The 977,736-nt window shown below is 41.4% G+C and overlaps 9 protein-coding genes, 1 long non-coding RNA gene and 1 other non-coding gene across 43 annotated transcripts; 4 read left to right on the top strand and 7 right to left on the bottom strand.

Moving 5' to 3' along the window:
* Window positions 1-5,576: 5,576 nt before the first annotated feature.
* TMEM45A (transmembrane protein 45A) lies at window positions 5,577-76,423 on the bottom strand. Of its 17 annotated transcripts, none has more exons than XR_011503120.1 (7): window positions 75,731-76,104; window positions 22,737-22,928; window positions 21,240-21,452; window positions 19,697-19,794; window positions 10,710-10,855; window positions 6,231-9,117; window positions 5,577-6,080 (listed from the first exon to the last, which is right to left on the bottom strand). XR_011503120.1 is itself a non-coding variant. In XM_014853292.3 (6 exons), exons 2-6 carry the CDS (start codon window positions 22,924-22,926, stop codon window positions 5,981-5,983), a joined length of 834 nt encoding a protein of 277 aa, XP_014708778.1. In that variant the 5' UTR covers window positions 22,927-22,928; window positions 75,731-76,423; the 3' UTR covers window positions 5,577-5,980. The 17 variants fall into 17 exon arrangements, 10 of the variants coding, with proteins under 10 accessions (XP_014708778.1, XP_070364660.1, XP_070364659.1 ...); XR_011503115.1 differs by having other exon boundaries at window positions 19,697-19,881; window positions 75,731-76,091; XR_011503119.1 differs by lacking the exon at window positions 75,731-76,104 and adding an exon at window positions 38,347-38,370 and having other exon boundaries at window positions 19,697-19,881.
* A 16,449-nt stretch (window positions 76,424-92,872) lies between these two features.
* On the bottom strand, window positions 92,873-119,280 carry LNP1 (leukemia NUP98 fusion partner 1). Of its 2 annotated transcripts, XM_044771713.2 has the most exons (4): window positions 119,053-119,280; window positions 107,698-107,892; window positions 98,053-98,283; window positions 93,149-94,810 (listed from the first exon to the last, which is right to left on the bottom strand). In XM_044771713.2, exons 2-4 carry the CDS (start codon window positions 107,851-107,853, stop codon window positions 94,661-94,663), a joined length of 537 nt encoding a protein of 178 aa, XP_044627648.1. In that variant the 5' UTR covers window positions 107,854-107,892; window positions 119,053-119,280; the 3' UTR covers window positions 93,149-94,660. The 2 variants fall into 2 exon arrangements, with proteins under 2 accessions (XP_014708805.3, XP_044627648.1); XM_014853319.3 differs by lacking the exon at window positions 119,053-119,280 and having other exon boundaries at window positions 92,873-94,810; window positions 107,698-108,277.
* On the top strand, window positions 93,216-93,320 carry LOC123286174 (U6 spliceosomal RNA). The gene has a single exon (XR_006528446.1). It is a non-coding gene; the product is annotated as a U6 spliceosomal RNA (small nuclear RNA).
* A 16,334-nt stretch (window positions 119,281-135,614) lies between the features above and the next one.
* Window positions 135,615-168,499, top strand: TOMM70 (translocase of outer mitochondrial membrane 70). Its single transcript, XM_014853294.3, has 12 exons — window positions 135,615-137,100; window positions 146,667-146,840; window positions 149,202-149,328; window positions 150,939-151,048; window positions 154,184-154,332; window positions 156,767-156,974; window positions 159,302-159,436; window positions 160,754-160,861; window positions 161,701-161,817; window positions 164,806-164,903; window positions 165,519-165,641; window positions 168,064-168,499. Exons 1-12 carry the CDS (start codon window positions 136,783-136,785, stop codon window positions 168,215-168,217), a joined length of 1,821 nt encoding a protein of 606 aa, XP_014708780.1. The 5' UTR covers window positions 135,615-136,782; the 3' UTR covers window positions 168,218-168,499.
* A 10,632-nt stretch (window positions 168,500-179,131) lies between these two features.
* NIT2 (nitrilase family member 2) lies at window positions 179,132-197,319 on the bottom strand. Of its 2 annotated transcripts, none has more exons than XM_044771714.2 (10): window positions 197,189-197,319; window positions 190,259-190,377; window positions 188,535-188,655; window positions 187,422-187,510; window positions 185,918-186,011; window positions 185,342-185,416; window positions 184,170-184,248; window positions 183,591-183,689; window positions 181,124-181,179; window positions 179,132-180,772 (listed from the first exon to the last, which is right to left on the bottom strand). In XM_044771714.2, exons 1-10 carry the CDS (start codon window positions 197,214-197,216, stop codon window positions 180,681-180,683), a joined length of 852 nt encoding a protein of 283 aa, XP_044627649.1. In that variant the 5' UTR covers window positions 197,217-197,319; the 3' UTR covers window positions 179,132-180,680. The 2 variants fall into 2 exon arrangements, with proteins under 2 accessions (XP_044627649.1, XP_070364653.1); XM_070508552.1 differs by lacking the exon at window positions 197,189-197,319 and adding an exon at window positions 197,083-197,158.
* A 935-nt stretch (window positions 197,320-198,254) lies between these two features.
* LOC139045214 (uncharacterized) lies at window positions 198,255-201,259 on the top strand. The gene is made up of 2 exons (XR_011503128.1): window positions 198,255-198,513; window positions 199,719-201,259. It is a non-coding gene; the product is annotated as an uncharacterized lncRNA (long non-coding RNA).
* A 5,894-nt stretch (window positions 201,260-207,153) lies between these two features.
* On the bottom strand, window positions 207,154-257,780 carry TBC1D23 (TBC1 domain family member 23). Of its 2 annotated transcripts, XM_014853295.3 has the most exons (19): window positions 257,649-257,780; window positions 241,887-241,998; window positions 240,742-240,847; window positions 239,578-239,782; window positions 235,092-235,215; window positions 231,821-231,945; window positions 231,687-231,733; window positions 230,771-230,874; window positions 229,038-229,160; window positions 227,795-227,887; window positions 225,392-225,562; window positions 223,172-223,214; window positions 221,005-221,114; window positions 218,110-218,249; window positions 216,752-216,796; window positions 213,484-213,572; window positions 211,105-211,240; window positions 209,621-209,815; window positions 207,154-208,805 (listed from the first exon to the last, which is right to left on the bottom strand). In XM_014853295.3, the coding sequence occupies exons 1-19, from the start codon at window positions 257,699-257,701 to the stop codon at window positions 208,724-208,726; spliced, it is 2,103 nt and encodes a 700-aa protein (XP_014708781.3). In that variant the 5' UTR covers window positions 257,702-257,780; the 3' UTR covers window positions 207,154-208,723. The 2 variants fall into 2 exon arrangements, with proteins under 2 accessions (XP_014708781.3, XP_014708782.3); XM_014853296.3 differs by lacking the exon at window positions 216,752-216,796.
* A 31,260-nt stretch (window positions 257,781-289,040) lies between these two features.
* On the bottom strand, window positions 289,041-314,565 carry LOC106838896 (cell cycle control protein 50C-like). The gene is made up of 7 exons (XM_070508621.1): window positions 311,151-314,565; window positions 307,173-307,283; window positions 301,083-301,184; window positions 299,249-299,336; window positions 298,710-298,850; window positions 292,065-292,274; window positions 289,041-289,253 (listed from the first exon to the last, which is right to left on the bottom strand). Exons 1-7 carry the CDS (start codon window positions 311,340-311,342, stop codon window positions 289,054-289,056), a joined length of 1,044 nt encoding a protein of 347 aa, XP_070364722.1. The 5' UTR covers window positions 311,343-314,565; the 3' UTR covers window positions 289,041-289,053.
* Window positions 314,566-322,873: 8,308 nt separating this feature from the next.
* On the bottom strand, window positions 322,874-685,252 carry CMSS1 (cms1 ribosomal small subunit homolog). Of its 4 annotated transcripts, none has more exons than XM_014853302.3 (10): window positions 685,113-685,252; window positions 352,427-352,512; window positions 341,491-341,562; window positions 339,626-339,755; window positions 335,564-335,623; window positions 333,773-333,875; window positions 330,749-330,809; window positions 329,961-330,048; window positions 324,620-324,708; window positions 322,874-323,177 (listed from the first exon to the last, which is right to left on the bottom strand). In XM_014853302.3, exons 1-10 carry the CDS (start codon window positions 685,174-685,176, stop codon window positions 323,094-323,096), a joined length of 837 nt encoding a protein of 278 aa, XP_014708788.2. In that variant the 5' UTR covers window positions 685,177-685,252; the 3' UTR covers window positions 322,874-323,093. The 4 variants fall into 4 exon arrangements, with proteins under 4 accessions (XP_014708788.2, XP_044627652.1, XP_070364723.1 ...); XM_044771717.2 differs by lacking the exon at window positions 685,113-685,252 and adding an exon at window positions 632,035-651,791; XM_070508622.1 differs by lacking the exon at window positions 685,113-685,252 and adding an exon at window positions 397,458-397,599.
* On the bottom strand, window positions 341,491-835,761 carry COL8A1 (collagen type VIII alpha 1 chain). 7 transcript variants are annotated; one of them, XM_070508620.1, is made up of 8 exons: window positions 835,604-835,710; window positions 833,307-833,387; window positions 748,575-748,689; window positions 703,770-704,073; window positions 685,113-701,174; window positions 676,741-676,842; window positions 352,427-352,512; window positions 341,491-341,562 (listed from the first exon to the last, which is right to left on the bottom strand). In XM_070508620.1, exons 4-5 carry the CDS (start codon window positions 704,068-704,070, stop codon window positions 699,268-699,270), a joined length of 2,208 nt encoding a protein of 735 aa, XP_070364721.1. In that variant the 5' UTR covers window positions 704,071-704,073; window positions 748,575-748,689; window positions 833,307-833,387; window positions 835,604-835,710; the 3' UTR covers window positions 341,491-341,562; window positions 352,427-352,512; window positions 676,741-676,842; window positions 685,113-699,267. The 7 variants fall into 7 exon arrangements, with proteins under 7 accessions (XP_070364721.1, XP_070364717.1, XP_070364720.1 ...); XM_070508616.1 differs by lacking the exon at window positions 833,307-833,387 and adding an exon at window positions 803,538-803,737 and having other exon boundaries at window positions 685,113-701,177; window positions 835,604-835,689; XM_070508619.1 differs by lacking the exon at window positions 833,307-833,387 and adding an exon at window positions 803,538-803,737 and having other exon boundaries at window positions 835,604-835,686.
* On the top strand, window positions 383,328-681,001 carry FILIP1L (filamin A interacting protein 1 like). Of its 5 annotated transcripts, none has more exons than XM_070508610.1 (8): window positions 383,328-383,466; window positions 462,625-462,713; window positions 575,229-575,481; window positions 576,210-576,383; window positions 583,918-584,096; window positions 657,306-660,081; window positions 676,487-676,674; window positions 677,771-681,001. In XM_070508610.1, exons 3-8 carry the CDS (start codon window positions 575,239-575,241, stop codon window positions 677,808-677,810), a joined length of 3,600 nt encoding a protein of 1,199 aa, XP_070364711.1. In that variant the 5' UTR covers window positions 383,328-383,466; window positions 462,625-462,713; window positions 575,229-575,238; the 3' UTR covers window positions 677,811-681,001. The 5 variants fall into 5 exon arrangements, with proteins under 5 accessions (XP_070364711.1, XP_070364713.1, XP_014708786.2 ...); XM_070508611.1 differs by lacking the exon at window positions 383,328-383,466 and adding an exon at window positions 443,643-443,660; XM_070508612.1 differs by lacking the exon at window positions 575,229-575,481.
* Window positions 835,762-977,736: the final 141,975 nt, after the last annotated feature.

Genomic DNA, 977,736 nt, shown 5'->3' with positions numbered 1-977,736 from the left:
GAGAAAGTATCTTTGATGCTGGCATTTGCCATATTCCCTTCAGCACACCATTCTCCAGCTCAAACCACATGCCTTATTTCGAAGTCTAAAACATTAAGCTTAAACTAATGTTAAGTAATGGAGTATTTGTTTCCTCGGACTGCTGTAACGAAGTACCATAAACCGAGTGACTTAACAGAAATTTATTGTCTCACAGCCCTGGAGGCTGGATGTCTAAGATCAAGGTCTCAGGAGAGCCATGGGCTCGATGAAGATGCCAGGGAGGAATCCATCCAGCCTGTTGCTTGGCTGCTGGAGGTTTGCTGGTATCTTTGGTATTCTTTGACTCGTACACACATTACCCCGATCTGTGCCTTCATCTTCACATGGCATTCTCCCTGTGCGTGTGTCTGTGTCCAAATTTCCCCTTTTTATAAGGACACGGTCCTATTGGATTGTGGCCCACCCTACTCCAGTGTGACTTCATCTTAAGTTAACTGACATTTGCAAATGAAGTCATATTTTGAGGTATTGGAGGTTAGGACGTCAATGTATGAATTTGGGGGGATGCAATTCAATTCATAACAATGGGTTACAGTACTAATAAGTTAAAACATAAGATTTTAAAAAAATAACCCAAACTCTACGTCTAACAATGTTTGTGGTCTGACAGTATCAGGGGTAAGGATGTGAACCTGGTACTTTGGCTTGAGTTGTGTTTCCATACTCTGCCACTAGAGGGCTGCATCATAGCTGTCGTCTTTTCATTCACCCATAATGCAGGCATATCAGCTATGAAATAAGTTTTAGACACATTTCTTGGGGGTTAGGGAGTGGGGAAGATGTCATATCCTGGGAAGAATGATATGTCCTGGCCATCCCCGTCCTGTTGAGCCCCCTCCTGGATCTTGCTATGGACTGAATGTTTGCGTCCCCTCAAAATTCATCTGTTGAAGACCTAATCTGCAGTGTGACAGTATTTTGAGGTGACACCTTTGAGAGGTAGTTGGGTCATGAGAGTGGAGCCCTCATGAGGAGATTAATGTCCTTATAAGAAGAACTGGAGAGAAATCGTCTGTTTGTCCACCATGTGAGGATGCAACAAGAAGGGAGGTGTCTGCAAACCAGGAAGCTGGCCTTCCCCTGACACTAAACTGCCGGGGCCTTGATCGGGGACTTCCCGGCCTCCAGGACTGTGAGAGGTCAATGTTTTCCATTTAAGCCACAACATGATATTCTGTTATAGCAGCCCAAACTGACAAAGACAAGTTCTGACCCGAATCAAATCACCAGAGATATTCGAACAGAATCCAAACTCTCCCCCTCTGAACGGGACACTGGTGTCGTGAGCAGGGATGGGGGACAGATGGTCTTTAGTATCAGGCAGGTCTAGCTAAGAAGGAACTGAGCATTCTCTGTGCAGTAGTGTGACCTCTGACGCGGAGAGAGCCCGCACTTCTGGCATCAGGGGACTTATGCCCCTTGCAGGCTGGGCCTCTGACTGCAAGGTCTTGGGCAAGTCACTAACTCTCTGTCTCAGAGTCCTTCCCTAGAGACAACCTATTAGGACTTGTGTTCTCTAAATAATATCTTCCTATGGTTTGCTCTCCTCCTTCTGCTCCAATAGCACAGATTCCTTACGTGCTACAATAGAGACAAAAGAAGCATGGTTGTCTTCAGGGGAGCGTAATGTAGTGAGAAGGAAGAATTGCTGTGCAGAGATAGAGCACTGAATAGCAGGTGATCCAATGCTCCTCTGTCTCTGCGCTGTAGGAACTGTCGAGAGAAGAAAGCAGCGTCAAGCAGTAGGAAAGAAAGGCTCTGAACTGAGCCTTGGAGAAGCTTCAGAAGTTAAGCTGCGAGGAGGAGGGAAGCAGGGACGGTTACCACGATACACATATGGAAACTACGATAAATACGCTCTGGGGAACAAAGAACAGGTCAGCCTGATTGCTATGAGGGTTATGTTGGACAATATGAGAGCATAACTACAAATTGAATTACACTCCATTGAAGTGACGTTATTTTAATTGAGTATAATGCTAATTAATTTAGACTTGATCTGAGAGGCAAAGGGAACCGGGGTCAGTTTCTGGAATGAGAGAGTTGGTCCATCTTAAATTGCTAAGCCCCTTGATTCCTTAGGAAATCTTATCCCTGTATATTTCAGAGCCTGTGTGTATTTTGGCTTCCGACCCAAATTATTAAGTGGGGTATTATTTGGGCTCCACACCCAGCTCCTTATTGAAAACCTTCAATCCTTCCTCTAGCACATTTGAAACAGGCAGAACAGTATGAAGCCTTGAGAGGAATCAGATAAGAGGCCCTTTCTTGCCTCTATTTGAATGTTTCCCATTAGTCATAGAAATTCCTCCCACAGCCCACACATGCACAGAACAAACACGCATCATCCCTGCTTCGAGGCCTTCAAGGCTAAGAAATACTGATGTCCAATCTTAGAGGTGTTAGTTGACTTACCTTTAAAAGAGAGTGACCTGGAATTCATTAAGGTATCACCTTAATATCCATAAAAATTGGTTGGTCTTACCACATAGGAAAGATATGAGAAAAAGGTGCAGGGTTGCAGCAAGTTCAGAAGTCTTTACACATAGAAGGAAGTATATTTAAATATCTTAAGAACTAAAAAACAATAAAATCCTGGCAAGTGACATGACAGCCAGGGTGGGGGCTGCAGACTGTCATGAGCAGGCAGAAAAGGCAGATCATTTCAACCTGACCAAAGCTCGGCAAGGCTCCTTCCCTGAGCTACCGAAGGCCGGGGGACAACCTGTGTGGAGGGTTAGACGTTGTGACTATGAATAATAGGAGGCAGTGTGTGCCATTAGAGTCACTGTGAAGAATCCTGTCCCATTCGATATCTGGGTCCAATATCTCAAAGAGATGACTAGGTGTCCACAACACGGCCTGCCGTAGGTGACTCATTTCCTTAACAGTAAGCCTGTTTTAACATGGAAAGACTTAGAATTACGTTCAGAAATGTTTAAGAAAATCAAAACCATAATGTCGATATCTTTGTGTTAAGGAATTGCGCATGTTTAGCATTTTAGGTATTTATAATTTTTAAAATAATTTTGTCTATCCAGATTGGTCTTGTAAGTCCAGTTTATACGTGTGCAGTTGAGTGACAAATTGAGGCTTGCGATTCTAAGCTGAACTCACTAAGTTTATACACAGTATTGGAACATTTAAGAAAACTTAAAATTCACCACATTTATAAGTTTAATGAATTAGATTTGTGAAAATAACTTAACTTGGGAAGATTTGTCAGTCAATTGAAGTATTAAGAAGGATATTGAAAATATTTAATACAATTTAAGATGTTTACAGGGAAATCTAATTATCGAAGTATAAAATTGTGACCAAACATTAAAGTCTCCTTAAAACTGAGTGTTAAAATTTGCTAGACTTAAAAATATAATAAGAATATTCACAAATTGAACTGAAAAGTATAAGAAAGGATTAAGTTTTTTCACTTCTACTGGCTTAGTCCAGAAACCCAATTATTCTATTCTCCGCGTGTCTCTCAAAAGCAGTCTCCAAGCTCAAAGCAAAAATCTGCCTCCGTAGCCTTTAATTGAGGGGAAATTCTTTTCTATTATTTCATGCTTGTCCTCTATTCTCCCAATGTTCTCCATCTGGAATTCATATTAGTCAGAATCTAGAATTTCTGGATCTGTCCTCCATGTGTACAAACTTATACTTTTTATCTTTGGACCCCTTGTATTTGGGGAGTAATCCTCACTTCTCACTTTTTATTGTCATTGTTCCTGTAGTCCCCAGTGACTCCTGCACCACCTTATTAATCCGCTTCCAAGACACAATCAACACAGCCTTGAAGAGTGAGCCAAATAGTGATGAAATGATGAGAAGGAGAGCATCAAGATGGTCACGATGCGACCTCCCACTGCAGCAATGCTCTGGAAGGCCGTGCGATGGGAGGCTGCAATTTCCCAAGTGAAGGAGACTGGAGGTTACAGAAATCACTGGGGAGCTGGTACCACATCAACAGCCAATGCTGACAGTGGGCTGGGTTATTGCAAGAGTTTCCTTGCTTCGGTCATGGCAAATAAGGCATGGGATACCCACAAAGGGGGTTTGGCAAAGCTCAGGAATTCAGACCCCAGGTTTTTGGAAGAGTTGAGATAAAATACAAAGAAAAGGAAGGGAGGGCACCCCCCACAACCCTTCTTTGGTGAAGGCTTCCATAAAGTTCCAATAGAGGTGTTCAAATGCGTTACTCATTCCAGGACCTGGAGGCAGACAGCCCTGTGGACTTAGACCTGAACCAAATGTTCCTCTCCAGAGAACACACTGGGCTGCATCTCTCACGTTCTCTGTGTGCAGAGCCTGGAGAAATGTACGTTTCTGCTCTCTCATAAACACTGCTAGACTATTGCCACTCATCAGTTTTCAAAATTCTAGCCCTCAGCTGGTTCATGCTAATTATTCCCAGAACTCCTGCTCAGGCCTAGATATCATCAATGCCGTTTCTCATATAACTGCAGCTGACAGCTCACTCTTTTGAAATACAAACTTGCCAAAGTCTAGAAACTTGCTGGACTAGAAAAGACCACTGAGATATAGGACACAGATGGGGCAGAGTGCCATGATCACTTAAGTGCCATGACCACAGCGTGTGGGCACTTCATACTCCAGAAATGCACTAAGGTTTATTGCATTATTCAAGACCAACCTTTAGATACTCACATTGCTTCTTTTCAACCCTTACAAAAAAATGAATGTGTTTAGTTCTTTGGCCTCAAGAATCCATTCTCCCTCTTCAGTGTCACTGTGGTTCTACCAGATGGCAACAGCCTTCTGGATTTGTCAGTGCTTCTGGAACGCCTGGGAGCTCTCTGGATTTCATTGCCCGAGTCTCACCTGGAGCCGCCCACAAGGCTGCCTCTGCTCCTCCACGCTCGAGTCATCCGTCAAGGATGCCTGCAGCCCCCTTACCTTTCTGTGGCAGCACAGACTGGCCTTTCTGACTAACGTTGTACTAAATTAGCTGCCCCCGTGCTTCAGTTTTGTCTCAGAGACGCTAGATTCATAAAATGTGACAGCCAGAAAGCGCGCCGGGATTCACCCAGTTCAATTCCCTTACTTTCAAGAGAAGGACATGGTGATTGCTAATGTCCCAGAGGCTGGTTAATGGTAGAGCCAGAATTAGAAATACGATTTCTTGCCTCTTCACTGAGGGGTTACTTAGTGCACAGACTAGGTAAGGGGTCTGACTTTTTTGCCAAATAGTCCATATATGGCTTCTTCTTTTGAACCCTTCAGCTATTTCAGGGGCCAGTGTGGTGGCCGTGCTATGCTGAGCGATGACTTTTTACTCTAAACGTAACATCTTAACTTGCCTTTCCCAACGTCTCATGGCTTTGCAGCCACGCATCCTTTGATCTTCTCTGAAAGAGTGCACAACTCAGCATGGCGTCTGGCTTACTTCCCCCAGGAGAGAACTCAGGTGCAACAGAAAGAGATGTCTCACAAAAAGGAATTTCAGCGTCACTCTACTTCTTCATGATGTGAGGGTGGGATGCAGGTGAATAACAAAAACAAAGATTCGAGGCATGTGAACCAAGGTTCATGCACTCATTTATTTATCATTGCAGCAACAAGATAAACAACCGTGATTCCACGTTTAACGAGTTACAAATGGTAGCAAGCCCAGGAACCTTGAGCATATCTATAAGACAAATAAAACCAATATTTTTCAAAGCATGGACATCAAAATTTAGAAGTCCTCAGAAGAGTCATTGTGCACCCCAAATACCATGACTGATGTGCAAAATGAATTTATCATCCAAAATATTTTCCAACCTAAAAATAAAATGTTTGAATTCAAATACTTCAACAAAATTGGAAATACAAGCAATATGCCAAGAATCATCCTCAGGCAGTTGTTCTCTAAACAAAAGACCATGCAACAAAAACAATGCAAAAGAGAAAAAGTTCTTCCAGAAAGACCAGAGGCCCATCAAAATCGCATCTCTTCTTCTGATTCTTGTTCTCGGTCAGCGGTTTTCAGGAGTCCAACTTCTGAGGGGCAGAATCTCCGCAGTCGAGATGTAACCAACCTGCGGAGGATGAAAGGCATCTCAGGTTACGCTGGGTCGGATAAAAGCCCAGAGTAACATGTATCTATATTACAACAGACTCCAAATTCTCTGTGCAAATGGGAGAAGCAACCCCCAAAGAAAATTACCTTTATTTGCCTTTGGAGTTACCTGAAAATTGTTTGTGGATTAAAGCAGGATATAAGTAAACAGATGCAATAGAAGATGTCTGATCATTCATAACTTTGATCATTTCTGAAACAAATAAGAGAATCTCAGGGCTGTAGCAATCCCAGATGAAATCAGGTTCTGCCGAGCTTCTCCATCAATGCGCATGGAGCTGTGTGCTCCAAAAAGGAGCCTCTCGTGTGCAGGAAGTGCATGCAAGCGACCGCTTCCCCTGCCAGCACCATGTCCAGTCTTCAGCCCCTACTTGCACCTTCAGAGGGGGGCTTTGGTGCAGGCCACAGGCTGCTCAACTGCATGAGACAGTCCGTGATGAAGTCAGAAGTTGGAAGAAGTGCCCTCACCCTTGTGACTGTTGTCACAGATTAAGAGAATCTCCAGGTTGGGGGAAAGCAGTGGTTATAATTTTTGATATTGGAAGATGCCAAGCTGCTTAGCAGCAGAACCTCAGCAGGCTCTTCACTTCTTTATGTCAGAAGAACTAGGCAAAGCTTTTCCTGTGCATAATTATTTGTAAAGACATTGTACCGTGACCATATCAACAAAACATAGTTAACTTCTAGAAATACATAGGGATATGCAAACAAACTTGATAAACCAAACCATCAAAATCATTCTCATTTTTTGAAAAACTCCACTGGCTTCTCTGCATGTTTACTCTTATTTTCTGCCTTTCTTCTTCCAGTGAAGGTCTGGCCTGCCCCTCTCGATATGCAATGCCTTTACTTCTGCTTTGGATCCCATTAGGATATAAGCATCATAACAACAGAGACCTCGTTTTCTTCACTGCCCTAACCCTAACCAGAGTCCAGAACAAAGTCTGCTACATAATAGGGACTCACACACATTTGATGAGTCAGTAGCCATTGGAGCAATCTGCCAAAAGTTCATATCAGTCACCTACTCACAGACGTTAATTCTTCAGTCCCTTCCAGCTCAGCATTAGCTCCCCCCATATACAACAACTGAGCAGCATCAGGAACGTCTGTTGACCCATCAAGAGCCAAGGAAAACCATTTTAAATCATTTGCCTTGATTATTAATTGACTATTGATGTTGCTCCCAATGTCTCCAACTCTTCAAGGCACTATTCTCACGAATGGCTAATAGTCTTAAATAATTTAAAGACAGGGATAATGCTTGTGTCATTTTTACACCCACACAGTTATCTCCACATTGCCCAGCCTCAATACATGCTAAATGAAATGGGTTAATTAGTTAATTCACTCATTAGATTCATTCCCGATGACTTATGGAAAATAAAACACAGACGTGGCTACTGAATTACAAATTAATTATTAACGTAGACCCTACTGACCCCTTCTGTTTCCCACTCCTCCACTCTGGGTTCTATCTGCTATTGCTACAAGCCACCAAGCTGAGGCATGTTCAAGCTCTATCTTCATCCTGTAGCCTTAGATATTGGCACATGCAGAAATGACCAGTGGGGACAGATTGAGGGATACAGTAATAAAGACGAAGTGCAAATAATTGCTAGTTCCTGGAATGACGCAAGTCCAGGAAATCAGGGTGAGGGTGTGTCTGGGCTTTTGTTCCCATAAGTTCTCTTCAATTAATATAAGAAAGAGTGGTGCTGAGACTCCGGGTGCACCTTGAGAGTTGATCTGAAAACCAACCTTCCTGAAGGCAAGCGATCGTTTGCCTGGCATTTGGTCATCTCTCTCCTGTTCTTCAAAATGGCTCACATGAATCATTGCTTAGCAAAGCAATCTGGAAATGGGCGATATTTCTCTACCATAAAGAGGAGCTTTTGAAATAGTTCTATGCAAAGTGGTATTTAAATATGAGATATAGTAAAACACACAATAAGATTTTGAAACAGATAGGTCTCTTCTCTGAGTTGTCACAATCAGGACCCTAGGCATGGGACTGGATGAGGCAATCTCTGAACCAATATTCTGCAAAGGTGGGACATGCAGCTTCATTTTTCAGGGACTTGGGGGCAGTCGTTCCATAACCCAGTTTTGTTTCCATGGTGATCTTTGTGCTATGTCAAACAAATTCTGATGTAATGTCTGAAAATCCATCACCTGGGACTGAATTACAAACCACTCCACAGTCAAAGCCTGACAGACAGATCTTCAAAGCTCCTTGTGGTTTGAGGACGGAATTAGCTGCCATGAGACCTCACCAAAAGTCAGACTGAATCGTCCTGATATTTTTTAAGCTACTGCTTATTTATATCAAAATATATCAGAACATGAGCTCTTCCTGGTCTTATATTTCCGAGAGCAATATGAGAGCAAAACTCAAAAGCATATAAAACATGATCTGCAAACAAAGCCTATATTCAAGTAACTCTGAAACAGATCTATTAAAATAGCAAATAAGTGTTTCTTGAGTACCTTTTATGTGTTTGACAGTGTGCCAAGAGCTGTGAGAAATATGAAAAGGGTCTTTTCCTCAAGGAAAAGAAAATCTAGCCAGCAGAAAAGACTAAATGAGCTACTAGTAAACCTCCCAAGATAGATCACAACTCTTAAAATCTGTGGTAGAGACTAGAGTTCTATAAAAAACTCATGGAGGGAGATGAGCAGGGGCTAGAATATTCACAGAAGTGTTTGTAGAAGAGATGGGCCTTTAATTTGGATATGCCAGGTAGAGAGAACTACATGGTCAAAAGTTAAAGGTGTCATGGGCAGGAGGGCATAAGTATGGAGTTTCTGGTTTCTAGAGAACTGTAAGTTGATAAGAGATTCATTAGGGGTCTGAAGATTTCTGAAACAGAAAGAGACAGTAGTCTTCTTTGGGCTCTGGGAGGGAGCGGATATGAAGTGGAGAGGTCTCTTGAATGCTGGCATTGTTCTTGGAGGTTGCCCAGCCCCATAGGAGATGAGGCCCAGATGTCAGCCTAGAACAACAGAAGAAGCCAAGTTTCACTCAAAGGCAGAGCCAGCCTTAACAAACCAGCTCATGCACCTGCTTAGGGGGAATGAAATAGGACTAAGAGAAATCAGTCCATGAGAAGGTAGAATTTCCCAGCACCCAAACACTTAGACCTCTAGAAGGAAGCAACTACATTGAGCTGACCTGAAGCCTAGCAGAGACATCTGGGAGCTAGACAAGGAAGTGGTTTCCTTACTCAGAGACCCATTGCCAAAGCTGCTTCAGCAGTGAAGCTCAAAGATGCACAGAGCAGGAGAGGTGGCCTGGACCTATGTCTTGAGAGAAGAGTAAAAAGCTACTCTTGGCAGAAGCTGAGACCCTACTGGGCCTAGAAGCAGGTACTGCATTTTAGGAATCTAGAGAAACTGCTAGATGTGTACTGTCCAATATGGTGGTCACTATGCCTAAATGGATATTTCAATTAACTAAAATTAATGTGGCACTAGGCATATGTTAAGTTCTCAATAACCACCTGTAGTTCATGGCTATCCTAATAAAGAGTGCAGACACAGAACATTTTGATCAGTGCTGAAGTCTGAAGAATTGGCTGTTGGAAGCTGCAAGCCTAGGAGGTGGGATCAGCCAGGCCAGTGTGGTTGGCATTAACTACCTTAGAAAGAGGAACCATGTTTACTCCTTTCTATTCCTACTCATCTTCCAAGCTACAGTTTAATTCTCAATTGTGAGGAGGCCTCCTCTGAGCTCCAATGTGCTTCATTCTTCTACTACTTCCATTTATTGCATTCTATTTAAGTTGTCTGTATCTTCCCATAGGGTCTAGACTTTACACATTTTTTGAAACAGGAGAAGGAGGAGGAGGACAAGAACAACAAAAAGAATAAGAACAAGAAGAAGAAGCTTCACTGAGCTCTTATTATGTCCTAAGCAGTTTAAATACATGATCCCATTTAGGGACTATTACTATCCCCATTTTGCAAACAACAAAACTGATAATTAATGTGGTTAAAGAATTTGCCCAAAGTCATACAGCTGGTAAGTTGCAGAGCTAGGAATATATATTTTTATCAATCTGTTATGGCTCCTCACCCATCATGAAACATTTTATCAGGGTCCTTGTAAAAGCATGCATCATTAAACTGAATCTCACTTTTGGAAATATTAGAGTAAATGTCACATTAATCAGGTACTCAGATTTAACAGGAGACATACACATTGGTCAAAAATGACACCAAGCTTGGGAAGTGCTAGAAGTGATGTACATCTGGGCAATTGGAGGACTCAATGAAAGTGTGAGGAGGACCATTCAGAAGAGGAAACAGCACATGCAAAGACATGGAGGCATGGAAGAGTGTGTTGAAGGGTGACACGTGGGTCAAAGGCACAGGAGAGACACTGTTGAGTATTCTAACTTGAAACCAGCACTTATTCCTTTTGTTGGAAATTTCTATGTTTGCAGATAATTTTCTGCTGCATTACTCTGTCTTGTGGAAGGCTAAGGAATGAAATCCCCCTTTGAATTTTAAGTTCAAAACTATCAAATCTTGATGATCATATACCAAGGAATAGAACTTCCATGAACAAAAATTACTAACTTACCAGGTGACAAAAGCATAAATCACTCCAATGACAATAAACGTTAATGCATAATGCCAACAAAAGCATATGGTGAGGAACATAATGTTGTCATGATCGTTTGGATCCCATGCAGGACCACCACTGGGGGGATAAAGGACAAAACCAATCTGTAATTTAAAAGAAAAAGCACATATTAAAATAATCAGGCCATTCCCAAAGATGGAGCATTTCAAAATGCTTGGTTCCAAGATTAACGGTAACTAAGACAATTCCCATTATCTGAGATACTACAGATAAGGCATCAGGTTTTGCTGCCTGTTTCCATAATATAGACACTATCTGCCAGGTAAAATTTTTGAAAAAAATTTTAAGGATATTTAAAGATCAATTTTCAAAATATGAATAGGAATCATATGAGGATTGGTGGACTCTGGAGAATGTGCTAGGTTTTGAAGCTGTGAAGCTTCACTCAGTTATTTCAAAATTAGGGTACAAAACTTTTTTAAATAAATAACTGCCCATAGCTAACATTACATTCAACGATCAAAGACTGAAAGCTTTTCCTCTAAGACCAGGAACAAGACAAGGTGTCTGATTTCACCACTTCCATTCAAGATTGGACTAGAAATTCTAGACAGAGCAATTAGGCAAGAATAATAAATATGGGGTATCCAGATTATAAAAGAAGAAGTAAAACCATATTCACAAATGACATGATCTTAGAGGTAGAAAATCCTAAAGAATCTACAAAAAACTATTAGAGCTAATAAATGAATTCAGCATACTTGCAGTGTATGAAATCAGCACACAAGAGTATTTCTACACACATGCAATGAACAACCCAAAAATTAAATTAAGAAAACAATCCACTTACAACAGCAGTGAAAAGAATAAAATACTTAGGAATAAATTTTATCAGAAGTTCAAGACTTAGACAAAACTACGAAACATTATGGAAAAAAATCAAAGGAAATCTAAATAAATGGAAATACGTCTCATGTTCATGGACTGGGAGATTTAATATTGTGAACATGGCAATAACACCCAAAGCAATCTCATGAGATATTATTTCTATTTTATAGCTGAGGAAACCTACAGGCTCAGAATATCTAGTCTACAGTCACATGATTAATATGGTAGAACCAGAATTCAGATCCAGGTCTGACCTGGAGACTCACAGACTTCTCCCTCCATGCCATAGTCACAACTGTTTTTTAGAGCTTCCAAAGGAAAAACTCTGTTAAGTCACCTCCATCGGTCATCATCAATTCTACCAGTCAAAATGTTTACTGTTTACACCAGGAAAAGAGAAACTTTGAGCACCTCTCACTGCTAATCTCATTCGGACCCTCAGAGCTTCATATTGAAAGCTAAAGATTTGACCAAAGGCCTATGAACAGAGTTAACTGATGTGATTATACAGAAAGACATAGAAACACTGATGGTCATTTCAGGTTAAAAGCAACTAAATTAGAGAGTGACGTCAGCATCATGGCAGAGTGAACTTGCCCAAGGCTCTCTCCCCTCCAACATACAACAAAAAGGACATCCATACGCCAACAGAAGAAATTCTAACAGCATAAAACCTCAGAGAGAGGGCAGCCACATGACAGAGGGTAGAGAGGCAGGAGCCCACCTTGGAGGAGCTGGAAAGAGGTAAGAGAGAACTTTTCTCCCTCCCCTAAAGACTGCGACAACAAACATGGGATGATTTGTGAGGGAAGGAGTGGGGAGGGGTCATGTATTCACGAGATCACCCAGGACTCCAACAGGCCTTTGCAACCTAGAGGGAAGCCCTCAAACAGGATGAAAGTTTTCGTGGGGGTGACCTCATCTAGCCAAGACCCCAGGAGACCAGATAGTGAGAGCTATCAAGAAATCCTGGACTGCACGAAGGAGAAAGCCCCCATCCCCCCAATCACCCTGCAAACATCTCAGCTCAAGGCACAGTGCTCAGAATATGCAGCTCTTGACACCCACCCAGTGGTGATAGGCTGTAACTGAAACAAAATAATATCAGAATGAGAAAGAGCTGACCATCCGACATCAGAAACTACAACAAATCTCCAGACCAGAGAGAAAACGACAAGCACCCAGAACTCAGTCCTGAGGACACACAAATATGTAAGCTAAACGACAATGAATTCAAAATAGCTATGACCAAAAAACTCAACGAGGTAAAAGAGAATGTAGAGAAACAATTCAATGAGTTCAAGAGCTACTTCACAAAAGATATTGAAACTATAAAGAAGAATCAATCAGAAATATTAGAGATGAAAGACACAATGGAAGAGGTAAAACAAAATACGGATTCCCTGAATGCTCGAGTGGACATCATAGAGGAGTGAATCAGCATAATTGAAGATAGACAGGTTGAAATGCTCCAGACAGAGGAGGAGAGAGAACTAAGACTAAAAAGAAATGAAGAAAGCCTCCAAGAAATATCCAACTCGATGAGGAAATGCAACATAAGAATTATACATATTTCAGAAGGTGAGGAGAAGGAGAATGGAGTAAAAAGTGTGTTCAGAGAAACAATAACAGAGAACTTCCCAAATCTAGGGAAAGAGAGGGGAATATGCGTGGAAGAAGCTTCCAGATCTCCTAGATTTGTCAATGTAAAAAGACTTACTGCAAGGCATATAGTAGTAAAACTGGCAAAAACGAATGACAAGGAAAGAATACTCAAGGAGCAAGGCAGAAGAAAATAACCTACAAAGGAACCCCTATGATGCTTTCAGCAGATTTCTCTGCAGAAACCTTACAAGCTAGGAGAGAAAGGAATGACATATTCAAAACTTTAAAGACAAGAATCTTCAGCCAAGAATACTCTATCCAGCAAAAATATCCTTCAGATATGAGGGAGAAATTAAATCTTTCCCAGACAAACAAAAGCTAAGGGACTTTGTAGCCATGAGACCCCTCCTACAAAAAATCTTCAAGAAGGCCCTCATACCTGAAAAAAAGGAGGGGGGGGGTGGAGAAAGGGGTCACAAAACACAAAGTATGGAGATAAATAGGTAGACAGAATCAGAATAGGATAGCAAATATTCAACTACAGCATTAGGCTAAAGAGAAGGTAAACACCAAAAACAAAGACAATCTTGTCACTTTAACCACACACTCACAACACAAGTTGGAATAAGATATGAGAGAAACAATGTAGGAGGGGAGGAGGAAAGGAACTGAATCGGTTTAGACTAAGGAAATAAGAGGCCATCAGAAAATGGACTATTTTAGACACAAGAATCTGAATACAAACTTCAGGGTAGCCACTAAACAAAAAAGTAGAACAGAGACACAAAGAATAAATAAAGAGAAAACAAAGAAACACTTCATAAAAAACTACATAATTCAATGGGTAGATCAAAATATACAGGACGAGAAACAAAGGAAAAGCAGGAAAACCAGAAAACAAGTAATATAATGACAGCACTAAGCCCTCATATATCAATAATCACCCTAAACGTAAATGGATTGAATTCTCCAATAAAAAGACACAGACTGGTGAGATGGATTAAAGAACAAGATCCAACAATTTGCTGCCTCCAGGAAACACACCTCAGCTTCACTGACAAACATAGGCTCAGAGTGAAGGGGTGGAAGACGATACTCCAAGCTAATGGCAAACAAAAAGAAAGCAGGTATCACAATACTTATATCAGACAAAGTAGACTTCAAGATAAGACAGGTAAAGAGAGACAGAGAGGAACAGTATATAATGATCAAAGGGACATTCTGTGAAGAAGAAATAATGCTTATAAATATCTATGCACCCAACAAAGGAGTACTAAAGTTCATAAAGCAACTATTAACAAACCTGAAAGAAGATATTAAAAATAGCGCAATAATGTTAGGAGACCTCAACACCCCACTCACATCAATGGATACATCATCCAGACAGAAAAACAACAACGAAACAGTGGAATTAAATGAAAAGTTGAACCAATTGGACTTAATAGACAAATATAGAACACTCCATCCAAAAATAGCAGAGTACACATTCTTCTCAAGTGTGCACAGAACATTCTCAAGGATAGACCATATGTTGGGAAACAAGGCAAGCCTCTAAAAATTTTAAAAAATTGAAATAATAACAAGCATCTTTTCTGATCATAATGCTATAAAGCTAGAAATTAATTACAAGAAAAAAGCTGAGAAAGGGACAAAGATGTGGAGACTAAACAACATGCTATTGAACAAGCAATGGATCATTGAAGAAATTAAAGGAGAAATCAAAAAATATCTGGAGACAAATGAAAATGATAACATACCACACCAACTCATTTGGGATGCAGCAAAAGCCATATTAAGAGGGAAATTCATTGCAATACAGGCACACCTTAACAAAGAAGAAAAATCCCAACTGAGACATCTCAAATTAAACCTAAGTGAATTAGAAAAAGAAGAAACAAATCCCAAAGTCAGCAGAAGGAGAGAAATAATAAAAATCATAGCATAAATACATGCAATTGAAACAAAAAAGGCAGTAGAAAGGATCAATGAAACAAAGGGCTGGTTCTTTGAGAACATAAATAAAATTGACAAACCCCTAGCCAGACTTACAAAGGAAAAAAGAGAGAAAGCTCAAATAAACAAAATCAGAAATGAAAGAGGAGAAATAACAACAGACACCACAGAAATACAATGGATTATAAGAGAATATTACAAAAAAATATAGGCCAACAAAATGGATAATCTAGAGGAAATGGGTAAATTCTTAGACTCTTACAACCTCCCAAAGCTGAATCAAGAAGAAACAGACAATCTGAATAGACCAATCACAAGGAAAGAGATTGAAACAGTAATCAAAAGCATCCCAAAGAATAAAACCCCAGGACCAGACAGCTTTCCTTGGGAATTCTACCAGACTTTCAGAGAGGATTTAAAACCTATCCTTCTCAAGCTATTCCAAAAGATTAGGGAGGATGGAACACTTCCTTACACATTCTACGAGGCCAACATCACTCTGATACCAAAGCCTGACAAGGACAACATAAAAAAGGAAAACTATAGGCCAATATCACTGAGGAACATAGATGCAAAAATCCTCAACAGAATTTTGGCAACCTGAATTCAGCAATACATCAAAAGGATCATACATCATGATCAAGTGGGATTCATACCAGGGACACAGGGATGGTTCAACATCCTCAAATCAATCAACGTGATACACCACATCAATAAATTGAGGAATAAAAACCACATGATCATCTCAATAGATGCAGAGAAAGCATTTGACAAGATCCGACAGCCATTTATGATAAAAACTCTTAACAAAATGGGGATAGAAGGAAATTACCTCAACATAATAAAGACCATATATGACAAACCCACAGCCAACATCATACTCAATGGCAAAAACTTGACGCCATCCCCCTGAGAACAGGAACACAACAAGGATGTCCACTATCACCACTCTTATTCAACACAGTACTGGAGGTTTTGGCCAGAGCAATTAGGCAAGAGAAAGGAATAAAAGGAATCCAAACAGGGAGTGAAGAAGTGAAACTCTCGCTGTTTGCAGACGACATGATCTTATATATAGAAAACTGAAAAAAAAATCCATCAGAAAACTAATATAAATCGTTAACAACTACAGTAAAGTTGCAGGGTACAGAGTCAACTCACATAAATAAGTTGCTTTTCTATACTCCGATAGCAAACTCACAGAAAGAGAACTCAAGAATACAATTCCATTTGCAATCGCAAATAGAAGAATAAAGTATCTAGGAATAAATTTAACCAAGGAGGTGAACGACTCATACAATGAAAAGCATAAGATATTATTGAAAGAAATTGATAATGACATAAAGAGATGGAAAGAGATTCCTTGTTCATGGATTGGAAGAATAAACATAGTTAAAATGTCCATACTACCCGAAGCAATCTACAGATTCAATGCACTCCCTATCAGAATCCCAATGACATTCTTCACGGAAAGAGAGCAAAGGATCCTAAAATTCATATGGGACAACCAAAGACCCCGAATTGCTAAGGCAATCCTCAGAAAAAAGAACAAAGCTGGAGGTATCACAATCCCTCAATTAAAAATGTACTACAAAGCCATAGTGATCAAAATGGCATGGTACTGGTACAAAAACAGGCACACAGATCAATGGAACAGAACTGAAAGCCCAGAAATAAAACCACACATCTACGGACAGCTAATCCATGACAAAGCTGCCAAGAACATACAATGGAGAAAAGATAGTCTCTTCAATAAATGGTGTTGGGAAAACGCGACAGCCACATGCAAAAGAATGAAGGTAGACCATTATCTCACGCCATACACAAAAATAAACTTAAAATGGATCAAAGACTTGAAGATAAGTCCTGAAACTATGAAACTCCTGGCAGATAACATCGGTAGTACACTCTTTGACATCAGCCTAAAAAGGATCTTTTAAAATCCCATGTCCTCTCAGACAAGGGAAACAAAAGAAAAAATAAACAAGTGGGAGTTCATTAGACTAACGAGCTTCTGCAAAGCAAAAGAAACTAGAATCAAAACAAAGAGACAACCCAACAACTGGGAGAAAATATTTGCAAATCACATATCTGACAAGGGGTTAATCTCCATAATATACAAGGAACTCGCACAGCTGAACGACAAAAAAACAACCCCATCAAAAAATGAGCAGAGGAGATAAACAGACATTTTTCCAAAGAAGATATACAGATGGCCAATAAACACATGAAAAGATGTTCAACATCACTAATCATCAGGGAAATGCAAATCAAAACTACATTAAGATACCACCTTATGCCTATTAGAATGGCTATAGTCACTAAGACTAAGAATAACAAATGTTGGAGAGGGTGTGGAGAGAAGGGAACCCTCAGACACTGCTGGTGGGAATGCACACTGGTGCAGCCACTATGGAAAACAGTATGGATATTCCTAAAAAAACTAAAAATAGAAATACCATTTGACCCAGCTATCCCACTACTGAGTCTCTACCGAAAAAATTTGAAATCAACAATCCAAAGTGACATATGCACTTCTATGTTCATTGCAGCACTATTCACAATAGCCAAGACGTGGAAGCAACCCAAGTGCCCATCAACTGATGATTGGATAAAGAAGATGTGGTGTATATAAACAATGGAATACTACTCAGTCAGAAAAAAGACAAATTCATCCCATTTGCAATAACATGGAAGGACCTAGAGGGAATGATGCTAAGCGAAATAAGCCAGTCTGAGAAAGACAAACACCAGACGATTTCACTCATAGGTGGAATATAAACACACACACGGACAAAGAAAACAGTTCAGTGGTTACCAGGGGAAGTGGGCACAGGGGGTGAAGGGGAGCACTTATGTGGTGACAGTCAAGAAATAATGTACAATTGAAATCACATTGAAGTAAACTATTACGAACTCAGTTAAAAAAATAGCAACAAAAGGGGAAACCCAAAGAAAGCTGACAAGAAGAATATTGGAGATAAGAGCAAGATTAATGCCACTGATTGCTATTCCATTAATAATTAATGACTTTAAGGATCTGAGGGAAGAAGCTGTGGGCTGTCACAACTGAGAATAGGTTGGCTTAATGTTGTCCCTTTTGGCAGAGAAATGTTTTCATATTTCCCCAAAAGCTTTTCTAAGGAAGAGCTATGAGGTTAAAGTCTTTGGGCATAAATCTGTGATTATTTAAAAGTTTTTCCATCTATCAGTAGGTCTAGACTAGTTTCTTTTTTTACCTGGTGGCCAGACTAAATAACGTTTGGAGCCTTAAAGAAAAATTAATGAACATTTAATACCAACGCAAACACAGACACTGGCAGGAAATGAAGGTTTAGCCATAGAAACTCTCCCTACTCTTAGATTCCTCTGAAAAGAAAAATGGCTAGAGACTTGGGTGAATTTATCATGCTTCCATGTTTTGTTGGTATGTGTGGTGTATGAATGTTTATGGCCAAAACTCTGTCTTAAGCTAATAATATTACACTGTGATTTGCTTTTCACCATATTTTTTCTCTTGCTAATTTTCCATACATGGTAAATACTAGTGCATGAAATAACATATAGACAGATTAAGTGCACATACACTCTTGGAACCGTAACTATGGAGGTGTGAGCTGACTGAGGCAAATGCTCAGATTGGTCACTTTGTTATAACTTCTATATAGATGATTGGGTAATAGGCCAACCTAGAGAGAATTTCCCTCCCAAATGGGTTCCCTACAAAATTGGTTCCTTTCCTGAACCACATTACAGTCAAATATATTTTCTCAAAAACCTTACCACGTCATGTCATTTTAAAAAGAAAAAAAATTCTCTCAGGCCCATTCTTTCCACGAACCATCTTCTCCCTGAGTCCCTATGTGGGAGAATATTCCCAAAGCTCGCTTTTGCTCTTTGTCCTTCCCAAGCTCCCTCCCATCATTGTCAAGATTAGGGGGTGGACAGAATAAAACGGGAAGAGCCTGGGATTTGGGGTCAGGCAGACCTACATTTCGATTCTAGTTCCATTATTGTGTGATCTGGGAAAAGTAACTTGGTCTCTGGTTTTTCCTTATCAGTAAATTGGGGATGATAATAGCTAACTTCCAAGTCGTTGTGAGGACAAAATGAAACAATGTGTATGTAAAAGTCCTGCACAGTGGCCAGCACACAGTTGTTTCTCAATAAATAATAGTTTTCTCCCATTCGTGCCTGCCATATGTTTCTTGAGCTTATTACCCATTAGGCTGTAAGCTGCTGCTTTAGTAACAGGAACTGCCTCCAACTAAAAGCACCAGCTCAGAGTTCCCACATAATAGATATTCAGGGGTATGATGAAGGTGTACACAACCCCTTCCTTCCTCACTGCTCTGCCGACGCTCCCACCAGGGCTGCTGGGCCACTCAAAGAAACACCAGCTCTCAGTGGCCACCTTCTCACTGTAGGCAGCACAGCAGAAGGAAGTCTCTGGGTTCTAGAGCAAAATGCCCCAGCAAACAAAGGGAGAAGTTTACAGACAGAGACACCGAGCACTTGAACTGGAGGCCCCAACTCACCTGCCATAACCAGCTCCCCTGAAGCAGGACAAGGCTTGTCCGCAGAAGCTCCACAATTACATTGGTCCGTGTGAAGAGCTCCACGAAGGCAACCAGGCCTGCCAAAAAAGTGACCAAGACCAGCAGCTGGTGCAAGAAGATGTCCAGCATTTCCCGGCCATGCGTGTGGTTGTAGAAGATAAAGGCTGATAGAGGGACAAAACATAGTTTGCGCTTTTCAATGAAACCAAGGGATACTCACTGTTGTTTTTTTTTTTTCTCTCTCTCTCTCTCCTTCTCTTTCTCTCCACAGAATCTTACACACACTTTTCCAAAATAGTAGGTGCCTACTGCTTCCCACGATAATGGAACCCTCTCCCATTTTTGGAGTCATCACTACCTCTTTAGAATGGAATCTTTGAAATCTAACACTTCTTTTCCCTTCCCTGACCTTTATTCTGTACTCTAACATATCACAACATCTTCCACTAATAAATTTTGAAGAATCTTCTGTGCAGCAGGATGAATAAGAAGCAGGACAGGGGCAGGGGAGCAGGACGAGTGCACAGAAGAATGAGACAAAGCCTGGCCTCAGGGAATTCAGTCCAGTGAAGAAGCAAATATACACACAAATCCTAAGAATGGACTTTGATGGGTATGCCAAGATGCTCAGGAAGCTCTCAAGAAGTAGTAACTAACTACACTTTTGAGGCCCACGGACAGATTCTAGCTTCATCTTGACCTTTCCATTTAGATGAGGAGAAAAAGATGTTCGCTCAAAACCTAAACCCAGAGATAAAGAGAGCCACGCTGCTGGTCATTGGTGCCCATGCTTTGTAGCCCTCGTTCTCAGAGAGGGGCTGGCAAACGTCCTTATCTTCAGATGTGGCAGGCAAGGGGGACAGTTAAGAAATGACTGCCTCCTGATAATTTAGGGCTTTTTTAGTTCCATAATCCACTTATTCCTTACAAGTGCAATAAATGAAAACAGATCACTAAGCACTTATTTCCGGTGTTTCCATCTACAGCAACGGGGAGAACAACCCAACAAAAAATGTTTTTCATTAACCTCTCAAAATCAGGACCTCATATTTTTATGTGACTGAATTTCTTGGACCCTACCTATCATGTGATGCTGGAGTTTCACTGCATTAGTATGAGAAAGGCCAGTTAGTAGGTGGTGGAAACTGCTCTGCGGTGAGCAGTTACCTCATTTCAGGATATTCCTGCTTCACCACGCTGAGCTGTTTCACTTGTTAAAAATGGAAATAAGGATAATCTCCAGAATATCCCAGAGATGAATTGTAGCTGGTTCTTTAAGACAGATGTGAAATGTGGATGAAGCACAATGAATGATTGTGCTTGTGCAGTTGTACTTAAGGAGTCAATAGGGAGCGAAAATCTTTGGCGTCCTGATGAGGACATCCAAATAGCTCACCATGGCCCAAATTGATGGTCCTGTGGATCAAGGCTGCACCAGGACACTAATGGAATATCATTGCAAAGGGTGAGACAAATGTCCAATAATAGTGAAAAGGACAAGAATATCCTTACTTATACTTACCCTCCACAAAAAACGCATTTGACAACATTAACTTGGTTAAGGACGTAGGAAGTGAACTGATGGTGAAACATAAGATGTTCATCACACCCAGCAGGCCAAAGAAGAAATACATGGTGAAATGATGCCAGCTCAGGAGTTGGACCCACTGGCCCTCTTTATGGTCATATAGGACCAGGTGGGGTCCTGCAGGAACGAACTGTTCCCCAGTCATGCCTGCAGAGGAATACATCACAGTTTTAGCGACCCTCTCCAAGATTCTCTCCAATTTAGAGCAGGAGTTTGCAGGAGGATTAGCCTGCTGCTCAGTCCCATCTGGTGTCCTTTGATGACACTGATTCCTCTTTCTGGGCTGTTCCCTAACAGCTGAGCACTGGTGCTGTAGGCTTGTTTTAGATGTTCAAACACTGGTTTGGATAATCACTTTTCATCAAAGATTAACCAATTAAGTCACAAAGCTATTTCAGATCTTCAAAGCTGATGACGTTAGTTCTTAGTTCTATGATCAGTTCCACTGATGACCTTAGTTACTATTTTAATCTAATGACTAGATAAATCCTGAATGATTTGGGGTTTGGATTTGTGTGATCAGTACTTTCTTCTTACATTATATAGGCTGATTACTTCCTCCTCACGTGCTGCATCTTTGGATAGCTGCCACAAAGGAGGGAATTGTACTTGGTTCAGGATTAAAAGGCTAGAGTTCAGCTTTTCCCCAATTAAGGAGAACTGAGAAAGCAGAGACTGACACGGAATATGGTCTAGTCAGTTAAACAGTTAAATTTTCTTAATGATGTTGCCTTATTTGTTAATTGATAGAATTTGGCAAGGAAATTCTTCTCTATGGAAATGGTTACTCTGTAATTTGATGGCCAGAGCAAAGACCAATTGCCATGAATCAAGAATGAAGAAATCCAAAGAGAAATTAGGAAGTGTTGCCTTTCATAAAGGAGACGCTGAAATGGAACTCTAAAAACACAGAACATTTTCACAGAATCTTAGAGTCAATGGAAAGGCCTTAGAAGTTGTGTAGCCTAAGTTCTTTCTCCAATTTAGGAATCACACAAAAAGGACAATTGCAGGAGGCAAGGTCTTCTTCAGCCTGACCCCTCTCTGCAGCCTATCAGCAATGACTTATACTGAAGCTTTCCCATAGTCACTCAATTATTTTGGTATCATTTTGAAAAATGGTTTCCATAGAGTTTACTCTTTCAGGCATCAGGATAATTAATATAAAATTATTTCAGAGCCTCCAACTAATTCTATGAAGGAAATTTCACCTTAAGTAGACAGGAAAGTAAACTGCTACAGAAAACTCATTAAGAAACAGGCCTTTGTATAAACATGAAATATTACCTTCTGACAAATATTAGATAGAAATTATAATTAGAACATGTGTTCAGAGATATTTTTGAATAGAAAATTTATTTTAGCAATTTCTTGGTTTGATATTGAAAATGCCCAAAAGGAGAAAGCAGAACACAGAAATTGTCCACTCACCAGTTAAAGCCATGCAGATCAGTATGATTCCCTCCAAAATTTCTATTCGCTGGAATAACGCTTTGCAACCAAGGTAGGAAGTCCGCTTGTGCTTTTTGCAGGCATACTTGAGAATGCACTTTGCAGTCCACCAAGCACCCGTGAAAAAGATGAAGCTTCCAGGGAGGGCATGACCTCTGAAACTCCCCATGTCTACCAAGGTAAGAACATATAGAAGTTTAGATATTTCATTTCCAGAACTCAGCCAAAACATCGCTGGTTCCCATAAAGGACACTCTCTTCTGATGATTATGGATGTAGCACGGATTCTGAGAGTCCGCTATTAGTGTCAACAGCAGTGGATCCACTGCGACATCAACAACACCAACAATAAGAAAAATTCACATTCGTTGAACACCTACCTTGTCCTCGGCACTGTGTCAAGCATTTTACAAGCAATCTCCAATCTAATTTTACAGTATACCCATGCACAAGGGATTATTATTGCATTTTCAATTGGGACACAGGTTTAGAGAAGTTAAATGACTTCCCCAAATCTCACAAGTATGAAGCAGAAGTTTTGTTGTTTTTAACAGGAAGCTCTAAAGGATTTCTTAAAACGACAGCACGGGCTCTGCCATACAGTCACGCTTTAAGCATACATGAAGGAAAGTAATGCGAAAGCTTCACCTGCAGATTTAAAACTTGAAATGATATGAAATTGCCTATAAATTTTTTTAATAGGTAATTTCAAAGTATCGAGCATCAAGTATGCGGAGGAGACCATTAGTGCTCACCAAATATCTGTGTACTCCTCCACACACGTTTCCCAGCCTCTCCTCCAGTTGGATCAGAATCGTGTATCTAGTTCTGGCCAGCGGGCTGTGGCATGTGTTCCTTCCCAGCTGAGGCAGTGAGGAGCCTACGTGACTCCTTTAGCTCTCTCTGCCCTGCCCTTGCAGCCTTGGGGTGGCACATCTGCAACCTGGAGGCCTGCCAACCAGTCTGCTTCACAGTTTGCAAGAGACAGCTCTTAATTGTGCTAAGTCACGGAAACATTGAACAGAAACACTTTACCCCAGCCTATCCAGATGGATACTAAGCCAAATCAAATTGCAAATTCTGTGTACACAAAGCTACAGGATGGAACAATTATAAACAGAAATAACCTCCGTTTTCGGTCAGTGCTATGAAAAATTAGTCTTGAATTATGTGTGTTTTAAGTTATGTGAGCGGCCCTTTGTACCATCAACAGAGTAACAAAGAGAGAGCTCAGAATCATCCTGATGGATCTGACAGTAGTCAGGAGAACTCAGGAAAAGTGGTTTCAGGGTCCCCCCCCCCCACCACCACAACCCAGCAGAGTTCTTTATCTCCTTGGCTGGGTACTGGGCCTCTCCGTTCAGGGCAGACCCCCTCTGGGTTACTTCCACATCCCTCTGACACAAGTGTGAAGTTTCGAGGGGGAACTGCGAAGCTGGTTCAAACACTAAAATTCTCTTAAATCTCCCGTTGAGACCCGAGACAGACATCTCAGCACACCCCTGAATCATCCAGAGCTCCTGGGAGGCTCTCACTCAATCTATCACATAGCGCTGAGGGCAGGTTCTTGCCCTTACTCTGACTCCAGTTAGCAGAATGGGTGGTGGCATGTCCCTTAGCCTCTCTGAGCCTTCGTTCTTAATTAACCAATGAAGGAGCTGGTCTAGATTGATGCCCGGAGCCCGTCCTCGCTCTAACATTCTGTTATTCGTTATCTGAACCACCACCTTTGCACTCAGTTCTCCTGTCTCTCTTGGCAACCGTATGAGATTGAAAAACACTTCACATGGGATTGAAAATACATCAAGACTGTACATTGTTTGACCTTTTCTGGAAGGGAATGGAAGGGATATGTTTTAAGGAACCTTAAAGGTTTTAACTTCCTGGAACAGGAAATTCACTTCATGGAATTTATCCTAAAGATATAACTAGAAATATGCCACCAAATCAAAAACAGTATACGTGCCTACAATTAGGAGATTAATTAAATACATTTTGCAGCCACTAAAAATAAAGTTTTCAGATACCTTAAATGATAGGAGATATAGTTAGTGAAAAGAATAGGACTGTAAAAAACTGAGGAGAAGGGGCTTTGGATTCAGACTTACTGGATCTGAACTCCAGCTTTACCATCAACCAGCTCATGACTTTGGACAAGTTATTGAACCTCTTGGTGCCTTAGTTTCCTCTTCTGTAAAATCGGACAGCCACAAATCTTCTACCTCGTAAAATTAAAATGAGTTTCCCCAAAGCGAATAACCCACAGTACTATTAAACAAGCTCACGTTATCCTCAACCCACCTCGAACTAACAAAGGAAAACAAAAGTAAAACCAGACAAGCAATCCCCCTTGGATGCTAAATGCAGAAAAGCAAGAAGCACTCACGCCATTCTCTGGGCAACCATTCATGCACTGCCTATAACATTTCTCCTGCTGTTGTCTTAGAGGGTTACTGGAATCTTCTGTGGTTATTTAACTTTTTTTTTTAAAGATTGGCACCTGAGCTAACAACTGTTGCCAATCTTTTTTTTTATTCTGCTTTATCCCCCCAAACCCCCCCTGTACACAGTTGTATATCTTAGTTGCAGGTCCTTCTAGTTGTGGGATGTGGGACGCCGCCTCAACGTGGCCTGACGAGCAGTGCCATGTCTGCGCCCAGGATCCGAACCCTGGGCCGCCGCAGCGGAGCGCACGAACTTAACCACTCGGCCACGGAGCCGGTCCCTATTTAACTTCTTGACTGCAAGTGGAGAACAAGCTCCTTGAAAGCAGGGACCATGAATTTATTCTTCTTTCTATTCCCCATTGGACCTAGATAGCAGCTTATATACTGTGAAGTTCTAAGTTAACAAGAGTAACTAAACTCTTCTTATAACATAAGATCATATATTTATAAAACATCTCCAGTCTGATGTCTCCAAGGGCACTCAAACTCAAACAATCCGAAGATTCAGCTAATTATCTTATCCACAAATCCCCTGCCAGAAAATCACTTTTCCCCTAGTCACCTATTTTGATTATCACCACCATTCATCCACTTGCCCAAATTCAAAGTATGCAAATCATCCTAGAGTCCACATATTTCCCTGAAAATTAGTTGCTTATTGAAACCTACTGCTTCTGCTGTCTTACATAAACCCTCTCCTGCCCCGAATTTGGCTGGCTTCCCCTATCTGCTTGGGGAAATCTTCCTTGACGGCCCAGACAGGAGAGGGCCCTGCTTATACCTTCTCCAGGTACCCTCTTCTCACTTTAATGAATTCTTTGTGTGGCTAGTTATTGAAGGTCTGTCCTCTTCATTAGACCCTGGTCCATCAGTGTATTGTGAGAGCCTGTGTAGCAGGCAATTGGGGCCTTTCAGAGATTAGGGGCCTGGTGCATCCTCCATTTTTTTGAGCTTCTTGGTATATTTAAAAGGAAGAAAGATACCAAAACAGAGTTACAAAAACTGTGGTTGCTTTTAAACATTTATATTTACCTAAGAAATACTTTCAACACACATACAAAATATATTGCTTATGTTGGAGATGACATAAAAATTTAAATTCATAAGCCTTTCCTAAATGTGTAGCTCCTGGCCAAACAATCTTCCTGACCCACCTCCGTGACCAGTGTGGGGACCTGGAATTGGCCACCCCAAGATATGTCTCTTGAGGCTGATTGCTTTTGATAAACTGGGACAGGGAAGGAGGCTCTGAGGAATGGAACTTGCCCTTCCTTAGGACACGTTTACATTTGTAAGGTAAATCTCTATCTGTAAAAGGTGCCTCCCTCTCTGTACCAGGAAGAAGAAAGGAGATGACCTTCTCTCTAAAAACTCTTAATCAATACCAAAGGCAAGGACTTAAAACCTGCATTTTATTGTGCTAGTCTGGTAACCTCCTGTAACTGACTTCCCTCCCCCTCCCAACTTTGGCATTCCTTAAGGATTAAGCATCTTTCCTTAGGCTAGGAACCGATTGCTGCTGCGCTCACCTGTGACCGCCCAGCTCCAGACATAGACTTGCCTCCTGCTACGCCCACCCACCGAGATAGCAGACCATTACCTGCTGTGTCCATCAAGTGCTGACAGGGCAATCTTGTGACTATTGTGGGAGGGACATTTCAATCACATGTGAAACACCCTGTTTGGGGCTATATAACCACTCTGTGCACCCCACTTCTTCGGTGCCCTTTCTTCCTTCGGGAAGAAAGGCCCCGGGCCATGGTTCCTCATAAAGCTTTGTTTAATTTTCTCTTGCTATTCTGTCTCATGTGAATTTAATTCGTTCTCCAGCTAGACGAACCCCCATTTGGGGAGAGGAAATGTCCTCCTCCCCTACACCAGCTAACAGGGGCCTGCTGCGTCAGGGCTGCGCAGACCACTCTATCTCCGCACAGCCATTGGGATGTGATGGGGAGGCAATGGGGAGTAGTTGAAGGTTTTCGAAGAGAACTATCAGCTGATTAGAGTGGAGGAAAAAAACGAGTCCTTGTTCCCCCTTTAGTTATTGAACTGCTGTATCTGTAGCCTTTTAATCTGAAACAATCTAGAGGTTCCAGTTGTTCCCTGTTTGAAAGACCCAAACAAAACAACATCAAAGCACGTTGCTATGTATTTGCCTGGCTAGGGGACCCAACAGACCCAGTTGCTCCTGGCAACAAAAATGGCATTTGTTTCACTTTCACTGTGGAGAGAAAAAATTGCCCAAATCCTCAAACATCACTTCGCTGTCATGTCCGAAAATACCATTACCGATAAATTTATCTTTTGTTTCCTTCCTTGTTATTGCCTGCAGGTGCAACTTACTGCCGGTAATAGCCAAGTCTCCAGAGATTGATTAGATCTCAATCCAAAGAGCAGACACATTCCCCTTGGAAGGAAAACATAAGGCTTTCCCCACCCACAAAGCAGAACATATGTGCCAGACAGACAGCAGAAACCCAGGGGAAATCCACAGGAGGGGAAGCAAGAAGGTCTTTCCTCAACCTCCTCCCCGCCTGATCTCACCACCTATAATCTCATGGGGAAAGAGGCTTGCCCAGGCCTAAGACGGTGCAAGCTTCAACCACTGGCTTCCAGCTGCAGTCCATCCTAAACGTTCCTACTCCTTCCCCATCAAAAGGACCCTCTGCTCCTGATGACACCCAACATCATCCTCTGGGTTAAAGACAAGAAACGCCTCCTTACATCCCGCTTGGCTCCTTCTTTCTGACTGCCCCCAACATACACACACACTTACCACCCAAAAGGGGAATATTTTTAAACTTTAGCACTTAGAGATAATATTAGGCAAATCTCGAGATCTAAACCAGGTGTTAGGTGTTAATTCCCGGTGTTACGGCCACATAAATCGCAGACCGGACCTGTGCACAGAAAGAGGAGAGAACTCAAAACAGCCCAGAGAGATTCTACAGTTGTCTTGATGGAAACTCAACCAAATAGCTAACTTCAGTATAAAAGGAAGTCCATGGGGAACGACTCAAACTAAAACTTCATCTCGAGCCACTACCAAAATAAAGTATTTCTAAATCTTAATTAGTGACTCACATTTCAAGACACATTTTTAAACTTCAATACACTAAACCAATGTGAACTATTTCTTGAGCTTCACTTTACTATTTGCCTTAACTCTCAAAGCAATGTGTGTACAAGCAAATGTAGCTTTAAATATTTTGATTCTCCATCATTCTCTACCAGCACTTTCTCTTCCAAATTTCAACTGTTTCAAGCTTTTTTGGCTAAATTATCCTTACCTTCACACTTTCCTCACCGATAAGTCCAGCTCAAGTCTCTTCTCCTAAGAGTTGACAATGGTTTCAGTCTTAAGAAGGAAAAGCAAATGCTGCCTGGGTAATCTAAAATTGCCTGCTCCTCCTCCTTGGAAAGTAAACCAATGTGCTCATCTCTTTCCAGCTTGATGTCGAGTAGATAAGCCTTCAGAATACGTCACAGTGCTTGCATAAATATAAATCTAGGGACCACACCCTTTTGAACATCCTAGCTTCTTGTCCAAACGTTGTGCCTAAGAGGAGTTCTCTATGAGAACTCGTCTTGCCACCCCACCCACATGGCCACTAGCCTGAGTCACATGCCATTTCCTATGAGAACCAAAGCCGATAGAGATTGAGCACTTGTGAGCTTTGCTGTCTCTCTTCCAGGCCATCAAGATGGACAGCAGACCAAGGGAATGGTTATGGTGGTAGCAACATAACAGAGCATGTTCGAGAAGTCCCATGAAGACAAACCATGTTCATTTTTTTTAAATTTTTTGGTGAGGAAGATTGTCCTGGAGCTAACACCTGTTGCCAATCTTTCTCTTTTTCTCGAGGAAGATTGTCCCTGAGCTAACATCTATGCCAATCTTCCTCTATTTTGTATGTGGGACACCGCCAGCACAGTATGGCTTGATGAGCGGTGTGTAGGTTTGTGCCTGGTATCTGAATCTGTGAACCTTGGGCCACCCAAGTGGAGCATACACACTTAACCACTATGCCACTAGGCCAGCCCCACAAACCATGTTCTAACATACAGTGCCTCAAGCAAGAGATGTCACAGGAGCCAGAGTTAGAGTCACCGCCAAAAACAGTTATAGGAATAAGAAAAGATGATGGAATGAAATTTCTGTAGGTCAACAATGACGCTCATTTGCCCTCAAGAAATACACAGTCTGATAGAGACCAGTACACAAAGGATTCTAAAGCAATGTGAGGCTTGCATTGAGTGAAATGGGAACAAGGAAGAAGCAACAGTCCAACTCTAACCTGGAGAGCCAGCAGCTGTCATCCTGTCTGTACACAAGTCTGTTTCCCCTCTCAATGTTAAACCCATGGTGAGCAATGGCTGTCGCCCCTCCAACGCAGGGTACCTGGTTAGCACTCAGTAACCAATGAATAATGAGCTCCTCCCTAAAACACTGACCTGGGGGGTAATCGGTACCAGCAACAGCTGGAGGGGTTAATTCAGTGCAGATTCCTGGGCCCCACTTCAGATCTACTGAGCAGATCATCTGGGGGAGGCCCAGTAGTCTGCATTTTTAACAAGCACTCACTAGTTGATGTGTATGTATTCTTGAGTTTTGAGAACCAAAGGCTTAGATTCTGTGGGAACAAGCAGAGTGGCACCAAGACACTGAGATTTAAATGTGACTTCCCCATCACGTACTGTAGAGGCCATTTGTTTCCCGTCAGTTCATAAACCCTGACCTGCGTGTTCATACCAGGCTTCAGGTTGGGCAGAGGTGAGGGGCTCAACACCTGTTCCCAGGCCAGAAAGATAACATGGCTCTGTTAGAAGATAATAACCATCCTAGGGTGATGCCATTCTATTTGTTTTATTGTGTTGTAACATCTATTATTAAGATACGATTTTGTTTTCATCTCTTCCACACCCCTGCCTCTTGTTCCCATACCCCTCTCAATCTTTAAATAACTAGAACCATCCTGTGGGCTATTCTTAATCAAGCACCCAGAATGAAAAACAGAACTCCAAACTTGAAAATATGAGACAGGGTGAAGAAATCCAAAGACTTAGGTGTTAAAAGATCAAACTAACAAATAGAAAGCAAGCACAAATGTCATGTTGCATCACCTGCCTGTAACCAACTCTTCAAAGTAAACAGAAACCTGGACTGTTTCTGTTAGTTGTGGTGCACCTAAGGTGGGAAGGAAGCTAGCACTCATGGAGCATCACTACGTGCCAGTAACTTCTCAGGCATCTGCTTTCTTCTCTTTGAGCCAGCTCATGAAAGTATCACTATTTCCAGCGTAGGTATGAGGAAGCTGAAACTCCAAGAGGTTGACTGACCCACTCTAAGTCATAGAGTTGGTCAAGACCAGAGCCAGGATTCTAAGGCGCTTGTATGACTGACTCCAAACCCCATACTGTTCCCCTAGATAAAGGAAAGAGTAGACAGGCTTTGCGAAAGGCCCTGTCACACAGTCTTTGTCAACCACCTTTGAGTGAGTTAAATGCTGTAGGAAAAGGGCTTCTCCTTCTGGGACTTCTTACCATTGAGCAGTCAGCACATGTGAAAGAGGTGAGGCTTTGCACGTAGCCTGAATATTTATTTACCACTATTGTGGTCCACGTCAGAGTGCACAGGGCTGCCAGCAAAAAGGAAAACTAGGTTGAGCGGTCTGCAGTGACTTCATCTGGCAAAGGTCTTGACGCAAGAGACGAGTGTCAGCGATGTGGTAAGAACCTAAAGAAGCCATTCTACAGCCCCGAGCATCATGCTTCTTCACAACTCAAGTCAATGGATAATGACTGAGTATTCACAGACAGCTAAGGATCTGCTTCAAGTTACAGGGGACTCCAAGGTGAGCAAGGATATCCAATTCCTATTGCTGCTATAACTCAGTTGGCAAGTGTTCTCCAATTTTAAGTACTCAAATGATTAGACCAGGCCTGCCTGGATAATCTCCAATTAAAACTTTTATATATGAATGGCAAAGTAGCACAGGAGAAGAGGCTCAACATCACTCGTCATTTGGGAAATGCTAATTAACATAACAAATACCAAGGGGACTGGCCCCATAGTTGAGTGGTTGAAGTTCCCCACACTCCACTTCGGACCTACTCCACTCATCAGTCATGCTGATCCACATCCAGAGTAGAGGAAGATTGGCATGGATGTTAGCTCTGGGCCAATCTTCCTCAGCAAAATAAAAAAGTAACAAATACCAATATGCATCCACTAGAATGGCTAAACTTAAAAAGACTGACAATACCAAGTATTGGCAAGGATGTGGACCACCTGGACCTCTTAGACCTGCAGGTGGGAACACGAAATGGTACAACCCCCTGCAAGCAGTCTGTCATTCTCGTAAGGTTAAACATGCTCTTACCATAGACTCAGCAATCCCACTCCTAGGTATTTACCCAAGAGAAATTAAAATCATGTCCACGCAAAGATTTGTACATTGATGCCCCTAGTAGCTTATTTATAGTAACCAAAATCTGGAAACAACCCAAATGCCCATTAACTAGTGAATGCACGAACAAACTGACACATCTCCTTTAAGTAAAAAGGAACAACTACTGATACAAAAATCTGGATTAATCTCAAAAGCATTATGCTAAGAGAAAGCAACAAGACACAAAAGAGTACATTCTGCATAGTCCCATTTATAAGAAATTCTAGAAAAGACAAAACTGTAGTGATAAGAGAGCAGATCAGTGGTGGTCTGGGGGAAAGGGAAAAGAGATTGCGAGAAGCATGAGGCAAATTTTCAAGGTAATGGAAATATTTTATGTCTAAATTATAATCATAATTACACAACTGTATAGGTTTGTCAAAGTTCATCAAATACTTAAAATTTAGGGGTGATTTTTTCTGCCTGTAAATTATACTTCAATAAAGCTGATTGAAAATGTGGAGCAGACACTCCTTTTGCCCTTCCTTTTTTCCCACAGCCTGGAACAGGATTGTGATGGTTGGAGCTTTGGCAACTATCTTAGGTTATGAGGATAAGGCCCATATTGAAGGGAAGGAGCAGTGAACCTGAAAGAGGCTTATTCCTGACAACTTTGCAGGTCCACCATTCTACCCCTGAACACCCTATTCTTATAACTATTTTATGTGATATGGAAATGGAATTCTATCATGTATAGAAGGAAAATATATATGTATATACGTATATATACATATATTTTTTAAGATTGGCACCTGAGGTGACATCTGTTGCCAATCTTCTGTTTTATTTATTTTTCTTCTTCTCAAAGTCCCCCAGTACATAGTTGTATATTCTAGTTGTGAGTGCCTCTGGCTGTGCTATGTGGGACGCCACCTCAACATGGTTTGATGAGCGGCGCCATGTCTGCGCCCAGGATCCGAACCGGCGAAACCCTGGGCAGCTGAAGCGGAGCGCATGAACTTAATCACTCCGCCATGGAGCCAGCCCCAGCTCCATTTTTAAATTTCTTCGTATCCTCTGATTCCAAATATTCACCCCCCACCAAGCAAACATTTGAGGTCTCACTTTGGAGTGAGGGGAGCAGACGTGGCATTCACCATCACAGACCTTTGTAAAATGAACCTTCAAAATCCCACTCCTGGGCAGAACACAAAAGCCCACCTAACAAGTAGTGGGCTTTGCAGTGCTTTCTTTCCAACCTCTTAGCAAGCAAACTCTCTCCAACCCTTAGGAACTGTCGTGAAAACCATTCTTTTATACAGATCTGCCCTGAGGAGACAGAATTTCAATGTGAAGACTCATTCAAATGGGCTGTTTCTTTGGCTTTGTCATAGTATTCTGCATGTTTTTGGAATAAATTCATTGATTTTACAATCAGAGGGAAGAAAAATCATAGGATTTTTCTAAGAAAAGAAAATTTTATAAATTTTTTTAAAATGGCCCAATGCCAGCTTTTCTTTTGGATCTGACTTAGAGAGGGTGAGAGAAACTGTGTGAGAAAAAATGAGACAGAGTGAGGCATCTAATCACCAGCCTCCTTTAAATTCAAGTTCAGAAAAGAAAAAGTGGAGAGATTTATACCTCACTGTACTCCAGGAAATCCTCTGACTCCTGTACAGAGAAGGGAGGGGTCCTTCCCTCTGCGGGGGACTGGAATTGGCCACCCCAAAATATGTCTCTTTGGCATGGGGATTATGTTGGGCTGGTTACTTTTAAAATCTGCAGACATGAGAGAAACTCTGAAAAGTAGAAGTTACCTTTGTAAGGGACACTTACATTTGTAAGGGAAATCTCCATCTGTAAAGGTGTCTCCCTCTCTCTACCAGGAAGAAGGGGGGATGACCTTACCTCTAGAAACTCATCAATACAGAAGGCAAGGACTCAAATCTGCATAATAACCTTACTCTTGTTACTGTGCTTTTCTGGTCATCTCCCATAACTGACCCCACCACCCCCAACATCCTCCTTTGTCTTTAGCTGAAGATGGTATTTAAGGTGGTGACCTCAGCCATTCTGGCTAGTTGCTCAGTTTTCCTGAGTCTCTCCCATGTATACATATTATAAAGCATTGTTTGATTCTTCTCCTGTTATTCTGTCTTGTGTCAATTTAATTCATAGCCCAGCCAGAAGGACCCAGAGTGGGTAGAGGAAATGTCTTCCTCCCCTACACCTCCTACCTCCTCTCCTGTCTCCTGATTTGGCCCTTAAATTCATGGCTTCAGCCAAAGAAAATCTCCACCTTTGCTTCTGCCCTCCCCTCATAGAAGGTCAGGCAAGCAGTTCGCAACAAAATCTCACATAAATGAGAATGAACACACGGAACTCAGAGGGGTGAGTGACTGCTGCCTGGGCTGCTGGGTCCCAGACATGTGTCCATGAAGAACAGCAAGGCTCCCTGAGGAAACCACACATGAGCCCCACAGCCTTTAACAGAGATCTGAAAGGCCCCCAGAAAACGTGTCAGTGAAACCAGCTCAACACAAGGTTGACATAAGGGAAGCCATATCATAGAGAAGAGACCATGTTGTAACTTTGAATGACCTCTGACTAACTAACCCAGCTGGATTTGCACCCTCCAGGAGATCCACCAGCTCTGCAGATTGTATGACGCCCTTCTTGTGCATATACCTCCCAGCTGTGATAAAATGATAACTTTGTTCTTTTGAGTTCCTTAGGAATGTGATGACCCCCAAACAGAGAGTTTATGCTGATAGCCATCATCAACGAAAACTGAAAGATCTGGTGTTGGCACTCCCAGTCTGTAACACCAGAGGGTCAACATTCCTAACCCCTCCCCTATAACCCACTGGCCTATATAACTGCTTCAAGATTCTGTGCCCCGCTTAAGATGGTTCTTTTGGACATTAGTCAGCCATCTTCCCTCTTGCTAGCAAGCTGTAATAAAATATCCTTTCTCAGCCACCATCTTGCCTCTTGATGACTGGCTTTTGTCTCATGGTGAGCAGATCATGCCCTTTGTGTGGTAACATCAATACCCAGGGCTGACAGTGCCACAAGCATGCCATCCATGTTCTCAGCTCCTGCCCTTCATCCCTTGGCGTCACTTGAACACCTGGAAGTAGTCTTGACACATTTAGCAACAACAACAACAACAGGATGCCCAGTGAAATCCAGAATCTGGATTTCAGATAAACATCAAACAATTTTTAAGCATAAGTATGCCCCATATATTGCATGTGCTATTTGACGGGCTCCCACGTTTTATCTGGCAACCCATGAAAGGATTACCTTGGAGTAAAGAACATTGCAACAGCGCAGAGTGGAGATTTCTTAAGCAACACCACAAAGCGAGTGAAGAAATTGACACTGCAGTGCTGTATGACAATAAGAGGAAAAAACCCAAGAATATTTCTGTCTCCCCAAGAATGAAACCCTTTAGCCAAGGGCTGGCATGTTTCTCTGAGTAAGAGACCTCAACTTGATTAAGTTGTGACTTCTGATTGCATTCATTTAAACGAGGCAGGTGCATTAGGGACTTACTGTGGACTGGGCATCTGCGGAATGCTCCGCTTTCAGTGTCTCATCTTATCCACCCATCCCCAAGGGGCACAAACTACCATTAGCCTCCTGGTATTCACGGAGGAGGAAACTAAGGCTTAGAAAAGACAAATAACTTATTGAAAGGGTTCTCACAGCTGGTTAATGGCAGAGCTGGGATCTGAACCTGGTCCCGCTGACTCTTACTGATAGGCTCTTGCCCTTCCCTGAGAGACTGTGCCACTCAGTGTTTGAAGGACAATGAGGTGCCCAGCGTGCCTGGCCCAGAAGACAATGCAAGAGCTGGAGTGGAAATACGCGGAGATGGTTGGAGGGGAGGCTTCAAAGGCTACTCAACGCTGGCTGAAAAGGTTGCCATCCCTGCTGCGGGTGTGCTGTCCTGGAAACTGGGTCACTGTCAGTGGAGGGCAAAGGTAAGGGAGAACAGAGAGAGGCACAGCGGCTCCCGGCAAACTGCTCCTCTGCCAGCGAGAGGAAGCTCGTAAAAGCTTTAAGGCAAGAAGCTGCATGGTCTAAATAGTATCTCAGAAGGTTTAATTTGGCAGTGGTGCACAGAAGATATGACAGGGAGCAAGAGGCTGGAGGCAAGGAAACTGGTTAAGAAGCTAGTGCAGACACTCGTTTCTGAGATGTTGAGTCTGAATCAGAACAGGGTGGTGGGAACAGGTAAACAGGGACAAACAGGAGCGTTACCCATCATGAAGGGAGACGTGACTAGCTCTGGGGACCTGCAGAGCCAAGGCTGTGGTCCCTGACGGTCTAGGTGACAGACGCTCCCAGAACCCCATCTCTGCACACGCAGGAGGTGCCTGCCTCTTCTGTCCCTCACCAGACCACAAGCTCTGAGGAGTCAGGGAGCCTTCTGTGTCTGCAGCCCCACAGCTTTTCCCCACTGCCAGCCGCGGGCTGGGGGTTTGTTAGACTCAATAAATATTGACTGCGAGTCTGTTTCCTCTGCCTGGAACTTTCTGTTCGCATTTTTGCCTGGAAACTCCATGTAGGAAGGCCCTCTGAGACCCAGCACAGAGAGGCCTCTGTGAGCAGTCGCTCTAAACTGGGGCCTCTGGTTTCCCACCCCACAGAAACTTTTCTTCACAGTATTTATTACAATGGGGAATTTTATACTACTTGTTTTTTAATTTGCTTTTTATTTCCTTCTGTTGTTTTTGTAGTTGTTATTGCTTTTCCACCTTCCCCCCACTAGACTACAAGCTCTGCAAAGTCAGTTTTTCTTTTCACCATTGAGTCCCCGACGGCCAGCAGAGTGCTGTCCCACAGAAATAAAATGCAAGCCACATACGTAATTTCAAGTTCCCAGTAGCCACATTTTTAAAAGTAAGAAGAAAAGGGTGAAATTAATTTTAGTGACATATTTAATTTAACCAAATATATCCAAAATGTTATCATTTAAATGTGTGATCCATAGAAAAAGTAATTAATGAGATAGTTTACACTCCTTTTTTTTTGCGTGTGCTAAGTCTTCAGCTTCTCTATTTCACATTATAGCACATCTCAACTAGAACTAGCCACATGTCAAGCATTCCATAGCCACATGCGGCTAGTGGCTACTGTAGTGGACAATACAGATCCTCGCAGGGTGCTTGACATGTATGACTTAATAGAAAGTCGATTCATGAAAAGAGAGGGTGAAAAGAGAAGAAAGAAGGAAAAGAGAGAGAGAAGAAAAGACAGATGGAAAGGAAAGAGAAACTAACATTCGTCAGGTATTTACTATGTTAGATTCTTTCAGATATCAATGAATTATGTGATTTAATTCTCACATCAACCCTGCTGAGGTAAGCATTATGAAAACCATCTTTATCAATGAAGACACTGGTTTGAAGCTGTCATGTAAGTTGCCCAAGATCACAGTTTTCAGTGAAAGAAACAAGATTCTGAAGACAATCTCCCTCACCCAGTTGTGCCACCTCCACACACAGAAGCCATACACAGCAAATCTAGTCAAGCCAGATGGCTATCTGAATCTCTCTCTCCTCCACATGAAACACCCAGGCCTCTATAAAATATCATTTTGAATCTCACCGACACTCTCTTTCCAAAAGTATGATCTGACCATTGCAGGCCAAGATGAGCGCCTCCCCTTCCCGTTCCAGACATGTTTTAGAGGATCTTTACCTCACTTGCTGCTGTCCACTAGGACTCTGAGAGAACCAAATAAAATGGTGGCATTTGAAGGTCCCCAAATATGCCAAGCTCTTTAACATGCCTCCTTATCTCCATGCAGGTTTCTCACTGCTTGGAACCCTTCCCTCCTTCACCCAATTAACACACATCCTGCATGACTCAGTTTGAGAAAAAGGAAGGAGCAACGAGATCGGAAAATCGTCGATTTAGCAGTCATGTCATCTCGGCCAAGGACTCTCTCTGACCCACTTTCCAAGTGTGAGGATCTCCCTTTCTGTGCCCCAAGGCACCCTCTTGGAATTTCCCATGCATACGATGGTTACACATTGGGCAAGGGCTTCCCTTACTGCAAGAACTGACTTTTATCTTTGTATTCCCATCACATCCAGCATTTATTGAATGGTTTTTAGACAAGCAGATAAATGAACAAATGGACTGATGAGCATGCTCATAGCCCTGTTTAAGAAGCAATACCTGGTACCACACAGTCCAAAGAGTTAAGAGGACCAGAGAACTCACAATATCTGCATGCCTTTCAGACCAGTTCTCAAAGTGTGGATCATGGCAGCCCAAGAAGGTAGCTTCAGAGAGCACCCTGGACACTTCCAGCTATTTCATAAGAAGCAATGTTTTAAGCTATGCTAAAGATGTAACAAATTGGGACTTGTCCCACATTAGCCTCCAGGAGGTCGGGAATACGTGGAAGTTGTGAAATACTTTAGGAAGGTGGTGAGTAGGAAGAATGCTAAGCATCAGAACATGGCCACAGAGCCAAAGAGCCCAGCACACTGACCTAGAGGGAACAGGGGACATGCAGAGCTGTATCCATCGACCCCCCCGAAGGGCAGGTGGTGGCAGACTGCACCGAGCCAAGGGCAAGACCACAGGAACTTAGATCCCCTAACCCACACACCCTGGGCTAGGATGTCTACCCTCTGGGGAATCCTTGAAGGATGTTTATAAATGGGACTCTCAGCTCCACCTGAGCTTGTGATCTGTACTGGATCTTGGACCAAAGCTTCTTACCTTTAATGCAGCTCCCTGGTGGGTACAGTTGTGCCAGAGGAAAATACAAGTTCCCTCAGTCCCAGGAGCAGCCATGTGAGTGTAAGGGGGCCAAGGCCTGTGGAAGCCAGAACCCTGGCCTATTGCCTAGCAATGAGCCCTGACATCTACATAGTGTCATGTTCTGTGTGTACTGTCACATGAAAAATGTTGGGACATGTTGAGTTAGACTACCGGAGATGAATGAGCAGCACCAGAGACTTCTAAAAAGGATTTCATTTTGACAGGGCCAAGTGGACAGAGGGTAGTAGATATGACAGTAGTTGGATCTGGCCCAACAGCCTGGCAGGTTTGCGAGTTCTCAAACTTAAGTACAGGCCAAGGCCAGCCTATTTGTGTGGGCGTTCCTGTGAATTCACAAGGAAGATGGAGCACTTGGGTATTGCATCATTAAAAGTAAATAAATGTCAATAACCCGCAAGAGTAAGGCCCAGGGACACTCCTGAAAACCAATCATGTCCGACGAATGACACTTCATTGCCAAATAACCCATGTTTCCAGATGGTGAGCAGAGGTCAGGGGCAGAGTCAGCCCTCCAATCACTGCCTGGCACCTCCCCTCCCCTCTGGCAGGGTATGGCCTGGGGAGGGCTTAGAACTCTTCTGGAATTTCTCATGCATGCCATCACTACAGCTCATAGACTAGCTGGAAGGGGAGGAGGGTGCTGTCAGGGAGCTGGCCCATCACCCCCTTGCCCAACAGGTACCCACTCTTCTGCCACTGTTTGCCTTTGTCTTGTCATCATAGGTCTGAACTCAAAGGTGGACAGAGCCAGGCAGTTACTTAACTAGAGAAATTCAATGCTACCTGAGAGGGGAATAGGGGTGTCAGAAAGCCCGGCTTCTACTGAACTCCTTCTCAGCCAGAAACAACAAACAAACGCCTCTCCCAACATTACAAAGTTGGTCAGAAACATACTTCACGGTCATGGCAAACGGGTCTGGAGCTGTACTTGGGTCAGGGTGCGGGAGGAGGGGAGGAGCTGAATGTGACAAGGAGGCTCCATCACTCTGAACAGGTGCAGACCAGTCCCACCTGTCAGAGTGGCTCTGGATGGCATTACTCTCCTGTGGCCTGAGTGGGCAGGAGAAGGGCAGACCCAGCTGGCACAAAGTGACGTGGAGTGGTCAGCCCCAAGGGTGGGTGTGTATGTGCTGAAGTTAGCGTGGCACTGCAACAGCCTTAGCTGAGAAGAAGCCAACATCCGAGATCCAATTAAGCCCTGCCAGGGTGGGGCTCCTACCAAAGCGGGAAAGTAAAGCTAATGCCCACAACACTCAACCTCAGCCAGAGATGCAGACATCACCTGGACTCCATCTGCCCAACACTGCCAGCAGGGAGCCAAGCACATGCTAGAGGAATTTAAGTTCTACTAAACCCCAAATTAGAAGGAAACCAAGGCCTTCGCAGAGCTCCACTCCGTAAACTTTGCTCCCAGCTTCTAAAGGGTTCTTCAACATTGGGAAATGACTGGAAAGCCAATATCATCCTTCCTGAAAGCTAACAAATGTTCACCCACTCACCATCTACCATGGGCCAAGGAAGAATTACAGAGTCTCTTTGATGTGAATCCCACGCTGACACTGAAAGGTTGTATCCAGGTCGCAGCCTGGCAGTGACACCACGGTGACTTCAAGTTTTCTACTTCCCCTTATTCGTCGGCCTTCTACACAAAGACAGGAAAAGTGAGAGGTTTTCCTTAGTGATGGGATGCTCTTCTCCCACTGTCTTAGGAAATGATGAAGGCACAGGCTGCTGTTGTCCAAAGGGGTGAAGTCAGGTTGACAGCCTGTGTCTGCTTGCTTCTCCAAGGGATGCAAGGAGAAGACTAGAACCAGAGGCCCAGCCCCACCACAGCTCACATCAAGCTGCACAAGGAGGAGGCTTCTATCTTGGGGGTGGGGGGAGGAATAGGGGTGATTATGTAAAAAGGCATTGCAGGTAAAACTACAAAAGGCAGAAAAAAGAGCAGAAGACAAAAATAAGGACAAAGAACAAGGGCAATGAATAGAAAACGGTAACAAACATGGTAGATATTAATCCAGCTATATCAATAATCACTTTAAATGTCAATGGTCTAAATGCACCAATTAAAAGACAAGATTATCAGAGTGGATCAAAAAACAAAGGACCCAACTATATGTAATCTACAAGAATCCCACTTTAAATATAAAGACACATCTGGATTAAAAGGGATGGAGAAAATTATAATGCCAACAGCAATCAAAAGAGAGCAGGAGTAGCTATACTAATTTCAGACAGAGCAGACTTCAGAGCAAGAAAAGTTATCAGGAATAAGGAGGGGCATTGCATAATGATAAAGTGGTCAGTTCTCCAAGAAGACATAAAAATGTTTAACAACAGAGTGTCAAAATACATGAGGCAAAAACTGATACAACTGCAAGGAGAAATACATGAATCCACTACTCTAGTTGGAGACTTTAATACCCTCTACCAGAAATGGACAGATCCAGCAGGCAGAAATCAGTAAGGACCTATTTGAACTAACAGCACCATCAATCAACTGGATATAATTGACATCAATAAGCTACTTCATCCAACAACAGCAGAATATATATTCTTCTCAAGCTCAAATGAAACAATCACCAAGATAAGTCACATTCTGGGCCATAAAACACACTCTAAAAAATTTAAAAGAATAGAAATCATATTATATCCTCTCAGATCACAATGGAATTTAACTAGAAATCAATAACATAAAGATAGCTGGGAAATCCCAAAATACATAGAGATTAAACAACACACTTCTAAATAACACATGGGACAAGGAAAAAAACTCAAAAGAAATTTTTAAATATTCTGAGTTAAATGAAAATGCAACTTACCAAAACTTGTGTAATGCAGCTACTAGTGCTTAGTGGGAAGTTTATAACATTGAATGCATGTATTAAAAAAGAAGAAAGAGGGGCTGGCCCCATGGCTGAATGGTTAAGTTCGTGCACTTCGCTGCAGGTGGCCCAGTGTTTCATTGGTTCGATTCCTGGGTGTGGACATGGCACTGCTCATCAAGCCATGCTGAGGTGGCGTCCTACATGCCACAACTAGAAGGACCCACAACTAAGAATATACAACTATGTACCAGGGGGCTTTGTGGAGAAAAAGGAAAAAAATAAAATCTTAAAAAAAAAAAGAAGAAAGATCTAAAATAAATAATCTAAGCTTCTACCATAAGAAACTAGAAAGAGAAGAACCAATTAAATCCAAAGTAAGCAGAAGAAAAGAAATAATAAGAATTAGTGCATAAATGAAATTGAAAACAGGAAATCAACAGAGAAAATCAACAGAGTCAAAAGTTGGTTCTTTGAAAGGAACAATAAAATTGATAAGCCTCTAGCCAAGCTAACTAAGGGAAAAAAAAAGAAGACACAGACTACTAACACCAAAAATGAAAGTGGCAACATCACTACAGATCTCATGAAAGTTAAAAGGATAACAAAGGAACTCTATGAACAACTCTATACAGACAAATTGGATAACTTAGATGAAATGGACCAATTCCTTGAAGGACACAATCTGCCAAAACTCACACAAGAAGATATAGACAATCTGAATAGGCTTATATCTATTAAGAAGTTGAATAAATAATTAATAACCTACCAAAACAGAAAGCATCAGGTCCAAATAGACTCTCTGGTGAATTCTACCAAACATTTAAGGAGAAATTATATCAATTCTCTATAATCTCTTCCAGAAGATAGAAGCAAAGAGAGTACTTCCTAACTTATTCTATAAAGTCAGCATTCTCCTAACACCAAAACCAGAAAAAGACATTACAGGAAAACAAAATTCAGACCAATATATCTCATAAACACAGATGCAAAACTCTTCAGCAAAACATTAGCAAATCAAATCAAGCAATGTATAAAAACAATTATACGCCACAACGAAGTGGGATTTATCCCAGGTGTGCAAAGCTAGTTCAACATTTAAATATTAATTAATGTAATCCATCCCAGGAATAGGCTAAAGAAGAAACATCACATGATCATATCAACAGATGCAGAAAAAAGCATTTGACAAAATTCAACACCTATTCAAGATAAAATAAATAAATAAAACTCCCGGCAAACTAGGAATAGAAGAGAACTTCCTCAGCTTTATAGAGAATATCTACAAAAATCTCAGCTAACATTATACTTGATGGTGAGCAACTAGAAACTTTCTTCCTAAGATCAGGAAAAAGAAAAGATATTCCCTCTCCTTTACAACATTTTACTGGAGGTCTTACCTAATGCAATAAAACAAGAAAGGGAAATAAAAGGCACGCAGTGGGAAGGAAGAAATAAAACTGTCTTTGTTCACTGATGAAATGATCATCTATATAGAAAATCCAAAAGAAGAGACAAAAAACTGGAACAAGAAATTATAGCAAGATTTTGAGATACAAGGCTAATATACAAAATTAAGGGGGACTACATATAACCAATGAAGCTTCCATACAGAAAAGGAAATCATCAACAGAATGAAAAGGAAACCTATGGAATGGGAGAAAATATCCACAAATCATTTATCAGATAAGGAGTTAATACCCAAAATAAAATAGAGAACTCATACAAAAAAACAAAAAACGATTAACAATCTGATTTAAAAATGGCCAGAAAAACTGAACAGACATTTTTCCAAAGAAGACAAACAAATGGCCACAGGCACTTGAAAAGGTGCTCAGCATCACTAACCATTAGGAAATGCAAATAAAAGCCATAATGGGATACTACCTCACATCTGTTAGAATGTCTATTATCAAAAAGACAAGAAATAACAAGTGTTGGGTGAAGATGTGGAGAAAAGGGAACACTTGCGCCCTGTTGGTAGGAATATAAATTGGTGCAGCAACTATGGAAAACAGTATGGAGATTCCTCAAAAAATTAAAGATAGAACTACTGTATGTTCCAGCAATTCTACTTCTGGGTATTTATCTCAAAGAAATGAAATTGCTATCTCAAAAAGATATCCGTACCCCTATGGTCATTGCAGCATTATCTAAAATACCCAAGACATTGAAACAACTTAAGTGTCCATCAATGAATGAATGGATAAAGAAATTGTGGTATATATATCCAGTGGAATATTATCCCACCTCTCAAAAGAAGGAAATCCTGCCATTTGTGACAACATAGATGGACCTTGAAGGCATTTTGCTAAGTGAAATAAGTCAGACAGAGAAAGAGAAATATTGTATGATCTCAGTTATATGTGGCATCTAAAAAAATCAACTCATAGATACAAAGAACAAATTGGCGGATGCCAGAGGTGGGTCAGTGGGGAGGGTATGAAATGGGTGAAGGTGGTCAAAAGGTACAAACTTCCAATTGTAAGATAAGTTCAGGGGATGTAATGTACAGCATGGTGACTGTAGTTAATAATACTGTAGTGTATATTTGAAAGTTGCCAAGAGAGTGGTTCTTAAAAGTTCTCATCACCAAAAACAAAAACCTTGTAACTATGTGTGGTGATAGATGTTAACTAAATGTATTGTGGTAATTTCACTATATATATATACAATATCAAATCATTACATTATACACCTAAAACTAATCAAATTGTCGTGTTGTACACCTAAAACTAATACAATGTTATCTATCAATTATATCCCAATTAAAAAAACAGATTAAAAAGTGATTAAACAGATTTAAAATTTAAAAGATTAAAAAACAGATTAAAAACATCCTGCACAAAGATGTTTATAGCAGCTTTGTTCATAATTGCCAAAACTTGGAAGCAACCAAATGTCCTTCAGTAGTTGAAAGTTAAATAATAGGTGAAAAAATAGTGAAAATCCACTATTTATTTATGAATAAATAAATAGTAGTACCTCCATACAATGAAATACTATTTTGTGATAAAAAGGAATGAACTATCAAGCCACAAAAAGATATGGAAGAAACCTAAATGCATATTACTAAGTAAAAGAAACCAATCTGAAAAGGCTATATATTACATGATTCCAACTACATGGCATTCTAGAAAAGGCAAAACCATGAAGACAGTAAAAAGATCAGTTGTTGAGAGTGATGTCAGCATCATGGCTGAGTGTACTTGCCCTGGGCTCACTCCCCTCCAACATGCAATGAAAAAGGACATCCATACTCCAACAGAGGATATCCTAACACAACACAAAAACGTCAGAGAGACACGCAGCCACACGACAGAGAGTAGAGAGGGGAGCCTGCCTCAGAGGAGCTGGAATGGGGTAAGGGAGATCTTCGCTCCCTCCCCTAAAGACTTTGATCGCAACTGCGGGAGGATCCATGAGGGAAGGAGTGGGGGAGGGGATGCTCATTCGCAGGAACAAGGACTCCCTAGGGCCCTTGCAGCATAGAGAGAAGCCCTCTGATGGGGCAAAAGCTTTCATGGGGGGTGACCTCATCAAACCAACACCCCAGGAGACCAGTTAGCGAAAGCAAGAAAGCCTGGAGAGCACCCAGGAGACAGTGCCACTGCTCCCACCGGCCACACACCCACTCCACTGCCTGGGACCTGGCTGAAGGTGGAGGGCTCAGAATACATGGCTCTCAACCCCTACTCAGTGGCAATAGGTGGTAACTGCAACCAAATAATATCAGAATGAGAAGACCCAACCCACTTCCTCTAACAACATCTGACACTACATCAAATCTCCAGACCAGAGAGAAAATGACAAGCACCCAGAACTCAGTCCTGAGGACACACAAATATGTCATCTAAATGACAATGAATTCAAAACAGCTATCATCAAAAAACTCTATGAGGTAAAGAGAATGTAGAGAAACAATTCAATGAGTTCAGGAGGTACTTCACAAGATCTTGAAACTATAAAGAAGAATCACTCAGAAACATTAGACAGGAAAGACACAATGGAAGACATAAAACAAAATACGGATTCCCTGAATGCTCGAGTGGTCATCATAGAGCAGCATATCAGCATAACCAATGACAGACATGTTGAAATGCTCCAGACAGAGGAAGAGAGAGAACTAAGACCAAAAAGAAATGAAGAAAGTCTCCAAGAAATAGCCAACTCAATGAGGAAATGCAACATAAGAATTATAGGTTTTCAAGAAGGAGAAGAGAAGGAGAATGGAGCAGAAAGCATGTTCAAAGAAATAACAGCAGAGAACTTCCCAAACCTGGGAAAAGAGAGGGAAATCTGGTTGGGAAAAAGCTTCCAGATCTCCTAGATTTGTCAATGTAAGAAGACCTACTGCAAGACATAGAGTAGTAAAACTGGCAAAAATGAGTGACAAAGAAAGAATACTAAGGGCAGCAAGGCAGAAGAAAATAACCTATAAAGGAAGCACAATCAAGCTTTCAGCAGATTTCTTGGCAGAAATCTTACAGGCTAGGAGACAATGGAATGACATACTCAAATCTTTAAAAGACAAAAAGCTTCAGCCAAGAATACTCTATCCAGCAAAAATATCCTTCGGATATGAGGGAGAAATTAAAACTTTCCCAGACAAACAAAAGCTAAGGAACTACATAGCCACGAGGCCACCCCCTACAAGAAATCCTCAAGAAGGTCCTCATACCAGAAAAAGAAAAGGGGGGAGAAAGGGGTCACAAAGTATGGAGATAAATAGGTAGACAGAATCAGAATAGGACAGCAAATACTCAACTATAGCATTAAGCTAAAGGGAAGGAAAACACCAAAAACGAAGATAATCTTGTCACTTTAACCACAAACTCACAACGCAAGATGGAATAAGCTATGAGAAAAACAACTTTGGAGGGGAGGAGGAGAGGGACTGAACTGGTTTAGACTAAGGAAATAAGAGGCCATCAAAAAATGGACTATCTTATACACGAGATTCTGAATACAAACCTCAGGGTAACCACTAAACCAAAAAGCAGAACAGAGACACAAAGTATAAATAAGGAGAAAACAAAGAAACACATCATAAAAAAACTACATAATTAAATGGGTAGACCAACACACACAGGACGAGAAACAAAGGAAATGCAGGAAAACCAGGCAACAAGTGATAAAATGACAGCATTAAGCCCTTGTACATCAATAATCACCCTAAACATAAATGGATTGAGTTCTCCAATATAAAGACAAGGAGTGGTGTGATGGCTTAAAGAACAAGATCCAACAATTTGCTGCATCCAGGAAACACATCTCAGCTCCAATGACAAACACAGGCTCAGAGTGAAGGGGTGGAAGACAATACTCCAAGTTAATGGTAAACAAAAGAAAGCAGGTGTCGCAATACTTATATCAGACAAAGTAGACTTCAAGATAAGACAGGGAAAGAGAGACAAGACAGGCAGTATATAATGATCAAAGGGACACTCCATCAAGGAGAAATAACACTTATAAATATCTATTCACCCAACACAAAAGCACCAAAGTTCATAAAGCAACTATTAACAAACCTAAAAGAAGATATTAATAATAACACAATAATAGTAGGGGATCTCAGCACTGCACTCACATCAATGGGTAAATCATTCAGACAGAAAATCAACAAGGAAACAGCTAAATTAATTAAATGAAATGAAATGAAAAGCTAAACCAGTTGGACTTAATAGACATATATAGAACACTCCATCCAAAAATGGCAGAGTACACATTCTTCTCAAGCACACATGGAACAATCTCAATGATAGACCATATGTTGGGAAACAGGGCAAGCCTCAATAAATTTAATAAATTGAAATAATAACAAGCTTCTTTTCTAATCATAATGCTATAAAGCTAGAAATTAATTACAAGAAAAAAGCTAAGAAAGGGACAAAGATGTGGAGACTAAACAACATGCTATTGAACAAGCAATGGATCATTGAAAAAATTAAAGGAGAAATCAAAAAATATCTGGAGACAAACAAAAATGATAATATACCATACCAACTCATATTGGATTTAGCAAAAGCCATATTAAGAGGGAAATTCATCACAATACAGGCTCACCTTAACAAGCAAGAAAAATCCCAAGTAAGCAATCTCAAATTAAACCTAACTGAATTAGAAAAAGGAGAACAAACAAAGCCCAAAGTCAGCAGGAAAGAAATAATCAAAATCAGAGTAGAAATAAATGCAATTGAAACCAAAAAAAAGGCACTAGAAAGGATCAATGAAACAAAGAGCTGGTTCTTTGAGAACATAAATAAAATTGACAAACCCCTAGCCAGACTTACAGACTTACAGACTTACAAAATTCAGATAAACAAAATCAGAATTTAAAGAGGAGAAATAACAACAGACACCACAGAAATACAATGGATTATAAGAGAACACTACAAAAAAATATAGGCCAACAAAATGAATAATCTAGAGGAAAGGGGTAAATTCTTAGACTCTTACAACCTCCCAAAGTTGAATCAAGAAGAAACAGACAATCTGAATAGACAAATCACAAGAAAAGGATTGAAACAGTAATCAAAAGCATCCCAAAGATTAAAACCCCAGGACCAGATGGCTTTCCTTGGGAATTCTACCAGACTTTCAGAGAAAATTTAAAACCTATCCTTCTCAAGCTATTCCAAAAGATTAGGGAGGATGGAACACTTCCTTACACATTCTACGAGGCCAACATCACTCTGATACCAAAGCCTGACAAGGACAACACAAAAAAGGAAAACTATAGGCCAATATCACTGAGGAACATAGATGCAAAAATCCTCAACAAAATTTTGGCAACCCGAATTCAGCAATACATCAAAAGGATCATACATCATGATCAAGTGGGATTCATACCAGGGACACAGAGATGGTTCAACATCCTCAAATCAATCAACATGATACACCACATCAATAAATTGAGGAATAAAAACCACATTATCATCTCAATAGATGCAGAGAAAACATTTGACAAGATCCAACAGCAAGTTATGATAAAAACTCTTAACAAAATGAGGATAGAAGGAAATTACCTCAACATAATAAAGACCATATATGACAAACCCACAGCCAACATCATACTCAATGGCAAAAACTTGACGCCATCCCCCTGAGAACAGGAACACAACAAGGATGTCCACTATCACCACTCTTATTCAACACAGTACTGGAGGTTTTGGCCAGAGCAATTAGGCAAGAGAAAGGAATAAAAGGAATCCAAATAGGGAGTGAAGAAGTGAAACTCTCGCTGTTTGCAGACGACATGATCTTATATATAGAAAACTGAAAAAAAAAATCCATCAGAAAACTAATATAAATCGTTAACAACTACAGTAAAGTTGCAGGGTACAGAGTCAACTCACATAAATAAGTTGCTTTTCTATACTCCGATAGCAAACTCACAGAAAGAGAACTCAAGAATACAATTCCATTTGCAATCGCAAATAGAAGAATAAAGTATCTAGGAATAAATTTAACCAAGGAGGTGAACGACTCATACAATGAAAAGCATAAGATATTATTGAAAGAAATTGATAATGACATAAAGAGATGGAAAGAGATTCCTTGTTCATGGATTGGAAGAATAAACATAGTTAAAATGTCCATACTACCTAAAGCAATATACAGATTCAATGCTATCCCAATCAGAATCCCAAGAACATTCTTCACAGAAATTGAACAAACAATCCTAAAATTCATATGGGGGAACAAAAGACCACGAATTGCTAAAGCAATCCTGAGCAAGAAAAACAAAGCCGGCGGAATCACAATCCCCGATTTCAAAACATACTACAAAGCTACAGTGATCAAAACAGCATGGTACTGGTACAAAAACAGGTCCACAGATCAATGGAACAGAATTGAAAGCCCAGAGATAAAACCACACATCTATGGACAGCTAATCTTCGACAAAGGAGCAGAGGGCCTACAATGGAGAAAAGAAAGTCTCTTCAACAAATGGTGCTGGGAAAACTGGACAGCCACATGCAAAAGATTGAAAATTGACCATTCTTTTTCACCACACACCAAAATAAACTCAAAATGGATCAAAGACCTAAAGATTAGGCCTGAGACAATAAGTCTTTTGGAAGAGAATATAGGCAGTACACTCTTTGACATCAGTTTCAAAAGAATCTTTTCGGACACTGTAACTCCTCAGTTGAGGGAAACAATAGAAAGAATAAACAAATGGGACTTCATCAGACTAAAGAGCTTCTTCAAGGCAAGGGAAAACAGAATTGAAACAAAAAAACAGCTCACTAATTGGGAAAAAATATTTACAAGCCACTTATCCGACAAAGGGTTAATCTCCATAATATACAAAGAACTCACACTGCTTAACAACAAAAAAACAAACAACCCGATCAAAAAATGGGCAGAGGACATGAACAGACATTTCTCAAAAGAAGATATGAATATGGCCAATAGACACATGAAAAGATGTTCATCATCGCTAATCATCAGGGAAATGCAAATCAAAACTACACTAAGATATCACCTTACCCCCGTTAGATTGGCAAAAACATCCAAAACCAAGAACGACAAATGTTGGAGAGGTTGTGGAGAAAGAGGAACCCTCATACACTGTTGGTGGGAATGCAAACTGGTACAGCCACTATGGAAAACAGTATGGAGATTTCTCAAAAAGTTAAAAATAGAAATACCCTATGACCCAGCCATCCCATTACTGGGTATCTATCCTAAGAACCTGATATCAGATATCTCAAGAGTCCGTTGCACCCCTATGTTCATCGCAGCATTATTTACAATAGCCAAGACGTGGAACCAGCCTACATGCCCAGAAACTGATGATTGGATAAAGAAGATGTGGTATATATACACAATGGAACACTACTCAGCCATAAAAAAAGACGAAATTGGCCCATTCACAACAACGTGGATGGACCTCGAGGGCATTATGTTAAGCGAAATAAGTCAGTCAGAGACAGACGAACTCTATATGACTCCACTCATAGGTGGAAATTAGTATATTGAGAAGGAGATCTGATCGGTGGTTACCAGGGAAAAGGGGGGGTGGGGGGAGGGTACGGAGGGGGAAGTGGTGTACCCACAACATGACTAACAAAAATGTACAACTGAAATTTCACAAGCTTGTAATCCATCATAACATTAATAAAAAAATAAATAAATAAATAAATAAAATAAAAAATAAAAAAAAAATTAAAAAAAATTAAAAAAAAATAAAGACCATATATGACAAACCCACAGCCAACATCATACTCAATGGCAAAAACTGGACACCATCCCCCTTAGAACAGGAACAAGACAAGGATGTCCACTATCACCACTCTTATTCAACACAGTACTGGAGGTTTTGGCCAGAGCAATTAGGCAAAAGAAAGGAATAAAAGGAATCCAAATAGGGAGTGAAGAAGTGAAACTCTCGCTGTTTGCAGATCACATGATCTTATATATAGAAAACCCCAAAGAATCCATCAGAAAACTAATAGAAATAATTAACAACCACAGTAAAGTTTCCAGATACAAAATCAACTTACAAAAATCAGTTGCTTTTCTATACTCCAATAGCAAACTTACAGAAAGAGAACTCAAGAATACAATTCCATTTGCAATCGCAACTAAAAGAATAAAGTACCTAGGAATAAATTTAACCAAGGAGGTGAGGGACTTATACAATGAAAACTATAAGACATTACTGAAAGAAATTGATAATGACTTAGATAGAAAGAGATTCCACGTAAATGAATTGGAAGAATAAACATAGTTAAAATGTCCATACTACCCGAAGCAATCTACAGATTCAATGCACTCCCTATCAGAATCCCAACGACATTCTTCACGGAAATAGAGCAAAGAATCCTAAAATTCATATGGGGCAACCAAAGACCCTGAATTGCTAAGGCAATCCTCAGAAAAAAGAACAAAGCTGGAGGTATCACAATCCCTCAATTAAAAATGTACTACAAAGCCATAGTGATCAAAATGGCATGGTACTGGTACAAAAACAGGCACACAGATCAATGGAACAGAACTGAAAGCCCAGAAATAAAACCACACATCTACGGACAGCTAATCTTTGACAAAGGTGCCAAGAACATACAATGGAGAAAAGATCGTCTCTTCAATAAATGGTTTTGGGAAAACTGGACAGCCACATGCAAAAGAATGAAGGTAGACCATTATCTCACATCATACACAAAAATAAACTCAAAATAGATCAAAGACTTGAAAATACTCCTGAAACTATAAAATTTCTGGAAGATAATATTGGTAGTACATTCTTTGACATTGAACTAAAAAGGATCTTTTTGAATACCATGTCTTCTCAGACAACGGAAACAAAAGAAAAAATAAACAAGTAGGAGTTCATCAGACTAAAGAGCTTCTGCAAGGCAAAAGAAACTAGAATCAAAACAAAGAGACAACCCAACAACTGGGAGAAAATATTTGCAAATCACATATCTGACAAGGGGTTAATCTCCATAATATATAAGGAACTCACACAACTGAACAACAAAAAACAAACAACCCCATCAAAAAATGGGCAGAGGATATTAAAATTTTTCCAAAAAAGATATACAGATGGCCAATAAACACATGAAAAGATGTTCAACATCACTAATCATCAGGGAAATGCAAATCAAAACTACACTAAGATACCACCTTATGCCTATTAGAATGGCTATAGTCACTAAGACTAAAAGTAATAAATGTTGGAGAGGGCACGGAGAGAAGGGAACCCGCATACACTGCTGGTGGGAATGCACACTGGTGCTGCCACTATGGAAAACAGTATGGATATTCCTCAAAAAACTAAAAATAGAACTACCATATGACCCATTATCCCACTACTGGGATATCCCACTATCCCACTAGTGGGTGTCTACCCAAACAACTTGAAATCAACAATCCAAAGTGACATATGCACCCCTATTGCAGCACTATTCACAATAGCCAAGACATGGAAACAATCCAAGTGCCCATGATGATTGGATAAAGAAGATGTAGTATATATATACAATGGAGTACTACTCAGCCATAAAAAGGACAAATTTATCCCTTTTGCAACAACATGGAAGGACTTGGAGGGAATCATGCTAAGCGAAGTAAGCCAGTCTGACAAAGACAAACACGAGATGATTTCACTCATATATGAAATATAAACAAACACATGGACAAAGAAAACAGTTCAGTGGTTACCAGGGGAAGGGGGGTTGGGAGAGGGCACAGGGGGTGAAGGGGAGTACTTATGTGGTGACAGACAAGAAATAATGTACAACTGAAATCTCACATTGATGTAAACTATTATGAACTCAATAATAAAAAAAAAAGGTCAGTTGTTGCCAGGGGTTAGGAAGGAAGGAGGGATGAATAGGAAAAGTACCAAGGATTTTTAGGGCAGTGAAACCATCCTATATGATACTATAATGGTGGATACATGTCTTTATACATTTGCCAAAACCCTTAGAATATACAATGCCAAGAGCGAACCATAAGGCGACATATGAACCTTGAGGGATAATAACGTAGGTTTGTCAAAACCTACCTCTCTGCTATGAGATGTAGACAGTGGGGAATGCTGTGCATGTATGGGGATAGGGGGTACGTAAAAGGCCACGTGAACAACAGAGTAGACGGTGTTACTTTCCAGAACCCAGCAGGGGCAGCCAAAAGGGCGCCTCACTAATTTATCCTCTATCTGGAATCTACTAGCATCTTAAAACAGCCCTAAAGGAAAACCAAAAAGTCATATTCTGTGCTCCCAAACAATTCTTGTTTTCATGAGTCAAAAAGGGTGAGACCTCAGTGACTCAACTGCAGGCACTCCTGCTGACTGGAAACCATCCAGTGCACTAAAGGGGTGCTCCCTCAGTGTCCCAACAGAAGCCAGCTATGTCCAAGCCAGCTGAGTCATCCTCTAGCCCTAGCCCAGGAAAAAGCCACCCTGAAAAACCTGCCAAATCTCACGGTCCCTTTCGAAATGTAGGTCAGGTCCCCAGGAAGCACCCTAGCCCTAAGGGCAACAGCCACAGCTGAAGATGTTTTTTTGTCTTGGTTTTTCTCTCCTTTCACCATCGTGTTGCTCACTCTGTTGCTCTCCTCTGAAATTCCTCTAGTTTATCTCAATTTCAAGAGTCTAGTTGCCCTCCTCTGTGTCTGTAACAAGATAGGTACTAAAACACAGTTACTCCTGGGGCCTCGCCAAGAGGAGATGAGAACGAGCTTCCACCGGGCCCCTATGACATGCCCCAAGTGCATCCTCCTGGAAGGACCTGTGTCTCCCATGCTAAGACAATGCGCAAAGCTGTGCCTGGGAGCACCCCCTCAGGACCAGGCATGTGGCCCCATCTCTATCACCAGACGCGAAGGGATGTAACAGTGGGCTCTGAACCCCAACAGAGGCTGGAAGCAAACCTATCTGGGGGAGCATTCCATCTTGCTTGCTTGCCTGCCAGCTCATTCCAGAAGAATTTAAGGTTGCTTACAAAGATTATTAGAGATGGCAACATAAAATAAAGATGAATGAGAAAAACAGGAAGTCGAGGGGCACGGATCTTCTGAATAAGGAACCGGGAAAGACTGGCAGCAATTTCATGATCTCTAACTTCACCTTTCTCCACCACAGACTGTCCCTTCTTTAGTGGTCCTACATGATTCTAGCTTTCTTGTCAAGGTTGCCAAAGACCTCTACATTGCTAAATTCAATGGCCAATTCTGTCTTCATCTTACTGGAGCCACCAGCGGAATTTCACGGAGCTGATCACTGGCCCCTCCCTGGAAAACATTCTTCGCCTATTTGTCCTCTTCACTGGCCCCTCTTTCTTTTCTGGTTTCTCCTAATTTCCTAGCTTTTTAAAATTGGAATGCCCTAGCTCAGTTTTTAAAACTCTTTTCTATCTGCCCTCAGTATTGGGGGATCTCATCCTATTTCATGGCATTAAATACTATGCCACATGCCCAGAATTCCCAGATTCTTATCTGAAGCCCAGGCTTCTCCCCTGAGCTCTAGACTCCTATATCCAACTGCCCACTCAGCATCTCCACTCGGATGTCTAACACACACCTCCAACTCAAAACTGTCCGAAACACATCTCCTGACATCTCCAGACAGATCTGCTCTACCCACAGTTTTCCCCACTTAAGGGCAGCTTCATCCTTCTAGTTTCACCAAAAATTTTAGAGTCATTCTTGACTCCTCTATTTCTCTCATTTCCCACATCCATCTGTTAGAAAAGAAAATCCTGTTGGCTTTACCTCCAAAATATGCCCAGGATCTGACCAATTTTCACCACCTCCCCTGCGACCACTCCGGCACAAGCTTGGGTCATTACAGTGCTCTCCTAACTGGACTCTCTGCTTCTGCCTTTGCGCCTTTCAGTCTGTTCTCAAGACAGGAGCCGGAGTCATCCTGTTGAAATATAAGTCAGGCCCAAGTCCTCCCAAGGGTCTACATGGCCCACATGACTTCACCCCATCACTTCTCCAGCCTCCTCTCCTCTCAATTCCCCACCAGGCTCACTGGCCTCCCTGCTTCTCCTTGAACACACTGGACTTGTCTCCACCTTCAGACTGTGCTCTTGCTGCTCCTCCTGCTTGAAATGTTCTTCCCCTTATCTTCTCTAAGCATTTGCTCAGTGAGACCTTCCCTGATCACTCTATCAAAAACTGAAAACTGTTTCAACACCCCATTTTCCCCGTAATATACCCCCTTCTAATATACTACACAATTTACTGACTTATTTTTTTACTATATCTCCCTCACTAGAATGAAAGCTTCGTGAATGCAAGGTTTTTTTCTACTTTTCTTTACTGCTTAATCTCTGGCTCTTAGAACTGTGGCTGGCATATAGTAAGTTCTTCAGTACATAAGTATTGGATGAATGGACGGATGCGTAAATGGATGGATAAACAGATAGATGGAGATAGATGGATGGATAGATGGATGGATGGATAGATGGATGGATAGATGGATGGATAGATGGATGGATGGATGGATGGATGGATAGATGGATGGATGGATGGATGGATGGATAGATGGATGGATAGATGGATGGATAGATGGATGGATGGATGGATGGATGGATGGATGGATGGATGGATGGATGGATAGATGGATGGATAGATGGATGGATAGATGGATGGATGGATGGATGGATGGATGGATGGATGGATAGATGGATGGATAGATGGATGGATGGATGGATGGATGGATGGATGGCTGGATGGATAGATTGATGGATGGGTGGGTAGAAAGACTCCATGGCAGGAATTATGCTTCAGCTGCTAAATTCCTGAAGACCTCAGAAGGGGAAAATGTTACAAACCAAGTGAAGTAGAATTCAGCATTTATGACACATGCCTTCCCACATCTACTCTGCTTATCTAATTGCAATGCTAGATCTGAACATAAAATGAAAAAACATGTCCACAAAATTATTAGAATTAAGCTAGACTTAGCTTTGTCTCAGTCAGCCACAACCCACAATAAGCAGGCTAGGATTACAGAAGTCAAGGATGGCAGGCAGGACTCCAAAGCCAGGGAAGGGGGCTGGAGGAGGAGATGATAAACTAAAGGCAACCAACTTCTATTGAGTTTCTACCATGTAAGAGATACTGCACAAGGCTCTTTGCTAACATTATCTCATTAAATCCTTACCAACCTGGGAAGCAAGTACTATTACTCTCACTCTACAAATAAACAAACTGAAGTTCAGAGAGATTAAGTGATTTTCACAGTATCACAAATACACAGTAGAGTCAGGATTCAAGCTATATCTATGTGAACCAAGAGTCTTGCTCCTTCCACACCAAAGGTTACTCTAGAAATGGTGAACTAATTTTGACTTTGACTGTTTCAGACCAATTCTCCCCTCCTAGTCACTCATCATCCTTGCTCTAAGCAGATCAAGCATCTTAGAATTCGGGCAGAAGCAATAAGAAAGAAGAAAATAAAATTGAGCCTTTGTTTCTTAGTTAATAATGAAATTTTTCCAAAAGAATTAAAAAAATAATAAGCTGAAACCCAACATCTTTCAGTTTTACACAAGTGCTCACACACGCACATGTCCATATGCACACCCATAGCAACAAGTAGGAAAATGCAGTATTAAAAGTTACCGGCTGCTGCTCAGCCGGTCACAATCCTGACAGATGCTGCTTAATATGTAAGACGGATGAGTATATTTCACCAGCATCAGCCTTTCAACATCCCCAGAGAAATTCCTTTTCTCCCTCCCACACACGTTTCTCCCTGGGTACTGTAGACACCGTCAGTGACCTCCGCCTCCACCAAACTTACAGAAACCTGGCCCCTTACACCCTGCAATTAATGCCATCAGACATGCAAGTCTGATTGTCAACTCACTGTGCATGCTCTCAGCTTACCAAAAGACAACGTCCTTTGCAATTAGGGAGGCAGTACTGAGTCACTGTCCGCAGGTGTTTCTCCAACAACCTGCAAAGCTCTTACACTCATTTATTCACACTCTCACCAAGTCTAACTCCTGATGACTTATTTCTATGAAATTGTACAACCAGCAAGCTTAGGTGTCCAGTGTAAAAGCATAGTAAAAGTAGATGGCTCCCACAGGGATTAGGCCCACCCATGATTTGCTTCTCTCACCTTGGCCAACCTACCAAGCCAAGCAGCTAACACCCACTCCAACCCACCCAGCGGGGAGTAGATAAATGCTCCAGTCTGCACCCCTCACCTGAGCGGTACCTATGAAGACTAAGAAAATACAAGAATGAATATTCATGATCTTTACTACTGTTTCAGCATTTGGACCCACAAGTCAATAAGAATATTTCTTGGTTCTTGCTTAAAAAATAAGATCTTCTGGAGTGTGTGTGAAGTCATCCATGAAATGTGAGGTTGTGCTAGCCAGGTACCATAAAACAAAGTAAATCAAGAAAATGCTTCTTTTTAAAGGACAGAAGCACCACATGTAGCCAAGACCTGATTCACTCTTTTAACTACAGGCTCTAAATCAGCATGGAAATTGTTCCAGAAGCAGAAAAGAGCCCTCTGAAAACCTCCTATTAGAGGAGAATGGACCCCAGTTTCATTGGTACTCATCTGGATACACAAACATGGAGCAAGGTGATGAAACAGGCTCTTGATTTTATTTCCTCAGTCTTCTTACACTTGGGTGACCCTGGAAGCATAGAGGCAGAACGAGCTAGGTGATTTGCAGGACCCAGAGCAAAATGAAAATGAGGGGTCCCTTGTTTATAAATTGTTGAAAATTTCAAAACAGTGACAGCAGAGCATTAAACCAAGCACAGAGCCCTTCTAAAACTGGGGTCCTATGTACCTGTACAGGTTGTACACCCACGAAGCTGGCCCTGCAGATAGGGAATTTGTTCTCCAAGTGGTTGAAAGAGACCTGGAGGGAAACTACAGTAGAATTACATGCTCTCAGACATCATTCACCCTGGGCAGAGTGCTCCGAAAAGCTCCATGACCCTATGAAGGGTCGCTCTGTGCTGGTATCACTTGGGAAGAAGAGTAATTTCTCCCATCTGATAGAATCCTGAACTGGACTTCCACAAACACATCTGCTCCCCTGGGAGATTCAAAAGCTTCCTGAGCCTGTAATTGGTATTCATTTATTTAAGACTGACTGGGCAACAATTAACCTAATCAACTGGATTCATCTGGAAAGCTCGATCTTTATATATACATATATAGATAATTGACATATGACATTATATTAGTTTCAGGTGTACAAACAGCATCATGATTCAATATTTATATACATTGTGTAATGATCACCACAATAAGTCCAGTTAACATACATCACCATCTATAGTTACGAAATTTTTGTGTGTGTGATAAAAACTTTTAAGATCTACTCTCTTACCAACTTTCAAATATACAATACAATATCATTAACTATAGCACCCATGCTGTACATTACATCCCCATGACTCATTTATTTTATAGCTAGGAATTTGTACAGTTTAGCCCTTTTCTCCCATTTTACCCAACCTCCATCCCTTCTGCGTCTGATAACCACTAATCTGTTCTCTGTATCTATGAACTCAGTTTTTTTGTTTGGTTGTTTGGTTTTTCATTTGTTTTTTGTTCTTGTTTTCAGAGTCCTCATATAAGTGAGATCATAGAGTATTTGTCTTTCTCTGTCTGACTTATTTCACTTAGCATAATGCCCTCAAGTTCCATTCATGTTGTCACAAATGGCAAGATTTCATATCCCATTGTATATATATACCACAATTTCTTTATCCATTCATCCATCTGTGGACACTTAGGTTGTTTCCATGTCTTGGCTATTGTGAATGATGCTGCAATGAGCATAGGGGTGCATATATCTTTTCGAGTTAATCTTTTCATTTTCTTTGGATGCATATCCAGGAGTGGGATTGCTGGATCACATAGTAGTTCTATTTTTAGTTTTCTGAGGAACCTCAGTACTTTTTTCCATAGTGGTGGCACCAGTTTACATTCCCACCAACATGGAAAGATCAATCTTGCAGGGGTGAAACCCAGTAAGAAATCTGAGCCCTTAAAAAGACAAAATCGTCCCATTCACAACAACATGGATGGACCTTGAGGGTATTATGTTAAGTGAAATAAGCCAGACAGAGAAAGATGAACTCTGTATGACTCCACTCATAGGTGGAAGTTAAACACAGAGACAAAGAGAACTGATTGGTGGCTACCAGGGGAAAGGGGGAGTGGGGGGAGGGCACAAAGGGTGAAGTGGTGCACCTACAACATGACTAACAATAACTTACAACTGAAATTTCACAAGGTTGTAAACTATCATAATCTTAATAAAAAGTTAAAAAAAAAAAAAAGAAATCTGAGCCCTTGCTGGCAGAAAATTCTCGATAATTTTGGTTAAAGAACAGATTTCTCTACCCTACCAAATTGGAAGAGACTTCTTTGGTCATCAGCTTTGTCATGGTTGAATTTTATAAAAACTAGTTGCAAAAAATATAAGACTCAACCTTATGGCTAAGGTGAGTAAATTAGTCTTCGCGCAGGCTTCCAACAAAATTTTTTAGAAGTTTGGCTCAGTCAGTTCTTTTTTACCCCCTTCATGCTGTTCAGGGCCTCAGTGGAATAACCAGCAGGCCCTACCCTGTCCACTCACCACCACCCCCAATCAAAATCCACTCATCCTGTGAACCAAACAATTCCTCTAATAAATTAATTTTAGAAATGTGGTTAACGATGGTAGATGGACTAGAGATGGAGGTGAGCCCAAAGGGAGGCCAGTGGAAAAGCTCATTTAAACCACACTCTTTCCTCAAAGGAGCCCATGAAAGCAACTGCTTCCTCTAATCACTAGGATAACGGTCCTTCCCATAAGAGTTAGATGTTGAGCGAATGTAAGCTAACTTGCTCACCATTTCTCTACCTCGACTTATAACACAGAAAAAATACTCATTCGCCTTTATTCTTGCTTTTTTATTCAACATGGACTCAGAAGTGCCCTCAATGAATTGCTTGTCAAATCACATCCACAGGAAAAAGACAAAAGGATGAACTTTGGTTTGGGGGTATGGAGGAGAGGATATCTATAAATATGATTTTTTGACTGTTAAAAAACAAGACAACAGGCCAAAATGGAGTCGCTTATGCTAAACCCCATGTCACCAAACCAAGACTTAATTACAGTTTTGGCTCTCCCAGAAACGGAATCTTGACCCAGTCATTCAGGAATCTCCTGATCAGTCCTAGTCAGGTAATCTGCCTGATAGACCCCTGCTGTCCTCTAAAGGAAGGTACCCTTACAGTAACCAACCTGCTGTTTCGTCTAGTAGAATTTCCTTGCTCCTGTTCCCTTCTGCCTATAAAAGTCTTTCATTTCGTACAGCTCCTCAGAGCTCCTTTCTATCTGCTGGATTGGATGCTGCCTGACTCAAATAGATTTTTGCTCAAATAAACTCTTAAAATTTTTAATATGCCTCAGTTTATCTCTTAACATAACTAAACATGGAAAAGTAAAGTGATATTGTGCCAAACAATGAAGGAAAGATGATATACTTCTAGTCTGTGGCTTTTCCTGAAAACTTACTTTTTCAAGCCTTGCTGAGTTCCTCCTGAACAATGTTCCATGCCCAAATCTGGCAATATGCTTCATGGACCAGCACCACCAGATATTGCTAATGCACCAAAAGGAAAATTCAGAGGTTTCACTGGGCTCAGTGTGAGAGAAAACGCTGTTTGTCGTGAAATGTCAGACCGCGCTGTCTGAGGGTGGGGGTGGGCGCCTTCTCAGTGACAGCCCCACTCTTCTGCTTTCACAAGAACTAATTCCTGCCGGTGTCAGGATACTTCAAAATCAAAACATGCCCTCAGTTGAACTCTTTCCATTCCTAACTTTCCAAAAACTCCTTGTTTTAAAACTTTAGGGAAAGAATCAGGATCTCTTAATTTCAGGAAAATTGAAGAAAGATTGCTAGAGTGATACATAAATTCCAATCAAAAAATAAGATTCAAAAAGAGGAGGGAAACTATCTCATCACAGACTCTTCTAAATCCTGTGCGATCTCTGTGTAAGTGAGACCCTGGCGAAAGTTGCTGATGGAAGGGCCCTGGTGGCTTTGGGGGATGTGGAACAAGAGCAAAGGACGCAGGTGAGGAAATGGAAATGAGGCTGAGACTGAGGCAGCAAAAGCCTCCTGCCCTCTTCTACGGTTCGCATTGTCCAGCTGATTCTCTTCTTAGGAAAAATCAGCTCCCTTCCAAGGACCAATCAGAATGTAAGCACCTCTCAGAGCACAGAGGCAGCTTCTTCCACTCACCCTACCCTCTCTTACTCATTACCAATAATTTAAAATAATGCCCAAAGCAAAACCAGTAACACCTATCACAATTAACAAGACAACAGTTAGATTATATCAAGTTTTTCACACATTTCTCGCCAGAAACCAGCATCTTTATCTTGTCTGCATCTTCCTAGTAGCCTGATGGTCCCAGGTATGTCCAGGAGGACAGAAAGCCGTCCTGAGCTCATCAAACAGAGGCAGAAAGCTCTCACCCGTGCTCTCTTAATCTCTCCTCTCTCTCTCTCTCTTCTTTTGGAAAACACCAGAGAAGAAAAGAGTGTCTTCCAACCAATGCTGATTTGAAGTAAATTAAAGCAATAAACGTACTCCATCTACCATCTAGTGATGCTGTTGTTGTTGTCATTCTTATTAAACATGCAGGTAAACAGTGTCTGCCACCAGAACCATCACAGTGACTAGGAGAACACTGACCAGCGTCCATTCCTACACCCCAGGTATAGTAACCCAGTCCACAGTGCAGTCACATTGGGAAGGAAAGAAAAGTTTTCCAAGATCTCTGATACAAAGCCTCCTTTGTAGGTGAAAAAATGACTTTAAGACCCCTCCTTTAGGAGTTTTCCCAAGAGTTGATCTGGGCTGCAACATTTTAAGAAACAGTTTTCAGCATCTAAGAGCTCTATAAGTTGTATGAAGAAAAGCCACATATCTGCACAGGCAGAGTAGGAAGGAATGTCAAGGTGCTTAGCACCAGCCAAACTGAAGAAAACTTGCTTGTTCTAACAGTGCCAAAGCCTTTAAATAGACATATCCAGAAGATAGGGTGTCAGGCTGGACTTTAGGGCAGTGATGGATCAGAGAAACATGCCTGGCAACCAAATTAAAAACTGTCCAATTCTCAGAAGGAAAAGAGACAGCCCAGGCTCAAAGCTCGGAGCTCAGTTATGGCCCTCTGGAGCTCTGAGGCCATGCGTGAGCCCAGAGTACCCGCTCTGACCGAACCTCAATCCTCTGGTGATGATGAAGTCAACCGTGACTCTTCAGCCTTGGTCACAGTCCCCACCCGACTGGGCTGACTTCGCTCCCTATGTGCTCCTGTTGGATTCCAAAGGCTTCCAGCTCTGGACCCTTAGCCCGCCCCCTTAGACCTGTCAGCAGATCCAGCCTCCCTGGTCTGGCTCTACTTCTCTCTAAGGCCCTTGATTCTCAGTTGTCTGTTGGCCTCAGAAAATTAGCCCCCCCTCACCCCCGACCCATTACCCCCACTTCCAGCTCCCACCCTCAGGGTACACGATGCACTTGGCCAATATTATTCTTGGCTGACTTTACCTTACTGTAACCCAGTGGGGAGGCTGGAGTTATCAAACACAGGGCAAGTATTTAAAACACAGAAATAGACAGCAGAGAGGAACCGCTATCTCAGAAGCCAAGGTAAACGTCAACACAGACCACGGTCTGGCAGAGGCTGGCTTGCTGTGTATGAAATGTCACAGCGAAGGCCTCCACTGTCTGATGGTTTAATGGTACAAAAATGTGCACGCAGGCGCACCCCCAGCAAGTCAGGGATAGTGTATTTCCATTTTAAGCACAACTGCTTTACCATTTTGGGGTGCCAGACACTATGAATTTGACGTTGTTGGGCAATGGATCCTTTGTTACTCCTGTAAATGTTCTTGAGCTCTGCTCCAGGAGTGGGTAACTCGGAAGCAGTTTGCTCCTTTGGGGTGCTGCATTCTTACGGTTTGTTAGGCACGTCGGAACAGCGCTTGGTGTCAGGCTGATGACTCCCCACCACTGAGGCCAGACCTTCCTGGCTATTCTACCCAATACCTCGTCCTTAGGAGTTTCCCAGTTTGGTTGTGGGCAAGAGGAAACATTCCTGGCCCTCGGTGAGTGCAGGGCATTGTTCTCTACTCCCTTCCTGCCTCTCCTTGCTCAGCCACCTTCACTTCCTTACCTCACCTCCCCAGAGTCCCCTCCACATCCCCCTCATCCAGCCTCCGCTCTACGCACACACCCAGCCTCCCCTCTAACACACACCCAGCCTCCCCCCTACACACACACCCAGCCTCCCCTCTACACACACAACCAGCCTCCCCCAACACAACACACACCCAGCCTCCGCTCTAACACACACCCAGCCTCCCCCCCTACACACACACCCAGCCTCCCCCAACACAACACACACCCAGCCTCCGCTCTATGCACAGACCCAGCCTCCCCTCTACACACACACCCAGCCTCCCCTCCACACACACACACCCAGCCTCCCCCCACACAACACACACCCAGCCTCCCCCCACACACACACACCCAGCCTCCCCTCCACACACACACACCCAGCCTCCGCCCTATGCACACACCCAGCCTCCCCCCACACAACACACACCCAGCCTCCCCCCACACAACACACACCCAGCCTCTCCCCCACACACACACCCAGCCTCCCCTCCACAAACACAGACCCAGCCTCCCCCCCACACACACACCAAGCCTCCCCTCCACACACACACACCCAGCCTCCCCTCCACACACACACACCCAGCCTCCCCTCCAAACACACACACCCAGCCTCCCCTCCACACACACACACACACCCACCTCTCCACACACAGCCAGCCTCCAGTAGTTTCCTCAGGCACATGTGCTCATCAGTACTGTGCTGAACACTTGAGGTGCCTTTCTGCAGATCTGAGGGCCCCTCTCTCCCTCTGTTGCTGGTCTTCCATCCTATGACCTCCAGCCGCCTTTGTCTCCCTGGGCCCCCAGCAGCCTCTCCTGAGCCTGGGAGTCTCAGTTCCCCTGGGGTTCCCTCCCTGGGAAGTCTCACCCTGGCAACTCTCCAGGCGGGCAGCTGGAGAAGTCCTCGTGCTCACCTCTTTCGTTTTCCGGTTTCTTAGAGATGACGGCTTCCCATTGCCTGATGACCAGTGTTTCAAAAACCATTGTTTCATACATTTTGTGTGATATTTTAGATTATTTCAGGCAAAAGGGTAAATCGGCCCTGTTATTCTGTCTTTGGCACAAACAGATCTTCTTTAAAATTCAGTCAACTTTGCACTCAATATTAATATTATTATACAGAAAAGACACTACTTTAACCTGTGTTTTTCAAAGTAAGGTCCATGAACCACCGACGTCAGAATCACCTGGATGCTTGACAAAAATGCACATTCTTAGATCACATCCCGAGATCTACTGAACATAAATCTCTTGCCACTAAAATTTAAGAATCGTTGCCATTACCATGACAATTCAGTAACAAAAGACAATAAAATCCTCTCTGACAGTTTGGAAATCATTGGAATAGGAAACGGATTAAAAAGCCAAGGAGAATATTGCGAGTTCAGCTTGAAATGATGTCAACACAGGCGTGACCCTCTGCCAGCCCTTCCAGCTGTAAAGCACATGTCCTAGAAACCGTGACTCTCTGTGGCTGAACCAACAAATTTGCATCTCACTGCTTGATTCTCATTCGTTGCAACAGTAGCGCCCCATCTGGAGGCTGAAAAGCAGTGGTGAGAGAGGGAGAGGATCTTGGTTGCCTCCACACAAGAGGCCCTCTGGATGGCAAGAACCAAAGGGCCAAAGCCAAACCAGCCCGGAAACTGTTTAGTCAGGACGGGTGTTTCCCCCTCAGCTCATTAAATAAAGTCATGCTCCCCATGGACAAACTCTCACCAACAGTTACAACAATCACACTATCAATCTTTTATTCCCCAGTCTCAAGAGGACTTAGAGTGACCCCTCCACCATCTTGGCTCACAAGAGTCTCATTTTCTGGGGAAGGAAACTAACAGCCTAAAAAGCACGTTAAAGGTGTCAGCAGAAGAGAGGAGTCCATCAGAGGAGCAGTAATTGCACTATGAGAGCAGAGTTGCTCACAAATCTTCTCCAGGACTCAGTGTGGGCCATCTCACTCATTGTGAAACTAGTGGGAAGGTTCTCGGTACTGGAGCAAGGGATGGGCGCACATGTCCACGCCTAAGCTAGCAGATGGAAGAGCAGAGCAAAGTGCATCTCACATCCCAAGTCATTACGTGTCCTCAACTTGACCCTACTGTTTTATCCCAAGTCTGACTACCCTGCATTGGGGAAGGAGTGGGAGAGGCGGGGATGGGGGTGAGTGGACAGAGGCACAGCCAGGTCACCCAGGGCCCTTTAGGCCATGGCGAACATCTGGTTCTATTTTAAATGCAGTGGGAAGCCATTGGAGGGTTTAAGCAGGAGAATTATGGGGACTTATGTGTATTTTTTGTTTGTTTTTTCGTTTGTTTGGTTTTTGAGGAAGATTAGCCCTGAGCTAACATCTACTGCCAATCCTCCTCTTTTTGCTGAGGAAGAATGGCCCTGAGCTAACATCCGTGCCCATCTTCCCCTACTTTATATGTGGGACGCCTGCCACAGCATGGCTGGCCAAGCGGTGCCATGTCCGCACCCAGGATCCGAACCAGCCAACCCCGGGCCACCGAAGCAGAACGTGTGCACGTAACCGCTGTGCCACCGGGCCGGCCCCCCTTATGTGTATTTTTAAAGAATCATCCTGGTTGTTTTGTGGCATGTGGCTTATAGTGGGCAGGAAGGAGAGCCCAGGACAGCGCTGGGGGCCCCAGTCTGTGGACCAGTGCTAGGCAACACGCTGTTTACCACCTGCAACAAGATAAGTACAGAAATGGACAAGTAAATGTTTAGAACCTTTAAAACATTTTAAAGTAATTTGACATTGCTGTAACATCTAAGAAAGAGTTTTTATATTTTCACAAAAATATCAGGCCACGTTGGACTGAGGGAAAAAATAAAACCAAAACCAAAGTGGTCCTTTAGCCTAGATAGTTTGAGACACTCCCGCAGTGATTCAGGCCAAGGTGGTGGATGCTCGAACTAGGGCAGGTCAGGCACAGAGAGGACAAAGAGGTTCACGCTCCCAGGATCACAAAGGATGGTGAGAGGAGTCTGGAAGGTTGGGATAAGGAGGCTGGCTCACACAGCGATACCTTTGCCTCTGCTGACCTGCACTAGACCCGACTGCTTACCGAGTCTCTGAATAGTGGTAACCCATAACAGTTGCTTCAGTCCTGAGGGTAATATTGCATACAGCATAAATGTTAAGAGTCGAGACACTGGAGAGAGGCAATCTGTATTTAAATCCTGATTTCACCACTGTGTGACCTTGGATGAGTTACTTAACCTCTCTGGGCCTCAGTTACCTCATCTATACAATGTAAATAATAATAGCCTCTGCCCCATCAGGTGTCCACAAAGATACACTGAAAAGAACTCTGAGAAGAGGCTGACACCTAACAGTCATTCACTCAGCCACTGGTTGTTCATGTGTCTTTCTGTGAAGGACGAGCTGTAGAGCATGATTGTGGTTGTGTGACCCCTCACCGCTGGGGAGCACATTACCGTTTACAAAGCACCATCACATGTTACTTCATGAATCCTCTCTGAGAAGTGGGGAGAGATAGGCTCAACTTTTTGATGAGAAAAATGAGGGTGAGTGTCTATAGCGAGGTTCCCAAACTTGCTCCTGGAGGATGAGGTGTTGATTCATCCATCTACTCCCCACGGCGGAGGTAACCTGTCGGAAAAGTCATAGAAGTAGAAAGCAGAAAACAAGAAACTGAGGGCAGAGCTGAAGGTGGGAGAGCAACACCAGAGATGGAGAAGCTGGAGAAGCTGGAGGAGCTGGGGGTTCAGTTCTCCAGTGTTTTTGAGTGGATTCAAGCTCCTAGAGACCCTGTGGACAGCAGAGGGAACCCCGTCCGGTCTTTCTGAGCCATCCTCTCCCCTTCCAGTGCTATATCAGACACTCCTTGGCTATTCATAGGGTTTTCATGGCCAATTTTTTTTTGGAAGTGGGTGGCCAGCTTCTTCTTCCTGGTCTGTCTGAGTCTAGGAGCTCCACTGAAACCTGCCTACCATGGATGACCCTGTAGATATTTGAAATCCCAGTGGCAGAGCTTTCAGCATCACAGCAACACACAGCCACCACAGTGTGACAATGGACAGCCAGGTGGTGTGGTTCCCTGACTAAAACGATCTCAGGTCACAGCAGTGAGAGCAGCAAACCTTCACCACTAGGCCACCAGTCAGTTCTCCTTTGTACTTGCTTAAAGGTAAGGTGCTTCTAGGACTCTGACCCCAGTGCCTCCTATTCTTCCTCAATGCACCTTTTTTCTCCCCTCATCACCCTCCCTTCCTCTGGCCTTTATCTCCAAGGTTCAGCTATGACACCATTTTGGTGTGAGCGTTTTTGATGATTTTTTCTTCTTCACTAGCTTTTTTAATATTATTAAATTTTCATTATCAATAAATATACAGGGTCCCTAAAACTGTCCTAAATGTGCTTCTTACTACCATCTATCTCTCTGTTTTGGCTTTTCCTCTCTTCCTTTAACAGTTTTCCATAATCATTAGGCTGAACTACGCCTGACTTGCTGGGAGAGGGGCAGCAAGAATCAAATAATTGGAGAATTCCCTGAGCTAAAGGCAGACTTGGATATTCAAATTGAAAGGATGAATCAAGAGGAAACAAGATGTTAAAAAAACAAACAACAATGAAAGATCCATGTCTAGATGTATCAAAGGGAAATTCAGAACTTTATTCTTTTTTTAATTTAAAGTGTGGCAGTAGTGATCATTTTGTAAACTATTTAATGTTGAATCACTATGTTGTACACCTGAAACTAACATGATAGTGTATGTCAACTATTCTTCAATTAAAAAATAAAAAATAAAGTGTGGGAGGTAGTAATTTAATGTAGGGCCATTTGAATATGAGGGATGTCTTTTGAATTTTATGACAATAGTTAATAAACCAAATATTATTTTAACTGTGAAGGAAGCTTTTTTTTCTTTTTTTTCTTTTTTTGGCAGGGGAAGATTCACCCTAAACTAATATCTGTTGCCAATTTTCCTCCTTTTTCTTCCTTTCCCCCCAACAAAGCCCCAGTACATAATTGCATGTAGTTGTAAATTCTTCTAGCTCTTGTATGTGAGCCACCAGCACAGCGTGGCTACTGACAGACAAGTGGTGTGGTTCTGCACCCAGGAACTGAACCCGGGCCACTGAAGCGGAGCACACTGAACTTTAACCACAAGGCCATCAGGGCTGGCTCTAGAGGAACTTTTTAAAAACTAATATATCTTAGTTACATCAGTTAAAAAGAAATATTAATCTGAAATTCAGAAATTCCTTACATTTCACTTTGGTATCTTTTTCTTCTACTAAATTTGTGACAAGCTAAATATAATGCTTTTTATGGAAAGCGTACTTGGTGGGAGACCCTGGGTCAGCGATAGACACGGTCACTCTGCAGGAGGAACTGGATCTACTTAGCCACCCTAGTAGTTGATTCAAGTCCGACACTGAACTAATTATACTTTCAGGTCATTAAGAGGGCATTCAGATGCTTCCTAAACACCTCAGTTACTACCAGGAAAAAACTCCAGCACTGAGGGAGCTCTGGCACTGAGCAAAGTGAAGTTAATCAGAGCTCTACATAATTTGATGAGAAAGAGTTCACCTTTCAGCTTAGTTAAAGAAGTGAGCTTTCAGGGGAATGATGCCACAAGATGAAAAGGGAACCCCCATAAACATCCCTGAGAAGAAGCAATTCCCATCTAATTATTTGTTGTTGGTGTTTTTTACTGAGATGTGATTGACAGAAAACATTATGTTAGTTTCAGGTGTACAACATAATGATTTGATACATGTAGGTATTGTAAAATGATCCCCACACTAAGTCTAGTTGACGTCCATCCCCCACGTGCTTTTTAATTATGACCTTATGAAGAGCTATGCTCCAATTGGTTGGGCCAGTTCTGAGCGTTGGGAAGGAAGGACATCAGCTCACCTGTCAGGGTTGTTACCTTTGGCTGGGAAACTCTTCCCCTGGACCAGCGGTTCTCAAGCCGGGCCAAGCATCAGATCGCTCCAGGGAGCTTTTCACAGATGCCTGGCCTCCTTCTACACCTGTTGAAAAAGAATCCCCAGGGCAGGACGAGAACAGGCATATTTTTTAACAGCTCCCCAGGTGATTGAGCTGCACAGCTGGAGTTATGTACCACAGACTGTAGAATTCTCTAGGGCAGTGTGCTGCCTTTTGGAGGCAGCTGCAATGTTTAATGAAAAGAATACTAAAATCTGATAAATTTTCATATTCCTCACTTACTAGACAAACAGCAAAATTTACATTTCTGAACATCAATTTCCTTAGGCATATAATATTGCTTTTCCAAAAATCAATTTTGACACCTACTAAAGGAAATTCAATAAAGTAATGTATATATTTTTTAGAAGTTGTAGAATTTCAGGCACCATAGAGACAGGTGGCAACACAACACTCGCTTCCTTGCCATGGAAAATGCTGGTCATTTTTTATGAGGGAGAAATAAACGAAGCCACAGAGGATAGGAACCTTTGCACTGGACAGCAAGGAGGAAAGGAGGCATTTGCCTCTGGACCCTTTCCCACTTTAGGAGAGTTGATAGCACCTGAGGGGCCCAGGTTGGTCAGAGTGGTGGCAGGTGGATGGGAAAAAGGACACACTGTCTTCCAAGGCTCCCCTGAGGCAGTTGAGTCAGAGTCCTTGGCAGGAGCTCTGAAGGCCAGAGGAGACTGGAGACAGGCAGATGGCCCTCAGAGAGAGGCCGACAGTCCAGAAAGAGGGAGCAGCGCAAACAAGCCTGGTCTGACAACTCAGCCCAATGCCACTGTTACTTCAAGTGACTTGGTCTTCTAGAGCTTCCGTTTGAGCTCCACTGTCTGTTCTCCATGACAAAATATGCTTACAAAGACCTGTATGTCTCAGCTGACAAGTGGAGATGTTACCAGATATACGTATATGTGTATGTGTTTGAATGTGTATGTATATTGTTAAGTTAAAAAAATCAAAGGCAGAACAATGAATATAAGATGGTCTCATTTACATTTTAGAATTGTGTTTATGTTTAGATCTGTACCCATGAGCGGACTGTTGGAGAAGGACTGGACGGATACAGACTAAAGTATTGACAAATGTTACCTCTGGACAGGGTGGTCGAATGGGAAGGAAGCAAGTAAACGAAGGGGAAGCCATTACTTTTGATTCTGTACACTCTGTGTTGGTCTTTCAACACACATGGATTACTTTTTTAATTCTAAAAGCCAAAAAATATACGGAGGGTTAGGGAAAAAGAAAGAAAGAGAGAGAGAGGGAGGAAGGAAACAAGAGAGGGAGGAAGGAAGCAAGAAAGGAAGGAAGGACAGCTCTCACAACCAATGCCTTTCTTTCTTTCTTCCTTGGAAACATTAAAAGTTACAAGGAGTAGAAATTTTGAGTAATTCTATGAGGAAAACATAATTGAATAAACAAGTTAAGAATGAATCTATATTTTTATACTATGGTTATATCTATGCTAATTGTGTTTATGTAGAGATGAACATTGTAATGACTGATAAGTGAATTGTTTATATATCCACACGCAAAAGAATAAAGCTGGACCCTTACCTCCATCATATGCAAAAATTCACTCAAAATGGATCAAAAACCTAAACATCACAACTAAAACTATGAAGTTCTTTGAAGAAAACAGAGAAGAAAATCTTCATGACATTTGATTTGGCAATGATTTCTTGGATATGACACCAAAACCAAAGGCAACAAAAGAAAAAATTAATTGGACACATCAAAATTAAAAACTTTTGCGCATCAAAGGGTACTATCACCAGAGTGAAAAGGCAACCCAAGGAATGAGTGAAAATATCTGCAAATCAATGCCTGATAAGTAGCTAATATCAAGAATATACTTAAAGATTCCTACAACTCAATAACGAAAAACAAAAACAGCCTGACTTAAAAGCGAGCAAAGGAGCTAAATAGACATTTCTCCAAAGAAGATATACAAATGGCCAATAAATACGCAAAAAGATGCTCGACATCACTAATCATCCGGGAAATGCAAATCAAAACCACAATGAGATACCACCTCACACCTGTTAGAATGGCTATTATTAAAAAAAAAACCAGAATAATAATGTTAGCAAGGATATGGAGAAATTGGAACCCCTGTGCATTGCTGATGGGAGCCAAAAGTAGTGCAGCTGCTGTGGAAAGCAGCATAGTAGTTCCTCAAAAACCAAAAATTGAATCACTTTATGGTCCTGTGATTCCATTTTCTGAGTATATACCCAAAGAATTGAAAAAGGAACTCCAAAAGACATTTGTACACCAGTGTTCATAACAGTAGCCAAAAGATAGTGTATTAGTCAGGGTTCCCCAGAGAAATAGCACCAACAGGAGATAGATAGAGAGATATGTATAGCACCTGGAGGCTGACAAGTCCAGAATCTTCAGGGTAAGCCAGCAGGCTGGAAACCCAGGGAAGTGCTGAGGCCGCGGTTTGAGTCCAAAGGCAGCCTGCTGGCAGAATTCCCTCTTCTTCAAGGGAGATCAGTCTTTTTCTATCAAGGCTCTCAAATGATTGGCTGAGGCCCACTCACATTATGGAGGGTAATCTGCTGAACTCAAAGTCTGCTAATTTAAATGTTAACTTCACCTAAAAAATACCTTCACAGAAATATCTAGCATAATGTTTGACCAAATATCTAGGTACTGTGGGCTAGCCAAATTGCCACAAAAAATTAACCATCACAGATGGAAACAACCCAAATGTCTATCAACAGATGAATGGATAAACAAAATGTAGTATATACTTACAGTGGAATATTATTCAGCCTAAAAAAGTGATAAAATTCTGACACATGCTACAATATAGAAAAACTTTGAAGACATTAGGCTAAGTGAAATAAGCCAGTCATAAAAGGACAAATATTATATGAGTCCACTCATATGAGGTCCATAGAGTAGTCAAATTCACAGAGACAGAAAGTAGAACGGTGGTTGCCAGAAGTTGTGGTGGAGGGTAATAGAGAGTTATTGTGTAATGGGTACAGAGTCTCAGCATGATGAAAAAGTTCTGGAGATGGATGGTGGAGATGGCTGCACAATAACGTGAAAGTATTTAATGCCACTGACCTGTACACTTGGAAATGGTTAAAATGGCAAGTTTTATGTCATGCTTATTTTACCACAAGAAAAAAATGAATTGCTTACATGCATAGGTTTACTACATTGCACACACAATGCTAAATGCTTTATATTGATTTTCTCATTTAATGACTATGGATACCCCCATTTTACAGATAGAGAGAGCGACTTGCTCAAGGTACCAGTAAGAAGCAGAGCCGGGGTGGAAAGCCTCTCAGTCTGACTCGGAGTCTGTGTGCCTCGTGTGTGCTCTACTGAAATGAGTGACTACACTACGGCAGTGAGGTAAAAAGCAAATCAAAATATTTTTCAAACAATATTTTAAAGTTGATTCAATATACATAAAACAATTAAAGTATTCCCAAGAAGGTGTCAAATCCAGCCTGGGTGCGACTAATAACAGAACACCTAAAACACCCCTACATTGACCTTCACCATGAGAAGTTCTTATCCCAAAACCACAGCATCCCAGAAATAAGACAAGAAACCAGGACGCCCAAGAAATAGGAGCAGACTGTTTACCTGGCATGTGCCCCATTTTCCACAAACCTTGGAACATTTCATAATTCCTCTGTTTTTTTGAAATAAAAATACTGTGTTCCCATTTATATTTTTAAATTTTATTTATGTTTAGATCTATACCCATGAGCGGACTGTTGGAGAAGGACTGGAAGGATACAGACGAAACTGTTAACAAGGGCCACCTCTGGACGGGGGGTCGAATGGGAGGAAAGCAGGTAAATGAAGGGGAAGCCACTACTTTTGTCTCCCATACACTCTGTTTCAGTTTTTCAAAGGACACAATCATTCGACTGTCAGTTTTGGATGTCTACACAAGTCCAGGGACTACAGTGGTTCTGTTCGGACCAGATGGAAAGACAGAGTGCCGGTGGGCACCGAGCTCCATCTAAGAAATAAAACGTCCCCCGCCCCATGCACGGCACATCCCGTAGACAAGACTCACGTTGGTATTCTGGGCCCTCCAGGGAAATTTTACCAACTCCACGTCTTCTCCCCCTCCAAGGGTCCTTCTTCCGTGGACTTCTCAGCTTCCCCCAGCAAGAAGAGCAGCCCAGCTGTAGCACTCCTATGGCAGGGTAGACTAGCGCTAAGGCTCGGGCTCACGAGTTACACTGGCTCTGTCTGCATCTGCCGTTTGTTCACTATGTGACCTTGGGCAAGTTTCTTAATCTGCCTGCACCTCTGTCTCCTCAGCTAATAGGTACCATCCTCACAGGGTTGCTGAGAGTCTTACATGAGCCCTCAGAACAATGTCTGCCATGCATTAGGTGGTCAGAAAATGTTAGCCATAGACAGATCAAACAGGCATCTACAAGCCACAGACTGCTCCGGGCACGAGGGAGAATAAAAGGTCCCCCAAAGGAGAGGGACCTGGGAGATCATTTTACAGACTACGGCCCAGAGATGGCCATAACGGCTCAATGTCCTGCCGGAGGAAGTTGCAAAGGTGGTCAGAGCAGCCCCAGAGCCTGGCTCAGGTTCTCTCTGACACAGCACGATGCCCCCAAGGAAGAGAAAGCAAGAGATCTCCAAACTGACTCTGCACTTTGGGGCACATTACAGGTCTTAACTACTTCAGTAATTGTGCATTATAAAGTTGTAAGTATTAACATGTGAATGGACGGTTCTCTCAGCAGGATGAGAAAGCTATTCTGCACACCCCGTGTGTGTATGGGGTGGGGGAGGGGTGCAACAATCACACCCACGTCAAAGACTTTAGGACGTGGCCTGTTTCTGAGAAGTCACCTGGTCATAGCCCAGAACTCAAGACCACCTCAGCAGAACTCCAACAGAGCCCCCACAAAGCGAGCCCAAAAGTGGGGCCCAGACTGTCTGTCAAGCCCTGCCCACACACCTGCAGGCCACAGAAGGCCGCAGGAGCAGGGAGGCCACAGAAGTGGAGCAGATGGGGAGGGTACGCTGGGCAAGAAGTGAAGACTGGACCCCAGAGAGGGATCATTCCAGAAACACCTCCCTTATGTAACTGCTGCCCGTTCAGCACGCTGTCCCCCACTTCCACATCAGCTCTGCATGCCATCTTCTCCACCTCTCCCACCTTCCCAACCTTTCCACCCACTAGCCTCTCACAGACCATCCTGCACCACAACCCAGTGTCCCCAGGATAGACCTGCACTTTCCAGCCTTGGGGCTTTTGCCCATGCCTTCTCTTCCTCCTAGAATGCCTGCCACCTGCTGCTCTGTGATCGCTTTCCCCTCAATCCAACTGTCTGACAAAATCCTTTTCCAGAAATGCCAATCCTTCCATGAAGCCATCCTACAATAAGAAGTCCTCTTACCATCTTCTGCACTCCCAGAACCTTCTAGATCTTTCTGAGGTGCTTGATAAGTTCTACCTCACTCCTCTCTTAAGACTCTCACTCCTTTACGCCCTTATACATTGCAGAGGTCAGAACGGCAGCTGGGAAAACCAAGGAGCAGCAGGGAAGCTGGGAAGGAAGGCAATGAAGAGCGAGTACAACTGCAAAGACTTACTAAGTGCCAGCACTATTCTAAGCGTCTACCATACACTAATTCACCTAGTCCTCAACACAACCCCGGGAGGTGGGTGCTATTATCTCCACATTACAGAGGAGGAAACGGAGGCATGGATAGGCTGCGTAACCCGCCCAAGGTCAGACAGTGGGGCTGTGAATTGAACCAGGCTGGCTGGCTCTTCATCTTGTTTCCCTGCAATACTGCTCCTTCTAACCCTGCATCCCTGAAAACCACTTCAGCTGTTCCACCCGTTGTACGCGCTGCCTTCCTGGATCAAAAACACGCTCGGCAACTTGCAATTACGGCACCAGGTTCCCACCTACTGCGCCATGAGCCAGGAATTAAAGATCAATTCTGGCCAGATCCGCCATGACAGTAAACAACATATGACAAAGTCTCAAACTCAAAACATTGCTCAGAAAGAATTATAGACGTCCGAATGGAATGGGCCCCAGGTCATTCACCTGGCTCAGTATTCACCATCATTTCCGTTTGGCCATCCTGAACCGGAGACCAGAACTATCTGCAGGCGTCAACATCTAAGAATCGCTCTGAGCGTAGTTTTGATAGGACCATGGGATTCACGGACGAGTACAAGGTCATTGTTGTATACAGTGGCCTAGCACATGGTGAATATGTTTTTTAACAATCATAAAGGAAGTGGACCTCCCACTGTGAATAGGAGAATATAGAAAAGATATACCTGGGTTACAACTGCATTCAAATGTAAGTGAAACAGCAATTGCCTATAGAATTCAGATTTTAAATAATTTAATATGACACATCCTATTAACGGAAGCAAAAGTTTTGTTAATAAGCCAGATAATTTTCTCAATCTTCTATCAAAACAGTCGAGGAGCGGGGGATGGATAAAGATTTCAGCTTTACAAATGTATACTCTGTTCTCACAGAAAGAAAATAGAAACATAAATTTATCAGTAGGTTCAACTTCGAAGTTAGGAGAGGCTTACAACAGGATACCAGTTAAATTTCTGTTCCCAGGAAACTTAAAAATAGCATACAGATGACTGAAAAATTAAATTAAATTAAAATAGCGAAGCACAAGAAAAGGAAGCCGAGGGTCTGTGCAGTCTATGGCAGCAAGCCATATTTGTCCCCTTGATGAAGAGAAGATCAGTGAGAAGGCAGACTCAGGACAGAGATTACAGCGGGAGAAATGCGATATCCAGCACGGATCCAACTTACCCAACTCGGTCTGTCTACTCAACACTTTATTTTTCCCACTTTGCCAGTTTTAAATCAGACAGCGACTGGGCTTTTGTTGTTGCTGTTTCTGGTCTTTTGATCTCAAAGCCCCATGAAAATTACACTGTGTGTTGGATAGGATCTGGCCCCGTCTCGCTTTAGGGGGAACAAAGTTTTAGGCTTGGATCCTTGGTTGCTTCTTCGGGAAAACAAATAAATAAGAGAGGCTGGAAGGAGAGGACGTGGGGGACGTGCCCAGCTGATGTCGGGCCGCGAAGGGCCGCACAGTCCCTGGGCGCAGCTGTCCAGATGTGCCTCATCTGGTCCCCAGCGGGCTCCCAGCTCCGGGCCGCGGCATTCCGAAGCTGCAGCTCATTGGTGGCCGCGGTTGCTCGCTGACGACCGATTGGCCGGCCGGCCCGCCACTCCTCGGCCTTGAGCCCGCCCCGCCCGCCGCTCGGTCCTCCATCCTCGGAAGGAACCTGGAAGTGCGGCGCTGATGTGGCACTCGGCGCGGCGGGAGGGGCCGGGAGAGAGGGGTACCCGCTCCGGGGCTTGCCCCTGCCTGGCCCGTGTTGTGCCCATCCTGTTAGCCCGTTAGGCTGCTTTGTTTAAACAGGATGATGTCAATCTGTTTTGGGGAGGAAATGAAGGCGCGCCCAAGGCTCGCTGAAGTCCCTGCATTTCCATGTGGAAGGGACTGGGGCTCCAGGATGCCCACGCCCCCAAAGGGCCTTCAGGCCACGCCTCAGGACTTCACTCTCCCCTCTTTCTCCCGGGAGACAGCAATAAAACCTTCAAAAGCCTGCTGCATGGGGACAGTAGGCTCTTGTTGCCGGAAAAACTTTATAATGAACCCTTCATTGGAGTCCTTATTAACCAGAAAGGTGGTTGTTTCTGATGATTACAGGAGCTCTTTGGAAGACTCGGCTGGTTTGGGGTTTTCTGCCGGGTGGTGGTAGCTGTAGGAAAAGGAGAATGTTCTTTGATTCTGTGAGAATTTAGACAAGACTGCACCAAACGATCCTGGGGAAATCAACTGCTTAGTTGACTAGTTGAAGTCTGCAAATAATTGATATTATAATTTGAGGATATTGACAGAAACGTGACCGCGTTTGAAATATTAAGATGGCAAGAGCTGTACTCATTGGGCCCCACACCGTGAAAGGTGCCAGGTCCTGGACTAAACAGCTTCACCTACATTATCTTATTTAATTCTTCCAACCACCTATGAAGTAGATATAATTATCTCCATTTTCAGATAAAGCTACCCATGCTCTTCAAATGGGAAGCCTATACCAGCCTGTCGCAGAGGTCTCCAATACACGTTTGCAGTACTGCCCCATGGGTAGGTAAATGCACCTGCCTTTTGCCAGGAGGAGGTGAGACAGAATTTATTGTGAGTGCCTCTACCTTCTGATGTCCAAAACTTTCACTATGTAGATGATGAGCTCTTGGTTCGTATTTGTTATCTATTGCTGTGTATCACATTACCACCAATTTAGTAAATGGAAACACCGCACATTTATCATTGCACAGTTTCTCAGGGTCAGAAGTCCAGGCATGGCTTAACTGAATCCTCTGCTCAGGGTCTCACAAGGCTGCAATGCAGGTGTCTGTCAGGCTGCTTTCTCATCTGGAGGCTCAAATGGGGAAGCATCTGCTTCCAAGCTCCCTCAGGTTGTTGGTAGGATTCATTTCTTTGCAGCTGTGGGACTGAGTCTCCAGTTTCTCTCTGGATGTCAGCCCACAGTTGCCCTTCCCTCCTAGAGTCTAGGCTCAGGCCCTACAGTTCCTAAAAGCCAGAAGGTGAATATTATGGGGGGCCGACTTAGAGTCTGTCCACCACAACGGACTAGTCAGACACCTCGGTCTCTATAACCCTGATTGCAATGTCGTCATACCTCCACCCTCCCAAAATTCAGGGCCCTGCTCACCAAGTAGGAAAATATGTGAGTGGATTAATAGCATTCAATCCCTCTGGCAGTCAAGGAAACTCACAAAGGAGAGTTGGCCCGTGACATTAATTATGAATATGACTTTCTAGAACATTTGTAATCTGACAATGGTGCACCTTTTATCAAAATAGCTTTTCAACAATGGGCTGATAGTGAAGGTTTATGATCAACTCTCCAAGACTCATTACCATTGACAGGCCTCTGACATTATTGACCACTGGAACAGCTTTCTCAAAGATCTACTAAAAAAAGGGGCTGGCCCTGTGGCCTAGTGGTTAAGTTCGCGTGCTCTGCTGCAGGCAGCCCAGTGTTTCATCGGTTCGGTTCGAATCCTGGGCGTGGACATGGCACTGCTCATCAAACCACGCTGAGGCAGAGTCCCACATGCCACAACTAGAAGGACCCACAACAAAGAATACACAACTATGTACCGGGGGACTTTGGGAACGAAAAAATAAAAAATCTTTTTTAAAAAATCTACTAAAAAAAAGATTTCTGGGGACTTCTGCTTGCAAGAAGATGGGGTAGACATAATTTTCCCTGCTTCTCCTGCTAGGACAACTATAGCTCCTGACTTTATATATAAACAAGCATAAGAAATCTTTGAAAGGTTGAAAGAAGACTACAGAGAGGCCAGAAATCTAAGGACCCAAGGAATGATGTGATGGCGAGTTCCTTGAGTTTTCTGTTTATCTCATTGACTCAGACGTGGAACCCAACAAAAGCCTATTCTCTCTCACCAAAGGTCCAGAAAGGAGGAGCTGAGAAAGACAAAAAGAAACCTTTAGACAATATTGGCTCTACTGCAGCCAAACACCACAAAAAGAACTGTGGCTCTGCCCGTAGCCACACCAGCAAAGGCCAAATGGGATCCTGGACTTCCACCATCATCAGGCAATAATAAGGTGAAAAGAAAGGACTAGTTCTTTGAAAAGATCAATATAATAGTCAAACTTTTAGCACAACTGACAAAGAAAATAAAGAGAGAAGACACAAATGACTAATGCCAGGAACAAAATAGAGGATCTCTCTACAGACCTTGCAGGCATCCAAAAGAAAATAAGAGAATACTACAAACAACTCTACACACATAAATTTGACTTAAATAAAGTGGACCAATTCCTTGGAAAACACAAATTACTGCAACTCACCCAATATGACATAAATAATTTGAATTGCCCTGTAACTTTTAAGGAAATTGAATTCATAATTTAAATATTCCCAAAAAAGTAAATCTGCAGGCCCAGATGGCTACACTGGAGAACTCTACCAAATGTTTAAGGAAGAATTAACACCAATTCTACATAATCTCTTCCAGAAAATAAAAGAGGAGAGAACACTTCCCAATTCACTTTGTGAAGACAGTATGACTGATGCAAAGCCAAACACAACCAAAAAGACAAAACTACAGACCAGTATCCCTCATGAATATAGATGCAAAAATCCTTAACAAAATTTTAGCAAATGAGGAGCCAGCCCTGATGGCCTTGCGTTTGGCTGTCACTGCTTTGATGGCCTGGGCTCCGTTCCCAGGTGCGGAACCACACCTCTTAGCTGTCAGTAGCCATGATGCAGCAGCAGCTCACATAGGACTAGAAGCACTTACAGCTAGGGTACAGAGCTATGGACTGGGGCTTTGGGGAGAGAAGGAAAGAAGGAAGATTGGCAACAGATGTCAGCCCAGGGTGAATCCTTCCCTACAAAGAAAGAAAAAGGGCATTAAAAAGAATTAACAAATGGAATTCAGCAACATATAAAAATAATTATACCATGACCAAGTGGGTTTTATCCCAGGGATGCAAGGCTTGTTCAATATTAAAAAATCAATCAATGTAATCCATGATATTGACACCATAAAGAAGAAAAATCACACAAACCTATCAATCAATGTAGAACAAGCGTTTGACAAAACTCGGCACCATAAAATTTCTTAGAAAAAGAGGAACAGAAGAGAACATTCACAATTTGATAAAGAGCTCCTATAAAAACCCCACAGCTGATGTCACACAATGTGAGAGACTGGATGCTTTCCATACCTACTTTGTGACTTTATTTATATAATATCCTTGCAATGACAAAATTATAGAAAGGGAGAACAGATTCATGGTTGCCGAGGAGGGTTATGGGGATGATGAGGTGGGAGGGAAATGAGTGTGGCTATAAAAGGACAACATGAGGGATCCTTGTGGTGATGGAAATGTCTGTAGCTTAACTATATCCATGGGATATGGATGGGAGAGTGTACGATGATTTTGCAAAATATTACCATTGGGGAAAACTGGTCAAAGGGTGCATGAGTTCTCTCTGTATGATCTCTTACAACTGTATGTGCATCTACAATTATCTCAAAATAAAATGTTTAATTATGGAAAAGATTTCTGACCCTGTCTCCCTCACCACTTCCTGGTCCGCACAACTTGGGACAGCAGTTTGGTCACTGGATGCAGCCCTCTCCTGAAGGGACCAGCTCCTCTCAGCGGCTTTCTGGGTCACATTCTGGATGAAAGAGGTGGAGGGTTCTACAGAAGCTTTTTGAAAATTTAGAATTCTGCCCTGACCATTCTTTCCCCCTAATAGCACACCCTCCAAATGGCAGCTTGGCCAAAGGTGGGCCTATAGGATCCAAATTTAATCCTGGTTTGAGCCACCTGCATTTTCTTGCTGGTTTGGCATGGTCCTAGATCCTAAGGACAGTGAACAGTCGGTTGAGTACACTACTCACCGAGTCCTCCTGCAATAGGCTGTGCCTAACCCTCTGGACAAAAGATGTGGATGTGACTGGGAAAGAGGTGAGGTTATAGCTCCTGGAACAGACACACTGATTTTGTAAAGGGGAAGGGAGAGCAAAAGCCTGGTACCTGAGGAGGGACACAGTGAACCCAGGACCTGCAGTGGAGTAGGGGGAACATAATCATTCTTTGTCTTTGGGTGCCTCTTTGCCTTCCCCAGGGAAGATGCCTTGATGCAACTCTCCCAAACTGTTGCAAGCATTTTAGGTGACACTCTAGGTCTGTCATCTCCTGTCAGACAACTCTGACCACAATTTAATAGCTGTTCCCCTCAACCTTACCAAAAAGTCTATTGGAAACAGAAAGCATGACTCCAGCTTCCATACCTTGCCCACAGGACACTTACCAACATCTCTGAAATGCCACTTGGCTAATGGCATGGACAAACAGGACACGTTGGAAAGACTACCTGAGGGACTAGCCTCAATTGTTCTACCTTAACTGGGAACCCTCAGGCTTACCAACTAACCAGGGGGCCACATTGGGGGCGCTATCCATCTTCTGATGCAGACTTCCCTGAGCAGCCCCAACAATTGTCAACAACCCTGGTCTTTCCAGGGACACCATGTGCATCCCCAGGACTCCACTGCTTGAAGTGGAAGCCCGGGATTAACTTGCCTATTTCCAAAAAACACAATGAGTTGCATCTTAGGAATAATCATCAGAGACCTACAAATGTTTAAACAAACACCACAGCAGATCGTGTACCTTTCAGACCACTGAGGAGATCTCTCAAAAATGATACTACTTGGTTACTTGGAGAAGCTTCCCAGAGGGATAGATGACTCATTACTTATGCAACGCTGCTGGCAGTTTTCCCTGCTCAGGAGTCATCCAATTAGAAAAGATCTTGGAAGATGTACTCTTTACTTTAGCTGAAGTAATCAAGGACACTACCTTGGTCCTCTAAGGCATTCAGGTCAGCCTCAAACCAGAGGTCAGGATTGTTAAGGATGATAGGCTGTCTCATTACAGGCCCAAGACAAAGTCTGTGCAGTCATGAATAATCATGAATCTAGAGTCTTGCCTTGGGCCAACTGGAAAGGTCAACCCAGAAACTTAAAGAGAAAGTCACTTGGCTTTCTAAGGTTGACTCTGATTTTGGGAGTTGGTTTATGACTCCCATAAACTCTGGTTTATGAGAGTTCTTCAGCAGGTTGAAGCCAGGACGCTGGGTTGGGAGGGAGGCAGGTTTGAGGTCAATGCTGCTGCTTGGATTCCTGTTTATGGTAGTCTTAATTAAATGCTATCTGGGACAAATTAAACAGATTTGGTCTCAGTCCTTGTTGGTCAGATTAATCAGATTGGCTGATGGAGTGGCATTCTTGTGGAAAATATGGTCCAAGTTAAGACTGTATAGAAACAAGGGATGATATTGTTTGGGAGATGATTTTCCATGGATGTCTCAAGTTTCTGCATGTCTTATGATCGAAAGAACTGACAGCCTTTGTTCCAGACTATCTTCTCAAGAATATTTATAGAGTAAACAGCCTTGGAAAATAGTTATAATGTCTCCTTCCAGAACAGAGGGCATTTTTGTTTAATGATAAAGATAATATCTCCTTCCAGAGCAGAAATTGGAAAGGTTTGCTTGTAACCCATTATAAAATATTGGGGTTTTCTAAGCTCAGGAACCCACCATATGTTCAGGCATTAGCTGGCTTTCATCCTATTGGATTTGGGGTTGTGGGAACCAGCTCAAATGCTGATACTCCAGCTGCTGTTATTACTGTGAGTAATAAACTGTCCTTTGTCTCTGCTTCAACAGTCTCATGTCCTCTGTCATCATCTGTGACACTGTGGCAGACGAACTTGTTGGCTTACATGTAGGGTAAAAGCTCAGGATCTTCACAGTTCTTGATGGGAACACCATAGTCTATCAGCCATCACCACAGATCCCTGCCAGTCAAGGACTTTGGTTGCTACTCTGACCTTGTTTCCCATTACAGCCATTAAATTCACCTTGCATCTGAGGTTAGTGTCCCACCTGCAGTCTCATATTCTGAAATCTTATCACTGTTTTTAGGGAGCCCAGCACTATGGTAGTATCACCTACCATCAACCCAAGCCTACCATTGATGGCCACTGCTTCTCAAAGACACCAAGTGCTCACCCTCTTACCAGAGCATTTCTTATTACCTAATGAATGGAGTGTCCTCTGGGCTGTCTTGGGTGACACGATCAAGGGATGGATCCTCTGGTCTCATATAATAAATCCACTCTAATATCCCCCACTTCCTGAGCCCTCTGATACCTTCCTCAATACTCTGTCAGGGCAGTTCTGGCATTTCCACCTCTTTTATTATGAATCTTTGTCATACCCAAGCTTTAAGGAGTCATTCCAACAGGCTGTCAGAGCAGACTCCAAGTGTCCTTGCCAGGTCACTAACTTCTAAGTCACAGGACAGCGGTACCACATCCATCAACTCTTTCCTGTCTGGGCTTCTATTTCACCACATATACTCCAGTGCTCACATACTCGCCTGGTTCCTGCTAGTTCAGATTAGCTGGGTGCTGAAAATCTTTTGGGAAGCAAGGTATTTCATTTTGGTGACAGAACTGTATTTCTCCACTTAGGCTATCCGTCTAGAGGCAGTGAGTTCTAGGGGGGCAAATCTTGAGAAGGATGAACACTGCCCTGTGAAGCAGCCGCTTCGGGGGGTCTCTCATGGTTACCAGGCAAAGTGAGACTACTCTCCTCTAACAAACAAAAGGCACTGCCTCTGCCAACCTCCAGGGTTTCGGGAAATCAGGCAGCCCAAGCTTCTCCAGCACGTCCACTCCAGTATCTCCATCACAGGTCTCAGAACCCACTTCTTGGTCAGAGCTCTGGCTTTAGCACAGGAGATGTATCAAGGCTACTTATTCAGTCTCCTTTGCAGCTCTGCTATGCTTTCTGCTAAATCTAGGGCTTGATTTTTGTCACCATCTGCTGATGCCTGCAAGTGATGAGGGTCTCTTTAAACACTGCCTTTGAGGCCTTCTGGCTTTCACAGCCTGGACGGAGGTGACAGTTGGCTGAACTGAGCCTGCCATTCTCTTCTTTGAGGCATTCAAGGCAATTAACCAAAGCCCATTGACTCTAAATTCTTATAATCTATTCTCCTAATCCTGTCTGACCCTATTGCATAACCTAGTGTTTCCTCTTCCACTTATAGCTCATCCCAATGCATGAAGGTAAGATTCTGAGTAATCGTGATGCTGGAGCACACCAGAGATGATCCCTGCCCCGTTTCCATAGCAAGGGAATCCTTGTTGTCATCTCACCAAGTGATCCGAATCCAGAGGCCCATCCTAATTACCAGTTTTCCAATTCTATCTCCAGTAACATGTCTTAGATTGGGTTCCCCCCTCCCTCAAAAAAATCAGAACCTGGGGTCAGAACTTGGATGCAGATAGTTCACCGCTAGGTGATCCCAGGAAGCAGGAGCGAGGGAGCTGAGAGAGCAAGACAAGGAAGGAGGAAGAGCCATTAATAGGATGTGTTACCAAGGTCACCACTGTGGCTAACAGGAACTAGCATGCCCAGGGACCACCAGAGAAGCCTACAGAATGCTTCCCGTAATTGTGCCCCTGAAGGACAGCAGGCTGGAGCGTTAGTCACCAGCTCCTCCCCTCCTTTGGTTGAGAGTTGCCCCTGAGGGCATTAACTCCCCTCTCTTCCAGACTGTACTTGCTTTCTTTTGGCATCAGAGAAGTCCCTGGGGCCAAAAGTGAACCCATCCACCTTGAGTCCTTGGGGTGAGATGCTGTTCCCCTGAGGTCAGCCTGAGCTCACAAGGGATTGTCTACTAAATTGCCCTGGAAATCGGAAGTGGACTAAGGGCATGTGACAGAAGGCGCCAGAGGCATCACCAACAACTCCCAAACCAAGAGAAGGGGAAAATGGGATAGTAGAAAATGCTAAAGTAAAAGAAATCAATAAAGGAGAGAAAAGAGGACAGAGAAAAGGTGGGACAAATAGAAAGCACATGGTAATATGGTGGATTTAAGCAGCGATATATCAGTAATTACATTAAATGAAAGTAAACCAGACGATCCAAATAAAAGACGTATTGTCAGAGTAGACAAAACACACACACACTAATGCATACACAACTATATGCTATTTACCAAAAAAGCATCTAAAATAAATAACATATGAACACCAACCAAAACAAAGCTGTGAAAAGTGTGCCTATAAAAGAAAGACTGGAAAAAACGTTGACAAAATATTAATCACACTTCTGTCTAAGTAGATGGGTTTTGGGTGATTTTTACCTGCTTCTTGTTTGTCTTCCAATTTTTCAACAATCAACATGTAGTATATTACCCTTTAAAAAATAAAGGTTTTTTCAAAGTAAAATAATGGATTAGATCAATGAAACAGAGTAGAAAGTCCAGAAATAGAGTCACATGTATATGCTCAATAGATGTTTGACAAAGGTGCAAAGAAATTCAGTGGAGAAAGGATAGAGTTTTCAACAAATTGATGGGACAGTTGAGTACTCATATGCAAAAAGAAACAATTTTTTTTAAATCCACCTGTCCATACTTTGCAACATAAGCAAAAATTAACTCTGAATTGATCATAGACCTAAACATAAAAACTAAAACTAGTAGCACATAGCAGAAAATCTTTTATGACCTCGGGTTAGGTAAAGATTTCTTAAATACACCAAAAGCACAATCTATAAAATAAAAAAACAGTAAGTTGGACTTCAAAATTAAGAAGTTCTGCTCTTTGAAAAACACTATTAAAAGAATGAAAAGACAAGCCATATACTGGAATAGAGTATTTGCAAAAGACGTATCTGCTAAGGACTTGTACCCAGAATATATATGGAACTCTTAAAAAAATAAAAACTACCCAGCTTTTTCAAATGGGCAAAATACTTGAACAGAATTCATTTAAAAAAAAGATATACTGATGGTAAATAAGCACATAAAATGATGTTCAATGTCATTAATCATTTTGGAAATGAAAAATTAAAACCACAATGAGATACTATAACACATCCATTAGAACAGCTAAAATGAAAAAGGTTGGCCACACCAAGCACTGGTCAGGATGTGCAGCGGGTGGAATTCGCATATACTGCTGGTGAGTATGCAAAATAGTGCAACTGCTTTGGAAAACAGTTTAATAGTTTTAAAAAGTTAAACATACACTTCCAATCCATCCATAAAACAATGAAAGCATGTGTCCACAGACAGACAATGAAGTATACAGCAACTTTACTTGTAATCACCAAAAACTGGAAACAGCCCGTATGTCCATCAATAGGTGAATGGATAAACAGAGTGTGGTGCCTCCAGACTGTGGGATACTCAGCAATAATCAACATAGATGAACCCAAAATAACCGGGCAGAGTGAAAGAAGTCAGACAAAAAAACTCATTCTGTATGATTCCATTTACAAATTTCTAGGAAATGTAAATTAATCTATAGTGACAGAAAGTAAAAGGATGGTTTTCCAAGGGCAAGGTGGGAGGGTTATTGGAAGGAGAGAGAGAGAGGGCTTACAAGGGGACACCAGTATATACATGTGTCAAACTGTGTCAAATCGGTAAATTTTATGTTATGAATATTTAACTACAATAAAAAAGACAAAATTATCAAATTGTACACTTTAAATATGGGCAGTTTATTATATGCCAATTATACCTTAACAAAGCTGTTTTCAAATGGTGTTTTTAAATAAAATGATGCCGTAAAAAATCATTATGCAAAAAAATTTTATCCCACAATTGTTATTTCTTAAGGATAGGTTCCTATAAGAAAATTTACCAGGTCAAATAGTAGTAACAGTTTCAATGTTCTTGAGACAAATTACTGTCAAAAAAAAGTTGAACAAATTTTTACTTTTAATATTGCATCTCACCCTCTCCAAGCTCTGAGAATTAATTCCTCTAAACATCTGCAAATTTGATCATTTTAAATGGCCTCTTATTTTTATTAACATTTTTTTTTAGGAAGATTAGTCCTGAGCTAACTGCTGCCAATCCTCCTCTTTTTGCTGAGGAAGACTGGCCCTGAGCTAACGTCTGTGCCCATCTTCCTCTACTTTACATGTGGGATGGCTACCACAGCATGGCTTGCTAAGCGGTACCATGTCCACACCCAGGATCCTAACCGTTGAACCCCGGGCTGCCAAAGTGGAATGTGCAAACTTAACTGCTGCACCACTGGGCCAGCCCCTCATTAACACTTTTATTACAATGTTACGCCATATTTTAAACAGAAAGTTGACAAACTAGAGAGCTTCATGTGAAGGCATTTAGGGTGATGAGGCTGTGGAACTCAGGTTCTGTGAGACATGATGGATGATGGCACAGAAAGTTCACCTGAGGAAACGCCCTGGGACCAGAGACGCAGAGGAAGGCAGGAGCACTCAGCTCCGGGAACTGTGCTGACATCATTCAGGAGAGAAAGGAGACTGCTGCAGGGTACCAGAGGGAAAGAAAGAGACTGGCTCCTGTGGATGGAGCTCTTCCGAAAGGGAGGTAGCGGTTCGGGATGAGAAAGGACCTTTCGGAGGAGGGAGGCAGGTAGAGGCAGGATGACAACAATTCAACTACAACAGCTTTAGTGCAATAAATAGGCTGCCTTCCCAGCCATGGCAATCATCAAGAAAAGCCTGGAACACACGTGGCGTTCATTGCAGAGGGACTTCCTGACTCAATTAGGAATTCGGACACTACAGTCTTTAATCAGATGATCTTTATTTTTTTTTCCAGTTTTGTTGAGATAGAATTAACATACGTCACTGTAGGAGTTTCAGTTGTACAGCATAAACAATGGACACATATATTGTGTAACCATTACCACATTTAGTTAACATCCATCATCGCATATAAATACAATAAAAAGAAATGGGAAAAAAAGAAAAAAGAAATTTTCTCCTTGTGATAACTCTTAGGATTTACTCTCTTAACGGCTTTCCTATATATTATACAGCAGTGGTAAGCATAGTCATCATATTGTACGTTACGTCCTGAGGACTCACTGATCAGATGGTCTTTAAAATTCTTCTGATTTTGTTTCTCTCATTCCCCCTCCTTCACATTTTTTTTTCTATTTGCTCCTGCACTTCCCTGGAAATAGTAACTTGTCATTATCTTACTATGTTTACAAACTGAGAGGTGAGAAATAAAGCCACTGGTTTATAAGAATGTAGTGAGCATCCTTTAAACACGAATTAACTGATCACAAGTGAGAGATGTATTTCAGAGACGGAAGGGAGATTCCTTGGAAAGTAATCGGTTGGCTCCTTAATTGTGTTAAAAAGGCTCATGACCAGTACAACATTATTATTACCCCGTAATGAATGGCTCACCAGTGCCCGTCCCAAGTGGAAAATCTAAACAGGCAGACACAATAGTCATTATGAAGATTTCATTTGTTTACACTTATCCCTCCACCGAAACATTTGAAGGCAATTTACACAATAGCAATGAGAACGTGCTATGAAGAAGGATGTATCGTGCCCAGAATACTGAGGAGGGAGAAGAGAGGGGAGAGGTGAGAAGAGTTTGAAACAATGTCTTCTTCATTAAGTTTGAAAGCCAGCTAGAGGTATTTGATGCCATGCTAAAAGGTTTTGATTCAATTCTGTAAATAATGAGGAGCCCACCAAGTCTTTAAGCTAGAGAGTGACAAGGTATTTTTTTTTTTTTAAACAAGTTATCTCTGGGGAAGGGATGTGTAGATTTCTGTTTACTCTGTCTTCCTCACTGGAACGTTAGCTACTGGAAGACGGGGTTTTTATCTGTCTTGCTCACTGTTGTCTCCCCAGCACAGCACAGGCAGTCAAAATATCTCGTTGAATGAACAAGTAAATCCTGGCAATTAGCAAGCAAGGGAGAAACTCAGAGGTCATGAGCCAAAGCAAAGCGTGGCGGCAGTCTGGAGTATAAGCCACGCAGGAGCTGCGGGATCACATGTGTGCACAAGCTGGGGGAAAGAGGCTGGTAAAAATAGAGGGGTCCACAGCTCACTAGTGTTTTTGTTTATTTGCTTGTATTTTTATTGACATGTAATTGACATATATTAGTTTCAGGTGTACACATAATGATTTGATATTTGTATATATTGTGCAATGATCACCACAATAAGGCTAATTAACACATATCACTACACATAGTTACAATTTTTTTTCTTGTGATGAGAACTTTTAAGATCTTAGTAACTTTTAAATATACAATAGAGTATTATTAACTATAGTCACCATGCTATACATTACATCCCTGGGACTTATTTATTTCATAACTGGAAGTTTGTACCATTTGATGCCCTTCACCAATACCACATGTGCATGCATGCACGCACACACACACACCTGCTTCTGGCAACCACCAATCCTTTCTCTGTATCTATGAGCTTGGTTTTGTGTGTGTGTGTGTTTGTGTGTTTTAGATTCCACATGCGCAAGATCATACAGTATTTGTCTTTGTCTGACTCATTTCACTTGGCATAATGCCCTCAACATCCATCCATGTTGTCACAAATGGCAGGATTTCTTTCTTTTTTATGGCTGAATAATATTCCATCATGCATATATACTACAATTTCTTTGTCCATTCATCCATCAATGGACACTTAGGCATTTTCCATATCTTGGCTATTGTAGATAATGCTGCTATGAACATGGGGGTGCAGATATGTTTTCAAGTTAGTGGTTTTTGTTCCCTTCAGATCAATGCCAAAAGCGGAATTGCTGGATCACATGGTACTTCTATTTTTAATTTTTTGAGAAGCCTCCATACTGTTTTCCATAGTGGCTACACCAGTTTACATTCCCACCAACAGTGCACAAGGGCTCCCATTCACTATTGTTTTTTTCTTCATGTCTCCACATGTGCAGATGGGGCAGAACTGTGTTCAGACAATTCATATGATAACTGGCTCCAAAGCTATAGCAGGAACTCAGCCAAAATAGAGTTATATAATCCAAGGGTAAAATAGGATGTTAAAAACTCCAAAGACAGAAAATTAGAATTCATTCTCTCTCCCTTCATCAATTTAAAATTCCCCATTTTACAAATGTAAATCATCTGCACAGTATTTTAAGCCCTCTTTCTCAGTTTGTGCCCCATGGAGATAACCAGTTTATTATCTTCCATTATGTGTACCTGTAAATACATTAATAAGTCATAAAAATTACCCTACATTTAATGTTAAATCCAACCTTTGAGCGTTTTGATAGGAAATGCTGCGGTCCTCTCGTTTCTGCTTGAAAGCAGAGGTGGTGACTGTCATTGTGCAGACACTGAGGCTTCTCTGTGCCCGGCATGTCCTGTCTTAATGTCGGCTCAAGTCTGCCCCCTAGAGGCCAGTAACCAGAGTGCCTTGACGGTAATGCTGAACTCTGTGATAAAGTTCGTAATTCTGACACTGGGCTTTTCCGGAGGACTGCCAATTTCTATTTTATATGACTGCATTATTTGAAAGTATGTCAGATATTTCTTTTACAAGTAAAAAAAATGTTTTCATTTTCGGGGGAAAATATTAACTACAAATACTTTTTCATAGGAAGAATTAATTCAAGTTTTAGGACTCTGGTTGTTTAGAGTCACACTCTCAAACTATATTTATTGAGACACTACTATGTGACAGGCACCTACTGGGGTCTGGGAATGCAAAGATGATTAAGATATGGCTCCTGCCACTAAGAGTTCACAGTCTAGAAGGGAAGACAGACAGGTAAGGAAGTCACTATGTTGCATGATAAAACCTACGTGAGTTAGACTATAGCACAGAAGAGAATATGAATGGACAAGGGCATTTTTACTTGGAGAGGAAAGGATGGGAGGAAGGAAGAAAGGGAGGACAGAATAAGGTGTGATAAACTTTGGACTGTTGTAACTAGTATTGGGCCAGTTAACCCCAAATAATACCATGGATTAATTAAATTCCAATACTTTTTAAGCTCAGGAGCATTCAAAAAGTAAAATTCAAGTAATACAAAAAGAGGCTTGAGAGTTAGGGTATAGATCAGTGCTGTCCAATAAAAATATAATATGAGATACAGAAGTAATTTTACCTTTTTTAGTAGCCACATTAAAAATAGAAGAATGGGGGCCAGCCCAGTGGCACAGCAGTTAAGTTCACACATTCCACTTCAGTGGCCCAGGGTTCACCAATTGGGATCCCAGCTGCAGACCTACACACCGCTTGTCAAGCCATGCTGTGGTAGGTGTCCCACATATAAAGTAGAGGAGGATGAGCACAGATGTTAGCTCAGGGCTAATCTTCCTCAAAAAAAAAAAAAAATAGAAGAAGGAGCCAGCCCAGTGTCATAGTGGTTAAGTTCACATGCTCCACTTTGGTGGCTCAGGGTTTGCTGGTTCAAATCCCAGGCACAGACCCATACACCACTCATCAAGCCATGCTGTGGCAGCGTCCCACATGCAAAATAGAGGAGGATTGGCACAGATGTTAGCTCAGGGCCAATCTTCCTCAGCAAAAAAAAAAATATATATATATATATGTATATAAAGAGAAGGAAAAAACAAGAGAAATTAATTTTAATAATATACTTTATTTAATCAAATATACCCAAAATATTATCATTTTTCTTAGAATAAAGGCAAGATATAAAGGGCCTGAAATGGGATCGTGGCAATGACAATGGAATTGGGTAGATCCAAGTGTTATTTAGAGGCAAGATAGGGAAAAGTTGATGATTATTTGGGTGGAGAACAAGAGGAGTACAAGATGTCTCAAACCCAACCAGGTTCTTGTTTGATGACTGGTCAATGATGCTTCCATTCACTGAGACAGGGAACACAGGAGGGGCAGATTAGGGGCACACAGAGCAAGAAATAGTAGTTTACTTTTAAAGGATGAGTTTGAGATGCCTGTGAAACCTGCAGCTGGTTCCACATCCAAGGGCCAGTTCTGTACGTGAGTGTGGTGCTCAGGGGAGAGGTCTGCACCACAGGGAAGGAAGTGGGGATCATCAACACACAGGGCGCTGACACCGCAGGAACGTGTGAGACTGTCCAGAGAGAATAAGGCAAGCGAGAGAGGTGCCTAGGCAGAGCCCAGAGGAAAAGCAATATTTAAGGGATAAGGATCCCTCACCAACGGCCAACCAGGGGTGATCAGAGAAGTACAGGGAAACCCAGAAGAATATAGAAAACAGCCAAAGAGAGAACCTCAAAGGAGAGACAGCAGTCAGCAACGTCAGAAGCTTCCAGAAAGTTAAGCAAAGGACGTGGAGGAATGTTTTCATAGACTTTGACAGTAAGGAAGTCATGGGTGACTTTGATGAGAACAGTTTCTGTAGCTGATGAGGACACAAGTCACATTGCCACAGACTGGAAATTGAGGGGGAAGGGTAGATAACTCTTCAAGAAGTTTTCTCTGAAAGGGAAGACAGCTAAGGTGGTAACTGCTGGACATCAAGAATGGTACCTAGGTATGTTATAGGGGAAGGTTTTTAAGACAGAAGAGACTTGAGCATGTTTTAAAGCTATTGGAAAAGAACCATGAAAATTATGCACTAGACTATTTTATTGATTTGAAAAGATGTTACTTAACGTTGTATTGTTAATGGAAATGAGCTCATGTCTGAAAAAAGTTTCTCACGTGTATGTGTGTATGTTCACACAGATAATATTCTGGAAGGACACATACCAAAGTATTAACCACGTTTATCTCTGAGTAGGTACAATAAAAGGTTTTTAATTTTTATTGCTTTTCTTCATCTGTACTTTTCACCATGAGAAGTTTTGTTTTGTGATATAAAAAAGGCAATAAGCTGGGGACTTCATTTTCAGAGGATCCCCTGCTCCAGACACTCTGGTCCTGAAAGTGTGTTGAAAATAGACTTTCTTCTAGTTTGATAAAATATATTGTAAAATTCCTAATCACGATTTTTCCAGGAACTGCCGTCCTTGAGTCCAGGGAGGGGAAGAACCCTGACTGGTATCCAGGCTACAGTAGGAGGTGGCTACTGTCTCTGCCAGTCAGCCACTGGCCAAGAGAACGCCCTCCAATGGGTAGGCCACCTCTCCCCAGACCTTTCTGTGGTGGCCACAGAAGATGAGTGGACTGTCCCCAAATCTGAAACTTGGTTGGCAAGACTGAAAAGTGTACCTGAAGCGAGGTGGGGTGACAACTGTTTTCCCCACAACTACAGCATAATGCAGACCTTGACGGTGGGTCAGGCCCATCCTCCGCTCTGTAGTGATAAACAGGCAAACCTCACCGGGTGGTAGCTTGAGGTCATCTTTGACATGGGTGAAAATGCGTAATACTGCATTTAAGAGGCAATGAAAGTGTCAATCCAAAATGGATGAAGTTATAAGTTTTGTGAAAATGAAAAGAATGCACGTCAGAGATCATTGCTATTTTATTTTTCTTTCACTGTTTTTCTCTTTTTTTTCTTCTCCTTTTCCTTCTTTTTACTGTCTATGTTAAAGTTAGTTTGTGTCTTACATAAGCTATGACTTACAGTATCGGTTTTGAGTAAGTAGTTTGGGAGGATATTCTTCTCTACAAAATGCAGACTCTAGCGGCCCTGGGAGGTCCAAGACAGAGACAAAGAATAAAGAGGGAGAATTCTAGTATCTTTTCTTCTAGGGAAAAACAAATAGTGGTAAAATGTGGCCTCAATGTGTTAGTTAACCCGATTGTGGTAAACATTTCACAAAGTATCCATATGTCAAATCATCATACTGTACAACCTAATACATACAATTTTATTTGTCAATTATACCTCAATGAAGCTAAAAAAAATTAAGAAAAAAGTATTCCCTTCGGCAGCACATATACTAAAATCGGAACAATACAGAGAAGACGAGAATGGCCCCTGTGCAAGGATGACACAGATTCGTGAAGCATTCCCTATTTTTTTAAGTAAGTCATGGGATGTAGTGTGCAGCATGGTGACTATGGTTAATAATAGTGTATCGTATATTTGAAAGTTGCTAAGAGAGTAGATCTTAAAAGTTCTCATCACAAGAAAAAAAGTTGGAGGGGCCAGCCCGGTGGCACAGTGGTTAAGTTCCCACATTCTGCTTCGGTGGCCCAGAGTTCGCAGGTTCGGATCCTGGGTGCAGACCTATGTACCACTTGTCAAGCCATGCTGTGGCATGCATCCCACATATAAAGTAGAGGAAGATGGGCACGGATGTTAGCTCAGAGCCAGTCTTCCTCAGCAAAAAGAGGAGGATTGGCAGCAGATGTTAGCTCAGGGCTAATCTTCCTCCAAAAAAAAAAGTTAAAAAAAAAGAAAACAAAATTAGAACCATGTGCGGTGGTGATGGATCTTAACTAGACTTACTGTGGTGATCATTTCACAATATATACAAGTATAGAATCATGATGTACGCCTGAAACTAATATAACGTGTATGTCAATTCCACTTCAATAAAAAATAAATGATAAATAAATAAATAAGAATATGGCCTCATAAAGTTAAAGCCCAGAGCATAAAGCTGACCTCAGAGAATCAGTCTGCACCCGTGCCATCAAAATCCCGTGCTACTCTCAATTCCCACTTTCCTCACCTGCACTAGGTCACACACCTCCTGAGTCAGGACCCACTGCTAAAGCGAGACGAAGGTCCTGCCTCCGGCAAGGAGCACGAGTCACGTGAACTGGGCTCCGGCCCTGACTGCCACCTCACCAAGGAGCACTGAACTTCTCTAAACTTCAGTTTCCTCCACCGGCAAGTGAAAAAAGAATAGGTCCCACCTCAGAGCGGTGAGGATTATTTCACGTGGTGCATTAAAGAGCTCAGCACAGCACTTGTCAGGTTAATTACGAGTTCTCATTAAATGGTGACCGTCAGACATACTCACATAATTATTTCTAATAAGGAAGTAAACATAGCGTCACACCGATGACTTTTATTTAAAATTATTTCCGAGGTTGACGTGGAAGAAGGTTGGGGAAGATGTGTGGGTGGCACTTTAAATACTTTTCTTTACGTTGTCAAGAATTACTTTATTCTATTAAAATACCTTTTATTCTTCTTATTTCCATAAAAGGGCAACAGAGCAGATCACACTCTCGACGAAGATGCCAGAGCAGTGGAGTATGACGCAAGTTGTCCTGGGGAACAGCCGAACGAACCACCTACTCCAGTCACTCAGCATCTGCAGATACTTTTGCAGCTTCCACCCCTTGGCATGGTGAATCGGAACTCAAGAAACATAGTGGCATCTGCAGTCGTGATGTGGAAACAGTACTATTTGGGCCCTTTTTCAAACAGGGCGGCCATGTATGCTTCCCTGTGCTCTGTCTTCTTGCAGCTCCTTCTTTCCACTGCTTTCTTACAGGATCCTGTCTCCATCCTCAGGCATTCTCGTTCATTTCTCTCCTGTCTGCTCTCAGGTCCCTGAAAGACAGGGGTCAGGAAAGGGTAGAAATGTGCCAACAACGTTCCACGTTTCTCCTAATTAGCAGAAATGAAGAAAGCTCTGATCGTTGGGCGGATTCCACACCTTAGTGTCTAGTAAAGAATTAGCATAAGCCTAAGGGTGTTGCTAAAGGTTCTAGTCCTAAACCAAAGGAACCGAGGGGCTTGTGGAGGAAATCAGCCTGCATACGACTCTGACACTTTGCCTCTGATGTATAGAGAGATGTGACTTCACCACACACAAAAAATTAATAGTCTCCTGGCTCTTTCTGAAAAGGAATGTGGCAAGTGAATCATACATGGGATGATTCTAACCTCCCCAGGTCCACTCCCTTCAATTGCATGAACAGTAGGGTTTGCACCAAGTTTCAGTGTGAGGACTGAGAAGTATGCGGTGTCGAGGAACGACATCCAAGTGCACTGACATTCCCCACGAGGTTGCTGGGGTCCACATTCACTGACGTCTTGCTTGCGTACGTGGTCCTAGGATCAGGAGGTACAGCACTAACTAGAGGGACCCGGATTCCCAGAGGGTGCACCCTGGCGGAGGGAGACAGACAATCACTCAACGAGCCTAAAGGGAGACAAGGAAACGTCAGGGAGTGATAAGTGCAATGACAGATATCACAAGTCCCAAAAGCAGTTTCTAGTTCTTCTTGATGCTAAAAGATGTAAAATTTAAATCTACATGTTAGTATACATTTGGCCCCCAGACAAAAGACAGTATATATCATTTTCAAATTTGCTGAAAAATCACATTTTTTAATGCAGCTCGCTTTAGAAAAATGTGTTGACTGCATTGCACATAGGAAGTTTTAAGGTATCTGCGTATGTTCTGAATTTTTAGTTTTGCATTCAGATAAACTGTATAATATACACTTTACAAACTGATATAAAATAAGATACGTAACAAAATTATCATATATATTTATCATATAAAATGAAAAAAATTTCAACTATTTTGTAACTCTGTAGCAGGTTTCTAGCTATTACACATAATCTGAAAACAGTTCTTGAGTCCAAGAAGTTGAAAATGCTGCATTAGTTATCTTGACACTCAAAAAGGAAGAACTTGGGAAATGAATGGAACAAGCATATTTTGTATTTTAGGAATAATGTGATGAATGTCTCTTTAAACAAGAAAACATTTCACGTTTACACACTTTTAGTGCTTATAATAATATTAGCAAATGGTTTCATATGAGCGGTTATATAAGATTGTGTATTGTGATATGGACTTTTTTCTGAGGCAGAGTCTACAAAGAACTGTTCAGATTAAAATTTTTTTCAAAGTATATTTATACTCTACCTTGTTCCAGAAAGAATTTGAGGCAGGTAAGTCTCCTGAATTCATATAATTAATGACTTTAACACGTAGTTTTAAAACAGGAATTCTTTCACTTCTGTTTTATTCCTGCCAAAAGCTCATAATCTGAATCTAATCATGAGAAAATATCAGATAAACTGAAATTGAGCGTCATTCTGAAAAAAGAACTGGCCTGCACTCTTCAGATGCCAGTGTCAAGAAAGACGAGGATGACCCAGGCATGCTCCAGAATAAAATAGATTAGAAGTTGAAACATGTGATCTGGAATCTCATTATAAAGAATATCATTGGGACAACTGGTCAGATATGACAGATTATATATGAAAGTATTGTATCAGTATCAATTTCCCTAGTTTAATTATTGTACTGTGCTTATGTAAGAGAACGTTCTTGTGCCCTTGTTTAGGGGTGGGAAGGAGTGAGAGGGTACAGGCAAATATGATATGTCAACATTTGGAGGGAGTCAAGATGAATGGTATATTCTTTGTAATACTCTTGCAACATTGCTCTAAGTCTGAAACCATATTTTAAGAAACATTATTTAAATATATATGAACTCTTTTTTTAAAAAGATTGGCCCTGAGCTAATATCTGTTGCCAATCTTTTTTTTTCCTTCTTCTCCCCAAAGCCCCCCGGTACATAGTTGTATATTCTAGTTGTGGGTCCTTCTAGTTCTGCAATGTGGGACGCTGCCTCAGCGTGGCTTGATGAGCAGTGCTAGGTCCATGCCTAGGATCCGAACTGGCAAAACCCTGGGCCTCCGAAGTGGAGCGCACGAAGTTAACCACTCGGCCGCTGGCCAGCCCTGTAAATAGGAGCTCTTATAAGGTTTAGATATTAAGTGACAGCTGCTCACTATTCTTCCCTCCTTATTCCTCTCATGATCAGGTGGAGAGAGCAGCCTACTGAGAGGGAATCATAGACACACAGGGTCGCTCTGACAAGTGAGACGTCACCTATGAGGCAAAGGTGCATGGTGACAGTCCCAACAACCATGAGTGCCACGTAGAGAGCATTGCGCTCAGATGGACGATGAGGTCGGCAGCATCGCACAAGCATCTTCCCCTGCGCGTTCACAGAGCAGAGCTCAAGAAGCTGGGGCAGTACACCTAGGCTCACTCATTTGCTCCACCCACCGCCTGGCAGAAACATATTATTCTTGTTTTGCAAAGTAAAACAAAAAACCCAAGACTCACAAAAAAGAAGTATTCTGCTTAAGGCCACTCAGTGAGGATGTTACAGAGTTGAAAAACTACCCCCCAACAAACTGATGTCCAGTTCATTACTTCACGTATCAAGTTTGGCATCGTCAGTGGAGTTTCTGTTGCCTCCCCAGTCCATGCCTGTCTCTCTTTCTACTTTACTCAGACGCCCAGGAGGCCAGCGTGAGCACCTGAGCTGCTCCTCCTCCTGGATGCTCACCAGATAGTGTCCAGAGAGTTCCTCCTGTGCGCTTTCTAAAAGTACAGGTGACACAGCACCGTCATAGACTGTTTGCTGCTGGGTTAGATAGGAAAGGACAGAAGAATGGGGGCAGTTTTTCTCTTTAAATAGGGAAAGGAGAACGAGTCACAGTTATTTGTTTCGAGGGTGACGAAAGTCTCAAAGAACTAGAGGACCTTGGTTACAAAAACATTCCACATATGGCCCTCCAGGAATTCTTCTGACACAAGATGTCTCCAACAAAACAAATAATTGATAATTGTTATTATTAAATAATAATTAAAAATTTATGTACATCTGGACTATCTAAAACTGAGTGCCATTTTTCAAAGATCTCATCCCCAAGCTGTGAAGGCAGAAGTTAGGTTGTCCTCCTCGAACTTGGGAAGGTGAGTCCTTTGGGTTTCCTTTTCTAAAGTGGTTTAAATATTCAGTAACTGTGTTACGTACCAAAGAGACAGAGCGTTTGGTCCTAAAGCACAGTTGCTGTTCAGAAGACTCTGAGAATGCCTGCATTTTGGAATGGGATCTTCCTGTTGATTCCAGTGGCTCTTTGAATGACCCGTCCCCTGAACATTTTCTGTAATCCTGCGTGTGGGTTCGGCATTGAAATCCCTGGTCCTCATGAGAACGCCTTCTAGGATGGCTGTCAGACGATGTGATTCTGGGAAGCACAGGAAACTGGGAATACAGAATAAAAATGTTTACAATATAAAAAAACTGTGCAATGTTAGCTCGGAGACAGAATATCCAAAAATTACTAACTAAACAAATCTCGTGTTGAACTAAAATGTTATCTTCTTGAGGAGTAGAACTTTCTCCTACAATGAGGCAGTAGGGTCAATTGGTCCATCCCAAGACCAGCTTTGTGGCTCCTCCACCATTCGGAGGAGCATTCCACACCTTCAAATGATGGGTAAAAATAAATTCCAAAATGATCGCAAAAAATTTTTAATGAAGCCATAAATATTTAAGAAATAATACAAAGGTAAATATGTGATTTCTGTATGGAGAAGGAATTTCTAAGCAAAGGAGCAGTGGAAGAAGTCATAAGGAAAAAATTAATTTACCCATATAAAAATAAAGCTAATGTGCGTAAAAAGTAACATAAACAAAATTAAATAGTAGACAAAAAACTGTAAAAGTATTTGCTACATTACTAATGTTTAATAAGCATCCTGAATATATAAATATATATAAATAAAATATATCTCACACAATACAGACAAACACAGAGGTCATATAATACACTGACATCAATGCTAAAATCACAGTCGGAACACGATCAATGGACAGGGACAGTTCAGAGAAGCCAGACTTCTTGAAAGAATTGTGACACTCGCTCTCTCCATTTCTCTCACTCTCCAACCCGCTCCAATCCAGCTTCTGCCTCCATAGCTAATTTTGGTCAGGATACTGGTCTCCATGTTGCCAACTTCTGTGCACTTCGTGGTCTCAAGTCATTCAGCACATTCAACTCCGGAGCCCAGAGGGCCCCGCTAGTGCAGCCTTTCCCCTGCCTCTACCACCACACCTCTTGGTTTCCCTTTCATCTTTCGCCACCGTGTTCTAGACATTTTGCTCACTTCTCCTTCTAGTTGCTCATAACTGCTGGGGTTCCCCAAGGTTCTAAACTAGCCTTCCTTCCCTTCCTTTGCTTTCTCACTCTACACTGCCTCCCTAAATATCTCACCCCTGGACTTCAATTCCTAGCTATAATCCGATTTCCTAATTTATGTCGTTAGCCCAGGCCTCGCCTCTGAGCTTCTGCCCACTTGGGTTGTCTTGGTATCCCATAGGCACCTGACCTAACTTGTCCAAATCCGAACCCATCATCTCTCCTCCCTAAACCTGCTCCTCAAGTGTCCCCAACTCAGAAGATGGCACCACCATTTGCCTGGTTGCCCAGACCGGTCACTCAAGGAGCCACCCTCCACATCCAACTGCCAAATCAGCAGATCCCACCTCTCAAGTGTCTGTCAGGACAATTCACCTTTTTTCCAGCTGGTTTTCCAGCACCACTGTTACTACCCCAATACAAGTCACCATAGTGGATACCCTCTATCCACTCGTACTCACTTTATTTCATTGTTCACACAGCAGCCAGAATAGTTAAAACAACAACAAACCCATACCTGACCGCTTGTCATTTTGCACCTCATCTTGCACCCCCGACCCCTCAGTGACACAGCCTTGCTGGTCTTTAGTCAGTTCCTCAGCTCACCTGCTTCTGCCCAGCACAGGCCCTTTCACAGGTGGTCCTCTCTGCCTGTCACCTCACCCACCACCCCATCCCTTCACCTCTTCAGTCATTACGGAAGCCACGTTTCCCCAGAAAGCCTTTCCTTCCCCCTGATTGGTCCAGATCCCCGTTGGATGCTCTCCTGGGATCTCATACTTCTCCTCTCTGATACTTAGGACAACTGTAATCAATAATTTGGGTAATTTTGTTATGTGTCTCTCTTCTCCATTAGACTGTATGCTCCATCACATCAAGGCCACATTTCATCCTCTGCCAGAATCCCAGTACACAGCACCTTGCCTTATTCACAGCATACGTTTGTTAAATACATATTGAATGAGTAAAAGTACAAAGAATGAAAGAAAAAGAAATACCAAGCAGTAAAAATTGTATATGCTTATTAGTAGTCAAAGATTATGTGAAATTAAATAACACACAATTTTGTCTTTCAAGTTAGCAAAAAAGAGTGTTTCTTAATGATACCAACACTGGCAAGAGTGCAAGGGGCTGGCAATGTCATACCTTGCTGGTAGGATTACAAATGTGCACAGCCTTCCTAGAAAGCCGTTAGCAGTATGTGTCAAGAGGCTTAAAATATTCCCCTCCTTTGGTCCATCCATTGCACATTGTTGTGGGCTGAATTGTGTCCCCCCAAATCCACATGTTAAAGCCTTAACCCCCAGTAGCTCAGATTGTGTGAGGCTGTTTGGGTAGGCCTTAATGCCATCTGACTGGTGTCCTTACAAGAAGAGGAAATTTGGACATGCAGAGAGACACCAGGGATGTGCCCACACAGAGGAAAGACCGCGTGAGGACACAGGGAGAGGGAGGCCTCTGCAAGCCAGGGAGAGAGGCCTCAGGAGAACCGGCCGTGTCAACACCTTGATTTTGGTCTTCCAGCCTCCAGAACTGTGAGAACATACATTTCTGTTGTTTGAGCCTCCCAGTCTGTGGTATTTTGTTATGGCAGCCCTAGCAAACTAATGCTCATGTCTAGAACTTACTCTCAAACAATAATCAGGTTAAAGATTTGTAAAGCTGCTAAGATGCATGAGGTAAATCTGTATACAGTAGTCCATTTACTGTAGGTCAGACACAGTACTTCGTGCTGTGGATAAGTTGGGGGGCAAAATAGGCAGAGGGTGCCCCTCTTGATAGACATTAAACAAATAAGGCATGTGCCTGCATCCTCAGCCAGACGCTGTAGAGGGAAAGGTCAAGGGGCAGTGAGAGGGTATAGCAGAGTAAACTGCGTATATTTGGGTGGGTGTCGGGGTGACGGGGAGGGTCAGGGGAGACTTCTGTGTAAGTGTGGTTACTAAGCCACAATCTGAAGGAGGAGCAGGGATACGCAAGGAACAGGGAATGCGTTTCTGGCTGAGGACGCACACTGTGTGTGCAGAGGCCCTACCACGGAAGGAGGGGTGTGCACGGAAGAGAAGCAGTGGGGCTGAGGAGCTCTGAGCCTGGGAGGCGTGAGCAGGGCCGGACGGGGAGGCGTCGAGGGGCTCGGCATAGGGTGACGCCACAAGATGGTGCCCAGAGCGCACCAAACTGTAATCAAAAGTGTCCTCTGTGATGCGGGATTGCTTCCCTCCTTCTCTTGTTTAGTATTTCCTAAGTTTTCTTCAGTGACTGTGTATTATATTATCAGGAAAAAAATAATAATTCCTTAAAAATTTGAGTCTGGGACACAGAAGGACAAATAGTGCAGGATCCACTTATGTGAAGTATCCAAAATAGTCACTCACTGAAGCAAGAAACAGAACGGTGGTTGCCAGGGGCTGAAGGCAGGGGAAGTGAGCAGTTGCTGATCAACGGGTACAAAATTTCAGTCCTACGAGATGAGTAAGTTCTAGAGATCTGCTGTACGACATTGTGCCCACAGTTAACAGACCCGTATTGTACACTTAAAGGTCTGCCAAGAGGGTAGCTCTCATGTGAAGGATTCTTACCACAATAAAATTTTTAAAATAAAATTTAAACATTGAAACTGGGAGTGAAATGCAGATGTTTGAACAAATGTCCTCTCCCATTAAGAGGCCCGTAAAGAATGGATCGCAAATGAATAGAGTACACCCTTAATACCTCCTTATATCGATGGGCTTTCCAGTTTGTTGTTTTGGTGTGGAGCTTTGCGGGAAACAAGCTTAAAAGAGCATTCTAGTTGGTTACAGGGAGAAGCTCCTACTTTTAAAAATGTTTAATTTTTTCCTGGAATTTCATAAGCCGTTCTAATGAAATTTCCCTCACAAAGATATGAATCAACGCCCTAAATAGCTTATTTTTACAAAGTGTGTACTTGTCTCCTCTACGGCCGTGGACTGCCTTCCTGGTCTGTCTCCCACACGGTGAAGCCGGCTCTGACACTGGGATGGGACCCCTACTCTCTGGGCTCAGCAGCGGGGCTCCCTGGCCCCCAGACTACAAAGCCAGCAGCAGGCATTGCAATTTGGGGGCAGTAACTACCCAGTGCCCTGACATTACAGAAGAGCGTTCCAAATGGCATAGCTGTTTCCCCTGTGGCCCCAGAGAACCATTTCTGTCAAAGACAAATCCGATGCTCTCCCTGAACTCCAGTCATAGGTTCCCCCTTACAAATAAATTGATCATGCAGCATGTCTACTTCAAGAGCTAACTTCTCCACACTCTGTATCCTGCCTGCAATTGCGGTCCCCCTTCCACCGGACCCCTCCTGCCCTCCAAGTAAATGCAAGCACCAGGCCAACCTGCAATAGCAAGGTGAGAGACAGTGAGGAGAAAGATCCAGCTGCTGGAATAAAACGACCCATGTTAGTGTCACAGCGTGTGCTAGGCACTCCGGGGACCCTGTCCTTGATCTCTCACCTCCGAACAAATCCTACAAGGGGGTCCTTCTTCCCTTTTACAGCTGAAGAAAGTTTATCACAGCTTAACTAAATGACTTAGCTACGCCTTACGTGACTAGTGCCTTTCCTGGAGAGACAAAGAGTCTGGCCTAAGCACCAGACGTCTCATTGTTGGGTTAATAATCCTCAGCTTTGATCTTGAACAGGAGCAACAACTCATTCTATCTCCATGTGAAACAACCTGTAAATGGGATTTTTAACAGCGTACCACCTATAACAGAATTCTAGTACCAGAGTAATAATAGTAATTTCTAGGGCTTTAGGAATTAGTGTAAAGGAATTTCACGTGAAGAACATTTATACATAGTCTAATGCTATCATCAAAGCCAAGAGGGCTGTGAATTAGCAGACTAGCTACACATGGAAATAGCATCAGAAAAAAGATGCAAGTGTTCAACTGGTAAAATGGTAGCTCTTTTAGAAATAATAAATGTAGGCTCAATACCATCCACTGGGCATCCTTTAGGGGGTCTCGGGGATGTTTTAAACTGTTCAGTAAAATAAATATTTTTAAAATTGGAGAAACGAATGGACCCTGCTCTGTCATACTGTTACACTGTAAATCAATGTGAAACTGTCATCAGGACTTATCATAAGCCACAGCTTGCTAAACAAGGGAGAGCAACAGAAGCAACTCCCTGGAGCTTATGATGCTCATGCCTGAGACACTGGAACCTTTGCCCAGGGGACAATTCAAGGACTTGTCTTGTTTATCCAGAAACTGAAATAGCCAAAGTAAGCTCATCTAAACCACATGCCACTGAGACCATAACCCCAATGGCACTAAATTCAGTCTTGTGCAGTAATATTTCCCCGCTAGTTCTCCACTGTCCGGGCGTTATTCTTGGTATGAACACGTTTAGTCAGTTCAGGCCGCCATGACATAATACCACAGACTGAGGGGCTTAAAGAACAGAATTTATTTCTCACAGTTCTGGAGGACTGGGAAATCCAAGATCAAGGTGATGGCAATTGAGTTCCTGGTGAGAGCCCTCTTCCTGGCTTGCAAATGGCCACCTTCTCTTCATGTGCTCATATGGCCTTTCCTTGGGACACAGATGTGAAGACAGAGAGCGCAAGCTCTCCAGTATCTCTTCTTACAAGGGCACTAATCCCATCCTACAGGGCCCCTCCCTCATGACCTCATCTGAACCTAACCACCTTCCACAGGCCCCATCTCTAAATACTGTCATGTTGGGGGTTAGGGCTTCAATAGATGAATTTGGGGGGGGACACAAACATTCGATACATAACAGAACATATGCCGTATGCCAATCTTCGACATAAAATTTCCAACCATCTTCCCATTACATTGTAATGTAAAAAGAAAGAGACACACTAAAGACAATGAGGGAAAGGCAAAATGAAAGACTCTAGAAACTTTTGCAGTAATTAACTGAAAGCATCTGGAAAAACATTTCCAAGTATCAATACCTCTGACACATAATAATAAGAAGAGGAATAGGTACTTATTAGGTACCAGGTGCTGTCCTAAGCTCTTCATATACGTTACTCATTGAATCTCCACAACACCCTTTAAAGGTACCCAGTGCTGTCATCAATCCATTTACATACAGAGACTCTGAGAAAGAGGGAGGTGAAATAGCTGCTCTTGGTTAAGCTGCTGGTAGTAGGGGCTGGGAGGCCAACACAGAGCTTCCCTCTTAACCACCCCATTCTGCTGCCTTTCTGGCCACTCCTCTGCCTTGGCATCTAGTAGAAGAGACAGAACAAGTCTGCAGAACACTACGCTAAAAGCTCCTCTATGGAGCCGTCACTGATGCCTGCAATGTGTCACTAGTTTCCTTTCTCTGGATTAAGGCATTGTCTCCCACTGAAATTAAATAAATTTAATCTGAAAAACAAGAAACCTCTGTGTGTCATGAAACTTTAGGTCAACACTTCCCTGTCCAGGTTTGCGAGAAATCCTCTGAGGGGGCTGTGCCCCACCCAGCCCTGCAGTGAGCAATTGCAGGAGAACCCCTCCTGTAACGTGACACTCTAATGGTGAGACTGCGCAGCCACCTTCAGACCAATCGAGGATAGAAAAAAAAAAAATATCTGCCACTGCTTTCAATTGACAATAGGAAGCAAAAATATAGAATGGGTTAAAAGTGATTTTTTAAAAAATAAAAAGCAAAACAATCCTTGGGTGTAGAGGCTTGTTTTGTAGCCCCTCAAATTACATCATGTAGGCAAGCACATACTGTGCCTGCCTCGGAGCAAAGAAGGCTTGAGAAAGGCTGTTCAGAGTCGGCAGAGCCCTAGGCCAGGAACGCTGCTTCTCCTTGAAGTGGTCTTTCCTTTAGTGTAATCGCCCCCCACCGGCCCAAACTATACAGAACGACGTTAAGAGAATCATGTTAAGCTGAAGGAGAAGACGACTAGAAAGCTGAATAAAGTATTAAAAATCTACTTTCGATGAGCAAATAAACAAGTGATAGGGAAACTGTTTTAGTTCAGGTTCATATTCACGTGGTGATGGAGGGAGCACGCAGATCAGTTTACTAACAAGAAAGACTTCCTATTACTCTTTTTTTTCCACCAAGGACATCAGGACAGTAAAGTTAGACTTTTTTATTCGCTTTAAATTAGCAATCATAGATTATAATGAGTCTGGTCAAAAGGTGGTGTTCTCTGAGAAGGACCAAGCTTTACCTCTTGTCTACCTCGTTCTGTCTGCGAAATTCGTTTTTTCCCCTGGACTGGAAGTTCCACAGCATGGAAACCACGCACGTCTACTTTGACCCTGTGATCCTCCTGCGCCCTGCACGATGCCTGAGGCATGGCAAGTGTCCAACAAAAATACACAATGAATAAGACTCCATCACTGTGGTTCTGAAAGAATCACGAGGCTGACAAAGCCTTATTAGAAACCACGATCAAACAGAAAAGAAGAGGAAACCCTTCTCTTCCTAGGCGTGTGTTGCTGACAGATGTGGGTGATTAAATGCATGTGTTATTGATGGATGTAGGTGATTAATAGGTTCCGAGAGGGCAGCATCTTCCATTGGAGTGGTGGAGAGAGAAGAAAAAGATAAGCCTAAGAGTAAACTTTTCTGTTTAACTTATTTTCATTGAGCTCAAAGCAAAACACAAAAAATGAAAACCTGATTGTTCCCATATCACTAAAGTAAGAAAAATTTGAGTACATATTACAATTAAGAAAATTAAGGATCCAACTACAGATTCACTTCACACATGTATAGCAGTCTATGAGTGGAGAGCAAACAATCAGACTCCCTCACTGTCTTCCCAGCTCTGTGCACGTCACCCTGGGTACCCTGGATCTGTGCTCTGTGCTTGTGCACGCTCCACTTTATTCACTCAGATTGTCACTTTTATTCCATGCTTTGTCCCCCTAAATAAACGCATGCTTTCTGATCATTATGGAATGTGTTGTTTACTCAGAGAATCTAAACAGGTTAATTTAGGCAAATGCCCAAAGCTGATATGAGCAGAAAAAGATACTTGGACATCATTCAGAAATGTTACACATATGTGTACACTTGTATACATATGTATACAAATTCCGCCATTCTCTAATAGTTTAAGGCAAACAACCTTGCAACTTAAAAGTGGATTCTCTATATAAGGTGGATTATCTCAGTTTTATAAGCCTAACAGAAGCTAAGATTTATTCAAGAAATATTTTATTAGTCACGTTTTTTCCTTTGTTTTCCTATTTCCTGTGGTTCCAAATGGCTGTTGTGATAAATAGTAAATCAGAATTTTTCTCTTTGTTCCTCCCTGGTTCCCACTATCTGGAACCTGGGAACTAGTCACACTTCTGGCTCACACATATGAATACCTCACCCAGTGTGGACCAAAAGAGATTAAAATGACAGTGTGCTAAGCAGGTGTTTATGACAGAATCATGGGACGTCAGAGCTGGAAGGGTTCTCTGAGATCATCGAGTCCAACCCTCTTCTTTTTCATGTCAGGAACCAGAAGCTCAAAGAGGTGTTAAAACTTGCCCTTTGTTCCTGAGCCCACATTTGGTAAGACATCTATTTTCAAATATGTATGTCTCAGAGAGGTCTCCTTCCTCAAACTCGCAGATCACTGGGAGTAAGAGGTTGCCTTACACACATTACCTCACAGGCATTACGCATCTAGGGATGCTGGGACTAAAAATAAAACAACGTTATTCCAAAACTTCCCTGGTTCTGGGGTTGGCAGAAGCAGGGGCTTGAGGAAGTATCCTCTGGTGGCTGGAATTCTAAGTGACTTGTGATCACTGTGTGACTGTGAAGCAGGAGCCGCACACATCTAACGGTGGCATCTTCTGGCGCAGCTGCTGAGCCGAGAGAACCACTGCCTGCACCTGCACCCAGTCCTCCTCTGGTCAGGCCCACCCACCCCCATCTCAGGAGACTTCCTGCTGGCCTCCTGCTCCCTGGACACTGGGTGCTCTGCCCGGCCATGGGAAAACAGTGCTGAGGGTGTGAGGATTTTTGGTTTTCTCTCCTGTCAGGAAACCACTGGGAACGAGAAGAAAAAGTACATCAAATTTACCCAACGTAGTGATTTATTATGTGGAATCCCCGATTCCTTAGAGGTCACCAAATAGTGGAGCTATTTTCAGTATTTCAAAAAGACGATTGGGAATCACACGTTGGTGCACACCAATGCTACACAGACTAGTATACCCTCAAGTTTCTTTCCTTTTGCTTGAATTATATCATCACACAGCAGGATTATCTCTGGCTTATCAGAAACTCTGAATGGCAGTTAAGATATCTTAGGCTACTAAAAATGAAGAAATCATTACCTAAATAGATGAAAATCAGGTCCCTTGGAGGACAACATAAAATGATAAAAGTGATTTTTGTGGGTATAAAAAAGATTTGGAAGTACTGATTTCCAACCAAAGAAAACTTCATACCAAAGGAACCTCCAAAGATTATGTAGGAGAAATCCCCTCCCCAGCCCCGCTCTCCCGGTTCCGGGATGGTAACTCACTGGGCAGGGCAGGGAGGTTTTCCTGTAACTGGCGTGTTGCGATCGGTGGCGGTCCCGGAGGCCCCTCTCATCCTCCTCTATCCAGCTGTGACCCCAGAAGCTGCTCATCCATTTGGCAAAAGACACATCCTCATCATCATCATCTCTGTGCTCCATGTAAAGGTGATTCAAAATATCGAAGTCCTGTCCCCAAATCTGGCAGAGAGAAATATCATCCAACAGGGCTGACTGGATGAAACCCAGGATCTCCCCCAAAAGACGAAATAAAACTGGTATTTTCAAATGGTCTCCGATAATGGGATCCTTAGAGGAGAAAGATTTACTAAACAACCACTTCACCATCAGGCAGCCTCGGTAATGTCTATTTATAAATTGTGCAGCCCACATTCTCCTCCCCTCCCCCTGTCTTTTTAAATTGAGAGGCTTTTAATCCTTCCATTGCTGGGGCTCGTGCCTCGCAGCCTCAGGGCGGGAAGCACGGTCCACTGCCTGGTTTTCCCTGTGCTTTGCTGCCGATGGCATGTGATGGCTTCTCCAGCTGTCAATGATGATGGAGCATGACCCTCACAATATGCCTGTCAGCTCCAGGCCAGCTCTGAAATGGGGCCACTCACAAGGGACAGACTGCAGCCTGCAGGATGGCCAGCTATTGGCCTGTCATATCTAGAGCTAGACACTCTCCTGAAAAATACAATTGATATTGATATAAAATCCAGCTCCTGGTGCAAAGTGAGCAGCATTTTTTTAATTGGACGTATTAATTATACATGCACAAATGTAAATAATGCACATGCATATGTAAAATGTAAAAATCTTAAGTGCAAAGTTTGATGAATTTGTACATACATATACCCCTGTATAATCACCACCATGCAGGTGAAGACAGAACATCTCCACCCCAGCAGGTTCCCTCTTCCCCCTTCCAATCCATCTTCTCTCCAAAAGGTTACCAATTCTGACCTCTGTCACCATAGATTAATTTTGCCTGTTTTTGAACTTTCTTTCAATGGAATTATACAGTATGCATTATTTTGCGTCATTCAACATTATGTTGGTGGGATTTATCTGTTTTTGCAGTAACAGTAGTTCATACTGTATAATATAACATCGTGTGAATATCCTCCATTTTTTTCCTTCAGTCTACTACTGATGGTCATTTGGGACTGTCATTTGCATTGTTTCCAGTTGGGGCTATTATAAATAAAGCTTCTACGAGCATTATAGTCCCTGTCTTCTAGTGGGCTTTTCTTCAGGGTAAGGAGAATGTTGTATTTATTGAGCCCCTACTTTGTGCCAGGCATGGAGCCAAGGATTTTCTATACGCTGTTTTCATTGTAAAAACCCTGTGACTGGGAGACTTGCGTCACATTTTACAGATGAGGAAACAGATTCACAGACATCATCACTGCCCAGGGTGAAATGACGACTAAGCAGCACAGCCAAGTTTGAAGCAAGGAGCAGAACAACCAAGCCCAGGCTCTCCCCACCGTTCTGCCAGTGCTCCAAGAGAGCCTGGGGAAACCTCACATTTCTAAGCAGAGGGATTCCTGGCCATCTTCCATACGAAAATTCTTACTTGAGCTGCGAAAAGATGGGCTTAATAATTGTGGCCAACGTTCCCAGAGGATGGTACCTCAATCTATAAGTTACTAAGGGGAAGTATCCAAAGCATTAAATGGCTTGCAACATTTTTGTTTCTTGTTTTAAATGGTGAGAGATGTATGCCTGTTACTTTGTAATAGTTTTATTAGAGAATGGAGGAAGCCTGGTTCTCAATGATCCAGATGAGAAAGGAAAAGTCATAAGTATATGCCATCACTGTTGGTTATCTCTGTTACTAAAGAAAGAAATCAAACTACTTCTCTTGGAGAAGCAAGACCAGGTCTGTCCACAAAACTTAACTATGGATAAACCCCTTCTTTTCTATTCCTCCTAAGACAGAAGTGTGTTTTCTTCCAATTTCTGAAACAAAAATAAATAAAAGTATAGTCAGGGGATGGAGAAACTGGAGCAGATATTATCCAAAAATTACCTAAAAGCATTTTGAGGAAAATAAATGGGACTTGATTTTAAAACCTCTTTGAGTGAAATCTGTTTCTTGGAGTTCTGAATCTTTCCCTTAATGCCTTATAGACAGAAACAATTTGGATATTAGAGAATGTGCAGAAGAAAAGATATATATATGTGAAGATTTGTTATGAGGCTTTGGCTCATCCAGGTAGAGACTGAGAAGCCCCACAGTCTACCCTCTGCAAGCTGGAGACCCTGGACAGCCGGCGGTGTAATTCAGTCGGAGTCCGAAGGCCTGAGAACCAGGGGGAGATGGTGTAAATCCCCGTCCAAGGGCAGGAGAAGGTGAGGTGAGACGTCCCAGCTCAAGCAGTGAGGCAGGAAAAAAATGGGTGAATTCCTCCTTCTTCGACCTTTTGCTCTACTCAGCCTGTCAACACGGTTGCATGATGCCCACCCACGCTGGAGAGGGCAATCTCATTCAGAAACACCCTTACAGACACATTCAGAAATGATGTTTCATAGGGGCACTCCATAGTCAGTCAAATTAACATAGAAAATTAAGGAAGGAGGGCTCCATTCTCACAATCTGTTTACCTCCCAAAGGCCCTACCTCCCAATACCATCACGCTGAGGATTAGGCCTCAATGCATAAATTTTGAAGGATCACAATCAGTCCACAGCAGGGCACCTACATGACCAGCACCCAGTATAGTCCCTGGGCACTAAATCTCTAATGAGCATGTAGACAACATTTCACACATGTTGCCACAACTCATTGCTGGAGGAATTAAGCACATCCCATGGGACTTCACTGGAAAAAGACTTTTGGAGGCTTGTTCCTGGTTTCCCCTGGTCTTTACCCAATATGCCTTTCCCTTTTCTAGTTTTGCTTTGTATCTTTTAAGTGTAATAAACCTTATCCACAAGTACCACTATATGCTGAGTCCTGTGGATTCATCTAGCAAATCCCCAAATTGAAGGTGATAGTGTCATTAGTGGGATTCTCTAAAAACAACCTGACTCACTGAAATATGGCTTTAGCAGTGTTTGGGAGAATGAAGGGTGAAGGGATCACAATGATGAACTTAATGACCAGTGGCTACCCAGTCATCTGTGGAACGGAACAGCAGCTGAGATGACGTCTGTTGTGAGAGGTAAAAGTTACCTACGGAATTCGAAAATAACAGACCCAGCGCCAGGAGAACTGCCTCATTGGATCTGTTGGCCACTTTTGGCAATGGTAGCTAAAGTGAGTGATTAAAAAGTTCAGCCTGAGGGGCTGGCCCCGTGGCCGAGTGGTTACGTTCGCGCGCTCCGCTGCAGGCGGCCCAGTGTTTCGTCGGTTCGAATCCTGGGCGCGGGCATGGCACTGCTCGTCAGACCACGCTGAGGCAGCGTCCCACATGCCACAACTAGAGGAACCCACAACTAAGAATACACAACTATGTACCGGGGGGCTTTGGGGAGAAAAAGGAAAAAATAAAATCTTTAAAAAAAAAAAAAGTGCAGCCTGGGTGATGCCTTCGAGTTTTGTTCTCTCTTCCAGGTGGGAGGAGATAGGGTCCAAACATTCCCAAAAAACATTTTGGGTGAGCCGAAATAGTAAACGTTTGTATTGCCCACACCTCCAAGTGGGAGGGGAAAACATTAAGCCAGTTCCAAGCCTGGGGCAAGCTTTAAATATATCAGAAAAAAAGTAGAGGGGAAAAAGGACAGTCTATCCACTGGTGCAGCAGCCCCTTGCGTTCCAGCTGAGATCTCTCAGCAGCTGTAATGTTTATCTTGAAAGTGTTGAATTTATTGCTAGGGGTTTGAATAAACTTGGAATGAAGAAAAAACAAGACTTTAAAATGGCTTTTATTGTGTGGCTACTGCCTCTGGATGTATGGCTAAAAACTGATATAAAATATTATATGCTTGTAATTTCATAAATGCCAAAGGGATTATCCCAATCAGAGAAAGCTGCCCTAGAAAAGGTGTAAGTAGAACTCGACTTCCCTGCTTTTTCTGCTGGTGGATGGGTTAAAATTTAAACTCTGAATATCTGAGTATTGAAATCTCTGTAACTGGTTATTTTTGCTATGATTTTTGCCTGTTGGAGCCTATGGGGAAAAGTAGACAACATAAAAAGAGAGATAATCTCCACAAAAAAATATACTTTTGGAGTTTTAAAAAGCAGTTTTTAGTTTGCTAATAAGTTCTTGTAAAATCAGATGGCTGGCTCTTAGAGGCTGATGATTTTTCAGCCTAAGGGGCATATTTTTGGGTGTGTTGATCTGGACTGTAGGACTGACAAGATAAAATGGGCTTCAAAGGATTTAGAAGCCCGCTGTCTGGCCCTGTAGTCTCTAGGCTTTGCTGCTGCTAAAGAACAAAAGTCACTGGCATTTTCGGAATCCTGAATTCAGAGATCCTAATTGCTTGGACCTGATGGTGAGCTGAAACCTGATTACGGCTGCGAGGAACTAGTACAACCTCTGAAAGCAGACATAGACGCAGTGAACAGAACTCAGACTCTGGGACAATTACAGATTTAAGACACCATTCTGTGGGGCCGTAAACCGTAAAAACATCATGGATGCTGCCTGGACCACATGAGTCACTTGCCGACGCCCATGGGAAAGGGCTTGTTCTCTGATGGGACCACCTAAAACCAAGATGCTGGAGGCTGTATATTTTTAATGCGGGGACTAATTGTATCTGACATGATTGATCACAAGAAACCCAATGTGTGATTCCTGTTGAAAACTTCAAGTTGGGGGAGAGCTCATCGGGGGAGTGGGACCTCTCCACCCACTCCTGACAGATAGGAGTCTCAACCCGTTCTCAGGGATTCTCGCTGCTGTTGACTTGTGTTTGGCTTTCCAGGTTATTTGAAATTTGCAACAATGGGTTTGACAGGAGATTTTCACATATGGAGGTGCATGAGATAACTCTTCTGGTACAACACTGATTGGGCTCCAGCTAAAGAAGCCTGACTCACAGCCTGGCAGATGTACATTGTACATCTGCTTTAACCATTCCTGAATGAATTAAACACGATCTCAAAGTACAGGAATGCACTCTTTGAAGATAAGAATGCAAAGGTCCCCTCCTACACCCACCAGTACCAGGTAACACCATAGCAGTACTCCTGAAGACAAGTTCTCTTTCCTGGACATCAGGGTCATGTCGACCTGCTAATTTGCAACTGAATAGCTCTTTGAAACTTTGATGAAAATGTATCCTGGGCATGTTTAACGTATGTTCTTTGTTCTAAAAAGGCATAAAACGATACTGAAAGCCACACTTCTCCACAACACTTTCTTCCTTTGTGGAAACTGCCTTCCCAGGTTATAATCCTCAGCTTGGCTCAAGTAAAGGTTACCTCTTCTCTCTTATCTATAGAATAGTTATTATTTGGCATTGGCATTTTGATCGCCTAGTTCTGTTTCTCTCATCCTTTTCCATAGTTAGGCAGTGTGATTATTAAATACAGTTGTCTCCAAATAGAGATTGATCTTTTCTAGGCTGCTTTACTAAACAAATAATCAGTATGAAAGAGGTGGGAGTTATATAAACACATTCTGAAAAACTTCTGGAAATTCGGAATTTTTGTTCTAACTGGTTCTTGAACATGATGACGTGTCTTTCTGGTTAAGTTATATAAAAACTGTTTTTCTAGGTAAATTCTTTCATCCCTCTTATGAATTTATTAAATTAGCATTTATTAAGTGGAGCACAGGGTACTGGATGGTGAGCTGTGTGGTCCAACAACAGACCACAAGAGGAATTAAAATAGAGAAGTTCATTACTCACCTGCCCAGGAGGAAGTCTCCATTACAACTTGAGGGGCCACACAGGGAGGTCAAGGCAGAGTGCAGATAGAGAGGGAGAACCAGGGGTACATTTTTTTATTAGGGTCCGTGGGTAGAGTGCTTTGGGATTCCCAGGCTAGGGCCAGATTAGTCAATTCAAACCAAAAGAGCAGTGTTTTAATCAGCCCCACGGGGGGTTTTATCTAAGGGGCGCATAAGGGGAAGTCACCCCAGATAAGGAAGATTGTTGATTGTAAGGGATATTGCAGAAGTCGTATAAGGAACTTAACACTTGCTTGTGACTCTGTGGGCTGCTATCTAGGGCATGTGCCTGCATGAGGGGCCTAGAGTCAGTTTAAGGCCACTGCTGGCTGCTTGGCCGAACAAAATGGAGACCCAGGCAGCAACACCATGGAGTAGCTTAGCTAAATTCTCAACACAACTCTTTACACCAAACCCTTCCTGATGAAAGGTCTAGATAAGAATTAAAAATGATTGGGGAAAAAACATAAAGTTATGATTACTGAATGAAACACACTGATTTTGTAATACCACAGAAAAAACAAAAGCCCAATAGCTGGCAGATGCAGGGGAAGGAGGGCACTAATGATCTCTGTTTCTCCTAACTGCTCCTGAGCGCCAGGGTTGTCTTCTCAACATGGTGTGAGGTCTTGAACTCAAATTGACTGCTGAGCCTACGATCACATCTGACAGCACCGACCATGAGACAGCAGGGAATGTCCCCGGCACCTCCATTTTCCATGAAGAACACTTCTAGATGTTGTCCTCATTCGTGAGGCAAATGAACTGATGTCAAAGACAAGCAAGATGGACTGAGACTGACTGCCTTCTGGAAGTCCTTCTAAAACTGAGGACTCAGCTGAATTATTTGGACTGGACAGAGAACCCTAGGGCAGAAGGACCCACAGTGGGAGGCCACACCGGAGGCCCCATTAACCTGTATTGCCTGGCTGATGTATGTCCCCACTGGGGCAACTTAACAATTACAAACTTTTTGCTTCCAAGGGTACTTTCCGGGATGGTCCTTCCTGTATGTGCATCTTGACTATCGTGCACCGCCTCAGTCCCGGAAGGCAGGAGGGTCAGCTTCAACTTACCAGTCAGAGTTGTGCTGTGCTTGAGTTGATGGCTCAGGCCAGGTAAAAAGGTTAATACAACAACTAAAGGAGAAAACCACCTGGCTTTCTAAGATTGACCTTTACGGTTAATGGGATTTGTTTCAATTGTCTAAATCCAGGACCCCCGGAGGGCATATCAGAAGTCAGTACTGCAGGTTGGGTTCACCCCGCTGCATGAGGTCCTACTGATAACAATCTTGCTCTAAAAATGTCTTGGCCAAGAGGGTGGACTTGGCAGAAAGAGTTAATATAGCAGCCTGACTGCCTATCCTTAGGAAGGCCTCCTTGCAAGGTTGGCCCTCGACTGGTCTCTGGGAAGCCGGCTGGTAAACAGTTCCTTGCAGTGATGGAAAACTTTCCCTAATGATAAGAGCAGCTTAAACTGCTTGTACAACCAATGTGGTTTATGCTGAACAACTGCTTGTCTTCTGGAAGCCTGGAACTTTGGTACATACTAGGCAAGTGTGCCTAAATGACCAGCATCCAATAAAGCCTTGGGCTTGGAGTCTCTGGTGAGCTGCCCAGTGAAAAGCACTTTGCACATGTTGTAACAACTCATTGCTGGAGGGATTAAGCACTTCCTATGTGACTCTACTGGGAGAGGACTCTTGGGAACTTGAGACGGGTCTCCCCCGGACTTCACCCATGTGTCTTTTCACGTTGCTGATTTTGCTTGGTATCCTTTCACTGTAATAAATCTTAGTGGTGAGTCCAACTGTACACTAAGCCCTGTGAATCCCTTTAGGGAGTCACCAAACCTGGGGTGGTCTTTGAGACCCTTAATACAGGAAGGAAAGAGAACTCTTCAACCTTCGGCCAAATTCTCTCAAAGCAACAAGATATAAATTTACCCCCAAAAGAAAAGGAATTCAGTCTACACTATACAAAACTAGTCCACCTCCATTTTTTTCCTAGTTAGGTCCCTTTCTTTAAAGTAAGAGAGAAAGATTGCGCCTGCTCTGCCTGGCCCAAGGTTCTTAGGACGAGCCCGGGTCAGGGAAGGAGCAGCGGCCGCAGGTGTCCGCAGTAGCACTGAGGAGGACTCTCTCCTGGCCCGTCTGTCTCGGAAGCCGGGCCTGAGAGAGGCTCTGGCCCAGCCTGGGAGGCCAGCCCCGCTCCCCTGGCAGGGGCCCAGACACCTGCTCTGAGGACATGCTGCCAGGGGCACAGGACTGTCGGAGCGGCCCTTTTGACCCCACTCTGATGCTCTGCCTTGCCAAGCCCGCAGGGTGTACCCAAAAGCGTCAAGTGGCCGAGATAGCTGCAGCTTTCTAGAGAGCCTGTGTTTTCTTATTGGGCTTAACGTGAAAGGAATGAGCTTCCCTTGGAGGGCAGGAAGCTTGTGGTGCCCGTGTTCTCGTGAAGCAATCAGACATCACGCGTGCCCAGGGAATCGGTAAAAACGAGCCTTGGGCTGCGTAAAACGAGGGGGCTTTCAATGCCTCCTCCACGTTCGCTGCTTCACAAGACTGCAGGAATGAAAAGGTGGTTTGCCCTTCATAGATTTCATTCTCTTTTTCATTTATTTATTTCCCTTTATTTCTTTCTTTCTGCACAGCCCCTATTGTTATAGTAACTGATTTTTTAGTTCATTTTTTTCTTCACAGTTAAAGGGAGGAATTATTCCTCACCCTGCTTTCAAGCTCGCCTGAGCCACTCTCATTCTGGAAAAGAAATTATGCACAGAAGAACTATGCTGCTACACCTTTTCTGATGTAGTCAGAATACGCCAATGGTTTTTAGACAGTTTTCAGTTGCCAGAAAGCAGTGCTTGAATACTTGAAACTGTGTACTGTGTTCTCTTTAATGTCCTAATTGTCAGAATGTTCTTCTGTAGACAACACGTCATAACATAATCATGCATTTCCAAGATTGTTACCAAGTTGCACTGTGAAGTCTGCCACCCTGTCAAGGTGGGCATCAAAGGCAGACTCTTTGTTGTTTAACCAGGGGTCCTAAAGCATGTCTGTGAGGGTGCATCATCATCATTTTTTATTCCAAAAGGCTATGCAGCTTACATTATGAAAACTATTTTTAAAATACACCGTTGATGTAAAAAAATAAATGAGGGAAAGAAAGCTGTGTTTTCAGAGGTTTTCCTACAAGAATATTGGTTACATAAAAATCCAGCTACTTTGGCATGAAGCATCATTGAGTTCTGCAAGATTTTGGCTAATAGTAGGCTTCATAAATTTGAGGTTGCTAGATGTTGGAATGGGCATGTGTAAGACAATACATCACTTCTTCCACAGAGACCTTTAAACACAGCATCGCTCCTCACCAGCCAGGGATGGAATCTGTGCAGCCCTGCCTCCAGGAGTGCTACTAACTGTATGCCTTCTCCAGGTCTTTTTGATCTCTGAGCATATATTATTCTAAAACAGATTGAGCGTACTATTTGCTAAAATTACTGCTCTGTAACGAGCGTTATCAGTTCAGTTCATCAGTGTGCTACACTTCAGAGAAGGCCTCCTCGCAGTCAGGAGCTGCAATTTCGCAGAGTCTCGGGGCAGCGTCTCAGCACTTTCTCTTAACTTGAGTCCACCAGCCTCTGCATAACAAGTGCTCCAGAGAGGAACTGGGGGAACTCCAGGCCTGGGGGGGGTCTCCTTTTTAACTGGGGTGAAATTTTGCAATGTACAATAAAGCATTGGATTACCAAAAACATAAAGGAAATTGTGACAAAATACTTATGACATGTATAAGAGGCTTTAAAAAAATATTCACATTCTCTGACCCAGAAATTTCTGAGTATAAGAAGTATATAATCAGAGGTACATACAAAGGATACTTGTTCATTAGAACATTATTTAAAATAGCAAAAATGTGGAAACATCTTAAAAGTATAACAATTGGAGATCAGGCTAATAAATTATGACATATTCATACAATGGAATTCTATGCAGTCAAAAAAAAATCATGGGATTTAATGACACAGGGAACTTCTCAAAATAAAATATTTGGTGACAAAACCAAAATATAATACAGTGTGATGGTTAATTTTATTTGTCCACTTGGCTGGGCCATGGTACCCAGATACTTGGTCAAACATTATTCTGGATGTTTCTATGAGGGCTTTTGGATGAGATTTACATTTATATCAGTGGGATTTGAGTAAAGCAGATCGCCCTTCCTAATGAGGGTGGACTTCATCCAATCAGTTGATGGCCCAAAAAGAACAAAAGACTGACCTCCCCTAAGCCAGAGGAGATTCTGCAACAGATTGCCTTTGGACTGCAACTGCCATGTTGCCTCCTCCTTTGTCTCCAGCCTGCTGGCCCACCCTGAAGATTTTGGACCTGTCAGCCTCCATAATCACATGAGCCATTCCTTAAAATAAATCTCTCTCTCTCTCTATGTATATACAGACACATATATATACACATACCTGCATATATATATACACACATCCTATTGGTTTTGTTTCTCTGGAGAACTCTGACTAATAATATAGTTTATTAGTATGACCCCAAAAGTCAACTATGAATCATGGGATTTCAGATAATTTTATTTTCTCCTTTATACTTTTGTTCTATTTTCTAAAGTCTGTAAGTGGTCTTGAATCACTTTTGTAAGCATGAAAAGATGTTATTTTAAAATGAGTAGTGCACATCATACTTAATGGTGAAAACAAATCTTTCACCGGAGATCAGGAAAAAAGCAAAACTACCCACTCTCACCATTCTTATTCAACATAGTACTAGAAGTTCTAGCCATGGAGGAAAAATGGGAGGGAGAGGGGAAAGCATACAGATTTTAAAGAAAGAAATAAAACTGTCTCTATTTGCAGATAATGATTGCCTATGTATAAAACCCAAGGAGTGTACAAAAACACTCCTAGAACCTATAAGTGCGTTTCAGCAAGGTCACAAGATATAAGATCAATACAAAAAAATTAATTGCATTTCTACATACTAACAATGAACATATGGAAATCAAAATTAAAAATATGCCACTTATAATTGCTTCAAAGAAAATGAAATACTTAGCCATAAATCTAACAAAATATGTATAGAATCTGTGTGCCAAAAATAACAAAATGCTAATGAAAGAAAGGAAAGAAGACTAAATAAATGGAAAGGCTTATTATATTCATGAATTAGAATAAATAGAATAAAGATGCGAATTCTCCCCACACTGATCTGTGGGTTTAATACAAATTTCTATTGAGGTATTTGTACACATAGAAAATCTTATTCTAAAATTTATATGGAAATGTAGAACACATGCAATAGTTAAAAACAATTCTGGAAATGAAGAACAAAGTGCGAGAATCACACTATGCAATGCTAAGGCTTACTGTATAGCTACAACAATCAAGACAGTGTGGTATTGGCAGAGGGAAAGACACATAGACCAAGGGAACAAAATAGAGAGTCCTGAAAAAGACCTACATATATACATACCCAACTAAATCTTTTACAGGTACAAAAGCAATTCAATGGAGGAAGGATAGCCTGTTCAACGAATGGTGCTGGAGCAAGTGGACACTCAGTTTAAAAAATGAATCTTGGGGCCGGCACGGTGGCATAATGGTTAAGTTCATGCTCTCCACTTCAGCAGTCTGGGGCTCATGGCTCGGATCCTGGGCATGGATCTACACACTGCTCATTGAGCCATGCTGTGGCAGCATCCTACATACAAAATAGAAGGAGATTAGCACAGACAAGTGACAGTGACAATTTTCCTCAAGCAAGAAGAGGAAGATTGGCAAAAGATGTTAGCTCAGTGCCAATCTTCCTCACCAACAACAAAAAAAGAATCTTGACCTACATCTCAGATATTACACAAAAATTAACTCAAAATGGATCACGGATTTAAATGTCGATTATGAAACTACAAAGCTTTCAGGAAAAAAAAACAGGAGAAAATGTTTAAGATCAAGAACTAGGCGAAGTATTCTTAGACTTGACACTAGAAGTATAATCCATAAAAGGAAGAATTGATTAATTCCATCTCATCAAATTAAAAACTTTTGCTCTGCAAAAGACCCTGTTAAGAGAATGAAAATACAGGCAAAGACCAGGAGAAAATATTTGCAAACCATGTATCCAACAAGGACTAGTATTTAGAATACATAAATAACTGTCAAAATTCAACATTAAAAGAACAAACAATCCAATTAGAAAATGAGGAAAAGACAGGAAAGACATTTCACTGAAAAGGGTATAGAGATGGCAAAAAAGCACATGAAAAGGTGTTCAACATCATTAGCTGTTAGGAAAGGCAAATTAAAACCACAATTAGATATCACTCTACACCTATCAGAGCGGATCAAACTTTTAAAAATAGGGTTAACACTAAGTGCTGGGGAATAAGCAGAGAAGTCGAATAGCTCATACATTGATGATGGGAAAGAAAAATGGTACAGTCACTTTGGAAAATAGTTGGCCAGTTTCTTTTAAAGCTAAAAATGCAACTACCATGTGATCCGGCAATTGCCCTCTTGGGCATTTACCCTAGAGAAATTAATTATGTTCATGCAAAACTTGCATATGAATGTACAGATTTGATACATACAACAACTTAGACTGACCTTAAGAGAAGTATGCTGAGTGAAAAAGTCCAGTCTCAAAAGGACATATGCTGTATGGTTTTATTTATATAACATTCTTTACATAACACAATCCTTGAGATGAAGAACAGATGAGTGGTTGCCGAGGCTAGGGATTGGGAGAGGGTTGTGGCTATAAACGCTTAGCATGAAGGAGCTTTGTGGTGATGGAACAGTTCTGTATTTTGATTGTGGTGGTAGTTACACAAATCTATACATGTGTTAAAACTGCACACACTGCAACACATACAAATGAGTGCATGTACAGCTGGAGAAATCTGAATAAATTCCACAGATTGTATCAATGTCAATTTCCTGGTTTTGACATTGTTCTGTAGTTATGAAAGTTGTCAATATTGGGAGAAGTGGTGTGAAGGGTACATGAGACTTCATGTACATTTATTTGCAACTTTCTGTGAATCCCTAATTATTTCATAATAAAAGCAAAAAGAAAAATGGTACCAAGAAAAAGAAACTTCTCTAAATGGGTAGCTACAGGATCAAAATGAAACTGAGCTAGAGGTATTCTGGGAAGATAAGAATGAAGACAGCATAGGTTTTCAATCTCTCTGAATCCCCATATAAAAACCAACAGAACATCTGTAGAGGAAAACACCCTGGACAACTCCACGACAAATACAGGTGACAAGGTATCCTCCACTATCAAGCAGAGGGTATGGGGTCCAATCACCAACAGCTGAGACCTAGTAGAGCCATCCAGGGAGGGGCAAAAAGAAGGAAGCAACAGGGCATCTGCTTGACCTGAGAACAGGAGAACCACAAAATAGCCAATAGTTTGGAAAGCACAAAGGACCAATTTGAGGACAGCGCTAACTTTTATCCAGCAACGTTGCTGAAATATTTTATTGGTTCTAGTATGTTACAGATTTTCTTGGATTTTTCTATGGAGACAACCATATTGTCTATAAATAATGAAAAGTTACTTCTTCATTTCCAATATCCTTTTATTTCCTTTTTTGTGTCATTTTGGCTAACACCTTCAGTACTATGTAATGGAACCTGGAATCCCTAACTGGTTCTTGACTTCAAAGAGAAAACTACTACCATTTCACTGTTAGGTAAGATATTTATTTAGACTTTCAGATGACTTTTGTCAAGGTTCTTTAACAAAATGTTTTCCTAATTGTGTCACAAGCAAATATGGCAAAATACTAACATTGGTTAAATTTTGGTAGAATATGGCGGTAGATTGTAAATAATTGCAACTTTTTTGCTACTTCTCCGAATGAGAGTTGGAGTATAATTCACCATCCCATGAATCTGTGCTAGCCTTAGCAACATGCTTGACCCATAAAATGGGGTAGAGGTTACGTTTTGGAAAGCTTTGCAGCCTCCACCTGGGGCTCTTGGAATACTCTCTCTGGGAAACCTAAGCTTCCACGTGAGCCTGACTACCCTGACTGAGTGCTGGAGAGGCCACAAGAAGGTGCTCCACTGGACACTCTCAAATGAGGCCAGTCTTCAGGTCATCTACACCAAGGACACTGAGAGAAGCCGTCTTGAACCCTGCAGACCAGCCCATCTTCCAGGAAAGTAAACTCTGTTGACACCAGCAGAAGAGAAGGATCAATCAAGCCATGCCCAAATTCCTGGGCAACAAAATTGTAAGCCGTATAATATAGTTGTTTTAAACCACTACCACTCGGGAGAGTTTGTTAAGCAGCAATGGATAACTGGAACATAGGTACAGAAACTGTTTTTTGTGATTTTACATTTTCTCATAATTTAACAAAATCGAGTCTCTTCCTCGTTGTTGGAAATTGAGGCTATTTTCCACTGGTTAGGAAAAACAACAAAAGGTAGAGCTAGGGAAGCATAGCCCAGAGGACCTCAGCTCAGCGCTAGAGCAGCTAAGATCAGGTCTGCAAAACCAGGGCTACTAGTCTTAAAGGAGTGAACCAGAAAACAGTGTGCTTTACAGGTGGATACTCCACTGCAGGCTCATCACTTAGTGATGGACCAGCAGCTTCATGCAAGTCAGAAAAAGGGGCACCTTTCTCCAGGCAGACTCAGCCCAACACCAGCATGTGATGCACAAAGTGCAGGCTGGACCTCAGCACTCCCCTTGCCCCAGCACCCTTGTGCAGGGCACAATTAGTATAACCTGCATGTAATAACTTATTCATAAAGTGCAAGGCAACGTTTCTACATCTGCAAATGACACAAATTCTTGTGGGTGGCAATGAACTAAGTTAACAAGGATGGAAAGATCTTACAAATCTTTGTGAGTGGGCAGAAAGGTAGCAAATGAGCGCATAAAGTGTACATATGAGCTATCAGTCACAGCTAAGGAGAGGGAACTAGGGTTATTGTAGATTGTACCCTGAAGACAAATGCAGGGGCTCCTTCTGACAGCAAAAAGAGCAGCCACTTGATTGAATCATAAAGTGACATTCCCCTGAGAAACAAAGCAGTACCACCCACTCAACTGATGCTTTGATAGAAGTTGAATAGGGCAGAAACCGTCAGGAGAAAGTTGGAGAAAAATTGCCAGCATGAGGGCTCAGGGAAAACAGGGGCTTCTATATATCATGAGTGGGATACAAAGGAAAAACGAAGCAGGTCCCAATGGAAGCAGCTGCAGTGGCGGAGGTGGTGGCAGCAGTGACTACAGCATGGTTGGGACTGGGAACTAGTGGCTATGATGACAGTGGTGATGGAAGCAGACTATTTCTGGTGATGGTAGCAGTAGCAGCAATTGAGTTGGCTTCCCAGCTGATACCAACAGTGTTAGACAGCAGTGGTGGCACTAGACAATTAACGTTGGCAGCAGTAATGGAGATGAAGCAGCAGTCAGGAACTTGTTCAACAAACACTTCATCAACTCTTTATTCAGCACTGACCATATGTCAGGTACCAGCTTGGGTAGATAAACAAGTTAACAAACACCCCTTGTATGCACAGCCCTGTAATAGATGCAGGAGTACAAAGATGACTACAACATGGTCCTCACCCTTCAAGGACTCAGAATTGAGTATGGGTAGCACAAATGAGAACAATAATTATGGCAATGTGGTGATTGTGGGGAAGAAATATAAACTGCTGTATGGTCCAATGCAAAGAGAACATATTCCTTTGCTCTGACATAGAGCCTTAGAGGATGCAGTGTGTTAAGCACTGTGCAAGATACAAGATAAATCAGACATATATCCTGATCTGGGATGCCTGTAGTCCAGTGGATGAGGTAGGACAAGTATAATTCTATAAAACAGGGTAGCAAGTGATGTTTTAAGAAAGTTCCAGAAAAAGTATTTTGGGAATTTAGAGGAAGACCTGCATACAGTAGGCACTCAATATTGTTTTAAGTAAATTAACATTATTACTACATCTTGAATGCCATTTTTTCCTTCTTTGATACTTTAATATCATTTATTCAAAACAATATTTATAAGGTGCCTACTATAGCTGTTATGGATTAAATGTTTGTGTCCCCTCAAAATTCATCTGTTGAAGTCCTAACCCCCAATGTGATGGTATTTGGAGATGGGGCCTTTCAGAGGTAATTAGGATTAGATGAGGTCATGAGGGTGGGGCCTTCATCCAATGGGATTAGTGCCCTTGTAAGAAGAGACACTAAGAGCTTGCTTTTTTTCTCTCTCTCCCCTTGGTGAGCACAAAAAAAAGAGGTCATGTGAGGATGCAGAGAGAAGGCAGCCATCTGCAAGCTGGGAAGAGAGCCCTCACCAGAAACTGAATTGGCCAGAACCTTGATCTTGAACTTCTCAGCTTTCAGAACTATAAGAAATAAATTCTGTTGCTTAAGCCACCCAATCTATGGTATTTGGTTATTGCAGCCCTAGCCGACCAATACAGATTTTGGTACAGGGAGTGGAGCCCCTGGCCCCTAATAATTCATGTTCTTCTCACATGCAAAATACATTCATTCCATCCAACAGACCCAAAAGTCTCAACTCATTCCAGCATCTACTCTAAAATCTAAAGTCCAAAGTTTCATTTAAATATCATCTAAATCAGGTATGAGTGGGACTTGATATATAATTCATCCTGAGGCAAAACTCCTCTCCAGCTGTGAACCTGTGAAAGCAGACAAGTTACGTGCTTGCCAAATACAATGGCGTGACAGGCATATTATAGACACTCCCATCCCAAAAGGGTGAAACAGGGAAGAAGGCAAGGGTGATGGTTCCCAAGCAAGCACAAAACTTAGCCAGGTAAATTCCATTAGATCGTAAGGGTTAAGAGTAGTCCTCTTTGGTTTGGAATTCTGCCCTCCAGATCCACTGGAGTGGCAGTGGCACCTTCACAGCTCTGGGGGCTGGGGGGCAGCCCTGCCCTGAGCTCTCTGCAAGTGCCCCTGAGGCACTGGGCAGGGGCATCCTAGTGGCCCCCCACTTTGCAATAGAGGAGGAACTAACGTTGCCCTCTGCGTCTGTGGGGGGAGTGGTAGCCCTGACTTTTGAACAGCCTTTGGATCATTCTTCTTCTCTTTTCCTGAATAAAGCATCTTTGAAGCCAAATAGCACTATGGTCGCATCTTGTGAAATCCCCAAAGTCCAACAGCCTTCCTTCATTCCTCTTTTGTTTTTGGTCCTCTTTAGTCCCAGCTGGCGGTGTTTTGCTGGTATAATCCCATCTCCATTCCCGGCTTTGCTGAGATGACTAAGTCCATGAGTTATAGCCATAATCTCTTTATCACATGGTTGTTCAGCCACAACCTTAGTGTTCTCTTCAGGACAAGCTTTCTCATTTTTTGGAATATGGATAGGCTAAGAATTTTGCAGGGGCCGGCCTGGTGGCATAGCAGTTAAGTTCTCCTGCTCTACTTTAGTTGCCCAGGGTTCGCTGGTTCAGATCCCGGGTGCGGGGCTACCCACCACTTATCAAGCCATGCTATGGCAAGCATCCCACATATAAAGTAGAGGAAGATGGGCACAGACGTTAGCTCAGGGCCATTCTTCCTCAGCAAAAAGAGGAGGATTGGCAGCAGATGTTGGCTTAGGGCTAACCCTCCTCAAAAAAAAAAAGAATTCCTTACAATTAACAGTTCCTTCCTCAATTGGCCGGCACTAGCCAGGGGTTGAATTGCCGTGGGGGAGTGGAGGCGCTGCCCTGAGCCATGCCCTTCCAGCTGCAGGTACGGTCTCCCGGCTGCCTGCCAAGCTTGGCCCCTGCCTGCACCCCCCAGCACTGCCCCGGCCGAGCCCACCACTGCTTCAGCCCTTGGCCTAGGCCACTCAGGCAGGCACCCAGGGTGGTGGCGCCTGCAGCCAAGCTCCAGGAACAGCCAGCCAGAAGCACCATGAAATGGATATTCACCAAGAAAACCATGACAACTTCATGCTTCAGAAACTGAAGAACAGGGAACTGCAGAGTCCTGGGCCAGGGCCCTGACTGTAGACCACCATGTCTCTTTGCACAGTGCAATGTGCTGGCTGCGGTCTCTCCAGCAGTAAAGCATCTCATCTCTATCGATGATGTGAAGACCACGAGGAGCTCTTTATCACCCTTGACCACAACCAGCTGAGTACAGGCCTGGTGGACCAGCTCCTGGACTACTTCTACAGTGGCAAGGTGGTGATCTCAGAGCAGAACATGGAGGAGTTCCTTGGCGGGCCCAGTATTTCAACATGATGTGCCTTTGAATCCACTGCAATGACTTCCTGATTAAGACCATTAGCCTTGTCAACTGATTGTACCACCTCACCTTGGCCGAGATGTTTGGGCTCAAAGAGGTATCAGACTTGGCCTAGTCTGGCCTTCACGACAACTTCCATTACTGGACCAGTCCTGAGGGCTCCGTGCAGCCTGAGGGCTTCATGCACTATCCACCTCTCATCTTCAGCTGCCTGCTTCAAGATGAAAACTTGCATGTGCTCAATGTGGACCGGGTTCTCAGTGTACTCATCATTTGGGTGTACTTCTGGAAGGATGAGTGGGAGAAATATTTCATGAAGTTCTTTAGTTACATCAATCTCAATGCTGTCTCCAACAAGACACTGATATTCGCCAGCCACAAGTTGATGGGCATGGAGAACAGCTCAGCCCACACAACCCTCATTGAGCGTGTCCTTGTGGAACAAAAGCAAGAGAGACCATCCAGCCTGCTGAGCTACCAATGGAAAATAATATATAGATAAACTGCATCAATGTTAAATTCCCTGATTTTAATAACTAAAATGTGGTTATAAAAGAGAAGGTTCTTGCTTTTAGGAAATATATATGTAGTATTTAATGATAAAGGACTATGATGTCTCCAACTGACTCTCAATTGGTTCAAAAAATAATATGCATATATATACATATATACATATATATCTATACACACACACACAAACACACATAGAGAATGATAAACCAAATAGGGAAAAATGTAAACAGTTGTGAATTCAACTAATACAGAAATTTCTCACTCCATATTTGCAACTATTCCATAAGTTTGAGATTATACCCAAATAGAGTCACCAAAAACAAGTATAACATTCCCACCTTCTCATGTTACACATCAAGTAAACTGGCACATTCCAAAGTTTCTCTCACATAACACTAGTTCCAAAAGATGCTCCCCATAAAAAGTGGATTCTGGAGGCAAGTAAAATCGAGACCAGATGCTGTTGATGATGTTCCCCGCCCGAAGGAACACATAGTATAAGAACATAGTAAAGATTTGGAGATGTCCTGAACTAAAGGAAACTGTTCAACCCAGCATTTCCCAAGCTTTTAACAAGTAAACCTTGTGTATCTTATGATGCTAATATCAGCACAACTAGCACTCCAGAAAATGGAAGGGGCTGACTGGTTTCCGGTAGCTAGAGGTAAAGCAGGCAATGCCCAGGCCTTCTGAGCCTGGGCCTCCTACACAGGACTGCTGGCCTCAGAGAGTTGGCTAGGGACAAAATATAGGTTTGCTCTGTGCTAACCAACATCTCTGAAAACTGAGCCTGCAACCCTGGCCTTGTGCTCTACCTGGCTGGACTAATCCGTCTAAACCATGCCACTGTTTAACACGAAAGCAACCACAACAAGGACACAAGAAATATATCCTTGCTTCATAAGTGTGCTATGTATTATATGTATTACAAGTTGTTCACTTCATGTATTATTTTACATATCTTGCTCTCTGAATAGACTGAACTCTTTAGTTAACAAGATTATTTCTTACCTCATCATTTTCTCCCCAATGCACAATGCCAGACTCACTACAGGACACCAGCAAATGTATAGTGATTACACAGTGAATTCATCATTGAATAATTACCTCTGCGCCCAGATAGGATTTGCCTTGTATTAATTCAGGTACTACATAAGCAGACTTCTACAGCATGTCTGTAGGTAGTAACCCTAGTTACCCTGGCAATAAGATAGATACAAAACACTTCTAATTACAGCCCTTAAGAGAATTAAAACCTTGATAAACATTCTTTCAGCATAAGCAAAGAGAAGCTAGATGAAGGATTACCCAAATAAGAGACTTCTCCAGCCAACTCAACGCTCCCTGCCTACATGCATGCATGCACGTATGGCTTTCTCTTCTCTGGATTTCCAATAACGCTACAACCTGGAATGAGCAAAATCTTTTCCCCCAAAGCTCGGCTGAGTCAGGTTCATACTTCCCTAGACATCCACCCACATGATAATCAGCTTAGCGCACATCCAAGCACACATGTCTTCCTACCTCCAAGCACTCAAGGAAAAAGGATTATTTCTTTACTGGACCCTATCTCCAATATCGAATCTTTACAAATACAGAAGAGCTTCTTGTTCCTTAGAGGGAAGAGAGCAATATGCTACATAGAACAGTGCCTTGGGAGTCTCCTTTCTAGACACAGTTATTAACACAAATCACAATGTGAGCTTCCAGATCTCTTAAAATGAGGAATCTGCACAACCTCCTCTGCTCTCCTGCAGAAATATCGAGACTTAATGAAAATGATACTACTGCCCAACATTTACACAGAGTTCTACAGCTGGCAATGACTTGTGAAATTGTGAGATTTCATTTAGACCTGCAACAACATGCCCAGAAGTGAGCTCCTCAGCAGAAAGCAGAGGCAATCCTCTCCTAGCCAGCTCCTGCTTTCTTAGAATGTGTCTGTGTGGGTTGAATCTGTGGCAGCTATAAAGAAAGGCTAATGGCACCTGTCACAAATATTATCCACTGCCTCTTGTGGAGAATCAGCAAGGGAGAAGAGAATAACCGACAAAGGAACCCTTAGCAGGCTTTCAGTGGATTTCTCAGCAGAAACCTTATAGGCTTGGAGAAGGTAGAATGATATAGTCAAAATACTGAAAGACAAAAACTTTCAGCCAAGAATACTCTATCCAGCAAAAATATCTTTCAGACAGAGAAACAAAACCTTTCTCAGATAAACAAAAGCTGAGGGGGTTCATCGCCACTAGACCTCCCTAACAAGAAATGATCAAGAAGGCCCTCGTACCTAAAACAAAAAATGAAAAAGTTTACAATTCTTGGGCAAGGAGATAAATAGAAAGAATCAGAAAATTGCAGCTCTCTATCAGAACAGATCAGCAAACAACTATAACATAAAAGATAAAGGGAAGGAAACCATCAAAAATAACTAAGAACACCTCAATTTAATCACAAACTCATACCACAAAGCATAATAATTTGTGACAACAATAACTTAGAAGGGGAAGAGGAAAGGGATGGAAGATGCTCAGGCTAACAGAGATAAGAGGCTATCAGAAAATGGACTATCTCATCTATGAGATCTTTTATACAAACCTCATGGTAACCGCTAAACAAAAAATGAGAGCAGAGATACAAATAATAAATAAAGAGAAAACTGAGAAAACCATCACAGAAAACCTCCAAATAGAAATGGCAGTCAGAAATACAAGGGAAGAGAAACAATGGAAATATAGAACAACTGGAAAACAAGAGATAAAATGGCAGTATTAATTTCTCATATATCAATAATTACTCTAAATGTAAATGGATTGAATTCTCCAATCAAAAGACACAGAGTGGCCAGGTGGATTGGAAAACAAGACCCAACAATATGCTGCCCCCAGGAAACACATCTCAGCTCTAAAGATAAACACAGACTCAGAGTGAAGGGATGGAAGATGATACTCAAGCAAATGGCAAGCAAAAGAAAGCAGGTGTTGCCATACTTACATCAGACAAAGCAGACTTCAAGATAAAATAGGCAATGAGAGACAAAAAGGGTAGTATATAATGATAAAAAGGATATTCCACCAGGAAGACATGACACTTATGAATATATATGCACCTAACACAAGAGCACCAAAGTATATAAAGCAACTATTAACAAACCTAAAGGGAGAAACTGACAGCAGCATAATAATAGTAAGGGACCTCAACACCCCACTTACATCAATGGATAGATCATCCAGACAGAGAGTCAATAAGGAAATAGCAGAATTAAATGAAAAACTAGGCTAGACGGACTTGACAGATATATATAGAACATTCCACCCCAAAACAGCAGAATACACATTCTTCTCCAGTGCACATGGAACAGTCTCAAAGATAGACCATATGTTGGGAAACAAGGCAAGCCTCAATAAATTTAAGAAGATTGAGATCATATCAAGCATCTTTTCCAACCACAATGCTGTGAAACTAGAAATCAACTACAAGAAAAAGAGGGTAAAGTCACAAATATGTGGAGACTAAACAACATTCTACTGAACAACCATTGGATCAATGCAGAAATCAAGAGAGAAATCAAAATTCATGGAGACAAATGAAAATGAAAATACACCATACTAATTCATATGGGATGCAGCAAAAGTAGTTCTAAGATGGAAATTCATAGTCAATGCAGGCGCACCTCAACAAATAAGGAAAATATCAAGTAATTTTAAACTACCCCTAACAGAACTGGAAAAAGAAGAACAAAGCCCAAAATCAGCAGAAGGAGGGAAATAATAAAAATTAGAGAGAAATAAATGAAACAGAAACCAAAAAAACAGTAGAAAGGATCAATGAAACTAAGAGATAGTTCTCTAACAAAAACAAAATTGACAAACCCTAGCCAGACTCACTAAGGAGAAAAGAGAGAAGGCTCAAATAAATAAAATTAGAAATGAAAGAGGAGAAATTACAATAGATACCACAGAAATACAAAGGATTATAAGAGAATACTGTGGAAAACTATATGCCAACATATTGGACAATCTAGGAGAAATGGATAAATTCTTAGACTCATACAACCTCCCAAAACTGAATCAAGAATAAACAGAGAATCTGAATAGGCCAATCACAAGTAAAGAGATTGAAACAGTAATGAAAACCTCCCCAAAAATAAAAGGACCAGATGGCTTCTCTGGAGAATTATACCACACATTCAAAGAAGATTTAATACCTATCCTTCTCAAACTATTCCAAAAAACTGAAGAAGACAGAATGCTTTCTAACTCATTCTATGAGGCCCAACATTACCCTGGTACCAAAACCAGACAAAGACAACACAAAAAAGGAAAATCTCAGGCTGATATCGCTAATGAACATAGATGCAAAAATCCTCAACAAAATACTAGCAAATCAAATATAACAATACATTAAATGATCATACACCATGATCAAGTGAAATTTATATCAGAGGTGCAAGGATGGTTCAACACCTGCAAATCAATCAATGTGATACACCACATTAACAAAATGAGGAATAAAAATCATATAATCATCTCAATAGATGCCAAGAAAGCATTTGACAAGATCCGACATCCATTTATGATAAAACCTCTCAATAAAATGGGCATAGAAGGAAAGAATTTCAAGATAATAAAGCTCATATATGACAAACCCACAGCCAACATCACATTTAACAGTGGAAAACTGAAAGCCATCCCTCTGAGAACAGGAACAAGACAAGGGTACCCACTCTCACCATTCTTATTCAACAGAGTACTAGAGGTTTGGCCAGAGCAATTGGGCAAGAAAAAGAAATAAAAGGTATCCAAATTGGAAAGGAAGAGGTAAAACTCTGTTTGCAGATAATATGACTCTACATTACAGAAAACCCTAAAGAACCCACCAGAAAACTATTAGAAATAATCAACAACTACAGCAAAGTTGTGGGGTACAAAGTCAACTAAGAAAAATCACTTGTATTTCTATACATTAACAACAAACTAGCAGAAGGAAAAGTCAAGAATATAGTTCCATTTACAATTGCAACAAAAAGAATAAAATATCTAGGAATAAATTTAACCAAGGAAGTGAAAGACCTATACACTGACAACTATATGACATTATTGAAAGAAATTCAAGAAGACACAAGGAAATGGAAAGACATTTCACACTCATGGATTAGAAGCATAAACATAGTTAAAATGTCCATATTACCTAAAGCAGTCTAAAGATTCAATGCAATCCCAATCAGAATCCCAATGACAATCTTCATGGAAACAGAACAAAGAATCCTAAAAGTTATATGGAACAACAAAAGACCCCAAGTAGCCAAAGAAATCCTGAGAAAAAAGAACAAAGATGGAGGCATCAGAACCCCTGACTTCAAAATGTACTACAAAGCTATAGTAATCAAAATAGCATGGTACTGGCAGAAAAACAGACACACAGATCAGTGAAACAGAACTGAAAGCCCAGAAATAAAACCGCACATCTATGGACAGCTAATCTTTGACAAAGGAGCCAAGAACATACAATGAAGAAAGGGAAGTCTCTTGAAGAAACGGTGTTAGAAAAATTGGACAGCCACATGCAAAGGAATGAAAGTAGACCATTACTCTACACCATATACAAAAAATTAACTCAAAATGCATCAAAGACTTGAATGTAAGAACCTGAAAACATATATAGGCAGTACACTCTTCAACATAGGTCTTATCAGCATCTTTTCGAATACTATGTCTACTTAAGGAAGGGAAACAAAAGAAAAAATAAATAAATGGGACTACATCACACTAAAAATCTTCTGCAAGGGAAAGAAAACCATGAACAAAATGAAAAGACAACCCACCAACTGGGAGAAAATATTTGCAAATCATAAACCCAACAAGGGGTTAACTTCCAAAATAAATAAAGATCTCATACAACTCAACAACAACAACAAAAAAACAAGCAATCCGATCAAAAAATGGACAGAGGATATGAACACACATTTTTCCAAAGACATACAGATGGCCAATAGGCACATGAAAAGATGTTCGACATCACTAATTATTAGGGAAATGCAAATCAAAACTGCAATGAGATATCACCTTACACCTGTCAGAATGGCTATAATTAACAAGACAAGAAATAACAAATGTTGGAGCGGATGTGGAGAAAAGGGAACCATCATACACTGCTGGTGGGAGTGCAAACTGGTGCAGCCACTATGGAAAACAGTATGGAGATTTCTCAAAAAATTAAAAATAGAAATACCATACGATCCAGCCATTCCACTACTGGGTATTTATCCAAAGAACTTGAAATCAACAATTCAAAGAGATTCATGCACCCCTATGTTCACTGCAGCATTATTCACAATAGCCAACAGGTGGAAGCAACCCAAGTGCTCATCGACTGTTGATTGGATAAAGAAGATGTGGTATATATATATATATACAATGGAATACTGCTCAGCTATAAAAAAAGACAAAATCATCCCATTTTTAACAACATGGATGGACCTTGAGGGTACTATGTTAAGTGAAATAAGCCAGAGAAAGACAAACACACATGATTTCACTCATATGTGGAAGATAAACACATGGATAAAGAGAACAGATTAGTAGTTACCAGAGGGGAAGGGGGTTGGGAGGTGGGCAGAAGGGGTAAAGGGGCACACATATATGGTGACAGATAAAAACTAGACTATTGCTGGTGAGCACAATGCAGTCTATACAGAAACTGTCTATACAGATAAATAATAATGTGCACCTGAAATTACACAATGTTATAAACCATTATGACCTCAATAAAATCATTTTAAAAAAAAAGAGCCATTGGAAAAAAACAAAACAAAACAGTTCCTTCTTCAATTCATCTCTCTTCTTGTATTTTACTATAAGCAGTAAGGATGACCCAAGCCACATCTTTAATATTTTGCTTAGAAATCTCCTCTGCTAAATATCCAATTTCATCATTCAAAGTTCTACCTTCTACAAAACACTATAACACAATTCAGCCAAGTTCTTTGCTACTTTATAACAAGGATCGCTTTCCTCCAGTTTCCAATCACCTGTTCAATTCCATTGAGATCTCACTGAAATGGCCTTTAACACCCTGATTTCTATCAACACTCTGTTCATGATTATTTATATTTCTGTAAGAAGATGGAAGCTTTGACTCCAGCTCTCCTCTTTTCTTTATGAGCTCTCACCAGAATCATCTTTAATGTCCTCTATCTACCTACAGTTCCTTCACAGCAATCTTGGCTTTTTCTAGAATGTGCCTCAAAACTCTTCCAGCCTCTACACATCACACAGATCCAAAGCAACTTGCACATTTTCTCCAGAGAAACAGAACCATTAGGATGTGAGTGTATATATATATATCTCAAACAAACAATGAATTCAGTGACCTTTAGAGCAGTTTCAGACTAGTACTAAAGCTAGAAACTATATTACAAGAGATTTTGGATGAAATGAGTGATAAATAAGTAGAGGTAACAGGTGTAGACAATTCTTCCCAGTAATTTTTCAGTGAAGAAAAAGAGAGAGAGAATGGAAACCTAAGGAAGACTTGAAAGAGAATGGAGCTTTGTATGTGTGTGCTTCATATAAGCACATTGGTGGACTCACTGGAAGGTCTGGACACCAATCAACCAGCTCTCCACCAACTCCACCAATCAGAAAGCCTCGGTGCAGCAATGACAAGTGAGGGGATAGAATCATACAACTGGAAAGCTGTGGGGAGCCTTAGAAATCATCTAATCCACTGGTCACACTACATAGAAAGTAAAGGTGCCCATAGTCACACACACAGCACACTGGTATTAACATCTAGAATAAGAACTCAGGTCTTCTGAATCCCAGTCCACTAGACAGACTAGCTTCCTAAGCTCCAGACCAGAGAAGAGGTGAAGAAAGCTGCTTCTATTGAGTTCCATTACTCTAGCAAGAAAAAGACAATGTCTATGATAACATATGCAAAACTTTGATTTTTTAGGAAGGAAACATAGTTCTTTACTTCCCTACTTTAAAATTTAGAAAAACAGAGAACTAAGGTTTGAGTGTCTACTATTTTGTAATAAACATTACACCAAAAAGACCTTAAATATTACCTAATTAAATCTTTACTATAACCTGAGAGGTGTGTTTTCCCTATTTCACAGCTTAGAAATTTATGGATCAGATCAGTAAGTTCACAGAGCTAGTGACATTCTTACTCAGTTCTACACTATAATCAATTAGGAAATCGGGGAGAAAAGAGTTGAACAGGCTAGGGAACAGAAATGAGATGTTTAACAAAGTATAAAAGTAACAAGATGAATTCATTTACTGATGCTGACACTAAAAATAAAATCAAACAAAACCAACATTTTAGATAAATATTACTTAATTAAACAAAATGCTTCAAGAAATTCTAACATTGATTGCCTTTGGAGAGGGGAACTGGGTGACTGGGATGGGGGTAACGTTTGGATTGTAACCATAACAATCTATTACCTATTCCAATAAATAAAAGTTTTGGGGTTTTTTCTTCTGCTGAAGAAGATTCATTCACCCTGAGCTAACATCTATGCCAATCTTCCTCTATTTTGTATGTGGGTCGCTGACTCAGCATGGCTGTAGCAAGTAGTGTGGTTCTGCACTCGGAACCCAATTAGCGGAACACGAGCAACTTAACCACTAGACCACCAACCTGGCCCCAAAGTTTTGTTTTGTTTTGTTTACACTTTAAATGTTTCAGTTCCTATCAATAGTTGGTATTACTAGGATTCTGCAATCTCCTATGAGACTGAAGGAAAAATTGAAATTTCAGCAAAGAAAAATCCTAACTCTGTTCTGAAAAGGCGAGAGAAATTAGGTTAAGGGGCAGAAGACTTGCCTTTGGGGGTTGGAGATCAGGAAGAGAGAGAAGCCGATTTGCCTGCAACAACCACTAACTGATCAACTCAATTCTATTCCTATTATTTTTAGCTCATCTTTTTAGTCTGTTGCTAAGGAACCCAATGGCCTGAAAGCAGTTTACTAATAGGAACCTACAAGAAGCAAGAGAAAAACAATGATCCTGAAACTTTCAAATTAGGCCATTCTAATTCAATCAGTCTATTTTGGTGCCCCTTGATCTCTTTTTGATCTTTATGTAGGCCTACTGTTATGTTGAAAATCCTGTTATACCCCAAAGCAAAAGGATCATCTGTCAATTTTTAATATAAGGGTCCGCACACAAGTATACCTGAAATGGGAGCCATAGTTCTAGACTCTGATTCTCTATTAATATATGTCTTTTCTTTCGAAAATACTATGAATTCCAAACAATTCCTTGCAAGAGAAATTTCTGTATTTAAAGAGGTCTGGTGCAGAGCATAGGGAAAGGACTTGACAAAGCTATTAGATATATGAAAGCTATGAACCGAAATTTCGACTCGGGAATAAAGAGAGAAGCGGGCTGAGACAGCGAGTGCAAAACAAGCACGGCAGTGGGCCATCAAGCGCTGGTGTGGCTGGGGTGTCGGGGGAATCCAGCACAGGACACAAATATGTATAGCAAAGCTGCAAGCAGTGGGGACTCCGGGGCGTCACATTTCCAGTCTATCAGTTCCAGAACCTCCTAACACACAGACGTCATCAACTTCACAATTGGTGCAGATGGGAAGCCGCAGGGACCCCGTTCTGGTCGTTTTGACTGGAGCCAACCTAGGTTTTCCCGTTTCCGCCCAGTCTGATGTCTGCCATCTGCTGTTGGCCCCGATAACCTCAAGTTCGTCCGAGCTAAAATCTGGCCATGGTAGGGATAAGAACATGGGGGAGACAGCAGGCCATCTTCGACTGTGGACTCTTTCCGCACACATCCTTAAAAGTCCTTCCCCTCCGTCGGGCTCCCGGACACGCCAACGGTAACAGACCTAACAGGCGAGAGTTCCAAGCGGTGCCAACGAGGCTGGGGTCCAAACTCCGCCAACAGACCGGCGGCTCGGCCCCGCCCCCCCGCCAGCCAATCGCCTTCGCAGCTCCCCGGCAGTCCCGCCCATTCCCGGGGCCGCCGGGCCTCCTCCTCGGTTCTGACCGCCGGCGAACCACAAACCCGCCCTACACGCGCCCCTCCTCTGTGCGCTAGACAGGAGGGCCCCCTGCCCTTCTTTCCGAAAGCGGAGGGAACGACACCGGCTCCCACAGCGGCCCAAGACCCCGGAAGTTAGTCTTACGAACAGCAGCGGGGCCAAAAGCCTGCCGCGGGGTCCCCCGCACGCCCAGTTCCCTGTGACCCGGAAGTGGTTCTTCCCGCCTCCTCCGCTACGGTGGAGCGGGGAGGCCCGGGGCGGCAGGTCTGTCCCGGCATGCCCCGGGCTTCCGGCGACCTCTGGCCCTTGTCTGTCGCCGCTCCCGCTGCCTGGCGTGCTCGCTCCCTGTCTTCCCTCCCTCCTGTCTCTCCTCGCACGCTCCCTGGTGACTGTGGCGCCCGCGACCAGCAGGGAGGCAGTGGCGGAGGACGATCGTCATGGCCGCCTCTAAGCCGGTGGAGGCGGCAGTGGTCGCGGCGGCTGCGCCCGGCTCCGGGAGTGGGGTGGGCAGCGGCGCGGCCCCGGGCACGGGGGGCCTGCCGCGATGGCAGCTGGCGCTGGCGGTCGGGGCGCCCCTGCTGCTGGGCGCGGGCGCCGTGTACCTGTGGAGCCGGCAACGGCGGCGCCGGGAGGCCGGGGGCCGAGGCGACGCGAGCGGCCTGAAGCGCCACAGTGAGCGGAAGACGCCGGAGGGCAGGGCAAGTCCGGCCCCGGGCAGCGGACACCCCGAAGGCCCCGGCGCTCCCCTGGAAATGGTGAGGAGCAGCCCCGGGCCACGCAGGTGGACCCCGGCGGGCGCAGCCTCCCCTTGACAGGTCGTGCGGGTCGGGGGCTTCCGGTGAGACGGCAGCTGCCGCCGGCTGCACGTGGGTTTAGGGACATTCAGTTCTGGCCGCTTGTAGGGACTGGAGTAGCCCGAGGGCACAGGTTAGCGACTTTCTTTGACAGTTTCCTTTTGATTTCAGAAAAATACTTGCTTTTCTCAGTGACACAGCATTTGTCCCTAGCGTCGTGAGTACGGGGGACATTTGCAAGTGTGATGATTGTATTTAACTAACTAGTGAAGGAAGCCGAATTCCAGTAAGTATTGGTAGGTCGTGAAAAGGATTGATCTGGTGATTTCCAAGGCCTAGAACCTAATAGGTAATAACCTTTTAATAACGAGCCACTCCCCTTTTTTGAAGTGTTTTAGTGTGGGGCATAGGTAAATACGGTGACCAATGGTTGGCAGAGTAAAATGGTGTTGAGTGGCATTTGTTTTGTCATCCGTGGGAGTGCGTTCTTGAACTTTTTAGGTAGAAGGATCTTAAATTCATTTTTGTTTGTTTGTTTTACCTGGAAATTTGCATAACCGAGCCTGATAAGCAGGGTACAGATTCTCTGATGTTAGGCCAAGCATCGGAGGATCTGGTGAACTGCTTTGTGTGGTTTTGTTGAACTGACTACTAAATCCTTTTGGTATCTGACAGCTGTGTGGGAAATTGGCCTGGCTGCATGTACCAAACTGGGATGGGATGGGTTGAGGGCTTTTATCTGTGTGTAGGATTATACAGTGGTAGTTCCAGAGTAAATCAGAGTTCAGAGAAACATTTGGTCAAATAACTGCCAGTTATATACATTTGCAAGTCGTTTCCACGTTATACTATTCAGGTTGAAAGTATGCTTTTACTAAGTAGTCAAATTAGCTTAAGTTTTGATGTGGGAATGAACTACCATAGTTCAGTACGTACTGTATGTTAGGCATTGTGCTAGGCCATGAGAGAGCCAGATAGGCTTTCTAATAAGAGAGTAAAACATTGCCTTTTTTTAAATATAGAAAAGAGGCGTTACACTGTGGTGGAAGAAGCCAGGGACTGTGAGAACTAGGAGATGTGCGCTTTGTATTGGGCTCTCCAGCATAGACCTTGGAAAGTCATTTTATCTATCTGACCTCAGTGTCATCCCTGTAGAATAAGAGGATTAAAATATTAGATCTCTTATGTTTCTTGTAGTCCTAAAAATTGGTGATTCTGAGTGCTGCTAATGAGAGTGGTAGTGGGGGGGATTCTTTGAATTAATCATAACTTGTCTTATGTCATTTCATGTGTCTGAAATTCTCTGGTCATTCCATGTTTCATTTGTTAATTTAATTTTAATCACAAGAATAGCAGATGAATGAAAAATACATAAAAGTTCTCAGATCTATAATATAGTTTCTGTACACGGAACTAGGTTTTGACATTTCGTTGCAGTTTCAAATACTACCCCACCTCACCCGTTTGGTATTTGATAGAATTTGGCAAGCTGTCTTTCAGATTTTAGATTTCCTTAAATCTTATTTTCAGTTTGTCAGCATTGTCTGGGTCAACACTGTGATGGTTGTTGAATTCCATGGTTTGTAGTTTTATCACATCAGTTTTTTAATTCAGCTGACTGCAGTTAAAAATTAAACTTTGATTGACTTCTTTGTGTATCTTGAAATGCTTTGAAATGATTTATTTTTGACCCAAATAAAACTGAGCAAAATACTTGTACATACTGTTGTTTGCTTTGTGGAATTTGCAGGCTTGTACCTGTAATCTTGCTTTAAATTACTGGATGATTCTTCAGTAAAGCAACAATAGGAATGTCTTTGCCATTTTTTTTAATGGAAATTTGTATTTTTGCTGTTTGTGACCAATAAATACCAAAAGATGATTTTTTGTCTTTTTTATAGTGTGGTCCTTAGAGTTATTATTAGACTATCTAAATATAGCTGACCATTAGTTGTAATTTATTTATTATCTGTAGTTGGAGAAATTGCTCTCTTTGCATAGCATCTTTAGATTGGCAACTTCAGTGGGTTTTGTAAGTAAGGCAGCATTTGTTTCAACTCATGGAAAAAATGGCAGAATCTTGACGCCCTAACTGTTCTTTCTCCACCTGAGCAATAGCTATATTTTTTAAAAGAATGAAGGAATGGACAAATATTGTTGGTTCAGAGTTCAATATCAGTGAGCAAATGGAAAATCAGTGGGTTTTGTGTGTTAGTTTATCTTTACCTTAATGTACAATGAACTAACAAAATGATCTGGGCTTTTATCTATCGGTTTGAGATTTGCATGTGCAATGTAGACTATATACAATTATCATTTATCTGGGATAGCAAACATTTGTAAAGCAAAAGCAGAAATTGATATTTTTGTTTAATTAGGATTTTAGGATTTCACTAAAGAGAGGCATCTAATCACAGTTGATAACGTCTGAGATTGAGGTACTTAAAGTATTAAATCATGTTCCATTTGGGGCCGTTATAAAATCTAACGTGATGTGCCATTTTGCTTCAGTAATTTTTTTTAAAGTGTGAAGAATTACAGATTTTCAAAGTTCAAAATGTTCTGTGAAGATCATCTTGTCCATAGTGTTTCTCAGTCTCTGGGCCTGAGTTATCACAAGGGACTACCACACCCATATGACACCGAGCCTGGTATCCTGGCTGCACGGATATCTTAAGTTATTTCTTTTTTTTAAACAACCTGTGACTTTTTAAAAGTGCATTTATTTACAAGTATTATCAACTTTATAATAGCTTCTTATCCAGTTATTTTTGATCTGATGATAAAAACGGTTATGCTAGTGATCAAGTTTTTTTAATGTTACCCAGAAGTTACCCACATGAAATGGTTAGGAACCACTAATCTAAGTAAGCCCTCTGGAATGGGAAGGGAGAGATGTACCTAAACATTTTAATGATGGGAGCAAAGACTGAGTAACCTGTTATCTTTGAAATGAAGTAATTTTCTTCCCCCAAATGATCTGTTTCTAGTCGTTGTTTAAAAATCAGGGTCACCAATGACATTCCTTTGTAATTAAGTCCACTAAACACCTTTCAATCTGTATCTTACTTGATGCTTGGCAGTATTTCACATTGTCATCTCTTAATTTCATAACTTCGCTGTGGCTTCTGAGACACTACATTCTCCTGATTTTCTTTGTTTGTTTTAAACTTCCTGATACCTACCTCCCTTGCTGTTTCTTCTCAGTCTCCTTTCTAGGCTCTTTTCTCTGCCTCTTCCTTTTGGTGACCTTCGTGGGCTGTCCTAGGCATTCTTAATGCTCCATACCTTCCCTGGATGTCTGCTCGCCCTCCAGCAGCTTCACTTAGCACTTAATCTATGGATGGCTCTCTAATTTCTTGTCTATGGCCCAGACCTCTCAAGAGGCCACAATATAAAAGGAACCTTCCCTTCATTACCTCACACTCGGACTCCTGTTTTTCCTGAGAATACCCCTTATCAATTAATGTGCCTCATCTAACTAGTTTCCCAAGCCAGAAACTTGGATATCATACCTGACTTTTAACTCTTCCCCTGTCCTCCGCATCCAATCTAGAAAAACATCCAGGAAATTCTCTGTCTTAAATATCTGACTACTGCTTCATTCCAACCACCATTATTTCTTGACTGAGTAACTGCTACCCTCATAACTGTCTTCCTCCAATCCATTTGGTCACTACCAGAGTAAATCCTGACAGGACCATGCTTAAAACCATTAAGTGGTGTTCTCTTCATCAGCGATAAGATAAAGTTCAAATTCATCATGATTTCAGACCCTGCGTGATCTTGATCCTGTTACCTCTTCAACTTCATCTCTTGCCACTTCCTCTTGTTTCTCACCTTTGGATGTTCTGTGAACGCTGCCCAGTACCTCTACCTTCTCACCCTTCAAGTCACAAAATGTGGGTCATTTCACCTTTTCTGAAAACCTTCTAAGCCTACCTCTCATCTGTGTGAACTTTACCTCTCCGTTGCGCTCACCACATGGTCCTAGGGTTGCTTATTCATGTCTTTCCTACTATGATCTTCAATTTGTGAAGGCTGGGACCATCTCTCTCTCTCTCCACTGTATTCTCAGAACCTAATGCAATGCCTGGCACACAGCAGGTGTGGAGTGAATGAGCCAATGAAGCTTCATTCCTCGACCTTTCTAAGTTTTTATATATATATTTAATTCCACAAGTTGAATATTTTTTTCAAAACTTCCAGCTTTTTTTTAAGATTTTTTTTTTCCTTTTTCTCCCCAAAGCCCCCCAGTACATAGTTGTATATTCTTCGTTGTGGGTCCTTCTGGTTGTGGCATGTGGGACGCTTCCTCAGCGTGGTTTGATGAGCAGTGACATGTCCGCGCCCAGGATTCGAACCAACGAAACACTGGGCCACCTGCAGCGGAGCACGCGGACTTAACCACTCGGCCACGGGGCCAGCCCCCCAGCTTTTTATTTTTAATTTACCAGTAGATCCTGGAAATTGGTATAACAGTTTTAAACCTCATATAGACATTCTTTGTTTATAAATCACTTGATTTTTTATGAAGTACAACCATAATCCTGCAAAAGCAGCATTCTTAGAAGTAGGTTCTGCTTAGGTAAAGATTATACTGTATAATGATTTAGTAAGTGAAATTGGTTGTAGATTTTTAAAATTTCAGGACATAAAATGGGAAAGGACTTTCTTATTATCTTAGGTATTTTCTTATTATCCTGGGTTTGACTCATATAAAAGTAACAGTTGGGCAATAAAGTATTGAAAGATTGTTTCTCATGCACTAAGTGTGCCAGAGTTGATTGCCACTTCTGTAAAGTTGGGATTCAAATTTTAAAATATGCTTTTGGAATTTGGTAAATTTAAGGGAATAAAGCCATTTAAGAGAGACATTATTGAACCACCTCATGTATATTTTAACTGGATGCGTATAAATGTGTAATTGTGATAAACTAATATGCATTTTATTTTCTTACACGTGGATTAATGTCCCTAATTTTAGCTCATTTTCTTTCACAGTGACTATATGCAATCATCAAGATAATATTATATAAATACTTGCTAAGAATTTACAGTGATTCCTTATTGCCAAATGTATGTCATTAAAAGCTTTCTGTAATGTAGTCATTTTACCATCACAGGACTTGTTTTAGAGGTCATTTCTGGTCTCCTGAATTTTTTCAGGATGTGTGCTAAATAACTCTTTTAGGGTTGTTTTTCCTCCTTGGAGTATTTTCCTAACTGTCCTCTGTTAGTCATCTTTGTTCCAGGGCAGATTCTTGTAAGTAACTTTCACTGTCAAACCCTGATTGTTTTCTTACTTTGTAGTCCACTAAATTCACTGAGATTGTACCTTATATCTGTAGCTTTGGTCTTTAAGTGTAATTTGTTTTCCAGAACCGATTTGCCTCTTGTATGGGATTGGGGGGCAGGTTCCTAGGTTGTGCCTGGTAGTTGATAAGTTTCAACACACAATATTTGTTGGAGAGGGAGAAAATGAACTTATTTACTATGTTTCTCATTCTTTCCTTTTAGATTTATTTCCTGAGTTATTTGTTTTTAACCCTTGTGTCTTACCCAGATAGTTTTGGATGTTATGTGTGTGTATATATGCGGTTGCTACTCTTTGGACTAATAATTTTCTGGTTATTAGTGGTACGATTTGCTAATCACCTAATGTACACGGTGAGATTTCAGTGTTTTGGTCAGTGGTAGTTCTTTTGAGAGGCTGCCAGTTAACTTGTTTATTTTCTGCACTGGCCTCTAGTGTTCCCTCAGAATAAAGACTATCCTGTTGGTCGTTGTACGGTGGAGTCACGTCAGATGTGCTTTTAACTAAAATGAATGCAATTGTACGTGCTTGGCAAAAATAAAGACAGACATCTAGTTGTGCTGATGCTTCCCTTTGTCTTTTCACTTAGTGCCCTTCTGCCTTGGAGTCAGTAGTGAGCAAGATATGATGCCTGAATTGGTTTCCTTTGTTTCAGTTCCAGAGTGTGAATCTGGGTGTGATTCTAATGATAAAGATCCATATTCTTCATAAAACATGGATGAAGGGAACATGGAATGAAGGGAAGCAGCTGGACAGAAAGTAAAGGGCGGGCTGTGAGCAGAAGGTGATGGCGATGTTAACCAGGTTCATGCTGTCCAAAGATGTGGGTTGGTTGCTTTCTGGAGTGGTGGTGGAGGAGCAATGGAAGAAATTTGTGATTTGATGATTTGCCTATATAATTTGATCCTTTTCCACTTAATGTCATTCAGAACATCGTTTCTCTCCATTACAGTAAGGAAAGGAAATTAAGCAGGCTCTGATTTTGGCCTTAGGAGTTAAAGAATTTGTAATAATTTTTTAAAGGAAGCTATTATAAAACTTAACCAGTTGGAGGGAAATAGCTAATTGAAAGATTCAGTTCATTGGTTTTAGGTTGATTTAGACTTTGATGAATAAAAATAAGAAGTATCCATCTTTCTAAGAAGAGGAAGTCTTGTGTACCTCTCTGGGTTTCTGTCTATTCTTTTGGCTTGTCAGCCCTAGCCCCTAGCTATGGCTGCCTTTTGTATTCTGTATTATATCAGTTAGCCTTAAATTCGTAGTAGACAGGAAAGAATTCATGCCTGTTTGTGCTAATGAAACAAGGCCATTACTCAGTCTAGAGAATGTTCTTTTTATTTAAGCTGCAGATCTTTAGTAAAAATGTTAAATAAATCTTCAGTGTGTTTGTAGTCAAACATACTTCTCACATGCATTTAATATGCCACATTATTTTCTATATTAACAGTCCCTTGTGTTCTGGGAGTGTATTAGCCATGTTCTCAATGACATAGAAACATTGTAAACTTCTTGCAAGAAATTGAAATAGTTTTCTTTGTATTAATGTCAAAAGTAATTGAGTTTCATTATTTTAAAGTTTTATTAGGCACGTGAAGGTTCATGGTTATGATGTCTTCTTGGCAGATTGTACCTTTTATTGATAAAACTGTCTTTCTTTGTTCCATCTGAGGCTTTTGAACGGTGTTTTGTCTGATACTGCCTTCTTTCTGTTAGTATTTGCCTTCTGTAACTTTTTTACATTCTCTTTTTGACCTGTCATTTTGTTTTAAGTCATGCCTTATGGGCAGCATGTAGAGTAACTTTTTTATTTTAAACAGTTTGAAAATTTTTGAATATGGAGATTTAACCTATTCATGTTTATTGTTATTGATGTGTTTACTGGTTCCTGCCATATGTACTCTACTTTTTTGTTTCTTCCTTTACCCTCCCTTGCCTACTTTTTGTTGTATTGATCGTCTGCCCTACTTTGGTTTTATTTTTAGTGGTAAGGAATTGTACACCTCTGCTTCTGTTCTGTGTTCAACCTTAAATGCTAGTTTGGCTGGGTATAAGATTTTAAGTTCAAGATCATCTTTCTTCAGAACTTTCTGCAGCTCCAAGAATTTTTCTGATATTTCTTTAAACACTCCTTTCTTTGCCTTTCCTTCTAAACTTCAGATAGATGTTGGAATTTCTGGATTAATACTCCATTGTCATTTAACATTTTTGGTTTTCAAGGTATCTAATTGGTGCACTTTAAAAGCAGGCTTTTTTTTTTTTTTTTTTTTTTTAATGACTGTGATAGGTTCTCATTCCTCTGATGTTAACTTTTCTCTTTGCTTGGTCTATCTTGCTTTCCCAAATATCAATTTTCTGTTTGAGTTGGTGCCTCTCTTTTGTGGTATTACTTTTCCTTTAATGTTGGCAATTCTTGACAGTGTGGTCTCTTGGAAGACAGAGACAAGGTATGCCTGTTACTTGTCTCTTGGAAGTACGGTGTCCTCACTCCTTCTGGATGGCACAGCCCTACTCCAGTCTGACTTCTGCTTCCTTCAGTGGACTGGAAGGACTGTTGAGATTGCTTCAAGTGCAGTTTTCCAGAAATCACCTTGGTAGTTGCCCCACAGAGCCCACAGCTACGTAAGAGATTCCTAGTTGCCTTCTATTATGGATGTTTTGTGTGGAGGATTTTCTCTGTCACAGTTTTTGGAAGATGATTAAGGGTATTGACAAATGGAAGATTTTGTATTTATCTATTAATTTATTTGTGCTTTATTTGGTTCCTTTCATCCTCCCACATCCTAGTTTTAAAATATGCATGTTCCTTGTTGACACTGGCTAGCTTAAACTAGCTGTTTAGTATTCTGACCTTAGATACGTAGAATTTTCTACACATCCTTCTTTGCACACTATACTTTTAAAAATAACCATAGCTATAGTCAGACTAAAGGAGAAGGGAAACAAAAGGTAAATGAAGGGGGAAAAGCAACAAAGAGAAATAAAGCAAGAGTAAGGAGAAAAGAGCAGATGTAAGGAAGGGTTACTGTCTCCTTCTCTCTGTGACTGAGATGCCCTGGGCCCTAGGCAGCTTGCCTTTCACAGCCCCTGTAAGTTATTTGTGGAGCACCTGCCTCTGCTACTTTTTTTGACAGTGCTCACCTGTTGGAGATTATATGGATCTTTTCATAATCACATATTTGTTAAAGTTGGATGAGGTTGACAAACAAAATTTTGGGTAGACTTGCCACAGAGCTCTTGGACCTCGTAGCTGGAACCTGAATAACTGAATTTAACTACAGAGATGCTTCCCAGATGTTAATTGAAGTGTTCATCACTGTCCTCAGCAGGTGTTAACTCCCAACTATTCTATAATGTACACGTGAAGAGTGTAAATTGCGTCCTCCAGGAAGCAGACTCTGAGACAAAGATAAGTGTGCAAAAGATTTATTGATGAGCAAACAACAGATTTGGGATAACAATTATTTATTGAAGACAGCAGCGTGTTTCTACAATCTATTTTAAACTCTTGACAAACAGCCTAATAGAAAAATAGCAACTACACATGAATAAGTGGTTTTTAGAGTAAGAAAGCCGTGTGGCCAATAAACATGAAAAGATTTTCAAATTCATTAATAGGAAAATGAAAATAATGTTGGAATATTACTTTATACGGGTAAACCTTTATAAGGGTTATTCAGCCTTGGCACTGTTGACGTTTTGGATCTGGTAATTCTTTGCTGTGGGGGGCTGTCCTGTGCGTTGTAGAATGTTAACAGCATCCCTGGCCTCTGCCCCCTAGATGTCAGTACCACCTCCTTTCCACCCCAGTTGTGACAATCAAAAATGTCTCCAGACATTGTCAGATGTGACCTGATGGGTAAAATCACCCCTGATTGAGAACCACTGTTTTATACCCATTAGACTGGCAAAAATTAAACACAGCAATGACACCTGTTGCTGACAGGAATCGCGGAAAAGTGGTACTTTAAAGAACTATAGCCCTTTATGGGAAAAATCTGAGTGTTTTTGAAATTAAAAATATGTAAACCTTTTGACTTAGCAGTCTTACTGCTGAGAACTCTATCCCATGCAGATATATTTATGAAGCAGCTTGCACTATAAACAGCCATTCTGCCCTCCCATTTTTCTTCTGTCAGTTTAGCATTTAGTCACCGTGATCTGAATCCATTCCCGTGTAGTGATAAGTGTTTTTGGTTTCCTCTCATTTTAGAACTCTCTTGATAGAGCCCAAGCAGCCAAGAACAAAGGCAACAAATATTTTAAAGCAGGAAAATATGAACAAGCTATTCAGTGCTATACCGAGGCTATCGGTTTGTGCCCAACGGAGAAGAACGTTGACCTTTCCACGTTTTATCAAAACAGAGCTGCTGCCTTTGAACAGTTGGTATGTATCCTAGGTTGTTTTTTCTCTTCTCTTTTTTCTCTTTATTTGCATAATGTTTCAGTTAATGTCACTCAAATCTAATAAATTTTTTGAAGTTGTTTTGAAATTATAGGATTTTTGTTTTGTTTTTATGTCCTTTAATTGTCCATAACTTTTTAAGAACAAATTTAGTTTTGCTGGTCAAATATAATCTAAAGTTATATATATCAGATTTTATGAAATTAGGTAATACAGAAAGTAAAAGTTTCTGGTGACCCTGTCCTCTTTGACAGTTTGAGCCTGTTTCTTCAAATTTTTGTCTCCATAAATGTAATAGTAGCATATGTGGGGAAAAATAGGCCAAAGATGAGTTCCTATTATACATATTGTTTGCAACATAGAGCTTTTCATGGAACATGCACAGCACATTCGTTCCTTTTAAAGGCTCTATGCAGTAGCTGTTGTATGGTTGTATGGTGGAAAACATCTCCCTGTTGATGAACATTTGGATTGCTTCCTGTTTTCCCTGTTGCATTCAGTGTTGTAATAAATATTTTTGCATAGTTTGGGGAGGATGAAGTTGTAGAATAAAATTCTAGAAACAGGAAATATAAAGAGGTAGCATCAGTACCTACTCCCAACCATAACGTATGAGCATATAATAATACATTTCCATATATGAGCATGTAATAATATATTTTCAGTATTCTCACTGACTGTGGGTATTATCAGTCTTAATAATTTCTGCCACTCTCCCAGGAGAAAAATACTATATTATTGTCTTAATTTGCGCTTGAGGTGTTGCTGAAGTTGACCATCCTTTTCTCTGTTTGTTGAGCATTTGTATTTCTGCATTTATTTATTCAACGAAATTTTATTGACTGTCTCATATATGGAAGGTTACTATGGTAGGAGCTGGGTTTATAAAAGGCAACAGTTATACATGGAACTCGAGGATAGCTGAACAGTAAACTATTAAATGATGTTTTGATAGATGCTTTGATGAAACACATGATTCTGTAATAGAGGAATGACCAGAGATGGGATTGGTGCATAAAATAGTGGAGAAGAGAGTGTTACAAATAGAGGAAACAGTATGTATAATTGCTCTGAGACCGGAGAGAGTTTGGTGTAATTAAAGAAGTATAAAGCGGGGCTGGCCCGGTGGCACAGCAGCTAAATTCGCATGTTCCACTTCCCGGTGGCCCGGGGTTCACCGGTTCAGATCCCGGGTCTGGGCATGACACCACTTGGCAAAAGCCATGCTGTGGTAGCTGTTCCACATATAAGGTAGAGGAAGATTGGCATGGATGTTAGCTCAGGGCCAGTCTTCCTCAGCAAAAAGAGGAGAATTGGCAGTAGTTAGCTCAGGGCTAATCTTCCTCAAAAAAAAAAAAAATTAGTATAAAGGGTCCTGGAGTAGAGAGAGAGGAAATTGGAAAGGTAGCAGAGGCCAGATCTGGCAAAGCCTTGCAATGTTTGGAAAGCTGAGACCAACAGAACTTGCTGTTGCATTGGAGGTGAAGGGCCAAGAGAAGCAGGAATCTTAACGATAGTGGAGAGGGAGAGGAGGGGAAGGGGTGAGACAGCTAAGTAGACAGTTAAGTTGAGAAATGTCTCCATTTTAGGAGAGTGGTCTGGGCTGAAGAGATACACTTGGGAGTCATCTAATTGTAGATGTTACGTAAGGCTAGGACAATAGATGTGATCACTTAACCTGAGAGAAGAGAGGCCTGGAGGGTTCCAACATGTGGAGAGCAGTAGAGGGGAGAATTCAGCGAAGGAAATTCAGGAGGTGATGGGAATCAAGCAGAGTGGCAGCTTATCAGAGGTTTGCAGTAAAGAGGAGCTGCGAGATGGGGTTGTAGCTGCAGGCCTTATGGAATCAAAGGAGAGTTTAAACGATGGACAATACTGAGCAAATGTTTTTATGCTCCTGGGAATGATTGAGTAGGGAAGCAGATTGATGCAGAGGTGGGGTAGCTACCAGAGTGAAGTCCTTGAAGTGGGGAGAGTGTGGATCCAGATCGCAAGTGGAGGGTTGGCCTTGGATGAAGAGGAGCACTCCCTCAGTGTTAGATGATAACACTAACAGGGGAAGGAGGAGAGCGTGTGAGCACATCGATGCAGGGAGGTCTGCAGATTTGGTGGAAGAATGATGGCCTACGTATGTCCTTGCCTATGTTTAAAAATCAGGTTGCTTATCTTTATTACAGATATTTTTATGAGCTGTTGTAATGTATTGTGGATATTAACTCTGTATGTATTGGGAATATTTTTTTCTATTGTGGGACTCTTAATACTCAGCTTAAGTTTGGAAAACTGATTTCTGTCAAATGGTGCTTCCTTTAGTGTGACTTTTTTTAATACTTTCAATTACAGCAAAAATGGAAAGAGGTGGCACAAGATTGTACAAAGGCTGTTGAACTTAATCCCAAATATGTGAAAGCTCTCTTTAGACGTGCAAAAGCCCACGAGAAGCTAGACAATAAGAAGGAATGTTTAGAAGGTGAGGGTATTTTTGTGTTTACATATGAAAATTACTGGAGGCTTTGTTGTCATTGGTTAATTTACATGAAACTCAGCTAGGAGTAGAGAAATCAGTTGTATTTTAAAAGTTTGACTCTTCCTCAGTTGAGACTGTGTTTTCTAGTTTAAATTGAGATTGCTGATACTTGAGTATTGTCTCTGTTCCCAACTATGGAATTAAGTGAGTATTAAGAGTTGAAATTTATATACCACATATTTTAAACTTGGCAATTAATGAGATCAGTGTAATTCCATGAATAAGAAATCAGAAAAGAGGTTTTAATAAGTGATAGTGTTTCTAAGATTCTACATATTTTCAGTTAATATCCTATATAAATATGAAATAATTTTGAGGTGAATCACTAAGGACAATATTTGTTTTTTGCCTTTGGTATTTCAAGCATTATTTTATATCCAATTAGCGAGTATGTAATTAGTAACAAGCATGGGTGAATTTGCCATTCTCACTAAATACTGTAACTATTCTGCAGCCTCTAATTGGCTATATCTGCTGCCAAAATTTCAATCAGAATAGAGGCCACTGGCTTTTAAAGTACATTCTTCTAAGTGACATGGAGCTAAACCAAAGTTTAATTTCTGCAATCTAGAAGTGCTTTCCACCACATATTTAAATCTGCTTTAAAAGCATCGATAATCAGATCTAGCCTTAATTATTTTCTAAAAATAACATTACTATTTAAAAGGAAAAAACATTTTTATTAAAAAAATCTGGATTACCAAGTAGAGCGGTTTAGAGAACATTTTAGAAAACTTTGAGGTTTTGTGGTGTCATGTTCTCTGTTGGTGGGTAGAAGGAGTGTTGCTTTGGAAAAGAGAATTCTGAGTTTTGAGCCAGGCCTTGAAGTTATTAACAGATAATAATTTATAGAGAAGACGTTAAATAGAGTTTAGAGAGGAGAAGTGAGATGGGAAAAAGACATTGATATTGGCACTGGTCAAATTATCAGGAGGACATATAGTAGATTGACTTGTTTGGAAGAGCAAGGATTTGAAATCGTGAGAAATTGAGTTCAGAAAGATGCAAGAGCCAAGCTTGAGAGGTTAAGGAACCACTGATCTTTTTAACTTCAAACCAGTGTACCTTGAGCTGTGGCATAACCAGAGGAAAATGGTATTTTGAAGCAGATTTAAATTGAGAGTTCTGTGGCAGAATGGCTTTGGATACAAGGAATAACCCTGAGGCCTGTAAAAAATACCAGACATGAGAGAGCCATGTTATGTTGATTTGGCCTAGAGTTACTGGCCAGAAGGGAATATTCCTGGGTTCCCTTTTTTTCTTTGCTATGTAGAATGTTAGGGTGGTGAGAAACGTCACAAATCATACAGTACAGTCCCTTTCATTTCACAGGTGAGGAAGGTGAATCCCAGAGAAGTGGAGTGACTTTCTGAGCTTTGAGTTTGGTCACAGATATAAAACTAAATTGTTAATCAATTTATTGGAAATGAATTTATAGTCACATTAGGCTCTGAATTTAGTTTGGCTTTCTGTGGTAACATTATGCCCATTTGATGCTGCTGATCATCTTTGCAATAATTCCATATTTACTCTTGTTTTTACATCATTTCTAGATGTCACTGCTGTGTGTATATTAGAAGGGTTCCAGAATCAACAAAGCATGCTGTTAGCTGATAAAGTTCTCAAACTTCTTGGAAAAGAGAAAGCCAAAGAAAAATACAAGGTAAATTATTCTGAGTTGGTTAGTAGAGGGGGGAAGTATATATTGTGAAGGGTCATTTCTAATTTATACTGCTTAAATTTGGTCAAGAGGGCAATGGGAACGACTGAAATTAGATCTGGATTATATTTCTTTTTCCTGTAATCTTGGTCTTTTGTTGCTTATCTTTTCAAAATAAGAATATAGAGACTGTGTCCGATATTGTACCTGGGGAATATTGAAAGAATTCATTTGTATTAGAGGTGGTTCAAATCCAGTCTGCCCCACTTGTTTTTATAAACAATGTTTTGTTGAAACTTGGCCACTCACACATTGTTTTGGGCAGCTTTTAAGCTGCAACAGCAGAGTTGAAGTTGTGACAGAGACTGTATGGCCTGCAAAGCCTAAAATATTTGCTCTCTGGCCTTGTTCAGAAAAGCTTGCCAACGCCTATTCTGTATCATTAAAGTTTTTAAAGGTATACTGGATAAATTGGGATTGGTTTTAGGCAGTTAGTAACAGATGGTTTAATTCAAGAAACATTTATTGGACAAAGCTCTGTCGTGGGCATTTTAGAAGGGTGGGTACAAAGGCATGATTCTTGCCTTTACTGAATTACAGTTTGGTGAGAGAGACTATTAATAAGTACAAAAGGCACATTCTGGTGAAGTGTCACAGAGGGATTAAGTAGAGTACCGTAGGAGTACCATAGACATCACTGCAGATGTTCTGCTAAATTTCAGTAATATTGAGGCTATTTTTCCTTTTTTCTTTAATAACTTGCTTTTCTCTTAAATTGATTTTAATGAGCTGTATGTATTTTTAACTTTATGTCTCTGAATATTAGAGTTAAAACAAGTTTCTTCACTGCAGGACTTTCCTGTGCTAGGATGTGTTGTGACTCTCCGAGAGGAGCACAGCATAGTGGCTCTCAGTCTCCAAACTATGGAACCTTTTTTCCCTCACGCGTCTCAGAGACCTGGTGTTCCTCAGAACGCTTGGTAAAATACTGTGTTGGAGTCTCAAAAATTGAACTCAAAGGAACCTAGTTTCCTTGTGTGTTCTAATATCTTGTCACTGTTGAGTAGTTAGACTGCTAGCACTGCAGGGTGGTAAGAAAATGTAAGATAACCAACATTTACAGAGGTTCCAAATCAGTTTCCACATGTATTTTCTAATCTGTTTGGCTGCCACTTTGTAAATCACAAGATAGTTTTCATATTGTTTTTATTTTTACAATAACCCTATAAGATAAATAAGGCAAGTATTTTTATTGCCATTTTAGGAAACTGCAAATGACATATGTAAGGTCACATAGCTAATAAGTGGCAGAGCGAGAATTTGTATCTAGTTCCTTTGATACTTAAGTCTGTTACTTGTAACATTGTTTTCATTTTCAATTTGCAACTCTGTGGAAGACAGAGAGGTGGATAGCTTCATTTTCTAAGCTGAACTAGGAAACTAAAAGATATTAATGATTTACTCAGCCTCCAATAAGTGCCATTTAAATTTCTGTTTAAGCTTTTCCCCAGAGTGGGAAGTGATTGCTGCTGTATTCTCCTACTCAGAGTCTGTAGTGAAGTACTGAAGTTACGCATATTTGTCACTCGATGAGTGGCCATTTGATTTAAAATATTTATCTGTATAATCCTAAATTAAGACACATTGAATGTCTCTCCAGAGAGAGCACAAAAACAGGGGTTTTCCCTTAGGTTTCCTGTTCAGTTTTCCTCGTTCCCATTCTCATCTATCCTAGATCAGATCATTTACTTACAAAGCCAGATTCCTTTTTTTTCCTTCCTTCAAATACAAAGATATTAAATCTACCAAAATAATGGAAATGATATTTGTTATACGTATAATTGAAAATACCATATTTCCGTCTTGAAATCTTTGGTCTGGGTTATGTAGATAAAGGATCCAAAATGTATCATGCCCTTTGGCTATTTTATTCACTCTTCCCTCTTCCTTTAAAACTTTATCATCTCAAATGTACTATAAGGAGGAACAAAATACTCCTATAATTATGAATCAGGTTGCCATGCCAAAAAGTAATAATTAAAATGGGAAATGTGATTTCATTCTGTCAGTGGCACTTACTGTAACGGAGATCTTTGGATGCAGTACAACTAGAGGACAGACGAAAGCCCATGGTAAATGGACATCACGTCTCAGCAGCACTTGTGTAAGATGTGGGCTTGAGTGATAAACTGAGAGGCCAGTCTTCTAGCACAGGGACCAGGAGAAGGAGATAATTTTAACTCAGCAGCTATTTGCCTTTTGTGTTCCAGATTTCACCTTCCTTTACTTTTAGTGGTTCTAAGAGTTCTGGATATTTTATAACTTTGGAGAGGGGAAAGGCTCTCATTTAAAACCTACTTTGATGGATTTAGCCCCAACAATGGTAATATATGTTTGTTGACCTTCCATTCCCAGATGATTTGGACAATGACATTGGCATATTAATGACTGGGAACCTCCATTCCTCTCCCAACTGCTCCCCAGTTCCCTCCCCAGGCTGTCCTTCTGGAATTGGTGTGGGCTCTCACTTCCAGCTTGGTCAGAGCCAGGGTGAGCGTTTTCTTTCTGGAGAAGCACCTGAGGAGCTGAAGCAGCAGCCTCTGGCCCTTGGGTATTTAGTCTCAACTGCTGAAGCTGAGAATCTCCCCCAGTGGTTTTGGTCATCGTCTTCCCGTGCTCAGAACAGTGCCCCCTCTTCCTAAAGGCTTCGCTGCAGCACCACATTTCCATAGCACAGGTGGACGAACTTCTCCCTGCCAGGAATTCTCAGCGGGTTCCACAGCCTCTTCACTCCAAAACCACATCTGATGTTTTAAGGTTTGTTTTGGGGTAGTACAACGCTCTGTCCTGGCTCAGGTGCAATCAGCCCACCCAAGACCGTACCTCCTGCCTTCCCGTCCACTTTGTGGTGCTCACTCAGTTGTACAATGCCATCATGAATATACTTTAATTGGGAAAGCAAAAAATAAAAAAAAATAAAACCTGCTTTGAACTGTTAGGACTGGCAGCTTTACCATTTCCACTGCCTCTTAAAAATGAGATTCCAATTTTTACGACAGTCATTCTCATTGTTCTACAAGTGTACCTGCTTCTTTAGTGTTTTCTCATTCTGATGTATTTAAAATGATTAATTTTCAGAATCGTGAACCTCTGATGCCATCTCCACAGTTTATCAAATCTTACTTCAGTTCTTTCACGGATGATATAATTTCTCAGCCCATGCTTAAAGGAGAGAAGTCTGATGAAGATAAAGACAAGGAAGGGGAGGCTTTAGAGGTGAAAGAAAAGTAAGTGTGTTAAGCATAGTGTCTGCTTAATGTTTTGGGGGGGATTTTTGGTTTTGTTTCTGGTTTTTTGCTACCATAGAGCCCAATTGGGACTCTGAGTCATCTCAAAAAAAAAAATCTATCTATAGATAGAAATACACTAAAAATTATATAATATTATTATGATAAAAATACTTCTCTCACACGTGTCTGTTACACTGTGAGAGTTACTTGTCTGGTGACTCAAGGTTTTCCTGCCTACAGGAGCTGCGTTTAGAACCCTCTGTGACATTCTCCAGAGGACTCTCGGTGCGTCAAGTGGTTCACTAAGTGAATAGGGCACTTTCCGGAAAATTATCATCTGGTTCAACATCTAAATGTTGTAGTGCAGGAAGTGTGTAATTTATAACCTCTGAGATGCTTAGGAGTACCCAAAAGAGAAACTTTCTTCAAGGTTTTTTCTGCTTATCTAAGAAAATGCCATTCTTTGGGCTTCTTGTGTTTGCTCCTATAGAGAGCTGAAACCAAGCAAGATGCTGTGTTTACAACTGGAGATCAAGTGATAAATGTAGTATCTAAGCCACCTAGCCTGCTTATCCATTTGTAATTGTCAGTACTTGTGTTTTGCTGTTAAGGTTAGCTCTCTTCTCTAAGAGATGGTATAATATTATTACCAACATGACGTTTTTTAATGAGTGTGGAAGAGAAGGGAATATTCTTATAGCAAAGCATTGTTTTGCATCTATGGCATATTAGAAGGTTTGAGGAAACAGATTGCCTTTGATTGGCACCTCCCCATTTTCTACCATTGTTCGCCACCTTTTAAGGGAGGATACTGTGTATACTTGTACCAAGATGTTCAAAGTTTAATTAGTTCATGTGCAGTCTTTTCAGAAAATTGTAGTTGGAAAGTAAAGGTTTAAGATGATGCCAATAATTTCCTCTTCTGGTTAGGAAATAGTCCTTGTCCCAGAAAAGCTATAATGAAGTTAATACTGTTATTCTAAAAACTGTGTTGAGAGGTAGCAGGACGTGGATGCCTCTCACCAGAGCACCAGCTGGAATTGGACCTGAGTTAGGCTTTTTGTTTGTTTAGCTAAAGGAAGATGAGCCCTGAGCTAACATCTGTGCCTGTCTTCCTCCACTTTGTATATGTGGGTCGCCCCCGCAGCATGGCCGACAGTGGTGTAAGTCTGCGCCCGGGACCCAAACCTGCAAACCCAGGCCACCGAAGCAGAACTTAACCACTAGGCCACGGGGCTGGCCCTAAACTTGGATGTTTGAATTCCGTTTTACTCTGAACCTTACCTACATCATTTTCAAAATGGGGCTAATAATACATACGTTGGAGGGTTAGTGAGAGGTTTAGAGGTCGTGTTTGTAAGTAGCTAGCATGGAGGTTCTCCATAAGTAGGAACCAGCATTACTTCCAATCTGATTTAATTATTATATTTTCTTAGCCTAGTGAGCTGAGAAATAAAACTAGAGTGCAGAGAATATTAGAATGTAGTTAAAGGAAAAGTTAGCACAGAGTTTATACAATTTTGACCAATATAAATTTAAAGTCACTTGCCAGTTTTCTCTATTCAGAATATGTAACAAATGAAATGAGAAAAATGTACTTTAATTTACAGTGCCTTATATATGTAACACCTCATATTGGTCATCCAATATAAATTTCTTTTCAGTTCAAAAAAATCCCTTTTGCAAGCATCCTCAATAAAAGTCATCATCTTAGAAGAATAGTGATATTGTGGTCACTGCATTTTTAAAAGTAGGAAGGTGTGTGGGTTTTTTTTAACTCCTATTTGATGGAAGAGACTTCATTTAAATTTGCTTTTTTGATGTTTCCATCTCTTCGTTCTAGGTCTGTTCTTTTAGGTGAAACCACACAAGTTCTGGGTGAGAGCCCTTCAGCTGTTTCCCTACCTCCAGTCTTGCTCCTTACAGTCCATTTCCACAGCACAGCCAGAGTGGTCTTTACAAAGCACAGCTCAGGTCATGCCTCTTTCCTGGGCTTCTGTGACCCTAAATTCACTGGATTTTTCCCTGTTTCTCTGTTCTCTCTGTTAGTCATGAAATAACTGGTGAGTGACACCAGTGTGCCACCAATATGAAGGTGAATAGACAGGATCCTTGCTCACATTGCAGATCAGTCTGTCATTAGCTCATCCTTCCACATATCTAAATGTCGAGGCCTGGGCAGTAACCCTAGGTTTCTGCCATTGACTCTGCTGGTTCCTTTTTTAAAACTCTTTTTCTAAGGCATCAAGAAAATCCAGTCTACATCAAAAATCCTATCTGTTACCCTCCTGCCCTGCTTCAGTCCCACGCTGGCTGATTAACTTGTTAAGGGGAAATGGACAGTTGCTTAACTCAGGTATCCTAATGTGGCAAATTTTAGCATTTGATCCTTTCTTAGTAAATAATTTCCTGTGTTCATTTTTATTTTCAGTTCTGGATATTTAAAGGCCAAACAGTATATGGAAGAAGAAAACTATGATAAAATCATAAGTGAATGCTCAAAAGAAATAGATGCTCAAGGCAAATACATGGCAGAAGCATTATTACTACGAGCCACGTTCTACCTGCTTATTGGCAATGCCACTGCGGCCAAACCAGATTTAGATAAGGTCATCAGTTTGAAAGATGCTAATGTGAAGGTACATTTAAAAATGTGTGTGTGCATGTGAAAAAAATTAGTAAACAAAAATGAGGCTTTTAGATATGCTTTACCAAATTTTTCACATTTTGATTGCCATTCTCCAAATGACTGTTTTTGTTTTGGAGGAAACTACACCTAACGATGATGGAGTTGGTACAGTGAAACTGAAATGTAAATATCAATGATATTTATCTCGAGCTAGGGAAGGAATTTTTTTTCTATAGTGTTAGTAACTTCAGCTTCTCCTGTGGCCACTGCCTGCTGTGTTGGACTCTACTTGGGGAGGGGTAAGGGGAGTAGAGCAGCGCTGTGGTAACGCTGCGAGTAACATGCGTTGTAGCGCAGGATTGTCATTCAGTGAAAGTAAACACATTTAATAATACATCCTGAAAGATGTCATGGTACGTGAAGCAAGAAACAGGTTCTAAAAATATGATATAGAAATATACTGAAGTATACCAAAAGTTTTTGGAGTTGTGTGGTTGGAACAGCTTTTCGTTTTCCAAGTGTTATCATGTGTATGTAATTATTTCCATAATTAAGAGGGGGAGAGGGTCTCTTGAATTATATGAGCCTTCTATTCAGTGTAACAAGACGGAGCTTAGCCACCAACTATTCCTTACTAGTTTGTTAACATCTCTGTGGCCTGTTTCCTCAGTGAATTAAGTTAACTCTGGCTTTTTTCATCTCCGTTCATGTGTTTTGTGGAATATAAAAGTTATTTTCAAGGCCTGAGTGTTACTAACAAAGTATGTTAACTTCTTGGTAAACAAAAGTAATGACAACTAAGTATTTGTTGAAAGTTCCTTTCAAAATAAGATTTTCAAATTGAAGATACCCTCTAATATTATCTTTAATTTTATTTCCTGCTGATTACAAAGATGTTCTGTTTTGTATTTTTGTTATAATTGTGGGGGCATCCTTGTTTGTTTCATTGAGGAAGATGTTTTTATGTACTTTTGTCATGAAAAATTGATTGAAAAATTGTTTCGTGATCGTGAATCTTGGTTTTAATGGCAAGTAGTAATGATGCCTATCATATGCCATGTACAAAAATTAACCTAAAGTAGATCAGAGACTAAATGTATGTGCTAAAAGTATAAAATCCTAAAAAGGAAGCATGGGAGGAAATCTTCTTTACCTTGGCTTAAGCAGTGGTTCCTTAGATATGACACCAAAAATACAAGCAACCAAAAACAAATAACTTCATCAAAATTAAAAACTTTTGTGATTGAAAGGGTATCATCAAGAAGAAGAAAACACATTCCACAGAATGGGAGAAAATATTCACAAATCATGTATCTGATAAGGAAATTGTATTCAGAGTGTAAAGAGAACTCTTACAATTCAACAATAAAAAGACAACCCAATTTAAAAATAGAAGGATCTGAATAGACATTTCTTCAAAAAATACATACAGATGACTAATAACATGAAAAGATGTTCAGCATCATTAGCCATTAGGGAAATGCAAGTCAAAATCCAATGAGACATATCACTTTACGCCCATTAGGATGGCTATAATCAGAAAGATGGATGTGGAGAAATTGGAACTCTCATACATTGCTGGTAGAAATGTAAAATGGTAAGTCCCTTTGGAAATTAGTTTGGGAGTTCCTCAAAAAGTTAGACATAGGGTTACCATATAACCCAGCAGTTCTTCTCCTAGGTGCATACTCAAGAAGTGAATACAAATGTCCTCACAAAACTCGTTCATGAATGTTCATAGCAGCATTATTCATGATAGCCAGAAAGTGGAAGAACTCGAATGTGCATCAGCTGATGAACAGATAAATAAAATGTAGTAAATCTGTACAATGGAATATTATTCAGCCCTTAAAAAAGAATGAAGTACTGACAGATGCTACATCATAGATGAACCTTGAAACCATTATGCTAAGTAAAAGAAGCCAGACACAAAAAGACAGCATAATGTATAATTCCATTTATATGAAATTTCCAGAATATACAAATCCAATAGAAATAGAAAATAGATTGATGGTTTTCAGGGGCTGAGGACTGGGGGGAAATGGGGAGTGACTGCTAATTTATATGAGATTTCTTTGGGGGTTGATGAAAATATTCTGGAATTAGATAGTGGTGATGGGAGTTCCTCAGAAAGTTTGTGAGTTACCATATGACTCAGCAATTCTTCTGGGTCATATTGCACAACTCTGTGAATATACTAAAAACGGCTGATTTGTACACCTTAAAAGGGTGAGCTGTATGGTTGTGAATTATATCTCAATAAAGCCATTATTTAAAAAAAAAAAAGTTGGAATAAAAAGTAGTAATGATGAACCTTTTCTCATTTTGGATATGTAGCTTAGAGCAAATGCTCTCATCAAAAGAGGCAGCATGTACATGCAACAGCAGCAGCCTTTGCTGTCTACTCAGGATTTTAACATGGCTGCTGACATCGATCCTCAGAATGCAGATGTTTATCACCATCGAGGACAGGTAAATCTTAATTTTCTTACCAAAAATTCTGACCTTGGGGTTGAGGAATTTGATACCATTTTTGAGAATATTCTCTCTCTTTTTTTTTTTTTTTCCTGAGGAAGATTCCCTCAAAGCTAACATCTGTTGCCAATCTTCCTCTTTTTGTTTTGTTTTGTTTTTTTGCTTGAGGAAGATTAGCCCTGAGCTAACTTATGTGCCAGTATTCCTCTATTTTGTATGTAGGTCACCACCACAGCATGGCTGACAAGTGGTGTAGGTCCGTATCCAGGATCTGAACTGCAAACCCAGGCCATGAAGCTGAGTGTATGAACTTAACCACTACACAATGGAGCCAGCTCCCAGAGAGTGTCTTAGCGTTTTCTTACGTCCCTTCTGAGGGCTGTGGACAGAGTGCCACAGTGGTTTACAGTCTGGGTTGGCATTTATTTAGTCCCATCTTAAGCATTTGTCCCTATAATTCTGGTATTTGCTTATTAAAGAAAGAGAAAAGGAAGACTACAAATGTTGGCTTGCCAGTTCAAGTTTGTTTTTCAGGTGTTTCTGGTTCATAGGTTTTTAATGAGTAAAACATTGAAAACATTTAGTGAGCATTTTGAGTTAATGTTCAAATTAACAGTGATTTTTGTAGGCTTCTTGCTGTAAGGAAATATTAGCCTGGACTATCCAAACAGTACCAAAACATCTCTTTTATAACATGCATACTCATTTTTTAGTAAAAATACGTACTGAAGAAAACAGTTCCCAATTTTAGCCTGATCTGGGGAAAACGTGGCTTTATAACCTGCTTGTTTTACATGGCTTCTTGGGTGCATTATGGTGTTATGTTGGAAAGTATGGGCTCCATATAATAACAGAAAAGCTGAAGTTCTTTCTTGTGGAGAATTTCATGTAATATTTCTGTCTGAAGGGTCTTAAGAAATGTTGAAATAACCTCTTAAATTCTTGACATTTTGATCTTTACTGGTAGTATCTTAAGATTAATTTGAAAGGTAATTATCTGATGTCTGATCTTAGAAATTTTAAAGTACAGAGATGTTTAGTTTTCTAGAGGACGAGGGTTCTTGCTTGAGAGTCGTCAGAACTTCAGTGCAAAAGTGGCAGGTTTATAGTGCTTTGTAAAAAATCGGACACTACGGTTAAGTTTTAGAGTCTTTCCTTTAAAATTACAGGATTTTCTAGTCCACTGAAGTACTTCTTTATTGAATAATTACTACGTGCTTAGCATTATGCTGAGCTGTGATAAGAGACACAGTGTGTACTTAAGCGGGGCTCCTGTTATTTTGCATTTTGTTTATTTCTGTGTGTTTTTCTTAGCTGAAGATACTGCTTGATCAGGTTGAAGAAGCAGTAGCGGATTTTGATGAGTGCATTAGATTAAGACCCGAGTCTGCTCTGGCTCAAGCTCAGAAGTGTTTTGCATTGGTAGGTTCTACTTTCTTTTGTATTTTTCTAAACATCATTTTTATTTCCCATTGTTAACAAAAATGAGTATCTCATTGTCTACGAAGTCATCGGTTTTTCCCCCCACAGGATAACTGCAGGGGGAAAGCGCATTCATTTAGGGCAATAGAAGTGTATGTCCTCATTGAGGTACTGCTCCTGTGTGTCCCGGGATGTTTTATTTGAGGTCCTCTTGATGGGTCTTTGTCCCTGATTTCATGCTCAGTGTTCTCCCTGCTTCTCTACATAAACGAGTCCAAAGGACAGAAGCATCTTGAGGAGATAACTCTGCAGTCACAATGCCACATAACTGCTCTGTCCTCTCAATTTTCTAGAGCTCTTGATAACACAAAGCTGAAAATCAGGTAAAGTCAGTCCATTTCTAGTGAAATGAGGCACTTCCAGTTAGCCTGAGTCCTAAAAGAATTTTTCTTTTATTGGAGAAAAATTGGCTCACAAACACATTTATATTATAGCTGAAAATGCTATTAGGTGAAGGAGCTTTATAACACTTTCAGTAAACTGATAATACATTATAGTAGATATAAAATTCCCCCGTTTATATGCAGAGTTAACTTTTTACAAGTTAGTACACCCTCTCCTGGAGCACTGAGCATCTTGGAATTGTAGAGTGGCCATGAACTCCTAGTTGTACGTAGCCTTTGGATCCTTGGAGCCCTTTTAGATGCCACAAATGATGTTAGCAGGTCACTGCTTTTCTGGAAATATGTCTGTAATTTTGTGTGACTTTTGTAATATGTTAACATTCCTTGAGTTTTTGAGTTCTTAATTTGATAGTCCTTTTTTGATTTTTTAAACAGTATCGCCAGGCATATACAGGAAACAATTCTTCACAAATCCAAGCAGCTATGAAAGGTTTTGAAGAGGTCATAAAGAAATTTCCAAGGTGTGCTGAAGGCTATGCACTGTATGCCCAGGTAAATGTGATTTTTTATTTTTTCTGTTGCCGGTCCTTTTTTAAAGAACTGCATTTGTATGCTGAATCCCAGTATGGAAATCAGAAAACAGTGCTTCCCTGTTGCAGCTTCTGGAAGCAGATGGCTTTGTTCCTACTTTGGTGCTGCTGCCCCCCAGGGTGGTCCTGAGTCACCTCAGGAGGGTCTCCTTGTGTTACGCAATTTGAAAACCGTGGCCCTAAACTCCTACATGGGGAAGCGCAAGCAGAGCATTTCTCTCATGTTTCCTTTGGATTGGATTTGCAAAATTTAATTACCTTAGGAACGTTTACTGTATGCAGTTGGTGGGAAGAATGTCCTTGGAAACAGTTTTCTTTCTATTTGATCACTGTCCTTTTAAATGGTTAGATAGGCTGTAACAGCTTGTTTCAGTTTCTCTGATTTGTCTAAAGTTCTTAAAGCTTTCCTTGGTTTAGGATTGAAGCTATGGCAAGTATGACTTAAATTTGAATTGTTTTCATTTTGTGGGTTTTTTTGCTGAGGAAGATTGACCCTGAGCCAACACCTATTGCCAATCCTCTTTTCACTTAAAGGTTGTCCCTGAGCTAATATCTGTTCCAGTCTTCCTCTGTGTTTTATGTGGGACACTGCCACAGCATGGCCATCCATGAGTGGTGTAGGTCCACACCTGGGAACTGAACCTGGGCTGCCAAAGTAGAGCGCACCAAACTTGACCACTAGGCCACAGGGACAGCCCCTATTTTCACTTTTTAATTATAGTCTGAAGTCTTTGAAAACTTGTTTATTTTAAATCACCCATTTTAAATGAAAGTGATTAGCTTCTTATAGCCACAGTTAGACTTTCTTCCAACTAAATGAACTCTGAATGACTATTTTTTCTCTTAGTCTTTAAGTTGAAAGTTGCTTTTGGTGTCTACGTAAGCTGGCCATCTCAATACTCTATTTAATATCTTTGCTATCTTAATTCTTTTTATTTCAAATAAATGTTGTCTGCCCCCACCCAAACATCACAGAAATAGGAAACATTTAAAAATGACCATCTGTGGTTGACTCCTGCCTCCAAACCATTCTTAAAGTTGTTTTGTTTTTAATTTTCTTCATGCTACCTTTAGTCAAATTATAGGAAAAGGTCCACAGGGTGAAACTTTTTTTGAGGGTTATTGAGAGGGATTATGAGAAGATGGATTTGTGTTAGATCTGCTCTTTAAAAGTCCTGCATGTCACTGCATTTTTAGGGATTGAAATTCTGGCGTATGACATACAACCCAGAAATTCTTTAACTTCAGTTTGAAATAGTCCTACCTATTCAGTCTTTGTTCTTACAATTCCTAGACAGGATTGTGATGATAAAAAAAATGAAACATTGGTTGCTGACTACATACTCTAATTGTGAAAGAATATACTATATAATATAAAATTTCATAGAATGTATGGAAGTTAAAATAGGACAAACACAAATTATAATTGTATGACATTTGTATTGAATAGGATGACTTGGGTTTGTGCCTTGTATTTAATTATGAACAAACAAGAAGGTGACAGCACCATTCTCGTCAGTGAAGTGAAATTCAGAAGGGCTTTTATGATGTAGATTTCTCTAGGCAGCTAAAAGAGAAAAGGCCACTGAATAGCTTGTAAAGAAACGAATACTAGGTACAAGTCTTCTGCAGAGCTTTCCTAATCTCACATGTCCCTTCACTGTGTTACCTTCAAAATTGTTTTTGGGGAGCTGGCCCAGTGGCACAGCTGTTAAGTTCGCACATTCTGCTTCTCGGCGGCCCGGGGTTCGCCGGTTCAGATCCAAGGTGCGGACATGGCACTGCTTGTCAAGCCATGCTGTGGCAGGTGTCCCACATATACAGTAGAGGAAGATGGGCATGGATGTTAGCTCAGGGCCAGTCTTCTCAGCAAAAAGAGGAGGATTGGTGGCAGATGTTAGCTCAGGGCTAATCTTTCTCAAAAAAAAAAGAAGAGGAAAAACATCAGCTTTGGCTTCCGTGAGCTGTCTCCCCATCAGCGCTGGCGTTATGACAGTCTGTTTGCACTCATCTGTCGTTTGATCCCTCTTCTGATTTCTGCTTCACTATATAGATAGTGACATGGAATGTAACTTTTTATTTATATATATATACATACACATGCACACATAGTTATATACAATTACATACTGTAATTTTTAACTCTCAAGCTTCAGGTCAAATGCTGGCCAATTCTCAAAGTTAGAGTTTGGACATAATCTGGTATCCAGATAGCCAAGGCTTCCACTTCTGTCATGGGATTTGCCTTAAAATAGTTGATTGTAGCTGCTTTTTTTCTTTTATCAATCATTTTTAAGGAATGACTCTGGTAAGAGTCAACATACATGCCTGAACTTATCCTTCTAAATGAGTATTGTCTTTAAAGTAATTCCGGGGGCCAGCCCCAGGGCCTAGTGGTTAAGTTTGGTGCACTCTGCTTTGGCAGCCCGGGTTCAGTTCCCAGGCGCAGACCTGCACTGCTCTGTTAGTGGCCATGCTGTGCTGGTGGCCCACATACTGAAAAATAGAGGAAGATTGGCATGGATGTTATCTCAGGGCGAATCTTCCTGAGCAATAAATAAATGAATGAATGAATGAATGTAATTCCCTTAGGATATATTACGATAAATTATGATTAAGTGACATGAGTATACTGTGAGAATCTGCTATTAGAATTGGCACCAAGAGTGGGATTTTCTGTACTCTACAGTTTACCGGATCATCTCTTATTGCATATAGTTAACCACTTACCAAAGAGAGAGGACTCTTTAAGATTTCATATTTGTATCAATGCCATGTAAAAACCCCAAGAATTAAGATGTAACATTTTGAGTTAGTTTGTATCGTCACAACATCATAATTTGGTAATGAATAGATAAATGGAGTAAGTTTTAATAATTAATAATCAATATGCTTTTAATTGCTTAGATTGACAGTTACCTTAATATAACTGAAATATCTCCTCACATAGGCATTAACAGATCAACAGCAGTTTGGCAAAGCTGATGAAATGTATGATAAATGTATTGATTTGGAACCAGATAATGCCACAACATATGTTCATAAAGGGTATGTATTTTATGGTTCTGTTTGTTCCAGTAAGAAATTAAATTTCCTGCATGGTAACAGGATGGATTTCTTTTGGTCACTGAGGCAAAAGGGACTGTGGTAGAGTATGAGTGAGTTAATTGACAAATTTCTTAATGCTCTGGATGCTTCACTGTTACTTTTTAAATTTTGCTTATGTTTCATTCTTATACAGCAATTAGTAAATGTACTGTTTTCAATCTAGTTTAAGGATTTCACTTCTGCACATCCTGTCAGATGTTACTTGTATCAAAATAAGAAACATACAAAATAAGTTTTTCTTGTCCTTGTGTACTTTAATTATCATTTAAAAACTTCACTTAAATTTATACAAAGTAAAACATTAAGCTCTGCAAGACACTTAGTAATGAAGCCTAGACCATTGGACACTTTTTTTCATAATAAGGAATTGAGACTACAAAACCAATATAAATTGAGGGGAAAAAGCCCAATTTGCTGCTGTTATATACTGATTTAGATTTTGTTTTTCCTTGTAAATTAAATTGTGAATTCATCGGGGGCAGAAATTGAATGATGCATTTATATTCTCTTGATGCTGGGCCGTGGTCACATCTGACTGCCGTTCTGTATTTGCAGTTTACTTCAACTTCAGTGGAAGCAAGATCTGGACAGAGGTTTGGAGCTTATCAGCAAGGCCATTGAAATTGACAATAAATGTGACTTTGCGTATGAAACCATGGGAACTATTGAAGTGCAAAGGTAACTTGTAGAGTCTTAGAGAATTTAAGGCAGCTCCATAGATAGTTAGCTTTTTGTTCTTCTCATTACAGATATGTTGTCAATATCTGTTAAAGTTTTAAGGCGTAATATGTTATGCCTTTTGAGGCAGGCTTCCCTCAAAACTGTACAACTTTGACATACATTGTTTTGTTATTTTTCCAGTTTAAAATTCACACTTAAAAAAGTTATTTAAGACTTGCATGTGCATTAGAAAGGGAAACTTGATCTTTCTCTAATCCCTGTTGTGTGTTCTTTCTTCTTTTCACCTTAGTGTGTGTGTTGGAGGAAAGAACACACACCTGCCTTGTGCTTGGGCAGCGCAGTGCAGCCAGGAGATGTAGACCCTGCTACAAGAAGCCACCAGCCGAGCGAGCGACTCGGCAGGCTGCAGCATCATCTCTGAGCCCCTGAGATTTCTTTAAATTCAGGGAGTTGGTTTAGACTTTCTGCAACTCTGACTTCCCATAACTTGTTGTTTTATGTAATTCTTTATTCGGAGTTGCACTTGAGGTTCACCATTACCAGGAGACAGCTCTTTATGCCATTAGAGTCTAGCGTAGTACGCCGTCTTCATACTGGTGTTGCCGTCCACTTGAGTACCTACTCTGTGCCAGGTACTGAACTTGAGCTGGTTTCCAAATAATATTTCAGTTGATCTATATCCCAGTCCTTATAAATGTAGAGATTTTATGATCCTCAATTTAACTGAAGAGTGTAGAAACTAATGCCCACACTGGTTAACAAGGTTACACGGTGAGCCAGTAGTAGAAACAGGATATGAGCCCATATTTCACTGAGGCCACAGCAACTGATCTTGCTGGGTTCGCTTGTCAGGAACGAGTAGGAGTTGTCTTAATTACCCATCATTCAGCCCGTTCTGCTCCAGAGTAGGCTGAATACATATAGGCTCGTGAAAATTTTTCTGCATCTTTTGAACCATTCTATACTGACAGTTGCATGTAAATAGTAAATTATTTCTTAATTGCCAGTTTTTTAATGTGAATAAAATATTCTCATACTAGAATAGGATGGAGTAGTGGTTCTTAATCTTTTGAGCAAAGCTCTCGACTTTCTTAGAATAAGCACATACAAAAACATTTTGCATTTAATTTAAGTTGTTTATAGAGCCTGGGTTAAGGACCCCTGATTTATGGGATATGATGGATTTTGTTGGTGTGTTAATTGTACTTCAAGGAATCCATTCTAAATCCTGCCTTACAAAGAAATGAATGTGAATGAATGAATTAATTAAATGGCTGATTATCCTAGGATTTAGCAGGTCCGCTGTCTACCTAATTTCTGAACATGAACTCTTGAAAGAAGTTGTTTTTTAAAAAAATAAGTCTATCATGTAGCCATATATTGTGGTAGGAGGTTAAATACACCCCAGAGGTACGTCGTACTTCTTAGAGTCTAAGCAGCATATATATAGTAGGGAATTAATAAATATTTATTGAAAGATTACATACATGTATGCATATGTACATAGCTAATATCAGTTACTTAAAACAGTTCTTGGTTCTTGGCGGGTATATAAAGCCTAACCACACTTAGACTATAGGAGGTAAATTATCTGTTTTTGACCAAGCGTAATCATTCATTTAGTCAAAAGACAGACACTAATTACTAGGCATTGTACTAGGTCCTGGGAATTGAGAGGTGTCTTTAATTATGGATCTAGCAGGACAGTGCTGTAAACAAATATATATTCACCTGACTGTGCGTAGGCTGTCCATAGAACGAGGAAACGCTAGGGGAGGGTGCGGCCAGCTCCCCTGGAGAGGGAAGGGGAAGTACTTCTCTTGAGGAGACTGTGTTTAAGCTGGGCCTTAGGAAGGTGAGGGTTTCACCAGAATCAGGCAGAGAGGCAGTAATCATCTGAGCACTGTGTGCTGGTCTGAGGGCGTGGCACAGAGAACTCGGGGGACCTGTGGGTCTGGATGGAGGTGCACAAGATGGGAGATACTGGGAAGCGATGAGGGGAAGGAAGGTGGGCCCACACAGATCTGTGAAGGTCAGGCCCCAGTACATGAATATTCTCTGAGGCCAGGTCACTGCTTTCTGAAGCCGCTCATCGTACAGTCGAAGCATGCAGGGTGTAGGAGCCAGACAGGATAACGATTTTACATAAGTCATTTAATTTCTCTAGCCTCACTGTTCTTCTCTGTAAACAAAGATGACGATAGGGATAACGTAAGCACGTAGTATTTGTAACTGTAGCTGACATTCATTGAGTGCTTGCTTTGTGCTGGGCATTATTTTGTTCGTTAAAAAGAAGCACTTTGTTAGAACCATAGTTGAACCTTAGTGGACACACTCCATGGAGCATCACTTAGAAACTTCATCGTGTTCCATGAAGTGCTTGTTGAATCTGAGACGTTTAAAATCTTTGTTCTTTCAGAGGAAACATGGAGAAAGCCATTGACATGTTCAACAAAGCTATTAACCTGGCCAAATCAGAGATGGAGATGGCTCACCTGTACTCACTCTGTGACGCTGCCCACGCCCAGACAGAAGTTGCAAAGAAATACGGATTAAAACCACCAACATTGTAAAATGGGGGGAGGAAAATGATCCTCTTTTTAGAGAAATTTACCCCTCTTCAGCTGACCCCTAAGGACACTGTCATGAACTGTGGTGACCGGTGGAACCTCGTATTTCTGTGTGTGCCGTGGTTGTGCGTCACGTCTGTGTCACGGTAGCTGTTGAAGGGGTCTGCAGTGTCGCAGCTTTTATTCCCTGTGCAACAAAAGCTTAGAACCTGTTAAAGGGATAGCAAAACAGAGCTGCAGAGTACCCGTGATAACTGGCCATGCAAATAAAAACTTTGATTTGTTGATTTGGCTTTTCTTTTGGAGAGGTAGAGGAGTGATTGTGCTCTGGATGATTGCCTGTGTGGGGGGGTAGTAAGAGTATTTTTATAGCATGTTGGTTTTTAAATTAACATAATTGCTGTAAAATAGGTTTCTTTTAGGTTCAATTAATCTCTTTTAGTTGATTTTTTTTTAAGGAAACAAAGCTTAAATGGGCATTTTGTGTTTAAGGCAGCAAAGTTGAGAGACCCTTTAAGCCACTGTGGGCGTGCACAGTGCCTCTGACTCTGCGGGCGCCAGAAAGACTCAGGGGCAGCTGCTAAGCCCTTGGGCCCCTTCATCTCTAAAGGGTCATGTGTCTCGTTCTTAAAGTCCACAGCAGCTGGCTTTCATACAGTAAATTATTCAGAAGCGGAGGATTCTGATTGATCTCTGTGCTGGGAGACTGAGTCTTCGCGGGAGAGTGGACCAGGCGCGAGGTAAGAGGAAATGGAAATGTGTTTGTAACTGCCCCTGGCTATTTTCTGTAATAGGTACTACTGTTTAATAGCATACTTTTTAAAGAAAATGCAGGTTGGTCATGTGTGTAAGACGGAGTAAGTGTGATCTGTGGGAGTATTTAATTCGCTTGAAATTTCTAGTAGAGAAAATGTGGCTAGAGGTTCGGAAAGGATGTAGCGGGTCTGGGAACCAGAAGCGCAGCGTTTCCTGGGGTGGCGAGTGCAGTGTGTCGGCCACGGCTGCATGTGCTTAATGGCTTCTGAGCCAGTGTCGCCCCAGGCGCTGGAGCGCACAGTGCTGCTCAGGGCCTGGCTGTCCCTGGTCCCCACGGCTGCTGACTGCCCGGGTCCAGCCCTTCGCTAAGGATGCTGACAGCAGACTTTTGTTCATTTTATCTTTACCTCGCCTTCTTACTTAGAAATCACTTTATGGTTTTTTTCCACTTGTCACTTTTATAGACCATCTTTTTGCTTATCTGCTGGATTTTCCTGGTGGGGGAGAGGTTGTGTTCTTAAGGAGCATTTTGCTTTGCGATATTTGGTGTTGGGAAAAGTTTATCCAAGTCTGAGTATAATAAAAGAGCAAGCCTTCACCTACACTTCTCTGGAAATGAAGTCTAATTAGAGTTTACATCATTGGGAGTAAAGGAACATTTTACCCCTCTTTAAAAGGGTGCTTTATCCTATCGAAACCAAAAAGATTTTGTCTACAAATGCTGTCTTTTTAGAAACTATTAGAAATGATTCCTTTCCAAAGTCAGAGTCTGGAAAATATTGAGGAGGGCTCTAACTAATGAGTGGGGGAAGTTAACATGATTTGAGATGACTCGGATAATAGAAAGTTTGAGAGCTCTGCATTTTACTTCTTAAATTCTGCACCTGCTAGGATAACCCTGAAAGAGAAACGTTCTGTGTCTCTGAATGACCTCTGCCTTAAGAAGTTTTTATTTGCATGGCTGTGTTTACGTGAACACTGATCCTGTCTTCTACTCTTCTCCCTTCCCACCCCTTGGGGGTGGGTATAACAACACACAAAGGAAGCGGAAGCATGTGCCATCAATACTGTCATTCCAAATCCTCGTGGACTGTTCCCTGTTCTCAGAAATATTTGAAACCGCACTGAAAGCTGCATCTGTCTGTACCTTGACTTTTGTAAATGACCTCACATGTAAATTCACCAAATAAATATTACAGTCAAGCTTTCCTATCTATTCCTTAAATAGAGGTAGTTTATTCATTTATTATAGCATTGGGTAAAATCATGATCATTCTCTCATGGGCACAAACTAACTGAAAGTAGGGACATGCTGGACACGTTAGTATATAAAGCAAAGTAAGTTTTTGGTGTGAATGGTGGAGTTTTCTGCCAGCTGTCGTCCTTCCTCCTGGTGAGCAAAGCTCTAAGCAGAGCTGGAGGGGCCAGCTCAGCCCCCGCTGCGGTCTGCCAACCCCCACGCTTACAGGCGGCTGGAAGGGGCCGCTTGCACCTGCCTGTGGCCCGTTTGTCCTCAGACTGCGCTCTCACCGTGAGTTCTGATCAGTCTCCCCATGGCAGAGTCTTTCGGAAGGGACGCCTTGTACGAGCTACCCAAGTGACTGTGGTGCAAACGGAATCGATCCCACATAGTAAGAAGCTTTGGTTTTGAAACAAGTCACATAGAACTTTCTGCCCACTGGGGACTCAAATTCTAGTTTATATAGTGTTGTGTCCCAGTAGAGCTCAACTAATTGTCATCTTCTTAAGGATGTTTATAAACAGGAGGACCATGTAATTTAACCAACTAGGAAATTTTTGAGTGTAAAAGTCATAATTACTCAAGACTGTCCTGGGTAAATTGGGTTGTATGGTCTTTGTATTTCTAAGGAAATAACATAGGAGTGAGGGGGTAATAATTAATCCTAATCTCAGTCCTCTGAAGAATTGATTTTTGAAGAAAGTGACAGAATTTTAACTTGATCTATTGGTAGAATTTATAATGGTCCCCCAAAAGATGTCCACATCTTGATCCCTGGAACCTGTGAGTGTTACCTTATATGGCAAAAATGGACTTTGCAGATGTGAGTCAAGGATCTTGAGATGGGAAAATTATCCCAGATTATTTGGTGGGCCCCAAATGTAATCCCAAGTATCCTTGTAAGAGGGAGGATTCAAAAAGAAGAGAAGGCAGTGTGAGCACAGGCAGAGATTGGAGTGATGTGGCCACAAGCCAAGGAGTGCTGGCAGGCACCAGAAACTGGGAAGGCAAGAAACAGATTCTGCCCTAGAGCAGAACTTGGCCCTGTGGACACCGATTTCAGCCGGTGGAACTGATGTCAAGACTCCTGGCCTCCAGAACTCTGAGGGAATGAGTTTCTGTGGTTTTCAGGCACTAAATTGGTGGCAGTTTGTTACACATAGGAAACAATGCACGCTACTTTGGCTCATGTGTACAAGGCGGCTTACAGTTTAATGGAATTCTTTTGAGTGTCTCAAAGTACAGCATGACTTCACACGTACTTAAATTTTGGCCACAGGAGGTTATGCAGCAAACGTACATCCCAGCCAGACAGGAGGTTCTAGTCAGGAGCGGGGGCGTCTGTGACGTAAATTAGATGTGATCATGGCAGTATAATCACCAGGCCCAAAGGCTGCTCTTCAGATACCAGGGAAAAGGTGAGATGCCTCAGCCAGTACCTGGAAGAAATAGCAAAAGGAAAACTATTTCCAAATGTTTTGAAACTCTTAAAATGAGGCAATATGAAAATAACTGCAGTGTGGTTTAAGGGGAGAGTTCACACATTCTCCTGGGGGCTGAGAGTGAGACCTTCCAGATGGGCTTCATGCTGGAGGGATTCAGGAGCCTGTGGATCCCTGGGCAGGGCTGGCGGTGGTGCCTGGCCCCACCCAAAGGAGGGGAGGAAGTTAGGGGTGGGGACAGGCCAAGGGCCAAAACCACTGCTGCCTTTTGGAGCTCAGGGACACAGGGCTCAACTTCTCCCGTTCTGCCCGCAGTGAAAGATCGCACGGCCGTGTGCAAGTGCTGTCCTCGAGGCCGTGGGAGGGCTTGCCAGGCAGGTCCTCCAGCAAGTAGAGCGGAGGCAGGCCGTGACTGGAACTGACTCCTGGGCATCATTTTGGAGAGTGGAAAGATTAAAGCAAGGGGGACCAGGTAGGTCAGGGGATTTTCTGCAGAGATGACCCAGGTCTGAATTATCAATGATGTGCGTGTTAAACAACCTTCACCCAGTTTTATTGCTCAGAAGATCTGCCTCACATCAAGAACAGTGAAGGGTCTAAGATTTTACCTTCTTGCAAACTACAGTTTCATGAATGCTGGTAGAAGACATGAGATCCGGGCTCAGAGACAGCAGACTTAGCCACGTGCAGTGCGGCAGGCAGCATGCGCTCCACGTTCGCTTTGCTTCCCTTGCACCCAGGTCCCATGGAGACCTGGAGTGATCTAGGTGGGTGCTGCACACGCAGAGGGGTCTGTGTCACAGCTGAGGACTCAGAGCTTCGGGAACCCAAATCGGGATTTTTTGCTGAGGAAGATGAGCCCTGAGCTAATATCTGTTGCCAATCTTCCTCTAGTTTGTATGGGGGACACTGTGAGCACAGCATGGCACGGACAGATGAATGGTATACATCCGCACCCAGGAACTGAACCTGGGCCCCTGAAGCAGAGCGCGCCAAACTTAGCCACTCAGGCACCAGGGCTGGCCCAGGAAACCCAAATCTTTATAGGCTGGCTGCAAACAAACCTGCCTTTTACATCAGAGGGAAACATTTTTATTATACTGGTTAGAAAACAAACCCATCCTGTGCTCCAGAAAGAGACAGTCTCTGTGTGCCAAAGCTGTTCAGCATACGGTTTTGAAAGGAAGAAAAGCTATCAATGCCTCTGTTCACAAGATGTGCAGGAAGAGACCCACGGAGAACTGACCATACATATATTAATTCACCTCAAGCTTAATCTTTCACAGGTTTAGAGGATTACAGTGTCTATTTTAGACACCAGCGTGGAGCAGGGAAAAGTATTAGTGGCCTGAGCATCAGGCGACCTTAGTTCTACCTAACACTGCTTTCACCGGCTGTGTGATCCTAAGTAAATGGAGGTCCCATCCAGCTGTAAATTACAGGAAGCTACATCATGTCCCAGATCTTCCTGGATTAGAATCCCTTAGGGTAAGGGAATCATTCCAGAATATGTAGAAGTTATTTAGCCAGAAAATTTGCACATGTACAAGTGTAATCTGTAGGAATGAATTCAGTCCAACGCAGCACTTACTGAGCACCTGTCAGGGTGAGGATTAGCCATAAAAAGGTAACATAAAAGCCTCAAAAAACTCCAAAACTAGGATGACAGTTTTGGTGCCATAAAGTTATATACAATGTGTATGGAAACACATGAGAGTAACAAATTCTGCTAGGACTTGAGGGATAAATAAGATTTAGGTAAGGAGCTTTCTAGTAGATGGAGAAACCACCAAAGTTAAAAAAAAAAAAATCTAAGGGAAAGGACATTAGGAGTCTGAGCTGAAAAAAGCCATCCACATTCGAATCGAGTCCAGCAAGATGTTGTTTTTTTTAAACTGGCGAGGAGACACCAATAGTGGAACTACAAGCTTGAGAATTATGTAGTTAAGACTGTGCATGCAGATGAGATTACTCTGGGACAAAATTTAAAGGGCTGAAAATAAAACCCTGGGCTAAAAAAAAAATCAACATCTAAGGGACAAAGGTGGCAATGAAAATGTGGTCAGAGAGCCAGTGAGACCGAGGTCACATCGACGGTGTTAGGTTTCAGAGAGTTCAAATGGGCAGGCAGGGCTGCAAATAGATCCTTCGTGATCTTTGCCAGAGGAGTGTCCCTGGATGGCGAGGGTAGAACCTGGCCGCAAGGCCTCCCTGAAAAGTCACTGAGACAAGGATTAACTCCTGAGCAGAAATGACTCCTTTAAGAAATTAGGTGAAAATAATGTTTTTTTACCAGAAAGTATGGTTTTTGTTTTGTTTTGAAGGAGAAACTTCGAGAATGAATCTACAGACAGTAGTAAGAATAGCTGAGCATGAAAGAAAACATTTGTAGGGTTTAAAATATTTCAGGAGGAGCTGGATCACAACACTTAGAATGTTACTGCTGCTTGCCCACCAAGCTCCAGTCTTCCAGATTCTTGTTCATTTGGTGAATTATGAACCAGCTATGAAGAAATCATTGAACAACAAGTAGTGGCCTTGTATGCATGTGTTTTAGTTACCTGACTGTAGATCTGGGGCTTAACTTTTTAATTCCAGATTTTAACAAGACCATTTTATCCTAAAGTGCATTCTCTTCCAACAACTAGCTTTTACTTATCCTCCAATCTTCATTCAAGAAGAAATAGAGCCGGATGAAGATAATAATTTAACAAGAAATATGAAACTGCAACACAGGTGTTTCTAAGACACAAAGGAGAAGAGACTATATTGAGCCGGCTGCACTGGCACTGTGTCTGATCAGTGCAGACTCCACAGAGCACACATCTTTTCCCTTCCCATCGTCTGCTTCCTCAAGCCTGCTCACCACCAAAACCCGACCAGCAGTGCTGAAGGGGGACATAAAGATTTAGAGCTTGTGCCAATGGAGCAGAATATTCACCCCCAAACCTAAACTCTAGTCTCAGCCTTTTTGCATTTGGTATACTTTGTACAAACCTAACTTTTGGTGGCAGCAAGGAGTCCTTCCCTGAATACCCACTTGATGTCATACTCTGACTACTATTTAGTCATTTTAAACCCTGTAACGTTAGTAATTTATTCATTTGCAACCAAGGCAACACCCATTTTCTGTTAGCTCTCAACTTCAAACAGCTAGGTCAAAGTGAAGTGGCACTTTCATGGCTGACTACACATCCTGACTTATCTCAACACAGGGTACCATCCTGGTAAGGGAGTCACTTCAGTGAGGTGTGTTGCCTCATCTAAACTGCAGGTGACAGGTGTCCAACATGCAACAGCAGACTTCAAAGTATTATGCAAAGAGTATCACTGCCTACTCACTAGGAAGTCAGGGAGTACGGGGGAACATTGTGGGGTTCATACAGATGTTGAAGTACAGTGTATGACAACAAAAAGAAAGGGGTGAAATGCAGTAGACTACTATAAGATTCTTATGTCAAGTGGTGCATTACTTGAAGGTAGACTGTGATATGTTAAGGATGTATACTCTAAATCCTAAAGCAACAATTAAAATAACACAACAAAGAATTAGAGTTTATAATCCAACAAAGGAGATAAGGTGAATCATAGAATGATATTCAGTTAATTCAAGAGTGAAGAGGAAAAAAGAAGCAAAAAACAAATGGGATAAATACAAAATAGAAAGATGGTAGATTTAAATCCATCCATATCAATAATCACATTAAACATAAATGGTCTAAACATCCCAATTAAAAGGCAGAGATTGTCAAATTGGATAAAAATGCATTATCCAGCCATATGCAGCCTAAAAGAAACTCACTTTAAATACAAAGACTCAGGTTAAAATTAAAGGATGGATGGAAAAAGATGTATCATGATAATACTAATCAAAATAAAGTTCAACTGGTTTTATTAATATCAGACAAGTCATTTTAGAGTAAAAATACAGGGATAGAGTTATTCCATAATGGAAAAAGGGTCAATTCATCAAGATGACATAATAACCCTTAAGATTTATGCACCTAACAGAGCTTCAAAATACATGAAGCAAAAACTGATGAAACTGTAATGAGAAATAGACAAATCCACAATTATCCTCAGAGATATCAATATCCCTCTGTTAATAACTGATGGAAAGAATGTGTATTCTGCTGTTAGCTGAAGTGTTCTATAAATTTCAGTTAGGTCACAGTGGTTGATAGTGACTTTCTAATTTTTCCAATTGCACATGGAACAGTTACTAAGACAGATCATACTCTGGGCCATAAAACAAGGCTCAATAAATTTAAAAGGATTCAAATTATACAATGGTCACAATGGAATCAAATTAGAAATCAATAATAGAAAGATTTGGAAAATCTCCAAATATTTAGAAACTAAATAACATAAATAATCCTTGGATCAAAGTCAAAAGGGAAATTAGACAGTATGTTAAACTGAATGAAAAAACCCCACAACATATTAAAGGTTGGGGGTGCAACTAAAGCATTACTTAGAGGGGAATTTATAGCACTAAACACCTGTTGGAAAGGAGGAAAGGTCTCCAATCAATGACCTCAGCACCCACTTTAAGAAACTTAAAAAAAGAGCAAATGAAACCAAAACTAAGCAAATAAGGAAAATAAAAGCAGAACTCAGTGAAAGCAAATTTGAAAAACAGATAAAAATCAATGGAACCAAAAGCTAGTTCTATGAAAAGATCAATAAAAGTATTAAACCTCCAGCCAGAATAATCAAAATTGAGAGATAAGATGCAAATTACCACACAATTCTCTAGACCACTGAAGAGAAGGAAATACTTCCAAAGTCATTTTATGAGACCAGCAGACCCTGATACCTCAACCAGACAGAAGTATCACAAGAAAAGCAACTAGAGACCCTTATGAACGTAGATGCAAAAATTCTTAAAATGTTAGCAAATCAAATCCAACAATATATAAAAAAGGACCTTAATATATTGTGGTCAAGTGAAATTTATCCCAGGAACACAAGGTTGGTTTACCATTCCAAAAGCAACCAAGGTAACTCACAACATAAACAGCTAAAGAAGAAAAATGATATGATCATCTCAGTAAAGGCAGAAAAGGCATCTGAAAAAAATCCAGTATCCTTTCCTGATGAAATCTCTCGGCACGCTAGGAATAGAAGGGAATTTCTCCAACCCAAAAGAGGGTGTCTACAAAAGGTTAATTGCCTTCTCTAAGATCAAGACCGATGCAAATACATCCACTCAGTACTTCTCAACACTGTACTGCAGGTTCTAGCTGAGGCTATAGGCCAGAAAGAAGAAAAGGGAACCAGGTTGGAAAGGAAGAAGCTTATTTACTTTGCAAACTGTCTTTATTTGCAGACATGACCATCTATGTAAAAAATCATTTGGAATCTACAAAAAAAATGCTGCCAGAATAAGTGAGTTTAGCAAGGCTGCAGCATAAAAGATCAAGTACAGAAATGAATTATATTTTATATACTAGCAATCAAAAATTAGAAATTGAAGTTTACAAAACAATACTACAGGTCCGGCCCTGTGGCCGAGTAGTTAAACTTGTGCGCTGGGCTTCAGCAGCCTGGGGTTTTTTCACTGGTTCTGATCCTGGGCGCACAGACCTAGCACTGTTCATCAAGCCATGCTGAGGCAGCATCCCACGTAGCACAGCCAGAAGGACCTACAACTAGAATATACAACTATTTACCGGGGGACTTTCTGGAGAAGAAAAAAAAGACAAAAACAATACAGAATCAAAAAATCTGTAGTTTTCAGAGTAAATTGGACAAAAGATTTGCATTATCTTTTTTTTTTTAAAGATTTTATTTTTTTCCTTTTGCTCCCCAAAGCCCCCCCGGTACACAGTTGTAAATTCTTCGTTGTGGGTCCTTCTAGTTGTGGCATGTGGGACGCTGCCTCAGCGTGGTTTGGTGAGCAGTGCCATGTCCGCGCCCAGGATTCGAACCAACAAAACACTGGGCCGCCTGCAGCAGAGCGCGCGAACTTAACCAGTCGGCCACAGGGCCAGCCCCAGATTTGCATTATCTTTACACTAAAACTAACAAACATGGCTGGGAGACATTAAAGAAGGCCTAAATAACTGAGGAGATATCTCATTCATGGGTCAGTGGTTCAATATGGTTAAGATGTCAGTTTTCCACCAAACTGCTCCACAGATTCAATGCAATCCCAATCAAAATCCCAGCAGGCTTTTTTTCGGTAGAAATTTACAACCTGATTCTGAAATTTGTATGGAAGTACCAAATACCCAAGGACTTAGAATAGTCAAACAATTTTGAAAAAGAAGTTGGAGGATTAACACTACCTGACTTTGAGAGTTATTATAAAGCTACAGTAATCAACACAGTAAGTTACTGGTGTAAAGGTGGACTAATAGATCGATGAAACTAGAGAGTCCAGAAGTAGATTGAGATACGTGCGGCCAATTCACTTTCAATAAAGGTGCCAAGGCAATTCAATGGCAATAGAATAATGAGTTCAACAAAAAGTGCTGGGAACAACTGAATAGCCATAGGCAAGAAAAAAGAATCTCGACTCTTACCTCATACCATAAACAAAAAATTAACAATTCAAAATGGGTCATAGACCTAAATATAAGAGAGAAAACTATAAAACTTCCACTGAAACATAGGGTATGTTCCAAAAGAAAACCTAGGATAAAGTCAGTGACTTTGGGTTTGGCAATTGCTTAAATGCAACATTAAAAAGATGAACTTCAAAAAACAAAAAGCAATTAATTGGCCTTCATGAAAATTTATAACTTTTTTTTGAGGAAGATTAGCCCTGAGCTAACATTTGCTGCTAATCCTCCTCTTTTTGCTGAGGAAGATTAGCCCTGAGCCAACATCCATGCCCATCTTCCTCTACTTTATATGTGGGATGCCTGCCACAGCACGGCTTGACAAGTAGTGCATAGGTCCACACCCGGGATCCAAACCGGCAAACCCCAGGCTGTTGAGCAGAACATGTGAACTTAACCACTGCACCACCGGACCAGCCCTGAAAATTTATAACTTTTGCTGTTTAAACAATACTTTTAAGAAAATGAAAAGACATTTTTTTCCTCAGACCTGGAGAATATATTTATAAAACATAATACCTAACAAAAGACTTTTATTTGGAGTATATGAAGAATTCTTATTAATCAATAAGAGGATAAATAACCCCATAAAATACAGGGAAAAGATAGGAATAGACACTCCACCACAGAAGATATACAGATAGCAAAGAGGCACATGAAAAGATGCTCAGCATCATTAGTCATCAGGAAAATACAAATTAAAACCATAATGAAATAACATTATGTGCACATTAAAATGGCTAAAATTAAGACTCATCACGCCAGGTGTAGGATGTGGAGCAAATGGGACTCTGATAGACAGCTCGTAGCTCAGTGAAATGGCACAAGCACTTTGGAAAACAGCTTGGCAGTGAGATACACATACAACCCCACCACTCTCCTAGATACTGACTCAAGAGAAATGAACAACTTGTACAAAATGTTTCCAGCAGCTTTATTTGTAATAGCCAAAAACTGGAAACAACCCAGATGTCTTGAGAACGAGTAAATTGTGGTGTATCCATACAGTGGACTGTTATTCAGCAATAGAAAAGGAATGAATTACTGATGCACACACGTGGATCGATCTCCAGATTAATTATGAGTGAAAGCAGACAAAAAAGTACATACACAGTATGATTCCATTTTAAGGTAATTCTAGAAAATTCAAACTAATCCATAGTGACAAAGCCGACTAATGATTACCTGTGGATGAGAGGAGTAGCTAGGGGGTTATAGAAGAGCAGGAAATTTGGGGGGGGGGGGGTATGTTCATTATTGCGATTGCAGCGGGTTCATGGATGTATACTCTGTCAGACTTGACCAAATTGTACACAATTTTAAAAAGCCCTTTGCCTTTTTCACTCTCGTACTCTTCTGAGGACACGATGTCATCATTCTTACAGTTACTGAATGTGTGCTCATGTATTCTTTTGTTTTAAAATTGTTTTATTTTCCAGTATGGGAACTGTCTCTACATACAGTGATGTGTCAGAGCAGACTGCACCAGCTCATGAGAGCCGACTGCATCTGAGCGCTCTGTTTAGAGGTGTCACATTGACGGCCTGAATTTGGCCATGGTGTAAGTATTTACACTGTGGAAGTTGGCAAATGCTACTACAAAATCAGGGCTTTTTCTCCGACAGCTGGTTGTTAAACGTTTACCAGCCCAACACTAGCCATAACATACATAAATTAAAGCTCATTAGAATTCTTGATTTTTAATTGTGCAAAAGGAATCTGAGAAGCACCAGGCTGAAATCTGCATTTATCAAGCTAGAAATGTTACTAGGGAGAAAAGCAAACAGAAAGCTTTCCAGACACTCATCCTATCAGGAAACCTGCAGAGACTCATCTTCCGTTGCCTGGAGCAAACGCCGCACTGGGCTCTCTGTGGAAACGTCTTTCCCCTCGACCAGGGGCGTCTGGGTTGCACTGTCAGCTCCCTGAATTCGAAGAGCCCAAAGGCTGCTAGGAAGAGTGGGGCTGCCACCTCCGCTGGCAGACACCAACGACCCACCACCCTGCTCCCATAGCCACTCGGAGCAGAGCGTGAGGTACTGCTCGAGAAGGAGCAGCCTCAGACCCAGGTTTCTGTGTAATGGACTCCAGTAGTGAGACGAGAGGCTCGGGACAGATACATTCGTATCCAGTGAATCGACCACCAGGACACCAAGATCGGAACTTCCATCAACTGCTCTGAGGCAACTTAGGTACAGAAGGAGGTTTAGAGCCATCCCTGGCTCCCCTGCTCTTCAATGCCAGCCCGAGTCCTTTTGGACTATTTAACACGGTGTGGAGATGTCAGTGTGCTGACGCTCCGTCATCTCAATGGAGAGCTCCCAGGAAGGGAAAAGGCTGAAATTAAAACAAAAAACAAACAAACAAACAAAAACGACTCCATTAAAGAATTCAGCAGGGAGTTGATTATGTTGCAGAAACACATCTTCTTGTTTCATGACGCGTTGGAAATATAAACCTTAGGGCTTCTTCGCCTCCACTGCATAGAGGTCTAATCGCTTCTGGCTAAAAATAGGGATTTGCTGGCGTATTTCAGCCAACTTCTTCAGGTCTGCAAAAACAAGAAAGTGCACTATTAATAAGATGTAACTCCCCACTAACCAAGGGGATTTCTTCCCCCAAACAGTATAAAGACAATCAGAGCGTGAGCAAGAAACTCAGCAACACAGGCCCTGTCTAGAGGCACAGACGCTGGGTGCTGCCCCCCGAGCATCTCAAGCCAAACCAAGAAAACTTGAGCTGAGCTCCGGCCCCCAGGGCTTGGCCAGAGAACCAAGGATAAGTGAGGAGGGGCATACAGGAGCCCCTCCAGGTGACAGGGTCCTCCAGGTGACAGACAGCCACACAGTCTGGCCTGAGAGCAACAGGGAACCCGAGACCTGAACTGCCAGGCAAACCTCACCGATGTCCGAGTACACGATCATCTCTTCAGTGCCAGCCGTGGCGAGGACCTCCCCCCTGAAAAAGATGCAGGAGCACGTGAGCAGGCTCACTGACGTCCGCCGACGCTCAATCTCTCTCTGTTTCTCCTCCCCATCCCACAGGCCAAGGGGGAGGGAATCTGAGATTTAACACAAGAAGGTAGGGGTACAGATTCCTGCTCTACCATTTGAGTAGCTGTGTGGCCTCGTGGCAGGTCATTTGGAGTCTCCATTTCCTCGTCTGTAAAGTGGAAACAAGAGCTCCATGAGGACTCAGTGAGGCAATTATGGAGTATGTTTTGTAAACTGCAGATTGCTGGGAAATGGTAGTTATTCTATGAAATGAACATTCGGGAATGGAGCCGCCTGTGACCAACATCCTGTCCCCTCGTGAGTGCAGGTCAGCACGGCGCCTTCACAAGGTAGCCTGCCTCTGCTTCCTCACGGCCCCCGGGGCTGCTGCTCCACCCCTGGCACAGTGAGGCTGGGCCTGGGCAGGGCCCGGATCCGCGTGGATCTCTGGTCTGGTGCCTCTGATCTCTGGATTCTGGTGTTCATGGGTTTTGGTTTTTGATGGAAAGGTTTCAACTTGCTGGCCTGGGTAGAAGTGGCAGGAGCCACCGGCAGCCCCGCTGGCAGGAGCCTCAGACTCACAAACAGCAACACTGCTTCATAAATCCAGGGACAGCTGTCTGGAAAAGCGTTTCCAGAGCTGAGTCTCTTGGCCCACACAGGGCTTCAAAAACATATCTAATGAGGGGCTGGCCCCGTGGCCGAGTGGTTAAGTTCGCGCGCTCCGCTGCAGGCGGCCCAGTGCTTCGTTAGTTCGAATCCTGGGCGCGGACATGGCACTGCTCATCAGACCACGCTGAGGCAGCGTCCCACATGCCACAACTAGAAGAACCCACAACGAAAGAATACGCAACTATGTACGGGGGGGGCTTTGGGGAGAAAAAGGAAAAAATAAAATCTTAAAAAAAAAAAAAAAAAAAAAAAAAACATATCTAATGAAATGAAATTTCTTCAAAGCCCAAAAGGAAGTCATCTGACAGAACAAACAACTGACATAATAACTGGTTCTCCTGACCAGAGGGCCACAAATTTTTGGCACAAATGAGCTACAAACGCCATCATTAATGCCACTTAACTGAATTCTTTTCTATTTCTTCCCCATTTGCTCTAGCATCCAAAGATCTATGTTAACCCCAGGAACCCATGCCAACAGTGATCGGAGCCAGCGGACCCCCAACCCCACAGATGGAATTCTGGAAAGGAAGAAATAAAGGTAAACCTTGTACAACTACTTCACGTCAGAAGCAGCCTGCTTGATCGGCAGCAGGTTCATCAGGAGAATTAGTGCGGAGCAGAGCTACCCAAAGGCCAGGAAGTCTGTCACCAACACCTGGGCAGAGGAACTTGAACAAAGCTGGAGAAAATTTTCAGGCCAACTTAATCCTTCCGGGCTTCCACTGCCCAGGTCCTAACGTGCAGGGGCTCCCTGACATCGCTCCGTGGTCACATCTGCCTCCCCATCACACGCTTTAAGCTTTGGGTCCTATAAAGTCAGAAGAGAGAAACTGGAGGGACCCCACACTGATAGTCAGCCCTCTTGGGCTGTTACTGGTATATTTATCCTGAAACTGTAGACATACACATCAGTGAGCGTGTGTGTGTGTCTGTGTGTGAGTGTGTGTGTGATCACACAGATGTTTGAGAAGGAGCATGAAATAAATCCAAGTCCTGAAGCCAGAAGTCCCAGATCCCAACAGCAGTTCCAGCCCCTTGTTCCTGTGAGTACCAATCCCACTATCCATAAACTGGACTTAGCACAGAGAGTCAAACTGAGGCGCTGTGTGATGATGCTATGCACTATAGAGACGCGGACCACAAGATCTGTGTATTAGTGTGTGACATCTGTTGAGCTGGGCAGCCTTTTTTGCCGGTTCCACTGAGTAAAAAGATGCTTTGCCCTCTCCTGTAGCCTCTGAGTAATGAAATGCTTCAGCTTTTCTCTTAATGGAGCCCATCCTCTCCCCTCCTGTAATTGTTATGCAGGAAGCAAAATCCTCACCCTGTAACTCACTCCTGCCCTAGGGCCAGTCACCCAGTCTAAATTTTAACCAAAAGCCCAGAGTTTTGGAGCCTCTTCTACCAAAACCCCCGTCACTGCTGCCTTGTCTCCCAACATGATCCTAATCTGACTGACAATGCAAGCCCCTCAGAAACTCAGCATAGGGGGCCAGGCACTCAGCCAGGAGAACAGGACCAGTTCTTTCTCACAGGGTTCTCAAGTGAAGCTTCTCTCACAGAGAGAGGGAGGCCTGGCAGACGTGGGGATGTGTGGGGGGGTGGGGGGAAGGGCAGGGCTGCTCAGGACCAGACCCCCACCTGCCCAGGCGTCATCTCTCTTGAGCTCCCAGTGAGCCTGTCCCTGCTTAGCGAACTCACCAAGGGGTCACAACGGTGCTGTGTCCCCAGGCAACATAGGAGGCTTTGTCATCCCTGGCAGGAGAAGCCGTGGCCACATACACCTGATTATCAACAGCCCTGCAGTCAACGGACAGAGAAGAGGTCAGCCATACATTGTGGATCTGCAACCTTTTTCTATCCTCAATGCACAGCTCCTTCTTTTAAAAGGAGGACAGGACAGGCTGGCTCAGATATGCAAGGAAACCCCTAGAGCCATGGAACCCTCTCTTCAAACAGTATTTTACTGCAGAGGCCAGTTCTCAGCTGGGGCATGTGCCAGTATCTGGAGACCTTTTTGACCGTCACAATTAGGGGGTTGCTACTGGCATCTAGTGGGGAGAGGCCAGGGACACTGCTAAACATCCTACAATGCACAGGACAGGCCCAACAAAGAATTATCTCGTCCCAGTGTCAATACTGCCACAGTTGAGATACCTGGCCTGAGCCAACCTGTAACATGCACTCCATCTCAGGAGGGCTGGTCCTCCCACCAAACCAGAAATCCTCCCACAAAGAAACAGTGAGATGCTTGAAGGCATGCTTGAGGTGCTCTCTTACCTGCCTCGCTGAAGGAGCTCCCAGTGGGCTGGTCCAGTGGTCAGATTAAAAGCTCCAGGATATACCAACAGCTGGCAGCCTTGGGGAGAGAAAGGCCAAAGAACGGTGGGTGCAGGTGGGCACCCGACCACCCTAGTGCCTCCCTGCATTCCTTAACCAGGAGGACCAAACCCAACCTTCCCAAGCACACGGAGACGTCAGCCAAGTCAGACAGGGTCAGCAGCATTAAGTTATGGCTCTGAATTCCTTTAGAAACACACATGAGACACAGAGACCCACAAGAAAAGTATTGACAACCAAAAACACAACATGTGACTTTGCCTAAACAAAGTGGAAAACTGTCAGTCGAATTTCTCTCAGCACCATATGGCCAGCTCCGCATGGCCAAGGACCATGTTCTGTAATGTTCTCCACTGAAATGAGGGGCAGAACAGGTGCTCTAATGCGTAGTGATAAGACTCAACAGACTCTGCCGACCCAGAGCCCACGCACCTCCACCTTCGGCCGAGCAGACGGACTGTCTGCAGCCACTTCATTCTGTTAAGTGAAGTCGAATTGGAGTCAGAGTGGCTTCAGCAGCTGGTAGGGATGCTAATATTTGTTGAGCACTATATGAGGAGCTTTATAAATTCTCTCTCCTAATCCTCACACCATTCCTGTGAGAAAACTGAGATCCACAATGCTCCAGAGATTAAATAATTTACCCAAAGGACCGTGCAATTAAGGGGAAGAGTAGGAACCAGAACCCAGGTCTCACTTGACCTGGTGCTCTTCCAGGACGGTAGGCCACTTCTTCTCTGGACCAAAATGTCACTGACTATATTTCTACTACACCCAGGACCTAGGACTACTGAGCGGAGAAATCCATGAGAGCACAGACCACGTCTTCATTTCCACCGGGCTCCAAATGACTCTTTCCAAACACAGTAGCAGGAAGGGCTTCCAGGACAGAACAGATGCTCAGCAGCCTGAGGAGCCTGGCTCCTGCCCTAGCTGCACGGTGTTCAATCACAACCTCTGAGAAGCCATGCTGTCCATACCCAGCAAATGTCTGAGAAGCCAGATGCAGGGAGAGACTAAGACCTCAGTTTTTCTGACTAAAGGCTCCCTCTACCCACAAGGAACAGCCCAGAATCAAACCTCCCAGCAGCTATACAACACAGCCCCCTCACCTCTCTGTGCGTAGATCTGTGCAAGCTCTGCAAAGCGGAGGTCGTAGCAGATGCCCAGGCCCACTCTGCAGTAAGCTGTTTTCCAAACAAAAAGTGCAGACATGAGAAGTTCACCTCCTGCAGCACGGTGTGGGAAAGGCGCCACGACCTTATGCTCACAAACAGTGACAGGGAGACATTAACACAGGGCCCGTGGACAGTGAAAACATATAAGCTATTCCTGCTGGGATTTCACCACAAAAAGACTTCATTTACGTCAGCAGAGTAGAGACAAGAACTTCGTCCTAACTGAATGCTCGTTATCTAAGTGGGAGGTGTTCAGTCCTGGCCTTAGGTACACTCTGGAAGCTGGCATGCTAACAGGGCTGTGACTGATGGAGAGCAAAGTCACGTCGCACCCTGAGTTCTCCATTCATCTGCCCTTTCTAGATCTCTGACCATCCCCTGCCCTTCTCACTCTGGTCTTTTCACCAGGTTATGTAAAGAAGCTGGGGAGGGACATAAGAGAAAAACAAAGGAATACCCGGTCGTCTTCTACTGGGACTGTTACAAGAGGTGAATTTATATGGTACATACGAGTATCAAATGTGGAGAAACTATCACCAGGACTCAGTGTTTTAGATTCTTGAAAGGTAATTTTCCCAGGAACATCAACGTCAAACAGATGGAGCTGCATCACAAACAAAGGGTTTGGTTACCTCTTTTCGAGCAGGTTCACGGCAGTAATAACAAACACCTTTCCATGGCCAGAATGGGGGTGCTCTAAGATCAACTGTACAAACAGCACCCCCATCCCGCCCACAACCCACCCACCAGCTGACCAACATCTTACCAAAATGAATCCTAACACAGGAAACAAGAAATGATGCTAAGGGTTTTATGACCCTTCGTTTCTAGGTGGTGAGCAAACCAATGCCTACGTTTCTTACGGGAAGCAATTAATGTGCTGCTTTTTACTCAATATAAATGCTAAATGAAGACTTCTCAGAATCAGAACAAATTGACACGTCGGCAGGAGAGGTAGAGAGTGGGTGAGTGACTAAAAATAGGTAAAATTTTGCAAACCAAATTTAGCAATATATAAAAAGAATAACACATCACTTCCAAATTGGATTTATTCAAGGAAAGCAAGTGTGGTTTAACACTAGAAAATCAATCAATGTAATTTACCACACTAATCAAATAAAGGAGAAAAGTCATATGGTCATCTGAAGAGGTGCATAATGAGCATTCTTATTCAAAAAACAAAACAAAAAAAGAAAACTCTTCTAGGAAGGGAGCTCCGTTAATCTGATAAAGAGTATCTGCAAAAAAACCTAAAGAAATATTGTAATTAATGGTGAAACACTAAAAGCCTTCTATTGAGATCAGGAACAAGACAAAGACACTTGCCATTCAACCTATTCCAGAGGTCCCAAGGGAAAAGAAAGGAATAAAAAGTACAACAATTAGAAAGAAAAAAGCAAATCTGTCATTATTCTCAAACGATATAATTGTGAACCTAGAAAATCTACCGACGACTTAGTAGAATTAATGACTGAGTTTAACAAGGTTACTATTACAAGGTCAATATTTTAAAAATTAGTTGTTCTTCTATATACCAGCAAGAACAGAAAATGAAAGGCCGCCAAAACACGTCAATTAGAAATAAATCTAGCAAACGAAATATAAGACTATACACACAAAACTATAAAAACAATTTGAGAGAAATTAAAGCCTAAATAATGCAAGGATGTACACCATATTCATGGACTGGAAAACTCAATACTGAAAACACACACTTCAAAGAGTGGGGGTAACAGCTCGGTCCTGGCTCCTCTCCTGGGAATGGCAGAGTGGTCCTATCAGACCAGCTTTCCCCCAGATACCTGTGAACTCTGGACAAAAGCAGCAGCACTGGGGAACTGAAAATAGGAGATTAGAAAAAGATGTACCATACAAATAACAATACCAACAGCCAGGAATAGGCATCTGTGCCAACAAGTCAGATGCCTGCTGTGTGTACAATATGATGAGAGGGACTACGGGGCTTCATGGCAAATTCTCAAGTGGCAACAAGACTTCCACATTCCAAACTTACCTTTCTGTGCTTTACCAGTAAAGTGCCATCAGGCCCAAACACAGCACAGGTGTTATATAATTTCCCAGCATCCTCTTCAGGAATGGAACCTTTCATTGAGAGGAGAGACACACAGGCACAGAAAACATTCTGAATAAAGCACTCTTCTATGATAAGTGGACAAAGATTGGATAAACTGTCACTTGGGTCCAACAATAGAGTTGACTATCTTCAAAGGTTTATCTAATCATGGTTTTTTCTTCTTGAACATGAGTTTTCAGAGAGAAGCTCTCGAGTGTAGATGAAATATAATTAGGTCAGATGCCAAAGACAGGTTTCAAAAATAACCAAACTGTTTCTGAACTCAGCTTTGATCTGGAGCAACACTTCATCTGTAACAGCGGAGCAGCCCAGGGAACTCACTCTCGCTCAACTTCAGTTCAGTAGGTCCTGCCACAGGACTGTCCCAAAGGCCACATGCCTTCCAGCACCGAGTGCAACCCTGCGGCTGGTTCTGCCTCTTCTTGCTCTGCCTGCTGTCCTCCACCTCTTCTCCGTTTCCCATTCCTACTATCTCCCTCTTAAAGTCTCTCAAACAGAAATAGTCTTGTTTGCTATATTTACTAGAGTGTTACTGTACTTATTTTTCACTTAAGCAAACAGAACATTTTAAAATTTATTTCAAAACCAAAACAACGCTCTCTTGATGTGAGTGGCCCCTTTATGAACGAAAATTTCTTAATCTGTTTTAGGCATAATGGCAGACGTTCAGATAGGGTTTTTCTTTCACCTTTCCACCTGCCCCTGGGCTCCCCCTCCTTCTCCAGGGAAAATCCTAGCATCAGTGTGGTGTGTTCCTTCTACAAGATTCACTCTGTCTTACATACAGAACTACAGATAAAAATATAAACCTTTCGTGTGGGGAATTAATCTGAATGAGAGAACCTGCACACATCACATTGAACTTCCTCTTTGTCCACGTAACAGTGTTTTTTGAAGATCCTTCCACATTACTACACACAGACCTACCTCCTTGTTTTCAGTGGCTAATTTGTTTCCCATTTAAATGTAACAACAAAAATTATTTGGATTTTTTCATGTTAAGGCCATTGTACCTTGTGGGCAGGAAGTTACCTCCAATGAGATATATGCTGCACTCCTTTGCTACTTCAGAAAGCTTCTGTGTGGATTCACCAGGAATTTTCTCCGCATATTGAGGAAAATAGTTCGTGCCATATGGAGAATTAAAGCATTCCTAGAATAATGTTGGCAAAGGAAGGGAAAAGAACACTAAAACACCCAACCTGTTTTAAAGTTCTGCTCTAAGAAGACACAGCTGCTTCTTCTAGCTCTGCTCTCAAAGGAACACAACACAGCTCATACGAAAGACACTGACCTCCCTGGGCTAAAGAGCCTGTGGGCACAGGCAGGACTCTGCAGCTGGCTCGGTAGAGGACACAGGTCACGCGTGCTCTCTCAGATCCCGGTCACTTCAGCAGAGGCCAGTCCTGCCTCTCCCTCGAGTCTGCAGAGAACTAGGAGTTCCCAGCCTCGGGCCCCCAGGCCCCACTACAGCTGGGCTAACTCACACCACTTTGGGGTTAGGATGCACCCATAGGCTCAAAGGTATATTAATAACTCTGTAAAGCAATAAAGCCTGTGTTTCAAAAAGTACGGAAGCTTTGAAAGCCACAGAAAGTAAAATGCTTCTTCATCTGTAAAATGAGCTACTTCTATGCTCCCTTCCAGCACTATCGTTCTGATCCTGTGAAATCTCTCATTCCCCAAGACCTGTCTGTCTTCAATAGCTCTCTGAGAAAAGCAAAAACTAATAGACTTCAACTCTAAGTCCTTGTTTCCCATGTATTGAGATTGCCTGTGCACCTGGCACCGAGCCAGCAAACTCAAGCCCGAGGATCAGCAGCTCATACAAGGCATATCAGAAGGCGCGCACGCACAGCATTCACGTGCTTTCACCCCTGGCCTTTGGACTCTGACCCCCAACAACTTATTCCACAAGACACATGATCAGGGTCCAAGTATGGGAGAGTCCCGTGACTGGAGCCGTGAGGAGGACAGGATTCATTACGACCTCAGCTCCCCTGTTAAAGATCCCTACTCACTGGCCACTGTGACGGTCTGGAGCCTAAACTACAAGGTGGCCCCAAACACCCTCCAGTCAACCTCAGCAGGGTTTGCGAAGGGCTGCCTCCTCCCCACAGTGGGAGGGGTAGGGTCGGGGGGTCTGTGTGGAATCCACCACCAACCCCAGTGGCCTCTGCCAGGAGAAGACGCCAGCAGACATATGCCCTGACCCAAGCAGGACTCGAACCGTACCCAGTGACAGACAAATGGGATGTGGCCTTCAGCTGGTTCTGCTCTGATGGAAATTACCTAGGAAAGAGAAGCACAGTCCAACCAACTCACCACGGTCTACCACTTTGAGGAAGGTACTACAAGCTTCCCAAATGTCTCTGACAATCTTCAGTTTTCAACAATTTTTTTAAAACGTTGGGGGCTTAGCACTAAAATCACTATGTCCTGGTCCTGTAAAGACTTAATTCTACAAGGAAAGAAAGTGAGTAGCCGAGGCACTGAGGATTTCTGCTTCAGGTAAGTCCCTCAGCCTATGAGGACTCTGAACAGAACAGATGATCTTTAAGTTAAAGACCTGTAATAAGGCCAGCATATCCTATCACAGAAACCCTGGCTAGGGTCACCTTCCAGACAAACATGGGACAGTCCTGGGGTCCCAAAGGACCTTGCTGGATCCAGACACAAGAGGACAACCAGCACTAGCAGACACTATCCTGCTGGGTCAACAGCTCCCACAAAGGGCTGACTGCCTCCATACTTACTGGCAGACAAACTATTTTGGCTCCTTGTGCTGCCGCCTCCCGGACAAGGCCACAAGCTCGAGTGAGGTTATCTGATTTGACGGAAGAAACTTGAAGTTGGATGAGGGCCAAGCGGAAAGCTGAGGACGAAGATAAAAGAACACAGCTGTCAAGAAATCTGAATCAGATGGAGCAGCAGTTCTCAACTGGACGGCAACTTTGCCCCCCAGGACATCTGGCAATGTCTGGAGACAGTTTTGATTGTCATGCCTGGTGGGGTGCTACCGGCATTTAGTGGGCAAAGGCAGCAATACTGCTAAACATGCCTCAAGGCACAGGGCAGACCCCACAACAAAGAATTATCCAGTCCAAAACGCCCACACTGCTGAGGCTGAGAAACCTTGAGATAGAGCAACATCCACAGGCAAAGCACCATAGGAACTAACCTGAACGTCTTTCAAGTTAACTTGATAATAAATAATCTTTGGTAAATAAAAATTTATTTAGGGACTGGCCTGTTGGCGTAGCAGTTAAGTTCACACACTCTGCTTCAGCGGCCCACGGTTCACTGGTTCAGATCCTGGGCACAGACCTACAGACAGCTTATCAAGCCATGCTGTGGCAGGCATCCCACACATAACATAGAGGGAGATGGGCACAGATGTTAGCTCAGGGCCACTCTTCCTCAGCAAAAAGAGGAAGATTGGCAGCAGAGGTTAGCTCAGGGCTAATCTTCCTCAAAAAAAAAAAAGTAGAAAAAGTTCGTTTAAGTTTGTTGGTTTGATTAAAATAGGCATGTCTTTATAGTTATCAACTTTGGATATGATGCAGATGTGCAGTCTGGGTTTACTAGTCAAATAAGCTCATGGTATCCCCATTACAAATTTGTCAGCAAAATAATAGCTTAGAATAACTGATTTTGTCTGATGTGTCAAAGCCTTTATAGGCAATCTAAATAATTAGTGTGACAAGTAATTTTCCCATACTGAGGTATATGGGGTAAATATTCAGGTTCAAAACTGATTCCACTTGAACTAAAGAAGCCTGACTTATGGCCTATCAAATGCATTGTACTCCTGCTTAACCATTAAAGTAAAGAATGCACTCTCTTAAGATAAGAGGGCAGACTTCCCCTCATAGCCCTATTGGTAATGCCAGGATTAGTCCTTTTCCCAACATCAGGGTCGTGTTGACCTGCTAATTTGCAACTAAAAACCTCTTTGAAATTTTGATGAAAATGTATCCTGGGCGTGTTTAATGTATGTTCTTTGTTCTAAAGAGATATAAGACTGCTGAAAACCATGCTTCTCCGGAATGCTTTCTAAGGCCTTCCTGGGTTATAATCCTCATTCTGGCTCAAGGAAAACTCATGTTATTTCTCTTATCTGTAGAATGGTTATTGGTTATTTTGCATTGACAAAAGTAATATGTTTCTAGAAATTATAAAAAGCATTTGTGACTTTGCCAAGTCACCGAATGCTAAGTAAAGGACAGTTCAAAGGGCCTGCTTTTTAGTTTTCATTAAAAATTAAGGTCTGTAAGGGTTAAGAATTCCAATTAATATATGTAATTAAAACTACTAAAAATTTAATAAGGAAAACATCTTTGTATTCAAAGAAAATAAGATATATGTTTTCAGTAAACAAGGTATAAAGAATGGAAGTATTTTTGTTTTAATAAGAAAAATAAATTTGTCCTAAAGTATTAGGAAGGGGAAAAAAAAAAAAGGAAGGCATGGGACAAATTCTGAATGTAAAAAGAAAGTGATAGAAGGCTGATGGAAGTATAACCCTGAGTTTTGTGCATGGTCAAGCTGGCTAAGATTGAAATGAATTTAATTAAGGAGTCTTGATATAAAATGTAGGCTGGTGCAAAAACTAGAATGTGGCTTTCTCTCTAAAAAGATAATTTTCTTGAACTTTTGGTCTGCTCTTGATAAAGAGGTTATAAAAGGTTTTTCTTTACCTTTGAGTAAGTCTACCTAAATGACAGAAAATCCATATTTTGTTAAAATAACTTCCTATGTTCAAAGACAATGAGCTCTATTAAGGTTTTTCTGTTTCTGTCGTCATTTTGATTGAATGGATAACAGCACTGTTCCCTATTTGACCAAGTGTTTTTAAACTTTTTGACTTTTTTAGGGGTGAATCTCTCCTAAAATTGAAGTCCTTCTTTTGACTTAAAAAAAGGAAACTTTGAGAAGTTCCAATGAGCCCTGGGACTTCTCAAAGAAACTGTTCTCTCTTTCTCTAAAGAGGAAGATATTAAACTAATTAGACTTACTTGGTATGTTAAATTATATGGCAAGCATTGTCAAATAAATGATGATAAACCTTCTTAGGTGGTATTATGTGGGTAAATGTTATTGATATAAACATTTTAAAAATTATATGACATTCCAGGGCCTGCCCAGTGGCGCAGCGGTTAAGTGCGCACATTCCACTTCTCATTGGCCCAGAGTTCGCTGGTTCGGATCCCAGGTGCAGATATGGCACCGCTTGGCAAAAGCCATGCTGTGGTTGGCGTCCCACATATAAAAAGTAGAGGAAGATGGGCATGGATTTTAGCTCAGGGCCAGTCTTCCTCAGCAAAAAGAGGAGGACTGGCAGTAGTTAGCTCAGGTGTAATCTTCCTCAAAAAAAAAAATTATATGACATTCCTAAAATTCTGGTTTGTCCTGTTTGTCAGCCATAATTATAGTTATTATCTTGAAGTGTTGTGTGTCATAGAAATAGTCAAGTTTCTTTGTCAATTGCACTTTTTGAGTCTTTTGTCATTTGCAGTTGTCATTTTACTTTGATGTTTTTACAGATGCATTTCATCTTCAGAGAGATTCATGGAAAAGACTCTGACACTTACTCTAGAATACAAGTTTCTGATAAACTTTCAGATCATAAAACTGAACTGGGTGTAAAAAAAATTACAGAAATCTAACGGAAAAACTGAGTTCATGAAACTGCTAACAGAAGATTTAATGAACTCTTTTTCTTTTTTCTCTCAAGCTAACTATGACTTAGAAAAATTTGGTAAATTATACCCTTGAAAGCAGAATTGAAACATTTATCTTTTTTCCCCTACCTGATCCCTCCAGAATTTGGAAACTCTTCGTGAGAGAATATTGCTATTTTCATGGCAATGTAGTTATTTGTATAAGTTCAATAAAAATATGTTCTCCTTATAACAGGACACAACTGGAAACATTGGTTATATTGCCAAAGCTTTGACTGGAATGTCATATTTGAGAGAAACATGCATAAACTCAGATATGACCAGACAGCTTTTGAGGAATAAAGGTCGACTTTATGAAATAAAGTCACTTGGAAATATTGGCCTGGTACCTTGTTTACATGGTTCCCAGCAACTTTACCAGGTGAGTAAAGAAGGTGACTTTTTTGGCAGGTGCAGGGAACCTCAAGGATATTTTGGGGAACCTCAAGAGAAGAGGGGAATTCATTCAAATCTATAGGTACTGCAGGCAGATCCTGATGACAGGTCCTTGGCCTTGCCTGGCCTGGCCTTGAGAGGCCTTTGAAGATCAATCTGAGATTCCCTATAAAAAGTTTCAGCAAAGCAGAGTTAAAAGAACCTATACGATCAATGGCTATTTGCTGCACTTATGTAAATAATTGGACCAAGTTTTATTGAAACTAGACTTATTTTGCCAACTAGTTAGTCTTAATTTGGGTATCATTTCTAAAAAAAATGAGGGTGATTTTAGAGAGAAAAATTATGTTTCAGTAGAAACACACAATTGTGGGTATTAGATTCTAGTTCTATTCATTGTCTTTGAGATTTTGGTTTTCTACCTGTAAACTGGACTGGATCTTAAATTCTAGTTTCCTCAAATATCTAGCTACAAATATTCAAACTTACTAGCCAGAGATGTAATATATTGGAGGTATTAGGGGCCACAGAGAACCAGCAGTTTATTAAACCTTTAATCTACAAATTAGGTGAAAACAGTGAACCCGTTCCTTTCTATATGTGCCAGAATGCCCTAATCCTTTGCTGGGTAGGGACCTGCTGCACAAATTATTCCATTTTTTTGAAAGGGGACCAATTGGAGGTAAATGTCCCCTCAGCCTTTGGTCACCAGATAATTATGTTCCTGAAAAAAGGGACTGAGTCAAAAGGTTTAAAGGCAAACTTAATGGAATTATTAAAGGTAAATCCTTGAGTTTGGGCCCAAGAAAGAGTGGGACACGCATCCAAGCGAACCCAGTAATTGTCAAATTAAAACCTGGGCACACGTGCCCAAATGTTAAACAATATCCTCTCAGACAGGATGCCCTAAATGGTATGCCCCTCATTGTAAAGAACTTCATTAATCAAGGCCTCATCAGGCCATGCCAATCAGCATGCAACACTCCAACCCTCCCAGTCAAAAAGCCAGTGGGAGGTACAGGAAGCCAGAAGTACAGGAGAAGAGAACAACTAGAGTACACCCTTCAGGTAGGGTAAACAGTGAAGGCATTCACAGCATATGGCAACCAAGTCCTGCCTGCCCCATGGATCTGGCCCTCCATCCCTTCCAGCCTGGTGATTTGGTAGACCTAAAAACATGGAATACTGGGAGCCCACAGGACTAGTCCTTTCTAAGTGGAACAGGCCTTATCTGGTGATTCTAACCACTCACTCTGTCCTAAAATTACAGGGAGTCACCCCTCAGGTGCGTCATACTCAAGTCAAGAGAGACCCTGAACCAGAAGACTTGGTAACTCCAAGCCATCCTGACTTTCCCTATGAGCCCCTCTTAGGCCTGAAGCTCTTACTCTGGAGACATAAAGATGAGTCCTTGGTGGGCTGGCTTCCTACCCTGTGGAGGTGTTGGGACTCCTTCTGTCATCTCTCATAACTATACTTATCCTCACCCTGACCTGTGCCTCCCTGAAAGGCCTATACCTACAGCACCGCTAGGCTATGTGGAATGGGGCCCAACAGACTCTCCCAGCCTGACTTGGTTTCTATCACGTTTCTGAGGCCTCTGGTGGCTATTCTGCTTCTTCTATTCTTTGGGCCTTGCATCCTAAACTGTCTGGTTTCCTTTGTTAGCAAAAGACTAATTAAATTCCAAATGGTATTAACCAGGGATCTCAGAGGTTGAGAGACCAACCGGATGACAAGCAAACATATCTAAAACTTGCTAGGGATAAGTTCTGCTCCTCTCTGGGCCCCTATGCCGATGCCCTCATCAGCTGGAAGAGCTTAGGGAACACAGCTCTTCATCCATTGCCGCTCAAGGAGGAGGAGCAGGACATAATCAGAGGAGGGATCTCATCACCCTGGGAAGTCCTTAACATATTTTCCAAGTTTAATGCTTTGTTTTTAAGTTGTGATTGCTTATAGGAACCAAAGCAAAACAATATCAGGTGGCCAACCAGCAGAACCAGTCCTTACCGGTCCAAACCAGAAAGGTCCAAGATGGAATGGGCTGCCATGTGCAAAAGGAAACGTGTGCAAGGGAAGAGGTGTGCATGCCCCAAATGCCCCCACCCGGAGCTACGACCTGGAGACCCTCCCCTTCACATCCTATAAGAACCCTGCTCACCTTCCCCTCAGGGAGGCATTTTAGAGCAGGAGCGCTGCCTCCTCCATTCACTGATCAATGAATAACGTCTCTGCCCTGCTATTCCAAACCCCTTCTCCTTGTATTGGCGTGGGCGGCTCAGGGCAAAAGCACCCACTTGCAGGTCACCGGTCCCTTGGGGCTCTGTAAAGGGATAAAGCAGGACGGCCACCCGGTTGGTTTGTTTGGGGTGAGTGACGGGGAAGTCACGTAACTTGAAAACACTCCTCCAGGGGTCAGATGACCCCATCAGAAACCGCGGTTCTCAAGGCCAGCAGCCTGTCGTGCTCCGCCTCTGAAGACCCCACTCCTGCCCAGAGTGGGGTGCGGAAGGACTGCCCCACCCCATCCCGACACTCCTGCAGCGCGACCTGCTCTGCGCCCCGGCGCACTTCCACCCTCCTCACCACCTCGGGGGCCGCGGGGACCTGGGGAGGGCAGTTCATATCCACTTTACAGGACAGGAAACGGGTGCAGAGCCCATCCTTGCTGGCTGGGCCAGGCTACGACTGAATAATCCCGGTCTCCCGACCCCGAGACCAGAGCACGCAGTGCCTCTCGGGAGGGAACCCGGCAGAGGCCTGGGGGCGCACGGGGCTGGACCCCGGCCCTGGGCCGTCCAGGATGGGCCGTGTAACGGTAACCCTGAGCTGGGAGCTCGGCGTCCGGATGCGGACAGCTTGCCAGGGTTTCCTTCAGGACAAGAGGGCGTCCCGGGGGGGGTTGGAAGGGAGCGGGGAGCATGGTAACCAGCCCTCTTCCCACAGCGCGAGTCCGAGACGCACAGTTCCACTTTCACGGGACAGGGCCCAAACCATAAATAACCAGCGTCGATGCCTTTGCAAAACCCAGGTTCAAAGACAGATTCAAGGCGAAGAGAGCGACAGCAACCGCGCCGGAGGGTCCCGCTTCTGGCTCAAATTAAGTCCGCGAGGCCGCGGGGCGGGGCTGTCGCACTGGAGCGGCAGTGCCTGCCTGCCTGCCTGGCCGAGGCTTCGCGCCAAGCGCAGCGTCGGCGGGCCGGGCCGGGCCGGGCTGGAGGGACGGAACCCGCGTTCCAAGGGCGCACCGCCCCCTCCTCCCGCGCAGGGACCGGGGCAGGAGGCCGGGACCACCGGCCGCACCGCCTCGCCCGGAGGCCCCTGAAGCCCGCAATCCCCGGGAGGGCGCCGGGCCGCGTTCCACGGCCCCTCCCCGCCGCCCGAGCGCCGCGGACACCCGCGACACTGCGGACACTGGGGACACCCGGACGCCACGTCAGGGAATGAAGGTTACGCACGCGGCGGGGACACGGCGCGGAGGAGAGCTGATCCGGCGAGGGCCTCCGCCCGGCGCCGCATCCGCGGCCACCCCTCCGACGCCAGCTCGGCTGCCCCGCCACTTACTAGCCATGACTCTCCCGGCAAGCGCCATGCGCCGCGCGGAGCCCAAGTCTCCTGGCCGAGCCCGCGAAAGCGCGAGGGGCGGGGCGCGTCGGAGGAGGGGCGGAGCCAGGCGGCACGTCGGACTGAAGGGCGGGGCGAGCAGCGAGTCGGAGGGGCGGGGCAGAGTGGCGGGTTGGAGGAGGGGCGGGGCGAGCCGCGCGTCGGTGGAGGGGCGGGGCAGAGCAGCGCGCCGGAACGAGGGGCGGGGCAGAGAGGCGCGTCCGAGGGAGGGGCAGGGCCAGGCGGCGCGTCGGAGGAGGGGCTGGGCAGAGCGGCGCGTCGGAGAAGGGGCGGAGCCAGGCGGCACGTCGGACGAGGGGCGGGGCCAGGCGGCACGTCGGAGTGGGGGGCGGGGCGAGCAGCGAGTCGGAGGGGCGGGGCAGAGTGGCGGGTTGGAGGAGGGGCGGGGCGAGCCGCGCGTCGGAGGAGGGGCGGGGCAGAGCGGCGCGTCGGAGGAGGGGCGGGGCCAGGCGGCGCGTCGGAGGAGGGGCGGGGCCAGGCGTCTCGTCGGAGGACGGGCGGGGCCAGGCGGCGCGTCGGACGAGGGGCGGGGCCAGGCGTCTCGTCGGAGGACGGGCGGGGCCAGGCGGCGCGTCGGAGGAGGGGCGGGGCCAGGCGGCGCGTCGGACGAGGGGCGGGGCCAGGCGTCTCGTCGGAGGACGGGCGGGGCCAGGCGGCGCGTCGGACGAGGGGCGGGGCCAGGCGTCTCGTCGGAGGACGGGCGGGGCCAGGCGGCGCGTCGGACGAGGGGCGGGGCCAGGCGTCTCGTCGGAGGACGGGCGGGGCCAGGCGGTGCGTCGGAGGAGGGGCGGGGCCAGGCGGCGCGTCGGAGGACGGGCGGGGCCAGGCGGCGCGTCGGACGAGGGGCGGGGCCAGGCGTCTCGTCGGAGGACGGGCGGGGCCAGGCGGCGCGTCGGAGGATGGGCGGGGCCAGGCGGCGCGTCGGACGAGGGGCGGGGCCAGGCGTCTCGTCGGAGGACGGGCGGGGCCAGGCGGCGCGTCGGGGGAGGGGCGGGGCATAGTGGCTGGCCGGGGGAGGGGCGGGACTAGACATCCGAGGCTCCGCGCGCGCCCCGCCCGTGGGCCCGCGGGCTGCTTGGAGAGAGTGCGTTGTAGCGCGTCTCAAACTCTTATTAATCGCCCGGTGTCTGCGCTAGGATGGATCAGCGGGAAACGGGTAATTCCAACACAATCCGGAGACAGGAATGCCCCCAGAAGCAAAGGGACAAAGAGGGGCGGCCTAAATCAGGGTGGTGCGCTCGTCAGTGTTTAACACCCGGCCTCTGGTAAGCAGCAGCAGGACAGCCCGTGTCGCTGGTTGGATCACCTGTGGCCGGGGGTGATGCCACGTGCTGATTGCCTAGGTCTCTTTAAACCTGTGTGACGGGGATGGAATTTTCCAGGTCGATCGAGACGTCAGTGGGGTCCGATTACAAGACTGTTATGTAATGGGGGAGGGGAGAAGAGAAACTGAGGGTTCAGACAACATCCTCAACAGCACTTCAGTCCTCTAATATACTGAAATCTGTTTGCTAATATTGTTTAGGATTTTTGCATTTATTAGTCAGAATTGCTTTTTGCTTTTTGTGTTTTGTGTGTTTGTGCTTTTTGTCAAGTTTGGGGATCAAAAATCATCAAATAAAAGCTTGCTATCCCTTTTAATGCTCTGGAATAGTTTAGATTGTGTTGAGATGGATCCTAGTTTTTTAAAGGACTATAAAACATGTTTAGGACAATTAGAGACATTTAAATATGAACTGGATATTGGATGCTTTAGTGAACTTTGTGTGATAATGGTATTGTAATTATGCTAGACAACAGCTTTCTTATGAGGAGTTGCATGCTGCATTATTTAAGGGTGAAGTGTCAGATGTCTAACTGACTTGAAAATCGTCAGCAAAAAGAAAATATGTGCTGAGCCAGCCCTGATGGCCTAGCGTTTAAAGTTCTGCGCGCTCTGCTTTGGCAGCATGGGTTCGGTTCCTGGGTGCAGAGCCACACCACTCATCTGTCAGTAGCCACCCTATGGCTGCCACTCACGTGGAAGAGCTAGGACTTACAACTAGAATATACAACTATGCACTGGGGCTTTGGGGAGGAAAAAAAAAAAGAGAGAGAGGAAGACTGGCAACAGATGTTAGCTCAGGGTGAATCTTTCCCAGCAAAAAAAAAAATGTGCTTATATAGAGATAAAGCAAATATGGCAAAATGTTAATTATTAAATCTAGGAGGAGGATATGTAGCTGTTCAAGGTACTATTTAAGGCTTTTTAAAGTTTTGAATTTTATAACATTTGCAATAAAAAGTTGCAGGGGAAATGCATAGCAATTAGGGGGTTTTTGCGGCTTTAACAGACCAACTGGACCTGGCTTTGTAGCAGGAGGATCTTTGATAACTTTTTAATTTGTGCTATGCTTATTAGCCTATTGAGGATCCTGAGTCTATATTGTCTGCTTAGTCTGTTAAAAAAAAAATCACCCATTTCATCTAGATTTGCAAGTTTATTGGCAGACCAGTGTATCTAACATGGCTGGACGTGTTACTGGAACATCCAGGTGGAGATGCCCAGCAGGCAGTTGGACATGAGGAAGCCTCAAGCTCACACGTCCAGGCTGGAGATTGATGAGGAGTCTTCAGCAGTTTACACAAGATGAGGCTCTGAACGTGGATACTGACACGCGAGTGACTGAAAGCACAGGCAGAAGAGGGGCCTCTGGGGCCTGGAAAGGAGCCATCCCAGAGACAGGGGAACCAGGAGAGGGCCGTGGAGACCAAGAGCCTGTGGACTTGTTCCCTCCAACACCTGCAGGGAGGCTGCTGGCCTGGATACAGGTTTCTAGACAAGGGAAAGGTAATAGAAATGAAAACTATGTTTTTGAGCTTTCTGGGCATAATGGAAAAGCTAGTCACTGGGTTCCAGTTCCGGCTCTGCCACTAATTTGATGTTAATACCTAGGGCAAATCACCTCACTCTCAGGACCTTTTCATCACCTGTAACATGAAAGGACCTACAGGCAAGAGGAAGGGAGAGAGGCTGGAGGACTGAGTCCGCGCAGCCCTCCCTGCCCCCTCCACTCCCTGCCCCTCAACCACAGCAGCTCTGCTTTCCTGTTGCCATGTTCCCTTTCGCCTCACATTGGAAAAGTAGCCAGAGCATAAAACTACTAAACTAAATGGATCTCTGAAGCCCACCTAAAAATCTGGTATTGCCACCATGTCCCCCAGCTTTAATGACCATCTCCAGGCCGGCAGTGGTCAGATTTCTGTTTTCAGTCGAGAGGAGTACTCCAGCATCTCCAGCTGCCTGTGAGCCGTCTCTATTTACATGTCTTGACATCAGGTCAAACTCAACTGTCTGAAACTAAATTTATCGTCCCTAAAAGAGCTCCTCTGCCTAGCTTCCCTCTTTTACTCATAGGCACCCCATTTATGCCAGTTTCCAATTCTCCTTGCTCCCCAGCTCCTCCCTCTCCAAATCTGTCACCTCTATGTCTTTCAAGTCTTTTATCCCCCTCCTCTGCCTAGGGACAGGGCCCTTCCACTCTCCTGAAGTACCCCTCGATTGCTGCCTCTCTTTTTCTCCCCATGCCCACCGTCCATGACAAGGCCTGCCTTATTTGGGTGAAACTGCCATAGGCAACTCTTAACTGGCCTCTCCATCAGCAGCTTATCCTCCAAGCACCCCGCCTGAGTGTTAGGGGAGTTAGTCTGGGGGACAGGAGTTCAAGTTTGGGAGTGAGGTAGATACACAAACGACTATGTGGGGATCAGAATTGGCCACCCCAAAATGTGTCTCTGTGGCTTATTTTTAAGGACAAAAGACTGAAACTGTGACCTTCCCTCTTACTGCCTAAAAGATTTTAAGGTAAAAGGCTTGAGCTCTCTCGCGTCACTTTCCCCAACATCCTCCTTTGTCTTTAGCTTAAGATGGTATTTAAGTGGTGGCTTCAGCCATTTTGGCAAGTTACTCAGTTTTCCTGGGTTTCCCCCATGTATACACGTTATTAAATTTTGTTTGATTTTCTCCTGTTATTCTGTCTCATGTCAATTTAATTCTTAGACCAGCCAGAAGGACCTAGAGGGGAGAGTAATTGTCTTTCTCCCCTACAACTAATAGTAGTCAGAGATGAGGGGCTGAAAATCAGGAGGAAGAACTGGAATCGTCTGCACAAGAATAAGAGCAGAAACTCTTTAACAGTGGATGAGATCCTAGAAGGAGTATGCGTGACACTGCAAAAGACAAAGGAGCAGACTTGAGAATTACCATATTGGGTTTAGAGCCTTGCATACAGAGGGAGTCCCAGGGGATATGCATGTGCATCTGTGTGAAAACACACACCACACACATAGATACATATAATTGTTTCCAAATTTCTGATGAAGTTGTCTACAAATCAGAAGAACTGAGTTCGAAACTTTGCCCCATCACCTAAGGCCATGTGACTTTGGGCAAGTTTATTTAACATAAGGATAGCAATGTAATATAGCTACATGGGCTAGAAAGGTCTGTGGAGTGAAGCTGGCAACTCAGAGAAAAAAGTACAGTGAATTGAAACAGGCCCCTGGCTCTGGCCTCCTGCTTCCAGGCCAGCATCCAGCAAAGAAGTCAGGTGTAGTGTAGCACCTATGACCATGCACTCTGGAATTAGATTGTTCTTAAATCCTGGCTCTACCACTGATTTGCTGTATGATCTTATTCTCTCCGTGCCTTTATTTCTCCATCTGTAATATGGAGATAATAGCACACATATAAGATTGTTGGGAGAATCACAAAACATTATAAGTGCTTGGAAGGTACTTGGCACTGAGTAACAACTCCATAAATTTTTTTTTTTTTAAGATTGGCCCTGAGCCAACATCTGTTGCCAGTCTTTTTTTTTTTCTTCTTCTTCTCCCCAAAGTCCCCCAGTATGTAGTTGTACATTCTAGTTGTAGATTCTTCTAGGTGAGCTATGTGGGACGCCACCTTAATGTGGCTTGACAAGCAGTGCTAGGTCCGCACCCAGGATCTGAACTGGCAAAACCCTGGGCCACCAAAGCAGAGCGTGCAAACTTAACCAGTTGGCCACAGGGCTGGCCCCAATTCCATAAATATTACCCATTAGAAACCAAACATCCAAATAATACAAAAATCCCCTAATTTTTAAATGTTTCCACTTATCCAAATGTCAGAAATTGTGTGGGCCATGCAAAATGTCGTATTCAGCCTTAAGCGGCCAGTTTGCAACCTCTCCTATTCTTGTTTTCATTCATTTGTTCAGCAAATAAAGGAAGAGCAAACAGTGAGGGATCAGAGGTGGAACTGCAAGGAACAGATAGCACCCCTAGGGATGGGAGGACAAGGGAAGAAGCTGGCGTTATTAGAATCTAGAAACTGGGACCCAGACCCCTGAGGAGGGATGCTGTGGCTGGTGCTGGGAAGGTGGAAAAAGACCTGGAAACTGGAACCAGCTGCTCCCGGAACCCATCACCACTGCCAGGGTGAAGAGCTGCTGTGAGGTGGTGCTGGCGGGAAGGAGCAGCAAGCAGAAAGCGTCAAGTCCTTTCTCGCTCTCTCTAGTGCCCCCTATGGACAGAGCCTGCCAGGGAAACAGCTGGCAAAACAGAAATTCTGCCTTGTGAGGCTGGCAGAGTGCCAGCACAGCATCACGACACAGAATATAGAGGGTGGGTTTGGGGCTGGGAGAGGGGTGGAGAGTGGGGTGGAGCTGGGCAGAGTGAATGTGGGGTCTCGCTCCCTAAATGAGCCTCATTGACCTTGTACCTCCACGTGGCCTCACCTGTGGGCCTAGGGCCCTCTGTGAGGTGGTGTTCTCTTTAGTCCTGGGGAAGCGAGGCACAGGCCCCCTTGCTCTGGAATCTTCCACCTCAGGGTGTCCTCCCTGGGCGGAACACGTGGTGGCCACGAATCCTGCAGAGCCTTCCAGGACTCTGCAGTCCACAGGCTGGGAGCTTTTGCTATAGACCAGATAGAGACCTTTGGTTCTTATGAAACATTTCTGACATCAGCAGGGTTTGGTATTTTTATAACTTTATAGCAAGAGGAAGACAGATAAAAAGAAACAGAGAGCTCCGGAGTTACCCAGAAACAAACACGGAATGAATGAGGATACATGGCAGGTAGGGCGGCTGGTCAGAAACAATTGTTGGACAATACTTCTCCCCTAAACACTGTCTGAGGGTCCCCATCCGAGAATTACTGCCCAGTCGTCCATTCTCTTAGATTTCACAAAACTTCCTAAAAGTCTAAAGGTAACAAATTTTGAGCAGCAGTGCACTGGATGGATGCACTAACCTGTTTATCCATTAACCCCCGAAGGGCATTTGGGGCGTTCCCAGGTTTGGGTAATTATAGGGCTGCTATAAACACTCTTGTCCAGGTTTTTGTGGGAACCTGTTTTCATTTCTTAGGGTAAATCCCAGGAGTGGGATTGCTGGGTTATATGGTAAACACATGTTTAACTGTTGAAGAAACTGCCGCACTCGTCTAGAGTGGCGGTCCCATTTTGAATTCCCATGAGCAATGTATACATGTTGCTGCACAACCTCAGAAAACCTGATACGTGCAGCAACATGGAGGAATTGTGAAGGCAGGACGCCACATTGAAAGAAGTCACTCAAAATACACACTGTAGGATTCCAATTATATTACATTCTGGAAAAGGCAAAATTACAGGGACAGAACTGCCAGGGGTGAGGGGAGGGTTTGATTACGAAGGAGCAGAAGAAGGGAATTTGTACGGTGCTGGAGCTGTTGTGTATCCTGACTGAGGTGGTGGTTACACAAATCTACAATGTATTGAAACTCATAGAATTACACCAGAAAGATCAGTTTTACTGTATGGGAATGAAAATATTTTAAAAATCAACAGCTCATAAGTTAATTCAATAGATTCTGTTTTCAAAATCCAACATTTATGATAGTGTTTTCTTAGAATTTTCACATTGTTTGATCCTTTCAACTAATTTGTGAAGAGGCAGAGTAAAGAATTTAGACTAAACTAATTTGTATGAATGTGAAGTTTCTTTCACTGTATCCCCAGTGCTTACATCAGTGCTTGACATGTATGGTGATCATCCTTTATTTGCAGCCCCAGCCTCGAATCCCAAGCTTATGCTCTTTTCTTTCAGTCTCTCAACCCAGCCAGGAAGCGCTCCTTGTCTGACGTGAGAAACTGACACTCGGTGACTTCAGTAAAACTTTTATTCTCTGGGTCATCCAAGTTTTATTTAAAGTTTTATATTAAAGTTTACTTAAAGAGAAGATTTTAGAATTCTAGAAAAAATTTTTTTGTAGTTTTCGGTTAACAGATCCTGCATGTTTTGTTAGATTTATACATAGATATTTCATGTTTTGAACTGCTGTAGATGGTATTTTTTTAAAAGCTTTTGATTTCCAACTGTTCACTGCTAATATGTGGATATATGAATCATTTTTGTATGTTGAACCTTTATCTTGCAATTGTACTAAAATCGTTCGGACAGTAATGTCTGTGAATAGGGACAATTATTTCTTCCTTTCAAATCTGTAAGTCTTTTATTTCTTTTCCTTGTCTTATTGCACTGGCTAAGACTTTTAGGACAATGTAGATATGAGGAGTAACAGTGAAAGCAGACATCATTAAAAGGTTACCAGTCTTTAGGGGAAAGCATTCAGTCTTTAAACATTAAGACTGGTGTTGGCTGTAGGTTTCCTTTAGACACCCTTTATCAGATTAATGAAGTTCCCTTCTATTCCTAGTCTGCAAAGTGTTTTTTATCATAAATTAACACATTCAAAATCTCTTGCAAAAAACAGAAGAGGAGGGAATGCTTCCTCACCTCATTCTGTGAGCCCTGAATTACCTTGATACCAAAGCCAAAGACATTTATAAGAAAACTAGAAGCCAATATCCCTTATGAACACAGATACAAAAATCCTCAGTAAAATACTAGCAAAAGAATCCAGCAATACACAAAAAGTATTACACACCATGACCAATTGGATTATCCCAGGAACAGAAGGCTGGTTTAACATATGAAAACCAACTACTGTAATAAACCTTATTAATAAAGGAGAAAAACCATTAGACTATCTCAATAGATGAAAAAACTTTTGACAAAATCCAACACCCATGATAAAAACACTGTTATGGACAATGTTTGTGTCCCCCTAAAATTTATATGTTGAAGCCGTAACCACCCATGTGATGGTATTTGGAGATGTGGCCCTTGAAGGGTAGTCAGAGTTGGATAAAGTCATGACGATAGGGCCCTCATGATGGGATTAGTGCGCTTATTAGAGAGAGAGAGAGAGAGAGCTCTCTGCAAAAGCACAGAAAAGTGCCGTGTGAAGATACAGCAAGAAGGTAGCCTGGCTTCTCCATCAAGCAAGGAAGACAGCTCTCACCAGAACCCAACCGTGCTGGCACAGTGATCTTGGACTTTCAGCCTCCAGAATGTGAGAAAATAAATTTGTTATTTAAGCCACCTAGTCTGTAGTATTTTGTTGTGGCAGCCTGAGCTGACTAATACAAACACTCGATAAACTAGGAATAGAATACAACTTCCTCGGCCTGATAACGGCCACATGGAAAACTCACAGCTAATATCATACTTACCAGTGAAATTGTAAATGCTTTCCCCCTAAGATCAGAACAAGATGAGGGTGTCTATTCTTGCAACCCAATGGCCATCAACTAATGGATAAATAAAATGTGTTGCGGAATATTATTCAGCCATAAAAATGAATTATATTGTGATACATGCTAAAACACAGATGAAGCTTGAAGACATTAGGCTAAGTGAAATAACTCAGACACAAAAGCCACTTATTGTATGATTCTTCTTATCATGAAATGTCCAGAATAGGTAAATCCATAGAGACAGAAATTAAATTAGTGATTGCCTAAGGCTGGAGGGAGAGGGGGAAAGGGAAGGGACTGCTAATGGGTATGGAGTTTCTTTTTGGGGTGATGAAATGGTCTAGAATTAATTAGTGGTGATGGTTGCACAACTCTCTGATTATACTAAAAACCAATGAATTGTAGACTTTTAAAAAGGTGAACTTTATGGTATGTGGATTATATTTCAATAAAGATGTTAGTTTTTTAAAAGTTCAAGACGTAAATGGTAAAATTGAGATACTACTTTCATCACACATTCAACCCATGGAGTTGGGCTTTCCTCAAGTCAAACTGTCAATTTCAAATAGAACTCCACTCCATGGCTGGTTAGTTTAGTATGTAAGAAAATCATGCTAAGGAGTTAAAGGTCCTGTGTGAAACATATTGGTGGCAAAAACAGCTGAGTATATATCAGTACAAATTTACTATCCCTACTAGAAAACATGTTTTATTAGTGGTGGGCAAGTGGCGTCTATAGAAAGAATTAGTTTTACACCTTAATAAGCAATAATAATTTCCAGGGACTGGGGAGTGGGGAGAGAAGAGGGGCTACATTCCCTTTTCACTCAACTTCTTTGAGCCTTGGTTTTCTCATCTTGAAAATACAAAAAATAATACCAACCCGATAATGTTGCAACTAGTGCAATCCTTGAGAGTCCACGGCAGGTGGAAATCCCAGGGTGAATTCCAGTTCTGTGGTCAGTGGGCCAATGAAGGGAGGACGAGCTACATAAGTGCCTAATACAATCAGCGACATGTATCTTCATTTACTCTTTTTGACTAATAACTGGTGCTATTTCAGATGAGGACACTGAAGTTCAGAGAAGTGAGGTAGTTGAAGGTAGTGATTTACTACCTGTAGAGTTTAATGTCATTAGTTTTAAACTACCTCTTTCCCCATCCCCATTAGATGAAGAGGACTAAGAATCTAATACTTTCAAACCTCAAAGGAGAGCCCTCAATTTTCTAATTTTGTGGTATCTATAGAGATTTACAAGAGGGGTAAGGGGAGAAAGAAAGACATTGTCATTAAGAACAAAATTTTGAGCAAACTATACTGGTTTATTTACAATTGTAATTTATAAACAGTAACACAAACATCTTTACATTAATATTATGAAAGAAGTCCCATGGCTGAAATGGGCAAAAAATGAGACTTCAGGAGACTTCTAAAGGGGGCGCCAAAAAAGGGGGAAAATGCAACACAACAGCTCTGAGGAGAGTTAGAAATATCAAGTATCGCACCAGGTGCAATTTCATGCAAATGTCTTCCACCACTCAGGTAAACCATTTTTATTTAGATACGAGAATAAAGTATCTGGAACTATGTTGCCTTCTATTCACTTGATTTCCATTACGTCATTAAAATAATGGCTGTAAACAGGCTACATCTAGATATTTCTCCTATCAACCTCTGAGAGAGAATCCAGTACATTTTGGGACAGGGCCTACTGTGAGGATCTGCTACTTCCTGAAGAGATTTACAAGAAGTCATTCCATGGCCCAAAACGTGTCCCTGGATTTCTCTCAGCAAACGTGGTCCAATACAAACCCCAATAAATTAAATTGAGAAAGCTGCAAAATAAAGCAGATCACTTTTCAGTTTTGTCGTATTAAGAGAAGAAAAACAGTTTCAAACCACTTTTAGTAGGAGAAGACAAAAATCAGAGAAGAGAAATTCCAGACAGCGATGATAAAAACCGCTGTTGTCTACACAGCTCTCTGATCATCTGGCTTTTATATAAGCGGATATTAGTGTGGCCCAGACCATCATCTCACTGAGGACACATCAACGTGTGGTCAACACCTATTCCGAAATATCCTAAATCAAACATTCCACGTGTAAAAAAGACCAATGACATTTTACAGATACAATTCTGTCCCCAAAATGTTAATGTTAATTTTAACATGCCTACCTACTTATTATAATGCTTTTAACTGCTCCTTAGAAATCATTAGGATGAAGTTTAGTATCTGAAGCACTCAGTGTTCAAATTATTAGCTAATGGTACAAAGATGATTTGGAAACTATTATTTCAACATTTCACTAGCTAGACTGCATTTCTCAGTTGGCTGGAATCTTCATTAAAAAGATTTCACTCTTTTTAAGAACAGAAACAGCAAGCTAATTATTAATCTACGTAATACTTTTTAGTTTCTGATGTTGCTCAGTGGGTAAAACTAAATGTAGCAATTAAAGGGATCTCTTCAACTAATTCTATCTCTAATTTTCAGTGAAGACACTGCAAATATATATGCATATGGTTGTTTTTAAAACTGAAAGTGATGCATGTTCCCTTTAAAACAGCTCTTCAAAACAGAACTGCATTCTGCACCCTTAGTTCATAATGGCACAGGGTCAGTTACTTCAAAGTCATTTAATAACTGACCTTTATAATAAATCGTTTTACAAAACCAAAAATGCAAAAGAAAATTAAAAAAAAATTTTTAACTGTCCAGAGATTGATTATAATAATTTACACTTTCTTAGACCTGCTATTCAAGCACCCCCATGAGCAGATGAAAGGTCTCCGGATAGAATTCAGTCAGGAAAATCTGTCCATGTTTCTCCTGGTTGCCTTCATTTCCTTGGAAATGATTCTCTTTTATATTAACTTTCCAAAGCATCCAAAACTTTCATGATCTGTTGTTTTATGGCTTTGGTAGCGTCTCCTGCATTTGGAATCAAATACCTATGGGGGAAAAATATATGTAAGTATAATGCTTTCCCTTCAGGACTCAGCTTAGACGTCACTTCCAGCAGGAAGCTTTCCCTGACCTACAAGTCAGAAGAGATGCCCTCCCATGTATTCCCCATAACTTATTCCAGTAACATACACTCAAAAGCATATTTTTAAAGAGAAAACCAAGATGTAAAAGCAAGGGGATTTTCATACAGTGCAGAGCAAGGTGAGATGAGTGCAGGTGAGGAGTCGGAAGAGCTAATTTGGTTCCATCACACACTGGGTGTAAAGATCTGGAAGTCACTCAACACCTCCGGGCTTCACACTTTATAAGATTAAAGATGCCTTAGGTTTGACCTCAGTGTGGTCTGGGGCCTCGTGCCAATCCATGAACTGTTTGCCACTGGTCCACAATGAGATAAGGAGGAGCTTGTACTAGATTCTAAGGTAACTAGACCACTCAGCACACTGCTTAGTTCACTGACACTTTCAAAACAAGAACTTCTTCACGAAGGAAAATAAAAACACTGACTTACATTCTGAGACACGTTTCTTATTTCACTGCAAACCAGCACTTAGCGTAGTACTAGTGTAGATCATTCTCAAAGACCCTCCCGCCAAGCATGAGATCAGCTATGGCCCTTACTGAAATCATGTGCTAATCCACCAATGACTAAGGATTTGGAAGAGAAAGACAGCAAAGAATACTAATACAAGTGATTCAAATATCCTCTTCCACCATCTACTCCCCAAAATAGAGAAACAAACCGAGTTTAATAATGAACTAATTCAATAATTCAGATATCACCCTAAGAAAATCTTACCTTTCGATTGCCAAGATTTCTATTCCTGAAGCGCTGCTGTTTCCATACTTGAAGGTAATTAGCTCAGGATGTTTTTTTTTGGATGTAATTTTAACTACAGAATTTAGTGCTTGTCGAGACTGTATATAAGCCAATCCTTTCCGTGAAAGAATCTCCCTTAAACAGTACATGTGGGTCGCAGTGACCAACAAGTGACTTGAGAGGGAAAAAGCATTAAAAACAGAAAGAAACGTCATTCAAAACAGCTGTTACTTCAACAGCCCAAGTTATAAAAAACGTTCAACTCCAGACAGAATTATTTTTGAGTTAAGAAATATAGGCAAAGGATCTATAAACAAATAAGCTACTTCATAAAAGCTTTTAATTTTTTTAGTTGCATGCAAAATTAATGTTTCATTAACAGATAATCCTGTAACTGTTTAAGAGCAAAGTTTATATTTTATATAATGAAAAGTAAAACAAAATTAGAAATTATTAAAATAATAGATGTTTAGAATCTATTCTCTGTGGTATATGGAATACACACTTTTCAGACTTTTAACAGTATTGTCTATATTCACAAACTAATCTCATTCAGTATACCATAGCATATACTTAATATCAAAGACCACTAAGCAATAGTTGGGCTGCCTTACATATTTTATAACAATCTGTAACTAGATCCTGAAGGCAAAAAGGGCACAGGATTATTAACAGCCCCCCTGGTGCCCCAGCTCACTTTAATATAGTGATAATACTCATACACTTTTATGTAATACAGTAAGACAAATATTAGACAAGTCCAGAATGTGGGACATTCTGCAGAACAACTGGTCTAGACTCAAAGGATTCATCCACCACGAAGGAAAGGAGGACGTGGTGGTGAGTAGTACTGGTGCACACTGGGTGAGTCTCACTGGGTGAGACTAAAGAGGTGTAACAGGCAAATGCAGGTGTGAACCACGACTGGATCCTGGATCAGGAAGAGAAGAACACTGACTGTAAAAGATACTTTAGGCATACTGAGAAGTTGCTGTGTAGTCTATACACTGAATGATACTCATTTTTAAGGTTTTTAAAGAAGTGATAATGCTATTGGAGTTGTCTGGAAGAAAGCTCACCTTGGGAGATTTATGCTGAAGCATGGAGGGGTAAAGCGTGTCTCATCTGTCAGCTTCTTCTGAATGGGCTGACAAAAGGGAAGTGGATGTGTATGTGTGTATGATGTACATAAATAGATGGGGGAGTGTGAAAAGAAGTTAAAAGCTGTGAATCTGAGAGAGGCTTATAAGGATGTTCAAGGTAGTTTCTTCAACTTTTTTGTTAAATTTTTCAAAATAAAACAATTACGTAAGAAGCATTTTTAAAAATCAAGACATATAATACAAGTTGACATAGCAAAATTATATCTTACTGTACTTGGATAAAAATTCTTCTGCAGTTCAGTTTTATATTAACTTTCCTAAATTCAATTTTACTTCTGAAGAAGGCATTTTAAAAAGTACCTAGGAAACATGTGTCCACTTTCTTTCACTTCTTTACAAGGAAAATGATGCTTGACGTCTGGCTTGTTTATCCAAGTCTGAATATTTACAACTTCTTTTCTATCATCATCTGACATTGAAGAACTGTCAATTTCATCTGTAAAGAATAAAGTGTTAAAAGCTGGTGTTACCAGTTTTTTAAATGATACAGTTCTTAACAGCCTGAAAAATTTTTCAGTAGTATTTTAAAGATTTTATTTTTTCCTTTTTCTCCCCAAAGCCCCCGGTACATAGTTGTATATTCTTTGTTGTGGGTCCTTCTAGTTGTGGCATGTGGGACGCTGCCTCAGTGTGGTTTGATGAGCAGTGTCATGTCCGCGCCCAGGATTCGAACCAACGAAACACTGGGCCGCTTGCAGCGGAGCGCGCGAACTTAACCACTCGGCCATGGGGCCAGCCCCTTTCAGTAGTATTTTAAACGTACAGATTGGAAAAAAAACCCAATTCTAACCCTGCTACTGTATTTCCTGATATCACTAATACTAACACAGAAGTATGACTATGAAATATCACTCTATGTGGTAAGAAAGTCAGGTGAAAATATTAAGAATACACTTTTCAAAGATTAACCTATCTGAGGAATTTCACCTTTTTTGATTTATACAACATAACTCTAATATCACTATTCTGTAGAGAGATGGCTGAACTGTCCAATAATAAGCACCTATCTGGAGGGCAAAGATGGCAGAGTTCTTTGTCTCTTGCTGCTTTCTGACTTTAAGGAAAATAAAGAAAAACCATCCTGGGATAAATCTATTTAGTGGTTTTTTTCCTGTAAGAGAAATATAAGACATTCTAACTATTTTGTTTTTCTAATTTAAGAAAGGGGAATTACAGTTCCTAGGGTTCATAATTATAAATGTTTTCCCTTTGCTTTGTAAGAAATACTCTGAAATACAGACATAATAAAACGAGGAAATCTCATACATCTATACACTTCCAGCTTAGACAATCAAGTGACGCCCACATGTCTCTCCCCAGGCACAGTCCCCCTCCATCCCCTCTAAGAACCGGTGACTCTGGGAATTTGCCGATACACGTCTGTACTTTTGCCATATATAAATATACCTAAATAAGATACAATAGTGTTTGCATTTTAAGTAAAATTTATATAAATACTAGACTGTTCAACTGTATTCTTCTGCAACTGCTACCTCCTTCCTAATATTGTGAAATTTATCCATGTTGACACACACAGCTCTAATCTTCCCTTTCCATTACTGTGCAATTTTCCACAATGTAAATATGTGTATATATATGATATACATAAATATACCATAATTTATTCACCCATTTGCATTTCCCCATTGCTAAAGGAAGGAGTTAAAATATTCAGGGAGAGATAGAGACTGATAGATAACAGGAAAATGGCAACAGAGTGGGGGGAAAAAGGAGAAAAAGAAACAATTAGAAATAGCACACAGAAAACTACATTTACCTCAATACAAGTTTTCAAGAAGGTGATTTTGTAATATCTATTAAAGGATAAAATGTGATTCCCTATAATGTAGCGATCTACTGCTAAGAATTTGCCCCCGAACATACTTGCAAAAATTCATCTAGATAAATGTGTAAAAATATCCACTGCAATTTCAAACAGAGAAAAACTGGAAAATTACCAGTGTCAGTTGGGAGAAGGCTGATTAAATAAATTACGGTATGTTTCCATGAGAGGAGAGCTGAGGAGGGATATGGGCTGAGATGGGAAATTTGCAACATGTATTAAGTGGAAAAAGCAAGGTGAGATTTGGGAGTACTTCGTTCTTATTTTGTACATTTAGATACTGTTTTATTTTCTTCTAATTCAATACATGTCTTAACCAGGGTAATCTGGGCAGTGGGATTATGAACCAAGGTATTAAATTATTTTTAAAAATGTAGACATCCACGGAGGATGACAATTTCCCTGACACGACAGCCCCATTTTGTGGCCCTTTAAGATATTGCCTCCCGGTTCAAAAGGCTCTTTTCAGCTGTCTCAATTTTGCAATTCCCTTCAGTCCCACACTCTCACTCTCCTCGGTGGGTGGATTAAGGGGATTTAAATCCAATCCCATGGATTTAAATACTATTTCTACACTGATAATTCCCAGATTATCACCAGTTTAGAGTTCCCTCCTCAGCTAAAGACGCCTACAACAACTGCCGACTCAGTATTTCTGCTTGGGTTTCATCGAACAGGCAGAACTTCAGCTGTCTGAAACCAAACTATTAATAGAAAAACCACCAATCTCCAATCTCCTCTACACTCCCACTGTCTGTTTAGAGCAGTTGTGCAGCTCGTCTCAGACGGGCCCGGCGCCTGGGGAAAGCAGTCTATAGGCAGGGGTATTACTCCACCTGTGTCGTATTCTTCTTCATCCCCAATGCTGAAAACGGGCTTCACACCACGGTAAGGCTTGCCCACTCTGTCGCTGCTGCTCACATGCCTACAGGCAAAGAATTTGAGAGGGGGAAACCATCACTTTAGAAGTTAACTGCCCATGTACCATCCAGTTTTATGACAGCTATGTTAAGGAAATTGAAACAAAATAAGGAAATTATGTTAGCAAAAGAGGCATAAGGTCTTGGTAGGCTGAATGCTTTCAAATATATGAAAATTACATTTTAAACCATTTTATTATTCATATTAAAACCAATGCTTCCATAGGTTTGGCCTTAGGACAGTTACTTAACCTCACTGTGCTTGTCTGCTCCTCTGTAGAAGGGTGATAACAATATCTACCCTTCATGGTTACTGTGAGAATTAAGTCAGCTGATATTTTCTGAAGCTCTTAAAAACAATGCCTGACATATATTAAGTGCTACATACATGATTGTTAGACGAAAAGGATTATGGAACCAAACATCAAATTCCAGGAGTACTTAAGGCTTCTCATACGGGAGCAAGTGTCATAAGGTTTTTCCTCCCATTTTTTATTAGTTATTGTTGTTTAAAGGGAAACTAAGATGCTATTTCCTCTTTTTCCTTTTTTTTAAAGATTTTATTTTTTTCCTTTTTCTCCCCAAAGCCCCCAGGTACATAGTTGTATATTCTTCGTTGTGGGTCCTTCTAGTTGTGGCACGTGGGACGCTGCCTCAGCGTGGTTTGATGAGCAGTGCTATGTCCGTGCCCAGGATTCGAACCAACGAAACACTGGGCCGCCTGCAGCGGAGCACGCGAACTTAACCACTCGGCCACGGGGCCAGCCCCAAAGATGCTATTTCTTTTACATAAATGTCAATAAACCATGAAAATGAATCTGCCTTTCTTTTTCAAGTGGCAGAAGCATAAACAACATGTAAACTCAAACTTGATCAGTCCTGCAGGAAGTATGACCTCTCTCTTGTTGATATAAAAATTTATACCTCGTTACTTTTCAGGTAATCTCAAAAAAAAAACCAAGATGTAAAATTAAACTACTTCAATAAAATATGTTTCTGGGGGAAAGGCAGTGTATTTATTATTTGTAGGATAAGTTTCAGTTAAGATTATCTACAATGAAAGCAAGCTGTGGCTTTTTTTTTTTTTTCCTTGTCATGTATCAAGAGATAGTCCAATGTGGGAAAAAATCAAGTTACATATCTTTACTTAGTGTTATAATTCAATTTTTCTAGACGATAGAGATCATATCTGTATTTTAAATAATTTCCCAATATAAATCATCAATAAAAATCTCATCATGACCTAATTTTGTTGAAATAGGATTAAATCTTTACTTCTCCCAAAACAACATTCCTCAATAGAAAACCAACAAGAGTTGAGACTATAACAGACACTCTTGGGGAATTATAAGTTAAATTAATTGATACATTGCTTACAGTTTGATTAAGATAAAATCATTTGATCTTACGTTAAAATATATCTAATGTAAAATTATCCTGTAAATTATCAAACTATGCTCATTTGAGACAGAAAAATGAAAGAAAATTCAAACACCCAGGAAACTCAGACACCTAGGAAACTCAGATTCTGCATTCTTACAAAAGGCAAAGACAAAGATGATATAGCTTTTATCTAAAAATACTTTAGTGCCATCTATATTATAAAATTGTATGAGATTAAGTAACTGTTGTCTCCTGATATTAAAGCAAAATTAAACTGCCAGACATAGAAAGTTACAAAGATAACATTTACAAAAAATGCTTGAACCAGAACCCAAGTGTGAATAAAGTGACAATCCAAAAAGCCAAAGTTATTCACTATTGATCTAGATTTATAAAACAATGCAGTTTTTAAAAACAAGATTGCTAAAGATTACTGAGATAGTTCTTAAGAGACTGGCTAAAAATTAATGAAATTCAAAGGCTGGACTCTTTTTAAAGAGCAGTATATCTATCCTTTTTTGACTAAAGTAATAACAGAAACAACTACAAAATAGTTGGATCTGGTTTTAACTTAATTTACTGAGCTCAGAAAGAAATTCAATTCATTCTAACTTTTCACTAGATTCTATTTTCAAAATACATAAAACTGCCTGTGGACCAGAGAAGATAAATTTTTTAAAAATTAAGAATTTGCAAGAAAACTTGGGAATTAAGTAAAAATTAGACTAATTCAATGGTCCTATAAGAAAAGAAAGTAGAAAGATGATTGACAAATAGATTATAATTTTTAAAGAAGCAATTTCCTTTAAAATTTTAGATAAAATTATACTAGAAGCCCTATAATTGGCGTTGTGCAGGAACAGTCACAGTAAATAAAAATTCTTATCAATAAGTTGAGAGTAAATTATTCTTTTTAAAAATGCTACTTCTAGCCACTAAAAATATTGAAATGACCTGAGAAAAAGTCAACTCCATTATTCCAAAGCTTAATTTACATTCAAAGTATGACTAGAATTTCTTTTAAAATGTTCATAGGTATAGCTATAATTGATATTCTTACTTAAATTGCAGAAAAATTCTGTAAGTGTAAAAACTGTAAAGCCATAAAGAAGTATTAAATTAGTAAAGTTCTTTGCTCATCCCAGTTGAGGATCCAGTGGACTGTTAAACTTTAACCTTATTGGAACCCAATGACTAGTAGCCCATCTTACCAGCGGCAGAGAAGAGAAGATGGATTATACATTAACATGTCCAGCATGACCTAATTTCTTTCAAGGAAAACCTGGCACCCACCAATTTATATATGTTAACCCACCAACATAAACACATACATCTTAGTAAGAAAAATCTAAAAATATTATACAGTTACATAATGTACATGAATTAACAAAACCTTTGAACCATGAACTGTGCCTCTGTCAGGTGCTATAATTACTCTGGGACAGAGACAGAGTAAACGATCCCCAAAGTTCACACCTGGCCCACTCTGAGCCTCTATATTCTCTGTCTCACTTCCCCCATCTCAGAGTAAAAACTGAAGGTTTTATGGAGTTCTTGGGTTTGAATGTACTTGATATTCATCTGAGGAATGGGAGATATAAAGAAGCATGCAAGGAAAAACAATTAAAATGATCACGCAAAAAACAAAAAGAAAAACAGATCAATCAGCATCACACACTCCTAAAAGCAGAATGAGAAAAGTTTAGCATCTGAGACAGCTGCACGAAATCTGAGCCAAGACAGCAGGAGGCATGCTAAAGACAGGGACGGTCCGACAAAGCTGCTCCACTCATTGGCTTACCGCTCTGTACATGTTCTGTCTGGCCAAGGAAGATTGAAAGACATTCTACAGCAAATCGAGGCAGAGGACAGAACAAAATGATTATTAACCACACAACAGCTTTAAAACAAAAAATACAGTATAATCAGTTTTTCTAACCCAGAGTTTACATTGTAAAGAAAACGTTTTGATCATCTAGGTACAAAGAAAAAGGAAGAAAAGGCCAGTTTGAAGTGATTCTTTAACAAAGAGAATAGTCTCTTCAACTCAGAGTTATCACTAGTTCATTTCAAAATAAAGTTTTAAATGTTCATGCTACAAAATGCAGCAACAATGGTTCCCTAATTCAGAATGCACTAACTAAAAGTAAAAAGGTTAGGCTCCTGAGAGCCAATGTAATTTTAATGAGCAAAAGATCTTTCAGGCTTGATAAAACCCTTTAATATTATTTATCAGCAGACCATTTTAGACAAGGTACAACGTTTTGGATTAGTGAACATAACCTATTCTCTTCTTTGCTAATTACTAAATGGGAAAAAATGCATGGTATGCATATGAGCTTTACTTAAAGTGACAAAGTAAATTCCTGTCATTCAGTTCTTAAAAGTCAAATATTTCAACTTTTCTAGGACAATGCAAGTAAGACATGAGAGTGAAATTAAATACTACAACACATTTCCAAGATCAGGCTTGCTCAGAAACAAATTCTGCGCTGGAATTATTAGGTTAGCCTTGAACTCTAGGAAGAAGGGTCAATTAGACTAATATGTGGAGAAAAAAGCACACTGCGCACTTGCAGTTCCAGTAAGACGCAACATAACAGACATTCCTAACCTCGCTTATCATTTGTTAGCTGTGTCCTTCACTTGTAATTCACGGGGAAAGAGGGGTCACTTATATTCTGTGAACAAATTCTATGAAGAGCTAAACTCTTAAACTTAAGAAAATGGGCTTCTGCTTTATTTAGCATGACCAAATCTTGTAGGTTTTAAATTCCTGGAGCAGAGGAAGAGGTTCCTGCTATGAAGTTACTACATGTAGGAAACAATTCCCATCCATCTGACATGTGGGAAGCAGCTACTACATGAAGTGTAATACACATAATGGCATTTGAACATTGTTTTAAACAAATGGCATGACGGAGCAGAATCATTATTTACATCTTATTCTGAGCAGTGGAAGAAGAGAGAGGAATCTTTGTAGTCAACTTTTATAGCAATAAAGGACAGCTATGCAATTATAATGAAAACTGGAATCATATAATAAAAAAATGTACTTTACGATGCTTTTCTAGAACACATTCAACTAACATTTACTGTAAGACATTTTTCTTTAGTTTTAATTACTCATCATAAACTCATACCATATAAGCAACTCACCGGTCCACAGGAGTTGATGTATTCTCAATAAAACTGATAACTTTTTCCCTGACATTAACAGATTTTGTCTTCAAAGCAACAGTCATTTTATTTACTAGTGATTTCATTCCTCTATCATTTGAGCCATTAGAAGAGTCACCCTGAAAAAAAAGAACTTACTGATGAATTAACTGCTCTTTAAATGATTAGCACACACACTACTGCTAAAGGTTATCAAGATGTTGTAGACTGAATTGTGTGTCCCCCGCGCCCCCAGATTCATGTGTTAAAGTCCTAATTCCCAGTACACCTCAGAAAGTGACTGTTTGTGGAGACAGGGCCTTTAAAGGGTAAATTAAGGTTAAATGAGGTCCTAAAGGTGAGTTCTAATCCAGTATGACTGGTGTCCTCATAGAAAGGGGGGAGACATCAGGGATGCACATGCACAGAAAAAAGGCCAAGTGCAAACAGAGCAAGAAGGCGCCATGTGCTAGCCAAAGAAAGAGGCCTCAGGAGAAACGAAACCGGCTGGCCCTTTGATCGGACCTCCAGCCTCCAGAAGGAGGAGAAAATTAATTTGTGTTGTTGAAGCCACCTAGTCGGTTGTACTTTGTTATGGCGGCCCTAGCACACGGCACTAGGTGAAATCATTTAGGAACGGAAGGCAGAAATGAAAAATCAGGATACATTTGCACATATAAATGTGTGAAGTCTGACATTACCTTCTTTATTCAGTAACAAATAAAGTTATTGACCTTTTCTTAACTCAGATTACTCTATAAAAATAAGCAAAAGTGTAATCAGAATATTATCCATGTAGCTAAATTTTTAAACATTATTCCTTTCAAATGTTTGCTTTTTAAAGCTTTTTCACTTAGACTTCTAATTTCTCAAGAAAAGTTATCCTTATGTACCTAATGTAATAGAAGGATAAGTATAATTCTTAAACTGTCCATGGGACTGGTCCCATATACCCCAGAGGGCAAGTTAGTGATAGGTATCAAAAATTTAAAAGTGTGCCTATCTTTTGCCCATTAATTCCTTTTCAGAATTTATGCGAAGGAAATAATCAATATGTGCCCATTTGCTAGCATTTTAAAATACATTTAGTATAAAAGCAGAAAATAAAACTCTATGTACACTCTGATCATGTACTTTTAAAATAAAATACACATTTATTAAAAAGATTTGAAGAAAATATTTCAAAATATGAATAGCAGTTATCTCTTGTAAGGTTAGAAGTGATTTTTTCTTTATACTTTTCATATTTACATGCTACAATGAACACGTGTTATTTTTATTTTTAAGAGCAATAAGTCATTAACTAAATAACATAAAAACCATGTTTCTATTTCGATATCCAAATTCAAAACCAAATTTAACTGACTGTGGAAATTCTTTGGTACTTTTGAATATAATGCATCTTTAAGACAGTTTCTTTAATGGCCTCAATCACTGTTTATCAAATCTGAAGATAAAAACTTCAACAGAAAGACTATCCAACATGCTGTGGGTGAGAATATAAATGAGAATAATATTTTTTGGAGGGAAATTTGATAATGCAGAATTCTAAGAATTTTGATAATCTTTTGATCAAGTTATTCCACTTCTAGGACTAAATAATCATGGTGTATCCAAATATATTACTACAAAAATAAATTGTAGTAGGGTTTATAACAGAAAAAAGACTAGATGCAATGTAAATAATCAACAATAGGGGACTAAGTGAATAAATTATAATCTCTCCAAACAATGGAATACTATTTAGTTATTCAAAATGAAAAACAGTGTTTATTAAATAACTGGTGATCTCACACAAAGAGCTCTTAGATACCTAGAGAATCAAGTCGAAAACAATTCTCAGAGAAACCTTATCTGTTGGCAATTTGACAATAATTTGCTTCGATTTACATGGCTGAAGATAAACTTCAATTAATCATCTAATGAGTTATAACTGTATAACTAGCACTGTTAAACATGTGACGGTATTACACTTTACATTCACTTGCACATTTAATCCCCGCATCATCCTTACGAGGAAGGTTCTGTTATTATCATCCCTATGGTTCAGATGGAGAAACCAGAGCTAAAAAGATCTTGCTGGAAATCTTGAAGAAAGTAAATTGTGAAGATAAAACCTGAACACCTGAGTAAGTCAGAATGGTAAGCCCAAGCTAATAACCATGACCCTGTAATGCAGTTTTCCTTATATTTGTTTTGAAGAATGATCATTAGGTAGATGAGGACTATTAGTTGTTAAGAAAGCGATTTAATGACACCTAATTCAACTGACATGAAATTCTGAAAAAGCACAAAAAACTTCTTGCCCAAATATTTCCAAAGTAGAACAGAAAATGATTTACCCACTATAGCAAAGCCCTGCAGTAATATACATCTCAGTAACTAAAAATCAAATATAACAGGATTGGCAATCAGTTCCTGTCTTCCTCTGCCCAGCCCATTCTCAAACATGGGTGGACTGAAGTTCTAATTATGTAAGTTTGTCGTACGGAGAGGTAGAGACATGGCATGTGGGAGGTGTGACCATGAACCTCAGAGTTCTGGCTCCAACGTATTGGGAGATTCCTAGAACCAGCTCTCCTGAGAGTCTCGGCTAGTCCTGGACTCAAAACTATCTCCACTGATATATAAGCTGAAGCAGAAATTTATCACCAGGTGATGCCAAGCTCCCAGGAAGGGAGAGATCTGCATGCAGTAGATGGACCTCCAGAACTCTTGCTAGTTTCACTTGTTCAGCCTGCTCCATCATTTCATTAATTTCACAACAACATGACTCCTCATTGTACATGTTTGAAATATTGTGACTCCATTTCTGCTATACTGGGAGTTTAATAGTTAATCATCTTTTCTGGGTATTGACCCAAATCTGGTGACATGTTCTACAGATATACTCACATCAACAGAAGAATTGATACTGCTCCTTGAGCCTGAGGTACTAGCAATCCAATGCCCATATCCATTTTCTGGTCCATCCACATTAATGTCTGCCAGGTGCTGCTGCAGTGCTTAAGATAAAGAAGAAGAGGAGGAAAAAACCCTGACATCTCAATCCCCTCTGGAAAGATTACCAGAGAAGTATAATAAACACGTCATAGCTGAATGAAAAAGGATCCAAGCAGAATCACAGGTATTTCTTTCTGCACCTCTGTAAAAGAGTAAAGGACTCCCGGCTACGGAAAGCCTTCCTCTCCTCCTTCCTCTAAAGCCCTCTGTACACACAGAACTTTTCTTAATTGACCTTAAGGGTGACAATAACTACATACAGGCTTGATGTTTTCCTCTTTGGAAGGTAATCTTTCAAGCATTAATAGGTACTCTCAGCAACACTTTTATGACATAAAGGATTAATAGAAAACCTATGGTGGCTTTTGTCTTACCATAAGGAGACATCAGTTAACCTTCCCCATAACAAAGAAGCAGTTTTAGGTATTAATTGCTGTGGAAAGAGAGGTTATTCTTTTTTTTTTTGAGGAAGATTAGCCCTAAGCTAACTACTTCCAATCCTCCTCTTTTTGCTGAGGAAGACTGGCCCTGAGCTAACATCCATGCCCATGTTCCTCTACTTTATACGTGGGACGCCTGCCACAGCATGGCTTTTGCCAGGCAGTGCCATGTCCGCACCCGGGATCCAAACCAGAAAACCCTGGGCCGCCGAGAAGTGGAACGTGCGAACTTAACTGCTGTGCCACCGGGCTGGCCCTTAGAGGTTATTCTTGAAAAGGGAATAATTCACAGTTTAGAAAAAAGTTTCTAAAACCTCGACTATACTATAAAAGAATGTTTTTTCAGACACTTTTGAGAACAAGCTTAACAATCAAGTTTTGTATTATGTTGTCAAAATTCCTAATAAATAACACTGGGCCTAAGGCCAATACCTGTTTAACACTACTTTTATACAAATAATCCCTTTTGTAGATCACTCTGGGTATAAGCCTCAAAGGTAGTTAGTTATCAGGCCATGAAACATGGGAGATAATCATAATCCTTGCTAATATCAACAAAGATCAAGAGGAAACAGATCCTAATCTATCAAAATTCTAAACTGTAACATAAAACAATTATATTTGGTCAGAACTAGATCCTTATAAAACCCCTGTGATTCAAACTCAAGATTCTATACCTTCAACAATTAATTTGATTTTATTATTAATTTTTCCCAGTTCTTACAATTCAGTATTTTTATATCTCTTTTCCTGTCTTTTAAAGTAAGACAGACTCTTTATTTTTTAATTGAAATACATTTGACAGATAACATTGTGTAAATTTAAAGTACACAACACGTTGATTTGATATATTTACATATTGTAATATGATTTCCATTGTAGCAACAGTTAGCACCTCACTCACATCACATAATTACCATTTCTTTTTTGTGGTGAGAATAGTTAAGTTCTAGTCTCTCTGCAAGTTTGATGATTATAATAATACAATATTTGTTGTCTATATTCACTATACTGTGCATTACATCTCCAGGTCTTATTTATCTACTAGTTTCAAGTTTGTCCCCTTAAATAACATAGTTTGTAAAAAGACAAGCTCTTTTTAAATCTTACTACCCTGACCTAATCCTTCATAAATTCTCAAATAGGTGCCTGCAGAGATTTTGTCAATTATTTTACTATCCTGGATTACAGATTTGAAAACAGCAGCTTACTTGTTTTATTCCATTCAGCCAACATTTTTTTTAGCAGGTAATACCATCACGTAGTTCAAAAATAAAATGAAAACGAAACAAAACAAAAAAGCCAATAATACAAAGGGTACATAGTAGAAGTATTCCTCTTATTTCCCAGTCCTAACTGTTCCTTCTTCTCCAGAGACAAATCGTGTGAGCAGTTTTTCACGCATCTTTACAAAAACAAGCTAATTAAATATTGACTCATTTCAACTGCCAGTTATGTCTGTTTTCCACATCCTGCTGGCCTTGCCTTTTCTGAAAATACTGAATGCCTGAAGAGAGAGTGTACCCATTAACGAATTTGGTCACTCCCAATCAGCCCTGGTGATAATATAATTTCCTCTGAAAAGTGGAGGCAAAGGGATTGATACATTAAAACCTTACCCATAAATCCTCCACTGGCAATGCTCACATATTCTTTGTTTTTCTGTAATGGAAAATAAAATTTAAGTTATTCCAAAACGCAATTTAATTAAAACTTCTGACAGTTCTATAAACACTGACAAACATAACATAAGGTTATATATTAAATTTCCAGACCTTTTCTTTTCTCTGACATTTTGGACTTTGGCACAGAGAGGTACATAAGTTTTCCTTGTGTATTGGTGCTTGGGTGGGAAGAAGGGGACAACTTCATGGCTTCTAACAAGACTGATTCTATTTGTATTATAGTTCCCACAGCGTAATAAAGAGTCAAACTAAAAATCAGTTAAATTCTATTTTTAGATTTAATTTGAGTGGTTTTTAAAAGCTTTCAAAATAATTTGTGTGCTTTATAAAAAGGAAATATAAAAGCAAATATTACAGCTAATTATGAAGAAGAAATGAAAGAATGCTACCATTGTACAAACTACTAAAAATTAATGGCTCTAAACAGTGATAAACAAAGAAAAGACAGAGAAAAAAGACAGCCAACTGGGCAGTATTTACCTCCTGATGGAAGTACACACCTCCCAGGATTTCCTGTCCCCCCCGGAAGAAATCTGATCAAGGCTCTAGATGTAATTACCCGTTTACAGGAAGCACCAGGGCAGAAGCTGATAAACAGCACCATGTGAGTGCAGTCAGCAAAATCCAGAATGCGGGAAACTAAGACAAACGTAACCAGTTCTTGCCAACAAATATTTTCAAGGAAAAAAATTAGGAAAGGGAACCTATAAATTAAAAGAGACTTTAAAGATATCAACCAAGTGTAATGTCTTGTTTTGGATCCTGGGAAAATCAGGGAAACTCGAACCCTAGTTAGACTTTTTATAATAAATTGTAATAATGACAATGTGGTCATGTATTTATAAAGAGTTTATAGGGTTCAATTTTCCCTACTTTGCATGTTTGAAATTTTCCAGGATCAAAATTGGGGAAAAAATTTCTAAAACTACATCAAGAACTTGAATTGTTAAAAAAAGTTGACAGTTTGAGTCCCTATTTTTGTTATTCTGTATAAGTTTCTAAAAATCTTTCCTTTAATAAGGTATAAAAAATTCTGTTATAATCCCTCTCCCAACATCTTGCTCCTTGTCTGATTTTCTTTTAAAGACTCTGTCCTTTAGACTAATTTTCTCAAACCAGATTCCCAGCAAAATACAACATGAATAGAAATGGATTGAAATTGAGTGATTTGTGTAACAGCACCACACCTACTGTCTTCCTGATTCCATAGTTCAGGGTCATACAAAATGAGGACCTCAACATATAAACTACCGAAGAATACCTAGTAACTATTTTATAAAGAGCGAGCCACCACTGAGTGAAGCTTTGTAGAGAAGGTAGAGGAACAAGTTGCCTACAATCACTAACACAAATTAGCTGTGCTGAAGACAACATTCAAACACAAAAGGAAAGGTGGCTAAGTGGCATGAATAAATACACACGCATATTTACTCAATTTCAAAGTGAAGATGTTAAAATGAATCATATAGCTACTGTAAAAAGTACGAGGGCATGAATAGGCACAAAGAGCAAAGAAACAGAATAATCCAGAAATAAACCCTGACACACTGAGGAATTCTGTATATTAAAAGCTGGTATTTCAAATTGATAGCACAACTGGTTAGCTATCTGGAAAAAAAATTCTGATTCCTACCTGATTTCTTAAACAAAAAGAAATTCTAAACGTTTTGAAACTTAAAAAACAAACCATACAAGCATTAGAGAAAAATCCAGGGGAGAAGACCTTTCTTGGCAAGACATAAAACCAATAAGCTGTGAAAGAAAAATATAAATTTGACAATGTATATGTCACAGCACAAAACCACGTATGAGAATTTCTTATAGTTGATAGCAAGAACCAAGCAAGATTGAAATCATCTTCATTCCATTTGCAATAACATGGATGGACCTTGAGGGAATTATGTTAAATGAAATAAGCCAGCTAGAGAAGGATAATCTGTGTATGACTCCACTCATATGAGGAATTTAAAAATGTGGACTAAGAGAACAGTTTAGTGGATACCAGGGGAACGGTGGGGTGGGGGGTGGGCACAAAGGGTGAAGTGGTGCACCTACAACACGAATGACAAACATTAATGTACAACTGAAATTTCACAAGATTGTAACCTATCATTAACTCAATTAAAAAAAAAAAAGAACTCATCTGCAGCAGACCTGTAAGAAGTGTGCCAGGACCATGTTCATGTACATGTCTTCTTCCTCTCGGCCACTGCCCATGAAACAGAGGTGCTCCCCGCCAGCAACAGAGCCGGACTCAATGGACTGCTTCTGTGCTTCCAGCAAGGATCTCACTGATTGTGCAAACTCAGATGGATTCTGGAGCATCTAGACAATTTTTTTAAAAATTAAAAATGTGGCATGCCTGTGTTTCACATACATTTGTACAACTTGAAATATTTTTCTAGGGGGAAAAAACAATATTTAAATAGCCACCACAAAAACAAGGAAAAATAAAAGGCTCTTATAACAAAACCTCTGGGATAAGAGAAAAGAAATGTGCATAAATGTGCCAATAACACATTAGAACAAAGGTTGAAAATTCACCCAAAGATTAAATTATGCAAAGAAAATATACTACTAGAAAAAAATTTGTTTTTGCTGTTTCTTAAACAAGTTACAATGTCCTTAGGTATTATGACAAGAAAAGTTTAACACTGAGTACAAGTTCATGACTAAACTGAATGACTACAAATCACAAATAAAAATAATACATTGAAACCAGCTATATTTTTTAGTTTCCACTTACATGGCAAACCACGTATTTCTTACAGGACAGTGAGAAAAATTAGAAGCCACTTATTTATGAGCACTACTCTAGGTACTAGAGATACAAGGATGAAAAAATTAATTTATTACCTCAAGTAAACAAATATGCCAATAATTAGAAAAACTTGTTACAAATGTTATAATGGGGCTACATAAAAAGCACACTGAAAATCCAATAGAAAAATGCATGAACCAAAGAAAAGTAGTTTGTAAAAAAAAAAAAGCACACTCGCAGAAAGATGCTCAACGTCACTAGTAATTATTGCTGTTTTTCACCTATCATTCTTGTAAAATAAAAAATAATTGATAACAAAGGATGAAGTGGCATACCCACAACATTACTAACAATAATGTACAACTGAAATCTCACAAGGTTGTAATCTATCATAATCTTAATAAAAAAATACTAAAAAAAATAATAATAATTGGTAATATCCAATAATGCTGATGGTAAGAAACAATCATTCTCATTTACAGTTGTAAAGTGTAAACTGGTTCAGCCTTTTTAAAGGGCAATATGGCAGTCTCTGGTAACATTTTATATGCCCACACCCCTCAAAATCCAAGAATTCTATTTTACAGAAATATCTATAGGAGTTCACAAAATACATATAAGAATGTTAACTGCAACTTTATTTATTACAAGAAAACTGAAAACAACCCAAATGTACATCAATTTGGCAATACATTATGGCACATCTGTAGATGGACCACTCTACAGCCACTAAAAAGAATGTAATTAAAAGGAAAGGTCTCCAAGAAACTGTTAAGTGAAAAACCAAGTGAACTATTAAGTGAAAAGTCAAGTGAAAAAAAAATGAACAGGAAATATGTAGATACATATTAAAGGTCTGGAAAATTAAACAAGCTGATAATAATAGTTAACTCTGCAGCTATTGTTTAAGTTTTTTTTAAATCAAGTATTCATGAATCACTTGAATAAATTTTTAAAATAAGTATAAAAGAAGGCCCATCTAAGTCCTCCTAGATGAATGAAGGAAGAGAAAGTTCATTTTCAGGATGCAAACGAACTAGGATGGCCTTCCTCACCTCCAGCGCCCAAACTCTCTGCGTTGTTCTACCTCCACTTTCCCTGAGCCTCCTCTCAACACCACCTAAGCCCTTCTACGTGCCTTTCAGCCGCAGCGTCAACTTTTTCAGACAAGCTGGGAAGAAGGGTGGATTGCATAGTCAGCACAAAGATTACTCCTCTGTCTTCCCATCTCTGAGACTCTTACAACCCCAGAATGGCTTAAATACTGTCAGTCCCAGTTCTACCAAGTGTTCTAAGCATCCCCGACAAGACTTAATTATTCACTTCATCTACTCCTTTAATTAAAGGGACCCTAGGATATCAATTTTAACAACTGAACCCCTATATGCCAGACACTACTCTTATTAAATATTAATTTATTAGTATATGCATTAAGTACTTATCATGAAGAAAAATTATAATAAGAGCTAATATTCATCCAGTAATTACTAGGTGCAAAGCACTATGTTAAGTGCTAAATCAGGCAGCTAATAATAAGAGATTTAGAATTTACTGACATAACAATGGTAAGCAATAGCAAGCCATAGTTAACAGTGTTTTCATCCATCCTTTATGATGCCAAAGAGCATCCTAGGTAAAAAGGAAACCTGAGAGCAACACTTTTCTTACAAGGGCCAAGACTCCCTCCTTAAAGCAGAAACAAAAACATCTCCAATCTGGTGCATGTATATTATTTACAGGCTAAAGAAAAACTTCTCTTACTTTAAAAAAAAATTTTAATCAGCATTTATACTAACCAGATCTGAATCTAAATGGAAAGCAGTCGATAAATGCCCAGCATTATACTGTTCTGCAGGACGGCAATCTACCACAAAGAACCGGACTCCTTCCTAAGAGGGAAAGAAAAAGAACATTTAACATACTGGAATTTGCCACGAGGGTCACATTGTACACAATATAATATTAACAATTAACCAAAAGAGGGGGAACAGGTTTATAAAAAAATGGATCTCACATACAATTAAGAGGAGCCAATCAGTACAGCCAGAAGCATATAACTTTAATCTTTTTAATCAAAATCATAAATTTTAAGCAGTTAAAAATTTTGTATATACTGTTCTTGACTAGAAAGTCTTAAAATATGTAGCAGGACAATGTCAGTTTGAGCTGTAAAACTAATTACATTAGAATACAAAAACTTAATGTGTATGATCTTAAACACTTTTTAAAAACTATATAGTTATAAACACAGATCTAGTTACAATTCTTATTTCTGCAAATAAGTCTAGAAACCTGTCAACAATTCAGTTCACATAAAAACTAAACATCTTTTGGGAGTGAGAGGAGGTTCTGCAATGCCAGTTTGAAGTGAAGAAGTTCACACAGGTCTCTTTAAACTGGATTATATGTTTTCATTCATTTTTAGTAATAGTTCTAATCATAAAAACATATGAAATGCTTGTTTTTTAAAAGATCTACTGTAAAAGGCCTGTCTTTCCATGTCCATTCCTCTTCCCTCCATCTTGGAAATACACCCCACTTTGCAAATAAACACACCTATGGTTAACTGTTGCACTTCAGTAATAAAGAACATATACTGAAAAAACTGGCTCATTAGATTTTCACAAAGATAGTAATAGAACATTACAGTATATCCTCAATTCTCCTTTGTTAATGCTTTATGGCATTAAACCATGTAATTCAATTAGCTGTATAACTACGCAGAATTTAACTGTTAAATGCTCTATTCACCTTTTTAAGTACTTTATACAACATTCAGTTGTTTTGCTAATATAAAAAAAGATTTGGCAATTTTAAAATTGGTGTCAAAAATAATCATTGATAACTAAAATAATACACAAGCTGGCAGTTTAAAAATGAGCATCTGGAGAGAAAATTTAACAAATTAATCATTCAAAAAAAAGTAAAATAGCCACATTATTGTAGTAAATTAGTTTTGTGAGAATCAATGAACAAGGAGGAAATGTCAGTTCCTTGCATTTAAAGGCCAGTCCTCTGATAAACTGTGGGTTTTCTTACCCCTTGAAGCTGATTTGCTTGAAGAATCTCTGACACTGAGACAGCCAGACAAAGAGCCTGGCTCAGATCTGCATCGTCATCCTTAATTCCCAACAAAGTACTACCAAATAGATGATGATTATCCTGTTTGAGGAGACATTTTTAAAACATTATGAAGAAAAAACAAAATCAAACTTTCTTCCTAAAATATTCTTAATAAACCATGATAAAAGGTAAGATAATTATATAACATCCTTGAGTCATGTGATTTTTACAACTTATATCATCTCAAATCTTACAGGCTAAAAGCTACAACAAAGCTACATAGAAAGACCCTGTTGGGGGGCTGGCCCCGTGGCCGAGTGGTTAAGTTTGCGCGCTCCGCTGCAGGCGGCCCAGTGTTTCCTTGGTTCGAGTCCTGGGCGCGGACATGGCACTGCTCATCAGACCACGCTGAGGCAGCGTCCCACATGCCACAACTAGAAGAACCCACACCGAAGAATACACAACTATGTACTGGGGGGCTTTGGGGAGAAAAAGGAAAAAAATAAAATCTTTAAAAAAAAAAAAAAAGAAAGAAAGACCCTGTTGGAGTTCATACAAAATGAAAGAGTAAGAAAAAACAATACATTCTACTCAGCGATTTTCTATACTATCATCTATAGTTAAAGGTGAAAGTTTAAAAATGGTTACTCAGAACTTTTCATACTTTAATATAAATATGAAAACAAAAATATGGCATAAATTATGTAACACACTGATGTACAGCCTGTTCTAATTATCAACTGCTAGTGCAGATTATTTACTGTGTCTGAAGAATGAAAGCTATTCCTCTTACAAGACTGAAAAGAAAAGAATCAGACTCTTTCTCACCCAGTATCCTAAACCACTATCCCACCATCTGACTTACTCAACATTGTTGGAAACTGGGGTGGTTTACATAAGGGAATTATTAAAAGAGCTGAAATTAGTCCCTAGAAATAAATCTTTCTTAATTAATTAGTTTCAAGGGAAACATTCCTAAAAGATTTCCCTTATCTGCCTTCTGAAACACCCCATACTGAACATAATTTAACCTCAACTTGATGTTTCAAGGATGTGATGACTACCAACTAGCAATTATTATGGTAGAACGCCTTTAAAAAACCCCAAAAGACCATAATGTTCTCATGAGCTCCTGAGGTCACAGACAGACCTGTTGACTTTATTTGTAATTGGACTCTGTGCCTCCTCCACTGTTAGCTTCTGCTTTTTACTTCCTAGGAGTTCACATCACTCACTTCCAATCTGGTGTGCTCTCTCTTGACAGCACTTGTCTGGTCTGAGAAAGGTTCTAAATCTCTTTGGGGCTAAGTGACCTTTCTTGTTTACAAGCCAGCTCTGCATCATTAAAGTTGTACAAAGCTGAAATCCAGATAAAGGAGGCGTAACTAGACATCCTCCATCAGATTTCTGTAATACAATTTTTCAAGTCAAGAAAACGCTTATTTAAGAAATATCTCAATTGTTCTCATGATCAGAAATAATAATCAGAGTAGAGGTGACATGGTTCCTAGTATATTTGTACACTATCTTTTTTAATCTGTCTGTTTCTCCACTAAGGAGAGTATTTACAGTGAAAATCACACAAAACTGCAACACAAAAAAGCAGAAAAGAATGACAACTTAAGAATATTTTAACTGATATACAACATAAACAATAAAACAATGTACAAAATGTGAAATACTGAAATTGGTCATTTCTTGTTTTATACCTTCCTAAATGAAGCTGGTGTTTTACTGCAATAATACTGTGCCAGAGAGAAAAGGTCTTCTATATCTTCTAGATTCAAACTGGATGGAGTATTTTCCAAGAACTCTGAAACCAGGATTATAGATATGACAACATTTAAAAAGTTGTTTGCAAAGAATAAGAAACATTATGTATCAAAGCTAGAATATCTTCAACATAATAAAAACCAAATAAACGGAATCTCAACATGATGCCTTTAAAACTGCTTGGGGAGAAGTGGATTTCCCAAAGGAGCTGAAACTGTTACTGCAGTTCTGCTGTTACTGAATGAGGGTGCCAGGCAATCAAATCAAATTCATCAGCCTTGATGCGAATACTGTGATTTACTGAACAAAATACATTTTAAGCGCCAGGGGCCCTGGAAATAAAAAATGACTAAGAAATAATTCCTGACTTAAGGAACTTTGTCTTGTGTGAGAAATGTAAAAATGAATTATAACGTAGTGACACAAACACTACAATACAGATAGTACCAAGGGCCAGGCAGCACAGAGAGGAAGTGACTAGATCTGTGCAGGGCTGGAGGGTGGGGAACCCAAAAGGAGAATCACTGTTTCAAAACAGACATTTAGGAAAGCTCAGTATCAAAGGCAGATTGAGCAGGAAGGATGGGAAGGGGAGAGAAAGAGAGCAGGACATTTTATCTAACAATGAAACCAAAGAAATAGTATATGGAAAGAATGAAAAAACATGAAGGAATGAATGAGGATGGCAAAATCAGGGAAAACAGTCTTTCAGGTTTATACTTGGAGAGTGTTGAGAGGTGAATGGAACCTGAGGGCTCTTTTAGACTAATCTCTTAAACTTATAGATGAGGAAACTGAGTTTTAGAAAATCACATGACTTGACATGTGTCCTCCACATTAAATGATACTTACGGATAACATCTTCTTTGCTGTCAGACTCCTGTGCTAAAATAACTTCTCTGTAAAAGAGAATTATATGGTTTTGAGTTAAAGATTAAGAGAGCACCCTGAGAATAGACAGGAGAAAAATCCAACTTGATACCTACTTTGTGTTAACAAGGATTATTAACATTAAGAAATAAATAAAAAATGGATCTGCTTGTTGTAGATATCCATCCCATATGGCCTGAGTGACTTCAATGGAACAGTAACATGCAAAAAGGCTTCCAAGCTGTAATCAGGAAATGAAATGAGAGACATAAACCACTGGAAATAACTTGTTCTTTTAAAAGCATTAAAGCAAATGCATGTGACATTACATCAAATTATCTGCACCTGATATTTAACGTGTACCTTAATTTTACTGTATATAAAACAAAGGCAGAACATGTGGATTCAAGGCACAATGAAGCCACTTTGCTAGCTGTGTGACTTCTGTCACATAACCTCTAAAGCTTTCATTTCTACTTCTATTAAAAGAGAAAAAAGGAATACTACTACCCATCTTCTACCATTGTTCTCAAGAGACAGAGAATCAACCTAGAATATCTAAGTAACCAGCACATACCTGCCATAGCATAATTACCCACAAGCTCTATAAGGGTAACTAGCATAATTATTACAGTATTTATCTTATAAGGTAATTTTGAGTATCAAACATGGTAATTTAAGTTAAGAGCACCCAACAAAATTTTAATGATGATATAAAGGTGAATGGTTTTCTAATTCAAATAAAAGAGTTATTAATGTGTATGTTTCTCTAGATCCCAATCATGTTTTAAATTGCATGAATTCACTGATATTTTTAGGTCATTAAATTTTAATTAGATACAGAAATAATTATATCTAGAGGTTTAAATTTAAAACACTTTTAATGGCTAAACGGAGCTAATGGGAACACATACAGTTAGTGTATATTTTGTGCCAGGCACTAAACTACTGTCACATATCTTTAATTAAACATCTTGTATTTTAAATATTCTCACAACAGGCCTTCAAAGTAGACATTTTTTCCCCATGTTATAGGTGAGGAAATAGAGTTGTATGAAATCACCGTCTCAAGCTCACAGAGCTAGCAAGCAGTGGTGGTTAGACCAGAAAAAAGGCCTGAGACTCCAGAGCCCATGTTAACTGCGATTACACTCAACCACAAAGCTTTTAAAAGTACCGAATGCTCCTAATGTTTCTTCTTGTTGTTTAAAAAATTATTACAAATACAGAAGATGCAAATACAAACAGAATAGCAATTTATGGTCATCATTAAACTCAGCCAAACTAAAGCTACCATTGCATTGCTCACAGTTATGGGTTCTCAAGGTTTAGGAATTAGTTTTAATTGTTTCGTCTCATGATTACAAAAGGACTCCATTACATAGACATGATACTAGCAGCAACAATGAACTATTTGGGGCATCACCTGAAGAGAAATTCATTGTTTAAGTACTCAGTTAAAATCTGCTACCAGCACTGAGTACTAATTCAGAGTTCTGACAACAGCTATGGCATTTCCTAGGCATGATGTGGCCAGAGTGACCTCTATTAAGCATTAGAATGCTTAAAAGAAATAATTTCTTACTTCAACACAAGTTAGTAGATTTAATGGTAACATATGCATCTCAGAGAAACTACCATTTTATAGGTACTTAATTATTTTAACTCAGAGTGACAAGACAATAGCCAAGAGGGAACTAAAGAGCAGGCTGCAACAATCTGAGATTTAATATGCCAGAGTTGAAACTAGTTAGAATTCTTTAATTACCGTTTTCTGACTGTTTACTCATTCCCTGACCCTCTGAGATAGGTACTATTACTATCTCCATTTTACAGATGAAGGAATGGAAGCTCAGAGGCTGTGTCTTAGATCAGTTAGAAAGTGACACACATGGGATTCTTTCTGAAGAAAAGTTAGGTAAGATATGATCAAAGAACACATTTAATTTTTGAATATATATATTCCTCTAGCACCCAATCATTATTTTAGAAAGATCTTCAAGTTAACCTAGAAGAGCAGTTCTCCAAGTGTGGTCTGAGGAGCCCTGGAAGTGCCCAAGAGTATTTACAGGGGAGTCCGTGACGTGAAAACTATTTTCATAATACTTAGATTTCATATGCCTTTTTCAGACTCACTCTCTCACAAATGAACAACAGAATTTTCCAAAGGCTACATGAAATGAATTGTGGTATCATCATAGATTGAATAAAGCAGCATATATGACAATCTACCTTTCTGTGATTTAGCCAAGTATTAAGATTTGTAAAAATATAAAACAATGCCACTATTCTCACTAGTTTTCTTTTGGAACATATAGTTATTTTTCATTTAAAAAATAGGCTATTTCATTATTCACAAGAGCCAAGACATGGAAGCAACCTAAGTGCCCATCGACTGATGACTGGATAAAGAAGATACGGTGTGTATACATATAAAATGGAATACTACCCAAAAAATGACAGCCAAAAATATATGACAAAACTGTCTCATTCAGGAGAACATGGATGGACCTTGAGGGTATTATGTTAAGTGAAATAAGCCAGATAAAGAAAGACAAACTCTGTATGACTCCACTCATATGTGGAAGATAAACAAACACATGGACAAAGAGAACAGATCAGTGGTTACTAGGTAGAGAGGGGGGAGGCGGTGAGCACAAAGGGTGAAGGGGCACACCTATAAGATGACTGACAAATAATAATGTATAACTGAAATTTCACAATGTTGTAAACTATTATGAACTCAAAAAAAATAGGCTATTTATGTTAACATGTAATGGACTTACCATTACTTCTAAATGAATTAATAAATGAATATTTTAAATTTCTTGGTTTTAATTTCTAACCCACATAATCCATATAAACCATGGAGCCTCAATAAATGTTGTATAAGAGATCTTGAGACCAAAAGATTTGAGAACCACTCACCTAGAATACAACTTCCCATTGAAAATACAAATACAGAATGACAGAGCACTGAGATGTACTTTACATTCTTTTATATTGATCATTTGATAATCTTGTCATTTTCCTTACGATTGGATATCAATTCTTATACACACCATCAACAACTTAATCACACAGAGTTTTAAAGTGAACTGATACATATGTTATATACATGTAATACATATTACATAGATGTAAATATGTCACACGTATTTACATATATGTGTCAAACAACAAAAGGCTTAACTTCATATTAAATAATCTGAACTAACACAAAAGCAGAAAATATTTTTAAAGTGGCAATAATTTTACTCCTCTGGTTTAAGAAGTAATGGTCTATAATTTAGTACTTTTCTTTCTCTTCCTTGGGGGGAAAAAACCCTAACTACAGTTTTATAGAAAGCTATTTTTCATTAAGTGTTCCTACTTTCACTTTATTACCCAGTTGAGTGCATAGGAGTCTGGAGTAATTTTCTTCGTATCAAGAAATGAACAAAGCTCAGGCTCATGGTACTGGATGAGTAATCGGAAAAGATGAAATGGTCTCCCCTTCAGGGAACAATCCCTAAAAGATAAAAGAAGCAGGATTTCTTGCATTAATAGGTGAGAAATGATCGTATCAGTAACCAATCCTCCTGCAACACCCACCTCCTCTCCCACCCCCACAACACCTGAACACCACAGCATCACAGCAAGCCCGTCTGACACAACCCAGGAGCTCTCGACTGCTAATATCTAATACACCTGACCTGTCAGAAAGTTGGTAGAAAAACTCTAAGGAGATTCTCTCCAGGTGAACTCAGGATGCACTCAAGCGAAAGGACGTTAGGGACCACTGACAATGGAAGGTCCACTTAGGTTATTTCAATAAGTTTTTGATCCCAAAAGAAGATGTGAGAGTCCTGAAGAAGTCCAGCCCCCTTCTTTCCTGCCAAGAAGAAACTCCTAGGAAGGGTTCAAGTTAGCTCCGCAGTCAATGTACTCAGTCAGGAATGTCTTTCAGCAAAGGCACAAGGCGGAAATGGCCACACATGAACATTTCAAAAGAGTGGATCCAGAGCCTTAGAAGCTGTTGAAGTGGCCTGGGGACCAGGTGCTTAGAGTGAATTCCAGGAGGTGCCACACACTCCCCTTACTGCATAACTGGACTACTACTTGCCTTGTTCCCTTGTGTTTAATGAATCAGTAAAAACAAACAGCTCAAAGCACAGGACACATCATAATAAAGGCAGTATTTATTGAGGAAATACCATGTCCCAGAAAGTGCAGCAGACACTTTACAAAGTTATCTCATTTTATCTTCACAAGCAACCCTATCAAATAGATACTACTATCATCCCCATCTTACAGATGAGAAAACCGAGGTTTAGCTGTGGTCAAATAACTCACCCACAGTCACATAGCTAAGATGTGATGGAGCTAAGACTTGTATACAGAAACCAGGCATTAAACCATTTGCTGTTGCTAGTGCTGTCGAGTCGTTCTGACTCCTAGCACCCCTGCGGACAGCAGAGGGAGCCCTGCCCAGTCTTTTTGTGCCATCTTCTCCCCTTCCGGCGCTGTAACAATGCTCCATTTCTATTCCTAGAGGTTTCATGGCCAATTTTTTCAGAAGTAGGTGGCCAGGTCCTGCTTCTTAGTCTTTCTTAGTCTAGAAGCTCTGCTGAAACCTGTCCACCATGGGTACCCCTGCAGGGATTTGAAATCCCAGTGGCACAGCTTTCAGCATCACAGCAACATGCAGCCACCACAGTATGACCACCGACAGATGGGTGGTGTGCTTCCCTGACGGAAACAAATGGGGGCCATGGCAGTAAGAGTGCTGGATCTTAACCACGAGACCACCAGGGCTGGCTATTCCATACTACCTTTCTATATATGTAATTTGGTATTTCAACAAGTGATGTCTTGGTAGGGCACAGTCTCTAAAAAAGCGAACTGTAAAGAAACTGAAATAGGTAAAAGGCTTCATGTAAAAAAGTTAATGAAATGAATGTCACAGTTTTTACATAAAAGCAGAGATAATGTTTTGAAATGCTATTGAAGTGGGAAAGATGAAAAGTAATTTCTACGAAACCAATATCTGAGGTCAATGCCAGGATGTGGTATGACTGTCTGTCTCTCGGTTTTCGATACTGCAGATGACAGAAAGTTTTGTAGAGAAGGCCCTAGATTGGTAAGCAATAGACTGCCAAGGCAAAACATGGAAACAGGCAGTGAGCAGAGCAGAAACATAAATTAGAGGAAGAACTGTCTAGTTTGTGGTCTCATCTTGAGGAAAAGGGAGACACTTCAGGGAGTCTGCCATTGCAACAACATCCATTCATTTAACAGCTGTGTATGGCAAAGCTACTCTCCATGCAAGGCACTGTGCTTGACAGAATTCTACCCATGTTCTACATCAGCCTGTAATAAGAAGATATATTATAATAAAGTTCTTCTAGCAGCATTTTGTGGGGCTGTGTTCTATCCAGGGCCATTAATGCTGACCCGGCTGGAACACTGTGTTACATGTGGAATTCATGGAAACAGTAACCGGAGGAACCTGACGAGACAGGGTGTTGTATAGCTCAATGTAAAACCCCCCGCCTCTACTACTATTACCACCAACATTCTCTAGAGAGAAAGCTGGAACATCATGTCCCTTGCTATTACTAGCTCTGTTACAACGAGACATGATAAAATATAAGCTAAAATATAAGCAGTTGACAGACTTAGTATAACAGAATGACTCCCAAATATGAATTCCAATCTCAGCTCTACCACAACCTTAGCCCTGTCTCCCAGCATCTCTGGGTCTATTTTCCTTCCATGAAGCACCAACGGCTTCAGGGTAACACAGAGGTTCTCCACTTTAGTGTATATCAGAATCACCTGGAGAGTTTTTTAAAAATATCTATGCCTAGGATCTACCTAGTCTAGTTATAGTTGAAATTTCAAGGGCCAGTATGTTTTAAAAATTCTTTGGCTAAACAGATATTTCCCCAAAGATGATACACAAATTGCCACTAAGTACATGAAAAGATGCTCAACATCACTAGCTGTCAGGGAAATGCAAATCAAAACCATGAGATACCACTTTATACTCATTAATCTGGCTATAATAGAAAAAATGATGATGAGGATGCAGAACTGGGATCTTCATTCACTGCTAATAGGAACGTAAAATGGTGCAGTTGTTGTGGAAAAGTCTGGCAACTCCTCAAAAACCTAAATGTAGGGTTACCATATGACCCAGCAATTCCACTCCTAGGTACATTCTCAAGAGAAATGAAATATATGTCTACACTAAATCTTGTACACAATTGTTCATAGCAGCATTATTCATAACAGTCAAAAAGTGAAAACAATCCAAATGTCCACCAACTGGTGAATGAGTAAATAAAATGTGGTATATGCATATTATGAAATGTTACTCAGCAATAAAAAGAAATGAAATGATATACGCTACAATATGGACAAATCTTTAAAACATTACACTAAGTGAAATAAGGCAGTCACAAAAGACCACATATTTTACTATTCTATTAATATGAAATGTCCAGAGTAGGCAAATCCATAGAGACAGAAAGATTAGTGGTTGCCTAGGGCTGACAGCCTTGGGGAAAATGGAGAGCTGACTACTAATGGGTATGGGGTTTCTTTTTGGGGTGATGAAAATGTACTAAAAGTGACTGTGTTTATGGTTGCACAACTCTGACTATACTAAAACCACTGAATTGTACATACTAAATGGATGAATTTTATGATACATGAATGATATCTTATGCTATTAAAGAAAAAGAAAAAGTTCTCCAATTGATTCTAACAAGGAACCAGGGTGGAGAACCATATTAGCTAAAGCACAGGCATCCATCCAAACTTAGGTTCAAATCCTGACTCAGTCACACACCAGAAGTGGAATCCTGGAGAAGTTATCTAATCTCTCTCTTCCTTTGCCTCAGTTTCTGTAGTTGTAAATCAGAGTTACCTACCTTATAATGGTCACTGTTTAAATGAGAAAATACACAAAGCACCTACACCTAGTTATAGCATGTCATCACAAAGAAAGTGGTAAAAATGGTAGTCACTGAACTGCCAAGCTCCAGAAGAGGGGGTCTCTCTACCTTGGCTGCACACTGCAATCAATGGAGAAGCTCTAAACAAACCCCAATGCCCGGGTGCCCTCCTCAGAGGTTTGATCTACTTTGTTAGGGATGCAAACAAGAGCTCCCCCAATGACTCCAGTGTGCATCCTAGGTTCACCGTGTACCCAAACCACTGGTCCAGATTATGTCCAAAGTTCCTTCTGGCCCTAAAATCCTGACTACCAGATCCAGAGCACCAGGAACTACAAGGATTCATTTTGGCTTCACGAGTGCCGCCTCTACTACTCCCCCCACTACCACCACAACCACCTGCACATCTGTCTAGTCTCAACCTAAGTGTCACTTGCCCAGGGAAGCTGTCCCTGACCTCCAGGGCAAGTCAGGTCACCCCCATTATGTATTCCCATGGCACTCATTTCACATTCCTAACACTCAGCCCATTTCTAATGACTTGTTCAATGCCTGTATTTCTAGTGCTACATTCCAAGCTGTAACCTCAGCACCTCACTTAAGGTAGCACTCCAAAAATTTTACTTTTCACTTAAACACTATAATGTTATTTTTCTTTTATAGGTAAAGAAATTAAAATAGCAAACCATGTAAAAAGTATGAAGAGTTATGCTGCATATCTAAACTCTAGAAGCACAAATTCTTAACTAAAGAATCTTTTAAAAACCGTTTATAATCACAAAAATAACATCAAATAACAATGACTCAAACAACCTTAAAAATTATTTGAACCTTTTACTTTACCACCAAATTAAATCTAACAACTTAAGTTCAAAGCCAACTAGACTTTTATTCATTTTTAAAACTATAATAACCACATTATATTTTACCTGGGAATGTACTTGTTCATGATAGCATAAAAGCAGTTGTATAAATCGCTGCGTGGCAGCTGGAGATGCACCAACGGTCTGAGTAGATGGATCCAGCTAAGGGACGTGCTATATTTAATGTTGCGTGATTTACAATAAAAGGTAATTACAGATTCAATATCCAAAAGTAATTCTGCTGCCTTCTCTTCTGGCACTGAAAGGTGATCTAGAAAATAAGCGTCAAAACAAAGTTACCAAGGGCCTGTTAGAGGCTTAGTTATTGGACATAACACTTGTTTACAAACATACAATACTATCTTAGTGCATTTAGAGCATGTCAAGGGCACAAGGAAACTACATGAAAGCACATTTTTCGAACATTTCTTCAGTGTTTACTAACTTGACAATGCTTGACTTACACACATGCTAGCCCTAAGAATGGACAATCTGGAGCAGAGGGGCAAGAGAGGGAGGCAGAACCTTTATGCCTGGCAAGCAAAACAGTGTTTTCTAAACAACAGATTATCATCTACTCCACATGGCAGCTGCCACTACAGCTTCCTCAAAGGGAGGGAAAGTCACCCCTCTCCACCACCACATTCCCTTTCCTCTGCCCACACCAGCAGTAAGGTTTCTGTTGTGATTAGTGCACAAAAGCCTCTCTAGTCAACTTCCCTAAAATATGACAGAAAGAGAAACAAAAAGACACCAATGGACCACAGACAAATTTAAAAGAGAAATATGAACTAAATTAATTTAATCTTGAGAAAGATCTCATAAAGTGATTGGAAACCCATTCACCTATGATTTACAATAGTTTTTCTATAGCAGATCATGATCTATGATTTACAGATAAATTTTTGGAACACAGCCCTCTTTGAGGTCTGTATACAATCGTACAGATCTTTAATTATACAAAAAGCAATTTTAAAACTGCAACAAAACTAAAGGTACTTGAAAATTGAACACATAATGCAAAGGAAACACTAAAAATTGGGCTTTCTTAAAATATTAGATGTTATTTCATAAGAATTTCAAAAGAAAAGTTCTAAAACTATTTACTAGCCTTTTACAAATTCAACATATGCAAAGTTACGACAAGATAATTCTACTAAAGAGTGACTCCTTCACCAAAAATTATTTCCAAAATTTTCCACTGCTTGAAAAAACAGTTATTAAACTTACCAATAAACTCTAGACAGTCTTTGTGAATAGTGTTCTGTTCTGGGAGGTCTAAAATACCATCCCATGATGCCAAACTATCACCTTTTCCTGCAACATTTAGAGCAATCTGGAAGAAAGATAAAAAAAGCAACTAGCTTCATATGTTATTTCTCATTCTTGGAAAATACGCTGTAATAATGGAAAGGCTGAATTTAGGAATAAAAATGCATACGTCAAATATTACAAATCAATGTATCTACACTCCACCAAATGCTGACCCCTTAGACATATCACAATGAACCAACATAATTATTTTAAATCCTCCTCCATTAAATTTTACTACTCCATGTCAATCCAATGAATAGCATGAATTACACAAAATATTTACATAATTACATATGTAAATTTATTTCAAGCAAACATCAGTAATGCTATAGACTGCATGTCTGTGGCCCCCTCAAAATTCATACTTGAAACCTAATCTCCAAAGTGATGGTATTAGGAGGTGGGGCCTTTGGGAGGCGATTGGGTTATGAAGGTGGAGCTCTCATAAGTGGGATTACTGCCCTTATAAAAGAGACCCCAGAGAGCTCTCTCAGCTCTTCTGCCACTGAGGACACATTAAGGAACTACTACCGTTAAGTTTAATGGTATTACGGTTATTTTAAGAGTCTTCATAACTTGGACTTTCACGTGCAAGTATTTTAGCGTGCTACCAAGGATTTATTTTAAAATAATCCAGTGGGTGGGATGGGGAGGAAAGGACAGGGATACTAAAAAAACAAGATCTGGTAATTCCAACACCCAGAGACTTATTCCTCCTCACCTTTTTTTTTTTTTTTTTAACATAGCTGAGATTGCTCCATGTTTGCAATTATATATCCTATTTTACTCATTGGTTGCATTTTCCCACTGCATTAAACAATCTTCATAAGCATCATTTCTAATAGCTACAAGAGAAAATATTACCTCTCAAACCTAAACTATTAAATATATCAAACACTACAAAAACACACATTTTTGTAAGTTGTTCTGTTTGGTAAATTTTCTAGATGTGCCATGCTCATAATATAATAAAGTCTTCTGCAACTAAGACAACCGAAAATAAAAATTCTGAAATATTATTCTTAAGTGATAACATTTTATTTGTTTTAGTTTTCAGTTACCTTCCAAACTTTGGCCCTCAGATCAGCAGGCAGTGGTCTCCCTTGAATTATATTTCTCAAAGTTTCAAGATCACAACCTCCTGCTTCCAGAGCTTCTTCAAGATCTTTTTCCCTAAAAAACAAGTCCTATCTATTAAGGTAATTTTTACTACTTGTTTTTTCTTATTCGAGATTCATTTATAATCATGACCTGTGAAAGGTTGTGCCTAAGAAAAAAAATGTGCTCAGCAGCCAAAATGTAAAGTCAAGGCATACGCAGCACTCTCCTTTCCTGAAAGGGAACCTCACGTTTCATATGCCCAATTTACTCTTATTTTTCATTTAGTTCTAGCAAGCTCAGCTAACATGTTTTCTCAGATTAAACAAATTTAAAAAGAGAAGACAGGGCAAGCAGGCTGACAGCACTGAGAAGTAACAGTAATTCATATTCAGTAGTATTCCTGGCAGTAGCAACGACTAACACTTTACATAGCACTGACTGTGCCAGGCTCTGTTTCAAACATTTTACCTAGGTTTTTTTAATTCTCATAACCCTACGAAGTAGGTTACATCATTGGCCCCAGTGTACAGATGCAAAAATTGAGGCAAAAAGGGGTTACATAGCTTATGGTCACGTGTCAGGTACGCAGTAGGGCCAGGATTCAAATTCTAACAGTCTGCTTCCAGAATTCAGGCTGTTAACATTATGCTACACAGAGACAAGAAGGAGAAACAGAAAACATAGCCCAGAATTCAAAGCACTGCAGTACGGGAACACTTAGTACTTAACCATACAGACATCATGCCTAGAGCAGCGCCTGGCTTACACTAAGTATTCAGTAAATGTGAGAGGAGCCAAAAATGCTCTAATGGTATCACTGTACTATATATTAAAGCAAAATAATGTCACATCATCAAGTAAATTATCAAGTAAATCAGCAAGCAGTTATGTTCAGTCTACTACGTTTAAGGAGAAAAGTATGAAACAAATTTTATTTTCATCTGTATAGGTTAAAATAATTTTTTTAAAAAACTTTCACAGAGGTATGAATTGTTTTGTAGGAAATAACTACGTAAAATTAATTCCTGGGCCGGCCCAGTGGCACAGCAGTTAAGTTTGCACGTTCCACCTCGGTGGCCCAGTGTTCCCTGGTGTGGATCCCAGGTGCGGACATGACAACACTGGGCAAAAGCCATGCTGTGGTAGACATCCCACGTATAAAGTAGAGGAAGATGGGCACAGGTGTTAGCTCAGGGCCAATCTTCCTCAGCAAAAAGAGGAGGATTGGCAGATGTTAGCTCAGGGCTAATCTTCCTCAAAACATAAAAAATAAAAAAATAAAAATAACTAATTCCCTCAGAATTCTCAAAAGCTCAGGTTTTGTCTTTGTTTACAATTGTAGTATACAATACATACGAAATCTCTACAAATAAAAAGCTATAACTTAGCCAGACAGTTTCTAAAATTCTTTGAAGCAGCCTGAAAGGCAGAGAATCCCACTAGGATCAGGAAACCAGGAGTTTGTCACAATTTTGTGGTTTTGAGGAAAATAAATTACTCCCATTCTACTTTCTCTCAGGAAGATAATGTAAATCTTTCCTACTGTTGGGATCCCAAGAATATTAGTTTAAATGTATAAATTTCCTAAAGTGTTGCCCTCTTAAGGGAAAGGAATTAAATGAAAATGTAATCACTTGGGATCATATCCAAAGGAAAAGCAGCAATCAAATTTGAAGGATTTCTTTAAAAATAGAACTACCATATGACCCAGCTATCCCACTACTAGGTATCTATCCAAAGAGCTTGAAGTCAGCAATTCCAAAAGTCCCATGCACCCCAATGTTCATTGCAGCCTTATTTACAATAGCCAAGACGTGGAAGCAACCTAAGTGCCCATCAACAGATGACCGGATAAAGAAGATGTGGTACATATATACAATGGAATACTACTCAGCCATAAAAAAGGACAAAGTCGTCCCATTTGCAACAACATGGATGGAGCTTGAGGGAATTATGTTAAGTGAAATAAGCCAGCTAGAGAAGGACAATCTCTGTATGACTCCCCTCATATGAGGAATTTAAAAATGTAGACAAAGAGAACAGATTAGTGGCTACCAGGGGAAAGGTGGGGTGGGAGGTGGACACAAAGGGTGAAGGTATGCACCTACAACACGACTGACAAACAATAATGTACAAGAGAAATTTCACAAGATTGTAAACTATCATTAACTCAATAAAAATTAATAAAAAAAAGAATAGTAAATTTGAAGGATTTCTTAACAAAGCTACTACAAATTTATATGAACAAGAAAATAACTAGCAACCACACAAGAAACATTCTGTTCTTTTGCTACATGGTCACCAAAGTGTTGGACAAGAAAGTGAGGGAAAGAGACTCCCGGTGAGAAACACTTCAGGCCCATAGTTGATAAAGACTGGGGTTTATCTAGTCTATTCTGGCCAAAATGTACAAGATAGCCTGGTAGAATTTGAAGGATTGCTTGTAACTATGAAACAAAACTTAATGGAATCTTTGATGAATACATACCATAATTTTTAATGATTAAATGTGTAAATGAACAGAAAACACCATTTAATGAGATGAAATAAACTGAAAACCCCATTTAATGAGAAGAAATTCTTTCACCAAATAAATGAAGAACTAGAATTTTTCAGCGTAAAAATCCTTGGTTTCCTTTTGAAGTAACTTTCCCAAATCCCTTACTATTCCAGAAAACGAAGTTAGTATTTTGGAGCAAAATGCCCAATCCTCAACGTACTTTTTAAATCTTAATAATGCACAAGCACCTCTGTTGACACAGCTGCTACTGAATTCTCTGATCCTGCCCCCAGGGAACCACACTCTTGGTCTCCAGCAGTACAACCATGAGCAAGAAGCCAGAAAATGCTCCATCTTAAGCAGCAAAAGGCATTTCTCACAAACTAAATTATTAACGATAACGTTATCTTCTGAACAAAGTGTTCAAAGATTCAGTTATCAGCCCTTTGACATTACAAATGTGCTTGCAAAAGTCGTAAAAGAGCTGAAAATAGTGAAGTTAAATAATTTATAAAAGGATCAAGTTCCTATCGAGAGACAGGAACTCTATGGCATTTAGCTCTCAAACAGAATTTTCCTTCCCCTAAACCAAGCTTCTTTCTACTTTTGAACAAGCAATACCTAACATTCAAAGGTAAAACACATGTCTGGTGGGCTATAATCACGTTGTGGTTTCCTAAGCCTTCTTTGATTATGGCGGCTTCTTACTGACCTCGCAAGCTGGCTGGTAGAAATGTACTGGACATTTAGAGAGATCTTAAAATAGGAAAGTACAAGCCAGGCCAGTGGCATAGAGGTTACGCTCACACACTCCGCTTTGGTGGCTGGGGTTCACAGGTTCAGATTCCGGGCGTGGACCTACATACTGCTCCTCAAGCCATGCTGTTGCAGCATCCCACATACAAAACAGAGGAAGGCTGGCACAGATGTTAGCTCAGTGACAATCTGCCTCAAGCAAAAAGAGGAAGAGTGGCAACAGGTGACCAATCTTCCTCAACAATAAATAAATAAAATACTTGTATTTTTTTAAAAAATAGGAAAGTACGGGCCTTGTCCACTTAACCTAGTAAGTACGAAAAATAAGTAACTGTCTCCTTTGTTCAGAAGGTTCAAGGACAGAGCAAATCCAAAGTGTTGGAGTTGGAAAGAAGCAGAAACACATCACTTCCTGACTCTGTGACATTGAAACTATAATATATGTTAGTATAATACATATATAGGTTACTGCTGATGATCTATCAATGATGTATTTTCAAAACCTGAATAAAATATAATAGAATTTCCCCTCAGCAGCTGTTTTGTGGGAAAATCATCTAACCTAAACATTGTAATCCAAGTTGCTTTAGAATTACAGCAAGGCAAAAAAGTGACTAAATTTATATGAAATTAGGTTAATGTTTATATCCAAGCTAGCAATTGAATCAGATTTTTCTTCTTCAACCAATGGTGAGTAACTCCTAGCATATGGAGCATTTGCACAACGCAAGTTAAGGGGGGTGGGGACGGACATGAATTTTCAAGTACTACCAAAGTAAACATGCATTTCTCAATGCTTCAAGGGTTAATAAATTCAATTTGAAGTTTTGTTGAAGTTTTGTAATTATTTTCTGAATAAGTCATACATTGAATCACATTTAAAATTATATTTTTTAATAAAAGCAACTAGATTATATATGTTATATTCCGAAAACTTAAAAAGTTACAGAAAATCTGTCATTAGGAAAAAATAACTATATATTACACTTCTTTCTAAATTCTGTTTTTCCCCAACCATGTTGTAAAAACTTTTCTCTATAATTTCAAAATTTATGAAAACTTTAGTTGTACTCCAAATAAGAGATGAAAATAAGACCTAGTTCATCTCCTGAATATTTTTACATATTTCTTTCTGCACTTAAACCCCTTATCTATTATCAGCCATTCTTCATTCCTCCCCACCCTGCTCCCAGCCACTGATGTACTTTCTGTCTCTACAGATTTACCTATTCTGGACATTTTACATATGGAATCACCAGACTTCTAAACAGTTGCCATGGCAGCTCAATAGCAAAAGTACCAATAATTAAGTATATAAAGGCTTAGTGGCAACAAGCTATAGAGAAAATAGTCTAAAATTTCAAATCAGAAAGCATGACATCAGACTCTACACACTTAACAGCTCTGTGACCTAGGATACAAACACAGTTTCTTCACCTATAAATGGGGCGAGTACCAGATACTGCCTAAACAAAAGAGGTGGAGAGTATTCCCACAGCGTATGAATTATCTTCTGTTCCACCAGAATACCCCTCCCACTCCTCTTTCCATTCTATCTTAGCACCTACAGCTCGTCTGAATCTGTCCTTTCCAACTTTCTCTTTCAGGCCAGTCTCCGCACAAGACTCCATGAGCACTGAAGCCTCCACTCTTTTCCAAAAGAGAAGAGTGTCGGACAGTGAGCTGCTGTTCACATGAACCATTCTAGGACACGTGACACAAACGCTGAGAGACAAATGAGACAATAGCAAAATATGGAAAACTAAATTAGAGGACAAGGGGAAAGCGAGTTTAGGAATACTAAGTCACTCTTCACTTAGTCAAGAATAAATCTTTAAGGGCCAGCCCTGAGGCCGAGTGGAAGCTCTTGCGCTCTGCTTCCAGGGCCTGTGGTTTCGCCGGTTCCGATCCCAGGAGCAGACATGGCACCACTCATCAGGCCATGTTGAGGCGGCGTCCCACACAGCACAAACAGGCATTCACAGCTAGAATATACAACTATGTATTGGGAGGCTTTGGGGAGAAGGAGGAAAAATAAAAGAAGATTGGCAACAGATGTTAGCTCAGGTGCCAATCTTTAAAAAAAAAAAAAGAAAGGAATGTTTAAAGAAAAATAAGGACTTGATTTTTCTTAATAGATTGCATTCACAATAAAATAATGAAACAGCCCTAGAATTAAGCAATTAGCAATCACTCCCAGCCACTTATCAGCCAACCTGTGTGATCTCCCACAGTCTATTCAACTTCAGAATAGCACTCTGTCACCTAAGCATATCGAGGTAAATTTCCAAAACACTTCAGATAGGATGTTTCCTGGATTAGAAGAAAATTTTTTTAACTCGAAGCCTCTCAATCTATCAAGGAAGCTAAGTCAACTTCACTGGTTTTCAAAATTCTTAAAACAGAATCCTTTCCTGTAATTATTTTTTTTAAAGTAAGATTACAGTAGTTCAAAAACACCAGTTAGGACCCGGAACATATGTAATCATCTAAACTTAAATGCAGAGTACAAAGAAACTACAGGGAAAACCCAATTACCAAATTTTTTCAAATTAATTTTGTGTCTTAAAGTGGTCAGGGTCTAAGACATATTGTTGTTTGATTAAAATGAAAAAACAAAAGCTGCATCACTGGGGAAATCAATAAACGCCCAAAGGCTGCTATGTAAACATTTTAAACACATTATTTCTACTGCAGAGGATACTGTTCAAAGCTCCGAGTCAGCTAGCAGTATTAAACAGAGCCAAGAGATAAAATGGACTCAGGTACTGCACGTGACTAGTCCCTTTCAGAAAGTCCTCTCTCCTTCCTTTTACAGTTCAACTCCCTGACACGTAGTCTCCCCTCATCTCCACTTGCTCTCTCCTCATCCAGCCTAAGCCTCCATCACTGCACCAAACTGCTCCAAGAAGCCATCAGTCATCTTTCTCAGCCCTTGTCATCTTTACAGACTCGGCAGTGTCAGACTCTCTTTAGAACACTCTCCTTCAGTTTCCAATAACTCTCCTGTACTTCTCTCTACCCACGCTATGAATTATTTCCTTCTCTGACAAAAGTATTCCTTTATTCAAATCTTTAATAAATATATATCAAACACCCACTACAAGCTAGCCAGCCACTGGGCAAGGCACCGGAGATGCAGCTGTGAGCAAAAAAGTGCACCCTCTCGGGTAGCTTATTTTCTATGTGGCTATCCCAAGATAGTCCAAATCCTATTATATAAAACCCACTGAACAGAGGTGGGAGCAGCTCTTCCTAAGGTGTAGTCCATTCAGATTTGTTTAGAATGTAAACCACCACAAGCACAGATTAAACCAAGACAGGCCAGCTTGCCCATACATACATTATACCCAGGCACAAGACTCTGATCAATTATTTTAAAACTTGAAAGTGACCAGCTAACTAGTTGTAAGCAACAGCAAATTGTGTAACAGTGAGTAACAGTGGCAAGTTGCACATGTTGAGTTGTAGTTTCATGACTTACTTTGTGCCACTTCATTTCTGGTTATTTCTTAATACCCAGGTCATGAGACATCAGCAGCAAAGCTTTGTTGGAACTTATTTTGTTACTATTGTTAGCATGCTGGTTACAAATTACTACCACACCACAACTCCTTAATTAATTCCTGAACATTTTGTGTGACATTTGGTAGAAATGGAAATAGGACCACTTTTTACATATTCACTTGTACAGTGGATATGGATGGAGTTCAATGACCATATGTACTGTGTAACTTACTTTTAAATATCAATCTCAAACCATAAATACTTTCTAACAAATAGTACGACAGCACATTCAGAAATGACCATGACATTTTACAGTCCGTGAAAGCACAATTTGATAATTGTGAAACTTTGAAGTTATCTGGATTTTCGTCAGTATCAGATACACTTGTTACAGTATTTTAACAAGTTGTATATTTGAATGCCAAGGGGAAAAAGACACCCAAATGACTAGCTTAAAAACATTAGTGAGGGGCCGGCCCCATCACCGAGTGGTTAAGTTCACCGGCTCCGCTTTGGTGGCCCAGGGTTTTGCCAGTTCCGATCCTGGGTGCGGACATGGCACTGCTCATCAAGCCATGCTGAGGCAGCGTCCCACATGCCACAACTAGAAGGACCCACAACTAAAAATACACAACTATGTACCGGGGGCTTTGGGGAGAAAAAGAAAAAAACAAAATCTTAAAAAAAAAATTAGTGAAACTTTGTATCAGGATCAGAGCCACAAAAGCAGCTTTGGGAGAGTCCCTTATCAAATAAAGTAATCCTCTCCAGAATCTATGTTTAACCAGGATCTTGTGCCAAATAAAGAAGGTGTAAAATCTAGTCCTCTTGGCTTAAGAAGCCAAACACGATAGCTACAGTATTTCAGCACTGTGCAATAGGCAAGGGAGACAGAGATCACAGAATGTTGCTCTGTAAAGTACTAAAATTAACCACAAATGGAACAGATGCTTTAAATCTTCACAGACTTATTTTTGATCCATAATCCATGTAGATCAAATTCCACCACTCGTACCAACGGTGCCCCTTCCTCTGCTAAGAAACACTCAGGAATTTTTGCCTAAGCAAAAAAAACAAATGAGCAAAACAAAAAGCTTCTCATAACTGCACCGTATGTGCCATGTTGCAATGCATTTGCTGTAATACTCTGCTTACAAAATGGAAGAATGTCTTTTCCACTAACGAGAAGTTAACTTTAGAAAGTGTTCCAAATTCTTTCCTCTTCCATGCTTCCTCAAAATAAAAAGTCCCTCACACACTGTTCTTTTCCATACATATGAGGTGACTTTCCAGCACTTCTAATGTACCAAAAAATGCACTGGTTTTTTGTTTTTGTTTTTTTTCACCAAAGCAGTAGTTTACTTGGAAACTGAAAATAGAGTGTATCCTTTGCATAAGAGAAAGAATGGGATGAAAATAGCACAAATCAACACAAAACAGTGGATTACCTGTTTCTACCACAAATTTCCACTTTATCCAAAGTGTAATGAGAAAAGAAATACCAACATTCCTTTTCTTGAAACCATCACTTTAGAAAATAAAGGAACAACTATTGCAAATGAGGTGACAACACTTTGCAACATCTGGGCAATTCTTTCCAAGGGTACTTTACCAATGGAGATCACATTTTGGCAAAGAAATACATAATGGATTTATTTTTTAAACCTGGATTCCAACTGTCAATAATATATCTGATAAAATAGGCTTTCATTTATTTTCATGTAAGTGGTTAAATCTAAATAAAATCTACAAAACAAAGCTCAAAAATTTCTGATTCAATTACACACCTACAAGACATGAATACATTCTTCTATGCATCACTTTTTTTTTTAAATGTTTTTACAATGACTTTTTTTTTTTTTTTATAGATTTTATTTTTTCCTTTTTCTCCCCAAAGCCCCCCGGTACATAGTTGTATATTCTTCGTTGTGGATCCTTCTAGTTGTGGCATGTGGGATGCTGCCTCAGCGTGGTTTGATGAGCAGTGCCATGTCCGCTCCCAGGATTCGAACCAACGAAACACTGGGCCGCCTGCAGCGGAGCTATGCATCACTTTTATACTTCTAAACAAAGGCTAGAAACTCTGTCAAGGGGAAAATAACCACAAGGGGTGATTTTAAAAGCATTCCTTAAGTTCGAGCGCTCTGCTTCGGCCCAGGGTTTTGCCGGTTCCGATTCCGGGCATGGACATGGCACTGCTCATCAGGCCATGCTGAAGTGGCATCCCACATGGCACAGCTAGAAGGATCCACAACTAAAAATATACAATTATGTAGCAGGGGACTTTGGGGAGAAAAAGGAAAAGTAAAATACTTTTTTTTTTTTTTTTTTTTTGAGGAAGATTAGCCCTGTACCACCAGGCCGGCCCCTGGAAAGTATAATCTTTAAAAGCACGTTTCTTATTTCTCCATCATCACTGACTAAAAACAAACAAAAATTACTGAGATGATGAAGTTATCAAAACTGTGTAACTGCTTATACGTTCTAATATTACTGTTTTGTTCTCACAAATTGTAAATATGTAAATAAAAATAAATTATAATTCTATTTTTATATGATATACATACACAATTACTTATATATTTACATATATTTATTATATAAATATATGTAAATATATAACATATATTAGATACATATATTCTAGATGATGTATGTAACCATAATATCTTAAGATCAAAAAGCCATTGTATCGAACTGATTTTTGGCAAGGGATATGAGAACACATTATGAAAACCAAAGGAGTGTAAAGCTATAGGATACAATGCTCTGCATCATGTCCCACCACGTCAGTTACGAACTGCAACAGAGACAATGTGGGTACAGTTTATGCATATTCTTATAGCCTTAAAGGTACCACAGATAAACAGACACATATGTTCAACAATGCACATCTCTGAATATTTTGTCTTTCAGAACACATAGTTGATTGAGTATGGGATTAGTATATTTTTAATTGGGCTTTCTCTAGGTGTCTGTTAAAGTATATGTGAAAAATATAACATATATGCAATCAACTTTAGGAAGAGCACAGGGCTTAAAGAGATGTGAGTTTAAGTTCCACATTTTCCACAAAGTAGGTTTTCATGTGACCACCTTAAGCCTGTTCTCTCATCTCTAACAAGGCAACAACAATAATTCATAACTTCCTTCTTCCACAGAACTGTTGTAAGAGCCAAGAGAAATGTACATATATATACATTATATAAAGGATAAAGCTCTACGCAAATATATAGTATTTTCCTTTTATTTATTTTTCTTTTTATTTCTTTTTTTGAGGAAGATTAGCCCTGAGCTAACATCTGCCGCCAATCCTCCTCTTTTTGCTGAGGAAGACTGGCCCTGAGCTAACATCCGTGCTCATCTTCCTCTATATATAGGACGCCTACCACAGCATGGCTTGCCAAGCGGTGCCATGTCCACACCCGGGATCCGAACCGGCGAACCCTGGGCCACTAAAGTCGAACATGCATACTTAACCGCTGAGCCACCAGGCCAGCCCCTATAGTATTTTCTTATATCTTCCTGCTGAAATTACTAAAATACCACCATAGCAATTAGTGTTTTTTTTTTTTTAAAGATTTTATTTTTTTCCTTTTTCTCCCCAAAGCCCCCTGGTACATAGTTGTATATTCTTTGTTGTGGGTTCTTCTAGTTGTGGCACGTGGGACGCTGCCTCAGCGTGGTTTCATGAGCAGTGCCATGTCCGCGCCCAGGATTCGAACCAACGAAACACTGGGCCGCCTGCAGCAGAGCGCGCGAACTTAACCACTCGGCCACGGGGCCAGCCCCCATAGCAATTAGTTTTATGTGACAGCTGCTTCAAAGAAAAGCACACACTGCGGTGTCCTCACTATGAAATGCTACGTCCACTTAAGGATAGGAAAAAACTCCTTTAACCTGCAAGAAAAAGGAAGACGACTTGAAACAAATTATTTAATTAGTCACCATTTTCTCAGCTCAGGTCAAAAGGTTAGACAGACCCTTAAAAACAAATACACATTAAATTTCAGGAAATAGGTTTTCTTTTAATTGGCTCTTAACTTACAACTCTTGCTTTTCCACAAGAAACAGTTTGCTCTCATGAGCCCAACATAAGGGACGGATTTGTTTTCCATTTGTAATTCTCAATATCTAAAAAGTCACTTCAATCACTGCCCCTTTTCAAGCTGTATAATCCTGTTCTACTCTGATAGAGCATACAATTTCCAAAAACACCAGTATTTAGATATCTTCAGAAGGTATCTTTACATATTATTCCTAGGTCTAAAATGATGAAAAAATTGAAATGTCCAAGCAAGGCAGAATGATGCACAGTTCTGGTTTTAAATCTGTCTCAATTTTTTTCTGAAACACTACATAGCAGCTTGATTATAACCAGTATTTAGTTAATGCCTGCTAAATAAATTATGAACACTTTGCTAAACTCTCTTTTGCTTTTTTGATACATGAGGGAGGGTACTGTCTTTGGTTTAGACCAAGCTGAATGCACATTTCAGCATAAGCAGCAGAAATAACTTGCCAAGTATATCCTACCAGCTCTGTTAGGAAGACGCGTGTAACCTGGCTGTGCACTGCACACTCTAACTGGGCGCTCCAGAACTACCTCAGCTGCCTCCCCGTCCTGAGATAAGGACCGCACCTGTACTCTCTGTGGCGAGGACAAGTAAACGGAAATAAGTTCACTGAACACATTGCTTTAGCATGCAAAAACCAATTACTAACTCTTACATATGGATATTAAAACATCCACAGAAACAAAATCCTGGAAGTGAATTATTGTTTAGGAATGACCTCTAAAAACAGGAAAATCTGAATTATAATAAAAACATTAATGGAAATAGTATAAACAAAGGCAGTCCTCTTAATTTCTAATCTTTGTCGGCCCTCTATTTCTAGTTTATAAAATCAGTAGTTATCACTTAAAAACCCCTAATTCATGACAGTAAGATTCATTTTCTCTTCATTTTTTTGTAAGGTAGTATCTAGTCTTCCCAGAACCACAAGCTGTCAATATTCCTCTTAAACAATAGCTTCCATTCTCTTTCACATTAAATGTATTTATTTATTGATTATATCATGTCTGAAACTGCAATCATCTACTCCTTAAGTGACATCTTAAATCTCTCCTCTTATTTCAATGCTTATGAAATGGGAAACACTGAAAGTACTATTTACAAAGTGCACAAAACTTTGAAAAAAGACCCTATTATTCTCAAAACAATTCCTATTCACATTTCAAATTAACAACGATAGACATTTCTTTATGGAACTGATACTTCTACAATTTTAAGAAAAGCTAGCAATAATTTAAGAAGAATTTAGCAATAAATTAAAATCCTAACTTTCGAGAGAATATTGTACAAAAATTTTAAACTAAACAACTCAGAATATCAACAATTGTGTACAATTAACGTTTAAACCAAAAAAACTTCTTTAGTCATGACTTTAGATCTTTAGGAATTATTTGGGGGAAAAAGCTTCAGAAAATCAGAATTTATGTTCAAATCCAAAGCTAGTTTCTTCAATATCAAGAAGAGTAATTACCAATATTTGAACTGTAATAGATGTAATGTCAACAAATAATTTACATTTGTTTGATTTTAAAAATCTATATTTTTCAATAAAATTTAAATCATTTCAAACTAACTGCAGACATTTTTACAAGGACTTCCCCACACCCTCCGAGCTTACGTGGCTGCAGTTTCAGAAAGTCTGAGGGCTGAGGCAGTTTCTGATAACCTTAGCTTTCGATAAAAAGTGAGAATTATACCAGCAGATAATTACACAACTTACAAAAACACTGTAATCAAAAAATTGTATGAAATGACAGCTTGACCTATTATTGCACACGAGTGTACAAAAGTCTGTACTCATCCATGCATACGTTCAGACAATAGCCATTCACTGAGCCCATGCTGCCAGTCACCGCCCTTGAGAAGTTCCCTATCTAAAGACCTAAATCACGTAACTAGATAAATTATAATAGAATGAGTTAGGAGATACAATATAACATATAATACATAATACAGAGAGATAAATTCCTCTGACTCACTCATTCTGAGATAGGCATCATCTAGAATCTTGCGAACTACAGTGTGGTCCAGGAACCAGTAGAAGTACCACCACCCAGGAGCTGGTCAGTCAGAAACACAGAATCTCAGGTCCCAAGCAAATCTAGTGAATCAGAATCTGCATTTTAACAGGATCTCCAGGTAATCCCAATGCACGCTTAAATTTTGCAAAGCACTGGTCTAGAACATAACTGAAAATCAGTAAATAAGTAAAAGTGACATCTTGTACTTTGAAGATCTTCAGGCCCCATTCTGAGCCTTTTCACAAACGTATACACAATTTTAACAAGTTCAGCTACCTATTTTCTCAGATTAGGAACAAACCGGGGGATACCACTGACAAGAAAGAAAGAAAATAGGAAAAACTAATAAAAAGCCATCTCAAAAAGGGATGGCTGCCTGGGGCCACTTAACATAGCAACAATCTACGCTATCTGCCCAGACGGGCCCTAGAGGTCTCACTGTCTTACAAAAGCATAACAGCAACTGATGTTCTTAAATGTGCCGCCTCTATCTAGACCACAAATTCCTTGAGGACAGGGACCTAGTTTTATTCTTACACACTGAACATTTGTAAACTGAATGACTCTAAGTGACTAAAATGAGTTTAGCTTAGGCAATGAGATGTGTAATACATCTCAGAAAAATTTCCATCCGACAAAGTTACAATAAAAATGTGACAGCATTTTTTAAAAGAAGAGTAAAGCCTCCCATTCTATAAGAACCCATTCACCAAGCATCCAAGAGCAGAGGCTTTACTGAACCCATGGCTCCAAATCTAAACATCTTCTCTGACTCTATTCAAACTCAATTCTCGGGGACTGGTGAGTGGAGTGAGCAGAGAAAAAGGAGAAAGATTAACAGAGAATGGAGGGAGAGCAGAAACCACAGAACACCTCAGGGTTCCTCCACTCATGAAAATAAAAAGAGCAAAAACGGAAAGCCAAACCAAAGACACAGCAACCCTAGAAGAGAACAAATGCCCCTTTAGCGACCATGCCCTCCGTGTTCCCCGCCTCTGTGGGCCAGACGCATGCTCACAATCCTCCTAACCTAAGAACTCCTCAAAGACACCTCAACTCTAGAAACATGTCCCCTGGTGGCCCTCAGTCAGGTGATTACAGCCAGTTTCTGATACAATTCTCTCTTGCAAACTTCATGAATTTCTAGCCACTACTCTCCAAATAAATCACTAGTTTCCTTGCCCACGCCCTTGCTCATGCTATTACTCCATTTAGAGGCCTTTTCCATCTGTTTATCTGACTGCACTATCCACTATGTTAGCCACTAGCCATGCGTGTGGCTATTTAACATTTGAAATGTGGCTAGATCGCATTGAGACGTAGGGTAAATGTAAAATACACATTGGATTTTGAAGGTTTGGTACAAAAAAATGTAAAATTATCTAATTTTTTTTAACAACGATTAGGTGTTGAAACAATATTTGGGATATATTCGATTAAATAGATAACTAAAATTAATTTCACCAGTTTTAGTTTTTAAAATGGCTACCAGAAAATTTTAAATTACATACGTGGCTCACACTATACTTCAACTGGACAATGCTGGTCTAAATCCTCCTCCTCCTTCAAAGTCTACTTCAAACACCTCTGCTTCCATGAAGCTTTCCCCAGTGACTCAAAGGGGGAGTGGTTTCTGCTCCCCTGAACTCTCATAACACTTTTATTCACGCTCCCAAAGAACTGGGTCAATTTTACCCTGTTACTCAGTGTACCTGTCACAGCTCTCTAACTCCAATATAAGCAAAGTGAGGAAAGAAACTACATCGAGGCTACCATAAGTTTTCCTCCTATCCCCTGGAGAGTTCACGCACTAAGGCGATGTTTGACATCTGCTAAGCGAGAGCTGAATTTCTCAATTACTATACTATCTCTGTCCCTTTCAACGACTTCCATTTCTTCCTCAGGGACTGAAGTCCACGTCTACAAATGTCCTGTATACTTCGAGGCAAAAAGAGTGCCGGTGAGTTGTATACATAGAATGTGACAACATGCAAATCTAAAACTCTCTAATACATGTGGCCAACACACTTAGATCAACTGTAAGAATTCGACAAGCCTCTAAAGGTTCCATTTCTAAAAATAATGTTGCCCCTAAAAGCGTACTGCGACGATCAGCTATTTCAAAAGGCAGAGCCTTTCCCACAGGTTAACGACACGGGGTGCCTGAAGTCTACCAAAAAATTACTGGCGGCCCGCCCCCAAGCCCGAGTTTAAATCGGGTAAGTAGGCGAGGGCTTGGGAGCAGCAGGAGCAAAGCCCCAGGCGGCGTCCACCGCTGTGAAGCCCGAGCTGCGGGGACAGCGGCAGGAAGGAAGATGACTGGCGGCAGACCAACGGTGGAAACGGTCGGAACGCGAAACGAGAAATAAAAACCAGGATAAAAACCATCTCAACCACGTGGGGGGGGATCCGCCCCGGTGTCTCTCAACCTGTGAACCCTCAGGCAAAGGTCGCGGTGGTCACTTCAACACGTCTTCCCTTCAAAAGGTATTCCAGTGCCTCCCACCTGCATCCGCCAAGCCTCCTTCCCAGCCAGCTCACCCTGACGCCCCGGGCCAGGCTCCGGCCGAACTCGCCGGGCAGCCACCGTCTCCGGCACGGCTGGACCTCGGCGGACGAAGCGGGGGGACAGACCTGAGGCCCAGCCCCTGGACCACACCCCCTCCCTCCGAAACCGGCCTCAGCCTCCCGCAGGACCCGGCTGGCTGGGGACCGGCGGGCGGGGGCGGGGCCGGGCGCTGGACCCGGTCGAGCACGGGTCTCCCAGCCCCGCGCCGGCGCCCGCTGGGGCCTCAGGGAGGGCCGGCGCGGTGGGCAGGAAGAGGAGAGGAGCAGTGGGGATCAGCCCGGGCGTTCACTCACCAGCCGTGGCCGCCCGACGTTGGCAGCGGCAGGACCTCTTCTCCTTCCGCCATTGCTGTTGACGTCCACGTCACTTTGCCGAAAAGTGGACCCGGCGCCGAGAGGGATTCCGAAAACCAATGTCGTAAAAAGGCCCTCGGAAGTCTGGGACTGAGCTTCTGGAAAGGGAATGAAAGAGCGAGGAGGCGAGCAACGCTACGTCACGGCGTCCGAGAGAGGAAGGCAACAGGGGGAGGAGACTTGGTGGAGGCGCTGCCCTTCTAAAGACTACGTGTCCCAGGATGCTGCGGGGGCGGCGCCGGGCGGAGTGGGCGGGGCCTGGTGAGGGAGCGCGTCCAGAGGAGGCCGTGTGAGCGTCGCTTCCGGCGTCCCGCGAGCGTCTCCGTTCCGGCTTGGCGTCAAGCTTAACGAAGTCGGGGTTGAGTCGAGCAGTGGGGAGAGGAGGGGCGTGGGGATGGCCGCCTGCCGGTCACTTCGGGGCGGCGCAGGCGCAGGAGGAGGGACCTGGGGCGCGCTGTGCACGTCCGGAACCATCGTCGAGGAAGGAGAGCCACGTGTGACAATATGGACAGATCTGACAAACATGGTGTTAAATGAGCGACACATTGCGGAAGGATGGGTAAAGGATGGTGTCATTTATATTTGGCGTTAAAAATAGGCAGGACGTTATATTGTTTATGAATAGATGCGTATGTGCTTTTGAAAAGTGCAGGGGAATGATATATAGAAAAATCAGAATGGCAGTTGTCAAAGATAAAGACAGCCAGACATTAGTTAGAGTAGTGACAACAGATTTTATTCAGAAACTCCCGACAGTAGGGGAGAGAGCTGGGCTCCATTCCGACGTGCGCGGAGGTGACCAGGGTTTTAAACGGAGGGCGAGGGCGAGGGCGGGGAGAGAGCAGGGGCTCGTCAGAGTCACAGACGGGAGGAATTACCGAGCATCGGTCAGGGCAGTTGTGGTTGGGCAGCTGGTCCGCTAGCAGGCGGTTCTCGAACTTCGGGTTCTGTCCTCCGGAGACTGGGGGACAGGCCCTGGCCTTCCGGATGACTGCATTTCAGAGGAATGGCTCTGAGGGCCTTGAGAAGGGCACTTCAAAGTTAGAAGAGATGCGTATTCACAACTGTAAGCCATTTCTAGTAAATGCTCCGAGAAAGAGAGGTCAGGAGCCTGTTATCAGGTGTTGGCTGGAACAAACAGGAAATTCTCCTGGAAGCATTGAGCTCTCTCAATGAGGCATTTTCTTGGGGAGCTGGGGTTCGGGGGGTGGGGGGGCGGTTTGGGGTCATCCTGGGGACGCCGGCTTATGCTGCTGGAAGCCACGCTAGAGTGTGGTCAGGGGTCTCGGCGCAGGGCTGGTGTGTGCGAGAGTTCTGAGTTCTCACTGTTACATTTGGGGCGGGGGAGGAAATGGCTTCAATTATGTTTCAAATGTTTTGTTTCTTGAGAGCTGCAAAGTGGTTGAGAGCCGCACGTTCTTCCCTTCTTCCCAGCCCGGGATCTCCACGTGATGTTCAATCCCTCATCGGGAAGATGTCTTTTAACATGGAATGAGAGTTTAGATGACAGCTGTCAAAAAGAATGACAGGCATGAATCTAGGTCCAGTTACTATCCTAATATTCAGGACCTCCACCAGGCCCCTCCAGTTGTTGTCAGTGGATTTTCAGAAGCTTTTCTAAAATGGTTTTAAAAACAGTTAAGTCGGTGACATGATATGCAGTTGTTCATTGGTTAAGGTGATTCTAATCCTCAACTGTAATTCTTTTTTCTTTCTTTTTTTTTTTCTGAGGAATGTTCTCCCTGAGCTGACATCTGTGCCAACCTTCCTCTATTTTTTAGTATGTGGGCCACCGCTAACAGAGCAGTGTAGGTCCATTCCCAGCCACCGAACCCGGGCCATTGAAGCGGAGCACACCAGATTTAACCACTGGGCCCTCTAATTCATTTTGAGTGTAAGGAAATCAGTGACTGCTTTATACTCTGTGTGGTAAAAATATTATTCCATTAAAAATATATCACTTGACACTTTCAAGCAGTTATTCATTCAGTAGAAGTGGAAACTTGTGATGCCATTCTCTGCAGTAGGCCCGAGGCAGCTTCATGGGCCTGCGGCCCGTGCAGCAGCCCCAGCCCCCTGCCCAGAAGGGCCTGCGCTCGCTTAGTGCTCTGCTTGTTGCCGTCTTGAAATTCTTAGTAGTTTGGCCCCTCGTTTTCATTTTGCACTGGGCCCGTGCAGATTGTAGCCAGTTCCAGATAGGGTCAATATGATATTGATATAAAACCCAGTGGGCGCAAGATTTCAACTGAAATTGTGTAGTGATTATATTTTCTGGAGTATTTGTATTATCTGTTCTTTACTCATGCACCTGCTCTGTGTTTTACTGAGTATTCACTGAGGTCATGCTCTTCAGCAAGATGACATCCTCTTCCTCAAGTGGAAATTCTAAGAATGTGCTTGTTGGGGCAAGGCCTTGAACCCTGGTATGCCTCAAGCAGGGCCACTGGTTCGCTCCTTTATAGTGTTTGCTTGGGTCTGGCTGGTTGGTCTCTGGGCTGCTGAGTTAGTACAGTTCCCCTGGTTGAGGAGTTTTCAGATCATAAGCCCTTTTTCTTGCTCTGGAACTGCTGTGTCCATATTTTCCCCAATGTGCCTCACTTCCTGAGATGACAAGGACCACACTATGACCACTTAACATTTTCTAGCTGGCTGCAAATTTTCATGGGTGTAACTTTCTGAGTCTTTTTGTGCTTTAAAAAATAATCTCAGGGGTTGGCCCTGTGGCCAAGTTTGCACGCTCAGCTTCTGTGGCCCAGGGTTTCACTGGTTTGGATCCTAGGCACAGACCTAGCACTGTTCATCAGGTCATGCTGTGTGGCATCCCACACAGAAGAACTAGAAGGACTTACAACTAGGATGTACAACTATATACTGGGGCTCTGGGGAGAAAAAAAGGAAGAGGAAGATTGGCAACAGATGTAAGCTGAGGGCCAATCTTCCTCACCAAAACTAAAATAAAATAAACTCTTAAAAAAACCCTCAAAGTCCTGCCATATACCTGGATTGTTATGTCCTTAAAAAATATAAGCGTGGGATTGAAAGTAGAATCCGTTAAATTCTAATAGTGGATCTCTGCTTAAAGAAGAGAAAATATTTTTCCAGAGCTAGAGAAGTATGAAATCCTCTGCCTGTATTTTCTTACATTGCTCTTTTCTCCTAATTGTAAGATTTCAGCAATGATACTGGGAGCTCTTTCTGCTTTTATATTTCTTTATATCCCTCTTGAGCAGAGGGAGTTGGAATCTCTTTTTTCATAGGCCTGGTGCTGTGCTACGGTGATGCTAATAGTGGTGACCATCAGGGTCTGTGCACAATGCGGCCATTCCAAGATGTGTCTCCAAGAAAGGCAGACCCAGTCATCCATGTGGGATGCGTTACCTGCCTGCATTTGTGCAGCCAGTTGTATTCCCACACCCAAATAGGAAGACGTGGCATTATTCCATATTATCCTTGGATAAAATCAAGTTACATTTTTTATAAAGGAAAATTAAAGTTTCTTGGTTTTGAATGAAACTGTAAAAATTAAAAATATTTTCATCTATTATTTGGAGTTCTGTGCCATATAATTATGTAATTTATATTATATGTCCTTAATTCCTATTATGACACATAGTCTAGTCTCCATAAATATTTATACAATGACCTAAGGGATTGTTTTGAAGTGCTTTGGAATGGATGACGTCATTCATCTGCAGAGAAACAGCCGGTGGGGATGGGGGCAGGGACCGTGAGCTCACCTGTGTGGCCAATTGTTCTGTTAGTGTAGTAGAGTTTATTTCATTTTTCGCTATAATAGTAGTATAGCATTTATTTTTTAAAAAGAGAGAAATGATCATAGCTCTTGATCTTTTATTTATTTTCAAGCCATCTTTTCTTGACTTGCATGCATTCTTAGGTGGAGATGAAGACCTAATAGGATGCGTTAACCTAATGCTACATAAAGAATTACCCCAAAACTCAGTGTCTTAAAACAGTGAACATTATCTTCTCACAGCTTTTGTGGGCCAGGACTTGGAAGCGGCTGAGCTGGGTGCCTGGCTCACGGCCTCTTGAGGCGACGGTCGGGGTATTGGCCAGGGTCGCAGTCACACAGTCATCTGAAGGCTTCACCGGCCTGGCGGTCCTCTTCCACGGGGGCTCGCTCGCGTGCCTCACGAGTTGGTGTTGGCTGCTGGCAGGGGGCCCCCGTCCTCTCCCAATGAGCCTTTCCACCAGCCACTTGAATGTCCTCTTGACATGGAGGCTGGCTTCCCCTGAGAGAGAGATCAAGAGAGACCAAGACTGAAGCCACAACATTTTTCATGACCCAGCCTCAAAAGTCACTCTCCATCATTTCTGCAACGTCCTGTTGGTTACACAGGTCAACTCTATTCAACATGGATGGGAACTACAAAAAGGCTTGAATACCCAAAGGCCAGACTCACTGAGGGCCATCTCGGAGGTCGGCTGCCGCTTGAGAGAATGTCAGATCCCACAGGTTCTTCATCATCCGGTCCAGCTTGCCCTGAGGTGCCCGCCCGTGTCATCTCAGCTCTGCTGAGCCCTCCGTCCTCGGGCCCCTCATCCGGCGCCGAGGCGTACAGTGTCTCCTGTGCCTTAACGCCAAGAGGGACGGCCGTTTGTAAGTCCTTTCATAGCCTCCGCTACACCAAAGGCAGGGCTGAAAGCACACATGGGGCCCAGAAGTTCTCGTCGAATAACAAAATAGTGACTTTTGTCTCTTCAGATGTCACGTGAGAGTTTCAGGATTCCATACTTTCCCAGGAGTTTTCCTTGTTATCTTACAAATGTTTTCACCGTTATCAAAATTCCTTCAGTTGTTTGTAACTTTAAAGTCCCATCAGGACCTGCGTTCCAAGACTTTAAACTACTGAAGCCTAACGTTGTATTTAATGAGGAGCAAAACCAAGTTAATTCCCATTCACAGATGACAAGTGAACAGTTGGCAGCAATTTCAACATCTGCTTTTAATTCATTTAAGTGTGATCAAATGGTGATTAAAAAAAGTGCTGGAAACTCTAATATTTCTCCATTATCCTTCGAGTAGTTGTCTCTGCTAACTGAAGTTGACTCTTGATGGTTGTGTAGATGGACCCAAAGTAAACACTGGGACAGAGAGTGCTCCGTTTTTGTGCCTTCATGTGGGAGCCTGTTTCACCCTTTCTTCATTCCAAGTTCATTCCCAAATGTTCCAGACAAAAGGCTCTTGTTAGGGTTGAGTCACTGCTGGTTTGAAACGGGGATAGTAACCAACATGTTAGTTGGAACTAGCCTTAGATTTAAAAACTTCTTGCCTTTGTGAGTTCACGCACACGCGCACACACAATCTGTAAACAATATCCTCAGACGATGGCTGTGCTGTTCTTTATTTATAATCTGTCTCCATTTGCCTCATACACCTTACTCACCCTTCCTTTTAGGCGTACTTCTTGCCAAATAAAGTAATTAGCAAGGAATCAGGTAGGTAATTGGATGGAATTACATGATACTTGCTTTTAATACTATGTGTAAGAAATATAGGTAATTGTTATAGTTTCTATGAATATATTATTTACAGGCTGGTTTGTCGAATACCCATACTAAGTTGTACAGATTGTTATTGTCATGTCTACATTTTTTAAAAAAAGATTCTACAATTCTGTACTTTTATTTAATTAATTAATTTATTTATTTTTTGGTGAGGAAGATTGTCCCTGGGCTAACATCTGTGTCAATCTTCCTCTATTTTTTATGTGGGATGCCACCACAGCATGGCTTGATAAGTGGTGTGTAGGTCCATGCCCGGGATCTGAGCCTGCGAACCCCGGGCTGCTGAGGCAGACCATGCAAACTTAATCACTATACCACTGGGCTGGCCCCCATTTCTACAATTCAAATTCATGTAAGAAGAATACAAAATTAAATAAAAAGAATTCTTAGGGTATAATGAATATGAAAATGACCACAGATACAAAAGCACTAAAAAATTTTAGATAAAGGATTTCTTCTCTATAATTTTGCTCACGCTGTTTTTCCTGGACAATATCAACTACTGCTCTGTTGTTAATTCCCACCCATAACTGGAAAACTCCTGTATCTGCATTTCCAACCCTGGCCTTTCTTTCTCTCTTGGCATCTGTAAATCTAGCCACCTACCTGGAGCTTGCTTGGATGACCTACAAACACCCCAAACTCAACATTCTGAAACCCAGAGCGTTACATCTGCCTGCTCCCCCGTCCCCACCTCTTCTATAGAGGTGACTGGTTTTATCATATATCCCGTCATCTAAGCCAGAAACTTGGGGATTATTCTAGCTTCTTTCCTTCTTTCTTCCTGTCAGTCATCAGGGCCTCTGAATTTTTTCTTCCTAAATATTTTTCAAGTCGGGTCCTTCTTCTCCACCCTGCATCTTTTCTCTTGCTTCAGCGCCTCATTGTGTTTTATGTGAAGGATCCCTTAGTCTCTGCCTCCTTCCACTCCCCTTCTCAGTCAACACAGCCTGGCTTTCAGGGTTCAAACTCACAACCCCCAGGCGAGATTTACTTAGCAACTTTTATTTTGTTGTTGTTTTTAATCACTTGAACGTCTTTATACACTTTTCACTGTGTCTCCCCCCGACACACACACTCCCCATCACTTTAGACCAGCCCCAAATTTATACATTTGTGACTTGCTTGGTCCTCAGAGGTATCTGAATTTATGCCTCTCGCTGCACATTTCTAAAATGGAAATCTGCCTAAACTCCTTCAGTTGCTCCCTGTCCCCTGTAAAAAATGTCCACATTCCTTAGCACTGATACAACACTCTTGGAGCCTCCAGCACCTCCCCTTCTTCCCTTGTCACAGACTTGAGCCATCCTGTTTCCAGGCCCCAGATAGGTCCTGCTGCTCCATGGCCGCACATCTTTGTTAAAGCTATTTCCTCCGCTTTGTTACAGCCGACTAACTTCCCTCAGCCGGTTACACCAGCCACACGGCTTGAGCAATGTTTTCTCTGTAACCCTCCCTCCAGCCTTTTGCCACCACTTCCCCTTATATATACCTCAATTATTGCATTTATCACACTTTAATTATATGTTTAAATATTTCTTTTCTCCGCTAAACATGACATCCTGGGGACAAGCTTAATACGTCTTTACATGTCCAGTGCCTGGCAGTATTTGATACACAGCTGTAATTGCTGTATGAACGAATGAATGAATGAATGAATTGATGGTCTATCTACATAGGCCATCATTACTACAACATTCACAGAGCATTTACCATGTACCAGGCATTGTTCTAAGCACTTCTATTAACTCATTTAATGCTACCAACAATCCTATGAATTGGCAGTGAAATCTGAATTTAAGTTAAATCAAATAGGCAAGCAGTTTTCTAATATGATTTATGAAGCATTTCTTTAGAAGTAGAAAGAATTGTCATGTTTGCATTAAAAAAATAATGAAGACACACAAAAGGATGTTACTTCAGTGCCTTTAATTATCACAAGTAGGTGACAATCCAGTTGCTCAATTGGATGTTGCTTCTTCTGCTTAATGAAATCTTTCCTGGGAGAGGCAAAATCTTGTGTCACCATTCTTAGCCTGAAGCAAAAGAATTTCTTCCTGCCATAAAAACATTATTATCTTAAAAATTATTGATTTGTGCAAAGCATTTGGTGATCTCTGTCAGCAGAGACAAAGCCTATCTTCATATATAATGGTAGTGCTTACACTTTGCCTACTTCTGGTCTTCACGGGTCCTAGGAGGCTCTGCAGAATCTGCACCCCAACGTTCCCTCCCTCTGCAAAGCTCTTTCCCCAGATCGCTGTGTGGCTCACTCGATGGATCGTGCTCAGGTGGGCAGAGATACGGGAAAGCACTTCAGCGAGGGCCCGACATGACCAAACGCAAAGAAGCGCCAGGGCTGCTGGAGGTTGTGGGAGCAGGCCAGTGACTGGAGAGACAGCTCAGCCAGGAGTGGGCAGGCAGTGGAGGGTCACTGAAGGTTCTCGAGTAGGAGACCATATGATCCAAGGAGAGTTTTACAAAAGTGAACGTGGAATTGAGTTCAGGTTAGACTGAGGGTGGAAGCGATCAGAGACAGGGCGGCCAGGTGGGAGGCGGTAAGACCCTAACCTGGGATATTAGCCACAGCAGCAGAAGTAGTGAAAGTGAGAAAGATCATGGGAAGAGAAAGATTACGAGAGACAGGGCTCTTGATTAGAAATGAGAGACAAGAGGGAGGGATGGTGGTCCAGATGGGAGAGGCTACAGCAGGAGCAGAGCCCTCAGGAGGAGGATCTGTTGGGGAGAGAGGTTCGGTGGAAGTGGGCCGCATTAGGCAGCTGGAAACAGGGCCGTAGCCCCAAAATTGGACTTGTTCTAAGGATACAAATCCTGTCAAATTCTGATTCTGGTCCTTTCTGTAAGATGAGAGGTAGCCAATCCGGAGACAGAGAATGGCAATGGGCACTCAGACGCTGCTATGGGGAGTGAATTGATGGAACGTTTTTGGACGGGATTTTGGAATTACTCATCAACATCTAAATTACGCAGACCTTTTGAAACACTCTTGGTGGAATTTATCTTACAGAGATTTTTGCCCAACTGAGCAAGAGTATATCCAAGGATGCTCACTGATGTATTGTTCAGCTTGTAGTGGCAAAAAATTGGAGTCAGCCTAATCGTCCATCATTGAGTGGTACCTCTGTATGAAAAAATATCATGTCGTTGCTAAAATAGAATGAGGTAGAGCACATGTACTGACACAGAGGGATGTCTGTGATACGGTGAGTAAAGAAAGCAGGTGGTGGGATGTGCTGATTAATTAGGTGGCAGAATCCTTTCACAATGTATCTGTATATTGAATCAACACCACGTGCACTTCAAATAGCTTCCAATTTAGTGTTTTCTAGTTTTATTTTTTTGCTGAGAAAGCTTCGCCCTGAGCTAACATCTATGCCAGTCCTCCTCTATTTTTTTGTACATGGAACACCTCCACAGGGTGGCTGATGGGTGGAGTAGGTCCATGCCTGGGATCCGAACCCACGAACCCGGGCCGCTGATGCACAGCACACCGAACTTTAATCGCTCGGCCACAGAGCTGGACCCAAATAGCTTCCAATTTTATTTGTCAATTATTCCTCAATAAAGTGGAAACAAAAAATTTTAAAGAAAAAATAAAAACTTAAACACTCCCCTCCCTCTGCACACTAACAGAATAGTTCATTGGTGCACGTTCTGGTTCCACCCAGCCTTAGAAGCTGGGTCCAACAGCAAGTCACTTCCCCTCCTGGAAATCGTTTTATTCATTTATTTTTAAATAAAACAAAAGAGTTGGAGGGAAAAAAAAAAAGCAAATTGCAGAATGGTGCTACTAGTATGAGTCCACTTTTTCCATAAGGTGAGCTATCTGTTTGGACACGCACCCAGAAAGGTCCAAAAGGCCACGTGGAATTGTTACCTGACGGTGTTGGTGGGTGGGCTTTGAGGGGACATCACCTTATACATTCATAAATTGTTAGAGCTTTTTCCACTGAGCACGTGTTACGTCTGCAATAAGAAAATGTTTGGAATCTTAGAAAAACCACTTCTGAAGCAGGCCATTCAGTCCCTGATACTAAGGGTGAGATCCTGAAAGGAGGGCAGAGCAAGGCAGGAGAACATGGTGGCCTTGAGGTGTGGGTAGGAGGGGTACGCACTGCACAGGCGCATGAAAACGAGCGGACAGGCCTGCCTGGCCGGGCGCCTCCTGGACAGCCGGTCACTCTCCCCCCACACGCCCCTCCCCCTCACATTCACCTCTTCTGTGCTCCTTGATTAAGCCTCTCAACACGTGGCCTTTGCACATGCTGTCTCTGCCTTGGACAGTCCCCCCACGGCCCCCCACAGACCCCAACGTGTATGCACCCTCCTCTGCCTTCACATCCCAGCTCCCCTGTCGCTTCCTCAGAGAAGCGATGGGGCAGCCTTTCAGAATACGGCAGATCCCTTTATTATACGTGTCTTTTACGTGTCTTTAGATGCACTACATGTGATTTGAATAGGGAAAACAAGAAATTAAAAATGCAAAAGGAGAAGGAAAGCAGAGTGATGTATACTTCCCTGGTATTCGTGTTTTGAAACATTTCTTCTTGATCTATATTGTCCTGTCTACCTGCTTCTCCTTTAAGTTTCTTGTGGTTCATAAATGTTTCCAGGCAGGGCAACAGGAGAATCCTGAAATCATCAGTGGACTCCGGACTCCTCCGGTATCATCATCCCCTGGGCCTTTGGACAAGCGCCTTTCAATGTCAGTTACTGAGCACATTCGGACACACCCAGTTCTGCCAGAGACCCTGGGGGAGTGACCTGCCTATGGCCCACCTTTCCTACTTTTTCCTCCTCTGTTCTCATTCAGTGCAAGCTCAGCCATCACTGATTTTCAATCCTCTGAGCATTGAAATAACCCAGGAGCTTAAAAAAAACTGATGTGGGAACTTCACCCGCAGGGATTCTGACTGCTGCTGTAGGCTCAGACCCAAGCACAGGGGTGTCCTAAAAGTTCCCAGCGTGCTGCTCGTGCAGGCGGCATTGAGAACCAATGACCTAGATTAATCTTGAAACAGGAACTCTACTTGGAGAACTGGAGAAGACCTGACTTCTGGAAATCCGGGCCTGACAGTCCAATAGCACTGGTCTCTAAGGTGGTATCAGACCTGCTTCGTTCAAAAGGATAGAGGCTGAAGGCATAAAGCCTAACGAGGCCATAGCCAAGCATCACCCCTGAATTAAGCTGATGACTTTGGACCAGAGCACTTGCTCATGGGAAATAATCTGATGACTGCACAGCGGGATTGGGGCAGTTATTCACGGAGGAGCAGATTAACGTCTGTGGGGACGGAGACTAACTCAGATTCTGTTCTCTGTCGCTCATCTCAAAGACTTTAGGAAAAAGCAAATATTATTTTAGGAGTTTAACGCACAGGAAACTTGAGGAAGGTTTAAGTTTTGTCCTTCCGTACAGTCCAACTGCCGGGACTCCTGACTCCCAGACTCCAGAGGTTATCACAGTTGACACTGTGAAGCCAGACTTCCGATTCCTGGTCCCTGCCCAGCCACCAGTCAGACAGCTGTGTGCCCTGCTTGGATGTGTGCCTCGGTTCTCGGAGCCTCGGCTTCCTCAGATGAAGTGAAGCGAACTAGATGGTCTACCCAGGCTCCTTCAGCTTTAACAAGTGACACTAGGTGGCACTCATGTAACTCCAATGGGGAGTGGTTGGTGCTCGTTGACTCCCAGGCTCCATCTGTCCCTTAAAAGACCCAGGGACATGCGTGGTGCAACTTGGCAAATAATGCAGTTTTAGGAAGACTGCTTGGGTTCCCTTATCAAGAAAAGCTTTTGAATCTGTGGGTGCCTGTTGTATTTTACCAGCTTCTTTCACTAATTATGTACTTTAGATTGCATATTCTTTTCCTTTTTATCATCTCCCATTCTAAAATATTGTATAGAACACTACTTCTATGGCCTACCGACATTTTTGACATTGTCCAGACACACACGCTGTGTGACAGAAAAGCACTACCTTAGCAGGGTCTAAGCTCTCCCAGCCACACGCCACTGCACGAGGAACTTCTCGGAGGAGATCCACCGTCCCCACACGGAGCTCAAGCAGAAGGGATCCTTCCCTGTGATGACTCGCCTCTGGGCAGGGCCAGCCAGACATGGCTCTTGTTCAAAGCCTTGCTCCCCTCAGCTGCTTTGTCCCAGTGTTTCCAGGAGGGTCGTTGTGGTCCAGGTTCATTTCAAGAGTCTAGTCTGGCTCAACTGGGCTTCAGAGAGAGGCCTTCGGAGACGTGACTCAGAGGTGAGAGAGTGGGGAGCCTCCAGGATCAGGATATTATCCCAAAGGTGCTACTTTCCTCATTGGTGAAAGTCATCCAAGTCGCCTTTCACATGCTTCTCCTCCAGTGGAGGACCCCAGCAGTGGTGTCCAAGATTTAGCAACACAATAAACTTGAAGGAACTGAGTTTGGGGTCTAACTCTGTGAGATTGGAGATTTAAAAGTTCCATGTCGTTCATTCATTTGGGGAGTGAAAGGTGGATTTCAGTGACTTTATCACCTGTCAGAATAAGAGGCCATGGAATTGCATCCACTTCTTGGCTTGAAGTGTAGTCACGACTTCCAGACCCGGGGTGGGGTGTGCTGTGGTGTTAGGGTGAGGAATGAATGTACATATGTGTGCCCATGGGCAGAAGACTAGAAAGATCCCAACCAAAATACAGCAGTGGCATTGTGGGTGACATTTGTCATCTGTACACTTTTCCGCGTTTCTCAAATTTTATTTAATGATCATGAATTTGTTTTGTGTTTTATTATTTCAAAATCTAAAAGGAGAAGAAGAAAAGGAACGATCAGCAGGTTTCAACAAAGAAACAATTATTTGTAACTTACCTTGTTCATGGTAAAATAGCTTGTGTGATTTCAAAAGAGGATTATTCTGTTTCCCTCGGATGTGGAAATTGCCTGGCTCTCCTCTGATCCACTGATGGCAAAGGGACAGCTGAAAGACTCTTATTAACATTATTAAGATTGTCCTAAATAAACACAAAAGGAGGCCTTAACATGACAGTGGGATACAAATAACACTTTTTATGATTTATGTCTTCTCTTCTTTAATCAAAACGGACTGCTTTATGTATGGATTATTTTGCTGTGACGATTTTACCTTTCAGCCTCATGCTAATTCTACAAAGCTTGGCAGATACCCGATTGTGGCTGCCTTTAGCACTTTTTGTTGCCACTCATTATTCCTCTCAGCATCCCCGAGGTCGAGAGCGCCGGGCTCGGAAAAGATTGGAGGAAGGCTCTGATCCAGCGTGGGCACAGCCTCGCTGTGTACACACGGTCAGGCGCCTCGAGTGCTCTGGGTTCCGGCTTCTCCGCTGGAAAGAGAAGCGCGGGTGCTCTTCCTCTCTACCACCTCGGTGAGCACACGGAGAAAAGATCATCCACGTGACGGGACTTCACATTCTATCGGTGGGTTCTTTTGGGAGCAGATGGCGAAAGGGAGTTAGAAGTACATAAGGTTTTCCGGGGGATTGACACATAAAAAAAAAAAAAAAGGTGGTGGGAGAAAGCAGGACTGAGCAGGGGAGGGTCAGACTGTGATGCTCGCTGCTCGCCCACAGGGGCCACCAGAGCAGAGGCGGCCTTGGAGGAGGAGACCGCGCTGGGTGGGAAGGGCTGGTTCCTGGGACCACGGCCTCGCTCAGGCATGGGCTGGGGGCTGCCCCATGACAGCGTGGCCTCAGCGCCGACACAGAGGACATCTTGAGGGAGCTCACAGCTGGAAGCTGTCTGCCGGCCACACTTCTTGAAGCTCGGTGGCAGGGCATTTCTTGCAAAGGGGGGCCTGACTGGCACACGTGTCTGCCACAACTGCTCCCTAATGGGACTCCACCTGGGGCCATCACTCTAGACAGTTATAGGTTATATTTCAAGATTATGAGTTCCTTTTCTCTGACCACAAACCTCTGTCCTATGATATTGTCCGCTGCCCCTCCCTCCCCGTGTGACCTCTATCCTTCCGTCCCTCCCTGGCTTGACAGTCGCCTCCTTCTGATTTCTCCTGCCTCTCTAGCAGGGTTCACCAGCTTGGACTCGAGAGTCTGGCATTTTAATGTTGCCCTCTGTTGTTCCTCTTGCTCCTTTGACTTTCTCTCATGCCTGGCAGACTGACTTCTAATTCTGGATCGCCCCACGGTCTGCTTTCCCCCGAAGCTTGAGTGATGAGCCTCGCTGGAGAAGCACGGAAGCCCACGGAATGGTGAACTCCATTCCATGACAGCCAGGTTCATCAAGGCATTTCCTGTCGAAATCCTTCCATCTAGTTCTTACCGCCTTCATATTCCACTTACACTGCATCTAACTTCGGGGGATAATTGGCACTTACCTGATTCGGACTCGTGCTGGAGACACCCACACGCCTGAATCATTCTCATCCACACTTCTCCCTCCAGCTTTTACGTGGGAACCCTGAGGTGACGACTGTTACTGCTCTGACTCTGCTCCAATGCCCAGAACAGTGCCATGGACTTTCTGGCACTGAAGATATTCTTGAATGAATAAATAGTTGAATGAAGAACTAAATTTGTCATATGCCAGTTGCAGGCTAGGGATCGTGTCGAGTATTTTACACATGCCACCTCGTGTAACCCTCATGGCGCCCCCATTTGGTAGGTTTCAACAGTCTTGTAGATTTACTCAGTGCCCATCTCTTGCCACTACAACACTTCCTTGAGGGCAAATATAACATCTGATTCATCTCTGTAGCTTTGTGGCTCCACTTCCCAGGCAATGCCTGACACATAGGTGATGCTCGATAAAAGTTGGATGAGGGATCAGATGAGTGACAGAACCAACAAATGAAAGGTCAGTTGTAAGGCTCAAACCCAAGTCTGTTCACCTTCAAGGCCTGTACACTTTGTGGTGTCACGTGGCTCAGTCTGGATGAAGTATTGTCAACTGCCCAGGGCATCACAACTATTTAGTGAGCAAACGTGAATTAGAAGGAAATGATCCTCCATGCCACACCTCAGTCAAAATGGTGATAAAACTTAGAGCTATCACTTGCTTTATTTACTTCTAAAGAATGTGCCTAAAATCAGAAGGAGGACAATTAGCTAGTTCATGAATTTTCCATTTCCTCTTCAAACATCTGGTTATAGTTGTTTCTGTACCTCGAGTTGAGGTCATCATGACTCTTAATAGTTGGCACTGTGTTTGGGCATCATTTGGAAGCCACTAGAATTCCATAAGCTGTCAGTTTCTTACCATGAGAACAAGGTCAGCCAATGTCTGCATATGCTAACCCCGGTGACAAAATTATAAAGCCTAGTTAAATAAAGTACCATTTAGCAGAAAATGAAAGTTAAGCTCTTCATTAACCTTCCTTTCTGCTAGAATTTGGCTTTTTACCAACTGAAACCATTTAATAGTGTAAACTATGTGGCAAGCACCAGAAAGAAGCTTCTAGACAGCTCATGGGTCCCAATAGTATGCGAATCTTTGACCCATATGTTGAAAATTGAACAATAAGAGTTGAGATTCTAGAATTTCCATTCCCGATACTACTTATAACGGAACCAAACAACCGTGAATGCATTTCAGAGATTAATGAGGCCTTCATTTATAAAGCATTTTACGAACCTTTTAGTGTAAATGCCAACTATTTTTAAATCTTGTGATTACATGATGAAAGTGTTTTCCTAAATAATTTGGTTGCTCCATAATAATTCTAATGGTTTCCCTATTTATATATCTTTCAAAAGTAGCCACCACATTGCCAAGGAGAATTAAACAAATGTGCTTTTTAAAAATATAGCAGTATTAACCAAATGGAAGCATATACTGAAAGTTTCTACCAAAGCAATGAAACCGAAATAGTCTCTAAAATGACAGAGTTGAACTAAACGATCTCTAAGGTTGCTTTCAGCCATGGGGGAAAAAGTCTATGGCTCTAATGCAGAAAAAGTTTAGCCAGCGCTAAAACCTGAATACAATTCACATGCCCACGCTGGTTGCAGGAGCTGTGGACTCTATTTTCCTTAAGTTTTCCTTCTAGTTTAAGTTGGGTTTTCTGTCACAGTTAAGAGCCTGGATTACTACATCCACAGAAAGGAATGCTATGTCGCCTTTAAAATAGCAATTATGCAGAAACATGGGAGATGTTTACAACAAAATGTTAAGTGGTAGTAACAAAGAACAAAATAGTAGGTGTGTACGGATGAGTGTACAAGGAAAAAGCTGGATGTGTTAGGGCTTACTCCTGAGTGGGAGTGGAAGGGTATATAACTTTTCCTTTTCTTTTATATACTTCTGTTACCTGAAAATATTTCAGGGAGCATGTATAACATTGTTGTTGTCATTTACAAAGAAATGCTACCCCCCAAAAGTACATACCTTAGGATTACCATGATATAAATATACTTAGTCACCTGGATGATAACGTGAAAATACTTATTGTGCTAAAAAGTGAGATTTCAGTTGTTTAAACATTTTCAAAAGCATCTTGAGATGATTTTACTTATTTACCGGCTTTTCAGTAAGAAAAGAGACATTTTAAAGAGTAAAATGCAGGGCCCGCCCCGTGGCTGAGTGGTTAAGTTCGCGCGCTCTGCTTCAGCGGCCCAGGGTTTCACCAGTTCGGATCCTGGGCGCGGACATGGCACCGCTCATCAAGCCATGCTGAGGCGCCATCCCACATAGCACAACCAGAGGCACTCACAGCTAGAATATACAACTATGTGCTGGGGGGCTGTGGGGAGAAGAAGAAACAGAGAAAAGATTGGCAACAGATGTTAGCTCAGGTGCCAATCTTTAAAAAAAGAAGAAAAGTAAAACGTATAAACTCTGTCATGTGATAACTTTAAAGATGGAAACCAACAAAGGATAAGAGTACTCTCAGTGCCGGCCTGGTGGTGTAGTGGTTAAGTTTGCACACTCTGCCTCAGTGGCCTGGGGTTCACAGGTTCAGATCCCAGGTGCCGACCTAGCACTGCTCATCAAGCTACACTATGGTGGCATCCCAAATAAAATAGAGGAAGATTGGCACAGATGTTAGCTCAGGGACAATCTTCCTCAAGCAAGAACAGGAAGATTGGCAACAGATGTTAGCTTAGGGCCAATCTTCCTCACACACACACACACAAAAAGTAATCTCATCTATGGGGAGTTTGTTTATAAATTATAATTCCATTTTCAAGTCTACATTTTACTTTAACTTCACAGTCTCTCCTGGCCATTTCCTCACCACACCCTCTCCTAACTCCTTTAATGATGATATGACGGTGAAGTTTGTCCGAGCTCACTTATACTAAGACAGGTTGTCGAGGAAATCACCCTTTGTTTTGCTCTATACTGGCGTTAGCCGTGGTCACTGATTCCATGTGAGATGGTTCAGCCACCTCCTACTCAGGCTTCCTCAGATGGAAGATGAGAACTGGAGGGATTCAATTTTGTATATAAAATCCAGATTTTACCCAAAGACAGGACTGATTGTTTTGGTTTGGTTTATTTGGTTTTGTTTAGAACAAAAATTCACCAGCGCAAGGTTTTACACGGCAATCTCTCTCGGTGAATTTAGAGTAACAAACTCCCATATGTTCTACGTTCACTCAGAGAAGGGAGATACCTACACTCCATCCTTTCTACCCGCATCTTGGGGTGTATAGGGTGCTGGTATAATTAATAACTTATGATTCTAAAGCAATACTTCCTACGAAGAAGGAAAAAAGCAGAGTTAATACAAGGCACAACACTTCTTCACCTTCAACGTCATAAAGCACTGTTTCAGCCCCGGTCAACAACATGAAGAGTAACTTGAGCACGATGAAAAAGTCTTTCATCTGCTCTTTACCTTAGTTTTGTTTTTCATTTATAAAATGGAGACATAATAATAGCTTCCTTGACAACTTCATAGGATTTGTGTATCAAGTGAGATTAAAAACAAAATATTGGGGCTGGCCCCATGGCCGAGTGGTTACGTCCGTGTACTCTGCTTCGGCGGACCAGGGTTTCGCCAGTTCGGATCCTCTGCATGGACATGGCATCACTCGTCAGGCCATGCTGAGGCAGCGTCCCACATGCCACAACTAGAAGGACCACAACTGGAATATACAACTATGTACTAGGGGGATTTGGGGAAAAAGCAGAAAAAAAAAAAAAGATTGGCAACAGTTGTTAGCTCAGGTGCCAATCTTTAAAAAAATAAACAAAACAAAAAAACCAGAATATTATTGGAGTATACCATGGAGGAAAGTGCACGTTAGATGTGTACAGCTTGATGAATTTTGACGAACTAACATGCTTATGTAATAAACGTGCAAGACAAGAAGCGAGTATCCCCACCCCCCAGAGAGATCCCCTTCCCCCTTCAGGTCACTGTTCCTCTCCAAAAGCATCCGCTGTCCTGGTCTCTACCACTGCAGGCTTTGCCTGTGCTTGACCTTGGTAGAAAGGGACTCAGACGGTATGTACTCTTCTATGCCTGACTTGTTTCACTCACCCTTGTGTTTATGAGCGTCCTCCATGTTGTGTGCAGTTATGGATCATTGCTTTTCCTTGCTGTATAGGGTTCAATTGTATGAAGATACCACAATGTATTCATACACTTCTCTGTTGATGGCACTTGGGTAGTTTTCTCTCTGGCTTTATGAATTGGAGAACAAATAGATTCATTTCTCTCGTGTGTAAACCTAGAAGTGGGATTGTTTGGTCATAGTTTGCGTGTATGTTCGGCTTTAGCAGACACTGCCAAACAAGCGTTCAAAATAGCTGACCCAGTTAACACTCCCACAGGGAACGTAAGACATCTGGTTGCTACACTTCCTTGCCAACACTTGGTATTTTCTTTGTCGAGATTTAATATACATAAAATAATTTCATAAACCATAAATCTCCTTCCAACGCAAGGTGTTTCTCAATTTTATTTTACCAGTTTATTTGTCTTGTTCCAAAGTAATTTAGGATGATCAGAGGGTAGCACAGTGAAGGCCCCCTCGTGACTCACAGCTTCTTCTCGGACTGTCACTGCCCTCTGAGGAGGCCTTAAATAAGCTACGCCTTGTTAGTCCCAATAAAAGTAAGCCCAGTCACCAAACGGAGTTGTTTCCCTAATTTTACCTGAGTGTTTCTCAGAAACGCTAATCACAGCCTTTAGTCCTACAGACAGCAGAGACCAATTACTCCCAACTTGTAAAACCTGAGTGGCTCCGCTCTATCCCACAGGCCAGCAAAATTCAGCACACGGCAAACACACTCACTTGAAGTGCAAATCTAATTTCCTCCGCAAAGTTAGTAACCCACACACTCAGAACAGAATTCATCTGATTCCTTTCATGTCCGCTGCCTGACTTCCCCGTGTCTGACTGTGTGGGCTCTTGTGAGTGGCTTTACTGGAGTTGAAGCTCTGGATAGAGGAGAGGAAGGGAAAAGCCTAGAGTTGACAACGGCGGTAGTCATTAGCCGACCCAGCACAACCGGGGTGTAGTCTATGAACTGACAAAAACGCCCACACGCTGGGAACTCCGGTGACCGACTGTCGCCTTCCTCTGTCCTCTCTGGTTGCTGACCTGACCCTCCTTATGGACTCAGCCTTTCCTCCACCAGCTTTCAATCGATGAGGCTTTGCTCTGTTACCCTCACTTATACAACCCCACTTCCAATGGAGGTGTGACTCTGTCCTGAGCCCCTGTTTTAATTAAGTAATTAACAAAACAGAGATTTACAAAATATCTTCTATGCGGCTGATACCAGAGGTAAATAAGAGCAGTGTCCGCCTTTAAATACCTCCCAGCCGAGTGAAGGAGACAGAGAGGGCACTAGGAGCTCACACAGCAGTAATAAATGGAGCAGAATGGAAACAGAAAAGGACCTTGTTTGTTACACGAGCGATGCAGGACGAAGCAGAAAGAGATTTTACTTTCCCTCCGAAAGCACTTTGATTTTACTTTGTTACCTCAGTCTCAGGTTACAGTTATAGTAACTTATTCAAGTAGAAAGAAAACCACAATCTGGCAAATACATGAATGTAAGATCTATGATGGAAAATGCTCATTTTTCATATTCTTGTTTCTTTGCTTTGGTTTGGGTTTTGTTTGTTTGTTTGTTTTTGGAGTTTCTTTGGCATGCTTTCACAGTTCTTCCTGGAAATCACTTATGACTCCTTGACTCAAAGCTCAAGAGCTGTCTTCCACTGAGTCATTTCCGAATGAAACAGACTCAGAAACGTCTCCAAGAGGTTGTTCACTGGCCTCACCTCCTGTGTGTCCACCCCACTCTTTCCATCTCCAGCCCCACTGTTCATAGGCTTGTTCCATATAGTTGATAAGAATTTAGGAGGCATTTTCTCTTTACTCCTCCATATGTACAAAATAAAATAAAAATAGAAGGCCAACGATTTAGCAGATTGGTACAGTGCACACTAACGGGTCCCAAACCTTTAATTGCACAGGAATCACTGGAGTGTTTGAAACACAGATTTCCTGGACCCACTCCAAGAGACTTTGATTCAATAGTTCTGGCCAAGGGCCCAGGAATCTGCATTTAACAACCCACCTGGTTGACTCTGATGAAAACGGCTCGTGGACCTCATTTTGAGAGCCCTCACTTTGGTGTAAACCCTTTAATGTGTTCCCATTAGACAGCACACAAATCATCTACATGACTGAGAAGATGAAAACCTTTGCCTGACCATCTTCATGCAGACAAGCATTACCAACCCTCTCGTCAGCAGCTCTTTTTTTTTTTTTAATTAATAGAGTATTTTTTAGAAAAGTTTTAGATTTACAGAAAAATTGAGCAGGAAGTACAGAGTTCCCACAGACCCCCTACAAATGCCCTGTGCTCTTGCTGTTCATCCCTCCTTCCCTCCCTCCCGATGACTGCCGATCTTCTTACTGTCAGTGTTTGGTGTTGTCAGTGTCTGGATTTTAGCAAGTCTAAGAGGTATGTAGTGGCATCTCATTGTTTTAATTTGCACTTCCCTGATGACATATGATGTTGAGCATCCTTTCATATGCGTATTTTCCATGTGTATCTGTAACTGCTAATATAATCTAACTTCCAGTCTGCTTAAATATCTCCTTTGGTCTGATGTCTCTTTAATTCTTTCCAATCCCAGGGTGCTGTTGGCGTCAGGCTGTCCCCAGTAGACATCTTGTTCCTTACGTCCTTCTTATTCCTACACTTCATTGGAACTGAGGGCCCTGGATTTTTCAAACAACATACCAGTTCCTCTAGAGGCTTTGTTTTGGGCTGCTGACAGAGAAATCTTTATTAAATCCTTGAAAATGATATTATTCAAGAGACACACAAGGGAAATGAGTGATGAGAAGAGGAGGTACTATTATGAAAGTGGCCCCAAGACATTAGGTTTATCACAAAATCCGTTCCATGAGTCAGTTCATCTTTTCCATTTTAGTTTCAGGGAGGATATTTGACCCCATGGAATTAGGAGTCCTTCCTACTTTTGCCAAACTGCTAAAGCCAATGAATATTCAAGTGAAACCTTATCCAAACTTGGGGCTCTGCTGACCACAGAGGACCCTATGCTGAGTTATTGCTCCTGAAACTTTCACACAGCTGTCTCTGTAGAGGATAGAATGGAGGCCAAATTTCTTGGATGAGCTGCAGTCAGTTTCCCAAAGATGTTGTTGATCCCAGAAAATACACAGCTAATTTATAAGAGACTAGGATGAAGGCAGCTGCCTTGAGGATAACATATGGAGGATTCTAGAGGTCAAGAATTGGCCTCAGCCCATATGGGAAACTCTCACTGGTGTGAACCCAAGAAGCTTGCATGAAGCTATAGGCTATCTAAAACCCCTGATGATGCTATTTTATGTTTTAGACAGAAAGAGGTCAAAGATGAAAATCTTGAAATACAGACTCAGTCTCTGCATTGGCTGGGAGACTGATGGTATCTGAGCTGGCTGGAAAGAGGTTGGGGAGTCAGAAACTCCTTCCTTATGCCGATCTGGTCCTGATGCTGGGATTTAACTATTATTTTCAGTTTAAAAGAGTCCAGTAGGTCTATATATTTTAATATATTCTTACAGAAGAGGAGAATTTTCCACAGCCTTTGAGTCTCTGGAAGCCAATAAGTCATGTTAAAAGAGGCCCAGATTATCTGTCTTCCTTCTTCTTAATGCCTCTGCAAGATCATGCATTACCTCATAGGATCGGTATGTGACAGATTCTATTTTGGGTCTTCTGACGACTCGTTCCTTTAGTCTTTCTTGAGAACCAGAGTTCAGAAGAATCTGTGCAACTGGAAGTCGCCCCCAGTCCCCTGGATCTTGCAGTTCTAGCTTCAAAGAGGTCAGTGTCTTCTTAAGGGCCATGTGGAGGCTCCAGTGTGTTCCCAGGAGAATGCATTCCTTGTGCTAAGAAGTTCTCTACAGAGCATCTTAGACAGAGTTCCGTTTGGAGATGTAGTGACATAAGATGTCTGTGGCTGAAGAACTTTTTGGGTGGTTAAATAATGGGACTGTTTCAGTGAACTCAATAAACCCTGGTTAATAACCCTCCCCATTGATATGGAGACTATTCATTTTCAATGAAACCAGCAAGACAGGAACTTGACACGACAAGCACGCTGTCCTGACTTGTTGGAAGAAACTGCAGAGGAAAGCCACAGGCATCATCGCTCCATCCTCTTTACTGATATTTGCCTTGTTCAAATGCTCAGCACACGTGTGAAAGCTGCTCACAAAAGCTTTTTGGTATATGCCATTCCAAATTCCAAGCACAGCACGCTGACCCTGAGATTTTGTTTTGTTGTGGTGGTAAAATATACATAACGTAAAATTTACCTTTTTAACCATTTTTAAGTGTACAAGTTCCATGTTTTGAAGTACATTTATATTGTTGTGCAACCATCGCCGCCATCCATCTCCAGAACTTCATCTTCCCAAAATGAAACTGTACCCATCAAACAATAACTTTTCCTTCCCTGCTCCCCCAGGGAACAGCACCATCCTGGCAACCACCATTCTGCTTTCTGTGTCTGTGAGTTTGATGCCTCCAGGTGTCTCCTATAAGTGGAATCAAACAATATTTGTCCTTTTGGCTTATTTCATGTAGCATAATGTCTTCTGGGTTCATCCGTGTTGTAGCATGTATTAGAATGTTATTCCTTTTTAAGGCTCAGTGGTATACTTCTCTCTCTCTCTGTATATATACCACATTTTGTTTATCCATTCATCCATCAATGGACATTTGGGTGCTTCCACCTTTTGGCTATTGTGAATAATGCTGCTATGAACATGGGTGTGCAAATACCTGTTCAAGTTCCTGCTTTCAATTCTTTGGGTATATACCCAGAAGTGGAATTGCTGGATCATATTGTAATTCTATATTGTTTTGAGAGGTCACCATACCATTTTCCACAGCAGCTGCACCATTTTACATTCCCACCAGCAATGGGTTCCACTTTCTTCACGTCCTTGTCAACACTTGTTATTTTCTGTTTTTTTATAATAACCATCCTAATGGCAGTGAAGTAGTATCTTATTGTGGTTTTGATTTAAATTTCCCTAGTGATTAGATAGATATTGAGTATGTTTTCATGTGTTTAGTGGCCATGTGTGTATCTTCTTTGGAGATGCCTATTCAAGTCCTTTGCTCATTTTAAATTCAGTTGTTTGTTTTTTTGTTCTTGAGTTATAGTTTTTAAAGATATATTTTTGATATTAATCCCTTATGAGATATATGATTTATGAATATTTTCTCCCATTGCAGAAGTTACCTTTTCAATCTGTTGATAGTGTCTTTTAATACACAAAAGTTCTTAATTTTGATGAAGTCCAATTAATCTATTTTTCTTTTCCTGCCTGTGCTTCTGCGTGTCATATCCAAAAAATAATTGCCAAATCCAATGTCATGAAGATTTTCTGCTATGTTTTCCTCTAAGAGTTTTATAGTTTTAGCTCTAACATCTAGGTCTTTGATCCATTTTGAGTTAATTTTTGTATATGGTGTAAAATAAGGGTCCAGCTTCAGTTTTTGCTTGTAGAGATCCGGTTTTACCAGCACTATTTGTTGAAAAGACTGTGCTTTCTCTAGTGAATGGTCGTGGCAACTTTGTTGAAAATCATTTGACCATGTATGTGAGGGTTTATTTCTGGATTCTCTGTTCTATTCCATTGATCTATATGTCTGACTTTATGCCAGTACCACACTGTTTTGATTGCCAGAGCATTGTAGTGAGTTTTGAAATCAGGAATGTGAGAGCTCCAACTATGCTCTTCTTTTTCAAGATTGTTTTGATTATTTTGGGTCCCTTGAGATTCCACATGAATTTTAGGAAGAATTTTTCTATTTCTGCAAAAAATGTTGTTGAGATTTTCATAGAGATTGCATTGAATATGTAGATCACTTTGGGTAGTACTGACATCTTATCAGTACTAAACCTTCTAATCCATGAACATGAGATGTCTTTCCATTTACTGGTGTCCTCTTTAATTTCTTTCAGCTACATTTTGTAGCTTTCAGTGTATGTCTTTCACTTCCTTGGTTAAATTTATTCCCAAGTATTTTATTCTTTTTGATGCTATTGTAAATTGAATTGTTTTCTTAAATCTCCTTTAGGATTGTTCATTGTTAGTGTTTAGAAATGCAACTGATTTTTGTGTGTTGATTTTGTATACTGCAACTTTGCTGAATTCTCTTATTAGTTCTAATAGGTTTTTATTTTTTTAAGATTGGCCCTGAGCTAACATCTGTTGCCATCTTTTTTTTCTTCTTCTCCCCAAAACCCCCCAGTACCTAGTTGTATATTCTAGTTGTAGGTCCTTCTAGTTCTGCTATGTGGGACACTGCCTCAGCATGGCTTGGTGAGCAGTGCTAGGTCCATGCCCAGGATATGAACCGGCGAAACCCTGGGTCACTGATTGTGCAAACTTAACCCCTCAGCCACAGGGCCAACCCAAGGTGGGTTTTTTTTGTGAAATCTTTAGAGTTCCCTACATGTAAGATCTTGTCACTTGTGAACAGAGATAATTTTACTTCTTCCTTTCCTATTTGCATGCCTTTTATTTCTTTTTCTTGCCTAATTGCTCTGGCTAGAACTTCTAGTATTATGTTGAACAGAAGTGATGAAAGTGGGCATCCTTGTCTTGTTCCTGATCTTAGAGGAAAAGCTTTCTGTCTTTCACCATTGAGTATGATGTTAGCAGTGAGTTTTTCATTTATGGCCTTTAGTATGTCGAGGTAATTTATTTCTATTTGTAGTCTGTTGAGTGTTTTTATTATGAAAAGTGTTTGAATTTTGTCAAATGCTTTTTCTGCATCGATTGAGATCGTGGACCCTGAGATTTTGTAACCAGGGAAGTGGCTCTGAATCCCAGCCCAAAACATATTGTGAGAAGTCTCAGCAATTAGGAAACTACAGTTTTATTTCATGACACTCTGTTTTCTTCCGTACCTCTTAGTGGAGCCAACAGCTCTTGTCAATTGCAGCAATCATATCTAGACCTCCCCTTCCTTGACCTGGCTACAGTTTTTTAAGCCCAGCAATAGCGAACTATAGCATCCTCTTATTTCTTGCTAACAATAAGAAGAAAAAGTAAATCAGTTTGACTTATTAATGAATGACCGGCTGAGCCCTTTTTTACAGGATGAATTTATTTTTAATTTTTAAACTATCGTACAGTAAAATTGACTTTTTGGGGGAGTACAGTTCCTTGAATAAACACATATACAGATTCATGTAACTACCAGTACAATTAGGATACAGAACAGTTCCATTACCCTAAAAAACTGCTGCGTTCTATCCCTTTATTGTCACATCCGTCCCCTACGTTGAACTCCTGACAACTGCTAAGCGTCTTCCTCACTATAGTTTTATCTCTTTGAGAATGTCATGCATCATATAACACGTCATATAACACATATGTCAGTGAGTAGAAGCTTCAGTATAACTGATGACTTTGCTAACAACCATTCTGAGCAAGAGAACTGTCCTATACCATGAACTGGGTGCCATCATGGTAGGAAATCATAATCGTAGATTCATATGTTGTTGTATTGGCCTCATAACTTCGGTCTCTGAACTCCTATCAGTCTGTTGGGAAGAGTGTTAGCCAAATTACAAGGCTAATGGTTGAGGATTGGGATCAACTTTTTAGCAACTGGGTCACAAGAAACAATAGGAAGTGGTCATCTGTGGTTCATGGTCATTTTATGGACTGCTATGTTTTATCATCCACACTTGAAGGACAGTGAGGAGGAAATGTATGAAGCTGAAAACTATAGGTCTGTGCAAGAGATGATTGCCAACAGATTGTAAAGCAAATTATATTTTGCTTCCACTGCAGTGGCCAGTGAATCAATCTTCTGGTCTGTCAGGTGAAATGGAGTGAAATGGAAATACTCGGATTTTATATATTAGTATGCTTTTGACTGCAAGTAACAAGATACCAAGCTAAGAGTAATGGAAATAGCATGGGAGTTTCTTATCTCACAAAGAGGCCTCTAGAGGTAGGTGGTTCCAGGGCTGAACCAGTGTTGAGCTGAACTCAACAATGTCATAAAGACTCTGGTTCTTTCCATCCTCCATTCCACTGTCCTCAGTATGGAAAATTTTGGCCCTCAGATTTTTCACCTCTTGTTGCAAGATGGCTGGTGCAGCCCCAGGTATCATGTCCTCATACAAGTGGATTCATATGTAGGAAGCAGGGGGCAGGGATGGTGACATGAGAGCTTGTCTCACGTGTGCTTCTTTTTTGTCTTGGAGGAAAATGTTTTCCCAAATCCCCAAAAGAGACTTTTTCTTATGTCTCATAGTCAGAACTGGGTCCCACGGTTGTTCCTACCTGAAGGTAAAGTATGTAGTTAGCGTTTTAACATTTATCATGGGAAATGGGCTTTGACAGGAGGGAAGAGGGTAAGAGAAGTGACTCCTGGGGGGTAACAGGTCTGCCCACTCTGAAGCTGTGAGGATTAAACACAGAAATGTGGAGAGGGCACGTCTACCAGGGAGACCATCTACCGTGGAAGGCGCGTCTACCTTGAAAGGTGTGTCTGCTGTGAAAGGCGCGTCTACGTGGAAGGTGCGCTAGCGGAGAAGGCACGTCTCACTAGGTTGGGCACATAAAGGGCTCCATCCTCATTGCTTTGTTTCCTTTGTCTTTCTCCCCTCAGATTTCCTTCCTCATTTTTCTGCTTTAGAAGAAGGATGGAAATCCAGAACTTTCGCTCAGTTCTCTAAACAAAGGCACAGCTTGTCTCTCCCTGGCCCTACGTTTTTGAGTTCTACAGCTCTAGTTTCCACAACCATTTGGAATCTCCCTGATTTCTCAAGAGAGTTCCTGACCTCAGACTGAGGAGTACGTTGTTATGGCCAGTCCATAGACATTATAAATGAGGAACTGAGAAATCTTTATAAACAAAAAAGAAAACGTCAACAGGATCTAAGTTATTGTCACACTGTGCTTCAGTGGAGTGATGCTCTCTCCACAAAGGCAGCGGCAGGCGCCCTCTGGCTCTGTGACGCCACGAGATGCTTCTCGTCATCAGAGCGATGACTTCAGCTTTTCCATTCCAGCTTGTGGTGCAAATGAGTAAGGAACCTGGATCTGCTCTGGAAGCAGGACACGTGCTCCACACTACTCAGAAGAGGAAGATTCCTTACAAGATGGTATTTCACTCCCCAGACTTCAAGGACTTCCTTCATCTGTCAGAGTGGCTCTGCATCGTGTCATGGACCACCTCAGGATCACAGTGAGGACACTGTACTGATCCTACGCAGCACAGGTTTTTTCCCTTAAATGAGCTCCTCTTCCTGCTGAGTCATTGCAGTTCAAATCTCCTAATCTCACCTCCTTCTCTAATCCTTTTACCTGATAGCTTTTTTAAGGGCAGAGATGGGTCAGGGTTAGAAGTAGAGATAAAAAAGGGGCCAGGGCTCACCCTAAAATGCATTTAACTAAGAAGTGCCAAAGAACTACACTGCAAACAGGTGAGAGGAGAACGCAGTTTTTAGAAACCTGGGAGGTAGCAGTAAAGACTTCAAAGGGCCGCGCTCTCTCTGTCAAACCAAGGCTGAGTTAGCAAAAAGGCTGCGCCAGTCCTGATGGAGGGACCCGGGCGCAGCGCCTGAGTGGCTCCCAGGCTCTGAGAGGAGGAGTGGGCTCCCCTGTGTCGCACCCAGGGAGAAGCCAGGAGAAACCTGCTCTGCAGGCCTGCCACTCACAAACCTCCAGGGACAAAGATGCTGACAACGGCAGGCAGCAGCTCTGCGGGATGCTGCTGGACATACTGCAAAGGAACACCACCAGCAGCTGTCTGAAGCTGCTGTTCTTTTGTTACCATTTGGTTAGTAAGGCCTCTGTCTACCAAGAAACCAACCAGATGAAGCCAGCCTTCCTTGGGAAGGCCCCAGGGCAGCTAGGAAGGATGACGTGCTGTGTCCAAGTCGGGAGGGTTTCACCAACGCGAACACCTCCCTGTGCCCAGCGTGGACTTCGGGGCTCTGGAGGGAGCCCTCTCCCTTCAGACAGGGAGGCCACGTGGACCCGCAGCAAATGGACAGAATCCTAATAAGGCAAGTGTGGGGTTCACACTCAATCGCGTGGGCAAGTGCAAGTGTGTGGGCAGGACACAAAGGTCCGTGTGAGACGAGTCCCCCAGAGCAGGGGCCCCGGCTGGCTCATTCTGGTCTCCTTGGCACTGTGAATCTGTCACACGAGGGAGGGCCGTAACTGGCAAATTTCAAATAAAGGTTAGCTCTACACTTTGATCCACCCATGATGTCATCCTACCCAATTTTATCGCTGCACCGAGGATACACACCTAAATGAAAGCACCTAAAACCCAGGGCAGTTTCCACACAGCCGCACTCACAGCTCTCACTCATTCTCATTTTCCTTCTTTGTCTCTCTTGATTTCACGCTCGCCTTTTCTCTCTCCAGAACTGTTGCCAGGAGCCGGGGAAAGAGTAGAATAGCACCCGTTTTTCCAAGCCTCCATGAAAGCATACAAAAGCATGAGGATGCAGAATTAGAAAAGTGGAGGAAGAAGACCAAGACAGCGGGGTGGGAAGAGGCAGAAAACCGCAAGGCAGGGCTCGCCACCGTGGGCTGGGCGAGCTGTGAGCGACCAGCGCTCTTGCCTGACCAGGACACGGAGGCCGGCTCCAGACTGCATCGCGGGGTAAACCGCCACGCTTGTCCACCGGTGGAGAACCAGGAGCTACCCATCTCCCTATTCTGTCACACATCCCGGCCACTTATTTTTCTTGAATGTGGATAAATTTATGTTTGTATATGTCCTTTCCATTGAGCCAACTCGAGCAGAAGGGGAAATGAGGTGGACTGTTTTGGAAAAGTCCGGATACTTGGTGAATGCAGATGCCTTCTGTATGGCCAATTTTATGTGTCAACTTGACTGGGCCGTGGTGCCCAGATATTTGGTCAAACATTATTCTGGATGTGTGTGTAAGGCTGTTTGGGGATGAGCTTTACCTTTAAATAGGTAGACTGAGTAAAACAGATTGTCGTCCCTAATGTGGGTGGGTCTCATCCAGTCAACTGATGGCCTGAATAGAACAAAGACTGACCTCCCCTGGGCAAGAGGGAATTCTCCAGCCGACAGACTTCCGGCCTCAGCCGGTTGTCCAGCAGCTGCCTTTTGGCGTCTGCTGCAACTCCTTCCCACTAGCCGCCCCCTCAGATTGTGCACGTGCCACGCCTTCACAACCAGTGAGCCAACTCCTTACCATAGACCTCTTTATACACACACAGCCTACTGCTTCTGTTTCTCTGCAGAACCCCGACTAATACAGCATCCTATGAGCTGACAGACAGGGCTGAGAGGTAACAAGTGTGTTGGTGCCTTCTTCCAATCAGCACTGTAACTGAGGCGTGTGGACTCTCGAGGCTGTTCACACGTGAGCCCGGCTCCTTCCTAGCCCTCTGCCCTGGGCAGGTCCCTTAAGCTTGAGAAACAACATTTGCTCAGATGCCTGGAGCACTGCCAATCCTGGTGTAGGAGTATTCTAGTGCTCCTGTGACAAACCACCACACACTCAGTGCTCAAAGCATCAGTGTCGTCTTGTACAGTTCTGGAGGTCAGAAGTCTCACCTCAGAGGCTCAGCAGGGCTCCTGGAGGCTTCAGGGGAGGATCTGTCTCTCGTCCTTTTCAGCCTCTAGAGGCCGCCTGCATTCTTTGGATCATGGGCCCTTCCTTGCATCACTCCAACCTCTGGCTCCCACTGCCACCTCTCCTACTCATCTGATGGCCTGCCTCTCTCTCCTAAGGGCCCTTGCAGTTACATTGGGCGCACTCAGGGAATCCAGAATAATCTCCCCATACCCATATCCTTGACTTAATCACATCTGCCAAGTCTCCTTTGACAGATGAGGTAACATTCACAGGTTCTGGGGATCAGGACAAGAGTGTGTTTGTAATGGGGCATTACTCAGCCTTCCACACCTGGTCACTAGAGGTCACTGGTTACAGATGGAAGGCGAGATAAGGGGAGGATCCAAGGTTTCAGAGCTGGTACTTGAAACCATTTTGCTTTTTTGGAAAAGTACTCAACTGTTTGGTGAATACAGAAAGATGCAACAAAGAAATGCTTTCGTGGGGCTGGCCTGGTGGTGTAGTGGTTGGGTTCACATGCTCTGCTTCGGCAGCCCAGGGTTTGTAGGTTCAGATCCTGGGTGTGGACCTACAAATCACTTGTCAACCCATGCTGTGGTGGCATCCTACATACAAAATAGAGGAGGATTGGCATAGATGTTAGCTCAGGGCCAATCTTCCTCACCAAACAAACAAAATTCTCAGGTGATTCCAATTGCAGCTTGTGACTTAGTGACCTAAGTTCTAAAAAAAAAAAAAAATGCTTTCTTGGCTTCTAAAGAGACAAATACGTGTTGGTGCTGTATTTTTCTTTAACAAGGAAAATTCTGCTCCTGGAGTCATCACAGACTAAAGTTTTACCTCACAAAATAAAATAATATACACGTATTTTTTAAAGGTATAATATTCTGCCCTGGTACTCATGGCTGTGGGGCCTGGTGTCCTGGCAGCGCTGCTGAGTGCTTCCTTCAGTCTTCTGTACCTGACCTCTGACCTCGAGCCGGAATTCAGATCTTTTATGGTGGACCCTGAGATGCTCCCTCAACACACATAATTCAGGCATCATAAATCCATGTCATCATTTGCATTCTAGAATATGCCATCCCAATATAAGTCCTAGAGCTGTCGTGCGCCCTCAAATGCTGAGGACAGTTTTTAAGGGAATCAGTCATTTTCAGTGCTTCCCTCTTGGTTACATGGATAACTCTAGGGACCTTTCTGGCCTTTCTTTTTGATGTATTGCTGTATTTTGGGTGCTCAGGGCACAGCCATAACCTTTGCTTGGTTTACTATTAGCAGAGAGAACTTGGTTTTGACTCCATAGAAAGAAGGGAACATTGAATAAATCAGTTTTCAAAAATCATCCTAATTGCTCAATTCAGTGCTCAACAATTGCTGGGAAGTCTAGAATAATTTCAACCTGCCAGTGAAGACTCATGGTCTGAGTCTGACTGACGGTTAGAAGGACTCACTTGATCCTGGGGGCGCCAGGCTTCCTTCCTTACTCTCAGCTTGTGACAGGATGGCACTCTCCTAGCGTTCACCCGCTTCAGGCACAAGGGCTTCAAACGAAGGCCCAAGACTTGGTTTTGAGCTCAAAGATGATTTATCTTCCCCATTCCCAGGACACTTCAATACATTATCCTTTTCCTCCCCTCTCCCAGCTCCTCCTCCCCCTCCTGTCCCCTCCTTTCATCAGAGATCCTTGGCTCTTTACTTCACTGTCCATTTCTGTGTTTTCTGCTTTTCTTCTTAAAGCTTGACTTTATCGTCGGGGGAAAAACGTTTTCCTTTCAGCTTCAAGTGAACTGCCATCATGGAAAAGGCAGCCAACCATGTCATGGCTCCTGTCACTGTGTAGGCGAGACCTAAGAAAAGGCTGTGGCCTCCACTCCACGTCAGGGTGGAAAGAACAACTGATTTTTCTCCTTGGAACCTGGTTACTGGAAAGTCTAAGAAAAGAAGACCTGTTAAGGATCTGTCTCGGCACTTCTCAGCTCTACCACTGTGTATCCTAAATACTTTAGTTTGAGCCATATAAAATTGCCATTTTTGTTGGTAAAAAAATGGTTGAATATTCCATTTCATATGTTCTAATCTTTACCAAGCAGTACTGCATATCTTTCTGGAATGAAATTAATTAAAAACAAGCCTTCCTTCTACATAGTTGTAATCTATGAAAGAGACTCTGACACAGATCTGAATGATTTACAGACAACTAAATAATGAACAAATATATTTAATTTCCTTTGCCAAACCCAAGGAAGTGAAAAGAATATAGACAGATTTTCTAGAGAACCTACATTTTTGTTTGTGAATCAGGAGACCCAGGGTAGGCTAAAAGGCCTTCACAGGCTAAGATTTGAATTCCTGCCCCAGGGAAAATTCAAGAGGAGTGAAGAACAAAAAAATAATGAGATAGGTGGCAAAACATTTTTAGTGGGAAAACTAAAGGTGGTGCCTTCACTTGGGTTTTGAAAAGGCCAGCGTCCCTCACTGCTGGGGAGAAAGTGTTTGAAGTGGGTTTGCTATCGTTAGCATTCGAATGATGTCATTTTGATTATGCATGTGGCCTGAGGTTGTTAAACATCTGGAGCCTTTTGTAAACCAAACTAATAAACAAATAAAGGCTTCTCATAGCAACGGCACAGGACAGCGGCATTTCCCAGCAAAGCACTTAAAAGGCCTCAAATCCTTGGCAACATGCTATTTAAAGGCACAGGGAAACTTGTTAGGAAACTAGTTCTCTCTCTTTTACATCAGAATTCCTCATTGTCACCAGGTCCTTGGGTGTCACCACAACTCATCTGCCTGGCTGTTTTCTCCCACCCTCGGTTCCATTAAGAGGGTCTTTTCCTCACACAAAGAGCATCTCTTCTCCCTTAGAAGTGGTAGGCGGTTTCTGCAGCTCAGCTTAGCTCTTCTCCTTGTGTCTCAGCCAGGCCATGAGGCGGGCTGGGTAATACTCACACCAGGCTCAACCCAGGGGAGCAAGGTCACGACTGAAGCTCAGGACCGAGCTTCTCATGGAAGATTTAGACTGGAGAGTCACCATTCAAATGTGACTGTGAAAGAAGTCACCTAAGGAGAGCCTGTCTCCAGGGGAGAAATGGAGGGTCTCCTTTGTCTGGAACATGGACTCCCTTCCTCTCTCCCTCAGCCCCAAACTCACTGTCCTGCCTTGTGAAGGCAGCAGTACATGACGGGTTTTTCCTGTTCCCTGATCGCAGCTATAACTGCTTTACTGGCACAGCAATCACAGACACAGCTGACGGGATCAGAAGGTCCAACTTGAGAGAGGACTGTCAAGCAACTTTCAATCCCAAATGTTTCTGGGGGGAGAGAGAGGGTTGCTGAAATACCATTTAGAAGCCAATATTCTATGGCTCACTCTTTCATCTGTACTTATAATGCTATATAAGAGAGACCAATCTGTGGCTTTCATTTTCATAGAACAGAATTAGAGACCGTGCTAAAGGAGTGACCTGAAGAGAAACTGTACTCCTGGTCAGTAAACAAAAGAAGGCAACTAGCTGAGAGGTAGAGATGGTGCCACATCACAGGACCATCTCTGACTGAGGCACATCTCCGCTCCCCCGTCGGGATGCAGGTGTCCACACTCTAGTCTAGGATGGAAAGATGGAGTAGGGAACTGGAACACACGAGTCACTAACCTACCCCCAGGAGCTTCTGGTTCAAGCTCCTGAGAGGTAAAGAAACTCATGAGGTTGACACTTCCGTGTAAAGATCCTCTGGCTTGCTGGGGGTCCCATGAACAACTCCTGGCCAGTGGCTCTGAGATGCCTGGGGGGCGCTGATGCCTAATCAGGATGATGTCTCAAAGCTGTGTTCCAGCACTGGAAAGATCCTGCCTCCAAAAGAATTCTGCCTCGGGGAGAATTAGGAAGAGATTTTAAAATTAAGTCTGAAGACGAGACTTTGCGTAAGCTGTGTTTAAATACATAACTTCTTAAAGATAGTGTTTGGTGCCATTTTGAAGTCCTTTTTGTTTTTAAATCACGAGTTACATTTGTACTTTTAGGTTAGGTGAAAAATTGGGACTCTCCTACAAAGGCATCCTCCTAACTTGGACCGGATGTCCGTAACCCGGACACAGACTCCTGCCAGCTGGCTTTGCATCCTTGGCGAGAGAGGGAAGGACCCAGAGTCCTCAGCGCGGCCTCAGAGCACTCCTCACCGGGGGCACTCCTCACGGGGAGCACTCCTCAGGGGGGGCGGGGAGGACGGGTGTGAGGGGCACCTGCCCTCCGGGCCAGAGCTCTTTGGGCCGGCATCCTTCCGCTGAGCATAAAAGGTTCTACGGTCTCTCTCGGTTTAGTTATTTTTAGTCTCCATCACGAATTTACTTCTTATGAAACCTCTATTTCCGTGGTCCTCCATTTCATTCCATCCCATATGGCAGTCTTCTCCTCGCTGTTTCAGATCTCTCGGCACAGGGTTATTTATCTCTCATGGGGGAGAGAAACAGTCCTCTATTTATTCATACCTACTTACCGATATTAACTTAACTGTTATTTCTAAAAAGACGGTACACATTTGATGATACAAAGTGGAGACACACAGCTATATGGTGATGGACTGACGCTGCTACCTGTAGGAGAACTCTGTATTTCTTTTATATATGTATAGAGAGAAATTTGATCGGAGAATAGAAAAGTATAGTGAAATAATTCAAGGACCAGTATGCAGATGGACACTGATTTTCCTTCAGCCCCAGAAAGAAAAGCAGTATAAAAGGATACTGTAGCTTACGTTGAAACTATAATTACCAGCGGGCAAACCTTCAATAAAATGCTGTGTTCGACTGAGTCGACGGTACAGCTTTTTGAAAGTGGGGAAGGCAGCCGTCCGCATCCACACGATGAAGTCGTCGTTAAGGAAGCCGTTGTTTCCTGGATCGTTTTCATCCAGCTCATAGACAGGCTTAGGCCAGGATGGGGGCTTAGTGGTTCCTGTGGGAAGAAAATAATGCATGTGGTTGAGAAAAATTGTCTACCCTCTTCAGTTTTTCTTAGAATGTAGAGAATGAAATAACTTTTGCATTCTTGAGGAAAGAGAATAGAAATTAGACTTAAAAAAAAAAATGTGTGTGAGCTACCTGAGTATGCAATCATGAAAAATAATGGTTATAAAGACTCTAAGGAAACATGGGGGGAAATGCTGATGACATTTTCATAGGGTTAAAAAAATAGAGCAGAAATCAAATTACATGTCTATCATGTGTTCAACTATGTTAAATGCATATAAAGCATTGAAAAAATAGGTAGAGGAAAACGATAATAGTGCTTGTATTCAGTAATAGCATCTTAGGGGGTGACTTTATTTTCTTTAACTTCACTGATCATCTAAAGAGAGCAAACTAAAAGAAGACACCATTTCATCTAAAAGTTGGTTACTATTTATTTAAAGAAAAAAGAATGACAGCTATCGATGAGGCAGTGGCCATGAGAACTCATGCAGAGCAGGTGGACGTGTGGATTAACAGCATCTCTGACAATCTAGGAACATGCATCAAAAGCTTTAATATATTTTGGCTCAGAAATTCAACTTCTAGGAATTTAGTCTAAGGAAATAATCACAGAAGTACGTGGAGATTGTGTTACACATCTTCTCCACAGCACTGTGCCTGAGTGCGCAAAGTTGGAAGCAAGGAGAGGAACTGGTATGTGGCGGGAGGTGGAGAACAAAGGTGTTGCAAGCGTGTTCCAAAGCCAGGAAGCCTGGGGGTGTGGGTGCTGTCAGACACTTGGAGCACCGGGTGGAGGGCCAGTGCGGCAGAGGGATCTGCCGAGTGTATTCCTGTCCTTTACCGCCGTCTCCAACTATGCAGCAGACTCTTGAGGACAGTGTCTTCCTCATCTTTTTGCACACAGTAGGGTATTCAATAAATACGCGACAAAGCGATGAGGATTCCAATTAAAGCTGGCAGGAGTTGATGATAAAAACCATATTGAATTTTAAAGAGCTAGACAACAAGAGGAAATTGTTTAATGAAGTTTTTACTTCCACAAAACTGGTCCTGTTATTGGTAGGATTCAAAATGCTAAATAGGGAACCATTCTTTCTCAACTCTGACCACTGACTAAACTGTTTTTCCAGCAAGAAACCCACTCCTGTTTTCTAAGCATGGGCTGAGTTTGGCTGGAGTCATCCTCTGAAGGATGTTTCTATACTTAATAATTCCTCTGTAAATAATCCTTTGGTGGAGAAACCTCCTCTGCGAAGTTTGTGTTGTGGAGCTCACCCATTTCGGCCCTTCCCAAGATCTCAGTCTCTGTTGCTAGAAGAATTTTGATAAAAATTGCAATTGCCTTTGGTCCCTGCACTGTGGAGCTTACCTCTCTCTACTTTAGCCAGAGCTCGTGCCCCAAGGCAAGGTGTCCCCTGGGCCAGTGACATCCAGTCACCCAGGGAGCTTGTTAAAAATGCAAGCTTCAGCATGCCCTCCCCTACTAACCCTCAATCCCAGCCCATCCCACGTCATCAGAGAGTAGAGGAAATATGGTCTAAGAGGCACCAGCTTCCTTCATCTTCCGAGTTCAGCTGGGTTGTGCGTATTCATCCACTCACTCAACAATAGGCATGTGTTGATTGCTCACTATCTATCAAGCACCAGGGAGACGAAACTGCACAAGACTCAATCCCTTCCATCAAGGAACTCAGAGACCGAAGTGGGGGCGACAGGTGTTTACACAGATGACTGCAGGATAATTGTGAACTCTTACAACAGAGGTAAGAACAAAGTGCAGTGGGAGAGGGGAGAAAGCCAAGGACTCTGTGTCACCGGCCTGTGGTTGTGTGCTAAGACAAAGCAACACAAGGTTAGCTGTGAAGGGCTAAAAAATGGCACATGTACGTTTAATGTAAAATTAAGTGCAGTTTCTCAAGGAAGTTGATGAATGTGATACTTGCAATGTTGGTTGACATTTACCCCCTATCATGGGAACCATTATGATATGATGCTAATGACCATGTGAAAATCATAAGACATAAATCTGCTGAGGAAATCAGAAATTGCCTCAAAAGTTTGTGGTTATTTTTAAAAGAGTGTATCCAAAGATGATGCTTTACCTTGTGTAGCTACAGAAGGTCCATTGATCATTATGTGAGCACAACTTTTCATTTAGATCAAATGAGTTTCCTTCTATTCACTTTTCTATTAGACAATTTTTTTTTTTTTTTTGTAACCAAAGGAAAGCTTTAATGTGTTGGCTCCATGAGCACAAAAGGAATTTTGTAAACAGTTAAATGAGGCCAGTTTATATCAGTGTCTTCAGATGCTTCAAATAGAAAAATCACATAAGTTAATCAGAATAATGGCTTGATTTTTGGGGTTTGATTCTTCCTGGAATCAAAGCAAAGCTTTTTGATATTCAATTTTGGAAGATAAAACCTCTAGCATTATTATAAATATTACTATAAATTCAGCTAAAAAAATTCAGCAATTGGGACCGGCCCGCTGGCACAGTGGTTAAGTTCGTGTGCTCCACTTCAGCGGCCCGGGGTTCACGAGTTCAGATCCCAGGAGACGACATATATACTGCTGTTAAGCCATGCTGTGGCAGATATCCCAGATATAAAGTACAGGAAGGTGGGCATGGATGTTAGCTCAGGGCCAATCTTCCTCAGCAAAAAGGGGAGGATCGGTGGCAGATGTTAGCTCAGGGCTAATCTTCCTCAAAAAAAAAAAAATTCAACAATCAAGTGTCCAGTTTTGGTTTTGTACGGATAACATAAATGCAAATTTGGTGGAGCACAGCATCAGGGTACAGATAATGTTCTTAGTAAACTGAGAAATTTACAGAGAAATGTACTTAAAGTTGGTTGTGGTACATACATAATTCACAATTGTATCTAAGCAAGCTACAATATTTTATTAATCAGAAGAAGAGCTGTAGTTGTGCAAATTTAAATATTTTTGTATATTCCCAGAGAAACTGAACTGCACAATTTTTACAACAACATGGATGCTAAAGAAATGCTTCAGCATAGCAGTCTACGTTGTCTGTCTTTGTCACAGATCATCAACCAGAATTTTAGAAATATCTGAGCCTTTCAAGAACTATCTTGTATATCAAATGATACATCCTACAATGATCCTGAACTTTTTTGGTAAATTATCTGTCTAACTTTGGTTGAATTTTGTTTAAAATAGTTGAAATTTTTTTTTTTTTTGAGGAAGATTAGCCCTGAGCTAACATCTGCCACCAATCCTCCTCTTTTTGCTGAGGAAGCCTGGCCCTGAGCTAACATCCGTGCCCATCTTCCTCTACTTTATATGTGGGACGCCCACCACAGCCTGGCCTGACAAGCTGTGCCATGTCCACACCCCAGATACAAACCAGTGATTCCTGGGGCCACCGAAGCGGAACGTGCGAACTTAACCACTGCGCCACCGGGCCGGCCCCTAGTTGAAAAATTTTAAACAAACTATCTGAAATACAGAATGCCAAAAAAACTTTAGTTTTTGAAGATTTAATGAATTGTAATTACTGAAAACAAAGCTTTTAAACAAGAAGACATTGAAATTTACCCCTATAAAAGCAAGGGAGTAAGCGAACAGACTATATAATGAGAGTTCAAAATGTGAACATTTAATTTTTAAATTCTATAATTATGCTTTGGAATATCTCAACTTATGTGAAAACTCTTTTGATGGAGCTCCTATTTTTAAAGGGATAAAATTTTCTTCTCTACCAGAATTAAATGATATCAAGAAGATCTAAGATTCTGTAGCATCTAAATTTAGGAACACATTCAAAAGAATCATAAATAAGAAAATGTGAAGTCAAAAAGACAATGCCTATAAAAACACTTGGGTTACAATACTAGAATATTTCAATATTAAAAAAATGTAAAATGAGAATACCTTCCATTGAGTAAAATTCGCTGTGAGCATGACAGGTATCTCAGCACCTATAGATATTTCCTCAAATGAAAAAAACCATTAAGGTCAGAAGAGAAGATCAATTAAAGGTGTCAACATGGGGCCCGCCCGGTGGTGCAGCAGTTAAGTGCACACCTTCCGCTTTGGCAGCCCAGGGTTCATGGGTTTAGATCCCAGGTGCGGACATGGTACCGCTTGGCAAGCCATGCTGTGGGAGGCATCCCACATATAAAGTAGAGGAAGATGGGCACGGATGTTAGCTCAGGGCCAGTCTTCCTCAGCAAAAAAAGAGGAGGATTGGTGGCAGATGTTAGCTCAGGGCTAATCATCCTCAAAAAAAAAAAAAAGCTGTCAACAATTTCAAATTGGTTAACCATAAAACTCAACTTCACAAAAGATTGCAGAGGGCCGGCCTGATGGTATAGCAGTTAAGTTTGCACACTCTGCTTCAGTGGCTTGGGGTTTGCCAGTTTGGATCCTGGGTGTGGACATACGCACTGCCTATCAAGCCATGCTGTGGCAGGCGTCCCACATATAAAGGAGGGGAAGATAGGCACAGGTGTTAGCTCAGGGCCATTCTTCCTCAGCAAAAGGAGGAAGATTGGTGGCAGATATTAGCTCATGGCTAATCTTCCTCAAAAAAAAAAGAAAAGCAAAGATTGCAGAGGGGCTGGCCCCATTGCCTAGTGGTTAAGTTCAGCACACTCCACTTCAGTGGCCCAGGTTTGGTTCCTGGGTGCAGACCCACACCATTCATCAGTGGCCATGTTGTGGCAGCAACCCACATACAAAATGGAGGAAGATTGGCAGTGGATGTTAGCTCAGGGTGAATCTTCCTCTGCAAAAAAAAAAAAAAAAAAAGATTGCAATTTTGTGAAAAAATTTAAAATAATATTTTAATAAAACATTTTTTAAAAAATTAAAAAAAACAAATTCAGGGGCCAGCCCAGTGGTGCAGCAGTTAAGTGCATACGTTCTGCTTTGGCGGCCCAGGGTTCGCTGGTTCGGATCCCGGGTGTGGACATGGCACCGCTTGGCAAGCTGTGGTAGGCGTCCCACATATAAAGTAGAGGAAGATGGGCACAGATGTTAGCTCAGGGCCAGTCTTCCTCAGAAAAAAGAGGAGGATTGGCAGCAGTTAGCTCAGGGCTAATCTTCCTCAAAACAAACAAACAAACAAACAAATTCATTAGAAAAATACAGGGCATGTAATGATGACAGATATGGCCAAGAAACTGATTAAAGTATATGTCTATGTATCCAGAATAATCAGTCTGCTTACATTATTTTTTAATATTTAGATAATGGTTCTTTTAAAAAAATGGTTTAATGTACACAGACGTTATCTTTTTGAAAGAATTACGCTTTTTTTTTAAACATTTTCTTCTTCTTCTTCTTCCCTCTAAAGCCCCCAGTACATAGTTGGATACTCTGGTTGTAGGTCCTTCTGGTCAAGCTATGTGGGAGCTTCCTCAGCGTGGCTTCATGAGTGATGCCATGTCAACGCCCAGGATCCGAACTGGTGGAAAACCTAGGCCACTTAAGTGGAACGCGGTTAACCACTCGGCCACGGGGCCGGCCCCAAGAATTACATTTTAAAAATAGTTTGTAGGGCTGGCCCCGTGGCCGAGTGGTTAAGTTCGCGCACTCTGCTTCAGTGGCCCAGGGCTTTGCAGGTTCGGATCCTGGGTGTGGACATGGCACTGCTCATCAAGCCACGCTGAGGCGGCATCCCACATGACACGATTAGACGGACCCACAACTAAAAATACACAACTATGTGGGGGGGGTGGGGCTTTGGGGAGAAAAAAGGAAAAATAAAATCTTTAAAAAATAAAAAGTTTGTAATAGAATTCTCGTATAGGTTTGCCAATATGATAATGTCTATTTACTGATCAGTAAATAAAAAGTTCAAATAAACATATCACTTTAGTTATTCTCGTGCCCTCTCACTCAGAAGTGCACCAGTTTAGGGGCCGGCCCAGTGGAGCAGCGGTTAAGTTTGCACATTTCATCTTGATGACCCGGGGTTCGCCAGTTTGGATCCCAGGTATGGACATGGCACCGCTTGGCAAGCCATGCTGTGGTAGGTGTCCCACATATACAGTAGAGGAAGATGGGCATGGATGTTAGCTCGGGGCCAGGCTTCCTCAGCAAAAAAGAGAGGACTGGCAGTAGTTAGCTCAGGGCTAATCTTCCTCAAAAAAAAAAAACAGTGCGCCAGTTTGGTTGATAAAATTACATGGTCACCCTAATTAGAGATGAAGCAACATGTTCTTAAAACAGTGCCTTTTTCCTAATGGTAAGTTGGAAGGAACCAGGGCACCAATCATTCATGCTTCTGATAAGTATGTGGTGGAGGCGCCCATAGGCAGGGCAAGTTAGAACAAAAAGGAGGTCAACCAAGAATGAAAGACGGAGGAACCCTAAACACCTCCCCACACATAAAACCAAAGTTCCATAAACAGGTGAGAACATTGACCTGATGCACGGATCTCACCTGCAAACGCACTAGAAAGATTACTGGAACTTGGATTCCGGAACTTGACATACTTATCTGTCCACCACGTAATCCCACTCCTTAGCATGGGGACTTGGATGTGCACAGATGAATTAAGCTTGTATGAAAGAATAATGGTGTCTGCAGGGAAAGTAAAAATTGTGTTACAGATGCATGCAAGCATTTCTGCTACCCTTTAAAGTGCAGAACCAGACAGAGCTGAAAAATAAACCAGGGTCTTAGTGGACTCTCAACACACCTCCCATGCCACAGATGCTGGAATCACAGGACTATTCTTTTTCTTGCCAAGCCCCCAATTATTGAAAAATATTTTAAGCTCCACTTAACTCACGTTCCTTAACTACTTCAAATCTCTGGTAAGGGAGAACTTATTTGCAAATAAAATACTGTAAGTGAGTGGATGATATATACGGAATTTTTTTTAAACTGCCACTGAGCTGCAGAGGGGACCTTCTGGACATTTAGGCTGTTAGACACTTATGAAAGAGTACACGATGGAGATAGGAGAAGTCACCTACCATTGAAGAGGCTGTTGGCAATAGCACCACATGGAGCAATGGGGGTTCCATCGTGGGACTTGCTGAATGGAGCACATGTTTCAACATCCTGGATGCAAGATGATAGAGGAATGAGAAGTGCTCTTGGTAAACTCTCTTAGAACGTTGAAAGTGAGAGCACTGGCAATGTAAGTCAACCCACAGTGATGTGCTGGCACAGAGCAAGGTTAGGTACTGCTGCCTGTTTGTCCCAGGCTTCTGGCTTACTCAGACTAGGAATTTCTGTGTTTTGGAGATGTGTGTGTATATATGTAGGTTTTTTCCCTCATTAACAATGCATTACATACCAAATATGTCTGCAGGAAGGACCTGTACCTTGCTGGTTGTGAGAAATATCACACTAAGCCTACACGGGAATACTTTTTTTTTTGCTGGGAAAGATTCACCCTGAGCTAACATCTGTTGCTAATCTTCCTCTCTCTCTTTTTTTTTGAGGAAGATTAGCCCTGAGCTAACACCTGCCACCAATCCTCCTCTTTTTGCTGAGGAAGATTAGCCCTGAGCTAACATCTGTGTCCATCTTCCTCTACTTTATATGTGGGATGCCTGCCACAGCATGGCTTGACAAGTGGTGCCCCATCCGCACCCGGGATCCGAACCGGCGAACCACGGACTGCGGAAGCGGAACGTGTGAACTTAACTGCTGTGCCACTGCGCCAGCCCCCTCTCTCTATTTTTTTCCTCCCCAAAACCCCAGTACATAGCTGTATATTCTAGTTGTATGTCCTTCTAGTCCTTCTCTGTGAGCCGCCACAGCATGGCTACTGACAGACGAGTGGTGTGGTTCTGTGCCCAGGGACTGAACCCTGCCTGCTGAAGGAGAATGTGCCCAAATTTAACCACGAGACCAGCAGGGATTGCTCTGGAATACATTTTTAAAAACTTTTTCTGTTTGTTTTTGAAGTGTAACATATTCCAAAATGTATACAGATTGAGGGTCTTCAGCTAGATGCCTTATCACAGAGGATCCACACACCAAATTACCAGGATATATTTTTAAAAGGGTGCTTGCTAAAAATCACTTGATTACCACTTCATATACTGATGTCAGTACGGAAAAGGTTTCTTTCTAGCTTTTCTTGCTAGCACGCTGAGTATCATCTATCAAGAGTAAAATTTTGGGCCAGCCCGGTGGCGCAGTGGTTAATTTTGCACATTCCGCCTCTCTGCGGCCCAGGGTTTGCCGGTTCGGATCCTGGGTGTGGACATGGCACCGTTTGGCAAAAGCCATGCTGTGGTAGGCGTCCCACGTATAAAGTAGAGGAAGATGGGACGGATGTTAGCTCAGGGCCAGTCTTCCTCAGCAAAAAGAGGAGGATTGGCAGTAGTTAGCTCAGGGCTAATTTTCCTCAAAAAAAAAAAAGTAAAATTTTGTATTCCTAGTTCTGAAAGAGTATTTAATTAAACCAAAAGCTTTTTATTTATTCAATCAAGTAGAGACCAATTTTCTTCAACTTGGCTGGACTGAAGGCCCCAATTACAGGAAGGACACTGGTAGATACAGTGAGCCAGACTGAAACCAGCCACTCAAGGTCCCACTCTAAATGGTTGGAGCATGAAAAGGTCACCTCTCACCTGGACGAGATTGACCTTACTGCTCTGAAGAGGGAAAGTGGTCTTTCTCAACAGCAGTCATCCTGAACACCAGCCCCTCAGTTTATGCAAGGATGAAATGCACATTTCTGTCTTGTAAAACCTTAGCTTTTGAATTTATTTTTCATACCATGTTTTAGACTGAAAGATCCACCTGGTTTAATAAAAAAGGAGTATTATACCAAATGAAATAGAGCCTTACCTTTACATCTGTACCCAACAGCTGGCTATTACTTCTGGATAGAAGATATCCATGGAGGTTCTGATAGAAGCCATACAATTTGTAGTACATATAAACATTACCCTGTATGGGAAAAAAGCAGACAGTAAGAAGAGAGTAAGGAAAGCTAACTGGAATATTAATAAGAATGGACAGGATTTTTTAAATATAAAAAGTAGATGAGAACGGAAAGTTTCTTTATATCAAATAGAAACCCAAGAAATGATTATTAAAAATTACATGTAGAAAAGCCCTATTCTACACAGAATTATTAAAATGATGAAATAACTTATTTTTAATGTTTTTGTAAGTGCTACCGCACTCCTACTTTGAAAATTTTTTATAATCAGGCTTTGCATTTCTCAATACGTAAAGTTTGATTTTACAAATAGTGCTATTTCCTAGCAAAACTAGGAAAATTGCTTTGCCTAGGGGTTGTAGTAGGCATCAAAAGTCATGCGCTCTCAAAGCAAATCCATGACACCTCATTCAAAACTGGAGCCATTGAGCACCTCGGTGCTTGTGCACACTGGACATGGGAAAGGAACGAGACCAGCTCCCCATAGTCCAGCTCCAGGTGTTTCATCTTTCGTCCCTAGGACCTAGCATGGCCTGACACACAGTACCTGCTCAAGAAATGGTGAGCCATTTGTTATGGACAAAAAGATGGAATAATTCACTGATCCCAAAGAAGGGTGATTTTCACATTAGCAATAAGTGGCCCTGTTGCCATGAGAGATATGCCTTTTCCTGTATACTGTTGTATGAGGCTGCCAATTACAGGCTACCATCACACTCCTACCCTTATGGTGACATACCAAGGCCCTGGAAATTCTCCAGGCAGACTTGATACAGGTTTTGCTAACAGCACATATGATGCAAATAGAAATGTCTGACGTAGCTGTTTATAATTAATATACTACCTACCTCCAAAATAATGAAGGCCTGAGTCCAAGAATATGAAGGCCTAACTTTTATTAAGTGCCTCCTATATGTTAGGTGCTATCTTCAGTGCTAGAAATATGTAAGTATTCCTTTTCAACTCCCCAAGTCGACTGATCTTCTTACACTATCCAAAGCCAGCATTTTGGAAAGGCTTTGGCTTCTCCCTAAGGACATTTAAGAGCATGAGTATGGAAAATAGGAGCTGGAAATAAAGGTCATGGTACGAGCGGCCAGTTATGGAAACCAACAAAGGCTGAAGAGATGAGACCCCTGTGAGAGAACCGTCTCTGGAACACTGAGAAGGGGAGATGCTGGGCTGTGACAAAGAGGCAGGCTGCAGAAGGCGAGGGTATGAAAGCCCACAAGCCGGGCGTGGCCACACGACTGATTACACGTCCTCACCCACAGATGGAAGCTCTACTGTTGACCCATAACTATAGAAAATAGCAAATCCACAGAACAGAATTTATCACACATTTTCTCAGAAGCTAAAAAGAGAACTTTACTTACCCACAGTTACCTATACATATAAATGACAATAAACAGGCAGAGACTACTCCCTACCCCATGGACTGGGGTGTTTTAATAACCTCTTTTCAATGATTCTTTGTCCAAGATCTGGCCTAACAAGTCATCTTTCTGATGACTCCTGGAGGCGCAGCGTGCTTTGTGGTTCTGCTCTCTCTCCAATCAGTGGCACTTTGTGCAGGATTCCATGCCAAGGGCAGATCTCGCCTGGACTCGTCGTCCAGGTGTGTAACGTGCGCCTGCCTGTGAGCCCAAGGCCCTGTGGCTGCCTTGAGCAGTTGGTTGGATTTTTACAAGGAAGCCTTTGCCTGAAAGGAATGGTTAGCAGCTGGTAACACTTCAATTGCCTTTAGGGTTTCAAAGGACACAGACAGATGGGAGCGGAAGCCCATTAAGGTTTTATCTTTTGGATTTTTTCCTTAAAAATTGAAGCACTCTGAGCCTCCAAAAGAGAACCAACCCTGCTGACACCTTGATTTCAGACTTCTGACTTCCAGAACTGTGAGAGAATCCATTTTTGTTGTTTTAAGCCACACTAACTTTTGCTTTGGGGGGCAGCACGGTGAGACGGGGAAGGCAGGAAAGGGCACGGCTGCGGAGGACTAGAATTTTGACCTACAGTGAAAGAACACACACATAAGACTTCCCCCACCGACTTTATCTAGATTTCACTTATGACCCAAGTACAACTCAGTAACTGCCCTATAATTTATAACTGACTCACCCAGATACAAGGATGAGAGCTAGCCATAATCAAACAGATGTATTCAGAATAGTACTGATGCCAGGACGCATTTGTCTGGGATCAAAGGGGAATAACAAAGAGACACAGAAATTCAGAGCTACCTAGAACATGAAGCCATGTAATTGAGCACTTTCTCTTTCCTCTCTTCATTTAATCTTTCAGCAAACAATTTCTGAGCATCTACCAGGTAAAATATACTGTGCTGTGCACTGTGGAGGAAGCAAAGATTCATATGTCCATTCAGTAAACATTACTTGAGCACCTATGGTGTGTCAGGCATTGTTGTAGGTCTTGGGCTACAACAGTGAGAGACAGACAATAAATAATAGATATAGCAAACCCGTAACTTACATAGTACATTAGAAGGTGATAAGTACCATGGAAAAACTGAAATTCCAGCAGGTCACCAGGATCAGGAGTGCAGGGTGGGTGAGCAGACAGGTTGTAGCATGACATAGGATGGCCAGTGCAGGCCTTACTGAGGTAGGAATGAGCCAAGACCTGAAGGAGGTAAGGGAGTTACCCAGGTGGTTATCAGGAATAGGGAGCAAGGCAAGAGAATGCCTGACTTGTTGAGGAATGGGGAGTCCAGTGTGGCAGGAGTGAGGGTGAGGGGAAGAGAGTGGAGGGGTCAGGTCAGAGAGGAGATGAGCCAGATCCTGTAAGGCTTTGTAAGGACTTAGGCTTTTTCACTGAGTGGAAAGAGGGGCCATTGCAAGAATTTTTTGAGCAAAGGAATGACATGATATGACTTATTCTGCAAGAAGTTCACTGTGGCTGCTCTGTTGAGACACGGATATGAGCAGGGTGCCCTGATAGGATCCAGGTGAGAGGTGAAGGTGGCTTGGAGCTGAGCAGTATCAAAAGAGGTGGGAGAAGTGGGCAGACTGGTATATTTTGAAGGTAGAGCCAATAGGATGGATTGGATGTGAGCTGCGAGAGAATGAAAGGAGTCAAGAATGACTCCTAGGCTTTTGGCTGGAGCACCAGAAGTATGGACCTGTTTCAGCTGAGATTGAGAAGTCTGCAGGTGGAATAGGGTTTTCTCGGGGAGCGGGTGGCAAGCGGGAGAAGTGGATATCAGAAGCTTAGTTTTGGAAACGTTGAGCTTCAGATATCTATTAGACATCCAAATGGTGACATGAGGAAGGCAGTTGGAAATTCAACTGTGGATACTGGAAGAGCGGTTTGGGCTGGAGATATAAAACAGACTGTTGTCAAGAGACGGCATTGAAAGCCAGCGGGGAGACGACATTTCCAAGGAAGGGAGTGTATACAGAGAGGAGAAGAAGACCAAACACTAAAGCCCTGTGGATCTCAACATAAAGAGTTTGGGGAAAAGAGGAGGAACAGCACAGGAACCAAAGAAGGGCAGCCAGAGAACTAGAAGAAATCCAGGAGAGTGTGACTCCTGAGAGGCAGAGAAGAAAGCGTGTCATGGAGGAGGGGTGACCACCCACGGGTAGTGAGTAACAAGGCACGAAGCACTGACTGCTGGATTTATCCATGTGGAAGCCATTGGTTTCCTCGCAGTGTCACTGAGTGTTGGGGGCAAAACATGACTGGAGTGGGTTTAAGAGAATGAGAAGAGAGGAACTGGAAATAGCCAAGATAGACAACTCTTTTGAGGAGTTTTCCTGCTAATGGGAGGAAAGAAATGGGCAAATAGCTTGCAGGGAAATTGGGAGAATAGAAGAGTGTTTTTTTTTTTTTTTTTAGATAAGTGAAATAATATGTTTGTATGCTGGTAGGAATGATCCAGTAGAGAGAAAAGTTGATGACATAGGGAGGCGAGAACGGCTGAGTTAAGCCCTTATAAAGGCAAGAAAGATGGCATCTATGCACAAGCGGAGAGACAAGCCTTCAGACAGGAGCATGGATAGCTCAACGATGGGAACAGGCGGGAAGGTGGAGTGTGTCATGCAGATCCTTTGGGTGGGTGTGGAGTGGCACGTGAAGCATGGTCCCCGTCCTCAGGGAGGCTCCTAGAAGTGAAGAAATGAGTCTACACACAGGATATCACACTAGTGACTGTAAGTCCATCAGAAGCGTGGCACAGCACTCCCAGACATGAACGTGGGCAAATTCCTGCTGGAGACTTGAGTGAAAAGGAGGCCCAAGGAATGGCTGGGGCAGTGGGGGCTTACCACGAGTGAGCTCTCACAGGAGGCCCTGAGCAGGCAGACACTAGGTGAAGGAGCAGCAGGAACACAGCGGGTCGCATCACGAGAAAGCAAGTGGCCAGCTTGGCAGGAGGACAAGGTCTCTCCCAGCACAAGGAGAGAGAGATGAAGAGGTAGCTGGGCCTCAGGTGGCAGAACAGTCTGGAAGAGGCCTTTCTCAGGGAGAAACCAAAGCCTAGAAGTGCAGTTAGGCAGTTCTGATACTAGCTCAGGAGGGCCTGAACTGGACGATGGGACGAGAAGGGAGGGGAGAGGTGGCTGGGAGAGAAGAGGCTGGGACAGTGCCCGTGCGTCAGAGCCTGGACGAGAAGGGACTGGGTAGGGTAAAGTGAAGGAGGAAAGTTCTGAGTCTTGGTGATGGGATATTCACCAGAAGGGAAAGGAGTAGGGTTTTTCAGGAGATGACAACTTTGGTTTGGGACCAGCTGAGCTTGAGGTGGGATGTTTAGGAGACGGCCTGCCTGCACTTGGATTCATGCCATGTGGAGTCATCTATGAAGGGGAGGGAGAGGGACCACCCAGGTCAGGGAGGAGGATGCTGTGCAGAGAGAGGTGCCGAGCCCAGAGGACAGGGCAGGACAGGACCTTCGGGGGGCTGAAGGAAACACATTTTTCCTTTGATTCAGCTTGACTACCAGGTAAGATTGTGGAGGCCCTGCAAAGGCACCTCTGGGATCTCCTACTGCAGGGATGGCCCCAGCTGCTGTGCCTGAAATCACCCTGTGTTTGCACCAAGGCCTTGCTTCCCACGGCCACTCCCAGCCCTCGGCTGAGCACAGCGGGGATTCTGAGACAGGCTCCTTTGGTGACTCTCTTGGCCTTGCTGAAACTTTCTTAAGAATACACTGCAGTCTGAGACCTCCCCTCCTTCTCTGCACCCTCCTTTCCTTTCTACTCTCCTCTCCATCTTTCCCTCCCTCCCTCCCTCTTTCCTTCTCCCCTTCCTTCCCCTTCACAGGAGTCAGAGCTGTGTTGCTGTCTGACAGCTTTCCCAGCCTCCTCTGGCTCCCTCTCCATTTTCCCTCACAGGCAGTCTCCCCAATAAATCTCTTGCATGTCTAATCCTGCCTTGGCATCTGCTTCTCAGAGGACCTGGACTAACGCAGGACTTTAATCAGCCCAAGAGCAGGGACTTCTAATGTTTCTGCGGCATTTCTCACAGTGCCTGATAGCCAGGCCAAGAGTCGCTTTAGGAATTAAGTAACTGCATATGTGGAATGAGTTGGGGGGACCCAAGGAGAGTCTCACTAGGTCTGTGACCCCTGACACTAACTCACTGAGTGACCTTGGCCAAGTCACTTAATCTCTCAGCCCATTAATTTTCACCCATAAAATGAGTGGTTAGAGTCAACCATCTCTATGGTCCCCTCCTGTGCTGACATTTGGAGCAAAACCTGTTTGATTGATGTTAAGAATTAGGTTACAAAGTTGGGTAGGTAAAGAATCTGGAAACTAGAAACAAAGGAGAAGAATAAAGTTCCAAAGGAAAAAAAAAAAAGGGAGAGAGTTGTGCAGGGACTCAACTCCGTGAGGGCCCCCAGCCCCACACTGCTTTCTTCTTGGTATTTCCAGTGTCGGGAAGCATTGGGTGGAAATCATGAGCTTACTGCCAAGTGTGAGACAAGAGGAGATCAGCAGAAGGCCCACTGCAGGCTCTTGACTGTCACTTACCCGCATTGTCTGTGTAAGGTGAAAGGGGATAGAGCAGGTGCACTCTTTGTCGAAATTCCTGGCATTTTCCCGCAGTTTTGCACAGCTGGCACATATTTTTGTGTAATTAATCTGTTAGGCAGGGAGAAGAACAGTTATTAGCTGAAAAGTTACATATCTTAAAATTCAAGTCCTGAGTCCACCAAAGTCTTCATGCTTTCTGGGTCAAGGGCACGGAGTCCGGGACATGACGAGGGGCAGCCTTCCTCCGGAGGGCATGTCCTGCCGATGCTCAGGAGCAGTGCGGCTTCTTACGGTCTTTCATTTGGGGACTTGGCAGCATTTTGGCACTGCCCTGGGATTCAGGGTTTCCACTGCAGATTTAGGTAAGCTGTTGTGATGAGGCCTCATGCCGCAGCCACGAAGAGGTGTTTCTAGAAAAGTATCAGTCAATGACTCGTGAGAACTGGGCTTATGGCCTGAGTCTAATTAGCTTTGTGGGGAAGTCACTTCACTGTTTTTCCATTTTATTCCATGGAAAATATTTATACTAATGAATTCTTCTGCATGGCATCTAGAGGACGTTATTAAAAATGACCAAACATAGAAAAAGAAGTGTTTCTAAAATGTAGGGTTACTGATGCATGTGGACTAATTCTGATTTTAAAATGTAGCTACATTCTGTTTTTCAAAAGTTAAATTCTGTGAAAAATGGTATAGTGGACTCCATACAAAAGGGTAGTGTGTCTCAGATGGGCAAACCCTGTAAGTTGTGGCTGAAGGACTCAGCCAAGTGAAGGCGCAACTGGAGGAAGAAAGGGAGCTGAGGGAGAGGGCAGAGGCGGCGGTGCCCTCGTGCCCTGGGAGACGCTCGTCACAGGGGCCGAGCAGGTGCGGGGAGGAGCGGCCTGCGGCGGGCTGCTTCTCCTTCTCCCTTCCCGTTCCGCAGAGATTTCGGGGATGCGGGAGCAGCAGGGAAGCAAGGCAGCAGCTCTCTCCGGGTACACTGCCAGCGGGGTGAGGGGTCCTTGGGAGAGGAGACTGACAAGAAAAACGGAAGGAATTGTGAGTCCTTGCAAATGGTTTTGCAGTCAAATAGGTAAAGTGTTAGTGCGAAATTAAAGATTAGCCAAAAGGCTACTGAATTGTACTCAGATGCTTATATTTACTTAAATCATTCTTTAAAAATGCAGCGAGGCTTCAACTATTATTTTTGAACATATTGACGCCTTTTCTGTTTGTGAAACTGCATTTTAATTTTTAGAAAGTGTTGAAGAGTAGGGCTGTATGGTAGCTGAGAACTAGCACACTGAACTGTGACTGAGGGGCCTGGAGTTCTGCTTCAGCCGATCTCCGACTTTGACTGACTTAACCTCCAGGGCCCCCATTTTGTTCACCCGCACCATTTTGCCTAGCAATTAATTGATCCGTGAGGTCTATAGTGACATTCTACTCCGTGGATTCTGGGTGCTCTATCAATGCAGAATCAGCAAAAATGTGTTTCATATGTGTTTTATGATCAAATGATTTTTGAATAGATATCTGGGTGCTTTCTAGCTCTAAAAATTTTATGAGGAAAACATATTTCTGATCTGTTGTCTACCTCATCACAGCAGCCTCAATTTGCTGCTCTAGTGGCCTTGTAAACCTATAGTTGTTGTTTTTTTTTTTTTGCTGAGGAAGATTCACCCTGAGCTAACATCTGTGCCAATCTTCCTCTATTTTGTATGTAGGACACCAACATAGCATGGTTGGTGAGTGGAGGTCTGTGCCTGGGATCCAAACCTACGAATCCTGGGCCACAGAAGTGGAGCGCACGGAACTTTAACCACTCGGCAACAGGGCTGGCCCCCATAAACCTATAGCTTTAAAATGAGAGCAAAGACCATAGTCTGCTCCTCATAGAATTTTGGAGGGGCAGGAATCATCATTCTTGCTTAAAGTGAACAACCTCCTTGTTGTGTCCCCAGGGCTCAGTGAGAAGAGGAAAGCCTGCTCAGAACGCTTCTCCCAGGTCTGTGCTTGGTCATGTTGGCCTGGAGTACCACTTCATCTCATCACCCAAGGTAATGAAGCACTTCCATGTACAAAAGAGGATCATGCTCTCTGGGTGGTTTCTGTTTTTCTTGGACAAAAGCAAAGTGCTAGAAACAGTCCTACCTGAAGTGACTAAAAAAAGTCAATTGGAAAATCCCCATAACATCATGATAAAAGCATTCTGTTCAAAGTCGTTTGCAGAGTGGCTTTAGCCATCCACGGAATGAAGTCCCTCCCCTGCATGAGGTGACATCCTTCGGCAATGGCTGCCTCTTCATGGAGGCTGCACTCCATGGTGGGTGGGGGTGGGTGACCAGAGGCAGGAAGCAGGGAGGACATGGGGTTGGTGGAGAAGGAAATAGAAAAGTAAATAGGATGAGCTGTTTGTGGAAATGATTATCAGCCTTGTAAGCCAATTATTTTGCTATCCTCTTCAACAAGGCAAGTTTCATTTCCTCCTGGCATCGTGCCTCTGCCACCTGGTGGGGCCTGGTAGTTTACATATCATTCTCAAGGACTCAAAAGGACTTAGAGGCACAATTCTTGGGGAGATAAGCTGCTGAGAGCTGGAAGGGGGACCAGGAAATATAAGTGGAAGGCAACAGAGCAGCATGCATTGGTAAAACGAGTGGGACCTGAAATGACATTCTCCTCTTTGAAGTCCTCACTTTGCCCCAATCCATTCTTTCGATAGCTACGTGCCTATTATTATAGGGCAGTGTGCAGGGAAGGGGTTGTGGACATGGTCAACAGGGCAGTCACGGGGGAGCCCTCTGTTCTTACCACGCACTGTCTTACCTACTCTATCATTTGTTCACTGAGGGCAGGAATCAGCGCTTCCTTATCTTACTCATCTGCATACCCAACCGAACTCTTAGCCCCTCAGACACTCATGAATGTGAAATCAACGTTGGCTGACTTGGCCTTCATCGTAATTTTGCCACTAGCCATGTGGGGAGAAGAAACAGATCAGCTTTCCATGGCTGCCTTCAGAGTGGAGGTTGCACAGTCTGGGACGTCCATTAACCGGCTCTGAGCAGATTTGAATGAAACATTTACTTAATTCATTAGACTGAACAAGGGCATGGCCAGTCTAGCCATAGACCAGCTCTTGTCTCCCCTCCCCAGCCCAGCTTCTGGGATTCTCATCCTCCAACAGCTTGTTAATCAAACTGGCAAAAGGCTTGTGATGAGGGTGCCCTTAGCTTCAGCTTTTCTCACTCCAAGTAGAACTTGGTTTATTTTGCTACATGTCAAAAGGCCATAAAGATTTGGGTTCTTGCCTTTCTCAGGTTAAAGTAATGATCTCAGAGGGAGTTCACTTGCAAAGGGAAAGGCACAATGATGGAAAGTGGGGCAAAATTAAAGCCCTATATCTTTGGCTCTTTGCTCTTTTTTTTTTTTTTTTTTTTGAGGAAGGTTAGCCCTGAGCTAATATCTGTGCCCAGCTTCCTCTACTTCATATGTGGGATCCCTGCCACAGCATGGCTTGATCAGCTGTGGGTTGGTCAGTCCGCACCTGGGATCTGAACTGGCGAACCCTGGGCTACTGAAGCAGAGTGTGCAAACTTAACTGCTATGCCACTGGGCCGGCCCCTCTTCGCTCTTTTTATCACTATGACTCGTGGGCATCTGGCAGTCATTTGCTCCTGCCTCTCCTTTTCCTACCTCTGTCAATCGCTTGCTCAGTCCTCTGCCAACATAAAAAGCTTCTGACTCTGCCAGGCCCCTGTAAACAAATGTGGCTGAGCTGACCAGTGTGAGTGGCTGTCCTCAAGGAGGAGGGATGAATAAAGCCCCCACATGAAGGCTCTGCCACCATCTGCATCTGCCAGCTGAAGGAGGGGGGTCCCAGTCTCTAGCTCCCTGTTGAGGGACTGTGTTCTCAGACTGACCACTCACTTAGAGTCCCAAAGCTGAAAAGTCTTAGAACTTGCTTAGAAAATGTAAGATGGGACAAACCTCTATTTCCGTGCTGCTCTTGGCAGACAATATAAGGATGACACCCATGCCAAGGCAGAACACTCCTGTGGCAAAAAAGCCAGAGAGGATTCCGGTGGCTGAGAGCTGTAGACGGCAGGCCGGCAGCTGCTGCTGCTTCACGGCAGTGTTTTCTGGCAGTCTGGACGGGCAATCCTGGGGCGTCCTCTTCATTTGGGGCCTGCAGGTGACTGAGATAGACTTTTGAGACACGTAACTTTACTACTCATAGTAATACCACATAACGGTAATATTAAATTAAGAATTATGTGAACTTTCCTTTGTAGTTGCAAAGTCTTTCTGCTTCCTGGAATTATTCCTTAACCAGACCTGATATTCATCAGGAGCATGGCTCTCTCGAATCAGCCATTGCTAGATATATTTTACTTAGGCTTAAAAAACTTGCGCTGAAGGCCATGCCCAGCAGGAATAGTCCCCAGCAGGGTCTGTGCAATCCTCCATCTGGCGATACTGGGAAGTAGTTCCAAGGGGCTATGGGAGTGGGATGTGGTGACTACTACAAGGCAAGCCCTTCTTGAAAGGGGGAGATTGGATTTATCTTTAAGAACTTGCCTAAATCCTTGGGGATTAAAACAGACAATAAAAGTGAGGGCTGTCAGCTTTTTTCCAAATGGAGCTGTCTTCTAATATGAATATAAACTAAGGTGGAAAAATGCTCAGATTATAGCTAACTTTGCTATTTGTGATCAGGAGGAAGGGAGAAGCAGGCAGGGACTGCAGAACACAGATATCTAATCTCAGTAGCTTCCAATTTTTTCATCCACAAGACAGACTCTAGTAGAAAATGCAGACTAAAAACATTTGTTCCTAATTTTTTCCCAAGCCCGTGATTTGGAGTAGCCCAAATGAGGCAAGAGAAAGGAGGAAGGCAATCAATTAAATGTTAAATACTGCAATACAGTATTATTGGGTTTATTTTTTTTCACTTATTAGAAGTCCAGTAACATCATTTTCACTCAGCGGTTAACAATTACTTCTTCTTCTTTAAGATGCATTTAAAGATGTAGAACTAGGGATTTAAAAAAATTAGGCAGCATGTGAATTTCTAATCTCTCCCTTTTTTCTTAACATTAGGCAGAGAAGCCATGTTGGATTATTTTTATATTAAAGAAGGCAATGACTTTGGCAAATCTACCTAGTTTAAAGGAATACAAAATAAACGCAATTACTTACACTAGGAGGTTTCCAATTCAGAGTGAAAGCTTCCCACTTGCAAAATTGGAAAAAAAGCACAATACCAATGGGAATTTTTCAGCATGCCATTGAAATCTGGCTTGGAGGTGGTGACAAGTATGGCTGTTGCTATCACAGCCTTGTGTAAGGAGACTGCAGTGAACACTTCCAGTTCACATCTATTATTTATTTTACTAAATAAACATGGTCAAATGCTTGGGCTTAAAAGACAGTAAGAGCCTATGAGATTAGATTATATGTGCAGAGTTGGCCTACAAAATATCAGGTGTGTTTGCAATCTACGTCCTTGTTCCAACATTGGGTGGGATTATACTACACAGGCAACACCTCGCAGAGTCATTACAGTAACAAATCAGGATTTCTTAGGCTTTTAATAAAACAGCAAAATCAACTAACCCAAATTCCAAACTAACGGGAGCTTCACTGGAAAATATTAGTCAGGGTTCTCCAGAGAAACAGAACCCATAAGAGATATATCTGTCGATCAATCTAGAGATCTATTTCTGTCTATCTCAGATATAGAGATCTATCATGAGAAATTGGCTCACATGATTATAGAGGAGGCTGGCAAGTCCGAAATCTGAAAAGCTGACGTCCCAGCGTGAGTCTGAAGGCCCAAAGCTGCTGTAGAGCAGTAAGAGCTGCTGTCTCAGTTTGAAGGCCACCAGGCAGAAGGAGTTTCCGTTGGAAGGTGGAATTCTCTCTTGCTTGGGGGAGGGTCAGCCTTTGGTTCTATTCAGGCTTTCAACTGACAAGATAAGGCCTAGCCACATTGTGAACAGCAATCTGATTTGCTCAAGTCCTCTGATTTAAATGTTAATCTCACCCCAAAACGCCCTCACAGAAACACCCAGAATAATATTTGACCAACTATCTGGGCATCCAGTGGCTCAGCCAAGTTGACATACACATCACAGGTCATAAGTGAAACATTTCTGGGGCAACATTCTTGAGCGATAGCCAGATACACATTTTACAGGTACTTTAACATTCACGTATTGCTCTCTTCTAAATAAATCTACTTCAAGTCTACAAATATACTTCATTTGTTCTTTTCAAATTTCTATAATTGGGTTCCTCAACCTCAGCACTATTGGCATTTTGGACCAGATATTTCCTTGTTGTGGGGGCTGTCCTGGGGGACTGTAGAACGTTTAACAGTACCCCTGGCCTCTACCCACTCATGCCAGTCACAACCTCCCACTAGATGCCTGTAGTAGCCCCCTAGTGTGACAACCAAACATCTCTCCAGATGTGGCAAATGGCCCTTTGGGGTCAAAACAGCTTTGGGTTGAGAACCACTGTTCTGCATTGATATGGATATGACAACTTGTTAGTGGCTGTTGTATTGTGTTATCATTAGAAACTTCAGAAAGTGATTTTTTTAAGTCCTTGCTTTCATTTCTCTTTAATTGCTGTGTGGACAGCCTCCTTAGGCATTGCCAGATATTACGTACATAGGGGTTGCCTCGTATTTCACTGCCTTTCCCCATTAACTGCTGGGATGTAAATGTACCAAACATGAGTGTAGAATCAGGAAGTGGTTGAATGTGTGGGGTACACTCACACACACCCATACTTATATGCACACATAATATTCACAATGGTCTCATTTTTTGGTTTCGGCAAGTCAATAGTGGCTTGGTGGATTGGTTTGAGTTCTGATAGCATAGACCGCCTGGCTCAATTTGCAGATCTGTCGTCTTATACAATCATGCTTGATGTTTTGTTCCAGATGAACCTAAGATACATCAATTGACAAGAAGTTAAATGCCTGTACTGGGAAGGCATGGGATTCATTTTTTCTTTTACCATTGGCCAAGAACATGTCACATGTTAGGATTAAAGGGATGAAAATAATTGAGCTAAGTTTAGCTATAGCTTGAGTGAATTTTCATTCTGTAGTGGCTTTTCCCTCTTCTTCCTCACTTGTTAGACTTGAGTCAGGATCCTGCAGAATGGAATTTGCTCCTCTTTCCTTTGAGTTCCTTTGTGTGGCTCCAGCCCACAGAGATGCCTGAACAGCAAGTTGTTGGTGAAGTTGCTGGTGTGCAGAAGCATGTGATTTGCTGGGGTTTGATTTGCTAAACTGTGGGCTCATTTAAAATTTGATAATATTTGAATGTGGAATTTTATATACAGTAATGGTGTCTGCTTAATTATCTCTTTTTTCTTGTATAGGTCGGAGTCCCTGTACAGACCACCATGGTGTCCTGAAGTAAACAGGGGAGATCTGGATTTGACTTCTGGTTCTGCCACTGAAACTCGTGTATGTCTTCTCTAAGACTTGGTTTCATCACCTATAAAAGGTGAATAATAACACTTTTCCTTCAGGACTATTTCAATGATTAAACATACATAAACGTGTAACTGAAAACCCTAAACACAATGCTTGACACAGAGTGGGTAACCCATGAAAGTTATAAATGGGTAAAAAAGTAAGTGAATTGGAGCAACAAAAACCAATAGTATTGGGCTGTCACCCATAAAACAAAATAAATATCCATGAGTCCATATTGATGTAAATAAATAATTGAACAAACAAGTAAATGGGGAATGGGAACAGCTCTTTCTTACAGAATTCCAATTAATAAAAGCTGAAGGAATGAAGGAAATAGAAAAATAACTACAGTAATAACTGTTGCAGGGAAGAACTACCAATGTTGCTAAAATTAGCGGGCAAAGTATGAGGAAAACTAGGATATTTGCATAGCCTCAAAGTATTTTCCCCCAAATAGATACTACTTACAAAGGTAAAAATAGTAACTTTTCAGTGGAGAAAATCAGCAGATGCCACCTTATGCAGGTGGTCAAGGTTGACATCACCAGTAATAAGACACATCAACATTACACCCTTTGATATGAAATATCGAGAAAGACATCACTTCTGTGGTATTCTGGCAAAAAAATGCAGAACCTCAATCAAATCATGAAAAGAGAAAGGAGAAACCCAAACTGAGGGACATTCTACAAAATACCTGATCAGTATTCCTCAAAAGTGTCAAAGCTGAGAGAGAGCCTGGAGCTGGGTCTGACAGCACAAGAAGGCAGGCAGGACAGAAGGATGGACGATGTGAGGAAGGTGGCCTGGGGCACAGCTGCTTTGATGAGAAATCCACAAGAAAGAATGAGTGAAAGAAAAAGATGACATCTGTGCATGGCAAACAAAATCCAAAGATTATTACATTGAAAATGAAAGAAGGTAAGACAATATTTAACTAAAGAAAAAGTGACATCAGCATCATGGCAGAGTGAGCTCTTGCCTTAGACTCTCCTGCTAAGATACAACAAAAAAGACACACATAAACCAACAGAGGACATACACACAACACAATAGATGTATGAGAGACCCATGGAGCCATATGTCTGAAGGTGGAGGGGCTGGACCCTCTGGGAGGAAGTGGAGGGAGGTAAGAGGATCTCCTCTTTCTCCCCCAACAGCACTGACCCAGGGTGTGGGACTGTGCACAGCTCTAAGAGGAGGTGGGAAGGGGGCAGTTCTCCCCAGGAATGCCTCCCAACCTGTGGGAAAGCTCCACACCAAGGAGACTAAGCAATCATGGGGGTGAATTCACCACACCGAGCAGCCCAGGAGGGCAGACAAGACAGCAATGAATCTGAGATTGTACATATAAAAGAAAGGGTCCTCCCTCCGCCTGGTGCACCAGCTTGGCCAGTTGGCCAAGGCAAGGAACCCCCACCAGAATGCGAGAGTATAGCATTTGTAAAGCAGCCATGGCCAGCAGGCAAACATAGATGGACTCTGTCAGCACACCTTCCAAAGGGACAGGCACAGCTGCTAGGGATCATGATGGGCTCAGAATAGATAGCTCCTGTGCTCCCCCCAAGTGGTGGCAGGTGGAATCTGTGACCAGATACTATCTCTGTGTGGAGGTGCAAATCCACTCCATCAAATAGTATGAAGAGGTATATTAATACTCCAGACCAGAAGGAAAATGACAAGCACCCAGAAATCAATCCTGAAGGCACAGAAATTTACAATCTAAATGACAGGGAAATCAAAATAGCTACCATAAAAGAACTCAATGAGTTACAAGAAAACTCAGAAAGTTCAATGAAGACAGGAATAAAATTAGAGAATATAGAGAAATCTTCACAAAAGAGATGGAAAAATATAAAGAAAGCCAATCAGAAATGTTGGAGATAAAAAACACAATGAATGAGATAAAGAAAAATCTGGAGTCCTTAAACAACGGAACTGATACAATGGAGGACAGAATTAGCAATGTGGAGGACAGAAATATAGAAATGCTTCAGATAGAGGAAGAAAGAGAACTAAGACTAAAAAAGAAACGAAGAAATTCTCAGGGAAATACCTGACTCAATTAGGAAAAGCAACATAAGGATTATAGGCATTTCAGATGGAGAAGTGAGGGAGAAAGGAGCAGAGAGTTTGTTCAAAGAAATAACAACTGAGAACTTCCCAAACCTGGGGAGGGGAAGGGAGTTACAAGTAAAAGAAGCTAACAGAACTCCTAATTACATCAATATAAAAAGGCATCCTCCAAGGCATATAGTAGTAAAACTGGCAAAAGTCAATGACAAAGAAAAAATATTAAGGGCAGCTAGGCAGAAGAAAATAACCTACAAAAGAACCCCTATCAGGCACTCAGTGGATTTCTCAGCAGAAACTCTACAGGCTAGGAGAGTGGACTGATATATTCAAAATTCTGAAAGTCAAAAACTTTTAGCTAAGAATACTCTATCCAGTGAAAATATCTTTCAGATACAATGGATAAATAAATCCTTTCCCAGACAAACAAAAGCTGAGGGAGCTCATTGCCACAAGACTTCTCTACAAGAAATGATCAAGAAGGCCCTCATACTTGAAAAACAAAAGAAAGGGTTTACAAAGTCTTAAGCAAGGAGATAAATAGGCAGACAAAATCAAAAAATTGCAGCTCTCTATCAGAAAAGGGCAGCAAACACTTAATTACAACAGTAAACCCCTTATAAAGGGAAGGAAAAAATAAAAAATAACTATAATCACTTCATTTTAACCACAAACTCACAACACAAAATGGAATAAGTTGTGACAACAGTAACCTAGGGGAAGAGGAAAGGGATAGAACCTGCTTAGACTAAGAAAATAAGAGGCCATCAGAAAATGGACTATCTCATCTACGAGATCTTTTCTTTTAGGAAGATTAGCCCTGAGCTAACTACTGCCAATCCTCCTCTTTTTGCTGAGGAAGACTGGCTCTGAGCTAACATCCACGCCCATCTTCATCTACTTTATATGTGGGACGCCTACCACAGCATGCCTTTTGCCAAGTGGTGCCATGTCTGCACCCAGGATCTGAACTGGCGAACCCCAGGCCGCTGAGAAGGGGAATGTGTGAACATAACTGCTGTGCCACCGGGCCAGCTCACATCATCTATGAGATCTTTTATACAAACCTCACAGTAACCACTAAATGAAAGATGAGAACAGAGATAAAATGATAAATAAACAGAAAACTGAGAAAACCATCATAGAGAACCACCAAACTGAACTGTCAGTCCAAAATATATGGGATGAGAAACAAGGGAAACACAGAACAACCAGAAAACAAGTGATAAAATGGCAGCATTAAGCCCTCATATATCAATAATCACTCTAAATGTAAACGGATCAAATTCTCCAATCAAAAGTCACAGAGTGGCTGGAGGGATTAAAAAACAAGATCCAACAATATGCTGCCTCCAGGAAGCATAGCTCCAAAGACAAACATAGGCTCAGAGTGAGGGGATGGAAGACGATACTCCAAGCTAACAGCAAACAAACGAAAGCAGGCATTGCCATACTTCTATCAGACAAAGTAGACTTCAAGATAAAAAAGCCAATGAGACACAAAGAAGCACAGTATGTAATGATGAAAGGGACACTCCACCAAGAGGACATAACACTTACATATGCACCTAACATAGGATCACCAAAGTACATAAAGCAACTATTAACAGACCTAAAAGGAGATATTAACAGCAACACAATAATAGCAGGGGACCTTAATGCCCCATTTACATCAATGGATAGATCATCCAGACAGAAAATCAACAAGGAAATAGTGGAATTAAATGAAAAACTGGACCAGATGGACTTAATAGATATATATAGAACACTCCATCCAAAACCAGCAGAATACATATTCTTCCCAAGTGCACATGGAACATTCTCAAGGACAGACCATATGTTGGGAAACAAGGCAAATCTCAATAAATTTAAGAAGACTGAAATCATATCAAGCATCTTTTCTGACCATAATGTTATGAAACTAGAAATCAACTACAAGAAAAAGACTGGGAAAGGAACAGAGATGTGGAGACTAACATGCTACTGAACAACCAACAGATCATTGAAGAAATGAAAGGAGAAATAAAAAAATATCTGGAGACAAATAAAAATGAAAATACACAATACCAACTTATATGGGATGCAGCAAAAGTGGTCCTAGCAGGGAAATTCATAGCAATACAGGCCCCCCTTAACAAACAAGAAAAATCTCAAATAAGCAATCTTAAACTACACCTAACAGAATTAGAAAAAGAGGAACAAACAAAGCCCAAAGTCAGCAGAAGGAGGAAAGTAATAAAAATTAGAGCATAAATAAGTAAAATTGAAACAAAAAAACCAGTAGAAAGGATCAATGAATTAAGCTGGTTTTTGGAGATGATAAACACAATTGACAAACCCTTAGCCAGACTCACTAAGAAAACAAGAGAGAAGGCTCAAATAAATAAAATCAGAACTGAAAGAGGAGAAATTACAATAGATACCACAGAAATACAAAGGATTATAAGAGAATACTCTGAAAAACTATATGCCAACAATTTGGACAATCTAGAAGAAAGGAATAAATTCTTAGACTCATACAACCTCCCAATACTGAATCAAGAAGAAATAGAGAATCTGAATAGACCAAACACAAGTAAAGAGATTGAAACAGTAATCAAAAACCTCCCAAAAAATAAGAGTCCAGGACCAGATGGCTTCTCTGGAGAATTCTACCAAACATTCAAAGAAGATTTAATACTATCCTTCTTAAACTATTCCAAAAAATTGAAGACGACGCAACACTTCCTAACACATTTTATGAGGCCAATATCACCCTGATTCCAAAGCCAGACAAGGACAACACAAAGAAGGAAAATTATAGGCCAGTATTGCTGATGAACATAGATGCCAAAATCCTCAAAAAAATATTGGCAAATCAAATACAGCAACATATTAAAAGGATCATATACCATGATCAAGTGGGATTTATACCAGGGACAAAGGGATGGTTCAACAGCTGCAAATCAATCAATGTGACACACCACATTAACAAAATGAGAAAAAACCACATGATCATCTCAATAGATGCAGATAAAGCATTTGATAAGATCCAACATCCATTTATGATAAAAACTCTGAACATAATGGGTATAGAACGAAAGTACCTCAACATAATAAATGCCATATATGATAAACCCACAGCCAACATCATACTCAATGGGGAAAAACTGAAAGCCATCCATCTGAGAATAGGAACAAGACAAGCGTGCCCACTTTCACCACTCCTATTCAACATAGTACTGGAGGTTTTGGCCAGAGCAACTAGGCAAGAAAAAGAAATAAAAGGTATCCTGGGGCCAGCCCCATGGCAGAGTGGTTAAGTTCATGCGCTCTGCTTCAGTGGCCCAGGGTTTGTATACTGGGTGCGGACACATCACCGCTCAGTAGGCCACATTGAGGCAGCGTCCCACATGCCACAACTAGAAGGACCCAGCTAAAATACACAGCTATGTACTGGGGGGATTTGGGGAGAAAAAAGCAGGGAAAAAAAAAAAAGAAGACTGGCAACAGTTGTTAGCTCAGGCGCCAATCTTTAAAAAAAAAAAAGAAATAAAAGGTACCCAAATTGGCACTGAAGGAGTGAAACTGTTTGCAGACAACATGATTTCCTATATAGAAAACCCTGAAGAATCCATCGGAAAATTATTAGAAATAATCAACAACTACAGCAAAGTTGCAGCGCACAAGATCAACTTAGATAAATCAGTTGCATTTCTATACTCTAATAATGAGCTAACTGAAAGAGAATTCAAGAACACAATCTCATTTAAAATAGAAACAAAAAGAACAAAATACCTAGGAATAAATTTAACCATGGAGGTGAAAGATCTATACAATGAAAGCTATAAGACATTATCGAAAGAAATTGATGATGACATAAAGAAATGGAAAGATATTCCATGCACATGGATTGGAAGAATAAACATAGTTAAAATGTCCATACTGCCTAAAGAAATCTACAGATTCAATGCAATCCCAGTCAGAATCCTAATGACATTCTTCACAGAAAAAGAACAAAGAATCCTAAAATTCATATGGGGCAACAAAAGACCCCTGGATAGCTAAAGTAATCCCGAGAAAAAAGAACAAAGCTGGAGGCATCACAATCCCTGACTTCAAAATATACTACAAAGCTATAGTAATCAAAACAGAATGGTACTGCCACAAAAACAGGCATACAGATCAATGGAACAGAAGTGAAAGCCCAGAAATAAAACCACACATCTATGGACAAGCAATCTTTGACAAAGGAGCTAAGAATATACAATGGAGAAAGGAAAGTCTCTTCGACAAATGGGGCTGGGAAAACTGGATGGCCACACACAAATGAATGAAAGTAGATCATTATTTTTTGCTGTACACAAAAATTAACTCAAAATTGATCAAAGACTTGAAGGTAAGACCTGAAACCATGAGACTCCTAGAAGAAAATATAGGCAACACACTCTGACGTCAGTCTTACAAGGATCTTTTTGAATACCATGTCTATTTGGAGAAGGGAAACAAAAGGAAAAATAATGGGACTTCATCAGACTAAAGATCTTCTGCAAGGCAAAGGAAACCAGGAACAAAACAAAAAGACAACCCATCAAATAGGAGAAAATATTTGCAAATCATATATCTGACAAGAGGTTAGTCTCCAAAATATATAAGAACTCACACAACTCAACAATGAAAAAACAAGCAACCCGATCAAAAAACGGGCAGAGTATATAAGAACAGGTATTTTTCCAAAGAAGATATACAGATGGCCAAGAGGCACATGGAAAGATGTTCAACATCACTAATCATCAGGGAAATGCAAATCAAAACCACAATGAGATATCACCTTACACCCATTAGAATGGCTGTAATCACCAAGACAAAAAATAACAAATGTTGGAGAGGATGTTGAGAAAAGGGAACCCTCATACACTGCTGGTGGGAATGCAAACTGGTGCAGACACTATGGAAAACAGTATGGAGATTTCTCAAAAAATTAAAAATAGAAATACCACACGACCCAGCTGTCCCACTGCTAGGTATCTATCCAAAGAACTTGAAATCAACAATTCAAAGAGACTTATGCATTCCTATGTTCATTGCAGCATTATTCACAATAGCCAAGACGTGGAAGGAACCCAAGTGCCCATCAGCTGATGAATGGATAAAGAAGATGTGGTGTATATATACAATGGAATACTACTCAGCCAGAAAAAAAGACAGAATTGTGCCATTTGCAACAACATGGATGGACCTTGAGTGTATTATGTTAAGCGAATTATGCCAGATAGAGAAAGACAAAAACTGTATGATTTCACTCATGTGGAAGATAAACAGACAGACAAAGAGAACAGATCAGTGGTTACCAGAGGAGAAGGGGGTTGGGGGTGGGTATAAGGGTAAAGGGGCACATATATATGGTGATGGAAAAGTAGTAAAGTACAAGTGAAATTTCACAATGTTATAAACTATTATGACCTCAATAAAAAATTATAATAAATAAATACATAAATGAATAAATAAATAGGAAAAAAGTGTCAAGGTCACAAAAGAGAAGGAAAGACTGAGGAGCTGTGACTGACCCCAGGAAACTAAGGAGACGTGACAACGACATGCAATGTGGGATGCGGGCACAGAAAAAGGACATCCGTAGAAAAACTGGTGAGATCCGCATAGTCTGTAGCTTAGTTAATTGTCTTTGTATTGTACCAATATTCAGTTCTTAGTTTTGACAACTGTGCTACAGCTATACAAGATGTTAGCACAGAGAGAAGCTGGAGCAAGCGGATATGGGAATTCTCTGTAGTATTTTTGCAACTTTTCTGTAAGTCTGAAATTATTTCAAAATAAAAATTAAAATATGAGTCAGACAGTGTAGTTATATCACTGTCTTTCATATGTTTGCAAAGTGCCACACACACTTGCAGCTCTTTCTACCACTTGTCATCCTCATGCTGGAACCAGGCTTCAGTTTACAGATCAGTTCCATATGTACCATCTCACGGAATACTCAAAAATCGTGTGAGATGTCATTCCCATTTCGCAGCTCAGGAGACTGAGGCTCAGAGAGGGAAGGGACTTGTTGAAGGGTGCCCAGCTGCTCTTTCCCTGCTCTTGCATAGTCACACCAGAGGCCAGTCGGTGAGAGAAAAATTCAGTCTGCTCAACACAATCACACAAGCTAGTGATACTTTATTATCCAAGGGAGTTGGCAAAGGGCAGATCCATTTTGGTCAAAGAATCCCCATCATACATTCCGGTGATCCACCTGGTGATGCAGTTAACATAAGAAAACAATAGCTGGCATTTTCTGAGTGCTTGCAATGTGCCAGAGCCATTAAACGAGACGCAAATCCCATCACAAAAACTGGAATTTTCATTAGGACCCAGACTCAGAAAAGGCCCAGCTTCAAAGATCCTGACTTGCACAGACTGAGGACTCCCATTTCCACAAGTTCAAAAACCTCCTTTCTTATCTAAATGAGAGAAAAGAAAAAAAGAGGTTAAGATCAAGAAAAGATGGTTTTGGTGAATAAATTCAACCATCTGGACTCCTTGGTATTTATGCAACTGTTATGGCCAGAATTAAGGAGGGCAAAAATCCTAACCTGCATTTTATTCAGGATTGAAATTTTTACATACATAAAGGAAGAGGTAATAGACAAAACGTCAATTTTGTTAAAGTATCCTTTTGTCTGTAGCCATTCAAAATAAAATTTCATACCAAATCTCATAAAGAGATGTTTCAAGATACCCAAAGTGTGCCCAGATTATACACTATTATATAATATTATATAATTTTTTGATATAGGATAACTGCTAATAATGACATCAATGTAATAAAAATAAACATGGTTGACAAGGGTTTCTTTTGCAACTATTTCTCCTTATTATTATAATTAGAAAATGGGTGCTGGATTACTCAGATTTAACATTATAACTGAAATCATCAAATATCTTCTGATATGCCTGACATCAAATTGGCTAAACCTGTTTTATAAAACCAGTTCAGGGGACAGGCTGTGTGTGTGTGTGTGTGTGTGTGCAGGGAACTGAGAAAATTTCTTTTAACCTGAACCAATGTCTGATATAACTCACTGATCAATTATAATCAGGTTTGGTCATTCTCGGAATATAGTTTTATGTGGTAAACTAATTCACTCTGCATGTTTGGAGGAGTAATTTCAAGCCTCTTCCCCAGTTACTGCCTGGTTCACTCCTGACTGGTGACTGGCAGCCATATTTATTTCTGCATAACCCCTTTTCTCTCTAACATCAGGCTAGATTGAAAAATTAGCCCCATGATAACATGGTGGGTGGCAAATCAGTGTTTCACGTTATGATGATAATGAATTATTTTCATATGTATATAATAAGCTAATACCGTGCCCACAAACGCTTTCAATCAGTTTTGATCCACTGGTACCTCAAAAAATGTTCCCACCTCCAAAAACCAGAATAGCCTTCTAAATTAAATAAGTGGGTTTTGGGGGATGTGGAGATGTGGGCAATGAGGCAAATTTGTGGCCCCCACATCCAAGTGCACTTTTAAGGATGAAAGGCAAAGATGATGGAGTCTCTAAAGACCCAAGGAAATGTGCCAAGTCCTCAGATCTTCCTGCTTCCTAAAGGTACACCTAAAGGTAAAGCTGTGGTCCCTAGTAGGGCAGAGCCACTGAACAGTGCATGAAGAAACAAAGCTGATTCCTACGAAACACATGGAAAAGATACAGGATACGGTTTTGCGTGAGGCGTGAGATGGTCTCTATAATTGTAGTTACCTCAGAGTTAAAAGATAGGAATCATTTCAAAGGCCAGAATGTGCTGGCTCCCATGTCAAAGACTTTATTACTGTGTTTGAACTCAAGTTCAAACTGAAAAAAAAAAAGATTAAAGGCAACTGCTGATTACACGGTACCTCGGGAATGTCCATCATTCTCCTCAGCTTCTGATCTCTCCAGTTCCAGTCAAAAACCAGAAACTTCAAGGGGTTCAAATTGAGGCCACCTGAAAGAAGCAGAGAGAGTTGCTACAGTAAAGACCTCATGACATAAGCTTATTAAAATAATCTTTTATTCTCCTGGCTGTTTCCTGCCTCACTGCTGTCCCCTCACTCCACCCTTCTCCCCAGGAAACTAATCCCCGCACAGGAACGCTGCTCTGGCCTCATGGGAAACAAATGGAGCTCCCCGAGACTTGCCCTCCTCAGCCTGACTGCTGGCTCTGAGGCGAGCAGAGCAGCTGCTCTTGCAAAGCTGTCAGATGCTTGGGTGCTGCCACAGCAGCAGTCCCAAGCCTCCATTTCACGAAGGTCCAGAGGGCCAAGTCTCCTTCCGGACAGGGATTCGGTGAGATGTGCCTGTGGGCTGTGGTAGTGGCCCTGCAGGGGAGTTGAGTCCAATAGGGTCTGCATGGCTCTGAGGAGGTGAGTGGCAGAAGGATGAGGACAGGGCTGGGGGGTTAATTTTAGGCAGACAAGGAAGTTAAGATGGATGGGCTCTACTCAAAGTCTGTGACGCTCTGAGGAGAGAGGTAGACCCTGAAGGACCCCATTCCCGCTGTCTTCTGACGGTCTATCTAAAGACAATTTCAGAGGGCGGGGCTGGAGGGGGCCTGAGGGACTGTCTATTCCTCAGAGGTGTCAGCGTCGGGCACAGTTAGTTCATCCCCTCCCCACGTTCTTCCCACCACCCACGCTGGCACGTTACATACGGAAACATAAGGGAAGCCTTCCTCTGTCCTGCAGCATTTGCCCTCAACTTTTCTCTGCAGTTATCTCAATATTTTCCTCTCTGCCCCAAAGACTTTTTCATGCTTCTTATAATCACAATGCCTCTTATTAAAACTCTCTGCAAAATTAAAAATGATAAATTGAGAGAGACAATGGATTGATAGTCTTCTCTTAAAAACAACTTACTGCTAGTGGGAGAGCAAACAGGTGCAGACTCTGGGCATTATATAACAGGAGCTTTAAAAGGCTTACTGTTTGATAAAATAATTCTCCTTCTATGACGTATCCCAATGAAACATCAGAAACTTAAACACAGTTACTTGCAAAGATGATCAGTGCAGTATTATTTATAATAGTAAAGAATTAGAAACAACCCAAATATCCTACCGTAATAGAATTGCTAAGAAATAATATAACTTAGGGTTAATATCCAAAATGTATAAAGAACTCATACAACTCAATAGCAAAAAAACATAAACAATCTGATTAAAGAATGGACAGAAGAATTGAACAGACATTTTTCTAAAGAACACATGGCCAACAGGTACATGGAAAAGTGCTCAACATCGCTAATCATCATGGAAACGAAAATCAAAACCACAGAGAGAGATCACCTCACACCTGTTGGAATAGCTATTATCAAAAAGACAAGAGATAATACATGTTGGTGAGGATGTGGAGAAAAGGGAACCCTTGAACACCGTTGGTGGGAATGTAGACTGGTGCAGCCACTATGGAAAACAGTATGGAGGCTTCTCAAAAAATTAAAAATAGAACTAGCATATGATCCAGCAATTCCACTTCTGAGTATTTATCCAAAGGAAACGAAATCACTGTCTCAAAAAGATATCTGCTCGTCCATATTCACTGTAGCATCATTTATAATACGCAAGACACAGAAACAACCTAAGTGCCCAACGACAGATGAATGGATAAAGAAAATGTGGTGTGTGTGTGTGTATAATATACATATTCCATTATATATATATATGTAATGTATATACATAATGGAATGTTATTTAGCCATAAAAAAGAAGGAAATCCTGCTATTTGCAAAAACATGGATGGACCTTGAGGGCATTAATGCTAAGTGAAATAAGTCAGACAAAGACAAATATCATTTCACTTATATGTGGAATCTGAACAAAATTGAACTCATTATAAGTATAGAGAATAGATAGGTGGTTACCAGAGGTCGGGGCAGGGGGTAGGGAATGGGTGAAGGTATTCAAAAGGTGAAAACTTATAAGATAAATAAGTTCTTGGGATGTAATGTACAGTATGGTGACTATAGTTAATAATACTATATTGTATATTTGAAAGTTGCTAAGAGTAGATCTTAAAAGTTCTCATGATGATAAAAAAAATTGTAGGGGCCGGCCCCATGGCCGAGCGGTTAAGTTTGTGCTCTCTGCTTTGGCGGGCCAGGGTTTCACTGGTTCGAATCCTGGGTGTGGACATGGCACCGCTCGACAAGCCATGCTGAGGTGGCATCCCACACACCACAACTAGAAGGACCCACAACTAAAAATACACAACTATGTACCAGGGGGCTTTGGCAGAAAAAGGAAAAAAAATAAAATCTTTAAAAAAAAAAAGAAGAAAAAGAAAAAACAATTGTAAGTATGTGTGTTGATGGATGTTAACTAAACTTATTACAGTAATAATTTTGCAATATATACATGTATCATATCATTATGTTATATACCTTGAACTAATACAATTTTACATGTCAATTATATCTCAATAAAATAGAAAAAAAGCCCATATAAATTTATAATAGAATATTATATAGCTGTTAAAAATGAAAAATTAAAACTATTTTATGATAAGGAAAGTCTTCATGAGATATATAAAGTGGAAAAGATAGGTTATAAAGTTATGAAATACAGTATGGGCTCCTTATAAAAATAAACTATTGAAAGAGAATATATTCAGTATCAACTAACAAGAGATTATCTCTAAAGTGTCATTTTCTTTTCTGTTACCTTTTTGCATTTTTCAAAGGCTCTTATAGTCAGAAAATCCCCTTCATTATTAGATTAAAGCAATACTATACTGTCTATAATTGTACAGATCCCAATGTCATGGTATATCTTTCAACATCTGGAAATTCTCCTTAGTATATCATATATAAACATCTTAGGTCACAAACAACTACATAAAATAAGTTATATGCCATTTGTCTCGCTTTGTTAGATTTTCAGTTTTTAGCGTGCTCTTTAAACACTTTGTATGTAGTCTAACACTTGTGGTTAATGAGTATTAAACCATTTATCCAATCAGAATCAGAAGGAAAGTTATTTTCATTAGTATTATAAAAAATCAACGGCTCCTTAAATGATTTTTTTTACTCCTTAAATGAAATAAACTTTCATGTTTAGTTCTTACAACTTTGTAGAAATCTAATTTCAACAATCTGTACAGCCTGGTTTTCTCTCTCTCTTTCAAATACGGACAAGAGTGGCCCTCTTGCATGGGGGGGCCTGGTGACACACAAAAAGCCATCTGGATTCCAGCAGGGGAGAGGTGAATCTTGGGCTAAGAGCAGTGGGAGAGGCAGGGTCCCACCCTGGCCTCATGCTGCCCCGCCAATCTCTCCCAGCTCTGTGTCTCATAGATGGACCACAAGCACGTCTCATCCGGTGCTCTCCTATGTCCTCAACGCCCTCCAACGTCCAGAAGACAAAAATCCAAACCCCTTAGCTTACTGTTCAAGGTCCTCCCTCTGCAATCTGACTCCTTTCCAGTGGAATCATAGGCTACTACAGCCTACGAAGCCTCCAACCAAGAACGGTGATCTCCTTAATAAACACACTAACACTTACTGTGTTCTTCAGGCATGCCACTTATTGTGCTGAGCTCTTTATGGGCATTTTGTCTTTATAACAATCCTTTTGAGGGTGGTACTATTACTATCTCTGTGATTCAGATAAAGAAGCAGCTTGAGAAAGGTTAGGTAACTTGCCAAGGTCACAGGGCTGGTAAATTGCTGGAGCAGGGATTGGAACCCCCGGAGGTCTGAGTCCATCACAGGGGCTCTTCCTCTCCACGCTGCATTGCCTCCTTATCATCCACTCTAATTCATCACTCGTTTCTGCCTGACTTCTGATTCAGTCCTTCCCCCATTCCTGAATACTGTTCTCACATCTATTTTAATCCTGTCTGTTTTAATCCTCCCCATACTTCAAGACCAGTGAAAGACCCTTTCCTCTGAAAACCTTCTCTGCAGATTTAGCCACCACACCAATCTCTCCCTTGTTTCAACTCCTACAGGACTTAGAAGAGCACATTTGGCCCCTGGCTTTTACTGCCTCTTGGCTTCAATCTCATTCTATGTACATTTATCTCATTAACTGGATCAGGAGCTCCCTGAGGGGAAAGGCTATGGAACCAGCAAGGCCAACAGTGAGGGATCTCAGGAGGGCTACTTAACCCGTCGAGCTTCAGTTTTCTCTCACAAGAAATGAGAATGCTAGCCTGCAAGGATGCAGTGAGTACGAAAGAGGATGCAGTGAGTACTAAAGGAGGACGCTGTGAGTACTAAAGGAGGATGCTGTGAGTACTAAAGGAGACATGTAAGGGTATCTAACATAGCACTATGTACAAGCAGGAACTCAAAAAATATTTGTTTCCCTTCCTCGTCTGGGTCCACCAAGTTTGTCCCTTCCTTGTAATCATACAGCACTCTGTATACAGTGGGTTCATTTAACCCTGGATAGTTTTCATCTGGAGAGAAACATCAGTATTTTTAGCAGTCATCTGCCAGATGGCATTTGTCATCTCTACAGTGAGTTACTATATTGATGAACGCATTACTTTTACATGCATAAAAAATCCAGGAATAGTTCCAGACAGTTAGAAAACAAAGTTCAATTACTATATTAAATAACTAATTTGGAAATGAATAATGCAAGAAATCTTTAGTCTGTCTGGCAGGTAGAACAGGTAATAAGATCACTAGCAGGTTAGCAGGCTTTTAGGCTATTGGCTTTGAGAAAGTCAACACACTATAAAAATCCACCAGCACACGTTGTCTGGAATACTTTCTGGGTAAAGCACTAAAAGAGAAATGTATTCAAGAGAAATATTCTAAAATACCTGTATTTTGTCTACAGAAGCTGCATTTTTGTTTCAACATGTTTTATATATCAGCCCTTAACTGGAGTGGGAGTCTTGGGGAAACCAAGACTCAATCAAGTGAGAGGGAAATATTCAACACAGCCATCTCTACAAACTTCAGAGGTTGCAGATGAGTGGGATGAACTGTGAATCCACCAACCGGCTTAGAGTAATTGGAATTTGAATGTCTTTGGGTCGGCACACGTACTGCAGTTTGCCACAGTCCTTCCCATTCCCTATTGCACTATACCTGCCGCTGGCTTTAGAGGCTAAAGGCTGAGTTTCCAACTCCTGAATGAACACAGAGGTCTGGCTTCACACCATCACACAGCTGGCTTCCCAAGCTTGCCTGGAGGAAGAGCAAACTCCCAGCTCTGACCGGGAGGGTCACTGCCTCTTTCCCTACCTTGTTTAATGAGTTCTTTAATCCTCCCTGGAGTTCCGACACCCAAGTGCACGACACGCTTTTCCAGCATCTTTACCTGCTCCTGGACCTATTCCAAGATGGAAGAGAAGAGTCGTTAAAAAGTGCAACCATAGGCCAGTTTAGAGCACTTTATCTCAAAATTTAAAAAAGTGAAAAAGCAAATGGGGCTACCCTTGTTTAGGGTCAACTTCCAGGGCAAAGAAGGGTGACATCAAGATAAAAGTGCATGGGGCACGCCTGGTGGCACAGTGGTTAAGTTTGCGTGCTCTGCTTCGGCAGCCCAGGGCCCACCAGTTCAGATCCTGGGTGCGGACATGGCACTGATTATCAAGCCATTCTGTGGCAGGCGTCCCACATATAAAATAGAGGAAGATGGGCACAGATGTTAGCTCAGGGCCAATCTTCTTCAGCAAAAGGAGGACTGGCGGCTGATGTTAGCTCAGGACTGGTCTTACTCAGGGAAAAAAAAAAAGAAGAGCATCTCCCTAGAAAACTGGTAAATCTTCAAGGAATCCAGGGGTGAAATCTGAGCTTCTGTAGAGGAATCAGGGAGCATGGAGGAGTAGTGACTGTTGTGGGGGCAGGTGAGTATGCAGAGGCAGGGAAGGAAAGAAAACCAGATGGTTGCGAAGTATGTTATGTAAGGAGGTACCAGAGAAAACGCTTGCTAAGGAGATAAGGAGAAGAGGTTGAGGGGAAAGCTGAGGTCTTGGAGCGGCCCTCAAGGATCACTTACATCCCACCAGGCACCTCAGGCCTTGGCTTACCTTTATGTGTTTTGCAAATAACTTCATAACTTTACTGTCTCCTCTGAATGCTGTCATCGACCTAATGAATAGATTAATGCATAAGAAAACTCATTCATTCCAAGCCATGTTGACTACTTAAGTATTATGTCTTGATTTATTCAAAAGAATATGCGCATTTATGTGCATATATACATATATGCGAAACACTTCTGAGATTTTCAGGTTGGTTCATCTCTGGAATGAAAGTGGGGTGGCCTTCAATCAGGCACACAGCTGGGTTGGCTTCTCGCTCTCATATACCAGGTTAACTGTACTCAGGTTTCCTTGATTATTGAAACAGACAGATCTGCCCTTCACTTGTAACACGGAATTTCTGTATTTCAGGTTCCCAGCAGAGAATTCATCTTCAGACTCCGCAGTACAGATCTCATACAGAATTTGGTTGTGAGGAATATCTGGGAGCAGTGATATCAGCCTGTGCTCTGTGGGAGCCCGAGGGCATCTGCAAAGATCCATCTGTGGCTGCTGTGATGGGTGGGGAGGAGCTGACAGGTGGGAGCAGGGGCCTTCAGTCCTTCAATCAGAGCAGCCCCTCACTTTTATCTACTTTGCAGAGCGAGCTTTTCTGTAAAATTTTATATGTGGAAATGCTTTGGATACAAATAGGTATAAAATAACAATCTTTTAGTTGATGTTTGGAGACAGAATGAACATGGAAATACTGCTCAGGAATATTACTTTCCTTTATATATCATTACTTATTTTGAAAAATATTATTGACCAGTAGGAATATATAAGTTTGCAAAGCAGCGAACCATGTTACACAAGCTCTGTTGCGCTTGCTCTGCTTTACTTACACGCAAGCTTTCTCATGGCAGGGTTTACTAGGAAGACAACTTGGGGGACATATTTAACACAACACATGGTTCTCAAGAGAACAGACACTCTTACAAAGTTAGAAGTATTCAACATTATTCTTCGTGAATAGAGCTCATTGTGCGTGCACAAAAATCACCTTTTGCAAATCACTTAACCCTGACATGGATCATAGCATTGCTGGGGACACAGAAAAGCACTGAGAATTGGTAAATGAAGTGCGAATACACAGTGCTTTACGCTCCTCAGAAAGGCATTCGTGTACAGCAAAGCTCAAGTCAACTGGACAAATTGTTCTGAAGAAGCCGCCTCCAGGCCAACCTCTTGCCATTAGTGTTTGAATCTGAAATGAGCTCTGTGGCGGCAGTTTTTAAATCACGGAAAAGTCCATGTGAACTCCTGGTGATTTCAGAACCAGCAAGTACAGCTGCTCAGAAGCAGTCGGAGTCTTGAAGATCAATTATGTTTAGAGCAGAAATAGCTGAAAGGAACACTTTTGTTTGACTGGGACTGTGTGTGATACAATTGAATGTGTGTGCCTAGCGGGAAAAGGAGGGTTTGAAAGACTTGTAACAAAGCTTAACCACTACTTTTCTAAATTCATGATCAGATCAGTTCACGTAGAAAACAGACAGGACTAACTGCTGAGTGCCTGTATCTGCAACTCCGTCTGGCTGATGCAGTTCCTTTGTCTCAGGACTTGGTTTCTCCTTTGTTTGTCTCTGGCACAGGGTGTGGCCCCCCGGAGAGGCCGTGTCCCGGAAAATCCCATTTTCCTCCAATGGCTCTTCTCTGAAAGCTGAGTGTTTCTCTGACCCAGTGGAAGTCTTTGCGTTTGTTCTATAAAACTACAGCAAGTGAAAAGGTATGTGAAAGCACTTAGGAAAGCACTGACAAATTATCTTTAAAACATAATTTTTACACGTAAAGTTTTGGTCCATTCGGAATTTACCCTGGTATAAGAAGTGAGATATGGATCCAACTTTATTTTCCAGATGGCTACCCAGTTGTTCCAACAGCATTTATTAAGTAATCCATCGTTCCCTACCGACTGGTCACCTTCGCCATGTGCTTTATCTGCATATGTGTGTAGGTCTGTGTCTGAACTTTCAGTTCTGTCCCACTGGTCTGATCTGTCTGTCATGCGTGTGCCCGTCCCATACTGTTACTTATTGAGACTTCATAATGTGTTTTTGTTTTTGGAATCTGATATACCATAGGCATAGGATGCTCTCATTAGGATTCTTTTTTAGAATTTCCCTGGCTATTTTTTCTTCTGTATTTTCTCACATGAACTTAGAACTAGTTTATCTAGTTTAAAAACCAATTCTATTGGCGTTTCATTGGGAATCTGTGAAATCTGTACATTATCCAAGGTGGAACAGACATCTTCATGACACTGAGTCTTCCTATCCAGAAACACGGCGTGTGCCTTTGCTTGCTCGAGATCTTCTGCGTCCCTTGTGTAATATTTTCTTCACATGGGTTTTGGTAAGTTTACTCCTTGGTGCTCTATCTTTTCTTGTTATTCTTCTCTTGTTTTTTCCGGCTTTATCTCCCCAAATCTCCCCTGTACATAGTTGCATATCTTAGTTGCAGGTCCTTCTAGTTGTGCTGTTATTATTTTCAAGCAGACCTTTTCTACCAAGTGGTTATTGCTCGCGTGGTTTCCCCGCTTTCACCCTTGCTCTCTACAGTGCGTGTGCTCCACACAGCAGCCAAAGTGAGCCTTCAGATCATGTGACTCCCCTGCTCAAATCCTCCAGGGCATCCCATCACAGGGCCTCCTGGCTTACTACCCCCCTGCCTAGAAGGCTCTTCTTCCAGGTATCTGCTTTTCTTTCACCTTCACTTTGTTCAAGTCTCTGCTTCAATGTCATCTCCTTAGAGAAGCTTTCTGTGATCACCCTTTAAAAAGTAGCCCCTAGCCACTTCTATCCCTTTGCCAGGCTTTATTTTTTCTTACATAACTTACCACTACCTGACATTATAACGTATATTTATTTGTTTATTGTCTGTCTTCCTCACTGGAAAGTAAGTTCTATGCGGGAGGGGATTCTGTCTGTTTTGTCCATTGCTCCATCTCCAGCATATAGAACATTTCAGCTTGACACATATCAGTCACTCAGAAAACATTTACAAAATGGAATAGGTGAAGCTTCCAACCTAATGAGCTCTAGGGCTCGGATGGCAGAGCTGCAGATGATCAGCATCACGACAGACTTCTTCTCACTGTGGTTTTTCCGAAGTTTTACCCACTTAGGACAGACTGAAAAAAAGACCATAAAAAAATCACTCTAAATATAGCAAAATAGGGCCTTCAAACTCAAGCATTCTCCAATTACTTCTGTTTTTTTTTAAAGATTGGCACCTGAGCTAACAACTATTGCCTATCTTTTTTTTATTCTTATTTCTTTCTGCTTTTTTCTTCCCAAATCCCCCCAGTACATAGTTGCATATTTTAGTTGTGGGTCCTTCTAGTTGTCACATGTGGGATGCCGCCTCAGCATGGCCTGATGAGTGATGCCATGTTCATGCCCAGGATCCGAACCAGTGAAACCCTGGGCTGCCGAAGGAGAGCGTGTGAACCTAACCACTTGGCCATGGGGCCAGCCCCTCCAATTACTTCTTTGTTAGTGTTTAAAGAAAATAAAATATAACGGGCACTGTTTAGATTCTATTTTCTGGTAATTCTAGATATTAGATTAAAACAGAATATCACTAACTTACAAAACAAAACATATAATACATCAAGTAGCTATATGTGACTAGTTTTGGAAGAATACATTTTCAATATTTTAATTTATGTTAGATGCTTGAAGGCAATGTTGACTAAATAGGAAAAGAATTCTGATTTAATAATGTTAAATTTTAAAGGGACATCAACATAAGATATAAAATGGAAATGACATTTAAACAATAGCAAACACTTATTAGATATTGACATTGTGCTAAGCACTTTACATACATTCTCTTTATTAGCTCTCATAATCCAGTGCGGTTGATTCTGTTGTCACTTACATTTAAATTTACTGAATTTGAGGCTGAGAAAAGTTTAAGCACTCAAGTTAGGTGTCCTCAGAATTGCTTAGTTTGAAAGAAGAATGTTGAATCTTCATCTAAACTATTTCATTGTTGGCCACAAACAAATAACTACAATACAAGTAATCTAGTTGCTACTGGATACACACAACACATATTTAAAAAGATCAAGTTAGACTGACCACACAGTAGCCATGGTCTGAGTTCTGAACATGTGACCAGAATTTCAGAATCTCACAGCTGGAACAGATCACATAGTTCTACTTCCTTATCTCTCAGATGACAAAGTCAAGTCCCAGAGGGGTACTGAGTGACTGCTCCCACGGCAAACAACAAGTTAGGAGGGGACACTCATCTAGTAGTCAGAACACTGATTATTCTCTAGATTCCTAGACTAATATTTCTAATGTGTTATAAAACAAAAACGAGACCAAAACCCAATTCTCAAAGCCAGAGCAAAACAAGAAAAAAGTAAAAATTGCTATCAAGATGGACCTAAAGAAACCTTCATTTAAAATCCATGTAAGGTGGCAACTTTTGATTTTAAATGTAGTTTTATAAGTTTTTACTTTGAAGAGACAGACCTTATGCTTTAACGGAATAATGACAACTTGATGAATACTTTTTTTATTTTTAGTACTGTTTTTGAAGATTAACCCTGAGCTAACATCTGCTGCCAATCCTCCTCTTTTTGCTCAGGAAGATTGGCCCTGAGCTAACAGCCATGCCCAACTTCCTCTATTTCATATGTGAGACTCCTGCAACAGGATGGCTTGATAAGTGGTGCGTAGGTCCACACCCAGGATCCAAACTGGTGAACCCCGGGCTGCCGAAGCGGAACATGCGAACTTAACCGCTGTGCCACTGGGCCGGCCCCAAGGTGAATAGTTTTTTTAAAGATCAGAGTTTACTTACTTTCTTTTAGGTATGATGAAAGACTATGAGTCAAATCATTGGCCTTGAGGAAACAGGTATCTAGAAATATGAGAAACATACCTTGTAGAGAATTTTGCAAACACATACATAACAAAATAGATTAAACGTGAATTGTGCATTCTTGAACAAGGTTATAGAACCTTAGTGAATTAGGGGCTTATTATATATTTTAAAGTGTTGTCTAGTATTTAAAACAATAACAGCAGCAACAACAGTAAACTTTTAACTGTCCATAATTTCTTAGAGTCATAAAATAGAAGCTTGTTGTATCATTCAAAGGACTAATGAAGCATCTTTATTTTCAAATCCATGGAATAGGCAATATACAAAGGCAAAGCTGAAACAGCTAACAAATCCATGTGGAGAAGCTCCAACTCACTAGTCATCACAGAAGTTCAAATTAATATAACGATGAGATAACACTTTACACACGTTAGAATGGCAACTGTTTGAAAGATGTGTAATACCAAGTGTTGTCAAGAACGTAGGGTGATGGAAACTCTCGTGAACTGTGGGTGAAGGTGTTAAGTGGTCTAGCTACTTTGGAAAGTAGTAAAATTGAGATGTATACACCCTATGACCCCATGATAACATTACTGAGTAAATAATGGAAAGAAATTCGTATGTGGTCTCTAAAGAGACATACGCAAGTATATTTAACTTAGCATTATCTGTGATAGTGGGGAACTAGAAGCAACCTAAGTGTCCATATCTGAGAAAATGGATGAGCAATCTGTGGTCAAGGAAATCACAGGAATATTGTGTAGCATTTAGAAGCAAGAACTAGATGTATATACAGCCATATAGGCATGTCTTGAAAAAAGTGTTAAGTGAGGAAAGAAACAGAACGAGAGGTTCAGCGCATCATTTTGATAAACTGTAAAATAAAACTGTAAAACACACACAACAGGACATATTTTACAAGAATCCATACATCTTTAACAGTGTCTATGAACACATTAGAGTGAAGGCCTATGGGGAAAGGAAATCCGAGTGTGGATTGGGGAAGAGTGAGAATAACACATCACAACACAACACAACAACACAATAAAGACAATGTAAAGCACCAAAATAAAACATAGGGGCCGTCGTCAACCAGTGACGAACACGGTCCAGCAACTGTGGAGTATTACTAAGTCTGTACCTGAGATATATAAAAAAGCAACATCACATTTAGTGTCCTAATTCTTTCTACAAGAAAAAGTTTGCCTATAAACACAGCAGAGCGCTAGGGAGTAAACTATTACTAAATTAAATGAAATTCATACTGTGACCCAGAATATATAACTCACATATGTGAGTAACTTCAAAGCTGTTGCTTCCTGTACTGTTGTAGAGCCTTTGATGGTCTTTAAAACGGTAAGTTCCCAAGCCTAGAGATGATCAGACTCACCTGGAGAGCTATACAAAAGACATGGGTTCCTGGGATGGTCTCTCTTTTGTGTGATGAGCCAGAATTCCTTGGGGGTGGGCCTGGGAACCTGCCTTTTAAGTTCCTGGGTGGCTCAGCTGCAGCTGGCCTGCAGGCACTTAGCACTGACCTGACCCCCTGCAGCTCTCAGGAGGACGGCTGAGTTGGCTCCAGGCAACTGCTCAAAACTCTATGAAGTGCCCATGTGTAGGACATTAACAATGTACAGTGCGCAATATTAACTGAAAAGGCATGTTCCTGCCCTACAGACACAAACAACCTCAAATGGAAACCAAGTTAGACACTCGGCAAACTAATTAGGAACAATATTTTATTATGTACAGTTGTCCCTTGCTGTCCACTGGGGATTGGCCCCAGGACTTCCCTGGATACCGAAATCTGCGGAAGCTGAAGTTCCTGGCATAATATGGTGTAGTGCTTGCATATAACCTATACACATCCTCCTGTACACTTTAAATCCTCTCTAGATTACTTATAATACTAATACAATGAAAGTGCTATGTAAATAGTCACTGTACTGTATCCTTTAGGGAATAATGACAAGAAAAAACTCTGTACATGTTCAGTACAGATGCAACCATCCTAGGCCTTTCAATTGGTGGTTAGTTGAATCTGCACATGCAGAAGCAGTGCATTCAGAGGGCTCTCTGTATCTACCTTCTATTTACGACCCTTGCCGTGCCTCTTCCAAACAACCCACAGCATGTGCCTCCTCTCACCTACCAGACTTCCTCTCTGTCCTTGGTTTCATCAGTGCACTGACGCGCCTTTTCTCTAAAACCTTACTACGATTCCTTTGTTCACTGTCTCGGAATGGCCCAATTTCTTACGTGAGAAAGAAAACCTGTTCTTGTTGGCTGTAACAGTATTTTTAACATTTTTCTTGCCCCTTAAACCAGCCCATGACCATACATTCTTGTCTAATTGTACTACTGAGCTCTAAGACAGCCTAGTAATAATATAATGTAAACTCATGATGGAACTCAAACCACCCCTTCAAGGTTCCTTCTGACCTTTGACTCTATCATTCTAGTGAATTAAGGGTGATGATGTTCTGTGAGGTGACAGAGTAGCAATGGTCTTGTTATCACACAAGTTCTTCCAAAGCTGAAGGTATAACAAAGAACGAGGAGGGAAAATTGACCATTGAGTCACAGTAGAACCAAACTTCAGTTAGACCTTGGAAAGAGGCTTCGTTACAACACTTGGTTCCTGAGATGGAACAGTCAGGACCCAGCTCTCCTGCAGAGGAACTGCTGTGCTGAGGAGAGTGTTCTGACTGCTGCTGGAGCCGTCTGCGCTCAGGGAGTCGGACACTCCAGACCTCGCTCATATGGACACGCATGCCTTCAATTCCCTAAGGGGTAGTCCTTTTGGAAAAGAAACAGGGGCACTCATGTCTCCAAGCCAACAAGCATTTTTTTTTTTTTTTTTAAAGCATATCACAAAGGAATTATAAAAATCCAGGGAATGGACTGTTTTTCAGCTTCTCAAGCCTCTAGAAAGCATAAAGCAGTAATGGAAAAAGGAAATCAAGCTACCCTTGACTTTTTCAACAGCAGTGTCAGATATCCCTCATAGTCTATAAATAGCTCAGCGGAGGCAGTGGTACCCACACTATTTTGTGGTTTGATTTTTTGACAGCTTTTCTTCAATCTCTGCCAAAAAGAGTTACAGGATGTATCACAATCTTGAAATTAATTAAAATTCATTGCTTTAAGAATTTTGCAGTATCTTTTAACTTAATTATAAATACCCTAAGGCAGTAGATCTCAAATAATAGTAGGCTTAAGAATCATCTGGGGTGAGGTGTTAGCCTTTCTAAAAATGCAGAATTTCATCTTTTTTTTTTTTGTGAGGAAGATTGTCCCTGAGCTAACATCTGTGCCAATCTACCTCTATTTTGTATGTGGGATGCCGCCACAGCTTGCTTGATGAGTGGTTTGTAGGTCTGTGCCCGGGATCTGACAACGAACCCCAGGCTGCCAAAGTGGAGCGCACGAACTTAACTGCTGGGTTACCAGGTTGGCCCCTCGTCCATATTTTTAGATAGTTCACTTGAAAAAATCTGGCCTGGGACCCAAAACACTATCCTAAAAACAAAACCATAATCAGAAATCCATGACAAGAACAACAACAAAGCTAAGCTGTGGATCAAAGCTCACGTCCTTGTCTGTAAAGGATGAGTAAATTAATATTCCATATCTATACTTAAAATGTGAGCTTTATCTTTATTTTTATCTAATTTCTATCCTCATTAGGATTCTTACTCCTTGAAGAATCTGCTAAAAAAAATGCACATCCAACAATTAGCTTTTTGAATAAAAAATATAATTACAAATCTTTCTATTAGATTGAACAAATACCATTTAGCATCTTAAAAAAAAAAAAATCAACCAAGAGTTAAAACTATTAGGTTGAGGAAAGAAGTATTAGCACATGGAGAATATATTAATTTTCTGGCTGAGAGACCCAGCCTTGCACACAGGAGAGCAGAGATGAACCTGTGCTGCTCCTCGTCATCGGGACAATGGCCGGCAGTTAACAGTGGGTCCTGCTGGACGACTAAGCTCAGAACAGTATGGAAAAAAGAAAGAGCCTGGCTGCACCTGGGAGGTTGAGCTCTTCTAACTCAATCACCGCACGACGGCTGCTGTAATAGTCCTGCATCAGCTTCTGCAGGTCTTCAGGGGTCCCCGGTTTTGGCTCTGATTTTGCAAGAACGTCAGTAATTTTCTTCTAAGACATAAGAAAGAAGAAAAAAAATGGGAGGATAGATTTTAGAATGGCATTTGGCTTAGGACAGGCTGATTCCTCTGGCATTTAAACTGCACACAGATTTGGTGACAGCTGAGTGTGAACGTAGAGTTCTACCAAATACACTTCAGAGAACTTAATAGGTAAGTTGGGCATTCCTGCTTTGAAAAATAAACGGATGATCTAAAAGTCTCCTTGTAACTCTTGGGAGAACTGAAATTTTTGCAGGAGTCTCTGCAATAAGGCATTATTTACTATTACAAGCCAAGAAGTCTTGTTGCTGTAAAAATCTCTCTTTAAGCCTTAGACAATTTGTATTCCTGGGAGAGTAGAATTCTGAGACTTTCTTGCCTAATTTGGTTTTGAAGGCACTGAGTCTCAGTTTGGATTTCTGGGATTACAGTAAAAGCCACAGGAGTAATCTGAGCAGAGGAGCTCACTGAAAGCGGACTTTAGACCCTCAATTCTCAACTCTTGGGAGAGAGAGTCTTGAAGGGGCCCTATGGAAAGCAGAACAGGAAACACTTTAGGACATCTATTTTAATTTGGATTCATTTGTGTAGCATTTACTGAATGCCTGTAATGTACTAGGAATACACAATCATTCATTTAATTTTCATCATAAACTTCCCTTCTTATTTCCTTCTAATGTTTCACCAAAGATCCAGAAAAAGCCCTTCCCTGTCCTGCTCTGGTCCCGCAGCTTTTCTCCCTCCTTCCACAATATCTTCCTTTCTATACCACTGCCAAGAACGTTCAAGTTCTGTCAAATGAATTAAATTTTAAAAATATGTCATCAGTGGGCACATTTTAGCATGACCTCAGCCAAGGCTAAACTATCTAGCTGGAGTTCTGACCTTGAGCCACCAAGAACTTAACACTCTTGAAGGCCATTAGCATACAAACTATCAAAGAGAAGTCAAAGTCACTTCTTTAAGGACTTGCCAAACCTCAGCCAACTTGGCATCTCCCATCTTCCTATTTGGCCATTTGTGAGCAAAGAAAACATATGCACACACACTGAGTTTTCTAAAAGCTTGCTGTTAAGTAACGGGTTTGAGTCCATCTTCTTTCCTCCAATCCCAATCATATTTCCTCTGCAGACTTCAGCAGCAGACCCTTCTTGGCAGGGAGAGAATCACACTGCTGTTTTCACAACTGTGGTGGAAGGTCAAAGCTTACCACGCTCTCTCCATGGCTGAGCCACAAGAAAGCCTGTATAGGACCAACAGTCTTCCACATGCTCCCAGGCAAGTTAAAACGCAAGGGGAGCCTTTTCCTCTAAATTAGGGTTCCGAATTAGAGTTAGAAATGCCTTATACTGCCTTCATTTGCTTATTATTCTCTTTTTATTAATACTCTAAGATAAAAAGTTAAAAATTGAAAGAAAAGAAGGTGGGTGAATCTCTTTCCCTGGGAGAGGGGTCAGAAGGTAGGACAGCTCTGGGTGCTTCTAGAATTAGAAACTCATGTCTGACTTTTAAACACAGTGAAAACACCGGGTGGGAAGGAAGATATTTGGTGCTCCACAAGATTGAAATGGGAATCCGAAGAATTTACTTTCAGATCTTAGGAAAGTCACCAGACCTCACTGAATCTTAGAATTTCCGCATCCCTAAAGCGGAGATTACAACAATCGCCTCATCAAAGTACACTGTACCAAAATGTGATGGAAGCCACGTGGGGCCCCAGCATTGCAAGAAATTATCAATATTACCTTTCTCCTCTTCCTGGTCTTGGTAGCATCTTCTTTTGTTTCCCTTGGTTGTATTAAGAAACATTCTTTAGGCTATAAAGAAATACAAATGAGGAAATTCATGTCAGCATGACGAAGTGTCAACCAATGGGATGAATCCCAAAGTGCCTGATGCCAGGCATGGATCGTCAGAGTACCTTGGTGATTTTCTGCAGACAGAGAGGTGCTGGAAGAGCCACTGTGGGCTGTCAGAAGGGGCTGGGCTAAGGAAATTTGAGAAAATCAGAAAGTGTAAAGGACTAAGGACTGGAAAATCTCTGAATAAAGGTCAAAATGTGTAGTGAGTGTATATACATGTTTGGGATGGTGGTATAGGGTATTAAAGATGGAAGACAGTGGCCAGGTTTGTAAAATCCAGGGAGAAATAGATGTGATTAAACCTAGGATGTGGTAAGAAAGTCTTTGACCAGTGGGGTTGGCATCTTGCATGAACTAGCAATGTGTGAGCCTGTATTTCCAACTCATTGGTTTATTATTTTGTTTATCATTTTGTTATCTACTCCTTTCCTCTTCTGAATAAACACAGAAAATTTGAAGTAGGATATATTTACTTATATATTTATAAAAGCAGCTGCGTCAAATGCCTTATCTATTAGTGACTACAAAATGACTGTTTCTACCGATGGTCTGGCAAGCCTCGGCACCACGGCATCCTGAATTATTGATTTTGCCTGTTGCATTGACTCCTGACTGCCCTATACAGTTTAGTGCTAATTTATTTTTCTTTTTATGAGGAAGACTGGCCCTGAGTGAACATCTGTTGCCAAGCCTCTACTTTTTGCTTGAGGAAGACTGTCCCTGAGCTAACATCTGTGCCAATCTTCCTCTATTTTCTATGTGGGATCCCACCACACCAGGGCTTGATGAGTGGTGTATACGTCCACACCCAGGATCTGAACCCATGAACCCTGGGCCACTGGAGTGGAGCACACTAACTTAACCACTATGCCACTGGACCAGCCCCAGTTTAGTGCTATTTTTACCCTGAGGTTTTTTTTTTTAATGTAGAAAAACAGGAAATTTGGACTAAGACCTTGATTTATAAACTAGAATGCCTTAGATTCCATATTTATTAATCATAAGTAGGAATATAAAATGTTTCCTGTACTGGATCTTTTATGCAACATTTTCAAACAAGTTGCCAAGTAAGATACAAAATGTAAGTGAAAACTTATTCTGAGTTTTTCCTCAAGTTTCCAATCCAACTAGAGGGTACTTAGTTTAAGCTGGTAAGCTACTAACTAAAGCAATCTTGTCTTCACTGGCTCTGTTTAAAATGATTACAGACGAAGCTTTCTATTAAAGTTTGCAGACAGCCTGCAGATTAAGAATGCCTATGGCCTGAAGCCAGAGAGAGAGATACAATGCTACATAATTTCTTCAAGACTTGGGGCCAGGACCAGCAGTTTCTAGACTCTGTTTCAGTTAGTAGAGAACTAGATTCAAAAGACTCAAGATTAAAGTCACATGGGAATCTTGAAATTTTAACTTCTTCTCAGTTAAAATAAAAAACCTGTGAGGAGCAACTGCATCACAGCTAAAGAAAGGAAAGATATTACACCCTCTCTTATTTAGAAAGTAAGCTGTCTTGTGGATGCAGACACATGCCAATCTGATGGTGGTACATGCCAATTAGAAACTGGGCCAAGGCCACTAATATGTTACAGAAGCTGCCAGATGGTCATAAGAGTCCAATTACAGACCAGGCCAACATTCAGCTCATGTTCCTAAGGGAAAGAAAGGCCTGGATACAATTAGTAGACCCCTCAAAGCATCCTGTAGTATCTTGTCACTGGGATCAGGGCTTTTGGGAAGCAGTGGTAGAAACCTGTTCCATTTTCTTATTTAGCAAATAGAGGTGCTCTCCAAGAGTATGCTCAACACACTGGGTTGTATTTATGATAGGTTGACCAAGCCATTAACTCACACACGACATAAATTAAATCTGGAAATGAGCTCAGTTATAAGGATATGAACTCTCCAATTCTGGAAGAACAAATAAAAACGTAACTCTGAATCACGCATAGCAAAAAAGAAATATGCTCGATGAACTGCTGTTGTCAAGATATTGCACTAGGTTTAAATGTTAGGGTCAAATTCTGAGATCATTCTAAAGAAAATGCAGTACAATATTTGTTTTCTGGCAACAGTCACCTTAGCTGGTGGAGAGAGGGTGCTAATGAAGAAGCCAAGTTTATGGGTTCATTTTCCATGGAGGTGAGATGACTCTATGAATCCAAACCCACAGTATTGAAAATTCCTAAACTTTGCTCACTGCCTTATTAATGCTGATGTTTAGCCTCAGAGAGACTAGGGAAGACAAGGAAGACCCTGGCTAGGCCAACTAAACATTTCTGGAAACCAATTTCAACACTGTCTGTCTGACAGTTGGTAATGTAATTTCTTCAGGTAACGATTTTAAATATGCACCCTAAATATGCAATTTAAATATGTAGAAGAATCACATTTCCCAAAAAAATATATGAAAAAAATTAAACTTTTTAAGTGAAGCAATTTGGGCATGTTCTCAATTCCTTAAAGAGTCAAAAATTATATCCTTTAATCACGATTCTGTTGGTTAAACATGGCAAATCAACCTCAAAATGCCACTAAAGTGAAAATAAAGGAAAGTGAAGAGGTACAAATCTATAAGGACCAAGAAACCAAGAGGAGGAACAACAGCAGTGGAGAGATTTCAACAACTTTTTGGAAAATGGAAAGTGGCTGAAACTGGATGGAAGTGATTTAGCAGAGAGCGAAAGCCACCCCTGGGTTTCTGGAGAGGTGGAGGCGAACAATAAGTGAGTCTGTTGACCTGCTGGACTGGGAAAATGTTCAGTAGTTGGAGGTGCAAGGTATGACAGAGAGTGAAGGACATAAAAGAAAGGCTGTTGACAGTTTATATTTAGAATCCTTAGCCTCCCTCCCACCTCCCACCAGGCCGTATCTCCTGCCCAGGCAGCCAAGCAACTTTCCTGTTACTGTCTCCTCTCATCTTGCTCTGCCTGGCAGCACACTGGGGGTTTATTCTCCAGAGAGAAGAGGACCAAGAAGTCTTGTACCAGGCAGAGGTGGAGATTCACTTCCTTTTCTTGTCCCTGTTTCAGGATGTCTCCAGCCAGGCTTCTAGACAGGAGACTACTGAATTCTTCTCTGGAAAAATGAACAGCCTAAGGGAAATGCCACAAGGGAGTGACATTTGGGGGTTCACAGTAAAAATGCAGCTTCCTATCCTATCCCTCTACCATAAAGTCCACTAATCAACAAAAATTTTGCATCAACTTTTTAGAGTCTCTCTCTTTAACATGAATAGACAGCTCAGGTTCATCAGATGTCTAAGGAAAGTCTGCAGCACAAGAGCAACTAAACAAGAACAGAACCCTGAAGACAGAGGGAGAGCACTTCAAAGCCATTATAATTAATATTCTCAGAGAGATAATGGAAGAATTTGCAGCCATGAAACAAGAACAGGATACTACATACCAAAGGAACAACCAGAAAACATTTAAACATTGAAACAAATATGAAAGCTGGAATAAAAATGTTGGAGGAAGTCTTAAAGATAAAGTAGAGGAAATCTCCCAGAAAGATAAAAAATGGTAAGGAAATTAGAGAATCAGCCCAAGAGATGTGACATTACAATAAAAGGTATTACAGAAAAGGAGGTTATATAAAACAATGGGGAAGGAGTGATCAAAGAAACATACAAGAAAAACTTTCTAGGACCAAAGGAAATTTTCCAGAACATGAAAGCCCAGATTGAAAGCCCATTATGAATATAGTACAATGAATAAGAGAAATACCCACACCAACGAGCATCACTGTGAAATTTCAGAACATCATGGACAAACAAAAGATGCTAAAAACTTCCCCAAAGAAAAACAATAACATACAAAATACAAAAGGTCAGGAAAAAAATGGTGTCAGACCTTGCAACAGCAAGAACGGATGCTAGAACTCAATGGGACAATGCCTTCAGAAGTATGAGGAAAGCTTATTAGCAAATTAGACTTTTATACCCAGCCAAACTATCAATCAAGTCAAGAGTAAAATAAAGACATTCTCAGATATTCAAGGTCTCAAAAAATTTACTTCCTACCCACAGTTACTGTATTACAGCAAAATAAAGGGCTAAACCAAGACAGAGGAAGATATGGGACACAGCAAACAGGGAGACTAACCCAGGAGAACGGTGAAGGGGCAGTAAAGAGAAGACTCAGTTGCTCAGCAGGCCTAGAAAATAACCAGTTCAGAGTGGACTGGACTACGGAAGTCTGCAGGAAAGAACAGAAGTGACCTCTTTGAGCATATGCAAATGTTATTCATGAGCATGTGGAAGAGATGCTGGAACATGCGGAAACAATTAACAACATGAACACAGCAAGCTAGGCAAATGAAGAAATGAGGTAATTATTAATGCCATGAAAATAAAGAGATGTATAAGAAAAGAGGAATAATTATAGCTTCCTTTTTTCTCAGCAATGAACAGTATTTCCGTGATCATAATAATGAGGTAGTGACAACTATGTTAACCAAACTGTGATACTGTGTTGGCAGGGCACGTAGCAGTTGGAGAAGGAATGAGAGTACACAGCAGAGCTCTGTCCTCATGTGCTACCTAAGGAAGTTAACAGGTCATGTCAGAAACTGATAAATCAAGAAGCAGCAGTCTAAACTATCAGGTAGCAAAGGAGAAAAGCAGCTAAAAGCTGAGAGTAGCTTCCCTAGGATAGGAGTAGGGAAGGGGGACTGCTGCTTTCATTAAAAACCTTTAATAGTGTTTGATTATTACTTTGATAATAAAAAAATTAAATTGCCATTATTAACAAAAATTTAAACTGCCATTTTTTAAAATGTTCATTGTAAGAATAAAAATTTTAAATTGGCTTTTTTGTTTCTTTTGGGTTTTGTTAAAAGTTATTCAATATACTCCTACCAAAACGTCTGAAATTAAAAAGAGTGATAACCCCAAGTGTTGACAAAGATATAAAGCAACCAAAATGCTCATGCACTGATGGTGGGAGTGCAAAAATGGAACAATCATTTTGGAAAAGTCTAGCAGTTTTTATAAAACTAAGCATGACCAGCAATTCCATTCCAATGCATTTACTCAAGAGAAATAAAAATACATATTCACAAAAATACCTGTATATGAATGTTCATGGCAGATTTATTCGTAATAGCCCTATACAGGGAACAGCCCCAGGTAGCCATTAATAGAAGAATGAATAAATGAAGTGTGGTATATTAGTAAAATTGAATATTATTCAGCGTTATGGACTGAATTGTGCCCCTGCCCCAAATTCATATGTGAAGCCCAACCCCCATGTGACTATATTTGGAGATAGGGTGTCCTCATGTGAGGAGGAAGAGACACCAAGGATGCACACACACAGAGGAAAGAGCCTGTGAGCACACAGCAAGACGGTGGCCATCTGCCAGCCAAGGAGAGAGGCCTGAGGAGAAACCAAAGGTGTGGACACCTTCTTCTTGGTCTTCCAGCCTCCAGAACTGTCAGAAATAAATTTCTGTTGCTTAAGCCCCCCAGTCTGTGGTATTTTGTTAAGGCGGCCCAGCAGACTAACACATTCAGTAATAAAAAAAAATGAACCACTATAATCAACATGGATGAATCTAAATAACATTGTGCTGAATAAGTAGCCTTGAACTAAAAGGGCATATCCTGTGTGATTTCATTTACATGGAACTAATTTTGTGGGGCAAAACTAACTTTGGGGGGAAAAAAATCAGAACAGTGGTTGCCTCTGGGGCAAGGAATTTGGAATGGTGATTGAGTGGGAGGTGGTATGAAAGGATTCTGGGGGCTGGCCCGGTGGCGCAGTGGTTGAGTTTGCACGTTCTGCTTCTTGGCGGCCCGGAGTTTGCCGGTTCGGATCCCGGGTGAGGACGTGGCGCCGCTTGGCAAGAGCCATGCTGTGGTGGGCATCCCATGTACAGGGTGGGGGAGGATGGGCATGGATGTTGGCTCGGGGCCGGTCTTCCTTGGCAAACGGGGTGACAGTAATGTTCCTTATCCTGTAGGGGTTTGCGTTACAGACTGTAGGAATTTGTCAAAACTTATTGAATGGTTCATTTGACATTTGCACATTTTATTGTGTGTTAACTTTACTTCAAAAGGAAAAAAATATCTTTAAAATAAATATTAAACTTTTGTTAATGATATGCATGCTGAAGTGTCTAAGGGGAGTGTACTGATTTTGCCAATTACTTTGAAATATCTCAAAAATAAGGTGATTGATGGACGGATAGTGTGTCTGAACACACTGTTCATAAAATTTTGGACTTTGAGGACACTGAGGGTTAAGGCTTGCAGAAAGTGAGGAAAATCTTACTGGAAACCGGAGGAAAGGGAATCTTTGTTGTGTAGTGGTGGAAAGTTTAGCAATACTATTGTCTGCAGTTACGTGGAAAGCAGAAAATGTGTCTAATACTATAGGTAACCTAGCGAAGGAGATTTTCAAATAGTGTTGAAGGTGTTACCTGATTTCTTCTTGTGGCTTATAGTAAAATGCAAAAGCAGGGCGTTAAATTGAGAGCAAGACTGCAGAGAAGTCAAGGGTATGATGAAGACCTCAGAAACAACAAGGGTGGTGCCCAGTGTACTCTTCAGTCATATAAGAGCTCTTTAAAGAAATTAAAGGTGTGCTGCACAGATTCTTTCAAACATGCCCTGAGGAAGCTTAAGGGGTATTGTCCCTCCATTGTCTCAGCAGGGGCCCAAGGCAGAGAAGGTTTATGTGGAAAAGATTTGTAGGTGTGACTTCCGCCTAATGGAATGAACCCCCAGAAGAATCACAGGAGATCCATAAAATTCTTGAAGGAACTATATATTCAGAAACACCTCTAGTTTGGGCTGAGAGGGTCAGAAATGGAATAAAATGAGGGGAGGCCTTTGAACTCTCAGAGTTCTACTGTCAAGATGCAGACTGAAAGACCTGCTCTGCTGCAAACACAGGCTATCTTTCATATAAAAAAAGGGGGGAAGATGACTCAGAGGGCAGAACACAGAACCCAAGAGCAGAGCTGAGAAGCACGGAAGAACCTTAACAGCCTGGGCCTTAAGACTTGATCAGGAAACTCCTGACGTTTTCAGAATGCTGGGGCCCAATGACTCCTCGTCTACTGAGGTTTCTGTATGCCTGTCCCACCACTCTGTGTTGGGTATGTGGGACAGAGATAACCTGTTTCTTTGTTTCATAGGTTGAGAAGAAATGTAGTCAGAGAGCTGCACTTAAGGAACTAACCCTGAGGAGCCTCAGCTGCACCCGCAACTGATTTACACCGGAAATTCTGGGCACTGAGCTTGTGCTGTAAGAGGAGGAGACTTTTGCAAGCCTTGAGGCGTGAATACATTCTGCATGTGGGAGGGCTGTAAATCACAGGGCCAAAGGGCAGACTGTGGTAGCCGGGTTCCAGGATGGCCACCAATGACCACTATCTACTGTCCTCATGCCCTCCTCTTGAATGAGGACTGGATATACTGATTTGCATCTAACAGAACAGATGGGAGTGATGCGAGGTCAGCTCTGAGACTAGGTAATAAAAAGATGGTGGTTTCTGCGTTGAGTGCTCTGGCTTGCCCCTTCTTGGGTCCCTGGCCTGGGGAAGCCAGCGGCAAGGTTGTGAGCAGCCCTGTGGCGAGGCTCACAGTGTGAGGGATTGAGGTCTGCCACCAAGGAGGTTGAGCCCCTCACTGCTGCCCACAGCCTGACTGGCACCTATGGGAGGTGCAGAGCCAGAGGGACGAAGCTAAGCCATGCCTGTGAGATAACAGAATCTGTGAGATAAAGAATTTTTTCCATTTTAAGTTACTAACTTTTGGGGGCAATTTGTTATGCAACAATAGACTACTACAAAGAGGAACAGAATTGAGACACCAGCACGGAAGGGAAAAAGGTAAATCAGAGGGTCGATAGGACACAGTCCTCTTTTCTCTTAAAATAGTGAAGAATAATCTTGAAGATAAAGAGGGGATATGAAATGATCAGTGTTCAAATAAGGAAACAGTAAGAAAACACAACAGTAGAGGAAGGTGAGTAAGAAGGGAAAGGGCTAAGTACTCTTGCTGAAGATTCCTCTATGACCCAAGGAGATAAACAAAAGGCTGGCTTAAGCAAAAAGAAGGCCAGTGTGGTCTCTGAGCAGGAGAGGCTGGGTCATGGAACCACTGAGAGGCTTCTGACATCATGGAGGTATCAATGAAAAGTCACACAAACCCTCATAAGGGATTATATTCTGGGAACCATAATTACAGAGTCACTAGGGCTGCTCTGAAATGACTGATGCTGAGGAAGGAAGAGGTGACGCAATCTCTAGGAATTCATCATTTATTTTGGAAGCAGTATCTGGAAAAAAAAGAACTGCTGGCAAATCTTTAAGCTCACATTATTAAGGAGGCCAAGGATGATTATTTAGATGTAAAATGGTTGCTAGAGGTGATGTAGTTGCATGGGTAAGAAAATTTTATAAAGTTATAAATCTGCTGTTTGAAATACTGGACAGACGGGAGGCGTGCACACAGTCACTGAAATGTGAGGCCCAGCTATGGCAAAGAAGGGAGCACCATCTGACTGGACAGATCCTCACCTGGGGAAGTTAAAGCCTAAATGTAGATTGCAGCAGCAGCATGACGCCAGGCAGTTCCCATGCAAACAGAAAAAAACTCTTAAAGAAAAGCAAAGCAACTAAGAAAATGTCAAAAAAATTCAAAACTTAAATATAGCCTAAAATAATACCTTTTTTTTAAATCTAGGAAAAAATGTAATTACTATTGAAAAACAAATATCTGGTCACATCTGCCAAATGAGTCAAGTGCCTAACACCATGCTGGGTACGGTAGTGAACACATAAGAACTCTGGCCCCCACGTGCTTAGGACCTAGTTGGAGACTCGAGCTGTATGTGGTAAACAACTAGAGGAAGAGTCAAGAAAGGACAGTCAGCCTGACAAGAAGATCGTCCTTGGGGTGGTGAGCTGAGGTCCAGAGGGAGAAGAGCAGCTGGAGAGAGAGGACGAGGAGCCCAGAGAGGAGCTGGAGGGACTGTGTGGGTGGCTGGAGTTGGAGGAGAGACCCTAGCTCTGCATGTCACGGTGGAGGGGGTTGGAGGAGCGACTCTGATCACCAGGGTCCAAGAAACCTCTGCAGGCAGTGTCAGTGAGCTGATGACCCACAAAGGATGGAGATGGGAAGAGTGGAGAGTAAACTGGGATACTGGAGTAATTACCCATTCTGTCATTTCACAAATAACGAGTGCAGTTTGGGGCCAGGTCCTGTGGGAATGCATGGATCAACTCTGTCCCTGAGGCGTACATCCTGGTGGGGAGGCCCGGGAGCTGGATGGATAACACTCACATGAGGCAGAGGGCACCAGGAGACTCCCTTGTGAATTCTCTGGCTAGGGAGATGAGGATAGGCTTGGAGAAAGGGGTTTCGTCTGCCTGGGACTTGGATTCTTCAGAGCAATTTGGGAATTAAAGAAATTAGAGCAAGAAGAAGGTGGTTAAAAAGGGGAGTAAAATCATAAACTTGTTTTTTTTCTTAGCAGAAAATGGCAACAGCTTGTGACCAACATGAAGGCACATGAAGACACGTGAATCCAATTTTCCCAAGTTGGTTGAGGAAGGACAGGTGAAAAGGGAGGTGGGAGCAGCAACACTGTCAGCATCGGGCTTAGAGCCAGCGCAGTGCCCCATGACTCCCCCAGGCTCAGAGACTCAAAGAGGGTTCTGCAGGGAGGCACGGAGCATAAACACAGGTCAAAGGGGGCACGACCAGGGGGCGGCCGGCAGATAAATTAGGTAAAATTAAATCCTACCCTGGTTAAAACTAAAACTGATATAGGGTCTTTGAGCAAGATATTTAAAGGCTGAAGAGAAAACCAAGATGATTACATCTTAAGTATGTATATCTTTCTGCATTCCTTGTTCCACAAAGAAAAAATAATGACTAAAACAAAAAAGCCTTGAAGTATGTTTCACCATAATAACGATCACTTCTGTGCTTACTCTTTGCTAACCACTGTTGAGAGAGCTCAATAAGTATTAACCATTTAATCCCCACTGCAACTGTGCAAGGAAAATACAGTTATCACCTTGTTACCAGTGAGACTGAGGCACAGAGAAGTTAACTTGCCTTGGGTCTCACAGCTTGTAGGTGACCACTAAGCTAGACTGCTTCTCACAAGTATCCTGAACCTGGTCACAAACTTTGGGTAGATTCACCCTCTAGTGGAATGAGTTTAGTGCCACTTACAATAAGAATAAGACCAGAAATCCTTATTATGAAGACGATAACCTTTGACTGACAGTGGATAGTCCTTTAAAAATCACACAGGATTACCAAGCAGGTTTGAGGGACACAATGCGACAAAGCTGTAAATGGATGTGAGTGGCCAGGAGTAAGATTAAAAAGGAAATACAAGGTCTAGGTCCAGGGCAGAGAGTTCATCAAATGGACACTTGTGGTAACATGAAGGCAGCCAATCCCCCGATAAGGATTCACACAACAGACACTACGCTGTGTGGACACGAGGCCCTGGGAGACTGGGGGCCGCATGGCATGGCACTGTAATCATGCACTGATGTGGGAGTAATCTTGCATATCTCTAAAATTTGTCTCCTTTTAGGAACTGTTTCCAAAAGAATAAGACTGGACATTTGGTGAAAATATGATATAAGAATCTAAGACATCACTACTGTAAAATATATTTATATTGTAAAACACTTGCTGGTTTGTAATTAATAAAGCATGGCTTTTTCAAAGGCAGAGAAGGTACAAGCTTCCCTCAGATCCCACCAGCAATGATGTCAGGACACAGGGAAGGCCGTGGAGGGCCAGAGGAGGCTGAGTGCAGAACCCAGCAGCTGTGACTGCTACCTGCTGGGTTTCCTTTGACAGGGCAGGAACTGGAGCTGTCTCCTGCTGTGTCACATCTGTGTCTCCTCCTTCACCGTCTGATGCTCCTAGGAAACAAAGTTCAACAATTAGGAAAGTGTCTCTCTTTCTCTCTCTTTCTTTCTTTCTCCCATTGCTAGTGCCATCTTGGTACCACCTTCCTGGGAGGGTCTATCCCTTGACTTAGTAATTCCACCTCTAGGATACTGAATTTAAGGAAATGATCCAAAATGAAGATAGAGATTTAAGCACCAAGATGGCAGTCTCTGTCGAAAAGTGATGATTATCCAGATGTCTGACATTAGAAAATACTTAATTATGGAACACTCACACTGATTTTACAGACATTAAGCTCCCCATTTTCAGATAAGCAAGTTGCTGCTTAGAGGGGTGAAGCAATTTGCCCCGGGTCACACACCTGGGAACCCAGATCTACTTGAGTCCAGTCTTCCCCACAAATGATACTGTCTACACTGAGAGCCAGCCGACTCTTGACACCTGGGTGCTGGCCCCAGCGGGCATGTTAAGAGATTGTGACAAAAGGATTATAGATCATGAGAAATATTTGTTTTGAATTTTACTAATCTTTCAACAATGGAAAAAATAAATTTTTACTCTAAGAATCAAGAAAAATGAAAGTTTTAATGGTTTTCCTGTTTATAAAGCTCTCTTGAAGGAACACGGCAACCATAAGTTTCTTCCTTCCCACAATGCCACACTGCCTTCCAGATTTCAGTGGGTGCTCTTTAAAACACATTTTTGAATCTTTAAAAGGCTTTATTCATTTTCTTTGAGTTACTCTAAATTACCCCAAGGTCAGCTCAAATGAGTGATTAAGTTGGCGTTAAAAGTATTTATAGAACTTGTGCTTCTGGGAAGATGGTAGTAGTAGTATAGTTTTCCCTATTCCTCCTGCTAAGTACAACTAAAAATCCTGGACATTATATAGAAAACACACATAGGGAGACTCTGAAAGGCAGAGGGAGTAAGGAAGACCTGCTAGGGACTTAGGGGCCCAAGGAATAACATAGTGGTAAGCTCCCTGGGTTATCTTTTTGCCTCATTACCTCAGACTTGGAGGTAAGGAGCCAGCAACTTGGAAATGCCAATGGAACAGGAAAAAAAATGTCCCAAGAAACATCTGCTCTATTTAACAAAATGACCAGGAAAGGAGCAGCATAGCAAGACTGAAAACTTTTAGACAGAAACCACTCGACTCTAGCCAAACACCACAGGAAATCATGGCCCCACCAGCAAAGGCTGAGTGGGGAGCCTAGACATCCACCCTTGCTAGGCTATAATGAGGTGACCCAACTCCTCCTCCACCTCCCACCAGGGTGCTTGCTGTCAGAGACGATTTGGTTGAACCCCTCAAAAGGGATTTTCATCCCTGAAGGGTGGTAACACACCCCTGTCCCCTCCTCTCATCACCACTGCCACCACTCAGTATCAACGGAGACCACATGGTGAGCCTGGACTTCCACCTCGTCCAGGCAGTAAAGAAGTGCGCTCTCCCTCCCTGCTAGGACAGAGTCCAAAGGAGCCCTAGAAGACAGTCAGGGCTTTCCAAACTGCCTAGCGGTAATGAGGGCACACCTACACTAATGGTTTTAGCAACCACTTGAAAAGCAATACAAAGAGATACACTCAAAATCACTAAGATAAATTAAAATAGAATTCTAAAAATGTTCAAGTAACCCACAGGAAGGCAGGAAAAGGACAAACTGAGCAACAAAAAGCAAACAAACAGAAAAGACAAAATAAAATGGTAGATTTAAACCCAACATATCAATAATTACATTAACGTAAATGGTCTAAACACACCAATTTAAAGACAGAGATTAAAGAGAGAGTTAAAAAACATGACCTAACTATATGATGTTTACAAGAAACTTACCTCAAATATAATAATATAGGCAAGCTGAAAGCAAAATGATGGAAAAAACGTAACATGCAAATATTGACCAAAAGAAAGCAGGAGTGGCTCCGTTAATATCAGACAAAGTAGACTTCAGAGTAAAGAAAATTATCAGAGAAAGAGGACATTATATAATGATAAAAGGGTGAATATGCTAAGATATAGCAATCCTAAACGTGTATGCACCAAACAACAGAGCTATAAAATATGAGCAACAAAAACTGATAGAAATGAAGGGAAAAATAGATATTCCTACAATTAAGTTGCAAACTTCCAAAAGTCCTCTCTCAAAAATTGAGAAAATGACTAGACAGAAAATCATCAGGGATATGAAAGAGCTCAGTGACATCATTAACCAATAGGATTTGATCAACATTTGTGGAACACCACTCAACAACAGCAGAATATAGTTTCCAAGTGTTACGGAACACATGCCAAGTCAGACCATATTCTAGGACATAAAAGGACGACAAATTTAGAAGAACTGAAATTGATACACAGCCTGTATAAAAAACATACAACAAACATTATACTTGACAATGAAAGACTGAATGCCTTCTCTTTGATTGGGAACAAGGCAAAGATGTCTGCTCTGACTGATAATTATTCAATGTAGTGCTAGAACTTTTAACCAGTGCAAAATGGCAAGAAAAGGAAATAAAAGACATATACATCAGAAAAGAAGAAATCAAACTGCCCCTATTTGCAGATAACATGATTATTTACATAGAAAATCTCAAGGAATCTAACAAAAACAAAACAAAACTGCTAGAATTAGATGAGTTTAGCAAAGTTGCAGAGTAAAAGATAAACATGCAAATATCAATTCTATTTCCATATACTAGCAATGAACATGTGAACACAAAAATTAAAAGTACAATGCCATTTACAATTGTTAAAAAAAAAACCCTGAAATACTTACGTGCAAATTTAAGAAAACGTGTATAGGATTTGTGTGCTGGAGACTGCAAAACACTGGTTAAGGAAATCAAAGAAGACATAAACAAATGGGGAGACATGTCATGTTCATGGACTGGAAGGCTAATCACAGTAAAGATGCTAGTCCTCCCAAAATTGATACAGAGGTTTAACAAAATTTCTATCAAAATCCCAGCAAGATTTTTCTCTGGCTATAAGCAGATTATCCTAAAACTTATGTAGAATGGCAAAGGAACTAGAAGAGCTAAAACAATTTTGAAAAACAATAATCAAGTGGGAGGAATTAGTCTACAGAATTGCAAGATTTATTATATAGCTACAATAATCAAGACTGCGTGGTACTGGCAAGGGATGGACACACAGATGAATGGAATAGAATACAGACTCAGAAAGACACACACACAAATATGCCCAACTAATTTTTGACAAAAGTGCAAAAGCAATTCAGTGGAAGAAAGATAACTTTTTCAACAAATGGGGAAAAATATAGGCAAAATAATGAACCTCTATCTAAGTTTCACACAAAATACAAAAACTAACTCAAAATGGATCACAGACAAATGTAAAACGGAAAACTATAAAACTTTTAGGAAAAAAAGGGAGAAAACCTTCAAGATCTAGAGTTAGGCAAAGAATTCTTAATTTTGACACCAAAAGTACAACCAATAAAAGGAAAAATTGATAAATTAGATGTTATCAAAACTGAAAACTTTTGCTTTGCAAAGATCCTGTTAAGAGGATGGAAAAATAAGCTACAAAGTGGGAGAAGTATTTGCAAACCACATAGGTAACAAAGGACCGACTAGTATCTAGATAATATGAAGAATTCTCTAAGTTCAACACTAAAAAAATGAAGAAATTAGGAAATGGCAAAAGACATGAAGAGATAATTCACTGAAGAGGACATACTATGGCAAATAATTACAAGAAAACACCTTCCACATCATTGACCAATGGGAAAACGCAAATTAAAACTACAGTGAGATATCACTACAAACCTATGAATGGCTAATACAGAAAAATAGCACCACGCCAAATACTGATGAGAATGTGGAGAAACTCAGTCACTCATACCTTGCAAGTGGGAATGTGAAATGGTACAACCACTTCCCTTCCACAAATGGAAAAGTTTGGAAGTTTCTTAAAAAACTAAACATACAACTACAATACAACATAGCAATTGCACTCCTGGGCATTTATCCCAGAGAAATGAAATCTTACATTGACACAACAATCTGTACAGCTTTCTTTGTTTGCAGTGGCTTTATTTGTTATTTATAACAGCCAAAAAAATAGGAACAACCCAGATGTCCTTCAAGGAAGGAATGGTTAGACAAACTGTGGTATATCCATACCCTGGAATATTACCCAGCAATAAAAAGGAACGAACTATTGACACACAAAACAACCTAGATGAATCTCTAGAGAATTACGCTGAGAGAAAAAAGCCAATTCCAAAAGGTTACATATCATGTGATTCCATTTATATAACATTCTTGAAATGACAAAATTACAGAAATTGAGAACAGAACGGTGGTTGCCAGGGGTTATGGAGGGGGTGGAGTTGGGAGGGAAGTGAGCATGGCTACAAAACAGCAACATCAAGGATTCTTCTGTGGATGGAAATATTCTGCATCTTAACTGTATCAATGTCAACATCCCTGTTTTGATATTGTACTATAGTTTTGCAAATGAATCTACAGTGATTTCAAAATTAAAAAGTTGAATTAAAAAAAGTCTTAAAGGAAATCCATCCTCTTCTTTAGGAAGCCCAAAATTATTATGCTGAAAAAGTCAACAGATGTGTGGCTGGCCGTGGACCAGAATGGATAACCAACCTGCTGCTGGGGCACCCCTGCCACTGCTGTCCTGACCCCGAGAGGACAGGCAGGCAGCCAGGTTCAGAGAACCAGAGTCAGCCCGGGAGGTCAGGATGGAATCTTCAAAGATAAAAGCCCCTGGCCTATGGCTGTCAGATAAAGTACAGGACGCTCCATTAAGTTTGAATTTCAGTTAAACATTAAATAATTTTTTAATATAGGTATGCCCCAAATATTGCATGGGGAATATCTATATAGTATTAAAAATTATTCACTGCTTATCTGAAATTCAAATTTAATAAGGTGTCATGTATTTTTACTTGCTAAATCTGGTGACCCCACCTGGGGAATTTCCTTCCCCAGAAAAGATCACTTTAGTCCTGTGAAACTTCTTACATTAGCTTCTATCCCCGGGGCCCCCTCTCTCAACATCCTCCGACCCACCTCCATCTGGAATCCTGGCTGACTACATCGCCTGCTTCCTCCTCGAGCCTCTGCACTTCTACACCTACTGCGTCTTGGAAACCAGCACATGATTTCACCCTTCCTCAAAGTGTGTGCTGATATTGCAAAAATGTTAGGTTTTCTCTCCATCTGAACGGTAAATACTCTGAGGGTACCTATGAGTACCCCAAGTACTTGGACTAGTGTTGATTAAAAATAAAAAGCACTCCCCCATACCTATTGCTTTATTTATACTTTAAGTAATTAATTAATTAATTAAGGTGAGGAAGAGTGGCCCTGAGCTAACATGTGTGCCGATCTTCCTCTATTTTCTGTGTGGGATGCCACCACAGCACGGCTTGATGAGCAGTGTGTAGGTCTGTGCCCAGGATCCCAACCCATGTACCCTGGGCTCCCAAAGCAGAGCACAATAACCTAACTGCTACACTACCTGGCCGGCCCCATACATTTTTATTATAAAAGTAATATACATTCTCTGTGTAAAACACTAAACCCCTTACACAAATTTTCTATTCTTGTATTAGCTTTAAAAATTACTTTAAGATAAAAAGGATGAAATACAAATAAATAAATGCCAGGATCAAATCCATAAATATTTACAACTCAAGTAATGATTTAAAAAAAAATTCTGAATTCTGTATTGTCCAGAATCTGATAACTGAAGAAGTACAGTCTGAATTTAAGCAATCTAGTTGAAAATAATATATTTCTAAAGGTGTGTGACTCCTATGCAACAAAAACCCATGAGAAATATTTAAAATACCGTGTTAATCAAATACTCTAAATCCGAGTTACTTCTTGTTCCAAAAATTATTTCATCTGAAACCTTTTACCATATAAAATGAGATCATCTCATATCACTGTTGGTTGAATAAACTAGTTATTTCGTTAGTCTGTGATGTTTTTTGGTTCTAAAAGAGAAAATTGCTTTTTTGAAGGAAGGATGCTAGTTCTGTGATTTCCATTAAGAGAGTATTGAGAGGAAAGGATGGGACCCCAGCTCCCCAGCCTGGCTCGGGCACCCAGGCCCCTCCAGAACTGCGGGCAGTGGAAGAGGCCAGGCCTGTGCCACGCAGTCCCAGGGCGGATGCAGCCCGTGGAGGGGAGTCACCAAGTCGGGGCCTCCTCGTTTCCAACTCCCTGAGAACGTGCTTAGAAACAAAACCAACAGAAAGACACCACCAGATGGGATTGGTTGAATTCTTTCAAAAGAGGAGTCAAGTACATCATCCTTTTCAACCCAAGGCAAAAAGAGCAAGCTAGAATAAAAAGTTGCATCTATTTTCTCTTTTCCGCAACCCCTGACTTCACCCGCTTTACGAGAAGGATTGAAGTCCAGTTTCCCAGCCATTTCCTTATGCTTCTAAGGACTTGCTTGCATGAACCCCTTCTAGGCCCTGAGAAGGACTCTGGCCATGGATCACACAGTTAATTTTTCTTTAAAAATTTGTCAAAGCAAGATACACTGTGGTTAAAACAAACAGAATAGACACTATTTCCACTCAGAATTCACCTGTCACACATCCTCTAGGGAGTGGTATTGGAGTGGGAGTGAGCATTTTGGGGATCTAGTTTGAGGAACTGGGTTGGACACATTTAGTTTGAGTTTAATGGGCTATTACATGGTTCACAATCACACAGTCTAGAGTTAAATCATTGCTGGCTGTCCTAGCGCAGGAGAGCCTCCAGGAATACTCCTACCACCCTGTGCAGCTCACCAGCCATCCTGACACGATAGTCCAGGACCACGGCACAAACACAGCTGCAGCACCTCCCCTAGAACTATGTGGGAAGTGGAGGAGAACTTAGGTTGGGGATATATGAAACCAGAAACCAATCAATGGAAAATTCTTTCAATAATCAAAAATGTAAAACTGTAGGCAGAAAATCTTCCCATTTTTGTCTATTCAAAATGGAAGATCTTTCCTGTGGAAATAAAGTAGATACTGCATTTTACATAGTTCTAAAGAAACCATATATATTTTTTCTTATTTGATGTGGATGAGTAAAGTAAAAATCTTCAGAATTCCTGGGTTTGTAGCAGTGCTGTTGTGATTTTTTACTTAAAACAACTTCTTTTATACCTAATTTTGTATCAGTAATTTTGTATTCTTTTTCCTAAGAGAGGGACCCTCAAAATTGTATAAACTTCAGGCCTCATTAAAAACCTAGATCCACCCTGGCTAGCAACCTGCTGAACTCTCTTACTGCGGTTACATTAGCTTCACAAAAGAACTGGGATGTGTCTCCTTGTTTTCTATCCTCTGAAATAGTTGTATATACTTAGATGACTTGTTCTTCAATATTTGGTAAAATCTGTCAGTAAAACAGGCAGAGTGTAGTATATTTTTTTGTGGGTATATTTTACAAATGCTTCAATTTCCAATGGTGATACAATTATTCAAGTTTTTCTATTTATTTTTAACTCAGTTTTGGTAAATGACATTTTTCTAGGTAATTGGTTGTTTTCTCCAACTCTTCAAATTTCTTGGTGAGAGCTAATCATTATATGTAACTATGTCTCTTTTTTCTTTTCTCCCATTTTTTGTTTGTAACTTCTTTTTCTTGCTCAATCTTGGAGAGGTCTTTCTTTTTTTTTTTTTTTAAAAAAAAATAGGTTCTGTGTTTCTAGATGCTTTCTGTTGCGTCTTTGATTTCCATTAAACTCATTAATGTTCTTTACTTTCTTTAGGTTTTCTCTATTGATTTTCTAATTTTTGTAGTTGGGTATTTAGCCCACTAAGTTTTCCTTTTTCTGATATAAGAATTAATGCTATACATTCCTTCTAAATATAACTTAAGCTGAATACCATACATTTGAATATTATAGCATTTCCATTATAATTTAATTCTAAATATTGTTAAAGTTCCCATAATGATTTTTCTTTGACTGACAAGTTATTTAGAAGTGTATTTTTAAACTTCCAAACAGATTTTTTAAGTTATCTTTTTTTGTTTGTATTGTGGTTAGAAAATGGCCTCTATACCAATTCTTTGATATTTGTTAAGATCTATTTAACTTCTAGCACAGGGATCAGCAAACTTTTTAGGTAAAGAACCACATAATGAGTAGGTGTAGCGTATGCAGAACAATAAGGTCTCTGTCAGTAACTACTCAACTCTGCCATGCAAAAAAGCAGCCCTAGACAACATACAAAAGAATGGGCATGGCTGTTCTGATAAACTTTATTTGCAGAAACACACCCACCTATGTGGGGAGACGGGTGTTCTTCTACACTTCCAGAGGTGGTCAGCTGTTCTCTGGGAAATCTAACAATGCACACTGAAAACTAATGCTGCAGACACAGCTGTACTCCAACAGTCTAAAGTGTTTTGCTAAAATTACTCATCCCTAGGAACAAGACTGTTTTACTTGGCCAAGAGAAGCAGGGCTGGGAACTACTCTTCAAGAACCATGTTCCCAGCTCATTAAGGGACTCCCACCAGCATCATTGAGAAAGAGCACAATTCCCATATCCCAAGAATAGGACCCTGTGAGAAGTGAAGGCAGTGAAGGCCCTAAGGCCACACTAGCATAACAGAACACAGGCAGGAGAGGGGAGGGACCGGAGAAAGGGGAAGGGAAAGGCAGGGGGAGGGGAGAGGAGGGTAGGGGAGGTGGGAGGGGAGAGCAGAGGAAGGCAGAGAGGGGAAGAGGAAGAATGGGGAGAAGTGCAGCCAATGACAGAAGCGGCTCTCAATTGTGACCCCACTTACAGCAGAGGTGGTGGTGCAGTGAGGGAAGCTCCATCCTTATTGCTTTTCCACACTTTTCAAAATAATTACTACAGCTATACCATGACTAAAAAATAAGGGCTTATAATCAATTAGGCCATGCCAGAAAAGAATCATACTGTGTCTTTCTCATTCACTCTAACTGTTCAGGGTGTCCACTCTCCCTTTATTCTTGTCATCTCTCCTTTTCTATCAAAATCCTACCCCTGTCCTCCAAAATTTAGCTTTATTCCTCCTCTGTCAGGACCTTCCGAAAGTAGGAACAAGACTATTTTAGGGCCCTAATCTAGCAAGTGGTTGCAGCTTTCACTGAGGAGGGAAACTTTGGAGAAACAAGAACAGGATCTGGTATGCACATGAAGAGTTCTGTGTCCGGGGAGGGAGGGGCAGCGAACTCGAGGCCAAGTCTATTGTGCCCACTCCTGGCACCTGGTTGCTCAGAGAGGCTGCTCAGAGAAGCCTGGCCTGCTCAACCTTTAGCCTCCGGCCTTGGCTGGCCAGGCAGTCCAGGGCCGGCGCAGGGCAGAGGAGCACTGTCTTCCTCGAACTGGCTGAGGTCCATCAGGGTTTACTTAGCCCGGGGCAGCCTGTCTGGTCTTGTTTGGTTTTTCCTAGCTACCATCTTTTCCTTTTCACCTTTCCCCTCTCAAATAGAGAAAGGAACTGGGGATCATCTACCTTCTCTCTCAGGCTCCTTGAGATGTCTTCTCCCTCTCTCCAAAAGACGTGACAAAACAAATGCTTCTTAACGGAGGTCCCTGTGAGTTGGTTCTATCCCAAGTTTTCTTGTCATTCTGAACTTGAACGGGGAGTGTGGGGGTCCCTTTTCCCCCTTAATTTTGGCATTTCTGGTGGCAACTGCTACAGCCTGGGCTATATTCCAATAATGCTCTTATTTTCATAGCTGAAGATGTCCCTAGCAACGGGACATTTGCAGACTTTGCTTACAAAATATGTTGCCAGTTCCCAGAGAAAATTTTAAAGTTAGAACATTTGGAATAAGATGGCAAAACTCTGAACTGGAGTTGCTTTATGGGTCCTGAAACTCTGAAAGACAGTAAAATAGTAGGACCAATAGGAGCACCTCAAAAATACACGCCTGAAGAAGAATCTTTCACCTCCTTTCTGTGGGGAGCCTAAATGCTACAAAACTTCTGTTGCCAGTTACATGTCAGCAGAACTAAATCTTGAAGGTAATTTCCCAAAATTTTGACTGCTCCGGGTTACTAATGCTTTATTTATCCATCTTTAACAATGCACACAGGCCAGGCTCCTCAGGAAAGCACCCAGAGCCCGGGGAACCTGACCTCTCCTGTGAAGGCTCACACGGAGCCTGGCCCCAATGGCAGTGGAAGGGACCTTTACTGTCAAAAATCAGGACACACAGGACCTGTCCTACCTTTAACTTACAAAAATGCAGTGGAGATCATGCAGATATCAGAGGACAACCCTGAAGGCAGAACAGCTACTTGCCTGCTGTCTGTCCTGCAATAAGGCATTTTTTACATCTTATTTTCTTTTTAGCTTAAGGAAAAAAAATAGATAAGTCAGCTTGGGCAACACAACTTCAGCTTTAGTCTTGATTGTTAGAGCTCCACCTTTCTTCCTTTCTAGTTAGTTTTAAAGGTTGGACTATTTACATATTTGGGGGTAGTTTTCAAACTGTGAGTAATTTCAATTCAACCTTTTCTGGTCAAGCTTGACAGGTGGAGTTAGATGAATAGAGCCAGGGATGCTGTTAGTGGCACCTGGGGTCTTAGTAGCACTGTTATGTTGATTGGATGAGCATACTTGATACATTTGGAAGCACTGCTATATAAATTCTCTCTTCCTGGAATAAAGCTAATAATGATGATAATAACTCTTACATGGTCCTTATTTTGTGCAAGACACTGTTCTAAATGCTCTATATGATCTACTCATTTAACTCTCAGATCAATCTTATGAAATGGGTACTGTCATTATCATCCCTGTTTTACAGACGTGGAAACTGAGGCACCTTCCCGAGGTTAAGGAGAGCACGCCAAGATTTGGATCTAGGCAGTCTTCATTCAGAGTCTGCTCTTAACCCTACGCAATTCTGCTCCTCTAACTTGGAGAGCAAACTAAGTGGCCTCTGGTGGTGCTGGTCTCTAAGCAAGGTCTTGGTATCCATGTAGCTTTGTGGGTGGAGCCCAGTTTAACATATTAATAGATGTTCTCATACTTGAATACGCTCATCTAACTGGGGCAGAAGCTGCTGCACGTGGTGAGCAGCTCCTCTCTCCAAAAACAAACACACCAGATGTCTGTCAGTAACTCTCCCCCATTACCCTGGCCTCCATCCCGTAATTCAGCTGGGGAGGAACTACAACCTGGTTTGCCTAGGCTAGTCCTGGTTTATGCTTGTCATTCCCACACCCCCTCTGGTTTAGGATCTGTCTTATTGCAGGGATTCTTTAATATATTAATATGTATTGCTACTCTCCAAGTGTGAGAATGGAAATCAGGTCATCCTCAGGCTTATTTGAGCACTGAACTATGCTCTTTGCAGCACACTTGTTAACAGCTCCAGGAACAGTGCTCTCTGTACACATTTGGGAAGTGCCGGTGTAGAGTGATGAATAAGGTCCTAGAAGGCTTAGATTCTAGTTCCAACTTTTGTGATCTTGGGCAAATCTCTTACTTTATGCTTTAGTTTTCTCATTTGCAGATTGATGAAGTCATACTGCTGTGATTTATGATTCCCTCCTGGTTCAGGCCAATTTCTATTAAAAATCCTGGACATGTCAAAATTTCCAGGGTGAAGGGGAATGTTGAAGTACAGAGGGGTAGGGTAATATTTTAAAAATATGGGTGAACGTGACCTGTTACATGGGTATTTGCGTTACATCATGTCCCCAAACAGAAATTTCATGAGGAAAAAGCCATAAGGCTGCAGCTAGACCTGCTATCCACTCACGCTTGTGAGAAAGTGTGATCCCAAGGAGGAAAAAACGCTACAATGGAAAAGCACACTGTTTCTGTTCAGACTTCCCTTCAGCCTTCAAAGGGACTTCAACTACCTAGTAGATTACTTAGCGTATGCCCTTAACGTACAGCGTGTGACTCATTAAAGGTGGGTGTAACGTGCAGAGGCCCTACTTTACGATGCTTAACTTTCTTACCCAGCTTCTCAGCGGAAAAGCCAGATCTCAGCTGCCTTCTCGTGTCGCTTAGGACAAGGTACTTAATTGCTTCATCCTTTAAGTTTCCTACCAGTAAACTGCCCTGAGGATATCAACCTACCAACTAACTAGCAACTACAAGGGAAATATACAGAGGGATTTGTGTTTAGAATGAGTTTCAAGAACCACAACTCATGATGGTGTAGGATAAAGCTGAGATGTAACAGTCTAGCGGGGTAAATAAATGAGAGACTAAAACAAGACTTGATTTGTCAATACTATCTACCAATTGGATGGGGAGTCATCATTTAAAACTTCTTTTACCCTTTTCCCTGATAAAGTAATACACACTAATTGTAGAGATTTTAGAAAGTACAGAAAAGTAAAAAGAAACAAAAATTTGGTCCCACTATAACAAGACATCCACTATTACAGTTTTGATACATTTACTTCCACCTTTTGCTCTGCCTCTGTGTGTCTAGGAGTATATGTATGTGAATATATACTTTAGATATCTGGAATTACACATCAGATACAAATAATTTACATTTTAATATTATATCATGAGCATTTTCCCACGTCAGTAGTCTTGAAAACATTTTTAATGGCTATATAACAAATCCTTGTTTGCCTACACTATATTTATTTGTTCTTCTATCATTACTTAGATTACTTCAAAAATTTTGCCTTTGTGAATATATTGTAATAGACGTCTTTATAACACTCGATGTATTCCCGATTAGAATAGACTTCTAGAAGAGAAATTACATTGTAAAAAGGTATGCATGTTTTTAACAGTCTTCGCAACTTCTAAACCGTTTTCCGGAAGGTTTGGGGTCAGTTTTTAAGTCACTAACATGTATACAACTTGTTTCATCGCACTCCAGCAAACACCGAATTCTTAAACATTGCTAACAGGTAAAAATGTTATTGCATTTCCATTTGCATTCATTTGATTATGACTGAGGTTAAATATTTTACTCTTTTTATTGGCATGTGTGTTTCTTATATGAATAGAATGTTCTTAACCTTTGTCCTTTTGTCAAGGAGGGTTTTAATGTTTTCCTTACCAGCTTGTGTGAGTCTTTTAATGTTAAGGTTAATTTTTAAAGCTGTTTCATCTTTTAATTTTTAAAGTTATTTTTGATTTACAGATGTTTTAAATTGTAATGAGATCAAATATATTTTTTCACTGCAATTATGCTTTGAAAAGATCTCCCTATCCTAAAGGAGATACTTGTATCTAGGGTTTTTTTTAATGGCTTAATCTATTTTTTTAAACATTTAACTTAAAAACTAAGGAACAGATTTTCTTATATGGTATAAAGTGAAGCTCTAATTTTATTATCTTTTCAAATATTTAACCAGTCATCTTAACATCTTGCTGAATGATTCTTCCTTTCCTCACTGTCTTCTTAGAGCATTTTCGTTCAATCAAAACACAAATCATACACAGGCTAGGGTCTGGTTCCACTGATCTGCCTGCGAGTCTTCGATAGGTACTATATGATAATATTATTAAAAAAAAATACTGGGGCTGGCCTGGCGGCGTAGCAGTTAAGTTCGCATGCTGCGCTTTGGCAGCCCAGGGTTCACCGGTTCGGATCCCGGGCACGGACCTAGCACTACTGATCAAGCCATGCTGTGGCAGATGTCCCACATATAAAGTAGAGGAAGATGGGCACAGATGTCAGCTCAGGGCCAATTTTCCTCAGCAAAAAGAGGAGGATTGGCGGTGGATGTTAGCTCAGGGCTAATCTTCCTTAAAGAAACAAGCAAAAAACCCAACATACCGAGCTTTCTTCTTTTTTATTTTCCTAAATGGCTATCACATTGGCGGGCAGGGAGTAAGAAGAGAGTGAGCGCCAGATTCAGGCCAAAATCTCTGAGAGAGCTAGGAAGGGTCCAGGGATGGATGGAACTCAGTAAGGATGTAGGGATGGAGGTTAAGCCTTTTCCCTCCAGAATCTTACATCACACTTCTGTCACTCAAAAGCTGTTTGGCTTTGGGCAAGTTAATTCACCTCTCTATGCCATGTTTTCCTTATATATATAAAATGAGGCTGTTGAGAGATTAAATGAGTTAGTTTAAAACACTTATAACAATACAGAGCCCATGATAAACATGATTATCACTTATTTGAAGCTACCTTCCACTTCCATCATGCCACTGAAATTACTCTTGCTAAGGACATCAATGACTCCTAATTTTCAAATTAATTTGGCACCGGGATTAAAATTACAGGCTCTGTAGAATCAGGCTACCTGGATAGAACTGTTCCTCTGTCATTTAAAGCTATGTGGCCTTGGAAAAGTTACTTGCTCATTCTGTGCCTTAGTGTCTTCATCAATAAAATGGGGATATAAGTAGTGTCTACATATGAGGTTGTTACATGGAGTCCTGACAATGAATGTAAATTGTTTTGCACACAGTCTGGGACACAAGGACATTTTCAGGAAATGGTCATCATAACCATCATCTTACTTGATTGCCCTGGGGCATCTGACACTGATATTGACCTGAACTTGTTTTTAAAGGTATGCTTTTTGGTGAGGAAGACTGGTCCTGAGCTAACATCTGTTGCCAATCGTCCTCTTTTTTTTTTTTTCCCTTCCCCAAAGCCCCAGTATACAGTTGTACATCCTAGTTGCAAGTCATTCTAGTTCTTCTATGTGGGATGCGCCTCAGCATGGCTTGATGTGCAGTGTGTATGACCTCAACTTTTTCACACTGTCCTCCTTTGTTTTCTGGCACAATGGTTCAGTTCTCGACCCATCACTTCATGAGCTCTCTTCTTTTACCTATCCCTTAAAATGCTGGCATTCTCCAAGGGGTCCTCCACTCTCCTATTCTTTGGTGACCACATACTTCCTTGGTGTTCCTTCTTCTAAGCCAGGAGTTGGGAAATTTTTTGTTAGAGGACCAGACAGTTAATACTTTAGCTTGTGGGCCATATGATCTCTGTCATGACTACACACTGAATCATGAAAGCATCAACTGAAAACATGTAAAATTAGTGGGCAGGGTTATGTTACAGCAAAACTTTATATACAAAACCAGGCAGCCAGCCCAGGGACCATGTTTGCCATCTCCTCTTCTAGGTAGTTGTTACAGCTCGGGTATCCCTTGATTAGACCACTCATCACATTGCATCTGTCCTCCCCAATGGACTGTGGGCTACCTAAGAGCAGGGTATCCTTTCATTCTTGTATGCTCTGTGTGTAGCATAGAATCTGGCAGATATATTTGACCAACATCTGCTGAAACACTGAATGAGATGATCACATGATATCAGTCTTAACAGTTAAAAACTTTGTTGTGCTATAAGGAAGAAGGCATTTCTTCCATGCGAGCCCTTCAGTAGCTACCAAAACAAACTATAGAGAAGACCTCATGGCCTGTATATCACATCAAAACATCTAGTAGAATTAATCTTTCTTTCCCAAATGTGAAAGGGAAATTTAGGTTCAGGAGATTGACAATTTCACGGACCAAGTAATATTGCAGACCCCAAAATAGAGCTGTCCAGCATGATCTATAAAACAGGACACACTTTATAGGAATTGAAAAACAGCTGTTTCCCCATTTCTGTTTTAATAGGAGGAATAGGCTACAGGGCTCAGGGGTATATGCTAAGCATATGGAGAAAATTTATTTGCTTAAAGAAATGTGACATGGAGCTGGCAAAGGGCTCAGTTTGTAAGAGACAATGTCCTGGTGGGCGAAATTAAGAGGATAAGAAGGATATATATGGAGTCATTTCAGCATTGTGATTAATGAAAGAGGAAACACCAATAAACACCGAAGGGAAAAAAGGAAAAGTAAAGTTGAAGCTGAAAAGAACTGAATATGCTCTAGGGAGGGCCCTAGCTACAAGAACCAAGTATCTCCTGCAATAATAATGGCTTTAGTTAAACAAATTTTAGATAAAGATGGCACTGGTTTAGGGGAAAATATGGAAACTGAAACCTCAGTCAAAAGTAATAGTGTGAATATTGAGTTTCTCTAAATATAGTGCAGAAGATCCCTATAGAGCTAAGAATATCTGGAAAATATATTAAAGACTCTGGGAGAGAATTTTATACTTCTGGAATATTCTTAAAAACAGATAATAGACAAAGAAGTATGTTTACCTTTTTCCTTTTAATTTTCATGTTCGAACTTAACCAGCAGTAACATTTTTAGTACAATTAAACATTTGCTGAACTCCTCTTATAGGAGATTATTCATTTTGTGTGACTCAACATATTCTCTCAAGTGGCAATTACCAGACAGTACTCTCTAGAATTTTTTAAAGTCATAAAATCAATATTGCTGTGAAAGAAGGACCTCAGATTTTCTTAAAAGAAAAAAGTTAATGTTGGTTTCATTTAGCTTTCTACTTCCCCTTCCCTCCTAAGAATTATGAAAGGATTCATCATGTGGCCATATGGACACAAATTCATTCATCCTTCAAGTATTTACTGAGCACCTGCTATGTACCAGGTACTGTGCTAAGCCTGAAAGAGGCAAGACGAATAAGATATGGTTCTTGCTCGAGAAGCTGACAATACAGTGAGAATGACAGATGTGTGTATAAGCAATTAAAATGCAATGTGATGCTATAGTGATGGAGAAGAGAGATGAAGTAGTCAGGGGCTGGGGGCGGGGGTGGGGTGGGGGGGAGGTGAGACTCTAAAGGGACAGCACCAGGGAGTTTTCTAAGGTGATGGAACTGTCCACATACTGATTGTGGTGGTGGCCACACAAATCTATATGTGTGTTAAAATTCACAGAACTGTATGTGAAAGAAAAAAGAAGTCTAGTTTTACTGTATGATAATTTAAAAATCAAAATAAAAAACTACAATACGATAGATGCCTGTCAATAGGAGTACAGATAAGTAAACTATGATATATTCATACAATGGATACTACTGAGCGATAAAAGGAACAGACTATTGATAAATGCAACAACATAGACGAGTCTCAAAAGCATCACTGAGTGAAAGAAGCAGTATACAACGAAGTACATCCTGTATGATTCCATTTACATGAACTTCTAGAGTAGGCAGCCTTAACAGAGGATGACAGTAATCAGATCAGTGGTTGCTTCTGTGTGGGAGGGTTGGGGTGGGGTAGGGACTCACTGGGAAGGGACCTCAAGGAACTTTCAAGTATGATTGGTCAAAACTGATTAAATAGTACATTTAAGATCTTAGTACCTCAATAAATGTAAATTTTAACTCTCTAAAAAATATGCATTTAGCTAGCCACTGGCTTATCTTTCACAACCCAGAATTTCTAATGGTATTGAAAGTTGTAAAAAAACATTAACAACCTCTCTATCATATGTTAGCATTTTCTTTTTAAGATAAATTGGAATTTTGTTTGCTTTCTTAATGAAATAAACATAATATCCAACAATAAGTCTTATGACAAACATAATTAAAATGCGACGTGCAGAGTCTGCAGCAGTAGGGGATAAGGAGGACAGAACTCTGCATTCTGTTGGGGTGAGGATCTGCTCTCAAGAGAGGCACTCAGAAAGAAGTGAGTCTCATCTGGATGTTGAAGAAAGGGTGGGAGTTCAACGCACAGACCAGGAAAGGAGGGGCACTCCAGAACAATACGTGCAGAGTCACAGTTGAGAGGGCTGGGGAAGCCCTCCTGGGTAAGAAGCACACAGGGTGCTGGGGAATGAAGCTCTAAAGGAGGGCAGGGCACAGAGTGTAAAGATCACCCCCTTCCCACCACCAACCCCAACGCTAAGCACTTTACGTGGACGGTTTAACTTAATCTTCACAATCACCTCCACGTTTCAGAACCGGGGCTTGGCAAGGTGGAGGGCCTTGCCCAGATCTCTCGGCCCTTAGGCCGGAGGGGGCAAGCATTCCCACACAGATAGCTTGGGCTCTCAATCTCATCCTTGTACCTGCTATGCCGAGGAGACTGGCCTTGATCATGGTGCTGAGGAGACCTGAGGGAAGCTTTTACCTGACTAGAATCTGCTTTAAAGAGATAACTGGCCTCTGACAAGACTGGATCATTTGGGCTGTGGTTCTCCATCTACTTTTCTGCCTCAATTCACTCGAGAGCAGAACGATTTCCAACCAGATCATCAGTAACAGTGGCAAAGCAGTGATCACCAAGGGCTGGCCCCTGCATTCCACAAATACTCCCCCTGCCAAGAGGTTCTAATTTTGGGGTTGGGTCAGCAATGGGATGATGGCTCTATAATTTTCTAAGGGAGATGGGGTTCTCTTGGGGTCCCCAAATCAAAATGGGAACACATATGGAGTAGAGGGGCCTGTCCTGGGGAATGCTGGGCAGATGTCCTCACTAACCACCCCAGAGGATGCTGAGACATTGAGGTCAACAGCACCTGCTGACCAGCTGTTTTCCAGATCTTGGCGATAATCTAGATGTCCTAGCCCCTGGACTGGCTCAGGTATGGAAGTCTATCAGGCTTGGGGGTTGCAGAGACCTCCTTGAAGAGAGGACATTACCTCTGGGTGCTCCAAGGATTATGGTTCTCTGTTGGAGAGGACCCCAATAGAGGCTCTCAGAAGAGCCTGAGACCTGCTCTCAGAACCAGCACTTCCTAGTGAAGCTCCTTCTACTAGACGGGGATGGATGGTCAAGGGCCTGGCACTGGCATTGGAGAGCTGCCTTGATTAATAATGGCTTGAAAATAATCACAACAAAGCTGCACAGGGCTCTGTAACTTATAAAGTGTGTGCACATTCACTACCTAAAAATAATTTTAAGTCTTACAAAAACACTGGAGGTCAGCATTTTATAGATGAGGAAACTGAAGCTTAGGGACGCTAAGTTGCTGATGCTTGCACAGTTTGCCTGCCTGCTTTTCTTCCTTAGCTCCCTCCTTCCCTCTTGGCCCAACTTTCTTCCTTCAGTTTTAAAAAATAAAAAAAATAGCTATTAGTCAACTACGGGTCATTTTATTCTAGAAAGGATTTATGGCAGCTTACAAGGTTACAAAAAAAAAAAAGAAGAAGAGAGTATAAATTAAAAGTGGGAGCGAATATGAAAGAAATATAAGAACTAGACCAGAAATCAGTCCAAGAGTTACAATAAAGATGTAATAAGGACCTACATATTTGCTATTGATGGGGCACAAATTTGATTCTCAGTTTTTAGAAGTCAATGTGAAAAAGGAGCCATAGGCCAAAACAATCCACTCCTCAAGAGAAGTACAACAATTTCAGGTTCTTAATAATGATGACACAAGTCATAAAGCACAGCAACTTCCTCGATGATTCAACAGCTTTGAACGAGGCCTTAAAAGGTGATTCTGGTTTTCACACTGTCTTTCCAGTATATGAGAGCACTTAACATGCCCTGTTTTAAAGAACGTGAAAAGCACACCATCTCCCTGAACCCACGTAGCAAATCCCATACACGTACAGAACTCAAAGCAGGTGAGTCCCCAGTGGACCCACCAGCTGCTGAAGCAGCTTCAGGGCAGGGAAGACGGCAGGGCCACCACTACCACACTTGTTGCAGGAGAAGACAGAAACCTGTCCGCCGCACTAGAGGGAGAAACAGGTCTTCACAGAGATGTCTTGTCTTACTTGGTAAATTGTCTCCACTTCATGATTAGGACTTGGTGGCAGATATTAACTTGACCCTTACATCTCTGATCCTTATGACGACTGTTTCTAATACGGAAAGCCATTAGTCCTGAGTGCCGCTTTCTATGTTGTACATCTTACTGCACTCAGGCCCCAAGGACAGGGTTTGTTTATACTGGCTATTTTGTTCTTTCCTCACTCAACCCTCAAGTTTCCCTTACTTTTACGCCAAGTAACAGACACAGAGTTTTTCCTTTTTATAATTTATATATGCAAAAAACACATCCAAGTTAGGAATGCCCCTTTCATCTACAGGAAGAGTCTGGGCCACCTTACTCATCAACACAACAAGCCCAGAAATAGAAAAAGCAATCTGGCTGAAAGGTAGACACGGGTGGAAACTTCTACGCAGCACACAGCTGAGGTGCTATGTCGTACGAGATTAATTCCCTGAGGTCACACAGCTAAGGTGCCATGTTATATGGAACTAATTCCCTGAGGTCAGCAATTAGAGTCAGGTTACAGCCCAAACATAACTCTGCCTGCTGCTTACTTGACCCCTTATGCTCTTCACTTCATAGAGAGAGATGCCCAGCCATGACTTCCAAGGGTGGGCTTGGGGGCAGATGGAAGGAAGCAGACAGCCAGAGAGACGGCAGTCCCTTTCTTCTACAAACAGACATGCCTCCCAGGCCCCTAACTGAAATGATTCTTTCCTGCCTAAGTGAGCGATTGCATGTGTCAAGCTCCTCCCTTTCCAGCAAAATGAGGCACCTGAGATCACAGAGCTCTTTGGCAAAGTGTGAAAGATGACTGAAGAAATTAATTGAGTTATGTTCTGTCACAAGAGGCCCTGAGGTGAGACGGTAACAAAATCACCCTTTGTATGGGAAAGAGGAAGAAGCCAGGGCATGAACAGTGTGGCTAGAATGGTGTAGGTATGTTTCTTTGGACTTCTGAAGACTTATCTCCCCTCAAAAGACATTCAGAGTGGTGCTAAGAAGGAATGTCAATGGCCAGATGGAGACGTTGGAATAAAGAGAGTACTATGAGCAGGGATGACTCTAAAATAGAGGGAGAAGATAAGGACAACAGCCCCAACTTAAAGGGGACATCAAGCAGTGCCTGAGGGGTTCGTGGGGGGGTGAGGAACAGAATGGAAACAGTGGGTCTGAAAGCTGATATCTGACAATGGGAGACTCATATACATCTAATCATAAACCACTGCCATCAACAATAAAAATAATGGTGGCAGAAGCTGCTGTCACCGTATCTTGAGCAACTGTTCTGTGTCAGGTGTTGCACCAAGAGCTTCATGACCATTACTTCACTGAGGAGTGCTGTCCCCTCCCTTCCCAGATGGCTCCCAGGTATGCCTTTGCCATTTGGGGATGTATTTCCCCTTCTGAGATGTCTTTGATATTCAAGCAAGCTACTGGTGCCTGAATAACAATGCTGGGTGTTGAGGACTGTGAGGACAGGAGAGAGTCACCCTCTGACTGGTTTGCTGCAGGCCCTGAATCCAAAGTGGCTGCTGACAAGGACAGGGTAGCCAGCCGTGACCTGGGGGTCGATGGGAAGGAGCTCCCCCCCTCTTGCTTTCTCCCATTGTTCTCATTTCTGCCCCGGAATCGACACATAGTAAAGGAAGGAGGGAAAGACTGATGCCTATAGCTGAAGTGTGCAGTTTAATGGCCAGAAACCAGACTTGTCACATGTAATCAAATCATCAGAGTGTTGGTGACAGAGTTAAGACAGTTGAAAAAACAGTTGCTATTCCAACTTTCAATTTTCAAGTTATTGTTGGGGCTGAAATTTCTCTCACCTCAAGAGTTTTTATTTTGGAAAATTGCCAAAGCACACTTTTAGCCATATTCGAGTAATTGAAACATGAAAAAAATAGCAATGTTTTTCAGCCACGTTAAACTCTAACCAGATGCTCTTAAAAAATGTTTTGCATGGGGGCTGGCCCCGTGGCCGAGTGGTTAAGTTCACGCGCTCCGCTGCAGGCGGCCCAGTGTTTCGTTGGTTCGAGTCCTGGGCGCGGACATGGCACTGCTCATCAAACCACGCTGAGGCAGCGTCCCACATGCCACAACTAGGACCCACAACGAAGAATATACAGCTATGTACTGGGGGGCTGTGGGGAGAAAAAGGAAAAATAAAATCTTTAAAAAAAAAAAAATGTTTTGCATGTCCACAGCACCTTTTATTCTAACGGAGAGTCGCTTTATTCACAGCTGAGCTGCATCCACCACAGACTGAGAATACTCTCTTCACGAGCCGTGGTAACCCACCGACACATCATCTCCAGAGGAAGTAAAGAGGACCCAAGGCCTTTCCAATTCTCCCTCACTGCTCACCCCACTGGGAATCCAAGGCAAATCAATCTAACAAACATTTGCTGGATACTTTCTGTGTACCAGGAACAAAGCTGAAGAACACTGGGAAGCCGGCATAAATTTAACCAACTGGCAAAGTGAGATGATGTCTATGATTCCAACGAAAACACATCAGGGTCAGGACTCTACCTGAATGGCTCACCTGACTGTTTTGCTCACCTGAAAGACAGTGCTTCGGGCATCTTTTCTCCTATTAACCACCAGGCAAAGGGAGAAATGGTTTGGGCATTTAGAGGAAAAGCAGTGAAGAAAAACAAATGACAGGTTGCCTAGAGTCTGTGAATTCCCGGTCACCACCCCAGAGCACGACCTGGCAGAACCTTACTCAGGCAGTGTTTGGCCCCCCAGTAACCACTCTCACCCCTTCCATTCTCCACATGAGAGACAAAAAGAGCTTTTAAAAATGCAATAGGATTGGGGCTGGCCCCGTGGCCGAGTGGTTAAGTTCGCGCGCTCCGCTGCAGGCAGCCCAGTGTTTCGTTAGTTCGAATCCTGGGCGCGGACATGGCACTGCTCATCAGACCACGCTGAGGCAGCGTCCCACATGCCACAAGTAGAAGAACCCACAACGAAGAATACACAACTATGTACCGGGGGGGCTTTGGGGAGAAAAAGGAAAAAAATAAAATCTTAAAAAAAAAAAATGCAATAGGATTATGTAACCTTCCAGATTAAAACTCCACAGCAGTTTGCTTTTATACTTAGAATGACACCCACACTCCCTACCACAGACCACAAGGCCCAGGTGACCCGGCTCCGCTTACCCCTCAGGCTTCCCTGTTCTCCTCCTGGTCCATGCCACCCCAGCCACAGTGACCTCCTGGGGCTCCTAAAACACGCCAACTCCTTTCTCGCCTCTGAGCCTTTATGCTGTTGACCTCCCACCTGGGCTGCTCCTGCACACGGCTCAGGCCCAGCTTCAGCGTCTCCTCTTCCGAAGTCTCCTCTGACGTGGAAGGTAGACCCTCCCTTCCCTCTCCACTCTCTGCTACGATTTTCTCTTACTTTCTGTCACAGCGCTATCACAAGTTGCAAATATTTGATTTATTTAATTTTCTTTTATTTGGTCCCTCCCATAGACTTTATTATTTTTTTTTTCCTAAAGATTGGCGCCTGAGATAACAACTGTTGCCAATCTTTTTTCCTTTCATTTTTTCTGCTTTTTCTCCCTAAGTCCCCCCGGTACATAGTTGCATATTTTAGTTGTAGGTCCTTCTAGTTGTGGCATGTGGGATGCTGCCTCAGTGAGGCCTGATGAGTGGTGCCATGTCCATGCCCAGGATCTGAACCAGTGAAACCCTGGGCTGCCGAAGCAGAGTGCGCGAACTTAACCACTCGGCTAGGGGCCGGCTCCTCCCACAGACTCTAAGTTCCAAGATTGTAGGAACCAATAACATGTGCTTTTTAAATATCATATCCCTGTGTTTGGGATAGGGCCTGGACATGCAGACATGCAATAAATAACTGCTGAATGGATGAATGAATATAATTCCAAATAGTAAATTAAAAAAAAAACAATAGAAGAGGGACATCTTTTAATTTCACTTTATGTTTTTACTGCCATAAATACTACTATACAACTGTAAATCTTGGGTTTCTGTTGGAAGTTTTTCATGTATTCATTAACCAGGACCACCCTGACTGAACTGGAGAGCCTGAGAGAATGGAGACCTAACTATGGTGACAATTACAAAGTTTCAAAATGATTGCTTTAAAACACCAGGTTTGGCACACGATGCATTGTGAGTAAGGAGGGACCAGCCCTTCCTCATTTAAAGGTATTTGCGGTTGAAAGCAGAGTTGCTATTATGTATGTAGCATGTGTTCCTTCACTTAAGAAAAATTACGACAGGATCTTAAAGTCAAGTACCCGAACACTAAGAGTGGATGGCACACCATATTCCTGGGAAGCTGCTGTGGAGCTGGTCCGCGCGGAACGCCCTTGTCACCATGGCTGGCCCTGGCCAAACCATGGAGCTGCCTGGAAACAGAAGTACCCTGGGTGCTAGTCCCTGCCTCCCCAACCCTGCCCAGTGGCTGAAAAGGAAGATCTTGAGTCTTCTGCCTGTGTCCTGGCTGGTCCTTTGGCCAGTGAGAACCAAGTCTGGCAGGCTACCAGGAGCCTGGCCACCCCAGAAAGGGAGGCCTGGCACTGCCTGCCTACCTAGGGAAGCTCTCTGGAGGGCTTGGAGCAGGCCCTGGGTACCTGTCTACTGGATAAATGGCAGCCTTTCTCCAGTCACCTCCTGATTCGCTCAGCCTTTAGAGCTAATCTTTCTCCTTGGTTTCCTCACTGTATTTAATTTCTCAGCTAAGATTATAGTTGCTCAGCACCTAGTTTATTTGGATGGGGGTCAGCTTTCTTGTATAACTCTTGTCTTTCCGTGCCTTTTGCTCGCCATTCTCTAGCTGCTGCTTGCGATCTGGCCCCAACACAGGCAGCTCACCTGGAATACATAGTGCAGCCACCCACCCAGACTCTCCCTGCAGGGGTGAAATCTCCTGATGTAAATGCATGCCACTGGTCCCCAGGCTGGGACAGCTTCACTCATTCCTCATCCCCCTCCCAAGGCTGGCCACTGAGGCTCTAGCATCGTTCCTCCGTAAAAGTGCATAGAGGTGATAACAGTGGCTCCCTCAGGGCACAGGGATATCCTTGCTTAAATCCAGGATCACTTTGAGGAAGCTGTGACATAGTGGCTCCTCCAAGGCCTTACGTCAAACACAGGGCACCTAGTGGTGTGAAATTTAAAGCTAGGTCACACAGTTTTCATGAGTAAAACAAGAGGCTAAAATTAGACGAGCTCTGAGTTCTTTTTCAGGTGAAACATTCCGGAGTTCCACAACAAGGCCTTCGGGTTCCAAATCCTGTGGGTTTCCCATTACACCTCCTTGACTATCATCTTCTACTAAAATGCCTTTGGTGGCTCCCCACTGTCTGCAGAGTTCAGTTACAACATCCAGCATCAAGGCGTCCATGGCCCTTAACATTCTGGGCCCAAATAAAGATTCCACTTTGCCTAGTCCAAAGCTGGACCCCACACCCGTGTCTGCAGGCCTGGGAGCGGCTCGCCATTGCCGAACCCATCATGTGCCTTCCTGGCTGCGGGCCTGTGCGTGCAGTGCGTGCTCTGCCCAGAATGCTGCTCTCCTTCTTACCCTTCCCCTGAGAGAAACCTCCTCCCCTACCTCCCCACCTCCCCCAAGGTGTCCAGTTCAAATATATCCACCTCCACCGGCCGCGAAGCCTCCCTGCGCTCCAGTTCAGGAGACGCAGGCAGCACCAGGTTTAGCTCTATGCTACACAGCTCAGCCCACTAAAATGAGAATTTTGATGTGTCCCTCTCCTACTAGACTGTGAGTTTTTGAGGGACAGGGACGGGGCAACATTTAAAAAAATCTTTATAGCACCAAGACCTAGCACAGTGCACGGCACATTGTGCACACTCAGGAAATGTCTGTTGAAGTGAAGTGACAATCGTGCTTATGGACATGTACGCCTGTCCTTTAGGCTAAAAGAGACAAGTTACTAAGGCAAGACTTGAGCAGAAAAATTAAACCAGTTCTCTGCCGATACATCGCTTGATAAGATGCGCAATTAGTAAGGAAAACAAGGCTAGAATGAAATAACATTTTTAAAGAGAAGAGGGCTGAGAGGGGGAAAGACTTCTAACTCATGTATTTTCCTGTTCACAAAGGAACTTTCCAGCCCAGAAGAAAACATAGGTCCAATGTGAGACGTTGCTGGAATTGTTCCTTCTCTCCTTTTCCCTCTAGTTTTCAGAGAACCAGTGCCCATCTGGGAAAGTAATATGGATGCAAGGGTGAAGAGAGCTATGCAGGATGTACATCAACAAGGTTTTTGAGTGATGATAGCTATGCCAAGAGAAAAGCATTACATAACGACATCAAAATAGGACACTTGAGGACTGCCTTCAAGCTAAAACAGCTGTCAAGTGGTATTCTGGCATTCTTGAAGTATATGAAGAAACAGCTCCTGGAAACTGAAGGGCACAAACTACTTGCAACGATAAGATTCAGAGGTCAAGAACATGTTTTCCTCATTTTCTTAAGTTAATCTGTTAGTATCATTTTGATTTTAGAAAAATGTGAATCCCTAAAATATGTACAATTCCAAAACACTGCGCACAGATGGGTTTCGAAGGAGAGAGGGGCACCCTCATTACACCAGGTTTTCCTAAGTAGACCAGTGCATGTAGAGATACTTTCTATCTTGTGGATTATCCAGACCTTTTATTTTTACAGAGAAGTCATTAATTTCACCTTTAGGGAACATGAAGGAGAGGATAACATATGAAATTTAAATCCATCAATTTTGCTGCTGGTAAAATGTCTGCTGGGAAAAGTTTAATACCCTGGCATTGAAAAGTGACTGAGGGTTTAATGTGTGCGCTTTTTGTGTTCCTTTGCCTTCCAGCTCACGGAGGGCTCTGCTGGAGGGGCTCTATCCTAGAGTTGCTCCTCTTCCTTGCCCTCTTGCTCTAGTGGTTGGGGACTTTCTTCCACTCAACCTGGATTTCCTGTGCACTGACTGTGGGCTGGGGGCTGGTGCCATCATGCTGAAAGGTGCAGTCTGCACTTCAGAGACCCCCAGTCCAGTGAGGGGCAGACAAGGAGGCTAGCAGCTGCAGTAACGTGGAGCTGAGGGTTAGGTGTGGTTATGCTATGGGTGCCTTGGGAGGGAACGTAATCCAGCTGGGGCAGGAAGAGGACAGTAGGAAGGATGGGCCCTGGGATTTGAGTGGAGAAAAAGTGAGGCATGTCCAGGGAACACCACCTCTGATGTTCTGTGATCCAGCTCTGTTAGCAAGAACTCCACCTTTCTTTTTCCAATTCATAGAAACAAACAAAAAAAATGGTCAAACAAATTAGTTTAAACCTCACCATATTTTTAACAACTAGTACTATCTCTCTCTTTCACAACTTGCAGATATCTGCAGAAATAACTGTTAGTAAGAAGTGAGCAAAAAGCACAGGGTGAGGTTTTCCAGGATCATCTTCAAGTCATCAGTTGAAAGACTCACAATATTAGTACTAAAATAGAACCCAGCCATCTTTTTCACTGCAAAACCTTCACAGAGGAGAAACTAAGCTAAGGGTCAATGAAATATGATCATGAAAAGATTAGGAATCTTTTTTCTTGAATTTCTCTTTGCTGCTTGCTCACTGTGAGTAGATGGGACTATGAACCTTTAGAGACTCTGCGTAAGTACATGTGTACTCACAATTTCTTCAGTTATCCGCTCCACCAGAGAACTACGAATTGGCCCGACATTCTTCCACTTCCTCCCCATGCAGACACCCACGTTTTTTTTTTTGGTGAGGAAGCTTGGCCCTGAGCTAATATCTGTGCCAGTCTTCCTCTATTTTGTATGTGGGATGCTGCTACAGCATGGCTTGATCAGCGGTGTATAGGTCCGCACCCAGGATCTGAACCTGAGGACCCTGAGCAGCCAAAGCAGAGTGCACGAACTTAACCACTATGCCACTGGGCCGGCCCCAACAGACACTCATTTTTATGAGACATTGTGATAGGGAGGATACAGGACTGTGTGTCTCCTTGGGGCTCAATTTTTGAAATTTAATTGACAGACTAATATTAATTCCATCGACCCAAGGAAACTTTAATTGAGATGGAATTTATGTAAATAAATTTTAGGATATACACAAGCAGAGACAATTATGTTAGTCCTGTAACAGAGGCCCAGTGGATACCAAAAAATGAAAAATTTTCCTTCATCTGTTTTCCTTCATCAGTTCCTTCATCTGTAAGGTGGGAAAACAATACTATTTCTCCCAGAGGGTTGTTGTATAATTAAAATTAAATAACATAAATAAAGTGCTTAACATAGCACTGCCACAAACAGTTACTAATAAATGTAAGTATAATAAACAGTCCACTAGATTATACATTCACAAGGGCAAGGACCACACCTGTCTTTCATGATGTGCCTGACACACAGTGGGCACTCAATTAATTAAGTGAATAAATAATTGAACCCTTCTCTCAGTCATTATACACTTTAACGTGCTCCCACGACATCTTCACAGAGACACCATGACGATTTGCCATGAAGATACAGATGCCTTGAGGTACAGAAAAAGCATGGGATTCTTACCCTTTTCCTTTTTTCCTTCCCTTTTATTTAAAACATATTGATGATTTCTCTTCCCTTTCCTTGAAGGATTAGGGCTGATGGGGCTGAAAAGACTATAAGGGACGAGGAAGCAGCCAGCAGGGAGGGAAGATTGGTTACACACAGGGGCAACAGGCAAATGAGTAAACAGTTTGAGGATAACAGAAACCAGGTTATCCTCACTGTTGGGGAAGGGAGTTACAAAGATAAAGGATAAAAGGCAGAATGCCCCTATGGCGCCAGACTGGACGTGGAGCTACCCACGTGCTCTCGTGGTATTTAATACAGACAGAGAGAGCCACAGACATGGCTGCTGGTGTGTGTCTACTTCCTGGCTCCTTCGGCTGAGAGGGCCTAGAAGCGGTGAGCACACCCAGTGCCCAGGTCTTGGTTTCTGTACACTATTTTCCATAGTGGACCAAGATCTCCTTAAGGACGTGGCTAATTTCAGGGCTGGGGAGAGAAGGTACAGGATGCACATGGAACATCTTGTGCCAGAAAGTATGAAAGTACTCAGAAAATGATGAGAACTCGTCAAAAGAATACAAGAGCCAGCTTGAGGGGGCTCCCGCTGGCCAAATCAGATCATTTGGGCATCAAAATAAATAAAGATATTCATAGATTACAACCCACTGACCAAAATGGGAATCCATAAGAGCATACTGATGTAAATAAATACAAAAATAAGTAGACGAGAAGGGAAAGCTCTTCCTTACAGCAGAAAGTTTATTTAGGAGCAACATACCAAAGTACCTCCCCACAAAATATTTATCAATTGCAAAGAGGAAAACTGTAACTTTACAGTGGAGAAATCTGGCAGATACCACCTTTACCAAGTGGGGCTGGTATGAATCAACTCCATTTATGTGTTTCTGATATGATTAAGAAGAATACAGCACTACTTCTGTGGTATTCTGCTGAAAAATGCACAAACTCAGCTTATAACGAGGAAACATCACACAAACCTAAAATGAGGAACATTTGACAAAATGTACTCTTCAAAAATGCCTTGTCACAAAAAGATAAGAAAAGACTGAAGATCTGTTCAGACTGAAGGAGACATGACAACTAGATGCAACATATAATCTTAGACCAAAAGAAAAAAAATTTTTTCCTCTATAAAGGATACTATTGAGACATTTGGTGAAAAGTTGAATGGTAACTATGGATTAGAAAGTAATATCAGTGTTCGTATCAGTACCAGTGTTCGAACAGTATCAGTGTTCATTTACTGAACTTGGTTATTACACTGAGGTAGGAGAGTGTACTTGTCTTTTCGGATAATAACACTGGAGTATACAAATTGATTCAGAAAAATATACACACACATACAAACACAAGGTGGGGGGCGCTGGGAGGAGAAGAGGAGGAGGGGAAGGGAAAGAGGGAAGGGAGAAAGCAAATGTTAAAAACTGGAGAACCTGAGTGAAGAGTATATGGGAATTCTTTATTATTCTTGTATCTTTTCTGTAAATTTCAGATTATGTCAATGGTAAAAGTTAAAAATAAGAGCATGGGTTTTGCTGTAACTCTGGTCCAGTTTTGAATTCCCAGTCTGATATTTATCATTCATGATCCTCTGGGGAGGTTATTTAATTATTCCAAGTTTTGGTTTGCTTATTTGATCATCAACATAGACCAATTTAAAGGGATGCTGTGAGGATTAAGTAAGATGAGGCACAGATTGAGCTCCTGGCCTATGGCGGGTTTGTCTGGTGAGGACGTGACACCTAACTGGCGACAGAGATACAAACTTGCTGGAGAAATGAACATGCACCTCCTTCCCGCCCCTCCCCCCAATAGGAACCCGTGATACCACCTAGAGAAAATCAGATCCTTCCCATAACAGCAGTCTAACATCTGAGATTTCTCTTAACACCTGAAGAATATAAAGGAAAAAACTTAAATAATAAAATAAATGCTACCACACATTTTGACGTTACTAAAGTCTCCTCAGCCCTTTGCACTCGTGTCTCATGTGACACTGAATGGAAGAGGCAGGCATCAAGTTAAAGTTCAACACAGCGTGAATAATAGCGAATCTCTCTAGTGCCTTGGGTTATGATTGTCAAAGAAGAGGTCATGCTCTTGTTACTTAAATCTCAAACACAGCTCCCATCCGTTCACAGTTCACAGCAGGGTACAAAATTAAGTGCAATTTACTGTTCATCTGGGCATCTGTTCCTAGGACGCTGGCACTGCTGTTTGTTTGTGGTTCACAGTGTATCTGGGGCAGTGACCAGACAGAGAAGGGGACCCATGTTGTGCCTGGGAGGTTTCTTCTCTCAGCCAAGATGTGCACATGAATTTAAAATTACCCAAGAGGGTGTTTCAGAGCTGCCTGCCAAAGAGTGGTGTCCTCTAACCTGGAGAACAGCTGCCGGGCACAGGCATGCAAGCACACGCACAAACACAGACACACAGACACGCTCACGGAGCCTATACCTGCCTCTACTTGTCTGCTCTGGGTAGATGGCTCCTGGCTTTTGGGTCGCCTCATCCTGCAGCTCAGTCCAGTTAGACCCTTTCTTCCGTGGAGAGTGGCAAGCTGTGGGGTGAGGGAATCTGCAAAGGTCACCCGTCTTCAGAGTATGAAGGGCACTGCCCGGAGAGGGAAGAGGATTATATTTAGTTTTCGGGCCCAGTCAGTGCTGGGCTCCCCACTGCCTCTCCTTTGCAGAACTGCCAGTGGCCCCTGGTTGCAAATTCTCCGTGGCTTTGAAGCCCACAAAGCAAAAACTGAGAGAGTGTCCAAAAAGAAAAGAAGGAAACGTTGTTGGTCCCTGGATTCCACTATTGAATTTTGGTGGGGATGAAAAGAGAGGACGACTGGGTGTGATCAAGCAAAGGTACCTGCACAGTAAGGTAAGTGTCTCTATTGCTGTTGAAAAGAGGCTTTGGGGATGTTTCTGTGTTATCCAACATCTGGGAATTGCCAACACTGCTCTCCAGGAGCAGGATCTTCTGGATATTATGCAAGGGATGCGGTAAATCTCAGGTATGATTAAGAGCTTATGACAGATGATGACTTTTAGGCTAATATGAGTAAGAGCGGCTTGGCAAATAGAGGAACTACCCTGACAGTAGGTAAGTTTTGCTAAATTGGTAGGCATGAAAGAAGACCAAAATGAAAATTTAAATTGTTATCCTCTTAAGAGTAAGACAAATAGTCAAAAATTTGAAAAATGGTTTGGATAAACGGCTTTCCTTGTTAACAGCTTCATTTTGTAAGCTGATGTGAGTGATCAATACATAATTTCAAAAGCATCACAAGATGCTCAAAGTTGAGAAGTACACTAGATAGGCTAGATTGGAGAGGAGCAATTCTATTTTTATGGAAAGACAGAGGAAACTAGCATCTTAAAATGGCAACTAGATTGCATTCTTTTTTCTTTACTTTTGTTCATATTTCTCTGATGCAAGATTTGATGAACGGGGGCCAGAGAACAGAGGTAAGATTTCTGAGGTAGGGTTTTCACAAGGTCTTGGGAGACACCTATGCCCAAAGAACATGATTGGATATCCTGGCACAGCACATCTCAGTGTCAATGGGAAATGATGTCAGATCGCTGCCAACTGACTCCAGAGAGAGAGTTCTGCTCATTGTCCTTGCTCAGTGGGAGCATTAGTCAATGTTCAGGGTGACTGCACAGCTTTGAATATAGGAGCCCCATTCCACAGAGACACATGTGCAGCTAAAATGCTTGTGACATATCCAGTCATTCCTTTTTCTCTTCAAAACAACTGATGATCACATATCTTTTAAAAAATATCTGTGCAAGTCTCAGGAAGGATTACAAGAGGTATAATACGTATGTTGCTACACTCCACTCACGTGTATTAGGTCTGTATAGAGGAGGGTCGGGGGCAGGGCACTACTGGAGACAATCCCTTCAAATTACGGCAGTGTTCCTCTGGCTGCAACTAAAAATGCTTTTCCTACGATGACACTTTCCGATATATCACTCTTCTATCCCTCAAAAACAAATATCCCAAGTAAATATATCTCTACAGTTAGTTATCAGTTGACACTACTCTGAAACTCCTGTTACACTTAATTAAAAATCAGCATATTTTAAGAGCTGTTTGCTACTAAAGATTTCTAAAGGCAGCAATAATGTTCGTGGGCTATTTCCACTTCTTTAAAACAAATATGTAGGGTAATCAAGACAGGTCTACTCTGATGAGAGTTTTCCAAGTAATTTCCCAAGGCAATGTAGGGTTTGGGTTCTTATGATAATCAATGCAAAAATATTCTGAAAAAACTCTGGGAGAAAGAAAAGTATTGATAATAAACAAAGGGGTGCAATATGTTTTTTAAGAGTTTAGCTTCCGTTAAGTTCATATGTAATTGCCTTTTTTGCCTTAAACTGTTATTGAAGAATTTGTTAGCCAAGAATTGGTCTTAGGTAGTGGTATTGTCACTGGAGATAGAGATACTTTATTGTGGCTCCAAAATGACGGTGCATTTGACAGAACGCTATTGTAGGAAACTGACGTTGCAACTTGCCAAGAACTGGGCAGGTTCAAGGATGGGAAAAAACTAAAAGTAAAGGGCCCTGTATTCTTTTCTTCAGAATAGAATCCCTATCATTCTTTGTCTTCACTTAATGCAAAGTTTTCATTACCACTGAAATCCATGCCTCACCTCTCCAATATGTTGCATTAAAAAACATTTAAAGAAAAAACGTTAGTTGCCTTTATTTGCCTTAGGATAGAACTAGTGACCACCAGACTTTAATAACCATTCATGCTGAGCACAAAATAATTTTTGTTGTTTAATTATACTTAGGGAGAGCACTTTCATAGTAAAGGGCTTAATTTGCTTGCTCATTTGTTCATTCTTCAGCAAGCATCTAGAGTGCCTCCTACATGCCGGGCTCCCGGGGACGCAGCAGTGAGGGAGGAAAACCCGGTTCCAGGCGGCCTGAGTGTAGGAATCTTCACAGGGGCCGATTATCAGCGATTTGAACCTGTACATTGTTCATGTTGTTTTCCATGGGAAGTATTTTCTCCCTCATTTCTGGTTAAAAGAAAAGTTAAGAAAATATTTTTCCCACTTTAAAAGGTTATTTAGTGTCTGCAAGATATGGAGACAGTTCCAGAGACTAAATAACCAAGCAAGCAGGTGGAAATATACGTTTGAGTGCAAACACTTGAGGCTTCTTCGAGGGAGGTTGAAGTGTCTGTTCTCAGCTACAGATGTTACACAGAAGGCTCACATACTGGATAGTCTGCTCCTTCAGAACTGGGTCAGACAGGAAGTCCCTAAGGAGGACATTAGAGCAAAATTTGTATTATAGCTTCATATCTATCTTTGTTTCAAATCTGATGGAAGCTCTTGACGTTTCTGTCTAATCTGTCTGGCAGAGACAGTCAATCGCTGGAGACTGCACCTGAAAGAGCTGCACTACTGTGCCTCTCACCTCAACTGAGGAGGATGCATGACGGCATGAACCACTGCAACAACGTCATTTCCCCCCGAAGTTCTGTCTGACGTTGTTCACAGAACTCGAATATCAGCCCCTCACTCATCCCATGGTGACCATGTGTGAGATTTCCTGCTCAGCATATGAAAAACTGGGTTTTAGACATTTAAGGGACTAGACCAGCTAATTTCTTCTCTAACGCAGTCTCACTAAGTAATTTCTCAAGTGAAGGAATAGAAAAATTCTGAGTTTTCAACATGAGCACTCATGGCTCTGACCTCCTGTTTGAAGGTGGTAACGGCCAACTGGAAATGGCCCAGAGGGGAGGGCTCCAGGTGGCCCCCACACCCATCCTCTTCCTGCCTACAGTTCTGTCATCTAGCCCTCAAAAAATCAGTGTAGTTGCCAAAAGAGATATAAGCTACTGCTTTTCCCTTCTTTTAAGGATGGGAAGAGTATAGTATATTGGTATATTCGCCTACATGTGAATGCAAACGGAACTCGAAACTCCTGGCTAGTGCCACCAGCCTGGCAACATAAAACGCTGTCACATCAGAGTAGACCAACTGTCCACCCAGCCCAGCTCTTGCTTCTGGTAGAAGCATAAGTGGGCCATTGAGAGAAGCAGTTTGTCATGGGTAAAAGGGAACATCACAGGAAAAATTCTCTATGTGGAAAAATGGTTAACTGAGAGCTCTATCAAGATAGGCGGAGTTGAACAGAGCAATCTTAATTGAATGAAAAAGGTCTTTCTGATGGATTTTGAGAGTAAGCTCATCTGCTGGTAGTTAAGATTCTGAGGGTAACAGGGTGTAAGATATCATGCATAGCTAGCACTGTCTGTTACTAGCTATGGCCAATCAAACCACAAGACTTCATTTCTTTCTTACATTTTTCCTGGAATTTATTGCGTATCTAAAGTTTGTTGTAACTGTTTGGAGGCTTTCAGCTACTTTTCTCTTGTGTTGGAGGCTTGGAATGAGTGTTACAGGTCTTCTTGATAGATCTAAGGACAACCCCTTCACTAGGAAAGCAGAGTTCAGGGTAGGGTAGCAGCATGGATAAAGCAGAGGCTGCTTCTGGGCTTCTCCTCAGAGCTGCTGCTCTTGGCTGTGAAAGCGAAAGAGACAGAGGCAGCTGCCTCCAAGCCGCGGTATCAAACTGCCAGGTTGTGACTAGGAACACCAACTCCTTGGTTTTCAGCTGCTCTGAACATCTTCACACGAAGCTATTTTAAGAACTTTTGCATTTGATCAGGGAGCATGTGGGGTTAAGCCTGTGTTTTCCATTTCAGTTTTAGATCCTAAGCAGGTGCAGTTAGTAGTTCAGAATTTAAAAACTTATTACTGTATTTCCCCCCAACCAATGCAAAAATAACTTTATATTAGGGGAGAAAAGCATGTGACAGGGACTTGTTTCTTAAATAAAAAGTATTTAGGACTTGAGTTAAAAAACATCACTGACATTTTCCATCATAATTCTTGTTTGCCAAATATTGGTTAAAAATGTGAAAGAATAAATAAAATCCTTTGGCTGGGGTTAGGACAATATGTAACTATTTGTGCTAATGCCCATTAATCTAACCATATATTCTGCTTATTATGCTTGGAACATTGCAGACAAGGACACCATTGCAGATTAGGGGGTTGTCTGACAACATCAAACTGTGATTTACCACTTGAACCTTGACAATTAGAGAAAGGTATCCTCCAAGACTCACCCGTGACATTCCCTGGTGGTACACAAAGTTGAAACAAAAGTAAAGGCAACACAAAACAAAAAATCCCTTCTTTTGAAAGTGTTTTAAGTTAAGTATTAGCACATTCCTCGAGCATTTATGTGAGTCTTCCCTGGTCTGATGAAACTCCAAGTCTCTGATGGTTCATCACACACCCGTACATCCACACCAGGGCTGTCCATTCTCTTAGTTTCAAAGACAGGTTCGTTCTGGTTAGGAGATCCAATAAAGCAGGGGTGCTGGAATCTGCTGTGGGATCCAACTCCAGGATAATACAGGGGGCAGGGGATCCAATGTCTGGGTGCACCTGGGACTGAGGGGCTTCCCGGGTGCAGGGCTTTCAGTGCTAAAACCAGGGCTGCTCTGGAAAAACCATGGCAGTGGGTCACCATAAAAGGAGGAAAACACACATCTGAAGTGATCAGATTATAGAGGTTTACTGCTGAGGAGGAAGAGGTCTAAGACATCAGGTGTCCTAATCTCAGGCTCGTGCACTGTACACATGGCAGACTCCCTGTTTAGGGAGACAACAGGGAGGGGTTTGGTCACAAGAGTCATCTATTTATGGAGTTTCACCCTTCCTAACACAACAGAGGATTTGAAGGCACAATAACAAAGTGTCATCTTGAAGCTTGGGAAGTTCAAGCTTCCCAATGGGTTGGCTCAGCTTTCCACTGAAAACAACCAAAACCAAGACTCCAAGATTATAGAGGTATTCCATTGTTACATCTTTTATTTGAAACTTTAATCAGGGCCACATGTGTGTTTAAACAAATTCAAGGGGAGATAGCGCATAAAGCACATGAGTCCACCAAATCCTTGTTCCTCAAAGTTTGACTGGCAGATCAGGAACATCACTTAGCAGTGTGCTGGAAGTGCAGAATCTCAGGCTCTGTCCTATAAGCAGAATCTGCATTTGGAGATGACATCCTACGGAAGCCAGTGTTTGAGAAGTAGCTCACTAAATCATTCTTTGTAACTACCTGTGGCAGAGGACACAGTTTGGTACAGTCAATCCATTGTCAATTGCCATAAAAATCAATCACTAGAACAATGATCACATGCTGGGATGCTGCAGAAACGTAAAATTGCTATAAAAGTTCCTAAACGTTTACTCTCAATTTCTGACTTATCTTGCAGTGGATGGGTTACAGTTTACAGATCAGCACAGGTCTGCAGGCCACAGTCTGAGCAGCACTGCACTAAGCGATATTAGCAGCCTCACACTGCCGGGAAACAGCTAAAGAGACCAGTGAACACTCTGCAGACATCTTTACCTGGTCAAGATGATCTGTGCGTTATAGAGCCAGCCCCTGTAAAAGGGGTCACACCTCAGGGTGGAACCCAAAGAAAAGATACAGTTTGTAGGGAGCCCATCCTCATAAAAGCATTTTTATATGGGCAAATCCCACTAAATATTGATCAAAGGCATTGATATTGGTGGGAAGTAGAGAAATAAGACCATGTCTAGATTATGAAAGTGAGGAAGGGTAAACCTTGCTGGAATAGACTAGATGGATGTTGTTTTACTTTTTCCTTTTTTGAAGGAGGTGGATGAGAAATGGGACTGTGCAGTGTGGGATGTTGTAGCTCCAATCTTCAAGTTCTCAAAGCCACCAGGGGTCTACTTGGGGATTTACCTTGGGGCTGGCACTACCTCAGATGACATATCCTAATCTTTCCTTTCCAAACAAGAGTAAAATGGCTACTGCTACGCCCTGAACACGTCCCCCCAAATTCATATATTGAAATCCTAACCCCTAAAGGTGATGGTATCAGTAGGTGGGCCTTTGGGAGATGTTTAAGTCAGGAGGGTGGGGTCCTCACGAATGCCCTTATAAAAGAAGCCCCAGAGAACTCCCTGGCCCCCTCTACCTTGTGAGGATACAGTGAAAAGTCTGACTGGAAGAGGGCCCTCGCCTGACCATGCTCGCACCCTCATCTCAGACTTCCAGCTTTCAGAACTGTGAGCAATAAATATCTGCTGTTTACAAGCTACCCAGTCTGTGCCTAAGACACCTTAGCTGTGTCCTAGCTGTGGTTCAGAGTTACCAACATTTTGAAGGACAGGTATGGGTAGAGAAGTTACTGAGGACTCCATCCTGGATTTGGGGAGCTCATAGAGAAACATATTTGCAGATATAGATTGCAGTGTCTATCTCTGCCCTCAATGATTCTTAAATTTGATGCTTTTTAATCTAACTTAACAACTGACATATCACTAATCTTAAAATTTTAGGTAACAATATTTATCAAGGCTTCATTTTTAATTGCCAAAAACTAGGAACAATCCAAATGCCCCTCAACTGGTGCGTGGATAATCACACGTCACCATCGTATAGTACATCCACACAATGAATTACTACTCAGTAAAACTAATGATACACACAACAACATGGATGAACTTCAAATGCATTGTGCTAAGTGAAAGAACCCAGACTCAAAAGCCTACATACTGAATGAGTTCATTTATATGACAGTGGAAAATGGAAAACGAAAGGGACACAAAACAGATCAGTGGCTGCCAGCAGCTGTGTCTGATGGGAGGGGTTATCTACAAAGGGGTGAGAGGGAACATTCTGGGTGACGGAACTGCTCTATCTCTTGACTGCAATGGGGTTACATGATTCTATGAGCTGTCAGAATTTGCAGAATTATACAATATAAAGGGTAAACTTTACTGCATGTACATCATACCTTAATAAAATAAATGAGAAAAGATGTCAGGCATCACGATCTGTGTGGCTCTATATTGAGAGCCTTCACTCCAAACTTCACCAGCATATACTGCTTTGGTGTTGACACACTGGAGACCTTGCACAGATTTCCAGTGGGGGGGAAAAAATAAATAAATAAATTTTAGGCTACTAAAATTTTGTAAGGAAAGAAGCCTTGAAGAAAAAGAGTTCTTGAAAAATAACTGATATAGTCCACCCCCCTCATTTTACAGATAAGAGCTGAGGCCTGATGAAGTTTTCCCAAGGTCTCAGAACTGGTTAGTGGCAGATAAATCTGTTTGCTTTTCAGGAGATAGTTAAAAATAATCAACCTACAGAAATTCAACTCTCTAACTACTCTTGTGCAAACTGACTATCAAAACTGCATTGTAGGGGCTGGCCTGGTGGCGCAGCGGTTAAATTCACATGTTCCGCTTCTTGGTGGCCCGGGGTTTGCCGGTTAGGATCCTGGGTGCAGACATGGCAGCGCTTGGCAAAAGCCATGTTGTGATAGGCGTCCCACGTATAAAGTGGAGGAAGATGGGCATGGATGTTAGCTCAGGGCCAGTCTTCCTCAGCAAAAAGAGGAGGATTGGCAGTAGTCAGCTCAGGGCTAATCTTCCTCAAAAAAAAAAAAAAAAACTGCACTGTGTAATGAAAAAAGCCTTGGGGCAAAAAAATATGCAAAAAAACTTTAGCTGCGTTCCCAATGTGTTGGGAAATTGGTCAAAAGCTCTGACTTCTGACACACAATTACGAGGGAATAAAAAGTGATTTTAGTCATCAATAAATGTTATTGCATGCCCAGTGTCTCTCAAAACCAATAGCGACCACCGCCACCACTACCACCACAGCCTGTACTCAGCATCAGGGGGTATCACAAAAGAAGACCCAGGTCACGTCTGGAAGAGGCACACACTTGTTCACTTGTTTACTTATTTATGTAACAAACAAATGCCAGGCACTCTCCTGGTTCCTACAACCCAATGTTGGTCTCAGAATTATAGTAAAGCAGTGCTTAGATAAGGAGCAATGCCCAACTTCTAGAACAGAGTGAGGGCTATTTGAACAGATCCACCAACATCGCACAAAATCCCAGTCAGAACTAAACCAGTAAATGGATGTGTTATTATTATTATTCACAATGCCTAAGAGACGCCACCACTGGGCTCTAATCCCAGTTCTGTGTGATCTTCACCAAGTTATTTAACCTCTCAAAGCCTTAAGTTTCCTCAATCATAAAACAGAGAGAATAACTGTACTTCTTGCCTTGTTAGAACCAATAAATGAGAAATATAAAGTGTAAAGTACAGCTAGTGACACAAAATAAGTGCTCAATAGTCAGGAGCTATTATGATCATTATTATTGACACAGAAAACTCCCACCATGGTGTTAAAGATTGGCTCTAATAAAATTCAGTCTTGAAAATGTGGTATGCCAGGTCCTTCTGAGAAGCTGATAAATGCTACAAGACCCAGAATACACAGATACACAAAACTTTGGATCCCCTGGACAAAATTAAGATGGCTTGGGCTAGACACCAAAGGAACTGGCATTTGAATGATGTGTTTTCTTTGGGACCATAAGAACCACTGCTGTAGACACTACATACCACAGACAGATATGAATTGAAAATGCCAAACTTTGTGGTTTGGCACTTTAAAACCCCCCAGAGGGGCCGGCCCTGTGGCCGAGTGGTTAAAGTTCGTGCGCTCCGCTTTGGCAGCCCAGGTTTCACCAGTTTGTATCCTAAGCGTGGATATGGCACGGTTCATCAGGCCATGCTGAGGGCGGTGTCCCACATAGCACAATCAGAGGCACTCACAACTAGGACATACAGGGGCTTTGGGAGAAGAAGAAAAATAAAACGAAGATTGGCAACAGATGTTAGCTAAGGTGACAACTGTTACAAAAATAAAAAATAACTGCCCCCCCAAGCTGATTATTAAAAGTAAACCGTAAATTTCCTTGATCTATGTTAAATAAGTAGAAGTATCCTTTTCTCGTCTCTGAGATTCTTGAGCCATAAGCAAGTAACTGGTTGTTGGTTTTTTAATTTTTTTGCAATTCTCTTGCTTTCTCTTCTCATAAAATTTAAATCATGTAATGGAAGTTCCACATTCAAAATGTGATAATTTATGACCCCACAGCCCAGAGGATTCTGAGGAGACTACGAAATTCCTAAATATGTGCAAAGTATTCCAGAATGGGAAATGACTCTTCCTGTGTAGTAGTAATTATTTAGGTAACACTACCTTGGGAGAATGTTAATTGTAGAACATTAAACTACTTCTTTTAAAACAAGGCACTTCCACAGGGTTTTATTCTTTCTTTCCTAATTTGGAAAGACAGCATTTGTACACACAAAATAGCAAGTTCTACTATCCCATTGTTAAGTGGTTAGGTCAGGTTTCAGAAAGGCTGTGCTGATGCCTTAAATACCTGCCAAATGTGTGGAAGGAAGGCTCCAGTTCAAACCATGACGCAGTTGTGGATCTACCACTTTCACAACAAGCGAAGTGGCCGGGAAATTCTACCACCAACAAAGGCCAAAAGAGGCCGCGATGCCTACCGAAGGGGGAAGAAATAGAGTTGGCCTCAAACACACAGCACTTAGTAATCTTCCCAGATGTTATCGTAAAACTGCAATCGGGACCTAAATAATCTCGTTATTTTGGCACGTAATTCCATTATTATATTCTGATCCACATCTGGATAGTTCAGTTGTACAAGGCAATTTCAGTTGACATGAGAACTTGAAAAGTTCAGCCAGGTCTAGTGGAACTAATCTGTATATAAACAAGGATTTTTTTTTAACAGTATGAGAGAACATAGAGATTTTCACCTGTACTTGAAGCACTAAAACAGTCGTTCAGTCTGAACTGGTAGCTACAAATTTACATCTCTTGGCTCTGTCACAAAATCCATAAGGACTTAATGCTTTCAGAGTAGATCAGATACATGTTCGTGGCAAAATGCCAGCTGTCATTTTAATGGAGTTTTTGCAGTTCTTCCCTTTGCCCTACTGACCAGAAAACATTTTTCTTAGAGTTTCCTTTAACACATTTCCGCTATCTTACTAATTTCAGCAGTTTTTTTGAGGAAGATTAGCCCTGAGCTAACATCTGTTGCCAATCTTCCTCTTTTTGATTGAGGAAGATTGTCTCTGAGCTAAAATCCGTGCCAATCTCCCTCTATTTCTATGTGTGGGATGCCACCACAGCATGGCCTGATGAGCAGTGTGTAGGTCTGTGCCTGGGATCTGAACCGGCAAACCAAAGGCCGCTGAAGCGGAGTGCATAAACTTAACCACTATGCCACCGGGCAGGTTTCTTTAAAGCAGCAAAATAACTTCCAGTATTTTAAGTTTTCCAAACATGTGAAAACCTACTCGAGGGATCGGCGTATCGGCCTGGGATGAGTGGAGCAATCAGCAGACACCACTTGAGTGAATCAGATGGGTCTTCACTCAACTAAAGGGTTCCACAGGAAGTCTGCAATCCTAGCAGGAAGGTGAGTGACAGGCCCTAGCCCAGGTAAGGGTGCAAGCTTGGATCCTGATACCCCGACCAGGGACCCGCAGTTATAGAAGATGAAGCCCATGTGCAAAGGCAGGGCTCCTTTTCCACGAAGAGGTCACTCTCCAGCTCCCAACTGCTCTTTGGGTGAAGAGCCAAAGCGAGGTTTCTCGGTACGGTCCTTTGCAGGGTGGCTCCAGATCCTCTGCTACCATTTCCTGCTATCTCCACCAGAGTCCTTGCCCCAGATGTCTTACTTAGAGTATCTACATATTCCTGATATTAATTTACCTGGCCAGCTGGGAAGGTCGTCAGAACAGATTCAGATGAGCCCCATGCAGAACGGGTGCAGCCTATGCTGGCCTGGAGGAGGTCTGAGCTTCCACAGGTCTCACATCTGCAAATGTAATCTCTGGGGGTATTCCACAGCCTGGAAGCTTGTACTTGTGCTTGTAATGGTATCCTGACTGTACCGACTTGTTTCTGTGTCCTTTCTATGAGTCGACCTCTTCTGATTTAGTGAAGTGGTGTCTCGGTCTGATTCTTCACCAATCCCAGCCTACCACTGACAGTAGTTTCGTATGTCCTGCATCTCTTACGCACAGCACACAGGGATATTTAACTAATGGAAACCTCGAGGAGGCATATTCTGACTGCCTTGGCTTCTAGACTCCCAAGCACAACTCTCTGTCCACATCAACAAACGTGTCTGATGGTATGAGAAGCTACTGAAATGAATGACTTCCAAGATGGGTTTTAAGTGAGAAAGAGTGAGAAGAGGAAGCTCATTGATAAAAAGGGCTGTGTTTGGTGAAAGGAGAGATTACAAGCCAGTTTTGAAAGTCTAGTTGCATCCCAGGAGGTTGAAATCCTGTCTGAGGTATGCCATGTGGAGAAGGGAGAGAGAGAACAGTAGTAAGAACGGGCTTCTGAAAAGGGAACTAATCTTCTGAAACATCTCCTGGGATTGCATCACCTTGACCCAGCAGTTGTTTTTCATTTCTACTTTCCAAACTACCTTTGTGTAAGGATTAATGACCTTCCCTCAGCCCATTAACTCAGACTATCATTAATATCCAGGAAATACCTTGTCAGTACAGCTTAGGGTACATGAGAAATGCTGTGTTTTAGGTTAAAAATGGTTAATCTTACAGCTCTTTACCTACTCTTTTCAATGATTACTGAGTCTTCCTAGAATTCTTTTTGCCTCAGGATTAATTTTTTTCCAGCTGAGGAAGATTGGCTCTGAACTAATATTTGTTGCCAATTTTCTTCTTTTTTTTTCCTCCACAAAGCCCCAGCACATAGATGTATATCCCAGTTGTAGGTCATTCCAGCTCCTCTATGTGGGACACCATGACAGCATGGCCTGACGAGCGGTGCCAGGTCCGCGCCCAGATCTGAACCAGTGAACCTTGGGCTGCTGAAGCGGAGCATGTGAACCCAACCACTGGGCCATGGGCCGGCCCCTGGTTAACATTTTAATCACAGTCTTGCTTGTAAGCTATAAAGTTGTTAGATAGGAATTGTAATTGATCCAAAAGAAACACCTTCCTGGAGGGTAAAGTGAGTTTCAAAATGTGTCAAAAAGATGTTACTAGCCTAAATTCCTATAATTCATATGTGTTTCATGTACTTGGAAACTGAATGTTGCCACCCCAAATTCATTATTATTGGTCAGCTTCAAATGCAGGCTACTTCAATTTTAATCTTTGGTAGAACACATTATCTTTTAACCAACTTTTTAAATAGGCTAGAAAAATCAATCCAGGCATACATATTTGCAAGCTTTTAGAAGAATGTTTAGTAGACTTACGCAATGCTTCTTGTCAGGTGTTCTTGTGAACACTCTGTCCAAGACAAGGCTAAAAGAACAACAGTCACAGCTTATTTTGGTAGAAGAAACAACTCAGAAAGAAAGTTTCCTATAAACATAGATCACATATGAGGAGGAAGTGAGATAAAGGCAGAATTTTAATAGAAAGATTAGAATGAAAGCACAGGTGAGGTTTTGGCTGTTACAGGGAGAAGTGACGACAGAGGTAAAAATATGGAAGAGACAAGGATGCCAACGGGCAGTGACCCAGCCTATGCTAAAACTGGTGGTTCTTGGCCAGTCCCTGGGGTGAGGGAAACAACGGAGGGGATCGTTCTCATCTGCAGTTTTCCTGAATCTCTCTTCCCTTGAGGAGAGGCAACAAGCTGAGGGCACTGGTGTAAATCATTAAAGCAATGGGCCACACTCACTGCCATCCTGCAAAACGGGAAGGGGCCCTCAGCCTGAACCTTTGGATTCCTGGGTTTTGCAAAAGCAGGCCTTAGTCGGCCAGCTCTGTGCTGAATTCTTCTCTGCCTTGGTCACTGTCCTCTGGGTCTTGAGAAGAAAGGCCTGTACTCCAAGCCATTGTTCTTTAAACAAAGTTGTGAACTGCTAACAGTTTTGTTTAAAAGTTTATAAAATGGTAACCACATTGCTACATCTCTCTGGAGTATCTTAAACAAAATGTGGTTCAAATTTCTTGTTTAAAAAAAAAGCAGCTCAGAGTCCTTGCATAAACAAATAAAGACAACTGATGTAGTTAACAGGCTTTGTGTGACCACAGCTCTCTCATCTTAGTCTTCTGTTTCTTGCCTTGGGCAGAGGTCAGGGTGAGCCATTCAGTGAAGGGGCCTCCAACCAGTCCATCTGCAGGCTCCCCGCCCGCCCCCCCGCCCCCCACACCTTGGCATGACTGGTGGGGGGGCGGTTAGGGAGGGGTAGACAGGGCTACCTTCACTATGGCCTGCCCCTGCAACCCAAATACACACAGACAGCAGTCATCTCCATTCCAGGGACATGAGAAGCCACCCCTCCTCAGAGGATGGCCACTAACTGAAGACCTCCACGTCAGTGCAGCTGATTAAACAGCTCTCGGGACTCCTGGTAGGGCTGTGTGCAAGGTTCTTATGAAAAGGGGTTGATCTTTATGTAAAGATCAACTGTTCACTGATAATGTCTCCGACATTTGGGGTACAAAGACTCTTTTCTTTAGAGTAGAAGACACAGATCCATCCTAACGCAACAATTTATTTGAACAAACATGCTTATTGCAAAGCCTGTCAGGCGAAATCCAAATGCTTTCCTATTTAAATTTCCCAGGGGACAGTCTGTAACAGCCAGTGCAAGTGACCCTTCTTGGGCTTCTAATAGGGTCCCTGCTGGCTGCCCCCACCCACCTCCCCATCCCAGCTTTGGCCCTTCTCTGCCCACGCCCCCTTTTTGCTCACGCTCAGAATGGCTGCGGTTTCCTGCCAAATCAATGTTGCCAACTTTCCTGGAAAAAACCTGATTCAAGATTTGGGGAACAAACCCCTAAAGACTAGATATTCAGTCACTGAGGGACTCATGCTGAGAGTAGATTTTGAAAAAATTAAAATGGCTATCCTGTCACTGATTTGGTTCTATGCGAATACCTGTGTGGCAGTGCCCAGTGGAGCAGCAACAGCCTTCAGAGTGGAGCAGCTGGCTCTGCTCAGGCCTCAGGGTCCCTGTGTGTCTTTCTAGCTGGTTCTCGCCATTCTGAGGTGTGGCCTTTTCCATGCTCTCAGCAGGCTCCTCTGAAAGGGCTGCTTGCTCTGTTTATGTGCTGAGACTTCTAATCACCAGTTGCCTTTTAAAGACTCCTGGCCTAGGAATACACAAAAGTCAAGGAAGGTACTTCACAAAATCTAGATCGATGCCCCCTAGTCAGTTGGTCAGCCTGGTTTTTATAACTTAGCATCCCAAGCCTCAACCACATACATTTTCCTCCTCCCTGGCACCTGCACGGCCATGAGCAGAAGGCATTACATTGCTTTTTCCTTTAAACTGTCCTTGCCAACCTGCTCTGCCCTGGCAGAGCTTGGAGGTAGACGGAAAGGCTATTTTTGATGACAAGGCTTAGCAACAATATTCCTTAAACAGAAAATATCTCTCCTGCACAGTCAAAGCATTATAGAATACTTTTTAATATAATTTAGTCCCTGATCCCAGAAAAAGGAGAAAGCTGACTTTGCAAGGTATCACCTTTGGTGGCCAAGTAAAGAGCTAACAAATTCAGAGCAATCACAGCGTCCTTGGATTCGTTCTTTCAGTCAAACACTGAGCAGCTACGGGATGCAAAGCATTCCGGTGGATACAGAATGGAGTTCATACTATTCTTACCCTTGAGGAAGTAACAGTTTAGCAGAAGAAGGAAAAACATAAAAACTATAAAACAGTGTAGAATACAACAAGTGTCACAAGGGAGGTACAGATAAAGTGCTGGGGTGATTCAGAGGAGAAAGAGAGCCTGTGGAGAAACAGAACTCATGTTTACAACAAGGATCCAGTTTCTTCCACAAACATCCTATGCAAAGTGAAGGCTTTTAAGGCCATTTCCGCTTCTCTTCCCTTATGACCCCCTTTCCAAGGACATTTATCCTCTTACTGCGCCAGCCCCTCCTGTGATGGACTGCATTGGATGGCACATGTGTGACTTTGAAGGCATATTTATTTTCACCACAATCAAGAATCCCAACAGAAGCACCTTCCTGAAAGCAAGGCTGTGAGAGTCGAAACTGTTTTTCAGTTGCTTACTCTCTGCCTTCTCTTTGCTTCTTTTAACCTGATCCCCCTTACCTAAGGCCACTCTTACCTGGCTGCAGAGCTGGACTGCTCCTCCCTGCAAGTATCAAAGCTCATTTTCAGAAAAGTCTCCGGGCCTGGCCTGTGCCGCAGGTCAACACACTACCTCTCCTCTTGGGCAATAAGGAGTTGCTGTTTCAGTGGCAGCATTAACTGTCCTTTAGTACAGGAAGGTAGGACATTAGCTGTGCCTGGATGGTGAGGAAGGAGAAAACATTTCCTTCCCCAGGCTCTGTAGAAAGCTCTGACAGTAACTGGTGACCACCACACAGTTACTAATACATGTGTCTGCATTCTCATAGTCTAAGGAGAACTCCAATTTGCACCACACAGCTCCAGAGGCCCCCAAGTACAAAGTGGCCAAGGTACTCCAAATCTGGTTGGCTCCCACCCTACATGCCAGTGAGAGGCCAGCGTCATCCCACACTTCCTTCTCTGCTCTCCATTACCTAGGCTGAAAGACTGACTCCTGACACCTTAGGAAACCGAGCCTCTTCAGACTGCCCCACTAGGAATGGAAGAGTCAGGAAAGGGGAACCTTCTTTGCTAACGGCCTGGGAGAATTCTCTCCAAAAGACAGCAGGATACCTCACAACAGCACTCCACCTGAACCTGCAGCAAGGCAATCGCTAACCTCACCAGGCCTCAGACTCCACCAGAGCTCTCAGCGACTCCAGTCCTCACAACCTGGGCTTCCTCAGCTACCAACAAACACACAAGCATCACTGGTCAACAGCCTCTCCTCTACTGTATTTTCATTCCCGTACATCTCTGTTTCCGTCCTCAGATTCCCCCCTTCCTCTCTTATTTCCCTCCAAATCCTTCCCACGGTGCTCTCTCAATCTCTGGAAGACATGTGGGACAGTGCAATAGCACAGCTTTGCAGTCAGGCAGATCTGGTTCAGTGATTCTAATGTGGACTCGCAGTGTGATTCTAAATGAAGCACGTGGCTTCTCTGTGCCTTATGCCCTCATCTGTGAAATCCAAATGACAGTAATTAGTCTGTAGGGTGCTGTGAGGATTAAATGTATAAAACAGCCAAGTATAGTACCTAACTCATCCTACGTGCTCAACACAGGATAGATATTGCTGTTATTGGAAGCCCCACATCCTTACCCTTCTCACAGACCCCTGTTCCACCTATTGTCCACCCCTGCCTCCAGGACAGACAACCTCTGAGCCTCCCAAGAGAAGACTGTTCATGCTCCCACAGCCCAAGCACCAAGCCTGGGGTAGTATCATTCTCCAGGCCCCAAAGTGCTGCTTCCAGGCCATTCCTTTCTGCTTTCATATCAAAACACCTCCTCCCTCAAGGCTCATGCCATTGGCTCATGCCACCCTTGTCCAGTCCCCAGTTCTGCCACCTACTGACCTCTCCTTATCCTTCTACCTATTTAATAAGGACTTTGGCAACTAGATCAAACTTCCTTTTCCTCCTAATTCCCTCCCCATTGTGGGAAGCCTCAACTTGAACATGGATGATCATTACAACAACGTGGCTTCTGAGTTGCTTGACTCCCAAACCCTTTGTACACTCCACCTCAGCAATCCAGTTCCAGCTGGAACCTTCTACCTCTGCACACCTACGATACTTGACTGTACTTAAGTGGTTCACATGTCTCTTTCTCCCTGGTGAACTGTTAGTTCCTCACCACTAGAGACCACATCTCATTTGACTTTTTATCCTTATCTCTACGACAGAGTCTGGCACACAGTGGGTGTTTAATAAATATTTATGGAATGAATACCATGGTATGTTTGTATAGTTTTTTAGAGCTTACAATATGCTTCTCTATTATCTTATTTGATATCACGTTAGGGAGGTAGAAACATTATTATGACTCCCCTGTGTAAATACAGAAATGAGGCTCAGAAAAATTAAGTGACTGACTCAAGGTCCCATGGTTGGCCCACAACAAACACCTCTGTGTTACAGCACCCAGGTCTGCAGGGGCTCTCCCGCCTTCCCAGCTATAAGAACAGCCCTCTTCTTCCCTGCCTTCCTTGCCCTTGTATAATTGTTTTTCATAAAAAAATAAAAAGAAAATTTGGAAAGATGATTGCTTATTCATCTTATGAACATTATGAACAGTTCTGAGAGGATTATGCATCTCTGTGTTCCCAAGGGTCTTCTGCCATCAGACTATACATTAAACTCTCAGGATCTTCTTCAAAGAATCATGTAGTATTCTATTTCATTGCCCCTGGTGTGAACACTAACATGATAAATGTTCAGTCTATTACCCACACTAAGTAGATTTTAAAACTGGGAAATGCAGAAACCCAATCTTGTGTTCTCTGATTAATTCAATCCTGGATTTAAGCTTCCTGATAAAGCCCACAAAATGACAATTCAAAACTCCTGTGGGTTACCAATGAAAAATGATCATCGGCAGAAATTTGAAAACTCCCTTTTAATATATAAAGAAGAATTCTACAATTGGCAAAGCAAAAGCTGTTTCCTCAACCACTCGAGGCCACATCCCGTACACAGCTGAATCCAGTAAGTTCCTAACTGGAACCTGACCACAATTCCAAACTGCGAGGCTATCTAGTTTCAGGCAGTGAACGAAAAACCTTTATCTGGGTCATTTGTTATCTTTAAGATGTTTTCCTAGATTAAGGAAGATATTTTTAAAAAGGGGTTATAGCTAATGGTTTCTTTTCATGGTAAGTTTCCACCCCTGTATATGGCAATGATTTTTGTGAAAGTCAGCATTCTTTAGAAAAGTACTGTCATGCTAGACACTGAGGGATACAAAGTTTTCAGGGTTGTAGGCACTCATACTTCAGGAGTGAAGAAAGACATGCACACAAATATCCATACTACAAGAAAGCTTTCTTTGCATGTATTGATATCTATTGGCAGCAAGAGCCAAAATTCAATAATTATTACTAAAAGTAAGTGACAATGATAGCTAACATTTACTAATTACTTGCTACACGCCAGGTACTATGCTGACTGCTCTAATACAGTAACTGATTTATCCTAAGATCGTTATGAGGGAGGTACTATAATCACCATGTCCAGATGAGGAACCTTAGCCTGCAAGATTTAGTAACTTGCCTAAAGAGCTGGTTAAATGGTAGAACCAAGATTCAAATACAGAATTTTTGACTCTAAAACACAGTGCTTATTCCATCCCATCTCATTATCTCCTTCTACTGAAGCATCTCATCACCACTACCAATACTACTTTATTTTTCTTACCTATTGTCAGTGGGCATCTGCAAACTGCTGAGGGATGCACAGGTGGGCTTTTAGCTGGCTGAGCTGCAACCAGCACAGAAGAGGCCAATGGCCTGGCAATAACAAACTACAGCACAGCCAAGAGTCAAGGTCCTCACTGACCTATAGTCTTGTTGCTATTCTGATTTTACCAGACTTTTCAAATAGCAATGTAGCATGAACCATCACTGTGCCTAGCTAAACACTAAAATTTTTATTACCTGACCAAATATGCCTTTGTTGATAAAATTTTAAAATCAACAAATTAACTGATAAAGGTTTCTACTGAGTAAAAATATTACACAAAGCTATTCAGAAAAAAAATGCAATAAAACCATTGCAACTTAAAAGGTAGCAAGTATCCTAGTTGAATATTTTGTTGAAATAGAGGCCCAATTCTGGGTTGGGGAAAATTTAAAAACCAAGCAGTAAGTCTTTGTGACAGTAGCTGAATAACCAAAAATATTCAAATCCAGAACTAATTATTAGAGTCAATGAAAAATCATGTTGAAAATAACTTAATGATTTGGAAAATGTTTATGATAAAAATGTTCATGAAAACATGTGTTTGAAACAGTGTGATCCCATTTTTAGATGAAAATCCAACAAAACACGCATAGCACTTGTATACTGAAAACTACAAAATGTTGATGAAAGACATCAAAGATCTAAATAAATGGAGAGACATACTGTGTTCATGGACTGGAATGCTAAACATAGCAAATATGTCAATTTGCCCCAAATTGATAGTTTAATGCAATTCCAATCAAAATTCCAGCAAAACTTTTTGTAGATTTAGACAAGATAATTCTAAAATTTATATGGGAAGGTAAAGGAACTAGAATAGCTAAAACAGTGTTGAAAAGAAGAAAAATGTTGGAGGAATGAGTGTACCTAATTTCAAGATTTACATAGCTACAGTAATCAAGACTGTGTGTCTTGGTAGGGGGACAGCCACATGGATGAACGCAACAGAACAGAGAACACAGAAATAGACTGATGCAAATAGGCCTGACTGATTTTTGACAAAGGTCAAAAGCAACTCAAACAAACAAAAAAGTTAAGCCTTTTCAAAAAATAGTGCTGGAGCGATTCGACATTGAGAGGAAAAATGAACCTCAACTTAAGTCTGCCACCTTACATCAAACATTAATTGAAAATGGACATGGATTTATATGTAAAATATTAAACTATAAAACTCTTAGAAAAAAATAGGAGAAGATCTTTGGGATTCAGAGCTAGGCAAAGAGTTCCTACACTTGACACCAAAAGCACAATCCATGAAAGGAAAACTAGATAAATTAGATTTAACCAAAATGAAAAACTTTTGCTCTGCAAAAGACCCCTTTAAGAGGATGAAAAGACAATTGTGAGATTGGGAGAACATATTTGCAAACCACATATCTGACAAAGGACAACCATCTAGAATATATAAAGAACCCTCAAAATTTAACAGTAAAAAACCAAACAATCCAATTAGAAAATGGGCAAATGAACAGGCATTTCACCAGAGTGGATACACAGATGGCAGATAGGCACTTGAAAAGCTATTCCACATCATTAACCATTCAGAAAATACAAATTAAAACCAAAATGAGATATCACTATACACCTATCAGGATGGGTAAAATTTAAAAATAGTAACAACACCAAATGCTGGTGAGGATTCCGAGAAACCTGATCACTTATACATTGCTAGTGGGAATGTAAATTGTTACAGATACTCTGGAAAATAGTTTGGCAGCTTCTTAAAAAACTAAAATATGACCCAGCAATTGTACTTCTGAGCGTTTATCCCAGAGAAATGAAAGCTTATGTTCCCATAACCACCTGTACATAAACATTTATGGCAGCTTTATTTGTAATAGCCAAAACCTGGAAACAACCCAGATGTTCTTTGATGGTAAATGGTATGGTTATACCTAAACTGCAGAATATTACTCAGCAAATAAAAGGAACAAATTATTGATCCATACAACAACCTAGATGAATCTTCAGAGACTTAAGCTGAGTGGAAAAAGTCAATCCCAAAAGGTTATATATTATATGATTCTATTTATATAATATTCTTTTTTTTTTTTTTGAGGAAGATTAGCCCTGAGCTAATTGCCGCCAATCCTCCACTTTTTGCTGAGGAAGACTGGCCCTGAGCTAACATCCATGCCCATCTTTCTCTACTTTACATGTGGGAGGCCTACCACAGCATGGCTTGCCCAGTGGTGCCATGTCCACACCCGGGATCCGAACCGGTGAACCCCTGAATGCCAAAGCGGAACATGTGCACTTAACTGCTGTGCCACAGGGCCAGCCCCTATATAACATTCTTGAAATGATAAAATTATAGAAATGGAGAACAGAACAGTGGTTGCTAGGGTTTAAGGAGGTGGTAGAGGTAGGAGGGAGATGGCTGTGGCTATAAAAGGTCGTCATCCTTGTGGTGCTGAAACGTTCTGTATCTTGACTGCATCAATGCTAATACCTAGTGGTGATGCTGTTCTATAGTTTTGCAAAATACCACCATTGCAGGGAACTGGGTAAAGGATACATGGATTCTCTCCATATTACTTCTTACAATTTCATGTTAATCTACAATTACCTCAACCTAAAAAGTTTAACCAAAAAAAATCAAAAGTGTATATTTTGGTTTTTACATAAGAAAAAGAGTGCGAAGATATGTATCAGAATCTTTACCCTGAGGTAGCAGTGAATCAGTGACTTTTATTTTCTTCTTTTGGAATATCTGACTTTTTTGACAGTGAACATACATTGTTTCGGTAATTAAAAAGTTAAGGAAGGTGTCAGCTACAATAAGCACAGCACTAAGCTCTAATGACATAAGCTGTCCAACTCAGAATACTTCGGAATATGTTAGGCCAGGGACCCCTGTCTTGGTTTTGAGATTTTAAGGAGTATAATGACTATTGCATAGAGTGTTTAAAATGAGCTATCCTTTGCTTTTTAAACTCCACATTTCAATTTTTTCCATTCTGTATTCTATTTTTTCAGTCATCCAGTAACTTCTAATCTCTCAAGGTACTCGGGAAATCTCACAGAGTTCCAATTTACGGGACCTGTAGTATCAGGCCGGATCCAAACATAGAGAAAGTTATGTGTATCCAGGAGAATAACACACGTATGGATAGCCAAACTAAAGGGAATCTGACCAGGAAGTTCCAGCAGTTACACCTGGAGTGTGTTTGTTTCATGAGAAGAATGGAAGCGTGATTTTAATACTGAAGTTAACAGATTTTTCTGATACTTAGTTGCTTAATTCTAAAAGATTCTGAATGCAGGCAGATAAGTCCTGAGAACAAGGTACGAACTTAAAGTAGGTATACATAATTCTTTCTGAAGCAGGAGTGTAAAAATAATAATAGTAATAATCACCTACTTTTGCTCAGTGTTTACTGGATACCAGGAATTCTTCTAAGAGCTTAACACGTATTGACGCATTTAACCGTCATAACTAGTGGTCTTCAAATTGGGGTATGTGTACTGCGGATGCAAATATTTTGCAAAATGTGCACATGCAAGAGTATTTTAAGGAAATTAGTCTCCAGATCTTAACTTTCATTTGTACTTTATTTTTTAACTGCTTGAGAACCTACCTGCATTCATATCAGCCCTTTTGCTTTACTAAAAGGCAAACTCTCGTCCAAGACAAATCCTGTTTGTTAATCCTGCTCATTGTTAGTTAATCCTGCTCATTGTCTTGTGCCTCATTGTCTCTGGGGTACACAAACTTCCTGGAATCCAAAACATGTTATGCATAGAAATACTACTGGTTTCAGGGACACGTGCTTTAATCAGGACATCTCCAACCAGCAAGAGTCCTGTGTTTTCTGTCTCATACCCATTTTTATTAAGTGTGAAGCTTAGTGTTGAGGCGTTCTGAACAGTCAGAGTAGAACAGACTCTTTCACATGTTACGTGGATGTTTTCTGGCAACGCTAAATTACTCAAAATACATACCTAAAATACATAAACTTTTTTTCCATGATTTTTTTCTATTCTCTTTGAGTTACTCAACAAGGTAGGTAAAACTTATTTTTTCAAATCATGTCAACTATTTCAGCCACAACCAATTCTCATCTTATTTCATATTATACAATATTTACTCCTTTCTACCTCTTATTATAAAAAATAAACTTTGAAACTTATGATGAAAAGTTTTAGATTTCAACTTTAAAATGTGTGAGGAAGCATATGGTTTTTCTCAGTTATTTTGAGAGTATATTTCTGAAGACCACTGCTTACAATAACCCCACGAGGTGGATATTAATATCCTCAACCCCATTTTACAGATGTGGCACAAACGAGGCCCAGAGAAGATAAGCACTTGCCCTGGAACACACAGCTGTGAAAGGTCACAGTCAACCTTCTGACCGGAGGAATTTGGCCCCAGAAGCTGAGCTCTAACCACCACACTATACTGTCTTTAGAATTTCAATTAATATTACTCAGGCCTGACAGGGAATCAGAAAAACATACCTCTGATTCATGAGATGAAATACTGAACAAAGAATTCTGTTTTAAGGAAATGTTGGAAAATGTCTACAAAGACAAGTTTAGCTTGTGCCTAAGGATAGTGGTAGAAAATTGTTAGTTTTCCAGTATCATTTTTATTATCTTCCAGAGATGGCAAAGATAGAAATGTGGAATGCTCAAGTGAGTTCAAATACAAAGTTTAGCTGGAAAATTGAGAAACCAGTATGTTTTTAAAACATAAGTCAGGCACTTAAGTCAGAACATGTCTATACTTCTAACGATAGAATAACTTACTATACTTCCTACTTGGGAATATCTATGGTAGAAGCCATGTACTGCCAAGCATCTTTAAAACCAGATGTTCTTCCTTGCTACATAATATCCCACACTGTGCTTCTTCCCTTACAAAAGATAAGGTCTTTCCAATCAAATTCCACAAAGTTCACTTATTAAAGCACTTTGTTCTGGGGAAGAGGAAACACATGGATACACACACATACCTCTTAAATGTAGCGTTCCAAGAATGACATTTTCCAATTACCTTAGGTTAAAATTACTTCTAAGCCAAATTGCCTTGCAAATGTTTAACCTCCACACTACATTCAAGTTTTCTTAAAATACACTTTCGACTACATGGGATGGAATGAAGCAGGTAAGCTCTGGGGAGGATGGGAGACACCGCATTCCCTGGTGAGCCTGGCACACCTGCAAAGAGCTCCTTGGAGAGAGGTGGTGAGACAACTTGAGCAGTTCCTTTGGAGAAGTTCTTGGCTTTCAGGTGGGCTAATTCTGTAGATCCCATTCTCAGAGTGAGGCAGGGAAGGCAATGGGAAATGCTCGAGAGAATATGACTGCAACCCCACGATGGCCTTCGTGGCTTTGGAAAGACTGAGGTTTGTGATGCAGAGAAAGAGCTCAGGCAGGGGATCTGGACAGCTTTACAACCTGCTGTCCTGGAGGCCCCGGGCGGGCCACGCCTCTCCATGGCCTGTCTTGCTCTGAAAGTCTATGACGCAGAAAATCTAAGGCGGAACTGCTTTCTCTAAATTTATTAGAAAATGTTACAAGGCAGAGAAATAACCTCTTCCCTGAAAAACCACGGTCAGCATGACTGGATCTCATGCTTGCATTTCCAGCTGCACTTTTCCGAAAAGTGTTTTCAATTATTTCCAGAGAGCTAATGTTCCCTTGACTATCTTAAAGACTAAGAAGAGCAGGACAATTAAATTTGAATCTTGAAGAAAACAGCAGCAGACAGCTGCACAATGGACCCAGGCGGACAAGGACGCCAGGGGCTTTTCTAGAAATGGCACTCACAGAGCGCTCCACAGTCCAGGGAGTGACTGCCCTGGAGCAAGCCCTCCACGAAAGGAGCTCAACTGGGCAAGCACAACGATGGAACAATGGAGCAAAAGAGCCTTGAGAAAATGGGAATAGGTTTTCTGTGGCTACACGCACCCCCACTTCTCTTATGAGAAAAACTGGTTGGCTTTGGGGTGAGGGTGTGGAAGGGAAGAAAAGTGTAGGACTTCCACCCTCCTCAAATTTTGTTTAGAACCAGGAGACCTTAGAGATCATCTAATTCAATTCCTACATTTCACAACTGAGGAAACAAAATGAAAGATGAGCTGATATGCTCTAAGTCAGCTGGCCAGCCAATTAGTAGGTGGCAAAATGGAAACTGGAACCCAGCTGTTCCTACTGCACGTGATACTTAAAAAGCCATTCAAATCTTCCTCAGTTACGCACTGGGCGTCTTCTCTCCCAGATGACTGAGGAACGATAAACTCTTATTTTATACAAATGCCTAATCAAATTGGTATTTATATTATACTACTTCCATAGAGAGGTATCTTTACCCTCAGAGGTAAGATATCAATGAAATGATTCAGTCACAGAATGCTATATAAAGAACCCGAATGAACAATGCTTAATTCCACTCTGTTAAACTAAAGCGTGATTATTTTAGAAATGTTACCGAAACTAAAGTGGGTTCGCCTCCTGGCGAGTTAAATCAGACTCTCCATCAGAAGTAGTTGTCACACAAAGCAGGGTCTGTTTGCAGCAAATAGGAGGGCGTGTGGAATCATTTCCAAAGATGTGGTGTCCCGGAACAAAGGGGAGCAGGGGCCTTTTATTTCGGATGGGGAATGAAGATTAATGAGGCCTACGCTCCTCCCAGAGGGGAGAGCTCAGCATTAAAGAGGAGGCAAAGGTCATAGGCGCTGCTCTTGTGGTGGGGCTTGGTGTGGTTCAGGGTGGCTGGTACTGCGTCCGTGCTTCCAAACCCATCCTTGAATTCCTCGGGGCAATTAGTTGGTGACAATGTTTCCTGCTTCATATGCTTTTTGCTTGACATAGGCATTGACCTATAGGTGAATACAGGAAAATCTTCATATCTCCATCTCCATCTACTCTTTAAGGCTTTTAATTAAGTTAATCCATTATTTATATACAGTTAGAAAAACTAAAGAAGAAATTTAATTTTCAAGAAATTAGCTATTATTTAAGTAGGAAAGAATCAGAAAGCCATGTAAATTTACTGGATGGTTTAGCTTGTGTACGTGCAGTGACAAAATTAATTCATATAATGGGACCCACAAAATGGAGGCTGCCCCACTGGCCAGGCACCTGGGTCACAAATCTAAACCTCTGTCAGCCTGCACTTAGGGAAAACCTAACATAGACAATCACAATCCTCCAACTCACCTGACCCTAGAGGACAGACCCTGCTGGCCTTATAAGGAAACCCCCCGCCTCCTGGCCAGTCAGCCCCGCTGTCCACATAGCCTCTTCTAATGCTCTGTAACACTGGCTCTCGCCCAAAACCCCTTGGGAAGGGTGCGCCACTGCTCGTGAGGACCACACTCCCCAGTCCACTGATTGTTTTCTCTTCAATGGAGGACACGGAACTCGTTACTAATTGTTTTAGTTTTGTCATTTCACAGCATGTAGCAGTATTAGGAAAATGCAATTGAAGCCTAATAAATAAAGTAATTCCTGTAGGGCAAGTATAGTCAGAAAATTGGAAAGCAAATCAATAAAAGTACTAAATTTCTTTAAGCTGAAAACAAGGGCTAGATATTGGAATGTATTAACAAAGCAGCAATGTCCAGACAACTAATGTTAACTGTATTAGATAAATTTTTAATCTGGGATACTTTACTGGCAGGAAACAGACAAAATGGTCCTTCATGGTACTTTGCAATGCTGATGCTTTACAGAGCAGAGAAGGGAAACTTCCTTATTTCACCAAAGGACACTTTCTCTCAGGAGAGGATCAACCAGGATTGATTCACACACATGTGAACAGTGCCTTAACTGGCGTTCTAAAAAAATTTCTGAGTCAGGCCAAAAAATAAACAAAATTAAAAAGTTTAAATCACAAAGGGGAAATAAAGACCTCATTTAATTACTACCTAGAGAAAAGAAACCGGTTCCACATTGTAATGCATTAGAGGATTTAAAAGGTGAATCAGTGGAGACAAGAGAGAAAAATAGGAAGAAAAAGAAACTCCAGGGCAAAAAGGACAGGAAGACAAGCAAGGATTAGAAAGAGGAACAGGAGACGGGTGGGAGCAATGAAGGGAAGGAGGAGAGAAAGCACCATACAGAGAGAGGGAGGAAAGAACAAGAACTTGATGTCCACATCAGACTTCGGGAAAATTGGTATGTTCCAACAGTTTTGAAAATGTAACCATTTTCTTGGCAATTTATTATGAATTATCAGTGTGTAAAATATTTATTTTCTACAAATCTTAATATTTTGTATATGTGTTAGGGAATAGTTTAGGTTTTGGAAATGTATTTTGCAACCAGAAAGGTCATCTGCCCATGTATTAGCTATGCCTTGATATACTTCCTTTGATAATAAGAACTTACTCCATGGCATTATTTTTAATTTTGGAGGCCCTCATTCCATAATGACAAGTCTTCATTTCATAATGTCTGAAGGCTATATTGGAAACCTATATTAATTTTAGATATGAAACTATCTTTTCCATATCAAATCAAGCTTTTGATTTACTTAAAAGATGTTCAAGGAATAAACCTCTCATCGTCATTGCCTCCTCCATCCCAACAAGCTCTCAAATCTAACCTTAAAAACCTATAGAAATACAGGAAAACCTATAGGAAAAAATTTTTTAAAATTTCCAGTTGAAAGCACAGGAGACAATTTTTGTGACCTTGGCTTCAGTAAAGATTTCTTAGGTATGATACCAAAAGCACAATCCATAAAAGGAAACATTTATAAACTGGACTTCATCAGAATTAAAACCTCTCCTCTGTGAAAGACACTGTTAAGAAAAGGAAGAGACAAGCCACAGACTAGGGGAGAAAAATCCATGCAAATCATATATCTGAAAAAGACTTGTATTCAGGATATATAAATATATTTCAAAACTCAATAATAAGAATGCAATTTTAAAAACGGGCAAAAGATTTGAACAGATGCTGTGCTAAAGAATATACACGGATAACAAGTACATGAAAAGATGCTTGACAGCACTAATCATTAGGGAAATGCCAATTAAAACCACAGAGAGATACCACTATAAGAATGGCTAAAAAACACAAGCAGAAAACCAACCAAACAAAAAAAACACTGACAATACCAAGTGCTGGTGAGGATGTGGAGCAACTGGAATTTTCATACACTGCTGGTGGGAATGTAAAATAGTACAGCCACTTTGAAAAACAGTTTGGCAGTTCCTTATAAAATGTTTAAACATACACTTACAATAAAATGCAGTAATCTCACTCCTAGAGGAATATCCTAGAGAAATAAAAAGTTTTGTTCACTTAAAACCTATCCATGAACATTTATAGTGGTTTTATTCATAATTGCCCCAAAAAGGAAACTACCCAAATGTCCTTCAACTGGTGAGAGGATAAGCAAACTGTGGTACATCTATATGATAGAATATTACACAAGGGCAAAAAGGAACAAAGAATTGGTACACACAACAACTTGGACGAATCTCAAGTATGTTATGCTAAGTGAAAGAAACTAGATTAAAACTGCTGTGATGCTATTCACATGACATTCAGGAAAAGGTGAAATGAGAAGAGGAGAAAATGAGGTGGTTGCTAGAGGTGAAGAGTGTGGAGAGGGTTCGATTAAAAAAGCCAGCAGGAGGGAATTTTTTGGGGTGATGGAAGTGTTCTGTATCTGATGGTCATAGTGATCACATCACTGTATGCATTTGTCTACATCACAGAACTATACACACAAAAGTGAATTTTACTGTAGGTAAATTTTTAAAAAGTGAAAACATGGGTTAGCCATTGCTCCCAACTCTCCAGTGATTTTCATTAAAAATTTTAAGAGGTTCTACACTAAATGGTTGTAATGATCCATAGGAACAGACGTCATATTTTGGACTTTAGCCTGGTGGGTAATAAATTTTTTAAATATTTTAAATTAAAAAATAAGTATTGAGTGTGTCAACTGGAGGTCAGGTAGTGTTTATAAGTGATAAAAACACAGACATGAGCACAACTTGTTTTGGGTCCTCTATAGTGTTAGAACTAGAAGGGGCTGTCCAAAAGGAAGCTGAGTCAAAGGTAATTCTCAGTGGTAGCACTTGAAATAATATAATCAATGATGTTGCTGGTCCACACGCACAACAAACTGTGACTTTTCTGCCCCTTTCCTCTGTGGTGCTAATGATGACTCCGAATTGTTTTGCTAATCAGCTCAATAGGGTAACTACTTGGGACCAAATAAAATGAAGCAGCCTGTGGCGGGTCAAAGAGTTCCTCCCATGACCAGTAAGGAAATACAAGTATGCTCTGTGCTGGATGCAGGTTGGCTGCAGAAAGGTACACGTTTATTTCATTAAAAGTTATTTTATTACCTAGGGGAAACAAATGTCCAGTTGAGCTCTCTAACACGAATCATATTTTATTGAAATGCAGGTGTACTTTTGAACTACAGCAGCCATTTGATTAATTTGTCCAATGACTAAACTCATGACCCTCTATATTAAATATACTGACCTTATGACAAAGAATCTAACCTGGAGCTAAGTTACCCATTAAAACCCAACTTGGGAGTATGTTACTCTTCATGAAAAAGTAACCACCTCCATGTCTGTGAGTGGAGATCTCCAGAGAAACACTGAATGAATAAAAGACATATGTAATTTTTTTATTTGGCCACTCAGGAAGGGGATCATCAACATGCATAGCTCTGATTCTCAGGTGACAGACAAAAATGACAGAACACTGAGGTGGCTGAAGAATAATTCAGAAACAGTTCATCTGGAGAAAAGGTACTTAGTTTTCTCACGAGAGTTGAAAAGCCTATGTCTGAGGATGTTACTCACCCACATCTTAGGGTTGTGCTGACAGGCAGGATGGAAGAGGACCATAGAGGGGTCTTGGTGATAAGAGAGGAAGGAATAGGAACATTTTTGCTTCTGAGACAAAAAGGGAAAGAGACTTTGGACTGACATACAGCTTTGAGAAATCATAAGCGCTTAGAAAAAGCATAGCCCCAAATGGGCAACGTATGTATAAAAAGACTTTGCTATATAGTAAAACTCAGTCATTTTTCCCCAAATGAGGAAACACAGTAATGAAATGAATTCTTAAAGGAGGAGGGTAGACACAAACCACTAGCCATCTCGATGTGAAATACTCTCATTAATTTGTAGTCACACAACGTCCTACAATAAGCTGTCCAATCACATCCAAGTTCTCTTCAGGCACATGGTTGCACAGCAGAATCCCCTTCAACACTTTTAAAACAATTCCACCCCTAGTGATTCTAATGCCATTGATCAAGGTTGTGTCCAGGTAGCAACAGTTTTAAAAGTTCCTCTTGTGATTCCATTGAGCAGCCAGGGCTGTGAAGCACTGCTTTAGGAAATTTGATTTGGTCAGGAGGATCAGCTGAGAGCTACAATCATACATATACATTTAAAAGTGTGCCACAATTCAACAATCTTGACAGAAAAATCTGAAGCTAAAGAGATGGACAGGGAACGAATTTTTACATTATGAAATCATTCCTGGATTCATTCTTTAAAAGCGGTTCTTTAAATAGTGGCTACTTTACAATTCACTACTTGATGTTAAGCTGGGGTTAATTAGGAATAGGTATTTTAGCAACCATATTCCACCTGAGCTAGCAAAAGGGACGCTATAGCACCTCTGAGGTGATAATATGAGCGAACTGAGAACTATGATTTGATTTATATTTTTTCACCTGACATTTTACGAATATATCTAAGTGGAAAAAGTGAGGTCCATCTGTATATCCATTTGCTTGTGTTTATACATAAGTGATGATTTCTCTAACTTATTTTTATGGTCAAATCTCCTGCATATATGGAGTAAAACCACAACAGTTCCTGTTTATAAAGCTCCCTCGAATAGACACAGCCACTATAAGGTTCTTACTTCTCATAATATCATAATGTCTTCCAGTTTTTAGAGGATGCTCCCTTTAAAGAAATCTTGGAATCTTTGAAAAGCTGTATTAATTTTCTTTGAGTTTTTCTATATATCTCAAAGTGAGCCCAAAATGTGAATCTGTAAGCAACCTTGATCAGAATTCATATTTAGGACCACAATAATCAGTTTGACAAGAGCTTATAAAAACTTGCATACCTTTAAGTGTATTGCATGAAAAAAAACTTTACCCAACGGGGTATTGAAAAATAGCAGGTGGGAGACTCACAGGGCCTTTTTAAATGAGCCATTCGAAAGGCTGGCATTAAAACTATTTATACATGTGCATGAAATAACAATACGGAGTTTTTGGATAAATGGGGTACACATGCGGAATCTAGACGACCAGTCATGCAGCAAATGAGGTGGGTCTCATGGTCCAAGGTTTTCCTTTAAAACTGAGCACTTTTCTGGTGGCATGAAAGTAGCAGGGCAATAGAGTCTTAATGCAAGAATTATTATTATTATTATTTTATGAAAGGAAGAAATAGCACAAATTACCTCTGACTTGGTGAAATGTTCTCTGTAAACCAGCTGTCAACTTCAGAATACATCATTTTTATTTTGATAATTATGCTCATAACCTTAATACTTTTGGTCCAAAGCTACTGTAGAACATCTACGGCATGAATCAAAGAAATGCTGGTGTTTAAAAAAATTTTAAAAAGTTGGAAACAGAACTCAATTCAGACTGATTATTCTACTAATCAACTTTTTTTTAATGTAACAGTAAATGTAAACCTTGTATTTCAAAGGAGATAAAGAAGCATGCTTCTAAGCAAATAATATTTTCTTCTTAGCAAAAATCATCTGCTTTTTTTGGCATTGGAGATAAAAACCATCAAATCAGGCAAGAAGAAAAGGTCACGACAACTACGATAGTCTCAAACAATGGTTCTCAAATTTTGGTGTGCATCAGAATCTCCTGGAGAGCTTGCTAAAACACAGGTCTCTGGGCCTCGCCCCAGAGTTTCTGGCATGAGGCTCAGACATGTCCATTTTTGACAAGTTCCCAGGGGATGTTGACGCTGCTGGTCCAGGCAACATATTTTGAGAAAACAAACTAAGAACTCCTCATCAAAAATAATCCTTTGGCAATGACCTAGTTGGTAAAGAAAGTATAGGTTCAAGCACTCCTGAGATTCAGTAAAAATTCTTTCTTTTAATCATTTTCTAGACAACTTTGACCCTGTCAGGTACTGCTGTCAACATGTCTGACTCTGAACAATGAAATCCACCCATACCTTTTTAAAGACTTAAATTGCTGCTGAAAAACTGTAATTTCATAAATATAGCCAGTCAAATGTATACATTCTAAATTACTAGATTAAACTTGAATTTTTCTAAACATTAAATGAAACCACAAGGGCAAGAGTTCTCCATTTATTCTTCTTTCAAAACCACAGGCAAGCTAATTCTACAGATTGTGGAATGTACAATAGGTCATTCTCACAAAATAAACCCCAAAGGGTAGAATTATATCTCTTTAAACTAGGCGGTGTCTTAAGTCAATTAGGGTAAGTCTTTGACTATCATGCTGACAAGCAAATTTTGTGACATTTATGGACCCCACAGAAACAGAAACATGTAACAATAAATTTTAGCAAGAGTATAAAAAATGGATGTGTTTGTGTGGCATCTATAAAGTCTCCCCAAAGAAAATCTGTTGGCTATAACCAAAAAGTGGCTCCCCTGGGAGACTGCGTCCAGAGCTGCATTCAGAAATATGGATGCCATGCGCTGCTAGGGGCCTTCAGAGCTGGCTCCTGCCTTGCATAGATATCATGGGCCTCTTTCTCCAACATTTTCCTGGAAATGAATAATATCTTACAGATAGAACAGAATAAAAACCTTAACTAACTACCATCCTTAAGCTGTAAGTTTAATGAATGAGTTTCCACATCTGTAATGATAAAAAAAATTTTTCTCCCTAACAGGACAGAAGAGCTCCTTTAAGTTTTTGCTCTCCTGTATTTGTAAATTCTTGCCTATGAGTTATATAACTACTAAGCAGTATTTATTTTTTGCAAGTGCAGTTTCAGTATGTTAAACAGAATAGATTCTATTCTCTGAATTCTATGCAGCATACTTTATGATACAGGACTCCATTTAACAATAATGTTCTTGGCTTATTATAAAAAGCATATTGAAGAATCAAGAGGTTCTGATTTTTACAAGTCCATTCTAAAGATTCAGTGGAACTAAAAATGTCTAGAAGGATGCCATCTTTGTGTAATTATACTTTTAGAACATTATGTAGTACTTTTTCGAAAATGGAAAGGGAAGATCACAAGATCTTGGCACAATTTTTTTCAGACAGCCTTAGATCTAAATATGCCACGCCTTGTACTCTGAAACAGTGGTTCTCAATCCGAGGCGATTTTGTCCCCAGGGGACATCTAATAAAGTCTGGAGACATTTTTAATTGTTACAATGGGACGGCGCTACTGGCATCTAGTGGGTAGAGGCTAAGGATGCTGCTAATAAACATTCTACAGTCCCCCACAACTAAGATTTATCCAGCACAAAATGTCAGTAGTGCTGCTGCTGAGAAACCCTGCTCTAAAACAACTAAGACATTAATAAAAATAATAAAAAGATGTGATGTAATATAATATAGCAACATAGTCAGCTTGACCACCCCAGTAAACATTCTATTATTTTGTATTAATGTATATAAAAAGTTCACTTCCAAAAGAAGTTTTTGTGACAGTCATACTAATAAAAATCAAACTACAGGGGCTGGCCCGGTGGCGCAGTGGTTAAGTTTGCACGTTCTGCTTCTCGGCAGCCTGGGGTTCGCCGGTTTGGATCCCAGGTGTGGACATGGCACCACTTGGTACACTATGCTGTGGTAGGCATCCCACATATAAAGTAGAGGAAGATGGGCATGGAGGTTAGCTCAGGGCCAGTCTTCCTCAGCAAAAAGAGGAGGATTGGCAGTAGTTAGCTCAGGGCTAATCTTCTTTAAAAAAAAAAAAATCAAACTACAGTGGCGTGTAGGCTTCAAGGAGGAGGCAATTAGGAGTCAAAGGTCAAGCTATAAGATCTTAGCGCCAAACCAAGAAATCTTCCTGGTTAATCCCTAAGCTACCTACAGAGAGATCTTTCTACATAAATACAGTCATGTGCAGCATAACGACATTTTGATCAATGACGGACCGCATATACGACGGTGATTCCATAAGATTGGTACCATATAGCCTAGGTGTGTAGTAGGCCAGACCACCTAGGTTTGTGGAAGTGCACTCCACAATGTTCGCACAATGACACAATCGCCTAACAGCACATTTCTCAGAATGTATTTTTGTTCTTAAGCCATGCATGACTGTAAACATGGAGGGTAAAGGGTGCCAAGTACAATCAGACTCTTCTAAGGGGCTGGCATTGAGAGATGAGATTAAAGTCTGCCCAAGAGCATAAGAGGGGGCTCTCAAAGAATACCGTTAGGTTTCCAAGGACACAAATTAACCATCAATACATCTGCTGGATAATAATAAACGGTGGCGTAAAACCTGTTTTAGATGAAAGGTGATCCACTGTTCTCCATCTTTCTCGCTGACAGAAAAGAGGAAGGCTTCTTTAATCCCATCAGTGTGGATTAAGATTAGGTAGAAGACAGGCAGAGATCACAAAAAATGTCAGACTGTAAATTGTACTAAATAATCTTCATCTCTTGAATATGTTTAAGATCAGAAGAAGGACCTTTGGGTGGCTTAGGTGACACCCCATCTTGAGAGAGGACCATGGAGCATGGAAGCGGTCTGGAGTCCTGCAAATTTTTTCTAGAATGAGGGAACATCAAATGAGGGGCCAGATATCAGCAAGACTAAGGGATATAACATTGGCTGTTGATATAACAACGCCTTCCTCATGTAAGATCCTCAATAGACATTTCTTGAACAAATAAATGAATAATGACAGAAATGTGTGACTCTATCTTTTGCAAACACAGACCAAAACCAATTTATATTCGTCTTTTTTTTTTTTTTTTTTTTGCTGAGGAAGATTCACCCTAACACCTGTGCCAATCTTTCTCTCTTTTATATGTGGGTTGCTGCCACAGCATGGCCAGCTGACAAGTGGTGTAGGTCCGCACCTGGGAACTGAACCTGGGCTGCTGAAGCAGAGTGTGCCAAACTTAATCACTAGGCCACAGGGCCAGCCCCAATTTATACTCTTACCTCATACTTCAGGACAGCAGTATGAGCCAGTTTCAAATGGATTGCTTTGGTAACCAGGGTAGGAAAGCATACACATGTATCCCAAAATAGGATCAAGAAAGAAAATTCAGTCCAGCCCTATTCGGGTAGTAACTGACTAGTGAAAAGTGGTAACATTCCACATCTATTCTCACAAGCCTTCCAGCTCCAAGGCAAATAAAGAATTAGCTGATTAAATGACACAGATTCTAATTACTCAAGAACCCATATACTGTTTCCCTGCCACCTCAACTGCTTCTTGCCAGTGGGTGAATAGGGCAAGGCACTTTCCTTTCCAATCCGACAGTTTCAGCCTTTCTGGGATTGGTGGGAGGAGATCTAAACTGGATTTCTCAAAAGGTGGTCCACAGATTACCTCTATCTGTAGCACCCACGGTACTAAATTCAGATTCCTGAGCTCCACTTCTTAGATAGAACTGTAATTGTCCAGGGGTAATTCCAGGAATCTGCATTTTAACACGTTCCCTGGGTGATTTTGATGAAACTCTCTGTAAAGGGTTAGTATGCTCAGGAAGAGTTACAGCCCTAGAGTTATAAAAAATATTTTCTCCTCTAAACTAGTTTACGAGACCTCTAAGAACAGTGGCTAGGTTATTTCAGCACAAGGATAGAGTACAGGTTAAAAGAGGCTGTGGAAGACCAAAGTTGAGACAGTGCTAATTTTCTGATGCATTTAATTTCTCACGTGGTGAATTCTGAGTTGCCTGATCCGTCTCCTCCAAGCTTCTACTCGTTTTTAACACGTCATGGGAATCTTTGATAGAGATTGTACTACACCATATGTGAGTTCATTATACTTTAATACAATGAAAAAAAGAAAAGAAAAAACTACATCCATGTCAGTTTTATTCTGTGTGAGTTCTTTTTAAATAATGGGGATATCAAACCTTAATTTTTTTAGGTTACCATAAGAGTAATGAGCTATAGAAGCTGTAAAATGGCAGTAACACGTCCCCCCCCACCCCAGTCTGGGCTTTATCATGGAATTAATTATTGTTCTGAAATATGAATATAGACATCTAATGTTTTGGAATTCACATAACCTCATATAAAATAATAGAACCCTACAATGAAGAGGAAATCAGAAGGATTTGGAAGACTGTCTCGTTCCACACTCTTACAAAGAGTTTTAATAACCAGAAGTGATATTGGTTGTATCTACCTAAAAATAAGAAATTTACTCTTCTGCTGATATGATAAAATATTTCTTTTGATTTTTCATGAACTACAGAATAAATTCTTTCACAAAGTGACAACCTAAATATCACTTTATTTGCAACCAAGGACACAAAGAACTTCAAGCACAGTATTCATATAGTCAGTCAGTCTGTCAACAAATGCTTCTTAAGCAACTATGGGGTAAATTAAGGATGGCCACAAATTCTTTGCCATTCATCTCATCAAGAGGTGCTGGCTATTTCCTCTCCCCTTGGATCTGGGCTGGCTTTGTGACTGCTTTGACCAATAGAAAGCATCAAAAATGACCCTCTGCCATTTCTGGGTGTAAGTCAGCCTAAAACAGCCTGGCAGTGCTCACTTTGGCACTCTGAGAAGTCAGCCCCTATGCCATAAAGAAGTCCCCACTAGACTGCGAAATGCTGAGAGGACTGTAGAGAGGAGCCCTAGAAGATGAGGGGCCATTTTGTACGTCTCTGCTGCAGCTAAACTTTCAGCTGAACAAGAGACCTTGGCCACACCCTGTGGAGGAGAAGAGCCACTCAGCCGAGCCCAGTCAATAAATAATAAATTGTTGTTGTTTTCTGATTTTTTTTTTTTTTGAGGAAGATTAGCCCTGAGCTAACATCTGCTGCCAATCCTCCTCTTTTTGCTGAGGAAGACTGGCCCTGAGCTAACATCTGTGCCCAGGTTCCTCTACTTTATATGTGGGATGCCTGCCACAGCATGGCTTGCCAAGCAGTACTGTATCCACACCCAAGATCCGAACTGGCAAACCCTGGGCTGTGGAAGTGGAACATTCGAACTTAACCACTGCGCCACCAGGCTGGCCCCTAAATTGTTGTTGTTTTAAACTGCTACCTTTTGGAGTGTTGCTATGCAGAAAGAGAAAACTAAAACAACCACTATGTATTATATCTGTCACTGTTCTAAGTCTTAGAACTAAAACAGAGAAAAATGTAGACAAAGTTTCTATATTTGCTCTGGATTAATCAACTGTTGGCTACAACACAAGGAGGCTGATATTAAAGGTTGTACTTCCCATGGGCCTTTCACTTCAACGAGAACTGTTATTTTCTCCCCAAAACACTTTGAGACTTTGAAAAGTTCATTTATTTTTCCTTCTTTAGTTGTTCTAACTGAGAAGTGGGTCTAAACATATTATCACCAACATAATGTTTGTATCCTAAAATACTGAGATGATATTGTTATCGAACCAGTATGCATTATGTTTTTTAAAAAGCCCAATTCTAAGTCATAAATGGAATCACTCAATACTGCTGGTGCAATTCATAATCTCTTAGCCAGCCATTACACTACTGACATCCTATTTTAGAGTCTGAATAATGAAACTGGGTTTCCCCAATCTCTATTTTTAACTATTCCTTATTACTCCTTCTTTAGAAAATTCCTAATTGTTCCTAATGAACTTATTTCATTCTGAGTTATTTACATTTCAAGTTAACACTTGGAAGGAAGGTTATCTTGTAATTCCTCCACCTGGAATGTTACTCTCCCCCACTCTCCATCTGCCTAAATCTTCCTTATCTTAAATACACATCGCCTGGCACTAACTTTTTATGCTACAAACTCCTTGAAGCCTGAGTCCAGTGATGGCCTAGTAGCCAAACACCTACTTGTTTAACTGCTCTTATTATTTGAATCTTGTTGCTGCCCCGAAATACTCTATGCAGGATGCAAACATTTCTGCTTCTCAGATTGTAAGCGAGAGACGCCTGTGGTCTTTTCCTCAGTGTCTACCTCAACATGCCACCCACCGCTGTGTGGGAGCTCACTCGGATAACGGCAGGGAGAGACTCTGCATGATGCTGTGGTCTTTTCCTCAGTGCCTACCTCAACATGCCACCCACCGCTGTGTGGGAGCTCACTCGGATAACGGCAGGGAGAGTCTCTGCATGATGCTGTGTTGTCATTTGCTTAGAACCTTGAACAATGTGTGAACGTCTGGTTTTCCCAAGGTCTTTGCACGTCAAGTAAGAGCTATCCCAGCAACCACTCTTCTTTCAAAGGACGCAAATTTCAACACACAGCTGTCTGTGATCTGGGAGACCTAGCCAGAATTTGCAAATAAGCTTATATAAGCATTCCTGGCCAGCCTTGTATGGAAGGGCCTAAGAAAACGGGAGTTTTGATTTCTTACATGGAACAGCAAAGGGTCTTCTGGGAAGAGGCACCTTCTGTCTGAACCATAATTTGAAAAGCACTCTTTGTCTGTATTGTATCCTTAACTGTACAGGACACCATGCTGGGCAAGAAACAACTGCAGCGTTGAAAATACTAAGTCTGCATAATGGCCTGGCTGCACAATGGTTTCATTAAACGACTTTATTAATGACCTGGAAACTTGAGTGGACATTACATTAATAAGTTCCTCAGATGGCACTAAATGTGGAGATGGTAGGAGAGACAGAGGTTAGGGCAAACAATATTAATAGATCCATGGACATTAGAAATATGGACAGTAAAATCAAGTCTGGCAAAATACAGTGAAGTACAAGCATCCAGGAGAAAATAACTCAGAAGGTTGCTATTCACCAGGTGGATGCAAACTCAAAAGCATGTCAAAAGCAACTGGATGGATATTGAACCCCATGGAATAGACAGGATTTTGCAGTATAACGGAAATAGCAAAGCATAAAGTCTCTGTCAAGCTGCCCCATCAGAGGGTCTCAGCAAATGCTGATGGTGGTCCAAAGAAAAAAAGGTGAGTAAAAACAACTCAGTTCTTGGGTCCAAGAGTGTGAGCACCTGGACTTCTGCTTTGGATTTCAACATTCTTTCAGAAAGACCTGAGAGGCCTTTGGAGAGGGAAAAATCTTTTACAGAAATAGGCACATGATGAAAGATTAAAGGAATGAAACAGACAAAGCTCTGCTGAGCATCACAAAAAGAGGTATTTAACTCTGATCAAAATTACTGTTTACATTTTAAGGGTGTTCCAGGCAAGGTAATTAACAAATATATTTTTTAGTTATACCTATGGCAGTGAAAAAGTGAATTTACAGGAAGTATTAGCCCCATACAAAGCCAGGCAGTCAAAAGAAGACTCAGGATCACAGAATTTTAGAGAAGGAGGGATCTTAGAGATGATCTAGTTTGGTGTCTTCAAAGCGTGCTCCAAGGGCCACCTAAGTCAGAATTGCCTGGAGAGCTTGTTCAAAATGAAGATTTCTCAGCTCCTACTTAGCCCTCCTGGATCCTAATACCCAAAGGGGGCTGGCCTGAGAAGCTTACAGAGTTGAATGGCCTCTTTCTATAGATAAGGAAACCGAGGCCCAGAGTGGTAAGTTGCCCAAGGTCAGGCACCAAGAAGTCCTGGTTCCTGGTCCAAGGCCATCACCAGTCTTGGATGAAACTCTGCCCAAATCTATGAATTGCCTTCAATATCATACTGTGCAATTTTTCTGAGAATTTAATTCATATTCTAGATGTCGATTCACTTAATTCTTGGGTAATAAGGCAGGGAAGATGAAAGAAAATAGAGAACAAAGATTGGAGTAGGCTGTAGAAAGGGAAAACTCAGACAGGCAGGAGCAGGAGTTAGAAACGACTAACTAGTCTTAGCCTCTGATTAAGATGAACTCATATCTACATGTGTGAAGTTAAATCACAGTCTGAACAGAAAGGCCTTCAGTCTACTCTACTACCCACCCCCCACCATAAAAAAAAAACATACACTTTGAAGAAAAAAGACAGAGAAACTGGCCCTAAAAAAAACGTTGAGGTTAAGAAGTTTGGCTTACTTGCATGGGCCTTGTCCAAGTTCATCTTGAAAGAGGGGCCAAGTGGTCTTATGTGCCTCCCTATAGCCTACTTCTGAATCTGCCATCTTAGAAGGGATGGACATGAGACGGGTAGATGGGCCACCACACAGGGATGGCACTGTGAGGCTCCATTCCCTCAGTCCTAAATTATTTCTAAATACAAAGCACCAGAGAAAGCAGAGAAAGACGAACCACATGATACTCTGTATTCAAAGGTTTTTCTTATAGTTTCTCAACTCTCTCAGACAAGAAGTCTGTGAGTTCAACAACTTAAGAATTGCCGACCAGGGTTTTAAAGAATTTAAACCAAACTTCTCCCTTCCTATCCCTATAATCGTGTCAGTTTATAATTCCATCTCCTTTTTAGACTCCCTGATTTATAATGGTTTTTAACTTCTGCCTTTTTTTACACTGACTATCAGGAAAAGAAATGACTTTCAAAAGTATAAGTCAGCTTCCATGGAAAGAGAACTTAGAAAAGGGAGAGAAGTTCAAAGAATAAATTTTGGTCCTTCCTAAAATCTAAGCTTTCTAAAAAAATGAAATCTCTGCTTCATTATCATAAACCTTTTGTTGCTATAGGGTGAAAGACACAGGGATGAGAACCAGGATGCGGCCTGTCTCCGCCACCATTTTGTGGCAGCAATTGGCATGTTCTGGATAGCTCTCCTGTCTCACTGGAAGTCTGTGTTGCATTGATGCATGATTGCTTTTCAAATAACAGACTAACATCACGGCCTTTTTTTGCAAGAATTTGCCAGCAAGTGTTTCAGGTTGGTCATTTCCGGTTTGACAGTTTCTAATTCTGTAAGGGGAATCTGGGTTTGTCACCAAGGCAAACCAAAACAAAGAGCACTAACATGGATCAACAAAATAAATCACAAAAATATAACAGGTTAAAATAGCCTTATATAAATGAAGCTTTATAAAAGGTCATTATTATAAAAGAGAATTAAATGTTTGACATGCATAGATAATGAGATGATCAAAAAAAAGAAATTCGGAACTGAACTTCAAAAGAAAGATGTATTCCAAAAGCACAGATTTGGGGCGGGCCTGGTGGCACAGCAGTTAAGTTCGCATATTGTGCTTTGCCAGTTCAGATCCCAGGTGTGGACATGGCACCACTTGGCAAGTCATGCTGTGGCAGGCGTCCCATATATAAAGTAGAGGGAGATGGGCACAGATGTTAGCTCAGGGCCAGTCTTCCTCAGCAAAAAGAGAAGGATTGTTCTGCTCATTGAGCCATGCTGTGGTGGCATCCCACATAGAAGAACCAGAAGGACTTATAACCAGGATATACAAATATGTTCTGGGGCTTTAGGGAGAAAAAAAAAAAGGAAGACTGGCAACAGATGTTAGCTCAGGGCCAACCTTCCTCATAAAAAATAAATTTAAAAAAGCATAAGAAAAAAAAGAAAACCTATTTTATTAGAATTTGCCAGACTTACTGGCCATAGAACTGACTTGCAAAAGGATTTCTGGAACATGATAAAAGATCCAGAGAGAAAACAGTGGAAGGAAGATTATGCATTAAGTTACATTTTAGAGTGAAAAGATCTCTGGAAAACAGATTTCAAAGAACAAGTTAATACACAGGAAGAAGGCCCCTGATTTCTTACAAAGGCACAACTCTGACATCTTCTCGTTCCTGGAGAGCAGGGAGCAGACTCAGGAGCAGAAATCTTTGCCTAGCACCTTGGAGTGGCCTTAGGGGGCAGCTAGAGCTCCCCACAGTCTCCCTAGAGGGCCCAGGGGGCTTTCTGATTTAGAGCTCTGGTCCTCCTCTGCAGGATAAACAGCTCCGGATTCTTCCTTAATGACAACAGCATATCAGCTCCTTTTGAGGTTACAGCATACATAAACAGGATATATGCCTCATATTTTCCAGTTGTGGAGGAAGGAAGGCCAAAAAAAAAAAAAAACCCCAAATGAGAAAAAGGCCCCCACAAACCCTTTTCTGCAGTTAATTGTAGAAGACGACTTGATTTGACTTGCACGTAAGACAGAAAAGAGGAAAAGAGCACCACAGCATGCAAAATGTCCCCAGGAAGGAAACGCGACAACCATGCCTTCTCTGTGCAGGAGCCCACGGGCGGGCAATCGAAGGGGAGAAAGGCGATGCTGACCTCTAGGGTTTTCAAAGAAAAAGGACGCAGGCTTCGCAAGAGTAGGTGAACAGAAGGGTTCACAGACAGTCTTCCCGGCACCAGAACGCGCAGAGGCATCAGACGGGAGGTCGAGCCATGCCCTCACTCTGAGAGTCCCAGTGAACACTGGCTGTTGAGGTAGTGGAGACCACCAGGCTACTTCCCAGGACCCTTGAGGCCAGTGCCTGGCACAGGAAACCGTCTGGCCTTTGAGAAGCCCTAACAAAACGCACCAAATGAAGACATTTGTCCACAGAACTCACTTTCTTGCACACTGGGCCCAAATTCCTTATTTAGTTTTGGACTAAAGGTCTATACAAAAACCCTCAAGATTTCTGGTCTCTTGACCTAGGCCGACAAGTCTCCCCCTTCACTTCATCTACCCCAATATTTTGCAGGAAGCTGCAGACGAAAGCTACTTCTTTTGTATCTAAATGTGCACTTTAGTGAGGTGAAAGCTTGATTCACTTTGCTATTGGTTAGGGTTCAGTGAACTTCTCTGGCATCATTCAAAACACTGAGTTGACAAAATCAGTCGCAAGCGAAAAACGGAAACCCATTAAGTTAGTATCACAGGTAGAGGAGAAGCCAGGAAACCGGCCAGAGACAACTCTGTTATTTGAGTCCCAAGCTTGAGTCAAGGGGAGCTCTCAGAGCCATGATCACGTTTGAGTCTGCATTTGGAAATGCAGGATCCAGCTGGGGCAGGTGGCCACTGAGAAAATCATCTCTCATCAATTCTAGGCACATTCCATTCCCAGCTGAATAATCCGTGGGTCTGAAGGAGGTTGGCACACGAGATTTGAAGTGGCTGAGATCAGTGGACCTTTAATTCTGAGCTTACTGCCTAGTGCTTTGCCCTAAAACATCGTCCATGCAACAGTCAAGAGTGTGGTAAGTCCAACTTGCTCATCGAGAAGAACAACAGTCCTTAGAGAGAGGACAGCTTTCTCCTGACATGTGCTAACTAGCTTGCCACAGGGAAGAGCGGTCCTAATGAACCTTTGCAGGTAAGAGTTTTCCGTATTTCAGTTTCAGTTTGTGGATCAAGATACCAAATTATTAAAATATAATTAATTAGCCGATACAGCAAAGCCCCCCAGAAGACACCTGACTGATGGGTCATTGGTTCACACCTGGGAAATGAAGCAGTTGGGCGCCCAGTGAGTGTGACCCTTGAGGGCTTTAATCGCCTCTCCAGGGTAAAAGTTGTCAAAGACACTCTTTTCAGCAGGAAACCAAGAACCAGTGGCAGCTAACAGAGAGACCAGGCAAGGAAGAAGAGGATGTCAAGAGCTGAAGTCAGACACGGATCTGACTTCCTGGAAAGCTGGACATGGATCATTTGAGGAGAACAGTCTTGGCCAGGATAGGGCAATTCTGAAGCAGGGTGAGAGAAGGCCTGAGCATGGACCAAGAAAGATGTGTTCAGGGTCAGCCTCCAGGGCCAGCGGTGGGCCCTAGGACATCAAGGGTGGGGCTTGGCTCTGACTGGAATCAGCAGTATGAAGACTCCTGGCCTTAGGCTTTTCTGAACTTCCTGTATCTCTTCTTCCAAGTAAGTTTCAGTGGATGCTCTGAAATGGAGCGGGCTTAGGAAGAGGAAACAATATCCACGCTGACTGCTTTTCTCAGGTGGGGCCAGGCTACAGCAAGATGTGAGAGGCGGACAGTCTTAGCAGGGACTGAACATCTACTGAGGCAGCTCTCCCTCAAGAACAGGAGGTCCTGGTCCCTGTTCCTACTTTCTTCTTGACCTGTGCGTCTCTCCATTATATCCAGCTAGTTATGTAGCAAATGCAGGCTCTTAATTAAAAGACGCATGGGTAGAAGAAGATGAGGATAAAATCTGTTCCCTCCCCTGCAGCTTTCCCCGACATAAATCGATAGTGATATGCCTGAAATAGGAACAATTACAAGGACATGACATAAAAAAGAAGTTTGGAAATGCTAGTCCAACCAATAAAAAGAGTAGCTTCTCTTTAAAAACAAACAAACATTTCTTTTTTAAAAAAAGGCATTACATAGGAAAGAGTTTAATAAGGAAAATCACACACAGAGAAAACCACAATATTGCTGATATGAAATCTTTACTCATAGGCAACTTTTACTGGGTTTGGGGCAGCATCTTATCACAACCCCATACATTCTCTTAAATTGGCACAAAGTTAATCTTTAAGTTATATACCTTGCAATGCACTTAGGTTGAAGCTTAAACTGATTAGGAGAGCAAACCAACATTATTTAAAACTCTACTCCCAAGAAAAAGCATAATATTCAAAATCAGCATGTGTGAAAATGTGTTTTTAATTCACTTGTTAGAAGAGAACAGACAATCACTTCCAATGTCTCCTATCACTTTTACCCTTTTTTTTTGAGGAAGATTAGCCCTGAGCAAACATCTGCCGCCAATCCTCTTTTTGCTGAGAAAGACTGGCCCTGAGCTAACATCTGTGCCTGCCTTCCTCTATTTTACGTAGGAAGCCTGCCACAGCATGGCTTGATAAGCGGTGCTAGGTCCACACTGGGAATCCGAACCTGCGAACCCCAGGCCGCCGACGAAGAGGAGTGCGAGGACTTAACCATGAGGCCACTGGGCCAGCCCCAGTTTCACTCTTATCACATTCTTTTAGTATTATGATCAACTTCCCTGAAAAACTTGCAAGGGAGAAATAATTGACACCCTCCCCCGCAAAAAAAACAATTTCAATCAATGTCCTAGAGCAACATTTAATGATTCTCACATTAATGGGATTCAGACCAATGTTCTGACCATAATAGGGGTGAGCATCAACTGCTAGCCATTTGGTAATAATTATCCAAAGCCACGGCTTCCTTTCTGCCTACCTTATGGCAATGCCACATGTGCATCCATAATCAAGTGCCGTTAATTTTTAATATGTGTTTTCTATTCCAGGATCAAAAGTTTTAAAAATTGTGTTCGAAATGAGAAGGAAAACAACGAGAAAAATCTCCCATGTACCATACCCTTGAACTGCCCTATCCAAGCAGACTTTCTTTGTTGGCCAAAATGAGCTGGAATTCCTCTATAGCTTTGGAGCCTCTGTAGCTCATGTCCAGGGCAGATGTCACTTCCCTGTCTTACGGCAAATCCACAATTTCTCCTTCTAACCTCACCAATGGACTGGTTCACCGCTCCCCTACCTCCCACTCTCCTAATTCTGAAATTTCTGGCAGAAAAAAGATCTGCCAGAACAGGTTACTTGTATTTTTATTGGTTCCTCCAGACCATGACGACATTTCCTGAAAGGCAGTGCCAGGAAACTATTAATGTCTGTGTAAAAGAATTGAAAGTTCTTATGAGCACAAAGTGTCTGGTGCTCCAGGAGACTGCAGCCTGAAGGAAGCCCTGGTCTTGAGACTGCGACACCAGTTCAACTGACTGCTGTACCAGAGTGCCGAAATGCAGCTCTCAGAGAAGGGGGAAGGGTCTTTCCAGAAAGAAAGGTCTGGGAGACACAACAGGCTATTTCCTCCCTTTCCCTCAAGCACTTGATTGCCCAGAAGAGAGCAGCTGAGCAGGCAGCTGCTAGAGGCTGGCTCAGTTAAGGCCGTGGCACAAATTAGTTAACACATTCAAGTAGTTAATGGATCCTTTCCCAAGCAGGAGGGGTAATGAGGCCTACAAGTGGAAGAGGAGAGGGTGGCCTTTCCCACAAATGGGAAGAAAGAATCCATTCTAACATCCAGGTGCAGAAACCGAAGTGCACTTTTTTAAAGGACCTCAGTGACTCTGCTAATGCTAGAGTCACACTGCGTGAGCACTTGCCACGGCCGATCTTAAAGCAGGAGCTTTACAGAAACCTGGATACTGAAGTAAACAAAACTTGTTTGAGGCACTGGATCTGTAGGAGACTTTCAAGTATTTCAACTGATATATTATTAATTGCCAAAATCACGTGGGTGCTTGCTGAGGTTGTAACTGGGTCGTGGAGCAGAAAGGCAGCTAGCTCACTGCACTGTCACATCCCTCTATTTCACAGCGCCACCTGCTGGGGGAGGGCGCAGAGAGCTGGACTTCGTTTCTTGGACTGACACACATCCTATGAATTCAAAGAAGAAATGTCTTCACTCCTTCCACTGTACACAGAACGCTGAGAAATGGTGCTCCCTATGGTGGCAAGTTCACACAGAAGGGCACAGCCTGCTCATCTTTGCTGCTGTCCTAGCCAACCACAGTCCAGTGATGAGCGTCTCCTTTGAAATGTCCAAATAGGAAGTAACAGCATTCAAACCAGGAACATAAAACATGGGCCTCACATGATGATTAGCTACATGTCTGTCTTAATAGCCAGGTCATCCAAATCATGACCTTTAAAAGCTGGATGGTTTTCTCATCATCTTTAAGAGCACTGTAAGTGCCCCTTCCAGAAGAAGTTAAGTCTAGTTTCATAATTAACCCTCTTCAGGAGAACATTTAATATCCGGCCCCAACATAGTAAACATCTAAACTCGGGGAAACTAAGAAAAACGTGTTGGTAAAGAAACACTCACTGTCACATAAAGCACTAGGTTCCATCCCTGGAATTCTAAAAAGAAATTAATCCATATCCTGAGCACTGTTCATTTCACCTTGAAGAGACATGTTGATTTCTCCTTGCTGGAGAAGCTATAGGCCCAAAATGCCTCCTTAGAAACTCGTAGGCCAAAAGTGCTTCACAATTTTTAGATTTTAGAAAGGGAAAATGGAATATATTAGGTATTATATAACACTTCCAGCAGGTTCTTGCGCAGCACCCACTAATCAAACATTAATATTCCTGCAGTAAGATACATGAATATCACACTAAGTGATTAAAGACTCTAAATAGACTTGTGCCAGTTTAGATCAGATTTTGTTGTCAAATGAGTTTGTATAAAACTTCCTAACAAACTTGTGCTTTTGGGAGCTTTCTGGATTTCAGAATTGAGGATAAGGGATTATGGGCCTGCACAAGTCAGTCTTGATTTTAATGAAAAAGAGGCAAAGCAGTGAGGAGCACAGAATTCTTTAAAGGGCTGAAACGCTGCTATTTATCTTGGTTGTTTGGTTTTGTGGAAGTTACCTAACATTTTTAGCCCTGGATTTCTTCCTGGGAATACTGGGGTGGGGATGGCGGTGGGCATGGCAGTGGACGGAGGTTCCATGGGAGGCGTGCGGGAATTAGTATTCATCCAGTGCCTACAAAGTTCCAGCCCTGTGTGAATTGCTTCTAGTCCTCTAATATTATAAACAATTGTGTGATAAACAGCCTAGTAGCTAAATCTTTGTACATGTCCCTGATGATTTCTTTGGGATGAACAACTTAAACTATAATTGCTGGGTCAAAAGACACTCTATCTATAACTCTGTCTGTCTGTCCATTCATCTGGTAGTCCATCCATCCATTCATTCATTTGGGTTTATGGTAACACTGCAAAAATTGCCTTACAGGTAATTTATACTCCCAACAGCAGTGTGCAAGAGCACCTACTTCCCTGTTCTTTTGTCAATGCCAGGCATGATTATTAACAAAAGTTGACCATCTGATATATGAAAAGTGGTATTTCTTCGATTAACTGTGTATATGTCTGATTGCCTTGGATTTTTACACAAACTCCATGTCATCTCCCGTAATTTTATGAGGGAGTTAACCCTAAGTTTCCATCATTAGTGGTGGACCCAGGCCTGCTTGACTTCAGAGCTTATGCTCCTTCTAGGAGCCCCTGTGAGTTGTGAACTGTGCTGTGGAGGGGCTTGAAAGGGGCCTTAGGTCTTTGAAATATGGAGAGACATCAGAGCACGAATAAGCTGTGGGGTGTGGGGGCAGCTTTGATTGTTATCTGTTTACTACATTGTGCTTCTCTATTGTACAACACCTTGAGGGCTCCTTAGCGGCCAACAAAGACTCTGAAATAGCAATCCACATGGCTTAAGGCTTGGGTAGAGACCACAGGGACTGTATTTTCAATTACTATTCATCACCTACTCAGAGTGGAGTACACATTCTTAAACTAGTTAATCATTAATCAGTTTATTAACCAAAACCAGTATATAGTAGTCCCCCCTTATCCGTGGTTTCACTTTCTTTGGTTTCAGTTACCCACAATCAACCATGGTCTGAAAATATTAAATGGAAAATTCCAGAAATAAATAATCGTAAGTTTTAAATTGCACACCCTTCTGAGTAGCGTGATGAAATCTTGGCTGGCTGGCTCTGTCCCACTGGGGACGTGACTCATCCCTTTGTCCAGCGGATCCATGCTGTATCCCCCACCTGCCTGGTGTCACTTAGTAGCTGTCTGTTATCAGATTGACTGTCGCAGTATCGCAGTGCTTGTGTTCAAGTCACCCTTACTGTACATCATAATGGCCCCAAAGTGCGAGAGTAGTGATGCTGGCAATTCAGATAAGCCAAAGAGAAGCAGTAAAGTGCTTCCTTTAAGTGAAAAGGTGAAAGTTCTTGACTTCAACAAGGAAAGAAAAAATTCATATGCTGAGGTTGCTAAGATCTACAGTAACTTTTATTACAGTATATCATTATAATTGGTCTATTTTATTACTAGTTTTTTTTTTTTGAGGAAGATTAGCCGTGAGCTAACTTCTGCCAGTCCTCCTCTTTTTGCTGAGGAAGCCTGGTCCTGAGCCAACATCCGTGCCCATCTTCCTCTACTTTATACGTGGGACACCTACCACAGCATGGCCTGCCAAATGGTGCCATGTCTGCACCTGGGATCCTAACTGGCCAACCCCGGGCCGCCGAGAAGAGGAACGTGTGAACTTAACCACTGCGCCACCGGGCCGGCAGCATTAGTTATTCTTGTTAATGTCTTACTGTGCCTAATTTATAAATTAAACTTTATCACAGGTCTGTATGTATAGGAAAAGCATAGTATATAAAGGATTCAGTTCTGTCCATGGTTTCAGGCATCCCCTGGGGGTCTTGCGATGTATCCCCCTGCGGATATGGGGGAACCACTGTACTACCGACTTGGAAAGCCTAGATAATCTTGGGAATTCTAGGGTTCCTTCCTCCCCATAAGAGCTTATATTGGCATTAAATGAACTTGTATTTGAATAACATATCTGTGACACTCAGATGATCTGACAGCATTTTAGATAGAGCGACTCTAGGTGAGACTTCATGTGTGAATCACTCACTATTCTCAGTTACGTGTACCGACGGAGGGAGGGGACAAACCATAGCCAGGGATTACAGACATTCCAAAAGCCTTCTCTTTTCTAACCCATAAAGCCCTCACCAGGGTGCTGAGTTACCAGTGTCCCGAGGTACAAGTGTCCCATTCTTTCTCTACTCTTACCTGCCCAACAAGAGAGTCCAAATAACTTGTGAAAATGCCAAGAAAGGGCAAGAAGAGAGAGAAAGGGGCACTATAATTCAGTCTGAATAGGAAACCCCTAATTTAGGTCAACTGTGAGCAATGGAAATTTCCCTCTTTCACAAATGAGATTTAAAATGTAGGCAGGGCCAGCACGGTGCAAACCTCCTGGATTTTATGTGACTGGTGCCCCAGGAGGGTGCATCTCAGTGACCCTGTGACGGATAACCTAATCACAGTCCAGGCTTGCTCTTCTGTATACAAAGCACACTTGAGCAGGAAATCTGTGTGGTATACACATTCAGCTGTCTCTCTGAAGAAGACAAACAGATTTCTCTTGAAACAGAATATCCTGAGAGAGAGGGAACGACTGCTATATAGTCACACAGAAATCTCTACACTGTGACCCAGGATTTCAAGAATTGGTCTGGCCCTGGCTGTCTAAGAAGCACAGCCGTCCACAGCACCCTTGCTTTAATCACCACCAGCCATGACATCACCATCTGAACCATTTATTTAGTCTGTTTTCAAGCTCAACACACAGCAAATGACTTCCTACATAAACAAAACAATTCAGCTCTAGAAGAATTCTCTGCAGTTGAGACCCCTGGAGAGAGAAAAAAGTGTAACTGCCATCTGAAATATACAGAAATTTCTGTAAGTGGTTTTATAAATGAGTGATTGACTCTCTTTAAAAGAGGAAGGAAAAAAACCCCCACAAAGAGCTGTAGGAGGAATTTCTGAATTTTGTGGACATAGTAAAGTGAAATCATAATACCTCCATCAGCTCTTAGTTATCAGAAACCTGTTTGAATTCAGCCAGTGACAGGTGGGCAAGGTAAAATAGATGATAATATCTTTGAAAGTAAAGGCTACGTCTCTAACTTCTCATGTCCCTTACAGCAGTGGGTCTCAAACTTTAGCGTGCAATAGAATCATCTGGAAGACTTGTAAAAACATGCTCTTGGGCCCCACCCCCAGAGTTTCTGACTCAGAAGGTCCAGGTGGGGCCCAACAATCTGCACATCTAACAAGCTCTCAGGTGATCCTGCTGGTCTAGGGACCACACTTTGAGCACCAGTACCTTATAATGCAGAGCACACACAGTATCAAGCAAATGGTAGCCGGAAAATAAACATTTATTGATTAGATTGAATTCATCTTAAAAAATAATATTTTCCCCCCACCCCAAATCTGAATATGTACTGACATGCTGGTGGACCGATCAGGCATAAGAATGTACTTGTTGGTGAGATCAACTGACCATCTGAAGATGACATGGCAAGAAAAACAAACCAAAAGTGCCATCTGCACCTCAGCATCACCATGGTGACAGCTATGCAGTGCTATGACAGTGGTAAAATTATTAAAGTAAGTACCTTCTTAGGCAGGCAGAAGGAGTGACATGAAAAGTGGAAAAGCAAGACAGAAGTCTTTCGGACGGTGGTTTTCATGGTTGACAATAGTTTCTGGATGAGACAACAGGGGTAAGGAGTATGGACTGTATGACATGGTTCAACAGACCAGGGACTGAATCGAGACTGCCATAATGTCAGTACTATGACTTTTGGCAAAATTACCTAATCTCTCTGATTCTCCATTTCCTCACCTGTGATCTGGATGATAACACCTACCCTGAGAAGTGGAGTGGCCTGGGAACCGTGGTTTGGAACAATGGTTCTCAAACTCTTGCGGGCATAAGAATTACCTGCAGATTCTTGTTAAAACATAACAGGTTCTTGAGCCAGCCCTGATGGCCTGGTGGTTAAAGTCCGGCGCGCTCTCACTGCTTCAGCAGCCTGGGTTCATTTCCAGGTTGTGGAACCACATCACCCGTCTGTGAGTTGCCACACTGTGGCAGCAGCTCACATACAAGGACTTACGATTATTATATACAATCATGCACTGGGGTCTTTGGGGAGGGCAAAAAGAGGAAGATTGGCAACAGATGTTAGTTCAGGTAGATTCCCTGCAAAAACAAAAAAAAAATCATAAAAAAATGAAAGGTTCTTAAGACACAGATTGCTGGGTCAGACCCCCAGAGATGTGGAATCAGTAGCTCCGGGGTGAGGCCTGAGAATCTGCATTCTCAGACTACGCTGTGAATAGCACGGGGGCAGAAATCTGCTTCCAGTTCCACTAAACATCACACCAAGCAGATTTCTCAATGTATATCTCAATCATCTCACTTTCCACATTCTGTCTATCACCTGGACTCATGTTTTCAACCCTATTGGACTTACCCTAAAGCAAGAACTGTATCTTGTTCCTCCTTATGTCGCACACAATGCTTAGTACAGTGTTTCTGTACTAAGCGTTGTTTCGCTATGCACGCACGTGTTGGTAGATTGATATATATTGCATATATGGGCAGCAACAGGAACATGTGTTTGTTTGTTTATTTACGTTTCTTTTTGCTCAAATCTGCCCTCTACCAATCTATTTACTGAGTGTAAATCTAACCACTGAATTTCTTTAAAAACAAGCTATTTGGCAAAATCAGTCTTATGTGGTAGATGGCAACATGGAACTTATTAAAAACATTCCTACGTATGAGTATGATTTGCCAACATGCCCTCAATGAATCTGAGGCTAAAGAAAGTCAGCAAGTGGAAATTACAAGTTCCATTAGGACTGTAAGCATTTTCCAAGCCCTCCGCCAGTCTACCTTCTTCCACGCCAGGCCTTCTACTCCCTGGAGAGACGCGGGGTCTTTAACTAAGTTCTCTGCATTTAATATTGGGCTGCATTTGTCAAAACATAAAGAACGAAAACTGGCTTATACTGTAAATTAAGCCAGTAAGTTATAGCACAGTTAATCCAGCATGGTGCTGGCAGACACATACACCAGTCCCACATCTGATGAGTGGCTTTTATGCTAAAAAACAAAAAAAAAGTGTATGTGTGTGTGGGGGATGTGGTTGGAAAAAGAGAGGCAGTGGGGCTGGAGAGCTGGTGACAAATTTGTCCTTTAAGATACACAGGAAATACTCAGAGGTTAAACTGCTAAGCAGAAGCTCCTGTAATATTTACTTTGCTACAGCCCCCGTCTTCCCAACCCCCCATATCCCAAATACATTCTCAGAAGAAGATCCGGGAACTCGAGCAGGAAAGGAAGCGCTTGAAAGTTTATAGCAGACTCAAACTCTCTTTCGAAATCTCCATTCTTTAGGGATCTCTGAAATTGGAAGCAATGAAACAAAACCAAAACAAAGCAAAGGCTCATCCCCCTGCTTCTAGAAGGTCCAGAAAGTTGAGGATTGAGAGGAGGAGTAGAAACAACTTCCCCACCTTTAGGCGTTGGCATTCGATACTAGCTTTGGTTATGGTCAACAGTATTGACTTGTGACAGTCTTGGGGAAAAATGTGGAGAGATTCTAACATTCGATTGGGTTTGATCTCCATCCTTCAAATAACAGGACAAATCAATTTCTCTCTTTAACTGGAGCCCTCTTTACAGAGAAGAAATGAGATGCTTTTAAAAATTAGTCTTCCTCTGGCCCTGACGTCCACAGTTTTCATGGGGTTTTATGAAGTTGGCTTGTTTTCTTGTGGTCTTCTAGACTGAAACAAACAAAAACCAAAAAAACCCCAAAACCCAAAAAACCTCAAAAACTAGCTAATCAAGTTTTTTTTTTTTTTTTTTTTAAAAAGAAAAGTCAAGCCTCTAAATTAAAATAATCCTTAAAACTACTTCTAAAAGACTGTCAAACTCTGGACAAGAAAGTATTCATCTCTGAACATTAGTTGCTAATTGTTTAGGGTGGGTTATAAGCTCAAGTCTTTAAATTTGGTTTATGAAGTTCCTTTAAAAAATATATATGTAGATTTACCCAGAAAAAATTAAGGCCATTATTCTTTGAATTACAGTAATAAACTATTCAGATAATACCACAAAAATAAGATGGTAATAATAACTACACTCATAGTAATAACACAGCTCTTCCGATATACAGTAATAAGCCATTCAGATCCTTAATAGTTGGCTAAAACCATTTTTAAGGATGGAGCCAATTTTTAAATTTTATGTACAAATTTTTTTACAAAAACTGGGAAGACAGGGAAACAGGAGAAGAAATACCAGGAGTCATTTGGGAACAAGCGGAAGAGAGGTAGAGTCTTGGGGTAAGTAGCAGGTGAGAGCACTGGTGCCTCAGCAGTAAAGAAAACAGGGTGCCAAATGGTACAATGAGGACAAGGAAACCGTTAATCTAGCTTGAAGTTCTTTTGATGTTGGCAGCAGTGACCTCCAAATTCTATCTTGAGGATGCCTGAGAACATCTAAAATCTTAGTCTCATGAATCAAAGGAAACATCTGTTTCTATGCTTCTCACCTATTGAACAAAAGGTCTCCTGGCTCAGAGAGATTAAGCGAGCTGCTCAAGATTACAGGACTAGAACCAGGTTTCATGATGTCCAGTTTGTCCAAGCAACTGAGAACTAGGAGACTAGTTACAACAGCAACCTAGGCTGGAGGGAATGAGGCTTGGATCAGAGTGGTGGTCGAGTGAATGCTGAGGAACCAGGACAAAGTTACTTCACTGTGACATCTCAGCCCGGAATAACTAGATTTCCTCAAGCCTAAGATACATAGCTTTTAAACTTCTTTTATAGTTTCAAGATTTTTGAGATTAGGAAGCAGCTTAGAATTAATGTCAAGAGAGAGGCAGAAGAGGTAATTTAGCTGTCATTGCCCATGCAAGTGCCAACACACCAATCTCTGGGAAGACTATTTTGGAGCTTGGAGAGGCTGGTGTGACTGAGTATGTGAGTGGCTGGCTATAATGCAGGCAGTGGCATGGAGGGCAAGCGGAGAGTCCTGGGGCCTAAGACTGAAAAGCGATTAAATTTTTCATGTTAAAAGAAGACAGGATCATTGAAACAAAAACACAACCCACCAACTGGGAAAAAATATTTGCAAATCATATATTTGACAAAGGGTTAATCTCCATAATATATAAAGAACTCACACAACTCAACAACAAAAAAATCAAACAACATGATCAAAAAATGGGCAGGGGATATGAACAGACATTTCTCCAAACAAGATATACAGATGGCCAATAGGCACATGAAAAGATGCTCATCATCACTGATCATCAGGGAAATGCAAATCAAAACTACACTAACCTATCACCTTACACCTGTTAGAATGGCTAAAACATCCAAGACAAAAAATAACAAATGTTGCAGAAGTTGTGGAGAAAAAGGAACCCTCATACACTGCTGGTGGGAATGCAAACTGGTGCAGCCACTATGGAAAACAGTATGCAGATTTCTCAAAAAATTAAAAATAGAAATACCATATGACCCAGCCATCCCACTATTGGGTATCTATCTAAAGAACTTGAAATCAGCAATTCAAAGAGACCTATGCACCTCTATGTTCACTGCCGCATTATTCACAATAGCCAAGAAGTGGAAGCAACCTAAAATCCCATCGACTGATCACTGTATAAAGAAGATATGGTATATATACACAATGGACTACTACTCAGCCATAAAAAGGATAAAATTGTCATTCGCAACAACATGGATGGACCTTGAGGGTATTATGTTAAGTGAAATAAGCCAGATAGAGAAAGAGCTGGGGGGTAGGTACAAAGGGTGAGGTGGTGCACCTATAATATGACTGCCAAATAATAGTGTACAAATGAAATTTCACAGGTTGTAAACTATTATAACCTCAATAAAAAATAAGTAAATAGAAAATAAAAAAATTAAAAAAAGAAGACAGGATCAGAACAAATAGTAGACATTTCCAGATTTCCAGGTACTACTGGGGAGGGAATATAGAGTGGTGGTTAAGAGTGAAGGCTCTCAGTCTGGGAAGCTGAAAAAGTTCTGGAGATGGATAGTGGTGTTGGTTGTAAAACAGTATGAAAGTACTTAACGCCACTGAATTGTACAGTTAAAAATGGTTAAAATGACAGATTTTATTATATATATTTGACAATAAAAAAAGCTTAGGCTCAGTCAGTCCTCTTGCATTCAAACACTGTCTCTGATACTTCCTAACTGTGAGACTTTGGGTCAATACAATAACCTTTCTGTGCTGTAGTTTTCTCCCCTCAAAATGGAGAGGACAATGGCACGTACCTCACCGAGCCGGTGAGGGTGAAATGAAGTAGTACGTGGAAAGCATTTAGAACGGTTCCTGGCATGTGACAAACATTCAAGAAGTGTAAGTGTTATTACTGGTGTTGTAATTATTATTATTGCCCTCATTATGAGGTAAAACAATATTTTTTAAAAAGTTCTGCCTTCTTTCTCTTTCTCTTCTCCTTTTCTGGTAGAGTACTAGTAAGAAATAAAATGGTGAAAATGTGGGTAGAAAGACAAAGAATAAGTAAAACAAGGGCCCCAGAAAATTAACAACTCACATAATCAGGTCTGGAATAACCAAGAATTGCTTACAGCAGCCGAACATTTAAATTCCAATCTCTAAGCAAAATTGTGTTGGGGTCCTGAACCACCTGTGAAGATTTTCAGACATCCACATGCTTGGTCCTACCTCAGACTGACCCACTCCGACTGGCCATAGGTGGGGCCCAGGTAACCGTCCAATAATATACAAGGGGAGCCCACCATCTTGCAAACACTCTGAGTACTTAAGGATGATTCATTTTTGGTACTTTAGGTTTATCTGGAAGATTGCTATATATTCCAATATCTAAAAACTTGTGCCTTTTTTCTTTTTATTACAGTGTCTTTCTGCTTTGATTGAAAAGAAAGGCCACTTTCTATGCGCACATCTATTAGTCACTTAAGTAAGAAAAGTTTGCTGATAAACCTTGGGGCTAGGTGTGCGGTTTCTGACTGTGGTTGCTGCTGTGTTGTTCCTCATCAACGCGTGGACCCAGTGAGAATGTAGTTCTGCACCTGCCAGCCCCATTTCAGAGCCACAAAGGCTTTGCTTATTAGATGGATCTGTTTGGCTCAAAGAGATGCCCTGTTTCTTTTTAAACAGTGGCTTTTACTCAGTGAGAGATGGTGGCTAGGGGGGTCGTTTTCTTTTTTCTTGGTGGGGGTGCCATTCTAATTTGGTCTGATTTCACTTTCCTGCTCTGTTTAGGGCACTGGCACACTTACAGCCACCTTGCTAGAAGGAGGCTTCTTCTCTTAGAAGTGCATTGGGTGGACAGTTTTGGGATGTGGAGTAGAGGGTGGAAGAGGAAGTGGAGTAGGAAACAGGACGTCTCCTGATGGTTCCTCCTGGCGCTCGGCTTTACCCCTTGACCACCAACAGCTTTTCTCTTCCAAAGAGCAGATCAAGTGAGCAGTCAGTGGTAGAATTCTCGCCTGCCAAATAGCAGATGGACAAACCCTCAGAGGCTCCCCATGACACAAAGGTAAAGCCCAACCTCCTCAGCCTGGCATGGCAGGCCGTCCACCACGAGGCCTCAGTGGCTCCCGAATTCCTAACACACACTGTCCAGTTCCCTCATGTCCTCTCAGCATGCCTGGCACAGCTGAGGCCACAGCCCCTGGAGCCCATCCCCCTCCCAGTCCTCCTCCTCCTTTCTCTGAACTCCTCTAGCAAGAACTGTTTGTGTCACTCATTAGGGCTCTTAGTCATATGGGCCGCATTTTAAATTAATGATTTCATACATGTGTGATTTACCTCACTAACCAGACCAGAAATCCCTAAATTGGAGGCCCATGAGTTGAATTCAGCCCACGTACATGTTTTGTTTGGCCCACACTATGTTTTTCAAGAATCTGAATTAGTTGCCAGCATTCTAAAAAAATCAGGAGATGGCACATAAAAATCTGGATTTCTGACTTCTCTTGACAAACTGGAAGCTCTGACAGTGCTAGGCCAGCATTCCAGGATGGTTCCAGTCAGCTGGAGCTGTGTAATGATGATCCCTTCAGAAGTGATGTGCTCTTTCCACTTGGGCAGAGTCCCAGTCACTCTTCTGTCCTGCACCCAGCCCCCTCCCACTCCTGCACAGATCTTCCTGTCGCCTCCAGCCATTTAAACTTGCAACCTCCAAACTATAGCTGAAGTCCTTGGAGGACAGGGCCTTTGTCTTCATTTCCTCATCTCCTCGCCTCCTCAGTGCCTAGCACACTGCTCTCTACAGAAGAGCTGCTGACAAAATACCTCCTGAATGAAAGGGAGAAAGGTCAGAAGCAAAGAAGCAGATGACAGTGGCAGATCAGGGAGATGAGGATCAAAGGAGGCCAAGGGTAAGGACATTTGAGGGAAGCACTTCTCAGGGCCTCAAAAAGGACATGAGATGGAAGGTCTTGTTATTTCATAGCTTCATATGGCAGTGATTTATAAAGCTCTTTTAGAAACTTAAAAAAGATATTTTGTTTTTAAAATGATAACGTCCCGGAAGCTGGACAAGAGAAACAACTTGGAGTATCAAACGAGGCTCTTCAGCTCTGAGGACCCTTCACTCAGTGAAGTGCTGCCAGTGCTGAAGTGAGTCCGTCTGTCCTTTTTCAAAGGAAAACCAAGAAGCTCTAAGCCTTACTTTGAATTGCTGACTAGGTAAAAGAGAAATCACCTAAAGGCCACCTTCATTTCATGTCTAGCTGCAGAATCTCAAAAGAAACACACTGTAAGAGACGCATGTTACCAAGAACATGGTGCACAACCGCCTTCTGCGGGCCCTCCAAGCTGCCCCTTTCTACTCAAATGAGAGTGAAGTTCAGAAGCTCAGGAAGAACATTCCAGAATACGAAACACACCACTCAATGACTACACTTTAAGCTAAACTTCACAGATGAAACTCTGGCTCCAGAGAAGTCAGGGCTTAACTCAGTGTTCTTACATGGGGGGTGGGGAGGGTGGGGTTACAGCTCCCTCTTCTACTGAAAAGCCTCTGCAATCTTACTGCTGAGCAGAACAAGCAGGAAAAACTGGTCTGACTGACCTGTTGAAGCCTCTGGGTTTGAGGGCATAAAGTGAATTTGGTTGGTAGTGAGGTGCTGGGGAACTCAGAGAAGAAAAGTGGAGGGACTTTTCAACTTGTCCACTGTGGGAGTTTGTGTTTGGAGTAGAAGTTTGAGGAACTAAAGCTGAGCAAAGCTTTAGATTTGGGGTGTGAGTCTCTCAAGCTGCTGAGATGCAGAGGAGGTCACTAATGAGAAACTTGTAGAAGCATCCAAGAACAGACATCTGCCTCACTTGACTATTTGTCAAGTTTCCTCTGTCTGCCTGCAGAGGTGACCTCATTTTTCATTTCAAGAAATTACAACTTAAACCCATACCCACTTACAAGCATCTGCTTGTGCAAAGTTTCCCTCCACAGGTAGGGCTTAGCACAGTTTCTAAAACCCCAAACTTCACTGTCCTGTGCAGTAGAGTTTAGTGGCTAATAGCATGGGCTCTGGGGTCAGACAAGACTCAGATTGGAATCCTAGCTCTGTCAGTCAGGGGACTTGAGGCCCTAGGAAAGTCAGATAACTTCTTCCAGCCATAGTTTTCTCATCTACAAGAGGAGAACAGAAGTAGTACATGCTGCATGGGATTACTCTGAGGTGTGAGTGGGAGAATGGATGCAAACTGCTTAGCACTGCACCTTGCAGAGAGCCAGCCTCGAATAACAAGCTACTTTTATCAGAGTCTCTCACAATGTAGAAAGATTAAGATGGTCAGCTGGGTGAAAGGTCATCAGGATCTTCAAGGAATACATCAATTGGCTTGGCATTGTGCTCAGAGTTGGTAATTCAAACAAGGTTGAGGTCAGTAGACCCTGTCAGAAGAATATGGACTCTCAGTGACTTTTCCAGTAGGAGGGACAGGTTAGGCTCACACCTCTGCCCTCTATGATGAAATGCATGAATTTCTGAACCCACTGGGCAAGCAGGAGCTGCTCTGCATGAAGCCAATTGTCCCATACATGGCCTGATCCCACAGCCTTGGATTTTAACCAACTGAGCTAACTGGTAACAGATAACCAAAGGCAAGTTCCCTGCTTGCAGGAGGCCAGAAGACTTTTACAGGCACACATCACGAAAACTTTTAACAAGATGCAGAACACAAAATGCATTTTGGTAAGACCCAAGAACATGTAATGTTTCAGAATTTGGAAAAACCACAGCTACTTTGTCTATTCCAATTTATAAGCAGATTCTACAGCCTGAGAGGTCTGGGCTTTTATTGGCTTTTTTCCCTGATGATGTAATGAGTATCTGAAACTGACATGCCTAAGGGCGGAGGAGAAGCTCAGAGCTAGAGATCATGTCATCTTTCCTTAAAGGAACATCTCACTGCATTCTTGGTTTCCTGTAGAAAGATTAGACACTTAAAGCACATAAAGTCACAGAACATTAGAACTAGAAGAGTCTTCAGGGTATATCTAGTCCACTGGAGGAGCAAAAAACCCCACGTTATGCAATAATTATACAGCTAAATGTTGGCTCCGCCAGCACCAGAGTTCCCCTGACTCCAGGTCCAGAGTTTTCCATATAATCTACCACCCTGAGCCCTCCAGTCATCGCTTTCCCCTTACACGGCTACCCAAACTTGTAAGACAAACCTCTTGTTGATTTTTTTAATGGTATGGAGCTACCACCTGGTTGTATGGATGTCCAAAGCAATGAGACATTTGTTTACAGCTGCCTATAAAGTCAACATCAGCTGTGTTCATTACATTATGACATGCTTGCTAATCGCTAGCACATAAGCCAGGGAGTGCTAGAAGTACTTCTTACCTAGATGCCAAAATGTTAGCATGATATCTCTATTTAGCTTAACTAGAATATATTATGAACTTCCCTTATCTTTGTATCACCAGCTAGTAAGCGTTCAGTAACTGCGATTTATTTAATATTGAGTTACTTTTGTTTAAAATAGATATTTCCAGGTTATTGAATTTTCTAAAAAGCCTCATAAAATTTTAAAAAGTATATGTGAGGTTTAGAAAATTTAACAATATTTATGGAATGATGCATTGAAGATTTGTCAGTTCATCAGCTGGAAATGTGAGGAAATCCCAGAGCTGAGAGTCAGACTTGGTTTCTAGCCAGGGTCTTGCCAAACTCTCAGCCAGTAATAATTCTTAGTATCCTAACATTTCTCTATTGTAAAATGTACCTAACTAGCTTTCCTCTCTACTCCCTGTCTTTTCCTCCCATCAAACCCCAGCTTATGGTTTTGGTCCACCAAAGCTGGCACTTACGACCTACCATTCAGCTGGTACCTACATGCTACCTTGGGTGAGTATGAATCTTCTTACATCCATTTCTTATATCCACAACCAGATGGGTCAGTTATCTCCTTCCTCGAATGCTGTCTTAGTTTAGGTTGCTATAACAGAATACCACAGAATGAGTACCTTATAGACAACAGAAATTTACTTCTCACAGGTCTGAAGCCTGGAAGTCTGAGATCAGGGTGTCAGCATGGTCAAGTCCTGTTGAGGGCCCTCTTCCGGATTGCAGACTGCTGACTTTTCATATCGTCACGTGGTGGAGAGCAGAGAGAGGAAGCAATCTCGCTCATGATTCTTAGAAGGGTGCTAATCTCATTCACGAGGACTCTGCCCTCATGATCTCATCTAATCCTAATTACCTCCCAAAGGCCCCATCTCCTAACACTGTGACACTGTGGGGAGGAGGTAGGGTTTTAACATATGAATTTGGGGTGAGGGGATATGATCCCGTCTATAACAAATACCTAAGACTAAGCCAGGGCTCCACATACATGGGCTGTCCACGATACAATCTATTCTACCAGAAAAATCAGGGGACTACAGATAATCTTTGGACTCCTTGGGGGTAGCCATGAAAACCTAATATTCATCATATTGTGGAAGGGTAAAATAATTTAACATAAAACAAGCAAGAATGTGTACAATATTGAGAACATTCTGAAACGTTAAGGCTAGAGTTTTCTTGTTACACAACCCTTTTTTCTAAATTTTTGGGATAATCAGAAAAAAACTACCCTTCTCCCAAGAGTGTTTGAGGACTAAAGAACTGGGAAACAAGAGATTAAAATGTAAATGTGAAAATCAACATAACAAAATGCTAGCAGTGGTTATCTCTAGGTAGTGCAGTTACGGGTAATTTTTATTTTTATCTTTGCATTTTTGTGCATTTTCCACATTCTCTATAATAAACATGTTACTCTTATAATCAGGAAAAAAAAACCTCCAAGAAGCTTTAAAATAAAGGTAAAGATGAGATCTTTAGGATTTACAAATATTTAAGGAAAGATAAATTAGGGTATTTCTAGCATCAAATAGTGACTGCCATAACATGACGATATATCCTGAGAAGAGCATGTGGCCACGTGAATCATATAGTGTTTATGATTTTTCATGGGCTGAATGGATTGAGTGTGCCAATGGTGTTGGGGATAATGAAGAACTAAGAGGTCATTTTAGTGATACTAATGATTCTGAGGAAAGCTAGAGAGGTGTTGTTCATGATCCAGTGTCAGTGCTTGAAGTGATAGCCTTCTACTAAAACGCTATGAGTACCAGAAGAAATTGATGAAAACAGGACAGAGAGAACTGGGAGACCCTAAACCCAGGACAGGGGCTGCCCAGAGGTATTCTATCGGGCAAGACCAGTGTCTATGGGGAAGACACTGATAAGAGTGTGAGACAAGAGACTTCCAGAAAGACAGTTCTAATCTGAAGTCAAAATACTCTAGGCCAAGGGTTAAAGGACGGAGCATGGAAGCAGAAAGGATGAGCAAGAAGGGCCAACAGGGGCTCCACAGGCTAGGAGAGGGCCTTCAAAAGTTTCTGGAAGGGCCTGTGCTGTGATTAATGAAATCCAAGCTCAAGAAAGAAACATGAGACTGAATTTGAAATTACCTTCCAGTTCTGAAAATTTCAGTTCTTGAATTTAAACTCAACTCTAACACCAGAGATGGTGAGAAAAGGGTGGGAAGGCCATGGAACCTAGAGGCACTGGGATTGAAGGTGTGCATCTCACCCCTGAGCTTGGGGTATTGGTAGAAATCTGCCGAAAGACAGTGCAAAACAGAGGGAAGAGAAACCAATGATCTGCCCTCCTTTGCCCCACTGCATTCAATATAGTTTCTTTGAACCACAAGAAAAAAAAATTAAGGTTGCATTCCTAAGTCTTGGGCCAGGGGTGGACAGCTCAAATGCCAACAAGGGCCAGACAAGTAACAAAAACATTGAAGTGGTCCAGTCCAGAGTGGCCCACGGTGCAGGCGAGAGCCCAGGCTCTGTCTGAAGGGACAGCTGTGGAAACGTGGGCCCAGGGTTGCAAAATCTGAGTTTTCAAGAAAAGCCAGATATCTGGAGTTCTTTGTGAAATCTGCTATTGTTAGTAACTAATTCAATTTCTTTAAAAAACCACCATTCTGATCAAAGAAAACATATCTGGGGAGGAATGTGGAGCCTGGGCTAGTTTGTGATCTTTTCCTCAGACCCCTCCTCAGTAAACTGCAACTTTGGTTAAGGAAGGGATTTAATCACTACATGCTATCTTGACAGCACGCAAACGTTTGACCTTTGGCCAGCCTTTAGAATACTAGGGAAGCTCAAGTGTAAAAGAATCTGGGATAACGTAGCTCTTCACAGCTAATGCCTTAGGGAGAATATTACCTAAGTTTAAGTAAGCCTAATGTCCAGATGTACAAAGAACAAAGTATAGAATTTGGGAAGAACTTAAGTGTAGGCCAGAGTCAACGCTTGAAAACACTTGCATGCAATTTATTTTGATTCTAGTAGGAAGTTGCATATGAACACTGGAAAACAAAACCTGGCCCCAAGGGGCAATTTTATAAAATGATACAGACTCAGCATGTGCTAGGGCAGCGACCAGAGAATTGATTAGTTAGGGTTTCTGTGGCTTTGGATAGATTTCCAGGTAAAAGAGATATCACAGTGAAAACAAATATCCACATCCCAAGTGGGTAGAAAACTCAAAGATGCTTTGTTCAAGACAAGAAAAATAATAGTGCTCAAGTGTAGATCCCTAAATGCTCAGGGAAGTAAGAGAATTTAACACAGCTCTTACTACCTGCATGGTGTGAACAGTGTGTCCCCTACGTCCCCCATTCGTGTTCACCAGGAAGCTGTGAATGTGACTTTATTTGGGAATACAGTCTTTGGAGACATAAACAAGTTAAGATGATGTTATACTGGATGAAGGTGGGCCCTAATCCAATAATTAGTGTCCTTGTAAGAAGAGGGAATTAGGACACTGACACACAGTAAAGGAAGACAGCCAGTAAAGACAGAGGCAGATTTTGGGATTACCACAGCCACCACCCAAGGAATGCTAAAGACTACTGGCAACAACCAGGAGCTCTATCAGAGGCAAGGAAGGATTCTTCCCTAGAGCCTCTGGAGGAAGCAAAGTCCTCCTGGCACCCTGACTGCAGCATTCTGGCCTTTAGAACTGTGAGAGAATAAATTGGTTGTTATAATCCACCCAGTTTGTGGTAATTTATTATGGCAGCCCTAGGAAACTACATCTTTTCAAGCCACTTCTGGGATGGAAGGCTTGCTATGGTGAATTACACAATGACTTACAATTAGGCCCCAAATTGGAGCAATACGTAGGGTATAAGAGATAAAGACACAGGCAGCTCTCAACAGAGCATGAAAACCCTCGTTTCTGGAGCCAGCCCCATGGCTGGGTGGTTAAGTTCTTGAGCTCTGCTTTGGCAGCCCAGGGTTTCGCCGGTTCGGATCCATGGCACGACTTGTCGGGCCATGTTGAGGCGGTATACCACATGCCACAACTAGAGGCATCCATAACTAAAATATACAACTATGTACTGGGGGGATTTGGGGAGAAAAAGCAAAAAGATCCCCCAACAAACCAACCCTCGTTTCTGGAGAGAATGGACATGAGGAATACTGACTGGTAACCAAATGGAGAGCAGCGGAAGTCCCACTCCAGTGGTGTTATTCACAATATTTATCCCCGAGTTGAACTAATTTAATTTCACTCAGGGGAAATTATACATTGCAGATTTTAAAAATTCCAGTCATCCTATTCTTGCCCAGCTTGGTTTCCTTTTTGTGAAAAAATCAAGAAAACAACTACAAGGCATTTTAGGTTCTTTATGTATCTAAAGAACAAGATTAAATTATTTATAATTTTGTCCCATTCCATATGCAGAAAGTTTTCCTTACACAATATACACTCAAACAACAGGTTTACAGGATTGTTGGAGGGCAGTGCCTTCCATTTTGACTTTGTAACAATTGAAATATAATTATTTTTTAATTTGGTTAATAAAAACAGCATTAATTTATCCATGGGTTCTCAATGTTCCTACTTTCTTTTTGTATCTTCATGGGGGTCTCAGACCCTCTTTCCCATAGCAGCCTGAAATTTCAAATATGAGACCAGGGAAAGGGAAGAGGGGCTTCATCAGTCTCACCTACAGGTTCAGTTAATAAAGCCACAGTAATATCACAAATCATGCCACGTGGCCCATCTTCCACCCGGGTGTGCTCAGTTCTAGCAGGATATAAGCACACATCCACACATTACTACCAACCACCACCACTATCACCACCCAGACCACGGACCAAAAGCACCCCCTGCAATTTTTATGCACAATAAATGAATGTCTTTTAAATGTGCTCTTCATTAGGAAGGGTATCGAACTGCATCAAGCTGTTTGATTTCTGGACTGTGGATGTTTGCTCACATAAAACGCCAATGGAATACATTATAGCACACGTGTGCCATACTCAATTACATGTCAAGGGAAGCTTGAACACCTCTGCTAATTACAAGTGTGTATCACAGGATCCTGGTCAGCTCTGTGGGAGCTGAATTCTCAGAGCACAAATTATGCCTGTTGGTAGACTAAATAACGTGACAAATACGTACGTCATGATAATATAGATCATTTAACAGTATACTGGTAAGTTGTGTGCACTTCCTGTGTGATACATTTTATATTTGTTACAGATTTATAATACATATTTATGTGTAATTACACAAAATATTTAACAATATATTTCATATGACGAACATGATTTAACAAATATATAAATATATATCAAATATATTAAATTATACATTTTATAATATATAAAATATATAATCAAACATTTTTAGGAATGTGAGCAGTTTTTATTAGTTCTTCAACTTTGACATAAATTTATTTACTACTCTTTTCTAAGATTGTGAATGAGTCTAATTGCATAGTGTTTACTGAGGTACCAAAATGAGTTTTTAAAAAATGCAACAAAACAGAATGTGGGAAAAAATAAGATGCTGGGGCTGACAGAGAACACTTATCATACATTCAAATTTCTGATTTATGCAAAGGGTTTCACTGGTCTCAACCACCATCTTGCTAATAAGTAGATATGTGACAAGTTAAAAATAAATTTACATTGATAAAATATCACTTATATGTGTTTTCTATATTGAGGGCAGGCATAAGATTGTTAGCAAGCAGGAATCTTGCTGCCTAAAACATTTGAAAACAATGAGTTTCGTATAGGGCATCCCAGAGCTGCCTTTGGACCAAATTCTGTTTCTGAAGACTTTCATCCACAAGGAGCCACTTCCATGCTCCAAGGAATATGTCTCACAGAAGCATCTTCCAGGGTCATGGTGGTAATTTAACAAGACCTGGGGGGGATTTACAGAGACTTCTTTAAAAATAGAAAATCATGAAAATGTATCTGATCTAATTTGGATTTGCCCACAACAGATAAACATTTCATTTTAGCCTTAGAACATGGTTAAAATCAATTTTAAGAGATTTTACATTTTCACACAGAGCATTTCACACAAACCTAATAAAGATATGCCTTTCTCTGACATTGCCCAAGCTCTCTGTCAATATAAGTTCCTCATACATTAAAAGGTGCTCAAGAAATGTTGGCAAATGAATGAACAAATAAAAAACCATTTGCCCCTAACACTGCTTTATGATGCCCTTAATAAATTTATTCCACAGGAAGAGTGTGGGTGATTAAAATAGCCTGTTCCTTTTCACTTAGGCCACTAGGAAGCTTAGTGATAAATTTGTGACTAGTTCTAACAACCATAAAAGACCAGATAGTATTTATTTCTGTTTCCTACTCTCATCTCCAGTTTTATACTCCAATTACCCTGATTCCCTCGACTAATTATTTTATTTTTCTCTATCGCATGTTCTTTAGAAGAGAGCTATAAATAGATTAACAAATCAAAAGAAGAATCCCTTTTAAAAACATGACACTCTAGTACTTACAACCTCCCCTACAACACAATGCTTTTTAAAAAGTTCTCCTCAAATTAAGCCTTCTGTTGTTGGTAAGTTCTAGAAAACCTTAGGGTCTCAGGGGAAAGTTAGAAAAGCGATGGCCTAACCTCTGCTCTTTACTGGGTCTGCCTGTCCCTCCCAGAGACGACACTGCTCCGAGTCAGTGCTAAATGAAACAGGAACTGGCCTGTCTGCCACCACACTTGTACTCGCCACTCTTCTACAATGTAGGTCCCAAAGGCTTGACTTCAAATACTAAGTGAGAAGGTAAAAGAAACAAAAGGGGAAAGAGAACCATCTGGCAGCGTCAGGCAAATTTCTACAGTTCTTTCCAGTAGAATTCAGACATCAAGCTTGTTTTCGGCCTCACAATTTATGCCTGAATTTTTTTTGCTATGCTCTTTTATTTCCTTTAAGACGTAATTCATTTAGGTTTGCAAGTAGACTATTGTGTATGTGGTAACTTTCATTCCATGACACAAACAAAAGTGCTTTTCAACAATTGTCCAAGTCCATATTTAAGCAATTAGTTTAGACCATCATGACAAGCTTTATACAATCCTGCACAACAGGTTTTCTTTAAAGAGTAAAATATAATTTAAGAAGCCAAAAGTAAATTTAACTAGGAGAAAAATTTGGGCTAGACAGAAAATTCTAGAATTCCAGTCTCTGTCCATGTACAGGAGCTGAGAAACATAAAACCCACCTGCACCTGACTGCTTCCTTCACTCAGGTGTCAACAGGGTGGAAGGGACTCCTGACTCAGGCTGTTTTCCCTCTCTAAATGGCAGTCCAAAAAAGTAGGGTGAGAGTCACCTGGCACCTCCATCGCCACGCACGGTTTCTCCCGTTGCAGCCCACAGTGGGATGTGTCACAATATCTCTGCACCCACAGACAGGGCTTCAGGGGGGCCTGCATTGGAGGAGCTATCTGTGGCGGCAGCCTGCCTTGGTTAGCACAGCTGCAGGGGAGAGCCAGCTCCACTTGCCCTTCTCCCCCACCCTGACCCCAATCATGCCCCAGGCAGCCACAGCGGTGGCACTTGAGTGGAGGCAGTGCCCAAGGCTCTGAGGGTGAGAGAAGGGGAGAAATAAGGGGGATGTGCAACTACAGCATAAACCAAACTCAGGGATTAATAAGTCAGCTAACTTTAACTCTGCTGTCAGTTTTCCTGGCAAAATAGAGACCAAGGAAGAAGGTATGTGGTCCAGACTTGTCTGTGGCCTTCACGAGGGCTGTTCAGCAGAGTTTGGGGTCTTGTCATTTGAGAGGCCAGGGCAAGAACGTAGGAAGACAGTGCAAGCAAAGTAGACTTGGACTAAGGCAGCCCCGTATGACTGACTGTCTTCCCCTCTCACTCTCAAGAGCTCCGGCCCAGTGTTTCTTGGGAGGGCATATTAACACTGTAGGGGTACAAGTCTTCCTTTCACGAGGCTGCTCTGCTACTGTAGAAAACTGAGCAGACCTACCTCTGCCTACCATTGCCAGCAGCAAACCTCCACTCTATCACTTACTGCCCAGCCTGTCACTCTGACAACCAAAGACGCCTGCCCTCTTCTCAAATGCCTTCTGGGGAGAGCAGTAAGGCCCCGGCGCAGAGCCACTGAATGCTCTTCCAGTCAAGGAACAAGGAAGCTGAAGCTCAGAGACGTAAAATGATTTGATTAAGGTCCAGCTAGCAAGTGGCTGAGGCATGATTTCTTGACCTCATATGAAGTGCTCTCTCCAGGACAAAATTCTGCTGTCCCCTGACAGATACCTGTCGTTGAATCACTGTTTGGAGAGGCACAAACTGCAGAGAAAGAATTTACATGTGGTCACACGAGTGTTTTATTTGTGACCACTCAATCATACGCAGTCAGTAGCTTCCTAACCCTTGCTGGTTTCAGATGTTATTAATAATAATGGTTTTATTCAAGGAAGACCTGGTACTTTGGTTTTTAAGCACATAAAATTTGGAGTTAAGTCATAAAACTATTCCAGAAAGGGAGAGGGGGCGTTGTCATTATTTTTAAAATAAATGAATCTTAAAGAGAGATTAACAACAATTAACAATAGCACCAATAAACATGCCTTTAAAGAATCTTTTCTTCAAGAAATTAAAATTTTTTCCTTCTAAAAAGGTTTAAAGATATAGTATTCTTAAAAGAAGCCAATGACAACACCTTACCTCCTACAGTTCTTATTAGTTTCACCTCCTGAATAGGATTTAATTCTGAAAATAACCCCAGGAGATAGGCAGAGGAAGTAGTATCGTCACCATTTTACTGATGAGGCAGCTGGAGTGAAGGAACTTCAGCCAGAGGGTCAGGCTTCAGACCTCCAGTCCGGTATTCTTCAGGTTGTATCTGGAAAACTCGTCAGGAGCACCGTTGAGAGTCAACTATCACCCTTACTTAAATAATTCAGCCTCCTTCTCCAGCATTTAGGAGAAAATATTTTTTCCTCATATACTTACTCACGGTCACTTGGACTTACTAACAGCACAAGTCCTGACCCACGGGACATGGGCACAGTGGGCCACCCGCACACTCCCCACTCACTGAGTGCTCACTTTGTAAGGCCCTGGCTGAGGCACTGAGGATGCATAGGTTAATCAGACATGGCCTTGCCTTTGAAGGACTCAAAACCATCCTGAGAGCAGCTAGAATATTTTCCTCAATTCCATCAGAGTCGACTCACTTCTATTACCTTAAGCACATACGGCCAAATGGTTGATTGTGACTGGCTGGTTGTGCCCAGGCCAAGTCTTTCCCTGGGATGCCAAAGTGACCCCTTTCACTAAGCCCTCCCCTCAAAAAAACCCTCAACAACCAATTGTAACAACAACTCCACACCCTGGGGACACTGCAGTCTTACTGTATACAAGATCTACAAATAAAGCTCTGGTGCACCAGTTGGACTACTACTGGTAAACTAAAAAAAGGCTGTTTGTTCTTGGTGATGACAGTGAGAAGTAGATGAAGAACAATCTGATGATGCCTTTAACTGCATTGCCAAAGGAAGAACATTTCTGAATTTCTTTTAGACACGTTTGAGGCAGAAGGAAGAGTGGGCTGTCTAGAATTAGGCTTTTATATGACTGTGAAGTAGTTACTGGGATCTAAATTGCTGAAATGTCCTGCTCCAGCAGTTTCAAATATTCTAGAGAATAGATTCATAGGGCTATCAGTGCCTTGGAGGTCTGAATAGCTGCTTACTGTGAATAACGATAACTGTGCAGCTTTGGGGGAAAACCAAGCTGTCACCATGCCACAGTCCTTACCCTCCCTTTGCCTCTCCATTCCTTCTTCTTAAAAAATAAACAAAGGGAGCATGTGGCAAATATGTTTCTATTTGTCCACCGAGAATGCAGACATGACAGCTTCTTCCCCTTCTCTTCCCTCATCCTCCCCAGCTCCGTCTCCCCCCTCCCTACCAAATGACCTCATCCCTGTGCAAAAAGGACACCAGCTGCAGGGAGAGTCTGCCTGCACCAAGCAGGAGCACTATCATCATTAGTAATGCCAAGAAGCCCAGACGCCTTGTCGACATGTGCAACGTGTTACAGCTCTGTGGTCTCCCCACATTCACAACGAAGCTGCTGTCTGGAAATGGAAAGGCTTCGCCTTCCTAAAAATAATGTTACCAAAAGAACATTTAGATATTTCTTTACAAATCCATCAGTGATTGTAGGAACAACGATGAGAACCTGCCAAGATGATGAACCTGGTGGCAGCCTGAGGAGTCATTCATTTTGTCCATTTCTTAAATGGACAAAAGGCCCATTTAAGAAAAATGAAGACCCTTGATTTCTCAGGTGAGAATTATAGGAGCTTGTTTGCAAAAGGATAGCTGCCTAGAAAATAAAAATATGAAAAAAAATTGTAACACATTGGCATAATAAAAGCTAATATTCCAATGTCAATTTGTACAGACATATCCTTTTGGATTCATGTTCATTTCTTCTTCAGGCATTCATTCACTTTTTTTTTTGCTCTTCTCCCCAAAGGCCCCTAGTATAGTATAAAACAGTATATAGTTTTATATTCTAGTTGTGAGTGCCTCTGGTTATGCTATGTGGGACGCCACCTCAGGTGGCCTGATGAGCAGTGCCATGTCCGTGCCCAGGATCCCAACCTGCAAAACCCTGGGCTGTCGAAGCTGAGCGCATGAACTTAACCACTCAGCCACAGGGCTGGCCTCTCATTCACTCTTCTCCACTCTCCTCTCTGTCAATGGGTGCCAACTCATTCCTGAGAAAGAGGCTGTGAGATTTTTATCAGACATGGTAATAATAGCAACTACCATATACTGAGTGCCTGCTCTGAACTGAACACAGGGTTCTGTGCTGTATGCATGCCTCTCTACCTCCTTGTGCAGAGACCATTACGCTCACGTTAGAGATGAGACAACTCAGACTACGAGAGGCATCCTGGGCCCTCTTCTGGAAACATGCTCTCTTCCTAGGTAATCTCATCCATATTCATGGCTTTAAATATCATCTGTAAGTCGTTAGCCAATCTGTATCTCCAGCCTAGACATCTCTTCTGAGCTCCAAACTTGTCTTTACAAATACCTGCATGACATTTCCGCTTGAATGAATCACAAGCATCTTGGATCAAACATGTCCAAAACTGAACTTGAGATCTACTCCTGCCCCCCATCCCACCCCACACCCAGGCTAGGTTCTCCTCCAGAAGTTCTCACATCAGGAAACAGCACCTCATGTCAGAAAACTGAAAGTCATCATTGACACTCTTCTCTTCTGCAATGCCACCAATCTACAAGGCCACCAAGTCCTGTAAACTCTACCTCCTAAATCTGTCTTGAATCCATCCATTTCTCTCCATTGACTGCTGCCATAATCCATCATCTGGAAAGTGGCATCAGCCTCACTGGTCCTTCTTGCGCTTCTCCAATCCACTGTGTGATGAGATACAAGGATCAGAATGATTCAAACAGGGATATGATCATGTTTTTCTCCCACAAAAAAACTTTCAATGGCTACTTATTGCTATTAGAAAAGATCAAAATTCTGACCAGTGCCTACAACGCCCTGCTTAATCTTCACTCCCTACTTGTGTATCATTCCATTTCCTCTCATTGTTGGGCTCATCTAGCTTGTCTTTTCTCTTTCCTCTTCTGCACCAAGTTCCTTCTTGACTTTGGTTCCTGCAACAGGCTGCCCTTCAGCCATGATGCGCCAACACTCCCTCTTTGTTTGGCTAACTCCTATCTATTCTTTGAGCCTCGGCTTAAATACTGTTCCACAAAATCGTCTTCCCTGTTCCTTTCAATCAGTGATTTCCCAGTTTCTTCCTCTTTATATTTACTACGATTGAAATACTTATTTAAGTGTTTGTTTTCCTTTGGTTTTCCCAACTAGAATATAAACTCAATGAAGTGAAAGACCATGCCTGTCCTACAAACAACTGTATCCGTCATGCCTAGCACAATGCCTGGCATGCAGAAAATGCTCAACCAATATTTGTTAAATAAGTCATGTAACTTGCTCAAGGTCACAGGATTTGAACTCAAATGTTTTGTACTAAAGCATATTCTCTTTGAAAATCTTGCAAAGCAGAAAAGAGTTCTTTATAAATTCAACATATCATTATCAATTTCAGAGATGTAAATTCCCCAAGTCTCAAAGTCTTTACTGACTCAAATGGATGGATGGATGGATAGACAGATGGATGGTTAGACAGCTGAAAGGCATGGGGTCTGGTAGTGTGATGGGATCGGGAAGAACCTGTCTCCCTTGGTATACGTGACATGAGAACCATCTACTGGACTGCATGAGTAGTCATAATAAGGAAATGAGAGCATGGAGGAGAGAAAGCAGACATTAGAGATTGCTAAGTTGCTATAAGCCTGAGCAAAATGAGATTTAAAAACCAAGAAAACAAATCTTTAATATAGCTGAAAAGAACAAAGGCAGAGAGATTTTGAAAAGGCAAAATATAACCTTTTAAGGGGGAAGAAAACTTACTGGATGTGGTTTTCTGCATATCTATTTCTCCTCTCCTTCCTCCTATGTATGTGTATGCACGCACATATGTGTGTAGGGTACAGTGCAGATAAGGAAGAATGGGGTAAAGAATGGACTATTGGAAATGTCTGAAAAAAGCATCTGAGCTTTGAGGACTGGGGGGTAATTCTTTTCCATCTGAGACCTAGGATGTTTACCTCCATCAGTATTATTCTAAAAACATTCTCTGCTGGGTGGTCTGTCAAGACCCTCAGATGGAGGTGAGAAGAGATGAGCACAGAAAGGTCTGACCAGCACAGGCTACATTAGGCCCTTATCTGTCTAGTTCTGTTCATGCAGTCAAGTTTTCCTCTACAAGAGTGCAGGACTTCACATTTTCCACGATGAATGTGGACTTGCGACAGCTGCCCTCCTTGTCAAGGTCTGGGAACTTTGGCTTTGCTCCTCTCCTTCAATCCATTTCTTTTCTCAAACTGTCTCACCTTCTCACAAGAAACACTCAGTTATCAGGAACTTTAAAAAGTTTATTTCTTGGTTGCTGTCCCCTTCTGTGGTTGAAATGGTAATAACAATTGGGTTACCAGCTTTTTTTTTTTTTTTTAATTTTTTTTTTTAAAGATTTTATTTTTTCCTTTTTCTCCCCAAAGCCCCCAGTACATAGTTGTATATTCTTCGTTGTGGTCCTTCTAGTTGTAGCATGTGGGACACTGCCTCAGCGTGGCTTGATGAGCAGCGCCATGTCCGCGCCCAGGATTCGAACCAACGAAACACTGGGCCGCCTGCACCGGAGCGCGCGAACTTAACCACTCGGCCACGGGGCCAGCCCGGGTTATCAGCTTTTTGGCAAAAGAAAAAAAAAAACCTGTTCTCCGTTTCCTCCTCATGTTCTCCATAAAAGGCAACAAAAGTCTTCATTAAATTCAGTAACGTCCAACATGTACTCTGGTTAACAATGTCTGAACCACATGGAGTACAAATTTTCAAAGAATTAAAATAAAATACACTTAGTAGTAAAATGATACAGGACGCTTACATCAACTTTCTTCAATGAATCAGAAGGTGTTCAGGATCTTGTAGCACTCTGGGTCACTGTTTTGAACATTTCATTGTTTGATGGTGCTTGGGGCTGGCTAATAAAACATTAGATAATAGAGCTCACAGTATCTATTATTGGCTGCTCACAGAGCCAAGTGCCTTTGCTACTGGTTTTCTCATTGGAATACAAAAAAATGAACCTTCACATTGAGTTTGACATTTACGGTACTAAGTTCTGTGATCAATAATTCTGTTTGTTTAGGAGCTGGTGTTCTTTCTAATTTCGGTGACAATTTTTTTCCTCCAGGGTTATAATTTTTGTCCTTTTCAGATTCTTTAATATTTAATAATAACTTTAAAGACAAAAGTCTAGCATTTCGATTGATCTGACAATGTTTTAGGGAGGGACCAAGATCCTGAACTTATGGCAAAACAAAGAGAAAGGGATGCAGAAGGAGACATATGTTACAGGAAGAGGAAGTGACAAAGATCATGTAACAGAGAGAGGAAGGAATGGCTCACGTCCTCACAGTTCATGAGCTGCAGGCCAAGTCTTTCTATCCTATCTTTCCGCTGCCATTATTTTCAAATCAAATTGTAGCTGGAGTCAGCGTATGATATACTTTCATTTTGAAAGAAGAAAAAGTTGAGAGAAATCAAGGCACAAAGTGAGTTATTCTTTCCCTGAATTTTACAGTTTAAAAGATTCTTAATAGATCTAAAGCCAAGCCATGTAGGTATAAAATACCCATTTCACCCCATAGCTGGGCTGTGCGCACTCATTCCCTGCTCCCAAACCAAATACATACAACAAAGTCCATTTTTTTGGTAAGCAATTGTTGATTAATGAATCATCTTTCCTGTAATTTTTATTTTTTGTAGACTTAGTTTGGCTAGGTTCCCTGGCATTCCTGTAGAGGTATGTAATGGAAAATTTGACCTCACAGTCTTTGCTTTTCTGTAACATCACAAAACACTGATATAACAGAGCTACAAAAAAGTAGCTTGGAGATGAAGGGATGCACAGAAAGAAAAAGCCCAGTGTGGAAAGGAACAAAGATACCCTAAATCATCTGGAAAATAAATATTTAGCTTTATAGACATGAAGTTATATTTATCTTCAAGAACAGCTCATTTGTTACAGCTTAGGATGTCACAGTGTTTCCATCATAATTCTGCCTTTCTAAAGAGACTGTAAACCAGACATAAAAAGCCATTCTCAAAATTAACTTGGAACACAGGCAGACCATATTGCAGATCCTATAACTTTTTCCCAAAATGGTGATTTAGGGTGGAGCAAGCAGAATAAAGGTGTCAGTAAGTGATTTCTTACATTTAGTTATATCTGAGTTGAAATAAAACCTTGGCAATCACCCTTCTGTGATCACAACCAGCCGTTACAGAAAATGTAGCAGGTCACACAGACTCAGCTTTGGGAACCGTGCAACTTGGGAGTTGGCAGTAGAGACATGCTTCAGAAGTGCTCTTCCAGCAAAATTCATAGTGGAATGAATGAATGGTTACGAAAACTGTCTTTTTACTTTTTCTTTTTTTAAAGATTGGCACCTGAGCTAACAACTGTTGCCAACCTCTTTTCCTTTTCTGCTTTTTCTCCCCAAATCACCCCAGTATATAGTTGTATATCTTAGTTGTGCGTCCTTCTCATTGTGGCATGTGGGACACTGCCTCAACGTGGCCTGATGAGTGGTGCCATGTCCGCGCCCAGGATCCAAACCAGCAATACTCAGGGCCGCCGCAGCTGAGCGCACGAACTTAACTACTCGGCTGTGGCCGGCCCCTGTCTTTTTACTTTTTAAGACAATAAGACTAAACTCTCTTCCCTAAGGCAAAGAAATCATTTCTTTAAATGCATAATCCAGACTCAGGGGGGTATCTACTCAGCCACTGATAATATGACCTGAGAAAATATCAACTTGACTATGATGAGAAAAGAGTCTCAAACAGCTCTCAGCACGAACCTCTCAAAATGCCACAGCTCCCCTAGTATCAGGCATCCAATGAGGTGTTTCATGACACCAGCATTGGGTGATGTGTGTATTGTCAACTGTCGCAGTCCCCATGGCCGTCAGAATGCATACATAGATTGTTCAGTTTATTAATCATCTAGATGTGCTGAAAAAAAGGAACGGGGGAAAGAACAGATGCAGAGAAGGCTGTACAAATCACTACTTACTTATTCAGGCTGCTGAGAAAATGGGCAGATGTTTCTGGATGCTCCCTAAGTTGTTTCCAAAACCACTGTCGCATCTGTGTGCTCTCCTCCATAAAAATGCAGTCGTATTAACTGGAACTACACAAAGAATTTTCAGTGGAGAGAGCTTTAATATACCACTTATGGGTTAAATGAGTACTTTTTACTTGAATAATGATTTCTTTTTTTAAAAAAAGGGAGAACCATGAAATATGCAAATAAGCTACAAGAGAAGAATTTCTCTATGTTGAATTTTACCTTTGTAAGCTATAGAAGACAGTTACCTATTCCAGAGACTGTCTTAGGCTCTTACTTCTCACTGACTTTGGCAGATGCAGGAAGAAAAAGGAGTATTCAGACAGCTTGGAGTGATTCTATTTATCCACTTATAAAAGGGAGGTGGACTGATAAAACAAAGTTGTTAACTATAAAGAGAACGACTAGGGGAAAAAATTACTATGTGCCACTTAATATCCTGTTTAAGGGATGTATGAGATCTTAGCTGAAAAAAAATTGGTGCTATATTAAAATATCAACTCCAGGAAGGATGCTCTTCTAGATTCTATTGGTTTCCTAAAAATTTCCTAGGTCTTATTTGGTTTCTGGGTTTCCTGAGAAATTCCTGGTATTCTTCATATTATAAGAATACTGAATCCTACACTACCTAATTTGAAATAAGTTTACCCTTTTACTTCTCACATGGTATTAAGCCAAGTTGATATTTTTGTAGAACTCCACTGAAATCAGCTTTATACTTTTCAGCTCTTTAATACAAGGTGAGTCTTGTATTCATTCATTCATTTACTGGATGTACTCCTGTGACCAAGAACACTTATGAAAAAATGTTGATCAGTTTTTTGAGATCAAGTTAATAAGTGAACCAGTCTAAGTGAATCAGATGAAATGCATAGTGGTTTTCATCATCACAGTGAAAGGTCTTGAAGTATCTCTGTGTTTGATGAACTATCACCATACAACAGTAATTTCTATAGTAATAAAAGAGTGGTGAAAAGTATAATTTCCTATTTTCTTCTATAAGCATTTTTCAACATCTATTAATGCTGAAATTAATGAACCTGTGCCCTAACACCAAATCTCATCTCCTCAGGCAAACGATTTTGTGTGTGTGTATATCTTTTCAGAGATATTTTATACACATGCAGGCAAATATGTGTGTCTGTGTGTGTACAAATATATTCTTTCCTCCTTTTATTCCATGCAAATAGTAGCATTCAATATGGTCTGTTCTGTACTGCCCTTTTTGGACTTGACAATACATGCTGGGGATCTTTCCGTAGCAATACATAAAGACCTACTTCCAGTCTTTGTTTCTGGAAGCATAGTATTCCACCAGCATTAACCGGTCCCTATGGATCAGTTATTTCCAATCTTTTGCTATTACAGACACATGTCTGTTAATTTTAAAATTAAAACTGGGGCCAGCCTGGTGGTGCAGTGGTTAAGGGTGCCCGTTCTGCTTTGGCATCCCGGGGTTCACCAGTTCGGATCCTGGGTGTGGACATGGCACTGCTTGGCACACCATGCTGTGGCACGCATCCCACGTATAAAGTAGAGGAAGATGGACACGGATGTTAGCTCAGGGCCAGCCTTCCTCACCAAAAAGAGGAGGATTGGCAGTAGTTAGCTCAGGGCTAATCTTCCTCAAAAATAAAATAAAATAAAATAAAAACAAATCATTTATAAGAAACTACATTTGAAGGACTAGTTCTGCTTGTTTCCACTTCCTACTCCAATTCTCTATGAGCAGCAAAATGGTAAAAAAAGAAAAAGAGGCAAAATGGGGTGTTGGCTAATCAGCTTTTGGATAATGGAACATCTTACTCTTTTTCGTGATTAGTAAAGCAATATATTTTGGATAGGCTTAAAATAATGGACTAATTACTTCATTACTATTCTTATTATTCCTGTAAAAGTTATATTTTAATGAGAAGAAAAGAGATAAAAAGAAAAATCCAAGAGGTTCAGAGCCAGCTAGCAGAAGGAGCAGAGCTCGTAAAATCTGGCCTCACGTGGCCTCGAAGACTACTCAGGTAATAGGAAGAGAGAAATCTGAAGTAGAGCCTCAGATCTGCAAAGGTCTTACTCTGTGTTTTGGGCAGGTTATCATCACATCATTTTCTCTAAAAATATTTAAGCATGCACTCATACACAGCTCTATGCAAGGAGCTTTCCAAAGCAAGCCAGACGGACACAGAAACTATTACCACGCCAGGAAGGAATCAATTGCAGGGTTGCCTCAACTACAGGTGGTGGGGCTTTGGGAAACTGTTTCTATGTTCATTAAATTTTTATAAATTTTATAAGTGTATCATGAAGATTCCTATTTAAAACATTTCTGTAGCAAATTTATTGGGAGAAAAAAATTATATTCTTCAGTTTATTTTTGAGTATAATTTTCAGATCTTTTTTCTTTTTAAAGATTGGCACCTGAGCTAACATCTGTTGCCAACTTTTTTAAAATTTTCTTCTTCTTCCTCTCCCCAAAGCTCCCCAGTACCTAGTTGTATATTCTGGTTGTAGGTCCTTCTGGTTGTGCTGTGTGGGACACTGCCTCAGCACGGCTTGATGAGCAGTGCTAGGTCTGCGCCCAGGATCCGAACCGGGAAAAACCCGGGCTGCTGAAGCAGAGTGTGTGAACTTAACCACTTGGCCATGGGGTTGGCGCAATTTTCAGATTTTTATATTTTGAGTTGGCTTTATTGAAAGTGATGATAACTGTGTGTGTGTGTATGTATGCATGTGTGTATTTGCTTTGTTTTAGCATTTTAAATTTTATTAAAAAATTTTTTTAAATTTTGAATTAACTTCAAACTTAAAAGTTCTGAGAATAGCACAAAAAACTCTTCTATGCTCCACTGAGATTCACCAATTATTAAAATTTTGCTTTTATATTTTATTGTCTTTCTACATATACACTGTTTTTCTAAGCCATGTGATGAAGCTGCAGGCATCATATCCTTTTGCCCTTAAATAGTTCAATGTATATTTCCTAAAAACAAAGATTATCACATACCTAATGATGGTACAGTGGTCAAAATCAGGAAACTTACAAAGTCACAATATTATTGTTTAATCCACAGACGTTACTCAAATTTTCCAATTGTCCCAAAAATATTCTTCTGTAATATCTTTTTCCTAGTCCAGGATCCAAACCAGGATCACACACATGTTCAGTTTTCATATCTCTTTGAGTTTTTATAATCCGAAATAGCTCCTCAGCTTTTCTTTGTGTTTCAGGACACTGACATTTTTGAAGAGTATCTTTTAGTTTGGGCTTGTCTGATATTTCCTTACTATTAAATTAATTATGCATTTTGGGGGGCAAGAATATCTCAGATGTCTTTCTCAATACATAACATCAAGACGCACATGATGTCAGTTTGTTCTGTTATTGGTGAACATAATTTTGATCACTTGGTTAAGGTGTTGCTACCAGGCTTCTCCTCTCAAAAGCCACCATTTCCCATGGCTATTAATAAGTAACTTGTGGAGAGATTCTTTGAAATATATAAGTATCCTGTTCTTCACTAACTTTCACTCTCTAGTTTTAGAATCCATCGATACTTCTTCCCTGAATCAATGTAATTGTGATGGTTGCAAAATGGTGATTTCTAATCTATCATTCATTCCATGTTTATTAATTGGCATTCTACTGTAAAAATGTTTCTCCTTCTTATGCACATAGTATCTATTTACAGGTATATCTCATTTTACTGTGCTTTTCAGATATTGAGTTTTTTTTACCCGACCCTCCACCACGAAAAAGATTATGATTCACCGAAGGCTCAGATGATGTAAAGCATTTTTAAATTAAGGTATGTACATTGTTTTTTAGACATAATGCTACTGCACACTTAATAAACTACAGCATAGTGTAAACACAACTTTTATATACACTGAGAAATCAAAAAGTTTGTGTGACTTGCTTTATCGTGATATTTGCTTTACTGCAGTGGTTTAGAATCAATTTCTCCGAGGTATGCCTGTATTTATTATGACTATGAACTTACTCAAGAATTCTTATTTTATTCAATGAGTTGTATTCTATTATTATTAATGGTTACTTTCTTCATCAAGATGTCCCAGATTTGGCCAATGGGAGTCCTTTCAAGCTGGTTCCTGTCTCCTTTTGACATGTCCCCATCACTTTTTGAGCACTTCCTAACATCTTGGCACGAAAAAATGTTCCAAGGTTCATCTTGTTTTTCCTCCAGTGGCCCTAAAGTCAGCCATTTTTCCAAGGAGCACTGGTTCCTTTTAGTGAGAAAGGAGATTTAGAAGCCAAAATGTAGTTGCTATGTGTGCTCATTGCTACTGGGTGTCTCTGCTTCAGACGCTTGTGGCAAGTGGAACTAGGAAGTTTTTTATGCTTTAAAAGGTCTTCATAAAATTGGTCCCAGGGACTCACATTTATAAAATTATTCCTTTTATATTAGGTTTCTGCTACGTTGAAATCTGGTTCAGGAGTTTTAGTGTTTGGGTCTGTTACAATGAACTTACAATATAATTACACTGACTACGAAACATTATTATGCTAGATGGATTTGATGAGATCTCTGAGAACAAGTAGCATGTCTCATTCATTTTTTTATGCTCAAAGCCCAACAAAGTTCAAATCACACAATAGGCAATCCACAGGAATTATATGATGTCTGGGATCTGTTTCCCAAGAATCCAGTGTGGGGGAAAGGAATACGGATGTAACAAAGGAGGCCATAAGTTAATCTGCTGCAGCTGTCACGGGAGTTCTTTTTTCTCCACTTTTCTCTATATTTTGCATAATAATAAAACAATTTAAAGGCAATCAAGAAATACTCCCTTACCCGAATGGAAAAAGTTTCTGCCTCCTCTATGGCTCAATTTCTTTATTAGTTGGGTGGGGTGAAAAAAACTTAAGGTGTTTGAATTACCAAGAACCAGACAGTAGTATAAGGTTCATGTGAATGCCTCTTCATTTAAAGTTTAAGAAAAAAAATTCTTATAAAATGCTCATTCATTTATGAATTTAATTTTTTCAATACATTTGGTCTAAGGGACTTGAAAATGGCCATGGTTTTCACCGTCAAACCACTAACTAGTCTAATCATCTTGGAAAGCATTAACTTGAAACAAATAATTTGGATAGTCATCTTGAATATATATTTATGACATCAGAGTAACCCCTAAAAGATAAAATAAAACAAGATAAATAGGTCTTGGAGCTATGTGGAGAAAGACAAACTGTAGCATTTTGCTGAAGAAATATATGAAGATAGCTTTTTCTTGACATCCCAAGTTGTTTCCTGATACTTAAATAACTGATAGTCAAAATATTAAAATGGGAAAACTGCAGTTATTGAGATATCCTACTCTGGGGGAAAACACCTCAAACAGATATAAATATGTATATACCGCTCACTGACAAGAGTGGACATTCTCCTGAGGCTGCTTATTTAACAGAAAATCTTGGCTTATAAAGCACGTCCCTCCTTCCCATTAGGAAAACTGACACTGATATTCTTTATCAACATTGTTTCAAGAAAGTCTGCTTCGAATTATCAGGGTTTCTCCACCATAAATCTGAGCTCACCGTCTCACCTAAATAGCAAGATTATCGTCTGTCAAATTTCAAAAAATATGTGTCTGCTCAGTTTTACTGACAAAGAAATACACTTAAGTGACCACGAGCAGTCAATTCAGATGGGATTTGAGGTCTCAAATCATTTTCTCCAATATTTAGGCAACAGAAAGAATCTTTTGGGGTTATTGGACCTAAATGAAAACCTTTTAACCAATGGTGATTCAAAAGGTGCATTCCTTACTAAGACTAGTGTGAAACTGCTAGTGAATTATTTCCATCATGTCCGGGTACAACCAGAATGCTAACATTCTGCCGCCTGCATACTGTAAATAAATACAGACCAAACAGCTTCCCACTGCTGCCATGAGCATGTACCCTCTCCAGACAAGTGGAGCATTAGCACCTGGTTGTCTCCTGGCTGCAGCTTTTTTTCTCCCTGAGTTCCTGGATGTACTTGTGGGACAGTCTAGAAAACTCAATGCTGCGACACATATAGATCAGGAAACTGTCTCTTGATGGAGTCTTGTGTCCATAATTCCAAGCATCCAGTCTAGCCAATTTCAACGGACAATGATGCAAATTTATTTTTTTCTTAACTGTATTAATGGGTTATTAATGTAAGCAAAATAAACCATGGCAGGATGAATAACAGCAACAATATTTCTTCAATCAAATAACTATCCTCTGTGTCTGGTTGTGGTTTCAAAGAAATCTGGATTAAATAACATGATTCACATATGAAAAGGCTGCTAAAAACTGGACTTTGGTATTACTCAGTCACACATAAAACAGCCACTTTTACACTACATTCCACATTTAGGAAAAGTGGAATTGTTTCCTTTGAGACAGGTATACTGGATACTTGACCTCTGAATCCTAAAACCAATTCATGGAACGAACAAAATTTAGAGGGACAAGAACTGGGCTGGGTCACCTCATATTCTCAATATACCACGGACTTACTCATTTCTGATCTGTCAAAGAGGCACTTTCTGCAATTCATTAAGCTTTCCAGTTTTCCTATTGATTATTTAAAATGCTCCCATCCTAATATGTGCTTCCCACGTTACTGGGTAAGGATTCAGGGAAGAACAGTTGAGGGGCAGGAAAGGTCTTGGTTTAGGCGAGCTGACACACAGCTCAAGGGAAGGAGTCTGGGTCTTGCAGACAGTGTTTGCTGTGGAAGTTTTACAATGTTACAAGCATTAGTCACGACCTTCCAGAAGATAACAGCAAGCTCTAGGAACTGTGATTTTCAAAGGGGACGTGGGAATGAGGGTTTTGATGGAAGCTTTCCAGAGCTGCAGCTGCCAAGCATGTGGGTTTTTCATTGGTTGTCACTTGATAGAGGTATGGCGGAGGAAGAATTCTTTGAGGGCAAGTTCAGACAGTGAATAGTTCAAGGCTGCAGCCTGCCTAGAAACCGCCAGCAATAAATGGACACACAAATCTTGAATGTTAAAAGACACAACTGGTTGTATTTTTCAAGGTTTTAAGGGGCTGAAATCATTCTATTACTGTACAATAAGCATGCAGAGCAAAATAAACAAAATAATGATTCCTAGCAATATATTTGAGGATGGTTTTTCTAATTCTGTTTTTTGCCACCATTTCTCATCCTGGTACTGGTACAGTCAGGGAGACACAGTTTGGCCCTGCTACTTTGTGTGTGTGTGACTGGGCCTCAATTTCGTCTTCAACAGGAGAGTAATACCTACTTTGCAGGGTTGTTGTGGGAACAAACGAGACAGTGAATGTTAGGGGCAGCAGCAGATAGTAGCTGCTCAAAAAGTGGTAATTATATTATCATTATCATCATAATAAATGCTCCTTTGTTATAAATAACCACGCTACCATTTATGCAGCTGTTAGAGGTAAGTGGACCTACAGAGCAACAAAAGCTGTCTTCACCTGTATGCAAATCATTGATACTATTTTAAAGGATAGTCCTTTATGGTATTGAGTTTAGAGGGTTTTTAAATTTAAAGTTTATCAATATAGCTTTTATGTCATAAAAGTAAAGATTTTCAGGTTCTTTCAGAATGGCAGAAGACATAGTCTATGAGAGCTTTACAATGTCATGGACTAGTTTCTGTGAAAGAGGAATACGGCTGGCTGCCTCCTCCCTGCCTCAGACAGACTCCACAATAATTCACTGATAACAAAAACCACCAGCTGCCATTCCTAATAAAACGTTCCATTGGCAGGGCACACTTTATGGCAAACTCTAAGTCACATGTCCTCTTCTTATTTCTGCTTCTTCTCTCTAAGGCCAGTTAAAATCTGCCTTTTGTAAATCTTTAGTGAGTAAATCAAAATAACCAATCTGGAATTTGACTGAGTATCAACCAAGAGGAGCTAAAATAGGATCAAGCTCAGGCATCCATCACTCTGCCTGCATGTGCATACCCATCAGCCATTCCCCACCAAACTTACATCATCTGTCCTTCAGGTATCATACTTTGTCTCTTCATGTTTTTTCGAGGAACATTAGCCCTGAGCTAACTATTGCCAGTCCTCCTCTTTTTTGCTGAGGAAGCCTGGCCCTGAGCTAACATCCGTGCCCATCTTCCTCTACTTTATATGTGGGACGCCTACCACTGCCTGGCTTGCCAAGCGATGCCATGTCCGCACCCAGGATCCGAACCAGCGAACCCCGGGCTGCCAAGAAGCAGAATGTGCGAACTTAACCGCTGCGCTACCGGGCTGGCCCCTTCATGTTTTAACACCTATAGTCTTCCTCATATTTCATTATTTATTCCCCCAGGGCGGGGGTTAGCAAACTATGGCTGGTGGGCCAAAATCTCGACCAGAGGCTGTTTTTGTACAGTCCATAAGAACAATTTTTACAGGGGCTGGCCCTGTGGCCGAGTGGTTAAGTTCGCATGCTCTGCTTTAGCGGCCTAGGGTTTTGCTGGTTTGGATCCTGGGCGTGGACATGGCACTGCTCGTCAGGCCATGCTGAGGTGGTGTCTCACATGCCACAACTAGAAGGACCCACAACTAAAATCTACCACTACGTACTGGGGAGATCTGGGGAGAAAAAGTAGGGGGAAAAAAAAAAACATTGGCAACAGTTGTTAGCTCAGGTGCCAATCCAAAAAAAAAAAAGAATAATTTTTACATTTCTAAATGGTTGGAAAAAAATCCAAATTAGAATAATTTTTCATGACGTGAAAAATATATAAAATTGAAATTTCAGTGACCATAAAGTTTTATTGGAATACAGTCATGCTCACTTGCTCACATGTTGTCTGTGGCTGCTCTTTTTGTGTATGAGGAAGATTGGCCCTGAGCTAACATTTGCTGCCAATCTTCCTCTTTTTGCTTGAGGAAGACTGTCGCTGGGCTAACATCTGTGCCAATCTTCCTCTATTTCATGGGGGACGCCACCAGAGTGTGGTTTGACAAGGAGCGCTGGGTCCACGTCCAGGATCTGAGCCGGCAAAGCCTGGGCCACTGAGGCTGAACGCACAAAGTTAGCCACGACACCACTGGGCTGGCCCCTGTCTGTGGATGCTTTTGAGTTATAATGGTAGAGTTGAATAGTTGGTGCAGAGACCATGTGGCTAAAATATTTACTATCTGACCCTCTACAGGAGAAGTTTGTCAACACCGTCCTAGGGGGTCTTTCTCTTGGGAGAAAGTGAGGCAAATACACTGCCTGACCTCCCCATCTGGTCAGCCTTGGAAAGGAAATAGAGCCCAGCTTGACTTTTCAGTAGGGGTGGAATGGGACAGTAAAAAACAGGAACTGACACAGGAGGCAGGAGACGTGGGTCTCAGGTTTGTTCTTATGTTAGTTCTGGGTTATGTACTTAACTTCTCTAGTCCTGTAATATGGCTTCCCCCTTGTTGGGCTCTCAGTTTCCTTTATGTTTGAAAAAAACGGTCAGTCCTTTAATCCCTTAGCGGATCATCATGATAATATGTGAAACTCTCCCACCATCTCCTCTCTCACCCCTCCCAAATGAATCCAGGCTCAACAGAAGTAAGTGAAATAAGGATGTTGGAAGCCTTCCCACAGGACTGCAGGATAGAAGTTTAGAACCCATTTTTAAATCTCTGGAGATGGGCCCCCAGTGAGACCACATATCTACTACAATGAGTAATTCCCCCTGGTCTCCACTGGAGAATGGAGGCACTTAGGGCATATGAGCCTGAATCACTTGTTTTCTGGAAATTTCCTATTATACATATGACTATTAACTACATAGTCTAAACATGCTGACGTCTGAGAAAATATCTTCTAAATTATAGCAGAAAAAATCAGATCTAAAGCTGGACGAAGGGATCGAGGTGGGACAGGCAGAGATGCTTTTATGTGCAGAAGAGAGCAGTGTGCAGAGATGTTCCTAGTCACACAGATATTACCAGTGGCAAATACATTTCTAATCAGAATTCATATCTCACGCATTTTATATTTTAATGTGAATTTACACATTCTCAATCCTAAACCAAATATAGGCTACATAATTCCACACACAGTAACTAATTTTACCATGATCTATTTTAAAAATAATTTATACTTTATTGGGTTATGAATTGACCAAAACTTTTAGCATTCCAGGTCCTTGCTGTAGGGCAGGAAAGCACTTGATTTCATTGCCGTGGATCCCCTCCTTTTGCTAACTATATAGCTGATCTGTGTTTGTGTGGTAAAGGAAAACCAGCAGTTACTGGTCTAATGTCGAAGGTTAACTTAGTTATGGGTACGATGATTACTCCTCATTTCAAGCAGTGAACAGAGCCTGGAGTCTTGGACTGCTTTTCAGTCACACTGCGTCACTAAGCAACTTTGGAACAGGTACTCCCAAAGGGAAAACAGGTTCTGAGAAAAGAGTGGCTGAGACACGCATGAATGAGAATGAGTAATAATTTTTGTAAGCAGAAAGGACAAATAACTACCCTATTACAAATATGATTAAAATCATATAAACTCACTACACTAAAATTAGAGTTGGGAAAGCTCTTAGAGGACTTTGAGTCCAAGTTTCCTTCATGAAAAACCAACTTGCATGTCAGATAGCCATTGTCCAGCATCTGGCCGATCATTCACTTCTGGTGGCAGAGAGCTCTCATCCTCATCCATACCAGCTCATTCCATTTTGGTGCAACTCCAAAGACTATACAGTCAAAAAACGCCCAAGAAAGCAGAGAAATGACTATTGAGCTAGAAAATAGTAGTTCCAAATTCCAGCTTCAGCCTACACTAACTCTAGTTGTGCGACGCTGAGCAAGTCTGCAGTGCTCTCTGAGCCTCAGTTTCCTCCTCTGTAAAACAGGGTCTCTACGGTCCTTTCCAGAGCTGCATTTCTCTACTTATGTAATTTCCACTTCATGCTACTGAAAGGAAAATCAGTTGTGAGAAAGCTACAAAGAGCTGTGAAGGTTTTCTTCTTACAGTTCTTACTTATGCCACAGCTGGGCTGCCTCTGAATGTTCCACTTTCTAAACTTCATCCTAACACTTGGGTCTTTCCTCAGCTTTCCAGATTACCTAGAGCTTGACTTTGCTTTGACTGTTGATATCTCAGAGGTGATAGTGACTCAGAACCTGCCCTTTCAGTCAATAGACAGCCAAGGAGAAGCCATGAAATCCCTCTAAGTGACCCAGTTTGGCTTGCAGAATTCTGAAGTTAAAAACCAACAAACATGAGAAATGTTTTACTGTTCTCATGCACTGAACTAAAAACCCTTGTTCTAGGGGCTGGTCCCATGGCCGAGTGGTTAAGTTCGCATGCTCTGCATTGGTGGCTCGGATTTCACCAGTTCAGATGCTGGGTGTGGACCTACACACTGCTCATCAAACCATGCTGTGGCAGCGTCCCACACAGAAGAACTAGAGTGTACAACTAGGATATACAACTAGGTACTGGGGCTTTGGGGAGAAGAAAAAGGATGATTTGCAACAGATGTTGGCTCAGGGCCAATCTTCCTCTATCAAAAAAAAACACAAAACACCCCTTGAAAAAAACCCCAAAAAACTCTTGTTCTATATTCTTTGGAATGCTAGTAAACTGCTCAATATTTCATTCTTTTTATGATGAGAACATATAGGCTGGAATAAACCTTGAGCTCAAGGAAAAGCTACACCTTTTATAAAAACTGCAATTAATGTATGTTTGGTATAATCTAAGTATAAATAATTATTTTTTAGAAGCAAAAATGCTATATATTTTAATGAGATAGCAATTTGGCAAAGGTTGCAAATGTAACAGTAAAATGAATGAGTATTTAGCATTTTATTTATGTAACCAAAGTGGATACAACTAAAAAGACTGAATGTGGGGCCGGCCTGGTGGCACAGTGGTTAAGTTTGCACATTCTGATTCTCAGTGGCCTGGGGTTTGCTGGTTCGGATCCCGGGTGCAGACATGGCACCGCTTGGCAAAATCCATGCTGTGGTTGGCGTCCCACATATAAAAGTAGAGGAAGACGGGCATGGATGTTAGTTCAGGGCCAGTCTTCCTCAGCAAAAAGAGGAGGATTGGCAGTAGTTAGCTCAGGGCTAATCTTCCTCCAAAAAAAAAAAAAAAAAGACTGAATGTGCTTAGGAAACCTTACTTTGTTAAACAATCATCATAACCAAAGTCTATAGTGTCATGTAACTAAAACAAAGTTTATTTTCTTCTGCAGGTAAATACATCTAGTTATTTTAGTAAGATATTTTAAAATAAACTTTAATATTCCAGTTATAAAAGTGAAAATAAACAAAATATATTTTTTTAGCCAATTAAGTCCCCCAATTTTTTTTTAAACAAAACAAAGGGAATCTAGGTGCTCACATGGCTGCTACCAATTGAATGACGTGCTTGAAAAGCATCCCCAGGATGTAGACACGCTATACTTCAGTAGAGAGTTGTATGTGAAGAGCTCACAGTAAGGAGTTCCGAGTCTTCCCATGGGACTTGACACACATCCAAACCCCTTCCTGTGGCCTGCGAGGCTGGCCCTGCTCCCTCCACAGTGTCTTCTCCTGCCACGTCTGCCCTCCACCTCCACGCTAGTTTCCCCTGCTCTCCCCGAGTGTCTTCACATATGCTTTTCCCTCTGTTGGCAGTGCTCTTCCTCTTCTTTGCTGCATGCCTAACTCTGAACTCTGTGCTGTGGAAAGCACGTCAACTGCTCAAATGTTTCCTACCTTCAGAGGTTTGGAGGTTCACTCAGGAGGCTAAACTAATTCACATAACATTCTCTATATTCTAAACAGCAATGCATGGGGAAAAAGTGTTGAGGCATACAACAGCAAGCATGCATTAAAGCTCGGCAAGTTGCAAGCAGGAGGATAGAGTGTGTGTGTGTGTTGGGGGGGTGGGGAAGAGCTCTTCTAGGGTTTCCTGAGCAGGGCAGGTGTCACGATGCAGTCATGAAGTCTGTCTCCAAGCTACAAGGTGCAGTTTGCTCTTCTTTCTGACCCCAGGTCAAACGGGGTGTAGGCTGGGTTTAGCCCACTGAAGAGTTTTGTTTGGCTCAAAGTTGAAGAAATTGTTTTTCAGATTCATTGACTCATCAAACATTTATTGAGCACTTACTATGCGTGAGGCACATTTCTAGATGCTAGGCATATGGCAGTGAACAAATACACAGAAACACACCAAGTCCCTCCTCTTTTGGAACTTACTTTCTAATGCAGAAGACAGGTAATAAACAAGAAAAATACGTAGTATACTAGATCATGACGTGTGCTAATGAGAAAAATAAAGCCGAGAAGCAGAGGGGAAGGGCGTGTGTATGTGTGCGTATGTGGCTGCAAGTTTAGACAGTGTGGGCAAAGAAGGCCTCATGGAGAAGATGACATTTGAGCACAGGGTTGCAGGGGTGGAGGGGCCCTGGAAATACTGGGGAAAGAGCATATCAGGCAAGGGAGCAGCAAGGGCAAAGGTCACGAGGAGGAAATGAGCTGGTGCACTTGAGGAAAAGCCAGGAGGCCACTGTGGATGCAGAGAAGGGCTCAGGGAGCCTCGTGGGGTATCAGGAGGCCTTGGCTGTCACTCTAAGAGAGATGGGAAGCCTTTGAAGGGTTGTGAGTAGAGAGCAACAAGATCTGACACACGCTTTAGTAAACCCCTCGAACTGCAGGAGAGGAAGCACGGAAGGGAGACCAGTTGGAGGCTCCTGCAACAGCCCCGGGGAGAGACGGGGGCGGTTTGGGCTACAGTAGTGCTACACAGATCCATTAGAAGTGGTCAGATTCTGAATTTATTTTGAGGGTAGAGCCAACAGGATTTCCTGGTGGATTAGATGTGGATTTTGAAAGGAAGAGAATAGTCAAGGACAATCCCAAGGTTTCTGGCTTGAGCAAGTGGAAGAAAGGAGTTGCCAACATTTAAAATCAGGAGATTTAATTCAAGAATCCAGACTTCCAGATTCTCTCAAAACACTAGATCTAGTCAACTGTATATCTGCACTGTTCACATGACAAAAATCAGCTGGAGCTGCCCCGTGGAGACAGGACACTGGTCCCGTGGTCTCAACAGGTGCCGCTCCCTGCAGTCTTACACCCGGCCTTCTGGTAGTAAATAGCTGTTCATACCTGCCTGACCTCTGCAGGCAGCTTGAGTTGGGCCCTTCCTAACCAAAGTCCTCTCATGAACTCAATGTCATAAAATACAACATAAACTTGCCCACAATTTTGACTAAAGAGAGGGAATTTTTGATACAGTATTTATTTAAAACAAGGTACAGAAAGAGCATCATTATTCTAGTTTTCACCTCATAGTGATCTGACAGCAACCTAGGACAAAGGTCCATCCTCTGTATCTCTTCTCAGGGAAAAGAGAAGCTCCCTGAAGAAACCCCTCTTCCACATATTCCGACTGCATCAAGTCTAAATCCTGCTCACTTCATAGTCTGTCCCCAGCGCCCGGCAGTGAGGTATGGTGCTGGCAGTGGGTCCAGTGCCACATCTCACTCTACCTGTGATTTCTAGACAAGGGTGCTCTGATGCCCAGATTGGTACCGAGGGATCTTGGCTCCAGGCTGCTGCTATCACCAACAAGCCTGGTGACTGGCAAATTACTCATCTTCTCTGGGTTTCTGTTCTTCATCAATGAAGAATGGAGATGGACTACGGAAGAGCTTCTCAAACTCTAATGTGTGTACAAACCCCCATTATATTACTGATCCTCATTTTAGTAGGGTGTTAAAATATCCCAAAGGGGGACAAATATTAATCCATCCATTGAATTTCTTTTGCTTTTTTTAAATATTCTGATTTGCACATGTAAAATACACTCACTTATGAAAGTCTAAACTCCTATGGTGACTGTGACAAGTCCAAGTCAATTCCTAAAACAAGCAATGGTAAAAAGACTGAATGATGTACCACGTATAGCCTGACCAAAAGTGAATAAAGAGTGAAGCGCCTGATAACAACGTCTCTGTGGAAGATGTGATACGTTTCTCTTCAGCAAATAAAAATAAGGGGAACCCAAATGTCTTGTTTTGTCTTGTCCATCAGGAAGCTCCGAGCTAAACGCAATGTTCACAACAACAGAACTACTTTACCTCAGGGATGTGAGTCCAACGTTTTCCCCCTTCCTTCATATTTACCCTAACAGTTTTGATTTTCTTTTTAACTGCCGAGTTGTAGGCACATTTTGATGCTAGGCAACATCAAATCTTTTCTGAAAGGGGTGGGGCAGGAGGGAAGCACTGGAAGGAAAGGGCAGGAAAAGGAAAGTGACTTAAAAAAAGATCTTTCCAACTTGATATTAGGAAAGTCAGTACATATGGTCTGTGAAAGAGATTAAATAAATATAAATCTTATCACCCTGCCTCACCCCCAAAGCAGCTTGGTCTCTTTAAAAAGTGCCTTTAGACGGACAAAAGCAGCCATGAACAGTATGGGCTGTAAACAAGCCTACTAGGAAAATGCTTCCATGCAGCTTCTCTCTTATCTCATTATGGTTATTTAGAGACAAATGATAAATCCATGACCTGGATTAACTCCCTGTAGTAAATAAAGATCACTTTTGATATCAAGAAGAATTTAAAGAAAAAAGTGTGTTAATTCGTACCACAAAAACTATGGGTAAAGTCAGCATCCAGACAGGTAGCTGGGGGTAACAAGTCCAAAGTACACTCTGCAAACCTATGTTCGGCCAGCACCGGACAAGCGCGATGAAGGCCAGGATGTCAGGTCTCCTCTGCTGCCCTAGGAACCCTGGCTTGGGAGTCAGGACACCTAGCTTGTCTACCAACTCCTTTCCCGACCTTGGGCAAGTCCTGCAACCACCCGGCTCTCATGTGTGAAATGGAGAGAACGTGGGGAGCACAGAGGCAGAGATTCTCCTCCCAGTGCTCTGCTTCCCCAGTTCTGCCCTCTGTTTAACCGATCGGAGCCCGCACGTGTGCATGCTGGAGGCTGGAGGGCTATTCTCTGGTAGGCCCCATGTGCTTCTTGTAACTGTTTAAAGATTTGTGTTTGTTCCCAAACCTGTCTATGCTTGATGGACTTTTTATTACAATTACATAATTTAATCAAATATTATGTGAACCGATGAAATATAACAGTACAAGGCAGGAGCTGTTTTCTATGCAAAGTACACTGAATAGTTTGAGAAGACCTGACAAAGGCAGATCACTGAAAATGGCTATTGAGACAGATGTAGGTCAGACAGTTCTAAAAGAACGGAAAACAAACTGTAAAAATCTAGAAGGATTCCATCTAAAGTCCTGTTCTACTTTAACAAAATTGAAAAGGGAAACCATAGCAAATGCAACCATTAAGGTATAATTAATGCAAGAAAAATGTTAGGAAATTATAATCAGCAGGCCTATAATCAGAGACCAGGCCTTGGCCCTACATCAAGGCTTCCATGGCAATGGGAAAGGGAACAAGGACAAGGGTGAAATGTTGCAGAGGCCCCAGGTTCTTACTTAAACCACATGAAATAGGCAACGATGACACTGAAACAGCTTTCTGGGAAGTGGCTAAGGAGGGAGAGGGAGAGTGGAGGATGGAGTTAGGTAGTGCGAGGGAGGAGCAGACGGACACACAGACACTACTTTTGACAGTTTGATGTGTCCTTGCCAGTCCATCAGCTGGAGGCAGAATAAATCTACTTCTGCATAGGATCAGAGGTTGGTCTCTAGTTCCCAAGAAGTAAAGACTTCTTTAATTACTAGAGTCAGTAGTTAAACTCTCCCCCTGCCTCCTCAGTTTTTTAAATATATATTTGATAAATTACTTAATGAGTAATAAAATACATTGAATTTACCTGAGCAATGGGCACTGAGAACGAGAACACAGGATGCTTTGGTTTTGTGATACTAAGACATGCAGAGTGTGAGCAGTCTAGGTAGAAATAATAGTTTTCAACGGCAAGACCAGGCCTGTAATTTTCTGCAGCAAACCATGACATCATGGTTTATATGAGGCCGGCTCCATAAATCAAGCTTTCCCTAATTAGAGAGTCTTCTGCCCATCTACATTATTAGAGCAAATAATTAAAACTGCCTAGGCAATAATACAAGCCAGATCTGTTTACAAAAATGTTCTTTTTTTCCTCAAACTCTTTTAGTCTCACTACCACTTAGAGATCTTTCGCATTTAGTAAATTATAGACTTAGAGCATGTCTTTTAGTCTGACTTCACTTTTAAGGAATTCTTCAATTAACTTTACGTTGCTTTAAGCTGTTCATCCAACGAGAAAGCAATCTGTGGTTTCTGACTCCTTTGCATGCCAATGGCTGCCATCCATGTTTGACTGTCAGACACACTGTCTCTGGAAAGCCAGGCTGTTTGCATAAAACCAGTCAGTTGTCATAGCATTCTGACAAGCACTACAGAAAAACAAGGAACAATACTCCGTGGTGGCTAAACTGGGAGAGTTCCCACTGCAAGGGTGACTGCACTGGTGACACACATGACACCCACACCCAATCACCTGGCCTGAGCCAGAAGGTAACACATACTCCACTTTCATCTGTGACCTTTCCACTTTCAGGCGCCATCTCCTCTCCGCCAATTCCTTTCTTTTCTCCTCTCTTTTTCCAAAATGGCTAAAACACCTGAAACTCATGGAAAGGTGTGGCTACTCTAACAACAGGCAAAAATCCCAGCAAAATCTAGGAAGCAAGAGATTGCACTGCCTTTGCAATGGTTACAGTGCCTCTAGTCAGATCTTTCCCCAAATACAGTGTAATAAAAAGCATGAGGTCAGAGGTGGGACCTCAGTCCAAAACTTTGAATTTTCTCTGACTCTGGTATATGATATAGCACCTTAACTCTCTTTGCCTCTTAAGGCTCACTCACTGATCTTTCTAAAGAAGTACAAATAACTGGGCAGTGGAAAATAACCATAGAAACAAATGATGGAAACAAATGATGATCACTGAAGAAAAAGATTCTTAGGTTTTCTACCTATTACAGCTGAGTCAAGCAAAATGGAATCTCTCTCACTTTCCTTTCCCCTGTGCTTGGCCAGTTTCTGAATGTCTCTCACCTCTGTCTGTCCTATGGAAGCAACTGTGAAGCCAACAGAATAATAAACAGTGATGTTTTGAAGGCCTCTTGAATACTCAAGCCCAATATAAGATGCACATGTGATTTTTCAAAAATCTTGCCAATGCTGTTCAGTAATGGGATGTGCAGTTGTTGAAACTGCAGACCTTTCCAAAGCAAGGGAATGACCACTCTGGCAGAGCCACACCACAACAAGTATGCAGGCAGAGCCATAGAAACTAGAATGAATGCACAGGCCAGGTGAAGCGAAGGACTGAGAGTGGACTTGGCACTGGTTCAACATGGGCTGGCAACGGAGGGAGGACCAATGGAAGGCCTGCTCTTTTCTTTAGAACACAACTGTGCCCTGACTCCCCTCCTAATGTTATTGCTACTGCACCTGAATCAAAAGACCTGTAGGATTCCTGGGAGACCCAAAGTTATTCTAATACCATTCTTTTTTCCTCTTTTCTTTTGTTTAATTGTTTGGTTTCCAAGCTACAGCAAATGCTTTGTGGAAAAAGGACATGAGTAAAGTGGAGGAAAATTGACAGAGATGTTAGCTCAGGGCTAATCTTCCTCAGGAAAAAAAAAAAAATCAGAGTTTTATAAAGTATCAAATATTCTTTCTTTAACCTGCAAATCATTGTTTCTATTGAATTATCTTTATGTCTATTCTGAGATTTTAAAAATATGAGCAACCAATACAAAATTCACCGATTTGTTCAAAGCATTGTTTTATGGATGTATGGTACTTTTCTAAAATGGCCTCAAGATGCAGATCTTGCTTCCAATTCAAGAGCTCAAGATAGCTCCTGGCTTGCCTCTTTGTTCTTTCTGACACTTAGATTCTCTGCAAAAACCAAAATGTTATAGGAATGTTCTCTCCAATGAGGCAATTCTGAAATTCTGGGAAAGGTTCCTTCTCTCTTGAAGCTTCCTGCCTAATCCTATGCACCTTTAGTGTATTTCTTTCTTTCTTTCTTTCTTTTTTTGAGGAAGATGAGCCCTGAGCTAACTACTGCCAATCCTCCTCTTTTTGCTGAGGAAGACCGACCCTGAGTTAACATCCATGCCCATCTTCCTCCACTTTATACACGGGACACCTACCACAGCATGGCTTTTGCCAAGCAGTGCCATGTCTGCACCTAGAATCCGAACCAGGGAACCCCGGGGCGGGGGTGGGGGGGGCACGGAGAAGCGGAATGTGCAACTTAACTGCTGTGCCACCGGGCCAGCCCCACCTTTACCGTATTTCTTGGAGTAAAGGTGGTAAAGATGCCTAATTTGGAAGGAAACAGTGAACCAAGAGGATCTAGTTGAGGGCACAAAAGCTGAAGTCTCATTTCTTAGCAACTCCAAGAAGAAAGAGCTTGGTGTATAGAAGGAGAGCTCTAGAGTGTGTCACTGGAAACTGAAGGACTTCTAACAGCTACATTTGATGCCTAGAAAAGCAGTAACATAGGGATGTGTGTTCCCCAGTTTTCTAGGTGAGAACAGTGGGCTTGGGAATTTAGCATTGGGATTTAACGTCTAGGCAATTCACAAGTCTTGAAAGTAGAGCACAATGACACAAAGAAAACTTAAAATTACATATTAGTTTCTAATAAAAAGCTCTTAGAAAGTAAATAGCAACCTGTATTCTGGCTGGGTAAATTTTAAATTAACTCATCAAAAACAAATACTTTCAAAGCACTTTAAGAATATTTGAAAAGATGTTATCTGTTACTATCTATTTTTAACCTGCTGTTCCTTTTGATGAGAACAGGGTGAGAGACCACCTTCCTGCCTGTTTATGTTTTCATGTCTTTTGGGCCTTGGCAAAAGATACCTGCAGCCCTCAAGAAAGAATGGCCAAAGCAAAGTGGGGTCTCACATACTCTGTCTCAGGCCTTAATACCCAGAGCTTAATGAATCGATTCTGCTTCTGCGCTGATGGCATCTATCCTCTTTTGGAAGTTCAGTGACTAAAGAGGGAATATTTTGGCTTTCCACTGCAAACCTGTACAGATTTAACTTACAGCTTCCGGCTACAAACTTGTCTTCTAGTAAGAAACCACAGTGGTAGACCATAAGTGAGATGATCCAGCTTTTAGAAAATGTGCTAATGATTTATTTGCAGAATAGCAAAGTAAATTGCAAAGAATTATCTGAAATACAAAGAGGGTGTGGAAGCAATAAAATAAATGAAGATACAAGACTTTTAAAAGGTTGCATGGGGAAATGAAGACACTAAATGCCACATAATTTTAGAAAATAAAATTACAAGGTATGTGGTATGCTGGCAAAATTCTGAATTATAGTAAGGTTTTCTAGAGAATAAGAAAACTTGTGTGGCTACTACCCAGGGTAATTACTGGATTGGAGAGATCACTCAGAAAATAAAAGTGCAGATAACATCTAGAGGTTTCAAGCTGTTTCCTTGTACCACACTCCCTCTACTTTCAATCTCACACTAACTACTTCCCCTAAGTGAAAAAAAGAAACACTGTAGTTTTCTGGAATTCTCTTCTATAAATTCCAAGTAAAAAAAAAAGTCAAATGAAAATAAGCTATGAAGTTAGATGACAATATGACGAACACTTCTCTTACTCTTTAATGTTGTGATAACAGCTTGAAAGAAAGATTATACTCCTAGAATCCTAAAATTTATATGGAACAAGAAAAGACCTCGAGCAGCCAAAGAAATCCTGAGGAAAAAACAAAGCTGTAGGTATCACACTCCCTGATTTCAAAATACAGTGCAAAGCAACAGTAATCAAAACAGCATGGTACTGGCACAAAAACAGATACACAGATCAATGGAACAGAATCGAGAGCCCAGAAATAAACCCATGCATCTATGGAGAGCTAATTTTTTACAAGGGAGCCAAGAACATACAATGAAGAAAAGTGTTGCGAAAACTGGACAGCCACATGCAAAAGAATAAATGTAGACCATTATATTATACCATACACAAAACTTAACTCAAAATGGATTAAAAACTTGAAGGTGAGACCTGAAACCATGAAACTTCTAGAAGAAAACACAGGCATAATGCTCTTTGACACTGGCCTTAGCAGCATATTTTCAAGTACCATGTCTGACCAGGCAAGGAAAACAATAGAAAAAATAAACAAATGGGACTACATTAAACTAAAAAGCTTCTGCAAAGCAAAGGAAAACATCAACAAAATGAAAAGACAACCTAACAACTGGGAGAAGATATTTGCAAACCACATATCAGATAAGGCGTTAATCTCCAAAATATACAAAGAACTCATACATCTCAAAAAGAAAAAAACTAACCACCCAATTAAAAAACGGGCAAAAGATCTGAACAGACATTTCCCCAAAGAAGATATACAGATGGCCAATAGGCATATGAACAGATGTTCAACATCACTAATTATCACGGAAATGCAAATCAAAACTACAATGAGATATCACCTCATGCCCATCAGAATGGTTATAATTAACAAGACAGGAAATAACAAATGTTGGAGAGGGTGTGGAGAAGAGGGAAGCCTCACACACTGCTGGTGGGAGCGCAAACTGGTGCAGCCACTATGGAAAACAATATGGAGATTCCTCAAAAAATTAAGACTAGAACTACCATATGATCCAGCTATTTCCACTGCTGGGTATTTATCCAAAGAACATGAAAACACAAATGTGTAAAGATACAAGCACCCCTATGTTCACTGTGGCATTATTCACAATAGTCAAGAACTGGAAGCAACCCAGGTGTCATCAAGGGATGAATGGATGAAGAAGATGCGGTATATATACACAATGGAATATTACTCAGCCATAAAAAGAGGATGAAATGTTGCCATTTGTGACAACATGGATGGACCCTGAGAGTATTATGCTAAGCAAAATAAGTCAGAAGGAGAAAGTCAAATACTATATGGTCTCACTCATAAATAGAAGATAATGACAACAACAAACAATCACATAGAGACAGAGATTGGATTGGTGGTTACCAGGCAAGAAGGTGGGGAGGGCAGAAGGGGCGCATGTGAGGTGATGGACTGTAATTAGCCTTTGGGTGGTGAACATGACGTAATCTGCACAGAAATGGAAATATAATGATGCACACCCAAAATTTATATAACGTTATAAACCAATGTTACTAAAAAAAAGTGTATCAAGCTAAAAAAAAAAAGAGGAAAGGAAAAAAATGTGTAATAAGCTAAAGTTACACAAATCTAGATGTCATTCTCAATTGTTAATTCAAGCAGGGGGCTTATCTAGCTTTTTGTCTAATTGAATAAAGAGATTTGATCCCTTAAAAAAGAAAAGATTTCACTCCTATAGAACGTGAATCACACTCTTACACAAACACACATCAGCTTACATTTATACCATTTAAAAAGAGAAGACTTTTAAATAGAAAAGAAATGGAAAGACAGTCAATAGCTATACTCAAGAAGTCTAGAAATAATTTTAGAGAAGAAAGGGATCTGTTACTGTCGTTAGGAAGACCAAAACACCGCAATTTAACTTTAAATGGCAGATAATCCAAGGATTCCAAGTTTCTTCATTGACTGACACTTTGAAAAATATCTCAGTATAAATTATGCTGGTAATACAAAATACAGAGGAATTTCATCTTTTGGTTACTATGGTGCTTCCCCTCCCTCTCATTTGGTAAGGTGGGTGCCAGGCGATCTGAGCGCATGGAAAGGATAGAGGAGGGTTAAAGGGGATAGAAAGGTGCTGAAGGGATGTGATGAGCTGAATGACAGTCACCAGTAACGAGAGAGGTAACTGCAGTCCAGGAACGATTAACGTGGTCACTGGGAGGTGCTACCCAAAAACCTTGCGTGGTTTTACCGCTCCAGGCCACACAAGAACCTCAGAAACCTTTGTTGATGTAACATGCTAGTTCTTTCAGTTCTGTATGATGCACAGACTGGGTTGGACTTCTTTCCAGAACTCAACTCATTTTCAGCTTAATTGGTAATCAGATAGAGCCACATAATGTAACAATATTGTGTGAGTACTGATTTTTAACGATAGGCATTTTTAGAGCCACATAATTTAACAATATTTTGGGAGTACTGATTTTTAACGATAGGCATTTTTAGAGCCACATAATTTAACAATATTGTGTGAGCATTGATTTTTAACGATAGGCATTTTTAGGACACATCAATTTGACAAAAGGCTCAAAATGAGCCTGCTATAGAAGTTTTTCTAAGAATTCCGGGGCATATAGATACATGTGTGTGCATAATACGTAACATCACAAACTGTGATTTTATATACATTTGTTCACACAAAAACCGTGAATTCTAAAAACTGGTAAAAATCTATTTAAAGGTCTCCATTACAGCTCAAAATGAAACCAAATCTCAGACAAATATAAAAAGTTTCATAAGGAAGCTGTGGACTGTAATTAGATGGAAATGTTCTGATCAATATTTTAGACACAACTAATTCTCACTTGGTCATTGGATAACAAAGACTGAGGTGTTATAAAATCTGAATCTGTTCCTAGAAGCACTGTTAAGAAAAGGGATAAAGCAGACATCTGCTTCATAAATTTATAGCAACATTTCACATATCTAAAATGTTAGAACAACTCAAGAGATTCAAGAAATAAGCAAAAGGATAAAAACGACTCTTGAGCAGCCCAAATCTACAAATTTCACAGACTTTACATATTAAATAGAGTCCCAGTGTGCTCCTATTTTATATGCACGTTCTAGGACTGGTTATTTTAGCTTCTTCCTCCCAAAGAGCAGAAGCATACACTAGGGAGGGAGCTTTAGCGAGGTGCCTTCACAGGAGTCTGCTGGTCTTCATGCCAGCAAATCAGAAAAGCTGGAAAAAGCTGACCCCAGACCCCCAAAGCACAGCCTTTGGAAGCTGTCTAGTACAGTGGTAAACAGACTTGAGTATCCAAAAGGGCCTGAGAGGATCATCACACACAGGAGGCGCCAAATAAACATCTGCTGAAATGAAGTGAACTGAATGATGACCTTGGGTCCCCGAAAAAAGTTTAAATTATGGTCAGCATATGTTCTTTTAAGGCAAATAAATGGAAATATTTTAGAAAATTTTTCATCTAAACGAGTTAAAATAAGTTTTAAGTTTTGGAGCTTATGGTGGTGCTGGGGGAAGGGCCTCCAAGTATTGAAAAAATTTTATTATTGAAAATCACCATTAAAAGATTCTAGAGAATGGAAGTTTCCCTATAGTACAAATATCTTCATATCTTATTTTTCTCAGCGTAATCTTTAAACTTTTAAACTCAACTTACGGTGAAAATACGATAGAAACAATAGCAATTTGTCAACTATATAGAGTAAATAAAAAAAGTTTCTCCAGAGGCCCGCCCAGTGGCACAGCAGTTAAATTCGCACGCTCCTCTTTGGCGGCCTGGGGTTCGCCAGTTCGGTTCCCTAGTGTGGACATGGCACCGCTTGGCACGCCATGCTGTGGGAGGCAGCCCACATATAAAGTAGAGGGAGACAGGCACAGATGTGAGCTCAGGGCCAGCCTTCCTCAGCAAAAAGAGGAGGATTGGCAGCAGTTAGCTCAGGGCTAATCTTTCTCAAAAAAAAAAAAGTTTTTCCAATACAGACTTTAATTCCATCAACTATAGGACATATCTCCTCAAGCAATCATTTTTCATTTGTTACAGAATCACAATGAAAATAATGTGTATTTAATTACATAATACAACATAATTGAATCAATTTGCTTTAATATTAATATATTTTATCATATTAGTATAAGCTAAAGCTTTAAGATACATGAGGACTACACAATAGCTCTGTATAGACAAAAAACAACCAAGACAGTTAACAATCATACACACACACACACACACACACCCCTTTCCTTCCTTTCTACCTCCCTCCATCAATCTTATCAGGGGTTGGGGATAGCACAGAGGAAGAAGAGAACAGAAAGATTAAGAACTCTTAATTTCACAAAGTGTAGAAAGAGGAAATGGAAATAGAATTAAAAATAATACAATGAGTGAATTATAAGCTTCTAAAGGTGTCATTACTCTCCTTAGTTTTCTCTAAACTGTATTCCCAATTAAATTCATTCAGCAAAGCCAAACTTATTTCTTTGTATGGGACATTTTAGAGCTTTTACCATGTTTATCTTATTTACACTGTGACTATTCAAGAGTACTGATCACTATTTTTCTTAAATTGGCTTTTGGTAGTGCATCCCACAGGACTGGACTTCCACAGAGCAAACTTCGGGAAACATTGAAAGACATCACGGCAGGGTTTTCAAAGGCTGTATATTTCACTTTTATCCTTCTTGTTCTGGGGATTGAGTTGTAGAACACGTGGAAAACCTATGATTTCGGTTTTACAACTCACGAATGGTCATGATTCATATTATTTGTGTTGAGTCACAACCCAGGATGCCCACAAACTAGGTTTTTAACACACATTTATTGAAACAGTACTGAAAAAGTATCACATTAGCCCTCATATTGGTGATTCCTGATCACCAATGGTAGCGTTTTCCATAAAACAGATACAATGGCAGAAAGTGCAAAGTGGACTTTAAGATCAGAATAGAGAACAAGATCAGACAAGGTTACAAATCAAACCTGAAGCTGGGTGGGAGGTTGTTGATATATTAAAAAGATGAGCACAGGCGGCACTTCCTAATCTGACCAAGGTGATCAGTGTGATACATGTGGAGGAAAAGAAATATGTTCAAAATATCAGATAGTGACTGGCTTGAGGTGTTAGGGCTCTCACAGATTAAGAGAAAGCAAACTGGGTTACAAAACCTTGTCAGTTTATCTAGCATGATCAAAGGGAGATATGGTCTGGATTTTAGATAGAAACCTTAGAAGTGGTGAATAAAGAGAATTATCAGTCTGTTTCAATTTATTTCCTCTATTCCCCCTGTCATGTTCAAACAGTTTCTGAGTTGTAATTAGTTATCTTACGTAAATCTAATCAATGACAAGGAGGGACTAAGGGATACAAGCAACTCCAGCTCGCAAATCAAGTAAAAGATGTCATCTACTGCAAATTCATGGGGCACCCTGGTAGAAAGGTATTCTGTTTTTTGTGAATTTGGTTAGCATGAGACAGATTTTTTTAAAAAACTATTTTTGAGCACCTACTTTTGGGATATATATGTGTGTGTATGTATATCTACCATCTCATCATTCCTCATAACTCTCACACGTGGTTGAGGTTATTTGACAGTTGATGGCGCCTCCCTCATCTAGCAGATATTCAGTGAGTGCCTACTGTGCAGCAGGCAGTATGGCAAGTGCGACAGGTACTAAAATGAGCAAAAGCAGACACAGTCCCCAACTTCCTGGGGTTTCAGCTTAGTGGAGGGAAACAGAGGAGGTCACTGAGGCACCGAGAATTTAAGAGCCAGTTTCTCTTCTGTAATCTCAGTCACAGCTGTGGCAACTTTTACTTCAATAATCTCAGCATTCAGTTTCAAGGACCATCAGCATTCTAGCAGCAATGAATTTGTGATTGAGAATATTTTTAAAAATATTGTTCAACTGTTTAGAAGGAGCTTATTTTAGAAAAGAAACAAACAGAATATGGCCATTCCATTTTCTATTAAATTTAATTTCAAACATTCTCTGTCTACTTCATCTAAGAGAACTAATTGGCCTTGAAATGAGACTGCTGTCAGAATATGCTTAGTGCATCCAGAAATGAATCTATCACTGGTGACTTGGTCTTGATGTCAACTCATTTTATAATTGAGGAAACCACATCTGCCTTTTCCAGTGGCAGTTTAGCTGAGCCGAAACTTAACTGAGTGTATGGAAATACAGTAGTCCCCCTTATCCACGGGGGTACTTTCAAGACCCCCAGTGGATGCCTGAAACCTCAGATAGTACTGAATCCTATATATACTATGTTTTTCCTATACATACAGACCCGTGATAAAGTTTAATTTATAAATTAGGCACAGTAAGAGATTAACAAGAATAACAAACAATAAAATAGAACAATTATAACAATATACTGCAATAAAGTTACTGTAGATCTTAGCACCTCAGCATAAGAAGTTTTTCTTTCCTTATTAAGTTGAGAACTTACACTTTTTCACTAGAAGGAAGCACTTTACGGCTTCTCTTTGGAGTACCCAAATTGCCAGTATCAGTAGTCTTGAGCTTTGGGGCCATTCTTAAAGACAATAAGGGTGAATTGAACACAAGCACTGCAATACTGCGACAGTTGATTTAAAAACCAAGAGGCCACAAGTTGACTGATAGGCAGGAGGCGTCTACAGCATGGGTCTGCCGCACAAAGGGATGAGTCATGTCCGGGGCAGGACTGAGCAGAAGGGTGTGAGATTTCATCATACTACTTAGAAAGGCACGCAATTTAAAACTTATGAATTGTTTAGTTCTGGAATTTTCCATTTAATATTTTTGAACCCCTCTTGACCATGAGTAACTGAAACCACAGAAAGCAGAACCATAGATAAGGAGCAACTATTGCAATTTGGCCTGGGGTGGGGGAATCTGAATTCCTTCTTAAGTATTGGAATGTCTTGCAGTCTTCAAGGTATTATCTTAGAGGATTCTTATTCCTGGATGCTCCAACCCTTTACTAAGTGACATGGATTCTTCAAAAGGCTCCTGATTTTCTCCCAAGTTCTAAAAATACTATACTAGAATGCTGGAGTTTTCTATGGATGACCAATCTTGGGAAATAAAATATTTTGCTTGGTTTTGGGCTTTTAACGACATTAATGAGAAAACTTGATAGATTCTCAGGAAAGAAAAAGGGAAAAAAGAATAAATACAACTCATATCTAGTAGACATTATGAATGGCAGACAAGATAGTCATTCTACCGATCACCTTTCTAGAGTAAAGGTATAAAAAGACCACAAAGAATTTTTAAATATTTTATCCTTTTGGAATATAAAGAGATGAAAATGTTAAAAAATCCAACTCATAGAATCAACCTACATTTTATTATTTTTTTTCAATTGTTTTTTGAATACTTTGAGTTAAGGATACTATTCATGCCAGATCCCCACCTATCACCCCACAAAGGTTTTCAAAAGAAATTCAATTTAGGTATATGATTATTGATATGAGAATTATCAGAATCTCAATATAAGAAAGCATCCATACAATATCATACGTTGCCAAACAAAAGGTAACTGTGACTAAAATGGGACGTTCTCCATTTTTAAAAGTCTCTAATATTAAAATATTAAAACTCTCACCTAAAAAGTCTAATATGAATATATATATATTCATCCATTCACCCACTCATCCATCTATTCATTCAACCAAAAGCACAGTGCTTTGCAGAGTGAAAATGGTCCCCACCCTATGTGCTCTGTGGGGTGGGGTCTATATCTGAGTAGAGACGGGGTAGCCTTCTGATCTAGAAAGAACTCTGCTTCAACCACTAAACTTTTTAATAGAATATCAATGTCATTCTATCACTGCTTCATCCAATAACCAAGGATTGTGACTCTTTTCCCTTTCAGCAACAATAAATGCCCATGTTCCATGGCCTCAACAGGATTTTTAAGTACTTATAATCAGGTATTTAGTTTACAGAATTGGAACTGGGGAGAGGGAAGAGTTATTAGAGTAGAAGACTTGAGGGAATGTGGTATCCACCTGGTACTCTGGGGATTTTAAGTGCTATCTTTTTATTAAGTTAATCTCTAGAAGAGAACATATCATAAAATTCCCAGTCAAGAAACACTGGGAAAGGCGTGATGTTGGGAGTAGGGTTTTTAGGTTCTGGTTGCTTGTCACTCAATAGATCAATATGTTCCTAGTTCTACAGAAAGAGAAACATTCCCCACAGGGAAAAAGAATTGCTAGGATTCATGACTCACCTACTGCTGCAGAAAGTGTACAAAATACAGACATCCCTCCTACTAATGAAAAGACGCAGAGCATCAGGGAGAAGCCATCTGATGCTATGATATGCCCCTTTGTCCCTCTCATTATGCTCACTCTCAGAGGCTTTGATCTTCTCTTGTTATAGACCATAAGCCCTGGTACAATCCCTGTGCCACAGAATCCTGGTTTTGTACTTCCAAATCGTGTATTTTGTTCCTTGTAATTAATAACTGTGTTTTAAAATGAACAACTATCTAAAGGCTTAAAACTATGATTCAAAAGAAAAGCTCTCTGATAATACAGAATGCCTTTCCTAAGACGTAGAGCAACATTTTGAGGAATGCCAGATTTTCATCAAACACAACTGCAAAGCCACTGTTCTAAGCTTGGCTAGAATCTCTGAAGTAAGCTCAATTCTTTCTAAATACAATTAAATATAATAACTCTTCCACTTCCTGAAGTTCTAAAGGGCAAAACTGATGGACATAGCTAGGAAGTGGAGGTTTCTGTCAATTGTGTGTTTTGATAAATAAATACATTTAGTTACGTGCCTTCTCCTCTTTGTTTCCCAGCCCTTTGCTCTCTCTCTTTTTTTTTTTTTTGCTTTCGAGACAGGGGCCACTGTTGTTGGAAAATACAGATTAAGAAATCACAAAAATGAGAGTTTATCTCATTTAATGAAAATAGTAATACTTTACCCAATGAAAAATTCCATCAATACAATGTTCCTCCAATCAGATGACTTACCTAAAAACAAGAGAGACAAAAGAAAGTGAGAACTTGGTATTGTACTCAAGTCTCGATATACTAGATTCCAAAAGACATGGCAGGTGTCTTAACAACTAATGGACTATCCCAGACAAACAGGAAGGACACCAGGTCAGGAAGCACCAATTCCTTTAGAAATGGTAATTAATGTTAGACAGGAAATGGCAAACAGAGAGCAGAACCAATGGGGAAAGGAAGAATTTTTACTTTCCTATCACCTGACTCTCATCCACATTTAAGAAGCTAGTTTTGAAAATGCAGATACATATGCATATAAAGGCCATATAAACTGCATATAAACTGTGGCAGTATATGCATGCCACTTTCTCTCCCAAGACCTCTGGTTACTGCCTTAGAGGGAGACTGTCAAAGCTGCAAACTTACAAATATCTTCACCTCATATGACTCAAGAAAAAGGTGCTACCTTATCAAGTGCTACTGTAATTTCCTCTGTTGATTTTCTTTCCCCCTTAACACTTAGGTGTTTTGGCTGTTTGCTTTTTTATTTTCCAAAGTGTACACTGATGTTCATGAAAGGTGCCAGATTAACAACTTGGAGAAATTAAGAGCTTGCTCTATCAAGAGAAAAGGCTCAGTGTGGTGGAGGTGATGACAATCTCCCCTGTACAATGCTGTGTTTGTTTGTACGTTAGCTCTGACCCACGTCACCCCAGCTCTCCAGTTTTCATGGTCCATTAATGCCTCTGACTGCTCAGCTTGCTAACAGGGGCAGGCAACTTTGTTCTTGCATTTAATGCTATCATATTATTACTACTACTGTGAGCTCTCACTTCCTCTGAGAAATTGTGGAAATTTATTTTAGCTGTCATTTTGTTTCAGAACAACAGGAAAATAGACTGAAGACGAATCATATATTCATAAGCAATATTGCAGGTTTGGTTAAAATCCATTAATTTCTTTTCAAACAGGAAGCAAAGTCTGGGGTAGTCAAGTTACAACAGGCCTTGCTAAACTCAGTTTTCTGCACTCAATCTGAATTCTCATTTAGGAACATTCTAATATTTAATGGCCATCGATCTTTCTTCTTCCTTTTTTCTCAATTTGTTTTTTTTTCAAGATTGGCACCTGAGCCAACATCTGTTGCCAATCTTCTTTTTTTCTTCTTCTTCTCCCCAAAGCCCCCAGTACATAGTTGTATATTCAACTTGCACTTATTTTTCCTTTTGAGTCTACTGTAAACCAGTCAATTTTATTATTCATTAGAAACTATGGTAATGGTCCAATGAATGTGGAGGCTAAAACTATCCTTATATATGAGATCTGAAAACCATTCTTAGTCAGATAGAGAAAAATCTCTTTCTTGAATTTATAGGTGTTTAGGTTTCTGAATTGTCTGAGTACTTTGTAATTATTAATCATTAATTAATCTCTCCTATGCCCAGGGATCTATGGAATCATTTTTCTTCATCAAGTCAGATACCAACAACTACTTAGCATTGGCACTTCCTGTGCTATGCTACTTCTCCATGCGAAATATAAGGGCCGGAGCAATACAATAATCCTTTCCCTATCTAGAGTTTATAGCAATAAGGCAAACAGGGCTAGCAAACACACGCAAGATATTAATGGAACAATGAAGTAAAACACTGAATGCTGCTGACTAACAGACCAATAATGACTTAGTAATTATTTGGAAAGATCAGTTTGAATCCCACAGTTATTCCTGGTCTCTGCCATTGTTCTTCTTTCTGTCAAAGACCAAATTCTCTGCAGCCAGAGTGGATTTCCACCTTGACATGGCTAGCATTTCCTGCAATTTCTAATCTCTAGAAGTGCTGAAGAATGAGAATTGCAGGGCACCAATGACTACAGTAAACACATGGTAGCAATTAGATCAAGGGTGCTCTGGCTGCATCTTATATGGAAATGTTGGAAAATTTTAGTTTGAGAACTTCAGCTGTTTTTTTCTTTGCCATGCACAGCCTTTATCAAGTGAGTCCTTATGGTATTAAAACATTTGGCACCGGCTCAAGTCTATGCTATTGCTGGCAGGGGATCTAATTGAGAAGGAGGGGTGGAGTAGTTACCTTTATCAGGAAAGACCTTAACTTTATGGAAAGGCTCTTTCCTCCCCATTGCTTAAGCAGCTTTACTGAAAGACTTAAACTCAGATGTGAGAAGAGAGATTATCTCCAAGAGCAGCAGCAATTTATTGCAATTATGTTTGTAAAAAGATCAGGAAGGTGGAAAATATTATGCCAAGTTAGTAGGTGGGAAGGGCAACACCCTGTATATAGGTCGCAGGCAAAGTTGTGCTGGGGAAACCAACTCCAACCCCTGATCCCCAGGGAGGCCTCAGTTCTGAAACTGCAAGAAAATTAGAACCTAACTACTTAGAAAACTAATAACCCCATGCTATTGCAATAACCATGAGTGGGAGGCCATGAGAATCTGCTCGCCAACAGATATCTGCCTTTACTCCCTTAGTGGCCAGTTCCTGCCAACTCCCTGTTGCCACCAGACAACTAATATATTTTCCCCAGTGATTCCTGTCTGTCCTATATTACAATTCGTTAACAGTGGCAGTCAAAGCAACAAGGCCCATTTTGCCTGTGTAGAACACTCTAGATTCCATCAGTGAAGTACTTGTCTGATGTAAAGCACTCTGGATGTTGGCCTTGAACTGCCAACTCGAGCAAAATCTACACATTCTGGGCCAGTTCTAGACCTCTTTGTGCCTCAGCCACCTGACTGAGAGCATATCTTGCGCCTAACTCCCTTCTTCACTGCATAATGAATATCTATCTCATTGGTTTCTCCCAACTGGACTTCTGTATTCCTCATGATTTGGTTTGTCTCATTGCCCCACCATTTTGTGGTGGGAGATGTACAAGCATGGATTTCTAGAATCTGATAATTCACACAAAACAGATCAATGAACATGGCAAAAATCAGTTCTGTGGACACATTACTAAGGCTCTGCTCTACAAGGTCTTCCAGTCAATGACTTCTTCTAGTCTTATTTCAGGCAATAAGATACTTTGATCTCAATAAACAAAAGACAGAAAGGCTAAATCTGAGAGACTCAAATCATTGACTCTCATGCTCACTCATAAAGAGAAAACAGGAAGAGTAATGAAGGCCTTTAGAGGAGAAAATGACAAGTGATTTGTCATTTTCTTCCCATTTCAAACATCTGCCAATAGGCGGATGAGTGCCAAGGATGAACAACATCGCGAGTCAGGAAAAATTATAGGCTACAAGATGGCATAAACCTCATATGAAAAATACCAGCTAAGGCACTAAGAAAGCCAGTAATACTGAAAGAGTTAAGAAGATGAATATGCTCAGGTTTTGGACAAAGGGTACATAAAACAAGGCCAAACAAATATACTTTAAAAACAAGTTTGTTTGTTTTAATCCCTCACAATGCACATTAGAGATAGCTCAACTTTAAGAGCTTGCAGTGGTTTAGTAATCAAATGCTTCAAGACAATGCATCATGGTTCTACCTATCAAGAACGCTTGCTTACTTTGGCTGACATGCTGCAATTATTAATTTAGTTATCTGATTCAAAACACCATCAGGAACATTTGCTCTTAGCTTTAATTTCTTAACCTAAGTAGTAAATTCTAGGAGTCACTATGCTAAGGGTTGAGTGCATCCCAAGTTGGAATTTTCTTACGGGAAGAGAAGATGTAAGATAAACAAGCTGGATTCTTATCATTCCAAAGCTGAGTTTGAGTAATATAAAATAAAAATGGTTAGACTAAAACATCTGGGATTTGAATGATGGTTCCATGACTATGGAGAAGAAATACGTTTTTAAAAAGGAGCATTTAGAGCAGAAAATTTCAGATGATCATCTCATGAAAAAGGGTGAAAGGTGGGACCCAAATTTATCCATCTGTGGGTAGTAGTGATGATGATTATGGGGAAAGAGGAAAGGAGTGTGTGGGTGAATGTAATCAAAGGAAGTACATAACAGTTTCTATCATGAAGAAATCGAGAGATTATTTAGGGAAATGACTTACACAAAGGAAACAATTCAAAGACAACAAAAACAAAATTTAAATAGGAGCCAAAGATCAGTTGAGGGCTGGGGGAGAGATTGGTTTGGGTTAGTTTCCGAGTAACCTCAACAGGGGCAGTGGGACTGGAGCCAGTCTCTCTTACTGCCCGGACCCCTCGCCCTCCCAATACACCTACATCCTACACAGTTCGTAACTACAACGCAGGGTTTTACCCAGAGATCTGTGGCTAAGGCTTTCTGGTCTAAGGCTTCAGGTCTTTTCAGAACCCAGAAACCTTGCCTCCCTCTGTTCTATAAAACTTCAATTCTATTTCCTATCAAACTGCTTTTGTCTTTTCTACTGTTCTCCATCCTAGTTCTGGTATATAAGAGGTGAAAAGGCAGTAATGGAGGTGGGAATAAATGGGACACAGCTGGCCTGTGGCAAAGGGACTGTGAGTAGGAAGCAGCTGCATTTGGGAGGCAAGAAGAACAAAGGACTAGGATCTTCAAAGCCAAGGAAAGCTTCTCCCTGTGTCCTTTCCTCCTGCCACCCTTTCCCCTTCTCAGGAAATGATAAAAATTTCAAAAACACACAGTCTTCTGAATTCACAATAATCTCCTTTTCCTCACACCCAAGAGTGTTTAATTTATTACTACTGCTAACATTTTGCATGTATCTTGTATTTAAATTTTTAAATTTTCATTAAAAAAATATGCTTGCCTACATTTTATATTAATAAAATTTAACTTTAGAATGATGAGAATTTGGTTAAAACATTACTTTCCTAGAATGTGGTTTATTATACCACACACACACGTCCAAGATGAGTGGTTCTTAAATTTCAGGCTTCATAAGAATCCTCAGGAGTGCTTATTAATATGCATATTCTCTAGCCACATTTGACCATGGATTTATATTTAGTTGGTCTAGGGTGGGGCCCTGGAATCTACATTTTTTTTTTAAAAGATTTTATTTTTCTTTTTTCTCCCAAAGCCCCCTGGTACATAGTTGTATATTTTCAGTTGTGGGTCCTTCTAGTTGTGCCATGTAGGATGCTGCCTCAGCATGGCTTGATGAGCGGTGCCATGTCCGTGCCCAGGATTCGAACTGGCGAAACCCTGGGCCGCCGACACAGAGCGTGTGAACTTAACCACTCAGCCACGGGGCTGGCCCCGGAATCTACATTTTTAATGAGCACCCAAGGGGATTCTTACACACATACAGTCGGAGCATAGAGTGGCCCCTCTCTGAGACCCTGTCCTAATCTGAGAGTCCTGGCCTCTCAGCTTCTACTTCTCCAAGGCAGCCTGTTTCTCAGTGACATTAGTCAGGCAGTCTCCTGTAGTTCACACTGAATAGTGAGTCAAAAAAACAAAGTGAGCAATCTGAGAGAAAGAAAATTATCACCAAGAGGATTTCACTTTTAACAATGCAAGGTGCTATTAGCTACACAAATGCAGGAAAGCAAGGGAGGTGCCCTGGTTTTAACTCCACTTCCTTGAATATGATGTTTGGTATTGTGAATGAGTTGGTTTTTGTATTCATGAGAGTTGAAACTTTACACTCTCCAGTACGTATGTTAACTTCTGGTATCCTCTTCCCCAGCCCAATGACAACCTTGCAGAACCAGCCCTGATTTGCCAAATTGTAAGCAAATTAGAGCCTAATTACTTAGAAGAGTAATAACCACATGAAATTCAGTATGCGATGGGTGCGAGGCTATGAGAAGCTGCTGGCCAGTAGACACCCATGATTCTCCTGCCTCTACTCTGTCAGTGGGCAGATCTTCCCCACCAGCACCATAGGGGGAACCTCAGAAAAGCTCAGGAGCCAGAAGTCTTCTGGATGACACCATGTGCTTCTGCTTTTAACCTCCAAATCCTACCTTTTAGGTACTATCACCACCCAGCCCTGGTTATCAGAACTCAACTCCCAGCCCCTGTGCCCTCTCTTCCTGCTGTCCCTTTCTTGGATTCGTGATATCCTGCTGATCACGCTGATCCGATATTAGATGATGTTTAACTCCTTTGTATCTTGCATTTGACCTTACGATTGATCACAACTATTCTCTCAAAGGCCATCAGTGGCTAAACTCAGTGGGGTTTTCTCGATCCTTTCTCTCTCTCCAATACCCTGTCGGTGACTCCATCAGTGAAAACACAATTTTCTTATGGACATTGTGAGTATTTGATATGCTGTGTGTTAATCCTTCCAACCTGGCATAATACACAGAAAATGGAAGGTATGTTTAGTCACCAATATATATAATGTTGTTGAGCCCAAGACAGTCTTAGTTCAACCAAAACAAAAATTCCCTGCCTGATTATATGCAAGCCAGTATCAACCTGCACGAGCTGCATTTTACTTGGGATTTAGGTTTATTAAAGAACATGTAAAAAAAAATCAAGTTGTGTCAAAATTACCTTGAAAATCCCGTAGGAAGTTTCCATATTGGAAGCCAACATACTGTCTCTCAGTAGGCCCAACCCAGGTGTGTTTTCCTCCAGCAGTGGTATAGAGTACTATGCCTTTGGTTGAATACAAGATGGAATAGTTGGTTTGTGTTTAGGATGCATGTTGTATAAAACAGGACACTGAACAAGGCAAGATGCTCACTCAGAGAGAATGTGGGAACAGACGCGGAGTGAGAAAAATCAATACACATCTCCTATCTCAGGTTCGCTCCTGGCATAGATTCATTAAATATAACCTGAGTAGACTTGTCTGCACGTGTAAGTTATTATTCCTCCTCTTTTTTTTTTTTTTAAAGATCGGCACCTGAGCTAACAACTGTTGCCAATCTTTTTTTTTTCTTCTTCTTCTCCCCTAAGCCCCCCAGTACATAGTTGTATATTCTAGCTGTGAGTGCTGTGTGGGACGCTGCTTCAGCGTGGCTTGGCAAGCGGTGCCATGTCCACGCTCAGGATCCGAACCGGCGAAACCCAGGGCTGCCGAAGCGGAACGCGTGAACTTAACCACTCGGCCACAGGGCCGGCCCCTCTTCTCTTTGTATATATGTTTGCCGAGCAGGTGTAGTTGAATTCATGCACATTTAGTGTTTGTATGATACAACTCCACCACAGAACTTGAGTGGGTATTATTCACTCAATAGAACTTGAGCAGTTACTGTTTAGCAAATATACTTATGCCTAGCGTCTCGACTTCTAGTATCCTAAGGACAAATAAAGATCAGAGGCAGACATTAGGTCAAGTATGAAGACCAACTTGAGAGAACTGGACATTTTTCTTGCAAAAATTCCTTTGATACATACATGAAAGACAACTGTGATATAGTGGAAAAAGTACTGTACTTGGTGTCAAGAGATCAAGATTCCAATCCCAGCTCTGACACGTATTAGCTAGGTGAACTGGGCCAGGGTCCTCACTTCCACAATAGGTCCAAGGAGTAACTGCTTTGTGGTTTACAAGAAAAAGTGCATGTGAAAGCACATGCCATAGTCACTGACACAGGTAGGTACTTGCTACAGGATTGTTTGCCGTGAATTTGTTGAACTGAAGCTGAAAGACAAAACAGCCATGTATGAAGAAAATGATCAGCATCGACAGTACAGGGCAACAGTAGGTGCTAAGTAAGCATTTACTGAACTAAGTAGAGAGAGACATCAAGCTGATTTGACCGAGTCAATATGTAATTCATCTGTTCTAACATTCTTTTATTTTCTCCACATGGTCATTGGTACAAAGTCCACTCATGGCTTCATAAACATGGGCTTAAAACAAAAGTGCTTCTAATCAGATTTGGCAAGAAAAGGAGAGAAACTTAGGGTGAGGTAAGCGTGAGGCTACAGTGCTGAATAACAGGGACGGCAGTGCCTCAGCACATGAGTCACACAGACACCGAGCAGCACACAGCTAGATAATTCACAGGTAAACGCTGCATGAGCCATTACGTCATCCCTCCTCTGCCCTTTCTTCATCAATCATGTCGCCTGGACTCTGATGCAACCCAGCAAGAATGTCTGATTTGCAGACAGCAGAGAAAGCCTCAGAACACACACATACTTATCAGAGAAAGCAATATGAACCCAAAGTGAAATTTCTGGTATTTCCTTTTGTTTAATCATGCTTTACAGAAGTCTTAATGGTGGGATGTGTAACTATAGATTAGGCCATCTGTCCTGAAGGCCTAAAGGATGAGACTTCATTACTTTGGACAAGTCATTCCAGGTCTCCGGGCCCTTTCCACACCTGTACAATTAGAGGATCTTCAAGGTCCCTCCCAGTTCTGCAATTCTATCATTAAAAGTTCAGGCCAATCACACCCATACAATGGGCAGATAAACATTTAGTTGTGCAAATCAAACACTGATTCAGCTTTATTTATTCTCAGCTATACAGGTCATTCAAATTTTGGGCTACCTCCATCCCCAACTCTGAATTACTAGGAGAATGTGTAGCTGTGTACAAATCTTGTGAAAGCAAGGAGAAAGTGGCAGGTAGGAACTGGTGGTTCCAGAAAACGTGAATGTGCACATCTGAGATGTTAGGGCTACTCTAGCCTAAACTGTAGAAGCTTACAAGCAAATGTTCCCAGGGCATAGGACGTATTACATCTATTTTCTGTAGGTGGAGACATGGTTTGAATAACAAGATGCAAGGAATGTGGAAAAGAAAGGGAGGGGGAAGGACACTCTAACCTCCAAATAATTCAAAACCTATGAGGGACACTCCATCCTAACTGTGGACCAAATGTGGGGCCGGTCTGCACACGATTTACCCAAGACAGCAGCTGTGAGTTCACACACCAGTAGTGCCACAGGAAGGAGGCACTCATTAGAGACCAACGGCAAGCCTGTCCTGCTTTGACGCTTTCCATCTGTCACGGTACCATACCTTTCCAAAGCTGGCCATGCAAACACATAGCAGATGTGCACTGGAAGATCTCTGATGGAATCTCCAGAGAGGGGCATTTCCAACAGAACTTGGGATGGCAGAAACAGAAAAGCCCAGTAGAGATGAAAATCAAAGGCCTCGTTCTGCTTCTCTCACAGCTGACACTGTGTGGGGTCCTTTACTTTGCATGCTGAGTGGCTGGGGTGGAGGGTCACCCGACTGCACCTGGGGCAGCATTCAACAAGGCGCCCAGCCCTTTAATTGTTCAGCCAAATGATTTATGAAGCTTGGCAGCAAAGACAGGGCAGACTAGTTTAAATTCAAAGGATCCAACCTACAGGTATTCTGGAAACCTTGGCCACATCTGTAACGAGTACTGTTCCCCTTGGGAGGGGAGAGAATAAAAAGGGAGAAGATTTGACCTGCCTGACAGGAAGACGGGACGCAGCTAGAAAGAACATGCCTCTGCACTCCTACCCCACTCCACCACTTACCAATGCTCTGGAAGACTTCCTTCAGCTAGAAACGTAAATTCCCATAACCATCAACACATTCTCATACACTAGACTCAGTTGGTTTGTTCTGACTGCTTACTGATGGTATAAGCTTTTTGATCAACCAGGGAAGGAGCCAGCCAACTTTTCCCCTAAAGAATCATAGAGTAAATATTTTAGATTTTGTGGGCTATATGGTCTTTGGCACAACTACTCACAACTACCATTACAGCACAGAAGCAGCTATAGACAATATGTAAATAAATGAACATAGGTGTGTTACAATAAGACTCTTTATAAAAACAGAGGAAGGACTGGATTTGGCCTCCGTAGTTTGCTGACCTCTGAACTAGTGTGTCAAATGGCTGAACTGTGATAAAGTGAGAATGTACTACCCAATTTATCACCACTTAAAACAACTTAAATCTAAGCCTCAATTTTGGGAGGAGAACTAACCTCTAAAATAACTATCCTTCACTAATAGTACGTACAATAAGAACCCATTTTCGTGAAGTTTGTGTGTGTGTAAAATACAGAATGATTCAAAAGAAATTGCACACTTTCAAAAATATATCACTCAGTAAGGAGGCTACCTTATGAAAAAGTAGTTTGAACTAAATCATCAAGTTCCCTTACAGGTGTCTTGCCATAGGGCAACTCCAGCTTTGACTACACGTTTATATACAACACAGCTACTGAGTAATACATTTTTGAAAGTGTTCAATTCTGTTTCAACTAGGCTGTGTATTATTTGTGTACACATTATAAAATACTTTGAATGATAAACACTAAACCATAAACAATGGTTACTCCTGGAGAATGGAGGCTAGCAGATTCACTGTTAGCAGTGTTGTTTGAATCTTTTACAAGCATATATTACTTTGTGAATAAAAAGGCATTTTGATGTTTTTTGTAAAGATGTGGTGGGAGTAGGTAATCTTTGGCATTGCAATTTAGAACTATTTCTTGACTTGTGTCATTCACTGAAGGGATTCCGTGACTCTTCTAAGTACAGCATTTCTTGCCTTCAAACTTTCACCTGCTTTGACTCTTTGCTCCAGTTCTTTCTCCCCTGTTGATTCAGCCTAGCAGCAGTCATGCACTTTCCTAGATCTACAGCTCACATTCACCCAACAGTAGATGCCAATAAATATCTCATCAAGTTCCTAAACTAGTAGGAGTGACAGATAATAAACAAGAAAAACATATAAATACACAAGTTATTTCCAGATTGTGGTAAATGCTCTGAGTGACGGGGTGATGGGGGAGGCCCCACTGAGAAGGTGACCTTTAAGTAGAGACCTGAAGGATAAGAAGGAGGCATTTGTGGGGCTGGCCTGGTGGCACAGTGGTTAAGTTCACGCACTCCACTTCGGTGGCCTGGGGTTTGCCCGTTCGGATCCTGAGCATGGACCTGGACCTACACACCATTCGTTAAGCCATGCTGTGGCGGTGTCTCATATACAAAATAGAAGAAGATTGGCACAGATGTTGGCTCAGTGATAATCTTCCTCAAGTAAAAAAAAGGAAGATTGACAACAGATGTTAGCTGAGCACCATCTTCCTCATCAAAAAAAAAAAAAAAAAAGGAGGAGGAGGCAGTCATGTAAATTCCAGGCTAAGTGTAAAGTTTTCTGTCTTGACTCTAAGCTGGTGTTTTCAAATCCCGGTTAGACATTAAAATCAACTGGGGCACTTTAAAAAAATACTGATGCCCAGGCCCTGCTATAGGCCAGTAACTCTCAGGAGGTGAAGTTTTGTATTGCTTTTTCTTTTTTTCAAAAGCCAGGACTGAAAACCACTGTTCTAGAATCTAGACGTCTTTATATCAGCGTGAACAGAGGCCCTCAGAGATAAGAGGGAAGTGGACTATGGGTGAAACTCAACTAGAAAGCTGTCAGGGCTCTTCTTGTTCTATTCTCGGAAGATCAACTAGATGCGCTGTTGGGTGATGTGACGAAGCCCTGGGGATTCTCCCCTCACCAGTGAGCAAGAGACCACAAAAACACACAGATCTTTAGTTCAGACCTTTTGCCTGAGCCTCTGGCAAGCTGTAGAGCAAATGAACCATCAAGTGACAGACTTCTTTAATGTGTTTAGCAAAGGGCTGACAGAGGAGGCTAGGCCCTGAGCTTCTCCCTGAAGGCTAACAGATTCAAGACTAGCTGAACCACAAAGAGAAGTTCCCAAGGCCAGGACTTAGCCCATATAGTGTAGGACAGACAGAAGCTCATATTCTTCATCCCTGTTCACCTAACTCTAAATGAAGTTGGTAACAAGGATGACAAGGAAAGCAAGGAACACCGGAATTTTTTTGATAATATTCTAAATAATTTTAGGCAGTTGTTGGGATTTCCCTTCATTCACCCATCCATCCATCCAACATATACCTACCACTGCATACTTACTCCGTACTTCCCACTGTGGGGCATGGGATTACATGCCTGCCATTCCAGTGGGAGAGAAATCTAGGTAATAACCACAACAGAATATGACATGTGCTATGAGACAGTACACTTCTTCTTCCCCTGTCATCTCTGTATCGTGCACTCTTCTGTAGTGTGGAGTACACCACACTTTCCATAATTTGCTTAAACGTTTGCTCATCTAGAAGTCCTTTAGAAACAGAGACCGTCGTGCTCTGTATCCTCAATACCAAATACAATTCGTGGCATCCAGTAGGCAGTCAATACTGTAAATTGAATCAAACAGATATATATGAGGGACACACATACACAGTGGGAGACACGCCTTTGGTAGCCAGGGAGGCTTCACAGAGGAGTAATATCTGAGACGAACTCAAAATTTTCTGGTGGAGGTTTCCTCTGGGTGTGTGTTTGCACTGTCTGAAAGGCAGTGGAGAGCTACTGAAAGTTTCTAAGCTGAAGGGAAAGATGGTGTGACAGAATGAGGTTTAAGAATCCTCTCTCTGAAAGCACTGTGGGCAGTGAATGGGAGGGTGGGAAAGCAGTAAGTCTGGGGGAAAGGAGGGCGGGTAGGGAGGCTGTGATATTGTGGTTGCTAGCAAAGACGGACCCAGACTAATTCAGCATGTTGAATTAACTGGCAGGATGTAGCTGGCTGCACTTCATGGCATGTGTTTTGTGTATCATCTCACTTCTGAGTTCATGTATTTTTCCTGGGCTTATTTCTCTTTTGCCCAGATCCTCTCTTTTACTACCACTGTGAGAGAAATTATTCTGTCATATGTATTGTTGAGCTAATTTAAATATTTTGTGAAACAAGGGAGAGACATATAGATACCAATCAATTAGAAACAGTGCTCCAGGGAGAAAGAAGTTTTCGTTTCCTACAAGGATGATAGTAGAATGGTGGGGCCATTAGCCAAAGCATGGACTGGTGCAGGAGAAGGCTGGTTTGGGAGAAGATAATGAGTTCCATTTGGGCATTCAAGAGGAGCTGGCCAGAAATCAGCCTGAAATAATGGTTGGAGCTCAGAAAGTGTGAGACACAGGTTTGGGAATTGGCAGCATATATGTCATTGCTGAAGCCAGTGGTATGCTGTGAAACTAGTTCTCAGAAAAAAACAAAAAAACTCCCCCTGCTTTGTAGCATCTGCTGATTTCCATGGCATAAACACTCCCACCTTGGCCAGTTTCAAGCTACCAACATGACGGTCATTGAACAAAGAGTTGAGAAGACGTGTTTTTAGACGACCGGTTTTTAGAAGCTGGCTCCTACATACCACTGGCGTAAGCCAAGGATGAACAAAATTATCCAAGGACAAAATGAAGAGCAAGAATAAAACCCGGAGAAGCATGGCCATTCAAGAAATGGACAGAAGATGAGCCAGCCAAAGGGGCTCAAGAAAAGCAGTGATAGAGTATGGAGAAAACAGGAGAAAACGGGTCCCAGAAGGTGGCTTATTTATGAATGGGTGGGAATATTCTGCTTCAAAACTAATGAGTATATTAACTGTTTTATTGAATGTTCATGTGAGGGTGAATGATTTTCTTGGTTTGGCATCAGAAAAGCTCCTGACTCTCAAGCGTCCTTTGCCCTTATGGGAAATCACAGACCAGAGTACGGTGTCTGTCATCATTTGGAGATATTTCTTGAGCACTGATATATTTTCAAATCTCTAAATTCTGTCTTTTATAGTTTAAGCTCCTTGAGGTAAGGGGCATGTTTTACACCTTCTTCAACTCTCACTCATAGGAGGAGGCAACAGGGGCTGGCCCCATGGCTGAGTGGTTAAGTTAGCGTGCTCCGCTTTGGCGGCATAGGGTTTCGCTGGTTCGGAAACTGGGCGTGGACATGGCACTGCTCATTAGGCCATGCTGAAGCGGCATCCCACAAAGCACAACTAGGAGGACCACAACTAGAATATACACCTATGTACTAGGGGCCTTTGGGGAGCAGAAGAAAAAAAAAAAGATTGACAACAGATGTTAGCTCAGGTGCCAATCTTTAAAAAAAAAAAAAGAGGCTGCAACAAATACTTATTCGTTGGATAAAAATAGGAAGGGAAATTAAGTGTTTGCTGCCCCCTGCAACCCGCTTCTTTATGGAATTCTGGAAAGGTATTACCTTTTACAAATATGGATGGATTTTTTTTTCCTTACTTTTTTCTTTTTTCCTTCCTTTGGGCAGCTGATGGGAAATGGGTTTTCAACTCTGCCTGTATATCAGAATCACACCAGGGAGCTTGGGAAAAATGCTGATGGCAGGACATCAGCCCCCAAATTCTGATTTAATTAGTTTTAAGTGGAGCATAAAGACTGGTATTTTTAAAGGGTTCTCTAGTAATTCTAGCTGTAGCCAGGACTGAAAGCCTGTTGGAGCACATAATAGGCATTCAGCAAGTATCTGTTGGTTTGAATTTAAGTTGAAAGCAGGTGTGATTGGGACTGGGGGGTTGAACACTTAGTGTTAACCATGTTGCCTCCCCAGTTCTTAGCAAGTGCCTGATGGCAACAGGCTCAGTCCGAGCCTCATGGGCTGGTGAGTGGGTGGGCTGGTGGATAAATGTTCAGTTCTCTGATTTGCAGTGGTTCAGCTGTGGTTGCAGGTTCAAGTACTCATATGGAAACACGATGTCTAGCTCTGTCATTGCCTTTTTCTCCTCTCTTGACCACATTCCTCATCTCCCAGTGGAAATGCCATTAGGGCTGGCACTTTCAGTTTTGTTCATTACTGTATTTCTAGGGCTTAAAGCAGTATCTAGTATATACTAGCTGCTAAGAAAACTTGGTTCAATACATTTCTCTTTCTGTCTCACACACAAATACACAAATGCAAATAGAAAATGGCAAAATAATCATTTTATGGGATTTTAAGACTCAGCCTTCTTATAATAAAACACTAGCATTATTGCTCTGGTTGGGTATAATCATTCTTCCACTAGTGAGCAGGTGCCAAGTGCTTTAGAACTAAGGAAGAACTACTCTAGTTTCTTTATCCTTCTGAAATCTTAACGTTCACTATGTATAGTAATGAGTTTTGGTAAAACCAGTCTGAATAAATAAAAGTTTGTTACTTCCACTTTCTTTTCTATCACATTAATGCCTAACTTTTAACATTAACATATAATTAACATATTACCAAATTAAAACGTGATTGCTTTACTCTTTGCACCCTAGATGCTTTTCTGCAGGAAAAGATATTAAGAAGGAGACTAAACTGATGAATATTTCTTAAAAACTCCTTTGAATGTAAGACTTCCACCATTTAAAAATGTTTCATTATAAAGACAGTGTAGCTTGCAGGAGCAGTGAAATGCAGGAATAGGAAGACTAAGAGAACAGGGTCACAGCTTGGATTAAGGAATGAAGTCAGGACCTGGAGTCAGCTGGGGAAACTGGCCAAGACAGAAGTGCTGCAGTATTGGGGCTCCAAAACAATCGGCGGGGGGGATACTAAATGGGTTATTAGATGAAAGAGATGGTCTTCCTGTCTGGGAGATCTTCCTGTTTTGTCCCCTGGCCTCCTCCCACCCCCATGTTTATTACTGAGAGTCCTAGATACATGACCAGGAGTCCCTGAGAAAGCAGAGCAGAACTCAGAAATGGAGCACACAAGGCAGGAATCAGAATAGCTGGCTGTTAATTTCCAGAGGCTTGCTTTGGAGTCATAAACCATGCTTAAACTTACAGTTCATTTATCTCCAAGATGAGTATAATAATACTACTCTCTTCATACAGTTGTTGCTATATCCAAATGAGATACTGTATATGAAAGTGCTCTATGAAGTGTGAATCGCCAGAGAAATATTAGTTTACTCTATTAGACTGAAGAATTTGTTGAGAAAGAATCACCCCTAATTTTTCCTAAGTCCATGAGAAAATGTACCTGCTCCAAAGATACAAGCAGAATTACACTACACTTCTAACAATTCCATACAGAAACTTGGAAACAAAGAAAGTTCCCAATTACTCAGTACTCTGAAACAAGTTTTAATAGAAAGCAAGATAGAAGCCAACAGAATGAAGGCACCTGCCAGGTTTAGGACCAAGGCACAAGTTACAAATGGAAGAACTGGTCCCAAGAGCAAGTGGCCAATGGTGAGATTTAACGTATTACCATAGCACGTGTTTCTGTAAAAACCATAGAGCCAATCCAGACAATTCTACTTTTCCATGTTTAGAGGAAGCAAATAGAATGGGTTTGTTTTTAGTTTGTACCACCTACCTGTCAGTCAGAATTGAACTAAAAAATATGCAACAGGACTTTAGAAATGGCTTTTAAAACAAAACTTTTCTTTATAAGAAAAACTCAGAAGGTTGAAATTTCAGACTTTCTAAAAAAAAGTATGGTTTGGATTAAAATGAAAGATCTGACAATAATTCTTTTAGTTTTTATTCATTTATTATAGAATAAAAAAGTTGTTGAAATAGGACAATAATAAAAACAAGATTATTATGAAGCATATATTGACAAACAATGAAATTACAGCTCATCTTTGCATTCTGGTATACTAGCTCTTTTTTACTTTGATTTGATTAGCAAATATAGCTATTCCTCAGAAACAGAATAATGGCCTAGAAGAATACTACCTTCGAAATCTTTTAAGAATCCAACAGGATGAGAGATTGGCAGCTCTGTTTTAAAATTGTGCATTATGGTTTGCCAGATCAAGTTAATGAAATGTTTACTGCTGGAGTGTTATTTTTAAGTCAACAAAAGCATTTTTGCTGACTTGCTCATTGGACATATGCATGCAATTTAAAACGGAATTTCAAAATACTTTTATTACATGCACCCATGAAGAAAATAACCGGGTCTCAAGACTGTGCTAAACTAATTCTGACTTTTGGTTCATGTTAATATCAAAACTGTTAGAATTGTCAGACATGTGGCTTTCTATTTTAATAAGAGTAAGGCCATAGGGTTCAAGCTTCTTTAGTTTAAATCTCTCACATCTAAATATTTCTTTGTACAGTCCCTCTCTCTCTCTACATATGTGTGTGTGTGTGTGTGTGTGTGTGTGTGTGTGTGTGTGTGTGTGTGTGTGAGAGAGAGAGAGAGAGAGAGAGACAGAGAGAGAAAGAGGGAGGGAGAGAGGGAGGGAGGGAGGGAGAGGGAGAGAGAGAGAGAGAGAGAGAGCCTGTGAGCTAACATCTGTTGCCAATCTTCTTCTTTTTGCTTGAGGAAGATTGTCACTGAGAGCTAACATCTGTGGCAATTTTCCTCCTTTTTTTGTGTGTGGGATGCCTCCACAGCATGGCTTGATGAGTGGTGCATAGGTTCGCACCTGGGATCCTAACCTGCAAACCCAGGCCGCTGAAGCAGAGTGTGAGAACTTAACTGCTATGCTACTGGGCCGGCCCCTCCTCCAATATATTTTTGTTCTCTCAACTAGATCAGGGTTTCTCCACCTTGGTACTATTGACATTTTGAACCAGATAATTCTTTGTTGTGATAACTCAATGTCCTGTGCATTGCAGGATGTGTAGCAGCATTCCTGGCCTCTATTCAGTAGACGCCATAGCACCGCCCATCCCCAGTTGTGACAACCAAAACTGTCACCAGATATTGCGAAATGTGCCCTGGAGGGCAAAAGTGTCCCCTGCTGAGAGCTGCTTAATTAGAAGAAGAACCATTCTCCACCCTCCACTTGAGTTCTTGGCCCATACCCATCACCACTTCATTTTATCTCAATCTCTCTCTCTCCATCTGCGATCTGTTATTCCCATCTTTGAGAAACTAACATCTCAATTCTCCCCATTAAAAAATGTAAACATACTAATCAACCAACTTCAAGTAAGTTCTGTAATCATGTAGCTACTGTCCTCTTTTTCTTTCACTAGAAACTTTTAGGAAGGCTAACCTTCACCAGCACTTCTCAAACTGTGTTGTTAAAAATAATCAATACTGGTGACAAACTTTTAATTGTTTTAAAGGTACAAAACCCATGAGACACATGCATATCATTATTCTCCTTATTTTATAATGGTACATCTTTATGTCCATGGAATGGAGGGCCAGATATTTATGTAGCAAGCTTCAAGAAAGACTACCTGATCCCAAGATATATCACAATCAATTTACATAATGATGCATGGGTACCATTTATCAACTGCCCTGTTGATGTAAGCTACCTTTACATCTTCTAATTTCAATACATTTGGAATATTTTGTTCTTATTAAAATAAAAATGATTTAAATTTTCTATCTTGTGGACTCTTACAAAACTTAAAAACACATTAAAGAAATTTTAATATCCTATAGCAGTTAATTCATCTGTGAACGCATTTCTTGCTGTTTACTTTGGTCTGTGTGCAAACTGTGTCTCATGAGGTCGTATTAGTATCAAAGCATCGTGATACAAATGTGTTCTGCGGGCACACTGGTGTTAGCCTTCAATGTGCCTTACAGATATAAGCAATAGGACTTCAGAAATGGCCTTTGAAACACAGGTCTTCTTATGATTATGAGAGAAACTCAGAAGGTTGAAGAGGAATTTCAGACATTTTAAAAGGTACAGTTTGGCTAGCTCACTTTCTTCAGACCTATTATCTTACTAGACGACCAATTCCATTTTTGAAGCTCTTTAAATGTTCTAAAGCAGTGTTTCTCAATCTTTTTTTAGAAACTATGACATCCTTTAGGATGATTTCTCACTCAATCTTCTCTCTACTCCAATTAACCCAACTGACTGAGCTTTACTTTTACTTTCTTTTTTTCTTTTGAGGAAGATTAGCCCTGAGCTAACATCTGCTGCCAATCCTCTTCTTTTTTTGCTGAGGAAGATTGGCCCTGAGCTAACATCTGTGCCCATCTTCCTCTATTTTATATGTGGGACGCCTGACACAGCATGGCTTGATAAGTACTGCATAGGTCTGCACCTGGGATCTGGACGAGCAAAGCCTGGGCCACTGAAGCAAAACATGTGAACTTAACTGCTATGCTGCAGGGCTGGCTCCTACTTTTACTTTTACAAGTCTACGTTTCGCAAAGAAAAAGACACATTGAATATGCTATTTCTAACCATATATGTCCTACACCCCCACCTCCTATACCTTCCTCATGGTAAACCTTTTAAATATTTATATTTATATTTAACAAGATTTATCTTGTTCCCACTAAATCTATTCTTCCAAGAGCAATATCCTCAGTCTACTTAGCCCTGGAATCTCAGTTGTCCACATTCCTTATCACTGTGGTCATCTGTTTGTTAATATCCCTTTTAAAGCATGTCACCCAGATCTAAATGCATCATTTCACATGTGCACAGAATTACGGGGCTATTTCAGCTTTTATTCTGCACACTGTGCTTTGGGCTGGTGTTTGGCAAATAGAAGGTCCTCAATAAATATTAGCTGTAAATACAATTCTTGATTTTATCATATACTTAAACTTAGCTTCTCAATCAGGCAGGATTCTGAGTAGGAAACAGGTTTTTCCATTCCTACCACACCACTTTTTCCTTTCTACATGCTGGGATCCCTCTCCAGTAGTGGTTAAAGTTGTTAGCCAGAGAGGAGGCTTAGTTTATTTGGCAAAGGTGCTCATTCTTTCTAAAAAGCACCAGAAGTGGGAAATTGTTGGCAAAGATCCTCTGAGAATAGAAGCCCCCTGACAGTGTGCAGAATGATTTGCAGTGACCAGGGATAGAGGACAACTGACCGCATCAGAAATTTATCAGAAAATTAATATAAGTGGTAGAGTTTCACAAACCTTTAGAGTTCACAAAAAAGTTATCCAGTGCTCATGAGCTAATGCAGACTAACTGGTGCCTTCTGTTTCTGCTCTGCCATTATCTAGCAGTAATATATGGTTTAATCCTAAAAATATATTACATGGTTTTCATTCTTGGCTCAGATTACTTATGGAGAAGACAAAATATAACCTTTAATTTGGTTTGATGAAACATCCTACATAATAAATAAATGAATTGCTACTAGTAAAATTGTGCTCAAAGAATGCATTTTTGGCTTCCAAATGATCACATTTCAATTTCAATCAGAAAAACCTGCTTAAGTCAATTTGTGATACGCTTTCAGAAATACAGATCAATTATTTCCTACCTGAACAGCTGGGAGAACTCAGTTTTATTTTACCCTGTGCTTTACACCTGAACACACACATACACACACAAACATACATATATACCTCTGTTCATGCTGATTAACATATCACAGAAGTCAAGAGGTTAACCAATAAAACAATAAAAGAAAATCTGTTGGGTAAGTGATTTATATCACATAGTACAGGATTTTTTCCTCTCCTGGCCTTCCTCCAGCCTGTTTTCAGACTAAATCTGTGTTCTCAATTCCTTTGGCAAGTTCTTCTACATTCTGAATTCATTCCTTCGGATGGTCTATTCTCCTTCACTTTCATTCTCTGAAACTACTGTAGAATCATATGGAATATTGGTTTGAACAGTTGGGAATGGAGCTTCTAGGTGAATGATGTGATGCTTTGATTTCTCCACATCATATTTTAGAGAGATCTTTCTTGGCTACTTCAGTAATTCCAAGAAGTTAGAAAACAATGTCCTTGAGAAATTATTTTTAAAAGAGGCTAAAGCCAAGTTAAAGATAAAAAGGCTTTGAACCCTCTGAAAGAAAGGCATTTTTGATATGTTCATTCTTGTGTTTATCATTCCTGATGGACACAGAACAATGACTTCCCTCATATCCATCGAGTGGGCGCCAAAGCACAGCTAATATAGGGGTGCTTCAAAGACATCCACCCCACACACTCTCATCCAGCACTGTGTGTATTACTTTGATGTCAGAGACTGAAAAACATGCTGAACACAGCTGCCTTCAGCTGCAAGCCCACACTACATGGATTTATTTATTTCTATTGCTGTATAAGTTACCATTTCATAGGGTTGGGCTGTTCAATTGTCATCACAAATTTTTTAACGCACATTTTTGAAGGATCATTCTATGAAATACTACATATGGTATTAACAAAGTTGTGCAAATGAATGACGGTCTGGTTACGTCCACAGTTAAACACTTCAATGAATCAAAATAGTTTAAAAAATACCTGAATAAAATTTTGCACTCACTTATACATACACAGCCTTATTAAATTGGTGGATGTGAAATGTATAATAAGAGTCGCTGGTATAAGAAGATATCATGGTACAACAAACAAATGGAAAAATGTGTACTTACATATAATGTTACTAAAGCTCATAAGAAAAAGATATTCCAGTCAAATGGAAATGAAAAGAAACTGGGGTAGCAATACTTACGTCAGACAAAATAGACTTTAAAACAAAAACTGTAGGGGCTGGCCCCGTGGCCGAGTGGTTAAGTTCACGCGCTCCGCCGCAGGCGGCCCAGTGTTTCGTTGGTTCGAATCCTGGGCGCGGACATGGCACTGCTCATCAGACCACGCTGAGGCAGCGTCCCACATGCCACAACTAGAAGAACCCACAACGAAGAATACACAACTATGTACCGGGGGGCTTTGGGGAGAAAAAGGAAAAAAAAAAAAAAAAACAACAAAAACTGTAACAAGAGACAAAGATGGGCCTTACATAAAGAGAATGTAACACATGTAAACATGTATGTGCCCAACATGGGAGCATCTAAATACATAAAGCAAATATTGAAAGACATAAAAGGAGAAATTGACAGCATCACAATCATAGTAGTGGACTTTAACACTCCACTTACAGCAATGGATGGATCACCCAGACAGAAGATCAATAAGGAAAATATTGGCCTTAAATGGTGTATTAGACCAGATTGATGTAACAGATATATACAGAACATTTCATCCAAAACCACAGAATACACATTATTTTTGAATGCACATGGAACATTCTCCAGGATAGATCACAAATTAGGCCAAAAAATAAGTTTTAGTAAATTTAAGAAGATTGAAATAATACCAAGCACCTTTTCTGGCCACAACAGTATGAAACTGGAAATTGACTACAAGAAGAAAACTGGAAAACCCACAAACATGTGCAGATTAAATAAAATGCTACTGAACAACTATGAGGTCAATGAAGAAATAAAAGGAGAAATACAAAAATACCTGAAGACAAACAAAAATAAAAACACAACATACCAAAATCTATGGGATACAGCAAAAGCAGTACTAAGAGGGAACTTTTAGCAGTACAGGATTACCTCACAAACAAGAAAAATCTCAAATAAACAATATCGCAATACACCTAAAGGAACTAAAAAAGAAGAACAAACAAAGCCCAAAATCAATAGAAGGAAAGAAATATTAAAAATCAGAATGGAAATAAATGAAAGACAGACTAAAAAGAAAAATAGCAAAGACCAATGAAGCTAATTCTTTGAAAAGATAAACAAAATTGACAAACCTTTGACCAGACTCACCAAGAAAAAGAGAAGGCTCAAATAAATAAAATCAGAAATAAAAGAGGAGCAATTAAAATGGATACCACAGGAATATAAAGGATTATAAGAGAAAACTAGAAAAAGCTATATGCCAATAAACTGGATAATCTAGAAGAAGTGGATAAATTCTTAGAATCATACAACCCTCCAAAACTGAATCAATAAGAAATAGAGAATCTGAATAGACCGGTCACTAGTAAGGAGATCAAAACAGTAATCAAAAACCTCCACCAAAACAAAAGTCCAGGACCAGATGGTTTCCCCAGTGAATTCTACCGAACATTCAAAGATTTAATACCTATCCTTCTTAAACTCTTTCAAAAAACTGAAGATGAGGGGACACTTTCTAAATCATTCTACAAGGCCAAAATTACCCTGACACCAAAAACAGACAAGGACAAAACAAAACAAAGAAAATTACAGCAATATCAATGATGAGCACAGATGCAAAAATCCTCAATAAAATATTAGAAAATCGAATATAACAATACATGAAAAGGGTCATACACCATGATCATATGGGATTTACTCCAGGGATGCAGGTACACACAAATCAATCGATGTGATACACCACATTAACAAAATGAAGAATAAAAGTCACATGATCATCTCGATAGATGCAGAGAAAGCATTTGACATGATACAGCATCCATTTATCACAAAAAGCTCTGTATAAAATGGGTATAGAAGGAAAGTATCTCAACATAATAAAGGCTACATAGGACAAACCCACAGCTAATATCATACTTAATGGTGAAAAACTGAAAGCTGTCCTTCTAAGAACAAAAACAGACAAGGATGCCCACTTTTGCCAGTCCTATTTGACATAGTATTGGAAGTCCTTGCCAGAGCATTTAGGCAAGGAAAAGAAATAAAAGGGATCCAAATTGGAAAGACAGAAGTAAAGCTGTCACTAGTTGCAGATGGCATGATTTTATATATAGAAAACCCTAAAGACTCAACCAAAGAACTATTAGAGGTAATAAACGAATACAGTAAAATTGCAGGGTACAAAATCAACATACAAAAATCAATTGTGTTTCTGTATACTAACAATAAACTAGCAGAAACAGAAATTAAGGAAACAATCCCATTTACAATTGCAACATAAAAAATAAATTACCTAGGAATAAATTTAACCAAAGAGGTGAAAGACCTATACACTGAAAACTATAAGACATTGTTGAAAGAAACTGAAGAAGATACAACGAAATGGAAAGACATTCTGTGCTCATGGATTGCAAGAATTAACAATTAAAATGTCCATACTTCCTAAAGCAATCTACAGAGTCAATGTAACCCCTATCAAATTCCCAATGACATTTTTCACAGAAATAGACAAAGTATCCTAAAATTTATATGGAAAAACAAAAGACCCTGAATAGACAAAGCAATCCTGAGATAAAAGAACAAAGCTGGAAGTATCACATTCCCTGATTTCAAAATATACTCCAGGGGCCGGCCCTGTGGCCGAGTGGTTAAGTTCACATGCTCCGTTTCGGTGGCCCAGGGTTTCGCCGGTTTGGATCCTGGTCATGGACATGGCACCACTTGTCAGGCCACGCTGAGGCGGCGTCCCACATGCCACAACTAGAGGGACCCATAACTAAAATATACAACTATGTACTGGGGGATTTGGGAGTAAAAAAGCAGGAAAAAAAAAAAGAAGAATATTGGCCACAGTTGTTAGCTCAAGTGCCAATCTTCAAAAAAAAAAAAAAAATACTCCAAAGCGATAGTACTCAAAACAGCATGGTACTGGTGCAAAAACAGGCACACAGATCAATGGAACAGAATCTAGAGCCCAGAAATAAACCCACAAGTCAATGGACAGCTAATTTTTGATAAGGGAGCCAAAAATCTACAATAGAGAAAGGAAAGTCTCTTGAATAAATGGTGCTGGGAAAACTGGACTGCCACATGCAAAAAAATGAAAGTAGACCATTATCTTACAGCATACACAAAAATTAACTCAAAATGGATTAAATACTTGAATGTAAGACCTGAAAACATAAAACTCCCAGAAGAAAACACAGGCAGTACACTCTTGGACATCAATTAGCAACATCTTTTTGAATACCATGTCTCCTTAGGCAAGGGAAATAAAATAAAAAAATAAACAAATGGGACTACACCAAACTAAAAAGTTTCTGAACAGCAAAGGAAACCATCAACAAAACGAAAAGACTAACAACTGGGAGAAGATATTTGTAAATCATATATCTGATAAAGGGTTAATATCCAAAATATATAAAAAACTCATATAACTCAACAAAACCCCCAAACAATCTAATTTAAAAAAGGGCAAAAGATCTGAACAGTCATTTTTCCAAAGAAGATATACAGATGGCCAAGAGGCACATGAAAAGTTCAACATCACTAATTATCAGGGAAACGCAAATCAAAACTACAATGAGATATTGTCTCATGCCTATCAGAGTGGCTATAATTAACAAGGCAAGAAATAACAAGTGCTGGCAAGGATGTGGAGAACAGGGAATCCTCATACACTGCTGATGGGAATGTAACTGGTGCAGCCACTATGGAAAAGAGTATAGAGGTTCCTCAAAAAATTAAGAATAGAACTACCATATGATCCAGCTATTCCACTGTTGGTTATTTATCCAAAGAAGATGAAAACACTAATTCAAAGAGATATCTGCATCCCTATGTTCACTGCAGCATTACTTATAATAGCCAAGACTTGGAAACAACCTAGTGCCCAACAATGGATGAATAGATAAAGAAGATGTGATACACACACACACACACACACACACACACAATGGAATATTAGTCAATCATAAAAAAGACGAAATCTTGCCATTTGTGATGACATGGATGGGAATCTTGAGGGAATTGTGCTAAGTGAAATAAGTCAGAAGGAGAAAGCCAAATACCATATGATTATACTCACACGGAAGATAAAAACAGCAACAACAAACAAATGCATACACACAGAGAATAGGTTGGTGGTTACCAAAGGGAAGAGTGGGGGATGAGGGCAAAAGGAGTACATGTGTGCTGTGATGGATGGCAATTAGACTTCGGGTGGCAAATATGATGCAGTATACACAGAAACTGAAATATAACAATGTACAATGGAAATTTATATAATGCTATATACCAGTGTTACCTCAACAAAAATTAATTTAAAAAAAAAGAGCATATGCTAAAGTACATATATCAAAATACTTCTGTGGAGTTCTACCTCAAATTTGTACATGTCTTCATAGGAATATAATCTTTCCAACTAGGTAACAAGTATTATCAAGCAGTACTAGAATAAAACATGGAGTATGAATTGCTCTTAAACGCCATTCCTGAACACTCATCTCTGAATTCTGATAAAGTACGAAGTGTTCTGGATTCTAGAAAGAATGAAATGTTCATAGAACAAAAGACTTAACTATCTATGAGGTACTTCAGTGCAGGGCACTGTGTATGTTCAGATATGAAGAATATTTCATATATTTTCAGCCCAGCTCTTGAGTTTCTATGTAACAATTTCCTCATAGTAGCAGGTTCAGAAACACAGGAACAGTCAGGGCGATTCAGTTGTCTTTTCAGCATAAATGGAAGATATTTGTAGCTCTACTTAATTGCAATTTCACTAAACAATAAAGAATTTAGTAGCACATATAAATTTACTAAATAAGGCAATGGCAAAGCCTCAATTAACTAGCTATGAAACTGTATTCAGAACTCTTTGTTGGGTAACATTTTCACTCATTTGACAAATATCTATTGAATGCCTACGTAACAAAAAAGAACGCCCCCCACCTGTATGGAGCTGATATTCAGTTGGAAAGACGGACAACCAAGAATATAAGAAGCAAGCAAATGATATTGCAGGTTAGAAGGTGCTAAGTGTTGTAGAAAAAAAGGAAGAGAGAGTAGTCTAAGAAAGGACTAGAAGTATGGGGTGGGGTGCTCAGGTGGACCTCACTGAAAAGGCCAGCTCTGATCAAAGGTGGAAGGAATCTGGAACATTAGCCGAGTGGCTCTGGGAACAGCATTCTAGGGAGAGTGGTGAGCAACGGGCTCCGAGGACTGAAAGTGGGAGTATACTGGGCAAGCCTGAGGTTTTTTAAGGTAAGGGGATTACACTAAAAACACATTGTAGGTAAAAGCCTCCCTCTATTCTATTTCTAGAAATACCGTCATATCCCACTTATATAATTATAAACACAGGTCTATGATGCATGGAGAAATATCTAGAATGAAGCTCACTAACATCTTATTGGAGGTTATTTCTGGGTAGTGAATCTTGAGTGATTTTTACCAACTTCTTCCCATTTCTCTATATTGTTTTAGTGTTTTAAACTAATAATCGTATTAGACTTACAGAAATAAGACTACTTAACAACCATCACAAAAGTGTAAACTTCTGTTTATATATAAAGTATTTAAAAGAGTATACTGTAGTTGTCAGAAAAATACAACACAAACATCCTTTTGCTGGGCTTTGCAATGTCCTCTCATGGGCCTTCACCACTATTTATACCCTGTGCATGTGTCTATGAATAAACATCTATACACATTTTTTCCTCTTTTATGTCAAAAAATGAGAAAACAACATGGACTTTGGAATCAGGTAGACCTGCTTTAACCCATAATTCCAACTAAACTGCACAATGTTGGACAAGTTATAGAAACACTCTGAATTTTCCACTTGTAAGACAGATTCATACATTCACTAAATCTGTATTAAATGCCGACTATATGTTATTGTGGGTACTGGGAATATTAACCAGAATGACTGGGGAGACACACGAGGAACTATAGCAACAGATGCCGGCGGCACAGACCCTGGAGGAAGGAGGGTGTCACTCTTCCTAATTCATTTAAGTAAGGCCTTATTAAGGAAGAGGGAACATTCAATTTAGCTCTAAGGATTAAGCAGAAGTTTGCCAGGAGGCTAGGGGCAGAGTTGGGGTTAGGGCAGCGGAAGCAGCATGGTTAAATGTACAAAGGAGCGAAAGAACCAGGGTCAGGGGTCAAAATACAAGCCCCACACCCCAGCACAGGGTCCTTTGAGGCTTACTGATGCAATGCACGGGACAATGCCTTGACAGTGGGGGGCTACATACCCACAGAAAAGGGAGAGGTCATTTCCCCCAAACTCTTGGAGTCATCTTTGCCTCCTCTTTCACCCCTATATCCCATTAGGAAGCCCAGTATCTTTTCCTTCTTACTGTTCTACCAAAGTTCACGCCTTCATTATGCCTCACTTGGCTGGAAGAGTTCCCACTGCCCAGCAACCTGACTCTAACCTAACATGGTGTGAGAAGCACCAGTGTGGGCAGCTACCACTCTGGTCTACTGCTGAATCACTGGAAACCTTGGGCATATCACTCACTCTCACACGTCAACATGTAACTAATCATGCAGAGTAACAAAGAAGACTTACCAAGTGCCAGGCAGGACACAAGCCCTGCAAATACATTGTTACATTAGCTTTTCACAACAATCTTACAATAGTGCTACTATAGGCCCTCAATCCCTTATCCACAATTCTGAAACCTAAAAAGTTCTGAAAGTTAGTTTTTAAAATAAGTTTGTAACAAATTCATTTGGATAAAATCTGAATTGGATACATATAAGAATATGTATCATTTTTATTCTACTTTCTATAAATTCCTCTATCGCCTGCTGTGGAAATACAAATGTGTTGGTTATGAGGCACTGCCTCAGACCTTGTTGTGGAGGTTATCTAACAGAACTAACTCCTATACAAAATAATCTTCTTAAGAACTGAAAAATTCTGAATTTCAAAACACCTGATGCAAGAGTTTCAGATATCATGGATGAGCAAGCTAAGACACAGAGAGGTTAAGCAACTTGTCCAAAGTCACAAAACTAAGATTTAGTAGACCCAGGTCTCAAAACCAGGTAATTGGCGCTAGCTCCTAGACTCTTAACCATTAAGCTAAACTTGCTCTGAGTGTCCAATAAACTCCAAAGAGAGCTCTAAGGTACTGTGAGTCTCGCTTTATTATCCTTACTGCTTCAATTGAAGTAGGCTTCTCACCACTTCTAAGATATACCCTCTGCTGTCCAACTTCCAATTAATCCTTGCTCAGAATTCCCTCTCCTCCAATGCTGCATTAACAATTCCTACCCGTCCTTTCAGGATCAACTTAAATGTCAAGTTTTTCAAGATAATGTTCTAGATTCCCTCAGCCACAAATCAGTTTTCCTCCTCATCCTTTACAGTACTTTGTACCTCTCTTTTTAGGGCTCTAGACAAATTCAACCTCATATTATAGCTTTTTGAGAGCTTGGTCTCCCAGCTAAATCGTGCCCTCTGGTAGGGCCAGGAGGGACTATGTCCCATTCATCTTTAGAGCCCCACAGCACTAGACCAATGCTATGAATGCTGTCGGTGTTCCACAGATGCTGGATGGAAGAATAAAAAGCTAATAATTTGTTAATAATTTTTTAATAGATGACTTTTGTATTGATTTGTACACTTGTACAATCACAAGCTTAAAACATTACCATTCTCAAGAGGAGTTTCCATAAAGAAAGGATTTTCTCCTGTTTCTCATGAGATTGAGCCTTAAAAAAAAAACACAAAAAAACAAGGAAAGAAAAACAAACCATGTTTCCATTTATGGACAACTAGACTCCAATGCTAACTCATCAGCTTGAACTTTAGTTCCCACACAGAAATTATCCTATTAGAAAAGTGAATATGATATAACATCATTAGAATCTTTCCACTCTGATAAATTTGGTTAGTATCTTCTAACTTTGAGCCATATATTCAGATAAGCTGTTTATCTTTTTAGTGTGACCCCAAAAGATAGCCATAAAGAGAGACTGTAGTGGAATTTTAGGTAGAGTCTTTCTCATTATTTCTAATCTTAAATAGTTTCTAGGAAATGACTGGATTTGAGAATTTTTATTTTGTTTCCATTAGGGAATTACTGAAGATGACATTTTATATTTATATACTATTCTGAGTATACAAATTCTAAATGCCTTTCACTATTAAATTTTTTTTCTAATATTTTCCAGAGGTAGGGCTTAAAAATATGTTTTCTTTTTAAATGTCCATTTCTTATTTTATGTAAAGGATGACTTTAGGTGGAATTATGAGGGACTTCAAAACAAAATATTAATCTTAAAGAAGACTCACATAATTTGCACATGGAAATTCTGGCCTATTTCTATTTTTCTTGCAGTTTTTTCTTTTAGGTTAATGATGTATATATACATATTATGTGCTTTGAACTGGCTTTCTAATAATGGTAATGGATTCCCCTTATTTCATCCTCATCTGTAAATGACTGGTTAGGATTAGGGCCATCAAAGTAAGTTAAGTGGTCCATACAAAAACCCAACCAACAGCTCTGATCCCAGCAGTGTCATGCTCTCAAAAGATTCTATTCCATTATTTTTCAATAAATTTGGAAGTTAAATAAGCTTGGTTGAGATATTGTACTATTTGTGCTATCCATTTTAGGATCTCTATGCAAAAATCAACTATTTTTGCTGTTGTTGAAACGTATTTCATGGAAACAAGCAAGAAAAGTTTAATTCCTTCTAAAGGTAAAATTCCATGAAAACAAATCATTTAGGTGTATTTACTATCTTCCTTAACACCTCTCATATTCAATCCATCCAACTCCTCTCCAACGCCACTTTTATTGCCTGTAGGCTCTCATTATATCATGCTGAACCACTACGATCTAAGTTTAATTTGCTCCTCCTGCCTTGGATCTCTCCACCCTCCTGATTTGCCCCCCACGCAGCTGCCAGAAAGACTTTTTTAAAATGTAAAGCCATTAATGCTATTTCCTGGTTTAAATCTCTTCCCTGGTTTCTCTTTGTCTCTGAGATGGTTAGCTGCATGGTGTGGCCGACTTTCCTTCCATGCTGTGCCACCTGCCTCTCCTCTAGCCTGATGCTCCTCACAATGGAACTGCGTACAGTTCATGCCAGGTTGCTTCATCCCTCCGTGCCAGCGCCTATGTTGTGCTTTCTACCCAGAAGACAAGAAATAGCAGCAAATCTCAACATTTAACTGTCTCTCTTGGCATTCTGTTGGTTGGGATTAGGTGTGGGGTCTCTGGTAAACATTTAATCTCCAGTCAAGAGGTCCAGTCTCTGGCCTCCCTGGACTCAGGTCCTCATCGTCATGGCAACTTCTACTGGTCCCCAGTTCATCTGAAAACTCATCAGGATCACTTTCATTAGTGCTCAAAGGCCACACATGTAATTAAAAAATGACTTTTAGGAGAAGCCCATCAGAAATAATAAAATCTATATACACTGTTCTTATCTATAACTGACTCAGGTATCAGCATTTAGCACTAGTAATTCTGAATCACTTGACAGTAACAAATCACATTATCATAAAAATATTCAATTTTTTCATTCATTTAACAAGGTTTCACAATGTGACTAGGTTTCTCTATCATTATTTGGAGAAAAAATTTCAGCAAAATTTTCCTACGAAAAATATTAGCTAACAGAGGCATACTCTATAGGGTAAAGAAATTGTCAAATTATGAATGAAGTTTCTTAAAAATGTGTAGAGAATGCCTTCAATTTATGCTGTATATACCAAATAATGAGGGTCAGTCATTGAAATATTTCTCTAAGTATATATTCGTGTTTAATAATACTATCTAATCCTTATGAACTTCAAGCTTATAAATCCAGTTTCCTAAGATGAGAAAATTTCAAATGTGCTTTATGCAAAACATAGCTTTCTAGGAAACTGTCCATTTTTTACTACTCTCTGATGTTCTGTATTTAAGATAAACTATCAGTTGCCTTTCAGAATGAAGATGTCTGGAACTAGAGAGAGATTACATGACAGCATTAGATGCAATGTGGCTTTCCCTCCTTCCCATTCTACCAGGTTTAACAAAAATAAAACCAACCAGCATACTTCAAAAGTGAATAATTTTAAAGTCCTTTCAAGTTTCAGTCATCTAGAGTTTGATTTAATATGATTCTCAATGACTTGACTTTTCTGAAATGATGCTTTAAAGAAAAAAAAACTTTGCTTAATTTCTTCATCCTAGAAATAATATTTTTCTATTTAAAAATGCCTAAACTGCAAACTATAACCATGAAAATTAAATACAATTCTTTAGGGACTCTTCTTTCACAGCAAAGATTTTAACTGTCACTTACTAAGCACACACAATTCCTCAACTGTGAGCACCAAGACCTGCAACCCGGGTAGGGATGCCTACAAGTAAGGGGCCATGCTTAGACTAATTCCCTTTCCATCCTTGCTGCTCAGTGCCTCTGGCACCTGGTGAGTGTTCAGTGAGAACCTGTTCCATGGAGAATGAATGAAAATGTCCACAGTAGCAAGTGGAATGAATAAGACTCTGTTGATATATAAGATATCTTAAATTCACTCTGAAAAGAAAACAGGAACAGACCCAACCGAGATGCTTTCAACAATTATGCTGCAGTCATTGATTCTGTACTTTCTGATCCTTAAAGTACTTTTAAAAGTATTTAACTTATTAAGACTCTCTGCAGCTCAAAGGTTAATTAACACAACTATCACTTAATCTACAAATGAAACAATGGAAGAATAGCTGGAGAAAAAGAGAGAGATTGAGAGACAGAGACAGAAGGAGAGAGAGAGAAAGAGGAAGAGATACATTGTACAGAAAAAAGAAATAAAATTTCACAATGAATTCTGACTTCCATGTTAACATTCTATCCGTAGACTTCATTTTCATGGTTAGAAACCTATGTTTGCAACCAATCTGCCTAGGTTTGAATCTTGGGTCTGCAATTTATGAGCTGTGTGATGTCACATACACCATGTGTCTGTTTCCCTCATCTGATTAATCGAGAGGATAATAGTACTTACTTCATAGGATTGATATAAGGATTAAATTAAATAGCATAAATGGAAAATGCTTAGAAAAGTTCATGACTCGTAAGTTCTATTTAAGTGTTTGACATTATTTTTATCATTCTTTCCACCAAACCAGTGAAATTTAAATGTACTTTGGGGGCTCAGGTTGAGACAGGTATATTTTGGCAGTGGAGTTCTTTCTTGAAGATCAAACATTATGCAGAATCCCCATAAATAAACAGATGAAAGCAGTTTCAACTTAAAAAAATCGTCTCATGCATTTAAATGTATAGTTTTAAGTAGTGTTAACAACAAGGATGTTTCCACATAAAAATGTATACTTTGGGAGATGATAGTTACAAGCTTCAATTACTCTCAGCTTATTTTTGTATCTATTGTACTGATTTTTGTACTTCATTTTTGTTGTCCAGTGTCAAGAAAATTTTGATTTATACAGCTAAGTAGTTTCAAAAGCATTTTTTTAAAAAAAGCCTTCAATAAAATTGATGCAAAATCTTGAAACAGGAATCTTAAGAATATTTTTTGAAGTAGAATTATTAGAAATATTTAAAAACTGCTTACATTCCTTATGATAAGGTTAAATCAGGAAAAGAACAATATGTGCTCATATGATAATGTTGTGGTACAGCATGCTAGCATTCACTTGTTACTGCATAACTAACTGGAGTGCAGTGAAGGGAGGCATCGACACTGCCTGGCATTTAACTGACTGCTGTGTATATGTGCTCGCAATAATGACCCCTGCTTTTGTGATTTTTTTTTAATTATTATTTTTTGTAAGATTGGCCCTGAGCTAACATCTGTTGCCAATCTTCCTCTTTTTGCCTGAGGAAGATTGTCCTTGAGCCAGTCTTCCCCTCCTTTGTACATGGAGCATTGCCACGGCATGGTTTGATGGTGTGTAGGTCTAGACCTGGGATCTGAGCCTGTAAACTCTGGGCTGCCAAAGTGGACTGGTAAACTTAACCACTATGCCACTGGGCCAGCCCCTGCTTTTGTGATTTTATAGTGTGGACACACACAGGGCTGAATTTGGGTATTCAGAGCCACACTCTTCCTAATCAATGCCATAGGTACCAGAAGTTCAAAGATAATGTGAAGTGGTGGCAGGAGACTTCATGAGGTAAGGAAAAAAACCCAAAGTTAACAGAGCAACACAATTATTTAAGTTGGTAGTTCTCCAATGTGATGACTCTGGTATATAACACATTTTAGTGTGATTTATTTGATTACAATTTTTAGACAGTTAAAATATTTATAAAAAAATATGAATCACATGTCTGTGGAATTCCTGAAGCACATCTGTAGAACAATTTAAAAACCACTGGACTAGTATTCTGATTTTACCTAGTGTATAGAATGCTGGTAAGAATCACACTCTCCCTCAAAAGAAGAAAAGGCTGAATAAAATAGAAAAATATAGGGGCCGACCCCGTGGCCGAGTGGTTAAGTTCACGCGCTCCGCTGCAGGCAGCCCAGTGTTTCGTCAGTTTGAATCCTGGGCGTGGACATGGTACTGCTCATTGAGCCATGCTGAGGCGGCATCCCACATGCCACAACTAGAAGGACCCACAACTAAGAATATACAGCTGTGTACCAGGGGGCTTTGGGGAGAAAAAAGGAAAAAAATAAAATTAAAAAAAAAAAAAGAAAAATATACCTTGGCTTGAGCCCAGATTGCTGAGGTCACAGAATAAACTGCCTGATATCCAAGAAGGGACAGGTTCTTCCAAGGAAATTTAGAACTTGTAGACTGGCTCACCTGTGGCAGAATACAGCGAGACACCAGGCACTAGAAGCAGTTAAGAATTCAGCTAGGGGCCGGCCCTGTGGCCATGTGGTTAAATTTGTGTGCTCCACTTCAGTGGCCCAGGGTTTTGCTGGTTCGGATCCTGGGTGAGGACATGGCATTGCTCATCAGGTCATGCTGAGGGGCATCCCACATGCCACAACTAGAGGGACCTACAACTAGAATATACAATTATGTACTGGGGGGTCTTTGGGGAGAAGAATAAAAAAAAAAGAAGAAGATCAGCAATGGTTGTTAGCTCAGATGCCAATCTTTAAAAAAAAGTCAATTAAAAAATAATAATTTAGCTAAATATTTAAGGAATCGCTAAAGGACAATTACAGGCTAGAGTGAGAGTACAGGATTCCTGGGAGCTGCAATCACACCCACTCCCAGACTCTTCTCCTGGGACCTCCACGAGGCGCTAGTGAGAAAGACAGGGGCAGGCTGGGGAACCAGACAAAACCTCTCAACAGGAGAGAACAAGATAAGAAATATTTGAAGGGACAACGGTCAAAATTTTTCCAAAAAGTAATTAAAAACATCAAACCGTAAGTCCAAGAAACCTAGAGAAGCCTGAGTAGGATAAATAATAGCAACAATAATAACAACTATAAACTCATATCATATTCAAACCACTGAAAACTAAAAATTAAGAGGAAATCTTAAGGCAGTCAGAAAAAGAAAAGATATTATATACAGATCTTCCTTGACTTATGATGGGCTTATATCCTGATAAACCCATCATTAAATTGAAAATATCATAAGTCAAAAATGCAGTGAATACACCTAACCTACTGAACATCATAGCTTAGCCCAGTCTGCCTTAAACGTGCTCAGAACACTTACATTAGTCTACAGTTGGGCAAAATCATCTAACACAAAGTCTATTTTAGAATAAAGTGCTGAATATCTCATGTAAATTGATTGCATACTGTACCAAAAATGAAAAACAGAATGGTTGTAAGTGTATTGGTTGTTTACCATTGTGATTGCATGGCTGACTGGGAGCTGCAGCTCTCCACTGCTGCCCAGCATCCTGAGAGAGCATTCTACCACATTTTGCTAGCTTAGGAAAAGATCAAAATTCAAAATTTGAAGTATGGTTTCTACTTAATGTGTATAGCTTTCGCACTGTTGTAAAAGTCTTAAAATCTGAAGTCAAACCATTGGAAGTTGGAGACCATCAGTACAGAGGAACAAAGATAAGAACTATAGCAAACTTCTTGCCACAAACTATGGGAAGCCAGAACACAACGAAGTAACATCTTTCTAGTGATGAAAGAAAACCACTGGGCTAAGACAACTAGTTCTTGGAGTAAAGCCTAGATCCAGCAAGAGTCCTACTAGTAGTTTGGATGCAGCTCCCTTGTGAAGTAACTTTGGAAGAGTATATGTTGTCAGTATATGTTTGGAACAGTATATATATGGTGTCTATATATTTGTTTTGGATATGGCTTAATAATTTACCTAAAAGATCCAATAAACAGACATCATCATACTACCATCCAACTCTATTCTATATGTACGATTTCTTTATGACTGTTGTTTAGTTATAAGCAGGAATGAGTAGTGTATGTAGGTCACAGTATCTTTTTACTCTTCTCAAATAGACTAATAATAGCATACCCACATAGACTCACTGCTCTACCTTCTAAGTGCTTTATACCTATTAAAAGAGACACTATATTACTGTTTGCTTGACAGCTCAAAGAAAATATGCAATAATGTATGCTGTTGATTTTCCTAAACTTACTTTCTACAAGTCATTGGATACTTGACTCCACATCTGAGTAAGAATGTTACTTTTGGAATGACCTTGACATGAGCATACCCAGGACTGCTGGGACATCTAGGCTATTCTATGTAAAACAGAACTTTCTCTTCCTCATGTCTCCTGGGACTGTGGTCACTTTCTATCTGCTTACCCTAGTTTAATTTTTTTTCATGGCATTTATTACTACAAGTATTATATTTTTTATTTATTTGCTTGTCTGTTGTCAGTCCCCTGTACTAGAATGTAAGACAGTAGGGACTTTGTCTCTCTTGGTCATTCACTGCTATAACTCCAGTTTTTGGAATAGTTCCTGGAACTAGAAACTCATTATGTATTTGTTAAATAGATGCACAAATAAAAGGTGACTGCAAGAACAAATAAGAGAAATCTCTTTCACCTAGGGAATGTGCAAACTTAGGGTGAGGGAAGAGCAGAAGCAAGTAGAAGTTGAATGCCTGATATTGTGAAAGGGGCTCCACTGGCTTAACTGAGATCACCTAAGATGTTCAGCACAGTCCCCTGAACATTAGCAGACACTCAATGTTATTGATTGTAATTACTGATTGTTGTTCTGATCTCATGAACTCATTTTAACAAACCTGTTAGGGAGCGACGTCAGCATCATGGCACAGTGAGTTCTTCCCTTTGTCTCTCCCTTCTAAGTTACAACTAAATGCACATCATTAACCAGTAGAGGATTTCAGCACAGCACAACAGGACGTCTGACAGATCCATATAGCCGTGCATGTGAAGGAAGGGGTCTGGACCCCTGGGAAGCAGCAGAATGAGGTGAGCACACCCCTCCCCTCCCTGGCGGCAGTGATCCAGGTCACAGATCCTCACACAGCAGCCGGCATGACTGTAAGAGGAGATGCGGGCAGCCTGGCACATGCAAACACTTTCGGAGTTGTAGAAGCACTCATGGTGCCATGGCAGCCCCACTCATGGGAATGCTCCCCACCAAGTGATGCAGCTCAGCCCCTGCAAAGGAGCCCCAAGTACAGCTGCTCAGCCAAGTCACCTGTGAGTACAGTGCATGAAAGAAAGAGCCTCTCCCCTCCTGCCAAGTGCACCAGCTCAGAGAGTCCCCTGCTGAGTACAGTGGTCCCACACCAGAGTGACCTGCTGGTGGCAAACAGAAGCCCAGCCTGTGTGTGTGTGTGTGACCTGCCAAGAGGCTGTGGCCAGCGTGCAAATGCAGAGAAGTCCTATTGGCACAATGGGGTGGGATCAGAAAACACAGCTTCTGCTCTCCCCGAGTGGAGGTGGGTGGAATTTGCGACCTGATACTACCACAAATGTGCCAGCAAAGGATCACTTCATCAAACACTATGAAGAACTACAACATCACTTCAGAGCAGAAGGAAAATGACAAGTCCCCAGAAACCAATCCTGAACTCACAGAAATGTACAATCTCAATGACAGAGAAGTCAAAATAGTTATCATAAAGAAACTCAATGAGTTACAAGAAAACTCAGAAAGATAGTTCAATGAAATCAGGAATAAAATTAATAAGCAGAAGGAATACCTCACCAAAGAGACTGAAACTCTAAAAAAAAAAAAAAACACCAGAAATTCTGGATATGAAAAACACAATTAATGAGATAAAAAATAATCTAGAATCCACCAAAAACAAAGCTGATATTATGGACGGCAGAATTAGTGATTTAGAGGATAGAAATATAGAAATGTTTCAGGTGGAAGAGGAGAGAGAACTAAGATGCAAAAAAAAAGAGATGAAATTCTTGAGAAATATCCAACTCAGTTAGGAAAAGCACAATAAGAATTATAGGTATTCAAGAAGAAGAAGAGAGGAAGAAAGGGGCAGAGAGGTTATTCAAAGAAACAATAGCTGTGTACTTCTTAAGCCTGGGGAAGTAACTGGAGTTACAAGTACATGAAACCAATACAATTCCTAATTACAGCAATGCAAAAAGACTTTCTCTGAGGCATATAATATTAAAACTGGCAAGAGTCAATGACAAAGAATAAATACTAAAGGCAGCAAGGTAGAAGAAATTAATCTACAAAGGCACTCCTGCAAGGCTTTTAGTGGATTTCTCAGCAGAAACCTGACAGGCTAGCAGAGAAGGAAGTGATACATTCAAAATACTGAAAGACAGAAACTTTCAGCCAAGAACATCCTATCCAGCAAAACTATCCTATCCTACAGATACAATGGAGAAATGAAAGCTTTCCCAGACAAACAAAAGCTGAGGGAGTTCATCGCCACTAGAACCCCTTACAAGAAATGTTGAAAGGAACCCCCCCCCATCTGAAACTAAAAAGAAAAGGTTTACAAAACCTTGAGCAATGGGATAAATAGACAGATAGAATCAGAAAATTGCAGCTATATATCAGAATACATTAGTAAACACTTAATTATAACACAAAAGACAAAGGGAAAGAAAGCATCAAAAATAACTATAAATACTTCAATTTAGTCACAAACTCACAATACAAAAAAGAACAATTAGTGACAACAATAACTCAGAAGGGGAAGAGGAGAGGGATGGAACCTACTTAGGCTAATGGAGATAAGAGGCTATCAGAAAATGGGCTGTCTCATCTATGAAATCTTTTATACAAATCTCACAGTAACCACTAAACAAAAACTCAGAGCAGAGACACAACTCATAAATAAAAAGAAAACTATCACAGAAAACCACCAAACTGTAATGGCAATCAGAAATACAGGGGAAAAGAAACAATGGAAATACAGAACAACTGGAAAACAGGAGATAAAATGGCAGTATTAAGCTCTCACCTATCAATAATCACTCTAAATGTAAATAGATTGAATTCACCAATCAACAGACACAAAGTGGCTAGACAGATTAAAAAACAAGACCCAACAATTTGCTGCCTCCCAGAAACACATCTCAACTCTAAAGACAAACACAGGCTCCAAAGGAAGGGATGGAAGATGATACTCCAAGCAAATGGCAAGCAAAAGAAAGCAGATTTTGCCATACTTATATCAGACAAAGCAGATTTCAAGATAAAAAAGACAATGAGAGACAAAAAGGGTCAGTATATTATGATAAAAGGGACATTCCACCAAAAGGACAAAATACTTATGAATACATATGTACCTAACACAGGAGCACCAAATTATATAAAGCAACTATTAACAGAACTAAAGGGAGAAATTGACAGCGATACAATAAGAGTAGGGGACCTCAATACCTCATTTATCAATGGATAGATCATCCAGACAGAAAGTCAAGAAGGAAACAGTGGCCTTAAATGAAATACCAGACCAGATGAACTTTATATATATGACATTCCATCCAAAAACAGCAGAATACATATTCTTCTCAAATGCATATGGAGCATTCTCAAAGATAAACCATATGTTGGAAACAAGGTAAGCCTCAATAAATTTTAAAACACTGAAATCATAACAAGCATCTTTTCTGACCACAATGTAATGAAACTAGAAATCAACTACAAGAAAAAGGCTAGGGAAAGTCACAAATATGTGAAGACTAAACAATATGCTACTGATTAACCATTGGATCAATAAAGAAATCAAAGGAGAAATAAAAAAAATACCTGGAGACAAATGAAAATGAATACAAAACATACCAACTCTTACCAGATGCAGCTGAAGTGGTACTAACAGGGAAATTTACAGCAATACGGGACTAAATCAACAAAGAAGAGAAATCTCAAATAAGTAATCTTAAACTACACTTAAAAGAACTAGAAAAAAGAACAAATAAGAAAGAGGAGAAATTACAACAGATAGCACAGAAATACAAAGGATTATAATACTATGAAAAACTATATACCAACAAATTGGATAACATAGAAGAAATGGATAAATTCTTAGACTCATACAACCTTCCAAAACTGAATCAAGAAGAAATAGAGAATCTGAATAGACCAATCGCAATTAAAGAAATAGGAACAATAATCAAAAACCTCCCAAAAAGCAAAAGTCCAGGACCTGATGGCTTCTCTGGAGAATTCTACCAAACATTCAAAGATTTATTACCTATCCATCTCAAATTATTCCAAAAAATTGAAGAAGACAGAATGCATCCTGTCTCATTCTGTGAGGCCAACAATACCCTGATCCTGAAGCCAGACAAGGACAACACAAAGAAGGAAAATTATAGGACAATATCACTGATGAACATAGATTCAAAAATCCTCAACAAAATATTGGCAAACCGAATACAGCAATACATTAAAAGGATCATACATAGTGATCAAGTGGGATTTATACCAGGGATGTGGGGATGGTTCAACACCCACAAGTCAACCAATATGATATACCACATTAATAAAATGAGGAATAAAACCACATGATCATCTCAATAGATGCAGAGAAAGCATTTGACAAGATCCAACATCCATTTATGATAAAAAAAAACTCTCAATAAAATGGGTATAGAAGGAACACACCTCAACATAGTAAAGGCCATATATGACAAACCATCAGCCAACATCACACTCAATGGGGAAAAACTGAAAACCATCCTTCTGAGAACAGGAACAAGATGAGGGTGACCACTCTCATCACTCCTATTCAACATAGTACTGGAGGTTTTAGCCAGAGCAATTAGGCAAGAAAAAGAATTAAAAGGTATCCAAACCGGAAAGGAGGAAGTAAAACTCTTGCTGTTTGTGGATGATGTGATTCTATATACAGAAAACCCTAAAGAATGCACCAGAAAACTGTTAGAACTAATCAATAACTACAGTAAAGTAGTTACCTTTACAGTAAAGTAGTTTTTGCAGGGTACAAAATCAACTTACAAAAGTCAGTTGCATTTCTATACACTAATAAAAAACGAGCAGAAAGAAAAGTCAAGAAAGTAATCCCATTTAAAATTGCAACAAAAAGAATAAAATATCTTGGGATACATTTAACCAAAGGGGTGAAAGACTTATACAGTGAAAACTAGAAGATGCTATTTGAAGAAATTAAAGATGATATACAGAAATGGAAAGATATTCCATGCTCCTTCACTGGAAGAATAAACACGGTTAAAATGTCCATATTACCCAAAGCAATCTACAGATTCAATGCAATCCCAATCAGAATTCCAATGACATTCTTCATGGAAACAGAAGAAAGAATCCTAAAATTTATATGGAACAACAAAAGACCCTGAACAGCCAAAGCAATCCTGAGAACAAAGAACAAAGCTGGAAGCATCACAATCCCTGACTTCAAAATATACTATTAAAGCTATAGTAATCAAAATAGAATGGCAGTGACACAAAAAAGACACACAGATCAATGGAATAAAATTGAAAGCCCAGAAATAAAGCTGCACATCCAAGGACAGCTAATCTTCAACAAAGGAGAAAGGAAAGGCTTTTCAACAAATGGTGTTGGGAGAACTGGACAGCCACACGCAGAAGAATGAAAGTAGACCATTATCTTACACCATGCACAAAAATTAATTCAAAATGGATTAAATACTTGAACATAAGACCTGCAACCATAAAACTCCTAGAAGAAAATATAGGCAGTGCACTCTTTGACATCGGTCTTAGCAGCATCTTTTCGAATACATGTCTACTTAAGCAAGGGAAACAACAGAAAAACAAATAGGACTACATCAGACTACAAAGTTTCTGCAACAGAAATGAAATCATGAACAAAATGAAAAGACAACCCACCAACTGGGAGAAAGTATGCGCAAATTATATATCTGACGAGGGGTTAATTTCCAAAATATATAAAGAACTCATACAGTTCCAACAAAAAAAAAAAAACAAGTAACCTGATCAAAAAATCAGCAGAGGATATGAACAGACATTTTCCGAAAGAATATATACAGATGGCCAACAGGCACAAGAAAAGAAGTTCAACATCACTAATTATGAGCAAAATGCAAATCAAAACTACAATGAGATATCACCTTACACCTGTCAGAATGGCTATAATTAACAAGACAAGAAATGACAAATTTTGGAGAGGATGTGGAGAAAAGGGAACCATCATACACTGCTGGTGGGAATGCAAACTGGTGCAGCCATTATGGAAAACAGTATGGAGATTTCTCAAAAAAGCAAAAATAGAAATACTGTAAGATCCAGTTATCACACTACTAGGTATTTATCCAAAGAATATGAAATCAACAATACAAAGAGATCTATGCATCCCTAAGTTCACTGCAGCATTACTCACAATAGTCAAGATGTGGAAGTAACCCAAGTGCCCATCAACTGATGAATGGATAAAGATGATGTGGTATATATATACAATGGAATACTACTCAGCCATAAAAACAGACAAAATGGTCCCATTTGCAACAAGATGGATGGACCTTGAGGGTATTATGTTATGCGAAATAAGCCAGACAGAGAAAGACGAACACTGTATGATTTCACTCATATGTGGAAGATAAACACATGGATCAGGAGAAGAGATTAGTGGTTACCACAGGGGAAGGGATAGGGGAGCGCAAAAGGAGTAAAAGGGTACATATATACGGTGACAGATAAAGTCAGATTATCGGTGATGAGCACAATGTAGTCTATACAGAAATTGATATATAATAATGTACAGTTGAAATTACACAACGTTACAAACCAATATGGCTCAATAAAATAAAAAAAATAATTAAAATACATGTAAAAGCAAACAAACAAAACAAACCTGTGAGGATGCTACCATTTTCCGGTTTTGCAAATTCAGAAAGGTCAAAAAACACATCCGTGTTTACAGAGTTAGGAAATGGTGGAGCTGAATCCACCCAGGTGTGGTGGACCCCAGAGCCCATGCCCAGCGGGGGGAAAGAGAACACTTTCTGAAAGGGTCATGGTCTACCTCCTTGAAGCCCGCTGCTCGCACTCATTATTAGTTCATCTTGCCTCCTGAGGGCTAAATTATGATCTTTAGTTGAATAAAATCGAATGAATTTTTATTATGTCATAAAACATAGGCTCTTTCCTCCAAATTTGGGTTTTTATTTTTGCTTTCTAACTTGTTTGATCCAACACGCCTAACTTTAAAGTCAACAAGGTAAAAAATGGGCTTTACTAAAGCTACCAGAAAAAAATCCAATTTTCTCAAGCCCTCTAAAAACTACAGGTCCACACCATAATAAATCAACCTGTGCTTGAAAGCACAAACTGTATATACTGGCACCCAATTCAGCTAAGATAAAAATGACAAGTCCTTCAATGATAAATTGTCCTCCTCATATTATCCAATGGAAATACTCATATTGTCCAATACCTACAAGCAATTAGAAGGATTGAGTTTAACTTTCAAATTAAAAGGCCATTAAAATGGAGCCCAGTCCCCCAATCTGTCTATGAAAAATATTCAGAGAACGTTCTTAGTCTTAAAACTTGGGAGGAATATGGTATGTAGTCTCAGATTTCCTTTTATCATGGAGCCATTTGGCCAGCTATTTGGAACTATAGACTACAAGAAACTGGGATAAAATGAAATGGAAAACTATGCAGGATCTTTTAAAAGTTATTTATCAGTTATACATCATCAGTCAAGGACAGTCAAACATGAGAGCAAATCTGCCCCCTACCCCCACCCCAGACCACAAGCACCAGGCCTAGGAAAAGAGGTACTGAACGCCTGGCAGGATACCTGCATTCCAAATCTCTGCCTTCTCACTGCTACCGACACTGGGAAAGATGTGCGCTTACACAGGAGTCTCAGCCTAAGTCCACTGTTCCCTCACCAGGTGTGCAGTGTGTCCATTATTTCCCCAACCGTGGTTGGGCCTGATGAATTCTACAACCCCTCAAGGGGAGATGTTGGTAAGTTCCATATAATAAAGCAGACATTAGATGTCTACCAGTACTATCTGGGAAATATAATTTAAAACATCAAAATAAGCAAAATAAAAAAGAAGAATCTGCACATGTATTTATACCTGTATAGTTCAGATTTCTATTTTATATGAATATATGGTTTAATATTTAGAAGGAGACAATCATATTGAGACGGGATCTGCAGAATTAAGGTATTAAAATAGACCGTTTTTTGACTTTGCATACACACACAAATGAGTGTTTATCTATTGACCTCTTACTAAAAATGAATTCTCAAACCAGTACTTAAAAGTTTTTAACACACACTAATTGCTTACAGAGATCACAGAGCACAGAGAGAGAGAGAGATTCATTTCCTTTATGCTGTGTCTACATAATCCTCCTAATTTCTTACAGAATTCACTGAGTTCTAAAACAGATCTTAAAATCCAAACTTCAGCTTTCATCATTCAGGTGGCCTCATTTTTCCCTTCATCTCTCTTAATAATTGTCATTCCATCCATTACTCCTATAGTTCTGCACCTAATTTTGTGACTAGATAAAAGGGAAGCTTTTAGTGCTTTCTGTGCAGCCCAAATTCTCTGGCCTGTTTCTGGCTCTCAGCTTTTACTGCCAAAGGCGTGAAGATCAAAAGATGCTCTTTGCTGAAGTGTTTACTGCCTGGTAACATACCATCTCACAACAAAGGAGTTCATTATTTACATCTAACATGAAAGAAAAGTTCCAAAGTATAAAGGCCTGCATCAGACAGATACAAACGGTAGAATTTTCTTGCCCCACACTCATGAAAACTCACATCATTAACACCCTGTCAATCCAAATGTCCTCAAGAGCAAAGAGCATCCCTCAGGGAGCAGGGTGCAGCTCTAGCTTCCTTCTGCAGTTCCTTGGCTTCACCAATCCCTTCAATCTTCCCCAACAGGGTGGTGACACGGGCTCATTTCACAAGCACAGAAAGATCTCGCGACAGTCTGTGGAAACACGAACCACTATTTACACTGGAAAGAATGACTGGGAGCAGCTGTGCCCAGCAGTAGACAGAATTAGAGGCAGAAAATGGGGCAGTGTCGCCAATCTGTTATTACTGTAGTAACTAATGGAGAGGAACAAAATGGATTACTAGCACTAAATCAAACTGGGGGGGTTGCCAACGCTGCTGTAGGACATTGGCTTCTCATGGTTTATGATATCATCAGACTTCTTGATGAATTTACAATCTGGTAATCCTGCCATGGCATTAGTTTTCCACACGCAAATCCCTGGAATCTAAGTCAATTCGACAAATGAACAGGACTAGGGAACTCTACTGGGTCAAGTTTATTCCAACTTAAGAGAAAGCAAAGACTTGTTGTCTTTCTATTCCTTATCTAATTTATTAAGTCCAAGAAAAGACAAGTTTGAATGGCACCTTTCCCCAGACTTTGCATATTTATCGATACTTTTTATGTCTCTGCAATACTATTATCCTGTTCCTGTCAGAACTGATTCCCTCTCATTAATAATATTCACACTCATTCACTTACTGCTTAACCAGATTATATTACTGATGTTTAACCATTTTACCCATCTGTTGACTGCACTCCTTGTCAGTGTACTAACTATATGCCTAATCCACATCTGTCATCTAGACTACATACACCTAGGAGCTAGGTCTACACGATTCTGCCTGTATAAGGCTCGCCAACAGCGTGTGCAGGTGGCTTTTTAGGATGCCCTAAATCCAGCGGCTCCAACATGATCATTCATTCATGCCCGGAGGCTGCTCTGCCCCCTTTTATGGAAATTACGTCGCAGGGAGAGGGCTGCTCTCGGCAGTTGGAGTCAGGTGCCACAGACCCCACTCCAGACCTTCCCACGATTCCACAGGGTAAGGCCCTGATGAAGTCACCTAGCCCAAAGCTACAGTCCACCCAGGCTTCTGTCCCCACACTCAGGTACTAACCTAGACCAAGGAATGGCCACAGGACAGATACTGATGAGGGAAGTAGCAATTTTGGAAGTGAGCCTCAGAGAGATCAAGGGAGGCTAACATATTTTCAACTGCATCTCCTGTGAGACCTGGTTCCTAAATCCCACACCTGTATTTCTACCTGGATTCTACAGACATCTCATACTCGAAAAACAGAAAAAGAAGACTCCATCTCTCCTCCCAAATCGACTACTTTGCTTGCATGATTGTCTCAGTTACTGGTTCCTAGTTGCAGCAACCCACACTCTAGAGACACCAAAGCCTGTTGCACTCCCTCCTCTTCAGTGGCCTGGCTGGGACCATTGCCAAACCCCATTCTTTCACACGGATGACTACAACGGCTTGCTAACTCATCTTCCTGCCTCGAGTCTTTTCCCTCTTAATTGCATCCTTACAGACATTTATCTATAATTTGCTTATGGCACTTTGTTGCTTAAAATCTTTCAATGGCTGGCTATAACACGGAGAATAATGTTTAAGTTCTTTAAAATGGTAAAAAGTCCTTCAAGACCCACCCCAGCTTCTGACTTATCTCTGTCACTCTCTATTCCAAACTCTACTTCTCCCACTATGCCAATTCGTGTCCTTTCTGAAGAATGTCTTGTCATTTTCTGAGTAACTGTGTTCCTTGCTCTTCCTTAAATTCCTGTGACCCCATATGTACAATGTCTAGAATTTCCTTCCTTGCTTGTCTACTAGTAAACTCCTACAAGGAAATCAGGGACACATCAGGTTCCAGTTAAACAAGGAGGCAAAGAAAGTATTCTATTAAGAAGTTTGAGAGTGAAGGACAACACAACAGAAAGGAGTGGGGAAGCACAGAGCATGTAGATATGACACTTGAGGAATGACTAGTGAACCACGTTCATTTCCTTTACGGCATTTATCTCAGTTTACTATACACCTGAGAGGAGTTCAGTCTCACACCTCCTACATCATAAGGCTTAAAGGGCAGTGGGGGTAGGGTGGGCATTCCCTACTCAGAGACAGACTGCAGGCTCTGGAGGCACACTGCCAAGGCCTGAAACTGGGCTCTCTACTGCTTATCAGAAGACCTTGAGGAGGTGACTTATTATTCCTGCACTTCCAATTCCTTAGAGGCTATACGGTAATCTACTTCAGAAGGTAGTTTTGAGAATGAATGAGTTAATATATGCAAAGTATGAGGTTGAACAGTATAGGTTGAACATTTTTATAGGTCAAAATGCTCAAATGTCAGCTAGTTCCTATGGATCCAACCAAACATTTAAAGCAATGCCCAATAAATAGCATACACTCAAAAAGTGTTGTTATTTCTCCTAGATGCTTCTAAACCATTACATCCTAAGGCCTCTGGTGTAACAGCACCTCATTTGTTGAGGTTTATATCACCCAATGGTCTTTTCTCAGTGACGTCCCCTTATGAATCTCCTGGTTCCTTTACAACAAGACTAAGGCACTGGGCTACAACCTTTAAAACGTATCCCTTGTCCTCTCACCATCCTGAGTGGCTTCAGTATCCATGTGGACAACCCATCCAATTCCTCCCTTCTTCACCTCCACGGTCACCCACATCAAGGTCCTACCCTGGAATTGATCATCAAGTGGGGCTAGGCTGCCTCCCATCCAATATCCAAAGATGACCACAATCTCTGATTCTTTCAGTCCTCTCTTGCCTTTGCTCTCACTACTTCTGCTCTTCAATCCCAGGAAAACTATAGTTTCTTGACCCCTCTCCTGGCCTTACTTCTTTACCCAGCATGTCTCATCACCCAAATCACTCTCTCACCAATATCTTCAATTACATTGAACCTCTGTCCTTTTGCTTCACTTGTTTAATAAAACTTCAACACAGGATTAATTCAAAAATAGACTTTCTGTATTTCTAGACCCAGCTGTTCAGCGCAGTTGGAGAAAATCAGCTTTCAGACTGATGCCACTATAAATTTGCAGTCCTCAATATCAAGTAGGCCATCAACTCTGCTCAGTCTCTTACTCATCCTTGCTTAGCTTGCTCTTATTTTACTCAGCAACATTTCAAAACTGTCATCATGCTTGAGATCCCAACCAAAGCCTCATCCTCCTCAGCACATGACATCATCTTCTACTTCAATGAGATAATTACACACACATTATCTCAGCAGCCTTCCCCTCACCTTCCTAGACCTCTCTGGACCTATCCTTGCATGCTTCCTTCCAGTTCAGAGGATGAGGTCTCCTTTCTCTGGTTCAAGGCCCTGCTCTTCACTTATGGCCCCAATCTTCTCTCATCTCTCCTAAGACCTTGTTCCATCAGTCATCCCCTTGATTTCCTAAATCTTCAACCTCTCACTGCCTATTTGCTTTTTCCCCTAAGCCCAGAAGCCTATTTAAATCTTTCATCATATTAAAGTATTCTTTTCCCTTCTTGAACCTGGGTTGCCCCCTACAAACCACCCCCTTTCTTCTCTTCTAAGCTAAGTGACTTGAAGGACAGGTCTGTGCTATCTCAGCTTTCTCACCCTTCCCAATTACTCTACAACAAGCCACAGTCTGACTTCTGCTCTGGCTATTGCACTGAAAACTTCTCTCATGAGCCCACCTTATCTGATGGACATGTATCAAATCTCTCTTCTGGGCCAGCCCAGTGGCGCAGTGGTTAAGTTCGCACGTCCTGCTTTGGTAGCCCGGGGTTCACCAGTTCTGATCCTGGGTGTGGACCTACATACCACTTGTCAGGCCATGCTCTAGCAGGTGTCTCACATATAAAGTAGAGGAACATGGGCATGGATGTTAGCTCAGGGCCAGTCTTCCTCAGCAAAAAGAGCAGGATTGGCAGCAGATGTTAGCTCAGGGCTAATCTTCCTCAAAAAAAAAAAAATCACTCTTCTATTTTTTTCTTATTTCTCTGTATTTTCCTTTCCAGTCTCCCTCAAGGGTTCCTCTTCTTTTGTTTGCCCCTTAAATGTTTATATTCCTCAAGGCTTCACCCTTGGTGCTTTGCTCATTCTACATACTCTGCTTGTGCGATTTCACTTGCCCTTGATTTTAAATACCACTGACAGGGGTGACTTTCAAATGTGTATTTCCAGCCCAGATTCTCTCTCAATGCCTACCACATTTATTTACTTGCATAGGCCCACTGGGACTTAAACCCAACATATCACTCATTCAGTTTTTCAAAAAATATTCATTGATCATCTATACTTCATACTAATATTCAGCAGTAAACATATTCAGCAGTAAACAAGAGAGTAAGATAGGCCTTTTATCTTAAGCCTTGTTTCTTTCTTAAACTTTAGGCTATAATAATACCAAATTTTCTGTAGTTTGCTGCTTTCTGTTAAAAGAAGACTAAACACTGGAGGTCTTTGAACACGCTAATCTTCTAGCCTGGAATTCCCTTTCCATATTCTTTTCAATTTTTAAGACTTTAGGAGAAGTCTTGCCCTCCAAGAAGCCTTCTCTAAATTCCCATGCTGAGCTAAGTGTCCTTAAGTCACTGCATTGACCAGGATGTGCTAAAACTATCTATTTGCACATGTCTTCCCCAGCGGATCTCTGGGGCAGGACTTATATCTCTCCAAGGAACAGCCGACTGCTTGGTACAGAGGTAATACACATTTGGGATTACTCAGCTACATGCAATTTTTCCCCTCTTTAAACACCCCAAACAGGGTGCTACTTTTCTAACCCTCCCTAGGACTGCCGCACGCATCTACTTATAAATCCCATCCTCCTCTCCTTGCTAACACCAGTTTAACTTTCTTGAGCATGCTGTGCCTCTTCATTCTTCACACTCCTCAAAATCACATATATAACAGGCACTCAAGAACTACTGATTGAATTGAGCTGAAATGAACAGAAAAAAACACTCCCATATTTATATCTTCTATCTGTGGAATCCTTTAGTGGTGTTGTGTAGTTCATGGATAAGATTTCCCAGTGTCTTTCTGCCACAACCAAGGTCTAAAAGAGTGCTATCAAAGATGTTCTGACTGTTCTTCAAGCTCTAGATGTGTCATGAGAGACCACTCTGATCATATATATGAGATCCCCCAACCATGTATGCGGACTCATCATATTTCCTCAGTTCACAAAATAAGGAGGAAAGATGGGATTCTTAGTGGAATAAAAAATTCATTTGACCCACTGGATCACTATGTACTATCTGTCTTCCTGCAATGCATTAAATTCAGGATCTTCTGGCCCACGTTCATTTCCAAAAAGTGAATACTTATATTCACTTCTCATAAGAAGCTTCACTCTCAATGTATATAAAATTCTTTGAGCTCTCTGTGACAGAATGATGTAAACACAAGACATTATTACTAACACTATCCTCTAGATAACCTTGTGAGGTAAGTATTAATGTCAGAGGGAATATTATTTTACAGGCAGAGAAGTCAGCTGATTTGCACAAGGTGAGAGGTAATGGTAAGAGCCAAGAAAATATTCCAAGAGTCCTGTGCTTATATCTACTGCCAGACCTAATCTAATCTTTTCAAAAAGTTTTTCTTAGAGTGTGAAGAGAATCTAAGAACTCTATCCTTTCTTTCTTGGACTGTTCTTTCCCCATCCTTCTTTCCCTCTTATCAATTTTTCCTTATTAAAAGGGAACCAAAAGAGAACGCAATGGTCACCTAGCAGCCATCCAACCCCTTTCCTGTGCAGCATCTGGGGTAGTAGAGAGGTTCAGTCAGGCACTCCCCATCTAACTTCTATCCAAGGCTCTCAATCAAGGCAGCTCAGAGCTCTGCCAGCTTGAGTCAGTTCAGTTCAAGTACATCGCTATGTTGTCCAAGTACAGCATGCTCCACTGAATTCATTCTCTTCAGTTATGTCTCGTACAGGTGCCCCATATAACTTAACAGAGATCCACTCTCCAAATAGTTTTTCAAATCTGACACAGTACATTTATTAGAATGATTCTCTTAAGTTTCTAAACTCTTTAGGTGGGCCTTGCGCAACAGCAATCGTTTATGGAGAAACAGAAATCTGTCGGCCTGAACTATTGCTCGCTCCATGTCCTAAAGCTTTACGTAGCCACCCTCACCCCGCCCCTCACACCAAAACATCTGTTATCTGGAAGGATGCAGGACTTAGGCTGAGAAGGAGAAGAAGAAAGAGAATAAGAAAGTGAAGAACATAAAAAGAAGGAAGATGAGAGGGAACAACACTTTTCTTTGTAAACAAACAAACAAAAACACCAAGTAACTTGTTTCTTATATTTAGGGAGAGGTACTGATATGTTTAGATTCTGGGGACGGGCATAAAACATCACTTATTAATAAATGATTAAGGATTGACTGTATACTAAGTACTGGGGATACAAAGACGAATAGAAATGTCAACCATCACAATTCACAGAGATAATAGCTCCAATTGCTAGCAGGCATTTTGCAATGAAAACACAGAGGAGGGAACTTGAAAAATGACTGGGACTTCATTTTGTCTTTTTTAACCTCAGTCCAGGTAGGCAGCACAGTCTAAAAGGAAGATTTGTAACCTAGAGATGACAGATTGAGTTTCCCTGGGATAAAGACCACATCTTCTTTCCTACTGGTTCGCACACAATTAGAACATCCACTGGGGTTCTGGTAAATGGTTAACAACTGGCTCTGTGGGAAAAAAATCCTGATTTGTAGCGTTTGTCAGTTTCCATGGTGCAAATATTCCCTTGATTGCTGATTTCAAGCTACCAACAAGACATCACTGAATAGGAGTAGGGAAGAGAACAGACATAATCTCAAGAGCACAATGTAGTAAACTAATTAGCAAGTTGGTGAGTTTTGAGCACTTGTATCTTTGTTTTCCAGAACTTGTCTATTTAATCGCGAATGAAATAATTTAATTTTTAATAATGACTATGTTTAATAAACAGCTCACAAAGTTCTTGAAAATATAACAGTCACCAGCCAATAAAGACCAGTTCCAACATACCACTGGACTCACAGCCTAGCCATGCCAGGGGACAGAGGTAGGAATCCAGATCCATGTTTATTAAAAAGCTGTTCCTCGCTTCACTCCCTGCTGTGCTCTCCCTGTCCTACTCCAGACCAAGTTCAGAAACAACTATGCCCCTCTCTTCCCTCTCTTCTGCCTCCAATGACCCTCAGTAACTTACACCACCCCTCCAACAGGAAGAGAGACCTTGCAGACTCGTGCTGAGGCACCAGTGACTGGGTTTGCTGATCACTGTTAACCTTATAAACACTGCATAAATGGGGCTACTGTTACTACTGTTACTCAGCACCCCATCCCCTACAGTTTGATTTAAGATGCCACCATATTTAAATTTCAAGCTTCAGAGTATTCACAGTATCAGCAGATTTTCAGGTAACGCAGGATGGGAGGTGCAGAAAGGAAGGGCCACTGGTAAGGGAGCCTATTTCACGCCAAGAGAGAGGTCCCGGCACTTTCAAGCTCCCAAGCTCAACCTATGCCGCCTGCTTAGGTGCCTTCCCAATCTCCTTTTGAGTTCAGAAACAATTCTCTAAGGATTTATTTACTCATAAATTGTGAAAATTTTATTTATCTCTTTTAAAAGATATTGTGAGAGATAGCCCTGTAAATATCCATTTCTCTGTTAAAACACAAACACATCCAGAAAAGTACCTGAGAGAAATTCAGAGCTACAAATTTATTATTTATCTCAATTCTAAAGGTCTGGAAAATCAGTCAGGAGCTTGAGATAACATGGTGCTATATCCATAGACCACATTGTGCCAGAAGGAGCACACGCCACAGCTCCTGACTGAGTAACACACAGTACAACAGCCTACACTGATAACAACTTCTTGCAATCTTTTATCCCTGATAAAAAATTATAAAACTCTCACATAGATGAAGAACACAAGAAAGAAGGTCAAGAACTGCTTAGCCTCGAAAGAAAAATACCTAATGTACTTGTTGTTTCACAATTTAAGCTCTAATCTCTTACCTCATGGTGGGGTCTAAGTGATATGTTTGGCTAATAGGATTTAAATTTCTTCAGAAAACATGCTCCTGGACCAATGTAATCTTTCAAGGTAATTACCAGAAAATATAGTTATTTACAAATTAATTTTATAAATTTATAATTTATCATAATCTACTTATAGATACGTAGATTTTTCTATATATATTAGGTACTCCAATAAATACAATGAAAAGGGTCATGTTTCCTTTCTGTTTGAAGAACAGTTTCCACACACAATCTTTTTTTTTTTTTTTTTTTTTAAAGATTTTATTTTTTCCTTTTTTCTCCCCAAAGCCCCCCGGTGCATAGCTGTATATTCTTCGTTGTGGGTCCTTCTAGTCGTGGCATGTGGGACGCTGCCTCAGCGTGGTCTGATGAGCAGTGCCATGTCCGCGCCCAGGATTCGAACCAACGAAACACTGGGCTGCCTGCAGCGGAGCGCGCGAACTTGACCACTCGGCCACGGGGCCAGCCCCTCCACACACAATCTTTTAAAGCCAGGGAAGTTACCGTGTCTGTGTGTGATGGGACTGGTGTTCCCCTGATCTATTGTTAACTCAGAGAAGCATTTTTGATTGTTGCTGGAAACTCAGTGGATGAGAGGGGTATGAAGATATGATCCCCCAGGCAGCCTGGCAGTGCCTGGGCCAGTCAGTGGCCTGGAGGACTCCTTGCTTCAGCTGTCTCCCAAAAGCCTCCTGTTTACCCTGATGTCCTGAACAAACACCACCGTTTTCTCTGTGAGCCACAGTGGGAAACACAGGCTGGGGAAGCACCAGCTCAGGGAACACCAACTTCCTTCTGGGCCCTGACACACACACAGATCACTGTAGGAGCCTGATTCATTAAGCTGGTCTGCGTGATATGGTGCAAAGAACAGAGGTGGGAATAAGATTTGGGTTGTGCCTCAGGCTTCCTCCTACCTAACCCTGAACCCTGAGCAGATCACTTTTCCTGTCAGGACCTCAATGGTCTCAGCAGTAACAAAGCTGACTGGCCTTAATTTTCTTTAAGGGCCCCTCCAACTCAAGACCCGAATGCTCATGAGCACCATCCGCCTCATATGGGCTAGGTGCTGTAAGGGAAACTTAGAGTAGACACATACACTGGTTCCTATACCAAGGAAGCTAGAGATGAGATCATCAACGAAGACAAACAGTAATGAGTAAAAGTAAAATGAGTTTGAAGGACTGAGAATCATCATTGCTTGCAGTACCTCAATGACACTTCCTATTGGGCATATAAATCTATAGTGTGACTTTGCATCACACAAGTAGTCTACGACCCCTGCTTTTATTTAATCATGCAATAGAATAATCATCATGTTCAAATATTCAAATGTGCTAAACTTTATAAAGTCATGTGAACTTAAGAGATCAGCTTCACCTTGGTTGCACCTACGAGCTCTGGCCTGGCCTATTGAACATTTTCATTATGACACATTTTAATTAAGTCATTAACAAACTGATGCATGTTCAGATAACACTGACCAAGGCAAGGAGGAGTGCTAAGAGTCCTCTGAAAAAAAATTCAAACATTCCACCCATTCAACATTCTTTGCTATTTTTCCAACCCTTTTAAGCAGTTGCTCCTGTCTCACTTCTTTTTGGACCCACAGAGGCCTAATCCCCTTACTCCTCTGCTAGATCCTTAGGCATCAGCCCACTCCTATTTTCACTTCTTTTCCCATCCAAAGTAGGCTCCATGGGTCATCTTCATCCCTACTTATCTTCGTCCCTTCTGTCCCCAAGAAGCACTCAACACAGGATCAATCAACCTTAGAGAAAGACCACATGTGTTTGAAAACTGGGGCAACTGTGCATTCATGGCTGCCAGCACCAGCTGGCGTGGCCTGGAAAGGCTGCCGGGCAACTCCGTCTCCCTAGGACTAAGGGTACTTCAAACCTCCTCTGGTTCACAGTTACCCTAATTATCCCATCCTCTCTAGGCAGGCTAACCCCTCTTTGACAGTGGCAGGGGACAGGGAGATCAACTGAGGCTGCAGGCAGCCACAGCTGCTAGTAAACCAAGGCCAACCCCTAAAAGCCACCAGGAGAGTGATCTCCTCCACGTAGTGATGCCAGGGGAAGGTGTGAAATGTGGATTTGTGAATACTGACTTTATTTTTGCTGGTCACGACCACACCAGTGAATGTGCAGCTGTGACCATGATCAACGGGCAGGAACCATGTCTAAAGACATCTTTAATTTTGCAGGTTCAGTCCATCTCTTTTATCTATTACTTAAATCTTTCCCTACATGTTCTCAGAGCCTGGAATCAAATCCTAGCTCTGCCACTTAGCTTTCTAACCTCTGATAAGTTATTTAAATTCTCTGTATCTGGGGACAATACTTTCCTCATAGAGTTGATGTGGGTATTAAATTTGTTAGCGTAACAGGGCCAAGCCCATAGTGCTACATAAGTGATTGCTCTTACGATTATTCTTGTTGTCCTATGGACAGAAGTCACCCAAATTTTCTCACAGCCATAAGAATGTTAAAATTGTATTATCTCTTTCTTCCTCTTGTTTCTCTAAATATATTGTTGATGGAGACATGGTCTTGCTACTGAATGAGCCATATCCAATCCTAGTGATTGAATACATTCTTTCTATAACAACAAAACGTAACACGCAAAATACTTTCAAACCTATGTGACCTCAAACAGAACCCGTTATGTTTCCCATAGCTATTGTGTAACCAAGAGAACAATAAATACCCTTCCTGATCAGGACTATCCATCATTTTCCACTCTCCTGTAATGTCTGACCCATCTCCCCACCCATCACCTGTCAGCCCTACTTTCTACTCCAGCACTTCTGCATCTTTATCCCCACTCACCACCTCCCCAGTTAGTGCCTCACCTAGACTAACCTGCCCTCACTTCCCTGAACTCCCCATGTACTCTCTTTTCTCACCTTCAGCCTTTCCAACAAGCAAGTCCTCCTACCTAGAAAACCCTCCTACTCTCATTTATCTTGCTCCCTTGGGTAACTCGAAGTAAGTACTCTTCTGGACTTTGATTATATGGTGCATCCTCCAGAAAACTTTCCTTGACACCCTCAATCGCCAATCACCATGGCTGAATTTAGTGGCCCTTTTACAGCCCTTATCCCTCTATTATTAATCAGACCAGCAGTTCCCCGAGGGCAAGGATCACAGGCTACTTTGTCCTCGCTGCTTCCCCAGGTTCTACCTGTGTCTAACAAATATATAGTTTGTACTCTGCAAGCAGACAAACCATAACATAAGAAAACAGTTTGACAGACCTAGATGTTTGACACATAAGAAGGGCACAAGGCAAGATCACTGTCATTGTCTTGACCTACAAATATCATGAAAGGAGAAGAATATTTATTCTATTTAGCTTCAGAAAAAGACATCACGACCAATGGTGTAGGCTCTGGGGAGCCACATTTCAAAATAACACAATGAAGAACTTTCTAAAATGTAGAGCATGAGATACTTTGGCCAGTATTCAGCTGCATATAACTGGGGGTTCACACAGGAGCTGGCAAAAATGAACTGGGTGGTGCCTAGACTCCTTGCAAAGTTAAGATTTTATGACTCATAAAATTCTACTTCTGGGCAACTGGGTATGCATATGTAGGATAAGAGTCACCCTGGATACATAAAAAAGAAGATCAAAGGTTATAGATAAATGTCACCATGGGCCTGCCACACCATGGAGTACGGGAGCAAAAGAACAGTCAGAGGATTGTAAATAAAATAAAGTAATCCAACCCCAAACCTAGCCTTTCAACACAGGGACAAGACCGGCAAGAGGCAATCCAGGTCCCCTGGGGCATTCTGCACACTACCTCTCTCATCCTGGAGGAGGCAATTTAACTTTACAACTTTCAAGAAACTTCCCATTAGAAGTGGTTTCAACTTTAGATTTATTGCATTTTCCAAGGTTACGTCATTTGGGCAGTGCATAATCCAGAGGGACTCAAGGGGCCACATTGTAAACTGTTACAATAAATATTAATGAATATCGTGCCTGATAAAACGTGCAATCTACACACAAGCACACACACATGCACCCACACAAAAAGGGACTTTTCACCTTATATGGTTACTTTAAAAAATCGATTTTTTTTACATTCCACTTTGTTGGTCTGACAAATATGCAGAGTACATCTACTTTAAAAACGTTAACCACACAACAATATATAAACGGTGGTTCAGAGCTAAGAGCACATAATTTGACATGGATTCAGACAGTAAGTAAACATAAAATGAATAACAGAAACTACTACATCATCCGGAAGGAAGCATGAACAATAGCGTTTGATGTGAAAGTTATCCTCCCACCCCCATCCCAGCACCTCAGCTCCCCAGCCCAGAGGGCAAGGTAATGATTAGGAGACAACCAAGGTGACCGGAAGAGGGAGGAGGGATGGAGGAAGGGGCCCAAGAATGATTTGGGCAAGACCTGCAGGAGATGGGGAGGAGGGGAGGCAATCTCATTTTACACTGTTCCCTCAGGCAGCTCCATGGGCTTTCATATTCCTCACCGCAAATGCTGCATCTATAAGAGTTCAGAATCTCAAACACCTGGGCTGTGTAACTGAGGAGCACCTGTGGAAAGAGGGCTAGGCTAGGAGTTAGTCTTTGCATTGATATTATTATTATTATCTAGGTCCTGTCACTTAACTTTTCTGAGCCTTAGTTTCCTCATGTGTAAGATGGGGATCCTAAAACCTGGCTCATAGTGTTGTTGAGGGGAATAGCTAAAACCAAGTGTGCAAAGGTGACTAACCTAGCTAGAAAAACACACAGAAACCCTCAATGATTTCCTCTCTTTGGAGAGAAAAGGACTACTTCCATCTCTGGTACCTGGGCAGGTTGACCTGCCACTATGTTTCTAATATTGAACTTGGCTCAGGTCACGGTGGAACCCATCAGTATAAAACTGAGAGGCATGATGCTATCTACACTGTAGACAATTAAAGTCTGAAGGAAGTAGGGAGGCAGGAAAAGATGAAAGGTGAAAGAAAGAACTAGGCATAATCCCAACCTTTCTTTCTGCAACAGGGACAGACATGTGCCCTCAATGCCACTCCCCTGCACCTCCTAGGGGCAGTCTGAGTCTTATTCCTACCACAGTGAATGAGCTGGGGTCTCAGCCAGAGAACCATGCTCACAATCTTACTGCTGGTAACTCTAAAAGAATTATATAATACAATTCCTTCCTTTAATTGTTGTCTACACGATTATCTCACACCCTCTGGGAGCTAATTTGATAATTTACCGGAGACTCACGATTGCTCTACCTTTGGAGGCTGTTAGAATAGTGTCTTTATTACAATTAATTTTGTTTCCTCCATCTCTAAAGCCTTTTTTATGGGCTATTGCATTTTGGTCTATGGATTACTAAATTCAGTTTATCAGTCTGAAAAAGAAATTTTACATGTGGAAAACCAAGGCTCAGGAAAGTCTAGAGAATTGATGCAACTCATATGAGGATTTAGAACCAGATAAAAATTAAGAAACCTATTTCCTCTTCAACTCTTTTTATATTTATACAGAATGTAGACTATTTAAAGTTTGGGGAAAATGGGAACTGCCTGAACAATTATACAATGATATTTAACAAAAAACTCTGATCATATCCTAACATGCTTTCCAGTTCTATTAGATTTATAACACATTTCGATAATTTATCTGATGGAAAAAATAAAGGATCAAATGTTTATCAAGGCATGACAATTTGCTATGGTATTACTCAGAACTCAGTAAGGCAGAGGTCATTATCCCCATCTTACAGATAAAAAGACTTGCTTAGAACCATCTGACGGCTTCCCACTGCCTATAGCATAAAGTAAAAGCTCCTTAAGATGCTAGATGAGTCCAGTATGGCTCTCTCCGTTCATTCTGGCATCTTCCTCATCCCTCCTCTGTCTCCTCCGCCACATCACAAGCCTCCCCAACCACCTCAAGATCAGCCCCACTACTCGCTCTGCAGTTCCTCTAACAAGCTCTGCTGGTTCACGCCTCTGTGCCTCACGATGCCCTCTCTGCCCCTAGGTGCCTTCTTCCGCTGCATGAACACCAAGATTCCAATCGAGTTTCACTTCCAGTATTTTCTGAAATGCTATCTCAGTCTACTAATTGTAGATCTCCCGTGACCACTTCTACCTGGGGACCCTTCCTATCCTTCTGTGGCGCATACAACATGGCACAGTTCTTCCCGGTTCACGAACATCTCCTCTCTCCACAGCTTCTGTGAAAGGTGGGACCCAGTCCTACGTGAGCACATTTCCTGCAAGGTCTCAGTAACATACTGCTTCTTCATGGTTAGTGTGACAAGCCCTAGTCGTATATCTTCATGGCTCTGCCTAAATGGGGGCAGTAAAAACAGACACTGGGTAGCTGATTATTTTCCCCTTCTGTTACTATTCCCTTAAATTCAAATTAAACCTTCTTCATTCTCAAACAAAGGCAAACTCACACAGTAAAGGGGCAAATGAGATCGGAGGCAGATGGCTCAGTTCTGTAAAAGGAAGAGGGAGAGTGACAGGCAGGCTGACTACTTGTAGCTTGACCTCCAGTCCGAGAACTGAACCGCTCTTCAGGAGTTCACATGAGGCCCCCAAGGCGGGTAATTCCAATTATATATGGTATTGAAGATGTGATTAAAATCACTGTTTTGTGCCTTAAAAGACTTCTGATGATACTACCACACAGAAACATAATGAGGATCTTGTATATATGTAAATACATATTTTTGTGTTAGTGTTTCAAGAAAATGTCATAACTATCTGTGAAAAACCAGAACATTCTGGCTCCAAGTCTTGGTGGAGTTGGCCTTTCTTCAACTAGATACTTTCTGTTAGTGCTTAGAATGTGTGGAAATTGGAACTTTTAAGAATAGGCTGCTATGTATATAATGCATGTGGTTCATTCACCACTTTCACTACATTTCAGACTTTCTCACTGGCTTGGCCTTTCCTTGTGCCAACATCTTACTGCCAAATCAGAACACCCTGATGAACGTTTTCAAGTCATTCCTCTGCTTTTATACACTATCTTTTATTGTACACCATATAAAAAATAGACTTACAAATATAAACACAAGTGTTTTTATTCTTACAAAGAGGAGCATGTTAAGGGAGGTGGGGGAAGGGGAAAATGACATCAAAATTTCCAGCCTGGATATCTGGGAAAAGACAACATTATGAAATCCAGCTAGAAGCCTGCGCAGGAATATGACAACTAAGAAGAGGTTCCTGAATTTGGAAATCAGGAAGCCACCAATGAGGGCAGAAGCTGGACTACAAAGAGTGGGTAGGAAGTTAAGGGACTAACAGAATGAGTTCAGTGAAGATGGGAGATACACTGGCAGTTAGAAGGGGAGTAGTGAAAGGGAAGATTTTATTAGAGAAAAGGACAGTTGACATGTTACAAAGTTACAGAAAAAGAATCAGCAGTAAGAAAAAACTATAGGAACACAGGGAAAGGAGGCATCTGATGGGGCAAGATTCCACAGGAGGTGCCTGTGATCCAAAGCTCAGATGAGAGGACTAACTTAGAAACCAGAGGAATGTTCTTATAAGACAGGAAGAGAGGAAAATGTGTAAAGAAGGGAAGAGGTTTTGGGGGTGGAGGGAGAGGAGGAATAAAGAATGGTTATTTGTGAAAGGCAAGAGTGGTGAGGGAGGGAGTGGAAGGGAGGGAGCGAGAAGAGTACCAAAGGTTTGGAATCATGGTTTAGGAATGAGACAGATTCCTAAAGAAATGAATAAAACTAGGGCTGGCCCGGTGGTGTAGAGGTTAAGTGCGCACATTTCGCTTCAGCAGCCCAGGGTTCGCTGGTTCGGATCTCGGATGCAGACATGGCAGCACTCGCCACTCCATGCTGTGGTAGGCGTCCCACATATAAAGTAGAGGAAGATGGCCACGGATGTTAGCTCAGGGCCAGTCTTCCTCGGAAAAAAGAGGAGGATTGGCAGATGTTAGTTTAGGGCTAATCTTCCTCGGAAAAAAAAAAAGGAAATGAACAAAACTATTATTGATAGTAGAGGCCTATTTGAAGTTGGAAGTTTAAATACACATTCTTTAAGTCAGTCAGTCAGTTGGTCAATGAACATTTACTGAGCAACTCCGGAGTGTCAGGCACTATGCAGCCCTAGCCAAGAAGGACTCCACGGTCCAGTCAGGAAGTCAGGCAAGTAAACAAACTATAGCGCAATATAGCAAGCTCTATGTCAGAGATCTACACAGGATACATGGAAGAAGAGAGAAGATGCATTTAATCCAGGGGTGTGGAGAGGTATATAGTTTCCCAGAGGGAAGAGCTTCTTAAATTATTAACATGGTCCTATCTGTAAACTGTGAGAATGGAGAATGGGCCACTGGGAACTCCATCTCATTACCCTCCAGGATATACTAATGAGGAAGGCATATAGCCACATCCCAATGAAATCAAGTAATTCCCCACATTGGCACTGAGGGATCTTGACCATCAGTGTTTGAGGATGTAATTTTCATGACTGCCAGTGAGTGAGAAAGGCAAGACTCACAAGACTGCTCCACAGGAATATGATAGAAACAAAAACTTTCATAAGCAACAAAGGGTCTGGCTGTGGCTGTATCTCTTCTTAGAGACCTCAAGCACTGCTGCAAACAATTCTGGAGAACTGGCTTCCTGATTCAACTTGGGCCACTCAATTTTGGTTTAATAAATCATTGTATTCTATTATCCCCAAGTGCCAAGCACAAAACAAATATTTTCTTAAATGTCTTTGCTAAAAAATCAATTATCTGGGCTTTGTTTCCATCTTAAGAATGCTGTAGGTATCTTACCTTTCCATGAGAAACAAATAGTCCAAAGGCCTCCCTGTTTATACTCCTTGTCATTTACAACTCTGAGAATCAAAGTCTGCACTCAGCTTTGCTAATGGGCTCTGTTCCGTTCTCTGTGTGAGCATGCCACTTCATTACTGTAGAGAACTTGAGTTCTGACCTAAGATTTCTTAATAGGAAAAACAGCACTCCATAGCTAGAACGGTACGGTCACAAAACTGGAAAGGACCTTGAAACCACTTGTGTAATCGCTTAGGTGATGAAGGACAAATTACCCAGCACCTGATCTAACTTGGCGTTTTAAGTGAGAGAGGACACCCTTTCATTTACTATTTATATAACAGAATCTTTGGACAGTAGAATAGCGGGGTTTTCCATTCAAAAAGACTTTGCCTCTGCCGTGCTGTACTGACTACAGCCAACATTTACCGAGGGCTCATTACGTGCCAGGCGCAGAGCTAAGCACTTTATGAGGATTATCTCATTTTGTCCTTAGAATAATCCTAAAAGATTGGCGCCATTATTATTCTTACTTTATGATGAGGAAATTGAGGCTTCGAGAAGCTGAGAGCCAAGCAGAGTTTGAGCTCCTATTCTGATTTTGCCATTAACTGGTGTGTGACTGTCATCAGGTTACCTAATCTCACATGTCCGTGTGTAAATTGGGAACAATTACCACACCCACCTCACAGGGTGGATGGGAGGATTCTGTGAGATACTGGCCCACAGCACATCTGCCATGGATCTGTTTTTCCTTTTCGGAGGTGCTGTTGGCTACCACAAAGAACCTGGGCTGTGGAATCAGTGACTAGGCTCAAAGCCCAACTCTGCTACTTGTTAGCTATGTGACGTTGGGCATGTACTTCACCTCTCTGAGCCTGAATTTCCTCACCTATAAAATATGAAAACCAATACCTACAGCTCACAGAGTTACTGAAAGATTAAGTGAGATAATCCTTCACAACGCATTTACCTAGCCAACATTTCCTTTTCCTCTTTGAGTGTTACACGGTAACTCTCTTAAGAGTAGAACAAAAATAAGGAAAGCGACTTCTAAGAAGATTGCAGGGGTGGTTTAAGAGACCTCCTATGCAGGAAAGGAGGAACTGGTTAATCACAGAGCAGGTCACTGTGGGAGATATGCCTCGATGCCTTGATCCTCAAAGGCATCAAGAAAAAGACAGGAGTCCCCATAAAAGGGTATAACTGAATAAGCTAGCTAATTGTGGATTTCTTTTTTTTCTTTATTTTTTTTTATTTTAAAGATTTTATTTTTTTCCTTTTTCTCCCCAAAGCCCCCAGGTACATAGTTGTATATTCTTCGTTGTGGGTCCTTCTAGTTGTGGCATGTGGGACGCTGCCTCAGCATGGTCTGACGAGCAGTGCCATGTCCACGCCCAGGATTCGAACCAACGAAACACTGGGCCGCCTGCAGCGGAGCGTGCGAACTTAACCACTCGGCCACAGGGCCAGCCACCTAATTGTGGATTTCTTGAGGCAGTTCTCTACCAACTGAATTCCTAGAAAGACTATCACTGTGCTTTCACATCTATGAAAAGTACCTTCCAATAAAAATGATGAGTAAGAAGGGTTTCAAAGATATTTATAGTATCTTCCTATGAGCAGGACAATGGGGACAGCCTGTACAAAGATACTAATAAAGTCACCTTAGAAGAGACTGATTGGATTTGATTTATTCTTTTTAAAATAGACACTTAGGTATTCTTTTTAAAATAGAGATTTACTCAAAGGTAAAATCATCCACTGTGTCATGAAAGAGAGATCAACTGCCATCTTTCTGCGACACAGTTTTCATACAACTCCAATCCAGACAAAAGAAGGTAAAGGCATCTGTACCTCAAATGATTCTCAAAACCTCTGCACCAGAAACACCACTTCACACCTGGGAACCACACTGACCACCTGATTTCTCAGTTCATGGTAGATTTAGAAGCAAAAACCAGAAATAGGGTTGAAGGTAGAAGCAGGTAAGACGAGCAAAGAAATGATTGTTATAATTTGACACAGAGGAGGTAGAAAACAAAACATAAAAATACAGTATTATTAAATACCTCAAATGCTGTTCATAGAAATAACATTGAACTTTATTTTTTTTTAAGGTATGCTTTTTTTTGGTGAGGAAGATTGGCCCTGAGCTAATATCTGTTGCCAATCTTCCTTTTTTTTTTTTCCTCCCCAAAGCCCCAGTACATAGTTGTATATCCTAGTTGTAGGTCATTCTAGTTCCTCTATGTGGGATGCCACCACAGCATGGCTTGATGAGTAGTGTGTAGGTCCATGCCCAGGATCCAAACTGGCAAACTGGGAGCCACCGAAGCAGAGCACGTCAACTTAACCACTCGGCCATGGGGCTGGCCTCTAACACTGAACTTTAAGTGAGCAGAGAAGTATGGATTTACCTTTAAAAATCTCCACCAAACTTTATTTATAAAAAAAAAGTTCTGGCACTTGACAGGAAAACAGTTATTGGAAAATTCACGTTCAGACATCCAGTTCAATAACAAAAACCAAATCAATAAAATGTTATTCTGGATTCTTTCCAAACCTATCTACAATTGTATTGCCCATTTTGGGGACAGACTTCTACAGTGTTCACTGTCACTATGCAGCAGAAAAACAACTCAAAAGATGAAGACTAACATCCTCAACCACCTCAACAGATTCAAATTAAATACATGAGAAAAAATTAATGTTTATTTCCCCTTGGGAATATTAATGAGCAATTTAATAAAAAACCTAGGGTGTTCCTGTTTTCTTCCTTCTTCACTCAAAACTAGTAAACACAGACATTATAAGGAAATGCAAACGGGATGAGGACATCTGTTCTTCCTCTATAGCTCTATGTGTGTATACGCGTTTAAAAGCTGTGATCTATTTTTTTTAAATGATTTTATTTTTCCTTTTTCTCCCCAAAGCCCCCTGGTACATAGTTGTGCATTTTCAGTTGTGGGTCCTTCCAGCTGTGGCACATGGGATGCCGCCTCAGCATGGCTTGACGAGCACTGCCATGTCCACACCCAGGATTCAAACTGGTGAAACCCTGGGCCGCTGAAGCAGAGCGTGAGAACTTAACCACTTGGCCATGGGGCCGGCCCCTGTGATCTATTTCTACAAGAACTGTAGCACAGTGTTTTCAACCACCAGAAGTTTAATAAACTGAGAATATAAATGATCCATTCCATGTGGCTTCTAGTCCACAATGACTAAATCAATCATGAAGGAACTCCACACCGATCCTGAATTCTTTACGCAGTGGTTCTAAGAGTTGGAAATTTCTGGGCTGGGGGTAGGATCAGCCAGAAAATTCTTTTGTTTCCTGGATCTGAACAGACAAAATGACTGCTGAAGAACAGCTGAGGAAAATGTTCGAATTCTGCAGTATAATACTATAATTTGCTCACTATGAAAATAATTAGACATCTACTAAAGCCAAAAATAATTCCATTAAAATTGCCCTACTTTGACTTAGGACGCAAATTTTGTAATCAGAGACTACATCAGATCTCAGATAGGAACTGCTCCTTATTCCCCTTATTAAATCAAGGAAGAACTCACATCTCCAGGAGACCGTGGTCTATGTAACATCAAGGCTCTCACAGCCTCTGGTGGTGCCCGTCCCGCATCTTTATCTTCTATTTAACAGCTTCAAAGTCAATGCTAGGTCTTAGGTATAGTTACACATATCCTATTGGAATAAATGATGACTTTGTGAACAAATTTCCTCTAATGGGGTGGGGGAATCACTCTTTCAGATTGACTTATTCATAGGTTCCCTCACAATTCCTTCATAACATCAACTAAGGCAGGGATCAGCAAAATATACCTGTCTTGGTAAATAAAGTTTTTTGGAACACAGCCATGGCCATTTATTTGTGCACTGTTCAATGGCTGCTTTCTGGCAAGACAGAACTGAGTAGTTGTGGCAGAAACTACATGGCCTGCAAAGCCTGAAATATTTACTCTTTGGCCCTTTACAGAAAAAGTTTGCTGGTCCCTGACCTAAAGGCACCTGTTGCACCAGTTAGTCACTGAATGTCATTAGGAAAGAGATGTCATCTAGCTAAGCTCAACAGGGTGGGGTGTGTGTGTGGTGGGGGAGGTGGTCAGGCAGAAACAATGCCACACCAGCAACTGCTTCATTGCTCTCTCCTGTCTTTCTCCATCTAGTATCCAACAGCTTTGTAAATACAAGAGCTCTGCTAGATTAAGTCCACTTGAATTTTGCCAGGGAGACTGGACTAAAACAATATCTGGTTATTTGATGATGAGACAAACTCATTCATTCCTTCATTCGATAGACTGAGTACATACTATGTGCAGAGTCCCAGAGACATAATGATGAGCAAACAGACTATGTCTGCACCCATGGAACTAACAGTTCAGTGGAGGAGACCGAAGTTCTTTAGATAATACAGTTGTATATAAAATTGCTGCTATAATTGGTGTAAGAAAGAGGTCATGGTGCCACTAGAGTATATAATGGGGTTATAACCTAGAGGAAGTGTCACTAGAGCTGAGGGTTGTCACTAGAGCTGAAGGTTGAGGGCTGGGCAGGAGTTGTTGACTGGGTGAAGAGCAGAGGGAAGAGGTCCAAGCAGAGAGCACAAGGTGGGCTAAGGCCTAGAGACGGGAGGGAGAATGGTGAGTGAAGCTACTAGAAGAGGGACATCACATTTGGAGCAGAAAGAGTGAAGAAGGGAGAGGTATGAGGTGGAACTGTGGGCCAGAGCAAGCAGGGCTGTGGAAGTCCTATTGACAAGTTTTGAGTTATTCTAAGGGCAGAGTTAAACCTAGTGATCCTTGGATGACAGTCTTTCCCCCTTGGGCCACTAACGTCTTCATGATCAGTTAGCGTCTTTCTCCTTTCTCCTTTCCTTTCCTTCTTTTAAAATCCTGAGCCAAAAGCAAGCTATTTTAAATATTCCCTTAAGTCTTCATATTCAATGAGTAAAAAACAAAAAGAAAAACAAGATAATAATTTACCTCTACATCTTAAACTAATACAATGTTATATGTCAACTATATCTCAAAAAAACTGGGAAAAATAATAAAGTTGAAAAGCAAAAAACACCAAAAAAAATTGACCAAGTAGCTTTTGGTGACCGTATTAAACATGCACAAAGACAATTACGTGGGCTGCCTCCATTCCTCTTTCCATCTGGGAAGGTGAGTGGGTAGGAATATTCACTCAGCCGTGGGCTGCTTCCTGCTGGGAACAGCAAATTTTTAAACTTCAATCATACTATTTGATGACTAGCATTTGGTAACTGAAAGGCAAGGAAAGGCACTAGAAGAGGTTAGTGAAATAGGAGGTATTACAGATAAGTGAAAAAAATCCCAGGAACAGGACTTGTGAATGTGGATCAGCCACTTTCTAACCTTGGGCAAATTACTTAATTGGTTTCCCCATCTGTATAAATGAGAATAATCAGGTGTGTATCGCAGAGTTGTTATGAGGATTAAATAAGATAATGTAAAAGCTTCTAACATTTCAGGAGATCTGATATTGTTTTCTTCCTTTCCCAAGAGTATAGTTTATTTCTGATGTATATCATGGGACAGGGAAAGAAGGACAAGTGGCAACAGAAGACCGATAAGGAAGTAGAAGTGGAAAAAAGTCTTATCTGCAATTACAGTGGGTGGCTCCTTGTGGGTTAAGTGCTCTGTAAACTTTACTGACTTTTGTTCTCTAACCTAATGACTCAAAATGACTAATACTTTAAATGACCTTATCCCCAATCCTCCTAAGCAGGTAACAAAAATACATAAACTCAAAGGTAGACACGTACCTTTGATTATGAAATAAAAAGTTATTATGGATAATAGTTAATAACATATTCACGAATACTTATAAATGAAAAAACAGCAACAACAGTAAAACTCAGCCTGACACCGCTCCCTCTTCCCAACATGTGCGCATGTGCCGCACATGGGCTGCTCAGAATGTTACTGGTAAACACTGCGATTGGCTTAAAGGTAAAGATTACCAGTATCAAAGGATATAATGATTTCTAAATATGAAATCAGTCTCACTCTGATTCTCAGAACTCAGAATAACTAAAAAGTAAAAATTAAACTTTACACATAGAATGGCTTGAAGAACCACTACAAATGTTTTACTCTGCAACTCTAACAACAATCTTTTAAGTGTGTTACACCTTTATGATTAGGAAATTTTGTACTCGTAGGAAAACCTTAAGTGCTTTGAAATGTAGCCATGTTAGTGCTCCGAGAATGAGCCCGAGGTTGCTGTTGGATTATTTGTTTTTCCTTCTTTCGACTGATAAAAGGCACTGAGAGTGAAGGGGCCTATTCAAGGTGGTATTATAGGCAGGAGAACAGACAGTCACGACTGTTGGCTTCCCCCAGTGAAGACTCGAACTGTGCTATACAATGGAGCATTTAGACAAAGCCGAAGGACAGAAATCTAAAGCACATTTCAGTATTTAAACAAGAAGCCAGCTCCCAGTTATGGAAGATTTTATTTAAAGTTATTAAAAACAAACTAACAGTACTAATACATCAAAATCAAATTTCAGGAAATAGCCTAAGGTTTCTTCATAGGCCTAGCCTCAGCATTTTTAGAACCAGGATCTTACAGTGGCAAAATTTTCTTTAGTTATACTCTTAATGATAAAATCACTCTGGCCACTTGCTCAGTTTCGGGGGAACTTTCCCCTGCTTTCGCATTTAGGAAATCTTCCTCCCAACTCTTTGAAATTTACTCACCATGATTTATATTATTAGGTGGCATTCAACTAATAGTCTCATGGGAAATAAAATGGCAAAAGAATTCTGGACACATCTTGAAAGAACTGGCCATGTTTTTAAGACCACATAGTTATGAAAAATGAGCACTCAGAGTAGATATGTGCTTGTCAAAGAGGGTGTGCTGAGAGGGTGTACCTAGAGGGTGCTCCTTCCCAGAGCCTGCTGGGGAGGAGCTAGGCAAACCCATCTCCAAGCTCTTCCAACTCTCATGATGTTTTATGATTCTCAGACTCTTTTCTAAGCCAATCTAGTGCTTGTCTGCACATCCTACGCCATGGAACAATTTAATTTTCGGTACATTGCTTAGTAACTATGTTTTACACACAAAGTACTGTCTTTTGGTAACAAGGAGCATTAAAGTGATGACACACTCAATCTAGAGATCAGAAACAGAATGCTGTTGCTTTAAAAGGAAAACTATTTCTATCTTACCACCACCAATGTCTATCCAGGTTTGCTCTTATTTCTGTTTGAAATATACTCCCCAAGTCTGATTCTCATCTTTTGAATTCAAGTCTACGTGATGATGTAATCTGTAAATATAACAGCAGCTCCTTCCACGAAGGGAAAACGTTCGTGAAAATAAATGTCCTTCCACTGTTAAAGATGAATTACTTGGATACATATTCCAATTCTTATTTCATTTCCAAATTCTCAACTTTCAGGGCTTGAAAACGTGGCACAAGTCTATTCTAACAGTATCAAATGATTTCTATATTTACAATTTCTTATCTTCTTACAGTGTTCAAAACAATTTCATATTTTTAATTTGGTAAAGGGGAAGGAATTTAGAGGGGAGGCAGAATAATGATTATGAGTTGTGGTTAAACCCCTTAGAGGCCAAAGTCATGACTTTAAAACAAAAAAATAGAAATTTTTCTGAGCCAGGAGCAGTTCTCACAGACTCTGGCCAGTTTCATCAATTTCACACAAGTGGTCAAGGTTCCTTGTTAGCCCTGGATCCATAGAGCATAGGCCTTTAAGGTGAAAGTGGGCAGAGTGGGGAAGAAGGATCCAAAAGAGGATGGTTAACTAAGTACCTAGTAATAGGAGAATGGTTACACTGATAATAGCATCGTCATACAATGAAATACTATGTAGCCATCACAAATTGTGGTATGGAAGAATAATAACAATGGATAATGTTCCCCCAACAACATGCACATTATAATAGACACAGAAGAGAAGAAAGCCTAGAAGAAACTACGCAAAAAGACAGAGTAGAAATCTCAGCATGCTGGATTAAGGATAAATTTCTTTATTCTTTATGCTTGTTTCCCAATTTTCAGCACTTAACACATATTACTTTCTAATTAGGAAATTTATTTTTCTAATTTTTCTTCTCCCTTTGGCAGGAAAGAGAGAAGAAAACACTACTATAATAATAAAGCACCCATGGCAGAAGGCAGGCAAGCATTAGCACCTGTGCAATGAATGCGCTGTACCCCTCTGGTGGAGAAAGCATTTACACATGGCAATCTGGTGCTTTCTATGATAGAGGCAGCAAACTTCTATTTTAAAAACTACAGATCTTCCTCCACTAATGATGGGCTTACGTCCTGATAAACCCATCCTAAGTTGAATATCCTAAGTCGAAAATGCATTTAATACACCTAACCGACAGAAAATCATAACTTAGCCTATCCTGCCTTCAACGTGCTCAGAATGCTTACGTTAGTCTACAGTTGGGCAAAATCATCTAACACGAAGCCTATTTTAGACTAAAGCACTGACTGTCTCATCTAATTTGCTGAATACCATACTGAAGGTGAGACAGAACGGCTGTCTGGGTACAGAACGGTTGTAAGTGTGTTGGTTGTTCACCCTTGTGATCACGGAGCTGACTGGTTGCAGGGCTCCCCATCACTGCCCAGGATCCGGGGAGAGGATAGTACCGCATTTTGCTAGCCCAGGGAAAGAGCAAAATTCAAAATTCAAAGTACAGTTGGTACTGAATGCGTATCACTTTTGCACCATCGTAAAGTTGAACCATCATAAGTGGGGGACGGTCTTTATAGCCAACATGCTGGAAGAAGCAGTCTCTACTAACAGCTAAAAATAAGACTTCTCTGGATCGAGGCCTCAGTGCATGGCTGCCACCAAGTTAAACTGCAATCATTTCTCACCTGAAAGTAATTCGGGTGTGTATGGTAACTTGTACTGAAGAGAGTAGGGTGGATGCATGAAGTCTCCTATGACACTAATAAAAAAAAGGCATGCTTTAGTTTTTAAGATCAACAGTCCGTAAGGCTAAATGCCTCCAGCCCACTCCTCAGCTGCAACTGCGACTAACGGGGAGTTCTGATCCAGACATGAAATCATGTGGATCAGGAAACAGCACTGAAAAGTTCAATAAGAAGAAAACAGAAGCCTCTCGTTTAGCTGCTATAACAAAGATCTTTGGACACTGTTTACCCATCCTTTTCAGGATGGAAACTCTTTTTCTCTAACAAAAAGTTTCCTAATTCCCTATTGATACTAGTTATAGCTTTTCCTATCCATGGACTGAAAGAGATAACCACAAAAGCCTACAGCAGATTCAGAAAACATTTAAATGACTCATCTGTTATCAATGATCATAGTATCCATAGCTATTCTGGAAACACATTACATACTCAGTTTCTCACAATGCTTTTGGAACACAGATTGGAAGGCCCCTTTGACAACTTTGAAAGCTCCCAGGAGTGCAGGTTCACAGGTTAACTGCTACTGCAAAGCATGTACTTTGTAATGGGCCAAAGTCATAATCTCAAGAACTTGATCTTTCCAATGGTTATCACTAGAAATACAGCTTTCAACCATCTGCAAGCACACACTGACAAAAGAAATCCATGATTTTATGGTGAGGTGGTAGGCAGAAGAAATGAAAACAGCCGCAGATGAGTCACACGCTGTGGGCACTGAAGTGTGCAGGGCATTTCTGAGCCGGAGGATTCTTCTGTCAGCTCTGACAGAGGTTCAGCATGGGAGGCAGGGACTTGGGAGCTGGGGTTGGGGGTGGCGGCGGTCTTTTATAAAAACTATGCAGTAAAGTTGCCTTCTTTTTCCTTATATAGCCTTCCTGCGTCAACAGGCTGACTGCCCCCAACCCCAGCAAAAACAGGTGGCCCCTAAATGCCGAAGAATAATTGTCTGGGCTTTGCATGCTAAAATTGACTTGGCAAGCTCTCCACCTTGCAAAGAACACAAAGAGCGTAGCTTAGTCTGTGTGTAAACACTTCACAATCATTACCAAACATCCAAAGCAACATACTCAAGGGAGGGTAATGATTCTGTTCCCCCCTTAACTGTAAGCTTCTGGCATCCATTTATGTACTTACAGCTCCTGGCAGCAGCCACCTTCCTTGGTCAACATGCACTCTGGGTGCCTTGGGTGCTTCCTAACAAAGGGTTATACAGAACCACATGCAGTGGGTAGAACCCCCAAGCTCAATCTATCCCAGTCCCATGGACTCTGGAGTGCCTGGAGTCCAGATCTATTCACCAGGCCTGGGAAGGGTCTCCCCTAATTAAAGAGCACTGGAAACCCACTCCTTCATGGAGATCAATGGGCCTAGGGGCTTCGGAAAGGGCTTGGTTGACCCTTCTTAGAGGAGGACACAAGGAAAGCCCTGACATCAGTTTGACCCAAAGTCACAGCGTCATAGGGTCTTGCTAGAGCCGCACTACCTAGTGCAAGTGTTCACCCTGCTGCATGTGGTTTTCTTGATATTTTTTGATGCTCCTTGATGCTTTCTGACTTAAGCAGACCCCCTGTTTTATAACAGCTCCCTCTCTCCCACCTAGAATGTGTAGAATAATGGAGAGCAATGAAGGAGCATGACCTTAATTCACACTGTGCCCTAATCTCTGATTTGACCAAGCCTAGATATTTTTTCTTTCTCCCCAGTGTTCTCTATGTTCTGTTCTCTCACCACTTCATGATGCAGGTCTTTGGTGAAGGGGCAGTGGCCTTTTCGATGTTGCTGATGTAGTCAAAACTGTACCATGATTGTTGAGATGTCTCTTCCATCTTTAAATAGATCATTATTGCTAATGAGAAAGAACTCAGGCGGGGCTGGCCCCGTGGCCGAGTGGTTAAGGTCGCGTGCCCTGCTGTAGGCGGCCCAGTGTTTCGTTGGTTCGAATCCTGGGCGTGGACATGACACTGCTCATCAAACCACGCTGAGGCAGCGTCCCACATGCCTACAACTAGAAGGACCCACAACGAAGAATATACAACTATGTACGGGGGGCTTTGGGGAGAAAAAGGAAAAAAATAAAATATTTGGAAAAAAAAAAAGAACTCAGGCAATAGAACATAGGCTTGCAAAGACTGGGTGGGCCCTGGAGCCAGCTGGAATTCCTGCTCTGCCACTTACCAGTTCTGTGGCTTGGGGCAGATTGACTTAACCTCTTTAAACTTTATTTTCCCATAGAGTGCAGATTAACAGCAGTAATTGGCTGATGGGGCTGTTTTCAGTATTGAAGGGAATAGCGCATGAAAAGTGCCATAGCACAGTGCCTGGCCAGGAAGACAGTAAGTTCTGTGTTGCTGTTGTGTTAGAGAAGATTTAAAAAGTCTTGGTTGGTGGAAGAAGCATGCCAGCGAGAGCATGGGTGAGCACACACCTTTGAATCAGCAGCCTCTGTCATCTTGTTCGGGACAGCCATGGCCAGTTTGGACCAAGAAGCCAGACACTTCATGTAACGTCCCTCCAAACCCACAGAATCATGGTTCCCTATCACCTCTCTGCTAAACAGGCACCAGTTCCCGGCCAAATTCCAACTTCTTCAGCTTGCCAATCTCCATCTCGGCAAGATACAAAATAACACAGTTTCTGAAAACATAGCTTTAGCACTGACTAAAAGAACTCGCCACCCACTTCAGCAATATAAGGCTGAGTAACATACTCTCCTCATGATGCTAAAAGGCAAAAATTCATTAGTTATTTTCTTATCTCAGTTGATGTCCCAAGAGGGAAAGTATGTCTGACGAACCAAGAAAGAAAACTGTATCATTATATCTCCACCAGGATGAGTTTTGTGTTCCTGTCATATGCCAGGCCCTGGGCACAGCATTTTATACATATGACCTCAAATCTTCCCAACAGTCCTGCAAGACACTGAATCCCGAAGAAATGAAGTAACTTGCCCCCAACTGGACAGCACGTAGCGATGGAGGCAGAGTTGTAATTCGGCCTGGCTGGCTCCGTGGCCTGTACTCTTTCCTCTGTCATATATTGTGCTGCTTCCTACTTTTTTTCTTACATTGAGATTCTAGAAAACAACCAGAAGTTTCAGGACACCAAAGATTTGACATATAACTGAAGTAAATACAATATTAAAAACAAAAAAAAGCCCTAAGTTATCATTGTAAACGTGTCATTTTTGTCAAAAGTTCTCCCTTATGAAGCTTATTCTGAAAAAGTGTCATGGCTGACACATTTTGGAAATGTCTTCAAAACGCCTTGAAAGGCCACATTCAAAAGCCAATCCCATTATTTTAAGGTCACAAATGGTTCTTTGACCAAAAACAGTATTAGCCGACCCAAACTCTAATTTGATTCACTAGATTTTGGTCCAAGGAACTTTTCCTTGTTGTCAGAAGTCAAATTCACCTTCAATGGACCAAATTTCGCCACGGCTGAGGGATATAACACCACACAAAATTCCAAAAGTACAGTTCCAGAACTGTTCTGAGCGGTGGCAATGTTGTTAAAATGAGATCACAGCAGCCCTCTGCTCCTTGAAGTCATTTTCTCCTGGCTTCTGGGACACAGCTCTCTGTGCCTGTCTTGATCGGACAACCAAACATCGGTGTCTTCTTTCTTCTTTTCTGTACCTCCCGTCTTTTTTTTCTTGCAAGAGAATCACTTAAAATGTTTATGTATCCAATACTATGTCCCTGGTGCTTTCTTCTTAAATCTTTAATTATAAACATTTCCGAATATAGAGAAAGTAGAGAGAAGAACATAACAATGTCCATGTCCCCATTAACCATCTTCAACAGCCCTCAAAGTTTGCCATATTAATTTCTCCTCTACCCTCTGCCTTTATTTTTTCTGGAATATTTAAAAGTAAAGCCCAAGAAATCATGTCATTTGCACTTAGATACTTCATTATGTACCTAGAAAATATAAAAAAGACATTCTCTCCCGTAATACAATGCCATTAATACATCTATCAGAATTAACAATGACTTCTTACTATCATCTAACACATAGTCCACAGTCAAATTTCCTTGGTCTTCTTTTCTCACACCCCATGGACAATCACAACAGCTACTAACGAGGTAACCTTGCATTGCCTTGTTGACGACTTTCAAGGCTTTATCTCACTTTATCTCACTTTTCTCTCCTATGAAAGACTCCAAAATGTGAAAGGAATGTGACTGAACAAATTAGTTTAATTTTTTTCAATTTTTTTTACTTATCAGTATATATTGAAAATAATTTTCCATATTATTAAATATTCTTTGAAAACTTGACTTTTACTGGCTGCCTAACTGGCCAGTATACAGATATTCTATGACTTAATTATTCCCCGGTATTTATGGGAGACTTGCCTGTTTCATCTTCACTATTTGAATACCCCTGTGATGAGCAGCATTAACGGTGCCCATGGTTTACCTTTCTACCCTCATCTTTCACCACTGAACACCTCCTTCACTTTAGCCATAGGGATGATTTGATATTCGCCACATGCTGTGTTTTTCATCCACCTTCAAGCTCTACATATGACCTGGACACTCTCTTTCTTATCTTCCAGGCCCAACTCATCTCTAAGGTGCTTTCATGAAGTCCCTTTGGCAGAGTTAGTCATTTCCTCTCAAATGGTCCCAAAACACTTTGTACGTTGGACATTATTTATAGTATGTATTGGTATTTTGTATTTAGTCTTCAACGTTTATTTCTACCACAATAAGTTGTGAATTTCTCCACACCTCAGTTTTTTAATCTGTAAAATAAAGAGAATACCACCAACTCCATGTGTCTGAATTAAAAAAAAGATTTAAAAAGAAAGTATAGGGGCCGGCCCGGTGGCACAGCAGTTAAGTCCACAAGTTCCGCTTTGGTGGCCCAGGTTCACTGGTTCAGGTCCCAAGTGTGCACCTACGCACCACTTGTCAAGCCACGCTGCGGTAGGCGTCCCACATATAAAGTAGAGGAAGATGGGCACGGATGTTAGCTCAGGGCCAGTCTTCCTCAGCAAAAAAGGGAGGATTGGTGGCAGATATTAGCTCAGGACTAATCTTCCTCAAAAAAAAATTAATTAATTAAAATAAATAAATAAATAACAAATTTAAAAAAGTATAAATCATATTATCTGGCAGATAATTGGAGCTTTACAAAAGTTAGTTTCCTTCTTTTCCCATACTAAGAGAAAGTGTAAATGTGTCAGATTAGACTTATATGCCTGGGAGGCAAGGAGTAAAACTTTCCCCTAGTTACAGGAAGATAAACTGAGTACATAGAGACAATGAGAGATGGTGGGAAAGGAGAAGTCAAAGGACTACAAGGTTGAGTACTGCCCAGGGACTTTATCAGTTGCAATATATTCTTGCTAACACACAATCTCTATTCTAGTCACAGGTCCTTAGAAAAGAGAAAGGAAAAACGTCATGTTCGAATCTATAGATGGGAACTCTTGATCTCTGAATCTCCTGTTCACCTCCGAGCTCTTTATTATGCTGGGCTGGTCTAGCCAAGAGGAAGCCTAAAGGCATTCATGGTGACCCATTGTCACTTAGTGGGTGAGAAAGAGTTGAGAAAGTGAACAAAAATTTTGGGAGACTTTGGGTACTCTGAAGGATGCATTTTTATCTTTTAGGATTTACAACTTTTTGGATCTGGAAGAAATAGGTTGGCCTATGAACATGTAGTGTTGCTGTGAAAACAGTCAACAGGGCTGCAGGCAAGAGATCTGGGTTCTGGTGTTGGCTCCGGGTACAACCATGGACACATCAGTTAACCTCCATGGGCCTCAACTGCAGAAGAAGGAGATTGGATGAAACTGGTTCCAAGAGCTGAAAGGACAAAAATTCAGAGAGAATAGAAAGGTTAAGTGACTGGCTCAACATCACTGTACTTCTAAGAAAAAACAGAGAACAGAGTTGGAAGAAATACGAAAAGTGATGTAGTTTGAAAACTGTTAAAAGAATCACATGATTTTCAAGAGTTCTGATCTAGTGCTGGGAGTGTGACATTTAAAAATGCATTCAAAGTTAACTTGGACTATATGAAAATAATTTTCTTTTTCTGTTCTATTCCACAAAGATCTGGAAAACATTCCCAGCTCTGTGTCAACCTTAAATGAGAAAAGAATCTTTAAAGAGCCACTGATTTGTAATGGAAAACTCGGATAAATCAACTATTTATACTCTGAGATTTTTATATTTCTTTTTGTCCTTTCTTCAGAAAACACAGCTAAGAAAAGCCATGATGTAAGTCTGCTCTACTAGACCTCATCAGGAGGCTGTTTGTTCTGTATCTACAGCCTAGCAGCTTCTCTGACTACAGCACTTAGTGGACAAGCAACCAAACACCACATTCAAGCTAAAAAAAAAGTGTGAGTTTTGATTAGTCCAGCAGGAGCCTGGAGAGAAAGGGGCATCAGAATACCTAAGTTTTCATCCCCAGTCCAAGGTTTATTAGCCAAAGTTATTTAAACTTTCTGAATCTCAAATTCCTCACCTTGCAAAACAGGGCAAATAATTACCTATCTACTGATGTATCAAGCAATGTACACATGAAAGGTATTATTATAAGTACTCACCTGATAAGCTAAACTGGAATAAGTCCTCATGAAGTCGCTAGTATCAAATTTCTGGATCTATACTTAAAATTCCAACTGAGATCCAACATCAGAAGAATTACTGTGATCTTCCCTAATTATATACTGTCACCAATTCACTGCTTTAGTTGTGTTTAATATCTGGGAAATTGTGCCCGACTCCATGCATTTCTTAAGAAACACCCACTGAACGAAGAGCAGGTCTAAAGGGGTGTAATCAAAATGTGCGTGTGAGATTGTGTGTTGGGTGAGGGAGACTATATTATGTAGTATGGAGAGTGACTGAAGAAACTGAAAATGTTTCCCCTGGAAAAAAGAACAGAGCCCTTCCCATTGAAGGACTATGTGTGGAAGAGGCAAGAGGAGCAGCCTTGCTTGATCCAACTGGCAGCAGAAGCGGGATGAATGAATGAAGTTCCTGGGAGCTGGGTTTCAGCTCATGGGAAGCACAGTTAGACATCTGGAGCTGTGTAACAATTGAGCAGGCGATCACAGGCAATACTGAGTGCCTGGTACCACTGGGGATAGATGAGATGACCACTACACTGCCTTCTGAACTTCATACTTGATTCTTCTCTACCTGTAACTTTGACTTTCTCTTAGGACTCAGAATCCTTGGGAATATGGACCTGAATCACACAACCTCAAGTTCCATTCCCCTCTCTGAAGCTCTGTCCATGCCCTTCCTACAAGCAAAACTACCATTAAGAGAATGTTTCAATGATTTTTACTGAAAATGGAAGAAAAAGACAAAGGGGGGCCATTGCTAAATTAGGTTAACTGGTTTTCAATGTGTCTTTTTTTAGCCATCAGATAGCTTTACTGCAGCTGGCTGAATTTAGTGTCTTCAAATGTGGGTGACTAGGGCAATAAAAGGAAACAAATTTTTTATTTTAAGAGAAACCAAATAAAATACCCAAGAGGATTTTTTTCCCTAATGTGGCCATGCAAGCACAACCTGGCTGTTTTGCAACTGAGCACTATTAACATCTATTTATAGCCAGTATTTTCATAGATGAATCACACTTACCATGAGACAGTTAATATTAAGGGCTCAACGAGCTCTGCTGAGAACCCCATAATCTTCCTACATCTCCTTCCATTTCCCTTCGAGGGAACTAAATGGTTCCACACAGAGAGGGGTAAATCCAAGTGGAAATGTAAACTTAGTAGACAGCCTGCTCCCTAAATTCAGCAAAGTGTGGGATGTTAAATACATTCAAACTTAAGGCCCTGGATCACTTCCTGGTTTGTCCCTTGACGGTGAGTGTCCTACAGTTAGCACAGACTTGCTCTGCATTATGCAACCATCGAAACAATTTACAGCACCCCCCCCCCCCAATTTCCTACCAAATCTAGTTTAAATGACACTGCTTTACAAAATATCACATACTTAAAACAGGACTAATGATTATTAAGCTGCTGTCAAATAACAAGGAGTGTAGTGAATGTTCGGCTTACTTTATGCACTTGAGAATGTATGTGGGGTGGCGGGGGTGAGGGAGAGCAGGAGCTTAGGGTATATATGATCAAAGGTTTTCAAAATTCAGTGACGTTAACCAGAGATTTCTAGTAAGTCTTGGGGATCTAGTGTCACTTCCCCACCAGGTGAGTGCACAGGTGCGCGCGCACACACACTCTCTGAACTTTTTGTAGGCACCAGTACTACCCAGATATTGATATTAATTTCTTGTATATGATATATCCTCTGAGAGTCTCCAGCCTTAATTGGCCTTTACCAAGCCCTTTCCTAAAGTCTTTTTCAGGCTAAAACTCCTTAAGATTAAAAAAGATAATACAAGTACTTAAAACAGTGCCTGGCATGTGGTAAGAGGTCTATGCATATTAGCTACTTCTATTATTAGACTCTCAGTACCATTTTTCTAAATTTCTGGCCAGTGGTTCACAGATGAATCATCTTTACCATGAGGCAATTCCTACTTAGAGCCAACCAGCTCTGCTGAGGATTGCATGATTCAGTCATTCAATGAATCCCTGCTGAGGCCCAACTCTGTTGGATGCTGGGGTTACAGATATGAAAACAGGGGCCCTGTGCTCAAAGAGTGAACAATAAACACATTACCAGGTATCATTATCTCCACTTTATATTTGAAGGCTCAGGGAGGTTTAGTAACTTGTCTAGGGCCACAGAGCTAACACTGGAGCTACGATTTAAGCCCAGATCCATCTGACTCCACAATCCCATACTCTCTTATGCTATGCCCCCTGCCACCCCCAAGATGCCAGCAAAGTGGCTGAGAAAACCACATTAAAGTTTAAGAATACCAATGCATTCAACTAAGTTTCCGCACATAAATAATGCATGAAAAGAAAACATCTTTATGGAATAGACCAATTGCTGAAAGGGCCAGGGAGTTGTGAATTCATGTTATTCAGATTTTTGTGTAATTCTGGGTACCCAGAATTAACTATACCCATATCAACAAATGGGATACTAGTCCAGATATAGAAATAAGCTAGCATAAGTTGCTGAGCACAGTACCTGGCATGATCGGTACTTCATAAACGTTTGTTGTTCTCCCTTCATTATGTACGCCTTCTTAGAAAACCCTCAGTAGATACTGCACAGTGATTTGCTAGACTCTGGAGCCCAACTGCCCAAGTCAGGACACAGCTCTGTCACTTTCTAGCAGTATGAACTTTGGCAAGTTACTTAGCTACAAGCCTTGGTTTCCTTCTCTGCAAAATGGGGATAAATAACAGTTTTGGGGAAGACTAAATGAATTAATCAAAGGAAAGCATTTAGAACAGGTCTATATTTGGTAAGTTTTAAATAAATGTAAGCTATTGTTATTACTATTATTTTCTTCTCTAAATCAGAGTAGTTTTGATTGGCTACCTCAGTATCATAGGAATGATGAAGACCAAAACCAATTTCTTTCATTGAGGTTTTTTCAAGTTTCTTTACATAAGCAAAATATCCTCTTTCCACCATTCAAACATGAAAACAAGTACCTGGAGACTAAAGTATATCTGAACAGCACTCAATTATGTAGAATAAGCAATTTTTGCTATATAAGATTAATAAAGAATGATTAAGAAAATTTAATTTTTATAGTAAGGAGTTGGTTAGGGATGTGCGGGTGTTGGGGGGAGATGGTAGATAGAATAGGCCTCTGTTAACATTTGGCCATTTCCTGTAACTAAATTAAATAAATAATCACAAATTCTCTACTTTTCCTTCTCCTGCATGGACACAACCTAACCAAGATCCATCATGATTTCAACCAGCTTAAACCTAAGAAAAAATGACCGAGGTCACCACATAGGAAAACAAAGCAGAATCTGCTTCTCAGGGCCAACTGCACTGTATTTGTATCCATAGATACAAGAAAACAGAGAATCACAGAATTCTAAAGTGGGAAGTCCCGGGACCTCAAAGATCATCTAGTCTCAGGCCCAAATCCTGCTGTCAGGGGATCAGTTAGGGGGTGAGGAACAAGGTAGAGTTCAAGGGAAAGAACCCCTGGTCCTTGTTCCATTCTGAATGACCTTGTCGGGCCAAGCTAGCCTAATATTCTTATTTTCTAAGTGACAACCCAGAGCCTGACTAAAAGCAGAGCTGAGATCAGAAGCCAGGTTTCCTGATTCCTAGTCTATTGCTCTCTTAGACTCCTCAAGGCTGCCATTCTATGGCTGTGATGGTCACAGATAACAATGCACTAGGCTATGCCAAACTGACAACTAAGCAGATTTTCTTCTTGCAAAATCACCAGGCATATGTCATTGAAGGCACTTTATGAAAAGAGTAAGGCATCATTATTTGGTATAAACAAAAGCAAATTTCCATTCCTTTTTTTTTGGTAACCTGAAAATCCCAAACCACTGTTGCTATTACAAAATCGTTCTTTTCCTCAGTATGCACCCCGGGGCCAAGCACAGATGCATTAAAAATTTGCCAAGAGAAACAATGAAGTCACTGATAATACAAAGCATGAGAGTATCATGGAATTCATGTCTGTTTTCTTCCTCTCGATAGTTAATTGCTCTCATTACTGATCATTTTGTGGTTGTTGGCAGAGGGGCAAGGAAACTCCACCACTGTAAACATGCGGAGGCACACACTCCTCTCAGCAGAGCAGGAGTCTGCACACGATGGGTCTGTTCACAGATTCAACGCAAGTGCCAACAAGAATGTTTGATGCTACTGCTCCCAGCCTCCAAAGAGGACTGGTGGTCCCAGAAAAACTCTGATCTCTTCAAACAGAATAAACACAGTGTAAAAAGGTCTTAGATCACTCCTTTTTTAATCATTTATAAATATCATTACTGGCAAATGACTTGTGCTCTCCTGGCAGATTTCACCCAATCCACTTTAAGAGTGAGGTGAAGGGAGCTAGGATGTACACCGAGTTCCATTTAGCTTTCTGCAGCAGCTCAGGGGTGCCTTAAACTGAAAGGGCACTACTTACGAGCAACGCTTAGCAAACTATCCTGCTAAACAGAAGCTTTACATTATCTTGGAATTCTGGAAGGCACACCTTGGATGAAATTAATGGTGGCAGAGGAATCCTTATTGATTAGCAGCAGAATACAAGTTGATTCTTATCAGTAGGCTATTGTTCCACATATGAATATGTGGGTAAGAAGAAAGCACAGGAGTGCACCCTGGAAATCATAAAAATAACTTGACACTTCAGGCGAACTAAAAGAAGTAAAGAACTAAATATATTTTATCCCTCTTTAAACTAGATTTTTATTCGGTTTTCATAGAAATCTGAATCTGTAGGTGTTGCAAGATGGCTACAGTTAACTCTTCTCATTCTTCTGCAATGTGACCTTGCAGTGCCTTCCATCAGGAGGTGGAATCTACTTCACCACTTGTTGAATTTGGGCTGGACTTGTGACATTCTTTCTCCAATAAAAATGAGACCTTGGAGTTTCACCTCTCCTCCTCTTGGAATGCTGCCCTGAGAGCATTATGTGGGGAAACCTGGTCTAGCCTACAAGAGGGTGAAAGCCCATGTGGACCAGAGATGAGATGATCCAGTTGGGGTTTCCCGGACAAATCACTGACAGCCAATAAGTGAGTGAGCCCATATTAGAACATCCAGGCCCAGCTGAGCTGCAAAATGACTGAAGCCGCAGAGTGACCCAGACAATTCTGAGCCATTGCTCTTTAGCCACTACCTAAGCTTTGCGTAGGCCACAAAGTAGACGAAGCAAACCAGGCACCCTGTTGAATATCCATTATGTATGAAGCACTGGGTCAGAAACTCCATGGGAGACATGAATGGAGATTAATAATATTAGACAAAACATAAATGGCTCTGTCCTTCATGTGCGAATATATCTGTAAATAAATTGGCATGTAGTATTTATCTATTTTAAATCTATCCAATCTACATTAACAACCTTTCATTATTCCTATAGGCCAGAGCATGGGTCTCCCTGGGGTGTTCAAGAACAATCCAATGGGGTAGAAGAAAAATAATTAAATATCTTATTATTTTTAATTAATATTTTTCCTTTTTATTTTTTGAATATGTTTTCATAAGGTACAAAGCATTATTTATAAATACACAAATATGCACATAGTGGGGTTTTGCACAGTCATAAATCCCACACATCCTCAACCTTCCATCCCTACACAAAAATCTACTCTTTCCATGCCTTTGCTTTCCTGAAATAAATGAATCCTTCCCTGGATACTTAGGGAAGAATCAGTGATAACTACTCCCACAGGTCACTGTTCATCTGAATTGTAATTATTCATATATAGTCTCTTCAGTAAGGCTGTAAGCATTTTCAGACTGGGTGTCTGTATCCATTTCAGACAGGGTGTCTGTAAACACCTGTCTTTGGCAATACAGTATAATGGTACTATGACATGACTTTTTTGTGGCTTTTTTTGGTGAGGAACATTCACCCTGAGCTAACGTCAGTTGCTGATCTTCCGCTTTTTTGTACTTGAGGGAGATTAGCCCTGAGCCAACATCTGTGCCAATCTTCCTGTTTTGTATGTGGGATACCTCCACAGAATGGCTGATGAGTGGAGCAGGTCTGCACCTGGGATGTGAACCCGTGGACCTGGGCCACTGAAGCGGAATGTATGGAAATTTAACCACTCGGTCACAAGGCCAGCCCCACAACATGATTTTTAAGAGTGCAGGTTCTGGAGCCAGGTTGCCTGGATTCAAATCCCAATTGTCCCACTTATTAGCTGTGCAAACTTTAGTAAGTTATCTGTGCTTCTATTTCTTTGCTGTAAATGGAGATAGTAAAATCCCTACCTCATAGGGCTGCGGTGAGAATTGAAATAGTTAATACATGTAAAATGCTTAGAAGTGTCTGGTACATCGTAAGTGCTCAATAAGTATTAGTTCTCACCATCGTTACCTTCCCTCTCCCCTACCATCACCACCATCATCACCACCACCACTGCCTTTCTCTCTCTGATGTCTAACAGAGTAAATGAATGTGTGATGGAGGGAAGTGAGAAAGAGCATGAGTTGCAGACAAAACACATTATATGACTTGTTAAAATTCTGGACATCACTGTTTTAAATTTCTCCAGATGGATGATGTAACTTCAAGGCAGGGTGTCTCACTAGTACCACCTGACAGTCGGTTTGTTACTGACAAATAAAACATGTAAATAAATGTGTATGACAATAAACGCCTTCAAGCTCTTCTTTTACAGTCTGATAATTATGATGAGGCTAGAAACAATTCTCAGCTGAAAACTGTTACTGGAATTATTTCCTTGAGCATTGTCTTTGAACTGTAATCTCTCCTCTGGTGGAAATCGTCAGACACAGGTTTACTGCCTATCCACAGGGGGCATTTAGATTTCTATAGATTTCCTATGAGATGCAGACCCATAAATCAGTATCTTCTAACTATACGACTGATAACCTATGCTAGAAGGAAGGCACAGTGCAAGAATTGTTACATATCATAGGGAAAATGGGGTCCTGGAGACCACCTTCCCATCCGCCTCCCTTCACCAATCAGAACACTGGGCCCAGAGAGGGTCAGTGTCTTAACTAAGTCCCACAGCTTATTTGTGACAGAATTCTCACTTGACTTCTGTCTAGTTCAGTGCACTTTTCACAACCCTAATTTTAGGAACTATTTCCATAAACCTTTTGAGTGAAAGTGTACCACTTATATTAAGGGAAGGAAGGAAGCCACCCCACAAATAACTGACTTAGCACACGGCACAAAGGAGGCCTTCAATAAATGCTTGTTGAAGGATGGGCAGAGGGATAAGCAGAGGCCTAGCTGGCTGGCTGTGAAGTCCTCCAGGTTCCTAAACTGTCCCATTACAAAACTCTGGTCTCTCAAGTGGTGCCAGCCAGCTGGGGCTGGCGCGAATCACTTCTTTAACAGAAAAAGGAAAAACACAAAACCATTCTTTCAATCTGTTTTGTTTTTCTTCCTGTATTCATAGCTCACATCTCATTAGACGAAAGAGATAATCCAATAAACTCTTGTTTTTGAATTTTTTTTCTAAATATAAAGGTAATATAGAATCACTGTAAAATTTTAGGGAATAAAAGTAAGGTTAATAACAATGCAATAATAAAAGCCAATGTTTATTGAATGCTAATTTTGTACCAGGCATGGTGCAAACATTTGATGTGAGTTGACTCATTTAATCCTCACAGCAACTTTAGGTTACAAACATACTACTACTATCAGCCCCATTTTACAGATGAGAAAACCAAGGCATGAGGTATTAAGTAACTTGCCCAAAATTTTACAACCAATAACTAATGGAGTAGAGATTTGAACTCAGGCAGTGTGGTTGTAGAGTCCAACGTCTCAACTACTCTTTTAAACTGCTAATGATGAAGTTTTGGTTTCCAATGCAAATTATTAAAAAAAAGATTTAAAAATTCCTAACTTTGACTAACTTAAATGCAGATCTTCTATACCACAAAAGACACAATAAATAAAGTGAAAATGCAATCTCAGGACCAGAAAAGATAATAGTAAAACATATCATATAATCAACAAAATAGTAATTTATAGAATGTGTAACAAATTCCTACAAATTTGTAAGAAAAAGACAATCAATACAAAAGAAAAAGGGCCAAAGACTATGAACAAGCAATTTATGAAGAAATCCAAATGGCCTCTCAACACATAAAAGGATGCCCACTCTTATTAATTACAGGATGCAAATCAAAAAGTCAGATACCATTTCACTTACCAAATTTGGGAAAACTGTATATTTCATAATAGCAAGCGTTCATGAAGATATAGAGCAATGAGAACTCTCATACTCTGCTATAAATTGGTGCTCCATTTAGGAGAGCAATAATCCCTAGTAATGTGGAGGACACACGTACTGCACAGTCCAAAAATCCCACTCTTAGGCCTTAAAGAATATTCCCTGGAAAAATGCACGTACACAGGGAAAAAAATGTACAAGAATGTTCACAGTAGCATTTTTTCTAATAGTGAAAAAAAGTAAACTATTTAAATATCCATCAACAGTAAAATGGACAAGTAAATGGGGGACTATTGATATAATGAAATACTAATATAGCAATCAAAATATGTAAACTAAAGTAAAATGGAACAAGGAAGAATCTCAAAAATAAGGACAAAAAAGCATGTTCCAGAACGATACATTCAATATGCTATTTATACAAGGTTTGAAAATGTGCAAAGCAATACCATATATTGTTCAGCAATATATATACACATTTTTAAAAAGTATAAAACATATATGAGAATGATAAACACCAAATTCCAGATCGTTACTTCTGGGATGGTAAGGGTAGAGTGGGCTACAGAAGAGACACACAGAGGGCTTCAACTGTTTTGATAATAGTTTACTTTAAAAAAATTGTTTTCTAACGTATATAAGAAATTATTTAGATTTTAGAAATCTGTGTGGTAGCATATAGTGGTTCACCATGTTTCCATACTTTTCTGTATGCTTGAGTTTTTTCAGATTTTTCAAGAAATATTGTGACAAACTAAAATCAAGGCACCAATGATGATAAAAGTTTCATGATTTGTAGGGATGAGCAAAATTAACAATCTACTTGTATATCACTGATGCAGACTATAAGCTCAATTGATATTTTCTCTTTTCCTCCTCAAAGGTGAAACAATTTTTCTTGCTATCATAAATTAATTTAGATAATTATATAATCAGATGTGGAGCTAATATGTCCCTCAAATATTAATTTATTTTATATCGATTCCATAATGGCCGACTTCCAAAGGCAGTAATGTCCCTATTTTGGAGATAAGGGTCCTAAATATAAGTGCTTGACTTATTCAAGGACAGATCTGGAATTTTAGCAGAATGTCAGGGATACCACCAGGGACCAAGCCTTCATTCCTTTAATACTAGACTTTGCCATCATAACAAAATAACCCAAAGTATTTAGTAGCAGTAATTCTGATGCATCTATCTTAATGCACCAAAGGCTAAGAAATTTAAAAATTTTTAAAAACTTCCAAAAAAAAATACTATAATGTGAATCTGCAAAAAGTTAGAACGATTAGCAAATTTACCATTTTATAATTATGTTAAGTACATCTTAAGTAAGCACTCAGGCCGTGGTTGGAGGTATGACCTGGGTCCCTGGGGTGGAATGTTTGGTGGATGAAGTTCAAATACAGTCTATTTACCCACGAACATAAGTGGTCTTAATCCAAGCAGAAGACATTTTTTAAAATGTTGATTTTTAAAAACAGAAGCGTAAATAAGACTGTGATTTATGAATCTGCTAATGACCTTCTCTGCTGGAGACTTCAGAAAGATTGAGTCTTTGGCTCCGGTAAATATAACAAGAGTGCAGACTTGTTAAAGCAGTAATAGGTACCCTTATTAAAAACTCCACTTCCATTAAGAGTTACAAATTGTCGGGCTGGCCTGGTGGCACAGCAGTTAAGTTCGCACGTTCCACTTCGGTGGCCCCAGGGTTCACGGGTTCAGATCCCGGGTGCGGACATGGCACCACTTGGCAAGCCATGCTGTGGTAGGCGTCCCACATATAAAGTAGAGGAAGATGGGCATGGATGTTAGCTCAGGCCAGTCTTCCTTAGCAAAAAGAGGAGGATTGGCAGCAGATGTTAGTTCAGGGCTAATCTTCTTCAAAAAAACAAAGAGTTACAAATTGTCTTCCTTCTTTCCAGCCCTTAAAGAATGCGTTCCAGAAGCAGTGATATGGAGGGCTCAGACCAAAAGCAATTTCCAAGACTTAGTAAAGACCACAGTTTCCAAGGACCTAAGGACATGAAGCAGAGACAGCAAGAAAAAGATCCCACCAGTGAGGCAGATGCAATCCTTCCACATCCTAAGTCACACAGTGGTAATGGCCATCAAGGAGAAGATCTCTCAAGAGATGACCTCTTATTTCTTCTCAGCATTCTGGAGGGAGAACTACAGGTTAGCTGGGTTAGAATTACCCCCACCATGCTTCAAGCGAAAAGCTTTGTGAATTTGGTGTCTATGCTGCCACAGAATTAGATATCTGTGGTTCTCACTTGTATGGACATGAAAGCAAAGTGGAAGTACACAGAATTCTCTTCCGCCAACTTGAAGGGCAATTAATCACATCTAAAAGGGCTGTTATTATGACACGTGGTTGGCACGCACATTGTCAAAGGTTGGGTCCTCTTCCCATGATGCTCAGGAGCTTCAGTGCACAGGCACGTATGGGTAACAACACAGATGACTCTGGATTGGTTTAAAGAACAATAGGCCCTTTGGATGCCATGTGAACTGGCTCCTAGACTTGCCCTGGAAATGTTAACCTACATAAAAAACAAAAAACAGCTGCTACACATATAGGAGAATCTTATTTCCTACCCCTGAAAATGAAAATGCTGGTCCATTGAGGGGTCTCATGTTATCTGCTTGTCAAACACAATAAAAAATGTAGAGTCCCCCAAAGTCATATAGTGATCACTTTTTAAAAATTATTGATGTGTAACTAGATTGTAAGAAAGATGAAAGGGCATAGTTTTGCTACCTTTTCTAAAAGGTACTCTAACCAAATATGATTTGTTTATACTTGAAAGAGAAGAAAAAAACATTCAACTATCACAAGAAATCACTTGCAGAGACTCCTGGTAGATAAAGCAGGCTTTCTGAAATGCCTTTTGTTCCTACAGGCTCGAGATGAAGTCATAGGCATTTTAAAGGCAGAAAAAATGGACTTGGCTTTGCTGGAAGCTCAGTATGGGTTTGTCACTCCAAAAAAGGTGTTAGAGGCTCTCCAGCGAGATGCTTTTCAAGCAAAATCTGCTCCTTGGCTAGAGGACATCTATGAGAAACCAATGAATGAGGTATGTATCGCATCAGGGGTATGAACCTGGGAGGTGGAATAAGCTCAACAGCCAGACAAGCACTAGGCCTGGTGGGTGAGCAGGACCTACAACTCCTTTTTGATTATTTAGTTCTATGTTCTAAGGCACTTAAAATTTACGCAAGGTAGATAAATACAACATGTTCTACAGGAAAGAAAAGGAGAATAAATCATGGTCAGGATGTTTCCACTAGGTTTGTTTCTTGACATCAGACTGAAACTTAACAAATACAAGAGAATTCTTCTCTCTCTCTCCTCCATCCCCTCCCCTCCCCCCACACAAACAAAGATACAGACACAGACACACACACCCCCTCAAAGGGGTCCACACTTCTTTTGGGGACTTGAAGGCTATTCAGGCTATGATAAAAAACAGATAAAGTTCCACCATACAAGGTAATTTCTTTGAAAACACTGCAGTATTATGTCATAGAAATTCTGAGCGTGAGTGGAAATGATCTGAAGAACTGTCCAAGAAATAGAGTTTTAGCAAGCATATATTTTAGATGAGCACATATCCTCTTTTTTTCCTTCAAAAGTTTAATGACAGCAAAGCTATTTCCTCTAAGTGTGCCCAGTAATGACAATGGCAAAGAAGAGCAGTCCCAACACGGCCACCACTGCACAAAGATACTGCTTGCTCTTCTACTTGCTGACGTTTCTGAAACTCTTTGGCATCCTTATTTTATTCTTCTATTTTCCTCTGAGACTTCAATGGAAAATTTCATAATTTTTCATTTTTATAAAAAGGAGACATCTAGGAGCATGAGTTAAGGCTGGAGAGAATGAAAGCAAGTTTTGGACAAATTCCCCCCGCCCCCCACACTCTGGCAGCCTATCTTAGGAGTGACCTCTAATGTCCTTGTTATTCTTGTCCTGGGTGTCTCAGGAGAGAAGACAACCGTCTTGCCAAATTGTGAAGGAGTTTGGTCATATGGATCTGCTTCTCTGAGAGGTGAAGATGAGACCACCCAAAGTCTGTTGATTGCGTTTTAATCCAAATTTTAAACAAGAGGAGCCAAAGCGCATTTAAGTCAAGTGTTAAAACTGTATCCTGGCTCCCAATATAGTGACTGTGAAACAGCATTAGGCACAAACTCTCCATCCCTATGAGCACAAACGCAAATGAATGATCACTGAACATATCCTGATGAAATTCCATAAACGGCACAGCCCCTCAACACTTCAGTGTGAAATGAAACAGAATGATTCCAAACTTATGCTGAAATCAATAGGAAAAAGTTTTAGTTACAAAATTCTATTGCATACATGCAAATCTGGAAATACCCTGACTCTCTGCAAATGCTTGCAATCCTAACTCTGCAAAGTGTCCCTGAAAGGCACCCAGAATTTGGCCCTGCTTTACAAATCCAATCTTCTTTGATTGCTCTCCCAGCAGACACTCCTACACACGCACACATGCATGCATGCACACACACACACACACACACACAGCCCTCACGTTCCCACCTCCAGGATTTGCTCACTTGCTTCTCTTGCCTTTTACTTCCTGGTTTCCCCTTAACAGATTGCTCTCTCCTCAGCTGTCACTCTATCAGATTCCTCGAAGCCCACATAACTCTACTCACCCAAAAACCCAGTTGCCTACCCTCTTCCTCTGTCTGGGAAGTAATGGATAAGAGGAGACATACAGAGAATAAATGGTAAAAGGGGATTCTGACTAGGAGTCCGTGGATAGGGCCGAAGAAAAGAAAGAAAGAGAGGAGAGTGTTCCCAGGAAGCCCATCCTGGGCTGCACCCTAATTACATCAGAATAAGGATCTGCATGCTAAAAAATTATTATTCTTTTGTTTTCTCACATCTCTCCTCCTTTTATTTTCCTCATAATGTTCTTTTTGAAAAATGTGAAAAATCTCAACCATGTCTAGGGTAAACTAAAGTGGATTTATCTATTCTTAAGGCAAAATAACTTAGAAAAACAAACTATTCTCAGTTACGTCACATGGTAGGAATGCTGTCTTAGGATGATAAAGTGGTGGAGGTCTGAGAGCTAGAACAAAGGATGCAGATGGGGAGGGAGAGCTGGTTCTCAAGGAGGGAGGACCAAGAACTCCGTGTCCGCGACACTTTTCACCTCCTATTCCTCTCCAAACTGCAGTGTTATATTAGAGATTTTCTTAAAAAAGATATTTGAATTAATGGCCTGATGTATTCTTAGTTCTTCCAAAAACTGATCAAGGAAAATATAACATTTTGGATTTATCAAGGTACTATAATAAAAGAGTCTGCATACCTCATTAGCATTACCTAAGGGTAATTCTTAAAGTCCTTATTTTAAGCAACTGTATAATTTAGCTTCTAAATTTCATTTTACAATTTTAATTGTATAAAAAGAGTGGTTCCTGTCTGCAGGGCGTTTAATGTCTAAGAGAGTGACAGCCAACAAACGATCACATAAATAAGTATTTGATTACACATTATGTTAATTTCTGTGGTGAAAACTACAACTATGGTTTGAGTATATGAGAGAGTATAATGGGGGATCAATTTTAGATAGACGAAGCAGGAAAGCCAAGATCCAGAGAATGAGTAGGGGTTAGTCAGGTAGACCATAAAGGAATTCAATTTCCAGCAACGTTGTGGACTATATATCATGAGATCATGTCACTAAGAAATACACGAAATGTTAGATAAAATAGCTAACACTCTTAAATGCACGGATGAGCTTAGTTGGAAGCAAGAGAAATCATGAAGCCAGGAACTAAAGGGGAAATTTCCACAGATCAGTAGCTGGCTTCATACATTTTGAACCTTTCTCCTCTACAATACACAAACTTCAAGTGCTGAGAACCAAAGGACATATTCATTTTGCAATACACCCTCTGGCCTTTCACCTTTGACAGTGGCTGGGTGAGCTGGCACAGTGGCCAGTAACAGCATTTCTGGAAGCCTTTCCTACACCAAGATGGCTAGCAATAACTTAACTATACATAGAAGTGACTGTGAAACCAACTAAACTTCCCTTTAACAGGACCCCTCAAATTTTCATAGCCTCTTCCAAACTACCTGACATGAAAGGAAGTCTGACGGAAAGTATGCAAAAATGGAAAAAAGACAGAAGTCTTAACTGATTACAATTAAAATGCATTACTTTTATAAATCTTACAAAATATATCATAGGTGAATACATTGCTGGGGCCCTGGCAGGGCCTTGGAAGATACCCAAGCTTCAGGATAAATCCTCTTCCTCTAAAACTCACGCTTCATGGTCAATTCTCTTCCTCTCTCTCTCTCTTTCTGCATGTGTGCATATGTGTGTTTTTAGAAGAGGAAGACTTGACCATTTTGCAGGCACACTTTGAAGGGACAGAGGTGGGATCAAAAACATGAGAAAGAATCACAGGTGGAACAAAGGCTGGAAGGAGACAATAAGGGATGGAGCAATAAAGCACACACAGGTGAAGAGGTTAGGAATGTAGACGGATGTAGGTAGATAAGAGTAGCAAATGTGTAAGAAAACATAGAGTAGTTATGCTCGATGGACTCTATACAGTCAAGTAGGAGATAAGAGTAAGAAGGTAAGGATGTGTCCGTGTCTAGCACTTAGAGAGAACAGCATGGGCTTGAGCAAAGAAATAGGTGCCTTGAGCAAAGAGAAAGGATGCTGACCAGGCATAAGGGAAGGGCCACATGGAAGGTCCAGCTAAATCTGAAAATCATCCAGAATGCTACCAAGATTGATGGTGGAAAGGTGGAGTGTAGGGGGAGTGACCTGGAGCTCAGCAGATGACCAAGATGAGAAGGAGAGAAGACTATCACCATTCAGAGTAACAATGAAACAAGGAAGGGTTTTCAGAAGAGTCTGGCAGTGTTAGTGCAGAGCCATGAGACTCATGCCCCCATCTGCAGAATCTGAGATACTGAGGCAATGAGAGATATCTGGTTACCTTTGATCCACTTAAGTGGCCAAAAAATTTCTCTGCTCTCTAGATTAGCTTTATCTCTACCAGTACATTCAGGGTAAGCAAAGAAAAGGGCAATCTTCAAAGTGCCAATGGAAAAGAACAAAGAGAACCAAAGCCAGAGCGCAGAAAGATCAAACCCAAAATTAGGGTGGTCTGTGACTCAGGAGGTTTTAAAACAAAGGTCATTTTTCTTTTCTAAACATACATTAAACAACCAAAAGTAAAAAGATGTGAAAACCTCTCTGTTCCTCATTCCCTGTGACCATGGAATAATCCAACCTAATGTAACATATTGTACTTTCTTAGTCCTAGGCAAAGAGCTGGACTGTATTAGGGGCAGGAGGGTAGGACAGGACATCAGGGAGGCTGAAATGATAAGCAGGAAGCTTGTCACTGCACGTAAACACCAAGGAGCCATCTTCTCAATCTTTTTCCCTGACACTCCCTGGTGAGTCTTCCTGTTTTCTTCCCCAGGCTTCATTCAATCTGCAAGTAGAGACAGATGAAAAAGGGGCAATGGTTCTCTGACAGTCCCTTAGTGCTAAATGACACACCACCTCACACTGCTCCTAAGTGTTTCAGGTGTGTATCTTATCTCACTAGCGACAGTATACACACTGAGACTTCAAACTCCTCTTGTACTCCCCATGGCAACTATCACAGTATCAAGTACCTACAGCATAATAGGCACTTAAGAAAGAGTTGTTGCCTTGAGAAAACTGTGGCACCAGAATTGATCTTAGAAATCAGGCCCAACCACTTAATTCACAAATGAAGAACCTGAAGTACAGATTGGCTAAGTGGTTTGGCCCAGCACACACACACATGGTAGGAAATGAAATGAGTTCAGGGAGGATCAGGTCCATCTTTTGATCTGTTAGGAATGAGGAAGAGACTGAATTGAGAACCACCGGCATATTTCCTAAGAGGCATTCTGGGCATGGAGAGATGAAGGCACAGAACAAACCTTCAAGTGTAAGCTAAAACACCTCTAGAATCACTAATTCTTTCTTTGGAAGCTTTCCCTCTGCAACGTCATTTTTGACAACTTTTCAATACTGCTGTTGACAAACATGAGCTCCTCAGTGGTTGCACCAAACAGCATGAAGTAAGTTCAAGCCATCCTTCAAGAGGCATGGCATGTGACAGAAGGAAAACCGAGAGAATTAGGCATCTACTGATATGAAAGAACAAACAATTCTACCCAGGAGTGATCAGAGAAACTTACAACAGATGAATAGGAAAAGTTTTGGGTGGAAGGGGAAAAATATTTCTAGGTATCAGCACTGAGAAAAACAGTCTTGAAGTACCATGGTGTGTTCTAAGAACTGCCCGAAGTCCACTGTGGTTAAAGGTTGGGTGAAAAAGATGGGAAGGTATGGAATGAGAATGGGGCTGAAGTGACAGGAGACCAGTTGGTGAAAAACCTGGCTCTGCACAGGAGAGTGGAGTAATCCCATTGGTGGAAGATCATGCATTCGCTGATGAGGATGGGCTGGAAGAAGGTGAGGCTGAAGGAAGGGAGACTTAGAAGGTCATGTAATAAATAAAGGGCAATGATTCTTTCCAGCTTTCCTTCCTTGTCCCTTCAAACAAGCAAACTATATAAGAAGGAAAAAACACAATGAAAAGCATCCGTAGATTAAATAAACCTTCTATTTCCTCTCTTTGGGCCAAATAAAGTTTAACACTCACATCCATACAATTACAAGAAGCTATTTAAGGAAGGACTCTTTTCTTGCATTTAAGAAGCCTTCCTTAGTTATTCATTTACGTTTTGCCAAATACCTACTATAATTATTCATTTATTAATTCTAGGGCCAACCTTGTAACAAATTAAATGGAATGTTTTTCTAAGTCAACTGCGACTTTCCTAAATTAAGCCTGATCCTATCACTATTTCACTCTCAAATTCCAAAAGCAGTTGATCTGAATTTCCCTTACAATGCACTCTAATGTTTGGGCAACCATAAGAAGGAGGTTTCAGAGGGTGGTTGTGGACAATTAACCACAGGACAATTAACACTATGACCTCCTTCTCAGAGGATGGTCATTAGTTGACAGTGACTCTGCCAGCAGGCAATGCAACTTAGCAATTTCAGCTTTCACAAAAGATTTGGTTATATTAATTAAAAATCAATACCTGTATGGCATAATGAAGTATTTTGTATATGTGTTAAAGCACCATTATAAACCCATATTAGAAAACTAGACAACCAGCCTATGCATCTGGAGGTCAGAGAGAATTAACTGAGGGCCCAGTGGCACAGCGGTTAAGTGCGCATGTTTCGCTTCGGCGGCCTGGGGTTCGCCGGTTCGGATCCTCGGTGCAGACATGGCACTGCTTGGCAAAAGCCATGCTGTGGTAGGCGTCCCACATATAAAGTAGAGGAAGATGGGCATGGATGTTCGCTCAGGGCCAGTCTTCCTCAGCAAAAAGAGGAGGATTGGCAGTATTTAGCTCAGGGCTAATCTTCTTCAAAAAAACAAAAACAAAAACAAAACAGAGAGAATTAACTGAGTTCTCTATGCTGGAACATCTTGTTCTATTCTTTTTCTGAAATGACTTGGCCATTTTGTGCCTTGGATTCTCAGTCAAGTATGTGCTTTTTAAGGATGTATGAGTTAAACTGGCTTCAAATTCACAGTCACAAATTTTCAATCATTTACAATAAAAGCAAAAGGGAAAATCAACCAGTATCATCAGTTACAACATCTAGTATTTAACTAATCTAGAAAGTCACATGCTTTCAAAACCATGTTCTTAACTGGATCTTAATTTATCCCTGGGGAAAGATCCTGAGCTACTCTTGTTTTAATCAGCCCCTTACCTCTTTTCTTCTTGATTCCTTGCTTGCTATTTTGTTTTCAGCCTGTAGCATATATTGGGCACCTACTACGAGCAAGGCCCTCTGTTAGATGCTAAGAATTTAAAAAAAAAACAGAACATAGGCCCTGCCTTCATGCACTTCACAATCTAGTAGGGAGACGACCACACAAATCAGGCACAGGGCAATGGTTTTATAACAGAGATGTAAGTAAGCCACAGAACTACGACTGGGTGTTTACGTTAAGGTACGCACACTACATACCAACACAGAACTAACAAGGATTTCTAAAACACGAAAACACCTTGACACATAAGACAATGAAAAGCAGAACAGGGATCCAGGGAGCACACACTGGCAGAGCACTACTACAGGGAGAGTGGGGCAGGAGAGGTCAGCTAGGGTGGCCGCAGAATCAAGCATTGTGAAGGGATTCCTTCACTTTCCATCATTCCTCTGATATGGTTTCTCTGGAGAGAGAAGAAAGTATCAGAAAGGAAGTATGGGGAAATTGTTCTGATATCTACAGAGGCACCATTTATTCTCTTGGGGGAAAAAACGATGACAGCAAAAAGATTACATTTGTGTTAAATGCATCAGAAAGCATCAATTAACAAGAGTAATGATAAAAACTAAACAAGGAAATCAGAAACCCATTGCTGAATTAATTAGTCAAAACTGGAAATTCTAAAAGAGTGAAAGATGGCGGTATTACAAACAATTTGTAGTTAAGAGACTATAAATGTATTTTCTTTTACAGTTGGACAAAGTTGTGGAAAAACATAAAGAATCTCACAGACGAATCCTGGAACAGCTTTTACTGGTAGAAAAATCTCATAGGCAAACCATATTGGAGCTGGAGGAAGAAAAGAGAAAACATAAAGAGTACATGGAGAAGAGTGATGAATTCACGAGCCTACTGGAGCAGGAACGTGAAAGGTAAGGCTACCTTGGACAAGACAATGGCCCATTCTGCAAACCGTTCCTAACTTCTCACGTGGGCTGGGCATGGTAACAGGGATACAGGAATTCAAGGATGAACATGACACAGCCACTGCTCTCAAAAATCTCATGGTCCAGAGTGAGGAAAAGGATGTGTTTAAAGACAGTATCAATACAATCCAAGAATAATCGGGTATGGTAAGAACTGTGGAAACATAAATGTTGGGCATCTCATTCTGCAAGGGAGTGCGTTGCAAAAGTTGCAGAGGAGGTGACAGGGTCTAGTTCCTATGCAAACAAGAATGGAAACTATAGAAAGGCAGGGGCAGAAATAAATGTCACATCATAGAGGTAAGAAAACATTATGGGTACTGAGGGAATGACAGCTTTCCACACGGCTACAGCACGGGTGTAATCACAGGATGAGAAAAAGAAAGGCTAGCAGGTAGATTTTATACTCTTGTCAAGAAGGAGCAAGGACAGATCATGAGAAGAGGAATAAGTCAATCAGGTACGCATTCTTAAAGAACCATTAAGGCAACATGGAGGAAAGACAGGAGGAAATTTAGACTGAGGGGAGATAAGTGTTCCAGTGGCTATGGGGTTAGAAAGGATGGGATACAAACAAGAACTATTTGTGATGTATAGTCAATATGAATTAGTGACTAATGAGACTGGAGATCAGAGCAAGGAAAACAGGGAGCTACTTAGAAGCATTCCTGGCTATTCACCCAGGTATAGAATACAGGAATAGGGCACAGGTTTTTGTTGTTGCAGGATTTCGGTGGAGCAGATGGTTGAAAAGGCTGGGTCCTGTTTTAGGCATGTTGAGTATGAGGTATCTGGTATATTCCAATGTCCAGAGGGGACAATGACATGTCTAAACAGACAACCCACAGTTGGAACATAGGTCTGGACAAGGTTACGCTGGTGATGTGGATTTGCAGCTGGTAATAGTTGAAGCTACAGTTGTTGGTGTGGTAAGGAGAGAGAATTCTGCGAAGGGAACTCTAGAAAACATCAATTGTGTGATGGTTTTCTGGAGAAAAAGGGGTCAAAAAAGGAAGCTGAGAATGAAGGGTGGTGGGTTGGAAGAATTAGAAGAGAAAGAAAGCAAAGAAACCAAGCATAGGAAGACTTCCAAGAAAGAGTGAGCAGTCAAACAGCACCAAATAATATAGAAAAGGATGAGCAAATGTCCCAGGATTTGGCAACAAGGAAGACACTGAGGAATTTAACGAGCCCTTTCAATAAAACAGCAAGAGCAGAAGCCAAATCGCAATGCTTTGAAGAATAAATAAGAAATGAGGACATAGAAGCTTAAAATGCAAACTAGTATTTTGAGAAGCTTGGCTGCAAAAAAGGAGAGATTGGTTGGTAAACTTTTTATAACCATAAGGAGGGCAGGTTATTGTGCTCTACTGTGACCCTCTGAATCACCTTAGAAAGTGCAAGCATCCATATTAAACTGAGCGGACAACTGATCCTCTCTATTGATACTGCAAAGATAGAAAATAACCAATCTTTGTGGAATGTAAAAGTTTTAATGGATTTTCATTCCACTTTTGTTATTCCACGTGGACTTCTTTTATGAATTACAGAGATGATGATGCTGGATTCTAACAATCCCAGCAAAATCCAGAAAAAAATAATTTGTAAGCTCCTTTTCTGAAATACTGATAATGTCAGCTGCTTTATTTAAATACCTACAAGTCATATTTAGCGAGGTAACCAAAGTTTCACAGTAGCTAGGCTAATGGCAAACTTTCACTTCTCTTCAGTGCAGGTCATGGTAGACATTTGGTCAGAGTGCCAGAGAGTCCATGGCCCTCACATCCAGTTTCTTTTTCCACATTGATCAGGAAGTTCGTTTTCCACTCACTACATAGAACGGGGTCTGGTTACTTTGCCCCTTATGAACTTGAAATATCTTCAGGGGCAGATTAAAGGAGCAAAAGAAGTCTGGCACCAAGGGATAATTTGACTCAGACATTGCAATATACGATTTGTTATTCAATGAGACAATGTCATATTAAATATTATTTCAAACCCCTGTGGTTTGGCATCTGTGGCCTCATTTGGCCTCTACACTTATTTGGCACTAACTTGCTGAACACAGACACTTCCTTTCATCTCTCATTACTATGAACATTTATTGACCATCGTCAGAGTGTTGTCTGCCACAGAACAAAGAGCTACTGACTGTCCCTGCCCAGGGGGCTTGTCACATTAATGCAGAAGGCAAGACAACACAGATTTAGGGTGGGAATGTGGAGAGCTGTTGGTGGTATAGTTTTAATATTCACTCTTGTATCTCTACTATCTTCTGGAGGAAGGCTGAGGAGGGCTATCCAGAAGTAACACTAACGCTGGGAGGCAGATGGTGAAGATTATTTAAACCAAGAGAGAGCAAAGAGGAACAAGAGTGAAAAATGGGAACAAAGGCCACGGGCTAAAGGAAAAGGAAAATAGTGGGATGAATGTAAACTGTACACCATGGAATCAATATATTAAGAATGGTATTTCTACATGCATCAAAGCAGTTTAAGAAGAAGAATTTAAACGATCATATGACACAGATTTCTTGTCTTGAAGAATAATGAAAGTAAACATACCAATACCAAAAAAGTAGGAAAAAATGATGAGAGTGACTCTCATTCCCTGTTTAGCCATTCCAGAAGATATGAGAATATTCACCTATTTCTATTTGCCCAGGAACAGTTTCCAGATGGAATTCTTTGGGTATGAGAATGTTAAGCCTACTCTCAGCTCACATGAGACACAGATAACGCTTCCCTGCTCCGCCTGCACAACATCACAATTCCCATATCTCGGCGCTGTTAGTGCACTGGCCCTCCCTGCTCCCCGGCCTCCAGCAGGGAGGCTGTGGGCCTCAGGAGGCATAAGTGACTTCTACCTGTTTATGGCTGTGTGCATCAAAGTATTAAATGAACACCACCTAACAAAACAGGAAGCAGGGGAAACTCTAATAATTTCAGGTAAATATAAACAGAGGAGGTGCTTACATAAGAGAGTGAAATACCATTCATGTATCTCATTCTTGGACAACAAACGACAAAACACGTAACCTCACTGAATCCTTCAAATTTTAGTGAGAGTCTTCCTCTCAAGCACACAGCCACCCCTCAAAAAAGCCAGACCAACTTGTCCTCAGGAGTCAAAGAGTAATGTTTACTGCCACCCTCAAACAAAGTGATGTAAGCCACTCCCAAACCAGTAACCCTCGTACAGAGAAACAAAAAAAGATATCCTAACTCCCTTAAAAGGGGGTTGGGTGAGGAGAGCTATAAAGGACTAGGTGATTGAAACTCTGACAAAACACTGTGAACCTTTAATGGTCATATTTTAAGTGTTGGATAATATCTACTTGGAAATAAAATAAAAATTAAGAAAGACATGATTGAGATAGTTCATAAGCCCTTACAGGGTATAAAAATGGATTTTAAATTAAGGCTCAATTTCTGTGTTTTCTTTGGAGAATTAGTTTATGTGGAAAATCCTAAAGGAGACTGATGTCACACATTGATTTTAGGCCAAAATGTTTGCCGGGTGATGTTGTTGTTGTAATCCGTAAACAACTGGCTTTCCCATCAAGAAAGGGTCGGGGTGGGGATCAGCTCAGGAACCCCGTTCCCAGGCAGGTTAATGCAAAGTTTCCTTCACTGTGATCTGCGTGGTTTGGTCTGTCCACAAGGTAACATTACACCCACATTTCATGACGACTCTCTGTTCACTGACCAGCTCCAATGTGTGGATGTGTGTGTCACTGGTGACCTGAATTATGTACTTGGCTGAATTACAAGCGGAGTCTATGTGAAAAGTTTTAGACAAAAGCAATGCCAGTAATTTTTGGCCTTTCTGGATGGCTTCACAGGAAAGCCAAAACAAAAATCACTTTTAGTCAGTGTAATTTTGCAAAATTTTCCCATAAGTGAAATGCCAATTTTGCCTGTATTTTCAAAAAAGCTTGCATAATTTTTTTCCTTTTTCAGTTTCAATGGGGGAAGAAGCTGTGAGGGGGAAAATAAACCAGTTTCCTTTTTTTGAAACCATGCTTTTTTTTTTTTAGAATACTAAACCAAACCATGTATACTAACCATATATATTACTGCATTTTTTGCCTTGAAATAGCCACTAAAGTGGGAAACAAATATCGTATGGCAACTCTGTATAAAATGTGGCTTCAACCATGGAGTTTTTTAAAGCCTTAAATTACTTTTCCTAAAATCTTGGCCAAGTAGGTTAGCACTGATATTCTGATTTTATAAAGCACGAGTTCAAATGGTAGCTTCTCAAACACCATGTGGTGAGGAAGGAGGCACAGGTACAATTCATTTCCTGTTCCTGCCCAAGTGTGACAAGATAGAACGGTGGCTCCAGGGGCAGACAGGTCTTTGGAGGAAAGCCACCAGGGACCCAGCTTCAAGGGTTGTTGCCTTGACCACACCTTGGGCTAAGTCCTTTGCTGCTCAGGCTTTAGTAAAGAACAAAGCACTCCCACTTCTCCCTTTGGCTGAAGCAACTTCATAAAGAAAGATTTCCACAATCAACCCTTCTCTATGACAGGGCTTTTTTCCAGATTGGCAAGACAAGGTGACTGAAACACTGAGCCATATTTGACCCTCCTGTTAACTGAGTATATTGGACTACTTTCAAAGGCTTCTCTCAGAAATATCAAATCTTTCCAGAGGCTTTGGATACTCCCTTGAAATATATATAAATGAATGATTGTATTAATTTATCTAATTTTTTAGTTAGTTAAACTAACTGGTTAGGTTAGCTAGTTAGAGCTGCTTGCCATTCATTCAAAAAAAAAAAAAACACCCCAAAAATCCATTAATTAAATACTTGCTCCATGCCAGGTCCTGTGCTAGATACTAAGTGAAGGAGGTAGATGTGGTCTCCACCTACAGAAAATCCCAACTAATTTGTGCATGTATAAAACAGAGACACCAATGCAGACTTTAAGACTGGATGCTGATGCTTCTAAGGCAATATTAGATCATGATGGGTAGGAAAAAAGGTACTACTATGGCAAAATAATATAACAACATGAAATGCTCATGAAAACAGAACATTCAGGAGAAATCAATAAACACATTAAACTGGAGTATTTTACTAGAGAATTCAATATTTTGCAATTGTTGCCATTAGGATTTTCAGTTTCTTTGGTCTTAAAGCTGAGCTTTTAAGAATATCCCATGAAGCATAACACGGTGGGTATGCTGTTTTAAAAAATAAACAAAGTCTACTTTCTAAAAACCATATTTGGAAAGACAACAGTTTTAAATTTCATGCACACTAAGCTATTGTTGTGGAATACATTGTACTCAAATGCAATAATTTTCTTTCAGTTTTCTGGCAAGGAGTTGTATGTATTACGTATTCTTGATACTATGTCTTGCAAATGGTGAAATGGATGCCAGATCTCCATCTGACCTTTGTCATGGGTATCCAGTTCTTTGTCAAAACAAAATGGAGACCCACCACAAACACATATTTCAGTACTATAATTCTATAGAGAATCACAATGTGATCAGCCTAGTGTTCATATACCCCAGACCGAACACAGGATCTGGGTAGGGACGCAGAGAGATTAATTAACTCATGAGGGCACCAAAAAACCATTTAGGACTGTATATCATGACTTAACTTTCAACAGATGTCATAAAACCATACCTTGTAACCATACCATTCAGTGGTTTCCATACTATGCCATTTAATTATAGAGGTCAAATTTTGGATACAGTGATGACACTATTTGATTGCTTTTCCTTCCCAGAAAGCTGAGCTAAATTTTACAAATAATTTTGGGTGTGTATTTGGACGCACAGTGATAAGTGAATTTATTGTTCACAAAAGAATACTACAAATGTTAAAAAGTAGTCTAAAAAGAAACATAAGCACAGTGAGGGATGAACTGGGAACATGGAGAAAGGGGACTCTGGTCTGCAGAGCAGATCTGAAATAGGGGGTAATTTTGGGCAAATTTCATTTCTCTAATCTTGTGTATAAAACAAGTGAGGCTATATGATTTGTACGTCTCTTTCAGACCTAAACATCTGTGATTATGTGACTGTTATGAAAAAGTACCTTCTACTTCAAGCTTATGATTCTAACCCACATTATCAAAAGAGGTCAGGGAGAACAACAGCACCTCTACCACCAACTTCAAATCCAAGTGCGTATTTCCATACTTACAGGATATCTAGATTTAGGTACCCCCTACTGCTTATTCAATGTCATATATTCAAAACTGAACTTAATATCATTTTTGCAAATCCAGGTCAATTTACAACCCTTCTATTCCTGTTACTGATGCCCCAGTAAAACAGTTGACCAGGTAACTATATAAAATTACAGGGATGTCTGAATCCTGAATTCAAACTAGAAATGACCTAGCAATCTAGACCAATCCTCTGGCCTTTGAATTGAGAAAAGCGAGGCCCATCAAGTCTCAGCTAAAAAATTCCAAAATCTTGCTGCTAAGTAGTAGTAGAGCCAGACCAGAAGCTAGCTCTCCTGATAACATATTCAGCACTTCTCCCTAGAATCATTACTAGGTACTCAAGCTTTGTGCTTGGTGTTGCAGCAGGTCCAGAAGAAATTTAAGACATAACTACAATACAGTTGAAAAGACAAGACCCCCATAAAATAATCTGTAGATGACTCACAGAGGATTGGTTGTTCATTCTGTGGTGCCAACACCACTGTTGTAACATTATGGAAGGTCAGGCAAAAAGGATATTAAGGACTGTAATTATCCAACAGCCAGGATAGCCCCAGGAGAATGCAGGACATACAGTAAGCACTGGATAAAAACATCTAACTCGCTCATAGCTACAAGCTTAACAGCTCTATAAACAGGAAGCCAAAGATTGAATGTGGAAAGGCAATCTCAAACTTCTGTTCCTATCTGACTATATAAAATATAAAGAGGAAGAAGAGTCATTAAACCATATCAAAATGGAAATTTTTGCCTCATAAATGGAAATCAAGATGGAGCATTAGAATTAAATCATATCCTGATTTGCAACTTGCAGGTAAACTTTCCTGGCAAGTATACTATTTCCTCATGAGAAGATGAAGCCAAACAGCTTTGGCAAGCCCTGAGGATGGAGACGCCTGGCACAAAAGAGGAGTAACTATCACTGCACAGAAAGGCCTTTCCTTGGAAGAGTGTAGGGTATGGGAGTTAAAAGCATAAGACTGTGGAGTTAGAACAACAAGAGTTTGAACCACGGTCCCACCCTCTCATCTGGTCCCACTAGCTATCTGACCTTGAACAAAGTACTTAATCTCTCTTAAGTCTCAGTTTCACCATCTGTTAAAAAAATGACATGGATCTCATAGGTTCTTTCGATTACCAAACTATATAATGCACAGAAGGTGCTAAGTGTGGTGTCTGACAGACAGGAAGCACTCAGTAAGCACTGGCACCTTTCTTCAAATTTGCCTTTCTTCAAAGTAGTTTATTTACATATTCTGTGCCACGCCACAGATATTTTGTGGATTGCCAAGAAGGCATTTAATTAGACCCTGTGCTGGGTACCAAGGATGTGACGATGAATAAGAGCTTTCAAGGGCAAACCCTTCAGTATCCAGGAGACCTACACAAAAATAAATGCAATGTCATGTTATAGGTACAATGATGATAGAGAACACAAAGGAGGTACAAATGAGAGATCATTCTCCAGGCCTGGCTGTATCTAATTGCCTTCAGTGTAAGGCTACTACTGAATGTCCTAATGATCGAACACTGTAACACTGAGCTGGTCATTAGAGCGCTCAATGAACACTTTTTCTTTTTTTAAACCATGGAGACCTATTTCCCCTATTTTGGAAATCATTCCACTTAGATAAACAGAAATGTTATTGCAATGGTATTATGAAAAGCACAGCCTACCACATATATAAGATCAAGACCCACTCAATGCAATGGTTTTTAGTGCACCAAAAGATTCCACTGCTCCTCTGGCTTGCCACTATCTCAAGATCCCCACACTAATCACATCTCCTTGCCTAAAGTGATTGTGAAAAATCAAATATTCCCACTGTAAGATAAACTTTTGTTTTATTCACAATTCCTTCTGCAGGACTGAGAGCATGGAGAGGTACAGTAAATATTTGTTGAATAAGTGACTGAAATGTAGGAAAATTTGTTACATTTTAGTCTATTATTTTCGATTAATATCTTATCATAAATTAGCTTCTGGATGAGTTCTCTTCACTTAGCCTGGCTTTAGAAAATAGTACATAAAACAAGTCAATTTCCATAGGGCAAGCAGAATAAGCTTGAAGCTTTGGATGGTCCCAGAGATGGCAGATATGAAAGACGGTGGGTCCTTTATCAAGGCCATGGGGGGAAGAATGATCCTAAAACGGATGTTAAAGTTAAAAAACATCAGAAACATTAACTACAAAAAGCTAAAAACAACTCTCTCAATTCATATTTTGCAGTTTTCATATCCTATTTTTTTTACTAACAAAAACATCATGAACAGTTTCCTAAATCACCAACTACTCCTCTACACCATAATTTTTAAGTACGTAAATACTACTGTTATCACACAGATGTAATTTACTTAACAAATTCTGTATTGTAGACATTTAGATTCCTTTCACTTTTTTACTTTTATAAAGAACACTATGATGAACAGACTCATATTCCAATTAATTTTAACACCTTCCTGACTGTTGCCTTAGAATAAATTCTTAGCTGTGTAATTGTTGGGTCAAAAGTTATGAACTTTTAAGGATTTTGAACACTGTAGCTAAATTGTACTCTATACATATAGCACTTATACGATAACCAGCAATGAAGGAGAGTATCCATTTCTTACTTTATAACTTTGCCTGACTAATCCTGAATCTGACCTCATTTTAAACACGGTATGATATTAAAAAATATGTAAAGTGAATATTAGTAACATGAATCAGACTTTCCCACAGACTTGGGCTTTGATTTTAGAGATATGTTACTTCCGCAGAAAACAATTCTAACGTGTTAACGTCTAACATCAAAAACGTACTTAAACATAACATTTTCCTCTAAGAGTATTTTGCTGTTGTCAATATAATTTCAGCATTATTTCCTTTTCCCCATCAACTTCATGTTTTGATGGGCTAGTAGCACTGTTCTTCTAAAACACTGCTTCTGTTACTCTCTCTTAGAAAGGTCTGAATCCTCCTCTCTCTGTATAATCCCACACCAAGCCTTAGGGCCCAAACCCAGGATGCTGGCTCACCTTTCCCACCACACAACAGATTCAGCAGTAGTTCACAGTGCATATGGTGCTAGCCTCACGTGGTCCTGACAAGTTTGATTTGTTTAACATTGTGGGATCCAAAGTTCACTTTGTCAAATTCCGCCTCTAATAATTCGGTTGGTTTGGAGTCTGTGAGATTTCCATATCAGTTTCTCCTATTTAACTCAATTTCTACCTACCAACTCTCACTTCCTCACAGTTCCTTCCTATTTATCATGCATACACATTTATGTGCATCTTCCCATTTACTTCCATGAATTTTCCAATCACAGCATGAAATACGTGAGATGTCTGGTACACGGGTAATTTATATCTTCAGAAGATATTTCAGAAGAAACACATTAGCAGGATTTATGAGGCTGAGTATGCGTTTTCTTAAAAATAAGTAATTTCTAACTCACAGTTTTGTCACTTTATATTATGTGTTTTTTGTTCTAAGTAAACATGACATTCAAGGCATTTCATGCCATAACAAACATTGGAATATATATAAATAAAGGAAAAATGTGGAAAAAAGAGAATCACATGTGGCTGCCACAACACTGTTGAGGAAACATTTCTTTCAAAGATATCAGAGAGATCTCAAAATCGAATATTTACCAGTAGTGCCAACAGTGAGGACCAAATATAAGTGGCAACTAAAAGAAAGAAGATTTCCCTGTGGCACACATCTGTCATTTGCTTTACATCAAACTGCTTCTTACTCTAAACTGATTTGTTGATTAATCAAAACTCCAGCTAATAATCTACTCAAGAACACTCCAGCTGTTCCTGAGCCAGACTTTCAAACATGATAGCATTAAGCCATTAGGACAGCATTTAGATTAAATGAATGGTTTTTAATGTGTTTATTTGTGGAGACACAGATGGAGAACTCCCACAGCTTCTTCACACAGAAGAATTCAGTGGTTTATTCTCACCATTTTTTTGAGGGCTAAGATTTTTATCAATAAACAAAGTAAAAGGCACAGAATAACAAAAATGTTGGAAAGGAAAAAAAATCACTCCTTAATTTTCATCTGTGTTAGATTCTAAGTGAGGCATGCCTCAACAATAACAAAGCAGAGCAAATCAGCTAAAACTTCATCCCTAAAAACCTCTGGATGTCAGGAACTGAAGGCTCTTTTGGAATGGAAGAGTTTAATTTTGAAATACGCCTCCTTGTCTCCTCTGCATAGGCCTGTATTTTTTCAAACCGATATTATTTTGTTTGTTAGGGAAACGTGGACCAGTCACTTAAGTTCCCACTTCCAGTTCTAGAAAGAAACCTCAGGAATCCAAGGCGATTTGTGGTTTCACAGCGAACTTTTCTTGTACCACGGCCGAGCCCTCACAACCCACCAAATCATGCAAAGGACCCAAAGAAAAGTTGGTTTGGACTTCAGATATACCATACAAGGATGGGTGTTGCGGGGGAGGAAAAAAAGTACAAACATAGGTAATTCAGATGAACCCACATTCCAAAATGTTTCAGAAACAATATTTGAATTCTGCTTTCATTAAATGATGATAGCTGATTCAAACTTTCTCACAGATGCGGTATTCATTAATGATTATTTTCACTTATGATATATCCAAAACAAAAAAGGGTATGGGAGGGTCTCAACTTCAAATGCCTTCAGGGGCCAGCAGGGTAAGGTAAATGATAGGAGCAGCTACGTGTGTACAATAGGGAACGGTGGAGACCTTGAAAACCTGCAAAGCTCAAGCCCATCTGGTCAGCTTTCTGAATAATTACTTCAGTATCACCAGTAAATAAGAAATAGGCCCTATGACACAGTTGATCACGGAGTGAAGAAGCCAGACTTAAGGAGACCAGCTTTGGAGAACAGGATATGTATGGTGAGGAAAGAGGACAAATGTTCTTTGGAGTCTTAGAAGATGTGTACTGACTCAGAAGGATAAACACGCAGTGCAAGTGAGATGGACAAGCTCCTTTATCGTGGCTTCTTGTCTGTCTTCTCTTCCCAACTCGTGTGTAAGCTCTTCTTTTGTTTATCTCTGTTCCCCTAACTCTTTGCAGAGAGTGCCCAAGAGATAGTTACAAAAGAAATAAATGTATTACTCTCCCCACACAAAGTCACTAACATGAGCACTATAATTGGTAGCAGCAGCTATAGGGACTTACAAGGAGCTGTTGGTTTTAGTTGACATCTCTCCCCAAAAATCCCCTGTTTTTTTTTTTTTTTTTTTTTTTTAAAGATTTTATTTTTTCCTTTTTCTCCTCAAAGCTCCCCGGTACATAGTTGTATATTCTTTGTTGTGAGTTCTTCTAGCTGTAGCATGTGGGATGCTGCCTCAGCGTGGTTTGATGAGCAGTGCCATGTCCGCGCCCAGGATTCGAACCAACGAAATACTGGGCCGCCTGCAGCGGAGCGCGCGAACTTAACCACTCGGCCACGGGGCCAGCCCCAAAAAATCCCCTGCTTTTTGATGGCAAGAATAGAAATGTGCTATTCCTCATTTGTGATTCTAAATGTTTTTATGCTGACCCGCAGACACGAACTTCCACCTTTTCGACATTGTTGAATGAATGTAGAAACATTAAATTTCTTCAAATTATATATATATAAAACAAAACAAAATGACGACACAGGGGTGTAACCAGCAAAATCTATATTGTGAGAATTCTGTATAACAAACAATCTAGTTTCATTAACAAATAATATACAGGGGAAAAATATAGAGGGGTAATTTATGAAAGAAATTTAGACTTTTCCATAGAGTCTGATACATGATTTTATTTGAATTTTGATTTGAAGACTCTATAAAAGTGAGAGAGAGAGAAAGAGAGAGAGAGATTGAATATCAGGGAAATTTGAATACTGTCTGGGATATTTCACGATATGAAGGAATTATTCCTAATGTTTAGGTGTGTTAATAGTATTGTGATGTGTATTTAAAAAGAATCCTTATCTTTTTTTAGAGATATATTCTGAAAACATTTAAAAATGAAATGATAGGATATTTGAGATTTGATTCAAAATAATCTGGAGTGAGAAGCACAGTGTAGGGGAGGAGAAATCATTTTCCCCCACCCTCTGAGTTCTTGGCCGAGACCCCTTGTAATAAGAGACAGGTTAACAAGAGACAAGAGGAAAATAAATAGAAGTTTATTCACATGTATACCTCGTGTATGGGAGATTCCAGGGAAAATGAGTAACTCCAGGAGATGAGCTAAGCCACCACCTTAAATACCATCTTCAGCTAAGGACAAAGGAAAGAAGAGTGTGTGTGTGTGTGTGTGTGGTGGGGGGACAGCCAGTTCTGAGAAGGTACCAGGAAAAGCAAGGGTAATGTTTGTTATGCACATTTCAGTTGGTGACCTCTCCACTGATAAGATTCTCTTGTGATTTAGTCATCCTTCTCTTCCTGGTCTGGGAAGGAGACACTCTTACAAATACAGATTTCCTCCAAAAATGTAAATTTGCTTTACAAAAGGGTAACTCTACTCTTGTTTTCAGCACTTTCCCTGCATCTGCTGTTTCTCAAAATAATCAGCTCAAAATAATCCTTATGCCAAAAAGGCATATTTGGGGGTGGTGTATTCTGCCACCCTTTTAGTCAGGTGGTACAGAAGAAACAAGACTGGCCAAGAGTTGATAATTATTGAAGCTGCATGAGGGACACATGAGGGTCCATTATATCATTATTTGTAATTTATATAAGTGTTTAAAATAACTAAAAACAAGTAAGTGGACAAATAATAACACATGAAAATAGTTAGAAAATTTATGAACAGAAAAGTGTAAAATGAAAATTAAAGCCTTCCTCTCTCATTTCACCTCCCCTCCTAGTCCCCCAAAGTAATCCCTAGTTAATGGTTTCTTGTGTGTTTTTCTAAAGAATTATTGTAAGCATTCATCAGAAATTTCTGAAGGAGATTATACTATACTCTTCCTACTTTTTTTTAAATAAAAAAAGTGGCTGCATATTATTTCATTTTGTAAGTACAATTCATTTAGCTAGGCCCCAAGTAAGAGCCTTAGATTGTATTCTTTCTGTTTTTTTTTTGCTATTAAACACTGTTTGGTGAATTCACTCTCAGTGCCTTCAGACGCCTTTTAATTCTAACTTTCAGAAACAGGTTAATCATTGATAACTTTGTGGGTTTTGTTTTATGAATAATGAGGAACTAAAACACACTAGAAAAGAAGCCTTTGTGTAGGACCCTGAAGACATCATAGCAGACTGTAGTGCAGGTGGGGGTGAGGGGGCCAACAGTGGAGTGACACTTGCAGAGTCAGGTCCACAGACGCCACCCATGTGCTTGTGAGCACCTTCCCCAGAGGTCTTCAGATCTCCTAGCACGACAGGGCTGTAAAAGCAGCAGAAGCAGGGATTTGATCCAAGCGCAGCAGCTCCTGCAGCTCAGATGAAAACATACTTATGTGCAGCAGTCGCCTGAGGAAGTACACAAACTCACCCCAGAAGAATCAATGGTAGCAGAATTCTAAAGGCAAGACCACATACATTTTCTTTATGCGCCTCCTGATACAACGGATGATGCTTGTTTGGACAGGGCACTGCCACTGAAGTGAACTTCAAATTGTCCCTAGATATTTTGTGGAGAATCAGAAATAAGGCAAAATAAGAGGTAAAACTACTATAAACCTGTGAGTCATTGCCATCTATGGGGCACTTTCCTCTTTCAGAGAAAATGATACAGATGCTAATTTTTTCTTTTCTGAACTACTCTAAGTTTTCTAATTAGACTATAAATCTCAACATATAATCGTTTTAATATATGCTAACACAGCTTATAGGTGAAATAAAGTTTCTCTTCAAAATTCAAAATTAAGATAGACAGTACTTACATATAAAGAAGAACATAAAATCATCATTAAAACTTAGATCTAGATAGCTAATGTACAATCCTACAAAATGGAATAAAACCACTACTTTGCCTTTTGGAAAAGATGAAAAATTTCAGAACATTTTTACTTTGGAAGTTAAACTAATACAATGATAATAATAGTGATAATAATTAGATCCTAAGATATCCACTAAAAAACTACTTAGAACTAATAAATGAGTTCAGCAAGGTTGCTAGATACAAGACCAATATATAAAAATCAATTGTATTTCTATACAGCAGTAATGAACAAACCAAAAGTGAAATTAAGAAAACAATTCTTGGGGCCAGCTTGGTGGTGTAGTGGTCAAGTTCACATGCTCTGCTTTGGCAGCCTGGGGTTTGCAGGTTTGGACCCTGGGCATGGACCTATGCACCACTCATCAACCTACACTGTGGTGGCACCCCAAATACAAAAAATAGAGGAAGACTGCCACAGATGTTAGCTCAGTGACCATCTTCCTCAAGCAAAAAAAGAGGAGGATTGGCAATGGATGTTAGCTCAGGGCCAGGCTTTCTCACACACATACAAAAATTCCATTTATGATAGCATTAAAAAGAAATAAAACACTTAGGAATAAATTAAACAAAAGAAGTATGGGGTGCGGCGGGTGACCGACCCATGGTGTAGTAGTTAAGTTCACACGGTCTACTTTGGCAGCCCAGGGTTTGCCAATTTGGATCCTGGGCACAGGCCTATGCACTGCTCATCAAGCCATGCATGGTGGTGTCTCATACACAAAACAGAGGAGGAGTGGCCCAGATGTTAGCTCAGTGACAATCTTCCTAAAGCAAAAAGAAGATTGGCAACAGATGTTAGTTCAGGGCCAATCTTCCTCACCCAAAAAAGAAGAAGAAGTATAAAGACTTATACTCTGAAAACTACAAAACAATGTTGACATAAATTAAAGACCTAAATAAATGGCAAGACATCCCATGTTCATGGATCAGAAGACTTTATATCGTTAAGATGGTAATACTTCTGAAATTGATCTAGAGATTCAACACAATCCCTATCAAAATCCCAGATGAATTCTTTGCAAAAATTGATATGCTGATCCTAATCCATATGGAAATTCAAGGGACCCAGAATAGCCAAAACAGCCTTGAAAAAGAAGAACAAAGTTGGATGACTGATACTTCCCAATTTCAAAACTCACTATGAAGCTACAAAGACAATGTGGTAGTGGGAAAGGATATGCAAATAGATCAATGGAATAGAATTAAAAGTCTAGAAAGTGAAGTCAGCTCGCATCAGTTGAAAATATTTGCAAATCTTATACCTGATAAGGGGCTTCTATCTAGAACAAATAAAGGTCTTGTACAACTTAATAATAAAAAAGACAAAAAATCCAATTAAAAAATAGGGAAAAGATCTACAGTTCTCCAAAGAAGATAGAGAAATGGGCAGTAAGTACGTGAAAAGATGCTCAACGTCACTAAAAAGTGTAAATCAAAACTACAATGAGATATTACTTCACACCCACTAGGATGACTATAATAAAAGAGATCATAACAAGTGTTGGTGAGGACGTGGAGAAGTTGGAACCCTCAAACACTGCTGAGCAGGAATGTAAAAGGATGTAGCTGCTCTGCAAAATACTCTAGCAGTTCCTCAAACAGTTAAGCACAAAGTTACCATATGACTCATCAATTTCACTCCTAGGTATATATCCTAGAGAAATGGGAACATATGTCCATACAAAAACTTATACATGAGTGCTCATAGCAGCATTATTCATAAAATGACCAAAAGTGGAAACAATCCTAATGTCCATAAACTGATGAATAAACAAAATTGTGGTATATCCATGCAATGGACTACTATTTGGCAATAAAAAGAAACCCCATGTCTATTAAGCAGTCACTCTCCATTTCCCCTTCCCCCAGCCCCTAGAAACCACTAATCTGTCTCTATGGATCTGCCTATTCTGGATATTTCATATAAACGGAACCATACAATGTGTAGCCTTTTGGTCTGGCTTCTTTCACTTAGAATAATGCTTTCAAGGTTCATCCACATCGTAGCATGTATAAGCACTTCATTCCTTCTCACGGCTGAACAAAACTGAAAAGGTCCACATGGATATAACTTGACTGATTTAAGTGATCAATATGATAGATATAAAACTATTATGATAATGGATATTTCTAAGAGATACAGGTTGCTGTTTTCTTAAAACTTTATAAGGAAGGCCTTTTAATGCCAGATGACATTCAGGAACCAAAGGATAGGAACTTACTACTGGGGATATCCCAAAGGGAAATGAGCAAAGGAAAATGATTATTTGCTGAGGAAAAAAAAGAGAAAATGGGGATATCTGTCATCCATTCATTCACTCATTTGACATTTATTTAACCTAACAGTACGCACAAAACTAGGAACTAGGCAAAAAAATAAAGAATAAGACATGGATCCTGTCTTTGAGGCTCCAGTAGAAAACATAAAAAGTATGAGGTCATTAGTTGTGGGCTGCAACAGAGGCATGTACAGAGTGCTCAGGGACCCCATTTCAGGGATTAGTTCTGCATGGAGGGAATGGGAAGGCATCCCAACAGGGAGCAATTAGCTCGAAGGCTGTATAGATTCTTATCAGGCAGAGAAGAGGGGAAGGGTATCTAGGCAGAAAACCGCTCCCACAGGTAGAAAGGAATGAAAACGAGTTTGTGGAATTCAGTCTCTGCTGAGGATAAGATTAGGGCCAGGATGTGCAGACCCTGTGTGCCATTACCCCAGGTTTCCCCCTTACCCTGAGCCCAAGAGAAATTTGTCACGTAGAAAAATCTCAACTTGCCATTGGTAATTTGTCAGAGAACCCACAGCATACACAAAGCATTGTCTTGGGTGTGTCCAGAGTCAAATTTGGAAAGAACGATAATAATATTAACAACAACCACCAGAAAACTACTATTACAAGCAAAATATCAAAGAGGGCAAGGCTCTTTAGAAATGGATCCCGTGTTACCCGTTACTGTACAACTTCCTGATAAAGACTGACTTCATAGCAAAATGGGGTTGGAGAACTACATGTCCATTTGGCTAAAGTAAATGGAAAATAAATCTCATTCCATCCTAAGTCCCAGAAAGGGAGGTGTGGTGTAATATGCTACCTAACCCCTTTTGCTTGGCCTAAAATTGGCTGGTTACAGCAACATATGAACAAATGGCAATGAGATATAACTAACTAGAAAAGAGAAAGGAACAGGAGCATGTATTTATTTTGACTGTACCCTGAGCTCTGCCAAGAAGACACTCCAATCTCCATCCCTTCATCCTTGAAAAGAGCTACTCAGCTAACCTTACTTAGAGAATCACTGTCTTAGAGAGTATCACTGTCTTTGGCTATTTTTTGAGTTTGGCCCCAAATTTGTTGAGCAAACTTGATAAAAAATAACAAGTTCTGTGCTGACGGATCCATGTGCAAAATGGGCAAAAATATTCTTGCTCTACTTACCTTTCTTGCATGAGGGCTAATTGGGAAGAATATGGGTAACTATTTGGGCAGAGAATTTGAGATCTACGGATCAAAAGTGAAATACAAACCCAGTAAAATGTTTAGTTACATATGGGAATAATATCTAGAATTACAGAGCATTACTCTTATCAATTAAGGGCTAACTACTAATATTTCCCAGATTACCTTTAAAAATTATCTCCTTTATGAGTGGCAAGGGGGTACTGAATACAGTAGTATGTCTATGCTACCTCACCCAGCACCTAACAGCTGTGAAGACATGTGTTTGTTTACTTTGAAAGCTCTTAGTGATAGGAAGATTTATTAGAGAAATGAAACACTTCACCTCTAAAAGCTCACAGAATTCTGTTTTTGTTGCATTAGTCTTGCCAGGAGAATTCTGAATGTGTTTGCATTCTATCAGTCGACAGGGTGAGTCAGCCGGTCCCAAACCGGTTTTCTAACCAGAAAACTGAGAAGTTTGATGACACATTTAGGTAAACATGCTCACTGGATGAAGTTATTTAAAATTTTATAGGCTTTCAATCTTCTCTAAGCCTCTAAAATCCATACAGGTTTTTAGACAAGATTTAAGTTCAAATGAGTCAAAGAGTAGAAATTGCGTATAAACCAACTCTGAAAAATTCCATGGGATACTTGAAAGAGCAATGAGGTTTATGTGACCCCAAATTGAAGCCCTTAATTGTTAACTAATCAACCTTATTTCTAATTAAAATTTCAGCTCTAAATACGCTTCCTGCCCCAAGAACTGAAATTTCTCATCCATTCTGGTCAGATGACAATAGCTCTTTGTTGACAATGAAAAATGAACTCTAACTTGTGCAGGTTTCACTAAAGTGAGAGTTGCAGATCATGACTCTCATCACCTACTCACTAGGCAGCTGGAGAATTCAATAGGCAGCTGAATGCAAATGAAATAAAAATGTGGCAAAATATAAGTCAAAGTTATCTAAATTAACTGACAGCAACTGTAAGTTGTTATGAGTTAACTAAATTTGCCGTGTGATGGACCTTTTAATCCATGTAGATGAAAGGCATATAACACATGGATCCAAAGACTATATACTCCTCTTTCGACATCCTGTTTTTTTTTTTTTAAAGATTTTATTTTTTTTTCCTTTTTCTCCCCAAAGCCCCCCCGTACATAGTTGTATATTCTTCGTTGTGGGTCCTTCTAGTTGTGGCATGTGGGACGCTGCCTCAGCGTGGCTTGATGAGCAGTGCCGTGTCCGCGCCCAGGATTCGAACCAACGAAACACTGGGCTGCCTGCAGCAGAGCGCACGAACTTAACCACTCGGCCACGGGGCCAGCCCCTTGACATTCTGTTCTTAGCTATAGTATTACTTTCTTATGAAAAGAAAACTTTTCAGGTGAATCCACCCATTCTCCTGCCCTGGAGAGTTTCTGCTTTACCTAAAATAAAATCTTCTTGCCCCTGCCATGAAACAGTGTTTCTGATCCAAAATTTAACTTTTCATTATTCACTATTACCCTTGGGAGTAAATTCATAACAAATAACTAAGGTACAAGGGAGTGGCTCTAAAACCTTTCAATACTGTGACTCTCCCCACTCCCAATCCCTCCCTTCCGCCCCAACGGTTCCACATCACTCCTCCATGAATATACGAAACACACACACTCCAAAACTCACAGTTTATTTCGTAGGTACACCACCAAATCCTAGCTCAGACTTCCTCTGCTCCATTCTCTGTCTGATGTTGGATCAGATAGAGAATTTTATAAGGAGACAAGAACTTGAAACAGGTAGCTCTCTTCATTTCTTTTACCCACAGCCGCAACTTCCAGCCCCTAAGTTATGACATTTACTTGTTTGAGAAATGCTGCAATAGAACATTCAGTTCTTAAATGTTCCAGGTAAGCATTTCTTTGTAATATTCCCTTACACACACACACACACACATACAGTAATAGTTCCTTAATAATTAAAAAAAAGTATAAAGTATAGAGTGGCTAATTGGTAGATTATTCATGAAGAAGAACTGGAGTCAGGGTAATTCCACATAGAACTTTAAATGCCTGGAACTAAGAACCCCATTAAGAAAAAGACCACACATACCCACCCACACCATACACACAGTGAGTCTTTCTTTATAGAGAAAGTAGATTCTATTTTGTACATGCTATCTATATAAAAACAATACAAAGAAAAATCCCTTATACAGAACTTGATAATTAGTGATAATGATAAGCTACATTTTCCTGAATATTTACTGTCAAACACTGTGCTAAGCATCTGAGATGAATTATCTCATTTAATCCTCAGAACAATCTTTTAAAAAGTAGGTATTGTTGGGGCTGGCCCCATGGCTGAGTGGTTAAATTCGCGCTCCTCTGAAGGCGGCCCAGTGTTTTGTTGGTTCGAATCCTAGGTGTGGACATGGCACTGCTCATCAAACCACGCTGAGGCAGCGTCCCACATGCCACAACTAGAAGGACCCACAAAGAAGAATATACAACTATGTACCGGGGGGCTTTGGGGAGAAAAAGGAAAAAAATAAAATCTTTAAAAAAAAAAAGTAGGTATTATTATTGTCCACATAATATTTAGATAATGAAACTGAAGCTTTGAGACACTACATAACTTTCCCAAAGTTATACTGCTAGTAAATGTAGAGAAGAATTAGGACTCAGGTCTATCTGACTCCTGAATCTGAGCTCTTAACCCTTCTCTGCCAGTGATTACCAAAATTAAGTAAGTGATCATTAGAGTTGCTAGGGGAGTTACTTAAAATATGCAGATTTCTGGGCCCAATCGCAAACATACTGAATTAGAATCTCCAACTGGGCATTTAGAGGTAGTAACACAATGCCATCTCAAACATGGTTCAAATGCTCTTTGACGATGCCAAGAGAACCCGAGTGAAGCCAGTTGTCACATAGTTGTCTAAGTCAAATCATCTGCTTAGAACAGAAAATAGCATCTCTTTTTCCATGTGAACCTCTTCTCACTATATAGCAGTCAGAAAGGTGTTGTTTGCTGAAAGGTCAAATGAGGTCATGGTCACACTATGTCAGCAATTAGTACCAAGATATCAAGCTGCATGGGCTGCATTACGGAAGACGAAAGTGACGTTGCACAGCAAATCTGCTGAGTCAGAACCTCATTTTAGAGAAGGCGCAGAATCAATGTGGAGAGAGAGCTTAAATTCCAAGCTAGGCTATACTTATTGCATGACCAGATCAACATTTCTTCATATCAAATGCACAGTTTTGGCTCCTGAAAAATTCACTTACCATCTAGTTTATTTATTCATTTTATTTCAAAATACTTACTGAGTACCTAGCATGTGCAAAGCACTAGACCAAATGATCCCTGTCCTCAAGAGGAGAAAAGCATTAAGGTAGAAAAAAAGAGGTGAGCACTAATTAGGTGATCAGGAAAGGCTTCATGGAAAAGGCAGCATTTGAGTTGCCTCTATTTTATAAATAATTTTAAATATTATTTAAATAAACTTAAATGAGCTCTGCTCCATGAGATCATTCAGAGTGTTGTCTTCATCTACATGATCAAAGCTGAAACCCCACTATGTCTATATTACAATGCATGGAAAGGGTGGGGGAGAAGGGTAAAATACATGAAAGGTATTTGCTTTCAAGTTGGAGATGACCATCTCTTCTATTCCCATCCCAATCCAAATTCACATAGCCACTTCTCAAAACAGAGAAAGAGAAATGTCTGATTGGGCAGCCATATGCCCAGGAGGAAAGAGTCAATTCATGTTTTAAAGACAACTAACAGTCTGCCACAAAATTAGTGCAAACCACTTAACCTCTCTGTGCCCCAGTTTATCTTCATGATCTTAATGAAGGTAAAGATTTCTTGAAAAGGACACCAAAAGCACTAATCATAAAAGATTAGTAACTTGGACTTTATTAAAATTAATAACTTCTGTTAATCAAAATACAACAATAATTAGATGAAAGGGAAAGCTGCAGATTGGGAGAAGATACCTGCCCATGTACAATGAACAAAAAACTAACATCCAGAATATATAAAGAACTCCTACAAATCAATGAAAAGAAGAATGACAACCCAATATAAAAAAGGCAAAAACTTAAGAGACACTTCATGAAAGAGGATATCCAAATAAGCATGTGAAAAGGGAGTTTAATGTTATTAATCATCAGGGAAATGCAAATTAAAACTATCGTGAGATACCACTACAGCCCTAGGATACCAGAAAGACTAAAATTAAAAGGACAACATCAAGTGTTGAGGAGGAAGTGGAGCAACTGGAACGAACAGAGCCAAGTCCCAGAGAAAACAAGTGGGTATAGGAGGCAAGGAGGAGGTAGTAACTATAAACAGCGACGGAGTCAAAATAAGCATGAATCTCAGGTTGCCCAAGAAGCAATGAGCAGCCACAAAGAAAAGGGAAAAAAAGGCAAAACAAAAGTGAGAAAACCTCCAGGTTTCCCAGGTTTGGACAGGAAAATGTCAAACCACACTAATTCACATAAGGCTCTTTGACCTCATTTTAATGGAATATCCTATTTTAATCTTTTTTTTTTTCTGCTTTATCTCCTCAAACCCGCCCCATACACAGTTGTATATCTTAGTTGCAGGTCCTTCTAGTTGTGGGATGTGGGACGCCGCCTCAACGTGGCCTGACGAGTGGTGCCATGTCCACGCCCAGGATCCGAACCCTGGGCCGCCACTGCAGAGCGCACGAACTTATCCACCTGGTCATGGAGCCAGCCCCTGGAATATCTTATTTTAAAGGAGCATGCGAAATATATTTTTAAAAGGCCCTATTTTAATTTGGTCATTGAAAAACACCAGTGCCAAAAAACTCAATAAATTTTTACCAGGCAGGTTCTACTACTTAAAGTGGTTTAAATACTTGATTGGAAAGCAAGTTCTTCTCTCCCTACTGAAAGATCTATTCCAAGATCAGGAACAATAACACCAGCAAACGATGGAAATAACAAAATAAGCACATTCTAATGGTGAAACAGTCTGGTCTATGGTCCTTTCAGACCTTTGTTTATAGGGAGAATAAAAACCACACACTTATCGTTAAGAGCAACAATAACAAAAACATTCATCATGCTCACTGCTGCCAGAATTATAAAGCACTTGCCTGAACACTGGTCAGCTCACGCCAGGTAGGAGGATTAAGGCTCACTCAGATTCTAAAGGAGGGGCATATCCTTGGAAAAACAAGATGCATATCTCAATAGTTACTTTTCCTGGCCAAAGATCTTGCTTAACTCAATTAGCTTGGGTTTGTTTCTATTACTTGAAGCCATCCTTTTCTATTACCAAATGAAGAGTTTTCATATAGGACAAATTAGTACAAGTAAATGAGGCAGCAGGGGACAACAGCTTTATTATTATTTCATTATGTCGGTCTGGGAAATAATAAAGGAGCATTACATAGTCTTCTGTGTGAAGCATTTTAGTAAAAACAGAAACAAATACTTTTTGGGTCAGGTCACTGATCCAACTAGCCCAGGGTCCTCATCTCCGATGGTGGCTGCCAAGGAAGCCATGTAGGGGGCCCTGTGAAGATGCAACCTTAAAAGGTGAATTACTCTTAATTTTGGATTTCATCCATAAGTCTATCAAATTCCTCTAAACCTACCTCTTTTTTAGCCTACCCAACCAATATGGCAAATGTGTAAACGAGCACACATGTATACACACACACACAGTGCTTACTATATGCCAGCTACTGTTTTAATTGCTTTTCACTTAACCCTGAATCCTAACAACCCTACGAGATGGGTATTATTATTAGCAGCATTTTACAGATGAAGAAACTGAGGCCTGAGAAGGCAAATAAGGCGCCTAAGGACACAGAGCTAGAAGTGGGCAGGGAGGTGAACTGAGCCCAGCAGTCTGACCCTGTGTCTATATTCTTACCCATGAGGTGATACTGCCTCCAGTACACTGCCCTTCGAGAAAAGGTACTTTTTTCAAGTCTCCAATTCTAACAGTTCTACATTTGGGTGAACAAGAGTGTGGCTGCCCTGCCACACTGCTTATTATATTATAGATTTTAAGCAAATCCTTTTTCCACTGTAACCTTTGCAATTTACAGCCTAAATATGAAACCATATTTACATGGAAGTCACTGCATTACCACTCTGTTTGCACTTGTGTGAAACGGCCGACTCTGGTTAAAGCTTTTTAGGACAGGTAACTAGAATGGCAGAAAATGTAACACATGGATATGCTACATTTTTAATCAAAGATAAGATAACGCTATTGATTTAGAGTGAGTCCCTTCCTAACAAACATTTTGTTGACTTGTTAAGCCTTCTGGCTGTCCAGCGGCCACTGGTAACAACTGACTATAATCCAAGGTTTCTTCCCTGGATCAAAACTATAGTTTTCAGATGCAGCTTGAATTACTACTCTTCACACCATTTTCCATCTTATAATGGGCTGATAGCTAGATACTCTTTTTGCATCAGGATAACTTCCTTAGAGATGACAGTCTATCACCGTGTTATAGAATCACCTCGAAGGTATTTAATTCTCACTACCTGTTCCGTGTCCTCTCAGGGAACTGCATCTGAGGAAACTGATTCTTCTCACCTAAGAAATGGGCATGGGTAGAACACCTGTGCAGTTTAACAAGTCTACTGAGGACCCGCCTACTCTTTCTAGGCACTTGGTAATAGAAACTGTCACGAGTGACCCCATATTTTTGGTTGTCAGGAGAACATGTCCCCAAATGCCTACTCAAAAAATGACACATGATATTAAGAATGTCTCGATTACTAATAATCAAAGAGTCACTTATACAGATAAAAGTGTGTTTTAAAAATGTCTAACACTGTAAATATCCTCATTACATAGGAGGTCAGTGAAAGCAAACCAATCATTTAAATATTTTGCCCCTAAAAAATAAAATAGAGCTACCTTAACACTGATCTTAAAATAGCTCATGAAGTACTGTAGGAAATTAATAACAAAGTCACTCTTTATGTTTTGTTTTGTTTATTGGTATCATTATTATCAGCAACACACAATACTTTGTGTACCTACTACATGAAAAACATCTTGCTGCGCTCTACGAGAGATCAAGATATGTACTACTACTTACACAGAAACAAACACACAAATCTTAAAAAATATACATATATATATAAACTATTAAGCTTGTTGGGATCTGTGCTATTTATCAGTAAGATAATGCAGAGAAAATACCTTATCCATTAGGTATATTCTGTCCGGAGTTTAACAAAGAAAAAAATCACTTGGCTGAGAGTAGAGTTACACAAATTGTTTATGCAAAAAGACTGAGCTTTGTTTGACTCTTTAGCTTTAGAACACACACCGCTGATACTTAGGCAGCATAAACCGTGTAGTATCATTGTCAGTGCAAATCACAGGTCCTGATGTGCAGTGAGATTTCCCAAAGAACATCTGGCTATTTATAGCCAAGGAAAAGTTCATAATTTAAAACACTCAATCAGTTTCATTCTGAGGCATTTTGTTTAGTGTTTAATAGCTTCTCCAGGGACCGGGAAATTACAAAAGCACATTGTTGTGACATGAGCTAAAATGAGTCATCGCTCGTCACCACATTTTTGAGGATTTGGCACTAATCTTCTGAGACGATAAACCATAAACATTTGAAATAAATATCAATTTTCCTAAACAGTTTAGTACAGTCAGACTACTCTTCTCACTGGAGCAATAAGCTGGTAACACTAAAGGAAGGTACTATCCTATTCCCACTTATAGCCATTTTGTTTTTTCCAAATAAGTTTCCTGAACATTTTCAATGGCCATGTAAGGTCCCAATGACTAAAGCAATGCTCGAGCTTACTTTTTTTGTGTGTTTGAGGAAGACTGGCCCTGAGCTAACATCTGTTGCCAATCTTCCTCTTTTTGCTTGAGGAAGAATGTCGCTGAGCTAACATCTGTGCCAATCCCCCTCTATTTTATGTGGGATGCTGCTACAGTGTTGCTTGACGAGCAGTGCTAGATCCGCAGCCGGGATCCTAACCTGCGAACCCCAGGCCGCCAAAGCAGAGTGCTCGAACTTAACCACTACGCCACTGGGCTGGCCCAAGCTTACTGGATGTTCTTTTTTTAAATAACAAATTAAAAGAATAGTATACACAACTTAACCCCTGGGTAAATTCTGAACCCATTGTCACCTAGTATTTCTAGCCAGCATTCCATGCATGCAAAGGAAGCAATTCTCAACAAGAAGCAATGCAAACTGACTTGAATTTCAACTCTTGTGTGCTCCAGGGTCCAGGTCCTACTATCTTGATGCCCCACACCCTCAGGCATGCTCTAGGGCCTAGACCAATTTCATTTTCCTTTAGACCACTGGACCTAAAACTTTGTTAGATATTAGAATCACCAGATAAACTTTAAAAACTCTGATGCCCAGGGTGCACCAACTAAGTCAGAATCTCTAAGATCTAAAAATCAATAGTGCTGAAAGGTCCCCAGGTAACTCCAGGGTGCAGCCCAGTTAGAGCAGACTAACTGTAGACTCCTGGAGGGAGGAGAAAGAGGCACGGTTAGGCAGTGATCAGCACCTTATGGTTGTTCTGATGAACATTAAGTAGGGAAAAAAGGTAGAACTAAATAACTGCTATGAAATTACAGCTTATTTATAAGAGTTAAGGCCGTGGATTCTGGAGCCAAACTTCCTGGGCTGGAATCCTGGTTATTCATAACCTCTCAGACTTAGTTTCTTCATCTAGTCAGTGGGGATAATAGTAGTACCTGTCTCACAGGTTGTTGTAAAGATTAGATGAATTAATCTACACAAATATAAAATGTTTAGAATAGTATCTTACACACAGTAAGCACCAGGTATGTGTTTGCTGTGATTAATATCCTCATTGTCACCATCTTTCTTATTCACACCTCTGTAACACAGATGAGAGTTGAATGATCTCTCCTAAAGCTAAGAGAGTTGAATGGATTTGATTTCCAGAACTTAGCTCTTATGAATTTTAAGAATGACATCACCATTACACATGTATAATATTTTAAATTAATTCATTCCATAAATATTTACTGAGTATCTACTACGTGTGAAACGCTGTTCCAGATTCATGCTACGTTCTAACTTCTCAAAAAGCTTTCATGCACATTTATATTTATTTCATCCTAAAATACTGCCAGGTTGGTTCTGACCTTAAGAGTCACAGGGTTTCAAACATCCAATACAACTAGAACCACAGACAGCACATTAGGAATGGATCATGAGAGCTAAGTACTTGAATACTTAGTATGTGTAGATGCTACTCTAAGCACTTCCAGGCTGTAACTAATTCAAGACTCACAGTACCCCTATGAGGAAGGTACTCTCACTATCCCCATTTTATAGATGAGGAAACGAGGCACAGGAGGTTATACAGCTGGTAAACACAAGATCAAATGCAGGGAGTCTGATGCCAGAACCTTGCTCACCATCCCTGGGATGTTAATGTGCATTGAGGAAAGATGCCAGGAAGGTGGACCATGGTGTAGTCACAAACAAGGAGGAGGTGGGAGTCCAAAGTGCCCATCGTAACAGTTTTAGGAACAGTAAACCTTATATGTTGTTCCTCACATTTTCTCATAGAAATATTTTCCTGAAGAATGCAATAGGGGCTAGGAAACTGGGATAAAAAAGCGCCAGCAGTAATCACAACAGCTACCACACATATTTCACCAAAACCCAGACCTTTTATACAATAATTTTTGATTATTTTAATTATACAGTCAATATAATTTATGGAGAATTTCTTTGTAGAAAGAATTAGGTGGAATATTTCCAATATGAGCTTAAAATATGTGACCCTATTTTTAACTCTACAGCATCAGTAACGCTCATTAAGGGTAAAAGGATGTATCAGAGTAAGAAATGAACAAAACACCTGCAAAGTGTCGTAACTTGGTATTGGAAACCAGTAATCTGCCTTTGAAAACTGTAACCAAATGTTCTGTTCAAAATAAAATTGAACAGACTTTTTATATGATGCAAAATAAAGATCAATGAACACCAGAAAATACTTTCTCTTAAAAGATATTTTTAGATGAAAGAAATGAGTTCCTAGTTTAAGCCCCTAAATAAATGCACATGTAAAATCTCCATCTAATATAATCAAAGCACATCTATTGTAACTGTCTCTAAGGCGCTAAATAAAAAGAAGTGATTACATTTTTTCTCTGTGTGTGGTTAGCCTTCCTCAGGTGATTTGAAATACCAACAAACATCTTATTTCTATTAATATTAATAATTATCTAATAATAGAGTAGCTTGAAAAGTATCTAAACTTCTATGAGAGCTTCAGACTCAGTGTTGGTGGAATATATCTCATTTAATTGTAACTTCTTCTGATACGCTTGTGTGATAGTCCAAGTCACAGTAAAAGAAAACGAACAAAACAAACTACTAGGATAATGTGAAAAATGCATATATATTTTCATGCGTGAGCGATGTTATGTCAAAAGTCCATCTGTTAGAGATCTGTCACTACAAAAGAAAAATTTAGCTGATCTTCCTACATTTCTATATTGAAAGGAAGAGATTTTGCAAAGGATGAGATTGGACGTAAAGATTAAGAGCAAACACAGCCTCTGGTCATTGTTTAATTCCACGTAGAACAATTTATTTGAAATATTTTTCCTTCTATATACCCACAACACACCTCTAAAAATAATGCTAGCTACAAAACAAAACTACTAGGATGATGTGAAAAATGCATAGAAATACAGCTTCTTTTTCCTAACAACCTTTCTAAAATGTCAAAATATGCAACAAAAATCATAATGTATCACATCTAAACTCTCAAACAAGCAACAATTAAACCAATGCTTCTTTTGAATGTTTCCTTTTTGAGATTCTGATAAGTTAGATTAAGTCTATTTAGAAATACATGGCTAACTCAAGCTATGGCTAATTCAAGGAGTTAGGAAGTTGATGGCTAATTCAAGGAATAAAAAGACCAATGTTAGAATATTAAATCTACTGTTAGTCTGAGGAATCCAAATTGGAGGTAGGATACCTTTTCTCAAACAGTCAGTCCTCAGTTATTCACGGTGATTAGAGACCAGGAAGACTTCATTTAGTCAGGAGCATTGGAGACTTTCACAGTGGTTTGTTTAGCCACACGTACTTAAGAGAAAGCTCTGACACACTAGTTGGGGTGGTGGTTGTCCTCTTACAGAATCACCCTGTAATCCCCATCACCCATCCTGGACAGCTCCTTTCTGGGCAAGGGACAGGCAGTAAATATTTTAGGCTCTATGGGCTAGATGGTCTTTTTGCAACTACTCAATTCTGCTGCGGTAGCAAGAAAGCAGCCATGGATAATATGTAAACAAATGGGTGTGGCTGTGTTCCAATAAAACTTCATGGATGCTAAAATTTGAATTTCATATGTTCACATAGCATGGAATATTATTCTTATTTTGATATATTCCAACCATTTAAAAATATAAAAATTATTCTTAGTTTGTGAGCGGTACAAAAATTGGTAGTGGGTAGGCTATAAAACTTTCTCATGTCTTCTCTCTGCCATGTCCTGCTTTATTATATAGGTAAATATATAGAGAAATTTCTGACAACAAAGAAAACATTTTGTTTAGATTACCTTCTTAGGTATCAATTTTTAAAACATGAGACCAAACATTAAAAATCATACCAATTATGCCAATCATAATAAAGCAGAATATTTGGAGAGAAGGCACAAAAATAGTTGAGTTCTACAGCATTGACATATGTTTAATTCCTATTTACAGATACATACATATTAATAAGTCCTTTGTTCATGCTAATATTTTTCATTGTCAAGGCCCAAATCAATAATAACATCAATTGATTTTTTTTCTCACAACCTGAACTAAAGTCTTATTAAGTAGTTAGTTAAATCTTAGAAATATAAAAGCTCATCGTATTTTTTGTCACAATCATTTCTGAGCAAACAAAGCAAAACAAATGTGTTCTAAGAAACTAATTATGTTTCCCTCTAGTACTTTTCTCCAATATAACAACAGTTTGCAATTAAATTTTAGAGACTCAAAACACATTTCTGATTTATTAGCCATGTATGACAGACAATGAGAAATGGGCTTCAGCACCCTTTGTATACATTGACTTTTTTCTGTTAAGAAAACTATTTTTTCAAGTAAATGATTGGGCTTTCAATCTGTTAGAAGGTACATATTGATTAATGCATAGTTTGTGGAACAAAGACATCAAACCCTTGCCCTTTAAAGTAACTTATGGAATCTCAAACTACTGAGCAAAGGTTTAGTTGCTATGGCAACAAATAAATCCATAAATGTTGTCACTGCAGAATTATCATTTAAAAGAAGAGCTGGCGGGAAGACAGTAATTTGGGCCCCATTCCTCTGTTCTCAGCCCTTCAAAGTGACTGCTCATAAGTGCTTCCTCACTTGTTGTTTCTACTTCTTTAATAAAGGGTCCTACTTCCTGACTAGGTTCTGTCTTTCCCCTTTGGGAACCTTTCTCTCAAGACCTCCGTAGGGAGGTTCAGCAGCTTAACATGACTGCCATTCATGGAAAAATAGAATAAAACAAAAAAACTGGAAAATATATACACTCCACACACAGAAATGCTGTACTTATGGGGCATACAGACTTTTTAAAGTGAAACACCCCCTCTATGGAAGAGCATACCAATTATGCAGCTAACATGAAGGCAACAAGTTTTCCCTTACCTTCCTATTGCCATATGCCTGTCATTTTCTCCTACAGTTTCCATTCACTGGTTCAAACATGTGTTGCCACTTATTTGCCAGGAAAGGAATCTCTGAACTAGCCCCTTTATGTATGATGAAATGGCAGACGGAACGGAGCCAGAGACAGCACCATTAGCAGTTATTCACACTTCTGTCTTCCCTTAACTTCCTTTTCTCTAAAGTTTATTCCTCACATGCTAGGAGGGATATGTAATCATAAAGACATCCATGACTCATGCTTTAGAATATGGAACTGCAGCTATTCTCTGTAGAAGCAAATGGTTCCCTCTTCCACCGAGCTGCCTTCCTCCTCTACACAAAGACTATCTTTACAGCTTACAGCTTGATCAAACATAGGTGAGGGGCTCCTGTGTCAAATGCTCATCAAATATCAACATTCTTCTCTTTTCTAGTAATCACTGCTAGAGTTTACCCAACATTTAATCACAGTCTTTTAATAAGGCACCTGTTCCATGGGTTCAGGTTGTTAGGGGATTGATAGTCCTGAGCCAAGAGGAGAAAACACCATGGAAATTAGATAAGAGGAAGGGGGTTTCCACCAAAGATGAAGGGGATTTACAGAAGTCTGGTGTTGTATGCACAGTAACAAGAAATGAATGCTTATTTCAGTCTGCATTGATTGTCCGCTTTTGGCTTACTGAAACCGATCCATAGGTCAAGAAACATTGCCATGGATTAATCGTTATGTTATTGTTGAACTAAGTTCCCTAGTCTGTATCTGGCAGACATTACCACTACACTGGCCGCTTCTGAAAAAGAAGATAGGCTAAAAAATAAGCTCTTGTCCATGAGCAGAAAGGAAATATAGTACCTTGAAGAACACACAAATATTACCATTCATACGTTAAGAGATATGGTAAAAAATAAAAAACAGTCCTGCTGAGTGACAGCCCACTAAATCTACAAAGCCAAGTGCAAAGCTAGTTGAATTATGACTCATTCTTTAAAGGAGATGCTTTCAGCTTTTCCAGTCATGAACACGGGTGACTGCAAGTTGCCTAAAAGAACATGCTGTCATGTTTGAACCTGTGAGAGCAAAGAATAAAATATATTAAGTTTAACCATGCTGGCCACATACATACAGGCATTCTCTGGGTTATGAACACCTGACTTGTGAATGTTCCCTCTAGGTAAAAAGCCAGCCTACATTCTGCTCAAAAGGAGGACACCTGGAAGGGCAAGAGCATTTCCAGAGCTACTTAATTTTCTTCAGACTAGTTGGCCATGGATATGGTAGAGAGGTATTCACCTGGAATTCAAAGTGAGAACCTGGAACACCTTTGCTAATAAACGCCATGTTTTATGTAAAACATAGGCTCCCAGCTAGTTTATAAAAAACTAGCTGACCCGCAATACAGTTTAAATTTGACACATTTGCACAAATATTGCTCTCCACTACATGCTGTAATAGTCACATTATGTATAAATCTTACAAGCTTTGCTGTTACTGTGCTACAATATCACCACACTATCACAGTTACCTAAATAGAGGTTTCAGCTTTATTTTGGGTTTAGTAAGCCTCCTTGTGCTGGTCTGAGAATCAATTTTCTACTTAATAACATTGTTTCTATGGAGAAATACCTACAAACGAAACTTTGAAACAGTCTTTTTGCAAGATGGGGAACTTTCTACATTTTGAAGAGTAAAGTTTTCACTTTTGTCCTTGCTGGAAGAATGCAAATTGCCGTAAGATCTATATAAATTAAGCAGTATACCATGTTTCTTCCATGAGCAAAGGAAACCATAAGCAACACAGACTTCAAAAACTTAAAAAGCAAAAACCAAGAAATGCTTATTCATGGAAAGAAGATAACAGCACACAAGGGTAATGTGTCCAGTGAACCGACCCTGCCCTCCCCCAGGCCAGATCGGGCACCAGCCCAGCTTCTCATTAGTGAGGGTACATCTTATACATCCACAACAGAGGAGCAAATGTAACGGAACTTACCTGAACTCCTAAGTGCCACCTTCTCTCACACATTTCCAGATGCAGAACTTCTTCCTCTGCAGGAAAAGGGCACTTCATTTATGTACCTTGTGGAATTCACTTAGTTTTTAACCTGTCTATCTCCTCTTCTGTATCAATACCTCGCCAACCACCTCCTAGCTGTAAATTCCTTGAAGCAGGGGATCTCTTTTATTTTTCACCATATTGCACAAAGTTTTGAATATCATAGCAGAGAGGAAAGGAATTAAGTTTACTGAAGCCTGTTAAAGTCTGGTTCTATGCTAAATGGCTTTTTCTCCTCAAATTTGTCTCATTTAACACCATAGGTGCTTAATAAATGAATGTTGAATGTCTAGTTACCCAGCATCAATAATAATAAAATTGTAAAGCAATTAATAGAAACATTTGTGGATTCAGCAAAGAGGGAGTCAGATTTTTTACCTTCAAAATGCGTTTAGGGTTGGGGATAAAATCTAATTATATTTTAAAATACAAATATATTCTATAAAGGGATGTTGATAAACAAAAATCATGCTTTGGGGCCAGCCCCATGGCCACCACTTAAGTTCAATATGCTCCACTTCAGTGGCCTGGGTTCGGATCCCAGGCATGGACCTACACCACTTGGTGGCCATGCTGTGACGGCAGCCCACATACAAAATAGAGGAAGACTGGCAACAGATGTTAGCCCAGGGTGAATCTTCTTCAGCAAAAGAAAAAAAAAATTCTCAATCAGCATAGAATCTAATTACATTCTATACAGAAGTATAAATCAATTACCTATAGAAGTTAAAAAGTTGTGCAAATCAAAGCACTTGGAGGTTACTTTAGGAAGACAGTCAATTCTGATAACACTAAAAGAATTAGCTACCTGCTTTCATCAAACAAACTACACAATTCTAATAATAGAGAAAAAAAATCCATAAATCCTCATACCTTAAAAAGCTATCATCTAGTTTTTGATTAGGGATAAAACTTAAAGTTCTACAAAACAGACAATAATATTTTTGAACTTACCATTCAAAAATACCTAGATCCTAAAAATTCCATTGCTGGAGACAGAGATACCTGAAAGCAGAAGGCTGTGTCCTGATAGCCCCCAGATATCCTCATGGGGAAGAACAGACACACAGAGCATCGCGTATATTCTAAGCAAGGCATGGTCCCTCCTCGTCCAATCACCATGACAGCCCTCCACCTCTTCTTGGGAACAGCCCGGAGGCGTCGCTCGCTGCATGAAGGCTGCAAAGGCCATCACACACCGAGGCCATGAAATGAAGACCTGACTTGGGATGAGGGCTGCAGACGTATTCACCCGATCTTTAAGAACTTCAAGTCATTTCCTCCCTAAAATCATCTTTCCTCAACCCCCTGCTGAGGATGAAGGAACTGCAATACAGTGATAAGGAAAACACACACACATACACACACAAACAGCTACTTTAACACACTTATACACACATGCATGTACTTGCATTTATCTAATTAACTGCTGAAGAAAGATAATGAATCAATAAAAATATGCAAACAGAAATCATGGTTTCTCTGATATTTAAAACAAATTTAGTCACCAAATCATAAAAAAAGCCATGATCTGGCAATAAAATATGGTAACATCCCAATAAATAGCCTTCGGCAGGTGACTTGTTTCTTCCAACTAGAAAGTTTAGGCTTTAGCAAAATCAGAAAATACTGCCGGCAGAATCCTCAATAACATTTCTATTCATTGAACCTCTTCAATTTTTTTACTACTTTGTCTCTACTCTAAAATTAGTTTCCATTTTTTATGGGTATAAGAATGATAGTGAATTAACAGAAAAGGAACAGTCTGGGGAGAAAGAAAATAAGTAATCTTATTACACGAACTTTTTCTAAATCAAAACTATAGCATATAGAAACATGAGCCAGCAGGTCAGCATGATGAACTTCAATGTTACTTACAGCTGAGATTCTTAAGAAGCACTTACACCATATTCTCATCCAAAGTTCATGAATCATCACATTGACCCTAAAATTAGAGATGTGACATTCTCCACATGAGCTAAAGAATTTTAGCTCATGTATTATTTATGGAGTCAGTAAAGAGGCCTAAATTCACTTTGTCAAACAGATTTAATGTTCTATATGAGAAAGCAGAACAAATTTAGCCCACAGAAAAATGCCATATTATGTCTAGAGAAAAAGATCAACAAGTGACACAACATTAATATTCACTTTCCACGGGGAAAAAAGAAATTTCTGATTTTACCAATAAAGCATTACATCTATCACTTCTATTCCATAGCTACTAAAGGCTAAGGCTAAGGAGGAGTCCATAAAAGAATGGCAAGGATTAGAAAATCAGTGGGGACTTTTCTCCTGGAAAAATGTTTTAGTTTGAAGACTGATGGACTTAAATGCCACAAAGCTTTAATCCTGATCACCTCTCATTTTCTGGGCAGAAAAAAATGAATATTATACATTTGTAGGACATAACAGAATTTCAAATATGAGAGTTTCCTAAGTTCCTATTTTGGCCTTAAAATCACTTCATAGAAAAATGGGCCACTCACTCACTGAGAACTATATACAGATCATCTAGCAATTTAAAGAAAGTAGTATGAAGGTCCAGACCAGCTGAATGAGTTGGTTCTTGCAATTCACCCAGTCTGTGACCACTGTTGAAATATGTTGAGCACAACATCTCTGCAGCTATCTGTGTGGGCATGAGTATCAGTAGGGATCTCCATACTCTTTATGGAGAAAATTACAGGGCAACAGTATACCCAGAATTTACACAAAAGAGAATTTAGAATAATCCACTGAGACCATTTGACTCACACTAGTGTGACCCTATGTCTAGGTCAAGGATAAAATCTGATTGGGCTATAAACCAGCCATGTTACTTTCCTTCCCTCTGACAGTTCCAGCCAATAAGATATAAGGGCACATCTTTGTGGGAGAGAGAGAGTTATGGGAAAGGTCTCCTTACTCCTTAGGAGACACCACAAGAGATGGTCCTCTCTTTACCTGAAGGTGCTGTACGTCTGGATGCGATGCTTGAAATTACTGAGGCCATCTTGCTACTAGGGTGACAATGATGCTATCCAGGGGAAAAGGCTAGAGCCACAAGAACCCAGAGAAAGAGGCAACATGTCACATCTGGAGCCTGCCCCAAGTTTGGAATTTTCATTGTGAGAGGATATATTTCACCACTGTTTGAATCCAAAGGGAGTCCAGGTTTTCTGCTGACTGCATCTGGAAGCATCCTAGCTGACGTGTCATTTCCTCTTGGTTACTCACATTCTAGACTACTTGGAAGACCTGGGGTACTATTTTCAGGAGAGTTCTCAATGGAGGCAAACAAGCTAAAGTCACCATATCCTAGGAGTTCTTCCAAGATGCGAAGCCATCTTACATTACACGATATTCTATACAAAATTAGAGACTGGCCTAGTGCTCTGTGAAAAGCTCCTGAATTCAAGATGGGAATAGCTTTCTGAAAGTGGCCCATGAGAACAATCTCTCTCTGAAGCACCTGGAATGAGACGTCAACGACACCCGATTTCTCAGAGTGGTTCAGTGAAGCGCAGAGGAGGCTTCCTTGAACTCTCTTACACCATCTCTCCTTACACTGGTCTCCGACTAATGTGTGTTTGCCTAAACTAAGAAGTGACAACTGTAAAATGCCAGGAAAATAATGACATTTAATAAATTTAACTAATAAGTAGAAGTGGGTCATACCTATCCTAGACGGCAGATCTATATTCCTATTAACGTGTGGACCTAAGAAAGGCTAAAACTTAAAAAGTTCAAGTTTTGCTAATAATTGAGCTTATATTTGAGACAACGTTTATATTACCTTGCAGCTGAAAAATTGCTGGTGGCCAATTAGTATACTGAATAACGAATGTAAATGCTAAGATGTAAAACCTTAAGAGGTTAAGCTAAAACTCTGTTTCTTAGAATAAAAAGCCAAACGATTGGCTCTAATATATTAATTTGAAATAGTTCCTATGTAGTTTTTAGGTTGGTTTTCACTATTAGATTACATCATGCTAAGGTGCACTTCTGATGGTGAAAGTGATTAGCTACTCTAAACTACTGTCTTACTAAAAAAAAAAACCCAAAAAACACTTAAAGTGCTAAATAAAATGAATAAAATATTTTAAAATATACATCCCTCAGATGGCAAGTCATTAAGAAATATCCAAAGGCCAAGGATGGAATAAAAGTGAAAACCAGCAAGGTAAGGAAAGACCAGAAGCTGGCTTTCGTTTTGCATTTTTTGAACTCTGTGGACTTAAATTTTAGTTTTCATGGCATCATAGAGTACAGAGGAAAAAGCCCAGGATCCTCCCAGCCCCACACAAAGCAGGGAGTGCAAAGAGGTAAACTATCAGTGTAAAGGTGATTTAGTAACGTAACTGACCTCTAGGAACTGCAAGTGAAAAGTGCTCTCCTTGAACTAGGGCATTGGGAGTAAGGGGAGAAATAAAGTACTCTGAGAATTTGTAATAACAACTAGCCCACATGATATTTGCAGCCCCAATTCATACTAACTGGGTGGTCCAAAAACAAAAAACAAAAAAGCCTGAGCCTAGAGATTCTGGGCTGAAAATACCCCCTGGTATCTGGCAAAAAACAAATGCAAATCTTCTCTGGAGGAAGCCACCTTCAACCTGGAGTTCAAAGAATTCCCACATATAAAGTTCTAAGATGTATGAGCTCATATTAAAAAATCCAAAAACACACTAGAAAATAATGCACAAGGATCAGAACCCAGAGAAATGATAGCAGAATCAGAGCCGCTGAGATTTAAAGACCTCAGATATTTAAATTATCAGACAGCTTGTAAAACATACTTAATATGTTAAAGATAAAAAGGGGGATTGAAATTTCTAGTCAAAAGAATAATAGACTATAAAGGGCCAAGTGAATCAGGAAAAAAAAACCTTTCAGAAATGAAAATTGTAATTGCAGATCAGCAATGAGAATTAGTGAACTGGAAGACAAATCTGAAGAAATTATATAGAATACAGCCTGAAGAAAGAGAAAGAACAACGGAAAGAGCAGTTAAGGGATATGAACAACAGAGTGAGAAAGTCTAACGTGCCTAATCCAAGCTTTAAAAGGTGAGGAGAGAAAAAACTGTTCAGAAGCTATATTTGACAAATTTATATCGGCTGAGAAATTCCTACAACTGAAGAAAGACACCAGTCTATAGATTCAGGAATCTCAATGAAACCAAAGAAGGATTAAAAGAAATTTATACTTAAGTACATCACAGTGAAATTGCAGAATATCGAAGACAAAGGGAAAATCGTAAAAGCAGCCAGAGAGAAAAAGAATGACAATTAGACTGATAACCGACTTTTCAACAGTAACATGGGAAGCCGGAAGATGGTGGAATAATAGTTTCAGTGTGCTGACAGAAAACAAGCGTCAACCTAGAAGTCTATACTCAGGAAAAATCTTCCTAAGAACAAGGGTGAAATAAAGATGTGTTCAAATAAATAAAAAGAGAGCATGTGCAAAGAGCAGACTTCCACTAAAAGAAGTTCAAAGGATGTATTTAGATTGAAGGAAAGTGATCCCAGATGGAAGTCTGGAATAAAAGAAGGAATGACGAGCAAAGAAAGTGGTAAACATGTTGGTACATCTAAACCAACATTGACTAAAAGAACAATAATAGCTGACGACAACGTCTTGTAGAATTAAAAAAAGACTGAACTATAAAATAGGACAACAATAATATGTAAATCGGGAGAGGATGCTCAGAGTTAAAGTGTTCCGAAGTTCTTAAATTTTTTGGAGGATGATTAAAATAATGGATCAGCTTTAGACTTTGACAATTTAACTCATAAGGTGGAATTTATAGGGTAATAAATTCCTAATAAAATAGGAATAGTGTGTAACTTACAAAGTAGAGAGGGAGAAAATGAATAAAAATAAAATTCAAAAGAAGCCAAGAAATGAGATAAAACAATAACAACAAAAAAAGTAGTTAAAAAAATAGAACCATTAAATAAGATGGCAAAAGTAAATTCAAATACATCAATAATCATCTCTAATGTAGACTAAATGCTCATGTTAAAAGACAAAGATTGCCAGACTGTATTAAAACAATTCTAACTACAATAATAATTCCCAACTATATGCTGTTCACAAGTGACTGAAACATAAAAATACAGTAAAGTTGAAAGTAAAACACTGGAAAAAAGACATTATCAGGCAACCAGGAATGAAAAGAAAGGTTATACAGCTATGTTAATATGAGACAAAAGGGACTTTACGGTGGAAAGCATCTATAAACAGTTATTATATAATGTGAAAAGACTGCATTTCCTAGGAATAGTTTGAATTTACGTATACCTAAAAGTATGGTCTCAAATATGTAAAGCAAGAGTTGACAGAAACACAAGGGCAGACTAATCCACCACCACAGAGGAAGACTCTAACACATCTCTCTTAGTCATTAATAAACCAAGCAGACAAACATCAGTAAGGCTGTAGAAGATTTTAACAACACAATAAGCAGGGTTTATCGATATAGAGAACACTGTTCTTAACTCCTACAGAATACACATTCTCTTCAACCAGACAGAGAACTTGTATACAAACTAACCACATGTGGGACCAAACAGCAGATCTTGACAAATTGCAAAAGTACATAGCATACTGACCATATTTTCTGACTCTTAATGTAATCAGTGATAGAAAGATTTCTCCCCCTACCCAAAACATAAGTTTAAAAATTAAGAAGAACAATTCTAAATAACTCATGAACCAAAGAGAGAGATGAAAGCCCAGTAAGATCCTGGGGTGGCGAGGGGGTGAAACAAACTAAATTCTTAGCAGAGCTATTTTTGTAATGAAATTTATGAAATATTAAAACTGACCCTTGGGGGCTGGCCCTGTGGCCGAGTGGTTAAATTCGCACACTCTGCTTTGGCAGCCCAGGGTTTCTTGGTTTGGATCCTGGGAGCGGACCTATACATGGGTCATCAGGCCACGCTGTGGTGGCATCCTACATAGAAGAATTAGAGTAACTTAGAACAGGATATACAACTATGTACTGGGGCTTTGGGGAAAAAAAAGAAAAAAAAAAAACTGACCCAATGAAGACATAAAATCCTTTCCCTGGAAGATGGAAAAGTGAAGATAAAGTGTCTGTCTCAACAAAATGCATTCTGAGAAGATTCTCTTCTCAACTTTACCTTCCACAATGAGTAAACAAAATTCCTGATGGGTACGTAGATAAGAAGGTGTACCTAAAACATCAAGAGCCTCCCACCATTTTCAGTAAAGGATCTAACAGGCCCCCTGCAAAGCACATTATCAAAACCAACCAACCAACCAAACAACCAAACAACCAATTCATTCATTCATTCAGTCAGTCATATTCAGAGTTTTTGAGTGTGTGTGATATAAGCGCCTTGGGAGACCGTTACCCAGCTACCAACTTTCTCTCTGGGGAAACTCTTTGGTAAAGTACTTGTCAAATAAATGGCTCAAGAGAGCCACCTTTGAGCAGTCATTCTAATATTTAATAAGACTAAAAGAAATTCTATTTAATTAAAACTTGATACATGTATTTTATTTTTATTCTCAGAGAATACATTTAAAATTTTTCAAAAAAGGCTGCTCCACACCTTCACTTATGCAAACGTTACACCTAAAAGAAGCAATAATATATGACAAGGTTGGCATACTCCCAGTTCTACTTCATATGTATATATTGTACTTTAACATGCAACTGAAAAGGAACTTTCTAACAATGCCATGGTTCATTTAAACTGATTTCAATATATTACTCAACTACTCAAAAGTTGTCAATAGCACCCTACTGTCTAAACCAGTAAGTTAAAACCAAAACCCCGCTGCTTGAATTTTAAGGTCCATTCCTAGTCTGGCTCCACCTTATGTGACCACCTTCTCCTCCAGGGCTACAACGTCCACCGCCTGCACAGCCATCTGCAGAGGCCCAGCACTGCTCAATAAGCGCCAATCAGTGACTCCAGTCACTCCAGGGTCCCTTTGCTCTGCCATTCTCCCTCCCAGATTTCCTCACTCACCATTCAAGGTCCAGATGAACTTTAACTTCTGTTACGAAGACCTCCCATATATTTCTAGACCCGCTGACACTTTTACAAAAATTCGTCCCTTCACTAAACTTAGCATCCCTATTTAATACTAATTGTTTCTGGGGCTTTTTTTCATTTGTTTGTTCTATCTACCCATCAAAATCTGGGCAGGAACATACTTTATACTCTCTGCCTCCCTTGTATGAACTCGGTATAGTGATAAATACACAGAAGGTGCTTAACAAACAGTTGCTGAGTGCCTCTTAAAATAACACAGTAGATGCAGGGGGCCAGCCTGGTGGTGAAGTGGTTAAGTTCTCATGCTCCGCTTTGGTGGCCCAGGGTTCGCCAGTTCAGATCCCAGGCATGGACCTATGCACTGCTTAGCCAGCCATGCTGTGGTAGGCATCCCACGTATAAAATAGAGAAAGATGGGCACAGATGTTAGCTCAAGGCCAGTCTTCCTCAGCAAAAAGAGGAAGATCGGCAGCAGATGTTAGCTCAGGGCTAATCTTTCTCAAAAAAAAAAATCTTATCAGTATTGAGTTGATTTAAAAGTACAAAGCCAAAATTTAATACTGTAAATAGCATCTTGTGGCATTCTGCACACACATTCACCTCAGCGGCTATGAAATAAATGGCATAAAAAATGAACCCGAGCTAACAGTCAATGCATGGGGGTAGTTTGCACATGATCACCGTCTCTTTCTCCTGCTGGATTCAAAGCACTTCTTTCCTTCATTTCCTCACTCATTAGCTTTGTGGAATGCCCACTCTGTGCAGGGTATTGTGCTAAGACTCATACAGAATGCCACAAAGCAGGAAGGAAGTTTGAGGCATCAGAGGTAGAGCTCTGGGTAGAGTGTTTGGCACACAGTAGGCTCTCCATGAATGACACCAATTACCTTCCCTTCCCTTTCCACTCCCTGGAACATCTTTATGTAAGTGGCATATTTGGCTTAAGCTGACTACCAGCAACATACAGATCTCCAATTTAAAAGAAATGCAACAAAAAGACTGCATTTTTAACCAGTAAAGCGGATCACTAGCTCGTAATACTTCAAATTAGTTCTGTAGTTAGCATAAACCTAGGTAAATTGCTCTAACATTAATTAGAATTTCAGACACATTCTTTCTGACAGTTCTAATCACATTGTGTAATCAAGCCATATTTGATTTTTCATGTTTCCCAACACAGACATGCAAACCTATAAAACATATTGGCTGGGTCATCGATTTACTGTTGTCCTTGGGGCAAGTCCATTAACCTCTCTGAGCTCCAATTATCTCATCTATTTAAAAAGTGGGCACCAGGGGTGAGAGTAGATGTTTTCTAAGGCCCTTTATACACTAAAATGTGATCTTAGGAAAAGATTATCCTTCATAATAAAACTCAAAGAACATTTCTTATTTCTTAATTGTTCATTATTTTTCCCAGTGAAGAAATCATTAGCCATAATAAAGGGAACTGAATCATTTAGTCTGTAACACCACCACTAACTGCTCTACGAGACCCTTTTATTCTGTCCTGGGCTTTGGAAGAAGTTGTCCAACTGAAGGAAAGGATTTTACATTTAGAAGCTACCTTCATATCAAGCAATAATCGACTACAAATAATGGACAAAGCAGAATTGGGAACCGGGGGCGGGGGTTAAAAAATGTCTCTTTCATGAAAATAATCTTAGAATGAACCATTTTTCTCTTAGTTTTCTTTACTTCCTAGATGCATTATTTCCTCAGGCCTTCTAGACCCATTTCAATGAGTTTATATGATTAAAAGTTTATTCTCATTCATTGCTCTATTTGAATTTCCAATGGTAAAAGAAAACATAAATTCAGCTCACCCATGTTTTACCCTTACTTGGCCAACATATTCCAATGGCATCCTAAACTGTTCCAATGACTTCCAACTAATAAAACCTTTCAGTTGTACTATGAACATATGGCCTTTCTCCACAACTATTTAGCCTGAAATCAAGCTCCACAACTATATAGAAAAATCCGTCAGAGTGGTTTCTTTAAAAATGCATTACTTAAAAAAGATATGGGGTACAAACTGCTTGACAAGGTCCCTTTAAGAATGAACTGGACACTGAGCACTGAGAACAATCTGTACTGGCAAGGGACACAGAAGATGACCTCATAGGTCTTTTCCGTCTCTAATTTTTGTGATTCGAGGATTTTTTTACTTCTGCAGTAATACTTGTGAGTTCAACAATTTCTCAAAACTATTATTAGTCACCAAGGAAACACAAAATGTTTGCAGGAATAAATAAGCAAACGGACTGGACCTAAATAGCAGGCTTTTCCTGCTGCGCATTAAATAAGCTTATGGCTGTGTCATATTATCAATTGTTTATTCTTTCCAGTCATTCTGCTCACCTACTGGCACCCTCACGAGAGGCCCACAGCCAACACATAGCATCCCATGTCAACCAAGACCAGGAGGTCTCTGATCAACAGAAGGGTCTCTATTAAACACAGACGTCCCTGTTTCACTGGGAGAAGAACAAGACCAGGGCAATGTCAAGGGGATAGCAGGCAGTGGCTGGCTTTGTGACCACCATTGCTAGGGAAAATATGTACATATATGCTTTTAAAGACCCAATGTCTACAAAAAAGCCATAAACATGATTAAATATATATATAATAAAGGTAAAAAGTCAGATACACAATACGCACATACGGCCCACAGTATGAGAACAATTGTTTTACAAATGCTCAGAAAAACACTAGAGGGAAAAATTGTTAACAGTTAGCAGTATGCATATGGTAATACTAGGTGTAAACGTCTTTTCTACTTTTCTGCATTTTCCAAATTGTGATGGGTGCTGAAATATTTTTAAATTAATTTTTAAAGCCACAAAGTATCATTTATTTTACTGTTAATAACAGGCTTCCCACTCCCTAGTATCACCACTGGCACTGCTGCTGTAATCAGTCCGAGTTAGCTCTCAAGGGTACTGGCCCCTGTCTAAAAGCAAAGTCAGGTGAAGTATGAATAGTAATAGCTGAAGAGCTTCTGGAAACTTCAAGGACCATGAAGGCCTGCGACAGGAGACCTGGGCTGCAGATGAGAGTGAGAGGATCTATATGTCAATCCAAGTTCACTGCAGCCTAGTAACTGCTGGTGAAAGGCTCTCGGTGCACAGAGTATGTGCTGTGCTGCCTGGGATGTGATCTATTTTGTGTGGGCATTTACGTGTACAGAGCCAGGCAGATCCACCTGAGGAAGAGAAAGAAAAGTGAAGACGTTGGTTAGAAAACTGATGGTCCCTGGCATGGAGAGAAGGTGCTTATACCCTCAGAATTCCCTTTTGGCTCCACATTCTACAGCTGCCCACCTGTGGCTCTCAGTCCCTTCAGCCTTTATCCTAAATTGTGTAGCAGCAAAGAGATCAGCACCACATGCATGTCAGGCTTGCCCAATGTTCAGAGGCAAAATTGCTGTGTAAGAAGCCTGCCAGTAAGGTATCAGAACGTTCTGTGAGGTGGAATACCTTAGCACCAAAGGCTCATACTCTGGCCAATCCAACAGCAGCCTAATGCAATGCAGGACCACATGCCCCTCCCCTTGCCATCCTGGACCTCTCCCCACTCCTATGTATGTTCAGCTTCTCATACAGGAGCCTGCCCATAATAAGAATTGTTGTTTTTGCACGTTATAGTGTTTCCACACATACTATTTTATAGAAGCAAAGGAGCGAACGTTTCACATTCAAAGTTGGTGTCACCACCCCACAGCTTGAAGCAGAGCTTCCAGGGAGCAGAGCACATCACGCCTGAACTGATGGAAGAATCAGGAATGAAAACTGTGGGCAGAGGCAAGAAAGGTTAGTTAATTATGAATACTGCTTCTCTGGCACTTGGATGACTGAAAGACTTTCCCAGTCACAAGAAGAAACCAAGGCAGGAAGAGAGGACATGGAAGAAAATAAGAGCGGTCACTCACAGAAAGAAATTGGCTTCGACATGCTTAGTAACATGTTAATGGTATTTAAAACAGTTAAATAATGACGACATTGTGGACATTACTAATAACGCCCACTGCTGTGGTCATTCTAATAACCTCCTAGCATTAGCTTGAATGATGGGAAATTGCTGATATTCAACAGTTTAGGACTATCTAACAAAAGGGATTTCATGTGGTGCAACCAACCAATACTTCCTCATTTCCAGCCCTGTTGCCTATAAACCTTTCCTCCACATTAGAAAGCAGTTAACTTAGCAGAAAAATCCCTCTGTATCATTATCATTTCCAAATAACAACTTAAATTATTGCTGATTTAGGTCATAAATTCAGATTACCGACTGTAGCAAGGACTTAATTTGTAGGTATTCTTATTTGTAGGAAATTCCTGATTATAAAATGAGAGGAGAGTTACATGGTAATGGGACAGAACTAGGCTAGCAAGAAAAATTTTCTGAAGCAAGACTGAGACACAGTGGTCACAACTCTGTTTATTCTTTTCATAATAAATATTTGTCAGAAACTAAGAGAAAAAAGATTTGGTACGAAGAGGGAAAGAAATAAAAGTCTACTCAACAACTCATGTGGCCAATGGAGAACAATGCCAACTGCTGGCTGGAGTGAGCAATACAAGTCCCAGGGTGCTCTTGTGTCAGTTAGATCAACATCCCCCATCCTCAAGCCCCTTGACTCTCATCTGTAGGAAAACTGTCATAATATTCTAATTTTCTTAGAACAAGACATGTTGCCAACATCCTCAAGCAAACTATCTTACTAAAGAAACAAATCTATGATGTCTCCAATGTGAATGACACTCCCTAGGGTTATTCAGTGCACAATCAGGATGGCCCTGGTGTGCGGCCTGCGAAGAGGGTGAGTCTTGGTTTTCCTAGATCAACATTCAGTCGGGAAAATAAAGATACGAAATTCTCAACTAAATCACACTTCTTTACTAGCAACGCCTCTGAGAGATTCTGAGCAAACCATTAAGAGAACACGAGTCTCAGGCTGTACACAGATACAGTGGTTCAAATCCCTGCAGTCATTACTTTACCAGCAGTGTGACCTTGGTCAAGCCACTTTATCCGCCCAAATGTGTTTCTTCATCTGAAAGGTATAGAAAATATCACCTCAAAATGTGTTGTGCAGATTAAATAATGGAGTGAGTGTGGCGCACTAAGCACAGTGACTGGCATGAGCTAAAAGCTCAACAAATGTGAGTTGTTATTGTTTCCCGAAGAGAGCGGTCACATACCACGACCTCAGTTGGAACCCTGAGTCACAGCTGGGTCAGAGACTAGTGCTTCAGGGGGTGATAGCTCCAGGCAAGGCACCCGAGGAGGAGGGTGCAAATCCTCTCTTCTCCTGCTTCAAGGACCCTAGACGAGTCTTGTATCCACTTAACTTCTCTATTTTTCACTTACCCCAACTAAAGAAAAGGAGGAAATAATAATGACATACTTTACAGAGGAACTGGGAAGTCAAAAGAATGAAAAGAAATGCAAAGCAAGAGGACAAAATTACGAACTAAAAGGCAGTGTCAAATGTCAGGAAACCTCTGTACTCACCAGAGGGGAAAGGAGGCAAAAGAAGTTATAAAAATGCTAGTTTTGGGGTAAAGATACTTTATATTACCAGTTTGGAGTTGAGATCCAGGTATTTATGCTTCTTGCAACTTGTGTAACATTTCATCTCATTTGTAATAAATCAAATCTAGCACAAAAGTCTCAAAAAGGATGTTTAAGAAGTATGAGGCAAGCACAGGGGACTAAAAAACTCAACTGCACCTCATAAGTATAAGGTAGAGTAATAAAACTAACACACATCTAAAATGTCAATACAAAACTGCGAATCAAAGATTAAACTTTGAGTTCAGCTGAAGGGTACGCTCATTCACTTCCCTTAGAACAGTCTACGTGAAAAGCGGGGATAAGTTTAACTTAGGTTTCTTGTAGACAGGCACAGTGATGTAGAACTGTCAAAGTGACCCCAGTTTAGCAAGGATGACACACTTTTGTTTTGTGCCCTGCATCTTCTTTCCACGCCATTTCCACTAACTATACATTCTCTGCAACCAGCCTCTCTCCACTCCACACTAGGGAAAAGAAACAAGCAGACTATTTTCATTATTCCTGTTTGACAAAACATATGGAAACAATAGTTCTATACACATATGCACATCATAATAGGAAGCAATCCTATTTTAACGTAATTTAAAAAGAGTTAAATAGACTCAAGTTATTAAAACTATTCGATTCATTTGAAGCTTGCAAATAAGGCAGCCCCATCTCTAATTTATTTAGCAGATTCATATAATTGGCTAGGACTTTAGAGATTACTTCTCCTATTGATGTGCAAAATAATTAGAAGGCTAATTCTCATTTACCAGAAAAAGGATTTATACAAGTAACTCTGCCCCATTCTAGTGGGGAACAGGCTTAATTCAGTCCTATTTGGTCAGTTTCTTTTCTTCTCATGTTTTTTAAGTTTTGTTTGTTGGTAGAAGAGAACAAATGGATTAAAATTGGTTCTAAAGTTCTATTTTTATACTTTGTCTTGAAAGTAGCGCACAAAATATTTAATTTCCTTAATAAATATTTTCCCTGCCAAATAACTTGATTAGTTTTAACCACTTTCCTTAAAACACAGGCATGCAGAAATGAGAAACAGGGAGGTTCTTTCAGGAAAAACACTGAAAAAATAAGATTTCATCTGGCCTTCCCATCATCACTTGAAGAATTGTTTGGTAGTTACATCATCAGGAAATAAAATACTATCCTCTGAGGACCCCTACTCTTTACAAAGAGGAAAAAGAAGGTTTGAAGTCTAAATCACCCCCGGAGATGTCTCCAAAAAGAGAAAAAAAAAAAAGACTTCTGGCTTCCCTCTCCCGCCTCACCCCAGCCACCAAACAACAAATACAACATTAAAAGTTATTTACAAAAGTTAAGTAAGAGGATGCGTATTTGAGAGTCCGAAGCCGTAACAGACGCTTTAGTGCCCCAGAGGGAGCGCAGTCGCGAGCGGACGACCGCGACCCCCAGCGACCGCGCGAGCCCGGCAGGAGAGCCCGCGGCCCGCCGCCCTCGGCGGGGAGCCGGCCGCGCCGCGTTCACACGGCCGGGCGTCGCGGGCCGGGCGCGCCGCTGTGCCGCCGCCTCCTCCGCGGCCGTCCGTCCGCGCCCGCCGCCGCACACGCGGAGCGCCTTATAAGGCAGCGCGGTGACGTAACGCCCTAGGCCGGCGCGCTCGGGCCCCGCTCGCATTGTTTGGGCGACTCCCGGAGCGCGCACAGCCCGCTCGCAGCGCGGCGCGACTCCGTCCCCCGGCCCGCCGCCCGCCCGCCGGCGCAGGCAGCCCAGGTAAGCCCGGGAGCCGCTCCGCTCCGCTGCAGCGAGGGCTCTGCTGGTGGAGCCAGGCAGGACGTAGGTGGCTTTAGAGTTATCAGCATCACCAACTGCAGACAGGTTTCGAGAAGCGCGGCCAATGAACTCTAGGTTCAAAACCTTCTCCAACTCAAACACAACTTGAAAGTAAAAGTTTTCTCCGACGGGAAGGCAGATTGGGGCTGTAATTTTCAGTGTGGAGCGGTGGGGACAATATGTATTACCTGCGCTTTCCAAGCGCGCTGCCCTCTGAAGCCTGCCTGTGCTGCCGTCTCTGGACGCGGCGGGTAGACGGTCCGGCCGCAGCCCTCTCCCCGCCGCTCTCCTCGGGCGCGTCCTGCAGAGCGGAGTGCGAAGCACTGCCACAGGGTAGGGGCTTGTCGCTGCCGGTTCCTGCCCCCACCCCTTGTAAATCTTCATGCAAAAGACTAGAAAACCCCTGTTCGGAATACTTCTTGTGATTAGGATGAATCTAACTTAAAAAGTAAAATACTTTACGCTTCCAAAAAATCTTACAAACGCTATTCTTGTCTTAAAAGCATATATCAGTTTGTACAAGGAAGTAACACAGTTTTGAGTTCTTTTTACTTCAACTCCAGTCAATGGCTAAATGACAAACTGCACTAAAAATTAAAGATAAAGCTAGTTTCTCTAGAGTAATACTTTGGACAATAGTCTATTATGCATAAATGCTAACTTAAAAGGTAAAATCTATAGAAGAATTTTGTTAATCAGTGGCATTTTGAACCATAATTAGTTACATCTAAACCCTGAACAGACTATTGCTTTATAGTCTTTATATAGCATTTATATGAAACCTTACAGTATGATAACTGAACATTTGGCAGATGCTGAAAATGTACATATTTTACTTTTCAGAATAAAAATCAGCAGAGGAATTAAAAATAAAATATGCTATGTCAAGTTTAAAACACTAATAGGAGATGAAAAAATGATTTATCTCTCAAACTTGATTTAGTCTGAACATAGATTGTAAAACAAAACTTAAGAAATGTGTGACACAATTATTTTCCTTTTTAAAAAGCCTCTATGTTTTATCATTTGAAACATGCCATTTTTTTATTATGCTCAAAATTTGGGATATATGTGTGTGTCTAAGTAATTCCTGTGGTTAAGTTTTTTCAAGTATATGACATTGGTGCCTACCATTTTTGTTTCATAGGAGTTTTGTTTGCTAATTTTGCTTGGAGCAATGCAAGACTTTGGTTTTAGTATTCTAAAAGAAAAATTATACGTTCTTTGGCCTGAAGATAGGCTATGTAAACTGCAGGTTAGTACTGAGAAGTAGGATTTCCCTGAAACTATTACTTCACATCTGGGGAAGCCTACTGTAATGAGAAGAGAGAGGGGCCAACACCCGGTCACTGGGGAAGGACCGAACATGCAATAGAAGAGTTGTTTATTTGATACAGGTTGTAATTGGAAACTGAAAAATTCCTGCCTTGGGAAAAAGGTATTCTACTCTTTTGAATCTAATAGAGGAGGAGGGAAACAGAAACCATCAATTATTGTTTCATCTATACCCAAAGTACCATCTGTACCATAAACTATAGCTCAACTGTTGAAAATCATAACCTCTATCAAAGCTCTAACAGCTGCGTTTCCCAGTCCGCATTTTATTTTTTTTAAACAGGCGAACATCAATTTTGTTTTAAATGACACACTTCAATATTCCACACTTTCTTCCACTTATTAACTTTAAAGCATGGTTCAAAGAACAATCACCCATTAAGACCCTTTTTTAAAACTGAAAGTTAAACAAGACTTATCGTGGATGCATTATCTCACAGGGCTCTCTGAGTGAGCACTTCTTAGTCCTTGGGGCAATCTATATGATGGAAAAAATGTTTTAGATTGAATGAATGTGAATTTTTACATTTCCAGATAAAGCACATATTAATTTTATGCTTAATTAAATTCATTTGCCCTTTTAAGGTGATTAACCTTAACTGTTAGGCACTGGTATTTTCGTGATATTTTCCTAATGCTATGATGGAGTCTATAGTAACAGCTAATATGAACACGTGAATCAAGCTTTGAGCTTCTTTTCAAGTCTGCTTGCAATTTCCATTAATTTGCTTTCTCAAAAGGCTGTGAATTTTGTTTTAGGGTTCTCTGCTGCCCCTTCCCCCTCCAAAGAAGTGCCTTTGGTAATAAATGGTTTTGAGGTAAAAAAGTGAAAATGGAAGAGGAAGAATAAAATTCCATTAATTCCTTTTAGGTCATATTCTGTCTATATCTAGTGATTCAGGGCAAAGCAAATGCTTTTACAAAGTGAATAGAGAAAAAAACAATACAGCCTCCCATTTAATGGAAAAAGGAAGGGGGCAGGAAGAGAGCTGTTTATAAATAAAGACTAGATATTGTGGAGTAATAACCAGAGGATATAAAGCAATATTGGTCTCAACCTGCTTCAGAAACTGAGTCATTATCTTTGAAAAGCCTAACACATCTTACCTTATCCTCTTGGGCATATCATTAATCTTTAATGATTTTGAGAGTTTATTTAATTTATATTTGACTATGAATTTAGCTTCATTATAAACTGATTGTTTAGTTTCTGTAAATTATGTTTAAATAAGGACTTAAAGATGAAGAGACACTCCATATGCAGCCAGCATCACAAACTTTCACAGAAATATTTCTGTGGCTGCTTCTGCCATCACTGCAGTATTTCTGGGCCAGCAATCCAATCACTTATATTTAATGTGTGCTCCAAAGACTTTTAGAACCTCCTCTGGCTGGTCAGTTTCTGCTTCGAATATTAGGTGCACTAATTCCTAGCTGATCATCACCAACACTGTTGTAAACTCTCTTTTTCTTAAAAACAGAGTTGAGATTCTCTCTCCCTGACTTTTTTCTGTACTAACATCACCTCCGACTGAGAAAGCTGGGCAAACAAAAGTGGGATGGGTTGCCAAGGAAAGTCCCTTGGTTCTTTTTCAGATATGGGAGAAGCACTCCCTTCTCATGCTTCTCTCAGATGCTTTAGCAGATTAAGATAGGACAGCAGCAGTTTTAATTCTGAGCCCAAGAACAGAGAATAACATATTAGCAGTGTTGTTTCTCCAGTCTGACCATCCTCACATTCCTATGCCTTACTGGTCCCCAAATAAGATTAACTCTTAAAGATACACTTATTATTTTTTTACTGAGAAGCTTGGGGAATGATGTGCTTGCATGCAGGGGTAAGGATGTATGTAGAGGAATGGGTAGGTCAGTGCATCACTGGGACAGGCAAGGGTGCCGACAAACATACACCCAACTCTTTGTTTCTATTTATGATAAATACTGATTCTAGCCTAAGGACAGTTATTATCAGTAAAAGAGAGTATACATTACATCAGAATAGTAAACACTCAACTTCACAGATGTGAATTTGAGAAGGGCCTTGATAAGTTCTTCTGTACAGACAATGGGACGCCCCAGGCCCCAGAGAGTGTGTACGCACACACACACCTGACAGGGAATGTCCACACAACTTTATAGCTGGAAGAGGCTTTTGGAGGCCATCTGATCAAAATGCCCCACCTTTCAGAGGAAAGTGATGTCCACCGTGTGACTTGCTTCAGAGACACAGAGTTACTCAGAGGCAGAACCAGGACCCCCCACATTTTTGGGCTATAGCCTTTGGTTTCTCCTTAAATTAGTGGTAGGAAGAGATAACAGAAGCCCCAGAAGAAGCCTTGACACTGTAGGTGTTAATTTGGATATAAAACTCATTGAAAAAAGAAAGTAAAATGTTCCAAATTCTTGTGAATAAGTATAAGTAGTAAGAAGGCAAAGGGGAAAGAGGGAGGTGAGAATCAATATTAGTTCAACCAGGCGACAACAATGCAAGTGGACTGATGAAAGGAGGACAACGAAAACAAACAATAGATTACTTAAAGGTCCTCTGTGTAGCAGAGCTCTCACTCTGCTTGGAAGCTGAGTGTGCTCTATAGTCAAAGACATTTCAGTCAGAAGCACTAACTTGACAAGTGACCTCTTCTCAGCATCTTCCAACTAAGCATTTTGCACTACCCAGACCTCCCAGCTAGCAGGTTCCCTTTCAAAACTCAAAATGACTCAGTGCCTCTGAAACAACTTCCCTCAAACTGCAGAGGAAATCACTAGTGAAGGCTGTCAGCTCCAGGCGCTACTTAGCCTGCTTACTCTCCTTCACTCCGTGCATTGCTGCATGGCATTAAGTTACACATTGACTGCTTATTTGTTTACTGTCTGTCTCCTGGACTCTAAACTCCTTGAGGGTCAATTTTGCAACCAAATTTATCCCTAGTGCATAGAAAAGTACCTAGCTAGTTAGAAGGTGCGTCACTGGCACAAAAAGGGTGTTGGACAAATGTAGAACAAACAAGTTCCAACCCATAAACTTCTTATTTGGTAAGGAAAGAGTATTTCTGCAAACAGTGGGCTAGGAAGGGTTCCTTCTTCTAGATTTTGTTCAGAGCCCAAAACAAATCTCTGCTACTATTTGAAGTAACCATATAGAATTGACTTACAAACGCAGAAACCAGAAAACAAATTTGGCTCAAATCAAGTCAAGGCAGTGAAATCTGCTTTGTACCGTATAGTATGCATTGTGTAGGCAGACCAGGTCAGTTGTTTCTCTGCCTTCTGCTCACCTCCACCTACCTCACTTTAACTTCCTCCCCAAAATAATGAGAATAAAGGTGGTGAAAGAGTACCAGGTGAATAGCTCTAGGGCATGGAATGGACTCAAAGCAAAATAGGAAAGAGCAGAGTGTGGTGGTTCTGTCCTTTAATAAAGAGTGGACTCCTTTGTTTCCCCTAATCTCTGGGCCTCAGCTGCAGGCTGGAAGAGGCAGTCATTGGGCCCAAGCTACTCTTCTTGGTTCTGCCATGCCTTCACTGGGTAAGCCTCCTGTAGCCTTGGCTTCCATAAACCTAGAAAAAGGGAACCATGTCATCTACGAGAAGTCTTTCTCAATACTCGGTAAGGACAGAATAGTGGGCAGTCACCCCTAAGGGAACTCTGATCAAATAGAGCCAAAGACTATAGAAAAATACAAGCTACTGATCATATCATTACAGAGACAAATCAGCTAAAGAAAATGGAGGAATGTGAGGGGAAAACTCCACACTTAGGCACAGAGGAAAGATTAACGTGACTGCAGCATGGGAGACTATGAGAACTCCAAATCACTGTACCAAGAGCAGCCTCAAAGATGAAGTCAGCCCTTCAGGATGGGCCACTCTGACAGGAGCAAATCTGCCAGATTTATTCTATCTCACGGCCCACCAGACTTGGAACAAAAGTTTAAAGGTGAACTAAGTTTTTCTCTCTTTTTTAAAATTCTGTTTTTAAGTGAATCAACAAAAACAGATCTCTGAGGAGAAATCATAAGAGGAATGTAAAACATTCATCACATTTGGGCTGACAAGACTTAAGTGACTGCTGCTGTTATGGTTGAAGAAAAGGAAGGAGCTGCTTGGCCTAGGAGCTTGGGAAGAGCATGAGAAAGTTCCTGTTTCTTGCTGAAGACAAAAGGGCCATGCAGCAAGATGCTGTTCCAGTCCCTTAGCCTTTGCTTTTTAGTCTGTTAATGGGGAATGGCAGAGGAGGTGAACCACTCTGGAATTTTGTGAGAAGTACTCCTTTGCTGCTAAAGGGAAGACTATCTATTCTTTAAAAATAATATCAATTTATTATCAAGATAGTTACACACTCATTATTAAAAGGTTTTATATTTGAGCTTGCATATTCTCCTTCAGGCTCCCATACAACTGGCTATTTGGGACAGACTGAGATCTTTCAGATAAAGATGAGAACAACTTTGTCACGTGATTTTGGGTTCCACTCATCTTCCCTACAATTATACTTCACAAGATTCTTCTTATAGTCCCATAAAACTCATTGAGCTGAGCAAAGATGCAAAGAAGCACAGGCAAAGTTAAGATTCTCTGGCCGGATTCCCCCCATCTGGACTTTATTTAAGTTTGTCTTCAAGTGAATACCTCACTTCACTGAATGGTTCTCCCTCCTCAGAAGTGACAGCAACTAGAGGAACAAAACTCCACTTCTCCTGCTGCTCTAATAATAAGAGTAAATTCTGAGAACTTTAGGCATCATTCAGCCTAAGAGGGGGTTATGCTCCCTTGAGAAATGGTTCTTCTCATCTCTCAATCATTTGGTCATCAAGTATGTACTGAGTTCAAATCCATGTGGGGGACACAGGTATCAAATTCTTCAAGGAGCTTACAGTTAGTTCAAGAGCAAAATGAATATACCAAACCAAATCAGAAAGTGGTATAAAACAATATAGAGTATTTTAGTCACAAAACTGTAAGGGCTGTGAGGATTCAGAAAGGGGAAATCAGGCCAGGGTTAGACAAGAAAGGGAACATCCATGGAAAAGATGGAAACTGAAATGTAAATGGAGGCTATTGGATGGAACACTCTAACAGGATGGGAGATTTACTCCTCAGAATTCTCCTATGAAAAGGAAATGTGAGGTAACAAGAGAAAGAAGGCTTTGGCCAGGATTAGAACCCCAAATTCTGATTTTTAAATCTATTATTTGGCCTTCAGAACAACCTGGGCTTCTGTAGAAAGGAAGGCTTCTTAAGTGACTTCAGTCCTTAAAGTGAAGATAAAATGTGATGATAAAGCAGTTGGCACAGTGCTAGACCCATAGCAGACACTAAGGAAATAGTACCTATTACTCTTCTAGTTATGCCAGTCTGCCCACAAGGACGGTGCTCCATCATCATCTGGTGCTACAGGGTTCTGCCTTGCTGAGGCACCAGGGGTTGTCTCAGGGCCAAAGAAGAGGTGCTTTGTAGGATGCCATCCCTGAGAGCTCATATTCTCTTACACCCAGCCATAAAGTGAAATAAAAGATTAAGCTTGTTGGAGAAAATCCATGTCTCTAGTGCCTAACCTCAGCCACTATGAAAAGTGAAGTTATCCTTTATCCCTTTATCCTGATTGCCCTGCTAGAAGGCAATCCCTCCTTTGAGAAACCCACGTGAGTTTTCCTAAAGATGTCTTAGTCACCTGAAAGAAGAAACAAGCTACTGAGTAGTTCAAGAACCAGAGAGAGGAAAAGGCTTAAAAGCTAACCTAGATTTGGGGCTGGCCCGGTGGCATAGCAGTTAAGTTCTCTTGCTCCGCTTCAGTGGCCTGGGGTTCACTGGTTTGCATCCTGGGTGTGGAGCTATGCACCGTTTGTCAAGCCATGCTGTGGCAGGCATCTCACATATAAAGTAGAGGAAGATGGGCACAGATATTAGCTCAGGGCCAGTCTACCTCAGCAAAAAGAGATTTGGCAGCGGATGTTAGCTAACGGCTAATCTTCCTCAAAAGAGAAAAAAAGCTAGCCTGAAATCTCCGTTTTACCTTGAAAGTCCTACCATGCCTGAGGGGCACAGACACAAAACACATGGGTAAGAAAATCTTACAACTTGGGCTGAATAGCTTATATCAGATCCTAGCCACAGACAACTAATAGTCTAAATACTTCTCCCTAGGTATTAATTTTTCAGTTCAGTTGTACTTTCAATTTAGCATAACATTTTAAGTGTCAGACACTAAAAAGATTTACTTCTTTACTTTTACAGCACACTTATAACCTTGAACTACAACCAATGGTTGACATATAAAGAATCCAAAATAAATCTGGATCCCATGAAATTCCAATTAAGGTTTCCATATAGTTATGAACCATTGAGACTTGACAAGTCATAAAATCTCTTCTGATGGAACAAAACATACATTTTGACATGTGAATTTGTACACATGGGAAAAAAGTGAGGAGAGGTGTCTAACGGTTGGTGGGGTTTACTCTGTGGAAGGTGGAGGATCAGCGAAGGCTCTATAAACCTCAGGGACAAGGGTGCTGCCTTCCCCATGCTGCAGCTGAAGTGACAAACAGTGAAGCAAGGCCACAGGGTTGTAACTAGCAGATTTTGTTGTAGTGTTCCTTGTCCATCAGATACACAGCTCTTCTGAAGGTTGTTTTCCTGTTGTTTGAAACTAAGGGTTTTGCTTTTTTCTTTATTTTTAGCTGTGAATGACTGAACTTTACTAAAAGTGAGGTACAGTGAAGTCAGTGGCTTTTTCAAAAACACTTTTTTCAACTACTATAAACCTGAAATAGTTTGCCCTCTTTTAAAATTCAAATCACAAGGAAAGATATGGTCAGGTCAAAAATGGATGGATATTCATATAGAACATACACAAGGTGCACTATAACCTTTACTTCTGTCATAAACAGAATTTTTCAAAGAGATAAACGTAACTAAATGGGTGAAACTCTTGCTTAGGGACAAAACCAGCAGCAGACCCAGGGCCAAAGGAAGTAGAGTGTAAAGTCATTGTCTCACCTCTAGCAGGCCTGTTGCTAACCAGTGTAACATCTTGATGGGATTGCCTCTCACGACACAAGCTTAATATTCTCTAGAACATGTTCATCTTAAAAGAACCCAACTTAGAGAAGAGAAAATAGGAGCAAAGTCTGTGTTGATGCATTGTGTCTTCTCAATGCTCAGAAGTGGCAGAAAAGGAAAATGTAACCCAAATGCTCTGAACTGTCAGTCAAGGGAAAATTAAACAAGGCTCAGATGACTAAACTAATTTTAATTTTTACAATGCACACAAGAGGACATGCAAAACACAGACTACAAAATGGTCACTGACGTTCTGACACATTCCAGAATAAAACTTTGTCACCTGTCTGTAACTAAACTTTACATAAGGCCCAAAATCTAGCTCTCCAAAACATCAGAGGAAACAGAAACCAATCCTCCTCAGGAACCAGGAAAAGTGGGTAAGAGCAGATGGAGGATGCTCACTGTGGTTCATGATCTCACTGTTTGCTTAGCAGGAAGCCAAGCCAAGCATCACCCTTCATCCTCTGCTGCCCTGCCCTCGAAATAGTATTCAGTGCTATTAATTGCTCCTAGTGCCCTTGCCCCTTATTGACTAATTTACTACAGCTAAAACGGAAAGGGGGAAAACAGAAGTTCTCTAGGGATCAAAATGTTTCACATTTTACACTCTTTGGGTTCCTATCTACCCCCTTTCTCATGGCAAACTGTGTGACTTCAGTAGTCACAATAAAACATAAGCCTCTGTTGTTGTGGTTTCTAAATTTCTGAAGTATGAATTTCCCACTAACAAGTTAGGAAGCGTTTGGTTTCCCAAGCATACCACGCTAGCCGCTGCCTCTGTGCAGGCCGCCAGCCTAAAAGGAGGTGAAACCCAGTGAACTCATCTACTCTGGCACATGACTGGTCCCTGCTTGGCCTTTTATGTTAAATCTGACAAACCAAACGCCAGTGAATTCACGTATGAAAGCCTAATAAAAGAGGAAAGCCTTTTTTTTTTTTTTTCCCAAAGACTTACAGGAACTAGGGGCAAAAAAATATTTTTTTTTGCTTCAGACTAAGATTTAGAAAAGGACATGCTCTTTGTAACTTTTTAAAAGGGAGAGAATAAAAGAAAGAAAAGCAACCTACCAAAGAATAAGTGTTGAGAGAAAGGAATTATACTGATCCTCCAAAATACCTATTTGGAATATCTGAATGAAAATAACCTGTGATCTGGGAAGAGAAAAAGGGACTAATGACGATTAAAAGCACAGAAAGTTCTGCAGCTACATCAGAATGCTTTTCGAAAGAATCCATTTCTGTTTTCCTCAATCCACTAAGATACCAAAGGAACATCTAAATATAAATGGATTTTGAGCAATAAGAAAAATACATGTAATAAGATAAAACACATACACATACACTTTTAAAGGTATAAAGTATTATGCCCTTGAAGTCTGTCTGAGGAAAGACTGCCTGTTAAAAATATTTTCCGAGAACTTTAAGTTCCTTGAAATGTTCTACGGAAATGGTATTTATGACAAACCTACCTACTCTGGGGAACATGAGATGTTATTACTGGCAAAGTCACAAGTTTTTAAACCATCCAAAAATAATTATGAATTTATGCCAAATGACTAAACTTGTTTTATTATTACAATGATTAAGAGAATATTTGCTAATGTCTCATGATCAAGGCTCAAAGTAGCTATGAACCTACAGAAAATACTGCGACAAAACAGTGGATTGCAAGTGGTGATTTCTGTGCCTTTGATAGGCAGAATATTACAACACACAAATTCACTGGAGAGCATGGTACATGAGATACATGAGATAGAGGTATGGATGTATGTCATGGTGGTAAGAAACAGGATTTGGAGTAAAAACTGTATCAGCATTCTGATTCTGCCAATTACTAGCAGGACCTCTGGCAAATTATCTAACTTCTTGGAGCCTCAGTTGCTTATCTGTAAAATGAGGACAATAATACTATACCTGCCTCCTATGACTGTTTCCAGGACTAGCATGGTGCATGGCATATAATAACTGCTCAATAAACAGTAACTGTTATTCAGACTGTAGAAGGAAGGAACTACTTACTATGTGTCTGTTGCTTACAGATACACCTTTACTCCCTAACATGGGACCAAGTTCAAAAGTAGAACAGGTATTTGTTCAAATATTTAACAAATATTTATTGAATACTAGTTAAGTGCCAGGTACTCTTCGTAAGCTAGACTACAGCACTGAATAAAACAGACCAATAATTAAGCAGTCATTGAATAAAACACACACACACACACCCCTCCCTACCTGCATGAAGCTGACAGTCTAGTAGGAGAGACAAACAATAATCAAATAAGTAAAATACAGTTTGCCAGATGGTACTAGATGAGATGAGGGAGGGGTCCACTGGCTCCCTGGGGAGGCAGCCAGGACAAAAGCCACAGCCCTGTTGTGTTCAATGGAACCACAAGGAAGCTTGGTGTGGCTGGAGCAGTGAGCAAAGGCAGGAGAGGCCAGGGACCCGAGGGGGGCGGGCAGAGTGCAGAATGAACAAATGAACAGTGAAAACACAGGACGGGAGAAAGAGGAAACTATTCTGAGGGTAGCACTGTCTGGGCTTTTTAGCATGTAGCTTGGTTAAGTGTAAAGAATACGCTTTGCAGTCTGAATTTTTATTCTGGTTTGATTATTTGTGCTGTGTGGTAAATTATTTAACCTCTCTAAATTTTAGTTTTTTGGTTCTTACCTTCATCTGTAAAACGGGAAAAATACTTACTTTGTAAGGTTGTTAGAAGGATTAAATAAGATCAAGCGGCACAGAGCGGACCCTCATTCTGCTTGTTTCTTTCTCTCTCTACACTAAGTCCCACACTGGATGGCGGCTTGGAATTGGAGTCTGTGTGCCAGTTCCAGGGCTGTGATAACAATGGGCTTGCATCTTATTTAATCTGCCCGGGCCTCAGTTTCTCAACTAAGAAAATGCAGATGCTACACACAGACATATAACAATCAAGACACTGTTATAAAATTATAATCAAATAATATTACTACTACAATTTATCTTAATATTAAAAGTTTCAAAACAGCAAAAGTATATGACTCCCATTCCTCTATGTTATTTGATAAAAAAATTCTATAAATCTTTAATTTTTTAGCATCAAGTTGTAAAGATTTACTTAGCAGTTATGTTGATTTTTATTCCCTTTTCCTGTCCCTGCTTAAGAACACTGATCTAATGGAAAGGTCTCCAAGAAATGTTTAATTGGAAAAATTAAGGTGCTGAATAGTGTTTACAGTAAGCTATTTGTTGTATAAAAAAGGAAGAGAATAAGAATCTTTATATGTATTTGCTTGTTTACTCATAAAGATACTCTAGAAGTATATATAAGAAACTAATATCAGTGGTTATAGGTTGGGGAAGGGAAACGGGCAGATGAAGGATGAGGTGGGAGGAAACATACATATTTTGAAACTATCTGTTTAGGAAGGCTAATCTAAAATCTGAGACTGAAATTCAGACCTGCTTGAAGAGTTAAAAGTGAGCAAAATAAACTTTCTATAATTACAAAGTTAACTCTTCTACGATATGAAAACCTCAAATGACCTGTTTCTCAATTTGCATATCCTTCAACTTGTTATTTTGTATTTTTTTCTGAAATGCTCAAAAAACAAAATATCCTCAATAGTCTTCTCCACATTTTCACTCTGGAAACCAAGTCCAGCAGCAGCACGTACAGAAAACAACTGTTCCCTGCCAGGTCTGTGTCAAAGCAGCCAACCCACCCACTCTGAGGCCCCAGACAGACAGGTCCAGGATTATCTAATCCCAACTGAGAAAGTGCACACTCACACTCAAGGAAGGAAGAACAGGGGTAAGACGAGCAGAACAGGAGAGAGGCTTTGGGAAGGTCAGCTATTAGCATCCATTGTGCTATGCTGGCATTTCACTGGATAATGCACATTCAAAGCATCATTCTCTTCCAGGAAGGGACAAGAGCTGTGGTGTAGATCTGTGAACAAGAGAAATGGAAAATACTGGCTGATCCCAAATACATTTGAGCAGCAAATAATGAAGAGTTATGAATATCAGAGACAACTAACACAAAGAGATCTAATACAAGTTTTCCATAAAATTAATTATGCCCTCAAATGGTGGTTCTCAACCAGAGATGATTTTTGGCCCCAGGTATTTCGCAGTGTAAGGAGACATCTTTTGGTTGTCATGACTAAGTTGGGGGTAGTAGGTTACTTCTGGCATTCAGTAGGTAGAGGTCAGGGATGCTGCTAAACATCCTGTGATGCACAGGACAGCCCCTAACAAAGAATTATTCAGCCCAAAATGTCAATTGTGCCAAGACTGAGAAACCCTGGCCTAAAATGACCATCAGTATGGCAAGGGATGTGCATGGCTGAAAAGATCTCTGAACGGCCCAAAGGCAGATCACAGGAAGCAGATTATGGAGTCCTATCTTTCATTCTAGTGTGAGTTCTGACTCCCTCTCCCAGGTGACTCCTACTTTAGCCAGCCCACATGGCTGAGGCGATTTTCTGCATTGCCTTCCCTTCAGTACAATTTCCTACTTCTGATGGTAAGTGATACGTATTGTGCTAGGCAGGATGCCAGGAGCTTTTGTATGGATTGTTTTACTTAATCTTCAGAACACTTTATGAGGGAGGTGCCAGTATTATCCCCATTCTACAGATGAAGAAAATAAGATGGTAGAGGCTAAATTGCTCGGTCACACTAGCTAGAAGTGGGGAATCCAAGATTCAACTCTGAAAATCAAGCTCAGAACCTGAATTTCTCCCCCAGCATTCCCCTGCCTCCCTCAGTATTCCACTGCCTCTTTCCCACTGGTGCTTCAGTGCTGGTGAGTGTACTTGCTCCCTGTTAGTCATCCTGCTGGTTCCTCGCCACTTAGCCACCTGCATTATTTACTGCCACCTACTGCTGGGACAGTAGGGAAGAGGCAGTAGAAAGGACACCAACCCGATCTGAAAGAAGGCAAACCAGTAAGATACAGAAGAACACAAATCACAAAGGGTACAAAATCAATCAGAGAAAGGGGGAAGAAGGAATGGAAAGAATGATACACAATGAAAGTGTTAGGAACCTGGGGATAAGCCCAATTATCACTATCACCAACTTAAAGGTGCCTCTGCATGCCATTTACCATGCAGGGTACTCTCAGGAGTACACACATTTGTGACAACCCAAAGCATATCATATGGTGGGTGGCTTTTTGAATGTTTCTCCTTAGCGAGGGACAAGGCAGTCAGGGAAGTCATCCTGGCTGTGGTAGGCCCAGGTAGGCCTTGAAGGATCAGGGAGATGCCTACCTGAAACTTTCAGTCTGCCAAGGACCTGAAGTCTCAATCTGTTGCAAGACAGGCTAGGGTTTTTTTTGTGTTGGATTTTTGGTTTTTTGGTGTAGTAGCAATAAAAATGGAAAGTCTGAAAAAGAAAAAAAAATGTTGATCTGAGGGATCTTTTTCAAATAATTAAGAACCTCATTTAGAGTGTGGGGGAGAGGAACACAAAAAGAAAAAGTCACTAGACTCTTTAGCATAGCAGTGTATTCACAGTAATTGGTTTTTAAAATGTTCCTTCTTGATAGTTGTAATATATTCAAAGCAAGACAAAAAAAATCCATCTGAGTAAACGACAAAAAGAAAAATTCACCTGAGTAGATATTTTTTAATATGAATAATTAAAATGGGGGACGGGGAGGCATAAGCTTAGTGGTATTAAATGAATATCTATCATCCAACAGTTCTTTCTAGAAAGCTCCTTAACTGACAATACAGCCCTGAAAAAACACTACCACATAATTCAGGCTCTAACTAATTATCCTGGTATTTACACGTGCTATCCTTGTTGTCACTTCCCTGTTAGTTCCCATTTCCTCTGCCAGGCCTAAACTGAGCAAGCACCTTTTCAACTCTCCACCTGGCCCTTTGATTGGGGTGTGGAGAGTCTTTCCTAGTCCAGATTCCATGGTCTCAAAATGAACATATTATCCCTTGTAGCCTTACTTCCTAAGCTCTGTGCTTGTGAGCTCTCAGCCTGGCCTTTTTCTGGGTCTGAAACCCCATCTTTCAGCAGTTTTTCTTTCCAGTAGACCCTTTATTTCAGTCAGTTTCTTTGCTCTTTTTTTCTCCTTTTAAAAAAGAGTGAAATTTGCCCCAGTCCTGGTCCCTCTGCTCAATTTGAGGATTTCATAAGCTCCTCTCAGTCTCCTGTTTCTCCACTAAAAGCTCCCAAGCTCCTTATAATTAATAGGTCATTTGACTATTTGCATCTCATTATTTCACATCCCCAGATGAGCCAAACAAAATCATTCAGATGATGAAGAATTCTGACTCACTGTGCCCCATTTTTACCATATATTCCTCAGACACCAGCTAAAGCTTCCTTCATCACTTCATGCCCTAATCCTTGTTTCACAATGAAGGAAAAAAGTTACCAGCTTGCTGGATCTGGACCCATTTATGGTGTTTCTAAATGATCTCAAAGATGATGACAGGATATTCAGTAACAAGGACATAAAGCAGACATAGATGTACACTCATACTTGGTTAGCAGATGCCAAAAACAGTGTTACTGTTCTTGCAGATCTTGCTGACCAAGTCCAGTGAATTGAGCATTACATTATGACTATGGTATGCTGTAGCTGTAATTTTTAAAAAAACCTTTGACTTGTGAGAGAAATAAAAGGAAGCAGCATATATAGAATAAAACAGACCAGTCATAGCTATTTTTATGACTGCCCCTAAACATTAGACTAAACAGTAAAAAGTCCATTGAAGAAGCAGGGGCAGAGCAAGGGAACAGAAATTATGGGCCTGATTACCAAGAACCTATCTCAGCCCAAGGAAGCTTTCCAGTAAATTCCATGTAATTATCCTGCAAACCGCTTAGAACTCTGTGTTTATTTAACCATGAACATAGCTGCTATCAATGCAATGCAACAATTAAAATTACAGATTAGGTAAGAATTGCTAAAAGATAGAGTGGATATAATCATAACCAGACTATCAAAGTCTAGCCATAAGAGCAGATATAAAAATGAATACAGCAGTGTGATGTAGTAGTTATCTGCTTAGTAATTAACATGTTGAATCAGGAAGAAAAAGTGTATTAAACTAGCTCTGGAAGAATGGAGCTTTGAGGACTCCTGCTCTAGAGCCTTTGCTGAACTGCACTGGAACTCGGTTCATTCTTTCCAACAGCCTACAAATTCTTTGAGAACAGGAACCCTCCCCTATTCATCTCAGTATAGCCCAGGACTAACTATAGCCCTTTGTTGTTTGCAAATTAAATTAACAAAGGTCTTGCCATATCAAAACATCAAAAACTTTAAATTCAAGATCCATATAGTGAATACAGTGGACCTTTTGTCTCCTAAAAAAGATGAGAGGCTAAGCTGACTCTGCAGTTGTTCAGTACTTACAGGTTGATTTCTACACTAACGAAAACAACACAATGCCATTAATGGTTTGTGGAATTGGTTTTATTGCTTGATAATCACCCTAAGTTTATTTATATGGGCCACTTATCTGAAAAACTGGGAAAGAATCTGGAAAAGTAGAAACATAATGGATGTGTTAGGATGGTCAGATTATAGATGAATATTTCCTTTTCAATTTCATTTGCTGTTGATGTAATTTTGCTTGTGTCATAAATAGATTTATTTGTCTAGTAGAGCCCTAGACTCTGAGGAAAAAAATAAAAAGAACCACTCCTTTGTTCACAGACATGAAATAACCAAAGGAGAGTGAGGGGCTAGGATATGGACATGTGCCACCTACCTCTCCCCTCCTCAAACAAGCAAGCATATACAGTTCTAATACAGGGATCTGAAGAAGGAAGGGAAGGACATGTTCCAAGAGTCCCAATTCTTTATAGAGGCCAATAATATACTTGAAGAACACCAATGGGAAAACCATTTACACCTTATTTTCTTAAATACCTAAAACCATGCACATGGTAAACACTAGAGCATCTTCTTTAAAAAACGAATAAAATTACTTAAGGCAATGCTACAGTATTTTCCACAGGAAGGTATATTTGTTCATCCTTTCATTCATTAAAAAAACATTCATTTGGTACCCTCCACATGTAAGGGCTTTGTAGGAGTACTGTGAAGATACAAGTGAATCAGATATGTGTCCTGTTCTTAAGAAGCTTACATTTTAGTAGGGTTAATTGTAATATACATAAATAAGACAAAATCAAAAGTGGTAAGAATTATAATATAGATTATTATGGGGATGGCTGGAATTACGGCATTTATACACACCATCTGTTTCATATCTATGTTATATGATGCATATTACTAACACTTAGTGTCTCACATAGAAGAGATAAAATATAGTCACATATGTGTGCTGACATATGTGTGTGTAAATAAAAACTGGAAAGACCTTCTGAATGTATAATTTGTAAAAAAGAGCCAACATTATGGTTAGTACCAAAGAACATTCAACATGACAGATGTGATATTTTTGAAGAAACAAGGAACTGGTATTGCACATAATAATAGTGATAAACCACAGTAAGTTATAACAATTCTGAGCCATAATAGAAACTCTAAAGAAAAGCTGTAATAAGACATTGCTTTAAGCCATTTTGGATTTAACTACCTCACATTTATGTCCATAAAACCAGCTTCCACAACCTGTTTTTATTGGACAGAATTCAGTGAATGTTCCTATAATACTGCGGTGTCAGTACTTGAACATGAATGTGAGTACTCCAAGACGGTAGTCTTCAGACTGGGGTACACATACCCCTGAGGGTAAACAAAGACTTTCCAGAGGTACAAGCATGAAGAGTTTTAAGGGAATCAGTGTCTACATCCACAGTTCACACATACATGCTTTCCAAAACTGATCTGCCAGAAAAAGAGCTTGTGCCCTAGGAGTTCTCCCTTTGCAACAAGCCTTTCAAAATAGTCGTCTTTTTACTTAACACTTTACCAACTGCATCTTCCTCAGTTGGAAACCTCTCTGGGGCAAAGACAAAGGGACAACTACAGAAAGACTTACTCCTGAGAGAGTCCCATGAGAGCAGAGCAGCAGCAGCTTCAGAACCAGTCACTGGATGGTGCAGTGCCTGTTTCTTCATCTGGGGAGAACTCAAAGCAAGCCCCTGTGCCTCATCTCTCTTCAAAGTGAAATGGTTACCAGAGGGATGTGTATTTACGCATTTACAATAGTCCTCCCTCATGCACAGGGGATATATTCCAAGACCCCCAGTGGATGCCTGAAACCACAGACAGTACTGAACCCTATATATACTATGTTTTTCCTATCCATACAGACCTACGATAAAGTTTAATTTATAAATTAGGCACAATAACAGATTAACAACAATAACTAATACTAAAATAGAAGAATTGTAACAATATACTGTAATAAAAGCTACCACAGACCTTGGCAACCTCAGCACATGATGTTTTTTCTTTCCTTATTAAGTAGGGAACTTGCACATTTTCACTTAAAGCAAGCACTTTACAGCTTCTTTTTGTCATATCCAAATTGCCAGCATCACTATTCTTGTGCTTTGGGGCCATTATGAAGTACAGTAAGGCTGACCTGAACACAAGCACTGCGATACTGCGACAGTCGATCTGATAACTGAGAGGCTACTAAGTGACTAATGGATGGGTGGCGTCTACAGTGTGGATCCTCTGGACAAAGGGATGAGTCATGTCCCAAGCAGGATGGAGCAGGAGAGTGCGAGATTTCATCACACTACTCAGAATGGCAAGCAATTTAAAACTTACAAATTGTCTATTTCTGGAATTTTCCATTTAATATTTTCGGACTATGGTGCCCATGAGTAACTGAAACTGTGGAAAGCAAAACCCTGGGTAAGGGCAGACTACCATACTTGCGAGTTCAAAAATGAAGTCCGACTTTTCCTGAATGTCTGATCTGGCTGACTGATTTGCCAAAGATGACTTTTGGATTATATGACAGATGTTAATATATATCTTTTGCAATTATTTAAACCTTGAATAAAAAATTCTAGATATCAGGTTTAAAATGTGTGAAGGGGTTCTTAGTTTTTAAGAATTCTTTTAGAACAAACTATCACAAAGAGAAATTAAAACAATCCTATTTACAAAGTGACAAAAAGAATAAAATATTTTGGAATAAATTTAACCAAGGAGGTAAAAGATCTATACAGAGAAAACTATAAGACACTGATGCAATAAACTGAAGATGACACAAATAAATAGAAAGATATTCTGTACTCATGGATTTCGAAAATACTATTAAAACGTCCATACTACCCAAAATGATCTATGGTTTCAATGCAATCCCTATCAAAATTCTAATGGCATTTTCCACAGAAAGAGAAAAAACAATCCTAAAATGTTTATGGAACCACAAAAGACCCCAAATAGCCAAAGCAGTCTTGAGAAAGAACAGAGCTGGAGGCATCACAAATCCTGATTTCAAACTATATTACAAAGCTATAGTGTGCAAAACAATACTGACATAAAAACAGACACATAGACCAATGGACCAGAAAAGGGAGCCCCAAAATAAGCCCATCTCATATATAGTCAAGCTTCACTTAACAATGGGGATATGTTCTAAGAAACGCGTTGTTAGGCGATTTTGTCACTGTGTGAACATCATAGAGTATACTACACAAACCTATATGGTACAGCCTACTACACACCTAGGCTATATGGTACTAATCTTATGGAACCACCATCGTATATGCAGCCCATTAATGACTGAAACATCATTATGCATTGCATGACTGTATGGTCAGTTAATTTTCAACCAAGGAGCCAAGAAGATACAATGGGGAAAGGATGTTCTCTTAAGTAAATAGTGTCAGAAAATTGGATATTCACATGCAAAAGGATGAAACTGGATCCCTGTCTTACATCATACACAAAAATCAACTCAAAATGGATTAGCGATTTTACTGTAAGACCAGAATCTGTAAAACTCCTAGAAGAAAACATAGGGGGTAAGCTCCCTGACATTGGTCTTTGCAATGTTTTGGATTTGACACCAAAAGCAAAAATAAACAAGTACGACTACATCAAACTAAAAAAGCTTCTGCACAGCAAAGGGAACCATCGACAAAATGAAAAGGTAACCTATGAAATGGGAGACAATATTTGCAAACCATGTATTCGATAGTGTTAATATCCAAAATATACAAGGAACTCATACAATTCAATAGCAGAAAACCAAATCAAACAATTAAAAAGTGGGCAAAGGACCTGAATAGACATTTTTCCAAAGAAGCCATACAAATGGCCAAGAGGCAGATGAAAAGATGCTCAACATCACTAATCATGTGGGAAACACAAATCAAAACCACAGTGAGCTATCACCTCACACCTGTTAGAATGGCTAGAAAGACCAGAAATAAGTGTTGGCGAGGATGTGACGAAAAGGGAGCCCTTGTGCACTGTTGGTGGGAATGTAAATTCTGGTACGGTCCCTATGGAAAACAGTATGGAGGTTCCTCAAAAAGTTAAAAATAGAACTACCATATGATCCAGCAATCCCACTCCGAGGTATATATCCAAAGGAAAGGAAATCACTATCTTACAGAGATTTCTGTACCTCTCATATTCATTACAGCATTATTTACAATAGCCAAGGTATGAAAACAACCTAAGTATTTGACAACAGATGAATGGATAAAGAAAATGTGATATATATATATATATATAAAATATAGCAAATGTGGTATATATAAAAATTATTATATATAAATGCATATATTATATGTAATATGTATAAATATGGCATGTATATATATTATATATATAATGAAATATTATTTAGGCTTAACGAACAAGGAAATCCTGCCATTTGCAACAACATGGATGAACCTGAAAGGCACTATGCTAAGTGAAATAAGCCAGACAAAGAAAGACAAATAGTACATTGTATCACTTATATGTGGAATCTAAAAAAAAACCTGAACTCATAGAAATAGAGACTAGAATGGTGGTTTCCAGGGGCTAAAGGTGGGTAGGGGAAATAGGAAAAGGCTGGCAAAAGGGCACAAATCAGTTATAAGATGAAATAAGGTCTGAGGATCTAATGTATAACATGGTAACTAGAGTTGATAATACTGAATTGAATAACTGAAATTTGCTAAGAGAGTAGAAGTGTTCTCACACACACAAAAGAAGGTGAATATGTCAGGTGATGGATGTGTTACCTTGGTAGGAATCCTTTCACAGTTTATTTGTGTATCAAATCATCACAGTGTACACTTTAAGTATTTTACAGTTTTATTTGTCAATTATACCTCAATAAGCTGAAAAAAAAGTAACACTTGCTAAAGGGAAGTGATATGAATATTCTTTATAGGAACAAACTAGTTGCACATAATAAAACACTTATTTTAAGAGATATAAGCGCAAACATTTGAAAACCACTGATCTATGAGATATGAACTAAAAAGAATGCAAGCACAATGATAAATGACAATTTTTCTTTAAGTTGATAGTTTCTCTAATACAAAGAGTGTTCCTTGAGAAAGACACTTTGTATATGAAGCAGGTCCATGCAATAGCTCTGTTCTTTGTTGAAGAGGCAATGTGGTATGGGGAAACGGCACAGGGTTTGCCCCTTCCTGACCTTTCTGAGCCTCAGTTCTCATGGCTATAAAATAGATACAATCATTCCAAAACCCTAAAGTTTACCATGAGAATTAAAACCACTAGATGTATAGACTTAGCTCACTGCTTAGCAGCACATCATTGGCACTAAATAAAGGTAGCTATTATATATATATTCTCCTATATTTTAGTCTTTAGGCTGTGTGAGGAAATCACAAATTGGAACTAAAATTATTTACTGCCTTTTTTAGGTGAAAATTTAACGACTGACCTACCACCTATGGTATGCATTTTGAGTCATTATTTTCAAGTAATGCGGACAGATTTTAGCTAATTTAGTCATGCTCTCTTACCTGATATTCTCTGAAAAAATAGATAGTCCCATAGGTCAGGAATACAGGCTATGTCCACAGATTGGGGTATCATCAATAATGAACAATTTGGCTGAGTTAATATTCAGCCAGAATACTATTTCCAGAAAACATGACATGTAAATAGTAAAGTTTTGCTAGCCAAAGTCAGTCCTGGTATCACCTGAAAGTTCGTTATAATGCAGAAGTTGAGGCCCATTCCCACCTCCTGAATTGGAATCTGCAATTTAACAAGATTCCCAGATAATTCACATGCACTTTCAACTGTGAGAAGCACTGGTAAAGAAGAGGCCATTAGCATGGAAGATACAGTGACCAGGTGTATCTGTAACTCAGGTGGGCACTTTCAGTTGCACCTGCTTAATTAATGCTGAGAGAGGCAGGATGATGGAGAGTCTAACTTCCATTGATAGACTGACATACACGTGTCCATAAACACACATACATACACAGATCAGTGATTCTCAACTGGGGGCGATTTTGCCCCCCCCAGGAAGCATTGGGCAATGTCTGGAGACATTTTTGGTTGGGGAGAGGAGGGTTGTACTGGCATCTAGTGAGTAGAAACCAAAGACGCTGCTAAACGTTTTACAGTGCACAAGACAGTCCTCCACAACAAAGAATCATTTGGCTCAAAATGTCAACAGTGCTGAGGTTGGAGAAACTCCAGCATAGACTGTACAAATATCCCTACATAAAGGCACACTAATTGGAACTATTCATGTAAAAAGGAGCAATAATTTGACTACACAGCTCTGAGAGAATGAATTTCATATCTGGACATTCTGCATCTCAAGATTATGAGTACCCTGGTTAAAAGCTCTCAAAATCATTTATCCAGTTTTGCTAGCAAACCCAGAGTCAATGATAATCTGTATTAGCATATAAAGTCAGTCAGCATCAATGCCTAACGCCTGTTAATATGCAAAGAAAAATAATGGAGACAGAAAATTAAGTTACCCAATCCTACTGAAGAAGGAAGCAAGCTTAGGACCCTCAACTCCACACCCTCCTTACCCAAAAGACACCAACAGTCTGTACCTTCTTTGTACATGTCCACAATCCCTTGTCTGTGATTTCAAACATCTAAACACTGTGCAGTTTTGTGGCAGCAAAACTTCTTATCTGAACTCACTTGGCAGCAAAACCTGAATAGATGTGAGGCTATTTATTATCTCAACTATCCCACTAAGTGTAACTGTTCACATGGGTCACTGCTGAAGTATTCAGAGATTTGCTTAGGAGGTGGTGGTGTCACAGCCTTACTGGAACTGTTATATAATATATGGAAGATGCTCCTTATTGCCTTTCTAAAATTTGAAAACTTTAGAATTTTGATAAGTGATTGTGGACCTCAAATGACTAAAATACAGTCAACACTCAGCAAATATTTACTGAAAGCACTCATATATCTTTGAAAGAAAAAATATACCTAGCCAAATATATGTGTCACATACATAAAGACATCCCTGTGCATTAGTAATTAGGAGTGTGCTTCCTTGTTCAGGGCACTGTGCACCAGAAGCCAGGCTTGCAGCTTCAAATCCTTTAATAAGGACCAGCTAACTGTGCAAAGAAATGCCATTCTTCAAGACCATAAACTAACCTCAAACTTCAGTCTTTTTTTTTTTATTGTGGTAACATTGGTTTATAACATTATATTCAAACTTCAATCTTCAAATGTTCCTATTTCCCTCCCTGACCGGCTTTATCTGACTAGTCTGTTGACAGTCCTATGCTGTGCTCATGGGACTGGCCCAGGGAAATCGCAGGTTGTTGGCAAACAAGTGGTAAGGAAATGCTGAGAGCAAATGTATTCAGATCATCATCAGTTCTACGTGCCCACCTTGTAAGATGGGGCTTGGGAATAGATGGGGATGCCAGCTGATGTCCAGAAACCTTGAAAAAGTTTCTGGATACATGAGCTTGCACGACGCTGAGCAAGATGCATCATGCTTGCTGCCCAAAACACTGAACACAATGGAAACAACGGAAACTTCTTCAAAATCTGTTTTTTGGCAGTTATGGCACTGCCAAGATTCACTAATCACCAGTCAATTGTAATGCTCTTTTCATTAAACTGCAAAACAATCTCCCCCTTCCCCCCTAAAAAACATACCTCCTTCTCATGAAAATGAAATAGCATATGGTATTATTTAATAAGTTGAAAAGAAATCCTGAAAAGTTTTTGTGAAACTGTTCTCTAAGCACTGTGATATAGAGACAGGAAAATATTTCACTGCAGTTATGCTCAGCGCATTGTTAAATATGATTCTAGTGCTAAGGTGGGAGGAAGAAGCACTTTGCCAAAGTTTCTGTAACTGTTTTACCACCAAAGCAATTTACCCATGGATTCTGCCGCTGGGTTGTGAAGTCCTATGACTGTTCAGGAAGGAGCCGCCATGCTTCTCTTCTCAGGCTCCCAGGTGTCTCAAATAAGGAGTGGTACAGGGCCAGAAGTCATGGGCAAGGCTCTTGCCAAGACTGTGGATGAGATCATCGCCAACCCCACCCCAGCATTCAGCCCTGCTTCTTCAGAATCTCGCAGGCCACAGCCCTTGGGCCAGTCTCCTGTCAGGTTCTCAAAACAGGAAAACTAAAAGTGGATCCTCCCCACAAAAAAGTTTGGGAGTTCTTACATTATACAATTATTTTAAACATGTTCCTCTTGTGTAGTGTAATTACAGAAAGAACAGATTAGGATCTCAAAAAGGACTATTTCCAAGAAGACTGCCTCAAATCTATTTTCTTTTAAAATGTCCTCTCAAATCCTTAAACTACTTTCAAAAAGAAAGTTTTGTGGCAAGGATTAAAGACATGCATTAGATAATTAACTTATTCCTAATGGAAAAGATATATTAAAATATTATGAACTCTATGTTTGACCAGAAAACAAATATTTATAATTTTTCATCCATGACAAGTCCTGTAGTTCACTTCTTCAGGGATTCCATTCTATTTTAGCTTCTGTATAACAATACAGCAAAGCTGTAATTACATCCTCTATAATCAGCCCATTCCCAGTGTAATTGAGTACCACAAATTTAAAACTATGACCTCACTACGGAGGAAAAAAGTGTGTGGAAGAGATAGTTCATATTGCATGTAAAATGCTCTCATGTTATGCCAACAAATTCAAAACATAAAAGAAAAAAATAATGTTATAATAGAATCATCATGTACAAGGGAATCATTATGTTCCTGATAATAGAGTTTTTCTTACATCATTTCTAGAATTGGACTCTCATCAATAAGCTCTTTCCTATCAAACCCCATGCTCTTCCCATAGGTTATGAAAACTCTAAACTCTTTCAGATGACTCTCAGTTCCCCTCATTCAATTACCATCCACTATGGGGATAAAGATATATGTGAAGTGATTCCTAGCACAACGTCATGCTGGTGTAAACCAAGTTTTAACTGGCAGAGAGGTCCATCAGTGAAGTGCATAACTGCTAAGCAATGTGAATAAAATTTTATCTTAACTAAGAATCAGGAAGTTGTGCACCAGACATTAATGTACCACATTACATGGTTCAAGCAAACCATTTGATAAATATAATAATAACCACATTAATAAAAAAGAACAACAGCAAAGCTGACACTTATCAAATGCTTACTATGTGTCAGTACTCTGAGAATCGTAGACGAATTATCTCATTCAATTTTCACAAATGGCCCCTGAGACAATACAATTTTTGCCTCCATTTTTCTTATCAGGAAACTGAAGCTCAAAAATGTTAAATAACTGTCCAGCTTAATTAGCTGGTATAGTAGGGTCAGTCTAGAAGCTAGGTCCAGCTGAATCTCGAGCTTGTACCTGTTTTTACAGTCTTCAGGCTAAGATGGCCTACTAATTATGTTACACAAGAAATTTAAACTAAATATTCTAGCCCTTATTCTTCTAAAACTCCTGGTGAACTGCAACTGTTACCACTCAATGAAGGGTTGCAGGGAGGTGGGTAGTGAAGGCGAAAAAGCAAGCTAGCTGTATATCAAGATTCTCCTCCCCCATCAAATTCAGGAATTCCTTTCCATATTCTATATGAGCTGATACAATCTTTCTAAATTACATAAATGTTTAATCACTGCTGATAATTTACTAAAACACGAATCACAAAATAGAATATACTCTTGTATTTTCCAGATTAAAGAAGCTGATTGACCAAGAAACTGAATCCCAGGAGAAGAAGGAGCAAGAAAAGGAGAAGAAGGTCACCGCCCTGAAAGAGGAGCTGACCAAACTGAAGTCTTTTGCTTTGATGGTGGTAGACGAACAACAAAGGCTGACAGCACAGCTTGCCCTTCAAAGACAGAAAATCCACGACCTAACCACAAGTGCGAAGGAAACACATGCTAAACTAGCCCTTGCTGAAGCCAGAGTTCAGGAAGAAGAGCAGAAGGCAACCAGACTAGAGAAGGAACTGCAAACACAGACCACAGAGTTTCACCAGAACCAAGAAGCAATTATGGCGAAGCTCACCAATGAGGACAGCCAAAATCGCCAGCTTCGACAAAAGTTGGCAGCACTCAGCCGGCAAATTGATGAGTTAGAAGAGACAAACAGGTCTTTACGAAAAGCAGAAGAGGAGCTGCAAGATATAAAAGAAAAAATCAACAAGGGAGAATATGGAAACTCTGGTATCATGGCTGAGGTGGAGGAGCTCAGGAAACGTGTACTAGAAATGGAAGGGAAGGATGAAGAGCTCATAAAAATGGAGGAGCAGTGCAGAGATCTCAATAAGAGGCTCGAAAAGGAAACATCACAGAGTAAAGACTTTAAACTCGAGGTTGAAAAACTCAATAAAAGGATTACGGCTCTAGAAAAATTAGAAGATGCTTTCAACAAAAGCAAACAAGAATGTTACTCTCTGAAATGCAATTTAGAAAAAGAAAGGATGACCACAAAGCAGTTGTCTCAAGAATTGGAGAGTTTAAAAGTAAGGATCAAAGAGCTAGAAGCCATTGAAAGTCGGCTGGAAAAGACAGAATTCACTCTAAAAGAGGATTTAACTAAACTGAAAACATTAACTGTGATGCTGGTAGATGAACGGAAAACAATGAGTGAAAAATTGAAGCAAACTGAAGATAAGTTACAAGCTGCTTCTTCTCAACTTCAAGTGGAGCAAAATAAAGTGACAACGGTTACTGAGAAGTTAATTGAGGAAACTAAGAGGGCACTGAAGTCCAAAACTGATGCGGAAGAAAAAATGTACAGTGTAACCAAGGAGAGAGATGATCTGAAAAACAAACTGAAAGCCGAAGAAGAGAAAGGAAACGATCTCCTGTCCAAAGTTAATATGTTGAAAAATAGGCTTCAATCATTGGAAGCAATTGAGAAAGATTTCCTGAAAAACAAATTAAATCAAGATTCTAGTAGGTCCACAACAGCATTACACCAAGAAAACAATAAGATTAAAGAGCTCTCTCAAGAAGTGGAAAGACTGAAACTGAAGTTAAAGGATATGAAAGCTATTGAGGACGACCTCATGAAAACAGAAGATGAGTATGAAACCCTAGAACGAAGGTATGCTAACGAACGAGACAAAGCTCAATTTTTATCTGAAGAGCTGGAACATGTTAAAATGGAACTTGCCAAGTACAAGTTAGCAGAAAAGACAGAGTCCAGCCATGAACAATGGCTTTTCAAAAGGCTTCAAGAAGAAGAAGCTAAATCAGGGCACCTCTCAAGAGAAGTGGATGCACTGAAAGAGAAAATTCATGAATACATGGCAACTGAGGACCTGATATGTCACCTCCAGGGAGATCATTCAGTTCTGCAAAAGAAACTCAATCAACAAGAAAACAGGAACAGAGATTTAGGAAGAGAGATTGAAAGCCTCACTAAAGAGTTAGAGAGGTACCGGCATTTCAGTAAGAGCCTCCGGCCAAGTTTCAATGGAAGAAGAATCTCTGACCCTCAAGTATTTTCTAAAGAAGTTCAAACAGAAGCAGTAGACAGTGAGCCACCCGATTACAAGAGTCTCATTCCTTTGGAACGAGCAGTTATCAACGGTCAGTTATATGAGGAGAGTGAGGACCAGGATGAGGACCCTAATGATGACGAATCCGTGCTGTCCTTCAAATGCAACTCATCTACTTCCTGTCCTGTTAACAGGAAGCTATGGATTCCTTGGATGAAATCCAAAGAGGGCCATCCTCAGAATGGAAAAATACAAACTAAACCCAATGGCAATTTCGTGCAACCTGGAGATCTAGTCCTAAGCCACACACCTGGGCAGCCACTTCATATAAAGGTTACTCCAGACCATGTCCAAAACACAGCTACTCTTGAAATCACAAGTCCGACCACAGAGAGTCCTCACTCTTACACAAGCACAGCAGTGATACCAAACTGTGGTACCCCAAAGCAAAGGATAACCATCCTCCAAAACGCCTCCATAACACCAGTGAAATCTAAAACCTCTGCTGAAGGCCTCATGAATTTAGAGCAAGGCGTGTCCCCAATTACCATGGCAACCTTTGCCAGAGCCCAGACCCCAGAGTCTTGTGGTTCCATAACTCCAGAAAGGACAATGTCACCTATTCAGGTTTTGGCTGTGACTGGTTCAGCTAGCTCTCCTGAGCAGGGACGCTCCCCAGAGCCAATAGAAATCAGTGCCAAGCACGCGATTTTCAGAGTCTCCCCTGACCGGCAGTCATCATGGCAATTTCAACGTTCAAACAGTAATAGTTCAAGTGTGATAACTACTGAGGATAATAAAATCCACATTCACTTAGGAAGTCCTTACATGCAAGCTGTAGCCAGCCCCGTGAGACCTGCCAGCCCTTCAACACCACCACAGGATAACCGAACTCAAGGCTTAACTAATGGGGCATTAAATAAAACCACCAATAAAGTCACCAGCAGTATTACTATCACACCAACAGCCACAACTCTTCCTCGACAATCACAAATTACAGTAAGTAATATATATAACTGACGACCCTCACCCTCATCCAGTCTATACTGATATTATTGCAAGGAACTCAATCCTTTTTAATGATCCCTCCACATCCCCAAAAAGGCTGACTGAACTTGTACTTTGGGAAGGTTTATGCATGAACTATCCAACAAGAGTATCTGCAACTAACTAAGTGTTGCCTGCATAGTCATACCAAGTGTGCACTTACTGTATATCTTTTCATTTACATACCTGTATGGAAAATATTTAGTCTGCACTTGTATAAATACATCTTTATGTATTTCATTTTCCATAACTCACATTAATTTGACTGCAACTTGTCTTGGTAAAATACTTTAACATTATAAAACAGTAAATAATTTGTTATTTTTACCATTGCTTGCTGAATTTTCTTTTGGTCATTTTGTGTTATATTTTTGCATGTACAAGAGAATTTTATTTCCTGTTCATAATGTCTATTAATTCTTCCTTAAAAACAAACAGGAACTACTTCCCATTTACAGTCAACTTCTGATCACATATTAGAGGAGGAGGAAGTGGTTCAAATAAATAAAAATTTATGTCTCTCTGATTTCAAAGTGAACTGTGAGATCTCTCAGAAGCAAACTTAACTTCATGCTTGAGATGTATCTCAATACCCCTAGTGCCCAGCACAGTGCTTAGCGCATGTTAGGAACTTAATAAATGTTTACTGATAATAACTGAATAAAATATTAAATAACTTACTTTTGTGAGCACATAGGAGCTGATGGTGAAAGTGAAAAGCTTTGAAATGTGAGAGGAAGCCAGAGAAAGCACATTTGGAAATACAAGTTACCTTGACTATCAAAAGTTGACTGTATTTCTACCACAGATGAAAACCCCCATAAAACACACGTCTACCTCCAAACCTGGAATCAGCCACTATGATATATGTTGTTGAACACTTTCCTTTTTCCTATTTGGTTCCCAAAATAGTCTCAATTACTTAAGGTAGATGCTTCCTACCTTGCTTGTAAGTGGGCTGCATTCAGAAGCTTACAACTTAATTGTGTTTTTTTTTTTAACCTCTCAACAAGCAAATAAAAGCCAAAGATAGTTACAAACACAAGTTACAGAAAAGGCTTATTTTAAAGAAAATCATATAGTATGTTCATTGAGGGAAGTTTCTTCTGTGATTATTGTTCTGCCATTTATAAGGTAGTGGAGAAAAATTCAGCCAAAGCATCCTAAGACTTCTAATAGCCAGCTCATGGGACTCTCTGGGCCTAATCTGTACTTCTACAGCAGAAATGTTCAGAGGAACATTTTAAATTACAAATCTGGTCCCCAAGTCACATTCCAAAAAGATGATTTCAGACAAAGTAGCTCACTGTCATTTTCCCTTTTCCAACCTCATAACTGTTAATTTAGTGTGGTCAATTTTATTGCCAGTTATTGATTTTAAACACAATTCATTTAGACACCCAGGCAAACTGTGAAGATCTTTAGAAGTAAAAGGAATCTTTCACAATTATCCTCCTTTTCCCTGCAAAATCAATTTCATGATAGCAAAGCGAGGATTTGTTGACAGAAACAGTTCCATGGTGATGAACTGCAACACCAGTGCTGTGGGTTTGCATCATCATTAAATAAAGCTAGATAAAAGCTGAGGATAGTGATGAACGAGAAAGCTTCTGTTTAAACACACTTATCTTGGGAATCGGCAGTGACCCAACTGTATTACAAAATACATGATAGTCTAAATGTTTTCAAACTACAGTAGTTCCCCTTATCCACAGGGGAGATGTTCCAAGACCATCAGTGGATGTCTGAAACTGAAGACAGTACTGAACCCTATATATACTGTTATTTCCTATAGATACAGACTTATGATAAAGTTCATAAATTAGGGACAGTAAGAGATTAACAACAACTAATAATAAAATAGGACAATTAAACAACATACTGCAATAAAAGTTACCATAGATCTTGGCAACCTCAGCATACAATTTTTTTCCTTTCCTTAAGTGGAGGACTTTCACCTTTTCACTTAAAGGAAGCATTTTATGGCTTCTCTTAGGCACATCCGAATTGCCAGCATCACTACTCTTGTGCTTTGGGGCCATTATGAAGTACAATAAGGGTGACTTGAACACAAGCACTGCAATACTGCAACAGTCAATCTGATAACCGAGAGGCTACAAAGTGACTAATGGGCTGGTGGCATCTACCGTGTGAATCCGCTGGACAAGGGGGTGAATCAGGTCCTGGGCGGTATTGAGCAGGATGGTGCAAGATTTCCTCACACTATTCAGAACAGTGCACAATTTAAAACTTATGAATTGTTTCTTTCTAGAATTTTCCATTTAATATTTTCAGACTGCAGGTAACTGAAACTGCGCAAAGCAAAACTGTGGATAAAGGGGGACTACTTTATTTTTAAGTCACTTTGGGCTAGAACTTTAGAAGGAACCACATACTTCATTTTACATCTTTCAAAGTAGACATTGATAATGTTGCTGCATAAGATGTTTTTCTTGATAATAATCAAGAGAGGGTAAATGTAACATTCTGGAGAGCAGTGATCAACTTGTCATAAAATTATGAACCGAAACTAGAAAGAATTAAAGAGGAAAGTCTTTTCAGTCCTTCCCAACCTTTGTCACATAATGGCACAAACAGAAAACATGTTTCCACAGCATTGGATACAACCGGATAAAAAGGCAGAGATGACCAGCCAAGGGACTCCTGTCACCTCCAGGGTCCTCTTGGCAGCCCCAAGTGCTGAGGGGAAGATCCCTTCTTGGCACACCTGTAACTAAGGGAGTTTGAGAAGCTCTGGGCTATTCACTAGTCCATCCGTTTTGTAAGGATTCAATTTCTTATGTGAGCCAGAGCAATTCTCTACAATAAAGTTAACACCACAAGTCCTGTACTCCATGTTATAATGCACAAATTCTCATTCATCATCTGCTCCAGGTATTAACTATAAATAGGCTTCCCAAGTGATTAACATTACTGGAAATTTACCAGACTTTTAAGGAACCAAACCTCTTTCAGAGGTTCCTCTACTGGGAGGATTACTTCAGTATAATAATTCATATTAGCATCAAAATTTAGGGACAATCTCATATTAATAACAAATAGATTACTAAAGTGCTACTAATTAGGTTTATGGTAAAGACAACATCATTTCTCAAAAAAGCATCTTCCCTTTTCCATAACATCACACATAAAATGACAGTGCAGATTTTTGGCCTTTAATTTCAAAAGAGATTTTTTATAACTCTGTGTGTGTGATTACAGAACTTTCTTTTTCATTCACATATAATCACACAAGGACCTTGAAAACTAGGAAGGAGAGAAAAGTGACACTGGAAAATCTTCATATGAGATATGTGAAGGTGGAGGGTGAGCTTGGAGGATACACATATCTAAAAAAACAGTATCTTCCTCTCATTTCATTTCATCTGAAGTCCAAGCTTCAGAATCAAGTTTCATTTTACTCAGTCCGCCATCTCCTTAACTTTTTGAGCTGCAGCATTGTATCACAGATTTGAATGATTTTACCAAATCCTCCTTTCACCAGCAGTGGCAACCAGCAGGATGCCACTGCTCTCTGGAGGCACTGGCAAAACTAAAATCTTCACCCTCAGAAGGACACTGTGCATTACTAGAGCTGGGTCTTTACACACAAAGGAAAGTCTCCACATGTGTTCGGGATGATGCCAGGATTACATAAATTCTACTCAGGCCTCCGCAACTACATTTCACAAGGCCAAGACATCAGGCACAGGGTCTTCACGACACCCAAAGGATAAAATTAGGTTGCATGGTGAGATAGTTATAAAAGGGATATTTAATTAAAATTTCTTAGACTTGTAGCCCAAGGATGCTGTGATCTTTATTGACTGAAGTATAACTTCACATAAAACGTTTTTAGTAGCTTCTTTGATTCTGAATCTTTACAAAGTGAGTCTCCTTTGAGTTAGACAAAGGAAGAGAAAGATATTTAAATTAACAACATTCTAGTTTCCCCTATACCTTGGTTTCTGTTATTGTTTTTTCTTCCACAAAAATCATTTTGCTTTGCAATCCTAAGAGAAAAGACAATCAGGCAAAAATGCATGCCCCAAACATTAAGATCAGTGTTTCTCAAAGTAAAATCCAAGACACACTTATAAGAATTCCCTGATGTCCCACCCCGAGCTATCAAATCGAACTCTCTACAGGTAAGGCCTGGAAAGCTACATTTTTAATAAGCTCCTCTGCTGATTAGTATGCACCCGAAAGTAGGAATTCCATTGTTTTAGGAATCCCTATATTGATAAATATTAGCAAATGTGTTCTGACTGTAGTCCGCTCTATCAGAATGAAATTACACCTATCCCAGGAAGTGTGACCATTCTGCCCTCTAGTGGCTGGCATGACAATCAGAAGGCTTATTCCCCAGGTTTTCTTTTCATTCAAAAAGAAAAGCTCAATAAAAACTACCATTTTATAGGGTGGGAAGGTTCCCAGTTTTACAACTGTAGCAAAGCATAGATGCCTGAATCTTTGGCTGAGCAGTAGCAGGCTGTCTGACACCTACAAGCTCTGTTTCTCCCTCAGATGCCAGGCCCTCAACATAACCCTACAGCATTTCTTGGGAATGATCCAGAACACACATTAAAGAGAGCAGTTTGGATGAACCAAAACAAAGGACAGCATTCACTTTAGGCCACAGTGAAGCAAATGCAAGAAAGAGCAAGGAATATCAGTGGTTCAATAAAGTCCCCAAACCTTAACCCCCTTAAAATTCATTTTCATTAAAATTCCGGGTCCCTTCCCTTCCAACTGATGGACCCTTCCACTGTTCAGTCAAATATATCAGAGCAGGCACCCCCTTAAAGGTAACGCTGTAGGGGAAGAAATCCTTAGGGAGTCCAGCAAGCCAACTTGCCAACACTTCTAAGTACTTTATAATTTGATAATGAATTAACACTGTTCGTATGGCAGCACATACAAATCTGTCAGCATTTCATCAGGACACCAGCTCTTACACTTGAATGGTGCCATAAAAATGTGTGCTAACCTTCGGCAATGCAGTCAGCTAATCTAGGGATAATCCACTTTACCCATGACCTCATTTTAAAATTTCACTTAGTTTTCCACAAAATTATTGGTCAAAAGAAATAAAATTTATCCGATTATTTGAGGCAATTTTTTGAAAGCCTGAAATTCGTTTTCTTCTTTTAGTAAGTTCATTTTTCCTCCACGGCCAAATGGTCCAGTATGATACTTTTGTAAGCTTACCTAAGGGACTTTTTTCTTGTCTGAGTTTTTAAAGGCTAGTCATCTTTGGGCAACTAACAACGTACGTAGGCCACACAGACCTACAAAGGCTGTCTCACTCTCTGGCATTCCTTAGGCTTCTGGAAAGGTGAAGCAGGTTTGCTGACTGACATACCACTCGTGCTTCAGTGACACACACAGTGTCTCAGCACATAGTGTCTTCTCTTCAAAGCACCACATGGACACAACTGATCAAGCCACTGATCATGACACACTGAACTGCCTACCTCCTACTCAACGCTGGAGCAGGTATTATGGAAACAAAAGATTCACTGTCCTTGAAGAGCTTATCAATTTGGGCAAGGAAAGGAGACAAGAAACAAGAGTATCAGACAACATTTAATCAAGTGGCAAACTAAATTCCCTACAAGAAACTAGAGATTAAGGGGGTCTACAGTACATTAACAAGGTTTCATAGAGCAACTGAGACTTGAAACTGGGCAAGGAAAGATTTAGATAAGTGGAATGGTTGGGAGAGGGAGCATTTAAGGCAGGCAAAGAGACCAGGTTCAGTTCATGCCCTTTCCAGTCAGCTACGGGGCCCTAGACAAGCCATTCAATCTTTGTGAAATAAAGAGAACCAGGCTTAGTGATGTCTAAGACCACATCCAGTTCTAACTTCCAACGGTTTCTGAATTATCTCCAAGTCTTGCCACCCTCCTTTAATTGTTTAAAATTCCTTTGGGAAATAAGGTTGGGGGATAAATAAACCAATTACCTGCATGAGTCTCCTTTCAGAAATTAAACTTCTCTTTCCTCATTTTCCCACCTGTAGGTGTCTTAATGACTAGGTGGTTTCTAAAGATTTGTTTTGCTAAGATTCTATGAATTAATGTCTTTTAATCCTTACCATATCAGCTCTTTTTTCATTACAGCAAAGTTTCTCAACCTCAGCACTATTCAGTGTGGGGCCAAGGATTCTCTGTTGTGGAAAGATGTCCTGTGCATTGTAAGATGTCTAGGAGCATTCTTGGCTGCTATCCACTAGATGGCAGGTAGCATTCCCCAACTGTTACAAACAAAAATGTCTCCTGAAACAGCCAAATGTTCTCTGTGGGGCAAAATAGCCCCCCGTTGAGAACCACTGCTTTAGAGAGATGGACCAATTGACTCTATAAGCCAGTTCCTCTTTTACATTACTTGTTGTGGGAGATATTTGACAGCTCATTTGAAAACTTATATCTAGTGTGTAGAGATGAGAATCTTGAATCTGACTAAACATAAGCCTTGAAGCAACTTAAAAAATCTGCAATGAAACTTCATTGCATAAAGACTGTTTCCACTAACTTGACAGATCAGCCCAGAGCATGTGCATATTTCAACATCTGTATTTCTATTAAGAACTTGTACCTTTGTCTCTTTCAAGGATACCATATTATAACTAGAGTTTTCAGATGAGCTTTCCATTTCTCACATGCCTTTGGGAGAAATAAGAGAAATCTAGACAACCAACCACTTTTGCCTTAATAGGGGAAAAAACAGGTTTCAGCAGGATTCCCAAGAATTTAAGAGATAACCCATTACTGTTTACATGTTTCTAGAGAGTCTTCTCTGAGGAGTTTCAATTCCTTCTGTATTAGCTTATAACCATCAGAAGCACAAATGTCTTTTATTAGGACACAAGCTTTTTTCATTCCTCAACAAATCACCTAAAAGAATGAACTGACAAATATTTATGAAGCACCTAATATTACTGATTGTTGTGCCAGGCAGCTATGCAGGTATAAGACTCAGAATCTAAGGCAGGAGTTGAGGACTAACTTAAAAGGTAATTAAGAGTCCAACACAGAGAAGGAATTTATAGAAAGTAAGTATAACAGGGGACTAGAGGAGAAGCAGGTTGCTCTGGGGCAGGGTTCGGGGGTTAGGTTTCAGAAACAGATGAGATTTGAGCAGAAGCTGGGAGATGAGGAATACTGGGATAGAGAGAGGACAAAAGGCCTTCCAGGGAGGTGCCCACCTGGCAGGCAAGAGAGCAGAAAACCAAGGTTCAAGGACAATGAGTAGTGCAGTGGGGCTGAAGCTGAGATGGTTGGGGCAGGGTAAGGCTGGAAGGGCATAGTCCCATCAGACTTTGAGGCCTTGAACACAATGCTGGGGAGCACTCAGGGTCCTCTGAAAAGGTTTCTGGGTAGGGAGACAATGAAGAAAAACAATCCTTTATACACTGGTATTCCATTTCACAACAACTCTATAAAATGGGTATCATTACAATTTTAGAGATAAAAATATTTAAATTCTGAGAGGTAAGGAAAATTGCTCCAGGTTGCTGTTAGTATGTGACAAAAAGGAGACATGACACAGGTCTAATTCCATCGTCCCATTCTCTTTCCACAGCAGCATACCGAGGAGCTACCTCAGTGCAAGAGGGAAGCGTAAGAAATTGTACTTGATCCTCTCCACTACCTATGGACACAGACAGGCTGCCTAACATGACCTTCCTGTGCTCTGCCTCACTAGTCTGCCACTTTAGCCAGAATGCTTGGAATGCTCCTAAATGTACATAGGGTTTCTCCCTGCTCGTCCCCACTACTCTACATGGATAGAATCCTCTTCTCTCATTAAGTGACCCACACTGAAAGGTCTGGCTCAAACCTTACCTCTTCTGAAACCTTCCTTGATCACTACAGTCAAGAGGGACCTGCCTCCCATTCCAACTCTATCTCTGTGAGGCCACTGTTAGGGTAACAAGAGATAATGAATGTGAGAGGCCAAGCCCCACACAAAAGGGCAGGCCTGGGGAAGACTGACCTGGGGGTGGGGTGTGCATAGGGGATGGGAGAAAGCAAGACCAAGGAGAAACATGAATCTGCACTGTCAGGAGACTGTACTCAGAGAGCACTGGAGCTGCAGTCAAAGTCCATTCAATTTTAAAGCCAGATTCTATAAGCAAAGGCACAAACGACAGGCATGAGGAGTGAGTTTAGACAGGCTACCAACATGTGCAGAGCAGGAGGTCCCTGAACAGCCTCAAAGGTGGCTGGAGAGAAAAGAGAGTAAAAATGTTCCATAAAAGGAGCATCACAACCATGCACATGGAAGCTCCTAAGCAGGTGGCTGCCTCAACAGTCATGAGAGTGACCCAAGAGCTCCAGAAAAGGCAGTCAAGGGGTCACGGTCTAGCCACCAGAAAGACAAACAGCACCAACTCAGCCCACAGGTGGTAGAACTTCTGAAGCCTTTACAGAAGCCAAGAAAATCTTCCTAGATGGTATACCCTAACTTAGGGTTTCCATTTCTCAAGTAACATAACTTATAAGGAAAGACTGGAAGTCTCAAAATCACTTAAAAAAAAAGCATTGTGTATTTTCCCAGCTCAGGGCAAGAAGTATCAGGGTTCAACCTTGTCAGTCTCTAAATTCTGCTTCCAATTCAGGATTAAATAAATGAAAACCAAGGAAGCATCACAAATAAAATTGCCGTTGCAGAGGCAAGTCTTCAAGGTGGTCTCCAATGTATCTCTCTTAACAACTAAATGCACATAAAAACCTGCGTCAATGCAGCCGCTCTCCAAACAACTCAGAGCAATTCCTCAAGAATGAATTACTATCCTTCGTTATTAGTGAGTTCGGTTTTTCCCTTCGTTTTAAAAAAAAAACAGACAGCTATTCCTTTTCTGTTCTTTGCCTTTTAATGGTGTTCTTGCCTGAATTCATTGATATCAGTCAGCTTTGAGGCCTCAGAAAAGTACAGTTTAATTGAAAGAGGAGTTAACTAAAAACTGCAACAGATCCCCAAAGGCTCCATAACTTAAGAAACACTTAAACACCTGACAGTCCCTTCAGGGCAACAGGGAGGAGGGGTAGATGGGTAGGAATCACACTGAGAATGATGATATCTCTCATAGTGAGAGACACAGGCAGCACAAATTTTTTTCTACAAAACTTTTTCTTCTGATTATAAGAATAATACATACTACAAAAATTTTAGAAAATTTAAATGCTGCCAGAGCTGCTGATTTTAGCTTCCAAGAAGGGTAATGAGAGGACTAGGGAAAACAATGGACAATTATTATTTCTTTAGGCCAACCTATCAACTCTGGCCCTATTTCAGGTTTTCTCAGACTGCCAATGAGGTAGGAAATGTGCTTGGGGGGGGAGCATCCTGTAATTACTGAACATCCCTGTGCCAAGGAGTGGCAGATCCCCCTACAGTGCAAGTTTATGTAATCTGTCTGCTCAGCCCAGACACAATGGCCGAGGGGCCAGCCCGGTCACTGCAGGAGGAGGTCAGGATTTCCTTTCCCCCAGCTAGCCAATCAGTGCCTGGATAATGGCTTAGTCACTGTGAATTGTTTAAGTTCTGGGAAGAAATGGTGGTTGCTCTCAGAACTAGTTACACTTTTTTTTTTTCCCCAAAGATCGGACCTGAGCTAACATCCGTTGCCAATCTTTTTTCTTCTTCTTCTTCTCCTCCTCCCCAAAACACCCCAGTACATCGTTGTATATTCTAGTTGCGAGTGCCTCTGGTTGTGCTATGTGGGACGCTGCCTCAGCATGGCCTGATGAATGGTGCCATGTCCGCACCCAGGATCTGAACCGGCGAAACCCTGGGCCAAAGAAGCGAAGCGCGTGAACTTAACCACTCAGCCAAGGCGCCGGCCCCAGAACTAGTTGGACTTTTATCAGTCAGTAGGATCAGTGGCCTTGCGGAGGGGATGTGGGCACAGGATAGAGCCAACAAAACTCACCTCTCAGGCTCTGGGAAAGGGATACAGAATTAGAGTGGCCAGTGAAGAGGAATTACATTTTCTCCCTGGGTTGTCTCAGCCACTCAAATGATATCAACAATTTCTCTATGATGATTCCCAAAGCAACATCTCCAGGTTTTCAGTGCCTGCCAAACAGTTCCACATGGAAGGTCCAACTACATTTCAAACGTGGCATGTGCCTACACCCAGTGCACTGTCGCTCTTGGACTGCTCTTTGTCTCACTTCTGATGATGGTCTGCCACGTTCCCTGTCACCCAGGCTCAACATCTGGGAGCCTTTCTCCATTTTTCTGCTTTTCACCCCGACCCAGTCCGCCACTCTGCCCTAGTATTTCTTTCTCTGCCTCCCCGTTGTATCTGTGCTTCTCCTCCCCAGGGCCAGCCCTCAGTCCACAGACAGCTGACCAACTACATTTACCCTCACCTGTCTAATACAACCTTCATTTGTGGTGCTGGTGGTCCTTCTACAACACTGTCCTGATCATGGCAATTCTCCACTCCCCCTCTCCGCTAAACAGCACTCACTTGGCACTCACATTACTGAACGCACAAAGTCCAAACCTTCCACCAGGCCCTATCTCTCTCCCTCTGAAACTCAGAACATCCTCCACACACCACTGGGTCTTCTCAGCCTGCACCTTTGCTCATGCTGTTTCTAGGACTGCAATGCTCTTCTCTGTTCCTCGTATTAAAATCTTACTTGACATCAATAACTAACACTTTGGATGGAACTTTGCAATACCTCTACTCCCCAGAGAACTTGCAAGTAGGTATTCTAATCCCCAGATAAGGATTACAGATGAAGAAACTGAGGTCTGCATAGGCTACCTGGCTTGCTCAAAAACATACAGCTAACTGGTGCCAGAACCAGAATGGAGACCCAAGTCTGGCTCCACAGCCTGTGCTCTAGTCACCAACCCAAGGCTGCCGTAAAACGTAAGCCTGTGAACAATTAAAAAAAATCAAATGAGGGGGCTGGCCCCGTGGCCGAGTGGTTAAGTTCGTGCGCTCCGCTGCAGGCAGCCCAGTGTTTCATTAGTTCGAATCCTGAGCACGGACACGGCACTGCTCATCAGACCACGCTGAGGCAGCGTCCCACATGCCGCAACTAGAAGGACCCACAACGAAGAATATACAACTATGTACTGGGGGGCTTTGGGGAGAAAAAATAAAAAATAAAATCTTTAAAAAAAAAAATCAAATGGGTGCAAATGAAGGAATGAGAAAGAAAAAAAGGGAGAGGGTGAAAAAAAAAAGAAAGAAAGAAAGAAAAAGAAAAGCTAAGGTGAAAAACCTGACAGATGGATAAAAAGAAGGAAGACAACAGTTCAAGGTTAGTGTATTTTATTGTAATGTACTAGTCTACATGTGAGGCTGAGTGTCTGGACACAAAGTGGAAGCAACTGGGTTAGGAAGGATTTTTGAAAACTATATTTCAATGCTTATTTTTGGATTACCCTCACTGTCCATGGTGTAATTACCACAGAGAGATTGGGAGGTGAGTAGGTACAACCACAAACCATATTACATTATAAAATAAAGACATGAATTTCCTCTTACCTTCACCTCGGAAACTGGTCAGCTCTTTAATATAAATCATAGCACTGCAACTCTATTTAAAACCAAATGTTCTCTCACAAGAGGTTAATGGGGATGAGCTAATCAAACTACAGAGTTTCCTTCTGAAGGACCTCTTGTCATATAAAATGGAAAAATCTTCAGTGATAAAGTTTTATTGTATAATGACGAAGTTCTGTGAAAATCAAGAGAAAAAAGTCAAAGCAGCATATAAAACTCTGGGCTATTTGCCAGATTCATTATCTGTTATTTCTTTTTTTTTTTTTTTTTTTTACGAATTAGCAGTGATTTACCAAAGAATACAAAAAACAAAAGAAGGCAAAGTATTTTAAAGATATTTTTTCTCCAGTTTTGCATTTCCTCCTTTTCATCAGCATATCCGTCATCATTACTAATGCACTTTTCCCATTAAACAGAGATAAAAACAAAAATACAAAACACTGTCATTCTGCTAACACCTGGCCTTGACCAAGCATTCCACAGCTGGGTCCCTGAGGGGTTCAGGCAGCTCTGAATCTGCACCCTCCCTGCATCACTCCAATGACCACAAATCAAAATGATCCAAGGTCTTTGGAGTATTTCAACTTCTAGAGCTAAAGGTATAAGGAGGAGCCTTGCAGTCCCTGGAGTCAGGAACACTCCTGATGGAACACTGCTTTCTTACACAATATGTTGCCAATAATCTGCAAAAAGTTCAAAGCACTTACAAAATTAATTTCATTTAGAGAAAAGGAAACATCCTGACTCCAGCTGTCTAGCTAGGATGTGATAGCCTCCCCATAAATGCTGATGTTGTTCCGGTATATTTTCAGATGTTTGCCCTCCACGATAATGTGAAAGAGCACAAGGATCAAGTAAAATTTAGGCTACAGATTCAAGACTTCGAAAAACACTGAAAACACTTTCACCTTTCTGTACTTCTTGTGGTCACTAAGGCTCCCTGCCATCTAATGACTTGCTGTAACCAAGAAGTCTTGTAGACTGTTCCATTTCTTTTAATAACCCATGGACTAAATAAGCCAAGATTTTAAGAATTTGATGAACACACTCCACAAATATACTCCCTTTCTTTCTACTGCTCCCTAGATAAAACCAATGCCTCTGCCTCACTGAACTCAGCATCCTTCAGACTTGTAATTCATTCCAAATCCAAATCTCCATGTTGAACTGAATTAAACCTTTTTTAAAAAAATCTTTTCTTTTATGAATGAGCTTTCAGACTTGCTTAATCTCCTCCAAGGCATATGCTTTTTGATAAAACCCAGGAGCCTCCAACTCTGAGTAGAATATTCACTGTGTGGTCTTAAAAGAGCCATATGCATGGATTCCTCTTGCAATATGCACCCCAAATTTGGATAAAACTTTCTTGGAGCTATTTGACATAACATTCTATAAAAATCATCCAAGAGATGACACATTTTAAAGCTCGATACTTCATTTACCGAAACATGTCCAAGAATAAAATTCATACCAGAAAAAAACATACCATCATTTTTTAAAGATTTGGGAATGACATGGAATGGGGGAGGGGGGTTGGGGGGGGGGGGGGGGCTCCTGACAAAAAACTAACTAGCCTTTGCTGCCATCTAGAGGTTAAAACTATGTAGTGAAATCAGAGTTATCAAGAAAAAAATTAACTTGCAGCATCAGTGGTGTAGAAACAATGGAAGCCCAATAACTTCTGGGCAGCTGGCCCTACCAACAACTACCATCCCAAGCCACACTGTCTTCACCAATACATATCATCAGTAAAGCTTAAAAGAAACAAGCCCCAGTAATACTGTGTTCCATACCAACTGGTTTATTGGACAGATTTCAGTTCTGAATAACCTGTGGTGCTCACTAAAAATTCACATGCCTGGACTCTACCCTAGACAATCCAAGTCAGTAGGTTCTGAAATAGGATCTGGGCATCTGCAGTGTTTTAAAAGCCCCACGGGTGCTTCTGATGAACATCTAGGAAACCACTGGGCCTTGAAGCCCTGACCTTTCAGAGTTGAGCCTCTCATACCCAAGCAGGCCAGGGTTCCAAGTGAAAGAAAATTTAAAGCTTAGACCTAAAGGAGGTTCATCGATGGCTGTGTTTCTCAAAGTGTGGCAGGCTGACCACCTGCATCAGGTGAATCAGCCTGCAAGTTTATTAAAAATGTGGATTCCTGGGCACACGCATAGACAAATGAATTACAACTTCTAGGGGTAAGGCCCAGGAGTCTACAATTTAAATAGGATCCCAACACAGATTTCTATGCACTAACTAGGAGAACGAATCTAAATCTTGAGAAAGTTAAAAGACATCACAGAAATCTATCTTCGAAAGGCTATTATTAATGCTATGGTCACAAGATCAGCCGACTTGAATTAGTCCATCACTGATTTCAAATACAGCTGCTACTGCTCATGGTTTGGACAATATGGTTGATGTTTACAGAAATGTCCTGATCTCTGAAGTGCTTTCTTCCTTTTTATCCCTTAACATAACTTAGTGTTGCTTTTTCTAAATGTATACTTATAACAGAAAATGTAGAGAATATAGGAAATGTAAGAAAAGTAAAAAGCACCTATAACTCCACTAAACAGAGATAACCACTGTTAGCACTGGTGTATTTTCTCCTCAAATATACATACCTAAAGCATGTATATAGTTTTTAATGCTGCTCTTAACATGTCTGAATAAACAATTTCCTATATTTTCAAAAGCATCATTATTTAAAGACAGCATAATATTTTCATGTAATTATAGGGGAATTCATTTACTCCATTCTGATTGTTAGAGTATTAAACTGTGTCCATTTTTCATCATTACAAACAATCCTAAAATGAATAGCCTTGCCTGCATCTCTGATTATGTCCTAGAAAAGATTCCTAGCAGTAAGATGAATGAGTCACAGGGTGAATTTTAGGGATCTTGATACACACTACCAAACTACTCTCCTAATCATCGTTGAGGCTGCTCATCTCACCAAACCCTTACTGGGCACTGAGTTTTATTACTGAAAAAAAAAAAAACAACAAAAGCTCTGCCTATTTAAGAGGTAAAAGCATTGGGTGAGCATTTCTGCACTGAAGATGAGACTATGAGGACAGGTTGAAAGGTAGGAATGCTCTTAGATAAGGAGGAAACTGATATCAGAGTAACAACATCTCATTTGCTATGTTTAGGATTAAATACAAAAAAAAATGTCAGAACACTAAGGCCCTAGGTGGGGCCGGCTCCGTGACCAAGTGGTTAAGTTTGCGTGCTCTGCTTCTGTGGCCTCAGGTTTGCCAGTTTGGATCCTGGGCGTGGACCTAGCACCGCTCATCAAGCCATGCTGAGGTAGCATCCCACACAGAGGAACTAAAAGAACCTACAACTAGGATATATAACTATGTACTGGGAGGCTTTGGGGAAGGGAAAAAAGAGGAAGATTGGCAAAGATGTTAGCTCAGGGCCCATCTTCCTCAAAAAAAAGAATACTAAGAACACCAAGGCCCAAAAACTCTTCTAGCACCTAGGCATAGACTAAATTGTACCAAAAGACAGCATATTCCCCACAAAGGTTATCCTTAGTTGAAGGACTCATATTTTTAGCCAAGTCTGTGTAGGGTTTACTTGAAAATCTAAATATGGTTATTACAAAAGTTAGGAGGCATTTTAAATAAGTGAATGTTTACATAAAGAAATAAAGGTATTTCACTGTACTTTGTCAGTACAATAAAAATGTAGAAACAAATTTCTATACAATGAAAAAAAACATAAAAAGGGTTCCCATAAGAACAGTATTAGAAACTATGATGAAAACTACAATGCATTTTTAAAAGATTTATATGTTTGAGCTCAGTGCAAGGAAAGGATAATGAAACCAAAGAGGGGGAAAATCGTCATCATCACCAACTGTGGATTATAATGGGAGAGCTACAGTTAGCTGATGCATTTGTCCCATCTCTTTATCAACAAATATTCTTACCCAAGAGTATTTTTCCTTAATAAATGCAAATGGAATATTTCTAAGCGAATAAGAACTCAATGAAGCCTTCACTCTTTCACACTGCACAACCCACTCTCCTAGTCCAGATCATTCAACCTATCTGTGAATCCTTTCTCACTCCTCACACATTCACAGTGAACAAACAGTAACACAATTCTATCTCCACACTGTGTCTTCCCCAACCTATGTCCTTACTATCCCGCTGCCACATACACACTGTCTTCAGAATCAGGTACAATTTTCCTGATCTAGCCCCAGTTTACACTGCCATTCCACCTCTCAAATACAACCTAATTTAAAGTTCCTCTATTTCTCAACTGTGCCCCATTTCCTGCCTCGGGGACACTGCCAAAAGTATTCCCTTATCCTGTTGCCAAAAGTATTCCTTTACTCTGGAATGCCCTCCCATTTCTGCTATTAAAAATCCTAAAAGTCTCTGCAGCCCCAAGTCAAATGCTACTTTCTCCATGAAGCTCTGTTAGACCTCTAGTTGAAACTAATCTTTCTCTGGCAATCTCATGACCCTTTGAGATTAATTTGTGACACTACTCTTGTTTATCTCCCACTATACCATGATTGCCAAAAAGCAAGAAACATAACCTATGTACCCCTGTATCTAGTACTATCTGCTGTCAAGGGCCTTGCACAGAACATACGCTCAACACATGCTGGCAGAATTGCTTTACTGAAGTTTTTTTCTTCAACCTGACAATCTTTAATCTGACGTGTCCCCAGAACGTAGAGCTTTCAAAGAAGCTAAATCCTCCAAGCTGACTCTATGCCCTGAACAATGTCTGCTTCTCCACCAACTGTACCATTAACTACCTTTTGTTCTTCTGTTTCATTTAAGATCAAGGAGGTATGCAAGCAGAGAATCTCAACACGGCTCCCTAAACCAAAATCTACGAGCTTCACTAAGCTTTCCCCTAAAGCTCCCACAGGGCCTATGGATAAGCCTCTTGACCACACTGGCTGTGGGAAGCTACAAGTCATAAGGACTGTCACATCTAACACTTTCCTCCACATGGGAGGGAAAAGGTAAGTCATGCCAATGCACTGCCTGGATATATTCACCTACAGAAATATCTGGAAAGCTGAAATTACCAGTATGGAAGGCCAAAGACGAAGGTCACTTCTCCAGGAAATGGTGAAGCAGCAAGTGACAAATGTTTCATTCACAGGTTGCTGGACCTGGTGAAAACCATCCTGAAAGAGCAGTGCATCTACAATTACTTTACCTACATATGTGTATACACACACACACACAGGTCCAGACACCCACCCCAAATCTTCCCAATTCCTCATCCTACCTGTAATCCAACCCAAAGTTGGACTATGTATAATTAGCCTGCGATAGGACTGAATTCATTAGAACAGTTCAAAAGTTTTCTGGTGAACCCAGAAATAATCCTTCATTCTACAGAACTTTATTGAATCATATTTTGCTAAGAAGGTGTGCTAGTGAGAATCTCTAATCTGCTTTAAGAAAGTCAGATTATTTCCATCAAATTGGCAGGACAATTAAAATCATATTTTAAAGGTCTAAAACTATGATTTCTTCATCACCAGAAGAAGAAGAAAAGTAGTAATTCTCAGTTACAAGGAGGAAAGAAACAAAGAAAAGAGTAATAGCTGAACACATCCTTTGTGTGGCTTACCGGATAATGGCTGGTGCAATACGCACACTTGACTGCTAGCACATAGTCTTCTGTACCACTTTTTCTAGTAAGTTGTCCCTTGTGTATAGACCAGGCCACGGAATTATATTACTAGGCTTGTAAGGCAAACCATTTTAGACTGGTACTGCTGCTTTCTATGGCAATTAGGAAATTTGAGAGTCCAAAGTCACTAATATTGAAATCTTTTAGGGAGATACGAACCCTGACCTGAGTGCTTAGGGAAAAAAAAAGACAACAATTTGTCATTTCATAGGACATTCTTTAATCATATCTCTTTCCTCAATGAACGCTATAGAAAAATCAGTTGATTCAACAAAAGCTTGAGATCAGGAGACTCAAATTCCAATCCTAGATTTTCACTCATTTGACACTGAGCTTGAAATTCACTTAGTCTAGGCCTTGAGTTTCTCATGTGTAAAACAGGAAAACTGAATAATTCTTCAAATCTCTTCCAGTTCTGATAACCCACGAGGATGTCCAAGTACAGAACGTTGAATTCAACCAGTCATCTACAAGGCAGGGCACCGCCCCCAGCAGTAAGTGAAAGTAACTCTTTTCATCACACTAAAAACACTCTCATTGAATCAAGAGAAAGGTGTGCCTGTAATTCAGTGTGAACAGAGTAACACAATGATATTTTAAGACAAATAAGGCCTTTTTGACACAGGAGACAGTTATATTTCACAAAACTTCAGTCAGAAAAAAAAGAATCCTACAAAGAGCACGACCCAATGTTCTCTAGGATCCTATACCTAGAACTGGAGGCACAACCCTAGAAGAAATCTTTACAGCTAAGGACAGTGCTTTAGCCAGCTTTCCTAATGGCAAAGGAACTGCCATTTTCCATGCTCATCCAGCCAAGCGTGCTTCAATGCACTGATGCCATTGTAGAAATACCCCCGGGCCCACTCCAATTTCAAGGAGAAGGAGCTGGAAGCCTGGGTAGTAATGATCTAACCAGGCCAAAGAGAGGGATGATGTGCAGCCATCCCAGAAGGCAACTGGCAGAGGGAGAAGGTGGGGAGGTTGGGTGAATTAAAAGCTTCAAGTGGAAAAGTCTAAGTTAACAGGAAGTAGTGGGAGAACAGTGGGAGGAAGTGGAATACAAAAGGTGATGAAGTTCTGACACAAAAATAACAGAAGAGAGCGAGCTCAGAGGGATGTGCAGGGCAGTAACAAGTGGACAGTGCAGTGGGAAAACATGCAGGGTGCCCAGTGCTGTGCCTGACATAAGCGGGTAATGTCAAGTGAGCAGAGGATGAGTGAAGGAGGGAGAGAAGGGCCATTCAGTCACAACACAAGTGAGAAAGGGCACTAAGAGACGCCAAAAGGTATACGACAGGGTCAGGAAAAGCAGTTACGCCAGGTGACACGCAACACTGACAACCATGAGAATGGAAAGAAAAAACACTGGACCGCCTATAGTGGAAAACAAACAGACTGACAAGAAGCAGAGAACAGGGAAAACAAGCACCAATACTCCCAGGAGAACAAAATACCCTGGGATAGTTTTACCTTGAAGAAGAGCACAAACTATGTTATATGTTGGAGATTTCAAAATTGTTTTCTCCTATGTCAGAAGACTCCCTAAAGTACATTTTCACGCCAAGATAAGTTCAAGAGCAAGCAACAAAAGAGGTACAAGATATTGTACAAAGTACTAAAAGACAGAGTCGGAAAATAACAGTAACACTTCCATGGCAAGCAGCAGAAACCCATCTTTAAATGGTAATATAGTTCTAATCCCATTAAGACAAAAGTCTATACAGTAACAAAGTCTATTTTAATGAAAGAATTACCAACTAAAAACCATGCTTCTTTTAAAGCAATATGTAATACAATAAAAATGCATAAACAACTCAAAACTTGGAACACTATCTGGAGTTCAATGAAATGGTGTTTGACCTATAACACAACTGAAACACAAAGAATCCTGTCTCCTGAGCATAATGCTGTTTCTGCAGAAATGTGGCCCCTCTGAAGAACAATGAAAATGCAAGAAGCTATCCTAATAATTCCAGAGTGACTTTATTAAGTCAAAATTTTTAAAGGAAGCAGAAAAAAATCCAAGTGAATGAAACTAATCCAAGTTGTGACAAAAAAATTTAATAAGCTGATACTTTTATGCTGGAGTCTTTCCTCAGCCCGTCTTTTATTTAGCTTCAATGATTTCTGAACTAATCACCTAGTAACTTTTTGGAATAAAGTATCTTATTTTAACAGGAACGTGACTGATCTAATATATGACTGATAATTATGGACTGAGTAATGAAGTAATTGATGTAAAACACAATTCTCTCTGAGGTGTCTTTCAAATTCCTGCTTTTGGGGATACGTGACAGACAACCAGGGGTCTGACAATGAGTCTGGGGCAAAGGTCTGCAAACTTCAGTCCACAGGCCAAATTCAGACCACCGTCTGTTTTTGTATGGCCAGCAAATTAAGAATAGAGTTTACATTTTCAAATAGTAGAAAAAAATCAAAAGAAGAATATTTTGTGAGATGTAAAAATTACATGAAATTCAAATTTCTTTGTCCATAGATAAAGTTTTACTGGAACACAGCCACACTCATTTGTTACAGACAACATTTACTGTCTATGATTGCTTTTATGCTACAAGGGTAGAGTTGGGTAGTTTTGACAGTGACTGGATAGCAAAGCCCAAAATATTTACTATCTGGCCTTTCACAAATAAAGTTTCCTGACCTCTGGTCTAGTATGAACTAGACTAATAAGGAACTCAGGAATAAGAGACAAAGAAGAGCTTAATCAACTAATTTTTAAAAGCAATATTAGCAATTTAAGAATTCGATTAAGAATTCTATGGGGGCTGGCCCCATGGCCGAGTGGTTAAGTTCGCGCGCTCCAGTGCAGGCAGCCCAGTGTTTCGTTGGTTCGAATCCTGGGCACGGACATGGCACTGCTCATCAAACCACGCTGAGGCAGCGTCCTACATGCCACAACTAGAAGGACCCACAACAAAGAATATACAACTATGTACCGGGGGGCTTTGGGGAGAAAAAAGAATTCTATGAAAGCTGAAGAAAATGCAGAAACTATATTTCAAGTTGTTTGTGATCTATTTAGTAAAATGTATAATTCTATCAATGCACTAAAGTGTTCAACTAAAGAACATCAGATAAGACACGTCAAAGGATTTGGGCCTCAAAATAACGTGTTATTGTTGAATCTGAGGGGGGAATAAATGGAAGTATGTTTAGGCCTTCAAGATTGCTGGTATTTTTTAAGAGATTCATAGACATTTAGCAAAACTACAGCAGAACTACTGTACATGTTACTTGGAGAAAGATGTGTAAATTTGTACCTTTAAACTTCACAATTGTTGTCAAGAACCAGTTGTTTAACTATTTGCAAGAATCATGGAAATTGTTAAACTACCATGAAGGTTATCTGTGAGTCTATTTGTTACACAGTCTTCAAGCACAGAACAATGACTAATGATGTAGTTCTCTCTCTCCTCTTTCCTTCCTTGTGCCTTTTAAAATTTATCCTGCCCTTGATTTTTGCCCTTGAACATCTGTCTTAAAATAATATTACTTGCATTTTGATTCAACCACATCCATGTATAAATATCATGATGTAAACAGATTTTCTCCCTTTAATTCCAATACGGTGTCTAAAGTAGGGCCAAGCATGAGAGCTCAATAAACGATTTTGAAAACGACATGCCCTGAAGTTGATTCTCTGTTGTGTGTTATCAACATCTACTGGAAATATTCTAAGTCTGAATTTTATAAGTAGAGGCAATGCTTTACAACATCTACTATGCATGGCTGTCATAGGTGAAATTCAACTGTAAAGGCCTAACTTTGATGTGAGAAAAGGAAAAAACCAAAAACAGGAGTTATTCACATTTAAAAGATCCAAGGTATTCCCCTACGTCATCATTTCCAGAAGGAACTCAGCATAGGTAAAGTAATATGATTTGAAGGAGATACTATAAAATAATATTACAATAAAAAAAGTACAATGCTCGTTTTAGCAGTCTCAAACATAATGAATAACCACATTGATTATAGGTGACAAAAGCTGTTACCAGCAGGAATTATCAGCTCATTTACAAAGCAAAAGTCTGTTGTCTCCTTTCAAAATATAATTTATAAAACTAAATCCAAATATGGTTAGAACACAATGTTAGTAGACATAGTTGTATGACTAGGACTTCTAACGTATTTCCAGAAAGAAAAAAAGGATCATCTACCAAATCTGTCAAAAGCCCGGGCAGGACTGTGACAATGCTTCCAGCAGACCAAGTTTCTTTTGATGCAGAACCCCTACGTTGATATGCCCAAGATGTGGCTACGAAACGTTAACAGTTACTTTAGGCACAAATTCTTAGTGAGCCTCCTAAGGACCCAGCCACTATTCTGTGCCCTGAGGACACCACAAAGGACAAGATAAACAAACCTCTGTTCATGAGGCATTTCTGTCCTTGTGTGCAGAGAGCCCTCTGCTGAGAATTACCATAAGGTGATAATGTAACAGAACAACTTGATGGCTACTCTGGACTGGCTGACCAGGAAGTGCTTCTCTTTTGGTGATGTCTGAACTGAGGCCTTAATATTAGGAAAAGGCCAGCCATTCGAAATTCAGAAGGACAGCCTAGAAAAGAAAAGGAACAGCTACTGCAGAGGGCTAAGACAGAATGAGCTTGGCCTGCTGAGGCACAGAATGAAGGCTGGTGTGGCTGAGACAGTGTAGACCAGAGGGGGGTGAGTAGAAGATCTGGCAGATACCAGCCATGGTCAGCAATCTGGGCTTTATTCTGTGTGTTGGGGGATGTCACTGGAAAGTTTAAGCAGGAATGTGATCTGATCACTCTGGCTGGCGAGTAAAGAATAGTCCACACAGGGACAAGATGGAAACTGGGAGCCCTGTTACTTTACTGCAATGGCTAAGGCAAATGAGGATGACGGCATGTACTCTGATGGAGTTAAAGAACAAAAATGGAAAAAAAGATACAGGAGATGTTTTGGAGGTAGAGGCAAGACTTGATAGATCCGATGTGAGGAGTGAAAGAAAGAGATGAATAAATCAGGATACTCCTAGGCCTTTGTGAAATTGGGTAGTTGGTGATTTAATTTACTGATCTAGGGAAGTCTGAAGAAAAAGCAGGTCTGGGAAATAATTCGGTAGTTGGGTCGTATTTGTGTTTGACATTCCTATTAAAAAACTAAAGACTTCAAGAAGACAGCAGGTAAGTGAGCTCTAGGATCAAGTCTGAGTTCCTGGCAAATAGACTCTTCTCAAAGCCCAAGGGTACAACCTGCTTATTTGTAACTCTGAGTAATCACTGTTCTTTAGCAGAGTAAATTTTGGGAGACTCAGGGTTAACAGACACAACTGGATAACAACGATGTATATAAACAAAAGCGTTTATAAACTATGAGCTCTTTAATTTCATAAAGGATTGTTATTTTAGAGATGAGATTCTTACCACTGATAATTAGAATAATTATCTATGAGAAATTTAAGTGCACAGACTGGTTTCAGATTGCCTGCCTATGAATCACAGCCTCCTCACTTACCAACTCAATAACATTGGGCAAAATCACTTAAACACTTAGTGCCTCAACTTCCTCACCTATAAAACGGGGAAACAGTAACTACATCATAGTGTGCTTGTGAAGATTACAGGAGCCAGTACATGTAAAGCAATGAAAACAGCATCTGGCACATAGTAACCACTCAACAAATGCAAGTGAGTACTATTATCTGCAGTCTCCTGCACAGTACACAGAAGTGTCTTCACACTTCAGTTTTCCAGTTAGATACTTGGTAAGAAATGGCACCAAAGACTTAGAATGACCTAGGGAAGCATATGAAAAACCCTCCTCAAAAGAAGTGGGAGCTAAGAGTTTTGCAGATTGCTAAAAACACCCTCTTCAAAAATAAGCTTTACATGTGCCAGTCGTTCCCAAATCTGTATCTCCAGCCCCGACCCAACGCTGGAGTTCCAGACGCATATACCCAGCTGCCTACTGGACACCTGACTTGGTAATTTAATAGGCATAGTATTGGAATAAAAAGGGAAAACAATCAGTGTTCTTTTCACTAAGTGAATAATGATCACGTGACCACCTCTAACTGCAGAAACCCTCAGCTCTGCTCCTAAATCACAAAATCCATGCTGTGAATGGCATTCTCTGTTTTTAGCTTCACACTGAAAGTGCCCAGTTTGCTCAACTACATGAAATCTCAGGCATTGTATCTGCTCACTTCAGCATTAATGTTTTACATTCATGATTCTACTGCATGGATTGTTTACTATAAATCACTTCAAATAATTTCTTAAGGTAGGCAGGGAATAAGGAAATGAAATGAAGTATCAGATGCCCTTAGATGACTCCTAGGCCCTGTTGCCTTAGGCAGACTGGGCTGTGCACTCCTCAGCAGAGGCAACTCTCAGCTGCCTTATCCTGGGCCATGACTCTAACAACCAATATCACCAATAGTGTGACCAGACACCCCAGGCGGACCAAGACAGTCCCAGCAAAGTTCTAATAGCATGGCCTTCCTCTCTCAAAAGTGTCTAGATTGGATGAGAAATTATATGTCTATCCATGTATGTGATCACCGAGAGCTCTGCAGCATGTTTCATGTATGAATGCATTCATTCATAAAATTATAGCTTTTAATGCCTGAGTCGAGGGGGTGAGGGGTTCTTAAAATAAATGTGGAACACCACAGCTGCAAAGAAAGGTACTTGTGCCTTCAAGCACAGAGACATTTGCTACAAAGTTGCAAAAGAGTCAGGAACTTTAATCCAGGAAGTATTATACTGGCTACCCTTTTAAAAATGACATCTGCTCAGTTTGTACCTGAAGGCCGCCCTCCTGGAAACAACGCTGTAGGAGAATTTTGTTGTTTTTAATGGCTATTTCACAACTCATATTTCAAGATTAATATTTGCAGCAAATATGTATCAAGTGTCAGTCACGTGCAGGGTCCTGTGGACTACACAGATATGAATCAGACTTCGGTTTTCTCCTAAAAAATTTTGGAATCTAGTAAAGGAGAGGCAAACTTTGCAGAGTAATAAAAAACATAATTGCACAGTAAGCCTTAGGGGACTTGAAAAGTTCACGGGAGCCTGTGGTGAAGAGTTAGTTACCGCTGCGCACTCAAGGATCAAACGTCCACCGCACTGGCAGTGGGTATATAGCCAAACAAACCCAGTTTGAATTGCATTAACTGACTGCTAGTCTTGTTTCTGGCACCAACCGGCTATGTGACCTGGACAATTTCCTCGACATCTTCGAGTCTCATGTTCCTGCCTGTAAAATGGCTGAGTTCAAGCGGATGATTTCTATCTAAGCCTCCCTCAGGCTCTAGAAGTCCAAATTACACGATGCTGCTGGTGATGCTGACGACAGCCAGAGAAACGATGGCTTCTATGTGCCGCGCACACTGCGCGCCACGCACTGCGCTAGAGCGCATCACCTGTACTATCTTCATTCAGTCCTCACAACAATCGCATCAAACTGGCATCGGTACCCCTATGCCACAGACGAAGAAAAGGACTTCACGAAAACTGTCCTATCCATCATGAAAGGAGGAGAAGTAAAACGGCGCTCGGAGAAGGGCCTTCGGGCGGCCCGGGTTAACGTCACGCCCGGCTGTGTCCCACGCTGGTGAGTCTCCCGCACACCTGCTCGGGGAGGCGGCCCCGGCCGTGTGCACCATGCGGGGCGGCTGCCGCGACTGAGGGGCCCGCCGGGGCGCGCGGGGACTCGGGGAGGAGACCCCGCGGCAGCGCGGGCTGGGGGCGGTACCTGGGCTGCTGGCCTCTCCCGCCGCCTGGTTCTCCCACCACTCGTCTCCGAGGTCGTCTGCCATCTCCACGCGGAATTCGCCGGCTGGGGGTACAGGCGCTGGCGCACGCGGAGCCTCCCCTCAGACCCCGTCGTCCCCGCCCCGCGGCGATGACGTCACACCTCCGCCCCGCCTGCCCGGCGGCGGCGCCCAACGGGCCGCAGTTTCCACACGGGTGATGATGGGCAGAATCAGTCTAAAGACTCAAACAAATCCTCACAAAAACAAAATGACAAGAAGACGCATAAAAAAATATTATCATCTTTTAAAATAACTTCTTTTAAAACTTCTTCTTTAGTTTTTTTTTTTTTTTCCTGAAAAGGTATTGCCGAAAGTGCGAAACAGAATGGTGAGACAACTTTTCTCTGTTCCGTTTCAAAGACCAGGAGCGGCGGGAGAAGACGCTAGCACGTGCATGTGTTTTCGTTTCTGTCTCAGTTTAGGTGTCCGTGTGCTGATAGAATTTGCTCTGGGAAGACTTGCACAAGAATTCATGGCCGTGTATGTGGGTACTGCTCTTTTTATACGATATGAGTAAAGAAAATGTCGAGTGGTCCGGACGGGCCCGCCCACGGAAAGACCCAAGTGGTGGGGAGAGTTGAGAGTCGACTCCCCCACACCCTTTTCGGTTGTGTTTTCCCCGCGTTTTGTGAAACGAGAGAAGAAGAAGGGAGCCCAGTGCTGCCTAACGATAGGTAAGAGACCTACAGCACTTCTCGTCTCACCTCCAACGTGAAGTGGCGAGGAAAACCAGCAGGGCGCCGAGTGCTGGGGCCAGCTGTCAAGTCGGCGTGGACGATATTTTTCAGGACGGTCTTCGTACACAGAGGTAAAAATCGTACAGATATGTATTTAATGTGCGCAATGTGTTTGCCACTGTGTTTGGAATAGTTGTTTAAAGATGGGTAGGATGTGATCCCGCCTTCCAGATGTCACCAACTAGAGTAACGGAGATAGAACTTGTAAGAATAAAGGTCTAAAGTCATGATAGGATACATCCTCAGAAATGACAAGGACAGAGAATCTTAAACTGATGAGGTTAGGATTAGCCATATGTGAAAAATTACCCAAAAACCACCTAGCGACTAGGTGACTTATGAATGAATTATCGATTAGACTTTGTCGGTCTGCCTTACATGCCCTAAAAGGGAAGATATTAGGTATAAATGTAGCAAATGTAAAATAATCTGTAATCATCAAAAGTAATGTGTCTTTCATGAGGAAGTGTAGATGGCAGAAGATTTTAATGGTTGATAGATTACTGAAAAGGAAAGTTAGATAAAAGCCAGTATGGAAGAGGAAGTACCGTGACCGATTTACATGTGAACAGATGCTCTGTCTCATGATGAATCTGGGAAATACAAAAAGACCACAGTGACATACTGTTTTTCATTCAGTAAACTGATGAAATTAAAAAGCCTGGCGTTACCAAATTCTGGAGAGTATGCATATCAATGAGAGTTCTTAAACAATACTGGCATGAGCGTAAATTGGCATAACCACTTAGAAAAGCAATTTGGCACAGTTTTGTAAAGATGAACATATACACCTTATGATCCAGCGATTTCCACTCCTAAATATATACACTTGGTAAACTCTTGTATATGTGTACCAGGAAACTATAAAATAAAATTCCAAGCAGCACTGTTAATAATAGCAAAAAAGTGGAAACAACGCAAATGTGTTTCTATAGGAAAATGGATAACTAAATTATAGTGTAGTCACACAATTAAGCAGAGTAAATGAGTGAACACACGTAATAACATTGATATATTTTGGAAACATAATGCCAAGTTTAAAAAAGCCAAATCCCAGATGCTGTTTTATAAAGTTCAAATACAGGGAAAACCAGAAATTGTTTAGGCCAAAACATACATATACGATTTTAAGCGAGGAGAATGGTAAGCACAAAATTCAGGATGTGAGTTGGTGGGGGAGGGGAGTAGACAGGGAGATGAGATTAGGAAGGAGAACAAAGGTAACTGTAAGTTATTGGCAAAGATCCTATTTGGGGAGAGTGGCGAGTTCACAGAGGTGCATTAATTATCATGCTTTATAACTTACAAATATGTTACATATATTTTTGTGCTATCAAGTAATATTTATATAATTTAAAGGTTAGGGAAAAGATCCACTTGGACAAAAAAGGCATTTTTCATAGAGTTAAATTAGGTGCTGTTTGTTAAGAACTCACTACGAATTCCAATTAATGACCCTACATCTCAGATGACACTCAAAGCTGCCTAACAGTCCTACTACCTTTCCCATGAAAGTTCATTTCCCCTCTGTCCCCGATTTTAGCCTGGGATCAGTTTTGCTCTCGTGCACTGGGTCCCCACCCCTTACACCTTCTCCTAACCTCCTCCACTTCAGTAAGTGGCAGCACCATCCCCCTGGTTGCATTCTCATCTGATTCATTGGTAAGTCTATGGGGTCTGTCTCTGAAATATATCCTAAATGTAACCATTTAACATCCTTCTCATCACTCCCACCAGTATACCCTTGGTCTGAGACAGTCGTCTCTCTCCTGGGCCACTGTAATAGCTTTCTAATCAGGCTCCCTGCTTCATCTCTTGTCCCACTTCAGTCTTGCTTCCACACAGCTGTCAGAATCATTATGTCACCCTCCTGTTTAAAATGCTTCAGTCATCTCTCATCACATACCCACTCCCTCATCACTTCCTTGGGGATTGGAATTGCTTCTCTCTTATTCATCACTGTGGCCCCAGGACCAAGGACAGAACCTGGCACAGCGTAGACACTCAGAATGTATTGGCTGCGTGACTAAATTTGAACTCGTTTACTCTGATTGTTTTACTCACCAAGCAGCCTTCTGATAATTGTTTGTTTCCCAAGTCAGCCTTCTTTCTGGCAACAGATATCAGAGGTCAGCAGACTAAAGGTCCCAGCCAAATACAACCCATGGCCTGTTTTGTTCCAGTGAGCTAAAGATGGTTTTTACATTTTCAAAGCATTGTAAAAAAACCAAAATAAACCAACAACAAAAAGACAAGAAAAATGTGCAACGGAGTCTGTATGTGGCCCTGTTTACTATCTGGTCCTTTACAGAAACAACTTTGCTGACCCCAGATTATATAGCCAACCTAAGCTGTACATCCATTTAACTGTTCTGTTTATCAGTGAATTGGTGTCCTAATTTATAAACCTGTCGGTTGTAAGGTCCCGCGCCTCAGTATTTGATCACTTCGTCTAACACGGAGAAGCTCAGGTTGAGACAGATCTTTATCTGCCCTCCCTTTCTCAACAGTATCTGAATAAGTAGTGTGAGGCTTTAGAGGAGGACGCATTCTCTTCACAGTGGAGTGAACTGAGAAGCTTTCATAAAGGAGGTGGTACTTGAACTTGACGTTGTCAGTGCATGTCCATTGACATGTTTTGATTGTCAGTTGACATTGGCATTGTTTTGGAAAAGTCATTTAACCTGTTGGATTTCACTTTGCTCATCTGTAAAATGAAAACAATAAAGTAGAGGACTCTCTTAGGTCTGTTCCAACTCCACGCCTTAATCCTGAATATATTAGACCAAGAATTCTGGGTATTGTTGTTCATTAGATACAAAGGATGTGATGGAAGTATTGTTTTAGGAGAGTTAAATTGGTGTCACTCTGCAGGGTCGATAACAGATTTGAGCGGAACTTTCCACCTGGCATGGCTATGTTAAGATACTGACCCCCGCAGTCTTTGGGGCAGGCAGAGCTCCTGGGCTAGTTGCTTCAGGGTGAGGGGAGCCTCATCTCTTCACTCCGGGGTTGTACAAATAGTGCCATGTTCCATGGTGCCGTGGTGTAAAATGGTTGGGAAGGACTGGATTAGAATGAGGGAAAAAAGTCTGAAGGCTGTTTTGTGAAGGCTCAACATACAGTGAAAGGAGCTTGATCGGAACAGGGTGTCTTCGTCCATGAACCCAGTCCGTAAATGTGCTTCAGGGAGCCCATGAACCCCTGATGATGTTCAAATTTTTGCATCATATGGACAATAATAATAATAACAGCAATAGCACGTTCCAGGCACCTCTCTAAGCACTTTATATCATAATTCATCTCATCATCATAACTCCATGAGGTATTGTGCTGGATTGGACTTTTTCCATTTACCACTCTCTCCCTTTCTGTGACCTAGAAGGCTGATGTGAATCTCCCCTGAGCTCTAGTTTCAGATTTGGATTCATGAAATTGGAGGCATCAGTAAGAAATCAAAGGATGAGAGAAAAATGACACCCTACACGTCATCTTTTCAAGGCTGGGACTAGGGTGCTGCAAGGAGAGGCCTAGGGTGCGCAGCTTAAGGAGGCACTCACTCTTGGGCTGGCAGTCGCTTGAACCGAACCTGAGAGTGCTCCCTCCGTAAATGCTGTGCTGGATGGAGGTGCCTGCTTGCCTCTCCTGGTCCTGGCCCTCATCCCTCTACTGAGGCGACAGCCCCTGAACTTAGAGATGGTAACGATGTTGGCTCCTGCTGTTACTAACTATCCTTGTTTCCCTAACCCTCTCTCATCTTCATAAACACTCCCTTCACTAAATTCTTATCAGTTATTCAACTTAAAGGGATCTTTTTTTTTTTTCCTGGCCAGGATCCCAACTGATACAGTCACTGCCTTAGTTTGGGTTCCCATAAAAACAGAGCATGGGTGCAAGTAGTTTATTTGGGAGGTGAGCCCGGGGGTCAGAAATAAAGGCAGGGAAAGTGATTCAAGGAAGGAAGGATGAATATTAAACTGGTTATTGGTATGGGCAATAATTGGCTCTTTATTCTATTGGGGGCCCTCTGAGAAATAATGTAGACTGTGCCTCAGAATTATCCTCAGGAAGGAGGAGGCTGGGCATTTATCCACAGACTGCCATCCACCCTTGGTTGAGACTGTCCCTGGGGATTTGAATTTCTAGCTACTCTCAGGCTGTGCTGCCATTGGAGCAAGCCCTGCAGCAGAAGAGCAGAGTGACATGCCTGAGCATGCTTGCGGTGGGATGCTAGCCGCTGCCCAGAACTTGCCTCGATGGCCAGACTGATTTCAGAGTGGGCTGAGGGCACAACAAGCATCTGCTCCAGGTTTGCACTGTTATTCTCTCTGTTTTATAAATGATGAGACTGAGGCACGGAGAATTAAGTAACTTGCTTGAGTCACCCATCTCGTTGGTGGTTTCCCATCTGCCCACGGCTTTCAAACACTCTCAAAGTGGCCTGTGACCCAGAGTAGTCTGTGATCCAAAGTGGTCTGTGATCCATAAGCAGTGGACTAGGGAAAAAACAGTATAGACAGAAAAGGAGGAACTGAAGTGAGGAACATTACCATCACTTTGTGGTAATGGTTTGGAAATAAAATGGTGACGAAAAAAGAGGTCAAAGAAACCTTAAGTCTTAAAAAGTGAAAACATATCATCTTTGACGGAATTAGCAAAATAAGAACGAGGGAACAGTTTTGGGGGTGAAATGATGTTTAGTCTTAGACGAGGTGGAAACAGACAACAAACAAGTAAATAAATAGCTGATTTCGAATGATAAAAGTTCTATAAAGGAAATAAGCAGCAGTTGTGACCTGGGTGGGAGGGTTAGTGGAGAAGCATGGCAAGAGGGGAAGATGGAAAGGGAGGCAGGGGCCAGAGCTGGAGGGGCTTCTCGGCCACGGTAAGGATTTCAGATGGGAGACTGTGGGGGACTTTTAGGCCAGGAGACCTGCTTACGTTTGCACAGCTGCCTGCAGCGCAGGAACAGTTGAAGCAGGAAGACCAGGTGGAAGGCTGTTGTTGCCGTTCCCCAAGTGAGATAGCATGGCTTGGAACATGATGATAGACATGGAAGTGAAGAGAAATGAGACTGCACAAGATCACTCAGGGAGACAGTGTTGAGAAAAGGGTGCAATGGACTGAATGTATCTCTCCGAAAGTCCTATGTTGAAACCCTAATCCCAATGTGATGGTATTTGGAGATGGGGCCTTTAGGAGGGAGTTAGGTCATGAGGGTGGAGTCCCTATGAAGGGGATTAGTGCCCTTATAAGAAGACAGCAGAGAGTTAGCTACTCTCCTTCTACCATGTGAAGACATAGCAAGAAGGTGGCTCTCTGTAAATCAGAAAGAGAACACTTGAGATGGAGGAGGGGAGACCAAAGAGCCCCGGAGAGAATGACCAGACAGGGCAGAGCAGAGCCAGGCCATTGTGATGTCATGGAAGCAAGGAAGAAGAGTGATCCCCAAACAATGAGGTGCTGCTCCTAGTCAAGGAAGAGAATGGATGATTACAGGAGTCAGTTCTTCCGGAGGGAAACAGCTGAGATCCAGAGCCAAGGAGGAGATGCCATCTGGTTGGAGCAGGGTCACTTCATTGTAAGGGGATTTGATTGCAGGAAGATGAAGGCATTGCTGTTGTGCAGCTTCTGTTTTCTCAACCAATTCTGAGACCTAATAATGATCTAGGACAGTGGTTCCCAATTCTGGCTGTGTGGTGGAATTTCCTGGAAAGATTTGTTAAAAATACAAATTCACAGGTAGTACTTCCCAGGGATTCTGATTGAGTACGTCTTAGATGGGCCTGAGAATTCAGTTTTCTTTTAAGAATTTTCAGGAGATATGATGCACTGCCAATTTGGGAAGTGATAGATCTTTGGGATTGGATGACGTTTTAAAGGCAGGAATGACAGGTGAAATGAATAGGGTGGGTTGCCATGAAATATTTCTGCAAGTGTATTTTTCTTGATTTACCAAGTGAATAGAGTGATTTTTGTCCATAATAAAGAACCACTGCCTCCCCTCCGCCCCCACACCATCTTTCACATCTGCATGAAATCAAGTGATCTCCGGGTATTTATTCTATAACATGAGTCCATCTGGATTTGACTTATGTGTATGTTGTTGGGGTTGGATCCAATTTCACTTTTTCTCACGGATAACCAGTAGTTCTAGCACCATTCATTTAATCAGTCGTTCTTCTCCAGTGATTTGTAGTGACAGCTCTGTCATAAACCAAGTGTCCATGTGTTTATGGGGCAATTTTAGGACCCTCTCTTCTGCTCCACTGGTCAGTATCAATCTTTATTCCAATATCATGGTATCTTAATTAGCCTTTCATATTTTCCATCCCTTGATCTTTTTGTGTTTATGTTTGGGGTGATTTCCTCACATTTTTTTTAGATTGCCTCCTTATTTATGACTAATTTGCTATGCTGAGTCCACAAGGGATATATGTGTGTATATATATACACACATATATATATACATACAGTTATGTGTTGCTTAACGATGGGGATATGTTCTGAGAAATGTGTCGTTAAGTGATTTTGTTGTTGTGTGAACATCACAGAGTGTACTTACACAAACCTAGATGGTATACCCCACTACACACCTAGGCTCTATGGTACTAATCTTACGGGACCACCATTGTATTTGTGATCCATCGTTGACTGAAACCTTGTTATGCGGCGCATGGCTGTACTTATATTCTGGGAAGAACACTCCTGTGTTTCTCCTTCACTTTCACACTAATACCACACTCACAATACTTCTAACATGAGTTGCGTGGGTTTTCCACTAATCAAGCAATTCTCTGGGATACTACACCAGCTGGATGTCCTTCAATTCGATTCAGTTCTAACCAGAGTTAGCGCAGACCCCACAGGTTAAGGGCTCAGTTCCACAATACTGCCCACCCTGTACCTCAGACGCCAGTCACAAGTCCCAGGTTATCACCTGTGCTTCTAACCTCCTGGCTGTAAATTGGAGGTTCTCATGTCCCCTCCTTGGTTTTGATTATTTGCTAGAACAGCTCACAGAACTCAGGGAAACACTTAATATTTACTGGTTTATTATATAAAAGATACAGATGAAGAGCAAGATAAAGAGATACACAGGGCAATGTCTAGAAGGATCCCAAGCAGTGAGCTTCTGTCTCCATGGAGTTGGGGTGCACCACCTTACCAGCCTGTGGATGTGGTCACCAACCTGGAAACTCTCTAAATGCCATTCTTTGGGATTTTTATGGAGGCTTCATCACATAGACATAACTCATCACTGACTCAGTTTCCAGCCCCTTTCCCCTTCCTGGAGGATGGTGTAAGTTGCAAGCTTCTAATCACGGCTTGGTCTTTCTGGTGGCCAGGCTCCATCCAGGAGCCCACCAAGTATCGTCTCATTAGAATAAGACTCTCCTAGCATCCTGGAAATTTCAGGGGGTTTAGGAGCTCTGTATTGGGTACTAGGTCAGGGACCAAATAGTATAACAAAAGATGCTCTTAGTGCCCTTATTACTTAGGAATTTCCAAGGGTTGTAAGAGCTCTGTGCCAGGAACCAGGTGCAGAGACATAGATACATGCTTTTAAAACCCTCCCTTCCTTTTATTCAGACTGCCATCTTCTTTCACTAGGACTTTGAAGCAGTACTGTTGATGCCTGCTCCTTTTTCCTTTGGGCATGTCTGAGCTTGCAGCTGTGTAGACCATTTCCATTGTGCTGACAGTGTCCCTCCCTGAACACCCCTACTCTCTGCTTCTCTGGCACCATGGGAGCTTGCTCAGCCCAAGATTCAAAGAAGTTAATGCTCCCAAGGGCAACCCTCAATCACAGGGGGACAGGCCATAGTAGATAGTTGCTCCAGGTTCTCTGTCCTTGGGTGGGACAGTTCCGAGATGTGTTTCACAATTTCTTAAAGGGCCCAAGATGGACACTTTATTGCCTTTTCTGTATTTCCTGTTTTCTTTCCTCACTCACTTGTGCTTCCTGAGATCATCTCCCAAATAATCTACCAGCACCCTTGTCTCAGGGTTTGCTTTGGAAGCAACCCAGATTACAACAGTTGGCATTGGAAATACCCCAGAAAGCAGACCCTCAGGGTGAACTGCCTTGCCAGTTATTAGGAGAGTGTGGGGAGGCTCAGAGCAGTGTGCTTTAGGAGGATTTATTATGTGAGACCAGAGAGCCTGCCAGCTGACTGTGTGCCCTAGGAGGCCCAGAGGACAATCCTTTCGCTAAAGCTGTGAGATTGCAGTAGTGTGTGGGTACTGACTTAGTTGAGAGGCTCAGTGGTGACTGTCCTGTACAGGCCAGAGATGACAGTAGGAGATGCCCTAGTGTCAATGAGAATGATAGAATTTCAGAATAGCAGGACCACTCTTGAGACTTGGTTAGGACTTGTCACCATCAACCCATCGTCCCATTCCTGGACTGAAGCTGTTCACATCTCCTCACTGGTTGACTACTTATATCTTCTCCATAGAATTAAAGTAATTTTTCTAAAATACTTATTTTCATACCATTTTCCCACCTAAGGACTTACAATGTCTTCTTATTGCATATTAGAAAAAATATAAATGTCTCTTCCCTATATGTAAGGCCCTGTATCACTTGATGCTCCTCTGGTCATTGTCAGTTTCCTTACTAGTCCTGGGGTAAATCCTCTGATCCCCCTTTCCCCTATCTCAGCCTCCTCCCCCTTCCCAGAGAGACACACACACATGCACACAAAATACCAGTTTCCTCCTGTCTATTAGAGGAAGACAGGCTGTTCCTATTGGGATGCCCTATGCTACATCCATCCAAATTCTATCAAATTAAAGATGATTTCTTTAAAAGTCATCTTCTCTATAAAAAACTATCTGAGATTAGGATTCATCCCACAGTAGACTTCTAAAGCATCTTGGAACGTATAATCCTCTGCGTAGTCTTGGAATCTCACAGCTGGGTTCAGTCACACCTCACACTGAGTTTAGCACTGCCTCCCACAGCAGCTCCGAGAGATTCATTCTTTCCTCCCACCTGCTACTGGACCTGCACTCTTGATGGGCTGTGGATGCAAAGACGAAGCGACGAGGTGCCTGCCCTCAAGAAGCTCACACTGTCTCTAATTGGGGAGACAAACAGTTCAGTTGCAGAGCAGGGAAAGCAAAGGGACAAAAGACTGTCCAAGGCAGGGTGGCGACATGGGGGAGAAAGTGACTAAATCTGAGCAGTAGGAAAGCTGAGGTGATGCTTGTGCTGTGTCCTGAGGGGTGAGGAGGAATTCTCCAGCAGATGAGTCAGAGAAAGCATTCCCAGGAAGGGAGCAGCGTGGAGTGGTCTCTCTGTCTAGCACGTGTGCATCCAGTCGGCATCACGCCCCCCTACACTGATTTGTGTATCACCTGGAAATCCATTTCCTGTTTAACAAACATCTTGATATCCTCCAAACAGAAGATACTTTTTTAAGGAGAAGGGTCATGTTTTCTGTTGCTTTTGTATCCCTCACATTGCCTGGTAATATCAGGCGCAAAGGATGGGCTACTTTGTGTTTTGTTTTAATGTGAAGAGATACTATAGACCCATGTAAAGATGGGGTTTCCCAGCTTGTCCAGCATACTGGACTCCACCTATTTATTCCTCCCTGCCTCTATCTCCTGTATCTGTCCTTCCAGTTACTTCTGTGACCAACACTGTGTGCACACAAGATGGCTGGTCCATGTTATGGAAGTCTTTGGCCATGGAATGAAATAGAACAAATTGGGCTATATGAGAATGGAAGCTGTGGTCTTGACCTTCCAGGTTGATGCTTTAAACAAGTGAATTAACCAGCCACAGACTGGTGCTACATCCTTGCTTGTGGAATGATTTGAATAATCTCTTTATAATACTCTAGACATGGTAAGTCGTGATCATTCTGAGCTTGATAAGTCATCACAAAAGAGTGCTTTCCTTATCGGGGATGTTCTGTAAGACTCTTGGGTTCTTGAACAGGTCTTCTTCTGCTCTATAGCTCCACTCACCATCTCCCCTCAAAATACTTGGCTCTAATGTGACACAGTGAAACAGAGTAGAGTATCTGAGGATTGGTATCCTATGAGAGGAAAGAGATCTGAGGCAGTTTTCCCCTATGATGGATGCAGCAGCTAATTGACCCCAAATAGCTGTTCTTCCTTCTTCCATATTAATAGAGCCCCTTATTTCCAGCTGGACGTGTGATTACCCTGAATAAACATTCCGTTGCTCACTCTCCCTTCCAGCTCATTGTGGCAGTGTGACTAAGTTCGGAGAGCGGGATGTGGGAGGGAGTGACCTAAGCAACTGCTGGGTTGAGTCCTTTAAGAAGGGAGCGTGCTGCCCCCTTCCTGGTTTTTTCACCTTCCCCCTGGCTGGAACGTGGCTGTGATGGTTTACTATCCTGGACCTTCGAGAGGAGGGCAACACCTTCAGGGTGAAAGAGGACCAAGATAGAAGAAACCTGGGACCCTGACTGGAGCCACCACATGAGCCCAGACTGCTTGTGTCAAAGAGAAATATCGTCCTGGTTAAGCTATGAGTATGTTAGCTCTCTGTCTCCACAGCTAATTAACACATTGGGGGATAAAAAAGTTATGAGGTTCAAACAGTGTCAGCTGAGTGATATGAACAAGATGAGAAACATATTTTTAAAGATATTTAATGACTTTTTTCAAATCAGTACAAAAATTTAAATACAAAAATGATTTGCTATAGACAAGTCTCAAATCTATCATGGAAACTCAAAAAAGTTACCAGTCTGTTCACCGTTCATGATAGTCTGTAAAATATTTGAGAACAGTCACCCACTACAGACATTCTTTTCCCCTATGGGATGTCATACTGCAGTAAAACTCTGTATTTAAATAACAATAATGCCAGTTTGGTCCATTTCACATGGAAAAGTTCTAGTTAGTTTTGAGTTAAATAGGGATGATGGCACTGTCCCTAGACTTCAGAAGACGTGGCGGTTTCATCTGCTTTTACCCTGACCTGTTCACACGATGTGCAGCCCTCGAAAGGGAGACACAGACATAGACACAATTGCTTAAACTCTTCTTTAAATTAAATGGAGTCATTAATTCATTTAGCTCTGAGATTAGCACCATTGTAGAATACACAGTATCTGGCATAGATTTTGCTCCTCCCCTACCTAAACGTTAGAAGCATATGCCTGATCACACATACACACATGCACACATGCACACACACATAGATTTAGGCAATTGAGCAAAACCAATAAATAAGTTGGAAGGTATTTTGAAAAGTGAAATTTGGTTTTAACTAAAGAGGTACTTTCTCTCTTACTTGATGGAAATAAAAAGCCCATACATGTACAGATAAATACAGTTTTACAAATCAGCTGATCTGACTTGCTTCCAAGCCAGTTCAGTGCAGCTGTTCAGCAGCAGGAGTCCAGTGGATCCGTGTTGCCCCCATAGTCATCAGCCCAAAACCAGCATCCTCAAGACCAATCCAAAGGATATTTGGCCATGTAAATGTCGCCTGCATTGGAAGTGAAGTTGGATGGGACATCTTTTTGATGGGAAAAGTCCATTATATAATTACCAGTGAGCACGAAACCCTGTGGTAATGAACTCATTTCTCTATTTAAGAAATTGAGAAGAAATGGTGCTGTTATATCATATAAGGGAGAAGACAGATATTAGGTTGAAGAGAATTTTCTTGATGGTTAAAATGATTCAGATTTGACATAGACACATTTCCATGTAGGTTTATACCGTATTTATTTGTGTATTTTCCCATCTGTACCTATCCCCTCAATTCCTCACTCTTAATTTTGAGGAAAGTATACAAGGTTCCACCACCATAACCCCACGTTATTTCCTCCAGTGGCATATAGTGTCAGCCGCAGACTCACAGCCAACTTGAAATGCTTTGTCTGTGTTTTGAGACCAGATTTGAATGCCCGAAGCAGTTAATAGGTACCTACATGAAAACCTGGAAAATACTTATTCTTCCTTTTAAACTTGCGTTGACTCTTGACTTGTGCTGAGTAAGTGGTGACATAAAAATCATGGGCTATCACTGCCCTTTGACATTCCAGATAGCTCTTCCACAGTTTGCTTCTAAAGAAACAGTCCTTTTCCTACAATTTTAGTACCTACACCAGGAAGTAGTACGTCCATTTTTAAATTTAAAACTTCAGAAATTATTTTTTCAAAAGAATTTATTTTCCTATGTAATTCTGAATCCCTTGATGGCCCCCCCGCCCACTAGTAAAGGATGGCTTGGATTTTGGAAATTGACTTTGGAACCCCAGACGACACACCAGTTTGCATATATACTACCCAGGGAAATTTCCTCGAAACTCAACAGCACTAAAAAAAAATGGCTATCCCCTTCATGGATGAAACCTCATTGTAGCCATTTGTGTGTGTCGGCACAGGAGGGGGTTTTTGTATGTGTGTGAACACAGTACTGCTGTTGATAATGAGCATCCCACAAAACTGGAACATTACTGGGCGAGAGGATTATTTTTTTTCTTGTTACTTCCAGGTGTTCATATCAGTTAGGCCATAGTGGAAATTACATGGAGGGAAGAAGAAAGAAAAAAAAATCAAAGAAATAAAAAACAAAAAGAACCCTTGAGGAATAAATGAGTTAATTACTGCTCATGTCTCCCAGTGGGCTTGTGAGCTCCTCGTGAGGCCCTCCCTCTCTATGCCCCACAGAAATGTCTTACCCAGTGCTCACACAGAGAAGGCACTGGGTAAATGCACAGTGCTGATTGGTTCACTCGTTCTTCTGGAGACACGAGATACATGATTCTTGATAGGACTCCTGTTGCTAAAGACACAGCCTCTGGTGAGAGAAGCATTCTGATACTGAAGGCCTACCGTGGTCCCCCGGCCCCTCCCATGGGGCAGTAACACTGGAGAACTCCCCTCCCCCCTCCAAGACAAATATCTGCATAAATACAGAGGAAATTATGCAAGTAAATACGGTATGTAATTGTTATCATTGACATCTCTTTAAGCCATATTTATAAATATTTTAAGTAAACAATATGAGTGAGTGACTTTCATTAGCTATGATCTCTTACTGAAATATTTTGACTGATCTGAATAAGCAGGTTATCATGGAAGCATATAACATACAACAGCTAATATGATTCCAGTGGGTACAACAGGTGTCAGTACTTGATACATAAATCTATCCCATCCTTTTCAATTACAAGCTGCTGTGCGGAGCATTAAACATGCATCTTAGTTTTTATTTGTACATGATGGTTCAAATTTTCACTTAAATATAACTTTCCAACTATATAAATGTTTTGAAGCAATTATGTTTTTCATTTGGATTTTTTGGTGCGTCATTGTCTTTTCCTCTATTAAATCTCTCTTTTTCTTTTCTTTTTTACATGGGATACAATAAATATCCTGAAAAGGAGGAGTGGACGTACTGCCCGGCGTACAGCCCTGCAGCCTGTTCTGAGGGCAGCTGGAGGAACACGCGGTCCCCGGGCCTGAGCAGCAGCACCGCGCTCCCCGACGCCTGGTCCAGAAAGCCCTTTTTGTACTCATCATACGTGTACATCACGGGCTCGTTGTTCTTGAACAGGGCAACCCACACGTTGCCCCCCTTGCAGTGAACGTGGTATGCAAAGTAGTAGACGCCAGGGACCTCACAGGTGAAGATGCCCGTCTGCGGGTTGTAGTTCTGTCTGCCGTTATAGAGCAGTTTGTCAAACTTCACTGGGGCCCCCACGGGGGGGAAAGGTGCAGTCAGCTCAGCGGTAAACGCGGGCATCTCGTAGGCTGGCCCTCCGTTCTTGCCCTTCTTAGCCCCATAGGCGTGGGGGGGCTTCACGCCATCAATCCCCACCCCCATGTCGGGCAGATACTCTCCATGGGGTGGTGGTGTAGGGGGCATCCCAGCTGGGGCGCCTGGGGGCCCTGGAGGGCCAGGGGGCCCTGGAAGGCCAGGCTGGCCTTGAGGACCAAGGGCACCAGGCTTTCCTGGGGGGCCATGAAGTCCTGCGACCCCCGGCTTCCCTATTCCAGGGAACCCAGGGGGCCCTGGGAGGCCTGGTTCCCCTTTGGGGCCTGGAATTCCAGGTGGTCCAATGGGGCCACTAGGGCCTGCAATCCCTGGGATGCCCGGGGGCCCCTGTAGACCCTGATCCCCTGGGATTCCTGGTTCTCCCTTTGGTCCAAGCAGCCCTGGAGCACCAGGGAGCCCTGGCAAACCTTTGTGCCCAGCTTCCCCCTTGGGCCCTATGGGACCTGGCAAACCCCTTATGCCAGGGGGCCCCACTTCACCCAGGAAGCCTGGCTTTCCTGGGAAGCCCTGAAGCCCTGGTTCACCCTTGGGACCTGGTGGTCCCTGTGGCCCCACAACCCCACCTTCTCCTTTGGGCCCAGGAAAACCAATAGCACCTGGAGGGCCCATAGGACCAGGGATTCCAGGCAGGCCTGGCTCTCCTGGGGGACCCCCCACTCCAGGGGCACCTACTGGTCCTTTCTCCCCTCTTGGGCCCAGAGCCCCAGGAACACCACCTACACCCCTGTCACCTTTGGGTCCTGGGAAGCCTGGTTTCCCAATCCCTGGAAGGCCTGGGGGTCCTGGCAGCCCTGGCAGTCCTTGCTCCCCTTTGCCACCTGGAAATCCTGGCTGGCCAGGGATCCCATCCTGGCCTGGTTTTCCAATTCCAGGTATCCCAGGAGGTCCTTGAATCCCTGGGACCCCAATAGGACCTTGTGGCCCAGGTTCGCCTGGAGGACCTGGCTTTCCCAGGGGCCCCTGGGGCCCAGGGAAGCCAGTCACTCCTGGTTTGCCCACTCCTGGAAGTCCGACAGGGCCAGGAGGACCGTGCATCCCTGGAGGGCCCTTCAGGCCTGGCAAACCTGGCATCCCAAAGCCCTTCTCTCCTTTTGGACCCTGAAGGCCTGGAGGTCCTGGTGGGCCTTTGGGTCCTCGCTCACCCTTTGCACCTGGTGGCCCTGGTAACCCTGGCCCACCTGGCTTCCCAATGCCAGGAAGTCCATGAGGCCCTGGAGGTCCTTGTGGTCCTGGGATCCCCATAGGCCCGATCTCTCCTTTGGGTCCAATTTCGCCTTTTGCCCCGGGCATTCCCATGGCTCCTGGCTTTCCTGGCATTCCAGGCATACCTGGTTTTCCAACTCCTGGGTATCCCTGTGGCCCTGGTTTTCCTTTGATTCCAGGTATCCCATGACCTGGTAACCCAGGGGGCCCAGGCGGTCCTCTTGGGCCAGGCTCTCCACGGGGACCTTGCTCCCCTCGTAAACTGGCTACTGGGATTTCTACTGAGAAAGAGGAGAGAGAAAAAGAGGGAGGGGGAGAGAGAGAGGGAGAGATTAATAGTGATTATCCTTCCCTTCAGGGACGTTAGGACAGTGGTCATTTAGTTCTGGCGCATTGGCCTGTCGCGTGTTGAGGGAGACTAGGAGTTCCGTGCTTGTCCTCCAGGACTGTTAGTTACCAGCACTCAGAGGACAGTCAAGCTGGTCATTTCTGTGAGACATTTGAGACGATGTTTGAGAGTGGGTATCTGCAGCTGCTTTTATCAGTGTTGGTTAAGTAAAAAGGCTAAAAAGTAATGAAGAAACATTTTTGCAAGTACAAAAGTTGGAGATATTATGGTGTGTTCACTATAGAGAATTTAGAAAATTTAAAGAAGAATAAAGAAAAATCAAAGTAGCCTATAAGCCTCCTCCTGAGAGGTAATCACTTGCCATTTATGTGTATTTCCGTCTCGTGTCCTAGGTATATATATATGTGTGTGTGTATTTTAAACAGTGTTGGAATCATTCTCCATTTTTATTTTTTCTATTTTTTTCTCCTATTTAATGTTGTGTTGTATTTTTCCATGTCCTTGATTTTTTAATATAATGATTTAGGGCAAAATAATACTTCCTCCTGTGCTAAAATACAGTATGATGTGGATGATGAAAGTCATTATCCTGTGTACTCAGGGAAGAATAGAAGCATTTTCTTTTGTATCTGGTTAATAACAGCTTCCACGTCTATCCTCTAGAGTCAAATAGATTTGCTGAATTTCTTTAATGCACTGTAGGATTTACTGAGCCTCAAATAGCATTTCTTTAATACATTATTTCTCATTTGCAAATTTGGTTTTTAAACAGGAGAAGTGAATAAGGTATTTTAGGAGACAAGCAGTGTGGATAAGAAATTGAGCTGGGATCAGGAGCAGAAAGCTCAGCTTCTCTCCCTGGTCTTGACATGAGATCGTGATTGGGCACGTAGCCCTCAGCTCTCTGCCTGCCTAGGTGTACTGCCAGAACAGTACACCCACACTGCAAGATCAGGTAGTAGGTGTGAAAGGCATATGCTTTCTCGAATTGTTATCGAAATACAAAGCACACGTTATTATAATGATTAGGCTGTGCCTTGCAGAGAAACACAACTCTGGATCTCCCATGCTACTGGGGGTGATGGATGGCATGAAGAAATGAAATTTGTAGTCTCAAAGTCTTATTTTAACCAATAGTCACAACTGAATCCTGACTGTTGTATCTTTTCACTGAACTACTGTCAGGGAACAAAATAGAACCACAGAACTCATATTCTTTCCAGATCCCACAGTTGCACTCTGGTACCCATCGGAATGAGTACAGGAAGTGCCACACACCAGTCAGGCCATCCAAGAAAGCAGGGGAAACACACGGCTGAGGTAATCCCCTGCGTGGAACAGCAGTGCCCCGAGAGAAGGAAATCGGGACTGCTGCTCCTGTGCTGGGAGACGCTGCTCTAGGACTCCTGTGGCGCGTTACTTCTAAGCAGTTAATCGTGCAGCTGCTGTATCGAGGGAGCGTCTGGGGCGGGGTCACTCCTACTCATCAGGAAGCCTTGGGTCCAGCACAGCCCCTGGAACACACTCTGTTCTTACTCGGGGTTTGCTGATTGACCAGCTGCAGCAGCTCGACGCTCCGCTCACATGGTGTTTTAGTGTTTACTTAGCTCTTTTACTTCCCTGATGTCACTGATGCTCTCAACAGTCTCACTTCACTAGGAAAAATGTAGGTTCAGAGAGGTTCAGTGACTGGGTTGCTTTCATTTCTGGCCTCCAGGCATCTAGGCCTCTTAGAGCCATATCCCCAGTTCCCAGAAGTGGGGGCCTCCTGTTAACCGCTGGGAGCAGGAGTGGCCTCCACTTCCTCAAGGTGCCCTGGGACTCGGAAGCAGTTCGTTTCTTACAAATGCTGGGTTCCCTAGAGCGCCAGGTAAACCAGCTGAGCTGACAGGAAGTGTCTCAGAGCGGTAGGCACTTTGCGAGTGTTGAATAACTAGGGAATATGCCTAGAAATCGTGGGAGAGCCTGTCTGGTCCATCGCTAGCGCAGCGTGTACTCTTCAGTCTGCTCTGCGTGTCCTCAGCCTGTGTAGTGGCTTCGTTAGAGCAGTCTTAGAAACACCTGCATGTGTCTAACCTGGCTCACAAAACCTTCTCCGATTTTTGTTAGTGCTGCAGGTCCTTCCTTACCACATCACTCTCCTGTTTCATAAGACTGACTGGTCACTTATTTGCACTGCTTTATCCCCCAGCCCCCGGCCCAGAGCCTGACACGAAAACAGATGCTCATTAAATAGTTGCCAGATGTTTCAATAAATAGATAATGAATAAGGGAATAAACTATTTGTTATTAAATATGCTTTGTCATTTGATGCTGTTAAATAATAAAGCATAATGTAAAACGGTAATTTTGTCTTTCTTTAAGACTTGAACTTTTCAGGGTAGAGTTTAGAACACAGTAGGCATTAGTGAGCATCTGTAACACATTCTAAAATAGAGGTTTCTACAATTGAACAAATTGTAGATCCCACAGTTTCAGACCTGGGAAGGCTGCCGTTCAGAACCGCCCAGGAGGAAGATGTTACCTTTGCCCTTCTTGGCTGCTGCATCCTTGCCCATTCTGGGCGCCGGCTGAATTTCCTTCATATATTGGGGTAGATGTGGGTACTCTTTGCCCACATTAAGGCCGTCTTTGCCCAAAGGCATGTGAGGTACTTGCTGGCCTAGGGGCTGGTATTGTGGAATCTGCGGTGGGATCTGAGGAGGAATTTGAGGTGGCAGTGGCTTGATCCCATAGTAGGCACCAGCCTGAATGAGCCTGATGAAGCCCAGGGAGATGGTGAGCAGCACTCCCAGCAGTGGCAGAGGGGCAGGTGGCACAGCCATCACCTGTGGAAGGAAGGAATGCACCAACATGGTGAAAACCTGCAGGCCAGGTGACAGAAGTGTATTCACAGAAAGAAGGGGGAGAAAAAAAAAAAAAAGGAAACAGTCTTTATCATCAGAACTTCACGAGTGGAAGACCAATGAAAAGGTGTTACCTTCAATAGAAAACAAAAACCAGAAAAGGAGTAGGGTCTGTGGGACAAAGGCACTTGGTGGGTTTACAAGCTATGGGAGAGACTGCTAGCTGTCCCCTAATGTCTGTTCTGCCTTCTTCATGGTATTGGGACCCCCTGATTTTCAGCTGGAACAGAACAGCCTAGAATGAAGACATTTCAGCCAGGTGTAGCCGTGTAACAACATTCTGGCCAAGTGGATGTAGTTATAATGGGTGCAACTTCCAAGAAAGATCCTCCAGGGGAGTGGGCATGTTCTTCCATTTGCTCCTTCCTGCTGGCTGGGATTGGACGGACTTCCTGGAAACGGACCAGACACCTTGGACGTGAAGCAAAAGCTGTGCACTGAGGACAGCAGAGCAACAAGCTAGAAGAAACCTCAGTCCTGGTTGAACTTGGAGGCATGCTACTAATGCTTAAATATGGGATTTGTTCACGCAAGAGAGAAATAAAGGTTTATCTTCTTCAAGCCGCTGTTATTTTGGGTGCCACATATCTGCACCAGACTTAATCCTAACAGGAGGAATAGATTCTCCAAAAGGAGGCAAACTTGGTAGCACGTCAGGCTTGGTTACTAAGTGCCAGGATTCTATTCTAAAAGGAAATAGTTAATAATGTTTGACCTTTATGCCAAGGGCAGAGATCTTTCATCTGCCGGATACCCTTTGGCTGTTTGGTGTGGTCACAAGCAAGTGTAAAGGTTAAAGAGCAAACAGCAACAAGAACTGAAGTTATCTGAATTGGAAGGAAGGTACCTCATGTGACAGTGCCCAAATGCCATTTAAAAAATCACTGTCATAATCATGCACATACAGGGATGCCATCTCTTTCTTGTATTTGAATACTATGGAGTCATTCGTTTAGAATTTGGCTAGTTGGACCTGGAGTCCATTTATCTTTGTACTATTATGAAAGAAAGGAGTTTACAAAGCAAATCAGTTGTATAAATAAGATAGAGATGTTTAACTAATCACAAGAATAAACTGTTTCTAAGCCCTTTGATAATACCCTTTGCAAATCAGCCCTTAAGAGAATAAATATAAATGGGGCTTATCTGTTTATAAAAACCAGCTTGAGAAGACAGCTGTTTGAAAACGCCCAGGGCTGAAGACTGACAGCCCAGGGAAGTGCAGTGTTCGCAAGTGTCCGCTAGAGGGCAGGTGTGGAACACTAAAGTCAGCTCCTTACTCGGTGCTGCTGACAACGCCTGAGAGGGCGAGATGGAGATGGGAGATGATGGAGATGGGTGATGGGCGAGGGGCGGGGGGATGAAGGCACATTTCTCACAATTTTTATGTAGGTGTCTTCTGGAAAACTTTTAGTAAACTTCTATCTATAAATTAATTTCCATTCTCCTGAGAGTTTGTTTTTGCTTCTGCCGTACTAAATTCTGGATCCTAGTTTTCCAGGTATTAGGAAATATGCATTGACTTATCCTATTCAAGAGTAATACCAAGAGTGTGCACAGGCTACAGAAGAATTGGCTAATAAAAAGCACCTAAGAAAATAAGAAGAATCCCTACCACAAAATTCACTGCTTTACAATTTTTCTAAATATACTAACTGATCATTTTTTCCCCTTCAGGGGAAAAAAAATGAAGAAACATCTGTCAGCAAAATGATTTATAAAATTTTCTCCATTTTGTAAATCAGAATAGTCTCAAGAACTACTTATTTCAAGCATTCTCTAAATAATATAGGTGCTGGTAGAATGGGAGAAGAAAGCTGTTATTTTCTGTCCTAAGAATGATTGTTACAAACGATTTGGAAAGAGCCACAGAATTAATACTGATTTATACTCAATAATAGTCAAATATATGTTGGGTGGCAAAAGACAATCTGCTATGAGCAGTCAGTGGTAATTTATTGAGTGCTGGTCAGACACAGTGCCAGACCCACCCAGGGATTATTACAAAGACGAACATAATGTGGTGAGTGGGCTCTGCCCTCGCAGGGCTTATGCTCTGTTAGTAGGAGTGACAGATGGGTAAACTATTAGTAGTTAAGGATATCCAGAAAAAAGCAAATTTCCCTCCCACTTCTGTTCTTTAGTATCTGAAATTCTTTCCCATTGAGCAACAACTTTTCCCGTTTCCCCCATATTTTTCCAGAGATAGTCTATGAGTGTGCATGCATAATCTGTGCCCCTTTAAGACAAATTACAGCACACTACACAACAACTTTTCCCGTTTCCCCCATATTTTTCCAGAGATAGTCTATGAGTGTGCATGCATAATCTGTGCCCCTTTAAGACAAATTACAGCACACTACACAACAACTTTTCCCGTTTCCCCCATATTTTTCCAGAGATAGTCTATGAGTGTGCATGCATAATCTGTGCCCCTTTAAGACAAATTACAGCACACTACACAACAACTTTTCCCGTTTCCCCCATATTTTTCCAGAGATAGTCTATGAGTGTGCATGCATAATCTGTGCCCCTTTAAGACAAATTACAGCACACTACACAACAACTTTTCCCGTTTCCCCCATATTTTTCCAGAGATAGTCTATGAGTGTGCATGCATAATCTGTGCCCCTTTAAGACAAATTACAGCACACTACACAACAACTTTTCCCGTTTGCCCCATATTTTTCCAGAGATAGTCTATGAGTGTGCATGCATAATCTGTGCCCCTTTAAGACAAATTACAGCACACTACACAACAACTTTTCCCGTTTGCCCCATATTTTTCCAGAGATAGTCTATGAGTGTGCATGCATAATCTGTGCCCCTTTAAGACAAATTACAGCACACTACACAACAACTTTTCCCGTTTCCCCCATATTTTTCCAGAGATAGTCTATGAGTGTGCATGTATAATCTGTGCCCCTTTAAGACAAATTACAGCACACTACACAACAACTTTTCCCGTTTCCCCCATATTTTTCCAGAGATAGTCTATGAGTGTGCATGCATAATCTGTGCCCCTTTAAGACAAATTACAGCACACTACACAACAACTTTTCCCGTTTCCCCCATATTTTTCCAGAGATAGTCTATGAGTGTGCATGCATAATCTGTGCCCCTTTAAGACAAATTACAGCACACTACACAACAACTTTTCCCGTTTCCCCCATATTTTTCCAGAGATAGTCTATGAGTGTGCATGCATAATCTGTGCCCCTTTAAGACAAATTACAGCACACTACACAACAACTTTTCCCGTTTGCCCCATATTTTTCCAGAGATAGTCTATGAGTGTGCATGCATAATCTGTGCCCCTTTAAGACAAATTACAGCACACTACACAACAACTTTTCCCGTTTGCCCCATATTTTTCCAGAGATAGTCTATGAGTGTGCATGCATAATCTGTGCCCCTTTAAGACAAATTACAGCACACTACACATACTTGTCTTTCTTAACTTTTTTCACTCAGAGAGCAGAACTTCAGACCTTCTCATCCTAGTTTTATGTATCTGAACAGATCCCTTCAACTTCATTTGTTAAAAATAAGACTCGCTTGTTCTCTACGGTCCCATCTGCCTCTAACATTCAAGATCTAAGGCAGTCACTAGAGAGCCGCAAGTGTTAATTCGTACCAGAAATCCATGGTAATACCTGGTAATGTATACACTGGGACTTAATTCTACCTTTGGGGGTGAATGAGTTTAATTCTGAAACCCTCGACTTGTGGTGATGTCTTTAATAAGGTAGTATGCTTGGCCCTTCAGCTGTCCATCAATTCAGTGGATGTCTTGGTTTATACTTAATAATCTTTAAACCAGGACAGTCTAATGAAACACTGGAAAACTGGAGTGAGGCGAAGTGCCTGGAAGAAGACCAGTAGAATAGCAAAGGCCCGTGGGCTCCTGCTTCACTGTAATTATTTCCTCTCATAGGCTTGGCCTTTCTCTCCCGAAAACCACCTCCTTGGGTCTGCCATCTGCCATTTCTCTGACTATTTATTCAAGGAAACTTTGTTCAGTTTTAACTTGAATATTTATGTAGGGGCCCTGGTTAGAATCTACCACTTGACTTATCCTTACTAACTTCCCTCTTGTCCCTGAGGGTATTTTTGGTGGTCAAAGTGGTGTGGTGCTTCTCCCCAAATCACTCAGAAGCCCACTGGGTTTGTGTAACACTACACAAACATCTGCAGGAAGAAGGAGCCTCAGAATTCCTGCTGAGAGGAAACGGTGGGAGGAGGTTTTCTTCTCTCTTTTTCCTTTTCTCCGAGGATGCAGAACACAGTAAATGTTGTGAGTTCCATTTGACGTTTCCTTGGATTTCTATTTCATAACTTGTGTGTGTGTGTGTGTGTGTGTGTGTGTGTGTGTGCATTTGCATACACATGAACATAAACGTCGTAATGTGTGTGGACGCTGGATCTTTGCCAGCCAGGCCAGCTTAGCGCTAAGTGTCGTGTCGTACAGGAAAAGCATGGTAGAAGAGGCCAGAAGACCTGAGATTGAGTCGTAGCTCTGTGATTCCCCATCTCTATGACCTTGGGCAAGTCCCTTATCTTCAGTAAGCCTCAGTTGCCTTACCTATAAAACCGAAATTATAATCTCTGCCTCTCCCACAGAGCTGTTTAAGGGCACTAGTGATAACAGGAATTCTTTGTAAGCTGAAAAACACTATTTAAATTTAAGTTATTAATGGAGTGTGACCAAAAAGACAAATTGAAACCAACTGAAATGTCAAAGACATTTAAAGAAGGATACCAGCCAAAGTAAGTGTGAGGTTAATGGCAATAATGACAAACCTAACATGAATATAATAATATTATAATAATGGCCATTGAAATATACTTGTTAAAAATGGCAAAAAAGAATGGCTGAACCGAGGCATTCATTCGTTGTGTGTCAGAGTCACCAGCCCTCATCATTTTGAACAGCCCTAAATGGTCCCCTATATTTGGGCAGGACTGCAGAGATTTGGTTTCCCCGTGCGACCTGGAATGTATATAACAGAATAATGTGATAGACATCATTTTAGACCATCCTCAGCGTTTTATTTGCACATTCATCCTCATGAAATTTTTGGTTTGCTGTCCAAAAGAATGTTTAAGTATTTAAATCTTGGGTCCTTGCCCTCAGTCCAACTTTCCCTTTCACATGGGGCTAACACAGCACCTGTGTGTGTGTGTGTGCGTGTGTGTCCATGTTGTGTGGTTGGACGACCAATGTCATCTGCTCCTGGGCAGGCCTCCTCTGCACCCCTGCTTGACCCTTGCACACGGTTTGTAATGTCTCAAGGCCTCAGCTTGACCACACCTGGATCAAGGGAAAGTCAAGCAGAATCCTACTCCAGTCTTCACCAGAATTGTCTTCTTGGCTTTCCTGTGCTTCTCAAAGAAAATTCTCTCCTGATTACACTTCTCAGGGTGATTCATTCACTGGATGGAGATGTGTAGGGATCACCTGCTGATTGTTGCAAACCGTTCTGGTTCACAACAGAACAGTTGTGAAGAGAGAGAGTGGTGAGTTACAGAGATAAGGTCCTGGATCTCATGGAACTCAGATTCCAGTGTGGGGAGACAGGCAGTCAGCAAGTAACAAACTGTAATTCCAGATTCAAGTGCTGTGAAGAAAACAAAGCAGGTAAAGGGCTGGAGAACGGTGTGGAAGGCGTCTCTTTGGAGGTAAACTTTGACAGAGAAATGAAGGCTGAAGGGTTTATTATCTCTCTTAAGACCAGACATTGAAAAAAAGAAAGAATCACATTTATTACAGTGATAGTTGTGGGTACCCTTTCACTAATGTGAACCTGTTTCAAAGATTTATTCCTCACCTATGTGTGTCTTCATTTTGACCTCTTTATTTATTGTGTTTTTTCCTGGGGGATTCTTATTTACTTTTTTACTGCTCTCCAGATTTCAACCCTACTATATGAGTTTGCTAGGACTGCCATAACAAAGCACCCCAGACCAGGTGGCTTACATAACAGACGTTTATTTGCTCACAGTTCTGGAGGCTGAAGTCTGAGATCCCGGTGTTGGCAGGGTGGATTTCTCCTGAGGCCTCTCTCCTTGGACTGTAGATGGCTATCTCCTCCCTGTGTCCTCACATGGTCTTCTTTCTGTGTGTCTGTGTCCTAATGCCCTCTCTTATAAGGACACCATCATATTGGCTTAGGGCTCACCCTACTGACCTCATTTTAACTTAAGTTCCTCTTTAAAGACCCTGTCTCCAAACACAGACACAGGCTGAGGTCCTGGGGGCTAGGGCTCCAACATACAGATTTGGGGATCACAACTCAGTCCCTAACACCCACCACTGCTCTAAAGAACTCAATTCCTACCTCCTCTGTAAACCTCCTTCTTAACCATTGTCACTCTCCTTGACCTCTTGAACGTTTAACACAAAGTTCAGTGTGATTCTAATCAGTCTTATGTTTTTGTCCACTAGACCTCAACAGGATTGTAAGTTTCCTGAGGACAAGGAAAATGTGTGATATTCTTTTGACTTTCTCAATGTTTACTGATGGATCCTCACAACCAACGCCCTCAGTATTGATAGGGGCTTTAGAAAATATCTAACTCAGCCCCACTCCCCATTTAGAATCCTGCCCACAACAGTTGCTGACAGGAGGCCCTCATATTTCCTCTTTGAATATAAATAATGATGGAAACATTCATAAGGCAACCTGTTGTCTTGTCGTATAACTTTTGCCAGTATTTTTATTATCCACCTTTTTTGATTCATAAATGGCAATGCACATGTAGCTTACTTTTATTGGGGACAGGGAAGGGGGAATTAAGAAATGTATCCCAGAATTGGCTAAGGCAAAAGATGGATGGTCACGTGACCTTTTATTGTCATGCAAATAAGCCCAGCTTAGGGTCATCTAACTAGGGATATGTAACTTTGTTGCAACATTGATTATATTACAGATATTAACAACTGTAAACTATGTTGAGTAACCCCACTCTGGTTATGGTTTTATTGCCCTTTAGAATATTAACCAGTTTTGTGTCTAACTTAGCATTATTTCAGCATTTGTTTCTATATAATAAAAAACCCAGGTTTTTAATATCATTTCAAATTGGCTTTGTCATCCTATTAAAGAAAACTTATAACCTGTTCACTTATGAATGACAATTGTGTTTTTAATATTTTCAGAATTATGCTTTCATGGGGATACAAAAAATGAAAACACAAGTATTTGATGTGTTGGATGATGTGGAGAAAAACACAGCAGGAGAGAGTGGGGCTGGTGATAAGCTGGATGGTTATCATTTGTTGAGATGATGCTCTTTAAAAGCCATTTACTGTAGAAAAGCCTCTGTGCTTGGATGGGCTGGTACCTGGGTTTTAAAGGAAGATAAAAGTGACTCTAAATAATAGAGAGTAGAGAAACTTGGCCTTCTGGCAGATTCGGGAGGAGAGGAAGTAACAGCAGAGCTGACTGCTATGTGGGGGAGAGTCAGCGAGAAGATCTCCAGTGGAGAAGCCGTCAAGACAGGAAAAACTCACTTCAGAGGGGCTTTCTATGTTGTAAGGATAGGTCTTGTAAATTCTCTCCTTCATCTCCTGAGAGATGAAGAAATCCTAATCCTCTGAAGAGACCTTCAGAAAACCTAACTCTTGTGGGGATGGATTTTTTGGGGTAAGTGGAAGAATGGTTCAATGCTGTTCCAGATTGGCAATGGGCAAAATCAGTGACTATATATGAGAAAACCAGAACCAGGGGATGGCTGGGGGAGGCGGGGCAATGAACATCAGAGTTATAATAATGTTAGCTTTGTTTCTGAGCACCCACTTTAGGCCAGCACCACAAGCATATTTCAAATACATTGTATCATTAATCCTATATCTACTGAAGAGGTCTTTTTTTTTTAACATTAAACTCTTTCAAATGATATTTCCCCATCCTGTATTTATATAACTGATTATTTTACTGAAATTCAAGACTGTTATATCCCAAGTTGGAAATTTAACATTCTTATTTGATTACTTTTAGAAGCTGTCATCCAATACATTAGCTAACAAGTCCTTCTACGTTGTTTTACAAAGTACAGATCTAACCATACTGTCACTTTCTCCATCTTGTCCTCCAAAAGTCCAAGGCTGTCTTTTTTAGTTGAAATGAAGAATTTCTCTGTTATATACAATGAGATCCTGGACTGGACCCCTTACGTTTTGTTCTTTGGAGTAGGGACACAAGCTTGGAAGGTATTCATGAAGTCAGGAAGCCACTGGCAAGGCGAATATGCTGAGATGGAGCCTAAACAAATAAACCTATCGGATGTTGGTCAATCCATGCCACGAAGGCAGTGGGCAAGACCATCCAGCAAGCAATCATTAGTTTTAGCCACCTGCCCTTTTACACCTATCAGGACTGAGAGAAACATAAAACAGAGCGTGAATTACATGCTTCAGGGATGAATCCTGAATCCTCTCATCATTAAGAGCAGCTAACAACCCCACCTACTAGCTATAGGCAGAGCATGACCTCAAGGAATCTACTAAACTTGAGATGTCAATTGGGTTGTGTCCCCAGCTCTAGAGACGGGCCACCCACATAACCCCTCTGAAATGGATGGCCAACCACCAAATTCCAAAAGTTCTCCAGAGGAGGAGATTTCACAACAGTCTTCAGTAACCAGTTACAGGATTGCACAGATCTACATTTCCTAATATCTAATCTGAACCTTTCTTGCTGAACTTTAAGCTCGTTTCCCCTTTTCTATTCTCAAAGGAGGTGAGAAACATCTGGAGAATATTTTTCTTAAAATAATAGTTCACATACTTGAAATCTGCAATTAACTCCTTTTGTTTTTCTAACTGGAATCATGTCAGCTGCCAAATAGTTTATAAAACACTTGAGAGAATCCCTAAAAGAGAAAGTTCTAAAGTGGAATCTTTTTGTTTGCTTGTTTTTCTTCCCATAATATGAAAACATCATTGTTCTCAGAGCACAGAGAGCCAAGATTCTAGTTCTGACCCAAGAAGTCACTCATCCTGACTGGGCCTCAGTTCCCTCATTTGCAGAAGAGGGGCACTGGCTAGAAGACGTCAAGGTTCCTTCTTGTTCTAAAATATCATGGTAGCTGTGAACGTGAGCAACATGTCCACACTTCATAGATAAATGATTTCACAAATGTACATGCTCAGGCTTTTGGGATGTCACACAGTTAGATCCATCTCACACCTACAGCTACCTTTCAGTATTTCACTCTCCCTCCTTACAGTTGGAGAAGGAACAGGACGAGTTTGAACAGTCCCCCACAAGTACTCCTCTGATGAAATAAACTGTACCTGACCAAAAACCAAAGAAAGAACCTAAATAAGAAGCAAAGTTTAGAGACAAAAAAGTGATTTATAACTTTTTTGTTTACTATATTCAAAGATTGAATAAAAACTGAAGCTTACTGAGAAATCTTTAAAAAGTGGCTACAAATGATAAAAACTTCCTACAAAGTGTAGGCTCCAGAATGCCCCCAGAGTCATTCCACGAGTATGAATCCATGCCTCCTGTCATAGGAATGACAAATGAAGACAAAGTAGGCATCCTGGGAAGGAGAGGAGGGTAGTGACTACATGTGACTACTCCTGGTTTTAGGAGCTGCAGTGTTTATTTTGTAAGAAAACTTGATGAGCTAAAATTTAGAGGCAGCTCTATAATAAAGTAGGTGATGAGGGCATCCCAAGAATAAGGTCCTCCCCATTCCATGGGCCTGGGGATGTGCTGCCAGGTGAATCCCTTCCCAGTGTGACCGAGAAGGACCGAGGAGCACTCTCCTGCCATGGGAGCATCTCTCCGCCTTCTCCGCACCAGTGCAGTCTGTGTAAATAACACGATGCGAAATAAAGGGGTTTTCAGGCCTTTGCAAGGGAGACACGTGTGTGAGGAAGTTCCATCTAATGTAATCCACTGAACTGGACATTGTAAAAATAGGTATTTAGAGCAAACAACTCCAATGTCTTATATAAAATATAAATCTCACAAAACATTTGTTTACCACAAACACTTTATCTCATCCTGAACTCTTGTTCAGACCAACGGGATCCAAGTGAATTTCAACCAAACAGAACTGGGCAAAGTCCTTGTCATATGCACAGTGAAAACTTGGTAGTTGTGATTGAAGGAGCCTTTGGAAATAACATTAATGAATTGAATAAAGTAAGATGATAAAATTACACTCATTCCCAAAACATCTAAGGTGGAAGAGACTAGAAAGTTTAAGCCAAGTTAGGCAAAAAGACAAAAGTGGATAACTTGTTTCCTGAATGACCTTCATCTAGGTCTTGACCTTTAAGAAGCTGGGGTCCCGGGGCAGCCTCTAGATGTGGGAGGGAGGGTGGGACAGGGCCAAGGAGGCTTGCTTATGGACCCCAACTCTTCCAGAGGAAGCTGTCATGTTGGAAGCTCTTGCCTCTTCTGTAACTCTGTGTGCCTTCTCGATGCTTCCCTGTTGCTCAGCAGCTTTCTCAAGGAAGGTTGAGAGATTAGGTGAAGGAGTTAGTGGTATTTCTCATGATTGGAAGTTCTGGTGAAAGTTTTGAAAATTGAGAAAGTTGAAATATAAAGCACAGTGGGCTTAGCTCCCAGCCAGCATGGCCCTTCCTGGAAGCCGGAGGGAGAGCCAGGTGCCACCGTGGATGTTTTCCACCATTTTCTGAGGATGGTGGCAAGGAAGGACTGAACAGCACGCAAAGGTCTCTTTTCTCTGCCCCTTCTGACTGGCATTTCATACTGACTCTATCAGTATATCCAGAAGATTAGGTGAGCAAGCCAACTTCCTGTGCTAGCATTTTATTTTTATTAGCAGGCTATTATGGCAGTAGACTGTTCATTTTGGTATTTTTATAGGAAACTGTGATACAAACAAAAATTTCCTGAACCAAGGAACAAATTCTAGCCTTTTCCTCTTCCATAATACTAAAATAGTTATTAATTAAATTACTGGGTGGGTGCATATGTGTAGGCGAGAGGTAGCGGGCACGAGGCAGCCAAATGTTCTTTTTTTTCACTTTTGAGCTGGTTATTTTAGGGGTTCAATTGTTGAAGTTTTATTTAGTTAAGATTACTTTGAGCCACATAACCTCCAATGACCTGATACTAAAAGTTAAGCCCTAGAGTTTGTGTTACACATGGGCAAAATATTAAATCAAGTCAACAGCACTCGGAAATAAAAATAATTAACCAATTTCTTCCAAAATTGGCTCCCGGACTCCACATCCCTGCCGCCCACACTCACACACAGAGCTGACCTCCAGTCAGAGCCATCCTACACCAACCTCCGAAAGCTCCAACATTAGGTCTTGGAAATTTCTGAATTATAAAAGAACTAAAGAAATCTCGACTCTTTTTTGGTCAGTAAAAATGTGAATCTGTTCTTTCTCTGCTGCTCAGCTCAAGAGCAGCAGAGATCACACCACAGGACTGTTCCCAAAAATGAACTTAAATAAATAAAAAAATCTAGTTCTCCAGCTGGGGCTAAGCATAAAACACCACGTCGCGATAAATCGTCAGCTACAGAGCGGGTCTCTGAAACCCGCCACCTTAACCACAGCTCCATCAGGATAATTAACTGGGGTAACATCCTGCACTTTGAACACAGCGGAGCCGGAGAGCAACCAAACCACAGCCATCTTGGGATCGGAAGTTCCATCGCTTTCAGGGCTGGAATTTATTTTGAGGGAGAGGAAGATGGATGTGCTGTCTGGGAGGAAAAATCCTAAGGTTTTCACAGTTAATCCACTGAACATTTTTCAGAGAAAATGGAAGTGGAGAAAAGTAAGGACGAAGAATTATGTAATAAATGCCTTTCTTGGGGATACGTAAGTTAAGGAGGCTGTGAGTGCCTAAGAGACTTTTCTTTTTACAAGCAAAACTTACTGCAAGATGCAAGAATTCACACAAACATGGGATTCCACTGATGAATGTGCTTCACGGATGTCATTCCTTAAGACGGGGAGGGTGACCAGGACACTGACTGGAGAGAGGAGTCTTGGGGTGTAGTCCCTCCTGTCATGATGCCCTTGTGAATCTTTTAGAGCCTCCTTTTCCTAAATCTCAAAATGACAGGATGAGTCAGATGTGGGGGTAGGGGGCAAAGACTTGGGGGAGGTGGGGGAGGGGAGTGAGCAGCGCTGGCTGGCAGGTGGTGGACCAGACAGCATTTACCCCATCCAGCCTGAGGCAGTGTTGAACTACGCGCTTGTGTGCCTGGTTTGGGCAGGTCTTCCAATTTTTCAGGAGAAGCCACATTTGGGACATTCTGTGAAACCTTTTCATTTAAAAGTTTGTCTCATTTTTTTTTTCTAACACTGTCTGGTAGATAAAAACAATCCTGCTGTGGGCAGGATCCAGCCTTTAGGTGGCTGGGTACCTTCGTAACAGACGGTTTCCAACATCGCTCTCAGTCTAAAATGCTGTATGGGGGATTCCCATGCCTTGGTTTGCTTAAATTTCTAAGTCCTGGCCTTGCTTCTCTCCACCGTGTCAGCGGGTTAGTTTAATCAGTAAATTCAACAATCTTATATTGAATTTTTACGTGCTTGCTCCTATGTTAGTGGCTGGAGAGATATAAAAATAAGGGAATATGAAACAAGGACCTACTCTCAGGAAGTTTCCAGGCAACTGTTGAAAGTTAGATCTTAATCTAGTGTAAGTACTTCAATAAAGATAAAATACACTGCTGGTAGGAATGTAACTGGTGCAGCCACTATGGAGAACAGTGTGGACATTGCTCCCAAAATTAAGAACAGAACTACCATATGATCTGGCTATTTATCCAAAGAACATGAAAACACTAATTTGAAAAGATACATGTACCCACTGTTCACTGCAGCATTATTCACAAGAGCCAAGACATGGAAGCAACCTAGGTGTCCACCAACTGATCAATAGATGAAGAAGATGTGTTTTATATATATAAATATATATATAATGGAATACTACTCAGCCACAAAAAAGATGAAATCATGCCCTCTGTGACCTAGATGGACCCTGAGGGTATTGCGATGCTCAGTGAAATGTCAGACAGAGAAAGACACGTACTGTATGGTTTCACTTATAGATGGAAGGTAAACAAACAAACACATAGACACAGAGAAGGGATTGGTGGTTACCAGAGGGGAAGGGGGACGTGGGAGTGTGAAGGGGGGAAAGGGGCACATATATATGGTGACGGATAACTATTGGTGGTGAACATCCGTTATAGTCTATACAGAAGTTGAAATATAATGATGTACAACTGAAATTTATATGTTATAAACCAATGTGACTTCAATAAAATAAATTTTTTTTAAAAAAGAAAGAAAAGATAAGATAGACTTTAACCCGGATGGGGTGGGTGGGAGGATTGGTCAGACACAAGGTCCTTAAGGGGCAGTGTTAGAACTAAGGGTGAAGAACAAATGGGAATTGTCCAGCAGAGGAGGCAGGGAAGTGGAGGGTATTTCTTGCCCTTCATCAAAATTATCTAAAAGCAGACATTGGCAGCTAAAATAGTTAAAGAGCAGCTATAGGGGGTAATGATTAAGGGCAGCAACTCTGAGCTAAGCTGCCTGAATTAAATCCTGATTCCATCACTCACTAGCTCTGTGATCTTAGGCAAGTTACTTAACCTCTCTCTGCCTCCATGTCCTCATGATAATTGAGGATGATGATAGCATCACCTGTCTTATGAGGTTGTTCAGGGGGTTGAGGGAATTAACATAAGTACAATGCTTACAACAGTGCCTGGCTACAGCAAGCATTCTGTACATGCTAGCTATTATTTAAATGAAGAGGAAGAAGGGTGGAGGAGAAGGAGAAGTGGCAGCAGTGGGGTTGAGGGGTCAGGAGAAAATATTCCATGACGCTTTGCATTACCGTGTTACTGCAGTCTCGGTTTTGCAGAATTTGAAAGGTGATGATTTTTGTCATCTATTATGAAAATTGGCTGAAATTCCAGAGACAGGTCAGCTGAAGATCGTTCCTCATAAGCGGTAGTAAGTACTGTGTCTGCATCCCACCTCTCAGGGCAGCCCTTGCCACCTGCTCGACCTGCAAGCCACCCGACCTTCAAATGTTGGGTCCCCCTGCCCTGCCCTCAGCGAGCTGGCCACTCAGCGCCTGCTTCTGTACTGCCCGTGAAGGGCTTTGGCTCTGAGACACAGAGAACAGGAGAGGTTCTGGAGGTGAGAGCAGCAGCTTGGCCCGGCGGGAGCGGCTGCAGAACCTAGGCTGTATTTTAGTGCTGATGGAAGTAAAATTTGCAAGTAATAATAGCTATCAACTTTTAGGTCAGAAAAACAACCAGCTTGCAATCACTGTTTTAGAAGCTTGACCTTTCCATGCTATTTTCAGGGACTTGAATAATGATAATAATATTGCCATAGTGAGTTATTTACTGTTTAATATTCCAAGACTTGCGTCTGAAAGATTCATGCCCTCCTGCAGAGCCCCCCGCTTAATTCAAAACTATACTGAGTTTTGTATCTGAAGAAACACAGACTCAATTCAATATACATTTCTTTTGTAGTTAGTGCAAACAAGTAACCTCAAATCCAAAAGCCCAATACATCCCACCATATTTAGCCACAGCATTTATTTAAATAGAAAATGTTAATTTCCCCCCAAATGAAGCAAATTTGTACTGTATTTTATTTGGAACAAGTTCTTGGTCACAGGTTCTAGGAGCTGGTTATGGGATGGGAAGCTCCATGTAAGTGCTCTCTCAAGAGCCTGGAGGACAGGATCGGACCTTGCTCTTTGGGAATTCTCTTTGCACCTAGTTCATAACTGTGTACAAAGTCAGCTTTATAAATGCTCGTCGAACGAATATATAAATGGCACCCTATTCTCGTCCTGTTCCCCGCCCCCTTTTGTCTACAGGTTACAAGATCTCAGGTGGTGTCAAGGCTAAGAGACCATCACGATTTCCAAACGCAAGTCAGCGTTACTCCTCTCTCTGCCTTCTCTTCGTTCTCACTCTCCTGGTTTTGTGTCCTGGGGTCACTGTCAGCTCACAAGGATGGGAAATCCTACCTAATAGCCATTTTTCCTTAGAAATTAATAAAGAGTGCTGTTTTTGATTTAAAAAAACCAACCTTGTGAAGAACAAGGAAGGGTTGGTTGGAGGTAAAACGATCTTGAGATTGGTGACAGTCTTCACGCATCGCAGGATGCTTCTGAGAGGCTCTCTGCGGCTCCTCTGAAGGGCTTAGACTTGACTTCAGATGAATAACAGGGTCAGGAGGCATTTTTCTAAATTCTCAGTCTTAATATTCAAATTAGGACGTTAGACCTTGAGTGGACATCTTTGAAGTTCTCTCCTTTGTTAAAAGAACCTCTGAGACTCCATTTCCTTGTTTGTAAAACTGAGTGTGTTGGACTAAATGATCCCTAACCTTACTTTCTGGTCTAAAAACTCTGCCCTCAGCCCTACGCAGTCCAGTTTTTCCTTCTGTCCTAATGACGCCAGAGGCAGGAGGCGGTCAGGCAACAGGTTGTGGAGTCACGTATTCACGTGGAATTGACGGGTGGGCACATGGAGGAGGAGAGATGAGCATTTTATTATTTCACAGCCATGCGAACTCATCAAGAGCACTTTGCAACTTTCCATGGGTCTGTCTCCTGTGACGGTCTGTTTGCGGGCCATGTCCTTGCCATGAATTCTGTCTCCTCGCTGCGGAACGAGCCAAGGACACATTATTGACCACCTGCTCACTTTCTTACACAAGACGACTCCCCAGACTTATTTTCTTTGCTCTCTCCTCCTGCTGGTTTATGGCTTTCCCTTACATAGCAATAAAACTCTTGGAGAGTCCTCTTAGGTATGAATTAATGCTGCTTAAGTATATTTCTGTTAGCCACTCTTTGATGGTTCCATTTAAAAACAAAGGGGGAGTTGGGCAGCTTGGTTCTTATTGAAATTTTCCTTCCCTTGCTTTAGTTACCACTCCTCAGAAACTCTTAGTTACACTCCAAGAGAGCTTTGCTAACAATAAAAAATGTCTGGGAAATATTGTCAGAACACAAACTTACCATCTTTCAAGTAATTGTTTTCCCATTGGAAAGGTATTTACATTATAAAGGGACCCAGCCTAGCTTGTGTGAGCTTTCCTCATATTCCTTTAAATATTTAAATTTATAAATAATAAATAAAAAGTGCGTCTGAATTCCAGAAGAGCAGAATACCATCTTGCTCTCCACCCTAATAGCAAACAGACTGAAGATCGAGTGTCATGATCCCACTTCGACTGTGTGTAGTCTGCAATTTATTTTTACTTCCTCCACATTTTATACTTTATTAGTTCATCTGAATCTTATATTTCATCTGTGTCTGCTCTGGGACAGAACATCCTATGAGGTTCAGCTTCCTCTTCTCGCAGTCCCAGCCCCGAGGGTGGGAAGACATGAGTGTCTGTCCTGAGTTCGACGCTTGCCCCTGTGTGGCCCTGGGAGAGCCGCTCAGCTTCGCTGGGCCTCTGGCTTCTCCGCTGGAAGAGCAATAGAATCTGGGCACTGAGGGAAAAAATCCCCCAAGGTGTTGGGGGTGGAGTTCAGCCACTGTCATGGAAACTACCACTGGAATAAACTATTTTCATTTATCCCTTCTTCTGTTTGCTTAAAAAGTGGAGCTAACCAGATGACACACAGTGGGGCCTGGGTAGGGTCTCCATGCCCCCTTCCACTGAACTCGTTTCCACACCACTTCAGTTGTCTTATTTATCCCATTCCACAAACATTTTTGAACCACCATGCTAGGAATGATGGAGCTTTCGAGCTTGACTAAGCCATCACTCCCGCCTCAGTAAGAATTCAAGGCAAAGACAGACATGTCTGAAAAAAGTACAAAGAGACAGACCCAGCTTTCTGGATTGGCTTTCTGTCCCTCCTTTTCTCTTGTAACTGCATCTTCTCTTCCCTTGTCCTTTCCCAACTCATTCCCAATTCCTCTGCTCTTTTCCAGGTTTCTGATTCCTACCTGATGTTTACAACCTCAGCAGCTTATTTTGAACCTGAGCCCAAATTAAAACTAATGTCTTCAAATGCCACAGCGGGACACATGAATCAGATCATCTCTCTTCACTGATTCAAGGACAGACTTCCTGTAATCAAGGAAGAAATGCAAGGTGGAATGATTAGGGTGGTGTCAAAAAGTACCCATCCCTCCCTAGAACCAGAACACCTCCTCATAGGTCTGCTAAGTGCCTGAAATTTCCACTCAAGTTCCAGAATCTGGGAAAGCTCATGCATTCCAGAGATTTTTATGACAGATGATTGAGCTATAATGTAGAACAGGGCCTAAGGCACAGGGGCTCAGGGAATTGAGAAGAATGGGGCCGGGGCAGTTTAGGGGCCCTGGTGGGATGCCTGACAGTAACATGGAGGTACACGGTAATGGTCATCTTAGGGAAATCAGAGGCATGAGATGGAGACAGGAAGCCTAGCCTGGCTACAAGCTCTCCAGCAGCTCCTGGGGGAAGGGCTGGTCATGATGGCATATGTAATTTTTGTCTACCACGTCACCACTGAGAGGCAAGAGTTAACATATTTAAGAGGGATCCCCTGCAGGTTGGACTCTCAGGAAAGGATTTGACCTCCAGCAAAGCTCCATGGAAACTGGCTATAGCCCAGCCTTAAATTTGTGCTTAAGACAAACAATCCTGGTCATTTGCAAGGCTTGGACCCCGGCCCTCACTCCTCCCATCATGTCAGCAGAGCGGCTGGTGCTTCTCAAATATGCACACGGGTGGGGCAAATCCTGCCACCAGCTCCTGCATTATTTAGTGGGAGTTGAAAAGCTTGGATCCCAACTCCCAGATAGGAGAAGGGCTGGCACTCCCCTCAGCCCGATTGATGAGAGGCCAGGCGAGGGCTGGAGCCAAAGTTCTGCCGCATCACAGCGCTCTTTTATCTTAGCCTCTGATCACATCAGGGATGGACTGGTGTGATGTCATACAGGTCAGATGCCTCACAGGCCCAGGGCCAGCTCCCTCTCCTGGATCTGACTTCCAGGCCTGCTGGATCTTTGTGCAAGACCCCAGCCTGGAAGGTGCCAAGGACAATGGGGGAGGCCCTCCCACCTACTACTGCTTCTCTGTCTGCACATTTCCCTAATAAACAACACTTGGCCATTTGCCGTTGTTTGCACAACAACCAGATTCTACCTCCGTGCTTCACTTGGGGATTGGAGCGCTAAGACAGAAAGAATGCAGAGAAACACTCTCACCCATTAAGTAGTTAATCCAGTGACCCATCCATTCAATGTTGTTCAGTACTTAGCAAGCGCTGGGTGCTGCAGACACAACAATGAGTAGAGAGTGAGGTCCCCGTCCTGGAATGACTCAGTCTGGAGGGCCGGCGAGCTGAGGACCAGACTGCTCAGCCTCCTTCCCTGCGTCAGTTTCTGTCTCTGTGAAGTGAGTCACAGGGAGACAGTCCTCTCCCGCTCCTGTGTTCTGGGCGGACCGGCTCGCCGGATGGTAACGGCCAGCACTTTCACAACCTTGCGCTGGCGTCCCTCCGTCTACCAGCGTGTGGTTAGGCTTCTTCTGCCCTCTAGTCCTTGATGTGTATCCACAGAAAACAAACTTATTTTAATATCAGTGTCAACAAGACTTGCTAAGAATGCAAATAGAAGACACTGCATGGCAAACATAAATGACTTTTGAATTATCTCTATGAGCACCTGGCCTTATACAGAAGCACATTAAAAAAATAATGAATTCTCCATAAGAAGTCTGAGGCAGGCAAAGAATTACTAAACCTACACATTATTTAGCATATAATGATATTCTGGTTTTTTTAAGAAGAACCATACTAGATTCTTACTGCTAAATTCTACCTGTTCTAGCTTCTACCAAAAGCAAATAACATACTTGTGAAGAAAATTCCTTTTACATATGTCTTTCATCTACCCACCTACCTATTTTCTTCCAATCTATCGTTTCTCTCCCCCTCTACCTGTCGTTATCAATGTGGACACAGTGGTACAGAGACACAAAGCGTGGCTATTTGCTTGCCTCCGAGATCTGACTGGGTATAGAAACGGGTCTTGCCAGCATCTGTTAAAGGATCTTTTGGATTTCACGCATAAAATACAATTATGTATTATAATTTATATGAGGCTTTTCCTTCAAAGAGCTGAAGTTTCTACAAAGTTACTTTTAAAATAAAGATCTTTGTGACTAGAAATGATACGAGTCTGACTTTTAATTTATTTTGTGTCCTGTCAGATTCATGAAACACACCGGTGTGGACAACAGTTGGAGCGGAAACGTCATCCTAACTTGTTACAGGAGGTTTCCCTGCCAGCCACGGATGCCCCCACACCTGGAAGGGCCTGCTCGCTGTGATGGGGAAGCTGGTGTCACCCTTTGCCCCGACACTGGCACTACAGGGCTTAACTGAAGTCTGGTTATTATGAATTCGTTAAACACTTATTTCGTGAGGGCTTGGGACATTTTAAGCGCTGCTAGACTCTATTGGTAATAACAACATTAAGAGTAACAAACTTTGAATAAATGTTTACCCAGTACCAGACGCTGTGCTAGGTCCTTTACTTAAATTATCTAACATACCCCAACGACTCTGGGAGGCAGGTGCTATTATATCCATCGTACAGACAAGGAAATAGTGCCCAAAGCCTTTACATAACTCGCTAGAGGTCATCACACAGCTAGGGAGGGAGCATGGCAGGATTCGAATCTGAAGGTCCATCTCCGAGGTCTCGCCCCTCGGACTGCTCTGGGGAAAAGCCACCACAGAAGAATCCACAGCAACAGAGCCTCAGGAAGGCAGTTCGACTAAGTTAAAAAGCACCCTCCGATCAGTGTTATGTCTGGGTTGTTTGTTTCCATCAGTACAAACATTGCCAGGAAGGCTGGCAACGCTGTTCTGCACATCCCCAAGCCCTGCTTCATGCAGAGCAAGTGCCCAGGAGAAATCATGGGGGTGTGTTCGGTGGTCCCCTCTCCCCTCTGGTGACCCCTGGATCCTCTTGGCATCCCCATCCCACTGCCCAGGATTGCTCACTGAGACCCTCCCAGAAACCTTCCCCTCTACTTTGTAAAAAACGTAATCTAATTCCATACTGTTCTGCCTTATACTATTTAATTTTTTAAAAACAGACTTTATTTTTTAGAGCAGTTTTAGGTTTATAGGAAAATTGAGCAAAAAGTACAGGGAGTTCCCATATATCCCCTCCCCACACATGCACAGCCTTCCCTACTGTCAACATCTCACACCAAATGTTATCTTGTCACAATAGATGAAACTGCACAGAGGCCATGGTTCACGTTAGACCTACATTAAAACATCACACTTAGTGTTTTACATGCTATGGGCTTTGTATAATAACATGGATCCACCATTATAGTATCCTACGCGATAGTTTCACTGTTTTAACAATTATTTACTAAAAATTCTCTGTACTCTGCCTGTTCATCCCTCCCTCCCCTCGAACCTCTGGAAACCACTCATCTTTTTACCGTCTCCATAGTTGCCTTTTCCAGAAGGACATATCATTGGAATCATACAGTATGTAGACTTTTCAGATTGGTTTCTTCCACTTAGTAGGATACATTTAAGTTTCTTCCACGTCTTTTCATGGCTTGATAGCTCATTTCTTTTTAGTGCTGAATAATATCCCACTGTGTGGATACCACAGTTTATTGCTCAATCTGCTCTTTTTAAAGCCACATTTTGGACTCCCCAAACTTCTTCCCTGGCTTAAAAAAAATGCATATGGACTCTGTTAGGCAACAACCAGGTAATTTAAGAAACCAGCATTGAAGGATATTCCTGACCGACCATGGTACAATTGGGTTACTCCTCCAGGATACAGCGTTTGTCTCCTAACAGAGTTCCCACCACCTCAAGGAGGATTTGTGATGAGGAAGCTCGGGAGGGAGAGGGGTCCCCAGGAGGATCACTAGGGGCCTCCTGATGCCTCTAGGATCACACCAGAGGACACCTCGTCCCCGGAGAGGACGGAGAGCGGGGCAAGGTAAGATTCCTTGAGCCCCTGCCTGGTGCCACTTTGGGTTCCTTAGCACCTTCCACGGTTAGTACACTGAGATTTTCATGAATGGAAACCTCAGAAGCGGCCCTGGCTTACTCTCAGCTGCGCGGAATTAACATAAACACACACCCAGCTTGATGGGCAGAGAGGATCCAGCTCAAACACTCCTGTTCTGCAGAACGCACGCCAGGTGGAGGCACGTTAATTTCAAGTAGGTTTACATGGCCTGGCATCTTTTTGGTCAGAATTTGTTAAAGGATATCTTTTTGCCTCACCTGGGTAATGATGGTCATTATGGACCCCAGTCACTGAATGCCCCCAAATGACTTCTGCATCAGTCCATTTAACCTAGTGATGCTGAAACTATACTAGTTAGAATTAGTATATTATATATTATAATTATTTGAAAATTGGTAATCAGTATACGTATAACGCGATAAAATAATTGCTCTTCTTGAATCCATTGAACTTTGTTAGAGTGTGATTATATAAATATCCTTTATCATTTAAAAAATGTAAATCAGATCATAGTACTCTTCTGCTGAAAACCATCCAATGTCCTCCTATTATTCTTTGAACAAAATTCAAAACCCCTATTTCATCTGGTCCCTGCCTGTCCCACATCTTATCTCTACATGTTGACTAAGGGCAAACCACATTGACCTTCTCTCTGCTCGCTGAATTCACCAATTTGCTCCTGCCAGGGCCTTTGCACGTGCTGTTGTTTCTGCCTGAATGGTTTTTTCCCAACTCTGCACACAGCTGGCTCCTTTTCATGTCATGCAAGTCTCAGCTAGATGCCATCCTCTCAGAGAAGTCTTCTCTGATGACTCTGGCCAAGGCAACATCCAAATCTGCTCGCTTTCTATCACACTGCCTCATTCATAACAATTCTCAATAGCTGCAACTGTGTTGCTTATTTAATTTATTCATTGTCTGTCTCCCCGGCTATGTCTAGGAACTCTGAGAGCAGGGACCTGGCCTGTCTCAGTCACTGTGCTGTTTTCCCATTGGCTCCAAAAATCTGGAGAACAAATGACTGAATGGATGGCACCATGGATAGCAGTCATTGTTCTCTGAGTCAGATGCTGCGTCTCGTGTATGCCTGCATGTGAATGCCTCTAGAGGGAAGTGCTTCTTTTCTGTTCCCCCTTTGGTTGTCACCCCTGCTATCAGGTAGCACGTGGCAGTTCACTGGCTACTTTTATTTCTGCATCCCTTGGGGCTGGGCACAAGATTTGGCACATAGTAGCTGGCGAATACATGTTGTTGAGTGAATGGATAAATTTGTAGCAAGGTTGATGGATCCCTTTGAGGAGCAGGCCCTGCCCTGTGGGCACATAATCCAACATAACGCCGACATCGTGAACACTGGTCTCTAGTGAGCTGCAGTCTCGCCAGCCCTCCAGGGGCCCTGCTGACGACTCCTTTTCCAGTGAGCACACGAATGGCGGGCGGGCTGCCAAGGAGGCAGAGAGCAGAATGTCTGCCCTTACTAACAACGAGAAGCCTTGCTAGTCTGTTTTCCCTGGTACAGCACTGCAGTGAAGAGTTAATGACTGGCTTTTAAGAAGATGAGGAACCAGAGACTCAGAAGATTGGGTCACTCACCCAACTTTACATAGCCGATATGGGCAGAAATAGGATTTCAATTTCTTTCTGAGTCTAAATGCTGTCGTCTTTATACCATAAGCACCACAAAAGCAACCAAATCACAACAAAATTCCCTCCAGTATGATTCATTTGGGCTAATAAAATCCTCTTCTGAAATGCAAATCTTCTCGGATGGAGTTGTCCTACTAAGTCACCCACACATTAGTGTCAATAATCTTGACAAGGTAACTTTTCCCTGCTCTCTAATGGAGGTCATTAGCCATGAGAAGGTACAAGGTGGACTGGAGGGCTGGGCAGAGGGACAGTTTCTGAGGGTGCAGCCCCTCAGCCCTGGGGGAAGAGGCTCGGGGCAATGAGAGGGTAAGGGCGGTGGTCTGAGGACCGCAGCAGCGGGGTCGACACTATCACTTGGCATCATGCATTCAGAGGGCAGTTTACTGGGAGGTCTGACTGGTGGGCTGACCGGCAGGATGGTCAGTGTGAGAAACAGCATAGCAGGGCGGTTACAAGCATGGGACCTAAACCACACGCTTAGTGCAGTACGGCCTCTGTCACTCATGGTCCGTGGGACCTTGGGCAAGGTACTTAGGTTAACTTTAGTTACTTTAGGGTTAGGGTTTGTGGGGTCCCCATATCCAGGAACACGGGACCTTTTTGGCTAAAAGGCACTCTCATTTTGCTCTTATGATGCTGTTATTAATTTACCTTAATATCACCAATTGCTTTTTCGGTTTGAAAAACATAAATTCTCAACTCTTTGAAATAGTTAATAAAAGATAATCTCATTTCAAATGAGATTAGTTATGTGCCAATCTCAATCAAATTTTCGTTATGTGCAGATGCGTTTCCATTGTATTTTACAATTTATGACCGTCCCCTTCTATCACCATCAAAAGGAGAACAGGTCCTGGATTTGAACCATCCTTCTCGTTTTGGTCTCTCACACTGACCCGTTCTGAGCCCTCCGTCACACTATGATCGTTGGTGTTACTTTCACTCTCACTCCTGTATGTCAGGACACCTGCCTTGTCTGTTGTAACATCGTGCACTCCACATTCCCTCGGCACATCGTGATTCAGAGGCCCAGGGGCAGTATGCATTCTACATTGATCTGCTTTGTGATAATCCACTGAAACTGTGAGGATGGGCTGCAGGATATTCAGGTTGGAGCGAAACATTCATCCCGATGAAATGTGACTCTATGAAAGAAACGCTCCGAATCCTCTCCAGGACTGAGCCAGCCCATCATGGGGAAATGGGAGGTATTTGAGGTTTCTTTCTTCTTTCTTTTTTTCCAGAAAACATGTTGGGTCTACCAGCTGTTAGCAAGAGCGTTATTAAAAATCTTGTCAGCTCAGAGTTACTGCTGTTCCTGAAGAAAACATAAACGTATGTATTTTTAAATCTGGATATATGAAGGTTTAGAAAATATTGTTGTAGAGTTCTCCTGGCCACTTTTCCTTAGGTCTTTTCCAAGTTTTGGGCTGGAGAAACTTAAAAATGTCTCTCTGCCAAAGTTAAATATTAAATGAAAACCTTGTGTCTGAGCAACTCCAGGATTAATAAACTGTGGTGAAATAGGTAAGATCCCAAATCATCACAGAGAAACCTCTAAAGGGAATGGGCTGCATTATAAACAGTGCCACTTTCTGAGCTTGGGGATGAAGCCCACAGGAAAGATGGACCGCGGCTTATTTCAGGCTCGGAGGAGGCACGATCTCTTTGAAGGAGTCATCGTACCACGCTTACTATTGTTGAACTAGTACACAAAAAAAATATTTGAAGGAGCCAAAGAAGTTAATGCTTTACACAAATGTGCAATGCGATATCGTAAGAGAGCCTCTCTCCCCTAGGGGACATCTTCTTTAAATATCAGTAGTGCTGGCTTCCGAAAGTCATGTCCAATTATGATGATGAATATTAATTTTAGTAGCACTACATTTCCTCTTAAGATTATCTTTTTTCTCAAGGAAAATACTAGGGGGAAATGAAGTATCATTGAAGGATTATACAATGACCCAGGACTATAAAAGTTCAGTCTTCCTTTCCAGGTTAGTTCTAGGGATCAATTTGCTTCCCAGCCTTGAGGGCATGGATCGGTTGAGCTGTCTGGGTTTCGGTTCTTCCTTCCGAGTGAGCTGAGTGACTGTGGACCACGTGCTGAGAGGCTGTCTGCAGGGGGAAAGAGCTGGAGGCTGGAGAGTCTGGGCCTCCTGGATTTGGATCCTGGCTCTGCCACTTACCAGCTGTGTAACCTTAGGAACCTCTATTTCTCAGCCTGGAAAATGGGACTCATAATCCTTATCGGGAAAATATTAGACAACAAATGTCTGACAGTTATGCGGCAATTAGCAAAAACTCCATACGGGGTAGCTATTATAATAGGCATTATATAGCTTTGCATTCTTGCTATTTCTGGATCCAATAGGATATTAATATATCTTTTACCAACCAATTCTGGTACCTTAGGCATATCCATAAACAAAACCATCCTTAAGAGAAATAATCTGTTCAGGGTTTGTTGAGCTAGCATCTGATATATAAATGCCTGCATTGAATGATGTTTAGAAATTTTTTCTGAAATAAAAACGTAATTTTGATACTTTTGAGTAGGCATGAGAAGAGAAATCTGTTGTGCTGGCGAAGAGAAAGGTATTGAGGATACCTAGAGGAAATAAAATGGGATGTTAATAAATTTAGGAGAAACTGTAACAGGCCAATGAGACCACATGGAGAAATATACAAAAGAAATAGGAAGAAACTATGAAATGTTAGCATTCTTAGACTGGAAGCCAAGAAAATGGATATGACCAAAAGGAGTTAAAGGATCCACTGAACACTACTCTGGTTACTTTGCCAGCAGAAACCCTGCCTGTGCTAATGATATTATAATGGGAAAGCCACATGCAATGAAGTAAACAGTAACTAGATGTAGCACAATAAGTGCTCCAAGCTTTGCCTTGAAGAATGGCCTGGGAGGAGTCTGGGAAGGGTTTGGACAGCAAAGGTTAAGATCGCGAGGAAAGGAATTTGGGCTCCAAAAAGGATTTAAACTGGTGTGTATGCTTTCGAACATCCTGTATATTGCAGCCCCACTGGCTTCCTTGTGGAGAGTGTAAACAGAAAAGTCCATGCTGTGGACTCCCACTGCATTACCCGTCCACGAGACACCCTTCGCTGAATGGATAGGACACTGGTCTGGGAATGGTGGAGTTTATTCCCCCGGTGTGAGTTGGTGTGAGTGTGAGCAATTGTGGCAGACTGCAGCTAAGACTGATGTCCCTGATCCTTGTTATTCTCAGATGGGGAAAGCCTGCTCAGAGGAGAGAGGAGGACAGTGAGTCAGCTGATGCTGTGATAGCCAAGACCCTGTCTTGGGAAGCCATATTTTCACGACATAACTTATTACATTGCCTACACTTGGTGGCTAATGCAACACGTAGCGTATCCTGTCATTCCTGGTTGTATCTTGTTCACTATTATCATTCATAATAACTGTTGTCTTAACACAGTTAACTACTTTATCAATCCCTTAAAAAATACAACTGTTTTATGTGCTGAAAGCTACCATATTTGTGCTTAAATTCTGAGATGGTTTGGCATGACAGCTAACATTCACGGAGAACTTACTACTTGCCAGGCAGTGTTGAAAGCACTTTTATTGATTCTTTTAACCACCTTGCAGTGATTAACTTATTTAATTCTCAGAACCCCCCCCCCCCGAAATGGAAGCTATTAACATAATCATTCCTATTGACCTATGAGGAAACTGAGGCACAGAGGGTTTAAATGTCAAAAGTCCCACAGCAATTAGTAATTAGAAGGACAGGAATTTGAAGCGGGGGAGGCCTCCTCTAGCATCTGGGCACTTAACTATTACCCCATATCACCTCTCTGACAGCAACACTGGCTACAGAATAGACTCTGGCACATATATACAATTTCCATATTCATGCCCACCCACAATGATTGAGTTTTGAATTTTTATACAAATGTTGTTCTGCTCTTTATATTCATTGAACTGCCAGAGTAAAACTCAGTTATCAGAGAATACGGCAAAACTTCATTTATGTAAAAATTTCTGAATACCTCTTGTATGTAAAGAACTCTAATAGGAATTGGAAGTAAAGAAAAATAAGACACAATCCCTAATCTTTAGCGAACCTTCAAGGCAAGAGAATAAGTAAATTGTCATACACAAAGCTCCTCTTAAAAACATCCGGTTGGGCGTTGAGAGAATTGGGGCTGTCATGGTTTCCTTGGTCTCCGGTGGGTGATGGCCACCAGGCCTGAGAAGAGGAAGGCTGCCCTCCTCCCACAGGACGCAGAAGGTCCTGGGTCAGCCACAGGGACAACAACTCTTCCCACTACTATGGGCAAATGCACAGCTACCTGGGGAAACAGGACAGAGGGGAGGGTGGCCAGCGGCTGAGCTGGCTGGTCCTTGGGTGGTGGGCCATCTCAGGAAGCAGTAGATCGTGTTGCTGACTGCACAGACTCTGGCACCACATGGCCTGGCTTCAAATCCCAGCTCTGAACATTATTATCCACGTGACCTTAGGCAAAGTTAGTTTTTTAACAAACACCTTCTTATGCTTCACTTTCCTCCTCTACAAAATGAGGATAATAATAATACCTGCCTCCCAGGGCTTTTGTGCAGATTAAATAAGTAAACGTTAGTAAAGCGCTTAGAATGATGTCCAGCCCAGAGTCAGTACGACAGAATTCTTAGCTGTTAGGATCACTGATCATCCCAGATCCCTCTCTCCCTCCCATCTGTCAGACTACACTTCTCTGACTCCTGCTTGTTTCATCTTCTAAAGAAATTTATGACAATGAAAAATGTGCTTGTACTCCCTTGTCTCAAAGTTATTTCCATGTTAGATAATAATCCATTGTTATTGATGTCTCCTTCTGAATATTTAACAGATTCTGTTTCTTAACTGGCTTTGGACCATGGAAACTGGAACAGGAAATCAGATGACTGTACTTGCAATCCAAAGAGTCAATTGCATAATCCTCAGCGATACTGAGGTACAGACGCCCTGGCTCATGTGAAACCAAGGGTCTTGAGCCTCTCATTCCAGATCTTCTCCTGAGGTACTGCTCACTGCTAGGGATGAAAAGTGTCCAGTAAATAAGGTTTATTCTCACTTAGTTGTAACGAAAAAGGGGAGATTAACTCCAGACGCCATTCAGATGGGGCCAAGAGGGTCCTGTGCTCTGACCCTCCTGAAGCTGTGCCTCCTCCAGCTGCCAGGGGTGAGGAGCCGAGCGACTGTGCTGTCCAGAGCCCACGCTCTTCTAGACATGCTCTGTATGCACGAGACTCTAGCATTCTCTACCCAGATGATCTTGAGCTCTTTCTAGTGACTACACGGGCTTTTTCTCAGGGTTCAGCCTCCTGAGGTGGACTGACCCCTGGGTGTGCACCTCTGGCTCTCACGGGGGGCCAGGGAGCTGCCGTTTGCAAGGGGTTGTAGAGGGAGTTGGCTGTGCGGATGGGCTGTTCACATGTGTGGTTGTGAAAGCTGCTGTGGTCCATGGCCGAGCTGGAGGTGGGATCCAATGAACTGGGGCAGGCTCTGCATCCTGGTGCAGTGCTCCAAGGAGTCTGAGAATTCTAAACTTGAACTGGCCTTCCAGGTTGTTAGGAATGTCTATTTGCCAAGGCAGAGGGATAGAACGTAAGTTATTTAACAGTTTGTTAGCTTGACTCATGACTTTTAAATATTTAAATCTATGGAATGTGGGCCTCCAGTTGTACTTTTGCCCAAAGTGTCACACATTAGGGATGGGCCTGATGCACACAGACACATAAAAACCTGCTGCTCAAATCTCCATGGTCTCTTTCGCCAACACACAAGTGCCCAAGACACAGAGCAGACAGGTCAAAAGCAAGAGCTGAGGAGAGCTAACAAGATACCAGGGGAGACTCTCCATTAACATTTTTATTCTTTTTTTATCTTGCAAATGAGATTTCTGGAAAGGGAAATATGATCATAATCAATAAATCAAAAGCAATAATGGGACAGTTTCATTGGAAGAGAAAGCTGAAGAAAGCAGAGGGAAGATCCCCAGACGTGTCTGTACCGAACACGGTATGTATCTGCTCTCTGTCAGCCAAAGCGTGGTGCCTGAGAATTGTTGCTGGAGTATCTGGAATTCTGAATAAAAATTCCAGGAAACCTGGGGGCTTCTGGGCAGCATATGTGAAGTCAAGAGGAAAGAAATATTTCATTTTCTGTGAAAGTTACATTACAAAGATAAGAGGTTAACAAGCTGGCGGCTGGGCGTGGCAAGGTGAGTGCATCTTCTTTTCATGTTTCCTATATGTTCTCTAAATGTCTGAGGCCTAAGCTTATTGGAGAGAGGAGCGAACACTCCCTTCTCCCGTTAGAGTTCCCGGGGAAAGTCGCCTGTGCCTTCCTGGTGCGGTGGTGTTCCTGCCTGCATACAGCTGCCAACTCCTCCTGCCCTGGTTGTCCCAGCTTCTACACAGGGTGTCCATTTCTTCCTGCACCACGTGCGAGGAGGTGAGAACCAGCAACAGCTGGTCTAGAAGAAACTTAGTCTCTGGAATCAGGTTCTTTCCATTGGGACTTCAATCCTCAGGAGCAACTGGGAGCTCCTCCCATACGTCAATCTCAGCCTCTCTCTCCTTTACAACCACTGTGGGCCCCGGCAAAGCATTGCATCTTGGTGAGCCTCAGTTTCTCCAGGTGCGTCATGAGAACAACGACAGCTAGCCCAGAGGGTTACTGGGAGAGTTGCCAACACAGTGTCCCCTTTATAATAGATGCTTCCTAAGACGCTTTGAAGCCTCTTCCAAATAATGCCCTATTTTAAAATTGGGATACATTTATATGACACATACTGTTTATTAGTTAAATAAATTTAAAATTACCATTTAAATTTAAGTTACCATTTAAAATTATTACTTAAATAAATTTCTCCCTGTACCCCACCCCGAGTTTATTCACTCATTGTCTCTACGTACATGTCGGAGGTATAGTCCTGGAGAGGAAGTCTAGCAGGACAGTCAAAATGAAACCAGAGAATGTTGTGTGATTATTTTCTGCCTGTCTTCCAAGGAACTCTGGAGTTAAAAATGCATCTGGCTCCCATTTCCTGCAGAATTTTGCTTATTTGAAATGTTCAAGAAATCAATTGATCTGACTTCAAACGGACGAGGTTTTGCTGGCCGTGTAAAAGCCCAAACCCCTGTTTGTGTCGCTTCCCAGTCTGGGCCTCACAAGCAGCCAGTTCCTTTCTACCTTCGTAAAGGACTTCTCTTTGGCCGCGCATTCTCTGTGCTGAGCCAAGTGTCAGGCTGGGAATTGAGGCCATAAATCTCTGTGATTCTTCATATTTGGAATTTCTCTTGTTGTTTCTGATAAGAAAATGACAGAGTCTCTCAGCTCGATGCATGAGCCTCAGATAAATGTGTAATCCAAATCATGTTTTGCTCACAAAATGGAAAACAAAGTGTGCTAAACCTGGCTTTGAGATAACCCAGATGGTTTTGAGGACTTGGGTAGTGAATGTAGAAATTATCTTTCTTCTTGACTGGATTGCACTTGGAAAGTTTTAGAATGAAAACAAATTCCACTCTCTTTTAAAACATTCTGATTAAATCTTTCTCAATGGGGGGAGGGAGGAGTGGCAGGAAAATTCTTCCTAGACAAAGGTCTTTGCAAAGGATCTTTGCCTTGCTACAGTAAGAACAGACCTCACCGCTGGTTGCATCCTTTCCACATCTACTTTGGTAATTCCAAGTTTCCCACTAAGTCAGCCACTGACTGGAATCAATGTGACGGTGGATCAACAATTCTTCAAAAAGGGAAAGATTTTCCCAGGATCTATCCACATTTTCTGAGATGACTAATGAAGCGAACCCAGGTCTGGCTAACTCCCTGTGTGATCACAGTGAGAGACAGTGACAGACAAGACCAGCAAGATTCCTTTTCTCAGGGAGTTTATATTTTAGTGGAGGGAGCCAGACAATAAACCAGACCAGGTCATTCTAAGTAGAGGCGAGGGCTGTAGAGAAAAGGAACAGGGTCTGATGATGGGACCGGAGTGGGACTGAGGCCACTGGAGGCGCAGTTGGGGGGGTGCTTCCTGAGGAGGTGGCAGCAGAATGTAACAGAGAAGCCAGCCATGTGACACTGTGGAGTGTGCAGGCAGAGTGCCCAGCAAGTATTGAGGCTAATAATAGTCCTCTGTTGTGAGGGTTAAATGAGTTAATATGTGTAGAGGGCTTAGAACAGGGCCTGGCATCCAAAAATGCTAGCTGCTTTGCATTCGTGAAAGAGTCAGTGAGGATCCACCAGGGTGCAGGGGCAGTAATGACGAGCTGCATGGGGAGTCCTGCCTTCAGGGAACTCACTCCAGACCCCAGTGCGGCGACTCCCAGTGTGTGCTGTGCAGACCACCTGCCTCTTACTTACTGGCTTCCTTCTTCCCAATCTCCTCCCCACAGTCTGACTGGATGGGCTTGGGGAGGGGGCCGGAAATCTGCATTTTCTACAAGCTTGCTCCAGTTGATTCTTCGGCCCACTAAAGGTTGAGGACCATGGTCCTGCTGGATGGATTATGGTCAACCTGAGGTTCCCTTCAGTACGGCACACATTACAGCATGGAGGATAAGCAATTGCCCACTGCAAGGAGGGCAGCAGCATACCGGCGAGCTCTGCCGTTAGCATCCTGACGTCCTTAGGCCTACTTTTCTTGTTGATTCAGAGCCGGCTGGGGATGTGTGTGACTGGATTAACCTGCTTTTGGCTATGGTTTGGAAAGTTTGCCTGACATCTTAAGTGTCATTTAAAACCAGCCAAAGAAAAAAGTGTTTTTACCTTTTAGGAAGAATGTGCCAACCAATGTTTGCCAAAGGCTCTTGTGTCCTGGAGGAAATTCTACTTGTAAGTAGATTAGCTTAACTGAAATTCTTCCCTTGGGCTCCTCCCCAGACCTATTTTTAAAGTGTAATGTCACCAAAAGGGGAGATAAGAAAGATTTATTTTATTATCTCTCCTTGGCTTTCTACTAGAATGTATCCTGTTCATTTTCTCACTTTAGAATGACTTATATACATTTCTAAAAGGTCTTAGGTTCAAGGATCTCAAAGAACATTGGTTACCAGGACAGATTCATGCTGGTCGACTGGAGGCTGAGAGGCAACAGCCTCTGAGATCCAGACTGGATTCCAGGCCAGCCGAGGCTGTAGAAGAGAGGCTCCTGTTTTCTCATCAAATACTTTCCTCAAAGGCCGTTTCCCATCCAACTCCTTTTGCATTTCTTATTTTTCTCTATTTACTAGTTTATACCCTTAGCTCTTCAATAGCTGTGGCAGGATAGAATGATGGCAACAGAACAAAGGCTGCCCCTGCTCGAGAGGTCAGGCCTGGTGACGGGGAATGAACTGATGTGAGCTTAAGGCAAACTGGAATCTCAGACATGGGTCTTAGGATCTTACAGTCGAGTGGCTGGTCAAAAGGAATCAAGTTTTGGTGCTGCCAATTATTCAGTTTTTTTGTTTCACTCTTCAGGTTGATAATGGCCCCTCAACAAAGAGTATGAAGAATGAGTGAGAAATGTAGATCACATAAAAACTAGTGGAACTCAAGATAAAGATCTATTAATGCCCAACGTCAATGCACACATAAACATGTGGGACACCCAGAACTCACCTGTGCCCCTGGAAAAAAAGAGTGGATTGACAAGAGCTATTCCCCCTGAGAAAAAGATTTCTCCTATAATTTTTATTAGATTTCACCTGTCAACATGGCTTTTTGTATAAAACCAAAGGAAATAAAAGATTCCTTTCTACTTTCTATTTTTTCCTTTGATTTAGCAATTTATTCAAGCTTTTTTAATTCATCCATTCAACAAAGTTTTGCTGAGTGCCAAGTGTGTGTCAGGTACAGTTCTAATTGCTGAGGAAATAGCAATAAAGAAGACAGAAAGCTTCCTGTCCTTATAGTGTTGATATGCCATTAGGATTTCATTTCTTCATCTGTAAAAATGATCACAGCTAATTAGCCTACCAGACAAGCCAACCTGTGGAAAAGGGGCCCTTCCCTATCTAAGAGGGGACCTGACAAGAAACTACCTTCCCTTAGAATTTGGTGTCCCTTCAATCTTCTCTGCTTATGAGTCAAAAAATTTCTGTGTCCACTTTAAAACTACTGTTTACTTAGTTTTGGCTCTAACCCCTGAGATTTACTGGTGATTTTGGCTAAGTCTTTGTACCCTAAAAGTGTTTCCTTGCTCTTATCTGTCACGCATGGGTGATGTGATGGCACTGTCCCCAAATTTTTGAGGTCAAGCACAGTGTGTCATAGCTGCCTGGAAGTTCAAGACTCTCGTTCCCACAAAGAGCCACTGGCTCACCAACCACATTTCTTCCCCATTCCCACTGCAACATTTCTTTCTCAAGAGGATAAATCTCAAGCCGGTATTTAACATTCCTTTGAACTGAACCATAGACTTTTACCTTGTACTTCTTGCAAGAGTGGAGAGCTAAGCTTCCATTCTTCATATTTATAAACATGTCCTAAAGAGAAGGCACGATTTCATAATTCTCTAGTCATGGGTCTTTGAAACTATTTTACAAAAGAAGATTTAGAAACGTCATACCAGGCCAGACTGATGGTCTGTTTCAGGGTTCTGTCTTGGACCGGGATTCCATGTGGTGGCAGAATATCACTGTTGCTACACACGGCTCATCCTTAAAAAGCTGGTGACATCTAAACAGGCTCAAGTTAAAAATTCCTGTCATTTTTAAAAATTAATTCTGAAATCAAATTAACTAGTACAACTAGAGGGTTACAAATTTGGGGAAACAAATTCTACCCCAGGCTTCTCTATTTTGGAAAATGACGTTACTACTTATCCAGTTGCTGAGGCTCAAAGTCTGAGAGATGTTTTTTTAAAAAAAATTTTTGAATCTAAATTCTGAGAGTTCATGTAGTCCTTTTTATTTAACGTTTCTTTTCATAAATGTATAATAACATTTCAAATTTAAGTTTTGAGGAAAGCTATGATTAAATGACATTGCACGGTTTACAAAAAATTACGTTGAAAACTAATCCTATTTCTCTGAAAAAGTTTCTCAAAGTTACGGCAGTTTTTAAGGTCTGACTTTACAGGGATAGCAACGATCCTTTTTGCTGTTGTTGTTGTGGCAAGAAAAGATAACATGAGCTCTACCCTCTTAACACAGTTTGAAGAGCACCGTGCAGTATTGCTAAGAAGCACAGTGTTGCACAGCAGATCTCTAGGACTCACTCATTTGCTTAACCGACACTTTGCACCCATCGAATAGCAAGTCCCTATTTCTCCTCGCCCGGCCCCTGGAAACAGCTCTGCATTTCTGTTTCTATGAGTTTGACTGTTTTAGATACTAGCAAATGCTCTTGATATCTCTTTTTCTCACACTTCCAATCCACCAGCAAGTTCTAGGATCTCCCCATCAAAACGTATCCTGAGCCACTATTTCTAAGGCACCGTCATGTTTTGCCTGGACCACTGTAGCAGCCCCTTAACTGGAGTCCCTGCCCCCACCCTTGCCCCACTCCCATCTTTCCAGGGAAACTAGAGTGATCATTCAAAGATGTGGACCAGGCACTGCCACTCCCGTGTTCAAAACCCTCCTGTGCCTCCCCACCCGGGTTCCCGGAAACCCCTGCCCTGCCACTGCTTGCAAGGCCTATACGATCCAGCCCTCCCTTCTTCCCAGACACCATTTCCTTTGTCAGTGGGCTCCAGCTACGGTCTCCTTGCTCCCCTGGAGCCCAGCTGACTCCCAAGCCTGGGCCTTCCCACTTGCTGCTCCCTCTGCCTGAATGGCCTTCCAGATCCCTGTACAAGCTGACCTGCTTCAGACCTCCAAACGTCACCTCCTCCGAGAGGCCTGTCCTGATCATCTTACTTAAAGCAGTGCCTTCAACTCACTGTCATTTTCCATCCCTTTGCCTTACTCAGTTTTTCTTCATTACCAGACACTGTATTCCTTAATTATTTGTTTTCTCGTTTATCGTCTTCTCTCCAACTAGATGGAACAGAAGCTCTGCAGGAGCTTCTGGAATTTCGTTTCTGGCCTCATTCACTGCTAAGTCCCCCAAACCTAAAACAGTGCCAGGCACAGAGGCATTCTCAACACATGCTTGGCGAGTGAATTAAAGAGCCTTCTCACCGTCCTCGGGGTCGCAGTGATCTGTTACTTCTGCCACAGTTGTACAAGGAACTCCTTTCTAACACAAGCATCAGAGGGCGTCGTCTTATGTCAGGATCTTATTGTTAAAATAAACTACAATTGTGGGGCAAGCACAGGCCCAATAACTAGGAGATGTGGACCCTCAACTACTCACTCAGTTGTTTCAAGATGTTTAAAATTTCTGTGCTTCACTTTCCTTAATTTCTCCAGTGAGATTGATAGTAACACATCTGGTCTAATTCTGGATTTGCGGTGATGATTAAACATATGCAAAGACTTGGAATGACATACAGAAATCTGTTAAAGTGAGACAGTGATGTTTTACACGGCTCTATGTGAATCGTTACCCTCTAGCCCTCTAGCTCTGCTGACGTATCTGTGTTCCTTCATGATCGTGAATCTGCCTACCTGCAGATCCCGGCATGTTGTACACACACAAGGACAAAGAAACCACTGTCCTTTGGTGTGACAACCACCCTGTAGCATTTGCTTTACTGAGATAAGAAATGGTTTGGTAACTGCGAAGTCTTAGATAAAGAGCTGAAAGGATGAGCAGAGACCAGGTTTTTAAATCTAAGGAAACCTTTGAGCAAAGAAGTCTGGCGTGAGGGAAGCTGGACCTCAGTCCCGCAGCAGAGAGGGGCCGATCGGCAGGAGTCCCCTGGTGAGGACTCTCGGGAGGCAGGAAAAGGCAGGGTGCCGGGGCCACACGCAGCACCCACGAAGAGAAGTGAAACCCATGGCGCTTCACTCCTCAGCCAGCTCCAGGAGTGTTGTTATTTACGGCCAGCACTTCCGGACAACAGACCCGGACAGCAGCTCTGCTGTCCTGGCTCCCTTCCGACATGCAGGACAATTTGAGAAGAACAGAGATGGTTGCTGGCCATCAGCTCCGTTTGCTGTTTGGGATCACATGCACCGCATAACTTGAGGAGTTACTCAAAAATTCTATCTGGCTTTAAAGAACTCCAAACCACGTACGCTACATTTTCATTTTTTCTATTTTATAGATTAAGAAAGTGGAGCCCAGAGAGGTTAATGACTTATCCAAGGGTGCAGAGCAAGTTGGACGTTGATTCTAAGTTGGTGCTCTTTTTGTTGCATAATGGTGGCTCTGTGTAGGTAGAAACATTTCCTTGATGATTGCACATGAGCTGATTTCATTTGGAAGAACCAGAAAAAATTCACGGCTGCAGTATGTACTTTATAAAATTTTTCAGACTCCTATCTTGGAACTGATTACCGGCGGCAGGTACCAGTTGTTTCGGTAACTATTTTAAACTGCTGATATGGCAGAGGCTGGCTGGAGTAATCTCTCTCCGGGAGCTGGCTAGATTGAGTCCCAGCTCCACCACTTGACTGACTGCGCAACCTCAGGCAAGTGTCTTAATTTCTGGTACATCCGCAGTTATAGTTCCCGTCTGTAAAATGGGGATAGCAATTGTCTCTCTCTAATGGGGTTGCTGTGAGTGACTGGACATATATGAGGTATTAGAACAGTGCCTAGCACACAGTAAGTGATATATCCATGTTTATTTTCACAGTACCTGGATACAAATGTAGATGAGACTGGAGTAATTTGAGCTTGTTCTCAGAAGTTCTCATCTTGAACACAGTTTTGTTATTCTGTAGTTTCTACCTGCAGTAACTAGGAGTGGTCACTAGATGGCAATTGTGATCCATTGTGGCTTCAGCTGCAGCAGGTTTTAACAGATGCGTCAAACCCTGGAAGTTTTCAGCGCCTGGCAGTGTTGTGAACGCAGGCTTTTCACAAGGTGGGCCTTTAACAAAACTGTTAGGGCCAGCAAAGTTTGCCTTCTGTGGCCGCTCTTGGAACTCACCCATAGGTGCCCAGTCCTCCTGAGGGCGGCCTCACAGAAGCCTGGATTTACCTCCCTCCATCCTATTGAGAATTTGCATATTAGGAGTGCTCTCAGTCAGGTGACAAGAGGACAGTGTCAGGATCCTATGTTAAGATTAATCAGCGGTTCTCAAAGTGTGGTTGCCCCACCAGCAGCCTCAGCATCACCTGGGAACTTGTTACAAATGCAATTCTTGGGCCCCGTCTCAGACCTGCTGCCGAGGCATCAGCGTTTTGCAAGCCCTCTTGATGATTCCAAGGTCTGCTAGAGCCTGGGAACCGCTGAGATGAACCATTTAGCATCATATAAATGTTGGCGCTAGGCGGGTCCTCAGAGAATATTTTGCCAACCGGCTCATTTGACTGAGCAGGAAACTGAGCCCAGAGACGTTAAATGACTCACCAAGGACACAGGGTTAGGCTGTGGGAGAGCCGGGTCCCAGGGCTGCCAACTGCGTTCCCAGCTTTTCCCACCATGCCCTTCTCCCCTTCAAAACTCAGGCCACTAGGTGCACATTCTAGCCTGATACCTACTCACCAAGAAAAACCCACTTATTTACTTACACAGGGGTTGGTTTATTCACTTCCACAGACATGTCTACAGGGATACATATATCCTGAAAATGTGATGCATTTTCAGTCCGCTGTGTGTGTGCGTGTGTCGGAAGTGAGGGGGAATCAAGTAAAAAGAGTCACGCTCTCGATTGCGGGGAGAGGCTTGTGTGCAGCGTACCTGGAAACGAGCGAGTGAAATGAGGTCAGGCGTGGGGATGGGGGACGACAACGACGCGAGGAAGCTTCAGAGCTGAACTCTGGGGGATGGTGGGGGTTCACAGGAGAGGAGGTAGGGAAGAGACGGTTGGAAGCGGGATGGGTATGTGCAAGGACATGGGGCACGACAGTGGGGGAACGGCAAGAGCTAGTGTGAGCGGAAGGGTGTATGTGGAGGAGTTATATTACAAATAATTTAACAGTATTACTACCAATGATAACGTCTGCACTTACTGAGTGTCAATCATGCACCGAGCACTTCACTGAGCACTTTACATCTATTATTAGTTGACTTAAACCTTAAACAACTTTGAGAAAGTCTACTTTTATTCCTGTTTTATAGATGGCAATAGAAATGCATGCGCTGTGCTATTTTGCTTAAAATTAAGTGTTATTATTTCCACTTCTTACACAGACATTGAACTTTGAGAAAGATTCTTAATAGTTACTGGTTCCAGGACAATCTCTGTAATGTGCAGTAAGGATGTATTTTGGGGGGGGGGATGAGGAATATGTTTTTAATACATATAATTTTAATATAAGTATATTCTTCATAAATGCATAAAATCAGGAAGATTTTAACATATTTTCTTCTTTAACTCAAGGAACGAATGTCCCATTATTCTCTGGTCTACCAGAAGTTGTGGAAGTAGCCAATTTCTCACGACAATAAGCAATTTGTGTCTGAAAAGTGGCAAAGAAAACTCCTTTCAATTATTTGACTCACTGAAGAAAGGAAGCTGCATAGTGAATGAGTGACCTAGTCTGAAATCATTGGCTTTGTGATATTTTTGGCTTTTACTTTATAGGCATTCACTGTGAATGTGCTTTTCATATATTATATGAATATTTGTCACTATTAGCATATTTTCTTCCTTGCCCTGGAGTACTCACAACAAAACTAAAAATTCAAATCATAAAGTTCCGGTAGGATTTGAAATACCCAGCCCTTCCCAGGTACACTTGCAGCAATTCCTGGATTCTTTGGGATATTTTTCAATGATTTCACTTCTCCTGAGAAAATAATTTTTCTGCAGCATTTTCTCATCTGCAAAATTTTGGTATTGGATGAGATAATCTAGAAAGCCACTTTCAGCTCTAATAGTCTGTGGATTTACGATTTAATGACTAAATGACACAAGGAGCTCATTACTGAGTTTTCTTTGTAGTAAAATTTTAGTGTTCTTTTCATAAAAGAAGTTACCAGGCCAAATATTTCTTCATGAGTTTTTAAATGTGATGCCGCAAACAGCTCTACATTCACTCTTAAGGATCACTAAGACCCCATCCAGCTCAAAGATGTGATTATATGCTATGTTCCCACATGATGTTTTGCATCTCAGGGCTAAGAGCAGGCCAGTTTTGAGCAGACGCCATTAGCAGTGACTGAGGGCCGGTTTGTTTTCATGCGGAAGAGCTCCCTGCACACCGTGCTCTGCTCCTCCCGCTGCCGCAGCGACAGCTCTGAGCTCTAAGAGCTCATAGGACAACCTCGATCTTCACACTCACGGTCACAGCGAAGGATAAACTGTTTCTCAAGAAAATCTAGGAAACCCAATCTAATTCTTATCTTCCCTGTCTAGAGAAGTTGAATAGTCCACAGGTTGCTTTATCTTGAATCAAAGGAAGACAAGAACGCCTGGAAAGAAGAATCTATAAGATGTATCATTATTTTTAAATTTTGTGATTGAGAACAAAATTTGCATTTTACTCCCCCCAGACAGTTTTTGCCTTTTTCGTTTGCAATCGGTTTTGGAGTTGATTATAATAATTTTTCTATTTACTTATTATAAAAGCAATATATGTTTACTCTAGAATTATTACAGAAAAGTGTAAATAAGGACATAGAAATATCTAAAATTCTGCCTCCCAGAGCTGGCTATTATTAATATTTTTCTTTGTATTTTATTCTAGGTAAGCATGAACATTAAGAAATTGGCAACAAGTCATTATATTTTAAAATCTTCTTTTAAAAAATTAATATATAATTAGCTTATATACACAATTTTTAATCTCTGCCTTAAAAGTCACACATTATTAGTATTGTATAAAACATTTTGGTTTTCCCTGTTTGGTGATTTTCAGTACTGGTTTGATTTAGGTCATATTATTTAGGTAACATATTATTACTATTGTATTAAAAATTATAAAACCCTTTGGTTTTCACTGCTTTGTGATTTTCAGTGCTGTTTTGATGTAGGTCCCCTTTTTGTTTGCTTTCATTCCTCCTTTTTCCAGAAAAGATTTAAGGTAATTTCAGCCCACTTTCCTCCAAGTGGGTATAATATATAGAGGAAAGTAAGCATCTGAAGTTCATATTACATAGTTTTTTTTTTTTTTTTTTCACACGAGACCTTTGCTTTATAAACAACAGGTAAATTTTAATATACTGGGGAACAGGGCTATAGCGATTTCTATTGTAACATGAAGAAACCCTTTAAAAAGTGAAGAGTAACTCTTCCTTCATACAATCTTGTTTATAAGCATGAGTTTTTCAAAAATATGTTTGTAAGCCTCCAACGGGCTCCTCTCTGAGGGCAGGCCTCTTGTCTTACTGCCTGATACTCCCTCAGCGTCTGGCGCTGTTCCTGTCCTTTGTGTTTGCTAGATAAACACTAGTGGAGATACAATGAATAAGACAGAATCATGTCCCAATATTCTAATACTGTTATGAGAGGCTGATTTCAAACAGCATTGAAGTTTGAGTTGGTAATGAATAAGACCTTCGTTCTGCTTCCTCTTGCTAATTTTCAAATCCTCAGATGAGATAATCTTGGTTTAGCTCTTAGCATAGTGCTTGAGCCCAAAGAGTACATGCTAAATAGATGTTAGCTTTCAGTGACTTGGGCTATTTTTCTTTTCACTATTTAAGCTACTTCTTTAGAGATTATATATAAAATATCTTAAAGAGTTTGTCGAGGGAATAAATTATACTATATTTTATAATAAATTGGTATATAATTATTATTTTACATTGCCTATATCATCTAATAGTCCAATGTCTCGTTCACTCATAAGTTTTAATGGGAACATATTTTAAAATAAGGCAGGCTCCAGTCATAAATATAATTTATAGTTCTTTCCATGGTACTTTACTCCAAGCCTTTCAAGCACTCAGCAAGTATAAAATGAGCCCTTTTAATGAATGAGTAATTTGAGGTATCAACTAACAAAGTCTGACTTTCTCCTGCAAGTGGGAGATGTGTGAAATGACTGGAGCATTGCTGCTAATCTAAATGGCTCTATGTTTGACAGAGCCTTTGGGAATTTGTCTCAGCCACATCGAGACAGGTGCATAAACAAGCCCAGTGCTATGAAATCTGTACTGTGGGCTCTGAACAATGGAATCTTCTACTCCAGGCAGGGCTGTCCAATAGAAACCATGTGAGCCACATACATGGCTTTGTGTTAAAAAAGTTAAAAGAAACATTAAAAAAGCCACATTAAAAATGTTAAAAGACACAGGTGAATTGACTTTAATAGTATATTTTACTTAACTCATGATACCCAGAATATTATCATTTTAATGTGGAATCCTTATAAAAAGTATTAATGAGATATTTGACATTCTTCTTTTTGTTCAAAGTCTTAGAAATCTGGTGTGTACTTTACACTCTCACTACATCTCAGTTGGGACCAGCCACGTTTCAAACGTTCCGTCACCCACGTGGCTGGTGGCTACCATATTGGACAGCACAGCCCTAGTCATTCCCCGTTTAGAGGCACCTCTACACCACGTGGTGAAGAGGAGAGAAGACAGACCAGCTCGGAAGGTTCAGCATACATGTCTGTTCCTGGCTCTGACATCTGATGCTGATGTCACTGTTCATTTCTCTGGGTCTCAGACTCCCACTCTCTATAATGGAGGATGTTAATATCCGCCACACTGCTTTTAGGAGGCTGTGGGGAGATTAAATAAGATATTGTGTGTGAAAGTGCTCTGTTAGATCATAAGGCACCAGGCACATGTAAGGCATTATTACCCCTTTTACTGTAGATTTACTCTCATGACTCGCCCAAGGCCACATTCCAAATTGGTAGGAGAATCAAGGCTAGAATCCGGGGCTTCTGACTTCCAGCCATCTGCTTCAACTAAAGGCTGTTCATACCAAGCTGGCTTAAAAAAAAACTCTTTTTATTAAAAAAAAAAACAAACTGAGGAAGGAAAAGAGTGGCAGTAAGAAGGAAATTCCATATTGAATAGTTAGGGTCTTTTGGCACCGTTACAGCGTTCTGCAGTAAAATTATACATACAGGCTATTTATATACTTATATATCAGAATTAGAACCATCAAGGATTGGACTTTATTGCTGTCATATAATATAAAACCCCATGTTCTTCAAAGTTTCAAACAACTTCCAAATTGAACTGTGGTTCCCCACTCTATTTATCTCCAAAATGTGGTACGACCACAAGAAAGCCCTTCCGCAGTGGGTTTGATTAGTAAAACAGATATGGACCAATTTAGCAGGTTTTCCATGGATTATTTTTGGTTGCAGATGTAGCTCATTAATTTCCATGCAAGAGACACCACCTCTCTAGTGTGAATCCAAGAGACACATTCATCTCTGAACAGAAAGTGAGAATAATTCAATTCAAACCATGATATTCGGAGCTTCCTGTGTGTGAGGCACATACTTTCATGAGCAAAAGGAGTTTGTTTCTATCATAATTGTCACGTAGAGACATATGCTATTTAACTTGAGGAAAATATGCAATCTGTTTACCAAAATGTCTATGATAATGTGATTCAAGAATCTATGTTTTCAGAAAGTAAAAAGACGATCAGAAAGAAAATTCCAGATTATTCAAAAATAATTTTTAAAGTTACCTTCTTTAACTTCATGCCTCCTTCTTTAACTTGTGTAGGGTGCCCAGAGATTTAGTTGTCTTGATCTATTTCCATTTCCCAAATTGTAAGCCTATCATGGTTTCCATATTTAAATATTTTTTGTCATTTCCTACATTTGTTTCAAATGAATTTCTTCATAGAACTTAAAAACCACATAAAGTATTTAGAGTTTTATACTATGTGAAATTAAGCATAAGCCAAGTTCGTTTTCACTGAGAAAAAGACATACATTCAAAAAGTTCTTTATTCTTATTTCAGTCAAAATTCTTCCTTAAAAATGACTTTCAGCTGGTTATTTTTATAAGAAAACAATCACACATAAGCTTTTGGGCCTGCCTGAATTGATGACCATATTGAATAAATGTAATTTTTGTTTTCATTTGCTGAATCATTTCTGTTGACCACTGAATGAAAAAATTTATTGAGTAACCTTTACATTTTATTGCTTTTGCACCCTAGTTTAAAAACAAAGCTTAATTTTTTAAAAGTCCAATAAAATGTATTTTTGATATTTCCACCATAACTTTATAAGCAATTCCTCTCCTCTACCCTATAATAACCACCTTCTGCATTTTTATGATTTAGTTTAACATTATTACTGTAATTTTTTACTGCGTGAGTCCACCAATGTCCTTGGCAGCAAGATTTTGTTACAAGAAATCCAGAAGCTGAGCCTGTTGTTGGTTGCTACAATGATAAGGTTTTTTTGGATCGAGTCCAGAGCCTTCCCCTGACGTTATGAATGTAACCTCAGTCATGCCTCCTTCGTCAACTTCTCCAAAATACATGATCAGCTCGATCCTAAAATCTGTTGCTTAAATGAGCATATATTTTTTACTCAGTGGTTTTCATTATAAATATTTCATTTGATTAACATCTGGCCTTGATGGAATCCAGCCAAAAGAATTAGTGATACCTGTAGTAAAAATGGGATGCCTTAGGAAAATCATTAATGTATCCGCATTTCTCCAGAAACTCTGGAAGGATTCACTCTAGCCAGGGTGTGCTAAAGGGGCATTAACTACGGGGCTCGATGCTGTGCTGTTATTTTCGTCCAAGTGCACCTCCAGCAAGAACACAAAAATCTGAGGAATCTTAACCATTCATTCTTTAAATTACTAAATAAAATTAAATAGACTATAAAAAAGCCATTGAACTGTTAAATATTAGGAAATATTGAGCTGTGTGTCCAAAAGTCACACTTAAGACCAGGCAACAGTAATAATCATAGGATGGCTGTGGATACTATGAGATAATGTCTACTTGTCAGAAATGGATGGTATTTTTGTTTTCCGTCAAGGTTCAAAAGTTAATAATGTACTTTATATTTTAATTGCTTCTACTCAGAGGTCAATTAAGGAACAAAGGAGATTCTGGCATACTGTTATTCTTCTTCCCTGTGGGTATATTCAACATCATATGTGAACAAGACCACATGTGTTAGAACATGCTGTTGCAGACTGCCCAGATTATCTAGGAAAATTTAGGACACGTCACTTCAGTCATCTGAAAGGAATCATTTCTTCATTACAACTCATAACTTAAAACTATAAAATAACAGCCAGAAAAAAAAAATTGACCCAGTTAAGAGAAATTTGATAATGGTAGAAAAGCACATATAGACATGACTGGGAGATGATAAGATTATTTTAATTTTCCCATTTGCACTGGAATTATTTATTTTACAAATCTCCAGATCTTTTATTACTTAAAACCTTCTGCTGAATCATGAAAAGAAGCTTAAGTTAGCAATTTCCCTCTGCAAAATCGAGCTGCTAGCATCTGGTGGACACTTGGATACCTAGTCAGGTCCTATGGAAATGATTATTTTAAGACTCTATTCAACATGCCCGGACTTAAAAATCAGCTAGAATCACACTCCGCACATGTATTTAACTCTAGGAGATTTTAAAACCTGGCATGAGTAGCGATGGTCTCAAGGTTCTTGCCGCAGCGGAGATGGGGATGGGAGATAGGATGCGCAGTAGGGCCGGATCCCGGTGTCTCCCAGCGCCCTGCGCACCCCCAGCGACAGCCGGCGCGCACCCCGGACCCCCGCAGCACCGCCAGCGCGCCCATCCATCCTTCTCACACTTACATTGAGACGTGCGCGGCCGGCGGAATCGAGGACCGGGGTCCTTGTGCCTGTCTGTGGCACCTCGGGGCTGCTTTCCGTCTCTTCACCAGACGCCGCTCTGCGTCCACAACAGCTTCTGAGGGGGAAAAAAGAGGACACTTTGACTCAATTGGAAAGATCACAAGAAGCTGAGTTATTATCAAAGTGCATTGTTGTGGGATCCTAGGAGAAATTACATAATAGGAATATGTAAATACACGCCAATAAAAAATGCTATTATTTATCAAAATGTAACATTCAAGGAGATAGAGATCCTTGTATGCTGATTAGGAGAATATTTTTTGTTTCTGTGTATGCCAGTCTGCACTTATTTGAGACATATACTATAGTTTTTGTCCAAATAAACAATTTATTGTATATATTTATTACTCTTCACAGTTATATTACGTGTTGAGTTCTCATTAGTTTAATTCTCATTAATACAGATTTGAGATAATTTAGAAAGGATTTGGGCATCTGCTACGGAGGAAGCAAATTCACGCGAAGTAACAGCTCAGGGGCAAAAGTTCGGTTTATTTAAGAAAAGTGAGCTCTTCCAGCAACATATTTGCATCCAAATTATATACACAGTATTTGAGTTAGAAATTATTCTTAGTTATTTCTCAAATCAGGTCTGATAGAGCTATAACTTGGCAACACGTTTAGGTTTTGCTTGAGCTCTCCGTGTAATTTAATTAGTTGAGTACATGTTGTATATCATCTGTAATTTAGACTTTTGACAAATCATATGGGACTTCTCTCCACTTAAACGGGATTTCAGAAATTTAACTCTGTGTTTTGGAAAACAGATACTCCCTATTTTGTTTTGCTATATTTCACAGATTTATTTATTATCTACATTTGTTGTTCAAAAAGGATTTGAATAGCAACAACTTCAGACATTTAGATAAATAAAAAAATTTGAAAGCCAGGATTGATTGATTAGGAAATAAGTGCAGAATTGGGTATCCAATTTAGAATTTCTGCAATGTGATATAATGATATATTCCAGAACAATTCTTTCCATTAAAACTTTTTGTAATAATGGAAATCTTCTCTGACTGCTCACTATGATAGCCACAAGCCACATATGGCTACTGAGCACCTGAAATGTGGCTAGTATGATTGAGGAACTGAATTTTTAGTTTTGTTTAATTTTACTTAATTTGAACTTAAATATCCACTTGTGGCTAGTGGCTCCTGTTTTGGAAAGTATAGTTCTACTTTAGCTGTATTCAGTATTCAACATGAAATGAAGAAGTGCTTGAATGTCTAGCTGCCGCACGTCTATAAAACATGAGAGTCCCCAAGACGTCAGGCCCAGGCTCTGACGCGCGGCCTTCCCCACGGAGCCCTCACAGCGAGCGAGCTTCGGCCTGGAGGGTGCATACAGCAGCGTTCTGAACTTTGGCTCAACTTGCGGATATTCAGACATAAATAAAGTTTGGGTTAGCCATAGGTGATCTGAGAACGTTTGTCTCCGGAAAGCTGTGGGATCTCGAATTATCTCTAGTAATAAAGTTCAATGACGGTAAATCGACTCAAGGGCTTGACTTTCCAGTACGTTGCTCGTGTGGAATGATGGGCAGGTAATAGGGACAGATGGGAAGGAGATTGCCATGAACACAGCTGCCTCCATGGAAAGGAATCTCTCCAGATTCAGACTGGAGAGTAGGAACAGGCTGATAAATACTTCCGAGCTTCTGCCCAAATCATTCGCTAATAAGCCTTCACTGAGCACTCCATGTGCAAGGCACAATGCTTAGTGTTGGCGATAAAACGTTGAAAAAAAATAGATGGCTCTTGTCCACATGGTGATGAACTGCATTAGATAATAAGATTTTTTTCCAGTGTCTTCTCTCAAAATTCACTTGTTTCTGGATATGGTAAAAATAAAACAGGAGAAAGATACACAGGATAAATAGAAACACTGAAGATCACTATTGAGTGTGTGTCACACATCTTATTCCACGTACTTCTCTTAGCACAGCTTTCATGGTGCCATACCCAGTTAGATGACAAGACTAGTTTTTTTTATTCATGCTGAAGAAGATTCACCCTGAGCTAACATCTGTTGCCAATCCTCCACTTTTTGCTGAGGAAGACTGTCCCTGAGCTAACATCTGTGCCCATCTTTCTCTATTTCATACATGGATCACTACCACAACACGGCTGCCTATGAGAGGTGTAGGTCCACACGGAGCTGAACCTGGGCTGTCAACGTGGAACATGCCGAACTTAACCGCTAGGCCAGGGGCTGGCCGACAAAACCAGTTTTTGAAATGCAATATTAGAAGCAGAGAAAATAACTGAAAAGATCTTAATTGCCATTTTAGAACATGAGACGAGTATCATCACTTAGCATATATTGAAACGTTTGCAATGTATGTTTAAAGAGGGTTCTTTCCTCTCTATGAGCCAGAATAACGCCTTTTAAAATAATTACTAATCACAGACTTTTTTGTTGCTATTATGTAATGACACTCGTCTTCATTTTGACATTCACAACACTGTAAGAAAGAGTGCTACAATCACCATTTATGAAATCAATCAAATTAGTCAATACTCAAGCACCATTGCAAGACCTGAAGGGAACTATGAGTTACATAGGCCAAATGTAGCTCATTGTACTTCAGTTCATTTTGGAAAAAGGAGCCAGAAACGTGGGAACGTACTAAGCAAGAACTATTTAGTTGAACTTCTATTTTTCCCTCTACACAGCAACTACATAATTAAACGTATGGCTCAATCTGCATTTTTAGATGAATTTCCAAATGTGTCACTGATGGAAATTTCAGTATGAAAATGATTAAGAATTAAATTAAATGAATGCAGCCACAATACATAGACTTAATGTATCTAAAGACCATAAAGTCATTTCTCCAAAGATAATGTCCTTGACTTTGTGGATAGACATTCTGAAAACAATTTTAAAAATGAATTACAAAGCAACAGAAGAAATCACAAGAAAAAAAGGAGATAAATTTATATAAACACTCAAAAACCATTGCATATAAAAAATATGAACAAAATTAAAAGGTGAAGGGAGTTTGCTTTATTCTTTAAAAAATTTTATACCCTATGGAGATTTGAAAACATAGCCACAGATTCTTTGGCCCTCCTCTGTGCTCCCTCCCATGGAGTCTGGGAGGGCTTAGGACAGCTTTGACCAGTGAAGGACCCTGGAACTTCTGAGGCTGGATCAGGAAAGGCCACGAGGCTGCTGCCTTGTTGCGGGAATACTGTCTTTTGCAGTCCTGAGCCTCCAAGTAAGAAGTCTGGCTACCCTGGGACCACATTCGGGATCAGGCACACATGGGGGCTCCAGCTGGCAATGCTCCAGAGCTCAGCCTTCCTTCTGTCCCTGCCAGGGCACTAACTGAGTGAAGCCATTTGGGGCCCCTCAGGTGAGCCAGTCTGCCAGGTGAGTGAGCCATGAGAGCAGAAAAAGCCCCCAGCCAAGACCCATAACATTGTGAGGTAAAATAAAATGTTGCTTTCAGCTACTAATTTTTGATGTGGCCTGTTATGCAGCCACAGATAACTGATAACAGATAACTAGAGCATACCCTCTTGAATGGATGATATTTTTACAACAAAAATTAAAAAATTGAATGCGAAGGACACTCTGGGAAGTTATTTGCAAAAACTGACAAAGACAGTAGTAATGTTCTTCCTATATAAAGAGCTCTTACGAATCACCAAGAAAAAAAATACTAACACCATATAGGAAAATGGGCAATTAAATAAACATAAAATTTACAAAAGAAAAATAAAAAGCCTAAAAAACACGTAAAAAGAAGAAAAAGTCCAACCTCATTAGTAAGTAAAGGAAACATGAATTAAACAGTAGAATTAAAATTTTGGCTATCAAATTGGCAAAGAAAAAAAGAATAACATTGGTTTGGATTAAGTGGGAGTATAAATGGCACAAACTTTCTGGAAAATAAATTGATATTCCATATTCAGAGTTTAAAAAATATCATATTCTTTGACACCAATAGGAACGTAAGCATTCAGGTAAGGAAGTAATCAGAAATGAGGTAAAATAATATAGAAAATATTTATCACAGTTCTATTTATAGGAGCAAAAATACAGAAACAAGCTAAATGTCACTCGATACAGTTAAATATGTACTTTATATTACATAATATTATTTTATTATTTAGAATAAAAATTTAAAGATGTTTTACTTTTTAATTCTGACCGGGGAACACCATAGTAGAGTAGAGAAAACTGGGGCTTTTCGTCACATAGACCAGGCTTTGATTCCTGGATTCGCCGTTTGCTTTTGCAGGATATTTATTTGGAAATTTGACTGACCTCTCTGAATTTCAGTTTTCACGTAAGGAAATTGGGATGAAGTACCTATTCCATTGGGTGTAGTGATAAGTAAGTGAAATGATGGGTAGAAAAATAAGCATAATTGTTCCTCAATAGGGGTTGTCTTTTTTCTTACGATCTAAGGACACGAGCTGAGCACCATATCCAAGTTCACACCACATTTCAACTTCACTAAAAGCTCTTCCTCTCTGGCTCCCTCTATATACCCTAGTCCACCATAGTCCCGTCTCTACACCATAGTCAGAGAGATCTTAAAAAACAAAATAAAAAATAAACACATCCATTTTCTTGCTTACAACTCTTCAATGGTTCCAATTGCATTAAAAATATATCTACTCTGCTCCACCCTCCATACAGCAGATGGGGTGACTTCTGGAAAAGTAAATCAGATCATGCCATTCTCCTGCTCAACATCCCTCCCCTTGCACCCAACAGCTCCCCAGAGCGTTGAGAACAGACCTCAGCTTCTCTCTGGCTTCTACGCCCCATCTGATTCCTACCTTGCCTCCATCCCGATCTTGACCCCTCTCCTCCTTGCCTTTATTCTCTGGCCACACTGGACTTCTCCTTATGGAGAAAAACATCGTGCTGGGCTCCACTCTCTGGCCGCTGCTGTTGGTGCACTGGAATGCTCTTCCTCCAGAACCCTGCATAGCTAGGCCCTTCACCACTTGCATCTCAACTGGAATGTCTCTTCCTCACAGAGGTTCTTCTTGACCATTCAGTCTAAAGTCAACCACTCATTTTCATGTATCTCTAATCTAATTCTCTTTCCTTGCACAGTAGCAGCTATATCTTCCTGACTTCATCATACATTTTGTTCATTTGCATTCTGCATTAACACCAACCCTTCTTCTCTCCTCCCCTCTTCCTTGAGAGAAGGAAACTTGCTTGTTTTGTTTACTGGAGCATCGTTTGCAAGCAGAACCAGGCCTGGCCATGGCAGGTGTTCCACAAATATTTGCTGGGTGGCTTGCAAATACTTTTTGTACTTCTGAAACACAGAACTTTGCGATGCAAAAGAAACAGCTTGACATCATTTTAAAAAAGCCAGAAATTGTAAATTATATGGGCATTTTTTAAAGCTTTCGTGGTTCTGATTAGAGTCAAGTACATTGCCTCAATTTTGAAAAAGGAAACACCCCCAAGCTGACTCACAACAGCATAAAATTATTTCAGGAGTGTGATGAGAGCCCTCGTCAAACCAGATACTTCAAAATACACCACCACTCAGCGGGCTCCTTGCTTTGAAATGAAGAAATGTGCACCTCCCACGAATATTATTATTGCTGCTGAGCATGCGACTTATTCACTGGATAAGTAACAAATCTTAGTAGACTCCCCTTTCAGCACTGAAAGTGTTGAAAACAGGGTTTCATTTTTTGAGGCTGGTTTAATACAAGCCTATAACGAGGACATGCCTTAATTGCCCCATGGGGTGGATGGGAGTTAAGCCTGTTCCTCTTGGCGTCATTTGCTCTGGGACTGCAGGAACTCAGTGGTTGGGCTTCAATGGCCAGAAATGATCCCAAGATTCTACAGTAATGAGATCTATTTCTATAGAATCCATGCGAAAAGTCTGAATTGCTATTTATAGATATGCCATACCATATCAGAAATTATATAACATTCAGACATTCGGCCACAAGTTTTGCTATGTGTTTCAACATAGCCTATCCCCACCAGTTTTGAATTTCCTCCACAAAACAGGCTGACCACATTTTTATGATTCTTGAAGGGAAAGGAAATACATTTATTAAACATGTCCTTCGGGCCAGCCTCCTTGCTAATTGTGTTATCTGTACAGTCTCATTTAATCCTTACCACTGTGCAGCAAATGAGTAAAGGCAGCGAAGGCAGATTCTATTCTCCCCCACAGTGTCAAAGGAGATTGGCAAAGCAGGAATCAGCTAAGTCAATGGCCTGCCTTCTCATCCTGCTGACGTGATCCCAGGGGTGAGTGTCGAGTGTGTCACAGGACCCTGTATTCTACTTTACTGATTCATGGCAGTTGTCTGAAGCATGACAAATGTTACTTATTACAATGCTATTAAATTAGGCACAAGATTTCCATAGGAACTCTGCATTTGCGTTGTTTAGAAATATCAGGGCTTAGAAAAAGACAACTGGGTGAGGCACCTTTAGATTCCTGGAAGCCATTCTCATCATGCCGTGGAGTCAAAGATCTGATTTGGTTTTATCAATACTGTTTGCAAAGGTGGAGGGGGCTGTGTGTGTGTGTGGGGGGCCCATTTCCCTCCACCCATCCAAAGGAACTCCTTAATCCTTTAGCCGAGTTTTTAAAAAGTTAACGTTGTACTGTCTCAGATAAAACTAGGACTGTGAATTCCATTTCTATTGAAATGGGATCAATTCTGAATTAACAAATAAAACCTGATAAATTAGAAGAGAGGGAAAAAATCTGGTAAGACTGTACTAAGCCACCATTGAAGTTCTGGACTTTAGGGTCCCTGGCTTTCTTTTAAGGGCATTACAGTTAGAGAGACGTTCATTTTCCTTTATTTATAAAACCCACATAATGGTCATATAGTTCAAGGAAGCCAAGTCTAAATGATCCAGTAGAAGAAAGGACTGAAAAGATCTAAATATTTGAAGTCCATTTAAAATCTTTTGATTCTATTAGTTTGGCATAAGGAAATTGGAACTGAGAAATTAACACTTCAAGATGTGGATGAATTTGAGTAATAGTGACTTCAGTTCAGAGAACTGGAGAGCAGAAGCTTCACTGGTTGGAACTAAAGTTAGGTCTCATCATACAACTCAAGAGGAGATATTTAACAGGAAAGAGTCTATGAGATTTTCATTCCAGGTGCATCCTTCTGATACTTTTGCAATAGACAGAAATATATCAAATGTTTCCTAGAAGTTCCTCATCCTTGCTGAGAAACTATAGCCCTTTTCAAATGAAACCACTGGATGAATCTTCAGACAGGATAAACTATTGAGAATATAATGGTGATTCAAGGAATGGTCAGAGGTCATCTAAATAACACAGTTCAGGAAAAAGACTAAGACTATATCTCTATAAGGTAAATAATCAAGGAAAATCTAGTATCCAGATTTTCCAGTCATCCAAATATTTGGCATTATAGAGCAATGCTTAAATTGAATCAAAAAGTACAAAGTGAGTGGATCCCTTTCTTTGGGTTAACTACATCATGACATCCTTGCTTCAGTCATCTTGTCATCTGCATTATGATTCGTTCATATATTCATCTATACAATTAGTTAATTGAGTAGTTGATTAATTAAACATACCTCATCTAACATAACCTGTGAAACAATTTGTTTTGGGCAAGTTTAAAAAACATGCCTTAGGTGAGTAAAATTTGACTTAGTTTTACCTCCCGTTAAAAGATGATTTATTCTTGTTTAAGACTGATGATACTGATTAAGTAACAGAAAACTAATTAAAACCATGCCCTGAAATAATCATTTTATGGACCTTTGAAATAAATGTGAAAAACTTCAAGTGTATCTTTGTAGTCACTTGCCTTATGGAATAACTATGATCCAGACCATGGTAGGAGGAAGCAGGAAGGAGAAAAAAATGTGTCGTTTGTGTTTGGGATATAATTGAGGCTCTGAAACAGTGCAGAACCTTGACTGGAAGAGCAGGATGAGAACCAGACTCTTTTGGGATATCAGGATATGGCTGAGCTCCATTTTTGGTGGGGAGAAATTGATTTCAACGTTCTAGATGATGGTTTCTTTTGGACTTGAATGTGAAGTTCTCTCACCCCCACAACAATCAAACTATATTGTCCATAATCCCAGTCAAATTTGATTTCCAGAGAGAGCTCTCTCAAAAAACCATTGCTCTAAATTACGCCGTTACTCAGTAGTAATAGTAATAGCTATTACTTATTGAGGATATCTTATGCTGCAGGCTCTGTGCTAAGTATATTTTACATATATATTATATCACTTAACCCTCACCATGATACTACAATAAATCAATCTTCTTATATTTAAGATTGTTTAAAGAAACTTTAACTCATCACACACATTTTGAAGATAGAGTCCATGTTTTGTTCCTCTCTCTCTCCCCAGCACACAGTGAGTGGCTCATAATTGGCGTTTGAAAATACTTGTTGAATTAAATGAAATGTCATTTCCTGTGCTTTCCCTGAGGGAAAGGTTTTCATCAATCATTTTGCCCTTTGTCCCTAAGAGTCTTCAAAGTTACACCAAACAGGCATTGCAAATTTTTAACCCAACTAAGAAATGTGGATTGACTCATCTCTGTCTACTTGGGTGAGTGAGGAAGACTAGCGTAAATGAAGGTTGGAGGAGGGTTGTGTGGGGATTGGTGGGAAGGAAGAAACATTAACTCTGGTGAAAATAACTTTTGTTCCTTCTGGGCTGTAAACATAAAGAAATAAGAAAGCCACGATACTGTGAACTTGACAGTCTTCCGTGGAGAGTCTGAAAGACAACAACCTCCTTTGGCAATGGGCACTGACAGATGATACTCTGAGCTGAGAACTCCAGGAAGATTGGGTTTATACAAAAGAGAAAAGAGGGTCATCAGGGAGGGCAAGCTCGTGAATAAACGCAGTCTTGTTTTCTGTGCATTTCAAGCCCTGATTTACTAGATTTTCCAGTTGTTGATTGGACCCTTGTCGTCACTGCTCAATTCCTGATGATCCCTGACATTCATTGTGGCTTTGGTGTGCTGCATATAGAAGGACCATGGGATGACACAGACTCTACAAACTAAGTCCTCTCTCTCCAGCTTTGATTAATTCATGGCATTGTTTTGTTTTTTCTTTTTTGAGCATCTAGTCATGCCAGGAACCATCACCGTCAAGCACAGTCACGTGGTGCCCACCTGTGTGTGCACGCGCCATGTTGTACATAGCAAATTAGAGACTCCATTCCTTGCCTCCAGGAGCTCACAATAAAAACCAGACAACAGAGGTGGTGAACACAATGGGGCAAAGAGAGGCACAGCTGTATAAACAGAGAAGTACAACAAATTAGAGAATTTTGGTATGAACTGTGAGTGCAAGTGCTGTTGTACGCTGGAAATAAGAGAAAATTCTGCTAGTTGCAGAGAACTTGCTAGAGTCTGTGTAAGGGTAAGGAAGGACAGGGATGGTAATGGTGGAATCATCCTGCTTCTTTCAATTAGGAGGGAAAGAAGTTTCTTTTGGAGTAGGGGGAGAGATTTTTTCTTCACAGGTGTTTACTCTGAGGGCACATGGATTGCTACTTGGGTCTAGGTTCCTGTAAGAGATTCAGCTGAAAGCAGCCTAAAGAAGGAAAATAAAAAAGTATTAAGCAGGGCATAGACTGCCAGAGAGATTTCACAAGCCTTCTTTCCACTGGAAACCAGGCTAAAAAGAAAATAAAAACCAGAATGTATTATAATTGTACATTCCACTTATAACCAACTAGCATATGCCAATTGATTTTCCAAGGAAATGATTACTTTGGGCGAGTTTTATTTATTTTATTTTTAAGGGGCAACATGTCTTGCCATTGTCTAGCATTTACTGTCTTTGACATCTTGAACATTGTCAGGAATTAATGTGGGCCTACAGAATTCAGCTGAAAGCGAATTCCAGACAGGTCTCTATCTCAACCACCACGGGCTGATAGGCATCTCTCTTCTTTTAAATATATTCACATAGAGAATTTGAAAACCTCCCCAGGAATCTTTTCCAGGGTTTATAAAACCTTCACTGCCAATAAGATCTTTCCATTGAACTTAAATTCCTTTGGTTGTAATTTAAATTCATTTCCTCTTCTTTCCTCATTAGAGAGGAGAGTACTACCCCCAATATCCACTCCTCTAAGCACAGCTGTTAAACAAACCCCTCAGGCTTCTCTCCTGGACACACAAAGGATGGTGGAGCCAGTATGGAGATTTCTCAAAAAATTAAAATAGAAATATCATACGATCCAGCTATCCTACTACTGGGTATTTACCCAAAGAACTTGAAATCAATGATCTAAAGAGATTTACGCACCCCTATGTTCATTGCAGGATTATTCACAATAGCCAGCTGTGGAAGAAACCCAAATGTCCTTCTATAGATGAATGGATAAAGAAGATGTGGTATATATATACACACACACACACACACAATGGAATACTACTCAGCCATAAAAAAGACAAAATTCTCCCATTTGCAACAACATAGATGGACCTTGAGGGGTGTGATGTTAAGTGAAATAAGCCAGACAGAGAAAGACAATACTGCATGATTTCACTCACAGGTGGAAGATAACAAATACATGGATAAAGAGAACAGATTAGTGGTTACTAGAGTGGAAGGAGATTGGGGGGCGGGGGATGAGTGAAATGGATAAAGGGGCACATATGTATGGTGATGGATAAAAATTAGACTACTAGGGGTGAGCACGATGAGGTGTATTCAGAAATTGATAAATAATAATGTATACCCCAAATTACAAAATGTTATAAACCATTATGATCTCAATAAAATTACTAGGAAAAAAAAGAACATTCCTCAAAACAAATGAGCATTTTTAGAATATGATGACACAGTTTCCTTTAAAAGATAATCCTTTATTTCGAACACTTAAGTAGTATGGAATTTAAAAAATATTTATATTATTGAAAGAATTCTCAAAAGTAGGGCATCGAAAAAAGTCCATGGCAGAAATATTTTAGGGGCGGATCTCTTTCTCCAGTGATTATATCTTGTGATCAATTTTCACTTCATTTCCTTTTAAACTTTCGCTGAACTTTGAATTAAGCATCAACGGAACATCAGGGCAAGCCACATCACCTCCCTCACTTACAAAAACCCTGTGTCTGCTAAAACATTCTCAGGGATTTTGCCTTTTCGTTCATCAGCGTGGCCATCCCTTGTCTCTTCTCTTGAAGACACACCTTACTTTTAAGTCATTTTCTGCTTGACTTGAAAAATGTTCTTCATCAAACCTAACGGTTAATTAAACTCGGGCAGTCTGAATCTAAACACACTTCAGATATCCGAATGGGATGGACACTGTGTAAGCAGAGCCACTCTTCTTCTGTTACTACAAGGTTGTCAGCAATTTATTTTCCGCCCCAAACAATAAACCTACCTGAGTTTTAAGCCACTTCTTTCGCCCTTCTGTGGGCACCCCCACGCCCCTCTTTCCTTCTCTCTCAGTCCTGTCCATCCTGCCTGCAGACGTGGCTTTTGTACCAACTGAACACAAAGCAAGTGTTCTGCACTGACCGGTGGGCTGGCAGGTCTGCTTAGCAATCAGCTGACATTTCTAAGGTGTCTTTCGTGTTTTGTCCTGTCTTGCACCACAGAGCTCCCACTACATGTCCCTGAGGAACATCTGCACTTTTCAACCAGTAGGTGTGCCTCCTGGCTTGGAGTTGGAGTTGGTGGTGAGCAAGCGGGTAGCATCTTGCACTGCCCCATCTGGAGTGCTACTCCCTAAATTCTGAATGGCTTCAAGAATGCTCTCTGCCACTCCTTTCATCTCTTCCTCCCTTCCTTTTCTTCCGGTTCACCTCTCCTTCTCTCCTGTCCTTGGCCGCCTGTCTCTTTTCCTCGGCTTATCCCTCCCACCACACTGAATTCACCAACAAAGCAGCGAGGGAAAAAAGTGGGCCAAAGAGAATCATTATGAGGCTCTTTCTCCATTTGTTTTGGTTCTCAGAAACTCCTCAAAATCCTTCTCAGGTCTTGACAAATGATTTGTCCCCAGTTTTAATTCCCAAAACAAAGATTGCCTTTTCTTAGCTCATAGTCCAGTTCTAGCTTCCAGCTTTTGAACACATGGCCTATTCTTTCATTTTCCTGATACCCTAACCACTAAGCAGCTCATTCCGCAGTGGGAAACCAATTCACATACGGCTCAGAGTGTTGGAGAAGACTGTTCTAATTTAGATTCTTTCAGGTATTTATGCCAATTTACATGATACATTTTTATGAAAGACTGCTTTTCAGTGAATATAATCCCCTGCTGAAGATCTATATATCATTATTATCCTTACGTAATGTTATCACCTTGAGTTCTGAGAAGGGGAAATTCAGGTCAGCTGGGCATCTAGGAAGCCATCCAGAGTAATACAGCATACATGTACAGTAAAATTGGTATTAAGAACATGTTAAATAGAAGGTCTATAGGTTTCTAGAGCTTTTTCCTTCTACATCTTGCCACTTATCTCTTTCCCTGAAAATTCTCCACTTGTCATTTCATATTAGAAAATAATATAAGATATACTTATTCTGAGGCTGGCTCAGCCATACACAAAATAGTAACTTGCCTCTTTTGCTATAATCTTAGCAGAGAGAGATCAACTGGATGAATCATAATATGGTATTGGGGAGGCAGCCAAGTGAGAAGTTCTATGACAAAAGTAAGAGATCCAAATGGATCAACTCTAGATAAGAACTGTCTACCCACAGGTTTTGGGTCCATAAGATTCAAGATAGCTTTGTCTTAGAGACCATTGTCATAAAGATGGTCAAAGACAGGCCTGGATCTGAAAACCATAAATGATTATAATTCTAGCCATGTGGACCCACAGATGTGCAAATGCACAAAGGAATCCAAAGTTAATCTAACTCAAAGCAAATGTCAGAACTCTGAGAACCCAGTTAGATGGAGGAAGCCACCAGTGACCATCCTAAAGCCTGTTCAAATGGCCCCATTGCCATTAGGATGGAGTCCGTGTCCCTGGTAGTGCACTCAGAGCCCTGTTGACTCTGCAGCTTCCTTTCTCCCCTCTCCTGGCTCCTGCATCCACACACAGTTAAAGGAAGGGAGCACACTCGCCTTCTGGATTTGTCATGTGCTGTTACTTCTAATTTGTTACAAGTTAACAGGTCCTTCACATCTCAGCCCGGATGTCATTCCCTCCAGAAATTTGAGGATACAAATCTCTTACAACAATCTCTGAGTTAGGACTATTATTATTTCTACTTAATAGGTGAGGAGAGCAAGGCACAGAAATGTGAGCTGACTTGCCCACAGCTACCAAATTTCAGACCCAGAATTCCAACCAGGACTGTTGGACTCTTGAACCTGGGCTCTTAACTTGTTATTATATTTAGTTAATACTTAACATTCTCTTATTATTATAATCATTATTATTGTCATGAGGCACACAATAATGCATGCTAAATAAAAAGAAGCTGGAATAAGAAATCTTGTCCTAAGATGTGGAATGCTGCTTAATGCTTATTTAATGAAGATGTGGCATTCTGGTACAAGTATGCAATTGATTTTTTTTACTAATATTGGCTCATAGAATTCCATATTATTCATCTTTTACCACATGGAGTCAATGAAGTTTTTCTTACCCCGGAAAAAATGTTTCATTTCCAAAGATAAGACATATTGCCAGAAATCGATGCTGCGGTAGAAACCTCATTTAGAAACAGCTGTCAGTCACCTGGGCAGGCTCAAGTGGATTTTCTCTACATTTCAAAGGATTGTAGGATGGGATTAGCAGCAGCCTATTGGCTGTCCTTCCCTGCCCTCCCTAATTAGTTCTAATTAGTTCAAAACCTCAATCAAACTTGCCAGTTTTAAGTTTTTGTATTAGCTTTTGTGGATTCTCAGAAGTTAATCAAGAATGGTTAAAGAAACAAGAAAATGTTTGTTCTCCTCTCTGCCTCCCTGCTCACTCAACTGAGTATTAATTGCATACCCACTGGGGGCCCATCCATCACAGTGTTCTGCTGGACTGCAGCTAAATAAGCCCAAGTCATGGAACTTGTCTTCAAGGGGCCATCCGTCTGATTGAGACGATCAGATGTACATGAGAAACAACGACAAGACATTATACCTAGTAGATAGCTGTGTTCTTTCTCAGTTGTCTGGACCAGCCTTGGGGACTGTAGGATTTCAGAAGAAAGGGAGATTCATCAGGGCAGAGGAGTGAGGGAAGATATCCCAGAAGAGATGGGAAACTGGGTCTTGCAGAGTGAATAGGACTTGAATAACTAGAGAGGAGAGGGGAGATTGTGGTGGGTATGGGGAAAGATTTGGCAATGGAATAAATGTCTGTGGGACTGTAAAGACACTGGTCTGGCTATAAGAGAAGAAACATTTTGGAGATGGATGAACATTATGCTTCCATGTAGTGAACGGAATCCTTGAATAACAGGCAGAACAATAATAAAATACCTAGAGCTAGATGAGCCCTTAGAGAGCATCTGCGTTGGGCAATTCCATCCACAACAAATGATCCAGCCCCAAATTTATTACTGGTTTGTAACACTGGGCAAGTCAAGCTCTCTGGAGGGTCACCATTAGTTAGAAAGTATAAGAACCATGACTAGAGCAGCAGAGATTTTAAATGATAAACCTAACTGGGATTTGGTCCTCTTCTGATGCTAGCACATCACTAGGTTATATGACCTTGTGAAGGTTACTTATCTTAGTCGGGCCTCAGTTTTCACATCTGTAAATAATAGGAGTTGAACCTCTTGATTTATTTTCAATGACACCTTGAGCTCTAAGATTTGTGACTTTGATTCCTTTTGCATTTTGCACCCATGTGATCTTTTATGATGGATGAACTAGGATGGATTTTCAGACCAAACTCAACCAACAGCCTGAATTTCTCTTAAATGGATTGTTCTAAGTGGTATGTTGGATGTGTCACGCCTCTGTGGGGCCATGGAAAGTCAAATCATAAGATCAAAGATTTTAAGGCTAAAATAAGCTTTGCTGGGCATAAGCTGAAATGGAAAACAGTGTTCAGTCAGTTCCTACCTTTACGTAAATGGAGTGATGTTGTTGATAATGATGATAAGGAAAGATACATGCTATTTACTGAATGCTTATTTTGTGCCAGGAATTTTACATGTAATATCATTTATATAATAACCCTTCATGTAAACATTATCTTCTATCTATCGTGCAAAACTCAGAGGTTCTATGACTTTCTCAAAGTCACCTAACGCATTAGCAGCAATGCTGAGATTCAGTTCCAGGGCTGTCCACACAAAAACTTCCTTGCTCAGTGAAGGATTCAGGGGCCTACATTGCTAAAATTAACACAGGTCCTAGTTCCATATGGAGCTGGGAAAATTTGAAGCACACTGGAAAGTTCCATGGAAGCATTAGGCTCCTTAGAAATCATTCGGATTTTCAATTCTCTATTATGTTTAGGCCAGAGAGTCAAATACCATGGCTGGAATTTAAAAGGGACTGAACAATCTTATGACTAATAATAGCATTTGTAGTCATGAGGATTGAGACAAAAAAGGAGCAAACAGCAAGCTTTCAGGTCAAACATTCAGCACCGAGCAAATACTTTTTTTCCTAAGTTCAAATGTCATGCAAAGAAATGCTGAGGCTTGACTGCAATTGTGACTTGTACCACTAAGAGGAAGGGGTGTGGGTCATCTGCTGCAACACAAGACCAGCTGCTGCATTTCTGTCTTGGTGTCTATTTTTTCTAGCCTTGTTGACAAGGTGTGCTGGTTGAAATTCTTATTTAATAAGTTTTCTTTCTGTGGCACGTTTTAGAGCATGCATATAAAAATTCCACTGTCAGTATTATTAAACGTATCTATGCATTATCTTTAGGGAGTCAATGAATTTGCATTTTGGTTCTAATCATTTTGATGGAATGTTTGTCTCAGAAGCAATTTTTTCCAATGCAACTCCTTGGGTGCTTATTCAAGACACTGCTCTGATGAACGACCTTTCACAGGCTGAAGGAATTCAGATAAACAGGGTGCTTCCCAGGCAACGTGAGAATTAGCATGCTCAGAGAAGTCTTTTGCATATGTTCCTGCACCAACCAGTTGTAGATAATCAGTCTACTAAGAGAATTACGACCCTCCTCTATACTAGGTTACTTCTGGCTCTATAATTACCAACCTAAGGATGCCAGAGTACGGTCAACTGAGATGTGGCACATCAGGGTTTAATTAGATTCAAAAGGGTATCACACAGAAAGCGGTTTGCTGATTGCAAATTCTTCCACCTTTATATGAAAGGGGTTATACTAGTGTAAAGTGTACTTATTTTAACAAAGGCAATTTTAATTCTCTCTCCTAGACTCCATGAAATATGGAAATACAAAGGACTGTTCAGAGAAGCCATCTCCAGGAGTCCATTAGTCTTTGCGGATTGGTCTAGAGGGTCAACATTTCAGGTCCCCACCCTAACCCCACTTTTAGCATTCCCACCTACTAACAACTCAGTCAAGTTGCTCCTTGCAAGGAGCAAAGGAGGACTGAAAAATCAGAATGTGTGCCTTTGTTTATTCTTTCATTTTCTCAGATCCTGAGGAGAATTATTTCCTCTTTGCTGACAGTTTATGTAGCTCTGGCCCTAACAAATTTCTGCTTGCTCTGAGATCCATGCAAAAAAGAGCTGCATTGGGAAAACGCCATGAGCTGAAAGCATAAATAGCCTCTTGCATCTTAAGAAAACATGGAGTGAAGTGGATAACAGTTCCTAGGTCTTATTCTACCTGCCTGGATTGGGATTATCCAGCCAGTCTCAGGAAAGGTACTACCACCTCCTCAAAGGCATGAGCCAAGTACTCAGAGTCATTTTCGATTCTCCTCTTTCCCTCATTTCCCACATCTAATATAACCATCGTAAGACCAGTCAGCTCTTTCTTTAAAATATATCACTAATATATTTACCTCTCACTGTCTCTACTACTAGTCTGAGCCACCATCATGTCTTGTTTGTTTATAGTGACAGTCTCTTACATGCTCTCCCTGTGACCATTCTTGTACTTCCACCCCATCTGACATCCCATTCTCCACCCAGCAGCCATATGGATTCAGTAAAATTATAAATCTGATAATGTCACTCCTCTACCCCCACACCTTCTAATGGCTTTTTGATGTACCTGGAATAAAACACAAAATCCCCTTAGCCTGAAAAGCCCTATTTTAGCCTCCACCTCCACCTTACACTTGACTCAACTGTGCTCATCTTCCTCTATGACAATGATCTTGCTGTTCCTGTAACTCACAAGCTTATTGCTGTCCCCAAGGACTTTGTGCTTACAGCTCCTTTGGCCTGGAGTATTCTTATTTAAAAATTTTAAATGATTCACGTCTGAGCCCAAATGTTATTTCCTTAGAGAAAACTTCCCTTTGTAAAGTGGCTCCTTCACCCCGACATCATCCCCTATTTATTCTTTATAGCACTTGTTGTCATCTGAAAATATTTGTTTTCTTGCTTATCGTCTGTCTCTCCATTAGACTACGAGCTCCTTTAGAGAAGGAACTTTGCCTGTCTTGTTCTTTGTTTTACTCCCAGAACCTAAAATGATGCCTCAAACATGTGTTGAATGAATGAATGGATAGATGGATGGAGAGATGAATGATGGATAGACAGATGGAAACAGAACCCTAGGACTATTGCCAATGAACATAAAGGGAGCTGTCACAGGTGGCCAGGAGGATGCAGAAGTCTATTTAAGTTGTAAAAGCCCCAGGACAAAGGTCAGCTCCTCAGACAGATTCCATTCCATCATTACATCTGTTGAAATTTTGGAAAGCACTGGATACCTACATCAAGAGCTCCATGAGTCATTTGTTTCCTTGAAAATCTGGAGACTTTATGCGACTGGCTTTAGAAACTGCTTCCTTCTAGCCAGCTGGTCCTACTTTCATAGTGGAGGATGCCCTTGGGGGAAAGAGAATGTCATGACTTTGAGGTGGGTCAAGTGTTAGGAAGTCCAGCGGAGTGCTAAGTTGAAAACAGATGGTGTGGATACAAAAAAAGATGGAGCTGCTTGCATTACAGCCACAATTGTGTGGGGGTGGTCTCTGGCCCATGAGTCACAAAGACATGTCTGTAGACACGTCCAGTGAGAGATACGTCAGGAGCTACCATTTAAAATGTGAATGTCTGAATTTGTCATTCACCTGCATCGATGGTTAGATTTCTGGTTGGTTGTGTTCTCCACTTGCCGTTTTAAGTGTTAACCCGGAGATGCACCCAGACTGCCTTTTTCTCCACCCTTCTCATCAGAGACGCCAGATCCTGGCATGCTGATTTTACCCAGGAAACCAGATGAAGTGAAACAACTGATCTCCTAAGATAAATCCTCCAGTGGCCAGTCTGGGGCAAGTTGTCTCCTCCTGCGCAACTACACACTGTGTATTTCAATAGAACACTGTTAACATTTCTTTTAATTGTATTTTCTTCACAAATCCACTCCCAGAGCCTGTAATACTCTTAAACGGTAAGCCAAGCAATTACAGTGGCAACTTTATTCAGACAATACCACCGCTCCCCGAGAGAGGGATTAATCAGGCTCTGGGGCAGCTGTCTGGCAGGCTGCTTAGCTCACAAGAGATTGCCCAGTGCCTAGGATCAACGAGCGAAGAATGCTGTAGAGAGAAGGCACTGAGGGGCTCAACGGATGCACGTTCAAGCACCCTTCCAGCTGTATTCCATAGAAGCTGTGGATTCTGTTTTAGGAGGTGCTAAACCAACTGCCATTTAGCAAGCATTAGCTTTGCTGGTCTCTCACTTCCGTAGTCTGTTTCTTGAGGGAGCATGTGGCATTGAGCAAGATCCTGGGATAGCAAAAAAAGAAGAAATACGTCCTGTTCTAATTCCATCTTAAAGCTTAGACAGGCTGCATATGAGCCATGACAACTTTGAGTGGTGGAAGGTGGAAGGCATGACTCTTGGTTAAGGTCAACATACTTCACGATACTGCTCATTCTGGCTCTCTCCGTGCTGTTTGTGGGAACTTGGGCAAGTTACCTGAATTTCTCTGTTCCTCAGTTTCCTTATCTACGAAATGGGGACAATAATAAGAAGCAACTCTCACAGCTGTAATCAGGATTAACTGAAGCAATGTTTGCAGAGCACACAGCAGAGGTCGGGCAACAGAAAGGGACGCTATGAACGTTAGCTGCTGCTACCAGAGTTTTTATTTCTATTTCCTCCCTCTCTCAGTTTGGACAAGTTGTTCTGAGTTTTGCTGGGACTTTTCTTTTTCAACATTTGAGCCACAAAGGCCTCCAAAGTCTCCTTTTGGGTGACCAACTGTCCCAGTTGGCCTGCACTGAGGAGTTTCCAGAGATGCTGGACCTCCAGTGCCAAAACCAGGAACCACCTGGGCACACCAGGCCAGGGAGTTCCTCTCCACTTGGGACAGTCGCATGCCAGATTCCCAGTTCTGTGAGGTCTTCTTTAGGCTAGGTAATCCTTCCAAAAACAGTCGGTTCTGATGCTCTTTGTAATCCACCTTGTTTCTGGAAAATCTTTAGGCCTTTTCCCTTACGTCATCTCTGCAGACATTGAGCAAAAGGCAGTGCTGTGTTTCACGTGCCAAGGGAAAGCAGGTCCTCTGGACACCTTCAGCTGCTGGCTTTTCACTTCAGGCTTATAAGTCACGGGCCCAGATGTCCGGCAGGCTGGGAGGTGGACGGAGGAAAGGCTTCAGGGCAAACTGAAATGACTCTTGCCATTGGCTCAGCCAGTCCACCTCGTCAAACGGGGTTTCCCTCCATTGTAAACAGATCAGTGTCATAAACGGAAACAGTCTCCCTATGTGGCTTATGTCTTTACCCTCAATTCAGAAAAACCCCATCTTCTTGGAGAGGCAGTGCTTCCAGGGACTGTTTGGAACCTTTTGCCTCAAAAAAGTACCACCTGAATAGTCACAAGTTGCTCGGTTTTTCTTCATGGCTCTTGGTGGGGATAATAAGACTGATTTGGTTTCTGCCCCAAAAGGCCCTGAGTGCGTTCTCTCCTCACCTTTTAAAATCCCTCATTCCCAAGTATAATTTTGCTCCTTTCCAAAGAGTACAGATTTTCTGTTTTGTTCACTTCTAAGTTTACCCGAATGTAATAGAGGTCCACGAAAACCTAGGCTCAAGAATGTTTTTGGTGGAAAGAAAAGTAACAAACTGAGAACATCACTTCTATTTATTGATAACATCAAAATGATTTTTTTTTCAACCAGCCTCAGTTTGGGGACATAAATCATCATTAGCGGCATAGATAGGTAGAAAATATTATCCCTGCTTTGTTCATTTTTTTCCTAAAAAAATTCTGTTATAAAAGAACCATACGACTTAGCTTAATCTTATAACTCTCTCTATCCCACATCCTCTCTCTCTACTCTGAAAGTAAAATTCACCTGTTTTTCCATGACCCCATCAGTTGCCCTAAGCTCTGACGTGGTTCTGTTTGTCAGTGGTCTGAGGACAAGACAGGCCTGGACCCTTCACTATTGATGGGTCAGGGCCCCCCCTCCCCCTCCCCCAGGTATTAGGTCACCTCATTCTGTTTGTCTGAGAACTGGCTTCCTCTCCAGAGACTGGACGCCAGATTGGTTCAACACCAGGATACGAACCTGGAACCGACATCGGTTTTGCAGATGTGCAAAGAATTCCCAGGAGTTTTGAAAAAATAGAAAGAAAAGGGGGAAAGGGTTTTGAGAAGAGAAAGGGTTTTTCAGGAGGCTGAAAACAACACAATTAATCACACGGTGATGATTCCATTTGTTTCTATCAGAGTGACTCACTTGCCCTGCGTGTTCAGACTCTAATTCAATTCCATCTTTACGTAACTACCGAATAACTATCACGATTTTTTTCCGTGCTTTCCCTTTGTTGGTGTTATTGTTTCTCAGAGTCAGAAGGCTTTCAAATTGCCTCCTGACTCCTAAGCCAGATGAGGTCAAGATTTCACATGGGGGACAATGAAGTGAAAAAGCAGTGCCCGAACACTGCAAAGATTTGCAATTGGAAAAAAAAAAAAAAACGGTCTAGAAAAGAGGCTTGGAATTGTCATAATAAACTGTCCAGGGCAGCCGCCTTTCTCAGGACCCTCCCTCCACCATTTCTGGTTTGAGGTCAGATTGGTCTCTTGGTACCCAGGTGGAGCTCCAAAATGGAGAATTCCATCTCCTCCAGGTAAGGCGCTGGGGTGGGGCCAGAAATGACACAAGAAAATGTAACCTTTTTTTCTACCTCACATTCGCCTAGTTCATCAAGAAATTATGACTTAACGGCAGAAGTTTCCAGATTCTTCACAGTGCAGGCAGCATGGGGCTGGACTCACGTAGGCAGGATGTTAACTTCACCACTTTCCGTCTGTGCGGCTCTGGGTTAGTTACCTAAGGTCTCTCATTCGACTGTCTCACCTACAGAATAGGGGTGATAACCACAACAATGCCTGTGCCTGGTAGCAGACTGACGGGTCCTCCTGACAGCAGCCGACAAGCGGCCGACAAGCGGGTTAGACTCCTAGGAGATCAGTGGAAACCTCTTCCTTGTGCTCTCATTTCCTCAGCTTCAGTTCATTCAGTGATTTTGGAACTTTGTTTATGGGGCACTGGAAACTTAGCTTAGTTTAACAAAGTCCCTTTTATTCGGACATAACTGGCATTCCTTAAAATAGTTATAATTTTATTATTTCTCTGAATTAGTCCTCCCATGGGTGCTTGGAGAATCCTCGGAGCCAACAGAGCTGGTCTGTTCTGTGTGCCGTGGGCCGCGCCTGCCCTGCACGCCCCTTCCCTTTTGGGCGGGATCAGGAGAGCAGCTGGGGAGCAGCCCAGTCGGAGTCTGGGAACCGTCCCAGTTTCACAGATGACAGGGCTGCGCTCTGGGATTCCTAGGTCGTCTTTTTGCAGTTTAACATATCACCCAGAATTTTGTTTCTGGGACATAACCTTTTTTTTTTTTTTTTTTAAAGATTTTACTTTTCCTTTTTGTCCCAAAAGCCCCCTGGTACATAGTTGTGTATTTTCAGTTGTGGGTCCTTCTAGTTGTGGCATATGGGACACCGCCTCAGCATGGCTTGATGAGCGGTGCCATGTCCGCGCCCAGGATCCGAACCAGTGAAACCCTGGGCTGCCACAGTGGAGCGCAAGAACTTAACCACTGGGCCACGGGGCCAGTCCCATGGGGGATAGCCTTTTTAGGGAGTTAAATAGCCAGGCTCTCCTCACACATGAGAAGGGAGGCGGGTGTTTGATGAAAAGGAACTTCCTCATGGACGACCGTCTCTCTCTAACTGAATTTTGACATAAAAATTCTTCGTGTTTTAAGCCTTGTTCTTGAAAATCTTTTTAAAAATATTACAACAAAAGGCTCATCTTCTGGTCAAAAATTAATTTTTCTTCACTGACAGTGCCTCTGCTGCTATTCAGAACATTGATGGGGACCACCCAGGTCAGACAGAATGGATGTGAGTCAGATTCAACACGGAAAGACACAAGAATTCTGTGCCTTTTGGTTTCTGACTAAACTCTTCATATAAACTTGTTTTAATTGCTTTATCACTTTCTGTTAAAAATGGAATTACCATAGTCCCTCCATATCCACAGTTTCACTTTCCTTGGTTTCAGTTACCCACAGTGAACTGTGTTCTGCAAATATTAAATGGAAAATTCCAGAAACAAACAATCCATAAGTTTTAAATTGTACACCATTCTGAGCAGTGTGATGAAATCTTGTGCTGTCCCGCTCTATCCCTCCCGGGATGCAACTCATCCCTTTGTCCTGAGGGTCCATGCTGTAGACGCCACCCGCCTGGTTGTCACTTATCAGCCTCTCAGTTATCAGATCTACTGTCGCGGTATCGCAGTGCTTGTGTTCAAGTCACCCTTGTTGTACGTCATAATGTCCCCAAAGCACAAGAGTAGTGATGCTGGCAATTCGGATGTGCCAAAGAGGAGCTGTAAGGCGCTTCCTTTAAGTGAAAAGGTGAAAGTTCTCCACTTAATAAGAAAAAAAAATCATATGCTGAGGTTGCTAAGAGCTATGGTAACCTTTATTACCGTATATTGTTATAATTGTTCTATTTTATTATTAGCTATTGTTGTTAGTCTCTTACTGTGCCTAATTTATCAATTACACTCTATCATAGGTGTGTATGTACAGGATAAACATGGTGTATCTAGGGCTCAGTCCTATCCACGGTTTTGGGCATCCCCTGGGGGTCTTGGAACATCTCCCCCACGGATAATGGAGGACTACTGTAGATTAACTCTTGAAATTGAAGATTCCTTTAAAAAAAAGTTCTGAAAAATTGATTTGCTTCCTTTCAGTTCAATAAATATTTATTGAGCACTTACTACAAGCCAGAAAGTGCCAAGGTCTGAAAACTCAGCAAAGTCCCTGTCCTGACGGTCTTGTGTAGAGGAGAGATGCTAAATAACTCAACTACCAGGACGATGAGGGGACCACAGGGGCTCTGGGGGCAGAGCAGGAGATTTAACTCAGTATAGAGCAGAGGTTCTCAAACTTCCACGTGCATGTGAATCTCCTGGGAGTTTGTTACAATTCAGTTTTCCGGGACCTCATCATTCTGATGAGGTGGTGCACAGGCCACACTTTGAGAACACTGGCTAGTGGATCAGGAAAGGCTGCCTTGAGAGTTGAAGCTCAACCAAGGTCTACCTGATGAGGAGTTGCTTTCTTAATTGGCTGTGGGAGGAACAGCCGTCCACACAGACAAGAGCCAAAAGGAATGTGCTAGAGGTGGGGCAAAGGGACACTGAATGATGGGCTCCCTTCCTCCGGGGCAGCCCCAGTGCCATAGCTTCCAGGCTTGAGTCTGAGGAAAACACCATTTCTTTTTCTTTTCTTTTTTTTTTTTGAGGAAGATTAGCCCTGAGCTAACTGCTGCCAATCCTCCTCTTTTTGCCGAGGAAGACTGGCCCTGAGCTAACATCCATGCCCATCTTCCTCTACTTTATACGTGGGACGCCTACCACAGCATGGCTTGCCAAGAAGTACCATGTCCGCACCCAGGATCCCAACCGGCGAACCACGCCCCCCCCCCCCCCCCCCCCCCCCCCCCCCGAGAAGCGGAAAGTGTGAACTTAACCGCTGCGCCACCAGGCGGGCCCCAAAATACCGTTTCTTTAGGGCTGTGCTCTCAGGTGAGCAGTTGGAAAGCAAGGCCTCGTTTTCCAGGCAATACTTCCTAACGCCAAAGAGAAAGAATTGGAAAGGGAGACAGGGAGAGAAAGTATGCACCCGGGTCTAATTTCACCCTCAGACCAGTCCCACCACTGGAAACGCAGGGTTGGAAAATGCCTCCATAAGCAGAATTCAGTAGTATAATTAGAAAATTATCTCTTCCTAGAACATTTTGTGAAATTCTGCCGTGAGGTGTCAACAGGTCTTTGCGGGGCTCTCTCCAGCATAGATCGACTGACATGTAAAACACAGCAGAGTTCCAAAAACGCCACTGTAAAATCTCAAGTATGTGGAAGGAGTTCGGTGTGCTCGCCAGTACGGTTTTTCCAAAAAAGAAAAATTCTGCAGACATCAAAGAAGGGCGGAGGAAGCGGGCTCTAGCTTCAGGAGGAAGGTTTTATCATCAGAATAATTCAAACTGGTGATTTTCTGGCAAGGCTGGTCGATGGGCCAAGGGAGAGAAGCGAGTCTCTGAACTTTGGATGAGAGACAAAGAGGAAAGGAGACCCGAGGAGGAGGGAGAAATGAGGAACTGCGGCCGCCACTCCTCTGGGACTATGTCCCTGACCACAGACTGTCCTGAGGCCCCTGGCATCTCTTCCTTTCCAGTTCTAGGACAGAACCTGCCCAGGGCTTCCTCACGCGCCCATCACCTATCATCACCTATCTCCAACAGCCACGTCTTTGAGAAGAAGGTTGGGATGATGTAGGGGCCGCACAAATAACACTCGGCGTTTTCCCTCAACATTCTTTTTTTTTTTTTTTTTAAACAGAGGGGCATCAGGCTAACGCAAGGAGAAAAGAAATCTGAAATGGGAGTTTCAGGACCACGTGGTAACCGGGCGAGGGAGGTGAGGTGGCCGGTCTGGCTCAGCTGGGAGGGCAGCTCTGCAAGGAGACCCTAGTGGTCACATCTTCACTGCGCCACTTACTTACTATATGCTCCGGGGAGACTGCCCACCTCTCCGCGCCTCGGTTTCTACATCTGTAAAACACGCAACCATGTCTGCCTCACAGGGTTGTTGGGAGGATTGAATGGATGAACTGTGAAGCTCCTAGAGCAGTGTCTGTGCACGGTAAGTGCTTACTAAACGCAGACTATTATTTCATTACACATATGTACGGGAGTGTAGACGGCAGGCTTCTAGTTTAATGCTATTATTTACGTGTTTTTATTTACTTTATGTTTTTCTTCTTTGATGGCACTTTCTTGAGTTTTCTTTCTGGGGTAATGCCCCAAGTTAGGCAGGCCCTGGGCCCAACCATGTAGATCCTCTGACTTTCCTATGCTCCCCTCAATGCATCAGGGACAAAATAAAACAGAAGCAAGGGACATCCCAGTGACCACCTCCTGAACACGCTTGCCAGCTGGCCAGGGAGAGAGTTTTGTGGGGCGTCCCCGGGGACGGTGGGTCAGCACAGGCCAGAGCAGCAGGAAGACGCTCAGCTTGCTGAGGTTCTGAAGCTCCCTGGATTCCCATTGATATAAAGAGGAAGGTGCTCTCCAGTTGGATGGGAAATTGCATGAACACCAGGTGCCATCTCGGGGCTCGAGGGCCTGGTTATTCTGCCTGACTGCGGCTTTGTAACCCTCCCCCTCAGACCGGCACAGTCCACCCCTCAGTGTCAGCAATGGTGTGAGCAGTGGGGTAATTTGTGTGTGTGAGTTTTTACAGCTGATCATGTTTCCCTTTTCACATGGCCTGCTAGAAAGATTCCACCCTACCTGTGGCCTGCCTCTCGCGTGTACACGCAACTGTATGGGATGTCGTGATGCATGCTCTGGTTTCCCCCTTCTCTATACTCCATTTCACTTTTCTACTTAGTCCCTCTGTGACTCATCTTCTTCACTTATTTTTGATCTGTTTTATTTTACTGCGTTGTCTGCATGATTATAAGCTGACCCAAATCCTTTTGGAATAAGGAAAGTTAAACTTTTAAAATACACTCAATCCAAGGCACTGAACATTCAACGAGACTGGTGTGGATCCTGGCAGCTCCCTTACCAGAATTTCCCTCTCTTCCTTGATGCTTTTTATGAGAATGTCCCTCTTGCAGTGATTCCAAGAAAACCCAATATTGCTCATGAACAGCAAAGTCTATATACCTTTCTTAAGTAGTTACTAAATCTACCATTGCAAAGATGTAAAGGTCAAGTTTGAATTAATTATTTAGAAATGACGTGAAAATATGCACTTTCAGGTGACTGAATTGATGTAACTGTGTTTATAGAGAAGGCCGCTGACAAACTCCAGACTGCTCAGTCCTAACCAGCCAAGGAGTCAGAGCTGTTGACTGTGATCAAACATAAAGGGCGCTTGGTAAGAACCCAAGGCCTTCAGTCTGAAAGTGTGTTCAGAGTTTTGGAGTTCTAACCCTGGAATTCTAAGCTGGAATTCTACTGGGCTCCGGCAATTTTTCTTTGGGAGAATGACCATCTCAGGTCTTGAGCAGCTTGTGTTTTAGAAAATGAACTTCCAACTCTCCTTAGCTGGGTTCTAGGTAAGGAAAAAAAGAAAAGCAAAAAAGCACTCTGGAAACAAAGCTCATTTTCATGGAGAAAATTTACCCCGTTCTTTCAAAGAAGATTATGTTAGGAAGCTGGAAGACTCGACCTGGAGATTAGCATCCTTCCTGACTGTCAAGGGTGCACACGGTCATCGTCTCTCCAGCACTGAGGAGGGCAAGTGCAAGCCCAGACCCCTGTGGACTCGGGCGGGTGGGTGTGTGGAGGAAAAGACTCTGAAGTGTGTGCACAGGCTCCACGTTCCTCCTGGCCCAGCAGTAATTTATCCACCAGTCACTCAGGTCACTGTAGTTATGATTAAGGACCATACAATTTGGACTTTCTCCTAAAGAGCCTTAAATGTTTATGAAAACATAGTATAGAAAGAGATACAAAAATACAACATGCTGAGAAAAAATATATCGATACTTTAAAACAGGTATTACTGATTATTTAGCACAATATTTGTTCTGGGGGGGAAGATGTTAAAAGTGAGTGAACTGAATAAATAAATAATTATTCATTTTTACTTTGTTAATTATGCTGCCCAAAGGATCACACCTGGGGGCAGGAGTTTATTCTGCCTCTTTTTGCTTCTCAAAAAAGAGTGAGCTTTTGACTTCTTCCAATTTTTGAAATATAAACCATGTCCTGTAGGTGCTGACTGCTGACCTGCGTCATATGACAGTTTCTCAGCCACTCCTGTGATCAGTCTCTCTCAGGACCTTCATAGAAATGCAGTTGCATGAGCTTTTCCAGCACGGGAGTAATTCAAGTACAAAGGAAGGGAGAGGAATAAATCAAATCAAATGGTGTGCAGTCCCTTCTTCTGGACTCTCATATTGTCCTTAAATTAAGGAGGGGGCAGCATGCAAATCCTCATAGAGAAAGAACACTAGGAACCCTCTACTTGCCACGGGGAAGAGTTCCCAATGGCGCAAATCAGCGGTCAGGAATTCAGAACACGGATCACCTATGGAAACGGCTGAGGTTGGGCTCCACGCTGGTCCTCCGAGCCCCACTTAATTCATAACAGAGGCTTCATAAATTTGCTAAATGAATAAACAAACTCGCAGTGAGTCAGTATGTCAGAACTCTCTGGGGATTCTAGCGGGAAACCAGGTTTGGGAATCAAATGACTCTACCATTAGCTTGTTGGGCGGCGCCGGAGCAGAACCCCATGTAGGCCAGAGGAGAAGGGCACAGACATAGCTGTCATCTATTGCCTGAGTCTAGCGTCCAGCCTCTCAAATCTGAAAGGTAGCACCCTCCTGCATTCTGCTGGGCAACTCTCCCACCTTTTCATATCTTCTTTCCCAAACTCCTGGACACCTTCTGGCTGTCCGAAGCTGCCTCCTAGGTACCTTGCCTTGGACTATCACCCTGGTCATGGGATCATGTTCAAATTGCCTGGCTCAGCCCTTCTTCTCTCAAATTCATCCAAAGCCCTGCTCTATCAGATGAGGGGCCCTGCAAGAGGGGGAGGAGGATAGCCCCTCCACACTCCCAGGGGCCTAAGTAGGTACTTTACAAGATTCAGTGGGTAGTGCAGAAGTGTGATAACAGGAAGGAAAATAACCCAGGTGGCTCAGAGACTGGAGGGCTCGGGCAGAGAGTGGGGGAAGCCTGACTGGCAGGAGGGAGCCGAGCCCATGACGGCTCGCTGAACGCGCAGCTGCCCTACGGCTTCAGCACTGTTGTTAACCATCTGCTTTTTTCCCCTTTTTGATATAAGATATATAAGCCTTGTCCTTCTGACAAGATTGCAAATTCCCTGAGTGCAGGAAAACCCTGTATCTAGCACTTCTTTAGCTTCCCTTCAAAGCGTTAAGGCGCTTAATAGATGCTCTTTGAGCTGGACTAGTTCTTGCTTATCTGGTGAGATTCAATTTACTTGAAAATCTCTAAAAAATGAATGAGAAAAACACCATGCTTGACGTATAATTTTTATTACATATTTATGTATACATCACTACATTTTACCTAATTATTTATGTAAAAAAGATGGCTTTTTACTAAGGTTACAGATTCTAATTCTGAAAAACTATAAGACTCTAGCCCATCACAAAAGAAGCTAATTTAGTTATGTTTCTTTACATTCAAAGATGGTGCTAAAAAGATTTAATGATGATAATCTTCTCTTTGAAATTCTGGCAATCAGGTGTTTGATTTTTAAAAAAATTGTAGATGAGAACTGACAATGATTATCATACATATTTTGTGCAGAATTTCTTTACAAGTTTAAATAATTGGAGAAACTCGAGCTGTCTGGGAATGAGGGTTGAGAATCCCTGATGAGCAGTGTCGACAGGGCAACGCAAAGGGACACCCAGTCCTTCCCACCGTCTCCTCCACTTTGCCCTGCGCGGGCGGAGGCAGGAGCCCCCTGCTGGGTGTGCAGCTCACAGTTGAGGTACTTGCTGCAAAGCTACTAGTAGGTTCTACTAATAAATGCTATATTCAGGACTTGTAATAGACTTTTGTGTTTTTTCTAAACAATGTGACAAAGCCAGGTATTTCTGACTCATTGTCTACAAAGTGCAATAGGATCCATGAAACAATGAAAATGGAATGAAGACAAATGATGCTTCTTCCCGCAGTTGGGCCTACTCCTAGTGGTCTCCATCCCATGACACTGCATAAATTTTCCTTGCCTCAGCCCTTGACATCTTCCTTGAGAAGTGGAAGAGTGCAGAGGTTAAAAGTGTGACCTCCATGGCCAGGTCACCTGGGCTGATATCCCGGTTCTGCTATTTACCCAGTGTGACTTCTCTGTCTCAGTTTTGTCATGTGCAAAATGGGAAATATCACAAATCTCATAACTCATGACACTTCAGTGAGTTAATACCAGCATCTGAGCTTGTCTCCTGAAAGTCTAATCTAAACAGAGGAGCCAGAGTGATGCTTTAAAACATGAGTCAGATGCTCTCGCTCTTCTATTCAGCACTGCTGCTGAACCCCCATCTCTGCTGGTGCGAAAGCTGAGATCCTGATGATGGTGTACAAGCCTCTGCATGGACCTCTCCGAATTCAGCTTCTACCATTCTTCCCTTTGCTTATTAAGCTCTAGTCCCACTGGTGTTCTGGCTGTTCTTCAAACACACCAAGCACCCTCTCTGTTCAGGACATCTGCACCTGCTATTCCCTCTGCTTGAAACAGCCTTCCCTAGAAATCTTCATAGCTCACTTCTTGTTTCCTTTAGGTCTTTGCTTGAATGTGTCCTTTACACTGAGGTCTTCCCTGACCAGGTCTATAATAAAGCAACACCCACACCTGTTTCCTTTCCTTTCTCCACAGCCCTTTACGCCATCTGTCACGTTATCCATGTACTGGTTTACTTGCTCTCTGCCTCCCCACTAGAATGCACACTTCATGAGAGCGAGAACATTTTTTCCTCTCACCACTGAATCCCTAGCATCTAGAAAAGCGCTTTACATGTAGAAAGCAGTACTGAGTGAGTGTTTGTTGGATAAATGAATGAAGGGATACACTTAGAACAGTACCTGTCACACCTGACATTGCCTGTCCTCATCAGCAGCAGCAGCGGCATCATTAGCATTATCATCATCGTCTTTATTATTATCTCACATGAATTGAAATCTCCCCTGGATTGTCTCTGGAATGTTAGTAGCCAAAAAATGTTCTTGATTCAATTGGAAATGACAACTAATTTTCATATTCTCTATGGGCACTGCTCATTCCTTAGCTGCAGTTACTAGAGGCAACCAGACTCTATACGGGTCTGCCTCTTGTATATTATGGCCTGTCAACGTGTTTATAATATGGTGAAGGCCTGGCTTAAGCGAGACTGTGAAGCAGATTGAATTTGGCATATTCAACTCTCCTGTCTGTGCTTTTCTCTCTTTTCTGAGCTGTCCTTAGATTAAGGCCTTATTTCTCCCATCTGGAGAGAAGTTGCCTGATAAACAAATTCAGAGTTAGCCGTTACTGACTTAAAGTATCATCTCGCTCAGAATGTTTGAATTTTAAGAGAGGACACGAGGAATAGAGCAATGCTCACGCTGACACTCCGAACCCCTCATGGTGGAAGCTGCTGGTGTGTGGCAGGGCTGGGGAGGGCGATGGAAAGGTCCTTCCACTGCACTGGAAATGACACGATGACACAGACCACTCCTCTGCTCCCTGCAAGGCGAGCGGCTTAGACCACCTCCGTCTCCATCACAGGCGCACCCCTTCCAACAACAGGGGAACGAGAGGGCAGAGGACAAAAATGGGCCCAAGAACACCAAAGTGCTTTCCAATTAATGTTTCCATTCTTTCATGTAAAATGGGTGCAGTGAAAAGAGCACGAGATTGGGAGTTAGGAGCCCCAGCCCTGCCTCTAATTAAGAAATATCAACATTTCACTGCAAAAGGCCTCAGTCACACATGCATAGGACATGCTCTCTAATGAATGTTCACATCTAAAATTCATGACTTCTAGAGTTCCATGACTACGTGGACGTTGACAGCTGAGATATTTTTTTTCAAGGAGGGGAGATGGGGCTGGGCATAAGTTTTCATAAATGCCCCAAGTCACAGTGTCATGGGATTCAGAAGCAGACTGAGAAAGGACCTGGTGGTTCAGGGATAACCATTACACTTCTGCTTTCCAGAGGACACAATTAGGAGGAGAACGTCTGTCAGGAAGGGAAACTTCTGCTTCCTCAACATGTCTAATTTCCTTTTCTGTCCTACAGAGGGTGGGTTCCAAAAGTCATGGAGAATGAAGCCCCTCTCACGCATGTGTTGCATCCCATTGGCGGTGATGCTCTGTTGCCAAAGGTCACACTTCTCTTTTTCTGTTAAGGAAAAATCTCACCCATGAAGTCCAGGGTAAAGCTTCTATGGGGAAATTCGTACTCTGTCCACCCATGTTATGTCTGGCTCTGGTCAGCACCATTTTCCTTTTATGTTTTAAAAGGGGTGAAATTTGCAAGCCGAAAGGAAAACACAAGCTCAAGATCTTTCACTATATATGTGTTTTGTGAAAGGGAAATTGAAACCAAACGAATTCAAGGCTGACATTCTGCTCATCAGACTAAACTAGAAGTGAGCGCTCTGTGTCCCAGTTCCCCAGCCAGGGCCTCGCTGTGGTTCAGATGCTCTCCAGTGAGCTGTGCCCACTGGTCCTGAGCAGAGGAGAAGAAACTTATCCTGCTGTTTGAATATGCCTCTTGTTTTGCCTTTCTTCTTGTAAACAAGTTCTTTCGGAACCTAGGAACCTGATGCAAAATCATGAAGCTATAGGAAGAAGAGTGGGGAGGCGTATGCATGGGAAGCTTCTAGATCTTTCTAAGTGTCAGTCAGACAACTGCAGACATGGGACTGCCACCAAGTAAACAAAATGTGGCCCACGTACCCACACTACCTGGAGGAGGGGTGTGTGTGTGTGTGCGTGTGCAGGTGTGCACAACGCAACTCAAAGGATGCCTCCAACGTGGCTTGGTAGTAACACGGTGTTTAAGTCTGGGCCTCTCAGATTTCATAATCAGCTGGTTTAAGAAAATTAAAAAAGTCATATTTTCTCTCAAGGTTTTGGCAAAGCTGTGGTAAAAATGGAGAAAAGGCAGCCCAACTGATTTGGCATAATTAAGGCTATTGCTCCTGGTTCTGTCCATGGTGGGTTGGAGGTTAAGGTTAGTAACTGAGGAGGATGAGATGGGAAGACTTGTCTCCTCCTGCCGAGGAGGTGGGGAGACACAGGCTGCTCTTCCGAAAGTGAGGTCTCCCACCGTGTGCGTCAGAGGAGAGGCGGGTGCGTGTCGGGGCACCTCCCCTGGGGCAGCATGGCATCAGGCGGCCTGTGGGCCTGGGCTGGGAGGTCTGTTATATGTGCCGGGCCCGCGTCTGCCAGTACTAGCCCTGGGGCCCAGAGCACAATATTTCACCCATCTGGGCCTCAGCTCCCCTGTGAAAACGAGGGCGTCTGACACGGTGATCTCTGAGGTTCCCTTGTGCTGTTGCTCCTTGTCACCAGCACCTTGGATCTCAGAGCAGCAGTGTCTGCATCCCTCGGGAGCTTGTCAGAAGTGCAGTCCGAGGCCTCGCCCCAGAATCCATCTTTCCACGAAACCCCCAGATGGTTCATGTGCACATTAACATTTGGAGGCACTGCTCTAGCATTCTTCTTCATTCATCTACTTATTTCATCAATAATCATTAATTTTAACACACATTATAAGCATGACTCTATTTGTTATGACTACAGTGTTTAATCTATACTTAAAAGGAGTAAGAAAGAATGTGTGTGTGTAATCCCATGAAACAGAAAGAGATTTTTGCTTAGAATGGAGAATTAACCAGATTTTTAAATTTTTAAAACTATATTAGCATGGAGAAAGTCCTGTGCTCGGCATGAAAATGTATTTGAGAAGGTAAAATAAAGCCCAGGAAAGAAACATCTTTAAAGGGTCTTCGGTTTGAAGCTCTCAGATAACTTCTCAATAGGATTATCTGGGAAGACCTACTCTACTACACGACAGTAACCTTTGAGCATCCTCTCTGTCCAAAGCTGGTGCTGGGTCCTGCAGATAGAGTCTCACAGGAGTCTAAGATGAGACCAGAAGGACTCCTGTGGAGACGAGCCAGTCCCCCAGTGCTTCAGTGTCCAGTGTCCAGATGAAAAGACTAAGGCAGGGAGATTTGTGATCTCTGTCCAGTGTCACACATGTCAGCCTAGAGGCTGAGCTAGGACGAGAAGTCAGGTCTTGGAAGGCAGACTGGGGCTTTTGAGGACAGTTCAGGGGCTGCTGCCATAGCTCAAGTAACTGTCAAAGGGAGCTTGGTGAAGATGTTGGTGATAGGAACGGAGGAGAGGATACAGGAGAGAGAAAGGGCTGAGCTAGAGTTGTTAGAACTTGGACACTCCTTGGCTGTAGGCTGTAGCGACGGGGGACAGGAGTCTTAGGTGGCTGTCGAGTTGTGAGCATATGTGATGGGGAGAGTGGCATTTTTAATGGAGAGGGGGTGTGCTGAGCGGAGCTTTCAGTATTGCACCTCGACCACACGGAGAAATTCGGGAGGCAGCCAGTGATGATCCTATCAGCAGCACCTGTTTCGGCCTTTCACATGCTGCCTCCCTCTGCCAATGGTCCTTATCCACCTCTTCAAACTTGATCATCTTCAGTGGCTTCCCCCTCCCTCTTTGGCAGAGCCTTCCATGACAATCAAACTTCACTCTACTCTTCCTCAAATGCTTGGGGCTCTTATCAGCTGTATCGCTCATCAAGGACTTAATGAGACACAGCTGTGGGGGTCTAGTTCACTCAGGATTAATATATTCATTCCACTAGTCTTCTGTTCTAGACACTGGGAGCTCAGACCTGGTGCCTCCTCTCATGGAGCACACCGAAAGACGCATCACGAACACATAAACAAACAGAGCGATTTCAGACAGTGGCACATGCTACAGAGAAAATAAAACAGGGATGGGATAGAGACTGGAGTATCTTCCTGTTGTCTGCATTTTCTCTCTCCAACTAGATTTCAGGTCCCTCAAGGGCAGAAATCCAACCTTATGTTACTCTGGTGTCTTTTATAACACAGAGTGGCCTCCTGCTGACGGAGCAGGGTCTGACCACATTTCTTTCTGAATAAACGACTGTCGAATGCTTTACTCTAGCTCCTTCTCTGTCATCGCTTCTGGCATTTCTGTTACACTAACATCTGTATTCTGAGCCGGCCAGGCAGCAGTAGTCCCACTAGCATGGGGGGAAAATATGATCTGGGACGAAGAGGGTTCTGTGTTAGGAAGTGAAGAAGTGCACAGGCGTGAATCCACGAATGCACCCAAGAACTGGCCCCCAGACGTAAGCAGCTGCACTGACTCTTGGGTGTCTCTAGTCTCCTCTGACCAGCTGCGGCCGCTGAGAATTTATAACCCTCATTGTTGCAACCGTGTGTTTTTCAACCTCCAGTCACTCCTAGGTGCTGAGAGATTCTCAGACCACCTTTCTTGTGCCAAAGCATTTTCAGTGAACTCCCTGGAACTCGCTTTATCTCGCCTCCCCGATCTCTTTAGGGACTGCCAGCATTTTAAACTAGGCTGTTTTCCTTTTAACTTCCTCATCTGACTAATTTAATTCTGAGTCATAAACCTACAAAGTTTATTGGCAGATCTAATCGTCCCAAAGGTTTCTCTAGGGCAGCTACTCCCTTAACGTCTCATGCAGTTAACAGGAAACATTTTATTCCTCAAATAGGCACTCGGGTTTTTGTGTGTGGTTTTAAATTTTTATATATTTCAGGTGAGGATTATAGCAAACTGAGTAAATTACTGCATAGTAAATTTTTTAAACAAAAATCTCAAGGAAAAGTGAGTTTGAGAGTGAAAGTATGAGAAAACAGATCTGAATCAGTGCTGCTGGAATCTGTCATGTGAATTCCACAAAAAATACCCTATTTCTACCTTGGGTACCACCTTAGGGTCTGGCAGCTGTAGTCTGCTGTGAGATGGCTGTTTTAGTTCCTGTTATGATGCTGGGGAACCTCGTGACCCTGAGCCCTGGAGGAAGGCTGCTTGGTGTCTGTGCAGACGGGCCCTAGCTGGTCCAGCCCCCAGCGAGCCACTGGCCACAGGCAGGCCGGCCTCCAGGCCCTGCCTGAGCTCTCAGGCCTCTGCCCGTCCCTTCAGGTGGGTGGTGGGATATCCCCGCAGCCCGCTTCCCTCTTTGACACTGTTTCAAGCTCTCCCCCGACCGAGCTGCTGCTGGATCTCTGGGTAGAAACATCCTAACTCTCGGAATCTCCCTCCTTGGTCCAGGCTTCTCACGGTAGGGGTACCCAGCAGATCTTTCCTCACCTTGGGGGTGGGATCCAGATAAGCTTTAAATCTTCTAAATCTCGACATTTGGAAGAGGAAGATTATTCTTAAACGTACAGAAATGTGCTACAGAAGTTGAAATTTTTTTCTTTTTTGAGGAAGATTAGTCCTGAGCTAACATCTGCCATCAATCCTCCTCTTTTCGCTGAGGAAGAGTGGCCCTGAGCTAACGTCCATGCCCATCTTCTTCTATTTTACATGTGGGAAGCCTGACACAGCATGGCTTGATAAAAGGTGTGTAGGTCCAAGCCTGGGATCCGACCTGGTGAACCTGGCTGCCGAAGTGAAGGGTGCCAAACTTTAACCACTCAGAAACAGGGCCAGCCCCACTATTTTTGGTTTCTTGAGAACTCTCCATACTATTTCCCATAATGCTCCACCAGTTTGCATTCCCACCAGCCGTGTATGATGGTTCCCCTTTCTCCACATCCTCTCCAACATTTGTTAATTTTCACCTTGGTAATTACAGCCATTCTGACCAGTGGAAGGTGATATCTCATTGCAGTTTTGACTTGCATTTTCCTTAATAATTAGTGATGTTGAACATCTTTTGATGAGCCTGTTGCCCATCTGTATATCTTCTTTGGGAAAATGTCTGTTCATATCCTCTGCCCATTTCTTGATTGGGTTGTTTTTTGTTGTTGTTGTTGAGTTGTATGAGTTCCTTATATATTTTGGATATGAACTCCTTGTCAGATATATGATTTGCAAGCATTTTCTCTCAATTTGTGGGTTGTTAGTAATTTTTATTACATGTTGAAATGATAATCTTTAGGACATATTGGGTTAAATAAAATATATTACTAAAATTAATCTTATCTGTTTCACTTCACGTTTTAAATATGGCTGCCAGAAAATTTATAATTATATATGTGGCTCATATTCCTATTGACTAGGCTGCTATAGAATCTTGGCATGAAAATGTATTTATTATTTGAATGGATTGTAGTTTAAGATGTGTACCCTTATCATTTATTACTAAAAAAAGAAAAGATGTGAGTCAGCAGAGAGGATGTTAATTGCATGCTCTCCCATCTGTCTTTTATAAGGATCCACCGCGGTTTTACTTCCGCCAACAGTCAAAACGTCGTGAGCAGAGGGAGCGTGCACTTCCATCTGTTCTTTGCTGCCCATCCACCTGCTAGATATGTTTCTTAGCTACGCTTTGTAAAGCACCTCATCTCGTCACACTGAGGAATGCTTATCAAAAAAGCTCTAAAATTTTGTATAAGAAAAAGAGATTAAGAACAAGAATCCCCCCGATTTACAAAGATTTACAGAGAGCAAAGAATTGAAGAGGGAGGAAGACTTCTCAAGCATAAAAGAAACACTGAAATTAACTTTAGGTTTGGCACATTTGGTTCAACAATTCTCAGATGATAGTGCTATGAGGGAGAAGAAAAAGAGAAGATCATTTTCAAAGGGTAGACACGGCACCATGCAATTATTTTTTTCTTTGTTTTAAATATAGTAGCTGGGACTTTTAATCCAAGCAAACCCCAGAATAGTCTTGAGGCAAATTGAAGAAAGTGTCAGATTACCAAGGCCAAGTACAGGATGCTCAATTGTTCCTTCAAGCAGTTTTGTTCCTCTTCCTGACTGGGTGTACGGATCTCCCTGCTTCTAGGGTACCACTTGATGGGAACAGTGGAGAGAGGAGGGGGAACCAGACGGAAGAGGGAAGACTGCCCCGAGGTGGAGAGACACTTGACACCGGGGGCATACAAGTGTCCACTACATTCAAGGTCGAATTAGTGAAACTTGTTTAAATGTGACCATAATACTATTCTCTCAACCTATATATCCATCCATTTCTTTGTGATTATTTGATTTTTGTGATTTGAGATATATTTGGTTTTCAAGCTACAGGTTTCAGTTGTTTTAGACCAGGCAAAATGCCGGCTGCTAAAGGGGTTATTGATGAAACTGGACTTGTGAGCACCCTGGATCCTGGCCTCACTTGGTTTCTGCTGTTACTCATAATTGAATCACTCGTTGCGGGGTCGGGGGTGGGGGGTGCCGGCAGTGGGGGGGATCTGTGGTGAGAGGGAGGGAAGAGAAGCGGAGACGTCTGGCCCAAGTACGGAGGCTGTCCTACTGCCTGGAAGAGGAATGAGACACCCTGTAACCTGATGCTTCTCTAAATACCTCCAGGAATAACATAATTTCATTAAAAAGCAGTCATTTTTTAAAATTTACAAAAGCTTTTCCAGGAGAAGAAAAGTATTGCAATGCCTTTGTTGTAATAGTCACACTTGGCAGTTTAATCCACCACTTGGTAACATCCTCGTAAAATGGTACAACCACCTGCACTGGAAAAACAAAATGAAATCTGGATTTCGCTACTAATTAGCTGTGTGGTTTCAGGAAATCTGCTTTACCTCTCTGGGCCTCAGTTTCCTCATCTGTCAAACGAAAGGGCTCTGATTATCAGAGCTTTCTAAAACATTAATCCTTACTGCTAATTCTGCCCTCAGGACCCCACCCATGAGGGTAGGTACGGGGTGGCCTGAGGTGTTAGGAATAGAGTTAGAGACCAGTGTACTAGTTCATCTAAAGCATCTTGTTAAAATGCAGCTTCTGGCTCAGTGGGGCTGGGGTGAGGCCTGAGTTTCTACACTTCTAACAAGATCCCAGGTGATGCTGTGCTACCGTCCACCCACCACACTTTGAGTAGCAAGGTGCTAGACGATTTTTCCCCCCGACCTTCTCATTCGCTAGATGAAAGTGGGACTAAAGCTGCAAAGTGACTTGCCCAGGCTCCCACAGCTGAGCAGCGCACTCCATCCAAGAGTTCCTGCTACTACGACTCAGTTTGATGATCGTCACCTTCTACATCTCTCATCTCTCTTCCAACGCTTAAACTCTGTTTGAGAATATTTTGGGGCTTCACGTCTCTTAGGAGTCACTCTGGGCGCAGTGCTTTGGCCATACTACCTCACTGACTTTCACAATTTCATGTCAAACCATATGCGGTAGTTGGCAGAAAAATTAAATTTGACAAATTAACTGATTCTCACTTCATGGCCTCACTCTCCACTTAGAATGACCCCGGCCTATTTGTGTACTGTGCACGGAGTGGAAGTAAGAGGCCACTAAGGAAAATATTCTGTTTGCTGATTCTGAGAATTTGAACAGCTGCCTGTGAATGCTCTTTAGGCGATAGCTTCGGCAAAGATGCTCAGGGCCCACATTCTGTGGAGCTTTATGAGTTAAGATAAAAAGAAGTTAATTACTTCTCAAAGTAAAGAAGTAGCCAGGATAACCCACGCTATGGCCAGTAGAAGAACTTGCACAGTGTCTTTCTGTTTATTTATCATTCACATCCAATAATATTTTTTGAGTTCCTGGGGGTACAAGGCAGTGATTAACAAAGTTAATCCAGAAAAGATAGTCTGTACCTCTAGGTATTTTAAAAAATAAGATAGCCTGCATTTAGAAATATCATTACGCTAGAGTTTGTTCTCCTTGGTCTGAGGAAAATAAAATTTTCTCTAATCTAGACAGATTAGCATTTTCCAAAATATGTCCCTTAGAACACCAGTCCCATGAAATGCTCTTAGGGAAAACAAAAAAGATTTTTGTCGTTAAATAAATGTAAGACTGCCTGCTTAATATATATTTCCTTAAATTTCACAAAGCACAGTAGACTATGAAAGTCCCTGAGAAGTCTTACAATGAAAACATTCTCTTAATTTTAACAGCATTTCCCAGAATTATTGACCCTACATGTCCCCCTGCTTTCCCCCCTTTTTATCCTGTGATGTATATTAAGATCCTATGGAACTAATGTTTTGTGGAATACCCTTTGGGAAATTCTGATCTGGATGATTTTCCCCGACGTTTTAGTTTACTTTTTCTGTGGTTATCTGGCTAAAGTCTTACGTTAAACAAACTAGTACAGACGACTTGGTAAAGCTGTTTTTTAAGGATGTACATTTTAACTATTACATATTTTAAAGGGAAATGAAAAGGACGATTTCTAGGAAAGCATGCGGTTCTCTCTGGGGAGCAGGCTTCTGGCATCTCTCGGGCTGTTTGCTGTGTCGCACCCTGATGTCCTCCATCTGTGAGGAACTTGAATAGATGGGAAAAACATCTTTAGAATTACAAATAAATGTCAGGCTTTGCTGACGTTGGTCGCCTCCAGGGCAATGTGTCTCAAAGTATCGTAGGTGCATCTAATGATGAGACCCTGTTAAATGGCATGTGGACAAACATGAACAATTTTATAGTTACATATTTAATTTAATGCATTTTAGAAAAATTATAATAGCATTCTAAAATCTATGATTCCATGTATATTATTGCCAAAGTAGTATTTATATTTGAAAAAAGTAAGTCGATTTAAAGACAAATATCAAGTAAACAATGGCAAAAAGAAATTTTGAAAGGTGTACAAAGGACTGAAGCTTGGGAGTCGAGCAGGAACTGGCCAAGAACTGGGCTCTGGGGCCCGGCCTGCGTGCTCTCAGAACCACTGTCAGCCCCGTTTGAGACCAGCACAGGATAACGGAAAGGAGGCTAGATTTAGGCTGAGGAGATCACGGTCTGTGGAAACAGGACAGGAAGACATGGATCCTGCCATGGAACAGCTCACAGCCCCTGAGAGAGGTGACGTACGGAGGCATCGCTCAGCCTGGTACCCAAGAACTGAAAGCCTTGTACGTAACCCACACTGTCCACGTCCCATAGGTGAGTCAATGCCAGCGAGGAACACTCAACTCTGAGTTTCTTGTCTTTTGGATAAACCAAATTAGTAGTAAATTTAGCCTGCAAAGCTGAGATAAATGACTCACGTTTGCCCCCTTGAGATGAGCTGTCGATACCCCCCAATCTTTTGCCTTCTAGGAGTTACTGATGTTAAAGAGGCCATTACAACACTTCGGCTGCTCTCTGTTAGACCGGTGGTTCTCCACTGAGGGTGATTTTTTTCCACTCAGAGGACATTTGGTTTATGTATAGACACATTTTTGGTTGTCACAACTGTGGGGGCAGTGCTACCGGCATCTAGGGGGTAAAGGCCAAGGATGTTTCTAGAATTCCCACAATGCACAGGACAGCCCCACCCAACAGCGAAATATCTGGCCCAAAAATGTCAATAGTGCTGAGGGTGAGAAACCTTGTGTGTTAGACTGACTTGGGCGGGAAAAACTGGACACAAGGATTGCAGAGCTCAATCACATAGGCTCACTGGGCATATGTAAACAAAATTTTTAATGCTCCCAATGCGTTATTTCCCTTTAGAGAAAAAGTAATGATAACTTGGGAAATTATCTGTGGTATGCTGAATAGTGGACTTCCCAACCTGTCCACGTCCTAATGCCCAGACCCTGTGAACATATTATTTTTCATGGCAAAAGGGACTATGCAGACGTGATTCAACGTAGGATCTTGAGATGGGGAGAGTACCTGGGATGGTCTGGTTGGGGCCAATCTACTCACGAGGGTCCCTATAGAAGGGAGGCAAGAGTGTCAGAGTCAGAAAAGGAGCCGTGATGACGAGAGTGGAGGCTGGAGCAATGTGCTTTGAAGACAGAGGAAGGGCCATGAGCCAAGGAACACAGGCAGCCTCTAGAAGCTGGAGGAGGCAAGGAAATGGATTTCCCCCTGGAGCCTCCAGATGGAATGCAGGCCTGCTGACACCCAGACTTTAGCCTTGTAGACTTCTTTGGACTTCTGACCCCCAGAACTGTAAGATATTAAATTTTGTTGTTCGTGTTACTAAGTTTGCGGTACTTTGTTACAGCAGCAATAGGAAACTAACACGCTATCACTTGGCATGATTTGAGAATGGATTTCCAATATAACATAAATAGATTTCAGAACACAAAATACAGTTAAACCCAGAGCTACGTGGAAGCTTCTTCCTCTAAGGGTCTGGGAGGCACTCTGGGGTTTTGCGTGAGCATTGAGATCATCCTGGTGAAGAAGTGCTGGCGGTGTAGCAGCTGTTCACGGAATCTTAATATGCAACTTTCTCTCTGCCACCTTCTTCTACAGGCAATTCATGGGTAAAATGATTCATCGAGTGTGTGGGAAGATGCAGAGTACAAGGAACTATTTTGACAGGGGCTGCACAATTATTTGTGAAACCTCCAAAATTGCAAACACTTGTTATTCTCTCACTTACATGGTTTCATTAAGTTTTTACAACAATCACATTAAGTCAGTTGTCATCATAAGATTATAAGTTTCTCACGGAAGCCTCACTGACATGCTGCTCTTCCGTTTGAACCCTGAATAAAGATGGTGTTGGGACTCTCTGGTCCACATCAAGTCTGTTGGTAAGAATCGGGTGGCATCCAGCGCGCAGACGGAGTTACAACTGTCAACACCTGGTGCACGTTTCCCCCGGGGAGTGTGTGCGTGGCCGCGGCCTTCCGCCCAGGCACAGCTCCCACACCCGGCCTCGTCACATCCACCCCTCTCCATCTGGGAACTGTAAGAGTTGTAGAATCACTTATTCCACAATAATAGTAAGTACACGCACGCACACACACACACAGATGAGGATAGCTAACATCTGCCCGGTGCCTAACAGCACACGAAGTGCTTTTCCCTCCACTGTCTTACAACCTTAAGTACAATCCTTGTTATTACCGATATTCTACAGATTAGGAGACAGGGACTGAGAGCATTTTAGCGACTTGTCTAACGTCAAAAAGGCAGCGAGGGCAGCTGATTTGAATTTTATTTCTCTGACTTGGCCACCACTGGTCCGCCTGCTGCTGGCGGTGCCGCTGCATCCGGACTTTCAGAGATGGACAGTTACGGGGCTTGGCCAGGGTCACGGGGGTGGTCACACTGGGCACTGACAGCAGAAGTGCCCAACCATGTGGCCCTAATGTCCTGCTGCTCCTCAGCCTTTGTTTCTCTGCCTCTGGGCCTTGGGAGTGCTCCCCTGGAGCCTTCCGGTTCTCCTCAGGCTAGCAGGACACAGCTATTTCTCTGGCTTCCGGCGTCAGTGTGGCCCTCTCCCCAGAGTCCTCTGGCTCTTACTTGTGCACCCTTTTCTGGATTCATGCTCTCTGAAATCTAGTAAGTAAACCAACAGGAAGTGAAATGAAGGATTAGCTACTTCATTGTTCTCTTTTCATCTTCATGTGTTGTAAAAAGCTTTATACTAAACTGAATAAAGTGTCTCATTCATATTATAGGGTATGGTGGTAAACTCTATTAAAAGTTGGGTGCAGGTCTTTTGTCAGAAATGTAACGCTTGATTCTAGTATTGTTATGAGGATGCAACATATGGCTTAAATTTATTTTGCCTTATCTGGGAAATTTTAAGATCAATTTAGGGCTACACGGTTAGTTCTAATGGAGTGAGGTTGTTAAATTTTCAAAAGTGGCAAAAGAGGGATTTCTGTTCCAGCATTTGATGAAGAAGGATAATACTAAGATATTTATTAGAAGCAAAACTATTTTATGTAATATTAAAGACAAAAAAGACAAAAATAAAAACCCTTGTGTGGTTAAAGCTTGCAGAGTCCCCAGCTGAGCAGCCACCTGGGTAGGGCAGCCTATCATATCTGTGTTTTTTAATCACAGAAAACGGCCATGGTGGATGAATTAGCACTCGTGTTAAGAACTTATTCTATTTATTACTGTATTACAGACTGAAATAAGCAAAATCAACATGACTTGCCCACAAGCTTTTAGTATCCAGAGGTAAATTCTCTAAGTTTGGATTAAAAACAAATTCTTTTACTCTATGTAGAAAGCCAGCAGAAGGAGAATCATAAATGGAAAACCAATATAGGAGAATTTTGGAAAACGCTCTAAAATTCTCTAACATAAAGAAAAGGGGAGAAAAATGTATATTGACACTGGGTATGGTATAGACTGTGCAGGGAAGGGAGAGTCTCATTTCTTTTCTTCACATTGACACGTTTTTATTTGGCAAATTTTTAAGTTCATGAGGAAACAGAAAAAAAGATTAGCAAAGATGGCAACAATAGCATACTAATCTTATTATCCAGTAGAATGCGACTAAATTAATATTACTTCCTGGGTATGTACATAAAGTAAAATTCAAAGTAAAAGATTGACATGTGTGGCAATAGGAAGATATTCAAGTTTGGGGCCCACCAAGGGTACACAAATTCCTATGCCTCCTTCTCACCACTTGTGAGGCTAGTACCACAGTGGTCAGCAGCGTCCCTTTCCATCAGCTTTTAATGATGTATTTTGCATTATTTGCATTTGTCTTCTTATTGCCTGAGCTTTCATTTTAGTTGAGAGACATAATTTTTCTGTAGAGTCTTTATAGCATTAAGAATAAATTTATTTATTCCTTAGAGTGAGGCAATAAACTAGCATATTAACATTTTTTGGAAGATGTTAACATTTGCAAAATACTCAAATATTTTCTTCATGAAGAGCACAATTGAGCTGTAGGTGTCACTGGAGAAAGTGGGGAGAAAAGCATCGCCTTTTATTCTCCCTTCCAGCTGTAGTTACACAACAAATAGGATGACAATCCTGTCAAAACTATTTCCATGTCTGTTAAGAGTGAGAACTTGAGGTCAACTTGACTTAAGACACGCTTCCCCTCCCCAGGGCCTTCTTAAATTGTGGCGACCTTTTGGAATTAGGTAATGCAACCACAATTCTCGTTCAGAAAATTATTCTCCAAGGCACTAAATTCAGACATTATAAACAAAACATGCTATTCTATCTTAAAAAATGATTTTATCAGTAAAATAATACTAGCAATTCGCAAATAGCAATGGGTTACTGAGATCTGACGACTCTCCATTTCAGTAGGAAAAATACATACAACTGGTTTAAACCAAATCACAAACCCTTATGAAAGAATAGGAACTGCTCATTCAACAACGCTGTATGTCTGCTGGTCTCTCGTTTCACAGCTTTCAGGTTTAAATGCTCGTAAATGATCCAACGGTACGCTGAGCCCTACCCGCTACTTTAGGAAGGCAAGCAGAGAGAGGCGTTTGAATCTGAATTCTAACTCTAAGTTGGTAGCTGGACAGCATTGGGCAGTTTGTATAACCTCTCTGAAGCCCCACGTCTGCAGATATAAAATGAGTATAGCGACCTCTGCCTTTCAGGATTGTTTTTAGGATTACAGAGAATGTATATAAAATGTCTAGGACAGTCCCAGACACCCAGGAGGTGCTTGGTACAGTGATTAAACTTGCGAAGAGAGACCTTCTTACAAATTCCTGCTCTGAGTGTGGTCCCCATGGCACGTGTGGCTTACATCATTGGATGCTGAAAGGCCAGAGTGAATGCAGGATGCTGAGGTTTCAGACCTGAGGACAGTGAGGTAGGCTCCCAGGACCTGAACCTGTTTGACTGATGAGTTTACTTATTCAGTTCACTTTAACAGAAGTAGCTTATTTCAGATCTTTGCCCCCAAACTTGGTTTCATGAAATGTTCAGCTTTCCAGCCTGTTGTTCTGGTCTTATAGAGACAGAGTCACAGTCTCTACCGGCCCACATCCACGGCACACGTGCTCGGCTGAAGCATCCACTGATGTAAAAACAGAACATTTGCAACATGACAACAACAGGTTAAATATTTGGACTCTGTTTATGTGAGCTTGTTCGAGACATAGTCAGGGTAACTGGAAAGAATCATTTGATTGGAAGGATTCCCAAGGGTTCATTTGGAATCACTGAGTCAGTGAAGCTCAGGCTGGAAGAAATCCTGTGGTCCTATCCACGTGCTCCCCAGCAGGACCACCCACTCCCTTTCACAAACCAGAATTTATGCTGTCCCTCAGGAGCTGCTGAGAAGGGCGTTCTGGAGGTTTTAAACAATTGTGAAAGACGCTTACATATTGTGCCTAGTTATAGCTCTTTCTACATCTAAATAAAGCAAAACACGATTTTTGTTTTCAGTGGATGGTCTATCGGTCTTAGTATGTGAAATAAGTTTCAATTTATCTTTTCTCTCCAGGGATTTTATTCCCCTTTTTTCAACTAGGAAACTTCACTGAGTTATTCATTCATTCAACAAATATTTTATGAGTGCTAAGATGTGCCAGGCCCAGGTTTGGAGATTATCTTGGTAAATATGGAAAGGAGGAAAGGATGGATATTGCCTTCTAGAATCCAGAGTCTTGGAGAGAAAGACATGTAAAAGGTAAATAGAATATGATATGCACTGTAATAGAGATACGAACAATTCTATGAGACTACACATGAGAAAGCAAATAATGACCCTGCTGGGGACTTTTCTCTCTGGATTGTTTCTGGAAAAAAGCATCTTTCATTCAGAAGATAGCAGTTCTGTATTCTTCCTTTCTGCACTTGGAAGCATATTTCACAACACTTAATGACCGAAAGATGTTCCTTCTGGAACACAAGTCTTTTGTGCAGAGGGAAGGTGGGAAGGGAATTCACGCTGACAGCGGTAAACACAACAACTCTGTGAGGGAATTACGATTCGTTTCCTTTTCCAGATTTTACACCACTGAATTTCAGATAGAAGTGTGTGCTCAATGAATAGTGTTGAATAGGTGAAAGAGGAAACTGAGCACGAGAGGTTCGTGACATGCCCAAGGTCACAAAGTAGTAAGTTCAGCCACATTCCATGACCTTTACACAACTCTGAGCCACTCAAGCCATTTCCAATGATTTTGAAGTTAGTGGAGACGGAGAATGTCAAATTACATTTCTCTGTTACAAGGTCTCCCTACACTTGAAGGTCAAATCCAATAGCTTCCTTTTCTTATTTCAAATAAAACTGGAGCTAACTAGAAGAGAATCGATCTGTTGCACAGAGGAACCACATCCTACGGAAGAGAGCGGGCTCTGGAGTCCAACTCTCTGAGTGACAGCCCCGCTCCTCTGCTTGCTAGCTACTAAAACCTTCGGCTGTCTTCTTATCTATAGAATGAGAACAACAATAAGGTTCCTCTCACAGGGCTGTTGTGCTGATGAATGGACATAATGAATGCAGTGTACTCAGTGTAGAGCCTGAATGTAGACGCCTTTCCTACCCGTGAGCTGCTATTAGTGTCACATCCGTCTCAAGTCTCAAGATACCCCTGAGACGTGGTTAAAATCTCCTCTTGTAGTGACGTGTTTCAGAGACCCAACCAGGAAACTCCTTGGGTCTAACCCAAAGCGCCCCCTTCTGCTGTAATTGAAGGCAGTTTCCTTGGGTTGTTGTCTCTAAGGAAACATAGAGCAGCTGGGTTTTCATATTCTTGATGACTTTTATTAAGCCAGCCACATTTCAGAGTTTTTGTTTCTAGACTAAATACACTCCCCAGTCAGAAACTCTTTCTACATAAATCTTTTTTCTCCCTCTAATCTTTTAGTTTCCTTTGGACCTTTAAGGAAAAAGGCCATTGGTGTGAAAATTTTGCAGATGGAAAATATAAGAGTTTTCTTAGAAAATAGAGTCTACAATTGCTGACCTAGTGTTACTGGACACTCTCAGCGAGGGATAGGTGAAGGAAGAGTTGCTGGTGAAGTAACTCAGGGACGGAAATTTCTCCGGATATTAAAAGTACAGTCGACTCCATATTTATGTATCTTTTAGCCACAGTAATTCATCCTGTAAACGTGCTGGCCTATTTTTCCCACTATCCTAAATAGAGATTCTGAGTCGGTCATTGCCATGCCAGAAACAGACTGAACCTTTTCTGTAAACATAAACCAATTTGCAAAAAGAATAGAATAATTCTGGAAAGACCCAGGAAGATCATTTATTTCCTCTCTCTCATTTGACAGACAGGCAAGCAAGGCTGAGAGAGGTTAAGTGATCTGCTCTAGATCATTCACCAAGCTAAGTGAGACTGAAGTCTTTGGATTCCCATTTCAAGGCTCTTTATTTGATATCAAGAACTGACTTTCATGTTGTTGATTTCAATAAAACTAGTATGCCACTATTGCCATACGAAATATGAAATGAAATCGCCTTACAGTGAACTGAACTGTGTCACAGAAAGACAGAGGGAGACTCTCCATAATGTAATAAACATATAATTTTCCCATTTTCTGGGGAGTTTAGAGAGCGGATAGTAATAAACCCCTACAAAGAGAACATAGGTGGGAAGCTTGCTCTCTCGTTCTTTTCTTCGCTATTATACAAATGTCACTTCCCATATGTCCAGCTTCCATCTGGATTGAATGCAGAAAAGGGCAGTCAGTAGTAATATTATTTCATATTCTTAAGCTGATCTCCCTTGGCTTTTACAATTACCTAATGACTGTTTTCAAGCACGTCTTGGACTTAGAAGATTGCAAGCTTGGCTCAGAAAGGAGCAGCCTTATTCCTCAGGCTATTTTCTTAAGCTCTGAAAGCTTTAGTGAAATAATGCATTACTGTGTCACATATGGTGCTCATCTCAGATGACTGCTAGAAGCTGCTGAGTTCTATATCCGTAAGAGACATCCATATGTGGGTAGAGTGAGCATGTGTGTCAACATTTAAATGGAGACTGATCTTATGTGCTTTTCATCCCTCAATATTGGGACAGTTTTATTTGTAGTGGCAGAAAGAAAAATTCAAACATATCTTGAAGTATAGGAGAATCAAACATGAACCTTAAATGGTTGGTTTTTGAATAAATTATCTTGTATTTCCCGATGTGAAAAATACTATTTGATAAATTTTTGCTGTTATATTGTTCTCTTTACCAATGACCTCTCTTCAACATTGTAATTACTAGGGAATGTTTTGATGGAGAATTTGAACAATCCTGCCACAAATTTTATTTTTCAAAATCACACCTAAGGGAGGAGGGAAATAGGTCCTGAGAGGCAATACAGTTGCAGAAAAAACCAATAGAAAAAGGGAGGTCTAGTTTACTATCTGCGAGGACTTCTGGATGCCCAATGTGCTTACTTTTCTTTGTCTCAAATCTCATCTTCAGCTTGAGTGTGGTGTTGGCAACATATCCTTCTAGCGCACAAGTATAGAATGCCTCCCCTTCCACAGTCACCATTGTCTTCCCTTTCTTAAAAGCCTCCTCTAGGCCAATGAGGAAAATTTCATCCCCGGCACTTAGGTTACACGGTGTATCGAGTCCAAGTCAGTATGGCCAAACAATGGTTGAGAAACAAACCAGCAGCTGTTTGAGAATTATCACTGGCCAGTGACTCAGTCACCAACATCTCAGACAAGTTGTTTTGGGAATTGTATGGCCTCAAGCAGGGAATGGCAAACATTCACCCACATGTTGAGGGGTCAGGGCAAGGAAGACGGTAATTTGTTCCCCCGAATAAATGTGTTCCACCCACTCCTAGCCACAAGTGAGAGTGCAGGATGGGGCTTCTGGCCTCAAGGGTGGAGTCACACCCGTCCCCCTTGTTTCCTTGTTGGGGATGTTGGGGAGACCAGTGAGATCATGTCTACGAAGTGGATTGACTGGAATGTGCTCATGTTGTCCAATGTAAATCATGCCAGTAAGACATTTTTTAATTTTCCCTTTGTTTTCTCACAACTCTCACAAACCATTGGCAACCTGTGCAGACTGTCCCATGTCCTCAAGTTCGAGTCCTCCTGCCAGCACACTCTGGGTAATTCATTGTGGTCTGTGTGTAAATGGCCAAGTCCTAGCTCTTTGTCTTACAGAGCCTTCCCATAGACACCTGGAGCTGTTCTGAGTGAGGAACTGCATGGAAAAGTACGAAAGAAGGCTTGTAGTCAACCCCAGTGTCTAGCAAATTCAACGCAGAGTCACATAACATTTGAATACTCTAGACCTTGTCAGAGATGGTATTCAGAAGTTCTCTATTAGTTCAGAATTGCTTCTCTAGACACCTTGTACGTTTTCATGTGGTACACTCTAAGATATTCTGCATGAAGAAGCTATCAGATTACATGAAGGATTATGCTTTTAAGAGAGCCAGAAAGACCTTGACTATCATGTATCAGTTTAGTCTCTTTTGGTACTCTCCCTCTGAGACACAAAACCAATTAAAAGCCAGTGGCTTCCATGGAAGGTTTCCTGAAGTCTATTCCTATTTTCTGATGTTGCCAGAGAATCACTGCTGAATTTTCAAATAGCTGTGATAGCTAAGAGAAGACAGGGAGACGAAGAGGAAGAAAGACTTGGCTATTGGCCTTAGAAGATGATTATTAAAAATTACTCATATTTACATGGATTTTAGATTTTTAAGCACTTGTCCCATCAGATTATTATTACTCTTACAATAGTCATTTTTTGATGTTTATGTTTTAAACTCCTTTGCATACACCTGCTAAGCTGATGTTGTTAATGCTACTATAAATGGTATCTTTAAAAAAGTTGCATTTTCTGTTTGTTTAATGTTTGTTTATGGAAGTTAATCACTTTTTGAATATTGGACCTTGCACCCAATGGGCTTGATAAACGCACTTATTCATTCTAATAATGAATAATTAAAATTGTTATTTTTTCATTTCCAATTCCTATGCCTTTTATTTCTATTTCTTGCCTTATTGCACTGACTACAATCTCCAGTATAATTTGAACAAAAATGGTGATGGGGGCAACCTTGTCTTGTTCCAAAAATCACAAGTAAGGATAGTACTTGCTATAAAACTTTTCTAAGTATGCCATCAGATTAAGGAAGCCCTCTTGGTTTGCTAGGCACTTTTATCAGCTGAATTTTATCTAACACTTTTTCTGAATCTTTTAAATGTATTATGTGATTTTCTGCTTTTTTCTGTTAATGTAGAGAATTAACACTGATTGATTTTTGAATCGTAAACCACCCTTGCATTCCTGGAATAAAGCCCACTTGGTCATGCTAACGTTGCTTATGATTTTTGCATCTATATGTCGGCTATTTTTCTTTCTCATAATGTCCTTATCAAGCTTTGGCATAAGATGATGTAGGGCTGGTAGATAATAGCTCTTATTCCTTTTTTCTATTCTCTGGAACTGCTTGTGTTAGATTGGTCTTATTTATTCTTTAAATTCTGGAATAATTCACTGGTGGAACTATCTGAATGTGCAGTTTTCTTTGTGGGAAAGTTTATAAAAAATAGGTTCAATTTCTTTAATAATATTGGACAATTCAGATTTGCCATTTTTTCTGTGTCAGTTTGATAATAATTTCATACAAATTGTCATATTTATTTGCATAAAGTGTTTCATATCTTTCATGATTTTTTAATGCCAACTGATAGTTTACAACATTATTATTCCTATAACCAGTAATAATGCCAAATATAATTATCAGTTCTCTGAAGTCTGCCAAGTCATTTCATAGTGATTACCACATTGATTCATGCCATTAAGCGAGATGAAATAATACTGCCGTGAATCACACTCTTCTTTATCTCTGTGACTTCAAATGTTTACACCAACATAGAAGCACTTCTTCGGACACTGAGAGAGTCACAATTCCAGTTACATTCGTGTTTAGAGGCTGTGGCTTCTGCGAACTGAGCTATACCACCAACGTCTCATTAATGTTTGAAATCTCACCTTCCAGCTACCTTTTGTTCTTGGGATAATTCCAAGGGTGAGTTGGTGAATGTCTGAATTCCCTGGATGAAGAGTGTGACATTCCGTGGGGACGATAAGGAAAGTTGCTAACTAAATCCTGCTGGGGTCAGACACTTCAACTTCAAGCAGCAGAGCCTACTAATTCTGTCACATAATAGATCACTTTTAGCTTCATTAGTAACTGGCTGGTTGACTTGGGCAAGTAACCGAATCGACTCATTGTACTCTTTTCCAGGACATGAAGTACAGTTAATACGATTTTCCCTTTGTGCATCACTGGTGCTCACAGCAAATAATGATACATCGTATATAGTGTCTTAGGCTCCAGGGAACATCCAGAAGGAAGGTCTTAACCTATGAAGCTGCTAGAGACAGTCCTGATCTTATTGGATTTTTCTCTGGGCCAAAAATTAAGCAGGAAAAAGTAGCCATGGAAAGAGGTCTCTGAGGGAGCGTCACCACCTCCTTTACTGTGCCTCTACCCTTCCAGGCCACGGCCACAGGCGGTCAGGCCAGCCCCATAGTGAAGCACCAAATGGAGCTGTCAGAGAAACTGATGGTGGGAGCATGAGTTCCCTCGGACTATGGATGAAATGATAAGATCAGAAAGAATAACCAGACCAAAGGACACCTCTCTAATTATTCCTAGAGCACCTCATAAGACAGTGAATTTCGAGCTGGAGGAACTGCAGAGGTCCTTGAGTCTGGTCCATAATACTCCCCTGAAGAAAACTGAGCACCCAACGACCACATGACACCTAGAGTGGAGAAACTGATACTACAGGTGTGTCTTCTTTAAGGAAAACCAGACGCCAGAATTCTAAATATGAAACAGATAAGCTAAAGGGCCATTATTACTTTACAAAGGAATTTTATTATTCAATAAAATAACCTTCTGCAGCATTCATTAAGCAGCAAATTCCCAATGCATTTAAGAAGGGATTGAACTTGCAAACATTTGATTTTTATGCAGTTTCAGCAACACACTTTTTAAAGAAAGCAAGGTGCACTGATATTCTTTCTGTGACTGGCCATGGCGAGCTGAGTCATATTGCCGGGTGTTTGGCAGAGCACACATCACCAGGGACAATTTATGGCATTTTCCCAGGTGGTGAGTGACCACTCTTGCTTTCACAGAGCCAGAGCTCTGCGGCCAGAATAGAGAGGGTGAGCCACGAGGTGTCTGAGGCAGTGTGGCAGGATATTGCTTTCCTGCTTGTCAGCCACACCTTCAAGCCTTTTCTTTAATGCGTACAATACACTTTATCACAAAGGTATATAAAAATGGAACAGAAGCTGGGTGGAGTAGCAACACCACAGCGCAAAACCTTCACCTCTGAGTTGATGGGTGGAGTGAGCTGGGCGCTCCCGGCCAAGTGTGTTTACCTTGGCCACAGGACCCCCCCCCCCCCCCCCCCCCCCGGGGGCTGCAGGGGGTGTGAGGGCCCCCTCTGGCCACAGAGCTAAAGGGTTCTTCTTGTGCCTCAACTCCCTCCCCTCTCAAGAGATTTCCTGTAAGCAGTCTCAACAAGGGTTTCGATTGAAAAAAGGAAGGGGTATTTGCATTTATTACCTAAGTCACCCATTCATGAAAAAAGCAGGAGATGATAAGTGACAACATAGGACTGTTTCTTTCTCTATGCCTCAAGATACTATGCCATGAGATTTGTCCCCAAAACCATGACATCATCAGGCTAGGTTATGGCTAGGAACACTCTCTGAGAGATGTCTGAGCAGAAAGCCTTGTGGAAATCGGAAATATAACAACAACAAATAACACATATTGAGGGCTCTTCGAAGTGCTTTGTATATATCAATTCATTTCGTCCTTATAACAACCCTCTGTGGCAGATATATTATTATCATCGTCATCCCCTTTGTCCCTCTGTGGAAACTGAGACACAGAGGTTAAAATGCTTGCCCACAGTCGCACAATCAGTAGTAAGTGGTGGAGGCTGGATTCAAACCTGGGGGCTCTGACTCTAAAACTGAGACTCTTAACACCAATGGTCTGCTACCTGTACATAAAATGAGATTTTAAAAGAAATACCCCCCCAAACCAACAACTGTCTCAGAATCAGAGTGAAACAAAGGCAGGAAAATAAAATAATAATAAAAAAAGAAGAAAAAAATACTTTCTCCCAAAATACTGTTCTTCAAAATTTACTTTCATATAAATAAATGTTAAGGATTAATAATAAACTGTTTAACACCACGAATAATAAACTAATATTTTTTACATCAAAAGCAAAAACTGTTTTAATATATAAAGAGGTATAAAATGTTTTGAGCAGGAAAAATGACTTACTAACTTCCACATTTTCAGAAAAGCTATTGAAATGAGCGGCAGAAAACCTGTGGGCAGTGGTCTCATAACAGGCATTGAGGGGAAGAAGGATATCCCTAATCTCCAAGTCTGATAATTCACTCAGATCCCTTTTTGTCAGAAAATTCAAGGACTTCCACTCTCGATCAAGGAGGGCGACCCCACCCTTCTCCTTCATGTTTTGGTGCCAAAGTCGGTGGTACTAATCTCGGTGTCACCCTTTCGCTAACCACATGTCGTAATGTTGATGGACTTAGGACCTTGTATCATTTTTCACTACAAAGGGTTTCTTAAACATTTTTCAAAGTGTTCACAAAAAATGGAAGAGTCAACAGAAATGAAAGTCTGATAATTCAAACAAGTGAGTCTATTTCTTACTTGTAAAACACTACTTCAGAAAGGTATCTAGCTACAAAAATTCCCAAATTTGTTTTTTTCAGCTACAAAATTGATTTCTGGGAAGGTTGGTTGACTAAGCAGATATAGTAAGCATGTCTTCTAACTCAAAATATATAGTAATGTCAGCTACAATATAAATTAAAAATATTAGCTACAAAGCTGAGTTCAAAAGTCAGAAAGAGAAATCTCCAACTAGCAGGAAATAGAGGAAACTGAAGGCACTGTAGTGAGTGGTGGATACCAAGCAGGCTAAGGGTATAAGTGTGGATGTAGCTTTAGAAGCTAATGTCTAAAGCTCTTTGTACAATGGGGAAATATATCTGGAAGTAGTCTGTCCAGTTAATGAAGGGAGCTAGAAAACTCTGGTCCAGACACAGGCATGGGATACAGCAAGGGGATGTGGCACAGAAACAGATCACCTGCCCTGGGCCATGGGAGGAAAGACTCGTGGAAATCGTAAGTCCACATCGAGACTGCTGTGGGATCTGAATTTGAATAACCCAAGTAGCGCAGAAACACAACCTCAGAGTCTAAGGTAAAGCTGGTCCAGAACTGGGGAAACTTGTAGAGCGCCAGAAAAGGACATTGCAAAACACTCCAAAAGGAATCTCCTCATTTTGGGGTATAATCAGCACAGAGGTAGGAGGCAACTCTCCCTGATGATGAGCTCACAGACAGAAATTACAAAGCACAAGCAGAAACTCACTGCTTACGAAAGAGTTAATTGATGCAATGATGGAAGAATTCTATTAGATAAATTAAACCACTGATAGTGTAGTCACCTAAAAGAGACTTAAAAATAACTGTATGATGAATGATCAGTGAGAATAGAACGAATAAATTAATAGGAAAAAAGGAGGCCATCCTGAAAAAAGGGCAAATTTTTTTAAGAAAAGAACCAAATATAAATTATAGAAATGAAAGTCATTAAAAATGAAAATATGTTACTAAAATAAAAACCTCAACAGATGGGTTAAACGAAAGACTAGATAAACTGAAGGCATAAGGAAAGAACACAGAATGTAATCCACAGAGAAGAAGAGATGGAAAATACAAGAGAAGGTAAGAAAGCATGGAGGATAGGAAGGAGTAGTTCCGATACACATCTAAGGGAAGTACCAAACCCTTTCTTCTGAATCAAAGTACGTAATGGTTATTTTTTACATAAAAGAAGAGACAATGCCATTTACATATAAGAAATTTAGATATTGAAATAGAGAATAGGTTTTCTACCTCTCTTTTCAATGGCTTTTCTGAAAATGCGGAAGTCACCAATTTTCCCTGCTCTGAGCGGTGGAGACTCGCTACGATTGGTTTCGTCTTGGCCTCTGTGGAGTCCTCAGGCTTCTCCAGCTCTAGATTAACTGCGTCTCTTCTGTGTTAACAGCTCGCAGGCTCTCAAGTGGATACGCCACATAGTTAATCAGTGTACCCTGGAGAGGACAATCAAGGGAATAACTCAAGTCCCCAAAGACCTGCTTTCTCCTCCGGCAGCACGTTGGGAAGAGAGAGTCTAGATAATTGAATATTTACTTCTCTCCAAGTTTGATGTACCTCATTAAGAGCTTTAAGGTTTCTGCCTTCGAACATCCTCTCATCAAAGAATTAAAAAATGTTTCTGAATCTTAAAGCATCTGATAAATTGTCTTTTCTACAATACTCTCAAAGAATGCTTTCATATCACATACATCTTAATTATTACCTTTACTTTTTCATATTTTAAAAATAATTTTATTCCAATTCCTTTGAAATCATCTTCCTTCCCCCAGGATCATGCTCCATATCCTTTAATAAACTGCATCCTCAGGGATTTTGGTTCTGTTGCAGATGGGTAGAAAGAAATTATACTTTTTTTTTTATAAGATTTTAAAGATTTTATTTTTTTCCTTTTTCTCCCCAAAGCCCCCCGGTGCATAGTTGTGTATTCTTCGTCGTGGGTCCTTCTAGTTGTGGCATGTGGGATGCTGCCTCAGCGTGGTTTAATGAGCAGTGCCATGTCCGCACCCAGGATTCGAACCAACGAAACACTGGGCCGCCTGCAGTGGAGCGCGCAAACTTAACCACTCAGCCACGGGGCCAGGCCCCAGAAATTATACTTTTTAAACACCTCACACACCCGTACGCACACACAGCAGAGGAGACTGGGTGCACTGCAACTGGGGAAGGAGAGCAAGCACACAACCCGCATCCCAAGAGGCAGCGAAAAGAGGCGTCTTTGCTGCTAGACTGAACGCTCCCCTGCTTCCTCTCCAAAAGCTGGTTCCAAGTGGGTTTACCCGTCACCATAGGGCAACAAGATGACTAAATCTGACTAACCTTAGGTCTGACTTCGTACGAATGGAAGAATCACAAACGTGTTTCATGCAAGCACACCTGGCACGCGAGGACAGATACAACCATTACTATTCAAATTCATTTTTGGTTCAAGAAACTTCCCATAATGGTTATGACTTAAAAATATTTGTCATTTAGGTTATCACTGCTAATGTCAGAGTGACATCATCGTTTTTCTTTTCTTTTTTTTCACCTCATTTGAAAAACAAGCTCTTCAGCTGAAATACAAAATATGTCCAAAAATGCTAAGTCTGATATAAATACATGAAATATAAATCATCTCTTGTCTTGGGTCCTGAAGGTTATGAAGTGTGTATGTTCTTGGATCAGAAATTGTACAGGATTTTGCCAGCTCCAGAAGGCTCTGGAAAACTTTTTTCCCCCCTGGAATGAAGGGACAAAACTAGGGGTAAAAACTTCATTATTACCTTATATGTCCGGAAAGTGTTTTTTCCCCTCTCCTCCAAAGAGCTGGTATCACACCTTAGCAATTTCATCTTTTATTTTCATTTCTAGGAGTAGGTATCAGAATGGAAATCTAAACTTTCTGTTTCTTTTCCACCCGATTCTGGCTGTCTCTAGAATTCTTCTTACTATAAACTTTATCCTCCTTCTCTCTCTTAACACTTGTAATTTTATCTCTCCTATCTTTCTTAAAGAGATGAAGGTTGACTTCCATGCTTACTATGTGGGATATGAGAGAGGAATCTCATTTCTAGAGCTACAAAGGCATTTCATGCATTCACTCAACATTTATTGAATATCTACCACATGCTGGCTTAATGTCTCTGAGCCTTAGTTTCTCCATCTGGAGTCTTCAACTCTAAAATTCACTAATCTTAAGCAAAAAGTGTTCATCCCAATTATCTGATGGTGTGCAATTCCAACTTAACCACAAGAACATTAATAATGTTGTGCATTTACAGACGCTGCTTCTGTGTGGAATGACCTTCTTTCCTCCTTCATTCGTCAGATGACTCCTCATCCTTTAAAATTCACCTCAAATGACAGCCCAGCCTCCTTAGTCTGGTTGAGAGCCTATTCTCTGTGCTCCCACTGCCCTGTGACTTTCTCTTCCACAGCATTTATCATGTTTTACTATAAAAATCTGCGGCAGATAAACCCTCAAGTGGCCCCAATTATCCCTTCCTCCATCTTGTTAACAGACTCTCTCTGTTGCCTTTTTGACTTGCACACTTTGATAAAAAAAAAAAAAGCAGCCATGCTGGGGGGTCCCACTTAGCAGGGTATTGAGGATGGCCTTCAGAAAACAGCCAGCAAGATGCTGAGGACCTCAGTCCAAAAGGCCACAAGGCACTGAATCCTGCCAACAACCACATGAGCTTGAGAGTGAATCCTTCTCCACGTGAGCTTTCCGATGAGAACTCAGCCCTGGCTGACATCTTGATTGCAGCCTTGTGAGGCACCTGAACGATGACCAAACTTTGACCTCCTGAAGCTGAGAGATAATAAATGAATACTGTTTTAAGCTTCTAAGTTTGTAGGTCATTTGTTACACAAAAATTTACTTATCGTCAATCTATTTATTTCACTCTCCCATTGGATTATAAGCTTCTTCACACTGGACATCGTGTCTTATTCACTTTTGTATCATCAGAACCTAATACTATGCCTGGCACATAGTAGGTGCTTGATAAATATTTCTTGAACAACGTGGTAGTGAAGCAAGTTCCCTGGCTTTGTAGAAAGGGACTCAGCTTTCCTCCACCAACTTTATGATCCTCACTGCATTCAAGTTCTGAGTCTCAGGTTTTCTAACGTGAAGCATTAGAGGATTAGACTCAGCTCAAGTAGTTTCCGTATCTCAGTTCTCGTTATAGGTAAGCATCAGTGACGTGTGTGGCCGTATTATATGTTAGCAGATGACTTGGTCTTCAATGTAGGTCTATATTCTGGTATCTTTTTTAACTCTGACGTGCAGAAAGTAGTTATGGCAAGAATAGTATGTTTTTGACTTTTGGAAATGATGGCTGTACTTAAACCTCTAAAAGATTAAAGTTAAATAGTGAGAACACAAAAACTGGAAGGAACTCATGAAAAATTGAACTCAGTTTTACAAAGGGCATTTGATGACATGTAGCATGACATTTAACAGCTTTCTTAATTAAATGGACTAAAAACCAGATAACACAATTTTAGACAGGAATTTCTTTTTCCATGCTGACAGGAAACATTTGTTTTGTTTTAGCCAGACTGTTAAAAAAAAATGCTATTTATAATAGCTTTGCCAAAGAGAAAAAAAAAAAGAAGTCTACAAATTCTCATTCATTTCTAACTTAAAAAAAATTTTTGCTGTATTATCTTTTCAAATGTTTCTTCCCTTTCACCGAGTGTTTAGCTGATAGGAAAATCATGATTCACTCCTTGAAAACTGAAGAACAAGACACTTCTCGTTCTCTGGGCCAGCACATATGGAGAAGGTAATTCTTATCAATCGCATTAGATAGTTCTTGATGACATCAGTTATCTGTCAGTTAGGGCCACCTTTCCTTCCTCCCCACCCTCTTCCTTAAGTGTTTCTCCAAGGCCAAAAGTCCCAGGCACAGATGATATTGAATTTTTGTTATTTAAAAGAAGAGTCGGTGATGAAGAACATTTTTCTTTTATGTAAGACTTAGGCCCCTCATCTGTCCATCTACGAACATTTTGTTCCTTCTATTTTTAATCTGTACAGACAATCCCTGAAATACCAGTTCCAGGAAGGAATTAACATTCCTCGTGGTGTATCAATACAAGATTTTTGTGTCTCCCCTTAAGCGCACCCTGTCCTATTACTTCCCATCACAAGACAAGGATAGGAAACAATGATCAAATTCACTCTAAAGCACCGACGATAAACTAGCCTAGAAGGGAGCCACATCAGACAGGGAAAAGCTCTTCCTCCCAGTCGCACACGACAGACGGTCTTCTGAGGAAGGCTGTAGAATCCCCACTGGCGGAATCTTTAAAATAAGAGCAAATCTATTTGTTTAGGTAGAATATTTTTGGAAGAAAAAGTCAAAGAAGATGAAGCTTCCTGATATTTCTTTTTTCTCCACCATTCACAACACAAAAGTAGTTACAAACTATTAAGATCTGCTATTTTTTATTATGTGTAAAACCAGCAATAATTGACCAATGATGCCTCTTGCAATAAAATGAAATAGCTCCATGGCTCAGAATACGGAACCTAGAGGGATAGTTTAGGGAGCTCAGAGTTGCTTTAGGTCATAGCCTATCGCAGCAATTAGAATTAGGGGTTTGGAACCAAACAAATGCGCATTCAGATTCAGGTTCTATTGCTGACTGGCCAAGCCACATGCTGTGCAAGTTACATAAGCTTCCTGAAGCTGTTCCTTCTTCCCCAAATTGCAGATTATGATTCCTTCCATATAGAGTTGTTGTGAATACAAAATAAATTAATCACATAGGATAAATGCTCTCCATAGAACCTGGTACAGAATAGACAATAAAACTGAAACTGACAGATGAGGAAAAAGACTAGAGGTTAATACTTGCCAGGGATGTGTGGTTAATTACAGAACTTCGATAGAACAAAAGTGATTTTTTCCCATAAACTCAAAGTTTCATTTTACAACTATCCTTTTATTTCATTGATACAACATTTGTGTGAGAAAAATAGATGTTGTCCCTTGTTAGTGAAAGAATGAGAAAGTACTGAAAGGGAAATTGGTTTATATAAGGACGTGAAACAAGTTTCAATGGAAAGTTGAAACCAACAAAATTAGATTAATTCTCCCTCCCCCCAATAACGTTCCACACTAATCTGAACTTTTGTTCCCTGAATGCACATATTACAGAGGGATGTATCTCATATGTTCACTGAAGATCCAAAAAAAGCTAGTGAGACAGAATGTGAAAGCTAAAACCACACGGACTGCTCCACTTTACTTATCTGCGTTGTGGCAGAGAGAGAACCCAGTGACAAGGCCTTCAATGTGAATCGAATCCACAGGAGGAGGATTCTTAAACATCTGTAAATTGTGGCCTAGTGTTTCTGTTTTAGGATTCTGGTGGCATTAGACTCCAGGAGCTCATGAGACATTTTAAAGCCCAAGGAGCTTGCAGCAAACAGAGAAAAAAGACTGTGTTGTTCCCAAATGTCTCTGTTTTTAATTTCCCCTGAAGCATGCATTTCATTTAAAAAATATTATCCCCGTTCTCTTCTCATATGAAAGATTTTCTGATGACCAGAGCCTTTGGAGAAGCCCAGCCCTGAACCCCGTGAAGGTTCAGAGTGGGGTTTACGAACTCTCGCCTGGGTCTCAAGTCTCTGTGATTTCATGAGGATTCACGACATGATACCCACAAGCTTCTTTCAGCAGGTTTCACTTTGGAGCCTAGAATTTCTGGTCAACAGCTCCAGGACCTCATCCTGTATTGAGAATTTAATAAGTATTTATTGAGTGTCTCCATCGCTGCTTACAGGACAAGGCACTATGCTAGGCCCTGAGAGAGATGTAAATGTAAAAGAATCTCTTTTTGTAGCATAAATAACAGGATATTGGTGGGACTTCTCCTGTTGTGCTCAAATTGACGTGTAGGGTCCCAGTTGAAAACAAAGAGATGGTAAATCCAAAAAGATTCACCAGTTGCTCCTCACAGCCCAGTGTGGCCTTACTAGGGGACCCCAGAAGTACCAGCCCTGTGGTAACCAAACCTAATGTTTCCTCTCCTCCCTGGCCCTCTAACCCCACTCTATCTAAGAAAGTACAGAAGATGGGGAGAGGTGGTGGCTGAGAACATCTGCCTGTGGGGGACTCGGGGTTCATGGTGAGAAGGTGATCCTGTGGGAGGGAGGGGGACGTAGGTGCTCTCCACTCCCCAAGGCTGAGTGAGTGGCTGGGGCCAGAGAGTGGGGGCTCCCAGAAACTCTCTCATAAAAGCTGAGAATGCCTGCAAGAAGGGAGCCTGGTACCCGCTCCCCAAGTTTCCAATCAGAGAAATGGGACTATTGAGGATGAGGGGGCATAGAGCAGCTCCCATTCCCACTTTTGGGTGTGGCGAAGACGTGTTAGTTTCTTGGGAATCAGGAGGACTTCACAGAGGTGGCAGTTACCCAGCAAAGATGTTTCAGTCAATGGAAAACACACTTCAACTACAGCAGGTTAAGTAACACAAACAAAGCCAGTCCATCCACTCTTCCACCTCCTACCCCAAACACTTGAGGAGCTGGGCCTCCACAGGGGGGATTGAGAGCAAGGGTGTTAAAACCAGAGCCTGGCACGCCCAGCCTGCACAACAGGGTGCTGGGCCGAGAGGAGGAATGAAAGAGCAGAGTGCAAATCTAGCATGGATGAGAGGAGAAAGATCTGCATTGCATTTGAGGTTGAAGCTTTAAACTGGATTGAGCCTTTAATTGCTGAAAATGACCAGAAAGTTACAGAATCTACCTGGGTAACGTCACTAAAAGACAGCCAAAGATGATTCAGTGGAGCAAGTCTGAACGCTGCCACTGGAGAAAAACCACCTTGTTACATGCAGTCGTAGCAGTCAAGCGCGGACGCTAGGCCTGGCACTGCTCTGTGCCTTGGGGACACAGCAACTGGGGAACAAAATAAAGTCCCTGCTCCTTAGAGCTTACGTTCAAGTGGGGAGAGACAGACAACAAAAATCAGACAAGGGTGTAGTTGCATACTGGACCCTACACAACCACCTTGCCAGGGTGGGAGAATGTACTTCCAACATTCATGCAATGTCACAGAATTCTACTCTGATCCCAGGGATAGACTCGGCTCTGAGGCTGCTCTACCCACGGTGAGTATCTGATAACGAGGGGTAGGCCTTTTTTGTTGGAACCCCCAAATCAATGAACTGTGATGGAATGTCCAATGGAAGCAGAAAATTGTGGTAGGGGAATTTATAGAATTGGGGAAGGATGAGGAAAAAACTTGAATCATTTTTTCTTAGCTGTATGGAGAAATTTTAGAAAATATTCTAGATTTTTAAAAATTCCAAAGAAACCTGTCTTCAATAAGAGAACCCAGGTGCATCCCTTTCTGTGGGAAGAAAAATCTCACCATTTTCACCCCTTTTGCATCGAGCTTGTTTCCTCTAGTGTACACTTTTCATGATTTCAGAAGTCCAAAAAAATGATGGTGGGCATGGCTGGAAAATAAGATTTAAAGGTCAAAGAGTCAGACATCAGCTTACCTTGGGATTTGGTAAATTGAGAGAGCTTATTGCAGTGAAAAAACAAAACAAAATACCACCGCCATCACTTTGGCCAGAATTCTTTAAAAAAAAAAAACCCAAACTGTGTATTTGCTTGAGCTCTGCTGCCTCACGTGAAGACACATTATGGGGACAGGAAACAAGAATTCTGAGAGGCCTTAAAGAAAACAGAAAAGGAATGTGAACCATTCACCTTGGCATGTGCTGTGCTGGAAGAAACCAATACGTGGTCAGTCTGAAGACTTTCAAAGGGACACCGTGTTTGTGATGGTCAGTAAAAGTGAGGAGTGGACCACGGTAGATGTTGACTCTGATGAGGAATGAGTAAGTGCTCCTCACTATTTTCAGGACTTATGATCAAATACCTGAAATCCTTCTACACCTGGACTTGGCAGAGTGGATTCTCCTGCCTACGGTGAAAACACGGCACCATTCGGGAAGTTGAAAGAATGTATCCCAGTCAGAGATGCCACTGATTCTCTTTTGAGCAGCTCAGCCACAGGTGCTTGGTTGCTCCACGTCCCTTCCCAGCAGCTGTAGATGCAACTGAGAGAGAGACTTCTTGGAAAGCCAGTGGGTAGAGGGCAAAATTATCTAACTCATGATTTCAAAGCTGAGTTGATGCAATTCTTTGAGGAGAAGCCTTCGTTCGAAGACCTTCTAAGTCTGAGTTACGGGCCCCCAACTCAGCGAGCTAGCACCCTGGGATTCCTTTACCAAGATACAGTTCACATTGTCTTGTAATTGCTTGTTTTCTTTATCTCCTTCAACTGAGTAGGAACCTTGATTCTTTTGCTGATCAATAAATCCCCAGGGCCTAGTACAGTCCTGGCTCATAGTGGGTACTTAATAATTATTTCCTGATTGAATGGAGGAAGGAAGAGAAGCTCTGAAGGAGGGACACAGCTTTGCTGGTTCAGCTCTGTCTGCTGTCTGAGCCTGCGGTGGACGTTGTCCCTCCTATGTCGATAGAGGAGGTTGGCATAGACACTTTGCAGAGGCAGAGTGGAAGGATCAGGCTGCTTGATCATATAATGGCAATTTGCTGTCCTTACAAGTACAGAGTGCAATCCATGGCCTCTGTGTTCTGATCTTTGTCTAGAAGTGACGGCTGGCTATTTTTAGGCTCAGTCAAATTTGTTGTGACGCACAACAAACATGTATGAGCCAAATCTGAAGAAAACAAGGGACTGCATATCTGAAATTACTGAAATATTAAAAAATATAAAAATGCAAATGCCAGTGTGGTTAAGAACCTAAGGTCACTAGTGCGGGACATGGAGCTCCATCTGGCTCTCCTGACTCCAAGCGCGGTGCTATTTCCACTCCACCACTGACTCACAAGCCTTTTGTGGGAACATATGAAATATTCCTGCTTTGTCCATTGATATCTGAAAAGTATTCCAACAATTTTGGGTCACTTAATTGTTGTAGTTCCCACTTCTCTCCAAGGCAGCCTAATATCCACCATGATGGACACCTATAAGTTGTCTTAAAAGCTTGTAAGTTGCTTGCTTAAATTTGTAATAGCTATACATACTTGAACATTTTTCAATCAATTCAGAAATGCAGAGATAAAAATTGTAAGTACTGCCCACCCACCCTCCTCACCATCTCCCAGAGTGTAACCCCAGTTAGCAGTCTGATGTGTACCACTCAGTCCTTTATATGTTCATAAATACACACAGCCACTTACATATGTAAATGCATACGGACATGTATACAGCTTTTCTAACAAGAAAGAATGGGATCATTGTTATGGGTTTGAATTGTGTTCCGCCAAAATTCATATGCTGCACTCCTAACCCCCAATGCCTTAGAATGTGACCTTACTTGGAAACGAGGTTGCTGCAGATGTAATTAGTTAAGATGAAGTCATACTGGTGTAGGGTGGGCCCCTAATCCAATATGACTGGTGTCCTGATAAAAGGGGGAATTTGGACACAGAGATAAACATGCACACAGGGAGAACACCATGTGACGATGAAGGGAGAGACATCGGTGTTGCGTCATCCACAAGCCAAGGAACAAGGAACGATAAAAACTGCCAATAAACCATCAGAAGCTAGGACAGAGGCATGGAACATATTCTTCCTCACAGCGCTCTGAAGGAGCTAACTCCTGTGACCTCTTAGTCTTGCCTTCTGGCCTCCAGGACTGTGAGACAATAGATTTCCATTGTTCTAAGTCACCCAGTTCGTGGTACTTTGTTATGGCAGCCCTAGAAAACTAATACAGTCCTTATAAGCATGCTGTTCTGAAAATTGGTTTTGGACTCAAAACATAGACCCTGTACTTCTTTCTAAGTTAATATATGCATACATACAACATCTTTTCAATGGGCGCATGGAGTTCTATTCAGTGGCTGTTTGCCATCTGAAGTATTTGCATGCTTTCTTTATTTTTTCAGTATTACTGTAATTAACACCATTATTCTTTTTTTCAATTGTGGTAAAATGCACATAACACAAAACTTGCTGTGTTAACCATTTTTAAGTATACAGTTCAGTAGTGTGAAGTGTATTCACATTGTTATGCAATCAATCTCCGGAACTCCTTTCATCTCGCAAACCTGTCATCCTACACCCATTCAGCAACAACTCTCCATTGCCCCCTCCCCTCAGCCCATGGCAACTGCCTTTCTACTCTCTGTCTCTATGAATTTGAAGACTCTATGTTCCTCATATAAGTGGAATTGTACAGTATTTGTCTTTTGGTGACTGGCTTGTTTCACTGAGCATAATGTCAAGTTTCACCCATGCGTTAGCATGTGTTAGAATTTCATTCCTTTTCAAGGCTGAGTAATATTCTATTCTATGTGTATACCACATTTAGTTTATCCATTCATCCATCCATGAATGGACACTTGTGTCATTTCTACCTTTTGGCTACTGTGAATAGTGCTGCTATGAACATGGGTGTACAAACATATCTTTGAGACCATGCTTTCAATTCTTTTGGATATATACTCACAAGTAGAATTGCTGGGTCATATGGTAGTTCTATTTCAAATTTTTGAGGAACCATCATATTGTTTTCTACAGTGGCTGCACCATTTTACATTCCTACCAACTGTGCTCAGGGTTCCAATTTCTCCACATCCTTGCCAACATTTGTTATTTTCTGTTTGTGTTTTTTTAAATAATAGATATCCTAGTGGGTGTGAGGTGATATCTCATTGTGGTTTTGATTTGCATTGCCTTAATGATTAGTGATGTTGAGCATCTTTTCATGTACTTGTTGGCCATTTATATATCTTCTGTGGAGAAATGTCTCTTCAAGTCCTTTGCCCATTTTTAAATTGAGTTGTTTATTTTTTTATTGTTGAGTTGTAGCAGTTGTCTGGATATTAACCCTCTATCAGATATACAATTTGCGATTTTTTTCCCCATTTGATAGGTTGCCTTTTCACTCTGTTGACTGTCTCCTTTGATGAACATCATCCTTCTTATTTTTTTTAAGATTTTATTTTTTCCTTTTTCTCCCCAAAGCCCCCCGGTACATAGTTGTGTATTCTTCGTTGTGGGTTCCTCTAGTTGTGGCATGTGGGACGCTGCCTCAGCGTGGTCTGACGAGCAGTGCCATGTCCGCGCCCAGGATTCGAACCGACGAAACACTGGGCCGCCTGCAGCGGAGCACGCGAACTTAACCACTCGGCCACGGGGGCCAGCCCCAACATCATCCTTCTTATATCCTAAGACAAACGTATTTCTGTAGGATAGATTCTTGGGGTCGAATTACTAGTTCAACTTCCAGAAGTTGTGCCAATTTAGACTGTTACCAGAGTGTAAGGTAAGTGTATGACCGTTCCCCCATCTCTATTGTCAGTACTACATAAGAGATATATTTTAAAAATTGACACAGACATTTAAAAGTATATTTTTATACATAGCTACTCTGTTCTTCAAACAGTAAAAGCCTTTTGCATCACGATTAGCTATTAAACAAACTTGAGTCAAATCACGCTCCCTGGAACTTTAACACGTACATACAGAAAAAACTTATAATTCAGAAATAGGTTCTGCCCCAGCCCCAGGGTAAAAAGCTTTTAGTTTATTTTTACTAAAAGCTCTATAATTAGTCCTTTTACCTCAAGTGATCTACTTTAATGAATGCTGCCATTTTACATATTGAGTAAATAAATCCACTCCAATTCATAGCTAGAAAAATTATAGGAGAAGCCAGTATGCCAGAATGATTCAGCGTATGCCAAGGATTCAATCTCTCCACCCAGGATTCTTCGCATTGCCCGCCCCACTGCACCACCACAGATCTCCAGCTCCAGGGGCTGGAAAGGCTGATGAACGAAATGTCTGACACTGGGATGAAGGCTGATGATGCCCCACAGATTTGGTGGGAGCTGGGGAGCTGTGTCACTGTGAGAAAAGGACCTGGCTCAGGAGGATATTTAACTGTTGTTATATTTTTTAAAATATTAATTATAGGAAGAGAATCATGCTTTTAGGCTTTGGGACTAGACAAGGGACAGAGGCAATGAGCTTCTCCCCTTAAATCAAAGCACCTGTGTACAGAAAGGCATTTGCCGTTCCTGCACTGACAGCAGGGAGGTTATACAGAGCCACGGTGCCCTTACATATTTCCTTTTCTTTCCCTGCTGGAACTTTCTGTACAGAGCACTTGTGATGGACAAACCACACTTGTGGACAAGCACCCATGCTCCTGCGTGGTTCCATGTTGGAACCCAAGGGTCTCACTGTTCCTAAGGTCCTCCGTTGCAGGTTATTAAAAACCAGAGAAGGGGAGCCTGACACTTCCATATGGCTTTTCTAGTTTATTGGCTCTATTTGCTTGTAAAAGTATGTTTTCAATTACACTTAAAACATTTGATTCAAACAACTTTGGGAAAGTCAAGATGTATTGTTTTCTCTGCCCATATCACATACATTCTGGGTTTATCGGGCACTTAAGGTACAGTGCGCTGATGTCAAATGGCCAGTGACAGAACAGAGTCTTGGGAGGAAGGTGAAGAGTAATCTTCAGCTATAAATAATAAAAGAGTAACAAAAATCAGTGTTTATTACGGACACGTTGTGAGCATGACAGATTACGGGCAAGACCATAAATGACAAAACTATATGTAAAACCCAAAGGAAAAAATGAGACTGCTTGGAATACAAGATCAAAACAGGAAATGTTGGTTTGAGGTGAACCTCTTTTCCTCAGATAGAACTTTCTAGACTTTTTTTTTAGCCAGCCATATCTAATTATTTTTCTTTGACAATAATGCAAAATTGGAAAGGGCTTTAAAACCACAGGCTCAATGGGGCTAAAGGGGACATTTTTGTTTTCCTCAGAGGAGTAATAACTTACAATAAATTCTTCATAGTTAGTATTAGCCTTTTGTGCAGGTCCCGGACAAAGGAATATTCCTTTATTGAATGTTGGTTAAACATTCATCTGTCCAGACAGAATGCATAGACGGAGTACTGGGCCAGGTTCCAAACAGGAGAAGGGAGGCTGCAGGGAGAAGTTAAATGGGGGTTATGACTAAGGTGCCATGAAAGCACCCCGCGCACCCCTACACGTGACCCTTGCTGGAACCTCAAGGGCCAGCCATGAGAGCCAGCTCTGCATTAGCTCATCACGGATGAACCAGGGCAAGGTACCCTTGCCCATGAGTCATGTACCACCTGCAGAGCCACGGGGGGCTCCAGGGCCGAGCTGGCTACCACCAGGGAAGGGTGTCCACTTCCTGCTCTTGCTCTCCCTGCTCACCCTGCTATCGTCGTTGTCCCCGCTTCCAGCCTGGGACTTTAGGGTGCATTATTATTCACCTGAGATGCTGGCTAAAAAATGCAGATTCCTGGCCCCGGCCATGAGATTTATTAGGGCTAGCTGGGGACATGGAATCATGAGGCAGGTAGATCCTGGATGGCGCTGTGACACACTCTGGGAACTCTGCCCAGGAGGAGGATGAGGGTCTGGCAGGTACTGAAATGCTCAGTCCTTGCTTGCCCTGATCACTAAGGGCTGCCTTAGACCTTTTCTTCCTGCCTTACACTCTCAGCTGCTAAAGATTTCTTGATTGACTTCTTTGACCAGACTTTTGACCACTCACTTTTCCTAGAACCCTGGCTGACCCTTGACTCTTGCTTTGTCTCTGATATCTGTGCTTCTCTGATTATCATTTGTGTATCCTTTATTCATTCTTCCATTCAACCAATATTGAGTACCTATGCTTGGTTTCAGGCTCTGTGCTGGGGAGCCACTGCTAAGTAAGACAGACTCAATTCAGGCCATCATGAGGTTTATAGACCAGTAGGAGAGACAGTCAGTTGATTAAACAGCTATGAGAGTGCGAGATGCCATAGATAGATGTTGGGGCAAAGTGAGAGCACATGTAGGGGCACTGAATCCAGTCCAGGGGTTCAAGGAAGGCTTCTGGGAATAGTTGGGAGGGGATGAGCAGGCAGACTCTCCCAGGCAGAAAGACAGACAGTGTGAATGAAAGCCCTGAAGGATAAGAGAGACCACACTTTCAGAGAAAACTGTGACTATAGTGTAGAGTAAGGCTGGTGACAGCAGGTGGCATGGCAAGAAATGGAGTTGGAAAGAGAGGGGCAGGCTCAGACCCTGAAAGGCCTTGTAACTCCTGTGACGGGGGCCGGACTCTAATTTGAGAACCATGAAACACCTCTGAAGAATTTTAAACACGGCTGAGTCACAATCTGGTCTGCGCTGGAAAAGAAAGCCATAGCTGCAACGGTGATCTCAGAGTGAGTGCCCAGAAGGCAGGAGGCTGGGAGCAGGAGCCGCCAGGAAGCCTGTGAGGGAACAGACCCAGGCAGGGAGGGGTTCCTCCACTGTAACAGGAAGGGGGAGCAGAGGACAGGTGGCTCGCAGGGACGGTCAGCTGAGAATGTTTTTACAGAAATGTCCTGCCAGGGAGGAAAGAGTGAAGACATCTGGAATGTCCTTAGAGCACCTGACACAAGGAGAGTTTAGCACTGAGATAAATCCCGCAGTTGGGTGGTATGTAGGGTAAGCCAGGGGCTCAATCTCATCAGCCAAAGAATGACACTAGACATTTAGAAACATACCAAAACTATTATTTTTTTTTTCAGATTGTATCTTTAAGATTTAAAACAAACAAAAAAAGACTGAAAAAATAAAAGATTAAAAAAAACACATTAAGAAGTCAGGAGCATACTGAGTCTTGCAAACAAGTGAACATACACGGAAGGGCTTGTGCCCTCTAAAGTCATCCGACCATATTAGATTGTGACAGATGTCAAGAAAGCAACATCTAAGAAAACAGAAAGCAGGACATCTGATCAACCTCAGGAAGTAGTAATGAATTTGTGTCATAAATCTTAGTGAGGACTCTCGGCGCACCTTCTGCTTTCTGAGCCACGTAGACCTTTTCCTCTGGAAAAGGAGTGGGGTCAGCTTTTCTAGGCACAAAGCTACACCATTTTCCTTTTTGTCCTAAAAGCAAGTGTAGAGGATTGGAATTGGCCACTCCAAAATATCCCTCTTTGGCAGTAGGATTATTTGGGGCTGGTTACTTTTAAAATCTGCAGACATGAGAGAAACTCTGAAAAGAAGAAGTTACCCTTTGTAAGAGACATCTACATTTGTGCCGGAAATCTCCATCTGTAAAGGTGTCTCCCTCTCTGTACCAGGAAGAGGGAGATGACCTTATCTCTAGTAACTCTTATCAATGCAGAAGGCAAGGACTTAAATCTGCATAATAACCTTACTCTTGTTTACGGTGCTTTTCTGGTCATCTCCCATAACTGACCCCACCACCCCCAACATCCTCCTTTGTCTTTAGCTGAGGATGGTATTTAAGATGAGAACCTCCGCCATTTTAGTGAGTTGCTCAGTTTTCCTGAGTCTCTCCCGTGTATACACATTATAAAGCTTTGTTTGATTTTCTCCTGTTATTCTGTCTCATGTCAATTTAGTTCATAGTCTGGCCAGAAGGACCCAGAGTGAGTAGAGGAAATGCCTTCCTCCCCTTTGCAAGTTTAAACTGAGAAACCATCTTATGGCTTGAATGAGTAAGATCTGAAAAGAAAAACCCACTCAAGATCTCACTGAGAGGCCAAGCTCAGCCCCTTCTTTCGTCAGGAAGTTCTGACAACAGGACAGGCCTTCCACAGAGCTGCATGCCCAAGTGGATTTCTCCCACTCAGGCGGGACGCTACATGGGGTCGGGCAGACTTGGAACGCACCGTTCTTTCTGCTAAGGATGTTTTCCACTCCTGGCCTTCCAAAACGCGGAGTTCAAAGCTTCACCACCACTTTTTTATGCGGGAGCAAACTGACCACAACACTATTAGAAAAAGACGTGAGTCAGGGTGTTTGGCTCTTCGTTTCTTTGTGGTGTTCTCTGGAAAGAAAGATTGTAAGCAAAGAAAAGTAGGAAAAGAGAGACTGATTTTCTCTGCATCTTTTCCTTGAGGGGTGTTCGCTTAAAAAATGATAACCCAAATCAGGCTATTACCGGGATTTATATTAAGCATTTCCAAGTTTTGAAACAGGAACAAAGTCCACTAGGCCCTTGTGAGGTAAGCTTTCGTTTTACCCATTACGCAAGTAGAGAAACTGAATCAGGGAGCAGCGAGGGGATTTCCCAGGTCTCACTGCCCTTGATGACAAGAAAGCAGAAACTCCAGGTTTTGGATTCCAGGTAACCACTTTGATGGTGCTTTCATTGGAAGATGACAACCAAAAAGTTAATAATCTGTTATACCGCATGTTAGGGAGATGAGGTTTTCTAGCTTAACAGGAATTCCACTTCCTATGATTTATGTATATATATTTGTATGTGTCTGTGTGTGCATACACACTCACACATGTTAGAAGAGCCTCAACTTCCCTGAATCTTTAGGGAATGAGACATTTCAGGTAATTAAAATTTTCCCAATAGCTGATATTCTACATCCATAAGGATCAAAATATGTTTGTTTGGCTATGACTTAAAAATATATAATTTCATTAATTCTTAGATGATGCTACTAAGTATGTCAATATTCATATGCAGCTGTGATTCAGTCATTCCCTCAGCGGCTTCCTAAGGGTAGGAAACCATTTGTCTCCTCAGTGAACGTCAGCAGGCTTTGAAAATGATCCAGTGAGGGCTTCACACGCTGGCTCATGAACTTGAGCCCTAATGACCACTGTCTTTATTCTTGGAATACTTTTGACTTACTTCTTGTCCTCAGTTGTGTTCTGTAAGGTTCAAGTTTTCAGGAATTGGAATTCTAGATAAATGAAAAGTTCCTTAAATACATTTTAATTCTACAACTCAACTAGGAATAATTTCATTTTTCTCCAGTGATTCAGAAGCTTTCATCCAACAAGCATTTACCGAAAGCAAAGGGCCTGACTGTCCCAGGGCCTCGGGATCTCTCAGCGTCTCAGGCTCATTCCTGGGACCTTCAGCATTCACTGTACCTTGTTGACAACAAAATTAAGAAGACTTCATAACAATTTTAGTTGACAGAATATCAGGTAAAAGATAGTTTACTGTTTTGTACATTTTTATATGTGTGTGGTGAAATTCTGAAAATATGTCTATTAAGGTGCTGACTTGTTATTTTTTGCCACCTAGGGAGTGAGGTTGAGCTTGAATCTATTACCTTCGACAGTCTTGAGTGAGTGCCTTTTGCTGGGTGGGGACGGGTGTGTCCTAAGGACACTGGCCCCAGGGAAGTCTCACCACACATTGATTAGCATGAAAATGCACAAAAAGTGGCCTCCCCTTTGAAGAAAAAGAAGTAAAGCGGTTTGCACACTCCCTGTGCATTTATGCTCCACGTGGCTTTTTACTGATTTCTATGCATTTCAGCTGCAAACCGCAGGTGCGGGTGGAGGAGTCCCCGATGGCGTCTAGCACGGGGCTTCGAACATGGCAAGTCCCCAAAAGCTATTTGTGGAATAAATGAAAAAGTGAGGTTGAGACTGGAATCCTAAATAGACAAAATGAGTAACTGAACTTGAAGCACAAAACCTTTTAAAACTTTTATGGCCTTTCTTCCTTAGTCTCAATGAACTAAAATGCTTTCCCCTATAGCTGGCAATTCCTTTATTCTAACAATGGGCTTCTTAGAGCCATTTTTTTGAGGGAGCCTGAATTGAAAGGTTTCCTGATAATTAAGGCATGGCGATAAACGGGTTAGGGCATTTTTATCAGGAAAATGGAATTCATGTAAGGTAGGTTTCTGATGTGTTGACACTGAATATTGTAGGGAGTATGCACATGGCTTACGAAGATATATTACTGCATCGAAATGCAGGGGCCAGGATGCATTCAGGATGCTGGCAGCCTCAATGGGAAGGCAGCATGCAACTCTGGAAGCCCACAGGATGAGCTAAGACCTTAGATGAGACACCCAGGACAGCCATCTTTTTCCTGTTGATGTCACAGCTGCCCTGACATGATGTGCATTGTGCATCGCCATGGTGAGGGGAGGGGGGCGGCCCGGCACTGGGCATTCATGCAATCACAGAAATTCCCTCCTTTGGGGAACGAGTGGGGAGACTGAGGTAGTGCCATTGAGTGCAAGCAGACAAACAAATAACAACAACAACAACACACACACAAAACCAACCCTCCTACCCTCCAAAAACCAAAAGACCAGAAATATTATTCAGTCCATTAACAGCCCATACTGTCACCACAATGAGCTCATAGTGGTACCCCGGAGTGGGAGACGGGGCTCCAGCAAATGGACCACGAGGCAGAGGTCCTTGGTGCCCCTGTCTGCAATAGGAAAAAAGCAACACGCCAAGTTTCTACTCCCCTAAATGCTCACTATCCTGGCACTGAAGGAAGCATTCAATAACCTATAGTCACTATTACCAAACAGCTTTTACTGAGCACCTTCTGAGTGCCAGACACTTCCTCACATATCATCTTACTTAACATTCACGACAATCCTGAGAGGCAGACTTATTGCAAAACAGAGGAAGGGAAGACTCTGAATCTCCCTGTCTTGCCCAGTGTGGCTGCGTTGCTAGGGGGCAGAAGTTTGGGACTTGACCTCGTGACTTCTTACGCTAAATTCAGTGCTTTCATTCACACACGACAGTGGCTTCTCATAGAGGATTTAGGAGCTTAATTTTTTCCCCATAAATGGCATGCATTTTGGCATTAATTAAAAGGAGGACTCTAAAATACCCTTTAAAAATTACAGGCAGGTTTAAAATGGATTTGTGTTCTTTAAAATCATAAACTATACAGACGACAACCTACCCAACAATTCCTGCTGATCGTCAGTGGCATTTCCTGTGTGGTTGATCCTTCCGCCACTGCAGATTTGCTTGTCCAGAGACTAGTAATAGGATGTTGGGAATGATTCTTTGGGGATAAAATGTCAGTGACGTAGCAGTTACAGAGGAGGGCTCAGGAATCTGATCTCCTGGTTTCTCATCCCGGTTCCTTTACTTATAGCCATGTGACTCGGAGGCAGTTACTTAACCTCCCTCACACTGTTTCCTGTCTTATAGGACAAGTGATCAGGAGAAAATAAAATAAGATTAAAAAAAGGTTTCAGCATTCTGCTTGGCACAGAGTAAAACTTCAATATACACTAACTGCTATCATTGTTGGATTCTATCTTCTTGAAAAGCACATTCTCAATCACTGAACCTGGTTTACTAAGCAACCCTTATAGGTCATTCCACTTTCCTTTGATGCAGTTTCTCACTTATGCTGTCAGGATGTTCTAGACCATTCCTGGGTGTGATACTGTGAAGGTTCAGCCTAGATTAGTAGAAAGAAGAGGACTTCAGGAATGGGGTGATCCAGGTTCCTATTCCAGCTCCAATACTCACTGTCTAAATGATGTGAAATTTACTTAATCTTTCTAAACCTCTACTGCCTCATGTGTACAATGTACATAAAATCCTTCTCTAATTCAAATGAAGGAGTATAGAAAATTCATGTCAAACTGTAAAATTTCTCTACAAAGGTTAATTAGTATTATCATCACTATCTTCATGTTTAAAATTTCACAAATGAAGATGCTTACTAACACTCTTGCTGATGTGGTGATAGTGAATTCTATTTCATAAAAACAAGATTTTGCTTTTCTCCAGTGTTCTTGCTCTGTTGAAAAGGAGTTATGGATTCTTTCTTTAGCCACTGGCTCCTGTCTGCAGATGAGAATTTTATTTACATGTATTCAAATATGATTTCAACACATGGTGATTCTTTTATGACTAAATATAAAAAATTTACAAGTTAAATGTTATTGCTATCTTTACCATTTACTCAAAAGCTTGTTATGCTACAATCTGTAAATATTTTACAAGGCAGGGGAAAACATACACCCATAATTATTTCTCGATGTTGTCTGGCTCATGACAGCTGGGTAAATTCTTTTATTTTATTTTTAAAAAAGTTTTCATTGAAGGTTTTTCCAGTCACTCCAAATAAACTTTGCTGTGAATGGAAAAGATACAGCTGACTGCCCAGGCTCCTTGAGTGGCCTTCTGCCCTGTCCCACTGCTCACTGAGTCAGAAGGAAGGCATGCGGCGTGGCTGACCCCCGAGGTCCTCAGACTTCGCCTGTAAACTGAGAGACGCTCTGGTTTCTTTTCTGAAGGCTTATTAGTAAGTCAGAATCTAATCTGCATCCAGACTGTGTGGCCACTTTGCTCTCGGGTTGGCCAGGCACAGGATTTTACTGCAGGGTTGGCCTGTTGGTATAATGATTCCTGAAGGGACGTCGGGAAGCAGCAAGTGCCAGGGGCACATCATTGTCAAATTCCAAAGGAGTATGACCTTCCCTGACCCGCTGGTGGAGGGTGTAGCCGCCTTCAGAGCGCTTCAGAATGTTCACTAGCAACAGACACCAAACGCCCTGGGAAAATCTATGCTAAAGAACAACCTTCCTTCAGAAAGCGGTGGGGTTGCAGGGGGAGAGCACAGCAAAAATCTTTCTCTGCAGAAATGGTCATATGGAAAACTGAAGCAATCGTAGGTCTCCTCAAGTATTTAAAACACACTTTTCTCCAAAAAGGGAAAAGAGAAGAGACTGTGATGAGTAATAGAACTTTCTTTTTCAGAGGCTCAGTTCAAACCATTCCTCATCTCATTTTGTTTGTATGGGTATGAAGGACCAAGGTAGTGATATAGCGCCATGCTGAGTGAGGTTAAAGCACTAGAAAAAGAGCTAATACCATGTGTACTCTCTTATTAAGATCATGCATGTAGGGGAGAGGACTTCCTTACGATGACATAACCACCAGAGGCAGTGGCAGACCTGGCAGTCAAGCAACGCAAGGACCACAACGTTCAGCGAACACTCCTGCCCCAATGGCATTCGCCTGGGATACCAAAAAGCATGTCTTACTCAGTTTTTTCAAGAGTTTATATTCTCATCAAGGGATATAAGACATAGGACATGAAAACTTAAATATTCTGTGTTGTCCAAATACAGTAGCCACTAGCAACATGTGGCTATTTAATTTTAGATTTAAAGAGATTGCAGTAAAATTAAATAATTCAGTACCTCAGTCACACTAGCCACACTTCAAGTGCTCAGCAGCCACATATGGCTGACAGTCCATATCAGACAGGTCACATTTCCATCATGGCAGAAAGTTCTAGTAGACAACCCTGACTTCAATACAGTGCACAGGTAACACGTAACTGTCACTTATAGGAACTTTGTCAGCTGAGAACAAGGAAGGATTAACGCAGGCTGCGATACTTAGGAAGACTGACAGAACCTTGAATTACGGTGTTTTGACAAGTGAAAAGGATAATGCGGGACATTCAGCAGAGAAAAGAATGTTTGGGGGAATAAAACCCATCTGGCTTAGTCAAACTCTTATTACCGACTGGAGAGGGAGGAAGATGGAAGGATGGACTGGGGTGAGAGAGGAGACGGACGTGACTCTTAAGCTAAGGTATTTCTTCTGTTTGAAAATGCCACTGAATATTTCTGAGCAGAGTACTGCCAGTCCCGGGACAGTGGGACCACCCAGCAAATAATTTTCCCTTATGTATTTTCGTATCCGGAAGGCCAATATTTCCTATAAGCATACCAATGGGAGTTCATCCTGTGCCAGAGTTGAGACTAGTAACGCTGTACGTGTGTGTGCGTGTGTGTGAATCAGTTTAGGTAAATTGTGTCTTCTTGGAACAACCTATGAGGACAGAGAAAAGCATATTCAGAGGCTACTCATTCACCATCACTGCATTTTATTCCATCCCTTTTTTTCTTTCCTCCTTTTCACGTTTATTAAGCTCTTATTATTGAGGTGCAGAGATGAACAAGACATGAATCCTTTTACAAGGAGCTCACAGCCTTGCACATAAGATGAGCCAGTGCCATTACAGAGTGGACCGGCCACGACAAGGCTGTGCACAGGGCACAAGGGAGCAGGGAGGAGCTGCACAACACAGCCTGGGGCAGGCGGCTGCAGGCACGTCTTCTCAGGGCAGAAGACACGGGATCTGAATCTCAGAGCAGCAGCACAAATTAACTCAGTAGATTAAGTGGAGAATACTACACGCAGAGAGGGAAGATCAAGCACGAAAGCAAAAAATAGAGCAGAAGGTGATCATATGGAAAGAACTAGACCTTGTTGCCCCTTTTGTCTTCGGCACAACACAACGGTGGGCTCAAGGCCTATTTATTTCTACCTCACTGCAGGTTAAGCAGCAGGTGTTGACAACATGGACATTTTTCTAGGTGGCTCACATGGCTTGGGGGAATCATGTAAGTTGTCCTGATGCTCAACACCTGGCTGTGGATTATAGTAACAGTACCGCCAGAGAGGATGGTCTGTGAGCCCCAGCCAGGTCTGGGTAAGGGGCCTTTGTCCCAGTCTATTTCTCCTATAATCATGGGAATGTCTACTTCCTTAGGAATGACACGCTAGGTTCTCACTCTCTTTCCCAGACTGATGCCAAGCAATTTGTGATTGCTTGGGGAGAATTTACGGAGAAACCTTAGCCCTTACAAATTACCCTAGGGAGAAATGATGGCTTTTTTTCTTTTTTCTAGTTACATGGCCCTTACTTTTTTGGCTCTAAAATGACAGCATGCTTTTAGGAAAAAAATACGAAAAAGAAAAAGAAATTAAAGTTACAGTATTAAACAAGAAACAGAGCCAGTCGGCAGTGTCCAGGAACGGAGCCACTGGAATTCTCTCCCTTTCCTCATGAATCAGAGGCACTGTTGTAGGGAGTAGATGGTTTTCTCCCTTTTGTGACGCGACATCATGGGAGGCAGCGTGGAGGAGCGGGAGGACCAGGGGCTTTGCAGTGTGACCTCAGTGGGGGCACCTCTGGCTCTGCCACCTCCTAGCACTGTGACCTCGGCCGAGTCACTTGACCAAGCAGAGGCTCAGTTTTCCTCTCTTTAAATCAGGAATGATAATACCGCTGTGTAAGGTTGATAACGGGAATAGAGATAATGAGACTGCACAAAGTCTGGTCCTGTTAGACACTTAATAAGTAATATCTATTATTATAACTAGTCATGGTGAGTTTGCGTTTCTCCCTTGGAGGACTGTGAACTCCTCATTCTCTTAAATGAGATAGGCTCCACTCTGCTGCTTTTGGATCTGAGCCTCCAGGCATTATCTTCGTGAAGGGGAAAGAGAATTCCCAGAGGAAGACCCTAAGAGAAATAGGGGATCGGATGGGGTGGGAGGTCTGAGTGACACAGAGAAACCAAACAACCCCCAGTGTAGCAAGATATAGTGGAATATCAGTAAGTGTGTTCCTGTTACCAGAATGAGCTCCCTGTTGACGGTGAGAAAGTAAATGCTCAAGGAAGATATCTGGCTAATGACCTCAGTTAATTAATGGTGATTAAAGTGAAACAGAATTATCAGCTCAGAGATTGTTGAGCTAATTCACGGAATTATCTAGGCTCCTTGTTTACTGGACTTATTGCTTACTGTTGGCCATTTCACTATTTATATCACAAAATTCACTCAGTGGGAAAGAGAGAAGGAAGAGGCTCTCCCTCCCTCCCTCCCATCTGTCTGTCTATCTGTCTACCTATCTAGAACTTGGAAAGTTCTTAAATCATTCTGGTGTTTCCGCTATTATCATTATAAAGAACTAAGCCACGGAATCAAGACAAGTTCATCTGCTTCTTTTGCTCCTTTTTCATCTGGGTTTGGAAACCACCCTGGGATTGTTTCTTATTTTACGGGTTGACATAGCCCATGATTGACACCGACACTCAGTGTGTATCACACAATAACTAGCAACACTGTCCCAGCGGATCTTAAAATAACGCAGCAGGACAGTGATTCCTGAACTGTTCTCAAGCCGTTCTGCAGAACACCAGTCCCGAGGGATGCTCTCAGGCTGGGAAGATTGGTCATCAAGTAAGTTTAGGACACACTATTTACTGTAAATCTTTTGAAGGATGAAAATATACATAGCATATCAAGGTCTTTGTGAAGTCTCACGGTGAATAACATTGATCATATTGTTTAAGTGTTTTAAAAATTTATTTGACCGTAGAAACTACTTCTGCATAAACAACTATTAATATCCCCAAAAAACTGTTTTTGAAACACTTTGGAAAACGTTAAAGAAACAGCATTCAGAGATTTTACACAATGTAATAGTCATTATTAAAAATATAACCTTTCTCCAGTTAAAACAGATTCTTTAAATCACAACACCTTTTTTTGTGTGTGGGGAATTGTCTTTTGACTGGTGTCAAAAATGGACAGGTGAACATATAGGCCTTTTGAGACTCTTAAGCCATAACTTACTGTTTCTTTTCCCCTTCCTACTTACCCTTGACCTTGTCTGGCCCTTTGAGACTGGAATTGTCCTCTGTATTCTAAGAAATAAATATGCTCTTTCACATCGTTGAAGGCTATGTGCTTATTTGGAATTTTACTCCATTTTGACTTGGTTCTGTATAAATACCATGCGCCATTCGCAGGTGGTGTGAGCAGGATCCCTTCACTATACTAAAGAACAGTAACAACGTGTGCTTGAGTAGCCACGTTCTGTAAAATACTCCGCAAGACCTCAAGTGTCTCTAAATGGTAAAGAGAGTGGTTATTTGAGAATTGTTCTTCTTTTTAAGATAAAAAAATTAAGGCAGAGAGATGATCAATGACTTGTCCAAGGTCCCAGAAAGAGTCAAGGTGTTTTTGAGATTGAAACACTGAAGATTTTCTGGAATGGCGGAGTCTCAGGCCCCATGCAAACTAACTTCACAGCTTCATCTCTATTGACATCAGAGGCAGCCTTAGAGAGACTATTGCTCTACTTCCCTGTGAATGTCATAATTTTTACAAAGTAAGCAGCCCTTCTCTGGTTTGTCAGGATATTTTTTATCGTCCTAATTGATATATATACCCCAAAGGGTTCTGAATTATGCAAGTGTCTCAAGTCTTAACAAGCCATCCCCACACAGCTGTGCAATGGAAACGTTCAATGGAAAGGTATTCCCTTCGGTCTAGGCAAGGCCCTGGCTGCTCCCCAGAGAGACCTGCACCCAGGAGTGCAGGTTCCGAGCCATCTTGGTTGGAGAGGCCTGTTTGGCCCATTACCGCCTCCTTCTTTCTCCCTGCTCCCCTCCCCCTCCCCTGATGACAGGAGGGTCTGGTCATGGCAGGGCACCAGCACCTCCCTTTTAAACTTGAGATCTGCCGGGCTCTCCACCCTCTCTGCACTTGTCTCTCACTGACCCCCAGCTGCCAGGGTTTGTTTATTACTGAGATGAGCATTTTGTCTTGGCTGGTGGTGGCCTTGGAAAGAACATTTTCTAGATTGCTTTGGTTTTCTTTCAAATAAAGTTCTACAAGCCTGGACACTTCTGGCGTTGCTGAAATGCAGGTGATTTATTCCTAGAGGCTTAAAATGGAATTTTTTTCAAAAAAGAAAACCAACAATGTGATACACTCCTTTGGTACATTTTAGCCACTGGTTGCAAAGGACACCTTGCTCCGCCTTTTATAAGAAAAATTTAAATCTACAGGCCCCCTCTGGGAACAAGTCAGTTTTCTATTCAGAGACACAGCCTCCTGGCTCCCTCTACTGGCCAACAACCTCCCTCCCCATCCATCTGAACAGTGGATTGGCACAGACTGGGAGCAAGACCGGGAAGTCCATGTGTCGTTAAACTAGGAATTGTGGATCCAACCGCATATTTTTGCTGCAGATCCCTTTTCTTCCCTCATTCTTCCAACCTCAACAATCTTGGCCACCTAAGCCACAAATTCTTAGCTCCACCTAGTGTCTCCCTTCATGCACTTCTTGGCCTTGTCTTGTGTCTGCCTTTTAAAAAGAGGCCACTTGTTTGGATTTATAGCACTGATGGACACCATGATCCCTGGACTTTAAGACTGGACAAGTGCTAAGTAGGGCTCTTTAAAGAAATGTAATCATATACTCTGTCATCACTTTGAATTTATGAACCAAGTTTAGGTTTATCTTTAAAGCGCACGTGGCATGATAGCTGGAGGAACATGCTACATGGGATGATAGCTGACAGAACATCTCCCGGCTGCCCCAGGACAATGCCCTTCAACCAGCTCTTAAGAGTCACTGTCCTCCAGTTGAACAGAAGGCAGCTGAGCCTTAGCCATTCCGCGGCTAGGTAGCGAAATTTCTGCATAAACCAGACACAGTTGCCCTAGTACATGAAGCCTTAATTGTGGAGGCCATCGGCCCCGACTTTCAGAAGAACAGCTGTTTTATCTAGTTAACAGGGACTGGAAAAGCTCCCCAACAGGCTGGATACATTTTATTTCCTGGAGAAGCCAACAGCTGACACCCACACCCAGGCCTATTCAGTTAGGGTTGGAAAAGTAGCATATGAAGTGATTAATTGTCGTTAATCTCAGCACATCAAATGATGTTAATGCCTAAATATCCTGTGGTGTAAACACATCAATAGAGAGCTTAAGAGAGGCAGTTTTCAAAAAAGACTTACTTAAAAGAATGTTTTCACAATGATGCTTAGTCATAGACTATGTAAATTTCAACATACAATAAACTGATTTCAGAAACACAATGACTCTTTCACAGATGTGCAAACAACTGTCAGGGATGCTTTAGAGGATGGTGAAGCAGCATCTGGGGTAACATCTGTCCATTTACTCAGGGGAACCGTTTTCAGAAACAACATAAGAACGTTCTTTTCTACCTTCATCATTTTCTATATTGGAGTAGCTTTACGTATTACCAAAGATTGTATTGTTACCTCAGCAGAGAACATTTTGATGACGTGACATCCATGGAGTTAGTAGGCTGGGTCAGAGTCAAGTCTAAAATGAGGTCAAATAAGGCTCTTTTCCCAGCTGAAGTCCAGTCGATGGTTAAGAAGAATTTTAATAGAGGTAATGCTCAAAAAGCTCTCACCCACGTGAGCCAGTCCTCAAATGGTGTTGTAGTCAAAGAAGCCTGACCCAAATAGGATTTCATCTCCCAAACATTTGAGACGGTCTTGGTCCAGACAGTCTTACTAAAGGTCTCTTCTCCAGCACCTCAAAACTCCCTGCAGTTTCTCCCTCTTCAGTTTCAGAGGAATGAGCCTCTAGCTGCACCACCCGTCTCTACATGCTTGCCCTCTGGATGACCCTTCCCTTCTGTCACAATACATCTCAAGCCTACACCCCTCAACCAGTATGTCCCTCAAGTTTTCTCTGATTGTGCATTATGCATAATCTGCCTTTTCTCTCATTAGAGACTAGGAAGGTTCAAGGTGGTTATACTGGCAACACATTGTCTACTGGGTAGAAGCAGAGGAAGTCTATACCGTAAACCATCACAAAGTAATACATGTATTCTGTCACATTGACATGGGATCTAGATTTTAAGCCTGCTCTAAAAGACAGTATAATTTCTAGAATTCGGGTAAACGTGGGAAGGACTAGTGAAAGCATGGCAGGAAGGGAAATGGCTTAGCCTTTGACAAGGCTGCATGAACTCTCCCCAGTTCCTAAATCAAGGGGGGAGCCTTAGATTTGATATATCTGAGATGCGAGTCTATAAGTCCCTATGGACTCCTTACAAGGATCTGTAGGGAAGGAGTTAATGAAAATGGGTATTTTATAGTTAGCTTTTTCCCCCCATTCACTCACTCATTCAACACAGATTTTACCCAGCAGCAACTACATAACAGGTCTTGGAATGGAGAAAAACATACGAGGTCCCTGTGATGGTGACAATGGGTGATGTCACTTCTCACAAGGGTTTGTGTCAAGATTTCCTAGATGTTCTGTCGCACAGGTACTGCTGCAGCCCAAAACCTCTACCAGGTTATGGTTTCTGAGAACCCTCCATGTTAAGTTCCAAGCGAATTCTTAAAATAGTCAGAGACATCTTAGAGACACACTGGATGGGGAGCACACAGTATAGTCACTCCAGGTAGGGCGCTGATCTGGACAGCTTGGCTCCAGCCCTGGTTCTGCTATACACATCTAGGTGACCCTGGGCAAGATGTTAACCTCTCTGAACTTTTCTCATATGTAAAATTAACTTTAGCTAAAATTAGCTCCAAGGATCCTTCCAGCATTTATATTCTGTGATTCTCTAAGTTTCTAAATCCCTAAAATGTTAGAATAGGGGCTAGATAAATAAAAATGCTTAGAAACTTCATGTCAGAGAGTCTGTTGGAGGCAAGTCACGATTTTAAACTACCTTTCTTCTAGGTATATGAACTAAGGTTTAGAAAATGCAAAGCCTTTTTATGTGTTGGAGGGAAAATTGACATCCTGCTTAAGGAAGTAATGAGAAAAGCCACAAGTATGAGTGGTACTCCAGAGACTTGATCTATAAGAACTGAAAAGAGATTTCCTCCAGTGAAAGAAGAAATGGGGTACACAGAGGGGCCCTGATGGCACCTGCAGATGCTGTGCTGAAGGAGAGGGGGACAGCTTTTGTTTTCCACGAAGGACAATGGAAGGGAGCCCAAAATTAATAGAGGAGATTGAAGGTGAGCCATCAGTGTGTTTTAATATTTTACATAATCAGCTATGTGTGCTGTGCGTGGCTACACTGAGAAGTTAGAATTCATTATGATTTTAGCTGATTACTCTGTAATCAGTCTTTGGGAACATTTCTGTTTAAGTCACTTCAGTTCGACTCGATGCAATTCCAGTGGCTTTGTGGATTTGCACACAGAGGGCCCCCAGATTACAGACATTCCGACCTTGTGTGACTCCCTCTAACCCCCTTCCTGCAAATCTATTTGCTTGAGGAAAGACTATAAAGAACCTCCTTGCTCCAACAGCAAACATGGTTACCAAGCAATAGTGGAATGTCTGATCAGCGGCTTCTCTCGGTCATGCTAGACGTGGTTAATTCTCTCTCCCACTCTTCCCTCTGTCTCTCTGGCAAGGGGAAGGATAGCAGAGTTCTAACCTAGTACCATGGGGTGTAAACTGCGTTGACGGCTGCCAGGCCACTGGAAGATCTTTTCTACTATATCCTTAGCATTTTGCAACAATTTGTAAGCTGGTCCTTTTTCTTTTTAATTTCCAGATGCTTTGGGTAGTAAGAGGTCCTTTTCATACGATGCTAAAGTGAAAGATTCTCTAAATTCCAAAGGGCATTTGTTCTGCCCTTCTCTTCCTCCTCTCCTCTCCTTGTTTCTTTTCACTCAATAGTTAGAACAATACGCCTCTCAGAAGATGGCTAGAAGTAGTCTCAAGACCTGTACCAAATTAAGCATCTGCATGGGTATGGAGGCCTGGTGGAGGAGAAGGAAGCCCGCGCAGGCAGGAGCCCGGGTTCTCGGCGGGTGACGTGCAGGAGCAGAGGGTGGGAAGCTGGGCTGCGTCTCACTCACTCTGTCAGCTGCCATACCAAAGTGGTGACCACGGATAGGAAGGAGCAAATTACTGCTTTTAACTTCTGAATTGCAAATAATTACCCAACATTGGACCCTCTGGGAGAGCTAGGGGTGGATTTGTTGATGTGAAAGACTCATTAGTTAAAATATGTTCTGAGGGTTTTTATACTCATAATATAGCTTTTGAAATTATAACTGGCAAAGTCCTGCGGGTTTGAATGTTCAGGCCTGTGGATTCAGGCAGAGCTGAAATCGCTTTGGTCTTTGGGTCTGAGCTGTTCTCTCCTGGTACAGAAGGGCCCAGCAGAGATGGCTCCTCACTTATTAGTGGAAAGACCCTCATTGATTTAAGAAAAAAATAAGAGCAGATATGGATCTTTGCTCTTCCACATGTCCTCATATTCCACATAAATAAGGGTAAGAAGAAGTGGTGTCTGTAACAGAGATTCTGACCTTCCTCTGCTAGCAGGACCCTTCCTAGAGGCACTTCCCCCAGGCTCCCTCTCAAGTCTACCCATCTCACTCTCCGCTCCTCGATCTGCGTTTCACAGATGGAAATCAGACGGGATATTCTTTCTGATCACGGGAAGAATACGGCTTTACAAGTTTCAGAATAGCAGAAAATCTAAACTGTGTGTTTCCCTGGGTGTAGCAGGCCCTCAAGATCCGCACCCTCTCGTGTCCCCGGGGAAGGGCAGCCGCTCACCTTTAGAAATAGTCAAGGAACTGTTCAAAGCCTGCTGAAAGGGTGTTGGATACGTCCAGGATGAACCCAATCCAGGGGCAGCTATATAGGGGCATAAAGAGGAGATTCACACTGTGTCTCCACATTCTGTGCCAAGGGCGACGCTGGGGTAACAAAATGAGCCCCACCACCGACTCTTCCAAAAACTTAGTAGGGAAGTGTCATCTTGCCTGATGTGCCCCCTAAGTGGAAAGAATCACTTTAAGCATCTGGTGAAGGCCTCTGGGAAAGTGAGATCATGAGCAATCGAGGATGATCTCACCCCGTTATTTAGGGGGTTGAACTCGACGGCACATGGGGCAGGCAGTTACTGTTAAATGGTTTGTAGCTCGTGGAGCGGGTTAACTGCCAGCAAAAGCAGAGGCCGAGCCTGGAAGAACTCTCTTCATTCCCAAACTTAGGAAGGACAGGGAGCCCCTTTACACTGGGAGCACTTTCTTTTCTCCCGGAAAAGATAACTTCCCTCGAGGGGTCCGGGCGAATGAGACAGTGCATCTTCTCCGTGGTGGCGATGGGCACGGGTCCAGCACCCCCATAAGGATGAACTGCCATGGACACACCACACAGCCCTCAGCCGCGTCCATACCCATGCTCTCGCCCCGGCTGATCACCCACGTATACCAGCTGGGGAGCAAGCGTCTGCACTGTGGCTCGAGATAAAAGGTATTTGACTATGCTCAGGTCACATATTATCTTGGCCAATAGTAATTTTATATTGTTTTCTTAAATGAAAACTGCACTCCTCGTAATAATCTTTTTCCAATAAAGCAAAACTTCACACGACAGAAAGCTTTACATATAAATATTTCACTGACATAGTAGCAGTGAGTGCCCGCTAAGCCAAACAAAAATTTAAAATATTTTTATTATTTCTTTTGATACATAAACGATGAGGAGAAAGGGTTTGGAAGACCCTCAGTTAAACTTCTAATGATTGTACTTTCTTTAATAGCAAAGTAGTTTTCCCAGCCCTGGAGAGTTTTCACTCTTCAAGTGAAACAATATAAACAAACCAAAAAAAAAAAAAAAGAAAAGTGAAACTTTTCCTGTCTTACTTCAGGAACCTCAGGGCTGAAATCATGGTGTGGTTTCCTGACCGCCCGCTTTGGTTTGCAGCCCTAAGCGGTCTTGTGCAATTCCCCAGAGGAAACATTTGAAGAGGGTTTTTCTCCCACATGAGAGAGCTGCATCCCACACAGCCCACAGATTTCCACGGCAAACATCATGGCCCCAGCGTCTGGTTCCACACAAGGAGCTGTGGAGTTTGTTTTTTCTTTCACAGGTGCACAACACTCATTCACAGACCCCAGAAACAGGACCATATCCATCTTTAACAGTGAGGGTAGTTTAAATACTGGAGAACTCTGTGAGACCCAGGTGCCAGTCAGGTCGATTTTAATTTACCAGATGAGGGAAGAGAGAGTGGCAGGCAGGGTTTAAATTCCCAGAGCCTCCGAGCTGATCTTTCTTCACAACTATCTGGTGTACACAGAAGTAGTGTATAATCTGGCCTGTATTCTTCTCTTACTGTGAAACATAGTGAAACGCTCTATGTTTAGGTGTGTGTGTATAGAAATTCATGAAGTTCTTTTATACACTTTCTTAGTTCCAACACAATTCTCATTTTAGGACGTCTTGAAAAGACAGCTTTGTGAGAGCACATTCTGCCCCGGCTTGTAAATTTGGATGTGTTCTTTCCTATCTACCGGCCACCTGATTCCCGTCCTGTGCAAAGGGCACCCGTTCACATCATTTTTTCCAAGCGCTTAAACCTGGAAAGATATTTCTTAAAGGACTCACAGAAGCTGTCTTGGGGGTTTGGAAAACATTGCAAAATTGTTAGCAGACCTTTTCACTGTGCTATTTTAAGGAAACTAATTGTGTTCTTTTAAAGTACATTTTTGACAATGGGACAAAGTTTTCCTTGCCCCCACTGATATGTGAAATATTTACAATGAAAAACGTCAGTAAAATACCCCAAAGAGATACATTGTAACCTCAGTAACAGCAACAGGGGAAAAGTGATTTAAAAAGAGAAAAGGTTTCTGCAATATTTATGCTGCTGTTTCTGCCCAAAATGAACTTTTATTTTACCGTTCAAACAGAAGTTTGTTTTCCAACCAGTTGCTAGTTAAAGGAGCAGCTGATCTGGCATCCGTAAGAATCAGCTCTAACCCAACCGTCAGCGTGTTGACCAGAGGAAACGCGTCCCCGCAGCAACCCCCGGAGGTCAGACGCCTGCAGAGCTGTGATCTTACCTTGAGCACGTTAAGGTCCAGGAGAGAGGCTCGGCTCCCACAGGAGAGGACCGGGAGAGGACTCGGATCCGCCGCTGGTAACATGCACTTGGCTTTTATGGGCAGGTGGGAGGAGTCGCTCCTCGCGGTAGGTGGGCAGGAGGGCGGGCGGGAGCGCAGCCCCGGGAGGAGCGGACCGGTTTCTCTCGGGAGGGCGGGGAGGGCGCGCGGGAGCCCGAGGAGGGGAGAGGCGGGAGGGTGGGGTGCAGGGGCGCAGGACCGAGTGCAAATGGGAGAGGGAGGGGGACAGAGAAGGAAAGAGGAGGCCGAGGAGACTTGGAGACAGGATGTAGACCACTGATGGGGAGAGAATGAATGGGAGACACAGACAAGATGTGGAAGGCGAGGGGAATTGGGTTATTTTCCTTTTTTGTATGACATTTTTTTGAGGGGGGAGTTGTGGGTGACTGTTATTGCTGAAGGTGTTTTCTGTGACTCTGGAAAGCTAAATAACGGTTCAGGAAGACTGCGGGCTCCTAAGCCAGGCGCAGGAGGGGACGCTAGGCATGGGCGCAGCACAGCCGCGCCCGGTGGGCCCTGAGCCGGCGGCAGCGGGGCGACCCCCTAGGTGTCCCCTCCATGTGCCCCCAGCGACCCCGCGCATCACCCCCATCCTCCCACGCTTCCCGCCCCCGCGGCCCCCCAGCAGCCCCACGCATCCTCTCACGCAGTTCCCCCTGCGGCCCCGCGCATCCTCCCACTCATCCACCCCTACCGCCGCCCCGCGCATCCCCCCACGCATGCCCCCCCACCATGCGGCCCCGCGCATCCCCCCCTACATCCCTCCCCCCGCGGCCCCGCGTATCCCCCCCCCGCATCCCCCGCCCCGCGGCCCCACGTGCCCCCTCGCGGGTAGGGCCCGCCCCCCCTCGTCCCTCCGGCCCTGCTTAGTGCGCTGCCGCAGCGGGCAGCATCCAGAGGCCCCTCTCGAGACTTCTGCAGCATTAAGGTAAATCCGGCGAAGGTTGGGGAGGATCAGGAGATTGGCTTGTGGAGAAAGGAACCTCAAAGCCAGACTGGCCCTCCAACGTCTGCTTATGTAACAGGATTTCGGGGCTCTCTGCCCTCTGGTTATTTTCGGTATTTTAAAAACTCTCATTCCTAACAATTGGAAAACGTTTTGGTGCCATAGCGCTCTCTCTCTGTGTCTTAAACATTAAGAGAGGATTCTTGGTTGAATCAACAAGCGACTGAAGGATCAGGCTGAAATTCTTAAGAAATACATTCAGAGAAAGAAAAACAAGCTCCTTTAGCTGCTGAGTGGTGACTCACTTTCTAGCCGTCGCTTGATTTTTGCCACCAAAGGAATTAAAGCATTTTAAAAGACAGAACCTGAGCCTTGGGGATGGGAGTACCGACAGCTGGAAGAGGGGGCAGGGGCATGGGTGGGTGGGCTGGGAAGAAGAAGGGAACTGACTTTTACTGAATATATTTATATTGCACTATATAACTATACGTACATATATGAAACTCGATTCAGTGCTCACCACAGCCTTATGAGGTATGGAGAACGTCCATAATTATAAAAAAGGATTTTAAAGAAATCCGTTAAGAAAATACCCAATAGTGGCATTTGTATAATCATAATACTGGCTGCCATATGTGCTCAGTTTACACTGGACCTAGTTTTACATATTCATATTTCCATCTGCCAGCCTCTGGAGTCCAAAACCTCAATTGCTTCCTTGTAACTACGTTTATTCTCCGTTGGATGCACCTGGGAGTCAACAAGGGTCAACCACATGTGCCCGGGGTATGAGGGAGATGAGTGATGTATGAGATGAAAAATTTAAGATCTTTATCATAAACACGAATTTGACATTAGAAGAATTATCCAAATGTTACTCCTGATGTTTTGTGACATTGTCTTAATATTTGCAATTTTTCATCTCTATGTCACCTATTCAAATTATATTCAGTAACTTTTTGGCTGCAAGGAAGTTATAGCTAGTGGTTAACTAACAGAAAGTAAGTGCTCAATAGATGCGTATAGTCTGACTAATTGAATCAATGACAGTACTGAGCACTGACACAGAGAGAATGGCCAGTATTTATTAGTTTAATGAATGAATAAAAGAATTAATGAATGCTTATAAAGATGAAACTTCACATTAATGTGCCTGCCCATTTACTGGTTGGTTTTACTCTCTGCTCACTCTCCATAACTCAGTTTTCCTCTTTCCAAACATTATGTTTGTATTTTGAGGATGTGGCCAAATCAGTTAAATGAAGTCTATGAAATGAATAACCCTTGTTACTGGACTTGGATATAGGACTACACTGACTATTCTGGGGCCAGCCCCTGAAATCAGATGTGATTTTACAGGCAGGCTACCACTTCTGGCACTTTTTAATTTATCAGAGAAATGTGTTCTGGGCAAACTAAACAGGACCCAATTCGAGGAGTGTCTGGGTGATAAACATGTTAGTAGAGATCCTCATAGGATCACAGCAAATCGTCTTCTCAGTTCTGATTTAATGCTTCCCAAGCATTCCAGCTCCATCACATAGTTATGAAAAAGAGAAACAGAAAAGGCAAGAAAGTACACTCAAAGGGGAAGCAGTTGACGGCTGTGTTTTTCTTCTCTTTCCTCCTGCACTCCCTCCTTTCAAGTCTGAATATCCAGCCAACGAAACAAAGGAGCTCCTTTTATTTCGTTTGGATGGTGTTAATGATTAGTTCATTTCTCCAGTTCACACTTGCCTGAATCTGATTCAGTAGCAGATCTGGACAGCGAGTCAGGAATCCAGGAATGCAATCTCTTTGCTGACTTCTTAGCCTGCCCTTCCAGAGTCTCTCAGAAGGTGACTGAGGTCTGAAATGACCTAGTTTGGTCTTCTGCGGAAAGAAAGGAATCCAATGACAACATGCTAGATGCTCTGAAGTTTCCATTGTGTAGATATAATAAGGGTTACAGATGATTACCTTATTTTCAAGAGTTTGAAAATGTAAGCCTTTTTTTAGCGGCGTATTTAGAATTAATCAATTAACAAATATTTATTGAGGATGGATGCAGACAGTATGGGGTATTCAAGGTAGAGGAAAACAAGAATGTAGATCTGTTCTTGTGGAGGGGAGAAAAGCATGAAATCCTATTAGCTGAGTAGCACAGAGACTTCAGGGAGGAGGCGGCGTTTGAGCTGAGCCGTGGAAAGTAGCATTTGGGGAGATGGGTGATGAGCAGTAGTACAGGGAGAGAATGCACACAAATGGGGAAGGGATAGAGATATGTGGAGGCTGGTGAATTGGCCAGCACCACTGAAGGGACGGGTCTATTTGGCAGAACAATGAGGCTAAAAAGCAGGAAAGGGAGGTGGAGTCAGCTGGTAGGATGCCCTAAGCGTCACCTCAGTGGTCTGAACTGTATACTGTAGGCAAGGAGGTGTCCTTGTAGACTTTTGAGCAGTAGAATGGCATGGTGGAAATGGCATATTATTAAGAATTCACTTCTCTTTAAATAGGATCTGTATGGTAGCTTTGCAGATAAATGCTTGCCGGTGTGTCCAGGGCCATTAGCATACTTAGAAATAGAGAAAACTGAGTGTCTGTGTCCTACAGACTGGGAGGTCTGCGAGAGGTGGCAGAAACACTTGGTGGTCCTAGCCAGCGTGTCCCTTCAGTGCTCTGGGTGGTTGTAAGGAGAGAGGAAAACAGGGTGGCCAGGAGGATGGGTGGGATTAATGTGAAGGTGGTGTCTGCTCTGAGTGGCAAAGGAGCCAGTCTCTCCTTCACCTGTGATAGCCTTAAGGTTATCAAAAAGGACCCGCTTCCAGATAATAGGTCTGATGTGTGAGGTCCTTGAGGCTCCCAGGGTTCCTGGATCAGAAGACAGCGGAACCTGGCATTGAAAGCCATACCTTCACATTTACGTCTTCACACAGCAACTTTCACTTGTTGCGTATGCGTTACCCTCGGCAGATTTCAACCTCTGACTCTTCCTGCCACTCCTGAGTCCTTCAGAATGCAAATGAAAATGGCTTTTGGTCTTAGCAAAAGTCCCCATGGATTTGAAATTCAGTGTACAGAAGTTTGCTGTCTATTGAGTGACCCGTCAGCCAGTCAGCCTAAACATGTGCTAGGTGTCACCAGGTATGACCTTGGCCTGCAAGGCACTTAAAGTTGCCAGCTCTCCTAGGGCATTTAAGTAGGGTTTTATTTACAAGAATTGAAAAGGCTCACAGCACAGAAGAAAGGCACACCTCTCCTGCGTTCCAAAGGAATGTTGGATTCTGTGAGTCACTGTTTTCCTGTTGGCCCAGATGGTAGAGAGCTGACTGACTCTGGTGAGCCCACAGATGACGGCCTCGCAGCTCCCGCTGGCTTCATAAAGAGCACTGGATGGAGGGTCAGGAAGTCTGGAGTTCATTCCCAGCTTGGCCACTCGCTACCTGGGAAAACTTGGGGCAGATGTCTTATCCTTTTTGGATTCAGGGTCCGTAGGTAAAATAAGGAGGCTTAACCAGACACTTTCTGAAATTCCTTCCACCCTTCAGATGCCTGCTCTGTGCCAGTGTGTGGATGCTTCTCTTACTCAGCATCCCCATCCAGTCAACCCAGCACTCAGTGATACATGTGCTCAGTTGCAGGCATGAGAGTACGAGCCCGAAATGCACTGGTCCAGTGATGCTACAAGGGGATTACACCCCCACATGCAAGCTCATCTGTATTCTGGATACAGAATCCCAAAAGGTTGGGTATACCATTGTCACTTACCTAGCTCTCACCTGTGTCCGTTGTCTCTCTCGGTCTCAGGACTTGGCAGAAGTCTCCTGGATTTAGCCGTCAGCCTCTAAACCTTGAAGCCTTTTAACTCTCCTCGTTTGAATCAAGTAGTAATTCTCGTTTTGATTGATGGAAATGGAACCACACCATGCAGATCCCCAGTTTCTGAAAACTCCATCCATTGTGCCAGATTTACTTGGTGTCCAAATTAATTGACTTGATTTCCTAAGACGCTCTCTGCAGTACCTCCACGGTAAATTCCCCACTCCCTACCGCCTCACCTCTTCACTTCTTCAGTTAGAGAAGATTTGGTTGCTCTTTTCAATGTAGGCTAAATTATTGCAGCTCTTTTTAGTTTCCCAAATGATTAGACTTTTACCAGGGTCTCTGAACCCCTTTCCAGCTCTCACCCTCGCCATAACCAATGACACCTAAAGTCACTCTGTTTTTTCTATACCTTAAAAGATTTCGCTGTAGTAATTCTGTCATGGGGGCAGTGCAGTGGATGGGGAGAAATAAGAGTCCAGGGATTTTTTTCTTACTCAGGAGTGGAAAAGTAACGGCCTTGCAGGGTACTAGGGAAATACCGTCCACCCTTCCTGTGTGCCATCTGAGACCCTCTCTACAGTGTGGGAGTTGTCTTGGTCCTAGACTTCCCTTGCTGAATAATTTTTAATTCTGCTTTATCTTCTGTCCTCCTTTTTTTCTAATTATAGTTTACTCTCTTATGTTCTCATTAATTTTTACCTCATGTTCAATCTTTATAAATCCCATGTTTCCTACTCAGAGTTATATTTTATACAACTTAAGATTTTCATGAAAAACTCCAATTTGACAATAAAAATATTTATCTGCGATAAGAGATCTACTAGGTGTCCTGGCCTCAGACTGGCCCATCCTATCCCCACGTCACCTTGCCTGTTGCCCCCAGAGCGGCCACTGTAAACCCAGCAGTGATTCTGTCACACCTTTGTTCTGACAGCTTCGATGACACCGCACTATTTATAGGAAAATCTGAGTTGGTATTCTGGCATTCAAGGCCCCTCTCCAAGGTTCAAGCCTAGCCGTCATTTCTGATCTCGTCACACACCTGTGCTTCAGTCGGGGCAGCAGTGTGCTTTTCACAGTGTCTCTGCCCTCCACTGTTCCTCTTCCACGCGGCGGTGGGTGGAGCTCCTGCTGCCAGATCTGCCCAGGGACGCGTGCTCAAGTCCTCTGGGACTTGAGTCCCACCCTCCTCAGGAAACGTCTTCTGATCCTTTTGTGGAGCCTTCCAGGGAAATTGGTACTTCTCTCATGACACTTTCCACTGTCTGCTGTCGTGTACATCCACTTACCTCTTTCCTCTCCAACTTCACTCTTCTCTCCTTGAAGCCCTGACACTGGGCCTAGCACAGAGTAGGTGGTCTATATATCTTTGTGGGTGGTACAGCTTTTTTGGAAAACCTTTTTCTACTCCTAGACCCTTTTACCCCATTTGGCTCAAAAAACATTTAGAGCTTCTAATATGGTTCTGGCAGGGTCAGAGAAACTGGGTTTAAAAGACCAATATATCTTGGTTCCCGTTTTTGAGGAATTTAAACAGTCTTGTGGGGGACACAGAGAGATAAATTTCCATTCAACATGATAAATTCTATGGTTGAGGTAAGTACTGGGCAGCATGGAAGCTCAGAGAAAGTCCTTGCTCATCACGGGGAGCTTTGAGGTGGTTACTCGGAATGCCAGGTGTAAGTCAGTGATTGACGTCAAGAAACACACACACACGAAAGCCTGTTGCTTTTCTTTGCTTGTTGCGGGGGAACTACAAGGATATGCTTTATGATTTTTGGTTGGGGATCAAGAGAGTCAGTCTGCATGTTTGGCCTGTTAAACTGTGTCTTCCTGCCCGGTGAGGCAGTCGAGGTGCAAGAGTTATTGGAGCAGATGTGGTTCAATGTTGCTGAAAAGAAAAGGGCCTGAATATACTCACCATCACACATGGAGAGTGTTGACTGACTAAATGAGTGAACAGCAGACTGCACCTAATGCTGAAGGCACTCAAGAACTGGAGATACTTATTTGTGGACCCTCCATGATGGCTGGATACCATCTCATGGTGTCTGGTTCCCATCTATTTCCTTTAAAGGGAAACATCTTCCAAGATTTTCTTAGAGAGCCTCCATGACAACAAAGGGGCAATATAGAGTCCTACATACATTGGTGTCTATATTATTCATGAATTTATTTCCTAAATGGGGACATATAATGGTTGGCCTTTGTCATTTCTGCTGAGAGCCGCCATATGGTTTTGTGAGCACACTCAGTTTGGCAATACCAGATTTCTTCATCTCTGGCAGCCCATTTGTTTTCCTAGAAGGAAAGTCACGATCTTGGAGCTTTAATCTATGCATAAGGAAACAGGTAAGTCTATTTGCTAGACAACCTTAAAAACATCCCAGCTATTGACACGTGATTAAATGAGCTTCAGGTCACTAAGTTAGGGAGTGGGAAGAGAAATGACCTGTTAAGAAGTGAGACAAATTCCTGTGCTGAAAGTGGCCCATGAAACTCCTGTAAGTTGTTACTTACAGCTTTGGTCCCATTGGATGTTAGAGGAGGAGTCTGTGTCACTGAATCTTGGTTCATCTTATTTCTCCTTTTGTCATTTCTTCTGTGTTCTAATTTGCTCTTTCTCTTAGTTCTCAAGTTAATTTTATCTTGTGTGTATTTTTCATCTTCTCAAGAACTTTCCCTTTTATCAGACTTTCAGTGCTGGATTTATTGTCAGAGAGTTTCAGGTGGGTGCTGGGTCGCATCTGGCACGTGGCGCAGGAAGAGCACTGCTCAGGACCAGATGGGCCCCATTCCCCACACTCCACGACTAGACCAAGAGTTCTTCCTACTGGAATTTCTGAAGATAGCTCACATTTGTGTTGGCACAAATGGATATTATTTGCTATTTTAATTTGTGTTGCCCTGACTTCTGCCTTCTAGATTATAAATTTCTCGAATTGAGAAGTCAAAAAGACCATGAGTCCCTTGAAAGCAGGAAATTGTGTTGCTGAAAGCGCTAGCAGAGGGTTAACCACACTGATAAACACTTGTTCATTTAGTTCCATTTTGAGACTATGAAGACTACACATCTTTAAAATCCATGAATGTATTTTCATCTGAATATTCCTTTTTATGACAAAGGCATTATAGGCATATGTATAAAAAATGGTAAATTGTAGATATTCGAGACATTCTTTTTAGCTCTCATCTGGGTCTTAATTTTTGAAGGGGATATCAGCATCACTGGTTTTACTCATAAATTAAGAACCCCACCTTTCCTGCTGTAAGTATAGGCAAGAGTTTGGGGTCTCATGCAGGGAAGGAGTTGGTTTATTGCAATGAACATTTGGTCCAGGTGAAAATCTAATTTTCTGTTTCTTCTGAATAATAATAATAATGCTCTGAGCGACTTTAGTGCCTTGGAGTACTAATCGGTGTTATGTTGGAAAAAAACCTTCCAATCCATTTATGTTTCAGAAATTCTGGATTATTAAAATTTCTTTATTGCAGGGCTGTTCCAAACCTTAAGTGGCTAATGTGCCTTTTCAAATTCTAACAGGTAGAGATATTACACATAGTGTTTCCACGATTGACTACAGAACCAACCCCACACTGAGCCGTCTCTCCAAGGGACTTCTTGCATAGCTAGTGCCCTGCAGGCCCTAACTTGGGAAACCCTGTCACTCCGCCTCCACTGGGTCCGCCACCAATACCAGCATCACCATGCCCTCTTATAGCGCTGGAGGCTTCTCAGAGCATTTTCACCTACACTATCTCATTTCATTTTCATTGGCTGTGGTGTGTGTAGGGCAAGTATCACTTTTCAACCTGGGAGATGAAAAAAGAGATACACTATCCCAATAGCTGGTGGCTTAGCGTTTCAGAGAATTGTTGAATTGTGCATATGTAAAGAGAACTCAGGTTCATGGCTAGAGAATCCTTGGAAGTATAAAGAGTAGAGTTTTTCTCGGTTTTTTATTTTGCAAACATTTTGCTCCCTTTAAGCTCTCTGCCCAGAGGAAACTTTTCTACTGGTATGGTGAGATCCACTCGATTTCAGATACTGTCCCGTGTGGTGGGAGATACACTCCAGATGATTTGACTCAGTGTCAATGTGCCAAATGGATTTGCCTACGTAAAACAGATTAGCTCAATATTAGACTATAATACAATTGGGAGAAAATTGGAGGAAAATATTGGAATTGGGCCAAAGGATTTCATTTATAGCAGAGAATTTTGTACAGATTTCTTAGAAATTCTGGGCATAAACACCTCATGGGATGGTTTGGAAACTTCCCTCTGTCCCCATTTTGTATTGGGAAATTCATATATTTCTGATGTGTGTAATTTGCACTAAATGTCCAATACTGTTTATGATTTTCTTCATTTGATGCTAATGGGAGCCTGTGTTCTCTCAGTGAGTGTAAACAATGTGCTGTGGGCAAACAGAAGTTAAACAGCTATTATCTGAGCCTGTAGACTTAGTTTGGTAACCAGAGTTTTCTGTTTTTTTGTTTCCCCTTGAAGGGAATTTGGAGAGAGACAGACAGCAAAGAGCAGTGAGCAATGGGAGCACGTCCTCCAGACAACGTTCATCTATAAAGCCATTCCCTTCTATACCTAAATCCATTTTCCCATGTACATCCTTCTTCCCTTGAAGCAGGAGGCGTTAGTATTGTGTGAAAGGAGTGATTGGTACCAAAGAGATTCATTTCCTGAGGTCCCTGAATGGCACAGATTTATGCAAAGCCATTAAGAGCAGAAATGAAAAGAATAACTGAAGTAAAAAAAATAAGTAAGAGCAATAAAGTTCTTCAGTCATAGTTTAGACATTGCCTTTCGAGCAATTGCAGGCTGAGTGGCTACAAATGCATTGTAGTAACTGCCCTGACACCAGAAAGAGACAGTGCAGTGTGCAATGCGGATGTGCAATCTAGGGCAGAGGCCCTGACATTGCGCAGATCTCCTCAGTGCCCCCGCTGGAGCATCAGGGTCAGCGTGGCTGGGATGCTTGCCTAACGATGAGTGCCAGGGTAGTGGGCTAAGGGATCTCCTTGGGGCACTGAACTATTCAACACTGACAGGCACAGCTAGAGGAACCAGGCTAAGACTAATCTGTTAGGGAAAGCTGAGAGTCAAACATCCATGTCTTATTCTCCAATATATTTTCAGTGCCTGCACTCGTGCTTGGAACGTAGAATTCTGTTCAATAAATATTTATGGAAAAAGATGGATTGATGAAGAGAAATGACAGGTGCACCAAGTAAGAATACCAAGTCTGATGGGCGCAGGCAGGATGGAAATCAAAGTGTTGTGTTAAGAGTCCTAGAGGGCACCACAGATGGAAACATGAAACCTCACAGTACCAGGTTTTGTCTAGATTAAAAGCAACAGAGTGTTGGAAACAGAAACAGAAGAAAACCAAGAGTGTATGGAGAGTGTGACTCTAGCCACCCATGTTAAAGGCTAGATGATTGGTGGTAAACTCCAGATAGACACTCACATGTTTGTATCTTATATGGATTGTATACGGGCATATACTTGTTAACTATTCCACAGTATGGGATCACTTCTTATTGACTAATCTTTATAAGATCCCCAATGATGCAGACCCATTTAGATACTGATAAAGAAGTAGGAAGACCCAATGGGTATTTCAAATCTTGTTTCATTTCCTACGTAGGTAGTGCTCCTAGGTAAGCAGCACTCTCCTACGTGGATGCACAGTAAACAAGGATGTGTTGGGTGGCAGGGAAATCCAGTGTACATTTAAAGTTTGTCCAGAGACAGTCTACGTTGGTAGGAAATCAATGTGGATATCTGGAAGAACTCATAATTCAAGTGGCAGACCGAACTGATTCTTTCTGGTCCTTGTTTATCAAAGTTTGTCAAGTCCTTGGAATAAGCTTCAAGAAACAAGAGGTTTAAGGCTTGTGTCGTTCTCATCAACTATCATACTGTATTCGTAGTGCTCATAGCTCTGGTTTCTATTTATACAATGGCACTGATTTTAGCAAATTCAACTTGTGGCAGTTTGCCCATTATTTACATGTTGCTTTAAAGCACTGGTAATTGAGAATGAATGGCTTGGTTTTCCAAGGATGAGAGTAGAAATGCCTGGGTTATCATGGGACTGACCATGTACACACTTCACTTGTCACCGTCTCATTAAGTCAGTTTCCAAAATGGACTCGCCAGACTTCCTGGCACGCACATCTGTCATCCGTATATGGGACTCGTTTGTAGTCATCTGTGCTTTCTGTTCACGGGGCGGAGTACTCAGCAATATAAATAAGTCACAGACAAAGTCTTGGACAAAAAGTCCTTTGGTCTGGGGAATAATATAAGTTTTCTTTTTAATGGGTTTGTTGCTTCCATATGAGTTTTTGTTTATGTTCTGGATTACAGCCATTGCCACCATTGTGCAAAAGCCAGAAAGAAATTCAGGGGTCGTGATTTATTATAGTTTTCAGTTTTCAGTTTCACTATGTCTTCTTGAGTCAATGGGCCCCGATGCAGTGAGCATCCGTGGCAGAGATCTAAGGCACACACACTCAGAAACAGTTTCCTAATTAAAACATGGTCCTCGCTCTTTAGATTTCGTTAAAGATAAAAACTCCTTTAAAAATGATCCTACTCTCCTAATTAGATGTTCCTCCAATTCTTCTTTGCAAATATCATGTCTAGTTTTTGGTTTCCTGAAAAACATCTGCCCAATAATCCTTTTCTAAACATACGGTTAATATAATTTCTTACGTTTCTCTAGCTTCTATCTATTTGCCAGTATATTCACTCCTTCACCTTTGTAAAAGAAATTAAATTCTGAAATTTAATTTCAGAATTCTCAGAGCACAGTTGGGAAAAAATTCCGTGTAAGCCTCTCTCATGTTTTCTTCAGTCTGGCCTCATATTTCTCCTAGTTGCTTCATTGGCTGTCACGTTTTTTTGTTCTCTCTCTTTTGCCTTCTGTTGTCAGGGCTGTTTATTTGGTCAGCGATTCATTTGCGCATCCATTCATTCTGCCTGTGTTTGCTGAGCCTCTACTTTATGCATGCAGAGGGTTAATCTCAGGGCCTCGTGGGCACTTCTGTCTGCAACACACCCTTTCCTGTCACGAGCAAAGTACAGGCCTCGTCACTTCTCAGACCATTGATCCTGCCCTTTAGGGGCCTCAGGCCAAGAGCCCTGAACACAGGGCTGGCCTGCTGTGGTTTTTAGTGTGTGAAAATGGAGCCGTTTTCCTGTCCAGTACCATGCTCTTGTTTGTTGATACCTTGAGTCTTCCTCCTTCGTAATACTTGGCAGAAGTACTCGTAATACTTCAGTAGGCAGAATAACAGACCCCCAAAGATGGCCATGTCCTTATCCCTGAATCCTGTGAATCTGCTACCTTATGTGGCAAAGGGGATGTTGCGGATGTGATTAAGTTAAGGAGGTTGAGATGGAGAGGTTGTCCTGGATTATCTGAATGAGCCCAATCTAATCTCGTGAACCGCTAAAAGCAGAAGACCTTTCCTAGCTGTGTTCAAAGAAGGAGATATGACAAAGGGAGAAGGGGCAGGGAGATGCTACCTTGCTGACTTTGGAGATGGAGGAAGGGGCCATGTGCCAAGTAATGCTGTCAGTCTCTAGAAGCTGGGAAAGGCAAGGAAATGGATTCTGCCCTAGACCTCCAGAAGGGAATGTAAACCTTTTTATAACCTTGATTTTAGGGTGATCCAGGTCAGCCTTAATTTACAGATCCGTAAGATAATAAATTTCTGTTGTTTTAAGCCACTAAATTTGTGTTATCTTGACGTGGCAGCAATAGAAAACTAATACAGCTCCCTCACAGCCGTGGGCTTTTGTCCTCCTCTGGTTGACTTCCAGCATCTCCTACCTAGTGGCCTCTCTGTATGGACCTCGGTTATCTACCTTCAACCCTTCTTGGATCTTGAAGTGAAGATATCGCCCATGCCTTGATATGTGGTGCTGACTCTGCCTTCCTACACTTTTAGTTTCTTTTCTGCCAGTCATTTCTCTGGGCTTAACATAACTGTTTCCCTTGCTCTCCTCCTTGTATACCTTCCAAACTAGACTGGGTCTCAAGACTGTATTATCTGACCCCAAACTATCTTTCTGATCCTCTCTGCTCCAGTTCCTCATGGTCAAGCATATTCCAGTTAAATTGTACTTCTCGCTATTCTCACACATGATCTCGACTTTAGAGGCTTGCATCAGGCAGAAGGGGCTAGGTCATGCTGTAGAAACAAAAACACCCTCAAATTTTAGTGACTTATGAAATATCCATGTGGGTCAGTTGAGTGCTCTGCTCCACAGCTCCTCATGCGCCTGATGGAGCAGCTGCCGTCTCAGCAATTGCTGGTCACTGTGCAGCAGAAAAGAGCTGTGCATGAGATCAGCAGTTATGCTCAGTCCAGAAGTGACTTCTGTCCCTTTGACTTTCAGCCCATTAACCAGAACTAGCCACATGGTCCTACCCAAGAGAACTGTAGAGTATAAGCCTAGCATCTTTGTGAAAGATGGCCATTGCCATCGGTTCATAGCCCTCCACGAGAAGGACTAGGAATAGCTTCACATCTGTGAAGTCTGTCCGTAGCTGTGTGCACTTGCAGAAGAGGCTTCCCGGGGTGCACCTGGCCATGAAGTGGGGAAGTGGTTGTTTTACTGTGTCCCCAATTTACATCTCCAGTGGATTCTCAGAACTTTAGGGGAAGAAAATGTCTGTTCACTCAATTGCCACAATTATGCATTGAGCTCCTACTGAATGCAAAATCCAGTTGAGTGCTTGGGGACCATGAGGATGAACCGGACATCCTGCGGGGTACGGTGTCCCTTAGGTGTAGGCGGGGCTCTGGGGCAGACTCTCTCCCCGACTTCAGCAGTCGGTAAGGAGGTGTCAGGAAGGCAGTTGGGACGACTAAGGGAGTGCCCTAGGCTTATCAGTTGGGCCCAGCTTTTGCCTGGGGTTTGAAGATGTTTGTTTTAGTCTACTTCATAACGTCTGGAGGAACTTACGAGAAACCGAATTTTAGGGAATTGGACAACTATCTAAGGAAATGTTATACAACAGTGGAAAGAATACGTGCTTTGGAATTAGGCCTATCTGAGCAGTATTCCCAGGTCTGTCCTACGTGGCTGTGTAATCTTGGGAAAATTACTTAACCTCTCTGAGACTTGGTTTCCTCATTTTTAAAATGAGTAATAAATTCCACAAAAGATTAATGAGAAAACAGAAAATTGTACTTATGCTGGGACCTGGCACAACTAGGTTCTAAATAAATACTGGTTTCTTTCCTCATGAGACACAATAGGTACTAATATTTCATTTCACTTTGTACCAGCTTCTATATAGCATCATTTAAAGAATTGTTTTATAAAGACATTTGTTTTGCATAAGTTTGCGCATTCTGTGTAGTTTCCTTTCCTTTTTTTGTGTGTTTTTTATTGTGGTATAATTCACATACCATAAAATTCATGCTTTTAAAGTGTACAATTCAGTGATTGTTATTATAGTCACAAAGTTATGCAACCAACACCACTATTTAACTCTATAACATCTCATCAGCCCCGAAAGAAATCCCGGACCCATTAGCAGTGACTCCCCATTCTGTCCATCTCCCAGCCCTGGCAGCCGCTAATCTACTTTCTGTCTCTATGGACTTGCTTGTTCTGGACCTTTCCTATAAAAAAAATCATACAGTATGTGGCCTTTTGTGTCTGGCTTCTTTCACTTAGCATGATGTTTTCAAGGTTCATCCATGTTATAGCATGTATAAGCCCTTCACACTACCTTCTTATTGCCAAATAATATTCCCTCGCATGGATATACCACATTTTTGGTTATCCATTCTTCAGTGGATGGACATTTGGGTGGTTCACTATTTGGCTATTATGAATAATGCTGCTACGAGCGTTAATGTACAAGTTTTGTGTGGTTCGTATGTTTCATTTCTCTGGGGTATATCCTAGGAGTGGAGTTTCTGGGTCATGTGGTGACTCTGTTACCTGTTTGAGGATCTGTCAGATTGTTTTCCAAAGAGATGGCATTCTTCTCTCACCAGCAATGTATAAGGGTTCCACTTTCTCCAAATCCTTGTTAACACTTGTTATAACCCATCTTTTTTATTGTCTATCTTTCTGATTATAGCCATCCCAGAGGGTGTGAAGTCATATCTCATTGGGGTTTTGATTTGCATTTCCATGATGACTAATGATGTTAAGCATCTTTTCACATGCTTATTTGCCTTTTTTAATAAATTCTTGGGAGGAATGTCTATTTAAGTATGTTTCCTTTCTTTTTTACACCATCTCCTCTTGTTTTAAATTTTGCTTTTTTCTTTATACTGCTAGACTTTCCGATTACTCCTAACTGGACACAGAAGTGGGGTTAGAGTGAGGTACCAGCTCCTTACCTGCAAGCTGTTGAAGGTGAGAACATTGAACTGTGAGCCTGAGATCTGGGGCCCAGCCCTGGCTTTGTCATACCTGTCTGCGAGGCCTTCGATAGGTAGCTGTAGGCTTCAGCCTCCTCATCCTGTTCAACCAAATTAGCTCTTGTCCATCCACAGATGTAGTATTGAGCACCAGCTGTGGATCACATGTGCTGCAAGGTCCTGGGAAAGAGAGATGAATAAGGTTTGGTTCCTCTGCCTGATGCCCCTTGACCTCTGGACATGTTTAAATGGATAGTACAGTGTAATAAGATACAGTCACAGCGAAGAGAATCAAATACTGTGGAAGCTCCGACAAGGGGGCAGCTTGCGGTCCCCGAGGCCATCTGAAGAGGCTTCTGGGAAGAGGGTCTCTGAAGAGTCTCCCACATTAAAATTCCCTGGATCTAAGATATCCATCCCTTCAGTGTTTGTACTTTGTTCTGTTAAATGGAGAGATTATATTACACATCAAAACACACAGACCACAGTTACTAACGTTTATGGAATACATTAGAAAGCCGATGAGTAGAGTGCTCACCAGTTCTTGACTCCTGGTGGTAGAACCAGGCGTTACTGTCTGTAGCTCAGGTCCTAGTGTGTGTTGGACGACTGAGTCATTTTAGATAGATGGGAAATTGCAGACTACGTTGTGGATGCCCCACCTCTAATGTCTCTTTCACACTTGAGCCCAAATAGTAAGATTCACTTTTAGGATACTTTAATGCTTAACGGGAAGAATTTAGCTTCCTTCTGGTGAGTTCTCTAATGCTCTTGGTTAGCACGTAGTTGTCACTCCCTTTTCCCTGGTTCCAAAGTTCTTTACATATTGAGTCAAATTGACTACAAATCTGTTCCTTTTCCTCCAGTATTACAAAGTCCTTTTATATTTAAAGATCAGAGAGTCTGTAGATCTAGGGACATTTTGGAGTCATTTAAAATGCCATCCCTTCATTTTCCTGGAGAGGAACTGAGCAAGTAATGTCAAATGATCTTGGCAAGTCCACGTCCAGGATCCAGGCACTCAGCCCACCTCCCTCAACGGATTCCCTTTCTCTTCCATATCCCCTTTGCTCTCTTTTCAAAAAAAATATCAAGACTAAATAAGTGGTCTGAACAAAAATGAATGTGTGATAACTTGTAAATTGAAAGTATTTGGAGCTCCCCAGTTCCTCAGTAGACTTCGAAACGTCTTTCTAAGATTAATTGTATGGGTCAGCCAAGGCAATCATGACAAAATACCATACAGTGGGTGGCTTTAGCAGCAGAAGCTTATCTTCTCACGTTTCTGAAGGCTGGAAGTCTGAGGTCAGGGTGCCAGCATGGGCAGGGTCTGTTGAGGCCCCTCTCTCTGGCTGGCAGATGGCTGCCTTCTTCCTGCATCCTCACACGGTTGAGAGAGATCTCTTTCTTCTCCCTCTCCTTATAAGGCTGTTAATCTTATTAGATTAGGAACCCTCTGTCGTTTAACCTCAGTCATCTCCCAAAAGCTGTCTCTCCAAATATAGTCAATTGGGGCTTAGGGCTTCGACACATGAATTTTGGAGGGGACACAATTTAGTCCATAGCACTAATGGATTCATCCTTTAGTTTAACATTTCCCTCCCTCCCTCCTTCCTTCTTTCCCTCATTCCCACCCTTTGTCCCTGACTCATAGGGACTATTGGGGGTGAGGTATTTATAACATAATACTTTGGAAGAAATTCTTTTTCTTTTCCCTGAAAAATATTTGTGTGTGTGTGCGTAATAACTGAAATACGTATTATTATTCCCTAACCAAAGTTTAAATATTGTTTCCAGTCACCCCTCAGAACTTCTCTTTGAACCACTAATATGGAAAAGAGCTAAACCAGGGGACCATAAAATTTATTGCTGGAGTAACTGAGCATTGGCTCTGTTATTCTTCAGAATGTTCAAGCAGGGTCTGGCGTGGATGAATATCTGTCAGGGATGGGCTGGGGGAGATGCCAGCACTGGGTGGGAGTTGGAAAAGATAACCTTGGAGATTACTTCCAATTTTAAGATTTTATGATTCTCAGCAGAATATTGTATGGGTTTGAGTTTTACCTCCTTTTTCCTACTGGATGCCCCTGATGGAGGTGCTAAGAAGCTATGAAATGCCCCCAAATGCAAGTAGCAGGAGGGTGCAGGGACCCAAGCCAGGTTTCTGGAAAATCCACTATCAGAATTGAGAGTTGGCTGCATCAGTAGTGATGGTCGATAAGTAATGATGATTTTGGAATATTAATACACTAGTGTTGAAAAGGGAAGATACTGTTGCCACCCAAGGAGCAATGGCAACAAAGTGAGAGGAACAGAGAAACAGCTGCTGATGAAAGAGGGCTTTATGTGCAAGGGATTGCTGACATCTTTTATTATATTTATTCAATATTTTGATATAAAGGAAATGTAAGGAACGTTAACTACCATCTTTGAAACAAATCTCATAGCTTACCTTTCCCAGGTGATAGGTGTCTATTATTTCACAAATCTGTGAAGTCCTTGGGAAGGAGTGTCATATTCTAGAAATATTTCTGCTCTCAGCATCTAGCACAGTGCCCAGCACATAGGAGCCATCTGGTAACTATTGAATGAATTAGTTAATGACTATATCTGAATAATATGGGTTACTTATTTCTTGTATTTATTTAAAATTTTTTCCTCTCTTGAGTGTGTTTTTGAGAGCTCTACTGAATCATAATTGACTACAGTAACCTGCACGTATTTATAGTGTACAATCTGATAAATTTAGACGTGTACACCATGGAACCATCATCACAATCATGATAGTTGAACATGCATATGACTCCAAAAAGTTTCCTCACGCTCCTTTGTAATCCTTTTCTCCTGTAATCCTTCTTCCTAAGCAACCACTAATCTTTCTGTCACTATCAATTTCATTTCATTTTCTAGAGGTTTCTTTTTGTTTTTTTTAAGATTGGCACCTGAGCTAACTACTGTTGCCAATCTTCTTTTTTCTTTGTTGCTTTTTCTCCCCAAAACCCCCCAGTACATAGTTGTATATTTTAGTTGTGGGTCCTTCTAGTTGTGGCATGTGGGATGCTGCCTCAGTGTGGCTTGACGAGCGGTGCCATGTCCACACCCAGGATCAGAACCAGCGAAACCCTGGGCTGCTGAAGCGGAGTGTGTGAACTTAACCACTTGGCCATGGGGCCAGCCCCATTTTGTAGAGTTTTATATAAAAGGAACCATACAATGTCTACTCTTTTTTGTGTAGGTTTTTTCAGTTGGCATAATTATTTTGAGGTTCATCCATGTTGTCGTGTTGCATGTATCAATAATTTGTTCCTTTTCATTTTTTTTAAGTCACTAGTTATAGTTGCTGAGTAGTACTCCGTTATTTGGATATACCACAACTCGTTTATTTTTTCACCTGTTGATGGTTTTGGTTGCTCCTGGTTTTTGGCTCTTGCTGATAAAGCTGCTGTGAACATTCACGTACAGGTCTCTGTATGGACATATGTTTCTTTTCTCTTGGGTGAATACCTGGAAGTAGAATCGCTGTATCATATGGTATGATGTTTAAATATGGTACATTTTTGAATTTTTAAGAAACCGCGAAATTCTTTTCTAAAATGATTGTACCATTTTACGTTCTCGCCAGCAGTTTAGGGATGTTACATTTTCTCAGCGACCTTACCAATGCTCAGTCTGGGCAATCTTTCTGATTTCAGCCATTGTAATATGTATGTAGTGCTATCTCTTTGTGGTTATTTTTCACTTCCCTAATGATTAATTAGGGTGAGCATCTTTTTATGTACTTCTGTGCCATCCATGTATCTCCTAGTTGAAGTGTCTGTTCAAATCTTTTGCCTATTTTTAAAGATTAAATTGTTTGTTTTTTTAGTTATATGAGTGGTCTTTCCATATTCTAGACACAAGTCCTTCATCAGATATATGCTTTGTAAATATTCTATGCACTTTGATTTTTAAAGTTATGAATACAGTCCTAAGCACTTTTTGAATACATAAAAATGACTTAATTAATAATACTTCAAAGCAAGCTTATAAAAATTAATGTTGGGGGCAGGCCTGGTGGCATAGTGGTTATGTTTGTGCACTCTGCTCCAGCGGCCGAGGGTTCGTGGTTCAGATCCTGGGCGTGGACCTAGTACCACTCGTCAAGCCACACTGTGGCAGCATCCCACATAAAGCAGAGGAAGATTGGTAAAGATGTTAGCTCAGTGACAGTCTTCCTCAAGCAAAAAAATTAGGAGAATTGGCAACAGATGTTAGCTCAGGGCCACTCTTCCTCACAAAAACAAACAAACAAACAAATTAATGTTGAATACAAATGAGGATCAGTGCCATCTTAAGCACAGGATCAATAGGGGGTAAAGTTAGGCTTTCAGGTTCTCATTTGGATCCCCTTTGGTTTTTCTACTTGCTGAACACTTTGCTTCTATGTTCATTCTTAGCATGTCGAGAATTATCTGTTTTACCTATATAAGGCAGTTAGAAATGTGAATCATTTTTCTTATTGCAGATTATCCCAGTTTCTTAATATAATATTTAAATTTTTATCAAGCTAATGCATACACCTGGTTAGATAATGCAATATTTATAGACAAGGCTTGTAAGGAACATGAGCAAGTCTCTGGTCTATCCCTCACAGCCTCAGAGACAATCACTGTCAATGCTTTTAGCTGCTTCTTCTGACAGTTGCATCTGTATTTCTGAATAGTGTTATATAGGGTTATCTATTTTAGACTTTATCCATTGATTTGCGCTTATGATAAAGGAAGATTGAGATCTTTTACATGCCTGCGTCCATTCAGCCCCTCAATTTTAGTTACATCAGTAGATAGTGGTCATAATAACAACAGTAATACTGCAAGTATGTCTACTCTGCTTTTACAGTGTACGGTCATGTGCCACGTAATGACATTTTGGTCAACAATGGACTGCATATATGACAGTAGTCCCGTAAGATTAGTACCATGGAGCCTAGGTATGTAGTCAGCTCTACCATCTAGATTTGTGTAAGTACACTTTATGGTGTTCACACAATGACGAAATAGCCTAACGATGCATTTCTCAGGACGTGTTCTTGTCATTGAGCGATGCAAGAGACTGTGTTGTGGCTCCTTTTCCTTTCTTGTACATCTTTCTGTTTTTCCTAGAGTTCTTTCTTTCTTTTTATTTTATGCTACGCAGCTTTCTTGTACCTATTCTTTCTACTTCCCGTTTGCTTTATCAGATTGGTCATATACCCATCAGTATTTTTTCTCAAATACTCAAACATTTTGGTTAATATATTCATTTTTTTGCTTCCCTTGGGACTTACCCCTTGAGGTCCCTGTTCTTCTGCTCCATCCCAGACTGGTTACTCTTGAAGCCTTCTGCACAGCAGTTATGCTGGGCTTTACCTTTCTGTTTCTTTGCCTCTGTAAGTGTCCCGTGTCCTGCATTGTGTCTTTTCCCCTTGGCCTGGAGCACATCCTCTAGCAGCTTCCTAAAGAAGAATGCAAGGAAGGCCAAGTTTATTTTTCCCTCATCTTTGATTGACAGTTTAGCTAGATATGAAATTCTAAGTTGAAAATAATCTTTCCTCAGAGCTTTGAAGGCATTTTCCCTCTGTCTTTTAGCATCTGATGCTCCTCTTGAGAATTTGAATACTATTCTAATTCTTTTCTTTGTGCCTCCTCTCCCTTTTCCCTCTCTGGAAATTTCTGCACTCTTTATCCTAGATGCTTGTGGATATTTGTGATGGTGTGTGCCCTACATGTCTTTTCATTCTGCGAGCATTTAGGGAATTTTCTTAATCTGTGGAAGCCTGTCATGATTGGGGAAATTTTCTTGAATTATTTCACTGATAATTTTTTGTGCATTTCTTCTGTTCTGTGTTTCTGGAACTCCCATTTGTCAAGTGTTAGAATATCTTGAACTCATCACCCTATCTATTCTATTTTTCATTTTTTAATCTTTTTTTCTTTTTTGAGATATAATTGACATACATTATATTAATTTCAGGTGTGCAGTGTAATGATTTGGTATTTGTGTATGTTGTGAAATGATCCCCACAGTAAGTCTAGTTAACATTCTTCACCACACATATTATGGAATTTTCTTTTCTTGTGATGAAAACTGTTAAGGTTTACTCTCTCAGCAACTTTCGAGTATACAATACAGTATTATTAACAATAGTCGCCATGCTGTACATTACATCCCCAGGGCCTATTTATCTTTTTAGAACTGGAAGTTTGTACTTTTTGATCCTCTTCATCCATTTTGCCCATTCAATCTTTTAATTCTGTTTTTGAGAGATGTCCTTGATTTATCTTCTCATCCTTTCACTGAATTTAAATTTCGTCTATCAATTTCTACTCTCTATGCATTCTTTATTATATTTGGATTGTTTCTTTTTCAAAGCTCTCTTTAGGTTTTAATTAATGCCATTTCTTTCTACCTCTTTGAGAATTTAAACTTTATGGTGATTTTTTGTTTGTTTGTTTCCTGCATTACCTCTGTTTGCTTGGAGTTCTTAGCCTTTTGAGGGTTCTGAAATACGAATCAGCTCCATTTTCAGTTCTTCTTGATCCTTCTGTATCAGATGCTGTGGGTGCCATGCTGGATCCTCTTTAATGGGTTGGTGCCCACATTCCCCAGCTTCAGGGGGTGCTAGTTTGCTAATGGCTTCCATATGCAGCCTTCTCTAGAAGCTGCTGACCTGACAGAGCATCAGAATGACTTCTCGATAGTGCAGTTGAGGGACCTGTTGACACCTGCAGATGATAGGCACTGTCCTTCAGGATCCAGTATTTGCTTTAAACCCGTGACCTTTATATGTTGCATTGCCCATAGCAGGTAGACCACATGTATCTGGGACCTAAGGGATGTAAGTAAGGATGATCTGACTCATTAACACTATGCGACTCTCGGTTCTAGGGTTCTCTCTGTGGGTCTAGGGATCCTGGTTCCCAGAAGGGGAATTCTTCCATCTGTATATAGTGAGAGTCCAGTTTAATTTAACACCACAGCAGCCATGTGGCCTTCTGGGATTCCCACTCCAGCAGACCAGCAGGCAGTGGAAGGAATTGCCATGTTAGCAGGGCTAATTGTGATCCTGATCCTTGCTGAGGTGGTAGAGTTCTACTGTATAAGAGGGGCAGGGTGGAATATGTTTGGTACTCAGATGATCCACTGGGACATCTGTTGGTATTCCCATGTCCAATTTTAGCTGTCAATTGGCAAGAGTCAATAAAGCTTTGATAACCAGTAGCTTAGACTACTCAAGGATAAGGGTCTGGGATATCCCATTAGATGAGACAATAGATCTTCAAAAGTGCTAGTAGAAGGGGAGAGACATCTAGAAAGGGTGGAAGAGGAAGGAGATATTTGTCACTTATGGTCTTGGGACCAACTTCAGCAGAGTGTCAAGAGCTCATTCCACTAACTCTCTTCCTGTAAGTTTTACTGGAAATTGAAATTAACTAAAATCCTCGAGAAGCAGGGACCAGATGGAGTAAACTTAATGTGAGAAGCAAGTGGACTGAGTTGTGCAAGGGGTGAACTACAGAAGGTGCTGATGGTGTCCTGTCCGGATCCCCTTTACTGGGGGCATACACCAGCTCCCAGCTGCTGCAGATGCTGGCTGCTAATGGCTCACATCTGCACACACTTCTTTGAAAGGTGGTCCTTCGCTGAGGGGAGTGTCTTTGCCCAGAGAGACATGAGAGATTACACTTTTATCCCTCTGCCTGGGGCAGCCCCGTAGCCCAGCCTCCTGCTGTCTGGATGGGGTAACCTTTCAATGCACTTTATCCTCCCCAGCTCCGTGTGGGATCAGGCTGAGGCTAGACTTCCTCTGAAATCTCGTTGCCTAGCCTTTCTTCTGCTCTAACCTGATTCCCTCTTTGCCCTTACAGGTGTCTCCTGAGAGCCTTCCATCAATAAATCATTTCTGCAGGAAGCCCTGTTTCAGCCTCTGCTTCTAAGGAGCCTGACTGAAGGCCCTCCTTTTCAGGCACTTCAGATTGTAGTTAATTTGGTTACTACTCCTCATCAGTTACCATTGCTCCATCAGCATTCCAAAAAGTTGTTGAAATCTCTCATATTCTGTTGTTTTCTTTCTCTTACTTTTGTCCTAAGATCCACACCTTTTTATTCCTCTGCTGGCATTTTAGTACGTTTTTGGGGAGAGGAGTTATATGCATGTGGCCAGTCTTTTAAGGGAGCTTAAACTGTCTGTATATAGAAATTCCAGTTTATTCTGTATTTTCTAGTAAATATACCATTTCCACTGAAGATATTAAAGATTCCACCAAAAGCTATTTAGATAAAAAGACAATGAAAATTAGAATTAGTAATGCTCTAAGTTTTCGACTAGGCTGTCGAAATTCCAAAGAACAGTGTCTCTGGTGAAACCATCTATCTTGCTCTTAGTTCAATGTTTCCAAGAAACATTTCATTAATAGAGGGATGTGTATGAAATGTCTGTCTACTTTGAACAGGTCTGCTAATCTCTGCTGGAACAAAAAATGCCAACACTTCTATTATTGAGATAAAACGAGGTCATTAGGGTTATAATTGCATGCCTCACTGAATTTTCACCAAGTTTATCCAGTTCATTATTGTTTTCTTAAAATATTTAAGTACCATGATCATACTTCTTCACTTGCAACAAGAGTGTGTGTGTGTGTATGTATACATAGCATTATGTCTATGTGATATATGTCACAGTGACTTGACGGTGATTAACCAAAAACCTATTTGGAGTTCTAAGAGAATGTTGTATCCGTTATTTGTGGGTGAACCCACACTGCGTTGTGCTGTATCTATTTGTGTACATCTTATCTCCCTGCAGAGTTGAAGGCAAGAGCTATGCCTGCTTTATCCTTCTGTCCGTACAGAGTCTGGTACATAGTAGATGCTCAACTGGATATTGGTTTAAAACAAAAAAGAAAAGCCAAGCAAATATTTCTGTTTGAGAAATTTCCTGTAGTCACCAGTGACTCGCAGGTTAGTCATGATCTCTCTCGATCTCTGATCTCCTGCAGGTAAATTGGTAGTCTTCCTTGCATCTCCTAACACTTTCTTGTTGCAACTAAAATTAGATCAGATCGTGGCAGAGCTGGTTTGAGTACCAGGTACCAAAGCCCCGCTCAGGTGAAGTCACTCTTGGTGCAGCTGGCTGGCTCCCGGTCATTCAGTTTCACGTCACAGAATCACAGTATTGCTGTTCTTCTTCCACATCTGCAGAATTCCTCTCACAGTCGATGAGAACGACAGGCCTTGAGCACACTGGAGACATCATGTGAGACTTTAGTTTGTGCTTATGTTTTTTCTTTTCTTTTTTATTGCCAGAGGACAGGATTAATATTTGGTTGGTACACAAACAGTGTTGTAGAGTTCCCATAGTCAAATAACTTCACCTGTCTACTCAGGCAAGGGAAACAAAAGGAAAAATAAACAAATGGGACTACATTAGACTAAAAAACTTCTGCACAGCAAAGGAAACCATCAACAAAATGAAAAGACAACCCACCAACTAGGAGAAAACATTTGCAAATCACATATCCAACAAGGGGTTAATTTCCAAAATATGTAAATAACACATACAACTCAACAACAAAAAAGTGAGCAACACGATCAAAAAATGGGCAGAGGGTATGAACAGACATTTTTCCAGAAAGATATACAGATGGCCAACAGGCACATGAAAAGATGTTCACATCACTAACTATTAGGGAAATGCAACTCAAAACTACAATGAGATATCACCCCATGCCTGTCAGAATGGCTTTATTTAACAAGACAAGAAATAACAACTGTTGGAGAGGATGTGGAGAAAAGGGAACCCTCATACACTGCTGGTGGGAATGTAAACTGGTGCAGCCACTATGGAAAACAGTATGGAGGCTTCTCAAAAAATTAAAAATAGAAATACCTTCTGATCCAGCTATCCCACTATACTATATACCAGTATTAATATTGGGTATTTATCCAAAGAACATGAAATCAACAGTTGGAAGAGATTTATGCATCTCTGTGTTCATCGCAGCATTATTAGCAATAACCAAGACATGGAAGCAACCCAAATGCCCACTGATAGATGAATGGATAAAGAAGATATATATATATATATATATATATATACACACACAATGGAATGCTACTCAGCCATACAAAAGACAAAATTATGACATTTGTGACAACATGGGTGGACCTTGAGGGTATTATGTTAAGCAAAATAAGTCAGAGAAAGAAATACCATATGATTTCACTCATATGTGGAAGATAAACACATAGGTAAGGAGATCAGGTTAGTGGTTACCAGAGGAGGAGGGGCTTGGGTGGAGGGGAAAAGGGGTAAAAGGACACATATGTATGGTGGTGGATAAATAATAGACTATTGGTGGTGAACGTGATGCAGTCTATACAGAAACTGAAATATAACGTCGAACACCTGAAATTTACACAAAGTTGTAAGTCAGTATGACCTCAATAAAATATTTTAAAAAGAGAAAAAAATTAAGGGATCAAACTTTTAATATTGAAAATTATTTCTACATACATCAATGTCTGTTACTACTTCATGTGTGCACGAGGCCATGGGGCCATTTTAATCTTAAATCAATGAATAAAACACTCTCATTGCTCCAGGGTCATTGGTGTGAGATTCTGGAATTGAATATATAGAAGGCAAAAAATCATTCTGAATATATACTGACCCCAGGCCTTACATCTAGGAAGAAAGTTTTAAACCAAATTTTTTATCTAAGATTGTTTTAATGCCTTTTAATTTTTCTAACAAAAAGTTGAACATGTTAAAAAAATGTTCGGATTATTTGAAAGTCAGAGTTAAGCGGTTCTGTTCATTTATGAGCTGTTCTAAATATTAGAGGACAACTTTTGGTCATGCTGGTGCCCCAGAGCGTTTTATCCACAGCTTGATATTTTTTAAGGCTTCACTCACACACCTGGGTCTATCTAGTTGCGGTCAAAAAATGAGACACCTGGTTGAAGGCAGGTGCGTTCGAGGGCTGAGCAAGATGGCTTCTCCTACAGGGACGGTGCTGTCGTTTCTTCTTTAAGTTCCTGTATTCGGCACATTGTAGTTATTCCACAAATGCTCACTAAGTGAAAGTTGTATGGATCACACACACACACACACACACACACATATGTGCATGCACTTGCTTTGTACCGACCCTGGACCAGACTTGAGACATGTGTTTAGAAGTGAATGGGTTAGCTTGGATTAAACATTTGGACAAAACTGCATGCTTTACTAAGCCTAATTTACCAGAATCGTCACTGGTCAGGGTAAGAGTTACCATCTTTCAATTCTTCCATATAGTGTTGAGGCTTCCCCCGCACAGACTTCCTGGCATGGGCAGCTGTGTACTCACTGAGGTCACTGTTGACTTGTGTGTTACTTTGTGACTCTTTTAGGACTGTAGTTAGGGACGGTTTCCCTGGGCGTATCAGATGTGAGAATTTGAGCAGGGAAAAGAATAAAAGAATTCATTAGCCTTCTCTTTAGAGTTTGCTTTTGTGGAAAATGTTAGGAAAATAAGGCATCAATAAGCATTTTCAGATAGAATAGAATTTTTTAACTAGCGGGGGCCATGTAAGTTTACATGGAAATGGTTTTGGGCTAAGATGGTATAATTTAAGCTGTTGTGATGATGGCAACTAAAGTGGAAGCCCCATGAACGTGTGGAAGCCCAGCAGTTGTGATAAGAACTGCTTTCTTCTAGTCTCCCCACAATACTGCAGGATGGCTTGAAAAAATTGCTTTACCTCTCTAGGTCTCAATTTCTTTGTCTGACACATGACACGTATAGACTAAAACTGTAGGGTCCTCTTCAGCTGTGTCCATGGTGTACATTTTGTTTCTCTCACAAAGTTTTGGCAAATAATGGGTGCTTATTCAATAAATACTGACTGATCCTGGCCCTCACAAAGCCTTGTGGTTCTAAGAGAGAGAAGTGGTCCCATGTGTAGGGTAAACAGGAGGAGAAGGAGATGGGTGAATCAATCTACCAATTGAGCATCTCACTGATGTTTATCGTAAAGACGATCTGCTGGGCTGTGGACAGCTGATAGCACAAACAGCTGCTTTTGAAAGTAGACCTGCTGGTGATAAAAGTTGCATCAGCATCTGAACAAGGTGTGGATTAGCAGGACCTAACTTCTTAGGAAGGGTGGACAAGGGAGATGCAAGGGAAAGGCGGCTGACAGGAAGGGCATCCAGGTAAATTGAAATGAACTCCAGCTTGCAGATTGTTCCCAGCAGAGGTGTGAGAGATTCCATTGTAATTGGCAGAGAGAGTGTTTGCTCTCTACGTGAGGGGAGCAAGCGAGAACAATGGAAGGGACTCGACAAAAGAAATGAGGCATTCCAAAACGATGGAAAGACTAATATGGTCGTGCAGTCCAGACCCCCTCCTATGATGTTATGTATTATGTTACCTCTTCTTTTCTCAAAGTTTCCTTTTTTTCTCTCTCCTTTTGTCTTCCTGTCACCTCTTAAAAGACTTGAGGTGTAGATTATAGGTTCTGTATACCAGTGAAAACTTGTACTTGAACCATTAAGTTGAAAGATGCTTACTCAGAGGCCCCTGAAAGATTCTCACAACGGAACTGCTTCTGGGGACTTGGGAAATGACCAGTCTCTTTGATTTCCTGGGGAAAGCCACCACAACAAAGTCCTCGAGGTCAAAGCTCAACCTTACACTGAACAAGAAATTGCAAATTTTGACTTTTGGGTGGGTTCACAGAGAGGTCACCAGGACTGATTCCTACACACACTGCCAGTAACAACAGACTTGTCCACAATGTAAAAAAAAAAAAAAAGAAAGAAAGAAAGAAAAAAAATCTCTGGGATAATTGTTGCAAAGTCTCCGTGAATGAATTTAAAAACTTGATGAAATGATTGACCAAGTGGCTGTAAAATTTGATTAAATGGATCAAAGCGTGGCTTAGAGTGAGATAGCAAACAAGCAAACCCATCCACTTAGGTGCAGTAAGGCAAGATTTCTCATTTCTGTGACTTTTGCAATCATGTTAAGCTCCCAGTCTCGTTGTTTTCCGTGGAGAGGCACAGTTGTCGCAGGCCTCTTCCTGGGTCCCCTCTGCCCCCAAGTGTGACTCGATGTCCTTCTGCTCTCTCGAATCTCTTTTCCCTCTTCCCTGCTACTTTAGTCGGTCATCTCGACGAACCTGGAAGCCCGGTCTAGGGCTGTGTAGACAGACTGTCTGCAGAGCTCACGGTGTTGCTGCAAGTCCAGATCATTGCTGTTAAACGCGGGACTCTCTCTTGCTCTGGAGCCAAGCTTCACAGCTATCTCAGTGTCTGCAGAACCCAGGTGTCTGAAAGGAAGCCTTGTTCACTTACAGACTAGTCCAGAGCATCCTCCTTGGACAGGCTGCCCTAGGGTCAGTAGCTCTTTCCAACCACAGCTCTTGGGCAGGAGGGTCGAAGTTTCATAGGTAAGAAAGTTGACATTTCACCCAAGAAGAAGTTCTTTATCTTCTAAAAATAAGGGGATGTATCTGAAACCAGAGACTTTTAATTCAAATACAGTTGGTAATTAGAGTTTTCTAGTAGTGAGGAGAACTTACTAGCACAAAACTCAGTCGCAAGGCCCTCTCGGGTTAGAAAATGAACTACCTGGGAGAAAGGACTTGTGCCCTTTCAAACGGCCTGACCCCCTTGGATGAAAAGCCCTTCATACCTCCCAGTCACTTTAATGTTAGTTATGGGGAGAAAAAGTCTTTGCTTTTGATCTTAGTTTTCAGGCTTGGTGTTTTAATGTATCACTGTTTTTAATGCAAACATTTCGAAAAAGTTTAAACCCCGTTTGAGTCCCTATTAGGAGCCATAAGCTCATTCTGTGTCAATTCGGGACTGAAGGCTGCAAGTGCTGGGTTTTGTTTTTCCTTTCGGTGGACTTTGGGAGTTGGCCCACCCAGCTCCGCGGCTGTTCGCCTCCTGCTTTCTCGGGAAGCACACAGATAGAGCTGCCGTGGAATCCACAGGACGGCTAAGGACTCCGGGGCCTCAGAGAAAGCCCTTCTGAGGGTGAGTTTGGAAAAAAGGGTGAGGGTTAATGACTCCCTTCATGAGGCTTGCTGGCAGCAGCACTCACCTCAAATGGAAATTTCAGAAGTTTCTGCACAGCTCACAAGAGCATTCCTGAAGTTGAGCAGCAGAAAGTTAGGCCAAGCATAATGTAGTGACTCTGCTGAACACAGCTCTGTCTCCAGGAACTCATCATCATCATCAAATAGCATTTATTAAAAGCCCACACGCATATGGTGCAGAACAAACCACATGAAACAAGCCCAGTTGGGTTGCCGGTCCTCTGGAGGGCCACAATTTAAAACACTGAAAAGCCAACTCTTGCTTCTGCTTCTGACAACCCAAGAACACCGAGAAAGGAAACTGTTTACACAGTGACTAATATGAATGCAAATAATAATTAGTACACTAAATGTAATATTAATTGGCACAGGTATCATTAATTAAGGACTTTCTCAGTGCCAGGTCCAATGCTATTGCAAAATGATCCTTATTGCAACTCAATGAAGTAGGTGTCATTAATGTATCTATTTTATGTAAGAGGCAGCTGAAGCTTAGACCAGTTGAATAATTTGCCCATGAAAACAAAGCTGCTAAGTAGCAGAGCCAGCTCTTGAAGTTACATTGATTCAAAACCAGAGACCCTGCGAGGCTATCCTGCCAGTTCTCATTCGACGGGAAATTTGGCCTTGGGGGGATTACTAGAATATATATATTTACAATATAATAACTTCTGTACTTTTTATAGTATGATAATTTATCTCTGACTTGAATAAAGTTCAGAACCACCTCATTTGGCTCATGTTATTTAAAATGGTGTCATTCCTAACATTAATAGGGTTAAGAATTTCCTTGGGCATGGCAAACAGGAGAAGTGGGACTGGTGGGCTTCTGATTCTCTGACTAGAGTAGTTTACACACAAAACTGAGTGAAGAAGACTGATCTAGATAACTGGTCCAAATCGCCTAGGCCACAGAATTTTGAAATGCACACTTCCTATAATAATCTGTGCTGACTAATAACCCTCAGATCGGAAGGAGGAGGACTCAAGTAATGTCAGTCTCTTTTCTTTGGTATTTGTCCTGCTTGGTGTTCTCTGAGCTTTCTGGATCTGTGGTTTCATATCTGACTTTAATTTGGGGAAATTCTTCGTCATTATTGTTTCAAACATTTCTTCTGTTTCTTTGTCTCTTCTCCTTCTTGTATTCCCATTATACGTATGTTATATCTTTCGTCATTGTCACACAGTCCTTGGATCTTCTCTTTTGTATTTTTCAGTCTTTGTTCTCTTTGCTTTTCAGTTTTGGTGGTTTCTATTGAAATATCCTCAAGCTCAGAGACTCTCTCCTCAGCCATGTCCAGTCTACTAATAAGCCCATCAAAGACATTTTTCATTTGTTATAGTGTTTTTGATCTCTAGCATTTCTTTTTGGTTCTCTTAGGATTTCCATCTCTCTGCTTGCTTTACCCACCTGTTTTGGCGTGTTGTCTGCTTCATCCATTAAAGCCCCTAGCATATTACTCATAGTTTTAAATTCCTGGTCTGATAATTCCAACATCCCTGCCATGTCTGGTGCTGATGCTTGCTCTGTCTCTTCAAATTGTGGTTTTTGCCTTTTGGATTGTATTATAATTTTTTCTTGATAGTTGGGCATGGTGTATCAGGTAAAAGGAACTACTGTAATAGGCCCTTAGTGATGTGGTGGTGATGTGTGGGGGGAGGGGGGAACCTTCTGTAGTCCTGTGATTAGGTCTCAATCTGTTACTGAGCCTATGCCTCTGGACTGGGAACTTTGTAAGAGTTTCTCCGTTGTTTTTCTCCCCCCTTAGGTGGGACAGGATGGCTAAGGTGGGCTGACCTGGGGTATTTCCCTTCCCCTAGGTGAGTTAGGCTCTGAGACTACCCAGCAGGTGAAGCTCTGGTTAACTAGCTCCCCCGAGGGCAGGCCTTGTTAAGAAGAGCTGAGTACTCTGGGATATTTCAAACTGGTTCCTTTTTCCCTCACTCTGCTGGAAGCTGGAGAAGATTTTTCTCCAATATTTTCTTAGGGAACCTGGTCAAGGTCTAGAAGGTAAATCTCACCCTATTGTGGGGTCCCCCTATGAATCAGTCTCTGTGGAGTTTTTAACTCTCAGACTTGTCTGGGCTGAGCCTCCAGTAATTTGTCAGTTGGAGTTCCCGGTTTCCTGCCCGGCTCTTGGTCCCCAAGGTGAGTCTCTGCTCTGGGGAAGCCGTGGCTCCCTGTGTTCGCCTGTCTGTCTCTCTAATCTTGGGGGCAGCTGTTTGCCCTGTATCCTCTCCTGTGATGGATATAAGACGAGTTGTTGATTCTTCAGTCTGTTCAGCTTTTTACTTGTTATTAGGATGGAGTGGTCACTTGCAAGCTCCAAAGCAGAGAGCGGACTGATTAGTATCGTAATTGCACAAAACAGTATCCATTTTGGGAACCGAGACGTCCCACCATTACTGCTGTCCCTGTCCTTGAGGCGGGTCACAGCAAGCGGTCGCAGGGAAGGTGGGCAGGTGGAAGCTTGTATGGAGGCAGCACGCCAGCTTAAAGGTGGGCCGGATCCAGGGGTGGGGTCGGGGTGCAGCTGACACGGCACAGCTTGTGCTATGAGTGTCTCTTTTAGCCAGAGTTGGTTTGGTCCCTCCCTATTTTCATTTATGAGTGGCTAGGTGGTGTTAATTTCTCCATTTATAGTACAGTTTATTCTCCTACCTGTTAATTATGCTGACTTTTATGAACATCTTTCCTGGTAACTTTAATATTTCATACTGACTTTTATGAACATCTTTCCTGGTAACTTTAATATTTCATACTGACTTTTATGAACATCTTTTCCAACTCCTATTGTATTGTTGAGGAGTGTGTCGTGGGTGCTGTGGTGTGTTATCCAGATTCTCTTGCAGATTTGTGGCCCCCATTCCCCCACCTGTGGGGGTACTGCCTGCAGACCCCTCCTAGCTGAGTGTCTCTGGAAATTGCCGTGGAATAAATGGAGCTGCCCTGCTCGAGGTTCTACCCTCTCCCTGGAGACAGCCCACATTAAATAATTGATCTATGTGGGTGTACAAAGACCCAGCCTCCTTGCCTTAATTCTAGAAAACTCGGAAGGGCCATTCTAGCCCCAGTGCTTCTTGAAGGATTGGCTGAGGCCCCTGTTACAGTGCACTGCAGTTCAACTTCTCCCTCTGCCCAACCCTCATTCCTTTCTCCTTTATGGGTCTTGTTCCCCCTTAGAGTCTGTTTTCTGGGGAACCCAACTTAAATACTCGTTGGCACCAGGAGTGGTCTGAGGACCCAGACTCTGGGATTGTGGGGCTGGGTCTCTTGCTGGCTGGAGGGCAGTGAGACCCTCGTCCCTGGTGGTGGGTGGGATGCTGCTGGCCCCTGGCGTGCTGTAGCAGTGCAGTTAGAGCTTTCTCAGGTGGTGAACTGGGGTAGGATATGGTGGACGGGAATGCCCTGGCAGGCGTGATGTCTCAGGCATCTGAGAGGTTCTAGTAAGGTAGTAATTATTAGGCCAGTGGAATCAGATGGTTTTTGCTATATAGTACAAGCAATGCATTGGAGAAAGGCAAAGCTGAAAGGTGGTTGATCACAAGTTTAAGGTGAAGTGTGCAAGCCAGAGGGCCTTCTTGGCAGCATACAAAGAATTTTATCTCTTACAACCAGAAGAAGAAATTGAGGATCAAGCCCCGGGCTTGATTATGAGGGTAGTGGAGCTTTAGAGAAGGTTGAATTTTCAACCCCAACAAGTTTAGTATGCTGAGATCAGGGCCCTGGTTAGAGGGCAGTAGGACCCTGAGACTTGAAATGGGGACATCTGTGTTTATGTCCTCAAAAACCTTGAATCCTCAGATTTCCTTAAACTCTGGGCCCACAGAGGTGGCTCACTCCCCACTATTAGATGCTAGTCCCTCTTGCTGTTTGAAGATGATACCCTCCCTTCAAGAACTATCCTCACCTCCACTCCTGGATGGCAGACCAAGAACCAGAGCCAGTTCACAACATAACCCAGCCAAGGAGTCTGGGCCTGCTAAGGGAGCAAAGAGACTGTATGCCCAAGGAACTGCTGGGCCGGGCTACTACGTGCTGGCCGGAACCAGGACCGTGTGTGTGTGGTGTGTGTGTATCCTGAGGGTGCCGGATAGAGGGGTGGAGGTAGAACATCAAGTTGGATAAGGGAGCATGAGAGGACTCTCCCAGGTTATAGGATTTAACACCCCATCCAGAACCCAGGAGATGGAGCTAAAATGCTGCTAAGGTGACTCCTGGAAGCTCAGGGGAAATGATGGCCCACAGTAAGTGAAGTAGAAATGTCAGGACTCCCGTGGCTGACGGTGGAGGCTGGGATCAAAGGGCTGAGAGAACGGGGCCTATCTGAGTGAATATGTGAGTAAGGCTGGAACGCCCCAGCTGACTGTGCTCCATGGGAGGGCCAAGGACGTGTTATTTAACAAAGCGATGAGGAGTTTGCTTGTGAGAGGTGCACCTGCATGGCTGAGAAGCTAATTGGTAACTGTCATCTTAAGTTGGGCTGGTAGAAAGACCAGGTGGTAACATTTTACCTTAATAAGGTGGGTACAGTTGCTATAATGAACAGCACGGTCAGCAAGGCAGCCAGAGGACCTGACCTGCAGAGGGCTCTGGTGATGGTTAAAAAAAAACTTGGGGTCCCCAGGGCCAGGATAATCAGCCCATGAGGATATTACTAATTCACACAAACAAGAAATCAGGAATGGATGATCAAAGTGCCAAAGCAGAATAAGAGTTGTGCTTACCTTTATGGCTTTGAAAGAGGGCCATGCCATCTGCACGAGCCCAGCACCAGCCCAGCAGCATGGGCTCCCCCTCACCAAGACTGGTAGAGCTACAGTCACCGCCCAATGTCCAAACCCCACCAGGACACTTCGCCCCTATATCCTCTATGAAACAGAAGCTGTAATCTACGTGTAGGGGGAGGGCAACAAACACCGTTGCCCACAGGGCACTGGTAAAAAGCCTTGGCATGTGTGGGAAGTGAATAGAAAAAGTCCTTCATCCCTCAGGGGCTGGTGGGAATACATTTGTGCTCGGTCTAGAACCACAGCTGGAGGAGGGGCAGGAATGCGGAGAATAACACACACCCCAGACCCAGGGGTGTGTTAGACACAACAATGCCTAACACTGAATCTTAGAACAGGGGCTTCCACTCCCTCCCTCCCCTCCCCAGGGACACACCAGGTCAACAAGTAACAAGAGTCCTGGAAGAGTCACAAGAGCGGGGAGCCCTACCTTCTCTGAGGTTAGTGCAAAGGGAGACCTAAGACACAGCTGGATTAGATGTTGAGAAAACCCCTCCAGGAAACCTGTCCACACCCCACACACAAGGTATTGCTAGAATCGTTGAAGCCTCAGGTGCACTCAGGGTAACCATGGCAACAACAAACCTCTGGACACGCGCTTCTCCAAAGAAGATATACAGATGGTAAATAAGCACGTGAAGAGCTGCTCAGCTTCATTAGTCATTAGGGAGATGCAAATTAAAGCCACAATGAGATACGGCTTCATATCTAATAGAATGGCTCAAAAAAGTAACCGACAATACTAGGTACTGACCAGGATTGGAGCAACCGGAACTCTTGGGCACTGCTGGTAGCTATGCAAAAATCTATAGTCACTTGGAAAACAGTTTTGCAGTTTCTTATCAAGTTAAACATAAACTTACCCTGTGATCCAGAATTCCTTCTAAGTATTTATCCAAGAGAAATGAAACCTTAAGTTCACACAAAAATCTGTGTGGACATGTTTATAGTACCTTCCTTCATATTTGCCCCAAACTGGAAACAGCTGAGATATCCTTCATTTAGTTGTTAATGGATACACGGACTGTGGTACATTCGTACCGTGAACTATACCCAGCAATGAAAAGAATGAACTATGACTCAGACTACAAGGATGAATCTCAACTTTGCTAAGTGAAAGCAGCCAGACCCCAAAGATTCCATGTTGTGTGATTCTGTCATGACGTTCTGGAAAAGGCAACACCTTGTGGATGGAGAACAGATCAGTGGTTGCTGGGAATTCGAGCTCAGGGGTAGGGGTTGATAATAAATGGGGACCATGGGGGAGCTTTTGCTGTGCTGTAACTGTTTTCCATCACGCTTGTGGTGGTGGTACAGGACTCCATTTATTGTTCAACACCCACAGAACTATGCATCACCACGCATGAAAAATTAAAAAGAAATCCACAAACTTCAAACAAGTTGAGGTGACCAAAGGAAAACTTTGATAAGTCTAACCAGATAAAAATTTAAACCTTTAGTAAAACTGTAATAAAAAGAAACCTCATAAAGATAGAAATATACTGTTAAAATCTTTTCAGTAATGCAGTAGACAAAGGATTAATACAATTAATTTGTTAAGATTGAATATATCTCAATAAATTAAGAGGCACAAGAGAACTGAAAATTTTCAGGTTCAGGAAAAATGGTGGCTATTAAAAATAGTAAAATATTTTATTCTTACAAGTAATAGAAATGCAAATTAAAAAGAAATGTAATATTTCAAATATCAAATTAGGTTTACAAAAGATAATAAAATCTGGTTAAGGGTCGATTTGTGGAGCTGTAAATTGGTGTAACATTTTTGAAAAGGAATTGTGCAAAATGTGCCAGTAACTTTAAGCATATTCTTATGTTGATCTAGAAAATTCTCCTCGGAAACTATTCTAAAGAAATAATTATATATGCAATAGATATATAATACATGTAATATATATATAAATATACATAAGAATTATTTATATATACATAAAAATGCCTATCGAAGATATATTTATAATAGAATACATTTGAACATAGTCTAATTTTTAACAGGAAAACGTCTGGGTAAAGTATAGTATATTATAAAATGGGGAATTGTGCAGGTGTATAGTGTTCATCTGAAGCACCTGAATGATAATTATGACGTGAATGTCATCTGATGTGAAAACACACAGACTTCACCAATATAGTGAAAATGGTTATCTCCACATGGTGGAGTCATAAGTGAATATTATTTTCTCTCTCTTTTTAATATATATTTCAATCCTTCTCCAAAGAGAATTTTTTATTTTTATAACCTGACAAAATTTTACTTTAAAAAGTCCCTTGGGGTCTGAGGAATCCTCAGTTTCTCGTCCTGAGCTGCACAGACAGAGGTGAGTGAGCAGCTCTCTTCCCTCGTTGTCCCAGGGTAGGCCAGGTCCTTTCAATTAACACTTGACTGCATTAGCTAGGGCGAGCAGGGTCCCCTCTTGGAAATCTCACCCAGTCTCACAATTATGTCACACTGGAGAGAAAAATGTTGATGCAGGACAGAATTATTTTCTCTGAGGATATGAAGATAGAAAATATCTTTAAACTGTTAAAACTTTGGGACACAATCTGGGAGTATCTAAACAAACAATAAAACAAAACACAGGCACAAATCCTTCAACCAGTCCATCTCTACCCTGGAAATCTCGCCCACAGGAATGAAAGCCCTCGCATCTAAGGGTCCGTGCACAGCTGCTTCTGCCGTAAGGGTTTCCTTTGAAAATGGAAATTGTTCCAGTGCAATTGACATATTAGGGAACACCTTGAGCGTAACAGGAATTTCGCTTTGCCTTATGCACAGTTTCCTTTGCAAGAAATACTGAAGAGTGGCAGGAAACTGCACCAGCTGAACCAAGCTGCCTGGGAAAACACAAAACACCGACACCTCCTACATCTCCAGCTACCTCAGTCCACTGTGTGTGTTAGGAGCCACGCCGGTCCACATCTGGTGTGATAACTTTCCATCTGATTCCAGAAAACCCTGCTTCCACCTCTTCAGGATAAACTCACAGCTGCAGCCCCTCTGATGTCCGCTTCCTCCAGCAAACTTCAGGTCTCTTTCAAGGTTGAGTGTCTTATCTCCTAACCATTTATCCTAACCATTTATCACACGTAAAATTGTACTACCGTTTTTTTAGATTCCTGTCTCTTTTTCAGTCTGTTGCCTTTTTCTGGAGCTTTTGTATGTTGTGTCTCCTAACCCCGATCTTCCCAGAAGCTCTGTGGTTCTTACTGTGTGATTTTACACCGCCAGGCGATTTTGAGGGATGTTATAGCGGAACTTAGTGTAGAGGCTGTCGCTCAGAGCTTTGTGTGGAGTGGCCAAAACTGGAAACAAAGGAAATGCCCTAATAGGAGTGTGGTTGGATAAAATGGGTTTATTCGTGCCATGGAATACCGTGCAGCAGCCTTTCAGAAGAATGGATCAGCGTTATAAGAGCACCTTAGAGAGTTTCCGTGGTATAGTGCAGCTGTATTTTTTGAGCCCTACTATATGCCAGACATGCTGTTATTTCAGCATTTAATTTCCCTGAGTGTAAGATACAAAAATGAGTGCAATGGGAGCTTTTAAACAAACAAACATAATCCTAGGCAATCAGGGCCTCCTAATTTTTTGTGGGATCCAGATCCATAAGTAATCACTACAACACAAATCAGACTGTGACTTCACAAGGGCTGATGGCCTTCTCCAAAGACAAATGTTGTGGCTTAGGAGTATAGCTGAGGGAGAAGCTGTGTACTGACTTGAACTCTAGGTGTTCTAGACATGGTGAGGCAGGTGAAATGCGCGTGTGAATAACGTCAGTACCGGGAATCATGCCACAGCCGCTAAGTCGGAAGATGGCAAGATATCTGAGGGCTTAGAAGGTGCCCTTTCTGGCTGGAGCCTGCCAGAAGTCATCATGGAGGAAATGGATGTAAGAAATTCTTTAAATTAGAGACGGGGCTCATGTCAAAGTTTTAAGAGCAGGGTTACAGAGTTTGGGGGAACAAAATATATATTTTAAATAGTGATAGAGTAGAGGAGTTAGAGTTCAAGTTTATTCTCTAAACATGTGAATATGAGCTCAATGTGATAGTTGAGTGCCAACCAAAAATCAGATGAAAACATTTGAGTAAACATCTAGGTCATGTTCTGATTTCAGGAAGAATTGCAATTAGCCGTCTCACCTGTGTTCTCACTGGATTTGCCAGAGGAATCCTGGAGGACTCCGGGAGACACACGTTATCGTCTGTTACACTGAGCAAGCCGCGTTGCCTCTCGAGGCTTAAGGTTCCTCATCTTTGACATGAGGATGTTGAATGAGATGATCTCAGCCTTGGGGTTCCACAGTTTCTTGACAGATTAGCCTCCATTTTGTTTCCAAGGATTTGTAGGAATCACGCTGTTTTGTATTTGTCCTTCAACTTTACTGAACTATGGGCTTTTAAGATCTGGGTTTATTTGGCATAAAAGAATAGTTCTCAGACGGAGTCTCTTCTTTGGGTGAAAGGGGATCCTTGAGCTGGCACATTCTAAGATGTTGGCTCGCATCCAAAAATTCGGTCAGTTCTCTTTGCAGGGAGAAAGCACAAGCAGTAGGTGTAATTTGTGTTACATTCGCTGTCACTATTCAGAAATTTCAAGACTTTCCCCTTGAAATATCACAATGATTTAACAGTGAAAATTTATGACATGCAGCCATCAATATTGATTCTTGCTCTCTTTAAATGGCCACGGAGAGGCATCTACTCAGATTTCCTCTGTGCTCCTGGTATTTCTTAGAAACACACACACACATATATGCGCACACACATTTCCCACACACAATTTGAAGAAGATGTTTTAGGGATAAAAAATATAAAAAATATATGAAAATTAGAATAATAAAGAACGCACTGTATATGCACATGGCTTCTTATATTTAGGAAGCAAGTTACAAGATATCAAATCTGACTTCTTTTCTCTTTTGGAGTTAGTGAAAAAGGATTGGAACAAGCCTTTAATGGAAAGCAAGATCCTGCAATGTTTTAAAAAGTCTTTAGGAACTTGCTAATATATTTACTTTCTATTAGAAACTGTCACGTTGAAGATTAGGATTTGGCTTAACCGATGGGGTCTCCTTTTCTATTGAGGGGACTGCAATAGGTGGTCTCTAGAGCCCGTTAGCTCATCACGTTTATGATTCAATAATCATTATGGACAGTTTCCTTTCAAAAACCCGTGAGTTTGTAACAGAAGGAACAGTGATGTATACACGAACAGACAGTTTCTTTGAATGGCTCTCAATTTAGAAATAGTTCTAGGAGCAGTATAAAATTTGGTTTTGCATAATTTAATTTGTTATGAATTCTTGAACGATTCAAAACACATTTTGCCACTGAAAACATTTTCAAGGGGCTGGCCGGGTGGCGCAGTGGTTAAGTTCATGTGCTATACTTTGTCACCCTGGGGTTCGCTGCTTTGGATCCTGGGTGCTGACCTATGCACCGCTCATCAAGCCATGCTGTGGTAGGCGTCCCACATATAAAATAGAGGAAGATGGGCACAGATGTTAGCTCAGGGTGAGTCTTCCTCAGCAAAAAGAGGAGGATTGGTGGCAGATGTTAGCTCAGGGCCAATCCTCCCTAAAAAAAAAAAAATTCAAAATGATTCCTCTACTGAGGAAGACCTTGTCATGACATCCATTACAAAGCAGAGGTAAAATTACACCTGTGCTGTAGCAAACGTTGTTGGAGGGAGGGAGGAGTGTCTCTGAGCCAGCACTTAGGATTGTTGTTTCTATTGCTCTTGGTTTTGCTGACTTACAGCTGACCTCTGTGACCTTGGTATTTATGTCTTTTCCAATTTTCACTTTATAGGAGACTTTTTGATACAGAAATGGTCTCTCCATTTTGGAATTAAAAAAAAGAAGGCCAGTTCCTGAGTGCACATTGCTACCAATGTTGCTGTGGGAATAAATAACTTTTGAATCAAAATATAGGGTACTTACCAGTAGCCACAAACCAAAGAATTCTAAAAATTCCGTCTTTTCTTGCCATTGTTCCAACTTCTCATCCTAGGGTAGGAGGGTTCTGGGATTGCCTCTGCCTATGATTTCCGTGTTCCTTTTTGTTTTTCTGGTGCTTTTCCTCATTACAGAAAATATCTGATTGAATACTTGTTGGCTCTTATTCTCGTTCAAATGGAGGTTGGGTGTTGGCTGCAACTTCCCATTGCACGCAGCGCGGTGCACGGTGTGCAAGGCCGCAGCCCCTGTGCGGGTGGAGTCAGGTGGCTGCGCTGGTGGGGAAACTGGGAGAGGAAGGACAAGGGGCCCCAGGGTTTGCTGCCGCTTCTCAGAGGGCTCCTCATCTCTGAGTTTGTCCTGCAGCTTAGTGGTTTCCTTTGTCCAGGCCAGTTGGAAGCATCTCACAACTCTCTTCTTGTTTGTTTGGATTCGGGTTTCATTGGGAGACATGTCAAAGCTTTTTATTTTTTCTGAACGGTTGCATGTGTGAGTTTCAGAGTTTTACTGTCAGAATTGTCGTGCAGCCTGAGCCAAGGTCGTTGGGTTCTATTGGCTTTCCATTTCTCTCATGCCAATTAGAGGGAGTTCAGCAGGCAATTTCTTGTTTTTAGAAGCAGTTAGTTGTTTGTCAGAGTTCTGATCATGCCTGGAGGAAGGTCTCCTAAGGCGGCCCCAGAAAACTGTTATAATCAAAGGAATTTGGAGACAGGGGTTCTGTCGCTAGACTCAATCACGGAAGGCTCCAAATCAGAGTCTTCCCTTTCTGCCTCAGTTTCTCCATCTGGAATATGGGAATGTGGCACAGTCTAGAAATAGTCCTTAAACTTAAAATAATATAAGGCCTTGGCAAATCTTTCAAGGTCCCTTAAAAAGATGCGCCTTTGAAGCTACACTTAAGTAAACAAAAATTATTTGAGGTTCACCCTGAAAAAGCACCATGGGAATATCTAGACCAATACCCACGCCTGAAACGTTATTCTAAAACAGCCAGCAGCACACTGTGTAGAGAACATAGTCAGGCATGATGCGCATGGAGAATTCTCATCAGACGACTGAGTTAATGGCAGATGGGTGTGTAAGATATTGCTGTGTGGGGAGATTTAAAACCTAGGTGTTTGCATTTCTTAATTCTAAGGAAAGTATTTTGTGGCTAAATTTTCCATTGGTTTGGATTCGTGCAAACACAATACTTACGTTACTCTGCTTTTCCGATGTTTCTAATGAGGATATTTTGTCTCTGATATGAACAGAAGAATATTAAGTGTGGGCCCTTGTGTTATATTGAGTTCTTTACAGGAGTCATGATACTCTTTAGGCCGTTTCTTTTGCCTGTGCTTGGGTTTCATGAGCCTTCCTGCTTCTTGATCTGACCTTTTCAGAACCACATTAAACTGTCAGTTTCTAGTGCTCATTTGGAACATTTTCAGAATAAGCATATGGGTTTTATAGTAAGTCTTATAACACCATTTTGACTCGTTGGTACCTTTTTCTCATCATAATATTATTTGAATTATATTGAATCCTGGATGTTTTGCTGGGCCAGCATGAGATTAGGATGTAATATAGAGAACGTGTTTTAAAACCATTTGTGTAGAAATGAGAACCTGGATGAATGCCATCACAGTCTTGCTGTTGACTGGCAGGATATAGAATGTACGCTACCAGCATGGAACATGATTGGAAATGATTTAGTAGGAAGAATAAAATATCTTTACTGAAATCCAGGCAAAGGAATACTTTTCATAACAGTTTTCTAGAACTTGAGCAAAGAGCATGAATATTTATGTACATTCTTAGGGAATACATAAACTTATTTCATTTAATTTGGGTTCTCCAAAAGTAATTTAATAGAATATATGAAACAGACAATTCCCTATAATTAAGGACCTAGTCCAATGCAATTGTGATTTCTCTTCCAGTTCTTTGAAAACGACTCTGGAATGCTAATTGCCGGAGATCTGTCAGGAGCAAGGAGAATACAGATTTGATTTGGTTGCAGTTCATTCATGCTCCACCCAATGCTGGATTCAGGCAATGGAAGGTCTGCCTGAAGACTGGATGGGGGTCAGGTCAGAGCCACCCAAATGTTGTATGGTTAGTGGAACTCAATAAAGATCATTAAGGACCCCCACCAACAGCTGATCCATTTAGCACAATCTCTTGCACAGTGATTTATAATTTATAAAATGCTTTCACATCCATTTCCCCTTTTGAGCCTCATAAAACTTTTTTGTCTAAGTAAGGCAGATAAAAATATTCCAGTTTTGTAGGTGGGGGAATTCGGGCTCAGAGAGACCAAGGAACTTGCCCCAAGTTACAAGATAGTAAGTGGTTCTAGGGCTCAATTACCGTTCTTGGGACTTACGTCCAGTGCTCGGCTTCGGGAGGATACGAATAAGATAAGTCAGGGAATGTGTCTGCAAATTATGGAAACCCCTTCTTTTTTGGTCTGTGCCTAAAAACAGACTGAAGTGCTCTGGGCCATCCTAATTCCTGAAGTATCCAGATGCTCAAAATTCTCTTTAGTGCTGCCTACCAGTGTGGCCACTTATGCTTTTGTCTGAGGGGTTGGAAAAATCTTTCAATATTCCAGGCCATTAGTAACACCAGGGGTGCTAGGAAAAGCATATGGCGGCTTTCAGTTGAAGAGCACCCTTCTTCTCAGGTGAAAATGGCCCTGGTTGTGTTTGACTTTAATGCGGAATGTGGCTTGTTTCTTGGTTAAGGGGACACGTGGGGAAGAGAGAACCTTTGGCGTGGCAAGCGTCCTGTAAGCACTTTCCTCTTCCTGCCCTGCCTCTCCTCTTATGAATGCCTCTCCGGAAATTCTGGGCATGAGACAAGAAGGGTCGCCTGGCAGATGCTGCTGTGGAGTCAGCACTGCCCTTAACCCAGCACAGCACGGCCCCAGGGCCCCGAAATCTTGATGGGTGCTGCCTCAGCCTTTGAAGGCGGCGACCGTCCTGCTGTGATCTTGGCTCCTTCCCCGACCGCGGCTCTGCCTTCCCCGCCTCAGTGCTGCTCCGCGCAGCCTTGGGGGGGTCTCCTGAAGCCCAGCGATACCTCAAAGGAGTCTCATCTTTGCCCTTGTTGTCAGCTGGAGCTTTCCTCCAGTGGGCCGTCTCACAGAACTAGGAGATCCGCAGCCTCGCGACCCAATATGAAAGGGAGATTTCCCAGGAAGGCTAATGAAGGAAAGGGAGCCAGGAAAGAAAGAAAAAATGCCTCAACGTGACCTCAGAGCGAAAGCAACCGGTTAATAATTCTGTGGTCGCATAGATGTTTTTGGTCATAGAAATTTAAAGGCGAATATTGTTCAGTTTATAAATGTTTGGGTGTATATATATATATATATTTTTTTTTTTACAGAAAAGATCTTTATGAATTTTTAAAATCCTTCTCTATTTTTTTTAAAGATTGGCACCTGAGCTAACATCTGTTGCCAATCTTTTTGTCTTTTTACTTCTTCTTCTTCTCCCCAAAGCCCCCCAGTACATAGTTGTATATTCTAGTTGTGGCATGTGGGACACCGCCCCAGCATGGCCTGATGAGCAGTGCCATGTCCGCCCCCAGGATCCAAACCAGCGAAACCCTGGGCTGTGGAAGTGGAGTGCACAAACTTAACCAATTGGCCACGGGACCAGCCCCCAAAATCCTTCTCTTTTAATAATTTGATCATCAGTCAGTAGTCCAGAAAGTTAAAATATATGTGACAGCAAAAGTAATTGCTTTATTTTCTTGGGTCATCCAATGTTCATTGCCTCTTTCTTGTCTGCTAAGTGCAAAGCTCTGGGCACTTTGCCGGGTGGGGGTTTCGGGGAGGGAATATATGTGCTGACTCTTACCCTCAAGAATCTAAATTAAAGGAAGAGAAGAATAGCACATTTAAAGTGGATTGGGACTAAATTACATGCTAAGATTGACATTTTGCAGACCACAGAGAAGGGAGTTAGGGTTCTGTGAAAAGGACCAGCCTTTCTTGAGCTCTAATAAAGTTGATGAAGTTGACCAGAGATAGCCATTTTCCTCGTTCCCTTGAGTCTTGAACACTCTCTTATTTTTCTTCTACTTCCATCAAGAATTATTTTCAAATAAGGGCAATTATTTGGGGTATCTGAAATGTAAGGTAGAGAGGCTCTTGCCCCTTCAGCTGGATAGTTGTCCTGAATGCCACACAGCTGAAGGGAGGGCTCTAACAGGTCAGGCTGGCTGATCACAGGTGAGGGGACAACAGCTCGGACCCATGTTTCACTGAGTTCTTTGCAGAACTCATGCTGGGAGTCTCAGAGTCAGCTAGAAGCCCCAGGTATAATAACTGAAGACATCTGGCCACATAACGTAGAGACCCTTAGAAAAGCCAAGCCTTTCCCCATTAGCCTCTTGCTTGCTTTTATCAGCTGTCTTCAGTGCACACACAGGTATCCTGGCAGTTGAGTAGGACATCTTAAAGCTTTGGTGGCTCCCTGTTCCCTTCAGGCAATAGTTTGACAAAGTTTCTGTTTATTTGGTTTTTTTCGTAAACATATCAAAGGTGAGAAACCACTTGAATCACTAAGGAAACTGACTTAGCACAACCGGAAATTACTACAATGATCTCTCTCTGGACGCTTCATTCTGTCCCCAGAGTGATTAATTAGTTGTTGTAGACTTGATGAATGTTAGAAAGACGGCTGTTATTTTTAGAACTTAAGGGTTTGTTTTTTGGTAAACAAAAAAGCCCATGACTTCCATCAAGTGAGAAAATGATAGAAAATTGGAATTGTCTTTCATTTCTTAATTCTTTGACTCGTGCAAGATATGTTTCAGACTCGACAACAAAGGCAACTAGAGTTACCTTTCTCTTTGTGTGTGTCACTGTCTCTTTGTGGTGTCACATACTCCCCAAAACTTCATCATGAGGAAGGAAAAGAAACTGGTCAAATATCTGCATACGGAAATTTCAAAGACAATTTTTTATTTTTTTCTTTGGATTAGGGTGCTGCGCACTGTGCCTGGTACATAAATAAGAAGAATACTTTCAATCAATGACTTTGTTGCCACCTTCACCTGCCCAGAGGAGAGGAGGACTTCCCGAGTGCAAACATATTTTGTGGGGCCTTTGTTGAAAAAAAAAAAAAAAATGGAAAGAATGGAATACTTGGAAAATACGTATTTTAAACAGTTGGACAAAGATAGCTGGTGCATTTTTTTCTTCCTGCCAAGCCGTTTCCATTTAGGATTCAACAAAACCACAGTTAGACATTGGATTTAGAACCAAATTTTCAAAGAAACACATTGCCGGGGAGCATGCGTGGAATTCCCACTGATAATCGCATAAAACAGGAAAGGATGGAATCTGACTGCCCAGTATGGTTTCTCCTTCTGGCATATCAGGTAACCAGCTCACAGTGTCTCTTCCTACATTGCAAACACATTACTAGATTGTAAGCTACTTGTGGATAGGTGCTTGATTGATTTCTCTTTTTATCTTTCATGCAATTCAGTAAATAGCATGCTCAACAGATACTCGGTAATCATCAGTAACACACTATATTTAAGACTACAGTTTCAGTAGGACTGCTGTGGTCTACGTCGGTCGGGTCTGCTAAGAAGCAGATCTGCCAAAAAGTAGACACCAAGACAGAATTAAACTAGCAAGAAAATTTCAGGGGAAATGTCTGAGAGCAAAAGTGTGGAGGAGGCTAGGAAAGGCTGGGAGAGACGTCAGACTATAATGCAGGTCTGCCCCAAAATGAGGGAGAGAGGGAAGGAAGGAAGGAAGCTTGGGGGGAAACATTTTAGACTGAAGTGCAGCCCTAGGAGAAGTTGGGTGAGGCCGCTGGGGAGTCTTCAAGCCAAAGTTGCTTATCAAATGAATCCCAGATCTCCCAGGAAAGGGTTTGACTTGGTGTCCCTGTTGCACTCGGTCATTGGTTGGAATTTGCTGGTGAAGAGTGTGACCTCAGAGCAAAGGCAGTGATGAGATTTCAGAGTGCAGCCCTCGGGGCTCTTAGTCAGTCACCTCCCTGCAGAGGGAGATCTGAGAGAGGCATATTCTTATGGCCACCACATAGTCCTTGGTCAAAATTTGTGCATTGTGCCAGTGACAAGGGAAGTGTTCTTCTTGGATGAGATCTATTGGTGCCTGTGGAGATTAACTGAGATAATGTATAGAAAGGACAGTATGGCACATAGCACATAGTGATTGAATAAAAAGAGGCAGCTCTTTTCTTATTGTCATTAATGATGTTAACTGCTCAGCTGTAGTTTACTGAACCTCATTATGTACTAAGCACAGTGATGGGTAGTTTAGATGCAATGGGGCATACTAGAAAGAACACTAGCTTTGGTGTCAGACAGAATGGAGTTTAAAACCAGGATGTAGCACGTACCAGCTGTGTGACCACGTTGGGCAAGGTATTGAGAGTCTCTGAGCCTCGGTTTCCACATCTATGAGAGAGAAAATGCTCACGAGAGAGTGATAAAGGGATTAAATGAAATACAGTACTAGTGCCTGGTACATACCAGGAAGGCCATACATGGTTCTTGTTATCGTTTCTAAGCATCACAGGAACCCAGCAGAATTCTCAGCCCTGAGAGACCATGTGTATGGCCTGCATCACCAGGGCTCTCCAAGCTCTCAGGCTCTCTTTTGGGTTTGGCCAAAGGGAAGCCCTTGCAGGAAGTTGTGGGGAGGGGTGACAGTGGGCTCAGGATTGAGAGGTATTCCCTTGGCCCTTTCCTGTGAGACCTGGCTGTGTCCCTCTACCCAAAGTCACTATTTTTCACAAGATAGACTCCACCCAACTCTCCTTCTGGATGCTGGTGACTGCTTCCTCCCCTTTCTCTTCAGCTGTCGCTGTGTCCAGATTCTGTGGGTCACATCCCTGAGATGCAGCCTCCCTCTGAGTTATCCTACGTTCCCTTAGGTCCTCCCTTTCTTGTTGGGGCTGCCAATGGATTTTAGTCCCTGGTCCCTCAATCCCACATCCTCTCTCCCTGAAATATATGAGCATTAGATGTTATTTCAGTTAAAAGTGTTAACCTTTTAAATAGAGAAGAAGAAAGATAAAAGGGCTGGTGAAGTGGTCCTATATTTGGAATTTGGCATCAAGTTAATTGGTTTGGTTTAAGAAAAAACATGCTCTTTCAAAGAAAATGGTATTTATAAACAACCATGCTAAGACCTAGGGAGAGGAGTGTGGACAAGAAACCCCACCCCTGACTGCTGAAGCCGTGGGTGATTCACTCCAAATGTAGGCAAATGTGTGACTGGGACCATCCTGGCTGTCACAATACTGGCCAAGAAAATCCTGTCTCTGGGGGGAGATTTCGTTTTTTGGTTCTTGGAAAGGGCTGCGTTAAAATTCTTGGTGAAGGCACGAGCGTATTGGGGCAGACGGTTTTGTCTTTGGTGTGTGCTTGGATTCTGCCTGGAATGATCTTAAGGCTGACGTCAAGGACATTGCGGGGCAAGGTCAGAGGGCTTCTACTGAGCCCTTAGGGCGTGGTGGGCGGACAGCGGAAGCCCGGTGCCCAGGAAAGGTTTTCCTGTTTTTCTAGCTGGTATGAAGCCTAGCTGCCCTAGAATAAAATAGCTTGAAATTGATGGCCCCAGGTAGAAAAACGTCATTAAAGAATGGAAAGTCAGACACCGTCAGTGTGAATGTGAAAGGTCCAGCCCGCAGACACTTTCAAACAGATTTGCAGAGGGTTTTTTTCAAGAACTACTCAGATGGGATTCTGGGTTTTCTTGGACCTCAAAGATGAGACATGGGGCCTATATGATACCTGTGGATTCGAGACAGATGACCTGTTCTCACTCTGCTTTTTGGCATTGAGAACAAGCAGAGAGAGCTCTCTCCCTGGGTGGGAGGTGTTTTCTAATGGTTAAAGGAAAGTTTTGGCTCCTGGTTCCAAAGTGGCCACATATCACCTTGATTATGTTTTAAAGGATGTGAGTGAAACTATATAATTGAAGAGAAATTGGGTTGCTTTGCTTTTTTTCTTGGGGAAGAAACTCAAAGTGCTCAGCAGCTGAAACAATAGATGCCAGAATTAGAGGAGAGTAACAATAAACCTAACTCTGAGAGCTCTGGATGGGGGATGCCTGCCGGCTTTCACACATCATCGAGGCGCTCTCTGTGGCTTGTGAAGCCATGCTGCTGTTAGTCTCCTTTTTGAAAGCAATGACAGACTGCAGAGCACCACATACTTTCTCACCACCACAGTTCAGTCGTGCTCTCTAATCTCAGGTGCCAAGAATGCCAAGCACAGGGTCCTTTCTAGATAAATAGAAGACCAGGTGGGGAAGGGAGGTTGTGTTTAGTAGATGAAATATAGAGTTTGGATGAGATGTTTGTTGAGTGCTTGCCAGCTATGCTGTTTTCAGCAAGTCGCTATCTCTCTGAGGCTCATCTGTAAAATGGAGCTGTTGTTAAAACTTACCTTGCATGAAAAGAAACTAGGATCAAAACAAAGAGACAACCCACCAATTGGGAGAAAATATTTGCAAATCATATATCTGACAAGGGGTTAATCTCCCTAATATATAAGGAACTCACACAGCTGAACAATAAGAAAGCGAACAACCCAATAAAAAACTGGGCAGAGGAGATGAACAGACATTTTTCTAAAGAAGATATGCAGATGGCCAATAAACACATGAAAAGATGTTCAACATCACTCATCATCAGGGAAATGCAAATCAAAACTACGCTAAGATACCATCTTATGCCTGTTAAAATGGCTATAATCACTAAGATTAAAAATAACAAATGTTGGAGAGGGCATGGAGAGAAGGGAACCCTCATACACTGCTGGTGGGAATGCAAACTGGTGCAACCACTATGATAAAGATTATGAAGATTCCTCAAAAAACTAAAAATAGAACTACGATATGACCCAGCTATCCCACTAGTGGGTGTCTTCCCAAACAATTTGAAATCAACAATACAAAGTAACACATGCACCCCTGTGTTCATTGCAGCACTATTCATAATAGCCAAGACATGGAAGCAACCCAAGTGCCCATCGACCGATGATTGGATAAAGATGTGGTATACATATACAATGGAATACTACTCAGCCAGAAAAAAAAAACAAATTCATCCCATTTGCAAAAACATGGAGGGACCTAGAGGGAATTATGCTAAGCAAAATAAGCCAGTCTGAGAAAGACAAACACCAGACGATTTCACTCATGTGGAGTATAAACAAGTATTTGGACAAAGAAAACAGTTCAGTGGTTACCAGGGGAAGGGGGGTTGGGGTGGCACAGGGGGTGAAGGGGAGTACTTACGTGGTGACAGTCAAGAAATCATGTAGAACTGAAATCTCACATTGATGTAAACTATTATGAACTCAATAAAGAAAAACCAACTTACCTTGCATGATCACCGTAATGAGTAAAGGAATTGAGGTACATAGACATACGTTGTAAACTATAGTATACTATGTAAACCTTGGTTGTAATTAATGTGATCTATGTAAGAAAAACTCTTTCATTCTGTTTAAATTTGTCTGTTTCCACACCATCTTTGGGCAATTTGGGTAATCACTTTGGGCAATTTACCTTTGTGAAATTGATCAGTTCACATTTATTAAGCATATGCTTTGTGCAAGGCCTTGTGCTACATGCTATGGAAGATATAAGGTGACTGGCACATGATTCTCATTCTCTTGGATCATACAAACTAGTGAGCGGTTTAAGACCCTCAAAAATACTTATCACAACCTTTTTCTCCACTCCTTGTAGCTCTAGTGGGGTTGTTGGTGTGGAGCACTCTCCCCTTTTGTCACTTTCTGTGTTCTCAGAGTATTAGTTGGAGTTCCTTGATTTTAAGAAGCAGAAATGAACTCTGGCTGAGTTGAGCAAAAATGGGACTTTGGGTGTGTCATGAAGCTATTAGCAGAATTTACAAGAAGTGTCTTAGGTAACTTCCCTAAAAGCAGAGCATAGGGATTCTGGTGCCCATGGTTTATGAGGGTTTGTTCTTCAGGGAAACTCATGAGGAAATGAGGGAAACAGTATAGGTGAGGGCAGGGAGCTAAGAAAGGATGTGGTCTTAGGTAAAATCTACTCTTAGCTTGTCCTAGTCAAGGAGCCTGGAGTTTTGTAGCTCCCTATCCGTGCATCATTGGCTGCATTGCGTCATTGGCTTGGGGTGAGGGATACTGAAACCTCTCAGACATCTCTGAGTGAGGTGTCCCAGTCAGCCTAGGGTGATGCTCTGGAGAAAGCTGCAGGTATAAGCTGCGTCTTGTTTATACGTTATAAGCTAGACATAACTTGTACATGAGTAATAGATACACTGGCTGGTAAAGAACATATGGGTAGGGCACCACAGCATCTACTAAAGTAGGTCAAGAAGGTAAGACTCAGAAAAGGTTAAGACCCAGAGTGTTCTTGGGGATATAGTGGGTCTCAGTGTCAAGAATGAATTATTATGGTACGGGAATGAATGAACACCAACCACTTCCCCGTTACTAGAACACTCTACTTAAATTCAAAGTCCAGGGGGAAGGGCTTTGATTGAACATTAGAATAGAGAAGCTCCCTTTTTCTGTGGGCCAGTAATCTGGGAACACACAAAATTGGAACTGAAGGAAATCAGTCTGCAGTAGGAGAGAATGAGGGCACGCGCAGCAGGATAGAGAGCTGAGAGGTAGAGTCTGAGATCTGATACCGTCAGGCGTGGCTCCATCCATAATGAAGGCAGTGTCACCCCTGAACTTCTCAGTTAGCCAATAAATTCCCTTTAGTTTAAACTAATTGGGGGAGATTTATAGCACTTGCAATCAAATGAGCTGTAGTCTGCAAGATTTGACCCCCGATGTTGCTCCTGTGAATATGTTATGTCACGTAGCACAAGGGGCTTTGCAGATGTAATGAAGGTTACTGATCAGCTGACCTTAAAATAGGGAGATTGCCCTGCATTGTTGGAGAGGCCTAATGTAATCACATAAACCCTGAAAAGCAGAGATGTTTCTCTGGCTGGCAGCAGGAGGGGACGTCAGAGATGTGAGATGCTGCTGTTGGCTTGAAGACGAAGGGCCCCTGTGTCAAGGAAATGGGGATCTCAGTCCTCAACAGCAGGGAACTGAATTCTACTTCAAAGTGGGGTCTCCCCCAGAGCTTCCAGGTGAGATCCCAGCCCAGCTAACACCTCGATTTCTGCCTGTGCTCCCTGGCTGGAGATCTCTTGTGCCCGAACTTCTGGCCCACAGAACTGTGGATAGTAACCGGGTATTGTTTTAAGCCACTACATTTATGATTAGTTGTTATGGCAGCAATTGAAAACTAATAGATGAGCCAAGTAAGTGGTGCTTTTTCACTCAATAATGTTTATGGCGTCCCTGCCTTGTGTTCAAATGTCTAGAGCCACATGGACACAACTAAAATACTAAACAGAAGTAATTGTACGAGGCTCCTCTCAGAGGTGTTATGGCTTCTTTACAAAGAACATTTGCTCCGATGTTTGGTCCAAAGCAAGGACCATGTCTTACTCGTCTCTGTCTCATGAAAGCTTCCTGGCTCACAATAGGTATGAACTCCTGTTTGTCCCACTAGACTGAATGTCTTTACAATGCAGTTAACTTACCAGTACACAGTGCTCGGGAGTGAAGAGCTAAGGACTTTAGTGTGGGCTGCAAGTTACGCTTTAGGGAAGACGGTCTGGTTCCTGGTTTGCCTTTCAATTTATATTATAGTTGAAGATGAAAAAAACTCCTTTACATTCTTAGGGTTCTCCTCCCCATGCTTAAACTATAGAGTTGCTTGGTCTCCACAAGGATTCCTATTTTGGTTCTGGAACTAACACTTGTGAGTCGTTATGGCTCATGATTCAAGTGCCTTAACATCAGCATATGCTCCAGGCCAGGTCTGGACCAGACTCAGAAATTAACAAACTCAGCAATTATCTTGTATCTTCTTCTCAAAAATTTACTGTAATTTTGCTTAACTGATGTGTTTCCCTTGGTGACTCGTATTAATGTGCAGTCTGGTTGCCAATATTTGTCCCCCTGTAACTGTTGCAGATTGTGTGGGTGTCCTGGTCCTGCCTTAGCATTTTGACTCTAGGGTAAGGTGCCCACTATACCAGGTGGGTGTCAGAAGCCTGTCTCCTCTCTTTGATCTCCCCAGTCCCAGCCATCAGTTCCTCTCCCAGGGCTGGTCCTGGAGACTCTGCAAACTACTGGTCCTGTCCACTCTGCATGAACTCCCAGCTGCCTCCTGACTGGCTTACTTCCATCCTTTTACTGCCTCTCTCTCAGCTGGAATGAGCATGCACCTTAAGTGACCCAGGCTTTCTCCCCGATGCCTGTCCTTGTGAGGAAACTTGCAAGTTTCCTAAATTGTGAGATCCTTCCATAGGACGGCTACTGACTATTTTGCATTTCAGAGCTGTGAGAGTTTAGGGTTTCGGTAACTGTGATCCATGTAACCTATCTGGTCAAAACCAAATAAACAAGTAAAAGTACTATTCTATCATGATCAATTCTGTTTTTACAGATATGCCATTCTTGAAATACTGCTGTCCTTGGAATCATGGCTTCACATCTGAAAAGGGGCAACAGGATTAAGTAACAGTTTGGGTCTCTCTTTGACGTCTTCCCTTGACAAGTGTTAAATTTGCCATTCTCTTGACAGTTCAAGAGCTAGTCATGTGGTTGGTATTTTACCAATGAGATAAATGGGAAAAACGTCACTTTTCCTTTAATCAGTTCTGTCAGTACAAACTTGGCAAGAAATAATAGTAAGGAGATATTGGCATTGAGGCCTGTTCATATTTACTTTTGTGATTTAGGATTATGATGACTTTCGTGTAGCCTCACAGTGACCCTGTCTGGTTTAGAAATTCTGAAGTTAGAATGTCAAACCTCTTTCCCATTCCTGCAGACAGAGGCAGCAGCACTCACCAAACACTGGAGTTTGGGTCAGATGCATCCTTGCATCCATGCAAAACATTTTATTTTATATTAACCGATTGATATTTGTGACTTGTGGAAAAATAGGTCTCTCATTTTTTCCTGGCAAAGTTTGCTGCATAATTTGATTTGTGTTTTGTTTTTTGTTTTTGTTTTTTCAACTCTTCCCTGTGTTTTGTGTGATCAAAGATATTGTTTTCAAGCCTAAAATAAAGGGAGCTGGTCTCTTGTTGTCTTATCAGAGAACGGAACACATGTATGACTGCGGCTTTTTACTTTTCTGGTTCAAATCACTAGAATTCAGAACTTAGCTTTGGGATTGTATTTCTAGAAAAACCAATGAAGAATTAGTTTCTTACAGATTTAAAAGCATCTTTTTTTTTTTTTTTAAGTGCATGACAATTCTGTGAAGAGAAGAAGGTAACAGATATGCTGGTTAGGCTAAGAGAAGGCACTATAACAGAAATATTAGCTACTGTTTACTGAATGCTTATGTGTGCCTGATAATGTCCCTGAATAATACAACCTTCTGTTTCTGATAATATGGTGGGCCAGGTACTCAGATACACCTTCCCACTGAAAATGGCTAAAAATGCTATATGATGGTGCTGAAAAGCACCAATGAGCAGGCAGTAAAGTAAGGAATTATCAGGCTAAAATCTAGGTAGGTGAAGACAAATCTAGAGAACTAAGCTACCTATAAATTTTACTTTCATCCTGAAGAAGTTTACTGAACTTAGTAACCTTCAGCTTTAATTTTCTCATAGAGTCATGAGACAGGAAACAAAACTCAGGTGTTGAGTCCGATAAAGGAGCGTTCTCCACAAAGTTCAGATGAGAGCCCTTTGCCCTCAGGAGAAGGTGAACTGGAAATGCTGCCTTTCCTCTCAGAAAGACACATACATGGAACATATAAAAAAGATTAATGGACACAAAGGAGAGAGTGAGATATCTAATATGTGTAATTTGAGGTCCATAAAGAGATAATAAAGAGAACAGGAAACAATATGCAAAGAGAGATGATGTCTGAGAAGTCTCCAGAATTATTGAAAGATATAAATCCTCAGATACATAAACCCCAATGAATCCAAAGCAGATATTAAAAAAGAAATCTCTAGCTCAAAACTGGAGAACACAAACGACAAATAAAATATCTTTGAAGCAGTCAGAAGGCACAAAGGGGTGGTTGACAGCTGCTTTCTTACAGCAGTAATGGAAGCCAGAAGCCAGTGGAATGATATCTTCAATGTTCTAAGAGAAAAGGATTGCCAATCAGGAATTCTTAATCCAGTAAAACTATCCTATAAAATCAAAGGCAAAATAACACTTTCAGGCAAGCCTGAACTTAGTGTACTTCCAAAAGATCATCGCTGAACTCATTTCTAAAGGATATATTTCAGGAATGATGCAAATGACCCAAGGTGATAAAATATGAGCTTCAATAAGAAATGGTGAACAAAGATAATGGTACATCTAAAGAAAGGTGAGGATGAGATGTAGGTTAAAACTGAAATACTGAAATGACAAAACTAAAATACGAGAAAACAATAGAGTTTAAGTTGGGAAGGAAGTGACTGAGGTTAAAATTGTGTTGTTTGAGAGGGAAGTAAAGATGTTGATTTTTACGGTATACATGCTATAATATCTAGGGAGACCATTAAAAGAATAAAAATGGAGTATACAACTTTAAAGCTAGGAAAGAAAAATAAACATTCGAAAAAGTAATCAGTTTTAAAAAGGCAAGAAATGAGAGGGAAAAAGAGTATGGAAAGGCAGGATAAAAAGAAAACACCAATTAAGGTAATAGATACCAATGCAAATGTCAATAATTACAAAAGTACATGCTTCAGCTAAAATATAAAGATTGTTACAAAACAATATACACAAAAATGTAATTTATTTTGAAAAATGACTTCAACTGTGTACCTTTTCTCCTACAATTGATGTAGTTTTTTCTCAATTTCTGTGTTTTATTCTAATTTCTTGTTCAACATTTATAGAGTGCAAAATACGTGTTCAACTTTCACTTTCATACAAGGAGGTCATCTCCTGCTATTCCTCCAATCCACGAAAGAGAAAAAGTAGCCGAAAGTAATGAGTTTACGTTTATGAAGAAATTAAGGATTAGATATATTTGCTTTGAGAATAATTCAGACACTTTTGGGTTTTAAGAAATTTGGTTTCCATGAAACACTGGCAAACCTCCTCAGTAGCACTTTTCATTGGGCAGCAGTTTTGTTATCAAACTCTCCATGTTACAGTCGTCTTTCCTTATGATTGTCTGCAGTGGACGTAATTGAATAGGAGAAGACTTCTGACATCTCAGGAGGTCCTGACACACCAGTGAATTATTATCTGTCAGTAGTCTCTACCCTGCTTCAAAGGCCTCTGGCAGTTTCTTCAACAATTAGCATATAAGAAAATGAGTAAAGACTAAGAGCAGAGAGAAGTCAGGGTTAAAAGTCCAAGTGGATGGGAGGGAAAAAAACCAAGAACGCAGAAGAAGTGTTCAGCTCAATGCTGAAAAGGGGGCCATAGCCTCAAAGATACAAGATATGAGAATACAGATACTGCCCATAAACAGCGTGTTCTGAAACCAGTCTGTCTCCACACAAAAGATAAAGACTGCACATGCAACCTGACAACACACCGGAGAGGAGACATGAGAAAAGGGAACGACACAAGTGGTCTCATATGGAAACGTCGCTGGTGGCTTTCACTTGCCCAACACCAGCTGTTCCACTGAGCCCTCTAGGTCATTGGGGGTAGTGATAATATAGTGATAGAGTCCGCGTCTCCCGACATGAGCTTTTCAATTTGAAGATCTCCACTGTTTATCACAAAAAGGACCCAGTCCTAAAACTCTGTCCTCTGCAAGGACAACACTGAACAATGGCGGGTGGGATGGGGCCTTCTGGCATGTCTGCAGTGTTCTGTTTCTTTACCTGAATGGTGGTTGACAAGATGTTTGCTTTATTTCGAACAAACATACAAAACCAACAAAACGGTCAGAAGAACTAGCATCCCTAAGGGAGGAAACTAGAGCTCTGCCGTAGTTGATCTATTCTAACAGGTTCAGGAGTAGAAGACTGCTTTCAATCAGGCCTGCAGAGACTCTTGAAAACTGGAACAATTCCAGAGTTACTCTGGATTCCTGGACATGAGCTGAGTTCTTCAAAATTCAGATAATCAGGTCATATCAGACTCTTAGGACCTTTTCTTGTTCAAAGCTTTAGGGAGCAGGAGAGAGAGTGGGACTGATGCAAAACCACCAGGGGCTTGGGCTATGGCAAAAATAAATAAAAATAAAGATTGTTAGATTGGATGACAAAAGGAGGATTGAAAAATGTATCGGCAATCTAGCCAAAAGAAAGATGCCATAGCTATTTTAATATTAGACGAAACATTTTAAAGCAAAAAGCCTAAGCTCTTCTTAGTGATAGAATGTTTAATTCACAAGGAATATATAATAATTTAAAATTTGTGCCTAATAATGTCTCAAAATTAATAAAGCAAAAGTTGACAGAACTAAAGGAGAAATAAATCCACCATTATGAGAGATTTTATGGATCTCCTGTAATGTATGGAAAAGGCAGGATAAGACTCTCAGAAATTGAGAGATGGGACAGAAATTAGTAAGGAAAGTGAAAATTTAAACAATGTGATCAACAATCTTGTCCTAATGGACATGTACAAAAACCTGCTCCCACAGTGCAGAATATGCATTCTGTACAAGAACACAAGGGACATTGGCAAAAATTGACCATATAGCAACTCTCAATAATTTTCAAAGTTCCGTTTCATTCTTTGAATGATATAGTTAAGCTAGAAATCAATAATCAAAAGGTAACCAATGAAACTCAATATATCAAGAAATTAAGAAATAAATTTCTAAGTAAATCGTATCAAAGAAAATATCATAATGAAATTAGAAACTATTTAGAATGGAATGATAGTGAAAATACTACTATATCAAAACTTATGAAATGCAGATAAAGCAGCAACTAGAGATTTTAGCTTTTAATGATTGTGTCAAAACAGAAACAAAGATTGAAAGTCAATGAGTGATACATTCATCTTAAGAGAATAGGAAAAGAACAGCAAAGTAAACCCAAAGAATCTGGAAGATAAGAAAATAATTTCAGCCCAGGTCTCCATTAATGTAATAGAAAATAAGCATTTAATAAAAAGGATGAACTAAAAGAAAATTTGGTTGTTTGGAAAGACTAATAAAATTGACAAATCTTTGGCAAGATTGATCAAGAAAAAAAGAGCTGTCCCACTAAAAAAATATGAGGAATGACAAAGGGGAGGTAACTGCTAGCATTAAGGAGATAATAAAAGGATGGTACGAACAACTTCATGCCATTAATTTGAAAATCTGTCCGAAATGGGCAAATTCCTAGAAAAGTGGAACTTAGCAAAACTGAGTCAAGAAGAAATAGAACACAGGAGAAGTCATGTAACCGTTAATGAAATTGACAGGTGGTTAAATCTTCCCACAGAGAGAATTCCAGGCCTTAAATGGTTTACCATGGAGCCCAACCAAACATTCAAAGAACAAATACTTTCAATTTTACAGAAACTATTCCAAAGTAGAGTAAAAGAGGAATGTTTTCCAACTCATAAGGCTAATGTAATCTTGGTACCAATACAAGAAATGGACAATGATATGACAACACTGATATGGACAATACAAGAAAGAAAAATTCCAGGTGAATCTGAACCAGGAGCATAGATGCAGTTATCTTAAACAAAACATTGGCAAAGCCAATCCAGCAATGTCTTAAAAAAAATAATACATCATAGCTAAGATGTGTTTATCCTAGAAATGCAAGGTTTTAACAAAAATAGAAAAATGTTATTCTCCACATTAACAGATCAAAGGAAAAAATATTACATCAATAGATGCTGAAAATGGTTTGATAGAACTCAACATCTATTCATGAAAAAACTAGTGTACTAGAAATAAAGGAGTTGTTAACCTGGTAAAGAGCAACTAAAAAAGCCTACAGCATATATCAGACAATGGTGAAACACACAGCTTCCCCTTCAATATTAGAAATAAGAAAGATGTGCCTATTTTTACTGTTCTAGTCAATGTTGTGCTGAAGGCTACCACTAGCACAAAAAGTAAAGTTAAAAGAATAGTTAAAAGCCGTTAGGATTGAAAAGTAATAAGCAAAAATATCATTAGTGCATGATGATTTTTTGCATAGAGAATAAAAAAACTGCAGATAAAATATTAGTATTAATAAAAGCTTAGCAAATTTGCTGTATATAAATTTAATTGTGTTAAAAATAAAGATACTATTTATAGTAGCATCAAAAATATAAACTATCTAGAAATAAGTCTAATAAAATACGTGAAAGGCGTTTTTGGAGGAAATCGTATGTTATCTCTAATTTTTATACCAGCTCTGCAAGGGCATTAATGCCATCCATCAAAGAGGGAAAGCAACTGACACGGATGTCACACTCCTGGGAAGTGGAGATGGAAGGATATGAACCCTGGCCTGTGCAACTCCAAGACCTGTGTTTTGCCCAATACAGTGGCCCTGATTTGAGGGCTTCCCGAGATGTCCTCCACTCTACATGACTCCTGGGACTTGGCTACTTGTCCTACTTCCTGGCTAGAGAACAGTGACAACTTGTGTTATCTCCAGGGTCTGAAACACTGGCTGCCATGACCAGCCCTTCATCTCAGGTTGTCTCAGCCTCCTTGGGGATGAGATCTGGGTGTCAGTATCTCTTCCGTGATACTCCAGCTGCCTTAGCACATGGCCTGACCTTATTGGAAGAGATTCTGCCCAGGTGAATTGGGCGACACAATCCAGAAATGTGGGGGGAGTTGAAATGGGGTGAATTTTGACCATGAGAGGCTGCCCACGGGAAGGAGCTGGCAGTCAATAGCTTGCCTTCCTCCCCTACCCTCTACAGAGAGCTCTTCTAAGAGGCAGTTGTTCCATGCAGACACTCTGGAGATGCCTCTTCTTTGTGACTGGGCAGCCAGCTGTGTTTTCTTGTGAAGCTGTGGGCAGCTCAGTAACGCACCATTTTATATGTGCTCTTCCTTTTTCCCTGACTCACTTCCTTTTCCTCTCTCTGTTGCTTCCTTGAGATAAAATCCCAAAGCACTAAAGCTTTGCCTTGGGGTCTGATTCCCAGGGATCCTGGACTTTGACATCCACTAGGGCTCGACTTCTCCAAAATTTAAATAAGTGTCACAACCTGTTGGTAGGCTATGAAATAATTTTCAGCGCATTGCTATCAGCAAAATATCAGTGTGTATCATATGTAATGAGTAAGAACCATTTCCTGAATTATTTCAGTTATGTGTGTATGTGATGATGTGAGTATGTGTGTATTGAGTTGTGATGTTAAATGTATGTTTTACTGTGTGTTATGGTCAAAAAAGTTGGAAAGCCTCTGGTTTAGGCAGTGGCTACGTGGAGTGGAGAGTTCATGTTATAACTGTGACTGCCGGTTGTGTAGTCACAAATGTCCTATCTGTGGAAATTTTTGGTGGCCTAACTCCTTACTCTAGCAAGTATTACAATATATGAAGAGCCCTCGTGTGATTTCCCTATAAAGGAGTATTTTGAAATATTACTTCTTTCCTTGGAAGCTAGATGGCATGCCTTATTTAGAAAAATAAAGTAGATTATCTAGTGAATGAGATTTTATTTAATGATGTCTAGATGTGTTTATTTATATGCCCTTGCGAGACTGTGGTTATAAAGGCAGACCCATTTTTCTAGTAACAATCACTGATAATTCAGGCAACCAGTAATATGCATTGTATTTTTCCTTAATGATGTTTGTGTCTGAAAAATATGCCCACTCTCCCAAATGTGATGACCTATTTGATCTCCCTGGAGCATCCTGATTTGGAGAATGCTGGGGAGAAAACACAAGTCTCAAAGCTGGGCATGAGCTCACTGACTCTAAAAACAATCCTCCAAAGCAAGTGTTAGTTTGCAGCGTGTGTACTGATTTAACCTGAAGCTATTAACTGAGAAAAGCTGCGGAGTTGCACTTGGTTAGGTATTCTGAGATAAAATACTCTGGCAAGACATATAAAATAGAAAAACAAGTAAGAAAGTTTTGAAGATACAGAATAATCTTTATGATCCAGAAATCAAAGAAAGGGCAAGAGTTGTCTTGATTCCTCTATGATTCTGCAAAATCATACTAGAGGAGGGCAATTTGAATGGATCAAACACTGTCCGAAATTCAAGAACTTGGTTAAGAGGCCAAGACCCTATTGAGTCGCTTTTAATTTTATAATAATTCCTAAGTAGCCAACAGATAGACCTAGCTTTCTCCCTTGGTAGTCACAACACAGTCATTTCTACAATTACTGCCAAGCCTACTGATAATTTCATGCCTTTGAAAGTCTCTGAAGGGAAATTTTAAAGTTCATTCTGTCCACACCCAGATGGTCAGATCGTTAAAGCCTGGAAAAGACAGAGGTTGTTTATTTCTTCCCCATGTACAACAACTCGTGAACCCCACTCTATGTGCAGATAATAAAGGATTTGTAAGGTATTTGGAATATTTTTACTGATTCACAAGTGTTCTGATATGCTGAGGGATCTAAAGAATAATGTTGAAGGGGAAGGATGAACGCCAGCTTCATCTTGTAGAGCTATTTCAGGAGGTCTGCATTCACTGGAGGAGATTTGAGTCAATATTCATTCTTCTTGCTCTAGAGTCAATAGTAATGAGGGCCAGGTATCATATGAAGGGAATACATTTTGCAGAAGCAGCTCTGACCTGGGACGACAGGTCTGCTGACAATCTGCACATCTGTGCAGATGTCCCATTAGGGTCTGCTTGTCACTGGTATGCTTGTTGATCCCCTTTGTGGAAGGTCACATTACCTTTCCCTGTATTCATCTTCTTTGCCATATGACTGTTCAGTTTCTGCCATTAAAGGCCTACAGTTTATCTTCCAACCCCTTGATTTGGGATTGGTCATGAGATTTGTTTTGGCCAAGAGTAGCAGGTACAAGTCCAGTGTGTCAGTTCCAAGCTTAGGCCTTTGTGTGTATCCACTGCTCTCTTGGGCTTCTGCTATATTCACGAGATGAACATTCCCAGACTACTGCTGGTCTCAGGAGAGGGTTGAGAGACATGTGGAGTAGAACCATCCAGCCAAGTCCAGTCTGGATTAGCTAAACCTCCAGTCAACCTGCATTGCAGAGCCGAATAAGTGCTATTGGTGTTTGCCACTGATGTGTTGTGGATGTTTGTTAGGCAACATTATTGTAGGAATAGTTGGCTGACAGGCCTTCCAAATCCACTTATGATTTTCAGTAAATGTCTTGGCCCTGTCAGATTTTGGAAATTTATCTTTGTCTTGTGGATTAAATAAGGAATTAAATTGGAGCTCTGAATTGTTCTTGAGCTCTAAATCCACGTATCTACTCTTTCTGGGGCTCACGGGAACTTTAAATACAGGTCAAGTCTCACAGAGTATCATTTGACCTCTACCCACTGATAACTCCAAAATTACGTGTTCAGTTGCTCTGGGTAAGACTTGTCTGTAGTTACTTTTCATGGATCACACCTCCACTAGATCTTTCCTCCGTCACCATGCCTCAGGCTATGGCAGGCTTCATGTTGAAACCCAGGTGGGTGACAGGAGCATTCAAAGACACCATTACCTCAGGTAACTTAGACATGTATAGGCATTATCATTGGTTACATGGAAAATCTTAAAATTATTAGTACAATTCCTGCAGGAGAAACTTCTTTTCCTAGGTATTCTTTCTGGAATGATCTAGGAGTTTCTTGAGTAAAAATCTAGGATCACAATCACTGTACTGTACAGTCCCTACCTTGTAATGAGTTCATGGCTTCTCACAGAAGGAACTCATATATGAATGTGCCATATCTTGTTCAGCCACAGATAATGATGCTTCAGTAAAAGTACCTGGGAAGGGCGGTCCTCCTCCATTTACTGTGTAGATGAAGGGCCACTCCTGAGATTTGCTAGAACATATTTTGCCTCTGCTGTCTCATCAAGCAGAGGTGGGCAACTTTAGTGGTGGGATTGGGTATGTCCTGGTGTCACATCCTGAATACTTGTGGAAGGTCTACATCTTGGTTAATTTGTTTGGTATGTTGAAGTCCAGAACAAGCTCTCATCATCAAGAGAATATATAGATATGAAACTAGAATAGTTTTATTATTACGAATGCCTGGAAATTCTAGATAAATTTGTCTCTGAGACTCAGAATGGAAAAGGCACTATCACATCCACCATCCAGATGACTGCCTTGAGACTGACATGCCCAGAAAAATTTATCTTCGCTACATGTACTTGAAGCACTCCCTTAAACATAGGTTCTCTAAAGGCTTTGGCTGAGTTCAGACAGGTTTCTCGGTGTTCTCAGGGAAAGAGCTTATTCTAGAGATGGCCCACCAGTGCCATCCTCCTTTCCCATGGAGACCAGTTCAGTCATGCCCCTAGTTCTGGGACCAGGGCCCAGCTCAGTTACAGCTCTGGAAGTTTTAGTGTAGTGGTTCTCAAACTTTAAACTACTTCAGATTTTTTAACCATATCTGTCAAGCTTGTAGGGCCTTTGAATTGTGTTCTGCTTTGCCACGCCAAGTGGTCAACAAACCCTCCTGGGCATTTACTATGTCCCAAGCATGTTCTAGGATCCAGTGATTTAAGAATGAACAACTAAGACATACAGTTGAATATGCACCGTCCCTGAAAAATGCCTTGATCCACGAGCAACAGTAACTCTTTCTAAATCCAGACTTACTTTGGCCAGGAGAATCCGGATCCAAATGTTCCTTGGAGTTTCCAAGACTGATAAAATGTGACTCCTCCCTTGACCTAGAGATGGCCAAGCAAGGCCCATTCTTCTAGCTGGACTCACCTCTGAGTCCTTGAACCTGTAACTACAAACTCACTTAGCGCTCTTGAACTGATGGACCTGGCTTCTCATTTTCTGAATTCTTCTAAACAAGCTAACTCAACTGGATCCTCTATTACTTGAGGGCAAGTGTTAATCTGCCCATGTAGCAGTTTCTGGCGTAGTCTCAGTTGAACACATTGAATCTGACAAAGCCATTTGTTGTAGAAAGTGTTTTTAGCCTACAAAGTCCGTACCAGCTGTGCTCTGACTTACTTCCCCTTAAAATATATATACAAAGAGATGCTAGATTCAAGCATGAGAATTTGAAAAGAATCTTCAAGTGTTTTATCATTACGGCAACAAAGGAGAAATATATGCTTGGAATTTCATTAAGATATGTCATGAATGTCTCTGTGAGCTGGGACAGGTAGGTTGCAGGATATAGTGACTGTTCTCCATCAATTCGGTACCTGGAGAACCAGTGTTCCCAAACCAGAGTACCTTTTAGAGTACCCTCTAATACCTGAGGAGATTTAACTGGCTCCCTAAGTTTCCCAAGGGCACATTGACTCCCCAAAATGTCACATTCCTTGCCACTGAACCACATTCCAACTCAGTCTCCTGTGGATGCCTGCAGAGGACATATGAACCTGAGATGCGAATCCCAGAGACTGTCTAAAATACCCCAGAGAACTGTATCCTGACGCAAGCTCAGATAACTCGAGAATTGCCAGCTCAAGCTTTAAGCTATGTCCGAACAGTGCTGGAACAGTCAGTCTGTCCTCTTCAAAGTTTATGGAAGTAGCAACAAAACTTTAGGCCGGGGGGTCAGCCCCGTGGCTGAGTGGTTAAGTTTGTGCGCTCCGCTTGGGCAGTCCAAGGTTTTGCCAGTGCAGATCTGGGTGCGGACATGGCACTGCTCATCAGGCCATGCTGAGGTGGTGTCCCGCATAGCACAAGTAGAAGGACCTACAACTAGAATATACAACTATGTACTGGGGGACTTTGGGGAGAAGAAGGAAAAAAAAAGATTGGCAACAGATGTTATCTCAGGTGGCAATCTTAAAAAAAAATAAAAGAACTTGAGGTCCCTGGAAGAGTGAGATATCCCGAGCCCAGCCTAGCAAGGTCGGTTCAGACGAGGACTCTGAAATCCTGATGCAGAGGTGGTTATTCCTCTCCCGCCCCTCCCATGATTCTAAGTGTACCCAAACATCCAACTGAGACTTATTAGATTAGCAAATGCTAGTGAAGAGTCTTTGATTTGTGAATGCTGACTTAAGACTGGACTGTGATCAAATATGTTTCTTGTGAGGCTACTGATTCCATTTATCTACCACCAGTCCTTGAGAACCCTGAAAATATTAGAGCAGATAAACTCAACTGTTCAGCCAGCCTCTGATATTAAAAGCCACAGTGAGGTTGGGAGATCTAAGAACGTTCTACCTACCAACAAGAGCCCTGCAGTAAAACTACAACTGGGAACCAGGCTGGGAAGCCCCAGGGAAAGGAGCTGTCCCTAGTTTTGGTGCTGACTGCCCACAGTTCGTCTGCCCTACAGGGAACAGGAAGAAGTGTGTGTTAATAGGCTAGTGGTCCTGATGAGTCCTATCTAGAGACACTTGAGGAGGGAAGAGGAGGGAAGAAGAAAGGAGTGGAGAGGAACAGCATAGATATAAATCCGAACGGGGTAAATATGTCTAATTTGGCGGCTGTTTTTCTAGCCCCTTGGTAGATAATCAATGGAGAATCTCACCACCAGCTTGCTGTTTGATGGAAACCAGACACAACCTGATCCTGGGGTTGTTTTGCCATGTATCTAGTAACCCATGGAGGGAAACAACTCTTTGGGAGGTCAGAACCATGGTAAAAGCAAGTTTAGTTACAACTTCACAACCTCAAGCTGCTGTCTGGCTTAAGAAGAGGGGGTGGAGGTTGTGCAAAAGGGTGCAGGCACTCAGAGGCTTAGAAAAAAGAAGCCCCAAACAGCATAATCTTCTGTGTCTCATCTGGAGCCACAAGGCATGCTTCTGTTAAGCAAACTCAGTCAAGCATGTCCAGACTAATATCTTACATCTGTAGTCATCATCAAGGGCTAATAGTGGAAAGACAGTATAAAATCTCCTGCTGCTGGTGGGGGAGGTGTCAACAAATCCTGCCATCCATGGATGGTGCTCTGGAAGGGATGGTGCCAGTCCTTGCTTTGATTTTTCTTTCATTAACGTCTATTGCTGTCTTGTGTGCACGAAATCATTTTCCCACCAATCAGACTTAGGGATTCCGGGAGATAAAAGGGAGATCTCTTCCCTCATATCCTGTAATTGAGCATTACCTGTGTGTCTATATGAGCACTGGACAGTGATAGAGGTTGATCCCCCAGAAAATCAGTTTTTCCTGGCTCTTGGCCTGCTTCTGATGTCTATCCTTGTATGGACGCATGACCCATAATAGCCAGTACTGCCTGTTTGGATCCTAATGTTGACTTCTGCCTGACATCGTTGTTGTGTCCTCCTCTTTTCCATCTACTGACTGATTCCAATCACAGCTTTAACTCCCATTTCAACAGACCTTGCAGAACAAAGAACTGTGAGAGGCAGTTTTGTGTAAGTGTTAGGAGGACAGACTCCAGAGCCAGACTGCCTGAGTCTAGATTTTGTCTCTGGCTTTGACTAGCTGGGTGTCCTTGAGCAAGTTACTCAAGCTCTCTGTGCTTTCATTTATTTGTCTATAAACCAGAGATGGTAATAATAGAGCTTATCTCATAGGACTGTTTTGAGTATTATCTGAGATTCATTTCCTCCTCTGAAAACTAGACCAATGAAGGCGTTAACACATGCCTCGTATGTTAATTGCCTGACGTGTTTATCTCTTGTGATCCTCACAACTCTCTGAAGTAGGGCCATTATCATCTCCATTTTATAGCTAAGGTCAGAGAAATTGAATAACATTTTAAATAGTAGACATCCACCAAATTGTATGGCTGGGACTTGAACATAAGCCTAACTCCAAAGACTGAGCTTTGGACATTAGATTATATGACCTGGGATTGTCTAATTGTCCCATTCCAAGCCCCTTTCTGCATCTCAGTTGGACTTCTGTCTCCCCTAGCCCTGGTCCTCTCAGATTCCAGCCTCCAGGTTGTGCAGTTTCCTTGGTTCCAGCACAGATAGAGGGCATTGATCCCAGCAGGAGTGAACACTGTGGAACAATCATCCTTTTGTCTGTCTTTCCTGTTGAGTTCAGCTCATTCAAAAAAGTAGTCACCTAGCTGTGATCTTGATTGTGTGGGGGCTTCTACTTCAGCTCCCAAAAGTCGAGTGGGTGCACACAGGTGCCAGCTGATGTGTGTAGTGATGTTTCTCCAGAAACTCAATGTGAATGTGGATCAGCAAAAAAGGTAAAATGAATTTAACAGTGGAGGAGACACTTTCTTCTGAAAGTCAGAGAAGTTTTAACAGAATATATTGAACCACTTTGGAAACATTCTATTAAGACCTGAGTTAGCACAATACAAGTTGTTTCAAATAGAAAATTTGCTATAATTCAGAATAAAAACAAAAGAAAATTAATTACGAGGACACTTGCTTGCAATGAAATCTAAAGGATAAGCAAAGACTTGTCCTAAAGCCATTTGAGTTTGGAAAAAAGCTGCAAGATTTATGTGTATGTTATACACTGAATATTTTTGCCCCCACCCCCCAGCCCATATGTTGAAACTCTGCTCTCCAGTATGATGGTCTTATGAGGTGGAGCCTTTGAGAGGTAATTAGGATTAGTCATTAGGTCACAAGGGTGGGGCCCTCATGAGTGCAAATAGTGCCCTTATAAAAGACACCCCAGAGAGCTCCCTCACACCTTCCACCACGTGAAGACCCAGTGAGAAGTTAGCAGTCTGCACCAGAACCCAACCATCTGAGACTTCCAGCCCCCAAAACTGTGAAAAAGAAGTGTTTGTTGTTTAAGCTACCCAATTTATGATATTTTTGTTATAGCAGCCTGAGTGAAATGAGACAGTGTGTGTGTGTGGAGAGGGAGTTGTTTTTTAATCCCCTCCCCACAAAATAGTGTGCGAAGCCAGTTTGAAAATGACAGTGTTACAGTTCCTTTAATTCAAAGAAGCTTCAGAATTGCTAAACTGTGTAGATTGCTTTTTTGGGCCTCTCATGTTGGAGCTTATGTGTTTTAAAAGTGTTGAAGGAAAAAGGAAACCTTCAAACCATTCAGAGATTTGAATTGCACTGCTATCGAAACCTGTACTTAAGAGGAAGATTTATAAAACAGTAAAAGGAATTTATTAAAACCTTCCATGAAAAAGGAATCAGGCAGCTAAAAATAAGCACTACCGTAGAGAGTAAACAATAGAACTCTTCAGATTGTGAGTAAGTCTTTCTGGTTCCTCCATTCTCAAGTACTCTAAAGGAACGTGCAATTCTGCCATTATTACTATTATTAGGTAATTGCTTCAACTTCACAAGTTATTAATCTTCTGTCCTGTACAGGGTGTATTACTATATAATTAAATGTCATAACACAGATGCATGGTAGCTGGGTCAAAGTGTGACTCTATATTATTTCATTGTGAGTTAATTAAATGAAAGAACTAATACTTTTAGGTGACAAATTTTTTCCTTATAAGTTCAGAAAAAATAACTTATTACTTTTTAACATTTGCATCTCCATGAAGAGCAACACTCATGTGTTCATCGTGATGCTCTCTCTCAAATTTTCGATGTAGGTGAGCATCGTATGAACACCTCCTGCCTCCTATTTCTGCACCTCTTTCTTGCTCGGAGCCACCCCTTGGCTGCCCACACCTGGCTCGGCAGGTGTCCTCCATTCTTTGGCAGCTCAGTGACTTTGCTACTCTCTGATGCTGTTCCACTGGATGCTGCATGGAGCATCTTGCTGGGAATCAATCTCCTACAGCTGTTTCCTCACCTGTTCTTCTTTCTTTCAATCACAGACGCTCCGTTCTTCCCCGTGTTCTCAGCTGGTGATCTTTCTTGTCATTTCACTGGGAAAGAAGCAGCAATCAGAACAGGATTCCCTCTCTTTTCTCCCACCAAATCCTATCTGCCTTTCCTCCCTGCGGATTTCCTGTGCCTGCTCTTCTAAAGGCAAGTGCTCCCCTTGTGCATTGGATCCCATTTTCTCTGTCTGACTCGGACTGTTCTCTTGCAAGTATTCCACTTCTGTCCCACATGAATTCCTCCGCTTCTACTGGATCTGCCTGTCAGCATACAATCTTGTTGGAATAACTCTCACCTGAAAAAAACCCAAAACCCTCTTTGATGCCCTCATCTTCTTCCAACTCCTTCCTCATGTCGTTACTCTCTCTTTATAGCAAATTTCCTGGAAAGATAATTTGTTCTTGTTGTCTCCCCTTTCTTTTCTCTTCTTTCCTCTTGGACTTACTCCAATGAGGGTTTTGTCCCCATCATGCCACTGAAACTGCATTTGATAGTGTCACCAGTGACCTCAGTGTGGTCAATTCTCAGTCCTCACCTTGACCTTTTAGGAACAACTGAGACTGTTATCACTCCTTCCTTTTGAAACACACTTTCATCGCCTGGCTCTGGGATGCCTCAATTTCTGGTTTTCTTCTTCTCAGCCTTCTTTGTAGTACTTTGTGTTTGGCAAAAGTCCTTTGCTGGTGCTTCTTCCACTACCCACCTGTGAGCACTGGAATGCCCCAGAGCTCCTTGCACTCTGTCACTTCCCCATCTACGTTTATTCTTCGGATGACCTATGATGTTCAGTGGTTTTAAACACTATCCACTTATATTTCCAACCTTAACCTCTTCCCTGAGCTCAAGATGTTTCTATTAAACTGCTTACCCATTATTTCTATTTGAAAGACCAATATACAGCTCAAATGTAACATAATCAAGACAGAATTCTTGATTTTTCCCTCACCAAATCTGTTTGTCCCTGAGAAGTCACCACTGTTCACCCCAGGGGCTTAAGCCAAAAACCTAGGTGTCATTCTTGAGTTCTTTCTTACAAAGTATACATGTCCAATCTTGCACCTGCTCTTGTCATTTCTACTTTCAAAACACCCAACTCTATCCATTTTTCACTGTCTCTACTGCTGTTATCCTAGTCCAAGCTACTATCCAGCTTTGCCCTTGGCCTCACCTCTCAGGTATCCATTCATTCAGCAACTACCTGTGAGACCCCAACAATGTGCAGGGCACCATTCTTGGTGCTGATTTTGCTGCAATGAATTAGTCAAATGAACATCTCTGCTCTCAAGGAACTTAGATCCTATCTCAGAGAGATGCCTCCTTATTGTCCTCCCTGATTTTCTCTGTCCCTTCTCTTCAGTCTATTCTTCATATAACAGCCTGAATATTCTGTTAAAATATCTATGTAAGATCAAGTTGTTCCCCTGTGGAAAGCTCTTTAGTGGCCTCTCTGACCTCATCCCCTCAGTGTTCCCCCCACTTAGTCCACGTCCCTCCGTCCCAAGCACACTGAGCTTATTCCAGCTTCCTGGACTTCGCACCCACTGTTCTCTCTGACTGGGAAGTTCCTCCTTCATCTCTTTGTGTGGCTTACACCCTCACTGCGTTCAGACTCTGATAAATATCACCCAAGAGAGTTTCCCTGAGCACCCTTTCTTACACAGCTGCCCCTCATCACGCGCTATCCCTTGACCTTTGTTTATTTCCTTTGAAGCTTTTACCACTGCTTATCATAATATATACTTGTTTATCTGAATTTGAATTAATTCTTTCCCACTAGAATACAAACTAATTGAGGTAAAAGATTTTTCTCTCTCTTGTTCCCTGTTCTTTTTCCAGCACTCAGAATATTGCTTGCCACATGATGGGCATTGAATAAAAATTTGATGTGTAAACGAATTAATGAATGAAAAAACTTCATATATCATAATGGGGAAAAATCCCACTAAATTTGGCATTAAGAGAACTGGGTTATAATCCTGGTTCTGTCATTGACTAGTTATGAGACATTTCGCAAGTCGTTTCGATCTCCTTGGTTCCATCTCTGTACAATGAGAAGTTTGGACTAGAGGGAGCCGAAAGATCCCAATTCTGACATTCTTCAATTCTGTGCACGTGGTGCCTTCACACTAGAGACCAACTCCCACGCCCTATTTGGCCAAAACAGGACTGACGGCATTTTTTTCTAGAGCTTCTGGGAAGTAGACGCAGGATTTTTCTTTTCTCTGGATCCTGTCAGGCTTGAGATCCTTGCCAGGAGGGAAGTCACAGCCTTTGCATCTGCACAAACATTTCAGTCAAGAACCTCCGCGAGTTGCCTACTGAAGGGAAGGAGCCAGAGTGGGGAATATCACAAGGGAAGAGATTCAGTGGTGCTTTGATCAGAAAGTTCATTACATTTGCTTTCGATCACAATGCATACTCACTCATGTCTGCAATCACTTACTCTGTTAGGCAGAAATCCTAGTGGGAAAAATAGCATGTGTGCACGACTCCATCTGTGTGAGCCCCTGCCAGAAACATTTATGAATCACTCGTCTCCTGATAGACAACTTGCTTTTCTAGTTTGCAATCATATTTCCCACAGATGTTGCCTTTGAATTAGCCATTGTCTCATTTGGTTTTGAATGTTTTCTCCTTTTGAGACTGTAATGTGGGCAGATCCCACCTACCATCAAAGCTGGCAGTACTCGCTCAACATTGAAGGAAGGAGACAGTTGGGTGATGCCGGGGAGCTGGAGTCCAGGAGAGCGATAGACACTCTGCACAGCTTGGAGTCGGGCATTTCTCAAGTCCTGGCGTCAGGGATGTTTACTCTCAGGTTATGCAAAGTCCCAGCTTGGGTTCTGGAAAAAATGAGCTGACAACTTTGCCTGAAAGGTTCTTGCTAATTCCTGGGGACATCTTGCTTTTATTAGACCACAGCTCTTGTCATGTCTATCCTGAGCGGTGAGGGTGTCACTCCCTGTGTAGAACCCATTCCTATTGTGGCCTTTATTGTCTGGCAGTTGGTGTTCAGTTAAACATCAAACCAGCTGATAGCCGTATCATCTGGATCTCAGATGTTACTGAGAAATTTTGGAAGGTAAATAGATTTTCCTTTGGCAAATTTAGAGGTTAGGACACTATATTTACAGAAATATCTTATCTTCACTTTCGAGTCACACTGCCATTCCGCCTGTAGATTCTTTGTTAACTTCCATTAGATTTTCCTTCTTTTCCTTTAGAGATAAAATATTAAACAAAATTCTATAAACCAAATTTTATTCCTGTGTAAATATCATGTCTGAATGTGCTAGTGCTGCATCCAATTTCAGATACATGAGCTTGAAGTTAAATGCAAATTTCAATTTCCTTTATAAAGGAGCTGATGAAAATCCATTGTGAAAAGGTTATGAGAAAAAGCTTATCTTATAATTGCAGCCAAGATTCAGGCCATTATTTAGGACGTGAAGCATTTGGCAACAGAAAGATTGTTGTCATTAAAAAGGAAGCCCAACGCATTACTCTTGGGCTGAGAAAAAATAATCTAGCTGTCATTGTTACTTAAGGAGTGACACAGAAGGATGGCAGCAATTCAAATGAGCAGCTTTACCTTGAATGGTAGAGTATACATTTTTTCATGGAAGAAGCAAAGATAATTAACAAACATTTGATGATTGGTTTTAGACCTATCAGGGAGAGATTCACTTTCTGGTTAGTACTTGACATCTAGCTAAATTTGTGTTCCTTAATGCACAGAGCTGAAAGGAAGCCAATAGAACTTGACTGTAGTGGGAGTAAGCAGATAAGAAGGTCTTCCTTTCTCACTATACTATTAGCAGCCTGAGGTCTGTAACTTAATGAAATTATTGCCAAATTGGTAGATAATTGGTAAGTATTTTTATAAAATACTCATTTTTGGAAAGAAAGGTTAGGGTGAGGCCACTGAGGTCATCCTGGCTGGGCTTATCTTAGCCTAGATGAAGAGGAAATGGGCACTGGAGGTTTGCATAGGCTCTATCATTTTTGGAGGCTATGGAAAAGTCCAGTGTACTTTTTGTCAGCTCCTCCCAAATAATTTCTCCAGATGTCCCATTCCTTGGTTGTTATCCTGAATCACTGTCTAAGATGGTTCTGGCTGTCTCATCTCTTATCTCCTCCCAATGCAGTGTTATTTCTCTTCTTGATGTGAGAGGAAAATCAATGGACATGCTCCAAAGATGTTTTCAAGTGGGTTTCTTGTTCTAACATATTATCTCAGAAAACCACCTTGTCCTTGTTTATCATGCACACCCTAACCTTGCATGGCCTTTCTGTGAGACTAGACTGTCTTTTTTTATTTCTAGGAGGCGAGGAAGGAGATGGAACATTCAACTTAGGCCATTAAGGAGAGATTAATAAAGGGGCTATTTTCAAGATTGTGGGCAAGGTTAATGGAAACCAGCCAGGGATGGCGAAGCACCTCAATCTAACTAGTCTCCCAGCCTCATCTCCTACTGGTGCCCCCCATTGACCACACCCAGTTGAAAGCCTGAAGGAGCTTCTCGATGTAGGTCACCCATGGAGCAGGGTGGAAAAGATTGTTGTGTGTATCTGGATGGACAAATAGAGAATATTTAGCACATGATTATCTGGAAAACTATCATTTTCCTCCTTCCCTAGCATGCTTTGGGCTGCTTTCTTATCCTGTCAGTTGGTGTCCTTAGCAATCCAAAACCAAAACTTGTGCAATTGTTGAAATGAATTAGGGAACTGATATACAAAGGAAAGGGAAAGAATCCAGGGTTCTAGTGTATTTGCTTCTCATCCACAGGCTTAACGGACCTGAGCAGAACGTAGGGAAGTGAATGTGCTGTGCGGTATCATCTTCTCTGTGGCCCCATGTGCAGTATCAATGAATCTGGACTAATGTGTGGTGCATTCTTCAGGCCAGATGCAGGTAACTCATCTTATTAAAATTGCTTATTTTCTTTACTGTGGTTCTGTTTCATTTAGGGTATTCGTTCCTTTTCTGTTTCTATCCCTATCCCAATCACCTATCTTTTTCCCTCTCTCTTCTCATCTGTGTAAAGGAATACCCCATTTGTTCCCTAAACATTGATGAAGCCACTATTGTAATTAGCTGAGAGACTATCAGTGTGTTTCCTTCATCCTACTCCCAGACTAAGGGAGTCATAGGCTAGTTTCGTATGAGTAGCGGAATACTTGGCCGAGTAAGGGAACTATTTTAAAGACGAACTTCCTATATGAGAACCTGCTCCCCTCTGAAATCTCACCCAGAGTAGATGATGGAAACCTCCCTCGTCTTGTGGAGGATGGAGCTGTTCTCCCAAGTTGTGAGTAACACCCAGTTCCTGGCCCCGAGATGCTCTCTTCCCTGAGTCCTCATGTCACCTCTTTATCAGACTAGCTTCTGGCATTCCTTCAGGTTTCATCTAAATGCCATTTTTTCAGGGAACACTCCTCTGATTCCTGAGACTGGGATAAATCCTCTGTAGTAAAGCTTACTAACTATAATTACTCTGTTATATCTGTCTTTGCCTCAGATGATAACAAGCTCCAGAGAGCAGGAACAAAAGGTGTCCTGTTCACCTCCATGTCCCCTGACACCAACTATGCAGTAGGCACTCATTAAATGTGTGCTGAGTGGAAATTGAATCTAATGTAGCTGAGGGCCAACCAAGGCACAGCCAGAGTGGCTTGGAAACCTAAGAGCTTTACTGGTCATGGTACACCACCCCCACACCATCAGGCTTTTTAACAAAGTCGTCTTTATTTTCTTTTTCTTTCTTTTTTATTTTTTTTGAGGAAGATTAGCTCTGAGCTAACATCTGCTGCCAATCCTCCTCTTTTTGCTGGGGAAGACTGGCCCTGAGCTAACATCCATGCCCATCTTCCTCTACTTTATACGTGGGACGCCTGCCACAGCATGGCTTGCCAAGCGGTGCCATGTCCACACACGGGATCCGAAACGGCGAACCCTGGGCTGCTGAAGTAGAACGTGTGAACTTAACCGCTGTGCCACCGGGCCAGCCCCTATTTTCTTTTTTAATAGCCTTTTTTGTTTGTTTGTTTGTTTGGTCAATAGCAGGTTTAAAAGTAGAATTTTACATTTAGCTGTAAGTCCAGTGGAATTGCAGCCTTACTGCAATTTACAAACGTTCCCAAAGATTTGGCAAATGTTTTTGCCTGCTTCATTTTTGTAAGTATTTATTTTGAGAAGAGGCTGCAAATTTAACTTTCTTTTCATGGTCCCTTTCTTGCCTTATTTCTGTCTGAAGGAAACTGATATGAAATGAACTGGAAACTTTAGCATTCTCTTTGTTCTTTTTTGACTCTATTATTAAAACAATGTGGAAAGAACTCTGGACTTGGACTCATAAACGCCAGATTCCAGGCCTCCATCAATCAGGTTTTCTCATCTGTAAAACAGAGATAATAATACCAATTGTATAGGGTTGTTGTGAGGATTAAATGAGATGATCCACATAAAACATTTAATGCAGGGCTTGGCAAATAGTCAGTGCTCACTGATGATGATGGTGGTGGTGGTGATGCTGGATGCTAAATTACTTAATATATCTGAATATTTGCTGTTTTATCTACATTACAGGATTGGGAGGATCATGTAAAAATGAGAGAAAATATGTGACAGCGCTCGGTAAACTGCTTAATTCTAATGCACAGTAATAATAATAGTACCGATGGTGGGAGTAAGTAGTGCTCAACATAAGTGTGTGGGTTTCACCGCTGTTCCACGTAGCACTCAGTTCTATTCTGAACACGCTACACTCTTTTTCCGTCTGTTTCCCTGCTTGGGGAATCAAGAGTTATGACTGGGAATGGAGTTTAAATGAGTAGGCAAAACACTCATCAAATGGTGTATTTTTCTAAACTTGATGTATCAATTTCTAAACTGAGGAGTTAGTTCCACATTTCACAGACGCTTTTACCTATAGTGTGAGGAATGTCAAGAAGGTTGTTGATTTAGCTTTACACTTGGGAAAAGTAACATGTAGTTGGCCAACAAACACTCCTGAACCAAAGGAGATAAGCTTGCTCTAAACTTGCTGGTTGTTGCTTCTGGTTTGGTTTTGTTTTTTAAGGAAAAGACTCTTGGTTGCTTTAACTCTTATCGCAAACAGCCTGGCTTTGCAGCCGGCCCGCTGTGTCAGGGTCTCCCGCAGATGTTCATTGCACTCTCTGCAGCTTTTTCCTTCAGAATCGTTGCAGTGAATCTGTTGGCTTGCTGGAGCTCTAACCACTGCTGACTGTTGAATGCCCCTGAGGGAAGAGCAATTTCAGAGGATGTAAATATGTCAAAAAATTCTGTGGATAATCTCAGAACTCCAAGTTTCTATTTCAGCAAATTTGACATAACAGAACTTCTCTCTCTTTCCTCTTTGATTATCGTCGTTAATGAGACATGGGTACATGATAAAAGACAGGGAGGAAAAAGTCGAATGCAGAATTTCGAGTACTTAGAATGGATAACTAGGCTTTGAAGGATTTTTGAAGCTCATGCTATTCAGTAGGTGAAAAGTTGTCTGCAAATCAAAGTCATGAAATGTTAGCTCTAGAAGGTGCCTTCAAGTCCCGGTGTTAACCTTCCTTTGCCAAGCAGGAAACAGCTGCTTGAGTTCCTGCCGAGCACCCTGCTCGGTGATGAGTGAGCTCACGGGACTTCCTGCGCCTCTTGTTAGCACTTGGTTATCACCTACACACTTGCCAGCAATCAGTGTAATCAGTGTTGGCAAAATATAAATGTTAATGCCCTTTAATCAGCTAGGCTTTTAGGAGACTTGGCCCAGAAGCCTGGAGTAATCCTCCTTAGCTCTAGAGATGAATGGTGCAGCAAGTTTGAAAGACTTTTATTCTAATTAATGATAGTGGTAGAAATGGCAGCCGTGTTCGCAGCGATAGAGGAAACTGCAGAGTCAGGTGTGTGAGCACGTGGTGCGCGTGTCCTGACCTCACCGCGTGTTCCACATTCCTGGTTTTCTTGTTACAGCTCCTTCCAGCATCTGTGTGGTTTAGCAATAAGCCTGGGTGTGAGGCGATGCCTCGGTGCCCACGAGTTGCTGGAGCAGAGGAGCCATCCACTGTGAGCCTCCTTGGTACAGCAGGAGGCGGGGCGTCTGTGCAGTCTGTCTTCCTGGATGCCCTGTGTGGACTGAAGTTGACAATTCTCTCTCCTAACTAAGGCCCTTCTGGCCGTGGGCCTCACCCCATTCCTTCTCTTTCCTGTCACTGCTTCCTAATAAAAAGTATGGGAGTTGGTGCTCTGAGGCCACAGAGAGTTAGGATATTTCTACTGCTAGCCATCTAGGTCAAAATTATTGGCACCTAGGCATTTACTTAAAAAAAAAAAAAAGCCACTTACCCTTTGTTTCTAGAACAAATTTGTGATGAGTAATCAAGGTGAATATTAGAATGGATTTTATTAAATATAAAAAAGGAACTGCATTTCAAGAACTATGTTCACCTAGGGGCTGGCCCCGTGGCCGAGTGGTTAAGTTCGCGCGCTCCGCTGCAGGCGGCCCAGTGTTTCGTTAGTTCGAATCCTGGGCGCGGACATGGCACTGCTCATCAGACCACGCTGAGGCAGCGTCCCACATGCCACAACTAGAAGAACCCACAACGAAGAATACACAACTATGTACCAGGGGGCTTTGGGGAGAAAAAGGAAAAAATAAAATCTTTAAAAAAAAAAAAAAAGAACTATGTTCACCTAAAGAAAACAGCCGTAGTAAGTCCATTTTGGATTTGAGCATCTCACGCTGGAGCACATATGGGTGATTGCCCTAGAAACCTCTCCCTGGACAGTTGCAGCCTGGGATGCAGTGAGCCTGCAAGGACGGCCTTCCAGCTTCACCCAGGTGCTTCTTCTGGGGCTCTTGCTCCACGCCTGCCCAGTCCCTGCTTGAGGAGACCTTCACAGGGCTCTCGGAGGGGAGCTTAAAGTCTGCCATCTACAGAACAGAAAGGAGAGTCTGTAGTGCCTTTGGATGGGGGCGGCAGACTCCAGGCATGGGGGACCTTGGCTGGATGTTTCCAGTGTGGCCTGCGGGCAGCTGCGGATGGATGGAGTGTTTGGAGAGGGAAGAACAGGTAGTGTGACTCCTTATCTTAGGCAGCATGGGGCACTGCTCAGATGACCTTGAGCTGTGAGGGGAGCTGTGGGGGTTGGGTTGCAAAGGTGGCTTTGCTCTGGCTTCCCAGAGGGTCCCTGTGCTAGACAGACAGGCTTGACTGTGCTCTAACGGCCAGCTCCTTCTTGCTGAGTCCCTTCCCCACCTCAGCTCTTCCCCGAGGAGACGGGGAATTGCTTAATTGCTGTTCTTTGAAAAACACTTTTATTTTTCTGATATTATGTCCCTTTCCCATTTTTAGTGTTAAAATGCCTTTCCTTAATAAAACGATGGTGTTAATAGATGGTATTTCTTGGTTTTGACTGTCTACTTGGTAACCTTCTGCCAACTCTCCACGTTGTTTCTGTGTTTAATTTACCACTGGTTGTTGAACTCCCAAAGTCTGGAATATCACGATTATACAAGGCTAATATGACTGTATTCTTATTGTAAAAAAATTAAGACAACACAGAAATAAATACAGTAAAAAATGTGGGAGAAAATACAGGGAAAATAGGTAAACATTTAAAAAATATTATCCTTCCTACTCATTTAAAATTTTTCTTTCCATCCAAAATGTCAGATGTCCTTCTAAATGGAAAGCAGTGAATTTCCCCTACAAAAGCCTTATCTGGTGTCAGTCACAACTAATAACCTGGGGAAAAGCCCATTCACCAGCGTCTTCACCTAAACCAGATGCTGTTAATGTGTTTAACTCTTGCATCCAGAAGAGATGGAAGAAAAAGCAGATGATATAGTGCTGTTTCAATTTGCATTTTCCTGATTAGTAGAAATTCATCTTTTCTCATGTTCAGGCTCATTTGTACTTCTTGTGAAATTGCCTACTGGAAATTGACCATTTAGTTTTCCAACATCTCAGGTAGCAGTCAGTTCCTGGTGACTAAGTTTTATCAAAGGACAGAACATGTCCTCTTTTTTGACTTTGCCTGTCTACCTACCTGCTCTGAGAGGTTGAGATCTTGGTCTTGGCTTCAGAGAGTCTGAGTTCAGCTCTTGGCTCTGCTGCTTCCTGTGTGACTTACGTCTTAGAGTTCCAAGCACATTATCCATGAAATGGGGATAACATCAGAACCTATTCCATAGAATTATTGTGAAAATTAAGGGAGGAAATTCCATGTAAAGGGCTTAATGTAAGATTTGGCTCATTATAGAAATGGCAGTGACTGTATTTAATAAGAGGAATTCCAGAGAGTTAATTATAGAGACCAACCCTGCTCCTCCACTCCAATTGGTATGATTTCTCCTCTTCAACCTCAAACCCACATCAGGCCTAGATACTCTGGGGCTTCTGTTCTGAGTTCGCTGCAATTCCTTTTGTGATGTTTCTGCACATTAAGGTAAGTGCTCACTTTGCACTTCTGAATTACCTCTTGTAAACAGTTTAGAAATTTGAAAATATGACTATCAAGTTAAAGGGTTTTGGAATTGTTGCTGTGTCCGATCTTGATTGAAGCAAAGTACAGAATTAACCAGAATCTCAGTCATTATTCTGAGTTGTAAATTATGAGAGAAATAACTAAAGTGAATGAAGATCTGAGTATGTGAAGAAGAATAAAGCTCTACAGTTTTCTGCTAGAATATTCTGGAGAATTATTTGTCATTATTGTCAACAATATTGTAATAATATGGAAATGATCATTTAATTAAATACTGCCTTTATAGAACGAGTTATGGCTAAGTTCATTTCATAAAAGTAGAAATTAGTAATTTCTCCCAGTAATTCTGTTAAGAAAATATGCTACTCTGAATAATTGTGAAAGAAAATATGTAGTGTTTCTTTTTCCTCTTATTACTGAATTATAATGTGCAAAACTATAAAATGTTACATAAATCATTTATAAATGGCACTCTAGCCTCTCTTACCAATAATTTTTATTTTATGAAACTGGAATTTCTGTTAAAATGCAATAGGTAGAACTAGAAATTTACCATAATAATATTGATAGCTCCATGCTTCAGAGACTTTTTTCCCTTTTATCTCCAAAATTTACATGGGATTTTTGAGAGAAAGCAGGTGTTATGTCCTCCTGGTGGATATCAAATGCATGTGACGGGAGGGGCTTGTTGCATGAAAGCATGCAAGAAACCAGGCTAGTATCTTAATCTAAGTGCCTCAGCTCCCAGAATTGGACTCCTGAAACTCAAAGAAAACCAAGGCTTGAGGCAGTCACGTTGAGGATCACCTCCGCTGCCCAGCTTCTTGCATCTTTAAATGGTGCGTCCATCACCTGTAGGAAAATGAACAATTATAAGACAGTGTTGGGATTCACCTCTAACTCTTGGGGGCCTTTCCTCATTATAATCACATATGTTGTGAATTGTTTAGTATCTGTTAATCTTCAGATTATTGTAGAATAAAGGAGATCAAGTAAATGGACACAATTCTTATTCTAGAAGGAATTTATTTTCTAGATGGAAATGCCGACAGGGTGGTACACACGTGTAGTATCAGGTCATCACTGAGGAAAACTTGACATCTGCAGGCTAGATGGGCAGGAACATCAGTGGGGACAGAGCTTCTTGTAGTGGCCTGACACCGTGAGGATCGACCCTCCTGGCTTGGGGATGCATGGTTCTGTTTGGATCACAAGATGAGGTGCACCTTGGAACTCAGCTCAGGCCTCTGCAGCACCATGTTACACCAGAGTTCTGTCTGTCTGATGCTCGTATGTGCTGCTCTGTCGTGGATTTGACAAGCTCCGTGAAAAGCAGATGAGATATTATTAAACAAGAGAAAAAGGATGTGGGAAAAGTATATGGAGAAGAGTGTGGGAGAGGTTTCCTTTCAGATGATAGAAAAATGTAGTAAATTTGGCTGCTCAGAAAAAAGAATAACACAAAAATAGAAATGATTTTAATTGAAAGGTGTGTCTTAGAGAACTCTTTCTATTATATCACAGCACAAATAAATGTGGTCATGATGCATGTCTGACCCAGGGGGTCAGAAGTGAATGACACAACTATGAGGAAAGGAAACTTCCATACTGTCCTCAAGGGCCAAGTGCTGGTGCTCGGAATGACTATAGAGGGACCCCAGGGCACTTGATGCCGGGTTCCCGGGGGCTGTGTTGTATCTTCAAGTGAAAGCCAGTTCCAGAACTCTCCCCAGAGCCTGGGTAAACCAAGCCAGGGAGCAAGAGTTCCTGAGGGTGAACAGTGCAGCATTGCAGCCAGGCAGCGCGGGACAGTGGGAAACATCTGGACTGTGCACAGAAGACCTGGGTCTTGGTTTCAGCTCTGTCCTGCAGTAGCTGTGAGGTTAGGGATAAATCAGGACAGCTTTTGGTGTCCCATTTTCTTTGGGTGTGAAACCAGGAGATGGGACTAGATTATTTCCAAGGTCCCCTTTTAGCTCCAAAAATGCTCACGATTTGCTGGTTTTGACAGGCAATAATTACCCTCTTTCTTTTTTTCAGGGAAGACATCTACATTGTTCATTTTTAAAGTGAAGGGCTTAGATGTATGATTTCTGTTGGTTTATTCATGTGTACTTTTATTTCAGCAAATGAAGAAACACAGCTGGCATTTAAATGAAGCGTTATTGCAGCTATGGTGTCTGTCTTTCTTGAGGCTGTAGTTCTGTAGGAATAAAGAATATTCTTTGATATCTGGGATGTGACCAAAATTCCACAGAAATAGGACAAAGCAGTGCTTAGCGTAGTTGCCAGAAGATTGGCTTTCATTAAATGCATAATATTTCTGCTGGTTTTGATCTCAAACTCCACCCTGCTGCAAAAATGCAATTTGGGCCAAATACCACATCCAGGGATGAGGTAAATCTAATCTCTTTTGGTTCTGGATGAAATACAACTGATATATTTTTTACTATTTTGGTGCAGTCTTCAATCGGAATCATTATACTATTTAATCGACTCTATTTTTAAAAACTGTGTTGGCAGTAACGATGGTATCGTAAAAATGCTATCTACCAAAGGAAATCTTTCTAATAAATTGTTGGCAGATATAAATTATAATGAGAGCCTCTAATTTATTTTGGGCGCCTAATTTATTAAAAGTGCTTTAAAGAGACATCTGTATTTTACCATTTTCCATTAAATCTACAATCGATGTCAGCCTTCTTTCAGTTAGATTTAAACAGACATTCCTTCTTCCTTTAAAAATGTAGTGTTCACAGGCTTGTCTGCTCCCTTTTAGGCATTTCACCAAGTGTAGTGTTCATGTTTTCTGTGAACTCACAATCATTGAAAACCCTCTCTAAATAAAAGACATATGTGCATGATGTAGTCACAGATTGTCATCTGTGGCATCCATGTGACACGTACACACGCGTGATGGAATTTACTCACTCCTTGAATAGTAACTGAATGTCTGTGGTATGTCAAGCATACGTTAACACTGGACACCCATCAGCCGTGATGATTAATTTTTGTGTCACCTTGACTGTGCTGCAGGGTGCCCAGATTAAACATTTTTTCTGGGTGTGTCAGTGAGGGTGTTTCTGGATGAGGCTGGCATTTGAAGTGCAGACTCAAGTAGCTTGTCCTCCCCAGTGTGGATGGGCATCATCCAATCCGTTGAACACCTGAATAGAACAGAAAGGCAGAGGAGGGAGGCATTCGCCCTGTCTGTGTCCTGCCTGCCTGCCTGCCTGCCTGCGCGGGGATATTGCTCTTTTCCTGCCCTTGGACTGGGATTGGGCCCCCCGGGTCTCAGGCCTTTGGACTTCGACTGGACTTTCTGACCCACTTTCCTGGGTCTCCATCTTGCAGAGGGCAGATTGTAGGACTTCTCAGCCTCCACAATTGCATGAGCCAATTCCTCATAATTAATCTCCATATGTTGGTATATATATTTTAGTAGGAGATAGATATCTATCTCCTATTGGTTCTGTTTCTCTGGAGAACCCTAATATAGCAGTGAATTAAAGAGACGCAATTCCTAACTCACATGGCTTATTATCAACAGGAGATTGATTGCTCCCGCTGCATATGAAGTCCTTCCTTTTCATTCTCACACACGTCTGGGAAGCACAGCGAGCATTGTTGCTGCCTGCTGTGGCACAGCAATGCTGAGTCTGTGAAAGGGAGGGAACCCAAAGATGCCTTCTGCACCTTTTGGTTGGCCTGTGTACCCACCTATGGAGTCCATGAGAGAAAATGGATATTTACAGATTCCTGTGGGAGTAATTACCAGTACGTAAAAGTCAGGAGGTTTTTAAGCCTCGGAACTTGATTTTCATTTCTTTGTTTGATTTTCTATGCTTTAGTAAGCATGAAAGGCTATAAGATCTAATGGCTAAGAATCTGAGTGCTAGAATCAGCATATGTGGGTTCAAGTCACCGCTCTGCTATTTTTAGTTCTGGGACCTTAGACATATGACGTATCTTAGTTCTCTCACCTGTAAAATAGAGATGATACTGATTTCTACGAGCCGAATTTATTGTGGCTTATTGTGGGGATTACATAAATTAATCCACATAAAATACTGAGGGTAATGCTTGGCATGAAGCAGGCACTCAATCAATCTTAGAAGTTATTACACATAATAAAAAAATCTACCCCCTAAGAGAGACATTTGGGAATCATTTTCTTTATGTTTCTGTTAAAGTATATTATTTTAGTCTTTTTTTTTTTTTCGTTCCAGTGTTTAGAGGAACTTTCGTCAAAGATGAAAAACGTGACCTAATTTTGGTAAACAGCAAGATGGAGGCTGTGTTTTGGGTGCTTCTCTCTCTGAAGACTCTCCATGGCTTAGTTCCTGGCTTGTCGCTTTTGTCCTGGGGGCTTCAGGTTCCCTATGCAACGAAAACACAGAGCAGATGTTATGAGACTGAGCCAACGGTGGCCCATAGCATGAGCGCCTGACTGATGGGTTCAAAAGCTTTCTTCTAGCAATTCGAGAGTGCCAAGAATGAGTAAGCCAAGAAGGAGAGTTATGACTGTTTGCAAACCCATAAGGAGTGGTTCTCAGTCTGCACTTGACAAGTCTGAGGGTTTAGAAGACCGTTTGTGGTACAGCTGAATCCCCAGTGTGCTGTGTTCCCAGGGAAGAAAACCAATAACAACAGATCCACAACTCATGCCATTTGCTAAATGGGCTTCCTCGCAAGTGGGGCTCTGGGAGGAATCTCACAATTTCCTGCCGCTTTGTCTCTGAAGGGTAAGCAAGGAGAGTTGTTCTCATTTCAGCTGCTTTCATTTCTGGAGACGGTGGGGAGTGTGGAAGTGTCTTTGCTTTTCAGTTTTGCTTCCATTCCAGTGCTTTCTCAGCTCTACGTTTTGTGTTGCCCGGTAACCCTCAAACTTGACATGGAATTCAGGTCAAACTTCCATATTTCACTGGTTTGGGGTTTTTGCATGGAAAATTACTCATAGCTGTCTTTCAGTGTCTAAGCAGACGGAAGAGTGGACGGGTTGTGATGACAATGACCAAAATGAGGCAAGACATCTCAACTAGCTGGTGGGTTGCAGAAATACTGCAGACTCACGTGGCTCACACCAGACTCTCCAAAGGACCATTTGTTATCTGATTTTACTGATGCTAATTTTTTTCCACTGAAATATGCTTTCATGTGACTCTAGGATAAACAGAATTTAATAATTCTCTAGAGACCAAATTCTGGTTTCTGGCAGGATTTTGCAATCAAGTCCTTGAAACAAATTCTATCTGACAAACACTGGTGTTCTAAAGACCTTAACTTATCACATTTTTGAATTTCAAAATGGCCTAGTTTCATCATCCAAAATGCAGAAGTTCATATTCAATGAGCCCTTGACCCTAAACAGTTGATCTTTGATGTTAGTTTTAATATTTTTGGGTCCTATTCATCATTTGAATAGATCCTGGTGGCTCGTCAGCTTACCCAGCAGGGAAAAGACATGGAGTCTGAAAGACTTGAACTAATGATTTTCTTGGCCTGATTTGAGTGTCCTCACCTCTTAGACACCTAGAGTTCTCCTGAATTCATTAAGAAGTGACTGAGTCATCACTTCTAAGAAATCAGGGCCATAATGTATTGATAACACTGAGCTCTAGAGGAATTATTTGTTTTAGAAATATACTTGACATATAACGTTATGTAAATTTAAGGTGTACAACATGTTAATTTGATACATTTGTATATAGTCATATGATTGCCACTGTAGCAATAATGAGCACCTCTATCACATTACATAATTATCCTCTCTTTTTAGTGGTTGGAATGGCTAAGTTATAGTCTCTTAGCAAATTTGATGATTATAATGTTATTGTCTATATTCATTGTACTGTGCATTTGATCTCTAGGGCTTATTTGCTATTCATTGTAAGTTTTTACCCTTAAACAACGGCTGTCCAGCCCCCCACACCTGCATCCCCTGGTGACCACCATCTTACTCTCTGCTTTTGAGTTTGGCTTTTTTAGATTCCACATCTAAGTGATATCATGTGCTATTTTTCTTTCTCTGTTTGGCTTACCTCACTTACCGTAATGTGCTCAAGCTCTGTCCTTGTTGTCATAAATGGCAGGATGTCCTCCTTTCTCATGGCTGAATATTTCATTGTATATATATACACCACATCTCCTTTATCCGTTCATCCATTGACCCAAAGCCTCCCGGTACGTAGTTGTATATTCTTCATTGTGGGTCCTTCTAGTTGTGGCATGTGGCACGCTGCCTCAGTGTGGTTTGATGAGCAGTGCCACGTCCCGCCCAGGATTTGAACCAACGAAACACTGGGCTGCCTGCAGTGGAGCACGCGAACTTAACCACTCGGCCACAGGGCCAGCCCCAGTCTGCCCATTTTTTAAATGGATTGTTTGTTGTTATTGGGTTGTATGAGTTCTTTCTGTATTTTGGATGTTAACCCCTTATCTGGTCTGTGGTTTGTAAAAATTTTCTCCCAGTCTGTAGGTTGCCTTTTCATTTTGTTAATTGTTTCTTTTACTGCGCAGAAGCTTTTAAGTTTGACGTAGTCCCGTTTGTTGATTTTTTCTTTTGCTATTTGTGCTTTAGGTGTTATATGCAAAAGATCATTGCAAAGACCTATGTTGAGGAGCTTTTTTCCTACATTTTCTACTAGGATTTTTTTAGTATCAGGTCTTATGTGTAAGTCTTTGGTCCATTTTGACTTACGTTTTGTGAGAGGTATAAGATAGGAGTCCAGTTTCATTGTTCTGCATGTGTTTATCCAGTTTTCCCAACACCATTTGTTGAAGAGATTGTCCTTTCCCCATTGGATGCTCTTGACTCCCTTGTCAAATATTAGTTGACTGTATATGCAGGGGTTTAGTTCTGGTCTCTCTACACTGTTTCATTGGTCTGTGTGTCTGTTTTCATGCCAGTACCCTACTGTGTTTTTTACTGTAGCTTTGTAATAAGGAAGTATAATAACTCTAGCTTTCTTCTTTTCCCTCAAGATTGCTTTGGCTATTTGGGGTCTTTTGTGGTTCCATATAAATTTTAGGGTTGTTTTTTTCTATTTTTGTGAAGAATACCATTGGTATTTTGTTGGGATTGCATTGAATCTGTAGGTAGCTTTGGGTAGTATGGACCTTTTAACAATATTAATTCTTCTGATTCATGAACATGGGATGTCTTTTCATTTGTGTCTTCTTCGATTTCTTTCAGCAAAGTCTTGGATATATCTTTCACTTCCTTCGTTAAATTTATTCCTAGATATTTTATTGTTTTGAAGCTATTGTGAATGGGCTAATTTTCTTTATTTCCTTTTCAGATGTTTCATTAATAGTGTATTGAAACTGATTTCTGTCTGCTGACTTTTTTATCCTGCAACTTTACTGAAATTGTTGATTAGTTCCAATAGCTTTTTGGTGGAGTCTTTGGGATTTTCTATATACAAAATTATATCATCTGCAAATAATGACAATTATGCTTCTTCCTTTCTGATTTGGATGCCTTTTTTTTCCTTTGTCTTGCCAAAAATTCTTATTTATTACCAAATATCTGAAAAGGACTAGAGAAATGATCCTGAAAATTTCTCCTTATGTTAGGTGAGAAAATGAGTCAGAAGAGCCTTTTATAATGGTAGCAATTATGCTTTTTCCTTTTTTTTTTAGTTCCTTAATTTTAAATATTTTTTAAATATCTTTGAGATTACCAGGGGAAAGTTTGGGCTTGGTAAGAGATAAAGAATGTTTGAAGAAAAAACAGTTATAAAGGAAATAAGGCAACATAAAGATATTAATAAATCCAGTGAAAGCATAATAGAAGGAATGGGGAGGAAGAGGACAGGGCTGCATGAGAGTGGAATCAGTGAAGAGGAGAGTAGCTGGCATTTGGGTCCAGACTTGAGAGCACTGATAGTTCCTGAGACAGGATTACGTAAAATTAATTATCTGAAACTCTGCCTGGTGATTGGTATGTTCTAGGTGTTCAACACATATTTGCTCCATTCCTCTTGTTTCTCCCACCACCATCTGCCATCAAACACATGTCTTGCTTCTTATACATGCTCCATGAGGCTCGATCTTGGGGGGAAGGAATGGGTAGAATTTGAATAGGCAGATTGGATGAAGAGGAGTCTGAGAATGGTATGAGCACAGACTTTGGCAAAAAACCAGGGTCTGTATGGGTAAGAGTAAATAGACGGTTAGAGTAGGGGAAGGGGGAAATTCAGCTGGAGAAACTGCACAGATTTTAAAAGAAGTCAAGGCTGCATTTTGGTTTCAGAAGCTCCAAAGCCCTGGAACCTTGAGAGCTCTGGGGTTCTCTAGTGCTGCGTCGTCCTCATATTTCATGGATGCACTTCCATTAACGATTGTAAAGATGTACAACTCTCCAAGACATGGATTTAGCAACACCACTTTTTTCATATTAGTTTTTGTCCAAGATCTAGCATTTTTTTAAATGCTGGAGTAGCTAGGCTTCTGCTTATTTTAATACGATGCAAATAAAGTACACTCCAAGTGTCATCTTGCATGCTGGTGCTCTGAACACTGAAACAGAAAGAGAATGTTTGAGTCACTGCCATAGCTGATGGGTATTTTCCAGTTTCCTCTCTCACATGTGGCCATGAATGTGCTGGGATAAAACATATGGCTCTATAGTATGGTTGCTTGTTATTAAAGAAGCCAGAGTGTTGAGCACACCTCTGACTCTACAGTACGTTATGGTCCCACCCTTCCTTCCTGCCTGGTCTGCTCCTACTCTAGATACACGCTATGTTCCAGAGATCAGACTAAATTTTCCTCTTTTTTCCTGCCAACATGCCTCAGTGCCTTTGCACCTGTCATTCTCTCTTTCTGGAAGGGCCTTTCCCTCTCCTATGACAGAGGATCTATCTCATCCTTCAAAATTTATTTAAAATTTGGCATATTATGTAGAACCTTGCCTGACTCTCCTGGACTGAATTAATGAGTTGTTCCTTTGGGATTGCCAACTTTATGTCTTCAGAGTATTTTTCCAGCCTTTCTAGTTCAATAATATGCCACTGGAACATATCTGAGTTAATTATCATATTTCCTCAATGCAAATACTTATTTAATGTGATCTTTCTAGGAAAAACACTGTATTTAATGTACACACAATTTTTAAACCAAGAGTATCTCGTTGTTGAAATCTACATACCATTTTTCTTCATCTCAAAGTTGAGTCTGTGCATTTTTCACATTCCTAGTCTTAAAGATTCTTCAGGATTACCTTTGGCCTTTGGCAGTGTTTTTTTAGCTCATGATGACATTGTTTTTCATAATCCATGCTGGTTTTAGGCAGTTTTACCTTTAGAATTGATCGAATAATTTTGAGATGTGTTGAAGAATACCTGAATTTTATCTTAATTTCCTATTTGGTTAAACTCTTGGTTTTACTTTTTTCTTAATTGAATTTCATGTCATTGGAGCTTGAACAGCTTCTTTTAGAAATTGTCTGGAAGCTTTAAATGGCCAAATGTTCAGCATGTTTCTGTTACTCTGTCGGGGTTTACATATTCCCACTGAACAGTGAACTTTGGAAGTTCTCTGATCTTTTCTGAAATTTGACAATTTCTACTGCTGTAATTGGATGGTGTGTCACGTGACTGCTGTTGACTGCATATAGAACTTTTATTTTAAGGCTGCATTATAATTTGATCTTTTTGAAGACAGTAAAGCCAACAGTGATCCAATTTATGGTAATATTCAACAGTTTCACCCTCATGCTCTCTCTCCAACATTTTATTCTTTTCATTTCCTTCCTAGGAGGAGGTTTGAAGAACCTCTAATGCTCCACCAAGATCAAGGGGCGAATACAGGGATTACAGAGAGAGGCCAGTGTAAAAACCGTAAGATATTAGGGAATGAGTTCTCAAGATTTCCTCCCCCTTAACTTTGAAACTTAACTCATCAAAAAAAAAAAAAAAGGAAAGAGGGTATTGCTTTTCTTTCTTGGCTCTTGAAAATGTAACAGCACAAGCTGCGGAGAGTAGAATTGTTGAATTTTTAGGAGTGGGATAGACACCCATATTTTAGTAATAAGGAAACTGAGGGCCACAGAGGTTAAGGCCCTGTCTAAGGTCATCCAGCCAAACTATCTCAAAAACCTGAAAATTTTCAGAGACAAGAGCATTGGCCTGGCTAAAACGGAGGGGATGAGATTTTCTTTAATTTTGAGAGCTTAAGAACATCGGCGTGTGCAGTTGCCTTGGGGCTGAAGATGTGCATATTGGTTACGTCTGCATGTCCTTGAAACACTCCCGTGCACATGGGCACAAGCCACAAGTAACCCTGACTGTGAGATGCACAGGAGACCAGCTCCGTGTTCCCGTGACTTAATTTTAAATCCCATATCCCATTTAGGTTCTACTTTTAGCTGTATTGCCCCCGGCCCAACACATGCGAACTGAGTCAATGCAGATACAAGTCGGGTAAGACAATAGCCGAGTGCTTTCATCAGCATTCCTCCACCTTTGTAATGTGTTGTCTATAACAACAAAAACCTGGAAACACCCTATTTATTCATTGCACGGAGACTTTAAAAAATGAATTATGACAAGCTCTCCAATGTATATTAAGCGAAAAAGAAACCAAAGGAAGAATAATATGTATATTATGCTTGTGGGCATTTAAAAATATTCATGTATATGTATGGAAATTTTCCACGAGTATGTAAAAAACAATTGACAGGGGCCATCTCTGTGCAGAGGGACTGCAGGTATGGGGCAAGAGAGAGGCTCACTTTTTATTCTGTTATCACTTGTTTATCATATGCTTATTGAGTTTTCACATTTAAAAATAATTACACATGCATTGCCTATAACACATTTCCTGTTAAGGGCCTTTAAGTGAAGTATGGGAAATGGAGCTAATTTTCTCTCTTTCTCTCAATTGTTTTTCTTTTGGTTGCTGTGCTTAGTCTTTTGTCTGTCTGCTTTCAGATCCATTTCTCTCTTTCCCTGAATTTGCATATACGGGAGAGGATGCCATGTGAACTCCATTCCCAGGTTCTCTTGCCAGTTGGCTTCCAATAAGTTTGGCCTGTGGGAGGCAGAAGAAAGATAATGGCTGAAGATGCTAGGGTGCTTCTCCCTACCTCTCTGCTCCTGGTGGCTTCTCTGGCTGAGTCTCCTCTGTAGCTCCAGCTCCCTCCATGGTCTTGGCTTCCAGTAGGCAGTTCTGTCAGAGCTCCAGTTTCATTGAGGGGCCCAGGTCCTGGACTCCAGGAGCGCCATTGCCAGCCTAGGGACCTTAGCAGCTTTGTGCTATCACTGATTTTTAGGCACACTTTCCCCTCGTTGCTTTTTCAGCTATTCTAAAACCTCCACAACTAGTTCTTCTATTAAATTCTCTACAATTAATTATATGTCAGGACTCTCTCTTGCTAGCTGGCCCCAACAAAGTTGCTATTGAAAATGAGATTTTCCATCTCCCATGTTTTCAAGTCAGTTATTAATTATATATAGGACAGAAATTAATTTTATGTATGAATGTTCTTTGTAACCTTATTTATTTCCTGATTTTCCTTTTGAAGCTATTTCTGAAGACTAACCAGGTGGCCTTGCCTGGGAAGTGGAACCAAGAGCCCTCGAGGTCTCAGTCTCCTGATCTAGCTATTTCAGTTTTGATTTCCTTTTTGACTCGAGTTGTTTGAGAACGTTTCATTTCTGGATGTATTATCATTAATTTTTAAATTATTTTTTATTGAGATATAATTGACATATAACAGTGTATAAGTATCAGGTGTGCAACATATTGGTTAATTCTCATTATAAATTGCTTGTGTCATGACTTCGTGGTTAGAAAATGTTGCCTATGTGATTTCACTGTGGGGGACTTGAGATTTTCATCAGGGGCAATTACACTGCCTGCTTTAATATATTTTCCATGCATCTTTAAAAGATGCTTCCTTTGATTTTATTTGTGTGTGTATATATATATTATCCACGGTATTAATTATGGTACTTCCTTTTACTCTATATCACCTGTCAAGGACTGTGTGTATGTTTCTACTACTATTCGTTTATGTCTATTTCTTCTTGGTTGTTTTAGTTTTTGTTTTATGTATTTTGATTTATTATTTGGTGCTTAGAGATTCAGGACAGTTAGATCTTTGTTGTATACTCCATCATTATGAAGTCCCCTTCTTAGACTAATTTAACACTTTTTGTCCTGAATTCAAAATGTGTTCTTTATTAACATGACCTGAGAATGTTTCCCGCTGATATAACTTTAATTTTTTTCTAATTTGTTTCTTTTCTTCATGGAGAACATCATTTATCTACGTGTGGGAACTTATTTGTTTGCCTTCCATATCCATTTTCATTTCTCTTTAATTATTTTCTCTAATGATTTATAGGCCTTTACTCTTGTTCATTTTACTTAATTTTCTCACTTCTGACCTCCATAAGTCAGTCTGTCTTTTTGGTGGAATCCATTCTAAAAATTTTCTCTTCTAAAATGGATTTTATTTCTGAAAGTCATATTTATTTCTTCTATTTCCTTGCTGAATTCTGCCAGCTCACTTTTAATATCCTTCTATTGCTTTATTTTTTCTTCTTTGAGCTATTCTGTCTTGTTCTAAATACTTTTCTCAAAAAGACTGTTTTCTTTAATTTTTTCAATGTCACTGAAAAGGATTTGAAGAAATCATCTATTCCTTCTATAATTGCTGCGCATGATTTTTGTCTGCCTCTTTTACATTACTTTCTTCCTTTTTTCTTGTAGCATCTTTAAATGTTGGTTTTATGCCAGCCCTTTTCTGATACTTTTCGCATCTGTAAATGGGGCCATTCTTTCAAGAACAGCGATGCGCTGAACAGCAGCCTGAGAAGGGCTGGGGGCGTCAGCTGGGGCAGCAGATGCTTCATTATGCTGATGCTGTCTCAATTTTCTTTCTAAAATTTCTGCCAGGGGACAGAGTTTCGTGCACTTCCCTCAGGGCTATGCCCATTCAGTTTGCTTATTTTGCAGTGGAACAATGTGTGGGGAATTTGTGTTTATTAGTTTTACTTTGCCAGTTTTGAACAGCAACTGAAAAACAGCAACTGATTGTCACTCACCGCCTCTCTCTGCTGTATTGCCAGCCTCCTAGTTCAAAGACAGGATGTCTGCCTCATTCCTTGTTCCGTCCCACATTGCCTGTCACTCTCCACAACTTGCTGTTTCAAATAAGAAATCACTGGCCAGGCGCCTTCAGGCTGTGTCTCCTTCCTTTGTGGAATTCCATGCCCTGCCTGAGGTCTCTTAAGGTATGCATCTATTATGCTCAATTGAATCCAAATCTTACTGTGTTCCTCATAGTCTTTGGTTTGGTATTAGAGTAGCTAACATCATTTAAAATGGAATTTCCTTCTTTGTGTTGCTTCTTTTCAGCCACTTTCAGAGAAGAGAACAGAGGTAGAAGCACCTTTATTTTGCAATCTCTAGCTGTATGTCTGTAGGCCCGAGATTGTCAGACTTGTTGTAACACAGATGGCTGGGCCCACCCCCAGAATTTCTGATTCAGTAGGTCCCGGGTGGGGTCCTGGACTCTGCATTTCCAACAAGTTCCCAGCTGATGTTGATGCTGCTGGACCATAGACCACACTTCAAGAATCGCGGCTCTAAGCTGTTTATTTAATAGACGAGCCATCTCTAGACTTCCCTAGTAGGAGTCAGATTTGAATCCCATGTCATGAATGTCAGTTGGAATTGTGCTTAATTCTTTTTGTAAAAAGGGAAATAGGTATATGTTTGGTGATATTACTGTGTAAAGACTTTCTGAAAGTTTCAGTAAAAATGTTTACAGCTGTTGACTCAGTGGGAACAGTTCTGTTCATTTTTTCCTCAAATGGTTGAGCTGGGTCTTGTTTCCACTTGGCCTCAAGTTTTCTAACTGCAGTTAGTGTATGGTCTTTGCTGCTCACAGGTTACATAAGCAGGCACTTTCTGGCCTTAACTTCTATCCGTAGTTTTAGCCCTGAGCTACCCAGCAGATCTCTGACATATTGCACTGAGCTTTACCATGTAGCTAAAAGTATACTACCTGAATGCTTTTCATACTGGCCAGTGTGTTTCTAGGTTTCACATTTTGATGGCTTTTTCATCTCTTTCTCAATTGCCCTTCCTTCCCCAGGGAATGACAGAGATTAACCCAGTAAATGCCATATTTCATGCAGCAGAAAGCCTGAACACATTTGGAACTATATGATTTAGGTTCATCTGGAGAAAACTATAGGTTTGATAGAGATAATGAATTTTTTTCTTTTTTTTTGCTGAGGAAGATTAGCCCTGAGCCAACATCTGTTTCCCATCTTCCTCTTTTTTTGCTTGAGGAAGATTACCCCCGAGCTAACATGTGTGCCAGTCTTCCTCTATTTTATATGTGAGTCGCCACCACAACATGGCAGACTAGTGGTGTAGGTCCTTGCCTGGATGTAGGTCTGTGCCTGGGATCCAAACCTATGAACCTGGGCTGCCAAAGTGGAGTGTGCCAAACTTAACCACTATGCCACGGGGCCAGCCTGAGATAATGAAGTTTTTGATTACACAATAATAAAACCTCTGCAGCTGTAATAAACCTTAATTGGGTAAATGACTCATTTAAAACTTGAAAATTCAGAAACTGCATCTGGGGAAATAATCTAATGTTTCGTTTGTGGTCCATGGTCACCTCTTTCAGTGGCATTGTTTCTGCTGCCTCCCAATTGCAAACTGCTGTACACACAGAGTTCAAACCTGAACCTACACTGGGAGCCGAAGGATAATTCCAGCCTTTGTTGATCTACACCAGAAATGCCCATCTGTTACAGGGGGGAGCTCTGATGACTGGAAAGTATTATAATCCCCTTTCAGAAAAATGTAATGCTGCCGATTAGAGGAGGGCAGAGTGGGTTCTTAATTTCAGCAGAGGTTCCAGCAGCATTTATTGAGTTTAAAGTGAGTTCAGAGCCATGTGCCTGGGAAAGCTATTTGAAGATTTGCACAGTCGTCAGAAGATCCCAAGGAGAAGGACGACATGGCACATTCACACTTCTCTTCCTTTACAATCGTTGTCTAATATGCACAGCCGGTGGCCATGTATGTAACTGTAACTGATTTCCAGAAATACTCATTAAGATCAAGAAGAAAAAGAATTAGGAATAAAGTAGGAAGCTTGCTTTAAAAAATCAGCCAAAACAAATGGGAAAAAATGTTGGTTAAACAACAAGATACCTGTCAGTCCTTCCAAAATGTTATTGTTCTTGTGGGGCTTGACCCCCAGTTATGATGTAGTCTGGGTGTGAGTGCTGGCACGTGTTTCCGCCATGGACTTCCTCCACTCCCTGGCCAGCCGCCACACCCTCCCACCCCAACAAGGCAGAGACTCTTTCCCCTCTTATGTAGGGAAAAGCCCTTGTTGCAGTCGATTGAATTGGAGGCTAAAGGTGCGCAGTCATGGGGTGGTCACACCTCCTTCAACTGCAGAACTTTCCTGGTGTGTCATTTCCACCGTGTGTCCTCTGCATTTCCAGGAGGGCCTCTGACTTCCCAGAACTTGGCTGTAGCATCTCTGCTGGCACCTGGCGAAGCCTGAGCGTGGAGATTCAGCTGCCTTGCATCCCGACCTGCATATTTTCTTTTCTCAGTTGTGACCTTATCTAATAGAATTCTGTGTATTTTCCCCCATTCAGAATGCACTACTATTAATAATAGCAATGGTTTTACTTATTATTTATTATCTTTAACTTTCATAACAATTTTCGTAGTACGGGTCTTAACGGGAAGAATGGGCTTACTCGGAGTTGGTAAGTAGGCCCTGCTGTGGTTTTCTAAACACCCCCATCCATGCTGCGTGATGGAGATTGAGCCCACAGAAACCCACTCAATAGAAAGCTGTCTGCGTTCAGGAGCTTAACTGTGTGCAAGTGAGCGGCCGTGGAGCTCAGGGTGGAACAGTTGACTCCACGCAGTGGCTGACCGCCTGGAAAAGCCCGCTGTCCTGACAGATCTCGGAGATTGGACCAGGGGAGGAGAAAGCGGATTTAGCTTGGCATGTGAGGCTGCCCATTGAAAACATTTCAAGTATGCAACCTAGACTTGTTTTTCCCCCCAAAAAGGACTAATATGGAAATCTAGGCTCATGGAGACCCCTCCGGAAGTTCCTCACATTACTCTGAGTATCATTGTTTCTCACAAGCTAAATGTACATGCAGCTAAGGAATAAAGCATCCTAGCTATGTGTTTGTTAAAGATTATGCCTTCATTGGAATTTTACAGCATCAAAGGGACAATAATAACAAAAAAAAGAATTCTTTCAACGAAAGTGCAGGTACTAGTCAGTGAGTGTTAACTCACAATTAACTGTCTAGAGAAAAAGTAGGACCAACTGGCTTTCCAAGGCCTGATGTCCATGCTACTGTATTTAATTAACACAGCCAGGAGTTATAAGTATCGATGCCTTCATTAAAAAAATACTAGAAAAGTCCCCCAGGAAAAAGGAAGTCAGAGCATTTCATGAAGGCCTTGCAAAATAGAAATATAAAAGCAATTCTTACACCCATGAACCCAGAATTAGTTTCTCTGTTCCCAGATCCTTCTACTTTGTAGTACTTCTCACAGCAAGAAATTTTGGCAATAGGAACGTTTGTTTACAGTAAATATACTTAGAATTTTTCTGTAGAACTCAGGTTTTTATGAAAAAATGAATAGAAAACAAATAGCAACAAAAACCTAAAAGAGAATCAAGAATAGTAAAAGATTAATTGACTTCTTCTAATCCCCATGGCTAAAGTAAATGTGATTTTTAAGTGAATGTCGGACGTGTTGATATTACCTGAACCTCAGTGTTCACTCCGAGGCTGCTGGGGGAGGGGTGAGGACAGAGGCCCAGCCTCCCTGCCTCCCCACCTGACCTGGCTTCTCCCTTCCTTGGACCATGGCACTCTGGACGCGGAGCTGTATTAGCATTTACTACTCGTATTGGCGTATTGACGTGCTCGTCTCTCTCAGTGGCAGGAATACATGGAGGTCAGAGGCTGAATCTCACATAACTTCCCATAGTGTCCTCCTCCTACTCAGTACTTATTGCTGCTAAGGAACTTTTTTCATCTCTTGACCTTCCCGTCATGTTTTTGTTTCCGGGTGTGGGGAAGATGAGGGCAGGCTGAGGAAGGGCAGGAGGAAGCAGTGTGATGAGGTCGTGCTCATCAGGGGTTAGGGGACTGTTTTCAATTCCTGGCTTTAGAGAAGTGAGGACCAAAGACCTGGCTCTTGGAGTTTTGGAGATTCCAGCTGGCAGAGCTTCCTTGGAGCGCAGGTGGCAAGTGAGGCAGAGTTGGAGAGGAGTGCTCCTGCGCCCCGCAGGCAGGCAGGAAGCTGTGGGGACTTGGGGAGGCAGCTCCCTGGACGGGCGTGGTGACGTTCTCAGGGTTAGCACTGTCAGAAGCGAGGCTTCTTGGGCCTGAGGATGTGCTTCCCAGGATGTCAGGCTGCAGCTTTAAGCAAGTGAACTTCCCCTGGAAGCTCCTAGGAAGCTCCTGGCCACTCCAGCCTCTTGCTTCCCCAGAGTAGGGGCCGAGTAGAGACAGCTTGCGACAGAGAAGCTCAGATGGATCAGCCAGCCATGAACTGCTCCTGTCTTTGCTGTGAGAAGTGACATGTTGGGGCACCGCCCTGAGGGGCTGGATTGTTCTGATTACAGGAAGAGCCAAGAGAATCTGCAGTGGAGGTAGGGGGATGTCACGGCCAGTGTCAGCCAGACTCGCTTCTGTTCTGGAGTAAATGATGAAGAAGCAAAAAGACCTAGATAGTGATGTCTACAGAGAGCAACAGGGAACCCTTAGGGGCAGCGGGAAGAAAGAGTTCTCTCTTGCCCGCCCTCCCCTCCTCTTCTCTCTCCTCCTCTTACTTCCTCTCAGGGTTTGGTTTCTACAAAGCCTGTGTGCGGGGTAATAGAAAACAATGAGTTACAACCGTGTCAACTTTGATTTAACGTATTTACATTAGTCAATATCTAACCAGGAAAATAGAAACTACTTAAAGTATTTAAAATAGCGCGAATTTAGGGCGAATTGGTTATATATGTGATGGAAGACCAGAGAAACCCAAAAGGAGATCAAATGGCAACCCAGAGATTAGCAATAAAGGAAGCCATGACAAGAGAGACGAAGGGAGGGTATTTTTCATTATTGAGGTATAATTGACATGTATCCCTGTATAAGGTGTGCAAAGTGTTCATGGGATCCATTTCTATATTGTAATGAGATTTCTGTGAGATCCCGGGAGGTGGTGTCAGGCCGTGGCACTCCGCACTGCAGTGGCCTTTCCTGCTATGAAGCCATGTAGGATGTGCAGTCTGAGGCAGAAGGGCAGGTGGGAATGCCCAGGCTTTTCCTTTTCTCCTGCTCTCCCCTCTCCCTATAAGTTGCCTCTCCTTGGCTGAGGCCAGAGCTGGCCAGGAGCTCCGGGAATGCAGCCTGCAGGGGGCAGCACGTCCTTGTTACAGAGCAGCCCGAGGGGCAGGAGAGGAAGCCATAGGACCAAGGGCCAGCCAGTCCCCTCTTCTTATAGGAGCCTCTGGGCGATATGATGGAGGAAAACGTGTGCGTGTGTTGTGGGGGGTGGGGTCTGAAATTGAGAGAAATTCTTAACTTTCCTGCCAGAAGAGTTGAAGTTTATGTTGGCTTGATATTCAACTTTCGGACTAAAGGATCATATTCAACGTAAATTCATTTCACAGACTTTAGTAAACATTAGAATTTGCCACCGGTTCAGATGAGCTTGTCTGAGACTGTATTCTAAGTGAGTAGTAGCAGGCAGAATTTTATTCTAAAATGTACAACAGCCAAACCCTTCAGTCAAGTGGCACTCAATCTTGACAGTGAAATGGTAATACTCATTTCTCATTATAGTTATCATGGAAGAATTGAACTTAGAGCAGATGCGTTTAATTTATTCACGATGTCACCAGATGTGGGCAAACTTGTTTGGATAAAATACAAATTGACTTAAAGGTTTAACGTAAAAATCAACAATTAAAGAGCTGAAAATGATTAATTAACCTTTTTTTTCTTTTTCATTTTTATGTGTCTCTTGCGTTTTCTGTTTTCAGCTAAGAGAGACAGTACTGAAATGTCATTAAAAAAATGTTGATTTTGCAGTATTTCTCTGCCCTTGGGAACAGGAAATACCTAGAATTCTGCTAGTGAGATGGTTCTTAGGAACTTTCTCGTGTGATTTTTATAATGAAGAGGATTAAATGTGTTTGGATGACTCCAGCATTGAGAACTTTGTCACTCTGATGCTCCAGACCCATTGACATTTCCCCCAAATGCTCCCTCTTCCATATGTTAGGGGATTACTTTTAAGATCAAGTAATGAATATAATGGAGTCTGTGCTGTTTTTGGATTTCAGACTCCTTGTGAATGTGAAATAGATTAAATAGAGGACACTTGAGAAGTAATAAATTCCAACAATAATATCAACGGGTGTGACAAAGAGACCAGGCAAGTGACTTTTCGACAGCGTTAAAGTGATATTGGCATTTCCTTCTCCTTGGGAGGAGAGAAGCTGGGCCTGGGAGGAGGCGACAGTCAGTTCTCCGGAGCCTCTCGGATACCTACACAGCTTTTTGGCCTGTGCGGTGAGCTCTCAGTCATCTGAGCCGTGGAACTGATTTAGCAATAAAGTTCACAAAATAGTGTTACATAAAGGCCAAATTGAAAAACGATGCTGTTTTGATGTCTTCCTTGAATCATGGGAAAGAATCACTTCTCTTCTTAGTGTTTAGTTTCTTGAGATCTACGTCGTGTGTTTACATTACCATAGCTATAGATAATTGGGTTGGCTTAGTCAACACCTGAGAAGAAAAAAAATGGGCTAACATTCACTGAGTGCCCCCGTGTTCTGGTCCCTGCGGGGTGCGTGACAATGCTTAGGGGGATGAGCAGGCATGTTCAGTCGACAAATGGATGGCTTGCCTGTTGCGGCCATGGGCTGCACTCGGTTGTCAGCACTGATGTGAGTGAGGGAGAATGGCAGTCATGTCCCAATAAAGTCGGAGTAGACTTTGGAGTCGAGTGGACTGTTGCCTGTTTATTCTCAAATCTGTTCCCCGAACTTCCCTTGTTCCCCCTCTGTGTTGCAGAGAAACTGTCCTTGTTATTCCCAATACTTCTTTACCAATCAGCTTCTTCCCAGGAGTGGCTCTGGGAGGCACTGGCAGGAGATAGGAAGGTGGAGGAAGGAGTAATCCAGGGTTCTAATCTCCACCTGTCTCTGCTTTGGGGGTGTCTTCAGTAGTAACTGTCTCTTGTGATGCTCTGGCTCCTGCCAGATAGTTTGTTCTTCCACAGCCCGAACTCCCACTGTCCAAGCCTTCTGGGTTCTGGCTTCTACCATGTCTTCTGTTCCTGACTTCCTCCCCATGTCTGTCGAGCTCTGGGGATGCAGCCTCCCGCAGTTGGAAATTCCTGGTTGCCACCTCTTCCAGTGTTTGCTCTTTGGGCCCTTCTAACCCTTTGTGACAGATATCCTGCAGTAAACTTGGTAAACTCCTTCTATTGAATAACTAGATCCAGGCGTGGGTCTCCTGGTTGCACCATGAATGATGCTGAGCCTGAGAGATGTAGATTAAAGCCTATGTTTGACTCACCCTGAGCAAGACCTTTGGGCAAGTCATTTAACTCCAAGGATGTTCCTACAACCGTACTGTGGGGTTAGCACTGACTCAGAAAATTGTAATGGAGGTTAAAGGGCATTCCTAGCATGGCACCTGGCACAACGCAAGCATCCTATGATCCTGTCTTAAGCCTATGATTTAAAAACCAGGGCACTGCTCTCTAAACTCTCTAATACAGAGAATCCTAGAGAAACAAGAAAAGCATCATGATTGTATGAGTAAAACATCCATTTAAGAGGGTGTGTGGGTTGTTGGAAAGGTCATGGAATACAAATTGGAGTTGTTTGGACATAATGTCTATGGAGAAGAGCAAACTGTCTGAGAGAAAAAGATGAGACTAGGGTGTATTCCAGGCAAAGGGTCAACTGGGAGACTAAGTTGGCTCCAAGACCTAAGGCGTGACTATGGAACAAGAAGAGTGGGCAGTGAGTAGTTACAAAAGCTGAGGGCACATGAGGATGTGTTCTGGCTGTGGGAACCTTCTTTGGATTCACGCTCCCAAAGCATCAGCGGAGAATGCTCCCAGGTGTAAAAGAAAGCCATGTTGCTTGTCCCTTGTTGCTTCACAGTTTTGCTAATCCTCATGGAACATGATGTCAGAGCTGTTCTGTGACACATTTGGTGATTGGAAATGGGCAGCTGTTTTAAGCAGAGGAAGCCTGTATACTTACTTCAGTTCATGGAACCATATCCAAGGAAAATGCTAGGTAGTCATCCAAAGCTTATTGATTTAGATACGTTCTTAACCTCTTTCTTATCCTGGAAATGTCATATGGGGAAGTATAGTTTATCAATGTGTTAGACATGAGATTTATGATATAATGGATCCCTTCGCTAGGGTTGTGATGGAAAAACATTTTGGTTACCTTTAGTAAAAGTAGTCAGAGTGTGACAGGAGCTTAGAGAATGGCAGGTGCTCAATTAGTGCTTGTTGGATTAAATGTGTATTAAATAAAAATATTGGCAACATGAAATGGCACATTTTGCAAAAATTTAACGACACAATCACACAGAAACAACACACTGGATTAAGAAATAATGGATGTGAGACTATAAAATGTGATACAATTGTAAGATATTATTCTAAAAATATCTTGTGTAATATAGCAAGAGTTGTTGGCATTAAATCATGAATCATAATTTGAATCTTGTAAAGAAGGGAGTGTCAGGTATTTGCGTCTCTGATTTATATCTCAGTAAATCCTGGTACAGTCTAGTGGGCCCAGAAAATACAAATCCGAAGCAGACTTGAGTCTGCTTTTGATGATAGTATATCTGCGTGGAATAAGAGCAACCCAGTTGAAAGGTATTATGACAGACTTTATTATCTATACGACGACACCTGGCTGAGTCTTGCTCTGCAGAGGACTTGCCCTTCTTCGGGCCACTGAGAGCAGGAGACCCCACCTGGCCCTCTCCCATGTCAGCTCACGGTCTCTTCAGGCTAAATCTATCCTCAGGCTAAACCTGGCACCAGGAGATGGCACATGCACTTGCCTTGGGTCCAGTGCTTGACAAGGGAACCCCGTTCTTGGTGTATAGGGACGGGTAGGACCTACTTCTCTCAGCCCCTGTGAGGGACACCTGTTCCCTTCGCTATTGGGGATCCTGGAAGAAACTTCCTTCTGTATTATAATTATCATGAGGGTACATTCTTCAAGAATATTGGGAATACTTGGGGATATAGATTTAGAGATAAAGGCATGGAAACTTGACGTCAAAAGAAAAATTCCAGCGGTTCAGTCTTGTTTACACTGTAGTCGAAGTTAATAGCATTTAGTTCACCACAGGCTCAGGAAATCTCCCTTTAAGTGGACTTACACTTCTTCATAGAACTTTTTTGCTAATTCTCCCAGCCTTACCTTTTTCAATATTCCAAATAAACTTTCATTAAAAGGGGGGATAATTTAATATGCTGCCTAGATACAGCTATTGTTTTTTGCTGGGGGAACAACACACAAAGTCCTAAGTGGAAACGGAATGGTGTTCCTTTCAAATATACCAATACGCTGGGATTGTTACTTTCGGTAAATAAATGCAATTTCAGATAGCCACTCTGAATATTCTAAAATGCTCAAAGACTCTCTGGAACCATTGATAGAAAATTAATTTGTGGTTTATTCAAATTACTCCACGTGAGGAGAAAATAACCCATTAAATGAACAGAAACTAATTTCTTAATGTTTCTCGTTTGCCTCATTGCTTTCCCAAGGAATAAATAATAAACCATCAAATAGAAAGTTCATGAAAGATCCAGGCATGCTTATGGCCACAGGGCTGCCTTCCATGCTCTCAAAGCTTTACAGTTTCCCTTTGAACCCATCGCCTATAACGCTCCATCATTATCAACATTAACACAACAGTCTCCCATTCCCGATTGTGTTTGCCTGCTCCTACTCTTTCTTCTTCTATCTTCCTCCTCCTCCTCTCCTCCCTCTGCCCTCCTCCCTCCTCCCTCTAATCTCCTCCTCTGCCTTCCTTTTTCAACAAAAGCATCTTCATTACGCGTTTTCTGGGCATAGCGTACCGTGGATTCAGAGGTGGGCTGTAAACAGTACATTGAACGAATGAAGTGGGTTTTAGAAATTAGAGTTTGTTGAAGAGAGTCTTTAGGGAGAAGGGATAGTGGAGGAATGTTCAAGAAACAGTGAGTCCATCAGTGTGGCTGGAGTGAAAAGAAGTAGGGGAGATAATGAGGGGCAGGTTGTTGGGGGCAGATTGTGAAAGCCCTTGAACGCCACACTTGCATTTCCTTCTGTAGGCAGTGGAGAACTGTCAGTGGTTTCCAGATACAAATATATGCTAAAGAGTGATTTGGGAAGATAAACAAATTAGTTAAAGTGTAGGTCCAGCTGGTCTAAGGGAGACCAGCAGTCAAAGTGGCTTAAATAAGATTAAAGTTTATTTCTCAGTCTATTAACAGTCTAGGCTTAAGCAGTCTGGACTGCTAGGTTGGTTCCACAGAGTTGGGACTCCAGGACCCTTCCTTTTTGTTGCTTCACCATCCCCAGGGCTTGTCCTTGTCTGCATGGTCTGTGACAGCTTGCCTCCACTTTCACATGTCTGCTATGGAAAAGGGGGCTGCGGAGGGCAGGTGCCCAACTAAAATACTAACATAGAGGTTCTATTAGTATAAAAAGGAATACTAGGGAACAGTGTCAAACATGGAAGGCAGCAATATGTAGAATATACTAGCATGCAGTGTCTGGCTTTGTCCCTTTAAATTCTCTAACGATCCGAGAGCACCGGCTTCCATATCAGCTTACATTTCCCTGGGGGGACAGTTAGACTGTTCCTTGGAGAGATTCTGGTAACCAGGAAATGCAGAATGGTGCAGGGAAGACGCAGACTCAGTGTCAAGGGAATTAGGTTTAAGTCTCAGCTGACACATTGCGTGACTTTGGGAAGCTTACCTAAACTTAATGGATCTCAGTTTTACTGTCTGTGTATGAGGTTATAAATACTTTCTCTTCCTGTCACAATGTTTGTCATAAGAGTGAAAAATCAGCAAGGTACTATCATTGTCTTGCTGTTAGTGTAGGATATAGATATAGGTACATCTGTGTATGGGGGGAGTGTCTAAGATAGAGACTTAAAAAAAGAGTGAGAGAATAATATCAGGGAACCAGTATGAAGCTGTGATCTTTATCCATTTCTTTGTCTCCGGTGCCTGGCATATGGCAGGCCCTACATATGTCGGTTGGGTTTGTTTCATAAATTGCAAGTTTTACTTTAAAACATCACATCCAAATGCTTTTAGGGAAATTATTTGTATTTATTTGGAGTTTCTCAAGCCTTTCTTTGTCTCGTTTCTCTTTATCTGCTCTTTAGAGTGGGACCGCATTGTAGAGAATGAATGTGTGGTTTAATATACAGCTTCTGATGTTTTTCACATTATCAGGAGGACAGCTAAAGTGTATCAATATTTCAAAAATATGTAGCAGTTATATTTTTCCTTCTTTCTTAAATCCTCTTTTACTGAAGCCCCTCTGTCATTAAGACTAAGCCTTAAGGTTTTTTGCCCTGGAAATGAGTCTCAAAGATGACTTTTTGAGAAAACAGTAATAGAATGGATTTAAAAATCTAGTTTTCTTGAGAAGGAAAAGGATTTATTAATTTCCAGCTCTCCTCCACTATAAATAGCAAAACCTGAGCCTGGCACACTCGCTTCATAGAGTTTATAAGTCATTGTATAGAAATCTGGGAGTTTGTTGTAAGGAAAGTTCCCATCAGGTACTTAGGGTTTTTGTTTCTGTGTTTGTGTGTTTTTTGTTTTGTTTTGTTTTCCCATGGAGACAGCAATGAGGAGAAGCAAGAAGTCAGATGTTATTGTCCTAGTTTTCCTCTCTTGGAGAGCACCCCAAGAAGTAGAAATGAGAAGCAGAAGCATCCAGATGGTTTTGGGAAACTCCCAGTCCAGGCAGGCTGGCTCCTTACTTCTCAGACAAGGAACCTGGAAGGCAGCCCCTTAGGGACTGTGTTTCTTTCTGCATGTGTTGGAACGTTATGGTGCCAACCAGGTAAGTACTTTGAAACGGTTCTATGTCAGCACAGAGAGGCCAGACCCCATGGCTGGGAGCCTGTGGTTGGGTGTGGCCTTTAGGGGATCTAAGCATTTCTGGATGCCTTGGGGAGGAGATGCCTCACAGTAAATCAGGACAAGGAATCAGCAGAAGTTGTTAAAATGGTGCCATGCCAGGGACAGCGATATCATGGAAGGATTCCTAGGGGCAAGACCAGATCAACCTCTGTGTCTAGAGGGAAGAAAAGAACAATATAGATAGGTAATCTTGCCTTGTGCCCACATGCCATCTTTGGGAGGAGGAGCAGAAGGAACCCCTAAAGAAGTGAGAAACTTGCCATTAATTAACCCAAACGAAATCATTTTAGTTTGGAAAAAAGGGGCTTTTTTCCCCCCGCCTTAATAGAGGTTCTAGAGAAAGATGAGATGAGTTCTAGATAATGGCAAGAGGTGTAGGATGTCTCTTGGTGGTTGTGTGTACCTTTCAGCCCTCCCACAAGTTCTTAGTACATCCAGTCCTATCCCAAAGTGATCACTGACATTCGCTGATGCTTCAAGTATATGCTGTTTTGGTCAGTGGTTGCTAGTAAGATATTCTCTCTTATAAAAAAAGAAGCTATTGATCCCAGAACTTTCATAACTTCTGAATTGCTTCATGACTAGGTGGTAGGGTGGAGAAATTTAAACCCTTCAAGAGAAATCCAACTGGCCTCCATGAGCACTTGTCAGAGAACTTGGAACTTCCTGGGGAGGTGAGTGGGCATCCTGTGGAAGGTGTAGGAAGGAGGGAGAAAATGCCTGCTGCCAGTCAAAGGTGGGGGCTGCAGGCCGAGCCAGGGCACCCCCTCCACTTGCTGCTGTGCCTGCTGTTTGGCTTGGCAGAGGCAGGCTCCTTTGCAGGAGGGAACTGGTTTCTACGTTGGTCTCAAGACTAAGAGGATGTGGATTCAAAAGAAAGAAGAACTGAGTTGTTTTGACTAAATAGGTTTGGTTCATTTCCCTGGGACCTCCCCAAACACACTGATGTTTGCACAAGAAGGAAATGAAGGCAGTGTTGACAAAGGAGACGTTATAGCTGCTGCCCAAATTGCCAGTTAGTGTATTATTTACTTGTTAATGCTTCTGCAATGGTTCTGTGAAGAAGGAAAATTCCAAATAAGTCATCTAATCTATCTTCCTGGTGCTGCAGGATCACCACCTACTATTTGTTAAGGGTTAGGCTGCAGGTTTTAAATTTTCTAAGTTATGAGGGGAAAAATAATTCCATATGATCCAAAGGAGAGAATTTGAAGAAAGTGTCACTGCTGGGCAGCCTTGTCCTACAATTAAATGTATTTGCCAAAGAGCTCATAGTCTGAGGAGATAGTCAAGGAACGTGCACTTATAATGCCGCCAGCATTTTGGTCTTTGGTCATTCATGTATTGGAGTGTTATCACATACCATCATTGTGCCAAGCATTGGGCTACGTGCTGGGAATGTAAAAGAGTTGCTGTCTAACTGGGGTGATGAATCTGAATGATTCCTTAGAATGAAGGAGGTGCTAAGAGAAGGGCTTGTGGAGCCCTGGAGGAGCATGGAGGGTGATGACTCAGGAGGAGGGCTGGGGAATCAGAGAAGGCTTCATGGAGGAGGTGGTATTTGTGAGACTCTCTTACACAAAGCCACATGGAGTAACTTTTATGATATAGCAGGTGCTTTAATGAATAGGCAGTTTTCAGGATTTTTTTTTAAAAAACTGAATTGATCAACATGGGGGGAGTTGCTTTAGTATTGTCCTTAAGACAACCTGAAATGAGGAGATAGGCCTTTTTAAATTTAATTTATTTTGATCGCCATTAAGGTAAAATCACCTCCACCATGTGGCATTGCGCCAGATGAGTTGGGAATGAGCACTGGGAAAGCCAGAGTCTGCTGGAGCAAAGGTGGGAAAAAAGTAGAGTTTGCCAGGGTGTTTTCTAATGGCTTCTCCTTGCCCTCTTCCTTCCGTGGCCTCTTCCCCTCCTCTCCTTGACCGTCGTGATGTCTGTCTGGGTTCCCCCATTCTTCTTCTGTCCCCTTGCTGCGTAGGAAAGACATTAACAAACTGGCAAGTAGCTTTCAGAACTTAGTGGGTCACCTCTTCTACGGGCACTTTGGTTGTTAAAGGAAGTGATAGGAATCAGAGGATGCTTAACCAAAAGAAAGGATGAAACTGCTGGGGTGAAGGTACTTGGATGGTAAAGAGAGAGAGCTTTACGATTTGTCCTTCCACACCCCTCAAAGAAGTGCCACGGTGGCAACCACCTCCTTGGCCTGGCTGTCAGCTAACTCTGATGATAGCTAAAAAATATACTCCCCAAAAGAATTTCAGGAGATTTAGATGAGCTGTAAAGACAGAGCCCATATGACTACAAAATCCTGGCCATAGTCTTATTTATATTTTAAAAACAGATGAATGAATCCCATTACTTGAGAGGCAAGTTGTACATTTTTATTCCCAGGGTGAGCTTGAGTGATGAGAGTAGTAAAGGAACAGGGAATGCCAAGGGAAGAAGAATATATGGGTACACATATATGCTATATATGTGTGTGTGTGCATATGTGATATGTCACAGGTTATTGTACTAAATGGTGTTGATCGTGTTGCCAAGAATCATAGAGAAAATCTAGAAAATTTTAATTCCTTTCATTATTATCTTCTCTTTGTGTTCCACGCCCAGAGCCTGTGAACTTTTCAGCCTCCGAATGGATTGTTTGTTTTTAGCTGTTTAACCAGTTGAACTTTGTGAACCCAGAGCAAACCCAGATGATTCCCTGACGGTGCTTAGAGCTGATCCATTTTTAGAGAAGCCTTGTGAGTGTTATTGACAAGATTTTGATGTTTTCAGTTTCCCTACCAGGCAGTTCTGTATGTATTTCTGTTGCTTAGTTGTATCCCTACAAATTTTCTTGTGTTATTTCAGTATATTAACTTGTATTGTATGCACTCTATTTTGCCATTCAGGACAATTATTCATTTTAATTTTCCTCTGATTAGTCTGGAGAATTATTACTATATTTATCAATACTGAGCCCAGCTATGAAGTATGTTCTTTTTTATTTCTTTTCCACATTTAATTTATTTCTCCCTCTCTTTTTTTATGAGGAAGATTGGCCCTGAGCTAACATCTGTTGCCAATCTTCCTCTTTTTGCTTGAGGAAGATTGTTGCTGAGCTGACATCTGTGCCAATCTTCCTCTAGTATTTTCTGTTTTTTAATTTCACCAAAACTCTAGAAGGCTCCCGCTATATCTAATGAAAAATTCTTGCCTTATTTAACATTGTATTTGTTTATTACTTTCGATTCAGTTCCTTATGATTTCTTATGAATGTCAAATGGGAGAAACAATGTAAAACAAATTTAATATCTCTGCAACTCATAAAATCTTAAAATCTAATTTTAAGTTTGTCACAAAATTGAAAAACAACCCAAACTGTCCAAATGCAACTTCTTAGAAATGTTTCCAAATTGATTCCAACTATTCTTTTGTAGTTATGGGTCCTATTTCCCTCTATATATTTGTAAACTTTCATTTTTTTTCCTGGAGTCTCAGAAAAGTGAGAGTTCAAACAAGTGCCGTATGATCATTGAAACACTTGCTCACTCCGGTGGATAAGAGCTTCCTGGTTACTTTATACATCTACTCATTGCATTTTAAAATCTCTCTTATGTACATCCTCTCCAAGAGATTATCAGGCTTATTCTTGAGTAAAAAAGGGGAATTACTAACTTTCAAAGCAATATATTGCATATTTGAGCAGCTATGGCAGAGACTGTTTCCTCCCAGTACTTTTCTCCCTTTGGTCTTCGTTCTGGAGTTATCTTGGAGTTATCACCCTTCTGGAGTTGTCTTGAGCATGTTTGGTTCTTCCATCAAATGTAAACCTTTCACTATTTTATGTCAGCCACTCTAGGCTCCCAGTCTTTTTTTCTTCCCTCCCAGGAACATCTTTTCCCATTTTCTTGGTCACTGCTTGCATTGTATGGCTGATGGCTGCTCTTGGAACATGTTCCAATTTGTACCCTTCCTGGAGAGTGGTCCCCCAAATTGGTCACAAACTCCACATGTGCCCACATAGAACTATCATCTTTCCTTTTTCTAAAATGATAAACTGTCATCAGTATATCCCAAGATTGCATATGAGGAATTTTGGACGTCATCCTTCACTGTTGACTCGTAGCAGGCTTTCTGTGGACTTCAGCCATAAGTGCTGTTCTCATCTCTCTGTGCTAAGCCCTTCACTACCCAGAACTCAAACTGTGTTTTGGGATTCAGGGCAGGACCTTAAATTTATCTCCTTTAAAACTCATTATGTATATTCATCCTGACTTGGAAAGATGTTTTTAGTCTTTATTGGGTCCAAAATCATAATCATTTATGAATTTATAATAATTTCCAACTTTCTACAGATTTAGCATCCCTACCTCCCATATTTTTATATGAATCATTGATAAAATTATTTAGTATGAGAGAATCAAGGCAACCTCTCTCTCGGTTGCCACTGACCCACAGATCAATACCCTTCGCATGTATTTCTTCAAAAATTACAAATGCATCTAACTGAATGATCATCCCACCCCCATTTTTCCATATTATCAACTAAGCTATTTAGAGAGACTGTAAAATGCAGACATCACATGTTCTGTATCTACTACATTTTCTTGGCCAGGCAGAGAAGGAAAAGTAGGTTATTCCGATGTGACCTCTTAATGAACCCATGCAAAATCCTGGTAGAAACTGTTAACTGTCTGTGTCCTCACAATATTTCCCTATTCTCAAGTTGTGGTGGCTTTGATATGTGGCTCACTGTCCTTTGGAGTATGCTGTTTCCACCTCCTTCCCTGTTTTGGGACTAAGACATTTGGTGGGTCTGCATCCTAAGCTCCTCGCTAATCTGCCCATTTCTTCCCCAGCATGCTGCACATTCGCGTTTCTCTTAGCCATGGGAGATGAGACTCCTTCTGACGGAATTATATGTTCTTGTTCAGCGAACGAGACATTCTATTAAATTTATTCAAATATTGGAGGTTTTAATCCCCTCCTGCTAGTGTTTGTAGCACAAAATTTCTTCTGGGAACATTCTCAACATTGGAGCCGGAGATCAAGGAAAGAGGGGTGGGCTTTTATTGTCTCTCTGTGATCTACCAACCCTAAATTGTGGACTTCAAAAGTGAGCCTGTAGCTCTTCAAAATTCACTGTTAGGAGAACGGAAAGACGAGCTGGGGGAACATATTTTCAAATTATGTGTCTGATAAAGGACTTATATCCAGAACATGAAAAAACACTGAAAAGGCAATAATAAGAAAATAAACAACCCAATAAAAAATGGGCAAAAGATCTGACCAGACACTTCACTGAATAAACACGTGGCTGGCAAATAAGCATATGAAATGGTGCTCAACGTCATTAGTCATCAGGGAAGAGCAAATTAAAACCATGTGAGATATCGCTGCACCCCTATTAGAAATACTTAAAGAAAAAACTGATCATACCAAGTCTGGACAAGGACATAGAGAAACTTGACCTCTAGTACATGCTGGTGGAATTGCCAAATGGTTCAGCCGCTTTGGAAAACATTTCGGCAGGTTCTTATAAAGTTAAACATACAACCCAGCAATTTCACTCCTAAGTACTTACTCTAGAGAAGTGAAAACTTACATCCACCCAAAAACCTATACGGGGATGTTTCTAGTGGCTTTATTTATAATTGCAAACAATTATAAATAAACTCTCTCAACTGTGGTATAACCATAATGAAATGGCTCTCAACTGTGGTATAACCATACAATGGAATACTACCCAGCAATACAAAGCACAGATTATCGATACATGCAACACCATGGATGAATCTCACATGTATTTTGCTAGTAAAAGAAACCAGGCTCAAAAGGCTGACTACTGTATAATTCCATGTGTGTGACATTCCTTAAAAGGCAAAACCATAAGGACAGGACAGACGGGTGGTTGCCAGCGGCTGGGCAAGCAGGAGGGATTGACTACGAAGAAGCATGGCAGAACTTTTGGATGATGGAAGTGTTCTGCAACTTGATTGTGCTGGCAGCTACAGATGATCATATGTCTTTGTCAACTCAACAGAACTGTCCATTGCAAAAAGTGAATTTTCTGGATGTAAATTAAACCTTAATTTTAAAAAGTGGGTATATAATTTCTTTGTTCTTATTATCCCAATACAGTTTACTTTTGAAAAATGAAGTCATTTTAATTTTCCTAACGTATAGTGAGCCTCAACCAAAAATATCATTAATAATAGCTGGACGAAACTTCCAGACACACCATCTGAGCGCTCTTTCCAAGCTGTTCCCTCAAGGACTTCTCTCTCCTCAGAGAGTTTTCCAGTGTAGATTTGCTTGTAGCCCTGAGGATTCTAGTCACCTGTTAAGACTGTCTCGGCATCTTACTCTTTTTCCTATAGGTTCACACAACACAAACTCAATAGCTACTCAATCACTTTCTGTGATTTTTTTTTCAAATGTCCTTGAACCCTAGCCCCAGTTTAACATTTGAGAAGGGCTCAGCAATGATGAAATACACACAAATTAAATATGTCTGGTATGACCACATTTTCCTGGTCTTTTATGGAATCATGAGGTTTCAAAAACCATCAGTCTAGATCAGATTTTTTGTTGATGTTCGTCCATGAATATGGAATGTGAGGTGGAATCAAAGAATCACAGAATGTTCGAGCTGGAAGACTCTTAGAATTCATCTAGTCCAGTTCTTTATTTTACAGGATCCAAAGCTTCATTGCCTGTTGGCCATTATCTGGTAACTTCAGGCGCTCTCTGATCTTACATTCCTTGGGTTCCATCCAGACCCAGGTCTGAGATATGCTGGGCTCCTTGAGAAATGCATTCCACTTGGATAAAGCAAAACAAAAGCCCAGCCACCTATTCTGCTAGCAGACAGGAGTATAAATACACAGTTCTGAGGGTGCATCAGCCATCAGCTATGCTGTGGTTCGTTAAAATGTGGATTATTTAGGTAGCCCTTGGGTTTTCCCCTAAAGTCATGCATTTGGGTTCCTTCAAGGTTTCTGTGCTCCAGTAGAGAAGACTCTTGATTTATTTTATCTTTTTATCTATTGAAATGTAACTGCAGTTCAGGCTGAATATCCTGGATGTAGGGAAGTCTGGATTGTTTTAAATACCTATCTTCAAGCCTCCTTTCTCTTATTTGTCTTTAGAACGTTTCTGTGAAGGGAGTCCAAGGCTCTCTCAGAAAAAGAAAGCGTGCACTTAGGTTTTCTACTGCTGTTGGCTTCTCAAGAATAAAGTTTGTGGCAAAACTAAAGAGCTGCCAAGGTCTGGAGGTTTCACCACCAAGGACCAGTGGCTGATATTTGAGAAGGTGGGCTCTGCTGGGGGCAAACAAGCCATTCAGCTCAGTTGTTTATTTCCGTTCCTCTCAAGAGTTTCCTGGAGGAGCTTCTGGTCCTCAGTGTGTTTGCCCTTTTGATTAATTCTTTGCAATGATGTCTTCCAAATGCGAATTGTCCCCTTTAACTTTCACCTCTCTCTTAGCCGAATGCAGGAGGTTAGTCTGTCGATCCTGCCCTTCCCCTGCCTCCTGGGGACCAGCTCAATCCCTACCCCTGCGGCATGAATTTCTCCTGGGATTGAATTGGCTGAAGCTGTGGTGTATGGGACCTCTTCCAGCTGCTGAGAAAAGGAAAACATGCATTTTTGTGTCACTCGTTCTAAAATCTCGCCATTCTTGTCTCCAGGGTTCATGGAAGAGCTTAAGAGTTAAAGTCATTTAGGGTCACTGTTTTCTTGCTCTTATTTTGAGAGCGTGGATGACTTCTTGTTTGACTGGGATGGTTCTCCTCAGAGCACTGGGCTGTGGGCAGGGCTCCCACAGGGGAGGGAGGCGGGTCCTCTGGGTGCTCCCATCAGCAGTCTCGGAGGCTGGCGGCCGCCTCTCTTCCCAGCTCCCTCAGGTTCTTCCTTGACACACTTCTCTAACTCCCCCTCTGCTGCTCTGCTTGGTCAGACCCCCCGGGAATGTGAAAGTCCTGCAGGCAGCCCTTGCCTGAAGTCCCTGCCATTCTCTGTCACCCAAGTCTTGTCAAGGCCATGTCTCACTTCCCGTGATCATATTCCCTAGATGAGGGCTCACCTGCTCAGTTCTTTCAAGGGAGCTTTGTGAGCTGAAAGGTAGATGTGAGGGAAGGAGCGCATGCAGGTTTCGACAGCAGCCATCTGGAGACGGTGCCACTGCTGCTGCTCTCTGACCTGAGGGAGTCTCTGCGAGCAGAGAAGGGAGGGCTGGGAGGGAGACCCCTTGGGGGGGAGTCTGCCTTGCCCAGCCTGGCTCTGGGCCTGCCTGCAGCCTTGTTGCAGAGCAGTGAAACTTAGCCTGTGCTCCTGGGCTGCATGGGGCCTTCTGCGTTCATTCAGGCCTCCAACGTCCGCCTCAACATCCGGTCACCCTGGGCCCCCCAGGGCATCGCAGTTCTGGGGCTCTTCTGGTTCACATTGCTGTGAATGAGCCTCCCAGGTGACAGAATGGGGCAAACTCCCATTAAGAGAACAAGCTTTTGCAATATTTATCCAATTCCCAAAGCCACTTGGACTATATGTTGACCTAGCCTTAGGAAAAAGAAAAAGCAGAGCAAGAAGTTGTTTATTAAGCATTAAAATTAAGAAGTTTAAAAGTAGCTGTTTATTAGCATGTTTGTCTTTCTTTCCACCTCTCCAATGGAGAAAGGAGCAACATTGATACTGCTGCAGCTCTTGCCTGGATGCAAGGAGCTCCGTCTAATGAAAATCCCATGCTCCAGGCCGAGCTGGAGGGAGCATTTTGAGTGGCTCAGACCCAGGCCTTCGAGGCAGGGGACGGACACCGCGGTACTTGGTTTGCGGCGGAGGATCTGGAAAAAGCATTGGTTACATATTTGTAACCGTTGGCTAATGAGTCCCAGTCGGCAGAGGCTGAGCTGAACACCACACAGGCAGCAGACCATCAGCTCGCTCCTCCTGGATGCAGAGCTGTCAGCCGAACCAGGCCTGCTCTTTTCGTGGAGCCTGGCAGCTAGTTTCCCCCTTAATTAGTTGTAACACCGTTAACGCAAAACAAAGGATTTTGTTATTTTCTTAAACAAAATGGTGCCAGAATCCTAGAATTTATTTTCTAAGTGTATTATTAAGCATATTTCTTTTAAACAAGCTCAAAGGTCAGAACGTTCAGAGGTTTTCTGCTGGAGACTGTTACCCAGCTCTCAGGGTTTCTTGAAAGACAGCGTGCTGACAGAAGGATATGCTCCATCTCCCTCAGGGCCCGCCCGGTGTTATCATAACTACCAATTATTACGTATTTTGAAGTTTGCAAAGAGTTTGGATATGTGGCATCTTAAGTGGAGGTCCTTATTAGGATTAGAGGGAGAAAGACAGACTCACGAGGGGAAATTTCAACATATTACTGCTTGGAAAGGCTTGGAGTCTTGTCTCGCAGTTTCTACATTGTGTCCAGCAGAATACTAGTTCTGAGAAACGATATTTGAAGATAGAGTTCCAAGATCAAAGAAGTCTGGGAGGCATGGAGCTCTTTTTCTCCTTCTGGAGATTCGGGGTGTGTTAACGGAGTCCCTGAGGAGTCCTAAAGTGAAAAAGAATCAACTTCGTTTTAATGCAGGGATTCCAACTTTGATTATGCAATATCTCAATATCTCTTACCTCTTTTTTTTTTATTTAACACTTGTGGAAACCAAAGCCTTAGAGTTAATGACCAATTGGTGGCGAACCCTGACTCCGATCCTCAGGCTCCAGCTCGTCACGTAACTTGCTAAGGTTGTCACTCACTCCCTCGGTGACTCACACGGAGGACTTGTGAGCTGTGACCGGGCCATGTGTCTGTGGTCTGTGCTCTCTAAGATTTTGGTTTGCCAAGTCATTCTGAATCTAATGATGCTCGGGTGATTTCCCAGACTGAGGAGGAGGCAACAGCAGCCTGTGCGTCGTGCTCATTGAATGAACTGTTGACGGTTGTGGTGTGTTTGAGTTTCTGCATCTGAGAGGGGTTTGGTCCTGAGGCCCACAGGTGAATGCAGGGAAAGACCACCTGGCTGCCATCACGGCCAGCCCAAGGCCAGTCAGTGGAGAGGGGACACGTGCCTTCAGAAAAGCTCTGTGCTCAGGCCGACCCACTGGCACAGCAGTTCAGTGCACATATTCTGCTTTGGCAGCCCGGGGTTTGCCGGTTCGGATCCTGGGTGCAGACCTACCCGCTACTTGTTAGGCCGTGCTGTAGCAGGCATCCCACATATAAAGTAGAGGAAGGTGGGCACAGCTGTTAGCTCAGGGCCAGTCTTCCTCAGCAAAAAGAGGAGGATTGGCAGCAGATGTTAGCTCAGGGCTACTCTTCCTCAAAAAAGAAAACATCTGTGCACTTCTTTTATTTTATGTTTTAATCCCTTCACTTCCCCAGTGCCTTTTAGAAAACATCCTACTCTAGAAGCTTTTATTCATACTAAAGTGTAAATGATTGATAACTACAATTAAAGTGTTACCTTTCCCACAAGCATTTACATTTTAACCTGAACCCTGTGCAAAAGAAAAATGTGTCTTGAGGCAAGTGAGTGGGTGAGGGAGAATTTATAGGAGGGTACATGGAATCCGAAAACCATATCAAATAGATAAATATCTATTCTGTGCTTGAATAAGGACAGCCTGGACTCCAAAAATATACATTTCTAGCCCAACCCAATATAATACACATGCCTTGACATTTTATTTTAAGATTTTTGATAAAGCACCTCTTTCAAAGCATGGGTTAGCCTTGGTGAGTCCTTAGGGAGCCCTGTGACCTGATTCTTCACATGTGACCCCTGCCTTCTCCTCTAGGGCATGGCAGGGCACGCTTGGTCCTACACAGTGTAAATGGACAAATAGATGGAAGTTGTTATTCTAGCCTTATCTCCTGTCCCTGCATTTTTAAAAATAGTTTGTGATGCAGCAGTGTGCGATGACTTGTCCAAAGTCCCAAAGTCGCACGGCTCGTCAGAGACAGCCAGGGTTAATTTAGTCCTGACCTTCCCAAGCCCTGGGATTGGCTCAGTAGAGTTTTCTAGTTTAAGCCACCTTTAAACATCCATAGAGTAAGGCCTCATTTGGGGTCTTGGTCCTCCTTATAATGGTTTTGACACTTACACCGTGACATGCTTTTTGCCTCATTTCCATAGTTTTGGCAGGGGGCGTGGACTCTTATTCTTAATACTCTGTTTTTCAGTCTGTGGTCTGTAGAGCTAAACCCGTAGTGGACTGTGTCGTTGCCCAACCCAGAGCCTCTGGAATCCCTTTCACTGTGTGCGTCTGTGAGCTCCCTATTCTGTATGTTGGGCTTTCCTCTAACATCCTCACTTGGACTCTCCTCTGGACCCCGTGTGTGCAGACAGCCGGCGTGCCCGGGATGTAGTCCCCTGTCCCCTCCATTCCCCGAGCTCTTGGCCGGTGAGTGTGTGCAGGGATACGAAAGCCCAGCCCGGGCCGGCTGCGCTGGGACCAACTCTGAAGTGTGCCTCCTGTTCTGGAGCTCCCTGGGGCCAGGCTGAAGCCCGCCCACCTGAAACCCCGCCTGGGCATGGCTGCTTCGTCTTCCCTGTCCAGCTTCCCGGCCTGCGAGCGAATCCTGTCTCAGGCTCTGCTTCTAGAACCTCAGGCTTCAGATGCCCAGCCCTGCTTTTGTTGACGTGCTGTCAGTAAAGAAGAACCTTATTTGAGAACAAGCCGTCTTCTGTTTCACATGTGCATTTTCTCATTCTAGAAACCGTGCGGAGTGGAATGACTTGCTGTTTCCATGAGATCACATATGTAAAAGCTCTTTGTATGCTGTAGGAGCCACAGAAATGTGGGTTGTTATTACCCAAATTTGGTTCCCTTTGCTGTAATTTTGAGTGAGGGAAGAGAAATCTGACCTGCAAAGTACACGCCACTGTTTTCCTTTCTCAGCTTTCCTGTGCCTAGGGAGGGCCTGTTTCTGCTTCTAACACTTGATTGCTCTGATGACCCCCTTGTAGCTGACCGTGTCTGGCCACGGAGTGGTGTCCTCTGAGGAAGGGAAACAGGCCTGGGAAGTTTGGGGCTCCCAAGCTTAGGTGTAGAGTGTATCCTATGAAGGTTGTAGATTATAGTTTTTTCATAATATTTAATTTGCCTTTATTCTTTAATTTATGATAGATTTTAACACATGAAAGTATATACTTCATTATAATTGTCAATTGCTTTTCTTATCTTTTTCCTCTTGTGTTCAGGAGAGAGGAGCATTTAGCCCTTGATTTGAAAATGACAAATGGACAAGGAAAAGCAAGCTTGCTGCAAACAAGGATGTTCCTCCGTTCCATGTATCGACACAAAACTACCCAGTGATTCTTCACAGTGCCCTCATTTAATGACTGCAATAGCAAATCCTTTTCTGTTACAAAGTCCAAAAGAAATTCAGAAGTTGGTTTTTCCCTAGATTCTCCGTGGTTTCTGCAGCACCACGGGGCCTTCTGTTGCTGCATTTGTGGTGGTTTCATCAGACTGAGATGGTGGCCCGAGGGGTGGCGGGAAGTTCTCCGCCTGCAGGCACTGCTGGGCCGCACCTGTCCTCTGTGCCCGCAGCTCACTGCGTTTTTTGGCATAATCAACTGCTCTTTAGTGGCCCTTGGAGGAGTGGATGCTGAAACCCCCAACCAGTCATTTTGCTTCTGGATGATGTTGATTCTGTAACTTGCAACCAGTGCCAGAGCTCAGGGGAGGGCCTTCCTTCCCCAGCCCACCACTCCACTATTCCAGGGCCATAGCCTCGAGCTCCAGATTGCAAAGATGCTCATGAGAGAGTTTTAAGGTAACCACTTCTTTTCACAGATGGTCCACATCAGATGTAGCTCAGGTTTACAGTTGATTGAGAGAGATTTGCAGATAAGAGCAAAGCCAGGAACTGCAACCAGATGCCATTGCCCTAGAGGTCCCAGGTACAGCCCCAGGGTGACTGGCCACATGGCCTTGGCTGAGGGTCCTAGACCGGAGTGATGCTTAGCACCCGAGAGCCTCCCAGCCCAGTGCATTGATGTCTCTAATTCTTCCTCAGTGTTTATTCAGTTGTAAACTCTGTACTCTTATTTGAACAACCGTTATACTTGTTCTCAGGAAACCAAAAGGGGAAGGTCCTGAGTAAGGCATTTGGTACTAATAAAAGAAAAAATCACTGTTGAAATGTATAATTGTTATTTTGGCAAAAATATGAAGAATAAAATGATTCTGTTTGTGACAACCTAGTTCATCTCTTCTCTCATTTTGAGTTTATAATTCTGGCTTGAAGTCCCAGATCACTGTTCCCTGCCAAAATGTACAGTCTCTGTGCCTGAATAGCTCAGAATAGATTGTTCAGTATAAAGGAGAATTCCCTTGTTCCATCCAAAGGATTATAAGGCCGTGGTGTGCATCTTGCTGCTGAGCTTGAGATCCTGAAAAGTCGGTTTTGGTTTGCTGTGACTTATCTGAGGTTTTCCCTGCCTCCAAGCTCCACCCTTACTTGTGCATGTCCTCAGAAGGGACTGTTTTAGGAGACTGCACATGCCGTGAACACAGCATGGGATGGGCTTGTCTCGCAGCCCCTGGGCATCCTGACATCCGCAGAGAAGACTGTTCTGGAATTGCTTGAGTAGATTTATTGAATTAGGTTCTGATTTCTTGATGAAGGACCTCATCTGTATTGTATTTGCCATAAGCAATGCAACTGATACCCTTTGGACACACCCACAGACTCGAGGCTGTGTGATAGTGGCTTTTAGGGGAGTCAGGATTGAAATATCACATTTGTCCCTGAGGCATACCTGATCCCAAGCTCTTGGTGCAGAGTTCGATTAATCTACTCAAGATAGAGGTGGTGGCCAGGGCCCTGCAGTCACTTGTGGACCACTGTGGGCAACCTGAAGCCATAAGCCAAGATGCAGCCATTTGTCTTTGTTTATAATTTCTCATCTGAGTTTATAGAAATTCATAGCGTGCCTCGTCCAGTGGTCCAAAGCCACTTATGCATGCCTCGGCCCTTCATCTTCAGCCTAATGGCAGCAGAATGCTGCTTGAAAGAAGAGTCCTAAAATAGAATGTGTTTCTGCTCCCACATGTAGGTCTAGATTTGGGACACTCTGCTGTATAGCATGGGCTTCAGAGGGGCCTGCCCTCCTCTGACTCCGTCTCCTCCTTCTCTGTAGGATTATGTATGTCCAGGGAAGAAAGCCAGCTCTCAGTAAGCCTTTCTTCATGCTCACAGCCACCCCTGGGTCTTCAGCAGCACAGCCTCCTGCTCTCTCTGCTTAGGGAAGTGCAGAGGGAGGCAGAGAGGAAAGGTGAGAGGGTGTCCTTAGAAACAGGAAGCTGATATCTACTTGGAGTCCTTCTGTGACTTTCCAGTGCTGGAGTTTGCCTTGAGTAACATGAGGGTGCTGGACACCCTCCTGCAGGAGGCAGGATGGGTGGTGGAGAAAGATAGATCCCCGCAGTTCATACTCTGCTTCTACCGTTTGCAGCTCTGAGGCCTTGTGACACTTTCCCACCCTCTCTAAAATGAGGCAAGTGATAATTACCTTGTAAAGATATTAGGATTAAAGGTAGCACATATAGAGCATCACATTTTTCATGTGGTGACTATTATGATTACCTGCCTCACTGTATTTGTGTTAGAAACTGTGTGCATCCCAAGTGGCATTGTACACTCATTGCTTTGAGTGCCTATGTTTTGGATAACTCATGTTTCTCTTAGGTCAATGTCTCCTGTTATCTTTAGAGAGAGAAGTGCATGTAAAAATGAATCTAAATGCAATTCTTTTGCCTCTCTATTTGGAGTTTGGTTCAGCCAATATTTCTTTGAGCTTGAGCTGTGTTTATTAAGTCTGCTTTGTGCCAGGCAGTGTGCCATGTGCTGGGAATACGAGGATGACTGGGCGCCTGTGTCTGCCAAGCACCATTAACTCTGGTGGGAGGGGAGACAGAGGCAGACAGAGAACATTTCAGTGCAACTTGATCAGCACTTTGCACAGGGTGTGGCAGGCACGGTGAGCTGCCTCCCTGGTAACCGTTCCCTCTTTGTAGGTGACAGAACCCTGATTTCATTCAGGCTGGCAGTGTGTCCAGCCAAATTCTCACCCTTCTAGGCTCCCTTCCCACCAGGTGTGGCTGTGTGATGGAGAGCTGCTGGGTGGGACACACACAGGCCCGAGGGGGATCCCGATGGAGTGGCTGTCCTGCTAAATGGGGATTACCACATGGGACATTTCCCTTCTCCCTTTTTCCTGCTTTGAACATGAACATAATGTCCAGTGATGCGGCAACCATTTTAAAAATAAAGTTGTATATAAGGTGTACAGCATGATGTTTTAAAAAAAAAAATATATATATATATATATATATATAGTGAAGTGTTAACAACAATCAAGCTGACTTACATACCCATCTCCTTGCATAGTTACCATGATTTCTTTGTGGTCAGAGCACCTGAAATTTACTCTTATCAAATTTCTCGTTTATAGTACGGTATTTTTAACTACAGTTATCACACTGTACATTAGATCTCTAGTCTTGTTCATCCTGCATAGCTGCGATGGTTCCCTCTGACCAACATCTCCCCATTTCCCCCACTCCCACCTTGGCTAAGTTCTGCTTCTGCTTCTATGTGCATTCCACATATAAGTGAGATGATCCGGTGTTTTTCTTTCTGTGGCTGGCTGGCTTCACTTAGCATAATGTCCTCCAGCTTCATCTATATTGTTGCAAGTAGCAGGATTTCCTTCCTTTTTAAGGCTGAATAGTATTCTATTGGTTATATATACACACAAGAGTTTCTTTCTTTTCTTTTTGTTTTTTTGGTGAGGAAGATTGGGCCTGAGCTGACATCTGTTGCCAATCTTCCTCTTTTTGCTTGAGGAAGATTGTCCCTGAGCTAACATCTGTGCCAGCCTTCCTCTATTTTACATGTGGGATGCTGCCACAGCATGGCTTGATGAGTGGTGTGTAGGACTGTGCCTGGGATCCAAACCCACGAACCCTGGGCCACTGAAGCAGAGCATGCAAACTTAATCACTATGCCACTGGGCTAGCCCGCACTGCAATTTCTTTATCCATTCATCCGTTGATCAGTAGCCATCTTGTGACCATGAGGAAGACAAGCATGAGGGAAAATGTAAGAGGATTCCAAAGATGCCAACCCTGATGTCATTAAGCTCCTGGATCAATGCCAGCTGCCATCTAGCTCTGAAATCTTGTTATGTGAGAAAAATACATCTGTATTTGTTTTGAGCTGCTGTACGGCAGGTTTTCGGCTACTTGCAAACACATTCCTAAACAAGACAGCTCCTGGGCGTGAAGAAAAGAAATGATTTCTTGCAGAATACTAAGCAGCTGAGAGGAAGCACTCTGGCTCCGGGCGGAAAACCTGCCCTCTGTTGCGGGGGAGAGTGCTCAGCAAAACGCCTCTTGTTTGTCGACAGGGATGTTCTCATCCACCACCTGCATTTCAGAACACCACTCAGGCTGCAATGGAGAGAGACAAAACCTTGGTGGGCCTGCCTCCTGGGAGATTCCAGTGCAATCTGAGACGTGTTCCCCTAGGGTCTTTCATGAACTGAAGAGAGCCTGTAAGCAAAGGCCAAACTAGTCACAATGTCACATGAGTGACCCCATGTGCTGAGGGGCCGAGGTCGGGAACTCACGGTTCCCTCTGACTTAGATCACACCAGAGCCATCCACAGTCCACATTTCAGGTCCAACCCTTGCCACGTTTTCCAGAAGCAGGGCCTTAGAAACTCTGACTGTGGCCAGAATCACAGAGAGGCGGCTGCCAAGACTAACAGACTGGTAGACGGTCTTTTTGCTGCCCTCGCAACTCCCGGAGAGTTGCCTGCTTTTTCCAGTAATTCACTTTTCTCTCTCCGTCTCGCCCTTTTCTTCCTCAGGCACAAGTTGAGAGTCTCACAGATGGCTTTGGGGAAAAGACTGCTTGTTCTCAAACATGCTGTTGGGAGGCAAACTCCTGCTCCCTCCCTTCCCCTTGCAGAGTTCTTGGCCTGCCCAGATCATGACGCTGCTGCCTCGCTCTGTGAGTCTCTATACCTTCCAGCAGTCCTGCTGGCAGCCCGGGCTGCTGGCGTTTACATTCTTCTTCTAAGGAGCTTGGCAGACAGGAAAGCCTCTGCCTCTCTGTTCTGGAGCCTGGCTTTTAATTTCTGGGCTGAGGGGAGCGCTCAGCGCTGTGCCTGTGAACCCACAGACCTCAGGGAGCGCTTCCACCCTTGCTCCCATGCCTGCCTGTAACCTCTGGGCTGTTGCTCCAGGTGCCTGACACACCACAGGAGCTGACGGGAACTGCAGCCCCATTCGAGGGGAGGTGAGGCAGGACGAAGTGGGGGCCCACCGGGCATAAGTTAGCAACCAGGGCTGGAAGAGAAGCCTTGGGGGGCCCAGGAAAACACTGTGTCTGTGATCCAAAAGCAGGACAGGCACAGTCTGAGTTCCCAGGTTTAGTTTTGGTCGATTGGAGGCAGGCGAAGAGACCAGGGACCTGAGAGCAATTGCTGAGGTAAAGCTGGTTTAGATGTTGTCAGAAATGGCAGTAACCATTGAGAGAAAAGGCAGGTGACACCTGACATTCGGAAGATACCAGGCATGTATGGAAACTTGTCTTTGGTTTTCCGAAGGTCTTGTCTTTGGTTTCCATTTCCACTGAAGTTAGTGGAAACTGATCCTGAGGGAGACTTCTTTCTGCTTCTGCCCTAGATTTGCCTTATGTATTCTGAGTTTTAGTGTCTTTACTGGTAACTTGGGGATAAACATGTAGGTTCTTCTAAGGGTTGTTTTGAAGTTCGTATGAATTGATGTCTTTGAAAGAACTTCATAGTCTCACAAGTTAATTTTTCTTCCCTCCCTCCCTCCCTCCCTCCTTTCCGTCCTTCCTTCACTCGAATCTCTTTCCAGGAGCCAAATAAGAAAAGCAGTCATAAAACATGAGGCAGAAAGGCAAAGCCCAGAGAGAACAAGTCGGTGTCTCCTTCGCAGCATTACTGGCTCTCTGGGGAAGATGGGGCAGAGCCGCTTACAACTGTTAGCCTGAGATGCATTTTGGTTACCTTTGTCTCACGGACTTTTGGGGAGTGAACTCTCTGCTTTCAAAATCCACAGGGTAGGGGCCGGCCTGGTGGCGCAGTGGTTAAGTTGATGTGCTCCGCTTCAGCAGCTTGGGGTTTGCAGGTTTGGATCCTGGGCACGGACCTACACACCACTCATCAAGCCATACTGTGGTGGCATCCCACATACAAAATAGAGGAGGATGGGCACAGATGTTAGCTCACGGACAATCTTCCTCACCAAAAAAAAAAAAAAAAAATCCACAGGGTAGACACACTCTGTGTGTCCCTCCTCTCTATCTTTCCTTTGGGAGGGAGACTAGAATCTAGAGTCGAGAACTGAGACAACTGGATGTCACAGAATGGGCAAGAGCATCCTCTTGGAAAGCTGAGGCTGCACAGAAGTAGAACTTGATTTCAGGGCTTCAGAGGATAAGGGCACGTGGCTCTAATGTTCATCACCAGAACTTCCAGGTACACAGGGACTGCGATCCCATGCCCTTTGCAGTCAGGCATCGCCTACAGGTGACCAGAGGTGGCCACTGAAACCAGCAGGAACAACATGTGTCAGTTACAGCCCCAACAACAGGTGTGATACTCTAGTGTGCGCTCTCCCACTGTCACGCCGACCAAGCGGGCCTGTGTTTGAGATCCTGCAGCCAGGGAGGAGCAGAGACCCTGAGCCAGGATGGCAGTCCCCGCAGGAGGGAGAGTCTCCTGGCCTGCAGAGGCTTTTGTGTGAGCGAGGAGTGAAGCTTTGTGGCGACGGGTGGGGCAGCCCCTTGGCGTCTGCTGCGCCCTGCGGGGCTGGGAGGGAAGGCTTCGCTCTCTTCTCGGTGGCTTTCTTTACACTCTGCCCGCTTCTTAGCGGCCAAACCACTGCAGGGTGTCCTGCTTCTCTTTTGTTTTCCCTGTCCTAAGCGGGCGCAGCAGCTGTGGGGAGGGGCGCAGCTGTGGGAACTGAAGCGGGAAATGGCTGCTCCTCTTCCCTTCTGAGTTCCTCTTCTCCCGTAAGTGGTTTACTCATTGGTGGTCTCCACAGATGCCAGGCCTGTGTTCTCAGGTGCTTCCCCTATTCCGCATGCACCCACCCCCATCCCCGCGTGGACAGGAGCCCCGGACCCCCCACCCAGCGGGAGGCCCGGTGCCTCTTTGCAACCCGGCAGACCTGATGTGCGCCACCCACACGCCAGCTGTCGCAGAGCCCATGTAGCCACAGCGAGGGGAGTCCGCGCAGCTATTTCCTGGCAAGGGAGGGTGACTGTGGTTTGGTCTTTTTTTCTCTCTCAGAGTATGAAAATCATACATCTCAAGTGATTGAGAAGGGATAGTGTGCCTGAAAGGCAGCTAATTATCCTGTGGGCTTGCTGAGCGCTGTCTTCCTTTTCCGTTCCCTTCTGTGTACCCTTTCCCTGCAGCTTTCAGAGAATTTATATCACAATCTAGATTTGGGCATCATTTTGGTTTCTTTGGTTGGGTGTAATCATAGTTTAGTGTAATTTTCCATGGCAATCATTTAAAAACCTACGGCCGTATTTTTAAAAATATGTAAAATGTAATAATTAAATTTTGTGGACTGATTAAAACACATTAGCATTAAAAAAATGCAAATCTAAACATGGAGCTTTTAAAATATATTACGAGAACATACCTTCCCAGAAAAGTCCTGGCCCTTTATTAGTTTTTTTGTCTTTACCTGTGCAATGGGGCTCCTGATTAGCAGAGGTGTTAGAAGAGCCAGCACATCTCAGCCGTTGGCTGGTAAGTATTGATGCTCATTAAACTAGTAAAAATACAGACAGAACCTACTGAAGTCATCTTCAATTTTATATTCATATTGATCCAAGAGATGAGAAAATTTTGTCAGGTTTGTTTTATTTGAGCTTACTCCATTTAATAAATCTTAAAGATTTTTGTTCCCTCCTAGTAACTAAATTGCATTTCTTTATTTCTGCTACAAAATCCTGGCTCCACATTTCTGACCTGGGGAAAAAAAATCTAACTGAGAATCAAAGGACAGGGGGTGTTCTGAACTCCAGCGTAATTCATTACGTCTTCTCTCAGGTTTGAAAACCCAGGACCGACCGCGGTGATGAGCACGAGTCCCTGAAGGGTTTTGATGAACCGCTTTTATGCTGAATTGGAGACATAAATGCACATCTCCGTGTACCGTCCTCGTTTACTAAATTTCATCTTTGGAAATTCAATGCTGCCTCTTGAGGATAAATTCCAGATGAAAATTGTAATATTGATATTAAGTTAAAACCCAGGTCTTGGCCAAACTCTATCCATAGCTGTGCTCAAACAGCCTTCCTGGCTTTCACAGGAAACCGGCACGTGTGTGGACGAGATTGGGATCTGAGTGATGGTCAAGTACGGAACAGGAAGTCGCTTAGTCCGTTAATGAATTCTCAAATTACTAACTGCAAGCATCTTTTTGCCTGCGGCTGCCAGTTGAGACTAAGAAAACCCAAAGGGACTCTGAAATCTGTGAAATGAAGCACCTAACCCCTTAGGCTGGATGAGAGTCAAGGTACAATAATAGAGTATGTCTCGACCTCTGTCCACTCTCAGAGAGTTTGCCAAGATTAGAACTTGTCTGAAGTCTCTAAAGGCAGGATTGTCTAGCTTGTCTCAACAGGAAGAAGTGGTCTTGAAACTGTGACCTTCGGAGGCAGTTGAGACTGGGGGAGGAGAGGAAAATAGAAGGTTCTTATAAATGCAGCTGTTCATATCCCTCCTCTTAGATCTCCTTACACAGATGGCTATCCATGGAATTGTTTCTCCCACTGGCTTATTTTTCGGTGTCGTAGACTGAAATATTTGTTGAAAAACTTATTAGCAACAAGCTTCCAATGAGCCTTTCTTTGAATGTTTAAATAATAGTCTCAAGGAAAATTCTTGATTAAGAGCAGTCCACACCGAAATTTCATAAGATTCAAAAAGATTCCATTGACCTATTCCATTGGGCGTTACTACTGGATTGGAATAGCACATTTACAGTAAATGTGCCAGTTAAGATATGGCAAGTTATGCTTGGTAACAAACAGATCTAAAATTGTAGGGGTTTAAAACATTTGCTCACATTACATGTGCATTTTAGGTTTGGTTTTGGTTTTTCATTGTCTTCCATCAGGAAACAGGATAGGAGAGGCTACAGGACCACACTGCCAGGGCATCAAGTCAAAACAAAGAAGGCGAAACACAAAGGGACGAAGCAGACCAGACACTGATTCTTGAAGCTTCCTCTTGGAGGTGACACACATCACGTCTGCATTTCGCATGGTACCAATCCATATCATTTTTATATTTAGAAACTCTAATTTTAAATCTATAAAATGAACTAGTAATAAACATACTACTTTATAATACTTTACAGAATTATTTTTACCATGATACCTGAATCCCATGTCATTTGCCATCATTGAACAAAGAGAAAGACTCTAAGAAACCAGGTGAGTAATAGAACAGAAGACAAATTCTGAGCAGAGAATGAATAGAACAGAAAGGAAGCCTACTGGAGGAAGGCAAAGTAAAAGAGAGTGAGACCACGGTGTGAGTTGCTCTGTCTTTACCCCTGATCTCAGAACATTATCAGCCTCTATATGATGTGCAAACTCTCTTCTTTTTTTCCCCTCTACATGTGTGTATGCTTCTTTTTGTGTCTCTTCTCCTTTTCTTACAACGACTCAGTCGTATTGGACTAGGAACCCACCCTACACCTGTATGACCTCATCTTAACCAGTTATATTTGCAATGACCCTATTTCCAAATAAGGTCACATTCTGAGGTACTGGGACTTAGGTATTCAAATACCTTTTGGGGGAACACAATTCAAGCCATAAAAATAAGTTAATGTTTACTTGGATTTACCTACATATAACATTTATATTGATTTTTATTCCTTCTTACATCTCTGAACTTCTATCTGGGGTCATTTTCTTCTGATTTGAGTACACCTTTAAGTATAGACATGCTGGTTGAAAACTCTCTCATTTTTGTCCAACGTTTTTTGTATTTCATTTTCGTTCTTGAAAAAATTGCTTTCTGCGTATGGAGTACAAGCTTGTCAGTTATTTCCTTCAAAATATTGGTGATATCATTCCACAGTCTCCTGGCCTCCATTGTGGTGGTTGAGAAGTCAGCTGTCAATTGGAAACTCTTAGAGTGGTTTTATTTTTCTGGCTTCCTTTAAGATTGTGCCTTTGACTTTGGTTTTTTGTAGTCTTGCTTTGATGTTCCTGGATGTGGACTTTTATGTATGTATGTATGTCTGCATTTTTTCATTCATTCATTCATCACCTCCAGATTCTTAGGGCTCCTCAAATTTGTAGACTCATGCTTTCCATATGTTTTTGAAAACTCCCACCCATTACTCCTCACATACTGCCTCTTCACTCTTCTCTTCTAGAGTCTAATTAAGTATATATAGAGGTCTAATTCTCCCTGTATGTTCTATGTCTTTCATACTCTCTTCTATTTTTTGACTTGTTTACTAATTCTCTACTTGGCTTCTCTCATCAGTTGTTAAGCCTCTCCTTTGAATTCTTAATTTCAATATTTCAGTTATTGAATCTTAGGAGTAGTCATAAAAGACCTGAGTATTTAAGGAAACACTACCTCAGATTTGTAAAGTGTTCAGTCAGCCTCAATTCACTGGCCAGGCTTGTTATGGATGATAGAGTTGCCTAGACTAGACTACTTTCAAGGCAGAATGTGCAATCACAAATACATGGTGTTGTAGCTGGATTAATGCCTCAGACCAAGTGGTAAAGGTCAATACAGAAACTTAAAGAGAAACACACTTGGCTTTCTAAGGTAGACTCTGATAGCTTGTGAGATTTGCTCAGCAGTTGGGGCCTAGGACTCTGAGGAGCATGGCTCAAGTCAGTGCTTCAGATAGGCCTCATCCTATTGCTTGGGGTCATATTGGTGGGGCCTTAATTAAATGTTACGTGAGGCAAGTTGAACAGATTTGGTTCCATCTTCTATCTGTCAGCGTAATCAGAGAGGCTAATGGAGTGGCATATTTATAAGGAAGTTCTCCAGAAGCCAAGACAGAAAAGAGTGGTAGGTATTGTTGGGAGAGAATTCTCCTTGGATCCTACATGTTTCCACATAGCTATAACAGCTTTTGTTGCCGGCTATCTTGGAGAAACCTTTGGAGGATAAAGACAGTATTAGTTTACTTTCTGGGATAATAAATATCGTGTCTCCCTTCTTTATTATAGCACTACATTTTCAATATTTAGAGGCTCTTTGCTCATTCAATAAATATCGTGGGCTTTTTAATTGCAAATCTATGATCTGGAAAATTTTTTGGTCACATTTAAAGCTTGAAGCTTTCCTTTCTTTCTTTCTTCCCTCCTTCCCTCCCTCCCTCCCTTCCTTCATTCCTTCTTTCCTCCCTCCCTTCTTTCCTCCCTCCCTTCTTTCTCTCTCTCTCCCTCCCTCCCTCCCTCTCCTTCCTCCTTTCCTTCCTTCCTTCCTCTCTTCCCTCCCACTTTCTCTCTCTCCTGCCTTCTCTCTGTCCCTCCCTCTCTTTCTTCTTCCTACATTTATTAACTATAGCTGCTTGTGTCAGATAGGGTACTGGCATTAGGGATATCCATTACTTAGAATATTTTTCCTGCCCTAGAAGGATGCAAAAGCCAGAGATAGTAATGAGGTGGAGGCTGTAATATGTGTGTGCATGGAATGCTATAGGAGTAAGAAAAAGAGAGTATACAACCATGTTTAGGGAGGTCAGGAAGAGATTCACAGAGAAGGTAACATTTGAATTGGGTTCACTATGTAAGAAAGATGGGAAAAAAAATTCTAGGTAGAAGAAACAGCTTGTGCTAAACACAATAGTGAGAATAGTGTTATGTATCTTGAACGTCTCGTGACATAAAGTAGCTGAAATACAGGATGTTTGTGGAGAAGTGAGATTACAAAGATAGGTAGGACCCTGACTGTGGTGGTCTTTGTAGGCCATGGCCAAAGAGTTTTTTTCATGCATCCTAAGTAGACTTTAAATAGGCTGATTAAAAAAAAAAAAATGGTTCAGCTGGTCCCATAGCCTAGTGGTTAATTTCGGTGTGATCCTCTTTGGTGACTCAGGTTTGCGGGTTGGGTCCTGGGTGTGGACCTAAATCACTTGTCAGCCATGCTGTGGCAGTGACCAACATATAAAGTACAGGAAGATTGGCACAAATGTTAGCTCAGGGACAATATTCCTCAAGCAAAAAAAAAAAGAGGAGGATTGGCAACAGATGTTAGCTCAGGGCTCATCTTCCTCTGCCAAAATAAAAGAGCCAAAAAGCTAGCATTGTTATTTATAGAATGTTCATATTACTTGCAAATAGAGAAAATACTGTTTATTCTCAAGTTTATAAATTTGTAAGTTACTATATTAATCTCTGAATTAGTAGCAAAAATTGGCCCCCCACTTTGGTTCATCTACACGATCAAGACTACCTTCATACAACAGCAAATTTCCTGTCCTGGTCTTCAAGTAATTTCATAAAAATAATAGTCCTGGTTAGGGAACTTAGTCCACATACCCACTATTTTAACTCCAAAGCATCTGAATGCAATTCGTTTCTTGGAGTTGTGCTTGACTTTCATGTAATCATTACAAACACACAGACACAGGGAACGTCCTGGAGATTTTTCCATTGTGTGACCCAGTGCTGAAAGCTTTCAAAATGAATGGAGTTGGCATGAAATTTCTTTGTCTTTACCATTCCATCTCAGTATTGCCATCAACCCTAAGTGCTGAACAAGCTAATTGTTGATAGAGAACCAAAGGTAATTTGTTGCATGTTATGATAACAAATGTCTTTGGAAAAAAGCAAGGTAAACTAATGACCATGATCCAGAATGCATTAGAAATTTAGAAACATTTTGGTCATTGTAGCTGGATGCTTTGAAGGAAAACTCAGTAGTACATGCTCTTTTCTGGCAGTGTAACATTTATGCAAGTTTTATAGAGTATGCTTATGGTAGATTTAAATTTAATATAAGCTATAGTAATGGGGTATTTTGTTGGAGTATGCACCCATAATCTTGATTAGCTATATGACCAAGACTGTAATATGTACTCTATTTTTCATTAAAAATGGGTAAGACCAATAAGATAGGTATTCTAAGTAAAATAACTAATGATTGTCCTTGGATTATGATATCTCTGGAACATCCCATCAGGTTCTGTGGAAGAGTACATAAAAAGAAAAACTTAGGGGGCTGGCCCTGTGGCCAAGTGCTTAAGTTTGCATGCTCTGCTTTGGTGGCCTTGGGTTTGCCAGTTCAAATCCTGGGTGCAGACCTACACACTGCTCATCAAGCCATGCTGTGGCAGCATCCCACATAGTAGAACTAGAAGGACTTACAACTAGGATATACAATTACATACTGGGGTTTTGGGGAGAAAAAAAACAAAACAAAACTTGAAAAAGATCATTGGATTTAGTGAGCAGAGAGGGAACACTTGACAGTGAAGTTTTAGTTGAGCATAGATAGAAGCCAGATTATAATGCTGTAGGATGATGAGGAAAGGATTAACTCAACTTCTTACCTCTGTAAGCCTGTTATTTACTTCACACTTACCCTGTTCATGTTAAACCTTGTTTCTACTGGCCACAGCTGAAATGCAAAATGCTTAATTCTTAGCATTTGGAATTCTAAGGGCTTGGATTCTGGTTTACATAATAGATTTGGAAAAATTCTTGGCTAGTCAGTTTATTCACTCCCCAAAAGCCACCCCCACTTACTTAGTCATGGGGAAAGAAGATAAAGACTCTGGGATGAGGGGAGAACTTCTGAGGTGAACTTGATACCAAACCTCTGAATCTCATGTTCATGCACCTAATGAGCAGTAAGCCAATCATGGAGACATCTTGGTGCTTGGAGGTAGAGAAAGGTTTATTTGAGTTGACCAAAGTGAGAAGGGATGAGGATAGGTTCTCTCAAATCTGCCTTACAAGAGAAGAAAGCACAGGGTCTTTTTAGAGCTAAGGGGCTTGGGAGGAGGAATTTCAGAGAAATAAAGAAGTCTGTGTTTCTTTCACTCCAGATAAGCCCTTGGGCAGTCAGACTTCTGGACTCAGACTTCTGGATGGCAGTGGCAGCTGGGTGATAGTTATTTGGTGGTCATAACTTCCTTAAAGGCATGCTTTTTTCTTCTGCAAAACAATCTCATAAATCCTTGTGCCCCTTGAGTCACCCCTGAGTTTAAGTAAGAAAACAGAAAATTAACAGGCTTATAGTGATGAGTGGATTAACTTCTTTTCATCTCCATCTGTGTTTGGGACAAGGTCAAAGGATAACCATGTTCTTATTGCATATTTACAGTAAGCTTCAATTACCTGGCTTCCAGCTTATTTTTTTCCTTGAGGACGTTTGCTAGATACTGAGGATTTCTCCCTTTGGGAAATTTAACTGATTCAGGGCATGGCCTGCAGATTAGGCTTGATTTAGGCATTGAGACACTTTCTAGGAGAAAGAAAAACCAGCAAAGTGTTATTGTTGTTAGCAATTACAGAAGGCTGGAGACAATTTGGAAACTTTAGGGGCTTCTTCAAATGCATGGCTAATTTACCCCGTATGACGTTGGCTCAGTTCTAGAGATCTGCAGTAGAACTGGAGATTGAGAAGGAAGTCCAAAAGCTTCAAAAAGGCAAAGTGAATTCGAAGACATACGAGGGGAAGTGGGCCTGTCTTAGGCTCTCCATTAGTCTCTCAATCAAGACATCTGCTAGATTATTGAGATGGCTAGAGAGGGATTCTGAAGAGCTGGGCTGGAAACTTATGAACAACAGAGCTGGAAATCTTGAAATCTTTCAGGATGGAGGAGAAAGAGACCAACTTGGCTGTCAGTCAAAAAGTTTGAGATGGCCATTCCCAAGGAAGAGGGCTTAAATAGATGGAGACCGAGACTGACTCTGCAATTCAGCTCTAACGCAGGTCAATTACTGATTGGATAGAGTTATCAGACTCTTATCTGAGATGCATAACTGAGGAAAGGGGGAACCCTCTCTGGTGAAAGATAACATCATTCAGATCCTCTTCATTTCTTTTACACTCTATGTATGACACACAATAAAACATTACTATACCTGCAAAAAGACATGAAAATATGATAGACAATCAAGAGGAAAAAGATGGAAAATAGTTAGGAGACTAATAGATGATCTAGATATCAGAGTTACCAACCCAGGTCTTTGAAATAACTATGATTAATATAGTAAATAAATTAGACAAGAACATGGAAACAATAGATGAAAGTATGGAGAATTTATTTAGAGAATTATAGTCTGTATAAAAGGAAAAGGAACATATGGGCAATCAAGAACAAAAAATGCAGTATCTAAAATTAAGAGCTCAATGGGTAGATTTAAGGGTAGGTTGGAGAGAGAAGTATACAGGACAAGTGAATTGAAAGACAAATCAATAGAAATATACAAAATTAAGCATATAAAAAATAGGAAAAAAAGCAAATCAAGTTATGTAGGATGATCCAAAGTTCTAACATACATATAATAGAAGTCACAGAAGGAAAAAGAGAGGAAGTGGGGGAAATCACTTTTTAAAAAATTTTCCAAAACTGATAAAATATGTCAATTGAGACATTCAGGAAACTCTGGGAACCCCAAGTTGAAGATAAACAAAGACAATCATGCCTGAGTACATCATAAATCTTCTGAAAACCAAATTACAAGGAAAAAAGACATCAGTGGCTTAGAAAAAAATCACTGACATCTAACTTCTCAACAGAAATGATGGAAGATAGAAGACAATGAAATAACATCTTTAAAATATTGAAGGAAAACAACTGCCAACTGATAATTTTATACTCAAAATTATCCTTCAAAAATTAAGATAAAGATGGTTTTACTCAAAGAAAAAGTGAGGGAATTTGTCACTAGCAGGCCCACTTTTGTAAAAACTCTATGGGCTTCCTTCAGGTAGAAAAATGATTCCAGATGAAACCTGGAAATGCAGGAGGAAATTCTAAACTCTAGAAGACTAAATATGTGGGCAAATAAAAATGACTATTGACTGTATATATAAAACCATAATTGTAATGTCATATATGTACATATCTCAGCTGAATTACATGAGAAATATAACATGTCAAAAATTGTATTGCTGCATCTAAAAAAGTGCTTAGAAATTGGAACAATCTAATTTGTGATATGTTTCCGTTATAATTCAGTTCAAAATGTTTTCTAATTTCTAGCTTAATTGTACTGTGATCAGAGAATATTCTCTATCAATCAGAAAATAAGAATGACTGAAAAATCAATTTATTTAAACTTAACAACTCAAGAAGCTAGAGAATAAAAAGCAAAGAACAACATGAGGAAAGAAATAATGAGAAATAGAATAAGCAGAAATAATAAGCAGAAATAGAAAATGAGAAGAATAGAAAAGAAAAATCAAAATTAAGGGTTAGTGCTGTGATAAAATTGATAAAACTGGTAAACTTCTCAGGGGTTGATCAACACAAAGATAAGATCGTAACACATTGAATGACATGATATTATGAATTCTTTCTCCAGTAAATTTGATGATTTGGATGAGATGAATTAATAACTCAAAAACCCAACAACATATTAAATTTGCCATAAGAAGAAATAGAAAATGTAAAAATCAGATATATATTTTAAAATATTGGATTCTTAATGAAAACATTCTCATTATCAAATTCTTAGGCCAAAATAGTTTCACTGGTGAATGCTTCCAAACATTTAAGAAGCATATAGCAAACATGTTATGCAAATTCTTTCCAGAGGACAGAAGTAGAGGGAACACTTCCTAACTCCTTTTAAGAGGCACCATAACATGGATTATAAAATTGGGAAAGACATAATAAAGGAAAATTATAAACTAAATTTTTTCATTAACATTGATGAAAAGTTATTAAAATATTAACAGTCAACCCAGCCATACATAAAAGGGATGCTGTATGACCACCCAGAAGAGTTTATTTCAGATATGGAAGGGTGGTTTAACATCAGAAAATCATACTGTAGTTCATCATTTCATCAGACTACAGAAAAATGAGACTCTATAAGCAGATTCAGCAATGCCACTGAATAAAAGGTCAAACACATAATTTTATAAATATTCCTATATACCACAAGCAAATGAAAAATGAAGTTTAAAACATCATTTATAATAGCATCAAAAAATCATATAGCTAGCAATGAAGGTAATGAAACGTGCAAACACTTCTAGAGTCAAACTACAAAATGTTATTAAGAGAAATTAAAGAGGATCTAAACAAATGGAGAAAGATTCCATGTTCGTGGATGGAAGACTCAATATTAAGATATTAATTCTGCGCAAATGAGTCTACAGGTTTAATGTAATCCTAATTAAAAATACCAGCATGATTTTGTTAAATGGAAACTGGAAATGCAAAGGGCCAGGGATGTCCAAAGCATTCTTGGAGAAGAACATAGCTGGAGGACTGACTTGGCCAGACATCAACATTTATTATGAAGTTATAGTAACTATATAAGTTATATACCATATATATAAGTAAGACAGTGTGTCTTTGGTAATGAGATAGACCAACTGATCATTGGAATAGAACAGAATCTAGAATTAGACTAAGGTACATAGCCACCTGAATTATGATAAAAAGTATGAAAAAAGTGCAGCAAAGAAAAATAGTCTTTTCAATAAATGATGCTGTCAATTGGACATCCACATGAAAAAAAATGTGCTTGACCCTTACCTCATACTTGGTAGAAAATAATCAGATTCAGATGGATTATGTATCTAAATGTAAAAGGCAAACAATAAAACTTTTAGAGGAAAAGTAAGGTGATCATCTTTATGATCTTGGAGCAGGCAAAGATTTTTTTAAGCAGGGCACAAAAAGAACTATTTATGAAACAAAATAGTGATCATTCAGTTTATGTTAAAATTAAGAGCTTCTGTAAGAACCTCAAAGTATTTATTTTCAGAATACAAAAAGAGCTCCTAAAAATCAATAAGAAAAAGGCAGGGAAACCAATAGAAAAATAAACAAGGCTTGAGCAGACTGTTTACAAAATAAGATATTCAAAAGCTAGTAAACTTATAAAAAGTGTCAACCTCATTAGTTATCAGGGAAGTGCAAACTAGAAACCACCATATGACAATACTACACACCTACGAGAATGGCTGAAATGATGGATGGAGTATACGGAGCACTAGTGAGGATGAGAAGCAGTGGGAATTGTTGCTTCGAGGCACTGTGGGCAGGAGTTCACGTTTGTAGAAGCACATTGAAAAACAGCTTGGCAATATGTACCAGGCCATAGCCCGCCTAGGTATATAGCCCACAGATATGTGTACACGGCTTTATTGAGAGCCGTGTACCAGATGATCTTAGTAACACTATTCATAACAGCAAAAAACTGAAAACTCCACGAGTGCCTGCCAAGAGTTTGTTACGTGTCATCGAGTTGGCTCTGCCTCTTGGCGACCTGATGAATGAGTGCTGTCCACAATGTTCTGTCCCCAGCAGCCCTGCTCAGCTTCTGTAGACTCATGCCTACAGCTTCCTTTAGGGAGTCAATCCATCTCCTATTTGGTCTTCCTCTTGTCCTTCTGCCTTCTACTTTGCCAGCGATATTGTCTTTTCCAAAGAATCCTGCCTTCCAAGGGTAGAATGGATTAATAAGGTGTAGTATCGTCACAAAATGGAATTACTGTATAGCACCAGTCTACTGATAATTCTCCTCAGAACTTCATTCAGAAATGTGTGGTTGTTTCCAGAGTGTGTCTAGTACTGTTGGAACACGCATTTCAGAAAGAAACCAGAGGCCCAGTCTGGGTAACTCTGGGGAGGGTGCCGTGCATGCCTCTGGTGAGGGTTTAGCCTGTGAGAGGCCATACTCCTGCCTTTTGCCAATTCAGCCTTTGTTATTCCCATGTGGCCCCCTGGTGTCCAAGTGGAGTTTGGCTTCATGTCAGCTGGGGACTTGGCTGGGGCATCCCTTTAGTCACAGAGTGACCAGAAGTGGTCAGTCCCTCCGGCCACTTGCATGGTGTTTCCCCAATGGTTTTATCCAGTGGGATACAATTAAAGTATGTTTAGATCCTGGTACTTTTCTTTGGATGGGGAGATAGGGCTGGAAAACATACCCCCAGATGTTTGAAGAAAGCAGTCTCGTGTGAGGAGTCTTGCATTAAAAGTCTGTCCCTGAGGCTGAAATTGTGATGTTGGTATGCTTTCATGTGGCGTCTAACATGGCAGTGAGAAAAAAAAAAAAAAAGGGAGGGAGGGTTGATTTTCTTCCATGACAATGAATTAGACACAAAACCTTGATCATTAACTTCCTCTGCAGTCAAACCAAATTTTGTAGTGTGTTTTTAAGGGCCAGGCAATTCTACCACCAAATAAAATATTTTTCTTTTGTCCACATTACCATACTACTGACATGTCTTCACCTCAGAACTCATCATTCAGAAATGTGTCTCTGCTTCCAGAGTGTGTCTAATGCTGTTGGAACATGCGTTTCAGAAAGCACCGAGAGGCCCAGGCTGGGCAACTCCAGGGAGGGCGCCGTGCATGTCTCTGGTGAGGGGTTGGCCTTTGAGAGGCAGTGTTCCTGTCATTTGCCAGTTCAGCCTTTGTTATGTCCACATGGGTCACTGGTATCTGAGCGGAGTTTGGCCTCACGTCAGCTGGGGACATGGGTGGTGTGTCCCTTAGGTCACAGAGTGACCAAAAGTGATCAATCCCTCCAGTCACTTTAATGATGTTTTGAACTAAAAAAAATTGATTTTTAGGAACATTAATCACATTGACTCTTTTATATTTTTTAAACGTATTTTACCACAGTCCCTGGCCTAGAATGGAAATGTCACTACCGGGCATCAGCAATCACAAACTTGGCTATTTTAGCCAAGTTGGGAGAAAACAGTGCTGGTGGCCAAGTGAGTTGCCCGAGTTGTTGAGAGCTGGAATGAGTCCCGGTACAGTCCGGGGTGGGTCCTGCCGCTCACCACTGTGCCTGGCAACGTCACGCATCGTGGCTGCATGGCGGGCATCTGGGCCTCAGGAATTGGCGATTACAGTGGGAAACAGGCAGCCCCGGTCCCCCCTGGAAGGAGATGTCTCAGAGTAACCTCATGTGGCCTACGTGTGCCTGGCCCCTGTGCCAGTCTGCACTCTGCTGGAGTACCAGTTAATCCTTCCCACATCTGGATGGAGTTCCTTGGCCTCCAACAGGGAAGGCACACTCAGGACATTGGGCTGTTTATCATGGTTTCAGGGCTGTCTCGGCTGTCTTCACCTCCCACCTGTTATGTAACTCCCACAGAACCAGACAGATGGTTTCTCCCAGCAGAATGGGGGTAGGGGAGACGACAGAAGAGAAACAGTGCTATTCCCAGGTAGAATATTATTGGCTGCACAGGAGGTCAAAAATTTCAGAGATGGGAAGACCTTGGATATAAAATCATCTCACCTTTTAATGTATGTGTATGGAAACAAAGGCTCAAACGAGTTAAGTGACTTAGCCAAGGTCGTAGAGATAGGCATGGCAGGATTAAGATTTTTTTCAGTGGTCAAGATTTCTGCTTTTGTCTCACTCTCCACCCATCTGTAATTACACCCCCCCCCCCCTTACCTTTGGGTTTCAGTTAAGAAAATTATATTATTCTCAAAATCCCTATTATGTACTCATACTACTGAAATTATATAATATTGAGTAACATTTTTTTTTCCATGCCTATTTGTTAGGTCCAAGGATTGTTTCCTCTTGGCAACAGCAAATCCATCATTCTTGAGTTTCCCCACCTTAAAAATTAAGGAATTTTCTTCTCCTTCCCCTTGTTTGCCTGGCAGCATGCTCAATCGAAAACAAACAAGCTGTTAATCAGTGAAAAAAAGGAGGGAGAAAAATCTCCAGAAACTGTGTTTAGCTCCATCTGGCCTTAGAAAAACATGGGAATTGGTGATCAAGTGCATTCAGCAGGATGGCTGCCTTTCAAGGGAAACAATATCTGGATATTTCTATGTCTAGACCACAGAGGAAAAATGCTTTCTTGGTAATTAACCCATTGAAAGCAGAGTAGGCCCACGTGGCTCTGAGAAGCAGAGAAGAGTTAGAGAGAGGCAGTCTCTGAGGGTTCAGCCCACCGATAGCGTTGTTGGGGGTACATTTATAAAAGCTTGTGCCCTGGTCTGTATCTCAGCAGTTTAGATCCAGAGTCTATACAGAGTGAAGAATAAATAGGGGATGGTAGGAAGTTATTTTCTTTCTCAACCAGCGCGTGGTATTTTTCATTTTACTGTCCCATTTCACTCCCCATTTGCTTGCCACTGCTAAGGGTCTCCTGAGGAGGCTCCTCCCTCCTGGAGGATGAAATAGGGACTATAGTCAAGGGCTTAAGGACATTTTCACTGAGAATTGAAGATGACAGCTTACTTAGATAAGTAGTTTGTCTGGGTCCTAGAGAGGAAATTTATGTGAATCGTGGTAGGATTATGAATTATAATTTGATTTGATAATCTCAGTCTTTGAGTTCTGCTTCATCGTTTGCAAAAGGCGGGTTTGAGTTGCTGTGCATCATTACCCAACCAGACAACTTATTTCAAAAGGATTTTTTTTGCAGGCATAGGCCACAGAGTAGCACAGATTGCAATGAAGTATTTTGAACTCTTATGTGAATATTACATATTAACAATCATAGAAAAAGAAAGGGTTCCTTTTACATTCAAGTTTCCTAAGTGTAACCTTGCATATTCCTTCCACAGCATCTATTAAATGCTCTGCATGCTTACAGAGGTGTTTAAGGTGATGGGGATGTGAAGAGACAAAATACACAGTGCCTGCTTTAGAAATGCGGTCTACAAGGAGAAATAAATGCAAAAAAACAAATGCACACATTAAAATTAATGTCATATCAACGACAGAGCAGTGCTGAGAAATACACAAAAAAGTGTGGCCAGTATGTGTTGAAGATAGTTGGCAAAGAACTTTTACAAACTTCAGTTAGTTGGTGAAATAATGGTACAAGGTGTGTTTGAACAGCTTTGAAGAACATAAAAAATAAATTAAAATCACTCAAACTACTCTCCTAGTTTTGTTTTTTCCCCCCGCATTCCCTTCCAAGCCGTTTCCGCGGGCAGGCAGAGTTTTGGGACTCTGCAGTGGAGCGTGAGTCGCCCTCCATCTGCCTTTGCCTTCCTAGCCAACCTCCTGCCTCCCTCCTATGATGGCCGCCTGCCCGTGCTGCTCATCATGGTGGGGCCTTTTGCCTTCCTCTTTTTCTATCCCATCCCTCATCGCCCCTCCTTTGAGCTGTCAAACTCCTGCTCACGCTTTTAAGCTTTGGCCTTGCTTCTTTCAAGAATTCTTTCTGGAACTTTCCCTACTCCCCCTCTCCTCTTTCTCTGTTTTTCTTAGTCTCACCTCTTCCCTCCCATGACAGATTGTATTAGATCCTCCTCCTTGGTAAGCTGATAAAGATGCTTGACCATTTTTATCAGTGTATTTACCACATTAAATTTTAATGATCTATTTCTGTGTCTGTCTTGCCAACTAAGATGTGAGCACTTTGAGAGGAGGAGTCATATCTAATTGCTGTTATATTCTTTAGTGCCTGTGTCAGTGTCTGCCACATAGAAAGGGTTCCATAAAGTTTGTTGAATGAAGCAACAAGAGACCTCATATACTCTGCTGAATGAGCAATACAGAGACTGTCCTCAAGGAGTTTACAATCTAGTAGCGAAGATGACAATGCACATGCAGTTACAAGTTGTGCTAATACAATGAAGGACAGAGAATAACCAAGCAGATGAGCCTTAGATGGCAGATTTTAAATGTTAGATTTTAGTTGCAAACAATGGAATCCACTGTGGCTTGTTCTAGTAGAAAAGGAATTTATCAGCATATAAAGATGGCCCACAGAGTCTTTGAGAAAATTAGAGAGCCAGGAACAATGTGCAGCCACACGGGGGGCTGCTCCAGCAATAGCAGTGTAGCCACCATCACTTGGTTTCCACACTGCAGCTTTAACAAAACCCCATCCCCAACAATGCTCGGGATGGGCTGTCAGAGTGTCCAGCACCACTGCCTTGAAGAGCCTGTCACCTTATTTCTGAAAGGTGTGTTGTAGCAAGACTAGTCTCTCATGTTGGAAGGCTAACTCTGGTGCAAGTGACTAGCAGATTCTGGGTCACAGATGTGCATTCCAGCTGCAAGGACAGCTGGGAAGCGGAACTCTGGTATCTGCCCTGGGGAGGCAAGATTCATATTGTGGAAATCACCTGCATTGTGGGAATTCCTATTAATATAATAGAATACTAAAGAGACGCTAAATAACCACATATATATATATATCTATATATAGAGAGAGAGAGAGATATGTATGTGTGTGTAAATATATATATAGAGAGAATGCATGTATGTGTATGTGTGTATATATAGAGAGAGAATGCATGTATGTGTATGTGTGTATATATAGAGAGAGAATGCATGTATGTGTATGTGTGTATATATATATAGAGAGAATGCATGTATGTGTATGTGTGTATATATATAGAGAGAGAATGCATGTATGTGTATGTGTGTATATATATATAGAGAGAGAATGCATGTATGTGTATGTGTATATATATAGAGAGAGAATGCATGTATGTGTATGTGTGTATATATATAGAGAGAGAATGCATGTATGTGTATGTGTGTATATATATAGAGAGAATGCATGTATGTGTGTGTATATATATATAGAGAGAGTGCATGTATGTGTATGTGTGTATATATATAGAGAGAATGCATGTATGTGTATGTGTGTGTATATATAGAGAGAATGCATGTATGTGTATGTGTATATATATATAGAGAGAGAATGCATGTATGTGTATGTGTGTGTATATATAGAGACAATGCATGTATGTGTATGTGTATATATATATAGAGAGAGAATGCATGTATGTGTATGTGTGTGTATATATAGAGAGAATGCATGTATGTGTATGTGTATATATATAGAGAGAGAATGCATGTATGTGTATGTGTGTATATATAGAGAGAGAATGCATGTATGTGTATGTGTGTATATATAGAGAGAGAATGCATGTATGTGTATGTGTGTGTATATATATAGAGAGAATGCATGTATGTGTATGTGTGTATATATAGAGAGAGAATGCATGTATGTGTATGTGTGTATATATAGAGAGAGAATGCATGTATGTGTATGTGTGTATATATATATAGAGAGAATGCATGTATGTGTATGTGTGTATATATATAGAGAGAATGCATGTATGTGTATGTGTGTATATATATAGAGAGAGAATGCATGTATGTGTATGTGTGTATATATATAGAGAGAGAATGCATGTATGTGTATGTGTGTATATATATAGAGAGAGAGAATGCATGTATGTGTATGTGTGTATATATATAGAGAGAGAATGCATGTATGTGTATGTGTGTATATATATAGAGAGAGAATGCATGTATGTGTATGTGTGTATATATATAGAGAGAGAATGCATGTATGTGTATGTGTGTATATATATAGAGAGAGAGAATGCATGTATGTGTATGTGTGTATATATATAGAGAGAGAATGCATGTATGTGTATGTGTGTATATATAGAGAGAGAATGCATGTATGTGTATGTGTGTATATATAGAGAGAGAATGCATGTATGTGTATGTGTGTATATATATATAGAGAGAATGCATGTATGTGTATGTGTGTGTATATATAGAGAGAATGCATGTATGTGTATGTGTGTGTATATATATAGAGAGAGAATGCATGTATGTGTATGTGTGTGTATATATATAGAGAGAATGCATGTATGTGTATGTGTGTATATATAGAGAGAGAATGCATGTATGTGTATGTGTGTATATATATATAGAGAGAATGCATGTATGTGTATGTGTATATATATATAGAGAGAGAATGCATGTATGTGTATGTGTGTATATATATAGAGAGAGAGAATGCATGTATGTGTATGTGTATATATATAGAGAGAATGCATGTATGTGTATGTGTATATATATATATAGAGAGAATGCATGTATGTGTATGTGTGTATATATATAGAGAGAATGCATGTATGTGTATGTGTATATATATATAGAGAGAATGCATGTATGTGTATGTGTGTATATATAGAGAGAGAATGCATGTATGTGTATGTGTGTGTATATATAGAGAGAATGCATGTATGTGTATGTGTGTGTATATATATAGAGAGAGAATGCATGTATGTGTATGTGTGTGTATATATATAGAGAGAATGCATGTATGTGTATGTGTGTATATATAGAGAGAGAATGCATGTATGTGTATGTGTGTATATATATATAGAGAGAATGCATGTATGTGTATGTGTATATATATATAGAGAGAGAATGCATGTATGTGTATGTGTGTATATATATAGAGAGAGAGAATGCATGTATGTGTATGTGTGTATATATATAGAGAGAGAGAATGCATGTATGTGTATGTGTGTGTATATATAGAGAGAATGCATGTATGTGTATGTGTGTGTATATATATAGAGAGAATGCATGTATGTGTATGTGTGTATATATATAGAGAGAATGCATGTATGTGTATGTGTGTATATATAGAGAGAGAATGCATGTATGTGTATGTGTGTGTATATATATAGAGAGAGAATGCATGTATGTGTATGTGTGTATATATAGAGAGAGAATGCATGTATGTGTATGTGTGTATATATAGAGAGAGAATGCATGTATGTGTATGTGTGTGTATATATATAGAGAGAATGCATGTATGTGTGTATGTGTATATATATAGAGAGAGAGAATGCATGTATGTGTATGTGTATATATATAGAGAGAATGCATGTATGTGTATGTGTGTATATATAGAGAGAGAATGCATGTATGTGTATGTGTGTGTATATATATAGAGAGAGAATGCATGTATGTGTATGTGTGTATATATAGAGAGAGAATGCATGTATGTGTATGTGTGTATATATAGAGAGAGAATGCATGTATGTGTATGTGTGTGTATATATATAGAGAGAATGCATGTATGTGTATGTGTGTATATATAGAGAGAGAATGCATGTATGTGTATGTGTGTATATATAGAGAGAGAATGCATGTATGTGTATGTGTGTATATATATATAGAGAGAATGCATGTATGTGTATGTGTGTATATATATAGAGAGAATGCATGTATGTGTATGTGTGTATATATATAGAGAGAGAATGCATGTATGTGTATGTGTGTATATATATAGAGAGAGAGAATGCATGTATGTGTATGTGTATATATATAGAGAGAGAATGCATGTATGTGTGTATATATATAGAGAGAGAATGCATGTATGTGTATGTGTGTATATATATAGAGAGAGAATGCATGTATGTGTATGTGTGTGTATATATATAGAGAGAATGCATGTATGTGTGTATGTGTATATATATAGAGAGAGAGAAT

This window comes from Equus asinus, chromosome 5 (assembly GCF_041296235.1).
Source record: "Equus asinus isolate D_3611 breed Donkey chromosome 5, EquAss-T2T_v2, whole genome shotgun sequence".
Classification (NCBI taxonomy): domain Eukaryota; kingdom Metazoa; phylum Chordata; class Mammalia; order Perissodactyla; family Equidae; genus Equus; species Equus asinus.
The sequence above is the reverse complement of the archived record's forward strand: the minus strand, read 5'-3'. Positions and strand labels throughout refer to the sequence as shown.

Bases quoted from the DNA above. Each gene is read 5' to 3' on its own strand.
- TMEM45A (XM_014853292.3), bottom strand. From the start codon at position 22,926: ATGGGGAGTTTCAGAGGTCATGCCCTCCCTGGAAGCTTCATCTTTTTC. The intron at 10,856-19,696 runs GTGAGTTGGGGC...TTTAAATTACAG, and splicing joins AGGGGAGCTGGTTATGGCAG to ATTGGTTTTGTCCTTTATCC. The intron at 6,081-10,709 runs GTAAGTTAGTAA...CATCCTCCGCAG, and splicing joins ATTTATGCTTTTGTCACCTG to GTTGGTTACATCTCGACTGC.
- LNP1 (XM_014853319.3), bottom strand. From the start codon at position 108,084: ATGTGGGCTGCACAATTTATAAATAGACATTACCGAGGCTGCCTGATG. The intron at 98,284-107,697 runs GTGAGTTACCAT...CTGTATTCCCAG, and splicing joins AAACCTCCCTGCCCTGCCCA to TTTCCTGTGCTTCCCAGAAT. The intron at 94,811-98,052 runs GTACGTAACACA...CCTGTCTTTCAG, and splicing joins CCAAACGCTCTGTCTCTTTG to GGACCTGAGAGCAGACAGGA.
- TOMM70 (XM_014853294.3), top strand. From the start codon at position 136,783: ATGGCCGCCTCTAAGCCGGTGGAGGCGGCAGTGGTCGCGGCGGCTGCG. The intron at 151,049-154,183 runs GTAAATTATTCT...ATTAATTTTCAG, and splicing joins AAGCCAAAGAAAAATACAAG to AATCGTGAACCTCTGATGCC. The intron at 165,642-168,063 runs GTAACTTGTAGA...TTGTTCTTTCAG, and splicing joins GGAACTATTGAAGTGCAAAG to AGGAAACATGGAGAAAGCCA.
- NIT2 (XM_070508552.1), bottom strand. From the start codon at position 197,143: ATGCGGCGCCGGGCGGAGGCCCTCGCCGGATCAGCTCTCCTCCGCGCC. The intron at 188,656-190,258 runs GTAAGTATGGAG...ACATTATTCTAG, and splicing joins CCAAAATAGTTTGTCTGCCA to GAATGCTTTAATTCTCCATA. The intron at 181,180-183,590 runs GTGAGTTCGCTA...CATCTTTTTCAG, and splicing joins AGCACCGTTGTGACCCCTTG to GGGGGAGGTCCTCGCCACGG.
- TBC1D23 (XM_014853295.3), bottom strand. From the start codon at position 257,701: ATGGCGGAAGGAGAAGAGGTCCTGCCGCTGCCAACGTCGGGCGGCCAC. The intron at 227,888-229,037 runs GTAAGAAAACCC...TTTCCCTCTTAG, and splicing joins AAGCAAATCAGCTTCAAGGG to GAAGGAGTCCGGTTCTTTGT. The intron at 211,241-213,483 runs GTGGAGTAATAC...TATTCTTTACAG, and splicing joins TGAAGAAGAATACGACACAG to ATGAAATTGACAGTTCTTCA.
- LOC106838896 (XM_070508621.1), bottom strand. From the start codon at position 311,342: ATGAAGAGGACGCCCCAGGATTGCCCGTCCAGACTGCCAGAAAACACT. The intron at 307,284-311,150 runs GTTTGTCCCATC...CCTGCCTAACAG, and splicing joins AGAGCAGCACGGAAATAGAG to ATTAATTACACAAAAATATG. The intron at 299,337-301,082 runs GTAAGGCTCTAT...TCTTGCATCCAG, and splicing joins TGTTGGGTACAGATGTAAAG to GATGTTGAAACATGTGCTCC.
- FILIP1L (XM_070508610.1), top strand. From the start codon at position 575,239: ATGCGTTCCAGAAGCAGTGATATGGAGGGCTCAGACCAAAAGCAATTT. The intron at 576,384-583,917 runs GTATGTATCGCA...TTTCTTTTACAG, and splicing joins ATGAGAAACCAATGAATGAG to TTGGACAAAGTTGTGGAAAA. The intron at 584,097-657,305 runs GTAAGGCTACCT...TGTATTTTCCAG, and splicing joins CTGGAGCAGGAACGTGAAAG to ATTAAAGAAGCTGATTGACC.
- CMSS1 (XM_044771717.2), bottom strand. From the start codon at position 632,230: ATGAAGATTTACAAGGGGTGGGGGCAGGAACCGGCAGCGACAAGCCCC. The intron at 352,513-632,034 runs GTAATACATATT...TTTGTTTCCTAG, and splicing joins AGCGCGCTTGGAAAGCGCAG to GAGCATCAGACGGTGAAGGA. The intron at 330,810-333,772 runs GTTGGAAGCTTC...TCTATTCATTAG, and splicing joins CGAGCCCTAGAGCTCATTAG to GTCGATGACAGCATTCAGAG.
- COL8A1 (XM_070508614.1), bottom strand. From the start codon at position 704,070: ATGGCTGTGCCACCTGCCCCTCTGCCACTGCTGGGAGTGCTGCTCACC. The intron at 701,178-703,769 runs GTAACATCTTCC...CCTCTTTCTCAG, and splicing joins AGCAGCCAAGAAGGGCAAAG to TAGAAATCCCAGTAGCCAGT.